Source organism: Giraffa tippelskirchi, chromosome 10, assembly GCF_054371585.1.
Source record: "Giraffa tippelskirchi isolate mGirTip1 chromosome 10, T2T-mGirTip1v1.2.pri, whole genome shotgun sequence".
Taxonomy (NCBI): Eukaryota; Metazoa; Chordata; class Mammalia; order Artiodactyla; family Giraffidae; genus Giraffa; species Giraffa tippelskirchi.
Genome location: NC_137284.1, coordinates 128,661,637 through 129,608,566, shown reverse-complemented (window position 1 = coordinate 129,608,566; position 946,930 = coordinate 128,661,637). Strand labels below are relative to the sequence as shown.

The following is a 946,930-nucleotide window of genomic DNA, read 5'->3' as shown; positions in this document are numbered from 1 at the left end:
TCTGCAGACTCAGCTGAGGACATGCCATGGAGAAAGCAAACTGGCCAGTGCCTGTTGCTCACCCCTCTGGATATCCAGGACTGGCTTAGGCTCATAGCAGACATTCTTCCATGGCTCCTCTAAATAGGTTTTTGTGACCTGTTTCTGACCCAAACTTGGTCCTGTGAGCTGAGGTTCTCCTCTGAGGCCACACCCCTTAAGTGATTCCATCCCTTAGGCATGCTCCTGTCACTTACATTTTGTGAGACGGAGCGCCCCCTACGGGTGTCTGGCTATTACAGATTTAGAGATTAGGGCGTCTCCTCTTCTAGCTTGTTAAGAGAACATCAGTACTTGAACACCTTAAAGCTTCAGAGAATAAGTATTCACACGAAGGCTAGATTTACCTCGAACCCTTGCATATATCCCCTCCAGTGTGTTTAATATTGCTTGATTTATAGATTCAGAGTCCTCAATCCCATGACAAATGAAGGCGCAGAGGAAAATGAAGTGGCATTCGACTTTTAGAAGCCAAGGGTGTATGAAGAGGAAATAGCTAAACAGTAGTGTTGGAAGATATAGTTTTGGTACATGCAATGTAATTTGAGAGACAGTAGGAGTATGAGATCTCTAAGTTGAAACTGTCCCTGTGTTGATGTGATCCAAGGTGAGAACAAGTTCTTCACTAGATGAAAAGAAATGGACATGTATTTCTATCAAGGCAAAAAGTCTGAAGACTGAGTATGATGAACCTGATGTGTTATTTTGGGGCATCATTAAATTGTTGAGTACAGGCTATGAGAGAAAGCATAAACCAGATGCTAAAATCATATTGTCTTTGAGCTGGGAGAAGTAAAAGACAACATCATAGTTAATTTTACAGCTAAACTTCAAATAACAGGAATCAAAAAGAAGATGGCAAATTAGTGTTCTAGAAATGATACTGGCCGATTGAAACACCCAATTTCCCATTTTAACCACTGAGTCTGAGGGAGTGAGAGAAGACAGTAAATAAAAGAGTATCTGCAGAAGTGAGAAAAGGGATAGTTAAGACTGGGACTGTAGGAAGAAGAGGTGGGAAAAACGATACAAATAGACTAGGGAGTCCATTGACAACATTTGAGGTAGCCCCAATCTGGGTAGAATCATGGCACTGCCTCTTATCACTGGTTTTAAACAAGCCTTTTGTGAAATGAAGATAGTATTAGTGCTTCCTTTGAAGTGTTGTTGGAGTGACTAGATGACAGAATGTGTAAGTGTTCTGTACACGTGTGTTGGAAGAATGCATGCTGATTGCATGTCTGTTATGTCTTTGATCCTGGGGCTGAGCTCGGGATCTGTTCTGGTGGCAGATACATGAACAGATAATTATCGAATAATGGGCCTCTTGGAGAAGCCTCCAAAGCAAACATGAGCACTTGGTATTAGTCCTCTTTCCTTTATTCTGTGAAGTGGGGCTGGGTGGTCGATGCTGGTTTGGGAAAATGGGAGCAAGAGTGGGATGGGAGTGAGTAGAAGGTGGAGGCTACAGGTGGGACGTACTGATGCTCCAGTTGCGATGGAAGGTGAAGTAGCATGTGTTAGAGTTTGGAAGCATCAGATCAGGGAACAGTGAAGACAGAGAGTAAATTGGTTCAGTGAGAGCAGTAAAAGGGTAATACACAGAAGCCGTATGTGAACCTGTGGATTCTGGCAGTGTTTCAGACTGAATGTTTCTGTGCGTACAATTTCATAAAATACCTCTTCTCTAAATCATTTCAGTATTCAAGGGCCTATATTTAAGCAGCATTAACCTGGGCCAATAGAGTGGCAGGTCTTTTAGAGTTCTATAAATTTAAGGTTGGACAAGCAATCTTCCTCTTTAAAATTCTCCAACACAAAAGATACTCTTCTATCAAACATATGTTTCATTTTGGTTTGGATATGAAGTGGAGGTGAAGGGGGAGGTTGAATTTAATAGCTGTTGCTTGAAAAGGTTACTTTAAAAATTGCTTTATTTTGTAAACTAGAGAAGTAAAGCTATCTCTAATAGAGAAGATTCCAGTATCTGATCAGGAACTTTGGGAAAGTCATTTCTGTCTTTGAGTGTCAGCTTAGTCATAAAATATGGACTTCAGTGATTGCCAAGCTCAAAGGTCACCTGAGGCTCCAAAGTTGTGCTCATAGGGATATAGTTTTGACATGGCTTTCCTCTCTGTTGTATCCTGATAAGAAGAGGAAATCTTCAGATTCTGAGCCTCTTGGTTTCCTGAAAGGCTTTCTCGTTCAAGAAGGCTCCTGCCTACTATGATGTGAAATCCAGCTATACATACTAGTGGTGATGCTGTGAGTGAAGTTCTAGGGGTGCTGTCAGCCACGCCTGGGTACTCACTTTCCAGTACCTCCGCCCTAGAGGGTTTGTCTGACCTCTTCCTAGCTCCTACCACGTTTCTTCTAATACTGACTATGGAACTTTCCCCATAAGCTCCAAATCTAACAGGATGCTTTTAAATCATGAACTACATATTTAATCTTTACTATGCAAAAACATCATTCCAAGTGATGTGGAAAGCAGAAGACATACGACAAATACCATAAATGACTAAAATATAACAAACACAATGGCAAATTGGTCAGGATAGGGTAACTTCTGTAAAAAGTAACCGTGAAATCTCAGTGGCTTGATATAATAGCTCACTTGGCACTCATATCATTTTCAGTGTTTGTCAGTTTCTATTAAGACATTTTGTACCAAAGGTCCTTCCACCCAGTGACTTTCCATATTCTAGAATCTTGGATACCCACTGAGATCCTCTGAATCATACTAGCAGATGAAAAATGATAAAGGCACGGAGAATTATGTGACAGGTATTTCAGGACCAAGCTTCAAATTGGCATATATCCTTTGGCCCACATTCTGTTGCTCCGAGCCCCCTCATATGGACCCATCTAACTGACTCTGAGGTGGAATATGAGGAAAACGAAAAGAAGCTGGTGCACACATAACAATCCCAGCCACAACTAAGGTGGAGATAAGTCAAGTGCCATGAAGAATCATAATCAGGAGTTCACCTGTTTTTTTTTTAATTTTTTATTGAAGGATAATTGCTTTACAGGAGTTCACCTCTTTCAAGAAGTGATAAGGAACGCTTCAGAAAAACGGCAGTTTCTCAACTGGACCTTGAAAAGTCACAAATATTTCAACTGCTGAAGGTTTTATGTCTTAGTGGAAGACCAGGTGGCACTAATGGTAAAGAACCCGCCTGCCAATGCAGGAGACATAAGAGACATGGGTTCGATCCCTGGGTTGGGCAGATCCCCTGGAGGAGGGTATGGCAGCCCACTCCAGGATTCTTGTCTGGAGACTCCCATGGACAGAGGAGCCGGGTGGGCTAAAGCCCATAGGGTTGCAAAGAGTCAGACAAGACTGAAGCAACTAAGCACAAAAGCACACACTAAGGATAAAACTGGCAAGCTTGGTTCTGATCAAGGATGGCTATAATTTCTAAGTTAAAGGCTTTATTTAGCCATCTGTAGACAGGAATCCAAAAAGTTCCTTCCCCAAATGATTTATTAATGAAGATATTATGGTAACTGTCAGACTAGGAAGACCGTTATTTACGATTATCTGAATATACTGTTATATTACCACTATCTTTAGCTATAAACTCACAAAGCAAAATATTTTTTGTTTTTTAGGAAGAATAAGGACAATAACAGGCTTTCCTGGTGGCTCAGATGGTTAAGAACCCACCTGCAATGCGGGGGACCTGGGTTCAATCCCTGGGTTAGGAAGATCCCCTGGAGGAGGGCATGGCAACCCACTCCAGCATTCTTGCCTGGAGAATCCCTATAGAGTAGCTTGGTGGGCTACAGTCCATGGGGACAATAACATGGCTCAAGTTTATGGGGTTACTCTCAGAGGTGCAAAATATATGCAAGATTGAACAGAAAAGTCTATGTGCAATGTCATATTCTTGTCTTAGTGCCCTCACTGTCCTTGTGGAGGAAAATGCTGCACTGGTTTAAGGTATGTGCACAGACACCTGATCATGTGTTATCTCACAGAGCCACATAAACACAGAGTGCTAGTTTACATCAGGTTTAGGATCATGCGTCCTTTCACCTGTCTTTAGAACTTTACATCTACCGCTCCTTATAATGAAAAAAAAAGTTCAGTCTGAAATTAGGCTGAGGTCTGGTTCTTGATATGCTGGAGGAGTATGAACAGAAATCCTGAAACAGACTTGCAATTTTTCTACAATTTCTAATGCAGTCAACATTTATAAATTTTTTTGTTGTTCCATAGCTAAGTAGCATCCAACTCTTTGCAACCCCATGGACTGCAGCACTCCAGGCTCCTCTGTCCTTCACTATCTCCCCGTTTGCTCAAACTCATGTCCATTGAGTTGATGATGCCATCCAACCATCTTATCCTGTCACCCCCTTCTCCTCCTGCCGTCAATCTTTCCCAGCATCAGGTCTTTTCTTTTTAACTCAGTTCCCTTGCCTTCTTCTAATCATTATGTGAAGTCACTTTTTTTTTTTTTTTACAAATCTATGGATTTCAGCTTAAGACCACTGATACTTTATGGGGCTTCTTGTGCATTAAAAATTAAAAAAAAATCTTTTTCTCTCTTCCTTTGTAGTGGCTCTAAAACCACTTTAGGCTGCTGAATGGTGAGCTCAGGGTTTGCTGATATCCGGGAATTGCATTAAAGGGTAGAAGAGGCTTCCCTCAGGCACAGCATTTGTTCAATTTATACATGGAAATAAAATATTAGAGTGAAAAATCTTCACTTTCCTACTATCTTTTCCTTGTTTCATGTTTGTTTGGGCAGATACATTCTATAGTCTCTAAATTCCTAGATGAACAAAATAGTCCAGATAGACTTCATCCTCCAGAGTAAGTGCTTATCATTTTAAATTGTCCACTGGACCATTGTTCCTGAGCATGTAAATCTCCTGGAGATTCCATATGACCACACTTGGGGGTGCCCTTTTGAAATGGGACGTACTCTCACCAGCTCTCTGTAGTTATTGGCCGGTCACACTATTTTTCACAAGTTTCTGTCATCATAGGCATTTTGAATTTGCTTGCACCAATACCCAAGATGACTTTTATCATATTCTGTTCTGTCTTCTAGCTACTAGTGTACTTATATCTCTTTACAGTAGAAAATGCTGACTGAAGCTATTTAACTCACTTTCCTATTGTTGTAGCATCTATGAACACCTTTTTGCATGTATTAAAAAATTCCCATTTGATAAGGTCTATACATCAATAAGTGAAGAGGAACTACAAAGCCTCTTGATGAAAGTGAAAGAGGAGAGAGAAAAAGTTGGCTTAAAGCTCAACATTCAGAAAACTAAGATCATGGCATCTGGTCCCATCACTTCATGGCAAATAGATGGGGAAACAGTGGAAACAGTGTCAAATTTTATTTTTTAGGGCTCCAAAATCACTGCAGATGGTGACTGCAGCATGAAATTAAAAGACGCTTACTCCTTGGAAGGAAAGTTATGACCAACCCCCATATTAAAAAGCAGAGACATTACTTTGCCAACAAAGGTGTGTCTAGTCAAGGCTATGGTTTTTCCAGTAGTCATGTATGGATGTGAGAGTTGGACTGTGAAGAAAGCTGAGCACCGAAGAACTGATGCTTTTGAACTGTGGTGTTGGAGAAGACTCTTGAGAGTCCCTTGGACTGCAAGAAGATCCAACCAGTCCATCCTAAAGATCAGTCCTGGGTGTTCATTGGAAGGACTGATGTTGAAGCTGAAACTCCAATACTTTGGCCACCTCATGCGAAGAGCTGACTCATTGGAAAAGATCCTGATGCTGGGAAGGATTGGGGGCGGGAGGAGAAGGGGATGACAGAGGATGAGATGGCTGATGGCATCACCAACTCGATGCACTTGAGTTTGGGTAAACTCCGGGAGTTGGTGATGGACAGGTAGGCCTGGCGTGCTGCGATTCATGGGGTCGCAAAGAGTCAGACACGACTTAGCGACTGAACTGAACTGATACATCATAAATTCACATATTTTCCCATATTATTGCCATTTTCCCACAAGAAATATTTTACATCTTGGTAACATGTAACCCAGTGGGGGTAATTTTGTCCCCAGGGAGCATTTGGCATTGTCTAGAGACTTTTCTGGTGGTCACAACTTGTGGACCCAGGGGAGATGCTACTGACATCTCCTATGTAGATGCCAGGAATGTGCAGAACATCCCACAGGGCACATGACAGCACACCACAACAAAGAATCATGTGGTAAAAAATGTCAATAGTGCTAAGGTTGGGAAACTGAAATTTACCAAAGGAAGGGTTTGTTGCACAATTTTTCCATGTGGCTGCCAAAAATGGTCTGTTACATCATTTAGAATAGTGAGTCCCTGAGCGGCTTGTGGCAATCACACAATTAGCTCCACTGGGATTTTAACCATTTCTTGAATATGTAATTATACTGCTCCTCCAAACAAATGAAATTTGGGCACATCATTTCCTTTCAGCCTTCCAAGTTTGCTTTTAAGATTCACATCCTCTACATAGGTAGAATGGTAAATATTTAAACCAATGAATTATATCCCAGTGTTTTACTCTCCTTTGGACATAAACTTACATCTTGGTATACAGCCAGAATTCCTAAGCTTTTATACTTAATACATAAAACATGAAATTTCATTTGTTATATCATACAATCAAATTAATTAGAAATTTCATTCCTCTTCTCTGCTGATTTACAGCATAATATTCCTTGGAAACCATGATAAATTATCTCAAGATAACCACATAACTTAGCTTGTTCTCTTTTTAAAAATGTAACCACAGCTCAATCATCCATTTTTATTTTCAGAAAATGAAAAGTATTGAAAATTTTCCAGTCCTAAGTTTGTTTCCTGAAAGACTGATGTGTGTAATCGAGGATAGGAGGGGAAAAGTTTGGTCTTATTACTCCAATGAAGGTTGTGATTCATTTAGCCAATCTAAGTGACTACGAAGGAAACGTTCTTTGACAGAGTATGGTTCTTTGGTTACATGTATACCACACAAAGTCAAAAGATTACGTCTATGTTTAAATCAAATTTTCTCTTATATATAAGCTTATTTTTGGTTTTGTTTTCAACACATAGTTCAGTTCAGTTCAGTTCAGTCGCTCAGTCGTGTCCAACTCTTTGTGACCCCATGAATCGCAGCACGCCAGGCCTCCCTGTCCATCACCAACTCCCGGAGTCTACCCAAACCCATGTCCATCTAATCGATGATACCATCCAGACATTTCATCCTCTGTTGTCCCCTTCTCCTCCTGCCCCCAATCCTTCCCACCATTAGGGTCTTTTCCAGTGAGTCAACTCTTCGCATGATGTGGCCAAAGTATTGGAGTTTCAGCTTCAACATCAGTCCTTCCAATGAACACCCAGGACTGATCTCCTTTAGGATGGACTGGTTGGATCTCCTTGCAGTCCAAGGGACTGTCAAGAGTCTTCTCCAACACCACAGTTCAAAAGCATCAATTCTTTGGTGCTCAACTTTCTTTATAGTCCAACTCTCACATCCATACATGACCACTGGAAAAACCATAGCCTTGACTAGACGGATCTTTGTTGGCAAAGTAATGTCTCTGCTTTTCAATATGCTATCTAGGTTGGTCATAACCTTCCTTCCAAGGAGTAAGCATCTTTTAATTTCATGGCTGCAATCACTATCTGCAGTGATTTTGGAGCCCCAAAATATAAAGTCAGCCACTGTTTCCACCGTTTCCCCATCTACTTCCCATGAAGTGATGGGACCAGATGCCATGATCTTAGTTTTCTGAATGTTGAGCTTTAAGCCAACTTTTTCACTCCTCTTTCACTTTTATCAAGAGGCTGTTTAGTTCTTCTTCGCTTTCTGCCATAAGGGTGGTGTCATCTGCATATCTGAGGTTATTGATATTTCTCAACACACAAGGGGACTCTTTTTCAAACACTTACAAATGACAATCATTGGAAAAGTGAAAAAATCTTTTGGCACACTCGGAAACCCATGAAAAAATTATCTTTATAATCAATGCCTCCAACTATTCAAGAAAATAATTATTTGTCATATTAAAGATAAATATACAAATTCATCAAGGATACAAATAAAAAATCGATAAATTCTAGTGGAACATACTAGGGAGGTCACATTAAAAGCTTCTATTAGGCTAGTTATAAGATTAGCAAAACCATTCCAATAAACTGACTCATATTTACATTCAGGGTTATTTAGAAATATTTCTGCCTGGTTCCTTGTATTCCATTTGACCTAGATAGCTTTTTAAAGTTACCTAGTGCCACTTATAATTGTTCTTATGGAAGTTTCCTCTACTAGAGTAGGTTTAACAGTGCAAAAAGAATTAAAATATGGTCACTGTTTTTTCCTACAAGCAATATTAAACTTATGAATGCTTTAAAATAGTTCATCATTAAAGACTAACAAGTATACACCTTCCTGTGAAAAATTACTCTTAGTCATTAACAGGACAGTAGAAATGAGAAATGAGAATGAGCTACACACACACTATACACATTCTTCAAGCTCACTTCCCACACCGGCTTCTGAATTTTTAATGAGCGGCAAAAAAATGACTATATAATGACTATACACATATATATATATATATATATACGCATATATATGTATATATACATACATATATATATACGTATATATGTATATATACATACATATATATGCGTATATATATATATATATATATATATATATTTTTTTTTTTTTTTTGGTCGCACCAGGTGGCATGAAGGCTTTTAGTTCCCCCACCAGGGATGGAACCCAGGCCCCCTGCATTGGGAGCCCAGAGTCTTAACCACTGGACCACCTCGAAGTCTCATAATGTTCTCTTTACAGTCTCTTTTGCCAGGAGTGATAAAAGTAAAAGCCTCTGAAAAATTTATTAGATTATTAAATTTCTTTCAAAAAAACATTTTAATATGTCTAGACTTCTAATAATTTGTTAGCAAGTTATTTATTAAGTTAAAATACTGACTTAGAAGGTATACATGACTGACTACTTCAAAATGGAAATGGCCAGAAGTGGGTATCTCTCTTGTATCAAACTTCAATTAAACATAAAACAATTCTGAAGTCATTTCATCTTTAAATCACTTTAAACTTTTTCTCTGTAGCTAAATCAAAACATGAAATATTAAGATCCTGGGTCAGAAATTCCAATCTGTTTTAATAATTTAGATTTTACCATCTAAATAGGGAAATCTAAAAATCTTGATGAGCAATTCTGATTTGTAGTTTCAAAAAGTGGGAGAAATGATTCACCTTAAATTTAGAATTTTACAGCCATTTGCAAGACTTAGTCTTAATTTTGTCATCACTAGCTTATAATCTCAGTCAGGAAAGTGTCATGATTTAAATTTAAATATCAGAAAGTATTCAACTGACAATATGTCAATGCTATCACTACTCCCACTGACAAACAATTGCATGGCACAGTGAACAGACTCTCATGAATTCATGGCTCATGAATACACTTTTGCTCAGCTTTCTAGATTCCTCCTCTGACAGCACATTTCCCTATACCACATCTACTCATTTCAGATGACTTTTAAATTCCCAGAATGTACATGACTCTAAAACCATTTCACCTGCCTGGAAAATCATCTGTTTTTAGGCATCATTTATTTAAATGATAGCTCTTAAGTTAAATTTCTCAGTGTTCCTAGAACAATGAGTATGTCCATTGATAGCACTTACCAAAATACAGCTGTTACTTATTAACATGTCCACCCTTCCCACATCTTCCACCCATCAAACACACACACTCACACACACCCCTCACACACACAAATACCTTCATCTGTGTAATCTCGACATCTAAATGCTTAACGTTTGATTATAAAAATGAACATTTTTGAGGATATTCTTTTTTCTCTTAAAACCCTTCTGTTGAAAGATTTTTTTTTTTTAATGTGAAAGTTGAAGGCTAACACTGCAATGTCTACACATTCAAAGAGAATCTTACCCCTTATGGTATATTAGACATTTGTTTTTCTAAGTCTAAAATAATTCATTACGTCAAAAAGACTATTGCTGAGGTCTAAGGACAAAGGGCACTAACATTGTACAAAACAAAGATGGTTAAAAATCTAAAATATGTGGAATTTGCTTTGAAGGATAAAAGAATAAAAAAAATGAACTGCCCTAAAAAAGAATGACTGTACGTTTATCAAACACTCAGCTTCATTTAGGCATTTCATTAAGCCATTTATTGCTTCAAATGTGTCACCATGAACATTTTAATATACACTCCACAGCAGTAAGGCCTCAATTTTCACCACCTATAAACTGTGAATCCACATTCGGATTTTTCTTATGCCACCAACTGTTACACGAGTTTTGTACAACAAAGATTTTGAATGTGTATAATACCAAAAATGCTCATATACCCCTTGATGTAAATGTCACAAAGAATTATTAATAGTTGGCCACATTTTCTTTTTCGATGAGGTAGTTCCATGTTTGGCCCATTATATAGATTTCAGATATTAACAGGTTCCACCCATTACTAAATAATTGCACAAAATTTTGGTTTACTTCTTTATACACGCTTCAAAATATTCAACGTTTGAGCTTAAAATTTGTCAAAATGTTTTTCTGAGTGATTTGGTTAAGTAGTGGAATTCACACACTGAAAGGGACTAGCTATAGCAGCTGGAAACAGGGATGTTCCTGTCTGACAAGAACTTTCTCTTAAAATAAGGCTGTACATAAGGCTTTTTCCTTGAACCAATTCCTATAAAATGATGAGTTTAGAAAAGTCATTATGTATAAGATTAAACAATACCACTGAGCATCCCCAGGCAACATGCTAATAAGCTAACTGAATACTACATTATATATTATTTCTTTAGGGTTTATAAAATCTCCATGAAAATACTGAGTATCATGAAATCATGAGTACCCACAAATGAACCTAACTTAGTTTTATGGGCTGTCCAGTTATAAAAACAGACTGCAGCAGCTCAGAACTGTGGAATCTCGAAGCTGGAAGAGACCTTGAAAATCCCCTATCTAATCCATACCCTTTTGGGTAGCATTGCATAGATTTTACAGTTTTCTATATAAGTTCTAAGAGGCTCATAAGTGGTTTTGATTAAAACAGAAATCTGATGGGCCCAGTACATTTCAATATAAAAGAAATATGACATAATAAGTATTTCTAAAGTTTTAAGGATTTTTCTACCGACCAGACTCAATATTATACCTTAAATAAAACTTCCACTATGCAAAATTTCTAGTTTAAATAGCACCTATAGAATAAAACTTTAGGATTGCTTACAGACATCCTGAAGCCGGCATCACCCTGGTTTAAGAAGGGCCAGAGTGATTAAAGAAGTGAATTAACTGGCATACCAACATGTGGTAAAAGCAAAAAGAGAACTGAATTTTAAGCTCCAATCCAAGCGGTCTCTCTACTTCAGTTTGGCCACAGTACCTCAAGTCAAAACAACTATAATCATTTCATTTAGTCTGCTGTAATTAGACTTCTTTCATGTCCCTTAGACTGAAGGAAAAGCCAGGGAGATGTTCTAGAAAAATATATTTGCATTTCAAATTTACATAAAAATGTCTTTCCCTTATTTTTGTATCACAAATTCCAAGCATTATTAAAGACACAACAGATTACGCAGCATTCTGTGTCCTGGGCCTCTGTCCTTTTGAGATTATGAAAATTGGAAGTTAGTTGGAATTAAGAAATTTTCATTATTAAGTGTGTAAAGTATAAATACAAGTAATTTTTTAAAAACTTTATTTTAACACCTAATACAATTCCAATTTTAAGGATTACTTGCACAAAAAAATAAACACATTTGGTATAAAAATGTTATCACTTTAACACCCTTCCCCCTCAGCCCCTCCCACCCCCACCCTCATGAACTGCACTGTGTCTGGATGCAGAAACATATAAAGACTAATGGCCCAGATTCGTTTTCACCTACAGGAGTTTCTGTTTATGTACCCAGGTACTCTAGAGGACATCAGCCCACTTTATCACATGAACCATTTCCTTCAGCCCGCTGAATTTAGTTTCACAAAGAAACAAAGCTTATTATAAAGGCATTTAAAAAACCATTATCTTTTTAGAAGCACTTTTTTTTTTTGCAACCATTTATATACAGTGTTACATAACAGCTCTGGAGTACAGTACATGCAGCAGAACATACCTGTTGAATATAAAATACTTTTCTTAAAATCTTCATCGTTGGAATTCTTTGAAGTCTAAATTATAGAATGCCCATTACTTGGAGAAAATGGTTGAGGAGTACAAATGTCTGCATACGTTGGCCACTGAAATAATCCAAGGCTAACTGGAATAATATTTGGAGCACACCAGGAGTGCATAAATAATTTACTTACATTATTAAAATACAACCCATAAAATTTAAGTTCAAGATCTTATAGGATTGTCTATGTAAATCCTTTAAGTGGTTGCCTGGAAATGCACTGCTTCTTCTTTTTTTAAAGTCCTATATAAAATGTTGAAGTTTTTTTCTTCCACGAACAAAACGGCCTCCCTTATTTGTGCCGACTGCCTCTCCTCTTCATGGCAGCGGTGCACTGTGGACAGTACCATTTTCCTTTGGGGGCTTCTGTCAATCCAACACATCCATAATGGAACCATTCTATGGGGCACTAGAATGCAAAAACGCCAAGTAGTTTTTAGTAAAAGATTAGGAAGTATGTTAAAACGTGCCCAGCAGATTAAATATTCATAATTAGATTGATGGAAACAGAACTTAGACATGTAGGAGATGGTTTTATAGATCATTTAGTCCAACTGGTAGGGTTCAGACATGAAGAAATGGAGACACAAAAAGTTATGCATCTTTGTTAACTCTGAGCTTCGTGTAATCTACTCCCATAATCTTAAATTAATGAACACAAATCATTAATTTTTGTTAAGCTGGAGAGTATGTGGATACCAAATCACAAGCACAAGAAGTAAGATGGGTCTCTCACATAGCAGGTAAATGTATTTTAAAGATTTTGTTTAATATTCAGCCTATAGGAAAAGGAGTACGTCAAGGCTGTATATTGTCACCCTGCTTATTTAACTTACATGCAGAGTACATCATGAGAAACGCTGGGCTGGAGGAAGCACAAGCTGGAATCAAGATTGCCGGGAGAAATATCAATAACCTCAGATATGCAGATGACACCACCCTTATGGCAGAAAGTGAAGAAGAACTAAAGAGCCTCTTGATGAAAGTGAAAGAGGAGAGTGAAAAAGTTGGCTTAAAGCTCAACGTTCAGAAAACTAAGATCATGGCATCTGGTCCCATCACTTCATGGCAAACAGATGGGGAAACAGTGGAAACAGTGGCTGACTTTATTTTTTGGGGCTCCAAAATCACTGCAGATGGTGATTGCAGCCATGAAATTAAGACGCTTACTCTTTGGAAGGAAAGTTATGACCAACCTAGACAGCATATTGAAAAGCAGAGACATTACTTTGACAACAAAGGTCTGTCTAGTCAAGGCTATGGTTTTTCCAGTGGTAATGTATGGATGTGAGAGTTGGACTGTGAAGAAAGCTGAGCACCAAAGAATTGATGCTTTTGAACTGTGGTGTTGGAGAAGACTCTTGACAGTCCCTTGGACTGCAAGGAGATCCAACCAGTCCATCCTAAAGGAGATCAGTCCTGGGTGTTCATTGGAAGGACTGATGCTGAAGCTGAAACTCCAATAATTTGGCCATCTCATGAGAAGAGTTGACTCATTGGAAAAGACCCTGATGCTGGGAAAGATTGAAGGCAGCAGGAGAAGGGGACAACAGAGGATGAGATGGTTGGATGGCGTCACTGACTCAATGCACATGGGTTTGGGTGGACTCCAGGAGTTGGTGATGAACAGGGAGGCCTGGTGTGCTGCGGTTCATGGGGTCTCAAAGAGTTGGACATGACTGAGCGACTGAACTGAACTGAAAGTAGAACAACCTACTTGTAATTAAAGATGTAAGACTTTCCCTGGCTTTCCTTTTTTGGCATTTATCTATTTCTAGATATGCAGAGGAAAAGAATTCCACTGTGCAATATATTAAGTGGTTCTACACTTTGACAGAAAATCTTAGCACTCCGAAGAGCACAAAATGAGAGGGATCAGAGAGAGTGTGATGTGGTATTCATGGAAATCTCATTCATCATTTCCACCAAGCGTCCCAGAGGACAGTTTACAGTGGTCTTCGTGGGACGGTTTTGCAGTCATCATGAACAGCCCACAAGTGGGTCCAGAGGGGGAGGTGGAAGGAGAGCTTTTTCTGTGTGAACCATGTTACGGGGAGCCTGGCAGGTCAGGGAAGTACACGCCTTTGTGTGTCAACCGTGATCAATCTTCAAATTGTTTTAAAAATTTTAAACTGTTATTATCAACCTTAGGATCCTGACATTACTGATTAGCCCTTCTTTAGAATTCAGGCTTCTGTCACTTCGCTGGAGGAAAAGACGGACAAAAGGGAGCTGAGCAGTGTGACAGTAAGAAGGGAGTGGAAATTACTAGACAAAAATATTCTCGGCATTCAAGAAAAACATATCTCTAACCCAAAATAAGCTTCAAGGAAAATAAATAGGAATTCTTTTCTATCAAATGTTATTTTGTAATATCAGAAATGGCTCTTATTGGCTGACACCTGCAAAGCACAGCAGGAAATACACACTAATGGGAGGACAATAACCCACATCAGAGCCCTCACCTTTGCATCATTTTTCCTGAAAGAAAGTATCTCTAAAGTTCCAATTCTTCATTGTGATAAGAGAACCGAATCCTAGCAAACAGAATTCTTTGGCAAAAGGGGAAAAGGGTGTTTCTAATTTTCATACAATGTGATGCCTTTTGAGGAATGTAATCTGCACATAAAACCATAAAATTAGCTTTAAAAAAGTTAAAATAGGGAACACATTAAGGGACATTATCTTATTTGGGGGAGGAATATTCCAGCCTTAATATAATTAACATAACTGCAAACCTGTTTCCTTAGACTGAGAGACACATTAAACAAAAAAATATACATTCCAGTAATAATAATGTGAGACCTGTTTTTTCATTCCTAAGTAGAAAAATTTAATACTTACATCTTGGTTATCACAGCCCACCATCTCTCCATAGGATACCTAGTTAAAAGAAAATTAAATATTTTTATTATGACTATATAACAAGCACCTAAATTCAAATAATTGTTTATGATACTGAAAAGAAAATAGAGGGAAATACACAGAATATACGACTGCATTAAGAAACAGGGCATGTAGCTTTATACAGTTTATCGGGTTTTTTTCTGAAAGATTTTTGGGGGCAGGGGTATACAGCAGGATAACACAGAAATTACATGCTCTTTGAAAGTCTATAAAAACTTGTTCTATAAACTGCCTTGACAAAGGAGTCAATTTTTTGAGTGGTTCCTTTAATAAAGATTTTAAGTTTCTTTCTTGGTTATCTACATAAAGTTTGTTGTTTTTTTTTTACTTTTTCTTGGGTCATGTTAGGTCATATGTATTTGTGCAGTCAATAGTCCATTTTATTGAAACTTCTAAATTATCTGTTTATTACATGTCATTTCTCGTTTTTCCTTTTGCTGTTCATCACTAGCTGGAGAGTATGTGGATACCAACTCACAAGGACAAGAAGTAAGATGGGTCTCTCACATAGGAGGTAAATGTATTTTAAAAATTTTGTTTAATATTCAGCCTTATTTATTTTCTCACAAAGTAGAACAACCTACCTGTAATTAAAGATGTAAGGACGTCCCTGGCTTTCCTTTTTTGGTATTTATCTATTTCTAGATATGCAGAGGAAAAGAATTCCACTGTGCAATATATTAAGTGGTTCTATACTCTGACAGAAAATCTTAGCACTCCGAAGAGCACAAAATGGATCAGAGAGAGTGTGATGTGGTATTCATAGAAATCTCATTCATCATTTCCACCAAGCATCCCAGAAGACAGTTTACAATGGTCTTCTTGGGACGGTTTTGCAGTCATCATGAGCTTGTCTTTTATCAGAAGCAGAAGGATATAATAAAAAACCAAAGGTATTTTACTGGAGTAAAAAGAACACTAAAAAATGAAACAGCTCTTTTCCTATTTTATTCAGATTATGCTTTTATAGACATGTCAGACTTTTACCTGATTACAAATGCAGTATCGTGGTTCATTTGGGTCATAAGTCCAATCAACCTGACTGTTGGAATCAGATTCTGGTACTACTGTTGTTTGTTGGGAAATTTCCTGTACAACAGTTGATGATGAAGAACATGATGATAAGGAAGAAGAGGTGGAAGAAGATGATGACTGTTGGCTTGAAGACTTGTTGTTGTTTCTGAAAAAGCAGTATTAGTTTTATTTGCTCAGCATCCAGAAGAACTCAATTTAGAATAACTTCTAATTAATGGCATGAAATGAATGAAATAACAGTAAATATACAAAATACTCTTTAACCCTCAAGCCATCTGATAAATGGATTTAAAAGCACAACTGTTTAGAGCAAAAAGAACAACATTTTTCATAATAGCTGATTTTTGTTTCTGATTTTGTTTTCCGGAAAACAAAGATATTCAAAGGAAATTCTTTTAAAATATTTCAAAGTTTGTAGAATAAACTTTTAATTTGTTACTTCTTACCACTGATTTAAAGAGTAGGCAATATTTTTAAGAATTAGTATTAGTTATGGCTTCCATACAGACATTCTTTGTATTTTTAAGCAAACTGAATACTCTTGATCAGAGTCAAAAATACAAACACACATAAGCATTTGATGAAAATGATAACCATCAACTGACATGGGAATACTCACCTGTGTAGAACATGAAGCAGAGCGTGTTAAAATTCACAAGAAATTTACCATTATACGTATGCTAGTAAGTTTTAAAAATATGAAACTTTATCATCAGCAGTTATAATCAATTTGGGTCACTAAATGAATTTTTAAGATATTTAGCACTTTTGTGGTAATTCTACATTGATCATTCTTTTAAGAGATTCATCCACAGGAAGCACAGGAACACAGAAAATACATTTACTGACAGAAAATATATTTAAAAATAAATTGATACAATTATGATATAATTCTTTTGGCCTAGCAATTGAACTTTCATTACGTATGAACACCTAACACATGCAGGTACTTTGGAAAGATGGTGCCAAATGCTATTAAGTTCTCATATGTGTGCTAAGTCGCTTCAGTAGTGTCTGATTCTTTATGACCCCATGGACTGTAGCCCTCCAGGCTTCTCTGTCCATGGGATTCTCCAGGCAAGAATACCTGAGTGAATTGCCATGACCTCCTCCAGGGGATCTTCTGGAACCAGGGATTGAACCCGCATCTCTTATGTCTCTTGCACTGGCAGGCAGGTTCTCTACCACTAGTGCCACCTGTGAAGCCCCTTTCACATGTATAAGTTCACACAATCATCCTAAGAATCGTATCTACAAAATCTAGGGATAATTTCAATTTAGGAGACATAATACCAAGCACTAAGACAAGTTGCTCTTAATTAAAATGAAGACCAGGAAACACATGACAGAATAAGGGGTTATAAGCTAGAAAAGTTTTCATTAAATGGTTTATCTTAAGGAACAAAAGAAAGTAATGAGAGGTCATCTACTAATAACCCCAATTTAAGACTTTAGAAAAATTAAGGTTTCTTAGAACTTTTTAAGGACTTTACCTCTTTCACTTAAGTAAATCAGAGTGAAGGAAATGTCATGTCTTCTCACCTCCCCAGAGTTCATCCTAACCCATTATTTATATATGCATGTGTGTGTGTGTGTGCTGAGTCATGCCTGACTCTTTGTGACCCCATGGGCTATAGTCTGCCAGGCTCCTCTGTCCATGGGATTTCCCAGGCAAGAATACCAGAGTGGGTTGCTATTTATGACTCTAGGGGATCTTCCTCCTGACCCAGGGATTGAACCTGGGTCTCCTGTTTGGCAGGTGGATTCTTTACCACTGAGCCACTTGGGAAGCCGCCTCTGTTTACTACATGGAAGCCCAGCTGGATGCTACGTAGTCTGCACGCTCAGTAAAGGTATGAGCTACTATAACAATAAAACTTACTTGCTCTTTCTCCCACTCCTTGAGTCGGCTGTTGATGAGCTGGCGTTCTGTGTTAATGTAGTCATGAGCGCTGACGATGATGAATAGCCAGCTGCTTCCCGGGGCATGGAAAACTCTTTTCCCAGCTGAAAGTCATTATTCTTAAATGCTTCATAACTGGCCTTTAAACTTGATGTCCTTCGTCCCTCTTTCATCTTAAAAAAGGCAGTCATTGATATTATTAATACATATAAATATGCATATTTTCTTTTGTCTTACTATTTACAGCATTATTTTGGCTTACCTAATATTATTTTGTCTTAAACCAATATGTTCATTATTGTAATTTAAGTTATTTTACATAAAGATTTAGGATCAGTTTTTACCCAGTTATGAGGTAACTACAGGATGGGTAACTTAATTTGGAATATAGATAGCCAGCACAGAAGTGAACAAACTCAAGGCAACCTAAGTTCCGAGGCTACAGAGAAAGCCCTGGAACTGGAAGAAATTCGAATAAAGTATTGTCCCAACAGGAGCTGTGGTTTACAGTCAGGAAAATGAGTGTCCTGAGCAATTACTGTGAGAAGCGATCTGCACAAGATTGTATGAATCTATTTTTTACTTTTCACTATCAAATTTCTGCATATTTATTTCTTTAAACGTCAGCTATCATAAAACTAGGATTAGAAACGAAACGATACAATGCAAGAAAGCTCTTTTTGTTCACATCAAGTTATTTTTACTAGTCTACCAAGAATTCAGACAAAACTTAACATTCTGTTTCCAAACCTTTTCTTTTTTACCTGAGCTGTAGCTTGAACTGCTTGAGCTGCTGCCATGGTAATTGCCCCTGCCCCAGTTCCTGAAGATAAGGAGCCAATATTATAGGATGCCAGAGGTTGGGAGGAATTCACATTGTAAGCATTGTTGGAAGCGGCCGTGGAATTATTATTTCGACAACCTGTGTAGAATTAAAGAAGGAATGAAAATGGTTAGACAGAACAAAATGTTAGTGAGCTTAAAGTATATTATTTCTCAGCACAGATAAAATCATTAAATTTAAAATTTTATGTCACATCTTTTTCTTCTTTCTTCTTATGGTAGACTCTAACCAGGTAAAGAATCTGTATAATTAATCTTACATGCTGTCATTTCCCTTTATTTTAATAAAAACCAAAAAAGAAAACAGTCACATTTAAGATAATAAACTTACCTAGCGTATTTTCCTTAGAGGCATCTGATGTTAGGGTAGATAAAAGAGCTTCAGATTTAAACTTCTTTTCAGGTAAATGATCTGTTGTCGTATGGTGAGAGGTTGGGTTATATTTCCTTTCTGAACATAAATAAAGAATTCATCTGTTTTTAAATTTTAGAGAACTATGGGCAAGGCATAATACATTCATCTGATTATAAACCAAAACAGTTATGATCTGGGTTCCTCGTGGAATACGGAACATTACATTTTCAAAGAAGACAAGAGAAACAGAACTCTTTGTGCCACATGTCTTACTAACAGCCGACTCCTCAGACATTTAAAAAACTTCAGTAGCAGAGCAGTGAAGTAAGCCATGATGCATAGTGGTTTCATACATAACATGAGAGAATTTTTTTTCAAAACATTACCTACAATTTCAAATATTTTTTCAATCAACCTTCCTTTCATATCAAATTGATTTGTCAAAAAAAGGCATCAATACAGTCAATCTAGCCAGCTAGCATCTGACTAAACCACTCATTTACTTACTAACTCAACCATTTGAGACTTTATTATATGCCAACAGTAGGCTAAGCACTTGAGAAAGGATGAAAAAGAACACTCCCTAGAGAGAATCAGGTTATTTGTATCTAGAGAGTACACACTGCTGTTAGTACCACACATTCTTCCTTTGAGAATGCCAGGGAAAATAGACTACCTGTTCCCAAACCAAATATGCTCCTCCCAAATGAAGAAGATAAATCTGCCAGTAGTTGCAATGAAAAACTGTCTCACAAGATAAAAGAAAGGGGAGGATACCTGTTTCTCAATCGGTTGTGCAGAGCTAATGAAAGAGAATATATAGATGATACAATGAATTTTTAATTGTTTTTAAGATTTTAGCTCTCCTAAATCAAACTTACTTTCCACTGGAGTATGTGAGTGAGCGTGGTGATTGTTCACTGGCTGAGAAGGAGTGTCTAATTCCAGAGATCCTAAAAAAAAAAGGCAGAGAGAGAAGCACAGATTCATTGCCATGAGATGTCACCACAGAACTTTACACATCAATCAACTACAGGACTGTGGACCCTTAACCAGCAGAGGACCAGCAAGCTCTGATGTCTATGCCTGTACCATTTGAGTCAAACACATTAAAGGGTCATCACTGCCGATTTCACCCTGCGCCAACCTCATCCTCTTTCTAAACAGTAAGTAATCCATTTTTTAACATTCACCTTAAATACAAAATGGGTCAAGGCACACTAATGTCTGGTTAGGGAACTTACCACATTTGGTACCATATAAGTGGATGAATGGATATTATAATTTCATTACTGATGAGAACTGAAAAACTCAACCTAGCGTTACTGAGTTGAAGACCTTTTAATGGGAGATCTTAAAGTATCAGGCGATGGGACATTACTATATGAAAGAAAATTCTTTGATCGTTAAAAAGACATATGAGAGTAAAGACTTCTAAAAGAAGTTAGGGATTTTGCTTGTGAAAAGTGATGCATAGAATCTCTACCTCCAAGCTTTAAAATACTTTTAAAGAAATGTCCTTAGTTTATCTTGGTCCCTTGAGATGAAATTATGGCAGGGCACAGGGTGGAGCAGTTTTCATAACTTGATCTGACTGACTTTCATGTTTGTATCCTTACAGATGATGCTTCATTAACCTCCCTGAGGTACTGAATAGGCATGGATTTACTGCTACCCACAGCTATTATCAGCATTTCAAGAAAATAAAATATTTTATTTTGTCTCAAGATACTTATCATCCTCAGATAGGATTCCCCTGGAATGAAAGTGTCACACATAAATAAGATAATCATCTAAGGCGATGGACCTATTTTTGAATACAAAAATGCAACTATTGTACCAAGATGGATTCATGTGTGGTTGCTGCCCTAGCTGACCTATAGAGTATATGAACAGAGATATATGTAACCTAACCCTCTAAAGAAACCTTTCATCCATGTGTAGAAACAGGTATATGTTCTTGCTACTGAAATGCACCAAGAAAAGAGATGACTAAACCTTTAGTTAGATTATATTAGAAATCGGCGATAATACTGACTTGATTCAACTAACATTTAGTGAGTGCCTACTCGGGGCTTAGCATGGCACCATCTGCTTTTATGGACGCCATCTATTTAGGTTGGAAGAGCTAAATTCATTCAAGAAACAGAGCTCATGTTTCCATTTTGGGGAAATCTCCTGAATTAAACCCTAGGAATGATAAGAGTAAATTATAGCAGGAGATCAAGTCCAAAGAGTCCAACTGCTGGGGACCAAGTGGTCCCACCCAGGTGCCTCTGTCCACCAAGGAGCAGGATCTGAGAAGTGTCTGCGGGACCAGGGTCTCCTCGGCGATGTGCACATGCACTGCAGAGAAACACGAAAACGGCTTCTTACTGAGAAGAGAAGTTTAGGAAAGCCTTCCTCGAGAAAAAGAGAAGCTGCTGAAGAACTCATTAAAATCTTGCTTAGTAACACAATTCAGGGAAAGCTTTAAGGCAGTTCTTAAGAACAAAAAATGACCACTTTCCTCAACACTTAAGGGCCTAAACAGGCAGGGCAAAGTCTAACCATGTAATGCCAGATGATTGACTTGTTCCTAAGATGGTTGCATTTCTTTAAATCTTTGTTCCTATCATTCATCTTAGTGGCATATGTGCATTACTAAAAAAAGAAAATGACTTAATATGTTACTGTCATACAGAGTGAGTGGATGATATATCATTTCTCCAAGTATCCACAACCCAAACAGTCCAACTGCTGGGGACCAAGTGATCCCACCCATGTGCCACCATCCACCAAGAAGCAGGATCTGAGAAGCCTCTGGGGAACCAGTGTCTCCTCAGAGATGTGCACATGTATTGTCCAACAGTGACGGAAAATTGCAAATTTTACTTACGCCTCTCTAATATCTCTGTAATCCCGGCATTATCAGCTTCCAGCTCCATTTTAAATTTAGCCAGTTCCTGATCCAGCTTTCTCAAGTGTCGATCTACCTGTTTCAAAGAAGATCAAAGATAACCACCACAATTTGGGACACTATTAAAGTGTCAGTTTAATGAGGAAGCCTAAATCTTTACTTCTTTTAGTGTATCTGCTTTGGATCCTGAAGCAAGTCAATTAACCTAACACTACAGGTTTTTATCCTATAAAATGAGGTTGCTAGGCTAAATACCTCCCAAGTCTCCTTGAATAAATTTTAAGAAACCAGAATTGCAATTTGTCAGAAAATGTTTGGAGGAAGCAAAGATGAGGTGGGTGGCACAGGAAACTTTTCATACATGCCCTGGGATTACTTTCAGCCTAATCTCCTCCTGCTTATAACAAGACCATCCACACTGCCAGAACATAGTAACTGTTACTTACAGTAAGGAATGAAAGATCCTCAGTCTACAAACAAAGAGCCTCCTATACTTTACACATACATTTCTCTAAGGCAGAAAAGCAGACCATTATACTTGTAAACATTTATGTAAAGAGTTGAACCCAAAGGGGTTTTTAGCCAGAAAGCTCCATTCCACAAAAAACTTGGTCAAAATGGTTTTATTGAAATACTGTCACACTTGGTTAAGGTGGCAAAATTGTATATTCTCATTCACCTAGAGATCTTTGGACTAACTTCAGAAAATTTTATGATACCTCAAACTAGCAACAAGTCTTCATGTATTTTTTTAAGCTTAATATTAACTATCTTGATACTTTTTCAAATTTACTACTTTGAAGTCAAACCAAAAAAAAAAAAAAGTCTTGAAAAATATTCATGTCATATTATTAGCAATACCTTTTTTCAAACTCTAATGTCCCTCTTAATCACTGTCATAACTATAAGAGTAACTTTCTTAAAAATATCAAAATGTCTCCAATACATGAGAGGGCAAAAAAATTAAGTAAGACTTTCAATGAAATAATGTGTATCTAAGTGAGGGGGTAGGGAAGAAGAGTACCAAAAGACAATCTGTGGGTGTTAGATGCCAGGAAATGTGTTTGGTGCATTAAAAGGACTATGTTTTCTGCTGCTGCTGCTGCTAAGTCGCTTCAGTCGTGCCCGACTCTGTGCGACCCCATAGACGGCAGCCCACCAGGCTCCCCCGTCCCTGGGATTCTCCAGGCAAGAACACTGGAGTGGGTTGCCATTTCCTTCTCCAATGCAGGAAAGGGAAAAGTGAAAGTGAAGTTGCTCAGTCGTGTCCGACTCTTCGCGACCCCATGGACTACAGCCTACCAGGCTCCTCCGTCCATGGGAGTTTCCAGGCAAGAGTACTGGAGTGGGATGCCATTGCCTTCTCCATTTTCTAGTCCTTGGTCGAATCTTTTGAGATAGGCTAGTACTGTCTCCATTTCATAAGTGAAGAAACTAAGGCTCAGAAAGGTTAAGCAACACCTGCAAATTCAATAGCTAATGCATTACAGAAACAAGACTTAACTCTGATCTGTTTGTAATAAATTGTGCTTCACTGTTTATACCTAATATTGCCTTCTGAATTTCCACATGCAGGAGCCAATTTCTTAACTGAAAGTAATATAATTCAAGTTGAAAAAACATTAGAATATTGTCTTATTATTTATATTTTCTATATTAACAGCAATCATCGGGATGCTGGTTTGTGACTTTTCAATAATTCAAAGCCCAATTTTCCTTCCATCTTTACATACATGTTACTTTTCAGAGCTTGGTAGAAGGTATAATTATAATATTTAAACTCCTATAGGGTCATATATTGTAGACACATGCCCCTATTCAAAGAACCTGCAGGTATCTGAGCATCCTTTAATGCAACCGCCCTTTCAGTAATAAAGTGTGAACACAGATCTCTTATTCAAGAATATCTCTTACACTGTCAAAATTAAATCTCAAGGGAAATCAGAAAAAATACTCATGCTTAAATTCCAAGTCTACTTAACGCAATGAAAATACTCCACCACCTTTCTTACCGGCAACTATATTACTAATAAATATTGAGTTCCTATGGCATTGGCATGGCATTGGGTAAATGGACAATACCTGAAGAATGAGAGATCCCTGCCTTCACAGAAATTAACACTTAACTGGCAAATCAAGATTTATATAAGATTTTTAACATAATGGTATAAGTAAATAAATAAAGTCTCCTAAATGTAACAAAAAGAAAACAAAGGGTCAGAAGTCGCACATAAAGAAAAAACATAATATTAGGATCTTGTAAGCATAAAGGAGCTATGAATAAGTTAGTGAAGAATGGACTGTCTTCAAATAGACGGAAGGAAGGAGTAATAATTAAAGAACTAAAGAATGTATAGAGACGGAAAGACAAAAAGCATTTTTGTCACCGGTGTAGACAGTATAGAGAGATGAGGCCTGCATAGGTGTACAGAAGACAAGTGTTAGAATCTCAGTTGGGAGGGTGGGGTTGGGGTGAAATGAAGAAAGGACACATACCTCCCTAACCCATTCCATCTCTGCATTTAAAAGTCACTTAATTATACTGAAGACAGTACTAATAAGGTTTATTATACCTGAAAATATGGAAATAATGATGGAATTCCCAATATTATATAGCTCAGAAAAAGCAATGGGACCCAAAGAATTAATAACTAAAAAACCAAATTCATAATTAACATAAACAAAAACAGAAAAGCCTCAACCACACCGTGGTTTTATAAGATACACCGGGGAGTTTTGTAAGATAGCGTCCAATCATTCCTAACTAATAGTAGATTAAAAAAGATTATGAACTGATTACTATTATAAGCAATTATCAGACGAAGAGAATTCTTTTTATCCGATTCACCATTGCTGTACTAAATCTAATTTGAAGCTGGAAAGGAAGCAGATCACAAGACTTAACTTTAGCTATAAAGCACCAGAATACTTAAAACAGTGTTAAACAGTCATAGCAAGAGCTGAACTGAACGTGACTGAAAGCTATTACTACCTATTGGGTTGGTCAAAAAGTTCCTTTCAGGTTTTCCTGTATCACCATTTGGAAAAACCTGAACAAACATTGTGGCCAAGCCCACACATGACTCTGAACAGGTAAAGCACCAATCCTAGCTGATCACCATAATAGCCCCACAGGTATAAGGCGAATCAAGAATCTAAGTTATTCCCTTGCTCCACCTGACCCTATAAGATGGCTAAGATTGATTTACAGTAGTAAACAGGGCACTGAGCCAATTGCGAAACTTTCCATTAACCATAGGTTTCTAACACAAGGCTGACCACAAAGTCTAATTATTGATTCATTCCCCAGTTAATGTCAATAAATGCTAGCCACAAACGTTTCCTTATTCTACAACCCTAAAGCATATCTTACAACCCCAAATCATAACCTCTTTAAATGTACTATCCTTCTGACCTTTACAGAGACAAAGGAAATTCTGTCAATATTATTTTTCAACATATTTAAGATCACAAAAACATTTAAGTCACACTTGGCCTCTGCATGAAACAAACAAATCCTCAGCCTTTAATTATTTTTGCATAGAGCTGTAAGCCTTTAGCCCTTCTCTCTTGTCTCGCCCAGATTTCCAATATTCAAATTTCAAAATGTGTCACCTGATGGACTCAAACTGAACTAAATATAGCTTTTTAAAAGTTTTCCCATGATTTTATGGCTTCCAACACTAACAAATTCTGGAAGTTAGATGTTGAGTTGCCCTTTCCCAATGAGCACTTGGTCTACAATGTTCTAAGTTGAAAACCATGGCAATAAGAGATAAATTTCTATTCATGAAGAGATCGAGTAATAGGGAATAAGGAGGGTAAACTGCGGAAGAAAGGAAATGATGGCAAATCATCTCTCTGATGATCAATCATGAAAATGATTCTTCACATTCTGAATTATATTTAAACTGGATGAAAATTTGATCCATCTTTAGGGTGAATCAAATACTTAAGGCCTTAGCACATAAACTACATCAAATCATTCTCCTAAAAGACAATAAGGATAGGAGACAAATCAAAAGGTCAAGCTCACATAATATATTTCCTTAATTAGAGTAACAGATGAGGAATTCTCAAATTTATAGGTAAAATGTGGGCCTGAAATATAATCATCTGAGGAATAAACCAGGATATAAAAAAGGAGCAAGTTCAAGGGTATTCAGCAATGTAAGAGGCTGCTAAAACCATTCAGGCATTCACTAAAAGCTCAAGCTTTATCAGAGTATATATAAATCACCTTTATTAGGTATTGTAATCTAATACGGCCTTATGACAGTGACATCTGGCTGAGGAACACAAAAAAGTGTTTAATGACTATAAGTATCAGGATTCTAGAAGGAAATTATTTTAATAAGACGGGCTTTTTTTTTTTTTTGGTCTGTTAGTCATATTTCACTAAGTCTACTTAAAGTCTTCGTTTGTTTCAATAAACGTCTAATTTCAAAATTTCTTCATTTGTGGATATTTATGTGGTCTCTTGTTTTTCCTTAATAAACGAGGTAGTACGGTGCTGGTCACAGAAATAAAAAAAATTTACTACCGGTTTTAAAAGTAAATAAACTATTTTAATGAAAAAGAATATAATACTGTGCTATAGAAAACACTGAGAAGCAAAATCAAACAAAATTAATTATACCCAAATGCTGTATCTTAAAATCTGTAAAAATAATACCTGCTTACTTTTAGGCAAAGCCATACATACCATCTTCTCTGAAGTGTATTCCACACCTCTGTTTAAAACCCTTCACTGGCCTCCTGCTGCTCTGAAACTAAGAACAGTGCCCCACTGGCTTTTAAGCCCTGCAGGTGTTGGGTCTGCGTGTCCCTCTCATACCACTCTGCTCCTTTTTCATGACACACCAACCACACTGGCCTCTTTCCTGGTTTAACCTGTCAGACCCTTTTCCACCTAAGACACTGCACTTGGTGCATCATCTGCTTGAAACGTTCTTCCTTAAGCTTGTCACATAGCTGGCTCTTTCTCATCTTCCAAGTACCACCTCAGAGGTCACCTCCCTAAGACTATGCTTATCCTGATGAGCAGACTCTTCATAGACTCCCCCAGTTATTCACTCTTTCCCCCCTCTTTCCACAGTATTTATTTCCTTCATAGCACTTAGCAAAGTCTCCAATAATCTTTATTTAATATTTTGCCCTATTCACTGCCCAACTATATCATTCCTGCCCATTCTGCACCAGTGACCACTCATATCTGGAGATCTATGAATATTTGTTAAATGAGTGAAAGTTATACTCTCCCACTATGTAGAACTGTACAGACAGAAGTACCACTGTTTATTTGGTAAAGGATCTATAAATAAAAATTATTGTATTTTGACACTTACACTATATCCTGTCCACTTCACCTCTACAGCACAGAGCACTCTAACTTTCCATATGTTAAATGCGATAGGAATTTAATGAGGGTACATAATTGATTTTTAACATTTTAACAATTATTTATTCATGAGAAAGATGCTAGTGAGAGAAGTAAAACAAGAAGCTAAGAGTTAACTCTTAATACAATGACTTCTAGGGCCTAGCAATTCTCAGATAAGATGAATAGACTCAGAGGAGAAGTCTGAACTTGAAGAATAATTATGGTATAATTGCTAAAACTAAGTGTTCACGTGGAAGAGTAATGGAAAAATGTTTCTCAGCTTGGGTGGTGAGTGGGGGGTGGGGAGGAGAGGAAAACTGGCATTTCACAGAACAATGCTTTACCATGTAGCGTTTGGTCTCATCAGCCTCTGGAGCTGTGGATGAAGATGAGAGGAAATTACCTCTACAAGAGAATCAAGAGAACAGAGTAACAAGCAATAAAGGTCAAGGACAGAACCCTTTGGAACACCAACCACTCCAAGCGATACCCAAGGAGACTGAGAAAGGCCACGAAGGTGGGAGGATGATAAATTAACACAAAATCTCAAGAAGGATGGATTATATAATAAGGATTATCATGGTCACCTGGAATAGCAATCGAGTATTTAATAAGAGAGGCAAGGAGAAGGGGGGGGGTGGCGAGTAAAGGAAAGGGTAGGGAAAGGAAGGGACAGAGACAGGAAAGAGTAGAGAAAAGACAAAAGGCTGTCTTAGAAATAAATCATGAGGGAATGGGGGGGAAACAGGTTTAACTTGGCAAAGCTGAAAGGGATGTGGTGGCTTCAGGAAAGTAGAAAACTTGTTAGAGAAATGAGATGAAGTGAGTTTATTAAAGAGTGAGGGTCTACTATCTGCCAAGCTATGAGGTGGGTGAGTGTGGGTGGGTGTGTGTGTGTAGATAGATATAGGTAAGAAATACACAGAGACAGATGTATGTGTGTGTGTGTGTGTGTGTGTAGATAGATATAGGTAAGAAATACACAGAGACAGATGTATCTGTGTGTGTGCGTAGATAGATATAGGTAAGAGATACAGAGACAGATGTAGATATATGAATATATGTAAACAGATGTGTCAATATTTGTCTCTGTATTTCTCTCTCTTTCTGTTAAAACAGAGAAAGAGAGCCAGAGAGTGATTGATCCAATCTTCCTGGAAGGCACAAATCAATACTGTGATTTTACAGATAAGGAAACTGAGGTTCCAGGATTATATCACTTTTCCAAAGTCCTGCTGTCAGTGAAGTAGCTGAATTCACATCTGCATGAGTCCATTACGGGTCCTTGGTTTTTAATACATTTATTACATTGCATTCACTTTGTTACATCACTGTTTATTACTTCAATCTCTAGCCTAAATAATCCATCTCCCTCATAGGACTCCTAATTTTTATTTTCATTCTGTTTTTTCCATGACCTCTGCGTGAAATGCTTTCCCCTCAACACTATGCTGAATCTAGGCGCCTTAGGCTCTGAATAAATTCTGTTCAAAACTCATCTCATACCCTCAAAGAAACCAACAGTAACTCTGCTTGATTTAGTTCAATCTTCACCAGATCCCCTTAATATCCAAATGTATTCATCTTTATCTGTTAACATGTTTCTGTAACAGGCTCTCTGTTTTACTGTGGGCATGTCTTCCCAACCAGGTAACAGGCACCTTGAGGACAGGAGCCTTTACAACACTTACTCTTCATTCCTCCACTGAACCTACATAAAACTCCATTACACCAAGTACAGTCGATCAACAGTGCAGCTTGTCAACAAGAGATGGATACACACACACATTCAAAAAGCATATGTTTGTTATATACACTGTTTCTAAATGCATGAAATACTTTTAATAAAGGTGTAAAAGTAGTAAAATAAAATAGAAACGAAAGATTAGAACCAAAGAGCTATATGATTTAAAAAAGCAGGTAGTTTCTAAATAAAGATTAACAACTATTCACTACATGTGAGGAAGAATGATACTAAACAAATTAGCCTTGTATTAATTCAAGACCAAAACAATTAAGAACTTTATTTGGGTTTCATTCTACCATAAATCAAGCCACCAGCCCACTCTACCTGTCTTTAGGCAGCATCTTTTATGAAACTGTTTTTAGAGTAACTGTACGAACAAAAGAGCCTAGGTCTTTATAGCCATTAAAATATTTTCCCTATATAAAAGCAATTAACCATTTTCTGTGGTTTTACACAACATACGTTTTCTAGTTTAGTATAGCACTCACAATGCATAGCATATGGGGTATGTACCTTTTATCTGTGTCTTGCTCACCAATGACACCTATATTAACATGTACCCATTCAATAAAAAAACTGTACCTAGACAAGACTACAAAAATAAGATATGAACCAATATGCTAAAGCAAATCAAAAGGGAGCATTTGTCTCCAGCTTTAACTTGCTTTGAGGCAGAACGAAAAAAGAGCATTTCCTAAAACATAAACTTCGGGAGACGCTATAAGTTAAAAAAAAAAAAGACTATAATAATTATAACAACCTGAGAAATATTGCATATATCTATCTTCTTAGTGATTTCAATCATTAAGAAGTGCTGCTGCTACCATTAAAAAAAGAAAAAAATTTTTTAAAGTTTTATTTAATCTTGTATTTCCCAGTTTTGCCACCTGTGCCAGTTGTTGAGTACTATCTACTGAATATCCCTTAATAGACAGCTGAGTACTTACTATCTATTAACAGATTCAAATAAGTCCCTTCTTCATTTTAATCAGACTACCAAGAACTGTCAACACAATCCCCTTAGGTATATTCTGCCACAGAAACAATCTCAAGATGATTTATCAGGCAAGTAAACACACTACCTTAAGAAGATAAAAATTAGTCAAATAAAGTTAAACACCTATTTTAATACAAAAAAAAGCCTAACATCAGCTACAATCTTACAGTGACGTAGATATGGTTAAATGTAAGGGTTCTTAACTTACTGACTGTGGCCTCTCTCTCTTCCACAAAGAAACCAAAAAGTGGACAGTGAACTCTGAACTTAAATGGGATCAAAAGAGCAATAATTCAGTTTAGTCTGTCCTTCCTATTACATTTAAGTCAACACCATTTAAAACATAACCCATAATTCAAATACTTATGGCTATTAATTTTTACTTACCAAGTCATATATCTGGTTTGCCAACTGAACCTTCTCGTCTGCATCTTCCAAAGCTTTATAGTAATCCTGAATAAAAACATACATGTTTCAGGAACAAATTAATAATTTAAAAATCTGTGTATCCAGGACCTATAATTGCATTTTCATTATCATGGCCTGTTATCACTGTCAGTCATTACAGGGCTTCCCTGGTGGCTCAGATGGTAAAGAATCAACCTGCAGTGAGGGAGACCCGGGTTCAATCCTTGTGTTGGAACGATCCCCTGGAAAAGAGAATGGTTACCTACTCTAGTATTCTTGCCTGGAGAATCCCATGGACAGAGGAACCTGGTGGACTACAGCCCATGGGATTGCAAAGAATTGGACATGACCGAGCAACTGAATACTCAGGAACACACATTATACATGAGCCATAAAAATCCAGTTAGGGATAGGGTGGGGATGGGATAGGATTAGAAATTTTAGACAGCAACCAAGGATTAAAGGAAGAGGTTCAAAATTCCTAGAAAAGAGATAACAAACACCATCCAAGTCTAGCTATATGAGTAAAAATTATGTGAGCCAATGAGTAATTCTTCTTTAAAAATAAATGTTATCTAGGATTCACCTAATTTGTAGAGTATTTACGCTCTCCATTTTTAAAACTTCTTATAAGCAACTACTGAAAGGCTTCTGACCTGCAAATCCATTGTTTCCAGTTGTTCTATAACCCTCATTTTAAGCTAGGTATCAATTCTTCCCAGTATAAAGCAAACTATTTTTTCTTATATTCTATGAATTTCCATGAAGTGTCAAGAGTTTTTAGGATATATCCAAGCTGTGCTACACCAAAAACCTAGTAGGATAAAGGGATGATGAATGACTTTAGGATATATATGTGTGATGTCTATCCTCACACACATTTGGGCCTCCAGGTATCCTCCAAGTCAGGGTTAATTCTATAAACGATTCTCAAGGTTTTGTTCCTAACAGAAATAATATTCCCTCCACGTGGTAAAATAAATAACACAAGTAGTTTCCAAATTTCTTTCTCAGTTGATTCTTGAACAATTCTATGAAGGTTAGGGGTAAGGGAGCCATTATTACTCAGAGATATTAAAGGACACGTCCCACGTCACAAAGTCAAACTGCAGAGTCATGACCAAACCCAGGGCTTGTGAATTGTTCTTCCAATATGTCCCCAAATTAACTAGATCATATCTTTAAAGCAAACCTTGAGGGGAGAGCTGCTACCCGTTCTAATCTGGAAGGGAGCTCTAAGTACTACAAAACTTGTCAGGATTCTGTTCTCCTACGATTCCACCAACCTAGTTACTTAGCAATATATGAAATATGCTTCAAGGTTGCTAATTTTCATCCCAGTCTGTTGCCCAAATTGGAAGACACTATATTCAGTTGGTCAAAAAGGTCATTTGAGTTTTTCCGTAACATTTTATGGAAAACTGAATGAGCTTTTTGGCTGACCCAACAGATCTTAAGACAAGGGAACTTTAATTACCCATAACTAGAACAAAATAAATTAAAAGAAAAAATGTACTTTTTAAATGGTTTTGTAACTCTCTAATTAGTCACTAATTATTGAAATACTTTTCTAAATTACCAAAATGCTTCAATGTTTACAAGTTCCTACACCTGAAGCTCTAAAATGTAATGAATCATTTTTAATTTTGTAAGTCATGTTAAAATTCTAAAGAGCTATTGATAACTTTCCCTCATTTTGATATCCCCCAAACTATTTAATATTACAATATCTTCCTCAGCTGTGCTGTGCTCAGTTGCTCAGTCATGTCCAATTTTCAACTGCTGAAAGTCATGTTCAGTCTTTTGTGACCCCAAGGACTGTAGCCTGTCAGGCTCCTTTGTCCATGAAATTTTTCAGGCTAGAATACTGGAGCAGGTTACCATTTCCTACTGCAGGGGAGCTTCCTGACCCAGGGATGAAATCCGACTTTCTTAGGTCTCCTGCACTGGCAGGTGGATTCTTTACCATTGCGCCTCCTGGGAATCCCTTATTTTCCTCGGACAGTTTCAGTATTTACAGATAAATCATCCAGCATGTTGAACACACCTTTTTGATGGATGCCATTTGTTCTTCTCGCCATTCTGGCTTATTTTTCTTTGCATTCATGAAGAATTCACTGACTCTTTGTTCTAGCTGATCCATTGCATCTAGGACATAATAAAAACATTTCATATTTAGATGAAATATACTGAAAATACATGCTTTGATGTGAAGAAAGATGTGGTGTGACAATATCTGACTACATACACTCTTTTACTTGGTCTGTAACTTAAATATGTAATGTTATAATAAAATAAATAAATAAATAAATCTTAATTATCTTAGTAAAGAGAAATTATAACTTTCCCTACTGACAATTTGTTTTTGCAATTTATTTTGTAAAATATCTGATCACATACATTCTTTGACTTGGTCTGTAATTTAAATATGTCATGTTGTAATAATATAAATATACTTTATGTAATAATAAATATATATATACTCTAATATAAACATACTATAAATATATGCTCTAATAATATAAGTATACTTTATATATTTATAAATGTAATATATATATATAATTTACTGATTACCTTAGTTATAATTTTCCCCTAATGAAAATTTATTTTTGTTACTTCAAAACTGTTTCTGATAGTCAAAGTACTCAGCAAATGTAGATAAGATTCCATCCCATAGTTGTTGACTAGTACAGGCTTGGGGTCGAAAACTAATGGTATTAAGTCAGGCAGATGTGCCCAAACACAATTTCTTATTGAAAGCACTACTAGATAATCCTCATTTTTCTTTCAATAAGAAAATGTGATAAAAAGGTTTTAACCTTTTGGTATATACCATTAAGCACCACATATACAATATTATTTATCTGAGGTTAAGTTTTTTCTGAAATGTGTGCTAAGAACAGTCATTTCTATGCTAAAAGAGGAAAAATAAAAGGGATTTTGTTGCTGTGTAAACTGAGCAAAACTTTTTACATATTGTTTGGGAGATCTGCAGTGCATAAAAGTGCATCTCTTAACTTACAAGAGGTATCTTTTGTTAATTCATAATATCTATTTAGACAATTCTAATTATGGTAAAAAATTCAAGTTTAAACAAACCCTCTGATTTATATAATCAAGTCAAAATTGTAAGAGAACTTAACATTTGTGATATAAAGTACAAAATAACAATGACCCTTTATTGAATGCCCACTTTGTATCAGGTACTAAACATTCTAATTTATGTGTATTTCTTTTAATCCTCAAGACAATAAAAATCCCTCAGAAGTGGTAATGTGGTCAAGGCCAATGAATTAAGTTAGTAAAGCCCTAAAATGAACTCAGATCTGATGACTATGCTCCATCCTGTAGAAAACACTACTTTAGCAAATATTTAGCATTTCAATTACATTAAAGTTAAAATGAATTTTGTGAGCAAGGTGAAGAAATATAGAATTCAGACTTCTACACTATAATGTGAACAGAAGGTGACTTCCATGTTGTATCATCTGGTATTATGTACCACATAAAACCAACAGGAAGCTGAGAAAAGAACAGTCATGATCAATGGGCATGGAAGTGTGTGCCGTGGTGGTAGAGAAGTGGGGGGACAGGTTCTTAGCTACCTCAAGATTCCCACACTCTAAAACGTTCTGTTCTCTGATTGCTTTCTGTGATACTCCGATACTCCTTTCCTCCCTATTGCACCCCAAAATCCAGATCTTCCCCTATCCATACTTTAGTAAATTTCCACAAGAAATTTACTTCAATCCTAATTCTATGTATAGTCTAAATACAGACAGAACACATGGGATCAAGAAATGTCTTCTGCAGGAATAGCCCTTAAACAGTTAAGGAGTACTTACACTTCTCCATACCAAAGGAGTGACACACAGCCAACAAAGTACACTGGATTATACATTTTAATTATGTATCACATAATTCATTTCACATTCTTAATTTTTAATATAGTATCTCTACAAGACAGCTGGATCAGCTATATTATACTCATTTCACAAAGGGGGAAGGTGTGTGAGGTTCTTTCAGAGCATGATGGACTACAAGGGCACTGAGCACTGTTTCCGTGTTTCAAAATTTTGTCTTGTATTTACCATGTTACCTCTAAAGTTATTTATCCTCTACCCTCTCTAAATCAAAAACATGATCATATAAACTAAGTACTGCTCTGTGAAACAGCAAGTTTATTTTCGGGAAAAAGTATCCAGACTACCAAGCTATAACCAAAAGAAAAATAAAAAATTTTGCTACAGCAGACAAGAAGCTTTACTGTAAACTTTTATTTCCTTTCCCATTTTGACTGACAAACTATCATACTGTTTGACGGGTGAGAATGCATCCTTTATCGTGTATCTTTTCAAATGGGACATTCCAAGTTCACCACGGTCTCTAAAGAACTACATATAACCTGTGCTTCTATGTGTTGTCCGCTCTTGAATTTTGCCTAGCATGAACTTTAACAAAAATATAAATGCTGAAATCTATGTCCTACACATAAAGTCTCAAGTCAAAATCTTCGCAACATTTATGCCGATGTGCACTAAATCGTATCTACATTCTCAGAGAAAGTACAGAAACTTTTATTGCACAGTCCCAAATTCGAGGAAGGAGCATACATGCTCTAATGCCACCTCCTCTTGTAAAAGTCAGGAGAAAAGTAGTGTGGTAGACAGAAGAGGTAAGATTTGGCAATGCCAGTTCTTTTTGACAACTCCTTCTGTACTAGCGAATGAGCCGGCGGAGAGCCAAACAGCAGAGCCGCTGACGTCGATGGCACGTAAGTCTGTCACTGAACGCGCGCAGCGAACAAGGGCAAACGCGCCGACTTACTCTGCACCTGCAGGTCCATCTCGCGCATCTCAGTGAAGCGGTCCCTCAGGTCCATTGGAAGCTGCTCAATCACTGTCAAAGGGAGAGTCCGTCAGAGGGGCGGGGCCAAAGGCGAAAGTACGCGCTTACGTCACTGCGTGCGTGCGTGCGTCGAGGGGGGGTCGAGAAAGCCCGCAGCCCACAACGAGGCTGCCAGTTACCGTGAGAAAGAAACATCCCCCGCCTCCCCCTCCCTCCCGCCATCCCGCCAGCCGGTTTACTCCCGCCCTCACCAGCCCGCAGGCACCCCGGACGGGCCAGCCAGCACCGCCCACTCACTTTCCAGATAGTCCTCTAGGTACAACATCGCGGCCCTTAGAGCTGGGGGAGCGAGGGGGTCCAGGGGTTTATTTGTGTCACTCGCTGTCGCCGGAGTTTTGTCCCTTCCAATATGGCGCCTCCGCTAGCAGCACCCGCTCGGCTCCGGCGGAAAAAAAAAAAAAGAAAAAAAAAAAAGCACTTTGGCGCCTGACGGCGCTTGCCTCACCGCCGCCCGGGGCGGTCATTGGCTGGCTGAATCAATGACGTAAGCCGACTGGACCCCGCCCCCGCGCCCTTGTGGGAAGTGTAGTTTTAGTCTCTCCCCAACAAGCCTGACTTGCTGGTAGTTCTCCTTGTGGAAACTACAAAAACCAGGCGCCAGTGCGAGTCGTGCGCAGCAGAATCTGAAATGCGGTGCTGCTATTTATTTGTTGATTTTTGCACGGGGCATGACGGGAGTTGTATGCTGCAGAACACAACTGGGAAGAACTTTTCACCTGTTCTTGCTGTGATTCCATGCCCCAACGTTTGTGAGTCATGGATTTCAAGTAGTGCTAGGTAGACGGCGAAGGTTCTAACGCTAGAATAATCAGCAAAGTTCGGGCAATTGGGATTGTTTAAAACAGAGCTCATTGCTGGAATGTATCCTCAGTAAACAATCCTAAAGATACAAATGGGACGTCTGGTTGGCTAGCGTATAACTAAAATAGTTTACACTTAGAACATGGAATAAATATTTCCCGTATTGAAAGATGGATCAATAGTTCTCGATAGCCTCTTATACATTGTATTTGGAGGTCCGTCTCGTCTTCATGCTAATGTAATTGACCTATACGTACACCTGCATGGGAAAAAAAAGTGAGCAACCAGGAATAACGGATGATGTCTTAATAGCGAATGGGTTATTTCTGCAATAACTATACAGGTTGAAAAAATAGGCTGTGTTAGACGTCTGTCACCCCGGACGTTGTCTTTTTCTTTCGATTACTTCCCGCATTTGTTCAACCGTGTTATATTTAGTCCTTCACTGCTGAGTTTGTTTCCTTTTTCTTAAAGACGTTAACATTCAATAGAGATTGGGTATTGTTATTTTCCACCTGTCTTTACTTAACTTTTTTTCCCCCCCAGGGAAATGTGTCTTTAGTTCATAATTTAATATTCTATTTCTGTTTTTCAGATTGGAGCTGAAACACGTTATGCATTTGCATTTCCTTTCTCCCTCCTTTTTCTTATACACTAGACTTTTCCACAGTTCTTAATCAGGAGAGTTACCTGTCAGATTGATGAATCGCGAAGGAAATTTACCTGAGTCCTAATGAGAATTACCTAGTTTATTTTCTGTACTTTTATCTAAAATCTAGTGTATTCAATCTTCCTCCCTCCCTTCTTTCTTCTGGCTGTTTTTAAGACATTTTTGCAATTCACGGTGACGAATCTAGGTTTGAATTCCTTCCTTCCCTCCCTTTCTCTTTCCTTAAAAAAAAAAAAAGAAACAAAACTTTTTTTAACCATGCTTAGGATTTAAGAGGATTTCTGACTCTCAGGAATAATGTCCTGCAACAATTATAGAAAATTCTCACCCTTTATCTTTTTAGTGTTGTTTATTTCTCATTTTTCTCCATCGTATCATAGAACATCTATTAGGATATTGGTAAGAATTTCTCACTTTATCCTCCATTTCTCTTAGTCTTTCTTTTATATGGTCCATCTCAAATTTTTCAAACACTTTTTAATTTTAGAAGTTCTGTTTGCTTCTCTTTTTCTGCCATTTTCTAATTTCCCATACAAATTAAGCATAGTCTGTGTACTCTGTTAAATCCAGTACTGAAAATGTTATGGGTCTTTTGTGCTGTCTGCTGTTTCTCCTAACTTTTGCACACAGTGTCTGCCTCGTTGGGGGTTATTATTTGGGACTCTGTGTTGTGTTTCTGGGGTTGTAACTGGAAATTCTTTGAGGCCAGAGTTAAAACTAAGTTTTCCTAGAGATTATTAGAATTTCCTTCTGTAAATTTCCTGGAGGCACCATCAATTCTAGTACCAGATTAAATTATCCACTTGAGGTTTATTGGATTGCACAGATTGAATGAATTTGGGCCTCAAATCAAAATGGCTTGTTATAGATTCTCAAGGGAGACTTTTTCTTCTGGAGTTCCCTGATCAAGACAGGCATGAAGCCCACTGGCCCTCACTTACTTCTCAATATGCTCTCACTTTTCTTTCTGCCTTTCTTTTTATCCCCTGTGAGAATTTCTTCATTTGGTACTAATACATCAATTTATTTGACTTTTTAACCCAGCAGTTTTTGTTGTTTTCAGCAGGTGGTTCATTCACAGTTAACTAAAAGGACATGCTGTCAAAAATTGAAGAAATAGAAATAGAAGTCCATCATTTCAGTATAATTTGAGCTTCTTCAGGGAGTTTTCCATATAAAGGAAACAGAGATAATATATCATTTGCAATGCAGTCAATATATATCCACACTCCAGAGAAATAAAAAAATTATATGCTATAATTTTACTTAATGGATATAATTTTTGTTGTTTTTGTTTCTTTTTTTACTGAAGCATAAGTGACATATAACATATTACTTTCAAGTGTACAATGTATGATTTGATATTTGTTTTTTTAATGTTTTATTTTCATACAATTTTAAAGGTTGCTTTCCATTTATAGTTTATTACAAAATAAAGGTTTTTTCCATTTATATTTATTACAAAATATTGGTTGTATTGCTTGTATTGTACAATACATCCTTGAGCCTATCTTACACCCAAGAGTATGTAATGACTGTAATTCTTATTCTTGGACCATGTATCAGCTGCAGAAGATTGTACATAGATGTCATAGCTTCTTACATATAGCAGATACTAGTTGGAGTAGCTGCCCACTTAACAACCACTACTGCATTTCTAGGCAGGGCCACTTCTATATAGGGATGACCATATCTCTATCCCATTACTGTACATCTGATCAGAGCTCATTAACTTACCAAGGTCAGACCAAAGCTGGACCTATCAGATGCATTCTCTTGGGATTTTAAATTGGGAATGAAGAAACCTGAAAACTGATGTCAGGGTGACAGAATTGGATTAATTTCAGCACAATAAATAGGTGGTCCACAAGCTCCTGTTGCCAAGATACTCCAGAGAAGCTCTGTTTTTTTCCTTACCTTTTTCTCCCTTTCTCTGTCACTTTCGATAACATGAGTTGTATGATCTTGAGAACGTTATTTTAACACTCTGTGCCTCTGTTTCCTGATCTATAAACCAGAAATAACAATAGTAGCAAAGTTACAGGAGTGTTAGATTGAAATAATACCATCCATGCAAAGCACTTAGGTTAATGCCTGAGAAATATTATACAATAAATGACAGCTTCTTTATCGTCATCATTAAGACTGTTAAGACCCCTTGTAAATTATCCATATGCAGAAGCCCCTTTGTGCTACTCTTAGCTTTGCCTTAGATCCCTGCTGATTTTGCGTCTGGACACCACCTAGAACTCAGCTGTTGTACTGCTACTGTCATACTAAATTCGGAGAATTGGTTCAAGAAAGGCTGTGTGGGAAGACTGCACTGAAGGCTAAGTAGAAGGAATCAGAAGAGATTCAAAGCAGATGCAACATATGATTGTCTTGGACAGGAGTCCAAGACAAAGGAAAATTTTAATCCTTCATATAGCATGTCCTCAGGGGAAGCTTTGCCTATGTCTTAAAGTTCTGCTGCTTCCCTGTCTTACAAAGAAAACTATCATCTTGAAAACTTGCCAGTAAAACTTTGAAATGAGATATTTTCTCATCAGTATATCCTCCCTGACAGACCTCTATAATAAAGTAGAGTAAAATGCTATCTTTACAAGACCTCTCTAATTTTACATCTTTAAAATCCATTGAGCCACTTACTAGATCAGTTATAAGCAGAGACTAATGGTGATGATTTAGTCTCAAAGTCATGTCCTACTCTTGCGACCCCATGAACTGTAGCCCACCAGGCTCCTCTGTCCATGGGATTTTCCAGGCATGAATACTGGAGTGGGCTGCCATTTCCTGCTCCAGGGGATTGAACCCTTCCTAACCCAGGGATTGAACCCATGTCTCCTGCACTGCAGGAAGATTCTTTTTTTCTTTAACATTTTTTCCTCTTTTTAAAATTTTTTATTTATTATGTATTTATTTTTGATTGCTGTGAGTCTTTGTTGCCGTACACAGGCTTTCTCTAGTTGTGGTGAGAAGAGGGCCACTCTGTACTTGTGGCACATGGCTCAGTTGCCCTGTGGAATGTGGGATCTTCCTGGACCAGGGATTGAACCTGTGTCTCCTGCATTAGCAGGCGATTCTTATCCAGGAACCATTAGGGAAGTCCCACAGAGGGATTCTTTACCACTGAGCCAGCAGGAAAGTCCAAGCAGTAGGGCAATAGTCTTACTTTCCATATCTATGGATGTTTCCAGCCATTCCCACTCTCAATACTCACTAAAGAGATGCCGTTAAAGAAGGTTCTACTTTCCTGACCTGGTTCCTGGGTGTTTGTGATGGAAGAATCTGGGGAAGAGGAAAGAGAGAAAGAAGATGGCAGGTGACTAATGGGAGCAGCGTTAAGAAGACACTGCAGAGAGGATTGCTCAGTGAGGGTTCAGTGCATGGGAGAGGGAAGATACTGAACAGAATGTTGGATAATTGGCTATGAAGCTGTCACAAGATCATTTCCTCAAGACAATTGGAAAGTCTAGATAAAAAGCTTGAAACCCTCACATGCTGGAAATGAAGCATCAACTCAAAATAGTGAGCAAGAGTTGGAACAGAAAGAACTAGAGAGTTTATTGCCTTAATTGTTGGGTGATGGAGTTCTGACAGTAGTAGACTGAAAATGAAATTTCTAGTTGATAGATGGAGCCACTCCCTCCAGGGGTGCCATGTCTGCAAACTAAAATATAGACACATTTCATGTCCCTGTAAATGTTCTGCTTGACCATAAACACAGTGTATCCAGTCAGCCAATCCCCAAAACCCAAGCCCACTGTGGGCTCTATACGTATTTCCTTGTCCCAAGTAAGCTTGACTATGTGGCCCCAGCAGATCAGACATTTTTACTGATATTTTTCCTCTAACTTGTTCTTTATTCTTCACCTTATAAAAGCTTCCTGCCTTTGACCTCATTATGCAGTTATCCAAATGGAGATGGTCCACTTCAAAAAGTGTTAAATAACATTTTCTTACATCACCTAAATTGTCTTTGTTATCATTTTTTAAAAACAAGCTTCAGCTCATAGATTTGTAGGGAGCTAAATCTAATCAATCCTAAAGGAAATCAGTCCTGGAAATTCATTGAAAGGACTGATGCTGAAGCTGAAGCTCCAATACTTTGGCTACCTGATGTGAAGAGCTGACTCACTGGATAAGACCTGGATGCTGGAAAAGATTGAAGGCAGGAGGAGAAGGGGATGACAGAGGATGAGATGCTTGGATGGCATCACCAACTTGGTGGACATGACTTTGAGCAAGCTCCGGGAGTTGGTGATGGATAGGGCAGCCTAGTGTGCTGCAGTCCATGGAGTCGCAAAGAGTTGGACACAATTGAGTGAGTGAACTGACTGAAAACTAACCATCTTGCAAAAAGCCAGTGACCTCAAAGGGCTGCTGCTTCTGTGAAACTGACTGGGGAAACTGCAAAGAAGGTTGCCAACCATCCACCTGAAATCATAAGTGAAAAGGCTACCCAGAGGCATTTAGACCCCAGACCTACACCCGTGCATGAGGGTAGAGTCAAAATTCAGACTCTTCACAAAATGCAGGGACCCTTTAACAAGGTAAAACTATTGGCCTGGCCCACTGAAAAGTGAGAGAGTTCATATGGAGACAAATACACTAATACTCAATAGGGTTGCTCCTCAGACACAAAGAAGGAGAACTTCTGTTGGAAATGGGCTCAGGTTCAAATGTAACAACTCACTTAAGGAAATGAGGACTCTGAGAGACTGATACCAGATGAAATAAGCAGGGAAATTCTAAAAATGCTAAGTCCTGGAAATCAGGGTTGATGAAATCAGTACAGAAAGCAGAACAAACAAGAAAAAGAGAAAAAGATATGAAAATTTGAGGGTCAGTCTTGAAGTTTCAATACCTGATTTCTAAGAGTTCCAGAAAGAATAGGAAAAAAAAGGAAACACTAAAGTGTACATACTCTATGACTCATACTCAGGGAGGTGAGGTTTCTGGATAGGTAAAACTAATACAGGGTGATAAGACACAGGAGAGCAGCCACCGCTGTGGAAAGTGAGGTGCTTAACCAATCTGAGAACATGTTACTGACCACGTCTGTTTCTTAAGCACTGCTCTATTCCAGGGTTACTCAATTCCTGCTTTTTGCATGAATAAATGGAAGCACAATTAGGTGTAACGGCTTTTCAATCAGACAGACTTGTGTTTGAACATTGTCTCTCTTATTTGCTCTTATGACCTGAGCCAAGTTACTCAATATCCCTAAGACTGTTACTTCACCCTTGAAATAAGAATAAGGAAGGGTATTTTGCCCTGTTAGATTGTGGTGAGGCTCAAGAGTAACATATAAGAGTACCTAGAACAGTGTCTAGTACAGAAGTATAACCATGAAACACTATTATTTGTAGAAATGACAGTACCATTAAGTAAATGGTCCAGTAAGTCCTATTCCAAGGGCATTACAACAGGAGCAGGCAAATAAGAGGGAGCAGGCAAATAAGAGGGAGCATTGTCTTTGGAGGATTAAAAGTAATAAAACTGACTTCTGCAATCTGCTTTTACTGTCACAATGTGCCAGTGATTCTAAACTATGTCAGTGGTAAAACATTTCTCTGGAAAAAATATTTTGTTGGTGTAAGTTCTAAACAATCTCTGAAGTTATGGTTGAATTTTTATAAGTGGCATTACATACTCCTGTTAAATACTGGGTTGGAAATAAACATTGAAAGCATACTGGTTTGTAAACACAAAGACACAGAACTTGAGTTATTTCAGTTATGTAATTCTATATGATCACTTGGAGTTTTCATTTGTATTTTAAATGTAAAACAGTGAAATTGTCTATGAACTGCTGGGGTAATATTTTTGTTTGTAAAATGCAAATTTTAGCTCATACATGAAACATTCCTGCATTTAAATAATATCTTGAAAATTGAAATGTATTATTTTAAAATTGTTAGTTTTCTTGTTTGATATTTCAGTGTTCTTACATTTTAATGTAGTTCTTTATTCGTGCAACACACCAATATGTTTTCCCTTTTCAAAAATTGCTTAAATGTAATTAAAAGGGATTAAGTCATTACTTCTTTCCTTTTCACTGTAAAATTAATTATTCATTATGAGCATGACTATATAATGAAATTTAATAAAAGAATGTATACTGTCCGGATATCTTTTCTGGCCATTATCATTATTTATTTCATTTAATCATCATTTTTGAAAATAATTTTCTTAAATTATTAAGAAAGGGGAGTATATTAAGAAAATTATCTGCTCCAGGTGGTAGATATGCTGGAATGCTTACGTAGAGGCTTCTCATAGTAGGATTTAAATGTAATTACGCACAATGACATCATGGTGTATAATTACTTTTCTGTGTTTGATTTTGAAAGCCTCAGGCTCGCTAACATTCACTTTGTGAGACTGGTGATATAAAGATAAATTATCAAGCATCTTCTCTTTATGATACAGCATGAAAACATTTCAGTGACTGTAAGGATATTTAACAGTGCTGGAAAACCTTAAAATATTTTCCTTTCCCTTTTCTTTTCTTGTTTATCACGAAGTAGCATTATGATGGGAGAAGGGCATGGCGACCCACTCCAGTATTCTTTTGCCTGGAGAATCCCGTGGACAGAGGAGCCTGGTGGGGTGCTGTCCATGGGGTCGCTGAGAGTCGGACATGACTGAGCGACTTCACTTTCACTTTTCACTTTCATGCATTGGAGAAGGAAATGGCAACCCACTCCAGTGTTCTTGCCTGGAGAATCCCAGGGACAGCAGAGCCTGGTGGGCTGCTGTCTATGGGGTCACACAGAGTCGGACACGACTGAGGCGACTTAGCAGCAGCAGCATTATGATATTGACAAGAAGCAGTGTTTGGAGAATTCAAGTTTTTTTTTTCTTATTTTTATATAAATCTTGCTTTTAATCATTAAATCATTAAAGACTTAGGAAGTCTTATTTTGCTACTAGGGGTAAAGCATTTTTCTAAACTCGGTTAGCGTATTCCCACCTCTGAAGAAATTGAATGTGGAAACATGACAATACAGTGCTTTTTTTATACACTCTGTACATAAATATCTTATGAAACTCACTACACTGTAGTATAGAGCCTGCCTCCCCCATTAATTTGGAATTCCTCAAGGGGAAAGACCATGTTTTATTCATCTGTTGATCCACAGATCTGAAGGTAATACGAGTTTAATAAAGATGTAATGAATTATTGAATGAATGAATTCATGAGTATCAAGCACAAGTTCATAAGTTTCCAAGTTCAACCAGAGAGAGCAAGATGAACTTATCATTATTGCTAACTACTAACCTCTGTGAAGAAAATAGGATTCCAGCGGTCATTTAAGTAACTAGAATGGAGTGCTGATGAGAGTTTTCTAAAAAGGACGTTTTCAAAAACTTTCAGATACAGGAGTTGATTCACTTCCAAAGTGGCTTTTAATTAGACTTGCCTAGAAAAACAGGGGCTTCCTTTGTGGCTCAGCGGTAAATAATCTGCCGGCAATGCAGGAGCCACAGGAGATGCGGGTTCATTGGGAAGATCTCCTGGAGGAGGGCATGGCAATCCACGCCAGTATTCTTGCCTGGAGAATCCCATGGACGGCGGAGCCACAGGGTCCGCTGCAGTCCACAGGGTCGCAAAGAGTCAGACACAACTGATGCAACTTAGCACAGAAGAGTAGGCAGAGGGAAAATGAAAGTAATGTGGTAATTCATGATGCTCTATATTTTAAAAAAATCATTTGAAGTCCTAAATATTAATGTGATGAATAAATAAGACTCCTAGAGAACCTGAGAAAGAATAGTATTTAGCTCATTTTAGTGAACATTCATCAGACAGCAAATACCACTAATACAAAATATGGCTATAACACTGTTTCTGCTTTTACAGAATGTACATCTTGATAAGAAAACCAGATAGTTAGGGAAATCATATAAACACAGTGTGGTAAGTGGTTTAATATGGTCAAATTTGGGAGATGCTACTAGGTGATTCAGCAAGAGGAATTTACATGAGTTTGATTGAGAACTGATGGTCTTTTGATGAATGGTGAAGGTCTAGATTTAGTGAAAGGAAAAAGTGCTGGAGACCAAAATAAAGATGTAGTGGATCCAAATATTTAGGTACTTTATAGCCATTATGTATCATGTTTTTATTGCTGTATAGGTAGCTAACAAGGGGCTTCCCAGGCAGTTCAATGGTAAAGAATCCACCTGCCAATGTAAGAAATGAGGGTTTGATCCCTGAGTCAAACATTTATATCCACACAAAAAAATGTGCACATAGATGTTTATAGCAGTTTTATTCAGAGTCGCCAAAAGTTGGAAGCAATGAAGATGTCTTTCAATAAGTGAATGGTTTATAAACTGTGGCACATTCAGAAAATGAAGTATTATTCAGTGCTAAAAAGAAATGAGCTATCAAGCCATGAAAAGACATAGAGGAAGTAAGGCATATTACTAAGTGAAAGAAGCCAATATACAAAGGTAACATACAGTATGGTTCCAACTATGACATTCTGGGAAAGGCAAAAGTATGACAACGTTAAAAAGGCTGGTGGGTGCCAGGGATTTCGGGGGGGATTGCAAAGGTTAAGAGGTGGATTCCTAGGGCAGTGAAGATATTCTGTATAATATAATGATGGAAACGTGTTATTATATGTCATTATACATTTTTCCAAATCCTTAGAATGTACAACATCAAAAGTTGTGAACCCTATATTTTAACTATGGACTTTGGGTGATTACAGTGTGTCAATACGGGCTTCCCTTGTGACTCAGCTGGTAAAGAATCCGCCCGCAATGCGGGAGACCTGGGTTCGATCCCTGGGTTGGGAAAATGCCCTGGAGAAGGGAAAGGCTATCCACTCCAGTATTCTGGCCTGGAGAATTCCATGGACTGTACAGTCCTTGGGGTTGCAAAGAGTCAGACATGACTGAGTGACTTTACTCACTCACTCAGTATAGATGTGTCAGTATAGATTCATCAGTTGTGACAAACATACCATTTTGGTGGAGGATGTTGATATTGGGAGAGGATGTGCACAAGTGGAGGCAAGGAGTGTGTGGCAAATCTCTGTACCTTCCCCTCATTTTGTTGTTAACCTAACACTGTTGTTAAAAAAAAAAATAGAACTCTTAATTAAAAAAATAAACAATTGAAATATTTCTACTGCTTGGAAAAGAGTGCCTGCTTGGAGCCAGCAGAGTGTCCCATACCACCCCAGCTGCCCTGGCCCTTCCTACTAGACTCTCTGAGCCTCACTTATTATGTAGTTATGATGGAGTAATCTCACTCAGGTGAGACCAACCTCTGCTATATGGGTTGTTAATTATTTTGGCGATCACTCCTGATACATTGGATTTCCCAGATGGCGCCAGTGGCAAAGAAACCACTTGCCAATGCAGGAGACATAAGAGACTGCAGGTTCGATCCCAGAGTCCGGAAGATCCCCTGGAGGAGGGCATGGGAACCTGCTTCAGTATTCTTGCCTGGAGAATCACATGGACACAGGAGGCTTTTAGGTTACGGTCCATAGGATCACAGAGTCAGATGCCACTGAAGGGACTTAGAATGCATGCACCTGATACACTATAAATATTAATTTAAAAATGGGTTACAAATACTCTGTCAAATATGACAGTACTTTTATTAAAAAAATGTGTATGTGGATGAATCCATACACACTCAGAGATATATGTAGATTTAGACTTGAATTTACATTCAGTTCAGTTCAGTTCAGTCGCTCAGTTGTGTCCGACTCTTTGCGACCCCATGAACCGCAGCACACCAAGCCTCCCTGTCCATCACCAACTCCCGGAGTCCACCCAAACCCATGTCCATTGAGTTGGTGATGCCATCCAACCATCTCATCCTCTGTCGTCCCCTTCTCCTCCTGCCCTCAATCTTTTCCAGCATCAAGGTCTTTTCAAATGAGTCAACTCTTTGCATCAGGTGGCCAGAGTATTGGAGTTTCAGCTTCAACATAAGTCCTTCCAATAAACACTCAGGACTGATTCCCTTTAGGATGAACTGGTTGGATCTCCTTGCAGTCCAAAGGACTCTCAAGAGTCTTCTCCAACACCACAGTTCAAAAGCACCAATTCTTTAGCTCTCAGCTTTCTTTATAGTCCAACTCTCATATCCATACATGACCACTGGAAAAAACATAGCCTTGACTAGATGGACCTTTGTTGACAAAGTAATGTCTCTGCTTTTTAATATGCTATCTAGGTTGGTCATAACTTTCCTTCCAAGGAGTAAGCGTCTTTTAATTTCTTGGCTGCAATCACCATCTGCAGTGATTTTAGAACCCCAAAAAATAAAGTCATCCACTATTTCCACTGTTTCCCCATCTGTTTGCCATGAAGTGATGGGACCAGATGCCATGATCTTAGTTTTCTGAATGTTGAGCTTTAAGCCAACTTTTTCACTCTCCTCTTTCACTTTCATCAAGAGGCTCTTTAGTTCTTCTTCACTTTCTGCCATAAGGGTGGTGTCATCTGCATATCTGAGGTGATTGATATTTCTCCTGGCAATATTGATTCCAGCTTGTGCTTCTTCCACCCCAGCGTTTCTCATGATGTACTCTGCATGTAAGTTAAATAAGCAGGGTGACAATATACAGCCTTTGACATACTCCTTTCCCGATTTGGAACCAGTCTGTTGTTCCATGTCCAGTTCTAACTGTTCTGTCCTGACCTGCATACAGGTTTCTCAAGAGGCAGGTCAGGCGGTCTGGTATTCCCATCTCTTTCAGAATTTTCCACAGTTTATTGTGATCCATATAGTCAAAGGCTTTGGCATAGTCAGTAAAGCAGAAATAGATGTTTTTCTGGAACTCTCTTGCTTTTTCGATGATCCAGTGGATGTTGGCAATTGATCTCTGGTTCCTCTGCCTTTTCTAAAACCAGCTTGAACATCTGGAAGTTCACGGTTCACATATTACCAAAGCCTGGCTTGGAGAATTTTGAGCATTACTTTACTAGCGTGTGAGATGAGCGCAATTGTGTGGTAGTTTGAGAATTCTTTGGCATTGCCTTTCTTTGGGATTGGGATGAAAACTGGCCTTTTCCAGTCCTGTGGCCACTGCTGACTTTTCCAAATTTGCTGACATATTGAGTGCAGCACTTTCACAGCATCATCTTTTAGGATTTGAAATAGCTCAACTGGAATTCCATCACCTCCACTAGCTTTGTTCGTAGTGATACTTCCTAAGGCCCACTTGACTTCACATTCCAGGCTGTCTGGCTCTAGGTGAGTGTGAGTAATCACATGGAAATAGAAGTGACTGTATTTTCTATATATATTTATCCATTTTCCAAACTTTTAAAATTATTTTATAATCAGAAATATATACAGAGAGACAGAATGAGAGGGAAATGAAAGCGATCAGATTGGTAACCTATGTAGTATGTTGTGTCTGCCTCCCCCAGTTTTTCCCAAGATCTACTAACCTGAGCAAATATCTGCCAACTATTTTTTTGAATCATCAGTTTTATTCTCTAAAAGCCACCATGCTGAGTTGTGTTGCTAACAGTGTCAAAGTGATATGCAAGAGTCAAAATACCAAGCCAAGTCATTAAGTAAAGAAAACAGTCAAGATTCTCTCTCTCGTTACCTCGTCTCTTTATCAGCTTCGGGTCAGACACATAAAGGTCAGGATCTGGGGGAAGCAGATACACAAATAGGAAATGAGGTCAAGAACACAAGGAGGAAATGATTATTTGCCAAGTGAAATCCTGGAACACTGGGCAACATGCAAAATGCTAAGTTAAGTTCGGTTAAGGTAGCAGAAACATTGTTCAGGCTTCAGGACTAATTAATAATAGAATTCTCACACTGTGTGGATTGTGTGCTGATAGCTGGAGGGCATGATGCTGAGAGGAAGGGTGCGATTAGCGGCAAGCTACCACTTGAGTTGCCTTCTCATTTAGCTCAACAAGTGTGATTTTAGGACTGAACTAATGGTGTAAACAAGCAAGTTTATATGTCATATAGATTATAAGCGGATCCTTGGAACACATAACATTGTTGGATGCCTAGGGTCTTGATTCATAACAAGACTATGTTACAGATATGATTGCTAAACTGCAGACCAGTGGTTCTCAACCAGAAGTGATTTTGTGCTCTGGGGGAGAGTTGGTAATGTCTGGACATTTTAGTTGTCATGACTTGGGGTAGTACTACTGGCGTCTAGTAGGTAGAGGCCAGGGCTGCTGCTAAACTTTCTGCAACGCACAGAAGAGCCACCCGCAACAAATAGTGTGCTGCATTTAGTCGCTCAGTCACCTCCGACTCTTTGTGACCCCATGGCCTGTACCCCGCCAGGCTTCTCTGTCTATGGCGATTCTCCAGGCAAGAATATTGGAGTGGGTTACCATACGCTCCTCCAGGGGACCTTCTCAACCCAGGGATCAAAACCAGGTCTCCCACATTGCAGGTGGATTCTTTACTGTCTGAGATGCCAGGTAACAAATAGTGAGCAGGTCCCAAACGACAAGCTGGAGAAAACCTGCTGCAGACTGATGTTGTCGTTGAAGAGTTCCCAGCCTTCTTGGGTCAATGTTCCATGCTTGTCAGTAACATTATTGTCTCCTTAACCAAACAGTGTTGGTTTGAGAAGTTGTACAGTAGAGGGCAGTGATAAACAAAGTTTTATATTATATTACCATTTGTCCTCCATAGTTTTTTTCCTTTTTCTACTTCTCTAGTCCCTAAAACAAAAATCATAGCAGAAGCAGATCAATAAAAATAAATAACTTTATATTTTTAATAAAAATATCATCACATTTTATGCAAAATTATAGTAAAAATTTTAGAATAAAAGATCCACAGATGTAGAACTCGTGACTACCTAGTGTGTATCTTGAGCACTGACACTTGCAACTGTTTACTCACTAAAAAAACAAAAACAAACCAAAAAAATGACCAATGGCATCTAAATATTAAGAAAATGAAATGTATTTCATATATAATACGAATGTATAATTGATGATACTTTTTTGGTAGATTATTCCAGTATTTAATAACTTATTTCTGGGAACTCCAAGCCCATCACATTTTACCAAAGCATATGCTCTTTTGCAGTTGATTAATGAAATTCGGACACATTTATTCTCTTTTCACTGGACAGTATATATTCAAAGAACTTTTAAAATATATCTTTATTTTTTCCAAATTAATAAATAGTCATCATAAAACCCAGAAAGTCAAAGAGGGTTTGAGATAGTCCATTTTTTACACTCAACATCATACTTCCCCTTAGAAAAATTAATAATAATAATATTACTTACTCTTATTAATTTCATTGTAATAAAAATTATGATATAATAAAAGACTAGGAATCTTCCCAGTCTGCATCAAATCTATCAATATTTCACTATGGCTTCAGAATTCTATGTTATGTTGCAATAAAAGCATTTCCATTTTAAGATTTTTAACGTTCACTCCATTTTCTTCCAGCTATCTCAGGATTTCTTTATTAATATGCTTAAACGATCTGAAGTTTGGCTTTGAATTATTAAATGAGAGAGGCAATCCAAAATAAATCTTTTCTAAATGATCATTCAGTTGTCCCCAAATTTTACAGATAGAAATGAAGGGAACAGTTGATAGATGTGTATAGATTTTTTTTCAGAGTAACACCTGTATGTGGTAACAAATTAATAGTATAAAGTAGCTTAGAATTCAGTGCAACAGACTTCTGCCCTGTCCTTCCTCAGATTCCTTCCTTTCTCTGGAGGTAATTACTCTTTCTATTTTTAGTTCTGCTAGTAGTTGGCTTGAGAACTCAAAATTTCATGTTTATAAAGTTCTTAAATTATTAATTTTAGATAAGATACATTGCCTCTTCCCCCATGCCATGCCCCATCCCTGTAGTTTCTAATTATTTCTCTGTTTTTCTTATATGAAATCTTCAACCATCTTTAATTCACAATCATACTATCGCTCTCTCTTTTTATATTCTACTCTAATTGGTACTGATTTTTGTCTGAGCTTCCTGCACAGTTGCCATTCTAGAATATGCCTTTATTTTAAACTGGTATATGAAATATAATTAACTTTAAAATATTGACTATATATCCTGTTACCTTGCTAAATTTATTTAGCTGTAGTAAGTTTTTTTTTTTTGGTTTTGTCTTGTAAATGTCTTAATATTTCCTGTGTAGATAATCATATCATTTGTGAACAAAGGCAATATTGTGGCCTGAATTATCTCCCCCAAATTCCCAAGTCCTAATCCCCTGAGAATGTGCCTGCATTTGCAGATAGGGTCTTTACAGATGTAATTCATTTAAATTGAGGTAATTTAGGTGGGTCATAATCCAATATGACTGGAAATTTAGACTCAGACACATAGAGAGGGGACCTGCCTCAGCAGTAACCAGCCCTATTGCACCTTGACTTCGGTATTCTAAAGAACCAGGAGAAAACAAACTTCTGTCATTTCAGCCACCTAGTCTTTGGAGCTTTGTTATAGAAGTCCTAGAAAACTAATGCAGACAATTTAAGTCATCTTTTTTATTTTGTCTTCAATTACACTGGGCAGATGCCTGCAATGCAGGAGACCCTGATTCGATTCCTGGGTCAGGAAGATCCCCTGGAAAAGGGATAGTCTACCCATTCCAGTATTCTTGGGTTTCCCTGGTGGCTGAAATCCAAATTTAACTGTATGTTTCAGTTCAGTTCAGTTCAGTTCACTTCAGTTCAGTCGCTCAGTCGTGTCCGACTCTCTGCGACCCCATGAACCGCAGCACGCCAGGCCTCCCTGTCCATTACCAACTCCCGGAGTCTACCCAAATCCATGTCCATTGAGTCAGTGATGCCATCCAACCATCTCATCCTCTGTTGTCCCCTTCTCCTCCTGTCTTCAATCTTTTCCAGCATCAGGGTCTTTTCAAATGAGTCAGCTCTTCACATTAGGTGGTCAAAGTATTGGAGTTTCAGCTTTAACATCAGTCCTGCCAATGAACACCCAGGACTGATGTCCTTTAGGATGGACTGGTTGGATCTCCTTGCAGTCCAAGGGACTCTCAAGAGTCTTCTCCAACACCACAGCTCAGAAGCATCAATTCTTCAGCTCTCAGCTTTTTTTATAGTCCAACTCTCATATCCATACATGAGAGTTTCTCCATTTACTTCTAAGGGAGTTACTCCATTTCTTCTAAGGGATTCCTGCCCACAGTAGTAGATATAATGGTTATCTGAGTTAAATTCACCCATTCAAGTCCATTTTAGTTCACTGATTCCTAAAATGTCGATGTTCACTCTTGCCATCTTCTGTTTGACCACTTCCAATTTGCCTTGATTCATGGACCTAACATTCCAGGTTCCTATGCAATATTGCTCTTACAGCATCAGACTGTACTTCCATCACCAGTCACATCCACAACTGGGTGTTGCTTTTGCTTTGGCTCTGTCTCTTCATTCTTTCTAGAGTTATTTCTCCACTGATCTCTAGTAGCATATTGGGCACCTACCGACCTGGGGAGTTAACCTTTCAGTGTCCTATCTTTTTGCCTTTTCATACTGCTCATGGGGTTCTCAAGGCAAGAATACTGAAGTAGTTTGCTATGCCCTATGTGATCAATAGCTCATCATTAAACATGATGGTTCTGTGCTGTGCTGTGCTTGGTCACTCAATAGTTTCCAACTCTTTGGGATCCCATGGACTGTAGCCCACCAGGCTCCCCTGCCCATGGAGATTCTCCAGGCAAGAATACTGAAGTGGATTGCTATGGCCTCCTCCAGGGGATCTTCCCAACCCAGAGATTGAACCAAGGTCTCCCGCTTTGCGGGTGGATTCTTTACCATCTGAACCACCAGGGAAGCCCAAATATGATGGCAATTATGATGATAGTAGGAGTTTTGAAGGTAGCATTTATCTAATTGAAGAAGTTCTTCCCTTTTATTCCTAGTGTGTTAACAATTGTTTTACAAAACCATGAATTGGTGTTGAATTTTGTCAAACACTTTCCCTAAATCCAGTCATATTATATATGATTTCCCCCCTTTGCTGTGATAACACAGTGAATGTCATTAATTGAGTTTTCTCTCTCTCTCTCTTTTTTTTTTTTTTGCAGGATCTTAGTTCCTCAACCAGGGATCCAACTCATGCCCCCTGCAAGGGAAGCATGGGATCCTAATTCTTGGACAACCATGGAATTCCCTCATTGATTGATTTTTTGAGGATTAAACCAACTTTGCATCCCTGGGATAAACCCCACCTGATTATACTACAGAAGTATTTTCTATATTTTGATGGAATTGATTTGTTAATATTTTGAGGACCTTTTGTGTCTCAGGTCATGAAGATTGTTGGTTTGCAATTTTCTTTTCTAGTCTATTGCATGTATATTTTGATATTAGGATTATGTTGGTCTCCAGCCTGGAAGTCATGAGGAATTCTAAAATAGTATGCTCTTTGCTTCACCACTGTGCTGGAGAAGTTAAAAAAATAGAAAATTCCTAAATTATTTTCTCAAGGAATTCTAACAAATTTATGATTGTGATAAAATAATTTTATTTTTGTAATCAGTTAACTCCAAATCTGATTCTACAAATTATAGGATTGTGGCATCAGGGAAATTCACAATCCTACCAGATCTTGTGTGAGTAAAATGATTTTTTTTGTTGTTGTTTAAAAATGAGTAGGGTATGAAGAATAGGAATGGGATCTTGTGGGAAGTTTTGATGACTCAGAGGTCTTCAATTCCTGAATCTTTCTTAGCTTCCACTGCCAGAAAAAACAAATCCTCCTTTTGTGGTAAAATGAGGACATTCCTGCCTTAGTTGAAAATCCCTTACTGACCATTCCTGAGACAGTTACCTCTCAAGGGAAGCTAGTCTGCTCATCTCTCACTGGCATTTCCTCTGATTGTCTTCAAAAGCACATGTACAATCAAATTCCAGACTAACTCAGAGACTAAATCAAGTCAAACTGAAGAAAAGGCTAACTTGCCCACATTTGCAACATTGTGCTAATTTATATAGGAAAATGAGAGAACAGAATTTGAAAGAGATTGTAAAGATACTAAAGTAGGAAGGGAGAAAAAATTTTAGGTAAGGCTGGATTTCTGTATATGGGTTCATGTAGATAAGCAGTTGGGAGTAGTTCTCTGACTGGTTGACTATGTATTTAACAGTAACCTAAATTTAATGAAGTTGAAATGCCACAGTTCCTTGATGAAAAGAATCTAAACAGGAAAGCTGGAATGGACTTACCAAATGTGATTGTGTCCCCTTAACCTTGTCTGCTTTGTGGACCAGAAGATCTCCCTTTTACCAAGACAAGGAGAAACATATTTATGAGGAGAGCACCACTAACTTTGTAAAATACTCTAGAAAAATATTCTGCAAGCCTGGAATGCTGGTATAAGGTGATGCAGTTGGCCTGAGTTCTTTGATTACAATGGGGATGCTGGAATCCAAAGCAGCATGAGCATTCAAATAGGACATTTAACTACCAGGGGCAGAATGGGTTTGATGTTAATAACCACCAGGGCTTGAATGGTAATCTGAATGATCTAACCTGCAAAGATCTTTGGTCATGGCTAATTGTTGGTTAGGTCCTGGTATATTAAATAGAGGGGCAGCACCCACCCGAAGGTACTATTTATTCTCTATAACCCTAAACTCAACATCTAGAGAACAGGAGCTTGATTGGAACCCCTGTATTACATTCCAAGGGGCTTTCCGGGTGGCACTAGTGGTAAAGAACCTGCCTGCAATGCAGGAGACATAATGAGACCTGGGTTCGATCCCTGGGTTGGGAAGATCCTCCGCAGAAGAGCCTGGCAACCCACTCCAGTATTATTGCCTGGAGAATCCCATGGACAGAGGAGCCTGGCGGTCTACAGTCTACAGCGTCTCAAAGAGTTGGACATGACTGAAGAGACTTAGCATGCATGCATTAGGTTCCAAGACCTCAGTCCGTTTAGAATCCCTAGAATCTCTTTAGTGAAGAGGAGACTGAAACAGTGGAGAAGAGACCTCACATCATTGTGAACCAGTGACATCACTTCTCTAACTAACCTTCCCAAAGAAACAACAGGCACTTAAGGGAATACACTTAACTATTATGAGACTATTGGATAGTTCTCTCAACTAACTGTTAATTCTTGGGTCAAAGAATTTTCATGATCCACAAGTGAAAGTAAGGGCTTATAGAATTCATGCAATTAGTACAGCTTTCAACTGACTTTGCCTCCCAGTGGGCCCAGTGGTACTCTGAACTCAGTCTAGGATAATTACCCTTGTTCCATAATATAATGTTGAAATATATCTATTGAGCAACTGGGAAGATCTCCATTTTGTAACAGTAGTAGGAAGGGTCAAGTGGAAACTTTATCTCTCCCCCTAAAACATCCAGTTATCAAAAGTTATATACATTTCAGGAATGTCAGATGAATTCTACCATTAAAAGTGGAAAGATGTCTGCCTGGGAAAATTTACCATCATCGCTCTGTGTGATTGTAATAGAATGCTAACTGGCTCCATGCTTCTCCCCACCCCCTTCCTCTCTAGGGTCCATTCTCTATGTAACTGGCAGAATTATCTTTAAGATAAGGCAGATGATTTTTCTCCTCTGTTCAGAACCCTCCAATGAGACAAGTCTTAACAATGGTCCACAAGGTCCAAAGTGATTGGTCCTCTCACCTTTCCATTGTCATTTTGCTCTGTCTTCTCACTTCACTCACTACACTGCAGTCATGAAGACTTCCTTACTGTTCTTTACACATACCAGTCATGCTTCTTTCTAATGGCCTTTCTATTTATTGTTTCCTCCAACTCTGTGAACATCAGTCAAATTACATCCCTCTCAGGGAGATTTTTTCTTTGGCCGCTGGATAAAAAATGTCAACCTCCCTCCTTTCCAATCACTTTCCCAACCAAGTTCTCCCTTTCCTTTTTCATATATGTATACATGAAATACACAGTCTTATATATGAAGTATATTATTTTATTTATTCATTTTGATTGCTGCCTTCATTCTCTCAAGAACATAAACTCCATGAAGTCAAGATTTTTGCCTGTTGTGCTCACTGTTTTATTCCCATTGCTCAAAAAAGTACCTGACACCTAGTAATAGTTTCATAATTGTTTATTAAGGAGTAGTTAGATGCTTAGTGCTTGTGATTCTTGTCATACTGTCACTTAGCTAAAGACAAATTTGTTTGCAAGAATGAAAACAGATTTGGATAAGTTTACTTCTGTGGTGATACTAAATGCTACTGTTGTTTCAGATGTGGTCTATTTCCAGGAGATAGTCAGTCCATCTCTCAGCACCTGGTATGCAGCTAATGAATCTGTGAATGCTTTTTTCTATATGTCAAGTGATAACATCAGAGGTTACCTTTCATCTAGAAGGGATAACAGTGCACCTTACTTTCTTACTTTAGCTCCATGCCACAATATGATCCATAGAGACAGTGATTATCTCAACATCTTACTGGAAATTATGTTGGCTCACTATATTAGTGAAATAATATGGCCAAGACAGGCTTCCCTGGTGAGCTCAGATGGTAAAGAATCTGCCTGTAATGCAGGAGCCCCAAGTTCAATCCCTGGATTGGGAAGATCCCCTGGAGAAGAGAATGGCTATCTACCACTACTGTTGCCTGGAGAAGCCCATGGACAGAGGAGACTAGCGGGCTACAGCGCATGGGGTCGCAAAGAGTTGTACACTTTTGAGCGGCTAATGCTTCATTGACAAGACCTGAATATCAAGAACTTACAGATATTTTAGAGTCCTTGTGTATCTGACACCGTGTGTAAACAACTTCAGACCCCTGGTGTCATCTATTCTAAGCTGCCTGAGCGTTGGTTGACCTCACCACTGCATAACCAGACAGGTGGTTGTGTATGGTACTCACACAATGGGCTTCTTCCCTTTCGCCTATACTGTGCAGTTCTTACCTCCAGTCCATGCTGCATGCCTCTTAGTTCCTGCTTCTGCTCTGTGATCATGCCTCTGCACACACACCCTGGAATGTCAGAGCACTTAATGAACTATGAGGAAAATCTTTGACCACTGAAAGACAGCAACTAATGGATTTTTTCACCTCCCAACCACCAAATGATTATCTGGGAATGCACTTTTTTACACTTCTTGACTACAAGCAGTGGCCAGGTCAAAAATTTCATATTCCTATCCCCTCTCCTTCCTTCCCTCATTGCCTTTTTTCTCTTATCTCTGCTCCTTCAGATTTTATTCCTTAATAAAGGGAATAGTATAATAGTATAATTCCTTAATGGGCTTCCCAGGTGGCACTAGTGGTAAAGAATCCAACTGCTAATGCAGGAGTCGTAAGAGATGTGTGTTCAATCCTTTGGTCAAGAAGATTCCCAGGAGGAGGGCATGACAACCCACTCCAGTATACTTGGTTGGAGAATTCCATGGACAGAGGAGCCTGGTGGGCTACAGTCCAAAGGGTTGCAAAGAGTTGGACATGACTGAAGTGACTTAGCACACACGTTAATTCCTTAATGGTATAGGAATAGTATAATTCCATTTAACTATAGGCTCTGCTTTCTGGGAAACCCAAGCTGAAACTATTGGTACCAGAAGCAACCCTAAAGAACATCTTCTTAAAATAGAATTTTGAAATTGGTTATTAATTGGTCAGAGAGTGATAAGTGTGGTGATGTTAAACCTATATGGAGTATCATCATGCTACTGAGAATTCCTCCTGTGATAAATTCAAATGAAAGATGAAACATTGCGACAGGCTGTGGCTGGGGAGACTGAACAGAATGGAAGCAATGCTAATTAAAAAACTGTGGCTTGGGAGCACTGAAGGTAAGAAATTAGATATGTCAGTCCGCGGATATGCCTAATGGTTTGACTAAATGATCTGGAACTCAGAAAAAGATGGTTGGAGAGGTTTGTAACAAAGGGTTTGGGGTAACAATCCAACACGTGAGAATACTTGTGTCTCGTATGAATGTTCACAAAAGACCTCCATGGCAAAGTAAACTTTCCATAATTAGATGAGCAAGACACTCAGTTCTGTGGATATCAGTGGGCACTGTGGCAAGGACAGAGAATCTTGTCTGGGCTCAACCACAAGAACTTTTCTCATCAAGACTGAGTTGGTCACTGCCACAACTATGTGTCAAATTTGACAGCAACAGCCAACTTTGTGATAGGGTGAGTATACTGGAAATCTTCCAAGTTAAAATGACAGTGAGTTTTTCCTTAGGGAATAAAGTCAGTTTTGATTCATGGGATTCACAAGTATTAAGAACAATCCTAAAAGAATCTGTCCCTATGGATTAGTAGAATGGCCAGTTGAAGATTCAGATCTCTTGTACTATCTTACAGGATACATACACTATTTGCTCTAAACCAGGGACCCATATATAGTGCTGCTTCTCTAATATGTGAGCACTGGAATGTAATTCAAGTGAGAGTGACCCTCTTCCCAAATATTTGACTTCTAGCCTAACTCTGCTGGCTTGAAAAGTGAAAATGTTAGTTGCTCTGTTGTGTCTGGTTCTGTGACTCCATGGACTGTACCCAGCCAGGCCCCTCTGTCCGTGGAATTCTCCAGGCAAGAATACTGGAGTGGGTAGCCGTTCCCTTCTCCAGGGGATCTTCCTGACTCACGGATTGAACCCAAGTCTCCCACATTGCAGGCAGATTCTTTACCATCTGAGCCACTAGGGAAGCCCATCTACTGGTTTAGATGTAGTCATTTATAAGATTTTAGAGGGTCCCTTTTAAGTAGAGGGTGAATTTGTTTTCACTGATATGAGGGGATAATGTAATTATGTTGCATTATCTTAGGTTGCTCTTTTTTGTTTGTTGTTTAGTTGCTAAGTTGTGTTTGACTCTTTTGTGACCCCATAGACTGTAGCCTGCCAGGCTCCTCTGTCCAAGGAATTTCCCAAGCAAGAAATTCTGGAGCTGTTTGCCATTTCCTTCTCCAGGGGATCTTCCTGACCCAAGGATCCAACCTAAGTCTCTTGCATTGGCAGGCAGATTCTTTGCCACTGAGCCACCAGGGAAGCCCTAGGTTGCTCTTATTGATGTTATTTTCAGAAGTTCAGCTTTGGAAAAAGAGTGTGTAATGTTGGGAAGCTAATGCATTAGGCTGTGGTGATATTTGTCATATTTTTGAGTTGTCTTGAATGTATTGCCTATGTTTGGGGAACTCTTTATCTTCTGAGAATAAAAACCATGTAGATGATTGCTTTCCCAGATTTCCTTTCAACATGTGATCTCAGCTCTGCCCATAAGATGAACCCATAGTGGACCAAATCAGAAATTAGAAGTTAATGATGAAGCCAACTCTATGAGGAATTCATTCTGATAAGGGTGACGGTGTCCATATCCAATGCTTGCAACTTGCAGAGCCGGTGGTACAATCTCCACTTCCCATACTTAGCAGTAGTGACTATATGTTCAGTTCAGTGCTGTGATGTTTTATATTGGTCTTAGCTTCTAAGCTTGGTTCATAGGTCCTGCCAGAGAGTTGGTGAGCTACTTAAGGTTTCCTCTGAAAAATTCATTAATTACCTAAATTTATCAGATCTCATATATATTGGTTTCAACCAAAAATCTTACTGAAACAATTTTTCTTTTTCATTGTATTTGATTGCTCCTTTCCAAATTCTCAAGATTAAAACATTTATTTTTATTCATTCTTATACAGCAATGCACATGCATAATGCTAGCATTTCCTTTAAGCAGTGCTTTGTTTTTCATTGTTATTACTATACATTGCAAACATTATAAAATTTTGATTTTGATATTGTTTTACCAGAGTATTTTGAATTCCTGGATGGTTGTGAGGATTTTATGTTGCTGTTGTTTTCTATTTTTGTTGACTTCTTATTTTACTACTTTGTGATCATATAATTTGTGCAAAGATATCAAACCAGTCAATCCTAAAGGAAATCAACCCTGAATATTCATTGGAAGGACAGATGCTGAAGCTGAAGCTCCAATACTTTGGCCACCTGATATGAAGAGCTGACTTATGGGAAAAGACCCTGATACTGGAGAAGACTGAAGGCATGAGAAGGGGACAACAGAGGATGAGATGGTTGGATGGCATCACTGACTCAATGGATATGAGTTTGAGCAAGATCTGGGAGATGGTAAAGGATGAGGAAGCCTGGCGTGCTGCAGTCCATGGCGTCACAAGGAGTAGGACACAACTTAGTGACTCAACAACAACAATTATTTGCCCCGTGTTTGTCTCTACACTTTAGAATTTACTGAATTTTTGTAGTTTAACAAATGGTAAATTTTTGTAAATGCTTAAAGGAATTTTTGAAAAGCTGTGGTATTTCCTACAGCTTTGACTTTTTAAATTTTGAAGCTGTTATTTGGTGCATAAAGATCCTTGAGAGATATTTACTACAATTGTATTTTTTATTATTTTAAAGTATCTTTTTTCTTTAACGCTTTTTGCTTTGATTTAGTAATTGCCTAATATTAATATCACAAAACTCACTTTTCCCCACATGATTAGTATTTGTTTGCTTTTTTTCTTTCAGTCTTTCTTGAATCATTTTTAACTATGCCTCCGGTATCTGATTGGTTATTATTTTACAGCTAATCTAATAGACTAATGTATTTTACTTCACTCATGATTTGAAAAGCATGCTGACATTTAGTTCTGATCACATTTTTGTTTTCTGTTTTTAGTGTTTCCTTTTTTTTAAATAATTTGCCAAGAAAACTAGATTTAGAGCATAATTTTAAGAAGCATAAGATATTGAAAAAATTGTTTTCTCCCTAGCTGCAATAATTCCTATTTAACTCTTTCTCATTTACATTAAAGGAGATCACTGACCATGAACCTTTCTTGGTTTCAAATCCCCAGAGTCAAGTATAATCTCTCCAGTTTCTTAACTCCAGCTCTTGATTTAGTATTTTGGATATATTTATTTTCCCTTATGAGTACTCCCAATTAACTTTTCTGCATGGAAGGAACTGCTTTCTTTCTCTCTCCCATTCACAGTGCTTTCCATTTTAACACCATGAAGTATAACTTGGTAGAATAAGAGTTCATGATGACCTATGTGTGTCCACAATGTTCAAAGTTATCTTTCCCGAGTTTTTTTTTTTCTTTCTTGAAGAGTTATTTGTTCAAATGGATTCTCCTTCTCATTCCTTTAAAACTCAGAGCTTAAAATCAGGGTCATTAAATTATTAAAGAAAATCTTTTAACTTCTCTTAAAATCTTAACCAGTTACATAAACTTGGCTCCAATAGGACCCGTGCCTCTCCTCTCTCCTCCTTCTTTCTCTTCCCTGCCTACATTATAAACACACATTGACACACAATCTGCTTTTTAGCATTATGCAGTCATACATTCTTTTCTCAATAGTAAGCATGTTAACCATCTTCATTGCAGACTCTTAAAGACAGCTATGTCAATATATGCAATTTGATGATGATTAATATTGAATAAGTAGTTCTTTATCATGAATATGTCATTCTTATGGAAAAATTTGCTTTAAACAATGCATCTACTTTTAAGCAAAGAAATAAATTGTGGTGTCAACTTATCTATTTCAAAATCAAAATTACTCATTACTTGGTTCACCAACAGGAAAATGGAATTTCCGTGTATCTTCAAACTTGACTTTTAGCCCAGATTTAGAGAAATACAGACCTTCTCTTTTAGTTCATTTAATTTACAGCTGAATTAGTCATAATTTCCTTTTTGTTTTCTTATAGCCTGCAAAGCCATTGTCAGCTATTAACCATTTAATTTCCGTTTTTTCAAAAATTTGTTTGAATTAACTTACATTATCATTATCTACTCTAGTTAGCATAAAGGTCTTTAACAATGATCAACCCTGAGGCAAATGAAAGTTAAAAAGATCAATTTTAACTTAATGTTTTATTTGTGTGTGCAGTGAAAGACACAAGTTTTGAAGACTCACCTTTGCAATTGTTTTAAATGAATGAAAATACAATGCAATTTTGAATCCCACTCCAAGATATATATATATATATATATATATGGAGAAAAATCTGGTTGAAAGGATACATGTACCCCAAGGTTCACTGCAGCAACTATTTACAATAGACAAGACATGGAAGCAATCTAAATGTCTATCAACAGATGAATGGATAAAAATGTAGCACATATATACAACGTCAGCCATTAAAAAAGAATGAAATAATGCCACTTGCAGCGACGTGAATGAACCTGTAGGCTACCATACTAAGTGAAGTAAGTCAGAGAAAGACAAATATACACTACCACTTGTATGTGAAATCTAAAAAATGATAGAGAACTTATATACAAAACAGAAACAGACTTACAGATTTGACTTAGAGAACAAACTTATGGTTACCAGAGGGAGGGATGGAGGAGAGGGACAGATTGAGAGTTTGGGATTGACATGTATACACTGCTATATTTAAAGGAGATAACCAATAAGTACCTATGAATAGCACAGGGCACTCCTCTGCTTAACACTCTCCAGTAACCTAAAATGAGAAAAGATTTTGAAAAAGAATAGATGCATGTCTACGCGTAACTGAATTACTCTGCAGTACATCTGAAACTAAGACAACACTGTTAATCAACTGTATTCCAATATAAAATAAAAATAAATAAAATCTTAATAAAAAGCATTTGAACCTTTCAAAAAATATAATGCAATTTTGAAAGCTTACTTTTGAATTATTAAAATAATGAAATGTCTCCAAGGCCTGATTCTTTTGCTTTGTTTTAAAATTTATTTGGCTGTGCTGGGTCTTAGTTGTGCCATGAGCAATCTTCAATCTTTGTTGCAGCATGCAAACTCTAGTTCCTTGACCAGGTTTCAAACACAGGCGCTCTGCATTGAGAGTACAAAGGGAGTCTTAGTCACTAAACCACCAGGAAAGTCCCTCTAAAGAATTGAAGTCCTTTTTGATTCTTATTCGAAGCTGTTGATAAGACATCATTTATTGCTTTTATTGCTATGACAATAGATTTAGAGACAAATTTTAACTTTAATTTTTCTTAAAATTTTTTGTATTGAAGTGTCTTCAAAATATACTGTGCTTTTTTTTAAAATCTTTTAACTTTTGTTGATGTATTGATTTGCAGTATGTGCTTAGGAATTGGACAGCATGGGATCAAATGTCTTCTCCACAACTTACTAGTCTCTCTTTGCCTCAGTTTATTTGTCTGTAAAATGGGGTTAATAGTTCCTACTTCATAAGGCTATTGTGAAGAATAAAAGAGTAGCTAAATATAAAGTTCTCAGAGGAAGGCCCGACATCTGTAAGCACTATAACAGCTACATTTCCCCCAGTTTATAGTGTAGTCATGAAAATCACGGACATTGGAACTGGGCAGGCCTGGGGACCAATCCCAGGGCTAACTTACACTGTCACTGTGACACTGACAGGTCATTTCTTTGCTCTCTCCTCCAAACTCCTATTTCCCTATTTGTTAAGTGAGGGTGATAATACATACTTGACTACCTTAGATGAAAAGTTTAACATAATACCTACCATGTGGTAAGCAATTAATGGTGACCAGAAACTCTAAATGTTTTAAACAGCCTTTTAAATATTTTTTGACAGAAATCAAAGAGCAAGTTTGTATGTTAAAGTGAAGGTAGGCAAAAAAATGGAAGAAAGAAAGAGAAAAAGAAAGAGGAAGGGAGGGAGAGAGGAGGAAGTTAGTTTATATTCCATTGTATTTTTAGGTGTATAAAGAGTATAATTTCCTTAAGTACTGGTCTGTGGAGAAAGGTAGGCAGGAATGAAAATTTCTATGACTTGAATTAACACAACTCTGTGTCACTCTTTCCTTATTCCAAAGCTTAACTGGTCTAAATGTTCTCATTTGTCCAAATATTAATTCCCTGCTGATTCTCACTCACACCCAGGCCTGAGTTCATGCAGGGTTGGAAAATGTCTATGTGAGAAGGCTTTCCTTCCAAAAGTCGTTTTTTCATAAACAAACCACCATTAAATGTGTTCTTATACTTATAAAAACGCCTATCCCTTGGGAGATGTTAGAAATGAGTGTATTTTGAGAATGGATATTCATTATTTCTTAACAGCTAAGTGAGAATAGGACATTATGAAGTTTGAAAGAGAGACAGAGTAAAGATTATTTTAAAAATCCAGGTGATTTTTGGAGAGTGCAATCCATTTGGCATGTCCTGGGAAGATCAGAAAGTAACAACTAATTTCCTTGAAATTTAAAACACAAAAGAAATATATTATTTTTTGTAAATACTTCTATTTTATAAACACAGCAGGAATTAAAAGAATCAAACACCCTTATTGTAAATTTTTGTTAATTTACAGATCAAGAAATTGCAACTTTAAAATAGTTTCTGTTTTACAATGACTTAAAAGAATTGGAAAAAAAGTCCAAACTCAGGACTAGAGGTCAGGACAAAGAGGAGCATGACTTATAGAAATTGTATTAAAGTTCCATCTGAAACAGCAAGTGGAGTAATTTTTATTTACATTTGTACTATACACATATTAGAAGAGTTCTTATGATTATTACTAATTCAGAGCCTTAGGCTTATATTTCTCTCCATAAATTGCTAGTCTCTCATCTGCACTCTCCCTCCCCCATACTACTGTGGTCAAAGCACATTTTCAATAGGATGTATTTCGGCATTTCTTCCTGAAAGTCCTTGCTGCTAATGTAACTCTGAGCTTGTGCCACGGATCTCAGTCACTGTCACAGTGAACCTGTGCTTTCAATGTTGAATACTGTTAATTGACTGTTACTGTTCTGTTTGCCTCTTTACTGTCTTAATAATGATTGGAATATGCATCATTTACTGTTTCAGTTCAGTTCAGTCGTTCAGTCATGTCCGACTCTTTGCGACCTCATGGATGTTTAACAACAAATTAAAACTTAGTGACTTCAGTTCAGTTCAGTCGTGTCTGAGTCTGCAACCCCATGGACTATAGCATGCCAGGCTTCCCTGTCCATCACCAACTCCCAGAGCTTGCTCAAACTCATGTCCATCAAGTCAGTGATGCCATCCAAACATCTCATCCTCTGTCATCCCCTTCTCCTCCTGCTTTCAATCTTACCCAATATCAGGGTCTTTTCCAGTGAGTCAGTTCTTCACATAAGGTGGCCAAATTATTGGAGCTTTAGCTTCAGTATCAGTCCTTCCAATGAATATTCAGGACTGATTTCCTTAGGATTGCCTGGATTGATTGCCTTGCAATCCAAGGGACTCTCAAGAGTCTTCTCCAATGTCACAGTTCAAAAGCATCAATTCGAACACTGGTAAATAGTTGCTATCTCTCACAGTTTCTTTGTCAGGAATTGAAGGGCTGCTTCAGTTCAGTTCAGTTCAGTTCATTTCAGTCGTTCAGTCATGTCTGACTCTTTGTGACCCCATGAACCGCAGCACGCCAGGCCTCCCTGTCCATCACCAACTCCCAGAGTTGACTCAAACTCATGCCCATTGAGTCAGTGATGCCATCCAACCATCTCATCCTCTGTCGTCCCCTTCTCCTCTCGCCTTCAATCTTTCCCTGCATCAGGGTCTTTTCAAATGAGTCAGCTCTTTGCATCAGGTGGCCAAACTATCAGTCCTTCCAATGAATATTCAGGAAGGACTGGTTGGATCTCCTTGCAGTCCAAGGGACTCTCAACAGACAGCAATTCTGTTTCAGGGTCTCTCAGGAGGTTGTGGTCAGAATATCTACTGGGGCTTCAGTCATCTGAAGGCTTGTTTGAGGCTGGGAGACCTGCTTCCAAGAAGGTTGTCTCACGTGGATGGTAAATTGGTACCAATTTTTGGTAGCAAATCTTGATTTTGCTGCACATGGACCTTTCCAAGATCCATGGACCTTGAGTGTTCCTAATTGCATAATGGCTGGTTACCCTCAGCACGAGCAATCCAAGAGAACAAAGCAGAAGCCACAGGGTCCTTTATAAACTGACCTCAGAAGTCCCACACTCTCACCTCTGTCCTCCTTTGTTCGTCATTCACAGCAGCCCTGATTCAGTGTCGGAGGAGAATACACAGGGGACTGACTCTCAGGAGATGAGAATCCTTGGGGGTTTATGTGCTCAGTTGCTCAGTCATGTCAAACTCTGTAGCCCACCAGTCTCCTCTGTCCATGGGATTTTTCAGGCAAGAATACTCGAGTATGTTGCCATTTCCTTCACCAGGGGATATTCCTGACCCAAGGATTGAACTTCCATCTCTTGCATCTCTAGCATCGGCAAGCGGATTCTTTACCACTGTGCCACCTGGGAAGCTCTGGGGTCTGCCTACCACACAGTAAAAGGATATGATCTGTTGTCCAACACTAGACACTATTTTATGTCTCCTGAACTGGGCTTCTCTATTTTCCAACAACTATAGATGAGCCTATGCCTGTCTTTTTGGCTTTAGTGACTTATTATAAATCCTGTTTCTGGCTACTCCTAGTCTTCACCATTCATTGAGACAAGAACCCAAAAGATGCAAGTATAACTAAAATATACTTCTCAACTAAATCATCAAGGAATTAGTAAACAGTTTTATTCTCAGTGAATAGTTGGTGAACTTAGAGGATTGCTTGCCCCTTTTGAAGTTTAATAGGGGCTTCCCTCATAGCTCAGAGGGTAAAGAATCCACCTGCAATGCAGGAGACCCCGGTCCAATTCCTGGGTCGAGAAGATCCGCTGGAGAAAGGATAAGCTACCCACTCCTGTATTCTCGGGCTTCCCTTGTGGCTCAGCTGGTAAAGAATACGCCTGCAATGCGGGAGACCTGGGTTCAGTCCCTGGGTTGGGAAGATCCCCTGGAGAAGGAAAAGGCTCCAGTATCCTGGCCTGGAGAATTCCATGGACTGTATAGTCCATGGGATCACAAAGAGTCGGACACGACTGAGCGATTCTCACTTTGAAGTTTAATAACATTACACTTGTCAGTGTAAGCCTTTTCAAAGTCAGTAGGAGTTTTATACACTTCTCTTGGATAAAATATGTGTGGAAATAGGAGAAAAACATTAACTTCATGAAAATGTATACTATATGGTCAACAATAATGATGAAACTTCTTGTTTTTGCAAGCTGTACTTTTCCACTTGTTTCTCTTAAGATTATTTGCTTGAGCCATAGATTGGGACTCTCTACTCCAGGTTTACTTTAACGGAAAAGTTTTACATGTAGCATTGTTTAGGAGAAGGCAATGGCACCCCACTCCAGTACTCTTGCCTGGAAAATTCCATGGACGGAGGAGCCTGGTAGGCTACAGTCCATTGGGTCACTAAGAGTCGGACACGACTAAGCAACTTCACTTTCACTTTTCCTTTTCATGCACTGGAAAAGGAAATGGCAACCCACTCCAGTATTCTTGCCTGGACAATCCCAGGGACGGCGGAGCCTGGTGGGCTGCTGTCTATGGGGTCGCACAGAGTTGGACACAACTGAAGCGACTTAGTAGGTTATTGTTTGCATTTGTTAAAAGTAAGTACTCTTCACTGCAGATGGTGACTGCAGCCATGAAATTAAAAGATGCTTACTCCTTGGAAGGAAAGTTATGACCAACCTAGACAGCATATTAAAAATCAGAGACATTACTTTGCCAACAAAGGTCCGTCTAGTCAAGGCTATGGTTTTTCCAGTGGTCATGCATGGATGTCAGAGTTGGACTATAAAGAAAGCTGAGCACCGATGAATTGATGCTTTTGAGCTGTGGTGTTGGAGAAGACTCTTGAGAGTCCCTTGGACTGCAAGGAGATCCAACCAGTCCATCCTAAAGGAGATCAGTCCTGGGTGTTCATTGGAAGGACTGTTGTTGAAGCTGAAACTCCAATATTTTGGCCACCTGATGCGAAGAGCTGACCATTGGAAAAGACCCTGATGCTGAGAAAGATTGAGGGCAGGAGAAGGGGATGACAGAGGATGAGATGGTTGGATGGCATCACCGACTCGATGGACATGGGTTTGGGTGGACTCAGGGAGTTGGTGATGGACAGGGAGGCCTGGCATGCTGCGGTTCACGGGGTCGCAAAGAGTCGGACGCAACTGAGTGACTGAACTGACTGACTCTTAGTTTATTGAAGTATGGGTTTCTCGTACTCTTATTGAAGTATGGGTTTTCCTTGATACAAAGGAATTTATATAACAGTGAAATAATCAATGGCACAGAAATCTGTAAGCCAGGGTACTTATACAAGAATGTGGTAAATTATAATTGTATATTGAACCAGAGTGTCATGACTAATGACTGAATTCTATAAGCAGATATACTTATACAAGGAATATGGTAATTCATCTGCTACTTTTAGCACAAAACATTGTTTATTAATTCTCTAAAACAAAAATTACAAAAAGGCAGATTATGTAAATGAACTATGTTGTATGTTGATTTGCAGAATTATTGAGCAGATATTAAATTTCAAAACCTGAATAAACAATAATTAATGACCTAAAATTGTCCTAAATGCATATTTTATTATAAATGGACCATAGGTAGTGTAAATTAATTGATTCTTGTGACTAGTTTTATTTGCTGTAATTTAAATTGCATTAACATATGTTAAATATGTTAAACATATTATACATTAATATACATTAAAACATAGCAAAAGACATTTTCTTAACAAGTAGTTCCCTGCTTTAAAGTTGGTATTCTTGGAAGATATTATTAGACTGTATTTCAGTGGCTCAGTGAAATTCACAGGAGATAACATTTCTCATTAAAAATTCCTGTAACAGCTCGTTGGGCAAGCTATATAAGTTTACTTCTGGTAATTTCTAGTGCAGTGTTCTCAAAGCCCATAGAATTAAAAATTGAAAGGCTGGGGGAAAGGAACTGAAATATTTTCCCTTTCCTTTCCATTAGTCCTAAGCTCACAGTCTGAATCCAGCTGGTCTTTCACCCATTTGCCCTTTAGAGTTAGGAAGGGATAATCAAAGAAAGATCATATGAAGATGTGGACAATAAGAAGTAAAGAAGAAGGAAGTAGGCTCTCCTGGAGCTATTAAAATTTGCTTAGAAATTATGCTATAGACTGAATGTGTCTGCCCAAATGGGGCTTTATATGTTGAAGCCCCTAATACCCAGTGTGATGGGATTTAGAGGTAGGGCTTCGGGAAAGTTAATTAGGTTAAGATGAGGTCGTGAGGGTGGAGACTGCATGTTGGGATTAGTGCCTTTATAAAAGAAGAGACCAGAGGCCTCTCTTTCTCTCTCTCTCCCAACATGAGAAGTCAGTGAGAAAGTAGCTATGTGCATATCAGCAAAGGGATTCATAGCAGACACTGAATCTGCACCTGACCTCAGACCTACCAGATTCCAGAACTGTGAGAAATAATAATATCTGTTGCTTAAGCCCCCTGGCATATGGCATTTTACATGTGTAGCAGCCCAAGCTGACTAATCTAGGCAGATAGCTCTGGGAAGAATGTTCTATGTAAAGGAAACAGAGAGTAAAAAGTCCTAGGGAAGAGCTTGGCTGGTGTGTTATAGGAACAAGAGGAGCTTGGTGTGGAAAAACCAATCACATATACTTAAATTTGATTAACCAAAGTGGCATCATTTAATCTTCTGTTGATCCAACAGTTTTTTGTAAACATAGCAGGGGTGTGACCATCACTCTCAGAGCAGAAAATTTGGGGATTAAGGAAACTCTGTCCTTTCCATTCCAGGACAATTTCTTTAGAGGCCATTATGCTTTCATAACAACCACTGCAATTTTACCCTACCCTTAAAAGTAGCTCTGTTTTGTATAATGTCTTGTTCGTTGTAGGACTCAGCCTCCTCTCTTCTCTAGAAGAAGAAATCAATCTCCATAATAGTCGAAACTACATAATCATGTATGTAGTTATGAGCTCAATGAACTGATGAAATCCTTGTGATTCATTTCTCCTGAACAAACACACTGTGGCCACTTTTAAAATGCACCATCAGCACTCTTTTAAGTAACTCTCCAAGTTTGCTAACCTATCATAAGTTAGCCTAAATGCCATGAACAGTTTGCTTTATGACTTAATGTACCTAAAGAAAATCCCTTGACTCATTTTTTAATATAAATTGCACTTCTAGCAAGTCCAATTAAGGAAATGAGGTTTGGCCAGGAGTCACATCCAGCTTGTCAGTGTCTCTCTCATTTTTGCATCCTTGTGATTGACGAAGTCCAGCTATAAAATTGGAGTCTGTCATCTTATTTTCCGTGACAATTTGGTGAAGACGTGGGAGGATTATCAGATCCTGAAAACAGCCAAAGAGACATCAGGACATCAGAGGACCAGATGTGAAAAGTGAAGCTCCCTACTGTCTTCCTTTCATTTCTTTCTCTGTTTTCCTGTTAGTGTTCCTCAACAACCCTGAACAGTAACGGGGAACAAGGAGAAAGGAATGAAAGTAATGAGGTTATTTTCATCCAAGACCTGTTTTTTTATGTAGAGGTTTTGTTATTTAAGTTAAATATTAGAAACAAATGCTATGTATCCAGCTCTTAGGACACTGGGTGGTCCCTACTCCATGGCCTTTCAGACATCAAGCAATTCTGCAATTCTCTGACACCAGCTGGGTGTCTTACAATTCAATCCTATTCTCATGTTAACTATCCAGAATTACCATCAGACTCTACAGATTTAGTCACTCAGTTGTGTCTGACTCTTGTGACCCCATGGACTATAGCCCACCAGGCTCCTCTGTCAATAGGATTTCCCAAGCAAGAATACTGGAGAGGGTAGCCACTCCCTTCTCCAGGGGATCTTCCCAACCCAGGGATAGAACCCAGGTCTCCTGCATTGCAGGCATATTTTTTACAGTCTGAGCCACCAGGGAAGCCCCATGGCAACCCACTTCTTATTCTGGCCTGGAGAATTCCATGGACAGAGGTGCCTGGCAGGCTATAGTCCATAATGTCACAAAGAATTGGATCTAACTGAAGTGACTTAGAATACATAGCATGCTACAGATATGAGGATTGATTTCCACAAGATTGCTCTCCCCTCAGACACCAGTCCCAAGTCTCATGGACCCAGGCTAACTACAATATTGTCTCACATGGCTGCAAATTGTGAAATTATCACAACTCCCCACCTTATTCAGGCTCAAGAATTCACTAGAATGAGTCTCAGAATTCAGAAATAGACCTTTTTTACACTTAAAGGCTTATTATAAGTGATATGATACAGGAACATCCACGTGGAAGGGATCCATTAGGTAAGATGCAAGAGTTAGGGATGGCAGGGGGTGTCCATGCCTTCTCAGGCACATCACCCTCCCAGCACCTCAATTTGTTCACCAACCTGGAAGCTCTCCAAACTCTGTTGTTTAGTTTTTTTTTAATAGTTGAGATTTAATTACATAAACGTGACTGATTAAATTACTGGCCGTTGATGATTAAACTCAGTCTCCAGCCCCTCTCCCTTGCCTGGAAGTTGAAGGGTGATGCTGAAGGTCCTTATCCTAATCTCGCTGAAAGTGGAAGTGAAAGTCGCTCAGTTGTGTCCTACTCTTTGCAACTCCATGGACTATGCAGTCCATGGAGTTCTCTAGGCCAGAATACTGGAGTAGGTAGCTTTTCCCTTCTCCAGACGATCTTCCCAACCCAGGGACTGAACCCAGGTCTCCCACATTGCAGGTGGATTCTTTACCAGCTGAGCCACAAGGGAAGCAAGGGAAGCTCTGTTCTCTCATTGCTGCTAAGTCGCTTCAGTCGTGTCCAACTCTGTGCGGCCCCATAGACGGCAGCCCACCAGGCTCCGCCGTCCCTAGGATTCTCCAGGCAAGAATACTGGAGTGGATTGCCATTTCCTTCTCCAGTGCATGAAAGGGAAAAGTGAAAGTGAAGTTGCTCAGTCGTGTCCGACTCTTAGCGACCCCATGGACTGCAGCCTACCAGGCTCCTCCGTCCATGGGATTTTCCAGGCAAGAGTACTGGAGTGGGGTGCCACTGCCTTCTCCGATTCTCTCATTACCGGTTTGCATGTTCTTGTGATTAGTCCTTATTTGGAAGCCATCTATGGGCCTGCCAAGTCATCTGAGCAGAAGACAGGTATAGTGGAAAAAAGCTTGCTATAAATAACAAAAGATACTCATATCACTCAGTCCAAGAGTTTTAGAATCTCTGTGTCAGGAACTAAGGACAAAGATCAAATATATTTTTTATTATACTACATCTATCCATCTCATGTCTTTCCTATTAGACACAATAAAAAGTTAAGTTGTCCTTAGGAACCAGTTTAAAGGGGCTCCCACTTTAAACTATTACTCCCACTTTTACTATTCCCATCTGGGAATGGTAAAAGACTGAGGAGGCAAAACTTAACTATAAATGTCAACTGTGAAATGCTGAAGCAACAGTGAAGTTTGAAAGTAACCATTTGGCAACAATCAGTTCAGGCAAAAATCATGAGTGGATACAAGAACAAATGGATACCAGGGTGATGAGAAATAGGACATCTAAGTAGTCACAAAGTATCTCCTCTCAAATACTTTGGTATTTGTTAAAAGAGAAATAATTTTGAGAAATCTGGCAGATACTACCTAAACTCATAACTAATGCTAATATTAAGAAAAATGAAGTGAATTAATAGCATATGCCTCCTGACATGATGCTTTGGAAAAACCCAACATTGCTTCTGTAGTATTTGTGCCAAAAATGTAGAACCTGAATCTAATAGTGGAAGAACATCAGACAAGCCCAAACTGAGAATATGCTACAAACTAATTTACCTAGAGTCTTCAAAAATTGTCAGGATCATGCAAGACAAAACAAAACAGGACAAAACAAAAAACTGCAGAGGATCTATTCCAGATTACTCATCTCACATGCTAGTAAAGTAACGCTCAAAATTCTCCAAGCCAGTCTTCAGCAATACGTGAAACGTGAACTTCCAGATGTTCAAACTGCTTTTAGAAAAGGCAGAGGAACCAGAGATAAAATTGCCAACATCCACTGGATCATCGAAAAAGCAAGAGAGTTCCAGAAAAATATCTATTTCTGCTTTATTGACTATGCCAAAGCCTTTGACTGTGTGGATCACAATAAACTGTGGAAAATTCTGAAAGAGATGGGAATACCAGACCATCTGACCTGTCTCTTGAGAAACATGTATGCAGGTCAGGAAGCAACAGTTAGAACTGGACATGGAACAACAGACTGGTTCCAAATAGGAAAAGGAGTACGTCAAGGCTGTATTTTGTCACCCTGCTTATTTGACTTCTATGCAGAGTACATCATGAGAAACGCTGGGCTGGAAGAAAAACAAGCTGGAATCAAGATTGCTGGGAGAAATATCAATAACCTCAGATATGCAGATGACATCACCCTTATGGCAGAAAGTGAAGAAGAACTAAAGAGCCTCTTGATGAAAGTGAAAGAGGAGAGTGAAAAAGTTGGCTTAAAGCTCAATATTCAGAAAACTAAGATCATGGCATCTGGTCCCATCACTTCATGGGAAACAGATGGGGAAACAGTGGAAACTGTCAGACTTTATTTTGGGGGGGCTCCAAAATCACTGCAGATGGTGATTGCAGCCATGAAATGAAAAGACGCTTACTCCTTGGAAGGAAGGTTATGGCCAACCTAGATAGCATATTTAAAAGCAGAGACATTACTTTGCCAACAAAGGTCCGTCTAGTCAAGGCTATGGTTTTTCCAGTGGTCATGTATGGATGTGAGAGTTGGACGGTGAAGAAGGCTGAGCACCACAGAATTGATGCTTTTGAACTGTGATGTTGGAGAAGACTCTTGAGAGTCCCTTGGACTGCAAGGAGATCCAATCAATCCATCTTAAAAGAGATCAATCCTGGGTGTTCATTGGAAGGACTGATGTTGAAGCTGAGACTCCAATACTTGTGGCCACCTCATGCGAAGAGCTGACTCATTGGAAAAGACCCTGATGCTGGGAGGGATTGGGGGCAGGAGGAGAAGGGGACGACAGAGGATGAGATGGTTGGATGGCATCACCGACTCGATAGACATGGGTTTGGGTAGACTCTGGGAGTTGGTGATGGACATAGAGGCCTGGCGTGCTGCAATTCATGGGGTCACAAAGAGTCAGACACAACTGAGAGACTGAACTGAACTGAAGCCTCAAAACTGTAAATGCTTCAGTATCACCCACCCCTAAAGATGTGTTGAATAGACATGAAATTTGAATATGTATAAATGTTCACTGTTCTAATACAGGGAGTTACTTTTGCTTTATGGATGCAGGACTTATTCTCTCAAAAGAACCCTCTAGCACTATGACTCATAAAAACACAATTTTTACAATTAAAAGGATATTAAAAAATCTCTAATTCCCTAATTATGCTTGTTTGAATAAGTGCTTTCCAATCAAATAAATAAAAGGCACTTGATTTTACAAAATGAAGCACTTATTGGTAAAAATAGAAAATATTTGAGTTTGATTTTTTTTCCTGAATGACCATATATATGCATTTGTATGTAGTTAAAATATATATGAACCAGGTGGGTTTGATCAAGAGCTATATTTTCCAGCACAGTCTTAGGCTCAAAATTACATTTAGTCTTTAGTTTGATAAGAACAGGCCACAAGTCAAGCAATGAATAAGTAGTTTAATGATCACAAGTACATTTCTTAAATGGCAGTTTTAAGCCTTTATTGTTGTTTTTCAGTCACTAAGTCGTGTCCGACTCTTTGAAATCCCATGAACTGCAGCATGCCAGGCTCCTCTGTCCTTCACTATAGCCTGGAGTTCGCTCAAATTCATATCTATTGAATTGGTGATGCTATCTAACCATCGCACCCTCTGCCACCCCCTCCTCCTTTTGCCTTCAATCCTCCCCAGCATCAGGGTCTTTTCTAATGAGTTGGCTCTTCGCATGAGGCGGCCAAAGTATTAGAGCTTCAATTTCAGCATCAGTCCTTCCAATGAATATTCAGGGTTGATTTCTTTAGCGTTGACTGATTTGATCTCCTTCCAGCTCAAGAGATTCTCGAGTCTTCCCCAGTCCCACAGTTCGAAAGTATCAGTTCTTTGGTGCTCAGCCGTCTTCATGGTCCAACTCTCACATCTGTACATGACTACTGGAAAAACCATAGCTTTGATTATATGGACCTTTGTCAACAAAGTGGTATCTCTGCTTTTTAATATGCTGTCTAGGATTGTCATAGCTTTTCTTAGAAAGAGCAAGTGTCTTTTAATTTCATCCCTGCAGTCACAGTCCACAGTGGCTTTTGAGCCCAAGGAAATAAAATCTGCTTTCAGTTTTTCTCCATCTATTTGCCATGAAGTGATGGGATTGGATGCCATGATCTTAGTTTTTTGAATGCTGAGTTTCAAGCCAGCCTTTTCACTCTCACCAAGAGGCTCTCTAGTTCCTCTTTACTTTCAGCCATTTGAATGGTATCATAGGCACATCTGAGATCGCTGAGTTTTAAGTCTTGCTTAGTACCAAAAGCCCTGGTTGTAAAACAATAAAAATTATGAGCAGGAAGTTATTCAAACCAACCTTACCCTTCTCTCCCCTTCTCCTCCTTGGTTTGCTCAACGTTCTTAATGCACTTAATGCTACTGAATTGTACCCTTAAAAATGTTTAAAATGGTAAATTTAGGTTATGTGTATTTACCACAAAAATTAACAAATAACCTGTAACTATTTCATTCACAATGTTTTAGACATTTTCCCAATTTCTTTATTATTTGGAAAAAGGTTTTCAAAAGTCAGCATCACAGATGTTACTGTGATCAAGGTGCTTTGTAAAAGAAAATTCATCAACATTTTGATGGATATAAACCATAATCCCTAGGAAGGCCAGTCAAGGAACTTCTGTTTTCGGCTGCCTCCTTATTCCTTCCTACATGTAGCATTAGTAAATGACAGTCTTTATTTGGACGTGGACTGTGCAGTCCCATTCTCCCAAAGCTTTGTCTCCACTGCTTCTATTGAACCAACGTCTATTTCTATTGTTTTCTTTTTTTTACAAGCTGCAGCCTTCTTGTTGCATTCACATTCTCAAAACGGGAGTCAGATGATCACAATTAGTGTCTATCCAAACTATAGCTTCTCTGACTGGCAGAGTTCTTAGAAGTTGCCCGGCCAGGTATTGATAAGTACAAAATGCAATGTTTTGGCCAGGTTTCCAGGGGCATATGACACAAAGCATGGAAGCAATTATGGAAAAACTGGTTCAGGATTTTTTATTGAGCATTAAACAACCACTTTGAAGGGTTAATGTAGCATGCATTGGATCACTGCTACATTGCATGCATTGAACATTTGTATCAGCCAAATTAGAATTAAGGCTATCACTACATACAGACTCAGACAGAATGCGCTGTTAATTGGTGCACTAAGTGAAACAGTCCATCTAAATCAGCTGGGCTGGATGGCAGTGTAATCTATGATACTGGCTTCAGATTCCTAACCAAACTAAAGGTCTAAAGAACAGTAGCGGATTGTGACTTGTTGCATTTTTTTTTTAAGATCTCATTTGTCATAATTACTGTATCTTATACTTAATACATTTCATCACCATCAATTGAAGCCATACTTTATCTAAAATGACCAGATAATATCACCACTACCAAGATTCTGGACCACAGCCAGTCCTCTGGCATTTCAGTGATCCTTGATGCAATCTAACACCGCTGTGAACAGGATGTTGAAGCAGCTGTTGCAGTAAGCTGAAAGGGTTCATTTGCAATCAGTGAGCAGAAGAAACACATAGCAAATCATACAAGCCAAGGTCAAGTCATGCAATAATGCCTTGAACAAAACATGATCTTCTTGGTTGAGAGTTTACTTGAATAAATGAAGGCAGACTCGGAAATATAGCAGTTATTTCCCAGTAAAAATTCTCCTTCGGCAAAACTTAAGCATTTAAAATTTATTTATGTATTCATGTAAATTAGCCAATATGTGATTTTTCAAATTACTCTTTTGATAATTAAAGAATAAGCTTTTAGGCTGAGTAATATTTCATTATATTGAGTGTATCATGTTATTGAAATAAGTCAGACAAAGACAAACACTCTATGTTATCACTTATATGTGGAATCTAAAAAATAAAACAAATGCATGCATATGACAAAACAGAAACAGACTCACAGATACCAAGAACAAATTAGTGGTTAGTGGAGATGGAAGCAGGGAAGGAGGAGATAAGGGTTTGGGATTAAGAGACATGGACTGCTATGCATAAAATAAATAAGCAACAAGGATATATTGTACAACACAGGCAAATAGAATAACTATTTTGCAGTAATTTTAAATGGAATGTAATCTATAAAAACATGGAATTACTAGGTTGTACACTTGCAACTAATATAATTTTATAAATCAACTATACTTCAATAAAAATAGAGAATAAAAAAGAATAGAGAATAAATTAAGGAAGCGAAAAAGAGGTCAAATAGAACAGTAAGTGCACTTTCTTTTGCAATTCAGGCTTGGAAAAGATACTGAATGTTAAAGAGAAGAAAACTTAGTCCTTAGAAGAGGTGTGAGTGAACTGGGTCATATACAAGAAGCTGGTGGAGATGAATCAGAGATACAATACCAGGACATGAAAGCATAAGCCAGGGATTGTCATGTAAATGACAACATCCCTAAGCCAGGAAATCAGTAAACATTTGGATAAGAAAACAAACAAAAAAGGTTTCTCAGTGTGAGATGGCAAATTTTAAGTCTTCATTGAATTTGTTACAATATTGCTTGTGTGTTATGTTTTGGTTTTTTGGCCACAGGGCATGCATGGTCTTACCTCCCCAGTCAGGTATCAAATGTGCACTGCTTGCATTGGAAGGCGAAGTCTTAACCCCTGGACTGCCAGGGAAGTCCAAAGATGGCTAATTTCTTAAACAGTGGATGATACTGGCCTTTCTTCTCCCTCGTATCTACGAAAGTAAATTCTAGCTTTATCTAGTCAGTTCCCTATCCCTCTGGTCCCACCACCACAGTTCTACTGATCTCCATAAAAGGTCCTGTCTTGTTTCTCTTGTCTTTGGAGCTTTCATGACGAACTATTAAAAGAAGAAATGTGGGCCCAAAGAGAACAATTTGAGTACTAGAGCGGCTTGAGGATTAAAACTTTCATGGAAGACTTTCAGAGGAATTTTGGAAGGAGGGGCATGGAAACTATGATATGAGAATGACGCTGATGAAGTAGGGAAGGAGAATTTTAAGCATTGCAGTAGAAATATGCCGCCTTCATGGACTTTAAGAAATATATGTGAAGAGTTTAAATTACTTTAAAATGATCTCTTTGGTTGTGACTCCATTACTGATCTGGGTCTGGACCTTGTGGACTATGACTCTACAAACAGTGCATTCGCCTGTACAAAAATCCTCAGTTTAATCCAACAGCTGTGCATGTATCTTCCTAAAGCTGCAGTGAAGAGATGGAGTCTTCATAGAGGTTTGGGTTGTGAATAAGAAAGCACAGTACAGATCAAATTATTAACTTGCTTTCATTAATGTCACTGATCACATCTTTTGTGATAATAGTTTCTTTTCTGCTTTGTGTCTTGAATATAAAAGTCTAACAGCTTTAATTGGTTAATTTCTGACTTCACTTACTGTATTTTTCTCAACTCTACATTCTTCTAGACATGAATTTTCAAAGACATGGCCTCTACAGATAGAGAGCTACTTTGTAATTTTTGAAAATTTTATTTTTCATAAATTTTATTATTCACGTCAACCGGAGTTTGGTCTCTCCTTCCACACCTAGATTTCAGACACAGAGACACATCAACCTACAATTAACCAGACCTGTATGAAGATGTAACTGCCTGTCCTGTGCTCTTATCTCTCTCTTCCCTTGTCTCTGTTTTTCTCTTACTGTTACACACGCGCGCACACACACACACACACACACTTAATGGCATAACGAAAAAGGTGGCAATAAGAGACTTTTATAACACATTTCCCTCTGCTAAAGACAAAGAGTTGATGGCACTTCCTATTTGAGCCTTGCAGTTTCAGTCTGAAACTGTATGAAAAGATACTGTGATTTAAAAATAATTAGTGAAGGCCTGGAGGCTCAAGCAAAATGTACCTTTAATACTGATGCAGTCTGAACTGAGTAAGGTTGATAAGAGATCTAGCTACAGTGAAAGAGCCTAGCTTCCAATGTCTCTATTTATGACTTATTATAATAGTATGTATCTATATATGTCTGCATGCTCTGTCATGTCTGACTCTTTGCAACCCCATGGACTGTAGCCCGTCAGGCTCCTCTGTCTGTGGGATTTTCCAGTCAAGAATACTGAAGTGGGTTGCCATTTCCTCTAGGGGATCTTCCTGATCTCTCTTGCATCTTCTGTTTTGGCAGGTGAATTCTTTACCACCGAGCTAATCTCAAATTTGTAATGACTTTTAATACCATAAATGCTGCAGGGGAACCACAGCATTGAATAGGTATCAGGTGAGCCATGCTGGAGAAGCAGCTATTCAGAGAAGTGCCTGATCAGGCCCAGCCCAGAGAGTTTTGCAAACTCTGTTCTCCAACAGCAACATCTAGTGTAGAGTAGGCTTCCCATTAGCTAGAGGTCAAAGAAAAACCAGAGCTAGATGGTAGTTAAGGCTGTAAAAACAGATTTTATTAAAAAAGAAAAAGCTATTGCAGTTGGTGAAAGAGACCTTAGCATAGAACAGGCTCAATTCTGAATATAATCTGGAAAAATAAGAATTTTTTCCAGGGAGCAGGCTGGGGATTGGTGGATGGAAAATTACTGAGGAGAACTATCAGGAGTAAGGGGGAATCCTAGCTACACTGATTTAATAGGATTCTTGGGAAAAGTCAGGCCAGGGCAATCTGACAGAACTTGGGGAATAGTGAAGGATGAGGAACTTGACTCGATGTTAAGGGTGATCAGATATGGAGGAAATGTATTCTGCCTAAACCCACTTTAGCAGGATTCTTGCTAAAATCAGAAATAAAGGGATGAACACCAAAGCCCAAAACTCGAGGTCTAAGTGAAGAAGAGCCTGATTAAATTTCAGTCATGGAGGGAATCTTTGCCAGTAAAAATTGGACAAGTTATCTGCACCCATGCTCTGTGACTCAGTTGTCTGGTTCCAAAGGGTAAACATCGAGCTGTTGCTGAGTCTACCCTTTCCATTAATTCCAAACACAAAGTCAACCTCTATTGTTTTCTTTGGGCATTTGATAATGGATATAAAATTTCCTCCAATTCTGTCTGTAATGTATTTTATAAACACATAATTTGTTATTGGAAATTTCTTCTCCCTTCAATTCTCTTACACAACTAAACCCTTCTGAAGATGGTAAGACCAGTTTATCTGCATATGAGAAATACTAAAAAACAAAAAAAACAAAAAACTGCGTTCTCCCCAACTTTTTGCTTTTCTGTGATTGTAGACTAGTCAACTCAACTAGTCAACTACTCTCTCTGACAAGAGTCTTTCTTTACATTCAAATTCCTGATTCTCCTGGGAAGTCCCACAGTGGCCCCATCAGAAATTTTCCCTGAGGTATGCTACATAAGTTACTCATCACACACCTTCAAAAATACAATCGTTTGCCTCAGTCTTGATTTTAATTAAAAACGACTTTCAGCAAAATGATTTCCTACCTTGACAATTAAGAATTTGTGGAATAGCTTTAGAGAGAGTTCTTGGTCTTTTCTCAGTCTTGGGCAGGTGCAGAGCTCTGACCCCTGCCTTTTGGTTAAGGTACCACTACAGCACCATCACAACTTTAGAAACCCTTGGTAAGGGAGAGGTATAGTCACAAATTATCCTTTTATTCCTGAGAGCAAACAGTTCAAACACCAGAGGCTTTAGGTTCTCCAAACAGAACACTTGTGTGTAGGAGACATCTTTGTTCAGCTGAACTAGAAGCATAATCTCTCACTCTGGTCATTCTTTTACTATGTCTGTGTGTCTCTCTAGTTTTGCTTTCCAAGGCAACTTACTTTTCCGTTAGTCTTTCTATATCTCCAATTTCCAGTTTCCTTCTGTACATGACTTTTCTGGAAAGAATAAATGCCACCATGACACTTGATTATGACCTCTATACCTCTATTCAAAGGAGTCAGGCCATTCTGAAATCCATAGTATTTTCTTACACTGAATTTTTCTGTATTACATCAATATTTTCCACCTCTTGCAAGGATACGAGGCTGTGACATTATATTTGAGCTGAGAGAGGTTTGAGTATGAGGGTTTAATCTGATGGATGGGCATCTTCTCAGTTCCCATTCTAAGGCAAAGATCTTTAGATTCTCAGTGCAGAATTAGGACTTGCAAGCCCTGGGAGACTGAGACCTTCCACAGAGTCCACCAGTATAAGGGATCTAGGAGTTACTCAGGTTATTTCAGTCACCATTGAGTAAGAGACTACTTCTCTCCTCTGTGGTTAACATGGCATTGATGAGTCATTTGAGTGACATATTTGTTTCTAAAGTGATATTTCTATTTTCTAACAGATTTATAAAACAAGTACCTTTTTGGTACATGTCTTTTGTATAGCATAGAAATTGTATGAATTTTATATTAGTTTCTCCTGAAAGAGTCTATTTTTCTGTTACTAAAATTGTCATATATGTTTGATTTAAATACCATTATTAATTCCCTTATTTTAAAAACTATGACATAAGATTTTTTGTCAATTTCCAATTTGAAAAATTATTTTAAAAGCTAATTATTTAATAAAATTAGAACCTTTTTGTTACTTCTGACAAGAAAATTTATTTCCCATTTTATCAAATAATGAACACTGAACAAATGCTAACAGCTGCAAAGCCATCAACTTTCTGCTTACGCTGTACAAAACATACAATTTTAAACAGGCAGACATATGGGCTTTAGATCATGTTTATGCAGGCATTTGTGAATTAAATTAAAAAAATGTTCTGTCTCAAACTATAACTATATCTTTCACCTTAGGGCAATCCATAAAAATTAATACATTAGGTTTTTGTAGAGTTAGTATGTTCCATTTAATGAGAGAATATTTTGCAGTTACTAGAAAATATTTTTATTTTTTGATGGTGGTGGTATTTGGTTCATATTGAGGCATAATTTGCATATAATGCAAATCATTCTTTTTGCATTTTGAAAAATGCACCGCAATCAAGATAGAGTACAGTTCCACCCTCATTCCAAATTCACTTATGTACCTTATGTCATTATCCTTTTGTCCCAGACTGAGTCCCTGGTATACAAAACCCATGACTAATTTGTTTTCTGTCCCTGTAGTTTTGCCATTTTCAGAATGCCATGTAAATAGAATCAGACATTATGCAACTTTTTGAGTCAGATCTTTTTTTTTTTACTTATCATAATAGATTTAGATTCATTGATGTTTTTGAGTTTATCAGAATGTATTCCTTTGATTAGCTGAGTGGTATTCCATTGGTGGGTTTACCATGGTTTATTAACTCATTCATCAGCTGAAAGTGATGTTGCTTGTTTCCAATTTTTGGTAATTATAGAAAACTGCTCTAAACAGTTTATTTTTCTTGTCTTCTTAAATATCAAATTGAGTGAGGATGAATTCATAGAAATGACAATGGTATAACAAGAAACTCCTATCAAAGCACTATAATATATTTTCCTTGGAGATATTTTCCTCAACATGCAATATATTATCTATGATCAAGGTATAGGTAAATATTTCTTATCTGATACCTTTGTCATCTAAGAATTGTTTACCACGGTGACTTAGGTCTGATCCATTTGGTACTCAGTTGCCCTCAGATTACATAGTATGTATATAATTTACTAAAATAATTCTATCTATGCTCTTTAAAAAAATCAAATAATATGATAGGAATGAGAAGATCTTTAGCTAGGTGAAAGACAACTTAATGACAAAGTGATCAAGATGCATAAAATAAAAGAAGGATAGTGTATGCTTTTTCTAACAGCAGTTGACCAAAACCAAATTAAATCAGCCCTATACGAGGCAATGGAGGGGATGGGAGAGATTAATCTCTATGTGTTTATGGGATGGGGTCTATGTCTTCTCAGCTATGTAGTACACCATATCATCCAGTGCTCTGTGCATAATGGTTTCAGTAAATGAAAAAAATAGTGCATCAATATGTGTACATATATATTGAAACCCCAAGGAAGAAACATCAATATACCATATTATACTTCACCCTACTTCAATTCCCACATTAAGAAATCACACTTTTTGACTTACTAAATATTTTTCTATCTTTTTCTTTCTGTTTTAAATCTCCATGCTCTAACTTTATAGACAAATAGCAAGTCCAGGAAAATAAAAGGATGTATTTTATTAACTAAGCTTACGAACTTTTAACATGCCTCCTGATGAGTTGTTTTGGAGAAACTGTTTCATGGTGAAAAAAACATATAATTTAAAAATTATGGGAATGGGATTTATAAATGAAAGACAATTACAAAAAATTAGGATGTTTGTGATATTTAGGATATATAATATAAATTTTTTCTTTTGAAGCTAAAGCTGGTTTTATTTATCATTAGTGTAAAACTATTTTCTCCCACAAAGTTAATATTGAGCATATATTTAAAGAAAGGGAGTAAAATGAAGAGCTTCCTTGGTCTACCATGAATTTGTTTTAGACAAATTGATCATTAAGGGAAATACTTGTAACCAAACTAGCTGTAGGTGAGTTGCTTAGAAAGCCATGGATTTCACAGATCTGGGATTAATATCTGAAATATTTATTACAAAAAATAGTTATTAGGCTGAAATCACTTTGAAGAACTTATTATATAGAAATAAATATTATCAGTTTGTAAATATTTGCACATGAGAATATTTATTGAAAGATTGTAACGGTCTAAAACTATACAAATTTGAGTGTTATTACTAGAAGAATGGGTAATCAATTTCAGTACTTCTACACAACACAGCTACTCAGAAGTATGAATTCTATTTGTATTTATCGACTCAGAGGCACATATACGATGCATTTTTTTCAAACTTTAAACTATTTATTTTGTATTGGGGTATAGCCGATTAACAATATTGTGGTCGTTTCAGGTGAACAGTGAAGAGACTCAGCCATACATACATATGTATCCATTCTCTCCCCAAACGCCTTCCCATCCAGGCTGGCACACAACACTGAGCAGAGCTCCATGTACTATACAAGAGGTCCTTGCTGAGTACCCATTGTAAATACAGCAGAGTGGACATGACCTTCCCAGGGTCCCTAACTATCCCTTCTCCCTGACAACCATAAGTTTGTTTACAAAGTCTTTGTGTCTCTTTCTGTTTTGTAAGTTCATTTCTATCATTTCTTTTAGATTCCACATTCATGACCCAGATAATCACGATGGTGTGATCACTCACCTAGAGCCAGACATCCTGGAATGTGAAGTCAAGTGAGCCTTAGAAAACATCACTACGAACAAAGCTAGTGGAGGTGATGGAATTACAGTTGAGCTATTTCAAATCCTGAAAGATCATGCTGTGAAAGTGCTGAACTCAATATGCCAACAAATTTGGAAAACTCAGCAGCGGCCACAGGACTGGAAAAGGTCAGTTTTCATTCCAATCCCAAAGAAAGGCAATGCCAAAGAATGCTCAAACTACCACACAATTGCACTCATCTCACACGCTAGTAAAGTAATGCTCAAAATTCTCCAAGCCAGTCTTCAGCAATACGTGAAACATGAACTTCCAGATGTTCAAGCTGGTTTCAGAAAAGACAGAGGAACCAGAGATCAAATTGCCAACATCCGCTGGATCATCGAAACAGCAAGAGTTCCAAAAAAACATCTATTTCTGCTTTACTGACTATGCCAAAGCCTTTGACTGTGTGGATCACTATAAACTGTGAAAAACTCTGAAAGAATTGGGAATACCAGACCACCTGACCTGTCTTTTGAGAAACCTGTATGCAGGTCAGGAAGGAACAGTTAGAACTGGACATGAAACAACAGACTAGTTCCAAGTCGGAAAAGGAGTACTCAAGGCTTTATATTGTCACCCTGTTTATTTAACTTATATGCAGACTACATCATGAGAAACGCTGGGCTGGAAGAAACACAAGCTGGAATCAAGATTGCCGGGAGAAATATCAATAACCTCAGATATGCAGATGACACCACGCTTATGGCAGAAAGAGAAGAAGAACTAAAAAGCCTCTTGATGAAAGTGAAAGAGGAGAATGAAAAAGTTGGCTTAAAGCTCAACGTTCAGAAAACTAAGATCATGGCATCTGGCCCCATCACTTCATGGCAAATAGATGGGGAAACAATGGAAACGGTGTCAGACTTTATTTTTTTGGGCTCCAAAATCACTGCATATGGTGATTGCAGCCAAGAAATTAAAAGCCGCTTACTCCTTGGAAGGAAATTTATGACCAACCTAGATAGCAGATTAAAAAGCAGAGACATTACTTTGCCAACAAAGGTCTGTCTAGTCAAGGCTATGGTTTTTCCAGTAGTCGTGTATGGATGTGAGAGTTGGACAGTGAAGAAAGCTGAGCACGGAAGAATTGACGCTTCTGAACTGTGGTGTTGGAGAAGACTCTTGAGAGTCCCTTGAACTGCAAGAAGATCCAACCAGTCCATCCTAAAGGAGATCAGTCCTGGGTGTTCATTGGAAGGACTGATGTTGAAACTCCAATACTTTGGCTACCTGATGCAAAGAGTTGACTCATTGGAAAAGACCCTGATGCTGGGAAGGATTGGGGGCAGGAGGAGAAGGGGACGACAGAGGATGAGATGGCTGGATGGCATCACCGACTCGATGGACATGAGTTTGGGTAAACTCCGGGAGTTGGTGATGGACAGGGAGGCCTGGCGTGCTGCGTTTCATGGGGTCACAAAGAGTCAGACATGACTGAGTGACTGAACTGAACTTATAAGGGACATTATACAATATTTCCCCTTCTCTGTCTGACTTACTTCGTTGAGTATGACACTCTCTAGGTCCATCCATATTGCTGCAAATGGCACTATTTCATTCTTTTTGGTGGCTAAGTAATATTCCATTGTTTATATGTACCACATCTTCTCTATGCATTCCTCTTTCGGTGGGCAATTAGGTTGGTTCCATGAATTGGCTATTGTGAACAGTACTGCAATGATCATTGGGGTGCATATATCCTTTTGGATCATGTTTTCCTCTGGGTGTATGCCCAGAAATGGGATCACAGGGTCATATGGTAGTTCTATTTTTAGTTTTTTAAGGAAACTCCATACTGTTCTCCATAGTGGCTGTACCAATTTACATTCCCACCAACAGTGTAGGAGGGTTCCCTTCTCTCGACACCCTCTCTGGCATTTGTTGTTTATGGGTTTTTTGATGATAGACATTCTGACCGGTGTGAGGTGATATCCCATTGTAGTTTTGATTTGCATTTCTCTAATAACCAACGATGTTGAACATCTTTTGATGTGCTTATTGGCTCTGTGTACTCCAGTACTCTTGCCTGGAAAATCCCATGGACGGAGGAGCCTGGCAGGTACAGTCCATGGGGTCACAAAGAGTCAGACATGACTGAGCGACTTCACTTTCACTTTATGCCCTTTTTAGAGAAATGTCTATTCAGGTCTTCCACCCATATTTTGAGTGAGTTGTTTGCTTTGATGCTGTTAAGCGTCATAAGGTGTTTGTAACTTTTGGAGACTAATCTCTTATTGGTCACATCATTTGCAAAAATTTTCTCCCAATCTGTGGGCTGTCTTTTCATTCTGTTTATTGTTTTCTTTGCTGTATGTGATGCATTTTTAAAGGAAGACATCTGATTGCATTTAATGAATGTAGTGTTACTCTATTTTTTTAAAACAATTCACAAAACCTGTGAGTATGTGTCAATGAGAGAGAGAAAAGGAGAAAGACAGAAACAGAAAGAGAGAGAGACAGAGAAAGAGAATAGAAGGAGAGAGTGGCTGTGATTTTGCACTGGTTTGTGTGATCATGTGGAAATGCAGGTTACCTCTGCAGAAGGTATGTGGGCAGAAAGTTATTTAAAACATGAGGTAGTGTATCTTCCTCTATTTTTGTATAACTTTTGCTTGGCTCAGTTGCTATAATAAGCATGAGTTCCTGTTATAATTTACCAACAGTTAGCAAAATTAAAATTTAAAATTGCTATTTGAGCAAACACCAGCTTCCTCCTCATTTCATCTAGACCTCTTCTCCCTACAGCAAATTTATGGCTAATCAAGCAAGAGTTCTTAATAACTAACTGCTTTTGGTAATTTAAAGACTCCGCTGCCTAGAGGCCGAACAAGATGTCCTCCCAAGTTCCTTCTGATTTGGCACATAAACTTATATTCATATGAACATTTATTCATCTATATTAAATGATATGAAACTATACGGCACATTTTAGCCCCAAATATTTTTCTCCCATTTAATCTGTTGATCTCTGTAGAATTAGTATTTTTAAATTGAATCAAGTGAATGGTGGACTTTCAAGAAGTTTCAATCTAGAAAATTTCCATGAATATATATATATGTGCTGCTGCTAGTGCCAAGTCACTTACAGTCGTGTCTGACTCTTTGTGACTCCATGAACTGCAGCTCACCAGACTCCTCTGTCCATGGGAATCTCCAGGCAACAAAACTGAAGTGGGTTGCCATTTCCTTCTCCTATATATATATATATGCACAAATTGAGAATCCTTATATATATATGTATACACACACAAATTGAGAATCCTTCATTCTGCAACCCACTCCAGTATTCTTGCCTGGGGAATCCCAGGGACAGCGGAGCCTGATGGGCTTCCATCTCTGGAGTCGCACAGAGTCGGACACGACTGAAGTGACTTAGCAGCAGTAGCAGCAGCATTCTGCATACAGTTCAGTTCAGTCGCTCAGTCGTGTCCGACTCTTTTCGACCCCATGAATCGCAGCACGCCAGGCCTCCCTGTCCATCACCAACTCCCGGAGTTTACCCAAACTCATGTCTGTCCAGTTGGTGATGCCATCCAGCCATCTGTATACACATACATACAAATAGTAGAAACATATATTTACAAATTGCAATAGAAATAAAGATGATATGAGAAAATAAAGAAGCTAGTTGCCATTTTAAAGGCAATACTGTTTGCTAATTTGAAAATTACATTTATAACTTTTCAATTGCTTCTTGATTTTTGTCATGCTTGCTTGGTTTGTTATATGTAATGTTTTCTTCCTATCTCAAAACTTTTGAAGCACTGTAAGCCACCTTCTTACAGTAAAAATGAAGGTTGAGGTTAGGAAGTAGAAGGCACTAGAGATGATTTTCTATAGCATTTTAAATTAATCATGGAATGAAATAGAAGTATTCTGCAAAGAAAAGTAGAGCTGTGTTATTCTTTTCCTCATCACACCAAGCGACCACAACTACGCAGTCACAACAAAATCTAGTATATACTTCAAAGGTTTTCCCTTCTGAAACTGAGCTTTGAGAGACAAGGATCAGACTTTCATGTTTCATAAGTATTCATGATCTTCACGAATTCATAAATTTTCATTCATAAATATCATCTATCTAACCATATTCAGTAATTCGATAGATGTGGATTTAAAAATCTCCTTGTAAATGTTTTCTGTAAATAACCCAAGTACAATAAGCAAATAATTGCTACTGCAATCTTGGGTGACAAAGAGAAAATAAAAGTACCTTGTCTTCTTCCTTCCCTTGCTTTCCAGGAAATTTACAGATACAAATATTATCTGTATGTGATATTCCTATATATAAATGTAGGCATTCCATTTATTATAGAAGAATGTGGGATGTGATGTAATTATCAAGTGGTGCTTGGTATGTAAGAAACCAATTTAGGAAGATCTGCTTCTGTGTATCTACAGCCATAGGATCTGGTAACTTACCGAGTGGCTTGATGGGAGACTCTAATCACATGGACACCTGTCTCTTCTCCTCTCATTTCTATGCAGAGATGTTGATGAGTTAGTTTCTGTAAGCTAAGCCTCATCATTCTTAATTGCGGTGCCTACTTCATAGGGTTATAAAGGAGATTATATAAAGGGTGGCTTGCAAAGTACTCAGCAAAGGGCCTGGCACAAAGTCAGTGGTCTGCATATGTTAACCATTAATGACATAAAGTATGTTCAAGCTCATTTTTTGAATCTACTGAGCTAGAAAAATTGTTTTATTCTGGGTTTTTTTTTTTTTTTGCTTTCATTTTCTAGGTCCACATTCAAGAAAATCAATTTATGACCAAGATAATTTAAACAAAAGTATAGCTAAGTCTCAGACCAATTAGACCAAGAGAACTTGTGATTCTGGAAGGAAACATAATGGAAAATGTGCTTCTGAACTGCCATGGTTCTTAAGAACTAGTCAAAGGAGAGAGCATCAAAGGAAAATAACCAGAGAGGACTCCGCTTGAAGCTTCTGGAAGACAGAAATAGCAGTTGCAGGTGATTTTAACCAATCTTCAAATTTTCTTTCTTGAAACTGCCACTATGAGGAGTGAGAAAGTGGTTTTACGAAGCGCTTTTTTACCTCTGCCCCTAATAGCTGGTTGCTGTGAATCATCAAAAAGATGCAAGAGAGGTGAAAAGGTAAAAGGAAAAAAAAAAAGTAAAAGGTGAGAGGGAAACTATTAATTTTGTATTATTGTAAGCTTATAAAAGCCGTCTCATTAGAAAAAATGCCCAAGATTGAAGAAAAAGTGAAGGAAAAGAAGAAGTGCTTGTTAATCAACTAATATGTGCTAAGCACTCAGGTAGGTGGTTTGTATATACATTTACCATTGACTTCATCATTTCATTAATCTCACAAAGATGCTCAGTCAGGATAGGGTAGGCTATCCTGTGATAACAGCTCTCAGCGGCTTAAATACAGCAAGATTCTAGGTTTGGTAATTCTGAAAGGCAGCCTTTTCCACATGATGACTCATATTTGCAATTCCATATCATATCGATACATCCTTCTAAACTGAAAAGAAAGACACTTTGTAAAGTTTCATAATGCCACTTAATGCGTCTTCTCAGAAATGACATGTTATATTTGCACTCACATTTCGTTGGCCAAAGTGAATTACATCAGCCTGTGTCACTTCAATGGGGAACAGAATGCAATTTCCTCATGTGCCCCAAAGCAGGAGACTCAGAAATTCTGGTGAGCAGATGTCTATCACAAAAAGGGACTTCCTATTTTGAAGGTAAGAAATCTGACATTCAGAGACACTTGCAACTTAGGCAAAATCACTCTTTCTGTTTGGTATATTGGAATGCAAAACTCCTAAATCTATATTTTTTTCCATTGTGATATTTTGTTTGACATATATTCACTATTACATTGATATAAATGTTACACACAGAACAAACATATTTTCTACTTAAATCAATGTAAAAGTAAGCATTATGTTATCCCACAGCTAAATTACACAGAGAACTGTACCAATTATTGTGAAAACTACTAATATCATAAGCATGGACTTTGGAAGGAGTTATTCTTATCTGCTATTGATACTGAGATCAAAAAGTTTCAATCTTGCAGTGTCTCTGTGTTTTTTATTTGTTTTGGTTTTTGTTTTTGAAAGAATTTTAACACTTGTGTGTCCTGAAGGAACCTCTCTTGTGCACTTACAGCCTAGTAAGATCCATGGCATGCAGTTCAAAGAAATTGCACCAATTAGGCTAAGAACATTTTCCAGATTCAAGGAAGCCTTCTCCACATTTGAGCATGGTCTAAGGATCAGTGGAGATAGTAGTTCAAAGAGACTAGTCAGTTTAGTAAAATAAGTACCTTGGTTACCCATTAAATTTGCCTTTGTAAATAAAGTACAGTGAGTTTCCCTTTGGTCTTATGAAGATAGTCCTGCGTGTTGTACATAGCACAGAGATGAAAGTAGACGAGGCTGCTTAAAATGAAATATGCTACTGAGTGATATAAAGCTTTCAAATTCTTGAGCAGAAGCAGCAGTAATCTTGTAATGTCCTTGTTTGCAGTATTTTCATAGGGCATTTGGTGTTAATTTCAGTTATTTTCTTATTAAAATGAATAAATAACTGACACTCAGGGAAAATGTTACAGAACATTAGGCATAAATATGATCAATGATTTATGAAAGGCTGCATATATTTGTTTCCATTTCTTCAAAGTAGCATCTAGCTTTCATATTGTCTCATCAAGAATCCCTTATCACTCTCCTCTCTGTTCAGGACATTTAATTTTTTAATTTGATAAAAATTTCTATATATATAAAAATTTTAAGTTCTATTTTTAACTTAATAGAAATTTCTATATTTCTATAGAAATTTTAATTTTTAATCATGGTTGACATGATTTTCTTGTTATCAGTAGAGGATGGTACATTAAAAATTAGAAAAATAAGGAAAAATAGATGGTTGTAGTTTCCATTTTAATAAACCACTTCAACTTCTGGTAGATTTTCTCTGGTGCACTTCTCTTCTCAAATGTCAAGTTTTATGCTAGTTTTTAACAAATCCAGGCCAGGGATTTTGCTAATATTTAGCTTATATTCTAAGTACTGGCATTTTAATAGAGGTTTTGAACCCAAAGGCATGAATCTCTCTTGGAGGAATTTTCAACACAAAGTGATAGATGGAGTGTAAGGGGTGGTCTGAATAGGGTGCAGTGATGAGCTCCCACGGGCATTCCAGTCACCATTTGGAAAGCTAACCCTGGTTGAAGTATATATATAATATGTACAATAATTCTTATTCTGGCTTTGTGGCAGTCTGGTTATACTGTCTTCTTAAAAGTTTATTGAAGAAAATTTATTTTATTAAATCCCTAAATTATCTATAAAGTTTGGGCTTTCAGGATTTATGTGATTGTACTTTATTTGACATTTTAAAAAATTACGTAGTTTTTGACTGTCATAAGGTGGCTCAGATGGTAAAGAACCTGCCTGCAATGCAGGAGACCCAGCTTCAATCCTTGGGGTGGGAAGATCCCCTGGAGAGGGAAATGGCTACCCACTCCAGTATTCTTGCCAGGAGAATTCCCCGGAAAGAGGAGCCTGGTGAGCTCCAGTCCGTGGGGTTGCAAAGAGTCAGACACGACTGACTGACTAACACTTTCACACTTTCAAGTGTAAACAATGGTTTCCATTTTTTGTTTAGAAGTTATTTTGAATAAATTCAGCTTATGCTCACATTTGATTATGTGTTTTCTGAAGATTAAAAGACATTTCTCTATATATCTTTTTCAAGTTAGAGGGAAATTATATATGGATAAACAGAGAATTAGCACAATTACATTTCTGTATCTGCAAGCCAGCTACTGTAGGCAGAATGATGGCCACCCAAAGATGTTCCTTGTCTAATTCCTGGAGCCTGTTACTGTGTTATCTTACATGGATAAAGCTACTTTGAAGATACAGTTAATCTTAAGGACCTTGAGATGGGGACAACTGGATTATCCAAGCGGGTCCAACCCAATCATCTGAGTCCTTTTAAGAACCTCTCAGGCTGAGGAAAGAATTGGAAGGAAGAATGGTTAGAGAGATGGAGGAAGTGAGCTGCAAACCACCAAGCATGGATAGTCTTTAGAAGCAGAAAAACACAAAGAAATGGATGGTCTTGTAGAACTCAAGAAAGGCATGCAGCCTTGCAAATATCCTGATTGCAACCTAGGAGACCTGTTAGACTTCTGAGTTCCAGAATTGTAAGATAATAAATTGGTGCTGTTTTAAGTCATTTAGTTCACAGTCATTTGCTACAATAGAAATAGAAAAATAATACAGATTTTAGTACCAGAAGTGAGATTTGAACCCATGTAACATACAAGATACCAGATGTTACTGTTTCTTCAACTGGAGAAAAAGAAATGTTTCAGAATACAATTTAATTATAAATGTGAAAAGGCAATGAATGCTACATGTACAATTTTATTGAATAACTTTTTGTGTGTAAGACATGCTTCTTTTTGGTTCACAGTGAAAATGGTGCTTTATTGATTTTTCTAATTATATGAATACTATGAAAACAATTCCGGAAAAAAATTCCAAATATAAACAAACCAAAACCCATCTGAATTCTCCCCATCTGGAGAGATCATCTACTGATTTTTTGATGGCTGCTATTTTACACATCTCTATTTTTATACATAAACTCTCATACATAAAATTTTACATAAATGGAATCATTATACTTGCCATTTTTATCATGAATAAGGTATTTTTGTATTTTTGAAATGTACTATTCATATATAATATATTAAAATATATAGCTAGTGTATGCATAATAACAAGAAACACCTCTGTACCCAACAACACAGATTAACTGTACTTGGAAAGTCCCCTGTGCTCCTTACCAGCTTCATTTCCCCACATCTACTCCCAGAAGTAACCACTTTTTGACTTTTATTTTAATCTTTCCTTGATGGACAGGGAAGCCTGGTGTGCTGCAATCCACAGGGTCGCAAAGAGTTGGACACGATTGAGTGACTGATCTGAATTTCTTAAAAAATAAGCTCAGCACTCATGTATTTATTTCTAAACAATTATTTTTTTAATTTTGAAAAATTAAGCAGCAAGCTAGACTTATCTATAAAAAGAAAGCAATTACTACTATTAAATTCCCAAGAGAAGGTTCCCAGGAGAATGTAACAGAAAAGAACCTCTCTGCCTCGTGGTGGGTTTTTATCTCCATGAAGTCTATTAAGTACTTCTCTTATGATTCTGGTGGGACTGTGTTATCCTTCATGAATTTGGAATTGAGGGAATTAAGATTGAGATGTAATAATGGATGAGAGCAGAGACATGCAGAGTGTTTTGAAAGGCAGAAAGATTTCAGGCCCATGAGACTTGACATCAACTTGAGTTTTTATGTTAACAGAACATAAAAAAAAAAGAAAAAACCTACAGATGAGAAAAGTGATTGATCTTCAATAGAAATGTGGGAAAATGAGAATCTTTGTCATGGGCTGTGCCATCCTGGCTTCATCGGGGTAGATGCCGTCCTGATCTAACCCTTTCCAGCCCTTTCACAGAGCAGAGCAATTCCTCATGTGGAGATAGTTGTTGCCAGGGCTCAGGGGGTGCTTATTTCCTATTGTGTAGGTAGAACTGAGGAGGATTCCTGAAGAGACACCCTGTTGTTTTTTCTTTGCCTTGTTTCCTTCTTCCCACAAAAGGAGAAATGTCTTATCTAGTAAGAGAAGATGGAAGAGAGAGATGTCTTTCTTCGCCCTCGTCTCTTTCTTACAATCCAGTGTTTTTATACCTAGATGTAAATACCTTTACTAGTCTTAGAACTCAGGAAAGTAAAATCCAACTGAGAAGCAAGGCCATCTGAGCAGAAGTTAGAGACTCTAACCTGACTTGAATGTGATTCACTTCTAATGGATAGGACCCACATGAAGTTTTCTTCTTTCACTGTGGAAGTCCTTATTATATACTTCTGTAATCTACTGGGTTCAGTACATTCTAGCCCTGTCACAGACAGGATCCAGGTTTATCCCAGGACTTGTTCGAGGTCACTGAGCGATGAGAAGGCAGCTTCAAAAATGGTATGGGGAAAAAAAAAATGGTATGGGGATGTAACCCCCAAAATTTTGTGAGATGGTATGTTTCCTTTGTGGTAAAGTTTTCATATTTGGGAGATGTAGAATTAACTGTAGAAATGTTGAAAAGAACCAAAATGTAATATTAACACTTTTACATTAATTAAAGTATGCATATTTGCTATATTAAGTACATGTAATGCATAAGAGGCTTTACCTGTTAGAAGAACAGGTCAACCTTGTAACATTGTTTTAAAATGCCTAACTGAGAAGTGATAGAGGATCATGTGTCTAGACTAAATATAATTAATTTTATAAGAGTATTTGAAGATTTAAGAAACTTGAAACCAGTTTTAAAGTTCATTTATTAATTTTCTAAGTATTGCTTAAATACTTGAGCAAGTTTGTTAGATAATTTATGTATGCATAGAAAAAATTGAGCATATTAAATGCACTAGGGCAGCTTAAAATGTTTAAAAGGAGTTAAATTAACAAGATTTATAACTGGTCCAGATAGCAACTAAAGACCTCCTTTAAAGGGACTGTGAAAATGTGTTATCTTTTTACATGGGATAATAAGGTTTATAAAATGAACTGAAAACTGCAAAGAAGAACAAATCCCTTTTTACATATAAAGTTAGTTGCTCAGTTGTGTCTGACTCTTTTCAACCCCATGGACTGTAGCCTGCCAGGCTCCTCTGTCCATAGCATTCTCCAGGCAAGAATACTGGAGTCAGTAGCTATTCCTTTCTCCAGGGGATCTTCCCTACCCAGGGGCTGAACTTAGGTCTCCTGCATTGCAGGTAGATTCTTTACCATCTGAGCCACCAGGGAAGCCCCTTTTTACATTTAAGTATGCTAAATTGATTATTTTTTAACTAAGTCTATTAATGATTTTTTTCCACCCGGGAACCAATCTGGAAGAACCCAGATTTTCATTCAGTGGGAATCACTTTTAGTGTCAGACACAGATCAAAATCCTGCTATCAAAAAGTTGAGGTCAACATCTAGATTAGGTAAATTCACTAGAGGATGCCAACTTAGGATGGCCCTTTGAAAGTTAGGCAGCTGACCTTGAATCTACTACATTCTGACCACATTATGGCCAATTCCTTTCCTTTTCTGGAAATTCTACAACATTTTTTAGTGCCTTATTAAAATAAGTTGTTTCTTTGAAGTATTACTGAGTATTTAAAGTATGACATATCCTAATGATTAAAGCACACACTGCGTAATCATTGGTTCTTATGGTTCTCAAGCAAATCAGCTCTGGTAATAATGGAGACAGACTTGAAACTTTAATAATGTAATTTACCTAACTTTCTAATGAGTTTCATGAGTTTGCACTTCAAAAGTGCTTTTGTCTGTTCTCTAGGTCTTGTTGTGTGAAGCATGAATAGATCACTGGTTATCAATGGCAAGAGAGTTTTGGAACCAGACATATGTTAGTTTGAATTACAGTTCATCTGCATACTAGGTCTGAGACCTTGGACCAGGTATTCAACCTCTTAGTTTTCTCATCTGTAAATTGAAAATGATAATATCTACCTTAGAGGGTTGTTAGAAAGTTTAGAGATATTATATGAAAAGAGTTGGTACACAACTGGTCTTCAATGGAATAATACATGTGATTTTTATAGGTAGTGTTAAAATGAGGGAGTATATGTGTTGTTAAGTGAGAAAGGGTTAATTTCTGCAGTGGGTTGAGTATGTGTGTGTGTTGTGTGTGTGCAGATGAAGGGCCAGCTGCCTTGACAATATGCTGCTGCAGTGAATCATGGCTGGCTGCCAAACAGAGGCTCCAAAGACCCTTGTGCAATGTTAGGCGATGATCTGCAGAGTGTAAATGATACCCTGCAAAAACTCGAACTTCAGACTTCATGGGGTTGGAGCTCTGGCCTCATACAATCTCCCAGAGATCACATATCCCATATACCATCAGAGTGAGAAAAATCCCTAAGCCTAGCAATTGTCCCTATAGTTTTTTGGCTGCCTACTTAAATCCTTAAGGTCTCCTTCATTCACCAGTCACATGCCCTAGTGTTAGTTTTTTTCCTACAACCAGTTGATGTTTGTGTGTTTTTTTAAATCCTGCCCCCAACCATGATTATTCCAGGCAAAATGTTATACTTTAAAACTCTTATGGAAATCATAAAAAATGTTGCCTTCTACATACTGTTGTGGTTGCTGAAATTCCGAAAGAGGCACTTTATATCAGTCTCCAACTGTAAACAATGCTAAAAGAATCAAATAGAATGATCCAGGAGACAGAGAGAGAGAGAGAGAGAGAGAGAGATCAAAACTGCTGAGAATATTTGGATGCAAAAAAAGCAAGGTTTTTAAAGAAACCTATATGAAAGGGAAAAGAGCTCCTCCATCAACAATCTTACTGAAATTTACTATTTTTCAATTAAGTCTTTGTCTAAAGGCACCTTTTATTAGGAAATTATTTTCAGATTGCAAGGTGTGCATGCAGGATCCTAGTTTCCTGACCAGGGATGGAACTGTGCCCCCTGCTTTGGGAGCACAGAAGCTCAACCACTGGACAGCCAGGGGAGTCCCTAAAGTCACCTTTTAAATGGAACAACAGAAATGTATATGTATAAACATAGACACATAGTATGCATGTATGAGTTTTCTGGTCTATTTTAGTTTTGAAGACAAAAAGAGTGTTCTTCTGGTTCCTATTCCTTTAAATATAGAATAGCAGTATAGTTTAGTAAAAAGAACTCAAAATTTGAACTAGCTGGACCAGTTTTGTAATTTATGAAATGGGATAAATTGTTGCATCTCTGAGGTGACTCACCTAGTTTAAAATTCTAGCTCTATCCTTTATTGCCGTGTAGCCTTGGACAAATTTATTTACCATCAGGAAACTCACTTCCCTTTTCTGTAATAATAAGACAGCAATTTCTACTATTTTTCTCTGGAGAGTAGATTGAATGCAGCAAATATCAGTGTGGCAAAGGCTGAGGAAGTAGCCCAGTTGAGAAACTGCAGTTTTTTTTGACTAGGTGGGTGTCACCGAGGGCAGAAAAATGAGACAGATTTGCGGTATGTTTGACAGTAAAATTGACAGAACTTTCCATTAGAGTGGAAATTAATGGTGATCTCACTTACCGCTTGTTCAGAAGTGATGTAAGTTTCCATTGCTAAGAGCTCCATTTTGCACATATGAATTTGACATAACCTATAGCTGGTGGGATGCTAGAAACTGGAGTTCCCAGTAGAGGTGTTCTGGGCTAGAGATGTACTTACAAGAGTCATCAAGTTATCAGTGCAGTCTAAAGCTTGGAACTAATTGAGATGGTACAAAGGTGTGGTGGGGAGACTGAAGGAAAAGAAAAAGAAGAAAAATAACAATAAGGGACAGAGTGGGCTCAGGAAATGCATCTGCTCCCCATTCCATCATCCCCCCCGTGCCCTGCGGGGAGAAAGAACTCTTGAAACTAATCCCACTGTCTCTTTTCAGGGTTAATTTAGCAGAGTAAGGAGGGGATAGTAGAGACATATATGAAAGCCTTAAACAGAAGCAGCTGCTGACTCTTCTGGGTAGTAATTTGATGATTATTTATTTAGCTTCAGCAGAATAATTTTGTGGAATAGATGAAACAGTTTAAAACAATCTTATGCTGACTATATATACCTTTATGTCTTACCAATATTTTACAACTGCATGGCTAGATTTACAGGCGTTTCCAGGTAGAACTGAGATATTTTTAGAGTAAAAAAAACTTGGGTATTCTATATGTTCAATTTGAGCTAGAAATAAGTAAATATTTCTGTTAATATTCTAAAGTGCTATATTTGTGTTCATGATGAATGGTCATTCCTATTTGTGTTTTCCATATTATTATAAAACAAAAAAAAAGCTATATTGGCAATTTGAATCTGTTATGTCTGTGATAGTAAGTGCTTTTTTTGTTTGGTAAATAATGGCAAGCAATAATTTCATAAGCCAATGAGAGTTTTGAATGATTATTTTATGAACTAAGAACTTTTTTCAATCTTCTGATTTGGCCTGTAAGTTTGGAAACTTTTTTCCCCTTTCTTTCTTCTCTCAGGAATGAAAGAGATGAAAATCTAAAGCATCCCTGTTACAGTCTTCACTGAAGTCACTAAGTTAAAAGACAAGTTCAGCAAGTTTTAAAGAAAAGACCTGTTAGTTAAGTAGAAGGCAAATATTTTCATTAGTGCTGAGTGGAAAAGGGAAAGTTTCACGTGACACTTCATTGTTCAGTGGCTTCTCACCTGAAGTCCTTTTGCCTCAGAGAAGAGGGAGAAAACAAAATGAGGAATTAGAAATGAGAGTTTACATCAGCCAAAAAAAACAAAAACAAAACAAAAAATACTTTTCCACTAAATGCAGAAAGAAGATATGGTACTATTTTATTCAATACCTCAGGGCTTTTTCAGTTAAATTAGAAACTCAATTTGGGAGGCTATGTTTTTGATTAGGATGGAACAATTAAGAATAACTGAGAAGATGCTCAATGTAGTAAGGAAGATAGAGAAAGAAAGTAGGTTCCTATAGCTCATCCGATTGTGTGTATGGGGGCTTCCCTGGTGGCTCAGAAGGTAAAGAATCTGCCTGCAATGCAGGAGACCTGGGTTTGATCCTTGGGTTGGGAAGATCCCCTAGGAACATCCCAGGGAACCCCTGGAAGAGGCATGGCAATCCACTCCAGTATTCTTGCCTGGAGAATCCCCATGGACAGAGGAGCCTGGCAGGCCACAGTCCATGGGGTTGCAAAGAGTCAGATGTGACTGAGCAACTAACACTTCACATTGTGTATATGTGATGGAGATCAAAATGAACACCTTCTCAAACCTAGATGGTGCCAAGAAGGCTTTATTTAGCTTCTAGAAGGGAGGTGATACACCCTGACACAATGCAGCTTAACCAAGGCCTCTGAGATGTGTCTCTGGAGGAGGAAGGGGTTTCTCTCCACAGTGGTCCTCATCCCAGGGAACTCAGTTTGAAAGGGGGAAAGAAAGCTATTTCATTTTATTTTATTTTTAAAAATTTGTTTTTCTATATTTATTTTTGGCTATGCTGGGTCTTCATTGCTTTGAGGGCTTTTTTCTAGTTGCTGCGAGTGAAGATTACTCTCTGTTGCAGTGGAAAGGCTTCTCATTGCTGTGGCTTCTCTTGTTATGGAGCACAGGCTCTAGGGCCCTTGGGCTTCAGTAGTTGCAGCACATGGACTCAGTGGTTGCGATTCCTGGGCTCTAGAGCACAGGCTCAATTGTTGTGGCACATAGGCTTAGGTGCTCTGTGGCATGTGGGATCTTCCTGGACCAGGGATTGAACCTGGGCCTCCTGCATTGACAGGCAGAGTGTTTACCTCTGAGACACCAGGAAAGCCGAAAGCTGTTTCATTTTAGACTTGTCCATGTAATTATTAGTGAGGAGAGATGATCTCTGTTAGAAGTATTATCTTCAATCCAGGTCCAAAGGAAACTTGCCCCAGGAAACTAACTCAAAAATTCACATGAAAATTTGCACAGGAAAATACTGTGGTCACAAATTGCTCTGATCATGAACCTAGTAAATACATTGTTACACTGGCTGGGGGAGGACTAGCTCAATCCTCCACATGCACACCTTCTTCTGCTTCAACCAAGAGGGGAGAGGGAAAAAAACGTAAGAAGAAGGGAGACACAAGGACAGTGCAGTCATGTTTACATCGTCAGGAGCAGCAGCTCACCTAAATGCAGCGCAAAATTGACAATGGAAGTTGAGTCACCACATTGGAGCCTGTATATAGAACAAGTTCTCACCAGGGACTGAGGTTAGATAGGCTGGACCTCACTGAAAGAAAGAAGTGTATAAAAGTTTGCAGTTTAAAAACAAACAGAAGACTATGGTTACCATTCCTTTCCCCTGCAAACATATTCTTTCATACTGATAAAAAACGGCAGCATGCATTCAAAGATTGCGCTTGAAATACTTAATACCATTATGGTCCAGACAACAACAAACTAGAACGGATGTTCTGTAGATCCTGGCAGGCAAGTGCTGCCCCAAATTTAATGCTTTATTTTCTAGATGGTGCCAAGCTTGTGGGAGAGTGGGCCGGATGGCTGGGGAGTCAAAACTCAGAGCAGCAGCAATTTCAGGAGCATTTAATATTTTAATGACCAGTAGAGCCATATCCATGTTTGCCAGATGAATATAAACTCTGATGAAATTATACACGAGTTCCCAAATGTTCCCTCCCTCTTGAAAACTTGAATCAATGGTGTGCAGCGTATTTTTTTTTTTAATATTTTGGTTCAATAATGAATCTGAGCATGCTTCTTTGATCATTCATCACACATTTATTTTACTACACGTTAATTTTGGTGATAGACAAGCTTCTAAAACTACTTCTTTTGAGAATTTCTACTTCAGATCTCTTCCCAAAATTGAATTATTATTAAATGGCTTTTACAGGTCACAAATCAAGATTTCATTCATATATATAAACAACGTCTTAATGTACAGATGCACTTGAAATATCTCTGGATTTTTATACATAAAGATTTGGGAAGAACTCATTTAGCACAGCCTTTCTAAGCATGGTTTTTTAAAAGCTAATCAGAATAGCAAACTACTGATCATAAATTATTTTTAAAAGTACTAATAGGAAACATTGATTTTTTTTTTTGCCATTGATGTGAACAGGGAAAGAAACTGATTCAAAGGCAAATCAATTGTGCTAGCATGTCTAAATAGAGTTGATGTCCCGACCATCCAAAAGAGTACACACATTAAGTTGCTTTCCAGCCCAGGCTTTCTTACCATCCTTTAGCTCTCTGTTGATTAAGGGCCACATTTTCAGAGGGCTTTACTGGTAGCTCAGCTGGTAAAGAATCTGCCTGAATTGCAGGAGACCCCAGTTTGATTCCTGGGTCAGGAAGATCCCCTGGAGAAGGGATAAGCTGCCCATTCCAATATTCATGGGCTTCCCTGGTGACTCAGATGGCAAAGAATCCACCTGCAATGTGGGAGACCTGGTTCAATCCCTGGGTTGGGAAGATCCTCTGGAGGAAGGAAAGGCTACCCACTCCAGTATTCTGGCCTGGAGAATCCCCATGGGTAGAAGAGCCTGGCCAGCTACAGTCATTCGAAGAGTCGGACACAACTGAGCGATTATGCATACACTTTCCAGAGGGAAGCAAGAACTCAGGATCCTGAGAAAGAGGATAGACTCTCAGTTTTGTTGGGTTGTTCAGAATTTCCCTGGTTATGGGAGGATGGAAAAAAATTAATAGGGAACTTGGAAAATTTTCTCTTTTGGAGAATTATAGTCCTATCTTCAGGTGCTTTATCCCAGAGGGAAACGGATGATTTTTAAAAATCTAATGCCAGGACCATAGATAGATAGGTAAAAATAGGCTTGGCTCAACAACGAGTGATATGAGTGTAAAACCATCTTTGTATTCCTGCTTCTCTCCTGTTCAGCCATCTCATTAACTCTTCCTTTTCTGGTTCTTCTTTCTTTCTTATTTCAACCTCCTCCCCATTCTTCCCCCATACCTCTTCCTCTGCTCCTTTTTCCTGTTTCCTTCCCTCCCTCATTCCTTTTCTGTTCCAACTCCAGTCACACGATGCTTCCTTAATGCTTTCCTCCTCTTGTAATGTTTCAGCACAAACAACCAAGCATAATCTGGGAAACTGGTCCGGGGGAGTTTTGTAGGATTTTGAGCTAAGGGTGTATAAGAAAGATTTTATGATGTGGATATTGTAAAAGGTTTAAAGTGGTAAAATATTTGGACCTTCTATAGTTAAGATCATTAGACTAGAGTATATTAAAAGGGTACAGATTAAATTAAATGTGCCTTAGTGCTGCTAACTAATTAAACTAAGTGAATACTCATGATTTGTTTTATCATTTTTACATTAAGAAAATTTCTGAAATGAAGGATAATTGCAGCCAAAGCCTGCTTTTAACCATGCTTTTCTGTTCTGATGCATTACTGATTTCTTTTGTATTATAATTGTTGTTTTCATCAGAGTGTATTTTGTTTCTTTTTCAGTATTCAAGCAGAGGATGACACATGCAAAGTGGGAAGTGTGTCTTAATGAACCAGTTATTGAAATGAGTTTGATATTTCTACTCCAAATCATTGCAGTTTTATTATCTGTGTGGTAAAAAAAAATCCAAAACACTTGGTACTATCATTTGTTTTAGCAGAAAACATCTCTTTTGAAAATTAGAACTTTCTCTCATTCTCTTCAACTGAGAATTTCAAATGTACTTATAGTGATCTATGAATGATTACTGATGTACTAATTATTTGTGATGACTATTAAATCACAAAAATCATATAATATTGCCATTTTTATCTTGTAAGTGAAAGAATAGTGGGTTAAATGCATTATGATGTATGGTCTTGAATCTGAATGAACAGAGGAAATTAGTAACTATTAGTTAGCACAGATTAATAAAATACAATTATACCTTCTATAATGTCCAAAGTTAAAAAATTACAGCACTAACTATGAATGCGGATGCATAATACAATTGCATGTTTTAATTCACAGCCATCTTCAGACTTGAAAGATAAAAGAAGAGTAAGAAAGAAAGCAAATTTAACACTTATAATGCCAGATGTACCTAGAGGAAATATAAGTATTTGATTTATGTAACACAAGCACCATTTCTAAACCCTCTTAGAAGCAGGAGATTGTTTTTTAACCAATAGAAAGCAAGTAAAGTTGCTCAGTCGTGTCTGACTCTTTGCAACCTCATGGACTGTAGCCTGCCAGGCTCCTCTGTCCATGGGATTCTCCAGACAAGAATACTGGAGTGGGTTGCCATTTCCTTCTCCAGGGGATCTTCCTGATCCAGGGATTGAACCGAGATTTCCCACACTGCAGGCAGACTCTTTACCATCTGAGCCATCAGGGAAGCCCAAAGATAACATGTAAATTAATATTATGTACCTAACTTTGGACTTAAACAAATCAGGATGTGGTTTGTCATAATACCAAAACACCAAACTATTGTTATCAATAGAATTGAAGGACTTTCTCCATATCAGCATTTAATGCTTAAACTTAAGTAAAGGATGACAGGTTATGAATATTTTGCTTCTAAAAAAGCTACCATGGATAGTAATTTTTGTCAAAACTCAAAAGGACAGAATTTTAAAATATGTGATCCAGTTGTTCAATGTTGGAACTACAATATTAAAATGAAAGAAGTTGATAGAATGCTGGGGATGAAAAACTCTCTCTCTCCAGACAGAGAGCCATTAAACAGCCCTAGGTTTCCTGGCTCAGGAAAACTCTGGATGAGAACCTCAGTCTTGGGTTTCTTAGCGCACAGGTCATTTCACTAACCAGACAGGCTTGAAGATTTGGAAATATTATAATCTGCAAGAAGCAAATTTTCCTTCAAATATTTTCTCACAGACTTTTTTCAAAAGGTTAGTTCAGTAATACTTCCATGACTGGAGTTACTGATCTTAGAACCTAAACGACACAGAACATAAATGGGTAAAAGCACACACATCTGCACACACACCTTATGCAAAAAGAGACATCATGAAATCCTTACACTAAAGCTCATGCATTTTTCTAGACTCTCATTAGGGTGTATTTCCTCTTACTTTGAATTCCATTCTGTCATCTTGCTTCTTCTGATTTTTCTGCCCAGAGTAGAGTAGACGATTCTTCCTTTGCTTCTGACAGGAAAGAGAGCAAGGTACAGGTAAGAGGAGAGCTATGTTGCAGGCTCACTGTGACTGTCTAAAATAACAAACAAATCAACAAAAACAGCCTGACAGCAAGAAGACAGTTATGTCACAAACTCACTCAGGAGTGAAGCTAATAACCTGCTCATTTCTATAAGCTATGAGAGCCACCCTGAAAAGAGACTTTAAAATATTCACTGTTAAACTGTTAAACTCATGCAAGTTTAAGCAAACAAACACAAAAACACAAAAGCCATCAAATCTTTACAGGTCTGTCTAGGAAAGAGCCAGGGACAGTGCCCCAGCTCTGGGGTTTGGGGTATATGTCTGAATGGTCAAGGCAGACCCAGACTTGCTTCTTGCAGGTTTTAGTATCCAAGAAAGTCCAGCAATGTGTATAAGTAAATGTGTGTATGCATGTGCTTAGAGGGTGGTCAGAGTCATCGGGGGCTGATAGGGTTGGAGGGACTTGAAGAACATCAAGAAAATTCCAAGTTGAGTAGGTCAGAGCACTGTAGTAGTTTAAGGCTCCATTCTCAAAGGGTCCTAGAAGAGTAAGAATGCAAATGAAATATAGGGAGCTAGATCTAGCCTCCAGAGAAAGAGATTAAGAATAGTATTAGGGTCTAGCCAAGAAGACAGGCTTTAGGGGAGAATTTCTGATTCTAACGAAGAATTGAAATTGGAAAGTCAGGTAGGGAAAGAAGGCAGGGGCCCATAATTAGTTCTGGATCAAGTGTCAGGCCAATAGAGACAGACCACAGCTAGGGTCAAAGGGAAGCTCAGAAGCTCTGGTAGCAAATAGGCTTGGCCTTCCTTCGAGCTTGTTCCAGCACCAGAGTGGAGATCAGGAAATTAGCAAGTAACTGCTAAGGAAGATAGGGGGTGGTGTCAAGATCTCTGATGAGGCAGAACAGGGGAATCCCTTCTTCCCTTCTGTTCTTCTTCCATCCTTCCATATTTCCTTTCTATTTTTAAAAAATTATTACTGTATCTATCACCCAGCAATCATACTCCTGGGAGAAAACCATAATTCCAAAAGATACACACACCCCAATGTTCATTGCAGCAGTATTTACAATAGCCAGGACATGGGAACAATGTAAATGTCCAGCAAGGATAAAGAAGATGTGGCACATATATATAATGGAATATTACTCAGCCATCAAAAGGAATGAAATGGTGCCATTTGCAGAGACATGGATGGACCTAGCGACTGTTCTACAGAATGAAGACAGAAAGAGAAATACAAGTACTGAATAATATTGTTTGTATGTGGAATCTAGAAAAATGGTACAGATGAACCTATTTGCAAAGCAGAAATAGAGACTCAGGCATAGAGAACAAATGAATGGATTCCAAGGAGGGGAAGGGTGGGGGTGAGATGAATTGGGAGACTGGGATTGACATATATATTCTGCTGTGTATAAAGAGCCAATGAGAACCTACTGTACAGCACAGGGAACCCTATCTGGGGCTCTGTAGTGACCTAAATGGGAAGGAACTCCAAAAAAAGAGGGGATATATTTATATGCATGGCTGATTCACTTTGCTGTGTAACAGAAAATAAAACAACATTGTAAAGCAAGTGTATTCCAATAAAACTGTTTTTTAAAAATTATTACCTTATCACCACAGTCTTTTGCCTAGCCCATTATAGTTTTGCGCCTACCCACCTCTTTTGTACTATTATTGGCAATTTTTACTATTATATTTCTATAGGTAATAGGACACATTTCATGGATATCATGTATTGTTTATACATATTTTGTTGATATAAGATCTATTTATATGTATAAATATAAAATGTGTCATTGAGTCTAGAACACTTACCATTTGGTTATTTTTTATTGATATCCCCATGATGTGACGCTGCCGTCATACCTTCCTGTGCTTCTCTAGTCATACTTCCTTTTGTGCTGTGAACATATTTATAATGGCTACTTTGACATCTTTTTTTGTTAGCCCCAAATGTCAGGTCAGTGCCACAGGCTGTTTCTGTTGTCTGCTTTTTCCCCTTGGCGTATGAGTCACAATTTCCTGTTTCTTTTCAGGCCTCCACATTTTTTGTTGGAAACTAGGTATTTTAGATAATTCACTGTAACAACTCTAGGTACTGGTCACTTCCTCCCACTTTGGGGCTGGTGACTGTTACTTGCTTGTTTGTCTGTTGAGCGACTGGCTGGATCATTTATTTGAGAGAAGTCTATCTTCCTCCATGGTGTTAAGCCTCTAATGTTGCTGCTCAGGGAGACACAGCTCTGGGTGCCCCCACCAGCCTGGGGTGCCAGCGGGGCTGCTTGGGCTCTCTTCTACTCTGTTCTTGACATCACCAGCTGGTAAACTCCACTAACTGACTGCTGTTGATTTCCTTTCTTTCTCTCTTTTTTTTTTTTGATGCGGACCATTTTTTAAAAGTCTTAATTGAATTTGTTATAAAACTGCTTCTGTATTATGTTTTGGTTTTTTGGCCGTGAAGCACGTGGGATCTTAGCTCTCTAAACAGGGTTGAAACCTGCAAGCCCTGTAGTGGGAGGCGAAATCTTAACCACTGGACCACCGGAGAAGTCCTTGCTGTTTCTTATATGGTTTTCAATAATGCTGCCAGGCATATGCGGGCTTCCCAGGTGGCTAGTGGTAAAGAACCCACCTGCCAGTGTAGGAGACCTAAGAAATGCTGGTTCCCTCCCTGGGTCGAGAAGATCCCCTAGAGGAAGGCATGACAACTCACTCTAGTATTTTTGCTTGAAGAATCCCAGGATAAGATGGTTGGATGGAATCAATGAGTCAGTGGACATGAGCTTGAGCAAACTCTGGGAGATAGTGAAGGACAGGGAGGCCTGGCGTGCTGCAGTCCATGGGGTTGCAAAGAGTTGGACATGACTGAGCGACTGAAAAGCAACAACAGCCAGGCATATATTCCTCTACAACCTAATCCAATCAAAATGTGGCTTCTTGGAAGGACGTTTCCAGGGTCAGGGTTTGCTTTTTTCTTCCTGATCCCAGAATGACTCCTCCCAACTATCTTAATTCCATGTTCTCTTCTGAAAGCTAGCTATCTACCTGCTACATGGGCTGTGACTCTCTTGCTAATTGCCTTGTACCAGAATGCCCCTTAGGAAGAAAACCGTCTGAAAGCTGATATCTCTAGAGCATAGTTTGACAGAAGACTGTTGCTGTTCGGGTCCTGTCTGACTCTTCAGGACCCTATGAACTATAGCACACCAGGCTTCTCTGTTCCTCCCCATCTCCTGGAGTTTCCCCAAGTTCATGTCCATTGCATCAGTGATGCCGTCTAACCATCTCATCCTCTGTCGCTCTCTTCTGCTCTTGCTTTTAACCTTTCCCAGTATCAGGGTCTTTTCCAGTAAGTTGGCTCTTCACATCAAGTGGCCAAAGTATTGGAGCTTCAGCATCAATCCTTCCAAAGAGTATTCAGGGTTGATTTCCTTTAAGAGTCACTGGTTTGATCTCCTTGCAGTCCACGGGACTCTCAAGAGTCTTCTCCAGCACCACAGTTGGAAAGCACAAATTCTTTATGGCCCAGTTCGCAAAACCATATGTGATGGAAGACAATAAAATAAAAAAGATAGCTTTGTCATCTGCATGAGAAGTGACCAGGAATTTGGGGTTGAAGTGTAAACAGTGGGAGAGCAGAACAAAGAAGAGGGGGTCAGTCAACACGGAAACTCCAGGTAAAGACAACCAGGAAAAAATAAGCAGTACCAGAATAACACAAGATTTCTAATATTTGTTTTTGCCATCTATGTGATACTGCTGCAGAAGTCCTCTCGGATTCTTTGAGACTTCAGTCAAAGAGAATTATGAATGGAGGCTTGTGCTGGTGATATTTTGAGGGAGAAAGGCTCTTTTTCTGAAGGTTATTGCCCTTTAGAGAAGACAAGAGCATGCACAGGATGAGAAGACAACCTTCAGAACCTTGTAGAAGGTGACATTCTAGATACAGATCTCTGGAAGGACTGTTTTCCCTTCTTCTCCCATCCCAAGAATCTCCCAAGAAACGGCAAAGGGAAAACAAGTTTACCCACTGCTTGAGGGAAAGAGGCTCAGCCTGTTCTATTTAAACCTCAAAGGACAGTGTGACCCCAGCTAAATTTAGGCCCCTCATATATGACATAATACTCATGACCACTTTAGGAGGTAGGTATACAGATAAGGAAACTGAGGCTTATGGAGGTGAGGTCATTTGCTCATTATCACATTACCAGCAAGAGAGAAGCCAGCATTCTGATCCAGGTCTGACTTTAAACCCCTGCTGGTGTTGGTTACGTTAATTCTTCTGATAACATGGAACCTTTCAGTGGCTGTCATTGTCTCTGAATAATGGGCCAACTCCTCAGCCCTTAATCTGGAAACCACAAGCTTTTCTAATCTTAACATTGTGACTCTTGAAAGTAGAAACTAGAGGAATTTCTCTGGGACTGTGGTTCCTGTGCTTGAGTCATGCTTTTCTAGGAAACTGCAATCATCTCCATGGACCAGGCTCACCTGACGGAGTCTTGGCAGAGAGGGGCTCTATCACTTTGACTACGTGGGGTGGGAGTGGGGGGTCCTCTTCCTGCCTTTGGGGGACATTTCCATGTTTTCTTTGCCCAACTCCTATGCCACTGAGTTCTGTCTGTCTGCCAGGGCACCTGCCTGGGACCATTTGCTGAGCCTCTCTGATGCTGCCATCTGTCTTCCTGCTGAGATTTCCACTTCGCCCCCACCAACACATTCCCTTCATACTTGGTTCCACTTGGCTGCCTGAATTCACATTGCCCTTTGATGGGTCTTCACTCCAGTTCCAGTCACACCCTAATTGATTGGTCTAGTTTTTAGGTTCTGGCCATCCCCATCTGCTCCCATAACTGAACAAGGAGCTGTGAAACTCTGGATGGGCAGCAAATGGGATCCATTCATGGGAGAGTTTGCGACGCTGGCCTGAATACAGTGAGGGGTGTGGAAGAGGGAAGACGAGAAATAATTTCTAGTGTTCTTAGTACACGTGCAATTTGGGGACCATAAAAGAAAGAAAAGTGCAAGACAGAGTCATGTCCAACTCTTCATGACCCCTTGGACTGTAGCCTGCCAGGCTTCTCTGTCCATGGAATTCTCCAGGCAAGAATACTGGATTGGGTTCCCTTCTCCAGGGTACTTTCCAACCCAGGAATCGAACCCAGGTCTCCTGCATTGCGGGTGGATTCTTTACCAACTGAGCTACCAGGGAAGCTTCAAGACAGAGAGTAAACTTAAATAGCACAAGTTTTCAGTTGTTACAGTCTCATTTTCATGCCCATCTAAGGAAGGTTAGTTAAATTAACATATTGATTAATTAAATAAAAATATTTGTCAGCCTTGCAGCCCAAGCTGGCTGCTGCTACATTAGAAGCCACTTTCTCTGAAGTGAGAACCAACTCATCTTCACACTAGCAGACTTGCAAGGTTCCTCTCTATGACCCAGTGCTAAGGTGGCAGAGACTCATAAAACACCATCAATATAAAACTCACAATGGAAAACACAGAATTTAATTCCTAGTAGTCATTCTGGAAAATATGTGTGAGCTTTTTAAAACAAACATATTACATCCTAAGTCTTTGTTTTTTTCCAGCTATAGTGAGTAATATTCCTGATAAAGCTAAGAAATATACTAAGATAGTAAAAATTCTTGTAAATTATTAAAACTACCTATATGAGTTATGTATGGATGACTTATGTCTCTGACATGATATCTTTTTCTTCATTACTATGAATAGTGATCATTTGAGACTACTTTCTAAGAAAAAATACAAACGATGCAAAGAGAGTAAAACATAAGGGTGATTGTTAGTTCCCGGCAATGAAAAAAAAAGCAGTATCATCTCTGAAATAAAGCAAGAATGCACTTTTTTCCCCTTATTCATCAGTCAATCATTCACACATTCATACCATGAAATATGAAATGAAAATTTACTACATCTCTAATTTGCCACACACGGTTATGGCTAATATACATGCACACAAATAGTAACATTGAAATAGAAAGTCTAAATTCCAATGATAAAACTTTCATAAAGCCTGAATTATAATCACAAAATCACAGTAGTTTTTGTTACATAAAATAGTTTATATATGATAGGCTGAGGACATTCAAGAGTTTGGATTAGCTAACTGAAAATAATTTTAAAACTTAAATATTTGTATCTGGTGTAAATAAATAAATGTTTTATGAATGCACTGTTGGAGGAACCTAAATGTTTTTAAAACAGTAACTGAATTGAAAGGGTAGCAGATGAAGACAGATGTCTAGCATTCATGATAAATATTTGTTTATCTTTCTTCTAGTTGTTGTATTGTGGACATGACAAGAAACTGATGTCATAGGATAATGGAATGATTCCTTAGGGATCTTTCTAAGAAAAATAGTGCTTGGCGGCTATTTGTAAATGGAAACTACATTTCTTCCTTTTCTTTATAGTTTGTTTTAAAGAAGTGTCAGTTAAGACTTTTTACAAAGGAAAAGAATTCTTAAGTTCTGTAAGTTTCACCTTCTGAAGAGAAAGTAGGCTAATAATGTTACAAGTTCTTTGAGACTTAAAATTATGTTAGAACTTTTGGTATCTCCTGGCACAATTCTGAGTTTGTACAAAACAATTCAATAAATATTTATTGAATAGGATTGGATTATTTGTACCAATGCCAGCTGGTGAAATGAGTCCAAATCTCTGAATTGTGTACAGAGGATGGGGTTTGGATAAACTTTAAGAGGAAATTCTTCTAGGAGTTTATACCAGGGTATTAATTTGGACATTCTTTATCCAGTCGTATGGTTTACAAAGGTAAATGTGGATACAGGATAGAAGCTGATGGCATGGGATGGAAATGATGTGATCTGGATTTTCTTAGGGTTGCTCGCTGTTGCCACGATGTTCCTGCTTCAGGAACTAAGGGTCTTTGCTGAGTAGGGCCACAGAAAGTTTTGGCTGAGAGCTGGGATTTTAGCAGTGAGCAGGAGAAAGATGGCAACACCCATTTTTTTCTCCACCTTGCAGTTCAAACAAAAACCTGATTATTTTCAGTTATCTACCCTCTTCCCTTTGACTGTGTGCTTCAGAGAATTACCCCAGGCAGAGGAAAGGCATCTAGATTTCTTTAAACAAGTCAAGACCTATATCCTCACAAATAATCTGTGCATGCATCAATATGTGATAGGGTTCTAGTTAATGAATCATAAGGAATAACCTGTTGCAAAACTTCTGGGAGAGGGCTCCTTGATCATAAGGGAGAGCCATAGGTGGGAATAGTTTATTCCCTCTGTAAAAGTGATACCTGTACTTAATGCCTGGATTTGCACAGTTATTTTGTGAGTATGAGAAGATGAAGCCCAAGGATGTTAGCTGACACACTGTGTATACCAGAAGAGTTAGGTGGCAAAAGAGTTGATTCCTTGATGTCATTGCTAATGTGATGGATGGCTATTTTTGGACTTATATGAAATAATATATTTATGTATATCCTTATTGTTGCGGCACTTTGAATTGAATATTTTAGTTTGCATAGGATTGCCAGAATTAGCAAATAAAGATGCAGGATGTGCAGTTAAATTTGAATTTCAGATAGGCAATGAATAATTTTTTAGTATGTGTGTGTCCAATGATACTTGGTCCATGTAATATTTGGGACATTTTTATGCCAAAATTTTTTTATTGTTGATCTGAAATGCAAATCCTGCATTTTATTTGTCAAGCTTGTAGTTGAGTGAAGTCTACTTAATTCAGGGCTGAAAGGCTATTCTTAGGTCCTATTGAGTATACTCTTTCAGAAGTAAACAGTCAAAGTAGATTCTCCAGTCATAGTTTGAGTATACATATTTGAAACAGCTTCATATGCTCAAGAACTAATAAAATGTCTAGAATATTTTTCTTCTTGAGGATCATCAGTGAATTTCCACCCAGATTTGAAATAGTATGGTAATGCAGGGTAACACTGGGAAGAATCAGACCCATCTTAGAATCTCACTTTCTTTACTAACTGCCTGTATGGCCCTGGAGAAATTGGCTCTCAGTCTCAGTATCCAGCTGTGTCATTATGAGACATTAATAAGATAGTTTATGAGAAGCACTTATATCAGGCACCTGTGTACATGTGTGCATGCGTGTGTGTGTGTGTGTGTGTGTGTGTGTGTGTGTGTATGTGCATGCACATGCTCAGTTGTGTCTGACTCTTTGCGACCCCATGGGCTGTAGCCTAATAAGCTTCTCTGTCCATGGAATTTTCCAGGCAAGAATACTGGAGTGGGTTTCCATTTTCTGCTCCATGAGATCTTCCTGACACAGGGATCAAACTTGCATCTCTTGTGTCTCCCACACTGGCAGGCAGATTCTTTACCTTTGAGCCAACAGGGGAGCCCGTCAGACACATAATACTTCTCAAAACATATTAGACCTCTTTTCTGTATTAGTTGTGAGGAACCATCCAAGGAACACTGTGAAGGTTTTATACCAAGCAGCAATAGAAACTCACTCACCCTACCAAAATGCCTATGCGGTTCCTTCCCTCTGTACAACCTGAGCAGAAAGAGTACAATAAGATATGGACAAATGAGTTGTCTTGTGGAGTGAAGAACTTGTATTACCTTATTGCTTAGCTAGCTGAGTTTTGCTCCAGTTCTAGAAGCAACACAAGAGGTAACCAAGATGGCAGAATAGAAGGACGTGTGCTCATTTTCTCCTGTGAGAACTTCAAAATTGCAACTCGCTGCTGAACAACCATCAATAGGAGAATGTTGGATCCCACCAAATAAAGGATATCCACATCCAAGGGCACAGGAGAAGCCCCAACAATAAGGTAGGAGGGATGAAATTGCTCTTAGAATCAAACCCCATACCTGTCAGAGACGCTCGGAGGGCTCAAACAAAACATTGTGTGCACCAGGACTCACATAGCATGTGGCATAAGCCCTCTTGGAGGAGGTCGCCATTAGCCCCATCATAGAGCTGCCAAGCAGACGATCCACAAACTGCAAAACAATTATACCAAAGAAATTTTCGCACTGTTAAGAAAATTCTAGGACTCAAGATCATGGCACCTGGTCCTATCATTTCATGGCAAATAGATGGGAGAAGAATGGAAACAGTGACAGACTTTATTTTCTTGGGCTCCAAAATCACTGCAGATGGTTACTGCAGCCATGAAATTAAAGGACACTTGCTCCTTGGAAGAAAAGCTATGACAAACCTAGATAACATATTAAAAAGCAGAGACATTACTTTGCAGACAAAGGTTCATCTAGTCAAAGCTATGATTTTTCCAGTAGTCATGGATGGATGTGAGAGTTGGACCATAAAGAAAGCTGAGCACTGAAGAATTGACGCTTTTGACCTGTATTGTTGGAGAAGACTCCTGAGTGTCTCTTGAACTGCAAGGAGATCAAACCAGTCAATTCTAAAGGAAATCAGACCTGAATATTCATTGAAAGAAGTGATTGATGCTGAAGCTCCAATACTTTGGTCACCTAATACAAAGAACTGACTCATTGGAAAAGACCCTGATGCTGGGAAAGATTGAAGGCAGGAGGAGAAGGAGATGACAGAGGATGAGATGGTTGGATGGATCACCAACTTTATGGACATGAGTTTGAGCAAGCTCTGGGAGTTGATGATGGACAGGGAAGCCCGGCGTGCTACAGTCTATGGTGTTGCAAAGAGTTGGACACGACTGAGCAACTACACTGAACTGAACTAGAAGCAACACACATATGATTGCTTGTAAATAGTGACTGCAGCTGCTTTCTAAACTGAAGAGTTTTGTCTTTTCTCGAAGGACAGAAAGTGAAAACAGTTAGTCACTCATTTGTGTCTGTCTCTTTGCGACTCCGTAGACTGTGGCCCACCAGGCTCCTCTGTCCACAGAGTTCTCTAGGCAAGAATACTGGAGTGGGTGGCCCTTTCCTTCTCTAGGGGATCGCACTTGCGTCTCCTGCATTATAGGAGGATTCTTTACTGTCTGAGCTACCAGGGGGAAGTACAGGGACCCATCTTATTCTCAGTCTCTTCAGCATATGGCACAGGAAGTACCATATGTACCTTCACTCAAAGGTACTGAGTGAAGTGTACACAACCATAGAACTGGGTTCCTACTTCACAGGTGGGCCAGGAACAGATCATACCACTTTCTTCATGTGTTATTCTACGTTCAAACCATCATGCCCATTGGGGGATTTTTCTATTCCACCCTTGTAGCTAGTCTCACAGAGAAAAATGTAGAGCTGACAGAATGACAGCTGTGATGTCAAGTCTTACTGTGCTTCTATGATCCCAGAGAAGAGAATCCTTGGAGTGGGAGGGACTAGCAGCTGCCCTCAAGGAGTTGAAGGGCTGTCATACAGGAGAAGGATTGCTCGTGCTGTGGATTCCAAAAGGCAGAACGAGAGTTGAGTGGTACCAGTTATAGGCAGGTATGGTCAGACTTAAGCTGTTAAAACTAACCAGTTCTGCAATGCCTCAAATGTGGTGAGGGCTCCTCTGCTGAGATGTTGATCCACAGACTTGTATAAACCAATCTTCAGGAATATTAGAACAGGAATTGCAGCTCTCTCGTCTTCTTAATTTATAGAAATAATCCCAGGTATCAATTCACGGTGAGGGATTTGATCGAGCTGAACCTGAAGAAACTCCTTTGCTAGTTTTTAGGCATCTGTAGAGTGTTAGCTTCAGGGGTTTTCAAACTTTGCTACAGATTAGAATTACCTTGCAAACTTTGAAAAATCTAGATGACCAGGCCACATCTGCAGAGATTCCAAATTAATTGGTGTGGGTTACAGCCTCAGTATTCGGGTTTGTCCAAAACTACCTCAGTGGTTCTAATACACAGCAATTTTGAGAATCACTGAGTTACTTAGAGAGTACGATTCTGGATTTTAGCTTGGAATCTGATTTCATTAGAGGTGTAACTTTTAAAAGCTTCTCATGGTTCTATATTCCTCATTTACTAAAAGCAGGTGGCGGTGAGGGTGGGCTGTGTACTTCTAAATCATCTTCCCCTAAAATTTGATTATTCTGGGGCCCTTATAGGTTTAAAAATTTTTTTTAAAGATTTTATTCATTTTGTTTTTTGGCTGTGGTGGGTCTTCATTTCTGCACGTAGGCTTTCTCTGGTTGAGGAGAAGGCGGGCTACTCTCTAGCTGTGGTGTGTGGGCTCCAGACAGTGGCCTCAGTAGTTATGAACACAGCGCTTAGGCTTAGTTGCTCTGGGGCACACGGGATCTTAGTTCCAGAACCAGAGATCGAACCCCTGTCCCTGCATTGTCAGGGAAATTCTTAACCACTGGACCACCAGGGAAGCCCAGATTGATGAATTTGAAAGATACTTTCCTGCTTTCTAGAAAGAGAAGAGTATTTCTGTTTAGGGACCTGGGAGTGACTGGCACTCTATCATTTTTAATAGGAGTCATAGACTCCCCTCGTGGTGGGGATATTTCTGTCACTCAGAGGAATGCGTGGCATCAACAGCATTCAAATGGTGGGTGGTTCCAAGCCCTCTGCTTGGAACTTGTATATATCCCAATTTGAGCAGTAACTGAGGATCAAAGAGGGTTGCTTTGCTCCTCTCTGTGATTCCAGAAGATACTTTGTGGCCAGACTGAGCCTCATCTGATGGGTGACTGAACATTTTCTTGGTGTTTGGAGTGTATGGCTGTCTTTGCGCTCTTTGAAGCTTGCTGCCTTACACACAGCTTAGCCACTTGCTTGCCAAGACTTTTCCTCCCATAACCCAGGACACCCAAATTCTCTTTAGGTCTTAATTTTACTTCTATCCAAATGACAGTGTGTGTCTCTTCATTACCCTGGTCACGTAGCAATTGATGCTAGACAGGCAATGATGGATGTAGGACTCCATTTTACTCCCTGTCTACTCTGAAGAAAATTTAAGGAGGACTCCTATTATTAGGTTTCTTCAAAGATACTGCTTATATTTTTAGGTAATTCATATTTGTTAGTGAAACTTTATTTGCCACACAATGTGCACAGAAATGTGAACCACCACAAGGCATAAAACATCAAAATTAGATGGCATTTTACATGTGAAATTTCTTAACTTTCAAAGGAGAAGGCACGTTTGGAAGTACAGTTTCCCCTTGTAAGATTTCCTAAATTTCTAGTTAAAAAAAAATTCAAAACCCATCACTATTGTACACAATTCAAGATAAGCCACCCAGTTAAAACTCAATCTTATTGCGAGAAACCTTGGGAAAATTTGGACTACTTGTGAAAGAGTTAAAGATCTTCTTCCTATTCTGGGTGTCAGACCTCCACATGTCTACCCTGGGGTGTTAGTAAATGCTCTGAGTGCATTATGCAAGTGGGAAAGAACTGTTTTTTTTTTTTTTTTTTTAACTCAGGGAGGGCAACAAAGCAATAAGAAGGAGCAGAGGGCACCACCTTAGTGACAAATCACAGGAGGTGGCTCTCGAAAGGTTGTGAAAACTAGTTTCTCATTGCAGGAACTAAGCTGGGCCACTCCTTCACCCCCCTTCTCAAACACAAATATTTTCATATAATAAAAGCCTGTTTCCCTATGGCTATAACCCAGCCTCCCCTCCTTCGACACCACCATTTTAAAGGGGTTTGCTGCGCGGACGTATCCAAAGCGCCTAGGCTTTAGCTTTCTCTGGCCCGCGTAAAGGTGAGGCGTCCCTTCGGGGGGCTCGCGACTCGCTAGGGGACAAGAAACAGCCACCAGGCTCGCGGCCGGGCGGCCGGCGGCCCGAGCATGCGCCGAGAGTGCGTGCAGCTGGCCCTGGCCGCCGCCGCTGCCTCGTCCGGACTTGGCGTGGACTTGGGAGGGACAGCGGCGCTGGGAGGTGGCTTAGCAGAGACTTTCCAGCAACTGCTGCCCAGGACTATTTTTTTTTTTTTTTTTTCCTTTTTCCCAGGAGGCGGCGACGGCGGCGGGGGGGCGGGAGGAGAGGAAGAGAAGGAAGAGTCTCCAGTTTGAGCCAATGCAGTCCTGCGGCTGTCCGGGAGGAGCGCCCCTGCCCCGAGGAGCCCCCGCCGTGCTTCCCTGACTGTCCCCCGGCGGGATCAGGGCGCGGAGCCCAGCGCGGACGGTGAGTGGCCGCGCGTCTCTCGTCCTTCCTGCCCGCTGTCCCGCCAGCCCGCCGGCGCAGTGTGCTAAACTACTTAGAGGCTGGCTCCCGGGCTCCCCGCCGCCCGCGCTTCCCCGCGCGCCCTGCTGGGGGCGCGCGCCGGGGTGGCGGGGCCGCTGACCGCGCTGGGCTTTGTGCTCCTCCCGCGGCTGGGAGCGCGGGGTCGCGGCCGGGACTCGGGTCGGGGCCGGGGGAGGGGGGAACATGAATGACTAAGCCGGCGTCTGCACAGCTGCACCGGCCCTAATTCCCCTGCGCCCCTCCCCGCCCCCCGCCCCCGGCTAATCCATCATTCCGGGGCCGAAACATCATTTCTCACATTCTCCCAGAGAAACCCTAGTCGCCGGGCGGAATCCCAGCTCAGCGCTGCGGCCCCTCCAGTGGCCCGCGTTCACACCGGAGCTGTGGGATGCGGAAGGGGCTGCGGAGGTGCGGGGCGCAGGAACTGTCCCAATGAGAGAGACACTCGCACCTTCGGTGTCGCGGGCGGCATCTGTGACATCTCCGGGGGGTGGTGTGCTTTCCAACCTTCGGGACCGCACGGAGCAGAGCTGTCCCGGAGGAGCGGCGGGGATTGAGGGAGGTTTTAAAGAGCGTCTCATCAGAATGCAGAGGACACCGCCGCGTGTCTCCTGAGAACTCAAGTCTAGTGCGCGCATTCATTCATCTAGGGAGACGATCTTTTCTCTTCCCAGCAGGTGTTATCTGAAGCCGGTTTGGAACTTTGGGAAGTTTAGGTTACTATTATAACTTTAACAAGTGATTGGCGATGAAGCGATGTCTAGAATGAAATAGGCTTCGGACCAGACCCTGGACCGGGCTGAGGGCTGACCGAGGAGAGATGGGCGGGGGTTGGGGAGCGCGGTGGTCAGGAGTCTCCTGTTCTCCCCCGCCCTCTGCAGATCGCTGCTGTTTTGCCCGTGGGGGTAGGATGTGTTGAAAGGATGGGGCTTCTCTCTCTCGGGGCTCACGATGGCCAGAGAAGATTCTGTGAAGTGCTTGCGCTGCCTGCTCTACGCGCTCAATCTGCTCTTCTGGGTAAGTCAAGCAGCCCAATTGCACCAACAGGTGGGGACGGCTGGACTCGGCTTCCTGCAGCCACCACATAAAGCGCCAAAGGGCATGGCTAAGCATTAATTAATGACATGCGATCACACCCTGTATTTTTCGCAGAAGTATATTTTGACCTTTAAATGCCTTTGATCTAGCTCAAGTTCCATTTGTAATTAGAAAAAAAGAAATCCACCCCTGGATACTAGTGGCAGTAAAATTAGACTTGAAGTTAATCTAGGGATATAAATAAATGCACGTGCTTGTGCTTGTAGATAAGAAAATTTTGACATACTACTTAGGGAACTGCTTGTTTTCAGGAATTTCAGATAACCGTGCAAGCCATAAATTGTTTCCTTACGTCATCCTATAAAATTTGGTTGGGGCAAGAAGTCTTACTATTTTTTTCTGTTGTAGGAATTCATACCCAGATATCCTATTAAGAGACTGCGTAGAGTTTTCTAGGAGATTCCTTATAGTCTGAAAAGGTGGTTTTCATGTAACTATTTCTAAGTTGGCAAAGTTTTAAGGAATTTTGTGTATGCTTTTGGAAAATCCCATAACCATTTAAGGAAATAAAATACATAAAATTTAACAAGCTCATGGAAATCTTTATGCCTTGTGAGTTAGTGACTTTTTATGCTTTGCAGCCAGGCATAAATGTTCATTAAGTGTTATTAATAATCACATTGTTATCTACAAAACTTATGAGGAAACTATAAAAATTAAAACAGTGTTGATTTCGGAAGCTATCATGCTTAAGCAGATACATTTTTTTTTGCCAAATTTATATTCTATTAATAATTTATATTCAGAATGTTCTGTTAGAATTTTTAATGAGTAATGTATTTATTTGGCTGACCGGCTGGCCTTGAGCAGCTTTTTTTTTCATACATTTATGACAAATGGTCTCTAGAGGATGACATTTTGGTTGAACTTATGGATGATTCCATTTTAAGGTGACAAATTAAGCCTTAATTCTGCAAGTAATCGGAAAGATATCAAAACAGGCAACATTTTTTCTCAACATGAAAATTAAAGCATATTTGCTACTTGGAAATGTAAAATACCTAATTGATCTTATTGCAGTTTTTAATTCTAAAAATGTACATATTTAAGTGGGTCATTAAATTATCTTCTTACCTATGAAGTATTAAGATCTCTAATGCTGTGTCTCTAAAATGTGTAATAACGATTACTCCTGTTTTACTAGTTTTTCACATTTCTACTTTATGGTTTTTAATTACAGAATCATCACATTTTTATAACTAAAAGCGAATTTAAAGATGATCTGGTTGACCTTCCTTACTTTGGGTATGAGAAAATTAAATGTACGCTAATGACTGGCCAAAGGTCAAATAGCCCGTTGGTGATAGTGCCAGGAGCAGAACTTGGCTTTCTTGCTCCTAGACGGGGCCTTTATTTGCATGATTACTGTGTTTGAACCTTGGAATTACTAGGGTGTTTTTTATTAGACAAAGAATAATTTTTTGGAAATTTTCTCAATAATTTGTATCTTGTGTATGTGTTGGGGAGATTCAAATCATTTAACAAAAATATTGCCCTTCTGGGTAGTGAAATTTAAAACACCTATTCCTTAAACTCCTCCATGGCTCTTTGTGTCCCCAAAGAATGTAGAATGTTATTTCTTTGTTGTTATCTGGTACTTCAACACTCTCACTTTCCATGTGCATGTTCTGATTTATTGAAATTGCTTCCCCCTTTCTCTACCCCTTCTCTTCTCCAAATATCATCTCTCTGCCACCAAAATAATCTTTGTTAACTGCCTAGTGTGCATCCGTATGTATTTTTCTTTATTTCATGTGAAAATATCTTTTCTCATACGTGTCTACATATACCCATTCAGGTACATTCATCTATACATTCTTGCTATTTTTTTATTAGGCTATTTTTCTCATTTGGCTAGAGTTTCAGGAGTGAGATTGCTGTGTGAGATGATATGTAATGATGACAACCAAATAGCTGATATTTATGTAGTTCTTACTATGTTTGCCAGGCACATTTAGTGTCTCAGTTTCCTAGTCTGTGAAATAGGAATGGTAGTTCCTATATTTTAGAGTTGTTGGAAGGATTAGAGTTGATATACGTAAAGTGCTTGGACAGTACTACTTAATAAGAGCCATTGATGTAGGAGCAGTAGTAATAATAGCTGTAGTACCTGCAGTTGTTACTACTACTACATAATGATGCTCAGTAATAGTCTACTGTAATAAGTAGATTACCAGTTGAGTCAAAGGAATCATTGTATTAGTAATAGTCATTGTAGTAGTAATAGTCGTAACTATTATTATGATTAATACTACTACTGTTGCTACCACTCCTACATTCCTTTGATCTAGTAATCCTGTGTGGGAATCCATCTCCTAGAAATAAAGGCACCAATATACTCTGTTATAGGTACACAACTATTTGCTGCCATCTTGTTGGTTTTATGACACCTTTTGACTTCCATCAATCTGAAAGGTTTAACATGTTATTTCAGTTACTTTTTTTTTTCCTCCCCCACTAGCAGTAAGCTTGAGCATCACTTTATATAAACAAATCATTTTATATAAACAGATTTTTGTATGTTTTCAATAGAATTTTTCTCTTGAATTATATATATATATATAGTTCTTGTGTTCTCTTAAAGCACCTGCCTTTCTTGTCTTGGTTAAAGTTTCTTTTTCCATGTGGACTTTAAGATTGTTTTATACAATTAAAAATGTCTGTTAGGAGTTTTGTTGGAGCTGTATGAAACATATACACTAACTTTGGGAACATTGATGTTATTCTTTCAATGGTAAAGCAATGTTTGCAGATCCTATATTTCTTTATTGAATGAGAAGCAGTTTTCTTCCTTGTGCCGGGCACATTCCTGGACATCCGGAGACTAATTTCTCATCTAATTCTCATAATAGCCATGAAAAATGGGAGTGGAGGGAGTAGTAAAGAGATGTTACTCAGAGAAGTTCATTCACTTGTTAGTAAGTTAGCAGAACAGATTCAAAGTCCTTTTTTTTTTTTTTTTTCTCTAAGTGCAGCAGAAGTTTTACTGTTAGGATTGGTGGTGAATTTATTTGCAGTAGAGAAGTAAACAAGCATCTTCCGTAGGAAGGGATTAGCTGTCCGCCTGCTCATTCCAAGTCCTCCAGAGCAGTGCTTCTCAAACCTCCACATGCCTACACATCACCTGGGCATCTTGTTAAAATGCAGATTCTGATTTGGTACCTCTGGGGTTGGGCCTGAGAACCTGCATTCCTAAAAGCCCCTCTGTGACGCTCTTGCTTCTGGTTTGAGTGCCGAACTTGGAGGAGCAAGGCTTCAATCCTTGCTTTTAGTTCTTTTGGAATTAGAAGCAGAACAAACCAGTGTGGCATGAACTTGAGTTCATCATGAGCATAGAGAGAATGATTGTTCTGGTGTCTGGTTTTGTGGGATTCAGACAACTGCTCTTGTTACCTTTGGGATCAAAAGCTGTATCCTTTTACTTTTCACCTAGCATTTCTTATTGTTTCAGTCACTAAGTCATGCCCGACTCTTTGCGACCTTGTGGACTATAGCCTACCAGGCTCCTCTGTCCATTTGATCTCCCAGGCAGGAATACAGGAGTGGGTTCCCTTTCCCAACAGGCATCAAACCCATGTCTCCTGCATTGGCAGGCAGATTCTTTACCGCTGAGCCAACAGAGGAACATTAAATGTAGACTAGCACTTAACATAGACTTTTCCGCTATTCACTTCTACTATACTGATATCTTCTCCTCTTCTCTACCAAACAAGAATTTTAAGGAAAGAAAAATAACTTTTATTTGGAAAAACGCTGAGGACCTATACAGTTTTGTTTTTGTGTTCTGGGAGTTGTATATCAAGCTTATTCTTTTCGGTAAAATTATATCTTGCATATTTAATTTTTAAGTGGGAGGTATAGATAGACCCGTCTAAGACGAAACAATTCACAGAGTATTCAGGATCACAACTGCACCACATTCATTCATTGCTGTGTATCTGGTCACCTTGATTTGCCATCTGTTGAGTGGCTCTTTCACTTAAAGAAGCATGATCCTGGTTCAGCTGTATTGGGATTGGCAGAAAGATCTGGACCTCTGAGGTTTGTCATGAGTTTTGTGGGTTTGTAATGGGGAAGGGCACACGAGACAGAGGGAATGTGAACAAACTGCCCGAAGAGCTCTTTTGAGACCATGATTCACATTCTGGCCACGATGGAGCAAGGAAATGGGTTATTTTTACCTCAAATGTATCACACTTTTCCTTTCTAAATGGCATATTATTTCATAAATGAAAGCTTTCCTCCATTTTAAAGATAATTTCTTGGCTTTATCGTATGAGTGTTTGCCATTCTTAGATGATAATTTTCTGCTATTGGAAATATGAATGCGTATGTTCTTTTTGGAAATGCCTGAAATTGGTAAACACAACATTCCTCACATAGGTTTGTTATTATTTTCTATAAGTATAATATCCCATCTGTAGTTTTAAAGTCTCTTTTCTCACCAGCAGATAGGAGCCACTGTTACTGTTACCAAAGATAGTAGCAAGGGAAAGGAACTACTCTCGGTGAAATATGAAAAGAAGCTTATAAACGAAAGCCTAAAAAGTAGACAGGAAATCTGGTTCACACTTTCGGGATCCATACAAGCTAGATGAAAAAAACAGAAGCCTCTATGTTTGGTTTCTTTTTCTCTAGCTCTCTGTAGTGAATCTTAGGTGATTGACCCATATGCAGACCCTAAAGAGGTTCTTGGCAAGTGGGTGTTTGCATTCACACAGCATTTATATAGTCATATGAAAATACTACTTTTAAAATTGATGCCATCCCCCCTGCCCAGCTTTATACTATGAAAGACATTCCAGTTTACTTTAATTCTTCCTAAGGAATAGTGGGGAGCCCTCCAAGAAATGTCAGTACTTTTTAAAAATAAACATTAAATAAACTTTAGTCTCAGGGGCAAAGCTAATACAACTTTTTTAAATGCAGTTGGCTCAGCTGAGCAAAGACAGGCCACTGCATGCTTCTTAAGGAAGTGTTTCAAGGAGAAGGGAGTGGAGGTTTCTTTGGGGCACACTCTTGCTGCCAGCTGGACTCGTAGGCCCCTCACTCATCATCTCCACTCAGAAGTCACAGTCATGGCTCCGAAGAAACCATGGTGTAGAACGAGGCCATTCCCCCTTCTTTGCCCTGCAGTGTCTATAGTTAACCGGATCATTTATTGTGGAAATCAGGCCAAGCTTGATAGTTAAGTTAAAGGGATTGTCTCTCTTGATAATGATGCCAGGATAACAGGGTTCAAAGCGGAGCCATCCTGGTCAGAGCAGGATGTATGGTCACCTGTCTGCAGGGCAACATGATCTATAGAAACTATTAGCACAGTTCCAAGATGCTATTAATTTATTCAGGCCTAATTAGCAGATGTTCATGCTTAAATGATACCCACAAGTAATCTCCGAAACTCATTTCAGCCATCATTTTACAATGCCTACTCTTTCACAGCGTTTACCAACAGTCTTACCTGTTTGCTCTCTTTTCTGCTGCTGCCCCCAGTGCTAGAAGGGAAGCTGGTTAAGGCGTGAACTGATTAAAAGGCAGAGGGGAGCAGGCCTGGAAACATGAAATGGTCATGTTCCTGGGAAGTCCTTGCCTTGGGCTACCAGCTTCCAAATTATCAAAAATTGATTTACTTTCACATTTTAATAAATAACAGTTAGAGTCTTTTTGTTTTTTAAGAAAAAGGGAATTTTAAGAGCACCTAGTTCAATTTCTTCATTTTCAACATGAGCAAACCGAGTTTCTAAAAGTTTGAATTACTTGTCCAAGTTCTCTCTAGAGACAGAAATGTAACTAAGTTCCCAGTCTCGGTTCCCCATTCTGCTCTCTGCTAACAGATTTGACATAAAAAGAGAAGTTTAGGTAGGTGGCTTTAGACATTTGTCAGCCTCGAGCAGAAATGACTGGTGTTACTGTCACCTTATATGAGATTATATATTATGTGTGTCAGACAGCTGAAGGACGTAAATGGCTGTTTTTTGACTGTGACCTTACTATTTGGTGGAAACTATACATATACATTTCATAATAAATTCTGATTTAGAAAACTTGATTTTCATTTTTTACATGATTAGATTCAAGCAAAGCCAGAATGTATCAGCAACGTAGCACATTTCATTTTTATAAATATTTGTTGAGAGCTCACATTTTCTAAATGTTTCTGCAAGACAGAAGGTGGCAAAGGACCTGCCAAGTAGTACATTAAATATATTTGTTTAGAGTAATATTTGTGAGGACTTTCCTGGCAGTCCAATGGTTAAGACTTTTCCTTCAGTGTACAGGGTGCAGGCTCGATCCCTGGTCAGGGAGCTAAGATCCCCCATGCACTGTGGCCAAAAAAACTAAAACAGAAAACAGAAGCAATATGGTAACAAATTCAATAAAGACTGTGAAAATGGTTCACATAAAAAAAAATCTTAAAAAAGTAATATTTGTGTTATTTTCTAAATATTCCTTGAACTACAGTTAATATTTTTCTATATTGGAGAAGATGTAAGGAGCTATGAACCTTGCTACATGTGATAAGTGCAGTGCACTAATAATTTAGTCATCATGAATGACAGTTGAAGAATTATTTTAAGTTGGAAAATTAGTGGACAATAGCATTATTAGTAAGGAGTCCTAAGTTGCTTGAATAATTTGTCCTTCTGGATTTAATAACATCAAGATTAGATACTGAGGTGACCTGATCTCATTTTAGCTTTGGTTTCTTGCTGTAGTATGTACTGTATTCATTGTTACCATTATTATTTTCTCAACCTTAGTGAGTAAAATCGTTCTGAAAACTGTTCTCAGGCACTTAATGTGGCTGGAAATAATGTCATGATAAAAAGCAGCTTCTTTTCAGAACTGCTTGTTTGCTATGAGATCAAGCTTGTGTTGGTATTATTTATTTTGCCTGATAACTCTATGCACAGTTGTGGCTCTTGGATAACTACAGTGAAAAAAAGCAGTGGGGACAAGTAGAATGCAACGTTTGTAGTTTAAAGGACTTTTGAGAACACTTAAGCCAGCTTCTGACCTGATATATAAATCTTTGATCATGTAATGTGGCAAGCGTCTCTCTACTGGAAAACTCCCAGTGATAGAAAGCTCAGTTCTTAAAGCATCTCCTGATTTTGCTGAGCTTCTCCGATAGTTAGCTTATCTGACAAGTTGAAATCATCTTCCTTTAATTATGTTCGCATTCATTCATCCAACATGTAGCAGGTCTCACTACTGGGCCTGGTACTCTGTTGTGAGAGGGGGCTAGAGGCAGTGGTCTGTGACCTCTAGTGGATGAGATGGGTGGGTAAGGCAACAACAGATCACTGCTCTGAAGTCTAGACAAGAACAGTGACTCTGGGTAAGCTGGGAGAAAAGCTTCATATTTGAGCTGGTCTTTAAGGATAAGGTTGCTCTGCTCCTGAGATGGACAGGCTGGGGCAGAGTTGCATTCCAGGGAGAAGGAACTTCAGGGACAAAGACATAGGTTCAGGAGGTCTGCAGCGGTACATATCAGAGAGGCAGAAGCTGAACTTTGGTCATCCGAGGACAGAATGTGTGTGGGAAGGAGCTGGCAGGAAATAAGTTGAAGAAAGAAGTCAAAGGGTAACTGGAGAGGGCCCCGTGTGTCTGCTGCAGAATTTAAACTTATTCTCTAGGAGAGAGCTGGAGGAAGTAGAAGTGAGAGATGGCAAAGAGCCATAATGGGCAGCTATTAGAGCTTTATAAGTAGAAGAACTTGATTTGCGTTTTATAAAGCTAACTGAAGGGTGAATTTGAGGTGAGATCCATGAACTGGGCTCTCTGATTATAATTGCCTGGCAAGAGGTCGAGGGCTAGTCTAGCCGGAAGTGGCAGGAAAGGGGGAGGAATTCACCAGTCGTGTTGCAGGAACAATCTGTAGGACTTGAAAGTAATGAGATGTAGACTGAGGAAGAGGGAGAGGTTCAGGCTGCCTGCCAAGGTGCCAGTGAATGTGACTGAAGCATTGATTATACCATTTACTGGGAAAGGAAGAACAGTGGGAGGGACATACAGGTTCCCAGAAGAATGAAGATGAGTTCAGTTTTAGAGATGCCAGAACTGTGGAAGTTCAGTAGATGGTTCTATTGCAAGGCTGCCTTTTCCGTCCATTTGGTAGACCTTATGGCAGAAAGTGAAGAAGAACTAAAGAGCCTCTTAATGAAAGTGAAAGAGGAGAGTGAAAAAGTTGGCTTCAAGCTCAACATTCAGAAAACTAAGATCATGGCATCCAGTCCCATCACTTCATGGCAAATAGATGGGGAAACAGTGGAAACCGTGGCTGACTTTATTTTTCTAAGCTCCAAAATCACTGCAGATGGTGATTGCAGCCAAGAAATTAAAAGACACTTACTCCTTGGGAAGGAAAGTTATGACCAACTTAGACAGAATATTAAAAAGCAGAGACATTACTTTGTCAGCAAAGGTCCATCTAATCAAGGCTATTGTTTTCCCAGCAGTCATGTATGGATGTGAGGGTTGGATTATAAAGAAAGCTGAGTGCCGAAGAAGTGATGCTTTTGAACTGTGGTGTTGGAGAAAACTCTTGAGAGCCCCTTGGACTGCAAGGAGATCCAACTAGTCCATCCTAAAGGAGATCAGTCCTGAGTGTTCATTGGAAGGACTGATGCTGAAGCTGAAACTCCAATATTTTGGCCACCTGATGCGAAGAGCTGACTCATTTGAAAAGACCCTGATGCTGGGAAAGATTGAGGGCAGGAAGAGAAGGGGATGACAGAGGATGAGATGGTTGGATGGCATCACCGACTCAATGGACATGGGTTTGGGTAAACTCTGGGAGTTGGTGATGGACAGGGAGGCCTGGTGTGCTGCGGTTCATGGGGTCGCAAAGAGTCGGACACAACTGAGCGACTGAACTGAACTGAACTGTTAGACCTTCACATAGGGGAGGATCCCAATTTTGAACTGATTTAGGAGTTGTCTCTTAAACTGAGAAAGATTAAGAGAAAGCCCTGAGGTCAAAAGTGACTTGAGATAGTAATAGATAGTATGTAAAAGAATCCTGCTCTTTTTTCATCCCTGGAATCCTCTATGAATTCGGACTTGCTGTTACAATGTTTTATATGGGAGGAAACTGAAGCTTAGGAAAGGTTAAGTGACACACCCAAAGTCATACAGATGGAAAGGAGCAGAGCTGAACTAAAATTCAAACCAAGGCTTTTGGATTCAGTGGCATCTCATGGTCATTGTCATCAGGATCACATGACTTATAAACAATGACCTCTAGGACCCGTGATCTAGCCCCCGTCTGGCTTTTCATGTCTGCCCTCTGCCAGTTTCCCTTCCTTGAACATATCCGGCCACCTTCCACTCTGGGGCTGTTGCTGTTCTTTCTGACTGGAATATTCTTTTCAACCTCCCTTTCCCTAATGAGTTTGATAATTATCCTTTAGATCCTAGCTGTCTGGTGAAGGCCCTTTGACCCCATGGACTAGGTCAGTCACCCCAAAATGAGTTCCTACAATAACTTTTATTATTCCTTCCTTGTACTTAATTACAGTTTACAGTTACACGTTTATGTCTCTGATGAGTTGACTAACATGTGACCTCTTCACTTAGTTTAAATTTCAACATAGTTTTGAGAGGGTGCCTGCTATTGCCAATCAGTATATCTCCAGTTCACTGCACAGTACCTGACAGAGAGCAGCTGGTCAATAAATATTTTTTGAAAGAAAGAATCACTTCAGAACCATGCTTTTAACTATTCTATCATATTAGAAATGTTTTTGAATATGCTGTTTTTAGAAAAAACATTTTTGTTATGAATGGAAGTACTGTTTATATAATGACAACCACTGATACTATATTATACAAAATGAAGAATCTGATAATTTGTTGTTGCTACCTGTCTTGAAAGTGAAAGTGTTAGTTGCTCAGTCATGTCCTACTCTTCGTGACCCCATGGATTGTGGCCTCTGTCCATGGAATTCTCCAGGCAAGAATACTAGAGTGGGTAGCCATTCCATTCTCCAGGGGATTTTCCCAACCAGGGATCAAACCCAGGTCTCTCGCATTGCAGGTGGATTCTTCACTGTCTGAGCCACAAGCCCCAATACCTGTCTTAGAGCTATGATAATTGAAAATTGGCTCAACAGCCTGTGAGAAATTAAAACATGGAGAAATCAATATTAGTTATTATTCTGAAGAATGGTAGAGGAGAGGATTATTGATAACTGCCAAAGAATTAAGGTGAATAAATAAAATAGCACAATGGTAGAATTTCCTGACCTCCTTAAACATATAAGTTATTTGAACACCCACATATAGCCAAGTAGAGGGAGACCATTTAGCCTCAGATTTAATCAAATGGTCTATAGTCCCCTGCTATCTCTGTGTCTTGTAATAGGTTCTGTGATTATTGAGGACTGGTAAGGCCAACAGATCAGAAGATGATAACTGTCATTGAAGATAACTGTCATTGTAGCTCTGGTAAAGAATCCACCTGCAACGCTGGAGACCCTGGTTTGATTCCTGGATCTGGAAGGTCCGCTGGAGAAGGGATAGGCTACCCACTCCAGTATTCTTGGGCTTCCCGGGTGGCTCAGACGGTGAAGAATCCACCTATAATGCAGGAGACTTGGGTTTGATCCCTGGGTTGGGAAGATCCCCTGGAGAAGGGAATGGCTACTCACTCCAGTATTCTGGCCTGGAGAATTCTATGGACAGTGGAGCCTGGCAGGCTACAGTCCATGAGGCTGCAAAGAGTCAGACACGACTGAGAGACTTTCACTTCACTTCACTTCACTTCAAGGTCAACAGATCAGAAGATAACTGTTACTGAAAATGTCGTGTGTTATACTTGAAGATCCCAAGTGACAGAATACAGTTCTCATCATGGTGGGCCAAGAGGGGAAGCATGGGGTCCATCACGAGGCAGGGAGAGAAGGGCACTGGGCAAGTACTTTTACTGGGGCTTCTTCAGGAAGGAGCTGGCAAGGCAAGGTAAATAGGTTTCGGATTCGTTAATTTGAATACTTTCAGCAGCCTTGCTCCCTAGTTGTCTGGCACGTGGAATTTGTGGTGATTTGGGCAGGTGTAGAGTGGCCTGGAATGAAAGAGCTCTATAAAGGAGTAGTTGGGAGTGTGGGCTCTGGATTGGTTGGTTTGTATTTAAAAATGAAAACTATGTCCCTTGGAGAAGGACTCCTCCTAAGGGTGGGTAGAAGGTGGCCAAGGCAAGGTGACTTAGGCATAGTATCGGTTTGTCCAGACCAAGGTGTGTTCAGAATGAGCATGTAGAACAGATGTTACAGCATCAAGTTTACAGAAATGAGAAGCACGGTTAATACGCTGTGACCGAGCCCCTGGGGAGCTTTTATTAGGTTTACAATCTGTTCTTCACTCCCAACAGGAATGAGGATGGTAATGCGGGTGTGCTCACAACTGTGCCTGTGTGTGCTCAGTCACTCAGTCATGTCCCACTCATTGCGACAGCCTGGACTGTAGCCTGCCAGGCTCCTCCAGACAAGAATACTTGAGTGGGTTGCCATTTCCTACTCCAGGGGATCTTCCCAGTGCAGGGCTTGAACCCGGGTCTCTTGTGTCTCCTGCATTGGCACGTGGATTCTTTACCACTGAGCCGCCTGGGAAACCCATACAGGGTATTTTTGAGGATGGTAATAACTGGCCTAATTCTCCTCCGAGCTGTGGTCCAGGGGTTCTTAACCTGTTTTACGCCATTGAGCCCTGAGCCTTCATTCAGCAAAGAATGTTGTTCAGATGCTCGGACTGAGCCTGACCACAACAGACAGATGATCCTCGTGCTACTCCCTGCTCCCCACCCCCCTTGAAAAAGAAAGCCTCCGTGCTACTTAAGCTCCTCTCCTGTTTGTGGAACATAATGCTTCTTTCTAAGCTTGGGAGGTAGTTAGTGACTAGCTCTGAAGCTTCAGAGATGAAGGCCTGGATTTGAATCCAGCTCTACCGTTGAGAATCTGCAAGAACTTGAACAGGTTTTCATGTCACATTTTACACTCTGTTATTATCTAGAAGCTCCACAGAGGCTGAGATCTTGCTTCTTTCAGGCATTTTTGGGTTTGGGACTCTAATGCAAAGAATACAAGGCAGATGGTTGGTGCTGAGTAAATAAAGCAGTTCCCCTTACCCTCAGTTTCATTTTCTGCAGTTTCAGTCACACACGGTCAACTGTGGTCATAAAACATTAGATGGAAAATTCCAGAAATCAACAATTCATAAGTTTTATGTGGTTCTGAGAAGCAGGATGAAACCTCCCACTGTCAGGTCTAGGATGTGACTCATCCCTTTGTCCACTATAGCCGTGCTGTAGGTGCTACTCGCCCATCAGTATCTACAGGATTTGAGACTCTGTGGTTTCAGGCATCCACTGGATTTCTTAGAAGATATCCTCTTTGGATAAGGGGGGATCTACTGTATTTGCAGCTAGATCGAGACTACATAAGGTTACTAGTTGATTTTCCAGGCAGGTGACCATGTTTCACTGTACAAGAAGTCACAGAGCTCCAGGTGTTGCGCTTACCTGGGAGCCCTTATTGAGAAAGCATGTTTTACAGCCACTCTTTGAGTCAGTAAAGACTCATTCCTGTCTTGTATGTTCATTATTTCAGCATTTAAAGAAAACTTCTAACAGCATGGTAATTAATGTTCATTAAGATGCCAGAAACTATTAAAAATCAAATTAAGCTGAAATTCAACTGTATTGCACTTAAGATAAGGCGCATTTGAGAAAAATTTCCGAAAGACCTTTAGAACTTAGGCTTAACCTTCAGCTTTTAGAAAAACCTCCCAGGAAGACTCATTTTGAACATATTCTAGATAGTAGCTGTTTAATTTTGTTTGTTTGTTTTTTTTTTTTGATTATGGACAATTTAAAACACACAGAAGTAGAGAGCACAGTGTAATTAATCCCAGTTACCCACACAAGCTCCACTTCCCACTTAACTCCCATACATCATGATTATTTATTAAACCATTCAGCATGTATCTCTAAAAGGTAAAGATTCTTTAAAAAAGAAGTAATACCGTTGTCATATCTACAATAACAAATAATAATTTCCTAATATTTTCAAATACCCAGTCATGTTAAAATATCCCCCATCATCTCATAAATGGTTCTTTGTGGTTGGCTCATTTAAATCAGGATCCAAACCAGGTCAACATGGCTTTGGACAATCTCTTTTAAGTTAAAACAGTTTCACCTTCCATCTTTTTATTCCACTTGCCAGCTTTATTTTTTTTATTGGAGTATAATTGCTTCACAATATTGTATTAGTTTCTGCCGTACAATAAAGTGAATCAGCTTTAAGTGTACATGTATCCCCTCCCTCTTGAGCCTCCTGTCCACACCCCACCATCCCACCCCGCTAGGTCATCACAGAGCCCCGAGCTGAGCTCCCTGTGCTATACAGCAGCGTCCCATTAGCTATCTGTTTCACATGTGGTGGTGTATTCATGTCAAACCTGATCTCCCAGTTCATCCTGCCCTCCCCTTGCCTTGTTGTGTCCACATGTCCATTCTCGACATCTGTGTCTCCATTCCTGCCCTGGAACTAGGTTCAGTTGTACTATTTTTCTATATATATATGCATTCATATATGATATTTGTTTTTCTCTTTCTGACTTATTCACTCTGTATAACAGACTTAAGGTCTGTCCGCATCTCTACAAATGACCCAGCTTTTTTAATTAAAGAAACCAGATCATTTGTTCTGTAAAATTTCTTACAGTTTTGATTTTGTCGATTGCATCTCCATGGTGGCGTTTAACAGGTTTAAACCTGTTTCCTGTATTTCCTGTAAACTGATAGTTAGAATCTAAGGCTTGATTAGATTCACGTTTGACTTTTTTGGTAAAAATACCTCAAAAGTATCTTTGAGTACTTCTGATGGCATCACATTGGGAGATATCTCTGTTGTCTCTTTTTGTGATGTTAAGATTGATCAAGGCATTTGGTGTTTTATGTCTCCATTCTAAAAGTCCTCATCAGGGACTTCCCTGGTGGTCCAGTGGCTAAGACTAACACAGAGGGCTGGAGTTCCATCTGTGGTCAGGGAACTGGATCCCACAAGCCACAACTAAAGATCCTGTGTGCCACAGCTAAGACCTGGCACAACCAATAAATCAATAAATATTTTTTAAAGAGTCCCCATCAGTCCCCTTTCACTTAATGCAGTAGCCCTCAGCCCTGTACTAACTATTAGAACATCGGTGGAGTCTTTACACACTTCTGATGCACAGGCTCCACTTCCAAGAATTGATTCAGGGTGGACTTGGGCTCAGCAATTTTTTTAAGTGTCCTGGGTGATTCTGATGTACAGATAGGACTGAGAGCCACTGACCTGATAATTTTGGCAGTCATTGAGGATCTTTGCCAAGAGAGCCATTATTTCAGAAAAGATTGTCAAATAGTGATATTCTATCTTGCTTTCTGTACATATTAGCTGATATTCTTCTATAAAAACTTTCATTAAGTCTTTGGTTCTTTCTCTAGTTTGTATGGGAAAAATTGAATAAACATTGGATTCTTATCAGTTTTCTGAATGATGAGTTGAATATCTAATATCCTCCAAAGCTGGTTAGTGAGTTTTGTTTAAATATTTTTGTGAATTTATAGATTTTAGTGTATTGGATGTTTTAACCATTGCAGTTGTTATTATTATGTATTATTTTGATGGCCAAATTGTTTAACTTTAGCTAGTGGAAGTCCTTTGAAGTTAGTGCCTGTGACTTTTTGGACATCAGTAGTATTTTATTGTTTCCTTGCTTTTATGTATGACGTGTTTTAGGCTCATCTTGTACATTTGATAATTTAGTTCTGTGCAATTCCTGTCCTGGACTTTCTAATAGTTCAGCTCTCTGTGTCCTATTTAGTGACATTCTATTTAGTGGCTATGATGTGATTACAAAACAGAATGGCAGATATTTATAGTAAAAGTAAATTTCAACAGGTGGTAAATGATCATTAGGAAAAATCATAATAATTATGTAAAGAAAATCCTCAATATTTTGTTATAAGTCCTGCAGAGCATGATGAATAAATGCTTGGTCACCAATTTTTTATTTTTTACCTGCAGTTAATGTCCATCAGCGTGTTGGCTGTGTCTGCTTGGATGAGGGACTACCTAAATAATGTTCTGACTTTAACTGCAGAAACAAGGTAGGTTTTATAATTAATGATTGAATTCTTTCATCAGGGTTTCCTCAGACACTAGTTTCTAAGTAACTTTGTTCTCAGCTGTTTAGATGGTGCTCACCCCCGAACATTTGGAAAGTTTTTCCTGCCCATGGTAACACTTGCATTTTCTAGAATTTTTATTAAGGTATACTGCTGTTTGTAGAGGACATCTCTGGTTATGGTAATACCACCTGCCTGTCCTGGCAATGTTCGAGCCATGCCATATTTGTTATAATGGACAGCACAGCTACTTTTCCTTAAGAAAATAATTGCCAAATTTTTCTTGCCTTCATATCCCTGAGCTAGTGAAAACCAAATCCCACATGTCATTTTCTTACCCAATTTCAAGGATTGATCCACTAATATCACTGACATCATATTAATGTCTCTGAGCCTCCTTTTCTTCATCTCTTAATGGGAATTATATACCTTTTTGAATTTTCCTAAGGATTTCTGTAAAGTCCTTAACATGATGAAGCTTAGTAAGCACTTAGTCATGGTCGTTTTTTGTTATCTTAGTTATTACTCTTACTGTTAGGGCTCTAGTTAATCATTTTTCATGGTTTTGGGCAGAGAAGGCATCTCCCTCCCCTCCTTGTAATACAGACCAATTTCCCTTTCCATAACAGTGTTTCACATCTTTGGAAAAGTGCATACTGCATGCGGAGTCCCAGATCAGAGAAGAGTAGAGAGTCTTCTCAGCTGGGAAATAGTGAAAAGTTTCATGTGGTTTCCTCATGAAAGTTAAGGCTTCAGAAAAAAAAAAAAAAAAAAAGGCTTCAGTGCTAATATTAGATGGACTTTTTAAACTGGGGATCCCTATCTCATGATATATTTTAAATGAGCTGAGATAGGACTTTTTTTTTTTTTTTGGTACCACTTGTATAAAAAACTAAACCAAACAAGATAAAAAATAAACAAGCAAGTTGGTGATGGCACAGTGCACAGTCAGTTGTGTCTTGTGCTATGTCTTGGGTGCCTTTTTATTCTATTTATAATATAAAGACTTAATGAAAGTACCATAGAAGAATGTCTGCTTATGTGTGCAGAAAGCAAGATGGGATATTGCTATTTGACAATCTTTTCTGTTCTTCTTTCAGGGTAGAGGAGGCTGTCATTTTGACTTACTTTCCTGTGGTTCATCCGGTCATGATTGCTGTTTGCTGTTTCCTAATCATCGTGGGGATGTTAGGATACTGTGGAACAGTGAAAAGAAATCTGTTACTACTTGCATGGGTATGGTGTTTATGTCTCATCTTTATTGTGGTTAAAGAGACCAACCAGTATTGTATTATTGGTTCATCAGTGCAGGAGATTATATGTGTAGGGAACTGTGATAGCAGTTCCCTAATCTGTGGTCATTGTTCAACATCCTGTGAGAAGGGAAGTGTTCTTTCCATGAGAAATGATGTCAGTACAAGTGTTTGCTTTACTCAGAAGATGAGGTGTAGAAATATGTACACTATTTAATTATTTCACTCAGGCCACTTGTTGACATTTTCATTTGAAAATATGAGTTTTTTTTCTAGTGTCATGGACCTTATTACCACTCCAATAAGCCTCTTGGTACTTGAACTGAGATGTCACCATGGAATTCTGTTTCTTTCTCTCCTTTCTTGTTGTAAACCAACCTCCCAATTAAACCCATATGGAATTCAGGTGGAGGTAACAGAAAGAAAGGCATCATAATCCTAGTGCTACCTTTACATATGGCAACCACTCCAGTTTTCTTGCCTGGAGAATCCCCATGTACAGCGGAGCTGGAGGGCCACGGTCCATGGGGTCACAAAGAGTTGGACATGACTGTGTGACTAAGCACCAAGCACCTTTACATAGCTTAGTGAAAAGAAATGAACCTCAGTTTCCATAATCTTAGTTTTTTTTTAATTTGGGAAGAATTGGACTAAATTACTTCTTAAATTCCCTTTACTACTCCATTTCTATGATTCTAAAATCTATGATTAGATTTTTAGCTTAGAAATGAGCAAACTCTCCTTTAATATTAAACATTTGAGTCAATTAAAAATACAGTTTACATATAGATTTTTGAAGCTCATTGAGTGTATAAAATATGTTAGTGGCACCAGGTAGTTGAGACTGCTAACATGGAATTGCAGACATTTCAGACTCCTTAAAAAGCAATTTATTGAGTATATCCCTTTCTTTGCAATAGTTCTCAATGGTATCTGCACTCATTTCTTATAGGGAACTTAAAAAAATATATTTTTAATGGTGTGCTGATATGCTGGATACCTGAGCAGAAAAAAGCCCTGATTTGTAGCATTTGAAGATTTCCATGGTGTAAATAATCCCAGCATGGTCAATTTCAGGTTACCAATACAGTATTGCTGAATGCAGAGCTGGGGAGAGATGAGCACAAATTCTCATTCTAGAGCCAGCTCCTGCACACCAGGGCTTCCCTGGCTGCCATCCCAAGCCCATTAAAACAGAATCTTAGCGTGAAGCTAAACTAAAGCTTTGCATTTCATAGGAACAACCTGTGTTAATGTATTACTTGGCTTCATGGATGATGACTCTTTAGGTCGCGTGACTGGAAAACAGAAAATGCTGCAGAAAATAAACTACCCTCAGAGAAGGGTGACATGCCCATTTCCTCACTTCTGCCCACTTTGGTATACAATGATCTTGATTATATTTTATTTATAATATGTCATTTTCTTCTTTCAGGGGAAAGGAGGAGGAAGGGTTTGGAATCTTATGTTGCAATTTAAGAAATTTGGATAATAATTTAAACATAAACTAAAGGACCTACGTTATATAAAACATAGTTTAAAGGATGGATAAGGTATCAAAACTTAAAATCTCAGAATCCTTTTCTAAAACCACTATCTTACAACGATGTCCCATGTATACAGTTAATTTAGGTCTGGCTACTATTAATATGATTCTTCCTCCTCCCAACTTGTATGATTCTGAGTGGTTCCTGGACTGTGGGATGGGGAGGGTTAGGATAACATATTTCATAGAATCTCAAAGACTTTTAGAAGCATATTTTGAAAACCATTTATGCATTCCTTTAGGTTATTTGAATGCAAGTAAAACAATTTGACAAATAAGGTAATTTTGGTTCTCCTTGGGGCAGGATGCATCATAGAGGATTGTGCATAGGAGCTAGTTTGTGATGCTGAAAGAACCTTATGATGCAAAGGTGGCATGGAGGGCTGAGGTTCTAAGGGCCAGTCATTTGTTAATTCATTGATTCTTCAAACACTTCGGAGAATATAAGCACTACTAACCTTTGCCATCAGACCAGGTTATACACGGTGGATAGACAGTTTCACTACTGTCTGAAGAGACCTCGAGTAAGATTTACTATGAGTACTGTGGCTAGAGAAGAGCTCGAAGCTCAATCCCAAGGGGTCAGCCCATCCTTCAGGAAGATGACTGGTGTAGTTTCATGATGCTGTATCCCATCCCTGCCCCTTTTGCCTGGTTGTTGTTCAGTTGCTCAGTCGTGTCTAACTCTTTGCAACCCATGGACTGCGACATGCCAGGCTTCCCTGTCCTTCACTATCTTCTGGAAAAGAAGATAATGTCCATTGACATGACTCTATCATGTCCGTTGAGTCAATGATGCTACCCAGCCATCTCATCCTCTGTCGCCCCCATCTCCTCCTGCCCTCAGTCTTTCCCAGTATCAGGATCTTTTCCATTGAGCCGGCTCTTCTCACAGGTTGCCAAAGTATTGGAGCTTCAGCTTCAACATCAGTTCTTCCAATGAATATTCAGGGTTGATTTCCTTTAGAATTGACAGGTTTGATCTCCTTGCTGCCCACGGCACTCTCAAGAGTCTTCTCCAACACCAAAGTTCAAAAGTGGATGTACTCTTTTCCAGAAAGCAGCTGTTGGTGCATCACTGTTCCCCATGTCCATGGCTGCCATCCACATGTTGGTCGTTTCTTCCCGTTGACTATCTGTGGCAGTTTTTCCCCCATTCACATCAGGCTGCCTCTCTCCTCGTAGCAAGTTTCCTGTCTAGACCCAGCACAACCTTTCCTTTACTTGAAGAATGATCTGCAGTCTTAGGTCCCAGTTACCTGCTGCTCATAACTAATCTGCTTCTTAGACAGTTTTTTTCCTCTGGCTTTCTTTCCACTGCCTCTTTCTCTAATTAGTTGCCAAGTCCCATAAGGTTCTAGTTCTACAACTTTTAGGTCCAGTGCCTTCTTATCTGTTCTCATTTGGAATGCCCAGGATCAGGTTCTTCTGACTTCTTACTGAAACTGCAGAGCCCCCTAACTAAACTTCCTGCCTCTGTTGTCTCTTTCTGATTTACCCCAAGCCAGTGCTGCCAGGTTAATATAATGCCACAGTGATTGCATTACTCCTGTTTTCTAAAACCTTGAAAGACTCTTGGTGGGGTAATGAAGTGTTTAGAGACACCTTAATCTTGCATCAAGCTCTTCTGCAATCAAACCTTCATCTTTCACTTCTAGCTTTCTTACCTACTTCATTATTTTCTGGTCAAACTGGATTTTCTGACCTGTGAATGAACTTTTCTGGCTGTGTTCTTCCCTGCTCTTATTCTTGCTGTTCTCTTAGCTCGGGATTTCTTCTAATACATCTGTTTCAGTACTAACAGCCTGTTACAGTTTGTCTGAAATAGCGCCTCCTGAAATTGTAATAATGATGAAGATGATGATGATAATCAAATGTAGTTAACCTTTCTCAGGTACTGACAAAATGTAAGGCTTACAGGCTGTACAGGTTTACATAAAGATTTTACATAAAGAGCTTTATGTTAATTAAACAGTTTTGTCCTCTCCACAATTCTAATGAGATGTACTAGGCTTAGTCACACAGTCATGTATGACTCTTTTCAACCCCACGGACTGTAGCCTGCCAAGATCCTCTGTCCATAGGGATTCTCCAGGTAAGAATACTGGAGTGGGTTGCCATGCCCTCCTCCAGTGGATCTTCCCAACCCAGGGATCGAACCCAGGTCCCCTGCATTGCAGGTGGATTCTTTACCGTCTGATCTTGAGATAGATACTATTATTATTCCCATATTGTAAGTGAGGGAATGAGGCACAGATTGGTTTAATAATTTGCCTAAGTTTGCATAGCTAATAAGTGGAGTATATAGTATTCAGACCATCACAGTCTAGTTCTAACAACATATTTGTAACACCTTCACGACACTATTTTACTCTTTGTGTGTGTGTTAGTTGCTTTGCTCAGTCATGTCCGACTCTTTGCGACCCCATGAACTGTAGCCTGCCAAGCTCCTCTGTCCATGGGATTCTCCAGGCAAGAATACTGGAGTGGGTTGCCATTTCCTTCTCCAGGGATTTTGCTCTTTAACTTCTGCTTTTTCCTAAATGCTTAAGTATCTTAGTTTAATATGGATTATGTATCTTACATTGGATAAAATTTTTTCTATAATCTTTCATTTTAAACTCAACAATCATCTAAGATAGATAATTATAAATGAAGTTCAGAGAGGTTTATGAATATGTCCAAGGTCACTCAGCACCGACAGGTAAAGCTTTGATTCAGACCTCCATGTTTCTGACTGCCAAGTCCATTCTCACTGGGCTTGTACCAGTGTCTCCAACAGACGTGTTTCAACTTTTGAAGTTCAGTGCTTTTCTCTTATTATAAATTTCCTTTTTTATAACCAGCCCAAATTATCAGACTACAAACAGCTTGATAATATGAACCATTCATCCTGCCTATTGCTTTAATAATAACCAGAAAATCAGAAACAGTGTGAGTAGAAGTGGTCAGCACATCAGATGAAGGATGGTGTCTGGAAGACAATGATGGGTGAGATTCTCAGGCAGGAACCTGGCTGTTAGATAGGTTCAGACAATAGTAGCTTGTTAAAGTGGGGCAGCACTCATGCAGGTTATGATGGGTTATTAGGTCTTTGGCAAATATTTGCAAGGTAACTCTCATGGTTTCTTCCTTTGTGTCCTTTAGCTTTTTATCCTAATTAAAAAATAATAATTTGGAAGGTTCCTTAATTGTATTTGTAAATTTTAAGAAAGCCCAGTGCATTCAATCATTCAATCTAACTTGTCCATTTCCTTTTATTCAAAATCATGCTTCACTTTTAAGACCTGTAAACCAGCTTAGAGGAGGAAACATTTTTCTTTTTTTAAAGACAACTCGTATCTCTGAGAGCTGCTATATCTCTTGAATGATTACTAAAAAAAGAGCTGACAACTGCACGATGGTGCCGCTTAAGCATAAGTCAAAGTCAAAATGCCATTATTCATCTGACTGGTCGAGAAAAAGTGAGGGAGGCTCAAAACCTAGCTTTACAACTCTCCTGCCCTCCTTCCCCACTCCTACCCCCACCCCCCAAAGAAAAAACTGCAGGCTGAGGCCATCTGTAGGAAAACATTTAGGGAGAATCATGATCAAGAATTTGATCCTTCTATTGAATTATAGATACAAATTGTTAAAACACCCTAATTTAAGTTTCTTAAGCATACAGTTAAATTTGGATTTCGGCTAGACAACAAATAGTATTTTCATGTATTTCCCATGCAACATTTAGGATATACATCTACTAAAACATTATTTTCTTATCTGAAACTCAAATTTAAATGAGCATCTTGTATTTTTATTTCCTGAAGTTAGCAACCCTACTGTAACCAGATTTGTTCTTATAAATGTGAAACTGTCACAGAACAGAGACTTCGATGTATTTGTAGGAAGAGATTATGAGTAATTAAATCCTAATTATATTGGGAAGACAAGCCAAAATGTCTAAGAAGATAAACTTGAATGTGCCATGACTTTCAAAGTAATTTCAGTAGCAGAACTTCCTTTCTGTTTAAAAGAGAAATCGAAGCTAAATGGAAATTGGTTTTAAGCTTTAGGTGGGTACTTCCCAAGGCTTTTAGCTGTAGACTAAATGAAATTCATTTGTTATTGCAGTTCTACCTTGCTATTAACATAGGCATTAGGAAAGCGGTGCCAGCTCAGGGGAAATGTAAACAGGTTGAACAGACGTGTTTACAATATCGACAGCAGCTGAATGTCACCATCAGGAGATCGTCATTTGTCAGAGTGCGATGTTAATATATACTCAACTGTCAGCAACCCACAACTTGTCAGGCCCTGGTCAGAAATTAAGTTGCACTCATCTTACATGTGTAAGATCAGTACCTTACATATAAATGGAAAGGTTTTATTTTTTTTCACCCTTATTATCCCAGAGCATTTTCACATAGCTAGTGATTATGTGGAAGCACTTTTAAACTTTCTTAAAATATCCAGTGGTTGAACCAGATTTGAAATGATTCTTTTGATGGAAATCAAGTACATTTTTAATGGCCATGGAGAAATAAACCATCCTCAGTGTTCTGTTGTTTAAAATCATAATACAAAACTGAAATATCTTTAAATTGGAGTTAATTTCCTACAAACTCAAAGTTCTTCTTTCGAGTAGTTACACATTTAATAGTGATACAGCTACTGATAACCTATTAAGTTAAAATTAAATTATTAAATCAAGTATCTTTATTATCTGCTAATAGTTTTGGTTGATAGCCTAGCACCTTTATTTCTAAGTCAAAGTCCATCATATCATTGATTACATGTTCAGTATCTGCCCAGAGTTTCACTCTGTTTTCTCAGAAAATACTTATAGCAACTTTATATGGTTAGATGTGTTTTATAACTGAGAGAAAATAAGATGCCCACAGATACACAACTGCTAGTTGCTTTCATCAGCATTTAGATACAAATTACATTCAAAGTCTGTACATGTTTCACTCCACCACCCAATGACTGGAATAAATTTAATTAATTGCTGGCACAATTTCTATAAGACTTAAATATGCTTCATCTATAATTCCAATGTATTCAGTAGTCATTCAACTTTTAAAGGTATATAATTTTTTAATGTCCTTGTTACAAAAGGAATTCTAAAAATCCAACCTTAGTTCTCCCTTATCCTGTCCAAGAATCAGACTGCTTCTCTTTTCCTTTCTCACCTCTCTTCTTTCCCTCTCTTTCCTTTTCCTCTCTGTAAATATATATTGAGTACCCAGTCTGTGATAAACACGAGATACAGAGATGAAATGGGAGACTGCAAAGAAAATAAAAAAGCAAAATAGAGTATTAAAGTTATAAATAAATTAGTTTGGGAACCATGAATAAGGAGCAGCTGGAAGCTTCCAGTAGATTTTGCAGGAGAGTCTTTGTTTGAGCTGGATGTTGAACGTGTATAAGAGTTTTTTGGTGGAGGAGAGAAGTTACATGCAGACTGTGTGCAAAGATACAGAACTGTGTCCATGTGTCCCCATCCTGAACCCCCCTCCCACCTCCCGCCCCACCCCATCCCTCAGGGTCGGCCAATTCATGTCAATGTATGGCAAAAACCACTACAATATTGTGAAGTATTAAAATAAGTAAATTAATTAAAAAAAAGAAGAAAACAAACTGCATTAAACAAACATTTCTTATTAAAAAAAAAAAAAAAAGAACCGTGAAAGAACATGGCAAGTTTAGGCAAAACTTAGAAATTCTGGTGGCTATGGTGTCAGTGAAAAGCAGTTGAAGTAGTAGTCTGAAGACCATGAAGATCTTTGTAGGAGAGTCTGATGTTTTCCCTTGGACTACGGTCAATGAGTGTGTCTAGCATTTGATGAAATGATAACATTTAGGAGTGGAGGCTTTGGGAAGGCCGGTTAGTGGTTACACACAAGTAGGAGACCTGGGTTCGATCCCTGGATCAGGAAGATCCCCTGCAGAAGGAAATGGCAACCCACTCCAGTGTTCTTGCCTGGGAAATCCCATGGACAGAGGAGCCTGGCAGGCTGCAGTCCATGGGGTCACAAAAGAGCTGGACATGCCTGATCGACTGAGCACATAGCACTAGTCCTTGGAAGCATGGACAGGGTCTGGACCAAGACTTTGGGGGCTGGATGGAAGACAGCTGAATTCAGCATACCTTGCTGAGATAGTATTTTTGCACATGATAGTAATGTTTGTATTACTTGACATCAGGAAACAGGATTTTATTCAATATTTATGTGTTTCTCATCTAATAGAAACATACTCCATTCAATATAGGTGTTTTATTTTGACATGTTAACCAGTACTCTTGCCTGGAAAATCCCATGGACAGAAGAACCTGGTAGGCTGCAGTCCATGGGGTCGCGAAGAGTCGGACACGACTGAGCGACTTCACTTTCACTTTTCACTTTCATGCATTGGAGAAGGAAATGGCAACCCACTCCAGTGTTCTTGCCTGGAGAATCCCAGGGATGGGGGAGCCTGGTGGGCTTCCATCTATGGGGTCGCACAGAGTCGGACACGACTGAAGCGACGCAGCAGCAACTAGAATTCTTTTAAAGTTGTAGTATTAAAATTTAGTTGTTAAACTCACAAAAATTTCAGTCAGAGGAAACCAAAGATGATGTAGACATTTCTGCATCCAGAGGTTCAGTTTGCACATCTTGGTTTCTTAAATGAAGCTGGCAGATTGCCTCAATTATACCCCAGGAAAGCACATAAGCAAATGTATTTGAAAGGAAGTGTCATGATATTCCTGACCTTAGTGGTGGGTCTTTGTGACAGGATCTGGAGTGTTCTTTGGACTTTTTGCTTACTTTAGGGTTTGAAGTATGAATGGCTCAAGGTTTTGTATTTCTGACTTTGGTATAATTTAGGTATACTCTGTCATAGTAAGCATTTTAAGCTTTGTTGTATATTGTTTCTTAATATATACATTTGCAATAGCTTTGGCTAAATGTAAGCCATATAAACCTATACCCATTGATTTGGTGAATGTCCCCAGTCTGTGTGGAGTTCAGTGACAGATATTTCTCTGGCAGCACATGCTCTTGAAAGGGTGATTTCAGCAAATGCTACCTTGGGGCTAATTCAGCAATTGTGTAGAGTTTTTACTTTCACGTTTGCTATTGACTTCCTTTAGCCTAGGTGAAGCAGTAACTATTCATTTGAAATCATATCAGTGTCTAGAAGACTTAGGAAATAGAGCTAAATCAATAGTCAAGCAAATGACACAAAAGATGAGAGAATTAAGAATGAATTGTTTAAGCTATAATGAGGAAAATAACTTTTAGAAAGACTTTCTGGAAAAATGAAGTTTAATATTTACTTGTATGCAATATCTGATGAATGTGAGTTTTTATTTTCTTTCTTTTTTATTTTTATTTTTTTCTTTTTGGCCATGCTGCGTGGCAGGCAGGGGCTTGGTTTCCAGTAGGTGATGGTGGTTTAGTCATTTAGTTTCATCCGACTCTTTTGTGACCCCATGGACTGTAGCCCGTCAGGGTCCTCTGTCCATGGGATTTCCAAGGCAAAAGTACTGGAGTGGGTTGCCATTTCCTTCTTCAGGGAATCTTCCCAACCCAGGGATCAAACCTGTGTCTCCTGCATTGGCAGGCAAATTCTTTACCACTGAGCTACCAGGGAAGTTCCCTGACCATGTGTGGAACCCGTGCCCCCTGCAGTGGTAGCTTGGAGTCTTAACCCCTGGGAACCACCAGGGAAGTGCCCATTTCCTCCTTTATTCAGATACAGGGTGATAACAGGCTCCGATGATGTGCTCAAATTAAGATGAATCTTCTCAGCTCACATGACAGAAACACTAGTTTAAGTATATAAGCACTATAGTTGTATCTCTTAGTATTCCTCTTGAGCAATATATTTGAGTTATTCAGAAATAAGCAATTATCCCTGAATTTTCTTTAGATTACCATATTATTTCAGTTTCTGATGTTGTTGTTCAGTCACTAAGTCGTGTTCAACTCTTTGCAAGCCCATGGACTGCAGCACGCTAGGCTTCCCTGTAAAACTTTACAATTTGGAAGCTGTGCATTTCCTCAATATGGTCACAGCTGTGAAGACATTTCAGAAACATCTTTCAGAATATTGGAATTTTATTAGATTATATATCCAATGTCAGAATTGTTTCTATTGAAGTAAAAATATGAATCTGTTCAGTGACTCTTCTAGGAAACAAGCATTTAAAATATAAATTTTTATGTTTCTGTGCAGAGTTTACACAGCTGAGTTGAAGACAGGGACTGATAACTTTTAAGGAGACCCTGAGAAGTTTTCTTTTTATAATTAAAATACTTTCATTCTAAAGGCTCTTTTTTTGTGTTGTTAAAGTACTTAAACAACAACAACAACTATAAGGAAGGACAGATAGCCTCTTCTACTGGAAGTATTTAATAGCGACAAGAGGAAGAGTTTGAGCTGAGATCTGAGGGGGAAGGCAGAATTCCGGTGAATCATGGGCAGAGGTGGGCAAGGGTTGATGGAAAGACCTTTGCTGGGGAAGCAAGGGACTTTGAGGAATTGAAAGGCTAGTGGAGAGAGTAATTGTGATAAGATTCAGAAGCTCATGGAGTGCTTGGTAAAGGGCATGTGTAGATCATTGGAGAGATGTGTGCCAGGCATGCAGGGCTAAGCCTCGGCTGTGTGACTTAAGCCAAACTACAGAGATGTCTTGAATATCCCGTGCATATACTCTGCAGTGTGAAGTTTTGGGAGCTGAAGAGTGATGCGATCTGCTCTTTCTTTTGCCACATAGCACTGAAGCAGTATCCCTTCTTACCTTCTTCTGGCTTCTTATCTCATTCACCCAGCAGAGGATCGCTACCCAATCCTGCTGCTCTGGGCTAAGCGGACTTCACATTTAGAGAAACTTTTTTAATGACAGAAGAGAGAATGGAAGATGTATTTTTCTTCTAACAATGTGCCTTTACTAATGAAGGAATAAAGGTTTTCAGGTGGGGCAGTCTAGCTAAGGCTTTAGAATTTTTTTCACAGATGTACTTCAGAAATAAAAATTTTATTACTCTGGCTGTTTTGAGTTCAGGTTTAATAGCAAAATTATAGTCATATCAAGCTAAAGTAGGCACCAGGAAACTGGGTGTGGGGCAAGGGTGCCCTCAGGGAGACCAGCCAGCCAAGGGCTCTTGTGGAATGGTCACAACAGTAGTTCTTTGGAATGCTGCCACAGTTTCCCAGACTCAGGGGAAAAAACGTTCCATAAACAGTTGACTAGTAGCAGAGGATTGTTACAGAACTGCTTAACTTGTTTGAGAACAAAATTTTTAAGCACGTTAGAAGCACTTTTCTAAAGATAATGCATATGGACCTTTCAGATTATTATTAGTCTGTCTATAAGAGCAGGTCTTCAAGGATCTCAACTTTTCAACATTCTTATAACAAAAATATTTGTTGTAACAAACATGCATTTAAAAAAATTCATCTATAATTTGTGCGATTAAATTGAGTCTTCCACCAATTAGATTCTATTACTGATGTTTGGGCACTTTGGTGACAATTTTGTAATTATTTTGTTATTAACATATGATTTTCTTTCCCTGAACTTTAAGTGTGACTGTGGACAGGCTTGTGTTCTTACATTTTATTATTTTAAAAAAGAAAATACATATTTTTGGTTCAGTAAGAAAGTATTTTTACTTGAGTAGATTTATCAAAAAAAAAAAACCAGAATAAACTTCTTCACTTGTAATAAATATTTGTATTCATGGATTTATAAAATTTAAAGAAAACATTCCCCTTTAATACTTAAAAAAATTTTTTTTGGCCATGCCATGCAGCCTGCGAAAACCCCAGTTCCCCGAGCAGGGACTGAACCCGTGACTCCTGCAGTGGAAGCGCAGAGCCCCAACCACTGGGCCACCAGGAGATTAATTCCTTTAAAACTCTTTTAACAAGTTGGTTTGAGATTTTCCTGGAAAATGTACAAAGATAAGTTAAAATGTGTATCTTGTCTGAAAATAAGGGTAAAGCAAAAGAATGTGATTTAGAATATAATTTCGCAATTATAGATCAATTCAAAAGTTATTACAGATAGTAAAGTATGTATTCTCTTTCTATCTAGTAAGTCTCTTAAAATTTCCAATTTCCTAGCCTGCTGTAACTGATGTTGTCCTAAAGATGCCTGTGGTAATGACTCCTGCCCCTCTGGTGTTTGCAAGGGATCTGGCCACATTTGGGCCTGAGTGAGAGGCATGATTTGGATCGAATTGAGCCTAGTGTCCTTTGACTGTGTTGCTTAGGATACTTCCTCTGTACTTTCCTACTCAGGTTCTGGTGATGGAGACCCCTGTCTCACATTTTGAGGAATAGCCCAGTAATACATAGAGACAGCCTCTTCTAAGACCAGTAACACCCTGTAAATCTTTTGCAGTGGGGCTGAGCTTGTAGACTTTAGCTGGCCTGGCTTACAAAGCAAAGAAACTATATATGTGGTGACCCGTCTAGCGTGACCAGTTGCTTTATTGTCTCACTCTTAATGGTTTACCTGTCACGATATACATCACTAGCCCTGAGAACCCATAGCCCTTGGCTGAGTCCCTCTGATCCTGGCATAACACGTTTCTCTGTCTCATAGTTTGAACTGCATGTGAAGCAAACACCTACTAATCTGAACTTCACTAGCATCTCTGATAGAGAAACTAGCTCAACAATTACCAGTGTCAATAAGATGGAAAGGAGGCTAAATTAAGATACATTATTACAAAAGGTTTCTATATTTTTACTCAAATGTAAGCGTGAACAAAGGACCACAGCTTACCAATCACTTTCTTACTTTAGCTTGCTTTTCTGCATGGGCTCAAGAATGGCAAGACTTTATTTCTTCAAAAACTGGTGTATGGTTCTAGCTTTTTCTCAACTAGATTGAACTCATCTCATTTATGATTCTTTAAAGAAAGGAAATTTAATGTTGCCTTTTCTTGGAAGTTTTTGTAAAGACACATGAAGCGTGGTGAATAATTGGCCTTCGGAAAGTACCAAGCCTATGTCTGCTATGACATCGTTTTGAGACTTGGCTAAAACAAAGGCTTTGTGTAGGGATGTGTTCTAAGCACAAGTGCTCTTGGACTGTTAGTAGTTTCATCCGGGTGGATTCTTAACAGAATGTCGGCTGTTCCATTATCTTGTACAAATATTTGGCAGTGGAATTCTCTTATTTACTAACTATAAGTAATATAATATTTTTAAACCTCCAATCACTGGGAAAGGAAAAATAAACAACTGACACAGAGATACTTAACACTGAAAGCTTGCAGAGTTTAGCATTTGACAGGGTAGAGACTGGAGTTTATCATTTATCATCTAGTGAATTCAGGCTTTCATCAAACTTTTTGTTTATTAAAAGTGTTAGTTATGTCGTATGTAAGTAGGAGTCAAAAGGCACCATGTTTTTAAAATATTCAACTGTCTGGTCAAGTCTGTTATATTTTGAAATAGTTTTTATTTGCAGAGAGGTGAGTCTCAGGTTGTATTCATTTTCCAAGATAAGCAAATCTGACTTTGGTGGTTTTAAATTGTGTTGAATGTTACTTAAGAAAAAAACCTGAGTCTTTACTTATAAATTAAGAGACTAGCAGATTAAAGTAACTTTTACAATGTTTATAATTTTTACTTTTTGCTCAGTGAAATATATCCTCACTGAGGAGGTTCTGTGATACGTAGTTGATTATCTGCTTGCTGGCACAGAAAAACTTATATGTGTTCAAGGAAGTTTTGCTTTAATGTAAAAATTCTTTTCCAGGAAAACAGTTTGGAAAATAACTATTTTGTCTGTTTATGGTAGGGCTTCCCAGGTGGCACTAGTGGTAAAGAATCTGCCTGTCCGTGCTGGAGATGCAAGAGACACAGCTTCACTTCCTGGGTGGGGAAGATCCTCTGGAGTAGGAAATGGTATCCTTACTGAGTAGGCTCCAGTATTCTTGACTGGAAAATTCGGTGGACACAAGAGCCTGGTGGGCTACAGTCTATGGGGTTGCAAAGAGTCGGACATGATTGAGTGCACACACACACAAGCACACACTATTTGTGGTACATTGGATATAGGATTCTTTGTTTCCTTTAGATAGTATATATCTCAGAGTCCTCTGTCCATAAAACTGGATAGGATGAGGCCAAGTTTTATATTAATAGGACATATTTCTTATAAAAAGACTTCATAATTGATCATATCTTTTCCTATATTTATCAACTGCTTATAAAGTTTAATATCCTCAATAAATATTAGCACTCAATAAATTGATTGGCTTTGTTAAGGCAGATTGCTTTCTTGTTTTCATTAGACTGATAGAAGTTAGAAATGGAAAACTTTAAATGAATCTGTTTTCTTCAAAGTAAAAAGTATTTGAAATATTTTATATAAAAGCTTACTTTTGTATTATTTTCTTCGAAATTTTATTAAATCAATTATTAACAGTAAATAAGTAATGCTTATTTCATTTATTAGTGTTTTTCTGAAAGTTCAGTGAATGAACCGTTAAGCACTCATTGGCCATATGGCACTATATTTCATTATAAAAGTTGCAAAATATGAATGAGGACAAAATTGATTTTACTGTTAATTTAAAAAAAGCTGATCTGACTGACTTAATGTAAGTTCAACACATGAAAAGAAGAGGTGGAATTTTTGATGTAACTTGTCCAGGAACTTGACATAGCAGTTAAGGCAGCATTTGTGCCTTTAAGTAGGCATTATTAGGTGGAAGGAAAAAGGAATATTTTTGCTATCCTTAAAATTTTTATATTATTGGTAGTCTTTTTTCCCCTACTGGAAAAGTTCAAAGATGAGAATAAAGTGTTTTAGTTCGAAGACAAGAAAGCTTTTGTAAACACCCATGTGAACATGTACTTGTATGCATGTTTGTTCAGTAGTTGGGATCTATAGGTGATGGGTTGTAAGGTACTGTTAACATCACATCAACATGCCTGATATAACATGTACTGTTTGCCAACTACTATTGTATGTGCTTTACAGGTATCAGCTCATTAAATTCTCTCAACTGTACTATAAGGTTGCCATTGTTGTCATCTCCTTTTATACATGGGGACACTGAAACACAGAAAAGTTAAGTGATGTGCCCAGCTATTAAGGGGTCAAGTTGGTATCTGAATTCAGGATGCTTGGCTGCAGTAACTGTGCTATTAGTGTTCTGTTGCCTCTCAGTGACCCTAGTTCCATTCTCTCTTTCAAAGATACAGCTAATTATATTTTTGCAACATTTATTGAATAATAACATATAATATACATACATCCTTGGCATAATAAACACATACATTTGCATGTATGCATATATATATATGAATACTTGATTTTTACATACTTCTATATACTTTTAATTTTATATATTTACAGTACTTGATTACATATACGAACATATATGTTTGTATATATATATATATGCTCAAGATGTTTCTTGAGCAAATAAACTAAATCCAAGCCTCTCTCATGGAACAAAATTGCCCCTAACATAGAGTTCTAAGCTTCAAAATTTTGTGACGAAAGTGGATTCTCCAAGTTAGAAAATAATCCAGCTCACACTGATTTAGGTAGACTGTATATGTGGTTTTAATGAGCAGTATCACAGGAGAGATTCAGATTTCCAAATAGGATCTAGTGAAAGAGACATCTGGGAGGTTGTAAATCACATTTGTGTGCACGCATGCTAAGTCGTTTCAGTAGTGCCCGGCTCTTTGTGACACTGTGGACCGTAGCCTGCCAGGCCCCTCTGTCCATGGGATTTCCTAGGCAAGAATACTGGAGTGAGTTGCCATGCCCTCCTTCAGGGGATCTTCCCAACCCAGGAATTGGGTTGGAACTTGCATCTCTTATGTCTCCTGCATTGGCAGATGGGTTCTTTACCACTAGTACCACCTGGGAAGCCCAAATCACATTTAAATACACACCTTTTGTATTTTGTATAGCATCCCTATTTTCAGTTAGTGAAGGTACATTTAGCAAAAGGTGTTTCATCACCTGAGCATAAGTTTCTGTCATTCACCCCCTTTACTCCCAATAACCGTGAAATATAATTGAGGTACTTAAAATTTTCAGCCTTTTTGAATAAACTTTTCTGTACAAAACATATAAAATCCTCCAGCTACCAGCATTTTTATCTTGATCGCCAAGTTGTCAGGGGCAAGGGTATTGTTTAATTTTATTTTTACTTTTATCAGAGTGTTTCATACACAAAATGTAAGTTTAATTCTAAAATGCTGCTTATGAAAAATAGTAGTCCTCCACCTTTATCATTTTCCACTCCAAAGAAAGAAGCAACCACTTTCAATTTTTGTTTTAGCAGATTCCCTTGAAGTTTTTGTCCATATCTTTACATCACATTTTAATGTAACTCTTCTCATTCTTCTGGTTTTAAGGTCTATCCATTGACATCTGTGGAACAGGAGGAACTGGTATCCTTTCCTGCCCCCAGCAAACCCCATCCCCCACATGCTTACTTCCTGTCTCACCTCAACGCAGATATATCATTTTGGTTAGAACAGTGTTTACATGATCATAACTATGTATATGTTATTCGCAGTTGGGCAAGATAAATTACTGGGTTTACCTTTTCTTTCTGTAATAATACTTTGGATTTTTTTTGAGAATTAATAACTCTCCTTGTTTTTCGTGTATTAACATTTCTGTCTAAATTAACTCTAAACTTCCTCTGGTGTATGTTTTCTCCTTGTATATTCAAATATTTGGGGAATTCTATCAATGATTATTTTTAAAGAAATCTCAGTGTGTCCCAGACCCAGTCTAGACTGTTGAAGCTATTGCCGTCATGGGATATCCCTTGACCACCATTCTGAGATTTCCTTTGCCTCGCTTTTGTTTTAAATCCCTTGTTTCCTGGAATCCAAGTCATTGTCCTACTCTGTTTAGTCTCTCATTTTAGGGAGCATACCTTCCAGTAATTTCCTGAAAAAACACACATAGGAAATACATTTTTAAAAAAACTGCCTGCCTAAGAAATGGCTTTATATACCCTTACATGTTCTTTTTTTTTTTAAAGAAAAAATTTTGTTGGTGTATAGTTGATTTACAATGTTGTGTTAGTTTCAGGTGCACAACAAAGTGTGATTCAGTTATACATATACATATATTCATTCTTTTTTAGATTCTTTTCTCATATTGGTTATCACAGAATATTGAGTAGAGTTCCCTGTGCAGTAGGTCCTTGTTGGTTATCTATCGTATATAGTAGTATGTGTGTATTAATCTCAAGCTCCTGATTTATCCTTCCTCCCCATGTTTTCCCTTTGGTAACTGTAAGTTTGTTTTCGATATCTGTAAGTCTGTTTTTGTTTAGTAAATAAGTTCATTTATATCATTTTTTAAAATTCGATTCCGCATATGAATGATAACGTATATGTCTTTCTCTGTCCGACTTACTTCACTTACTATAATAATCTCCATGTCCATCCATGTTGCTACCCTTACGTGTTAATTCTGATGGCTATAGAATTATAGGTTGGAAATAATTTTTCCCTCTGAATTTTGAAGATGTTCTTCTGCTGCCTTGAGCTTCCAATATTTTATTGAGAAATCCAGTGCTATTTTGGTTTTGAACCTTTGTGGGAAAAGTATTTAAATTTGAACTATTCTGTTTCTAGTATTCTCCTTTATCCTCGACTATACCTAGCGTCCCCAGTTTTGAGACTCTGTTTTACTGTTTCCACAGAATAACACCCCATCCCTTAACTTCGGTACTGGTAGGGGCGGATAGTCACTCAGCTACATAGTAGAGAAGGGGACCAGAGGGCTCTAATTTCTTCCTAAACAATTTTTCAACACATCATCCTCTTTTTAGCTCACCCTTCGTCCACTTCCACAAGTGGATGCCCGTACCAGGGCTGCCAGTACCTGAGCATCTGGGACCTCTGTATATGAATCAGGTTATTCCCAGCTTTCTCCACTGTTGATTAAGCCTTCAGCTTTGGGGGACTGCTGAGAAACTTGCTATTCATCTATTTGCTTTGTACCTTCCAAAATATACTTGCTGTTGTCTTCTTCTCCTTTATCTCTGGGTTTAGGTCTTTTAAAAATATCCCTTTACTGTTGTTGTAGTGAAGTTTCAAGAAGGAAAAAGGATAAAGGCGTGTATTTAATCTACTTTCTTTAGGGGGAAATTCTGGGGAGTGGGGGAAGTGTCAGGGAACCAGCTTATTTTTATAAATAAATATTTGTTTAAGAAAAGACCTCCTTGAGATTTTACTCTCTTGTCTGTACCCATATAATAAGATGAAATAATCTTTAAAAAGGGAAATGAATCCCCTTTATTTCTCTTGGAGAATGTGTTTATTTACAAGTCATGAAGGGTTAAAAAGGAAGGTAGGATTCCATCCCTTTAGCTTCCTCCTCCAATACATCCAGCAGACAAAGGGACTAGTAAACTGTGCCATTCTTGCCCTTCTGTGGCCAACCTTTGTTTAAAATAACAGAAGAATTGATTTCAGTATTTTGAAAAAAGAAGTCAAGTTCCCCACCCTCCACACCCTTCCTTCTTTAGTTTCCTAATAAAGATGTTTTGAAAAATACCAGCTATATTCTCAGTGGACAGGGATTTTTGCTAAAGGTTTCACCAAATCACTTGGGGGATTAGCTGTTCTCTACTGGAAGTGGCTGGTCGTCTTTAGGATGAAATGAGCAGTTTTACTTGCTGTCATCCTCCAATCTTAGTTACATCTATTAAAGAAATATTCATGGAGTATGTGTTCTGTGCCAGGCAGTGTGTTAAGTATTTAAAACATAGTGGTACTTCTTGTACTCCTGGAGTTTATTTTCTAATAGATACCAGGATATGGTTAATAATAGCTACCCTTTAGGTAATGATTCCTGTGGGACAGTTCTTTACCTGGTCAAATCCTTACTGCAACACTGCAAGGTAATTTTAATATTCTCATTTTCCAAATGAGGAAATTGAGGCTTAGTGGTTTGCCCAAGGTCATCCAACTGGTATGTAAAGGAGTCAGAATCTGAAGCCAGGTCTATTTTATCTCAAAGCTCATGTTCTTACATTTGTATAATTGAAAACAGTCAACAAAGCAATTTCACCTACAGTGTTTTACCTAATCTTCTATTATCTAACCCAGTTGAGGACGCTCATTTTTTAACTGAAAAGTAGTTAGTCTCAGCTTGAGAGATTTAGTGAAAAAAATCATTAATTAATTGCATAATTTTGAAGCTGTATCTTATTATCAGCTTGCTTTACTTGCAGTTTTTTCATGAAGATATGTTTAGGGATAAAACTTATTCATAGAACACAATTTTAGCTTGCAGTAGAACTTAGCTCTTTTAAGAAAGTCATATCAAATCATTTTTAAAGCAAATAAAATAGTTTGTTAATGCAAATAATTGTATTCTAAGTCCCCTGTATAAATACACTTTCTCAGACTTTATTTATTTAAAATATTCAGTTGATAGAAGCTCAGGAAAGATGAGGCGAGTCTGCATATGGTTCCTTTTCTTTAACTATGTAAATTGTCTTAAATGTTTAAAGGCGTACTGAACTATCATAGGATAATCCTCCAAAAAGACATGTAGTAAACCAGAGAGGCAATATTTAGAACAGAAATGTGTAAGCAGAAGTCAAGGGGAGTCAAATGTTAACAAGAAACTCAGAGCTTAAATTAGCCAGAGAAATTCAAGGAAATATGAAATTGTGGGTTTTTTTTTTTTTCTTCAGTTAGTAAGCTGATTATTATTCCCACTGACATTTATTAAATACCTGCTGTGTGACAGGTGCTCCTTAGGCACTGAGGATAAAATAATGTTTATGAACAAGATCCCTGCCAGCCAGAAACGATGGTGTGGCAGGTTAGTGAGCACAGTGACTTGTGGGTGAGGCAGCCAACTGGTTTAAAAGCTGAAGCCGCTGAGAGCTGATGTACAGGAGCTCTGCTACATAAGGAGGAGGAGAAATGTAAAATGATAAAGAACAAGAGATGAAATACTGGAAAACAATGATGAGGAAGAAACTGCAGCATACTGCAGGGAATTAACGGCAAATCCAGGAGGAAAGGACAAGTCCATATGGGGCTGTATTTCAAAAACTACTTCAGAATAGCATTTGTATAATGCTTTACAAACTCAAAATTTAAAATTTTCCAAACCACGTTCCCATGTGTCAAGTCAGATCATAACAGTGAAGAAGACTTTCTTTTTATCTTTATCAGACAGACGAGCAGACTGAACTCAGGGCAGTTTAATGATTTTCCAGAGATCATAGTGTTTCAGAGCTGAATTTGAACTGCTATCGGCTGACTCCAAATTCAGAGCGTTTTCCACCGTTCGAGGACAGCATTTGTGGAGGAAGAGGGGAAGAGTTGCTCTGCAAATGCGATCATGTGCTTAGTCGCTTAGTCGTGTCCAGCTCTTTGTGACACCATGGACTGTAGTTCTCCAGGCTCCTCTGTCCATGCGGATTTTCCAGGCAAAAATAATGGAGTGGATTGCCACGCCCTTCTCCAGGGGATCCTCTCAACCCAGGGATTGAACCCAGGTCTCCCACATCACAGGCAGATTCTTTACTATCTGAGCCATCAAGGAAGCAAATGTGATTGGTACAGATCATTTCAGCACACCATGTATGTGGGGGAGAGTGAGAGCTTGAGAGACACATGTTGACATCATTAGGAGAGATCCATTAACGTTCCAATAATGTTGAGGACAACAGACAGTTTTGTAGTGAAATGTGATACGTATGTACACTTCCTACCATAACAAAGCTCAGCGGGAGCTGTTGCTCAATTCCTTGCTGGTTTTGTTCTCTGTAAACTATGGATTAACACCAGGTTTTATAAATGCTGCTCTTAGATCCAGCTCTTAAACTAAAAGTGACTGAGTGATTCTCTGTGCAATGATCAATATGAAGATGACTTTATCTCACCCTAACCCTAACCGGAAGTCAGTTTTGGACAAAACTTAGGTTGGAGATCTGAGAAAGCAAAAGTATATCATAGTGTATTTTTTTTTTTTCTGGAGTCTCACTTTCTCCTAGGGTCTTATCAAAGATAAGAACATTTACCTAGCATATAGTTATTGAATATTTGTTGTGTTTTCTTTGTAATATAAAGTGCAGATATGGTATTACTCATGTCTAGACATTTCTTAAGTATTAAGGTGAATTTGGAGAAAAACTGATTTGGAGTACTGTGTTCACGAATTTTCTTCTAATTACTTTAAGGCTAAAATCTTCAAAGTAAGGCAGTACTTGGAAATGAGATCTGAGTAGATTGAAACTGACCAGAAATACTACATAGGCTGAGAATAAAAGGGCTTATAAAATGGAATCTCTTTAAGAAAATATTACTTTATCTTTCGTATAGCAATGGTCCCCAACCTTTTCAGCACCAGAGAAGACAAATTTTCCATGACTGGCCTGGCTTCTCTGGTTGCAGAGCACAAACTCTAGGTGCACGAGCTTCTGTAGTTTGCAGTACATGGACTCAGTAGTTGTGGCTTGCTGACTGTAGAGTATGTGGGCTTCAGTAGTTGCAGCACATAGGCTCAGTAGTTGTGGCTCGCAGGCTTTGGAGCTTGAGCTCAGTAGCTGGGACACACGGGCTTAGGTGCTCCGCGGCATGTGGAATCTTCCTAGACCAGGAATTGAACCCATATCCCCTGCAGTGGCAGGCGAATCTTTATGCACTACGCCCCTAGGAAAGTCCAGTGGAGTTGTTTTAATTCTGCTGGAATTTAGTGAACTTTCAGAAAGCCCATTCTTTCTCACCCTTTTACTATTTACTTCTCTAAAGTGACCTGCACGACTGGAGAAGTGGCAAGGAACAGCACACAGAACACGCTGCAGTGTCTAGGTCTCTAAAATTTATTATGCACGTTCTTGAGCAAGTCATATTGTATACTTTTCTCATTAATTTCTTCATTTGTAAAATAAGGTAGTGTTATCTGTTGAGAGAATTAATTATAAAAGCATTTGATAAATGGAGCACTATCCAAACGACCCAGTTAGGTAAGTATTGAATGTTGTCTGCTGATGCCTCAAAATTCACTGAAATTTTCCCCATCTGCTCCCAAGGGAGGGAGCTTCTTGAATATGTGCCTCTGCTTTCTTGTCCTTTGGGTGAACAACACTGAATAATACTTAGCTTGTCTCTGATGACCGTATTTTACTTTGATTCTATCCTAACAGCATTCATTTTCTGTTCTCCTACAGTATTTTGGAAGTTTACTTGTCATTTTCTGTGTAGAACTGGCTTGTGGTGTTTGGACATATGAACAAGAAATAATGGTGAGTTCAAAATGGGATATAACCACAATCTGAAACAGTATTCGTTCAGCCTTTTAAATCAGATACCGTGGAGTTGTTAGGCACATGATTATTAATTTGAATGTTTATGCTTTCTGTCACAATGCATACTCCCAATACTTTTAAAATGTAATGTTTTCTCTCCTGTCTCTACATCATAGTTCCAAAGTGTAATTTGTAATATTTCATTTCCTCTACTCGAACACATGTCTTTAATTCCACAGATTGCTTAAATATGGATATAATAAACCAAAAATAATATATATTCTTGAATAATTTTATGAACTGAGTGAATAATAGGAAATGTTCACATTTGCTACAGGTCTTGAGAAATCTTGAAAATCTACTTGAAAACCTTATAAAATGCTGACTTCAGCTCTAGGCTGATATCTAGGAAACATGCCCTTCTGTTTGTAAACAGCTTGCTGTAGCAAGCTGAAGTGTCTTCTTCCAAATTAAGAAGTGTGTGTTAGAATGAATGAGAATCAGAGTTTCTTAACCTTAAGGTTTTACAAGCCATGTTTGGTTTACCACTCACACCTTTGCTCCACTGGGCATTATTACTTCTTTAATGTTTGCTCTCTCTATTGGTAAAAACTGGTACATTGATTATCAGTGAGGTCGAGCACCTTTGCATGTCTATGAAGGCTGGCTGCTCTGAGCCTCATAGAAGAATTCTATTTCAGGAAGATGATGTTTGTTTCAACATGTAGTCTTTGGGTTGTGTATAGCAGCAGTCCCTCAGAGTGATTCTTTAAATGCACAGGATAAGGCTCTAGGCCAGACATGCTAAATTGGAATAAAGGGAAAGGCCGGGACTGGATATTTGTATCTGTGGCAAGTTCTCCAGATGAGTCTTCAACATTTCAAAACTTAAGAGCACTTTTTTTTTAAAAATAAAGAAGATTTTTTTTGTTTGCTTTTTTATTATGTATTTATTTGTCTGCATGGCATATGAGATCTTAGTTCCTTGGCAGGGATCAAACTCTTGCCCACTGCAGTGGAAGCATGGAGTCTTAACCTCTAGATCACCAGGGAAGCACCTAAGAGCTCTTAAGAAGAGGAGATTCTTTTACACCTGTTTCTGAGAGGCATTTTGGGAGCTGTGTAAGAAAATTAAAGACATTTCTGGTACTGATGCAGTTTTTAAAGAGTCTATGTTGAATCTGCTGCTGTACTGTGACTCTGTTTCAATGCTAAGTGATAATTACAGCCTAGTGGCTACTCTACATAATTCAGCTTATATGTAGACTACCCTTTGGTACTGCCACACCTCTGAACCCCTCTGGAAATACTCATGCTTTCAATATATGACAACTCTCAGGAAGAAGAGGGAATTTATGGTTATTTTCTTCTCTGTTAAAAATTGAAGTCAAGGCAGGTTCTAGCTAGTTTAATATAAAGTTAAGCACTATCTTCAAAACCAAATGTCCATTAAAATAGGCTCTTGCTGTCTTTGAGAATCATATTTTCACACTATCCCTAGAAACTTGGTTTGTTAAGGATGTAAAGTGGTAGTTGGGTCCAGGGACTCAGATTTGGTGTCATTAATTGTTTCTGATTTCAAAAAAACACATGAATCTCCTTAACATTCAAGAATAGATAGTAAATTGTATAATTCTCATAAATTATACAGTAAATTGGTGCTGGGAAAGATTGAAGGCAGGAGGAGAAGGGGAGGACAGAGTATGAGAGGGTTGGATGGCATCACCAACTCGATGGACATGAGTTTGAGCAAACTTCAGAAGTTGGTGATGGACAGGCAAGCCTGGTGTGCTGCAGTCCATGGGGTTGCAAAGAATCGGACGTGACTGAGTGACTGAACTGAACTATATAATTCTCGATGGCATCATCTCAACTTTTGTGTTCTTTTTTGGTAATTAAAAGGTTTTTCAAAGCGAGTTTACTTTCTAGTGGATTTTAAAAATGGTTTGTATAGTGTGCATGTCATATTAATATTTGATTAATTTCCTAAGTTATAACAAGTTTGAAGTGAATTAATTTAAGTATTTGAAAGGAAATCTTTGGTCTCTAATGTAATTCTGAGGAACTTGAGGAGACAGAAAGGAATGTATGTATTTTAAGTACTTTCTTCTATTCTACGAAGGGGTGATAGGCAAATATTTTCTTAGTATCACAGTGGTTCTACATGGGTGTACACTGCTGTGCCAGCTGAAGCATACATCACTGTTTTACTTGTAAAAATCCACCCCCCCCATTAAGTCACCAGGATAAAATAAGGGCTGTTTAAAAGAGAAATGTGGAAAGTAGTCCTTTAGGAAAAAAGTTTGTCAGAATTTTTTTTATTGCTTTTGCACTAATAGCAGTGTGAATGAAAGGTGCCATTAAGGTTTATTAGCTGCCAAATTTTGCAGAATCCAGCCTTTACATAGAATGGGCTTTGTGCTCTTAGCTGTTCCATGCAAGAAGCCAATATACATGTGTGTTTTCCTTCATGGCCAGATCACTGTATTTTGTGCCAGAACCTCAATGACCTCCTCTGTTTCTTGCTATATTTAGTCTCAGATGGATTGTGGTCACAAGAAGGAAACGACTTATATTTATTTTGGAAAATAAATTAAAAAGAAGACTGTTCTAATAACCAGATATAATAACTAAAAAGATCCTGATGCTGGGAATGATTGAGGGCTAGAGGAGAAGGGGGGCAATAGAGGATGAGATGGTTGGATGGCATCATCGACACAATGAACATGAGTTTGAGCAAACCCTGGGAGGTAATGAAGGATAGGGAAGCCTGGCATGCTGCAGTCCATGGGGTTGCAAAGAGTCGGACACAAGTTAGTGACTGAACCACAACAATAACCAAGTCAAGATATTTGGTGTCAGACAGCCTATTTCCCCATTATTTCTGTTTTTTATACATATTCACCTTCCATTCATCATTCTTTCTCTAGATAAAATCTGTCAATAATATTAACTGCTTTGGATTATACATTTCTAGAGAATTTATTTCACTTGCATTTATTTTATGTTCAAAGGATATGAGATAATAAGAACTTCTAGGAAGTAGCTTGAACTTTGGTTAGTTCTCTGAACTTTGTTGAAACCATATGAACACAAAGTATACCCAATCAGCTCATTATTTAGGAAACAAAGTTGTGTGCCTAGATGTTGGAGTGTTTTCTTTTGAATTGCATATTTCCAAGTAACAAAAATGAAGATTAACAAAAGAACAAAATGAAGATTTTTTTATGGCCAGGAATTTTTAAACTACTGTTTATATTACTATTGTTAAAAATAAGATTTCAAAAAGATATGAATCTTGAATTAGTGTCAAATTTGCTTGACTAAGCCCAGTTCATATTGCTCCATAGATCAGATGTGGATGTCTGTCTAGTCTCCTAGGAGTTACTTTAATACCACAGGTGTGGAGAGACTAGGATTTGTGTGGCCCCATTTCTCCTGTGGCACTGTAGATAAATCTATACAAACCCTTCCAAAAGGGTTGAAGAGGAGGGACTACCTTCCAACTCATTCCATGTAGCCAGCATTATTATGATGCCAAAAACTAGACAAAGAGATTAAAAGAAAACTATAGATTAATTTCTCTCATGACAGATGTAAAAATTCAAAACAATGTTTTAATAAATCAAATTCCAGCTATTAAAAAATCACAGCATGATATGCTGAAACTAGATTTCTTGCCAACTGTTGTGTTGTGTACCTGAAGCTCTGTTGTGATTAAACTCTGTTAATGCCTCTAAAATCCAATTCTTGAAAATGTATTTACAACGTTATTCTAGAATGAGGCTTGACTTGAGCTGAACTCTTTCTCTTCTTAATTCTTCTGTTTATTTTAGTATCATAATCTGCAGTCACTTCAAAGAACAATTTCATAGCATTATGTACTCAAATAAAGGGCATTTTGCAGCAGGGATCATTTGCTATTAGGAGCTCTCCAGGTGTATCTATAGGACACATTGCAGGCAGATTCTTTACTGTTTGTGCCACCAGGGAAGCCCGTAGAACACATAGCTTATTTGTTTGTGATTTCCTTAAACTTGATATTGGCATTAAGTGATTTCACATTATTTTGCTTAGTATGAAGTACCTCCTCGTTTAGCACATGTAGAGATTATTCACTAAGTATTTAATAACCCTGAGTTAATTTAAACCACAAATATAAATTTAAGATAGTATTTGTCAATTGCAGTATATTCCAAGTAAGTATATGTGAATGAGTCTATGAGTGATTGTGTTTGTGAATATGTAGACATATGTGTGTCTGAATGTGGCTGCTTGAATGTTACAATTGTTGATATTTTGTTTCTTTTAATCTCTAGGTTCCAGTTCAGTGGTCAGACATGGTCACTTTGAAAGCCAGAATGACAAATTATGGCTTACCGAGATACCGGTGGCTTACTCATGCTTGGAATTTTTTTCAGAGAGAGGTAAGTGCTACATTTTCTAAGGTAGAGGTTATGGAATAAATGGCACATTTTCATGAGTGTGTGGAGCTTTGGCTTTGGTCATTTTCTCTGTGCTGAACAGTTAAGCCCATGATTTAGTTACCACTGGTGTAGCTCTTTATCAAGAAATACTTGAAGCAGCTCTATGCCCTGCTTTTCTTCCCATATACATCATTTCCCCTTCATTTCACGTGGTTCACATATATTTTAGAGTTTTTTAAACTCTTTTGCTAAACTACTGTAAATTTTGCTTTTTTAATGAGAATTCCTTGATCATTACCCAAGCTCTATTTGAATGGATCATTTTTCATGATTTTTAGAGCTCTCTGTAATTTAAACACCATTAAGAAATTTAAAATAATGGGTCTCATTGGGGAATTAGGATTCAATATATCATTAAAAGCATAGTTTTTTAGAAAGAAAGACCTTCCTTCAAATTCCAGCTCTGCTGCTTACTATTACATGAGCTTCTGTAATTTTCTTAACTTCTTTAAGCCTCAGTCTCCTCATCTGCAAAATGGGGATAAAAAAGCACCTGTCTCTTCTGGGTGTTGAGAAAATTAAATGGGATCCTGAGTTTGATCTCATTTAGCTTATGGTTGTTAACAATAACATTACAAAGTTAGGTGCTTTTAGATTTTCGTACTTACCATGCCTATAGCACCTCATCCCATTATCTTCTCAAGCAGGGACTATATTTATATATGCTTATATAGATGCTTAAAATCTGGTTACTTTAACTGTTGATTCAAGGAAAGTTCTTCTCCCAAGCAGTTTCCTTGTGATTGGAGTGAGATTCTCAGGTGACCAATATATCTCTTTCTGCTCATGTCATTTAACCCTGGGCTCCGAGTGTTTGAGGATCAGTGTCTTGCACAATAGATGGCCTGCTCTCTGCTCAGTCACTCTGTCTTGGATACGGGCAGAGGTTCAAGTCCAGGGTAATCTCCAAATCTGGCTCTTTGTGTTACAGTTGTTGAGATGGTGAAAATTATCATTGCAGCACAGATTTCCTGTTTATTTAAATGCTTCCTGACTTTGTTTACTCTTCATCTGTACTAAAAGCAATGTGAAGGGAAAATAAATGAAGCATGTGGGGAATTTATAGTAAGCTGTGTTCAGCTACTGCCCTGAATGGGAGCTTCCCAGAGCTCTTTCTTTTCTGAGATTTGTGATGCAGACCATGATATTCCAAGTCAAAAAATAAAGTGAGGTTTTTTTTTTTTCCTAACAGTACAAAGAGGGATCCAACTTAGGTAGACTGTATAGCACTGCAAATGATAGCATGCCTGTTTTCAGATTTGTTGTATAGTAAGTTCTCTCCTCCATCTTGTAGGCCTATTTCACCCAAAAGGAGGTTGGGGAGACCTCTAGGCCTACTGGAAGAGTTTTTGAAAGGCCCTTGTATTAATTCGCTAGAGCTGCAGCCATAACAAAGTACCACAGACTGGGTGGCTTACACATCAAAAATTTATTGTCTCACAATTTTGGAGGCTGGAAGTCTGAGATCAAGGCATCAGCAGGATTGCTTTTTTTCTGAGACCTGTGTCCTGGGCTTGTAGATGGCCAAAGTCGTCTTCTCCCTGTGTCTTCTTTTGTGTCATCTTCCCTCTGTGTTTAAATTTCCCCTTCTTATAAAGGCATCAGTCATATGGGATTCCCTGGAGAAGGAAGTGGCAACCCACTCCAGTATTCTTGCCTGAAGAAGCCCATGGACAGAGGTGCCTGGTGGGCTACAGTCCATGGAGTTACAAAGAGTGGATACGTCTGAGCGACTAAACAGCAGCATATGGGACTAGGGCCCACCCTTATGACCTTAGATTAATTAAATTACTTCTGTAAATATTTTTCTTCCCAAATATGGTCACATTCTGGAGGTTAGAACCTTACACCATGAATTTTGCTGGTAGGGTCAGGAGGACACAGTTCAGCTGATAACACTCTTCTCCCAAAGTAAATTGTAGAGCTGAAAGCAACCTTGTCAGGCAGCAGTTTTCCTGACTTTTCATTTGGTGTGGTTCAGATGCACCTCACTTTAGTGGACACTCACTTGAGCCCTAGTGATGTTTATTCAATGCTTTTTAAAAAACTGATGCTAAAAATATATACATATATTTTTAACATAGAGGTGAGAGTATAGGCTTGGGAATGAATAGGCTCCATCACTCACTGATTGGTGATCTTGGTAACTTACTTGACCTGTTTGTCAGAGCCTGTGGTTCTGCTTACGTGAAATGGTGGTGGGATTTTCCAGTTTGACAACATGTTAGAGGAGTGATTCCATCTCACAATGTGACTCTACAGGAGGCAGGAATAGCCTAAGGAGATGTAGTCTGTAGTCACGTATGGCTTAAGAATGGGTTTGCGTCATAAGAGTTTTCAGGAAGAATTTCAGTATCAATTCAGTATCTTCTGTTGATGAAGAAAAACAATTATGTAAAAAGAAACAATATCTCAGTGACTTATTAAAATAAAAAACTATTTGGCCCAGAACACGAAATGCTTAAATTATTTGGAAAAGTCATTTCTGTGCAGCCCCTCACTTCGTGACAAGGCTGGATAAATGGACTGTTCTATTGTGGATGGAGTCAGGGTGTTCCCAGAACTGTCCTCCTGTCATCAACACAGAAAAACACATGAGGTTAGGGAATGAGAAGTAGGTTTCCTCTGCATGCAGGGATGTAAAAAGACGAACTTGGAAATGTAGTAGTTTATGATTTTGGGAAAGGAGTCATTTTTACTATCTGTGTTTTTTTATGAATTCTTAATGACAGGTGAAATATACGGCATTAAATTGTGTTTGCCTTAATTCACGATGTTTGTGGTATATTTGTATCTTTTAGACAAAAATACATGAAAGGAAAATACTAAAATTATTTCTCAAGTTTCTTGGAAAATTTAATATTACTTGTAGCGTCAGTGATTCTTCATGTATAGTATTCAAGATGATTTTTTTTCTCTTTCAAAATTAGATATTTAAACAACTGAAAACATGTTAAATCATCTCGTTTCATTTCCCAAAAGAAGTTCAGAATTCTTCAAAGTTTATTTTCGATAAATTTTGAAATGGTGGGTTGTGCTATTTTATGATGCAGTGTTAATCCTGAACACAGATTGATCAATGGCTTACATAATTTGCAAAGCCAGCCGCTCTTGGCAGAGTTCTTCTCCGTGACTGCCCATGCATAGTCCTTCTTTCTGACTGTATGGAAGAGTAATCCTCCTCTACCCAAGGGCAGAAAGTTTTCAGAGTTATTTACTCTGAATCTAATCTACGCATGTCCTTAAGCAGTATTTCTAAACCTTGGCCAGAGAAAGCTTTTGTTAATACTTGGTGAAATGAGACTGAAAAAAAAAAAGACAATTTAGTTTGTCTTAAACCCAACTTTATTCAAACTAAAAGCACACCATTTCTTCTGAGATTACGGTGATAGGATATGACAGCTTTTTTCAAGATTCTCACTCAGCTGAATAAAATTTGTCAGCCAAACCTATGTTCATATCGCAGAAATTTTTGGAAATTTAGTAGTTAATGAACTCGAGTTGGGTAATATTTGTGATGCGGGCTGTTGGCCAAAAATCTTTCTACAGAGATTGCAGAAACATTTAGTATATTTGAATTTGTGAAGCAGTTAAGTCAGTAACTAGGCAATATGCAAATAGATTGATGAACTATTCCCTAGTAGCTGGAGGCTTAATGTTAAATGCAAGATTTCGGCTATTTGTTTTGTTAGTATGTGTATTAATACTATCGCTCTATGATCACTTGTAGAGGAGCTTACACTTGGGGAGTGAGTCTCAGTCATGCCTGATCTGTCTTCATGCATTATGGGCATTATTGTGCAGAATTGTTCCATTATGAAGTCCTCTCCTACATTTCTGTTGTCAACATAGAATGTGCACATATCATTAGGTGATGACAGAAGTGACTTTAGCTCTGGGTACAAAAATTTAAGAAATCTAATGTTTAATCTCCCAAAAGTTAAGAAAATATTTTTGTTGTTTCTGAGCCTGACCAGTCATTCTTTTTCAGTTCAAGTGCTGTGGAGTTGTCTATTTCACGGACTGGCTGGAAATGACAGAGATGGACTGGCCCCCGGATTCCTGTTGTGTTAAGGAATTCCCAGGATGTTCCAAACAGGCCCACCAGGAAGATCTCAGTGACCTCTATCAAGAGGTAAGGCCATGTGTCATTCACTTATCATGGAAGTAAAGAACCAACAATAGGCCAATGCAATTTTCCTCTTCTATCTAAATATAAAGAACTTGAAATATTTTTTCCTCTGAAATGTGAAGAAAGGGAGCCAAGCTAAAAATAAATATAAAAGTCTGAATACTCTGATCACATTTTAACAAAGAAAATTGGGAAAGATTAGGTTTTAGAATTAATTGGAATTTGAACTGTATTGTCTAGAACCAAGCTCCATTGCCACCTCCTAAGGGTGCTTTTAAAATAGACATGCAGAGTATGTGACTAACTCTGGATTTTCAGAAAGACAAGGTTTGGAGTTCCTGAGCAGAATAGGTATTTACTGCTGTTACTGCTAAGTCACCTCAGTCGTTCCGACTCTGTGCGACCCCACAGATGGCAGCCCAGCAGGCTCCGCCGTCCCTGGGATTCTCCAGGCAAGAACACTGGAGTGGGTTGTCATTTCCTTCTCCAGTGCATGAAAGTGAAAAGTGAAAGTGAAGTCACTCAGTCGTGTCTGACTCTTAGCGACCCCATGGACTGCAGCCCACCAGGCTCCTCCATCCATGGGATTTTCCAGGCAAGAGTACTGAAGTGGGGTGCCATTGCCTTCTCCGGAATAGGTATTTAGGGCTTCCATATATACTAAAACATGGGAATGGGGGAGGAAGAAAACAAAACAAAACAAAAAAATGACAAAACACACACACACATGCAAAATTGTGTGTTTCTCTCCACTCCCCAGAGAAAATGCTGTCCTCAAGTCTTCAGGTCCCCCTGCTGGTTAATGATCAGTGATGTTAGTTTTAGCTGGTGTAATGACAGATGCTCACTAGGATTCAAATAAGTTGTCAAATGGCCGAGAAACTTTCATAGTTACGTTTTCTGGGAGAATTTATCAGAATCATCAGTTATTCATTTGTTAGCAGAAGCTTTCCTATTCCTTCATTTTTAATGGTGACTTTCAAACTTCGTTAGAGGAATCCTATTTTCAAATTAAAATCTAGAACTACATCATTCCAGTATAGTTGTGCTGTGCTTAGTTGCTCAGTTGTGTCTGACTCTTTGAGACCCTGTGGACTGTAGCCCGTCAGGCTCCTTGTCCAGGGGGATTCTCCAGGCAAGAATACTGGAGTGGGCTTTCATGCCCTCCTCCAGGGATGTTCCCAACCTAGAGATTGAACCCAGGTCTCCCACACTGTGAGTGGATTCTTTACCATCTGAGCCACCTGGAAAGCCCAAGGATACTGGAGTGGGTAGTCTATTCCTTCTCCAGGGGATCTTCCTGACCCAGGGATCGAACCCAGGTCTTCTGCATTGCAGGTGGTTTCTTTACCAGCCAATAGCTACATGTTCCTATTTCAATTAAAATTAAATCAAATAAAAATTGCATTTCCTCAGTTGCACTAGCCACATTTTAAGTGCTCCACAGCTACTTGACTAGCAGTTCCTATGTAGGACCATACAGATATAAACATCTTTACAGAAGGTTTTGTTGTAGTCTTGATCTAGAATGGAGGCTCAAAATGTAAATCAGATGGAAGGGAAGCTGCTCAGGCTGATGGGCTGGGATCATTTCCCAGATACCTCACCAGTCAAGCATCTGGGTACCACAAATCATCTCAACATAAAAATAACAATTGATACCATTCATAATATGATATACACACACAACACGTATCTGTTTTTCCCTGGAAATACCATTATTGTTCCAAACATCTTTTAGGCCATCTGCTAAAGTCAGTTGTAAAGATACACAAAAAGAAAATCAGTTTTATTAATTTATAGTGTAAATTAACAAATTTGAAAAAGATGCTGGATTACCCACACAAGTGCTTCATCTCATACATATCTTAAATATGAGTAACTTTTGGCTGTTAAAAAATTCATCTGAGAGGACAAGGCTATGTCACGTTTAAGCCAAAATAAAGTTCTTTGGGCTCTGAAGACATGCCACAGAGAGAAGTGCCAAATATTTTTAAGAGATTCAGAATTGTATTAGTCTTCCTAAGGTAGGAAAGTACCACAGTGTGAGTAGCTTAAACAAAACATTTATTGACTCACAGTTCTAAAGGCAGTATGTCTGAGATGAAGGTGTCAGCAAGGTCAGTTCCTTCTGATGCTTGTGAGGAAACATCTGTTGTGTGCCTCTCCCTCAGTTTCTGGTGGTTTGCTGTCCATCACTGGCATTCCTTGGCTTGTAGAAGCATCACCCACGTCTCTGCCTTTATCTTTACATGGCAGTCTCCCTGTTTGCATTTGTCTCCAAGTTTTCCTTTTTCATAAGGACACCAGTCACATCGGACCAGGGGCCCATCCTTCTCTGCTATGACCTCATCTTGACTAACTCTATCTGCAGAGACTCTCTTTTCAAATAAGATCACATTCTGAGATTCTGGGGATTAGGGCCTTAACATATGAATTTGGAGGGGCCGAGAATTGTTGAAGCAGCTGAATAACTCAGGTTGTTTATTTTAAAGGATAATCAAAATACTTGTAGTCGTGCCCCACACTACTGGGAAGTATTGTGTTTGCATGTTATCATTTCAAGCATATTATGCTTAGTAGCATTTTGGCTTTGAAAGGAAAGGAATATACAAGATATATTGGCCAAAGAATTATTTGTTCAGTGTCTCTTGAGTTCCTCAGTGATATGCTACATCTTTTTTGTGGGGTGAAAGCTGAATATTGGTTGGTGTCTGTAGTAGGGATGGTCACCTAATAAGTTCAACAGTTAAAGTCTTGTTGATTTCATAAAACAGGAGGTTGTGCTAAATATTTCTAAGATAATAATAAATGCAGACATAATTGTAGATATTCAAATACATTACAACTCACCACTAGGTTTAAAAACAAAAAAGCAAAACAGATGATTACAGACAGACATTTACTTATTGGAATGTGAGCCCCAGGGAGTGCTGCCTCCTGGGATAAAAAAGAAAAAATGCAGAATAAAATCCAAAACCAAAATCCATAAAAAGCCCCAGATGATTACAGAATAGATGTGAATGTAGACATGAATTGAAGCCTATCAGTGCTCCTAGTGTAAACTTAATCTAATCCATTTGTTAATTCTTAGGAGTAGGAAGTCAAGATGGGAAATTATTGGGCTACATATATAATAATTTCTACTTTCTTTGGTGATTAATACTAGTAACATGATTATAACCAATATTGATCCTTGAGAATGACAAAACATGAATGAATTTGCCATATCTTCCCAAAAATCTGAAAATGGACAGATTCACTTCAGTTTTGTTACTTAGTTGAGAAGCAATTAATTAAATATTTAATGAAATTTTTTGATTTAAAAATGCAATTCACTTTTTCTGGTAGTATTTGAATGAGGTGCTTTACTTCAGGATGGCTATAATTGCTGTTACATGAATTTTAAGATTAACAAGAGCTACACTATTGTGCATGGGCAAATTGATGATCCATATTATTTTAAAAGTTTTTTCATATTTTCATCAAAGACTTTCAGAAGCAAGCTGACAATGTCAGTTCTGAGATGTTCTGTAGACAGACTTCCAGCAGAGATAGAGGTTCATTTTATCAGAGTAATCTGCTTTTGCATTTTATAATTAATAACAGATGCTGATATTGGTAAAGATATAGCACATAATTATATGTATAGCTGACTTACAAAAGTGGATCACTTAGTAGCTTTATGGCACAAATACAATTAAATCCATCATTAAAAATAAGAGTCAGTTCCTCTCTGCCCTGGAGAACATGTTTCCTAATTGCAGTGTGCCCAAAGATCATCCACCTGAACTATGAGGGGTCTAAAAGGGTAAACAAGTGAGGAACAGCTATTGGTATTCAGGAAACTTATTCTGAAATAGTAAGTACTAAAAAGAGATATTTTGATCTCTCCTAATATTTCAAAGTTCATCATTCCGAACAGGAACTAGACTTATTCATTGTTGCTCCAAGGGCCAGAAGTTACAGGAAGGAAATTTTGAATCAATAGAAGGAAGACCTTGCTCATCAAAATCCGTCCAATTGTGATAAAGGTTCTCTTGTAAAACAGTGAATGTCTCATCACTAAAAATATTAAAGTCAAGGTCAGATAACTATGTGATTGGTGGGTAGAATGGATTTTTAAATTAAGAGTGAATCTGGACTAGATGAACTTCAAGGTCCCTTTTATCTTTCATATTCTGTAAGCTTAGAGATAAGAACTGACTTTCTTCCTGCAATCTTTCTTCAGCAGTCTGAAATCAAGGAAATAAATCATTCTGAACCATCTGGTGGCCTGCATGGTCCCTGACCCAATAATATTTTATGACATATTTGAAATTTGTGAAAAATGACAGAGTGGAAATAGAGCAGCAATCACACATTTAAAAAACATTTTTATCAGAGGTATTGTTTGGTTTGGCACACAGCTCCTCAAATATCCATAATGAGCTATCCACTGGTATAAAAGTATATATTCAAAAATTCACAGATGAAAATATCTCTGACCATCAATTTGGTTCTGTCCCATTCATTCATTCAAAAGTTTTACTTGCTGGTTTCCAAGTGCTGTTGTGAATGCTGAAGATATAGTGGAGAATGTTGCAGACAAAAAGTTCTCCTGCAGTATAACTTATATTCTAGTTAGACATTTAACAAGAAAAAAATAGCAATAAAAGATCATTTCACATGGTGAAAAGCACTTTGAAGACTCTGAACAGGGCCATGTGCAAAATAATGACTTTCTTGGTGAAAGTGAAAGTGAAGTGAAAGTCACTCAGTCGTGTCCAACTCTTTGTGACCCCATGGGCTGTAGTGGAATGGGTAGCCTTTCCCTTCTCCAGGGGATCTCCCCAACCCAGGGATTGAACCCAACTGCCCGCATTGCAGGCAGACTTTTTACGAGCTGAGCCACAAGGGAAGCTCAAGAATACTGGAGTGGGTAGCCTATCCCTTCTCCAGTGGATCTTCCCGACCCAGGAATTAAACCAGGGTCTCCTGCATTGCAGGTGGATTCTTTACCAACTGAACTATCAGGGAAGCCCTATGAAGGAATTACTTAAGACAGGCTCTTTAGCAACAGGTTCTCCTAGGAGATGACATTTGAACCTAGCCCAGTTGGTGACAAGGATTCAGCCTGGCAAAGATCTTTTGAAGAGTATCTTTTCCTCCCAGAAAACTGCAAGTGTAAAAGCTACCCCTCCTTCAACCTGGAGGTGGCTGGACCACGGATTCCTGACTACTTCCTACCCTCTAATTTGATTTTTAATATAAGCACACTCTTTAAATACTAGGTATGATACTTGGCTTCAATGAAACATCAGAGTTTAAGTTGGTAAAATACAGGACTAAGATGCGTCTCTTCCTTCTCTCCTCTGCCAAGTTTTCCATCCTGTCTGCTACTAGAGCTCTAGACTTGACTGGAGAATAAGAAGAGAGAAGGAAGACTAAAGAAGCCTGGTTGAGTTAAAAGTTTGGGTAAAATAGGGACTTTTTACTCCTTGCCCATGGACCTTACCCCAAGCCCAACTCTTGGATGGGCTTCAAGAGAAAAGTGATACTGTTGTAATTGTTTTTGACATTTTGCATGCATTTTTTCAGCAACTGGGATCTATAGCTTTCATCAGCTTTTATTGGGAAAAGACAATATACCTAAAAGTGTGAAGAAACACAGTTGTAGGGAATAGTTACAGTGTTTGCTATCTCGGATAGAGAATAAGCAAAAACATCTCCTCAAAAAAAATTGAAAAAGCATTTTTGTCCTCTGCGTGCCACCTAAAGAAAAAGAAATGGATGTAAACAAGCTCACAACAGGCCCTACTTCAAAAGGACCAACTCAAATGTACAAGCAAGAGGGAGAGAGAGTCAAGTAAAGTATACGCCCAAAGACACAATCCTTTGTTTTGTAGTTAGGAGAAAGACTACTGTTCGGAAATGGACTGCTTCTTCAGAAAAGTAGTTATTCACAGAGGTTATATAAGGGCCAGACAGTGAGCTGGTTTCCACAAAGCTGTGTGCCATTTAGACACTTTTTCTTTGGACCTTTAATCCTGACAAGTTCCCTGTGGTATTGGGTTTGAATATCAAATATTCTTAATACTTTCCTTTATGGCAAATAATTTTGCCCTAAACCATTTCTTCCTCTTTAGATGGCCATTTGTTTCTTTTCTGAGTGACAGAAAACCTCTATATATAAATAAAGAGAGAGAGGAGGGCAAGGCTTCCCCGGTGGCTCAGCGGTTAAAGAATCTGCCTGCAATGCAGGAGATGCAGGAGTCTTGGGTTCGATCCCTGGGTTAGAAAGATCCCCTGGAGGAGGAAATGACAACCCACTCCAGTATTCTGGCCTGGAAAATCCCATGGACAGAAGAGTCTGGCTGGGTTACAGTACGTGGGGTCGCAGAGTCAGACACGACTAAGCACGAGCCTGAGGGGTGTGGGTATGAAGGGGATGCATCTTTCTCTCTGAGTCCAGACTTGCAGGAGGAAGAACTGAGATGATGATGGTGTGTTTAGGTCTGCAGTCCTCTCAGAAAGTAAGTGTACATGCAGAGATGCTCCCCTAAGTTAAAGGTGGGGGCAGCCATGGTGATCATGTGAGATGGCTTGTTTTGAGGTTTTTCTCCCAGTTGTGTGTTTACCTTTGCACGGTGAGCTGAGAGTCAGGAATTCAGCCTTCACCGGGATTGGAGGTCCTGGCCCCACCCATCTTCTTTGCACCCTGCTGTCCTTGAAAATGATATTCTTTTATAATCTATGTACATGTTTTTGTGGGGAGGGGCAGTAATCTCAGCCCTCAACTCTTTTAGTTAATACTCTTCTCTGTAAACATCTTTGTTAGAATTAGAAAGTTGAGTCAGTACTATGTGTCTGCTTTCACTAATAGAAGTTTAATTTTATGATTTTCACACACAACATCCCACACACATAAATATTATGTCAGCACTCCTGAACCAGAGGAAGAAAGATGACAGAGTGTTATGGGTACAAAAGGACAGGGTGGGGGATGGGGGTGTGGCCTTCTGGCAAGCTCTACCTAGGTATGGGATGGATTAATTTTTTCCCAGCTCATCCTACTGTTGTGCTGCTCGTGGGATTCTTCTTGGGACCAAGTAAATTGCCATGCCCCAAACAAACAAAATTAGGGGCAAGTGTTGCAAAAAGGAGCCCAAGGCAGGAAGGAAGAGGTAAGAGCTAAGGCCCTTGGCCAGGTACCATCCAGTTGCACTATTGTGAAATTGGTTGACTCTGTGAAGGAATGATCCTCCCGTCAGTGGCTAGAAAAAGAGGTGGGAAGGAGATGATCCTGACCTGGGGCATGGGAAGAAGCCTGACACTGGGTGGCGGTTCCTCGTGGCCACTGTCTTTATAATGGAGTTGTGCGGTGAGAACACACGGAGTGGGTAGTAGGTACTGTGTCTCCAGTCTTATTAAAGGCTAAGTGGATGTTAGCCAGTTGCCTAAAAACATCTGGGTGGCTTGGGTCCCTAAAGGACTTTTCAGGCAGAGGAAATGGTGCAGAATTAGAGCTAGAAGCAGGACAGCCCAATCGGTGCAGGGGGCATGGGGAGGGCTGGACAGGGCAGGTGCTGACTTATGTAAAGCCCTATATGTCCTGCTAATGTGTGTATTTTATCCTGAAGTCTGTGAGTAGTTGCCAGATGAAAAGACAAACAAGTTCACCAATTTGAGGCATTGTTAGGAAAGTAAAGCTGAGGACAGAGTAGTTATGGGATGCTGATTTATTAATGATGAAGCGCCATTTTCAGATAAACACACATAGAATAGCCTGAACGGTGAACGGTAGGAAGCTTTTCAAGTTCCGTGGTTATTTAGATGGAATATCCCCAAGAAGTTCCATTCTCAGGGCTCCTTTATATAAAGTCAAAGACACTTCCTCGTGCCTCTCTGCTGACTTCATTATCTCCTCCGTTAACTGCTGGCAGGGGTCGGGTTGACTGGGGCCTGGAGTGATAGCTGTTTTATCATCCAAGCCTTGCAGGACCAGTTTGGGCTTGGTGGGGGGTGGGGCGGGGGGGGGATCCCTTTTATCTTCAAGCTTTGCTTGATCTAATCAGGTCTTGAACTGTTCTACCGGTTTTGCTTCGGGTATACAAATGCCTTCTTTCCTTTCTCTCTCTGTCTCGATGTAGTTCAATGGTGAGTTTCCTGTTACCTATTCACTATTCAAACAACTTATTTTTCCTCCTGTGCTTTATTAGTAGAGACTTGCAAATTTTGCCTTTAGAAGGTACCGATATAGAAAGCTATGATAATATTTTGACCTGAGAAGGTACCTCACAAAGTAACAATTTTTAATTTATGCTTTAAAAAAATCATTAGGTTGGCTTTGTGTAGTCTGAGTGGAGGTGAGAATTGTGTCTTGATGGGGTGAGAACAGAATCAGGTAGGGAACTGTGCAGGTAATTCAAGTGAGTGATTATAAGCACTGGAATTCAGGGGTGCCATTGAGGAGGGCAAGGAGGAAATGAGTATGAAGGATATTTAAAGGGGGAGAATGAATAGAATGATGACTGGGGTGGGTGTGGGGAGTGTGTGACAGTGAAGCTGCAAGGACAAGGATGCTTGACGTTGACTTGGACTCTGGAGAGATGAAGAAGTCATTTGTTGAGGGGAGCAGTAGGATTTGATCAGCTCCATTTTGGAAATGCTGAGCTTAAGGTTCCTGTCAGGTCTTCCATGTGCAGAAATCCAGTAGGAAGTATGAAGTTCAGGAGACAGAACTCAGCCAGAGATCTGGGTTTTGTGTGCCCTATTTAGGAAAGTGCTAGCTCCAAATACAATGGCTTGGATGAGGTAGAACTCTTGTTTCCCTCTCATAGATCAATCAGCTGGTCCAGGCTGCCAGGCAGCCCTATTGTACAAGTTTGCCCAGGGGTCTTGGGTGCTTAGACAGTGTCACTTTTTTAAACATTTGTCTTCCACAATTGCTCCTATTTTCCTCAAGTTGCAGTAGTGGGGAGGAGGAGGAAGTAGGAAGGGGAACATCCAATGGATGAGGCTCTGTCCTCCGCACCTCTGCACACATTCCCTTGGCTTACAAGGCTATGCTTAGCAGCAAGGAAGGCTGGTAAGTGTGGTCTCTGGATAAGAGGCTATGTTCCTGTAGAAAATGCTATGCTAGGAAGAGTGGAGAACAGACTAGGGCAAGTGGGATGTCTTAACAGTTTCCACGTGTTATCAATATGTAGGAAGCAATAAATGCATGCTGCTGCTGCTGCTGCTAAGTCGCTTCAGTCGTGTCTGACTCTGTGCGACCCCATAGATGGCAGCCCACCAGGCTCCGCCGTCCCTGGGATTCTCCAGGCAAGAATACTGGAGTGGGTTGCCATTTCCTTCTCCAGCGCATGAAAGGGTAAAGTGAAAGTGAAGTCGCTCAGTCGTGTCTGACTCTTAGCGACCCCATGGACTGTAGCCTACTAGGCTCCTCCGTCCATGGGATTTTCCAGGCAAGAGTACTGCAGTGGGGTGCCATAAATGCATAGGAGGAGGTAAAACTACACAAACAGATGGTGTAATATATGCAGCAAAGGACAGAAGTTGGGGAATGGCAATACTTAAGGGCGGAGAAGACATCTGTTGTGGGTAGAGGAGAAATGGAAAGCAGTGTCCTGAAAGCCAAGGAAGGTGAGGATTCTAGGAATGAGTTTTCCTTAGTGAGGAAGCGTGGTTCAGAGGTTAAGGCTAGGCTCCAAACTAGACTCTTTGGGTTAAATCTTCCCTCTACTTCTTGCTAGCTGTGTGACCTTGGGCAAGTTTTAAACCTCTTTGTGCTTCATTTTTATTACCTTTAAAATGAAGATAACCAGAATACCCATCTCATGTGAGTGAATTAGCATGTTTACTACCCTTCAAATAGTGCCTGTAATATATACTACAGTAATATATACTACAGTAATATATACTACAGTATGTATTTGTAATATATATATATATATATAATACAATATATACATAGTAATATGCTGTATACTACAGTATATTTGTAATATATATACTACAGTAATAGTTGAGAGTTAAAGTAAATTAGGGATTGAAAAGTACACATAGGATTTTTCAAATAGAGTCATATAGAACTCTCTATGAGCAAGCATTTTATATACATTATATAAATGTATATATAAGCCCTATAACATTTATTTGAAGGTGCTGTATCATTATCTCCATTTTACAGATAAGAAAGGTGAGGCACAAAGAGGTTCAGTGACCTAGTCCAGTTTCATAGAGCTAGTCAGTGATTGAACTCAGATCTATTTGATTCCAAAGCCCATACTTGTATTAGTCACTAAAATTTCAAGATGTGGAGTACATGGTGAGAAGCAAGCTGAGTGTTTGTAGATTTTTTTCACTTCTAAACCTCAATTTCCTTATCCATTAAATGAGATAATAGTAGTATCTGCCTCATTATAATTTAAAAAGAATAAATTGAGCTACTTAATAAGAAACCCTTAGCAAATCACTTTGCACGAAATAAACACAAATCTTCAATGCATGGTGATAGCTAATGACAATAATAACAGCAATTTATTAACATTTATTAGGGTAAATAGAAAAAATAGTGACCTATGATTAGATTTTTAACTAACCAAATTGCCCTAAATTTTGCTAGTAATGGCAGGAAAATATGCATTTTCTAGTTCTATTTGTATTGGCTGAAGGTAGATTTTAGGTCAAGATTTTGGGGACTTTATGTGGTTTCTCATTTTGTTTTCACATCTTTCCAATTCTTAAGGACAAACATTTAGATGGACGAAAGGGCCCAGCGAGAGATGGCGTCTAATGAGCGGTTTGTATTTATACATTTTCTGGTCAGACACTGAATATCTGCCCCTGCACCTCACCTTTCTAGGGAGAATACCACCTTCTGGGTTTTCTGACACTTGTTGTTCAGTCACTAAGTCGTGTCTGACTCTTTGCAACCCCATGGACTATAGCAGGCTCCTCTGTCCTTCACTGTCTCCTGGAGTTTGCTCAGAATCATGTGCATTGAGTCAGTGATGCTATCTACCCATCTCATCCTCTGCAGTTCCCTTTTCTTTTGTCTTCAGCCTTTCCCAGCTTCAGGGTCTTTTTCCAGTGAGTTGACTCTTCACATCAGGTAGCCAAAGTACTGGAACTTCGGCTTCAGCATCAGTCCTTCCAATAAATATTCAGGGTTGATTTCCTTTAGGATTGACTGGTTTGGTCTCCTTGCTGTCCAAGGGACTCTCAAGAGTCTTATTCAGTACCACAATTCAAAAACATCCATTCTTTGGCACTCAGCCATTTTTATGATTCAACTCTCATGTCTGTACATGACTGTTGGAAAAACCATAGTTTGACTATGCTGATCTTTGTCACAAAGTGATGTCTCTGCTTTTTAACATGCTGTCTAGCTTTGTCATAGCTTTCCTTCCAAGGAGCAAGCATTTTTTAATTTCATGGCTGCAGTCACCATCTGTGGTGATTTTGGAGCCCAAGAAAATAAAATCTGTCACGGCTTCTACTTTCCCCCCCTTCTATTAGCCATAAAGTGATGGGACTGGATGCCATAATCTGAATTTTTATAATGTTGAGCTTCAAGACAGCTTTTTCACTCTCCTCTTTCACCCTCGTATTTTTGGTAAAAATGACAGATGTTTGATAAATGTAGTCTTTTAAACTTAGGATTCTGCATCTTTAATGGGGCTCTTGTGAAGATGAAATGAGATACAAGGGTCTGTGGGTTTTTTTGAGATACATGAAGACTTTTTCTACTGTATTTCCTGTGTATGGGTTTGAGTGACTTTACTCTTAAGAGAACAGAAAATCCTGTACTGAATTTTATTACTTGCTATTTAATTTTTTAAGGACGGGTTTATTTTCCTGCAGAGCTTATGATTATCAGTGGAGAACTTTTGCTCCAAACTCTTTAAAGCTCACGAACTCATGAACTGCTATCACTCAGTTTTTCAATTTTAAAATAAATAGGACTGAATGTTATTTATTTGTACCTGATAGTTAACACTGTCATCTCAAACTTGGGAGTTATGTTTATTATGAAAAATCAGTTATGAAGATATCAATACTGGCATGTATTGGCACCTAGATTTTGTTTATACTTTATCTTCATAAGCACATTAGAAGTCTGCCTAATTTTTTGATGTGGCCTGTGAATATTGAGTACTGAAAACCCACAGGAGTTCTTCTAATTTTAGAAACTCATTTTGGAACTTGATCAGAGAATAATTTCAAGTGTACAATTTCCTCAAGTGAAGTAAGGCATCTTGACATGCCTTCAGATAGATTCCAGGAAATAGAGGGATTAGTGACCTCTCTCTTAACACTAAAAAGGTGGTGTTGTTATTTACAGTTGACCAGAATTTTAACATTGCAGCAAGCAAAGTAGATTAGCCAACTTGTCTTATTCCATACCTTTGAATTATCTGAGGTTATTAATGCAGTGCTAACATGGCTTTATTTAGGAAGAAAACATATTCAAGGTAAATCAAATCAGTATTTTATTTTGAGAAAAGCAAATAAATGCAATTTAGTTCTTTCCTATTGTGAGTAAAAGAGTCTTTGTGAAATGGAATGCAGTTTTGAACTCTTAACATTTCTGCTTCCTTTTTTGTCTCACTCAACAGCAAACACTCAACAGTGTTTGTTTGTGCAACTAGATATCTGTGAATAGTACAATAGATTATACAGAGACACATTTATATTTTTTCTTCTCTAGACTTAGTGTCTTGCTTTTCAACAAAAAAAATCCAAGTTTACACTGAAAAATGTAAACCTTATTCATGATTATTTGACTGGCTCAAAATAAGCTCACAACTTGTATTCAGACTGAACTACTTTGAAGAGGGTGTTTCAGAATAGGCCATAAACCCTGGAGCTGTTTCTATGAAGAATTCGGAGAGTGGCTGAGGCAGACAATCATATTGTACACAGAAATCTGAAGAAATACTCTCTTTTCAAGAAGAAGAATATTCATTTGGAAAGTTAATCCTTAACTTTTAAGTAATTGTGTGAGCAATTCTCTGAAATTCAGCATGATGCCTAATAGGCTGCAAGTTTTTACAATGCCTCCTGAATTACCAAAGAAATATTAAATTATGTGCAGTGTAGAGAGATTTCTGCTTTATTTATATGTTTACACCTTGTATCTTTTTTATTAAATGATTTAATGCAACATACAACAAAAAGGCACAATGGATGAATAATAAAAATAAGATTTATTTATTGGATAAAGCTAAATAAGTCCTAGAGAAGTAATGTAGAACATGATTAATATAATTAACATTGCTGTGTGTTATATATAAAAGTTGTTAAGAGAATAAATCCTAAGAGTTCTCATTACAAGGGAAAAATGTTTCTTCTTTTTCTTTTCTTTTGTATCTATATGAGATGATGGATATTCAATAAACTTATTGTGATAATCATTTCATGATATATGTAAGTCATATTATTATGTTGTATGCCCTAAACTTACACAGTGCTGTGTGAATTATAACTCAATAAAACTGGAAGGGAAAAATACATAAATAGCAATGGAAAGCCAAGATTAAAGAAAGAATAATTGGACATGCTTGATGTGAAGGCAAATGGGATTACTGTGGTTAAGTTTGATATTTGTCCTTGAGCTTTCTGAAAGCCCAGGTGAAATGATACATAATCATCTGGATCATTTTAATGTTTGGAGGGCATGGATTCTAGTTTTTCAAAGGGAGCAAAATTCTAAAGTGTTTGTTCAAGTGCAGTTTTAGATCTACTACTCTAAAATACCTAGGAAAATACCTTCAATATTATTTTTCAAAAATGTTATAGAGTAATTTCTTATGGTGTTCTTCAATATCATTAAAATCCACTTCAGTGGAAAATAATATGTAAGGGCACAGGTTAATGTATTGTAGCATGGTAGAATTTGGTAGTCTGGTGTGGTGTTTAGATATAAGCTGAAGTACCTAGAGATGGCAGTTGATTTTATTTATTTTAAATAGTCTGTAGATAACATCTCTTTTTGAGGGATTTTTGATAGAGAAGGACAAAATATAATTTAATGAATTCTGATGACAAACAGTACTAAACTAAATACTTACGTTCTGTCTAGTTTGGGAGTTATCTTTGTAAACTAAATGAGGAAGTAATAGGGCTGATTTATTTATTTATAAAATTGAGGAGTCTAACTAGGACCTTTGCTTTGAATAAACCACCTTTACCCTCCTTGACATGGAGATAATCTTCAGGTCCAGTGATCTCTAAGGAGGCCAGGCCCTGACTATGAGCCATAATGATACAATCCTATGTCCACTCTTCTGGGGGAACCGAAAAGCTTTTTTCAGTGGGATTCAAACCCATTCATGACAGCCTGGATTGTCTTAATATTTTATTGCATTTTCTTGTGTGGCCACTGAGGTTTCCTTAGATTCCCAGAACCAATAAGTCTCCCAGACTTTGCTGAGGAAGCATAGAGCCTCAACATTAGCCAGAGGTGAGATCTTAGGGCCTTCTTAGTTCTTTCTCGAGCATGTGCACAGTCCTGGGCTTGAGCATAGCCTTACTCACATGTGTAACTTTCTAGATCCCCGCAAATACATCAGAGCTTTGCCAAAACCACAAAGGACTTCACATTCTCCCGTGTTTTCCTTTCGGCTTTTGACTAGCCCATTGTATGCAACTATTCTCCACTGCCTCAGGCAGCCTCAGTTTTGAGCAGTTACCTCTGAATGCTTTTGACAAATACATCCCAGAGGCAAAAGACTGTTGCCCAGGTTGAGCTGCAAGTCAAGTCAAATAAGACAGCCTTGCAAGTGAGCGCTTTCAGGGAACCACCAGATAGGACAAATAATGACATTTCTCTGACAATGGATCTTTGAAGGAGCTCCAACCCTTTTCTGTTGCCTTTGGTGGCTGCCAGACCACTGATTTTTACCATAATTGTGGGCTGTTTATTTTCAAGGCTCCTGCAGAGCTGGGGAAGGGGTATGGGAGTAAAGCAAATTAAAATGCCACAAAGCTTGCTGTTCTTACTGAGATTCAGGTGCTTCTCTTGAATAAATGCTCCTCAGATTGCTGCAAGCATTTGGTTAATTTCCAGAGTTCTAAAAAAAGTTGATTCTGACAGTTTTCTCTAGTGCTTTCATTGCTTATATGGGGGAGAGGCTATTCGGAGGTCTTTTTTCTGCCAGTTTTGTGGATGTTACTATTGAAGTGCTTTTTAGCCATATTTTTACAAATTAAAAAGTTGAACTTTTTGACTTCTAAGTTCCCCTCCCACTCTAGAACATTCACTGTTATCTAATATATCACATTCCCAAATATCCTAGATGATATAATTTACTGTATCTTTGTTTTGGTATATGCGGTTGTTTAAAATAAAATTGAAACAGACTTTACTGGATGCTGGAATATGAAGCACAGTCAATTTCTGCTTTGTTTTAATCAAAAATTAAAAAATATTACCTTTTCTGCATAGTTATTCAGCTTAGAGTGAGTTAGTCTAAAGGGATAGGAGATCTTTACATGCCAATGGGAAGAATTATATGGGTAAAATTTAAGCACCAGAGACTGCTGAAAAGATAAAAATCAAACAATATTGACTTATTTCACAGGGTTGTATCATTAGCATATGTATTTCTTGAGTAGTTTACCTTTAATTGTGGAATTTATTTTAGTTGTTCTTTATTCATTAAAGATCCATTTTTGTACTAAGTACTGAAAACATAGTTGAGGAATCAACTAAACCATGCAAAGCCATTTTATATCAATTTCTTTGCAGATGGATATGATGATCTGTGCTGCATTACTTAACAATGATGTTAAAGGATATGTTCACGTAAATTAACTTTCCAAATGTCTGAAGCTAAACCTTTTGAAGTATTTCTGGTGTGCCTCTTTCCAAACTATGTTAAAGATTTCTTTGCTTCGTGAGGAGAGTCATGATCTAAAGTCTCAGTGGCAAACAACATTTTGGATAGTTACTTCACTGTCTTAAGAAACAGTGACCTCCACCTTTGCTGTTACAGGTGGGCAAGGATTATTTCATCAGTACTCAGTGGGAACACAATGCTATGCTTTTGGTGTTTTATTCTCTAAAAAAGTGTTGTACTCATACTTGTCCATTAATATCTGCTTTTCATAGATTCTGCATCTCTTTTAATTTGTGCTTTCTAATCTTCTGTGGGCTGATATACCAGATAAATCTGATACCTACTGAGCTCTCCAGTATTCTTGCCTGGAAAATCCCATGGACAGAGGAGCCTGGCAGGCTGCAGTCCATGGGGTCGTGACGAGTCAGACACGACTGAGCCACTTCACTTTCACTGTTCACTTTCATGCATTGGAGAAGGAAATGGCAACCCACTCCTTTGTTCTTGCCTGGAGAATCCCAGGAACGGGGAGCCTAGTGGGCTGCCGTCTATGGGGTCGCACGGAGTCAGACACGACTGAGCGACTTAGCAGCAGCAGCAACTGAGCTCTTACTGTATATGAGATCACATTCTAGATGTTTAATTGGGCTTGTTCATTTAATTTTCCCAAGATCACAAACAGGCTGGCCCTATTAGCATTCATGTTTTCATACGAGAAAACTGAGTCACAGAGAGATTAAGTAACGTGACCAAAGTCACAAAGCTTATAAATAGCAGAGCAGGGATTTGAATTCAGAATTCTGGCTCTGCAGTTCATGATCCATATAGTGTCATATAAGGATGTTTGTTAGAATTACATGTAAGCATAAGTGCGAATGGGTTCTGATGAATTACCTCAGTGGAACTCTTTGAAAAACACTTGAACGTCGGTGATTGTCTTTGTGTCATCTATTTTGGTTTCCCACTGTGTTGTGTGTGTGTGTGTATTAAATAGGCAAGATGACTAGAGAAGTTATTTTATTAAAGCAGTGTTAAGTATCAATAGTATTACTTAAAAATATTTTAACTTCACTTTTGGTGAAATTGATGAAACTTTGCTAATATTTTGCTGTTAATTTGCATTACATGGTATACCAGAAAAGGTAGTTATTGAAATGTGTCTGTGACTAGGTTTACATGATTTTTATTTCTTAAGAGTAATGACTTACTAGGGTAGAGTTACTTATAAGTGTCTTTGGAAATTTAAGAGTTACGTATTATGCATTCCTCTCCTCCGCTATAATGCACAAATTAACAATAGGCTGATTCAGTAGCCTTGGTTTCCTTGATTTAGTTGAGTTATTTATAGAATCTGGGGAAGGCAACAAGAAGGCAGTTATTTTAATAATTAAAATTTATTTTCAAAGAATGCACACCTCTATCTCCCATCCTGCTGCTCACAGGGGTACCCTATTGAGAGTCACTATCTTAAAAGTTTGTAATTCAAGTTGTTTGGTTCCACTAACTGATGGGTGATTATTTTTTTCACTATTTTGATCCTCTGTAACACAGTCAGAGGAATATTGACCATATTATTTCTTTTACAGGGTTGTGGGAAGAAAATGTATTCCTTTTTGAGAGGAACCAAACAACTGCAGGTGCTGAGGTTTCTGGGGATCTCCATTGGAGTGACACAGATCCTGGCCATGATTCTCACCATTACTCTGCTCTGGGCTCTCTACTATGACAGACGGGAGCCTGGGACAGACCAAATGATGGCTCTGAAGAATGACACCACTCAGCACCTGCCTTGTCACTCAGTGGAACTGTTGAAACCAAGCCTGTCGAGGATCTTTGAACACACATCCATGGCGAACAGCTTTAACACACATTTTGAGATGGAAGAATTATAGAGACTGTCAAAGAAGGAAACCACAAATTTATTTTACTGGACTTGTGAATTTTTTGAACATACACTTAACTGTTTCAGAAATGTGTAGAAATGAAAATGTTGCCATAAAAGGATACCCAAGCACATAATGTTCCACTCTTTAAAAGGAAGTGGGAAAAGTTCCATATGAGATAAAGCACCACCTGGACAATAGTTGATGCCTTTTGTAATGCTGAGGACAGATCTAATACCCACTTTATAGCCTGTGTAAGATTTTTACTGAACGCAGTTATGCTTTGAGGCTTATGCTTTGGCAGAGTTTGACCAGCATTTCTGCATCCATGTAAATGTGCCGAAACATGCTAGGTGGAGTTGGAGCTCCAGTAAAATTTGATTTACTTCCGTAAGCTTACTAGTATATAAAGTTCCAAATAACTGCTAACATAGGAATTTAGACAGTACTAATGACTTTTATTACTTCGTGATATATTCTTTTGAGGAGAAATAGATTATACATAAGTACACTCTGAAGATTGGTGACTACCTAAATGTGATTTTTGCTGGTTACTAAAAATATTCTTACTACTTACAAGAGCAAACTATAACATTGTCTCAAACTGATCAGGGATATATGTGTATATGAGTCTGCGTTAAGTCTGTATAATTCAGTAGACTTCAGTTCTTATAACATTAAGAATAACAATTGTGAAAAGGATAAATCCATACTGTATAGCACCATTATTTTAACCTTTTCTGTTAATAGAGCTTTAAAATTCTGTCTTGGGTTTATATTACATACATAACTGTTAAATACTTAACCACTAATTTTGAAAAATTACTCATGTGATACAAAGGAATCATTATAATTCAGAATGCAGTCTAGTTTCTAGGAAGTATTAGCAAAAAAAAAGTTTACACATAATTTTAGTTCATTCAGCAAAGACCTGGATGTTATCCTTCTGCCAAACTGAGACTCATTTTGACACTAAACTTTATAAAGGAACTTATCTTTGCTCTCTCCAAACCAGAAGCAGCAGTCTGCAAGTCTCAATCTAATTCTACAGCGAATAGTTTTCCTTTTCTCTAGCAAAAAGCCAAGAGAATCTTAAAGTAAGTGACAATTTAGCTAGAGATTTTTTTTTGCCTTATTTCACGGATTAAGATACTGTGGTGAATTATGCAGATTATTAAATTTTTTACAAGAGTAAACTATATTTATTTGAAATGGGAAAAGTGCATTTTACTGTATTTTGTGTATTATGTTAATTTCTCAGAAAATAGAAAGGAAATTAAAATGTGTCAATAAATATTTTCTAGCGAGTAAAAATTTGCCTGTGTCTAATTTTTATACTTTATAATCACTTTCACCATTCAAAATATTAGCAAGGGGGAAAATCTGAGACAATATGGTTGAATAAAGTAATAATAACTATCTCCAAAACCCAAAGTTACCCTGTAAGAATATGTATGTTTACTGAAAAATGACAAAAAGCTGCCCATTTACTTTACAAGTTTTCTTTTTGAGCTAAATGATAAATAATGTAGTTGTCTGATATAGTGCAAAATATGCCCATTTATGTCAATTTATCTTCTCAATGTTTTTGTATCTCAGTTTCTTAATTTTCTAAAGAAAATTAGCCTAAGGAATACAATATTTGAAATCAACTGCTAAGTATCATCTTTACCATAATTTAAATACAAATTGAGTAGATAACTTGCTCAATCAGAACCATAAGCATCCCCAAGGACTTCCCTGGTGGTACAGTGGTTAAGACTCCACACTTCTACTGCAGGAGGCATGGGTTTGAACCATGGGTCAGGGAACTAAGATGACACGTACTTCACGTGTGCTAAATCGCTTCAGTTGTGTCTGACTCTGCGACCTCATGGACTGTAGCCCACCAGGCTCCTCTGTCCATGGCATTCTTCAAACAAAAACACTGGAGTGGGTTGCCATGTCCTCCTCCAGGGGAATCTTCCCAACACGAGGATTGAACTTTCATCTCTTATGTCTTTTAGCTGGCAGATTCTTTACCACTAGCACCACCTGGGAAGCCCACATACTGCATAGTGTGGTCAAAAACAAAAACAAAAACAAATATCTCTTTTTCTAATTTCTTCAACACCTCGACTTCCCATAATTTCACCTAAAATGCCAAGTAATTAAGACAGCTGTATTATTTGAATTATTTGGATAGTAGTCTAATTTTGTTGCTTCTCTTTTGACATATTTTACAGTCACAGAAAGAACAAGCATACATTATGTTGAGCTCAGTAAAAAAAAAACAACAAAAAACCCCCCCAAATTATAAATAGTTAATTTCTAAATTTTTGATGTATTAACTGACTTAATACTCTCAAGAATACCTGACATAAATTTAGACAATCACCTCATGCACTTATATACTGCTTAATGGGACCAGATGACATTTATAGCAGTAGACCACAAAGGCTTCTTATGGTAGCAGTGCACCTGGAATAATAAAACTGCAAGGGACTTTAAAAAGTGTATTTAATACAGTGAGCTGAGGGAATTCACTGTTTGTGCACATTGCAAACAAATAGTTTTATTTGCTATTTTTAAAAGCTTTATTTTGTAAAAAAAAAATCAGTATTTCTTATAGTAAGAAATTAAGAAGATTATTTTCATACTGGTAAATAGGCAATTCAAAATGCCCTGGAGATTCAGAGATGACAATAAGAAATGGTATCTGTCCTCTTACATTGTAAAATCTGGTTGTACTAGCCACCAATGAGAATAACATAAGAATACTCAGCTAATGGGGCCCTGCTTAAGAATATGAGATGAAGAAGGTGGCCTTCCACCTGAGTCAGGAAGGAAGAGGGGAGTTTAGCTAGCTCATGCAGAATATTCCAGAAGCCACTAACTCTGAGGTTAAAAAATTACATTATTTGGACTCACAGACTTAGAGAGCAAAGTTATGGTTACTATGGAGCAGGGGGACAGGTGGGATAAAGGGATGGTTGGGGAGATTGAAATCAACATGTACACACTGCTATGTTTAAAACAGATAACAAACAAGGACCTGTTATATAGCCTACGGAACTCTGTTCAATGTTTGTGACAGCCTGGATGAGAGGCGAGTTTGGGGGAGAGTAGATACATGTATATGCATGGCTGAAACCCTTTGCGGCCCACCTGAAACTATCACAACATTGTTAATTAGCTATGCTCCAATGCAAAATAAAAAGATAAGAAAAGATGTCCAGGTCATAAAAAATTTTAAGAAGTGGAAATGGTGCTGAAAGTGTTGGGGGAAAATAGTTACACTGTTTGAAGGACAGGGCTTGCCATTCAATGTACATAGATGGAGCATAGAAAGCTTGAAGAGAAACCATGAGAAAGGTGGTGGTGGTTTAGTTGCTAAGTTGTGTCCTATTGCTGTGACCCCATGGACAGTAGCCTGCCAGGTTTCTCTGTCCATGGGATTTCTCAGGCAAGAATACTGGAGTGGGCTGCCATTTCCTTCTCCCGGGGATCTTCCCATTCCTGAATCGAACCCAGGTCTCCTGCACTACAGGCAGATTCTTTACCAACTGAGCTACGAGGGAAGTCCTTTGGAAAAGGAAATGGAAGAAATTTGGGGACTTTGTTCTGTGAACTCAGTAGTGAGTTACCGAAGCATTTTCAGAAAGAGAAGTGATTTGTGCTTGGGGAATTTAACTGGATTAGCCACTTGAGAAGCTGGAAACAGGCACAGGTACATCCATTACGCAGCTCTGTGGGGTGGGCCATCGTTTTGCTGGTATCCATTAAGGAGTGCTTTGGAGTTGCAGGACCCTAAAGCCTCCTGAAGGGCTTCCCAGGTGCCATTAAGTGGTAAAGAACTCATATGCCACCAGATGGAGCAGTGGTAAAGAATCTGCCTGCTAAGGTAGGAGACACAATAGTTGCAATTTTGATCCCTGGGTCAGGAAGATCCCCTGGAATAGGAAATGACAACCCACTCCAGTTTTCTTGTCTGGAAACTTCCATGGACAGAGGAACCCGGCAGGCTGCAGTCCATGGGGCCACAAAGAGTTGGACATGAAGCCTCTGGAGAGGGCCAGGCTGATTGCTGTTGTCGTACTCCAGGAGACAGCAGAAACTTCCCTAGGGCAATGGAGGTCAAAAAACGGAGTGCAGAGCACAAATGACAAAAGCGCGAATCCACAAAAATTGACAGCAGACCGATCTTGGTGAGTGTGAGATGAGAAGTGAAAGAACTGAAGTGTCTAGATTTTGTGCTGGGAAATTGGCTATGGCATTAACCTAGACAGAAGACCGGAGGGGGAAACTGGTGTGTGGGAAGGTAATTAATTTGGTTTGGGATATGCTGGGTTGGACGTGCCTGCAGGACATGCAGATGGAGGTGTCTACAGGCAGCTGTAAATTCCCATCTGGAGCTCAGGAGAGTTCACTTCAAGCCTGAGAATTTTTATGCATTGCTTTCCTATCTCAGGAAGCCTGACAGAAAATGGGCTGAGAACCAAATCTTGTATGAGGGGAATCTTAAGCAGCATGCTACAAGATCTTTTTGTCTCAACTCCCTCACCTGGGTGTGAGTCAAGGGAGGTAAAGAAAAGAGAAATGAACGCACCACTGAATCTTCTGTGGCAAATGGAGCCGCCTCCTTTTGAAACAATACTGCCAACTGCCATGTTGCCTTACCTGACCCCACTTCCTATCTTTCTGTGATTTACCAGTGACTTTGTCTCTCCTAATAGCTGAGGTCTTATTTCTTCATGTGCACAAACATTGACAGTGTTCAACCACCTCCTAGAAACACATATGGACAGTCTTCAATATCATCTTGGAAGCTCATTTATTTTCTATTATAATATGTGATTATTACAGCTATTCTTAGTCTCATGCGCTCATGGGTGCCTACCAGGTGCCAGGCCAGAAGGTGCTAGGTGTTTTCCACATTTTTTTTCTCTCTGCTGTTCACAACTTTTTCACAATCTATAGCATCATTAACCTCATTTTACATGTGAAAAAGGACTAGGAGAGACTGGAAAATATATTTAAGTAGTAAGTGTGGCTCTTCATCTTCCTCCCTCTCAGTTTTGTGATGTGGCATCTTCACCAGCCTGTGGGGAAGCTCAGCTCACGTCTCACATAGAAAAGTCAGATCCTCTCACATGTGAATCAGTATCTCCAGGACCAATTTGTCCCCAAATTCTGTTAACTTCTTCCCTCAAAACGACTTTTTTGTCTAATAATTTCCTTCTTCCCACTATATTCCCAGAACAAGTTCAAATGATCTAAAGCTTTGTTTGAAGTCATATATTGTTCTCCCCACCCCTTGTCTCCTCCCACTGATCTGTTTTGCACACACAGCCAACTTAATTTCTCTAATCAGTTTTACTGAGGATATATATATATATATATCCTCAAGGACGAGATCAAATCAGTCAATTTTAAGGGAAATCAACCCTGAATACTCATTGGAAGGACTGATGCTGAAGCTGAAACTCCAGTATTTTGATTATCTAATGCAAAGAGCTGACTCATTGGAAAAGTCCCTGTTGCTGGGAAAGATTGAAGGCAGAAGAAGAGGGTGTCAGAGGATGAGATGGCTAGAGGGCATCACCAGTGCAATGAACATGAACTTGGGCAAACTTCGGGAGACGGTGAGGGACAGAGGCCTGGTGTGCTGCAGTCCATGGGGTTGCAAAGAGTTGGACATGACTGAGCGACTAAGCACAGCACACACACACACACACACACACACACACAAGTATTTGTTTTGACAAACATACATATATTATACATACTCATGCACACACACACTCATAATCAAAACCACAATCACAATATAGAACATTTCATCATCTCAAAGAGTTTTATCATGCCCCTTTGCTATAAATTCTTCCAATCCCCAATTCTAGCTCCAACTAACACTAATATGTTGCTCAAATTAATTCTTGTAAAACACAATTTTAGCATGTCACTTCCTTACACACTTCCAGGGATTCCTTGTTTAAACTAAGACAGAGCGTCCCAATTTGTTAGTGTGTAAGTCATTTCTATGGCACACTGGGTCAGCGAGCCTCAGAGGTGCCTGGCCATCCCAGGTCTTGCCTGGCTGAGTGAGGACTACAGGGTAGCAATAGCTCAGCACACACTGTATATGTAATATATCATGGCTTACACAAAGTAGAAGTGATTTTATATTTCACAAAACATACATGTGTGAGTAGCCCGAGGCTTGCTGCCTGAGGATGTCAGAGTGTCAGACTCCTCTCCTGCTACTGGGCTGGGCCATGATGCTCCCCTTATTCACCTGGTCCCAAATGACACACTTGACTTCCACAATTCAGGTGGCAGGTTGGGGAAAGTGAAAAGTGAAAGGGGAGGAGGCTCGCCTCTTTCCTTTGAGGACATGTTCAGAGGCCCACACTGCTTTCATTCACTTATCATGGCGGGAGGGGTGAGTGGGAAACAGTCTTTGTTCTGGAGACCCATGTATCCAGTTAAGCCAGGAAGTTCAATGACCATAGAAGGAGAGGCAAGTGGGTATTTGAGTCCACTAGCCATCTCTGCTGCATGCCTAAGTGTTTGCAGAATAAAATCTTCCACTTAAACTTCTTTTTCCAACCTATCCCCTAAAACTTTCCCACTTGTCCCTGTATACCACCAGATGGGCCAATCATGGTTCCCTCATTGCCTCCACCATCCCACACATCCTGGCCTCCTTGACTTTGCTCACATTATGGTGCTTCCCTGACGTGCCAATCATCGCCATAGTTCACCTTGCACTCAACCTTCAGGTCCCAGTGTAGCAGCCACTCCCTCTCTGAAGCTTTCCCTGACCACTCCACCCCTTAGCCATCCTTCCTTCTCTGAGCTCAGTATTAATTTGTTGCTACTTTGCTCCTTGCATTTTCCATTTTATAATATTATTTTTCATTGATAGTATTTTCTCTTTATATATCTGGTCTCACTTGAGAGAAAATATTATGCCATTTTGTATCCCACTCAGCATTTTGCATAAACCTAGATAGTGTTTCTTATGTATATTATAAATCACTATGTATGTGAATTAATATATGCATGAACTGTGAGTTGGTTAAATGAATCAAAAGCTATTGTCCAAAATGATTCCAAGAAGGAGAAACTGCTCTAAAGAAGGTCGTCTCTTGAGTGAGATGGGACACTGGGTTATCAAAGGCTAAGTACTTCTTTAGCTATAAATGGATATAGATTGGATCTGCAGAATGTGTTTAGAGCTTAGCCAAGTCTTACTAATGTCTGAGTGAACTATCAAATTGTATTTGTGGTCTAATCATATAATAGCATCTTAGATTTATAAAATGCTTTTATGCCCAACTCGCAATCCTGTAACTTTTAAATCTACATTTATTTAACTGGGAGTGTACAGAGTAAAAGCTGAGTGCACATCCTTGAAGAAATCTCTGGAGAGCTGGAGGTTGGAGCAGATCACTACTAATGTTGCAATTTCCATGCAAATTCCAGAAAGCAACTTAAAAAAAATATATATATGTGGTAATCCAAAATTTTTTGCTGAGTACATCAGAGTGTTTGATTTATTCTTCTCGTAATCCCAATGAGGTCAGTTTTATAAAGCCAAGGTAAGTATGGATCAGTGACGTTAAGAAACATGCCCAGAATTATATGGCCAGTAAATTATAAGGTTGGGATTTTAACAGATTTTTTAAAACTCAGGGTTCATGATCTTAACTGCTTTGTAAGTGGGCTATGGTTTCTTGCTGTTTTGACTAAGATCAAGTGTAGAATGGGGGCTTTCCTGGTGACTCAGTGGTAAAGAATCTACCTGCCAATGTTGGAGATGTAAGAGGTTTAATCCCTGGTTCGATCTCTGGGTCAGGAAGAGCCCCTGGAGTAGAAAATGGCCATCCTCTGCAGTATTCTTGCCTGAAAAATTCCATGGACAGAGGAGTCTTGTGGGCTATAGTCCATGGGATTCCAAAGAGTCAGACATGACAGCAACTGAGCACATTGTGGTAACAAATTTCCTAAATTATTTTTAATTTATTGGTCATGGCATATTGTCAATTTAATATATTGCTAAATTTTACTCACTTGTATTTCTTCCTGATTTTGTGTGTATATTCAAAATTTATATTCATATGTTTCATATGTGTGTGACACATTCCTTTTTGATAGACGTTATCAAAAGGACAAGCTAGAGTCATTTAAATATATTTAACTAAAACTTTATTTTGGTTTAACTATGTGGAAGGTATACATACTGTCTTTGTTTGTATAAGAAAAGAAATTTTTTAATCTATTGCTATCAACATTGAAAATGTAAAATAGGATTTTTGCTTCCAGCCAACATGGACTAACAGGAACGAAATTTACCCTCCTGCCTGAAATAAACAACAATAACAAAATATTTGAAACATGGATTTTAAAACATTAAACATCAGGCAAGAAAGGATAGTGATCTATGAGGTTGGTAATAAAAGAGGTGAGTCCTATGGTTTTCCCAACTTATTGCCTTGAGAGAGCTTCCAGGATGTGGCGAAAGGACGGAGAATCTAAGTAGAGCCTAGAGAACTCCACAATGAGAAGAAATGGAGCTCAGAATTCAGGGAGACTAGGGCATTACAAGTTTGGAGCACTGGGTAATGGAGGAGAGAGATGCACAGACAAAAAGCCTGATGGATATGTAGACTGTCCCCTTTGAGTGTTCAATAGAGTATGTTCAACATATTCAAAAGAATTAGAGCAATGCCTGGTGCCCACGTATGGCTGGGAATAGTGCTGTTTCACCAGCCAGACTAGAAAATCTCATAATTCACAGGGTAGTAGGTAGAATACTCAGAAAGGCTCACCTAGGTAGTGAAGAATAATTAGCCTTCAAATTAGTGTGACTCTACTGGCACCAAATACAACATAAAAGTAAGACCTTAGATTATCAGACTGTTTCCACATACTATGAGTACATATGGAACAAAGCTCAAGACTATTTAAGGAAATACAAAGGTCTCCTTGATGGAGCATAAAGGGAACATTTATAAAATTTGATAACCAGTCAAAGATGATTAGCTAAAAAGCGAGAAAATATGATCCTAAGTGAAAAGAAAAACATAAATTGAAACAGATCCAGAATACATGTTAAAGTTAGCAAAGGTATTAAAGGAATAATTATTGTGGTGTTCCATGTGTTAAAAAAATGAAGCAGAGATGGGAACATATTTTTAATAAAGAAATTTTTAGAGATGAAAACTGTAAAGTGTGATGTGAAAGATACACTGGAGAGAACTAACAGAACGCTAGTCACTGAGGAAGAAGGCTAGTGCATTTCAAGACATAGCAGTATAAATTCTGCCAAAAAGAAACCAGTGATGGAAAAAAATCAGAAACAGTGGAAAGTGCATCACTGAATGGTGACAAGTTCAAACGGTCTAACATACATGTTCTTGGTGTCCTCAAAGGAAAGGGGCAAAAGAAGGACTGGAATAAATGTTAGAAAAAATTTCCAAGTTTGATTTTTTTGCTTGTTTCTAGTCTGACTTTATTTATTTATTTTTTTGATCCTAATTACCTTACAATAGTGTAGTGGTTTTTGCCATACATTGACATGAATCAGCCATAGCTGTACATGTGGGCTTCTCTGGTGGCTCAGATGGTAAAGAATCCTCCTGCAATGCGATAAAGAATCCAAATTTGATTTTAAAAGATCCAAGAATATCAAAGGACTCCAACCACAAAAACATGAAAGAAAATTACATCAAGGCACAATATAATCAAATCTTGAAAGGGGTCAGAGGAAAACAGTCTTTATGTAGAGAGGAACAAGCATCATCATGACAAAACAATGTATTCAAGAGGGCAGTGGAATAATATCTAGCGTGGAAATAAAAAATTATCAAATTAGAGCTCTCTACCCATAGAAAAGTCTTTTCAATGAGATAAAGTGAAAACGTTTTCAGACATACAAGAGCTGAAAAAAATCCATTGTCAACAGACCATACATGAGATGTTAAAGGATAATAGAGGGGCTACTACATGAGACTTTTTTCTTATTCTACAAGGCAAGAAAAAGAATTCAAAAAGATCCAGATTTTCTTTATTTGTAGACCACATGATTGTCTCTATAGAAAATCCAATGAAATCTACAAAAGTACTATTAGAATTAATAAGCTCTTTTAGGAAGAATGCAAAATACAACCAACAACCAAAAATTGAAATTGAAAAGTACCGTTTATAATTATGGGCTTTCCAGGTGGCTCAGTAGGTTAACAAATCCACCTGCCAATTCAAGAGATGAAGGAGACCCAGATTCATTCCCTGGGTAGGGACGATCCCCTGGAGAAGGAAATGGCAACCGTTTCCAGTATTCTTGCCTGCAGAATCCCATAGACAGAGGAGCTGGGCAAGCTACAGTCCATTGGGTCACAAAGGATGAGACACAATTAACTGAGCATGGATTTATAATCACATTAAGATACTAAAAGGCTTCCCCAGTAGCTCAGCTGGTAAAGAATCCACCTGCAATGCAGGAGACCCTGGTTCAGTTCCTGGGTTGGAAAGATCCGCTGGAGAAGTAATAGGCTACCCCCTTCAGTATTCTTGGACTTCCCTGATGGCTCAGCTGGTAAAGAATCTGCCTGCAATGTGGGAGACCTGGGTTCAATCCCTGGGTTGAGAAAATCCCCTGGAGAAGGGAACAGCTACCCACTCCAGTATTCTGGCCTGGAGAATTCCATGGACAGAGGAACCTGGCAGGCTATGGTCCATAGTGTCCCAAAGAGTCAGACACGACTGAGTGACTTTCACTTTCAGTTCAGTTCAGTCACTTTGATACTAAAAGTTAAAGATATTTCTTGGAATGAAAAAGATATGAAAAACCTATATATTGAAGTCTGTAAAGCATTTTTGAGAGAAATTAAGTAACACCTAAGTAAATGAAGATCTATAGCATGCTCCTGAATCAGAAAGATTATTATTGTTAATATGATAATTTGTCCTCAGTTGATCTTTTGGCTCAATATAATTTCCATGAGTATCAAGAAATTGACAAGCTAATTCTCAAATTCATATGAAAATGCAAAAGAACTAAAATATTTTTAAAAACTTGTACCAGAAGAACAAATTTTAAGGACAAATACTATGGAATTTTGAAGAATGTTACAATGCTATCAAGACTATGTGGTACTGATATCAAAATAGACAAATAGAGTCATGAAACAGAATAAAAAGTCCAGCAATAAACCCTATATATATAAGAACAACTAATTTCGAGCATAAGTGCAAAGACAATTCAGTGGCAAAGACAATTTAGTGGTAAAAGGATAGTCTTTACTTTCAACAAATAGCACTGTAAAAATTAGATATCCATACACAAAAACAAGGCTATGGTTTTTCCAGTAGTCATGTATGGATGTGAGAGTTGGACGGTGAAGAAAGCTGAGCACCACAGAATTGATGCTTTTGAACTGTGGTGTTGGAGAAGACTCTTGAGAGTCCCTTGGACTGCAAGGAGATCCAATCAATCCATCCTAAAAGAGATCAATCCTGGGTGTTCATTGGAAGGTCTGATGTTGAAGCTGAAACTCCAATACTTTGGGCACCTCATGTGAAGGGTTGACTCATTGGAAAAGACCCTAATGCTGGGTAGGATTGGGGGTGGGAGGAGAAGGGGACGACAGAGGATGAGATGGTTGGATGGCATCACCGACTCGATGGACATGGGTTTGGGTAGACTCCGGGAGTTGGTGATGGACAGAGAGGCCTGGCGTGCTGCAATTCATGGGGTCGCAAAGAGTCGGACACGACTGAGAGACTGAACTGAACTGAACACAAAAACAAATAAAACTTCCCCCTTCAACTTTGTTCCATGCCTCAGACTATGAACAAAAGTAACTGAAAACTGGTCACAAACATAAATATACAACTAAAAAACAATACTTATATAAAAACATAGGAAAAGATCTGTAACCTCAGATCAGGTAATTTCTTAGATAAGGTACCAAAACATTCCTTTTCCCTTTGTGTATCTATGGATATTCAAAGCAACATTGGTAAAAATCACAAGAATTAAGCTGAATGAAAGAGGCCAAACTATAAATACAGTGCATACTATGTGATTCAGCTTATACAAAACTCTAGAAAATGCAAATTAATCTGTGGTAACAAAAGAGTAGATCAGTGGTTGCTTTGGGGAGGACATGGAGGGAGGGAAAAAACATGGGCATGAGGAAACTGTCATGGGGATGCTAGGAAATTTAAGAGATATCTCAATCCCTGACAGTGCTTGAACCCCATTTCCTATAGGCTAGGTCCCTACTTGCCTGTTTGGACTGTGGTTCACTTCCTACCTTGCTCCTACTTGAACTGTATGTTCTCAGTCATGCCCTGAGCATCGCTGACATTTTCTTCATTAACCACTTGAGCAATTTATGAATCCTAGTGCCTAGTCATTAATCATTTATTAGAACTTAGCATAATTTCTCTTGCTTTAATTTTTTTTTTTTTTTTAGATTTTTTGTGACGTGGACTATTTAAAAAGTCTTTTTTGAATTTGTTACAATATTGCTTCTGTTTTATGTCCTGGTTTTTTGGTTGCAGGGCATGTGGGGTTTTAGCTCTCTGACCAGGGGTCGAACCCACACCCCCTGCATTGGAAGGTGAAGTTTTAACCACTCAACCACAAAAGAAGTCCCTCTCCTGCTTTACTTTAAGCAGAACTGAACAAATCAAATGCTGAGCCAGCTATTAAGCCTGATAGGTTGGGACCTTGCAATGATTCAGCAACAAGCTAGGCAATCAGATGTAGCCTCTCTTCCACTCCTCAGAGATTTCATTCTGCTCCAATCCAGAATATCTCTACCATGCTCTCAGAATGTATTCTTTTCCTTATTCTTAAAAGAAAGTTTAACAAGATAGGCCTATAAATAATGGTCTTTGATTGATCTAGTAAAGAAATACAGAAAGCATCTGTTACTTACTGAGGCAGGAGAAAGTTTCCCCCTGTTGTAGAATTCATTGTTTAAATGCTTGTCAAAGGGCAGGGTCTGGTAACTCGAACAGTTAAACGGGAGAAAAAATAGATGCATAGAATTAAAAATTAAGCCTTGGGCTATTACTTTTTATATATTATGGATGAAGTGTGTGAGAATTTAACTGCGCTTGTGTTGTTAAGTTCTCCATACATGCATAGCTTAAAAATCTATTTCCCTCTGAAAAGCTGTCCTCTGGCAAAATTGGAGATGAAAATTGCTGTGATGAAGGTATAATGTGCTATTATTCTGCTGAGGGTCAATATGAATCAATCTGACAATCAGATGTCTAATGATAGTTCCTAATTCCCTTCTATTCTTTCCTTATTTTCTTTGGAATTCATCTTCTTATTTTTCTCTTGCCAAGTTTGAGACCAATTCAGTTCAGTTTAGTGAGACCCATTGAACATCTGCTATGTAGAATAAGTTGGGCTGGACACTGTGAAGATCAGAATATATATATATATATATATATATATATATATATATATATATATATATGTTATAATCCCTGCCTCAAGGAACTCACAGTTTAATTGAGAGATCAGGCAAATGGACATGGACTTGTTAACTGGTGCCTGGTAGTTTCTGGCAACTGAAGGTACTCATTAATCTGTGAATTGGATTAAAAACCCTGAAAAAGAGTGTAAGGCTAGATGCAATGTGTGTGGTACAGATATAGGATTTCAGAAATAGCAAGACATCAAAGTAGGCTGAAGTTTTCGTGCATCATGGAAAAATTGTACTTGTGGTGAAGCAAGTTTTAATGAGAAGGATATTTCAGGTTAGGGTCATTATGAAAATCAAAGAGATGGGCGTCAGCATCGTGTGTGTCTACTGCAGAGAGAAGCCCTTTATGATTAGAGAAGATGGAAACACAGAGGTAGGTTGGGTCAGATAATGGAGGGCCTTATATGAATTTTGGACTTAATTCTGAGGCTTCTGAGGGCATTGAAGAACCCCACATGTATTTTTATCAGCAGAGCCCTAGTTTTGAAATTTACATTTGTGTAACATGCAGGATAGTGTGAAAGAAAAGTACTCCAAAGGCTGGGAGACCTGAGTGTAGGACAATAGAGACTGCGTAATGACAAGTTGAAGTATTATGTTTGCAACATGGTTGAGAAAAGAAAAGCCAATTATGGAAAGTTGAAAATCATGAAACTCACAAATTGTGAAGGACAAACAAATTTTGACTTTCTGATTTGGAAGTCAAAATTCACGACAATACAGTCCCAGATACAGAAGAGGAAAAGAAAAGGTGGAACTGTTGCAAAGAAGATTTTGTTTTTGATTCAAGTTTGAGATTGTCATGGCCAAGTCAGGCTCTTAAAGGAGAAGATGTTTAATAGTGATGATCTTAGAGCCTTGAAAACAACTGGATTGTCTTCTGTTAACTCAGCGGTGCCCCTGTTTCTTCCTTTTCCTATCTTTCATAAGAAAGAAATATGGTGCTCATTCCTCAAAATTTCCTTCTTACGTGGCTTCAGGGTAGCTTATTCCAATAAGAGCCATTTGTATGATGTTCAGAAGGCCCAATCTTTATTTGTTCCTGAGGCAGCTGTAGTCTGATGTCTCACTGAGGGCCTCATGGTATCTGAGCAATCATTTCTAGACTTCTGGGAGCCTTCTGGACTTACTTTTGCTTCCTTCAGCCCTTAAGTTGGGTATGCTTCTAATTCCCTGTATTAAATCTCTTTCTACTCAAAATTTCTAGACTGGAGTCCTCTTTCCTCATGAATTCTGACACAAAAACCCATTCCCTGTGAAGAGATGATGAGCAATGACAGAAACTGAATGATAATTTTGTGTGTGTGTTGGAGAAGTACAACCAGCGAAAGACACAGAGAAGAAATGGTACGAAAATTAAGAAAAAACTGAGCACATCATGAAAGAGAGGCTAATTAAGGGAGATGTTTGAAGAGAAACATTTGTTTAAAAAATCAGGTAAAGGGACAAAATAAAGAATCTGTAGAGACATGGATGAACGCAGAATCTATCATATGGTGTGAAGTAAGTCAGAAAGAGAAAAACAAATATTATATATTAACTCATATATGTAGAGTTTAAAAACATGATGCAGATAAACCTGTTTGCAGGGGACGAATAGAGAAGCAGACATAGAGATGGATGTGTAGGTACTGGAAAGGAAAGGAAAATGGGATGAATTGGGAGATTGGGACTGAAATATATACACACCATGTACGAAACAGATAGCTAGTAGAAAGCTCTTGCATATCGCAGGGAGCTCAGCTCATTGCTCTATGGCGACCTAGAGGGGTGAGATGGGGAAGGATGGGAGGGACATCCAAGAGGGAGGAGATACGTGTATATATATGGCTGATTCATGTCACTGTACAGCAGAAACTAACACAACACTATAAAGCAACGATACCCCCCAAAATTTGTTAAAGTTAAGAAATAAAGGAGGACTGCTTGCTGAGAAAATGGTGTCATATTTGTCAAGGTGAAGGATAACTTGCAGGAATTTAGTTTTCATGAATTGTTACTCCCACACATTGAATTCCAGGGTCAGTTAGAATGATATCACCAAAATAGCATCCATAATGTTTGGTGGGATGATCAGATGATCAAGCTCCCTGGAACTTGATTATCACAGAGGAGACAAAGTCTTGAAAGCCCTGAATTAATAAATGGAATCTACAGTATTGCCCTGCCACATAAAACCAAATTGCTTCTCTGGTCTTTACTAATTGGTCTAGAGAAGAAGCATTTGGCACATTTTATAGTGGCATGATATTAATCACATCTTGATCAACAGTGCAAGAGGCAACACTACCTGATTATTTTTATGAGAGTCCATGAAAATCTACAAGATCCGTGTGTCTTTGGCATAAACCATGTAGGTGAATTAAATGGGTTGGGCAGAAATCTCCACCACTTACTTTTCAAATTTGATACTGGCACCTGTTTCTGACATATTCCTGGTGATTTTTGAAGGGAGGGGGCTAGTCCAATTACTTTCATTTGATCCTTCCTGCTTTATAGTCCTACTCCGTAGATCAAACAGCTGAAGTGGATATATTTTCTGTTGTTGAAGCATGATTTATATTCAGAAACTGCATAGATAAGCACAGATGAGTTCACACCAATGAGGTCAATTTTTGCATTCTTTCTCTGTATTATAATAAAGACTTTCTGGCTTCTCAGCTCCATTTAATGTAGGTCGTTGACTTCCTTAAGACCCTCCTCTGAGTAGGGCCACACTTTCAGAATTAGTGTTAGTTCTGAGCCAGTTCAATAATGTCTGAAGAGTATTCCTCTTTCCCTGCGGCACAGTCACAATAGTAAATGACAGCAGGTTGCTTTAGGAAACTAAAGGAAGAAGATTTACATGACCTTCTGTGGTGGTGTGGCAAGGGAGATCCTTAAGGGAATCTGGTTCTCCTTTTATTTATAGTGCATGTTTACAAACTGGCTCAAGTCTGGAAATTGAGTGACAAGTTGTGACTCTCTGTGTTGTCAAAGTCCAGACTCAGTTCACAAGAATTAAAGATTAAAAATGTCTTTCTTATATTATCCAGTGTTCAAATATATTTGTTCTAGGAACACCATAATCAATGAGCCACTCACAAAGATTTCTGTGGATTAAACTCTTTTCATTACTGCTCGAATCCTGCTGTCCGTGTGTTTCATCACCTCCTGCTGTTGTTTAATGTGTGAATCAGAGAGCCCAATTCAAACGGAACATCTCTCAACATCAACACTGGCTTGAAGCACCCTGAGCTTTTTAGGAGGTCTGTCCTTTCCTTGGTTGTTGTTGATGTTTAGTGCTTGGTTGTGTTGGGGAACTCTTTGCAACCCCATGGACTGTAGCCCACCAGGCTCCTCTGTCCACAGGATTTTCCAGGTAAGAATACTGGAGTGGGTTGCTATTTCCTCCTCCAGATGACCTTCCTGACCCAGGAATCAAACCTGTGCCTGCTGCATCTCCTGTATTGGCAGGCAGATAATATATTTCTCAATGCACTGGTAAATGTAGTATTTTCTAAACACTCCCTTGGACTAGACTTACTGGGTTGGTGAATGGGACACACATGATAAATTCAGTCCAAATTCCTGACTTTCTAAATCTTTGAATGTGTTCTTCTACAATATACCAAAGACATCTGGTATCTCAACTTCATTTAGATTGTATATATATACATATACATACCTATATAAACACACACACATATATAGATATAGATATAACAACTATTGAAAAGTAAATGGTCAGTGTAACATACAAATCTTAGGTTTGTATCTGACAAGTGAAGAAGGAATCTGAAAATCTTCACCTGCCATTTTAATGCTTTTTTTCTTAAAAATAATAAAAATATCTGAATCGAACAAAGCAAAACATTGACAGTTGTTACATCTCAGTAGTGAGAACACAACTGTTTGTTTATTCTTTCTATTCTTCAGTATTTCCAAAATATTTCATCCTAAAAATATTCTAAACTCTCAAACAATCAAGATGAAGCCAACGGTTGAAAGTAAATATGTTTGTAAGCACAGATCACATTGCAGGTGTTTGGAAAAGTAATTCTCAACATAAAAGCCCTTAAAAAGAATTGATCACCAAAAAATTAACCTCTAAGAAGACAAAGACAGAAGTAGATGAAATTGATGCTCTAATTCAAATTTTTTTATGAAGAGATGATAATTCTGCATGTTTTTTTGAGTAGTTAGATGTGTCAATCTTGCCATTATGATGGTTTTATTCATTCATTCCTGGAGACCAGGCGCTTCTCCTAGGAATGCCCTTCTCCTTTATACTAGAGGTTAGGAGAGGAAGAAGCTAATAAAAAAGAAAAATTTAAGTCTGATGCCACAGTTATCGCAATAGCCAAGCAAGAGCACATGTATTTTGTTTATACACATTTCATCTCAAAGTGTGGGTTTTATGTGTAAGTGGCCTTTAACACTATCATCTGCTTACCACTGACTTCTGTGATGACTGTGATTCTTTTTAATGATTTTAACAGAGAGAAAGGAGAATAGAAACTGATGCTGAAAACTCTAGCTTACCCAACCAGAACTGACAGCTCTTCCCCAAGATTTCCTGTGTCTTTAATTCAATAAAATAGCTTGGACTGAGAATTCTCAAAGAGGAGGAAGAGCAAGCTTCTAATAACCACTTATAAAAGTGAAATAGAAGAATAGCTGAATCAGGAGTATGAAGCTACACTGAGACACTTGGGGAGAAATGTGTACTTTGGAGTAAAATGTGCTGAGCTCATGCAATATATGAACAATTTGAAAGAGGAACATTTAGGGTCACCTGAATAAATGTATTCCCTCCTCAAACAAACCATTGCCCTCTATACATCTATTTCTATCCACACACCACTAGCAGAGGGAGCAGATAGGATTATCCTAAAACCTTGTCATTTGACAGGACTTTTCACATCTTTTATTTTATTTAACCCTCTTATCTCTCTGGGAGATAAGCAGAACTTCATTTCAGAGATGGAGACATTGAAGAACAAGACTAGATACATTTTCCCGGTCTCACAGCCACGTGACGGTAGAGCCCAGGCTTCTGGGGTTTTCCTTTACATCTCACTGACTCTTCATTCTCCTTACTCTCTCCGTGTTCTCTTGGTCTTGACTTTCCAGTTTTAGGGAGAGTGAGAAATGTTTATAGCAATTCTTTTTGGGAATCCTGTATGAATTACATAGTGTATTGACTCTAAGGGATAGTGTTTCATCACCAGAAATACTGATTCAGGTATGATTCAGGTAGGTAGTACTTTGATCAAAATAGTTGAAGGTGGAAGATGTTACCCACACATAGATGCATGCCACAAGGGCTCATTTCTGCGCGGACAAAAAGTGAGATCAATTTTGGTCTCTCCAAATACACTTAGAATATTTGATTTTTTTTTTTCTCTTAGGAGTAAAGCAGTAGAGGGGAAGCTTATTACACACAGTTGTTACACAGCATATTCTGTCCTCTATGCTGAGTCATTAGTAATCTATTGCTTCTAACATGCTAAGCCTAAAACTTAATGGCTTATTTACCAAAGGGGAAAGAAGGGTAGGGATAAATTAGGAGTTTGGGGTAATATATACACACTACTATATAATCAACAAAGACCTACTGTATAGCACAAGGAACTATACTCAATATTTTGTAACAACTTATATGAATAAAGGGCTTCCCAGGTAGTGCTAGTGGTAAAGAATCCATCTGCCAAGGCAGGAGATGCAACAGACGTGGGTTCCATCCCTGCGTTGGGGAGATTCCCTGGAAGAGGGCATGGCAACCTACTCCAGTATTCTTGCCTGGAGAATCCCATGATCAGAGAAGCCTGGCAGGCTACAGTCCATGAGGTCACAAAGAGTCAGACACGACTAAAGATACTTAGCATGTACACAAAAGGAAAAAGACCATGAAAAAAATATATAATTCTATATCCATGTTTATAGACATATATCTAAATCACTTTGCTATACACCTGAAACTATCACCAGAACTGTATCTCAATTTAATAAAAGACACTTAGTGACTTAAAACAACAAATACTTATTATCTCATAATTTCTGAGAGCTGCTCAATTGGATGGCTCTAGCTTAGGGTTTCACATGAAGACATTGGATGAGGCAACAGTAATCTGGAGGTTCGCCTGGGAACAAAAGATCCAGTTCCAAGCTGGTTCACTTAAATGGCTGGCAAGTTGAGACGAGCTTGCCACTGGGGCTCTCAGGTCCTCTGTATGTCAGTCACCTCGGAGCACCCACACACCTCAGATCAAGTGATCCAAGAGAGAGAAAGTGAGAAGGAGCAAGAAAGCTCACCCAAAATGAAACCTGCCATCTTTTTATAATCTGATCTTGAAGTCATAGCCCATCACTATTACCAGATCCAATAAATTAGAAGTTGCATGTAGCTCACACACAGGGGAGGGAAATTCAGCGCTACTTCTTGGAAGGGGGAGTATCAAAGAGTTCTTGGACATATCTTTAGAACCACAACAATGCCTTACCCAAATTAGCTTTTGCAGGAGAAAGCACATAAAGTAGACAGATTCTTTTTCAGCTGATTCACATACTTCTGCTGCTGCTAAGTCACTTTAGTCGTGTCTGACTCTTTGTGACCCCATGGAGTGTAGCCCACCAGGCTTCTCTGTCCATGGGATTCTCCAGACGAGAATACCAGAATGGGTTGCCATTTACTCCTCCAGGGGATCTTCCCGACTCAGGGATTGAACCTGTGTCTCTTGCAGCTCCTGCATTGCAGCCAGATTTTTTATCCCTGAGCCACTGGGAAACTCTTGGTATTCGTCATCCTTCACTAAACACTTCCTCCTATATTCTTTGCTGCCCCACCTTCTTCATTTGCCTTGAAATGTTGGAGGGTCCCTGGCTGCTCAGAGCTCTTCTTTATGCACATACTCACCTTCCCAACACCCTCTCGCACCGTCTCCAAACTCCACCCCTATTTCTCACAATTCTTATGTTTCTGTCTTCAGCCTTGATCTCTCCTTGCAGTTCTGGTTTTATATATCCAGCTGCTCCTTGACATTTCCACAAGGATCACAAGAATTTAAAATGTACCATGGCTCACAGACCTCTTGCTTCCAGAGTATTCTCCCAGCCTCCCCATTTTCAGTAAATCCACCCAGTTGTATAAGCTCCTCCCCACCTCCTGTCTAATCCCTCAGCAAGTTCTGCTGGCACTTTGCTCAGTGTCTTTCCTGGATCTACTACTGTCTCCATCCTACTGTTCTCACTCTCGTCCACGTCAGCTCTCCTCTTACCTGGACCATGGCAATTGCCTCCTAAGAGATTTCTTCTCTGGTCTTTGTAAGTATTCTCCATAGCCCAGCCATGATGGCATTTTGAAAATATATTCCGTTTTTATCACACCTGCATTTAAACACATAACGAATTTTTATACTTAGAAAGCCACTTAGAGTAATAAACTCAAACTCTTTGCTCTGACTTAGAATTTTTTACACTTTCTTGTCCCTACTCACTAACCAGTGACACTGATCATCACTGTACACAGTACTTAGGTATGTCAGCATACACTGTGTGGGCATTTGTATCTGTGTGTATGTATGTGTGTTTGCGTGCATGCTGTGAGGGTGTGTATAATGTATGTGTGTCTCAATGTGTTGTTAGTGTGTCTGGAAATGTGTCTGAGTGTATGTACTTGTGTGTGTGTGTGTGTGCGCCTTCCCATGTGTACCTGGTGTGTCTGGTATATACAGGGCCATCTCGATCCACCCTGTAGATTAGGCAGAATAGACTGATCCCTTGAGAAAACTCAGGGACCACAGATATCTTCTCTCTCAGTGTTAATATTCCTCTAGAGATGCATTAAGTTTAAGCGGTTTATTTTCAATTGCAAATATCCTGGGAGTTGCATCCATCATCTGTATCTTCTTGTGAGTTGTGATAATTAGATTGTATTCCTCCCAGCACTTGCTAAAGACAGCCAGAGATAAAACCGAATGCAGGGAGCTCAGAAAAGGAGACCCATGGCCCCTTGGGTGGTAGGGTGGGCAGCTTGCTGACTCAGGTGCCATTTCCTGAATGATCTCCCTGGATCACAAGGATTCCTTCTCATCTGCAGGACTGGGCAACACCGCGGAATGAGAGAGAGCACAGAGAAGAAGTGTAAGGGGAAAAAAGAAACATGAAAAAGCCCGTTGTTCCCAAGTATATCTGAGTGCCATCCATCCCTGATATGGCTTTGTGCTTCAGAGATTTGTGGGTGCTTTTGGAGTAATGTCATTCCTCCTTTTATTCAGAGCAGTGTAAGGGCATGCTTGTTCCCATGAGACACAGTAATTCCTCGGGGAGCACACACAGAGGACAGCAATGTAGCACATTCAGCAACTCTTCTGTGTCACAACACAACTACAAGAGCACCACAGACAGAGAGGTGCCCCGCAGGAAGCCGTCTCCTCCCACCCTCCCTTGCAGTGTCTTGTCCTTCTCCTGCACTCTGATTCCTTGCTACTCTTCCTTCACTCTCCATATTTCTCTTCCCTTTTCTGCAACTTCAACCTTTATTTTTCTACCTACTAGATCTTTCTTACCAAGATTGGAACATGTCATCTTATATCCCATTAAGTTGAGAAAATGAAAAAAAAACTTTTCCTTTTACCCCATTTCTTCTCAGAAATCTCTTCATCTTTGATCTGTGCTTTGGAGCGAAGCAGTTCCAGAATGTTTTCTCCAGTTCAACTCTCTAATACAACATAGCTTTTGCCCTCTTAATGTCACATCATGGGCTTTGGGTTAGTTAAATAATGCCCACTCCGGTGCCACATCGTCCAAACACCTGCACTTCATACCTTACTAGGCATGTCAGCAGTGTTTAGTGATTTGCCCCTTATCTTTGTCTTGAAATCCTCCACACTCACCCTGCTTCCTCTTGCTCTCTGATTGCTTTTTCTCAGACTACTTTCTAGCTCTTCCTAGATCATTGCAGGGATCCTTCTCTTATGTTACACTTTGTTGCATACCCTTGAATTTAAATACCTCCTCTGTGATGCTGATTCCCCAGTGAATAACTGCAATGAATCCTCTTTTGTGCTATAACTTCCCTCCCTCCCATATCTGACTGCTTAATTAAAGATCAAAGAGAGAGATCCCTAGAGTTGCTCAGTTCAATTCAGTGCAGTCCTCAGCTCAGTTGTGTCCAACTCTGTGACCCCATAGACTGCAGCATGCCAGGTCTCCCTGTCCATTACCAATTCCTGGAGTTTACTCAAACTCATGTCCATTGATTCGGTGATGCCATGCAACCATTTCGTCCTCTGTTGTCCCGTTCTCCTCCCGCCTTCAATCTTTCCCAGCACCGGGGTCTTTTCCATTGAGTCAGTTCTTCGCAACAGGTGGCCAAAGTATTGGAGTTTCAGCTTCAGCATCTGTCCTTCCAATGAATATTCAGGACTGATTTCCTATAGGATGGACTGGTTGGATCTCCTTGCAGTCCAAGGGACTTTCAAGAGTCTTCTCCAGCACCACAGTTCAAAAGCATCAATTCTTCGGAGCTCAGATTTCTTTATAGTCCAACTCTCACATCCATACATGACTACTGGAAAAACTGTACCTTGGACTAGATGGACCTTAGAGTTGTTAGCGGAGAAGGCAATGGCACCCCACTCCAGTACTCTTGCCTGGAAAATCCCATGGACGGAGGAGCCTGGTAGGCTGCAGTCCATGGGGTTGCTAAGGATCGGACAAGACTGAGCGACTTCACTTTCACTTTTCCCTTTCATGCATTGGAGAAGGAAATGGCAACCATTCCAGTGTGCTTGCCTGGAGAATCCCAGGGACGGGGGAGCCTGGTGGGCTGCTGTCTATGGGGTCGCACAGAGTCAGACACGACTGAAGCGACAGCAGCAGCAGCAGCAGCAGCAGAGTTGTTAGGTATTCAGGATTCAGAGTCAGAGTCAAAAGCTGTGTGACTTTATGTAAGTTTTCAACAATTCTGCTGATTTTGGTCTATAAATTAGAAGAAATTAATAGTATGTATTTTGAGAATTGGAATGCTAGTCCTGCCATATTAGTAAACAAAGACGTCATAGTCACCAACAATTGCAGCCACCATGGATGGCTAGCTGGTGAGCCGTGAGGGAACGCAGGAGGGAAAGAACAGCTTCCATCTAGCAGCCAGCAGACTGTAGCGACTCCCCACCATGAGCCCTGAGGAGATTCAGGATGTGAAAACACAGGATACTGGCCCCAAATAGCTGAGGTGCATATCAAAGAAATGATTTCAGTGAACCCAGACTCTTGAGTCAGAAAGACTCAAGTTCTATGCAACTTCCCATACATAGAACGCTAAATTCCTTAACTTGGGTTATCCGGTTTTCTTTAATTAACAATAATTTTTAATGTTCAGACTACCCGCCCCTTATTGCAAACCCTGTACATAACCTAGCTCCTCTCTTCACCTCCTTGGAACAGTTCTCTCAGGATTACTTGAGATGCTGTCTCCCAGGCTTGAAGTCCTAAAAATTCTCACCAAATAAAACATAACTCTCAACTTTTGGGTTGTGAATATGTTTTAATTCCACAGCTTTGTAGGGTTTTTCTGATGACAATTAAATGAATACATTTAAAGCACTTAAAAATTGTGCCTGACATGTAGTAAACTTTTAGTAAATATTTATCAATTCTCCTTCTTTTTATTTATCCCCTTTCCTTATATGATTCATGACATGTTCAAAGCAACACTTCTGATTGTCTCAGCAAATGACATTTCCATTCAGCTATTGAAATCAGAAATTGGTAGTTTTCTTAGAATTTTCTCATGCTAACACTCATCACTACCAAGTTTCCTTGACTTTAACTCCACACTGTTCCTTAAGTCATCCAGTTCTCTCAGACACCACTCTACATCAGCCACACCTCATCTCTCACTTGAGTTACTGAAATGGGTTCCTAATTAGACTTCCTGCTTCCTTTCCTGCCTGCTCCTCTGACTGATTCTTCAGCACACAGCAACTAGAGTGATCTTTAAAAAGCACAAATTGGTTCCTGTCACTCCTCTGCTCAAAACTCTTCATGATTTCCCATTGGACTGAGGACAAAGTTCAAAATCCTTAAGTGGAAGGGCCTATAAATTTAGATGTCTTCTGCCATGTCTATTTCCCAAGCTATGTTCACTTCCCCATCACTCACTGTGGCTCATCCACACAGCCATCCTAACAGTTTTCAAATGCTTCAACAGCTTTTCTACCTTGTGAATTTCCATTTTGCTTCTAGGGGCTGCCTGGAAAGTTTTTATCCCCTTTTTTGAGATAATTCCCACTTCCCTCTTTTGAGCCCCAGTAAATGTCATTTCCTCAAAAAGAACTTTTCTGGACCTTGAATCTTAATAATTTGAAATTATATATTATCTGTGTATTGATTTGCTTAGTGATAGTCTTTTCAACTAGATGAAAATACTATGATGATAGAAATCATATTTGTCTTGTCCCTTGTTTTATTTCAAGCTTCGAGCAGGGTAATGGTTAATCAACATTTGTTGAATTAACTAAGTAAATGAAAGAACTGTGGTTGGTGCAAGTGCTTAGTCATTTCGTTAATGAAAACATAGTAGTACAGGTATAAGCAAGTCACAAGATGTGCCTACATTTATTGCCTTTAAGTGATGGAATTCAGAATTGTGTATTACATGCAGATTTGATACTATTTATTTTTACTATTAACATAAGGAGAGACTGTGTTCGAAGGGGAAGTGCATGGATTTTGTAGCAGATACAGGTTTAATTACATCTTAATCATTTACTGGAGGTGTGACCCAGGTCAAGTTAGTTTCCTAGCTTGGAAAATGGTTTTCCTAACTCCAGAGTTGTTGCAGAGACTTGAGATGGATGGCTCAAGTTGATTGCTTCATAAGTAAATAATAGCTGTCATTTTTACTGGAAGATCTTTGTGTTAGGGAGAGAAATAGGAACCAAAAATGATAAACTGTTGACTTCTTTAAAATATCCAGAAAAAGTTGGCCTTTAACTTTTAGATCCTATAAAGGCCTGAAATAACACATAGTAGAAGGGAAAAATAAAAACCCATGAACTTTCAGTTTAGTTGCTCAGTTGTGTCCCACTCTTTGTGACCCCATGAACCGCAGCACGCCAGGCCTCCCTGTCCATCACCAACTCCCAGAGTCCACCCAAACCCATGTCCATTGAGTCGGTGATGCCATCCAACCATCTCATCCTCTGTCGTCCCCTTCTTCTCCTTCCCTCAATCTTTCCCAGCATCAGGGAAGTCAAATAGATTGATTCTTAAAATTCACAAGACAAAGGTATGTGTGCCTCCCAGGCCTGGAATGTTCCTTGTGTGTCTGGTTCTTCCCTCTGCAGGTCCTGCATGCTTTTTCCTAGAGGCCTTTTCTTTAGCACTATGTTAAGTCTCCCTCATCTTCTCCCCACCCTACCATTTCATGGCTGATATGAACATTTTATGGGCTCCCCAGGTGGCACTGGCCGTAAAGAACCCACCTGCCAATGCAGGAGATGCAGGTTTGATCCCCTGGCTTGGGAAGATCCCCTGGAGGAGGAAATGGCAACACACTCCAGTATCTTGCCTGGAGAATCCCGTAGACAGAGGAGCCTGACAGGCTATGGTCCATAGGGTCACAAAGAATTGGACATGACTGAAGTGACTTACTCAGCTTCCCTGATAGCTCAGTTGGTAAAGAATCGGCCTGCAGTGAGGAAGACCTGGATTCAATTCCTGGGTGGGGAAGATCTCCTGGAGGAGGAAATGGCAACCCACTTCAGTATTCTTGCTTGGAAGATCCCAAGGACAGAGGAGCCTGGCAGGCTACAGTTGTTAGGGTCGCGAGAGTCAGACGTGACTTAGCACTATCTTTCTTTCTGAAGTGACTTAGCGTGGATGCACGATGGACACTTCATACTTTTATCCTAGAATGTATGTCACTATGAACTTAGGCTCTTAATTATATTTCTACATTTGTTGGATTTGATTTAAGTAGATGATAAATACTGAAAAGAAGCAGAGTATGCTGCTCCAAAATACGACTGTAAAAGTTTAAGAGTTGCCACTCCAAAATATGCTGCTATAGTATATTGATTAGGTTTCCACCATGACTTAGACAGTAAAGACTCTGCCTGCAATGCAAGAGACCTGGGTTCAATCCCTGGATCTGGAAGATCCTTTGGAGAAGGGAACGGCAACCCACTCCAGTATTCTTGCCTGGAGAAGTCCATGGACAGAGGAGCCTGGTGGGCTACAGTCCCTGGGGTCTCATGTAGTGGGTCATGACTGAGCGACTTTGGGAACTTTTCGTAGGCACTTGAAAAACAGTAAAGGCAGGGAGAGATGTCCTCTGAACTGACTTCATCTGCCTAAAGACAGAGCTCCATTGTCATCAATTCTCCTTCCCAGGCATTTCATTAACCAGGGTGGACTAACTGTTGCTACAGGAGAGGAGACTAGAGGTTAACACCACACCCAGACACACTTTGTCATAAACAATTATACTTTCTATCTGTTCTTCTAAGGGCCCAGTTAGCTTTTCTAAAAATCATTTACTGTCCCCTAAGAGACTCAGGGCTTCCCTGGTGGCTCAGGGGTAAAGAATCTGCCTGCAATGCAGGAGCCTTAGGAGACACGGATTGATCCCTGGATCAGGAAGATCTCCTGGAAAAGAACATGGCAATCCACTCCAGTATTTTTGCCTGGAGGATCCCATGGACAGAGAAGACTGGCATGCTTCAGTCCATGGTGTCGCAAAGGTTGGACCTGACTTAGTGACTGAACAAAAAAATAAAAACAACATACATGTTAATAAACTTCTTTATTTTTCTTTGATTGTTTTTCTCTTGTTAATCTGTGTTTTGTATCAAAGGGTCTGAGCCAAGAATTCACAAGGGTAGAGAGGGAAAATGATTTTTCCTCCCTTATAGTACCAACAAGGGTAGGATCTTGTTACTGATTTATCTCAGCTCCTAACACACTGCATGGAATGTATGATGTGCTCACACAAAAAAGGAATGAATAGAATGGCTACCTGCACAGCCTAAGAGCCATTATACCCTTCTGTAGAACTGTTTTTGTCATAGCTCGAGTTTGATGCAAGAATCATCCCTTTAAAAAAATCCACTTCCTTGTTAGCAAAATCTCTTGAAATTTACACAGTTTTAAGCTGCATTATACTATCAATTAAAGGATCTGAAAACAACTTTCTTGAGTTGCATCTTCACTGTTTAATATTCAGGATGCATTTAAAGTGCCCTTTGAGTAAGGGGACTTTGCTTCCATCCTCTGGGGTGTCCCCAGTTCTCCACAATAGTGTCATATACAGTGATTAACATGGACTGGAGAATGTGGGCATGAGTATGCCTCTGTGAACCTTATAAATTATAAAGCCCAAACAAAGTGGTTTAGTCCCTTGATAAGTAGGGAGAATAGGGCAGAAAGTCATAGATACATTTTGTAAGTGAAGACTTGAAGTTCTTAGTATCCTTTTTAACTTTACGGTAATACAATAGAGGGAGAGCTTGGTTTTCACAACTTTAATATCAGATAAAATTACTTTAAAGTTGAAAATAAATTTAGCCAAGAAATGAATTAAAAATTTTGGAAACCTATCTATTGCTTTACTTTAAAATATCCTAAAAGAGACAGATTCTCAATATATTTGCAAGTTAATAAGCAATGAGTTTCTCCTTTACATGTGTATACTAAAAATTGTTGCTATTTTATTTTTTCCATGCTCCAGCTAACCTGCAGTTTCAGGCATTCTAAGCTTTGAAGTTTAGAAAGAAGACAATGTTGTCTGGTAATCCTAAGAATGTTGACTGTGATGGTTCTTTTCAAGAAGATTCATTTAAAAAGCCTAGGCATTACCACACTATAATTTCTACAATCAACAAAGAAAAAAAAAAACACCCGAAGATACGACTACTGGCAAGAAAAGCTTTCCTTCCACATTTCATTAAAACATATCAGGCAATAAAATGAATGGAACTCCACATTCCGCCTGTGTGTGTGTGTGTATATGTGTGTATTTTCACTCTTTTCCCTGCCACATTTTGTCTCCTGAGTTTTATCTGAGACACAAAAGATTTCATAAGGAAACAACTACATAAATTCTATAGTAATCTGTGATTAAAAATAGAAATGTATATACAAGAAATGTCCTAAGAACTTATATTTTCATAGTAACATTTTATATTGCTTTACATGTTTCTACTATGATAAATGCACTGGATGCTTAAGGGAACTAACTTGTTCAACTTTCTCTTTGTTGTTGTTTAGTTGCTAAGTCGTGTCTGACCCTTGGCGACCCCATGGAGTACAGCCTGCCAGGCTTCTCTGTCATGGGATTTCCCAGGGAAGAATACTAGTCAGTTTCTGTTTCTTTCTCCGGGGGAACTTCCCAAACCAGAGATCAAACCCACGTCTGCTGGTCCTTTGACTTTCTCTTATATTGTGAGAAACTGTTGAGGCTGTGTTCTAAAAGTATTTTGGTCATTAAATATTTTTTTTTCCGTTATGAGAAGGAATAGAGAAGGGAAATACAGCTAATTAAAAATGAACGATAGTCATGCTGAAGTTCATTTGTGTTTAAATGTTGACTGTTTTCAGGGATTATTATAGAAACACATTTAATCAGAATCAGGGATACTCAGACACCAAAAACTGAAGCATTTATAATCTCATTTTTTTGACTTACTGCCTTAACATTATTCTCCTAAATTGAGTTTATTATAATCATTTTAGCATTCATTCTAAATTTCTGTTGAGATACTTATTACAACTTGAGGCTATAGATGGTGGGTGAAATACCTTGCATTAATTTCATACAAAATTGATCCTCTATATCTCACAGTAAACAGTTGCAGTGTAATTGAACCAAATTCCCAGAATCTTTGCCAATGACCTGAATTCTAGGTGAGATAGTAAAAGGAATTGACATGATTTTGAATTCTTCTGCTTCTTCAAACTCTGTGTCTTCCAAACCCCATATAGTTTCAGCTTCCTCCAGTCACTCACAGCCCCATTTCTTTCTTAGCCTCTCATTAGTTGGCTCCTGCACACTTGGATGAATAAATGCATTTTGTTTCAGATACTAGCAGAGCTGTCTGATATTATATATGTCTCCTGTTCAAAATATAGCTTGATTTTTATATCAGACTTTACCTACTGTATATTCCTACTTTGGAAAAAGACAGAAATGAAAATTTCTCTCCTTCTGTAAGATAATTTGGAGAAGTTTTACTATTTCATTGAAGCAAATTTTTATAATTTATCGTGTTAGGATTTGAAAATGACAACCATATGTAATATTAATTTCTCTATACAATTCTTTTTAATCATATTGCACTTTAATTTTTCATGTAAAGGAAGTTTTGGACACAATATTAATATTTCCAAGAAACAGCACATTCACCTTTCGAGAAACAGGGAAGAAAAGATTGAGGTGGAAGGTGAAGAGATTATTAATAGGCCACTGTTATTTTGGAACATAAAACACGCAAACGATGAAACTCAAAGTAGTTTTATGACAAGCAGTTATATCCCAAGTATCATTTTAAAAGGTACATTAAATTTTCTACAGCTCCATATAAATCAAATGCCCATGTTTACACCTTTATTGAAACCTTCTATTTTATTTGGATAAAATCAAAGCTATCAACTACTTACAGAAAATTTTTGGAATTCTTTGTGAGGATGGAAAAATCCAAGAATATTTTGATCGTATTATATTCACTTGGAACACTGAATTATGCCATCACTTTGCCTATCTGAGTGAATCTTTCAGTGCCTTATTTTGCATGTGGAACTAAATGCCAATAGGCATTTCATTATCATCCTCCAGAAGTTTTGCCTGCAGGAGTTTGAAGAGGCTGCAACAAATAATGAAGGGTGGGAATTGTGGTTTTGACCTTAATTCCAAAACGTTGCTGTTGTGTTATTATAAGCCTCTAGGATGTGGACTTTGGGCCAATTAGTTGCTGCACATGTAACTACAGCCCCGATCAACAACCTTGAGAATGTTGGCAGGCCTTGTTCAAGAAGGGGAACAAGTGAGAAACGATGCACACTCTAACACATAATTCTCTCTGTTCCTGGAAAATTAACTCAGTGTGTTTGCTGTGCTGATATGGCGTTGTTAGAAAATCTCTGTCAACTAGGACAGTACTGTATTTCCCAGCTAGGTTCCATCTTTATTTTAATTTGCCAATAGTCAATCAGGAATAGTTATTCATAGCACATTTTGCAAGATAAGAAAAAAATTTACATCAAAGAAAGTGGAACGAAACATTGATCGTCTTTGATAATGACATTGCAGCCATTAGAGCAGGGATATAATTAGGCTTCCTCCTACCCCCCATTTTAAAAATAAATTTTGTTTTACTCAGAGAGAAGAGATAGCTGCCTCAATATTTCTACAAAATAGAACTCCATGATTTAATTAAAAATTACATTATCATTTAATAGTTTTCTTCACATCTTTTGAAACTATGGAAGGAAGAGCAGAGTATATACTTCAAAAAGGCTGTGTTTTTACAATGCTCAAATCGTAAAGGTGAAGTTTTGCCTCCTTTTCTATTTGCTTTGCCTTGTCTTGCTTTCCATTCTTCAGAAATACACATGTGCTCTTTTTCTGCTCCTCCTTTCCTCCATAGAAAGAGGACCATGGCCCACAGAACAAGGATTTTAATAATGTGATGGGAAGATTTTAGAAAATACTTCAAAGAACACTATCTGATGTAAACTCTGTTGAAGAGATATAGTCAGGAGATTAAGTAGGAAAATGACTGTCAATGTGGCAGGAAGGAGAATACTTATTTAGTTTGGATTCCTAATCATTATTTCTCCAGCATCTATCACAATGTGTAGTCCATCTTGTGTATCCAATAACTTGAGTGATAAGCAGAATGAATAGTACTTACATAGTGGATTTTCATAGAAAACCCAGAAAAGAAAGGGATTAGGGGAAGAGGGAGAATAATCTAGTTAAAGAATGATTAGTGCTTGAAGAGAAAGGGAAAAGATATGGCAGACAGTAAAGAACACAGGATTAGAAGGTACAATATGGATCTAATATTTTCACCAAAGGTATTTCACTATATATATGTGTGTGTGTGTGTGTGTGTGTATAATATTGTAAAGTGAAGTGAAAGTCACTCAGTTGTGCCCTACTCTTTGTGATGCTATGGACGGTAGCCCGCCAGGCTTCTCTGTCCATGGGATTCTCCAGGCAAGAATACTGGAGTGGGTAGCCATTCCTTTCTTCAGTGAATCTTCCTGACCCAGGGGTCGAACCTGGGTCTCCTCCTCTTATATATATATGTATATATGGCTTACATATATATCTTATATATTGGAAGGATGGATGCTGAAGCTGAAACTCCAATACTTTGGCCACCTGATGCAAAGAACTGACTCCTTGGAAAAGCCCCTGATGCTGGGAAAGATTGAAGGCAGGAGGAGAAGGGGATGACAGAGGATAAGATGGTTGGATGGCATCACCAACTTGATGGACATGATTTTGAGCAAGCTCCAGGAGTTGGTGAAGGACAGGGAAGCCTGGTGTGCTGCAGTCCATGGGGTTGCAAAGAGTCAGACACGACTGAGCAACTGAACTGAACTGAACTGATATATCTTATAGGGCTTCCAAGGTGCTGCAGTGGTAAAGAATCCACTTGCCAATGTAGGAGACGCAAAAAGATCTGAGTTCAGTTCCTGGACTGGGAAGATACTCTGGAGTAGGAGGGGTCTTTCCTGACAACTCAGTTGGTGAAGAATCTGTCTGCAATGCAGGAGACCCTGGTTCGATTCCTGGGCCAGGAAGATCCACTGGAGGAGGGATAGGCTACCCACTCCAGTATTCTTGGTTTTCCCTTGTGGCTCACTTGGTAAAGAATCTGCCTGCAATGCAGGAGATTCCTGGGTTGGGAAGAACCCTTGGAGAAGGAAAAGGCTATCCACTCCAGTATTCTGGCCTGGAGAATTCCATGGACTATAGTCCATGGGGTCGCAAAGAGTCGGACATGACTGAGCGACTTTCACTTTCACTTTTCGGGAGTAAGAAATGGCTACCCACTCCAGTATTCTTGCCTGGAGAATCCCATGGACAGAGGGGCCTGGCAGGCTGCAGTCTGTGGGGTTGCAAAGAATTGGACGCAACATATATTTTATAATTGTCTTAAGCAAATGTGGTGTTCAAAAGTCAAAATTCCTTTTAAGTATAAAATCTTACTTTTTGGAGACTGTTCTACCACACTAAACACAGCCACCTCCAGTGGATAATTTAAACTCTTATTTTTTCCAAAAAAATTATAGTGTGCCTGCATGATTGTGTTGACAGTTCTGATCAAGTTTACACAGTGCTGACCAACAACCATTCTTGAACACATGAGTTAATCAAACAAACACTTTAATAACATGCTAGGGAAGAGGAGTTGCCTTTCTTGTAAAACTCAAGAGGCATCAATCAAGAACCTTTTTTATTCTTTTAAGCAATGTGGTTGGCTGACATTGATATAATTCCCTGGAGGCTGTTTCCAGGCCAACTCTTTAACTAAGTTGAAGGAATAGGGAGGCGTTAAATCTTTCTAATGAAAGATTAGCATCTCAATAAATCAAGGGGTGTAAAGGAAAATAATAAGGGAAAAATGGAGATTATCGACCAAGAGAATCACTAGTTGCTCTCTGGGTACTCAATGATTTACTCTTTGTCCTTCTAATAATCTCTTAACATTTTTTTGCTTTTGGTCCCCTACTGAAGAGAAACCATCAGTATATGTGTATTCTTAAAGGGAGAATAAAAAATCTGTATGTATATGTAGAAACATAAATAAATACAAAAACACATGCACATATAACTATACAAATAAATCACCTCTTTCAATAGAGAGAAAAGAGTCTGACTAAGAATCTTGGTGGTCTAGTGGCTAAGATCCTAGGCTCCCAATGCAGGGGCTTGGGGTTTGATCTTCCATCAGGGAACTAGATCCCACCTACTGAAGCTAACAGTTTGTATGCCACAAATTAAGATTCCATGTGAGAATGAAGTCAGAGATCCCCAGTACCATAACTGAGAGCTGGGGCAGCCAAGTAAATAAAATAAATATTTGGGAAAAAAAACCTAACTGGGTTCTGACCAAAGTTATTACCCCAGAGCTTCTCTTTGCTTAACTCAGGCAGTGATGATCAAGAAGTACATAAAGTTCAGGCGTCAGTCTTCTCTCTGGTCCACACTGTCTAAGAAGCAAGTGGCATTTAGGGTACAGACTAATAACTGTAGGTCACACACTGAAGAAAGCATTCTACTTGAAAATATCCTATACAAAAAAAATCAACCGATTTCAACCCTACTATCTTTTTTCTTAATAACTAGTAAAACCTTGCAATACACTTATATTATCATAGTTAGTAGCTATGGGGGAGTGTGTTTGTGTGTGAGAGAGAGAGACAGAGACTCGCTCAGTTGTGTCTGACTCTTTGTGATCTCATGGACTGTAGTTCACCAGGCTCCTCAGTCCATGGAATTCTCTAGGCAAGAATCCTGGAGCGGGTTGCCATTCCCTTCTCCAGCTGCTGCTGCTACTACTGCTAAGTCGCTTCAGTCGTGTCCGCCTCTGTGCGACCCTATAGACGGCAGCCCACCAGGCTCTGCCGTCCCTAGGATTCTCCAGGCAAGAATACTGGAGTTGGTTGCCATTTCCTTCTCCAGTGCATGAAAGGGAAAAGTGAAAGTGAAGTCACTCGGTCGTGTCCGACTCTTAGTGACCCCATGGACTGTAGCCTACCAGGCTCCTCCGTCCATGGGATTTTCCAGGCAAGAGTACTGGAATGGGGTGCCATTGCCTTCTCCCTTCTCCAGCTATGGAAGTGTAATTGCCAAGATATTTCCAAAAATGACCATTTAAACAGTGGCACTCTTTTATCTTTAAATGATAGTAACTTTTCTGTTGAAGCCTCTGCCTAAATTCCCAATGCTGGCAGAAAATTATTATCTCCACCCTTTAGAGTAGATTTGTTTCACTCACAATCGATGGGTTCTTTGAGTTTGTCCATGTTACAGGTTTCCCAAAATATGTATGAAGAGTGTAGTACATACTAGATTTTGGAAAGGAAGGAAGTTTTAAAAAAAGGGCAATAGCCAACCATATTGTCCTGTTCAAGCATGCACATGTTTTATTTGAGTATTCTCCAAAGGTCTATTTTTTCCAGCATAATGCAGATATTATGCTATCCTTTGAAATAAGATATATGAATTTCAAACAAAATTGTCAAAAACAATGACCTTGGTTACTCCATATGGTACACAGAAATAATCACATTTCACTTACAATACAGATGCACTTAACACAGTCATCAATAGTCATTCACCACCAACACAGTATATTTTTAAATCACCTAAAACACCAAAAAGTTTTTTTTTCTTTTCCAAAAGTCTAAAGAAATTAATAGTTTTGGATAAATGATACCTTGAAAAGGAGGCAGAATTGTCAACGGAAATAATCTAACTGCATTTTAAAATGTAATATTAAGAACATGAAAGTAGAAATTTTTATCGGGAATAAAGACCTAAGTATTCCTGATTGTGTTTTGTTTAACCTATTTTTTAAAAAGTTTTTCAACAAATGCCATCAAAGAAGTTTCACTATATATTTGCTCTAGAAGCATAAAGTGACATGAGGCAGGTGTTAATATAATTGTTAATATCCACACTTCAGGAAGATTAGTGACTTTTAAAAAGACATACTAGGTATAAAGCCAGTTTTTCCCTAGAGATAGTAGTTTATCTGACTTTCACTCAGCAGGTGTTTATAAATCTACTGTGTGCACAGCTTTGTTCTAGAAGCTAGTCTAGAAATGGGAAGCAAGAATTTCTGGCTTTACTTGAAAATGGTTGGATTAATTCCTTTTTATGATAAATTATGATTAAGCATTTTAAAATCTCTATAGTAGAGGGATAATTATTTACTCTTTCCATGTATTGAAGCTAAACTTGATTCCTTACAGTGGTGGTTTGGAATGAACAAAACTTTTCATTGGACATAAAACTTTTTTACATTGTCACGTGCAGACATGTCTGCTGATATATTTTAAAGGTGAAAAGATATCAAGACTTTTCACTTAAATGTACATAGAGATCAATTTTGTATCATCAAAATCCTGTCCTCCTGATTTAGAGGAGAAAAATTGCTCCTTGTAATAAACAGGAACCTTTCTGAGACAAATCTGTGCTGCCTTCCTCAATGGCATAGAAAGCGTGCTTTCATCAAATACTGCTACATAAAGCACTCCAGTTTATCTCTGCATTTCAATTCACATTAATTATTCTCAAAACGTATTTGAGATCTAAAGCAAAATAAATAATACATCATGTGAGATTCTGGGATCACTGGTTCTGTGATATTAGTCCCAGCTAATTCTTTTCATGAAACATACAATGATATATTCAGTATCTGGGCTTTTCCATAACAGCAAAAAGGTCAGAGATAATTCACAGATGTCAACTCCTTTTTTTCCCTAATTTTTGACTAACGGATGGAGGATGATGGTAATCCACTGATAAGATAATTTGTTGGGGAATACAAAAGTAGGAAATTCCTTTGAACTACAAATGTCAGTCTAGTTGATGATGATAAACCCAATAGAAAGGTGCTATAGAAATACAGGAACAAATAATTCACTGTCACAGGAATACGGTGGACCAAACAATATTACAGAAAAACGTTTATGGCACAAGGGTTTTGGATTAAAAGGTTATCTAAAACCTGGCCACAACAGAAGTTTTTCTATGGAACGTGGCTCTTAATGTCTCTATGAAGATATGGAAATACAACAACAAAAATATCCTGATTCCTGATACAACAAGTGTACAATTAATTATTGCAGTTGTAACAGTATCTAGGTGCAAGGTAAAACAATGATTCATACTGAAGTATCTGAACACTTTAGATGTACTAGTGAGCATCCCCATGAGAAATACTGCAGTTCTAAAAGGAGTTTATTTGCACAGCCCACCATGGAACATGAACAATCAGCTTGTTGTAGGTGCACAGAAATTCCCTCTTCCTACTAGTATAGTTTATCATGCCTATTCTGAAGACAACATAAGGAAACTGAGATAACGGCTCCAAAGAATTCTAGCATGCATTATGATGGTTTCCTTCAGTCAATACAAATGTGTTGTGTGTGTGTGTGTTTTTAATGTGTAATCATCTTCATCATCGCCAATGTTCATGGTTTTAACAGGAAAAATTTTTATCAAAATGTTTTCCATATTTTTTGTTTTGCATTCAACTGGAACATTATGTTCAAAGATTTATTTTATTAAAAAAAGAGTTCTGGTCATAAGAAGCATCAATAGGCGGCATTTCATTTGTGCTCATTCACAAAGTCAAAGGGCCACAGACTATTTTATTCTCTGTATAACAGGTCAAACTCTGTCCAGAAATGCCATTTGGTGGTTTTATTTCCATCCACAAGTTTGTAAGCTTTGTGTTTGTTTCATTATCAACCTCCTTGCTTTGTCATTTTCATCTGCAGAGTGTTTATTATTTCTTCTGTCTTCCACATTGGGATTCTTTCCACAGCCAGTGCTCAAATTCTCTTGAACCTGATTTCAATTGTCTTACAGAGCAGACACTCTGACGATATTGCCTCCTGAGTACTCAGGAGACTCTGGCCTGTCATCTCCTTCGGGGGTGGTGACTGGAGGTGTTGGGATGCTTATTATTGCTGTAGTCACATAAGGTTGTTCACAGTTTAGTTTAACACACTCTTCCATTTTGGCATTTAAACTGGATCGGCTGATGAGGAAGAAAAGATTTAAGAAAGTAAGTTGTTTACTTAAATTTTTTTTCTTACAACTGAAGAATACATGTTTTTTTTTTTGTTTATCAGTAACATTTTAAAAGGTTAAAAAGAATCACCATGATTAAGAAAAACGAAACACCAAAGCTTAAGATAAATTAATGTGAACATTAGGGTATTAACATCAAATGAATGTCTAAAAGCCAGCTCAATGTGGTTCAATTAGTGTTTCTCAAAGTGTTTCCTGCTTTGAGAATGCAAAAAAGAGGATCAGGTGAGTTTTAGAAAACCTAGGCTGAGCAAAGTAAAAGAGTTTTCTTTAAGATAGGCTCTCTGAGAGGTCTGAAATACCATAATGAAAGGGATGGGCTTCCCAGGTGGCACTAGTGGTGAAGAATCCTCCTTGCCAGTGCAGGAGATGCGGGTTCGATCCCTGGATTGGGGAGATCCCCTGGAGAAGGAAATGTGAGCCCACTCTAGTATTCTTGTCTGGAAAATCTCATGTACAGAGGAACCTGGTGGGCTATGGTCTGTGGGGTTGCAAAAGAGTTGGACATGACATAGCAACTAAACAACAGTAACAATGAAGGGGACATACCCTGTGGATATATCTTAATTCTTTTGACCACAGAATCATTTTACTATCTTGTCTCTTTGGGATACAGGATACCCTTAAAACTCTCAACTTAGTGACAGCAAATATTAAGAACTCAAGTTAGTCATTATCAATACTTAAAAGTTTCCCCCAGTGCTATTCTTGCATGAGTTATATACTCTGTGTGGGGAGGGGCGGAAAGGGAAAGGGATAAGGAATGTAGACGTATGAGCTTTAAACTATTCTTTTTCATAGGAAATTTAATTAAGATCTTTGTGTCCCAAGATTTTTTTTTTTTCTGAACACTCCTCCATTTCCTACCTTGTTTTGGAATAAATGTAAAGCAACATACACGTTGACTATCTTAGAGACAGAAATCTTCATTGCTCCAACATTTAACATTCTGTCCCAGAAACATCAAAATCAACAGAGCCTGAATTAAGAATCTCATATAGACTTTCCAAAGATTGTTGGAGGTCAACAAAGAAGTTGGACTGAATTAATGGATTGTTAATATGGAAAGGTAAGCTTTTTAATTTGAAGAGCAAAGGAAAATCATTTGCGCAGAAATCGATATTTTTAATGATTTACCTGGTTGAAATGTACTACTTATTATTACACATGCATGATAATGGTCAAAACAAGTGGCACAAAAAGAGAAGCAAAGGGAAAATGCCAATAGAAAAATTCACTTAAATTGTCCATAAACTCACCAGAGGTAAACAATTTGAACGTTTCACTTACCTTTCTTTTGGTATTAGATTGGTTTTTGTATTTGTTGAGGCCCAAAATACCTTCATGATCAAAACTGTATACTGATTCAAAAGATCCTTCTGGCATAGTTTTATTTTTCACTGTGATATTGACTATGTTGATATATTTTGGCATGTATTGAATACCTTTCAATCATATTAATGTTAATCTGTCATTTGTGGTTGTGTTGACTACAATTTCAGGTCATTAATGTTTAGTCAGGGGACTCCTAAGAGGAGAGGTATCTGCTTAAGAAAAAGTTGTGAGGTTGAAGAGGTAGAAACATATTTGTGAATGCCTGACCTTCTTATCTTCTTTCTACTCATTTAGTACTGATTTAGCTACTACCTTTGCCTCTTCATGAATATTACAGTAGATCGATTTTCCTACTTGTTTCAGTTCGGTTTTGTCTCATTCTAAACCCAAGGAGCTAGGATTTAGATGCCATAGAGGTACCAACATGACAGCTGGTGCAGATGTGCTCTGAAAAACAGCACAGGTGTGTGGACGCACACAAATTAATTTCAGGTACCTGTTAGATAGTGGGGTTCTCTCCACACATCTAATCTGAATCGTGCTGAGTTCTTGCACGCTCCCTCGGTGGCTTCCTGATACATTGGCGTTTGGAATGCGGAAGGTCTTTTTGTGTCGTCTTGAACAGCAAGTGCTGGTGACTCCTTGTTGTGAAGAAAGAGAGGGACTGTGACTTGAAGGACGATTAACTGTTGCAACTTCCATGCAGCTTTCTTCAAAGACTTGTTCATCCACAAATTCGTGATTCTATTTTGTAGTGGTAAGAAATGTGGAGAAAGCACAGAAACACAGTTAACTTTTAAAAAATTTCTTTATTATTTTTAGTGAAGTATAGTTGACTTACATTTTACATTTTACCTTAAAAAAAAAAGATTTGAATAGCTTTCTTTTTAGAACTCAAATCATTTTCATAATAATTAGAATAGCAAAGCTTCTTGTTGTCGTTTGTATGAAAATAATATCTCTCCAGTTAGAATCTGAGATTGATATACACAGGCTGATTTAGCATCCATTATAGACTAACTCTATTTGAAATATCGTTTATTAATTTAAACATACAATCTGGACATTATAAACTAAATATTAAAATCCTCAAAAATGAGTATAGATAATACCCATAGGGAATGTGCAAATTTACATGTATGTTATTTTTTAAACAAATTGACAGAATGAAGTTATGATAAAGAGACTATTTTAATAGAATGTTCCAAGTTAGATTGTCTGTTATATATTAGCAAATATTTTCACATGGGACTGAAAATATTTTTTAATCAGAAAAATGAGATAACTAAGACATTTTCCATTCCTTTAGATGCTCCTCTAAAATTCCCAGTGTATAGAAAAATATGACTTATTAAATAAGTAAAATATATTTATCAAAATGTATTATTTTATATTTGACCTAGAAGCGGTTAACACTGAACTTCTGAGGTCTCCATTCTTATCTTTGTAATATATTACTGGCTGGACCCATGATCTGTACCTATGTTCTTATAACCCAGAAGTCAACAGTGATGGACATCATTTCACATAGCACATCATACAGAAACACAGTGTAAAATTTAATTTTAAAATATTTAATAAAGAATTGGCTCAAAAATCGCGTATGGAAGACTTTTACCTCAGAAATAAAAGAGAAAACATTTTTGGTTTGAACTACTAAGAATGTTTTCAACTACTATTATTTTTTTTCTTTGTGTGGGTGGGAATAGTCTTATAATGGAAGGCTTTGCTCATGCCAAATTTCACTTAACCATCTCTCATCCAAAAATATTAGTAAAACAATGGAAGGAAATTGCTGGCTAATAGGAAATAGATTGCTTTAGTTATTCATTTTGCCATTTCTTTGCTAAGATAAGCATTTTGCAGTAAATGAAATTTAACATTCTATTTAAAGTCCAGAGGATAATATGATCATCTAAGACAGAATTTCATGTTAAATATTAATTTTTATAGAAAAAACTATTGCTTACAAAGGAGTCACAATCTGTTTTCTTCTCTTACATGCACATTTCACACAAAATATACAAGTTATAAGGCATGACATTCTAATTTATCTCATCAGTGATTGGAAGGGAAGAAGCCATTCTGTGACAGGTTACCACATATTCTGGAGTAGGTAGCTCCATTTAAACTATATTAATAATTCAATTTAGTGTTAATAATAATTTAGTGTTACATAATTTATGATTAAAATAGCCCTAAAAAACTTCTCTGGTGGCTGTGATGGTAAAGAATCTGCCTGCAATGCAAGTTCATGGGGTCACAAAGTGTTGGACATGACTGAGCAACTAACACTTTCACAAAAGGTAAAATAGTCAAAAAATGAAAATAAAAAGAAAAAAAATGGTAGGGATAAATACATTTGATTAGTGTTGTCATTTAACTTTCAAAGTTATCCTGATATAGAACTTTATTTAAGATACTAATATAATCAGTAACCACTTGTTTAAAACCTTCAAATATTTTTCCATTTATTATGAGATAAAGATCAAAATTCTTTATGTGCCTCCAAAACCCTAGGTTATCTGCCCACCGACTTCCTCTGTTCCTCCCTTGTGTTACAGGAAAGGACAAAATCTGACTCCATGTTGGATCTGCTTCTTTAACCTTTGCTTCCTGTCGCTTTTGTTTACTAAAAGGATACTGTCTATACATAATGGTCTGACTTGGGAAACCCTGCCCCTCTGCCTGAATGTTAAACCAATGTGCTTTTGTTGAGAGAGACATCCTGACCCTGTCCACCTGGTACAGGAAGGAATTAACATATACCCTCCCCGAAGTTGACCATTCCAGGAGATATTTGCAAGATTAACAGCCTTTTTATTTTACTTCCTCACCTCCCTCCTCTCTGTTCTATCAAAGAACCTGGCATTCCGACTTTGAGAAGATGGTTATTTTGAGACATTAGTCAGCCATCTTCTTGGTCTGCCGACTTTCTGAATAAAGTTGTTATTTTCTGTCTCAACACCTCATCTCCAATTTATAGGCCTGTCATGTAGTGAGCAGAGTGAGCTTGGACTCGATAATACTTGTCCCAGAGTACCCTCTTTCTTTCTGACAACCCTCAATTTCCTTTCCTTACTCTTAGCCCAAGTTCCAGTCTTCTCCAGGTACTTACACCTACCTTTAACCCCTTCATCTCTTTGGTTAACTAACTCATAATCGTCCTGTGGGTCTCAACTCAATTTCCTCCGGGAAGCCTTGCCTGATCCTGTCCCCTCTGGCTGCACCTTCTTTGCCCGTAGTCCACTGGGGTCTCATTGTTTCTTTCCCTGCTTGTTGTCCTTCTCCAGTAACATCTATATTTTGTCCCAAACCTGGAGGCTCAAGTAGGCCAGAGGTCATACCTGACATCATGGTGTATCTTGGGTCTGGCTGACTGTCTGATACATTACAGCCAAGAAATACATATTGGTTGAAAGACTATATAGATAAATGAATAAATGGATGAACAATATGTCAGAATTGACTACAAATATGTGTCTCTGGTGAGTGGACAAGCAGACTTGATTCAAATACAGTGAAAATTTTATTCTGCTCTGTGGTCACAGACTGTGATCCCTTTTGACACCTTATCTAAGAAACAGATGCCTTTGTTAAAGAGGAGGATCAACTGGGAGCTTATAAGGGAAGAAATGCAGACTCAATCCTCAGCCCCTAGGGGTATGCCAGTAATTAAATGTGTCATTTTTCTTAAGAGGACAAATAATTTTTATTGTCTATATCTATTCATTATACCTGTGAATGAAAGAAACTCTTATTTTCAGTTATTCTCTATTTTGTTATTGCTATTCCCTTTTCCCCGATGTCAGGAACACTTAAACTTCATTATTTTTTTTTCTGTTTAATCAGTATTTTAAGAAGCAAGAAAAGATATTTTATAGAACTTGCAGTCAGCTACTGGAACACAACTTTCTATCTGCATTCAACTGATATTTTAGCCTAAAGTTAAGATCACCCCTAAAGTTAATAACATTTTAAATAAGTCTATAAAATACTTTCTATGTTGAAATGTCACTAGAGCCTTTCAAAGTAATTTCAATTATTGTGGATTTTTTTTGGGGGGTGCGCTTAGTATGTTTTGCAGTAACGCAGACAGTGACATCACACTTAGAAACCTTAAATATTCACAGAGACCAATGGGATTACTGTCTGAGTTGCAGGGGCAGGCAGTGCTGCCTTTTCCTTACCGTGGTTTTTTCTAGGCAGTGAAGCAGGTGGTGGTGCTGGGTTTCAAAGCTGGAGCCAGATTTGCTAACAAAGGCCTGCTCATCCTCGGAGGACTGTTAGCAGAGAGAAGACAGAAGGGCTTTCTATTTTATTTGCAAACAATGAGAATCTCAGCTACATATTTCTACTGAGAGATCTGGCCTATTTTCTGAGATTAAATGGCAGTATTTTATTTTTACTTCTTTTTTTTTAACTGAAAAGAATCAAATGTAGAGTTCCTTTTGAGTTTGATAATCAGCATTTACATTTTCATCAAATTAGTGGTCTCAGCTTTTAGACTTGCCTCCCTGAATTGAAAATGTAATTCTCTTTTACTCATTCATCTCCCAGCTACCTTTGAAAGTCTGAGAGCCATTATTTTTGGATAATAATTTTTAACCTAGTACTTAGATAATCCTGAAACCACATCATGCTCACCTACACAAAAGCTATTATGTAAGTAAAGATGATTGGGATCCTAAATATTAAAAGAAATTTTTAAGGTAAAAATTCAAGTTTCTCAAATTACATTTCATACTGTGTGACTTTTATAACACTGAATGACGTTCCCTCTTCAATAAGAAGTACAGTAAGTCCCTTACATACAAACCTTCAAGTTGTGAACTTTCAAAGATGCAAATGTACATCTGGTTCCAGCAAGAAACCAGAACTTGTGCCATCAAATCCAAGTGTGAGTGAAATTGCAGCTTGCCTTCCAACTCCTATTACTGACGATTCTTTAGCTCTACCATCTCCTCCTCTAGTCAATAACTCTTGCCTGTTCACTTAATGCAGTCCCTGTGTGCCAGCTGTGGTACTGTACTACTGTAGTACAGTATACCTTTTCAAGGTGCTAGCTATACTGTAAGATTAAAAATGTTTTCTTCATTTTTTGTGTTTGTTTTTTATTATTTGTGTGAAAAGAATTATAAACCTATTAAAGTACAGTATTATATAGGCGATTGTGTTAGTTGGGTATCCAGGCTAACCCTGTTGGACTTATGAACACGTTGGACTTATGAACGCACTCTCAGAATGGAGCTTGTTGGTATGTAGGGTACTTACTGTAAAACAAGATATCACATCACCCCTCCCATCAACACCCAAATGAACTTTAAGGAACACACCTAAGTCTGAAATAAAAAACCTAGGTATTTGAATTGTTGAGAATTTTCCCTATGTTTACATGAGATAGTGCCAAATACTGCCCGATGATGAATGGGAATCATGACTCACTTGGCAGTATGACATATCCCAGCTTCTAGTCTACAGCCAATAAGATGGTACAGGGCGAGGTTATATTAACAAATGACACTTTTGTTGTTTCAGAGGCATTTTCATAATAACTCACAATAAAATTACTTGATTAAGTAGAACTAAATCAATATTGTACCAATAAGTTGAACATTAAAAGAAGAGAAATTCTTGACTGTACCTGCAGTTGGTTACTGAGTAAGCCGTTCCGTTTGCTCTGCATGTAAGCATTTGCACTTCCGCTTTTGGCTGCCCGGATCCTGGCCAGTCTGGCTTTCTACAGGAGCAAAAAAACAATGTCCTCCTAAGATCTATGATTGGTTTTCTTAAAACGCTGATTGCACGCTTATATAATCCTGCTGTTAGCACACATATTTTAAAAAGCATGCCAGCTTTTCACACTAACTACTGAAAAATAAACTCAACATTGGAGTGTTTGATTTTAGCTAACATTTATCACTGAGATGGATGACCTATTTTGGAGTTTAGAGGTAAGAATGGTAATTAAGGTTTTACAGTAAGATTAAGTTATTTCAGGGCTTCCCTGATAGCTCAGTTGGTAAAGAATCTGCCTGCAATGCAGGAGACCCTGGTTCAATCCCTGGGTTGGGAAGATCCCCTGGAGAAGGGATAGGATTCCCACTCCAGTATTCTTGGGCTTCCCTTGTGGCTCAGCTGGTAAAGAATCCACTTGCAATGTGGGAGACCTGGGTTCGATCCCTGGGTTGGGAAGATCTCCTGGAGAAGGGAAAGGCTACCCACCCCAGTATTCTGGCCTGGAAAATTCCATGGACTGTGCATGGGGTCGCAAAGAGTCGGACACAACTGAAGGACTTTCACTTCAATTTCAAGTTATTTTAGTGTTGTTTCTGGTCAATTGCACCAAGAAAAATAGCAGTCTTACTTATATTTTCACTTATCCCAATCTGAGTAACTTAATGAAATGAAGACCTAGCAAACTAGCTGCCAACTTCTTTTCATTTAAACTAATATTCTTTTTAAATTTAGTAATTAAGTTCCAGGAACCTACTGCCGTTCTTCTCTGTCTTTCTTCTTCTCCTCCCCACTCCTTCCCTCCCTTCTCCTCTCTGTTTCTTACCTTCCTCCCTCCCTCTCTCCTTCCTCCCTTCAGTCCCTCTCAAAACAAAAAAAGATTATTCAGTTGAATCTTCATCCTTGAATATCAAATTTTGTTTTTGCAATTATTTTTATTCATTTGTCCAATGAAGTCCCTCTACCGAACAACAAGGGTTCTCTTCAAAAAATCCCCAAATTTATCCACTTTGTTTACTGGTTGGACTTTGATAGTCCATTCTACTTTAAATCTGCTGTTATATATATGCCTCAGACTTTCATGGTAAGGGTCTGGTGTTTGCTTCCTGGGGAGCACTATTTTGGTGACCATTCTGTTCATATGAAACATGTCTAGCAAGTGTATTGAGGAAGCGACTGGAATGACTTGGGTAAGAACTTGTACAATTACCCTACAATGACTCCTTTGCTTTTTCTAAACAACCAGAGGGAGACTATCTTAGTCTTTAATCCTGGAATCTTCTTTTTAACAAAACAATGTTAATGATCTAGATTTTTAAAATGGAAAATGAATATGTCCATATGATACAAATTTTGACACTACAAACGTGAAAAACAGAAGTCTCTCTGGACTTACCTACTTCTGTCCTTCAGAGTCAATTACTGGCAAAATTTCTAGAGACTTTTACCAGAAATATACTAGGCAAATAAAAGCAAGTATATATACATATATATTCATAAGTATGCATCCATACATTTTTATTCATTTGGGATGATTTGCTACACAGCCTTCTGCATGCAACTGTTTGCAACATATATATTCATAAGTATGCATCCATACATTTTTATTCATTTGGGATGATTTGCTACACAGCCTTCTGCATGCAACTGTTTGCATTTAGTACAGGTTGGACTCCTCCCATATCTCCATATATAGAGCCACCTCATTTATTTATGATTGTATAATATACCGCTGTAGGAATGAAGCATCCTTTAGGTAGCAAACCAATCACAATGAATTTTCAAGGCATTGGTTTTTTTTTTTTTTTGCTACTACCAGCAATGCCGCCTTCTTGGAACATCATGATGAGTTGATCTGCAATTTCTAGAAGTAGAATTATTCCTGGATCAAAGGGTATGCATGCATGTGTTTTGTTTGCTAGGTTTTACCAAACTTCCCTCCAAAGTGGTAGCAAGGTGCCTTTTTACCAACACCCACAGAATTTGACAGTAACACCAAGATGTTCAAAGCTCTCAAAATAGCATTAAGATAGCATCTGGCTTCAACCTCACCCCTTCTCTCTTCCTCTGTGAATTTCTTCTTCCTATGTGCCAATTCCAGGTTAAAATAATACTCTGTACAAAGATCATTTTATAAGTGATGAGAAAAATAGACAAATTTCACTGTTGGCAAGATAATGTTTAGATGACTCAAAATACTGAGACAATGCTAGAGAATGAGATTGGAAGGTAGAAAATGTTTAATTTGAAAAGCTGTACTGTGCAGCCAGGATTTCAAGACAGACAATAAAACAACAGGAAGTGACAAGCACGTTTGGAAATGATTTAGAATTGATGTAATAATTCAGAAATAAGTAATAGAAATATACATTAGGTTTCCAGAAAGGCGTTACGGTTGAAACATCAATCCTAAAGTCTCACTGGTCTCCTGGAACGTTCAGTGCCTTTTTTGGTTCCCTCCATCCCTTGACCTTCCTCTCCCCACCCCTTTTTTTGCAACCACTACATGTAATTATATTACTTATATCATAGTTATTAGTCTCACCTATGTCATTCTTCAAGCATTTAGCCTCAGTATTAGGAAATATTACTTTCTTTCATAAATGAGACATGTACACTACTCAAAGATACCCTCCAACAAAGGAAAATGACATATTTTCCATAATAGAAAACCTACATATTACAGAAAACACTACTGCAGAAGTAGTTCTCAGTTGAGGGAAAAAGAAACAGTTGAGTTTTAGTGACAGAATAGCCATTTTGCTAAGTCAGGTACTGTGTTAGAAGAAGAACCAGTTTCATTAATGGCTTTTCTTTTGGTTTACTACATACAATACTACAAGTTAATTGGTTTACTCAGTCTTGTGGAGCACCATGCTAAATGTCTGTTGAATGCTAGCCTTCAACCAGAAGACCAGAAATAGTAGATTGATAAATGGAAATAAGTATAAGGCATCACAACGCAAGACATGGTACTTGCTCTCAAGACATATTAACCTTTGGCTAAGAAGATACTATTCATAAAAAGATAAAAGTCAAAAATAAGGTGAGATGTATGGAAAGAGTAACATGGAAACTTACACTGCCATATGTAAAATAGATAGCCAAAGGGAATTTGCTGTATGGCTAAGGAAACTAAAACAGGGGTTCTGTATCAAACTAGAGGGGTGGGATGGGGAAGGAGACGGCAGGGAAGTTCAAAAGGGAGGGCACGTGTGTATACCTATGGCTGATTCATGTTGAGGTTTGACAGAAAACCAAAGTTTGTAAAGCAATAATCTTTCAATAAAAAATAAATTAAAAAAAAAAGAGTCAAACAGAATTGTCAAATGGAGACTAGAGATAGCAAGTAACATAAGATTTGGGAGAAAGAGAAATGACTGCTAAGGGAAGGTTTCACTGAGAAAGCAGGAATTGGGACAGTAAGATTCAGAAATCTGAAGAGAGTAAGAAAAGAGATTAAATGTCTTCATATTCTGTCATTCTATCTTGGGAGGGGTGTGTTTGTGTCTGTGTGTGTGTGTGTAGAAGAGGATTTCTCTTCAGATACTGAACATTTGTTATTGTAATTGAAAAGGGCAAGTGCAGGTAAGCAAAATTCTCATTTTTTACTTAAACTCTCCACAAAGTGGTTAAAACTTTGAGTACAGTATTGTTTGCATACCTATTTTTATTTTGTATAAGTTTTTGCTTGAGCTTGGTGCTGGCAATGGGATTACATACCAAAATTTTGGCCTCAAAAGCATTTTGTTATATTATTCATTATTCAGCTTGACTGCTACTTTTTACTTAATGGACATCTTGACTGAATTTAGCTGGTTATTTCTGTATAACTTTGATATTTGTCAAATCACCCAGTTTCAGATAAATCTAAATTATTTTAGCCTAATAAATGTTTATTATTTTTAAGACATTTCTTGGGAAGGAAAATAGAAAATTTCCCTTGGTAACTTATTTAGTTCCACATTCATCTTTCTTTCTTAGATAACTATGTTCAGTTTATTGGTCACAGACTATTTACTGAACTTGTCACTTTAAGTTTTTATATTTGACTTTATTAAGCCAATTATTCTAGTAGTCACAGTATGTAAAATTCACTCATTATGGCAGAAACTTAGAATATAGAGACACTTTAAAGATAAAAAAATTCATAAAACATACTTTTCAATTTAGTGTTCTTTTTAAATACCATATTTATTTATGCATTTTAACTTTATTTAGATCAAAAAGCTTCTCAAAACATTCTAAGATTTTCTTTATCGATTTGCTTGTTGCAGATGACAAAGTTAAAAAAATACATATATTTTGAAGGTTGGTTTATTTGAAAATCAGATTTGTATTTCCTACAGTTTTCATGCAGGTAGCTCTTTTTTTGGTGTTCAGAAGATGAATGATAGAAGCTCATACTAAAGAAGAAATTTCTAGAAGGGAGATGGATGGATGCTGGAGAGCTAAGCTTTTGCAGGATTTCTGTTATTGTTTTTAAATAATTTTTATTTATTCATTTATTTTTAGCTGTTCTGCGTCTTTGTTGCTGCATGCGGGCTTTTCTACAGTTGCGGAGAGTAGGGGCTACTCTCTGGTTGCAGTGCTGGGGTTTCTCATTGTGGTGGCTTCTCTTGTTGCTGAGCACAGGCTCTAAGACACCTGGGCTTCAATAGTTGCGGCTCCTGGGCTCTAGAGCAGAGGCTCAGCAGTTGTGGCGCACGGGCTTATTTGCTCCATAGCATGTGGGATCTTCCTGCATTGGCAGGAGGACTCTACCACTGAACTACCAGGGAAGCCCAGACTTCTGTTATTTTAAACAATGCACTGTGTGGCCAGTAGAGGGATTGTAATGTGTGGGCAGAGACAAAGCTGTGGTATGTGACAAGCCATGATGGAGGCTGTTGTGGACAAAATTTCCCCACCTCTGCTTGTGAACAGTGTGCCCCGCAGGAGACTACAATTGCCCAAGAGGGTACTTTTTTCTACTCCTCCTTGTTTATTGGATTACCAGTTTTATTTATCATCATTCTCTACAATAATTAAAGACTAGATACTTGTCCAAAAAATGGGGGATTCTGTAAAGGAAGAAAGTACAAGGCAAAAAGAGTGATTCTTTCTAAAGAAAGCAGATCTCTGACAATGGATATAAACAAATTCTCCGGACAACATGCTGTGTGTCCACACTGATTAACTTGAACTTTCCAAAGAGTTACTTTATATGAGATTTTTAAACTTTATATGGGGCTTTCCTGGTGGCTCAGTGGTAAAGAATCCACCTGCCAATGCAGGAGACACAGGTTCCATTCCGTGGGGTCAGGATGATTCCCTGGAGAAGGAAATGGCAACCCACTCCAGTATTCTTTTCAGAGAAATGCCATGGACAGAGGAGCCTGGCAGGCTATAGTCCATGGTGTTACAAGAGGCAGACATGACTTAGTGACTAAACAACAACAACAACAACAATACTTTATACTGTATGAAGTATATATAAAGTATACTTTTTAGTTTACTAAAGGCATCAACATTGTTTAAAAACATGTTTAAAACCTTGTTCTAGAATTACCTACAAAGCCAGTTATCAACTTCACCAGAATCTCTCATGATAGTTTATAGTTACACCACACTATCTAGATAGTGCATCCACTTTAGTCACAGTTTTTGGATATTTTTAAAAAATGAATCTATCCTTAAAGGACATGATACAGTACCCATGAAGAATCCTGGAAATCTAGCTCCATAGCCTTAAGGAAACTATAAAAGATTTCCATAACTATTTCTAAGCAACAAGCGCTCTGACTCTCAAGATGATTATTTTAACAAAGAATGGGGAGAGGACATGTGCTAACCTTTAGTTCACTTTTTTGGGATGCATCTATCATAGTGTTTAAGTGTATGAACCTGGGAGCCAGGTGCCTTGGATTGAATGAGAGATTTCCAATTTGTTAGGTATGTAATCTTAGAATTTCTCAAATGTTGGATAGTTTAGAATTCTCATCTATGAGTACGAATAGTGATAGTAAGTAACTCCTAGACTTGTTATGAAGACTACATGATTTTTAAAACATCTAGCCAATACCTGGCACATTGGAAGCCACCAATAAATAGTATTATATTATGCTTATATAGATTTATATACATTTGCATATAATCTTAATCTTATTGTGAGGTAGGTGTTGTTTTCTCCATTTCACAGATGCGTATGCAACCTGTTTCCTCTGAGAAGGATGAGGTCATTGATGTGAAGTTCAGAGAAACAGTAAAGTGCTGGGCCAAAAATAAAACTTAGCTACTAATGATCAGATTTCTCCTACTTCCTGTGTCAACTATGTTGGACATCTGAGACATATTTTGGTGCCCTTTAATAGCCCCAGTCTACTAGGACCAACTTGATCTCTGATGGACAGAGACTAAATGAATCAGATCTACAAATATGATTCTAATAAAATTTGCCAAGAATCTATCTTTGATTTTACTATTGTCATTAGTGCTATTCACCAAATATTTCTTTCTCGTTGTCTGTGGTTGCATAGTAGGATTATCTTGCTCTGCCAGTTCTAAAGTTACACGTGACTATGTGACTTACTTGGGTTAATGCAATAGAGATGGAAGTGACTTGGCCCACTTCCAAGAGGAAGTTTTAGGAGTCAGGCTGTGATTCATCATGTCCTTTTACCTCTGCTTGCTTGCATGATTGCAGACGTACATTGTTAAGATGGAGTTTCTATCACCAGAGTAATCTGTAGCATGATTAAGAAATACTCCTTGTTTTTAAGTCACTAACATATTAAGGTTCTTTTTTTACTGTAGTATAATTTAGCTTGTGCTGACTGATGCAACTATCGACCCAAACCAGCACACTGAATAGCTAGTAAGGGATTTTAAAGCTCACTTTACAGAGTGGGAGATGCTAAATCATGGTTGCACAGAACTGAATACTCACCTTTTGTGCTCTTCGTTTGTCTGCTCGTTGATTCTGGTGGTAGATCCGACTGAAGTTGGATACAATCACCGGGACGGGTAGAGCGATGACCAAGACTCCGCTCAGAGAACAGATGGAACCAAAAATCTTCCCTGCTATGGTTTTTGGTACCATGTCACCATACCTTGGAATAGAAAAAAAAAATTGTTTTAAGTCACAGAAAGTTATTTCTATCTTCTACAAATAGTTTTTAGCTTTCAGTCAAGTGATTTTTTGGACCAATCTATCTCTACTTTGCGCTTTCCAGGTGGTAATAGTGGTAAAGAACCCGCCTGCCAATGCAGGAGACATAAGAGACATGGGTTTGATCCCTGGATCGTGAAGATCCCCTGGAAGAGGACATGGCAATCCATTCCAGTATGCTTGCCTGGAAATCCCATGGACAGAGGAGCCTGGCAGGTTACAGTTCATCAGGTCACAAAGAATCAGACAAGACTGAGGCGACTTAGCAGGAATACACGCATCTCTACTTCATGGCTAAAACATACATGGTTTAAGACTTCAATAATCAAGACATTATGAATATCTGAATATAAAAATTACTTTTTGACCTTGCAGAAGTGGATTCTAACATTTAGAAATTGCTTTAATTGGAAAATATTTTAAGCCAGATGATGTAATGAGAGCTATTCGATTTGTCCTTTATATCACATGGCATTGTTCTTTACATTAATTTATAGTCACTATTTCCATGCTGAATGTTATAGTCTAGATAACACTGTTTTCCACTTAATTTTTTTTCCTACATTGAACTGGTTATGAAATTTAAATAGAAAAAGTGGTACATCACATTCCTTTCATCAGATATAATGTCTTAAAAACTGAACTCTCCAAGGTCCCATTAATCTTAATTTATGAAATCTAATGGCCATTTCTCCATATTATATTACTTAATCTCTTATTTGTGTTGATTGGTTTTCTCTTTAGTTAAAATACTTTCTGTCCTCTTCAGGGTCGGCAAATTCCCTTAGTGACCTTCTACCTCATCGGGTGCTACTTTTCCATCTTCTTTTCTGGCTCCTCCTTTTCTCTTATCTGATTTCTAAATCTTGGAGTAATGTGGGTCTCAGGCTCTTATCATCTCAGTATAAACTCTCTTCCTATGTGATTTTATCCAATCCCATAGTTTGAACTATCTATACTTTGAAAGTGAAAGTGAAACTCGCTCAGTCAGGTCCGACTCTTTGTGACCTCATGGACTATACAGTCCATGGAATTCTCCAGGCCAGAATACTGGAGTGGGTAACCTATCCCTTCTCTAGCGGATCTTCCTGATCTAGGAATCGAACTGGGGTCTCCTGCATTGCAGGCAGATTCCAGGATTTCCTGGAATCATATTTGTTGTCTATATGCTACTGACACACTAATTTACATTGATAGCCCTGATGTTTGTCTTGAAAATCCGACTCATCTCTTCAGTCATTTCTGCTCTGATTATTCCTACCACTAGATGTTTAAGAGCCTATTAAGGCTTAAATTAGCCAAAAAGGAACTCTTATTTCCCTAGCTTCCTCTAGCCCCTTCAAATCTGTTCCTCTTGCAGTCCACCATTTCTAGTTAAATGGAACCACAAACCACCCAGTTGCTCATGTCAACACTGAAAAAGCCAGCCTATCCTCAGCCCATGTATCTCACTACTCAGCTAGCCTGTTGACTCTGACCAAACCAAATTATATTGCATTTGGGTCTCTTTCCTCAACCAGAGCCAGGGATATCACTTCTCACTTGAATTCTCTTTTCTACATTTGCCCCGTTACAAGTTACAACTCATACCAACATAGCAGCAAGGGTTATGGCTTGAAAAATGGAGTTTGGGCTGCTGCTACTTTATTTAAACCTTCTGATAAACTTGAAAGTAGAATAAACCCAGGTTCCTACTTTTGTCTCCAAAGGCCTACATCCTTCAGTTAGTTTCTGGCTATATTTCACACTGTCTTCCACCCAGCTCCCTGTCTTCCAGTCACACTGACCATCTGACTTCCCATCACAAGGGCAGCCCCTAGATCATCATTATGCAGGTTGGGATTTAAATGTCTCCCTTCCAAAAGTTATTCTCTGGCCATGTTCCCCATAGTGTTATTATACTTTCCCCCAAGTCTTTCTCTAAAACATCTTCCCATTTGATTACCTTTAAAGGACCTATTAACACATGAAAGTTTCTAATTTGTTAACGTGAAACAATTTCCTTGGCTCCCCACATACTCTGCTGACATGAGGATATAACCTTGATGAATTGCAGTTATTCTATTTTGTATCTCACTAGCACACAGCAAGTTCTTCATAAATATTACTTAAATGAATATGTTTTCACTACCTTATTGATATAGAGTTCTCTAAGAGTTCATTGCTGGGGAAGGGGACAAGGAGGAGTGTTTTTTTTTTTTTATTGAAATATAGGTGATATGCCTGGTTTTAGGGATTCTCTGGTGGCTCAGATGGTAAAGAGTCTGCCTGCAATGAGGGAGACACGGGTTCAATCCCTGGGCTGGGAAGATCCCCTGGAAAAGGAAATGGCAACCCACTCCAGTATTCTTGCCTGGAAAAGCCCATGGCTGGAGGAGCCTGGCAGGCTACAGTCCACGGAGTTGCAAAGAGTCAGACACGACTGAGTGACTTCACTTTCACTTTCAGGTGATATGCAACACTATAGTAGTTGCAGGTTTACAACCTATCGATTTGATATATGCAGTTTTACTGAGATATAAGTGACACCAAACATTCCATTAGTTTCAAGAAGGAGATCTGTTACAGCATTGCAGAAGTTACCTGGCTGCACCTTTGAAGTGCCAACTACTCCCTGCTCGCTTCAGGGCTTTGGGGTGCTCAGTGCACTCAGAGTTTAGTCCTTAGAAACAGGGCACAGATATTGGAATCCAGACTCAAGGAATTTGGGAGTACTTGGGGATACTGTAACTTGAAGAGTGATCTAGGACACGTCATTCTAACTAACACTGTTTATTGGACATTTATATGTCAATATGGTGGCTCAGATGGTAAAGAATCTGCCTGCAATGCAGGAGACCTGGGTTCAATCCTTTGGCCAGGCAAATACCTTGGAGAAGGGAATGGCAACCCATCCCACTATTCTTGCCTGGAGAATTCCACGGATGGAGGATTCTGACGGGCTACAGTCCATGGATTGCAAAGAGTAGGACACGACTGAGCAACTAACACATATACACAGAGAGATGGAAATTGTAGAACTGGCTCAGGACTGGCTGCTGAGAGTGACAGTAGGCTGTACTAACCAGCACCACATTTGGTGACCCCATTCCAGGCTCTGGTCTTTTGCTTTGAAGGCCGAGTGATTCACTCTTGTTCGTATTTGATCGGGTAGCTGAGCTAATTCACTGTAACTGAAATTCCCACATGGTTTTGGCATCAAAATGACAGAATTGATTTACATTAAAAAAAAAAACAAACAAAAAACAGCCCAAGAACTTGAAACAGGCTGCATCCATGTGAAACAGGACCTCTTTCTATAGTCCATCAAGGAAGCTAAATCAGAATCTGAAAATGATGTTAGTGAGGAAACAATCAAAACGAAACAAATTTAGAAGGTGAGCATAAGAGGCTTGGGGTCTTTCTTGCCATGAGGATATATCAGTGGAAGATCAACTTTTTATACCATGTTTGCTACAGATCACATTGAGTACCCAGCCATGGTTTATAAATATCTTCTTTCCTTTTGCACTGACTATGCGTGGGCTCTGTAGAAGTCTTTAACACACATCCCCTTCATATGTACATGCATACATAAAAGCAGCTTTTCAAAACAGAGATTTGATTTTAATGTTTAGCAATTAGGATCTCGAAAGTGTCTCTCAGAAAACAAAGTAAATAAAAACCCAACTATTTGTTATAGCCAGAGAAGATACAGATTAAGTCCATGTAATTAAAGTAAACCTTTAAAAATATAAGCAAAATAGCTAAATGAATCCATCACATACTTTTTCCTGCCCCTCTGAGATTTTTTTAAATTACTATTTCCTAACTAGTTTTTAACTTTTTAGGCTCATTATATCATCCAGTAGGCAAGGCCGGCATACTTGTGGTTATTAGGAAAAATTAAGGGCTGACTGAACCCAAATCTCAGTAAGATGTTAAGAAGAGTGGAGATTAGTAAACTCAGTTGGCAGCTGATGGTGGTGATAGGGGTGGGGGTAGTCATGCTATCAGAAAGGCTGCACCTAAAAGAAGGGAGAAAATTGATTCTATGGGATTCAGTCAAAGAGATGCTGGGGCAATTGATAAAGCAGTTTTCCATGGGAAAGAAATTTTTGATGAGGTGCCTGGGATTCAACTAGAAAAATAATCACTGCAAATCCTTTTTGAATATAAATAGAGATTATTATTTGAATAAATAAAGCAGAAAGTGAACTTGCTACTCAGAAGGAAAAGAAAGGTAAAACAAAATATCTTGTTTGTACTGTAACAAAAGGGGAAAAGTAAGGGTATGAACCAGCTTGCTGAAAGTTAGCAAATTCCCATCTAGAAGGATGCATAAGGGAAAAGAGGTAATAGGCATAAAAAGGGTGGTTTAATGTCATAAAGCTCTGCTAATCTGCATTAAAACAGTTGTATCTATTATTTGCTTTTGTCATATTTGTTTTTAAATCAAAATTTACTTTACAGTCAAGAAAGCATAAGTGAATGCTTGAGATGACTGGCCAGTGTGCTATGATTACATGGGAAGAGGCAGGGAGAATAAAATCCTCATTGGTGGGACCACCTCTCAACGTTTTACTCCTGGGTGGAAAGACAGATCTTTCCCACATAATAGAAAATTAGGATGGAACTTCCCTGGTGGTCCAGTGGTTAATAATCTGCTTGGCAATGCAGGGGACCTGGGTTCAATCCCTGGTCTGGGAAGATTCCATATGCTGAGGGACAACAAGGCTCATGTGCTCAACTACTGAGCCCAACAGTGCTTTACAGCCCACGCTCCAAGAGAAGCCACCACAATCAGAAGCGCATGCACCACAACAAACAGTAGCCCCCATTTGCTGCAACCAGAGAAAGCCCATGAGCAGCAACGAAAACCCAGTGGAACCAAAAATCAATAAAAACAAATAAAATTAGGATGATCCTCAAGGCCATGGAAGATGGTGAAAGCACAAGGAAGCAGAAGGGGCAGGATATTAAGACCAAGCAGCCTGTGATTATGTGTGTAAGGGCAGCCCAAGGCTTGGTTGATCCCAAAGGAGCACCTGCTGCCTCCTTCCACACACCCTTTGGCACTAAATATACTTTTCTGTCTGTTCTACTCCATGCCCCTCTCTCCTTTTTACAATTAAACTGCTGTTGATATTTTTAATATTCAAAGCATGTCTCATTAGCTTGACTATGTTGGAGAATCATGGAAAAGGCACAGTATGATTTGTGTACATTATTATATTGTCCATTTGGTCTCTCTTCTCACTTGGGAAGGGGTTTCCAGGTGGTGTCATTGGTAAAGAACCCATCTGCCAGTGCAGGAGACCTAAGAGACCTGGGTTTGATCCCTGGGTTGGGATGATCCCCTGGAGGAGGGCATGGTAACCCAGTCTGGTATTCTTGCCTGGAGACTCCCATGGTCAGAGGAGCCTGGTGGGCTACAGTCCATAGGGTCGCAAAGAGTTGGACATGACTGAAGTGACTTAGCACGCATGCTCGCTTGGGAATGACCTTGAGAATTGAAACGGGTAATTTTTATCTGCAAACTTGTAATTGGGCATAGAATCTGCTAGGGATGGGAAACAGCTCGCTAGCAAAACCAGCTGCTTTCCTTTGTCCCTATTTCTATTACTATTGGAGTATTCAAACTCCAGCTCTTACTAAGAAGCGAAACAGCATTACAGACCTCAGGAGTCATCTCTTTGAAATCCAGTGGAAGAAAGGCTTAGCAGAGAAAGCTTCCTCATGAGAGGTGACACTTATCGTGGCTAAATGATCATTTTAAAGTTTATGTATTGCCTACAATACCGTCCATCTTTTAATGATTATTCTTATCCTAGGCAACTTGTATAATGGTTGGTATTTTATTTTTTATCATATAAAAACACATCTCACTTGGCCCAACTCCTAATGCTTACATTTATGCTAAGCCCAGCAGTATTATATATTCTATTCTTTCTTGTCTTCTTCGGATTTTAATATTAGGTCTCAAGTCTTCAAAAATCCATTTCCCTAAAACAGTGACATTAGAACATTACGTAGATGTGTTTTTGTTTCCACAGAGTCATTTTTTTTTCTATATGTAAATAAAACTGATTCAAAGGCTATAAGAGGCCTCTAAAGTCAAGTAAGAAAGAAGAAAACAGTAGAGAGGATAGCATCATATGAAAGAAAAACTATCAATAAGTTTTACACAATGAAAAATCAGCAGACTTGAACTTTGTTAATGGAAGGGAAGCTTTCCCCATACATCTGCTTTCCTCTCTCTCCTAACTTTCCCTTCTTTCTCCTACATTTACCATACAGAGTCACTATAGGTTCTTTCTGCTCCTTTTTCACCCTGAACATCCACCAAACTTTATGTTTATTGCTCCCTTTCCTCCTTACATCAGTTAAAAGGTACAATATAGGGGTATCATTACCATAAAATGTTAATTCTAAATATGTACTTACTGCCCCCCAAAATACTTGGTTAAAATTACATATTTTGCCATATGTGAAAGATCATATAGAGTGGAGGACCAATTTCTCAAGAATAGTTTCAGTCATTGGTTCTTGAAGATTTTAATCTCAAATATTATCCAAAACTTTCATGCTAAGTACTTGAATTCTGGAATGTACTCAATGCCAAAAAAGTGGTAAATCTTGTTAACGACAATCAAATAGTGGTAAATCTTGTTAACTAAGACAATCAAATGAATATATCATCTATCCTTTGTCCATTTATCTTTCCAATTTATCAAGTAATACAGAAATAGATGGGAAAGTGCATAATTTTTAAGCATAATACATTGCAAACCAAATTTTACTAATATCTACTCAAACTTTCCATTTTTGGCATTTCTCCAGAAATCAGATGACTAAATACATTTAGATCTCAAATGGAGAACAATTTCCTTGAATTTTTTTTACACAGTGCGAACACAATACTGCTAGCTTCCTAGTCCTATTCATATAGCTTCTATTTTTTTCTTCTCTTTTCGTTTGGAGAGTATAAATGTAGGCTCATTGGATAAAGAAGAAATGTTATATAAGGCAAACCTCCCTAGCAAAGGCATGACTTTCCATCTGTGAAACTCTTTCCCATGGATAACAAGAAAGAAAACAAAACACAGGAATTTTGTGAATAATTATAAAGGTAGAACAGATCTTCGTATAACAGGAAGGAAATGCTGATTTGCAAATAAACCTTGATGCTTACTGTAATTCAAACTCTCACTCTCCTTTTTTCTTTTATATAATGAAAAAGTCTTAAATTGCTAGTTATCAGAGACAGAGTGGATGGACTCTGTGCAGCTGAAGTCCAGGACATCCTGTATGTTGTATAGGGCAGGTGCTAGTTCAATAAAGGCTGTATTTTACTATGTTAGAGTAAAAAGCCCCAACAATTTCATATGACACATAAATCAGGATTTGGGGGTACAAATATCTGAAAAATTTTGTTGTTGTTTAGTTGCTAAGTCATGTCCAACTCTTTTGCAACCCCATGCACTGTAGCCCACCAGGCTCCCCTGTCCATGGCATTTCTCTGGTAAGGATATTGAAGTGGGTCACCATTTCCTTCTCCAGGGAATCTTCCTGACTGAATTTCCTGCACTGGCAGGCAGATTCTTTACCAGTGAGCCATCAGGGAAGCATTTGAAAAATAGACACCTGCTACGATTATGATATATTTGAATGCCTCCCTATCCCTACACACAATTCATAAGTTGACATCCTAATGCCCCCTGTGATGATGTTAGGAGGGGGGCATTTGAGAGATAATTAGGTCATGAGGATGAGGCTCTCAAGAATGGGCTTCATGCTTTTATAAAAAGAGACCCCACAAAGCTCCCTAGCCCCACCGATTTCTGACGATACAGAAAGAAGGGCTGTCTGTGTACCAGAAAATGGAGCTCACCGACCATCACAAAGAATCTGCTGGCACCATAATCTTGGATTTCTCAGTCTCTAGAACTCTGAGAAGAACATATTTGTTGCTTATAAAATACCTAATCTGTGATAGATAACAGCCCAAATGGATTAAGATGTGTAACAAAATAATTAGAGGAATATAAGTGATATGTATAACAATATCCTGGTGAAAGCAGTTAGCTGATGTGTGTATGCGCATACATGTGTGTGTGTGTTTGTGTGTTGTAATTACTGATTTTGTGTCTGAATTTTTCTCCTAGATCTGACTGCTCTTCAGAGTAGACTGAGAAATAATTTATTCTGACCTGGAAGCTGGATCACTTCTCAACTAATAATTCAACCCCTTAGGGTCTCAGTAGCTATGTTACTCATGAATTTTTCTGCCATCAACTTATTATTCTAGAGTGATCACACTTTGATGGATAATTTTTATGGTAGCTACAATGTTTGCAAATAGCAAACAGCTTTAAAAAACAAAGTGTTACTATATAACACCTGCTTATGGTACAGAACTTGTTTGCCAGAGGGGCCCTGGTATTACTTTGACAATAGACAGATTTCTCTTTGACATGTTAAAATCAATGTTGGCCTAAAAAGAGCTGCCTTGATTTTGTTTCCACCTCTCTTCCTGTAGGATCAATCACTATACTATCCTGGCTGTGTTGAAAGTTTGACATTTTTTTGGATTATCTAACATATATACTTATTTCAAATAATCTGTGTACTCTCTTGTTTCTTTAAATTGAAGCCAAATTTTGAGCTATTTCTAAAAAGTGTATCTTTCTTTTTTCTTTTTCTACTGTTTATAACATTAATAATCTTAGCATACTAAGTGAAGGGGTCAGCTAGAGGAATCCCACACTCCCTTTATTAGAGGTTCCTAGCCAGGAGTCTATGGATTCTTAAGGAATTCATGGATAAAATTCAGATGGGTCAGGGAACTCCATGATAGTCTCTGTCTTCATAGGCATTTTACTGAAAGTTTTTGGAGCTTTTATTGAATTATCACAAGTGGAGTGTTCCAAATAATGTTCAAAATTTATAATTTGATTATTTAAGGGCATATCAATTGTCATCGTAAGCAATTTGAACACACTGCACAAAGGAAATGCTGTAAAAATCACAGCATTATTTTACAGCTGCAGAAATACCACATATCCACTAGGGGGCATACAAACCTAAATGAAAGTTTGGAAACAAACCAGGATCTTTTTTGGTTTTCACAAACTGAGGGAAAGAGAGAGAAGTATTTCCAGTAAATTGCCTGTACCGATTCCTTATCTTTGCCTACACACATTCAATATTTAGGATATATTTTGGGCATTTTATTCCTCTGGAAATAGTTGAACAGGACAAAAACCTTACCAGTTTCATTGATTATCTATCTTTAAGGTGCTTCCAAAAAGAGGGACCAGGATTCTGACAGCATGTTCTATTTCTTGCAGAAAGATAAGCAAATTTCTGTAATGTGAGATATCATTAAAGTATTATTTTCAATAAGAAGCCCTATAACCAAGACTTTTAGTGAAAAAATTAGGGGAAATTAATGGACCAGGTTTGGAAATTAAAGGGGGAAATGAGGAAATGAGGGAGATTCTTTTAGCACATTTATTCCCATTTATGCACTAAGCTCTCAAGATGAGATTTCAGTAGGTCTTGCTAACCCTTTCTCCAGCTTGTGCCTCTTTCAAATACAATATTTTTTCTGACTTCTTTTATTTTCTCTTGTTTTTAGCCTACCATATGATCAAACGAGACTTTAAAGGCTACAAATAAAGCATATGATTATGACCCAATATACTGATAAAACATTTGTTACCCAAGTGAATATCATTAGTAAAAGCCTTTACAAATCTTTAAAGAACACTTTTTTTTAAACTTTCAAAGAATTCTTGTCAGAGCCCACTTTCTCACACTTTATTCTTTCTTTTTTAAAAAGCTATGAAAATATATGTACCATTGATTATTGTGAGCATGCATATAGAAAATAAAACAAAACACCTGGAGCTGGCTTGCCCAGCTGTGGGACCACCGGAAATACTTTCCCCTGCTCTTGGAGCCTAGTCTTTGTTGCCTGGAGCTATCCTTTCACTCTCACATAGCTTAGAGTCTGATCATGTCATTCTCCTGCATGAAAGCCTTCACTGTCTCTCCATCACCTGCAGGAAAAAGCTCCAGCTTCTTAGCATGATACACCCAGTTGTTCATGACTCTCTCATCCCATCCTCCACTGCTCACCCCTACAAACCTTATATTGTAATCGGAGCAAATAACTTTTTATTACTGAAATGTACTAGGAATGTACTAGGGGAATCCCTCCATTCTTCTGTCCTTTGTATATATTGTTATTTCTAGAATACTCCCCTTCGCATAAATCCTTTGGGCGAACTCCTAATTTTCAGGGATAAAGCTCCAGCATCAGTTCTTATTTGAAGAATTTCTTGACAAGTTTCTCTCTGTCCAATAAAAGTAATATCCTCTCTCTCAGATGCCTCCCATGCTGCTTGCAACTAATAAAGCACAATTAGTTTTGTACAGGTCTTTTTTCTTCCACTAAACTAGGAGGTCCAGTAGGTCAAGGATCATGTCATCATTATAAACTCAGTTTAGCACAGACCTTGTCTGAGAGCTGAGCAAGTAGTTGAAACTCAATAAATGTTTATGGTTTAAATAAATCCTCCAGGGAGAATCTGATGGTAAACAATAAATAATGGGAGGGAGTGAAGGTGAGTATACACCTCCTGCTCTTATTTTCTCTTAACCAGATTTCCTTTTCTTCTCCAGACCCAGCACCAACTCATCTCCTCAATTTGTCTAAATCCCTCTTCAGATACTTATATGATGTGCCCAGAATAACCTAGTTCTACCCTGTCAATTAACCTTACTTTTTATACCCAGAGGAATTATTTTTAACCTACATGATTTTACATGAACAGAGAAGCCAAGAGACCTGACACTTTTCAGTTCCTACCCACTTTCCATTGTCACATGCTTAGCCAACATACATCCGGCCAGAATTTCAAAATACAAACCCCCTCAAATCTGACAGATTTTGCAATCCTCAAGTGCCCAACAATTTGAACAAATATGACTCATGCTTCTCTGAATCTCACATGTCATCCTAGGAGATGGCTGAGTCTTTCCACATCTCTGTATTCTACTTGAGGGTGCTGCTAATCTTAGATAGTGAGCATTAACAGTTCGCTGAAAATGTCATTGTTTGGTGCCCATTTTTCATAACAAGGTCTACCTGGTTATGCCCTGGGAGTATATTGGAGCAGATAGGCTTGTCTTCCATCAGAAGACAGTTAATATTCAAGCAAAGTCAAGGTCCCAGCAAATACCTGATCATTTTGGCTGTGGGCTGATGTCACCGGTTTTCATAGTTTTGCGTGTTCTGGTCGTGCATCCCAAGGGGTTTCATCTTCAACACTGTCAGAGGTACTCTCACCCTGGGAACTTTCTTCAGTTACCTGCTGCTGTTGCTTCTATCTCTTCCTGTTCTTTGATAGGTAAATCTATGGGAGGAAGCGCCCCACTGTTCCTGTTTCCAAGTCACTGCTGCTACACTGCAGGCTGCCGCCCAAGGAGACAAATCCCAATGCCATTTTGACAGTTCCGCTCGTTAAGTTTGTTTTCTTATAACCAGCCACTGATCTCTAACACCACCAAAATTATCCACCATTTACAATCCATTCAAAGTCTCCTAAGTGCCTTTGTCATGGGAAGAAGGAGGAGTTCATCTCCAGGAGTTTGCTTGAAGCTTAAGTCTTAGAGGAGAATTCAGTTGGGCAAAATAAAAGCATGAAGTGGAGATGTTTATTGTGAAAGTTTTTATTTTTTTCCACCTGAGTTTACAGTCTAAGACCTGTTAGCTGTTATAGGCCTCAAGGTACCTTTGAGATGTCTTCAAGTATTTACATATTTTATTTTGAACTATACTTTAAAAATTACTTACAGATTATCTAGTAATGACCTAACACATCTCTTGTATCTAATTCTGCCCAAGAAGGCTTAATAATTTTGCCACCTATTATCTAGTTCTTAAATTTTACAGAAAAGAATGCACACAGTTCTAATTATACTGGAGATTAGATGTGTTTAGGGAGTTAGGTTCTGCTCTGGCAGTTGCAGCGTCTCAGGAAATGGTGGTGCTACAAACGCAAGCTGTGTCACTTCTGCCATCTAGAGGCTGGGAAGTCCAAGGTCAAGATGCTGACACCTTTAAGTGTCTGGTGAGAACCCACCTCCTAGGCCACTGATGGCTGTTCTTTTGCCTTTTGTGAGGACCAGGCAGCAGGAGGGAAGGAGCTCTTTGGGGCACTAATCCTGTTCGTGAGGGCTTCACCCTCATGACCTAATCACCTCTCAAAGGCCCCACCTCCAAATACCATCCCACTGGGTGTTAGGATTTAACATGTGAGTTTGGGGAGGGTGGGCACATTCTGTCTGTATGATCTAAAGGCAATCCCAAGAATGGCCTGACACCCCTCCCTCAGCTGACCATGGGCAGAGGCTGGGCTTCTCTTTTCTTGTGGTGAAAGTGAGAATTCAGTTTGGAGCTCATCAACACAGAGTAGTTTCTCCAAGTCATACAGCCAGGTTGGATGCCTGTCTTGTAACTTCCCTATCTGTGCATCACTCAGCCTGGTCACTGACCAGGGAACAGGAAGCTTCTTTTCTGTTAAAAATTTCAATGTTCTTTAAGCATAAATGATTTAATACAATTATGCCTCATGTAAATATTCACAGCTGTTCAAATACAAAAGGAAGTGAGACTGGAGGAGCTGTGATTTAACCTCCCAAAGACAGCCAGGCATTTCTGGTCTTCAATTTAACCTAGAAAGTTTCTATATCCTTAAACAAACTTTGTTTTTGATGAGACTCCAAAAACCTATATTTACATTAGAGATGCTTTTGGAGAACAATTGTATTCTGTTCAATGTGAGGCAAAGTTATTTCCTACAATTGAATGAAGATACTATATTCATTTTGTGTTTAGATTCTTTCACCTCTTCTTAGGATAGTAAAGCATTGATGAAATCATCCTTTTTTCTTTTTTTTAACAGTAACATTAAAAATTTATAATTAATTGCCTAAGTTGTACATACAGCAAATTTAAGGAAGTTCTGCTTTATGTCATTTAATGATCTTGATAAGAAAATAGTAGTTATGTGTTTCAAAAAAATACTAAACACCCACCCCTCACTACACAGTCATCCTTTTAAAAAACTTACAAGGTGAAAAATTGCTATAAATCAATTATTGGACTTGTTTCAAGTCTAATTAAGTCCACTGGCACACTGCTACATGTTAAAACTTTTTATGTGTTATCTATATAATAGGCAGAGGGGAAAAAAGTTTGTATCCAGTAATATAACTTAGACCTTTTTTAAAATTTTGTACTGGAATATAGCCAATTAACAATGTGGTAACAGTTTCAGGTGAACAGAGAAGGGACTCAGCGATACATATACATGTATTCATTCTCCCCCAAACCCTTCTCCCATCTAGGCTGCTCTAACTTGAGCAGAGTTCCAGGTGTTATATAGTAGGTTCTTGTTGGTTATCCATTACAAATATAGCAGGGTGTACATGTCTATCCCAAACTCTCTATTTCTTTACCCCATCCTTCCTCCCCCTCAGGAATCATAAGTTCGTCTCTAAGTCTGTGAGTCTCTTTCTGTTTTGTATGTAAGCTCATTTGTATAAATGATCATTTTTTTTCTACTAGTTACGTAAGTTAAGGCCTATTCTGAATAAACACAAATGAAGGGTCTTAAATAAACACATGTCTCTACCTCTATAGTCCTAACTGATCAGATTTCAGTATGAAAATTCACCTGTGTTTGTATTCTGATAGGATCTAGCTTAAACAATTTAAAATGAAACAAAAAGGTGCACCTGTTAAAACATGAACTAAGAAGAAACTTCTATAAAAAATTATTTGCCTGAGGTTTCATTTTAAGGAAAAGAGGAAACTAATTATGTAAAAATAAGTTAAAACTAGAAATTAAAGTTTAAAAAAACTCCAGAATATATCCCACATTCCAAGCATATTAATACTTTTCTTACATCTCTTTGCATTTTTGTATCTAGTTAATTTTCTGGAAATGAGATGAGATTATAGGAACAATATCTTACTTTTAAAATACTATTGTTTGTATTCAAGGTCTACGCAGGAAAACAGAAACCACCTCAAGTATTTACATGAGAATGGACTTAACGAACGGAATTATTGTCATGGTGGGGGTGCAGACAATGGGGGTGGGTTGGGGTGGGGTGGTGGATTTGCAGAGACAGGACTAGAGGTTCACCCAGGGGGTGGTAGCAGCTGGAAGGCATTCCTTTTCCAGGGGATCTTCCCGACCCAGGGGCAAAGGAAGAGAAGGCCTGCTGACCTCAAGAGCAAATTCCTGATGGAAGCTGGGTCCTTAGGGCCTCTGAGAAGAAAGAACCACTGAAGAGGGTTACCTGCTGCCTTAGACGATGCAAAGAAGGAAACCTGACTCCTCTCCCATCCCCTTCCAATCTCCCATTGGACAACCCTGCAGAACATCAGATCACAAGCCAGCCTGGGAAATGCAGCAAACTCCGGGAGATGGTGAGGGACAAACGATCCTGGTGTGCTGCAGTCCATGGAGTTGTGAAGAGTCAGACACAACTTGGTGACTGAACAACAACAACAGGGTCTAGCTAGGGCTTCCCAGGAGATGCTAGTGGTAAAGAACTCTCCTGTCAATTCAGGAGACATAAGAGATGCAGGTTCAATCCCTGGATCAGGAAGATCCCCTGGAGGAGGGTGTGGTAATCCATCCCAGTATTCTTGCCTGAAGAATCCCATGGACAGAAGGGCCTGGCGTGCTACAGTCCATAGGGTCGCAAAGAGTTGGACACAACTGAAGAGACTTAGCATGCACACACAGGGTCTGGCTAATAAAAGGCATAATCCAACTGGAACCTAGGGCTTTTCCCCTCCAAACAGATCTCTGTGCATTTACCACAGCACACTGCTAAGGTCCATCCTGATTTCAAGTTATTACGACCCAGACACAGAGCTGTTATTTGGTTGACTGACTCCAGCGCTCCCCAAAAAGCAGCAAATTACATTTTACCAGAATTAGAATCTTGGTGGTGAGACTGATAGAACCTCTCTGCACAGCAGTGCCGTGCGTCATGACATCCTGCTTTTGGAGATGTCATAGGCACATCAGGCTTCCTACCTTAAGGAATAAGGGGCAGCCAGACCTCCTTCTAGGGCAGGCTTGAGGCTTTTCAGCTTCTATCAAAGATGTGTGTTTCAATCCACTATAAACTAAAGAACCAAAATATCCGTCTGGTCAGAGTGAGGGGAAAAAAATGCCAAACATAAAGCAATCTTATAAAGATGTCCAATTAGATCTGATGATTGTAAAATGTTCTACTTGTATGAAACTGGGCACAATATGTAATAAAAGCTGGTCCCTTGGGCCTTCCAAGCCTCGTGGTAAGTAAGTGCTGACAAGAGGCTCTTCACTAGAATAAATCATTTCAGAGTTGCATCCTTCAACAGATCATTGGGAATGCCATTAGTAATAAATTAAAGCATATTTTAAAGGCCTGTGAAGAGATGTAAAACCAAATTGCCTTCCCAGATGAAGAGAGTTCCACAATTTAGTTGTTTGTGAGGTTGTTTGTAGCAGAAGCATCTGCTTTGGTTGTTGTTATTTTTGTTGTTGTTGTTTATTATAGTAATGAAAGTCTATAGCTAAACATGTCAGAGCCTGGCTGTTAGTTATAAATTTAAGTACAGAAAAAATATTCTTATGTTTAAAAGTGAATCTAAGATTGTGGATGAGGGTTTTGGCAATAAAATGATAATATACAATGTGTGTTTTAAATTAAAAACAAGAAAGAACATAGTGGTTCCATTATAGATGTCATTAACATGGATAGCTAGAGTAGTCTTTTAAAATTTGTTTGACAACTTGCTGCTTCTACCACTAATGAGTGTTTAAGATAACTCTATTTACAGTTGTAGAGTTAAAGGCTTTACAGCATAGGGCCTTAACCTCTAAGAGCAGTCACTATGTGATCAATGGTACTTGATTTTTCACTTTGAGAAAATGAGGCTGAAACTTGAAACAGCATGAGTAACATTCCTTGAAATATTCTTTAATACATTTGCTCGTGGTTTTACGCATACAAATAAAATTGTCTGCTTGGATAAAAGCACTTAAGGTAGTGAATTTCCACAAATAAAAAAGAAAAAAATAAGTTAAAGTGAATGATAAAAGCTAAAAGCAAATACTCCTCTTAAATCTATTTTCTTCCTTTCTTTTCTCTCCCCCTTTCTTACTCAAAAATTTATAAAGTTCCTATAATGAGTGAGGTACGGATAATAAATTCAATACTTGGTTCTTTTTTCTTCCCCAAAGATCTTACAGTTTAGGAAGAAAGTTAGAGTAATAAACAAATAATTGAACTCTCGTTATTTCAGGTTTCTAAATACTTGTGTATTTTTTTCTCTTACCTCCAAGAGGCCTGAGGTTATTGTTTGCATTGTTTTATTTTATCTAACTTCTACTGGAAACATCATTAATTATCTTGTTTATACCTCTACTTTGCCAACAAAAGTCTGTCTAGTCAAGGCTATGGTTTTTCCAGTAGTCATGTATGGATGTGAGAGTTGGATGGTGAAGAAAGCTGAGCACCACAGAATTGATGCTTTTGAACTGTGGTGTTGGAGAAGACTCTTGAGAGTCCCTTGGACTGCAAGGAGATCCAATCAATCCATCCTAAAGGAGATCAATCCTGGGTGTTCATTGGAAGGACTGATGTTGAAGCTGAAACTCCAATACTATGGCCACCTCATGCGAAGAGTTGACTCATTGGAAAAGACCCTAATGCTGGGTAGGATTGGGGGCAGGAGGAGAAGGGGATGACAGAGGATGAGATGGTTGGATGGCATCACTGACTCGATGGACATGGGTTTGGGTAGACTCCGGGAGTTGGTGATGGACAGGGAGGCCTGGCGTGCTGCAATTCATGGGGTCACAAAGAGTCGGACACGGCTGAGCGACTGAACTGAACTGAACTTATACCTCTACTAGTCACACTAAGAAGGGGTGTTCCAATGATTTTCTCTATTCAACCCTAAAGAATCTCTTTTCCTCATACGCAACTGTGTCTGAACTATTTTTCCAAAGAGATGTAAATAATGTCATTTCAATCCCTGGGTGGGGAAGATTCCCTTTAGTAGGAAATGGCAACCCAGTCCAGTATTCTTGCCTGGCAAGTTCCATGGACAGAGGAGCCTGGTGGGCTACAGTCCGTGGGGTGGCAAAGTGTTGGACACTACTGAGTGACTGAACACACATGTGCACAAACACACACACACACGTTATTTCTTCCTTTAGAGCCCTCTTCATGTAAAGGGCAAGATGATGATATTTTAGGCTTTGTAGGACATATGGCTTCTATAACAACTGTTCAACTTTGTTGTAGTGCAAACACAACCCTAGAGAACCCATAAATGAATGAGGCTAACTGTAATCCAATAAAAATTTGTGTCCATAAATAAATAAAAACTTTATTTATGGACCCTGAAATTTGAATTTCATATAATTCTCTGTGTCAATAAATATTCTTCTTTTGATTTTTCTCCCTAACAATTTAAATAAATGGGCTTCCATTGTGGCTCAGTTGGTAAATAATCTGCCTGCAGTGCAGGAGACCCAGGTTCAATCCCTGGGTCGGGAAGATCCCTTGGGGAAAGAAATGGCAACCCACTCTGGTATTCTTTCCTGAAGAATCCTGTGGATAGAGGAGCCTGGTGGGCTACAGTCCATGGGGTCACAAAGAGTCAGACACGACTTAGTGATTAAACCATCACCAACCATTTAAATACGTAAACAGTCTTCTAAAATCACAAGTGGTACAAAAACAGGAGATAGGCTGTGTTGGACTTGTGGGTGGTATTTTATCAACCTCTGACTTAGAGGGGCCATTCTTTGTGTAATCAACTCACTTTGGAAAGGTTAAGAGGTGTTTTCCTGTAGAAGAGCTTGAAATTATTTAAGGAAATATTTCCTCAATACTGTCATACATATTTCTTCAAACATTTTGTAATTCTTGACTTTAGGAAATGTACATTCTAGGAGGGAAGGTAGAGGAGCCCCTGTTTTCCCAGCTCATCTGCCCTTCCCATCATAGCCCACTCTATGGGCTATGACTGGACGCCTGGTGTCAATGAGTGTGCAGCAGATCAAAGGGGAAATGGATTGATTGTCTGGTGGTAGCCAATGCTTTATATAATTTTGGGTACAGTGGGTAGGAGGAAAATGCATTGTGTTCCAAGCACTTTGTTAAGTCTGGGAAGGCAGAGGGAAACTAAAAGCAGCAGACCTTGTTCTAAGTGACTTCTATTAGGGAGAGAGGCGACATAGGAAATAATAATAACATGATTACCACTGTAACAGGAATAATTCTGGGATTCATCAGGAGTTGAGCATACTTGAGAAATACTCCCACAAGTATTTGGAAAGGAGGCCGATTGGAATTGAGTCTAGAAGGATAAAAAAGAGTGAGCCAAACAATAAAGAGAAATTATATGTTAATAATAAGAGGCTTTCAGACAAGTGTTAGCAGCAGGAATGGTCTTATGAGCAGGTGGAGTAAGTCCCTGCCTATGACTATGCTCAGATACCTTCCTGGCTACTTCCTGTCTCTCAATTTCTTTGAATTACTTGAATTCTACCATAGAGACTTATTCTGCATAAGAACTCTTCTCTTGGCTAAAATACAACTATTCTTGAGAGCGCTAACACATTAAGCCTTTGGACTCATTTGTATCTCTTTGGGATTAAATTTACGTACCAAACTGCTTCTTAAAGGCATTTGTAACGGGGAAAAAATGGTTCAAAGAAGGAAATCAGGCCCAGCAATGAAGGCTGCAGCACTGAAATCCAAACTTGGACTGTTTGAAAGTTTTACCCAGGGCTGGTTGTGCCTAGAAAAAGCTTTTTTCGTGAACTGACTTTTAAAAGGGCATTTGTTTGTCTAGCAGGAGTGAATGGAGCCAGCCATTATGCCTTAGAGACCCTGTATTGATCTTTGTAGACAAACCACTAAATAGGACTTGACTGCTACACAATGGAGGATTAATTCGCCCTTCCGTATAAGCCTACAGTGGACATGTCAATATGCATTTATGAAACCTTGCTCTGTGCAAAGAAGAGAGTGAAGAACCCAATAAGCAAATTAAAGTAAGGAAGCCAAAAAGAAAAATGTTTCATTTTTGTTAAATGAAATTTGATTAAATGAAATCAGAAGAAAAACAAGTTTTAATATAATTTTCTAACTCTATTCATGGTTTTTAATTTACTGTTTATACACAGTTTGATGCTAATTATTTTAAATTTTAGAAGGAATAAGATGTGGAAACAAGTTTTCATCACCTGAATGAGGCTTTCTTGTTGAAACACCCCAGCGATTACAGAAGATTGGAAGTAAGGGTGAATCTAGGTAATTATGAGCTCCTGCTAGCCTGGAAATATAATTTTGTGCGGAATTTTGCCTAGGCTTACTAAGTGAGTAGGGAAGTAGGAAAGTTTTCTTAGCTAATTATTTATCAAACAAATTTCACATTTAAAACAAAATAGTTTTTCAAAAACCAAACTGATTGGGTAAGATATAAGTTTAACTCCCTAATTGTTAATTAATGACAAAACTCACACAAGACAGGTGGCTTTCAGGAAAGCTAGCAAGTAGAGAACACACACAGAAAGCTACATGTTGGCTTTAATGTAAAGTCAAGGAACATTTTGGTGCCTATGAAGAGTCATCACTACATACCTGCTGAAACATGGTGTGCGTGCATACTAAGCAGCTTCAGTCCAGTCCGACTCTTTGCAACCCCATGGACTGTAGCCTGCTAGGCTCCTCTGTCCAGTGGATCCTGAGGTAAGAATATTGGAGTGGGTTGCCATGCCCTCCTCCAGGGGATCTTCTGGACCCAGGGATCAAACCCGTGTCTTCTTGTCTCTTGCGTTGGCAGACAGCTTCTTTACCACTAGTGCTACCTGGGAAGCCCCACTAAAACATGGTACCATTAACTAAAGATGTGGAGCTATGGAGCTATGTATTAATGCTAAGCTCTACAATCTTGCTCATGATACATGTGAGGTGCTCTTTTAACCTCCTTTCAACTTTTCTGGAAAAGGTCAGTTTTCATTCCAATCCCAAAGAAAGGCAATGCCAAAGAATGCTCAAACTACCGCACAATTGCACTCATCTCACACACTAGTAAAGTAATGCTCAAAATTCTCCAAGCCAGGCTTCAGCAATATGTGAACTGTGAACTTCCAGATGTTCAAGCTGGTTTTAGAAAAAGCAGAAGAATCAGAGCTCAAATTGCCAACATCTGCTGGATCATTGAAAAAGCAAGAGAGTTCCAGAACAACATCTATTTCTGCTTTATTGACTATGCCATAGTCCTTGTCTGTGTGGATCACAACAATCTGTGGAAAATTCTGAAAGAGATGGGAATATCAGACCATCTGACCTGCCTCTTGAGAAGTCTGTATGCAGATCAGGAAGCAACAGTTAGAATTGGACAGGGAACAACAGACTGGTTCCAAATAGGAAAGGGAGTACTTCAAGGCTGTATATTGTCACCCTGCTTATTTAACTTACATGCAGAGTACATCATGAGAAATGCTGGGCTGGAAGAAACACAAGCTGGAATCAAGATTGCCGGGAGAAATATCAATAACCTCTGATATGCAGATGACATCACCCTTATGGCAGAAAGTGAAGAAGAAATAAAGAGCCTCTTGATGAAAGTGAAAGAGGAGAGTAAAAAAGTTGTTTTAGAGCTCAACATTTAGAAAACTAAGATCATGGCATCCAGTCCCATCACTTCATAGCAAATAGATAGGGAAAGAGTGGAAACAGTGGCTGACTTTATTTTGGGGGGCTCCAAAATCACTGCTGACTGAAGTAACTGAAGCCATGAAATTAAAGGATGCTTGCTCCTTGGAAGGAAAATTATGACCAAACTTGACAGCATATTAAAAAGCAGAGACATTACTTTGCCAACAAAGGTCCATCTAGTCAAGGCTATGGTTTTTCCAGTAGTCATGTATGGATGTGAGTGTTGGAATATAAAGAAAGCTGAGCACCTAAGCTGAGCACCTAAGAATTGATGCTTTTGAACTGTGGTGGTGGAGAAGACTCTTGAGAGTCCCTTGGACTGCAAGGAGATCCAACCAGTCCATCCTAAAGGAAATCAGTCCTGAATGTTCATTGGAAGGACTGATGTTGAAGCTGAAACTCCAGTACTTTGGCCACCTAATGCGAAGAACTGACTCATTTGAAAAGACCCTGATGCTGGGAAAGATTGAAGGCAGGAGGAAAAGGGGACAAGAGAGGATGAGATGGTTGGATGGCATCACTGACTCAATGGACATGAGTTTGAGTAAACTCTGGGAGTTGGTTTTGGACAGGGAGGCCTGGCATGCTGTGGTCCATGGGGTTACAAGAGTCAGACTTGACTGAGTGACTAAACTGTACTGAACGACTTTTCTACTAAGAAACAAAAGTACGTGCTAAGTTGCTTCAGTTGTGTCTGACTCTTTGTGACCCCATGGACTATAGCCTGCCAGGATCCTCTGTCCATGGGATTCTCCAGGTGAGAATACTGGAATGGGTTGCCATTTCCTTCTCCAGAGTATCTTCCCAACCCAGGGATAGAACCCAGGTCTCTTGCGTCTCCTGCACTGGTGAGCAGGTTCTTTACACTAGCACCACCTACTGTAATTGCAATTTCAGGGTCTTAACACAGGGACTCTGAGAATGGTTTTAATGAGCTGTTTTCATGCCTTTGTATACAGAACACCCACTCTACACATGGTGATGTCTTCTGAGAGCCAGAGTATCTTACTCTCCTGGAGTAATGGATTCAGATAAGGAGAGCAGCCAGCAGTTATGAGTTATTAATTGGAAGCAGAGAGTTAAGCGTAGCAATATTTTCTATTCTTTATAATTAAATGTGAAAAATACAAGTAATCATAGAGCAGTGCAACAAACCTGAAAAATCTTCTCACTTTACCTGGCTACACAACTACCAATTTTCTTTTTTTTTTTTTTTAAGCTAACCTTAACAATTATATTTAAACACACACACACATCAAACAAAGCAAACCAAACCAAAAAGCAGGGTAGAACTAACTTTGGGACAACAGAGAGAATATTACTTTAAACACTCTGCCAAATCCCTGCTATTAGTAAGCAGAGAGACATGAGTCCACAGTAACCACCTCTATCAGTCGAGATTCTCTTTAATTAGTCGTTTGCTCAGTTATGGCAGTGCTCTGTCTCCAATGCCCAGAGGTGAATGCCAAGGAAAGCCAGAGAGGTCTATTTGGTATATTTGGTCTGCACCATCTTCACGCTCTAAGTTCTTGATTTACAATCATTGATTCCTAGTATCCCAGGAAGTCTTTAATTATCTCAAGAGCTATTTGGTGTTTCCAAAATGTTTTTCTGTGATTTAATTTATATTTAATTCACATGAAAAATTAATATATGGCATTCTGCTCTCTAATTAAAAAATGGGTGCTTGTTATAAACTCAAAACCTTAACAGAAAGATATCTCAATTCCCAAAGGTTAAAAATGGCTATTGTGATGAGATTTTCCATTTTTATCTATTTCATATTAGAACATACCTCTGCAGGGGCAGATAAGTACAATAAATATTAAAGTGAGAAAACAGAATAATACAGAAGGAGCAGACAAAATATATCTGAATATTGCTAAATTTGTATGATTACAAATTAGTATACAATTCTGGGGGTAACAAGAGTTTAAAGATGAGAAATAGCAACTGGCAAACCAAATCAATGTGATTAATTGTTTCCATGGATAGCTGTTTGCAGGCACAATGTTGGCTCATCCTGGGTTATAACACAAATGAATCTATGAATTATAACTGAACATCTTTTGTGTGTTAATTGCACTGTGTTTATAATAACATGTTTTTACTTACATAATCAGATAGAAACAGTAATTTATTTTCTTTGTCAGAACTTATCATATAAAAGAAGCTTTATCTGATTAACTTTAGGTGGTAAATTAAAATTCTCGAGGATTGAACATATTAGTACCATTCTCAAGGGAGGCATGTAGGAAGGAAAGGACTATTTTTAGGAAGAAAACACGTGAGCTTGTTTAATAGTCCTTTATAAGTCCTTTAGCTTATAGTCCTATGACTATAGGACTCAGAATTATATATCAAATTTTTGATTTTCTTGTATTCACTATCTCCTAGCATTAGAGATTAAATAATAATCAAAGTGTTCAAGAGAGCACAGTAAAAGATCTACTACTCTCCAGATATGAGTAAAAACCTATTTTAATTCTAGAGCTTTCCTGGAATAAGCTATTGTACAGAGAAAAATATCTTGCTATCAAGCTAATATTGTTATTGGACTAGAGCTTCCCTGGTGGCTCAGTGGTAAAGCATCTGCTTGCAATGCAGGGGACGCAGGAGACATGGGTTCGATCCCTGGGTCAAGAAGACCCTTGAAGGAGGAACTGGAAACTCACTCCAGTATTTTTGCCTGGAAAATCTTATGGACAGAGGAGGCTGGCAGGGTATAGTCCATGGGGTCACAGAAGACATGGCTGAGCACATACACATACATACATATTCCAGAAAAACTAAACTTAACCAAAACAAAAAGAGTACATCACCACTATCCAGGCTTTTTAAAGTCCTTTCCCTCACAGTTTAGGTTTCCCTGGTGGCTCAGATGGTAAAAGCACATCTTTGCAATGCAGGAGACCCAGGTTCGATCCCTGGGTCGGGGAAGATCCCCTGGAGAAGGAAATGGCAACCCACTCCAGTACTCTTGCCTGGAAAATTCCATGGATGGAGGAACCTCGTAGGCTACAGTCCATGGGGTCGCAAAGAGTTGGACACAACTGAGCAACTTCACTTCACTCACAGTTTAGCTGTACAGTTCACATAACTAATAACCTTATAGCATAATCTCCCAGTGACAATGAGGTCTTTGAGTCCCAGCTGGCACTTTAGTTCATTTCAGGAAAAAATAGATGCAGTTAAATTTCAGATTAGTGAGAGATGACAGGAACATTTGAATAAGGGTTTATTCTGGTGACTCTTGTCTGGAGTCATGGCCATCTCTGAGCATACATTTGCCAAGGTTTGAAATCTGCATGGATTTTGCTAAAATAAGAACCCACTGTTGCTGATTATCAAACACTAGCAGAATATGCCCCTTATTAGTGTTTCCCAGTTGATGGCATTTTATTTGGAGCAACAAGATTGTGAGACATTTTATTTTAATCTTGACAAGACAGGGAGTCAGAACAGCTGCAGTCAAGTTCAGCCCTGTCTCCTTCCAGATTTGTGGACATGGAGTGAATAATCTAACCTCTCTGAGACTGCTCCTCTGCAAAATGTGGGGATAAGCATATTCACTCTTTCTACTTTCCAATTTGTGACGGGGGTTATATTCTAAATCATCTCATCCAGGCGGACTCTGCTATTGGAGAAGAGTTGGTGCATTTTACAAATCATATTTCTAAAAAGTACATAATCCCATCATTAGGGAGGTATTATTACTACCCTTATTTTGCAGATAAAGGAAAGAAGGATTAAAAGGGCTAAGTATCTGCAGGGACAATCACAAGAGAAGTGAGGTGTAGGTGGGCCTGACCTCACACTCTTCAAGGGGCTCACATGTGGTCCTTTGATTCTTTTTACAAATGATACCAGTTGCATGCAGATGCCATGTATGCTTATCAATGGCAGAGCTGAAATCTGAACCCAGCACTCTGGACCTTGCCAGTGGAATAAACGTCCTTCAAGAAGCAAATGGAGGTATATCCTGAATCTGTACTGTTCAGGAAATTTAGGTTCAGCCATCGCTTCAGGGACCTGTAGCTGGTTTTTGAACTTTCAGTTTAAGAGAACTATTTCTTTTGATTTCCTTCTATTTTAAAATCAAATAAAATTTATTTTCTTGGGTGAAAATGTTTTGCACTTTTCATTTTGGACTTCTGTTTGCTCTCCTTATCTAATATTCTTTTGTTCATTTATATTCTTCCTAGACCATAAAACTAAGTTAAAAAAATACAATTCAGAAATTCAAACTTCAAGGGAAAACAAAACAAATGGTTTAAAAAATTAAATAGAATCCATGGATACAAGTATGAATTAGATTCAGTGAAGTAGCCCTCATAGTCAACAAGAGTCCAGAATGCAGTACTTGGGTGCAACCTCAAAAATGACAGAATGATCTCTGTTCATTTCCAAGGCAAACCATTCAGTACCACAGTAATCCAAGTCTATGCCCCAACTAATGCCAAAGAGGCTGAAATTCAATGGTTCTATGAAGACCTACAAGACCTTCTAGAACTAACACCAAAAAACCCCAAAAAAACAGATGTTCTTTTCATCATGGGGGTTGGAATGCAAAAGTAGGAAGTCAAGAGATACCTGGAGTAACAGGGAAGTTTGGCCTTGGAGTACAAAATGAAGCAGGGCAAAGGCTAACAGAGTTTTTTGTTTTTTTTTTAAGAACACTCTGGACATATCAAACAATCTTTTTAAAAACACGAGATGACTTTATACATGGACGTCACCAGATGGTCAATACTGAAATCAGATTGATTATACTTTGCAGCAGAAGATGGAGAAGGTCTATACAGTCAGCAAAAACAAGACCTGAAGCTATGGCTCGGATAATGAGCTCCTTACTGCTAAATTGAGCTTAAATTGAAGATAGTAGGGAAAACCACTAGGCCATTCAGATATGGCCTAAATCGAATCCTTTATGATTATACAGTGCAGGCGATGAATTTATTCAAGGGATTTGATCTAGTAGATGGAGAGCCTGAGGAACTATGGACAGAGTCGTGTAACACTGTAGAGGAGGCAGTGAAAAAAAATCATCCCAAAGAAAAAGAAATGCAAGAAAGCAAGGTGGTTGTCTGAGGAGGTTTTACAAACAGCTGAGGAAAGAAGAGAACTGAAAGGAAAGGAAGAAAGGAAAAGATATATGCCATTGAATGCAGAGTTCCAGAGAATAGCAAGGGGAGATAAGAAGGCCTTCTTAAATGAACAATGCAAAGAAATAGAGGAAAACAATTGAATGGGAAAGATTAGAGATCTCCTCAAGAAAACTGGAGCTATCAAGGGAATATTTCATGCAAGGATGAGCATGATAAAGGATAGAAATCTGCTTCTATCAGAAGCAGAACAGATTAAGAAGACGTGGCAAGAATACATAGAAGAACTATACAAAAAAGGTCTTATTGACCCAGATAACCACAATGGTGTTGCCACTCACCTAGAGCCAGGCAATCTAGTGTGTGAAGTCAAGTGGGCCTTAGAAAGCACTGCTATGAACAAGGCTAGTGGAGATAATGGAATTCTAGCTGAGCTATTTCAAATCCTAAAAGATGATACTGTTAAAGTGCTGCATTCAATATGTTAGCAAATTTGGAAAACTCAGCATGGCACAGGACTGGTAAAGGTCAGTTTTCATTTCAGTCCCAAAGAAGGGCAATGCCAAAGAATGTTCACACTACCACACAATTGAGCTCATTTCACATACTATTAATAGAAAGGTTATGCTCAAAATCCTTCAAGCTAGGCTTTAGCAATATGTGAACTGAGAACTTCCAGTTGTATAAGCTGAGTTTAGAAAAAGCAGAGGAACCAGAGATCAAATTTCAGATATTCACTGGATCATAAAGAAAGCAAGGGACTTCCAGAAAAAACATCTACTTCTGCATTGACTATGCTAAAGCCTCTGACTGCGTGGGTCACAAGAAACTGTGGAAAATTCTTAAAGAGATGGGAATACCAGACCACCTTACCTGTCTCCTGAGAAACCAGTATGCAGGTCAAGAAGCAACAGTTAGAATCAGACATGGAACAATGGACTGGTTCAAACTTGGAAAAGGGGTACAGAAAGGTTGTATATTGTCATCCTGCTTATTTAACTTATATGCAGAGAACATCATGAGAAATGCCAGGGTGGATGAAGCACAAGCTAGAATGAAGATTGCTGGGAGAAATATCAACAATCTCAGATACGCAGATAATACCACTGTAATGGCAGAAAGTGAAGAGCAACTAAAGAGCCTCTTGAAGGTGAAAGAAGAGAGTGAAAAAGCTGGCTTAAAACTCAACACTCAAAAAACGAAGATCATGACATCTAGTCCCATCACTTAATGGCTAAGAGACTGGAAAAAATTGGAAACAGTAACAGATTTTGTTTTCTTGGTCTCCAAAATCACTGTGGATGGTGATTGCAGCCATGAAATTAAAAGACACTTGTTCTTTGGAAGGAAAGTGATGACAAACCTAGACAATGTATTTAAAAGCAGAGACATCATTTTCCTGACAAGAGTCCATATAGTCAAACCTTGTATGGATGTGAGAGTTGGACCACAAAGAAGGTTGAGCACGAAGAATTGATGCTTTCAAATTGTGGTGTTGGAGAAGACTCTTGAGAGTCTCTTGGACTGCAAGGAAGGGAAACCAACCCTGAATATTCATTGGAAGGACTGATGCTGAAGCTGAAGCTCCAATCCTTTGGCCACCTGATGTGAAGAGCTGACTCATTGGAAAAGACCATGATGCTGCGAAAGATTGAAGGCAAAAGGAGAAAGGGGCAGCAGAAGATGAAATGGTTAGATAGCATCACTGACTCAGTGGACATGAGTCTGAGCAAATTCCAGGAGATAGTGAAGAACAGAAAAGCCTGTTGTGCTGCAGTCCCTTGGTTGCAAAGAGTCAGACACGACTTAGCATCTGAACAACAACAACAAACCAAAGAGTAAGTGTTTTTTATCTCAGTCCTCTTAACGTCCATGCTGACAAAAGGTAGAGCAAAAAGCCTCGGTTCTGCCTGATCACATCAACTTTTAATCATTTCAATTGGCAGGAAGCACCTGAGACACCAGCTGTCAACTCTGGAGCATAAGCACTCAGTCTTCCTAATTTTCCCTAACCTTATTTAGAGTCTTTGTTACACAATCAGCTCTTTTACTGTCCACTTTAGCTTATATATTTTTATTTTTTGTCTCTTGTGTTGCCTGAGTATGGCCTGAGATTAAATAAAATTAGTTGTGCTCCTAACTTTAAATACAGACCTTGGTGATCCTTCATATTAAAGTGAACCAAAATAAAAAATGAACTCATTCTGAAAAATCTGTTATGAACTCCTTTTGCCCAGAAACTAAATCCTTAAGGATGAGAACCAGAATATTCTCTGAGCTGAATCCGAACAAAACTTGTATAAAGCATGAAAAGCATTTAAAATTTTTTACTTATTCCTAAGGAAATCCAGGGAGTCCTGTCAAATCCTCAGTGACAAGAAAGGCTACTTTCTTATGTAATTTAATTTAGGGAATCCTACTGGGTCCCTGCTGGTGGCATGACCCTCTCCATGGCCTATCTGCTTCTAGTTGTTTTCATAAGAAAATATAATTTCTTTCAGTATGGGCCTTTGGTGCTTCTTAAATTAAGTTTGGACAAGAATATCTTTATAGCTAGCAGACATTAAACTGTTTTAGGCTTCCTGGAAAAGTACACACACGTCATTTAAATCCAATGCTAAATTCATTGCTTAACATATACTGACCTTCAATTTTATTGAATAAATAATAAATGTTACAGAATATGTGGAATATAAACTTAGAGATCTAAATATACATATGCACTATATTGATGAAATCAGTATTTTGAATCTGTTATCAAATTCTAAAATCAGCATCTTTGATGAGAAGTTATGATATCTCTTAGACAACTGATAATTTATCATTTTTATATAAGCATTGAATGTGACATACAATATATAAAATGTATATAAATATAATATTTAATCTACATTTTATATTTTTGTGTCATATATATGAACTAGGAAAATGTTTAGTACAAAATTTTCTAATTGTGGTATAGTTTAAGGAAATATGGGCTTCCCTGATAGCTCAGTTGGTAAAGAATCTGCCTGCACTGCAGGAGACCCTGGTTCGATTCCTGGGCCGGGAAGATCCCCTGGAGAAGGGATAGGCTATCCACTCCAGTATTCTGGCCTGGAGAATTCCATGGACATTATAGTCTATGGGGTTGCAGAGAGTCTGACATGACTGATGGACTTTCAGTTTCACTTTAAGGAAATATACCATTTATTTATATGTTCAGAAAAGTAGTGGCAGAAAAGCGGAATGTGAGAAACAGTGTAGACAGACAAAAAACTTACCTAAGAACACAGCTGACTAATGTAAATTAAAAACTCAGACTGAGGGGGGAAAAGTGTACAATATCTCTAGTTTTGTAAAAGCATACAGATATTATCATCGCCATATCTCTTGCTTTAGTGAGTGCAGTGAGAATGCATCAGGTAAGAATGCATGTTTTGCCAGACCTGAGTGCAAATACTGCTGCTGCCATGTAGCCTACGTGTGAATGAACCTCAATGAGACTAAATTTTCTCATCTGTCAAACAGAGCTAAAAACCTCCATTTGTTAATTTTCCTGATACAGCCTGAGTACGAATCTTAGCATGGCTGCTTAAGCCAAGACAGTCACAATTTATGATGGTAAATAAGAAAACTTTTTGTTTGGAGCACTCGCCTTCAGAACAGGGATTCATGTCAGGAGACACTAAAGGCAAAATGCAAAATCAACTCAGGTTAAAAGGACTGAGGTAATAATTAACTTTGTTTATCATTGTCTCTCTTTTCAAAGGGACTGAAGTGTACAATGACCTCCTGGCTAAAATATTTGCAATTGCATTATTGTATATTTTAACTTTTATTCAACTTTAGTAATGAGACAGAGGAGAAAATATTGCTGTACTAAATTACCTGCTCCCTGCTCAGATTTGAATATTTAATAGCTCAGTCAATGGCAAAGCAATTATAAATGTCTGCAAATAAAAATAATTCCTTATTCCTGGTGTGCAAACATATGCATGTGCTTTCCTTATCAGTTACAATAGAAGTTTGAAAAGAGGCTTGGGAAATATTTGTCATTCTTCCTTGTCCTCATAGTATATTGAAATTAGGGATCTTTATTATAATGATTCATTACTGTGAATCTGGAGTGTGATTAAAGTGCCATCAGGTACCAAGCAGCAGGCACACAGAGGGCACAGGGCCGGCTTCCCAGGTGTGTGACCTTGCATGTGCACAAAGTCATGTGCTCACAAAGGCCCCCTGCTGCATTTAATGTTCTGCTGCTGCCATCTTGAAATTCTTATTAATTCCATCTTTGAGGTTGTGTTTTGTAAATGCAATCCTGTGGGATGCTGGAGCACGCGTAAGAGCAGAGGAGCTGCACACAGCCTGGGAGTCAGCTGTTCTTGCTGCTCTATTTGCATATAACACGTCCCATGGGCATAGGATCCTGGGGGATCCACACACGCTGTGTGGGAGTTCAGCAAGACAGAGCAAGTACATCTTGCTCTGAGTGTTACATCCCCGCCTGAGGAAGTAGGGGTGCTCACAGCCCTGCAAAGTCACGCTTTCCTCTTGAACCAGAATGTGGTTCTAATATAGAAAGAAGAAATGGCATCCTAAGAGAAGTGAACAAGCAAAGAACCTCCACCACATCCCTTTCTACTCCTGTTCTTTTCCTCCTTCGCTGACCACTTATGCTGAAAATAACGAGAAGGAAAGGGGAAAGACAGGGCAATCCGGAGCAACCCAAAGCTTTTCCCTCAGGGCTTCCCTACTCATCAGCAAGCTAGGTAGACAATGTGGGTATAATGAGAACATAATCATGAAGGTACATAAAAACAACAGAATTAATTTTGTTTAGCATCTCCACTATTCTTATAAAACCAAAATACGCATATGTATTTGAATTTTGAAATACGAACTGTGTGATTTTGCTGTTTCTGCATACAAGGGGAATATTCATATTTGCATTTCACACTGATACTGCCCAGTGTAAAGATGAACAATAAAATTCATGGTAGTAATTTAAAGTTGTAAGTTTTCTTTATTTAGAATCACAATAAGTAGCAAAGAATTACAAGTGAAGATAAACTATGGAAGAAGGGACAAAACTTTGCATTTTAATGCTTTTAAGGGACTTTTTCCCTTGCTTTTTGAACAGAGGCTCAAATTTTTATTCTGCACTCAGTTCTGCAAATTACGTAGCCTAGCTGGCATGAGCAGGGTATAACAGTGGTTAATTTCAAAGGTTTTGAAGTCACCCAGAGCTTGATTTACATCATGTTCTGCCACTCGGATATGGCCTCACTTTTCTAAGCTCCAGTTTTCTCATCATTTAATTATTTAATTAACCTTTATTGAGCTTATTTAATTAACCTATATTTATTGAACATACTGTGCTTCTGAGGCACACAAGTGACTTTCTTTACCCTCATGGGACTTACATGGTAGAGAGGAAGACAGAAATTAAACTGATAAAAAGTAAGCGCATAATTACACATTCTGATAAGGGCTATGAAAAAAGATGAAGATATTTTGAAAAAGAAAATTGGGGAGGGTATTGAGACCCAAATTATTTTGGGTAGTAAATACTTAAGTTGAGACCTGAGGAGGAGATAATTGGGAAAAGAATTGATCAAGGGAAGAAATGAAAATACCTACCTCATAAGGCATTCATGAAGACTGTCTGATACACAGAAAAACATCAGGACCGTCCTGATAATAGTCCACAGTGAACGCCTGAGAGCTTCATCATTATTAGAAGGCTGACACTAGCCTGTCTAAAAGTGGATTTTTTTGCCTTATCCTTATTATCCATTCATATTAGGCAGTATGTGTGTAAATATTTTTCTAGAAAGTTCATTATCGACATAATCACTCAATTAATGATATTTAGCTGAACTTAAGTATGGAATAGGATTCCATTTTGTTCATTCTGTCTTTGTGTCCAAGCTCTTTTACATGCATATCAGTTTCTAATGAATCTACTTGGGAGGCTGTAGTGTATGGTCTGAATCTATATGCTGTCGGACTCAGTTTAGTTTCATTATAATTGTGACAGCATGTTCCCTTTGGGCATAAGAGCATTTCAATTAAAGAATGCTAGTGAAGGTCTCTCCTTCCTGTCTTTAGTTTTCTTTTACTTGTCATCGATTTAGCAACTGTTATGAAAATGAAAAAAAAAGTGTCTTTCTTCTCTTCGAGTTGTCACTTTTGTCTCTCCCTTTCTGCCTATCATGGAATTAGCATCTCCCATATGCCTCTTTTATTTGAAAACAGGCTCTTCCCTGTCATCTTCCCTGGTGGAATCCCAGGTCTGAAGTCAAGTTAGCTAGCTTCATGCCAAAGCAGAAACATCTGGGAAAGGCTGGCAAGTGTAGAACTGTCTCCGGGCAAAATCCTGTGATGGGGAAGGTGGTCTTTGCTGTCACTGTGCCCCTCATCACTAGCTCTCTTACCGCCTCCTCCCTTGATCATCCAGAGCCCTCAGGCTGATGGAACAATATCCTATTGCAGCCTGCCTTGTCCCTCAACAGCATCCTTGGTGTTTGACAACCCCTTGCTCACCCCCACCAAAGGCAAATAAACTTCAGGGCTCGGGGAAGGGGCCTACTAATGAACCTATAGTGTCAAGTATATATTTGTTTAATTTTATAGAGTCAATTATTGTATTTCTATAGACTAGTGCTGCTATCTCTTTCTACTTTCTACTTTCCTGGAGAAGGCAATGGCACCCCACTCCAGTACTCTTGCCTGGAAATTCCCATGGACGGAGGAGCCTGGTAGGCTGCAGTCCATGGGGTCGCTAAGAGTCAGACACAACTGAGTGACTTCACTTTCACTTTTCACCTTCATGCATTGGAGAAGGAGATGGCATCCCACTCCAGTATTCTTGCCTGGAGAATCCCAGGGACGGCGGAGCCTGGTGAGCTGCCGTCTATGAGGTCGCACAGAGTCGGACATGACTGAAGCGACTTAGCAGCAGCAGCAGCCTTCGTATTTCCCCTATGGTCAGAGAGTGTTGGAGTATTTTAGGATCTGACTAAAGGATTAAATTGGGTATACATTTAGTTTGAGTTTAGTGGGTTATGGGACTTCCCTGGTGGCTCAGATGGTAAAGCGTCTGTCTACAATGCAGGAGACCTGGGTTCGATCCCTGGGTGGGGAAGATCTCCTGGAGAAGGAAATGGCAACCCATTCCAGTACTCTTGCCTGGAAAATCCCATGGACGGAGGAGCCTGGTAGGCTACAGTCCATGGGGTCGCAAAGAGTCGGACACGACTGAGCGACTTCACTTCACTTCACTTTTAGTGGGTTATATTTATGGGATTCATAGCCACTCCCATGAATAGTTACTATTGTCATAGCTGTCTTGGTGTAGGGATTATTTCCAGGAATACACCTACGCCCCTCTGTGTCAGTCACCCGGTACCTCACCCACAGGTGTAAGGCTAGAATTTTTATCAATATAGAAATGTGTTCTGCACCATCTTGGAACAGATATAGGTGGGTTTATCCTAGACTAGCCAGAACTAGCCTAAGGAAAATTCTGTCAATCATCAAATGTGTAAACTAAGAAGCAAAAGGTTCAGTTCCCATTAATGCAAAGTGAAAGACAAGTTCTCTCCTGCTGGGGATAGAATTGATAATGCAGGGTACATTGGATCATACACTTTTAATGGGAATCTTAAAGTAGAATTGTACTCAGTTACACTTCTGGAAAGACAGAATTCTTGCCTTTTTAGGAAACAAACCTATAATAGTACTATAAGCAATAAATACATTTTATGCATAAGTGCCCTAAAAATCCTAAATAATGATGCTGTTAAAGTGCTACCCTCAATATGCCAGCAAATTTGGAAAAGTCAGCAGTGGCCACAGGACTGGAAAAGGTCAGTTTTCATTCCAATCCCAAAGAAAGGCAATGCCAAAGAATGTTCAAACTACCACACAATTGCACTCATCTCACATGCTAGCAAAGTAATTCTCAAAATTCTCCAAGTCAGGCTTCAACAGTACGTGAACCGTGAACTTCCAGATGTTCAAACTGGATTTAGAAAAGGCAGAGGAACTGGAGATAAAATTGCCAACATCTGTTGCATCATTGAAAAAGGAAGAGAGTTCCAGAAAAACATCTGCTTTACTGACTATGCCAAACCCTTGAACTGTGTGGATCACAACAAACTGTGGACAATTCTTAAAGAGATGGGAATACCAGACCATCTGACCTGCCTCTTGAGAAATCCGTATGCAGGTCAGGAAGCAACAGTTAGAACTGGACATGGAACAACAGACTGGTTCCAAACTGGGAAAGGAGTACGTCAAGGCTGTATATTGTCACCCTGCTTATTTAACTTATATGCAGGGTACATCATGTGAAATGCCAGGCTGGATGAAACACAAGCTGGAATCAAGATTGCTGGGAGAAATATCACTAACCTCAGATATGCAGATGACACCACACTTACGGTAGGAAGTGAAGAACCTGAGAGCCTCTTGATGAAAGTGAGAGGAGAGTGAAAAAGTTGGCTTAAAACTCAACATTCAGAAAACTAAGACCATGGCATCTGGTCCCGTCACTTCATGGCAAATAGATGGGGAAACAGTGAGAGACTTTATTTTGGGGGGCTCCAAAATTACTGCAGATGGTGACTACAGCCATGAAAGTAAAAGATACTTGTTCCTTGGAGGAAAAGCTATGACTAACTTAGATAGCATATTAAAAAGCAGAGACATTACTTTGCCAACAAAGGTCCATCTAGTCAAAGCTACCTTTTTTCCAATAGTCATGTATGGTTGTGAGAGTTTGACGATAAAGAAAGCTGAGCACTGAAGAATTGATGCTTTTGAACTGTGGTGTTGGAGAAGACTCTTGAGAGTCCTTTGGACAGCAAGGAGATCCAACCAGTCCATCCTAAAGGAAATCAGTCCTGAATATTCATTGGAAGGACTGATGCTAAAGCTGAAACTCCAATACTTTGGCTACCTGATGTGAAGAACTGACTCATTTGAAAAGACTCTGATGCTGGGAAAGATTGAAGGCTGGAGCAGAAGGGGTTGACAGAGGATGAGATGGTTGGATGGCATCACTGACTTGACGGACATGAGTTTCAATAAGCTCTGGAAGTTGGTGATGGACAGGGAGGCCTGTCGTGCTGCATGCTGCAGTCCATGGGGCCACAGAGTTAGACATGACTGAGAGATTGAACTGAACTGATGCATAAATGTGTGTGTGCTAGTCACTCAATAGTGTCTGGCTCTTTGCAAACCCATGTACTGTAGCCCGCCAGCCTCCTCTGTTCATGGAATTCTCCAGGCAAGAATACTGGAGTGGATAACCATTCCCTTCTTCAGGTGATCTTCCTGACCCAGGGATCAAACCCAGGTCTCCTGCGCTGGACAGATTCTTTACCATGTGGGCCACCTGGGAAGCCTTTTGTGCATACCACCTATCATTGGGCTTCCCTGGTGGCTCAGAGGTAAAGCCTCTGCCTGCAATGCGGGAGACCTGGGTTTGATCCCTGGGTCAGGAAGATCCCCTGGAGAAGGAAATGGCAACCCACTCCAGTATTTTTGCCTGGAAAATCATCGGCTACAATCCATGGGGTCGCAAAGAGTCAGTCACGACTGAGTGACTTCACTTTCACTTTCACTTTATCAATGAAATAAAGCCGAACTTTGATCATCCATGCTGTAGCAAAAACTAAATTCTGTTTATATTCTCTATGTAGAAAATACTACAGGGATTTCTCTGGTGGTCCAGTGGTTAAGTCTTTGTACTTCCAATGTGGCAGGCATGGGTTCAAACTCTGGTTGAGGAACTAAGATCCCACACACCAAGCCCTGAGGATGGCCAAGAAAAAGAGAAAAGACTACAAATACTATTATTAAGCAAGGACGTGTGCAGTAAGTATGCAACCTAAAAATGTGGGGAAAACTATTAACAGATGTTAATAAAATATTAACAAATGTGTGTTAAAAGGTTAATTCATGGATATATTTTCTGGATTTTGTAATATTTATGTTATTTTTCAACTTTCTTAAAGTGTATAATTTGCTATACCTTCATAATTCTAAATAAATATTTTTCTATGAAATTTTTCATTCATTTTGCATGTTTGCCTTAAAAGGGTCCTCAAAAATTACCTGCTTCAGCACCCCCCCAAACCGTAGACATCCTCACTTCAACTCTATACATCTTATTAGAAAATTAATGTTGCGGTGACAAGCATTTAATGTTACCCTTAGTTTTATGATGGAGTACTAGCCTCTACTACATCCCCATTCCAAAGGGTCTTCTTACACTCCATAGAATGAACTGTGAACTGCACAACACCACCTCCTTGTTTTACATTCTGTTCCACAGCTGGAAGTGAAATAGAAGTTAGTCAATAACGAAACTTTTATGGGGATAAAGGGCTTCCCAGGTGGTACACTGGTAAAGAATCTGCTTACTAATGCGGAAGACACAAGAGATGCAGGTTCGATCCTTGGATGGGGAAGATTCCTTGGAGTAGAAAATGGTAACCCCCTCCAGTATTCTTGCCTGGAAAATTCCATGGACAGAGGAGCCTGGAGGGCTACAGTCCATGGGGTCACAAAGAGTCAGACACAACTGAGCACACACATACTCACATATATACATGGGGATAAAAGAGATAGAAGAGGGCTCCAAGGAGCTGTGGGTACTAAGGCTGGAAAGGGTAAAAAAAAGAAGAGAGATATTGAGCAGAGGGGAAATATCACGTGAGCAGAGATAAAGAAGGGCAGAGAGTAAGACCTTTATTCCTTCTCAGTCTTCCATTCCAAGATACTCTGCCTTGAGATCCATGGGTCTCTCTGAACTTTTTTTATCTATCCTAACACCCCTGCTTTACATCTCTCATTTATTGGGACTTGAGTGGTTTCTTGTTTCCCAGCAGATAAAAAAAAAAGTCCTAAAAAAAGCATCCTTCTCAATGAATTTGCATTTTACTGGAGGACTCTGGAAAATAATAGCTGTGATTAATTGAATGCCACCACAATTATTGAATGGGCTGCCCTGGTGGCTCAGCTGGTAAAGAATCTGCCTGCAATGTGGGAGATCTGGGTTCAGTCCCTGGGTTGGGAAGATCCCCTGGAGAAGGGAATGGCTACCCACTGCAGTATTCTGGCCTAGAGAATGTCATGGACTGTATAGAATTCCATGGACTATATAATACTGTAAAGTATTGAATATCAACATCATTTCTAATGTTCACAACATCCCCAGCAGGTAGATATCATCCACATTTTAAAAGGGATAAAATGGCCTCAGAGTAGATGAATAACTTGCTAAGATCATGTAACTGGAAAGCAAAGCTGGGCTGGAACTCAGCTTTGCTGACTTCAAACTAACCTCTATCTGTTATACCACACTACCTACCAGTGTCTAAAGTCAAAGGAATTAATTTCTGCTGGTGAAATTTTATGTACTTTTGAATACATGGCGTTTGGATGTTAGAAGCCATAGAGATTTTATAATTCAATCCCTCATTTTTACATTAAGGTCATTGATGTCTTACAAGTGGTACAGCTCAAAGTTCCTAAATAAGTGTTGAAGCAGAGCCTGGTTTCCGTCTATTAAATTTTACCTATTCTGATAGTGTACAAGAATCCCAGTCATAGCTCAGTACTGTTTTTCCTTGAATAAAAACTATTGTGTATGTTAAGTTGCTGCAGTTGTATCTGACTCTTTGCAACCTCATGGACTGAAGCCCACCAGCTCCTCTGCCCATTGGACTCTGGAGGCAAAAATACTGGATTGGGTTGCCATTTCCTCCTCCAGGAGATCTTCCCAACCCAGGGATCAAACCCATGTCTCTTACGTCTCTTGCATTGGCAGGCAGGCTCTTTACCACTAGAGGAACTATCTATCTCTGGTAAATTCACATTTAATATTTTACAGTTTTATTCTAAAAGAAAATATCAATAGGCAGTATTAAAGAAATTTAAATATTTAAATTCCCTTAAAACATGTCTTAAATTTTATTCCACATGTTTATTCATTTTAAAGGGTTTACTCTTTATGTCATTTAGATTATTTAACAACTGGAAAATGAGAGTAATACTTGCTATCAATAGCACCTGCTGTGTTTTGCATATATTACTTCTAATCCATGTATAGTATAGTATGATATACATAGGGACAATAAAACTTAGATAAATCAGGTAACTTACATGTGGCCACTAAAGTGATAAGGGGCAAAACAGTATTTAACACAGATGTTGGTTGACTACAAACAGCAAATACTCTATGAATTTTGTTGAAGTTTATATATATAAGATTCAAAATGTGGGCATTTAAACATGGCTTTTGTTATGCCCTTATTATTTTGTGCTTCTTTTCTTACCATCTGTGAAATGATTATGGCTTGCCATTGAAATCAACAACCTGGTCAACAGCTTTTAAATATTCCTTGAACAGAAACCTTGGTAAATAAATACTCAAGACTGTGAATTTTCTCATTGAGCAGGAATAGCCTTTGAAGAAGAGATACATTATAAGAAAAATAACACACCTGACCAGGGCTTTAAGATTTAAGAATCACTTCTGCATTTCAAGCTGAAGTTCAAGGATTTATAAGATATATGTAAGCCTTTAGGAAAAAGATCATCTTGGGAATTCTATCATCCTGAATAATGCATCATCCAAAAATAAACCAGAATTTATTATGAAATTCTGATATTTTAGAAGTGCCTTTTTCTAAAAATTGTTACTTGGATATGTTATGGTTGATTACACTTGATATTGATTTTTGTTCTTCTCAAATAAACAGATAGAGGTTATGAAAGGTAATATTCCTTACCTAGATGTTTTCATTCAGGATTCTATTAGAAGGAAAGTAGACAGGACTGGATAGTATTTGGCCAACAGCCATTATTACGTGAGATGAAATGAATATAAATTTAGCACAGTGCCTGGCATATAGTAAAACCTCAATGAGTGTTAGCTATTGCTATTTTTATTATTGGCTACAGAAAGATGCCAGGGAAATCATCAAAGATGTGGATGACTCCCCAAAATGCACATAGTATTTTGTCAAAAGTTTCATAAGAGAAGTGTGCTAGGCTAGTGGTGAAATAAAGCGACTTTGTGTAGCTACAAGGTGGGATTTCTGGGAAGTGGTTTGCTCCTGGCTTTTTGCCATCCATGTCAGAGCCCTTGTTGATTACTGTGCAAGTTCAATCTGACCTGCTGGTGTGACACTGCTGACACCACAGCACGACCAGTGCCACCTGCAATGTATCAGCACTTTTCCAGCTGCAAGTCCCATGTACCTCTAACAAATATCCAATTTCTCATTCTGAGGATGCACTTTCTTTTCTCCTTCTTGAACTTAGAGCCCCGTTTAGGTTCTAGTGCTGTGTGATAACTGTCCATCTGAATGTTACAGTCAATGAGTGGGCTCAGGGCATTTTCCAGTTGTAGTTATCCGAAAGAAAAAATTGGCAGCCAAACATTCCGTCAACATAGCCACAGTGCTCCAAATAATTTTAACTGCAAAAAGTGAGAAAAAAATGAGTTCAATATTCAGCTAATTATTCTCCACTAGGGATCACAACCTTTGAAAGGGAGTTTGCCAAGGTCCTGAATATCACCCTTTGGGTGCTGATGCCTAAATGCTGACTCCTGTCATGCAGTAGTAAGAATGGAAGAACACTGACCTTGGATAATTCCTGAAGGAAGTTGCTGATGAGCAGTGCATGCTTAGTTGCTCAGTCGTGTCCCACTCTTTGCGACCCTATGGACTGTAGCCCGCCAGGCTCCTCTGTCCATGGAATTCTCCAGGCAAGAATACTGGAGTGGGTTGCCATTTCCTTCTCCGTATGTGAAGCAGAGGCAGCTATCACTGAATGGGCAGTTGACGGCAGTGATGATTGTATCCAGCTCACGTTCCAGTGAAAGGTGGCATGTGTGAAAATTTCAGATGTTTTTTATATGTTCAGATGCTTTTTCTCTTTTATAGCAGCCATTCCAGAGTTTCTCAAGAATGCCAACTTAGCCCCCTAATCATTGGACCAATTAGGACATCGAAATTTTCCATTCCATGTTTGAGGCCAAGTTTTCCATTCTTTTCATGGATGTATTAGAATTAACTGAGCTAAGACAGAGAACAATCACAAAGTGGACTATCAAAACTTTCCAGGAAACTGACTTAGGAAGATGAGCTCTCTTTTAGAACATGACTTATTCACCATCCTGATTTCTACCCCAAACTCTTCTAGAGCCTATTTTGCTTCTCATCTCATTCCCTGCTGGGAAGGAGGGAGGTTTTGGAAGCTTCACTGTGGGTAGAATAGTATGGCAGAGATTGCTATAGAGCCAACATAGCTAATCACTAATAGAACTAGTACCCTATATTTTTTTTTATTGAAGTATAGTTTATGGGCTTCCCAGGTGATGCTAGTGGTAAAGAACTTGTCTGCCAATGCAGGAGACATAAGAGATGCAGGTTTGATCGCTGGGTCAGGAAGATCCCCTAGAGGACAGCATGGCAACCACTCCAGTATTCTTGCCTGGAGAATCCCCATGAACAGAGAAGGCTGGCAGGCTATAACCCATAGGGTTGCAAAGAGTCAGAAATGACTGAGTTAACTTAGCACGCATGCACGCACGCAGAGTTGATTTACAATGTCATGTTTGTTTCTATGTACAGCAAAGTGATTCAGTGATTTATGTTTTATTTCTTAAAACTGAATATAGTTCCCTGTGCTTCTGGTTATCTATTTTATATACAGTAGTTTGTATCTACTAATCCCAAACTCCTAATTTATCCCTCCACCTGTTGTTTTTCCCTTTGCTAATCGTAAATTTGTTCTCTGTCTGTGACCCTGTTTCCATTTCTTAAATAAGTTCATTTGTATCATATTTTAGATTCCACCTATAAATGATATCATATATTTGTCTCTCTTTCTGACTTACTTCCTGTAGTATGATAATCTTTAAGCCCATCCATGTTGCTGCAAGTCACACTATTTCATTCTTTTTTATGGCTGAGTAGTATTTCACTGTATATATGTACCATTTTTTTTATCCATTTATCTGCCCATGGATATTTAGGTTGCTTCCATGTCTTGGTTATTGTAAATAGCGTTGCTATGAAAAGTGAGATGCATGTATCTTTTTGAACTAGACTTTTCTTTGGATATATGCCCAAGAGTGGAATTGCTGGATCGCATGCCAACTCTATTTTTAGTTTGTTAAGAAATCTCTATACTGTTTTCCATAGTTAGTCGCAACAATTTACATTCCCACTGACAATGTAGGAGGGCAAGACCCTAATTTTTTTGCTATGCACTACAGTCTTTCAACTAGGTAATAATTCAGCTAGGTTTTATCATGTGACTAAGTTCTGAGAAGTGAAATAAATGCAGATATGTTAGAAAGAACTTCAGGGGAACTTTCCTTAAAGAGGAAAGGAAATATCTTTATTTTCCCCCTTTCTACCTTCTACTGCCTGGAATATAAATGTAACAGATGGAACTCTAGCAGCCTTCTTTGGCTGTGAGGATAAGAGCACATCCTAAGGATGGGAGAGCAGTGATCTAGAAGGAGACAGTCTCTAGACTTTGTGGAGTCTATGTCAGCCTTCTACAGCCTCCTTTTATTCCTTTATGTAAGGGTCAAAAATACTTCTATCTTGTTTAAGTTGCATGCTTATCTTGTTTAAGTTGTCTTGATACATAACATAATGGATGTTACCTGAATTTTTTTTAACTTTTATTAACTATTGTTTTTTCCTTTATGACTCTGCAGAACCATGTATTTTTGCATTCAATAAACATTTAATAAGCAAATTAGTCTTAACCATCCTAAGATAGTTTTGTGCTACATCTGCAGAACTGAAAATATTGATTTGTTTGATTCATTAAGGACCTTGCCAATCTAATTAAAATTGTTGTCAACTTTTGAAAAATTAATTTTTGTATTTTTTAAGTGCTTAAAAGTTTGCATGCTGACAGGGGCCATCATGTGGTAATTACGATCTATTTCATGGTTGTAAGATCATATCGAAATGGAATATTGACTCCAAACAAACAAAAAACTAAGACATAGCATATTTATCATGTCATAATTTCATATGATGGCCATAAATAAAAATGCGACTTTGTCAATTGAACAGGCTATCACTCTGGGATCATGTCTCCCACTACTTCCACAAGGCATGATGCTACCTAGTGGGAAAGAGTTACTATGGGTACAGATAACTTTGAGTGTTCTTTTTAAAGCAAAGTGTTCTTTTCTGAAGAGTAGTTATCCTGGTATGAATTAGCCGTGTGAAGCTTCTCCCTTTCTACTGGCTCATTATTTGCAGTAAATACATGTAATAGAAAACAAAACAAAACACACCATTTCTCACCACTCAGTATCCATCTACTTTATTGTCTTTTCCTTTAGCAATAAACTTCATGAAAGATTAGTGGAAACTCACTCTTTATCTTCACTTTGATGAGACTTATCTAACATAAATTTTGTGGACCAACCTTTGGCATTTGCCTCTCTATTTAACATCATCTTGTGAAGCACTTTTGACTCTCAGCTTCTGTGGGAGTTCTGGTCCTGAATCTCCCAATTTAGTAGCCACCCCTTATTCTCATTCGCTGTGTCTTTTCTCTCCCACCATGCTTGAAATGTTGTTTTTCTTAGGATTCTATCTTGAGTTTCGTTCTCTGTCACTGCACATGCTACCTATTTTCTGATGACTCATAATTGTACATTCTATTTCCTGAAGTTTAGGGTTGTATTTCTGTAATCGTGAAAAAAATCTACAAATCTAAGACTCAGCTCACCCACCTAAATGTCAAGCTTTTGCTTCCATCTCTCCCTTCACCAGTGTTTTCTCTTTTGGATGATGACATTCTTGTTTTCCTTGTCTATCCCTCTTTACCTTGAAAAACTCATTCACCCTGTAAGACTGATTTCAAGTTTCATTTCTGCCTGGAATTATTTCTGACCTTACTGGGGGATTTTCCTTCTCCTGTGCTGCTGTTCTTTGCCTCTATAGGGTTGGGATGATTCACTGGAAGAGGAAATGGCAACCCACTCCAGTATTCTTGCCTGAAAAATCCCATGGACAGAGGAGCCCAGTGGGCTACAGTTCATGGGGTCACAAAGAGTTGGACACAACCAAGTAACTAAACATACACACACACAGAGGAAAGAACTACAGAAGAATGATAGTAGAGTTTCCCTGTTTCTCTCTCTTTTGAACCCAAAACACAACTGTTTTCTTGGTGAGGAGGGAGAAATACATGCCAGATTCCAATACCAAATTCCTTTCATAGAGTAACTGTGATTAGAAATCTAGCCCACTTACTGGGTCTGACATTTGGATTTATTCTAAAGTTATTCAATTAATCTACAGCCTGGTACCAGTAGGTACTCACTAAATATTTGTTGAATGATTTTCTGCATGGATGACTTCATCCATTATTTCAAGCTGAGATAGCATGCGGACTAGTTCATAACTAATGGTAGCCATGAATAGCTGACATTTACTGAGGGCATGCCAGGCACTGTTACTTATGGTTTTATATATATTATCTCATTTAATCCTCATAACAACCTTATAAGGTAGATGATGATGATGATTATCATTTAACAATTTGGGAAGCTGAGTCACAGGGAGGTTTAGGAAATTGTATAGGATATCATCACTTGTTGTCCTCCAGTCCCTGAGTTGTGTCTGACTCTTTGCAACCTCATGGACTGCAGCATGCCAGGCTCCTCTGTCCTCCACTATCTCTTGGAGATTGCTCAAATTTATGTCCATTGAGTCAGTGATGCTATCTAACCATTTCATCCTCTGCTACCTCCTTCTCCTTCTGTCTTCAGTCTTTCCCAGCATCAGGGTCTTTTCCAATGAGTTAGATCTTTGTAGCTGGTGGCCAAAATAATGGAGCTTCAACTTCAGCATCGATCCCTCCAATGAATATTCAGAGTTGATTTTCTTTAGGATTGATTGGTTTGATCTCCCTGGAGTCCAAGGGATTCTCAAGAATCTTCTCCAGCACCACAATTCAAAAGCATCAATTCTTCGGTGCTCAGCCTGCTTTATGATCCAACTCTCACATCCGTACATGACTACTGGAAAAACTACATCTTTGACTATTCAGACCTTTGTCGGCAAAGTGATGTCTCTGCTTTTTAATACGCTGTCTAGGTTTGTCATAGCTTTCTTTCCAAGGAGCAAGTATCTTTTAATTTCATGGCTGCAGTCACCATCTGCAGTGATTTTGGAGCCCAAGAAGAATCTGTCACTGCTTCCACTAGCAGGCAGTAGGCCTGAAACTTAAGTCCAGCAGGATGGTATAGCTGGAGCCTGCATGCTCTCAAATAACCTGCAATAGTTGCTCTGTGATAAACAAACTGATTCTAAATATATTTTGAAAGTCAATTTACATAGACAGATATTCTTCCCTAAAATATGAGGGTTGTGGGTAAACTAAATAATTACTCCTTGATGTGTTTTCAGAGTGTAAATAGAGTGATATTTAAAAACCCACAACCACAACTGGATGGACTATAAACAAAAGCTCTTTATTATTTTATAAAATGTCCAGTAATTTTATTTGAGAGCAGATGATACATGATGCTGAAAATATTTCATCAGTCTCAGGCCCTGCTGAATATATTTTACTGTTTAGTGGCAGGCTACTTTCACTTTAACTATATTTCACAGCTTTGTTGATCGTTGTTCTTACCATTAGCCTGTCATTAGCCTCTCAGCTTTTACTTTTCATTCTCTTGCAGTTGGTCTATGGGGATAAATCTGTTGCTTCCTTACTCTTTTGCACTTTACATGTTCTCACGTTTTTATGAAATCTCTCTAAAGGATAATCTGTATATCACCACATGCATGACTTACATATTAGAGTCTATAGGAACAATTTATACACTGCAAAAGCTGTTAAAACCTGTTTAGCATATAAGACTAGGGACTCTTCATTATGAGGTATCTCTGCGCTCTTTTAAAATATCCTGGAGCTCTTTGTAGCTTCTAAAACAAATAATTATAATAAAAATTCCTCTCACACAGAGATAAATCAAAAAGGGGGATTATTTTATTCATCTAGATGGGAAAATTATTAATTTTTAGAGGCTGGCATTCTCAAAATCAACATGGGAAAGATGCTTATTTAAGTGATGCAAAAATTATTGGGTGCAGTATAAAAAGTTTTCCTCTGATTACTTTACCTCATGGTAATCTGAAGGGAGATTTGAAAGGAGGAAACACATAAACTATATCTGTAATTAGAATGCAAACTCACTCATTTATCAGCACTTAGGGAAGATTGATCTCCTCAATACTCTCTCGCCCTATGTGAAAATGATAACACTTCCCCTGAATCAGCAGTTCAAGACTCTGCAAAACAGAATATGCTCAACATTTAAAAAAGGGACAATGTCAATATTTGCAAATGAATATAAATGTATTTTTCAAATATTTAAATAATTATATTTGCTTGAGGATCTAGGAGTATTTCACTTACGGATCAAGCAAGACAATTTAAAGTTTCAGTTCAGTTCACAGTTTTGTAACATGACCAACTTTAATATGGAAAAATGACCCAGGAGGTCACCATATACTTCCATTAAAGCATTACACGTTGGGTGGGGTCTTTTAGGCTGCTCCTAATTAGCAATGAGAATGATTAAACTTGGTCCTGGAACTCTTAATAAAATTGTAATTTATCCTTCAGCCCAGCCAAAATTTTTTCTGCTGAGGAAAAAATAATACATATGTAGTGAAAAAATTTCCTGTTACTCATTCAGTTCTAACCAAGAATGTCTGCAACCCATATGGAAAACAGCATCATATTGGGTTGTCTAGGAAAGATAAAACCAGATTTTCCTAAAGATAAATTACAGTTTGAGTTACCTAGCTTTATGAAATAGAAATGTTGCTTGGGATAATGACATTTCTGGCTGGTTGCCTTGTTTGATGCCCCCAGAAGTGGTTTCCACTGAGACTATTAAGTAAAAGGATTGATATGATATGGGACTCCAGTCAGTGGTACTTCTTGTATAAGGATTAGTTGACTCTTTGATTTACTTTGGCATTTCATTTTACACCTCTTTTTGAAATCAACTTACGGCCTTGTGGTCAATCAGCTTCCATTTATAAACAAGTAAACTTCTACCTTGAAATACTTTATATGTATTTTGATCTCAAATGTTATCAAAAATAAAGGGTTTTAAATGCAGTGTTCCATGAATAAGCCTAAGAAGATGAAATTTCCATTTTCACTGTTCTTATAATTATCATCAATAAATGCATTTGTTAGGTTCACACATGCACATAGCACTTTCTGTTTTTTCTTCATTATAGTTTCGCTTGAAGGCATACACACTTGGTGATTATAAAAAAAAAACATGCTAATTCAGATAGTTTCATCAATAAACACTATAGGGGAAATCAGATATTTCATGCAAGAGAATGAAATGAGACCCCTATCTTACATCATTCACAAAAACTAACACAAAATGTATTTCGGACTCAAATGTAAGGCCTGAAACCATAAAACTCCTAGAAGAAAACATAGGCAAAAGTCTCCTTGACATGGGTCTTGACAGTAACTTCTTAGAGATGATGCCTATATAAAGAGTAAATGTTGTTACTGCTACTGTTAAGTTGCTTCAGTCGTGTCCGACTATCTGCGACCCCACAGATGGCAGCCCATCAGGCTCCCCCGTCCCTGGGATTCTCCAGGCAAGAACACTGGAGTGGGTTGCCATTTCCTTCCCCAGTGCATGAAAGTGAAAAGTGAAAAGTGAAAGTGAAGTCGCTCAGTCGTGTCCAACTCCTAGTGACCCCAAGGACTGCAGCCCACCAGGCTCCTCCGTCCATGGGATTCTCCAGGCAAGACTACATCAAATTAAAATGCTTCTACATAGCGAAAGAAACAATCAACAAAATGAAATGGCAACCTATGGAATGGGAGAAAATATTTGCAAACTAAACCTCTGATAAGGGATTAACATCCAAACTATATAAGGAACTCACATAACACAACAGCAAACAACAACAGAGGTTTTATAGAGATTTTCTTCCTTGGAACAATAAGTCATGACTTCTGAACTTGCCCAATTCTGAGGTTTTAATTTCAAAAGCATATATTAACCAGCACAGGACAAGGGCAAACATCTGAGCAACCTAGGCATCATGATGGGTAGTAACATCAATAACAACTAGAATTGCAGTGGTCCTTCTCACTCATTTTAGTCCTAGTCTTTTTCATAATTGGAGGCCATAAGACATTATTATGGAAAATCTGTCTATTGTCTACTGGAACAGAGGGCAGCTGAATTTGGACTTGACATTATCTCTAGCCTGGCTCATAAAAGAAAAGATAGCTGTCCTCCAACTTGAATGTATATATGGCCATCTCCAATAGAAACGATTTAGAAGTCATTTATTTATAGATTGTATCTGACTTAATGAATTCCAGGCACCAGACCACACTGTTCTTAGGAACGTAAAATACTTTGTAAAGCCTATATGTGAGGACCATACCCAGGTCTAGGTGTCCAACACGAAGGGCTAGTCTCTAAAATATCAAGTTGGAATGGGCTTGCCCCACCAAAATGTGGAAAGGACACAGAGACCAAGTTTTAAAGTTTGGGGAAATGCAGATGATAATTGCATCAAGCTGGAGGCACCAGTGCAAATGGGTATGGGAAAGGAGGCATCAACATGGGTTGCCCAGAGTTGGTTCTGAGTCTAATTTCTAGAAAGTAGACAGAGAAGATCACGTTTGTCCATTTTCAAATGTTTTGATGTTTCATCTCCTTTCTGGCCTTTCTCTGTCATATTGCTTCCCCACTGTCCCGGGAGAGTAGAATGGAAAGCACTGGAGAAGTAGACAGGACACTGTTCTAGCTGCCACTTGACAGTTGTGTGACCTTAGCCTCTCTGAGTCTCAGTTTTTTCTTCTGTGAAATGGGAATGATAATTCTTTTTCGTGAGGGTTGATTTTTGAGATGGTGTATATAAAATAGCTGAGCTAGATATGCAATAATCACACACGGGAAGCTCTTGGAAGCTATTCCAAAAGATGCTATGGAAAAACCCAAATGAACTTTTTAGCCAACCCAACATTTTACTTCCCTACTTTTTTCTTTTCTCTCTTCTCCCCTTTTTATCTCTCCTTCTTCCTCTCCCTCTTTTCTCTCATTCTTTTTTCATTAACTATTGAAAATATTTTTCAACCACTTCCCATTTGCTAAGTATGATGTTTATCACTGAAGATAAGTTGGTGCCTCAGTGTGATCCCTGCCCTTACCTATTTACTATCTAATAAGCCAAACGAAAGAAAGCGAAGGTCATTCAGTCATGTCCGGCTCTTTGCAATCCCATGGACCATAGAGTCCATGGAATTCTCCAGGCCAGAATATTGGAGTGGGTAGCCTTTTCCTTCTCCAGGGGATCTTCCCAACCCAGAGATCAAACCCAGGCCTCTCGCATCGCAGGCGGATTCTTTATCAGCTGAGCCACCAGGAAAGTCCAAGAATACTGGAGTGGGTAGCCTATCCCTTCTCTAGGGGATCTTCCCAACACAGGAATCGAACCGAGGTCTCCTGGATTGTAGGCAGATTCTTTACCAAGTGAGCTATGAGGGAAGTCCCAATAAACCAAAAAGACAAACTTTAATCAAAGTAGGACATGGTGATCATAAAGAATTATGACTATCAAGTATAAAGCAGAGGTGGATGGCATTATAAGAGTGAATAACAGGACTACTAGTATCTTTTCCTTTTCCCCTTTCTGTAAGTGTAAACAGAAAAACAGACTATGCTAGAATAGAACCCAAAAAGCTGATAGAAAATGTAAATGCATCTGTGTTGGTGAACTGATCTTGAAAAATGTATGAAGACTGATACTTCGGTATTTTGAAGTTCTGGAATCGGGAAGATGTATAAGAGACATTACAACCAAACACACTTCTATTGTATGTTTGTATATTATGCTTGTTCGGTTCATTTTCTGGGATAGTAGTTGTTTTAGTAGAATTTTATAGGTTTACTCTTCCTTTGATTAAATGAATAGACATTCCTTTGTTCCTTTTGGGGGAAAATGTACTTCAGAGTTCAAAACAGTCTGCCCAGAAACTCTGTGTTCAATCACATTACAACCACTCAATAGAAAATAAAGCTTCTTCGCTCGTAGGAGTTCCATCGTAATGAATAGAGTTGAGGCAGCTTCACAGTATGGAATGCCTGTAGGGGCTGAATTCTCTCCCAAGCCCTGTGGCTTGAACAGAATAGAGAAGTCAAAGTCCCCATCTACATAAAAACTCCTGCCAGGAAGTGACAAAAGTCAGCAGTCCCAAGCAGCAAGGCTCTCTCTTATTGGATAATATTTCTCTTTGAGTTAATCCTAGAAGGGATGGGTTCCTTGCAGGAGGTCTTGCTGTCTGGGATAAAATTAACTTTTTATTAAAGGACAGTGCCTGGGAAATCTCTTTTCCTCACTTGTCCTTGTCTGTCAAGGCTGGGGAATGTGGGTCCTGTCACTAACAGAAACATAATCTAGTATAACTTTTACTCTCGTTATAGTAAGGGACTACTTTTATGGACAAAACTGAGTGAGGAAAGAAAAGCTAGCTTCTGAGGATCTTTAATAGAAAATTTGGAGGTAAATGATTCACAAAGCATCATAGGGCCATCGATGATCATCAATGATGATCACAAGGGTCATCATTTCAGAAGTCATCCTTGGAGTAGATTATTACATTTTTTAAGGAAGTATTTTCTGTTGTTGCTGTTGTTTATAATTTTATTTTTTGGCCATGCCATGCAGCACGTGGTATCTTAGCTCCTCAACCAGGGCTCAAACCCATGCCCCTGCCTTGGAAGCACAGAGTCTTAACCACAGGACCTCCTGGGAAGTCCTTGGAGTAGATTATTGAGCTGTGGTCATCTTTGTTGCACTAAGAGGTGGCTTTCATGTAATAATACACCACACATACACATTCTCTCTCCTCCAATTCCCCATCATCAAACAAAAGAAAAACCTCTCTTGACTCCACTTCCCTCTCTGGCTGCCTCCTTCCCTTTATAGCAACATTCCTTGAAAGAATTGCCACCCGTTGTGCATCTCCTTTCATTATTAGACTTTCTTCCCCACTACTTCACCAAGATTGTTCCTTTGAATGTCCTCTAAATTGCTAAATCTGAAGGTCAATTCACAGTGTTGGTCTCCCTGGGTCCAGTCACAGTATTTCACACAGTGAACACAAGCTCCTCCTGGAAACACTTGGTTCGGGACCCTAAGTTCTGCTGATTTTCCTCCTAACTGAGCTCTACTTCTTAGCCTCCATGTTGCATGGAACCCTTTGTACTGAAGTCATTCAGCTTTAGCCCCAGCAGCACTTATCTTTTATATTCATATTATATTGATGATTATATGAGTGGCTTCCTAACATTTATACTCAGGTGATGCCCAAACTAGATCTTGTCCTTGCATTCCAGACTCACATATCCAACTTCCCACACGTCATGTCCATCTGATGTCCAGTAAGCATCTCAACATGAACATGTCCCAACCTCCACTCCTAATTCTCTCCTCTGATTCTATTGCTTCCTGTCTCTCTCAGTATAAAGGCAGCATCACTCCTCTAGTTGCTCAGGCCCCATACCTCAGAGCAATCCTGGACTTCTTTCTCTTACACTCAGTGTGCAATCTACCAGCAAACCATGTCAGCTCAACATCTGAAATATACTTACTGTCCACTCTCTTCTTTACATGTCCTCTGACAACAACCCTGGTTCAACTCACCATCTTCTGTCTCCAGGATTATCATTATAGCCTCTTTATCAGTCTCTCTGCTTGTACCTATCCCTCACAGTCAAGTTTAGTTTAGTAGCCAGAGATACCCTGACTAAGCAGATGTTAGAAATGTCTGATGGCTTTTACTGCTCTGTTTAAAACCCTTCATTGTCTCTTTTTTTAAAGTAAATTTTTATTGGAGTATAGTTGCTTTACAATATTATGTTCGTTTCTATTGTACAGCAAAGTGGTTGTTATACATATACATATACCCCCTCTTTCTGGGGTTTCCTTCCCATTGAGGTCACCACAGAGAACTGAGTAGGATTCCCTGGCTACATAGTAGGCTCCCATTAGTTATCTATTTTATACATAATATCAATAGTGTCTGCATTGTCTTCCAGCTTCACTGAGGATGAAACCAAACCATCATTGGGTAGACCATCATTAGGAAGACCATCATTGGGATGGTCTACAAGACACACATTATCTGACACCCACTTAATTTCCTGCCCTTCCCACTCCCTGTACTAGTTCTGCCCGTTGGCCTCCATGTTATTCTTCACCAACCCCAGACATGCTACTGCTTCTGAGCTTTTGTACTTTCCTGGAATTCTCTGCAAGGCCTTTAAGTTAAGTGTTAGTCGCTCAGTCGTGTCCGACTCTTTGCAACCCCATGGACTATAGCCCATCAGGCTCCTCTGTCCATGGGATTTCAAGGCCTTTAGGTCTTTACTTAAATGTCATCAAGACCTACTGGGAGTTATTTGTGGGTTTCTTTCCTTCTTAAGAAGTAGTACATGAAAAGGTAATATAATCATCTTCATATGTATGTGTTTTTTATTTAAAAAAGAATAAGGCCAACTTAAAAGTCATTCTAAAGAAGGTATTTTTCTGCATGTCTCACACTTGCATAATATACTAGTTTTTCATGGACAAGTACCAGGGAATATACTTGCCTATTGGTTGTCTGTCACTAAAAAGAAAGAATTTTCATTTTTGATAAAAAATTACTGTTAAGAAACAAATATTTTCCAAAGTCAGAATTAGGTAGAAAAATTTGTACTTTGAAGGTGAAGACCAGGAAGTATCTAGAAGCACTGTTGATTTGAATAGAACTACTACACATCCCTTGGCTAATGGTAAAAGGGTTGAAGAGCCGGCCACTAGTATATAACCTTCAAACTCTTCCATTCCTTTCCACTTGTACAGAGGACCAGGAATTCTGCTGCTTATCTGAAGGCTGCTCTGGGGAATTACTTAATGGAGAATAATCCCAAGGTAAAACAGATGTTAGTCGCCTACTCTCATTTATTTCTCTAAGGAGAACAAAAGCGGGCAGGGCTGCAAAATGAAGTCAACTTACATAAATTTCATGTTGCAAAGAAGCACCTTATTGCAATCTTCAAGTATATTATCCAGGTATTTTTAAAGAGAAGGATAGTGATGATTTATGACCAAATTTTCATACAAATCATAATTACTGAACCAGACTATTGATCTAAAAATAAAATGAGGGGCAACCTGCATCATAAATTTGATGACTGGATATTTATTATATATATTTCAGGTAAGTATTATGTCCAGATTATACAGATGGTGATTTTAGACTCACACTCTTTACAAAAAAATAGAGCAAACTACAAAATGAGATTATTGAGCTGAGGATATTTTAGTTCAGAGACAAAACAAAACACCTATTTCAATGTATGTGTCTAAGGGGCAAATGTTTAAAAAAGGAGAACTGAACTTCTTGAAGTATTATAACTATGAATCAAAATTGGTGACAAAGAAAAAGAAAATAGTATCAGTGTCTCATGATATTCTGTATGGTACTTGTTGAATTTTTTATTTTGTGTCCTGTCTTGCATTTTTCTTGTCCAGAAGGGAAAATGCAATGATAATATCTGAGTTAGGTTCACCATTATGCATTTTCAACTCATAGTTTCATTTTTCATAAAAATAAGACTGTAATATAATGACACTGTGTGTGGATAGTAACCCTAATTAGGTTCTCCCTAGCTTCTGAAGGAATGGCAAAGCATAGAGGGCACCAGTTGGAAGAGAAGATTGACTATGAAGGGTCTGCTTTTGGATACATCACTGAGTTATCCCATCTGCAAACCACTTCTCTGCTTTTTTTTTTCATATTCAAGATGTGACTATCGTCATACAGGAGGTAAGACTTCCCTTCCTCATGCTCTGTCTTATAAAAGATCTTTCTTTTTTGAGAGTATTAACATCAGGAAATGCAGACAAAGTATGTTCACAGAGGTGCAGGTAGTTCTATTTTAAAAATCATAACCAGGCTTGAATACTACTCTTTAAATTTTTTTCTTCAAAGATTATGTTATATAATGAAGATGGAGTCTCAAAAAGAAACAAATACTGAGAAGGACAAACTTTTCAGAAGCCCAGAGATGAGGGCAATGAATTCTCATTGCTCTATGGCGGACCTTCAGGGCCTGGAAAGATCTCCATCTATAGAGCACAGTTTGGCAAATTATAGCCCATGGGTGAATTCCATCTACCTCATGTTCTTGTACAGCCTGCAAGCTAGAAATTGTTCTTAAAATTTTAAACGGCTGAAAAAAAACCTCATAATACAAGAAAATGGCATGGAATTCAAATTTCAGGGCCTATAAAGTGCTACTGGAACTCATGCATGTTCAATTGTTTGTCTGTTTTCTGTGATTTATTTCATGCTACTACAGCAGAGTTGAGTAGTTTCCACAGAGTGTGTGAGGTCTTTAAAACTGGAAGTATTTACTCCCTGGGATCTTATAGAATTTACTCCCTGGGATCTTATAGAAAAAGTGTGGACTCTTGGTATACTTGAAGCAACTCTTACCTAAAATGACATATAAATCAATTGTAATTTCTTATGATAAATATAAATCAGGGATAACTATATTTGTTACATGGTAAAGCTTTAGTTTTTGCAGCCATAAGTTTTGAGAAAGCCACATTCATCGGCGTACTTGTCTGAAGCTGAGATTCAAGAATGCTTTTTCCAAGTCTCGGTAGGTATTCAGCCTACCCAGCTGAAATAAATGCTAAATGCTTTCCATTACCTGCAATATTGATTTGTCTACCCTTATGTTATTATTAAAAGTACAATTAAATAGCTGAACCTCAATAACAAAAGAGATACTTTTGAAAGAATAAACTGTTACAACTGGCTATGGTTTTTCCAGTAGTCATGTATGGATGTGAGAGTTGGACTATAAGGAAACCTGAGCGCCAAAGAACTGATGCTTTTGAACTGTGGTGTTGGAGAAGACTCTTGAGAGTCCCTTGGACTGCAAGGAGAGCCAACCAGTCCATCCTAAAGGAAATCAGTCCTGAATATTCATTGGAAGGACTGATGTTGAAGCTGAAGCTCCAATACTTTGGCCACCTGATGCGAAGAGCTGACTCATTTGAAAAGACCCTGATGCTGGGAAAGATTGAAGGTGGGAGGAGAAGGGGACGACAGAGGATGAGATGGTTGGATGGCATTGCCAACTTGATGGACATGAGCTTGAGTAAGCTCCGGGAGTTGGTGATGGACAGGTAAGTCTTGTGTGCTGCAGTCTATGGGGTCGGAAAGAGTCGAACACGACTGAGCGACTGAACTGAACTGAACTGAAACTGTTACAAAAAGGTGAAGCATTTTAAAAGGTAAACTTCAATTCCAGTTTCACTGACTGTAAGGGTTGTGTATTTGTGTGCCTTGATTAGAACATTGCTTATTATGATATATCATTGAATCTTATTTGGAATCTAGATATTCTTATATGGGGCTCCAGAAATGCAAAATGCTTGATATAAAGATCCTCTAGGATATATCCCTCAGAGACTAATATCTTGACCTTTGCTAGAGAGAAAGTTTTTAAATTCTGCTTTCTGCTGAATGTACCAGAGCATGTATGATGAGAAGGCGAATGGTTAATCTTTGCAGTCTCTTCAATATGTTCTCTGAGACCCAGGAATTCCTGCTTCTTTTCCTTATAAATGACTCAGAGGAAAGGTAGAAAGGTAGAAACAGGTTCTAATAGGACAACATCTGACTATCAAGGGAGCGGGGAAGAAAGGTTCTCTTCTAATCAGATAGGCAGCCCTTTTTACTTTTTCTTAGGAGGAGAGAAATCTAAAAAAAAAAAAAAAAAATGCTCGTCAGAATGTTCCTCAGAAACTGCTTTTTCTAAGAGCTTTCTTCCTTATGTAGAACAAAACATACTTTATCAGGATTCAAATAAAGCTGTGGAGTAAAAATGTAGCTGCCTTTGTGACAGCAGATATGGAGTTGACACCACAATGCTGATGAAGACCAGATTCAGCAGTGACAAATAGATTGTAAAGCAGGAGTTGGCAGCCCTTGAATTTGGAAATTTCTGTGTTCAGCTGTATGATCGTGCATTTATCTCAGACCTTCAAATTCTGCCAGCTGACACCGTGGCATGTGATATCATCATAGCTACTTCCTAGTGCTCCATACATATTGTCAGATAATTGTCCCCAGACACGTAATCTGATGTTAAGAAATGTTTGTGAGAACTTGGACAAGCTCTTGCGTCAGTGTCTATATTGGACCATGACAGGTCTCATGATGCTGAAGAACCCTCAGAGTGTACACATTCTCAGTGCTGAGTCAGCTGCTCCATTTTTAACAACCAAATTGTTAAAGGTGACATTCCCTACAGTGGAGTGACAGACTCTCACCGTTGCCCTTGTCTTGGTTTAGACACATACAGGGACTGCCCCCTTCCCAGCCCTCATCTAGTAGCTGCCTCTGGGCTTACTGTAAATTGCTTGTGAGACTTAAGATCTATGAGAAGATCTACCAAAGTAACTGTTGCTGTTGTTCAGTCGCTAAGTCATGTCCAACTCTTCACAACCCCAGGAACTGTAGCCTGCCAAGCTCCTCTGTCCATGGGATTTCCCAGGCAACAGATCCGTAATGGGTTGCCATTTCCTTCTCCAGGGGATATTCCAGACCAGGGATCCAACCTGTGTCTCTTGCATTGCAGGTGGAGTCTTTGCTACTGAGCCATCAGGGAAGCCCATCAAACTAGTTAACCAGAGTCTACACAGAATATGTACGTTCCTGTGTAGCTGAAAGTTGGCTCGAATTATAAAGCCTCTAATTTCTTAATGGGAACATGATGAAAACTACTAACCAATCTGCTAGATTAGATCTCATCATCTAAGAGGGGAATTCACATACTCTATTGTGATATTCTAGGAGTGCTTCTTGTAACTTTTCTATTAATCTATAGCTCCTTAAAAATGACTTCTACTTACAAGGAGTTATATAAGCCATAAGGCCTGAGGCACTGAAATGCAGTGTGCTAACTTGAACTTCATGTGACATATGTTAGCAAAGAAGAACTTGCTATATTTGAAGGCCCCAGGTGTAAGACGACTCCATGCTAGCACGCACAGAGTTCAGCCTTTGTACGAAATTAGGTAGGCCTTGTCTTGACAGAAGCTTTCTAGTTAATGAGCAATATCCCTTTTGCTTTTAGGTGATGATAAAGTACTCCATTTTCTTATTACTACTGTTTTACTAAATAAAGGTTCTACTTGGAAATGGCTCCTATTATCCCAATGGCCCAAGTAAGAAGCCATAGAAACATTAAAAAAAAGGACAAGATAATTTTATACAAGCTGCAATGGAATCATCTGTGTTTACTTCCCTATTCCTACCATTACTCTATCTGCATTTAAGTTTTCAACTCTCAAGTCAGCTAAATGTCTAAAGTGCTATTTCCACTTCTAATGTCTTTTTCTTCTTAAACAAAAATCAAAGGGATGTAACTTTTATTCAGAGTTCTCATCCTCTATTTTACTGAAGTTTCTGTATGAGAACTTGCTTTTGTCATACCTCTGCTCATCAGATCCTGTCATTGATTACACTGCTATTCTCAAATTTTCAATCTCCTCAGTCATCTTTTTTCTTTGAGTGCAGAATGTCCTGATTGTGCTATACATGCTCAAATTGTGCATATATTACACACCAGTTATAATATTATTTAAATAGTTTAAATCATCATTCCTTTTGTGAATTATCTTGGAAAACAGAACTTTTCACATTTGAGCATCTGCTTCTTTCACCACTGCTAAGTCACCTCAGAACTAATTGGAAAGATACTGGTAGCATTTTTATAGTCTTTCACCAACTATAAAAATGCTACCAGTATCTTTCCAATTAGTTCTCTTGATGTTATCCCTTTGCACAGAGGATAAAGCACTTCTGAGTTCCATGGACATCTTTCAACCCCATACCCTACAGAGTTTCTAGGACACTCATCATTATTAGTGTGTCCTCTTGCTGACTCGTTGAAGAAATGCCAACTAGTATGTTGATAGTATACTAAAGTTCCTTGTTCATCTCCATTTGCAATGTCATCATCAGAGAAAGCAATTCAACAAACCATAGGACTTTTTCATTTATTCATCAAACATGTGCTGAACAAAAGACACCGCGCTTGGTGTTTGATATAAAACTTGACTCCAATTGCTGGGGGAGGAAGTAATCTCGTCAGTGTCTCTACTTTCAGGACTGACTGAAAGTCAGAATTTAATTATATTTTTCATTTGAAAAATTGCACTCATATTCAATTTTTGTGGCAGATATTGATGTTTTCTTTTTCTGCAGCCATATCTTTCTTCTTCCTTAAAGAAGTCCAATTTTGCTCACATATGGGATAATGTTTTTCTCTGAAAAAGAGGCATCCAACCAGGTTTCATGAGATAAACCAATAGGTTGTCTAAGTAAGCCATGGCAAGCCCATTTGTCTCTGCCAATAATTGGCTCTGAGATAGGCAAGTGAAGCAGTTTTGGCCAACAGGAGAGTTGGAGAGTCTGCTGGAAGTTCCAAAACATGGGAAGACTGGCCCTTCTATTCATCTGGAAGTTGTTCTGTGGAGACATGGTGCTTACAGCTGCCATGAGTGAGTGAGTGAAAGTCGCTCAGTCATGTCCGACTCTTTGCCACCCCATAGACTACACACTCCATGGAATTCTCCAGGCCAAAATGCTGGAGTGGGTAGCCTTTCCCTTCTCCAGGGGATCTTCCCAACCCAGGGATCTAACCCAGGCCTCCCACATTGCAGGCGGATTCTTTACCAGCTGAGCCACAAGGGAAGCCCAAGAATATTAGAGTGGGTTGCTTATCCCAAACTGGGGTCTCCTGCATTGCAGGTGGATTCTTTACCAACTGAGCTATCAGGGAACTTAAAACCCTAAGTAGGGAAATCACCAGCACACCAAATGAAGACAGAGCAGACAAGTGGTACAGACATTATTAAGCTACAAACTCAAACATGGAACAGCTTAACCCCAGAGTTCTTGTTAAGAGAGAGACAATAATTGACTATTTCTTAAAGTACTTTATCTAGGCACTGTGTTGCATATAGCTAAAAAATAATCTTAACTGATATAGTTACAATCATGTTCCCCATTCACATAATTCTGAGCCACAGCTTCATTCTTGAAGCCCTCTCTTGGGTTTAGCTGTATAGTGTTATAAAAGAGAGTGCTGTATCTTTCAATAATCATTAAAATGGCTTATCAGTAGGAACAGTTTTTTTTTTTTTACCATGAGTGGATAGCTGGGATGATTTTTGGTTGCTTCCATGGAATCTTTGTGCTTTTTGTGCATATTCGTGCTTTATAGAAGGAAAAGCACCTCATAGGAATCTTAACCCATTTTGCACGTCATTTTTTTTGTCTTTATTAATAATTTATTAGAATATTGCTTCTGTTGTTTATGTTCTGGATTTTTGGCCATGAGGTATGTAGGATCTTAGCTCCCTGACCAGGGACTGAATCAGCACTCCCTACTTTGGAAGGCAGAGTCTTAACCACTGGACTGCCAGGGAATTCCCTATATGTTATTCCAATTCACTGTCCTAGATTTTATTTTACTTTGTATTCTATTAATTAGGAAAAGTGACCATTACGAACAATGTATCTGAAAGATTGCTAATTTAAAATTTTAAGTGTCCTGATAATTTATTATATGCAACAACATGTGTATTATGGATCTCATATTTGTTAATATTATCTTTTATTCCTCCACATATCTCTGAGAGAAATAACTGAAGCAATGAAAACAAACAGCACTTGGAGAAAACATTTAGAAATCTTGTAAAATTATGTTTATGTTTCTTAATTTAGATAAAGGAAAGTAAGGAAAGGTAACTATTGCATTGATGAAATGAATTGCTTCAAGTTATGATAGCTTATGTTCTAGCAGGTTTTGAGACTATATTTTTGAAAATGAGACCATAAACTGCAATCAAAGCTAATTTATACTCATTGCATTACATAGAATTTTATCATTTTTTAAAAACCAGTATCTTGTCCATTGTACAGTTATCTACCTAAAGTTACACTGTGCCTTTTGGGGAGTTTCATTTAATTAATTTTAAGTTAATATTAGCTGCTTTCTGCTGCTGCTGCTGCTAAGTCACTTCAGTCGTGTCTGACTCTGTGCGACCCCATAGACGGCAGCTCACCAGGCTCCGCCGTCCCTGGGATTCTCCAGGCAAGAACACCAGAGTGGGTTGCCATGCCCTTCTCCAATGCATGAAAGTGAAAATTGAAAGTGAAGTCGCTCAGTCGTGTCCAACTCTTAGCGACCCCATGGACTGCAGCCTACCAGGCTCCTTCATTCACGGGCTTTTCCTGGCAAGAGTACTGGAGTGGGTTGCCAGTGCCTTCTCCGATTAGCTGCTTAGTTAGCCTAATTATGTTATTGAGATAAATAAAAGTCTTTCATATGGACATTCAGTAAAGGGTATTTACACATATGGTATTAAGAATAATCCCCAATCTCTGATATAAAACCAGCATCTACATACCCTACCTGTTTATTTTTATTTTTAATCAATACTGCTTACAAATAGGTTTCTTGACAGTCAACAATAAAAATGTAAATAGTGATACCCAAAATATAGAGAGGAATTATGTAGCCCCAAACTAATTTCTGTGCATTAGGATAGTTTGATAAAAAAATTGAGTAGAAGTAACTTTCCTCTTGATAAAAAAATTTAGTAGAAGGAACAAGTTATAATGCTTGTGCTCTCATTTTATAGAGTCGGATATAGAAATTATTTGTTACTGATGAATTTTAAATCATTCTAACAGAAATGTCATCAGATGTAGGCACAGGTGAAAAATTGTGATTGCTGAATAAATGTGCTTAGTAAAAACATGATCAATCTGCCTTTTTCCCTCATCTTCCCCATTTCTCTATCAAAACCTTCCTTGATGAGAAAAGAATTTGGAAGCAGTACAAGTGGAAAGAATTTTAAATCCAAGTATGCTGTCTCTACACCCTCCATACCTCCATCCAGAGAACTGAAACACAGAAATCTAAGGTTCCACAATTATTTAGTAGCAATGAAGATCCTGGAACTCCTAATTTCAGTCCAGTGCTCTGAAATAATAGTCCTAGGCAGTGAACTCATTAGGGGTCATGCTTACCATCCAAATGCCACTTTGAAATAAGTCTCTTTAGGGGAAATGCTTGTTTACATAGCCTGAGATACACTCGCCATGAATCAGTTCAGTTCAGTTGCTCAGTTGTGTCTGACTCTTTGCAACCCCATGAATCCCAGCATGCCAGACCTCCCTGTCCATCACCAACTCCAGGAGCTTGCTCAAACTCATGTCCACTGAGTCAGTGATGCCATCTAACCATCTCATCCTCTGTTGTCCCTTTCTCCTCCTGCCTTCAATCTTTCCCAGCATCAGGGTATTTTCCAGAGTCAGTTCTTCACATCACGTGGCCAAAGTATTGGAGCTTCAGCTTCAGCATCAGTCCTTCCAATGAATATTCAGAGTTGATTTCCTTTAGAATGGACTGGTTTGATCTCCGTGGAGTCCAAGGGTCTCTCAAGAGTCTCCTCCAACACCACAGTTCAAAAGCATCAATTCTTCAGTGCTCAGCTTTCTTTACGGTCCAACTCTCACATCCATACATGACTACTGGAAAAATAATACCTTTGACTAGGCAAATTTTTGTTTGCAAAGTAATGTCTCTGCTTTTTAATATGCTGTCTAGGTTGGTGATAGATTTTCTTTCAAGGAGCAAGCGTCTTTTAATTTCATGACTGCAGTCACCATCTTCAGTGATTTTGGAGCCCCCCAAAAACTAAGTCTGTCACTGTTTCCATTGTTTCCCCATCTATTTGCCATGAAGTGATGGGACAAGATGCCATTATCTTTGTTTTTTGAATGTTGAGTTTTAAGCCAGCTTTTTCACTCTCCTCTTTCACTTTCATCAAGAGGCTCTTTAGCTGCTCTTTGCTTTCTGCCATAAGGTGGTGTCATCTGCATCTGAGGTTATTGATATTTCTCCCGGCAATCTTGATTTCAGCTTGTGCTTCATCCATCCTGGCATTTTGCATGATGTACTCTGCATAGAAGTTAAATAAGCAAGGTGACAATATATAGGCTTGACGTACTCCTTTCCCAATTTGGAATCAGTCTGTTGTTCCATGACCAGTTCTAACTGTTGCTTCTTGACCTGCATACAGACTTCTCAGGAGGCAGGTCAGATGGTCTGGTATTCCCACCTCTTGAAGAATTTTCCAGTTTGTTGTGATCCACACACACTAGCCATGAATACTTCATTCAAAATGTGAAACTAATCTCAGTCCTTGAATGTGAACTAGGTATTTCACCTTAAAGCACTAACCAGCATAGTATACCATTATTGATGTCCAACAGCTACGCCAACACATAGTGTTGCAGAGAAAAACCCAATTCTGACTCCATGTTGGAAACTGTTTCTTTGACCTGCTTTTCGTTGCTGTTATTATAATCATATACATATGATTGCTTGCATCAAAGGACCTTTCCCCTCTGACAATGAAAGTGAAAATCACTCAGTGGTGTCTAACTCTTTGTGATCCCATGGACTATACAGTCCATAGAATTCTCCAGGCCAGAATTCTGGAATGGGTATCCATTCCCTTCTCCAGGGGATCCTCCCAACCCGGGGGTCGAACCTAAGTCTCTTGCATTGTAGGTGGATTCTTTACCAGCTGAACCACCAGGGAAGCCCAAGAATACTGAAGTGGGTATCAGATCTTCCTCACTGAGGAATCAAACCTGGGTCTCCTGCATTGCAGGCGGATTCTTTACAAGCTGAGCTACCAGGGAAGCCCTACCTGACTGTTTAAACTAAAGTGCCTGTTCAGCTCTTAAAGAGATAATCTGACAACTTCTGCAGCTGTATTCCCGAAAAATAAACGACCCGATCAAAAAATGGGCCAAAGAACTAAACAGACATTTCTCCAAAGAAGACATACAGATGGCTAACAAACACATGAAAAGATGCTCAACATCACTCATTATTAGAGAAATGCAAATCAAAACCACAATGAGGTATCATTTCACACCAGTCAGAATGGCTGCTATCCAAAAGTCTACAAGCAATAAATGCTGGAGAGGGTGTGGAGAAAAGGGAACCCTCTTACACTGTTGGTGGGAATGCAAACTAGTACAGCCACTATGGAGAACAGTGTGGAGATTCCTTAAAAAACTGGGAATAGAACTGCCATATGACCCAGCAATCCCACTGCTGGGCATATACACCGAGGAAACCAGAATTGAAAGAGACGCGTGTACCCCAATGTTCATCGCAGCACTGTTTACAATAGCCAGGACATGGAAGCAACCTAGATGTCCATCAGCAGACGAATGGATAAGGAAGCTGTGGTACATATACACAATGGAATATTACTCAGCCATTAAAAAAAATACATTTGAATCGGTTCTACTGAGATGGATGAAACTGGAGCCCATTATACAGAGTGAAGTAAGCCAGAAAGAAAAACAACAATACAGTATACTAATGCATATATATGGAATTTGAAAGATGGTAACAATAACCCTATATGCGAGACAGAATAAGAGACACAGATGCATGGAACAATTTTATGGACTCTGAGGGAGAAGGTGAGGGTGGGACGTTCTGGGAGAATGGCATTGAGACATGTGTATTGTCATATGTGAAACAGAGCACCATTCCATGTTCGATGCATGTGACAAGGGCTCAGGGCCGGGGCAATGGGATGATCCAGAAGGATGGGATGGGGAGGGAGGTGGGTGGGGGGTCCGGGAAGGGGAACACATGTAAACCCATGGCTGATTCATGTCAATGTATGGCAAAAACTATTACAATATTGTAAAGTAATTAGCCCCCAACTAAAATAAATAAATTTATAAAAAATAAAATAAAATAAAAAAAAAAAAAAAAAAGAGATAATCTGATCCTGCCCACCTGTAAATGGCTACAAAAAAGAAGAGATTAACACATCCCTTCCAAAGACTAGCCCTCCCTGGAGATGTTTTGCAAGACTGAAGATCATTTTTACTTTACTTCCTCACTGCCCTCTCCCTCTCCATTCTGCCTTTTGACTTTAATTCTTCGTTCCTTCTCTCTCTTACTCTATAAAAGAACCTTGCATCCAGACTCTGACAAGATGGTTACTTTGAGATATTAGTCTGTTATCTTCTCTGTCAGCTGGCTTTCTGAATAAAGTTGTACTCCTTGCCTCAACACCTTGTCTCTCAGGTTTATCTACATGTCGTGCTGAGAGTACAGTAAATTTGGGCTTGATAACAGTAGTACAATATTGACATGGTCAGGGACCGCAAGTCCATGGGAGAGACTTGCTCTTTTTGATCTAATGTTTCAGAGCTTACTAAAAATATCTGGTTTACTTGTCACTGCCTTAAATCCATTTTATCTAAAATTAAACTTATAATTTTCTCCTATAACTTTATCTCTGCATTTCTTTATTCAACAAATATTTACTGAATGCTCTAAAAGGAAAGGATTTTCACAACAGTGGATAAAAAATTCCTTTCTTCCAAAGAGCTTACTCAGTATTGAATTAGACTGAAAATAAATTAATATTTAATAGAATGAAAGGCAGCAGTAATAATTTTACAAATTTAATGGTTAGAGAGAGAGAGATGATGCCTGGAGAAAAATACAGACTGGTGGCCAGAGAAGACCTCTGTAATATGACATTTGGTCAGAGATCCCATGTGTGTGGCACTGAGTATGAGTTATTTTGCCTTGTAATTTGTTTTAGTCATTCATTGAGTATTTGCTATGTGCCTTTTGTTGTAAAGCATGCCGCCTGGTATCATACCTGGATGAAATAGGCACAAGCCATTGCCTTCATGGGCTCACAGACTAGAATCAGAGATATAACATGTATATAGTAGTAACTAAAACAAGGCAGATAGTAAATGTGGAAAAGAAATATTGGTAATGTGTCCAGGAGTTCAGAGGATGGAAAGAAAATGAAGACAATGCTCATTTCTGTTAATCTTATCTTCCCAAACACATATTAAGGAGGTTGGGAAATACATTTTTTTCTTTGTATTTCAACTTTCTCTAACAGTGCCTTTCTTGTTTGGGCCTTGGTTGTACTATGAAATCTTGCTGTAGATGATAACTATCCTCTGAATACTTTTTCTTCTATGGGTTAGTAACTGCTGTCCTTAAAATGAAGGACAGAAATGATGAGAATTTTAAGTTTAAAATGAAAAGATTTTAAAAGGATGTACAGCTTGGACTCCATGGTTATTCATAGGGGAACAATGGAGCTTTCACTTCTAGTGCTTGGTTAGGCTGCAATTTCTTCAAGAAGGTGAAAAAAATAAAGGAACTAATCATGTTCAACTCTTTGATACCCCATAGGCTGTAGCCCACCAGGCTCTCTGTCCATGAGGTTTCCCAGGCAAGAATACTGGAGTGGGTTGCCATTTCCTTCTCCAGGGAATTTTCCTGACCCAGGGATTCAACTGCATTTCCTGCATGTGCAGGCAGAATCTTAACCACAAGCCAGGAAGGAAGCCCCTCTCTTTTAGCAGGTAAAAAAAAAAATAATAATAATAAAGGAACTAAATTAATTATGTGTATAAAATATGCTGTCTCTGTATTTAAATGCATGCAGGGTTGTCTTCTTTTGTGATCCCTTTCAAATTCCAAGTGTCTCATTTTAAAAGGAATTCTTCCAGTTCCTCTTTCAGTCAAAAGATTAAACCATTTTAATTTTCTGAGGAAAGAAGCCCCCAAAGCTACATAGAACTTCTTAATCCTGCCCTACTGTAAGCAGAATTTCCCAAAATGTGTGCCTCTCAGGTAAACAAAATCCATTAAAAAGTAGTTATTAAGCCCTGTGAACAGAAAACAATATTAGAAGCCTAAAAATGATAGCTCTGGGGCTGTGAAACTCATTGGAAGTACAGTATAGAAATGGGAACAGAAAAGGGAGAGGACTCCTTTAGTATATAAAGAAATATTATGATGAAAAATATAACTAATTAGCATTTTCATTGTTTCTTTCAATAAAAATCTCAAGAAACTTTACAGGACAAGTAGGGGGATAAAATGAAGCCTCAAGATAGATTACCAGATGGAATATATACAGGATGGAAATACATACAAGTATGGAAACTTCATTGTTTATAAAAGCTTTGTAACTGCCTAGTCATGTCGTCTGTATATATTCTCTACAAGATTTAGTACTTTGGAAAGACTTAAGGTTTAAAAGCATTAAAATTCTTTTAGAAAGTATTGTTACCTTACAAGTTTAGTTCTAAAGTCAAGGACGACAGGATCAAGTCCTGAAAGGTGTTTTAAACTAACACACACACACACATACACACACACACAATTGGACTTTTATATTCACATTATGCCCTTATTGAGAGGGAATAGATATACATATTAATGATTATAAATATAAAATCTTAAAATGCACATATATATATACATATATGTTTGTATTATGTATCATATATATCTATGGTAGAAGAGTTCTAGAGAATTAAAAACTGTAAAACTAAGTCCTATGCAATCAAATGGAACAGGGAATTGGAAATGCACAATACTTATTTAGCTTCTGGTATAAATGTAAGTGATGTTCTTACTAAGGTAAGATTCCCCTAACCATCTTAGATTTAATATTCATGAACCACAATGAAGTTTAAATGTAACCCATGCTAACACATTACATGTGTTCTGTTCAGAAAAGGCATATTTTCAATAAATGGAGAGAAGGATCAGCCTTGGTCTCAATTCATTAAAGCCAAATATTTCACTGACAATTCAACAAAATGGTTCACAAATTAATGATTATATTTCTGATAAAATATATAGATGGAACATTGATTAAACCATATGGACTACTGATTAGTTTCATGAACTCTAAAATAACACTTGCTATACATATGCCAAAGCCTTTGACTGTGTGGCTCACAATAAACTGTGGAAAATTCTGAAAGAGATGGGTATACCAGACCATCTGACCTGTCTCTTGAGAAACCTGTATGCAGGTCAGGAAGCAACAGTTAGAACTGGACATGGAACAACAGACTGGTTCCAAATAGGAAAAGGAGTATGTCAAGGCTGTATATTGTCCTCCTGCTTATTTAACTTATATGCAGAGTACATCAGGAGAAACGCTGGGCTGGAAGAAACACAAGCTGGAATCAAGATTGCCGGGAGAAATAGCAATAACCTCAGATATGCAGATGACAGCACCCTTATGGCAGAAAGTGAACAAGAACTAAGGAGCCTCTTGATGAAAGTGAAAGAGGAGAGTCAAAAAGTTGGCTTAGAGCTCAACGTTCAGAAAACTAAGATCATGGCATCTGGTCCCATCACTTCATGGGAAATAGATGGGGAAACACTGGAAACAGTGTCAGACTTTATTTTTGGGGGGCTCCAAAATCACTGCTGATGGTGATTGCAGCCATGAAATGAAAAGACGCTTACTCCTTGGAAGGAAGGTTATGACCAACCTAGATAGCATATTTAAAAGCAGAGACATTACTTTGCCAACAAAAGTCCATCTAGTCAAGGTTATGGTTTTTCCAGTGGTCATGTATGGATGTCAGAGTTGGATGGTGAAGAAGGCTGAGCACTGCAGAATTGATGCTTTTGAACTGTGGTGTTGGAGAAGACTCTTGAGAGTCCCTTGCAATCCATCCTAAAGGAGATCAGTCCTGAGCGTTCATTGGAAAGACTGATGTTGAAGCTGAAACTCCAATACTTTCGTCACCTCATGCGAAGAGCTGACTCATTGGAAAAGACCCTAATGCTGGGAAGGATTGGGGGCAGGAGGAGAAGGGGACGACAGAGGATGAGATGGTTGGATGGCATCACTGACTCAAGGGACATGGGTTTGGGTAGACTCCGGGAGTTGGTGATGGACAGGGAGGCCTGGCGTGCTGCAATTCATGGGGTTGCAAAGAGTTGGACACGACTGAGCAACTGAACGGAACTGAACTGAACTGATACATATTCTTACTCATCTAGAAACAAGCTTGAATCTCCTTTTAAAACATAAGCCTACATTAGTCAACTTAGACTACATTCATATTGCAATCTTTACTTCAGAGGCTAGTCTTTGCAATAACTTAGCATTTTGAAAATGAAAATGAAAATACTGAAATCACATATAACAACTGGAGATGATATCCCAAAGACTGACAGACCTCATCTCATTTATAGTTTTGATGTCTTTGGAAGTGGGAGTTCCTATATTCTATCTTCTGGCTACTCAAATTTCTATAATTTAAAGTAACATTCAGATCAGCGTTGGATACTTTATATGTACATGAGTTGTCACCACAGATTATTTATGGTCATAGAAACTCAATAGCAGGTCCACCTCTGTCTTTAACTATTTCACAACAACTAGCTCGATAGAGAGTCTTTGGGACTCACAAATGGTCTGTTTCATCATTCTTTTCTGGATCTTATCAGTTCTTGGCTTATTGGCTTATCCTTCGCTTGGACTGACTTTTTCCAAGGTGAGTGGCTGCTCTCTGATATCAGACATGTATTAATAAATGAAGTATATTTCCATTTACTCACAGATGCCGTCTTGGTAGCACTGTCTCTATTGTCACTAAATATCAAGTCTTGAAAAACATTTTTTATTAGGCCCAGTAGCTGTGATTTCTGCTTTTATTCCATTTCAAACACTGCTATATAGTCACGCTGTGCTCTTAAATCCTGGCAGCCTGATCATTGTCAGGGTCTGCAAGATAAGAATAGCAATTTTCAACTTATTCTGATCATGTATTGCTTGATTTTTCCATAGTGATTACCCACTGGATTAACAAAATGCTTATTTAATCAGGACTCAATTAGTTATGACTTCATGATTTCAGGTTTGTGTCCTTCAAAAATAGAACAGATTTGATTACTAGAGATAAGTCCTGTAAAAGAAAGTTCAGTTCAGTTTTGTTCAGTTACTCAGTTGTGTCCGACTCTTTGTGACCCCATGGAATGCAGCACGCCAGGATTCCCTGTCCATCACTAAAAGAAGGTACCATTCTTAATTCTAATGTCGATTGTGGTCATCCAGATACATCTTTTCTGCTTTCTATCCTACATCATCAAACAGTTGGTTTTATAAGCATTTTAGTATTGCATTTTGAAATAGCAAGGGATACAGGGAAGTAAATGTTGGAAGAAAACTAGAAAATAAGTCTGGTTACTGTGGTGAATATACACACAGTATTTCCCAAGAGAAATGTAAATAATTGATCAGGAATTTTGCTCACTTCTTAACTCATCATTATATCTTGAAATATATTTGTCCTCAAATGAATCTGATTATAATATTCAAGACATTATTAAAGAAATATGAGTTTGTGGTCAATGTATTTAGAATTCTTATAATCTGAAATGAATGAACCTAGTGTTAAACTGAAGAAGAAAATGCTACAGGTAACTCTACTACTGAGAAAGACTAACAATCCATACAATTTAAAGATGTCTAGAAACTAAATCGATGTGTTAAATTCAATAATGCAGAGCTGAGCACAGTGAGACTAAATGATACCCAAACTGCAATTAAACAAAGTGAAATACATCCAAACTATGTTTCAGCTAATGATAAGATTCCATCAAATGGCAAAAAGAGAGGGAAGCTTTTAAACACAAGACTTCACAAAAAAATAAAAGAAAATCATTTCAACATTGGCAATAAAAAAAAGCAACTGGCCAAAAGAATTCAATACGACAACCACTTACTGAGCATCCCTAAATGCTATGTTGTTTTGATGCTGAGAATAGAAAAATGAGTAAATGGATGCTACACTTAGATAATCTACAAAGTAGTCAAGGGGACGGCAGCTATATAGCTCATTATAATACCATGATAAATTAAATCATTGAGGAATAAGCAAAGCGTGATGAGAACACAATGACCTTTGAGGCTGTTCTCATTCCTGACGTCTACAGTTCCGGCTGCATGCACAAAGGTCTGAGATGGAAACAGGTCTGTGGCATATGGGAACTCTCTACGATTCATTCCTATATATATTCCAATATTCCAGAGACTCAAACATATGTTGCACGAAAGCATGCGTTCATTACAGAAAAACAGTAGCAACTCAAGAAAGAATCATCAGGTTAAAAACTCTAGGAGTTAGCAGGCTTCAGTAGTGTGAACGGAGTTAAAATTTTATATTGATTCTAATTAACTAGATAGATGAAATGTGATTTGATGAAAGACTTGTAAGAAAAGGAGGAAAGAAATTCAAATTTCAAAAAAAAGCTGCAGGTTGGGAAAGTTTTCTTTTTTAGAAATTCTAATCAAGGCTGGAATAAGATCAAGTTAGTAAACAGGCATCAAACTTCTATAAAAATCAAGAAATTGCTTTTGAAAGTGATGTATATTGAAGATGCATTTATTTTGAATTTAATTTATTATAAAGATGCACTTTACTATTTTACTTTTTTGGGAAAAGAAAAGCCCACCTCCTATACACATACCCCTGGTAGAATATAAGCAAACTGCACTAATATTGCATTTGAGGGCTTTGAGCCTTGTGGGCACATGTGGATGGAAACTAGAAGTTTATGCAATTGTAGAACTAGGAAGTTACACCAACAAATTACCTTTAGGATGTGGCTGTGTTTTTTAATAGGAGAAAGGAAAATTTAACAACTGGCAGGATTAGGTTGTTTATCTGAAAATATTTGCCTAAAAAATTCTCAGACACATAAACTATAACCAGGTCTACTGATGGTTTTCCCTCAGGAAATTCTCGATAAACTTTAACATGCCTAAACCTGCACTCATATACTCATTCCTTAACTTACTATTCTATCAAATTATATTGATTGAACTCATATGAAACCCTAGGATACAAATTCAGGGTTTTTTCAGACTTTATATCAAGTGCCTTAGATTTGCAGGTAGAGTCGTTATAGGACAAATATAAATAAAATACTTTTGGATGTCAGCAGAGGGATGCCTAGATTAGGCTGGCCAATAGTAGGTCATTTAAGTAAGGCATTTGGCACGTGTTATCTGTGTTGGCTCTGAAAGAAAAATTAGAGTTAGGCAGGTTAAAAAGGGAAGGCTGTACAAGGGCAGGAGGAAGGAGAAAGAAATGTTCAAAAACTCACGCCATTCAGGATGCCTGGAATATAGATTGGGAAATGCGGATGATGTTGGATGTTGTGTCTAGGTCATGGAGGGCATTTTATGCCATTATGAAGACTTGTATTTTATTCTGTAGGCTATCATGAACATTGAGAGATTTACAGCAAGGGAATGACATCATAAGATTTGCATTCTGGTAAGCCCATTCCAACCTAGACAGCATATTAAAAAGCAGAGACATTACTTTGCCAACAAAGGTCCATCTAGTCAAAGCTTTGGTTTTTCCAGTAGTCATGTATGGATGTGAGTGTTGGACTATAAAGAAAGCTGAGCGCCAAAGAATTGATGCTTTTGAACTGTGGTGCTGGAGAAGACTCTTGAGAGTCCCTTGGACAGCAAGGAGATCCAACCAGTCCATCCTAAAGGAAATCAATCCTGAATATTCATTGGAAGGACTGATGCTGAAGCTGAAACTCCAATATTTTGGCCACCCGATGTGAAGAACTGACTCATTTGAAAAGACCCTGATGCTGGGAAAGATTGATGTTGGGAGGAGAAGGGGACGGCAGAGGATGAGATGGTTAGATGGCATCATCAATTCAAGGAACAAGAGTTTGAGTAAGCTCTGGGAAGTTGGTGATGGACAAGGAGGCCTGGCATGCTGCAGTCCATGGGGTCGCAAAGAGTTGGACACAACTGAGCAACTGAACTGAACTGAAGTCCTTTATGGTTGCGTAGCAAAGAGTTGATTAGAGCAGGGTGGGACATGACAGGGGACTGGTCCATAGGTTGATGAAGCACTTGATTGTGAAATAATGATGTGGAGGATGACTTTGAGCTCTGTAGACTTAACGCAAATAGGAATAGTGGCTGAAGAAACTCAGTGTACATGATGCCTCTCAGAGTTCTGGCGGGGCAACTGGTTAAATGTAGATACTTACCATCAGAATGGGAATAAAACAAGAGAAGCAGATTTTGTGGGAAATAAAGTGAATTTAATTTTGAACCATGTTGATATTGGGGAAGTTATAAGATATCTACTTTGAGATAACTGGAATGCTGTATGTTTGTGGATCTGGAGCTGAACAAAAAGAGGTTGTATTAGTTTGACTATACCAGACTGGCTACTATGGAAAAGGATGATTCATGAGAATTTTAGTACAGATAAGATCTGAAAGGTTTCTCCCAGTTTCTTATAAGTGTCACCGACTTCACAATTCATGAAAGCCACCTGCGCGAAGACTTTGCCTCTGGCAATTCCTATTTCTATATTCTACAACTAGAAAGGCTCAAAGTTTGGAAAATCATTAAAGTGTTTCTTGTCCTTTTTAAGTTAGAGATAGGAAATCAAGACAGCCTTCCAGTGGGTTATCTCTTTGTACCTTCTTACCTATGGAGAAGCTCAGTAACTGAGATATGCAGTCAAATAGTTTCTATTTTCCTATAGCCAGAGCACCAAGTTAGCAAATGACCAAAATAGTATTTCACCATATCCATTATTTTCTCTCCTAGTTCTATAAATTTATGTAAATTCTACTGGTGATAACATTCTAGCAGGTTAGAGAAACTCACAGAGTTACTTCAGACGCCAAGTAAATGGCCAAGTCTCTATTTCTGTTTATATGATAATTTGAGCGACCTTAGAGAAGGACATGGCTGAAACTCAAAAGATTTATTTGTAGCCTATATAGAATTCTCCTCTTGGAAAATTCATTACCATTACTATCACCTCAGTTTTACATATGGGAGACAATGATGTTAGACTCTTATTATTTTTTCCTCTAGGAAATAAAGAAAGCTGAATAACTCTGTTTATTAAATTCTATTTAGTTGGTTCTGCTAAGATCCATTTTGAATGTCTTAATACTTTATAATTATTATGGCTTCCCTAAAAGGAAAGAGCTTTACTAATCTATTTACAGGCTGAACTAGAAAGAATGGACTCCTCAAGTTCTTTGAGAAGAGCTGTTTAGAAACAGGATCATCTATAAAACACTTTTAAAAAGAACTGATCAAATTTTGCAACTCGTCTTAGATAATAAAGAAAAATGCCAATGTAGTGAAAGATAAAAATGAAATGATTTGGTAGCTCTATCATCATAAATATCAACGAGCTCTGTAATTTTAATGTTGCTGAAATTGGCACTAGGGTATTATTGATTTTCTGTATCATCTAATGGTTTCCTGCAAATATCTTTTATAAAAGTACATTATACATCTTCTTAATAATCTTTTCTCGAGTCATATACTATCAAATCCTGCAGAGTGCTATTCATTCAGCAGTAAGTTAAAGTCATCAAACATATTTCTATTAAAATTTTATTAGACTCGAACTAATATCCTGAAACCGATACAATGTAATTTTACTATTCAACCAGGCACCTGATTGCTTTATGTTGAGAAACATTTTAAAAATCAGAAACACTTTCTAAAAGGACTATTAGAATCCATTAGAATTTTTTTTTTTGGCATTTTTAAATGCAGAGATAATTATTTTAAAGGCCTATTGAAATAATGACTTTCCTTTCTCAGGAAATCTTTCCTCTTCCCTCCTCTGCCCCCTGCCCCTAGTTCTTTTCACTTTTGCAAAAAAGGGTATTCTCAGATCATGACCTATGTGAAATATATGTTAATTTCGGTTCTAGTCCCAGTGGCTTTACATCTTGACAGAGAAGGATTACTGCATCACACCATGTTAGAAGGAGAAAAGACAGAAGATAATTACTGAACTCTATGTTACTATTGATATGTGAAATTTTTCAAGGAAGAAAATTCATTCATTTTGATAATATAGGAACACTGGTTAAATGTGCAACTTTGTCCCATGAAAAATTTATTCTTAACATTTTCCCCTTAGTAAGCCATTATCTATGAGTGCTTCAGTGAATTTTTATTTTATTTTGTGACATATGAGGCACATATTTAATATGTATATTCTTCCTCTAGGTCACTTGGGCATAGTTAAAAAAAAAAACTTCCTAGTTACTGATATATTTAAAGGCACTTTCTGCTTCTATTTGGGGCTGTCGGTGTACAATAAGTTTACTTTGGCACCACATGTCATCTTTGGTATTTTGTGTCATCATCTCACATCTGAGAAGAGTATTTGTGCTTTTTGTCAGGGAAAGAAGCTGAGGGCAAAAGTGGAGTGATGTGTCTGGCCCAGCTGTTTCTTTGTTCCCTTTTTATTTCTTTCTCCTTTTTCTGAAGTTCAATAAAGAGAAGCTCAGACATGTTCACATCTGCTGCACGAACATCTGTAGAGACAGAAATTGTGCTTCGTTGCTCAGTCGTGTCCGACTCTTTGTGACCCCACAGACTGTAGCCCGCCAGGCTCTTCTGTCCATGGCGACTCTCCAGGCAAGAATACTGGAGTGGGTTGCTGTCTTCCCAACCCAGGGACTGAACCCAGGTCTCCCGCATTGCAGGTGGATTCTTTACCAAATAAGTCATCAGGAAAGCCCAGAGACAGAAATTGGATAACTGTGAAGATGTTAGAGATATTTATATTAGAGAGGATTTTAACATTTTACATAAATTGGGAATCATGAGGTAATTCTCATGATCTCCAATTTTTTCTTAATATCACTCTTAGAAACTGAGTATGGGGCTGAAGACCCATTAATCTCATCCAGTATGATGTTTCTTAGGGTTTTTATTGTATGCATGCATTCATCTGACCCAGGATTTACTAGTTACTTCATATATATGTATATATGCATATATATATTACATCTTACAGAAAAACCCAAAGGAAGTTTTTGGCGAACCCAATATCTATTTATCTATCTATCCCTCTATCCAAAATAAAGTTCATTTTTTTCTTTCTCATTACTGTAAATTAATTGATTGGAAGTGCACTTAAAATAGATACACTATATTCACTGATGGTTGTAAGAATTCTGAGACCACTTTGAAGATATATAGGATGTGCACCTGCACTTTTCTGGGGAGAGCCACAGCTTTTAGAAGAATCTAGAAGTCCTTCAAAGTTAGGCATCTTTGTTACTAGACCACATTCCTATAACTAAACACCATAAAGGTTTTCCTTATCAAATTAAAAATGAGAAATCAAAGCCTATGGTCTTTGCTATAGCAAGAGTCTTATTCTACTAGGGGAAAAAGAAGCTAAGCTTAAAATTAGCCTGCCACCTTATGCCTAAGTAAAAGATAGTTGATGGGAATTCAGCTTGTTATATATTTTCTTCTTAAGAAGTCTTCTGCAGGATTTACTTAGTCTTTTTTCTCTATTTCTTTCTTCCTCCTACTCTTTCCCCAATTTTTCTTTGTCTCTCCCTCTGTGTAGCTAAAAAGAACAAAATTAGAGAGCTATTGAATAAATTTGACCCTAAAATTTCTTTACTGTTAATTTCCTAAGTATTGGTGCTTTTTTGTTGTCTTGAATTATTAAATACCCAGAGAACTACATATAAGTAGTAAATAAAAACAGACATATTGAAGCATTATCCTTTGTTGGAGCTTGCTCTTAGATAAAGTGGAGGGATCTAGTGGTCAAGAGTTAGACTAACTGTGCTGACCTAGCTTAGCAAGATTGGGTTGGGCCAGATGGTAGGCATTAGAGATGATTCCACAAGGGCTTACAAATACATCACACTGGACCACAAGCAGGAAAATGGGGACATTCTCACTTGCACATATGCTAATTTACCCTTAAGTAAATCGGGAAGTAAAACTCCAATCTGAAATTCCCACCAGTGACCTAAAGTATCATTTACATTTCGAGGCCTTGTTTTATCAGAATTGCACTGTTCTAGTAAGTATTAGTGGAGAAGGCAATGGCACCCCACTCCAGTACTCTTGCCTGGAGAATCCCAGGGATGGGGGAGCCTAGTAGGCTGCCGTCTATGGGGTCGCACAGAGTCGGACACGACTGAAGCGACTTAGCAGCAGTAGCAGCAGCAGTTAAGTATTAGACTGCACATTCACTCCTCAATCAAATCAGCTGCATCATTTATCTTAGCACTTTTTAGACACTAGTTGGGTACCTGGCACATAGTGCATATTCAAAATTGACCAACTATAGTTCTCCATCCTAAATAGTAGGAATTCACATTTTTTTCCTTGTTGATCGTGGTCCTTTTAAATAATTTCTGCCTTTTAATGTCACAGGTCACAATGTTCTTTAATGTTCCTTTCCTGCACCTTCCCCCATATTTTGTGATGTAATGCTAGACTGGTATTATGCAGTCACTTGTGAATAACTGTTTGATCTTTTAAAATGCAATCCTTTCAAATTTCTTGTACAAATTACTTGTACTCTGTAATAGTTGTCTTAATAATTCTGTCCTCCCCTCCAGTATTATTTTCTGGTTGATTTGAAATTTTATTTGTCTAATGAAGAACTTAATATTTAGCATATTCAGTTATTTGCAAAAATATGGACCATATTTGAAATACTATCTGTAATTACTAATAGAGCAATTGCAACTTTATACTTGATTGGGTATGCAAGCTTCTGGATGATTTTCCCATTTGTTATTTGAATAATGGTGCTTATAAAATAAGACACAACCACAGAAACATCTAATCTAGTTTGATCATCTTAGAACTATTTGAAGAAAAAGAGATGGGCTGTGTGAGTCAATTATCGTAAAGAGAATGGAAAGTAAATGACTCCAGTGATTCCTTTTAGATTAGCAAAAGCAGCACAGAAAAGCCTCCCAATCTTCCTTCTTCCTCCTTAACTAATTTTATGTTGGCTTTATTGCTAGCAAGTCCACAGACAAACACAACACCTTTCCTCTATATCCTGAAGGAATAAAAGCTGTTGGCGATATTTGGAAGAAAATAGGGGTCTTGAATCTGTTTTTGTGCTATACAGGCATGCCACTCAGTAAAATAGTTAATGAGGAATTAACTCAATTTAATATAATGGAAAGTGCATTGACGTATCAAGTAAAGTTGTAGGTGTAAAACAAATTGAGTGTGAGTATTGCCTAGGAGAGAGAGGTAGACGTTGTCACATTCAACCTAAATATCTGTTTTGTTTATTTTTAATGTAGAACTACAGAAATACAAATAAATGTCAACTCATTAACCAACCAACTCAAAAAAATTAGATCATTTCAGTAATTACTCAATAAATTATTTTATTGTCGTGACACACAAAGCTTATTTCTTTCCACTCCATCATCCCCTTAAATATCCACTTGTTTGCTCTAAAATCTGAGCCACTTGTTTGCTCTAAAATCTGAGTGGAAAAAGGATTTAAGTTTATGAACTGGAGTGTCACTGCTATCCATGCAAAACTCAACTTTGCTGGAAACATCAGCATTTGGAGTCCCTGAGCTTTAAATTTTGACTAATTAAAACATGGCTTCAAGGATCTTTTCAAGAAAAGGCAGTTATCCGGAACAAATGATGATTAAATATAATATTCAGTATTTCTGAAGATAGATATCCTTATATTTTTCCAGAGTATGAGGTGTTTAAAATACTAAATATTCTGCTACTATTTGATTGGAAAGTTATTGCAGAGTTTGCTGCTATTGCTATTTAGTCACTTCACTTGTGTCCGACTCTGTGTGACCCTATGGACTGCAGCCTGCGAGGCTCCTCTGTCAATGGGATTCTTTAGGCAAGAGTACTAAAGTGGGTTGTCATGTCCTCCTTCAGGGAATCTTCCTGACCCAGGGATCGAACCTGGGTCTCCTGCATTGCAGGCAGATTCTTTACTGCTGAGCCACTAGAAGCCCACTGTGGAGTTTACCTACCTCCACATATCTCTCCTACTGAGTTCTCTGACTTAGAATAATCACCGAATCACTAATGTGATAGCTAAGGCTTCTGAAAAGTCATAGATTAAATGGAATCAAAGTTTTAGGGCTAGAACCAGGAGTTCATGAGTTCCATTTTCTCATCAACATAATTGTTCTTGGCACACAATGATTGTACTACCACTTGAAAACCTATGGAGACGACTTACAAATGCTGATGCTAAGCTTGTAATTTTTTATGATGTACATCTTCCTCTTTCTTCTTGTCTTTTCTTCCCTCCTTCTTTCAATAAGTTATTATAGAAATCGTACCCTGAGTATAGCAGGCTACAGTCCACAGGGTCACAGAGTCGGACACGACTTAATGACTGAGGATGCACACACCCTCTCTTTAAGCCTCAGGAGCCTGTGGCCATAAGTATCATGACTAAAAGCACCACTGCATGTTTTGTGTTAAAAAAAAAAAAACACACTCTGCTTCTTCATAATCATTTTTTAAATAAATAAAGATTTTTGTCTCTGCTTCTAGGAGTGGTACAGGTCAGTCATTCTGAGAGTTAGGAGGATCAGTCCGCTTTGCTCTCCACTCCTCCAAAATTATCATTTAGGTTCAGATCTTTTGAGTCCACTTGCTTTATAAACTGTATTGATTTTAAAAAACCTTATCTAAATATTTGAGAAAGTTTCCCATATAAAATAGGATTGAAAGATAGTGATACTTAACCCTCCTTCTCTTACCTTCTCATTTTCTAGAAAAAAGGTCTCTTGGATGTCGCATTTTTATATGGTGGGTAGAAAAAAGCTATATGGCATGAACGCATTTTTTAAATAAATTCATCATTCAATAAAATCCAAGAATTCTGTATTCTTAATAGAAACTACAGAACCTTTAGAAGATATCCTTGGCTATGCTAATACCATTGACACTTTTGTATGCAAGCAAGCCTCAGTTCATATTATAATGATCTGTGTTTGCATATTTGCATATAATGGTTTTTCAAGGCCATGCTGACAGCCCTATCCTAACCAATAATAATGGCATAGTTTGAGTTTCTATAGTAAATTAAGGCTAAGAAAACTTAACATAAAAGTTATTTCTATTGAAATCCAACCAACTGGAAAGAAATAGGAGGTCATGATACACATGGGAAAGAAATGATCTGTTCTTAATTGAAGATTCCTTTTCATATCTACTTTTATTTTATTTAGAGAAAAGACATTCTTCTTGGTTAAGAAGCTTTCTTCACATGATCAGTCATTGTTTCTGTTTTGAAAATTAAAAGAAAAGCATGTATGCATTTTAATCAGAAGATTCTGTACAATGCTCACTGCTTTTAATTGGAAGAAAAACTTCAGGGCCAATGAGAGTCAAAACGTGCTTTCCTCATGGATAACAGTTACCAACTCAAAAAAAAAAAATTGTAGAATCTGAATAACATGACTTTAGGTATGCCTTGCCCATGTGTTATAGTAGGGGGAAATGTCTATAACAAGAACTTACTTACCTTGTAAACATACTGTATCAACCACAGCCACTCATAATATCTCACCTACAAGGAACCTACAGAACCTCTAGGGGGTGATAATCTTTCCCACAGATCTCTGAAGCAACAAGAAAATCCAACAGTAATCTTTCTTTTGCTATATTTGCCTTGTCGAAATTAGCTTTCTGTTTAAATGACTCATTGGATTGACGTACAAGGACAGTCGCAAATTTACTTCCTATTTTCTCTTCATGGTATGTAATCAACACTACAACATCTTAATCAAAGAAAAGTTTCACAATTGCAATTTAAATGTAGGAGGCAACCATGCATTTGGCAGTCATTTTCCACCCTTTGCATAGACAGAATTTAAATACATCACATAATTCCCCACACAAATACTGCTTTGCAGGTGGTGCCTTTAATGCCATGCTTGTTGGATTAAGGTCTCTGATCAGGGAGTCCACGTGATTGTGTCATCTTATAGCTGTAGTTATAACTCAGAGCTGAGTTAGTAAAGCGTTTAAAAGAGAGAGTGATCTCCCATCAGCTCAGTTGTAGGATGTGTGGAGGTTCAGATCCCCTGGATCTGAACTATACACAAACCTTCTGCATACTTTTCCACAAATGAAGACATGGCAGGGCCAGAGGAGTACTGGGAAGTCTCTCAAGTTTTAATACTCTTCTTTGCTCCCTTCTCTCCAAAAAACATAGTAGAATACCTCTCCCTTTCCACCATTTACCTTTAGGTATCCTGTTTTTATAAATCCCTAACCTTAGCAAAAATTACCTCTATTGACTGAATGTTTATGTTGGCTCTCTCTTAAAAAAAATTCATATGTTGAAACAATCTCCAATGTAACAATATTTGGAAATGGGGCTTTGGGGACAGGGTGATTAGGTCATGCAGACAGAACCCTAATGAATGGGGATTAGTACCTTTATATAAGGTCCCAGCGAGCTCCCTTGCCCCTTCTGCCATGGAAGGACACAAGGAAAAGATGGTCATCTATGAGCAGAAAGGAGCCTTCATCAGACACCGCATCTTTTAGTGCCTTGATCTTGGACTTCTCAGCCTCTAGAACTATGAGAAATGCATTTCTCCTGTTTATAGGCCACCCAGTTTATTGTATTTTTATTATAGCAGTCAAAACAGGTGTAATCATTACTCATTCTGCTAGTTATATATTGAGGATTATTTCATACAAAGTCAGGAAGGTTCCAATCCCTGCACATATTTCACCTCTCTTCCTGGTATTCGAGTTTGAAGGAAGGATTCAGTTTTATTCATCTTTGTATTTTTTCAGTACTCAATATCTTCCTGCTGCTGTAGAGCCATCCCACAGTGCTTATCATGTACTGCACTGGACAACTGTTGAGTGAATGCATGTGGAGGGGGCACAGCTTCAGTTTAAGCATTTTAATACGTTGTCATACGGTACCTTCCCAAGTGGCAGTAGTGGTAAAGAATCTGCCTTCAATGAAGGAGACCCAGGTTCGATCCCTGGGTTGGGAAGATTCCCTGGAGAAGGGTCCACTCCAGTATTCTTGCCTGGAGAATCCATGGACAGAGGAACCTAGCGGTCTATAGTCCATGGGTCAGACACAACTGAGCAACTAACACTTTCACTTTCATATAGTAGCTTAATGTGAGGCAATGAGAGAATTATAATAATTATTCAGACTGAATCTTGGAACAAAGAAGACACCTTGCTGTGCTGGGGCTAGAACGCTGTCAAGTAATCCCTGGTTGTTTGAAGGTCAAGAGTCAGGACCTTTTTCTCTTAAGGTTTGAATGTTGCATGGTGCTGCTGATGTAGATAATGACTTAATTTCACATAATATCAGGGAAGACAGCCATGGTTGAAAATAAACCTGGGAAAACTGATCAATGAAGGGAGAATAACATAAAAGACAACTGATTTGGTTACTTTAAATAATGCGAACTTTGATCACTTACATGATGTCAGTTCAGTTCAGTCGCTCAAGTCGTGTCTGACTCTTTGCGACCCCATGAATTGCAGCACACCAGGCCTCTCTGTCCTTATGCCTAAACGATGTCACCCAGTAGACATTATGCATATCATAAACATTTGCCAGAATAATTTTGTTTGATTAAAACAGTGAAATCACTCATATGATTTCATGTTTTGGGAATGATTTGGCATAGAGGTCTGGCATCTGAACTATGAAAGAATATAAATATTTGAACTGTTTATGACATTGCAGATAGAGTAGGAACCAAGCAGATTCAATTTCTTGCTTGTCTAGGACTTACAACTAATACAACTGATAGCTCTTCTCCTTGAAAAAAATGCCTTTTGTCTATAATATCACATGAGCTTGATTAGGGGTACTGATCAAATTCTGGTGGAAAATGGATTTGGTATTAGGTTAACCAGTGTCCAGACCAGTTAGCTTCTCTTGGTTCTATAACAAGCTTAAGCATGAATATTAGCAAGATCCTTCAGAATGTGTTTTACTGGTCAAGAGTAAAACCAGGTTATATAAACCTATGTAAGTCTATCAAATAGTGAAAATCAGTCACAAGGCAAAGCACGTGCATAATGAATATAAACTAACAGTAAAATCCTCCTGTCTACCAAGAACCAGCTATGGGCCCAAATGAGGGCCAGTACCATAATATGAAAGAGAAAATTTGGTATGTTGTATATCAATGCTTGTTTTCACATCTGCTATGGGCAAAAACAATCTATCTCTAATAACATATGCTCAAATTATTTTTTACTGTTTTGACAGTACCCTATTCAATTTTTCAAAATGGCCTTTGTGTATTAGAGATGAAAAATCTTCCCAGAATCAGCAGTGAGAATGCATGGAACTGAATTCCATTTCTATGCATATCTGGTCCAGTAAAAATATCTCCTCTTGCCACATGGCTATAGCTGTTTATTTCTCTGACACGACAAACTTCCAGAAAACAGAATGCTTTCCCCTCTGTGAAAGCACTGTTGAAGGGGCATTTCTCTCCGCCTTTTTGTCAAAAAGTTTTCTTGGGATGTGAGTTTGCTGTATTTGCATGTGTGGCCCAGAGGCCTCGTACAGTCTCAGCTGGATAGGTCCCTAGGAAAGGGAAATAGCTAACATATCACATTTTATGATGAGGCTGCCAGATTGTTACTCCTCCATATACACCTCCTAGTTGTTCTGCATGAGGGACTCCCTAGGATGAATGGGAGAGATATATGAAGTGCTGAGGGGAATAATAATTTTGCACAAGGTAAAGGACAAAGGAAAAGTGAAAAATATTCCTGCTTAGCCACAGGATAAGTCATATTAATTAGTCAGTGTGCCACACCACTCCACAAGTGGAAGTAAAATTTAGGAAAAGAGAATCATAAAATGGATACAGCTTATTGATAAATATCACTTGAATGCTACACTTCACAGCTTTTCTCACATTGTATCAAATTACTTCATTATTCATGACCTTATTAAAATACATCATAGATACCCTTGGATATGAATTCTAAATACTTAATCTCAGCCCTGTGTATTTAAAAATGTAAGGAAAGCTCCATTTCTACCATTTCAGATTTAGACATTCACTTTACAGTGACAAATGATGAAAGGAAATAGTTTTCTATGGTTCATTTGGTTAAATATCTGTGAGTCAAGTCTAGTCCACATTCATGTAAAGATGCAGTGATGTGCATAATCTAAAAAGCACAAATGCTCTTTGGCCTCTAGAATATAACAGTAAGTATTTTCCTCATGTTCACCTTCTGAATTTTGTTTGGCTTAGGATATTAATAAAAATTGTATTTATAACACGCGACAAAAACTGGTCATGAAATGTCTCCCAAACATTGGTCAAATTTCAGACCAAGAGGGGGAACTGAGAAATGAAATATTGCTTGCAATATCAGTAAACAAAGGATGTCATAGTTATCAGCAACTACAGCCGCCTCCAGCCACCAGGTAAGCTGGTGAGCTCTGAGGGAACTCATGGCCCTAGATAGCTAAGGTGAATATCAAAGGAATGATTTCAGTGAGTCCAGACTCTTGAATCTTCCCATACATTGAAAAATGCTTAATACTTTAGCGTGAGATATCTCATTTTCTTTTATTAACAGTAATCTTTTGTTCTTACTACCTTCCCTTTGTTAGAAAACTCCTGTATGTCCTAGTCCCCCCCACCACCCCCCTTGCCTCCTTGGAGCAATTTTCTAAGGATTACTCGAGATGCTGTTTCCCAGTATTGAAGTTCTCAGTATGTCTGTGGAATTTAAAAGTATTCATAGCCTAAAAATTGAGAGTTATGTTTAATTTGGCAGGAATTTTTAGGACTTTGAGCCCAGGAGGCAGCATCTTAAGTAACCCTGAGAGAACTGCTCCAAGGACATGAAGTGGGGGAGCCAGGTTATACATAAGATTTACAATAAAGGGCAGGTAGTCTGAATGTCAGAAGGTTACTATGAATTAAAGGAAAACCAGATATCTCAAGTTAAGGAATTTAGTGCTTTTCTATGTATGGGAAGATGCAAGAGTCTAGGCTCACTGAAATCATTCCTTTGATATGTACCTCAGCTATCTGGGGCCATTATCCTGTATTCACATCCTGAGCTTCTCAGGGAGTCACTGTAGGGAGTGACTGCAACCTGATGGTTGCTAGATGGCTGCTGCTGCTGCCACCAAGTCGCTTCAGTCGTGTCCGACTCGGTGCAACCCCAGCAACCCCATAGACAGCAGCCCACTAGGCTCCCCCATCCCTGGGATTCTCCAGGCAAGAACACTGGAGTGGGTTGTCATTTCCTTCTCCAATGCATGAAAGTGAAAAGTGAAAGTGAACTCGCTCAGTCATGTCCGACTCCTAGTGACCCCGTGGACTGCAGCCCACCAGGCTCCTCCATCCATGGGATTTTCCAGGCAAGAGTACAGGAGTGGGTATACTTTACTTCCTGAGTTATCTCAGGGCTCATCAGCTCACCATCGGTGGTGACTGCAATCCTTGATGACTGTGACATCCTTTGTTTACTGATATGGCAGTATCACACTTTGTTTACTGATACTCCATTTCTCTGCCTGCTGAATAAAATATAACTCTCAACTTAAAAAAAAAATATTTATAAATATATCTCAACTGATGACCAGGAAAGCCAGATCAGTCATGAAAAGAAATATATGCTAGTAAAGAACAACATTTAGTATTAAATACATGTTATAGATGATCTGTAACTGAATAAAGTAGCTGCTGCTGCTGCTGCTAAGTTGCTTCATTCGTGTCCGACTCTGTGCGACCCCATAGACGGCAGCCCACCAGGCTCCCCCGTCCCCGGGATTCTCCAGTCAAGAATACTGGAGTGGGTTGCCATTTCCTTCTCCAATGCATGAAAGTGAAAAGTGAAAGTGAAGTCACTCAGTCCTGTCCGACTCTTAGCAACCCCATGGACTGCAGCCTACCAGGCTCTTCTGTCCATGGGATTTTCCAGGCAAGAGTACTGGAGTGAGTTGCCATTGTCTTCTCCAGAATCAAGTAGACTTGATGCAATATTAAATTTCCTCCATTTTATTAAAATACTCCTGCAAAATTATGAATTAAATGTAATTTTAAACAGCTAAAACCCCAGAAGAGTTTGTGATTTGAATGTGTGCCTTCAAGGCTATAGCCTTTCTTTTTTCAGCTTTGCTTTATATAATTAGATTGATTAGAATGGATATATAGACATAGAGATAGAAAATTGCAATTATAATTTTAGGCAAATATTAATGTTTGTGTTTTAGACTTTTTCTAACTAGAATATAGATAATTATTCACAACAAAGAAGCAAATTTTTTCTCTCCCTTTTCCATTCTTCCAGTCTTACATTAATTTTGTTTGTTAGTATTGTGGTAAAAAATAATATAAGTTTTATCATCTTAATAATCTTCAAGTACATGGTTCAATAATGTTTCTTTAACAAATGTCAGTGAGAAAGCTAGTAGGTCATGAACAGTTAGAATCTAGTATTAAACTGACTTTATGTACTTATTCTGGAAAAACTTCAGCACAAGAGTTTACTGAAAACTCAATGCTCCTTTAAGAAATGTGGTTTTTTCTATTAACATATTCCTCTTAAAATATTGTACATAAATAATTTTATCAACAGACTAGAGTTATAGTTCTTTAAGATATGCCTATATCAGCACTGTTTCTCTTATGTGATGAAAGCAGTAATCACCACAGTATAATCATTATCTTTTTTTTTTCAAGGAGTAATTAGGAATGCAACCCTGAATAAGTAATGGTGTGTAAATTACTGCTGGTGTCCCAAGGATCCACTAGCTTACACATTCTTCTTTTCAGAAGTATTTTCCCTTTGATTATTATGCCTCATTTATACTATCAAATATAGGATTCATTCCTTTTTTTTATAGCTGATGCTGCTTGTTGTGGAGTAAAGTAATTGAAGTTTATTGACTTCCTGGGGGAGAAAGTAAGCTAGAGAATTTTTACAATATTTTTCCACTAGAAAAAAGTTCAAACTTTCTTCTACATAAATATAAAAATGAATTAACATGTATAACTCTTATAAATTTATAGAAAAACTTACCTCCATGATAATTTTTGTAAATATGGTTGGGAAGACATTCTGTGTTTTATGTATTTCTTTTGCTAACTCATTTAATGCTTTTTGAATAGGTAATATACAAACGTCATGTCCAAAGAGAACAAAAGTATATATAATGATACGTGGATATTTCAGTTTTCTCTCCTTTCACTGCAACCATTGTGACTATTTTTTGTCTATCATTTTAGTGACAGTTATTAATATACAAGAATCTACAAATGTAATGTACTTATCTGGAGTGATATTCAAAGCTGTATCTATAAACATAGTTATATATTTCTGCATACACTATACACACTATTTTGCCTGGAGAATCTCAGGGATGTGGGAGCCTTGTGGGCTGCCGTCTATGGGGTCGCACCGAGTCGGACATGACTGAAGCGACTTAGCAGTAGCAGCATACACACTATTGTGCACTTTGTGTTTTGCTTGACATTGTATCAGTACATATTGTGTCATCTGATTCTTTTTAACCATTGCATAGTATTACATTCTATGTAACTGTTTGAATGTACATTCATATAATGCTAAAATTTATCTAAGAATAATTTAAAATCCCAGTTCACTACTGGTTGAACATTTATGTGATTTCATATTTTTTGCTGTTAAAACCACTACAATAAATATCTTTATACATATGTTACTTCACTGATGGCCAATATGTCTGTATAATACATTTTTAGAATTAGTATTGTTGAATCAAATATTCTGTGAATTATAAATTATGGTTGATATTTCCAAGTCACTCTGCATATAAACTGTACCTATTTAACATGCCAACCACAATGGATGCAGTATCTATTATTCCTTACATTCATAGGGTATTCTATGTTGAAAGTATTATATCTCTAGTCAACATCTGCTTAATTAAATATGAATATATTTTTCATTCTGTTAAAAAAAATTTTTCTCATTGAAAGTAGCAAATAACCGCATTTTTCAGTCATCCTAGGATTTGAAGAAAGAATCAAGTACAACTTGCTATTAAAACTGGCTGTAGAACCATGTGAGAGATTTCAATCACCCCTGCCTCTTTGGCAATAAAACAATACAACTTAATGGAAAAGGGCATTAAAATAATTGCTGATCAGAAACATTTTTGAGCACAAACCATGTATGAAGCATATATCTCTAAAGTACAGAGAACTCGGAATTGGAAAAGCTCTGAATACATTTAAGGCAGAGTTCAAAGCTGGGTAGACAGAATACACACAAAAACACGCCTTTTTTCAAGTCTCTTGCTCGTTAACTTTCCCCAAACAAAGTTAATGATTCTCTCTTCCCACAGACAATGCCCATAGTGCTCTATTTATATTGTGCCCCTTCTCACTGTGTGCCCTTCCCATCGTGTTTATCTACTGACCTCTCAGCAACTTTGCTGAGCTGCGTGCGACCTTCACGTCAGGAATTCAAGACTTTGTGTATCCTGGCTAGTTAGCTTAACACTTGCTACATAGTAAATGTGTTAACTATTGCTTGTATTGGGTTGGCCAAAAAGTTCATTTGGGTTTTTCCATAAGATCTAACAGAAAAATCCAAATGAACCTTTTGACCAATCGAGTATTATGAATTAATAGATGCTGAGCAACATCTCTTTTCATCCTCACAATAAATATATGATGTAAATAATATTATCATTTTAGATAAACTAATTGACACCTTTAAGAGAAAGCTCATTCTAGGTCACATGGCTAGTTAGTTGTAAAGACAGAGTTCACGTCTTAAGACATTCAGACACCAAATCCAAGCTTTGGATGAAAGACAAGATACTGCTTCCAGGGAACAAATGAACTAAGGAAGACATGTCTCAGGCCCTACTGAGCTCACCAAGCGGCCCTTTATCCAAGTTCTGCAGAATTACCAAGATTTGATCTCAAATCTTTCCCTTATTGAGTTTTGACTATTACACTGTCTCTGGTAGTTCTTCTCCGTGAACAGTGATTATAGAGAGAGTAAGTTTCTCCAATCATCTCCTTTCTGGCTGTCACCAAAAATACATCTTTCATACACTAAAGTTTTCCTGCTAATCAGTAGGAGAAAGAAGAAGAGGTAAAAATTATAACAAGATGAGGAAATTTAGGGATGGGATGGGGAGGGAGGTGGGAGGAGGGTTATGGAAGGGGAACACATGTATATCCATGGTGGATTCATGTCAATGTATGGCAAAACAAATACAATATTGTAAAGTTAAAAAATAGATAAATAAACTAATTAAAAACAACAACAAACAAACAAAAAATAAATAAAACGTTCTGGCAAACTCAAAGTTGTTTTTCTTTTGTGGTATGGTATCTTAGTCTTTTCCTCTCTCCAAACTCAAGTTATGCCTAGCTTCCTCTTTTAGCAGGAAGAACTGAAATCATTGTTGAGATGGGAATGGTTTTGAAGTGGTGAGCCTTCCAAACACCAACCTTAATAGGTAGCTCATGGAACCACATGGGTTTCCCTTTGGCTCAGCTGGTAAAGAATCTGCCAGGTGGGAGACCGGGTTCCATCCCTGGGTTGGGAAGATCCCCTGGAGAAGGGAACAGCTACCCACTCCAGTATTCTGACCTGGAGAATTCCATGGACTGTATGATCCATGGGGTCGCAAAGAGTCGGACACGACTGAGTGACATTCACTTCACTTCACTTCACTTCATGGAACCACATAGAGATAGTACATCTCCATTTATCCCAAATGTGATTCAATTAAGATCATTTCCAAAAATGTCTTCTTAGTTCTCAAGTTCCATTCTCTTGGACTACATGAGGGAATCTCGACTTCTGATTAGTTATCTCTACTACCACAGTCTCTAAATTATGAGTTAACAATGTTTTTTTTCCTCAAAGTTTTTTGGTTCTGTTTTTGTAATCACTGAGAAATACAGACAGCTAAAGTCAAGAGGCATGAGGGCATTCTGGAAGTGAACATTCTTTCTACCCTTTTAGTTCTTTCTTTTTCCTGCTCTGATCCATTTCTCATAGATTACATTATTTGTCATAGGAGGGCTTTGGATAATTTGGGAGGTAAAGAGATAATGCATCTTACATTAAGACTAACAGCTTTGAAAACTGAATTGAACTATATGATTCACCAGAAATTGGCAGAGTCATTAGAAGATTGATAAAATCAGAAATGTGTAAGGTGCTCATGGGGACCAAATGTTTTCCTTTCGGAAAGACTCAAAAATGATATTAAGGTTAAGGTGGAAGAGAGGTGTCTTGAACAATTGATTTGTCTTAAAATGATTTATGACCTCAAACTTAAAATTTAGGAAAAGGAACCAAGATACCAAAGAGAAGCAGAATGATGTAGACTTATCATTAATTCAACATGAATGTTTTGAATTCCCACAATGTGCCCAGCAGTTTGGTGGAGATACAGCAGTAAATAAATCTTAAAAAAATTCCTACCTTCTTGGGGCTCATCTTCTGCTGGATGGAAGAGGCTCTAAGCTAGGAATTAAGTGAAACGGATTCTAATCATAACATCAAAAGAGACTTCCTATATTAATTTCAGTTCAGTTCAGTTCAGTTCAATCGCTCAATCGTGTCCGACTCTTTGTGACCCTATGGACTGCAGCACACAGGCCTCCCTATCCATCACTAACTCCTGGGGTTTACTCAAACTCATGTCCATTGAGTCGGTGATGCCATCCAACCATCTCATCCTCTGTCATCCCCTTCTCCTCCTGCCTTCAATCTTTCCCAGCATCAGGGTCTTTTCCAATGAGTCAGTTCTTCACATCAGGTGGCCAAAATATTGAAGTTTCAGCTTCAACATCAGTCCTTCCAATGAATATTCAGGACTGATTTCCTTGAAGATGGACTGGTTGGCTCTCCTTGCAGTCCAAGGGACTCTCAAGAGTCTTCTCCAACACCATATTTCAAATCAATTCATCTATGTATAACCTCATTTTCAAACTGAGATTTTTCCTACTTGTCTTAAACAGTGTTGTTATAAAAATTGTGAATGTAAAAGCACTATACAAAGCCTATCAAGCTATACCAAAAGAACAAGATGATATTCATTTTGCATTATTCATTATAGGTCTGTAAGTCACAGGTCAATGAGATTTTTGAATTAACTGTTAATTCTGAATTCTTACCCACTCTAATAAACCATGTTAACATAATTAGTTCACAGTCTCCAGTTGTGTGACCATCAATATAACCAAAAAGCCAACTCCAGTATGAAGTATACTGGTATTCCCCTTTGCCGCATAAGAGAATGAAACGGTTAGGCAAACTAGACAAGATTATCACAGAAGAAGTCTTGAATAATCTCTATAGGCCAGGAAAGTTTTAAAAATATTTATGACCCCCTCCCCCAAATTCTGATGTTTTTCATTACTTTTTTAAAAGTTCACACTCCATATATGAAACCTTAGTCAAGTGGAATTTTGATGATCCATTTTTATTTATTTCATTTTTATGAACACAAATATGAGACAATTCAATCTAAGTTCAATGTTGATTAATTTCCTTTATTTCTCAATGAAATACCTTTGCCTTTCTGAGAAAAGATAGTTTATTAGGTCTCTCTTTCCTTCCCTGGCCCTCTCTGTTTCTCTCCAACTATTTACATAAAGTAAACATTCTTGGAATATCCTATTGTTTATCCATTGAACATTATGCCTTACTTATCTTAGAAGACTGTTTTCTTCTCTGTAATGAATTCCAATTTTTTACTGTCTCCATATTACAAGAAAAAAAAAAAAAGGCCATAGCATTAAAAAAATGTTCTCAGTGCTAATGTGTGAGTAATGGTGCATTACTATGCACCACTATAGAACTATATAAAAAAAATCATAGGACTGTGTATCTTGATTATAACAAAGAAAAGAAGTCTAACTTTGAGTTCTAATCAATTATTCTATGTCTAATTAGTTACATGTCTTTGGGGAGTATCCCTTTAACAACTGTAGCTCACTTTCCTCAACATTTAAATGAGGGGTTAAGATAAGTCTATCTTTAAGACCTTACCTTCCAGTGTCAACAGGTCTATGAAACTTCTTGTTTTTGATGAGTTGCATTTCAATTTTCTAAACAAAACTTCTTTAACGTGATTATTAATTTTTAATTACATGAATATCATCTCCAGGAAGAATTTGCTTTTAAGAAATTAAAATACAATTTACAATAATTTTGTAGCATAACTAAGAGATGTAAGTTAAGTGATAAAAAACACAGTAGCCATAAACAGAAAATGTTGTTCCAGTTGAAATACATAGGCAAGTTATGTCTTAGGGTTGCTGTAGTGAACTGTATACATAGTATATATGGAAGTCTAATTCTTCAGGGCTTTTAGGCCTCTTAATCTTCATCAATTTTCGTTATTTTTAAAGTATGAGGAAGATACCAAATTTGTAATTTAAAAGCAACCCAAAGTCATAAATACATACTGGAGGCACAAGAGTTAACTCAGCAGCCTACTTCCTTTCGTCTTATATCGAGCTATCCTTTGCATTTCTGCACTGTCTGAATTCCTCACTTCTTGTGTCTGCTCATGTGTGTTGCTGGGCCTTCTCTGCTCCTTTCCAGATCCTTCTTTCTGACTCCATCGTTCAGTAACTGTGCTCTTGCTTTTTCACTTCTTGTCTGTCTCCTCACTCTTCTCTATTTCCATGTCCTTCTAGTAAAATATATTCCTTAACTTTTTTCTCTTTCTTCCTTCTACTTCTACTCTGCATTTAGTTTTTGCTTCCATTTCCATGGTACTCCATAGTTGAGCACCCATTTCTCTTTATTATCTTTTTACTCCTCCTTCTGCTTTTTTTGTTTTTGATCTGCACTACACAAACTCATCCCAATTTGTGATCATTACTGTATGTTTGTGCGTGCACGCGCACGCGCACGTGTGTGTGTGTGTGTGTGTGTGTGTGTGTGTGTACACGCATGCCCAGTTGCATCTGACTCCTTGCGACCTGATGGATATAGCCTGTGAGGCTCCTCTGTTCATGGAATTCTCCAAGCAAGCAAGAATGAGAGGGTTGCCATTCCCTTCTCCAGGGGATCTACACAACTCAGGGATTGAACCTGCATCTCTGGCGTCTCCTGCATTGGCAGGTGGATTCTTTACCACTGTGCCACTTTGGAATATCTTTACTTGTTCATTATTTTAATTGTAAATATTTATTGAGCCTCTACTATGGGCCATCAGGTTTTCTCTCTCTCTCCTTGGTGACAAAACATTAGATAAACAGACAGTAGTTCAGGTGAGAAGAAAATGATACTTTAACCATATTTTTTGTTAGAAGTATGAAATCATTCACTCACTTAGGCATTCAATAAAAAATGCTGCTGCTGCTAAGTCACTTCAGTCGTGTCCAACTCTGTGCGACCCCATAGACGGCAGCCCACCAGGCTCCACCGTCCCTGGGATTCTCCAGGCAAGAATACTGGAGTGGGTTGCCACAATAAAAAATAAAATGTAACTAATGGTGAATTAGTTTATAAGCCATTGCTAATATGACTGTACTTATACATGATTGTTTAAGCAAGGCAAGATTTCTGTATGCATCTCTACACATATACACAAAAGAACCATAGCCATATTCATGATCATACCTAAGTCTATATGTAGCATATGTATGTGAATAAAAATCTATATATTCTGGTCAATGTTTCCACTAAATTAATTAAAAGTTGGGAGTAGTCTTCCATGCTAGGTGAACATAAAAGTATAAATACCAGATGGCACATACACAAACATACACATATAGTGAGAACTGAATATTAAAACGAAAGGAAACTTACAACAAAGTTAATCTGACAAATATTTGATGAAGTATATTAATAGTATTATACTGAACAACAATTAGTATTTAATGGTAAATAATTCATATAAATGAAAATAATTAACCTTTTTCCCCCCACTCCCATATGTTTCCGCAAACTCTTGCTTTCTTAACTCAACTAGAAATAAAAAGAGCTTTATTTTCAATATGATAACAAACATTTAATTAGATTGCTTTCCTAACAAATCATTAATGTGTTTGTAAAAGGAGTGGGAAAGGTGAGAGAAATTTTGATGTGTAGGACACACAGAAGACAAACAGTTTTATCAGGAGTAAAATAGAAATGATGGTACATGGTCCATGGGTTGTTGAGGAATAGTCGTATAGGCAGGGACTGTCTATGGTGATAATATCCTCCTGCTTTCCCCAAAGCCATGGAAGTTATGATTTAAGTATTGAAAATGAAAGGTACCATCCTCACCTTTGTAGCTAGCCACAGAGAGCTCAGTTCAGGGGCAGTCACGGCAGTCAGGCAGCCTAGAGCTGATACACCAAAAGCAAACTCTATGCCCTAAAGCTTGATATGATGTTTAACTGAAGGCAAATTAAGATCACAAACCTTTGAATTCAGATATGTTCAATAAAGTGGGCACATCACTGTATAAGGGTAGAGCTAAAAATGGAAAACATATAACCTGTAGGGGAAGTCAAGTTCAAGACCTGGTAGTATAGAGATTATTACTTCAAATGCCTCAGATAAAAGCAATACTCTTGGCCTATTATTTTCAGTGACTACTTTATCATTTAGGCTGTTTCTTAAAACTCTGTATATCTGAGAAATGAATCTGAAAGTTTAATTAAAAAAATGGTTCTATGAGCTGTCTTTCCATAAGATTGAACACACATGGGTAAATAAAGTCAAGAGGGAAAGTTCAAAAACCACAGTGAGGCTTATATTTTGATTTGCAAAAATATGCACTTCTCTTACTGTTGTCTAAAGGAATATGGTTTGTAGTAATTCAGTTTTTAATTTTTTATTGAGACGAAAACAAAATTATTTACTTCTTTTCCCCACTGGTAGAATATCTGTATGTTCTCTTGTATTTTGCTTTAGATAGCTTCCTTATTTGAAAACTGAGCTCTAGTTTCTTCCTTCCTCACCCACTGCCCGACCTCCACCGCTTCATAAAAAGGAAGCTGTGCAGCTATTCACAGAGTATTGGAGTGAAAAATATCTGTTATTGTATGTTGGCACGGACAGAAATCAGAAAGAAAGGTTGATGAAAGATCTGACTTCACACAAAACAAATCTAAAGATGAGCAGAGACAGAAAAGAAATCACAGTAAGCAAAACTGAGAGTCAAATGTCTAATTTCAATCACAATCAACAAAGTCACTAATAGAGAACTAATTTTTTAAAAGACGTCTTTGGCCATGATTGCATCTCAGAGTAAACAAGTCTGAGCTCCTGGGAAACGGGAAAAGTAGGAACCAGGAAGGAGCTCCTTCCTTGGAGAAGGAAATGCCAACCCACTCCAGTATTCTTGCCTGGAGAATTCCATGGACAAAGAAGCCGGGTGGGCTACAGTCCATGAGGTCGCCAAGAGTTGGATGCGACTGAGCGGCTATCACTCACTCACACTCAGGAGCTATCACGGTGGCAGGCAGGAACCAGGCAGGAGGCAGACCATCAAGAATGCCAGTGCCATAGGGTTGTTGTTGTGGAGTGAATGATTTTTAAGTTTCTTTTCATCATATGAAAAAAGTCACTTACTGGGCTCTGTTAAATATGTCACATGTGGTTATAGGAAGACAATCTTGGGTCAGATTGTCATAGGCAAATGTCTGGATTGCAAAAAAAATTCAGCAGATCTCAGTTTAATATCCTATTGTCACAGAAGTAATCTCATGGTCCAGATCTGCACAAAGATAACAAAGCAACATCCCGGTGGTGGATGATTACATGATGGGATCTATTTTCTTCTCACTAAATGTGAGGGCTTCCAGTTCTTCCTAAAAGAGGAGGAAAATGGGCCTTGCTAAGTGTCCCTTGAGTTTATAGCTTTATACAAATGAATGTAAAATATCCAGCCATGGGACACAAAACCATATATCAGCATGACCTTTTTCACGTGGCCAGCTGACAAGCAGACTTTTATAGCAATGGGGCCCAGGGCTACAGTTCCGTTCAATCTCTTCATTTAGTTGTGAGGACTGGAACTACTTCTGAGCTTATATTTGTTTTACTAAACCAATTTCCTGAATCATTTAACAACATATCACAAGTGCCCTCCTGAATGCAGATCATTGCAGTAGGCACAGAGAGAGGTTTAAGGCAGATATAGGACATATACATAGCTTACAGAGAATTAGAACAACTTCACAGGGAAAAAGCAAACTGTTGTTGCTGTTGTTTAGTCTCTAAGTCATGTTTGACTGTTTCAAGACCCCATAGACCATAGCCCACCAGCCTCCTCTGTCCATGGGATTTCCCAGGCAAGAATACTGGAGTGGGTTGCCATTTCCTCCTCTAGGGGATCTTCCCCACACAGGGGTTGAACCCATGTCTCTTGCATTGGCTGGCGGGTTCTTTAACACTGAGCCACCAGAGAAGCCCAAAAATGCAAACTAGCAACATCTGGAGAAGGGAATGGCAATCCACTCCAGTATTCTTGCCTAGAGAATTCCATGGACAGAGAATCCTGGCAGGCTAAATCCATGGGGTCACAGAGCCAGACATGACTGCGTGACTAACACACACAGAGACAGCAACACATAAACTAGAATAACTGTAAATCCATTCAACAAATATTCATTGTCTATCATGGTCCAGACACTCTTAACTGTCAAAACAAATGTGGCCAAAATAGATTCTGATCCTACTCTATATATTTAGGATCAAATCCCAGCCAGCAAACACAACCACTATCAGGCAAATTTGGCCTTAGAGTGCAGAATGAAGCAGGGCAAAGGCTAATAGAATTTTTCCAAGAGAACACATTGGTCACAGCAAACACCCTCTTCCAAAAACACAAGAGAAGACTCTACACATGGACATCACCAGATGGCCAACACCAAAATCAGATTGATTACATTCTTTGCAGCCAAAGATGGAGAAGCTCTATACAGTCAGCAAAAATAAGACCGGGAGCAGACTGTGGCTCAGATCATGAACTTCTTGTTGCCAAATTCAGACTTAAATTGAAGAAAGTAGGGAAAACCACTAGACCATTCGGGTATGACCTAAATCAAATCCCTTATGATAATACAGTGGAAGTGAGAAATAGATTTAAGGGACTAGACCTGATAGACTGAGTGCCTGATGAACTATGGACAGAGGTTCACGACATCGTACAGGATACAGGGATCAAGACCATCCCCAAGAAAAAGAAATGCAAAAAAGCAAAATGGCTGTCTGAGGAGGCCTTACAAAGAGCTGTGAAAAGAAGAGAAGTGAAAAGCAAAGGAGAAAAGGAAAGATATACCATTTTGAATGCAGAGTTCCAAAGAAGAGCAAGGAGAGATAAGAAAGCCTTCTTCAGTGATCAATGCAAAGAAATAGAGGAAAACAACACATTGGGAAAGACTAGAGATCTCTTCAAGAAAATTAGAGATACCAAGGGAACATTTCATGCAAAGATGGGCTCGATAAAGGACAGAAATGGTATGGATCTAACAGAAGCAGAAGATATTAAGAAGAGGTGGAAAGAATACACAGAAGAACTGTACAAAAAAGATCTTCACGACCCAGATAATCATGATGGTGTGATCACTCACCTAGAGCCAGACATCCTGGAATGTGAAGTTGAGTGGGCCTTAGGAAGCATCACTACAAACAAAGCTAGTGGAGGTGATGGAATTCCAGTTGACCTATTTCAAGTCCTAAAAGATGATGCTGTGAAAGTGCTGCATTCAATATGTCAGCAACTTTGGAAAACTCAGCAGTGGCCACATGACTGGAAAGGTCAGTTTTCATTACAATTCCAAAGAAAGGTAATGCCAAAGAATGCTCAAACTACCACACAATTGCACTCATCTCACACACTAGCAAAGCTATGCTCAAAATTCTCCAAGCCAGGCTTCAGCAATACATGAACTGTGAACTTCCAAATGGTAAGCTGGTTTTAGAAAAGGCAGAGGAACCAGAGATCAGATTGCCAACATCCGCTGGATCATCAAAAAAGCAAGAGAGTTCCAGAGAAACATCTATTTCTGCTTTATTGACTATGCCAAAGCCTTTGACTGTGTGGATCACAATAAATTGTGGACAATTCTGAAAGAGATGGAAATACCAGACCACCTGACCTGCCTCTTGAGAAATCTGTATGCAGGTCAGGAAGCAACAGGTAGAACTGAACATGGAACAACAGACTGTTTCCAAATCGGGAAAGGAGTATGTCAAAAGCTGTATATTGTCATCCTGCTTATTCAACTTATATGCAGAGTACATCATGAGAAACGCTGGGCTGGATGAAGGACAAGCTGGAATCAAGATTGCTGGGAGAAATATCAATAACCTCAGATATGCAGATGACACCACCCTTATGGCAGAAAGTGAAGAAGAACTAAAGAGCCTCTTGATGAAAATGAAAGAGGAGAGTGAAAAAGTTGGCTTAAAGCTCAACATTCAGAAAACTAAGATCATGGCATCTGGTCCCATCACTTATGGCAAATAGATGGGGAAACAATGGAAACAGTGACAGACTTTGTTTTTTGAGGCTCCAAAATCACTGCAGATGGTGACTGCAGCCATGAAATTAAAAGATGCTTACTCCTTAGAAGGAAAGTTATGACCAACCTAGATCGCATATTAAAAAGCAGAGACATTACTTTGCCAACATTGGTCCATCTAGTCAAGGCTATAGCTTTTCCAGTAGTCATGTATGGGTGTGAGAATTGGACGATAAAGAAAGCTGAGTGCCAAAGAATTGATGCTTTTGAACTGTGGTGTTGGAGAAGACTCTTGAGAGTCCCTTGGACTGCAAGGAGATCCAATCAGTCCATCCTAAAGGAGATCAGTCCTGAGTGTTCATTGGAAGGACAGATGTTGAAGCTGAAACTCCAACACTGGCAACCTGTTGCGAAGAGCTGACTCATTTGAAAAGACCCTGATGCTGAGAAAGATTGAAGGAAGGATGAGAAGGAGACGGCAGAGGATGAGATAGTTGGATGGCATCATCGACTCATTGGACATGAGTTTGGATAAACTCTGGGAGTTGGTGATGGATAGGAAGGCCTGGCGTGCTGTAGTCCATGGGGTTGCAAAAGTCGGACAAGACTGTGGGACTGAACTGACTGAAGGGTGTTTATAAGAATTCTCAACAAATTTTATTTGCAGTTTAGTATGTATTAGGAGAGAGGCTATATATTTGACACACAAATAATTTCTGTAATTCTTGCTGCTGATAAGTCACTTCAGTCGTGTTCGACTCTGTGCGACCCCAGAGACGGCAGCCCACCAGGCTCCCCTGTCCCTGGAATTCTCCAGGCAAGAACACTGGAGTGGGTTGCCATTTCCTTCTCCAATGCATGAAAGCGAAAAGTGAAAGTGAAGTTACTCAGTCGTGTCTGACCCTTAGCGACCCCATGGACTGCAGCCCACCAGGCTCCTCTGTCCATAGGACTTTCCAGGCAAGAGTACTGGAGTGGGTTGCCATGTAGTTCTTACTCATAAGTAAAATCGCTCTTAATTAACACCAAAGATAGGACCTAGCTTCTAATGCCTGCATGTGCGTGCTAAGTTATGTCAGTATGTCTGACCCCTTGCTACCCTATGGACTGTAGCCCACCAGGCTTCTCTGTCCATGGGCTTCTCCAGGCAGATAGTAATGAGCATTTACCAGTAAATAAAACCTAAAGCCATCATGAAATTATGAAGTGAGTATTTGTGATGTGTATATCTCTATCTTTGTGGGAAACACAAACATTTTCTGCCTACAAGGAACATTTAATTTAGTTGAGACAAAACTGGATGCTGTCATTTTGACCAGAAATAAAATCTTTGCTAATGATTTCTTTGCTTTGATATATATTATGCTAACATTATTTAGTACTATAGAAATTAAATATGGCCATTTCCTGGCACTTTTTTCTTTTTTAGGGGTTTGGAAATTGATTTTTAAATCATTTATCTTAGCAGTTTCCTTGGAAAAGCTAACAGGTTTATCATTTACAGCATCTACCATTCTCGAATCGTCAAATTTTATTTGTTAATAGAGCTTGGCTTGAATCTCTGGGCCTTAGAAATGGAACTAAGTTCTGTATGTGACTAATATATTTTCCAGGAGAGCTAAAAACAGGAATGTCTCTGAAATGGTTTTCCCGTATATAATAGTTATCTAATAATTACCATATTATCTTTCTCAACATATAATATTCTGAAATTACTGTCTTAGCCTTTAAATATTACTCTAAACTCTCAAACATCATAAGTTGTGTCCCTAAGGAGATTTCATTCAGTTTCTTAAAAACTAGGATATGAGTTAGTTAACATTTAAATATGTCTCACTTTAGAAACATATATACTTTCACCAGTTAATTTTGAGATGGTTTTGAGTGAGATAACATGAGGAAATAGTCTAAATTACTTATGTTTTTCCCAGTAATATGCCCTGAAAATAGCTAATAATATAATAACATAGAAAACTAAGAGTACTATACTAACATTGTATTATAAAATTGTTATTTTAAAGATTCTTTGAATTTATATCACTAAAAAATGAGTATGCTATGTAAACTTTCTCTATTTTTGAGAGTAGGTAGTAAGTGTTTTTCTGTTTCACTCATGGCTAAATTTTTTTTTTTTTTGGCCATGTTGTGCAGCTTGCAGGATCTTCGTTTCCTGGCCACGGATTGAATCTGGGATCCAGCAGTGAAAGCACAGAGTCCTAACCACTGGCCAACCAGGAAATTCCTAAAAGTATTTAAAATTTTTCTATAATAAAATTTATATAAAAAGATATTTTATAAATACAAACCTTTAATATACAAAATAGTGTATATAAATTATGTGTATTTTATGTTGTTGCTATTGTTTAATCACTAAGTCATGCCCAACTCTTTTGTGATCCCATGGACTGTAGCCACCAGGGTCCTCTGTCTGTGGGATTTCCCAGGCAAGAATACTGAAGTGGGTTGCCATTTCTTTTTCCAGGGGATCTTCCTTACCCAGGGATTGAATCTATGTCTCTTGCATTGGCAGGCAGGTTGTTTACCACTGAGACATCCATATATGAAAATTTTTACACAGTAAAAATTGCATTTTATTTTTATTAGATAAATGGACAGATCTGGTTGCAGATTTCTCTTTGAGGGCAAGATCAGTATCTTTGATCCTGGGATCTTTTTGTGATACAAAGAGGGAAAGGATTAAAAAAAAACAACAACACCTGGCAATAGTCAATTGTCACAAAGATATAGGGGAAAAAAATGAAGCCCCTTAGAAAGATGCTTTCCAGAGCAAACATTCAGAAGTACTTTAATGAATTCTGATTCAGTAATATTTGTGTTATATGAAGTTAAATTAGGCATGAAAATCCCAGCGACGATCAGGACAGGGAAGTTCTACAAGTGCTAATCTTCTTGGTGAATGACAATGGCTGATTTTTCAGGCTACATGTTAGAAGGTGAACACTTTATTTTCCTCCCCTACCATTATCTTTAATTTTTACACTTCATAATGCAGAACACTGGTAATACTTTCCAAGAAATTTTTGCAATTGGATTTTTAAGTATCAAATGGATAAAATAAGAAAAATGTTCAGGAAAGTTTTAATAAAAGTTTGATTTTACAAGGAATATCCAATGCAGTGATATAATAATGACATTACTATTTGCTCAGTCACTCAGCCATGTATGACTCTTTGTGAACCCATGGACTGTAGTCAGCTAGGCTCCTCTGTCCATAGGATTCTCCAGACAAGAATACTGGAGTGGGTTGCCATTTCCTTCTCCAGGGGACCTTCCTGACCCAGGTATCAAACCCAGGTCTTCTGTATTGCAGGCAGACTCTTTGTTCATACTGAGTCACTGGGCTGGGTGGAGCTTTTATTTTACAAGGAATATCCAATTCAGTGATATAATAATGACATTAATAATGTCTTCTTTAATTTCATGTCATTGCATAGATATGAAGCAGTGACATTGATATTTCTATCAGCCCATTGCACCTGGTGGTCCTTTTTCCTGGGATGCCCACTCACATATCCTATTAAAGTCAGTGGGACTCAGGTACCCAGTGGAAAAGAGAGGCAGATAACATGGAGAAAAATGTCCATGATTAATGTGATTTACACAAGGTCACAGATTAGTTTGGTCTCTAAAAGGGAAAAGCTTGCTTGGAAATCTTTCCTGCTTGTTCTAGGGAATTGGGAGGGCATAGGGTCTTTTGGAACAGCCGTCCCAGAAGGACCATCTTATTTTCCCCATGTTTTCTCCTTGGGTTCAACAGTATAGGATTCGCTGGGGACTGCTAAATGACAGCCCCTAATGAGCTGATGCCAGATCTACAGAGTCAAGGTAATTGGATCTGCCAGGTTAACTAAGCAGTTGGCCTAGAAGAAGCCCTGAGGACCTCAATCAGATTCCATTTTAATTCTCTGGGTAATTAGATATTCTATATTGGTTGTAGAAGGGGCATTTCTCAACTCTCTCTCTTTCTCTTGCCTTCACTCTGTAATCCTCCTATGAGAAAAGCAGTCCACACAGAAAAAATGCAAATCATATCACCAACCTGGTCCTCAGCTAGATGGCTCCAATGACTGGGCTATATCTTTCAGAGCAAGAAGCCAAATGAAGGATTTATACCGTGAGCTATTAGTAATAACCAAATTCACAAAGCAGAGAACATAAAATTTTTCTCTTGTGAGACATGTTTTTATGCATTTGCATTATAACTTTAGACTTTTCTCTATGGAAATATACATTTATACAAATATAAATCACTTAAATATATGGAACTATAAACTGTTGATAAATAAGATTTATGATGCCTCTTATGTTTATGATGTATTTTTATGCAACACAACCATTTAATGAAAAGGGTTCAAGGATCTTATTGACATTTACTTTTCTTCTTACCATATATTTATTAAGCCCGAATATAACATTCACATTAACATCAAATACACGTAAAATATGAAATTGCTGGAGAGGAATGATGACATATTTTAGTACTTTGATGGCGACGCCAACATTTCATTTAGGATATTTATATGTGTCATCTAAAAAGGACAATAAATTCCAGTGAAGGCTCAATATATTACAAGACTTTTCATCAACACACTCCACAGGGTAGGCTAAAACCACAGAGGGAAGGAAGAAATACTGCTGAATAATCAATCTTTGAAAGCATTCAATGTTATTAAAAAAGCTACATTTAAAATATCCATAAGTCTGAAAAATGAATGTGGCAGAAGGGGTGCAATGCATACACATGGGCATGAGAATTCTACGGAACATTTACCTTTCTATATTTTTAGAATTAAGATTATTAGATAAACAAAAATATATTTAAATATACAATGGGATATTAATGATGCTAAACTATTGAAACAAATTCCACCCAGAAGGTAGAAAAATTTCTTTGTGTGAAGTATTTTATAGTTTTCAATGCTCACTCTTGCTAACTCAAACCCATAACAAAGCAGGCAGATGCACTGTTCAGTTTTAAGGATGGGTGAGTTGAATTAGATATATTCTTTACTTGTATCTGGAGTCACACAGAGTCGGACAGAGTTAAGTGACTTAGCAGCAGCAGTAGCAGCAGCTACTGAAGATTGGAGTGAAGTTTGCTTATATCTCTCCTATCCCGAGTTTGAACTGATTTAGGTGTCTAATATTTCAGCATTACAGACAGGTATCCTTAAAAAGCCACTATGCCCATGCTGTTGTAAATGACCAGCACTCATGAGAAGAATGTGAGAACTAACAGTTTGCACTGTTCCTTGCCAGAGCTGATGGTAGCATATTTTAAAGCAAAGGGACAGAGACCCATACTTCTGCCTCTTCTTGGAAGGAATAATTTCATCCACTATAAAAAGATCAGCATTACTGTTTTTTAAGCTTTGTTCTCTTTTACTTAAAAATGTATCATACTGAAAGGAGAAGTTTCCTAAGATCCCACCACAAAAGCAGGCCTCCTGATTCTGTGCTGTTCCAGAATTACTCTTTTTCACTTGTATTTGTTCTCTGAATAAAGTAAAAAAAAAAGATAGAATTTTCTCTGTCCTCTGCTGCCAAGAAGGAGATCTCTTCCCCAAATCAATGCCATCAAAGTTGCTGCCGTATCTCTTTCTCTAGGCCTTATTCAGTAATCCTGTGTGCATGCTAGTATTTGAAGTTCTTTTAAGTATAAATGAGGCACCAAAGGAAAACTGTTCTACAAAATTCATTCTGGGAAAATGAGCTTAAAATACATTTGCAGCAGAATATCTCTACAGAGGAATCTGGCAAAGTGACAACCTATATATTTTTGTTTTTCATATTCATAAATCAGTTTCTCTCTCCCTCTTCACTCCAGACACTCACACACAAATACAGGCACACACATGAATACCACAAGCCCTCTCTCTCAAGGTGGGGGTGGGGCTGAGGTGGGGGGTGGGGCATGACTGTAAATAATCTATACCTCTTTGGCACTTTTAATGGTATCTTTCATTGCTATACAAGCCTAAAGGATGTATGAAGCACCAGTTGGGTGCAAGGACTCTTTTGATTTCCAGACAGTACTTTCCATTTTGAAGTAGAGGGAGGTTCATGAGCCTCCTCAGCGTGAAAGCACTGTTTCCAAATAGGACCTATTATTCTCAAAATCTCAGGGAGGAAATGATTTGTCATCACACTGAGAACTATACATACATCATCTCTATCCCTCTCCTAAGGGCTAATATCATATTCTGTCCAGAGGGCCCTTTTAGGATTTACATGAAATAGAACACTCAAGAGAATAAACTTGGAAGTTTACAAAGTAAATGTCTAGTTATTAGTTATGCAGAGAATCCACATCTCTCCCCAGATGTCAGGGAAAGTTCTCCTTTTTGCAAATTAGTATTTTAAAAATATTTATTTGTTTATGGCTGCATCATCTTACTTGTGGTGTGTGGGCTCTCCAGTTGCAGATTTAGTTGCCTCACGGCATGGGAAATCTTAGTTCCCCAACCAGGGATCGAACATGCTTCTCCTGAGTTGGAAGACAAATTCCTATCCACTGGACTACCAGGGAACGCCCTGCAAATTAGTTTCCTAACTGCATCTATTATGGAACTGGCATACTCCTCAGTTAAGTCAGTTCATTTGCCCAGTCGTGTCCAACTCTTTGTGACCTCATGGACTGCAGCACACCAGGCTTCCTTGTCCATCACTGACTATTGGAGCTTACTCAAACTCATGTCCATCGAGTCAGTGATGCCATCCAACCATCTCATCCTCTGTCGTCCTCTTCTCCTCCTGCCTTCAATCTTTCCCAGCATCAGGGTCTTTTCAAATGAGTCAGTTCTTCACATCAGGTGGCCAAAGTGTTGGAGTTGCAGCTTCAGCATCAGTCCTTCCAATGAATATTCAGGACTGATTTCCTTTAGGATGGACTGATTGGATCTCCTTGCAGTCCAAGGGACTCTCAAGAGTCTTCTGCAACACCACAGTTCAAAAGCATCAATTCTTCGGCGCTCAGCTTTCTTTTTAGTCCAACTCTCACACCCATACATGACTACTGGAAAAGCCAGAGCTTTGATTAGATGGACCTTTGTTGGCCAAGTAATGTCTCTGCTTTTTAATATGTTGTCTAGGTTGGTCATAACTTTTCTTCCAAGGAGGAAGCGTCTTTTAATTTCATGGCTGCAGTTACCATCTGCAGTGATTTTGGAGCCCCCCAAAATAAAGTCTGTCCCTGTTTCCATTGTTTCCCCATCTATTTGCCATGAAGTGATGGGACTGGATACCATGATCTTAGTTTTCTGAATGTTGAATTTTAAGCCAACTTTTTCACTCTCCTCTTTCACTTTCATCAAGAGGCTCTAGAGGTACACTTAGGAGTCATCTTAAATCTACTATCCTGACCATGTCTGTCCCTCATTTTGCTTGTGGTTGAGTGTGTCTTACAGATTCCAAGTCTCTGAAAGCTCAGGAAGAGAGGCAGTCATGGAGAGTCCACATTACAGATGTTTTACAGCTCCCCCATTGCTTTGTTTGGAGGAGGCGATGGCAACCCACTCCAGTACTCTTGCCTGGAAAATCCTATGGACGGAGGAGCCTGGTGGGCTGCAGTCCATGGGGTTGCGAAGAGTCGAACACGACTGAGTGGCTTCACTTTCACTTTTCACTTTGATGCACTGGAGAAGAAAGGGCAACCACTCCAGTGTTCTTGCCTGGAGAATCCCAGGGACGATGGAGCCTGGTGGGCTGCTGTCTATGGGGTCGCACAGAGTCGGCCACGACTGAAGCGATTTAGCAGCAGCAGCAGCAGCATTGTTTTGTTTTGGACTTAATCAGCAAAATAAGAAAGCTTGAGAGCTTGTAGGCTCTTTAGCGTCACACAACCAAGAAATTCTGAGCGAAGGCCCTAATCCAAAATGAACCTGTCAAAATTTTGCTCTGACCTTAACTTCACTGCAGCCACTCATTTTTCCTCTGTCACTTAAGCCAATATGACCTAATATCTCAGTTTTACTGTTTCCTATATCAGTTGTGTTTATATTTTTAAAGAATGGTTATCTTCCAATGTCTGCCTATTTATACTTATTTTAGCTTTGAGGTAGGCAGGCATTCCACTGGGTCTTCATTTTCAAACTCTCAGCAAAAGCCACCCAGGAGCTAATCTCTTCCAGATAGATTCCAGAACTCTGTGTTGGCTATCAAAGACTCTCCAGACTATTGATAGGTATAAAGACACTTCACGCATTTTAGTTATCTTAAGAAATTTGGAAGACATGTTTTCTAACTGTGACTTAGTAAAAAGTCACCATGAGTGTGTGCTGTGTGTGCTAAATCACTTCAGCTGTGTCGTTTGTACATGTCCTTCAGTATAACTCTTTGCAACCCTATGGACTGTAGCCTGCCAGCCTCCTCTGTCTATGGTATTCTCCAGGCAAGAATACTGGAGTGGGTTGCTATGCCCTCCTCCAAGGGATCTTGCCGATCCAGGGATCGAACCTGCGTCTCTTATGTCTCCTGCGTTGACAGGTGGATTCTTTACCACTAGTGCCATCTTGAAAGCCCCAAGTTACCAAAAGTAAAGACTTTTTCACCTAAATAGTGATTACATCAAGTTAATCTATTTATCTATATTATAAAATAGGCATTGAAACAGCTAGATAAATTGTGGTTCTGGGTTAATGCTTATGTCAGAAATGGACAGAAACAAATTTTTTTCTGTGTTTGTATGCTATTGTTGATGCCCAATGAAAGAATCAAACCAGAGTTGCTTCTTACTCCTTTAGTGGACATTTGCCTAGAAATAGTTGAGAAATGCAAAAATCTTAAAGAAAAACTTTGAATAAGAATAATACTTTTCAAAGAAAGAGACCTAGGTGAAGGTGATTAAGAAGTAAAGACTTTCAGTTACAAAATGAAAAAGTCACAGGTTTGAAATATACAGTGTGGGTTTTGAAGAGGCAGAAGAACCAGATATAAAATTGCCAACATTCCTTGGATTGTAGAGAAAGCTAGGGGTTTCAGAAAGACATCTAATTCTGCTTCGCTGACTATGCTAAAGCCTTTGAGTGTGGATCACAACCAACTGTGGAAAATTCTTAAAGAAATGGGAATACCAGACCTCCTTACCTGTCTCCTCAGAAACCTGTACATGGGTCAAGAAGCAACAGTTGGAACCAGACACGGAACAATGGACTGATTCAAAAATGGGAAAGGAGTACTTCAAGGCTTTATATTGTTACCCAGTTTACATGTAGAATACAGCACGAAAAATGCCAGCCTGGATAATTCACAAGCTGGAATCCAGATTACTGGCAGAAATATCAAGCAACCTCAGGTATGCAGATGATATCACTCTAATGGCAGAAAGAAAACAAGAACTAAAGAGCCTCTTGATGAGGGTGAAAGAGGAGAGTGAAAAAACTGGCTTAAAATTCAACATTCAGAAAACTAAAATTATGGCATCTGGTCCCATTGTGTGTGTGTGTGTGTGCTTAGTTGCTCAGTCATGTCCATGTGACCCCATGGACTGTAGCCTGGCAGGCTCCTCTGTCTATGTGGATTCTCCAGGCAAGAATAATGAAGTGGGTCGCATGTCCTGGTCCAGAGAATCTTCCCACTCCAGGGATCGAACCCCAAGTCGCCTGCATTGTAGGCAGATTCTTAATCATCTGAGCCACCAGGGGAGCCCAAGAATACTGGAGTAGGTAGCCTATCCTTTCTCTAGGGATCTTTGTGACCCAGGATTTCAACCAGGGTTTTCTGCATTGCAGGTGTAATCTTTACAGCTGAGCCACCAGGGAAGCCCCCAGTCCCATTACTTCATGGAAAATAGAGGAGGAAAAAGTGCAAGCAGTGACAGATTTTATTTTCTTGGGCTCCAAAACCACTGTGGACAGTAATTGCAGTCATGAAATTAAAAGACGCTTGCTCCTTGGAAGAAAAGCTGTGACAAACCTAGACAGCATATTAAAAAGCAAATACATCACTTTGCCAACAAAGGTCCATATAGTCAAAGCTATGGGTTTTTCCAGTAGTCATGTTACAGACATGAGAGTTGGACCATAGAGAAGGCTGAGTGCTGAAGCATTGATGCTTTAGAATTGTGGTGTTGGAGAAGACCCTTGAGAGTCCTTTGGACAGCAAGGAGATCGAACCAGTCAATCCTAAAGGAAATCAACTCTGAATATTCACTGGGAGGACTGTTGATGAAGCTGAAGCTCCAATACCTGGCCACCTGAGGCAGAGATAATTCATTGGAAAAGACTGATGCTGGGGAAGATTGAGGGCAGGAGGGGGGGGGGCAACAGAGGATGAGATGGCTAGATAGCATCACTGACTCAATGGACATAAATTTGAGAAAACTCTGGGAGATAGTGAAGAACAGAGGAGACTGGCACGTTATAGTTCATGGCGTAGCAGGAGTGGGACATGACTTAGCGACTGAACAACAACAACCTTTTTATGGTGACAGATGACAACTAGATTTATCTTGATGATCGTTCTGAAACGTATAGAAATATTAATTCACTATATTGTATACCAGGAACCACTATAGTATTGTAGGTCAATTATACTTCAAAAACAGACAAGTGAAAATCTCTCAGTTGTATCGATTCTTTGAGACCCCATGGAGTATATAGTCCATGGAATTCTCCAGGCCAGAATACTGGAGTGGAGAGCCTTTCCCTTCTCCAGGGGATCTTCCCAACTCAGGAATCAAACCCAGGTCTCCCGCATTGCAGGCGGATTCTTTACCAGCTGAGCCACAAGGGAAGCCCAAGAATACTGGAGTGGGTAGCCTTCTCCAGCGGATCTTCCCAACCCAGGAATCGAACTGGGTTTTCCTGCATTGCAAGCAGATTCTTTACCAACTGAGCTATGAGGGAAGCTCTCTGAAAAAGACAAAATCACAGAAAAAGATCAGACATGTGGGTATCATAGGCTGGGTTTGGGGGAAGGGGAATTAGATGAAGATAATTGTAAAGTACAAACTTCCAATTTTAAGATAAATAAGTACCAGTCCTGAATGTTCAACATGATAATTACCAGTGTTATATGTTATACATGAAAGTTATTGAGAGCAAATTCTAATAGTCCTCATCACAAGGGAAAGTAATTTATTCCTTTAAAATTATATCTATATGAGATGATGGATGTTCACCTCTTGTAGTCATCACTTCATGATGTATGTGAGTTGAATAAGTATGTTGTACACCTTAAACTTATATCGTGCTCTATGTCAATTATAGGGCTTCCCTGATGGCTAAATTGGTAAAGAATCTGCCTGCTATGCAGGAGATCCCAGTTTGATTCTGAGGTTGGGAAGATCTGCTGAGGAAGGGATAGACTACCCACTCCAGTATTCTTGGGTTTCCCTTGTGACTCAACTGGTAAAGAATCCCTCAATGTGGGAGATCTGGGTTCGATCTCTGGGTTGGGTAGATCCCCTAGAGAAGGGAAAGTCTATCTACCACATTCTGGCCTGGAGAATTCCAGGGGTGCAAAGAGTCAGACACGACTGAGTGACTTTCACTCACTCAGTCATGTCAATTTTATCTCAATAAAACTAGAAGTAAAACAGTATCCATTTTAAATTCTTTATCTATTTTGAGTTTGGGTACAACCTGCTGTACTTTGGCAGCACAGTTAGCATTATCATCTATGTATTTTGGACTCAATGAAGTTTTGGATTAATACAAGTAAGAAGCAGAGGAGGGGCTTGATTTTCAGCCTTTATGTCTGAACTCTTTATACTATCCTTTCCAATTTCTTCTTTAATTCGACTCTTCTTTTGAAGTCTATGGAAAGAAAAAAGAAGCCAGATGGCAAGGTATGGAGACTCAATTCAAGAACTGTTGGTGGTGTTGTTCAGTTGCACAGTCTTGTCCGACTCTTTATAATCTCATGGACTGCAGCATGCCACATTTCCTGTCCTTCACCATCTCCTGGAGTTTGCTCAAACTCATGTTCGTTGAGTCAGTGATGCCATCCAACCATCTCATCCCAATTCGAGAACTGGGACTCATCAAAATTTAGCAAACGTGTTTTGGCAGTTATGACACGTGTTTTGAAACATGACTTAACTCTGAAGCAAATCTAATTACTTCCTTTGCCTAGACTGGATGTTCTTCAAGGGAAGATAAAACTTCTTACTAATCTTTGGGTCAGAGAGTAAAGTGCTCGCATGGAATGGTTCATAAGGAATGCCTATTGAATGAAATTATAGGGCAGATCTTGATTCTGGATAAACTGTGTTCTCTTTCCAGCTAGTTTACACAAAGGAGCCACAAAAATAGAATTTGTAAGTATCAGGTTTCCTGTTCATAGTTCGGCAAGTCCTTCAGTTCAGTTCAGTTTAGTTGCTCAGTCATGTCTGACTCTTTGCAACCCCATGGACTGCAGCATGCCAGGCCTCCCTGTCTATCACCAACTTCCAGAGTTTACCCAAATTCATGTCCATTGAGTCAGTGATGCCATCCAACCATCTCATCCTCTGTCATCTTCTTCTTTTCCCACCTTCCATCTTTCCCAGAATCAGGGTCTTTTCAAATGAATCAGCTCTTTGCGTCAGATGGCCAAAGTATTGGAGTTTAAGCTTCAACATCAGTCCTTCCAATGAACACCCAGGACTAATCTCCTTTAGGATGGACTGACTGGATCTCCTTGCAGTCCAACGGATTCTCAAGTCTTCTCTAACACCACAGTTCAAAAGCATCAATTCTTCTGTGCTCAGCTTTCTTTATAGTCCAACCCATACATGACTCAGAGAAGGCAATGGCACCCCACTCCAGTACTCTTGCCTGGAAAATCCCATGGACGGAGGAGCCTGGTAGGCTGCAGTCCATGGGGTCGCTAAGAGTCGGACACGACTGAGCGACTTCACTTTCACTTTTCCCTTTCATGCACTGGAGAAGGAAATGGCAACCCACTCCAGTATTCTTGCCTGGAGAATCCCAGGGACGGCGGAGCCTGGTGGGCTGCCGTCTATGGGGTTGCACAGAGTCGGACACAACTGAAGTGACTGAGCACTGAGCACATACATGACTACTGGAAAAACCATAGCCTTGACTAGAAGGACCTTTGTTGGCAAAGTAATGTCTCTGTTTTTTAATATGCTGTCTAGGTTGGTCATAACTTTCCTGCAAAGGAATAAGCATCTTTTAATTTCATGGCTGCAGTCACCATCTACAGGGATTTTGGAGCCCAGAAAAATAAAGTCAGCTGCTGTTTTCACTCCTTCCCCATCTATTTACCATGAAGTGATGGGACCGGATGCCATGATCTTCATTTTCTGAATGTTGAGCTTTAAGCCAACTTTTTCACTCTCCTCTTTCACTTTCATCTAGAGGCTCTTTAGGTCTTCTTCACTTTCTGCCATAAGAGTGGTGTCATCTTCATATCTGAGGTTATTGATATTTCTCCCAGCAATCTTGATTCCAGCTTATGCTTCATCCAGCCCAGCGTTTCTCATGATGTACTCTGCATATAAGTTGGAGAAGGCAATGGCAACCCACTCCAGTACTCTCACCTGGAAAATCCCATGGACGGAGGAGCCTGGTAGGCTGCAGTCCATGGGGTCGCTAAGAGTCGGACACGACTGAGCGACTTCACTTTCACTTTTCACTTTCATGCATTGGAGAAGGAAATGGAAACCCACTCCAGTGTTCTTGCCTGGAGAATCCCAGGGACGGGGGAGCCTGGTGGGCTGCCATCTATGTGGTCGCACAAAGTCAGACATGACTGAAGTGACTTAGCAGCAGCAGCATATAAGTTAAATAAGCAGGGTGACAATATACAGCCTTGACGTACTCCCTTTCCTATTTGGAACCAGTCTGTTGTTCCCTGTCCAATTCTAACTGTTGCCTCCTGGCCTGCATACAGATTTCTCAAGAGACAAGTCAGGTGGTCTGGTAGTCCCATCTCTTTCAGTATTTTCCACAGTTTGCTGTGATCCACACAGTCAAAGGCTTTGGCATAGTCAATAAAGCAGAAATAGTTGCTTTTCTGGAACTCTCTTGCTTTTTTGATGATCCAGCAGATGTTGGCAATTTGCTCTCTGGTTCCTCTGCCTTTTCTAAAGTTCTTAACGGTAGAGTATTTGGTTGTCAACTTGCCAGAGGGTGTTTAGGCATCATGTACAAGAAATGAAGAATTGTGTTACTACCAGGTAGATTACAGAGGAGTCAGCCACTAACTGAGGTATCTTGTGAAATGCTTATTATATTATTTTTTTTAACCTAAATGATGTTCTTAGTATTTTCCTTCACAGATGTTCAGACAACTCTTTCATATTCTCTTTCATGTCATCAAGACATTTTGCTAAATCTCATATAGCTGCATTTTTATCCAGGCAAAGCTTCAACTGTGTGGGAACTCAGTCTCTTCACAGTGAGAAAAGTACAGCTTCATTTGATAAGAAGGAGGATATTGGCAAACACAGCAAAAAAATCTAGTTAATCACAAATTTTAACCACTATCTAGTTGACATGTGCCTGCTGTGCTAATTGCTTCATTACTTAATTATGCAAAAAATAACAGCATCTGCAGCAAACATAGCCCATGAAGCATTATTAAAGTACAAAGAAACATGGTCTAGACTCTTTAGGACAAGCATAAATATTTCATAATGAGGAAGAGTGCTTATTATTATAAGTAAGTAATGAAGATTTTGCACCTAGCTTGAGTTCTTCCTTTCACTAAACCTCCATAATGATATTATGTGCCTTGACTTCTGCTGTCTGTGGTTATAATCTTGGATCTTGTCCTAATTCCCACTACCCAAAGTAAGATTTTTTTTTTTAGGGCATTGTTGCATATGCTTTCTCTAACAGATAATTTCTGATCACTGTGTATTTGCTAAATATATCAGCGAATAAATATACCCATCAATCAAGAGAATAGCTGTAGAATTAGAAGTGAGGCCCAGAAACCACTTTACGCAAACAGAAGATAGTAACTTCTGAAATAGAAATACCACAGCTGTGTTTTCAAGCTTAATAATAAATGCCTTTAGTACAGAAATTGATTTTTAAATAAACATACCCATCCCTGGGCAAGCAAACAAATATCGTCATTTGAAGCCTTCCTGCTCCATTGTTTTAAATGTTTTTGAAACTCTAAGAATTGTTCTTAGAGAGTCTAGTTTAAGACTCATCCAAGAAATTCAGTTTCATTATTTTTCTTTTTTCCTTAAACTCAAAAACAATGTTTTACCCTTGAAATTATACTCACCATTCACAGCTCTTAAATTTGCATGGTTTAAAAATTCAAAGATACAATTGAAGCACAAATATTTACAATTGTTGAAGATATTATGAAGAAAATTTTTATTAACCCAAATATAATTTTAAAAAAAATCTCAAGCATCATAAAAATGGAGGCATCCCTGGAATAAGCATATATGCTCCAAGGTGTCTATTCTGAGGGAAGTAACAAACACTCATCTAATTATGTAATCTCTGTTGCATTTTCATTCTTTCACGTTTTAACAAAGAAGCTTACCTCATCCCTTACATCTATGAATGTTTCTGTAATTCTTATAATGTTCATAACATTTTTCTGGCTCTCAGGATAAAGAGAATAAGATATTGACTTTGCCCTCAAAGTTTATAATGAGACACTAATAATCTTGACAAGTCAAGGTAACACCCACAGCCAGTACTTAGTCCTTCCAATGAGTCTCAAGATGAGATATGCTGATTCGTATCCTAGCCAACCGAATGCTTAATGTTATTTTATCCATTCATTTCTCTGTTATCTCACACAGTTTTTGAATATTAATATATTTATGAATGATCTGTTCTAGACTCTAGGCTACAGATGTGAACAAGACAGGCAAGTTTATGAAACAAGAAACTTAAATGTCATGAGCATTTTTAGCAGGGAAGTAGAAGGTATTAGAGTCCAGCTAGCAGGAGGCTCTAACCTGGTTTGAGGGGTTGGGGAATTCCCTATTAAAGAATGATGTCAATAAATAGATTCTGAGGATCAACAAGGATAATACAAGTAAAGAAGAGGTAAGTCTATTTCAGGATAAGACAGTAGCATCATGTGGCCAAGATGTGAGGAAGAGGTGATATGAGGTCCTTTTGCAGCAAATTCCAGAATAGCTGACATCCAGATCTGGAGGTTGGGGAGCAGCCTGAGGTGAGGATGGACTGGGGGGTGTCGAGAGTCGTGAGATCTCAACATGGACGGACTTCACCCTATGGCTGGTGGGAAGCTATTACAGGATTTTAGGTAGGGTGGTAACATGGTCACTTTTGTAATTTTAAAGTTTCACTTTGGCTGCAAAGTGAATAGACAGGAGGTGAGCAAGAGAAAAATGTGAGGAGTCTCTTAGGAGTTACCAGAAGCATCAGATGAGGAAGGATGGTGGCAGTAAGTTATGGTGGATGGCTCTGGGAGCGCCCTGGGGTTCATTTAACAGACTAGGTGAAGAACAGGATGTGGCAAGTAAGTTGAGGACTATCATGAGCATAACACCCAGGGTTCTGGATTGAGTAGCCAGTGTATATAGTACCAATCCCTGTGTCAGGAAACCTGGTGAATGGAGCAGTTCAGTGTTGGTCTTACTAAGTAAGAAATATGTTTGAGACATTCGAGTAGGGACAGAATTGAAAAGTAATACTATCCAATCCTCGGATCAAATTTTAGTGTGTTTACAGCATGTTTTCTCACTTAAACTTATAAACAAAATCTTGATGTAAAAAGCCATTATAATAAGTATTGTTATTCAATTAATGTTTGTTATGGCTTGTGTAATACCCACCTTTTATGAACAAAGAAACCGAGGCTCAAAGAGTTGAAAAGCGTTTCTTACCGAAGGCTCGATTACAAGTCTAGAATTTGTAGCTTTAAATTGTGTATCTATTAGATCAATATTATATTGTCTAAAATAAAAACATTCAACAAATGTCAAGGATCATGGCAATATTAGGTACTATTTAGAAAGTTGACTTTATCTTTATAACTATATATTTTCATGCATCTATGATAATTTATTTTCCTTATGTTAAATAGCTTCAAAATGCATGCCCAATGCTCAGATTTGAAAGCCTTGCTATGTTACTCAATATGAAACTTAACATATTCTCTAGAGAATGTTCAGGCTACAGATTTTCTTGACCATAATGTGAAAGTTGCCATTTTGTCAGAAGAGACTACTTAGTTTTCTCATTTATACCATATGATAAATTCAGAGTAGTAAAATGATTGAGAACATGGGCTATAGAATTAAATTCTCTGGGTTCTAGTCATGGGCCCACAGTCTTCAGGAAATTTTGATAAAGCACTTAAATTTTCTTAACTTCAATTTCTTCATCTGTAAAAGGAGAAATAATAACCCTCCTGAGTTCTAGGGGAGAATTAAATGAGATAATTCCAATAAACCTGTGCTTACTTAAGTTTGACTCTAATATTACAGCATTGCCATAGGAAAAAAGCATGTTTATCAATCTTTCTTAACCATCCACTAAATTCCAGCATTAGAGTTGGTCTCTCTTTATATAAATACATTGCAGATTCAGGTTGTGCTTTAATGTGCTTGAAAATGATTTTCTCTGCATCGATAAATGGCTTCCTCTAACAGACTAGTTGAACAGATTAACAAGCTAGTCTCTTCAGATCTACCTGCCAAGCTTGCCAAAAAACAGAAATTTTATAACCTTTCTTTCCACAGCTCCAGTGAAAGAGCAACTAGTTCTAAGAGCAAATTGCTAATTAATTTAAAATGAAAGAGACATTTTTAACCCCCTACCACCTCTAAATTTCTCTTTTCTCTGAGAAGGAAAAAAGACATTTCTCTCAATACTTGAAATGACAATAAATCAAAATTTTATCTGTGGGATTTACATTGGATAATCAAGCCTGTAAGTGTGCTGTTACAAGTGGAATTATTTTTCTTGTAGCTTGACTAACAGTTTAAGATTCTCTGTAGGTTTTAAAGTCTCTCCTTATACAAAGATTGGAGATTCACATTAATGTAGTGAAAGAAAGTGGGTTCTGGTCAGTGATTGGAGAATTCTGGTGTCTCTTTGCAAACAGACTATAGACAGCCAATCAGTAGATGGCAGCCAATTAGCATACTCCCAGAAGGAGAGTGCTTAGTTCAAAGGCTACCTCTAAAGGTAGCAAAGCAGAATATTAACCCCAGATGCTCACTGTGTGATCCATGGCATGCTACCTAAATTTCCACACCCATTTCCTTATCTGTGAGATGGTAAATAACAACACCAATAATTACACTTGGTATAATGATTTAGTGGGTTAATTTATATAGACATATATTATAAAGAAGGTAATAAATAAGTCATGGTTATTATTATTTAGTAAAATCAAATAAATAAAACAGGGTTGGTACGGGAAATTTTGGTCAAATAATATTTTTTCTCACTTTGTAATGAAAGGGAAACACCTCCATATTTCAGTAGTAAATGGGTGTGTGTGTGTGTCTGTGTGTGTGTGTGTGTGTGTGTATGTATGTGTGTTAGTGGCTCAGTCATGTCTGACTCTTTGCGACCCCATGGACTGTAGCCCACCAGACTTCTGTGTCCATGGGATTCTCCAGGCAAGAATACTAGTGTGGGTTGCCATTCCCTTCTCAAGGGGATCTTCTGGACCCAGGGACTGAACCTGTCTCCTGCGTTGTAGGCAGATTCTTTACTGACTGAGCTGCCAGGAAAGCCACATATATATATATATATATATTCAGAATGTTCAACTCACTCTTCAAATAATTCCAGATAGAGCCAGTTATTTGTTCTGTATGTGATGTACTTCACCTCTCTAAAGAAAGCAGTAACTGTAAGTTACAGGTTGTTATCTCTGGCTTTAAATTTGCATTTATTTTAACTACTTTCAGTTTCTTAGATGCAAGGTATATACCAATGCAAGACAGAATTATTTGTTTTCTGGAAGTATGCCCTTGTTTCTCACTGTTCAGCATGTGTGTATATATATTGCTAAAATTACATCCAAATGATAGCAAATTGCAGAATTATGAGATATTCTGTACTTTTTTTTTTAGAAATAGAAAATCAGGAGTTTAATAGCAGATGCTTCATCATGAATACAATTTATTGGAACTGCTTTTCTCTACTCATATAGAAACCACGTTATATCCCAGATTGATTTCAAAAATATATAGGAATCCATTTATCCTCCAAGAAAATGGAGGTCTTAGAGTAATGACAAGAACCTGCAATCGAATTGGAAGCCCTGACGTCATGAATTGAGATGATGCCCTAATTGCTTGATTTTGCAAATCCACAACATAGTGAAGACATGAATAAAATGAGGACAATACTGATCACAAAGGGTATCTATCATTTTAATCTTTCTCTGTTCCTTTGTAAGAATTTTTCAAAAGGGAATTTATACATTTGTATAATGAAGGATTTATAATCTACATTTCTAGGTTAATTTATTGGTACTTGATGCTTTTATTAGAAACTGATAAAATGAATTATGCACACATAAAGTTACTTTTTCATATTTTCTACTTATAGCTATAAAAGGTAATCTATGTCTAAACAATAGTCATTCCTTTCAAATATTGTCCAGAATTCCAACTCCAAAAAAATAGTTAAATATGTTTTAGAAAGCATTGTATCCAGTAGACTATGCAATTTTATTTCCTGCCAGAGGAAAACTCTAATGTTGATTTCTCTGTGTATCTTCCTAAAAAGTGAAGAAAATATAAAAGCTTACATTTTTAATGTGGTCTTTCACATTTACATTATTTTAAGCCTTTGCAAAGTAATGAGCTTCAATAACTTTAGACTCTAGTTTTGATTTAAAAAATCACTGGGCCTCAAATGGAAATGTTAAAACCATCTAAATGCAAGGCTACTTTTTAGTATATTCACGGTTTTAGTTCTAGACAAGTATGTCAGCATCTCAGGAAACAAAGAGTTGGATAGATAATGATTCAGTTGATAGATTGTAAGAATATATTATTTAAGCTTGCAAAAGTAATATTTTATGATACCCTATGTTTGATTCAATGTCATCCAAATGAAAAAAGGATCAAAATATTACCATGAAAAAATTTTCAGACATTTTTCAAGATAATAAGCATTCATTTCCTTTTCTATCAACAGCTTTGGAAGCAGTTGTTAGAAATACATCTAATCTCTTTTAAACTGGAGATCCTTAAGGCTGCTGTGATCACTAAACCAAAGATTTTCTAATTTGCAGATTTAGTTAGCAGGCATAGTTAGCATTATTCTCATAGCACTAGCAGGCACATATACCTCATTTCAATTTCTTCCTTAAGATATCATTGTAGTCTGCTTCTGGCAAGAATAATTTTCATATTAACAGAGCAACAAGTGAAAATGCAAAAGTTTAACCTAAATATTTAAAAACTCATGTCATTTATCCTAGAAGACCATATCGTGAAAAGTACGTATGATTCAACAGCCTTTAAGAGAGATATCGTAATTCTCATTCTTTTAAGCAGTTTGAGATTTCCCTAATGATATTGCAATAAGATATAAGCAATGATATAAGCAGTAAGAAACAATTTGACTAGTATTATATGGATATTTTTATTTACTATGCTTCCTAACAGTGCCTTTATAAAAATATTTAAAACAAGTTGTTGGGAAATTAAAAGACCTTAACTTTCGGTATAACAGTTTCTCTGCCATTCATGTCTGAATAAATAGACTTGCTTGAATAATACAAAAATATCCATTTCTGTAACTAGAGCAATGGAAACTGACACCTAAAATTTTGGATAGCATGAGAAAAAGAAAACTTTTTGTACATTAAACAAATGCAACAGCAACTGTGATTCTTTACATCACTGTCTATATCACCAAGATTCTGAATCATGTTTCTTTTTATGAGACACTACACTGCCTTGATCATCTCCCAAATGTTAATGAATTTGTATTGGCCAAAGAGTAACTGCCTCAGTGTATTGGGATCAATAATGCATGGGTCTGCCCGGTCATTAGGAAAGTGACTTGCTAATTGCCTATCTACATGCCAATCTACTAATGCTGAACACAGCAAAACAACCGGTTTATTGTTCTTTGAGAACTTCTCCTTCAGTGAGGGAAATGCCAAGATCATATGCTCATTGGCTCATTGTCTTACCTTCTCTAAATGTCAGTGCTGGCACTTCTCGCCTTTGGTGCACTCCCTCTTTGTTAATTATTTTATGTACACTGATGACTCCCATATTTATAACTTCAGCCCCTACTTCTCCTCTGAACTCCAGACTCCCATATCCAACAGCCTCATTAACATTTCCATTTAGATGCTCAGTTGCGTTCTCAAACTTTCTACGTTGAAAACCAAACTTAGTTTCCACCCATCTATTCCAACATAGTTCCACTGTCCCAGCTGTTCAGACTGAAAACGTTAGAATCATTCTTTAGTCCTTCTGTCACACACATACCACAGTTCATCCAACAGTCTTCAAATATATCTAGAATCTTGCATAGTCTAACCACGTCAGCTACCAAACCAATGGAAGCCATCCAGCTCTCACCTGTACTATTTATCGTAATAGTCTTCCAACTAACCCACAACTTCCATCTTGACTCCTTATATACTGTTTATCATTCAATGAGCAGAGTAATTCATTTAAAATATACATCTGATTAATTTCAACATTGCTCAAAGTAAAACCAAAAGTTCTGTGCATGGTTTTTACAAGTTCTACATCATTTACTTTTCATTGTCTTCTCCAATCCCAATTCATCCTTTCCTCTCTTCTTTCTCTAGACCAACCTGAGCCTTCTTTCTCATATTCATATAGGTTGAGCAGTTTCTTGCTCCTGGGCCCCTGAACAACTTCTGTTCTAAAAATTCCTCTTACAGATATGCACATGGCTCTTTCTTTTAGTTAATTTAAATTATTCCTGAAATAACACTTTATCAGACACTCTTCCATGAGCTCCTATATCATTTGTTCTCTTACTCCAGCCATTCTTCTTAATAGTTTCATCATATTCATCATATAATCCTCACCCATTATCTAGAATATAAGTCCCTGAATTCTGAGACTTTGGTTTATCACTGTAGTTTTATCAGCACATAAGAACAATGCCTGGCACAAAGTAGGAGCACAACAAAAATTTATTGAATTAATTCAGAAAAGTTGCATGGAGTGATGGTGTAGAGACTGGGATAAATACACATTTAATTATAGAAGTTACTTGGGGTGATATCCATTTATGTAGTGGCTGGAACTGGGTACTTGAGCTTGTGGAATATGCTACTTATATAGCCTCTAGAATTCCTAGGCATATTAGGGAAACATTTTTCCCCAACAGGGACATTGTTAGTTCTGATTTCATTAGTGTATTCTTATTTATGACAGGTAGGTGCCAAGGGAAATGGCATTCTTAGTCCTTTCAATTACAAGTATGTAGGTGTACCTTGCTTCAAAGTCTGACTTATTCACCTGGAAAAGCAGTCATTAAAAACTTGAAATTACCTAAGAAGAGATTTCCTGTAAGGACAGTCACAGTTGTTTGGCAGCACCATAGCTAACATTGCCTCAGTGTCTGGTAATGTGCACATTCCCTCGAGCTCGGGGAATGTCTGCACTGATTTTCTCTCTTTGTGTTTGATGCGGTAACTCTAATACGAGTGCCTGGGCTCCACTCTGTGTTCAGAAAATAGCATGGATTTTTGGCTTGCCATTTGTTTGGTTTTACACCTTTAGCTTCCCCACCTTGTTCTCAACTCATGAGAAGAAGTGATTGAAACCTCTATCTTAATAATTTGAGGTAGTTACTGCTTTATAATGGATTGATGTCTTATAATCTGGTTTATCTCCGTTCCATATATTTGAACATTTGTTGCCATCAGTGCTTCTTAGATTAAAATATCTATATCTACATAAAGATAAAATGGCTTTATGTTACTATTGCTTAGTCATGTCCTACTCTTTGCTACCCAATGAACTGTAGCCTGCCAGGCTCCTCTGTCCATGGGATTTCCCAGGCAAGAATATTGGACTGGGCTGCCATTTCCTTCTCCAGGGGATCTTCCTGATCCAGGGATCGAACACGTGTCTCCTTTATCTCCTGCACTGCAAGCATATTGTTTACCTGCAGAGCCATCAGGGAAGCACATGTATACATGTATATATGTACATATGCCATTATATCCACAGGGTCAAAGATTTCTGGAACCAGTGTGTATTTTTTATATCAAACTTTCAGGACTAACAAATATTTTTCTTTAATTTCTCAAATTGCTAATTGTAGATTCAAGTTTTGACTTTGGATTCCTTAAGAATTGTCCACTAAAGACATAAAGAAAACAGCAATTATTAGGTGTCTGCAAATAAGTGGATGGTTTCCTCACCTATTTATAATACATTTATTAGTTCATTAGTTCAGTAGCTCAGTCGTGTCCGACTCTTTGAGACCCCATTAATTGCAGCATGCCAGGCCTCCCTGTCCATCACCAACTCCCGGAGTTTACTCAAACTCATGTCCATTGAGTCAGCGATGCCATCCAACCATCTCATCCTCTGTTGTCTCCTTCTCCTCCTGCCCCCAATCCTTCCCAGCATTAGGGTCTTTTCCAATGAGTCAACTCTTCGCATGAGGTGGCCAAAGTATTGGAGTTTCAGCTTCAACATCAGTCCTTCCAATGAACACTCAGGACTGATCTCCTTTAGGATGGACTGGTTGGATCCCCTTGCAGTCCAAGGGACTCTCAAGAGTCTTCTCCAACACCACACTTCAAAAGCATCAGTTCTTCGGCGCTCAGCTTCCTTCACCATCCAACTCTCACATCCATACACAACCACTGGAAAAACTATAGCCTTGACTAGATGGACTTTTGTTGGCAAAGTAATGTCTCTGCTTTTAAATATGCTATCTAGGTTGGTCATAACCTTCCTTCCAAGGAGTAAGCATCTTTTAATTTCATGGCTACAATCACCATCAGCAGTGATTTTGGAGCCCCAAAAATAAAGTCTGACACTGTTTTCACTGTTTCCCCATCTATTTCCCATGAAATGATGGGACCAGATGCCATGATCTTAGTTTTCTGAACGCTGAGCTTTAAGCCAACTTTTTCACTCTCTTCTTTCACTTTCATCAAGAGGCTCTTTAGTTCTTCTTCACTTTCTGCCGTAAGGGTGGTGTCATCTGCATATCTGAGGTTATTGATATTTCTCCTGGCAGTCTTGATTCCAGCTTGTGTTTCTTCCAGCCCAGCGTTTCTCATGATGTACTCTGCATAGAAGTTAAATAAACAGGGTGACAATATACAGCCTTGATGTACTCCTTTTCCTATTTGGAACCAGTCTGTTGTTCCATGTCCAGTTCTAACTGTTGCTTCCTGACCTGCATACAGATTTCTCAAGAAACAGGTCAGATGGTCTGGTATTCCCATCTCTTTCAGAATTTTCCACAGTTTATTGTGATCCACACAGTCAAAGGCTTTGGCATAGTCAATAAAGCAGAAATAGATGTTTTTCTGGAACTCTCTTGCTTTTTTCATGATCCAGAGGATGTTGGCAATTTGATCTCTGGTTCCTCTGCCTTTTCTAAAACCAGCTTGAACATCTGGAAGTTCACGGTTCACGTATTGCTGAAGCCTGGCTTGGAGAATTTTGAGCATTATTTACTAGCGTGTGAGATGAGTGCAACTGTGTGGTAGTTTGAGCATTCTTTGGCATTGCCTTTCTTTGGGATTGGAATGAAAACTGACCTTTTCCATTCCTGTGGCCACTGCTGAGTTTTCCAGATTTTATGGCATATTTAGTGCAGCACTTTCACAGCATCACCTTTGAGGATTTGAAATAGCTCAACTGGAATTCCATCACCTCCACTAGCTTTGTTCATAGTGATGCTTTCTAAGGCCCACTTGAATTCACATTCCAGGATGTCTGGTTCTAGGTGAGTGATCACACCATTGTGATTATCTGGGTCCTGAAGATCTTTTTTGTACAGTTCTTCTGTGTATTTTTGCCACCTCTTAATATCTTCTGCTTCTGTTAGGTCCATACCATTTCTGTCCTTTATCGAGCCCATCTTTGCATGAAATGTTCCCTTGGTATCTCTAATTTTCTTGAAGAGATCTCTAGTCTTTCCCAATGTGTTGTTTTCCTCTATTTCTTTGCACTGATCGCTGAGGAAGGCTTTCTTATCTCTCCTTGCTATTCTTTGGAACTCTGCATTCAGATGGGAATATCTTTCCTTTTCTCCTTTGCTTTTTGCTTCTCTTCTTTTCACAGCTATTTGTAAGGCCTCCTCAGACAGCCATTTTGCTTTTTCGCTTTTCTTTTCCATGGGGATGGTCTTGATCCCTGTCTCCTGTACAATGTCACGAACCTCTGTCCATAGTTCATTAGGCACTCTGTCTATTGGATCTAGTCCCTTAAATCTATTTGTCACTTCCACTGTATAATCACAAGGGATTTGATTTAGGTCATACCTGAATGGTCTAGTGGTTTTCCCTACTTTCTTCAATTTAAGTCTGAATTTGTCAATAAGGATTTCATGATCTGAGGCACAGTCTGCTCCCAGTCTTGTTTTTGCTGACTGTATAGAGCTTCTCCATCATTGACTGCAAAGAATATAATCAATCTGATTTCATTGGTGACCATCTGGTGATGTCCATGTGTAGAGTCTTGTCTTACGTTGTTGGAAGAGGTAGTTTGCTATGACCAGTGCATTCTCTTAGCAAAACTCTATTAGCCTTTGCCCTGCGTCATTCTGTACTCCAAGGCCAAATTTGTCTGCTATGCCAGGTATTTCCTGACTTCCTACTTTTGCATTCTAGTCCCCTATAATGAAAAGGACATCTTTTTTGGGTGTTAGTTCTAAAAGGTCTTGTAGGTCTTCATAGAACCGTTCAAGTTCAGCTTCTTCAGCGTTACTGGTCGGGGCATAGACTTGGATTACCGTAATATTGAATGGTTTGCCTTGGAAATGAACAGAGATCATTCTGCTGTTTTTGAGATTGCATCCAAGTACTGCATTTTGGACTCTTTTGCTGACTATGATGGCTATTCCATTTCTTCTAAGGGATTCCTGCCCACAGTAGTAGATATAATGGTCATCTGAGTTAAATTCACTCATTCCAGTCCATCTTAGTTCACTGATTCCTAGAATGTCGATGTTCACTCTTGCCATCTCCTATTTGACCACTTCCAGTTTGCCTTGATTCATGGACCTAACATTCCAGGTTCCTATGCAATATTGCTCTTTACAGCATCAGACTTTGCTTCTATCACCAGTCACATCCACAGCTGGGTATTGTTTTTGCTTTGGCTCCATCCCATCATTCTTTCTGGAGTTATTTCTCCACTGATCTCCAGTAGCATATTGGGCACCTACCGACCTGGGGAGTTCATCTTTCAGTGTCCTATCTTTTTCCCTTTTCATACTGTTCATGGGGTTCTCAAGGCAAGAATACTGAAGTGTATTGCCATGCCCTTCTCCAGCGGACCACATTCTGTCAGACCTCTCCACCATGACCCATCTGTCTTGGGTGGCCCCACACGGCATGGCTTAGTTTCACTGAGATAGACAAGGCTGTGGTCCATGTGATCAGATTGGCTAGTTTTCTGTGATTAAAGTTTCAGTGTGTCTGCCCTCTGATGCCCTCTCGCAACACCTACCATCTTACTTGGGTTTCTCTTACCTTGGACGTGGGGTATCTCTTCACGGCTGCTCCAGCAAAGTGCAGCCGTTGCTCCTTACCTTGGACAAGGGGTATCTACTCACGACGGCCCCTCCTGACCTTGAATGTGGAGTAACTCCTATCGGCCCTCCTGTGCCCACGTGATTTTAATATTATATGTAATTGGTTATAAATGTACATGCACACTGGGTATATATAATTCTATATGCATGAAAATCTTTGATTAAACTATTTGGGACATTGCCATAAATGTCCCACAGTAAACTATAGCATAGACCAACCATATTACCTTAATTCAATACAACAGTTAAGCTCTCTGAAAAGCTTATTAATGTGACTGATAGAAGGGCATAGTCAAGTGAATCAAATTAAAGAAGAATTCTTTTAGAGCTGAAATAAACTATAGTGGGTAATATTTAATAGGAATTTTATTTCTAAAATAGACATTTTTTGAAAAACTGACATAAATCAACCTCATGAGTCCTACTATAACCTTTTATATCAAATACTTCTTTGCTAAAATATATAAATATTTCTCCTTTACTCATTTTTAAAATAATCATGTTGAAAATAGGATGTTAACCTATGTTCATTTGCTTTTCTCTTCAACTAGTTGAAAAGACCCAGAAAGACAGGCATAGTCTTTTCTGTGTTCCCATGACAAGTGTGAAGCTGGAGACACTGCAGATACTTAATAAGGATTTGTGCAAACAGTGGATTCAATTTCCAGTTCTGTTTAGGTCCCTACTGTACCAAATGCTTACTCAAAGTTATACCAGAATATAATAGCTTTGTGGTATATATGATGAAAATTGCTCTGTGCACAGATGGGAGTCAATGTTGACCAGCTCTAGATAGAATATTAGACAAACTCCAAGAGACAGCGGCTTTGTTTAGCATGTTTCACAGAACCAGATGGGAACTTGGGGATCATGAACAAACAAGCATGAGGCTTTCCATAAGAGATTCTTACAGTGATATATTTCTTTTGTGTACCACACTTTTAAAAACATATTTACTGTGAGCTTCATTTGCACTTTCAAAGAACATTATGGGTTGCATAGGGCAAAAACTATAATTTCCTTTTGAAAAATGGGAAGAAAATCTTACAAACAGAAAGGCAACGCTTTGCCCAAGGTCCAACAATTAATCAGCTTTCAAATCTTAAAGACAGTTACATATTAATGTACAGAGGAAGCTACAATAACATTTATTTTTAAATAAATTCCAGTATTCAAAAAAAAGAGTGGTGCCATTAAACATGGACTGATTTAGAGATATGCCAGATTTTGATACTATCATTGGAAATAAATAGTGTTGACTGACGATGGTACTCATACTACAACTATCCATCCATGAACTCTTCACAAAACTCATTAACCTCAGGATCACCTTGGTTAGTACCACCTAGCTATGATTACTCTTTTAACCTACATCTCATTAGAAACACACAGAATGGTAATTGGCATTTACTTTTATGAATCCTTGTTACATCTCAAAAGGATTAAATGATAGTTGAAAAAAAGAGGTCATGCCCTTTTTCTATGTATTTCCCACTATCATGCTTAATGGCAAACAAGGTTTCAATAAATTTTTCATTATATATCTAGCACACAAACATTCTTCTTAGATTTGTTTTTTTATGTAGAAATAAAAGTGGATCAGGCAAATTTACAAACTATTTATAAGGCAATAAAACAGAAAATGCAAGAACAGTAAAGATTAAATATTAGTGTAAAACACACATTCTTAATAGTAATATTAAACTTAAAGCAAAGCTATAAGTATAAGCATTGTTACAAAAATTGAAAATAAGTTCCTGATTTAAAAAGTCACAAAATTTGAAGTGTATCTTTGTCCCTTAGCATAGCCTTCTTCTTCTTTTTTTTTTTTTTAGTCACTCAGTCATGTCTAACTCTTTGCAACCCCATGGGTTGTAGCCTGCCAGGCTCCACTGTCCATGGAATTCTCTAGGCAAGAATACTGGAGCAGGTTGCCATTTCCTTCATGTTTAAAATTACATTCTCCCAGAGAAATTTTATAAAGGTAGTTTAAAATGTTTCTTTTTCAATTTGCAGTTAGGACAAAATATTGAAGATTTATCATAATCAATGATAAAATGCAAAATGAAATCAGCAATGAATCCAAAATTTTTGTTTCTTGTATTTGTTCTTGCTTTTGTTTAACACATTCACAGTTCCCCCAACTTTCTCAAAAGAAAGTAATTAACATGAATTTCTCAGTCAAATTTCACAGTTTGTAAAGCATATATATGCTTCTGGATATTTCTCATTCCAGTAATCTTTGCATTTCTTCATGACTTCTATTGAGTTCTCCAGAAGTAAAATAAATTTTTCTCCCTCATATAGTGTATGAATTAATGGATTCTTACCTTGGGACTTTTCTATTTGAATTAAATGAATGATTCTACCTCAGATTAGGAAAGAGGGGAGCAAGAAATCAATTGAAATATTGATACTGTATATGGAACCCTGCAACATAAATAAGAAACCTATAATAATGTTCTAAAATATATTCTTATTTTACATTTACATTAAGTTAAAAATTATGTGATAGTAGATAGTATCTTTGTAAGGCTTAAGAAAAATCCAGAGATTTGAAAATTGGAATGGAGACTGCATGCATTGTCTTTAATGAGATCATTACATTTTTCTCTTAATGACAGTAGTCTTGGTTCACTATTTTACTATGTTTTAAAAATTTTTTTTCTGCCAATTACTTACTCTGCTTCATTGGTTCTAAGTGATGCAATATGCTAAATCACTTGATCTTAGACATTACTTATGAGGGCTACTTTTCGGTTAATTTTATGGGAGCTATATACTATAGTTAGATGTTAAAACAATACAATATAGGCCAAGTTTCATTTTAGTTCCCCCCTAGGGAAATGAATCACATAATGGGCAAAATTGAAATTAGATGCTTTTAGATATACATTAGTGAGTAATTTTCTCAACTGTGAACTTTATAAATTTGATCAACACTTGAGTTGATTGTTTTTCAATATAATAAAACTGCTATCCTGAACATGACTAATCCTTTCATTAAATATATTATTAGACAATGCCGTGTTCTCTTTTTATGTTTTAATTTTTTATGGAAAATATCTGACTGGGTTACTCTTCCATGGGTAATTAGTAATTCCATGTATTAGCTGTTTAATAACATTATTAAATACAAGAGAATAATAACAATATGGGCCAAAATATGAGTCTCCCAATCAAATGCCATAAGTTATTTTTGTAGCTTTTCTTCTTGGTGGTAAAGTTGTTGAAGATCTCAAAAGTCTGCAGGTGCTCAAATTCAGGAAAGTTGCATCATAATTAATGTGTTCTATTTGGTAGAAGGATCCATGAAACAATTTAATCTTGAAACTGAAATATACTGATTCTTCTAATTTTGTTCAGGGTTAGTTAAAATGTGATTTAACATAGCAAAAGGAATGATATGTAAGGATGTCTTATTTGATGTCAAATTTTAATCTTGGAAGCTTAATTGAATTTTACAGTTAGAAGCTAGAGTTAAGAATTGTTGAACCTCCCATCTTCCATTTTCTCTTGAACCATTTTACATACCACCACCAAGAATAACTTTCCTAAAAACATAATGATCACTTTACAGGCAGCTCAAAAACTCGACATTTGTTCATTGCTTATTAGTCAAACATTTGCATCAACTGACATGCTCTAACTTATTTTCACTCTAAACTAAACCTTACACGTCAGGTACACTGGCTGTACTAATCTAGGAACCCTGTTTGTGCTTTGCCCTCTCCACAATTGGGCTCATGTTCTTCTTCAAGCTTAGAATTGCTTGCTCTTCACTCTGATCATTCACATTTCTGTAATTCTTTACAACCTGGGCAAATACTCATAAAATTTCCTGCTGTTCCTTCCTCTGAACATCTTCAAAATATTGTTTCTGTAATTAATTTGACAATTTAAATTGTGTGTTTCAAAGTATCTTTTTATTTCAAGAAACATTATTGAATGTCTTCCATATACAAAGTAGTGGTATAAGTGCGATACTCAAAGAGAGGTCACAGGAACCAGAAGCATTGCTGACAATGCAGAATCTCAGAATTCCACCATGACCTACTGAGCCAGGATTGAGTCATCATGGCAAGATTAATTAGATCTCTCACTAGATTAAAGTTGGAGGAACTCCACAGTGGAGGATGCAAACATGAGCAAATCATACCTGCCCTCATACAGATCACTGACTAATTATGGAGCATTAAATAATCAAGGCAGAGTGAACATAAGGGTCACAAGAGAAGTTAAACAAAGTGTCCAGAGTAGGGGTAGGTTGAAGGGAGAAAGATCACAACCGAATACAAATATAACTCTTTATGCTACAAAGTGGGCTTCCCTGGTAGTTCAGCCGGTAAAGAATCTGCCTGCAATGCAGGAGACTCTGGTTTGTTGATGCCTGGGTTGGGAAGATACCCTAGAGAAGGGATAGGCTACCCACTTCAGTATCCTTAGGCTTCCCTGGTGGCTCAGTTAGTAATCTCCCTGCAATGTGGGAGACCTGAGTTCAATCCCTGTGTTGGGAAGATGCCCTGAAGGAGGGCATGGCAACCCACTCCAGTATTCTTGCCGGGAGAATCTCCATGGACAGAAGAGCCTGGTGGGTCCATGGGGTTGTAAAAGAGTCAGACACAACTGAGCCACTAAGCACACACATTCTTAGAAGTATCATTACTAATAATAAACACTTATTTGCTGACTCTAGTACATATGCTTGTTCCAGTGCTAGACATTTAAGTTTCCTTGTTTCCAATCACCATAATGATCATGCTCTGTAGGTATTAGTATCTTCATTTCATACATGAAAAAAAAAAGGAGGGATTTAAAAAGATTAAATACTAGGTATTGTCCAGGTCAGGATTTAAATCTATGTCTATTTTCTCTATTATTTCCTTTTGACATTCCCCTCTCTAAACTTGTCATTTATATCATTACTCACACACTACTTTTCTGCTGAATATTCTATTTTTCTTAAACTTGATTTCAAAGACTTTTAAAGTTTTTACATTTATTTCTCTTCGATTCTGCTCTAGGACTGATTCCAGGTACAAAATAAATATTACATTAGTATCTGAAAATTAACAATGTCCAAATGAGATTATTTTTTTCAATTTTTACAACATAGGCATACACTGGTTTGGTTTACCCACAAATGTCTCAATATAAAGAAAAGAGGCCTACAGTGTGTGTGCATGTGTGTGTGTGTGAGTGTGTGCACACGCGTGCATGGAAATGGAAGAGTTAAGTTAGTTAAGATAAGTTGAAAACCTGAGAGAATAAAATAATAAAATTAGCCTGAGTATTACATGATCCCACTATAATCTGAATACAGTGGAAAAGTAGAATATAGTTTATTAATGCATTTGCTTACTTATTAATGAAAGTGATAAGAGTATATATAATGATTTTACATGAATTAATAAATTAGTTAATTAAATTACCTAATAATCCTTGGTAAACAATCTTTGGGTAAAAACTCCCATTCAATTATCCCATAGAAAAATTGTCATATCTATTTTGAAGTAGCATCAGGCTTCCTTTCTTAACAAAGAATCCTGTAACTGTAAATTTATTAGTTTCCATGAACTTTTAAGTTGATGTCTTAATAATTAAACCATTCTTCTAGAGAGGCTTAACATATGTTGAGTGCTCTTAAAACAAACTCAGACATATCAGTTCTAAGTTGCTTAAAATCCAATATAAGATGGCAATAAGCTCTTCACTTAAATAGAGGATTATTTATTTTGGAATAAGTGGCATTTTCTTTTTCTTATAGTCTAGTACAGCATATAGAGTATACTGTAAGAGTTTTCTTTATAACTTGGTTAAGTCTAAACGGATTAATCAAATAAAGAAACAAGCATTTGAGAAAGAAAGCTAGTTTCATTCTCCAAAATAAATTCCTTCATTTTTTTATATAGCTGAATTCCATCCATAACAGAAGTATCAAAGACAGCAGGACTTTCAGAAAAGATGAACAAAAAAGGAAATAACTGCATTCATAGCACTTCTAGACCTTCTGCCTTCAACAGTCAGTGACAGTTATAATTAGAGATACTGAAATTCACCCCTTTAATCTTATTTCCTTCTTGGATTAAACTATGTAACATTTTCTTTTTTTTTCTTTTTATTCAGTCTCAGAATGTGTTTTTCTGTTGAATATTACCAGCTGCCTACATGTTATGAATTATTTGTGCTTGATGACAACAAATTTTTCCAACTTTATTATATTTTTAGTAAAAATCAACCTAACATTTAATATCACCATTATTTTATAAATGGCTTCCCTGATAGCTCAGTTGGTAAAGAATCTGCCTGCAATGCAGGAGACCCTGGTTTGATTCCTGGGTTGGGAAGATCCCCTGGAGAAGGGATAGGCCACCCACTCCAGTATTCTTGGTATTTGATAAAAGAAACCGTATTTTGTAATAAAGAGCAGATCTTAAAATTGAAAAAATACTTTAATGAAAAGCTTATTAACTGTCCATGTTGTTTGATTTTGCTACTATGACAACTAAAAATATTTATCACAGACTTCAGAATGTATTAACCTTTATTTGAGAGTCTCTGGGTTAAGCAATACAGGCAGGTGCACTGTCTCCAGAATCACTGCAAAAATTGGCACTTCATACTTCAATGTGTTTAACAGAAGCACAAGTGAAAGATTAAGGATGACGAGGCAGAATCAGAGAGGCTCAAGGTGACAAGACACCAGTGTTGTTGTTGTTTAGTCACTAAGTTGTGTCCAACTCTTTTGAAACCTTCTGGACTGTAGCCCACCAGGCTCCTCTGTCCATGGGATTTCCCAGGCAGGAATACTGGAGTGGGCTGCCGTTTCCTTCTTCAGTGCATCTTCCCAACCCAGGGATTGAACCCAGGTCTCCTGCATTGCAGGCAGATTCTTTACCACTGAGGCATCTGGGAAACCCATACAGGTATGTTAAAATTCCTTTTTTAATTTTACCCAAGATGAGCCTGGTTTTGCCCAGGATCTAGACCTTTGCAAAGATGGTGTTTTCTTGCTCAGTATTGGTTAATTTATTTGGATCAAGACCTTATGATTTAGGATATCAATGATCCCTTTTCCTATCAGAGGAGAGAAGAAGCCTAATTCTTAAAATCATGAGTTTTTACAAATTTCTGGGCTAAAATTGATACAAATTCACTTAGTTTTTCCAAGAAATTGTCTTTTGTAATAGAATGTTTTGGGGAAAAAATACCGAGGAGAAATGTTTTTCTTCGGTATTAAAAACACAAACACTTTTTTATCATGTTCAGTTTTCCTAGAGTTAATATTTTTCTTTCATTTATTCAAAATATAAGAATAAAATATATTAACTGAACTGACTACTAAGAACTGTGCTAGAGACACTGCAGTGAGCAAGATAAACACGGTCCCGGCTCTCAATGTTGAGTCTGCTCTTCCGATTATATTCCTTCATGGATGAGGCCTTATAGATTGTAAAGAAATGGAAATGTCTGAATCCCTCTTAACAGTAAGAGAGTTTTTTTTTGCAGTTAGAATTCTGCCAGTTTTTCATATGAGAGGATGAATGATACTATTTAAGTGAAAAACTCAAGATACTAATTTTAAAGGCTACCTAATTATCATTTTCTTTTCCTAATTTATATTACTATTTTTGTTCTGAAAAAATATTCTAAAGAATCCCATCATTTGAGGTGACTTAATAATTTTCTTCATATAATTAGAATTGTTCAATTTTAAGATATTAGAAGAAGGATAGTTATGTGGCCTAAATATTAGTTTTATGAATAAATCCACAGCTTGAGATTATTTATTTGCAAAACAAATCCTTTTCAATCTCTTGGCTCCCACATATGATCTTGAATAGGACCAATATGAGTCCTGCTTTTGTATTTCTGTTCCACAAATTCATAATTTGATGTTCAGTTTTCAAAAGATTACAACAAGCCAAGAATCGTCATGACAATGAGAAAAATAAAATTAAGGCTTCCTGACTGTTGAGTTAATGCTCTTTAAGGAACCATCTCATGTGACTATATTCTGGTTGTTTAGTTTCTGTTGCCATTGTTACAAATTCTATTTCATGCCTGTAAATTATATTTTCTAAGTTTGCATGCACAAAATAATATTTATTACACCACTGGTTGGTTTTCTGATTTCTTGAATTCATGTATGAACAGGCAGCTGTTTTGTTTCAACTATTCATATAGTGTATTAATATATGAAGTCACACATCTGGAACATTAACGTTTTGAAGCTTACTGAAGATGTTTACCCTCAAGACACATCCATATCCTTAGTACAAAGGGCGGGTGATGTTAGAGTACAAAGCTTAGTCATGTTTTCATTTCATCATATGACACCTATTTCATTCTTTAGTCATAGGAAAAACATCTAAGATAAGAGACAGTCAATAAATAATGACCTTCAACTTCTGGAATTCTTTTGGAAAATCTTCCTAAAATCTTCAATGTGAGCACAGAGGATATCAGAAAGAAATACTTTATGTGTTTTTTAACTGATGTCTCTAGCCTGAAACACAGCAAAATGTTGCTGACTGAAGCTCATTCAGACTAAATTAAACTGTGACTAAAACCAATCCTAGTTCACTATAAATCAATGACTAATGTGATAGAGAAAATATAGGCTAAGGAGGAAGACATAAAAGCTTGCATTTTCTTCTGAAATATTTTTGTCTTTCCTTATGAAATAATGACATTCTTACAAATACTAAATGTTATATATTAATAATTGATAAACTTCTGTACCAAATAATACATGTTTATAATTAAGGACCATAAAGTTAATGTAGCTATAATTCAGTTTAGACTCAGTGAAAAACTATCCTCTTTTATGAGGTAATTTTTTAGGAAGAAGACAATTAGATTAATGACCACTGAGACAAAGAGTTAGATGATATCTACATCATCTACAAAACTTTAAGGCTTCTATGATTGTCTAAAATTTAAATAAACAAATACAATATTGTAAAGTTAAAAAAAGAGAAAATAAACTAATTAAATAGAAAATATTTTAAATGTAGAAATGGAATTACGTTTTACAGAAAGGTCACTTGATTCATAGTTTGATTCTGGTTCCAAGATTGGCAAGTGGATAAATCAGCTTAAAGCAATTTCATTACAAACATCTAGAGCACACATTCATTACAGTTTCATTATAAGGTATCAAGCCATAGCAAAATTTGACTGTAACATGTCAAACTGTGGAATATAATTGGTGATTTGGATGTTATCTACAAGAGCATAGTTGCTAGAAGCATCTTGTTATATCCATTTCGTGTATAACATGCTCCCAGGTCAAAGCCTAAGTGCAGTATTATAGTGAAACTCTAGAATAAGTCATCTATGTGGCACTCCTGGAATTTACATCATACATCTTATCTTTTGAACATGACATTTATGCTGCTGATGGGGTTAATATACAATGATCATTGCAGTTAGTTAATTCATTTTTTAAATGATTAACCCTCTGGTCACTTACATGTGCACATTGCACTCAAATGTTTGCAAAGAGACAAATTGGAATGAAAAACAGAAAGGGCTGAGAATCAAGGACATTGGGAGAAGCTAAGAACAAGAAGGGCTAAGAAGATAATCAGGCCTTAGAGCCTGATGGATGCTCGAGTGTAACCAACCTTGAGAAATGCAAGTTACAGAAAAACCTAACACACACACACACACACACACACACACACACACAAATGCCTGAAACAAAGTTTCATGAAACTTTTACCTTTGTTATCCCTATTTAAATAAGATGTAAGATACACCCTATTTTATATTTTGTTCTATTCTCCTCCTTAAAAATGTGACTGGTCCTTATAAAATAGGTAGATTTTACTTCACTGAGTCATGATGTGGAGCTGAAAAAAGTGACTAAATTCTAATGAACAGTTCTTACACATGGACAGATTTGAAGAGCTGGTTAAAGCCAGAAAATTATTTTAGGAGATGGTCCATATCCATCAGATTCTGGAATGAATTCCTAATATTCCCTCAAGATAAAAGCTAAAATACATAGAACTATTTTCAATTATAATGGCACACAGTTATTACACTAACAGGGCTTCCCTGGTGGCTCATTTGGTAAAGAATATGCCTTCAATGAGGCAGACCTGGGTTTGATCCTTGGGTTGGGAAGATCCCTTGAAGGAGGGCATGTCAACCCACTCTCGTATTCTTGCCTGGAGAATCCCCATGACAGAGGACCCTGGCGGGCTTCAGTCCATGGGGTCGCAAAGAGTCAGACACAACTGAGCAACTAAGCACAGCACATTATACTAACAACTTTATATGCGTTATCTTGTGTAATTCTTACAACAGCCTGTATAGATTGGTACAAACTGTATTCAAAAATTTTAGTTGTAGAAATCAGTGTATAGTGAAAGAAAATAATTTTTCCCTTAGATTACTTAGCTTTTAAATGGCAAATAGGATTTTTAATACAGGCCTTTTGATTCCAGCACACAATTTTTTTCAAGCCTCTGAAATCCAGTAAACTTAACTTCCTCCCCTGCTCCCTTCCTCCCTTCCACAAAAATGTTTATTCATAATCTGTTCTCTACCATACACTGAGAACATAAATGTAACAAAGGCTGCCCTGATACTCTATATAATCCAGTGAAGGATAAACAGAAGTCAAGGCTGAAGGAAATTTCAAAACCACAATAAGAGTCAGAAAAGCAAAAATAGATGCAAATGACCTTGAAACTAAAGCAACTTCTTTAGACAGTAAGTCTTTTGTAAATTTAATCATTGAGCAGGAAACGACCTATATTTGGCAGGTTCAAAACCTGTAACCTAGGAATCTGCCACATCGAGCATATCTTGAATTCTTAGTAGTGGACTGGTACACTACGCACTGGGTCACCCTGGAGGATCCTTGATTGGAACTAACATGTATTCCCTTGAAGGTTCACATGTTAACTCTAGGGTGCTATTTCCTGTAATGAGAGTAAATGCAGTTGCTGCAACCCATTGAGAAATCTGCACAGTCATTAGCAGTGTCTCCATTGTGGGAAAAAAGGCTCAGGTGGTACAGAGCCGCAATTCTTTAGCATAAAACTAATTTTAGTAAAGGTCAAATTCTTCAGGTCTGGGTGTAATTCATGAAATTCACAATGTGCCTGTCAACTTCCCTGACAATATGTATGAAAAAGATTCAGAATTATAGCAAAACAGAGAACTCTTACAAAGAGTCACTCAAGGTTAAATTGCTTTTTTACAATGGCTAACAGAACTCAACCTATTAGCTGAGGGTTTATATTCCTTGGCTTCCCTGATAGATCAGTTGGTAAAGAATCTGCCTACAATGCAGGAAACCCCAGTTTGATTCCTGGGTTGGGAAGATCCCCTGGAAAAGGGATAGGTTACCCACTCTAGTGTTCTTGGGCTTCCTTTGTGGCTCTGCTGGTAAAGAATCTGCCTGCAATGCAGGAGACCTGGATTCGATCCCTGGGTTGGGAAGATCCCCTGGAGAAAGGAAAGGCTATCCACTCCAGTATTCTGGCCTGGAAAATTCCAAGGACTGTATAGTCCATGGGGTCACAAAGAGTCTGACACGACTGAGCAACTTTCACTTACATTCCTTTTCCCATTTCATATAAATTTAAATAGAAACATCTTTGCAATAGATGGTGGCTAATGCTGGTTGTAATTATTAGGAATATGTGGAATGAAGGTGAAGCATCTCACAAGAATAGATTCTAGTTAGTGTCATCTGTTGAAATGTTTGGCATGATTTTGAAGTGTTAAGGTTTCAAGAAAACGTCAAACAATTATGTAGAAACCAAGAGTCAATATAGGAAGCTACAACTACTTTCAATTATTCTATAATTCTTCTTTTGTAATTGTCTTTTTCAGTCAGTTATTAGCCATGTGGGAAAATACATCTATTTAATTCACAGTCTCTTTATAACCTTTGTCTAATTTTGATCCTCAATTTATTTACCATACTTTGCTTATTGAAATGTTGGTTGTTTCTGAAAATTAGTTAATCTTTAGAGAAGAAAACTTGTTATTTAAAAGTATTCTTTCCTTTTAAGGCAAGTTCAAAGGAAGTTTCCAGAAATAATGTCATGCAGCCTCCTAAAGGGGTTGCTTTGAAGGGAAAGAACTTGTTTGGTATGTAAGTTCTGATAATGTTGATAAAATTTCTTCTATGACAACATTGCATTGTAAAGCATTTAACAATAGGCAAATGAGACAAAAAAGCCCTTCATCTCCATTGGGATATACTCTTAATGCTGCTATAATATTCATTTCAGCAGAGTTGATATGACTTTAAAAACGGTGTCTAAACCTCCTCAGGGGTCTCCATGTGAGTGTTTCTGTCCTACAAACAAGGGGACAGAGAGAACTGTTTGAGTGTAGGGTTTGATGAGGCTCTATTACCTCTGAAATTGGGATGACATCTCCTGGTCCTTTGGCCATCACATGAGTGATGATACTTCTCTCATTCTGAGGATGTTTCCAGACATCTCAAGCTTAATACAACCAAAACATAATCTTCAACTCGTCCTTCCCATTTTTCTCAATAAATATATTCAGTTGCTGAAGCCAGATATCTGGTATGACTCCCTTTTTCTGAATATACATCTCTGAATCATCAGCAATTTATCTACAAAATACAATCTCAAATCCAGCAACTTCTTTCCTGTCTATTTTTATTAAGCCTCCTTCACACCATTACCACCTCACCTCTTCTTTTCTACCTTCTTCCCACAAACCAGTATTAACACGGCAGCAAAGGGATCCTTTTTACCAAGTAAATCTTAAATCTAAGCATGAGGTTCTCTTGCAGTTATCCTTTCAATCGCAGTTTATTTCACTTAGAATGAACTCCTGTCTTTGCCATGTCCTCAGTGGCTTTTAATGATTACTTCCCTCCTGTCCTTGTTTGTCTTTCCAGAATCATTTAAGTTTCAGTTGCCCTGATCCCCTCTGAGTACTTTGGACAAGCAAAACTTTTTCCTCATTCCTCTGAATATCTTCTTTGCATTGGTTGTGTTGAGATTCCCACTGATCACATTAGCTGACATACCAACTTCTTAGAAACCCCATTCTTCAGCATATTGTAGTATATTGTCCTAGGTCACCTTATATTTTGTGTATTTGTTTATTTTTCCCAGCATTAATTAGATTTTCTTTTTGTCTATTCCTGGATACTGGAAAGTAAACTTCATAAAGACAATAGTCATATTATCTATTTTACCATCATAGTACCAAAACACAGAATCTGGAACATGAAAATACTCACATATTTGTTGAATGAGTATCATTGTTTATTATCTATATTACTGCAAAGGGTAAATGCCTCCCTGGGCTTTCTCAGGTGGTAAAGAATTTGCCTGCCAATGTAGGAGCTACAAGAGATTCAGGATTGATCCCTGGGTCCGGAAGATCTCCTGGAGTAGGAAATCACAGCCCACTCCAATATTCTTGCCTGGGAAATTCATGGACAGGGGAGCCTGGCAGGCTACAATCCATGGGGTCACGAGGAGTCAGACATAACCAAGAGACCAAGCACAAACACAAATGCCCCCTACTCTGGGTTATTGCTACCTTCCCACCCTCTTTCTGTTACCAGGCTCATCTTCCTAGAGCTGACTAGAGCGCATTACCATTTTATTTCTTCCAAACTGTTTATGTTTCCCTTAATCTACTGAATAAAGGCAGAGGGACTCAGATGAGAATGACACTCAAAATCTTCCAAAATTACACAGGAATATCTCTGTTCTGTCACAACTCTTCAACAATAATGTTTATTGTGTTTCAGTCATGCTGATCGATTGAACTGACTTGCAATCCAGTGTGATAACATCTCAGGTATTTCTCACCATTATCTCTGAAATACTTTAACTCACTGAAAAATTCAACCTACATGATTGATGTGGAACCAAATTCCCAAAAGTAAGAATTCCCTGAACTTGCAAGCCTATTCCAGTCATTTTAACATGTCATCCTGGAACATCAAGTAGCTTCAAAGCAAAGGATTCAGTTGAGAGAAGGAAACGGTCCTTTGGAAAAGGAGTGCATGTAGTCTGATGCAACTTCAGATCATGCTATGAAGCTATGATTCTAGGAAACCCAGGCCCCGGAGAAGCAATTATTTGCTACATTTTACTCTTTCCTATTTTCTACTACAATAGAAGAGCAGTTAAAAAGGTGATTTATACAGAAATAAATTCTGGTAACCACAGGTAGGATTTACAGGAGAAATGCTAAAGCAACAACAATAAACAACATCGAGAAGATTTTGGCTATTGGGAAGAAACAACAGCACTTTAGCATTCTGTCACCCTGAGATGCAGTTGCCCCTTATCAGATAAGGATGCATCCAGGAAAGCGACAAGTGTCAGCCCCCAGGAAGACAATGGGTATACTGCTTTGAAAGGGAGAGTATTTCTCCTTTAGACAATAAAACATTCATTGGCCTTCTTCACTCTTATTATTTCCCCGGGCTAGCCTAGCAAACACTTTCTACAAGAGAATATCTTGACCATTAGAATAATTAGACCACTGGCCCTCAGAAATGGAGCCCCTCTCAATGGGGTTTACAAACTTATCTGCCAATCCAACTTCTGTTTATAAATTATCCTGGAGTCAGATTTCAGTAAAGGACTTCAATGGGAAGGCCACTTTCTCTCACTGATGACTTGGCCAAGTCATCCTTTTCTGGATTTCTGAAGCAATAGCAGAGTATAACCAACATGTCTATGAAGCATTATGGAGTAGTTGGGAAAACGTGAGCTAGGGTCAGGGTTATAAATCCTCAAGTGGTTATTGTAGATATCTAGTTGTGTGAATTTGATTTAAAAGATCATTCAAGTTTTCAGGGACTTCATTTCTTCATCTGCCCATGAAGGCTTATTAAAATGATTTTACGTATCTCTTCTTACTGTGAATTCTATAATAAACTCTATGATAAATGCAGTTAAATTGTTAGTGTATATCGTTTGAAAAGGAAAGGTCAAGGTGTAACATAGTATGCTTAGTATTGTACTTATTAAACTTTTCCACCACATTTTCTCATAAGCAGAAAATGGTAAATATCTCCCTCTGGAAGTTTCTTTGAAGTATCTTGTTTTATTTTAAAAACTATGCCAATGTTTTTTAAAACATTTTCTCCATAAGGTATTCTTGTGCACTTTAGTATAAAGTGCTGAATATAATTACTTAACATTAGAAAAAAATCAGTACACTAAAATCATTTTCACCATATTTATCCTGTGATGTTGACTATCTCCTGGCACACATTAGCTTACTAAATGAAGTTTTAATCCAATGTTCATCACATTTTAATTGAGTTTAGCTGGGGAACATATAAATATAAGTGGGAAAGAATATGTGTGTATGGGGAAAGGATGTTGGGAGGTAAAATCTGGAAGAGTTCTGGCAAAGGAATTGAATGAAACAGCAGAGTCTACAACTGCAAATAAAACTAGATGAGGTGGATTTTTACTCCTATACACTTTATCATAGATGAAAGGGCCCTGAGGTTCAAATCAGGCAAATCTAAAAATGAGTCTCCATTGGAATAGTTGGTGCCAGCTGTTTGAGGCACTGAGCTTTGAGTACAGTCTTTAAAAAAATTACTCCAACAAAGGTTAAAATGCTTTATTAGATATTTGTTTACCTAAAAAGCATGTTATATACAAATAATTTTTAGACTCTAACAATAATAGAAGTATATATAATTTAAATGTATTGGGATATGAAATATGGAATTCACTTTGGTTAGTATTTTTGTAATGAAGTAAGAGCTGCCTTTTAGGAATTTTAACAATCAAGAAGATGTAGAAATGACTGTAATTCTACTCCTGAAAATGACAAAACATCTCGTAAGAAAAATGAAGTACCTGCCTCCCCAGCCAGAATTTACCCTCCCACATCATGGTATAATGTAAGGAGCAATTCAAGGGAAAGGAATTTGTTCATTATGGAGGGAAAATAAAAAGCAACAAATGCTAAATCATGACTGTCTTTAATTGTGTAAATGGTTGCAAGTTTCCTTTCTCGAGGTTTTCATTTTCCGGGTACCTGCAAGCATGGAGTAGACCCACTGGCCTTTGGTGGTACTGTGGTGTGCCATTTTTTTTTTTTTTTGAATCGTTGTGTAATAGCTCTTATAAGTCCCCCAAACCCCAACTATGGCCTCCCAAAAGGAACTGAAAATTAAGGTAAACATTCAGTCTTCTACCATACAAAGAACTGAATTTCCTCTCAATTTCATGGCTGTCTTTGTGCTTTTCCTAGACTCATATGCATACTATTCTCTAAAGAATAGTTTGTTTGAAATTTCATTTATTTTACAATTCGAATTTATGAAATGATTTGTGAAACAAGGTCTGAGAATAACATGCAACCCTCTTCCAATTTATCAGTGGAAATTCAATTTTTACATCCTTCTTCAAATGCCTAAAGAAGTAACTGAATGAGACACGTGTGATTACAGTGTTCATGAGTTTATCAAGTTTCTGATAGATTAAAAAATTATAAAGGCTAGTAACCAAAGCTCATTACACTTCCAATAAGAAGGGGCTCATTCTTTCTGGAACTAACCTACATGATTGAAATGCATGTTTCTTAGGACTTACATTTTACTCAGTGAGTCGTGAAGACCTGGGATCTTAATGTGTGCGTGCAATAGCTGAGTATTCAACGCAACATTCAAAAAGCGGTAAAATTTAATTATTTGAGGAATAGTATGAAAGACTTTGCAAAGTAAATATGCGTGTCTCACATATAATGCAGTAAAACAGACAGGGCTGTTTTATTTTTCTACATATTCCTTCATAATTCAATACCTTAGCAGCATATCTTATGTATTTCCTTCACTGCTGAATGACTCTTAATTACTTTATTTAATGGGAAACACTAGTGTACACAAAATGAGTGTCCTGAGGAGACACGGTGACGGAACTAAAGCGTAAATTACCTCTTTACTTCATGAACTATAAGTTTAAGTGTTTGAGCAGAGGGGATTTGAAAGATGAATTGCGGTGTTTTGTTTTGATATAGTTGCTTGTTTAAATTCAGCCTGAGTTGTTTATCAATTCTTTATATCCTAATTCAGGGACAAATTAGCAATGGCACAACAGCTCTCTATCTGCTCGTTAGTAGGCAACAATTCACAAAAGACATATCTTGTGTACAGAGAGCTCTCGGCTAAATGTTCTATAGGGTGGATTGGGAAAGCTTTAAGAACCAACTTGCTGCATTCATTTTGGATCAGGTGCATTTCAGTGTTTGGAGAACCCAGATTGGTTGTATGCTGTCTTTTTCGTAAGAGAAGATTCAACAGAGCTGTTAGTACACAGCCCCACCTGTGTGGTCTAAGTACCCTGGGCCAGGACTTCCCTGGTGGTCCAGTAGTTAAGACTTCACCTTCCAAAGCAGGGGGTGTGGGTTCGATTACTCCTTGGGAAGCTAAGATTCCACATGCCTTGTGGCCAAAAACACAAAACATAAAATGGAAACAATATTGTAACAAATTCAACAAAGAGTTTAAATATGTCCCGCATAAAAAATATTTTAAAAGAGGAAAAAAAACCCAGTATGGGCCAAAGATGTCTTCCTATTAAATATCCTTTTCTCTTCTAACTTATGTTAGTGGTTTTCTCACACAAGCATAGGCAAGAGCCCTGTCATGAGTCCAGGGTTTTGTAACCTGTAGGGATGTTTTAAATATCATTAAAAGGAAGTCTTACAAGGTCATCTTTATCAGGTGACTCATCGTGGAACAAAGCCTGTTTTTCACTTTATTGTGGAGAACAGAAAATTAATTTTTTTTTATATTCTCTCTTTCAGGTTTTAATCTCTGCAACTTTATTCATCTGTTCCTTTCTAATCTGAACAATTCAACGATGGTCTTTTGGACACAGACTGGAGTTTTGAGAACAATTCTCTCCACTGCCTTTCACCCTAACTCTAACCAAATAAATATCCCAAACCCATTCACATCCTCTCGGTAAAAAGTCATTTCAATGCTAACTGACATCCCCTGATAATATAGGGTGAAGTGAAGTGAAGTGAAGTTGCTCAGTCGTGTCTGATTCCTTGTGACCCCTTGGACTGTAGCCCACCAGGCTCCTCCATCCATGGGACTCTTCAGGCAAGAATACTGGAGTGGGTTGCCATTTCCTTCTCCAGGGGATTTTCCCTACCCAGGGATTGAACCTGGGTCTCCCGTACTGCAGGCAGACGCTTTAACCTCTGAGCCACTACGGAAGCACCAAGTTACAACTCTTCCATGACTGGGCCAGAGGAGGTCTATGAACTGTTGCAAATGGCCTTGAAAGGTCATGGTCGACTGCCCCTGTTTTCTTTAAGATTCTGTTTCTTAACATGAAGTTCTGAATTGATAAAAACTCTTTGTAGCCTCATGTTGTAGAAATGCACAGAAAGGTACAATGGCAAATTATGTGTATAATCATGAAATATCCTCTGAAAACTGTTTGAAATTTATTAAGTAACAAAGCACATGTATGATTGCCTAGTTGGTCAGTCATTTCCGACTCTTTGCAACCCCATGGACTGTAGCCTCTCCTCTGTCCGTGGGATTCTCCAGGCAAGGATACTGGAGTGGGTCACCATTTCCTCCTCCAGGGAATCTTCCTGACCCAGGGATTGTACCTGCGTCTCCTGCATTGCAGGCAGATTCTTTACCACTGCATCACCTGGGAAACCAACAAAGCATAGCGGAGCCCAGGTATTCATCATCAGAGCAATCTTGTCTCCCACTGGCTTTCATTTAATGGCACCTTTCCCTACTTCCAGATGGCTGCAGGACCTTATCCTCCCTTAAGGATAGAACTGGGCTTCCCTAATGGCTCAGTGGTAATGAATCCACCTGCCATACAGGAGATGCGGTTCAATCTCTGGGGCGAGAAGATGCCCTGGAGAAAGAAATGGCAACACATTCCATTATTCTTGCCATGGAAAATCCCATGGACAGAGGAGTCTGGAGGGCTACCATCCATGGTGTTGCTGAGAGTAGGATACAACAACGATAGAACTCAAACTCAAACTAAAGCATACAAATCTTGTGTGATTTCTTTGGGGTAGCAAGATGGAGGATTTTCAGAAACTGATATTGGAAGCGGCTTTTGATAGATGGGAGCTTAGAGTTCTAAGAACAAGAGCTGAGTCGGTGAAAAGGATAAGAGGGCAGGCTGATTCACAATCCTGAAAATACACATGTATCTACATAAAAAAGCAATAAAAACAAGATGAGCAGATGAAGAGCATCCTATTATGTTTCCCTTTAGTATGAAGACATATTTTTTTTTTAAAAAAGAGAGAAACAGCTTCCTTAAAAATGATATAACCACGTAATGACTATACAAAGCTCTGAAAGTAATTAGTTTCCCCATAAGAGTGACTGCATAGTGCTACAGCTGTCCTGGCTTTATTTCTGGGCAGGTGATTGATTCCTCCAGGGCCCTGCCTTTCAAGTATAGTCCGCAGAGCAGCAGGACAGGCATCTCTGGACACCTGGTAGGAAATTCAGAATCTTGGGTCCCCCTTCCCCATAACTCAGACACTGCATTTTATCAATATCCCCAGTGATGCACATGCATATTAGAATGGAACAACTACTAGTCCAGGAAATTCATTTCTCTTGCTTTTGGGGATGAGGGTTGTTAAACCCAGCTGCCCTGCATGAAATACCTGGTTCTAGTGCTGTGATATTTTCAGTTTCTGAGGAGGGATCTGGCTTCTTATTTTTGAAATGTTTCAAAGATGGCTCCATAATTCTCAGGGAGACCAAGAAGTATAGCCGATTCAGTTAAGAGGTGCTATCGAAACCTGCCTCATCCTTTCATTATCTTTTCTGTAATACAGTTGGACTTCTTCAGCAGTTTAATCACACATTCCACTGAGTATCTGGGGTTATGTATAAAGTAAGTATGATACCATATCTGTGTGTGCTCAGTTGCTCAGTCATGTCTGACTCTTTGCGACCCCATAGACTGTAGACTGCCAGGCTCCTCTGTCTATGGGATTATCCAGGCAAGAATACTGGAGTGGATTGCCATTTCCTCCTCCAGGGGATCTTCCTGACCCAGCAATCGAATCCACATCTCCTGTGTCTCCTGTATTGGCAGGCGGATTCTTTACCACTGAGCCACCTGAAACACAGGCACTCAAATAGCTGTGTATTATTTATGGGATAATTAATATACTCTTTCCAAATTGTTGCAAAACAGCACGGTATATTTAAACATTCAGCATTTCTATGAGTAGAATGTGAACTTAAGTCCCAAGGTAGAATGTTTTTATATTGTTCTTCATTCATAGTCAAAAGGAAGAAGGGCAGTTCTAGGAGCATGTGACCTGTGCCAACATACAGGGTCCTGGAATTAGAACAGCACTACCCACTCCAGTATTCTTGCCTGAAAACTGCATGGGCAGAGGAGCCTGGTGGGCTATACTATGGGGTTGTAAGAATTGGACATGACTTAGAAACTAAATCACCACCACCACCACACTTGTTTTAAAGTTCAGGTAAATGTCTTGAAATTCAAAAATAATTTATTTACAAGAGGCTTGGCATTTTTATTTTGAAAATTATGTAGCTGGACCTGTATAGAAGAGATCTAGTAGTAAGGAGATCCCTTAAGCTTTAATCAGAAATCCTGGCCTTAACTTTTTCCATTGTAAACACAACAGATTGGAGGCTTCTTCAGAAATGGCTTGTGCTACAAAATCCTCAGTGACTTTAAGCTTCAAAAGTTCACAAAACTCAAACTCAATTTTTCTTTTTGCACAGCAATTATAGAAAAATAGTGGGTGACATCAAGATATCCATACTACCGGTATACACTATAGGCGTTAGTCTTTCCCAGTGTTGGTTTGACCACATTGGTGCATCAGGTTCTGGCAAAGTATCAGTAAACTTGACTGTCAAGAAATATTTATTAAGTTCCCAAAGCTACTCCAAATCATGTGCACAGTTATGTCAGGGTTGACCGAGTGCTGTTCAACCCTCTCCTTCTCATCAGTGAAAGTGAAAAATGTTGGCTAGTAATTTCAGTCAATCTAATATGCTCTAAAACATCATGACGGAAATGGAAGCTTTATTATAGAATCTGTTTCCCTCAACCTAATATTCTATGGATGTTGTCAAAGTCCTTAAGACAGTGATTCAGTAGCTTTTGTACTATTGCCGTCTTAACTGAGTAAGAAAAATATTCAGAATATTATGAATCGCTTTGCATGACCAGCATAGTGTTTTGAGATGATTAAAACCTGCTGAAAACCAAGGTCATATCTGAGCCTATGTAGGGAAATTTTCAATAAAGAGTAAAATTTTCTTTGTGTAATAGACAACTAGTCTGTGTACAGGTAACTTGTCAGAGGGCACACTATATAATTAGTCAGTTACTTGTTTCTGTTGTTTCTACAAAGGAATTTAATCATGAAAGCTGACCAGGCCTTTAGAAGTCTGCAGTATTGATGGTATCAGCTACTAGCTCAAACAGTGAAGAAACTTTTCAACTTAGGCATTTGGAGGAGGTGCTGGCCATACTTGACATTAACTGTTAAAAGACTAGTAGTCTTCCTGATGATTTAGCTGACTGAATAAACGACTGGAAACCATATAACTCTGAAGGGCTGGGAGTAAAGAATAGAAAATTGCTGGAAGCCCAACCAGCAGAAGTGAAATGACAGGAGAAAATTTAAAAAGGGACTTTGAAAACTATACTGGAGCTCAGTTTTGGACTCTGGAAAACAAAAGATGATCGGCATTAATCTGTTGTGCTGGGCTCAGAGGTACCATAAATTAGGCTGGAAAACTAGAAGTGCCCTGTGAATAGAAAATGTGGCAACACCATTAAAAACCTTTCCATATACTTACAAATGGAAGGAATGCCTGGATAATGTTATTTGTATGTGGTATCTTGTTTCTGAGACTTTCAGTTGTGCTTATACATGTAATGAAAGATTACTGGTTCTAAGAACCTCTGTAAAGCAAACAGATCTAAAACAAGTAAGTTATAAAATAATCAGGAAGCTGGTGTCTCCATCCCCTCTTTATCTTGCATTCTATGCTATTTTAGTTTTTTTTTTTTTACAACTTTCCATCTTTCTATACTGCTTTTATCTTGATGCTAAATTACATTTGATCATAGCGTATCCTTCAATTAAATTTCTCAATTATTACAGATGCATAAATAATAAGTTTTCTGGAGTACAGATGTAATCATGTAATCTTTAACAGCACTATGCTTCCTACAGAAAAAAGAGTCCACATTCCTTAGACTGATTAAATGCACTCCTTAGTTAGTCTAGGCTTAATCTTTCTTTAATCTTAATTGCCATTACTTTCTTTCAGACTCTAAGCAACACTCAAGCAGACCTACTTCCGTTTTCCTGGGACGAGTGTTTTCTTCAAGTCCATGCTATTGTTTCTACTGCTTCCTTTGTCTGAAATCATCTTCCCCCGTCTTGCACATTTCACCTCTACTCACACTCTGTCCAAAACAAGCAGCACAGCCTCTGTGGAACCACTCCTATTTATTCTCCAAGGTGAGAGCAGTATCTTTTCACCCTTATTTTAAATCCAATTACCTGTACCCCTTTAAAACATTTATCATGTTTGACTTATATTTTAGTTACACACGTCTTAGTTATCACATTGAGAATAATCTTGTATACACCAAACAGTCTATCACAGTGCCTTAAGCATAGAATTTACTGAATAAATAATGAGAGAATGAATATAATGGATGAATGTTTACCTGGGATAAAGGGACTAACAGAGATAAGTAATAACATGGTTTATGAGAGAGTAGATAGAACCAGAAAGTAAAATTGAGAGTCTATAGGTGTCTTACCCTACAGATATTTTAAATGGAATATTCAGAAATATTCAATGCTATCCTGTAAGATTACATTAATGTCTCAATAAAACTGGAAGAAAAAACTTTTCTGAAAAAGATTGCATTAATGGAGTGATGGAAGTGGGAATGATAAGGTAGAACCTCTGAAAACCTCACCTTCATAAAAACAATGACAATGCTGACAAAAGTTGTCAAAATAGACTTTTACAAAAGCTGGAAAATAACCAAAGGCTTGTAACAATCTAAAAAGCATTTATTCTAAGAAAAGAATGGCTGAATCTCCACAGGTGAGCTTTGTATGTTTTAAATTCACATATTTCCAGTCTGTTCTTCCCAGCTTCATAGGAGTCTTTAAAACCATTAGCCCTATGATTACAGTGAAAGCCACCAGTTTGACAAGAATGCATGGTTAGTTTCACATCTGAAAATTAATCACTGTAATACAAAACATCAATAACTAAGGGAGCAGAACACATGATTGTCTCAATAGAGGAGGAAAACTATGTGACAAAATCCGACACTTTCATGATAAAAATATGCCTCAAACTAGGAATAGAAGGGAACTTGTTCAACCTACTAATAGGGATCTATGAAAAATCTACAGCTAACATTGTCTTTAATGGTGAAACACTGAATGCTTATCCCCAAGATCAAGAAAAAGACATTTTACTGGAGTTTATAATCAGGACAATTGGATAAGAAAAAAAAAATAAATGATATCTCAATTGGAAAGGAAAAGTAAATCTATCTCTGTTTGCAGATGACACAATCCTGTATATAGAAAACCCTAAGGAATACACACAGGCATGCATACACAGACACACTCATAAACAAAGAGCCAAAAATTGAGTTCTGATGACTGAAGGAAACAAAATTAGTATGTGAAAGTCAATTGTATTTCTATACACCAGCAATAAAAAAACCAAAAACAAAATTAGGAAAACAATTTCATATATAAGAGCCTTCAAAAAGAATAAAATATTTAGGAAGAGATCTAACAAAAGAAGCATAACACTTATACACTGAAAATTCCAAAACATCATAGAAAGAAATTAAACACCTAGTGAATGGAAAGACATCCTGTGTTTTCATGGCTAAAATGGCAAAATTCTCCAGATTAATCTACAGATTCAACACAATCCCTATCAGAATCCCAGCAGGCTGCTTTGTAGAAATTGACAATCTGTCCTAAGACTCATACAGAAATGCAAGAGACCTAAGATAATCAAAACAATCTTGAAAATGAAGAACAAATTGTAAGATTCACACTTTCTGATTTTAAAGCTTACTACGAATCTCCAGTTATCAAGACAGTGAGCTACAGGCATAAATAGATAGATGCAGATCAATGTAACAGAATTAAAAGCCCAGAAATACTCTCACATTTATAGTCAATTGATTTTTCCACAAGAATGCCGTGTCAATTCAACTGGGAAATTATGATCTTTTCAGTGAGTAGTGGGATGGCTGTATATCCACGTGCAGGTGAAGAATGAAGCTGGGCTCCTATGCACATTATATAAAAAAATTAATGTGGATCAAATATCTAAATAGATGAGTTAAAACAGTACAACTCACTGAAGAAAATATAGGAGAAAATCTTCACAATCTTTGATCAAGCAATGGTTTCTTAGATACAACACCAAAATCATAGACAACAAAAGAAAAAATAGATAAATTGGATTCATCAAAATTAAAAATTTTGCGCTTCAAAAGACTCTATCAAGGAAGTGAAAGAGAGTCTATGGAATGGAAGAAAATATTTGCAAATCATATATATGATAAGGAATGTGTATATAAAATATGTAAATAATGCTCACAATGCAATAATGTAAAGACAAAAAAACTCAATTAAAAATAGGCAAAGGATTTGAATAGTCATTTTTCCAAAGAAGATATACAAATGGCCAATAAGCACAGGAAAAGATGCTTAACATCATTAACCATAAAGAAAATTAAAATCAACATCACTTCACAGCTAGTATGACGGCTCTAAAAAATGATAAATAATGTGTTGGTGGAGTCTGTGGAAGTGGAACCCTTATACTTACTGGTAGAAATGTAAAATGTTGCAGACAGTTTGAAAAACAATTTGGCAGTCTCTCAAAATTTTGACATTGAGTTACTATATGACACATCAATTCCACTCTTAATTATATATCCAGGAGAAAGGAAAAGATACGCCCACAGCAAATCCTGTATATGACTGTTAATACTAGAATTAATCATAAAATCCAAAAAGTGGAAACAAGCCAAATGTCTCTTAACTGATGAATGGATAAACAAAATGTGGTATAACCATATAATGAAATATAATCAGCCGTAAAACTGAATGATGTACCAATATATGCTGCAACACGGATAAATCTTGAAAATATTACATTAGGTGAAAGATACTAGATACAAAAGGCCACATATCGTATGACTCCATTTACATGAAATATCCAGAATAGGCAAATCCATAGAGACAAAATAAAATAGAGTAGTGGTTAGCAGGGATTTGAGAGAGGGCCTTAGTGACGATTAATGGGTATAGTTTCCTTTGGGATGAAAAAGATGTTCTGGAATTAGATGATGGTTGTGCAACTGATTCAGCCATTGACAACTGTCACTCGGAGGTCAAAGGTACCCTGCTGAAGACCACTGATGTACATCTATATGCATTGGTGTGGAGAGATCAGCGATTATAATAATAAAAAACAGAACCAAAATTTGCATTGATGCCATTTCAAAAATTGCCTGAAATTCAGAAGAGGAGTAAATTTCAAATGGATAGAGTAGGAATAATCTGCAAAATAATTTTCTTATATGTATGATAAGTAATAATGTTCTACCTAGGTCAAAGGTATGCTGGAATGATTAAGAGGTCACATTTATCAATGTTCTTCTTTTTATAATCATTAGATGAAAAATGATGCACCATAAAGGATATTCTTTCTGTTACATTCTGTACTTAATACAGTACTGAAAAGTATGCAGTCTGTTTTTCCACAATGATTAAAGCATAATTATATAAATAAACATAAATCAAACTTTTGCATATTCCAGACAAGAGAATGCAAGAGGACTGCTTCTACTTTAATTGCCAGGGAGAACACTGAATCTAAATTGGATCCTCTGAAAGAAGAGATTACCACCTTAGTTTAAAAATACCGAAGTAAAAAGACAGAAAATGTAAACCATCCTTGTCAAGGCTCACTTAATAAGAATAACAGCAATCACTAACAGAATAACAGTACATAATACTTACAGAATAATAGTAATTGTTTACATTTTAGAATTCATTAAATGCATCAGGTCTTATACTGCCCATTTTTAAGTTCCATTTAACTACATGATCCTATTAGGTATGGCTCAAGGGATCACTCCCATTTTATAGCTATGGAAACTGAGGTTTATTAAGATTCAGGACAAATGGGTAAAATGATAAGATGGGGTTCTGAATTCAGGCTTACTTAATTACAAAGCCCATATAATATACCATCTCCCACTAAATTTTTTAAACAGTTCTTAAATCTTAAGATTCATTGTATTTCTTATTACAGGCAGGTAAATCTGCAACTCCAACTTTGCCACCAGAGATAAAATTCACTATGATGAACATTTTGCAAGTAAGTTTTCACAGGACAAGGGACAGAGAAACTTTGAACACTGGAATTTGTAGTGGGTCTGGAGAAGGTCAGGATATGATGTCTGGCTCTACCCAAAAAGTCAGGATAGGAGGTGAAAGCCATAGAGGGTTAATAGGTGTGGGGTCATGAGTGGACCTATGCTTGTCTCACTAATGACCACCTGCTCTTTCTATAGTATTGTGCCACTTATCACAATCCTGCAAAACAGATAACATATATCAAATGCAGGACTGGACACTAGCCCCAAACCTTAACTGTGTAGTCAGAGTATGTTAATGAACTCAGAATTACATTCACCCTCAGAAAAGAAGACAACCTGATTCCTGGGAATCATCTGGTCTGGGGTTTGACACATGAGCAGTCCACTTGGGATATTTGAGAAGTTGGTCTTAGAAGGAACACCAGGACTTTCCTGGTGGTCCAGTGGTTAGGATTCTGTTTTCCAGTGAAGGGGGTCTGGGTTTGATCCCTGGTTGGGGAACTAAGGTCCCATGTGCCATGGGGTATGGACAAAATTTTTTTAAAAAGGATCACCTATCATAGGCTCCTTCTGAGTTGAGGAGCTGTAAATGGTGTTTCCACATTTGCTATTATATTTGACCTTCATATGAACCCATTAAATAGTAATCCATACTCTATTTATGCTCTAATTTTACAAATGAAGAGATGGGATTCAAAGAATTTACACAAAATCAAGCAGGTCACATGTCAATGAGTGGGAAAGTGTAGGTCTTTGAGTTCCATGTGTAGGGAATGTTCTCTCTATTACATCAAACTTATATGTAGACTGTATATTTTTTTTTCCAGGAATTGTTTTGCTCTATTAAGTACTTCTTTGAGGTTATTAATAATTGAATGCCTCACATAATTTGTGTTGAGTTTCTGCTCATCTTTCTCTCAGGGGTAGAAAGGAGCATTTCAATAGCTTTCTAGAGTAATACTCACACAAACTGTTTAAGAATCTGAGTCTTTATTTTGATCTGCTCTACTTTATTTCAAGAATTCCTCTGAACTGTTTCCATAGAAACAACTGGAGAAGAAAATGATGAGCTATGTAACATTCTCATGGATGTCTTTCTGAATTTTGGACATTCATTCCTCAGAAGATTTGAGATGGTTGTTTTTTGGGGCAGGACAAGTTTCTAAAGGGGATTCTCCTCACATATCCCCTGAGAGTTTTAGGTTAGAAATTCATAATCTATCACGTAATAAAACAGTTCAAAGACTGCAAAAGAATTCAAGTTCCATTACTGTAGTTTAAGAGCGGCACCCTCCTCTATGTTGCCTGCATCAGTTCTTTTCTCTGCTCAGCATCTCCACAACTTTCTAATGTTCAGGTTGGGTCATGGGGTCCGGGCATACTGGATAGATGACATGCAGCTGAAGTGGGAGGACCAAGAAGAAAACAAACAGGAAAAATCTGCATGAAAGCTTAGTGGTGTATTTGAAGGAAAAAAGAGTGTATAGATGAATTCCAACACCAGGAATTTTGACCCATTTAGAGAATCATTGAGGTTGAATCTTTTTCCATGATAAGCCATTTAACATCCATGAATTCTCTACAGTGAAGAAATTTTAAAAATGTAGAGGATGTTGAAATTTTCCCTTATTGCTGTTTATATGACTTCATTATTTACATCTGTACCACAAAAAGCTTGAAGTGGAGGCCATAACTCTGTCAGTAGGAACAGAGCTCTGCAGCCTTTGTTTAGTGCACAGGGAACAGCAATAACTAACACTGTCTGCTGCTGAGTGTCCTAAATTATATGCTCTTATCTTCACCAGACAGTTTTATATTGGAAAATTTCCTTATTTACTTCTTCAAGGTGATCAAATTGCAAAAATCACCAAATGGATTTCTATAATGGCCTTACATGTGAACAGGTGAACCTGTAAATTAGCTAAGTGAGAAGGGGTTATGTGTTCCAAGGGATACTGTGGTTCACTGTTGGTGAGAAGTTTTAATGTTTTTAGTAGTGATCTATTACAGGGGCTTTTTGAGAGAAGGAGGCAGAAAGGATGGATCAGGGTGGCTTTGCAGTGCTAAGAATCTGGTGTAATAAACAACCCTTGAATCATATGTTGCTAACTTAATATGTCCTATAATATACAACTTAATATATAGTTAGATTTCTTTAGCTGCCATTGGCATTTCCTGCAGAGAAGTGGATCCTAAGCAAAAAGACTAAATCTCCATTCCCTGTCCACAGGTTAGCTCTTGTTAAAAGCCAGTTTCTGCAACCACTGTCTTACATGGTAGAGTCAGCTGAGTCTTGGACACTACTTTACTAGCATGAAGAGACCTTTGCTTATGCCATTCTACTGTTCAACTTTCTTTCTCCCACTCATGGGATTTGGTGCAAATATCATCTCCTCTAAACAGGTTTTTTGTTGTTGTTGTTTAGAGAAGAATTGGTCATTAGAGCCTCTGTGTCTCCTCCATATTTGTTTAGAGTTCTACTATTGCAGCATCAGGCACATGAGTGCATGCAATGCAGCACACATTGTTTTAGCACAATAGCTACAAACATGCATAAATATAATGCATTCTGTACTCTGAAAGTATTTACAATATTGTAACTATTATTTATGAATCTGATTAACTCAGTAGAATAGCACATAAATTCATTCCAAGAAGGTACATGCTAGGCTTCATTTATCTTTGCATTTGTAGCACCTAGCAGAAGAACTTGCACAGGAAAACAAAATCTATTTAAGTACTTACTGATTGACTATGTAGTACTAAAAAAATGTATCTGATTTACCAGATAAAGGGTGACTCAATAAAAATACACAAATACAAAAATTTAAAACTAAAATTGGACAGAGATTATGGAATTATTCATACTGAAATATTTACATTTTTCAGTAAAATGATACATGATTCATTGATTTATCTAACTGTTCGATTTAACAAACTTTCATTGAAATAATTCATGAACCACATTAAGATATTTCCCATTTATGCATATTATGCTAAACTTGAAAATCATATTTAAAGTTACTTAGAATTAGGAATAAAGGAAATTTACAATCAATTTTCCCAAATCTCTAATAAGTAATGGCAGATGATGTCTTAATATAAGCAATGATGCTCATCTGGTAATTAGACACATCATTGTTAGTCCCCTCTATTTTGAAAAATCAATTTACAACTTACTTTCACAGTCTGCTAGTTTTCTTTTGAATGAACAGTTAGTAGATTATCTGAAATTAAAAGCTAATGAAGTTTGAGATCCATTTGGAAATGCTGACATTCTGAAATATCTATACTCTGTTAATAGAAGGTTTCAATAGAACTCACTCCAATGAGATAAATTTGAATATGTTACACATTCAATAAAATTCTGAGGTAATAGAATTACATTTAATTCTATTAATTTTAGCTAGAATAATAATTTTAGATAATCTTAATTTTAACTTAAAAGAGAACTGAATTATTAAAAATTAATATTTGGATAATTTCTTTAGGATTTAATGAGACCAAGAAGGCTTTTCAGAATCTATCTGTTCGGTGTACATAGAAGGGTGACGTGGCATTGAATGTTTGAAGTCTGATATAACCTCATAAATATGCACTGTGTAAACTTCAGGAAAGAAATTCCATCCTCTGACATATGCTTTAATCTTGTGATTATCCATTGTGGACCCTTACAAAGTTCTTTAAGTAAAGAAGCACAGTATTAATAGACGAAAGAAGAAAAATGAAAACCATATGATAATTTCAATGGATGCAGGAAAAAAAGCTGACACAATTCACATCATTCCATAATAAAAATTCTTAATGTATAAAAAGAAGATAATTTTCTCAACCTAGGAAAAGGCATCTACTGAAAACCTAGGTGAAACAACATACTTAATTGGGAAAGACTATATGCTTTTCCACTATAATCAAAAACAGGGTAAAAATATCTGCTTCTAATTCCAATTCATCATTTGGTAGAAGGCCAGTGAATGAAGCAAGCAAAAATAGCACACAGATCAGAGACAGAGATAAAATTTCTATTCACAGGGTTATGATTATCTACATAGATAATATCAATGAATTTTCATAAAACCTACTAGAAATAATATGTGAGTTTGGCAGTGTGGCCAGATTCAAAGTCAACATACAAAAATTACTTCATTTCTATATACTAGCAACTGGAAATTGACATAAAGCACCATTTATTTCAAAAGCATGAAGTATATAATTACAAGTTTCACATAATGTGTAAGATTTGTATGCTACTAATCAAAAAATATTGATGAAAGAAATGAAGACCTAAGTAAGTGGGGAAATACACTGAGGAAAACACAATATTGTTAAAATGTTAGTTCTTCTCAGAACTTGTCTGGAGATTCAGTGTAATCCTGGTAACATTTCTGCAGAATATTTTTATGGAAAGGTAGAAGTGTATTCCAAAATTTATGTGGACATGCAAAGAATCCAGAGTAGTCAAAATAATTTTGAAGAATAAAAGCAACTCTAGGGGACTCTATCTGATTTTAAGACCTACTATGAAGCTACAGTAACCAAGACTGTGTGGTATTTGCAAAAGGATAGACAAAATATCAATAAAACCAAAGAGTGAGTTTAGAAATAGATTCACACATACATTATCAATTTATCTTTTATGGAGATTCAAAGGCAATTTACTGTAAAAATAACAGTCTTCTGAACAAACTGCTGGAACAATGACACCCAGATTAAAAGAAAATTATCATTAATCTATACCTCATGCCATATAAAAAATTAACTCAAATGGGCCAGAGACCTAAAACTTAAAATATAAAACAACAAAATATGTACACCAAAACAAAGGAAAAAAAACCTTCATAACCTTGGGTAAATGAGAGATTTCATTACTTTGACACTAAAAGCATGATCATAAATGGAACAAAAACACATAAATTGGGGTTCGTAAAAATTAAAAGCTCTTCTCTTTAAAAGACATTTAAGGAAAGAAAGAGGTAAGCAAGAGCCTTGGAGAAAATATTTGCAGGAAAATAATACTATAGAGGAACTTTATCCAGAACATATAGAGAACTCTCAATTCTCAATAATTAGAAAACATCCAACCCAATTGTAAAAAATGAGCAAAAGTTCTGAACAACTATCTGACTAACATGAAAATAAAATTAAGATGAAAATAACCCCTACTTTCTCCCCACCCATGTGAAAGAAACCTGACAATACAAAGTACTGACAGGGAGTGAATCAACTGAAACACTCACCCACGGTTTCCAGCATGACAGATTTTGGAAAAGTTTGTCAGATTCTTAAACATACAACTACCAAATAACTTGGCAATCCCATATAAAAAACTACATAAACCATGTGTCTTCCCTGTATGAAATGGTAATTTAACAATAAATATGGAGCTACCACATAAATAAGATAACTATTCAGTAATAAAAGGAACTACTGATATATTTTAGGGTTAGAGTAAATAAGTATTTCCATCAATGTTCTTGAGTATTTACACAAAATTCAATCATATTAAAATTTAAGTCATAAAGGAAAGACTAACCTTTTTTTCCCCCTCAATGAAACTACTTCATTTAGATAGTTATGAAGAAAAAAGAAATATAAATAAAACCTTTTACTGCAAAACCAGAAGTGCTAATGGTTTGGGATTGAAGCACTCTCTCTGGAGAAAAATACATTCTGTTCCCAGGAGGCCAAATGCTTTTGGGGAGGCAGTTTTTAGTATCTGCAAACAAATCTCCAATACCAAATCCAGATGGTCCTCTTGACTGAAAGAAGAGTCCCTGAGGGACAGAGGATGATGTTCTATACCTAAATCACAGCTTCTGGCAGTTTAGTACAGGCTGTCTTCTAAGAACACAGTAACTCATGAAACTAGACTGATCAGCTCAACTCTCATCAAACTGAAAAGTATTTATAGTTCCCAAATAATCTTTAGCCTAAGAAATTTAAAATAAAAACAATGGTTAAGTGTGGGGATACTCTCCCAGGATCTTCAGGGTGGAAATGTTTTAGTTTATCTCACTTTCCCAAAAGATAGTCCCCAGGAAGGATTGATGCTGAAGCTGAAACTCCAATCCTTTGGCCACCTGATGCAAAGAACTGACTCACTTGAAAAGACCCTGATGCTGGAAAAGATTGAAGGCGGGAGGAGAAGGGGATGACAGAAGATGAGATGGTTGGATGGCATCACCGACTCGACGGACATGAGTTTGAGCAAGCTCCGGGAGTTGGTGAGGGACAGGGAAGCCTGACGTGCTGCAGTCCATGGGGTCACAAAGAGTTGGACACAACTGAGCAACTGAACTGAACTGAGGTTATTGTTAGTCATCATGTAAAGAGACTTGCAGAGACTGTTAAGGTCCAGGAAGTGTTGTACCCCCCAGAAGTGTACGACTCCAGTGAGGAATACCCTTTATTTGGTGATGGAGTTTCATTAAAGGAAGCTAAACAATGTGTGTGTCCTTTCATATGTGATAGATGGCATCTTTTAAAAAAATTTTAATTGGAGGAAAATTACTTTACAATGTTGTGCTGATTTCTGCCATATAGCATTGCAAATCAGTCATAATTGTACATATGTCACCTCCCTCTTGGGTATCCCTCCTCTTCCCCCATCCCACTCCTTTAGGTCATCACAGAGAGCCAGGCTGTCCTCCCTGTGTTATATAGCAACTTCTCACCAGCTACCTATTTTATATATGTTGGTGTATATATGTAGATGCTACTTTCTCCGTCTATCCCACTCTTTCCCTCCATTCCTGCTGTGTCCAAGAGTCCTTTCTCTATATCTGCATCTCCATTCCTTTCCTGCAAATAGGATAGAGAGCAGATCTTTAACAGCAGACTTTCCTGCTCAATCTATAATTTGTGGTCATTTTTATTTCTGTGTCTTAAAAGATTAGAAATCTTATTGCATCTAGGAAAGATTTTTTATTTAAAAATTTTTTTATTTAAACTAAACATGTCAAAAATTAAATCCAGAGAAAGACAGATACTGTATATCACTTGTGTGTGGAATCTAATACATACAACAAACTAGTGAATAAAATGAAAAAGAAGCAGACTAACAGATGTAGAGAACAAACGGGTGGTTATCTGTGGGGAGAAGGAAGGGAGGAAGGGCAATACAGGGGTGAGAGATTACGGAAAAAATAAAGGGTTTTTATGGGATTATATGAAATTATGTGTGTAGAACTTTTTAAAATTGTGAAGCACTACAGAACTTAAAGAATCATTCAAAAAAAGTTTTTAAAAGTTAAACCCATTTCTCCTCCCTACAAATCTCTCTTGATACTTTATTTCCTATTTTTGTTAAGGACATACCATTCTTCTCCTCATTTGGTCTAAGCCCTTGATCTGTGACTCCTCCCTGGCTCTTATCAATACCTCTCATTGCCTATTCCACATCCAATTAGGCATCGAGTGCTCTCATCCTTCTCTCTCCAGTGTCTCTCACCTAATTCCTTTCCAATTCCACTGCTGCCATTCTAGTTCAGGTCTTCATCATCTTTCATGTGGATTATTGCAGTAACCTAACTGATCTCCCTTATTTCAGTCTCTCTTTACTTTCTAACCTGGGAAGAAATACAGTAGTTAAGAGCAAGAGAACCAGAAATAGACTATCCAAGTTTGAACTTCAGTCTTGGATAAATTACTTCCTGTCTCTAAATCTCAGTTTTCTGAGTTTCCTGTGAGGTTGACATAGAGTCGTCAGTACAGTGCCTGGCACACAGAATTTCTAAATATACGTTAACTATGATTATTTACTTCCCTCTAAGGGCTTAACAAGATGTAGGTTAGTCACATGAGCATCGTTTTATCCTTCTGTGGAGGCTGTAGAATTCTTTATGGTAGACATAGAATCGAACCGGTTTTTGATTAGGTAGCAATTACACAGGAACTAACACATAGCAAACAGAGTGTGATGCAATAAATATTTATTGGGTAGCATTATTTGCAGTTTCAATCCTCATCTAGATTCCTAATAATATTTACCTCCAAAGAACATAAGCTTTGAAGTCAAACACAGAGTTCAAAATAGGGTTTTGACACATGTGATTGGTGGGTGGGACTTGATGGAGATTCTGATCCTTTCTGTGCCTTTTTTTACCTGAAAAACTTGCATGACAGTATCTACAACACAGCATTTGTGTAATTTTTGCTAACATAAAATGTCAGTTTCTCCATTAACATAAAACTTCCTACTGGAAATATGCATATTGATCCTTTAGATTTTTGGAACCAGTTTTTCTCTGCTTTGTTACTTTCTAAGCATATATTGGCTGATACCATACTTTTCATACATGAATAACAATTTGGTAATAGTTTGGCTAATATTTAATTCATTAAAAAGCCTCAAAGTTAACATAATTATAAAAGAATTCTTCAGGGAAAATTAGACCCAGCCTGCCTTACACTGTTGAGAAATACAATGATGCTAAATCAATAGAGACAAGGTCGCACTTATCAAAGGCTATCTGGAAAAATTCACTTAATGTCATTATAATGAAGAGGGTGAGAATCTTTATCTTCTGATTTCATAAAGATTACCAAAAAGGCAGATATAAGGTCAGTATTAACAAGTCATTCATTCATTCACTCAGTGATCCCTCACTCTGTCCCTTAGTTTCTCTACCTTTCTCTCTGGCTCCCTTTCTTTTTTCTGCTTTTTCCCTTCCTCCCTCCCTTCCTTCCTTTCAGATTATATTACTTCAGTGCCTTATATCTGCTGGGTGCTACAGGTACAAGGGCTTCCCTTGTGGCTCAGCTGGTAAAGAATCTGCCTGCAATGTGGAAGACCTGGGTTTGATCCCTGGGTTGGGAAGATCCCCCGAAGGGAAAGGATGCCCACTCCAGTATTCTGGCCTGTATAGTCCATGGGGTTGCAAAGAGTCTGACACGACTAAGTGACTTTCACAGGTACAAACTCTACCTTTTGAGAAATTCACAATGTAGTTTCAAGGGAAATTCACTTGATCATTTTAAAGTTCAATTGTTTTTATTCTACGACCTCTAAAGAAGGGGATTAAACAATATCATTGAGATTGTTTTGACGTGGCAATCTCTAAGCCCCAATGTATCTTTGAGGTATTAGCAATGACATAACAATTTCTTTAAAGGGGATTTTTAAATTACTGATTTCTATTATAGGTTTCATGGGAACAGAAGTGAGATTATTCTGCTTGGTGTTTGGGAGTCTTAGGCAACATCTCTCTCCAGAGGTAGAGCGTGGACTTCTGACGCACCAACCACCAGATGGTTATTAAACATTTGAGGACTTAACTCTCCCTGTATGTTTCGGGCTTTGAAGTAGGTGTTCCACTGCAGAAAGAAACAGGCTGTGGTACAAACTGTTAATTTCCAAAAGCCAAACTGTACACTGAGGTTGTACTATCTGCCTATTCATTAACAACTATTTTTTGCACCCTGACTAAATGCCTTTATTGTGGGGAACTTGTTCCAAATTCCATTGTCATGAGATCTACTTCTAGAGTTTCATGTTAGGTTGGTTGGGGGTGAGATTCCCAAATCGATTTTTAAAAGCATATATAAGATTATTATGATGTTCAGTGAGGTTTGGATCCCCCTGGGAAAATACCCTCATGTATTACTGTTCCAAAATCTCTACCCTTTGAATTACTTGGTTATGAAAAGTGGCAGACCCCCATGAGTTACAGAGATGAGCGACAAAGCTGCCCATTTGGTGGAGGCTGGTTCTGGTGTGGGCAGCTGTCCAGAGGCAGTAAGCAACAGTGGTCTGTGGGCATTCAAGCAGAGATGCTGTTCTGTGATATGCGAGAAATCCTCCCTTTGCCTTCCTCATAGAATAAGTGGGTGGAGAGGGAGACTGCAGGCAAAAGTCTTGATTACCCTTCTAATGAAGTGGGGAAAGAACTGGAGAAGGAATGTTTGGTTTCTGTGGTGTCACATTTGTACTTTGGGTGTAGGTAATGGTATGGTTACATCTTTTGCTTATTTATGTCTGGTTTAAAAGAAAAAAAAAATATATATATTACAATGTCCTTCCATTTTGTGATTTAATAGATCTCTTGTCACAGAACATCAGTAATAGGTCCTGTGGTAGGTAAGTTCATAGCTGACGAAATTGCTTGGATGAATATTTTCATACCTGGCTACTATTGTTGAGGGTATTTGTGGCTAGGAAGTGGCTTTCCTATCACAATTAACCACAATTTGACCTGGTCTTAATAACAGTGGGAAGTGACAGGGAGTCTATATTTGAAAGACTTCTGTGACATTCCCGTCCAGTATATAAAAGGACAATGCCTATGGACCTCATCCAGTAGAGAAATTTACTTAGCTATTTGTTTGTACATTTTGAAGTTAATTCTGTTTGGAGAATCAATCAAGGGGCTATTTTATTCCAAATCAAGAATTCTTTAGCAACAATGAAGAGATAAATTAGCTTGTGATTGGATCAGCTGTCACATATTGCATCTTATTTGGGTTCCAATGCCTGCTCTGGGAAGGAATATTTGATAGGTAGGAGCTTTTCATTTCATCTTGCTGCTTAGCTAAACTAAACAAGGTTTGCACAAAATGTTTTTGAAAGCATTTTATATTTATTCCTGTATAGACTGTTTTTGCTGGTATTTGAAATGGCCGTTTCCTGTGAACACTTTAACAAAAACTGTTTGCTTGTAATATTTGATATTTCTCAATGCATACTGATTGGAGAAGGAAATGGCAACCTACTCCAGTATTCTTGCCTGGAGAATCCCAGGGACGGGGTAGCCTGGTGGGCTGCTGTCTATGGGGTCACACAGAGTCGGGCACGACTGAAGTGACTTAGCAGCAGCAGCAGCAATGCATACTGACAACAGGTAACTCATCGGCCTCCCAGAAAATATTGGTATCAAGAGTGTTTGTCAAGATCATGTTGCAATTCCACTAGTCATTCCCATCTCCTTTTAAAATTCATAAATATCTTCATAAAAGACATTTATAAGAAATGAATACTGTGAAAAAATTTTGAGTTGCATTAGAAGCACTTTAATGATTATGCATCTTAATTTTCTTCAGATCAAAATGAAATTACTTTTATTAGACCTAGACACACTAATATTTTCTAGACTTTACAATTTATATAATTGTTTCCAACTATATTACAGCTGCAATAAAGAAATTGTGAAAAAAAGGCTGTGGCATGCATACTGAAGATGATAATTTGTGATTTTACAAGAAACTTGCTTCACTTTCTCTAAAACTGTGTATGTAATTAAAACTACAGTAAAGCCTTCCACTCCATTGGCTTTGTTATGGAGGAAGGGGACCATGGCTCTCTTGTTACAGGGCTATGTTTTGTTGGATTGTGTGTACACTTGGACTGCGTACCTGGTGAATGAACACACCTGACATCATAAACACTTAACAGTTGCCTTGTTAAAGACCCTCAGCTGCATCCACTGCCGTTAAAATAAAATTTCGTGACTAGGACACTTTGAACAGCAATTTTTAAATTAAAACTTTTTTCCATTAAATTTTAATCAGTGCCTAGGATCTCATTAATTATTGTTTATAAAATCTTGTCAGCCACCAGTTGTTAGTATAGGCAACCATTTAACTTTAGTGTATATATTATATTTCAGCTTAATGAAAGGAGCTTTGATTTTGCAATGCCTATTACCTCTAAGGACAAGGCAGAGGAATTACGTATTAATAACAATTGCTAAGATTTATCGAACTTCACCACAAAGGAAAAGACTACACAGAGGGTGTTCCATTTATCCCAGAGGGCATTATCTCATTTAATCCTCTCAAAAAGCTGTGAGAAGACTGAGGGACAGACAGGCTCAGAAAATTGCCCAAGATCTGATAAATAATAGATGATGAAGGCAGACTAAATGAAAGACTGACTAAATTTACATTGTTTGAGAGTTCTTTAGCCACAGGTTCAAAGATAAGGTTGAGGAACTTGACTGGTGGTCCAGTGGCAGTGTAGGTTCAATTCCTGATTGGGGAGCTAAGATCCCACAAGCCTCAGGGCCAAAAAACCAAAACATAAAACAGAAGCAATATTGTAACAAATTCAGTAAAGACTTTAAAAATGGTCCACATTGAAAAAAAAAATCTTAAAAAGAGGTAAGGTGGAGCGTGGTTATGATTCTATGTTAAGCAAGAAAGTTGGATAAATCTACCTCCTCAAATTATAGTTTGTGTCAGTACTTTGTATTTCTATAGTATTTTCCACAACACGTTCTGCTGTATTATTTTGTTTATCTTAACACAATCTCATGAGGTGTATAGATATAGTGGTAATGTCTTCTACTCCTGGAGAGGATGAACGTCTGCTTGAAGTCCTAGAGGGTAGACTAGAATCAGTTTTCCAAACCCAGGAATGGGGCCCTGCCCACTGAACCATACTGTCTTCCTTTGTAGGCCAATCCATTCTTTTGCTACTTTGACATTCACCTAGCAATAACTCAGAATAAAGTAAGCTACGAAAGAATTACACTTTAATATTGTGACATGTTTTTAACCTAAAATCCCCAAATATCTTCTGAGCAGTCACTGAATTTGTAAAGAAGGGTTTCATTTATAATCACAAATGTATGGGTGGAAATCTGAGGCATAACTTTACTGAAAGGTCTTGAACGTGGTTGGTGATATATACTGGGAAAAGGGCTACTCACTTTTTACTTTTTCAAGGAAAATGAGTGGGAAAGTCAGAGGAAGCAGAATAATGGCAGGTAAATAATCAATTCATGATTAATTTAACATGGGAAGCTTGTGTACAAATTGCAGTGGAGATTTTCTAACAGTCCAAGAAAAATAATATTTATTTTTCTTGTAAGATAAACACAGCTTTTCAGAATTTTTTCTGACACTGAGACATAAGTGATATTTCTCTTATCAAGTCCCCATAACAAGATTATTGTGAAGGTTATTATAAAGGTCAAACAAAATGAAGATCTACAGAATAAATGTCATTGAAACCAGATTACAATGACATAACACCAAAATATAATTCAGTAAAAAGTTCTATGAAAGACCAAACCATTAATTATATAGTCTATATGTATAATTTTATAAGGACCTGCATTGATACAAAGATAGAATCAGAATATTCAGAAAATCTCACAAAAATTATGTCTTTGAGGCCACTTATCCTTTTGAGAATCAGATGAAAGCTTTGATTGGAATGTCTCTCTCCAAAAATATAGACACAAAATTACAGTTGCAATATATGTAATGAAAAGTCTATATAAAATTAAAGACCTAGTGGCATCCTATATTCCTCACATTCAGAATCCCTCCAATAAAGGAACAGATAGCTTTAATGTCCCATTAATATTCACCACAATCAGGCTTTTGATAAGAATTCACAGCAAGGATTTGAAGGCTGAAATCTCTGACAAGAATCTGTGTATTTGTGGTGACTGATCCAAGAAACAATCCATTGTGAAGAGGATGAAGTTAAGAACTTTTATGAAAACTAAGGAACATAACCAACAGGTAAACTTCAGAGGCCTCTCTCTGACTAGAAGTAATATATAAAATGGAAATAATAAGAATAGTAATAATAATAATAGTAGTAGTAGTAGTAATAATAATGGCAATAATAGTAATAAAACTGTACATTGAGTACTTAGATCCTTCCACTCAAGCTTCCAGTCAACTCTAGGAAGTTACTACTATTACAATCTCCATTCTACACAGGAATAAACTGAGGCACAGTGAGATCAAGTAATTTGCCCAAGTTCTGACCCCAGAAAAGACAGCTGAATTGATAGAATTCACTTGTAAAGTTTCCAGTTCTCCACTGAGGGGAGAAATGGTGGCATTTGTTTTTCCAAGAGAATAAGTTATTTTCAAAGAAATTGAACTCATAAAAGGCAAACTTTTTGTATTAAAATGGGTACTAAAATACAAAAGTAACAATCATAAACTTTATTTTATTGCCTGCTACCTTGTCCTAGCATTTGAGGATTTCAGGCTTAGTGAGCTGGAAAGCACTTCAATAGTCACTATCCTCTTGCAAACGCTTTCGCTTGTAGAAAATGGTTGTTAAATGCTATTGGTTCTATGGCTTAAAAAGTCTACAGTGTCACCTCCCAATAGTCCACTAAATTCTTCAATATGTTTAGGTGTTAAGTTAATTCAGTCACTCAGTTGTGTCTGACTCTGTGCGACCCCATGAACCGCAGCACGCCAGGCCTCCCTGTCCATCACCAACTCCTGCAGTCTACCCAAACTCATGTCCATTGAGTCGGTGATGCCATCCAACCATCTCATCCTCTGTTGTCCCCCTCTCTTGCCTTCAGTCTTTCCCAGCATCAGGGTCTTTTCCAATGAGTCAACTCTTCGCATGAGGTGGCCAAAATATTGGAGTTTCAGTTTCAACATCAGTTCTTCCAATGAACAACCAGGACTGACCTCCTTTAGGATGGACTGGTTGGATCTCCTTGCAGTCCAAGGGACTCTCAAGAGTCTTCTCCAACACTACAGTTCAAAAGCATGTTTATGTGTATTATATATTGAACATATGTTTTGGTAAGAGTGTTAACAGTTAAGTTTTAAAGTTGAAATTTCTATTTATTCTTGTGTTATGCATAGTCATCATTCACCTCAGATATTTATTTCACACCATGAATTTACCATATCCTAGTCCAGAGTCTAATGTACACTGAAAACCTATTATCCATCATTTATGTTAACTTAAGTTCTCATTTTGGAAGGAAAGAAGATTCTCAAGCTATTGCATGCCTGAATTCAGCATTGTGCAAATAAATAGGGCCTAGGAATGTGAGCTATATAATAGGCCCAAATAAGTGAGGGCCTAGCTCTAAATTGTAGGGTTAAATATTTGCTGGTTTCACCCTGTGTCCTCTGAAGAATGCTTCTGGGCTGGTTGATGAGAAGGTATTTTTGATGAACGTGTTGTGGCCTTGCTTTATGACCACACACACTTTATTTTGTTTTATGACATTTTAATTTAGGTCTTTCAAACTTGCTGCAAGAGATAATACTGTGAAACCCTACAATATTGCTACGTGAAACATTATTGAAAAAAATACTGCCAGATAGGCACATGGATAATTAGGTTCCAAACCTAAAGAAATTAGATAAGGATAATTTAAAAATATACATTAGATGATGGTATAAAATTAATTCAGTCCTCTTCCTGTTTCTATTTTGCTATGCCATCCTACAACCCCTTTTAAAGTTTTCATCTTAATTGGTGAGTGAATGTAGCTTTCTTCACAAGCTTGTGTTTCCGAAGCCCACAGATGTCAAGAGGAGGGCGGTGAGTGACTGCAGCTGTGAAAGAGAATCATCCTCTCCAGTAAATAGGGGTGTGAGCAGTGTTCTGCTTTGCTTTCCATTGGTAACTTCCTATTAGATTCAGTTTTAAGATGATGGGTCCAAACTAACTGGTCTCTGAGGTTCTGATCCTAGATTCTAGCCTAAGGGACCCAGATTCTATTCTGAGGGACCCATTTAGGAACAACATGCTCATTACTGTTTCCTCAAGAGTCTTGGGTACAAATCCTGAGATAGCCTAGAACTAAACCAGCTCCTGAGGGCCTTTGCTCCTGATGGCAGAACTCAGTCTCCTGCCAATGGCTTCATCTGGACCACTTCACTTTTGACATATCTGATAGAGTTAAGGAGTCCTCTGTGTGTGTGTGTGTGTGTGTGTGTGTGTGTGTGTGTGTGTGTGTATTTATTACATACTTATGTATACATATAAATTATACATATTAAGGTTTATGTATATTTATACATTACATATATATACATTTTTACATACTTACTTTCCTGCATTATTTTTGTCAATGATTACTGTCTATGCTCGTCAAAGGGACACACTATCATTTCCATAACTTTAATTCTGGAATCAGGATTACAAAATGCAATTTATAGTGAGATAGAGACTTCTAAATTACCTTCCACACACCTTTTAATATATAATGAAATAATAAGAAAAGCACTTAAAATCAGAAATGTCACTAATTCCTTACTTTAGTAAAATCTCATTAAATTTCATGTGAGTTTTTATTACATTAAGGACCATAGAATCATGTCCTACAAATTATAACTATAAACATTCAGCTAAGGAGAGGAGCACAGATACTAAAATAAAAGCAGATTTGTTATATATTAGACAAAGAGAATATCCTTTCTCTGACTGATATTTTACTACTCAGAAATGAATATGAATACAAACATATTTTTAAAGTACATGTGAAAGAAACAGAAAGTGAAGTCTCTCAGTCATGTCTGACTCTTTGTGACCCCATGGACTGGAACCTACCAGGTTCCTCCCTCCATGGAATTTTCCAGGCAAGAGTACTGGAGTGAGTTGCCATTTAAATACTGCTTATATGTGAAACCTAAAAAACTGGTACAAGTGAACTTATTTACAAAACAGAAATAGAATTACAGATGTAGAAGACAATCTTATGGCCCCAGGGAGGAAAGGGAAGGAGGGATAAATTGGGAGATTAAAATTGACATATACATATAGACATGACTGAGCGGTTACTACTACTACTGTAAATAAAATAGGGGACTTCCCAGATGGCTCAGTGGTAAAGAATATACTTGCCAAGCAGGAGACATGGGTTTAATCCCTGGGTCGGGAAGATCCCTTGAGAAGGAAATGGCAACGCACTCCAGTATTCTTGCCTGGGAAACCCCATGGATGGAGGAGCCTGGAGGGCTACAGTTGATGGGGCTGCAAACAGTTGGACGCAACTGAGTGACTAAGCATGCATCTTCCCATAAAAATTAATCAAAAACAAAGTACAATAAAGTCCATGTGAAATACTTTTGGCTTCTAAACACAGGTCTCAGACTTTAGAAACCTTTGAGTCTACTGCAAAATCTATCGGAGCTGCCTATAGATTAGCATTTGTGATACTTCTAAATTATTTTTTAATCTGTTTGAAACACTAAAAAGTTACAGTTACAAGAAGAAATGCGACAGCACACAGGAGGATCTGTAATATGGACCTCATGCATTATTATAAAGGCAGAGTAATACTTCATGAGACTGAGATATCATGAAGATAGATTTTATAGACCTGAAAGTGGTTGTTCTTCATCATTATATGGAGAGAAAAGAGTGACTGATGTTACAAAAGAAACGTTGACGAGGCAGGTTATATCACTTATGATTCACTTGATTTTTTTTTCTTTCCCAAAAGATAGATATATCTGTTATAAGTTCTATTCACCTGGAAAAAAAAATCCTGTAACTCATTATGATATGCATTCTCCTGTCACTTATGACCACATGAATAAACCATTTTTACTGATTGTGAAACCTAGATCAAGAAGAATAGTATATAACTGTCTTGAGGCTAAAATTTTGAAAAATCATGACACCTTTCAAATAAATTGTATTCTTGGTGTCTGTCTGGCTAGGTTAGAAATAGAATTTGGGAAAGATTTCTATTTCCCACTTTCCATTTGAATCTGTGATTCAAAAACACGTCTCGGCTAGATTTGGTATACTACCTTGAGTATTAAAAGCAAACACCTGAAGATTGTTTGCCCTGTGTCATAATGCTAATAAACACAATTCTTTAATACAAAAAAAGAGAAATAATTGTGGGGTGAACTAGAGATGTTGGGAGCTTTAAAAAAAACATGCCACACTCATCACTAGCATTTTAGAAAATGTTTGACTTAAACTGCAAAACAAGATACCAGAACTCTTTGCCTTTACATAAAAATGTTTACAACATTGGGGTATCAAGTGTATTTGATTTATAGAGCTAAAATAGTGGACATATTAAAAACATATATTCAGAGATTGTACTCCTCTAGCCTTAAGAGAAAAAAAAAAAAACCTAAAAAGCCATGATGGATTTCAAGTAGAAATTTGAAGTTAATTTAATAATGTGGTATAGTATTGGATCTATTCCAAAATCAAAGAAGTCATCTGTATTTATTTGGGGGGCTTCTTAGGAAGTTGTACTTGATTATTGAATGAAAACAAAGTGTTATTTCATCATGATAAAGATCTTGAAGAGACTTGAAAAGTAAGGGTAGTCTTAGCCTAAATGAAACCATTCAAGCAGGGCTATGAATGTGCCTTTGGCAGAGATTTATAACATCTACTTAAAATGCTACTCTGGTAGGAAATGAGAAGAAGAAGAAAAAAAATCCTCTGAAAGTCAGGAAACCATTGAGAAAGCAGTGAACATCTTAACAATAAAATACTGCAAATCACTAATAATACATCTTCAGCTCTTTGACAGTCTACAAAATGTACAGTTGTACAGACTTATAACAGTGCAGAAAAGAGAGAATCAACTGCTTAAAAGTGACAGAACATTTTTTACTTGTACCTGACAATTTCTGATACAGGTTCAATTTATAGTAATTTTGATAACAACACCATATCTTATAATTATGAATAAAGATTTTGGTGAACGTTAAGTGTAACCAAAGACTGCTTTTTCCTTTGACAGAAACAAAGAAAAAAATACAATAATGATGAGCATTTCAGTATTTAAACAGAGAAAATAATAATGGAAAAGTCTTCAGCAAAATAATAAATAAGAGCTAATATCACTAGTTTAACTTTGGAATATATGTGATTTTCATAAGAAGAAGGTATAATGTCATTCTATTGTAAGACTAAAAGCAACTATGTGCACACGTTTGTGTGTTTCTAATCATTGTATGTTTTATACTGTATGCTAGCTAATACATTTAGGAATCTGACTATATAATAGTTATACTGGGGAAAAAAAAGCCCATATAGATATCAAGGAGAGTAGCCTGTGGTATTTTTCTTGAGCAAAGATTACACAAATGAGTTCAGAATTTATACATTGACCTGGATTGAGCAATATGACTATTAAAAAATCAATCTTTAAAAGCTGCCAATTCAACCCAGCGGAATCTGGGAATTTTCTCATTAATGCGGAGTCCATGAATAGGCAGTGATGGCTCAGAGACATCAGGGAAAATCGTCTAATTTACTAGAAATGAACATTTAAGAGATTAAGTTTCATTACCATTGCTATCAAATATCACTTGTGGTAGAGGTCCCTGGTTCCAACAGCTAAGCATTAATCTGTATCGAAATGGAGCAGGACCTTATGGTTCTCTCTCCACCCCATGTCTTCCACCTGCCTTTTGTCTGTGGAAAAACATTAGCCAAAGAATAAGTTTAATCAGAGAAGTGAGAAAATGCAGAAACAAAAGAAAATAGTCCAACACGACTCAATAATAACAGTTCAGTCAAGGACCTGTAGTTCCTCTTCATGAGCTATAGATAACTATATCCTGTAAGCTGTCTTGTAGATATGAAAACCCCCACAGGATGGAAGAAGTTAACCGCATAATGACCAGACCATAGCCATAACAGAAGCTGTCACGATTCTGAGAATTTGTATTGAAGAAACGGAATCAAACCAACTCTGAAACTGAAGCTTAACTATACTTAAAACAATCAAGATAAACACTAGTCAGACCACCACATAACCGACTTAAAGATGACTGTCAGAGCTGACTGTGCTGTTTCTACATGTAGCCCCCCTCCCTTCACCTATAAATCTCTTGCATAATGATTTTTGGAGGAGTGGGGGAGGAGTCAGCCTTTGGATTCTTTCCCCTCCTCCACTCCTTGCCCAGTTGCTGGTATCCAAAGTAAAGCAAAGTTTCCTTTCCATCCAGTTTTCCTCTTTACTGGCTTTTGAGGGGCAGGCAAGCCAGACCCCACTCCCAGTTACAGTATCACTAACCAAGTCTTGTCTTTAGTTTCCTAGCCCAGCTTCTTGATTCCCTGACTTACTCCCTGGAATTCATTCTTTACTTGCTTATATGAATGGCACCTGCCTTCTACTTTCCTACCTTCCTTTCTCCCCTTCTTGCCTGGAGAATGATCTCTTAAATATATGTTACAATCCAACCCTCTTCCACTCTACCTTAATTTCAGACCCTGGCTTCCTCTAGAAAGCTCTGGCATGTTTCCTTTATTTATTCTGTCTGCCCACATTGTGCCTGTGTAGTGAGTGCATTCACAGTCCTCCCCTTTCGCATATATTTTAAGAATTTCAAATTGGACCACATTAAGCCTTTGTCAACTATGGTACGTTCCTTACTTTCCCCACTTTTCCCCCTTTTCTCTATGTTCTTCCCCCTATGTTTCCTTGTGAGTCATCTAAGAGCTAGACATGTATCCACTGAGGTGAATTTACATAACTCTAAAATTTCCCAGCTCTTCATGTGTACAAAAAGCAATCATTAGTAATGCCGTGATCATACTTGGTTGTTCCAAAGAACAGGCACACTATGTATGTATAAGGAACACTGAGGTAGACACAGTTTGAAAACAGTCCGGCCAACCCAAATGCTGCCATCCTGCAAAGGGTATGCTAAGCCAGCTGAAAAAAGTCAGCTTTAACTCACACAAATATCCCAAGAAAATCCTACCTGTGGTTCCCTTGTTTTTCTCTCATTGATTGTTTTCTTTATTTAAGTGCTGATCATCAGAACTAATAAGGTATTTTTAACAAGCTCAACACAGTGGCACAGTTTCAGCTTTTATTTTGTGTTAGTGAATGTTTCATCTTTCACCCAAAGTGTGCCCTGCACAGTGCAGAATATCTCGTATGGAGATGTGGAAGAAAGTGGGTTCATGTCTTGAGGATAACCAGCAGGGACTGTTGAGAGTTCTATTGTGTTTCTGTGAGAGTCTGGGGGGTATTGGGGGAAGTCTTTGCTGCACAAGGATGTTCTTCAGGGAGCTAATTCCCAAATGGGATCCCTTTATATTGCTCACAACGTGCTCATTTCAAATACTAACATGTTCAACCTTTTCACTGATAGTTTAGAATGACATTGAACATAAAATCCATTTTAGCTGAGTGAAAGCGTTTCTTCTGTTAAGAGAGTCAGGTTTGAAAATTGCAACATGAGTCACCTAAGAAATAACAACAGGGATTTCAGCCAGGAAACTTTCAAATGTGTTGTAGGAGCCTCCTGAATGTGAAACTAAAACTGATCAGTAAAAGCCACGACCGAACACAATCAATAAATGACCCCTGTCTGGGGGACAGTTTTAGGAAATGGATCTGCATGGGAGGCTAAGCGGTTGATACACAAGGGCAGCATATGTTCTGTGAAGTAATTCAAAATATAAAGTATGCCTCCGCAGAGGATAGAAAGCTTATTTATATGAGAAAAGCATGCACTCCATACGTCTCTGTCAATTGTGCATTCCAGATATTTACCTCAGTTTCATAAGAATTTCTCAAGGGAATAAAAATTGAAATGATTAACACCCTCTGAAATTCCACTGGATCTGTTAGCCACTTCCTTCTCTTACTGAGATGAGACTTGAATCCGATGACCTCCCTGATGCCCTGTGGTTGACACCTTCCCAGCTGAATTCTTGAGACATCAGTCTGGTTGGCTAATTAAATTCTTGTGTGATTTGTTTTTTTCTTCAAAGCTTAATGTCTTCCTATACATTCTCATCTCAATTTTTTTTTTAATTTGGGTTTACGTCACTGTACACACACACCCCCAAACACATCACCACACACACATGGTAATAATGGGTGAAATTTGTTATCCCAAAATTCATATGTTAAAGTCCTAATCCCCATATTTCAGAATGTGACTATTTGGAGATAGGAATCTTTAAAAAGGCAACTAAGTTAAAATGAAGTCATTTTGGTAGACCCTAATCTAATATGACTATTGTCCTTATGAGAAGAGGAAATTTGGACACAACAAGGTACAGAGGGAAAACCATGGAGAGCAGGGAGAAGACTGTCATCTATAAGCCATCAAAACTGCTGACACCTTGGTCTTGGACTTCTAGCCTCCAGAACTGGGAGAAAATAAATTTCTGGTATTTAAGCCACTCAGTCTGTAGTTCCTTATTATGGCAGCACTAGCAAAATAATATTGATACAAAATATAATATACACACATTTACACATATACATATATCTTCGTGTGTGCATGCATAAACATAACTGTGTGTATATATACATAGTTTCCCCAATTCAACAGTTCATAGTTTAATATTAAAAAACTGAATAACACAATATCAATCATATAAAGCACTTTAGAAAAAATCATATTTTTAAATATAAATTTGGGAAATAAAATAGTCATCAAGAAGAACACACCCCAATGTTCAGTGCAAAACTATTTACAATAGCCAAAATATGGAAGCAACCTAAATATCCACTGACAGATGAATGTTCAGTACATATATATATATATATATATATATATATATATATACTGTATATTTATATACAACAGGTATTTATATATTATATACATATATATATAACAGAATGTAACTCAGCCATAAAAAAGAATAAAATAATGTCATTCACAGCAACATGGATGGACCTAGAGATTACCATACTAAGTGAAGTAAGCCAGATAGATAAAGACAAATATCATATGATATTGCTTTATGTGGAATTAAAAAAGATACAGTTGAACTTACTTACAAAACATAAACAGATTCACAGACACAGAAAATAAACCTATGTTTACCAAAGGGGAAAGGGGGTGAGGGATAAATTAGGAGGTTAGGATTAACATATACACACTACTACATATAAAATGGATAACCAAAAGGGTCCTACTATATAGCACAAGGAGCTATATTCAATGTTTTGTAACAACCTATAAGAGAAAAGACTCTGAAAAAGAATATATATACATATATATGCACACACACATATATATATAGCTGAATCATTGTGCTGTACACCTGAAATTATTACAACATTGTCAATCAACTATACTTCAATAAAATAAAAAGAAGAATTAGAGGAAATGGTGATGAACTTGGAGTGGTCCTGTGGTGCGGAGTATATTGATCAGAGTAGAGATCTGAAGTAAGGGAGGAAAGGGTACAGGATATTCCTTATCCACGCTCCGAACAATGACTAATGAAAGTGAAAGTCACTCAGTCGTGTCCAGCTCTTTGTAACCCCATGGACTATACAGACCATGGAAGTCTCCAGGACAGAATATTGGAGTGAGTAGTCCTTCCCTTCTCCAGGGGATCTCCCAACCCAGGGATTGAACCCAGGTCTCCCAAATTGCAGGCAGATTCATTACCAGTTGAGCCACAAGGGAAGTCCAAGAATACTGGAATGGGTAGCCTATCCCTTCTGCAGCGGATCTTCCTGACTCAGGAATCGAACCATGGTCTCCTGCATTACAGGCGGACTCTTTACCAACTGAGCTGTCAGGGAAGCCCCACCAATGACTAAATTCTTATCAATTATCATCATGGTTATAAGTATCTACTCAATATGAACCATGAATAATATGCTGGTTCCCTTTCATGCACTGGAGAAGGAAATGGCAACCCACTCCAGTATTCTTGCCTGGAGAATCCCAGGGACGGCGGAGCCTGGTGGGCTGCCGTCTATGGGGTCGACAGAGTCGGACACGACTGAAGCGACTTAGCAGCAGCAGCAGCAGCATAGGTTACACTGCAAATACATAATATGATTTCTGCCCTTCAGGAGCTTACAGGGACATTGGGAAAGGATAGATAGGCACACACAGAACACACACTCACATACAAAGAGAGAGACAGAATGAAAACCTGATAGAACAAGAGACAAGAGAGTAGGTTAAAAGCTAAGAAAACTGAAGTCATTTTGAAAGTTATATGGGTTATATAGGAGCTGAATGTGAGCCTAGAAAGAAATAAACTATGTAAAAATAAAATTCCCGATGGGCTAAGATTGAGGCCAAGGATAAGCCCCAAATTGATGAAAATATGAAGAGATGTTTTCAGCTTTAATTAATTAATTAAATTTGTATTTTTATTATCCTCTAAAAATTTTCAGAGACATTGACTTAATCCTTGAAAGTTTAGGAGTGGATAATATCTGTAAGGAAGAAAATCTAAAAAAAAAAAAAAAATGAGAAAAAAGGTACATATCTTGAGGGAAAAGCCCATTTTATAGAAAGGATGGATAGAGAAAGACCAGCAAAAGAGGTGGAGGAGTAGTGATCAGAGGGATTGGAACAGACTCAAGTCCTTGCAGTGTGACAGAATCTAACATGTGGCAGAAGCAGGCAGTGGCCAATAACAGAAAGGGCAGCAGAACAGTGCAGGAAAACACAGACTAATTTAAGGAGCAGATGACCATTTTTGTATCCTTAAAACAATCTCAGTACAGGATGAAGACAGAAGCTTCACTGCAGAATATTAGAACGATGAGGGTAAATATGATGGCAAAACAAAACCTTTCAATGAAAAGGTTAAATTTGCTAGAAATGATGTTTAAAAATTGAACAGGAGATAGTAGAAGGGTACATGATTTTTTTTTTTATTATTATTATGATGGAGAAGTGTCTGGATATTGGAGGGGCAGCGAGAAGGGAGTGATTAACTTTGCTGCAGAATTGGGGCTAGGAGAGGCCACGGACCAGGTTCTGAAAAGTCCACAGAGAAAGGCAGGGAGCAATTATACTGCTATTCTTGATGAAGAGTGATATGTATTACCCTTAAATATTAAGGGAATCCAGAGTTTTCTTTTCTTTTCCTTTTCTATTTTGGTAAATTGTTAAGATCTGTCAATTTTGGATTCCAGGCAAATAGCCTCCTGCTTGTTCATCATGCCTACTCTCTATTTGAACAGAATACTAAAGTTACAAGCTACATTTTTCTTCTGTGAGGAAAAAATGTAGGTGGAGTATTGCTTCTCTCCCCATGGATAGAAACTGAAGCATTGCTATTTTGGCTCCTTATTATTGTATTTCATTCCTCTTTTATACTCTAATTATATCCCCATTAGGATATATATTTCTCTTTCTTGAGAGATACGATGATTTAAGGTAGAACTGGATAAGAACTTTCTGTCCTAGGCTCTTGTGTTCAATTCCAACATCTTTATAACAGCACAACTGGGTGCAAGGCTCTGTCTGTTTTAAGGGCCACCTGTGATATAAACTTTATAATACTCAGAAAATATTTTCCATGGAGCTTTTATAAGCAAGTGAGAAACAAACTATAAACTTACTTTTACTTAAACTGACTCTAAAAACTATAATGTACTGACACTGTCACACTTAGCAAATTTGTTCAGAACAGTATGAATAAGCTTAGAAAACTGCCTTGTGAGTACTCTGTTATTACACCTTCTAATAAGGTATTACATTAGGAATTATTTATCTTGAGTTCTCAGAAGCTTTAGTTTCAAATTCCAATTTAGCAGACTTACAGTATATATTTTACCATATGTCATCTCAAACAATATATAAATTGTTGCAGTTGATATGTAATATAAAATTTGTTTAGGCCAGTCTTCTATTGAATTTAGGATTCTTTGCAGAGCTATCCTTATCATTTGATCTTCCTTTGAGTGCTTTTCAAGTTGATCATTGTGTCAGAATTAAAACAAGCCCATACACTGAAGTTATATGGAAGTTATTTTCAGATTCTGGTTGCAAATTACAAAACAGACAGCATAAGATATTAAAGTAGCTTGTCAAATATAAAATATGGCTTCTTATAATTTAAAAGAAAACCATGTCTTTCTTATTAATAGAATACAAGTTCTAAGAAAAGGTGAATTGCAAATGTGTTCAAGAATCGAAAGAAAACAGTAGACATTTGGAACAGGGGCAGGTGTTTGTAAACAATGAGAGACTGTCTGAATAATTATCACTTAGAAGATGCCATGTCCTAATTCTGATTAGTGGGTTCTGCTGGTTCTCAAGTTTCAGGTCTGCTTTGCTATCTGTAGACCTGGGAGGGAGAAGGAAGAGGGAGCTGGGAAGGAGGAAGGAACCAAGGGAGGAGGAGGGGAGAGAATTGAGAAGAGGAGGGACAGTTCACTAGTTTTCTGTACCACCTAGCCTTCTCTTATGCTTTTTCTTTAGGTTTTCACTGCCCTACTGATAATGGTTATGGTCTACTGATATGCAAACCTGGACAGTAACATATGGACTGATTAATATCTGTACGAAATGGGATGGAGACAGTGGGGTTGTCATGTGAAATGCTATCTATGAGTATGGGTATAATCAAGGGAACATTGAGGACTTCTAAGACTCTTTCTTAACCAAATGGTTCTCAAAGATGAAGTCAAGATGTCCAGTCTTGGGCCACTGAGGGCATTCCCAGATTGTTACCATAATTCAAGTTTAGGTCCCCTCTGCCATTCTCTCAATGCTTAACTTTTCTTCCAATCTAGCATATTTAGCACAGAGGGAAATTGCCCAATTTTATACTATAGTCCTTCTATGGTTTATTTCTGGTCTATTATAGTTAAAATAAATGTTCTTTATTTAACGCGAAACAAAGTTAGAAATACGTGGACTCTGTACATCTTTGGAAAAACATCTTTATCAAAGTGCCCATTTTGCAGTGGATCTCTAGGGATAGTTTTCATTTTATAAGAACAAATGTAGATTTCATAAAGTTTATTTCTTGAATGGTATATCTCACCTTGCTGAGGATAGAAAATAATTACAAAGCAATTATTGGCTAACTGTAGGTTTGTGGAGCAACCATAAGTGATAAGATTTAACGTGCTGGATTAGCATTTTTTATGGCAATATAAAATGAGTTGAATTTTAAGTTGGTGCTTCATTGCTTCACAAGAGGATTCTTCCTGAATGAATAAACCTTATTTGAAAGATGTTTTTCTTAAAAATACTGTTTTTTTAAGAGTCTGGGAAGGCATAGTTAACTAAGTGTTGGTCAGCATGGGCTGAAATGGAAGACAAGTAGGTCTTTATTCTTATTTCTGCAGCCAAGAGAAAGCTAATTCACAGTATTGTAGGAATGACTTATGTTCCAGGAAAAACATATTTTACAATTGCATATTCAGGATAAATTATGGACAAAAATTAAAAGGAAAAACTCAAAATGACCTTTCAACTATACTATTATTGTTCTTTCCTCTCTTCTCAGATTTAACATTTAGCTTCTCTTAAAATATGAAAAAGATCATTTAAAATCTTCAAATGTTAACATTAAAAAAAGTCATCATTGCATTTTCATATATATATATGAAATTTTCATATATATGATATATATATTTCATATATATATCATATATATAGATCATATATATATCATATATCATTTTCATATATATATATCATATATATATATATGGCACCAAGATCATTTTTTTTTTGAACAGTAAGACATTCTATAGTAAACACATCAGTCTTTATCAGGCTGTCATTGTCTGTGGATTCTTTTCACTTTCTACTACTGGCCTAAGGATAGAGTGGTTTATTTCTTGGGAGAATGAAGAAAACAGGTTTAGAGGTAAATCTTCCATTTACTTATACAATTGACAAAAAAAGATAATTCATTTCTGTGACAGTATGGTGTCTGGTGCTCTTTCTTATGCTGCTAGAAGATTTTACATTTGCAGACAAATTTTTTTTGACAGCACTTTGCCAATTTGAATACAGAACTCCAAAAGTATTCATACTCTTTGAACTTGCTATCTCATAGAACCTAGTCCAAGGAAATAATTAGAGGTAATCAAAGGCACACAGTTTTCTTCATAACATTATTTATGAATACAAAAGCAGTGGAGTCAACCTAAATGTTTAACAGTAGCATTTGTAAGACATAACATTGCTTAAAACTGCATGATATTTGAAAATATTTTTATTCTAAACATTTGCTATTTGCCACAATAAGCATGACAGATTCTAAACAGCCATGATACAAGGTTGTGAGAGAAGTAGGATGTGAAACTTTATATATATCATGATCCTAGTTGAGTAGTATAGCAATACACGTGTCTATACAAAGGAAAAGAAATTCACCAAGATGTGAAAAAAAATGAAGTCTACAATATGAGAATTGTTAAGAACTGTAGATGACCCTATCAAACTCATTTATTTTAGAGATGAGAAAGTTGGGGTAAGAGATGGCAAAAGATTTTTCCAAGGGTATGAGAGTTAGGGGTATACTTATCCATAATGTGTTGATACCAAGTCATCAGCTTGCATCTGTTCAAATGCAGCTTGAGATTCAGGGATGAATAAAAGCATATTCTCCTGATTGAAGGTTCCCCAAACTCTGAGCACCGTATGGCCAGGTGTACAGATTTTAAACCATCAGAATCATTTTATAAGGAGACTCTTGATAAGGAGTTATTTATTGATAGTAATATCTTTGTAAGAGTGAAGAATGGGATCCATCTTATAGTAAGGATTGACTCTAAGTAAGGAAATTTTGGATACTTCAAAGAAAAACAGCTCCAGAAAACCATCATTCTTAGCCCCATCAAAGATCAAATTATTATTATTTGTATTGTAAAAATTGATTTGAACAGAAAAAGCGAGAATGAGGGAGAGAGGGAGTGATTGAACATGGTTGAGAGACAGTCTAGAGCAGTGGACTGTAATCTGGCGCCACATTAGAATCACCTAGAAGCCATAGAAATCCCCATGCACAGGCCATATCCCAGCATAATAAAAATTCTCTGAGAGAAAGACCCAGGCTTTGGTAGTTGGTATTTTTTAATACTCTCCAGGTGATTGGAATGTGCAGCCAAGCTTGAGAGCCATTCGTCCAGAAGTTTTTGAGAATTGATTTTAGTTCCTTGATACTTTGTCCTTTTGCTGCAATAGCCGTTTACTTAACACCCAGGTTCTCTCTTCCTTTTAAATGGTTGGGTCATTTATTAGATATTGTAACCAAAGGCCTTACTGAGTGGCACTTTTGCTCTCATTTGTTCCTTCTCAAGTATTGCCATTACTATTTTTAATCATCTTTCATTTTTATTTTCACATATGATATGTAGAACTTGGCTGCTGTCAAGTATTCAAGTGTTCATTTGCATGGTCACAACACACTTGACTGATCGAGTTCTCACTACCTTGGTCGATGTACACCTAAAATCAATTCTTTTGGAGGCAATTAAAAGAAAGTCGTTCAGATTTTAAAACCAAATACAATTAACATCATTATAAACATCCATCAACAGTGTTATTTTTGTTCACATTCTAGACTAAATTCGGTGATGAAAAAATATAAATATTGTTCTTTACCCCATGAAAGAAAAAGAAAAAGTCAAGGATCTTAAACCTCAATATTTCCTAGGATTTACTTTAATTAGTTTTATTTTTTCCTCATTCTAAGAGGATCTTTCATTTTATCTCTCTTATTCTCTCTTAAAATGCCTAACACAGAGGCAAAATCACAGAGATCAAAGCATTGGTGTAAGGTACAAATATTTTTAATGTCCAAATTTAATTATTTAAAATGATAACATTATACAGGAAAGTGAAGAATGGATTTCTCACAGGATCCTAAATTTTGTTTTCTTGATTTAATTTCAGAACAACTTCTAATTCTAACTTACCAAAATGGACTTTTATAGAATTGGTATCTTGCTCAGTGTTTGCTTGGTATGTCACTTGACTATATATAAAGTTTCGGCCATGTGATTGTCTCTTTCTTTTTCTGACAGAGATATTTATTTACTCTTCTAGGCTTGCATGTACATTACTCTCAAGTTGATAGAATCCCAAAGTTTTTTGTTTTTTTTTTTTAATGAATGAAACCTCTCTCCAAATGTCAAACTGAAGATGAATTTTCCAAATGCTTTCCCTTCATTTGTTATGAAAACGTCTTTAGGTGCACTGGACTACTAGGAGAAGCATCCCATGTTAGGTGAGTAAGAACAGTAATTGTCAAATAAATTTAAGGGGGAAAAATTGCAAGTGGCAGAACAACTGTTTCAGGAAAAGCCCTCACTTAAATTTACAGTGCTATGGGGACTTCAGATGAGCTAAGATTGGAAGTTTGTTTCTTTCTGCATTTCTGGTAGACTTCCAACATTTCAGTCTAACTTTGAAAATGATACTTGAGGCTACCTTTTCCAATGACCACAATTGCATCCGAAGTCTGATTAGAAATACATAATATAAAACAAAAAATAGTGAAAAAAGTTAAGCATTACAACATGAGTGACACAATTTTCTTGTATATGTAAATTTACCTGTTGTGAGAGATTAAAGTAATCAAGTTTTACTGTTTTATCAGAGGTTTTATATAGAACTTAAACCATCACAGTTTGTCACATTGAATAAGCCAGTGTATTCTCTGATGTATACATAAGCATTTGTACAAGTAATAAACCACATACAAACCATATAAACACACTCCTAAACAGTGGTGCTTTGTTTCTATGGTAGTCCAGAAAAAAACTAAAAATAGAGCTACCATATGGTCCAGCAATCCCACTTATATATCTGGAGAAAACCATAATTTCAAAAGATACAGGTACCTCAGTGTTCACTGCAGCACTATTTACAATAGCCAGGACATGGAAGCAACCTAAATGTCCATCAACAGAGGCATGAATAAAGAAAATGTGGTAGATATATACAATGGAACATTATTCAGCCATTAAAAATGAAATAATGCCATTTGCAGCAACATGGATAGACCTAGAGATTGCATACTGAGTGAAGTAAGCTGCTGCTGCTGCTAAGTCGCTTCAGTCGTGTCCGACTCTGTGTGACCCCATAGACAGCAGCCCACCAGGCTCAGTCGTCCCTGGGATTCTCCAGGCAAGAACACTGGAGTGGGTTGCCATTTCCTTCTCCAATGCATGAAAGTGAAAAGTGAAAGTGAAGTCGCTCAGTCATGTCTGACTCTTGGCGACCCCGTGGACTGCAGCCTACCAGGCTCCTCCATCCATGGGATTTTCCAGGCAAGAGTACTGGAGTGGGGTGCCATTGCCTTCTCTGGAGTGAAGTAAGAGGAAGACATACATCATATTATATTGCTTATATGGGGAAACTAAAAAATGTTATTAATACAAATGACCCTATTTACGGAACATAAATAGAGTCACAGATGTAGAAAACAAGCTTATGGTTACCAAGGGTGAAAGGGGGAATGATGATATATTGAGAGACTGGGATTGACACATACATACTACTATATAAAAAATAGGTAACTAATATGAACCTACTGTGTAGCACAGGGACCTCTACTCAATACTCTTTAATGACCTATATAGGAAAAGAATATAAAAAAAGTAGATATATATATATGTATATGTATAACTGATTCATTTTTCTGTGCAACAGATACTAATACAACATTGTAAATCATCTATACTCCAATAAAAATTAATAAAAAAGATGTTCCTAGACTTACAAGATTTTGACTTATGATGTTTTTCAACTTTGCAATGGTACAAAAGTAATACAAATTTAGTAGTAACTGAACTTTGAATTTTGACCTTTTACCAGGCTGATGATATGCAATAAGATCTTCTGTCATGCGCTCTCATGCAATCACAAGGATAAGTTGAAGAGGATCTGGACACCTCTGCATTGTCTTTGCAAACAGTGACAGTATAGAAAAGATTGCATTCAAAATCCATTCTCCAGTCCAATTCCACAGCCTATGCACCTACACATTAACTACTCTCATATTAATGTAAAAATATATTCAAACAAATGGTCTTTGTACATTTCTTAAGCAATCAATGAACTGTATTTTAATCTACCTAAAAAAAAAAAAAAAGCTGACATAGTACTGATGGGACAAATCAAGCAACAGATCCATCCTCAGCCTAAGCCTGTACGATAAGAATTAGGGAAATTATTCTTTTCATTTACTCAAGTGACAAAGCAGAAAAACATCACCAATAAGGAACTGGTCATGAAGACAGAGCTGGAAAATCCTGGTTAGGAAGCTAAGCATTTCTGTTACTATTGTTTCCCTTTCAGTCACTATTCCCTAGTTTTAGCACTCTAAACAGGTTTCTGAGAGTAGAGATTAAGAGTGCATTGGCATCAGAGAAAAGAAAGAGGAAAAATATCCTAGGTGAAAAACATAACCAGCAAATTCATACAATTGTCCTTGGAGTACTAGTGTCTGCCTTTGAGGAACAGTAGGCTAATGGATCATGCTGTTGGCAAATCCTGGTTTATTTTTAAAAGTGCAATTGGTTTCACTTAGCCAGATGTTTAGGTGCTACATATTATGGAAGATGGTTCATTGAGAAAGAGTTATGTAGCTTCTAAAGAGAAGACAGATGTTGAACATGCAAAGGAACCCTAAGGAGTCATTTCTTGCTATGATACTTAACATCAAATAAAAACCTAAACTGAAATTGTTTCCTGTCCATTTTTCTAGGGTGGAGTGAGAGAGGCATAAAAAGCTAGTCTGCCCTCAATCCAGAAACTGATTCAAAGAACTGCCAAGCTGCCTTACCTTCTGCTTTTTCCTTATCTTCTTCCTTCCCTCCCTCAAACCCATACTGCATCACTGCTCTATGTCTTGTGCACAGTTTTAAAAACTGTGCCCAAGTGGAGGCAGGATTCCATATCATTTATCTGATTTCAATTTTAAATGATTTATTAAATCTAACAATGTTCTTCTAAATCTTTTTCTCTATTTTATTCATATTTCAGCTTCTCTCTTCAATTCAAAGCTGTAAAGCTAGATAGATGTATTAGTCACAAATAAAGGCTAAATATAGGAAAGGCTGAACTGGACATGGAACAACAGACTGGTTCCAAATAGGAAAAGGAGTACGTCAAGGCTGTATATTGTCACCCTGCTTATTTAACTTATATGCAGAGTACATCATGAGAAATGCTGGGCTGGAAGAAACACAAGCTGGAATCAAGATTGCCGGGAGAAATATCAATAACCTCAGATATGCGGATGACACCACCCTTATGGCAGAAAGTGAAGAAGAACTAAAGAGCCTCTTGATGAAGGTGAAGGAGGAGAGTGAAAAAGTTGGCTTAAAGCTCAACGTTCAGAAAACTAAGATCATGGCATCTGGTCCCATCACTCCATGGGAAATAGATGGGGAAACAGTGGAAGCAGTGTCAGACTTTACTTTTTTGGGCTCCAGAATCACTGCTGATGGTGACTGCAGCCATGAAATTAAAAGACGTTTACTACTTGGAAGGAAGGTTATGGCCAACCTAGATAGCATGTTTAAAAGCAGAGACATTACTTTGCCAACAAAAGTCCGTCTAGTCAAGACTATGGTTTTTCCAGTGGTCATGTATGGATGTGAGAGTTGGACGGTGAAGAAAGCTGAGCGCCGCAGAATTGATGCTTTTGAACTGTGGTGTTGGAGAAGACTCTTGAGAGTTTCTTGGACTGCAAGGAGATCCAATCAATCCATCCTAAAAGAGATCAATCCTGGGTGTTCATTGGAAGGTCTGATGTTGAAGCTGAAGCTCCAATACTTTGGCCACCTCATGCGAAGGGTTGACTCATTGGAAAAGACCCTAATGCTGGGTAGGATTGGGGGCGGGAGGAGAAGGGGACGACAGAGGATGAGATGGTTGGATGGCATCACCGACTCGATGAACATGGATTTGGGTAGACTCCGGGAGTTGGTGATGGACAGGGAGGCCTGGCGTGCTGCAATTCATGGGGTCGCAGAGAGTCGGACACGACTGAGCGACTGAACTGAACTGATAGGAAAGGCTGAGCAGAGCATAGATGCTTGGGGACACACAGTCCATATATCAGCCACATCATAAATATCTGAATGTTGAGTGGCAATGGAGAGGAAATTACAAGCTCTGCTTTGGTGAAGCTGTGAGGTGGGGTGAGACATGGGTGGTGGAGGAATGGGAGTGAGTGTGGTCACAGAAATGGTAAGGAAGCCGAGATAGGAGCAACAGAGTGTTGGAGCAACCGAGTGTTAAGGCCTTAGAATCTGCAAAGTTACAGCAGTATTTGTCTCACAGTGGCACTTTTATTTTTCAAACCCTTTTAACATTACTAACACAAGACATTTTTAAGAAATACCAACTGTTTATGCCACTTTGGATATTAGCCAGGAAAGGAAATGTTACACTTGGTGTTAAGAACTGAGGGATGGGGCAGGGAGGGAGGTGGGAGGGGGGTTCAGGATGGGGAACACGTGAACACCCATGGCTGATTCATGTCAGTGTATGGCAAAAACCACTACAATATTGTAAAGTAATTAGCCTCCAATTAAAATAAATACACACATTTTTAAAAAAAGAACAGGACTGGTGGTGGTATATTTTTGAAAGAAATGCTGCTGGGTGATTGGAATTTTAAGAAATCTGTAGATGAAGGTGGAAACTATAATAGAGATAGTTTATGTGAGGAAATTAAAATAGAGATAAAACTAAAATGAATCCAAGAATGGTCAAATCTTTAACTGAGAAGCATCTTTAGTGAGAAAAATAATATATTATGTATACACTGGTATAGAAGAGGATATTATGGGATTTAACAATAAATTGTTTTGAGAGAACACAAGAGAAAAGATCATACAAGATTATCTGAAATAAAGAAAAATTGAAGAAAATGGAAAACTTAAATATCACTTGAATTCAATCACCAATTTCTAAAAATTTTATTTCCTTATATCATGCAGATATTCTAAAATTATGTTCTAACACACACACATTATTTATACAGAGGTTAAGAGGTAGGGAGAACATCAATTAAAATAAGTATTTACACAAAGAGGGAGACTGGCACTTCTCTAAACATCCTTAATTTATTACCTAACAGAGACAGTGCTTGGAGTGTTTCAGTGATCTTTTTTCAACCATCATTAGCATTTGTCAAATAAAAATCAATCCCCTGGCTGAAAGGTCCCTTGTCTCCATTACAGCTCAATCAACCTGTCAGTCTTGTGGCCCAGTGCAGGCTCTCACCAATTACACATCCACCTCCACTGTCCTCTATCACAGAATCTCAATTTATAAACAAGAGTTTACAAAATCACCTTAGTGAGATATTATACTGTTTTACCAGGAAGATTACGTAAGCTAAAAAAATGTTTTTCTATTACCCAAAGTAATTTTTGTTTAAGTAACACCTGATAGGTATATTACTGGAAAACAAGAAAATTTTCCCTTATAGCAGAATTTTGTATTTAAAATATGGATTGTGTTTCTTTATGGTGATGCAGGAGCATTATGTGTGTGTGTGTGTGTGTGTGTGTGTGTGTGTGTGTGTGTGTGTGTGTGTGTGTGTGTGTGTATGGGGGTGTTGGCCAAAGGTGGTAAACAAGCAGAAGACTCAAGGCTTCATTACTCCAGTCTGGGTTCTTAATTTTGATTTGTACTAATAACGACATTGCCCAAAGTGAAGTAAGTGATTTGGGTTATTAAGCTTTATTTATAAATAAGGGGATGCAATCAGGAAATAATTAGATAAATAATTTTCAGAGGCAATAATTAACAACTAGAAATTGTAGAATACAGCACTGGAGGGTATTCTGCTTCTCTTATCATTAATCCAGGAACTAAATTAATCAAGGAATCAAGTCTGAAATTAGAGCTTCCTCTTATGTGTAGAGATTATTCAGTAATATTATAGATAAAGAAGATGGCAACTAGAGCTTAGTGTGGTCACTTCAAAAATATTTTTATATGAAAGAGATGAGCATAGCATGAATAAATTGAGAAATAAGTGTACTTATTAATACAGATGTCCTCCTGGATCAACTTGAAGTCAGAACTATGCCCCCAAATTAACATTTTATTTTTTACTCTATTACTATTCACTTGCTCTTTTTATCTTTTAGTAGTGCTAGTGAGAAATAGAGTGACCAGAAGTGAAAGATACACTCATTCATTCAGCCAAAGTTATGGAGCATTTATCCAGGAAGTGCCAGGGGACACAAAAAAATTAAGAAAAACCAGACAGGCCCTGCCTTTATAATATATTGGATGAATAATCAATTCCAAAATATCAAATCATTCATAACAACCCTCATGATCTTTATCATAGCAAATACTTACACAGCACTTACTAAATTAACTTGTTTCATGGCTCAGATGGTAAAGAATCTGCCTGCAATGCAGGATACCTGGGTTTGATCCCTGGGTTGGGAAGGTCCCCTGGAGAAGGGAATGGCAACCCACTCCAGTGTTCTTGCCTGGAGAATTTCACAGACAGAGGAGCCTGGCAGATTACAGTCCATGGGGTCGCAAAGAGTTGGACACGACTGAGCGACTAACACACTATACTACTATCTTCATAACAACTTCAAGAGGTAGGTCTTCTCATTGCTGCCATTTTATTGGTAAAGGGCTTGAGGACACAGAGAAGCTTAGTAACTTGAAGATAAAAAATAAAGGAATGTTAGAAATGGCCTGGCCCAGAATTCAAGTGCTAATTCACCTCACAACACTCATTCTAGGTGTTCTAATCTTGATTGTTAATTGAGCTCTAAAGCCCGAGTTCCATGCTTGGACATCTGGCACATTTCTTAACGTGGAAGTTTCTTAACTTTGGAAGTCTTGGGGTTTGGTTTTAAGAAAACCTTTGCCCAAAAGTGGGCTTCTTGGCTAGCTCAGTTGGTAAAGAATCCGCCTGCAATACAGGAGACCTAGGTTCGATCCCTGAGTTGGGAAGAGCCCCTGGAGAAGGGAAAGGCTACCACTCCAGTAGTCTGGCCTAGAGAATTCCATGAACTGTATAGTCCATGGGGGTCGCAAAGAGCTGGACAGGACTAAGCCACTTTAACTTTCACTTTTTTCACTTGCCCCAAAGTAAGATAAAAATGTGTTTTGAAAGAAATTGTAATCACTTAATTTCTAATTCCTTTATTGTCATTTGAATTATCTGAGGTTCAATAAGACTTTTTTCTTGATTAGTCTTTATCCTAATAATGGGAATTTACATTTTGCTAAGGATAAATTGGAATCTGGTCAGTCTCTTTAGAAACTCAGTAGTTCTAGAGTCAAATGATTTTTAACTCATCACAAAATACTTATGGAGCTTAAAGTCTGAGATTTTTAGTTTAATACAGAGCAATCTTCATGTAACCACACTGAATTTTCTACAGTATTAATCTTCAGGGTTAGAAAAGGGTTTATTTGCTTCCTGCCTCAAAGTCATTAAACTTAGCTCCTCCACTTATGTTGAAAAGGCTTACGTAAATGTTCCTGGATATTTTTGCAATGCATTAAATTGGAAACTGATCTGTATCGACCATTTTTTATGTAGGTTTATTACCAAGAACGTACATAGGGAAACGCTAAATTAATCCTATATGCATGCATTTGTTAAATCAGGAGCACTGTATGCATCATTGATGCAACCTATGTGTAACTGGAAAGATGAAAGAAATGAGTGCTAACCTGGTTTGATCCTACTGATTGTGATCTGACCTATAGATATCTAATTTGATTCCCGAAGCATTGGTTTTCTTTACCAGCATGATGGCACACATGATGTTGGTGTGCAAGATTTAATATCTGCAACCAGCTTTGCAGGCAGCAATATAAATCTTAATGAAAATGTTATACTGCATAATTATTGTGTCAAGAAGCAATTATAAGTGATACTTTATACTGTGAGGAGAAAAGCATTTACTCATTTTCAGTATTGGTGTTTCTCTGAAAATATCTACATATAAAGACAAGGGATTGCAGATGTTTATGGGATGTCCTCACCATGGTAGCTGAAATTTTGGGAGGGCTCTACCTATTCCCATCTAAAGTAGAAAACTGGAGCTCAAGCTTTGTAAGCATAACTGAAAGAAAATCAACTTCTGAGCTCAAAATTGTGACAGATTTATTTTCTTCTTAGATCTCTGGCTATTTTTTCAGATGACAGACACATGGATTTCAAAACATCTATATCTGAGGCAGTTGTTTCTATCGAGTGGATAAACTGGATATCATTTCTATTGAAATTTTGGATTACTAAGGAATTAGATTAAGTATATGCAATTATATATGGCTGTTCACAGATCACATAGCAGAGTATGGTTATATCTATTACAGAGCTTTTATAAAGAAGAACCTTCATATTCTATGTAAAAGGATAGCAATCACTGTGACTGCTGAAGAGATAATAAAAGAGTTGGTTCCAACAGTCTTTGAACATAGACAAGCAGCACAACAAAAACAAGAACATGGGTATTATTTTATAGGATTTTTTTCTTCAGAAACGTCGGATAACAGATTCGCTGATGAAAAAGAATTTTCTGTTTCTAAAAATGCAAAACAGGCTTATACACAAACAAATTGTTTAGTGTTTTTCAATGCACTCATTAGTAAAACATAATCATAAGCTTCATAAATGAGACAACATCTTAAAAGCCCAGTGCTAGAGGTTTAGGCATAAATGTAAATGTATTTAAATTTATTTGTATAAAGTTCTTTATGAAAATCATGTGGGAAAAAGATGAATAACTTAAACATTAAGAAGGAGCAATGTCTTAAGAACAAAAAGAAAAATATATGGAAATGAAGTTTGGAAATCGCAATTTTATGTGCTTATATATGTGTGTGTGTATGTATATATTCTGTTCTGTTGAATGTCCCTGAGCCTCAGGAGGTCTTATAAAATAGTAATAGAAATTCTTGCTAAAGAAGTGACAGAAATATTTTAAAAACATATAAATTTCTAGGTCACATTTACACCAAATAACTTGGGACAATGAGGAAAACAATGTATCTTTTTCCAATTAATTCTTTCCCTTTCCCCTCAGCCATACAGTGTTCTGCTATTTCAGCGCAGACAAATACAAACGCCAAAGTTGTACCCTCAGCATACACATGTCAGTAAGAAGGGAAAAAAAAAAAAAGTTAAATATTCCTGAGCAAAAGCAACCTTTTTAGCATTAAAAGTTCCCAGGGGCTCTTTCTGTCCATGACAACCATCAGCTATCCCCTGGAGACAACTCTTATGGTCTGGGAGCCCTCAATATTAAGACCCTTAAGTTTCCTTTGACGAATAGGATGGCTTGTGTACTCAGGAATTAGAGAATAATTCTGTAATCCTTGTGGATCGCTGGAAAATCGACTAATCACACTCTCCTTGACAGAACTTCCGAAAGTTAAAAATATTTGTCAACAGTGCAGACTTTGATTTTCTAAATAGAACAGAAGCAGTCTTTCTTCTCAGGTATTCTGCGAGAATACAGAGTCATATTTTTATTATTCAAAGAAGGAACACTATAAGAAGAGAATCCCAGGCCTCTTTTTTTTCCCTGATTTAACAGACAAGCATGCATTTCATCTTAAAAATTATGGAATCTCAGGAACCCTCATTCTTGTCTAGAAAATGATCCATGACTTCATACCGAGGCAGAAAGATTCTTACAAACAGAAGTCCCTAAACCAACTGCATTAGAACTTACTTAATCCTAAATAGGCTTTTCACAGAAAAGCTGTCAACACAACTATATTATGAGCTGATAATATTATTCATTGGATGGATATTCAATATGGCCTTGCCATCAGTCCCTTTACTGAAGAGGCAACTAGAGGGGCTGTTACAGTCCTAGAATGTCTCTTTTTATTAAGTTTTATTCTTTCTCTTTTCTGTGATGGGTAGACTATAAGTGAAACATAAGATACATAATGCCATGATGCTTTTGAAAATATCCCATATTTATTCCTCACTCAACTCAGATTAAGAACTATTGTCAGATATAAACATCTTTTACTTGTAAATTAAAATGAGAATGTTATAGCATTCAATCTGAAAAGCATTTTCAAGAGCATTTAGTACAAACTCTTTGCCCAGATATGGACCTTGAAGTCTATAGCCATGAGGTGCCTTGTCTACGCTCACAGAAGAAGTGACAAGGCAGATCTTCTTATGTCCAGTTCAGGCCTTTCCATTTTATTTGTAATACAATCCCAGTAACAGGATAATAGTCACATCATAATAGTTATATCATAATATATCAGTTCAGTTCAGTTCAGTCGCTCAGTCGTGTCCGACTCTTTGCTACCCCATGAATCACAGCACGCCAGGCCTCCCTGTCCATCACCAACCCCCGGAGTATACCAAAACCCATGTCCATCGAGTCAGTGATGCCATCCAACCATCTCATCCTCTGTTGTCCCTTTCTCCTCCTGCCCCCAATCCATCCCAGCATTAGGGTCTTTTCCAATGAGTCAACTCTTCGCATGAGGTGGCCAAAGTACTGGAGTTTCAGCTTCAACATCAGTCCTTCCAATGAACACCCAGGACTGATCTCCTTTAGGATGGACTGGTTGGATCTCCTTGCAGTCCAAGGGTCTCTCAAGAGTCTTCTCCAACACGACAGTTCAAAAGCATCAATTCTTCGGTGCTCAGCTTTCTTCACCATCCAACTCTCACATCCATACATGACCACTGGAAAAACCATAGCCTTGACTAGATGGACCGTTGTTGGCAAAGTAATGTCTCTGCTTTTAAAATATGCTATCTAGGTTGGTCATAACCTTCCTTCCAAGGAATAAGCGTCTTTTAATTTCATGGCTGCAATCACCATCAGCAGGGATTTTGGAGCCCCAAAAATAAAGTCTGACACTGTTTCCACTGTTTCCCCATCTATTTCCCATGAAGTGATGGGACCAGATGCCATGATCTTAGTTTTCTGAACGTTGAGCTTTAAGCCAACTTTTTCACTCTCCTCTTTCACTTTCATCAAGAGGCTCTTTAGTTCTTCTTCACTTTCTGCCATAAGGGTGGTGTCATCTGCATATCTGAGGTTATTGATATTTCTCCTGGCAATCTTGATTCCAGCTTGTGTTTCTTCCAGCCCAGCATTTCTCATGATGTACTCTGCATAGAAGCCAAATAAGCAGAGTGACAATATACAGCCTTGACGTACTCCTTTTCCTATTTGGAACCAGTCTGTTGTTCCATGTCCAGTTCTAACTGTTGCTTCCTGATCTGCATACAGGTTTCTCAAAAGGCAGGTCAGGTGGTCTGGTATTCCCATCTCTTTCAGAATTTTCCACAGTTTATTATGATCCACACAGTCAAAGGCTTTGGCACAGTCAATAAAGCAGAAACAGACGTTTTTCTGGAACTCTCTTGCTTTTTCGATGATCCAGCGGATGTTGGCAAACCAGAGATCATAATATACAGCATCCCATTAAAATATAAGAAAAATGCATTATTTATACTGCATGAAAGCTCAGTCATGTCCTTCTCTTTGCAACCCTATGGACTACAGGCCGCCACGGCTCCTCTGTCCATGAGATTATCCTGCAAGAATACTGGAGTGGAGTGGGTTGCCATTTCCTACTCCAGGGAATCTTCCTGAACCAGGGGTCGAACTTGCCTCTCCTGTGGCTCCTGCATTGGCAGGTAGATTCTTTACCACTGAGCCACCTGGTATTGGAATTTAACCTAGCATGAGTGAATACGAATCTTGAAAATGAGAACTCACTCCCACTGCAAGCATCTACAAATATCACTGTGCATGAACAGGCATGTTTGATAATATATTAAGTATGATTAAAAATAAGAATGAAGTTGAAGTTGGGCACATTTTGTAGAGAGGATTCTAAAGGATGAACTGATTAAAACCTGTATCAAAATCATCTGAGGTTCTAATTAAAATGCAAATTTCTCAGCCCTGAACTACAGTACTGAATCAGAATTTCCAGCAGTAGGAGTATTCATTATATATTTTATTATAAATCTTAGGCTAGGTAATAGTTAGACACTGAAAATTGAGAATCAGATGTTTTAGGCCTTATACAACTACATAAGGACTACTACAGATAAGCTTGACATTTCTCATGCTTTATAAAAAATACATTTGTTCCTTTGATTTTTACATATGTTTTCCTAAATGCATGTAAAACCTCCTGAGTTAAAAATTCCAACCACAAGTAATTCTATAGAGAAAACCCCAAAGAGTTAAATTAATTCTGATGAGTTTGAGGTTAAATCTAATTCTATTATACTTTATTAAGAACTGTATGGCAGAAGTATATGCATTTATATCCTTGTTGAATAACATCTTTATTAATCAAACAGCTCTAATTTATTGATGCAAACTCTTGGTAACCAGTTATTAATCCGTGGGCTACTGTTGTGGTTTTCTCCAGGGAATCCTTTGACGGATGGGCTGTCAAAATGTGGATGGGAGAGCCCAGATCTGCAACATGGAGAAGAATATAGAGTGCTATCTCAAGGCGATCATAAAAGCAGCTGTATCCATGGCATCAGTTTCACAAAGGACCATTAACAAGAACAAAAAAATGCAACAATATAGCACACATTAGATATCTGCCTTATTATTATTAATGAGTTCTCGCTTAAGTATCCCTTTTGATCTTTTCAGTGATCCTGTGCTTTTATGGATAAGCAAAACAGAGGCTTACTGAGAGAAAGTTACTTGTTCACATATTTTCATATAGTATACACAGAAATGAGGGTTTTAGAAAATTTTCATTTACTCACCTTTTTTCCTGGTAGTATACATCATTGTCGAGAATAAAGTCAAATGCCATATTCCAAAAAAAAAAAAAAAATAAAAGTATAGAAGACATGCTGTCGATCCCTGAGTTAGCTACAAGTAGAAACATAAATATATAAACAGGCAATTTTAATGTGGTTTTATAAATGTTCCAAGGGGCTAAGTATGGCTGCATGGAGAGTATATAAGGGATACTTAATTCACCTTTGGGAGATTAGTGTGGGGGGTGGATTCCTGCAAGGGAACACACCTATATGGGCAAATGAACGGGTAGAGGGTTAGCCAAGTAAAGAAGTGGGAAAGCTACAGTTAAGGAATTCCAGGCAGAGGGAAGAGTTTCTACAAAGGCTTGGAGTTAGGAGTATGTCTGGACTATTTGAAAGACTGCAAGTGGTTAAGTGTGGCCTGAATGTAGAGGTAAAAGAAAACATCAGTCAGATCATTAAAGATTTTGTACATCATGCTGAAAAATTTGGATTTCAATCTTTTGGTGACAGCAAGACACTGAAGAAATTACATTTACATTTAAAATGACCCCTCCCCATGTGGAGAATGGATTGGGAAGGAGCAGAAATGAAGGCAGTGTGACCAGTTTGGAGGCTTAAAAAATGATAATTCAAGTCTAGGTAGGGACACGGGAGCAACAGATGATAGATTGATGTAGCCTATAAAAAGGGAATAGAATGGAAAGGATTTAGTGATTGATGTGGGTGACAGGGAAATAGAGTAGAGAAGGATATCTCACATGCTGGGCAATTGAGGGAACAGTGTTGTAATCAGAGGTAGGAAATTCAGGAGGAAAGGCTTTTCTGTTAAGAGAAAAGCCCGTCACTACTTAAGTATTTTTCTTCTAAATTATTTTTAAGTTTATTAAATGCATATCCTTCCTAATAGTGGAAAGGCAGGAACGTTTGCTGTGTTAGTTTCTGCTGTACAATGAAGTAAATCAGCTGTATGCAAACATATATCCCCTCTCTCCTGGACATCCCTTCCACCTGCCGCTCTATCTCACCTGTCTAGCTTATCATAGAGCAGCCAGCTGAGCTCCTTGTGCTATACTGCAGGTTCCCACTGGCTATATTTTACTTACAGTAGTGTATATATGTCAATGCTACTTTCCCAGTTGCCCTACCCTCTCCTTCCGACCCTGTGTCCACACATCCATTCTCTACATCTGTGTCTCTTTTCTTGCCCTAGAAATAGGTTCATGAACCGTTTTTCAACTTATAAGCAACAGCATTTTCTCAGAAAGGATAATTCTTTGATTACCAGGGAAAATAATTATATTGAGCTTTCCTCTAACAGATATGCTAGGGTTCTATTTTAGAGAACCACTTGTAATATTAGAACCTCTAATGGTGGTGAATAATAAACAGCTAGATTAGGATCTCAGGTAAACTAAGAATATACACATTTCATACTGCCTGACTTTTCAGATTTTTTCATGTTGCTGATAGGCTGAAGTTTTTTCCTGAATATTAGTATAGCTCCCAAATACATTTTCACAATGGAACTTCATCTCATGGACTCTCTTTCACTATCTTGAAATAATTTGACATCTTTACTTTTGTTCCTCATATCATTTCTGATTCTGCCTATATTTGCTCATGACAGATATTTAGTGCAGTTTCTGCTATGTACATTTGTAAAATTTATCTGTTTTATTTTATGGAATTAATCTTAGAGTTTGCAATTTATTTTTTTAATGTCTCAAACAATGCCAAATAATTGTTCTCTAAGACTGTTTTATTTTGAATATAATTAAAAGCCTGTTTTTTATGTGAGAGAACAACTTACATCTTTTTATATAGAAATCAAGATATTATTATTCAGGGGAAAAAATCCTATTTTGCTTCCCTCAACCCCAACTATTTCTCTTCACAATAAATATTTTTCAACAGAAATCCATCTCACAACTAATTCCTGACCACTGCAAACTCATGGTTCAACATGCAACACAATGGTTTTTTTTACTCTTTTGCTCAATGCCTTCTGTTATCAATTTCAGTGGCTGTATTTTCATTCAACTCCTTGACTTGCCTTTGAAGCCAACACTGTGGAACATGTTCTAATCTTTAAATTTTTAATACAGTATTCTCATGTTTTATTCTTTTTCTTTCTGACGTTTCTATCTCAGTCAATTTTGCTAGTTTATTTTCTGCTCTGTGTCCTTAAAAGTGGGTGTTTGAACTTCAGAGAACTTCATTTATCAATCAGTGTAACCTGTCTGAACAACATTGGCCATCAGGTGGCTACCTTTGCGCTGATAACTCCCAGAGAAAAACGCAGCCCTGACCACTGTGTAAAAATGCCTGACTCCGTAACAGTTTCCTGAGTCTGTCCAAACTTGGGAAAAAAAAAAAAAAAAAGATCATCTTTCTCCCTTTCTCATAATCCTGTTTGGACTTCTTCACACCTAGTATACTTTAGAAATACTTCCATCTGCTTAGCTACTTGAGCCATCAAAACCGTTCTGTAAAAGCTTAGTAATGAAGAATGTGGGCTCTATAGCTGAACTGCCTGGGTTCATATTCCAGCTCTGTGACTTTGGGAGATTCTAAGTTCATTATATCTGAGTCTTGGTTTCCTCATCTGTAAAATAAAGATGAAAACAGTTATACTTCATATGTTGGCTTGAGGATTGATTTTCATAAATCCTTGAATCAGTGCCTGATATAGTGAATGCAAGTTATTATTCACCTTCACTCTTTCCACCTTTCTTGTGTGCCTTGAACGCTATCAATCTTCCAGTTTTATTGACAGTGTTTCCTATTCACCTCTCCTTGTGTCCATCTTTACTTCTACTGCTATCCTTAAGAACAAGGACATAGTGGCTTTTATCTCTTTATTTGAGATACTCAGTGCATAGCAGGCTCTCAATCACTGTTAAGAAATAACTAAACAAATGTGTAAATGTTGGAAGATCTGGCTCTAAATGAGGTCTCCCAAACTTTTTTTTTGCAATCATTGGAATGTTTGTGTATCCTCTTAAAGTAATTGTTTTGAAAGATTGATCATTTGTGCACAAGCATGTTGGTATAGTTCTTCTTGTTTAATTTCAAAGGTTTTTTGATGTGGATGATTTTTAAAGCTTTTACTGAGTTTGTTACAATATTGCTTCTGATTTATGTTTTGTTTTTTTTGGCCACAAGGCATGTGGGATCTTAGCTCCCGGAATAGGGATCAAACTCGCACCCCCTGCATTGGAAGGTGAAGTCTTAACCTCTAGACCACCAGAGAGGTCCTGGTGTGTTTGTTAATCAGTTTTACTCTTTGTAAAGCTGCTGCAATTTGACAGTACTTATGGCTGGTTTCCCTCGTAGTTCAGTTGGTAAAGAATCTGCCTGCAGTGCAGGAGACCCCGGTTAGATTCCTGGGGAAGATTCCCTTTAGAAAAAAATGGCAACCCACTCCAGTATTCTTGCCTGGAGAATCCCATGGACAGAGGAGTCTGGCAGGCTACAGTCCATGGGGTCGCAAGAGTTGGACATGACTTAGCGACTAAACCACTAAACCACCACCACCACCATGGCTGGTTTACAAGCTAATCAACATTTAGCATAATAACGACCACAATGTGTCCTATTATTTTTGTAGCATTGGGCAGGTCATATACAGCTTCTCCGATCCACTTTCTTCTCCACTAAAATTGGTAAGTTGGACAATGATTTATCCAATGATCCTTTTAACATTTATGGCTTTAACAGATTTGAGCAATTATTCAACATTTCAAATATGAGACATTGAGAGAAACACATCATGTAGAAAATTTCAGGCAGGGGGATATAAACTAATGATCTTGATTTCTCAGCCTGCTGCTTAGTTGTTCATTGAGACAGACGGGTAGAAAGAATTTTCTAAAAGACAGCTTTTTAAATGTAATTCTGTAAGATTTCCCCTGTTTTAGCATTCATTTGCATCTGTTTCTAACACAAAACCCTTCCCTCCCCAAAACGCAAAAGATTTTAGCTTAAGCCCTTTACCACACTGTTTTGACCTTGAGCCTAGGAAATAATCTATAGAAACTGAATTCTTATAATTTAAGATGATAGTAGCTTTTAAAAAATGACTAGTTCCAATATATTCTTGTCACTTTTCCCATTGGTTATTTGATTGGAGGTTTTTTAAAAGGCAAATATTTTAAATCAAATTTTATTCATCATTCTACTTCAAGTAGCAAGTCTTTTAAATGTAGCCTTTTAAAACTACTGAATACCTAAAATTTCTTTCTGCTGATTAGTCTATGGCAAGGTTTTGTGTAATAAAAATGAACTGCAAAAATGATTTTGGGGAACTGGGAAAAAGACTTTCCTGTGAAAATCAGGAGTGTTTATATCAGTGTTGAATTATTTATGAGTCAGCCATATTAATGCTAAATTTTAACTGAGAACGACTCAACAATTTTGGCCCACATGCACCGTTTGCTTAAAATTATTTTTTGTGAAAGACAGTCACCTTACAATTTCAATAGACGAATAGGAAAGTCATTCCAGTTCTATCATGGTCCATGGAAAACTCTTTTGAATGCAATATTAAATTATTTTATGTTAGTATCACCCTTTATCTGAGAACTTTTTATTCCAAAGGACTGTGGATATTTTGCAATACCTCCTTAGGTGATCAGAGTTACTATGTATTAAGGCATTGCTCAATCTTCTGATTGAGGTCATTAGAAAATTAATTCATAAACTCAAATCTGGATGTGGAAGATTAGCAAATCAAGTTTCAAGGATCACAGTTAACTAAAATCAAATGCTTTTTGCCATGTCCGACTCTTTGCGACCCCATGAACTGTAATCCACCAGGCTCCTCTGTCCATTGGATTATATAGGCAAGAAGACTGGAGTGGGTAACCATTCCCTTCTCCAGGGGATCTTCCCAACCCAGGGATAGAATCCAGGTCTCCTGAATTGCAAGCAGATTCTTTACCATCTGAGCCATCAGGGAAGCAACTAATCAAATGCTAGCATACAGCAACTCATGATATCACAGACTGGCTTCTACCCTGTGCTCTAAAGCACACTTATCTCACAGCCATAATTGTCCAAGAGAGTCTCAATTTCAAGCAAATCATCCCACTTTCTCATGAGGATCCTTTTCCTTTCCTATCAGACTATTTGCATAAATTTCTTCATTTAGAAAGTAGTGTCATTAACTAGAGATAAAATAACAAAACAGTTAGCCCCTATGGTAAAGCTTTTTTAAGAGTGGTGGCTGATATTTAATTCTGAGTCCAGGTCTTCTCCTTTTTTAAAAAATTTAATCTATTTTTTATTGAAGGATAATTGCTTTACAGAATTTTACTTTTTCTGTCAAACCTCAACATGGATCAGCCATAGGTATACACATATCCCCTCCCTTTTGAACTTCCCTCCCATCTCCCTCCCCATCCCACTCCTCCAGGTTGATACAGAGCTCCTGTTTGAGTTTCCTGGGCCATACAGCAAATTTCCGTTGGCTATCTGTTTTACTTATGGTGTAAGATGATGCTGTGAAAGTGTGCACTCAATATGCCAGCAAATTTGGAAAACTCAGCAGTGGCCACAGGACTGGAAAAGGTCAGTTTTCATTCCAATCCCAAAGAAAGGCAAGGCCAAAGAATGCTCAAACTACCACACAATTGCCTCATCTCACCCGCTAGTAAAGTAATGCTCAAAATTCTCCAAGCCAGGCTTCAAAAATACATGACCTGTGAACTTCCAGATGGATTTAGAAAAGGCAGAGGAACCAGAGATCAAATTGCCAAAATCCGTTGGATCATCGAGAATGCAAGAGAGTTCCAGAAAAACATCTACTTCTGCTTTACTGACTATGCCAAAGCCTTTGACAGTGTGGATCACAACAAACTGTGGAAAATTCTTAAAGAGATGGGAATATGAGATCACCTGAACTGCCTCTTGAGAAACCTGTATGCAGGTCAGGAAGCAAGAGTTAGAACTGGATATAGAACAACAGACCGGTTCCAAATTGGGAAAGAAGTAAGTCAAGGCTGTATATTGTCACCCTGTTTATTTAACTTATATGGAGAGTACATCATGAGAAACACTGGGCTGGATGAAGGACAAGCTGGAATCAAGACTGCCGGGAGAAATATCAATAACTTCAGATATGCAGATAATACCACATTTATGGCAGAAAGTGAAAAAGAACTAAAAACCTCTTGATGAAAGTGAAAGAGGAGAGTGAAAAAGATGGCTTAAAGCTCAACATTCAGAAAACTAAGATCATGTCATCTGGTCCGGTCACTTCATGGGAAATAGATAGGGAAACAGTGGAAACAGTGTTAGACTTTATTTTGGGGGGCTCCAAAATCACTGCAGATGGTGACTGCAGCCATGAAATTAAAAGACGCTTGCTCCTTGGGAGAAAAGTTATGACCAACCTAGATAGCATATTAAAAAAGCAGAGACATTACTTTGCCAACAAAGGTCTGTCTAGTCAAGGCTATTGTTTTTCCAGTAGTCATGTATGGATGTGAGAGTTGGACTATGAAGAAAGCTGAGCACTGAAGAATTGATGCTTTTGAACTGTGGTGTTGGAGAAGTCTCTTGAGAGTCCCTTGGACTGCAAGGAGATGCAACCAGTTCATCCTAAAGGAAATCAGTCCTGAATATTCATTGGAAGGACTGATATTGAAGCTGAAACACCAATATTTTGGCCACTTGATGTGAAGAACTGACTCACTGGAAAAGACCCTGATGTTGGGAAAGATTGAAGGCAGGAGGAGAAGGGGATGACAGAGGATGAGATGGTTGGATGGCATCAACAACTTAATGGACATGAGTTTGAGTAAACGCCGGGACTTGGCAATGGACAGGGAGGCCTGGCGTGCTGCAGTCCATGGGGTCGTAAAGAATCCGAAACGAACGTGTTTTACATCATTTTGTTTATGATAGCACAATGAATATCACTTTATCAAGGAATAAAGTTATGCACTGAAGGCTAATTGCATTCTTGTGACTCAAATTCTGAGGAATGTAGCAACATTTTCAGTGTTTTTAACCAATATTTAAGTCTGTGCTGTGCTAAGTCACTTCGATTGTGTCTGACTCTTTGTTACCCTATGGATTGTAGCCTACGGATCTTCTCTGTCCCATTCTTCAGGCAAGAATAATGGAGTCAGTTGCCATGCCCTCCTCCAGGGGATCTTCCCAACCCAGGGATCAAACCCACATCTCTTATATCTCCTGCATCGGCAGGCAGGTTCTTTACCACTAGTGCCACCTGGGAAGTCTGTATTTAGGTCTACATGTTGGTAATGCAAAGAAACAAAAATTACTCTGTGACCTCTGGCTATATGACTTATCAATCATTTATCTATTCAGATAATTTATAAACCAAAGGTCTTGACATGATGTTTTGGACTACCTCCCTCCTTTTAAGTTTTTGTGCCCTGTTGGATATAATGATCTCTGTAATATTTGCTTCTGCTTCTCACCAGATGAGGCTGAGTCTACATAGACAAACAGGGTAGAGATTTTGAGGGAACAGACAATTATAGAAAAATAGAAACTTAAGGCCCAAATTATCCAAGAACAAATTTATCAGTTTATCCCTTGAAAAACTCAGGGAACAGCTGACTCAATCTGTTTCACCATAGGACATAGACCATTATTTTCAATGAGAGAATCATTCAAGTGAAGATATTATAAGAAACAGAGCAGCTAATTAGTTGTTCACATATATCCTACAGCTCCTGTTTAGTTTTTCCTAGAATTCCAAGTGATGTACAGATAGATAAAATTAATTTAATTCTGAGCTGAAAATAAGGTGTTAATGTCCCCTTCCATTCTAGGGGTGAACAGTTAGGATAAGGACGTGCCTTTGTGTAGGAGTAAAAGGTTTTCAGAGTTGTGAATGTCACCAAGCATGCTATAATTTAAGGGTGTGATAGTTGTCCTTCCAATGTCTTACCCCCACTACCTATGATTGCAGTGCCTCTCCTTTTGTGATTCATCAGGGCCATTTATAGTCTCTCCCTTGCACAGTTTTCTGGTTATTTTATTATTTAGTTCTGGAATAAAATCTTAGCTTATAATAATCAGATCATAATTTTTTGGATATGTATACCCTTTTGTTGGTTCCCAACTATATGAAAACATAATGAAACATCCTATGCAGATCTATGTGATGATTTTCTAAAGGCATCTGAATATTTTGTAGTGCTATGGAAAAATATTAGTAGTAAAAGCATCAGGGGGAAACATTAATAACAATTTTAAGAGGCCTATACTGTTAATTTTCTAAGCCAGGTCACAGGAAGTTAGCCAATTAGGAAAACTGCAGATATTCAAATCTTATATTTCTTCAGGATTGTGGTACTTATATACCACAGAACAAGAATTAGTCTCTTTTAATTGCTCATTATTTCTCAGTTGCCTCTACAACTGTCATAGAAACTAGGATTACTCTGGGTGTTAACTTGAAATTTTATGCAAAGGATTTTTACTGGGTACTTATTAAGTGTTAATGTTCTGGAGTTGGAATTCAGGAATAACAGAAAAGACAGTTCTGAACCTCTCAAGGAACCTAGGCTATTGATAGAGAGACATGCAAATAAATGAAAAATATGTATATACTTTGGTAGGAAAGTTGTATGTTGTTAGTACAGTAATATGGTTATTAGGAATAAAAGCAAGAAAAATGTAGGCATTGAAAGATTTAGGAGTATTTCTTGGAGAACACATACTTTGTGTTGGAAGAGGGAAATGATGGAGCATTTCAAGCAATACCAAGAAAATGATTAAAGACATGGAAGAGAATCTTAGCTATTACTTATATGAATTGTTTTATACCATCACTTTACACATGGTTTTAAAGATATCTATATACAATTAAAAATGACACAAAATATTCCGGAAAGTATTTCTCATTGATAGGAACAAGTGATGTGCTATCTCATATACAGGAAAAATGAAACACTAGCTGCCAACTTGCAAGATTCAGAAATGAAATCCTAGGTTGCAAACTTCAAGAACTGGGGACTTTTATAGATTAACATGGACTTCCCAGGTGGCTCTGTGGTAAAGAATCCACCTGCAGTGCCAGAGACGTGGCTTCGATTCCTGGGTTGGGAAGATCCCCTAGAGTAGGAAATGCAACCCACTCCAATATTCTTGCCTGAGCAATCCCATGGACAGAGGAGCCTGGTGGGCTATAGAGCTGTAGGGGAGCCTGCCGCCTTTACAGCATGGGGTCTCAAAAGAGTCAGACAGGACTTAGCAACTAAACAACAACAGAAACAACATAGATTAACACACTCATCAAATTAACAATATGCACAGTCACGGCTGTAAAATGTTAGTGAACAACAGTGCAAAATCTCCAACTGGGATGAAGATAATAGACCTCTATGCAAGGAAACTTAGTTTTATGCAATGTTAATATGCCACAAATTCCTTAGAGTGATTTATATTTCATGTCTATTATACAGGTAAATCTGTTTTATTAATATTGTAAGTCTAGGTCGTTTGCCAGCATGTATTTTTTCAGGTAATACTGTTTCTCTGTGCATGTGTGCAATAAATCTTCTCTCTTACAAATCTGTGCTTTAGTAGCAAGTCCTAATTTTGCATCCCAATAAAGTAAAATGTCATAGTGAATAGAGCAAAATAGCCATGTATCTGATGAGATCCTAAAAGAACCTCCCCAGAAGAAGACTTTGAAATAGTGATAAAAGATAATCAAATTCCTGGCTAGGGATTAAGGTTTTCTGAAGAAGGGAGATCCTTCGAGGTGGCAACAGTGTCCGCATAGTCAGGCCCTTCTGTTCCCCTCAGCACAGGTTTCCATGCTCCTTGAGGCAAGCCTCCTCATAGCTTCTGTTCTTTTCTCCTTCCTAATGTTATCAGCAGAATAATGGGTCACCTTAAGCTGCTTGAAAGAGGAGGCTCTCTGTGTGTAGTGGGCTCTGGGGCATCAAGCCAGTCCTTGATTTAAAGATTATTCATTGTAAAGAAGATTCCTTCTCTGTGGCTCTCACCAGGAAAATTTATTCACTTTAGTGCTCATTATGTCCTTCTCTTTTAAGGTGTGGAGGAATGGAAGGACAATAAATAGTGTTGGAAGATTTTTTGGGGGGGGTCATTACAGTAACTTCCCTACATACAAACCTTCAAGTTGCGAACTTTCAGAGATGCGAATGTGCCCCTGTGTGCCAGTGGTGGTACTGTACTACTGTACTTTTCAAGGTACTATACTGTAAGGTTAAAAATGTTTTATTATTTTTTTGTGTTTGCTTTTTATGTATTATTTGTGTGAAAAGTATTATAAACCTATTACAGTACAGTACTACATATTAACTTGTATGCAGACTACATCATGAGAAATGCTGGGCTGGATGAAGCACAAGCTGGAATCAAGATTGCTGGGAGAAATATTAGCAACCTCAGATATGCAGATGACACCACATTTATGGCAGAAAGTGAAGAAGAACTAAAGAGCCTCTTGATGAAAGTGAAAGAGGAGAGTGAAAAAGTTAGCTTAAAGCTCAACATTCAGAAAACTAAGATCATGGCATCCGGTCCCATCACTTCATTGGAAATAGATGGGGAAACAGTGGTAACAGTGGCTGACTTTATTTTTTGGGTTCCAAAATCACTGCAGATGGTGACTGAAGCCATGAAATTAAAAGTTACTTACTCCTTGGAAGGAAAGCTATGGCCAACCTACACAGCATATTAAAAAGCAGAGACATTACTTTGCCAACAAAGGTCCGTCTAGCCAAGGCTATGGTTTTTCCAGTAGGCATGAATGGATGTGAGAGTTGGTCTATAAAGAAAGTTGAGCGCTGAAGAATTGATGCTTTTGAACTGAGGTGTTGGAGAAGACTCTTGAGAGTCCCTTGGACTGCAAGGAGATCCAACCAGTCCATCCTAAAGGAAATCAGTCCTGAATATTCATTGGAAGGACTGATGCTGAAGTTCAAACTCCAACACTTTGGCCACCTGATGCGAAGAGCTGACTCATGTGAAAAGACCCTGATGGCTGGGAAAGATTGAAGGCGGAAGGAGAAGGGGACAACAGAGGATGAGATGGTTGGATGGCATCACCGACTCAATGGACATGAGTTTAGGTAAACTCTGGGAGTTGGTGATGGACCGGGAGGCCTGGAGTGCTGCAGTCCATGGGGGTGCAAATAGTCGGACATGACTGAGCGACTGAACTGAATGACTGACTACGTAGTTAATTGTGTTAGTTGGGTCCCTCGGCTAACTTTGTAGAACCTAAAAAAAATTGGACTTACAAACTCCCTTACACAGTGAAACTTGTTTGTATGTAGAGGACTTACTATATTTTCTACTTAATATTGATCTCTTTAAAGTCACATACAAGATAATGGTATAAAGCTTTTGTATAAGGAATCAGCACTCTCTTGTACTTCACATAAGGCTTCCCTGGAGGCTCAGATTGTAAAGTCTGCCTGCAAAATGCAGGAGATCCAGGTTCGATCCCTGGGTTGGGAAGATCCCCTGGAGAAGGGAATGGCTACCCACTCTGGTTTTCTTGCCTGGAGAATCCTATGAACAGAAGAGCTTGGCAGGCTACAGTCCATGGGGTCCCAAAGAGTCGGATATGACCGAACAATTAAGCACTCATGTAATTCATGTGTTCATTCAAGTCTGCTTTGAATTCAAGAATTGCTCAAGTGTCAGTCATTTCCAATGCTCTCCTTTTCAGTTTTAAACTCCCCTCTTTAAAACATTACAAGTTATAATTCTTTAATACTAACAACATGGTATTTTATATGCACTTTAACCTATTTTCTTTATCTAAAGAAAAAACATCTCTTTATTTTGTTTATGGGTACACTCACTTAACAACTATGTATTAAACATGGTGAATTTTCTAGCAGATATGCTCATATTTCGGAATATCAAACAACTCAGTTGGAAACAATCCAACTTAAATGTTCCCTGAAACAAGTGTCATTATCTTCACATTTGATTTACATTGTATACCTGTTTAAATTTGCCTTTAAATTACATTTCCTTGAAACCACACAAAGCCTCCTTTACACTCAGATTTTAATCTCTACAGTTATAAGAAGCTAAATCCTGAGCAAACAGTTGGATTTTGTAGAAAGCTCACTGTCTTGAATTTGTAAGATGTTGACCTGACAGATTGATTTTCATGGAGTAGAAGATTTTGCCAATCATTGTTACTTTCTACTAAGAAAATGTAAAGCAAGAAAAAATAATTAACCTGTCCATGTTTTTTCCCCAAGTTGAAAATGATTGGTCAATGTTATTATGGTATATCATGACCTTGAACCATAATCCTCCCCTAGTTTCTTTTCTAAAAACCAATGTAGAAATAGGGGATGGCATCACCAACCACCAGGAGTCAGCAGACACCTGGAATGTGTGGCATCATTGTCCCTGTGAGAGAATGGGAGGATAAAGGACCTGCAGATCTCTGGGCAGCTGTACAATACTGTGGTTCCCTGGCACACATTTACATTTAAATTCATATTATAATGAAAGAAAAGCACCATATATTTAGGTGTGGGATCAATCAGGACTTTGTAGATTCCTGGTGTTTCCTTCTTAGGTCCACTGTTGCCTTTAACTATGTAAATAAATGGATGGAGGAAAGAGATTAGGAGAAATGAAGAAAGTCTTCTTCCATGAGGAAGAGGGTAAAACATGTCACGTAAGAAGTACAGCTAGCTAGGTTTCATTCTGTGTCTAATCCAAAGATCCACGAGAATGTCTTTTCTTCTTTCTGTAACGCAGGGGGTTTCTCAATGTGTCTCAAGACTCGAAGTTTTAGCATCTCCTGGGAATGTTAGAAATGTAAATTCTTGGCCTCACTCCAGAGCTACTAAACCAGGAATTCTGGAGATAAATGCCAGCAGTCTTTTATAAACCCTTCAGGTGATATCAATGCCAGTTAATGTTTGAGAACCATGGCTCTGACTGATATTGGAGGTGATGTGACACTGGCCGGGATTACTGTTATTGAGCAGGACCCTAAGTAGCCTTCTGGAGACAGACCCTTCCCACCCCCTTGCTATGGTCTCTGCCTGCCTATTGTTTGTAGGAAATCTGTAGTCTCCTGGGCCTCCCGCAAGTCACAAAAGCCTGGCTCAAGAATTAATGATTGAAAGGATGTGAACATGTAGTGACAAAAGTAGCAATGGGGCCAGGAAAACTGGTAACAATTTAAATAGTAAAATCAGTCATGTGGCAGTCACAGAATCTTTAGTTCCTCCCTGAAGTGCATAGATGACAATATCTAATGTTCATTCCCAAGTTGTTTTATGGATGTTAACCCCCCCACTAAATGTATGAAGTTAAATACATAATGACTATGAGTACCTGGCCACAAGATTAGCTAGACTCAGAGAATTGATAATAACCTCTGCCACACTGCCCTGTTACCCCACCATCAACCAGAGACTTGTATACAAGCTGATCACACACTCTGAGACTCTCTTCCCTCATTCTGCCCTTAAAAACTCTTCTGTAAAACCCACTGAGGAGTTTGGATTTTTTGAGATTAGTTGTCCCATACTCCTTGTTCAGTACCTACAACAAACACTATACTTTCCTTTACCAAAACACAGCATCAGCAAATTGGCTTTACTGTGCATGGGTCAATGGATCCAAGTATGGTTCAATAACAGTAGCAGAAGGACATATTGTATTTACTCTAAAAGATATAATTGAGTTAATTCTCTGAACTACAGTTACTGCCTCTTGGGTCCTTAGCTACTCTTTACTCTTTGGTGTGTACTTGTGGCCAAAACTAATTTTTGAATCCTCTCCAGCTCAGCAGGAAAGTAGGTTAACTCTGTAGGGAGTAATAACAAAACACTAGTAATTCCCACCCGAAGCACATTAAACAAAAAGGCCCATGAGGGTATGAGCTGCTTATCAAGGTCAGTAAGTGACAAGAGGAGATGACCCAGAAGAGCTCCAGTTTTCCCCTAGGCAATCTGCATAATAAACTTTTATTAAGAGAGAGAAGGAAAATTTGCAACATTGAGGATGCCCCCCCACCGACATTCACACCATTCTCTGAGCCATATAATGTGGGTGTAAAAAGCTGCTAGAATCTCCTTTTCTCCTGTACTTAATTTTAGCCCATCTCTTTAAACATCTCCCCTCAGTCAATAAGTACTATGAGAATCATTTTCCTTTGCTGAGTGATCTAATCTCTGTGCTACAGGATGGTCTAAAATCATCCCCAACAGATGCAGGCCATTTCTCTATTTAGAGATGGATTGAGATGTTAATTTATCAACCTCATCAGCAGCTGTGGTAGCAGAAACAGCATACTGAGTACCCAGTGCACAGAGTATACTGTAGTAGGTACAGGAGCCACATAGTCAAGGAACCTACACCCAGTTGTAAAGGCAAAGCAGAGATTTAAAAAATGACAGACAACAGGATAAGGTGTTGAGAGGGGTGGCTAATAGCAGGAATAGGTAAGATGAGGTGTAAAAAATGTGGATTTTAAAATTCTTTCACAACTAGTCCTTTATATCCAATAAACAAAAACACTGCCCATTCTCTTAAGCTAACAGAAAGTAACTTTTATGAATTCTTTCAGTGTAGTAAAGCTGAAATTTTAATACATTTGGAGTTCACCATAATTCACACATATATAGGATTATAAGGCAATGTTGCATTCTAGGATTTGCATATACTTATATAAGATTTTTATTTCCCTTGAGAGTAGAGAGTGATTGCAGTCCATTTTCTTGGAATCTCTCATCGGGTTTCTTGTATCTTGTGCCAACCTGAGTTGTTATGATGCCTGAAAAAGGTCAAAGAGAAATGCACTGTACCCAGTACTAACATTCTGTCTCCTGGTTATCAGATATCCTCTTGGAGGTGCTTTAGCTCCAGAGGCTACTTGAGGGCAAGGATTTTGTTTCATTCATCTTCATTTCTTCAGCACCTGAGTACAGTGAGTGCCTGGCACATAATAAACATCTGATGAATATTAGATGAATGAATGACTGGATACACAGATTACAGGCCACGGTGATCAGACACTGCTATCTCTCCTTTATAACACAGACACAGTTTGATAGGAGGAAAAGCAAGAGTGCCTTAAAAAATTTAGACCTCTCCTAGTTTAGCTAATGAGAAGTCATATGGCTTTTACAATAGTATTCTGTGGCAATTTTTTAAGTGTGAAAGCTAACTTACGATGAAACAAATGTGATGGTGTGTCTTCCTGTGCACTGAGAAAATCTGATGAGTTCTATCCCATAAAAAGTCCTGATTCACAGGTACAATCTTATCACCAGATAGAATTCAATTTCAAATTTTCTCCACACATCTTGTGTGATTCAATTTTATATCTACAATACCTAGTTCTGCTGCTGCTGCTGCTAAGTCGCTTCAGTCGTGTCCGACTCTGTGCGACCCCATAGACGGCAGCCCACCAAGCTCCGCCGTCCCTGGGATTCTCCAGGCAAGAGTACTGGAGTGGGGTGCCATTGCCTTCTCCAATACCTAGTTCAGGGCCTGGCAAAACTGATCAATGAATGAGTAAATATATATGAACAAAAAAACAAATTGATGTGTTAGGAAGCTATGTGTTGAGCTTTTCACTAGTAGGGGTTCTTAGGGATCTACTTTTGATAGATAGGAATGGTTCATAATTATATACATTTATTTTAGAAGAAATTTTTATATGCCCACTGATACTGGAAATCATTCAAATATTTCCAAGTAGCTATTCCATCTCCTTTCTTTCCTAGAGTCTCTCACTTGAGCACAGCATAAAGAATAACTTTATTAGGGTCTTGCCAGTTTATTAAAATTTCTGAATGAATAGAAAACCTTTTATTGTACTTGAATATTGATTGACATTTATCAATCTTTAGTTCTCTACAATGAATAATTGCAAATTATCTTTATTCTTTGCTCCTTGTGGGCTTTGAACACAACACTACCCTTCTTTAGAGCTGGTCTGCTGCTGATCATAACACCCCAATTTAATCTTCTAAATTGAGGTATTTCCATTTCAGAAGTGCTATTTCAAGGTTGTCTTTCCAACTCCATTCATGTGTGGGAAAGTCCATAGGAAAGTGACTTATGACTTTGTCTCCTTCCTCAGAATTTGCTTTCTCTCAGACGAATAGGGAGATTCCACAAACATACAGGCAAATTGTTCGTACTCTAGAGGCAGAGAGTTATCAAGGCATGTTTTATCCTGAAACAGCTCCCTGGAGACCCTGATGAGCATGTGTGAATACAAACATTGGCGCTTCCTGCGGTTGACTACAAAGTGCTTGGTTGCAAAACCATTTCCTGTTTCTTAGCATGAAATGCAATCAAGTACAGCCAAATACCATTTGGCAAATCTGCAGATACATCAGTCCGCAGTGAGATCTGACCAATTGAGTATTATTCATTCTGTTGCTTTCATTTGGCCACACCTTGTGGGTCTCTCTGCTTCAAGCAAGTAGGCAATGAAGTGATGGGGATAATTCTAACCATTTTGTTTCTGATCATCCTGCTAAGAGATAATCATCTCTGACCAATTTCTGAAATGGTATTGAATCTTGTGTTTACTTCATTTTCCTCGATTTGTAAAATGGGAATAGTAATCCTACTCACTGTCTACCTTACTAAATCAGCTGATAATACACTTTGCTTTTTAGGGTATTTAAACTTTAAAAAAGAAAAGGAAAGTAACTCCAATTTTAGTGTCATTCCCCTCAAAGGCAAGAGAACAGGCAGAACCTGTGAGAATTGGTAATGGGGTGGGGGATGAGAAGACAGGTATCTTGCAATCCTAAAAAATTCTTCTGCAGAGGCAGCTTCTAATTCCAGCTCTGTGTGAGGCTGGCTGTGCACTCGGGGAAGATTGCTGAATTATCCATGCTTCCATCTCCTCTTCCATCTCTCCTTTATTATCTCTATGTCCTTTATTGTAATCGTTTTTGCTATGGCTCTCTCTGTGTTATCTGCCAATACTACAGAAAAAAAACAAAACAAAATCTGACAGGCCAACAAAGGATGTCACAGTTAGGAGAGCTGATGTGAAGAAAAGAATTCACTGAAAAAAAGCATCTCCCTAAAAAGCAGCCTAAGAAGATAATATTTTCACTTCTTCATGGAGCACTTGTTCAGGCAACTCCCATTAATGATAATGGGAGCTAATCGGTGAGAGAATAAACATCTTAGAACACATTACATTTAAATCTCAGCATGAACTGAAAAACAGCTATTTTACTCAGTTAACAGGATGAATGCTTTTAGAGTAAAGGGAAAACCTGCTGTTGAGTTCATAATTCCTCCAGGTACAAGGGAAAGAAATTATTTTAAATGTTATTTGTATCTGTAACCCACTACAGGGCTCTAGCTGTAATTGGCAGCAACATGTCAGTTAAGTCATAACAGATACACTATAGCAGTGTTAGTCAACTCACAAATGCCAAGTGTGCAAAGACACAGCCTCAGTGGCAGGAGTGTGCTGTGAGGCTTACGGAGAATGACTCTTCTCATTTGTCTGCTTTCTGTCAGTCCTCTTCCCATTCAATTTCCTATATATTCCCTGCTGTGTCCTCACTAGAAAATGGCTAATTTCTATAAATGATGGCTGATCTATAGAACAGAAAGAGATGTTTTATGACATCAGACCATTGGGATAGAGGTCCTCTTAAAAACGGCATGCCTTTTATTTCCAACATGGCTCGAGTATAATGTAGTGTGAGTGCACCTTCCTTTTAGGATCTCCATGTCTAACGCTGACATGCTGCTTCTGCTTTCACTTCAAAAGGGTCAACCTTGTCTCTGTGGCTTTTGGCATCTTAATGGATATAGGGTCAGTTTTCCCTGAGATACCAACCCTGTTAAAATGCAATTCCTGCAACTGAGTGCTTCATTTGAATTCAAAGTCTAATCGAAAAAAAAAAAAAAGAGAGAGAGATGACATCTGAATGCCACAACCAAACAGAAATGGTGATTGAAACAAAATCTGCCATACTCTCAATGAGCTAGATGTCCATCTGTGGTCAGTCCTCCAAGGTGTGTCCCTCACTCTGCCGCCTGTCCAGTGCTCACCACCTCCCTTGGCAGCCTCTCTGGTCCAGCCCTTTATACAGTCTTCATTAGCAACATGTAGCCATGGAACTTGACCACCACCAGTAACAAACCCCTCTCTTTCTCACTGAAATATAACTTCTATACCAGTTCCCCTTCAGCAGGCTCTGCTAAAGTGACTGAATCTGACAGTATACTTCCCAAGGGAAAGCTACAAGAGCCCCATTCCTTCATTTCTTTTTAATTCATTCATTCAACAAATATTTAATGAGCATGTACTGCTAAGGTACTGATGTGGAACCTTGCTTTCCCACTAAGAGCTTTGTGGAGGCAAGACTTCCCTTGTTTGATCTCAAAGAAATAAGTCTCTCTGGGGAATATGTGCTGGGTAGGAATATAAAGGCAGGCTGGAAGGGAGGCCATTCTGGAGGAGGCTGGGCTTTCAGATTCTCCTAACTCACCCCACATAGAAACTGATAACACCATTGTACACTGAGGAAGACTCTTGCTCACTTCCCTAGTAGTAGTGCTTCTAATTCATCCAGTCAGGAATAAGTTTCCACCTGCTCCTTCCATACCTTCCCCTCCACCTAACACTGTGATTTGGGACAGTTTCATTCTGACATAAAATTTCACACTATGAAAAAGTCACAATTAGACTTCCACAGGAGAGAGAGCTTGATTATTCTGAATGAGTTTCCAGACTCCTCCTCTGGTTCCTGAACTGGGGGGCAATTACCCAGGTAAACACACGCTCTATTGGAAATCCTTCCGGTCATTTCTCTCAGCAGTTTCTCGAAAGCACCCAGTTGCCGACGGAGGAGACATCTTTTCTTTATAGCACCGAGGAAGCTGGAAAGCATTTTTAAGCTCATAATGTTGGAACAGCTGCTTCAATACAGAAATGTGGAAACTGAGTCCCCAAGAGTTTAGGCCTCTTGGTCACTGTCACACTTATTTGTGACAGAATCTGAGGCCAGAGCTCTGTTTGAAATACTGCTGCCTCCTTCCATCCTTGAAAAGGCTGTATCTAAAAATCCGTAGGACACATAAAGGTGAACAAAGCTGACTGCCTCACATTCTTAATATATTACTCAAGTCTCAAGTCAGTATTCACGTTTCATCAATCCTGTGATGACATTCTATACTATTGACAATACAAAGAACATTCAGGAAGCACCTGTTAGTCTTTTTTGGGCTTAAAATTAAACATAGAAGAACAGCATAATTCTTAGTTGCCTAGAGTTATTTTAAGTAAAGTACTTTTTTAAGATGAGTGAATAATTTATCCACATCCTCGGGCTGACTTTGAAATCCATATCACCCCTAGATGTACTGGACTCTTTAATAGCAACAACAGAAAGAAAAAGCAGAGGCAACTGAGAGTTCTAATAGCTTCTACAGAACTGCAACAAGCATATCTCTGAGTCTTTCTTTGTCATTTTGCCAGAGAAATAAGAGAAAGGGAAGATTCTTTTGCTGTAAAAACTGAAAAGAAAATGGAGGCTCGGGGACAACATGACCCACAAAAAACCATTTTCTTGGAAAGTGAAATCAGAAGCAGAAGTTCGTCAGATACTATTAGAGCAGAATGGACAATGATTTCAGTCATTGAGCTCTTATTGAAGTTCATGGTGAAAATCCGAGGGATTTTGGCAATTCTGAGGCTGGCTATAATTGACTGATTCACAATTTGCCTATCTGTCTTGGGCCTTTTAGCCCTCACATTTTATTTGAATGGAACGAAGACTTAAATTGTAAATAACTATTGAGCACTAAGGTGAATTTCTTGTAACTTTATGCATATTACATATTTTATTTTCAAATAATGATTCTGACTCTAGCGCCAGTGCTTACAGTTTATAATTACTGAAGAACATTGGTTATAATATGACTGTTATCATTTCAGATTTTGACAGCAGATCTAGATTTCATGGGAAGAGTGAAATAGAAGATGAAAATGGAAAAAATATAAATATCATTTCATATTGACTGAGAAACCACAACATGAGAGCATGAACAATGTTCAAAGATGTAAGATTTGTATTTAACATCACATTGTAGATAGCATGAAGTACATATTATACTGGACACTGATGTAAAATGGATAACTTCTCTTATTGTGCTAAATGTAATTTAAGTCTGTATCATGTATTGCATTCCTATCCATGTAGGCAATAATCTTTTTGAGTACTTAATGAACTATTTATTGTCCAAGAGTTTATCATCCTAACTGTCCAGCTTCCAATTTTGATACTGTCAGGGTGAACTTGTGGAAGGAGATGTTTTCCAGGTGTCCGAGGATTTAAAAGAAAAGGACCTGAACTTACAGTCAGATGAACCTGGTGACTTCTACTTTTGCATCTATGACTCAGTAGTCATGAGATTTGGGGAAAACAAATGTTTTGAACCCTGGATTTCCAATTTCAAATACAGAAATAGGTAAACCTTCCTTAATTCACAGTGTTATTAAGAGAACCAAGTGAAATAATGGGTGTGGATTACTTTGAAAAGTGCATATACAATGATTTCTCTCACATACATTGCTAAGTTGCAATAGATCTGTCTCCCAAATTCAAGGAAAAAAGAGTATTTACTGCTGATGTCCCCATTTTACTCATGCCCTTCCAACCCATTTGCACTGTTGCATTAACAGGGTTAAACGGTGCTCAATAAACAAGTATTGGGAAATACTAACAAATTTGATTTTCAAAGTAGAGATCATTACTTTCCTGAATTGTCAGGTTCTACTGGGAGGCAGAGATAGAGGTCAGAAGACTGCTATTTGATGTTTATCTTGCCAAAATTTGGGGAAGAAAATTAAACATGTATATATATTGTGAAAAAGTTATTGTATATTTTAGTTTTGTATGTTTTATTTAAATTTCTTGTGCAATCTCTCCTTGTAGATTATGTTTTTTCCCATACTTTAAGTATATTTTTCAGCATATAGTCAGTTCAGAGAGTCAAGAACCTAATAATGCTGAATTCTGAAAACAATGATTTTTGAGCTTTTATGGTTTGCTAGTCAAAGAAAGATTTATTTCAAATTTGATTGTTTTCTTGGTAACAGCAGTTTGTAGAATGAGAGGTTAGTAGAACATGCTATTCATTTATTTTCTGAATGACATTTTTTTCTATAACTCTGAGTACTTTTTAAAACTGCTACAACACCAATAACTTCTATCTTGTTTTCAAAGTCATGCTTACTAAACCCTACATTTCATTTACTAGTTTATTAGTCCTATGCTGGCTGACCTACTATCTGCAAACTAGAGGTGCAAAGAGACTCTACACAGATTATACTTGAAATTTAAATCAGGTCAATGAGAAAAAAATTAAAACCAAAAGAGATACTTCTGTTTAAAGGTAATTTATATAGGAATTATACTGATTCTTTCTATTTAACTCTGACTTGGCAAATAGTTTGTCTTAAAGAATAAAACTTTACAGAATCAGGGAAGAAATTTGCCTGTAATTTACATAACGAAAATCTTTCTTCAGGTATTTAATCCCCATTTTGTTATTTGTTAACACCTGTAAGACATAATTGAATACTCAAATGTTCAAATAGTTCTCCATAAGTCAAAATTCTCCAATCTTTTCTCTCAGTTCTGGCTGAACTTCAAGGAGGGCAGACCAGGAAGATGTATATCTGCCTTGTTGTTCAATTCTACCCTCTCATTCTTGGTCCCTGACTACTTCAGGGTAGGCACACAGAAATACAGAGATTGATGGGTGGGAGGTAGAAGTAATTTCTGCACAGAATGACAGCATGAATCAAGTTACTTTTGCAAGACATTTTTCCTTTCAAAGACGTGTCTAGGATTGGAATCTAAATATTCAGTTTACATCCATGGCCATGTTTGCTTGGATAGGAGAGAGGGAAGTTTATAGAAACATGAAAAGGTCTCTAAAGTAGTTTTCAGAACCATGAAGAAACTAAGAGTACTGAATATCCTCAGAGGCTTTCTATAAGTAGGAGTTATCTCTATTTTTTGATATTCAGACTTGTTCTTATTTCCAAGGTAACTTAGGGAATTCTTAGCAGACTTACACATAACAGCACTTATCATCTCTTATCATTTGACTTCCCAAGAAAATCAGGTGATTTTTGAACTTCAACTTTTTCAGGCACTGAGGAATTAAGAAATGAGCAAAAGCTATTGAGGATGAATTTGTGGGAACACGTGTAATTATTATCAAGGACAGAAACGCAGGAGAGCAAAATTTGTGCTGAGAATTTGATCCTGATATAGTTAAAATGATGTTGTAGATGGAGCCATGATTCGTAGATTTTTTTCTAAGGATTAACCAATTACAAAGCCAAGGTCAAGAGGCCACTGCTAATTTTAGATTGATATTTATTCTCTATGAAAATATTTCCCGTATCTTCCGGTTGCATAGGGATTCTTAATTTATAATGGTTACTAATTTAAAAATAGTTCCTTAAATAAAATTTAATTTAGGATAAAATGAAAAAGATGTTTTAATGATGATAGTCTATTTTTGTATTTCCATTGTTGGGAAAATATTAAAGAGTACATCTAAATTAAATGACATCCTTGCTCAAAATTGTGTAAAAGATAAGGCTGTGTATATTATGGGATGGCATCCAAGCATGAGCCATTCCTTAGAATTTCTGCTAATCTTCTCAGTTGCAGTTTTTTGTTTTTTGTTTTTTTTTTGCTTTCCTGTTTCCTACGGCTCCTAACCTATTATAATTTGCCTTAACATAGAATATTATTCCTTAAGAAATTTATTTGTCACAATACGCTCCTGTCTCAATCAAAACCTATGTTTGGAGGTAGCCAGTTCAGAGAAGAGTAAATATTTCCATGTGAATGCTAATGTTTTTAGCTATGGAAATCCACAACTCAAATTGGTAATGAAGGTAGACAGCGATCACCAATATTTGCTTTCTTGTGAGTCATGGGATCATCACTTCCTTCTCTATTGACTCAGTTTTTCAGATTAGTTAGCTGTTGCTGCTGCTGCTGCTAAGTCGCTACAGTCGTGTCCGACTCTGTGCGACCCCAGAGACGGCAGCCCACCAGGCTCCGCCGTCCCTAGGATTCTCCAGGCAAGAATACTGGAGTGGGTTGCCATTTCCTTCTCCAGTGCATGAAAGGGAAAAGTGAAGGTGAAGTTGCTCAGTGGTGTTCGACTCTTAGCGACCCCATGTACTGCAGCATGCCAGGCTCCTCCGTCCATGGGATTTTCCAGGCAAGAGTACTGGAGTGGGGTTCCATTGCCTTCTCCGATTAGTTAGTCAGAATGATGGTCTATCCCAACTACACACACCACCAAAAAGCTCATACAAAGGGACACCTTTTTAGGAGATAATAATTGTCTAAAATGTAGGTTCTTATCAGAAATGAATGTCAGTTGCGTTCGATGATGTCTATCATTCAGAAGGCATGCTGGCTGAGAAAAAATTCCCGGGCTTCTTTTCAAGTTAGACACTAAAATGGACTATGCAACCTTGGCTTAGAAAGAGAGCTAAAATAAAAAGAACTGGCAGATTTTTGAGAATCAGTAGGAAGCACATATAAAGGATGCATACATACTGTATACTAGACAACTATCTTTGGTTTTTAAAGTTCATATGTTTGGACATAATTTCTACAATAAACAGTGCTATGCAGTGAAAAAAAACATAAATTTAGAAAATCTAACCACTTTAAATTCTTGAGTGCAGCGTTTGTGTGTGTGTGTGTGTGTGTGTGTGTGTGTGTGTACACGCACCCCTGTGTGTTATCTTTTTCCGGATGCAAATTTATCAAAATTGACTTTGGTCACAAAAAAGTAGGGTCAAATGCCTGGGTTACCAAGGACTATCCTCGCCTTGCTGGACTGCTATAACAGCTAGAATTATTTATTACATTGCCTGACACATAGCAAGTAAGCAATAAATAGAAGCCATTCACTGCATCCTAATGCAAAAAGTTGTTACAACAGACAACATTTCAACATGAAGTCATGCTTTCCATGTGCTCTGGCTTCCAAATTGTATCAGATGCTATCAACAGATTACTGGAAAAGGTAAATATCTGTCTAAAAATATTTAGGAATAAAAGTATTTCACTGACAGGACACATTTCATTAAATAATGTGGAAATATGCCGAAGTGAACTGAAAAGAAGATTGTGAATGGTTAGGGCATTTTACTTAGAACAATGTCACATTAGGTGTTAATAACATAATGTTGTTGCTGTGCTAGAAATTAGGACACTTATCGGGGTAATTTTATTATTTTTCTCACAGTTATAGAGAATCAATGCATTAGAAATCCTGTGCTATTTTAGAGAGGAATAAAATGAGTCAACTTCTTTTAAAACTGCTTCACTCTCATGATACAAAATAATTATCCAAGTGAACAGTGTCAAGTGTTGTGACTGTCTCTCCCAAAACCAGTTATAAAACTGACTTTAAAAATTTCTTAAAAGGTGCTGACATTTGAAAATGAAATAAAATTACCCGATGTATGATAAGTGCTTACTGTAATGAATTGGAATGTAATCCAATATATTGATATTATTGTTTGATGGCTGCTGCTGACACTGTCTTTGATTTATTTACTTCTTTTCAGATTGCAGCGCTGAGTCTTGAGAATCTGAAATTTCAGGTTATATTTTTAACTCCATTAATTTATCAAGTAGCAGTAAGCAAATAGGGGCTTCCCAGGTGGCTCAGTGGTAAATAATCTGCCTGCCAATGCAGGAGATAAGGGTTCAGTCCCTGGGATGGGAAGATCCTCCGGAGGAGGACACTGCAGCCCACTCCAGTATGCTTGCCTGGAGAATCCACGGGCAGAGAAGTCTGGCGGGCTACAGTCCATGGGGTCGCATCCATAGGTTTGCAAAGCGTGCGACACAACTAAATGGCTGAGCATGAACAAGAGTAAACAAACAACTGACCCATGTCCCTGATATGTGGCTCAACTGGCAAAGAGTCTGCGTGCAATGCAGCAGACCTGGGTTCAGTCCCAGGGTTGGGAAGATCCGCTGGAGAAGGGAAAGGCTACCCACTCCAGTATTCTGGCCTGGAGAATTCCATGGACTATATAGTCCATGGGGTCACAAAGAGCCAGACACGACTGAATGACTTTCACTTTCCCGATATCAAAATATTTGAAATATTTAATCAAAGATTAAGTCACAAAAAACATCTTTTTAAACCAATAAATGATTGTAAAATGGTACATGTGTTTAAGGTGAACATTCAGAGTGTTATAATGATGTATTCCTTCCTCATAAAGAAAAATGCTAAATAGAAGAGCCAATATGACATTGGTTATAAAATACTTTCAAATGAGTTGCCCTAGATGCCTGTGAATTTATCATCAAATATATACATGTACATACAATTTTGATGATTAATGACATAATATGGTCCATTTATCTTTCCTCCTGACCAGAAGAATTATCACACCATGTTTATGCAAACCACTGAGGCCAAGATCCTCTTCCTACTCTCAGGTCATCTGGTGCTTCCAGACTTGTGGCCAGGAGCAGCTGGAAAAGCCAGAGCAGGACTATGGCCTATTCTGGTGGCCGCCAACTGATAGGCCTTATGTGCTTAGAGTATGCAAGCCTCATGCACGAGCTCAGAAAATCCTCCTCCAGACTGAGAATTCTGGAATTTGAACTTGGAAGCTCTCCAGTTTTTCTCTATTTCATGAGGTTCTGTGGTAGCTGGTTTTTATGTGTGTAGATGATGCACTTTACACTCCTATCTAAATGGGAAGTACTCCCACCTCCTCCATCATCTGAATAAATGCACTCAATGAGGATATTTCTCTTTTATAAAGCTTTCCCAGTGGTAGCTCTAATGATTAGCCAGATTGGGGAACAACAGATCTATTCTAAAGCAGAGGTACTCAAAGGAGCTAGGGTTCTCCGCTTCCTCCAACTTTAAGTTGAGATAAGGACAGAAATTAAGAGTACAGATTTAGAAATTTAACAGCAATTTGATGAGTACTTATATAACTTTTGAATCTAATAATAGGTAGCATTTTATGGCTCTTTATTTTTCTATTAATCTTTTTAACTGCATTTGAAAAAAGTATCGAGAAAAATTAAAAATAGAGCATAGGCTGGGGTGGAGAAAGGATACATGAGTGATACTGTTCTGAGTTCTACCATACTGAATGTTTTTTATAAAAACAATAAAATAATTTCAAATGATTCTGAAACTATCAAGTCAGTATCTTAACTATTTTGCTCATGAAATATGTTTTAGCTATATAGAGAGATACTAACCAATTCAGTCATTGACCGAAGAAAGCTGTTATCATTTCTATATTTAGTGAAGCAGAGTCAAACTCATTCAAGGAAGTCAGTCAAAAAAGTCAACATATTATTTTGATGAATTTGATTATATTTTGATCAACTTATCTACGATAGTGGTCAAAAGTTGCCTGTGTAGACACAGACATCCTCCCAGGAAGCAGCTTTCTTGGGTACAACTTCTCTTGTAGTTGGCCTGCTAACAAAGTGTGTGAAATTTGAGCATTATTCCATATATGAATATTTATCTAAGACTTTGGCATCATCCAAATGTCTGAGGCTCTAATTAAGAAAAAATGTAATGTCACTCCCAAATTTTGACATGTTTTAAAAACACAGTCAAAACTAATATATCAACAAGGTATGACAAAAAGTTGCTATAAATGGGTCTTCTCACACCAGCTGGAGAATATTTAAGTAACTATATTAGGACATGAAACTTAAAGCCTATATGGGAGTACATCATTAATGTGTAGATCTATCAATGCTTATGTACTCATATTAAAACAGCACAATTTATAAAAATAGTCTTATAGAGGTTTTGACAGTTTTGTATCATAAGGTAAGCTTAAATAGCATTTTACTTGTTATGTAACATCTACTGCTGAAACATTTTACAAGAATATCATTTCATTTGATGCCTTCGCTAGTTTGATTTCTAAGTCCCTTTCTGTTGGGTTCACTATGGTGGAACCTTATTCTTCTAGTTGAAGAAATTTGATTATTTTCACCTCTGGATGTGCCACATGTCTTTGAGTTGTGCTATTACGAGTTCAGAGTTAATAGGGATGTCTCACCATGCTATACACCAGCTCAAGTCAAGCCTTCATAGCCAAAGTTTGTTTCTGGGTTCCCATCAGCAGGCTCCATTTTGGATGGTACCTGAGTCACAGCCTTGGGAACTATATGGGGGTTGCCAGTCAGTGTCTCTAAGAGTCTCATCTCCCCATCTTCCTTCCTTGGTTCTAGTGCCCTGTGGTCGCTGTTCCTTGGCAGGAATTTCTATCAAATGGAACCCAGACATCAATACCCTTGTAAAGAATCAGCAAACCTTTGTAGGGCTTCCCAGATGGTGCTAGTGGTAAAGAACTTGCTTGCTAATGCAGGAGATGTAAAAGATGTGGGTTTGATCCCTGGGTTGGGAAGATGCCCTGGAGGAAGGCATGGCAACCCACTCCAGTATTCTTGCCTGGAGAATCCCATGGACAGAGAAGAGTCCGGTGGGCTACAGTCCATGGGTTCATAAAGAGCTAGACACAACTGAAGTGACTTAGTACAGCACAAGGAATCAGCAAACTGATCATAAGCCATAAAGCTTTCTTCAGAGGTGACTTTGGTTTCATGTGGCTAGAGACTTTTGGCAACCAAATCCAGATAGTTTCCACAGATGTCCTCGAACTCCTAAGGCAAATATGCAAAAGAACTGTTTATAAGAAAGAATGAAGTTCAAGATATGTGTATATGCATTCTGTAATACTAGCTATCAATCGCTAATCTAAATATTTATTTGACTTTTTATAATAATCTTCACCTTTGTTCTTACCTATAAGATATGTATGGATTTCTTACCTATAATATATATAATTGATATATATTACTTATATTACATATAACAATTGTCTGTTTTACAAAATAATTTCAAAGGGTGACTAGCTTAACTAGTGGCTACATCGCCTGGGGATCTCTAGCACAAAAATGAATGAAATACAAAATCACTAGACTGTATATTTTTCAATTACCTTTCAGCTGTGCTACATACACATGCATACACACTCACACACACAAAAAAAACCAAGTAATTCAGCATCATGAACCATGCTGAAGATCTTCTGAGGATCATGGACTGTCTCCAGTTGGATCCTTCATCCTGCTGTGGATTAATATATACAATATAAATGAATGTATATCCTATTATCATCCACAAATGATACAGTACAGTTTTAGAATGGTTACTTCACTTGTCAGAAACGTTATCAACATATTCTGTCAGAAACTGTGATAACCACACATTTAAATAACTTTATTAAAATCCAAAACATTGGGAAGAAAACTGCCGTGAATATTAGTTTGTCGGAAGTATGTTAGAACAATAGTAGGAATAAGATGTACAGTACCTGCTTTGCAATGAAATAAGCGTATGTGTATTATGTATTATGTACCCTTAGGTAAATGATTTACCTCTTTCTGCCACAGTTTCTTCCTTTAAATAATAAAGGTTCTATGGCAAGTGAACTCTATGTTACCTCCCAGCTCCAAAATAAACTACTAGAAATAAACAACACTGCTTCATCTAAATGTTGCACAAAACACCTATTAAGTAAAGGTTTTTGTGAGAGACTACCAATAATTACCTTCTCTCAAAGAAACCAGAAACTGGAATGGAACAGCAGAGAGAAAATACTATTAAACCCTTTACGGCTCAAAGTATACAAATCAGAATGAGTCTTCATTCTTGAACTACATATGCCAGATTAGACAAGCACACAGAATGTATATATATATTGTTATTTGTGAAGGGGAATAATGATGGAACTAAGTCATGCTTTAGCTACAGAAGAATGGAGACATCCAAAGGATATAGAACAGCCCATAATTCTCCAGAAGATTACTATAATAGTCAGGTTTTACTAGGATTCATCCACTTTCCCTCTTATTTATTGTGACATGTATTTCAACTGTATTTGTAGCAGTCACAACTCTTTAAAACCAAAGACTATACATAAAACACAATCTTGCTGGAGACATAGAATGACTTTCTAGAACAATTCTTCTTTAACCAGCACCATTTTCATTTAAAGAATATTACATATCAAAGATCAAAACTTATTTCTTGTATCACTCTACTTGATGTGGTATGTTCCTGTAAACATTAAATGTTATTTTATAGTCGATAGTACAACAGACATTTTAAAATTTAAATAATATTTTTATTTTAGAATAGATTTAGATTTATAGAAAAGTTGCAAAGATAGAAACCCCATTTATACCTATCCCAGTTCTGACTATTGCTAACATCTTGCGTTACTACAGTGCATTGCCACAATTAAGAAACCCACCCTGGTTAATTGTTATTAACTAAAGCCCACACTATGCTCAGATTTAATTGCTTTTTTCCCTTTTTTGTTCTGTTCCAGTATGCAATCTAAGATACCACCTTACATTTAGCCATAATGTATCCTTAGTCTCCTCTATACAGGAGTGGTTTCTCAGACTTTCTTTGTTTAGATGACCTTGACAATTTTGAGGAATATTATTTGGTATTTTGTGCTGCTGCTACTGCTGCTAAGTCGCTTCAGTCGTGTCCGACTCTGTGCGACCCCACAGACGGCAGCCCACCAGGCTCCCCCGTCCCTGGGATTCTCCAGGCAAGAACACTGGAGTGGGTTGCCATTTCCTTCTCCAATTTGGTATTTTGTAGGGTCCCTCAATTTGGGTTTGTCTGTTGTTTTTCTTGCGGTTAGACTGAAGTTAGGGTTTGGGAGAGGAAAACCACAAAAGTAAAATGCCCTTCTTATTATATCCTATAATGGTACATGCTATCGATAGGTCTAACTTTGAAGATGTGAGCCTTGATCACATAGCTGAAGTCCTGCTTTACATATTACTCCAATATAAGTTATGCCCTGCTCTTTCCATATTCTACTATTAAGAAATAAGTCCTAATGCCACCTTCAAGGGGGAGGAATTACTACACTTCACTTCCTTGAGTGGGGTGTATGTAGATAAATTATTTGGACATCTTCTGTATAAGAGATTCATACAAGAGACATTTTAATATTTGTTTTCTAGACTACTGTGGAATGTCGTCAAACAACACAATTTTTTTTTCAAAATGTTTGAGCTAGGAATGACAATGCATCAAGAGGATGAAGAATTTTTCTTGGCCTTACCATTCCATTTTTATGACTGGAATTTTTCAATCCTTTTTCAAACTAGTCAGTTTTAAAGAAGACCATTAATTATTCTGCGTCAGTTATTATTTAACAAGAGTTATATTATGTAATTGATATCAAACTATTAACTGCCCATACTTACAGTGGATAAAGGACTGCAAAGAGAGCTGTGGAAACATTTATATGTCACGATGGAAGGGACCATGAATAGATCTGGGCAAGAAGCAGGAACAGTGGGATGTTGAAGATCCACTTATCTAGTTATATGACCCAGGTTTTCATAAAACCGACATATTTTAAATTTATCTTTGATTAAACAAACACATGACTTGGTTTAATAGAAATTATTTTCAAACATTAGTAACCGATTTATGTTAGCTTGCATATCATCCTTTAGAACAATACCAGCATTTGTTAAGGATCTTTGTAGGTAGAGTTCTCAGCTTGATGCAGGATATTTACTTTGTTTCTTTAGTCATGTCTAATACTTAGGGAACACAATTACTTTAATTTTAAAAACTGTCAGAAGTCCTTTGTCTTCTGACAAGGCGAACAGTATATAGAAAATGCTCTTAGAATCTAGAGTGAGAATAATCTCTAAAGGTTATAATGGTCTCAAAGGGTTCATGGAGGAAATGAAATATGAGCTGGACCTTGAAGGCATTACAGGTTTGGCTAAAGGTGAAAACCTGCACAGTGCCTGAAGATCAGAAGGCAGACCTCTTCAGTTGGAGCATTTTTCACGTTATAAATCATAAAAATGACTGGAAAGTTGCTAAGTGCAGTAGACTTTGAAAGTCCTTTAATTAAAGGTGAAATACTTTGTAAATATGTGGAGATTGAAGGTTTTAAAGATGGGCTGTAATTTATTTAAATGATGTACTGTTATTAACCTTTGCTGATATGAAAATAATGAATATTTACCAACAAAAATATAAAATACAGGGTAGTAAAAAGAAGAGAGCAATATCATGAATCAACTTTTCATCTGTAAACTACTATAAACATGCACGTCATATCTTTCCAGGGGAATGTATGTGTGTGTGAGTTGTGTTTGCATTTAATGAGCCTTTTGCTCTATTTGTAAATTTTCATAACTAATATATTTCATCTCAAATTTTAATCATGTTTTTCCTATTATTTTATGCTTCATTTCGGCATCATCCTCCTGCTGCTGCTGCTAAGTCGCTTCAGTTGTGTCCGACTCTGTGCGACCCCATAGACGGCAGCCCACCAGGCTCCCCCGTCCCTGGGACTCTCCAGGCAGGAACACTGGAGTGGGTTGCCATTTCCTTCTCCAATGCATGAAAGTGAAAAGTGAAAGTGAAGTTGCTCAGTCATGTCCAACGCTTTATGATTCCATCGACTTCAGCCTACCAGGTTCCTCCATCCATGGGATTTTTCCAGGCAAGAGTACTGGAGTGGGGTGCCATTGCCTTCTCTGCATCCTCCCACTAAAGTTTAGTAATCTTGCATATCTTTTGTTTTTGAAATAATCTGAAAGGAATACATTATCTTTGTATTTCAGCTAGGGGGCACTTTCATGTTTTGTTGTCAGTACTCAAACTGATAGGTCACAACTATCTTTGTGACATCTGCTTTTTAAAATTAAAAGAATACAAGATTTTAGAACCAGAATATTATAACAATTTTAATGTTATATCATCCATTGTATTAGGATATTAAAAATAACAATCTAGCTCAGGTTTAAGGGATTTAAAGGTTTATTGCCTATACTTTATAACTTGCTTAGATGTGAGCCTATTTGTTTGATATAATTTTTCTGTAGCCATGTCACATGTTGACAGGTATTGATATTTGATATTTTTAAAGAATGTGAAAATAGTTTTTATTTTTAATAAAAAATGATGCATTGAAACCATAGAGAAAATTTCAGAAACATAATTGATATTGATACAATCATTGCATAGATTTAGCAAGAATCACCGTTTTTCTTTGTCTTCCCTCCGGTTTTTAGAAATAAACTTAAAAAAGTATGACTTCATTCGCACATCACATACATCAAGGGTTCTGTTTGATATGCCCGTTGGACAGGCAAGCAGAACTCAGGAGAATATGAAGCTTAAGGCCTGAGAGGTTTTGTAATATTTAAAGCCATAAGACTGGATAAGATCATCTGGAGAGTAAATGTGGATTAAAGAGAGATGAGGCCCAAGGTCAGATAGCTGCAAAACTCCAACATTTATTAGGAAGGGAATGAAGAACCAAGAAATGAGATTAGAAGAGGAGCTGGTCAAATAGGATAGAAACCAGAAAAGTGTTGTGGCATGGAAACCAAGTATAGAAAGTCTTTTGTAAAGGAGGGAGTAAATTAACTGTGTCAAACCAGCTATCAAATAAAATGAAACCTGAGAACTGACCACTGAAGTAAGCAGGGTTGATGTTCCTGGTTACCCAGGAAAGAGAACTCAGAAGCAAAGTGGGCTTAAAAGCACATCTATAAAAATATCAAGAGAGAAAGTGATAGAAACAAACCTCTTGAGGAGTTTTTCTATAAAGGGTGACAGCTGGAGAGGGATATTTGATCAAAGGAGTTTTCTCCCTAAGGTGGGAATATTTCGGAACATTTGTATGCTGATGAGAACAATCAGTTAACTGGTGCAGGAAAAAAGTGAAATTATTTATAAGAGCAAGACTCTGAGTACATGAGAAGGGGAGGATACAGTTTAGATTGTTGGATTTCAATAGCGTCAGGGACAGTTCATCCACTAAAATAGGAGTAAACAGAAGTACTGACATATAGGTAAAGTAAAGAAGGTTGGTAGATTTGTGGTGGACCAATTAGAAAGTTATCATCTGATTGCTTCTCTTCAAAGGATATAAAAATCAAGGTAATCAGCTGAAAGAGTTAGGATGGGGGAGGAGGCACTTGAGGTTTGAGGAGAGAAGCGAAGGCATCAAATAGTTATTTCGGAGTGTGGGAGCACGGATTGACTAAAGAAATGCAGGAGGATTTCTGGGCAATGCTGAGTCATAAATCTGTGGCCATAATTTAACACCTGTCAGAACAACTGTCGGTTTTCTTCAAGCATGTTCACTGCACAGTGTAGGCTGGCAGTAGGAGGAGAAATGGATTTTTAACAAAAGCTCAAGTCTGACAGGTGAGTTTGATAAGGTAAAAAAAAAAAAAGATAAAGAACAAGAGAGGGTAGGCAAAGGAATGACAATTATAATGGTGAGTCATGTAATCTAAGATATGTACAAGGGCAGTGAGGAAGGTTAAGTGGGGGTGAGGGACAGTAAAACATGAGTAGTGTCAATGAATTGCAGGTTCCTATGGGATTGAATAATGGCTAAAGCTGAACTAATAGAAGTGAGGTGGAGAGGTGGTGAGTGGTGGTCAGACTGTGAAATATTTAAAAATGATATTTTAGAGATGTTGCCTCTAATGATTGGTACTGACCAGCTCTAGGGAGACCCTGGAAACAGGCTCATAAGATGGGATAAAAAAAACTTGTTAGAAGAGATAACCAAGGATGTGAATGTTAGATGGAAGACCTTCATGAAATCCCCAAAAGTGACGAAATATAAAGCAGGTAATTTCAAGGATGACTTTGACAGTGAAAACATTGTTACTTAGCACTACAAAGAGAAGTGGTGGATGTAACCATCAGAAGCCACATGCTTTGAGTAGTTTGTTTCAGAAGAGAAAGGAATGGGCTGTTTACAGAGGCTGAGGTTATCCAAGATGTATGATACGGTGAACCAACTGGTCCTGATGGCTTCTTAGGGGAACACGGATGACCTCCCTTTTCAGGCAAGTTTCTGGCATTTTATACTGGTCACTGGTGTAGTGGTGGTCATACTGGCAGCTCAAGAAGTATACTCCTCAAGTATTGCCGTGAGCTGTGTTCAGTTTAGAGAGACTGGCGGCTCCTTTAAACTGAGTTCAACAATGGAATGCCCTGCACAAGAAAATGGCTGCCTTTATTAAAACTGACTGTGGAATAATCCTACTGGTAGGTGTTTCTTCTCATTTTGGGGGGTCAGTGGTATATTTACTTAGGAAAGGCACTTTAGCTGCTAAGCTTGATTTGCTCTTTGGGATTTTACTGACATAGTTGAAACTTAGCCAAGGTAATAGAGCATTTCAGATTCCACTAGAAGAAAAGCAGCTGGAGGGTTGCCATGGAAAGCTTTCTAGAAGAGAAGAACAGGGTGAAGGTGAAATAGCTCATCTTTTACATTCCAATAATTCAGATACTCAGTTTCATTGCTGAGTAAGCCACTATGAGAACATCTTGCTCACTTAAGCTCTAATATAGACACTATCTAGTCTCAAATTTTAATACAACTGACACTTGTGGGAAGGTAAGAAGGGAAGATATGAAAGAAGGCTGAAAGCACGGCCCAGACTTAGTTTCCAAATGGGTTCGCAGGCTCCCAGATAAGCACTCACTGTACACATTTGCTGGACACGAACTTCACTGGAGTCCCTCGTTTGTGAAAGCTGCCAACAGCCAAGGAGGAAAAATACTCAGCAGAGAATCTATCTAAGTATTGTCTTTAGGAGACATCAACTCACAATATCTACCTCGACTGCACTGACTTCTGTGTTAGTTGCCGTGTGTGCTCAGTCGCTCTGTCTCCTCCGACTCTTTGCAACTCCAGGGACTATAATCCGCCAGGTTCCTCTGCCCATGGGATTTCTCAGGCAAGAATACTGGATGGAGTGAGTCGCCATTTCCTCCTCCAGGGGATCGTCCCAACCCAGAGATAGAACCCATGTCTCCCGTGTCTCCTCCAGTGGCAGGCGGATTCTTTACCACTGCCCCACCTGGGAAGCTCGATATTAGTTGCTAGCAGAAAAAAAAAAAAATTATAGGAGATAATAAGTTACAGAGGTTTATAAAGATGTTAGTTGGGGCTTCCCTGGCAGTCCAGTGGTTCAGATTTCAACATCCAGTGCAGGGGGTACGAGTTTGATTCCTGGTCAGGGAGCTAAGATCCTGCACACTTTGCAGCTAAAAAACCAAAGCATAAAACAAAAGCAATATTGTAACAAATTCAATAGACTTTTAAAAAGTGGCCCACACAAAGAAAAATTTTAAAAAATATAAAGATGTTTTTCAATTTGAAGCTTCCCCCAAATCCCACAACTTTATCCTCTTGTTTGCCACACCCACACAAAGAAAAATTTTAAAAAATATAAAGATGTTTTTCAATTTGAAGCTTCCCCCAAATCCCACAACTTTATCCTCTTGTTTGCCACATAGGTCAACGCTAAGGAACAGGGACACTGTGAATGGCAGTCAAATTGGAGCAAGGGTTATCATTATGTATTAGTATGAAAGAGCTGACAACAGTATGGAGTGGAAAAATTTTGTAATACTGTAGCCATGGTTGCATAGAAGAAGAGTGCTATCATTTCAGGGAAGTTTGCATCATCTTTCTGTTTCATTTTCTTGTTGTGGGTTATTTCATTAAGGCGAGCCAATTTCTGTTCCGTGTTCTGGAAGGTGCTGGCTAGTCTTAGTATATTAAGATGGAGAGAGTCCAAAGAATAATAAAAGAAGATATTTACTCCTATCACAATTTAATTTCTTTTTAAACTACATACAATACCTTACATGACAGTGAATTAATGTTTTGCCCCAACTGTATATTTAGATTGATTCAAGGACCCCAAACTGGAAGAGCTCATTGCTAAGTGACCTTCTAGTCAATAAAATGCCATCAATTAATTTTTTTAAATAATGAATCACTTTTAAAACCTCTTCTACATATATAACAAGTTCTCCTTTCCAATCTAACCTCTAAATCATTCTTCACAGCTAGGAAAAATGGAAAATTTAATTTTATATTGCAATCGAAGAGTCTAAATTCTCTGACTGCTGTCGTTTATAAAGAAGCTTTCCTGATCCAATTTAAAGAGTTGTGTTTGTATAAACTACTGTGAAAATCATTCTTCCTTCCCTGAGGGTCTGAACGTACTAGAACAATGTTTGTCTTTGTAGCAGAAAAGTAATAAAATCACAGAGAAAAGTAAGTATATCTGAATTGTTGTAATATGTTATTGTGTAGCACAATAATAAAAACCACAGCTACATTTTAAAATGTATTTATTTTATCATTTCCCACAATTAGGTCACAGCAATTGTCTGTGATCAAATCAGATGGATAAATACCCCTGTTCTACAAACCTATCTGCTCCTTAGCATCCATCACTTACCCTATTTCACAGATATGCCATACGGTCCTCCATGTATTCATTTAATAAATATATCCTGATATTTTCTATGAGTGTGGCTGCTAATGTAAAGATATTTTAGTCATTGTCCTGATTTTTAATTAACCAAGGGTCCCAAGTGAAAGACATAAGACAATAAAGAGTACAACTAATGCTGCAGTAGTAGTTTAAGAAAGAACTTTAGAAACACACAAAAAATAAGTCAATCTGAACAGGAGTAGGATAAAAAAATGCTTTAGGGGCAGGTAGCCCCCTGAATTGGCCCTGAAAGAAGCATAGAGATTTTAATTAATTTATTTTTTAATTTATTTATTTTTTATAACTTGCATTGATTATAAAGGTAATACAAGCTACTGGCTTAAGATGGTTGACTGGCTATTTTTCCTCTCAAAATATCTGAAGCTGCAGAAGAAATATAAGAATATGTCTATGAAAGGACTGTTTTGGTTTATATCTTCTGGGCTAGCCAATTTCTTCCTAATTTCTCTTAGAATGGGGAGGATGTGCCTTCAACAAAGAAGACTGTGAAGGGTTTCTAGAAGCTATCACTCAGCTCGGAAGACACTGACTACAAAGTCCACCAGAGTTAAAAATCTGCAACTCAACATGGAAACAGGACATTGCTCCCAACATGACTCAGTTTCCTTGAAGAAATCCCAATGATCAAAGTCGATAGGCTGGAGGAAGGAGGTGGGGGCAGTTGAAAGAGAAAAAGGGAAAGGATCATGGGCTTTTGACTCAATTATTAATTAGAATGTGTTGGAATAATAAACTAGGTTCATATCAAGGCAATCTCATTACATACCAAAAAAAGTCTGATTATTAAAAAATATCAACTTAAAAGAATAATATATAAATATATTAGAGAATTTTAGAGAAATATGTACAATCTTGGGGTCAGAAAAAAGTCAAATCATTCACCCAAAACAGTGGTTAAATAAATTATAGTATATACATTATAGATAATAAAATGGAGTTGTTAAAAGACTGTGGTATATATATTATTAGTGAGAAAACATCAGAATAATCCATAAAATGTTACATCGGTGATAAATAATATATATGTGATGGCATGGAATACACACACACACACACACATATGGGGCTTTTCAGATGACACTAGTAGTAAAGAATCCACGTGCCAATGCAGGAGACAAAAGAGACATCGGTTCAATCCTGGGTAGGAAAGATCCCCTGCAGTAGGAAATGGCAACCCACTCCAGTATTGTTGCCTGGAAAATCCCATGGACAGAGGAACCTGGTGGGCTACAGTCCACGGGGTCGCAAAGAGTCAGACATGACTGAAGCCAACTTAGCACACATATGTATATGTGTGTGTGTGTGTCTGTGTATACACACATACATATATGTATAACTTATTTCTAGAAGAATACATACTAGGCTGAAAACAGCAATTACCTGAGAGGTTAGTAGTTGAAAATGAAGATGGGGGAAGCAGGAAGCAGTGAAGAAGACATGTACATATTTGAACTTTTGCTATTTTTCAAATATGCTTTATTTTATTTCTTTGTTTTGTAATGGCAATTACAAATACATAGGTATTTTAGAAAAGTTGCAAAAATATATAAATGTATAAGGAGGCCATAGAAAGCAAGGACACTCCCACAATCATGAAAGAGGAGTAGGATCTGAATAGGTAAAAATAGATGAAAACCATTTCTGGTCAAGGAAACCTTGAGTTTTGAGGGAAAAACAAAAAATCTCATGAATTTCACTTTCCTTACAAGAGTTTTCAACTGACATTAAATTCACAGATCACTTGCTGTGACGCTGTCTCAGGCTCAGCTCCATGCATAGGGTGAATGCATACCTAGAAACCTCTTAAGAGATGCAAGGTCCCTGAAGTCAGGAGGCTTCAGGTTTTTGGCAGTTTTCAGGATGCCCTTGAGCCGAGTCCAACTAACATGCAAGAAGAAGTTATAAAAATATGACCCTTGAAATGTTTTATTGATTTCCAGGAATGAGGCCCCTAATGACCACTATACTTGGCTTGCAACATGTTTTATAGATGTTTTTATTAAAGTTGATTTAATTTCCCCCAGTTCACGTGTTCTTGCTAATTGAATCATTTCCCTCAGTTCCCAGAAGACTATAAAATAGAGAATTTATTGCATACTGCATAACAATGTATATCAGGGTAAATATATTGATGGGATTCCTCTGCCAGCACCTTGTTCAGAGCTGATAAAGTGCCATCATAATTACTCAGTGAATCTGACGTACTTCATTATATTAGCACGGGCTCTATTGGTTACAAAAGTTAAAATGGTCTGTTACTGTTATTATTGAATAAAAGTCAACTATTTATGTGCTCTTAGGTACAGGAAATAGATGTTACCTTCTCAAAATTGTTTCTGGAGGGTTATTTGGGGGTTCAGCTTATTGTCCTTCTGAGAGTCAATAAGATGTCAATACAAACAGGAAGACTGAAAAAAATCAGATCCCTATTTTGAAAAAACAGAAGCAAAAAAAAAGAAAATTTAAATTAAAAAAAAATTTTTTCAAGATTTGGAAAAAATGTTTCCAAAAAAAAAAAAAAATTAAGAAGCAGCAGCAGGTCCAACATGAATATGGTGGCATTTAAAAGCTGAGAAGCAGGACAATTATCAATTTAAATATCCATTTTCTATAATGAATAATGATCAAACCTTGATATTTAAGGATTTAATTAAATATTTCCCCTCTACAGTAAGTTTCATTTCTAAGTCATTTATTTTATTGGTTTATTGGACAAATGATACTTTCAAAAGTTGAAAAAAAATAAAAATATGATACTGATTTTGTCAAATTTCTAAAATGAATGAAATCTATTTCTTTGGGGGTGCATGGGTGTAATGAGCACCGTATTTAGAGTTCTTTGTTAGGTACAATCAGAACAAAGAATAAGGTATTCCTTAAAAATTTTATTGTAAGGTAACATCTACATCCTTCATTTTTACGTTCGAGTATAACCTTCCTTTTGTACATAGAAAGACAACTTCAGGAGAGTTTAATGGAATTAGTTTCCCTTGAAGCCACATAAATTTCGTAGTTGGGATCCATTTCTTGTTCTACACTCTACCATGTTTCTGTAACGTGCAATCAGTATTGATTAGCTGAATTCTGAAATGGATCAGAATCAGAAAGTACCTTGGCTGAGCTGTTCATAAACATTCATAAAAGACAATGTATAGATTACACTCATATGTCAGCATGATAAGAAGCATGATCTAGTGAGAATGTGCTGGCCTAAGAAAAAGGCAGGGACTTTTATTTTCCTGTGGGGAAGGCTTTAGAAACCTTGGGAAATCCCAGGATTATTAGAGGCGATTATCGTTTGTTAAGAGAGTAGAAAGGACACAGAAGAGGAAGCAAACATGCTTGTCTAGACGATGAGTATTAGAATAACACAGTAAACACAATTATGTTATAATGAGGTTATTAACATGGTAAAGCTGAAAAGGCTTCTAAAGGAGAAATCAGACAGGATCATGCGCACAGAAATGAATATAAGAAGTCTCAGTTTGGCTTTACTGACTGAGGTAGTATGGGTCAACAGGGCACTTATGATAGGTTTTTTCACTCATTAACTTAGAAAATGATTACTGAATGGATAAATGGCATTACACAAGGCCCATGGTGTTTACTTGCATCATGAGTAAAGACTGTATAATGTTAACGTTGAAAAATTAATATGAAGGGTATGAGAGATTTGTGAGTCAATTCAAATCTTGCAAAATCTTAAACTCTCCAAGTGTGTGTGCCTCCCTGGGAAAAAGACTAGGATTTCCTGTCAGATACTTAATTGTGCCCTCAGAATTAGAAGCAGAAATTTTGAATTTATTTCACTTACGCCAGCTTCTATTATGCTGATTTAAGACTAAACAGTCATAGCATTCAGATACAAGCTAGTGCCCTAAAAATAAAATAAAAAAACATTCCCAGAAAGTAAGGTAAGAATTCAGAAACTAATTAAAATTCTGGAGACTCAAAGGGGGTAAATTTCATGCCTGGGTACATTTTATGACTTAGGTTTGGAATCTAAAAATCTCAGTTTCCATTCTAGATGTCTAAACTTTAAAACTTATTCCCCAAATCATAGTTTATAGATATAATTCTAAGGTTTTCTTCAAGTGATAGCTTGAATCTGTACAGAAGAGCAGATAAACATTTAGAGAAATATTTAGGCAGTATCCCAAATTCTGGGAATTTATCCTATAAAACTAACGGTAATACCAATAGTAAGTAACAAAAGATAAATGCCCTTTAGCCTAAAACATGGTTCAAAATAAATCATAAGTATACCTCATTAAATTAGAATGACCACAGAAGGGTTCAGAAATAAATGAAGTGTTAGGTATTTTTTAAAAAATGCAAGTTCTAAGTCATACTAGAGTGTGAGGTCCTCAAAGACAGGTTATAGTATGTAACAGCTTTGCTATTCTAAATGTTAAATACACTCCCAAGAAAATACTATTACTTATCTCTTAGCATAATTTGAAATCCTAGGCTAGCTAAACCGAAGCAATTTGTTGGCAAGAAAACATCTCTTATATTTAAAGAATACTCATCAGGATATTGGCTGGTCCCAGTATTATTAGAGGGCTTTCCAGGTGGCACAGTGGTAAAGAATCCACCTACTAATATAGGAGACACAAGAGATGTGGGTTTGATCCCTGGGTTAGGAATATCCCCTGGATTAGGAAATGGCAACCCACTTCAATATTCTTGCCCGGAAAATTCCATGGACAGAGGAGTCTGGTGGCTATATATAGTCCATGGGGTTGCAGAGTTGGGCACGACTGAGCACGCACACATATGCACAGTATTATCAGAATAATTAAGAGCTATACTAAAATTGTCAAGCTAAATGAATAAAGTACATCCTCAGATGAAGTACCCTTGACTTTTATTATATTTGTTCATATACTTAGTAATTTGCAAGAATTCAGCAATTGTCTCCCTGTCATTAGTTTGAATTAACAAAGCCCTACTGGAATAGCAGTTAGGATGGTAATTATGGAAAATGAAGTTACATTTCTAAATAAATGGAGGTTATATTCATATTTAGTAAAGCCTGAAGACTAAGCTTCAAAGTAAAAGCATTTTAGAAAATACTTAAAAGCTAGTATGGTACTGAAACAAAAACTTTGAAAAAGCAATGTAATTTTTACATGTTTTATTATTTACTATCAGGCTCAACTCCTGTTTCTCAGCTCCTACTGTCTTATAGTTTTACTACATTTTGTTAGTTCCCTCTGACTTTGCCCTTCTAGACATAAGCTGACACTTTAATTTTTATAATTTCAAAAATTTTGATTTTCAACAATTTTATAATTAAATTTCTATATTTTTTCTATTTCACGGCTCTTGATACAACAATCTCTTTTTCTTTTTTTTGGCTTACCAAGAATATCAGTGTCTGCTTCCTGTTGATATGTCTCGGAATGTTGAATTGGTATACTCTGGCATATGATTATTTTTATGTAAAAATCATGTCAGCTTAAAAAATCTCTATATATCTTAAATTGTTTGTCCATGTAAAGATACATAAACACATATACAGATTACTACCTAACCAGAAAAAGTCATTATTATTTTAAATATTTATTTACTCAACAAAGTAAGACTAATTTGTTCTGAGATATCTGGAAATCTGTTTCATTATTCAAAACACATATAAAATATTGTCTCCTTAGATTTATGCACAATACCCTTTAATGGCAGAAACCAAGCACAGTTATAACAGAGCAGTGACATCCAAGTTAATATTAAAGGCTTCCCAGTCGTCACAGTCGGTAAAGAATCCACCTACCAGTGCAGGAGGAGACACAAAAGATGTGGGTTCTCTACCCCTGGGTTGATAAGATCCCCTGGAGTAGGAAATGGCAAACCACTCCAGTATTGCCTGGAAAATTCCATGGACAAAGGAGGCTGGCAGGTTTCAGGCCGTGAAGTCCCAAAGACACAACGGAGCAGCTCAGCACTCAGTGTTAAAGAACATAGCTTTTGTTAACCAAAGTTAGTATCTAATATAGATAGTAGGAACAGCACAATAACAAACACCGTTTACCACATCCAAAATGTTAGGGTTTCAATCTAAAGGGCAGATGGTGACCATCTACAAGTATTCAGTTGGCCAAAAAGTTCATCTGGGTTTTTCTATATGATCGTAGGGAAAAATCCAAACAAACTTTTTGGCTAACCCAATATTTCACTGCTTATCTTTTAACAATGTATTAAACATTATAGGTGAGTCAGGATATAAAGGTCACGCATTGGTCACCTTACAGATATAAAATTCAAAGTCAGATTTGATGCCATGTGATTTTATGTTCTAACAGAATGTAATTGTTTGGGCCCAGTTTGGATTATAATTAATTTTTAAAAAGAAATCTTTCTCTAAACACATAATTAATGATGTACTTAAAATAAATCAAAACTATTTTGGAGTATTTAAAAAAAAAATGATCAGAATCTGCACACAGTCCTACAAGGCTGATGATCTTTCTGAGATTTAAGAAAAGATTATGGAGAACTGCCATTTCAGCTGAGTCTTCTGCAGAGGTTTAGACGGGAGAGAGAATACTGCACCTGTGGGGCGCTGCAAAAAATTTAGCATGGCTGTTGTTCAGAGTGGATGTGAAAGCATGATGGAGAATCAGTCTGGAAATCAAGGCAATGTCCATCTAAATCATGAAGAACTCATGGAAGTACAGCAGATATACCCCCCAATTTTCTCAGGACAATAGCAGTTTATACTTATTATCACAGAAGTAATTAGTAGCAATGCCTCCTTTCACTTAAAAAGATGAGATGTATGTTATGCCCACTCTACTTATAAGCTACAGTAAAGGTTTGGTGGTAATCCTATAGGCAGTAGGAAGCAACATTCTGTTTTCTCTAAAGAATTAATAAACCATAGTCTTGAATTTTTAGAACTTTACAGACTAGCAGAAGAGATGTACACATACCTGTAAAATGACATGGGAAGTAATCTGCTTCATAGGAGAAATATGGTAATTCCAGGCTAGCTGTTTCTTCCCCCTGCATGAACCAGGGAAGACTCAGTGGAAGATATGGCATTTGAGGAGACCCTGATGAAAGCTAGGGGCTGGACTTACATTTTTTTAATATCTAGTGGTCTAGGCAGCTCAAATTTACATATAGGAATAATTCACTAATCTGGTTAACCATTACAAGAGTTATACTTAACTATTGTGCTAAGTTGCTTCAGTCGCGTCTGACTCTTTGCAACCCTATGGACTGTAGCCTGCCAGGTCCTCTGTCCATGAGATTCTCCAGGTAAGAATACTGGAGTGGGTTGCCATGCCCTCCTCCATGCCCCCCTCCTCCCTCTTCCTGACTTAGGGATTGAACCCATGTCTCTTAACATCTCTTGCATTGGCAGGCAAGTTCTTTATCACTAGTGCCACCTGGGAAGCCTGTTGTAAGAATTTAGAAACCAGCATTATATTAGGAAGCATACAACAAATTGGTGCCTTATATGATGTAAGTGCTGAAAATGATGATTCAAGGAAACTTTAAAGTTACAGTTTACACTATAGGATTCCTGATAAGACAGGCAGATTGGTGAAATCCATACATACTCAAATCACTTCCTGTGTCAAGTCTTAGAAAAATGCAGCTGTGCAGGCAGGCAAAGTAAATTAACATCAGTAATTAGGTTTATGATCCTACCGACCTAGCTGATGAAGAGGGGAGAAACAGACAGTAGTAAACCTGAACTGTGTATCTGTTGCAAGATTTACAAGTGTTCCTGGCAATCAAGGCTGTTCTCCACCCATTGAATTGTCCGTGACAATATGTTATTTTTTATGGTCCAGTCTAACATAGTAATTCGTGAAAATGTTTGAGCTCTAGCTGATGGGTTGTAACACCATGACTCTAACCCTTGCCGGTTTAGAGTAGGGACTATTTGGCTTCCCTCAGCTTTGCATGTGGCTTTGTGTTTTAAATCCATTTAGAGAGTCAGCAAAAACAAGACCAGGAGCTGACTGTGGCTCATATCATGAACACCTTATAGCCAAATTCAGACTTAAATTGAAGAAAGTGGGGAAAACCACTAGACCACTCAGGTATACCCTAAATCAAATCCCATATGATTATATAGTGAAGGTGAGAAATAGATTTAAGGGACTAGATCTGATAGACAGAGTGCCTAATGAACTATGGACAGAGGTTTGTGACACTGTACACAAGACAGAGATCAAGACCATCCCCAAGAAAAAGAAATGCAAAAAAGCAAAATGGCTGTTTGAGGAGGCTTTACAAATAGCATGGAAAAGAAGAGAAGCGAAAAGCAAAGGAGAGAAGGAAAGATATACCCATTTGAATGCAGAATTCCAAAGAACAGCAAGGAGAGATAAGAAAGCCTTCCTCAGTGATCAGTGCAAAGAAATAGAGGAAAATAATAGAATGGGAAAGACTAGAGATCTCATCAAGAAAATTAGAGCTACCAAGGGAACATTTCAGGCAAAGATGGGCTCAATAAAGGACAGAAATGGTATGAACCTAACAGAAGGAGAACATATTAAGAAGAGGTGGCAAGAATACACAGAAGAATTGTACAAAAAAGATCTTCATGACCCAGATAATCATGATGGTGTGATCACTCACCTAGAGCCAGACATCCTGGAATGTGAAGTCAAGTGGGCCTTAGAAAGCATCACTACGAACAAAGCTAGTGGAGGTGATGGAATTCGAGCTGAGTTATTTCAAATCCATAAAAGATGATGCTGTGAAAGTGCTGCATTCAATATACCAGCAAATTTGGAAAACTCAGCAGTGGCCACAGGAATGGAAAGGGTCAGTTTTCATTCCAATCGCAAAGAGAGGCAATGCCAAAGAATGCTCAAACTACCACACAATTGCACTCATCTCACGTGCTAGCAAAGTAATGCTCAAAATTCTCCAAGCCAGGCTTCAGCAATACGTGAACCGTGAACTTCCACTTGTTCAGGCTGGTTTTAGAAAAGGCAGAGGAACCAGAGATCAGATTGCCAACATCCGCTGGATCATCAAAAAAGCAAAAGAGTTCCAGAAAAACATCTATTTCTGCTTTATTGACTATGCCAAAGCCTTTGACTGTGTGGATCACAATAGACTGGAAAATTCTGAAAGAGATGGGAATACCAGACCACCTGACCTGCCTCTTGAGAAATCTGTATGCAGGTCAGGAAGCAACAGGTAGAACTGGACACTGAACAAACTAGTTCCAAATCGGGAAAGGAGGAAGTCAATATTGTCACTGTATGTTGTCACGCTGCTTATTTAACTTATATGCAGAGTACATCATGAGAAATGCTGGGCTGGATGAAGCAAGCTGTAATCAAGATTGCCAGGAGAAATATCAATAACCTCAGATATGCAGATGACACCACCCTTATGGCAGAAAGTGAAGAAGAACTAAAGAGTCTCTTGATGAAAGTAAAAGAGGGCAGTGAAAAAGTTGGCTTTAAAGCTCAACATGCAGAAAACTAACATCATGGCATCCGGTCCCATCACTTCATGGCAAATAGATAGGGAAACAGTGGAACAGTGTCAGACTTTATTTTTCTGGGCTCCAATATTACTGCTGATGGTGACTGCAGCCATGAAATTAAAAGACGCTTATTCCTTTGAAGGAAAGTTATGATCAACCTAGACAGCATATTAAAAAGCAGAGACATTACTTTGTCAACAAAGGTCCGTCTCGTCAAGGCTATGGTTTTCCCAGTAGTCATGTATGGATGTGAGAGTTGGACGGTGAAGAAAGCTAAGTGTTTTTGAACTGTGGTGTTGGAGAAGACTCTTGAGAGACCCTTGGACCGCAAGGAGATCCAACCAGTCCATCCTAAAGGAGATCAGTCCTGGGTGTTCATTGGAAGGACTGATGTTGAAGCTGAAACTCCAGTACTTTGGCCACTTGATGAGAAGAGTTGACTCATTGGAAAAGACCCTGATGCTGTGGGAAGATTGGGAGCAGGAGGAGAAGGGGACGACAGAGGATGAGATGGTTGGATGGCATCACTCACTTGATGGACAGGAGTTTGGGTAAACTGCAGGAGTTGTTGATGGACAGGGAGGCCTAGCGTGCAGTGGTCCATAGGGTCTCAAAGAGTCAGACATGACTGAGCGACTGAACTGAACTGAACTGATATACAAAGGCTGCATTTAAAAGGCATTTCCTTGTACTCCAGAATCCAATAGAATGGAGACTCTTTTTTCCTCCTCATCTGAATGATTCACCTATATAGGTTCTGGGTTTTTTCTATCTCTAGTTGTTCCAAGTTAGGCACAGTCTAGTGAAAAACAGTATGAATTCAGAATAAAAATAAAAAAGACATGTATATCTAAGAATCGAAGCTGAGAAGCATTACTGAAAATAGCAGAATACAAGGAGTCCCTTTATTATTTAGTATTTCCATAAAATTGAGCACTTTATAGAGATTTGTTTTATTATTCATGAAACTAGCACTAAATTTCAGATTTTAGAGACACAGAACCTAAGACTTATCACAACGTGATTTCTCTAACCTTACAAAGCAGTTCTATCAAATTGGGATTTAGAACATAGAGAACCTGAATATTCATGACTTTTATTTACCCTCTCTGGTCCAGCAGGGGTGATTTTTAGTACTGTTATTCTCACTTACACTGAACAACCACTTCTCCTAGGATTTGCAGCAGTATCTGAAAGCGAACCACTTACATGGCAATGATAACAAAACACATTAGAGCAATTCATTTCAAAAAGCAGGAGAGGATGCAAAGAATTCTTGTTTACCCCTCTGCTTCTTTCCAAAACCACTTTACATATTTTATCCCATTGATCTTTCAATTTCTCTATCCTGGAGTGAGTAACTAAGGCAATTCCCTTAGTCTAAGCCTGACAAGATTAAGTGATTCACTCGTGGTCATGCCATAAATCCTGGGTTGAGGAGTCAGTCTGTGCATTCTGCTCTAATTCTGTACCCTGTGTCCAGTTGGGTAGATTAACTTGGAGTTTTGAATAGTGCTTAGAGAAGACCTTTTCAGAAAAGTCAAAGTGAAAGACAACACAGAGGACTACAGCAGAAAATAATTTCACTTCCTAACAAGAGGCTGAGAACAAGAAGGCCAAATGGAGCTACAGAAGAGAGAGATTAGGGAGAGTGACAGGTGGAGTCCCAGAAGGAAAGCTGGAAAAAAAAAAAAAAATCAAAGTGGAAGCTGAGATTGGAAAGGGTGAATTATAACTCTGTGTGTGAAATGTAATTCCATATCATTATGATTTTACTTTTTCATAACATACTAGAGGCGGATGGCACCCCAAGAGTCTGTCGGATGCGATATTTGCCTTCAGGCAGCTAATTGGCTGATGATACAGGGCAGAGGGATATCAAGATGCATCTAAGAAAATAGGCCTTTCTTCTAATTTACTTAATTGGAAGTAATTGGTTATTCTGCTATTTTAATCCCCCATTACATTTTAGCTGTGCCTATACGTGTATGTGTGCATACATAAACTACATACCTACACACACATAAACAGGTAGAGCTAGATACTGTATTTATAAAGTACTTTTAATGTTCTTTTCATTTGAACCTTGTAACAGTCCTATGAGGTATCTGAGGTATATGTTATTATGCTCAATTTAGATACTGGGAAATCAATGTCACAAAACACTAATTAAATATATTTAAAAATTCGGTTTTACCTATTCCTTTGCTGCATGTGACTCAGTGTCTAAATACTTACACTATTTAATAAAAAACAATGCATTAAAATTTTTGAAAGTCCAAGGAGGATAAAAATGTTCTACAAATTTAAGATTATCTAATCATGCTTATAAAATAAATATGGTATGGTAAAAGAGGCATGCTCAATTGCTTTAGTAATCATTCTGTCATTCTGTAATTCATAATTACAAGTGAAAATTAAAGGCAACATTTGGAATATAACCCTAGAAATGATTTCATGAAATTGACCACCTTATATTGTGCCCTAAGAGTAAAGCTTTTAGGTTTCATGCTTTCTAGAAACTGAAAATTGCACATTTTGGGATGCAGTTTTTTAAATTAGAATATATTTATTTTCCTTTCACTGACTTTATAGTATTCTATATGTGTTCTATAGTATTCTATATGTGAGGGTGTTGAGATTATATATTTTGTTTTCATGTGCATCAGTGTAAATTTCACAGAGCTTAACTGGTAGAAAACTACTGTTGTTTAATGATCCTCTCTCCATAGTGTCATCTGTAGATTACATTTCCCAGTCATTCCCAGTCCCTTGCATCCAAGCTTGATCCTATGACTAGATTCTACTAACAGAATATGGACAGAATATTCATGAAGTGGGTGTACCTTCTCCATTCTCTTTTCTCTTCGGCTACCTAAATGCAGAAGAGGATGGTAAAATTAAATGATGGATGGAACATGAGTTCCTGAATCACCACATGGAGGAAAGCCACCCACCTTGACATGTGAGGGCCAAATAAACTTCTATAATGTTCATCCATTAAAAACTGGAGATTATTTGTAATAGCATTTACAGTTATCTTATCTAGTATACATATCCAAACTCTCTCTCTCTCTCATCCTTCTGCTTTTTAAAAAAGAATGCTCTAAATTCTACATGTTCATCTTTCCTTCATTTGCTAGCATTTTATCACCAATAAAAAATTAAATGTGTAGTTGGTTTAGTTCATCATTTGTTCAGTAAAGTAAAATAACTTTAGCTTCATGTCTGTCACATAATATAGTTACTATCACACTTCTTCATTCAGAAATTATATATTCTCTATTATTTTTCAGAAGCTTCCTTGAGCACATACACTGTTGTAGTTGATTTTACTGCATTTTCTTTTATTTCAGTGATTCATGTTTATTGCCTCTAACTTTCTCAAGGCAAGAACTCTCTTCATCTCTCTATTACCTTTAGGAAGTGTTTGTTAAACGAATATTTCTATTTTCATATACATAGATATACATGTTTTTTTCCTCATCTTGCGCAGAAGCCAATGGATATTGGCATATTAAATTAAAATATATTATAAATAACAATACATGGTTTGGGAAAGGCTGGTTGACCATATCCAATAAAAAATTATAAGGTAACTTTGTTAGGTAGACTTTTCCCAGCTCAGAATTAGAGTGAAATTCAGCAAATCCCAAAACTTATTAGTGTCCTCACGTTGAAAGAGCCCTACTTCCTTGGGCCAGGGTCATACATGAAAAATTTTATATAAAATCAGAATATTAACTTACTGATTTACATGAAACAACTGACAACTGAGCCAGCATATTCATATTTTATTGCCATCACATTTCTTCCTGCAAACCTAATCACTTCAAAAGCCAACTTGGAATCAAAAGGTATATTTTGATTTATTTGAAAAAGAACATGAAGACTTAACCTGTTGATTCAAATGTTTAATGAATTAGACTAAGCCAGATTGATGGACTCATTTATGCATCAATGCTCTTTGCCAATGAAACTATAATTCTCAAAGTCCATTGGCACCTTCATTTGCCATACTGTATTAGCAATTTGATTTTTACTTAAAGGTGCCTTTTATTGTATTTGTGAACTAATTTATAATATCACTTCGCATTACGCACTCACTCATTTATTCACTGTAAAATATTTATTGAGCATCTATTATACGTCACTGTTCTTAGCACCAAGTAACAAAGACAGACCTAATCTTCCTAGTGATTCCAATATGTTAATGGGGACAGGTAATCAAATCATTTAAAAAATGAAAGTATAATTATAAACTGATTAAATAAGCACTCCATAGAAATGAGCCTTAGATAAGGGCATATACAACAGCAGTAGATTCTGAGCTGTTATGCACATGTTAGAGCTGATATCTGAAGGATAACTTGGTATTAATATTGCAAACAGATTACAAAGTGGTATAGAAGGAAGAGATTAAGTAAAGAACTGCGGTGTATGGGACAGTGTCTGAAGGATGATGCAGCCAAAGAGAAGAGTGTGAGAATTTGAGGGCTTGGGAAGCAGCTGGGAAGTCTGGTGGGGGCAGGCCATACTCAATCTTGTTAGCAGAGTAAAGAATTTTATCCTTTAACCTCAGAGCTAAGAAGAGCTATTAGAAAATTTAAACAAGGTAATGTGGGCAGACTTCCTACTGACATCCATCATTCTGACTGCACTGGGATGTGAGAAATGGACTGAAGGAAGACAAGGTGCCTGGTGCTGTCGCCTGGACATGGACTGGTGAAGATGAACTGGAGAGAATGGCTCTCCTACTGATTTCTATGAGCAAAATGTCAAGGGTCAGTTTTTCTCTCCTTCATTTTCAAGATTTTTTTTGGATACTTTATTGTAAGAATATGCAGCACTCATTGGCACTCCACTCCAGTACTCTTGCTTGGAAAATCCCATGGATAGAGGAGCCTGGTAGGCTGCAGTCCATGGGGTCGCTAAGAGTCGGACACAACTGAGCAACTTCACTTTCACTTTTCACTTTCATGCATTGGAGAAGGAAATGGCAACCCACTCCAGCATTCTTGCCTGGAGAATCCCAGGGACGGGGGAGCCTGATGGGCTGCCGTCTCTGGGGTCGCACAGAGTCAGACACGACTGAAGCGACTTAGCAGCAGCATTCTCTTCCTTTGCAAACATTAAAAGTTTTAAGTAATTATAACCTTAATAACATGAGTTTTTTTATATTTTCACTTAAAACCATAATCTTATGAGTTTCCATATACTCAAAACTGTCTTCTATATAAGTGCATCATTTTTTGTTGCATTTATGTCCCAGAATTTGGGTAACCATTTCCCTATCACCTAGTTCACTTAAGTATTTTTGTCATCATAAATGACACTGTAATGAATATCCTTATGCAAAACGTTTTCATATTTAGAAGTATTTCATTAAAATAGATTCTTAGAATTGGGGTTACTGAAATGGCAATATTTGTTAAATACTATATCCTCTGCTAACTTGTAGTATGCATAAATGGCAGGCTAAACCATTTAAACAAGGATTTTCTACCTATGTTGGAATTATTTTTATTCTTAAATGGCTATTATTACTTATTTATTATAAAGAACTATTGTTAATAAATTCATTGTGAAAGTATACTTGCAAAATTAATAAGACCAACCATTAATTTTGAAAAAATATTTTTACCAAGAAAATATTATGATCTTAAATAATTATGATAATTTGTAATTTATATTCATGGCTTACCTGATAAAGTCATTACATCTCTTAACATTAACTCTGATTGCATAAATATTACATTAACTTCAATCACATAAGGATTTTAGAAACTATTTTAAATAAATATGAAGTAATGAATCAGGCTTGAGGGTAAAACTCCAAGTACATAAGAATAGATTTTAGTATTTAAAAAAGTTTTATTTTGTCTTATTGCTCTGTTACAGAAATAACACTTTTCATATGAAAGACAACTGGGGAAATACATATACTGATTTTCTATTGTTACTTTAACAAATTACCATAAAGTTAGTGGTTTAAAATAATATAAATTTGTTATCTCAGCTCCCTAAGGTTAGAAGTCCAGATGAGGTATAAGTCTGGAGAAGAATCTATTTCCAAGCTTATCCAGGTTATGAGCAGATATCAGTTCCTTGTAGAAGGGCTGAGGTCCCTCCTGCCTTGATAGCTGTTAGCCAAGAGTCACTCTCAGCTTCTTAAGGCCACTTGTGTTCCTTGCCATATTGGCCCCTCCCTTTACAGACTAGCAACAGCTTGTCCAGTCTGTCTCAAGCTTCCGATCTCTCAGTCTTCCTCTTCTGTGGCATTGCTTCTTCTTCCAGCCAGAGAAAGTACTCTGCTTCTAAAAGCTCATGTGATTATGTTGGGACTCCCTGGATAATTCATAATATCCTTAATTTTAATGACATCTGCAGTCTCTTTTGTGACATAAAGTATCATATCCACAAGGTCCAAAATTAGAATGTAGGAATCTTGGGAAGTCATGATTTATCTATGGCAGAGTGCTATCACAGAAAACAAAGTGTTGTTTCGGTTCTTCAGCTTTTATTTATTTACCTCAAATTCCACATTTCTTACCCATATAACAAATATAAGAAAATTTAGACTCACTATAATGATATTTTCCCACATCATATCCACGTTTGTAGAGTGAATGAATATAGTCTGTATATGTAACTTCATTCCTGAACTTTATTCTAGCAGATGGTTTAGTGTAGTGACGATTTTTAGGGGAAATCTACTGAATTGAAATGAAGTTAAGAGCTGTAAAAGTTCTCCAGATGATACAAGGAAAAAAACTATAAGAAATTGCTGATTTAACATATTATCTTTGAAAGAAGCCTAACAGTCAAAGCTATAGTTTTTCCAGTAGTCATGTATGGATATTAGAATTGGACTGTAAAGAAGGCTGAGCACCGAAGAATTGATGCTTTCGAACTGTGGTGCTGGAGAAGACTCTTGAGAGTCCCTTGGACAGCAAAGAGGTCAAACCAGTCAACCCTACACGAAATCAATCCTGAATGTTCATTGGAAGGACTGATGTAGTTGAGGGCAAGAGAAGGGGACAACAGAGGATGAGATGGTTGGATGGCATCACTGACTCAATAGACATGAGTTTGAGCAAATTCCGGGAGATAGTAGAGGACAGGGAAGCCGGCCTGCTTGCAGTTCATGTGGCAGCCAAGAGTCAGACACAATTTAGCGACTCCTGCATTGGCAGATGATTCTTTACCACTGAGCCATGTGGGAAGCCCTAGCCAATACTAGTGCAATTTTTTTTTAAATGAGCTATTTGACCAGGACGTTAAGGTTTCAGGTAAGGAGAGCTTAATAATATTGAAAATGATATGAAATACAAGAGGATTTATATTTAAATGCAATCCTGAAATGAGTATCTTATAAGTTGTTCATGCATAAATACATAATGAAGACATAAAAATGGTTAAATAAAAATGGTTAAATTTGACAACAGCAGTGTATTCATAATAGCCACCCTATATTGAAGTTATGTGCTAAATACCTGAGCTCCTAAATTTTTTAAATCTGCATAACAAACCTAAGAAACATTGAGAGGTTCGAGTAAATGAAATAATTTGCTAAGATCACATGCTAGTAAATGAAAGAGGCTGTATTTTAAACCAAATCCTCTGCTTTTTCACTGTTATGCTACACTGCTTCTTTAAGCAATCAGATACTAAACAGTGATTTTGCTGACATTTCACAGCTTACTGACATTAATTATAACTTGAACTTCAGCTATGGATAGTATTTGTGAACAACAGTTACAGAAATAGTTGTAGAAGATGCAATTCTGACTCGACAACTATATGGAAAATAATATTTTCCTTATTTTCTTCAAAAAAAGAATATTGAGTATATCATTAACAGGGTCTAACTCTCATCAGATTTAACTATATGACTGTGCCTCCTGCTGTACAGATCAACTCACACAAAAAAATCATTATCTGAAAAATTGTGTGCAAATCCAATTGTGATAAATGGAATTGCTTTTTGTATATGCGATGAGGTTCCATTAATAAAAGTAATTGTAGAGTCAATAATTTGTAAAATGAACAATCAATTCCTAGTTTGCCATTGTTTTGTAGGTCAGAACCTGACATATCATACATAAAATTGTTACACTGGAACAAATGGTTTCCTTTCGAGTGAATAAAATTTTGACAAGAAGTTATAAGGCTGATTTCATACCTCTCAGAATAACATCAGGACCTCTAGAGTTTTATGTAGAATTTTACGCAACACTTCTTTAGTTGATGAGGAAAGATCTCATTGTAAAATCTTTCTATGCATTAAGAAGCCTTCCTAAATCTCTGAAGTATAACATGTAATGATCCACAGTTTTGAGTCTGTGTATGTGTATTTTGTATAAGTAGATATGCATTTGTGGCTCTACAGCCGAGTTCCTATTTTCTGTCAAGTTAAATACAGACCATTTGTATTAACAGAGTTCAGCTGATTCACCCTTGTGAGCTCACTGTACAGTACTTGGAGAGTCAGGCAATATGTATGTAAACTTGAGAAGGGAATGGCAACCCACTCCAGCACTCTTGCCTAGCGAATTCCATGAACAGAGGAGCCAGGTAGGCTACAGTACATAGGATCACAAAGAGTCGAACTCACTGTGTGATGGACTTTCACTTTCACCAGTAAATCATTTCTGGATGAGAGTAGCATAAAGATCCTCACCTTGAACCCCAGTTTCTTCTCCAACTTTTTAATGCCCTATCCTAACAGCTCCTTCTTCATTTGGCTCAGCTTTGGGAACACCATCAGTGTCTCTTTCTTGGGTTCTGCTCTCTCTCTTAGTAGAGACAGAAGAAGGGGGCAAGGTTGAACTGAGAAACAATCCATCTCTTGTGAAATTGAAGCAATATTTGCATAATTTATATATAGACTACTAAAAGATTAATTTTAAAAAGAAGACTCTTGTCTGCTCTTGTTTGGATATATGTATTATCATACGAATACTCAATAAAATCCTAGAAAAATTATTTGAAGTGTCAAGGAAAAGAAAGACTAATTTTCTACGATCTTCCTTTATAAAGAAACATTCAGTACTTACAATTGAAAAGGAAAAGTCTTTGATTTGGGAGAATTCACTTATCCAACACTATTAATTGAAATCTGAAAGATCAAGATATGAATCATACCATTCTCAAGGATCCTTAGACACTGAGAGGAGATAAGATAATATAGAACACGACATTAGAAGGAATGCTAAGTATTTGAAAGGGGTATAATTAAAATGCTAAAGTGCTGGTTACTATCTCTCAGTTTCAAATCTGCCCTTCTGCTCAATTTTGTTATGCTGAAGTTAGCTTCTCCTTTGCCAGCTGGCTCTCTGTTTTCTTGAATCAAAAGAGTAGATGATTGAAGAAGGGGGAAGAGAAATGCCACTTTACCCTTTTCCTTCCTTTTCCTATCAACATCAACATGGGCTTCTTTGGTGGCTCAGATGGTAAGGAATCCACCTCCAATGCAGGATACCTGGGTTCGATCCCTGCGTTGGGAAGATCCCCTGCAGGAGAGCATGGCAACCCTCTCTAGTATTCTTGCCTGGAGAATCCCATGGACAGAAGAGCCTGGTGTCACAAAGAGTCGGACACAGGCACAACTGAGTGACTAAGCAAACCTATCAACATCATCTCAGCAGTTGACGCAGTGTATTTGATCCATATTCCATTTTCCTCTCAATCTATGAAGCCAGCTGTGATACCTCATTCTCAGAATTCAGTCCTCATTCTGTGGGGGGAGTTCCTCTGAGTTTCTGAGGCAGCAGCAGTGGCAGAACATGTCCCTTCCGGAAGATGTGGGAGCCAGCCCCGGGGGGACTTCCTCTAAAATTCTAGGTTCTCATAACCATAATCTCTAGGGCTAGGTTCTCCCAGCTCTAGGGGTGGTATCTTCTTCCTACAATTACTATCTCTTTGTAAAGTCAGGGTTCCCTTCTTTTGCTCTCCTATACCTGTTTAAACAAATTCTTAATTAAATTCTCTCTGGCAAAATAAATGGAATGGATTGTTTTTTTCTGACTGAACCCTGACTAATAGAGCAATAAAAACTTAGAGAAAGGAATAAATACTTCCAGAGGCAGTGATCAGGGGAGGCTCCACAAAACACATGTATTTCCACTGCACCGTGAATGAGAAGTCTGACAGGAATTGGGATTGATGGCCAGGAAGATAGAAGAGGAAGTGGCAGATAGAAAAGCAGGAGGAGCCAATCAGGGGAAAATGAGTTGGTCATTTTGGCTGGGGCCTGGGTTGGGGGAGGGGGTGGCGAGAGGGTCAGCAAACAGAAAGAGGGAGAACAATTCAAAACTACCTGTCTCTTTCCCTGTGAAAAAAAACACAAAGTACTGGTTGGAGGCCTTTTGATCTTATAAAATGATGTAACAAGAGAACAACAGATTTAAAAATGGAACAAAATAAGAATACATTTTAAAAAGAAGTGAACTTCCTGACTTCAATAACTTATGTGGAAGTACACATTCACTATCTAACTGGTTGCAATAAAAGTAAATTATAAGTTAATTTTTTTTTACATGATTGGGTACTAGAATGTCCTATTTAAACATACTTAATAAATAGTTATATTAGATGGGACTATCAATTATACTTAAGTAATGCTTGCTATAAATCTTATGAGTGAGGTATCAGTTCCCTGGGCACAGTGTGACATGCATTAGTGGAGTGCTTATAATTTGGACATCTGCAATTTATATATTGTCTTTGAGAAAACTGAACCACGACTTTTGCTTCACAGCTGATTTCATGTTCTTTTGACAGTTTTTTCATATTTTTGACAGTTACAAAGCATTCTTTGCCTTTTGGGTTTTTGGTGTGGACAGGTAAGAATATGAGCAGGTCATCGGTCATGAGCAAAACCATCAATCATACCAGGTTTGGCTGTGAAAATCAGATCTAGCTTATATTGTTTATATTTGCAACATATTTTCTAAGAAGTTCTATTCCATAAGTATGAGTATGCTATACAGAAAAAATAAATTCTTTTATCAGCTGCTTAATCCTTCTAGCATATATCCCACTGACCTCAAAGGAAGCAACATGTGAGCATTCTAGGACAAGTATAGGCCACTATTACTAATGAATTCACATTTAAATGCTCATTAGTGAGTTTAAATTGTTAGTAACAATGCATTAAATGTTAGTCTCGATGTTTTGCTAGAGTAATGGTATGGTTTAAATAAAGTTGTCTTCAAAACAGTTCCTGAGGTATACAGTAAGTTTAGCTTGTCAGACGTTTGGATGGATATTTTAAATCCCTTATTGGCTTCTTAAAATGAAAACGTCTACATTAAATGTGATTTTTACCTTAAGGATGCATTTTTTTATATTCACATGAGCAAACAGATTGACAAAGAGCTGGTAATTAATAAAAAATAACTCCCAAGTGCTAAACTAAACTACAATAAGGTTTCTCTATATCTTTACATTGAACTACTTACCTTGTATTCATCAACCAAATCCACTGGTTAATTCCATTAACTTAATGAAACCGGAAGGTCACTTCAGTGAAATAAATTAGTCCAATAACTTGTTTTTAAGAATGGAGTACCTGAGTCTATAAAAATGTTAAATTATTTAACCTCACATGGATACAACCTAAATCTGAATCATAAGTGGCAAAGAGAATTTAAAAGTGAAATGAATTAAGATAACAAAAATAAATGTCTGTGTTGAGTGTGTGTGGGTAGAAAAATAGTAAAGCAATGTCACTACTGATTACCTGTATTAGTTGGCTTCAAAGTCTTCTATAGTTAAAACCTTCCAAATACACATCTCACAACAGCTGATTCAGAATGTGTGTACACAATCATTAGAATTTTGTGAGCTGCTCAGTTTAATAGATTAAGATACAAAAACTGTGTTTTCACTAGAAAATTGCTGCATTCATTCACTTTAAAGAAACCTCAAAGCTGTCTCAAAACTGTAATTGTTAGTTGATTTAGACAGTCTCTGTCCTTTCTGCTTTTTTAAAAAAGGAGAAAGAAAACCTTCAGTAATTTGTTATAATTGATCCTAACATGCATGTATCATCTACAAATAACCTCATCAACATTCAGAAAAGATTACCTAAATGAACCTGTCTACATATTGCTCCTTATAATGAGTCCCCACAAGACTAATAACTTATTAGTGCCATGGGCAATGAATGATTAATTGGTTTATTCTAAAGCGAATTGATAACAGTATAATTGCTAACTTTTCCTAATTTCTGAAGGTTAGAAGAAGTTAATATGATGCTAATGTAGCCCAACAGATACAATAAATTTTTTGTTTATTAACAAATTTTAAAAATTTAAAAACTAACCATAATACATACTAAAATTTTAATACTTTAATCTCTAGTATCTAATATTTATAACAAAATAAGCAACTACTTACATCAAAAATCTTTCTTAGTTTTCTATCAATATTTATCTTTAATCTATAATTTTTATCACTATCATTACCAATTTTCAATGTAGATAAAAATTTTGTACTTGCATTGTTTTGAAACGCATTAATTCTTTATTCTTTTGAAGGTTGTGAGTTCTGTTTTGAAAAGTGAACTGTACTATGGGATTGTTGATCTTCCTACATACAATCAACACTCAATTATTCAATGTCAATGAAGGGAGGCATTGGTATGAATAAATAATAGTTGTCGGTAATTCACATACCTAGGTTATGGCGAAGGCAATTTATCTCAGGTTGCTCCCATCATCTGAATGAAAAGCAAGCATAATTGAAGAAATTCTGTAGGTGCCAGGTTTGGGAAAGCAGTGGGGAGGTGGGGCTGTTATCATAATACAAATAGGCTGGTCTGGGCTCCTCTTCTGTCATGGTCACAAATGTTCTCCTTGATGAACAGCTGTATATTAGCCTGACATTTCCATAAAACTCTAAATTAGTATCTTCTAGGTATTATCTCCTCACTGAAATCTGCAAGATAGCTGTTATTATTCCATATTACAGTTGAGGACACAACCTCAAAAAGGTCAAAAAACTTGTCATATGTTTCTCTTGTGCTGAAATTGAAATAGTAGCAGCTTATTGTATTCAAATAGTGTAGAAATCATTCTTAGCATGTATAAATCGTCAAGGAAGAAAAGAAAATAGATTGATAAGTGTATCCCACTACACACTGCATAAGGTATATCACACTTTTTAGACTCATTCATTCATTTATTCACACAACAAATATGTATTTTATACCTATCATGGACCAAGTGCTGGAGATTATTCAGTAAACAAAAGTAATCTCTGCCCTCAAGAAGATTACATATTTGGGGTATAGGATAAATTAAAAATAAAATAAAATATTGTGTATAAGGGTATTGGATGGTGATACTTTTTTGGGGGGGTTGCAGAGCATGTTAACAATGATTTGCATGCATGGGGCGAGTAGGATTTGGGAAAGTCTCCTTTATATAGGTGAGTTTTTGAGAAGAGATGTGAAAAAAGTGAGAATGAGCCATAGAGCTTTCCAGGTGAAGAAACACTTCCAAGAGAAGAAATAGGAGTTGGAGTGTTCTTGACATGTCAAAAAATAGTGAGGGGATAAGAGTGGTAAGGGCTTATCTCATAGCTTCCCTTATAGCTCAGTTGGTAAAGAATCTGCCTGCAATGCAGGAGACCCAGGTTTGATTCTTAGGTTGGGAAGATCCCCTGGAGAAGGAAATGGCAACCTACTCCAGTATTCTTGCCTGGAGAATCCCATGGACAGAGGAGCCTGGCAGGCTACAGTCTATGGGGTCACAAGAGTCAGACACGACTCAGCGGCTAAACCACCACCAAGAATGGTAAGGAAAGAGTGTGCAAGGGAGTCAGCAGTTAGAAGAAGCTCTGGGAAGTGTGTGAGTGTATGTGTGTGAGATGGGAGCAGATGATGCATTATGTGAGGCATTTTAGGATTATAGAGCATTTTAGGATTTTGGTGTTTTTTTTTTTTTTCTTTCTGAAACTGGGAAGCTTTTGGAAAGTGTGGATAGCGGTGTGATTAAGGTTTGCAAAGACTTCCTAGCTGCTGTGTGGATAACTGTTATGGGGGACAGAGGATAAATTAGGAAAAACTGTTTAGGATGGCTAAATCTGTAATTTGTGAACAGTATGCCCAACATCTCAAAATGTTCTAAAAATTAATATATTTAATTAGTTGTCAACTAATTTTGAATGTTGGAAAGAATTTAATGCTTATTGAGTAGAGAATTTTCAAAAGTCATAGAGAGGGTTGTTAAAAGATGGGATGTCAAATAGTCCCCTCCTCCAACCAACCTTTGGGAAATTGGCATGTACTTAAATCACATATATTTATCAATGAATAAACTGAGATAGTGTTTTAAGAACTTCCAGCTAAGGTTTGGCTTGGATTTATGTCTCTAAATTCCCCAACAAGCCTTCCTTTGATAGTTTCATGAACTGACAAGATTCTGGAAGGTGATGTACGAGGAGAATTTGGATCTAGGGTGAAAGTGAAAGTGAAGTTGCTTAGCTGTGTCCAATTCTTTGGGACCCCATGGACTTTAGCCTAACAGGCTCCTCTGTCCATGGGATTTTACAGCTAAGAGTACTGGAGTAGGTTGCCATTTCCTTCTCCAGAGAATCTTCCTGACCCAGGGATCGAAGCTGGGTCTCCTACACTGTAGGAGACGCTTTACCATCTGAGTCACCAGGGAAGTCCTAGGATCTAGGGTAGTGTGGATTGAAAGTCTGGTTCCAGTACTTAATATTTCCTGATCTTGGGCAAGTGAATTAAAAACTTCTGGCCTCATCTTCCTCTTTCTGTAAAATTAAGAATAGTGCCAACCTCAAAGAGTTTGTTAAACGTGAATTTTAATACATGTGGAGTGCTTAGACTTTCCTGGTTGTCTGGGACAGCTAGAACATGCAGTATTTCATATGCTAATATCAACCTATTTTGCTGACTGGGGGGTTCTTTAAGCCAGGAAAGACTCAAGGCCGCTTAGCCTGAATGTTAGTGCTAGGGAAGTTTATACTAGGGAATTTTTTGTCACATAGGAAAACATAAACATTAAACTTCAAACACTGAAGCACAAAGAATGATAGAGGAGAAAGAGACTGGCTGTTTGTAGGGTTTTATGACTAGATGGCCATAAATGATGTAAGGGATTAGGAGAGAGAGAGCATTCACACCACAACACCTATCCCACTTCTCCTGGTCTTGGCAAATGTTTGGCTAGAACAAAGAACCAAAGGTCATCCCATATGGTGTCACATACTAAGTCCCAGGTAGGTATTGTATATCTTATTGAAAGAATGGTAGGAATTATTTCCTGAGAAAGAGGCAAAATCCATTTTAAGTAAATGAACATAAGTTCGCAAGTAATTTTGAAGCTGGAAATTGCTTTGCATTACACTGACACAACGTAAAAAGTGGCATTGTGCTAACTTATTTATATGTTGGGTGCACCTGCCATTCCATGCACAGATATAATAAATTTCAGTAAACAACATAAAATTAAGATGCCATTTGATCATCAACAAGCTATACAACCTCTTCAGGTTGCCAAAAGTGCTAAGATGTTCATGTTTGCGACACTTATAAATTGAAGTTAGAATTCCAACCCTAAACGAGAGATTCTTTTTGAATGCCTATCTCTAGATAACATAATATTTTAATATATTTTTAAAATGCACTTTTTATTTTATAACCACTTTACATTAACATAAGAACAGCAGCATATATAGAGCTCCCATATATATTCCACACTCAATTTCCCCTATTATTACTATCTTTCATTAGCGTGGCATAATTGTTAAAATTAATAAAATAGCTATTCATACATTGTTATTAACTAAAGCTCATAATTTATTCAGTTTTCCTTAGTTTTTACCTAATGCTCTTTTTCTTACCAGGATCCCGTTTCAGTTCAGTTCAGTTCAGTTGTGTCCGACTCTTTACAACCCCATGAACCGCAGCACAACAGGCCTCCCTGTCCATCATCAACTCCTGAAGTTTACTCAAATTCATGTCCATTGAGTCAGTGATACCATCCAACCATCTCATCCTCCGTCGTCCCCTTCTCCTCCTGCCTTCAATCCTTCCCAACATCAGGGTCTTTTCAAATGAGTCAGCTCTTTGCATCAGGTGGCCAAAATATTGGAGTTTCAACTTCAACATCAGTCCTTCCAACGAACACCCAGGACTGATATACTTAAGGATGGACTGGTTGGATCTCCTTGCAGTCCAAGGGACTCTCAAGAGTCTTCTCCAACACCAGAGTTCAAAAGCATCAATTCTTTGGTGCTCAGCTTTCTTTATAGTCCAACTCTCACATCCATACATGACTACTGGAAAAACCATAGCCTTGACTAGATGGACCTTTGTCGGCAAAGTAATGTCTCTGCTTTTTAATATGTTGTCTACTTTGGTCATAACTTTCCTTCCAAGAAGTAAGCATCTTTTAATTTCATGGCTGCAATCACCATCTGCAGTGATTTTGGAACCCAAAAAAATAAAGTCAGCCACTGTTTCCACTGTTTCCCCATCTATTTCCATGAAGTGATGGGACCGGATGCCATGATCTTAGTTTTCTGAATGTTGAGCTTTAAGCCAACTTTTTCACTCTCCTCTTTCACTTTCATCAAGAGGCTCTTTAGTTCTTCTTCACTTTCTGCCATAAGGGTGGTGTCATCTGTATATCTGAGGTTATTGATATTTCTCCGAGCAATCTTGATTCCAGCTTGTGTTTCTTCCAGCCCAGCGTTTCTCATGATGTACTCTGCATATAATTTAAATAAGCAGGGTGACAATATACAGCCTTGACGTACTCCTTTTCTTATTTGGAACCAGTCTGTTGTTTCATGTCCAGTTCTAACTGTTGCTCCTGACCTGCATACAGGTTTCTCAAGAGGCAGGTCAGGTGGTCTGGTAATCCCATCTCTTTCAGAATTTTCCACAGTTTATTGTGATCCACACAGTCAAAAGCTTTGATCCCATTTAGGATACCACATTATATTTAGTGCCATTTTTCTTGGGATTCATCTTGGTGGTGATAGTGATTATAATATTTTTACATTATAAATATAATAACAAGTAAAATGAAAAGTTAATCGATACATACTTAGGCTGATTTGAAAACTTCTTCACAGAAACATCTCTTTCATGTTTTCCCACTTCATCATATGCAAATAATAAATACGTTTTATATCTAATATTATATCAATGTTTAGTCTTTTATCAATATCCTATATTTCATCTAGTAGTTAATTAGTGCCATTCTCTAGAAACAGAAGGGCAAAAACAGTTTGAGCTTGGAAGAGACTATTGGAAGAAAAAATAAATCACAGACGATAACTTGCAACCTGAAAGTATGTATTTGGAAGAGGATAAAAGTGGATTCATCTAGTTAGGTAGGCATTGCTGTATGTCACAAAGTTGGTATAACACATATACAATTCCTGTGGCATACAAGCTTTCTATAGTTTGGATCACTGATTTTATAGACCATTGGGAAGAATTTTTAAAGCAATTGACAAAACAGATAAAATAGGCAGTTGTGGAACTTGAGGCATCTGTGTTTTTTCATATTGATTTTTACTTTGGCTTCCTTTTATTTATTTTTTAATTTATTTTTTATTGAGGTTTAATTGACATGTAACATATTTCAGGTGTATAGCATAATGAGTCAATATTTGTATGCATTGTAAAATGATCACCATGGTGAGTGTAGATAACATCCACCACTATGGCTTCCTTTTAGACCATTACTGAAAGACCACTAGGAAAAGACTGCTAGAGTAAACATTTTGAAAAATATAATTTAATTTTTTAAACACTACATTCATTCTTTCTACCTTACTGTGAATATGTAGTATATGGCAGCCAGAGGGCAGAATGAATGCGAGAATTATATTTACTGCTACCTTCCTTGAAACCATCTTTCTGGCAACATCCTTTGAGTGTGAACTCTTCAAAATCTATCACTTCATTTTGGATGTTATAAAAAAAATGGAGTTCTTGTTTAGATTTTCAAATAATGTTAAATACTCATTTATGATTGGAAATCTCATATCACCAGAGAATAGAAATATATTACAATCGACTTTTTAAAGTTAGCTTTCTAATATAATGTAAAACTGTGGATATTAGCAAAAGACATAATAATCATAAGAGAAGGGATCTTTTTAATTATGAGAAACAATTTTGATTTGTTCTATAAACTATTAAGAATTTTTTTTTTAAAAAAGAGGAAAAAAGTAGCCAATTTTGTTTATGATTTTTGTTTTCTTAAGTAAAAGACTAATTAAAAATCTTAGAAATGTGTCTTGATTTGCATTGTGGTTAATAAGGAAGCAAAACTCTGAATTTCTTTAAAATAATTACAGTACCAATCAAGACTTAGCCTCTTAATACTAAAAAGAAAAAGCTTATCATTAAATCAAAGCTTCAAGATAAGGTTGCACATATTTGACATTTACTCCCAATGATCTTATTTTTATGAAAATCAACTTAAACATATCATATAATACTGCAATGTTATGTCAAAAATGCTTTTTTTAATATGTCAGGTATAATTGGTTTGAAATGCTAGTGCATGCCTGCTTGTGTGCTAAGTCACTTTAGTTGTGTCTTTATGACTTTATGGACTGCAGGCTCCTCTGTCCATGGGATTCTCTAGGCAAGAATACTAGAGTGGGTTGCCATTTCCTCCTCCAGGGGATCTTCTCAACCCAGGGATCAAACCCATGTCTCTTGTGTCTCCTGTGTTGGTAGGCAGGTTCTTTACCACTAGCACCATTTGAAATGCTAGTAAAAATTTTTTTTAAAAAATCCAGTGTTTTATGTAAGATAAGAATGTATTTCTTTTTCACCTACAAGTCCACAATTAAGAGATGTAGGACTGACAGAAGCCCCCGATAAAAAGGATACAGACACCTTCTTCCTTGATATTCTATAACATGCAGGCTCCCCTTCTCAAGGCCACCTCATACTTCAGATAACTTTTGAAGAAGTAGTCATCAGAAATGCATTAAAATCAAGAGAGAAGAGGAAGGGGAGTGGACATAAGGCAAGCTGCACACTTAAGACTCCTGCTTACAACCCATTAGCCAGGACTTTAGATATGCAGGATAATCAGAAGTCTTTGCCATGTATGTGGGTACAGAAAAATCAACAGATGTTACCATAAAATACAAATTTGATAAATAAGTAGAAATCCTATTCATAAAAGGATCTCTTATTTACCTGACTTCTAAATCTCCCTCTCTTTTCCACGTTCCTGCTCTGGAAGAAACTGGTTTTCCTAAATGTTTAATGCATTTTATAAAAGATGAAAAAATAAGGTCTGTGATCATGTATGGTTTTACTAAATACTGTTGAATAACCAGTTTGAATAGGTAAATTTAACTGAACCAATTTAGTCAATTTGTTATTTTAGTTTTATAAAACAATGATTATGTAATATGTAACATATACAAAAATGCAGAGATACCAGCCTCTGATTATTTATCAGAAATTCCATCCTTAGTTTCTTCTTTGTGGGATTCCTCAGCAAATGAATACATAAAATTATGATTATTATGATTTCCACAATAATTAAAGACATGCAAATAATGCAGATAGTAATTAAATAAGAAAATTAAAAAGGACTTAATAACTCTAGTGAGGAAAATTTATTTATAGATAGTCTAGCTACAACTAAGAAATCTCTCATTCTTCAAATTATTATCTTTGGATATTTGTATCTGTTATCCTAAATTTAGAGTCTATATTTAAGGCTTGGTTTCTAATAAACGAATTTATTGTTGTTCAGTTGCTAAGTCATGTCCAACTCTGTGACCCGGAGGGCTGCAACAGGGCAGGCTCCTCTGTCCTTCACTGTCTCCCAGAGTTTGTTCAAACTCATGTCCATTGAGTTGGTGATACTATCTAACCATCTCATCCTCTGCTGCCCTATTCTTCTTTTGCCTTTAATCTTTCCCAGCATCAGGGCCTTTTCCAATGAGTGGCTTTAGCATCAGTGGTGGCCAAAGTACTGGAGCATCAGCTTCAACATCAGTCTTTCCAGTGAATATTCAGGATTTATTTCCTTTATGACTGGCTGGTTTGATCTCCTTGAGGGAACTGTTGAATTTCTTTACTCTATTAAAACCACCTTACATTTTTAAGTATTTTCCAGATCACTGAATTAATCAATACATTTCAGTTTCAATGTGTTTCATAGGCTAAAACTGGAATGCATCTTTTTGTAAGTTTGAATAGCCTTATAAAATACAGTCTCAAAAAACCTTTTCTATTATCTTTCACCGAGTTTCTGTACTCTGTATATCTTTGCTGGATGCTCTTTCAAGTTCTTTTTGGCAAGAGATAGAGTACAAATGCACAAACCCATGAAAGCATCTTATCTGTATGCAATCTATGGCCATAGAACAAAGACGAGCTAATTGGTCCATAAGTGGAATCTATGATCTTGGCATCATTTAGTATGCTGTTCTAATCCAATTAACCAGCCATTGCCCTTGCCTATATGCTGTTCAAGGGCAGGAGTTGTATTTATTTTTGTGTACCCAGCATCCAGCACATGTCCCAGCACATGAACTGAGCTCAATATTTATTGAATAAAACAATAGCCCCATACTTTTCACTTAAAAATATACTTTTTTTTTATGTATTTCTACTTACTTCCAAATTTTGTGGGGAAAATAAACAATTAAAAAATAGAATTTTGAAAGAGAAGGCAAGATAATAATTTTTCCTCTTTGGATGGAGGGGACAAATATATACATAAGGCCAATTCATACTGATGTATAGCCAAATCCAACACAATATTGTGACGCAATTATCCTCCAATTAAAATCAATTTAAACAAAACAGCTTAAAGTATTGGTAGCAAATATAATGTAGAAGTGACTTTTTAAATTCTTTTATTAAATTCAGGTAATAAAAACTTCAAAAGGAAATAAGGTATTTACTTTTCTTGATGAAAAAATTGGTTTTAATGACAAATGTGTTTTTTCCGTATAAGGTTAAACAAGGAATTAGATGTGTTAAAAGGACGAGTAGCACCCAGACACTGAATGGTGGGTAACATTAGATGTGAGAAAGCAGTTTGGTCCTTACGACCCTGCTTCATCAGTATGCTTTTCTCATTTATCTATTACACTGAGTGAGTCCAGAATTCTTACCACTTTGCTAGCTGTTCATACATCATGCAAATAGCTCCTTGGGTTTAGGTTGACCTGGTGGAGGAACTGTCAAAGCTGGAGAATATGTGAGCTGACACAAGGTCAGGGGCAAGAGACTTAACTGAACCTTAGATTTTTCACTGATGTGATAAAATTCCACTTTAGAAAAAAAAAAAACCCAAATGCATTTTTTGTTATTTTATTACAAACATGAAGTTTCTCTATATTTTCCTAAGTTTTGTAGCTCACTGCTTTCGTATTTGTATTTGCAGCTCAGTGCTTTACTTCAGCAAACCCAAGTTCTGTTTCTGTGTCTTATTTTGTTTCTCTTGCTCTCTGCTCTGAGATTTGTTTTTGAAGATTCCTAGGATAGATGTCAAAAGGAAGAAGGAATGAGAAGACATGTCTTTTATTTCAAAAGAGCATCTAGTGTTTTTATCTTCAGCTAGCTTATGCTAGTCTCTGCCTAACATATTTTTACTGAGTTTCAAAAATAAAACAATAACAATAAAATATCATTTAATAATGTTATTCAATGGTAGCTAGCAGAGTAGCTGTTTTACACTTTGTGAGAATAAATTTATGACATTAAATAATGCCTGAGCATTTTTACTATTTTTTAAATTGGGAAAAATATTACCTTTAACAAATATTAACCAGAATTTGGGCCTTTATTTTAAAAAGCTAGAGTGTCCTATATTTTATAACAGGATAGTATTTCTTAGTGTCTTATCCAATATCCAGATGCCAACAATATTTACCACCTACTCACCTGCTAAAAAAGAGTATATCAATATTCATGAGTGATGCAAAATTCTACCAGCAGAAATAGTGATCATCAAAGTCTTAACACAAGTACAAAAAGTATATCTGTGTATTGTAATGATACTTAGAAATTAGGCCTTTGGCTGAACTCAAACCTTCATAATAATTTGCTGAGTTTTCCATAATTTATAGAACCACCCCCTAATCCTTAATTCAAACATGTATACCAATATTTTTCTAATTTTAATGACAATTGTACCACATGGTCTTTAGTATGGCAGCCTGCCTAGAAACTGTTTCAGTAAATTACACACCAAGATGATCTACTCTTTGGATTGTCTCCAGAACAAAGACTATGATGTATAATTAAAACCAACTAACAATTAACTGCCATCAAATATAACACAAGGGACAAGCGTTGTAAATTTAGTTATTTACAATAAGAAGCAACATAAAGGCTTTTTTCAATGAATGATAAAAATAGGTCTATATTCTTGAGGTTATATTTTAAGGTTTCTGTAAAATAATAATGAAACAAGAGAAAGCTAACACTTTCCATATTTTACTATGTTGAAATATTTTGTTAGCATAATAAGGAACTGTCTAAGAACTCAAAAATATTCTATTTATTGCATGTTTTGAACTAAAGAATTATTTTAAGAGACATAGTAATATTACTTTGGCATCATTACTAGTTATATAAGTGTGAGGGTGTTGAATGAGCCAAAATTATGTTTTTGTACACTATAATATATTTGCACATTCCAAAAAGAGTTACTTAATTACTGTGATGTAGCTTTTATATTTGACACCCACGTACGAATCAGATTTTGAAGATCTGAACGAACAAGTCTCTTCATTATTTATTCTTATATAACCTAGGGGAAAGACATAGGGAAGCAGCTAACTAATTATGACTGTTTTAGAAAGACAGAAGGAAGGAGCAAAAGAGTTCTCAAGGCTTTTTATATATGGATGCAGAGGCGGACTTGCTGCAAAGCTAATGAAGCTTCACAGCCCCTCTCTTGCAGGGGTCCTGTCCAAGGTCTCGAACTTAATTTTATATTATTATTATTTTTTTATTATTTCTATTGCTTACTGTGGTTTGCACCCCACCCCAAATTGTATAAACCTGCATACAAAAAGGACACACCTGTGTGTAAGTATGAACATCTGAATGTCTTTTCAGTTTTAAATAGCTGGGGACCTCAGGATCAAGAAGGGACTAAATGTAGAGGAAACTGAAGGGATTATGAGGCGAACTGCAGAAAAGTTTGTGTCATCTTCAGAAGCAAATAAAGAAGAGGAGCAAAGGACAGCACGCAGAAAGGTGAAGAAGAGCGGAGGAAGAAAGGTAGAGGAAAAGGAAGGGATGTAGAAGAAAGAGCTGAAGCTGAAAAAACATACGGAGAAAATCTCTTGAGTCTTAGGGACTGAAAAAGGATGCACGAATCTCATGTGTATTCTTGGCCACAGCTTTCCACCCTCCCACTTTAGAGATGAATCTGTAATCTCAAATTTTAAAACATCAACTCTGTAGTATTTGTCTGGATTATTGTTACTTTCATCTTGGATCTAAGCCATACAAATATTGCCGAGACATCACTTTGACAACAAAGTTCAGCATAGTCTAAGCTATGGTTTTTTCAGGAGTCATTTACAGATATAAGAATTGGACCATAAAGAAGGCTGAGCACTGAAGAACTGATGCTTTGAACTGTGGTGCTGGAGAAGACTCTTGAGAATCCCTTGAACAGCAAGGAGTTCAAATCAGTCAATCGTCACTTCAATACAGGTCAGTTCACTTCAGTCACTCAGTCATGTCGGACTCTTTGCGACCCCATGGACTACAGCATGCCAGGCTTCCCTGTTCATCACCAACTCCCAGAGCCTCCTCAAACTCATATCCATCGCATCAGTGATGCCATCCAACCATCTCATCCTCTGTCCTCCCCTTCTCCTTCTGCCTTCAATCTTTCCCAGCATCAGGATCTTTTCAAATGAGTCATTTATTTGCATCAGATGGCCGAAGTGTTGAGTTTCATCTTCAGCATCAGTCTTTCCAATGAATATTCAGGACTGATTTCCTTTAGGATGGACTGGTTGGATCTCTTTGCCATCCAAGGGACTCTCAAGAGTCTTCTCCAACACCACAGTTCAAAAGCATCAATTCTTTGGTGCTCAGCTCTCTTTATAGTCCAACTCTCACATCCATACATGACTACTGGAAAAATCATAGCTTTGACTAGACAGACCTTTGTTGGTAAAGCAATGTCTCTGCTTTTTAATATGCTGTCTAGGTTGGTCATAGCTTTTCTTTCAAGGAGAAAGTGTCTTTTAATTTCATGGCTGCAGTCACCATCTCCACTGATTTTGGAGCCTAAGAAAATAAAGTTTCTCACTGTTTCCATTGCTTGCCTATCTATTTGCCATGAAGTGATGGGATCAGATGACGTGATCTTAGATTTCTGAATGTCGAGTTTTAAGCCAACATTTTCACTCTCCTCTTTTACTTTCATCAAGAGGCTCTTTAGTTTTTCTTTGCTTTCTGCCATAAGGGTGGTGTCATCTGTGTATCTGTGATTATTGATATTTCCCCCAGCAATCTTGATTCCAGCTTATGCTTCATCTGGCCCGTCATTTCGCATGATGTATTCTGCATATAAGTTAAATAAGCAGGGAGACAATATACAGCATTGACATACTGCTTTCCCAATTTGGAACCAGCCTGTCGTTTCATGTCCAGTTCCAACTGTTGCTTCTCGACCTCCATACAGATTTCTCAGAAGGCAGGTAAGGTGGCCTGGTATTCCCATCTCTTAAAGAATTTTCCACAGTTTGTTGTGATCCACACAGTCAAAGGCTTTGAGTTAGTCAATAAAGTAGAAATAGATGTTTTTCTGGAACTCTTTTGTTTTTTCAATGAATCAACGGATGTTGGAAATTTGATCTCTGGTTCCTCTGCCTTTTCTAAATCCAGCTTGAACATCTGGAAGTTCATGGTTCATATACTGTTGAAGCCTGGCTTGGAGGATTTTGAGCATTACTTTGCTAGCATGTGAGATGAGTACAATTGTGCAGTAGTTTGAGCATTCTTTAGCATTGCCTTTCTTTGTGATTGGAAAGAAAACTGACCTTTTCCAGTCCTGTGCCCACTGCTGAGTTTTTCATGTTTGCTGGTATATTCAGTGCAGCAGTTTCACAGCATCATCTTTTAGGATTTGAAATGGCTCAACTGGAATTCCATCACCTCCACTAGCTTGTTCATAGTGATGCTTCCTAAGGCCCACCTGACTTCACAATCCAGCATGTCTGCCTCTAGGTGAGTGATCACACCATCATGATCATCTGGGTCATGAAGATCTTTTTTGTACAGTTCTTCTGTGTATTCTTGCCACCTCGTCTTAATATCTTCTGTTTCTGTCAGGTCCATACTGTTCTGTCCTTTATTGTGCCCATCTTTGTATGAAATGGTCCCTTGGTATCTCTAATTTTCTTGAAGAGATTTCTAGTCTTTCCCATTCTATTGTTTGCCTCTATTTCTTTGCATTGATAACTGAAGAAGGCTTTCTTATCTCTTTGCTATTCTTTGGAACTCTGCATTCAGATGGGTATATTTTTCCTTTTCTCCTTTGCCTTTCGCTTCTCTTCTTTTCACAGCTATTTGTAAAGCCTCCTCAGTCAGCCATTTTACTTTTCTGCATTTCTTTTTCTTGGGGATGATCTTGATCACTGCCTCCTGTACAATGTCACAAATTTCGTCCACAGTTTTTTAGGGACTGTCTATCAGATCTAGTCCCTTAAATCTATTTGTCACTTCCACTGTATAATCATAAGGGATTTGATTTAGGTCATACCTGGATGGTAATACTGGAAAGATGAACTCCCCAAGTTGGTAGGTGGCAAATATGCTACTGGAGATCAGTGGGGAAATAACTCCAGAAAGAACAAAGAGACAGAGCCAAAGCAAAAACAACACCCTGTTCTGGGTATGACTGGTGATAGAAGTAAAGTCTGATGTTGTAAAAAAGCAAAATTGCATAGGAACCTGGAATGTTAGGTCCATGAATCAAGGCAAATTGGAAGTGGTCAAACAGGAGTTGGCAAGAGTGAACATTGACATTTTAGGAATCAGTGAACTAAAATGGACTGGAATGGGTGAATTTAACTCAGATGACCATTATATCTACTACTGTCGGCAAGAATCCCTTAGAAGAAATGGAATAGCCATCATAGTCATCAAGAGTCCAAAATGCAGTACCTGGATGCAATCTCAAAAATGACAGAATATTCTCTGTTCGTTTCCAAGGTAAACTGTTCAATATCACGGTAATCCAGGTCTATGCCCTGACTATTAATGCTGAAGAAGCTGAAGTTGAACGGTTCTATGAAGTCTTACAAGACTTTCTAGCACTAACACACAAAAAAGATGTCCTTTTCATTATAGGGAACTGGAATGCAAAAGTAGGAAGTCAAGAAATATCTGGAGTAACAAGCAAATTTGGCCTTGGAGTACAGAATGAAGCAGGGCAAAGGCTAATACGAGTTTTCCCAAGAGAATGCACTGGTCACAGCCAACACCCTCTTCCAACAACACAAGAGAAGTCTCTACACATGGACATCACCAGATGGCCAATACCGAAAAAAGATTGATTATATTCTTTACAGTGAAAGATGGAGAAGCTCTATACAGTCAGCAAAAACAAGACTGGGAGCTTACTGTGGCTCAGATCATGAACTCTTTATGGCCAAATACAGACTGAAATTGAAGAAAGTAGGGAAAACCACTAGACCATTCAGGTATGACCTGAATCAAATCCCTATGGTTATACAGTGGAAGTGACAAATAGATTCAAGGGATTAGATCGATAAAAAGAGTGCCTGAAGAAATAAGGATGAAGGTTTGTGACATTGTACAGGTGGCAGTGATTAAGACAATCCCCAAGAAAAAGAAATGCAAAAAGGCAAAATGGTTGTCTGAGGAGGCCTTACAAATAGGTGTGAAAAGAAGAGAAGTAAAAGGCAAAGGAGGAAAGGAAAGATATACCAATCTAAATGCTGAGTTCCAAAGAATAGCAAAGAGAGATAATAAAGCTTTCCTCATTGATCAATGCAAAGAAATAGAGGAAAACAGTAGAATGGGAAAGACTAGAGGTCACTTCAAGAAAATTAGAGATACCAAGGGAACATTTCATGCAAAATAGGCACAATAAAGGACAGAAATGGTATGGACCTAACAGAAGCAGAAGATATAAAGAAGAGGTGGCAAGAATACACAGAACTATACAAAAATATCTCTATGATCCAGATAACCAGAATGGTGTGATCACTCACCTGGAGCCAGACATCCTGGAATGTGAAGTCAAGTGGGCCTTAGGAAGCATCACTATGAACAAAACTAGTGGGGGTAATAGAATTCCAGTTGAGCTACTTCAAATCCTAAAAGATGATGCTGTGAAACTGCTGCACTCAATATGCCAGCAAAGCTGGAAAACTCAGCAGTGGCCACAGGACTGGAAACGGTCAGTTTTCATTCCAATCCCAAAGAAAGGCAATGCCAAAGAATGCTCAAACTACTGCACAATTGTACTCATCTCACATGCTAGCAAAGTAATGCTCAAAATTCTCCAAGCCAGGCTTCAGCAGTACGTGAATCATGAAATTCCAGAAATTCAAGCTGGATTTAGAAAAGGCAGAGGAACCAGAGATCAAATTTCCAACATCCAGTGGATCATCGAAAAAGTGAGAGAGTTCCAGAAAACATCTACTTCTGCTTCATTGACAGTACAAAAGCCTTTGTGTGGATCACAACAAGCTGTGGAAAATTCTTAAAGAGATGGGAATACCAGACCACCTGACCTGCCTCCTGAGAAATCTGTATACAGGTCAAGAAGCAACAGTTAGAACTGGACATGGGAAAACATACTGGTTCCTAATCAGGGAAGGAGTAAGTCAAGGCTGTATACTGTCTCCCTGCTTATGGTAATTTATATGCAGAGTACATCATGAGAAATGCTGGACTGGATAAAGCACAACTTGGAATCAAGATTGCCTAGAGAAATATCAATAATCTCAGATATGCAGATGATACCATCCTTATGGCAGGCAGAAAGCTAAGAAGAACTAAAGTGCCTGTTGGTGAAAGTGAAAGAGGAGAGTGAAAATGTTGGCTTAAAAGCAACATTCAGAAATCTAAGATCATGCCATTCGGTCCTATCATTTCATTGCAAATAGATGGGGAAACAATTGAAACAGTGAGAGACTTTATTTTCTTGGGCTGCAAATTACTGCAGATTGTGACTACAGCCATGAAATTAAAAGATGCTTTCTTCTTGGGCAAAAAGTTATTTCCCACCTTGACAGCATATTAAAAAGCAGAGACGTTACTTTGCCAAGTAAAGTCCATCTAGTCAAAGCTATGGTTTTTCCAGTAGTCACGTATGGATGTGAGAGTTGGACTGTAAAGAAAGCTCAGCACCAAAGAATTGATGCTTTTGAACTGTGGTGTTGGAGAAGACTATTGAGAGTCCCTTGGACTGCAAGAGATCCAACCAGTTCATCCTCAAGGAAATCAGTCCTGAATATTCATTGGAAGGACTGTTGCTAAAGCTGAAACTCCAATACTTTGGCCATCTGATGTGAATAAATGACTCATTGGAAAAGACCCTGATGTTGGGAAAGATTGAAGGTGGGAGGAGAAGGGGAGGACAGAGGATGAGATGGTTGGATACTATTACCAACTCAATGGACATGAGTTTGAGTAAACTCCAGGAGTTAGTGATGGACAGGGAAGCCTGGCTTGCTTCAGTCCATGGGGTCGCAAAGAGCTGGACACAACTGAGTGGCTGAACTGATCTGAATGTTCTAGTTGTTTTCTCTACTTTCTTCAATTTAAATGTGAATTTGGCAATAAAGAGTTTATGGTCTGAGCCGCAGGCAATCCTATAGGAAATCAATCTGAATATTCATTGGAGGGACTGATGCTAAAGCTGAAGTTCCAATACTTTGGCCACCTGATGTGAAGAGCTGACTCATTAGAAAAGACCCTGATGCTGGGAAAGATGGAAGGCAAAAGGAGAAGAAGGCGACAGAGGAGTAGATGGCTAGATAACATCAGCGACTCAGTGGACATGAATTTGAGCAAACTCTGGGAGAGACTGGAAGACAGAGGCACCTGGCATGCTGCAGAACCACCCACCCCCCAGCATGGGGTCACAAAAGAGTCAGATATGACTTAGCAACTGAACAATAGCCATTGTGGATATGCTGTTTAATTTCCATTTCATAAAGTTTGAATTAGAGAAAAACCGCAAGATATGCATTGAACATGGGAACCTCCTCTTTTTCTCTTTCTTCCCTGAATTTGATTCATTTTAGGATGCTTGCTAGGAACTGCTAAGTGGCTATAATGCAAGAGATTATATTTGTTGTTGTTTAGTCACTAATTCACATCTAACTCTTTTGTGACCCTATGGACTGTAGCCCACCAGGCTCCTATGTCCATGGGATTTCCCAGGCAAGAATACTGGAGTGGATTGCTGTTTCCTTCTCCAGAGGATTTTCTCAACCCAGGGACTGAACCTGCATCTCCTGAATTGCAGGTGGGTAATTTACCACTGAACCACCTGGGAAGTCCAAGATTACATTTACAAGATTTTAAAAGGGATATCAGCCTAGATCCTAAGGCAATCAGTAGCAGATAAGTAGGAGGACGTATCCTGCAAAAAATTCAAAATAGATAAATTAAAACTGAAAAACCAATTTTGCCTTACCTACTTTAAGCACGTAACATGGTTAGGAAAGGTGACAATGAAATGGGATGTTTACAGAGCAGAGTTTTCTGGAGAGACATGGTGCATGTCAAGAGAGAAATAATTTAATGGACCATTTGGAAAACCTTTATGTGTTTCCCTGCAGAGTGAAAGTGAAAGTCACTTCCGACTTCACGACCCCATGGACTATAGAATCCATGGAATTCTCCAGGCCAGAATACTGGAGTGTGTAGCCTTTCCCTTCTCCAGGGGATTTTCCCAACCCGAGGGTCAAACCCAGGTCTCCTGCAGTGCAGGTGGACTCTTTACCAGCTGAGCTACCAGGAGATTACGAAGAACCAGGGTCCAACTTCTATCCAGGAGAACGAACAGGAAAGAAGCTTTCTCACTGCTTTGGTGCTAGACTGAAGGCGAATGGCTGCTGTGTTCGAATTACTCCTATGTTTTGTTCAAGAAATGGAAGATAGAGTCCTGTTTTGACAAGACCACCTCAGCCAACCAAAGTTGGAAGTGGATTGGTGAAGTCTTAGTTGCTGCTGAAGCAGGAAGCAACCAGCTAGAACAGAGAAACCTTCGCCCAGACTGAGGGAACTTTAGATGACAGACCCCAGGTTAAGTGGCCCATGAGAAAGTCCGAATACCTGTGAGGCTCAGGGAAGGGGCAGTCACATTAGCAGAGGCTCTACCTCTCCTTTCTGCCGGCCTCTCTCCATCCTTCTGTGACTCTGCTGAGGCCAGAAATTTTAGTTCACAATATGGTGGGAAAAGGAGTGCAAGATTGGGAGAAGGGAAGGAAGTAGGAAAGGCAATCTCTTATATTCTCCAGTCCAGTAGGCAGGTAGGTTTAGTAGCTCAGTATGTCTGACTCTTGAGACCCCATGGGCTGTAACCCGCCAGGCTCCTCTGTCCATGGAATTTCCCAGGCAAGAATAATGGAGTGGGTTGTCATTTCCTTCTCAGATCCAGTAGTCAACCATTATCAGGCCTCAGCTTGGGGAGATGAAACAATTTACCCTTAAATCAATGTTGGGATTGTAATAAGGAACTGACTGTTACATGGGACTGAGTTTGCTACTAACCAAGATAGTAGTTAGGGGCATCTTACATTTCAGCCACTGGCTAAAGACCTTCCCACACTGAGTGAATTTTAAAAGTATAGTAGGTACAGAAATAAAGATGCTTTTTAATTATAATGCATTCATCCAGCTCATTCAAAGCCCTGCTTAAAAACATTTTATAATTTTTACAGATTGTTTTTCTGTGACTATCCTTTGTTTAATTGATTCAATGGAAACATTTTTAATGTATATGATCTGAAAAACTTTAACTTTGTCAAGACATTTTTCTTCTAGTCACCTGAATATTTAATGGAAAATTAAATTTTAAAAATGAAGATATTTAAACATCTGAATCACCTAGAGAAATACAAAAAGCCGCGGAAGGAAACATATGATCTCATATACTAGAGCTGGGATTCCCTAAACAGAGTAGAATTGTCAGCATAGACTGAATTTCTTATGTTTGTGTGCCTGTGTCTGTCTGCAATTCCCAGCCTGGAAATGTATCAGAGAGCATGCTGAGTTTAGAAGCTAAATAATTCAAGTAGATTTTTACTTTAAATAAATTCTTCATCTATACATGAAGAAATAATTCTGTTGGTTTTTGCAAAATCATATTTGTTTTTACGAAGATGATGCTCTGAAAGGGCAGAGGGCATTTATTTACATGCCACTTGCTTCTACTACACTGGCAAATACTCTGTAGATGGCATGGAAGAAATATGATAATTAAGTGCATTGCTTAAGAACCTGAATCACAACTCATTCCTTCTCTGTATGCACTTATTTGCTCCCATAATGTACAAAACCTTAAGGGACCTGTCATATAAATATTTCTAAAGATCAGTCAATACCTGCAGCATTGCTATCCATCATTGCTGAACAAGTTCAGTTTTACACAGTAATCACATAAATCGACTTACAAGAGATTATAATTCTTTAAGACACACCTCTTGGTCCTTGGCAAGGTCATTACTGTGCTGTGAGTCTGTTCCCCTAGATGACATATGTCAAGGTATAAAGACAAGTGCAACTAAGAAATAAAGAACATGGAGAAACAGATTCTGGAGTAACTAATCTTACTTGAAAAATATACCGAAAACATGACCTTAGGTTTTAAGCTAAAATTTGATGAGTTCTTACAAAACAAAGTGAGTTTAGCATTACATTTATTTTCAATGCAAAAAGAACAAATTCTAGGCAGAAGTCAAATACAAATTTAACCATTATTTGTGGTACAAGAGAACGAAAAGAAAACCACAATTCACATTATTTACATGCTTTGGCATTAAAGGAGGAATGTTCTTAGTAATAATGTTGTTGTTCAGTCACTAAGTCATGTCTGACTCTTTTGCAACCCCATGGACTGTAGCCACCAGGCTCCTCTGTCCATGGGATTTCCCAGGCAAGAATACTGCAGTCAGTTGCCGTTTCCTTCTCCAGGGTATCTTCCTTACCCAGGGATTGAACCCACGTCTCTTGTTTTGCAAGCAGATTCTTTACCACTGAGCCACCAGGAAAGCCCTCTTAGTAACAATACTTAAAACTAATATTCATCATAACTCATAGATGCATATGTTTTAAAAAAGTAAATTTTATCTATGAAATCAGGCAAAATCTTAAATTATGTAATGATGAAATTCTGTTCTTCTTTGGAAAGTTATGGAACCTTGAGTTTTGGTTTTATTTTGCTACTGTTATTGTTGTTTGTTAGACTCTTTGGTTTATTCAGTCTTGTTTATTGAATCACCCTAGGATGTTTAAAGGTTTTTTAACCTCTTATCTAGAACAATGTTTCTTTGGAAGCCTTTCAAAGAAGTACAAGCACTGAGAACTTCTAACACTTGAGAAGTGTTATATTCTTCATGGAATTTTCAAGAATGTTTCAATATTCTTGCTTGGGAAATTAAATGGACAGAAGAGCCTCGTGGGCTACAGTTCACAGAGTCACAAACGACTGAGTGACAAAGCAACAGCAGCATCCTAGAATGAGGGCTTAGCATCAAGTCAGATATTTCAGAAAACATATTGTAATTTATTACTTGATTGGAGAAGGAAATAACAAGTAATACAGCTTGTTTTATAACTGATAACACAGTATAATATCAGTTTTATAACTGATAATACAGCTATGGAAAAGCAAAGTATTTAAGTGTAAGAACACTTGTTTAAGATGGTTGGTGGAGATGATGGGTTAAATAGAGGCTGTTGGTAGCAGGGCCCTTCCTTGCTAGCATTTGGTGAACTATAAAATAATCATCATTTCCCATCTTTGGACTTTGTTGTGCATGCATGCTCAGTCGCTTCAGTTGTGTCCAGCTTTTTGCAACCCCATGGACTGTAGCTTGTCGGGCTCCTCTGTTTATGGGATTATTCCCAGCAAGAATACTGGAGTAGGTTGCCATTTCCTTCTCCAGGGGATCTTCCCAACCCAGGGATTGAACCTGAGTCTCTTGTGTCTCCTGCATTCGCAGGCGGATTCTTTACCACTAGTACCACCTTTGTAACTCACATCAAAAAATTCTAGAAATGCAGGTTAGAGACCTTCTCTGATCTCTGAGAACAGTATCTAGTAAAACACTGATAATGAAACAGAGTGAATCAACTCTCTGGAACTAAAACAGTCCATGTAGAAAACATAATGTAATGAAAATGACAATAAAATCCAGTATTTATTTAAACGTTGCTATATTTTACATCCACAACTACTACATTGTTTGAGCATTAAACATGTCCCAGGTATCCCATGCTACCTGGGGACAAGTGGTGGTACCAGAATTAATCAGATAGGGATCTGGCGCTCAAAAATGAGTCATCTAACAGAAGGGATAAGATTAAGTCAGGATTCTATACCATAAAAGTGTGTGCTATATGATAGACCAGACAAGTACTTGTGGAGGGTAAAAGAAGTTGGCATGGCTTTTAGGTGGAAACAGCATAAAAGATTTTCATGATAGCACGTAAACTGGATCCTAAAAGTAGGCTTTGCTCTCAGAAAGATGTGTGATGAGGAGGGGACATTGGCAGAGAGGAGTGGAGCAAATTGAAGGACATTCTAGATAAAGAGAACAGAATGATTAAAAGTGTCACACTATTTATAAGAAATTCTGTGATGAAAATTATTACTTGAAAATGGCTTTAGTTCTTAAAATTAAGACTACACTTTTTAAAATGTACTTTGTACAGACCCCAGATACAGCATATAAAATCAGAAATAAAATATCTTTCTGCTAGTGATGTTAAAAATAAGGATATGGTTTTTCTCCTTTATTTTTGAACTTTAAATATAAAATAAAATTAAGAGGATAGTATAGATTATTTATGATTTGTTTTTAATTGAGATACAATGTACTTATAATGAAATACATGAATATATTTTGAACATTCATTAATTTCCATAACTGTGTTGAAAATGGCTTTGTAAAATTTCCCTTATCAGAGGATCCATTTAAATACAGCTCAGCATATAATGAGGTTTTCTTCCCTTTGCTTCAGCTGAATATTTAGCAGTATAGAAACTTGACAGGTTAGGCAATTAGAATATAATTTATGATACATGGCTCATGTGAATGAACTGCTTCCTGCCTATAATTTTGAGTGCAAGTCAAATCACAGATTTCTTGTGCTAGTCCCAAAGAAAAATTTTCCTAGAAAATGAACAGTATAATATATCAATACTTTTACTCATATCTTCAAGTGACCATGCTAGGAAACAGCATTGAGTGCAATCCATTTGACCTCTTTATAAGCAAATAAAAAAAAAAAACACAAAAAATTTACACACTGAGCAGCCTAAGTTTTTCGGACAAAATTTATTTCCTGTGGGTAGACATCAACATGCTTGAGTTTCCAGGGTGCCTTTTAATATATTGTTGTTGTTTGGTTTATTAAATGTTCTTTTAATAGCCCCGGGAGCTACTGTGCTTTATAAGAGGCCTACCTCAAGGAAAGTGGTATCTGAGACTTATAAAATGTTGGTCAATGGAGATCTCCTCAAAGATTATTAAATAAGAAGCTTCATGGCAAATTGCAAAATTTATGAAGACCTTGTTGCTTCTTCTACTCATTTAATTCATTCATTTCTCTAAAAACCTCCTTTTTAATGGGTACTGTTTTGTGGTAGTGGTGCTAGGTGTCTTCTGACATCCATACCATTTCTCCCACCAAAGTCAAACCCGTGAGTTTTACCTGAGTACATATTTGAAGTAAAACTACTTTTTCCAGTTCTTCTGTGTTAAGTTTAACTATGCAATGAATTCAGGTCAATAAAATGCAGTTGGAAAAAATGTCCAGTGCTTCTGCACTTCTGGGACCATTACTTAAAACACAGTAGTGCTACAACCTTGGCCACTTTCCCCATTGTCCATAGAGACCGAGTCTAATGGATGGAGCTACACCTGCCATCTTGGAATGTGAGAAGGATGGTTACACATGGGATGAATGGAAGGTGCCTGGGTCCTTGAAGACTTTGTGGAGCAGAGTCATATTTACCTCCTGACATAAGGGAAATAAAAATCTCAGTCTTTTCAGTTTCAGTTCAGTCGCTCAGTCATGTCCGACTCTCTGCGACCCCATGAACTGCAGCACGCCAGGCCTCCCTGTCCATCACCAACTCCCGGAGTCCACCCAAACCCATGTTCATCGAGTCGGTGATGCCATCCAACCATCTCATCCTCTGTCGTCCCCTTCTCCTCCCGCCCCCAATCCTACCCAGCATCAGGGTCTTTTCCAATGAGTCAACTCTTCGCATGAGGTGGCCAAAGTATTGGAGCCTCAGCTTCAACATCAAACCTTCCAATGAACACCCAGGATTGATCTCTTTGAGGATGGATTGATTGGATCTCCTTGCAGTCCAAGGGACTCTCAAGAGTCTTCTCCAACACCACAGTTCAAAAGCATCAATTCTGCGGTGCTCAGCTTTCTCCATCATCCAACTCTCACATCCATACATGACCATACATGATGGTGACTGCAGCCATGAAGTTAAAAGACGCTTACTCCTTGGAAGGTTATGGCCAACCTAGATAGCATGTTTAAAAGCAGAGACATTACTTTGCCAACAAAAGTCCGTCTAGTCAAGGCTATGGTTTTTCCAGTGGTCATCTCAGTCTTTTAAAAACCTATTAACACAACCTGGTGGCTCAGTGGTAAAGACTTTGCCTGCAGTACAGGAGACATGGGTTTGGTCCCTGTGTCAGGAAGATCCCCTGGAGAAGGAAATGGCAACCCACTCTGGTGTTCTTGCCTGGGCAATCCCATGGACAGAGGAGTGTTCCAGGTTACAGTTCATGGGGTCACAAAAGAGCCAGACATGGAAGTGACTAGACAACAACAACTTAAAGAAACACATGAACTTAATCTTTTGGAAAACAAGTTGTTATCTCTTATCTTTTAAACATTCTGAAGGATTCACTTCTTTCAGAAAATTTGCCAAGATTGAGCAGTATGCTGCCCTTGTGAATAATTTCATTTTCCAATTGTGGCCATATTGACTCTTGACTAAGGGCAAGATGATCTCTTAAAATATACATCACATGAAAGAAACCATGGGAGCTTGCTAGCAATTAATGATAATGCAATTAAAGAGATCTTGGTAGAACTGGATGCTCTTCTGTGCTTATTATTTTATCTCTAAAAGTCAGCAGCATCCTTTATTTTTACTTTACATTTCAGTCTGGTTAACAAAGAGAATAATTAATCAGTATTTTACATGCTACTCATAACAATTAACAGAGAAAGGATATTATCATAGTCTCAGATATATGACAGTTCTTATAAATTATCTTTATCTTAAAAAGAACCAGGACAAATTCAAATGCCATCATGAACATCATTACGCTACCTTAATAGTTTTTCATGAAGTTGGGTAATGCATTTTCTTCCAGCTAACAAGTGGTTGCACTAGGTACTACACCCGGAATTCCACTGTTAGGGTTTCCCTTGTGGCTCAGACGGTAAAGAATCTGCCTGTAATGCAAGAGACCCAGGTTCAATCCCTGAGTCGGGAAGATCCCCTGGAGAAGAGAATGGCAACCCACTCCAGTATTCCTGCCTGGAGAATTCGATGCACAGGGACCTGGAAGACTACAGTCCAGGAGGTCACAAAGAGTTGGACACGTCTGAGAGACTAACACTTTCACTTTTTTTCCCCACCACTGTGAGGGAGGTTAGCATCTTATAGGTAAGATAAGACAAAAATAATGAAAATAGAAATCAGAGAATGAAATCTGCTACCAAGTACAACAAAGATTTGGAGAAAAGAAAAGTCAGAGCCAGCGGGCAGGGATTAGAACAAGCTTCAAGAAGCAGGTGGCAGTAACACATTGTAGAGCAGCAATTCAATTTAGAATATGTGGTATTCTCATCTGATACCCGGAGAAGGCAATGGCACCCCACTCCAGTACGCTTGCCTGGAAAATCCCATGGACAGAGGAGCCTGGTAGGCTGCAGTCCATGGGGTCGCTAAGAGAAGGAAACGACTGAGCGACTTCACTTTCACTTTTCCCTTTCATGCACTGGAGAAGGAAATGGCAACCCACTCCAGTATTCTTGCCTGGAGAATCCCAGGGACGGCGGAGCCTGGTGGACTGCCGTCTGTGGGGTCGCACAGAGTAGGACACGACTGAAACGACTTAGCAGCAGCAGCAGCAGCATCTGATACCAACTGTAGCCTCAACTGGGACCAACAGTGACAATACCAATTAAGTCTGAGATGAGAGATCCAAGTCCTCCGACATCTATCTACCAAGGAAAGTTCTCAGGGAGAGTGAGGTGCTTTAAAGAATGGCTATTGCCCAAGGAGCTCTCTAACCAGCGAAGATCCCTTTTCCTCATTTGATTAAATCAATGCTTCTAAAAGCCATGGGTCTTGCTTTCTTGATTCCCAAAACCTTTGGAAATGATTCCTCTTATTTGAAATTAGTTCTGAAGCCACCTGTATATATTGACCTTTTAGTAATTTGATTTTGATCTCTCTTGTGTGAATTTATCCCCTTCCAGAATGTCTTTGTCACAGTTCTGCCTGTCCCTGATACATTGCCTGTTAAACAACAATAAGGTAGAACATTTTACTTCCTCAAAGCCTAAGAAGTTCTTGTTCTTTTTGCTGCCTGAAAGAAAGAGTTCCTGATTTAAGACTTTGCTTTTCTCTCAACTGAGGTAGACATCCCTCCTCAGGCGGGTGGAGCAAGGACATTAGAGCATATGCTGTATGCTCTAATGGCAATGCTTGATGGCAATTAAGCTTAAACAGAGTATTTTGGACTGTTGTCTTCACTTTTCTTTCCAGTAATTCACCTATCAATCTTGACCTCAGCCAGAAGTGAAGTAGGTTTATGAGTGACTTTAAATCTATGAAATACAGGGAAAAGTGAATCTCAACCAAAAATCTACCCATGACAAATCTAAAATTGTAACTATCTACATTTTCTTTTCCTTCCTGGGAACAGGGAAAAGTTAATGGCATTAAAATGCATTAGGGTGATCAGCCATTATGCTAATGAACAATCTGCCTAGTTCTGGGTCAGTAACATTACAGCCCCAACTTTTCTGATTGAAAGGGACACAGTGACCTGGGCAAATTTGTTTGACAGGCTTGTTTCTTATCTCACCATGATAAAGCAGGTCTCATCGAAGAGCTGGGTCATATTGAATTGGTTAAAAAACGGTTGTCATTCTGTCTTGTCTAAAATATCCAAGAGAGGGTTGCTAATATTTTTGTTTTTGAAATGGATGTTTGATTTTATTAATTTTCAAAACACAATGTGTTTAAAAACAATCCACATTTTCCCACTGCTTGTAGAATAGGTTTGAATGTTTGCTTTTATGAAAGGTAAATATGAAGGGTTTCCAGATTAATATATTAGGGAGAAGAAAAAAATGAAACAAATGAATTTTAAAGATTTGATTATATTTCCAAAGCATCTACTTATTATTACTAATGCACATGATTTCAGGGGAGTAGAGAAAAGTTGAATTTAAATAACTACTTGTGGCAACACAGCACCAATTATACACTCCATGGCTATTTATGTCCTCTGGTGATCAACTAGCAGTGGGAAGTCAAATTGACAACACACTGGTACAATCACAATTATGGGTCAAACTTCAACAAGCCTGTTTAAATGGTTCCATTAGGTCCTACTTGAAATACTGATTTACATATATTTTGACTATTTTCAGACATGTTATCCACTTTAACATGCAGTGATATAATCATTTCCTTTAAGAATGCATTAGTCTAAAGCACTGAAAAATAAAATAGCATGCCAGGCACACAAATTTCTGCAGAATTTCAATTGCATTAGAATACATCCCCAACCATATTTTAGAAGATTAAAATATCATTTGGCTTCCACAGCAGGGCTATTTAGTAGGGAATTTGGATATTTTTAGAATTGTCTAAATTGGCATTTCCTTGGAGCATTAATGTATTTTTAAGGTAAATGAAAACTGTTCATAAGCCATGAGATGTTTTCTTATAAAGAGCTGTGCCTTATTTAATTTTTATTTTTTGTTATAGTGTATGACCTAAATATAGCTTTTCCAGGTGATTTCTCTCTCCTCTACAATGGCAACTATTCTGCCATGCTTTCTAAACATTGCTCTTTGAGAGATACATTTTCATGTGACATAAATTGTTCAGTTGCTAAGTCATGTCGGACTTTTTGTGACCCCATGGATTGCAGCACACTAGGCTCCTCTGTTCTCCACTATCTCCCAGAGTTTTCTCAAATTCATGTCCATTGAGTCGGTGATGTTATTTAACCATCTCGTCTTCTGCTGTCCCCTTCTCCTTTTGCCTTCAGTCTCAGAATGTGACATAAATACCTTATTTAAATTCTTCCCTTTAAACATGTTGTCATAACACATAGGAAAAAAAAACATACGTACTGCGTACTACAGGACATTATAATGATAAGGTACACGTGACAACTCATCAAGTAACTTAATGTCTCGACAGTACTGCTTCTTGACACTCCTTGACCCTTCTAGGTGGCATCTTCCATCTTTCCCACCAAAAGAAACAGCTATGCAGAGCTTTATCTTATGACTTTAGTGCTTTAAGATGTAGCTTTTACCCCACATATATGTTTCCCTGAACAGCATATTGTTTTGTTTGCTTATTTTTAAACTTTCAAAAAAATATACTGTTCCATACATAGATATTCTATTTTTAATAGTATTGAGAATCTTTTTATAGGTTTATGGTTTTTCTGTGTTTGTTCTTCTGTGAAAAGAAAATTCCTGTTTATGTCTTTTGTCAATTTTTCTACTTGTTTCTTTCTCTTGTATTTGCATTAATTCTTTATGAAATCACATATTGTTTCTTTATATGTCTGTCTCCATCCTATTAAACTTTAAATTCCTTGAAAAGAAGGATTACTCTTTCTTTATTGCTAAACCATTGATCATCATTGTGGTTCAAATATATATTTCTCTTTTTTGCAGAGTACATGTTTATTTTGCTAAAATTCCTTCTTAAATCATTAAGAAAAATACTAATCATTCTATAGGATGCTTATAGCATGATAGGATAGGAAAACTGTGGGAAGGAAACAGGCTTCCTTCTAAGCAATTTATATACATATGTGTATATGCATATATGTGTGTGTATTTATAACAACGTTTTAGTAGAGAGATGCTATCAAATTTTGATGTGGCTTATCTATAATGTACTTCAAGAAATTCACCTACCTTAAGACTTTCTTTCTAAATCACACATTATGTCATAATTTAGTTACTATATATAATATAAAATTTTCTATCTGCATGTATACCTTACTTTTTAGTAGAGTCTCAGGTGGAGTGGGGAACTGAAATTTTCCAGGATCTAGAGAAATGAATTGTTTCTTATTTGATTGATGGCCATGAAATAATGTGGTCAAGAAAATACTGATGTCTGGAAGCATCTTCTGTAAGGCATCGTGAAGACCGTTTCCTGCTTGACAATATGAAATTGGAACAGCTATTTTGCACAGCACTATAGATTTAAAAAATTGATTAGATGTGATTTAAAAGGCCAAAGATTTAAAATAAAATTTCTACTGTTACATAAAATTTCTTACCATTATAAGTATTTTATTAAAACATGAGGTGAAAGTCCCTCAGTTGTGTCCGACTCTTTGTGACCGCATAGACTATACAGTCCATAGAATTCTCCAGGTCAGAATACTGGAATGGGTAGCCTTCCCCTTCTCCAGGGGATCTTCCCAACTCAGGATCGAACCCAGGTCTCCCGCATTGCAGGCAGATTCTTTATCAGCTGAGCCACAAGGGAAACCTGAGATTACTGGAGTGGGTAGCCTACCCCTTCTCCAGCGGATCTTCCCAACCCAGGAATCGAACTGAGGTTTCTTTCATTGCAAGTGGATTCTTTACTAACTGAGCTATCAGGGAAGCCTTATTAAAACATAACAAACTGTGATTGCTGGTTGTGATTATTTATATTAATTACATAATTGAACTAATCACATAAATAGTTTTCAAACATTTCCTGCTTCTAAATTTTTAAATATATGAAATGAGAACTAAAACTAAAATTAAAAATGAAGAGATGACAGAATTCTGAGAATTCATTTTTTAAATCAGTTAAAGGGTTTGTAGGACTTAAACAAATACACAGATATGTTGCTAAGATTTGATATTACTCCTATGCCTTTAATACTTAAAGATAATCATTATTTACTGTGAATATGCACAAAACTTGATCTGTTATATACCAAAAATCTAGGTTATTATTCCCATATGCATTAGGTAAGACTTTTTACTATAGTTCCATGAAACATAAAAGGAAGTTACCTTTAATGATGAATTATATGCTACCAACCACAGTATTCTATCTCTTCAAAAGAAAGAAAAACCTTTCTATAATACTAGAAAACCTTTCTTTATGTTTCTAGAATGTCTGTAATCATATGTCTGTCTTATTGCTGTAGGAATGACACATTACTGCCTTTCCATTGTGGGCACCCAAATGCTACTTGTCCTATAATAAATTGAAACATTTCCATCCCAGGGAACATACCTTACCCAATAAGAAAGCTTCCCATGGTATCATCAACTCACTGAACTCAACACTTGACATGTGATGTGTTTCTTAAACATGATTCACAATCTTATTGTGATGAGCATGGCATCAGTCCTTCCAAAAATATTTAGGGTTGATTTCCTTTAGGACTGACTGGTTCGATCTCCTTGCAGTCCAAGGAACTCTCGGATGGTTAGATAGCATCACTGATTCAATGGACATGAATTCGAGCAAATTCCAGGTGATAGCGGAGGACAGAAGAGCCTGGCGTGCTGCAGTCGATAGGGTCACAAAGACCCCATGGGGTCGTTCTACTTAGCCAAAGAACAACAACTTAGCATTCACTAAGTCCCTCATTCTGGTTTGTACATGTGGCCTATGTACTTTGCCCAATCATTCTCAAAACCTCAGTATAACTTCAGCAATGAGATGACAGATTTACTTGCTTTAGCAATTTTATGCCAGATGGTGATGACTAATGCTGAATATGGAGAGAAATATTATTTCCTGAGCTATCCATATTTGTTTTTTGTAAATAATTCTTTCATCCAATCACTGCAAATCCCTTTGTGGCTATTAAGCACTTTTGCAATTTTCCAGGGAGTGCTTAAGGTAGACTAGAGCCACAGAGACATGACATAAAAATCACTCAACACCTTAGACTTGATATGATCTGGTGCGGCTGCTTAACTTGTGGCCTGCATTTTGAGCATCTTCACTGTTTACGTGCCATGCACACCTTCGGAATTTTTATAAAATACATGGGTTCCTTTTCTGAATAGAGTTCTAAAATGCATAAAATAAATATATAGGGTTAAAACAAAAACATTAATACCGAAGTTCAGGTATAAGTGTATTAGAAACTAAAATCATGGTATGCTTTGTTGTCAACAAATTAGCTAAGATAATATCTAGGATTGGGTTCTAATGAGTACCTAGATCACAAAGTAGAAATGAGTTTAAATGCTATCTGAGTTCAACTACCATAATGCACTATAATATGATACCATAGCAGGATAGCAATACTACCGTGTATGCTATTTACATTTCCATTTGACAGAAGTGCTAAACATCAATGAGATTTTGGGGAAAATGAAATTGTAATTTTGCTTACACCCAAGTTTCCAGACTTGGTATTACTAGAGACAGAGTATTACTGAAACTTCTGATTCCTGGGAGTTATATTCTCTAAACCTGATTGTTCTCTGCCTGGGGAAACTGTGGAGACAGAGCATTCTGGTAGCCTTCCTAGGGTTCAGGCTTCCAGGTGCCTTGAAAAAGCCTAGGTTTTAAGTGTAATTTAATAAAGGTGCTTCTCTGTTTATAGGATGACAGGATGACTTGCCTGGTTGCTCATATTTTTGCTCATCTGGCTGGTCCATTGACGACGGTGAGTGTTAAACTGAGTTACCATCTAAAATGCTTTCAGATATAATATGTATTTCTGACAAAATTATCATTGCTGTTGTTCAGTCACCCAGTTGTGTCCAACTCTTTATGACCCCATGCACTGCAGCATGCCAGGCCTCCCTGTCTCTTACCATCTCCCGGAGTTCACATTCACCTTCATGTGCTCAAGTTCACGTTCATTGCATTGGTGATACCGTCCAGCCATCTCATCCTCCAATACCCTCTTCTCCTTCTGCCATCAATCTTTCCCAGCATCAGGGACTTTTCCAATGAGTCATCTGTTCACATCAGATGACCAAAATACTGGAGCTTCAGCTTCAATATCAGTCCTTCCAATGAATATTCAGGGTTGATCTCCCTTGAGATTGACCGGTTTGATCTCCCTGCTGTCGAAGGGACTTTCAGGAGTCTTCTCCAGCACCACAGTTTGAAGGCATCAATTCTTCTGCCTTCTTTATGGTCCAGCTCTCACAACCGTACATAACCAGTGGGAACACCATAGCTTTGACTATAGGGATATTTGTCGGCAGAGTAATGTCTCTGCTAGGTTTGTGATCGCTTTCCTGCTAAGTAGTAATCATCTTCTGATATCATGGCTGCAGTCACCTTCAAGGATCACTACCTTGTCATGGCGAAGGGTCTTGCACAGCTCAATGAAGCTGCTCCTCATGGCCACCCAAGATGGATGGGTCACAGCACAGAATTCTGACAAAACGTGATCCACTGGAGGAGGGACTGACAAACCACCCCAGGATACTTGCCGTGAGAACCTCATGAACTGTATAAAAGGCCAAAAGTATCATAGAGCACACATAAAGTTAGGTAATCTTTACTAATTCCTTAAAGTTACAGGATCCACAATGTTTACTGCTTTAAATCTCCTTCTATGTCCCTTTAGGATGGGACAAGAAGCCTAGTGCTTTCTTTAACTACATAAAGTACCACCATTTTTCAGATTAACACTGATTCTAATAACTGATTAAGTGAATAATAGCAACTGAAATGAAAGCACTTTCATCTCTGTTGAAACTGCTGTTAATGCAATATGAAAAAATAACTGTATGGAACATACCTCTGTCAGCAAGTCAGATGATCCATCAGGGATAGGAGGAATAGGTCTTTGTAGTGGATGTGGAATTTCTCTGAAAGTTACTTATTTAGAGCATGTGATGACTTTGTGTTAATTGTACAAATGTCTATCTTTCAAAATAAAAACAAGAAATAAATTCACTAACAAAATAATAGACCTATTATTCTATTTAGGTTATTAATCTTTAATTTGTATACTACTGTATACATATGACATACAAATATTAACATATAAACATATATAATTTATATCCATATCTGAGACATTCATATATTAATTAAAGAGACTAACTTATAATTATGGGCTTCACTGGTGGCTCAGATGGTAAAGAGTGTGCCTGCAGTGCAAGAGACCTGGGTTCGACCCCTGGGTAGGGAAGATCCCCTGGAGGAGGGCATGGCAATTCACTCCAGTATTCTTGCCTAGAGAATCTCATGGACAGAGAAGCCTGGTGGGCTATGGTCCATGGGGTCGCATAGAGTCAGACACAACTGAACAACTAACACACACACACACAACTTATAATTATAACAAAAATAAAATAATCTAAAGATAGATAATTTTTATTATATATAAATTAATTTCTATTTATGCTATTTCAGATATGATTTATTAGCTATAAAAACTGTTCTAGATGGGAATACAGGATTATTTTGGCTTATTTTTAATATACAGAATATTAATATATATGCAGAAAGACTGAATTTATTCCTAGCAGAGTGGTAATTTTAATCAGGATACTTGTTAACATTTAGCTGTAGTTGTTGATTTATCCTAATGATCTACATTCTATACTTTCAAATGGTTGAGGAAAATTGGACAGATTATTTACAGTCACTTATTGAACATATACTTATTTTTGAAAATGTCTGGAAAATATACTTTGGCTTTAATTAGCATGTTAGATACCTAAAATAAGTCACAAGTAATTAATTTGACTTTCCAATTATTATTACTCTATTTAAAGGACATAATGCTTTTAAATTCATTTTTCTGCAAATATAGAATAATGGACTGAAAAGATAATTCATGAAAGGAATACAGAATTAGTAAATAAACATGAAATAACTTAAATAAAAAGCATGAGGGTAACATTTGTTTTTCCTCCAAATAAAGGAACTAACTTTACTTTATATTAACAAATATTATTTTAATGTTTAAATAACATAATCTTCTATAAACAATATTTTTAAATTATTAATACATAATTACATAAAATATTTAAATAAAATATTCAAAAATATTTTAAACAATATACTTCTAGTCCTTCAATGACTATAGAGCTACTGGTAGTACTATCTTGGGCCCCTATTTAACTGTGCATTCTTTGTCTGCTTAATAGATAACGAATTCTGATTCTGTTTTTGTATTTGATATGTAAAATCTTTAGACCTTTTCCATATTATTTGAAAAAAGGTCTTAACTGAGGTGAAGTCTAGGCAGTTGAGGTAAGATATGGTTTCAGTGTTTCATTACCTTGCCTTTTCAAGACTATCAAGTTTAGTGAGGGTGATACTGTCCAGAGAGTTTCTGCATGAACCCATAGATGGAGAAGGCTTAGGGAGACCCTGCATGACCCATGCAATCGAACCTGTTGTTTAGATTTGGTCAAATTTAGTGACACTGGAGATATATAAAGACATTCAATTTTCTTCCCTCTTTCTTTTTCTTATTCTAGTTCATGTCTTCCAGTTCCTTAATTTTTCCTGATATTCTACTTTTCAAAAAGTTGTTCATTTTTCTTCCATTTGGACTTTGGCACTTGGTTGTACACAAAAGAGTGATTTAGCTCAGTTTCTGATATTAAGAGCTAAATTGTTTCTTACTCTAATATTAAGGGTATCTTTTTTTTTTCTCCTTATAAGAACAGTCCTTATTTCTAGCAAGAGCTGAAGGCCTCTTTGGCAAGAAAGCCAAACCTGTTGAAATGTAATTTATAGAATGGATGCCAGGCATTGGTGGGAGTGACGTTGATCACCAGTGTTCCTGCACTGTGCTTTTCACATTGGCTTCCAATAGCTTAGTGTATTGATTTTACAATTTATGGCTTTCAAAGCTGTTTGCAGCACTGATTCTTCATATAGTTCCAATTTGCTTATGTCAGTCAAGAGCACTGAAATTGTTCTGTGGTAGTGTGTTTCCTTTGTAGCTCTGATTTTTTAATAGTTCAATTCATTTAAATTAGGATTGAAAGTTAACATTGATTTTACTTTTTAATGTCTAGCATTCCTCAAGTTCCAGCCCCATATATTTAGAGCATATTATATATAGAAAGTGAAAGTGAAGTCGCTCAGTCGTGTCCGACTCTTTGCGACCCCGTGGACTGTAGCCTACCAGGCTCCTCTCTCCATGGGATTCTCTAGGCAAGAATACTGGAGTGGGTTGCCATTTCCTTCTCCAGGGGATCTTCCCGACCCAGGGATTGAACCCTGGTCTTCCGCATTGCAGGCAGATGTTTTAACCTCTGAGCCACCAGGGAAGCCTCATATTTTATATATATATGTTTAAAAGGACAGCATTGGTAGTAGCATTTTACAATCTCCCTTTGCATTGTTTCAATTACTGTAACTGATTCACATAATTTGTGAGTTAGACAAACTAGAACAAAGAAGTGGGCCAGTCACAGAAAGAAGGCTGCTATTTCTCACCACTCAACATGGACATTTTCACTCATTCTCTTTGTGTTCATTTCAAAGCTCTACCTCCATCTGGAGTCCATGAATCTACCTAATGGTATTCTGATTCCACTTTGTGGCATGGAAACCTCTGTATCCTAGTACCCTTTTGGCTGGCTAACTCCTCCCCATTTTAACTTGTAATCAGTCTTATCTTACCTTTCCACCTTCAGAAGAATTTGGTACCTACAATTCTTGAGTGTTTTTTCTAGAGTTCTGCAACATTAATCGCCTTATACCCTCTTGGCTTTCATCTGAAGCCTAAGGTCTCATGTTTTATGGTCTTTTGAGTTAACTATCGTTCCTTTCTTCCACTCTTGAGTTTCCAAAATCTCTATGATATTTCTCATTCATCATTGTTCTTCATGTTCTCTTTGACTTCTCTAGTTTTGTGCCTTTTTATTTTATATTATTAAAACCATGGTAGGCTTCCTCGATGGGGGGAGAGTTAAACACATATATCTTCAATTAATAACAAACATATCTAAGTGTTAATTTCCAAAAACAGTTTTTCCCCAGAAATACATTTCAAAGGTTGTGTTGATAACATTCAAACATATTAGGTATAGTTTTCATTTTCATTATCATATAGCTTATAATTATTTATGTTTTCACAAATTATTGTTAATATAAATATACATCAAAATACATTAACTCATGGGTGAATGAATTCTAACCATTCAGATCTGTTCATTTCATTCATTTATGCATTTAAATTATTTGTTGAACACATCATGTATGTTAGGGGCTATAAATAAGCAGTGAGGGCTTCTCAGGTGGTGCAGTGGCCAAGAATCCACCTGCAGTGTGGGAGATGTGTATTCGATCCCTGGGTCAGGAAGATCCCCTAAAGAAGGAAATGGCAACCCACTCCAGCATTCTTTACTGGAAAATTCCACGGACAGAAGAGCCTGGTGGGCTACAGTCCATGGGGTCACAAAGAATTGGACACGACTGAATGACTGAGCACCCATACACACAAGAAACAGTCGACAACACAAACAAGGTCCCTCCTCTTGTGCAGCTTCTTTTCTAGAGAAGGGAGATGGAAAATACAAAAACAAAGAAACAGTGTGTAGTCATACCAAATGCTAGGATGAACACTGTGAGGGACCTGCAAGTGACTATTTTACAAAAAAATGGAATAGACAGTATCTTTGATGAGGTGGCAATTGTTATCAATTTTCCTTTCTATATTTCCTACTTGATTAAAAAAAACTGTCTAGTGTCTTCTGCACATAGAGTACATCTTTTGTCCATAGGAAATCCAGTCAAAGCAAGTCTGCTGTGAAACACCTTGAGGTCACTCTTCTGTCTGAGCAAATCAAGGACTACTGTTCTCTTCTTTTGTGCTTTATGAAAAGTTATGGTCACATGTCATTGTCCAGATTCCTATTCAGGAACTGTATTTCCATTTCTACACTTCGATATTTCATGTTGCCATGGAGTTAACTCCTTGGCATTATTTGAAGGGACAACGGAGATTTTGTTACTCTAGGATAATTAACTCTGGGCATTTTAGGATTTGAGATTTAGATGAAAGTTTTATAAGGTAGACAAATAACATCCAGAATACAACCTCAGTAATTTCATCATTAATATAATACTAAACACACCAGTTATTATAACAAATGTTAATGGGTGCAAGTATTATATGAAATGAAAGATTATTTTCTATTTCATCCAAAACAAAAACAAAAAATCTAAAAGCATAAACTTCAGAAGTTTTCACAATGTTTACTAATATGCCTCCAAAACATTTTAAATTTGTTTTAATTTTTCTTTATACATATATGTATAGAGTTTCCCTGGTGGCTCAGCCGGCAAAGAATTCACCTGGGCAGGAAACTCAGGTTCGATCCCTGGGTTTGGAAGATTTCCTGGAGAACGGAATGGCAACCCACCCCACTCTCTATGGGGAGAAACCCATAGACAGAGGATTCTGGCTGGTTAGTGTCCATGGGGTCACAAAGAGTCAGACGTGACTGAGTCACTAACACACATATATGTATATGAAAATGTGTGTGTTTATATATACACATATAATATAGGTAGGCCTGGATCTTAGAAATAGGGTGTATGTGTATAATTCATTTTACTATGAAGAAAAAATACCCAGAGGTATAAAACTCTCATATTGCTAGCTTTTGTAAAAACTATAAAATCTTGACAAGTTTGTAAAATAAAATGGTCATATAAATGCTAGATTCCATATTTTAATTGGAGATTCTGTAAGAACTTTATATTATGCATATTACATGTTATATAAAATAAATTTTAAAAAACCATTTAAAATGAAAAAAGTATTAAAAGTATAATAAGCAAGTTCAACTGGTAATGTTGAAAACGATCATTTTAATTTTAGGGAAAAAAAGTATTTGTTGGAATGTATTTCAACAGAAATGCATTTCATATTAGAAATCTATTGCTTTTTAGAGACATATACTTCTCCTCTCATGTAATAAACTACATTATGTATCTGCATAAAAGAAAGCAGGTGTGACTCCTTTATAGAATTATAGGAATTAACTCCACAATTGGTGGCCTCAAGAGGACAAGGCACAGCTAACCATCTTCCTGAAATCTTAGGATAGGTATAAGACTTTTCCAAATCTAGAAGGATTAACTGATAATAAAATCTCAAAAAGAAATCAAGATTTATAATAGTTGCATCAGAGTGTACTTTGTCTACACTAGCCTTGCCCTCACTTCCATATCCAAGAATTACCTTGCACCTCATGAATACTTACTTTGTCTTTTTTTAACTTCACATTAAAACTTTTTCAGTTTCTTATTAGTTTTTTTGATTGGAGGAAAATTGCTTTACAATGTTTCTGCCATACAACAATGCAAATCAGCCACGATTATACATATATGACCTCCCTCTTGAGCTTCCCTCCTCTCTCTCCATCCCACCTCTGTAGGTCATCACAGAGTACCAAGTTGGGCTCCCTGAGTTATTCAGACACTTTTCCAGAGAAGACATACAGATGGCCAATGAATACATGAAAAGATGCTCAACATCACAAATTATTAGAGCAATGCAAATCAAAACTGCAATGAGGTTATTACCTCACACCAGTCAGAATGCCCATCATCAAAAACCTACAAACAATAAATGCTGGGAAGGATGTGGATAAAAGGGAAACTTCTTGTAAATTAAAACATTTTAAACATTTTTTTTCAGCTATCACATATTAAAATTTTCCATGCTAAAAATTATCAAAACAAAATATAACAATAACAACAAAAGCATCTTCTCTGGATTCTTCTTTCCACTCAGAGACCTGATCATACCCCTTCTTCCATTTTATCAAACTTCTGGAAACAATATTCTATACCTGGTGTGTCTGATTATTTAACTAATATTTGCTTATCAGTAACGATCATTTGCTAGACTGAAATTTCTTTCTTCAAGGTTACAGATATCGTTCTAATTTTCAACTTTTGAATTCCGGCCCTACTGAATGTATCTATAACATTTTATACCAGTTTCTTTCTTTCACTATTTCTCTCCTTGGCTAATTCGACACTGTAAGTTTATAACTGTAGTCCTCTCACGTCTCTGAATCTTCTCAGTTACCATTGCTATCTTCTTTATTTCCCTTTCTCTAAATGTAAGTTTTCAAGAACTCTTCCCCAGTTTTCATTTCTTTCATCTTTCTACTATTCCTTTCAGATAATCCCAGATATTTCTACTGAAAATATCACTGTCGAGCAAGTAACTCTCTGACCTGTATGTCTGGCACTGACTTTTTAAAAAAACTGAGGGATCCAGATTCCTACTCCAGTTGCCTGTTGGTTATGTCCTCCTCTGTCATTCTGGCATCTCAAACTCAATATGCACAAATTCTAAATTATCAGATTTCCTTTTCTTGTATTTTTTCTTTCCTCAATATTCCCCTTGCTGAAAGCCACATACTTTTCAAGATCTGATGCAAATACTATAGTCTTCTTAAAGTCTCTGATCATATAAGTAAAATAGGCTAATGGAAGTTTTTTTAATGTCAGTTTTTAAATAAAATATAAAGCCTTTATTTCAAAAATCCCTACAGCGCAATGTTTAAGAACCTAAACTTTCAAGTTAGATATTCCTGGGTTTAAATCTCAGTTATACCTCATAGTAATGCTGTGAACTTTCTCAAACCACTTAACCTTCCTAAGCCTTGGTTTTCTCACATGTTAAATGAAGATAATAACAGAATAATTGCAATTATTATTAATATAACTAATTGGATATATTAATCATATATTCTTTATAAATTAATAATAATTTACATAATGTTCATCATAAGCAATTATCACTGTTAACCATAGCAGTTTATAACTATTCTCAGAACATAAATACTCAATAAATGCCAGTAATTATTATTATTGCTATTATTATTAAAAATACAATGCAGTCACTAGAGTATAGCGTATGCTCCCAAATGGCAGTTTGAGTTAGAGAACATCATCTATCTTTAGAGAAGCATTAAAATAATACAGAGAAAGGTATGTTTTCTCTCTTCAAAAGTTTTCCTGAAAGTTTCCTAACTTTTGTTTCTCAAACTACAGCTGTAAAAGAGCCTGTGAAATAGCTACTTTAGTTCAATGGAGGACCACTGTGACTAAGGTAAGGAGGAAAAAAAGAGTAGATCTTCAGATAGGCAACTAAACATCACTGCCCCAAGACTATGGTAGTTTCAAGTTTAGCAAGATTAGCCAAATAGACTTGATTATATCAACTGTGTAGCTTAATTAATGCAATTAAGTTATCCAGTGATATTCCTAAGACAAGAGCATTTATAGATAAGTTTATAGGTTAGGGGCTTCCCTGATAGCTCAGTTGGTAAAGAATCTGCCAGCAGTGCAGGAGACCTGGGTTTGATCCCCAGGTTGGGAAGATCCCCTGGAGAAGAGAAAGGCTTCCTACTCCAGTATTTTGACCTGGAGAATTCCATGGACTGTATGGGGCTGCAGAGTTAGACAACTAAGTGACTTTCACTTTCACACTTTCTTATAGGTTACACTCAAGAAATATGATGAGAGTATTATTTCAACGTTCCTTAGATTCACATTTAGAACTAATGTGAGTAATGTATGAACTGAATATTTACGTGCTATTTGAAATGTGAAAAGAATTAAAATGTGAAAAAAAGTCAATTTGGCCTTTAAATGTAAGAAGAGGGGGGAGAGAGGCTCACAAAGGAGAGTATATATAATTATGGCTAATTCATGTTATTGGATGGCAGAAACCAACACAACATTGTAAAGCAATTATCTTCCAATTTTAAAAAATTAAGAAGAAAAGATTTTACTTTATGGATTTTTAAGAGCTTTCTGGACATGCTTTTTTAGATGTCTAAAAAATGCCACAGAGTTTATTTTAATGACCAAAAAGAACTCAAGACATATTTTCCCCATGTATTTCTAAAGTTAGAAATGTTAAAATTAGCACAGAGATAAGAGAATTAAATCTGATTTCAAAAATGACAAATGCTTACATAATATAAATGCATGACTTTTAACAGTCAAAAAATATTTTTAATAAACTTCATGAATATATTAACCATAAAAATGTAGAGATAAAAATCAGCCAAATTTTCATAAAATCATCAAACAGATTCAACAGTTTTCATGATTTTGCCCCATTCACTTTACTCTCTCTATAATTTTCCTGAGGTATTTTAAAACAAATTCCTATAGCATATCATATTACCAAAATGATATCAATAATTTTTTGAAATAGTATGCAATCATTAATTGACAATGTGTCTCTATCATGTGTCTCCTAAGGGTTTTGGCAACATATTTGTAAAGTTTTCAAATGATGCATTTCTCAAAAAGGAAAAACACTCTGCAAATGGCTTGTAATTTCTATTATGTATTTTTCTTGTATTGCAGTCATCTACGGGTCTTAAGTGTTAAAACATCTTCCTTCTGAATGGTGAAAGAAAATTTAGCATATGCACAGACCTAATTATAAGTAACATTAAATGTAATCCTTTTTAATCACCACATGAAAACCGATCTAATCAAAAATAGTCAACAATAAGACATGGTAATATCAGTTTGAACCTTAAAGTCTTTTTCTGAATAAAGTTCTTGACAATTGAGCACAGAAATTTATGTTTTGGGCAGATATCAGCCTTTATCACCATGCCAACGCTACCATTTAATAATGGTTTATATATCCCTTCTGTATCTGAGTACTGTTCTTTCTATTTTTACAATGGTGTTTATGCAAATCAAATGGAAAATTCAAGCTGAGAATTGGCAGAATAAACATTTTAGAAATCCCTTGAAAAATATCAGAATATTTAAAAAAAAATTTTTTGAAATAAATCTTATATATAAAGTAACTTCTTTTGAAAATAATGCTATATATATTTTGAGGATTGTTAACGGTTTGCTTTAAGTAGTAAAAAGTCATTTGTAGTTAAATATATTTTTTCCTAGTTCTTTTGTAACTCTATATACTTATACTTCTTTCTTGTCTTTAAAGTTCACAAATTCACTAAATTAAAAGTATTTCAAAACCAAGCTCATTTTATGCATGAGTTGGTAAAAATGTATTTGAATGATTGATAATATATCTTTTTAAAATATTAGGATATTTTATTACACAAGAAAGCTGAAATTTTATGAACACCTAGTATAATTTTTATCTTAACCTACTGTTATACAGATATATATGATAGATATTCTACTAGAGTACATTTAATGGTAATCTGAGTAGATAAGAGTGATTTACTGAATCTATAATTAAAATTGAAATACTGCTTTAACTCTATGTTCTACATGTGAAATGAAAACAAACAGAAATGTGTAACATACATTTAAAATTTTTCTGATAAACAAACACCAATACAGCTGCACATGAAAAGAATGTATTTTAAGTTTCCTAGGAAAAAATTCATGAGGTTTTGCTCTTCTTTTGTCTCTTGTTGATGAAATTGTATGCGTGAAGGCTCACAACACATCTGGAACACTACAACCTTGAATTTTAAGTTGATATTGCCTGTAGTCAAGTGTGAGTCATGAATTTCAATACATTTGTTTCAATTGTTCCCTACAGCAAAGATTCAGAAAATATTTATTTCCCTGGTTAGCATCAAGTTAAAATGAATATTATTATTTGAATCAAGACTTCTCTAAGGTACTATCCTTCCTATAAAAATGCATAATGAGGGAGAAAAATATTAATGGTTTAATATTTAATACATTATTAAATAAGAGAGGATCAAGTTTCTTTTTTAACTTGGATATAATTATAAAATCCTCATATGGTTATTTTCCTGGATTGTCTAAAAAAGAGATAAAATATCGGTATCTTAATATTTATACACTGACGTTAGGACAGAGGGAGAAATAAGCTGGTGTTATGGAACAATCTAACTACTACTCAAAAATGTCCTGTGTAATGGCTACCTAACTTACCACTTTAGCCATGAGATGAGGCTAGCCCTGCTGGATGGCATTTGTAAAGTTTAAGGGCTATACAAATGTTGAGTCCATTGTGAGCTCAAACAGCATCGCTTGTATGGTTTAGCTATTTCTTTCTTTTCCTTTTACTGAATGAAATTTTCCTCCTTCTGTTTTATCACATTGTATTGTTCTCTAACATAAGTTGGCACAAATTTCTTTTGATAAGAGAAAGAGTATAATAGATATTTTGAAAGGAGAAGTAAGGATGCAACTAGTAAGGTTATGTATAAAAGCATTATTTCCTAGTGCTTTTGTACCTATACTTCCCACCTCACCCTTCCCACCCAGACACACATGCACACATCATACACCAGAAAAACAATTCAATGTGAGGAAGAGCAGGTCAAATCTAAAGTGCTAATAGACTTAAAGGTTCATGGTATGAAACAATGGCTTGGGCTGGTAGCTTCACATTGTCTAGAGTGCCTATTTGATTAAATAAAATTGTTCAATTAATTGATATAAATATTAAGGTATCTTTCTAGGTTAAGTACTGTTATAGACACCAGAATTATAGTAGTAAAGAAAACAGACAAGAATTTCTGCTTTCAAGAGCTTATATTCTAGTACAGCTCTGTGCCAGGCACTGTTAAAATTGGCTTATGTGTTTTAAATCTCATGACAACCTCATCAGATAGGAACTATTAACACAGATGAGATCATTTCTCCCTAGGTTGTATGTACTCAACGACTTATACAGCTGAGGCCTCACAGAAATAAAGATTAACATTCATAAAACAACTGTTCTCTGAAAACTACATTCTTTTCTAGTGGAATTAAGGAGCACTTCTTAGGATGACAAATGTTCACCTTTTAAAACTTATTGCATTTTGCATCCTCCTAAAACCATTTTATGGCATTTATCAGTGTATGGTTTGAGGTAACAGAATTTGATTTGGTGGGAACTCTGTAATATTTTGTCTTCTGTCCTTAATTTTAACCAAATTTAAGCAAATTGGTCAGATATGTATTAAGATTAGCATGTGGCAACATTATTGCCACAATACTACACAACTTAGATAGAAAATGAAAGTGAAAAATGAAAGTCGCTCAGTCGTGTCCGACTCTTTGGGACCCCATGGACTACATGGTCCATGGAATTCTCTAGGCCAGGATACTGGAGTAGATAGCCTTTCCCTTCTCCATGGGATTTTCTCAACCCAGGGATTGAACCCAGGTCTCCCACATTGCAGGCAGATTCTTTAATGGCACATTAAATATTCCATCACTTACTCTAATGCTATAAGAACATGAAGAAGCTTGGAAGAGAAGGGCAAGATGACATTCCCTCCATGCAATTTATTTCTCATCCACCATGTTGTTATTTGACATTGGAACCAGTCATTTAAATTCTGGGAACCTCAACTTCTACTTCTAAAACAGATCTACCAACAAGCTTCTTCCACACTGTGGGCTACTGTGAGGATCTCATAGGGAAAATGTAAATTAAAAGGCTTTGACATTTTTAAAAGTTATTCAAATTTTCGGTTACAAATAAAATTTTAAAGAAAGGGATAGAACATGTAGCCTATTCTGTGGCAAGCAGTATGTGAGATCCTTATACAGACTCTACTCAAGGGAAGAGGAAATGACAGAGCAGCACCCTGAGTGCATCAGTTCCTCGACAAATGTGAGTTTATAGTTTTCCCTGATACACTATAACATATTCCTATGTATTTATGTACAACTTTACAAACCAAATTGAAGAAAATAGAAATGTAATTACCTCTTTTTTCCTAAGGGCATAATATTTAGAAACTCTTAATCCCTTTTATTCCCTCCTTTGCCTTTCTGAACCTAAGATTTTTCTGAGCAAAAAGGTCAACAAGGAATTGGCATTTCTTATAGCAATAGTTCTCAAGAGTGAAATGTACAGTGCTGAGTTAGGGTAACTAAAGTCAGGTCCTTTATGATCAAAAGTGAAAGCCCAGAGGTGAGCAGATGACAGAGGTCCTGATTGGCAAGGGCTAGAATGAGAATATGCATAGAGAAGCATATGATCTTGACACCCCTGCCCCCTTTCCCTGGAGAAACTACATAAAGATCACCCATGTTGGGGTGGGGAGATGGTGGTTAGGGGGTGTCAGACAGCTGGGGAAAGCAAAAAGGGCAGAGAACTCTCTTGTTTCTATTCCTCATTAAGGACTTTGAAAAGAGGCCACCACCCAAATGACCCCAGATGCATTCTGATGCCTTCACGTGAACTTGGCAGAGCAGAATGGTCAGGCACAGGGTGACCTCCATTCCCGTATGGCATCCATAGCACCTGCCTAGAAACAGTGGCCACTGAATCTGTGGGTGGAGGACACCACGGAAAATAGCTGGGACAGTGGCTTCATAGAAAGGACTGGGCATCACCCAAGCTAAGGTTAACAACAAGATGCAGCAAAATCATAGAGTACCACAGTGAAGGGACCGTTGAGATGAGTGGGACATGGCAAAGGAGCATCACTAAGCCACATCACCAGTTACAAGACTACAGCTTTCAGTCAAGTATAAACAGAGGATGGGCATCAACTTGTCAAATAAAGAATAATACTTTGAGGTCCCAAAGACCTGAGGACTCCTTCTGAGAATACTGAATATTCCTTCTCATAATATGGTCACAAAGCGTCCTCCTTCCCCGATATACCCAGGGACTAGGGAAGGGAAGCCGAGTTAGGGGAGATTAGTTGAAGACTGGGCACTACTATCCATAAAAGCTGAATATCCCTTCACATTGTTAAAATTACTAAATTTAAAAAAATATTTTTGGTTAGATTAAAAGTTTTTTTTTTTTTTTTAATTAACCACTGCATAGGTTAACCATAAAGGAAGCTAGATTAATTATGACATAAACAGAAACTACATTACTTCTAAGCATGAGTTGGTGTTGAGTGACATTTGCTATCCTGATGCAAAAATAACTGAGTGTGGAGGAAGAACTATTATGTATAGTGGTCACTGCTACTGCTACTGCTAAGTCACTTCAGTTGTGTCCGACTCTGTGCGACCCCAGAGACAGGAGGCCCTTAAAAGGAGATGGCACTGGAGCAGCAAGCTGAGTGGTTAGAAACACTCAGCCGAAGCATCATGGTGGAGAGTCTCTTTCAGTCAGAGAAACTGCAGCTCCCCCACGTCATGAAACTGACATGGATGCCTTCCAAAAATGACGCTTTTTGTTGCTGTCAACAGATACATTATTCCCTGTAAGAGAAGCCATGGAAGGCTCAGTCCTCTAAATTAAGCACAACCCATTGTTGCTTGGGCTTTCCTTGTGGCTCAGCTGGTAAAGAATCCACCTGCAATGCAGGAGACCTGGGTTCGATCCCTGGGTTGGGAAGATCCCCTGGAGAAGAGAAAGGCTACCCACTCCAGTATTCTGGCCTGGAAAATTCCATGGACTGTATATAAGTCCATGGGGTCCCAAAGAGTCGGACATGACTGAGCGACCTTCACTTCATTGTTGCTTATGATCACATTCTATGAACCACCAGCTCCGTGACAAGCTCCATACCCAGCTCTCACATGTACCTCAGAGCCCAGTTTCCTCCATGCCTGGGTTCTGTCATCTGAACCTCAGCACTGCTTCCATGCAAACCTGGGGGCTGCATGCTGGACTCACGTGGACTCCAGGCTGATTGTGACTGGAAGGCTTTCTGGGTCAGGATCTAGCCATCCTTGCCGTCAGGGAACTCCTAACCATCATCATCTACATTTTCACATATGGATTTCTCTTGGGTTTTGATCCTTAGTTTTATTAAAAATCCTTTGTCAACTCTTACAAAGGATTTTGTAATTTGAACCTTGTGGATTCAGCCTTATGTTAATTCCCAGGTTCACAGCTGTAGCTTTTTCTGAGTGTCTTTCCTGCATCACCATTTGTCTTCACAAACAATATAATTATAAAATTACAGCCAGTTTTGGATTTCCCATTCTTCACAGCATTCCGTGTCCTTGTGATTCCTAAGTTTTAGGAGTCTAGTTTGCAGAGTCTAGTTATGGTTGTTCTAAAGCTTGAACTTTTCAATAGATTCCAAGCTTCCTCCATAAAATTGAGAGAAAAAAAATCAAATAAACAAATATAAAACAAACTGTGTGTGTCTGTCTGTACCAGTGTCTGTGTGAGTCTCTCTGTATATGTATTTCAAGTGTCACAATAATCCTATGAGAAATATATTATTATTGCTATTTTACAAGAACTTGAGTCCTGATAAAATAAATTGCCCATGATCACAAGCTGATGACAGGGATTTGCTACAAGCAGTGTTATTGTAAAATCCATGTACTTTCCACTGTGACACAATGGGCTTTTACTCCAGGTACTCTCTCTTCTGGCATTTTTTCCTGGCCTGCTTTCCACTCATCCCTGAGGTCACACTAGACTGGCATACTCCTTTTAGAATGACCTCCCACCCACTTGCCACTTGGCAGCACTACAATCTCAGGTAAATTATATCACCTATCTGAATTTAGTTTTCCTTATTTCTAAAATAGGGATAATAAATATAGTAATATAGTGAGGGTTAACTGAGGTAATACTCAGCACATGGGACATATTTATTCTTCTAGTCTAACTGTTGCTTTGTTGAAGATTTTACCATTTGTGATTGTCCACCCTGGTGAAGGTATGTGATTCCTTTCCCTACACTTTGTTTTACTGAATATTACCGTATTACTACAACTCGCTCTAACACTTTAAATTGCTCAATATTAAAAAGTACTGCAAAGAATATTTGACATGGCCTCTGATATTTTATAATTGAGAGCAGAATTCAGTATCCTATCCAATGGGGTTAACTTTCGAAAGAATAATGTTATCTTATCATTAGTCTCCTCATGACATAGTCTCTGAGGATGGTGATTGTGAGGTTATAGTGAATTAAAGTCTCAGAGAGATTAAATAGCTTTACTCTGAATGAAGTGGACAGATAGTGACAGCAAAGAGCTCAAATTTCTGGACACTCATTATTAGAATGCTACCCAAGTCAAAAAAGGTATACCTTGCAGTATCAAATGTGATTCCATTTCTGTGGTGTCAATATATTCCAAGCATGTATTTTCTATTTAGGGATAATTTGAAGATTTTTAAAAATAATTTTTTCCTCCAATTAAACATTTGGAGGAATGTATAATTCCAGTCAAGATAACAATAAATTATTATTATTTGTACATCTGCCACAATGATTTATCTTTATTTTGAGGATTTATAATATGAGAAAAAGAATGATCTCTTTAATTTGAGGATAGGTAGGCAAAAAAGATAATAACTTCCTAGTAGATTCTCAAGGAGTACTGCTAATAGATGAAGAAACATACTCTTTCCTATCATATTAAAATACAGCAGCAAAATCAAAAACTACTTTATTTACATGATTGATATATAATGTATATATATAATGTGTATATTATATATTATATTATATGTAATGTATGTGTATATTATATATAATATGTGTGTATATATATATAATGTATATATACATGTAGCATTAAGTACAGTTTACCTGTAGTTCATTGTGGCAGTTATTTACATGAAAATTTTATCAGTGTATTAACCAAATCCAGTGCCTTCCATGTCTATTAATTGATGGTTCACTTATAATTTCTAAGGGTTTTGATGTTACACACACACACACATTTTTCTTTTTTTTAAGTTAATGGAACATATACAGGAAATTATTAAACTCTGTGACCAATTTACACATCGTGAGGTAATGCCTGAAAGTTTTAAGCAACTTCGAGGCATTACCAACAACATGAATTCAATCAAAAGGAAAGTTGGATGCATTTTAACTACATTCTACATTACATATATAGTATGTAATTAGTACATTGTATGTAATTTATTACATCAGTTAATTATATAGTATATTACATAGTCATATAATAGTATATTTATGATATTATAACAGATATATTGAGTTACCATGACATTCATCCTTCTCTATTCCCTCTTGTATACTATGATAGTTCCATTTTATGCCTTTTCTAGACAAATTTATTAATTCTTACAGAATCATCAACTCCTAAACTCACTAGGCTGTGGAAGGGAAGTAAAGGTCAACTAGTTCCTTCTCGTTTCTATTTACCATTTACTCTGAAAGCAAAAGCAAACAACCAACAACATCACCAAGAACAACCACATTCTCTATTTTAAAAGTTTATGGAAATTTGATGAGAAATGTGAAAGGAATAGCCTATGAAGGAAAGAATAGCCTTTGTATGGTTAAATTTGACAAAATTATGTTAAATTATTAAGTTTTTAGAGCTAGGATATAAACCTTCTTAATCTGTATTTAAAAAGGTGGCATTAGCTTACCTAGAGAAAAGACAGATTGGCAGGGCACGTGGAATGCACTTATATTAAAGTGCGTGTAAGTTAAGTGGAAAAGGAAGTTGGAGACTTCAGGGATAAATGTCCTAGACTTCTGGATATTCTTAGATGGCTAAAATTTAACTCACTTAACAATGCAAATACATTTTTAATCTCTTTCTTTTGAGTAGATACAGCTGACAGTGGTAATGGTAAAATGGCGCAAAACAAGGTTTGAGCTTTATTATTTTGTGATTACATGAGTGTTTCTTAGGAAGAGAAGTACTATGTATACCAATTACCACACACAATTATGGAAGGAGCATCAATCTTGTTATTATTAAAAGTAAAACTGTTTCAGATACTAAGTCACTCTAGGGATTTAAGCTCAATACTCAGCATATGAAGTGAAACTTTACAACATCCTCTATCATCAAGGATAAGTGACTGGTCATAATTTCAGATTTCAGAGCAATTCTCAAACAATATTCTTAATCTGTCTAATGAGCCAAAATGCCAAGTGTGATATTTTTATACTAGTAATAGGACCTAAAAATTCAGTGTTCTTACATTCTGGTTTTTATGAACCAGAATATAGATTTTCAGTCTCTGATTTGAGTAATACCAATGCTGGCATCATGCAGTTATTTTGGTAGTTTTCAGTTTAGCAGACTCATATCAGATTTATAATTGTTTTCATCAGAAAAACACAAACCATTGGTCTCACAGAGAAGAGGGGAGACATTTGTGCTGATCTGTATTTCACCCCAGGTCATGGAGACAGTCCAGGGCTGCTAATTTGGTTTTGACTCTGTCATATTCCACTGAACCTTTCTGGAGAAATATCCTATGCATCTGGCAGTTAAAAACAGACAGAAACGGAAATGGGACTTGAGTTCCCAATCCTCTTCTACTGAAAGGGCACTGACTAATGATGATTTCCCTAACGATATTAGTGTTGTTAGACTCTCCCATATCCCTTTGTTGAAGTTTTCTGGCACCAGGGACCTAAGAATGAACACGCAGGACATATTTAATGCTAAAAAGCTAAGCATCCACTAAAGACATTTAAAATTCCAAAATGAAATTATATGTAGCACTTCACTGTGAACAGAATTTAAATATGCCATTCATGGATGAAAACAGGAATTCCATTTTACTTTCAAATACACATCTTTATAAGATTATACTCAGCTAATAACTAAACCTATTCCATTATAGGTATGACAAAGATGAAGTGCTGAGCTTCACAAATGAGAGAATCCAATTCATCTACGTTTTGTGAATTACTCAGGCTTGGCATTTGAGGAATTTATACCAATAAAAGGCATAATGGATCAAAAGTTAGTAAGTTTTCAATTTTAGTTTTAAAATATAGGGACCTAAGTTGGGGAGAGGAACTTTGAGGATAAGAGGCACATTTTGTGGGTGTATATGAGTGTGTGTGTGTATGTGTGTGTGTATCTATACATGCCATGGACATAAAGATCTTCCCAGAATTTGCCATTATCATCCAGGGGCCATGTTTCCCAAGTAGGCTCTAATATGCAAACATGTAGGATTTCACGGTCAGCAGTATCCTAGCTTTCAGTCGGGATCAATGAAGAATAAGCCTGAAGCTGGGCCTATATCCTGTGCAATCTCATTATGACAAGTTTCTAGGAAATCAATCTGTCTGCTGTTTATTGCTCATTTCTCAGGCAGATCACATTGAAATTCAGCCCTAAAGTTCTTCAACTCTCATCCTGTAGAAAAAAGCAATACTGGAACCAATTCAATGTTAAAAAGTACATAAATATGTAAATAAAGTTGTAGCATATAGATAGGCTTGTTGTGGCTGTGACCTTTTAAATATCCATAAAAGAATACAATTTCTATAAATATCTATAGAAAATTAAGTTTTTATGTAAAAGTCACTTGATTTTTTTTTTCAAAAAGGAAGGTTACAAGTATAAATTGGGGAGTTTTCATGCAAATAATCAGTGGAAAGAGCCATTATTACAGTACTGTCTGAGGGATGTTACAGATGTATATTACAGATAAGGTAATGACATTAAGAAGGACACTTCTTAAACAGTGTTCAGACAAAGCCATCTCCATTTTCCTATCTGCTTTAGAGAAAATCATATTACAGCAAGGAGACTCCACTTGTTATTTACTTTAAAGCGCAAATAAATCACTAATTGTCTTTCTCTTATTCATCTAGCTGTGAAATGAGAATGTAAGAGAGAATTAAGTAAAGTACTTGGTTAATATTTGTGAGGGATTTAAATGGAAAACAAGGAGAAAAGTCCTAATAGACAAATGCTGTTTTCTGCACTTAGATGGAATTAAAATTTTTCACACCCCGGTTACTAAACCAGCTGCGTGCATTCTCCCGGAGACCAATTAGTTTAGAACACACTCTTTCTTTAACAGAGGCCCAATGCTTCCAGATCCCACCTTGATGAATGCAAGTTTATACATACATGCATAATTGTCATTTATCAACACTAATGCTAACAGTGAACTTCATAAGTGGCCATTAAAAATTCTCAGTAAGGCCTGATTTTTCATTACAAAAATACTACAGAAGTACCTTTATGGATTTATGTTCCAGATGGTAGTACCATCTGGGAGCTAAGTTTCATTGTCTAATGGTTTTTTGCTACATTTACATGTATTAGGCATCAACATCCACTTCTGGTTACAATCGTTTCGTTTCTGGAGTCAGTGCTTAGTAGGTGTTCTGTGTAGCTTATTATGAAAGTGATCTCAGGTGACAAAAAGAAGTAAATAGATTGGAAATTTCATATTGCTAATAATAGAAGGCACAGCCATAATGCAATCTCCACTGACCTACTCAGATCAGTAGCATTTGGGCCCTAACACATTTGCATGGAATGTGTATCCTAAGCAGGTTGGGTCTGCCACCCAGCTTCCTTGGGAATGTAGACTTGCAGATGGTTCTGATGAAACTTCATCTTCCTGAGGCGGCATTTAAAAAATACCTGATGGCCTCCAAATGCACCAGAAATTAAACTGCTACATTTTCTAGTAGATTGATAAAAATGAGCATGAAATGGAGTGAACATCAGCTACCACCACGTATTACCCTTTCCTTTAGGACACGGGTCCTATTCTAGAACAATCTCGAGTGTCAAGCAACAGATGGATAGGCCAATCTCTTTTATTCCACATATCACGACCAAGGTTTGATTTACTTTCAGAGAAAATATAATTCTTCCTCCTCCATCCCCTGTATCTAACCTACAGTAATTCTCATCATAGCTTCACAGTCTTTCTTTCACTAAACAGTAGGACCACCTAAATATGTCCACATCTTAATCCTTGGTAACTCTTAGTATGTTACCTTACATGGCAAAAAGGAATTTGGAGATGTGATAAAGTTAAAGACCTTGAGATGAGAAGATTATCCTGGATTATCCACTTGGATGTAGTATAATCACAAAGATCCTTCTAAGACAGAGGCACAAAAGTCAAAGTCATAAGAAAGAGATGGGACGATGGAAGCAGAGGTTGAAGTGATGCACTTTAAAGACAGACAGGATCATGAGCCAAGAGATGTAGGCCTACTCTGGAAGCTGGAAAAGACTAGGGAACAGATTTTGCCCTAGAGCCTTCAGAAGAGCACAGCACCTTGATTTTAACTGCATATTGCTCATTTCAGACTTTAGGCCTTGAAAACTGTAAGAAAGTAAATTTGCATTGTTTTAAACACCAAATTTGGGGTAATTTGTTACAGCAGCAATAAGAAAGTAACGCAAATTACCTTTTGTGTCTGTGAGTTCAAGAGCTCTTTTCACAGAATCTTGAATTATTTTTACTACAGAAATAATCCATAGAGAGGGACAATTTGTTGCTGAGGAAGAGTAAGGAGGTATTGCTAAAGCAATGATCTCAAGGAAGTGAGAACAATGGGAATCCAGGACTCAAGTGGGAGGACTGTCTCCAGCTAGCAACTGAGACAATTGGTTTCATTTAAAAAATATCTGATAATAAGAATATCACAGGATATGATATCAGTGGCTGGCAGCTTCTCTCAGTTTTCCTCCAAATCCTATAAACAGTGTTACTCTCCAAATTTTCCTCCATCTTTAAATGTTTGTATTCCCAATGATCTCATCAACAGACTGTTTCTCTTTCCCCAATGGATCTCTCAATATTCAGTCTTATCCTCTTCTAATTGCATTTATACTTATTGATTGCTTATTTTAAATGAATGCCTTCTAAAGCAATGGTTCTCAACTGGGGATAAATTTGCCCTCAAAGGTATTTGGCAACGCTTGAAGATATTCTGATTGTCACAAATTGCAGGGGATGTGCTGCTGGCATCCAGTGGGCAGAGCTCAGGGATGGCTGTTAAATATCTTATAATGCACAGAACAGTCCCCCATAGCAAAGTTATGCATCCCCAAATGTCTACTGGCTGTTGAGAAGCCCTGTTTGAGAAGACACATCATTCTTTAATATTATAGCACTTTCTTTCCTCTAAGCCAAGCTTCTTGAAAGAGTAGTCTCCACTCATATTTTCTGCTCTATCACTTCCCATTAATCCTTTACTACAGTGCGTCGATTTTGACTCCTATACCTGTATGCTCTCCTTTGGGATGACTCTTTCAAACCCCTGACTTTAAATACTGCCAATATAAAAGTGACGCTCATATCTTTATATTTAGCCAGTACTACCTCCAAACTTCAGACAAAGACGTCTGACTACTACTAGGCATCTCTATTCATTTCAAACAACTCCAATTGAACATATACAAACTGATCTCATCAGTTTAACATTGAAACATATTCTTTCTTATGCAAATACCACTTTCTTCCCCTCTTTGATATTTTGGCTTTTTCTTCATGGACCATTCATTATCCCAACCCACTTACCTGGCAAATAGGCCTATTTTTAAAAACTCAGTTCAAGTTTGTTCATGGAAATCTTTCTGGATACCTCTAGCTGCTGAGAGTTGAGTAAGATGCCCTTTCTCTGTGCTCATTCTTCTCTATGTCTCATTGTATCCTTCTCTTGATACATCTACTACACAGTCTGCCATATGGTATTTGCACTTAGCTGCACAGGAATCAAAGTCTACAAAACTGCAAAATATTACCCCATAAGAATCCAAGATGGGTATCACCTGACTCTTTTGATACAAGCACACTGGACTTTCCCAGTTGTCTTCAAGTATGACCTAAACTTTAACGTCCCATTGTCTCTGTCCTTCCTCTCTCAAATGCTGGGTTCATTAGATCTGTAAAAAGACTTCTCAAACTTAGTGTGCAGAATTCTCCAACAGCCTCCATGACCTTTGCCTCCTGATGTTACTCCAGTGATTATGTTACTTTAACTGGCCAAAGGGGTTTTGTCCTTATAATTAAGATTACTAATCAGTTCATTTTAAAATAAGAGATCATGTTGGTAGGTTTAATCTGATTATGCTGCTGCTGCTGCTAAGTTGCTTCAGTTGTGTCCGACTCTGTGCGACCCCATAGACGGCAGCCCACCAGGCTCCTCCGTCCATGAGATTTTCCAGGCAAGAGTACTGGAGTGGGTTGCCATTGCCTTCTCCGTAATCTAATTATATGAGCTCTTAAAAAGTAGTGAGCTCTTTTGGCTGGTAGCAAAAGGGAAAAGTCAGAGATGTAAGAAGCACAAGGGCTTTAAATGCCATTGCCGGATTTGAAGATGAAGGAGACCCCATGATAAAGAAGGCAGGTGGCCTCTGGAGCAATCAGTGGCCCCCAGGCTGACAGCCAGCCAGGAAACTAGGAGCTCAGACCTATGACCACAGAGAACTGGGTTCAGTCAACAACCTGAGTTGGCATGGAAGCAGATTCTTCCTCAGATCCTTCAGGTAAGAGCTGAACTTAGCTGACATCTTGATACCAGCCTTGTGAGACCCAGAACATGAAATCCAGGCAAACCCACTGTAATGTCAAGCCCAGAGAACTGTGAAATAATGAAGGGTTATTGTTTTAACCTGCTAATTTTCTGTGCCATGCTAAGCAGCAATAAGCAAAACTAATACTCTAAGCAAGCTCCAGTTTGTCTCAATGAATGAAGCATTCCTAGTCTATACTATAGTTCAAACAGCTATTATGATTCTTACATGTATCATGGAGAAGGAAATGGCAACCCACTCCAGTATTCTGTCCAGTCCCCATGGACGGAGGAGCCTGGTGAGATACAGTCCAAGGGGTCACAAGGGTCAGACATGACTTAGCTACTAAACCACCACTACATGTATCTACTCCCTCAACCAATAGCTTTGAAGTCTCCTAAAGGTAGGCATTGTGTATTATTCATATAATATCTAAGGAATAAATAAGCAAATGAGATAAAAAATTTCATGTGACAAATAGTCATACTATTGGTTTGGCTCTGTGGAAATGGACGTTTTATAACCTTAACTAGGCAAATCAAACTATCCAACTAGCTTGCAAGAATAGACTCAGCCAGAGCCAGGACTCCTGACAACTCAATTTGATATAGCACTGTAGTCTAATTGACAGCTGAGGGAAAACCAGGCAGTGCTGTGATATGCTTGGGGGTAGCTCTGTACATGCTCTTCTTGAAAAAACAGGCTCAATTGCAAGAGAAAGAAATGAAAAACCTTTGCAACATCCAAATGGATTTGGTCAGAATATTCCACTACAATATCCATGCCTCAATCCTTACCTTTCAAGAACAGACTGGCATTGTGTTCTATATGCAAAGATTTCATGTGCTTGGTAAAAAAGTTCAACTCATGACTAGCGGTCCCTTTCTTGGAGTAATATAATCAGCAATGTCACACCTTCAATTTTGATAAACCAAGATATAAATGGTAAAAGAGGTTGCAATCAAAGAGGCCTCCTTTGTTTCTTTCTGTAAATCAAATACTGTGACTCCTGGTAAATTCAACCTGTAATTTACAATCCAGAAGTAAAGAGAGAAGACTGACAGCTGAATGATTTTGTTTAAACTGTACAGATTAGCCACTTTAAAGAATGTGTCCCTCATTTTAGACTAGGTCATATCAAAATGGGAAGGAATCAGACAGAGTGACCCAAAAGCACAGAGGAATTCTGCTTATCACACTGTGTTCTCTGTAATACTCTGCAATACAAAATAATTTGAAGAATAAAAGGAATAATAACTGCTCGTTACACACCTATGGATCTGACTTTATAGAGATTACAAATGTAAAAAATAAAATCCTAAAATAACTTTAAAAATGAGGCCTTTAATAATATTATCAGTTGCATTTATTCTGAGAGATTTAATTAATACAATCTTTCAGATTATATCATTACAGTTGAAAACACAGAATTCCTCTGTCTTGAAGGGTACAATATATTGTCAAAATTTAAAATTAAATAGTGATTTAATTATATGAGCCTGTATGGGAAAGATTCTATTTAAAAAGTAGATACCAGAAAAAACTAGTAAGTTATATGCTACTTTCACTGAACTTCAAGACTTCACAGGACAACAAATAAGATTGTGTTGTGCTAAATTTTGAGATTTTGTGATTTGTAACTAGTAGCAGCATGACCTTAGTTTGTCATACAGATGGTAAGAAAATCAATATGGGTGAATACATAAACAGAAAACAAGATTAAAGCAGAGCAAGAAACAACTAGTATACTCATTTATTTTTACTTTCAATATTTGTACACTCCACTGGAAACATGAAAATCAATTACAGAGGTATGGTTTTATATTGTGATGCTCATTTGAAAAGTTTGTTTTTTTCCTTTCTTATACCTTTCTATTGGTTATATCCTTGTTATTTCTTTTCATGGAAAAGAGCTGCACATTGTCTGATAAAATAGGGATTGTTATTACTTAATATAGAATAAAGTAAAAAGGTAGATGATTATTTAAGCCAACAAGAGAAAGAAGTCAGGGCAGAAAGTGTATACTCTTTTATTTAAGTAGAATGATACAGTTGCAAAAGCATTTTAGGAGTTTACATAATCATAAGTATTATTCTATTACATCAGCACTATTAGAAATGGTGATATTTCTCCCTAGCCAGAGACTCATTACACTTACGAGTTTTCACTATCTAAGCTCTAAAATGCTCAGTTACTGGCAAATTTATTCTCAACAGAGCAAAGCTGAATGAATATCAGAATCTAGACTTCATACCAGAGTTGAGTGGTGAGTATTCATGTTGGACTTTCCTCTTTTCAAAAGTCAATACTCTATTTGTGTTAATTTTATCAGGTTTAAAATCCTTGTTTATAGGATTTCACTTCAGATAACATATATTAAGTTATCTGCTAAAGGCTTTAACTCTGTAGACCACTGCTTACCAAATTAAAAAAAAAAAAATCTATTTTTCTTGGGATTTTTTTTCTTGTACAATACATTTTGAAGTCTGCTAAGAAAACAACATTAGTGAAATTATTTGTAGAGAGATGAATCAATACTAAAAATTTATCAGAACTTTCTTACATATCCCATTCCACTGTTGTTTAATCGCTAAGTCATGTCCGATTCTTTTGTGACCCCATGGACTGTAGCCTGCCAGGCTCCTCTGTCCATGGGATTCTCCAGGGAGGAATACTGGAGTGGGCTGCCAGCTCTTTCTCCCATTCCACTGTAAGAAGAACTTAATCTTACCATTTTATTTCTGAAATTTTTAATATTCTAAGTGCCTTAATTTCCATTTAGACAGATGAAAATAATTGTCTTTTTGATTTTTTTTTTTAAAGGAAAGCATGTAAGGATCCAACTTTCTTGAGTATATTTAAAAATTTCATGAATTTACTAAGCACACTCACTATTTGTTAGATTTGCAATGGAAAACTACAAGTACTGGAGTGGGAAGATTATGATTTCAGAAAGGTGACAAAAGATGAATTAAATGAGGGCAGAAATCTGTTGTTTTTTTCCTGAAAAAAACAAAAAATAGTATTCTATATTACAAAAATAACACAATCTCCATTAATCTACATACATATTTATAGTCTTCTTTGAAAAAGCATCCTGCATCTCTTGGAAAACTCTAACAGTTAGCAAAGTCTCTGTCAATTATATAACTTCAAACAGCAGCTCAAATGTTTAGTAACCTTCCGAAACACCTAAAACCATATATGTGTTGAAAAGAATCACATGAATGATAAGGAAAGAGTCAAGCAGGTTTTAAGAGAGCATTGATGAAAGCATCTGTGTGTCTTAAAAATGAACCAGGAGGGGTTGGAAAGGGGAAGGCACAGTAGCTATATATCTGAAATACCCAGCAGCTTGAAGGTAACAGCAGTGATGGAAGAAATGTTATTATTATTTTAATGTGAGAAAAAACATAATTAGAATTTACACTAGGAGCAATAGTGAAAAAGGCACCTCCTTTTGTGAATATTTTCCACAAAGAGGACAGAAGTGAGTGACCTCAGTGGCATCTGACAAACCACCAAAGCTAATTAGCTGCTATTCTGTCAAAGGTACAAATCCTTGTAGGAGCTGCAGGCGTTCTTTAAACAGAGGTGCCTGGAGCAGAAGGTGCTAATAACACCACAACCTCCAGCAAGGAGGCTTGAAGCAGTACATTGTCTCCTAAGTATTCTGGCATCCAGAAACAAGGAAGGTGCTGAGTGTCTGCAGAACAAAAGTCAGATGTTAGGTTTAACAATAAAGCATGGAGTAGAACTTTTTTTTTTTTTCTCCCAAGCCTTGTATCAAAGCAGTAAAACAAACATGTCTCAACTCTCCAGGAAGGTATTAATTTTTTCCAATAGTCTATAAGAAAAAGAATTACTTGTCTTGGTTAAATTTGTAAAGAAGAGTGTCAAGCCTCTTAAATCTTTTTTTTTTTTTTATATTCTTTGTGCTGTTTTTTGTTTAGATTGAAAGAAAGTGGTCAAAGGCAGGCTGAATCCTCAAATTAGGGTGATTGTTTCTAGTGTCTTGTTAGCATGCAAAATACAATCAGCATCAGTATATAAATGCCTCTGATACTTCCACAGGCTGTTTTTAGCTTTTTTGGTAACTTACCTCCCTTCATGTATTCAAAATGGATAATTGCTTCTGTGGTTTATATTCCAGATTCTAATTACAAATGTTAAAATGAAAAAAAAACAAAAACAAGGTCCTGGTGATGAAACAAATTCTCTTAAGCTATTTAGTAACTTAAAGATGTCTTTGGGGACTGAGAATAATACTGGAATGATAAAAGAGGAGACGCTTGATGATGAAAGAAGAGATACTTGCAATTACAGGATGCACAAAGAAATATTTGCAAGAAAGTAGAAAAAGAATCATTGCTGGAGTCAGGATGATGTGAGTTTGGATGTAAGCTCCATCGCTAGATAGCTGACTGTGGGTACGCTGCCTATTTTTGTCCAACTTCATTTTTCTAAACTGTAGTATGGTGATAAGAATTTACAGCTCTAATATTGTTGTTGGAATTAAATTACATAACACCTTTGAAAGCTCCTAAAGGGTGCCTGGTCTATAGTTTTCACTTAATAAAATTTTCTAAAGAGATCTCAACCAAGTCTGCTGCAGAAACTGTTGCAGGAAGAGGGACCCCTTCCAGGGACCAAAACCGGGCTCTTGTCTAACCCTCGGAAATGAATTGTCCAAGGAGATGCATGTGCTGACAAAGCAAGAGATTTTATTGGGAAAGGGCACCCGGGCAGAGAGCAGCAGGGTAAGGGAACCCAGGAGAACTGCTCTGCCACGTGGCTTGCGGTCTCAGGTTTTATGGTGATGGGATTAGTTTCCCGGTTATCTTTAGCCAATTATTCTGACTCAGAGGCTTTCCTGGTGGTGCACTCCTTGTTCAGCCAAGATGGATGACAGAGAGAAGGATTCTGGGAGGTGGTCAGTCATGTGGTGTCTCCTTTTGATCTTTCCTGAACTCTTCCGGTTGGTGGTGGCTTATTAGTTCCCTGTTCCTTACCAGGACCTCCTGACATAAAACAACTCATGCAAATGGTTACTAAGGAGCCTCGCCAGGGTGGGCGGTTTCAATCAGTGTGCTTCCCCTAACAAAATCAGTACTGGAGAAACCAAGCACCACACTCGGAGAGCTGGAGAACTCAAGCTTATTATGTCAGTGGGCCCAGAGTAGTTAACACTCCAAGCTCTGAGCCCCGAACAAAGGGGTTACACAGTTTTTTATACACAGACAGGCATGATTAAGCAGGTTTGTGGGTTTGCAGGGGCTAGGGAGATTGCAAAGAGCAGGACAAGGGTGAGTGAGTTAAGCTCCAGTCCAAGTATTATGAGTTCTCACTTTCTGAGACCTACGTGATCTAGACTTTGCAAGGAGCAAGCTGGGTTACAGAGGCAGAAGGAGCAGGAGGTTATGTAAAATTTTAACTTTTCTTCTTTAAGTATACACAGAGATAATAATGTTATGCTTAGTTATAGAAGAAGTTGGTGGCCTAGGACACCCTTAGGAAAAGAATTTCCCTCACCCAAGTTTGAACAAGGAAAACATTCTCTTCTGCCTAGATTAAGTTCTTGGATGAGAATTATTATCAGATGGAGGCAAAAGGAAGGAGGCATTGAAAAAGAAACAAGTAGAAGATGCAGCCTGTTTATTAATTGTGCTATTTCCTAGTCCTTTTATCTCTGTTATTTGGAGGACAAGAAATGATGGTATTTATTTGGGACACAAGGAGGATTCTTGGACTATGAGTTCACAAGGGTGGAGATGGAAATATATTCAAATAAAAGAGTCTAAAGTTAAATTACTAGGAAAATAAATTAAAAGACACAAGGAGAAAAAGTTATGGCACAAAGGGAAATCTGTCTATGTTTCTATCCTTCAACTGGGATCTTTAGTCAATCATGTATTTGAAAAATATCTATGAGTGTTTACCATATGCCAGGGCTTCCCAGGTGGTGCTAATGGTAAAAAACCCGCATGCCAATGCAGGATCGATCACTGGGTTGGGATGGTCCCCTGGAGGAGGACATGGCAACCCACTCCAGTATTCCTGCCTGGAGAATCCCATGGACAGTGGAGCCTGGCGGGCTACAGTCCGTGGGGTTGCAAAGAGTCAGACTACTGAGCACAACATTCTATCTGTTGTAGTTTAGATAATTTCAGATATAGATATTATCTAAACAGTTCATAAAACAGAGAGAGTACTGAAAATTATTCTCTTGATTCATCAGTACACACAGGCCTCTCCTATGACTTACTATTTGGAAAATTCTTCTAAGCCACTGAGATTTCTAGGATTCTAAGTGGCAACTAATCATAGGAAATCAAGAGTTTAGACCTTTCTGGGGTTATGACAGAATGAAGACGGCAAATGGATTCAATCTCTCTGTATCAGTGCATATTGATTATGCTGTGATTGATCAGCAAAGTCTGAAATGGTATTGGAAGGGGAAATGACATCACCTTAGCCATGAGCTTATCTGTTTCATATAAATCTTCTTATGTTATTCATTTGGACTTTTACCAGTCTACAGAAACATTATAATACTGCAGTCATTATTATTATTAGTCATTATTATTAGGAGTTTGTCAATCTATAGTTTGAAGTTATCGGGAATAATTGATATAAAAATATATAACACATGGTACAGCATTTGGCCTATAATAATATAATCATCAATGATACCTATTATTATTTTTATTATTTAATTTTTGTAAGAAACATCTAAATAAGCTAAAAAAAAACTTTCATTGATATCTTACACAAAAGTGCCTGTCACTTAAATTTCCGATTCTGTTCACAGAGTTTGTCTAAATATATTTTTTTCTTCAGAGCTGATGCTCCTTAGGATTTAGTGATTTATTGAACATTAATGTAAGCCAAGTAGTCGACCTGTTTCCTCCTATAGATTCCAAACAACTGTGAGCAGACAGTGAGAGCCACATGACAAGCTGATACAGCACTGGCTTTTCTATGGTTACATACAACAGTAGAAAACAGCCTCCTACCTCAAACCAAATGGTCTCTGAAAAAGTTCTGCCTGAGATACAGGCAAATAGTAATCAAACGGGGAGGGAAAATGTTCTGCTTGAGAAAAAGGCAAGAGAGAAGCAAAGAGGGAATGAGAACGAAGAGGAATAAGAATGAGAGTGAGAATTACAGAGGATTGCTTTCTACTTTTAATTAAAGGAAATTTTATCCATTCTTGGGGCATGGCCCAATGCATGTTAGGTTCCTCAGTCTCGCCCGCAAGTAAATCCCTCCATCTCCTGTCCTGGCAAGGCTAAGTGGGGAGAGGTATCAGAAATCTTCACTTTAATATCTTCTCTCCTAGGCAGTGGATGAGAAGTCTTAACCTGTTTATGAAAATATGAGATGAAGGAAATGTGCTCTAGCCCAAACATGACCCTGAGCCTATGACTTAAGGTGATTTCATACTCACTCTCAGTCCAATTTTGTTTCCTCTGTCTCTTCTCCTGGTATGTCAAAATCAAATCATGCATTCGAATCAGCCAACCTTTATTGAACTCCTATTATGTACTTAGGTGGAGAATGGTAGTTTCTTCACTTAAATTGAATACATGTATTTAAGTAATACATGCAATGGAATCTTTAGAGGACACTATTATGACGGCCCACTGTAGGGCTTCTGATTTGTTTTTTTCAAAATCTCATATTATAGAGAGTGGTTGCAGTGATATATCTAAACCTGCTGCTGCTGCTAAGTCGCTTCAATCATGTCCGACTCTGTGTGACCCCATAGACGGCAACCCACCAGGCTCCGCCATCCCTGGGAGTCTCCAGGCAAGAACACTGGAGTGGGTTGCCATTTCCTTCTCCAGTGCATGAAAGTGAAAAGTGAAAGTGAAGTCGCTCAGTCATGTCCGATTCTGCGCGACCCCATGGACTGCAGCCTACCAGGCTCCTCCATCCATGGGATTTTCCAGGCAAGAGTACTGCAGTGGGTTGCCATTACCTTCTCCGATCTAAACCTGAGTCTTGCTCAATGATCTTATTCACAAATGGCTGAAAATGGTACTTGGTCATTACAGATGCAGATTTGAAATGAGCCCAACATGCTGTGGTGTTATGTACTCTGACATCATAGTTGTCAGGCACTACAGGTAAATTACAGAGTAAACTGCAGGCTCTAAGCTCTTTTTTTTGCTTCTTTCAGTTGAAATACTCCCTAAGGAATGATTTTTTTTTTCTTAATGGTTTACAACATTTTGCGTCGTTTCTATTAATGCTAATAAATCTAAGTCTTCATACCCTAACTTATCACAATAAAATTAAACTCTTAGCCTTAAATAAAGATGTATTTTTCAAATATCAAAAATGTTTAACTGCTAATGAATCAATGTTTTCTAAAAGCAAAAAAAAATTAAAACAAACAGACTATATTACCTTCTTTTACAGATAATCTAAAATCTTTTAAAATGGTGATTAATTCTTACCTTCAATCTGATCAGAGAAAGGCAGTGGGGCAAAGTGGACATTTATGATATCCTTTGCAAACCAAATTTTAAAATCTGAAGGAAAGATATTTCTTCATATCTGATTGATTGTTTAGGTAAGAGGGGTCTGGGAAAGTTCATTTGACAGATGCTAACATAACACAAGTTTAAGTTCAACTTACATATAAAGAAGGAAATGAAACTGAATTATACTTTCATTTTGCTAACTATGACTATTATATGATATGAAAAAGTCAAATAATTCAAATGAATCCACATTTTAAAAATTAAGGTTTTCTTTGTCAAATTTGCCAGTTGAATCTAAAACATGTTTTCAAGCTAGTAATTCATGAATCAAGGTGGTGATCTAATTTTAGAATTAGTAAAAAGTAAACTGGAAAAAATAAAATTATTGCATTTGGTTCATATTTGGCCAAGTATAAAAAATTGGTATATAAAGGAGAAAAGTCTTACAAATACAATCACACCCATATAAAAACATGAAAGAACATAAGATGCTCATAAATACTCATATGGGAATACTAATCTTGCTGACTAGAAGTAAAATGTCATATTTTATGACAAGATCTAAGAGTGGAAGAAATCATAGCGATTTATAGTATCATCACTAGGAAGTTTTGAACTGCAACTAACAATTTTCAACAAAAAGTAGCTTTAGCAAAAAAAAAAGAATTACTATTCTCACAGTATAAGACATTCATAAGAAAGGAGGTCCAGGGTTAGTACAGAAGCCTAAATATGCATAGCCACAGAGTGACTCTGTAAGTCTCTTGACCTTCTTTTCAGTTGCGAGATGGCTACAGAAGCTCTAAGCATTACATCCTCACACATCAATATCTAAAATTAGGGAAGAAACTGGGCCTCTTTTAACACATCTTTTTATTTTTTTGCCAGTGTAGAAAATTAAAGACCCAGAAGGCATTTCTTCTAATCCTGTTGGCCAGAACTAGGTTACATAATCCATCCTTGCCTTTAGGGAGACCAGGAAAGTGACTATCACACAGAAGGGCTCTCAGAAAGGATCTGGGTAGCAGAGGCTTTGTGTAGGCAACCTATCGGGTCTGCCAGCAACATGGCAAGGTAGTCACAATGTGGGCTCTGGTGTCAAAATTCCTAGGTTTGAATTTTGGTTCATTCATTTCCAAACTGTGTGATTTTGACTATTATTTAACCTCTTGCAGTTTCATGCTTCCCTGGTGGCTCAGACAGTAAAGAGTCTGCCTGCAATGTGGGAGATCTGGGTCCAGTCCCTGAGTTGGGAAGAACCCCTGGAGGAGGGCATGGTAAATCACTCCAGTATTCTTGCCTAGAGAATCCCTGGACAGAGGAGCCTGGTGGGCAGTTCAATTTCTTCATCTATATTTAAGGGGATAAAATAGTGTCTACCTTAATTAATTAAGAGTTACATCTTATGAAACATTTTCTTATACTTTATATAGTGAAACACTGCATTATTTGATTAACTGCATTATAATTTTGAATTTCTTTGAATCTTTACAGAATTAGAACTAGGTACATCAAATTTTGAGAGATGCAGAATGCATTAGAAAGGCATGTGAAATTATATTAATTCAATGTTAAGGGTGTCTATAACTGATTAATAGCTGTATTAGACTCAGAGTAAAGTTCAAAGTATTTTGTTTGCTATTTTGCATCTCCCATAGTAGCAGAAGTTGAATACAGGGCCAACTCATAGTTGGCCCATGGGTAAAAGGGAAATACATACTCATTTAGTGTCCCTGAGTTAGAAGCTAGAATCTTTCCTTAACTCCTCTACTTCATATGATAATATATTTGTGTGTATTTATAAACATATAACATACAAATGCAATATTGCAAATCTTCCTTTAAGATTGGAAGAATTACACTCTAATGAAACTATAAGATGTCACAAAAAAGTATCAAATTCATCTCTGCTCTTAAATTGCATATGATCTAGTTCAAGAGTCAAATTCACCATGAAACTAAATAAACAGGGCTAAATACTGTTGCACTGAATCTGTTTGTGAGTGTTAAGGAGACAGAAATTAGGGTGTACTAAGAGCAATATATAGGAATCAGGAGGTGATGGAGTTCAAATGGCTCCTCAGATGGAAAAGGTTAAAGATGAAAGGCCCCAGGCCATGATAAAGGATGGTTGGGTGTACTAGCTAGTTGGATAAATGTACAAATAAAGTGGAATATTTATTTTGAAAAGGATTGGATTAATATTTACTGAATGCCTACTATGTGTTAAGTGAGAGTTACATGATAAAAATGAAGAATCCAGTAAGAAATGGTCCCTATACTCAGGCAATTGGATTGAGTGGCTATGTTGGATTAAGAGAGGGAGAGGGAGATGAAAAATAGTATATGGATTAGTTAATAAGTCCCATTCTTTGTTATTCACTGATATTTAGGAATTAAGAGTCCTCTAAAATCATTATTTATATACCATGTTTACATTGATATCCTTTACCCTAGTAAAGAGTAAAATAGAATAATCACATCAAATATATTTTGAAAGAGAATAAAAATAAAACAAACATGAGAATTTATCTTATGTTTCTTCCAATATAATATGTATCATATTTATGATAATAATATTGATAATGAACATTTACTAGACATCCCCATGAGCTAAGTGCTTTAAAGGTATTAATTCATTTTAACTTTATGATCTTAAGAGGTAGGAATTCTAATACTTTCAATTAGTCAGGAAGGAAACTGAGGCCCAGAAATGTTACACAACTCACCTAAGATTAGAGAGCTGATTATCAGTAGAATCAATCTGTGAACAGTTTGGTTCCAGAGACTGTCCTTTTAACCACAATTCCATATTTTATTTATGAAAAAATTTAAAATGAACATAGAATCAAAGTATTGAAACTTTTCCAATATATCATTCATCCTAAAACTTTACAGCAAGACAATTAATATATTGTTGTTCTTCAATAATGAATTTTCTTCTTTCTTCACAGAAAACTTTGTTTTTAAATTTTCAAATTCTTACTAAGATATTTTCCAAGTATGACTAAAATGTGTGTCCAAATTCTGATTTTCAAAGGTGAGTATATATTAAAGAATACTGTGGCTTTTGCTTTTTATTTAGTGTTATCAAGGACAACAGAATAAATTTTATTGTAAATACAATGTGTGAAGAAAGATGTTCAACATCAATGCTTCAGTCATTCAGCCTGACATTTCTTTGTGAAGTGGGCAGAAAAGTAAATTGCCTCAAATTAGAGGAGAAAATCACACACCACAAAAAGTAACATGTCCAATGACAGTTGAGGTCATGCTTCCGCTGCAATATGTGTGAATTTTACCATATTAGTTTCACTGATGGTAATGGAAATTGTGCAATCACCCCTCTTAATGTGCTCTGAATTGTTACCTATTAACATTCTCAAATAGCAAATTTTTCCTGGCATTTTATGTTGGTTTTAGAGTATCACATTGTTATTATGTATTAATTTGAAAAGTTAAAGCTAACTTCATTATGTTTCTTTAGTTTTAATTTTTTCAGCTGTTCTCACCCAATCTTCCCCATCTCAGACCAATGATCAGATATCCTGGATTTTGACTCTTTTGAACTTCTCTGGGTTATAAACTAAGCACTGGAAATTGGAATTCATTAGTCAGTTTTTTAGAGTTCAGATTTTTATAGCAAGCATTTTTCTGAGACTATTTTGAGATCCCGGTGTACTCTGCTGGGATCCTTACAGAGGGTAAGATATGAAAATGGCAAGTCTAGGCAAGAACTAAGTCAATATATTGCCTTTATGAAAATTAGTAAATGATGTTTCATACCTAGGATAGAAACTGCTGAATGTTAGACGTCTAATAAGATTAGAGAGCTTAGATTTAAGCTCTAACTTGCCCTCTGGTGAGAAGAAGATGGAAGAGGTAGGAGGGGTGGCCTTTGTGAAGTAAGAATCAATATCACTCACTGTGAACCAGGAAGGACAAAGTTAAGGGGAAACAATGCATATAAAGTAAGTAGCAAGACTGCCTGGCATGTGTAGGCATTCAATGAATATGAATTGCCTTGGGAATTCAAAAGGAAGGTGAAATCTCTTTGAACTAGGAATTGAGGTGATTTCATTAAGGCATCATGAGTTAGCTATGAAGACATTTCAACCCAAGGCAACAGCATGAATAAGGAATGAAGGCAAGTGAAGTTCAAGAGCATATCTCATCTTAAAGGCTAGGAAAGCTCTCTTACTGAAGGTTCAGAAATAGGGGAGGCATTTTTGTTTGTCACTATGACTTGAGAGGTGCTGTTGGTGTTAACAGCACTAAAGCTACACAGCACTAAAGCTAAGTGCTTAAAGCTAAGTTAAGCACAAAAGCTAACTAACTAACTAACTAACTAACTAACTATATAGTTGCTCAGTCGTGTCCGACTCTTTGTGACCCCAAGGACTTTAGCCTGCCAGGCTCTTCTGTCCATGGGGATTCTCTGGGCAAGAATACTGGTATGGGTTGCCATGTCCTCCTTCAAAGGATCTTCCCAACCCAGCGATCGAACCCAGGTCTCCCACATTGCAGGTGGATTCGTTACCCTCTGAGGCACCAGTGAAGCCCATGAATACTGGAGTGGGTAGCCTATCCCCTCTCCAGGGCATCTTCCCAACCCAGGAATCGAACCAGGGTCTCCTGCACTGCAGGCAGATTCTTTAACAGCTGAGCTACCAGGGAAGCCCAAGGAGATTAAAAGCCCAAGGAGGTTAAAGGCTCTTTAATTAGTGCTCCACAACAAAACACTCCTACAAGAATACCAAAGCAGTCTCGCTGAGAAAAGCTGAAGGATACAGTCTATGAAAAGAAGCAACAAAAGACGAAGTTGGAAAGTGAGCTCCAATATCACACTGGACACCAGATGCCATGGAAATAAGTTGCCTCAATTGGTAGACAATGGGATGTTTTTAAAAGCTTTGTAATGGAGAAAAGATATGGTGAGTCTCTGTAAGTACTGAGAATAATATTGGATTACTGGAGTGGATAGCCGTTCCCTTATCCAGAGGGTTTTCCCAACCCAGGGATCGAATCCAAGTCTCCCTCGTTGCAGGCAGATTCTTTACCAGCTAAGCCCCTGGGAAAGCCCACTGAGAATAGGGAATATCACAATTCAACAAGAAGACTTTGGCCCTTATTGGCAAGGTGAGTTGGGGAAATATTGCCCATGGGGAGGTGTCAGGTGGAGTTTATAGGCAGTGAGAAGGAATAGGAGAGAAATGATGGCAAAGCCAGTTTCTCCAAGGAAAAAGGCTGTGGCCCTAATCTTACACATATTCTTTTCCTCTGTAGGAAAACTTTTTTTTTTACCCCCATTTGGAAATCATTAACCAGTGAGATATTCAAGTTTTTCTGAGGGCTTAGGACCTGAAAGGGGAAGGAAATTCTATCAATCTTTCAAAGCCAGAATTTCTTCTCCCCTACTCTTGGTCTGTCACAATAACACTGCCTTGAGGGAGATAGTGGGAAAGTAAGCGTCAGAAACGCAATTTCAGCAGCACACCTTACCCTGATTAGCAGTTAAAAGCAAGCACAGGAGCTGCTGCTCTGGGGCTACACACCTGAGGTTGTCTGTCAGACCTAACACAGTTCCAGTGCTTCATGACTACGAGCTACTAGCCCAGAAAAACTTGGATATGACAGAGTGAGTCACATAAACACACAAGCATGCACACTTCTGAATACACACTCTTGTACACACTCCTTCTTTCCCAGAACAAAATAATGGTGACCAGTTAATAATCATGACAACATTTATAGACCTTAAATTACTTCTTTTACTTTGTCCTTAAAAATTCATATAGCTTAAGATGGTTTGTTCCTGACTGCTTTAACACAAAAGGTGGAACTGATGGACAAGCATGGCCAACCACACCGGCCAGCACTGTACAGAGGAACTGCTGGCTATGTACAGTCTGCTGCTGGAACCAGTCACAAAGCCATTTTGTGTTCTTGAAAATGTTCTGTGACTTCTTAGATAAATGTCTATAAAAATTACTTAATGTGTGCCATGCTAAAAATGCCCAGCAATTAATTCCTTTCCAACTATATAAACCATGATGTTCAATAGGTTAATTATATGTTTCTTCAAAATGGATTTGCTATTTTTTTCTTTCACTTTGTTGACTTTTAGGTTCCCGCTGGTTTTTTTGCATAGCATTTTGTATTTCAGATTCTGTAATGTCTTCACTTATTACTTTCCTTCTCAATTAAAGACAGTTTTAATTATTTAATGCAATAAAAGAAGGAGTTGAGTTTGTAACTCCCGGTTCTGTATCAAGAGTTGCAAAGACAAATCCACAAATTTAAGATAATAGGTTTCAGAAGGGACTGTAGTTGACTAGGGAGAGCGCACCAGTCTAAAGGCATTCACGTTCAATGTTATTAACCATGACCATGCTGGAGGTACACAGTGTAAATGCTGGCTGCATTAAACTCATGGACTGCAAGCCTGAGATCTCCCTTCCTTCAATTCTTTTAGTGCTGATGGGGGCTCCACATAGTACAGTGCATGGAAGAGTCTCTTTGTTGATAGGCAGCGTCCCTTGACACTGGAACTTCTGGACTTCTTCTGTGGAATCAGGAGAAGAGCTGTGGTATGCTGTCTCTGTTTTGGTCAGAAGATAGTATATGCCAGGGTCTGTGGTACTTTTTACCAGAATTGGGCCTTGTCCTTGATTCTAAATGGGTTTCCCATTCAGCTAACCAAAGGGAAAAGATAAGAAGTGGAAAATAGGAAGAACTTGCTTGGATATAATCTGACTGCTAACCTGCTGGTGCGTGTGTGCATGCTTAGTTGCTAAGTCGTGTGCGACTCTTTGTGACCATGAACCCCCACCAGGCTCCTCTGTCCATGGGATTTCCCAGCAAGAATACTGGAGTGGGTTGCTATTTCCTTCTCCAGGGGATCTTCCTGACCCAGGGTTCGAACCCGAGTCTCCAGGCAGGTGGATCTTTACCATGAGCCACCAGGGAAGCCCCAACTTGCTGGTAGTTTACACAAATTCACATCAATAGCCGGAAAGAAACTTATAGCCATGGGCAGAGTGTAGTAACCATAAATTTTGAGCACGTGTATTATTTTCTGATAAGCTTATTCCTTGAACCACCATGATATTCCCCTAGTTGATTTTAGTTCTGTAACTAGCCATTTGTAACTCACTAAACTCACTCAGCAATTAGTTGTTGTCTAACTAAGATAACAGGTTGCAGTCAAAGATGGAGAAGCTTCATTTCCCAACTAGGTGTAGGAAAATCATCTAGGTCCCCAGCTTTTTTTACACCAGGGACTGATTTCATGGAAAACAATTTTTCCATGGACTGGGGGTGGGGGGTAGGTTTCAGGATGATTCAAGTGCATTACATTTGTTGTACACTTTATTTCTAATCTAATGCCATAGCTATTAGGACCGGAGGTACAGGTCTGCAGCCTGGAGGTTGAAGACCCCTGGTAGGATAATTACATGTTGTATAAAAGACAATTTTTCTGTTACATTTTCTCTGGGTTTCCTGTTAGATACCCATTTATTTTTACAAGTAATTCATTGTTTTATAGACTATTATAGAGTTCATGTTCACTCTACATAAAGTAAAAGTAAACAAAGCTCATTCTGCCATTTGTTCACAGAACTAAAAGTCAACCCCTACTCTGATAAACAAGTTTCAAAACCAAAGAGCTATTTCCTGAAGAACAAAGTGAATAGGATGCGCCTACTTGTTGTGCAACAAATGAAAGAAATATGTATTAAGTTTTTACTGTGTGCCACATACTTACCTTTGATGTTAATCATAATTATTAAATTTCACACTAATTTCATTCTAACAGGTTTTAGGCATATTTTATTAAAATAGGTGAGTAATCTGTGTAACAGACAAGTTACATAGCTTGGACACAATTTCACACAATTTCAAAGAAAAGACTCAAGGACTCACATGCCGGTCCCTCAGGTACTATGGAACATTGTTTAATTTCAAAATATCTATCAAGTTATCCTTTCCCTCATGAACTAGTTCTGTCTTTCCAAAACTAGGCAAATGGTTTTATGTACCCTGTCTTCCATGAAATCGCTAGCTGTAGTATAATGTGAGGTGCTCTTGTATTATTTTATTTCCATGCAGCCATCAGTGTGGGTACTGGAAGATGAATCAAAGGCATAAATGTTCTGCCTACTTTTCACTGAACTGAAGGATTACTATAGTCACAGGAAAAGGATACCCTCAAAATTTGAGCACTTTTGGTTACCTGCTAATTGAAAATCTGTCCTTCATTAAGATATTTCTTTTTTTGCAAAGACAGAATAATTAGACATATCTTCAGAGAAGAGCAATCCTAAAAAGAGGTAACCCAGAAATATATTAAATCTCACTGGGATCACAGAAACCCTGAGATTCAGCAAATACTTCTGCACTCATTTCAGGAGGAGGCTTATATGAACACAATTCAGTGTGTCAGAAGTCAGGTAGGGATCTGGTTATACAGGGAACTCTGGAAGTGCCCCTCTCTGGGAAAAAGTATGAATGAAAATAAATGACAGGGTTATCGTTACCATCTTTCAAATTCCATATATATGCATTAGTATACTGTATTGTTGTTTTTCTTTCTGGCTTACTTCACTCTGTATAATGGGCTCCAGTTTCATCCATCTCAGTAGAACTGATTCAAATGTATTTTTTTAATGGCTGAGTAATATTCCATTGTGTATATGTACCACAGCTTCCTTATCCATTCGTCTGCTGATGGACATCTAGGTTGCTTCCGTGTCCTGGCTATTGTAAACAGTGCTGCGATGAACATTGGGGTACACGCGTCTCTTTCAGTTCTGGTTTCCTCGGTGTATATGCCCAGCAGTGGGATTGCTGGGTCATATGGCAGTTCTATATCCAGTTTTTTAAGGAATCTCCACACTGTTCTCCATAGTGGCTGTACTAGTTTGCATTCCCACCAACAGTGTAAGAGGGTTCCCTTTTCTCCACACCCTCTCCAGCATTTATTGCTTGTAGACTTTTGGATAGCAGCCATTCTGACTGGTGTGAAATGATACCTCATTGTGGTTTTGATTTGCATTTCTCTAATAATGAGTGATGTTGAGCATCTTTTCATGTGTTTGTTAGCCATATGTATTTCTTCTTTGGAGAAATGTCTGTTTAGTTCTTTGGCCCATATTTTGATTGGGTCATTTATTTTTCTGGAATTCAGCCACCCTATATGCGAGACAGAATAAGAGACACAGATGCATAGAACAATTTTATGGACTCTGAGGGAGAAGGTGAGGGTGGGACGTTCTGGGAGAATAGCATTGAAACATGTATATTATCATATGTGAAACAGAACACCATTCCATGTTCGATGCATGAGACAAGGGCTCAGGGCCGGGGCAATGAGATGACCCAGAGGGATGGGATGGGGAGGGAGGTGGGTGGGGGGTCCAGGAAGGGGAACACATGTAAACCCATGGCTGATTCATGTCAATGTATGGCAAAAACTATTACAATATTGTAAAGTAATTAGCCCCCAACTAAAATAAATAAATTTATAAAATAAAAAAAATTAAAAAAAAAAGAAGTTTGGAAAGAACATGTACACATAGTTATACTTAAAATGGATAACCAACAAGGTCCTATTGTATAGTACAGGAAACTCCACTCAATGTTATGTGGCAGCCTGGATGGAAGGAGAGTTTTGGGGAGTATAGATTCATGTATATGTGTCCCCGAGTCCCTTTGCTGTCCACTTGAAACTTTCACAGCATTGTTAATCAGCTATGCTGCTAAGTCGCTTTACCCATAGAAGGCAGCCCACCAGGCTCCTTCATCCCTGGGATTCTCCAGGCAAGAATATTGGAGTGGGTTGCCATTTCCTTCTCCAGGTTAATCAGCTATACCTCAATATAAAATAAAAAGTTTTAAAAAAAAGGACAAGCTTTTGAGATTGGACATGGGGGACTGTATTAACTGTTAATTATTTTGTATTAATGAAGCTAATCATATTAATAAACACTGCATTAATTAAAAACCAGAAAAAAAAAAAAAGAAAATAAATGACAGGTAGAAATGCTAAGTACACATTTTGGGTTAACTACTCTCCTTTCAAAATATTTTGTTACCTGTTTTTATTCCCTCAGTTTCTGTACAGCAAAGTGAATTCAGAAACCTACAAGTAACTAAAGAAAACCTTGTTTTCTACCTGGATGAATAAAATGATATAAATTCTTGCATTTCTGACAATTGTTCATCATCTCTCATCTGAAATCACTAGCCATCTGTTTTAATTTTGTAAACAGCCTCATCTAAAAGTCAAAGATTAAATTATATTGTATTCCTGTTATTGTTCCTTCCCTGGAACATGAGTACAAAGTATAATCTTTGTTTTCAACAACTTTTTAAGGAGGAATGACCAAAATCACAGAACTAGCTTAAGAATTTCTTGTTCTATACTCGATGGATATAATTCTATATTGAAAATAAACAGGATTTCAGGGATCCTAGAATTCAATTACAATTTGGTATGATTTATCTGATGACATATCAAATGGAATTCCTCACTATCCAACACTCAGTACATCTACAGGAGATTTAAAAATAATGTTTCATAATGATGAAAGCATCACTATAAAATCCCTATGCCTTCTGAAACTTCAAAGATTGGATTATATTTAAAAGAGTTTGAATTATGAATGTTATTTCTGCCATTCTAACATCTGGCTTGAGTAGAGATTCTAAGAGGGAAACAAAAGCACCCTGACATCACACACACATTCCTCTTGGCATGGTAGTAAGCAACAGAGAACACAGAAAAGGCTATGTAGGAACTAAGTACATTCAAATCTCATTATCAGGTTTATATTTTCCCTAAAAATTGGTATATAGGAAATACCTGGTGAACCAATAAGGTAAATTTTTATGGTGTAATTTCAGGAGACAGCTTGTGGGGAACACAGGTGCATGTATAAACCAAGATTATAAATTCTAAAGAGGAGGCCTTGTCATTAATTTTATATCCAGGTCTACCACGTGACCAACCCAGAACAGGGATTCAATTAATATTTAGTATTTACCTGGTAATGATGTGTAAATGATTACTGAACTGGTGCTGAAGAATGGGAAATCAAGTATTTCTCAGAATTCACATTAATGTATCTACTTTTATAGAGCCAAGATGCAGCTAAGTTTGGAACTCAATTATTCTTCCGAAAACTACTATTTTGATTACATATTTCAAAATAAAACACTATCCGAAGATCCTCTGACTCAAAACCAATTTAAATCCTATTGTAATTGGTTGATTCTAGATTCTGAGAAAAATCTATTTCAGTTATTTTCTTAAATATGGCCCTACAACATATATTTGAAGAACAGTACACCCTAATTTCCACTGAAAGGCAATTCAAAGTTCAGTGTTTTTCAAAACATTATGTTTGTTTTCTTAATTAAGTGGAGACTTGATTCTCTCAGCCCAACAGTTCATATACGGAACAAAGCAGCATCAGACATGGCTATTCTGCTATTGACCTTCTTGAACTAAGACCCAGACACCCTGAACAAGATTTAAGTTTCTAGGTCAACGTTCTGACCTGAATAAGAAGGTTAATAAATATCTGTGAATTGAATACTACATGAATATTATGGGGGAAAATCTCCTTAAAACAATATAATGTGGTTTATAATTTCAGTAACTGTATATAAATAAACTGAAAATGAATAAAAACAATTTATGTCAGGTTACATGTACACATGTATTTAACTTATTTAACTTATATGCAGAGTACATAATGAGAAATGCTGGGCTGGAAGAAGCCAAAGCTGGAATCAAGATTGCCGGGAGAAATATCAGTAACCTCAGATATGCAGATGCACCACCCTTATGGCAGAAAGTGAAGAGGAACTAAAAAGCCTCTTGATGAAAGTGAAAGAGGAGAGTGAAAAAGTTGGCTTAAAGCTCAACATTCAGAAAACTAAGATCATGGCATCTGGTCCCATCACTTCATGGGAAATAGATGGGGAAACAGCGGAAACAGTGTCAGACTTTATTTTTGGGGGGCTCCAAAATCACTACAGATGGTGATTGCAGCAATGAAATTAATAGACGCTTACTCCTTGGAAAGAAGGTTATCACCAACCTAGATAGCATATTAAAAAGCAGAGACATTACTTCGCCAATAAAGGTCCATCTAGTCAAGGCTATGGTTTTCCCAGTAGTCATGTATGGATGTGAGAGTTGGACGGTGAAGAAAGCTAAGTGCTTTTGAACTGTGGTGTTGGAGAAGACTCTTGAGAGTCCCTTGGACTGCAAGGAGATCCAACCAGTCCATCCTAAAGGAGATCAGTCCTGGGTGTTCACTGGAAGGACTGATGTTGAAGCTGAAACTCCAATACTTTGGCCACCTCATGCGAAGAGTTGACTCATTAGAGAAGTCCTTGATGCTGGGAAGGATTGGGGGCAGGAGGAGAAAGGGACGACAGAGGATGAGATGGCTGGATGGCATGACGGACTTGATGGACTTGAGTTTGGGTAAACTCTGGGAGCTGGTGATGGACAGGGAGGCCTGGCATGCTGCGATTCATGGGGTTGCAAAGAGTCGGACACGACTGAGCGACTGAACTGAACTGAACGTGTACACAATAAAATCTGATTTTTAATGATACATATATCAAGGCAGACAGAGAGATGTCCTACAAGATCACTTTTAGTCTCAAAATATATTTTTTTAATGTAGGACTTTATGATTTCAAGGTATTTTAGATTTAATTGGACTTAGGTAATTCTTAAAATGCATCTTACATGGTTTTATTACTATTTTGATCATGAAGTGGCCATGATAAAAATAAACTGCTCTTAGTACCTATTAAATTCTTCCTTAAAGGTCTAAATATTCATCTACATTTATCCACACCCCTTCTTTCCTCTCCTTCCTACCTTCATTCTTCCTCCATGACTTCCTTTCTTCCTTCTCCTGTCTTTTATTTCTTGCCTTCCTCCCTTATCTATCTATATATTATGTAAATATTATACCTTGTGTTAATGTCTTTATCTTTGACAAACATTATTCGAATTGATCTATATGAAAGATTTTATTTAAAGCCAAATAAACCAAAAGTAATGCCCAGTTGTGGATGTGACTGGTGATAGAAGTAAAGTCTGATGCTGTAAAGAACAATATTGCATAGGAACTTGGAATGTTAGGTCCATGAATCAAGGTAAATTGGAAGTGGTCAAAGAGGAGATGGCAAGAGTAAACATCCACATTTTAGGAATCAGTGAACTAAAATGGATCGGAATGGGTGAATTTCATTCAGATGACCATTATATCTGTTACTGTGGGCAAGAATCCCTTAGAAGAAATTGAGTAGCCCTCATAGTCAACAAAAGAGTCTGAAATGCAGTACTTGTGTACAGTCTCAAATATGACAAAATGATCTCTGTTTGTTTCCAAGGCCAACCATTCAATATCACAGTAATCCAAGTCTAGGCCCCAATCACTAAAGCTGAAGAAGCTGAAGTTGAACACTTCTGTGAAAACCTAAAAGAACTTCTAGAACTAACACCAAAATGATATGCTTTTCATCATAGGGGACTGGAATGCAAAAGTAGGAGGTCAAGAGATACCTGGAATAACAGGCAAGTTTGGCCTTGGAGTACAAAATGAAGCTGAGCAAAGGCTAAGAGAGTTTTGCCAAGAGAACACACTGGTCAAAGCAAAAACCCTCTTCCAACAACACAATAGGTGACACTACACATGGACATCACCAGATGGTGAATACTGAAATCAGACTAATTATATTCTTTGCAGCTGAAGATGGGGAAGCTCTAGACAGTCAGCAAAAATAAGACCAGAGGTGACTGTGGCCTAGAGCATTAACTCCTTCTTGCAAAATTCAGAATTAAATTGAAGAAAGTAGAGAAAACCACTAACCATTCAGGCATGACCTAAATCAAATCCCTTCCGATTATACAGAGGAAGTGATAAATACATTCAAGGAATTACACCTGATAGAGTGCCTGAAGAACTATCGACAGAAGTTCGTAACACTGTACAGGAGGCTGTGATCAAAACTATCCCCAAGAAGAAGAAATGCAAAAAGGTAAAATGGTTATCTGAGGAGGCCTTACAAACAGCTGAAAAAAGAAGAGAAGCAAAAGGCAAAAGAGAAAAGGAAAGATAATCCCATCTTAATGCAGAGTTCCAAAGAATAGCAAAGAGACTTAAGAAAGCCTTCCTAAGTGATCAATGCAAAGAAATAGAGGAAAACAATAGAATGGGAAAGATTAGAGATTTCTTCAAGAAAATTAGAGATACCAAGGGAACATTTCATGCAAAATAGGCAAAATAAAGGACACAAATGGTATGGACCTAACAGAAACAGAAGATATTAAGTAGAGGTGGCAGGAATAAATAGAAAAGCTATACAAAAAAAGATCTTCATGACCCAGATAACCAGGATGGTGTAATCACTCATCTAGAGACAGACATCCTGGAGTGTGAAGTCAAATGGACATTAGGAAGCATCACTAATAACAAAGCTATTGGAGGTGATGGAATTTCAGCTGAGTTATTTCAAATTCTAAAAGATGATCCTGTTAAAGTGCTGTACTCAATATGCCAGCAAATTTGGAAAATTCAGCAGTGGCCACAGGACTGAAAAAGATCAGTTTTCATTCCAATCTCAAAGAAAGGCAATGCCAAAGAATGTTCAAACTGCCACACAGTTGCACTCATCTCACATGCTAGCGAAGTAATGCTCAAATTGTCCAAGCTAGGCTTCAACAGTACATGAACCGTGAACTTCCAGATGTTCAAGGTGTATTTAGAAAAGGAATAAGAACCAGATATCAAACTGCCAACATCTGTTGGATCATAGAAAACACAAGAGAATTCCAGAAAAACATCTATTTCTGCTTCATTGACTATGCCAAAGCCTTTGACAGTGTTGATCACAGCAAACTGGAAAATTCTTCAAGAGTTGGGAAGACCAGACCACCTGACCTGCTTCCTGAGAAATCTGTATACAGGTCAAGAAGCAACAGTTAGAGCTGGACATGGAACAATGAACTGGTTCCAAATTGGGAAAGGAGTACGTCAAGACTATATTGTCACCCTGCTTATTTAACTGGAGAAGGCAATGGCACCCCACTCCAGTACTCTTGCCTGGAAAATCCCATGGACGGAAGAGCCTGGTAGGCTACAGTCCATGGGGTCGCGAAGAGTCAGACATGACTGAGCGACTTCACTTTCACTTTCATGCATTGGAGAAGGAAATGGCAACCCACTCCAGTATTCTTGCCGGGAGAATCCCAGGGATGGGAGAGCCTGGTGGGCTGCCGTCTATGGGGTCGCACAGAGTCGGACACGACTGAAGCGACTTAGCAGCAGCAGCAGCAGCTTATTTAACTGATATGCAGAGTATATCATTGGAAGGACTGATGCAGAAGCTGAAAATCCAATACTTTGGCCACCTGATGCTAAGAACTGACTCATTGGAAAAGACTCTGATGCTGGGAAAGATTGAAGGCAGGAAGAGAAGGGGACAAGAGAGGATGAGATCGTTGGATAGCATCACTGACTTGATGGACATGAGGCTGAGCAAGCTCCTGGAGTTGGTGATGGACAGGGAAGCCTGGCGTGCTGCAGTCCATGGGATCGCAAAGACTCATACATGTGAGCGACTGAACTTACTGAAATTGAACACATTGTTATCGAGTGGATACACTAAGAATACTACCAATACTAGCAGGAGAGCATAAGGAAATTGTTCCACCACTATGACCAACTCATGATAACATTTAGATTGAATTTTTCACTTATTGCTAATATCTATAAGATTGTGGGTACTGAATTAAGCACTTGACCCTTGCTGCCACAAATCCTAAATTGTTCCTGGAGAAATTGAGGCTGCCTGTGGACACTTTTGATTGGAGGTGGACAGGTCCTCTATAAAGACCCTTAAGCTTCATAATAACTTGTCAAGCTTCTCATCTGACTTCCAAAATAAATACCTTGCCTTTTATGATCATTAAAAGCCAAATCTTCCAGGCTTTCACTATGTAGCACAATCCATAATCCCTACTCTTCAAATTCTAATTCATCAAGTCAGAGAAGTGATTTTTAGGAAATATTATCTAAGAGGCATGTATCCCTAAAGGCACTCCAAACTTTATTACTAGATAAAGTTGGATCACATTTGTTAGCCATTCAGAATCTGACAACACAGGCCTGCAGTCTAATGTGATGGCTTCAGTTTGTTTCCAATGGTTAGTACAAAAAACCAATAGTTTCAAATCTAGACACGTATTCTCTGTATTACTCAGTATCTGATAAGAAATAGGTGAAATGAATTACTATACTGTTCAGTAGCATATATGTAAATACATAATACAGGTTTAATTAATTTTATCTGATTACTTGAAAATTAGCTCTAGAAGGTTAGAATATTATCATATTACCAACATGACTTCTGTTGTTGGTATTTGTTTTTTTTTTGTCTTATGCTCCTTCCCTAACTCAGTTAGTTAGATATTCCATTCTCATTGTATCAATTAGTGATCAACATGCTAGAAATAAAATGAGATAAAATATAGCCATAGGATTTTGAGTTTCAAACCCAAACAATTTGGAAGAATGCAGAATGTGTAGATAAAAGCTGTTTTTCCTATGTTAGCTCCCTCTTCACAGCAAAATTCCATAGGCTAGGAAGAAAAAGAAAGTGAGAGACAAAAAAGAAGAGAAAGTCTAGATATCACTGAGACATCGCTGAGAAAGGATGCTTGCTTTGTCGATGTCCACGGAATAAACCCAGTGTTGGGAGAATGATGACAAAAACTTCAAATGAATCAGGACTCTCTAAAAGCAGACCTGAGTAGGCATGTAGGCTAAGAGCAGCTCACAGAGTTGTCCTTGGCCTAGGGCAGGACAGGAGAAGCAAAATTTCTCCAGTGAAAAATGCACAGAGAGCCAGCAGACTGAATGTGTCCTTGGAATGAGGACAAGGAGGCTGCAGTGGCAACCTGCAAGGACCAGTGACCACAGACAAGACTGAAAGAAGGATGTCTCAGCGGGTGCCAGCAGGGATAGTTGATGACACGGAGGGCCAGATGGCCCCCCACCTGGCAATTTGTAGAGACAGTCCTGGAGGAGAGTCAGTGAAAGCTGATTGAGATTGAGTTTCTGCCACTTGATGGAACTGGGGCCCAGAATACAAATTAAGTTCAGCTAGAGAAAAATATAGAAAACTGCTTCTTGCATACTTGAACACCTGAGCTTATACACTGAGATTTCTTTCTGTTACAAGTCTATAAATGACTCATAGGACAACTCTTATTAATCAAATGTTGCATTCTAATTATTGTATTAACATAATCTACCTAATTATTTTATTTATCTCCTACTCTATATTTCCTAACTAAATTACGTATCATCATTATTTTATTTATAGACTACCCCTTCATTCCTGAATCACTGTACATATTAATATCTACCATGAGAATATTTGTCTACTCTACCCTGGGTTTCGTCTCTACTTGTTTTTTTGTACTCCCCTTAAGCTTGTCAACAGTGAGGACAGCCAATTTTGACTGGAAATAATGTAATCTTTTTATATATAACAACAATAGTTTATCCGTCTCAGAAGTATAATAAAGTCTGATGGTCTTCCCTTCTTTTATTGTTTGTGTGTCTCTTTTCCTTTTAAGCTCTGTAATTCTCAAGTCTGTAGTCATATTTTAAATTATTATAATCAACATTTCAGCCCTCATACTCGAAGTCCAATTTCCTAACATTTCCATCTGGTTAGACCAAGTATCACACGGCTGCGAATCTAAATTCTGGATCTTAATTTACCTTAATAAAGCACACAGCACCCTCATGGGGCAGCAAAGTCTGCTAAAGAAAGCTGAGAAAACACTTCCATTGCCCAAATATGGAACCAACATACTTCATTGAGAAAGGGAAAAATGGGAAAGCGTAGAGATAATGGATTCCATTGAGGCCAGCCATAATGTATACACAAGGGTTATATATTCCAGAAGGAACTATAGTTCAATTTAATTATTTATATTTCTCTTGAATTCTGTTGTTGTTATTAATATTATTATCATTACTAATGTTCAGTCTAAGGTTAGATTGGTTCTAAATTGTATGAATGAACAATTCATTTTTTACCAAGGTTCTCCATTTGTGACAACCATCATTACCTTGTGCTTTATACTATTTTCTGTAAAAATGAGATGATGTCCTTCCTGTATATCCAGTTACTTTCAAAGTTTAAGAAACATGAGCTTTTGAAAACATAATGCAAACTATAAGGAATTGGAAGGTAGTCTAAAATTTATTGTCTATATATATGAATTTTAATATTCACTATATTATTCATGTTTTCTTCCTACAGATTTGATGTCAATAGTTTCCTATGATGCAAATACATCTCATTTCTTTTTTCTTAAAGTCTGCCACTCCTGTGAGTCTTAAGTAGAAGACAATGTGTCCTCTGACATCTACTAATGGACAATGATCGCAGATGAACGCAGGTGGGAAATGCTATTTCAGGGTAATAGCTCACACCTGGAAAGGTCTATTTTTTTCTCTAAGATCTTTTTACACAGCAGTGAAAATAAACTAATTAGGTCAAAGCATCACATTGGGACCCATGAGCTTTAACAATCTCTCTAGTTTGTGTCCCCACAAGAGGCCACTGTCCAAAGGCAAACAAGCAATAAACTCCAAACCAGAATAGGAGCTCTTGGCTTAACCATTTCTCCCTTTAGTATAGTTTCTCCTTCAGTTCACTGCATATGAATTGCTCCATGGTTCACAGAGGAGAAAACTGGGATAGAAACATAAGTAAAATGCAAGAAAGGAAAGAAAAATAAGAAATGGTGTTTCTTAGAACCATAGCCTGTGCTCAGACCCAAGTGCTACAAGGTCCTGCTTATGAGAGACAGGGCTCACAACCGGGGCTCAGGAGTGTGATCTGTCAGCCTCCCTGGGCTTCAGTGAAAACTATCCACTGACAGCACTGAAAGACAGGAAAATTCCAGGCATGAACACACCTGCTTTTATTCCTTTGATAGTTTTACCCACTGCACAAAAGGAGAAAAGGAAAAAAGTAAAACTAATAAGAACTTGCTATCTTTCCTCTGGTAGATCCCTCCTGTGGTTTAGTTAAACTCTGCCAGGAAGCTTGACCTCATCATCACCTTCAGGACACAGGTGGGGGATCTGAGGGAGTTGGACCTCCAACAGCACTGGATCCATTTTTAATTGTTTCACCAGTGCTTCTTCTAAATGCAACTGAAGCAAGTCCAGCTTTGATTCATTGGAATCCCTTAAATACTTTCTAGCTATTCTTCCCTCACCTAAACTTTTGGGCACTTAAATGTTCCATTTGTTTAACAAATGGTTGTTGATCATCTGTAACACACCTGCATGACGAAAATGCAAGGAGATGTAAAGACATAACATTCTAAGCCCTCAACAGTAAGCAAATGGTATGACACATGCCTACTCTGTATTTAAAAGTGAAAGTGTTAGTCACTCAGTCATGTCCAACTCTTTGTGATCCCGTGGACTGTAGCTTGACAGGCTCCTCTGCCCATGGAATTCTCCAGGCAAGAATACTGCAGTGGGCTGCCATTCCCTTCTCCAGGAGATCTTCCCAACCCAGGGATCAAACCCAGATCTCCCACATTGCAGGCAGATTTATCATCTGAGCCACCAGGGAAACCCCACCTGTATTTAACGAAAACATAAGCATGCATTTCTTTTAAAAATATTAAGTTAAAATAATATATAATTTCTCAATTATAAAATTAATCATAATCTCATCACTTATCTTAACATTTCATGCTTTTTTCTAACTTTGTCTACTTGCATAAACCATCTTATGTTTTAATCCTGTTGTTATACTACAAGTATTATTGTATGTTTGCTCATGGTTTCAACACTGAACTAATTTTGATGATTATAAAATGTCATATTACTTCTACCATTGAGTCTTAGGCTATATATATATATATCTTTTTTTTTTTTTTAACTAATCATCATTTCATCCAATACTCATTTACCAAGCATTTACTACATGCCAGGTAACAGTGCTGGCTATCAGGAATACAATGTATTTTCTATGCTCCAGAGGTAATAACATGGGAGACAGACCTATTTATAAACAAGGGATTAAATGCACTGAGAGATGTGCTCAGAGATCTGCTAGTAGGTTGCACCTTATTACACTGAGTGTCCTGAGGGCTAAAAATGACCAAATAATAGCTGTCTGATATAGCTCAGCTGAATACAATGTGTATGGGACCCCTGGTGATAGAAGACAGAGTTTCAGAGGAAAAGGTAACATTTGAACAGAATTCTGAAGAGATTTGGATTTTACATGGCACACAGACAGGGAGAGCAGTGCTGCTCCATCTTTTATCTATTTTAATTCAACCAAAGGACACAACACTCTCTGTTAACAATGGCTTATCACTGCCAACAAGGGGTCACCACCTCTGGTTGGGGGATATGAGTATTTCTGAGAAATGGGAAAGGGACCTGTACAGTTTGAAAAACTTCCAGATAATACTGATTATGATCCTCTTCTCACCCTCCTCAAGTCCCCTTTCTGCATCCTCTAAAATGTCAGAGCTGGAGGTATAAGACACACCCACCCACCCGCCATATGACTGAGGCCTGGAGGGGTAGTTGGGCAGTAGTAGGAGATGGAGATGGAAACAGGCACGATCCAGACTGTGAAAGGCCATAGAAATCGAGTTAGGAAATTTGACTTTGCAATTGATGGGGAACCACGGAGAGTTTTGAAGTAGAAAGGTGAAATGACTAAATTGGGACTTAGAATAACATGTCTGGAAATGAAGCCGTGGACAGACTAACAAGGAAGAGACTGCAGATGAACAACTTTCTAGGACAGAGACAAAGATGTTCAAGCTCAGGCAATGGTAGAGGGGTTATCCTTTTTAAAATTATCCCTATAAAATCAATTATCAGGAATGGTGTTACTTGGCAAAATGTTACAACTATTTTCATTTCTCTTAAAAGCTATTTTCAAATTGTTCTCTAAAAATGGTAAGTGTGCACATGTACAAGTATATGTATATTATATTCACACACACATGCACATATATATATAAAAGGTATGAATGGTATTCCATTTTAAATGTCTCTACAAAACTGAGCATTATCCTTGCCACACTGGACAAGCAAATGTAAATTTATGATGTTTCTTTAAGTTATTAAAAAAACTGTACTATCTATGTCAAGAGGTGTAATAGTTCCAATGCACATATATAATTGTAAACACACCTGAAGAAACACAGTATGCAATCTGGGCAATCTTTATAGAGGCATTAACATACCAAGATATGTCTTGAGGGAAGGTATCAGGATGAATGGAGTAATAAAAATCTTGTCGTCTGAGAACTGCTTGAAAGAATTGGTGATATTTACATAGGAGAACAAAATACTAAAAGGAAAAGAAATGACTGTCTTTAAATATTTGAAGATCTTTCATAGTGAAAATATTAATGTTTTGATTGATTCAGGAGATGTCTTCTAGGATTCATCTAGGATGAATGAGCATACATTTAGTGGCATTAAATGTAGATTCATTCTGAGGCCATGGGCTTTAGGAATTAGAACCGATCTACAGAGATTTATGTTGTTGAATGAAGTAATAACCCTCCTACAACTGCATCCTAATCTAAGGTCTCAGGAACAGCTGTGAATGGAGGACTCTGTGTGTGTGTGTGTGTGTGTGTGTGTGTGTGTGTGTGTGTTTATGAAAGAGAGAGAGAGGGAGCGGTGATTGAAGTGAGAGAAACATAGGGTGATAGGCACCGAACACTGATGATGAGGTTGATTAACCCAGAAATTTTCCTTCCCTCAAACACTGGACAGTCCTACTTTCTCATCTGAGAAAGGAGTGGATGATGACTCATTTTCTGAATGCTAAAAAGTCAGAATCCTCAGGGTCTTGCAACCATTCCATACACACTAACTCTGCTTTCAACAAGCTCACCATGAACAACCCCCTTGACTCCACGGGGAGTACTATTTTGTCCTTAGCTAAATGTAATCTCTGCAGTAATCGATACTCACCTCTCCCTCCTTAAAACTAGTTTTCCTGGTCCTTCTTCCCCCAAAATTGTTTCCCTCTTTTTCCACTGAACTGTAAGCTCAGTGGAAGCATGGATCATGTTTGTTTTGCTTATTTCAGTGTACATAGCTCTCAGTAAGCTGCTGCTAAGGCGCTTCAGTCGTGTCTGACTCTGTGAGACCCTATAGATGGCAGCCCACCAGGCTCTGTCGTCCCTGGGATTCTCCAGGCAAGAATACTGGAGTGGGTTGCCATTTCCTTCTCCAGTGTATGAAAGGGAAAAGTGGAAGTGAAGTCGCTCAGTCGTGTCTGACTCTTAGCGACCCCATGGACTGTAGCCTACCAGATTCCTCCGTCCATGGGATTTTCCAGGCAAGAGTACTGGAGTGGCACGATCCAGACTGTGAAAGGCCATGGAAATCGAGTTAGGAAATTTGACTTTGCAATTGATGGGGAACCACGGAGAGTTTTGAAGTGGAAAGGTGAAATGACTAAATCCCAAGGCAATCCCAAGGCATTGCCTTCTCCGTAGCTCTCAGTATAGCACCTCACAAAATGTAGGTCTTCCTTTCATTCTTTGCCAGCTCATTCTTCTCTTAGTTCAGTTCAGTTCAGTTGCTCAGTCGTGTCCGACTCTTTGTGACCCCATGAATCACAGCACGCCAGGCCTCCCTGTCTATCACCGACTCCCAGAGTTTACCCAAACCCATGTCCATCAAGTCGGTGATGCCATCCAGCCATCTCATCCTCTGTCGTCCCCTTCTCCTCCTGCTCCCAATCCTTCCCAGCATTAGGGTCTTTTCCAATGAGTCAACACTTCGCATAAGATGGCCAAAGTATTGGAGTTTCAGCTTCAACATCAGTCCTTCCAATGAACACCTAGGACTGATCTCCTTTAGGATGGACTGTTTGGATCTTCTGGCAGTCCAACAGACTCTCAAGAGTCTTCTCCAACACCACAGTTCAAAAGCATCAATTCTTCCGCGCTCAGCTTTCTTCACCATCCAACTCTCACATCCGTACATTACTACTGGAAAAACCATAGCCTTGACTAGATGGACTTTTGTTGGCAAAGCAATGTCTCTGCTTTTACATATGCTATGTAGGTTGATCATAACCTTCTTTCCAAGGAGTAAGCGTCTTTTAATTTCATGGCTGCAATCACCATCAGCAGTGATTTTGGAGCCCCCAAAAATAAAGTCTGACACTGTTTCCACTGTTTCCCCACCTATTTCCCCTAAAGTGATGGGACCAGATGTCATGATCTTAGTTTTCTGAATGTTGAGCTTTAAGCCAACTTTTCCACTCTCCTCTTTCACTTTCATCAAGAGGCTCTTTAGTTCTTCTTCACTTTCTGCCATAAGGGTGGTGTCATCTGCGTATCTGAGGTTATTGATATTTCTCCCGGCAATCTTGATTCCAGCTTGTGTTTCTTCCAGCCCAGCATTTCTTTTCTCATGATGTACTCTGCATAGAAGTTAAATAACAAGGGTGACAATATACAGCTTTGATGTACTCCTTTTCCTATTTGGAACCAGTCTGTTGTTCCACGTCCAGTTCTAACTGTTGCTTCCTGACCTGCATACAGGTTTCTCAAGAGACAGGTTAGATGGTCTGGTATGCCCATCTCTTTCAGAATTTTCCACAGTTCATTGTGACCCACACAGTCAAAGGCTTTGGCATAGTCAATAAAGCAGAAATAGATGTTTTTCTGGAACTCTCTTGCTTTTTCGATAATCCAGCAGATGTTGGCAATTTGATCTCTGGTTCCTCTGCCTTTTCTAAAACCAGCTTGAACATCTGGAAGTTCACGGTTCACGTATTGCTGAAGCCTGGCTTGGAGAATTTTGGGCATTACTTTACTAGCGTGTGAAATGAGTGCATTTGTGCGGTAGTTTCAGCATTCTTTGGCATTGCCTTTCTTTGAGATTGGAATGAAAACTGACCTTTTCCAGTCCTGTGGCCACTGCTGAGTTTTCCAGATTTGTTGGCATATTGAGTGCAGCACTATCACAGCATCCTCTTTCAGGATTTGAAATAGCTCAACTGGAATACCATCACCTCCACTAGCTTTGTTCGTAGTGATGCTTTCTAAGGCCCACTTGACTTCACATTCCGGGATGTCTGGCTCTAGGTGAGTGATCACACCATCATGATTATCTGGGTCATGAAGATCTTTTCTGTACAGTTCTTCTGTGTATTCTTGCCACCTCTTCTTAATATCTTCTGCTTCTGTTAGGTCCATACCATTTCTGTCCTTTATCGAGCCCATCTTTGTATGAAATGTTCCCTTGGTATCTCTAATTTTCTTGAAGATATCTCTAGTCTTTCCCATTCTGTTGTTTTCCTCTATTTCTGTGCATTGATCGCTGAGGAAGGCTTTCTTATCTCTCCTTGCTATTCTTTGGAACTCTGCATTCAGATGAGAATATCTTTCCTTTTCTCCTTTGCTTTTCACATCTCTTCTTCTCTACCTGACCTTTAAATACAGGTATTTCTCAGGCAAATTTTTTTTTTTTAAATCAGTTGCTGATTTCTTCTTACTTGTTCTTTGACTTTGATGAATCATCTTCAGGGTAACCACAAGTTCTAAAGTCTCATAGCCAACATCTATGCTGATATTCTAAAGCTGTAGATGTTAATTTTTGGTCTAAATAACCCTTCAGACACTTAGAAAGTAATGAGGACCCAAAACAGCTTTTGCTTATGTGCATTGTGGTTATAGATACTAATCATGCTAGATATTAAGATAAAAATTATTGATTCTTAAAAATAATGGCAAAAATTCCACTGGATATTTATAAAGCATGTTTTTATGATAAATATCTTTGAAAGTAAACAGTCAGTAGGAGAGAGGCATTGTTGTACATTTTGCAAATGTGTGGCTTAATATAGGCAGCTGATATATGCATTCAATCTCTTATGATACTCTGTTTTGTTTGAAGTATGTGAAGAAAATCTGGCTTCACAAAAATATATATTTGAGAAAGGGAATAGTAGTTCAACAGCTTTATCAGATAATTATGGATATGCTCCAATACTAGACCAAAACTTGGGCAGTGGTATATGCTTAAAAGTTGATTTCAATATGGAATCTGAAAACAGATTGTTATAAACTGAATCATGTCCCTCCAAATTTATGTTTGAAGCACTAACCCGAGAGTGACTGTTTTTGGACACAGAGCTTTCAAAGAAGCAACTAAGATTAAGTGGGGTTTTAAGGGTGAAGCTCTGCTATAATGCGACTGGTAGCCTTATAAAAAGGAGAGAGAGAAATAACAGGGATGAAAAAGTCCCTGTGAGGACCCAGCAAGAGGATAGCCATCTGCCAGCCAAGGAAAGAAGGCTCAGGGGAAATCAAATCTGCTGGCACCTTGATCTTGGTTGGAAAAACAATGGTTGGAACTTTGAGAAAACAAATTCCTGTGGCTTAAGCCATCTTGTTTGTGATATTGTGTTATAGCAGCCCTAGCACATGAACACACCCATCAGTGAGATGCACCCTGTAACATTAAAATACATTGGTTTAGCTTTCACTTTGAATGGAACTGTTATCTACATATAAGTTTGTAAAATCATATCTAGGTCATTTGGAAAACATTAATTCATTGAGACAGATTTTCCAAATGTTGACATATTTCATTATACTAAATTAAAAAGTCATACCTAAAAAATATTCCGGTCCCATCAAGAATGTCTTTATTAGATGTCAATCTTATAGCGACAGACACGAGTTTTCCAACTTTCTGATTTTCACCAGAAAAGGTGAATTTTATTATTGATAACAAATATTGTCAGTTGTTTTTCTTCACATGAAGGGTTCATTGTATTCATATTTTGATATGTCAGCCAGATAACCAAATCTGAACAATCACAAGTTTGTCTATCTTTCTCTTTCAGGTAAAGATGAAGCTCTAAGAAAAAACTGTCTAGTTCAGCTCACAACTGAAGACAGCCACACAAGTTTTTTTTTTTCCCTTCTACCTCCCCTCCCTGAGACAATTTGTATGGAGTGCAAGTTCTTTTTGCACTCCTCTCATTTGGTCACAAGATTATTAAAAAGATGAGTACCCAAGGGTTGAAATTACTAATTAAATTACTAATTATAGTAATTTACTGGCTTTTAAAGAATTCTTTTGCAAGTGAGGAATATAATGACCACAAGTGACTATAGCAAAACTATCAAGGGTTTTACCAAACATTGCTTTTGCACCATTAGTAAAAAGACCAACACAGAAGGGAAAAAATAACATCTTAATAATATGAAATTAGATTTGATCTTGTGAATTCCCAGAAATGTCCTGGGGGAACCCTAGAGGTCAACGAACCTCACTTTGAGTTTGGTTGTGTTGGAGAATCAGAAGGAATAGAGGTTACAAATTTAGAAGCAAACAGAGGACTTTTAAGAACTGTTTCAGGGGTGTCTGTGTTCTTTTCATAGTCTACATTTAAAAGTAAGAAATCAAGTAAGTTATAAATTAATTTCAATTTTTTTCTTTTGATTGAAAATCCATCACCAATGCTCTTATTTAGTTCAGAAAACATCTCTCAATCAAATTATTTCAATATGTGGCTGAATATTAAGCACTGCACCAGTCTTGCCTCCTTCCGATTTATTCCTCCTAGAGCCAGAGTTAATTCACTTATAGTTCTTTAGTAGTTCTCCATTGCCCTCAATATAAAGTCCCAAATGCTTTCTCACAGTTTGATTCTTCCTAATTTGACCCTCTTAACCTTTTCCTCTTTTGTCATTTTCCACAGCTACATCAAACTTCATGATAAAGTTAAGCATATCTTCAGTTTCTTAAATATCATATTCTTTCTCTCCAGACTCCTAGTCATCACATATGTTACCTTCTTTGAATGAAATTCTTTCTTTTCTCGTGATATTCACTTTCTATTGCTGCTGTTTAATGCTATTGTTTCGACACTTCATCATTGTTCAATTCTGCTTCAGAAGGACCTGTACCTCTTTTATCATAGCATTTATTACAGTATATTGGAATCGATTGCTCCACAGAATGTAGCCCCTGTTAGCTATTAAGCAATATGAGACCGAGTACTGTTAGTAGTCATCACACAATCAACTAAGGCAGTTACCTGTTGACTTGGTTTTATAGAATTTTAATAGTAGAGATGTTTAAAGAATGGGTTGATATCCATATTAGAATATGATAAATGCGTTTTCTCTAAACGCCCTATGTTCCAGGATGTATATTATTCAAATTGAAAAATATAGCTCTGAGAATTTCATAGGTATTGCTTTATATTTTTACTGTTTCCATTCCCAACACTTTCAAATAAGATGTAAACCAACTGAAGTACCTAGAGCTTGTCAGATTTACTTTATAATGCAGCTCATTGCTATACAAAATGGAAACGGGTGATTGCATGATCATACAGAAAGATACACGTTACAAAAATGTACAATTTTGAAAGATTTTCAGACATGTCAAAGACTAAAAAGAGGGAGAGAGAGAAAGAGAGATATGGGCGTCTTTTTCAATTATTAGATAACTTGTATCTCTACAAATATGATAAAATATATACATATATATATTTCTCTATAAATATGTGAGAAAAGAGCCACGGCAGCAAGGAAGTAAAAATTACTCTAGCAGCAAACAAAAAAAGAATCTGAATTTTTTAAATTAAAATGTATCAGTATTATCTTTCTAACAGACTCAAAGAATTCCTTCATTCAAAGGTTCTTACAAAACTGGATAAAGATTTTTTCACACATTTTCCTATTCTTAGACTCTCATATTTGTTTCACATGTAAAAAATACACATTTATTGCCAGCTTTTAATAATTCATTCACAATTTACTATCCTTAATATGGAGCTTTGGCATTGCTAGGGTAGCACATGGCATTGCTAGAGAGGTGGGTAAAATGTTGATTTCCCCAGCTCAGTCCTTCCCATTTGTGGATGTTAATGGTCTGAAGAGTTTTCTCATCTGGAGACAAAAAGCGGTCAGTCCAAGGTTCAGACTAAAATTCATCAAGATGTCTGGTCCGCTGAATGATGTTTGAGTGTGCAGTGCAGCCAACAGGGGCAGAGTGACAAGGCTCTTTACAATAGGATATTCCTGAACTGTGGCAGAGTATGTGGGAAAAGGGTTGACAGAAAGAATTATGTTCTATACTCTAGGAACTTGGGGTCCTTATGTAATTTAAATATGTGTGAAATATTAGCAGATGCTGGTTTATGATCAAAACCACCCAATGACACTGACTTAGGGAAACTAAACATGAAACAAACTGTGACAAAGGCACTGGGAGACCCTGGGGATTTGCTCAGAGACCACTCTCCACATCAAAGCAAACTTGAGAGAACATGACTAGCTTAAAAGGCCAAACTGGGATTTTTCTGTATTCATCATATACACTTGACAATGAAGGTATCTCCCATGGAGCTTTTCCACTTAAAAGAAGTAATATTATAAATGCAAGGGAGACCTGTAAATAAACAGTACATTGCCCCTTACAATATTTTCCAAAGAGAGAAGTGTATTCTACGGCTGCAGGAAAAATTATTACATTTAAATTTAGCTTGGAAATTTCAGTTTCAAGAGTCAAACCCAAAATTAAATCGATCATCAGCATCTTGAAAATGCTAACATGTAAATCACTTTTCAGTGTTATAGAAGTTTCGTAGAACATGAAGAATTTCTAAATTCTTTCTTCCATTTGATTTTTACTAAATGAATATCCTTGTCTTTAAGACATACAAGTGTTATGAAAATGAAATTTGGATAGGATTTTATATTTTGGGGAGGTTGACATGTAGAGAATATATTTCAGTTTAAGTAAATATTATATGTATAAGAAATAGAGTTTAATTTTTATTTTATTTCTTCCCTTCATTCATTGAATCATTATGATTGAATGCAAACCTAATTATGTGCTCTTTTCATTTTAGACCTGGGAGATACTTTCTTATTAATTTAAAAAATACAATCCATTATTGATACACTTAAGATAATTTACATATAAATAGATATGTCAGTTTTTCCAGTAATCATGAACAGATGTGAGACATGAACCATAAAGAAGGCTAAACGCCGAAGAATTGATGCTTTCGAACTGTGGTGCTGGAGAAAACTCTTGAGAGTTCTTTGAACAGCAAGGAGATCAAACCAGTCAATTCTAAAGGAAATCAACCCTGATTATTCATTGGAAAGACTGATGCTGAAGCTGAATCTCCAATACTTTGGCCACCTGATGCAAAGAGCTGACTCACTGGAAGAGACTCTGACTGAAGGCAGAAGGAGAAGAGGGTGACAGAGAATGAGATGGTTGGATGGCATCACTGACTCAATGGACATGAGTTTGAGCAACCTCTGGGAGGCAATGAAGGACTGGGAAGCCTGGCATGCTGCAGTCCATGGAGTTGCAAAGAGTCAGACACAACTGAGTGACTGAACAAGAGAAGTCAGTAATATTTTCAGGTCATTCTATTACTTCCAAAATAAAATTGGCAAGTTATAAAAAATGAAAATGAAACAGGAAGGGAGGAAGACTATAAGGGAGAGACAGAAGAATGTAAAAGAAATTTACTGAAATTTAGTAGGGAATTTAAAAAATAATAAAAAAGAATGGTGTAGCAGATGAAGTGATTGAGAAGGTTGATTTGCCTGCTCCTCACAAGCCAGGGGGAAACATGATACAGCAAGGCAATAGGGTCAGGGTTAATGTGCTTCCAGTATATCTCTGAAAACGACGATGTGACTTGGGTGAATGGTGCAGTATAGAATCATGGGATGGGGCTCTGCAGCACGCTCACTGTGAGATTTTGCTGGGCTAAATAACAGAGAATCTTAGGAGAGTTGAGTTACAGAGATAATACTGTGACAGAAAATAGAAAATGTCTTCAGTATAAAAGTAGCTAGAACATATAGCAGCGGTAGGTGCAAATTAAATAGGTGATGTTGGCACTGGGGTCAACATGAAGGTAGAATTCAAGTGTTTGCTTCAACTCTTTCATCACTGTATTCCATATTCCTTTGGATATTACCTACCCCACAGATAGTTGTTTATTGAATAGATGCTGAGAAACATTGCCTCCTGCAAGAATTACAAATCTGTGGTTTTGGGAATGCAGTGTGTGTGTGTGTGTGTGTGTGTGTGTGTGAGAGAGAGAGAGAGAGAGAGAGAGAGAGAGATAGCCTGTGTTTTCATTCCAATATCCCTTGGCAAAGTTGCAAAATGTTCTTTATGAGAGTGAATAGGGCAAGATAAATTTCTAGCAACCTAGATGGAGGGGCTGAGCCAAGATATTATTGTTTATTACTGCATTTTTCACTCCATTATATGCTCAGTTTGCACCTGTTACATAAATATAAACATAGCAGAGAAGAGCATAAAGAAGAGGAAACAATATACAAATATGCAACACAAAAAAAACTAATTATATACACCTTTGAAAAACAATAGGGAGAGAGAAACAATTCTGAAGTTTTACTGAAAAATTGAATCAAACTGTCCCCACTTTGAGTAAACTTTGTCTTGCAATGTTTTCTTTTTTTCAAGACAAATCTTGTGATAGCAGCAGATATTAACTGTGGAAGTAAACTAGCAAGATGCATGCCACACTAAAGCACAAAACAGTTAGCTCTGACTTAAAGCTGTGGAGAAAAAAAAATGTCCTTCACTCATTTGCCTTTAGATTAAGCGGTAGATTAAACCTGACTTCACAAATATTGTCAAGTAAGCTGACAATTTACTTTTAGTTCTATTTACTTTGATATCTCTGATTATTTTTTTTAGTAGCTCGGTTCAGATTTCCTATATGGGGCTGATTTCTGGTCTCTGCTTATGAAATGAAAGATGAGGTCAAATCCATCTGTAGGGATGGATTGTTTATTAAAGAGGGGATCTATTTCTGGAGACATTACAAAAAAAAAAAATACCTCCAGATCAAATGCATCTTTCTTCCTATGGCATCTATTCTTAGCTTCCAGGGTTAGGCTCACCACCATTAACAGAAGAGATTGTGACCAAAATATCCCACCACTTTAATTGCTAGTGATTGATTTGCAAGGCAATACTGATAGCATCCTCTTAATTGGTTGCTCTGAATTGTATCTGACAAACCATTGGACAACATATTCACTCTTTTCATATAGGTCTTATGTTGAACCAGACTCTGCATATGTTTTAACTCATGTGGGCTTCATTCAGTTCCGTCAAGAGGTTAATACCACGTACAATTTGGAGATGACAACTTTAGAGACATTATTCACATGCACAGAGGTACAGACCCAATGGCAGCTATGCTAGGGCTTGAATTCCCAAGGTTCTGATCCCAAAGTTACAGTGCTCCACTGACTTGAGAGTCAAGCTTCCATTGAAATAACATTAACTTTGGCATCAATATCAACAGAAGACATTACAGTTTGTCAATTGCATAGGTATCACCAGAACTTCAGAAACAGAGTAATTAACCATTTTCTCAGAAGCCTATAGGATAACCTACCACTTAAGTGGGCTTCCCAGGTGGCTTCCCTAGTAGCGCAGATGGTAAAGAGTCTTCCTGTGATGCAGGAGACCAGGGTTTGATTCCTAGGTTGGGAAGATCCCTGGAAAAGAGAATGGCTACCCACTCCAGTATTCTTGCCTAGAGATGTTCCATGGACAGACCATGGAATTGCAAAGAGTCGGACATGGCTGAGCACTAAATAGCAAACCCAGGTGGCTCAGTGGGTAAAGAATCTGACTCTAATGCAGGAGATGCAGGTGATATGGGTTTGATTCCTAGGTCAGGAAGATCCCCTAAAGTAGAATGGCAACACACTCCAGTGTTCTTGCCTGGGAAATCCCAAGGATAGAGGAGCCTGGTGGGCTATAGTTCAGGGGGTCACAAAGACTCAGACATGACTGAGCACACACACACCATTTAAATATTTTTATCCATGAGAAGAATTAAGAAAAGTGCCTTATAGTTAACTTAGTGTGAAACAAGCAAGTTTATCTTAAAAGAATGTGGGAATTAATATATCCAAAATTATTATATCTTATTGTGTTCAAGTTGAGTTCAAATGCTCTGATAGAAAATAAAGAGTAAAATCACTATAAGAAGCAGTCTGCTTTTGATAGAAAGCCAAAAGTTTTTTTTAAAATAAATTTATTTATTTTAGTTGGGGGCTAATTACTTTACAATATTGTAGTGGTTTTTGCCATACATTGACATGAATCAGCCATGGGTTTACATGTGTTCCCCATCCTGAACCCCCCTCCCACCTCCCTCCCCATCCCATCCCTATGGGTCATCCCATTGCCCCAGCCCTGAGCATTTGTCTCATTCATGGAACATGGAATGGTGTTCTGTTACACATATGATAATATACATGTTTCAATGAGAAAGCCAAAATTTAAAATGCCAGCAGTATGTAGCAGAACAGGAAGGGTTAGTAAACAAGGTGATAAAATGTATCATTTTGTTATAAGAGCCAGCCAACATGGTAATAGGTTCTTTGAGAGTGAGAAATATTTCCTGTCTGTCAAGGAGGGTAAGGGAAGACAAGTTAGTTCAGTTTCAACTGTCTTCCATCTTAGATGGGGGTTCTTGTACTTAGAACATATGGAGACTCTGTAAGCGGCTTTCTGGGAGAAAAACAAACAACAAATTCAAATATCAATTTAGGTGTGATCTGTAAGACTGATATTTAAGACGGCAGGATGCTCTTACTTTAGGGGTTAAGTTGAAGGTGTAGTCTGACAACAGACTTCTGATATCTCCAAAGAACTGCCTCCCTCAGAGTCTAGGGAAATCTTTTAAACAGTATTGAGCTAATGAATAAATCATATTCGCCATAAACCCTTCCAACCGTGTGGTCTCAGGTTAGAAAGAAGGGCATACACTACTTTTAGATGAGGCAACAAGACTAACAGGAAGACTTCTGTAAAAGAGGAAGGCAAGGAACTGAGTGACCTCTGGTCTAGGGGAGGCAGCTAGAGGCAGAGAAGTCAAGTCAGAGGTCTGACACTAAGGTCTCCATTTAAAAGCTATAAGGTGGTGAAAACTAACCAGATGAGTTTGGAAAAATCCCGTGGCAAAAGATTTGCATCTTTTTCTAAAGGTGTAACCCACAATGATTGCATGCTTCTGAGAGAAGTCCTGTATACGGTATACAGTAGACCACAAGCTACATACATAGCAACAATTCAGAAATGACTGTGGGAAGCATCAACAAAGAATGAGTCCTAGGACACAATGCCTTCAGTCTGCTCTTACAAACATCCCTGAGCAGTTTTTCCCATTAAACATTTTTCAGTGGGTCTTGAAGTCTATGACAAATTTTTGGTCAAGTTGTTTCCACTGAAAACTACTGATTTTAAAAACCAATAATTTAGAACTTCCACAGACAAAACAAATGGTTCACAAATTTTCCTTCTGAAGATTTCATGATGCATTGTTATCATTAACCAGTCCTTTACTATTAAAATTCAATAGCCAACTGAGACAAACCATTCTGAGCCTATTCTTCCACCTCTGATTAAGACTGGGTGGCAGTACCAGGGATAATGACATCCTTGAGCAGTGAGGTGAACTGACTCTGATAGTCTATCTTGGGGCTTCCCAGGTGGCACGTGGTAAAGAATCTGCCTGCCTACAAAAGAGGTGCAGGTTCAATCCTGGGTCAGGAAGATCCCCTGGAAGAGAAAATGGCAACCCATTCCAGTATTCTTGCCTAGAAAATTCCATGTACAGAGGAACCTGGTGGACTACAGTCCATGATGCTGCGAAGAGTCAGACATGACAGAGCGACTGAGCATTCCATGTTGACTCCTGGAGTAGAAAAAATTTCCCAAATCTCACAGGGTCCCAATGGGTACAGGGAGGAGGAAACTGAGTAGAAGACTAGAGGGCTGCCAAGTGGCTACGTTCACAGCAAACAGAGTAACCAAGGAGCTCAGGCTACAGATTAGGGAACCCAAAGCAGGAGCCTGGATGGAGGAAGGATCTTAGCCTCAGGTTTACAGCATTAGTTAAAGAAGCAGATTCCAGAGAACCAACTTGCAAGAATGAGAACATCATGGTTATCCTCACTGGATAGTTTTAGCAATAGAGGCTACTAACAGGTAACATATGAAAACCAAAGAAATGCCTCAGCAGTCACCAAGGCCAGAGACCCACAGAAAAGGGCACCCCAAAAACATGACTCACCGTAACACATGAGGGTGGAACCAGTCCAAACTCAGAAGTTAGCCCTAGGAAAACAGATCCTTTTCCAACCTCATAAAGATAACTGCGCTGATGAAGCAGGGAGAAAAGGGAAAAACAGCATCGAGTGGGGTTTTTGGGATTTGAATTGATCCCATATTTTCTTGAGACTGTTTCGAAAAGTTTTGAAGAACAACAACAAAAGGTTTTAAATAAGGAAAGCTTGAGAACCTTGTATTTATTTTCAACCAGCCAGAATGGCAAGGCTCATGAGGATATTTAGATCACTTTGAGAACATAAAGAGGGAACAGATTTTGGCATATCTGCAGTAGAGTATGCAAAACTCCAACCATGGTACATATGCCAGGCCCAGATGAGAGGATCCACCCCTTCACTCTTTTTCTACATTTAGCACTTTATGAACTTAGTAATTTTCCTAAAGATTGTGCAGGGAGGATGTACTGAACAGCCTTCTACCACACAGTCATCCTGCTGCTTCTCTACACTGAATCTCCCAGAAGCTGCTTCTGACAGGTGGTGCCCTCACCAGGCACAACTCCTTAAAAAGTGAGTGCAAGTCCATAGCTCCCACCTCTTTTCTGGAGAGGAGCGTTTGTGTTGGGCTGGCTGGTTCCAAGATTGTGCATGGAGGAGTTCTATCTTGCTATCGAGGCTATAAGTGGACCAGCCTAGCAATTCAAAGTGTGGTACCTCCATAATGAGGGAGCAGCCTGAAATGATGACTGGTATTCATATGGTCCTAACTAAAAACAGGAATTCTTTGTAAACTAAGATCAAGGTAGTTCATGTCAGGTTCTCATCAAATAGCATTTACAAACAGTGAGCTCTAAACCTGGCTGAAAATGAACAATCATTCATGGAATTTTGGAAAAAGACTCCTAGTGTCATCACGGTTAGACCCAATAATATATAGTAAATATTTTAAACACTTTCACATTGCTTTCCTTACAAATCAGTGCTGTGATGAACATGTCCAGTTCTCCAATATTCAAAATAGAAACTGATTTTCAGCAGGGATGTGATGTGGGCAGTCATTTGACAGGAAAGGCTGAAGTGTCCCGGCCACAGACAAGAGACAAGGTCTTTGCCCTGGTATTTTGCCCTGCAAAATAAATTGTTTAAGCTTTCTGGCCCAAAGTTTCATCATCTCTAACATAGAGATAATTATCTATATTTAAAATTATTATGACAATATGATAATAGTGCTCAATTCACACATAAAGGACACTGACATTATTGTTGTTGGCTGAGCATCACCCCTCCGTTAGCCACACCTGTCACTAACTAAAGTGGCAAATCCTTGAATTGCACATGCTACAATTAGGAAATCTAATAGTGTCAAGTATAATCTCATAACTTAATATGCGTGTCAGTCATATCTCATTCGTCCACATGTTAGTCATATCTCATTCTTACTGTTATGTATTTTATTGATATATTTTATTTTTTATAGGATCAAATACCTGTCACAATATTAACCATAATTACTATAAAATTATAATGTTATTGCTGTAACAAAATCACTCAGCACTTGAATTTGTTCTCTTATATGTTTCTGTCTCACAAAGCTCATGATTTTATATATGTCAAATTATATAATGAATGATTGATTCTTATGTTAATAGTTTTCAGTGGCATATACATGTCAGAAATCATTTTGATGATTGTGTTCTCTTCCTTTGGTCTTCATAATAGTTTTTTTTTTTAATTTGAACTTATTTTTTCCTTCTTACCTATACTCAGAAAATGAAAATGTATCCCACCTCCTTAGTCATCAAAAGACAGATGACAAGATTATGGATTTTGTTTCACTGTCTACTTGCAGGCTGATCAAATGTCTTTTGAGACACTTCTCTCTCCATTCCAGATGGATACGCATCTCTTCTACTGAAGTTGTCCTTGACTACTGAGCATGCAGTGTATGTATGATTGGCTTGCAACTAGTTAGGTGAAGCTCATCTCATTAAGTACCTGGGAAACTGCTCTTTTGAGACATAACATTGCCAAACTCTTCCTTTTCCCTTCCCATCCTATCAAGACCTATTTTCATTAATTCTACAAATAATTCTTGAGCCCCTTCAACCAACCACACAATCTTATACTGAGTCTCCTCTACTGACCTCCTGACTGCAAAGAGGTACCACGTTCCAATAAATTCTTTGTTTCTGTTTTCTGTAATTTTAAATCTCTGAATATTATAAAATTGGTTTAATGTCTACTTATGAAAATATCTTTCTTGCATGCAATATTAATCATTACTAATCACAGAGAAATTATTCTATGCAAGGCACTAACTGTAGGCTTTGAATGCATTAATTGTATATAGTACTCATAACAACCCTAATGTAAATTTTAAAAAAGAAACTTAAATTAGAAAATTCCTTAAGGCCAAACTGCAAGAAACGGACAAAGCCAGAACTCAAATTCAGAGAACTGTACTTTTACCATTATGCAAAACTAATGACCTCAACTTTCTGATTCTTTGCTCAGGGTCTAGTTAGTAGAGGTTAGGGAAGGGGAGAAAAAAAGTATCTTTCTAAAACTTTTTTCTGGCAGTGAAGTTTACTTTGGCCAGCCATGTTGATTTTTTCTAAATCAGTTCAAAAACCCTGATGATTAATGGAATTCACTCTTAGATCCCGAATATAAGTTGTAGCCATCAGTTGTTTACAGTATTTTTAACTTTGTCTATATCCTTAAATGCATGCTCGTCTGTGTACACACACATGTGTATTACATGTGTGTGTGGTGTGTGTGTGTGTGTGTATCTTAGGTAGTCAGTAGAAAAAAGAGGAGTCCAAAATGATGATTAAGAAAACCCTGGAGAAAGAGAACATAGGAAAAATTCCAGGACTAGAGCGGTAACTTCTGGTGGGAAAAAAACACATCCCCTTCCTGATTGATGGCAAGTATGAGCCCTATCTTCATAGCGCAGAACCAATCAGGCTCTAGTGCGAGGAGACAGAAAGTATAAAAAAGGGAAGCCCAGTAGGGTTGAGGCCACTTCTTTGAGTCAGCCAGCCCTCACCTCTTTGGGGTGTAATGTTTGCTGTCTGCTTAATAAACCCTTGAGATATAACTGAACTGTAACACTGGTCCATTATTTCAGACCTTTGCTGCGACAAGACCACACTGAGGGAAAGGAACACACCACCTGACATACGCACACACACACACACACACATTTACAGTTGACCTTTGAACAATGAAGGGTTTAGGGGAGCCATCCCCTGCACAGAGGAAGATCCATGTATTGTGCTTCCTCTGTAACTGAGGTTCAGCCCTGAGACTCAACCAGTGGCAGACATGTAGTACTGTTGTGTTTACGGTTTAAAAAAAACTCCTCATATAAATGGACTCATGCAGTTCAAACCCATGTTGTTCCAGGGTCAATTGCATGTATAAAACCTCTTACCACTGCCATTTCCTGCCTTGTCAATTGAGGTGCTCCAATAGTCAAGAACACATTTTGGCTCAGCTCCAAAAGAGGCTTCATATTAGATCCTATTGCTTAGTCAATTGCATTAAAAGGAGATTCCTTTGTATATACAAATGCGTGTAACACGTTGCCAGGACAAATGGGATTCATCTGCATTCTAAATATGCTGAAATTTAACAGACATCACTTACAAATAAAGGGCTTTCTTTTCTTTGACCAGTCATTTTAATTTTGCTTCCTAAAAATGCAGAAGCTATGAGAAATTCATTAGCAGCCCCTTTGGCAATGCATAGCAGATGGGAATTTGAAGCTTTAAGAGCTGCAGGAGGAAAAAGTTGCCCCTCCCTGGTAGTAGCCCTTTTATTTCAGGATAGACAGTGATCCAGGTTTAAAAATGACTTGTGGTGATATATATAGGAAGTACAATATGTTCCAATTTGACAACAGGAACAAGACTTTTTTAGAGGAAAATATAATGCAGGGAGTCACTCATATTCAGTTATATATTTTAAAAATGCAGAGGGATTCAGTGATATAATGATAAATTATTTCACCAACAGAGGATTTTAGGGAAGGCCAACTGACTGAATTTTCAGCAGAGAGAAAGTGTCAATTAGCTAAGCAAGTGATTTAACTCATGATTTCTTTTTTCACTGAATGACCTGCCTGCCTGAATAATTTAATGCCTATTTTAGCAATAGTTAGGATAGTAAAGTAATGGATCTGTTTGGTGGAACAATTAAGTGAAAAAAAGAGTCCACCCACTTACGGGTGGGAGGCTAGATAGCATTCTCAGAGTTGAGTTTCAGTTACTGGAAGTTGTTTCTTTAACCTGAATGCTGCTGCTCAATTGAGAGTAGTGAGTTGAGGTCAAGGGTAGCCAGTGATTCTCAAGCCTAGATGAACAGAAACATCATGTGGTAAACTAATCAAAGATTACCCATGTCAGGGTCCCATTCATTATCAGTTCCGTCGCTCAGCTGTGTCTGTCTCTTTGTGACCCCGTGGACTGCAGGCTTCCCTGTCCATCACCAACTCCTGGAGCTTGCTCAAACTCATGTTCATTGAGTTGATGATGTCATCCAACCATCTCATCTCATCCTCTGTCGTCCCATTCTCCTCCTGCCTTCAATTTTTCCCAGAGTCCCATTAGAAACCAATGTCATTAGAATCTCTGCATGTCTGGCATCTGGGGAATGGGTATTTCTAAAAGCCACCCCTTTCCTGCACAGGGTGATTCTGATAAGCTGTATGAGTTGAGAGATCAGTTGGTGTTTTGGATACAAATTAAATCCAGTTCAAGGTAGACTTTGGTTGCTGAAAGTAGTCTGTTCTTGAGGTGTATTTTTTTATCACAAGATAAATTCTCCTTAACTTTTCTTGCTTATTGGGTTGGGAAAAATAATAAAAGGTGCTTTATAAATCTTAACCAAACACTACTCTTTGTGAAATCATTGTAATTTATGTATGAGCCCCTTTCTTCATTATCACAATGTGAATATAACCTTCTGAAAGGCATCCTTGTTTATATCTAGATAAATGCTTGCCAAGATCTTGGCATTAAGATGAAAAAGTCAAGCTTCTACGATCTCTTAATAGGATTTAGAAAGAAAAGGAGAGATTAATATCACAACTGAGGTAGAAAGTAGAATTGACCTTTTATATTAGAGGAAAGACAATCAAAAAAAAAGTTGTTCTATCCTAAAACAAGTAAAATACTTCATAATCCAACTGAAACCTTTTCTTGGATCAGCTTTTACCAAGTGGCTATTCAGTGGTTTCTTTTAACTGAACATTTTATTACATATATTTCTGAAATGTATAAAAGGCCATTAAAATAAGTCTTAGAATGTCCAGTGTTAAATCTACACAGCAGGGCCTGGATACCTGGTTGAAAGAAATTAAGTTTATATCCACCATAAGCCAGATCTTCTTCTTTCTTTGAACTTTGGATTCTGTGTTGTGCTGTTCCCACTGAGACACTGTAAATTAAAGGATAAAATGTGACTTTCCACTCTGCTTCCCGTAATGATGTATTCTTAGCTGAGCTTAGGTGAGAAATTTGAATGTTTCAGAAAACCAGATTGCTTTTTTTCCTGCCTCAGGGACTAAAGTGGCACAACACAGGATCGTATATCATTCCAAAAAATTTATACTTGCTTACATATTAGATTTTGTTTTAGCCTTTTATTTCTTCTCAACAGATTTTTCACAGCCACAATACTGGAGGCTGTTTCTGAAAACTGCTAATTTTTAAAAATAGACCAGTCAACCAAATTAGCAGGATGACTGAGGGAGAACTTTATTAGGGAGTGAACAGCCGGAAGGTCTCAATAAATCTTTTCAGTCATCTGAAAAAATGAAAAACTTGGAAGGATGAGGGGGATGGGCTATGATTAGCTCAGATTTATTCCAACAACCAAGGAAAGCAAATGCATGACTTTGTGTAAGTCCCTCTGAAATTTCATTCTCACAGACTAAACTTTTTCTTGCCTGGGGGAGTGGGGTGTGGGGAGAGGGGCCACAATCATTTCCTATGATTCACATGGATTTAGGTACTAGATATCCTATTAGGAGGGTATTTACTTTAAAATACTTATCAGCATGTTCAACCTCTCCCTCATCAGAAAGCTTTCTTAATATCTGCATGATATATAGCTTACTGTATTATAATTTTTAAAAATGTTTTCCTTCATAAAGTCCCTTTAGTGCCAGATTTGTGTTTTTTTCCTTTGTGCCTGGCTTAAGATACAAAGGAAACATTCATTCAATCAAAAGAAGGGCTGTATTATTCTTTGAAAATATTGTTTTGCATATTTGTTTTAAAATGTGGGTGATTTCTCTGATTATGAGATTTTTAAGAGCACAGACTTGGTCTGGTGTTAAAGTAGACACCAAGAAGTCTTTTGCTGAATTGAACTGATTGTCATGAAATTGACTGTTATTTTAATACATACTTAGAGTTATTAAACCAGATTTTATGGAAAATGATTATGTTATTATGAAAGTCAATTGCAAGAAATTAATATTATCTAGAGTGTCAAGGAGATTTCTATGAAGTGATATTTGAGCCAAGGGCATAAAAACAAGTAGGCAAAGGTAGTGGTGGGGTGGAGGAGAAAATTGGGGCAGGGACGGGGTACCTTTGAAACAGAGGCAAGAGTATCTGCAAAGGCCCTGAGGTAGACAGAGGGTTAACACATGAAATAAACTGATACAAGCCAATGTAGATGTAGTAAAAAATGGGGTAGAACAGTTTTAAGAAAGATTAATAATTCAAACTATTTCTGGTTGTTACAGAAAAAATGATAGACACCTAAGAAAAGACATGGGCAGGCCAGACAGGATACTACTGAAGCAATCCAGGCAAGAGAAGATTTACCTGGGTGTGATAATGTTAGTCATGTCCAGAAAGGGAGTGACTCAAACATATTTGACAAGGCTTGCTAATGATTTGAATAATGACTGAAAGAAAGAAAGATGTTCAGAATGACTCTCTAGTTTCTAATTTTCTAGTTTTGTAAATAGGAAGATGACTGTCCGTTTCATTAAGGGATGGAACACAGGGGTGTAATACTGTATAATCTGGAACACGCTGAATTTGATGAGCTTTTGAACATCTAACAGGTGATATCTAGAAGAGAGCTGATACACTCCTCTGGAGGTCAGGAGAGGAATGAGTTGGAAATATAATCAGAGTCACTGGCATGAACAACTGGTTTTGAGCTGAAGCCATTCACTGGGTTAACTGGCCTACAATGAAATATAGAATGGAAAGGAAAGGCAGGGCTTAGACTGAGCCTATAAATTTAGATTTAATTTGTAGAGAATAGAGCAGGCTTGAAATAATCTTTTCAGAAGGTGGGAGCAAAAAATGTAGTAGGATTTTATGCCAATAAATAGTCCAGTTGAGGTTAATTCATATACACTACTTAGCGTGTGTGTAAGTAATGTATGCATTAATTTGACATGCATTGTTATTGTATCTGGCTGAGCCCAGCTGTACAGACATAGGCCAGATAAAACGAATAGTTGCCTTCATCAGGGGTTTGTGATTTTTATGATCAGAAGGTTAAAGCCAGTGGGACAATGGAATTTGGGATAGTGACATGATGATTCACACAATTCAAGATGGTTAAGAAGAAAAATGAAAATAGAAGGAAAGAGTGAGAGCAGGTAATGAATAAGGAGAGATATCTGATAGTGATAAAAAGGTACTGGATGTCCTGATAGGGTGAAAGAATGATGAAGTGAGGGTGCTTCAACAACCAAGCTGATGAATGAAGAAAGTACAATTACAGTAGCACTAAGGAAACTGAAGTGATGATGAAGTGGAAAATCATCATATGGAGGTTATATGGAGGTTATTTCAATAATTAAAGGTATACTCCCAAAGTAAGATGCTTAAATTAGTGGAGGTGATACAGTTCTGAGGGATAAACATAGAGCACAGCTGTGAGACTGATTGCCTGAATCATAGCAGAAAAGTTTGTGGGAGATGAAGAGGTCAAAATGAGGCACTAGACTCTACCAAATAGGGTATCGTGAGCGTAACTCACACCAATCTACTCCATCACTGCAGGAACTGGGTTGCAGAAGAAAACTGAAATAAATGGACTCAATAAATTTAATTAAATGATCCACAGTGATGAAATACTCAAATGGAGGTAATGGTAACTAGAAAACTGGTAATTATTGGAAGAAAATTTTTTGGAAAAATCCTAAATGGCTTGGTTTCTAGGTGAAAGTAGAATAATCTGTTTAAACTATTTTAAAATACAATGTCTTAAGTTTCTGCCTCTGGAACCATATTTTTTATATAAATTAACTATTAGAATGAATTTTTGTTATTGTTATTTTTAAAGCTTGGCATGATTACACTATTCCCAATACGAAATTTAAAAAATTATCAAGAATGATAAAGGATAAAGTTTTCCAAATAGAGGATTTCATCCTATATTGCCTTTTTTTTTTAAGCAGGAGATTTTTTTTTCCTAGAAGGATAGAATTATAACATCATCAGATTTAGTACAAGTGGAAAAAATTGAACTTCAGTCTAATAGATTAACTTACTGTACATGTTCAGAAAAAAGGAAATTGCCTTAGGAAATATCTGAAACATAATAAATCAGTTTAAGGAATAAAACAGTACCATATATTATAATGCCAAAAAATCATCCTGGAAGCACTGATTTATCTAAGTCTTCCACAGGGAAAAACCCCTAGCTAGCTAATGTTAATCACCTAACATGAAGCATTTATTTAAAATATTCAGAGAGAAAATGCCAACTAACAGGCAGTAACATGAATTTCTCTTTTCCTATTAAGTTGAAGAACTTTTTCTTGGTGTTTTATCATAAACTGTAGTACAATGCTTCTTCAGAATTTCAAGGATGACTTACATGAAAAGGATCAAATTGCTACTGAAATATAATTTCAATATGTTGTACTGAATAGTTTGAGATTATGTTTTCTGTAGATATATGAGTGTATATGTATACATGTGTATATAAATACATATGAATAATTATTGATATTATATATCAAAGAAATGTCAAAAATTAACCACACATTTTTCTAATAAAATGCAAATGTAGACATATCTGGACAAACCTATAAGAAATTATGGTTTGTTTAGCACCTGAAAATTCTTCTACTGCTAGTTATTTCCTAGTTGAAAAAATATTTTATCTAAATGATGCTGTAGATAATGTTCCAGTCTTCAATAACTCTTCAAACTTTTATTTTACTCAAAGAGCATGTTACCATTTCACTGGTAACATTTCTATAAACTGGCCACTATCAACATGGTCAATACTGATGTGAATGTTAAGTCTTCCTTTAAATATCTTACTTCTTAAATAAACATTCTTCTTCATTACTGTATTGTAAGGATGGTGCTAGTAGTCACAATTACTACTCTATCTATATCGTATCAAGAAATTTCCAAGATTTTTCATAGGTTAGGATTTCAACAGAAATAACTGAAAGCAGGGAATTTATATTGAACATGTGAATGAAAAACACATGATCTGGTGTAAAGAAGTATTTCCGAAATGAATGCATTGTCTTGGAAGAGGCTAGCAACATAAAAAGATCTTTGGTTATGACACAGAGTGGTGAGCTCAGAATAGAGTGACATCAGCCACAGTTATTTTCAGGCTCAGAAAAGAAAAACAGAAGTTACAGAAAAGGAAACTATGTAGGAGACCACAAGTAGTGGTTTAGTGTAGGTACTAAACATAAATTTTTCAAAAGGAATAAGAAAAGATGAAGAACCAAAGTGAATTCAAATAAAAAATTCTTGGGACAGGTTAGCCACAAACCTAGTAAAGTATAGTAAGATTCTTAAGCTCTCCCTACAACACATATAAGGAAGTGATACATCAAGACTTTGAATACACACAAGCAGAACTGAGAATAACCCAATCAAAAGACCACCATCATTGATTACCTAGACAGAAACAGGATATTAAAACTATGTTCATTCCAATTCAATAATTCTGAATTTAATTTTTATTTATTTGCTTGATTTAAAAGTGTAACTTCTCAGTGACTCAGTTATAAAGTCTACTAATAATGGAATTAAATAATTATAAATCAATCCATTTTTACTTGTCTCCTGACTAAGCAATCATAACGAAGCCTTCTTTTCAATATTCTTTTGGACCAGGAAAAACATAAATGAAAAATAAAATGTAGTATGATATTGTTAGAAGTAAAATACATTAATCCAGTTTAACCTACTGATCACTGGCTGCTAGATAGTACTCAGGCAGAGATAATTAAGTCTATATATAACTCTTGAAAGATGCAATTAGTCACACAAGTTGCAAAAGTCCTAACTAGGTAACCTGAGAGGAAAATAGTACAACCAAAAGAGATAGGATTCATAAGGCCCAAGTACTGCTACATCATTTGCTACTACTTTTTCTATAGTTCTGAGAATGACACATATTTCCAATCCTCAATTTCTTCTTCTGTAAATAATAAGTAATATAACCTGTACATTATATAATGCTTAATCATGCACTATGAAAATACAGAAGTAAAAAACATAGCTTTTCTTTTTTTTTTTTTTTACTAGTTAACATATAACCAGGTATAAAGTAAAGTAAGAGTAAAAAGATGTGTGCTTTTCCCCACATGTATTGTCTCAACACTCTTCAAGGATAATAGACAGGTAAAAACTTAAATTTAAAAATGCCATTTATAGTCACATCTAAAAGCATGAGATACATAGGAATAAACTCATAAAAAATATGCTCAGGATATTTACATTGAAAACTACAGAACACTGCTGAGAGAAAGTAAAAGAGACATAAGTAAGTGCTGGGATATACCATGTTCATGAAACAGATGACACAATATTATTAAGATGCATATTTGCCAAATTAATTTACACATTTAATGAAATATCAATCAAAATTTCAGAAGGAATTTTTGTAAAAAGTGACAAAATTAATCTAAACTTACATGGAATTACAAGGGGTCTTTCACAGCCAAAAGCATTCTAATGAACATATTTGGAGGAATTACACTATTTCATTTAAAGACTCAGTATAATGCTATTGTGGGGTGCTATAGAAACAAACATAATATTAGCATGAAGGCATATTCATTAATGGAATGGAATAGAATATGATGTCTAAAAATTGATTCTTACACATGTAGTGGGATGATTTTCAGCAACAAGCAAGGTAATTCAATGAGAAAGGATAGTTGTCTCAACAAACAGCACTATAACGACTACAGTATCATTCAAATAAAGAAAGAAGGGAAAAAAAGAAAGCAATCTGTATCTGAGTATAAAGTGAAGTCGCTCAGTCATGTCTGACTCTTTGTGACTCCTTGGACTATAGCCTATCAGGCTCCTCTGTCCATGGAATTTTCCAGGCAAGAGTACTGGAGTGGGTTCCCATTTCCTTCTCCAGGGGATCTTCCCAACCCAGGGATCAAAGCTAGGTCTTCTGCATTGTAGGCAGATGCTTTACCATCTGAGCCACCAGGGAAGCCCTGTATCTGAGTATGATCCTCAATGAATAAGAACATCAAACTCTGTGCGTGTGTGCATGTGTAGAGAGGGCAATGATCACAACTAACTGATGAAATAATGAGGAAGTCCCATTTTGAACTAAACAGCAGTAGAATATAAAACAATTTCCAACACCATGTTTGGGTAATTCTAGTCTTAATCTCTTTTTTCTCAGATTATCTCCTTGGTGATCCTTTAATCTTCACTATTGTTCTGCATAAGTGTTCTCATCACCTCCCATGTCTTCACATGTTGTGTCACAGCATGCAGTGATTTGCAAATCTTTATCTCTAAATTAGATCTCCTTTCTATTAGAATCCATATTTGGGTTCCAGATATGTAAGTTTGATTATCTCATTGATAGATTCCTCTGGTTGTACTACTGGGACCTCAAACTCAACATCCACCACAGATATATCTCATTGTTTGTCTCCTTGCATTATTTCTATCTTTCATCCCATTCAGCTCTTCTTTCGTTCCCTGAATTGATTACTGATACTGCTTTTCACTCATTCTCCAGAGTTACAAGTTCAACATTCATTCTTAACTCCTTTCTAACCTTCATATTCTTTCAATCATCAGGAGTTAAAGATTATATTCCTTAAATATTTTTGAACTGACCTTTTTTGTCCATTTCTGCTTCTACTTCCTTGGTTCAGGCCCCCCTTACTTAAATAAGCAATTATAGGAGTCTCTTGGCTTGTTACCAGGACGACCGTTCAAAAGTATAAATCTAAATGTGATAATCTTCCTATAACCTTCCCTTGACTCCCCATCACTTACATAATCAAGAACTTGCATGATCAAGTGAAAACTCTTCAGTATAACTTTCTAGCCTCACCCTTCATCTTTATCTCTTCATATAGTACTGTTTAATAATATCAAATTGTTTTAAATTTCTAGCATATCTGAAGGTGTATCCTCATAGTTTCACAATTCACATTAATATACTAAGAGCTATATGAATATCTGTTGTATGGGAACTTGCTTACTTTATTTTTAATTAATAAGTTCCCAAACACATTGAACTTCTAAGTTTCATTCCTATCTTTACTCCTTCCCCAGGAGTAACAATCACATATCATAAAACTGATGACTATGATCTGGAAAATACTTATTTAAAGTTTAAAATCAAAATCACTTAACCAGACATTCAAAAGATACTATTCTCTGACTCTAAGCTAATTTTCTAGCCTTTCCATTCCATACAGAAACTCTTCATATATCCATGCTCACTCTTATCTAAAAAAATATGTTACTTTCTCATCTTTCTGCCTGAGCTCTGGGCATTTTTTCAGACAAGAAGGCCTCTCTGGCCCTGACCCATCCTTCATTACTCAGCTCAGTTTCTACCTTTGGTTTAATGTGCAGCTCACCTCCTCAATGAAGTGATCTTTTCCTGTGAACTCCTTAGCAATTATTGCCTAAGTCATTACTTTTGCAATTAACATGCACTACTTTGTCACATATTTCTGCTGTTGACTAGAAGTTATTTAAATGTTTACCATGCATATGTTTTGCTTTTCAAAAAATGTCTTTAAACACTTTGACCTATACCTGGATTCTCTTCCTATTCGCTCAGGGCAAGTGCATATAGCAGGCACACGAGAAATGACTCATCTTTTGTTGCTGCTTCTAAACCAGCAGAAGGGATTTACTAAAATCGTAAGCTTTTATATTAATGCGGTGAAACAGAATTTCAAATGATGGGGAATTTACATATTTTATGTTGTGCAAACTAGGTTGACTTTGAGATTCCTAGAAGAAATAATGTGTATCTTAAAGCTAGAGCTTTGAATTTTATTTGAAATAATTATTCTTTGACAGGGAAAAATAACTGTATTCAAGAAGTAAAGGCAAATTTCATCCATTACAACTATGACTAACTATTGATGCATCATAGTTACTTCATCAGATATTTTATATGTCTCCTGTTCCACTGGAGAACAAATAAATTACATTAAAATATTTTTTTTGTTATTAGAACTGAATTCTAAAGTAGCACCTTTCTGCCTCTGCAAGACAAATACATCTACCAGAGAGCACACAACTGAAAAATGAAAGCTACAATCAAATGAATTTCCCTTCACTTTTATCACTAACCAATACCTACCATACCATGACAGAAACCAATAAACTCTCAATGCACTTTATAGTCACACTAGCATATGGTATTTCCCCAGGAGCTTGAAAAGTATTGAATACTCCTACCTTCATTCTACATTTAATATCTGTCATGATTCTGCTTTTAGAAAGACAAATTAGTTATGATGACAGGTAGTTCAGTAACTACCTGACAAATCAGACTTTTAAAAAAGCCTGTTGTTCTCTTAATTTTGATTAAGGTGACATTTATTGTTATAAATTTGGCAGATATAACCTTATAATGATATGCATGTAACTGATATATTTTAGTGCTTGTTTACTCCTTTTACTTGAATCATTTATGTAAATATACATAGAATGTATTTTTTCTTTAACTGCAAATTAAAAATTATTCTGCATTTTTGCCAAGTCATCAGAATAAGATGCCATCTTTGAGTAAGATGTATTTTACATCACTCTTTCTTATTTCTAATCCTTGCTTATATTCATATTAATCTGCTCCACTCAGCCTACTGGACCTGCCCAACTACCAGTCACCCTTGAGGAAATATCAGAACACAGTTAGGATCCCCTAGGATTTGCCACACTAGGTATCAGCAGTGATAGACTTTTGAAGTAGCACATGGTAAATGTTAACTTTAGAAGTACAAGTAACAGATGATGTACTGGACTCACTTTCATACAACTTTTATTACATGCTTTGGTCTTTAAAATACTAAAGCTATACTGAATATTTTTATTTCTGATCCTTTTGAAAAAACATGGATCCTTCACTTTCTCCTGTTAACTTATGAAATTCAGATGGAGGCATTTAAATCACAATTCCATTACCTTCTGTCCATCGTCTTTTTAAAATCATGTAACTCTTTTCCTATATCACACACATCAAAAACGTATCTAAGAGAAGTTAAGAGAAATGTTATTTTTGGCAGAGCTGGGTCTAGACTCCTAGCCCGAATCACCTGCTCTTGCCCCTATGGGATGCTGCCTCATCAGGATGAATGACTGACAGGAAACAAGCACCCCTTCCCATTCAGTGTATTAGCATACTTGTTTTTCACAAAATCTATCGATTTTTCTCATTTTCCTTGCTTTACACCATTTCATCATCTTTAAAACATGTTTAGAAAATTTAACAAGCTATAAATGGTATTTTTTATTAATAGATGTGACATTAAGACATGTCACAAATATTCAGGGTTTGCTTTATCCTACCAACAATGCTGTAAAGGTTAGAAAAATGACATATACTAATAAGTAATAAGACCCATGGCACTAACGAGAGGCTCTGGTGCCACATGGTATCTTAAAATCCTCCCCAGCGTTCGTTACTATGCCACATTGATCATGTCATTTTTAGTAAATTCAAGAATGATTCATTCCTGGCTGACAGGTAAGTGCAGATACTGTTATGTTACCTCTAAAGCTCTGTCAGTGAACTTGTCAGAAAATAGAGCAGAGCTTCCTTGCTAAGAAAACATAAATGTCCCAACTTCCCAGGTTTTTGTCTTAATATATTGAAATTTCCTGTATGCTCTCTGCTGAAACATTAATTTTCAAGCATGGTCTGACAAAACAAGCTTTATAGAAGAAAAAATCAACATCGTAGCTTCACACAAAGATTATATTATTCTTTTTTATCTTAGAAATAGATTTCTGTTTTTACATGAATTTGAACACTGTGCAAAAACCATTAGAAATTCTTTTCAAATATCTTAATATTTTTATTTCTTTGTATGCAGAATAAAATTAAATTTCTATTTCCCTAACAGAAAACATTTTTTTGTATCTAGGCAAAACTGCCTTTAAAATGTCTCTTTGATTAAATAAACTGTGAAATGAGTGCTGATACATAATTATTCTAATGTGTGTTTTTCCCAAAGATGACATGTTCATATTTTAATTGCTTTCATACAATTAAAATTCTGCATGAGGAATGATTTTCAATAATAAACCTTATATTTAAAAATAGAGAATTATTCTGCACTGGTGACCAGATAATTTGGGTAAATTTCTGAACTGACCTGTGGCTGTCATCTCTGGGGCATCTTCTTATCGGGCAGTGAGAAGTGTTCTTCACACACCTGTGGTCACAAATGTAGAGTTTGGTTTGGATTAATCTCCGAAAAGGAGAACTTATAAACTCTTGGAAGCTTTGGCTCACCATCCTGTCATGAGGACAGTGCATGAGAGAAAGCCGGTCTGCTGGAAACAAGAGACTCAAGGAGATGTGGAGGAGATGGAGACAGAAGAAGGATGCCTGACCACTTCCCAATTTTTGCATGCAATCCTGAGGTCATTCTGCCTGCTTTGATTTTCTGAGATAATTGATATTTTATCAGTTACCCACCTTTGTCTTGTTTTGCTTTGCATTGCTTTTCTACTTAAGCTCTCTCTATTTAGTTTCTGTTACTTGTAAATGGTCTTATTTGGTACCCTGGTCTCAACTATTGGCCGTGGTCTCTGTGTGAAAATGAAATGATGATAGATTAATTTGTTTTAATAAATTGGACTGCAAGACACATAGTTCTTGTAGAATGGGACAAACTACAGATCAACAGGATGAAAAAATTATAGGTATCCATCAGGCTGGCTCAGTTGGTTGGGGAAGATGTCTCCAGAAGTCAACGCATAAAATCTAGTAAGGTAGAATATTTTATCAGAGAGGTTTTACACAAACATGGTTCATGTGCAGAGAGGAGGGATGGAGGATATCGTAGGCTGAGAATATAATTTTCACGGTGACTAAGATTCAGGTGTTGGGGCCAGTGTGAGGAAAGCAGAAGAGACTCCATCTTGAAGCCTGTCATCCATCTTAAACACAGGATGTGAACTGGGCCTGAACCCTGCCCCAGAGTGAGGAAACTGTTGCTAGCGAAAACCCAGTCTCCTGGAGACTTCCCTCCCTACAGATGGCAAATGGAGACTGTAGTTGAGGTCAGGCTGCCCCTGTTAGATTTACCATTGAGACATCCCCCCCTTGATGTATAATCATTGTTCCCCTCCTTTAACCTTAATTGTTTGTTCTTCTAGCACCTACTTGTTGTAAAAGTCAATTGTATACAACAAAGAGGTTGCTAACATGTAACCAGTCACGTAGTGGAGGAGGAGGTGGTATAAAACTGAGCCTCTCAGAAACATCAGGGTCCTTGCTGGGAACTGATTCCCCTTGGACCTGCTGGCATAATAAACTGTACTCGACTGTCCTGAGAATCCTCCGAGGTGTGTTTTGCGACTCTGGATTCCACAACACAGGGAGAATACAATATTTAAATTTGGGGCTGTCCATTTCTGGCTATAAATACAAGCACCTAGAAAGGTGCTGTTAAGACAGAGCCCAACTACTGAAATGGAGTCTGGTTGCAGAAAACAAGGTTAAGGGCTCAAGCACTGCAACCCCATGGTTCTCAGTCAGAGGTGATGATGCCCCTGGGGGATATCTAGCAACATCTGGAAACCATGTTGGCTGTTAGAACCAGAGTAAGGGTTTATTTGTGGTGCAGTGGTAAAGAATCCACCTGCCAATGCAGGAGATACAAGAAGAGACTTGGGTTTGATCCCTGGACCAGGAGATCTCCTGGAGAAGGAAATGGCAACCCACTCCAGTATTCTTGCCTGGAGAATTCCAGGCACAGAGGAGCCCAGTGGACTACAGTCCATGAGGTAGCAAAGAGTTGGATATGACTGAGCAACTAACACAGGGATTCATTAGTGACATCTAGTGGGCAGAGGCCATGGATAGTCTAAACATCCTTGACTTCCCAGGAAAGCCCCCCACGATAATAATCTGACTCGAATTTCAGTAGGACTGACGTTGAAAAACCTTGCTTAACCAATATATAGACTCAAAGTAGAATCTTTAGATACTTCAGGGTGAATCTCCAAACTCCACGTTCAGAGTCGTGCTGGTTCTCATCTGTGGAGATAAATTAGTTTTGGATATTAAAGAAGGGTTGTGGGGAGAGGAGCTTATCCTTAACTGGGTCCACTTCCCAACTGGCACTTTCACTGCAGTTATTTTTGAATATTATTTTTTCTCAGCCTATGGCTAGCCTGCATTTGTAGATCCAACTTAATTGTACCCTGGTTGTCTCAGAGCCTTGCCTCTACTGTAGTTCTTGAAAGCTTAAAGCATTTCCATCCTGACACGGTAAGCCACAACACAGAATTGGCACTGTGGTCTGTTTTATTATATGCCAGAACAGAAACACTAAGCTAGGTGACTATACTGTTTCGTAACAGGAATATTACAAAAAGAGGCAGTGTTTACAAGACTTCTAACTTGATGTCTAGTAACTTGAAAAGTCAATATGAGCGGAAATAAGATGATGAATTTCTACAATTTTACTTTTAAAAAGAAGTACAGGAAAATGTCGATGTGTCAGTGCAGCGGTGGTTCATCTACCCTGTCTCTGCATTAGGCCTCAACATGTGTAGCTATTTGTGCTGTACAAAGATTCTGAACAAGGCAATATTTCAGAAAGTCACCTTTACACACAATCATCAAAATATGGGAATTCACCAATTTTGGTTGACTGACTCTCCATGAAACATCATGAGAATGCTCCTGTCTTTGACTCCAGTACTCTCTGTTTTAGCTTCCTATTGCCGCTGTTAACAAATTACCTAAACCTGTTACTTAAACCTGCTTTCTAGATGGCTCGGTAGTAAAGAATCTGCCTGCTGAGGCAGGAGATGCAGGTTTAGTTCCTGGATTGGGACGATCCCCTGGAAGAGGAAATGGCAACTTACCCCAGTATTCCTGCCTGGAAAATTTCATGGGCAGAGGAGCCTGGGAGGCTACAGTCCATGGGGTTGCAAAGAGTGGGACACGGCTAAGCACACACACACAAATGGCTTAATACAAATTTATCATCTTACACTTTTGGAGGTCAGAAACCTGAAGTGGGTCTCGCTGGGCAATGTTGTTTCCTGGGGCTGTAGGAAAGAAACCATTTTCTTTCACTTTCAGGTTCTAGAGACTCCCACTATTCTTTGGGCCATGACTCCCTTCTAGCATCAAAACCAGCAACGATTTGAGCCTTTCTCAGGATGCCCTCTCTAGTTCTGACTCTATTGACTCTCTCTTCCTTTTGTAAGGACCCTTGGCCCTACAGGATAATACAGATAATCTACTTATCCTAAGGTCAGTCCTTTGTCATGTAACACAACATGCACATAGATTCTGAGGATAAATGTAGGCATCTTTGGGGGGACCATAACTATTGCTACCACCTTCACTAAAACCTCATTTTGCAAACAAGTAGATACAGCTTACTAAGTTGTATTAGTCACAAAATCAAGCTTTGGCATTTGAAATGAAATAATTATGTCAGACATTTAAACAAAGATAGCAAGCAAAACCTTGAGGCTTTAAAAGAATTTCATGAATCTTGTAGAAAATTCATTTTTTAATACAATATAACTCCTAGAATGTTCAAAAAACAAATGTAATTTAGGAATGAAAGAGTTTCAGGATAACATGACATTATCAAATAGTTATTAATTTTCTTATTGCCATAACATTAAGTATGGAATTTCTAATTTTATTAACCTTTGGATATGTCACAAAAATTCTTCCCACACTCCAGCTCTCCACTCTTAAAAATCTAATTTTCTATCAAAAACTACAGAAATTAAAAATACTTTTCCTTTTTACACTGGAAATAAAATCAAAGCAAGTGCTATAGAAGACAGGGTGAATACTGCAGTGTTGTAGATGATCCTACACATTGGTGATGAGGATCTATGAGGTGACATTTCAAAGATACTGACAAACTCAGAATCATTGATACCAATAATAAAGTTGATAGCTTTCTACAGAATGAAATTACCCCTTGGAAGGAGAATGCTTTAGCTTTTGATTCACTTATTAATTTAGTAGTAATTTAGTAGAAAAGGCACAGGAAATCACCTAACTGCCTCACACATTTTTAGTTGAAAAAATAAAAATGACATAAAAGTAGATCAATAATGCATTTTTCCAGGAAACCAAGAGATTTCCATCATATCCACTCAACAGTGACAATTTTACTTTGAAATGATCACAAACCCAGATGCACATAATGATGCCTCTAAACAGAAAAAAAAAAAACTTCGATTTATTCTTTTTTTAAGACATCAAGAAAATAAACAGTGCATTTAAAAACGCTTACATCCTATAATAACAAAATGATAATGAGGAATAAAATGAACACTTTAGTATTTAATAGAGTTTTCCTTTATACACAATACCTAAGTTGTTCTAGAAAACAAATACAAAAAAAACAAGCAAATGCGTCTACTCTGAGGTGCAAAAGTTCATGAATTTAAATAACTACAGAATAGGAGAGCCTAAAAGATATAAATAATTGTCAGCTGAGTTGTATGAAAAATAAGGAGTATTAGATGTGTGTTTTTGAAAACAAATGCATATATTTTACCTATCCTTTTATCTATCTATCCCTCAAATGCATTTTGAGGTCCTGGAAGGTTGAGAACATGCCTACTTTTCTTATAACCCATATGATGTCCAACAATAACTTAATCTTAGTAGGCAACCTTGTTTTTTTTGCTATGCATTCTGCAGCGCTGAATATTGATATCATCAGATATAATAAAGTAATTAAATGGCAAAGAGCTTTAATATAAATTTTTAACTGGAAATCCATTGTTATCTAAGTTAAGTATATTCTATACTTGAAGACTGAAGGCAGGAGGAGAAGGGGACGACAGAGGATGACATGGTTGGATGGCATCACCGACTCGATGGACATGAGTTTGAGCAAGCTCCAGGAGTTGTTGATGGACAGGGAAGCCTGGCATGCTGCAGTCCATGGGATCACAAAGAGTTGGACACGACTGAACAACTGAGCTGAACTGATATTTCAAGCAATCATTTCCAGTTGTATATATCACACTGATCTAATTAGACACCCTTTACCCTGAGTAGTAAGTACTAGTTCTATAACTCAACTATAATACCAAGAGAAGGTTTTACAAAGCACTTGATTAACATTATATCATCACCCACTACAAGCTCAATGATCTAATAATTTAAAATATGTAGATTGTAAAAGTAAACTATGCAAAAAAGATAATCTGTATAAAATTTTTTAAATTACAGGTTCATTTTAAGTTTCCAGGAATGTAGAAAAAAATTATACTGGAATTTATTTATCAAATTTTCCCCTGTTAAGCAACAAAATCAAGCATCTTTGGATGGTAATGAAAGTTTTCACTCTCAGGTACTACAGTACATGACAAATAACCTTAAAATAGAAACCAGCTTGCAATAACTGAAGAAACTACTGTGACATTAATCCATACAATGTAATTGATTTGATATTGCCTTTTCTGATCTCTCCTACATCTTCAGATAAAACCCACTATACTGTGTTCCAATTGAGAAAAACAGTATTTATTTAAAAAAAAACAATTGTTAGTACATAGTAAAGCAGCATCTATGGCTCTCAAAAGCTGGACTACACTAGGTTGCTAAGATCACTATACTGTGCTTGCTGTTCCTTGCTTTCTGTGTTCCAGTCAGCATCCATTTTGTGAGAAAGGGATGCACACAGGAAGCTTCCTTAGTTTAGTTCCTTTCATCTGAAGATTTCAAAAGCTTTGCTGATGGCTATTATTTACAGTTGCTAAATAAATGGGAGTACAGAGCCAATGGGAGGCCATAACCATTCTATAAATGAATTACAAAGCAGTAGAATCTTGTCAAAACAGGTTGGAGTGTAAAATGTCTTAGATGTCCTGCTTAAATTCTGAACTCATTTTTCATTTTTTAAGCAACTTTTTATATTGTGTAACTTTATTCTTACATTTTAAGATTAATAATGACCTTGCTCACTTGTTCACACAGAGTCACTGGCCCCTGATTATTTTTAGAAATATAAGTCAGCTAATGTGCTACCTATGTGGGTATGCATGAAAAAATGGATGGGAGGAGGGTATATGACATTATGACATGTAATTTGAAAGTGCTTTAGGATATAAATTGTGCAGAGGAAATGAAAGAAAAATAAATTTTTAGATTGAAAATTGCCAGAAAAGGAATAGAGGAAATTATTATTATGGTTAGAAGGTTAGAATACCTAAAATGATTCATGACAAAGTAATTTTGAACAGAAGACTTCTAAGAGCCAGATGAGGAGAGGAGTTGTGTGCAGCAGGCAGAAATATGTGGTGAAAGATGGGGGCAGAGAGATATGACTCCTAACAGATACAATAAATTTTCTTCACTAATGAAATATCTATGAAGACTTTTCAAAGTCATGGCTCCCACAACAGGCCAACCATCTGAACCACCTAATAAACACTCAGAAGCCAACTCCCACTGTGTGCCCCCCAGAGATACTGATGTACCAGCTGTGACTCACCGACCAAGAATTTGACCAATATTTTTCAAAGATTCTGATGAATTGATAGTATAAACACTTAGACAATCTATCCTTCCACCTTAGACAATCTATCCTTCCACCATGGCCAATACCTAAAAAGTATGCTCAGCGCTGGGAGCAGCAGATACTTTGCTAGCTCCCATCAGCTAACATTGAGAAAGTGAACTTAAAATAGGAACTGAGGAAGAAAGGGTCTGTCTCGGAATCAGAAGTCACACTCAGAGTTTCCTGGTCTCAGTACCCTTGTATGATATGTATCTTGAGATGAGATGCTTGTCTGTTATCTGGCCTAGATTTTGCTCCCTGCTTATTTCTTGGTTTGAACCAAGAAATGGTTTAAACTGCATTAGTGACCCCAGTGCAGCTCAACTGGAAGACTAGACTTTATCTGGGTACTTAAGATGTCCTGCAGCCTGCCCACACTGTCAAGTTTGTCTTTGGCTTTGCCTCCTATTCATTCAAACCTCACAAATCTAACAGACATGGAATTGGGGAAAGTTTGATCAAAGGCTTTCACCATTGTGCCCCATGAGCCCCTTGGGCCTTTTCTTATACTATATTCAATCCTCATTCACTCTGACCCTCTCAATCAGTGAACACGGCCCAATGATTTTGCTAAAACTTACCTGAATCAGGAAGAGCTCTTAATCAGGTGAATGATATTCTATCAATGTTTTCAAAGACTGATCCTTGCTCCTGAGTCCGGAACACTGGTGGCCTTGTTAAAATGCACTCTCTCAGACTGTATAACGTACAGAATTAGAATCCATGTATGCAGAAGTTATCAAATTACATTTTAAAACTAAATTTGCAGATAATTTTTCTGCACACTGAAAGTCTGAAAATCCTTGGAAAGCACAGACATCCTTTCATTAATTAAATAATTATTTACTTCATTAATTGATTCCATAAACAACAATTTATTGTCTTCCATGTGCCAGGTACTAGATAGGCTCAGGGAGCATAAAGATGGTTTGAAAAGGATGAAATGTCTTCCAGTGGGGAAGTCAATAAAAGATAGAAACAGAGCATTACAGGTTCTGTGATAAATAAGCACAGAGCCCTCTAAGTATGTGGAAGGTTTAGATGTTCTGGAATGTTGCTGTTTGACAGCTGCACGTTTTGATAACATGAGTTTCCTTTATTGGGGTGCCAGTTGTTTTCTTTCTACTTTATACCCTTAAAAAAATCATAAAATGTTTCTTTATTTTTTTTCCAATGAGATTACTGTGTTTTTCCTTTTGTATAGCCCTTCTGCATTTAGATATTTTTCAACGACATCATTGTTAATATAAAAAACTGTTGTATTCGGATGTAACGTAAAAAAAATCAGAAGAACCACATTAAGACAACCAAAATGTCTTGACCTCTGTTTTTGCTGCTACTCAGTGAGGTGCTAAATAATGCTCTAAGATAATATAATTGAGTTGTTAGTGTTTCATAGACACAGCCTTCCTGAAATTTTAATTTACATAATCAGTTTAGGATCAAATTACCTATTAGAAAAATATATGTAAAAATTGTTATGTGAAGAATGACAGTATAAAAACAAAACCTTTGACCTATCTATACATTATTTGTTTTTTTTTAAACTTATTTATCTATTTTCTACTTTACAATATTGTATTGGTTTTGCCATACATTGACATGAATCCACCATGGGTGTACATGTGTTCCCCTTCCTGAACCCCCCTCCCAACTCCCTCCCCTCCCCATCCCTCTGGGTCATCCCGGTGCACCAGCCCCGAGCACCCTGTATCATGCGTTGAACGTGGACTAGCGATTCGTTTCACAAATAATAATTTACATGCTTCAATGCCATTCTCCCATATCATCTGGCCCTTGCCCTCTCCCATAGCATCCAAATACAGTTCTATACATCTGTGTCTCTTTTGCTGTCTCGCATACAGGGTTATCTTTACCGATTACTAAATTCCATATATATGCGTTAGTATACTGTATTGGTATACATTATTTGTTAATAGGTTTTTCCAGATGTTTGAGTTACATGAGGTTTTAGAAAATATGGGATATTTTAATATAAGACTTACAAGGCTATATAAAGATTTAAGGTTTTCTACCATATCACATAAGTGAAAGGACATCTAATATTTATTTTTTAAATATTGAAAGCAAGACTCACGTTTTTTCAAGTGCAAGAAGCCCATGATCTAACTTTTTTCCCTCTAACACACTGTAAGCGTGATGAATATATAATAGACTCTGCCCACAGGGAGACTATGTAGTGTAACATGTGCTCTGATAGTTTCCACTGAACCAAATATACTGTGAAAATATTAAATATTGTGTTATATATAAAATATTTAAATTTTGTGTCTCTACTCTGTATGATAGCCAGCACTAAAGAAAATACAAGATGAATAAAGCTCTAATATCCAATACACTGGATGAGACAAAGACATATACATTATAATCTCAGTAAAAGAATGGTAGATATTAAGAGAAAATATAAGCAAAGAGTTCAGAAAAGGTGAGGTTGGCTTAGAGGAAATGATAAATGAAGACTTTATGGAGGGGAAAGAACTGAGATGAGTTTTAGTACTGCTGTTTATTAAATGCAATGATAATAACAAGTGTTCATTATTGCTATCACTTACTGAATGCCTCCAAATCGGCAAAGGAGTATGTCAAGGCTGTATATTGTCACCTTGCTTATTTAATATACATGCAGAGTGCATCATGCAAAATAGTGGGCTGGATGAAGCACAAGCTGGAATCAAGATTGCCAGGAGAAATATCAATAACCTCACATATGCAGATGACACCACCCTTATGGCAGAAAGTGAAGAAGAACTAAAGAGCTTCTTGATGAAAGTGAAAGAGCAGAGTGAAAAAGCTGGCTTAAAACTCAACATTCAGAAAACTAAGATCATGGCATCCGGTGCCATCACTTAATGGCAAATAGATGGGGAAACGATGGAAACAGTGAGAGCCTTTATTTTCTTGGGCTCAAAATCACTGCAGATGGTGACTGTAGCCATGAAATTAAAAGATGTTTGCTCCTTGGAAGAAAAGTTATGACCAACCTAGACAGCATATTAAAATGCAGAGACATTATTTAGCCAACAAAGGTCTGTTTAGTCAAAGATATGGTTTTTATAGTAGTGATGTATGGATGTGAGAGTTGGACTATAAAGAAAGCTGAGCACCAAAGAATTGATGCTTTTGAACTGTGGTGTTTGAGAAGACTCTTGAGAGTCTCTTGGATGGCAAGGAGATCCAACCAGTCAATCCTAAAGGAAATCAGTCCTGAATATTCACTAGAGGAACTGATGTTGAAGCTGAAGCTCCAATTGTTTGGCCACCTGATGCGAAGAACTGACTCACTGGAAAAGACCCTGATGCTAGAAAGGATTGAAGGCAGGGAGAGAAGGGGACGACAGAGGATGAGATGGTTGGCTGGTATCACTGACTCAATGGACATGAGTTTGAGTAGATGACAGACAGGGAAGCCTGGCGTGCTGCAGTCCATGGGGTCGCAAAGAGTCGGACATGACTGAGAGATTGAACTGAACTGAGATATCTGAAAATTCTAACCAGCATAATATAGAAGAATATTTAATCATATGGGAAAGTGTTTACTATATAGTTAGGTGGACAATGAATTACAAAACAGTGTAGATACTAGCTTGAAAGACACTTGCGTAAAATATGCAATGTGGAGTATAGGAATATATTTAAGAGAAAACACTGGAGAACAAATTTAAAAAGAAAAAATATAAATTGTTAAAGTTATATCAAATAATTAAAATGATAAGTGTTAAATATCATTCATGCTTGATAATAAAATCAGTTTTCTATCAAAGTAGATGTTATGTTGCAAGGATCTACAGAAGTGTAAGATCTACTACATAATTTCTACTAAATAAAATGCACTCAGAAATCAGGTCACACTTCACGTTTTCCCTGATCTCAAATGAATAATTTAGTAGAAGAAAAAACATGAAGGGTAAAAGAATGATTTTATCTCTTCCGATGCATCCTATTTTAAGGTCAAAATATACTTAGCTTTTTGTAAATGGAGGCACTATGGCAAATATTTAGGAAATATTACAGAGAGAATTCATACTGTGAAGGTGTTAAAGTGTCCCATGCTTGCCAAAATATGTTTCTTCATATATCGCAAAGCAAATCATATCTTTTAATGTAAGAGATTTACAATTGGTTATTATTTTCCCTAGCACTATAGAATATGTATGTGTATATAACTTTAATAAAAATATGCCCCACATGCCATAAAATAATTATAGATGTATGATAAATGCTAACTTTAATGAGAGCCTCCAGGTAACTTTAAATAATTAATAAAAATACAATGAATGCAGGAGACCCTGGTTCGATTCCTGGGTCGGGAAGATCTGCTAGAGAAGGGATAGGCTACCCACTCCAGTATTCTTGGGCTTCCCTTGTGGCTCAGCTGGTAAAGAATCTGCCTGCACTGTGGGAGAGCTGGGTTTAATCCCTGGGTTGGGAAGATCCCCTGGAGAAGGGAAAGGCTACCCACTTCAGTATTCTGGCCTGGAGAATTCCATGGACTGTATAGGCCATGGGGTCACAAAGAGCTGGATATGACTGAGTGACTTGCACATACCATATTATTCCTTCCTCCATTCTTTTCATTTATTCATTAAATGCCCTATGGTTAAGAGTCCAATAGGTGTTAATACTGTGCTAATTTCACAATGACCAAGATGCTTTACTGCCCTCATGAATCCCAAATTCTAGCTACTAAGCAGTACCTAAGAACAAACATATGTATTTACAAGGTAGTGTGGAAATGTAGGGAGGTAGGAGCGGAAAGGGCTTCCCTGGTAGCTCAGTCGGTAAAGAATCTGCCTGCAACACAAGAGATCCTGGTTCAATTCCTGGGTCTGGAAGATCTCCTGAAGAAGGGATAGGCTACCCACTCCAGTGTTCCTGGGCTTCCACAGTGACTAAGATGGTCAAGAATCTGTTTGCAATGCGGGTTGGATCCCTGGGTTGGGAAGATCTCCTGGAGAAGGGAATGGCTACCCACTCCAGTATTCTGGCCTTGAGAATCCCCATGGACAGAGGAGCCTGTCAGGCTCCAGTCCATGGGGTCGCAAAGAGTTGCACACGACTAAGCACAGCACAGGAGGGGAAAGGGTGAGAAAACTGAGTTGAATTGGACTTTAAATCGAATTAGGCTGAGCTGATGGAGAAGAAAACCAAAAGAAGCTGCAAAAGCAGAGGCACTGGAGGTATAACGGAGTCCTGGGGAGCGAGGAGTGAAGAGTACTTTGCATTTGGTTTTCTATTGACCCTAAGAACTATAGGAGATAACTCTGGAAAAGAAAAATGAGCAAAAGTGAACAAAACACACTAATGAATTTTCATTTCATCCTGTATAATAAAGAGCTAGAGACTGTTTTCACTTGTTAGTTTGTTTCCCATAGAACGTTTTTATTTGTTGTTTGCTTATACAATAGGCAGTAGATAGGAAAGTAGGTAGGCTAGTTTCCTGGGTGGTTGTCTAGTTGGTTGGTGGTTCTATTAGGGAAGTAAAACAATCAGAAATTCAGAAGCATGAACAACAGCGATGAAGCCAAAGTGGTCAAAACTACTCTGAAAATCACTATGAACATCAATTAAATACATAGATAATAATGTTTATTTTTTTCTTTGCCCCTCTGGAATATACTGAAGACTTTGGTTATCATATCAATTGCCATGATTATTTGAACACATTATTATGACATTTGCCATGTGTGTCTTTTTCTGCCAATAACTTTTCCCTTTGTAGAAAGTTTTCACACTCAGTTTTAATAATAGAGTTGCCTCTAATATTGAAATTGGTTATTATTTTATCCTTAACGACCTCTCTGACTTCAAAGCAGTTTTTAAATGACTGTTTAGAAACACTTTAGTGTCTATAAACCACCTTAGTTTGCTCATATAGAGTTAAAATAAACAAACAAAAAAAGAAACAATAGCTACAGAGCACTTTATACTCATTTCAAACTCTTACACATACAAATTACCAGGGCATTAGGATTATTTAAGTAAACCTATCCAACAGAAATGCTAAAACTACAACTTGAATATGCTCATTCCATTGCCTTTCATTAGAGGTTTGACCTCAGTCACCAAGTAAACAGATTAATCAAAGTTATGATTTAGTTGTTAACTAGCACATTTTAAAGAAAATGAGTGATGTTGAGCATCTTTTCATGTGTTTGTTAGCCATCTGTATGTCTTCTTTGGAGAAATGTCTGTTCAGTTCTTTGGCCCATTTTTTGATTGGGGTCGTTTATTTTTCTGGAATTCAGCTGCAGGAGTTGCTTGTATATTTTTGAGATTAACTGTTTGTCTGTTGCTTCATTTGCTATTATTTTCTCCCATTCTGAAGGCTGTCTTTTCACCTTGCTTATAGTTTCCTTTGTTGTGCAAAAGCTTTTAATTTTAATTAGGTCCCATTTGTCTATTTTTGCTTGTATTTCCAATATTCTGGGAGGTGGGTCATGGAGGATCCTGCTGTGATTTATGTAGGAGAGTGTTTTGCCTATGTTTTCCTCTAGGAGTTTTATAGTTTCTGGTCTTACATTTAGATCTTTAATCCATTTTGAGTTTTTTTTTGTGTATGGTGTTAGGAAGTGTTCTAGTTTCATTCTTTTACAAGTGGTTGACCAGTTTTCCCAGCACCACTTGTTAAAGAGATTGTCTTTTCTCCATTGTATATTCTTGCCTCCTTTGTCAAAGATAAGGTGTCCATAGGTGCGTGGGTTTATGAAAAGATGCTCAACATCACTCATTATTAGAGAAATGCAAATCAAAACCACAATGAGGTACCATTTCACACAAGTCAGAATGGCTGCTATCCAAAAGTCTACAAGCAATAAATGCTGGAGAGGGTGTGGAGAAAAGGGAACCCTCTTACACTGTTGGTGGGAATGCAAACTAGTACAGCCACTATGGAGAACAGTGTGGAGATTCCTTAAAAAACTGGGAATAGAACTGCCATATGACCCAGCAATCCCACTGCTGGGCATATACACCGAGGAAACCAGAATTGAAAGAGACGCGTGTACCCCAATGTTCATCGCAGCATTGTTTACAATAGCCAGGACATGGAAGCAACCTAGATGTCCATCAGTAGACGAATGGATAAGGAAGCTGTGGTACATATACACAATGGAATATTACTCAGCCATTAAAAAAATACATTTGAATCGGTTCTATTGAGATGGATGAAACTGGAGCCCATTATACAGAGTGAAGTAAGCCAGAAAGAAAAACACCAATACAGTATACTAATGCATATATATGGAATTTGAAAGATGGGAACGATAACCCTATATGCGAGACAGAATAAGAGACACAGATGCATAGAACAATCTTATGGACTCTGAGGGAGAAGGTGAGAGTGGGACGTTCTGGGAGAATAGCATTGAAACATGTATATTATCATATGTGAAACAGAACACCATTCCATGTTCGATGCATGAGACAAATGCTCAGGGCTGGGGCAATGGGATGACCCAGAGGGATGGGATGGGGAGGGAGGTGGGAGGGGGGTCCAGGAAGGGGAACACATGTAAACCCATGGCTGATTCATGTCAATGTATGGCAAAAACTACTACAATATTGTGAAGTAATTAGCCCCCAACTAAAATAAATAAATTAATTAAAAAAAAAAAAAGAAAATGAGGACCACTGTTAAACTTAGCAAATGTAGAAACTTTTTATAGCACAACAGCTGAGAGCTTTAAAGTCCATCACTTGACAGGACCATGACACAAGAGAACGAAACACATATTTTAGAGTTTTCTAACTTTGTATTCTATATTGTAGTTGTAGTCAAAAAACCTTACATGTAACAGTGGAATAAGGGAAAGAAGTACCAACTACTGACTGAATAAATGGGGAATCTGTTAAAAATATCTAGTCATACATACCAGGGACTTTAGCAATATTCTTGGGTATGTTTTGAATCTTATTAAAATGATCTTTTCTACTTTGGTGAATGACTTTAATAAGAAGACTCCAAATTGAACTTGAATTTAGCTAATTTTAGCTGTTAAAATAGCACTTTTATATTGACTGCTACATCATCTCTCAACAAAGTAGTCAAAGTAATACGTCATTACTTATTTTACGGAGAATAAAATATGTACATAGATACAGGGTCTTCATTCCTAGCAACCTGTACATAAACTAAGGAAGAAAATCAGATAAGTAACACAGGAACAACTCAGAAAGATTAACTTAAAGAAAATGAAAAATAATTAAATGTGGATACCTTGACTTTCCAGAGCCTAGAGGGACATGCTAACTACTAATAAAATAGAACAGTGAAATCATCTAGCAAGACAGGTCATTTGGTAAAATAACGATAATAACAAAACCCCATTAATGTCTGGTCTGTTCTATAACATGATCATGGTATTCCATAGGGTGTCAGAGATGGATCTGAAAGTTTCTTGCTCTTGCCATTGAATCACCCTATAACTAATGGCTCACACTTGTTAAACACACAAAAATTATTTAGAGTGTTATATTAAGACACACACACAAAACCTAAATTTAAATTCAGGAATACTGAATACTTACCGTCTAATTAACTGAGTTGGCTGGAAGTTATACCATTTCCTAATGTTAATAAAAACTCACAAATAATAATCTAGTTAGTTAAAAATACAAACTCAGTGAAAAATATAAATTCAAGTTAGATGACTAATTTTCTATTGAAAAATAAATCATGTAATAAAGTCTTATTATTGATGCTAAAATATAACTGGTATAGCCATCCCAAAGAGTAAAGCATTTGGAGTTGTTCCAGGCTAAGTCAGCAGAGTGTCACGGACATTTAACATAAAAAACACTTCTTGACCCTGAGGATATAAATCAGGAAACTATTAGCTGAGGCACACCAATTGACTCTGTGACGCCCTACACAGAGCTTCACACAATGCCCTCAACAATAAGGAGGAAAACCAATTGATCTTATAATTAATTTGACCAATACAGAATGTACATTTAGGTCAAAGAGTAAATATTGGGTTTGACACTGACCAACTTAGCTATCTACATGGATCAAATTAAACAAGTAATTGCTTGCATGTGGCCAGATCAAACTATGGACTTGAACCTATTAATCTGAATATATTTGGAAGTTCAGCTATTAAATTTGGGTAATCTATTTACCTCAATGTATGGCTGAACTTCTGGAATTTGCTCTGTTGGAAGTCGTAAGTGAACATGAAAAGTAGACCCAAGTAAAATAGGCAAATTACATACATAGAGTACAAAATTTTGTGCAACTGTGGTTAGGGAGGAAAAAAAATACAATTTCTATGTCGTTGGAAAATCTACTTATTTAATAATACAAGCCAATGTTAAGGTTCCTACCTTAAATATTAAACAAGAAGTCAAAGAACTGAGCCATTTTACTAGTTAACATTTACTTATATTGAGTAACCTTGAGTTTGAAATTAAATATTAGAACAGTTACTGATAACTGTCTCAAATATTTTTACTATGTACAATCTAAAACTGTAACTAAAGAATGTGGAATAATTTTTTTGAGTTCACCATACATTGAAGATTTTTTTAAAAATACAAACAAAGCCAAATTCTTACAGAAATAATGTGACTTTGTAGTAATATGTGAAACTAGAAATCTTTAGGAATAAACTCCTGCATAGCTAAGCATCAAGTATACAAAAGTTTGAGGGCTTAGAAGTAAGAGAGTTTCATTAATAGGGAATCTAAACAGCATCATTAATTTGAATGGCATAAGACAGCATATTTCTGACAATCAAGTAGCCAAAGAAGAATCTATCTGCTTCCAATAAAGCTAAAAGAAACTATTTTTCTTCTCATTCAAAGGCAGGTCAAAGCAACATTAATCTTAAGACGTATATGAACATTTCATTTGATTTAGATGGTATAAGTGGTGATTTGACAGCAGGAAGATCTAACAGATAGTCACTAGAAGTCTCTTTCATTCCTGGTTATTTTTCCTCCTGTAAATTCATTATAGCATATACTTAGAATGATTATTTATGTCCTAAAGCAGAATATATTATCTGCCTATATTAATTTATCACATTTCTCTCCCTTATAAAATCATACATTTTTAAAACTAGTGTGAAAAGTTGCTTCCCTTCCAGAAATTTCACCATTTGAAGTTTATGGTGATTGGAGAATTTTGGAGATTATTGGAGTAATCTGTGGATTACTAAACACAATATAATTGCAAGAAATTTCTAAGAATAAATTACAAGCATTAAAAATAGAAAAGAAAAAAAAAATAGAAAAGAATACACCTTAATCACCCTGTGATTTAATGGCTTTATCTGGATATATTTCAATGAGGTGCTGACAAAATCATCACATGAAAAAAATTTTAAGTAACCTAAGCACCAAAACAAAGTAATCGTCCTGAAGTATCAAAATCTTATAGCCTCACAAATTTACATAATCAAATCTCATAGGATATGTGATGTTTAAACAAACTACAAGTTAGCAGGGTTATACTGATACAAAAATAAAGAGGAAAGAAAGTATATCAAACATTGCAAACATTATGTAAAACTTTGAACAGTACATGTGTGCATTTTACCTACTTAAAGGGATGTGAAAAGTCAATTTCTAGATGATACTATGAAATCTCTCCTTGTGACAGTACCTAAGATTTAAAGTAAAAAATTTTAAATGATTTTTCAATGCTTATAGGTAAAAGTAACTAATATTCACAGTCTCTATGAGCTTGGTATTATGGCAGGCAATTAACATACTGATTTAATTCTCTCAAGTCTGATAGTTATGTACTCTTATCCCCCATTTATATATATATATATATATATATATGTATGTATCCTAGGGCACAAAGAATTAAATATTTTTCAGGGTCACATAGTTCCATTAGATGGGAAATTAATTCAAAGTCCATTAATTCAAAAAGTCAGGGTACTGTGGACAGTTCAGAAAACAAAAGAAGAGAAATTGAGACTATCAAACTTCACCCTATCAACTCATGTTTCATACTGAGTATCAAACATCTCCATTACAGTGTTTGGAAGAGAAAAGTGAAAGAAACACAGTATGGTAATAAACATACATTTAATATAATAAATAATACTTGCTTTAAATATGTATTCTTACCACTGGAATCCACATAGGACAGATTGGCAAATAGCTTAGGATTAATAAAGTAAAGTTGCTCAGTCGTGTCTGACTCTGCGACCCCATGGACTGTAGCCTACTAGCCTCCTCTGTCCATGGGATTTTCCAGGAAAGGATACTGGAGTGGGTTGCCATTTCCTTCTCCAGGGGATCTTCCCAACCCAGGGATTAAACCCTGGCCTCCCTCATTGCAGGCAGACACTTTACCCTCTGAGCCACCAGGGAAGCCTTAGGATTAATAAAATATCTCTAAATTCTATGATATTTGTATAGATCAATTTTAGTATTCTTTTTTTTTTTTTCACTGTTCATCCTTTATTGGTATAAGATATTCTGAAATTGGCATTGTAGGGTAAAAGAGAATGTGTCATCTTAATGTTAATATATACAGGCTGATGGTAGCAGCAGCTCTCACTGTCTCTAAGAAAACCCAATCCCCACATGACCATCAGTCTGGATGTAGTCGTCCTTTTGAATGTTCGCCACTCAGGTGGGTGAAACTGACATTTTGCTCTCATACTCTCTTTGAGTGTTTATTGTTTTCGGCTATTCATTTTAAAATAAAGTTTCCTTTTCTGTGACTTGCTTATTCATACTATTTGTTCATTCTCTTGAGTTAGTCATCCTCTTTTAAGTTGAAATATAGCTGATTTACGGTGCACTCCTTTTTCTAACAATGTACAGGAGCTCTTTAAATAAATGACGTAATCCTCTGTGTGTTGCAGATGTTTTTACCAAGCTCTCCTGTCTTTTACCTTTCATTATGGAGGTTCTTAAAATTTTTTTTCTTTTTTTTTTTTTTTTATAAATTTATTTATTTTAGTTGGGGGCTAATTACTTTACAATATTGTAATAGTTTTTGCCATACATTGACATGAATCAGCCATGGGTTTACATGTGTTCCCCTTCCTGGACCCCCAATTTTAGTATTCTATATGCAGTAGTTGAAGGGCTTCACTGGTGGCTCACTGGTAAAGAATCCACCTGCCAATGAAGGAGATACAAGTTCACTCCGTAGGTGGGGAAGATCCCCAGGAGAAGGAAATGACAACCCACTCCAGTATTCTTGCCTGGGGAATCCCATGAACAGAGGAGCCTGGTGGGCTATCATCCATGGGGTTGCAAAAGAGTCAGACACAACTTAGCAACTAAACAACAACAAATACAGTAGTTATGTGAGATGACATAGGCTCATCACCTCTGAGCCTATAAACTAATACTAACATAAACATTACAAGACAAATAATGGTATTTTTGCCAGTTCTGGAGGAGCAATTCTAGAATCACGAAAGAAATCATTCCAGAAAGAAAATCATTCTCAAAGTTGTTAACACTGGCTTTGTTGATAAATACCTTTTTACATAAAAGAGCCTGGAGAACAAATTAAATATAAGGGAAAAATTATTCATAATATCCACATAGTAAATCTGGAAACTATTAATAGGTCTAACTTTTAAAAGACATCCTCTTTTAAAACATTCTAAAAACCAAGTTTTTTTATATTTGATATTTTGGACTTTTGATATTTAGATGAATGGAAAAGAAAGAGCAGTATCACCTGCTTCTAATCTATGTAAATTTTAAATGTGAATTTTCTAGGGAATACTGTATCTATTTGTATCTATTACTGAACAAGTAAAAAGTTATGAACAAAGGCATATTCATCGATATACAAAATGAAGAAAATTAAAAGTCATAACTATTTTTTAATTACTTAAGTTATCTTTACATTATTATATTATTTAATACTGGATCTTAAACGTAAAGATAGTTTAATATAACTTTTGAGGGGAATTATGTAGCTTAGAGATTAAATTGAATCCCATCCAGTTCCACTTTGCAAAAATTGTGTGACCTTAGCTCAATTATCTAAGCTCTAAAAGACTCAGTTTTTCTTATCTATAAGACAAGAATGATAACTATGTCTTTCTCATAAGGCTACCATGGGGATTAAATTAGGCAAAATATATAAACACTGATTATATAAAATAAACCACACCACTAGTAGGTGGTAAATTCCCCTTAAGTTACAGCAATCATCATCATTGTGATCAGAATTATCATCACAAGGAATGTATCCCTAGAAACAAGGAATATGCCATTATTAGAAACTCTGTATCATACATTTTTATCTTTTCATTAGTAGACAGTACAACACCTTATATTTATGAAATCAAATCAAAGAAAAGTAATGCAGAAAGTATTTGGTTGGGAGGAGGGATAAATTGGGAAACTGGGATTGACATACACACACTACTATACACAAAATAGATAACTAATAAGGACCTACTATGTAGAAGAGGGAACTCTACTCAATTCCCTGTAATGACCTACATGGGAATATAATCTAAAAGAGAGGGGATATATGTATGTATATAACTGAACCACTTTGCTGTATACCTGAAACTAACATAACATTGTAAATGAACTATACACGAATAAAAATATGTATTTGGCTTGAGAAATTGCTAATGTGCTCATTTTTACCTTATTAGGTAATGTCATCTTAAATATTATAATAGGAAATAATCATTTGATCCATTTATCCAATTATATATAATGAGATAATATTGATATATACTGTGAATTTTATAATGAGATGAAAAGTCCAAACGAGCTCTCTCTCCTTAATAGCTGACCGAAGAAATTCCTCATGACTCCACTTCTCAAACTGAAACTTGAGAAACACCTTTATTTTAATGCTTCAACAACCCAGGAGAAGTTTGTTTCTATACTGCACAACTATATATATATAAATCTATGTTAAACAATCCTTCTGCTTATAATGGTCATAAGCCTAAAATTACTAAAATGCTACAATTTAAATACAACAAAACTGTGAAACCAATATAAATACAAGTTAATTCTAAATGAAATTAACAAATTAGGTTAAAGGATGATTTTTAAACTGAATAACTTCTAGCACATGGCATATTAAGTAACTGCTATCTTACAGACCTTTTGAATCGACTGTGTGTTGTGTGTTAAGTCACTTCCATTGTGTCCAACTCTTTGAGACCCTATAGACTGAAGCCTGCCAGGCTTGCTGTCCATGAAATTCTCCAGGCAAGAATACTGGAGTGGGTTGCCCCTCCTTCTCCAGGGGATCTTCCTGACTCAGGGATCTAACCTGTGCCTCCTCTGTCCCCTGCACTGCAGGAGGATTGGATTCTTTACTACTGAGCTACCAGGGAAGCCCTTTGAATCCATTAAGCCCACCCTATTGAACATGTTCTGTGAAGATCATTGTCCTCTTACTTTCCTTACTGGACACTGTAAATTATTCTTGCTACTGTGTGGATTAAGGTCATTGGCCTCTCTTTACTGAAAATGCATTATTTATGTATTGTCTAATTGTATTCTTTTCTCAGTTCAGTTCAGTTCAGTCACTCAGTCATGACCGACTCTTTGCAATCCCATGAATCGCAGCACACCAGGCCTCCCTGTCCATCACCAACTCCTGGAGTTTACCCATACTCATGACCATCGAGTCGGTGATGTCATCCAGCCATCTCATCTTCTGTCGTCCCCTTCTCCTCTTGCCCCCAATCCTTCCCAGAATCAGGGTCTTTTTCAATGAGTCAGCTCTTCGCATGAGGTGGCCAAAGTATTGGAGTTTCAGCTTCAACAGCAGTCCTTCCAATGAACACCTAGGACTGATTTCCTTTAGGATGGACTGGTTGGATCTCCTTGCAGTCCAAGGGACTCTCGAGAGTCTTCTCCAACACCACAGTTCAAAAGCATCAATTCTTCAGCGCTCAGCTTTCCTCACAGTCCAACTCTCACATCCATACATGACTATTGGAAAAACCATAGCCTTGATTAGATGGACCTTTGTTGGCAAAGTAATATCTCTGCTTTTTAATATGCTATCTAGGTTGGTCATAACTTTCCTTCCAAGGAGTAAGTGTCTTTTGATTTCATGGCTGCAATCACCATCTGCAGTGATTTTGGAGCCCCAAAAAATAAAGTCTGACACTGTTCCACTGTTTTCCCATCTATTTCCCAAGTAGACCTAGATAATTAAATAGAACAACATGGAAGCAAAATTTTGTACATAAAAATTATAAAGCAAGGAGTAAAGTCTAGTAAACTCTAGAATATATATATATATATATATACATTGATTTCATGGCTGCAATCACCATCTGCAGTGATTTTGGAGCCCCAAAAAATAAAGTCTGACACTGTTTCCACTGTTTTCCCATCTATTTCCCAAGTAGACCTAGATAATTAAATAGAACAACATGGAAGCAAAATTTTGTACATAAAAATTATAAAGCAAGGAGTAAAGTCTAGTAAACTCTAGAATATATATATATATATACATATATATATTCATCAAGAAAGAGGCTTATGTTAATTTATTTTAGATGATCAGAAAGAACTATCACTCATTCAAAAACAGAATTACTGTAGAGCAAACTCACCTCTCTGAGAACACACCCAAGGAAGCCCATATAAACAGCTTTGCTCTAGTCCATCTGGACTGATGTCTACAGCAGAACCTTCACTGGGGTGGTTTTTATTCTCAATCAGCTCCATGGATTTAAAGTTTTCCACTTGTCCTTTTATCCTCAAATTTCCTGGCTTGGGCTTTAATTCTGGTTCCCTTTTGTCCCCTCCCTAAAACTACAAACAGGTTTTACCTTCGACCTTTATCACAGCCCTTTCTTACCACAATCTAAGTTAGAGACCCCAGGGCTCTGTCTTGCTGAGGAAAGGAGATTTATGCATACAATCATTCATTCATTCAGCATACACTTATTGGGCACCTACTTTGCATACTAATGCCTCATGTTGGCACTGAGGCATAGGCGATGTATTATGATGATGATGTTAGGCCAAAATATTTCTTGCTACACTCTCATTTGCATCAGCAGGTATATTTTACTGATCCTAGAAAACTCTACACAGCTGAACTTAAAAGTTGGCTTTTATTCAATTATATAAAGATACTTTTCCCAGGGGCAGGGATTAATTTCTATATCACCATAAAATTTTCTACTTTATCAATAATTTGAAATAGATACTGGGTGCTTTAAACTTCGGGATTTTCCAGGCAAGAGTACTGGAGTGGGTTGCCATTTCCTTCTCCAGGAGACCTTCCCCACCCAGGTATTGAACCTGGGTCTCCTGTGTTGTAGGCAGATGCTTTACCATCTGAGCCACCAGGGAAGTCCTAGAAATAATTAGTAAACAGTTAAAAGATAACCTGTGCAATTAAAAAAGTTAAATATATCAAAACTTTAAAAATATAAACACATTTACAATAATATGGTTCTATGGAAAACAGGTAATGGCCAACTAACACTAATTTAGTTGAGAACTTTAGCCTAAAGTGAAAGTGATAGTCGCTCAGCCTTGTCTGACTCTTTGCGACCCCATGGACAATACTATCCATGAAATTCTCCAGGCAAGAAGAGAATATTGGAGTGGGTAGTCTTTCTCTTCACCAGGGCATCTTTCCAACCCAGGGACTGAACCCAGGTCTCCTGCATTGCAGGTGGATTCTCTACCAGCTGAGCCACAAGGGGGAAGCCCAGTTTTAGCCTAAGAATCTCATATTTTCTTTGATTATATAAATGTATGCTGATGACTGTTATTCATCTGTAATGATGGTCAAAAAAATCACGAATTTATCATTAGTGATAGTAATAATAATAATTGCAAAAATAATAATCTATTATCACCAGCATCCTATTAAGAAAAGACAGACACTAATTCAGGGAGAGGTTTATAATATTAAAACAAAGAGAAGTTTCACTGATTACTGAAAAAGTAAATCTTCAACTGTTAAAGGATACAAGTTAAAAGAGAATACTCATTTCGTCCAAACTTCTGGTGATCAAGGTCTCCCTATCTTTGTCATTCACAAAGGGACATTTTGAAGAATTATTTTCCTAATCAATTTATAAAATACACCTTGGATTTCATGCTGCTATCTTAATAGACTCGGGAGGGGGGTATAGCTATAAGGAGAACCACGTGCTTAGAAATTTAGTGCAAAAGTCCCCATTTGGCTTATGCAATGATCTACAGGCAAAAAAATAAATCACTCAAATGTAAAGATAATTTAAAAAATTAAAACTCTTCATTAAATTGTCCATTAGAAAAGAAAACAATTATAATTTCTATCATTTTTGGCAATTTTCCCATGTCATCATCTTTACTTCAAGAGTCAAACTAAAGTAACATAAATGTCAATAATACCAAAATTCTTTGACAATAAATTGGAAAATCTTATAAATAACATGGAATTTTAAGAAAATATAATATACATATTCATTCAACATGTCATTCAATTATTCATATAACAACTATATATTGAGTGTCTGCTATGTGGCAGACAGTGCTCTAGCTGTTGGGAATCTAGCCAATAGTCAAGACAGACTAAAAGTCACTACTTTCAAGGAGCTTATGTTCTAGTAGGGGAAGGGAGATGTCAAACAAGACAACAAATATAGTATATAGTATGTTAGACAGTGACACGTGCTCAGAAGAAAAATAAAGTGCATAGTAATTTAGTTTAGTTAGAATGGCCTCCCTGGAAAAATTACATTGAATAAAGAACTGAAGTTGGTAAGGACTGAAATACACTTTAATTACTGTCATACTTTGATTGAGGATTATGGAAATGTTAAGTAGAATATAATTTCTCAATATCTTCCTCTCCATTTCCTTCAAGGAAATCTCTGGAAAGCAAGCAGCTTAATACGAGCAATGTTAAGGCGATGTTAAGAATGTTAAGGCACACTTCTTTACGGGGAGGTAAGGATGATCAGCCGTTTCATTCAACAGTGAAATTTCTGGAAATGTCAGCATTTGTCAGTAGACTATAAATGTAAATGGTTTGCATTTCTTAGATTTAAAAACATTCTAAGTCCCACAAAGATTTCTGAATTCCTAAATATAAAAGAAAGGGATGACTTAATTTTAACTGTTTTGCCTTTTTAAGAAGAATTCCTAAGTAAGTTCCAAAGAATATTTGGATCTGTATTTACTCTTTCTACTTGCGCCCTTCTCATGGAACTGCTTGGGGTCACCTCCTGTGGTTTTCAGTCAACCCTGAAATACTGGAAGAATCCTAGATCATCCTGTGCTCTGAAGAGCCACTGAGGAGGGAGAGGCAAGAAGGCAGCCAGGGCCAGAGGAGAAAGGTGTTGGCAAGAGAAACTATTAACCTCTGATACATTAATTACATGTGACCATATAAAACATCTCACAAATGGACGTGGAACAAACATAAAAATAAATATGTTTAATTCTTGAGAAATACTTCTATATCCTGAACTATTCTAGAGTCATCTTCCAAGTTGAAATCTGAGTGTAACAACTCCTGGCATAAACAATGTACAAATGCTTCTGACTTTGTGCTACCATCAAACCTACATTTTAATGGCTATGCCATTCTGACAGACTCCTAAAGCTAGACAAAAAAAAAAAGGAAAGTCTTGCACTGAATTCTTAGGATCAATATAAAGCAGTGTCAAACCAAAAATAACATGCGCTCTGTCTTGGAATACAAAGAAGGTTAGATGGAATCAGCATCATCAGGTGGTCACTGCACTCATTTCCAGGTGAGACTGAAAATAACTATGTGCTAGAATGAAAATAGCTCAATGCAGAACGACTGGAAACCAGTGCATCAGCCAACTGAGCTATAATTGAAAAGGAAAGGAGAAACATATGAAAATACTGGTACAGGACCGATAAAATTGTGTATATCAAGAAAACTTTTCTCTCCTCAAAACCTTTTATGTTGTCTTTGGCTAGGCATTGCTCACAGTTCAGCTATTTCTAGAACAGTAATGAGTCTACATATGAAAACATCAAATCCCTTGGAACTGGGCATTTTTTTTTCTGCCAGAGTTACTGGCTTTGTTAGCTGTTTTTTACCGACTAAGAATTTGGAAGAATTGAGTCGTCTTTCTTCTATTCCAAATTAGAAGTTAAATTTGCCCCTTTTCAGTATTCATCTGTTTACTAAGTCTCCTTACGTTGGAAGTAAACAAATATAATTGGTGATAGTGTGAATGTTTTGAAAGCTGGAAAATTCATCCATTAACTAATATTTATTAAGCACGCAGTTTTGTTTTTTTTTCAAGTCATGGGATATTCAGAGATACATAGGGAATTTCTTCATTCAAAAAACTCATCCTTACAAAATAGTAGGATCCATGCTTTAAGTGAAATTATGTACAAATATTTTTGCTTACTTTATATAAACAATAGAAAGAGTGATCAGTCTGGGAAGTTAAGAAAGACTGCTAGTTTTCACTAAATACTCCTTCTTTCTTATACAAGAATAGAGTTCTGGCTAGGCATAAGGACCCCCTGCTCAAGACTACACTACCAGCCTTGACTGCAGCTAGATATGGCCATGTTATTAAGTTTTGACTGCCTGTATATGAGTAGAAGTGATATGAACCAGTTCTGAATTTTGCTCTCAGAATGGCTGGGAGTGTTATTTTTAAGCAAAGAGTCACTTAGCCTGTTACCTATATTGTGCCTAATACCTTCCAGGCAGGAAAAATAAAGTTCTTAAAAGATTTTGTAAGTCTGTGCAAAAGAGATTTAGGTCAAGTCAACTAGTGGACAGTTTCCAGTGGTATGCAGTATTCTCTATACTTGAACCAGCCCACCAATCACATGAATGCATTATCTTGGACATGGCTCCTTCAGCCCCCTCCTTCAGTGCAGATGCCTTAGGTGAGCACCATGGCACAGACCAGCTGTTAACTGCTGAATCCTGCCCGAAGAGCAGACCCATGAGCAAAATGAATGACTTGTTGTTGTTAGTGATGAAGTTTTGGGGGTGGTTCATTATGCAGCAATAGATAGCTGACACACATGTCCAATTTCAAAAAAACAGTACCACTAAAATTCACTGTAAAACTATAGAGCATGTTATTCAGGCACAGGAGTATCAGATGCATACTGAAAATATGCGTATGGATGGACGGAAGGGGAGCAATTTGTACTGGGACCTAGTAGCAACTACTACTGTACCACTATCTAAATATTAACTTGTTGATGGTCTTTCGTTCCCTGTTTATATAAGATTTATAAAATTTATCAATAGATATATAACTGAGAAGCAGAATGCAATACAGATGGTCCCTGACTTATGACGGTTTAACTTGGGAGTTTTCAACTTTATGATAGTGTGAAAGCAATTAGGTAGAAACCATACTTCAAATTTTGAATTTTGATCTTTTCCCAGGCTAGTAATATGTGGTATGATACTCTTGTGAGGCGAGGCAGCAACAGTGAGCTGCAGCTCCAAGTCAGCTAGGCAATCGTAAGGATAAACAACGGATGCACTCATAACCATTCTATATCCAGAAAACCATTCTGTTTTTCACATTCAGAACAGTATTCAATAAATTATATGAGCTATTCAACACTCTATTATGAATCATCCTTTGTGTTAAATGATTTTTCCCAATTGTAGGCTATATAAATGTTCTGAGCACTTTCAAGGCAGGCTAGGCTAAGCTATGATGTTCAGGTTAGGTGTATTAAAATGCATTTTCTAGTTATATTTTTCAACTTACAGTGAGTTTATTGAGTAGTAATTCCAACATACTTGTACAACATACAAGTAGATTCCCAGGTGGCTCTGGTGGTCAAGTATCCACCTGCCAATGTGGGAGACATAAGGGACACATGAGGGTTCAGTCCCTGGGTGGGGAAGATCCCCTAGAGGAGGACATGGCAACCCACTCCAGTATTCTTCCTGGAGAATCCCCGTGGACAGAGAAGCCTGGCAGCTATAGTCCACAGGGTTGCAAATAGTCAGACACAACTGAAACAACTTAGCATTAGCATAATTCCAACATAAGTTGAAGAAGATCTGTATATACAAACTTTGTCACATTTTGCCTCATGTAATTTAATCATACTGGTAATGTAGATAGATTTAGTTTTACTAATATGGTTTAATTTACGTATAAGCCAGCATATACGATGATCCGGAGTATAAGATGAAAGGTGAAATGCTGTCTTCTTAATAATTAAAGGTTATTTAATACTGCCAGAGAATGTCTCTTTAACTAAGCTTTGCATTGTTAGTTTTTCTTCTGAGATGAGACATAAGGGGGTAATATGGTACACACACCTATGTGTATGTGTGTGTATGTACATATACATATATTTATACATTTTCTATACAGACACAGCAAATGTGGGATCAAAGGTTGCTTGTCTGTTTTTATATATTCAATAATGTTTTGCTAAAGTCAAGTCCTGTCACTTATTTTGCCATCATATGTCAACAAATACATGATTTCTGACTAAACTTTAGAGCATATTAGTGCTTAATACATGAAGCACTATTTGGTTTCATATATATACTTAATAGCCTCTAATAGTTTAAATAATCACTATTTGATAATCAAAAAAGAAGAAAAACAATTTTAATATTTTCACATTTATCAAGTAAACTGTTCCAAAAAATAACCATAATGTGCTGAAAAGTTCTTTATTTATTCAATAAGGAATAAACGCGAGTATAAAAGCAAGCTTTGCATACTAGATCTGTTGGCTGACACAGAGTAACAAGACAAAAAGAAAATCTTGCTAAAAAAAACAAGGGAAAAAGGGAAAAAAAGTGAAGTATAAGCTTAAATAATGCATTAAGAATTCAAGGGAAAATGATTTTACTGAAAAAAAAAGAGTGGTAGGCTATTATTCAAAACAAATTTCAGGACAATTCTGTGACATATAAACCTTTACACTCTTAAAATATTTTCTTCAAGAGAAACAAAGCCACATGTATGCCTTAGGATCACACAGGTCAGAACTGTAAACTGAGATATGACTTCATGGAATTCTGCTCAAAGCTATGTGGGAGCCTGGATGGGAGGGGAGTTTGGGGGAGAATGGATATATGTATATGTATGGCTGACTCCCTTCACCGTTTACTGTCACAACACTGTTAACAGGCTATACTCCAAAGTTCAAAAAATTAAAAAAATACAAAACCTAGATGTGACTAGTGGTCAGATGGGTAATGTCATTTGAGACAATGGCTATGGTGTGGCTGGCAAACACATCCACTGAGAGACTCTGCTAACATTAAAACTCTGAGTATGAGGGAAAAAAGAAAGATTATGTATAATATACACTGTTTATTAAAACCAAATATTCTTGAGGAACATAGTAAGATGATCTAAAACATAACTAAAGAGTAATCCTTCGAATTCTTCCATAGGGTTTTTTTTTTTTTTTTTAGTAATATCCCCAAAGTCTTAATACTACAATATACTTCAATTTGAGTATTACTTAGCCACTACTTTCTGGTTACATGAAAGTCAGGATGAATGTTAACTAGACTTACCATGGTGATCATTTTGAAATGTATAGAAATTTCAAATCACTATGTTGTGTACAAAGAACTAACATAGTGTTGTAGGTCAATTATACTTCAAAAACAAATGAACACACAATCTCATAAAAAAGAGATCAAATTTGTAGTTATCAGAGGCCAGTGTGTGGGGAACAGGAGTGGGGAGAGTGGATGAAGGTAGTTGAAAGGTACAAACTTCCAGTCATAAGATAAATAAGTACCAGGGATGTAATACACAACGATGATAAACAGTAATACAATGAACACTGCTGAAAGTTATATGAAAATTGAGAGTAAATCCTAAAAGTTCTCATCACAAGGAGATAGGTTTTTATTTCTTTGATTTTATGTCTATATGAGATGGTGAATGTTCACGAATCTTATAATCACTTCATGATATTTGTAAGTTAAATCATATACACTTTAAACTTATGAAATGAAGTGAAGTGAAAGTCACTCAGCCGTGGCCAACTCTTTGCGACCCCATGGACTGTACAGAATTCTCCAGGCTGGAATACTGGAGTGGGCAGCCTTTCCCTTCTCCAGGGGATCTTCCCAACCCAGGAATCGAACCGGGGTCTCCTGCATCGCAGGTGGATTCTTTACCCACTGAGCTATGAGGGATGCCCCCTTTAAACTTATACTATATGTCCATTATATCTCAATAAAAGTAGAAGAAAAAAAGGATGAGAATAATATACTCATGGAAAGATACTCATGTATATCTTTGCATATTAATTTTAGTCATTAACTCAGAGTAGCAAAAGGTAAGAAGTTTACAGGAATAACAGAGCAGATATTTCTGTTCCACAGTGAAATTTCAACAACACGTGGCAGTTAGACTTTACAAACTTACCAAGTTATTACATTTGTATTTGAATTCTATTAGTGGTAAACATTATTATTTCATTCGGGACAAAAAAATGCATTATAAATATTCTAAAATGGATAGAATGCTTTTCTATGCTTGCGGTCTTCCAGTAGCTTAACAAAGTTACCATGTTTTTGTACCCAGCATGGAAATTTAGCTATATAAAATTTTCATTTGTGCTCTTAAATGACGTAATCAATATTTAACCAATTAGGGCCTTGGACTCATATTCAGATAATTAGATTATGTGCAGAGAGTAAAATTGGATATTTTTAGATCTTAAAATATTTCCCTATTTTCTTGAATTAAAATAGAAAGAAAAAAAAAAAACTTTCTCCTAGTTGGAATATGCTTCATAATTAGCTATACATATTCTTCAAATAACTTAAGGAAAAATAAAAATGTGTTTAGCATGACAATGTTGATTGGATTCTAGGCAACTATAAAGTCAAGTAAATAAAGCAAATAAAACCACTGATGATACTCTTATTTCTATAAATATAAAAATTATGCATTAGAGTTTTATCATTGTTTAGTTTTCAGGTAAACCAAACAAGAAAGTACTAATTCCTTCCTTTTTCTTCCTTAAAATTTTATGGCATAGTCATATTTAAGTATAATTTTTTTAAACATACTTAAGAATACTTTCTACCAGAAAGAAAATTTTAGTCTAATCAAACCTTACAATTATACATCATAGAAACTATTTACTCATAATTTTGCCATGACCCCCTTCAGGGGATCTTCCCAACACAGGGATTGAACATATGTCTCTTAGGTCTCCTGCATTGGAAGGACTGTTCTTTACCACTAGCGTCACCTGGGAGGCCCAATTCTTGCCTATATTTTTGGCTAATATTTGGGAGGATCTTATTTCTGAGCACAATTGAATCTTCCTCAGTTATAAGGGAAATTATAAACATTTCTAAGTATTATTCCATCAACATTGATTTACTACTTACTTTTCCATTTAACACTTAAAAAGGCTTTCTTTTATCCCTCCCATTATATCAAATTAAAATGATAATAAAGAATTTGGCAGAATGTAGCCACAAATAAATCTGACATGTCTTATTTTCATTGTGTATCATATTATTAACAATTAAACTTCAAAATCATTTCCCACGAGCAAAAACCAATTACAGTATATAATTACCTCCAAGAAATAAGAATTGTATTATGTGTAATATTTTGTTACTTGATTTCTTTAGCAATATATTCTGGGAATTTTTCGTATCTTCAAACTTTCTTTAACACCTTTAAATCTTTGGTGCTTTTGAGAATTCCTTGAGAAATCATTTTGCGAATTGAATCCATTTAATTAAACTACTATTGTTGGTAAATCGGTGCTTTTGAGATAACTGCATTTAAAACGAATTTAATAATATATATACACATACTTAAATCTGCAAATCTGGTTATATGTTGTAGGCCACAACACTGTCTCAATTTAGATTTGGGGAAAGGACTTAAACCTTTTTTCTTCATCAGCTTTTTATATATATCGTGGCTATGATTCATCTCTAAAGTAGTCAATGCCAATATAAAACTGGGCATTTTCTTTACAAAAATATTTAGTGTAATATCAGTAGTAAGTCTGTAGCTCTAAAATCCTGTGTTATGCTCTTTAGCTTTTTTTGATTGTTTCCCAAAGACATACGACTAAGGAATCTGTGTTGCACCAGAAGCCACCACAGGTCTTAAGCTGTCAGGCACCAATTTATCATCCATACATTCCCCTGACCTAAAGGTCCTCTACTCACCTTAGAACAAATACCGTACTTTATAAATGGGTAGAGGAAAGACATACGAATGACAAAGACAGCACTTTCCCACAATACACAGATTAGTCACATGGTTACATGTGACTTATTGGTCCTGTATATAGTACTGTAAATGATGATGTTGGTAAAGCAATTCTGGTAAGGATTTTATAATATTCCCATATAAAATAGTTATGACCACTGATGTCCTTTTCTGTGTGCAATAATTATTTCTAAAAGCTATCTACAATTTGAACTGGCATTATGATGTTTGCCATATTTTTCTTTTCTCATAAATTCATATTTTCACATAGTAAATACATTTATTGCAGTTATCATCTATCATATTTCCTTCAGAAAATAAGATCTGTGTCAGGATTGTATATATTGTGTTTTGGGAACAAACAAACACCACTCCAAAGCTCAGTATCATAACATCATAATCAGTGTCAATAAAAAATTTATATTTCATTGATATAGAGTTGATGTCTGCAGCACTCTAGGACTACTGTACCAGTGACACATGAGGTCAACTTGACTTTGTGCATCCCCCATTTGGACAAGAGGCTTGGCTAGTAGTGTTTTCTGCCCCTGCCCAGACATCACACATATTTCCCCCAATTACATTTTATTGGGCAGAATATCATATAATCTGACTAACTCAAGACATCTGGAAAGTCCACTTTCATGTGTACTCAACAAGGAAGAATAAGAAACAAATCTTTTAGAAAGACTTCTAGGCTTCAGACAGTAATGGATTCTGTGTGCAGGTATTTTAAGGATGATTTCAAGAATGGTCAATTTGAAATTTCTTTGGAAGTCACCCAAAGACTTTTGAACATATTCTATTTCATTGAAATAAACAATATTTAACATATCATTTTTGAAAGCAGTATAGTCAATTGGCAAGGAAGCTAGGGTCATGAAATTTAAGCTAAAATTGATCAATTGTGACCTAACAGTATGACACCTTATCTAATTTTTCTGTGCCAGTATTTCATCAACAAAATAAGAGTAATAATAATAATTCAGTAATCATTTTTATTTCCCTGACATAGGTTATTACATATGGGTGAAGGACTTCGTCCATGGCTGCATGCCAAGAGCCAAAATATTATCAGTGGCATTTTCAAACTCAATTACATTACTGACATTGGAAATTCCATGGTTCATAGAAAATACACTGTCTTGCTTTCCTTGACTATGCTATATGTCAGAATCATCTTTCTTCTTCCACTCTTAGGAAAGAGTTAACCTTGAAGAAAAAGCACACTAAACCTTTCTTATATCAAAAATATGCATGGGTAGAGATCTACCTCCTTTTAAATAACTATTAAAATTTCTTGGCCACTTATTTCCATTTTATTATATTTTCAGTAACAAATGAGTTCTCCTCTTAAACATGGATATAAATTTCCTGCCTAGATTACAGAAGATATGAGCCGTTTGCTACTGAGAAAAGCAATATTACAACTAAGATTTTATCATTCTTGTAATCCTTAGAATAGTTCTAGTATATGATATTACCTATTCTTTAAGAAATAAGAGTCAAACAAAAAAAAAGCAAAACATTCAAGGAAACTTTCTATATTTCTTGCCACATTTTTGAGATGTTAGCATTTTTGAGCTATTACTTAGTAGTGAGCTCTTAAAGTTAGGCTGAAAGCAGATTATACCAAAAGATTTACAGGGTTAAGTAATGCAGTAAAAAAATCAAATTTCTATAAACCTGCTTTGCATGTAGTTTTGTTCTAACAAAAATATCTATTATTTCAAGCAACTTTTACAGTTAATGCAAGACTTATACAATTATTATACTGTATCATATTGTACTCAGTTAAGTTACTATATTTACTTGTAAGGGCTTCCCTGGTGGCTCAGACAGTAAATAATCCATTTGCAATATAGGAGACCCAGGTTCAATCCCTGGGTCAGGAAGATATCTTGGAGAAGGGAGTGGGTACCCATTCCAGTGTTCTTCCTGGGAAAATCCCATGAACAGAGCAGCCTGGCATTCACAGGGTCACAGAGTCAGACATGACTGACTAACTCTCTCTCTCTCACACACACACACATACACAAATTTACTTAAGGTCTATATTTGTGATAACAGAGGGCCACTAAAGAAATTTCTAATATAGATAAACCATTTATTGAGATATCTTAATTAGGCAGTTTATTCCTAATTCCCACAAAATATTCCATGGGGAAAAAAACGTTCATTTCAGCTGGTATGAGTTTAATCAAAGGAGATATACAAACTTGTGATTGCTGGTCTAAAGTTTCTATCCCAAATGTCTTTGTCAAAATTCGTAGTTATTGAAAGAAAGGAATATAATATGTGGTTTTTGGTGTATTTCTGCACTTTTAACTAGTCTTCTTTTTATTCCTAAAAATGGAAATCATGGCATGTAGTAATCATAAGATACATTTTTAACTATTGCATATATAAACGATTTTAAAGTCTTATTTTAAAATTCAAATTATATATATATACACACACACATATATATACACACAGATACAGAATATATTAGATATTTCCTATATTCATTCATTTACTATGTAATTATCTAGTACTTTCAATGCATCATTCTCTTTCCTCTGAAGGTATACAGTCTAGTTGGGAAAAGGGTAAGCAAAAAAAAAAGAAAAATGAACCAATAATATAACAGCTCTAGTGGGGGTGACATTTCACATGTAGGGTGAGCATATGGATAGGGACACCTAAGCTGTTTGACTGCATTACAGAAGGCAAACTGAGGACATCACACCTTTTGAGATAAAATGGAAAGGATATACAGAGGTTTACTAGGTGGACAGACTGGGTAAGATCATTCCAGATAGGATAGCATAGGCAAAGCCATGGAAATAGAATAGAATACTATAAAGTCCTAAAATATGTGCCATTTAAAAAATAATACAAAACAAATATACTGGCCCTCACTCATAAACACAAATAAGACAGGGAGTTTAAGAATCTTAGTGGCAAGCCTGAATATAAACTTACGTTTGACCCCTTAATACACTGCCTTGATCCTATACATTCTTTCCTTCATTAAGGTCAGAGAGTAGGGAATGCCCGGTATACAAAATTGGTATTTTTAAAAACTGTCATGTCTAGGAAAACTACTAACCTATTGCTCACTGATTTTGGAAATTAAAGAGGATAAAGAGCTAGTCAAGGGATGGTAAAAATCAAACTTCAGCAATCCTAACATAAACTCCTCCTGGCTTTAGAATCTTGAGTCCATCATGCCTCCAGTTGTTTGCCTTCTCTGGATGTATTTTCCATGCACCAAATTAAGGAATGAACTGTAATATTCTATGACAAATGCTTCATCTACATATAATTTGCTTTAAAAATTAAACCTATACCTCATATTTCTCTGATCCTTCTAAAACCTCTCAGGGGGAATTAAGATGATTACTTTCAGGTTTAGGAGGACAAAGTTAACTTTTACAGAAAGTAAGTGATCTGTCTAAAATCACCCAGCTGATGTATGAACTAAGCTAGAATTTGAACCCAAGTTTTCAGAGTTCAGTTTCCTCAATACCACATCTGCTGTTAGCCTAAAAATCTAACTCTAATTTGAAAACATCCTCACTTCAACTTGAGTCAAAATATTAAGAGACACTGTGAATGGAAGACATACACTAAAAAGCCCATCTCCTATGTGAGAGAGAATACCTGAGCTATAGTTTCTCCCCATACTACCAGAAGAGCTGGTCAAAAATGAAAAATTTAGTAAGTCATCAAAATCATTTAAGAGGAACAATAAACATGTAGAAATTTCTTGAAAACTCAGTATTGGTGAATTTTTTAATGCTGTCATTTTAGCATCCAGTTAAGCTAAAACTGATAGAGCCCAAAGTTTTGCAAGATTCTTGAAAGGCAGACAGAATTATCTAATGAACTGAAATAAGTGGTGTCAATAGGCTCAAACTCAATATTTCAGAGTTTCTGATATTTTTGATCTAGTGATTCTAATAGAATGCATATATCAATATATATACAAATTATAGCATCTTCTTTTATATTTATATTCCTGTTATAAATTATTTTATATTTAAATATATTTATTTTATATAAAAATAAGAGAAATATTTTAAAATAACAATAGGGAGATGACAATTATCATTCAGTGAACATAAATGAGGTTTTTCAATAACATACTCTCTTAATAAGGCAAAGAAAATCTGGCATTTCCTCAAAAGCTGATAAAAGATTTTTGCAAGGGTTATTTATTCGTAATTGGGTTCTTATCTCACAGGTTGTGTGACCTTCCCCCCAGTCAACAGCCTTCTTTTGATACTTGAAGGTCATCTAAAATTAATGGAATTTCAAAAGGAGGAAATGGAATATATATAAAAGTTACTGAGAATATTTTTTGATACTTTGAAAGATAGTTTCTTATTTGAGAGACAAGAAAGGCATATCAAATGATGTAATTCGACATATAGTCATATATACCAAGGGTGTGGTAGTGTGTATGCTTGGTTGAGACTGATTAAGGGTAGGAAAAAACAAAATCTGTTTTAAAGCAAATATTCACATTTAAGTAAGAAATATTTGCTATGACAACTAATATTCCTCATAGGATTATTTTCCCCGTAAAGCCCTACATAACTTAGTTTGATTAAATATAACTTATTTACTTTTTGTAGGTCATGCCAGCTTTTGCTGGGGGCAGAAAGGGGTTATTTTGTAATGTTGAGAAACAAGTTCATGATTGTTCCAACAACCACACAGACTTAATTCATTTATAAACTTAAGCTTCATCAGGAAAACTCTATGATAACTAGCTTTTCAAATGCCAGAGAATGGTTCATTAATTTTAACTGTAATATTATGATGACAATTTATGTAATAGAGTGGAGAACTATATCTTTTTATCTACATAAAAATAATGCAGTCTCTGATGAATTCAGGATTTTTGACAGTTCAGTTATCAAGCCTTGATATAAATTCATGTAGCATATTGAAAAGGCATATTTCCATTGTTATGGTACATTTAAACTGACAAGGAATAGAACTGAACAATGATTCTTTCTTCTAAAAAGACTTTGCATTGTATGTGATAAGCAATGTGCCACATAGCTTTTACATATAGGAGACAGAAGGAATCTGAATTACCAAGGATATTCTGATTATAAGTGGTATGGACAGAAGTCCTCAGTTAATAATTCTTACTTAGCTGTTATTTTTAATAGTGTTTGGTGAAGAAAATATAGCTTTTTACTTATTCCTTCAAAAATGTATGTTCCACTGGAAACAAAGAGTATTTACACAAATCATAAATACTACAGTCTAACAGACTTTGAAGATTTTAATTCAGAGTTTGTGGAATACTCATTAAACAACTAAATAAAAAAATGAAAAAAAACAAAACCATGTATCCTGCACCTAATAGGTTCCCAGCCCTCTGCCAATGTCAGATATGAGGCAAGTGACTGCTCATCTGAAGAAGCTTAGGTTCTGATGTGAGAAATGATTAAAAGGCAGGGATATGTTTCTTTTCCAGAAAGGCACAAGGTCTGCAAATCCTGAAAAGAGCTAGTACTTTGGCCTGAATAGATGATTGGTGAAGGTCATCAGAACAAATACAGTGTGGGGGAGGATTGGCTCCTGGATCCCCATGTTGTATTCTAGGGCCCCAGAGATACCAAAATTCATGGGTGCTCCACTCCCTGATATAAAATGGCACAGTACAGTTGGCCCTACTTATATGTGGGTTTCACATTTGGGGATGTGGAAGACAGGCTCAACTAGCAGACTTATATCTTAAAGGACTGTTAAAATATAGTAGAGTAGTTGAAGGGAGAGATGTTCATCCAGACAAAAGAAACACAAAGTGTAAAGGTATGGAATTACCAAAGGGCAAAGTGCTTTCAGGAGAAGTGCTTTAGTAATTTAGAAGATGCCCTACAGGCTTTGAGGATGAAAGAAGAAGAGAGGCTATATAAGAAAGAACGCAGGTTGCCCATTACACAGTCTAAATTCTATCTGAAAAGCAATGCGTGATCTTTAAAGAAAGTCTCTTAATTAAGATCAAAGTATATATTAAGAAGCTTAACTTCTTGGCAATTTGGAAGATGAAATTGACACAGGGCTAGGCAGAGACAGAACTATATGGAGGAACTTGCAGTAATTCAACTAAGGAATATCTTAAAACAGTAATAGGGAATATAATTAATTATCCTAACCTTTAGTCTAAATCTACCTTCTTTCTCACCCCATACACTACACTGTATTGTATAAGGAAGTAAACCAGGTCATAACCAAACCAGAATCATAAAATGCTCATTTACAGTACAACATCTTTGGTCACAAATACTTATCTTTTAGTTCCCTCTAAAATTTTGTTTAAATATTTGTTACCTGAATAAACTAAGGAGTAACCACTGTAGTAATAATAAATATACAGGTCAAACAACTATATGATAATGATGAAGAATTGCCAAAAATTGCATTTAATTAAAAAAAAAAAGTAATCCCAGGCTAAAACAGACAGGCTTCTCCTCCAGGATAGATGGAAAAAGGAAAAACACCTACTCAAAAAGGCAATTGTAGACAATTTTTAAAAATACTTTCAATCTGCTCTTTCAACAAAACTATGCTAATTATGAAAACAACTTTTTTAACCACAAATAAACTAGTAGTAGAATGAACTATTTCAACTGTTTATATTTCTGGCCTTATTACACTAGTCAGAAAATTTAGAACTATAGAATATAAAATCACTGTCTATATTTCATTTTCATGAGATTTCAAATCTCTTTGAAAATTTCATAATTGAGGCAGAGAAACTACACAATTGTTTAATTTGAATGACACTGCCTTAATTCTTCAATGCTGTGAAAAGTGTTAAGTCATTCAGTTGTGTCCGACTCTTTACAACTCAGTGGACTGTAGCTCGCCAGTCTCCTCTGTCCATGGAATTCTCCAGGCAAGAATACTGGAATGGATTGCCATTCCCTTCTCCAGGGGATCCTCCTGCTCCAGGGATTGAACCTGGGTCTCCCACACTGCAGATAGATTCTTTACCATCTGCTGCTGCTGCTGCTGCTAAGTCGCTTCAGTCGTGTCTGACTCTGTGCGACCCCATAGACGGCAGCCTACCAGGCTCCCCGGTCCCTGGGATTCTCCTGGCAAGAACACTGGAGTGGGTTGCCATTTCCTTCTCCAATGCATGAAAATGAAAAGTAAAAGTGAAGTCGCTCAGTCGTGTCTGACTCTTCGCGACCCCATGGACTGCAGCCTACCAGGCTCCTCCATCCACGGGATTTTCCCGGCAAGAGTACTGGAGTGGGGTGCCATTGCCTTCTCCGCTTTACCACCTGAGCCACCAGCAAATTCTTCAATAGTGAACAGGAAAACCTGTCATCAAATTTTCCATGGTATTTTTCTGAGCTGAAACTTGACACTGACGGGGAGCAGAATTTGTCACCTCAAAATATATCTCTTCGGCATAGGGATCATCTTGAACTGGTCATTTATTTTTTAAGAAAGAGAAGACATGGGATACCAAGTAAAAGTTACCCTTTTGCAAAAGACATTTACATTTATAAGGGAAATTTCTATGTGTAAGGGTGTCTTCCCTTCTAGGTGAGAAGAAGATGGCTAAATCTCCAGAAACTCTTATCAATGGAGAAGGTATAGACTTAAATCTAAATAACAATCATACCTTTGTTTCCTGTTCTATTGCCTGAAAATCTCCCATAACTGGCTCTCTGCCCCACAACATCCTCTCTTTAGTTGGAGAAGGTATTTTAGAGCTGAGGGTGTGGTCTCAGCCAAGAACCTAGAAGAGTAGAGAGATAATTATTTTTCCTTCTCTACAATACCCACACAAATAAAGAAATGTTTAAAGAAAAGGTCAGTAAAATAAGTTTGTTAACATATAAGATTTTAAATTTTGTGTATTACTGAATCTATCCATAGACATAAAGGTTAAAATTAAGAAGGTATTGGTGGCTCAGACGGTAAAGCGTCTGCCTACAATGTGGGAGACTCCCGTTCAATCCCTGGGTCGGGAAGATCCCCTGGAGAAGGAAATGGCAACCCACTCCAGTATTCTTGCCTGGAAAATCCCATGGATGGAGGGGATTGGTAGGCTACAGTCCATGGGGTCGCAAAGAGTTGGACACGACTGAGCGACTTCACTTTCACCTAGATATTTAAAGCTTTAAGTGTTTACACTCATGAACACTTCTTCCCAGTGTGGAGATAGCTCTAGATGAAAACCAAAAACTGTGAAAGGTCCCTCCTTACAGTAGCACCAATAGGCCTAAAGAACAATTAAGTGCATTATGACTTTCAAAAATGAAGAAGCAAGTGAAAGCTAAGTCAATTATAAGGAGGAGGTAAAGAGGTTTTTACATTTCATTATGAATCACTTCTTAGAGAAGAATCTCCTTCTTTCTAATTTGAGATGATACATGTACACTGGTTATTCTGGATTGAAATGTGCCAGTTAACACCAGTCAGAAATGAGAGCAGGGCCTAGGTGTGAGTTCTGTTCTCCACCTAGCAAAAGGATCAGATCATTGTATTTTTCTACCTTCTTTATAGGAGAAAAAGGAAGTAAAGTAAATCAATGTTATATTTTAAAAAACCTAGTATGAGATCAGAGGAAGGCAAAAATAAGATGAAAAACTGCCAGGGTACAAACAATCTCTATAAAAATCGAGTAAATTACTGCCTGAATTTAATAATTAACTAGGGGAAGGAAAGACGTGCCAGAGCACTGGCAACTAATTTGAAAATTCCAACAGGACTCAGGCACAAGTCACTGAAAGGTATCAAATTTTTCAGAGAATAGTCTAGTGAAGTCACAGGATCCCTGAGGGGAAATGCAGCTAAGGGCACCTAACTAGAGTAAAACTTTATAAAGGGAATTCAATTGACAGACTTCTAACTTGTGTCCCCAAAGTCCAAGTTCATAAAGGCTTAGAGTTGAAAGGCTGGTGGCAGCTATTCCATTTTGGAGACTGAGCAGAGGGCTTTGATTCCAGAGTATTTGACAGTGCCAAACTTAGCAGTCCTGTTCCTCTATGGAAAAGGACACCTATCACAAAAGAAGTTTATCAGTAAAACAAAAAGATAAATTCTCACTCAAAGTTTGGACTGTTTGGGCAAACGTTCTAGAATTAAAATTTTAAAAAAGGGAAAGAAATCAGAGGTGTTATAAAATGGGTTTACAATTCAATGAGCTTTTTCTTTGTAAAAACTTGAAGATCATTCCAAATATTGTGACTTTTTTCCTGGATCTAAAAACTAGGAGGATATTTCAGCTTAAAAAAAAAAAAAAGAAAGAAAATGTAGTTCATATACATATATATGCACACATACATAGGTATATAGAAGTAAATTATTTTACAAAAAGGAATTCAAATGTTTAAATATTAACCTTTATTCATTGGATTGTAGAAAAGTAATAGTGATATTAAATTTTCAAAGTAATTGTTCATGAGAAAATGCCAAATTTTTCCCTATTCAGATCAATTTGATTTATAGCAATTCTAGATTTATAAGAAATGAGGGGATAGAGAGCATGACGTTTGAAGAAAAATTAGTAGAATATTTAAACACTGGAGAATCTTTAGCAAAACAATTCAAGAAATAAACAGGGTAAATTACTCTCTTAAAAATATCTTAAAATTATCCTAACTCTCAAGAAAATCTCTACCACACAGCTTATAACTGATATCTAAAATAATACCAGAGACTCACAGAGGACAAAACAAAACTAACCAACAAAAAAACACGTTATCTGATACATAGAACACATTTTTTACAACATTCTAGAGTAGCTACTTCCCCTTGAGCAGTCCCATTCCTAAGAAAGACCTTCTAGTACACAGTCTAACTTTGTGGTGAAAAATCAATCCTATAGATCCATTCATGATTTCATGGAGAGGTCATCTGCATGTCCTCTTTGGAAAAAACGTCTGTTCAGTTCTCCTGCTCATTTTTTAATTGTATTGTTTGCTTGATGTTGAGTTGTATGTTCAATATCACTAACTATCAGGGAAATGCAAATCAAAACTACAATGAGATATTACCTCACACCTGTCAGAATGGCTATCATCAAAAAGAACACAGATGACAAATGTTGATGACGAAGTAGAGAAAATGGAACCCTCTTACACTATTGGTGAAAATGTAAACTGGTGCAACCCCTGTGAAAAACAGTATGGAAATTTCTCAAAAAAACTAAAACTAGAAATACCATATGACCCAGCAATTCTACTCCTTAGTATACACCCAAAAATACCAAAAACACTAATTCTAAAAGATACATGGAGCTCAATGTACATAACTGCACCATCTGCAATTGCCAAGATATGGAGACAACCTAAGTGTCCATCAACACATGAATGAATAAAGATGTGGCATATATATATGAATTTTGCCATTTGCAGCAACATGGATAGACTTGTAAGGCATTATACGAACTGTAGAGACAGAGAAAGACAAATACAATAATCACTTACATGTGGAATCTAAAAAAATACTACAAACTAGTGAATTAAAAAAAAAAAAAGCAAACTCACAGATACAGAGAGCAAACTAGTGGTTATAATTGAAGAGAAGGAAGGCAGGAGGGGCAACACGGGTAGAGTGAAAAGGTTTATTGTAAAATTATATGAAATCCTATGAGTGAAATTTTTGAAAATTGTAAAGTACTACAGAAGTTAAGAACTGGAATGCAAAAGTAGGAAGTCAAGAAACACCTGGAGTAACAGGCAAATTTGGCCTTGGAGTACAGAATGAAGCAGGGCAAAGGCTAATAGAGTTCTGCCAAGAGAATGCACTGGTCATAGCAAACACCATCTTCCAACAACACAAGAGAAGACTCTACACATGGACATCACCAGATGGTCAACACCAAAATCAGATTTATTATATTATTTGCAGCCAAAGATGGAGAAGCTCTATACAGTCAGCAAAAATAAGACTGGGAGCTGACTGTGGCGCAGATCATGAACTCCTTATTGCCAAATTCAGACTTAAATTGAAGAAAGTAGGGAAAACCACTAGACCATTCAGGTATGACCTAAATCAAATCTCTTTTGACTACACAGTGGAAGTGAGAAATAGATTTAAGGGACTAGATCTGACAGATAGAGTGCCTGATGAACTATGGCCGGAGATTCGTGACATTGTACAGGAGACAGCAATCAAGACCACTCTCAAGAAAAAGAAATGCAAAAAAGCAAAACGGCTGTCTGAGGAGGCCTTACAAATAGCTGTGAGCTGGAGGAAGCACAAGCTGGAATCAAGATTGCTGGGAGATAAATCAATAACCTCAGATATGCAGATGACACCACCCTTATGGCAGAAAGTGAAGAACTAAAGAGCCTCTTGATGAAAGTGAAAGAGGAGAGTGAAAAATTTGGCTTAAAGCTCAAGATTCAGAAAACTAAGATCATGGCATCCGGTCCCATCACTTCATGGCAAATAGATGGGGAAACAGTGGCTGACTTTATTTTTCTGGGCTCCAAAATCACTGCAGATGGTGATTGCAGCCACGAAATTAAAAGATGCTTACCGTTTGGAAGGAAAGTTATGAGCAACCTAGACAGAATATTAAAAAGCAGAGACATTACTTTGTCAGCAAAGGTCCATCTAGTCAAGGCTATGGTTTTTCCAGTAGTCATGTATGGATGTGAGAGTTGGACTATAAAGAAAGCCGAGCGCTAAAGAATTGATGCTTTTGAACTGTGGTGTTGGAGAAGACTCTTGAGAGTCCCTTGGACTGCAAGGAGATCCAACCAGTCCATCCTAAAGGAGATCAGTCCTGGGTGTTCATTGGAAGGACTGATGTTGAAGCTGAAACTACAATACTTTGGCCACCTGATGTGAAGAGCTGACTCATTGGAAAAGACCCTGATGCTGGGAAAGATTGAGGGCAGGAGGAGAAGGGTACGACAGAGGATGAGATGGCTGGATGGCATCACCGACTCAATGAACATGGGTTTGGGTGGATCTGAGATTTGGTGATGGACAGAGGTCTGGCGTGCTGTGGTTCATGGGGTCACAAATAGTTGGACATGACTGAGAGACTGAACAGAAGTTAAAGAATCATGCATTCAATACAAAAAAAAAAATCTTAGAAAGATTTTATGAAGTGAAGCATCAAGAGCAAAAATTAAACTATTGGAACCATTGGCATATCACTTGCTTTTAGGACAACCTTGATCAAATAAAGTCACCTGGCTTCAAGTTAGTCATTTCATTCACTCATTCACTTCTTCATTCCATGAGTTCTGATGACTACCAAGGCTTTGTTTTCAAGGAACTCACATTTCATGGGAGAAATGTGCAAATTGATACATTATGATACTACATTTGTCTTCTAATAAAAGCAGAAGATAAGATAGTGAATAAAAGTTTATTTTAGATCCAACTAATTCTCTCCCTTCATGAGATATATACAGCTGGATGCAATCCAGATTACCTGTCTCCCAACCTTTTAGGGTGTGCTATTTTTATTTTCCTTAGAAGAAACTGATTTCATGGAATCTTACAATCCACTCGCTGAGAAAAATCCAGAAGAACATGCCTCCCATCCTTTCCTCCACTGAGCCCTGATCAGGAAAACTTCTGCTCTTCTTCACAATGGTTTTCTGCTTAGGCACTCATTTAAATACTCTAAGAGATCTCCTAACTCAAGGAATCCATTAGTTATGCTGTGTACTACTCTATATACAGGTTGATCCAGCCTTAGAAAATGCCAGCAGGTTAGCAGCTACAAAGTATGTAAGCATGATTCAAATAAGTCAGTGCCACTGTGGTAGATTACAATCTACTCACTATTTCTTGTCACATTCTATGGGACCTGTCCCTGTGGGGTGTATATATAGCACAGCTCTTTTGAGCTCAGGAGTGGTCATGTGACTCGCAATGGCCAATGAAAGGTGGCCAGAGGCCATGTGTGTCTGTTACCTGACAGACTTAAGAGGCAGCCTATGGCCTGGCACATTCTCTTTGCCATTACTTATAACACAGATATGTCCCAAATGAGGGCCGTTCCTTATTGTTCCTTAGAATGATAATAGTAAGGAGTAAAACTGCCACAGGCTCTTGAGACTTATAACACCAGACTTGTCCCCACAACACAGACATAAAATATTACTATCTTTAGTAATATAATTACTCCTCTTCAGCTCTGTCAATACTTCTCAGCTTTGTAATCTTTTCCTTGTAAAGAAGCAAAATGAGATTCATTCTAAACTAAGAGATATTCATTGTTGTTGTTCAGTCCCTAAGTTGTGTCCAACTCTTTGCAACCCCATGGACTGCATCACTTCAATCTCCTCTGTCCTCCACTGTCTCCTGCTGCTGCTGCTGCTAAGTCGCTCAGTTGTGTCCAACTCTGTGCGACCCCATAGATGGCAACCTACCAGGCTCCTCCGTCCGTGGGATTTTCCAGGCAAGAGTACTGGAGTGGGTTGCCATTGCCTTTTTTTTCTTTATTATAAATTTTATTTGCTTTATTTTGTTATTTGCTGATATCACACAAGCATTCAGAGCTATAAATTTTCCTGTAAGCACTAGTTTGGCTGCATTCCAAATATGTCAGGATTATAGAGAAAAACGCCTATGGCATTCCATGACAAAGCCAAGGGGTTAATTCAAATCTGACCCATCACTGCCATGGGGAAGACCCCTCACCTTGATTACACTTTTTTTAAGGCACTCTGGGGAAAGAAACTTCGAGCAGGGTGGAGAGAATCGCCATTGCCTTCTCTGCCACTGTCTGCTAGAGTTTGCTTAAATTCATGTCCATTGAGTCAATGAGGCCATCTAACCATCTCGTTCTCTGTCATCCCCTTCTCCCTCTGCTTCAATTTTTCCGGCATTAGGGTCTTTTCTCTGATGAGTCACTTCTTCGCATCAGGTGGCCTAAGTATTGGAGCTTTAGCTTCACCAACAGTCTTTCCAATGAATATTCAGAGTTGCCTTCCTTTTGGATGAGCTAGCTTGATCTCTTTGCTGTCCAAGGGACTCTCAAGAGTCCTCTCCAGCACCACAATTTGAAAGCATTAATTTACTTTTTCTGATTTGGGGCTTCTCCTATAAATAATCTTTGCATCAATATATAAGAAGTTCATATTATGAGCAAGGCACTCTATAATGCTGGATTTAAATTCAACTCTGCCCCCTTTTGGCTCTGTGATCTTGGGTAAGGAACTTAATTTTCTATGCCTCACATTCTTCTTATATAAAATGGGAATAATAGTTTATACCCAAGTGACGGTTGTGAGAATTTATGGTGTTTGCACATGTAAAACAGAGGAAGTACCTGACATAGAGCAATGCTTTGATATTAATATTTACTATGACTATAGCTATTTCTATTATTATTTGCTATGTATATTATTTACCAAGATATCTGTGATTTTCACAGGTAAAACATATAAGTGTGCATCTTTCTGAACTCAATTCTAATCCAGTAGAAATTCCTGTTGACTCAATTCCCGGACAGTATCCACAATCCAAATAAATCAGATGATATCACTCTGTGCTCAAAACGCGGCAGGAGCTTCCCATTTTTCTCAGAGTTCCTCTCATGACCAGTTATGCCCAGGATCTGCACAGGTCCTCAGCCCTCTGGCCCCCGTCTAATCTCATCTCCTGATACCACTCCCTTGTTTACTCTACTATAGCCAGACTGTCTTCTGCTGCTCCTTAAACACTCCAGGAAATGCTTTTGCTCTTGAGTCTTTGTTCCAGCTTCTCTCTTTGCCTGGAATGTTCTTCCTCAAGGTATTCTTGCTGCTAAGGTCCTCACTTCCTTCAAGTCTTTGTCCAAATGCCACCTGCCTAATAAGGCAAACAGATCATCCGTTTTAAAACTGCAACTCTCTGTTCCATCCCCACATGCACTTGGCATGCATGACTCCCCTTACTCGCCTGCATTTTCTTTTTTATTATTGCCACAGCACTTATCACCTTCTAACACACAATGTAATTTGCTTATGATGCACGATTAATATTCATGTATTTTATCTTCCATAAAAATGTAAGTTTCATGAGGGTAGGGTCCTTTGTTTTGTTCACTGATTCCAAGCAATTCCAGTAGCGACTGGCATGGTAAATGTTTGTTATGTTTGTTACTCATTAAGTCATGTCCGACTCTTTGTGACCCTATGGACTGGAGCCCACCAGGCTTCGCTGTTCATGGGATTCTCCAGGCAAGAATACTGGAGTGGGTTGCCATTTTCTTCTCCAGGGGATGTTCTCGACCTAGAGATTGTACCTGGGTCTCCTGCATTGCAGGTAGGTTCTTTACCATCTGAGCCACCAGGGAAGCCCAGAATAGGCAGTAAATAAATATTGTTAGCTGAGTTAACCAACATCAAAATGAGCATAATGTGAAACCTTTCTTTTTATAAACAAAATCTTTATTTAGCAGTTAACTATGCCATCATGGAAAGTAAACTTTTTAAGAAATTGTGTCTATAAAAAGGTAAATAAAGGCCAAATGATGAGGCAGAGACAGAATAAGCGATTTCATATACATGCAGATTTTACATTTAGATTGAGAAAGGTCAGTTATTTCAGGCTAATAAGAAAATCATGCTCTCAGAAGCCGTGAGACTGGAGCACTGTTTAGATCTCTACTTTAATATTTAATTTCATACATTTCCTGAAGGAAACTGATTAATAATTGCAACCAGTGAAGCATATACTTTAAAAGATTGACCCCCGCAAGCTGTTGTGTTTTGAAGATTAAAATAGTGCCTTTTTTCTTATAAAACAAGTCACTGGTGTGACATCTTTCTAACTTCACAGAGCTGGAAATAAACTGAAGCAAAATATGAGATAACTAATTAGCCACATGCTTTGCAAGTTGTTTGTGGATTTTTTCTTTTTTTGAAGCAACAACAAAGCGGGTTGGTGCACATTTGGATAGTTTGAACTGATCCTAATGAAATATTAACTTGAAGTTATATTTTTCAAAATTCCTTTCTGTGTTAACCAATTTACCTCAACCTCCAAAACACTGTTGACTCTCAAGCTCTAGCTCACGTACATGGATCAAAAAAGGAGCAAAAATAATAAAACCAGCACCAAATACGACCTCTACTGCAGTACCTGTCAACATACATAAGTGTGTCCAGTCAGGAACTCCAGTTTTATTTGGGAAATGAGCAGCTGCAGGTTGTACTCAGTGTAATCTTTTAAGGACCATGAATAACTGAAATCTGATGAAGTAAAAATATTTGAGGCTTCCCTGGTGGCTCAGTGGTAAAGGACCCATGCCTACTAATGCAGGAGACTTGGGTTTGATCCCTGGGTTGAGAAGATCCCCTGAAGAAGGAAATCCCATTCTGTACTCTTGCCTAGAGAATCCCATGGACAGAGGAGCCTGGCAGGCTGTAGTCCAGGGAGTTGCAAAAGAGTGACACATCTTGGCGACTGAACAACAACAACAAAAATATTTGAGTAGAAACTTAGTGGTTCAATTTCCCTGCAATGCCTTCTTTAATTTAGTTCTGTCCTTCATCTTCTAGCAAAGTACTCTCTGTCTCCATTATAGTCTTTTCCCCTTTCAGTTTTCAATGGAAATTAATAATTACATCCACGATATCTGACTTACAGTCAAATTTCCTGTAAACACCTTCATATTACTAACCAAACAAAAAGTGATAAAGGAGAATTAGTAAAAATAATTGCTCTTGAAAATTTATATGGAGTGTATAGAGAGCTTATACACGTTGGGATAAATTTGTACATTTTATTAGAAATAAAAATGCTGTCAAATATTCCTAAGTTACTATCAGAATTCCTCTAGTAGACAAAATTAACCTGTAGAATAACAAAGATAATTGGTCACTTTCACGTTTACTGAGACGCACTTTAAGTAGACTTTTAAAATTTACATCAAGGATACATGATCGGGTTTCTTTCAGTGTAGTTAACTAGGCTTCCACACAAAAAAATACTTAAACTGTCAAGCAATACCTTGATACCCAATAAAGTTACATTAAAAATAAAAAAATCTCTACTCTATTCTCAACTAACAATTAGCAGTTTCACCACTAACAATGAAAAATAATCTCTGGATTTGCAAGAAGAACCTGAAGAGTAATATAATCAAATTATTAAAGGTTAAGAAATCTTTAACCTTTACATTCTGGAGATTTCTTTCACTGGAGCCAGTGAAAGGCAAAAGCTAAAGCTGAAATGCTTTGGATCAAATGAACCTTGACATAGTACTATAATCTAAGCCAAATCACGGTGGAAGATGAGCAGTGTGTTCAGACATTTAGATGTGACACTCCTGGTTATGGCTTGCCCAGCTGAATTAGTATCAAATAAAACAACTATCCCAGGTCTTTTTACACTCTGGCAACAAAGATCCCAAAGGAACTTCAACCTTTAAAGCAGGTATTTGTCAGGATTGATGGAACCCTTCCCTTGTCACCTTGGCAGGACAATGAAAGAGAAAGATTTAGCTATTAACAGCTGTGTCCTCATTGCTACGTGTTCCTTTGAAAATGATTACGAAAATAATTGATCACTATTTTCTGAAACGAATTGACCCTTACAAACTGAGTCTCTGGGCTTTCTTCTGAAAAGCAAACCCATAGCTATTTAGTAATCAGAATGACACTTCTAAAATTTTGCAAGGCCTCTCCTCACCCTCCGCTTTTTAAAAAATGCTTTAAACCACTGAACAGACATTCTCATTGCAAGGAAGGTCTGTTTGAATCATCTGTGTGGCTTTTAAAAATTATTCATGTCCTGAAATTCCCCATCAAGGCACTCCCTTAACACTGACTTTAGAACAATTATTAAAACTTCAGGATCCTAGTGATGAGATACTGCAGTGATGCTAATATCATCAGGAAAAAGAAACACCATTTCCAAAATTATCTCCCAGCTCTACCCCAGAGAAGAAGCTATTCAGACCCCCTTTATCTCTTTTTTCAAAGAAAACAGAAGAGTAGCCATTATATTCTGTCAGAATAGAACAGGAAAGCCCCAGCTGCCTTGAGCCCTTTGGTTCACCTCTTGAATCTGCTTCTCTAAAAACCATAGGAAACAAGTTTGGCAGAATGACATCAGGCACACCAGGGTATGAATCCTAAATTCTGCTATTTATGCTTTGACCTTAAATATATCCCTTTACTTCCATGGATCCCAGATAGCAAAAATACAATAACCACCATGTATGAAACAGTATTTATAAATTATATATAATATGAAATATTATAAACAGATGCATTATAAACACAAAATATGTGTTTGCTGCATAACATGCATTCAATAGCTGTTAACCTATACTCCCTTAGAAACTGAAATAATGCCTTGAGTTTGAATTCTTTATTTTTTTTTAAACTGGCTGCACCACTTAGCATGCAGAATCTTAGTTCCCTGATCAGGGATTGAACCCATGCCCCCTGCATTGGAAGCACTAAATCTTAACCACTTGACCTCCAGGGAAGTCCTCCATATTTTGAATTCTTAAAGTGGTTTCCTGTGTATTGTCTCATTCACTTCTTAGGATAAAGAAAGAAGGAAGGAAAAAAGGGAAGGAGGGAGAGATGAGTGAGGCTAACAACTATTATTCCACTTAATTGAACAGAAGAGGAAACAGACCAAAAAGTTGATAAACTACCCAAGGTCACACAGTAATGACAGCAATTCTGATTCTGGAAATAAAATTTGGCTCAATCTGTCCTTTTAACAAATGAATAGATAAGAGTTCAGAGAACTTCAAGTGACAAAGTTAGAACCAAACTGGTATGCTATTTTCTAGGACAGCTGTCGTCTAACGACACCCATGGTGTCCTCATGTGCTGGGTTCCAGCCAAAGAGGAGGGACAGAGGCAGGACAGAGTGGATATATTGCACCCAGAGCTTAGGAAAACAGCTCTGAACATTATTCTGGAACAGTCAGGAGATTCTCCCCAAATCCCAAGCCCTGTTTACATTTCATATCCACATGGAAAGAAGCAGCCCTAAATGTATTTGGAGCCCTAAGAATTGAAATAGTGATTATCGAATAACCACTCACACATGTAATTATGTATATAATTCAACATAATAAAACAGTACTAAGCCCTAAAATTAGGCCAAGAAGCCCACAACAGTTAGAACTCTACCCAGGGTGACTGCTTTAATGCTTATTAGGAAATTTTAAATACAAAGTTAACCTATTTTTTAAAATAATAATCTCAGCTTTACTGGAGCCCTAATCACATATGCAGTTGGCCAACTGGACAACCCAGCAGAGCCCATATATTTGTCTTCACGGCCTGAACACTGACTATACTGTGGGGGACCAGGGCCGAGTTCCTTCTCTTACACCTTTTCTTTCTTTCGTCCCACTATTGTTCCATTCACACTTTCTGCCAATGATTCTATTAAGACTTCCCACCTTTCCAATCCCAAGACCATATCCAGATTGATGGATTTGCTGCCTCATTGAAAGAGGATTTCAAAAGATAAAATCGTAAAGGCATGGAGTTATCTACAGTGCATTGAAATACTGTGTCTGGTTGTAGTTTTTACATTGTAAATTCTCAGTAGCAAAGTTTTACTTCAGGACACCAAGTGACATCTTGGCTTTGGAAGTTTGAGTTCAGTACAGAAAATCCCAAGGGAAAGAAATGTAAAAGTCAGTTAGCTAGAGATACATTTACTAGATCATCATTACTTGGCCTTCCTCCCTCAAAAAATTGTAGTGGACTCTAATCCCCTTAACTCCTACCCTACTGTTCCTTAAATGTGCTGCCCTGCTGTGTTTCATTATCATAACGCAAGGTTTTCTCATCTGCAAAGATACAGCTTACTTTTCCATGGAACTATGTGATTCATAGTAATACTGTTTGCTAAGTGCCCACTTTAACAGTTCTCTTAAATCACATACAAGTAAGGGCACAGTTGTGAACCCCTACAAGCTTTCTTAGATATCACCTTCTTTCTCCATTTGAACATTTTAAATGAATTTCAGAATAATAATTTTAAACTTCTATTAGACACTCATTTAAACTCCTATTTAAATTAGTACAAAGTGCTTGGAAAATCCCATGGATGGAGGAGCCTGGTGGGCTGCAGTCCATGGGGTTTCTAAGAGTCAGACACGACTGAGCGACTTCACTTTCACTTTTCCCTCGACTGAGTGACTGAACTGAACCGAACTGGACCATGTTTAAGTGTACAGTTCAGTGGCATTATAAGAACATCCACAGTGTTGTGCAACCACCACCACCACCAGAACTTTTTTCCTCCTTCCAGCTAACAGGGTTTGGTATTAACCCTGGCTCCAGAGAGTCTCATGGTCTTCCTGTGTTTCCATTTCCTTCTTCTGCACAGTGGTCTTGCTATCAGATGCCCTCTCCACTTGGGCAATTTTTCTGCTGCTCTTTCTTGTTATTTTCTGGTTTAATCCTCTACTTTGACCAATGAGCTTCTGTGAGACTACACTCTTCTGGGTTGTGCTCTGCTAAGCCACTTATACAGCACCACATACATTTCTCCCAAAGGTTCTATAAAGCAGTTATTATCACCCACTCTTTCTAGATGAGGGAGCTGCATCAGAGACATAACACACCCAAGGTCATAGTAATTTCAGGGCCAAGATTTGATTTTGGACTCTCTGATCTTACCTACTTTATCTAGTTGGGAATGTCATACAAAATATAGCACAACCAGCCCTGACTCTGACATTAGTGTCTGCTCCAGAAGATTTCTAGAATCTTCATGGATTTGGGAATGTATTCTATGAACCATCTTCCACTAGAATTCTCAACTGGAGACTTTAGCCAAAAATAATTTTCTTGAAAATGGCTTAATTACTTGCCCTAGATAAACTAATGGAATTTATCAAATTGCTAAATTAAGCTTTTCATATAATTACACATCTACTAGAAAAGTGTGAGCTTAGCTTTGGCCATGGGTCCAGGAAGAGAGATGGAAAATCTTCCCTAGCCAGGAGAAAACTGGCCACCCTATCATTTCTTGCTCTTGATCGTTATTGGTTATGGTTTTCCCTGCCCTCCTGGTGCCTTGCTATAGGTGGTTCTATATTTACTAAGGACAAGGTAATGTATTCCTAGGGTGTGATTGTCCTGGCCACAAATATGGCTGAGTGTATTAACTGTTTCTCCAGCAGGCATTCTTTCTAGCATTTTTATCTTTTGCACTGTGTCTCTCTGGTGCATTTCTTGTTGCTTTTCATTTCCCTCTCTGTCGACTGCCCTGGCTCCTGCTGTGTCGCCTTGTACTCAGACTTCAGGGGGTTGTCTTTGCTCAGAACTCAAGAGTTCTGGCTTTGGTAGACATGACTTAACTCTCAGAATGAAGTCAGCTGAAGAAGCAGCCAGGCACCCAATGACGTTCACATGGGCTCCCTGAACAATAAGATAATTTATTGAGTGTCTGCCATGTGCCAGGTTCAGTTTCTCATCTAGGACTTAGCATCCCCACTTTACAGATGAAGAAACTGAGGCTCAGGGAGGTTAAATGATCTGAGTTCACACCTCGAGTTATGGAGTAGACACCTACATCACAGACACCTCACCACGCTGTTGATTCCTCTGCACCAGAATGGCTCTCTACAAAAGGCTGACCCCTGGGGGTAATGGGGAGGTCTGCTTGATAACAGAGCTTTGTTAACACACCTGTAAAACAGGAGATGAATCCACTGACCCCACACAAGTAAGCAGCCCCAGGCACAGGCGGGTCAGAGGTACAGGGGTGGGGATCACCAATTTAAAAGTGTTCCTTTTAAGGAATGTCATTTTAACACTGAACCACAGCTTGAGTCAGAAACAACACAAAAAGGAACTGCTAAGTGAAATGAATATTAATGAAAAAAAATTACTAGGCCTCCATTATGCAATCACACATTGCAAACTAAAAATATATTTTTTTAAACACATAAGTCCTATTTACTGGAGTTAGAATAAAAAGCTCTAATTTGTACTGAATAGCAATCACTTCATCCCACAAACCACATCTGAATTTTCTGAAACATGAGGGACTAAATCAATGTGGCATTTTTGAATGTTAATGCCAAATCCCAAAATACTCCCCAAACATAAACAAAAGAAGTCAAGTCAACAGATGTTTAATGAGCACCTACTATGTGCAGTGTGTTATACTGGGAGGAAAAACAAAGGCCTTAATACTTGTTTTGAAAGCATATGTGACTCTTGCCAAGGTAGTGGGACAGATTCTCATTATATATATATATGAGATTCACTATATATATATATACATATATAGAGTCCCACAAATATATCAGGTTCTCTAGAAGCAGAGGACTTTGGAGAGGCTTCATTAGGTAGGAAAGAGCTATTAATAAGTGGGGCTTCAAGGTAGGATGCAGTTGATGGGCCAAGGCAGGAAGCCCTAGGAGAAAGGTTGCATGAGGGTTCCTCCTGTCCATTTCGATAGAAAGTGTCTGAGAGCCAGTTTGCATGGAAATTAAACCCATGAAGTTCTGCCCAGGTACTAATATGTGCCTTAAACCTACCAGTATGTCTAAGGGTTACCACCTCCACCTGCTGGCCCTCACTCAGTTTAGCATCTGAAAGATGTGAGAGACCAGGAGGTGATTCTGGACTCTCTGATTCTTGCTCTTTCATGAAGACACAATGTCGTATCGAACCCAGAACAGGGGTCCTGCCTGTGTACACGAGTGTTTACTCTGGGAAGTTTCTAGAATCTGCATGTTTTTATGGACTGTGTTCCACTAGTCTGAGGATGGTGTCCAGAATCCTGCAGAAGGTGCTGTGGGTCTGCGGAGTGGAAGCAGGTGGAGCCACCCTCAGAGACTCATCCTCTTCACTCAAAGTTATCCACCAGGAAAATCAACCAAACCAGACTGAGGGGAGAAGCCCAGGTGGTAACAACAGGCCCACTGCTGAATTCTCTCAGATCTGCTGCTTGATTTCTTTTCAGCTCTGGTTATAGAGGGGCTCCCCAGGTGGCTCAGTGGGTAAAGAATCTGCCTGCAACTTAGGAGATGGAGGAAATGCCAGGTTCCACCCCTGGGTTGGGATGAGCCCCTGGAGGAAGGCATGGCAGCCCACTCCAGTATTCTTGCCTGGAGAATCCCATGGACAGAGGAGCCTGGTGGGTTACAGTCCACGGGGTAGCATACAGCTGGACACAACTGAGCACGTATGCACACGCACTCTGATTACAGAGACAAAGGCAGCTTTTTGCAGCTCACCATGTCCAAGGCTCAGTACCAGTGGTTACTTCAGTCCCTTCTGGCCCTGTTTGCTCAGATTCCTGATCTGTCACTCATCACGCCACCATGTCCTGCTCTGTCTGCTGCCTGCAAAGTCTCTGGGCTGGGCTGTCCCAGAGGTCCTTGAGAAGGAGATGTTAACTAGCACTGTGAGGATCCCCATGGCTGCCTTATTTATAATTGTTTTTAACACAAATGATTCTTCACCTAAACACCTGTTTTCCGAACATACAGAAATGTATATTAATAATGTACACAGAGCTTCTGTTTAGAACATGTGCACCCAGTTTGAAAAAAAAACTCATTTTTTCTTTTCTTGCAGGTGGCATTTTCAATTTCCTTCTTTTACTACAGCCTTAACCAAGGGCATAAAAAGTAGCAACTGCACAATTGACATGTCAGTATTTTTCTCATCACTGCATTCACCCCCTACAGGCCCAGCACCTCGGCCCTTACCTTTCTCAGGTGAAGACAGGATTGTCAAGGGTACTGATCAAACCCATGGCTACAATAAAGACAAACACATACCTGCATTTTCTGCACTCTCTGATTAGAGACAGAAGAAAGGAACAAGATCTCTAACTGATACACTGACTTTCGGCCTATGCGGAACATGGCCTTTCAGTTTTCTTTGTCCTTTGAGTCCTGAAACCTGCTGAATCACTATGGTCTGACACAATACCCGGTCCTCACTTGTCTACCTAGCCTTGAACTCTTCTTGGTCCCCAAGTCGAAAAGTGATTCCTTGGTTCAGGACACATCTCAAAAGCGGGCTATGTCAGTTAGTACTCATGAATTAGCACCTTCCCTGCTTCCTGGCTTGCTATCTCAAAGCTAAATACAAAGAGTTGAGTAAGAGCTGTGAATTTCACCTTAGCTTTGTCATAATATCATCATCTTGTGACATCTTTAAATGCCTCTTTTTTTTTTTACCTTTGTTGACAATATCAACTGTGTTTTCCAATATGTTCTTTGTGTACTTTTTCTATTTTGCTTCTTACAATCTCTGTTATCCTCCTGTCATCATCTCAGCTTTTCCTAGCCTTAAGGTGTGTCTCCTAGTCTGATGATGGTTTTATTTCAAAAGGTGATCTACTCTCTTCCTTGCTGCGTTTCTCCAGAGAAACCTGAGTATCAAAAATGCCTCCATTTACTAAACTAAGCTTTTTCCTTCTGGAGAACACTTAGTACATAGCTGTGGATGGCACTTTGGGCAATGGTGAAATTCCCCACCCCCCACCAAGAGAGTTAGGCAAAACAAAGTGCAAAGCTGATGTTAGGGTTCAGTTTACAAACTAGGCACACGATGGATGTGGATGAGATTAGCAACCAAGACAGTAAGACAAATTCCAGTGGTAGAAATATAGCAGTTAAGATTAATACATTTAACACACATTTTCCGAGTACCTTATTCTATGCCAGGACCTGTGCTATCAATAGATGGCTCAGGATGCATCAGTGAACAAACCAGACTGAGGTGTAGGATTCAATAACACAACAATGCAGAATCTTAAAGGAAGTGATACAGTTAGCATTTGAGAAAAAGTGTTCCAGGCAAAGGAGTAGTGAGTGTTAATACAAAGGTCCTTCATGTACTCCAGGAATAAGAAAAGCAGTAAGAAGGCCAGTGAGGCTGGGGCAGAGTGATCAAGAGGAACAGCTTGCAGAGACATACCAGAAGGGCAGAAAAGCAAAGAGATGTCAGGAAAAACTGTCAGAATGGGAGAAGATCATGTAGGGCTGTGGTAACTGTTATAAGGACTTTGGGTTTTACTCTGTTTCAAATGGGAAGCTACTGTACATCTCTGAAACCAAACTCAGGTTTTGACAAGAGACCTCTGGCCACGGAAATCGGGCAAGGGTTGAACAGAGATTCTGGTTAAGTGGCTGGTGTGATGATGGAGATAAGTGATGACAATGGCTCTGACCAGTGTGGTAGCAATGTGAAGTGGTTGTTTTCCAGATACGTTTAGAACAAAAAGTCATAGATAACCGGTGGGATGTGAGAAAGCTTGGAATCAAGGATGCCTCCAAGATGTTTCACCTGGAAATTGGAAGGACGTGATATCCATCACCTGATAGCTAAGATGCAATTAAAGGAGATTTTGTGCAGAATGTCAGAAGTTTCAGTTTGGTCATATGTAGTTAAAGAAATTTACTAGGCACTCAAGGATTATACTAGAGTCACCCTAAAAGACAACTCTCTTCCCTTCTTTCACTCCTCCCCCCTCTATGTCCCAATGAATAATTTATTGGGAAAATATTCCACTGGGACTTTTCCTGATTCTGTTCACCATTGGTTCAACTTATGGAAGTATTCAATCAAAATGCAGAAAACATAGTGTGTAATTTTCAAAGATAAGATGTATTTCCTTGTTGAACTGATTCTGATAGGAAGCCATAATATATATAGCCTATGTCAGAGAATTAAAGACCTTTAGGAAACTTACGCAGAGTCTACAGCAACCTCTTATTTTATACTTGAGGAAGCTGAAGCCCAGGGAGGATAAATGACTTTCAAAAGGTCAGCCATCTAGTTATTACAGAGTTAAAGCTAGAACCCAGAGATCCTGAAAGCTATTAGAGCACATGTCCTCTCAGTTGATTTCCTGCTTTTGCCATTATTCATATGCTGCAACATTCACAGTCTATTTACATATTTTTATTTGGAAATATAATTAAATACCAGACCATTAGCATAGGGTCACCACTTTGCTGGCCTTGAAAACAAAACTTTTTCTTTTCCTTCCTTTTCTAATTAAATGCTTTTTGAGACCTTCAGTTAACCTCAAGATGAACAGGGCTATGGATTGTAAACCATCAAGCAAATAAATGATTTGTACCAGTAGGATGGTCTCAGATTGAAACCAGGAAAAAACAAGTAACTTTTAACTTTTAAAGACATTTAAATGAGTAGAGTTGGGCTATATAAAGACCATGACATTACAATAGTTCCAAAAAAATTATTTATGGAGCAAGTGCTGGACTATCATAATTTAGAAAAAAAAAATTTCCTAAGAATTTAAAGCAGCAACTTTCTTCTACTACAGGTTTAGTTATAATTTCATCGGGAAGAATTTAGGATCAAATGAAAATAAATGATATCTTAAATACCACCCAGGGAGACAACACTGTGTAGCTTTAATTATAACTTCCAATAGTTATACAAGGGCTTCCCAGGTGGTGCTACTTGTAAAGAACATGTTTGCCAGTGCAGGAGAGGTAAGAGAGGCGGGTTCAATCTCTGGGTTGGGAAGATCCCTTGGAGGAGGGCATGGCAACCCACTCCAGTATTTTTGCCTGGAGAATCCCATGGATAGAGGAGCCTGGGGGGTTACAGTTGCAAAGAATCGGACACAACTGAAGCGACTTTGCATGTACATACATCAGTTCAGTTCAGTCGTTCAGTCACATCCGACTCTGCGACCCTGTGAATCGCAGCACGCCAGGCCTCCCTGTCCATCACCAACTCCTGGAGTTTACCCAGACTCATGTCAATCGAGTCGGTGATGCCATCCAGCCATCTCATCCTCTGTTGACTCCTTCTCCTCCTGCCCCAAATCTTTCCCAGCATCAGGGTCTTTTCCAATGAGTCAACTCTTCGCATGAGGTGGGAAAGTATTGGAGTTTCAGCCTCAACATCAGTCCTTCCAATGAACACCTAGGACTGATCTCCTTTAGGATGGACTGGTTGGATCTCCTTGCAATCCAAGGGACTCTCAAGAGTCTTCTCCAACACCACCATTCAAAATCATCAATTCTTCAGCACTCAGCTTTCTTTATAGTCCAACTCTCACATCCATACATGACTACTGGAAAAACCATAGCCTTGACTAGACAGACCTTTGTTGGCAAAGTAATGTCTCTGCTTTATAATATGCTATCTAGGTTGGTCATAACTTTCCTTCCAAGGAGTAAGCGGCTTTTAATTTCATGGCTGCAGTTACCATCTGCAGTGATTTTGGAGCCCCCAAAAATAAAGTCTGACACTGTTTCCCCATCTATTTGCCATGAAGTGATGGGACCGGATGCCATGATCTTAGTTTTCTGGACGTTGAGCTTTAAGCCAACTTTTTCACTCTCCTCTTTCACTTTCATCAAGAGGCTTTTTAGTTCTTCTTCACTTTCTGCCATAAGGGTGGTGTCATCTGCATATCTGAGGTTATTGATATTTCTCCTGGCAATCTTGATTACAGCTTGTGCTTCTTCCAGCTCAGCGTTTCTCATGATGTACTCTGCATATAAGTTAAATAAGAAGGGTGACAATATGCAGCCTTGACGTACTCCTTTTCCTATTTGGAACCAGTCTGTTGTTCCATGTCCAGTACTAACTGTTGCTTCCTGACCTGAATACAGGTTTCTCAAGAGGCAGGTCAGGTGGTTTGGTATTCCCATCTCTTTCAGAATTTTCCACAGTTTATTGTGATCCACACAGTCAAAGGCTTTGGCATAGTCAATAAAGCAGAAATAGATGTTTTTCTGGAACTCTCTTGCTTTTTCGATAATCCAGCAGATGTTGGCAATTTGATCTCTGGTTCCTCTGCCTTTTCTAAAACCAGCTTGAACATCTGGAAGTTCACAGTTCACGTATTGCTGAAGCCTGGCTTGGAGAATTTTGAGCATTACTTTACTAGCATGTGAGATGAGTGCAATTGTGAGGTAGTTTGAGCATTCTTTGGCATTGCCTTCTTTGGAATTGGAAGGAAAACTGACCTTTTCCAGTATTGTGGCCACTGCTGAGTTTTCCATATTTGCTAGCATATTGGGTGCAGCACTTTCACAGCATCCTCTTTCAGGATTTGAAATAGCTCAACTGGAATTCTATCACTTCCACTAACCTTTGTTCGTAGCGATGCTTCCTAAGGCCCACTTGACTTCACATTCCAGGATGTCTGGCTCTAGGTGAGTGATCACACCATCGTGATTATCTGGGTTGTGAAGATCTTTTTTGTACAGTTCTTTTGTGTATTCTTGCCACCTCTTCTTAATATCTTCTGCTTCTGTTAGGTCCATACCATTTCTGTCCTTTATCGAGCCCATCTTTGCATGAAATGTTCCCTTGGTATCTCTAATTTTTTTGAAGAGATGTCTAGCCTTTCCCATTCTATTGTTTTCCTCTATTTCTTTGCATTGATCCCTGAGAAAGGCTTTCTTATCTCTCCTTGCTATTCTTTGGAATTCTGCATTCAAATGGGTATATCTTTCCTTTTCTCCTTTGCTTTTCACTTCTCTTCTTTTCACAGCTATTTGTAAAGCCTCCTCAGACAGCCATTTTGCTTTTTTGCATTTTTTTGCATGGGAATGGTCTTGGTCCCTGTCTCCTGTACAATGTCACGAACCTCCGTCCATAGTTCATCAGGCACTCTGTCTATCAGATCTAGTCCCTTAAATCTATTTCTCACTTCCACTGTATAATCATAAGGGATTTGATTTAGGTCATACCTGAATGGTCTAGTGGTTTTCCCTACTTTCTTCAATGTAAGTCTGAATTAGTTACATAAAATGGAAGGCTATTGGTTAGGTTATCATTTTGCTGCTGTACTTCCCATATCACTTTTAGGAAATCCTCATCCAGCCATAATGTTTACGAGATTCACAAAGAAGGTACTAGATTTTCAGGAACTGCACATCCTTCTACACAGTTCTGATGGTATAGAAATAAACTAGACTTCTCAAAGGTAATTAAACAGCCACACAAAAATCTTCAAAATAGCATTAGAACTTAGTTTGAAACTTCCTTTCAAACAGGTTCTCTCATTACATTAATGAGACAAATAAGGATTAATGAGATTATAGCAAATCAGCATGTACAACTCTCTAAGCTGTGTTTTCCAGCACTTCTGATTCTGCCTTTCTGCTTTTCAGTCTTCGATCATGGCTCTCTGCTTTCACACACATACTTAACATGCAACTCACTCACTGTGCAGTGGTCTTTCTCATTCTTATCTGTCCTGAACGCCTCAAATCCCAAGTCTCCAGCCCCGAATCAATGGCTTTTTTACAAATTGTCCTTTTAAGCACAGGAAGGTGATTTATTGAAAACTTAATGTAGGCAGATAATCTACTGAGAAATTAACTTATGTTTTATTTCTAAGCTATATTCATTAAGGAAAAAAAAAAGAAGAGAAGCGGTCTCATCTTTAGAATGCAATAAGAAATTAATTCTAGGGCCTGAGCTCTGCTTATGCCAAGGGGTGAGAAAGAGATTTTTTTATTCTGTTTTTCAGAGTGAGACAGGAAAATTTTTAGAATAGGGTGGGCTAAAGGCAACTCATTAAGCAGCCCTTAGTTTCATGGTTTAATTCAGGTGTTCACTGTACACTTGGGTTACATGGGAACTTTCAACCTATAGGGATAAAGGCTGCTGTGCCAGTCAAAACAGAGGGACCACTCTGGGGATTATGTAAGCACCACCAAACCTGTATGTAGTCACACAGACAAGCATGGATTTTCCTGCCACAATGAATGCCCAATAGTGAAAGGCTTACCAATAAACGTGTGTCAATAGAAAAAGAGGGGGTATTTGAGCTGAACCTAATTCATTTAAACAAAGATATATGATATTGTCTGCACAAATGTTTTAAACAAATCTTACCTGTTGCTTATAGAGATTAGGCTCGTAAATAACACAAAGTGGGAAAAGAAAAGCAAAATGAACGCATCGTTTTAAGTCTTCGATGAAGTAAAATCGATAAAAAGCCATTTCCATTTTTTGAAAATTGTGAATTTACTTAAATGCCACATTCATTGTTTCCTTATATCCAAAATTTAAGTCTTGTTTAAATTGAAATATATGCAATGACAGCATCAATATTTAGCGGTAAGCACCAAATCACATTTCCTTTAATGAAGAAAGGATATGGGGAAAAAAAGGGTTAATGAGACAGGGGAAAGAAATTAAGCTTCAGGCTGTCCCAAATTATCTAAATCAGATTCTTAATTAAAAATTTCTTTAGAGCTACTCAGTCTACTTTCAAAGTGAATGTCAAATAAAGCTAAATAATAGTAGCACAAAGGCATCATCTTTTAACAGAGCTTGGGTATACTCTGTTAAATTTCTGTAACATTTAAATTGATAGCCTTCCAAAGCTTTCATATCAGAGACTAAAGTATGATATGATGTGACAAGAGTGCAGCACATATAGTAAAATAAAGGTGGGTGGAGAAGACTTTGATAAACTTCATCTCTACTAGAATGTCTTTGGAAATCTTTGGTCAGAAAAATTATTCGACTAAAGACAACCTTATATAGTTCCTTGAGATCAAGACAGGTACCCCTTTGTCCTCTCCCTGCAAGACCTATCAGAGATCTGATACATAATAAAGGTCAGTAAAATACATTGTATTGAATTGGCACAGGGAAATGAGCTAGCTGGTGTGAGATCATTACCGTCTTCCTCAGTAGCCTAAACCAGAATTCTGCATGAGGAGTTATACTGCCTCCCCCGCCTCAAAAAAGGCCATAGTACCATAATTTCCACACTTACATTCCCTGGTTAAAATCTTTTCTGGGCAGAACTTGTTCCCAAATTAAGCACTTTTCATTATCAAAGGAGAGGTTCTTAAAGTCTACTTCCCTTATTTGCCAGTTCAGTTAAGTCGCTCAGTCGTGTCCGACTCTTTGCGACCCCGTGGACTGCAGCACGCCAGGCCTCCCTGTCCATCACCAACTCCCAGAGCTTGCTCAGCCTCATGTCCATCCAAACATCTCATCCTCTGCCATTCCCTTCTTCTCCTGCCTTCAATCTTTCCCAGCATCAGAGTCTCTTCCAATGAATCCATTCTTTGCATCAGGTGGCCAAAGTGTTGGAGTTTCAGCTTCAGCATCAGTCCTTCCTATGAATACTTCAGGACTGATTTCCTTTAGGACTGGCTGGTTTGATTTCTTTGAAGTCCAACGGACTCTTGAGAGTCTTCTCCAACACTACAGTTCAAAAGCATTAAATCTTTTGGCGCTCAGCTTTCTTTATAAGTCCAACTCTCACATCCACACATGACTACTGGAAAAACCACAGCTTTGTCTAGACAGACCTTTGTTGACAAAGTAATGTCTCTGCTTTTTAATATGATGTCTAGGTTGGTTCCTTATTTATACTGGCCATTATTTTTATGGAGAAGACAGGGGAAACAATGAGAATGAAAATGTACCTTGTCATTTATACAAAATAGATGTAACATTATATAGTTTTTAACTGTACAGGTACGCAACATTGTGAAGATACATAAGATCTTAAAATACCATGAAGTCTTGCAATATCTGAAATGCTTAGAGACATCCACCAGAGAGGCGAATATAAAACAATTTCCCTTCCTCTCATATACTGTCGGGTAACTTTGCTTGTACAGAATGTGTTGTTACAAAGAGAGGAAAGGCACCTTTATTGGCATAAAATTCATGAAATTATTTAAGCACAGCATATAAAATCTTTCCCAAAGTTGCTATTTATAAGGTAGGCTTCGGACAGAGCTCAATCTGTTCCATTATAGAAAGCGCTGAGTATCATAACCTGATTTATTCCAGTTTGTAAAATACCACTACCACCCCTTATGACACACAATGGGAAAGATGAAACACTAAAGAACAATGAATGAATGCCACCTATGGCTAGTGAGGGTCACTTTTTCTCTCTCTTTTTAATTACCTATGCCCCTCCCTGCTTGTTAATTACAGAATAGCCCCTGCTATCACAGCAAAAAGGGTTACAATGTATGTATTGTATGCACATGCAATGCAGAGGCAGCAAATGAGATTCTTGCTTTTGTGAGACAAAATTTACTCCATGGAATATCCAATATTATATGCAAGACAGCATATTATCAGATACTTCCCCAAATACAGTTTAGGAGTTCACTGATTACAAACCTCAAGCAAGGTTTACCTCTGTGGAAACTGATCTTAAAGATAGCCTTTACAAAGCAATTAAAATAATGAAGAGGTGTTGGGTCAAGCACTTCAGGTAAGATAATTTGATGAGCAAATGCACAAGGACAGACTTAGATACAAGGTCTATACATCAAGGATACTGTTGATATCCTTGTTGATAATGTTGAGCTAGTAGATACACCGAGTACAGGCAAGAAATGAAACCTCAAATTGCAGGCATTACAGCACTAAAATGAAAAGTTTGAACTCAGTGTGATGATGGGAATTATTTGCATCATCTAACACCAACAGATCACGTTAACTTTAAATCAATCCAATTTGGATTACCTACTGAAATTTAAAACAAAACACCCTAAGTCTCTACTAGATTCTGCTATGGATGAAGAAGCACTAGCCTAATGCCAACTTTGTGAGGATTTTCCAAAGCCATCACCATCTGTACTGCCACAACTTCCAAAGATTGTGGTCCACAACAGTTATACACACCTCATTAATTCCTATAGAAGAATCTTTGCTCTTACAGTCCATTTCCATCATAAGTAGTAGTGTTTCTTCTGTGTCAAATTTTCTTCAGGTTATAATCATCCATTAAGTTCTAGCTTTGATCTCCTTTACTCCAGCACATGTGTCAGAACCATCTCCATCCATACTACACTTAACTCTCAATTTTCTAAACACCCATGGTATGTATTTAAAAAAAAATTGGTGACAATTATCATATTTGCCGCCTGTTATATACTGAATTATGTCCTCCCAAATCCATATGCTGAAGTCCAACTTCTCTCTCCCCAACAATGTATTTAGAGATAGGATATTTAAAGGGGTAATTAAAGTTAAATGAAGTCAAAGGGTAGGTCTCCAATCCTAGAACTGGTGTTCTTTGAAGAGTAAGAGACACCAGGAGTACACGCACAGAGGAAAGGCCAGATGAGGGTGGGGCAGGGAGGCAGCTGTCTGCAACCTGAGGAGACAGGCCTCAGGAGAAACCAGCCTGCAAACACCTTGATCTTGGATGACAGTTTACAGAAAGGTGAGAGGGAATTTCTTTTATTTAAGACATCCAGTTTGGGATATTTTGTTATGGCAGCCCTGGAAAACTAACATACTACTTGTACTTACTGAATACTCTTCATATCTCCCTTATTTGACTTCGATGCTCTCCAGGGCAGGAAATAAAATTATCCAATTTTTAAAAAAATCTCTTATACTGCTCAGGGTATTTGATTCACTGCAATAATGTCAGATGATTAAATGTTTATATGTACAAATGAGTGACTTTCAGATTCTTACAGAGGAAAGTACTCTTTAAGGAAGATTTAAACTACTGCTAGACCAGGAGTGTTAAAATCACTTAAGAATCCCAGTATAAAACAGGGAGCGTGCACTGTAATGGAAATGATTTTGATTTAGGAGTCATAAAACCCTGACTTTGAATCCTGGCTCCTCTAGATAACAACTGTGTAGGTGGTCTTCAATTTAATCATTTAAAAATTGGATAATAATAATAACACCTAACTTTCACTATTGTTAGAATTAAAAGAAATTGTTAAGCACAGACTCTAATTTCTGATGACACTTGCTTCACAAATGTTGGCTATTTTGACAATTTTACATAGTACAATTAGAAATAGAATAAATTAGGGAAAGAACAAACATGACAAAAGGCAGTAAATGTATTATGAGAGGTCTGATAGATGCTGGTGAAGTTGAGAGACAGTAACAAAAAAATAAAGACATAAATAAAGAGCTTACTAGGGGAAAAGCAGTACTGAAAAGCACAATGTGGTTTGTTACCCTAACTTTTTATAGATATCTATCCACAGGGGCATGTAATTCTTTCTAGCAATGCTAACTAGCCTGGAAATAACATAAAAGAGAATGACTGGATTCACATGGAGCTTGAGAGCAATCTGGAGAATGTGGCCAAAATAAAAGAAGATACAGAGACAGTGAGAATATTGTGAAATATTAGATTCTTATGCTGGAGAAGAAAATATGAGAAGCCAAAAAGGAGCTGATAGCAAGGGAGGAGGAGGAAATGAAAATCGTGAATTTTTTTTTCCTCCTTCCATTTTAGTTATTTCTTGATTTTACCAACATTCCACACTTGGTTATACCCAAACCGTGAGGCAAACTGGGGTCGTTTATTTTGATAACTATTTTCAACTAAATCATGGCAACAGAATTTCAATTTTACAATCATCTCATTTCTTACCTATTGTCATGATTCACTATTGTAGGACCTGTGGTCATTCAAACTATTTATCTATGATATAGAATTCCCATTACAATGTATTAAGATTTTATATTTATAAAGAAAGAGCTTACTATTTGCTCTTATAGTTTGTATGATGTTAATGGCATACCTCTGGGAGCACATATTATTTCATGGCTTTGTAAAAAAATGTTATAACTATATAATCACCAAGGATGGCATTCTATCTGCTCAGGGAGCATATAACATCTCAGTAGTTTTCCATTAGAGTATCACTGATTTGGAGTTGGCATATAGAATTAGGCGCCCTCCCTCAATTCAAGGTTAACACATAGGAATCACAGAATTCATACTCCCATTGAGACGAGTTTGTCCTTTCTCGTAACTTTTCCTCATCTAAATGAGTTATTTTATATATAGGAGTTCTTACCTCTAAAATGTAACATTTTGAAAGCTCCTTACTATAATAATTTAGGAAAAACAAAAACAAGTTCTCTAAGTACCTAAGTACAAATTAATTATGCAGATTTTCTTGTGATAAGAAATATTTTCATTTATTATAAGAAAATTTTCATAGAGGATTTAGAAATACTATCAAGTATAAGTTTCTCAAAATTATAAATAACTATACAAATTGATAAAGCTATGGTTTCTGCTGTATTAATTTCTTATTAGAAGACACATGTGAGCTTCAATACACAATGAAGCAAAGAAGAGGTTGTTTAGATGGATAAGGTTTAAGAAGAATGATTAAATTTACCAGGATACTGACTTCATGATTTCTTTATTTCTTCCAAAAATATGTCTCAATATTATCCATTTGAATATATTTTGGATACATATATAAGCTAAAGAGTATTTCAGTTTACAAAATTTATATCTAATATATAAAATGTTATGAGTTTTGTCTAGAATACATCTAATTAAAGTTATTAAAGCAAAATAAAAATTCCCTTAATGCATATGTGCCTATATCAAATAAGCATCTCCTTAGTCACATGACTTTTATGTGTATGTGTGTGGACACATTTCTGCAATGGAAATCATATGCAAAGGGCCACAGGATTACCTAAAAGAAACCTCAGGGAATGGCGAGTGGCTGAGCTATATATCTTTTCTGTTAGAACTGAGAGTGAAACCACTTCTAAATCAACCAATACACTCTAACTTTTTAATTTAAACTTTTTATTACTTTAAAAAAGCAATAATAAACTCATTATCTGCTCACATAAATAACATCTTTATCATTAAAAATAACTATACTTTCTCAAATAAATTAAAAGAGTGGCTCTTTGTTTTCCATTTTGGCAAATCTCTTTACTGACTAGGTTAATAGAAGACAGCTGGATTCTCCTGTCTGCTTTTCTGTTCAATCTGTTTATATGTTCTCTTGGTTGAAATATATGAAGATAGTTCTGCCTAAAAAAGATATTTATTTGGGAAAAGGTGGTGCATTTTAATAGCATTCTCAGATAATTGTGGATATTCTTTTTTGATACCATACCAAATCTTGACAAGTGCAGTTTCTTAAAGTAGTTGCAAGGTGGAATCGGAAAACCCAACAATGAACTTTTGATATTCTTTTACATTAAAATCCATTCCTGTATTTTGTGCATTAAATTCATCTTTTGCCCATGCATAATTTTGTAACATCCTGCACTGGACATTTGTCATTTGTAAAACACAGTTCCCTGAGTTATATTCATTTTTCAAGTGTTGTCACATTTCATTATATACCAGATATATAAAAAACCACAAGTCAACATCACCACCAACACTATCATAAAAGTCTCTTAAGTATTAGAAAGCTGGAAAGTTAATGGTAGTGATTATGACAGGCTCACTTCACTCATTTCTGAAGAAATGTCTGCCAAATACACACATCTCAGTAATCACAGGAGGCATATCAATTGTTCTTTCAAAAAAAAAAACCAATGGTATCACACGAAAAAAGTGGCTACTTCAGACTGCCACTTGAGCACATGCACACGTATTTCTTCTTGAGACAAGCAGAGTATTTTGTTTGAAGCAGAAGTGCTCTGTGAATATTTACCATTTCATCACACAAAATATTTAAATATTAAAAATCTCAAAGGTTGAAATTTACTAAGATTAATATTGCTAATTACTGCTTCCACATTCCTAAGTGAAACTGGCTCTTTATTTTTAAGCAGTGAAAATACGGCATGAAGAATGTGAAAATTTGATGTCCCTGCCTTCATTTGTGCTAAGGCACCTCTATTTGTTATTATTATTGCAGCACTGATGCAAATATCAAGATGGTGAAAAAAGACAAAGCCTTAAGACATTATTTAGAATGTTTGACCCATGGATTCCCTGAGTGATCTTAGAGACCCCCAGGTGGCTGTGGAGCATAATTTGAGGACCCTGCACAAGTTCAAAACCCTTTCTTGAGCTCCTGACCCCTATGTTCAAGGGTCCACTAGATGTCTTATAGGTACTGCTATTTCACAATCTTAATTGATTATTGGTCATATTTCTTCTTTTTTCCTCATGCTATTCATCTTTCATTTCCTATCTCTGACACCATCATTACACAAGTCACTCAAGCTAAAAACCTGGTAGTCACTCTTGATCTTTTTCTCCTTAACTGATTACGTATTGGAGAAGGAAACGGAAACCCACTCCAGTATTCTTGCCTGGAAAATCCCATGGACAGACAGCGTGGTGGGCTACAGTCCATGAGGTCACAATGAGTGAGACACAACTGAGTGACTAACACTTTCACTGTTTATATTTAATCAGTCACCAAGTCCAATGTCTTACATATAATCATTTCTGTCTAACACTATCAAGAATGAGTTAGTTCAAGCCTTCAGCATCTCAAAAAAAAAAACAAACCTGCCCTAAAACTAGTCTTCTTTCCCTAATCTCCTTCTATTCAACCTCTACTCTCCTACTGAAGTTACAAATTTTGATGTTGCAATATTGAGAAGCAGAGGCTCTGTGTCAACAAATAAAGCTCAATTCCTTCCTCTGCCACCTCCTAGCTGAGTGTCCTTGGCAAATTACTCAGGATCTTTTTGTTATACTTTTGCCTTTATGAAAGACAAAATTAGTAAAAGTATTTATCACACATGGTTGCAAAGACAGAATGAGATAATTCCCATAGAGTGTTATCTAAGTAAGTTCACAGAGAGTGTTATCACACAGCCTGACATATAGTGAGTTGTTAATAAATGATAAGGATGATTATTTTGTCAATTTCCTCCTTAAAATCCTTCCTTTACTGTAAACATTATCTGACATGTCTTTCTCACTCCTAGATTATGATCTCCTTGAAGTTAGAATCTTTATCTTCACTTTACCCCAGGGTGTAGCACTGCATTTGAAACACGGAGAATGTGTGCATGCATGCTCAGTTGTGTCTGACTCTTTGCAAACCCATGGACTGTAACCTGCCAGACTCCTTCATCTGTGGAATTTTCCAAGCAAGAACACTGGAGTGGTTGCCATTTCCTACTCCAGGGGATCTTCCTGGAAGATCTAGGATCTTCCTGCGTTGGCAGGTGGATTCTTTACCACTGCACCACCTGGGAAGCCCTTGAAACATCAGTTCAATCACTCAGTCGTGTCTGACTCTTTGCAACCCCATGGAATGCAGCACACCAGGCCTCCCTGTCCATCACCAACTCCCGGAGTTTACTCATACTCGTGTTTATTGAATCAGTGATGCCATCCAACCACCTCATCCTCTGTCATCCCCTTCTCCTCCTGCCTTCAATCTTTCCCAACATCAGAGTCTTTTCAAATGAGTCAGTTCTCATCAGGAGGCCAAAGTATTGGAGTTTCAGCTTCAACATCAGTCCTTCCAGTGAATATTCAGGACTGATTTCCTTTAGGATGGACTGGTTGGATCTCCTTGCTGTCCAAGGGACTCTTTACTTGATAATTATCAGTTAATGATTGCAAAGTGTTCTCTGAATTATCTACAAATGTAGACTTTGAATTTGAATTTTTTGTCATATGTCTCAATTCTTGAAGATTCTACCTAATTACTAGATATAAATATACTGTAATAGATAAACATATACAAGCTAAATTACAGACTAGGATTAACCTGCTGACAGATTGCCCCAACTGGCAAAATCCTAAGCCATTTAAAAAACATATTCCTTCTAAAAACTTGTAAAAGCAAGTCATCACATGTCCACGGATTGGCTTGAGGAAGGGTAGAGTGGATGTATAAAACTCATTAAGTTATATACATGTCATTTTCACTGGATAGCATGTATGCATGTTGGAGGGATGAATGTCTATTGCTTTCTTCATTCCTCAAAAGAGGTCTGTGATCTGGATAAGGTTAATAAACCATTGTTACAGAAGATGACAGAGAATATGGAACCAGGAGTTAGCTGTGTTCATGGCAGACAGGTGGAGATAAATTTTTCAGCATAAAATTTTTTAGAATATGTCAAATCAAACAATAAAGACAACTGCCTACCAGATCTATATTTATATTAACTTTGAAAATAAAAATGAAATCCACAAACTTGAAGCCAAGCACCTGAACTCTGAACAAGAGTCAATAAATAGAAACATTAAATCACATTGTCAATTTTGCTGCATCCTTCTTTACAGTGTACTTTGTGTTTGCTTGTTGCCAACACTGCTGGGCGCTTGGAAAGAGTCCTTGATGATCATAATCTTGGATTTTGTGTGGTGTGTGCCTTCTCTCAGATTTTTTAGGTGGTCCCACTTAAACCAATGAGTAAATTTTAAAATGTATAACTATGATAGATAATATATGTAACATATGACACAATACGCCATGAATATACACTATACAACAACATATGTAACATAAAATACAAACTGTAATATGAAATACAAAATAAAGCTTATACAACATGTAATGCAAAACACATAGAAATGCTTTCTAAAAAATTATGGCTCTTCCATCATAATAGAATAATTTGCATACTTAATGTAGATAATTCACAAGATTTTTATAAAAAATATCATTTGATTGAAGCCATTACTCTCCTTCAATAATTAAAAGCCATTTTTATTTTAATAACTACATTCAAATAACTTTATGACAACATTTTGTAGGAATATATCAGCTTAACATAGCTATTTCTTTGGATTCAATTTTACGTTGTTGAAGTTTATAAGTGATTTAACAATTAAATACACATAGTGGAACTGAGTGTATGTTGCTTAAATCAGTACCTGTCAAATTGAAAGCATGAATGTAACGACAATTTAGGACTTGACAATTAATTTTACTTGCAATATATAACAGGTATTCAGCTACAGGCTATCATGTGAATTGAAATCTGTCTCTAAGTTGAAATTTTCTAAGAAACCAAGGTAGAAATATCATGGACATGTTATAAGCATAAGCATTCTGAAATCAAACACATTGATTAAAAATTCACAGGGTTGTCTCCAAATTATCTAATAAAATAGTCATCAGGCTGAAATAATCACGATCAACTTTTCTACCTTTATTATCTGTTCTTGTCTGCTTTATAAAAATTAGAAAATTAAATGTAAAATCTTTCCATTAGTGCACTGATAGAGCTGTAAATTTAAAAACAAATTGGAGAATGTGAAAGTTAAGATCCTCCTAGTAAAATTAACTTGTCCAACATTGATTATATATAATTCCGGTACTGCTGGTTAGTGTTCTAAATGTACACTTTATTATAAGGCTTAAGAAATGTAAGGAAATTAATGCTGATTATTAAAACTCTAACTTTTCATTTTATTGAGTTATGAAGGTTGAAATCTATACTCTTAACACTGCATTAGCATGAGATTCTGCAATTTAATAAAATAAACTGGTTGAGAAAATGAACTATGCTAACAATAAAAATGATGCCTGTTTTTTCTTGCATGGAACACTTAGAGAACCTCACTTAATGGTAATAGATGAAAACTTTAATAATGTAGTAGTTTTTATAAACACTGATAAAATTGCATCATAAATAATATTATTTTATATACCTGCAAAATCTGTAAAAATTTTATCTATATAATGTTATATCAGGTTGTCAAAACTTTTTATCCATTAAATAACAGAGACACATTTATATACAATATAATGTATCTACCTGTCATATATATAATTAATTCAGTTACTGTCTATTGCATTTTTAAAGGCACTAAAAAAGCACTTGATGGAAGGAATAATATATAACATTAAGATCTCATTGTTTTTATGATGTCTATAATGAACTACAGACTAAAAAGAGTAAAAGATAGAGAAACAATAACATAACTGATAAACTAAATTTAAAATTAAATCCCCAAGATGGTCAGAGTCTTTGCAGGGTTTGCTCGTGATAAAGTATATAGAACAGTATCTGGGCTATAATTGCTGCTCAAAAACATTTGTCAAATAAATTAATTTGCATGATATCTTCAATAATATAGAAATTTAAAAGCTCCCCTTTATAGACAGTGAAGTTCCATGAAAAAGATTTAGTGACAGGGCAAATTTGCATAACCAGCATAGCAACTACGCACTCCAGAAAAAAAATAGAAGACCAAAAATATCAAGTATTTCCACAATGAAAATCCATCCAAAGATATTACCTGAGACTAGTGGCTGCACTTTAGGCTAATTTACTCATATTGACTTCTCTGGCCTAAACATTGAAGGTCGGTGGATTAAATTTAGAAAGACACCATTAAAATGTTAGCATTCCCTAGGAAAGCATCGTGTGTGTGTGTGTGTGTGTGTGTGTGTGTGTGTGTGTAGGGTCCCTAGGAAAGCATCGTGTGTGTGTGTGTGTGTGTGTGTGTAGGGTGTAGATCATACATGATGGTGAGGCGGTGTTGGTGATGGTGATTGTGATACTGATGGTGGTAGTGATGGTGGTGGTCTTGTATTTCACACACAGTTTGAGATATTCATCTAATTAATCCATGAGAGATTTTAGGAAAGCATGGTGAGTCATCATCAGGTGGATGTAGAAGAACAAAATTGAATTTCTTAAGAAAATTGAGATATAGGTTATGGCATACTTGCCATAAATGGGACACATGGTGAGATGTTAACAGAGTGGAATGATGCCAATTCTAGGGTGTGGGTCAATTAAAATTGTTCTTTGGAACCTATAACACAAATATATATGTCAACATGTTTACTCACATTTTCAACAAATATTTATTGAGTGTTTTGTATATTATTATGGACTCTCTAGGCAGGTTATTTATGTTCAGGTCCTACTCTACCACCAGTGATATGCTGATGAGTAAGGCATGGCATCTATCTCCTTCAGGACACTCTAGTAAACTATAGGAACTAAGAAACAACAGTTAAATAAATATACAACACCTCAGAAATATACAATCTTATATCTAAAAACTAAAGATATGGTTAATCCCTAAACATACCTTTTTAAAAAATTTTGTCCATACCACATGGCATGTGTTCAAACCTGCATCCCCTGCATTGAAAGCACGTAGCGTTAACCACTGGACCTTCAAGTAAGTGTCTAAACATATCTTTAATAATGGGTAAAGCAGCATCTATTAAGGTGCAGCAAGATAGGATCCTTTTTCTTTGGTCTTTCATATTCTTTGTTGGAAAGAATGCTGGATCTAGGAGACTGCTTTTACTTACAATGAGGTTGTCAAGTATGTTTTGATCAGTTTTATGGAGGATAGAGCAGGCTAGCTGTTTTGATCTCTGTTCAAAACAGAGGAACTATTTCTCAGCTACTTTGCATGCACAAAAACTCCTGACTCAGATAAGAAGACTGGACCTTTATCTAGCAAGATATATATTATCTTTGTTTAGGCACATGAGCCCAGTTTGTTTGGTTCTAAACTGACAGCCTTTTAAATCTTTTAATATCATTTGAACAACAAAATAATCATGAGAGGTTTCAGCAACAGGATCAGCAATGGCTTCTTAAAGTTCAATTCAGAAAGACTTCCAAACGATGCCAGCATCTCCAGAAGCCAGGCCTCTGTTAGACTTCTTCTGGTTCTGGCTTAGTTGCTAAGTCATGTCTGACTCTTAAAACCTCATGGCCTGTATGTAGCCTGCCAGGCTCCTCTGTCCATGGGACTTCCCAGCAAGAATACTGGAGTGGGTTGCCATTTGCTGTTAGCCCTCTTAGGGAGGTGTCTTAGTCTGTTCAGGCTGCTATAACAAAATACCATGGACCGGGTGGCTTATTACAATGAAAATTTATTTCTCACAGTTCAGTTGTTGTCTGGAGAGAGCCTGCTTTCTGGTTCACAAATAGCACCTTTTAGATATAACCTCATGTGGTGTAAGGGACAAGCTAGTTCTTTGGTGTACCTTGTATAAGGGCTCTGCCATCATGGGCTAATTACCTCCAAAATGCCCTCATCTCCTAATACCAATCCCCATGAGAGGTTAGGATTTCAACAAAGAAGCTTTGCGGGGGGGGCACAAACATTCAGCCCATAACAGGAGGAAAACTGTGGCCAGACTCATCTATAACAATGACTTCATTCTGTAGAATGGTGGTTTGTGGGATACCTAAGAGAAATTATCATATTTGAAATCAAAGAGGCAGCATTATAGTGTTCAATAATTCCCAATTTATCTTCATCTAGAAAATGTACCTTTTAGTGTCAAACATAAGGGCTTCCTTCTTGAGGTTATTCAGCTCCTTAATGAAGTTGCCACTGAGTCTGCAAATCCATATAAGTGAAGGGCCCAGATGTAGATGTTAAAAGCTGGGTAAGAATGAGTTCTCTTTGTTTTCATAACTGTATATACATAGTCCCAAACCTGTTAGGATTACTTGAGTATTTAAGGGCTAGAGACCCAAATTAGGAGCTTAACAACTATTTATTGGAAGGTTAAAAAAAAAAAAAAAAAGACCTGGGAAATCATCAAAGCAACAAATCATATAGATGCTAGTTAACATTTTTGAGTTTAAACCCTCTTAGAAATAACTTCAGGAGACCCCAGTTCAATTACTGGGTTGGGAAAATTCAAAACAATGTAAAGATTTGGACTTACCTATTTGGGTAAACATCACTCATCCTATAGTTTCGATCAGAAATAGGGAACACTGAAGGCCATAAACATATTTCATCCAGTTGTATTGCCTCAAATTTCCTCATTGAACTAAATATTTGGAGAGAAAGAACTATGTGGGAAATAACCTGCTCTGTCCTCCTTTTCAGAGCAGAGTATAAGGCCACTCTTAGCATGTACTACAGAAATGACAGCTGGTATTACTAACACTGCCCATAGCAGTCAGTGAAATGTCTAAAAGGACGCTTCTCTCACATTTTCATCAAGACCATATTCTAGATTCCATAATAGAGAGATCAAGGCACCAGTAAGGCAGGAACAGTATAAAGAAATTTACAGAGAGAGAGATACAGAAACAAAGACGGAGAGAGACTGAGAGAGAGAGATGAAAGATAAAAGCAGCAAGTTTTGAAGAAACTACTTCCTTTCATAGTAAGTATACATTTTTCTCATACTTGGAAAAGTTACAATTTTGCAGTTTAAACTATCTTTTTTATTTTTTTTAAATATGCCATGGGGCAGCATAATCTGTGCTGCATTTAGGGACTTAAATACAATAATCTCATCCTTGTCAAGATGAGCATTAAAAACCCACATTTTAAAACAGAATTAATTAGTATCTTAAATTCTCATTTGCCTGCCAGGACAAAGGTTCTCCTTCCCTAACTATGAACATCTCAACTACTGGATTTCCTTTGAGTTACTTCAAAGAACATTTCTGAGTGACACAATCAATAGCGTGAAAAGGCAACTTAAAGAATGGGGGGAAATATTTGCAAATCATATATATATATATGTTATTAATATTTAGAATATACAGAGAACCAAAACTCAATAAAACAAAACCAAATAACTCAAATAAAAATGGACAAAGACCTTGAATAGACATTTTTTTAATTCAGTTCAGTCGCTCAGTCGTGTCCGACTCTTTGCGACCCCATGAATTGCAGCACGCCAGGCCTCTCTGTCCATCACCAACTCCCGGAGTCTACCCAAACCCATGTCCATCGAGTCGGTGATGCCATCCAACCATCTCATCCTCTGTCGTCCCCTTCTCCTCCCGCCCCCAATACTACCCAGCATTAGGGTCTTTTCCAATAAGTCAACCCTTCACATGAGGTGCCCAAAGTATTGGAGTTTCAGCTTCAACATCAGACCTTCCAATGAACACCCAGAATTGATCTCTTTTAGGATGAGTTGATTGGATCTCCTTGCAGTCCAAGGGACTCTCAAGAGTCTTCTCCAACACCACAGTTCAAAAGCATCAATTCTGTGGTGCTCAGCTTTCTTCACCGTCCAACTCTCACATCCATACATGACTACTGGAAAAACCATAGCCTTGACTAGACGTACTTTTGTCGGCAAAGTAATGTCTCTGCTTTTAAATATGCTATCTAGGTTGGCCACAACCTTCCTTTCAAGGAGTAAGCGTCTTTTAATTTCATGGCTGCAGTCACCATCAGCAGTGATTTTGGAGCCCAAAAAAGTAAAGTCTGACACTGTTTCCACTGTTTCCCCATCTATTTCCCATGAAGTGATGGGACCAGACGCCATGATCTTAGTTTTCTGAACGTTGAGCTTTAAGCCAACTTTTTCACTCTCCTCTTTCACCTTCATCAAGAGGCTCTTTAGTTCTTCACTTTCTGCCATAAGGGTGGTGTCATCTGCATATCTGAGGTTATTGATATTTCTCCCGGCAATCTTGATTCCAGCTTGTGTTTTTTCCAGCCCAGCGTTTCTCATGATGTACTCTGCATATAAGTTAAATAAGCAGGGTGACAATATACAGCCTTGATGTACTCCTTTTCCTATTTGGAACCAGTCTGTTACAAATGGCCAAGACGCATAAGAAAACATGCTCAACATCACTAATTATTGGGAAAAGGCAAATCAAAACCACTTATAAAATCATTTATATTCATCAGGATGGCTACTATCAGAAAAAATAAAATAATCAATATTAGAATGTGGAGAAAGTGGGACTCTTCTGCACTATTAGTGGTACAGTTGCTATGGAAAATAGTATACTAATTCTACAAAAAATTAAAACTAAAATTACCATATATTCAATAATTTCACTTCTAGGTATATATCCAAATGAACTGAAAATAGGGTTTCTACAAGATATTTGTATACCCATATTCACAGCAGCACTATTCATAACAGTTAAAAGGTAGATATATCCATGGATAAATAAATGATAAAATAAAATGTGGTATGTAGATACAATGGGCTTCCCAGGTGGCTCAGTGGTAGATAATCTGCCTGCCAGTGCAGGAGATGCAGGTTCTATTCATGAGTCAGGAAGATCCTCTGGAGAAGAAAATGGAAACCCACTCCAACAGTATTGCCTGGGAAATCCCATGGACAGAGGAGACTGGCAGGCTATGATCCATGGAGTCAGAAAACAGTCACACATGACTTGGTGACTAAACAACAACAACAAATATATATACATTAGAATATTACTCAGCCTTTAAAAGGAAGGAGATTCTGACCACAGGGCTGAACTTTGGGGACATTATGCTAAGTGAAATAAGCCAATCAAAAACTATTTTATGATTCTACTTATGTAAGAGATCTAGAGTAGTCAGATTCATAGACAGCATCATGGTGGTTGTCAGGGAATGGTGAGGTTAAAAATTGGGAGTTGTGTTTTGGTGGATATAGTTTGTTTTACAAGATGAAAAAATTCTGGAGATTTGGTGCACAATAATTTAAATTTATATTGAACAATACAATAACACACAAAGTGGTTAAAATCGCAAATTCAATGTAATATATATTTTACTACAATTAAAAATACTCCAGACTTTCATTTTAAAAACAGGAAATGTCTCAATCTTACAACTTATGTAACAGAAAATCATACTACTTGGTGAAAAATATACGACCAGTTATGTTTAAATAGGGTCGAAGGTATCAAACACCCATTCCTCAAATTTTAGTACCTTTTATCCAACCAGTTCTCCTAAATTTTAAGCATCTGAACATTACTGTTTTGGTTCTCCAAAGATTCTCTCAAAAATACCTGCATAAAATTATTGATTTTTTTCAGATAAGAGAAAGTTCTGTTCATTTCTCTTTTAACCTTTTATCTATTCATACTTTAAGATCAACTCAATATTTCTTCCCATGTGGGGTCTTCTTCCTTTGGCTGAGCTGACCACTCCTTCCTGTGGGCTCCCATTATGGCTTACAAATAACTCATTGATCGAGTTTACTACCTATTTACTATTTGTGAGCTCCTTAAGGGTAAGGACGTTTCCTGTTCATCTGTGTCCCAAGAATTCAACAGAGTCAGGCAAAAAATAAAAGTTTAGTATTCTTTTACAGGATGATGGTGAAGCTAACTCTTGTAAAACTGCTTTATTAAATAATTACAAATAAGTTCCTCTTAGAGATCAGAACTGTTAGAGGATAAAAGCCCAGCTGCTCCTTCTTTTTACTAAATAATATCTTATTTTACCAAAAATTGTAAGTTTGCTTTTCTTTTTTGATTTGAATGCCAAGAAGCTAAATGCCAAAAGTTTGTCCTAAATAAAAGTTTACCCATGGCATTAGTAACCTAGTATAAGCAATCTGGTATTATTATCCCAATACCCCAAACCCTGCTTTTATCCTTGCACTCAAGCTATTGTAACATTATCTTCCTATAAACTATCTCAAATCTATTTTAGAAGGAAGTGAGATATGATTAAAATATGTAAAATATGCAATATGAGGCTAAATATGAAGGTGCTGCTTCAAAGCTGTTCTCTTGAGTTTCTTTTCTTTGTTCTATGAATAATGTCTCCCACATTTCCGTCGAATTCTAAACAGCTGTGCTCTCATTACTGCAATATCTGTTCTTACATGCTTTATCTTGTCTGGTTCAGTTCTGAGTAGGCGGTATAGTCTGTTCTCTATAATTTGTTTTCTAATGTATATCCACTTGTGTGCCATATTAGTTATTCTATTTTTCCTTAAACTGCAGCCAAATTAAGCTATTTTTCAAAGTAATAGGACAATCTAGTCAAGACCCTTTCAATGTAAGATATGCACACTTTAGTTGCTATAATTAAGACAGTAGAAAATATGATTTCCTTCATAATAATCTTAAACTGCAGAATTTTAGGAGACTTATACCCAGATGTAGATTTAGGATGAACTGTGATGCTTTAGAAAGGTCATTAGACTATTTAAGACTAGATTACCTCAAAAGTTTTTTCCAAGTCTAAAATTACATAGATCCATTCTAGTAGTATCTACAATGATAGTTGAGGTGCTAAACCCTTGCCTGGAAATAAACATAAATACTCACCAGCTTATACAGTGATTTCCATAAAAAGAAACTATCCTGAATATCATGTTAAAATAGTTCTTTATTCAGATTAAAACTAAATTAAAGCTTTAGAATTGAGGATTACACTTGTATTTGCTATGAACTTAATTAAACATATTGTCAATAGTATATTACCTTCAGTATAACATAACCACAAATACAGCTTCTCAATAATCACACCATCTCTCTTCTCAGTATCCCATATAGACACTAGTCTAGTCAACTTACCTATACTATCTAAATATGTGTGAGGATTTCTAATGCCTTAGTAACTAAAACCAATTTCCCCTTCAGACAAATTTTACTGCTGAAGTGTACTGCAAGTTCATTTCTACTCTCATTGTTATTTTCTCCTTGAAAAACATATTGGACCCTTTCCCAACAAACCAAATTTCCTGAGCATTGCAAGGCTTACCTGGATTGTCCTTATCTTCTGTGAAGCATTACCTAGCTATCTAGTACTCAGATAGCTTAAAATGACCTATCCATTTTCTACATTTTTGCTGAACCACAGAGTTCATACCTAACTTCTAATATAACATCTAGTAATACAGGAACTCCAGAGCAGACCAGCTAATTCACCCATAAATACACATTTTCCTTCTTGCCACATGTTTAGACTGTATTGTCCAACCTCTTTGCATCAAGGTGAACCTTATGACTAGTTCTGGCCAATGCCATGTGAGCAGATATGATGTTCAACTACTTTGAGGCTTGACCTATAAAAAGACTTTTACAATCCATCATGCACTTTCTTCCCTTGAACTTTTCTACTGGCTACACACAGAAGATCTGACAAGGACTATAACAGTCGAGGTGATGTCAAAGGTCCTAAATATCTCCATGAATGAAGACATGGAATGAATCTCCTCCCTCTGACACAATATACAACTTTATACAGAATCTTTGTTTTTCTTGGGTGATATTTTACTTCCCTCGTTGATCTTAAATGACTGAGAATGTATCTCAAAGCTTTTTAAAATTCTGTATATAATCGATTACAATTATTTAATAGCATTCATTCAACATGAGCATATTTTTAATTACAAATGCATACTGTCTTTAAAGTTATACTATTCTCATTCAGCTGATGTGAAGAACCAACTAATTGGAAAAGATCTCGATACTGGGAAACACTGAAGGCCAAAGGAGAAGGAGGCGGCAAAGGATGAGATGGTTAGACAGCATCACCAACTCAATGGACATGAATTTGAACAAACTCCAGGAGACAGTGGAGGACAGAGGATCCTGGCATGCTACAGTCCATGAGGTCACAAAAGTCACTTAGCAACTGAACAACAAATCATCAATCATATGCATTCCACTATTCATGAAATATTCTAAATGTTTAATTATAAAATACTCTAAATGTTTACTGTATATATTTACATATTGTTCAATGATCACATAATATATAGTATATACCACATAATTTTAAAAAGTAAAACAAAAAAAGGACACTTGCTTTAGTATTCACTAGAAAAGAGAATCATGGCCAGATTTTCTTCTGATTGTTATTCTCTATAGGTGTTATAATAAGTCATATAAAGCTAGAAAATCAAAAAAGGAAATCTCTAGAGTCCATGAGCACATTCTCAAGTCACTGAAATAACACACATTTGGTGTATGAATGAGTTCATGAATCATTTATCAGTGATGATAGAAATAGAAATTATTTCCCTCAGAAGTCTATCTTTGTTCCAGTGCCCTGTAAATATGTTCAATATTTGAATCTCTACTTTAAAGAAGGGAACACACATTAATTGAAGGTTTATTCTGTGCCAGGTGCTTTACATAAATCATTGTACTTACCCCTCACAAGGGCTCTGTGAGGTAGTTATTTTTATCCCCACTGCAGAGGTGAAACACCTAATGAAGAACATGCTGCTCACAAATGGCAGAGCCGTGACTGGAACCCACACCTGCTTTATTCTTTCATACTTTTTCTCTCTAACACAGAATTCTCTCTAGCCTCTCTCACCTATGTACTTTTTCATGATGCTTTGTGTTCGAAATACTATTTTTCTCTATTCTAAATATCAATATCAAAGTTCAAACAGTTATAACTATTTCAGTGAATTTCAATGCAAGCTGGACAGAAAAAAAGTTTAAAACTCATGTAAGAAATTTTATGAAAGGTCACACTGAAAGATGGCCACTTGGATTATGATGATCCTTTCTATACCATTTTTCTCCTCTCCTCCCTATAAATCCTGGCTTCTAGTCTCCTGTCATCAGATTATATGGCCCATTTTCTTCACTGTTGCAGTCACTTAATGACTTTCCAATTAACTCCTCCAAGTCTCCCAACTATTTTAGCTCCTGCCTAATGGTCACTCTTTCCAACATGACTCTTGATTTAATTATTGACAACTTCAGTGTATACTTATATGATCCTTCCTGACATGTGGCCTCTTGCTTGCTTCATCTTCTTGCTTTTAAATATCTTGCCCTCCCTGTTATCTCAGCCAATTAACTCCATGGTCATTTCTAGATCTATTCATTACAAGTCATACCCATACTTTCACATTCTGTTTTATGTATCCAGTTCTCTGACCATCATCTCCTCTTTCCAGCTCATTTGCTCCAGTATCTCAAGTCATCTGCCCACTGGGATCTTCAATCAATTGAATGACACACATTTCAAAGTCCCTCAACTCCCTTCACTAGGCAAAATCACAGTCCTACTTGGATTTAACTCTCTGCCTCTTCAACACCTACTTTGTGCAGCTAAATATGCCTGCAGAACCACACAGCAATTCTGAATGATCTCACTTTAAATTCAATTTGAAAAACTGCTTGAGGACCCTGAAGGCTGCCCACAGTCATACCATATTTCACTAGTACATGTACTTTCCACCCATGAAGGACTTCATACTTTCTCCTTTATTCTTAAAATTCCAGCACCTCTGTCGTAATATCCCAGTTAATAGCTTTGCTTTGCCTCTACTGAGAAAACAGAAGTGACTAGAAAGAAGCTCCAGAAACCCTCACAGTCACATGTCAGTTCAGTTCAGTTCAGTCCCTCAGTCATGTCTGACTCTTTGTGACCCCATGGACTGCAGCACACCAGGCCTCCCTGTCCATCACCAACTCCCGGAGTTTACCCAAACTCATGTCCATTGAGGTGGTGATGCCATCCAACCATCTCATCCTCTGTCATCCCCTTCTCTTCCTGCCCTCAATCTTTCCAGCATTAGGGTCTTTTCAAATGAGTCAGCTCTTCGCATCAGGTGGCCAAAGTATTGGAGTTTCAGCTTCAACATCAGTCCTTCCAATGAACATCCAGGAGTGATCTCCTTTAGAATGGACTGGTTAGATCTCCTTGCAGTCCAAGGGACTCTCTCAAGAGTCTTCTCCAACACCACATTTCAAAAGCATCAATTCTTTGGTGCTCAGCTTTCTTTATAGTCCAACTCTCACATCCATACATGACTACTGGAAAAACCACAGCCTTGACTAGATGGACCTTTGTTGGCAAAGTGATGTCTCTGCTTTTTAATATGCTGTCTATGTTGGTCCACCCACAATTGAACCCATATACTTTGCTTTCTCTTAAGTTTCCAGAAATAAATGGTATTTACTCCTTTCTAAAACCTTCCCTTGTGCACTAAATATGATTTCCATCATATATCCAATAACTGCACAATGGAATTGATTCCATTTTCTCTGCATTATTAATTTTTTCTTATGTAGTATAGAAAATCACCACCAGCAAAAAGGTTACTTGTCCCATTTTAAAAGAATCGTCCTTTAAACCCCATTTCACCTAACAGCTATAACTGATTATCACCTCACTTTTGCAGTAAAATATCTTGAGATATGATCATACTAATCAGTTCTTATCATACTAATCAACAGCAAGTACATTGTCCTTGACATATTTTTTTTCACTTGGTTTCCATGATAACACCACCATGGTTCTTGTCTAACAATATTATTTTTACACCTCAATCTTTGTTGGTTTTTCCTCCGCTTCCAGGTATCTTAATGTTAGAGCTCTCTAGATTTCAATCTTCTATTCTCTCCTCTTCGCTGTCTGCACCCACTACACTATGACCTCAATCAGCATATAAATTTTAATAATAGCAATAAGTCCTTGGCACCCAAATTTATACTTCTTGTTCAGACATGTCTTCTGAACCTCAAACTCATATATACAACTACCTACCTGTCAGATGAATTGAGTTGTCAATAGATATCTCCAACTGACATGCCCAAAACTAAACTTCTCATTCTTTTGCCCTGTAAATCTATTCCACTCAGGCTTTTTTTCTCTCATTTAAATGGATGACCCATCCTCTTAGTTGCTAAAAAAAATCTCGGCCTCATTCCAGATTTTTCCCTTCTCACATTCATATTCAATTTGGGGGAAATCTTGTTGTAGCATCTTAAAATATATCTAGAATCCTTCTGAAAATTTTCAGTGGTACCACACTGATGCCAAGCTATGATTATTATTCCAATGATTCTGAAATCATCTCTCAACTGGTTTTCCCATTTCCACCTATGTGCAAATGATTTCAACACAACATCCAGTGATCCTTGTAAAATCTAAATCAGATCAAATCTCTCCCCTGCTCCGAACTATCTACTAGTTCCTCTTCTTAGAGTGAAACTCAAGTCAGTACAAGGATCAAGAAGGCACTACAGTGACTACGAGAACAGCTTCACTTCCTTTCTGAGCTGATTGCTCCCTCACTCATTCACCTCCAGCCACCTGACCTCCTCACTGAACACACCGGACACATACTTATGCTCTAAAGGTTAGCACTAGTATACCTCTCTCTTGAGATGTTGTTCTCTAGATATTTGCTTGCCTATTCCCCTGAAGCACTTCAGGTAACACCTCTTCAATGACATCAACTTTGGCCATTTAAGTGAAAAATGCAACCCAACTCCCTTCTCCTTAGCTCTGCTTTGTTTTCCATAGCTTTATTACTTCCCAATTATCTAAATATTTTGTGAGTGTCTGTATGTACACGTGCTCCCCTAAAGAAACTCTAGTGCCTAAAATAGTGTAGACACATTGCATGTATACAATAAATATATAAAATTATAAAGGAACCGATAATGAAGTATAAGCTTAGTCAAACTGACATTCTACACACAAATACACACAGACATACACACATCACACAGAGTTCTAAAGAGAATTGGAAATGTATCCTTGATAATTGAAATATGATGCTAATAAACATCTAAATGATAATTAATAATTCTGTATACAGAATAACAGACTCTCAAAATTGTGAACAACCTTAAAGATATAATCCAATCATGCATGTGATGTTTATGTCTCTTCTACATGTTTTCCCATAATTATTTTCTAGTCCATTCCTGAATACTGCAGTAATGGTGGACCTTTTGCATAGTTTGCAATGAGAAAATTGAAATTCAAGGTTAATGTTGTCTAATATTTTACAGCAATTAAAGAAAGTAGGAATGATAGAATCTGAAACCAGGTCATTTGCCTACTAGGCTAGAGCCCTTCATGACACTCAACTCTGTATACAAAACCTTTAGTGCATTTAAATATATGTTTACTGAATAAACCAGATGCTTCTTTATAACTGGCAGTTTAAAAATATTTATATAACTGAAGTCAATTTAAAAATACTATGAGGAATTTGTATATCTAGACGATCCTCACCTCAAAAAAAAAAAAAAATTTGAAGAACACTCACACATTTTAAAATTGAACTTATTTTGTCAGTTTTCTCATTATCAGGCAAAAAGGTTGATAAAACAGTATCATCAAGCAATACTAAGCCTAGGGGAAGAGAATTCACCAAGTATCTGAGGGACATAATTCTACTGATAACTTGAAAACACCACTGTATGACACTCTAAGAAATCCAGCTTTACATTAGAAAGATGAACACAAAAATGAAAGCAAGAACACAAATAATATAGATAAAACAAAGCCCTTTAAAGTTTCCCTCCCAAAATAATTCAAGCAAAGGCTGACTATATCACTTTTCACTATACATTCTACTACGAGGTAAGTCGAAAGAGGTATTAAAAGAAACAAAACCCATACATTATGTCTGAACTCTGCAAGCGTTTCAGATTTTAATTATGTTTTGGACTTCTGCTCACTGTCACACACTATGATACAAATGAATAACACAGTAATAAAAGTATGAAATAGTCATACTTAGGATGCCCAAAGACGACACAGTCATCATGAACAACAAACTCAATGTGCTCAGTGGTATCATTAAGCTATTCAAATTTCTAAAGCTCTTCCTATCAGTGTTCTTCTATAAAGATGTTACATTTAATGGATAAAAGGGCACTTTTTATTACTGTGAGACTCTGAAATGTAAAACAGCTTGACATTTTTGATGCATCATGTTACAGCATATCATGTTCAAATAGACTTTATTCTGTGCAGCTCAATAAAAACTTCTAGCAACTTCAAAAGAACACAGTGTCTAAAAATCATTTCTCAGAAGGAGAAAGTTCTTGTTATCATGTTAGAAAATTGAAAAATTTTGTTTTCAAAACAAAAAACACAACTCATTAAAATTTTTATAAACGATTCTCTGGAATATTTTTCTTCCTAACTCTATACTTACATGTGCTCTTTTTTATTGTTTTATATGTGTGTGTGTGTGCATATATATATAGATATAGATATAGATAATACACATGCATTTATTTATATATAATTTACACACAAATGCATATTAGTTTCTTGGGTCTAGAAAGTTAAATGGAAATATGACTTTAGAACAGGAAAGGAATTTACTTGGAATGTATTCCAACCTCCTGATTTTACTGATGGAGGAACAGAGTGAAGCACATTCAAAAACCAACTCATAACAGAACCCAGATCTCCTGAGTTTCACTGCAGTGTTCTTCCTAGTACTCCGCGCTGCTTCACTATGTACACAAAGTGCAGAGAGCCACATTAAATCAAATCTTTGATAGACTTTAATGTTTTATGTCATATACATATTAGGTTTGAAGATCTTGGCTTGAACAGATTAAAAAATAACTTCAACTCCAATTGCAAAAATTATTATTCTGTGCTTAGTTGCTCGGTCATATCCAACTCTTTGCAACCCAATGGACTGCAGCCTGCCAGGCTCCTCTGTCCATGAGGATTCTCCGGACAAGAATAGTGTGGATTGCCATGCTCTCCTCCAGGGAATCTTTCCAACCCAGCAAAAAATACTACCTGCATGGAAATTCATTCACAATATCCTTCATGTTTTAAATGACCTACTTGCAAAGGTTAAATAAATGACTTACCAGCAAAGGTTAAATAAATAAAAGAACCACCATTGATTTGTCAGGTGAATAAAAATAGTATTATATGCTTGTTCTTATTTCAAAGCTAAATAGGACAATTGTTTAAAGATATGGGCCACACCCTGCAGTATGGTAAGTATGTACACTCTTGAGGACACCTATTATTTTTCTTTCTTTTCCTTATTAGGTAAATTCCACAAAGAACCCAACAAAGCAGAGCAAACAGTCCTAACAAAATTACCTGTGAGGTGTAGTTAATCGTGCCTGTTCACGTAGGAACACAGAGTTTAGGATTGTAAACAAATCCTTGCTGGAGAGAAAACAATTTCTTAGATCAGTGCTTCTTTTTTCTGTTTAGAATTCATGAGAATTGTCCTATAATCCTTTAAAAAATATAGATCTAGGCTCCCGTCATTTCAGTTCCAACCTTCACTACTTGGAGATTTTAATAAGCATCATACCTGATAATAATGCACTGGGTGAACTGTACATTTAAGGGAAATAGTTTGTCACCTGTCTGCCCTCTACCTTTAGTAAACTAATTGTTTCACAAAAGTACTTAATTTGAGAACTGCAATAACTCTAACTGCCTCTACATATAAAGAGGCATGTATTGGTTTGATCAAAACTCAGAATATGAATGATTTGTATAATTACTTGCACATTTTAACAAGAATATTATTGCCATTAAATATATCCCTATGCTACTAAACTTTAGGAGATAGACATAAACATATTTACCATTCATAGAACCTGATTTCAAAGAACATCTTCCTAGGGAAGAAGTTACACATGTAAGGGCAAGACAGACTATGTTGAGGGACCTGGAAAGAACTCAAACTAACATATAAACCACACACACACACACAAAAACAAAACAAGAGGTGAAACTACTTGTCATTTGCAATGTCAATATGCACAATTTACGTGAAGTTTTAGGTTAGGAATCTGGAATGGGATAGCAGGGTTATTATTAACACAATTGTACACTCTCAGATTTGGAAATTGCTATAGCCATTATTCAATATAGTTACCCTTGCTGTTGTCCTTAAAGAAATTACATAATATTCTTGACAAAGCCTTGATAGTTTCTGATTAAATACTTCCTGTGACAAATGAGTGAGATGGGAACTTTTTAAAAAAAATATAACTATGTGTGTGTGTATGTGTTAGTTGCTCAGTCATGCCCAACCCTCTGCAACCCCATGGACTACCTGCCAGGCTCCTCTGTCCATGGAATTTCCCAGGCAAAAATAGTGGACAACTATGTTTATCCTGTCTTAAACAATTTATTGTTTAGTTGCTAAGTTGTGTCCCATTCTTTCGTGACCCCATGGACTATAGCCTGCCAGGCTCCTCTGCCCATAGGATTTCCCTGGCAAGAATGCTGGAATGGGTTGCTGTTTCCTTCTCTAGGGGATCTTCTTGACCCAGGGATTGAACCCGTGTCTCCTGCATTGGCAGGAAAGCCCCATCTTAAACAATAGGGTTGGAAAAAAATAATTAGAATAGATGGCTTTGAGTTTTTACATTAGGATAAGTTTTTACCTCTTAGCAATATTGGTTGAGATATTGCTCCTTTGTGCTTCCCTAAGTTTGATTAAGTATTTGAGCCAAATAGGAAAAATCCCATGATTAAAATGAATGTAGCAATTAAATTGTGCTTCTAATGCAGTAACTTTGGGGGAGTTTTACTTTAAAAGGTAATCTTCACACTATTGCTGCCAAGGAAGTGAAGGTTAAATAAATTAAAGAAAAATAAAGACAAGGGACTCACCTCGCGGTCCAGTGGTTGACTTAAGCTTCCAAAGCAGAGGCTGTGGATTCAGTCTCTGGTTGAGGAAATAAGATCCCTCATGCTGTGGGGTGAGGCCAAATGTTCTGGGCTTCCCTAGTGGCTCAGACAGTAAAGAATCTGCCTGCAATGATTTGGGCAGGGGACGCAGGTTTGATCCCTGGGTGGGGAAGATCCCCTGGAGAAGGGAATGGCTACCCACTCCAGTATCCTTGCCTGGAGAATCCCATGGACAGAGGAGCTTGGTGGGCTACAGTCCATGCGGTTGCAAAGAGTCAGACACAACGGAGCGACTAACAAACAAAAGACACAGATACTCCATGACTTGTTATCAAGGTCATTATAAATGTCTCCTATCTGTATTGCTTCTTGAAACTCAATCCTATTCTCCCATCCCTCACCTCTTCAATGGGAGGAGGGGTGTGACTTGATGGGGAAGTTCATGGGGTCACAAAGAGTCAGACATCACTGAGCGACTTTCACATTTCACTTTAGCACAGTCAGGCTGTAGTCGTCAAGGAGTCACCTCCAATCTAGTGCTTGGCACATTCACCTTGGAGAATAGGTTCTTAAACTGTGAAAGTATCCTTACTCTGGCAAAAAGAATTGGGAAAAAAGGGGAAAGCTAGTTTTTATTTACAGAAGCATAGATTAAAATTGTATGCCTAAAAACCTACATACTAGGAAGAAGTCATGATATTTTAGCATGGTAGGTCCTCAAAGTGACATGAATAAAGTGTTTCTACTGCTAACCCCAGGACATAGAATTTGAAAGAGTGAGGTGCATAATCCTTTTTACTTATTAGAGGCAAGTTCTCAGAGCGGAGCCTTTGCACACCTTTTTACACATGAACCAAGCTGCCCAGACTCTTACGACAAACTACTAAATTATGGAAAGTAAGGTTTTACTGAGCATCATCAATTGGTTTGTTTGCAGGTTCTCAGAAGGTTAACTTTTATTCTAGCCTTGATTGAAATGCATGTTCTTCAAGTCAGAAGGAATTACCATCCTACTAGTGAGAACACAGGAGAAGGCAATGGCGCCCCACTCCAGTCTTCTTGCCTGGAGAATCCAAGGGACGGGGGAGCCTGGTGGGCTGCCGTCTATGGGGTCACACAGAGTCGGACAAGACTGAAACGACTTAGCAGCAGCAGCAGCCAGTACTCTTGCCTGGAAAATCCCATGGATGGAGGAGCCTGGTAGGCTGCAGTCCATGGGGTTGCTAGGAGTCAGACACGACTGAAGCGACTTAGCAGCAGCAGCAGTGAGAACATATACGTTACTGCAGAAACATAGTGGACCTAGCCCAAACAAATGAGAATGATCAGAAGAAGAAAGCAACTAATTCTACAGATATGTGATTAAACTGATAAGAAAATTCTAAGTTTTTCCAAAGAGACAAAATGCAATGAATGATCCTGGAACCACCACTGACTGCCATTAGTTCTAGCCTTTACAAATAGGTAGAATAACTACCAACAAAAATGGTAGTCTTCAAAATGGCATCCATTCAACTATTTCAAAATTCCTATTTTGTTCCTTAAATATTCTACTCTTTAGTCTAATCTGCCATGGCTGTTTTACCTGTTGATGTTCCTGTGATCTAGATTGAAGACCTCCTCTTTCTTCTACACCTAGGTTTTCCTCTGTTCCTCTTAAAGAACTGTCCATTGCAACAGAAAACCAAAATAAAAGTATTAACAGCTTAAAATGTCAACTAGATCTACTATCTGGTTTATTTCTACAAAATTTCTACAAAATTAATATAACATTAATTAATGCTGTAGTTAATTTACATGAGATAAAAATGACTGTTTACATGAAATTTAAAAATGAAAAATTTTAAACTTACTAACAAATTGTAAAGATCTAAGGTACCAAGAGATGTTTTGAAAAGTACTTTGGAAGATGGTCCTTGAGAACTGTCTACAAATACATTAAATAAAGTAGAATTTTGGCAATAATAATTTATTTTTACTCATGCTAATAGCTATTCTACTGAATCCAGTACCAAAGTGTTATTATGAATGGAATTAGCTAGTTAAAATATTGGTATTGATCAAAATGAAAGAATAATTATAATTGGTTACATTTCAGTCAAAATTATGCAATGAGTGGATTACATTCTGGAAAAATATATATAATTTAAATTCTTTCCACAACTTTAAAATTTTCTTTTTCTTATCCTGACAACTGTGCCATTAAGGCAAAGGTTCTGAAGTGCTTCCATAGAAACTGTGTCTGTTGGTCTGACTAAAGTTTGGGTTTCAACAAATGGGGTTGAATTTCTAAGAATCTGTCCATCTTTTATCATCTTTTTCTTCTGATGATTGACAGCAACCATCTGCAGGATGGCTGATCTGTGTGGAAAAAGAAACTCAGCATTCATAAGACCCAGCCAAGTAGTGAAAACACATTTGAACATAATTACATCAATTAATCTGTAGTTATAATAATCTCTGATTACTATAAGCTCTTCATAATTTGAAAACAAATGATATTTCCATTAACTCTTGCAATAAACCTATGAAGAATTTAAGATAATCCCGCAGAACCTCAGTTTTCTTAACATATCAGAATAACATGGTAAGTAAGTGACTGAAACAGAATCAGAATCAGGTATTTGTTCTCCAATCCCATGCTCTTCCAATTATCAGACAATACTATAAGGAATGATTGTTAGGAAGATAAAGTCTAGAAGATACCAAAAACACCAAAGACCGTTCACAACAAATCTGGATGTGTGTATTGATTTACATAATTTATAATAGCACATGAAGTGAAATGATTTTGAATCTGCTAAATAAGTTATCTTTATTATGTTGGCCAAATTTCTGATGGCTTAATTTCAGATTTGTCAAGTTCTCTTTTCACTTATTATAAAATGACTTTATTTGAAACTTTACATAAAGTTGTCAAATTTAGGTTCCATAAGCTGCAAGCTAAAGTAGATCAGTGATTAGTACAAATTTTTTTTTTTTTTGGTAAAATGAAAGAGGGAGAAAGAGGGAAGAGAGAAATTTTAAGCCATTAAGTAACACTGAGCTTTTATAATTTGTTTCTCTTTTGTACAACTCTCCATGTGGTCATCTAGGGCAGGTTTCTGTCCCAAGTTTTATGAAAGACTCCTTTAAATAAGCTCCAAACTGGGATGCCAGGGTATTAAACATTCAGTGAAGCATTTAAGAAAAAAGTACAGGATATAAAGGCTTCAATAGCTATTCATTTATACTGGAAACACTACTTGATTAAATGAAAAGCTAACTGCATTTGGGTTTCTTACATTTAATAAAGAACTTTCCAAGAAATGTCAGCCACATCTACCTACTTTTTCTTACTCGACATAATCAGTCCCCTCAAACTTGCTTCGTAAATGTATCATTGATTTTTAAGCATGAATAAAATATATTTGGCAAACTGCCTTATGTCTCACATTAGGAAGTGCTGAAAAATCAGTTTTGATAAGCTGTAATAATTGGCTTAAACTTAGGAACATTTTAAAAGGAACATTTTAAAATGATTTCACAAGTGGATATTTGCCTTTCTCTGATACTTTATTATTTCATTATTTTTTTATTATCATTTTACTATTTTATCATTATTTTATTCTTGTTTTAATTTGGTGGAAGATAATTGCCTCTGGTATTAACTTGCTTACTACTTTATACTTTCCTAATAACACTGTAGCAGATATTGCTTATAATGGAGTAAAGTCACTGAAATAAAGCAGGAGAATGGGACACAAAAGACATTTTAAAAGGAGAAACAAAAAGCAAAAGAAATGCCTGTGGCTAGAGAGAATGGGATAAAATCAAGGTATTCGAAAATCTCAGAATGTGGTACTTAAATGCAGGCAAATATCGGCATGGCTCTTGAGTTCTGTGGGTTCTTTCACTTACTTCTGAAGAACAACAAGATAATTTATTATGGTGGCATTTTTCTTTTAACATGACAAATTCTTATATGTTTTTCCAGAATATAAATATAAGCGTAGCTACTACTTTATAATCTTTGTTAATTTATTCAATTAACTTGTGGTATATATAAGCTAAAACAAAGCAAAAACAGTTTTTTGTTATTTCTCTAATAGAGAAAATACCAGCAAAATCTACCTGACCTGTCTAATCCATCCCTCAACTACACACATATTTTTATACATCTCTATATATTTTTTTATTTTTTCATAATGAAAAAGCACTCTTCAGATCCCAGGCCAAAGACAAAACAATTTTGAAAACTATCAAGATAAAAGTATTCAACTATTAAAAACAGAATTTTTTTTAAAAAGGATAAGCTAAAAATAGGAAAAGCAAATATTCTTTACCTTGATCCTTTTTCACTACAAATCTGAATGATAAAAAGTAACTAAATTATAATAAAACATATTAATTTACTTGGATATTACTAACTACCTCTAATATTAAAAAGAAGTTCAATAAGACATATGATTAACATTTAAATCTGGAAAAATGTTATTTCCTTAGATGGTTCATGATATATGCCTATTAACTCTAATAGTGTGAAAAGCTAAGACACAGGAAGACATATTGCTTTGAAATCTTAAAAAAATGATTAAGAAAGAAAATTGATTAAACTGATTACAAAGTCACACAATGCAATTTTCATTAAAAGATTATTTTCAATTTAATATTCTTGCTTTTTTATTTTCAGATCAGTTTGGAACCTGTTTTATTTCTCATTTTAATTTCAATTGTATGTGGATTTTACATAGTTAACAACATTGATGCTTTATAATCTATTTCTAAAATCCTTTCTGAGGTGTTGAAAGCATCATGCTTTATTTAGAAACAGTAGAATAAAAATAATGAAATAGCCAAATATCTACATAAATTAATTTATCTGCACCTGTGTATTTGTTCTATTATTTTTCATACTGTAAAATGGAACTCATCTATCATTTTTGATATGACTAAACGACCAGTTTCTTGTGCCTTTTTATTTCAGCAGCTTTCATGTTTGTATTTGATAATAAAGTCTATATGAAGAATAGTAATGTTGGCAAATACCTACTGATTATTTTTAATATGCCAGGCACTCTTTTGCATATTTAAAATAGATGGACTCCTTATGTTTTTTTCAACAACTCTACGCATTTCACAATTCTCATTTCAAAGAAGAAATTTAACACATAAAAAGTTTAAGTAACTTGCCCAAGGTTTAGCTAAGTGAATTAGGAGCTGGGGTTTCAACCCAGGTCATATAGTTCTAGATATTGGATCAAAATTCAATATTCTCTCTCTATATATCTTGATTTATTTATGGTAAAACAAAAGAAACTAACAAATTCACCAGTAGTCAGTAGTGAATACTAACAGAATCAGTTAGGATGTAAAATAAATTGCAATATATGCTAATTTTAAAGTCATGAATAGTGAAACATGAGTCCTGGACAAATCTGCAGTACAATCAGCAAGCATTTTCTACAGTTTTGGAAATTCTGAAATTCACTGGACTCAAACAAAACAAAACAAAACACCTCTTAGTTGTGTGGATAACAGCAGAGAAAACTTCCTTTACTCCCTATACAGAATCAGTTACTTTGCACCCAAAGTGGCCAGTTTGAGAATAATTTGAAAGACTTTTTTTGTCAATACATTGCTAATTCTGGAGCTCAGAATAGTTTACTCACTGTCAAAAAGGACCTGGGCAAGCAGGAGATGAGTTCAGAAAAGACAACATGATGACTAAAACATATATGTTCTCATTTTATTGGCTAAAAAGCCATCATTTTCTACCAGAAAAAACAAGAATTCTTTCCTTAAAATTAATTAAATTTTGAAATTTTCATGAAAACAGCATCAGAACAAATTCTTGGGAGAGAAAGCTTAATTTTGAAATGTTAAGGAACATTCACATTAAGGTTCTGAATCAGAAAGTATGTGTGGGTATAAATAAATACTAAGTTAGTTATTTTTTCATTATCTTGTAGTTTCGTCTTACCACATGATATTATTTTATTTCCATGACAATAGATTGCAGTAGCTGCCCATTAGCTAGGTTAAGGGGATTCATAACTGAATTATGACAGGGCAAATAAGTAACCAATTCAACAATTTATAGTGAGATATTTTTATGGTATTTCCCAGATGACGTTAGTGAGACAAAAGTATGATGCGTTAAAAAGTACTGAAAGCTGAGTTTCACAAATATTAAATGTATACTTACTGAAATATCATCTGTTAATTCACATAATTTACATGTAAAGAACATATAACTAAAACAAATTTAAATGTATATGTAGACTCAATGCTCAAGGGAAAATTAAGACTGTAGTATGCCTATGCATCTTATACAAAAGCTCAGAAAATTATTGTCTTATTTTGAAGTTTAGAAGCAAAATCTGAAAATGACAGATAAGCAAACTATAGATTAAAATTTCACCACATTTCTTGATAATATTCCCTGTCTTTCCTAATTGTTGAGACACATTTCAGTAAGTATGCATTTTATGTACTAATTCTCTCATTCACTGATTCATTCATCAATTGATTTATCAATAAATTCATTGATTCATTCATTATTTAAGATAAAATGTCTGTTATTGATGCTATAATCAAACAGATCCATCTATTCACAGCACAGTTCTGAAGCATACTTACTTAGGAAACAGATAATCCTAGATTCCCAACTTGCTGTTTACCACTTGTGTGAAAGTGAAAGTGTCAGTCGCTCAGTCATATCCAACTCTTTGGGATCCCATGGACTATAGCCCACCGGGCTCCTCTGTCCACGGGATTCTCCAAGAATATTGGACTGGGTTGCCATTCGCTTCTCCACGGAATCTTCCCAATCCAGGAACTGAATCCAGGTCACCTGCACTGCAGGTGATTCTTTACCTCCTGAGCTACCAGGGAAGCTCAAATAACAGGAAGGAGGCAGAGCTGGGATTTGAACCCAGGCAGCCTGGCCCTCAGTGCTTGTTCTTCTTATCCACTGTGCTATACTGTGTGGCTGCTGGCAAATTAATTGCTCTAAGCACCAGCTTCCTCACATATAAAGAGAGAACAATAATAGTGTCTACTCAATATAGTGGCTCTTAAAAATTAAAGGAGATAATGGATAGAACCTAGCACAAAGTTAATACTGAAAAATATCATCAAACGTTGACTAAAAAATGAATAATGACTATGACTACTGAAGCACTTAAGAAACATTTTTATAAAACCTCATAAGAGCTGTGTAGTATTCTATGGAAATAAACAATGAATACTCTGTCAGTAAAGACTGAGCTATTGCAAGATGTTACCATGAGGTCCAGTTGGGAATGCCATGAGATTAAATCATGAAATACAAATAAAGTATAAGAACTTTAGCGGAAAGAAAAATTAGAGGACGTAATTAAGATATATGTGTTAGTGGGTGATTATTAGTTACAGATCTTAGTAAGTGCTCCATGAGATCTGAGATAATACTGAATCCAAAGACTTAGGAACCCAGTTGTTGAGGCATGCTGTCAAACTCACCTAAGGAAGAAAGGACTCAGTGGGAATTTGACCATGTTATATAATTGATATTTTCACAAATTTCATATAAATTCAATTAAAAAATAAATCCCCCAAATTCTTAAATGTGATGGAACAGTTTGCTTTTTAAAAGGTTATATCTCCAGTTACAAGACAATTAAAAATCACACATTATAATAACAAATAAAAATAATTAGGAAAAAAACAACACATGCCTAGCTCTTGGCTTTTTTTTTTTCATGAAATCTGTACAATTTATTCAGAGTAATAAAGACTTGAATAAGAGTTTTACCACATTATTGGATAGGAAGTTTCAATTAAAAAAAAAAACCTAAAGGTTTTATTTAAAACTTTCAAAAAGCAGACTTTTTCTACAGGAAGAGTGATCATCTCTATAAAGTTCTTTTCAAAAATCTCAGTTTGCATATTTTCTATTCTTTTATGATAAAACAGAGTTCAATAGATGCAATGTATATGAAGAATGTTGTCATATCAGTAAACAAAGGATGTTGCAACAGTCAAGCCATCTGCCATCGCAGCCACACCCATCTGTGAATCCTGAGGGGATTCAGGATGGAAAAAAACAGGATATAGGCCCTAGACAGTTAGAATGCAAATCAAAGGAATGATTTCAATGAGCCCATACGCATTAAAGTGCTACATTTATTAACTTGAGATATCTTACTTTTCTTTAGTTAACAGTAATCTTTTGATCTTCTGACTACCTGGATTTTTTTTTCCTATTAAATTTCTATATATTCGGGCTCCTCCCTCTCTTTTTTGGAACAGGCCCTTAGAGCTACCTGACAGCCTGTCTCCTCAACTTAAGTCTTCACCAAGTCTACCAAATGAAAGAGAATTTTCAAATTTTAGTTGTGCATTTTTTCTCAGTCAATAACAAGGAAAGCTATAAAGCTCTCAAACAGTATATTTGTACCTCATATTAAAACTGATCATTCCCTATAATTTTATTAGTTCATAAATTTATTTAGATGCTATAATTTGGGATTTAATCTAGCAAACAAAGTTTAGTCTTAAAATAGTAAATCTTCCTATTTACAGTTTGGGGAGAGTAATTCTTGATACAAGAAGAGAGGTAGATGGAATTTTAAATGTTAACTAGTCTATACAGGAAATATTTTAGATAAATGTGGAGATCAAAACAGTTGCAAACACATTCTGAATTTAGTGATCACTAGCCTTTCCTCCTAGCCATTCTAATGGTAGAAAGTAAAGAGGAGCAAAAGAGCCTCTTGATGAGGGTGAAAGAGGCTTAAAATTCAACATTCAAAAACTAAGATCATGTCATCCAGTTCCATAGCTTCATGGCAAATAGAAAGGGAAAAAGTGGAAGCAGTGACAGATTTTATTTTCTTTGGCTCCAAAGCCATTGAGTAAAGGTGACTGCAGCCATGAAATTAAAAGACAATTGCTCCTTAGAAGGAAAGCTATGACAAACCTAGACAACGTATTATTAAAAAACAGAGACATCACTTTGCTGACAATGGTCTATATAATCAAAGCTATGGTTTTTCCAGTAGTTACAAATGGTTGTGAGAGTTAGACCATAAAGAAGGCTGAGCATGGAAGAAATGATGCTTTTGGTGGTGCTGGAGAAGACTCTAGAGACTCCCTTGGGCAGCAAGGAGAACAAACCAGTCAATCCAAAAGGAAATAAACCCTGAACATTCACTGGAAGATATATGAAGCTGAAGCTCCGATACTTTGCCACCTGATGCGAAGAGCCAGCTCATCAAAAAAGACCCTGATGCTGGGAAAGATGTAGGGCAGGAGGAGAAGGGGGAGACAAGGATGAAATATTTAGATAGCACCATCAACTCAATGGACATGAATTTAAACAAAATCCAGGAGAGTTAGTGAAGGACAGGGGAGACTGGTATACTGCAGCCCACGGGGTTGCTAAGATTCAGACAACTTAGCGACTGAACAAACATTTACAAAACTGAAAAAAAAGGTCATTTTTTTTTCCTTCATAGTGTTTAACACAATTGCCACTAAATATTTATTGATATAAGTATTTGATGTTTTCATCCACCTCAGTCCCTCAGCTGGACATTAAGGCAGTTGAATAGATCTGTTTTGATCATCAGCATACGCCTACCATAGGGCTTCCCTGGTGGCTCAGCAGTAATCCCCCTACAGTGCAGGAGACGTGGGTTCAATCCCTAGGTTGGGAAAATCCCCTGGAGAAGGAAATGGCAACCCACTCCAGTATTCTTGCCTGGAAAATCCCATGGACAGAGACTGGTGGGCTAGAGTCCATTGGATTGCAAGAGTCAGACACAACTTAGTGACTAAACCACCACCACCATATAACTATCATGCAGTTCAGTACCAGGCACTCATTCAATCATCTATGTTTACTGAATGTCTGTTGTTGTTGAGGCACAGTTAAGGGTGCAGAGTATAATGCAGTAATCAAGGCAGACCATGTCACTGTTTTCCTGTGGTTTACATTCTTGCAGGCAAGACAGAAGATACACAAATAGGCTCTGAATACATATTTGTAGAACATGTGGAAGAACAAAATGAATAAATATTTATTCTGATTTATTATTTTACATCCTGAGTATCGCAGAATCTGATTTTAATTATCTGTAAAACATTCTTGAAGAGTTCTTCCAATTCTCCATTTTAAAGACAAAATAAAATCCATTTTTCCTACAACAGTAGGCTACCAATTATTCTTGATTTTACTTCCATATCTATAAATATGCATGGATGTTTATGTGCATTTATGCAAACTGTGACTAAACAAATCACTTAAAGAAATAGATTAATGTAAATATTCTATGTAATCACTTTCCTTGTGAACCTTTGGGTATAAGTCAGAAATTTCCACTCTTTATTTTTGACCAGATGTCCATGATCAAAGTATAAAACAAGAGTCATTTTTCTTTCCACTCTGTCATAAAGTAATGAAACATTTATTAATGAATTGTACTAAAAAGGCTACATTCAATTTATCAGAGTGCTCTTCTCAGGAAGTTCAAAAGAATAGAAGGCAGCAGCTGTGCATGAATGTATTCTGTATTGGTTTTTCCCAATCAAGGAAGTGCATATTCAACATATGAATAAACAGTCATATATTTACTCAACATAAATATTTAAATGTTTATACAGACAATATTTTAATAATATATTAACATAAGAAAATAAAATGTGAACAGAGAGGGTTTCATTTATAAGTTTTTATGTGGGTCCAACCCCATGTCATTTATCAAACTCCTATCTTCAAAGAAATCAATTTGTGCAATTAAGAAAAAGTTTGAAAACTAGAGTTCCTAATTTCATTGGTAATTGAACTATTATTCTCCCACTTCCCCTTTCATGTCAGCTTTCTTTTCCTGTTCTGAGTATTGGGCTCCATTACAACCAAAGGTCAACACCTCATGGTAGCACATGTCAACACCACCATGCCAATATTAATCACCAATGATTTCATACCCACTGACATTGCTATTCTCAAATGGCTGATTCTATTTTTAAATACTAACAGTTTTTCTTCCAGGTCATTATTTGAACCTACTAATCAAAGCCATTGTGCTGATCAATGACTTTGTTTCAGAACCATTTTATTTCTGCATTATAAATCAGAAAGTTATTTTTATATCAAAAAATTACTTTTGTAACATCCAGGATTTAGTTTAAAACTTTTAGTTTAATGGCCCAAGATAAAAAGCCAAGTATTCATTGATCCAACAGTCATTTATTGGAACACATTACCTGTTACTAAAAGAGAAAGTCATTATATATCTGGGGCCAATAATACTACTGAGTTCTACTCAAGTCACAAACAGCTAACTAGCTAACCAAGAGAAGAGTGCCATCTTTTATCACTTTTTTTTTAAGTATGTTTGATGAACTTTATTTTTAATTTTTTAAAACCAGAGTATAATTGCTTTACAATGTTGTGTTAGTTTCTGCTGTACAACAATGTGAATCAGCTCTATGTATACATATATCCCCTCCCTCTTGAGATTCCCTCCCACTCACCCCCATTCCACCTCTCTAAATCATCACAGAGCCCACCTCTCATTCCTACAGTAACCTAACACCCAGAGAACAAGATACAGAAATTGTCTAAATGTTAGATGATGTCAGTGGCAAAATTAAAAATTATCTAAGAAAAATAATTTTTTTCCTTAAATGGATAAATTATGTGAAGTATAAATAGCATCTTATTTAAGCTATGCAAAACTAGAATAACAATCTCAAGATAAAAGTTACATTATAATAACTAGAAATACTTTTGTTTGCTTTATGAACTGTTTCCTTTAAAATACTCTAAACTTTAACATATGACATACATGTCCTTGCTGTGTGGCAGAAAGAACCACAAACAATGGAAGTTGGATTTTCTCCTAATTCTTTCACTGACTGGTAATGTTATCTTATGTGAAGTATTTAGCAGCCTTGGGTCTTAGTTTCCCCACTTGAAAGTATATAATCTAGAATGACTCAATGTTGAATTTTCTTATAGTTCTAAAATTCATAAGCCTATAAAGGTAGATTATATTTGACATAAAAAGTGTTATGAACTAGACTAATTTATATACTTTATTGACTTCAATTACGCTTTTTAAAAAGACTATTTTCACTGCAATACTGATTCATTTCACCTGAAATTAAGTTTTCTTTACTTAGAAACAAAAACGTATTAATGGTAAAAATGGAGAATTTAGATTGCTTCTCATCCAGGTTTATAATAAAATTTGGGAGTTGGTTCTTAGAAAAGTAAATATTCTTTGCCAAATAATTAAGTTGAAAAATTTAAGAATAACCAAATAACAAAACAGGAACAATTAGTCTAAGTCATTAACCTTAACCATGAACTGCCTCCTACCATTTCTAGTTCCTTTTTCCAGTAACTGATTAGTTCACAGATATTCAAGATGTTGTCCAATAGTTTCTCTTTAAGACCTTTTAGAAATGCCATATAATAGATTAGATCTCAAAATCTCTAGAGTGTGGATTAAACTAATCCATCAGTTTTATTTTTCTCTTGTTTTTATTGTCCAAATTACCTTTTTCTATTTCTTAATCTCTTACCCTATATCTGTATCTTCCTCAGCTCAAAAGATATTCTTAAAATGGTTCTTATATTCACTTGTTCAAACTCAATGTATCATTTATATTTCTGAAAATATAAAATCTCACAAAAAAAGCATATTTGGCATGCCCAAAATGAAAACACAAAACCCTACCACTGGGCTGCTTGACAAATACTTGCTTTTCATGTTTTCTTATTTTAATCTTAGTCATTGTTAATTTTCAGATCAATAGCTAGCATACACTTTATTAATTCTAGTATTTTTTCAATTTTTAAAACCTACATTTCAGCAACTGCACCTATGGTAACTCCTTTTACAGACTTCTCTTCGTTACTAGCAATTATCTTTTGACAGCACTGATAACAATGAAAATAAGTAAACAAATAAAACATGGTTGCTGGACTCAACAACAGAATTCTAAAGCTGAAAAATGACTCTAATCTTCCCATTCCTCTTCAGCAGATGCCCCCATCTCAATATTCAACAATCACGTTTCATCAACACAGACAGGCACTAAAACTGTCTAAGTTTGATGAACTTTCCATAAAAGTTCTGCATCTTTATGATACACCCTCTCACCCTCCCTACAAAACACACATACTCAACATGCATTTTTCAGAAATCACAACAAGCATGTACAAACACAAAACATGAATAAGATAGTTTAAAAAACTCCATCTAGCAGTAAAATCACTATGTATTAATACGTTCAGTATCTCTCTTCTTTAGTCAACCCCTCTCATATGAAAGGAGGCACCTTTTAACATTTAATGTGTATTCATATCATTCTCCTGATTTAAATGCTTGGCATCTCTCAATGTCTAATAAACAAAAATCCAAAAGAACATTAAAGTTTCTTACTAAGACACAACAAACCCTTCACAATTTGACCTAGGATACCTTCCTTTCCCTGCGTGAATTCTTCTATGTGTACAGTTCTCCAGCCAAAAAAGAATCATCTATTGACTCCAAAGTATCAATGAAGTGAAGTGTTAGTCGCCCAGTCATGTCCAACTCTTTGTGACTCCATGGACTCCTCTGTACATGGGATTCTTCAGGCAAGAATCCTGGATTGGGCTGCCATTCTCTTCTCCAGGCAATATATCAATACTTAGGATGTAAAGCCGAGGAATCTATGAACTTATTCCTTATAATTGTAATATCCTTATTTACGTTTTTCTGGATACTTTAGTGGCAATTTCCTACTCATCTTTTCTCATTACTATAAATGTCACCTTTTCTGAGCTTCAGGACTGATTTCCTTTAGGATGGACTAGTTGGATCTCTTGAAGTCCAAGGGACTCTCAAGAGTCTTCTCTAACACCACAAGTTCAAAAGTATCAATTATTCGGCGCTCAGCTTTCTTTATAGTCCAACTTTCACATCCATACATGACTACTGGGAAAACCAAAACTTTGACTAGATGGACCTTTATTGTCAAAGTAATGTATTTGCTTTTTAATATGCTGTCTAGGTTGGTCATAACATTTCTTCCAAGGAGCAAGTGTCTTTAAATTTGATGACTTCAATCACCATTTGCAGTGATTTTGGAGCCTCCCAAAATAAAGTCTGTCACTGTTTCCATTGTTTCCCCATCTATTTGCCATGAAGAGATGGGACCAGATGCCATGATCTTAGTTTTCTAAATGCTGAGTTTTAAGCCAAGTCTTTCACTCTCCTCTTTCACTTTCATCAACAGGCTATTTAGTTCTTCTTCACTTTCTGCCATAAGGGTGGTGTCATCTGCGTATCTGAGGTTATTGATATTTCTCCCGGCAAACTTGATTACAGCCTGTGCTTCATCAAGTCCAGCGTTTCTCATGATGTACTCTGCATATAAGTTAAGTAAGCAGGGTGACAATATACAGCCTTGACGTACTCCTTTTCCTATTTGGAACCAGTCTGTTGTTCCATGTCCAGTTCTAACTGTTGCTGCTTGAGCTGCATACAGATTTCTCAGGAGGTGGGTCAGGTGGTCTGGTATTCCCATCTCTTTAAGAATTTTCCACAGTTTGTTGTGATCCACACAGTGAAAGGCTTTGGCATAGTCAATAAATCAGACGTAGATGTTTTTCTGGAACTCTCTTGCTTTTTTGATGATTCAACAGATGTTGGCAATTTGATCTCTGGTTCCTCTGCCTTTTCAAAAACCAGCTTCAACATCTGGAAGTTCATGGTCTATATACTGTTGAAACCTGGCCTGGAGAATTTTGAACATTACTTTCTAGCATGTGAGATGAGTGCAGTTGTGCGGTAGTTTAAGCATTCTCTGGCATTGCCTTTCTTTGGGATTGGAATGAAATCTGATCTTTTCCAGTCCTGTGGCCATTGCTGAGTCTTCCAAATTTGCTGGCATATCGAGTGCAGCACTTTCACAGCATCCTCTTTCAGGATTTGAAATAGCTCAACTGGAATTCCATCCCCTCCACTAGCTTTGTTCGTAGTGATGCTTCCTAAGGCCCACTTGACTTCACATTCCAGGATGTCTGGCTCTAGTTGAGTGATCACACCATCGTGATCACACCCTCCTTCATGTGTCATGAAGATCTTTTTTGTATAGTTCTTCTCTGTATTCTTGTCACCTCTTCTTATCTTCTGCTTCTGTTGGGTCCATACAATTTCTGTCCTTTATTGTGCCTATCTTTGCATGAAATGTTCCCTTGGGATCTCTAATTTTCTTGAAGAGATCCTTAGTCTTTCCTATTCTATTGTTTTTCTCCATTTCTTTGCATTGATCACTGACAAAGGCTTTCTTCTCTCTCCTTGCTGTTCTCTGGAACTCGGCATTCATTGGGAGGACTGATGCTGAAGCTGAAACTCCAATACTTTGGCCACCTGATGTGAAGAACTGACTCATTGGAAAAGACCCTGATGCTGGGAAAGATTGAAGGTGGGAGGAGAAGGGAATGATAGAGGATAAGATGGTTGGATGGCATCACTGACTCAATGGACATGAGTCTGAGTAAACTCTGGGTGTTGGTGATAGATAGGGAAGCCTAGCGTTCTGCAGTCCACGGGGTTGCAAAGTTGGACACAACCAAGCGACCAAACTGAACAGAACTTCTGAGCTTCTGTAATGAACTTAAAGCATATTTTATATATCTTAACATCTCCAGAATGCTATACCAAATAAATGCTTACTGTGTGAGTGATTAATTGTGATAGGGAGCAAAGAAAGATATCCAAAATTTGGTTTCCTCTTTCCAAGACATATTACGGAAGTATGGAAAAGAGAGTGTTGGACATAACTAGAACAGTAGACAGTATATGAGAAGAAATGGACTAGAAAGAAAAATTAAAGAATGGAAGAAAAAAAGGTGGATATGCATATTCTCTTGAGCCACAATACAAGGTTGGTCACATGTGTAGTCACCATCTCTGAGATACTTGATTATAAACATTTTTCATTATTGGAAAGTGTAATGAGGACCATCTGCAGAATTGTTTAGAACCAAAACTACCAACAGACTGGTTCCAAATAGGAAAAGGAGTATGTCAAGGCTGTATATTGTCACCCTGCTTATTTAACTTATATGCAGAGTACATCATGAGAAACGCTGGGCTGGAAAAAACACAAGCTGGAATCAAGATTGCCGGGAGAAATATCAATAACCTCAGATATGCACATGACACCCCCTTTATGGCAGAAAGTGAAGAAGAACTAAAGAACCTCTTGATGAAAGTGAAAGAGGAGAGTGAAAAAGTTGGCTTAAAGCTCAATGTTCAGAAAACTAAGATCATGGCATCTGGTCCCATCACTTCATGGGAAATAGATGGGGAAACGGTGGAAACAGTGTCTGACTTTATTTTTGGGGGCTCCAAAATCACTGCTGATGGTGATTGCAGTCATGAAATTAAAAGACGCTTACTCCTTGGAAGGAAGGTTATGACCAACCTAGATAGCTTATTTAAAAGCAGAGACATTACTTTGCCAACAAAGGTCCATCTAGTCAAGGCTATGGTTTTTCCAGTGGTCATGTATGGATGTGAGAGTTGGACAGTGAAGAAAGCTGAGCGCCACAGAATTGATGCTTTTGAACTGTAGTGTTGGAGAAGACTCTTGAGAGTCCCTTGGACTGCAAGGAGATCCAACCAGTCCATCCTAAAGGAGATCAATCCTGGGTGTTCATTGGAAGGACTGATGTTGAAGCTGAAAGTGCAATATTTTGGCCACCTCATGCGAAGAGTTGACTCATTGGAAAAGACCCTAATGCTGGGAAGGACTGGGGGCAGGAGGAGAAGGGGACGACAGAGGATGAGATGGTTGGATGGCATCACCGACTCGATGGACATGGGTTTGGGTAAACTCCAGGAGTTGGTGATGGACAGGGAAGCCTGGCGTGCTGAAATTCATGGGTTTGCAAAAGTCAGTCATGACTGACTGAACTGAACTGAAAACCACCACAACACAATTTTTATAGTGTTTATATATTTGTGATGCAAGGTCTTGTAAAGGTTTTTACCAAAAACTACCATTAACCAGTCTTTCTTACTGACAATAAATTATTAATTAAAAAAAATAAACTGCAAACACATTCTTGTGGTCTTAATAGAAAAAATCAACAAATAATAATCAAATATATAATATGAACAATAACACTTTCAATAAACAAACTTATTAGTATTACAAAAATAAAGGACCTAGTCAAATGATATTTAAACTCATTGCTTTTCAACAAACAGATGGTCAAAAGATACACACAGAGAAACCATAGACAGAAACAGCACTAGGTAATAATTATTTAAATATTTGTCCTAATAATCACATACATGCAAATTAAACAACAAGTTACCATTTCCCAATGTAGTAAGTCACACAGCACTGTAATTGTTAGTTTACCTGTTAAAATAGTAGAGGGATAGATTGTGGCTTTTGATTAAGCAGAAACATGGCTACCCAGCAAAGTCTACGACTATCTCTTGAACAAATTAACTACAGACTGGTTTCAAACACTAACACTACACTTCAGATATAGATTCTGAGCATAGCAACACAGGCTTACTGAACAATCCTTCATTTATACATAAAGTATTGTGTTATACGGAGAAGGCAATGGCACCCCACTCCAGTACGCTTGCCTGGAAAAATCCCACGGATGGAGGAGCCTGGTAGGCTGCAGTCCATGGGGTCACTGAGAGTCAAACAGGGCTGAGCGACTTCACTTTCACTTTTCACTTTCATGCACTGGAGAAGGAAATGGCAACCCACTCCAGTGTTCTTGCCTGGAGAATCTCAAGGACAGGGGAGCCTGGTGGGCTGCCGTCTATGGGGTTGCACAGAGTCGGACACGACTGCAGTGACTTAGCAGCAGCAGCAGCATTGTATTATAGGTACCAAACATTTCCACAAACCATTTAACATATCCAAAACCAAACTTCTCATCTTCAACAAACCCGCTGTTCTTGCATTCTTTGCCTTGCTCTCCCTCACAGGTCAGAGGCAGAACAATTACCTTCCTCCCTCCAACTCCCATTTTCAGGTTGTCACTATATCCCTTTGCTTTTACTTTCTAATTGTGCCTCTCTCCTTTACTACAATCTTCACTCATTTCCTTTCTTTTCAGCCATTACAATAAACTCTTAATTGACTTTTCTGCTTTCAATTTCAACCCACTTCAATCAATTTCCAACGTGCAGCTACACTGCAGTTCTTGACTTGAAATTCCTGAGTGACTTGAAGTCCTTGAGTAGAGTGGAAAGGCATCTCCCTAATTTGCAGCTACATGATTTCGCTCTGATTGCATTATAAGCTTCACATGCACACACTGAACCACAGAGACATACCAAATCCTCACACTTCTGGGTTTTACATCTGTTAGTCCCTGGATATTCTTTCCAATCTCGAACACCCGGCAGGGTCATATTCATTCTACCTGGCCAGACTAAGGTGATATTTCCTTTGTGAATCTTTCCTTAAGTTGTTTCTATAGATATGATTACTCTTTTCTTTTCAATACCCCGTATCTCTATTTAAGGGGCTTCTCCAATGGCTAAGTGGGTAAATAATCTGCTCTCAATGTAGGAGACATAGAAAATGCGGGTTTGATCCTTGGGTCAGGAAAATCCCCTGGAAGAGGAAACGGCAACCCACTCCAGTGATCTTGCTTGGGAAATCCCATGGATAGAGGAGCCTCCTCGGTTACAGTCCGTGAGGTGGGCCATTATTACACCTATCTTACTATGTTATGGTCTGTCAGCTACTCAGCTTCTGTGTACTTTCAGTGCCTGGCATATACAGTTCATTCATTGTCTGTTATTATGCAGCTAGTACCAACTGACAAAGGAGCTCTAGGTGGGATAGAATTACTCAGGTAGGCTGATTGACTCAACAAACTTGAATTTCAGCATATTTCCTGTTAAAATTTTTAAAAAGTACTTTCTTACATCTGTATTTTCATAGCCTAAAGCAACATATGTACTTTAATATTTAATACTGTGATACTGTGACTTACAAGAAAAATATATATTTGTTCATTCAGATGTAACAGGGATGAGAACAACAGCATCATATCTCTAAACTATAGGTGAATAGTTTAAAATACCAATGATCATTACAAAATTTAAAGTCTACCATATGTGAACATAAGGTTATTTCATTTAATTTCCAGGTTGCTAAGAGATACAGTAAGGATGATATGTTTATAAGCATTTAAAGCAGTTTTCACAAAGAGCAATATAAATATTTGAAAGTCATCTTTTGAATCTGGCATGCTAGTATCGACTATGAATTTTACTTGGTAGATGGATAAAAAGTGTTTCCATTTTCTTCAATATGAGACCTGAAAGAGAGCCTGAAGCCCTAAAAATATTACATACACCACTGAAAGAACTTTCTCATAAGCTTTTATTCAGTCTGCAACCTCTGGATTTATACCACCAGGAAGTTATTTTAAGGTATTTTCAAGTCAAATGAGCAGCAAGCATTGCCATTAGAGCATACAGGTATGCTGCACAAACATGAAAATGTTGTGTTGCTGTTACAATGAAATGTAAAGTACTGCAAAATGTTAATTCAGCACATGTTTTGGTCATTATGAAATAATCAACAGATAATTCATCTTTCATATGAAATCAGTGATAATGATTGCATCTGAAAAAGATAAGAAGTATGATCTGGATATAACAATAAAATACTATATTTAATCATCCCTTGATGCACCTTCCCTGGCATCACTCTGTAATCTGTATAGTTACACTTTGCCATCTGTAGCCAGTGCTTCCCTGGTGGCACTGTGGTAAAGAATCCGCTTGCCAATGCAGAAGATGCAGGTTTGATCCCCGGGTCTGGAAGATCCCCTAGAGAAGGAAATGGCAACCCTCTCCAATGTTCTTGCCTGGAGAATTCCATGGACAGGGGAACCTGGCTGGCTATAGTCCACGGGATCAGAGTCAAACATGGCTGAGCACACACCACCACCACCACATCTTTATGGTCAACCCAACACCCACTCTGAGCTCTTAGGTTCACTTGTTTTAATTAATTGTGTTTCCTCTTGTGTGTTCTAATTCTAGTACTGACACTAATTTTAGATGCGAGAGCTTAAGCCACTCACATTTTCTAGGTCTCAACAATAAAGTAATAAAACTGGACCAAGATTTTCTCTAAAGTTCTTCTCAAATCTAACATTCCCTAACTCTCCTACAGCTTTCATGACAGCCCTCTCACCTTAGAGTACATAGTGGCAAAAACATAGCAGGTGCTTAATGAATACTTGTTTAATTAACACGGCATAGTTTTTACTACTTTATGCCATTCCAGGCTGACTGTAGGATGATTGTGCTTCTTAAAATTTCTCACAAAACTAATGGTTGGAACATCTCAGAATTCTCCAACTGACTGATTTGAAATCATTGGCTTTATACTCTTCCCATAAAACTGCAGGTCTGTACAGCTTTATAGACAATAATGAGAATACTTAATTACACATGCACTGTAGCAATAATCTCCAAAGGCAATTTAATTTCTAAGCCATGTACTATAATCTAAGCCAAGTGACAAATTTGCACAAATCAAATTGGGATGAAGTTGAAGGGTGAAAACCAATCTGTCTCACTTTGGACAACGCTAAACCTAACTTTAAATATTTGGTAATTTGTAACTTATAAGTCATATTAGGACCAAGTACTGTAAAAGAGTATTTTCTTAAATTAGTGAGATGTTCTCAGTGAAAATATATAATCCAGGCTGTGCACAGCTGAATGCTGAAAGCATAACATACACATTCCTTTTTTTGGAGAAGGATGTAATTACAAGTAAGGACACAAACTTGCTATGTGTTAGGTAGGTACCACATGTATACATTGTGTTGAAATATTTTAAAGGTTAATGAAATAATAATGTAAAAATAATCTAACTTATACTTAATGCATTTTTAGAGGTTGTGATGTCATTTTTGATGGCTTTATTTTTCTCAGAACATCTACCATTCATCATTAAACAGACTGATATAAAAGTAGTCCTAACTGTTTCTTTCAGAAATTTGAGATATATAATAATACTTTGGTCACCTGATGAGAAGAACTGACTCATTTGAAAAGACCCTGATGATGGGAAAGATTGAAGGCAGGAAGAGAAGGGAACGACAGAGAATGAGATAGTTGGATGGCATCACTGACTCAATGGACATGAGTTTGACTAAACTGGGAGTTGGCAATTGACAGGGAGGCCTGGTGTGCTGCAGTCCATGGGGTTGCAAAGAGTCAGACACAACTGAGTGACTGAACTGAATATTTCTGCTCAGTAAAGCACTGAATATTTAAATGACTTACAAAAATGATCTGCAAGTAGTATGTCACAATTTGATTTTTTAAAATCTTGGACATAAGGCACAATAATTCAGTACAATAAAAAAAAAACTGTACCATTACTTTGCCAAATATAAAGCTTTATCCATAGACTATTTTTTTTCCTGCTAGGAACAATTAACGTGAGATCTACTCTTTTATGGAGAAGGAAATGGCAACCCACTCCAGTATTCTTGCCTGGAGACTCCGGTGGGCAGAGGAGCCTGGTGGGCTGCTGTCTATGAAGTCGCACAGAGTTGGACATGACTGAAGTGACTTAACATGTATGCATTACTCTTTTAACAAATTTTGAAGTGTGCAATACAGTATTGTTAATTAACTGTAAGTACTATATTGTATGGAGAAGGCAATGGCACCCCACTCCAGTACTCTTGCCTGGAAAATCCTATGGACGGTGGAGCCTGGTAGGCTACAGTCCATAGGGTCGCGAAGAGTTGGACACGACTGAGCAACTTCACTTTCACTTTTCACTTTCATGCACTGGAGAAGGAAATGGCAACCCACTCCAGTATTCTTGCCTGGAGAATCCCAGGGACGGGGGAGCCTGGTAGGCTGCCGTCTATGGGGTCGCACAGAGTCGGACACCACTGAAGCAACTTAGCAGCAGCAGCAGCAACTATATTATAAAGCAGATCCCTAGAATCTGTTTATCATGCTGTTGTTGTTGTTTAGTCACTAAAGAGTCAGTTGAGTCTGACTCTGTGACCCCACGGACTGCAGCATGCCAGGCTTCAATGTCCTTCACTAATTCCTGGAGTTTGCTCAAATTCACGTCTACTGAGTCAGTGAGTCTATCTAACCATTTCATCCTCTGCTGCCCCTTCTCCTTTTGCCTTCAATCTTTCCAAGCATCAGAGTCTTTCCCAATGAGTCGGCTCTTCGCATCAGGTGGCCAAAGTATTGGAGCTTCAGCATCAGCTCTTCCAATGAATATTCAGGATTGATTTCCTTTAGGATTGACTGGTTTGATTCCCTTGCTGTTCAAGAGACTCTTAAGAGTCTTCTCCAGCACCACAATGCAAAAGTATCAATTCTTCAGCACTCAGCCTTCTTTATGGTCCAACTCTCACATCCGTACATGCTATATTATCATATATAACGGAAATTTTATTGTTTTAAAATTTCATTAGTTCTTCTTCATAGTAACCAGAACAAGAAGCCAATACATCATCTTGATTTGAAAATATTCTGTTAAATGTAAACCTAAAATTTCATTAGTGACTTTGGCTGTAGCTCAAATAAAACAACTGGGAAAAAAGAAAATCTGTATACCGTACTTCATATGTAGTAACAGGAACTTCATACAAGTACAATGCTGAAAGCTTCAGAAGTCTAGGAGAAATAAGTTATTTCAAAAATGAGTTTTGATTTAAACATAAGGTTGAGGTAGTTATGAGAAACATTAGGGGAAATTGGAAAGACCTTGTTAAAATAATTGAGCTTACAGAGGCAGTGATAAGAATGTAAATCTGAAAATTGCCTTTGCATCACATAGCTTGCTAAATAATCCTAAAAGTAGAATCATTTTTCTTTCTCTCAAAGCAAAATTGGAATTTTAATAGGTGCAAGGAAAAGTGGTATGGAAACCAGAGCACATGGATTTCCATATCTTGCAAGACACATTAAGGCAGATGAAAAAGGATATGGTTTTAACTTTTAAATTTCTAAAACTGAAGATACTTTCAGTTTTCTTTTATAACGTACTATGGCTTTATCAACCATGGATATATTTAAACTTTCGGAACAAACAAATAATATTTCCAACTTTTCCCGCCTCAGAAAGACATACACCAATTATTGATGTATTTATGCATTTATCTTCTTATACTTTTGCTTTGTTTTGTTTCAAGGTATGCCTACCCAGAGAAGGCAATGGCAACCCACTCCAGTATTCTTGCCTGGAAAATCCCATGGACAGAGGGGCCTGATAGGCTACAATCAATGGGGTCACGAAGAGTCAGACACAACTGCGCGACTTCACTTTCACTTTTCACTTTCATGCATTGGAGAAGGAAATGGCAACCCACTCCAGTGTTCTTGCATGGAGAATCCCATGGAGAGAGAAGCCTGATAGGCTGCCGTCTATGGGGTTGAACAGAGTCGGACACGACTGAAGTGACTTAGCAGCAGCAGCAGCGACTCCTTTCAGATGTTTGGAATTTTGATGCATTTGTAAAAACTCTGCTTTGACAATGTTACAAACGATTTAATCATTTTTCATCAGTTTGCAGGGGCTAGATTTCTTGGTCTGGTGCTGCACAATTGATAGGACACTCAAGGTTCACTAACTATAATAACTGTGACAGCGCTGGAGAAAAAGGGGCACAAAAATATCAGTGAGGCTATGTGACAGCTGCTAGGTTTCCTCCAGTTGAAGAAAGCTAATTATAAGCATCAAGTATTGTCATAGATGGGCTTCCCTGGTGGCTCAGTGGTTAAGAATCCGCCTGCCAAAGTCGGAGATGCAGGGTTCGACTCTTGGGTCAAGGGAGATACCCTACAGGAGGAAATGGCAATCCTCTCGAGCATAATTGCCTGGAGAATCCCATGGACAGAAGAGCCTAGCTGGCTACCGTCCACAAGGTTGCAAAGAGTCGGACACAATTGAGTACACAGACAGGCAAATTGGCATACATAGGAGCTTAGATGAAAAGTGCAAAAGAAAAACAGACACAGAGTAGTTGGTTAGAAATACTGGATAGGCTTGTGCCATCAAGTACGTATGCATCATGCATGATGAACCGAAAGACTAAGACTCTTAGAAGATCTAAGTAGGAGACAGAAATCTGGACAGTTTTAGAAAAAAAACTGTGTTGCTATTATTTCTTCCAAACTATTCTAGGAGATGATTTTAGCAGATTGTGTGCTATGTAGTTAGTCTGTCCCACTTCCTACGATGAACCTGCCCAGAACTGGGTGAGTGCACACATTCTCATCTGATTAACGGTTTGTCAGGAAGTCTTAATGTTTAATGCACTCTCATACTCTGATTATCAAGTAGTCTGTTGACTTCTCTAGTTGACTATCTTCATCTCATCTACCAATGATTTGGTAATCCTAATTCTTAACTAATTTTACAGATCTTGTTGAATCATCTAATTTCTAACACGTTGAGGAAAGCCTCAGAAATCCATGCCAAATATAATAAAATCCCAACATATGTTCATTTACTATCCCTCAGAACTCTATACTAATAAACAGAGCTGAGAAAACACCACTGCTAAAGTTACCCTAAAAGGAAAAGCGCTATATAAAATTTTTAAGCATGACACTAATTCACAAAGTTCATTTTCTCCAAATATGAGAGATCAAAAATTCATCTATGCTATGGTCACTTCTCAGTAATGAATTGCTAGTCTTCAACCTAGGTAGTTCTATCTAAATACTAAAGCTAAAATGTCTTGAGATCTGACACACTTTTTGCAATCCCACTGAAAGCACTTCTTATAACATCGAGAGTCAAAAATAGATCAGAATTGTTGCCATTATAAAGAAGCACAATGATGTAACATCTAGAGAAACCAACTTATCTGTGTTTTACTTTTAACACTGTGTTTGTCCTAATAACTTCTCTTTCTCCTAGTGATTTGATTTGTACTTTTAGGGAAAGAAGTCTAAGGAAGTGCGTGCTTAGTAGCTCAGTTGTGTCCAACTCTTTGCGACCCCATGGACTATAATCTGCCAGGCTCCTTTCTCCATGGGGATTCTCCAGGCAAGAATACTGGAGTGGGTTGCCATGCCCTCCTCCAGGGGATCTTCCCAACCCAGGGATTGAACCCAGGTCTCCCGTCTTGTAGGTGGATTCTTTACCGTCTGAGCCACCAGTGAAGCCCTATCTAAGAATATGTATCAGCATTATCTATCTCCAGTTCATTCTTCTTGGATATGAAAGTCCAGATAACAATAAATGATTCTAAGACTTGTTCTCCCAATGTTTAGGGAGACAGCACCATGAAACTCATTGGTCATAGGGAATGCAATAAGAGTCTCTTTGTAGCTCTTTACCAACATTTGCTGTTTCTCAGTCAGCTACAAATTAGAATAGGTTATTGTTGGTCATAAATGCCACTTGACAGTGTTGAAAAACTTAAAGAAGATAAGATGTGTGAACTCTCAGAGTCTGGAAAATTTTTAAAAATTAGTTTCAATAGATTAATACATTTGTTTACCAGTTGAGTACTATGTCACATAATTCAGTATTTTGAACTTACTGTTATACTTCCCAAACTGTTCAGTGTCATAACCCACATGTTACTTATGAGAATAAAACTATTACTTTGGAGTAAAATTGAGGTTCTATTCATTCATTATTTAATCACTATTGAAACATAATTTCTAAGCAATCATTGATGAGATCATTTAGTCTTTGAAATTCACTCAAAGATTGTAGCTTAAATTTGTTTATTCACTTATACGTAGTAAGATAATAATTTAGCTAATGTTTAAGGTGAATATAATTTTAAATTTTACCTAAAGATTTACCTAACTGGGGATTCATGTGAATATATAAAAGTAAAAGGGAATTATAAATATTATGTTAAATACAGTCATTGCCATTTAAAATATCATCAAAATTATCTTATAACTGGATGTTCTTGTCTAGAAATACCCCTTCAAGGATTAAACACAATATATATAAACATTTATATAACAAATATACAAAAGCCATTGGTTCAATATAAACCAAAGAGCTAAGAGATACCAAAGACCCATAGTTTATTGCATGTATTTTCCTTTGATTTAAATATCTGTCTATTCTAAAATGTATACTATCATTGGATCTTAGTAATCTGCTTACTCCCAAATTGAAGCTAATCACTAATTCAAAAATACTAAGTATTTTTAAAAAAGGTCAAAATACTTTCAAGGAAAAAGCACAAAACAAGACCCTCAATATTTCACTGTTTGACTTTCCTTTCATTTCCAATAGTGGCTTACAACATGGTGATTGAGGGATCACTATCAGAATCAGAATGACTCCCACATACTGGCACTTTAGGGACTATTCCAGAACAGAAGAGTGCCACCAAAATGTGCCAAATATTTTATAGTCAATAAATGTGCTATTTTCTATGTCTTGCTAAGTAAGGGACATTGAGTTGCATTGCGAGAGTAGTAGTGGACAGTTTCAGACACCATTCTGCTTCTGAGTCTTCCATGTTGCTTTAGAAAATTCAAGTACCACAGGTTTCCACTGTTTCTAATTTTGCTGTGTCACTCGAAAGTAACCTGTAAAGGTTTAAATTTCTAGAGACCCTGAGAAGCCTCCCACACTACACATCATCAGGAGTTTTCAGATTAAAGCGTAATAATTATTAACTCAAACACTGTTTCCTGTGAATTCATCAATTTCCACAGAAAATGCTACATCTGCTCAAACTCTGCTTTTGTGAATGGGAGTTAAGCATGAATCTGTGGTGGTGGAAGGAAGAAGAGGAAACAGCGGAAGCTCTAATGAAATGCTGAGCAAAGTTCAGTTCTCTAAGGTTTGCATGCGCCTGAAATAAATCTTACTAATGCTTTTGTCCCCCTTTACAAAGCAATTCATTGGACTAAGCTTTGCTTGATTAATAAATTGATAATTTACTTTGATGTCTCTTTCAATCATTGTACTTTTCATATTCTCTGCAGATCAGATCACATGTTGTGTTTCCCTTAAACTTGTGATTATCAGTGATGATAATGTAGGAATTTCAGCAAAGACAGAGCTCTATGACATAAGCTTCCAATGTAGCTAATAGACAGATGCAGTTTTAATTTAACATGCTCAACTTTTTATAACATTTCATTATTTTTCATATTTAATATAGATTACTTGTATTTTATGTAGAGATTATTATGAATTTCAAGCCACATATCATGTATCTTGGTGACTGGCTATAATTATGTACTGGTTTGCATTGTAACATATACAGGAAACAAATTTGTAACTATTCTGACATTCTTTATGTTGTTTATACATCCATTGCTTATCCCAGCTCTGACATATATTAGCTGAATGAATGACCAGTCAAGCCTCTAAAGTCTGGTTCCCTATGCATAAATGGGATTTATAATTTCTTCTTTATGGTGCTGTGGAATAATCAGAATAAAATATATTAAATGCCAAAGAATTACTAAGTAATAATTGGATTATGCATTTATTCCTTCATGCTGTCTATAAATCATTCATCTTACTAATTAGCCGTTTAAGCCAAGAGTTGGAAAAAAAGGAAAGGCCCATATGGTCTTCGCTCTTATTTGCTTGACAAGTAGCACACACCAAAAAAATGTATGTGGAAAATAAATAAATATATGTCCCATGTTATCCATAACCTTCCACAAAAATAGTTACAAAAAACAGGAAATAAGTTCACTCAATCTGAACAGTGCTCTTTCCACTTGCACTTGTTCATTTTTCTATCCTAGTACGGGGATCTTTTTGAAATGAGTCAAAGATCAGACTCTGCTTTTTTTGAATTTATACAAAAGAAATGAGAGTATCTTTACAGAGGCTTAAAATAGAAGCTTAAATTCCCAGGATTACTTATTATTCAGCTTCCTGGACAGGGATGTGTAAACTGTTGGCTTATATCTTACAGTATAACATCACAAGATTCTAAAAATATTGCATGTTTCCAAAGAAGGACACTGTTCTTTAAATTTACAAAAAATTCCCTGTAGACATCTTGAGAGGAGTTTTCTGAAGAACAACTAAACTCAGGCACTCCACCAGCAGGGACAGACCTAGAAGCAATTTAGAAGCCAACAGGCATTCAACAAAGACCCAGCTGCTACAGCTTCAGGAAGTTTTCCTATCTCTGCCATCCATGTCTTGTAATTACTATTGAAAGGAAAAACAGAAGGGATAGAAAATGTGGTTGGAGTTTAATTAATTATTGCTATGCTTTCTATATTTAATATTATAACATGTATTTTTTAAAATTTTGGTAATATTTCTTTTCACAAGAAAACACTTAAGACAAATGTTTTTAGTCCCTTCCCTTTTGGCTCAGCTGGTAAAGAATCCACCTTCAATGCAGGAGACCTGGTTTCGATCCCTGCGTTGGGAAGATCCCCTGGAAAAGAGAAAAGCTACCCACTCTAGTATTTTGACCTGAGGAATTCCAAGGACTATATAGTCCATGGGGTCACAAAGAGTCAGATACGACTGAGCGAATTTCACTTTCACTTTAGTCCCTGAAAGTCCTTACATTAATAATGAAACAAGCTATACATCTGCTATCTCATTTTCATGCATATATGAATACACATATACAACAGAAATATCCTATTTTTCAGAGTAATGGGATAAAAAACTATCTTTATCAATTCATGTAAGATAACTGTCCTAGTCAGCAGTAATAGAGGCTAAATTTCTAATCCACAAGCATCTTTATGTCTGTTCCCTTCAATCCAATCCTCTGCTGAACCAGACAGACTGTTTTCAGTGAAGTTTTCATGGGATCACAAAGAAAAATGGAAATTTGTAAGTAAGCAGACACTTACTGGCTTCCTGAGTGCAGCGTTGGTTAATAAAGTTCCAAATGATCAACAAACTACCATTAGTAAATTCACTTTTTCAAATTTCTGCAGTGGGAAAGCCCTTAGAATGTCTTTAACTTGCCCTGTGTCATGTTAGATCCTTCTAGATCAGGTAATGCCATCAGACCTGGAAGCCCAAGATTTGTGAAAACGTTGGGAAGGATCCCATCAGATCAAAAAATAAAAAAAACAAAAGAACTCCTTTGGATATTCTTGAAATAGTTGAAGAAGACCCATTCACCTATTCATTTACCATTTATATATTCATTTATTCAACTTTATTCTGTGGTTACTATCCTTACTGCTGTCAATATCCACTCATTTGAGTTTACTTTCTGTAATTCCAATGATGATAATGCTTTTTCTTGCTCATATTTAGGCAAAACCTGGGAACATTAGTTAAGCCTCTATGTAATTGTCTGAGGTTGTATGTTAAGATGTTCATTGCCATTCCCATAAATGTCAATGTTTAAATATCCACAGCTGAATCAAATACCCCTTCTAAATATCTTCTACACCATCATGTTCTACCTGCATGAACTTGGCAACTGCTTTACAATTCTGTATCAGTTTACTCATCTAAAAAATAATGGGCAAAAGAAATCACTGTCTCTTAAGAGTTCTAAGGATTTACTTAGCTCTGTATGACAGATGTACAGAAATGATATGTGGACACAGTGGGGAAAGGGGACAGTGGGATGAATTCGGAGAGTGGCATCAACACACATACACTTCTATGTGTAAAACAGATAGCTAGTGGGAAGTTGGTGTATAGTGCAGGGAGCTCAGCTCGGTGCTCTGTGATGACCTAGAGGCATGGGATGGGGGGCAGTGGTGGCAGGGAGGCCCAAGAGGGAGAGGATATACGTATACATATAGTTGCCTGGTGGCTCAGACAGTAACAAATCTGCCTGCAACGTGGGAGACCTGGGTTCGATCCTGGTTTGGGAAGACCCCCTGGAGAGGGGTATAGCAATGTACTCCACCCATTCTTGCCTGGAGAATCCCACGAACAGAGGAGCCTGGTGGACTACAGTCCATGGGGTCGCAAAGAGTTGGACACGACTGAGAGACTAAGCGCAACACAGCACATAGCTGATTCCCTCTGTTGTACAACAGAAACTATCACAACGTTGTACAGCAATTGTACTCCAGTGGAAAAAAAAAATGTGTTCTAAGGATAGAAGTAGATAATCCATTCAGGATAGTTACTGTAATATTGTAGTACTCAACCAAAACCAGTCACTGCTATTACTAAAAGAAGGCAGTTTAGAACTTTGGGCTTATTTCCAAGTCTTCTTCAAATTAAAAGATCCCATTCTATCCCATTTGTTCTATAATTAATAAAATCACACTATCATTGTAATGGGAAACTCTGACATATTTTAAATATTTATATTGTTCTCTGTGATTTTGCCTTATAACAAAGGCCACCTGAATAGTTATCGATAAAACACTTAAAATATCTTTAAAATATGCATTCTTATTCAGCTTCTTGAAACTTCAACTAAGAATTATGGATATGTTGGCAAAAATTCCCAAAGACCACAGTTCTGCTAACAAGAGGATGTGGGATGCCTCTATGCTCTATTTACCAGGAACATAAATAAAGAAAAGGAAAGCATGTACTTTCATACATGCTATGAAAGTAAGAATACAATGAGTCTAAGGTACCCATCCACCAAGCAAAATATAAACTGCAAAATATACTTTAACTTTCTATAATATACATTAGCTTTTCTTTAACCACATTATTTAAAGACAATTACATTTACTAGCAGTAAACTCTATAGGGGGAAATAAAGGCACAGAAACAAACTCAATCCTCTGCTTGTATCACTCTGTATGTTTTAAGCCAGATACCAATGTGGGCTTTTTGCAAATAATACTGACATGCGTCAATTAACTATGAATTAGAAAATTTTATTTTAAAGAAAACATTAATATAATGTAGGTTAAATCAAGTTAAATTGTTCTTCATTGTCCTTAGAAACTGTAAATAATATGTTGCGCTACTAACTAAAAGATAACTATAAGTTCTATTAATATATTTGCTATTATAATAGATAAACAAGTTTTAAGATTTTAGCTTAATTCAAGTGACTTAGCTTTAGATAAATCATTTATCCTTTATGCACACATTTTAAAGCTCTTCTTAATCCCAAAATTAACACTGTGTGTTGTTCATATTATTTTCTTTCCCATTTTGTCTCTCTCCCTTTCCCTGAAATGTTTCATATGCTCTGCAAATAGAAGGGGACTCACACAAGTAACAATTGAAATAAGATTTGAAGAAATTGTAGAAAATCCTTCAAATACACAAGAATTTAAAGACTGAAAAGAAGAAAGGATAAAATGTGTAAAGGTAAAAATGTACGAGAGAAGTCTGCTTATACTAAAGAATTCTCCATGTCTGGTGTGTAGACAATGAAGAGTGTTTCTTGAAGGTCAAAATAAAGAGTTTGGATATTTGTACACAGAGAGTTGTTACTGAAAGTTTAACTTATAGAACAACAAGACCAGAGATTGGATAGACGGACTAGGTTACTTTGAGGGTAGGGGATCAATCAGTACCACCAACTCATATGGCTGAATAGGGGGTTACACGAATAGTCAGACCTCGATCCCAGTGTTTCCTTCTGTGCATAAAAACACCGAATCTTCTCTCACCCTGGCAAAAGGGAATTTAATTATTCTTCATGGAATCTCAGCCAGAAAACTTTCATAGAAATAGAAGCTTGGTGCAACAGGGAATAGAGGTGAGGCACTGTATTAATAGGGCTTCCCTAGTGTCTCAAAATAGTAAAGAATCTGTCTGCAATGCAGGAGACCTGGGTTCAATCCTTGGGTCAGGACAGCCAAGTCAACAAGTCAACAAAGATGTCCAGTATTTGTGCCTGGACAATTCCATGGACAGAGAAGCCTGGCAGGCTACAGTCTATAGGGTTGCAAAGAGCTGGACATGACAAAACAACTAACACACAATACACTGAATTAATAAGAGCATTTACAGAAGGTCAACACACTATTTTATATAAAACCAGATAGATCCCTAAAGAAAAAAGAAATCAACATGCATAGGAATAAGAGTTTCTCTAGTATATAATGAAAATATAAACTAAGTATCTAGATCATTATGTCTCTGCTGCTGCTGCTGCTAAGTCGCTTCAGTTGTGTCCGACTCGGTGCGACCCCAAAGATGGCAGCCCACCAGGCTCCACCATCCCTGGGATTCTCCAGGCAAGAACACTGGAGTGGGTTGCCATTTTCTTCTCCAATAGTTCTGTACTAAATACTTCACTACCAACGTCAGTTCAGTTCAGTTGCTCAGTCGTGTCCGACTCCTTGTGACCCCATGGACTGCAGCACGCCAGGCCTCCCTGTCCATCACCAACTCCTGCAGCTTACTCAAACTCACATCCATCGAGTTGGTGATGCCATCCAACCATCTCATTCTCTCTCGTCCCCTTTTCCTCCCTCCTTCAATCTTTCCCAGCATCAAGGTCTTTTCCAGTGAGTCAGTTCTATGCTTCAGGTAGCCAAAGTATTGGAGTTTCAGCTTCACCATCAGTCCTTTTAATGAATATTCAGGACTGATTTCCTTTAGGATGGACTGGTTGGACCTCCTTGCAGTCCAAGGGGCTCTCAAGAGTCTTCTCCATCACCACAGTTCAAAAACATCAATTCTTTGGCGCTCAGCTTTCTTTATAGTTCAACTCTCACATCCATACATGACCACTGGAAAAACCAAAGCTTTGACTAGATGGACCTTTGTTGGCAAAGTAACATCTCTGCTTTTTAATATGCTATCTAGGTTGGTCATAGCTTTTCTTCCAAGGAGTAAGTGTCTTTTAATTTCATGGCTACAGTCACCATCTGCAGTGATTTTGGAGCCCCCAAAAATAACTCTGTCACTGTTTCCATTGTTTCCCCATCTATTTGCAATGAAGTGATGGGACCAGATGCCATGATCTTAGTTTCTGAATGTTGAGCTTTAGCCAACTTTTTCACTCTCCACTTTCACTTTCATCAAGAGCTTCTTTAGTTCTTCTTCACTTTCTGCCATAAGGGTGGTGCCATCTGCATATCTGAGGTTACTGATGTTTCTCCCAGAAATCTTGATTCCAGCTTGTGCTTCATCCAGCCCAGTGTTTCTCATGATGTACTCTCCATATAAGTTAAATAAGCAGGGTGACAATATACAGCCTTGACGTACTCCTTTCCCAATTTGGAACCAGTCTGTTGTTCCATGTCCAGTTCTAACTGTTGCTTCCTGATCTGCATTTCTCAGAAGGCAGGTCAGGTCGTCTGGTATTCCCACCTCTTTTAAGAATTTTCCACAGTTCGTTGTGATCCTCACAGTCAAAGGCTTTGGTGTAGTCAATAAAGCAGAAGTAGATATTTTTCTGGAACTCTCTTGTTTTTTTAATGATCCAATGGATGTTGGCAATTTGATCTCTGGTTCCTCTGCCTTTTCTAAATCCAGCTTGAACATCTGGAAGTTCACGGTTCATGTACTGTTGAAGCCTCGCTTGGAGAATTTTGAGCATTATTTTACCAGCATGTGAGATGTGCAGTTATGCAGTAGTTTGAATATTCTTTGGCATTGCCTTTGTTCGGAATTGGGGTGAAAACTGACCTTTTACAGTCATTTGGCTACTGGTGAGTTTTCCAAATTTGCTGGCATACTGACTGTAGCACTTTAACAGCATCATCTTTTAGGATTCTCAAGAATCATTCTCAAGAAAGAGCTTTAATTCATTCTGCACTCATTTCTTCCAAAATACAGAGTCTTTCCACTTCCTGAGCTGCATGGCTTCCTGAAGCACACCACACTGCCTTGTTTTCTGTTGGTGTTCTTTGTAGAAAACATTTAGCTCTCAGCATATCTGATCTACTGGGTCATCTACCAGTGTCCACAAAGAGTCGGACACAACTTAGCAACTGAATAACAACACATTTCCCAGTCTTTAAAAACATATGATAAACATTCATTTGTTGTCACCCAGTGTTTGTATTCAGTTTACTAAGGTCTTAGAAAGGAAAAGAGATAATTATTTTCAAGTTTATGTGTAAGCTAGAAATCTTTATCTGTCATGTTTAGGTAGTGAAACAGTCTCAGAGAAGTTAGTAATTTGCCATTGACATAGCTGATAACTGGTCAAACACAAAATTAATTCGAGATGTATTTGTCTCCGAGTCCATTTTTCTCTTGCCCTGTACTTCTTTGGACAAAACAATTAAAACTTCTTGATAAACTAAGACATGTTTCAGTAATCAGTAAGAACTGAAAACAATGCTTGAATCAACAAATCATATGGACCAATAGAACTTGAGATAATTTTGATAATAAAGAATATAATGCCTATGCTCCCTGAACTCTTAATTTTCTAATTTTATCTTTGAGTTTTTGTTCACTTACCGTTAAAAAATAACTGTAAATTCCTACTAAGCCCTCAAAAGACAAACCAAAAGAGCTCTCGTGCTGACAGCAGTAAGGATGGTAATGTATCATCCCGGCATGGTACTGCTTGGAACTATTTCAGTAAACAGGATAAAGCTATGTTAGACCAGAAGAGCCGGTGCCCTCCCATCACCTTCATAGGAGCCATACAGTGATTATGAGAGGCATGGACATAAAATCACCTTTATAATCATAAAAGGTTTTATACCATTTGAAGTTGGACTATGGATGACGCTAAGGGATAACTTTCTTTTTCTCTTTAGTAAAGTCCTTCAGCAAGGGATATTCTAGGAAAAAAGTATAAGCAGCTCTGGGTTTAAGACAGTTGAATTTCAACAGCTATAACATTAAATTGGTAATTGCCCACATAAACAACTCAAATATATCTGTTTACTTTACATGTTCTCATGGGAAAAAAAAGGGGGTTGCATCATAAAATTCTAAAACCCACAAGTTTTAGCTCTTCTGTCACATCTCAGTGCATTTAATATCTTTCTGCCATATTATTTATTACTTCACAAAAAAAGTAGTTACTTCCTATTATCTGTTCAATAAATAAGTAGAGAAATGCAGGCTGTAGAGATACAATTTGTTAATGAAATAGCCCAGAGAAGCTTCATGGTGTCTGGTCTTAGAAACTTGTGCAGCATCTATTAAAGCTTGCTTTTGTTCTACAGAGTAACTCCAATATTTTACACATTGATATGCTGCACTCAGTTGGCTGAGGCATGCTTCCAGGATAGATCACACAACATGAGTAATGCATGCTGTGATACAACAGATACTTGCCCACACAGGCATGTTTAAACACTTCTCTCTACTTGTTCAACCTTCTTCTACCACTGGGAAGACTGTCTCACTTCAGAAACAAGGTAGATTTCGAATTGCCAGTTCTCAAAACTATTTTCAAGATGAAGAAGAGAAAGATATAATGCTGTAGTTTTAACCCAAATGTCATGACACTATGAATGTACAATGCTCAAGAGAGAAGACTGCATCAGGACAAGTTATAGAAAACTTGTACGAGACGCACCAGAGTAGGTAGGCACATCACTATCCCCATATTTGTATATTTTTGCCACTTTGTAAAAGAACAATCACTGAAATTCTCATGTGCTGTTTTTGAAGAACATTCACTTATTACTGACAATTTCCACTGTTAAAAGGAACAAGTACAAGGAAAAGAGTAGTTACAATAATCTATGCTCCGTTTATTTGCTATGAAATTTTATTTTTCATGTAAAAGTGAAGCTCTCCAAAGGATCTATGCCTCTTTATATAATGACATAAGATTTTGGAAAAAAAAAAAATCTAGTGGAAGAAACAAACATATAAGACATGAAAACTTACTCCTAATCTTAAACATAGCATGTGTTTTAAAAGTGAACCTATGAATATATTTTGACTGTAATCAAAACCTTACAGTGACCAAATGATGCTTAGGTCTAAAATACTGTTTACTCTTTAAATAGCAATTTAATTTCCTCTAAGAAAAAAAATCTTATTTTTTTGCCAGAGCTGGAGTAGAGTATTGGCTCAGATCCACAATTTCTATGAAAGACTAGGGTACAAAACACTGGGGGATATTCAGTACCTATATATTTTGGTAATTTTGATGCTGAATATTATGTGTGAACTAATAATAGTCCATTTGATTTTTCTTAAATATTCAATTGTATTAACATGTAGTTAGTTAGGAAATGTTAAAACCCATAAAATATTTTTAGTTGGTTATATAAGAAACTAAAAGGTGCATATTCACCACCTTTATTTTATTTTGATAGTAGTAAGCATACATTTGAGCACCCCTGGTGTCTCAGATGGTAAAGAATCTGCCTGTAATTCAGGAGACCTGGGTTTGACCCCTGGGTCAGGAAAATCCTCTGGAGAAGGAAATGGCAACCCATTCCAGTATTCTTGCCTGGATAATCCCATGGACAGAGGAGCCTGGCAGGCTACAGTCCGTGGGGTCGCAAATAGCTAGGTAATTGTAAAAATATGTATTTCTTATCACTGGATATAATAATAGCCATTAACATGAAGGTTGCTTGACTAAAGCGTTCATCAGGGTGGTAATTAATATTTCTGTATAATTTCTATCATAGAATTGTAGTGACATTTTACCTAACTCATTTCAAAAATCAATTGATCATCTAACTATTTATACAGAATGGTTTATATATTACAACATATTATGTCCTTCAGAGTCCCCAATTTAAATTTAAATAATTGACAGTTAACCATGAATAAATTCCCTGAATTCATTTTAAAGAGTATTTTTGAAATTGGTGTTTTACAAAATTCTCTTCTATGTACTCTATATCTCAGATATCTAGAAATATCAAGAGCCATAAGGTCTTAGTTTAAGGTAGAACCACCTGAGACGTATTCCAAGTTCAAAAATCACCTGAAACTATTCCCACATGCACTTAATAGGATGAACATTTTGTTTTATTATTATGAGAGCTTGGTCTTCCCCATTTACTGGAGTGACAATTTGACATAAAAAGCTAAGTTCATAAAATAAGATTATCTAAAAATGTGTGTGTATATATATCTGAGAAGGCAATGGCAACCCACTCCAGTACTCTTGCCTGGAAAATCCCATGGACACAGGAGCCTGGTGGGCTTCAGTCCAAGGGGTCGCGAAGAGTCGGACGCGACTGAGCGACTTCACTTTCACTTTTCACTTTCATGCACTGGAGAAGGAAATGGCAACCCATTCCAGTGTTCTTGCCTGGAGAATCCCAGGGACGGGGGAGCCTGGTGGGCTGCCGTCTATGGGGTCGCACAGAGTCGGACATGACTGAAAAGACTTAGCAGCAGCAGCAGCAGTGTATATATATATATATATCCCTGATTTTAATAGTTGCTAATCAAATACGATTTGTGATTTACTATTTTTTATCAGTCTTGGACATTTTCACTTTCTAGTCACTTTTATTTAGCTGAAGATTACTCTGTGATAGTACAATGTCCTGGAAGGTAAAATGTTAAGATACCAATATAAAACGTGGTGTAAATATTCCATTTTTCTGCTTTATCCTACTCCTAGATGTATTTCTTCTCTTTGCCTTGTCGCTAACTCTCCCTGATGATTTTTCATGCCTCCATATTTTTAATTTACTGAAAATATAAAATATTTGAGTGGAAGAAGAGAGGAAAAATACAGAAGATGTATAAGTCGATATTTGAACAAGTTCTATACATATACCACTCCCTCCCACACATACACACACAGAAACCTGTTGCTTTATAGAGGTTTCTTTTATATTTTGACTTGCTTTGTTTCACTATCTTCTAAACTTTGCTATTTAATTTTTACTTTTTAAAATTTAAAACTGAATCCATCAAATACTACTGAATATTTTCCATATAAAGGGTATCATAAAGAGCTTCAAACAATGACTAAACAACTGTTCAAAAATTTTAACAACACTTACATTTTGTTTGGGAAAACAAAAATTTTAACAAAAATGACATTTGGGTTTGGGAAAAGAAGACAATTGACTATTAACAAATAGAGTGAAATATGGTCATAAAATATCTGTGAATTTTGTGAAGCAATGTCTAAGACATGTTTTAGGGAGGAGGCATTAAAGATAGACCATAAAGCAACTAAGGATTTCTGACACTAAGGGCAAGGCCACAAAATTCTTGGTGGAGGAACAAGTCTGGGTTCATTATACACTAATCACTTTACATATGTCTTTTCAACAAATCCTCAAACTTCTCTACCCTAAAGTCATTTCCATCCACATATTAGAATTAATACCATTCTTGGATGCACACAGAGATTGTCATATTGAGTGAAGCAAGTTAGAAAGAGAAGGGGAAATATCACATAACATCCCTTGTATGTGGGATCTAAAAAGAAATAATACATATGAACTTACTTACAAAACAGAAACAGACTCACAAAGAATAAACTTATGGTTGCTGAGAAGGATAGGGGGAAGGGATAGTTAGGGAGTATGGGATGGATATGTACATACTGCTCTATTTAAAACGGATAACCCAAAAAGACATATTGTAGAGCCCATGGAACTCTGCTCGGTGTTATGTACCAGCCTGGATGGGAGGCGAGATTGGGGGAGAATGGGATACATGTATATGTTTGGCTGAGTTGCTCTGTTGCTCACCTGAAACTATCACAACATTGTTAATCAGCTATACTCCAATACAAAATAAAAAGTTTTTTTTAATTAGTACCATTCTTATACATGTTAAGAACCTTGCCAAAGATGAATTTGAATAGTCTCAGAAACTGATCTGCTATCAGTTGTTAGGCCCTTAAAAAGCGTTCAAATTCAGAATTTAAGACCCTGCTCATAAAATCAAAATTAAGCTGGCAGTAAGAAAGTTTATTACTAAGAGCTTATAATGACTTTAATTCCACAGGATGCCTCCAGGAAAACCTGGGCGAAACTTGGTACAGACAAGACTGGTCTCATTTAGGGAACGTGAACTTGAAGATGGAAATCAAGGGGAGAACTACTTGGAGGGTTGAGGATAGCTATGAACCCATAGACTCTGCAAAGCCACTGAGGATTCTGAGCAGAAAAATGCAAGTGGAACAGTCTGGAGAACAATGAGCTTATGATTGAGAATAAAGGAGACTAAAGTGGGAAGCAGAAAATCAGGTACAGCTTTATCATTGCTTATTAAGATTTAAGAAAAAATTCCTTATTGTCTCTGGGTTGAAGATGTCTCCTACTTAATTTCCTTTATTACAGGTTGTCTACTTTTTTACTTATCTAGTCATCTCCTCATGAAGCCTTTGGGGTAAGATAAAATGTCATAGGAACATAGGGCCACTAGGAAAAAAAAAAAGAATTTAAATTTATGTCTGGCTTAACTTGGACACATTTTCAACTGAACAGTTTGAACCTACAGCCTCATAATTTTCATGCTCTTGAAAAAGACACTTGTAAAATTGTTTTCTTGCTACTTTTCAAAGCTCTGGTTCAGAAAATTACTACCCTTTTGATGTGAAGGCTGATGTAACTAATTATAGCTAGGAAGACACAATTCCTCCTTTAATAATAAAGAAATAGCAATCTTTCACCTAGAATATAGCACAGTGTCTGGATCTGAAGCATGAAAGATTAAATCAGTAAGCTTTGAAATTCTATTATATTCAGGGAGACGATGTCTCCAAGGACAATAATATTGACAATAGAAGGAGGTTTCTTCAAGAGCATTTCAACCTATTAGCAGACTGTGGCACAGACAAGGATGTGGGGCTGAATGCAAGGAGACAGGCACTTCTATCCAGGGTCGTTTAATTATCAGCTGAGTATTTAGGTCAAATTAGTCTACTTCTCTAGTTTCAGAATAATTCACTGCCTACTTTCGACCACCTATTCACAGTAGAGGGAGGATAGAGGAACAGAAAGGGCAGAATGGAGGGAGAAGAGGGAGATGGGTGGAGAGACAGAGGAAGAGGTGGTGGTAAAAGGAAAGGGAGACATGGAAGGAAAAAAGTTGAGAGAGGCCTTTTTTATATATTAGTGGTCCTTCGCTTTAAGGAGCATCAGAATAAGCTGGAGGGCTTTTTAAAACATAGATTGATGGGTTCTGCCCCCAGAGTTCTTAATGTAGACTGTCTTGGGGATGGGGGAGGGGGCGGGGCATGTGAGTTTGCATTTCTTTTCTTTTCTCTCTCTCTCTCTCTTTTTTTTTTTGGTAAGAAGTGGATTTATTTAGGGAGAAACACACTCCACAGACAGAGTGTGGACTATCTCAGAAGGTGAGAGTGGCTCTAAAATATGGCATAGTTAGTTTTTATGAGCTAGGTAATTTCATAGGCTAGTGAGTGGGACTTCCCTAGTGTCTCAGTTGGTAAAGAATTCACCTGTAATGCAGGAGACCCAGGTTTGATCCCTGGGTCAGGAAGATTCCCTGGAGAAGCTTATGCTGATGTATTACATTGAGCACTTAATGAGGCTCAAGGTCCACCGGAAGTTGATTATTCCACCATCTTGGACCTAGTTGGTCCTAGTTTTTGTTATATCTTATTAGCATATTTAAAAGCAGAGACATTACTTTGCCAACAAAGGTCTGTCTAGTCAAGGCTATGGTTTTTCCAGTGGTCATGTATGGATGTAAGAGGTGGATGGCGAAGAAAGCTGAACGCCGAAGAATTGATGCTTTTGAACTGTGGTGTTGGAGAAGACTCTTGAGAGTCCCTTGGACTGCAAGGAGATCCAACCAGTCCATCCTAAAGGAGGATCAGTCCTGGGTGTTCATTGGAAGGTCTGATGTTGAAGCTGAAACTCCAATACTTTGGCCACCTCATGCGAAGAGTTGACTCATTGGAAAAGACCCTAATGCTGGGAAGGATTGGGGGCAGGAGGAAAACGGGACGACAGAGGATGAGATGGTTGGATGGCATCACCGACTCGATAGACATGGGTTTGGGTAAACTCTGGGAGTTGGTGATGTACAGGGAGGCTTGGTGTGCTGTGATTCATGGGGTCGCAAAGAGTCGGACACGACTGAGCGACTGAACTGAACTGATAGCTATCTCTTTCTTTTAAAGGCTGTGCCCTGCTGAGTTTACATTTCTAAAAAGTTCCCAGATGATGGCATCAGTGCTGCCGGTCTGAGGACCACACTTTGAGAATACTGTTATAGGCCTCCATCTATGTGGAATCTCACCAAGAAAAAAACAGGTGTTATTCAGTTTGCTCCTTACATTATTAAAAACAAACAAACAAAAAAACTGTCTCAATAATCATCTTTCAAAAAAGGCATTATTATTTCTATGTGCCATGTTATTTCATTTCAAGACACTGAACTTCTCCTACCTATTCCTAGGATAGAATCATTATTACTTATGTTTTTGCTATGATTAAATGGATTTATTTTATATTTAACTATGTATCAGAGGTGCAAAAAAAAAAAATAAAAGAAATCAGTACACATTTATGCTGACGGGGTAAACACAGAAAAAATGAGCATTCTCATTCATGGCTGGTGCAAGTATAATTTGATCCAGTTGTTTCAGAATACCTTTTAGTACTATACAAAAAAAGCCTTATTAACTCAACAGCTGAAGGTACTACCACAACTACAATTAATAACAGTAATTGAGCACTTACTCTGTTCCAAGCATTTGACTAAGTGCTTTACTTTACATGTATTACAATAGTTAATCCTCCCACCATCCCTAAGGGAAAAAGGATCCCACTGTGCTCTTTCTTGGACAGATCAATATTTTAGTTATTCATTAGTGCAGGCGTTATTTTAAAAGAGACACTGACACACAGAAGAAAGATATGAGTGTGTGTGTGTGTGTGTGTGTGTGTGTGTGTGTATTCAGAATGAGAGTAGAAAGGTAGAAAGGTACATTTTCTATTTCACCCACCTTAGGATGCTTAGGAAGACAGACTGAACTTATTTTCTCCCGCTCCAGATGAATATCCACAAAAATAATTCTAATCTTGATACGTCCAAAAAGAAGTTGAAGTCATAAAAGGCATTTCCCCTAATTCTGCCAAAATCAAAATTTTGTTCTTGGCAGAATATCCAGAAGCAATAAGCAAACTTATATTCAGTACCTTTGGGGAATTGGTTCCAGAACCCAGAGGATACCAAAATCCAAGGATGCTCAAGTCCCTCATATATAATAAAATAATGTAGTACAGTCAGTGGTGGAATCCATGGATCTGAAAGCCTGATTGAAATGCCTTTTCTGAGTTTTCAAGAACAAGTATTTAATGATCTGATCTTTAACCTCTAAAACCTCTTGTTCCAAATAAGTAAACAGTAGCTCTATTTGGAAAAGGAATTCTCAACTTCTGTGGGAAAAGATCACTAAGTTTGTTGTTTCATAATCCACAGAGGTAAGCTGTGTTTTTTACAACTATAGGTGAGTTTGATCATTGATCTCTGGGAATAAACTTCATTATATACTCTTTTTTGAAACTATAATATCTCTTTTATGAAGTAATTTCCTCATCTCTCTTTGCTTTAATCTATGAAAAGTTTATTGCCAAAAGACAAATCTCAAATCATTTTGACTCATAATAACCATCTTTCACCTTTTCCTTATAGCATGTATTTGCCAAACAATGTAAAGTATATCAAAAAAAGAACATTGAATTTTACAACATGTAGCACAGGTAACAACTATAAAGGATGAGAATGAGGAGATTGAGGTTCTAACAGCTTATTTTTATTTCTAATTTGTCTCTGCCTCTAAACAACTGAGTGACCTTGTAAAGATCACTTCACCTTTATGCATCTCATTTTTCTCATATGTAAAATGAGAGCATTAGATGAGAGGACCTCTAAAATCTACTCAAGCTCTTCAAATGTATGATTTATTCTGATAAATTGTCTATGGTCTTGGGATGGTTTATGGTTAAAAGATTATATATTTCTTATTTCAGAAAGACGCTTTTAAATACAGTTTGGGCAAGAGTTCTAACAAGAAGACAATATATTTTCTGGTAGAATAAAATTAATAAGCTGTTTTTATATCGTTCTCTTAGACCCAAACATTTCAACCATACATAAAACATTTTAAGACCCTTTTTAATAGCATGCTTAGTGTATTAATTAAAATTATTTAAAGTGCACAGAATATGCAGTAATTCATTTTATTACAGTAATAATACAGCTAGATAAGTTGTAAGAGAACAGCTTTGAACTTTCAGGGAGTCTTCACTAATGATACTAGTTATTGTAGATAAATTAACTAGGTAAATAGTTCTCTGTGTTATATATTTATAATATGTATGTAAATGTATAATATAGAAAGAATCTTATAGCAATGTGTTGAAATACTACCTGTGCAGAATTTGTTCTAACTTCCAATGAGTAAATTAAAGCTGTATTAAAGATGAAAAAAGTAATACAGTATTACACTAAGAAATAATCACTGCATTACCTATTTTAATTTGCCCTGTTTTTTCATTCAAGGAAGCATCAGGGGGGTTATGCAGAATATGATGGCAGCACAATTTCTGTTATTTTTGTTGATTAATTAAAAGAAGGACACTACATAATGATCAAAGGATCAACCCAAGAAGAAGATACAACAATTATAAATATATATGCACCCAACATAGGAGCAATACAATATATAAGGCAAATGCTAACAAGTATGAAAGGGGAAATTAACAGTAACACAATAATAGTGGAGACTCTAATACCCCTCTGACACCTATGGATAGATCAACCAAACAGAAAATTAGCAAGGAAACACAAACTTTAAATGATACAATGGACCAGTTAGACCTAATTGATATCTATAGGACATTTCACCCCCAAACAATGAATTTCACCTTTTTCTCAAATGCAAACGTAACATTCTCCAGGATAGATCACATCTTGGGCCATAAATCTAGCCTTGGTAAATGCAAAAAATTTGAAATCATTTCAAGCATCTTTTCTGATCACAATGAGGTAAGATTAGATGTCAACTACAGGAAAAAACTATTAAAAATAAAAACATATGGAGGCTGAACAACACTTCTGAATGTGTGAATGAAACCAACTTCTGAATGAAACCAACAAATCACAGAAGAAAGAAAGAAGTCAAAATGTGCATAGAAACAATGAAAATGAAAACACAACGACCCAAAACCTGTGGGATTCAGTAAAAGCAGTGCTAAGGGGAAGGTTCATAGCAACACAAACTTACCTCAAGAAACAAGAGAAAAATCAAATAAATAACCTAATTTTACACCTAAAGCAACTAGAAAAAGAAGAAATGAAGAACTCCAAAGTTAGTAGAAGGAAATAAATCATAAAAATTAGGGCAGAAATAAATGAAAAAGAAACAAAGGAGACTATAGCAAAACTCAACAAAACTAAAAGCTGGTTCTTTGAGAAGATACATAAAATAGACAAAACATTAGCCAGACTCATCAAGAAAAAAAGGGAGAAGAATCAAATCAACAAAATTAGAAATGAAAATGGAGAAATCACAACAGACAGCACAGAAATACAAAGGATCATAAGAGACTACTATCAGCAACTATATGACAACAAAATGGACAAGGTGGAAGAAATGGACGAATTCTTAGAAAAGTATAACCTTCCAAAACTGAGCCAGGAAGAAACAGAAAATCTTAACAGACTCATCACAAACACGGAAATTGAAAATGTAATAAAAAATCTTCCAACAAACAAAAGCCCAAGACCAGATGGGTTCACAGGTGAATTTTACCAAAAATTTAGAGAAGAGTTAATACCTGTCCTACTCAAACTCTTCCAGAAAATTGTAGAGGAAGGTAAAATGCCAAACTCATTCTATGAGGCCATCATCACTCTAAAACCAAAACCAGACAAATATGCAACAAAAAAAAAAAGAAAACTATAGGCCAATATCACTGATGAATTTAGATGTAAAAATCCTCAACAAAATTCTAGCAAACAGAATCCAACAAACAACATATTAAAAAGATTATACATAATGACCAAGTGGGCTTTCTCCCAGAGATTCTTCAATATTTGCAAATCAATCAATGTGATACACCACATTAACAAATTGAAAGATAAAAACCATATGATTATCTCAATAGGTGCAGAAAAAGCCTTTGACAAAATTCAATATCCATTTATGACAAAAACCCTCCAGTAAGCAGGCACAGAAGGAACATACCTCAACATAATAAAAGCCATATATGATAAAACCACAGCAAACATTAACCTCAATGGTGAAAAACTGAAAGCATTTCCCCCCAAATCAGGAACAAGATAAGGGTGCTCACTCTCACCACTACTGTTCAACATAGTTTTGGAAGTTTTAGCCACAGCAATCAGAGAAGAAAAAGAAATAAAAGGAATACAGATTGGAAAAGAAGAAGAAAAACTCTCACTGTTTGCACATACATGATCCTCCACATAAAAAAACCCTAAAGACACCACCAGAAAATTACTAGAGCTAATCAATGAATATAGTAAAGATGCAGGATATAAAATTAATACACGAAATCCCTTACATACACTAACAATGAGAAAAACAGAGAGAGAAACTAAGGAAACAATTCCATTCACCATTGTGATGAAAAGAATAAAATACTTAGGAATGAATCTGCCTAGAGAAACAAAAGACCTATATATAGAAAACTATAAAACATTTAATGAAAGAAATCAAAGATGACACAAATAGATGGAGAAATATACCATGTTTATGGATCAGAAGAATCAATACAGTGAAAATGAGTATACTACCCAAAGCAATCTACAGATTCAATGTAATCCCTATCAAGCTACCAATGGCAATTTTCACAGAACTAGAATAAATAATTTCACAATTTGAATGGAAATACAAAAAACCTCAAATAGCCAAAGCAATCTTGAGAAAGAAGTGTGGAACTGGAGGAATCAACCTTCCTGACTTCAGACTATGCTACAAAGCTACAGTTATCAAGACAATATGGTACTGGCACAAAGACAGAAATAAAGATCAATGGAACAAAACAGAAAGCCCAGAGATAAATCTGTACATCTATGGACACCTTATCTTTGACAAAGGAGGCAAGAAAAGACAATCTCTTTAACAAGTGGCACTGGGAAAACTGGTCAACCACTTGTAAAAGAATGAAACTACAACACTTTCTAACACCATACACAAAAATTAACTCAAAATGTGTTAAAGATCTAAATGTAAGACCAGAAACTATAAAACTCCTAGAGGAAAACATAGGCAAAACACTCTCTGACATAAATCACAGCAGGATCCTCTATGACCCACCTCCCAGAGTGAATGGAAATAAAAGCAAAAATAAACAAATGGGATCTAATTAAACTTAAAAGCTTTTGCACAATGAAGTAAACTATAAGCAAGGTGAAAAGACAGCCTTCAGAGTGGGAGAAAGTAATAGCAAATGAAGCAACTGACAAAGAATTAATCTCAAAAATATACAAGCAGCTCATGCAGCTCAATACCAGTAAAATAAATGATCCAATCAAAAAAATGGGCCAAAGAAGTAAGCAGACATTTCTCCAAAGAAGATATACAAATGGCTAACAAACACATGAAAAGATGCTCAACATCACTCATTATCAGAGAAATCAAAACCATAAGGAGGTACCATCTCACACTGGTCAGAATGGCTGCTATCAAAAAGTCAACAAATAATAAATGCTGGAGAGGGTATGGAGAAAAGGGAACCCTCTTACACTGTTAGTGGGAATGCAAACTAGTACAGCCACTATGGAGAACAGTGTGGAGATTCCTTAAAAAACTGGAAATAGAACTCCCATATGACCCAGCAATCCCACTGCAGGGCATAAACACAGAGGAAACCAGAATTGAAAGAGACACGTGTACCTCAGTATTCACTGCAGCACTGTTTACAATAGCCAGGACACGGAAGCAACCTAGATGTCCATCGGCAGATGAATGGATAAGAAAGTTGTGGTACATATACACAATGGAATATTACTCAGCTATTAAAAAGAACACATTTGAATCAGTTCTAATGAGGTGGATGAAACTGGAGCCTATTATACAGAGTGAAATAAGTCAGAAAGAAAAACACCAATACAGTATATTAATGCATATATATGGAATTTAGAAAGATGGTAATGATGACCCTATATATGAGGCAGCAAAAGAGACAGATATAAAAAACAGATTTTGGACTCTGTGGGAGAAGGTGAGGGTGGGATGATTTGAGAGACTAGCATTGAAACACGTATATTACCGTATTTGAAATAGATCACCAGTCCAAGTTTGATGCATGAAACAGGGCACTCAAAGCTGGAGCACTGGGACAACCCTGAGAGATAGGATGGGGAGGAAGGTGGGAGGGGGGTTCAGGATGGGGGACACATGTACACCCGTGTCTGATTCATGTCAATGTATGGCAAAAACCACTACAATACTGTAAAGTAATTAGCCTCCAATTAAAATAAATAAATTAATTAGAAATATATTTTCAATTTATAGAATCTCTATTTGAATCTTAGCTTATACAAATGCTACCTTTATGTGCATAATTCAAGCAAAACATCTAAGTTGATAAAACTCAGATTCTATTGCCAGCAAAGGTAACAGTGGAATCATATAATTTCAGAGGTTGGCATACTGCATTCCTCTGAAGAAACTGAGCTGCCATAGAATTGGAACCAACACGGTGGTAGTTTGGTAGCCCTTATTTATAAAGAAAGTGATTCCAAGATTTAATAAATTGGCAGAAATCAATCTAACATTTCATTAAGCTCAGAAGTGACAGCAGAAGCAGACAAAAAAAAAACCTTTAAAGCCTCTTTTAAACTTTTGGATGGTAATTCACCCAAAAAATGAGATCTTTGGTGAATGTGGCAGGAGAAATTCAGCATTCACCTGATGACTACTTCTGCTTCATTGCTTTACTGAGCAGATAATAATGTAGTGGTTGTGTGTTTTTATGTTTACATGCTCAGAAGCAGCTGTTTCCAAATCTTGTGAAAGAGTAATATCAACCATATAAAATAGGAATGATTATAACAACAATACTTGCCTCAGAAGCTTGCTCTAAGGATTCAGTGAGTTAATTAATATAAAACATAATAGCATTGGTTCCATAGTTAATATTATAGAAACTTTGATTATTGTTTGCTATGAGTCATATGGTTGTTATCTGCAATTTTTCATGTCCAGTGGAGGTACTTCTTCAGATTCTTATTTGGCTATCCAAGGGGACATTATAACCCCACTCTCCCTTAAAAAAATAAAAATGGTATTTTATAACTGTGTTGCCATAAATATAAATACATTGATACCAATTATTAAAAATTTTTGACCTAAAATTTCATTTTTCCCTATTCTTTTAAAAGTAAGTGAATTCATTTCATGAACCTTCAGAAAGTAATGTGGGCCATAGAAACTGCATCTATTGTGCTTAATGTGAAGTTGATCTTTTGGTATCATAAGGTTAGTGAACTTGAAGTATATGGGGGAGAATAGATTTTAGCTGTTAAAGTTCCTGGATGATAATTAAGACTTTCGTTTAACATAATAATCTGTTTCATTAAATTTGTGAGAATATTCATAGTGCATCTGTCACTATACAAATAATTTGATCAAAAGGAAAATATACCTTTAGTATATGTTCACTACTTAGTGTTCCTTTTTCTTGAGTAATATCCATGTTCACTGTATACTTTAAGGATAAACACTATGCTTCAGATAATTTCTAAATGAAAACAACCTATACTAGTATTATTAAATAGCAATACAAATGCTCTTACTTTATTCTCTTTCTGCCAAGCCAGCATCAGAATGCAAATCCAGTACTCAAGGATATTATATGAATTTATGATTCCTTGTTGTGGAAACACCATTTATTCTTTTATGTGTTGGCTCTGAGGAGTTCATCATGAGTTTTAAGTTTTATCATCTGTCTCTTATTTTCTGGACAAAATACAATGGAATTACAAAACTATAAATGTCCTACTAACATGAATTAGTTCATTTAGTCCATTCTAAGTTAATTCAATCTAGTGACGTGAATCTTTCCCAAATTGTCTAAAAGAAGTGTGTTGCTTAGGACCTGGACTTGTTTCCCTCAGGGGGACCAACTCTTTACTGTGTGAAAAAGAAACTGAAAATGTTTAGTCGCTCAGTTGAGTCCAACTCTTTGTGACCCCGTGGACTGTAGCTCACCAGGCTCCTCTGTCCGTGGAATTCTCCAGGCAAGAATACTGGAGTGGGTTGCCATTCCCTTCTTTGGGGGATCTTCCCAACACAGGGATCAAATCCAGATCTCCTGCATTGCCAGCATATTCCTGACCATCTGAGCCACTTTTTACTGTGGCTTTTTCTTAATGCCAACTTTGCTACAACAGAGAGCCAGTTCTGGGTTTTCATTTGCAGAGGTTTGTATATATCATAAATAATTCTAGTATGTGCCAAAATAACAGTCTATTTCTACAATTAGGCAGGAAAGTCATTCTACTTTAACATTAATCTTCAAAAGGAAATCTTATTATTGGAACCTAAATGTTTCATCTCCTCTGTCAAAAACCCCTGGATTAGCAAGCTGCTTCCTCACAGGGAGGCATGGTCATATGAGGCCTGTAAAGAAAAATTGCCTATGGAAACTAGGAAGAAATTTCTTAAAAGGCATCTAATGTAAGGACTTTTTTTTTTCCTTTTCTTCTCACTCTCTGGAATGCAGATGTGATATCTAGAGCTCAGCTATCCACCTGATCATAAGGTAGAAGCCATGTATTGAACTTGATAGAGAACTTGATAAAAGAAGCCTGTGTCTCTGATAAAGAAATAGCCAAAACAACTCTGGAATACTGACTTTATTTATTTGAGAAATAAATAAATGTCTCTCTTGTTTAAGCCATTTCATTTTCTGTTAATCATAGCTCAACTTAAGTCTAAACCATATAAATGTGGTGTTTAAAACTGAGTGAATATTAATAACAGAACAAGATAGTGAAAGCTTCACATATTCAGGAGAATTTTCATATTCAAGTTTCTCCTGCTCTCTCTCACACACACACAGAGAAGGATGAAAGTGTAAAAGTTATGACAGTCTCACTCTTTATCAAGCTTTTAACTCACATATTTTGACTCATTTATTTATGTTTATGAATGGCATTTACCTGTTTCTTGTACTGATGGTACAAAGTATCACTAAGGAAACAAGATGAAGGAGAACCAAACAGTAATACAAGTATGGCTGAACGATGTATGTTGCATTAACACATGAATCTGTCCTCAACCCTTTCACTTGGATCAAGAGCCAGTAGCCATATCGAACACAGCTTAAGAGTTACACTTCCTAATAGCAGTGCTCAATTATTATTAATGTGCACGAGCAGAATAAAAATGGATCTTAATCCTCTGTGTGGTTTCTCCAAGATTAGGCCTTGAGAGAAACATCCCCTAGTCTGTTCTAACATATATTGTTTTGAATTCATTAAAGCAGAAATTAAAAGAAACACTTAAATCAATGTCCTTTTCTGTGCTAGCTCTCAACATTTATTTTTAGAGTTTATTAGCCGGAATCAGAAATGTATGGCTGGATAAGGAAGTACTCTCAATCATTTATCATCCGAATCACACTGAATATTCAATTTAACATCATGAACTCATCAATCACTAAACAGCTAGACTGAAAAGTATCAGCGGCCAGAAAGTTTTAGTCAGTGGGCTGTTAAAGTTCATATTTCTGGCTGTTCTCAATGTGAAAACTTATTTTTGTTTTCAACAATATCGTAGCACAGTGGCATGCCTGGAGTACTCTATCTCAATGAGTTTCCCTTTTAGGCGACTGTTCTAAATTTACAGAAAAGTTATCCAGGGAGAGGATAGTCCTTGTAGAAGCTTGTATAGATCTTTTTATGATGCATTCACTTGTCTAAATTAATATCTCAAATATACATCTTTAGAAATACAATAATGTACTAGTCACAGTTAAATGTACAGTTAATATATAGAAACTAGAAGTGCTCTACACAAGGTAGCTATTAGCCACATGTGACTTTTAAAATTTTAAATAATTAAATATAGATAAAAAGAAAGATGGGGGAGTCTGGTGTGTTGCAGTCCATGGGATCGCAAAGAGTTTAACACAACTTAGCGACTGAACAACAACTAAAATGCAACTGCTGGTCACGTTAGCCATAATGCATGTGCTCAACAGCCACACATAGCTAGTGGCTACTCTTTTGAACAAAAACAATATAGAATATTTCCATCATCACAGAAAATTCTACTGGACAATACTGAACTAAAATTTTTTACATCGACACACTTGAAAAGAGTATAAATTGTAAAATGTTTACTCAACAGAACAAACAGAAAATATCTCCAAAAACGTCCAAAACACTTCAGTTAGAGGCCTGGAGGCTTGAAATTCATGGGAAATAATAGCTATTCATAAAACAGCCATGAATAGAAATATTTTAAAAAATAGTCTCTGAAAAATAACACTGATGCAGGAAAGTTATTTAAAACTAATCTGATTTAAAAGAGTCATCATGGAAGTATAAATGTCAATGAAGAGCTTTCACTAATAAAAATAACAATGGATCAGGTCTCTTACCATATCAAAATTATACTTCTAAAAAATTAACAGCTTAAAAAATTCTTAGAAAATAATTACTAACTGGATGAAATGTTTAGTGTTTGGGAATTCTAATTGTTCTTTCTTGGCTCCTGGTAACAATGCCTCTTTTCCAGGTCTAGCTCTGGGTGTTTCTACCTTAGCCAACAGATCCAAAGACTACTTCAAATGTTTGATTCTTCATTTCTCTAACTACTGGAAAACTGTATCTCTCAGTAACTATGTATAGCACAGTATTGCACTTAAAGTATTCTTCCAAATTTATGTGATGAGCACCACTCAGATAATTAGGATGCTTATAAAGAATTCATTCTTAGACTGCTTGACTATAGACTTTTTGAAACTTTTTCAAAAAAAATAATATTCCCACATGATCACACTATAGACACATACTGAGTTCTGCCTTTGTAAATGTGAAAGATAATATGGAGCCAATTATTGGACAAAATGTTTCTCAGGAGAATTATCTGAAATCAGAAATTCATTTTTAAGAGATCAAATAGAAATAGAGATTTCCTTTCTCCATGGTCTTAGAAATTCAACTTAATGAGATCCAGCTTGTTGAATCTTTTTGAAAATTTCATGGGACAAAAGTCACAATTAGAACTATAACCTTAAACACTTCAGTTGGAAGAAAATGGCTTGTAAAACACAGCTTTCCAAAACTGGAAGAAACATCAACTTCAAATGCAACACACTTTTTAATACTGTACATGAATACAATCCTGACCTGCGAAGAGGAGACTGAATGACTATAGATACATTCTCCAGCACTAGAAGAGTTATGCCAACCTTTTCAATGTGTGGAAAACAGAATTAAATCTTAAGTATTGTGCATTAGAAAAAGTCCAATTGTTTTAGTTTATACTTGAGTATTGAGTGTTTACCTCAAAAATTTCCATAAACCTTCACTGTACGGGGTCCAGCCCACTTGTGAATCCTTTTTGAGGAAACAGTTTATAGCCACTCTATAGCACTGAGAGTGTCCCAACCCAAAAGTCAAGATTGTATAAAGGTGCTTGACAGCAGGAATTTTGAAATCAGGATGCCTGCACTTGAATCCTAACTTTCCTACATTTGGACTCTTGAGTTTGTGCTATCTCATCTGCAAAATAGTAATAAAAATTGCAAATTTCTATAGAGTTATGGTAAGACAAAAGCTAGAGAATCCATGTAAAACCATTAGCACAGTAACTAGTACACTGTAGATACTGACACATGATATGTAATATTTGTATTATTGCTAAAATGCCCTACTTAGACTTTTGCTTTTGTTATCCCCATCATCTATAATGATCTTCCCATTCTCCATCCTCATTTCTTTAAGAGTTCATATTCCTTCTTATATATTTTATTCAAAACTCACTGTAAGTGGCCTTCTCTGAAACTCCCAGCTAGATTAGGTGTCCCTCTCCAAGTCTCCTATAATTCCCTGGCATAACTTTATTGTTATTCTCTTCACACTGTAATGTAAGCACGTGTGTGTGTGTATGTATATTGTGAGAGAGATAAACTACACTATTACATATGTCTTCAAGGCAGAACCTATGCCTCATTCATCTTTGTATCCTTAACACTTAGTAAGATCATGCCCAGAGTAGGCATTCAAATACTTGCTGAATAAAGGAAAGAATAGAATCTTGATATTTTCTGATAGTTACTGAAACAGAACGTTTTAATATTCTTGCAGCCAATGCTGAACTAAACTGATGTTTTATTGAGTTTGTTTCCTTGGCATCAATATGAATTCTTAGTGCTACATATTGAAAATCATTATCTCCAAACTGAGATAATTTCCCTTTAAAAATAATATACTGCATATTTTAATCAAAACCAACATAAAAACCAGCAAAAGAACATATTAGATCAAATTAAGTTAGATACAAGTCCTGACCTCTAAAAGTTATTAATATGGAAGAGAAAGTGTAAGTTAAATAAACATAGATGCTTTTCAAATATGTTTTGTATATATGTCTGCATGTGTACATATCTATGTACATAGATACAATATACATAATAGAAATGTAAAGAAGTTAAATGTACAATACGGGCCACAGTGTTTACCTAACAAGTATATTTTCCTTGCAAATATTCTTGACCACATTAATGACTTTTATAAATTTTTCATCATAGGAATGGCATTTAATCAAGTCCTAATTAATTTTTAGTAAACTAGGAAACCATACTAAGATGCTCATTATAACCTAAATGTATGTTGCTCTAAATTTTAAGTCACATGAAAATGTCTTTATAAATATATACTTTGCAATTATACCTTTTTACTTTATAAGGCACTAACAATCTAGTGATTTTATAAATGACAGAGAATGTAATAAATTAATTCCAGGAAGAAAAAGAGATGAAGATTGTTAAAAATATTGTTTGTCCATTTATTGAGTGTCAGCTGACATTATTTTCTGACTTAATATATGTTCATTAGTGCTAAAGCGACACATTATCAATAATAAGAAAGTCAGATGAGAGTCTACAACTAACTTCTTACAGACAACATAAAGTCTGTTTCTAAAGTAGTGACACAGTTAATCCTCTCTGCGGCACTGAATGAATATTTTAGCCAGGAATGTATTATTTCAAAGATGCTTGGATGATAACTTCAAACAGAATATGTCAGAAAACATCTTAGAAGCTTTTTCCTTAGGCTAAAAGATAAACAAGATTACACAACCTATCCATCTTTTCAGTAAACTATTTTAGAATGGCTGTGGTCTAAGGATTGTTTCATCCTGAGTGACTCCAATTAGGAACACTGCAAATCACAAACAACACATGTTTGGAACACTCTAACAGTCTTTGTAAATACACTTCTCGAGCAGGAAATGCAGTTTTGTCATTGCTGGTCCTGACGCACTTTGAACCAAGCCTTTTCAACAGCACCTCTACCTCTAGGAAAGCAGTTTACCTTCCTACTACTAGTTATTTGACAAATGTAAATAATTTCCAGACCTATGTGTTTAGTGTACATGTTCTGGATACAGAATTAATATCAATTTTTTCTAAGTCACATTTTGTGTACCTGTGAAATAAAAGTAAGGCCTATGTTGTAGAATCACATGTAATGAGAAACAATGAATGTAAAACAGAACTGATTGTAGCGCCTGACCCAGGGTAATGACTCATTAAATGAGAGCTTCTGTCATGATGATAATGATGATGATCTCCATTTTTTATCCCTTGGAATGAATCTGATCAAATAAGGAAAGCTGCGTGTGTCTGACCCTTCTCCTCTTTCTATCTCAGTTGACTTAATAGGCTCATTATTGATGATCCTCCTAGGAAGTAAAGGGAAAAATCACCAGAAACCTGAATGAACCTCAGCTGCTGGTCAAACAGAACCAGAATAGCCCGTGGGTGCTGGAACAATTCGATTAGGATTTTTAATATACTCTCTGTTTCTCTTCTCCCTGCCCTACCGGATTCTAAGTATCTATCTGCACTAGATGGATGCCTTCAGGTACAATGATATGAATAAACACTTCCAGGGATGAGGACTCCTTTATAGCTTTTCCAGAAGAACACTGTCTATTGTGTGTTTTGTTTCATTTTTATAATATAATTAAACAGACACATGGAGAAGTTTGAGCCATGTAGCTAGGTAACACTCAAACAATGCATTTTTATTAGCTCACAGAATGAAATTTAGCAAAGATTCTAAAAATCTGGTAGAATTTATGCTTAAGTAGTAAATAGTATAAGGAAAGAGAAGAAAGAAAGGTTTTATAGTGTTTCAAGTAAAAATAAAAGACCTGTTATTTTACCACAAGATCGATTCAAGTCATTGCATTAAGGCCCTCTTCAGAGATGCACAGTATCAGTGTCACTGCAGGTCATGATCTCAATGTACTTTCTTCCAGTCAGATCAGCTTCAGAGGACTTGAAATCAAGGCAATGAGAGGGTCCAGAAATCACATAACATGACAAAGTTTGAATGACTTAAGAAAGTTCACCCCAGCAGAGAAAAGCCTATGGAGGAACTGATATCACTCTTCAGTGAGATCAAGCACAGTCCTGGAAAGAATGTGAAAAGAAACATATTCTGGGGACTTCCCAGGTGGTACAGCGGATAAGAATCTGACTGCCAATGCAGGAGACACAGGTTCGTAACCCTGGTCCTAAAAGATTCCGGGTGCTGCGGAGCAGCTAAGCCTGTACGCCGTAACTACTGAGCCCACCCCTAGAGCCTGTGTCCACAAGAGAAGCCACTGACTGCAGCGAGAGCCTTGGGCACCACAACTAGAGAATACCCCCACTCTCTGCAGCTAGAGAAAACCACATGCAGCAAGGAAGACCAGGGCAACCAAAAATGTATAAATTATTAGGGAAAAAATAGAAAACATACTCTGTTCAATCTCTAAAACCTAATTTGACTAAATGGATGATACAGAAAGGTGTCCCATGTCAACTCAGTTTTTAAAACTTGATAAAACATGAGCTGTGCTGCAAAGAATCGGGCTGTCTTAAACTTCCAAATGCATAGAATATTCCAAAAAGTCCATAGACGTCCGTATAAATAGAATATATTATAAAGAGGGGCTTTCAATTGGTAGAAGTTAGAGCCAGATGACCTACAAGGAAGTTTTTAGCTTCAAGATTCTATAAGAACATAAATAAGTACTGTTTGAAAACTCTCACTTAACTCGAACAAAGGGAGTAAAAGCACTACGAAAATCAAGAACTAATATTTAAATGAATTGCTTTCTTATCATAGAAATGGGTCTTTCAAAATATAACTAGAACATTTAAAGACATTTAATATATTTCAGCATACTTATCTCTTAAGTAACATACTTAGAGAGCAAATATTATAACATTCTCAATGGTGATACAGAATTATTTATCAATTTGTGTTTTGCATTGTGATACTGAATTCAGTGGCTTCCCAGTTGACACTAGCAGTAAAGAACCCGCCTGCCAATGCAGGAGACTGAACAGACTCAGGTTCTATCCCTGGGTTGGGAAGATCTCCTGGAGGAGGGCACAACAATCCACTCTAGTATTCTTGCCTGGAGAATCCCATAGAAAGAGGAGCCTGGCAGGCTGCAGTCCATAGAGTTGCACAGAGGCTGACATGACTGAAGCGACTCTTAGCAAGCACACACTGAATTATTTATCAATTTATGCTTTGCATCATTTAAAACTACAAGGGACATAGGCAATCCTATGTCCATTTGGATTTAAGATTGCAAATACCAATTATGTTTTACCAACAAAAACATTAAGAGAAAAACAACAGCTATAGAAATCAACTCAAAAGTTAAGTTAATATATCCTAGCCATTCTTTCCTATTGACTAGGACAGGCCTCAAAGGAGGAAAGGAGACCATGATAGAATAACTGTGTTCAAATATCCTGGCAATTTCATATGCTCCACAGTCTCTAACTTGACTACAAGAATTGAGGGTTGACTCTTGTTCTTTCCAACCCAGGCAAACAATCGCTCATTTCAGAGCATTAAAAAGTTCTTCACACATTTTATACCATGCAAACACAAATATATCTTTAAACTGCATCCAGGCTCTGTAGAGTCAGCCAGTGAGAAGAGCCAGAATTTAAAATCCCAGCTCTGCACAGAACTTAGTCTCTAATACTTATCTTTTCTTCATAGTGCCAAGTATATTCTCTGGCACCTAGGGATACTTAATAAATTGAGTTAACTGACATCTATATTCTATGCTTACTTGCTACGTTTTGTATATGACTATGGATTTGTTTTTTGGGTACCATATTTGGTTCTGTTACACAATAATGTTCCAGCATATTCAACTGTATGCAGTACCTGATGTACATCAATTTCATAGATTATTAATAAATACCAGTGCTAAGGTGATGGTGAGAGATAGTTACAGGGAGTAACATTACAGAGAGATAAAAGTCATATGTCATGTATCACAGATTATTTGGGATGTTCAAGTGTTACCACCATAAAACAAGATTCAAATGCCATCTAATTCAATCTCTATTCCATTCTCCTGCTAGAATTGTTTCTCCAGTTCCCCAAATATGAATAGAATTTTATGCATTCATAAAGACATTTTTTATTCATTTCAATTTATTCCAAGGATATTTATTTATCACCTCTGAGGGTCAAAACACATGAGAAAAGTAAAAATACAAATATTAGAACAAATAAAACTTACAAGTGAAGGGACTGTTATTTGTGTTACAATAATTACTTTCAAATTCATTCACAGCAGAATTTATTAAGCTTTAAAATGTGACGAGTGATTCCAGATTTTTGTTCATTTAACATTCAACAGATATTTGAGTGCCAAAGGAATCTATGCACTGTGCCCAGAATATACTCTGTATTTTTCTGCCACTGAGGCTGCTTATGTCAGGTAAGAAATGCTCCTCTGTTCCCCACTATGGCTGATGTCACTAACTGGCCATGGCATACATTACTAGTGATCCTGCATGTGCCTGAAAATTCTTCTCATCAGTCACACAGGAAACATCTAAACTCTAATCAAGTTAGCATACAAGAAAAAATATATATATATATACACACTTCTATAGCTGTTAGTATATGGGATGTTGAGTAATGTGCTAGCTAGACAATACACTATATCTAACGGTTTTCCATTAGATTGGAAATGTTCTCTAAATGGCCACTTCTTATGCTGTCTACAAAAACCAAGGCCATAATATTTCCTGATAGCATAAATCTGGAAATTGTTGTCTGAAGCTCAGAAGACTGGCCCAGGATAGATAAGTATAGCTAGGAGCCAACGGCATAGAGATGAGAAAATAATACAGAAATGTAGAGGATTACTTTAGAAGCTTAAGGAAAGTGAATATGGATTTGGAAATAGTTTTGCAAAGGAAAAAATCATCATATTAAAAAGTGTCAAAATACTAGACATTTATTTCAAGTGTAATTTTGTAATGTATGTTGAACTTTTGCATCTGTGGGATTCTTATCTCTGTATGCAGATATCTGTGTGTCAGAGAATATGTAGCTGAGAGAGAAGAAGCTAGAAAGCATTGTGAGTGATACAAGTACTTAAAGTGGGTTGGAAACTTAACTCTACAGTAAAAAGGAATAAAAATCTTTATTCAGCATCTGCAATTCACAAAGCAATGTTCCAGGCATTGTTATAAAAGCTGCAGGGGAGATTTCAACTAAAGTCTGAGGTTCTTTGAAGAGAGAACTTTTGTCAGCAGGCATATTGAAGCACCTTAAACACAACAAGGCCACGAATAGAGCATTATAGATCCCTGGGTATTTTCTAATTGGTTCCTAGGGACACCACAAATAAACAGAAATACAATGTGAGGTTAGAAACAAATTATTAAGAATAAATTGCATGTGTAGCTCTTCAATTAAACAGATTCTTCTAAATCAACTAAAACAAAAATGAAAATATTATAGACCTGATTAAAATACATTCTGGATTAATAGTTTAAAATCCATTTTTTAAAATATTTCAGATTTCAATAGCAGATCAGAACTTTGAAGGATGATGTGTGTGATATTTGGTTGATATTTATGTCTGGCTCAAATCTTCCATAGAAGCCTAAGATTCTTTTACTGGGCTACCTGATTAGGAACATGAATTTCCATTGAATATTTTCTGATATTCTCCTAGAAGAACTTCATATCAAAATTCAGACTTGTTTCTAAAATATAATCTACTGTTTTTGGTTCCAGTTTCCTATTTTAACTAAAAGAATTTGCTTAATTTTTTTTAGATACTAGTTATAGCCATTTGAATTAAACATGTTTTTAAAGGAGAGGCCTTATTTTGGTTTCCTCTCTCATATTTTATTAAATAATTACTTATTTTCATTTACCATTCCTGTCAATAAATCGAGACCTTCCCTTGCCCCATTACAGGAGTCAAATTTTCTGCTACACACTCACTCATTCATTCATATTCTCCCTCCCTCTTCTTCCCTTTCTCTCTCTTCCCACATATATTTTGTATAGGAAAAGTGTCATTATGGAAGGTTTATAAGACTGTCTTTCCTATTTACCTGACTTGGAATAAACCTGCACCATTTAACTAATCTCACTTCCAATTAAGATTTTGAAATGTTAGAATGGCAACCCACTCTGTGTTCTTGCCTGGAGAATCCCAGGGACGGAGGAGCCTGGTGGGCTGCCGTCTGTGGGGTCGCACAGAGTCGGACACGACTGAAGCGACTTAGCAGCAGCAGCAGCAGCAGCAGCGGTCAGTCTCTTAATCTTGACTCTAACAGACTTTCAAGTTTCCATGAGATTACAATTATCAAGACTTTTATCACTGAATAATAACGTTTGACCAAAAGTTTCCTCTTTTAACCAAAGTTAATAACCAGAAATCCTGTAATCACAGCCAATCAGACAGTACCCTCCAAGGCAGGAAGAAAATTTCAGTTCCTAGTCATAGGAATTTTCAATCAATCTTTCATGAGTATGTTCTCTTTGCATCCACACCTCATGGGATAAGGTTTATTACATACTTTCTCGTATTTACCAGGAAAGAACATAAAGCTATTTTAGACAGGCCAGCAGCCATGAAAAGCCAATTAAAAAGCTCAACATCAAATCAGTCATTCTCTGAATTTTTACATAAAACTTTCCTTATGCTCAATTATAATCTAAGAATGCACTAGTAATTTGTTTTCTATCTTTAGGTCTTCCACAGTTGAAATCCCTAACGTGTGATTAAAAATTATCCTCTTTGGAAAGTAAATCCTTTGAACCAATTTTCTGCTTATATAGAAGAAAAAGAAAAGAATAAAAAGGAGAAAAAAGTAGCTAAAGAAAATTCTGGTCTCATGAGATTTAGAATGACTTTATCCTGGGCACTGTCTTGGCTTCTCATAAGCTCTTCTCTTCTCCAGAGACCCCGATCTAAGATTCCATGTTCCTTATGTTCATTATCATCAACTGGTCAGTTAACTTGTGTTCCCACTGAGGAAAGATCAAGCCAGCCACTCCTGAGAGTTTAGGAAATCAGTAACTTTAAAAGCTCACAATCCCAAACTCCCAAAAGGATGCAGTTGTGTCTTCATTCCAGCTGCTCTGCAGAACACCAGGACTAATGGCCATTATCCATAACACCTTGTCCTTTGGCACAAAATAGGATGGGGCTTATTACAAAAAAGAATCCATTCATCACCCACAGTGAAAGTTACTGAATTTCTATCAATGTATTTTATATATATATATATATATATATATATATATATATATATATATGCTTCGTAAGTGATGCTAGTGATAAAGAACCCAACTACCAATGCAGGAGATGTAAGAGTCACACGTTTGATCCCTGGGTCAGAAAGATCCCCTGGAGGAGGGCATGACAACTCACTCCCGGAGAATCCCATGGACAGAGGAGCCTGGCGGGCTACAGTCCAATAGGTCACAAAGAGTAGGACCTGAGTGAAGCGACTTAGCATGCATGCATATATTTACATACATAACTAGTACTTTTGCTAGTTTCAGCTCAGTTCAGTTGCTCAGTCGTGTCTGACTCTTTGCGACCACATGAACTAGAGTACGTCAGGCTTCCCTGTCCATCACCAACTCCTGGAGTTTACCCAAACTCATGTCCATTGAGTCGGTGATGCCATCTAACCATCTCATCCTCTGTCGTCCCCTTCACCTCCTGCCTTCAATCTTTCCCAGCATCAGGGTCTTTTCAAATGAGTCAGCCCTTCACATCAGGTGGCCAAATTATTGGAGTTTCAGCTTCAGCATCAGTCCTTCCAATGAGCACCAGGACTTATTTCCTTTAGGATGGACTGGTTGGATCTCCGTGCAGTCCAAGGGACTCTCAAGAGTCTTCTCCAACACCACAGTTCAAAAGTATCAATTCTTTGGCGCTCAGCTTTCTTTATAGTCTAACTCTCACATCCATATATGACTACTGGAAAAACCAAAGCTTTGACTAGATGGACCTTTGTTGGCAAAGTAATGTCTCTGCTTTTTAATATGCTGTCTAGGTTGGTCATAACTTTTCTTCCAAGGAGCAAGTTTCTTTTAATTTCATGGCTTCAGTCACCAGCTGCAGTGATTTTGGAGCCCCCAAAAATAAAGTCTCTCACTGTTTCCATTGTTTCCCCATCTTATTTGCCATGAAGTGATGGGACTGGATGCCATGATCTTAGTTTTCTAAATGTTGAGTTTTGCTAGTTTAGCTAATATTGAAAACTATCACTTTTGCTTCTTCATCTAGATCACTATTTTTTGGTTTTGTTTTGATTTTTTTCACCTCCAACTCTAGTTTTTATTGTCCTTTTACAAGTTACTCTTAATGCAAATTCCATAGCCCAAATCCCAACCAGAAGGAATGACAAAGGACAAAAGATGAAAATAAGAATTCACATGAGACTATAAAGAAAGCTGAAAATTGATGCTTTTGAACTGTGGTGTTGGAGAAGACTCTTGAGAGTCCCTTGGGCTGCAAGGAGATCCAGCCAGTCTATCCTAAAGGAGATCAGTCCTGGGTGTTCATTGGAAGGACTGATGTTGTAGCTGAAACTCCAATACTTTGGCCACCTGGCAAAGTGCTAACTCATTTGAAAAGACTCTGATGTTGGGAAAGATTGATGGCAGGAGGAGAAGGGGACAACAGAGGATGAGATGGTTAGATGGCATCACTGACTCAATGGACATGAGTTTGGGTAAACTCTGGGAGTTGGTGATGGACAGGGAGGCCTGGTGTGCTGCGTTTCATGGGGTCGCAAAGAGTCGGACATGACTGAGTTGAACTGAATATGATGAACTTTGCATACTTACAAATATATGCCACCTATTTGTCAGCAAGGAAATGGAATAAAGATCTTCAGGCCAATGAAAAGCTAGTTTTCTCTTAAGAAAGAAAGAGTATGCATACAATGCATAAAGGATGTTAAGTACAGTACAGTGAAGAAACAAGGACCAAAGTGTCATTTTTCAGTGTTCCCTTATTTACAGAGAAATTACAAAATTATTTAAAAATTAAATCCACTTGCATATTAGAGATACACTTGAATTCACCCATGGATCCATTGTTTTAAACAGTTTGTTTTTACCTCCTTTCAAAACATCAGCTCAAGGTCAATATTGGTGGATGAGACTATTAGGGAAATCCTCAACATACATTCTTCCAGATCACTGGTTGTTAATATTTCATGAGAGAAGTAAAAATGCAGTTGTCATAGTTCCCACCTCCAGACATTATTTGTTTTAGGTGGCTGCTAAGGAGCTACATTTTTCTAAGTGTCCCGTACATGCATGTGTGCTAAGTCGCTTCAGTCGTGTCCAACTCTTTGCGACCCTATGGACTGTAGCCCACCAGGCTCTTCTTGTTTATGGGGACTCTCTAGACAAGAAGACTGGAATAGGGTGCCGTTTCCTTCTCCAGGAGATCTTCCTGAAAGTGTCCCAGGTAGTCCCAATTTTTATGGTCTTCCATCACTCAGAATTTTCTAAACTTTACAAATGTATCTTGTAATTATCTAGAAGTAATATTCTTTATTATACAATTTATATTTCCTCTGAAAATACTTTCATATTCTTAAGATACCGTTATATACTTTTCTTATAAAGATGTGTATAATATATGATCAGTCATTGGTGCAGATACTGCTCATTATGTTGTTAAATAACCTGCTTATAAAGATCACATGATAAATTTTCTTGGGCTCTATTCTTCTAAAACAATTGATCCTGAAGTTAGATACTTTCCTTTCTTGGCTAAATAGAGCTGTGAAATATGCTACACTCTCCCTCCTTTCTCTGGCTGCCAGTAAGTCCAGAGCTGAATTTATGCATGGTAAAGCTTTATTTAACAGAACTTTTTGTTCTCCATCATTTCCCCTTCATCTTTAATACTTGGCACTTGTTTATTTAATCTTTTTGGTTCATTTGACAGTACACTGTTTCAAATCCTCTTTAAAAGTTGGCAGAGTGAAAAATAATAAAGGTGTGATCAATTAAGTACATAATTTCGAAACAAGTTTACCAGAGACATAGGATTTTTATAATTTGGTAAATCAAATGTATTAACTATTGAGTTTTCAATGACAAAAATTTTATATGGTGAATCGAAATTCCAGCTTCTAAACAGGAAATGTCTCCTGACTGAATGTGTGTCTTCAATTAATAACTCCCCATCTTCAGTAGTCATTTCTTGCCTAATTGTTTATTGGGTAATCGACTAGAGACTCATTCTTTTATTTCATTAAGAGTTTTTTTTTCTTTGCTTTTCTTCCTGCCTGTCTTTCTCTCTTTTTCTCTTTCTTTAAAGCTACACATACTCAATATACACAAACTTGGATGAGTTTGGAGGATAAATATACACCAATGAAACCATTACTATCATCAAAGCCATAAACATACCATACTTTCCCAAAATTTCCTCCTGCTCCTTTACTATTTCTTCTTTTGCAAAAAATATATATATTTAATATTACATTTAATATCATATGTTTAATAATAATAGAATACTAATTTCTCATATAGCATCTATGTAGAAGGTAATGTTTTAAGACTTTACATATCTACATTGAATTTTTATAAAAGTCTTATCAGGTAGATATTACTAATCTATTTTTGTAGATGGGGAATCTCAGGCAGAATTTAAGTTAACTTGATCAACATCACTGAGCTAGTGTTTAAATTCATGTTGGCTTGACTCTATCATCCGACATACTAAAGGCCATTTTTGAGTGAATTATCAAATGATTATTTTAAGAGAAGGGATTTAATTTTAAATAACATTTGTAAAGTTTTTATATAGAAACATGAAAATAAAAGATCCCAAATATCATTAGAAAGCCCTCTTCTAAGAGAAATTCTATAGGCTAATGAAAAATGTTTTTAATACAAAATGGTACACCATGAAATATAAAATGGTTCTTTCTATATCCCACATGTCCAGACTTCTTAAAAGTTTTATCATCAATAGTTCATTTTATGTCCTTCCAGAAAAATAAAAGAAGGTATGTGTATATCAACATATACAAATGCGTATAATACGTACATATCTGTACATTTTGTATTGACATATATGTTTGTGTTTCTTAAATGTATATGAGCATTTTGCATTCACACATATTTTTAGTAATATTTAAAACAATGGATATAGATCCTGAAACTGGGCACTGAATAATGTGGGAAATAACAAGGAGACAGAATTAAAACAAGAATAGTCTATAAAGTGATTTCTTAATTTATGCAAAGTTTGGCTTAAAATAGTTCAGTATATAGGGCCAAAATTTGCTACCTGACTTAAAAATTAACCTCCTTTTAACTGTTTTGAAATAAAATAATCTTACTTTTCATTTAGGTGATTTTGAAGGTATTGGGACTCTTTACACAAAAATAATAAAATTCTTTGAGAAATCAATAGGCACTTTACTCTTAGGACTATGTCAATCCTTAATAAAGTACCATATTTTCATAAAGAAAAGTTTATAGTAATTTTCTAAATTACATTATTTTTATTAGCATATTTATAGTGATGTCTTTTGGTATTTGATATCAAATTCATGTAATTTTTAAAGCCTAAAGCACAAATGCTATATTTAAAAAAAAAAAATTCAACATGTATATACTATAAATTCATTAAGCTTTTCAAAACAACTGTCTTTCATTTAAAACATGAAAGAAGTTGCAAAGTTGTCTATGAAGGGCTGGAAATAATATTCACTTAATTTCCATAATTAAGAATTTCCTGAAATGGAAGTAATTTCCTCTTGACATTTATTCTTATATCCTATTTCACAGTGATGTATCCCCTTCTGAATGTCTGAGAAGCCTTGAAATTAGCATATTTTTTCTAACTACAGCGAAGTTCTGATGAATTGGACAATGTGAATGGAGAGGATTTGACTACTTTCTTAGCAGTACATATTTGTAAAATGCTATATGTAACATTTTATAAAATACTATGAAACATCAGAAAAATCAATTGACTATCAACTTCAATCCTCATTTTTAATTTCACAAGGATGAGTAAACCAAAGCCTAGTCAGATATTTTCAGGTTTGATGTTTTTAATATTATTGAGTTGGATATGGTTGGTCTTCAGTTCAAACACAGAGAAATTAATAAATATTTTACATTATGAAAATGTGAATGTAATGTTTATCAGAGTAAACCTTCTTAGGCTGAAAAAATAAGAATTCAACCACAGGCATGGAATTGAATAAAATGCAAGTTATGATTGCTACAATTATAATCATTGCTCATCTTAAAAATATCAAGGTAAAAGCAGTATCAATTGAAAAAAATTCTTAATGTTTTCATTTTACCAATATCTTTCTCTCCTCACTGGGTCCCACTGCCTCATAGAAATCATCTTTTTGGAAATTTTACTTATTTACATTGTTTACTCTTTGCTAGTGGAAGTACCAATCAATGCAGCAACTTTGGAAAATTTGGCTTTATCCTTCAAAGTTGTACATTCATACCTGTAACCTACCAACTTCACTCCAAGTTATATACACAGGAGAGATAACTGTACATGTCAACAATTTGGAAATGAGGACTCTTCTGAAAAACTAAGAATCAAACTGAATGTCATCAACAGAGTGGTTGATGAATTGTAGTATATTCACACAATGGAATAAAATATTACATAGCAGCCAAAAATGAATTATAATGCATGGCAACAACATGGATGAACCTAAGTAACAAAATATTTCATGAAAGAACCAAAAAGACTGCACACAGCAAGATATTCTTTTATAAAGCCAATAAAATCTCCACTAAAAATACAGCTTTCAGAGTGATAATTTCAAATGATGACTACCTATAGCACAGAAAGACAATGGGACAAAATGGAGAGAAGAGGTGCTTATGATTGCTGCTGCTGCTGCAGCTGCTAAGTTGCTTCAGTCGTGTCTGACTCTGTGCGACCCCATAGACAGCAGCCCACCAGGCTCCGCCGTCTCTGGGATTCTCCAGGCAAGAACACTGGAGTGGGTTGCCGTTTCCTTCTCCAATGCATGAGAGTGAAAAGTAAAAGTGAAGTCGCTCAGTCGTGTCCAACTCTTCACGACCGCATGGATTGCAGCCTACCAGGCTGCTCCATCCATGGGATTTTCCAGGCAAGAGTACTGGAGTGGGGTGCAATTGCCTTCTCCAGGTGCTTATGATTAGATTTAGGTAAATACCAACGAAATAGCTTTTGTTTGGTGGTATGTTCACCTGTGCATATTACACTATTAAAAGTTATTAAATAAAATGATAAGGAGAACAATGATGGATGAATTACAGAAGTGTGTCATGCAAAAGGGTAATAATTAGTTAAATTCTGTGCACCTGAAGTAGAATAAAAACATTGCATCTTGGTCTAGTTCTTTAAGCTATTTGTATCAAACATTTAGCTTTCTTCAATATATCCTATTGAAATGTAAGATCCTTCATTATAATTTATCAATTTATCTTTATCTTGAAGATTTTCTGTAAAGTGTTACAAGTATCTGCTTACTAACTAAATTTCTAGAATATTAACTGTCAAAAATTTGATGAAATTAAAGGAGTTGTTGTCCCCTTAATAATTCTAGGGAAAAAAAACAATTTTTATTATGATTTTCAGAATAGAAATGTGCTATTTAAATAAGCTTGAGAACATCACCTCAAAATATGATATATAATGTTGAACTGAAAAACATTTTAAAGTATTATTTAATTTGAACCTTAATATGTATTTTCATTTAATGAAAAAACATACCTTAATATTTTAGGGGCAAAATGTAAACAAATTTGATATTTCAAATTTTGAGTTTCTGCTCTTTAGACCAAAACAAGTCAAACAAATTATTTAACACTGATTCCATAGCCTGCTTTCAAAATTGTTGATGTTAAAAACAACAAAATCACCCCTTTAGATAACTGTCTAAATTCAAAGTTGAAACTTCAATAATAAAGTCTTTTTAGTTTCAACAAGATTTAACAGATTAGCAAATTGGTAATATAGCAAATTACCAAGAGAAGAATGATAAAATGAGACTTATTACATGAATTTGTTTATATGTGTTACTGGTTCATAGTCCCTTCATTCATATAGAGATACAAACATATATTTCATATATATTATCCAGTTCAATTCAGTTCAGTTCAGTCGCCCAGTCGTGTCCGACTCTTTGTGACCCCATAAACCGCAGCACGCCAGGCCTCTCTGTCCATCACCAACTCCCGGAGTCCACCCAAACTCATGTCCATTGAGTCAGTGATGCCATCTAACCATCTCATCCTCTGTTGTCCCCTTCTCTTCCTGCCCTCAATCTTTCCCAACATCAGGGTCTTTTCAAATGAGTCAGCCCTTCACATCAGGTGGCCAAATTATTGGAGTTTCAGCTTCAGCATCAGTCCTTCCAATGAGCACCAGGACTTATTTCCTTTAGGATGGACTGGTTGGATCTCCTTGCAGTCCAAGGGACTCTCAAGAGTTTTCTCCAACACCACAGTTCAAAAGCATCAATTCTTCTGCACTCAGCTCTCTTTATAGTCCAACTCTCACATCCATACATGACTACTGGAAAAATCATAGCCTTGGCTAGATGGACCTTTGTTGACAAAGTAATGTCTCTGCTTTTTAATACGCTGTCAAGGTTGGTCATAACTTTCCTTCCAAGGAGTAAGCATCTTTTAATTTCATTGCTGCAATCACCATCTGCAGTGATTTTGATTATATAAACAATTTATAATCTAATGGAGGACTATGAAATATACATATAGCATATAGATACATATATATATAATATGAAGTCATTGCAAGTAACTGAAGTTTTATTTATATTACAATGAAATGCCATAATCATCTAAGGTCTTTTTAAATGTGCCTATACACTACTTGATTTTATTTGCAATATTTGGTTTATAGAGAAAGAAATATGGAGGAAAAAAGACTTCTAGTGTCTTGTGCTCTAAAGAGCACTAGACCTCAAAAGTTCCCCCAGAAACCTAGCTTATGTTCTTCCACTAACTAGTTCTATTTTTCCTATTTTCTTCAAGGAAATTAGGAATTATCTACAAGGTGATTTCTAAAGAGGCCTGTACCTCAAAATTCCATGATTTTAATACCTTTTTACAAAAGCAGAAAATCAGACATTAGGGAGAATCCATAAGCACATTCTTTCCTGACCCAAAAAAAATGTCTAATGTGAATGACTAGGTCCATCTAATTTAAGAATACAAATACATATGCTATTTTTCATTTCCAAAACACCACATTTGGTAAGAACTGGAAACATTTTCATAAGTCCCAAAGTGTTATCCAAAATAATATGCATAAGGATTTTTTCTCCAAAATGCATTAATATTGATATAGGTTTAGAAAGCTTAACTTCTGTAGCACAGTAAAAGGAAACCAGTTCTCCATTCAAAATATACAAAAGATAGTAATAATGAGAGTGTGATTGTCATCTTCACCTTCCCCACATGCAAAGGGAAGTAAATACCAGGACCTTTTCCTTTGTGATACCCCCATGAGTCTTAGTTTGTTCCACTAGGAATCAAACCTCTTGGATAGAATTTCTGGGTAGGATGCAGAACTATTTGGAGGGCAGATGTTTTAATGAAAAGAGCTGTCCAAGTGAGATGACACACTGAATTCACTTAGATAGAGGAAGTATTTTCACAAGTTGTTGATTGGGGAGATAGACAAATAGATGGATAGATAGATACCTTTATGCTGTTAATCCAATCCTTGTTCTTCCAAACCCAAGTTCTCTCCAATTATCCATTCATAATTATGTTTTACTCTCTAACACAGTGTTTCTTAACAAAGCAATGCCTCTGTTAGTTCTCATTATACATTTGCTACAAGCTGGTCCCAATTTAACTTGGGTTAAAAATACATATCCTCTGGCAATTTTCACAGATTTCAAGACATGTAAACCATTTTTACTTTCAAACTCACAAAAATAACAAAACACCTGAAGATGATATATGTATTTCAGGTTGGTACCTATACAAGACTGAAAAATAAAGAAAAATCTTTAAATAGAATCCAAAGTATAGGTGATATTCTTAAACACTAACATTAGCATTGACAACTCTAAGTCTGCAAATCTATATTCAAAATAAAGAATTATCCTCAGTCATTTCCCAGATTGTTCCATTTCTATTGAGAACCAGTTTTGTCTTTTCAGCTATAATGTGGAATTTCAATTTTTTCATTTGAACTAGATTTATTTTTGTCAGCTAGGAAGAATTTTATCATGCACTCATAAAGTACTCCATTTTTCTGGAAAATCTCATGAATAATTGGATATAAATTTTAAGGTAAGTATAATGAATCTAGCAAAGAATGAGAATTTATACATGGGAAAGAAATTAATGTTAAAATGAGTATTTTAAGATTTTAAATGTTTCAGGGCTTAGGCTCATTTTAATACAGAAACCGTACCCCATTTCTACCCTGCTCACAACTCTCTCCTCATGCGTGAGTGCTGAGTCATTTCAGTCGTGTCTAACTCAAGGCGACCCTATGGACTGTAGCCCACCAGGCTCCTCTGTCCATGGGGATTCTCCAGGCAAGAGTACTGGATTGGGTTGCCATGTCCTTCTCTAGAGGATCTTTCTAACCGAAGGATAGAACTCGCATCTCCTATGTCTCCTGAATGGGCAGGTGGGTTCTTTACCTCTAGCACCACCTGGGAAGCCCAATGTCTCCTGACTATGTCTCAAATGAAACCCAAAAAGTCTTTACTATGGTCCATGATGTCCTATGTCATGTCATCCCAACTACCTTTCAGATAGTATTTGCTATTAAGACCCTCCCTCGTTTTGCTTCAATTACAGCCTTAGGGGAAACACATCAAGATTCCTCCTGCCTTGCAGTCTTGGTACTTCTTTTCTCTCTTCTAAACTCTTCATTCAGATATTCAGAGGACCCTCTTCATCCCTTCAAAAAGCCATCAGCTCAAATATTCCCCTTGGAAAGGCTTTTACTATACCCTATCCACAATAGCACACTTCCTACCCTTATTTTCTTTATAGCACCCACAACTGCCTGGAACTATATTATATATTTGTGTTCACTTTCTGCTTCTCCTACTAGAATACTCAGATTCTAAGGTCTGAAAGTTGGCTATTATGCTTACTGCTGTGGTCACTGATAGGTAGCAAGTGATCAACAGAAGTCTATTAAATGGAATTGAACCCTATGAGTCACATTTTTATCTCCTGAGAGCATAAATAACTGGTAAGACTTGGGTTTCCAAAAGCACTCTTCCTGGTGTTCTTAAAAGAGAAGAAAGTAAGAAAGGTGGAAGAATGAGGCCCACGTAAGAACAAAAGGGACCTTTTACTTTCAGAACAAAACTTTTCCATTCTATTTGACATTATTTCAACTGTCATCCTACTCTTTTCTGTTATGTTTTTCTCATTATTAACTTCTGATAACTCCCTCCCTACTCTCCCCACACTTTAATGATTTGGATCTTCTTTACATAACAGATTTGTCAAACTTTTCAGTGCAAAATTGATTGTACTGTGCCAGAATAAGTATCTACACTTATATTTACATTCTGTAAACCCACCTTTTAATCACATAGAATGAGAACTTCTTCCTGAATAGAGAATATATTTATCTCATATGTCATTTACAGACAACAGTTCTCTGTTTTTAAACAATTCCATGTTATGAGTGAATCTAAATAAAGGAAAACAGTCCAATGTGTGTTTACTGGCTAAGACAAAGAATAGCTTTCTAGTGACTAAGTATCTGTCATCCAGGTATCTTTTTGACCCATGTGCCCCTTGAGTTACTCATCTTTAGAAAGCGACTGAGCCTGAAAGAGAAGACACTACATCTCTGCACAGATTAACTTACATTATAACATATCTCCATATGCTTCCCAAAGCCACCTGCAATTTACCCAGCTTTCACCAGAAAGCAAACTGATTCAGGAAATAGCCATTGACAGCCTTTAATTCTAACTTTGCAGAGAAGAATGACTTACAGCCCTCCTTAGTTAAAAAAGAGAAAAAATAAAAAGGATGGATTGTAGTACATCCAAAGACAAAGTGTTCAAATAACAAATTTCAAGTTTTTGTTTTTTTTTTTTTTTTAAACATGGAACAAAGCATAAGATTAGATTAGTGGACTCTTGCTAATGCTGCAATGGTATGAGTTATGGCTTAGGAGCTCTCCATGGTGTCCACATATCCTCTCACAGCATGATCATCAACATAGTAAACAAGTCTCCAAAAGGTATAGACCCAAACCTCAAAAGCCTTTCAGTGTAGTTAGGTGGGCAAGACGTAAAACCATAAGTTATATCCAAAAAAAGAATAGCACTTAACTATTGTCAAGTGTAATTTCAACTACAGATGACATAAGTTTGAGAGGCTGAGAAGGCTTCAGGGAGAAGATCAGTTTAAAAGTTGGCTCTCAAAGGAGAAAACAAAAGGACAAAAAATTCCAATGGAATCTACTAACACAAGGAGAAAGGCAGATGTGCACAGACATGTAGAGATGGCGTTTCACCCTGAGTTTCTCTTCAATACCAGACCATACCCCACACGATCAAATGTAGCTGCTGAAGTTAGTGGGAAAACAATGCCTATTTATATATATATATATATATATATATATATATATATATATATATATACACTCATGCTCAGAAAACAATATAAGATATATGGAGAGTAGGGGGAAAAAAGAGCAAAATTATTCTTACAGCTCAGAAGAACAATACCTCCTTTTCAGGGAAGTTCTTTTCACCATTCCCCTTCTTTCAGTGAAAGAGAAGTTAAATTGTACAGTGTTTAACAATCCACAGGCCAACTCTTTTTTAGATAATTCAGGCAAAATAACTGATTCACTTTCTTATCCATCAGGACAGGTACGATTTCACCATTAAGTAGTTTTCCCCCAAATGGTCTAATAGTTCACCAGATGAGAATACATGCTTGTGTTGTGTCAACTGAGCACCTCATGATGAAGTCCAGTACTGTATGAATGAATGCAGAGTTAGCAGTGATACTGCAGGATATAGAAAACGTGAGTCATAGAGAGTAGCACTAGGAGAGAAATGCATTAAAATAATGCATTGAAGAACAAATTTATTCCTTTCTTTTCTCTGAGCATCAGCAGTAACCCCCAGATAATTATTATTGCACATTCCTAGATAATGTTTTAAGGTCTTAAGAGAATAAAAAGAGTAAAAAATGAAATTTCACAAAGTACCACTAATATTAACTGTGTAATTATGAGCAGGCAAAAAAAATCTTGTATGTGCAAAATGATGGATTTTAAATAGATAACATCTAAGTTTCCTTCCACTAATAATTCAGAAATTAGGGAGTAAGAAATTTGAACTTCATTAATTCATTTTCAAAGATGAGAAAAATTGGGAGGAAAATTTACACAAATACAAAGTGCATGACATCAAAATTAAATGAAGTGACTACACAAACAAAATATGTATAAGGTCAAGTCTATCTGTACTTTAAAAAGACATTCTGAAAAAAGAATATCATATCAGACCCACTGAAAATTAGAAAATGATCCCTTTTCTAGGATGCTGCACGCAGAATATATATATATCATCTCTTCCTGACATACCTGTGTCTAACAACCAAGAAAATGCTCATAGAAAATAATGCAGAAAGATGGGTAAATACACACTTTTTAAAAATATATACCTCATGTCAAATATTATGTCTAATTCAAATGGTGACTAGAACGAAATGTACACACTTAAGATTTGGTTGCCCATAATGCTAAAAGAGGAATATATATCACATTTTCTACATCTCTTTATAAATCCATTTTCAATTCCCAAGTAACATGATCTATACAGAACTTTGTAAAAATGTGTTGTAGTATGCCAAAGTAAAAATGGATGTTACTCACAGCATGGCTCTTCACCAAAAAATATAAATTTTGGTACCCTCCCCTGCACCTTGTAAAGACATATTTGATTAACACATTAGGAGCTCCCCTGGTGGCTCAGATGGCAAAGAATCTGCTTGCAAGGCAGGAGACCTGGGTTCAAGCCCTGGGTTGGGAAAATCCCGTGGAGAAGGAAATGGCAACCCGCTCCAGTATTCTTGCCTGCAGAATCCCATGGACAAAGGAGCCTGGCAGGCTACAGTCCATGGGGTTGCAAATAGTCAGACATGATTGAGTAGACATGATTGAGTAACCTTCACTTAGCAATGTTTATGCATGTGGTTTTTCAGGTGGTGCAGTGGTAAAGAATCTACCTACCAAGCAGGAGACATTCCATCCCTGGTTCGCGCTGAAAAATAACAATGATATGTTCCTGTCCAGAGGTCATTAAGACAAAAGAGGAGTTCCAGGTTCTTACTTGCCCAAAGCTGTTTAGGGTAGTAACTAGAGATTACATCACAGAAAAAGAGGGAGGCAGGAGAGTCAAGAGATCATCAAGGCCCCATGTAGGTCAACAAGTATGCTCAGAAAGAGCACGGAATTCCTCCATGGAATGGAGGAAGAGACACACAGGGCCATTCGATTTAAACATTGGTTTTTGTTTTTTTTATTTTAAATTAGTTTATTTATCTATTTTTTAGTCCAGGTTCGATGCATGATACCGGGTGCTCGGGGCTGGTGCATGGGGATGACCTGGAGGGATGGGATGGGGAGGGAGGTGGGAGGGGGGTTCAGGATGGGGAACACATGTACACCCATGGTGGATTCACGTCAATGTATGGCAAAACAAATACAATATTGTAAAGTTAAACATTGTTTAAAAGAAAAAAAAACTTTTCTGACATCCTTTCATTGATTTTGAAAACTGTGCTTTTGATATTCCCGACTTTAATTAATAGGAAGTGGGTAGGCTTAAAATTATATTTTATAGTATTCATTTTACTGGAAAATTAATTAACTACTTATATAATGAGCATGGATAAAATATAGAATCAGATATTTGCTATTTCAGGGAGTACAAAAATGACTAGATGAATACACAATAGTAAAACCCACTCATTTCTTCAGACCAAAAAACCACCTGAATATTGCCTAAAATGACCTGAGAGGGTAACAGATAATTCTGCCAGTCCCGAATTACAAAATTCTTGGCTCTTCCTTCTCATGTAGATAATGTTTGTATGAACTGAACTTTCGAAAACCACTGTCTAAGATTCCATTTTCACTTCTATTATCATTAATTGATGAACATTAGATCCATTAAAAATAATAGCCAAGTAAAAGAGCTCATACACTGTAATAGGAAATTCCTGGTCATCTATCAGACACAGATTGATTTTACCTTCAACTACTGCATATTTTCCAAAAAGTTTGAATCTTACACTTCATCACAAAAGACTACAGCATAAAAAATGAATTCAAGTAATGGCTTTGTTGAATATTTTCTACTCTTAAATAAAGCTATTGAGTCACAACGCAACCAAAGTTAAGACACCATAAAGGCAGGGTTTTTTTTTTAATCTATTTCTTCAGGAAAGTATAATACATTATAAATACATTTTGATGAGAAACAGAAGATTTTTTTGAGGAAACTTTGCTATATTATAAAGCATATGCTTTGTTAAATGTTTATATATGTTCTCCAATAAATGGATTGTATCTTGATTGCATCAACATTTCTATATCTTAAAAACTAGAGTGCTATATTTCATCAGGATCATTAATTACCTTAATTTCCTGAAAATTAAAATTTTCAACTATAGTGAAACTTAAGTCTAAAAAGTGACTCCCCTTTTACTTCGAAGTTCTGAGAAAGTGTGTTTATTTAACTTTTCTTATGTAGTAACATAAAGAACCTGTAAACTGAAACAATTTCATAGATTTTACTCAGGCATTATGATTTAGTTTCTCAAATCATTTCAAAAAGTAGAGGTTTCTGAGCACTTTATTTATATAACAAAAATTGTCAATGGTTAACATTTCCTCATCTTTTCCTGAAAACAAAAATAAATTTCAAAATAAAATAAAAATTTGAAAGTCATTTCAGAAAAGAAGCTTTAAAATAATACTACTCATATCTGGACTAGAACTTTTCAGCCAGATGAAATTAGCACCTCATCAACATTCATTATAATAATGCCTATATTCAATCAGGTAGAGGGCATATGGCATTAAAATTACTTACTGATACTTCATGAAAAACACTGCCAGAGATACCTAATTTTTAAAAATATATTTCCTTTTAATACTTCTTTCATTTCCTGTTAACATAGAGTCCTCTTTTTATTCATGTGTACTTCTAATCTGAAGTTCTTCTAGTAATCTACACTATCCAATTGCCCTTAATAAAGACTTCAAATGACATAAACACAACAAACCTCTTGGTTAGAACTAAGCACCTACAGTGCTAAGGTATTCTGCATTTTCTTCAAAATGTGTCCCCAAATTACCAACAAGATAAAAGGAAAATACAAACAATTGGATATAGAATTTTCACTGATTCATTTTTACAAATCCACCAGTAGGTCTTCAAAAATAAGTGAGACTAAATCAAAACCATAAGTCACTATATTTTACTTTACCATAATTTCTTAGCCAAAAATTCTTCACATCTAAAATATTCCATTAGTTAGCCATAGAACAACATGGGAAATTCTGTTCAATACAATATGTCTAATAAAATCAAATTGACTTTAACCACACTGTCATTTAAAGAAGGCAATTAAATTAGGCTGAAACACAAAATTTAAAAAGCAGCCTTGGGAATAACTTTTTTTCTTACAGCCATTACCAAATCCTTATTGAACTGATTAATTATGCAAGAAAAGCAGCATAGAGCTGAAGAAAGAATGACACGAACATCACTACCTGGCTTATCTAAGAACTCATAAAAGTTAAAGGATCTCATCATTCTATTTTACTATAGTCTCTACCATATAAATGCTGCTACTTTTCTGCAGTTTAATTAACAGGAGTAATAATGTCATATCTTTCTTCAATCATCTAAAAATCTTAATTCCAGCCTAAATTTTATTTTAAAGAACAATATTAATTCAGAATATGTCCCTTTGGTTGCAAAGCACCATTAATGTCAAATAAAATAATGAAGAAAAGAATTCTAGAAGGAAATCAGGACGCAAATTCCCTAATACAACCAGCCCTTGGTGACCATCAATCTCATCAGCTACTGCTTTACCCTCTATGTGGACATGGGCCCATTGCCTGATGGGATCTGCTGTTTCTTAAAAAATGTGTGGATAAGTCATTTGCTTCTTTATTTGAAACTATGAACTTAAAATCTTAAGTATGTTGCAAACATAATCCCACTGCATTTTGTTGAGTTGATCAGTTTCAGTTCCGATATTCTAAAACACTGCATAACTTCTCAGCCATGATGAAAATGCATATAGATGAATATATGCATATGTATCACAAAATCCTTTGATAATCATATGTTTTAAAATGTTGCAAAATGAGAATTATATTTCTTAGTGGGAAAGTGTATGCCAAAGTATTCATATGAAAGTAATACTTCAAATATACATGGAAACTTTTCATTTCAATATACTTGAAGCACTTTCTAGGCATTTCAATACATAGTTTGTATTTTCATACCTTTACTTGGACACAAATTTTGTGTTTTTCACTGTCATTGTATTTTTATGTGTTCATACATATAATATTAATGATCTTTATGTTCAGGAATTCTAAACTGTATGCATTTATCACTTTCAGGCATTAATATTCAACACTGGCCAGCAACTCCCTAAATACTTCAATCACCGTATCATACTCATTTCATAGATCAAACGAGTTCTTCAAAACCATTTGGAGAATACTTTCCTAAAACCATTGAAGAAAGAGAAAGATTATTTGCTCTGAATAAGTATATAAACTTAACATCTGCACAACAATCACATATTTAAGCTCCGTCCCATCACCCTTGATGGCACCTACCCTAGCGTTGTCATGGTGACGATGGTGTACCAGAAAGCAGCAGGGATGCTTGTGAACTTGCTGGCCGAAGACCCCTTCTCCGCGTAGAACATAACTGTAGCGAAGATGATGATGGCCATGGTGAGCGAGAAGAGCAAGAAGCCCAACTCTGAGGCACAACTCTTCAGCGTGTACCCCAGGATGCGCAGGCCTTGAGAATGGCGGGAAAACTTAAAGATCCGGAAGACCCGGAAGACGCGGAGTGTGACAAAGGCTCCACTGACATCCTCATTGTCCGTCATCACCAGCCCAATGTAATACGGCAGGATGGCCACCACGTCGATGATACTCATGACGCTACGCACAAAGCGGTAACGGCTAGGAGCTGCCGCCAGGCGAAGCAAGTACTCCACTGTGAAGATCATGACACAGGCTGTATCCAAGCAAAAGAAGGCCACGGCGTACCGCTCCCCACAGGGCAGTTCTTTAATGTGACCCGGGCTGGACCCACATGGCACCGTTTCCACCACATTAGCGATGACTGAGACGGCAATAAAGAAGCCGGTAACATAGTAGAACACCAGGGCCATGGTGCTGGTGTGGGGGTTCTCAAAGGCCCTCCAGACCCTCTGCCGAGCGGTCATGGTGGGCAGCGCACTCTCTCCGGTGTTGTCCGTGTCGGCATCGTCCTGGAGACGCTCGGCGTTCTCTCGCCGGCGATCCTTGTACTCCTCGTAACAGCAGTCGCCAATAATTTCTGGGATGAGGCCAAAGAACGCCAATTCTTCATCATAAGCGGAGATGCACTCATGGCGAGGATAGTGGAGCTTCCCAGTGCGGTAGAAATTCAGGATGTGGCGAAAGATGTCTGGGTCACGGTCAAAAAAATACTGCTGGGTCTCCGGATGGTAGAAAAAGTCCCTCTCTGAACTGCCCAGCAGAGTATCTGGGTAACGTTCCAGAGTGTCCTGCCATGTCTGGAAACGAGTGCCACTCACGTTCAGCACAATGAGAGCATCTTGAGTCCTTTTCCTCTCCTGCCTAGGGGGAGCTGGCATGGGCCCCGAGGCCACAGGCATCCACCCAATGGCCGCTGCCCTTGCAAAGGGAAGCCATGCTGCTACCCCCGCCGCCATGGTTCCTTCAAGCGGAGGCCGGAAGGGCAATCAAGTCTCTACAGTGGTCCCTCAGTGTAGCCACAATCACCCACTTCCGCCCGTCAAAGAAAACACTACTGAGACACGTGGTCCAGAGGTATCAGCCTTATTCAAGGAAGGGCTCCTGATGAAGTCACAGTTCTCTGAAGGGCAAGTTCCCGCAAAGACAGGTAATATTTTTGGAGTAACAGGAGGGGGGAAATACAATGTCCTAATAATCACGCCCAACAGAACCTAACCAAACCTCTTTCCAGCAGTTGGACCGGGCCAGCCCTGGCACAAGTAAGTACACAGGTGACTTTAGATGCTGCAGTTGATTTCAAACAGGTGTCTCTGATTTCTTCCCCGACACAGTCTGGATAACGTGGGGTCAGTATGTGTTGTGTAGGATAGAGACAAGGACAGTCACTGAGTGGTATTCTGTTGAAGAATCCTGGAACCCTTCCACCCTCCCTTTCAGCTCTTTCAAACCTTCCCTTTTCCAAGTGGCCCTTCCCGCCAAAGGAGTCTCAAAAAGGCGACCTGTTGTAGTAGCCTCCAAGATGCGGTCACAGCCGCTGCCCCACGTCTCCTGGGGAGTCCGGTCGCCGCCTCGACTCCTCGGGCAGTATATTTGCAGAGACGGAGGTGCGGGGCGGTGGGCCGGGCTGGGGGAGCGTTAGTATAGATCCTCCTTCCCCGAGTCTACGAGCACCCCCCGGGTTCTGCCGAAAGCGCTCGCCCAATCGCCCCTTCACTCTCTTTTCAAGTTCAGCTCAGGTACAGTGTGACAGTTACAGCGCCCGGGAGCTGGCAGGCGCCGCCGCTTCCGCGGCAGCAGCATCTGCTTCCTCGCGGAACGCGCCTCGCCCGCGGTACATACCTGGCAAAGTGCGCGCCGGGGCCGAGTTGCATAGAGACTTTCTCCTCGTCGTGCACCCGGAAAGGGCTCCCGAGAAAGCAGCTCGCGAGCAGCCGAAGCCGACGCTCCGATGGGAGCATAAATAAAGCTCAAGCGAGCTCTTCTTCCCCTTCCCCCATCCCTCCTTGCCTCCCTCCTCCTTTTCACCTTCCAAAAGCCAGGCGCAGGCGAGCCGAGCAGCAGCAACAAGTTCAAAAGGTGCGGGGGAGGCGAGAACGGAGGGGACTAGCTGCTGCCAACTTACTGCGCCGCGGCGGTGGCCGGGGCCGGAGCGGCGCTGCGCGGGGCGGCGGGGCGGCTGGGCTGCGGGGCGGCCGGGCGGGCGGCGGCGGAGCGGCGGAGCCGGGGTCGGCGCGGGCAAACGCCTGAGCGCGGAGGCAAGGGGCGCTCGGTAGCGCGGGGGCGCGGGAGGGCGGCTCGCGGCTTCCCCTCCAGTGGGTGGTCCGGCATCTCCCCCGGGCTCCCCGCGCCGCTCTGCTCGTGCGATCAATAAATAAGGAGAAAATAAATAAATAACCGCGCGCCCGCCCCGCCACGCAGGTTATGAAAGGCGTCTCCTGCCTTTCCCTCGGCTTGACCTTTCTCCGCCCCCGCCCCCTCGGGCTCCTCTCGCTCCACCCCAGCCACCCACCAGCCCCGGCGCAAAAATGTCACCGAGGGAGAGCGTCCAGGTGGATCTGCTGGGGAGGAGAGCGGAGCCTCGTTGAACAAAGGGAAGCTTCACGCTCTCGGCTGCGGTGGTTTGGTGGAGGAGAGGAGCAAGGGGACCGACGCCTTGCTTCTGCCTGCCTGGGTCCCGGTTCAAGGCGAGCGAGCGTGGGAAAAAAAAAAGAGAGAGAGAGACAAGCTGGGAAGGAGAGTGAGCAGAGCGGAACGCGCAGGAATTGGCTGTCTTCTGAGGGCTACTGGGTAGCAAGACCTGCAAAGCCCCGCGGCGGAATTTTTAAGTGCTTTTCCCCTCTTTCTCTTTATTTGTTCACACCAGACGTTAACGTTGCAGGAGTTAATATGTCATCTGTCCAACTTGCTAAAAAGTCAGACAGTCACCTCGGTCCAGGTGTCGCCACAACTCCTTTTCCCGTCCTTTGCAAATGACAGGAAGGATTTAGAACCCTTTTCTAAATGTCAGCGTCAAAGGACGTGCGTCTCCGTGAGTCTGCGTCCCCTTCATTCTCTCTGCGCCTCTCTGCGCACACATCTGAAATGGTTAAAGTAGTTGAAGCTGTCCCTGTGAGGGGTAGGTGATGCTAGAGACTAGGAAATTGTCGCGGCCAAGCGTTGTGTTTTTCGTGTACCCCGCCCCCCGGTCATTTAGGCATCTTCCTTAAAACCAAACATATAACATTTATAACCACTAGGTGGCGTGAATGGCGAAAATTTAAACCCACACCTCAGGTCTGGACGCTATAGAAAGGTGAAGAATCAAAATGAACAGACCCAACAGAGCATGAGATCACGTTAATATCCTTAAATCCACCCACTACCCACCTTTTTAGTATTTCTAGGAGATGTACTACTCACGTTTGCGCCTGCATTTTGATGGATATGGGATGGAATGTGGAGAGTTTCCGTTGAAATGCCTTTCAAAATTAAAGCTAGATTATTGAGTATTAACAATAATAAAAGTGTTTGGAAACAGTGAAGCTTCATACATGTTGATTAAGGAGAGACGCCCTATTTCTGCCTGAAAATTACCTTTTCAAGATTTGGTTTGACTGTTCTTGATTTGCAAAATATGTAAATTGGACTGTGATTGTATAGTCTTAAATTGAATCAACTTTCAAGCCCTGGAGATTTAAGGCATGGTGTGTCAATCTTGAAATTTTGAAATAAAATACCTCAAAGAAAAGTTGTGAACTAAACAACAGAGTATATAGAAAATCACCAAAGAAGAAGAAAAACAAACCTTACAGTGCACAGGGCTTTCTGTAGAGATGCAAAGATTGTTTTGTTTTGTTTTCTTGTTTACTAGTGTAGAGGCTTAGGGTATCCCTAGTTAGTAGTTAATGAAGTCGGAGCTAACATAGCATGTACATTTGCGAATACAGAACTGAAGACCTCTGCTGTTATTCTGTTTGCCTTAGTTGAGCTGAAAGATGCTTGTTAAGGAATTTATATAGCCTGCACACCTGAAAACAACAATCATCTGACCTGTTAACTGGAAAATAATCAAAAGAAGGGACTGTTGTTGTTAGGACTACTTAGTGATCAGTACAAAAATTAACCCCTTTCCAAGCCAGACATGCCAGTTGCATCCAGATAATGGGTAATCATGAATAACCAATTGATGCCAAACTGGCATGCCACCCTGTAGAGATGAGGCAAGTTACCTAAATAGAACCTTTAAAATTTCCCTGTAAGAAACTGAACTTACAAATCTAAATGTATATGTTTAACCCAACAAAACCCCTAAATAAGCCATGATATGGAGTCTGCAATTTTCCTCCTGCAATGCAGGAGACCTGGGTTCCATCCCTGGGTTGGGAAGATGCCCAGGAGGAGGGCATGGCAACCCGCTCCAGATTTCCTGCCTGGAGAATTTCCGTGGACAGAGGATCCTGGTGGGCTACAGTCATGGGGTTGCAAAGAGAAGTACACGACTGAGCAGCTAAATACAACTGCAATTTTTAAGGCTTTATGGTCTGCTGTCCCTCACTCTCTACAAGCTTCTTAAGATAGTGGAGAGTTATGGGCTTAGAAGTCAAACACATGTAGATTCAAATTCTAGCCTGATAAGTTACTCATTGGCTTTGTTTCATTTGGCAAATGACTTAACTTCTCTGCTTAGAAAAAACAGATAACAAAACAACTTTGGAGGTCTATCATGAGGATTAAACAGAATAATACTTCTGAACATCAATGGAGAACTTGGTGCATATAGTGGGTAACTCAGTTCCTTTTTATCTTATTGCATAATGGATATGTAATTCATTTTATTCAGCTATCTTTTGAGATCCCCACAGATACTTTTATATATTTACTCTTGCATCTGAGTTCAAAAATTCCCCTGTCGTGATATACAGGTAACTGATATTTTAATATTCATTCATGTGTTGAAATGCTATGTGAAGAATATACCTAAAAAATTCCAACAAAAGACTGTATATTTTTCCTTTCTCCAGAAATTCCTATTTTTCCTTCTTGTATTACATTTTACATACTGTGCTTGGCTGATAGAAAATAAACTCAGCGAAATCAAAATTGAATTTATCACTTTTCTTCTTGAGTCAGCTACGCCTGTTTTCTCTCCTTGGGTGAGTAAAGTCCAAGAAAGAAACCTGACAGGCATCATAGTTCATGTCCTGTTTTTCAGTACTTCCCTTCTAAAAACACACACACTCATCCAATGACCCTTGTGTATTCCACCCTCATTACCATTCTATCCCTATACTGCACCTTGACTGATTTTGTAAAACTATTTTGAGATAATTATAGATTTTTATGCAGCTGTAAGGAATGGTAGGTTTCCCTTGTATCTAATACGTAGTTTCTCCCCAAAGTGACCTCTTGCATACTATAGTAAAATTTCACAACCAGGAAGTTGACATTGACCGGATTTATGGACTTTATTAAGATTTCATCAGCTTTACATATACTCTTTTTTATGTGTTTATACTGTCTAATTTTACCACAGGTGTAAATTTATGTGACCACCATCACTCTTTTCCAGTGAGTCAGCACTTCACACCAGGTGGCCAAAGTATTGGAGTTTCAGCTTCAGCAACACCCCTTCCAATGAATATTCAGGGTTGATTACATTTAGGATTGACTGGTTTGATCTTGCAGTCCAAGGGACTTTCAAGAGTCTTCTCCAGCACCACAATTCAAAAGCATCAATTCTTCGGCGCTCAGCCTTCTTTATGGCCCAACTCTCACATTCATTCATGACTACTGGAAAAAGTATATCTTTGACTAGATGGACTTTGTCAGCAATGTAATGTCTCTGCTTTTTAATATGCTATCTGGGTTTGTCTTAGCTTTTCTTCCAAAGAGCACATGTCTTTTAATTTTATGGCTGCAATCACCGTCTGAAGTGATTTTGGAGCCCAAGAAAATAAAGTCTTTCACTCATTCCATTGTATCCCCATCTATTTGCCATGAAGTGATGGGACCAGATGCCATGATCTTAGTTTTTTTTAATGTTGAGTTTTAAGCCAGCTTTTTCACTCTCCTCTTTCACCTACATCAAGAGGCTCTGTAGTTTATCTTCACTTTCTGCCATAAGGGTGGTGTCATCTACATATCTGAGGTTATTGATATTTCTCCAAACAATATTGTGCTTCATCAAGCCTGGCGTTTTGCATGATGTACACTGCATGTAAGTTAAATAAGCAGGGTGACATCATACAGCCTTAACATACTCCTTTCCAAATTTGGAACTAGTCCATTGTTCCATGTCCAGTTCTATATGTTGCTTCTTGACCTGCATACAGGTTTTGCAGGAGGCAGGTAAGATGGTATGGTATTCCCATCTCTTTAAGAATTTTCCACAGTTTGTTGTGAGCCACACAACAAACGAAGGCTTTAGCGTAATCAATGAAGCAGAAGTAGATGTTTTTCTGGAATTCTCTTGTTTTTTCTATGATCCAACAGATGTTGGCAATTTGCTCTCTTTTCTAAATTCACCTTGCACATCTGGAAGTTCTAAGTTTACATACTGTTGAAGCCTAGCTTGGAGAATTTTGAGCATTACTTTACTAGTGTGAGATGAGTGCAATTGTGCAGTAGTTTGAACATTCTTTGGCATTGCCTTTCTTTGGGATTGGAATGAAAACATCTTTTCTAGTCCTGTGGCCACTGCTGAGTTTTCCAGATTTGCTGGCATATTGAGTGCAGCACTTTAACAGCATCCTTGTTTAGGATTTGAAATAGCTCAACTGGAATTCCATCACCTTCACTACCTTTGTTCATAGTGATGCTTCCTAAGGCCAACTTGACTTCACACCCCAAGATGTCTGGCTCTAGGTGAGTGATCATGCCATCATGGTTATCTGGGTCATTAAGATCTTTTTTGTATAGTTCATTGTACTCTTGCCACCTCTTCTTAATATCTTCTGCTTCTGTTAGGTCCATACAGTTTTATCATCTATGAAGGAAATCATGCAATATGTAAACTTTTGAGATTGTTTTTTTTTTACCCAGTCCAGTTATGTTGAGATCCATCCAGGTTGCTTCATATATCAATAGCTCATTCCTTTTTTATTGCTGACTAGTGTCACACTTTGTTTAAACATTCACCTACTGGAGGACATTTGGGTCGATTACATGCATGCTAAGTTGCTTCAGTCATGTCTGAGTCTTTGCCACCCCATGAACTATAGCCCACCAGGCTCCTCTGTCCATGGGATTCTCCAGGCATGAATACTGGAGTGGGTTGCCGTGCCATTCTCTAAGGGATCTTCCAGACCCAGGGATCGAACCCTGTGTCTCTTAAGTCTCCTGCCTTGGCAGGCAGGTTCTTTACCATTAGCACCATCTGGGATTTGGTTCTTATGAATAAAGCTGTTGTGAACATTGATGTACAAGTCATTGTGTGAACATAAGTTTTCATTTCTTTGGGAAACCAATTGTGCGATTGCTGGGTTCTGTGATAGGTATATGTTTAGTTTTGTGAGAAGCTTCCATAATCTTTTCCAGAGTGACTGTGTCATTTTATACACCACCAGTAAGGTTTCTCAGCATCCTCACTATTATTTGGCATCATCACTAATTTTTCTTTTAGCTATTCTGACAGTGTGTAATGATATCTGTTTGTGGTTTTAATTTGCATTTCTCTAACATCTAATTTTGTTGAACATATTTTTATGTGCATATTTTCCATCTGTATATTCTTCAGCAAGATGTATGTTCCTTTTTTTGGTCCATTTTTTAATTGGATTGCTTGTTTGTTTTGGTGGGTTTTTTTTTCTATTGACTTAGGAGAGCTCTTTATATATTCTAATAATGGTTCTTTGTCAAATATGTTGTCAGCAAATATTTTCTCCTAGTCCATAGCTTGTCTTCTTATCCTCCTCAAAAGATGTTTTCCAAAGCAAAAGACTTTTTAATTCTGTTGAAGTCCAATTTATCAAATTTTCCTTTTTATAAAGCAAACAAAATCTTATTATGGAAAATTGTGAATATACGTAAAAACAGCTGCAACTGCTGCTAAGTCGCTTCAGTCGTGTCCAACTCTGTGCGATCCCATAGACGGCAGCCCACCAGGCTCCGCGGTCCCTAGGATTCTCCAGGCAAGAATACTGGAGTGGGTTGCCATTTCCTTCTCCAGTGCATGCAAGTGAAAAGTGAAAGTGAAGTCGCTCAGTCGTGTCCAACTCTTAGCGACCCCATGGACTGTAGCCTACCAGGCTCCTCCGTCCATGGGATTTTCCAGGCAAGAGTACTGGAGTGGGGTACCATTGCCTTCTCCGCATAAAAACAGAGTGAACAGTATAAATGACTTTTTCTGATTTTTTATGGATTTTTATTATTATTATTATTATTAAACCTGACACAAGTAGGTGTCAGGTTTAACAATTCTGCCTAGTCCTGGTTTCTAAAGATGTTCTCATATTTTTCTAAATGTTTTATAGTCTCACACTTGAAATATAAGTCCACCTGTTTTTCAGTCAATTTTTTGTGTAAGGCAAGATTCCTTTTTTTTTTTTTTTTGCCTATGGATAGTTGGTTGCTTCAGCAACATTTCTTTTTTAATTTTTTAACCTTTTAGTTTGTATCAGGGTATAGCAGATTAACAATGTTGTGACAGTTTCAGGTGAACAACAAAGGGACCCAACCATACATATACATGTATCCATTCTCCCCCAAACTCCGCTCCCTTCCAGGCTGCCCATAACATTGAGCAGAGGTCCATATTCAACACCATTTCTTGAAAAACGTATCCTTCTTGCATCAAATTGCTCTTGCTACTTGGTCAGAAATCAGTTAGGTATACTTTTGTATACATTTTCAGGTTCTCTATTTTGTTCCACTGATATGTGTTATCCTCTCACTAGCACCACCCTTTCCTGATTACCATAGCTGTATCATGACTCTTAATGTTAAGTAAGGTTATTCCTTCCACTTAATTATACGTTTGCAAAATTGATTTAGTTATTCCAGATCCTTGTCTTTCTATATAAATTTCAGAATTAACTTGCCTAAGTTTACAGAACACTTTTCTGGGATTTTAATAGGTGTTGCATTGTAACTATAAATCAATTTAATAGAATGGACATGTTTACCATGTTGAGTCTTTCAACCTTTGAATACAGTATGTCTCTCTATTTATTTAGGTCTCTTATTTTCAGTTTCTTTCATCAGCATTTTCAGAGTCTGTAGATGTTTTATTATGTTTATAACTAAATATTTAATTTTCTTTGGAGCAATTGTAAATAGTATTGTATATTTTTTTTTAAATTTCAGTTTCTATATGTTCATTGTTAGTATGTAGAAATGCAGTTGGTTAGTGTGAATTGATCTATAGCTGCAATTTTGTTGCACTTCCTTATTAGTTCTTGGGTTTTCTATGTGGACAATCATTTACCTGAAGATAGGGTCAATATTATTTCTTCCTTTGTAGTCTGTATGTCTTCTATTTAGTGCTGTTTTTTTTTTTTTTAATGCACTTATAATCATGTCACTACCCTTTTCAATAGTCTTCCATCTTTTTCAGTAATCAGACCTTAGCAGAGAATATAACCCTTCAAGGTCTCAACTTCTTCTACTGCTAAGCCTCATCTCATGCTATCTTAATATTAGCTTAGTCACGGTCTTGCTCAGCTATTTTTAGTTTTCACACTTGGGTGTATTTTATCTTGATTTTGGGTCTTGATTCATGAATCTCTTTCCCATGTCTCAAGTACTCACCTTGAGAGTCATGTCCTCTAGCAACTGTTTCCTAATCTCTTCAAAATGATGTCCACCTCAAGTGCTCATCAAAGGCAGTAATAGCTTAGCTAAGGTCTGTGTCTTTCCTTTTTGTCCTTAGCCACTAGACTGTAACTTCTTTAAGGGAAGACAGTGGTCTTTTATCTCTATATCCTCTGTATCTTCCATTGAACTTGGCACACAGTGGAAATACAGTGAATGTTCATTGAGTGAATGAATGAGTAGTAGATTGTTAATATGTATTTTTTTTTCCATTATAGATTATTATGAAGTGAAGTGAAAGTCACTCAGTTGTGTCCAAATCTTTGCAGCCCCATGGACTGTACAGTCCATGGAATTCTCCAGGCCAGAATAACTGAAGTGGGTAGCCTTTCCCTTCTCCAGGGGATCTTCCCAACCCAGGGATCCAACCCAGGTCTCCCGCATTGCAGGCAGATTCTTTACCAGCTAAGCCACAAGGGAAGCCCAAGAATACTGGAGTGGGTAGCCTATCCCTTCTCCAGTGGATCTTCCCCACCCAGGAATCAAACCGGGGTCTCCTGCATTGCAGGCAGATTCTTTACCAACTGAGCTATCAGGGAAGCCCATAGATTATTATTAACTCTCTAAAAGAGTCAGAGAATCAAGCTGACCTAATACCAAGATGTACAATGGAAAACAAATTAACAATGAGACAAATGTATATAGCTATTAAAAAAAAATGCTTTCTCAATTACATACTGTAGTTGACTCTCAAAAGGGATTTGTTATTCTTATATTTATTTTAGCCAAAAAGAAACAAAACTCAAGATTTTCAAAGATTATATTCTACATCTGGATCACAGTTTTCCTTTCCAGGTCTTCTAAGCCTAAATCACATATTCCTTTAAGTCTATAAACACAACAATATCTTCAATAATTAATTCTCTTTGCCAGTTTGTTGTTGCTTTTCATACTGACGATGAATTTGCACAGACAGGTACATACTACCTTACTCATCCCCCATAGCTCATCTCTGGGAGGTCTCTGGCCAGGGCAGGAAATCCATCTGTGATTTTAATCAGTTATGCTAACCTTCCTCAGATGTAAACAAATTTTAATATCTAGATTAGTATATCTATCTACATTCTTATAACCTCTTCTCTGACAGCCCGATGTAAGAGTTTGTGTTCGGTCATTTTAATGTTTTGTTTTCCAGGTGGCTCAATGGTAAAGAATCTGCCTGCAATGCAGGAGACCCGGGTTCAATCCCTGCATCAGGAAGATCCTCTGGAGAAGGAAATGGCAACCCACTCCAGTATTCTTGCCTGGAGAATTCCATGGACAGAGGAGCCCGGTGGGCCACAGTCCATAGGGTCACAAAGAGTCGGACACGACTGAAATGACTGAGCATGCAATGTTTTGGTTGACATGTAATTGACATATATATTGTATTAGTTTTAGGTGTACACCATGATTGATATATATAATATGATGTATGTATATGTTGTAAAATTATCTCCACAATAAAATTTTAAATTTAGTTTGTATCCATCACCACATGTTGTTACAGTGTTTTTTTTTTCTTGTTCTGGTCACTCTCAAATATACAATATTTGTGTTGTTGCAACTTTTAAATATATGTTACAGTATTATTAACTGTAGTCATCATGCTGTACATTACATCCCAGGACTTATTTATCTTATAACTGGAAGTCTGTACCTTCTGACCCCCTTTATCCATTTCCAAATAACCCTGTATTAGATTATTTTAATATATTATACTCCTATTAGAAAAAAAAAAAAAGCCCTGAATTAAGAAAGAAATTCAATAAACAGGAAAAATAAACAAAGCCTTTAGCCCGTAATTGAAATTTTGTGAGTTAGATCTTAAGGTCTAGCAACTTCAAATTGCACATATCAATTTTTTTTCTTAAAGCAACACATTTGTTTTAGTGTTAAATATTAAAAAAAAATCAATGTTTTCACCTTCAAACATTTGATCAGAAATTACAAACATTTCACAAAAATTATGATTCCATATAAAATACATAGTTTATTTGTATTAATTTTCTGGATTCCATATTATTTTGTGTTTAGCACAGGTACTTTTCCAATGATGATTTTGTTCGGATTTTTGATTCAGTGGAAGATATACAAAAGAGCCGTCTCTCTTTAACTCTCTCTCTCTCTCTCTCTCTCTCTCTGGCCTTTACTCCTCAGAGAAATAAAACCTGACACACTACGAAGATACAGGGAACATGAGCAAGTCACAGCACAGGTAAAGCTAGTTAAATGTCTAAAACATTCTTGAGATTTCAAATACCTCACAGTGTCCCTAGAATATGGTCATCAAGGAAAGGGCAATGACCCTGTGCCTTTTTTTGGAGCACTATTAAAAAGATAAGTTGGCAACTTGAGCTTAACTTCTATTCCCCTTTATTAGTACCATCAAAGTCCTTTTCAAAGTCCTTTTCAAAGGATTGTCCCCTTTTTAGGTTTTAGACTTTGAACATCTCCCATTAAAAATAACCCATTTTGGAAGCTTTATTCCTCATATACAGAAAATCTTAAATATATTTTATCTGATAAAAATGGACTAGACTTTCCAAGTTCCTGCAGTGCTGCCCTGAGACTCCGTCACATTCCATGTGATTGGAACTCCAAAAAGGTAGCAAATTTTGAACATAGATATACAAAATCTAACCCTCATATTACAGCTTCAATTCTGCCTCATGGGATGGCCATCATTAAGAAGGAACACAGTGTTGTCTTAATATACAGAATATACTTTTGTTGTTAAAATATTCATGATCTCACGAATGGTGATGTACACACTGTTTCTATGATTGAAGAAGCAGAGAAAAAATTAGAGGGGAAAAAATCAGTTTTAACACGGTGTTACTACAGATCACTTTAGATATGCAAGACACCAAGTTGGACATTAGCATGACCCAAGATGTTCAAGATCAGCCTGCCCTCAGGTGGAGTTTGATATCTGGGATGAAAAAGAAGAGCATGGAAATCTCTTTCAATTCAAACATAACCTTGCTTGTTGGTTTCACTTCAGAATATTTTCCCTAAGTGTTTTATTCTAAGAAACCGTTAAAGATGGGAAAAGAAGGAAGATAAGAAGGAACCTATAAATTTACTTCTTGGACTCATTATCATATTTATAACTTTGGATTAATTGCTATGGAATAATTCTAGTCCCATAAACTAAGAATTGTGACTACAAATGAGAAAGAAGCAGTGAAGTTTCCAGAAAAACAAAAGCCTCATTTTTCTGAAACTGGAGAAAAGTAAATTCTTGCATATGTCACTAACATTGGCAAAGAAGATAAATTAGTCTTCAGTAGTTCATGGCTGTTGAAAATCTTAAAGAAGTCTTATAAGGTTTTCATCATTTAAGAAACCACATTCTGTGAGAAAATTGGCAATTAATTTGTTTACTTTCTTTAAAAATACTTGATATGCTCCAGCAAGCCACTTTGCTACACAAAGTATATTTGCTTCATTATTTCTATATACCATTATGGAGTTGGTTTTAATAAATCATTCAAAATATTAGAATGAAAAGAAAAGCAGAACAATACAATATTTTTAAAAATTTGGTTAATAGAAGATCCCTATACTACCCTACTTTTAGAAATTGATGTTATGTAAATATTATTTGTTTACAACTTAGCCTGCATTGGATTTTAATTTAAATAAAGAAGACTGTTTAATAGAGGGTTATTAAACAGGTTTCTACATTGCAGCTGTTCCAGTCCCTCAGGTAAACACTCATTGAGTTTATTAAAGTTTGTTCTACTATTTATGTTTAAATTCTTTTTCTTTTCCCCTTGCATGAAGCCTTTGTTGGGGCAGAACTCCTACTGACTTTAAAGAGTTCTGTGCATATAGATTTGGGGAGGGTGGCAAGCTTGGAATGCTTTATAAAGTAATTGCCTTTTATGTTTTCATCTATTGGTGTCTAATTTTCATATTTTTTTTTTTGGAAATATGAATTCTACTCCAGATAGTGCATTTTGGAAAGTTTAGCTTTCTACCCTAGCAAAAGATTTCATGGTAAGAAGGAGGCATGAAGAATTACATAAATATTTAAAACATATTTTATGATATATAAACGCATTTATAACATGAAATATGAAAATGTTTGGATAATGCATGATGAGAGGTGAAGTTACTGTGGGGGAAGTAGATATTGCTTGCATGGAAAAGAAATTTCAAAGTTAGAGGAGTTGGAAAAGATTTTTCAACACTTTTTGACTGTGTCTAGTTCTATGACTGTTTTAAGGAGAAAATAACAAATATTTATTTCATTATAGCTACATGCAGGAGAAAGTTAGAAAAGACCAACAAAAGAAAAAAAAATACCCTAGCTACTCTAAATAAAGTATACAATAAAAAGTAAGTGAAGGGTGGACGTAAGACAAATTATGAGAAAAAACTGTAGCACATATATGATTATTTGAATGTTGCACATGGAAAACTAAGGAGAAAAAGATATGTGCCGCCAACTGTGAGACCAGTGATTGGGAGAATAAATATGAAAAACAGGGAAGGAAAACTTATTCAGGGAAAGAAGCTACTCTCCCCACAGGTGTGTTCAGACAGATGTCCTAGTAAGCTTTATATGCAGAAGATAATGTGACTTAATGGAGCACCCAAGTTTATGGTTCTGGTTCTACAAGTTTATTTTTTGATATTAAACATTTGGACACTAATATCTCTTCCAAGTCTCTAATTTCACTTCTAGTTCTCTTAGATGTGGTGACTTACTCTTGAAAGAGGGAAAATAAAAAAACTTTAAGAACCTATTAGTGATCAAGAGCCCTAATACATTTCACTGGCACTCACACTCTATTTCCTTAATAACTTCTCTCTCCCTAACAGAGGAGTATGTTTTTATCAAAATAATCAGTGGACTATTTGGTTAAAGAACATTTAAAAGTATTTAAGATTCTCATGTAAATATACACATGTAAATCTTTCTCCCTCTGTCTCTCTCCAATGTAAAAAACACGAGTTCATTCTGAACTCCTAACCCAGCTTTCTTGTTATCTTCCTTCCCATGGTTGGAGTGCCTTTCTCTGACAATGAGTCCTATCCCTCATTATCCTAGGTATGTTTATTTGTTTTACTGATCCTCCTTCATGGAGCTAATCATGCATTTCTGCCACTCTTCCCCATTTATCTTCCAATAGTTTCTACCAGACACTGCTGCCACTGCCTACCCCCCTCCACGCCCCCCACCGCATATGGTCCTCTCTACCCCTGCCCCAAGATCCCAAATCCTCTCTTGGACCCTGCCCACACATCCCCTCACCGCTCCCCCCCTTGCCTGGCTGCCCTACCCACCCCTCTAGGCTGGGACACTACAGGCCAGGTTACCTCTCCATGTCAGGTTACCTCTCCATAGGAATACCTCATCAGAGTTGGGCTCCAACATCTTGTACAAGTTCTCCTACCCTGTGGAATCCTTCCTTACTTCCAACTCCCTGCTTGAGGGCACCATAGCTCAGCCAGCCTCCTTTCCACCTGACACATGGACATATATTTATCCAGCCTTACCTAATATTAGGGATAAATTGTTCAGAATAGAAAGAGGATGAACTATACAGACATTAACTTTAAAGTAGAGGGACATAGTGGCGTTAGGTGTTCAGTTGTGCCCAACTCTGTGTGACCCTATGGACTGCAGCATGCCAGGCTCCTGTGTCTATGGAATTCTCCAGGCAAGAGTCCTGGAGGGGATAGCTAGTCTCTTCTGGGGATCCTTCTGACCCAGGGATCGAAGCCAGGTCTCCTATATTGCAGGCAGATTCTTTACCATCTGAGCCAACAGGAATTATTTACATTTTGTTTACTAAGCACTTTTTTTAAGTGCTTAGTATTTTCTAGGTTTCATGTAAAAAGGTATCAGGAGTAACATGGGTGAGAAGGCTAGATGTAATGGTACTCCAAAGTAGGAAATACTGAGATATCCAGTGAGAGCACTGAAGATCAGCATCTACCTCTCCAGGAATCAGAATTAAATCTTTAGGGGGTTACTTCATGTGCAAATAAGACTTATCATGGCAGATCTGAGATGGTCAACTTTAGAAAGGCCTGATTGAAAAGACTGGCCCTTGATTGGCATGTGGAAATGAAAGTTCACTCTGCCTAGACTATGCAAACCATATGCTTTATGCTGAACACATTTTTTCCCATCTGAGAGTCTTGAATATTAATACATGCTAGGCAGAGTGTGCCTGCATGACCAGCCCCCCAACTAGGTCTCTCGTGGACTTCTCTGGGTAGAAACAACACACAAATGTTCCGGCATTTTGTTATTTGAAGAAGAGGACGCTCTGTGCCACCTCATGGGATGGAGAGACAGAAAAAAACTGGACTCCTCCAGGCACTGTGCCTTTTTCCCATATGATGCAGCCATGTAGTCTAACTCCATTGCTCTAATAAATCTTAGCTGTGAGCATCTCTGGGAGTCTTTCCAGCCAATCTATAATAGTGGCAGTGGCCCTGGGGACACCCAGCACACCCTTGAACTGAGTTTTAAGGTCTCTGAGTCAAATTTGTTCAAGTGAAGATGGCATTGAGAGGATTTTTGGACAGAAAATATAACAGAAAAAAAAAAGAAGTATTGAAATGGGAATCAAATGGGATCTACAACTCATGCATTGTTACCAAAGCAGAAGGTTTAAGGAAAGCAGGGTCAGAAAATAAAAGCAGAAGGTGAATCTCAGAAGCCTTTCTATTTAGTCTTAATATTTTAGGAAGTATTCAAGATGAGAATAAATAAATTTGAAGGATTCAATCAATTGTTGAATCCTTTTGGGAAAGTGAAAGAATAGGATATGTTTTTATCCTTCTTATTCACACTTTTGAGTAAAATATTACTCATGTTATTATTTGTAAATTATTGGTCTGGAAAACTACTAACCCATTAGCTATTTGGTAGTCTACATTTTCAAAAAGAGAATCATTGAAATTCTCTTCAATTTAAGAGTCCCTTACAATAGACTGTCGTACACTTTTACTTTTATCCTTTTCATAAATTCAGATAAATATTGGAAGAGGCAATAAATTTGTCATTCTTTACTCAGTGATACTAGCATTTTGTTTTATATCCTTTGGGGTATTTGTTAGCTTAAGACCCACCCTATGTGTTTCAAAATATAATACATCTATGAAATGAAATTTATCACTTATGCATTATATGCAATATGAAATACTGTATTAACAACTTAAAATATAGCATCTATGAAATACAGTGTCTGCATGAGTAAGGTTCTTAAATATTTGTCTCTGAAAAACAGGCTCTTCATTTTAATTCTATGCTGGACCACCTTTGGAAAATATATAAAAGAGCAGTGGGTTAGAACTAAATCCATTTGTGTTAGGCTTTTGATGTTGTTATTTTATATTTTTTAATTCCAAAGACTTCCCAAAGGACATAGTTTCAAAGTGAAACATTATGAAATCTGCAGTTTAACATTTCAGTTCAGTGCAGTCGCTCAGTCATGTCCGACTCTTTCTGACCCCAAGAATCGCAGCACACCAGGCCTCCCTGTCCGTCATCAACTCCCGGAGTCTACCTAAACTCATGTCCATTGAGTTGGTGATGCCATCCAGCCATCTCATCCTTTGTCGTCCCCTTCTCCTCCTGCCCCCAATCTTTCCCAGCATCAGGGTCTTTTCCAGTGACTCAACTCTTCGCATCAGGTGGCCAAAGTATTGGAGTTTCAGCTTCAACATCAGTCCTTCCAATGAACACCCAGGACTGATCTCCTTTAGGATGGACTGGTTGGATCTCTTTGCAGTCCAAGGGACTCTCAAGAGTCTTCTCCAACACCACAGTTCAAAAGCATCAATTCCTCGGAGCTCAGCTTTCTTCACAGTCCAACTCTCACATCCATACATGACTACTGGAAAAACCATTGCCTTGACGATGGACCTTTGTTGCCGAGTATTTCTAGTTTTTTTAAAACACAAATCTCATCATTTGACAAATTTTAAGGTGTTGACTGTATCTAGATAATTATTTGAAAAAAGTAAAAACCAAAGCTATTTAATAAGATTTTACATTATTTCATAAATATTTATTTCTGTCCAATATACAATTTCTATAAATAGAATAATGGTTTATGACATTTTAATAAGTTTCAGTTTAAAAATATTTAAATTACAGAATTTCCTCTGAATTTACTGAACCCAATGATTATAAATGACAAGAATCAATGAATAATTTTGCTATTTTTTAGAACATACTGGAATATCTTTGTGGGAAGTTTGTAAGATTCATCATAGGTAAATTTACAGTACAGAAATATAAAATGCCTAATAATATTATACTCAGTGACTTTTTACTCAGTAATTTTTCTCACACTGATTTTTATGTGCTTCTGCCTATTTAGTTAATGTTCCTCCTTGTCGATCACACTTGGAATGAGTTCTGCATCACAATGCAGAGTAAATAATAAAACATTTTTTCACATTAGGGAAATTTTCCCTAAAATCTGGTGTTGCTTAGAGAATATATGCTTTGCATCAAGTCAGTAAAGTGAAAAACACACAGCTGAATCTGGATCTTTGGCTGGATAATGTCTGCAGAAACCTTTTCTTAAGGAAAAAACCTTAAGAAAGACACACCTACCTTCCAACATATATTACAAATCAAAAGTTCAGAAGAATAGTTGCCTTGGGATAAATAATAGTACATCTCGAATCAAAATTACAGGTACTACCTGATATTTGAAAGAACATATGAAATACATATTGATATATTAAATAAATTCCTGTATCTTTGGTATTAGTAAAATGTTAAATGAACAAATACACACAACTAAATAAAAAATTGGTATACCAAATTAGCCATACTGTTGAGGGTCAATATAAGTAGTGCATTTTTGAAACGAAACAAGAATTGAATGTGAAAAACGGTGTATGTGCTATATTTTGAGATTCTTATGGCTCTAAATGTACCAAAATTTTTTTTTTTGCTAATTCTTAAGTGTAGTAACATTTTCATAAATTTGGAAAACATTCTGACAAATTTCACTTTGCAAAAGTTTTTGATTGCATACGTTTTCCAAAAGCCTTTATTATTTTGATTTATATAGATCTCATCAAAAATTTATTATTACTTTATGTGCTAAATACTCTGAGCCAAGTCCTGTTCTAAGCACCAAGAATACAAAAGCCAACCAAACAAGCAAGCACTGCTGTTCTGGAGGTCACATTCACATTCCAAGGAAATGCTCCATAATGAAAAATGTACCCCTTACAAACACTTTACTTACCTTTGTTCATGTAACTATTCCTTTTTGACAATCCTGCATAGTCTCAAATAACAACAAAAATTTTATTTTGCTCCTAAATCTGTAATGTGCTTAGGGCTTGGCAAGGAAGGCTCATCTCTAAGCCACGTGACATACACTCATTTAGCTGACAGTTGGTGCTAGTTGTTGGGTGGGGGCTCAGACATGCAGACCTCCTCTCGTGGTCAGGTCTTCCTCACAGCATGATGGCTGGATTCCCAGGGCAGGCATCCAACACAAGAGCCAGACAGAAGCTTTATTGCTATCATGTCTAAACTTGGCTGTCACACAGTGCCAGTCTACTTTATTATTTCCTCAACAGGCTCTTCCAAGGTTAAGGGAATGGGACCTAGACTCCAACCTTTGATGGAAGAAGGGTAAGATTCTAGAAGATCGTGTGGGGCTAGAAATATTGTTGCAACCATTTTTGAAACGTCTAATCTATCATAATTGTAATAATGGGAAAATATTATCCTATTTTTGAGGTATAATGTATTGTCGTGTTTATGAAATAATGGGTGACTACATGTTAAAGACAATTAAAAAAAAATCAAGGTCTTATGTCAAAATAGCCTATATAATGGAGGTACAGTTAGAATAACTTGTTAGGACTCATAACTCAAAGTCTTATTAATAAACTATGGTCCAATCAAGAGTAAACTTCATTCTAGTGTTCTATTTTAGTCATTGAAATGATGTTATTTAAATGTAGTAAAACTCTATGTGACCAATAGTTTGCTGTTAGTAGTAATGATAACTTGAATAAATCAACCTAAAATTAGATGCTATGATAAAACTCTTCATTATAATATTATAATAAGTGTGAAAGCTTGTACGTGCAGATATTTGAGAACAAAAATTAACTCTCACATATATAGATGAAATTCAAAGGTATGCTTCTCTTTTGTGTATAATCTTGAATAAAGGTGAATATGCCCATACGAATCATAGACTAGGGATTCTGTGTTATAACATATCACATGGCAGTTTATCACTCAAAGATAACATTATAAAAATTAAGGTTGAGTTTGAGTCAGTTATTTTCAGTATACATTTATCCCATGTTTATGACCAAAGAAATCTGTGTCACAGATGGTCAAACACAGCATGATCCCCACTCTGGAAGATTCTATATGATAGTAAACATAGCAAAAAGAATAAAAGCTAGAACAGAGGGTATAAGTAATACAAAAAAGAGCAAAGAAGGAGAAATAAATTCTGTCCTAGGTGGGAAAATGAAGACAAGCATAATGATGTATTAGCATGTGAGTGACCCTAACAAGATGAGTCATTTTTAGATAATTAGGTGGAAAACTTTGATGAGAAAAAAAAAAGCATTTCTTCCTGAGGTAAGAATGTAGCCTTTGGCTGTATGAGAAAACTTAATTGAATAGGGAAAATAAGAATCTGAACTGAAGTACTTATAGTGTCTCTGTATCGAGTCAATAAAAAGTTTACTAGCTACTTTTGAGTAAAGGTAAAGTGCTTATAACAAGGTATAAAATTACTCTCAAATCCTTGCATGCATTCCATTTCATTCCTATTCTTTCTACACACTCTTCTCTTCCGTGTGGCCCAAGGCCATGGGCTCCTAACTGGCCTAAAGAACCCTTGCCCCCTGCAATGGAGGCATGGAGTTTTAACCACTGAACCGCCAGGGATATCCCAACAAATTTTCTCTCCACCGGAAGTCTACAGTGGCTTCCTAGGTGGCGCAGGGGTAAAGAATCCTCCTGCCAACACAGAGGATGCAAGAGACGGCAGGTTTGATCCCTGAGTTGGGAATATCCCTGGAGTAGGAAATGCCAACCTACTCCAGTATTCTTGCCTGGAAAATGCCACGGACAGAGGAGCATGGAGCTCTATAGTCCATGGGGCCACAAAGAGTCGGACATGTCTGAACATGCACGCACAGCGTCTACGGTGCACAGTGATCGATTGGAAATTAGAAAATGAAACAAAACATTTATCTCACTTGTCTGCTGAACTTTGAAGAGATCATTATCCAGGTCATAAAGTTACCATAGTCTAGGCAATAGTTCCATTTCATTTCCTGACATCTGTGCATATCCCTCCCCATAACCCTGAACGGCCACCAACACAGACATATGTTGTCAGAATGTTTGCCATTTCCAGATTTTCTTTGTATTTCTTTTTTGTTGTTTCTGGATCCTCTGCCTTAAGTGCCATTTCTCTCCTTTTCTATCTGGTAATTTCTTACTCAGGTATGTCATCAAAACCATGAGCTGCAAGCTTCCTCCTCTTTATTCTAATAGAACCTTATATCTCTATGTTAGTATTTACCCTGTTTTAAATTCTTCAACGATGGAATAGGATTCAATTTATTTAATATCTTTGTCTTTCACTTGATAGACCCACAGTAGGTGCTGTCTTCTTCCCATAAAGAGAGCTTTTTTTTACTGCTCTCCACTCCTTATCACTCCTTGAGAAAAAAAAACATGAGAATCATTTATTAAGTGACTAAACATAATTTAACACAAGCTAAGTTACAAAAAGGTAATAAAATGCTATCTTAAAAGAACTTTGACTTTATCAATCATTTTAAAGACATGTTTATAGGCATAGATATTAATGAAAGATTTCAGAATTGATTGAGGAAACTAAATGGCACTATAAAAATAGTTTACCAGCTTAATTTTTAAACATTCCCTGTATATGAATTTCTGCTGTATAATTAGCTATATTACTTGGAATTGGAATTAGGGATGGTGATGCTATACTTTTCCAAATTCATCGGATTGTTATGTACCTCAATACTCTGGTGGCATTATTCTTATGTACATGAATATTGTTAGTGGATTGATGCTTGTAATCAAGAAATATATTTTATGGAAGGAAAAGGATTTGACTTTCAAGTAACAAGCTACAAAGTATCTAGACTCTACATAGATCTATTATTTCATCAATTTCAGTTTATAAAACATGCTCATTATTGAATTTTTTATATCTAGGCAAAGTCTTACAGTCTTTAGAGGGATTACATTAAGCTGTTGAGCCTGTTCATATATACAGCCAATAGGGATATCTCTAGCTACACACAATTTTACACTTATTTGAATAAAATAAAAATTCTGCAATTTATAACACCCAAAATGGCAATGTTGGAGTTTGAATAATTGAACAAATAGATGTTATACAAAGTCATAAATATAAATTTTAAAAATATATGACAAGAAAATCATGATTAGTGTTTAATTTACCAAAGATTTTTAATTGGATGTGTAAACAAATGTAGCAGATTGTAAGCTACCAAGTCCAACAAGGTCACTTTAACATGTGTATCATACAGCTAAACATCACAATAAATTGTCTAGATAACATGCTGTAGAGTAGAGTCAGCCAGCATCACATATCATGTGGTTCTCACTTTTATGGGGTATAAAACTAGATATATTCTACTTTAATCCATACATCATTTTCTGATGGAGTATTAGTAAAACTTACTTGAGTTTGACTTTTACAATGCAAGCAATTCTAATAAGGGCAAGTGTGATCACTTAAAAAATACTATGATATCTTTAACTTGATTGAAACAAAGTGAAAGTTAATGTTTTATACAAGAAATTGACATGTAATTATATGACTTGTCTAGTTTAGACTATATTGCCCTATGATTAATACCATGTTTATGGACCCAGCAAAGGAGGTAATTTCTGGGAGTAGAAAGAAGGGGCAAACATTTGAAAATAATTCTAGTTTAAATTTATTTTTTGATAGAATTTCCATATAAATCTCTCTAAATCCCCTTGAAATATTTTTCAGGTTGTATAGAAGATAATCATAGGTCATTTTGAGAGTTTCCATTTTTAAAATATTTCCATTTTAAAATATTCAATCAGATAATTTTCATTGAAAGTGGCGTGCATGAATAGCTTAAATAGAGTATATCTTCTAAATACAAACTTTGATGTCAGCAAATTTATTTCCAGAGGAAAATGACAGCAGAAAAGCTGCTATATGTGAGGACAAGGATTTTTTTCCTCCACAAGTTGGAGGCTTCCATTATGAGGCATCTTGAAATTTTAGTAAAAAGAAGGATGCTTGAGAATAGGGCTCAGAAGACTAGCTCAGCTTCAGGATTTGTCTAGGTAGAGTTCACACCACAGGATATGAAAGAATGTGATAAATTCAGAGATGATTAATTGGCTTCGTTTAAGATCATATGCAGGACTTCCCTGGAGGTTCAGTGGCTAACCTCTCTGTTCCCAATTCAGGGGGCCCAGGGTTCAATCCCTAGTCAGGGAACTAGACCCCACATGCCTGTTGCAGACTGGGTGCAGCCAAACAAATAAAAATAAATATTTTTAAAAGATCATATGCAAAAAACACATCCTGAAATTTTCTGAAATAAAATTGTTTGATGTACATACAATAAAATTTCTCCATATAAATATGTATTTTAATGAGTAACCACGATCAAACTATGGAATACTTGCAGCACCCAAAAATGTTTCCCATGTACTTTCCCAGTCAATTCAAACCCCTAAAATCAACCCCAGAAAATCACTGATCTGCTTTTCATCATAAATTATATTTCTCTTTTCAAATTTTTATATAAAAGCAGTCATAAGTCATGTATGTCTGAATATATGTACTAGAACGATTTGTTCACAAGTATTTTGGGGACATATAGCTTCATTTCCTCTTCACTTCTCTTGCATAAATACCTAGAATACTGGAATTGCTAGGTTTAATGGCTACCCACTCCAGTATTCTTGCCTGGAGAATCCCATGGACAGAGGAACCTGGTGAATAACAGTCCATAAGGTTACAAAGAGTCAGACACAACTGAGCATCTAAACATACACATGTACTGATGTATACAATCTGGGGGGCTTACCTTGCGGCTCAGACAGTAAAATATCTGCCTGCCAGGCAGGAGACCCAGGTTTGATCTGGGATGTCTACCCACTCCAGTATTCTTGCATGGAGAATTCCATGGACAAAGGCTCCTGTACCCTACAAAGGTAGGGCACAGTCCATGGATTCACAGAGTTGGACACAACTGAGCGACTAACACTTACTTATGATATATGTGCTTAGTTATTTAATAAATTGTCAAAAATATTTTACAAAGTGGTTGTAGAATATATATTTCCTTCCTTCAGTTCTAGTTGCTCTGCAACCTCACCAACAGTTGGCATGGTAAATCTTTACAGTTTAGCCATTTTAATAAGTATGTATTGGTATCTAATTATAGATTTTATTTGCACTTCTCTAATAACAAATGATGTAGATTTTCTTTATATACCTTTTGTCCACTTACATAAAATTTTTTGCAAGACCTCTATTTAAATCTCTTGCTTATTTTTCTTGGGCTAGCAAGCAAAATATAAAATAGCAAACCTGTTTTTCACTCATAACATTTATAAAAGTATTCATTATGCATATTCAGTTTGATACATGTATTGCACATACCTTCTCCTACTCTATTGATTGCCTTTTCATTTTCTTTATAGACTCTTTTGAAGAGTTTGTCATTTGTTGAAGTTCAACTTATCAATTAGTTTTCATGTTAATCCTTTTTCTGTCCTAAGAGATTTCTGCCTATTCCCAAACCTTACGGTTTTTCTCCTATATTTTGTTCTAAGTTTTATTTTAGTTTTAGCTTTTTTATTTAGGTCTGTGGCTCGTTTGGAGTCAATTTGTATGTATTACATGAGATGAGGGTCAAAGTTTATTCTTTTCTATATGAATATGTAGTTTGTTCAAAGACCTTTTATTGAAGACTTCTTTTTTCCCATTGAAGCACCTTGGTAACTTTTGAAAATTAATTAGCCATATATGTGAGTCCATCTCTGGATTCTCTGTCCCATTCCACTCATCTATACCTGTATCCTTGCATCAGTACTATACTTCTTCGACTACAGTAGTAGCTTTATAATAGAAATTTTGTAAGTCTCAAAAGCAGGTAGTCATAGTCCTCCTACCATGTTCATAATTTCAAAACATTTGTCTATAGCAGATCTGTTATATATCCATATAAATTTTAGAATCAAACTGTTAATTTCTACATAAAAGACTATAGAAATTTTGTTGAAACTACAATGAATTTATAGATCAGTTGACAACAATTGACAATTTATGATGAATGAACGTGGTATAGCTCTCCATTGCTTAGGTTTCCTTTAATTTCTCACAGCAGTGTTTTGTAAGTTGCAGAGTATTTTGAATTCATGCCTAATTACTTTGTGTCTTTGAATGCTAGTATAAGGTGTTTTTTTAAAATTTTTTTCATTTCCAGTTGTTCCTCACGAGTATATAGAAACACAACCTAGTTTGCATTGACCTTGTGTCATGCAACCTTGCTAAGCTAAGTAGTCTACCAGCTTTTTTATCACTTGCTTGCTTATTTGACTGACTGACTGATTTAGGTTTTCAATGTTGCTCTGGTCTGCATATAAAGATGACTGCAATTCTTTTCCAACTTGTAAAATTTTTAGTTATTTTTCTTACCTTACGGCAGTGATTTAAGTCTCTAACACGGTGTTCAATTGAAGTGGCAAAAATGGATAATCTCGCCATGTTGCTGGCCTTAGAGAAAAACCATTCCGTCTTTTACCCCTATATATGATGTTAGCAGTGTATTTTTCCTAGACTACCATTACCAGGTTGAAGACATTTATTATTCTTAATAGGCTGGGAATTTTTTTCACCATGAATGGATATTCAATTTTTGAAATTAAATTCTTTATCTTTTGAAATAATATATTTCTCCTTCATGCTAATAATACGGTAAAATACACTATTTTATTTTTGAATATTAAACCAACATGCCATACCAAAATACACTTTTTCATGGTTTATTTTCTTTGCTACATGATTCTGGACAAGATTTGCCTATGTTTTAATAAGATTTATGTGCCCTTGATCATTACAGCTATTGATCTTCAGGTTTCTTTTCTTATACTGACTGTGTCTGGCTTTGCTATCAAGATAATGCTGGCCTCATAAAATGAAGTTTCTCTTCCTCTGTTTTATAAAATAGTTTTATAAGGTTTTTATTATTTCTTCCTTAAATGTTGATAAAATTCACCAGTGAAGCCTTCTTGGTATGGAGTTTTCTTTAGGAGAAAGTATTTAACTAAAAATTCACTTTTTAAGTAGATATAATGCTGTTACTTCTGTCTTATATTGAATAAACTTTGGCTGTATAGTAATGTATGTCTTTTAAGGAAATCATATTATTAATCAAATACTTGTTGGACATAAATGTGTTTATATATATTTCATTCAATGCAGTAGGCTCTGTAGTGATCTAACCTTCTTCATTTTTGATATTGAAATGTGTCTTACCTCTTTTTATCTTGATAATTCTAGGTACAGGCTTAGAACCTCTGGATTTTTGAAGGAAATATCTTTCCATTGTCTTTTTCTATTACTTGTTCATTTGCATTTTTGTTGATTTCTGCTTTTATTATTTCCTTCCTTATGGTTATTTTGGGTTTACTTTGTTTTTAAAAAAAAAAGTTTTATTAAGGTAGATGGCATACTACACAACTCTCACAGGACCTGATACTTAATATTAACTAAATATTTTTTACCTCTTTGTCTCTTTATTTTACAGCTCTAGTGACTATAGACTATATTACTTTTTTTCATACCCCCAAATATTTATTGACCATCTATTACATGGTAGACAGGGTTCTATGTAATAGGGGTATAACAATGAACAATGTAAAGTCTCTGGGTTCATGGAACTTATAGTCTACTGTGATAAGGCAATAGATAAATTAATAAGTGTAGACATGAAAGGTAGTGATAAATGCTACAAAGGAGATGAACCAAGAAGGAGTGGGGAGAGACAGACAGTGACAGAGAAAGAGGCAGGGAGGGAAAGAGAAAGATGTTTGGCTATGAATATCAAAAAGGGCCCCGTCTAATATGTGCCAGTTAATCAGAGTACACTAAGAAATAAGAGAAAAGTAAGAGAATGGATCATATGGACATTTGGGAAAAATATTCCAGGCCTATATAAGATAAAATGTTAAACAGGGAGACAAGAGGATGATTGACATTGTAGAGCAACAGCAAGGAAGCCAGTGTGCTTGGAATATAGTGAAATAGGAAGAAATGATAGGATGCAGGAGAGAGCAGGAGAACAGACTCAGATCAACAGAGTGCTGTAACCATTTCAGAAACTTAGATTTTTACCCAAATGTGTTTGGCGAACCATTGAACAGTGGAGGAGCTACATGGTGAACTTAATATGCTAGAGGTTAGGTTCAATTTTATATCTTTTCCCCCTGTAAATTATCATTGATAACACAAGATTCTGGCAATATTAAAGCACTAGATTGATAGGTGTGGTTTTACATTATGGAGTAGAGAATACCTTAATCAGCTCCCTCCTTCATTCCCTCTGTCTCTCCCTGTCTTTCTTTCCATCTCTTGGTCTCTCTCTCTTTCTGTCTCTGACTCTCTCTCACTTCCTCTCTCTCAGCTATAAACTCATCCTTCTGGGAATCTCACCTGTATGGATTTGCAGATTTTGATTCTCTGCTCTAATTCTGTCCCTGTAGCTGTTTTGAAATTCTTCATTTTATCTTTCAACTAGTGCTTTTCAACTGAAATCTGATGCAACGTGGTGCATATGCATGAACAGAGGAAGTAGGCAGAAGAAAGAGTTTTATAGTTTAGTAACTTTTTATGTTTTTGAACAAAGGTCCTGTATTTGCATTTTGTACTAGGGTCCACGGATTATATAGCTGGTTCTGTTCACTTAATCATATTTCCCAGCTTTGCCTCATTTACAGGGATGAAGGATGAGATGAAGACAATTTATTAGATGCTATAGGGACACAAAGAAATCAGTGTCCCATTCACGGCCTTGTGTGTGTATATGTAGGGGGGGAGGGGCAGGGAGCGGAAGCAAAGGATTCTATACTCTTTCATCAGACACCTAATAGAATAAACACATGTGCAACAGAGAGTGCATGCATACTAAGCTGCTTCAGTCATGTCTGACTCTGTGACCCTATGTACTGTAGCCTGCCAGGCTCCTTTGTCCATGGGATTCTCCAGGCAAGAACACTGGAATGGGTTGCCATGCTCTTCTCCAGGGAATTTTCCTGACCTAGGGATCAAACTCACCTCTCTTATGCTCCTGCACTGGCAGGTGAGTTTTTTACCACTAGCACCATGTAGGAAGCCTGTACTATAGAGCAAAAGAAGACAAAATTTTACTTCATCCTGCAAAAGAACAGCTTTTTATTTTTTCTGCATCTTACCAATTCTTTTTGTAGGGCATAGGCTGAGTATTATTGGGACTGTCAATATCTTAAGTAACAATAATTTATCATCTATTGAGTAGTTACTCTATGCCAAGTCCTCTTCTAACTACTTTTAGAGCATTAACCCATTTCAGCCTTACAACTTTATGAAGTAGGAAGTATTAGAATCCCCATAAATAGTTGAAGAAACAAATTAACAAATACACAGATGATATAAAAATAATCTCTCAGAGAGATTAAGAAAACTTTTCCAAGATCATGTAGCTAGTAAGTGGCAAAACTGTGTTAAAAAAACAAGTCGTCTGGCCCCTAAAGCTATATGCTAAATTGTATTATACACTAAATCTTAAGAAAGCTAGAAATAACAATTCTATGGGAGTAGAGAAGGGAGACAAATTGGCTTCTGTGCTGACCTTAGAAACAAAGGTCAAACCTTGCCAGACACAATTATGAAGGAATAGAGGCAAGGGAAATTGTTCATTTGTCATTTTACTGACATATATAACTTAGCTGAAAAGAATCGTAGTCCTTATCTGGTGCAAGTCACTCTTTAAATTAAGAACATAGGACACAGAAATGATAATTGATTCTAAAAAGGTCACACAGCTAATTAGAGAGAAGTCTGGAAACAGAACTGAGGTTTCTTGATTTCTGGTTCAGAGCTCTTTCTACAAAGCCGCCTACTTTGCATACATACTGTACAGATTGTTCTATTATGTGCCATTTGCATGACTCTCATTTTTCAAGAGGGATATTCATCATTCAGAAGGAGGGAACTATAGTATATAAAGCATAGTTCCAAGAGCAATGGTAAATTATACCTATCAAAAAACCAAGGGTGTTATCCCATAGTATATGGTTTTTTAAAATTAACATGTATGGTACATCCATTTAAATTAATAAAAAGCAATGAATTTTCAAAATCATTTTAATCAGTACATAGTATGAACTGTGATCTATCTCAATACAAAGATGAATTGTGAAAAAAGATAATTAATACATAGCTGCCTAAACATGTCATTCTGTCTCTTTGATGTCTTCTTGTGGAATGTCCTCTCATAATAATCCATACTCATTTAAAGTGCTTCTTTCTTTGAGAAGACTTCCTTAACAGCAGGACCAAGTTGCGTGTGTGTTCAGTTGCTCAGTGTTGTCTGACTCTGTGATCCCATGGGTAGTAGCCAACCAGGCTCCTCTGTCCATGGGATTTCCCAGGCAAGAATAGTAGAGTGGGTGGCCATTTCCTCCTCCAGGGGGTCTTTTCCCAGGGACTGACCTGCATCTCCTGCTTGGCAGGTAGATTCTTTATCACTGCGTCATGTGGGAGGCCCAAGACCTAGATAGATGTAGTTTAAAATTGTACCCTTTCAATCCCCATCTGCCTTGTCCCTATCTCTATTTTAGCACTTATCATATCCTGTTGTATAAAACCTTGTCAACCTGCTCACCTTGAACATTGAGAAGTCACATTCTAATTTCATTATTTAAATTTGTATTGTTAACCAAGCAAATGGTGATTGCAGCCATGAAATTAAAAGACGCTTACTCCTTGGAAGGAAAGTTATGACCAACCTAGACAGCATATTAAAAAGCAGAGACATTACTTTGTCAACAAAGGCCCGTCTAGTCATGGCTATGGTTTTTCCAGTGGTTATGTATGGATGTGAGAGTTAGACTATAAAGAAGGCTGAGCACAGAAGAATTGATGCTTTTGAACTGTGGTGTTGCAGAAAACTCTTGAGAGTCCCTTGGACTGCAAGGACATCCAACCAGTCCATCCTAAAGGAGATCAGTCCTGGATGTTCATTAGAAGGACTGATGTTGAAACTGAAACGCCAATACTTTGGCCACCTGATGTGAAGAGCTGACTCATTGGAAAAGACCCTGATGCTGGGAAAGATTGGGGGCAGGAGGAGAAGGGGATGACAGAGGATGAGATGGCTGGATGGCATCACCGACTCGATGGACATGAGTTTGGGTGGACTCAGGGAGTTGGTGATGGACAGGAAGGCCTGGTGTGCTGCAGTTCATGGGGTCGCAAAGAGTCGGACACGACTGAGCGACTGAACTGAACTGAACCAAGCAAAACCAAAACCCAGCCAATAACTAACACATGGTATGTACTAAATAAACTAATCAATGTTGAATAAATATTAATATGTTTTTACCTTAATAGATATTGGGGAAAGTGTTTTCCAAAGTCCTTATGAATTAAATTGATGATGTAATAATAATAATAAAACACTATTTACTCACCTGGTTTTTGGTTTTTCTCCTTTCACATTCAGATGTCAATACATTGTGATACTTATGTAGATTAAATTAATAGAAGCAGGTTTTACCTTAATTTGGGTTGAAACATTTCCAGCATTCATTTTGGATTATTGTATGTGCAAAATCTATCATCTGGACAATACAACACAAATTTATTAAATGGCGTCATGTTTACTGAACAGAGACTTCTATGACATGCAGATGAACTAGAATAGCAATACCAAGAAAGCAGAGGAAGTAGAAATCTTGAGGTTATTTAAAGAACAATATGGTAGGATTGATTGGCACATTAGATGTAGCAACAATGAAAGCGACAGGAAGAAGTCTACTGTCTAACCTCAATAATCAGAAGAATGATAGTTTCTTAAAGGAAAATTGAGAAATAGGGAACGATACATATCCTGGGAGAGAAGAAGGGTTAATGTATGGACATGCTTATGTATTTAATAGCTTATTTTTAATATGGCAACATTACGTAAGCCTTGTCAATATAAAGTTGAATGACTGATGAGAGAAAGGGATATACATGTGATGATGTCACCCATACTTAAGTGAAAATCAAACACAAAGAAGTGGCAAGTTTTCAAGGAAAGAAATATAAAAAAGCCAAAAAACTGAGATCCAAGAAAGCAATGTCAGAGCAGAAGTATATTTTTGAGGAAAGAAAGATGAAAAGTATTAGAAAAGAGAACCGAGTCACAGTTTATATTTACTAAGCTTCAGGTCAGTAATTCTGAATGATTTGGTTATGTTATCAGAAAATATGAGTTGCTCCATTTTAGAAATGAAGTAAGTAAAGAAAAGAAGCAAGATGAGTTTGTGAGCAATTTAACCCTCTCAAAAAAATCTTAGTTACATTAGTAACAAAATATAACATTGATGATACTTGATGAGTGGAGTGCAATATTGTTTTAGCATTGCTAACTATGAATTTATTTAGCTCTTAAGAAAGCAGCAAGAAAAAATATTGGACATTCAGTTAAAGTTGGCAGACTGATCGCATATAATTTTGCTTTCTCCAGAAAACCCACTAAAACAATGAAAGGATGTAATGGCTAACACAAATTCACAAAGTCAAGAGAAAAGGAAAAAAAAACAAAAAAACAAAACTTGAGCAGCATAATTTTCAAAGCTGAAACGCAAAGTCAAGTGGTAAATTACTCAGCATATTGTCAAAGGTGAGAATTAATCCAGCAATGGGAAATACCAAGAAATACTTACGCTTGTATCACATAATCCCCCCAAAATCTCAGAAATTGTTATGACCAGGTATCTCTGAAAGTGGGAGGAGTTTGAAAGAAGGAGAATTCCTTTAAGTCTGTTTCACAAGCAGTCAGATTCATAGATCCCTCCTCTACTCATCATAGCTGGAGTACCTCCCAGACCCTGAGAAGAGCAGGTACAACAGCAGGAACTTTGAAAGGTGCCCACGAGGATAAGCGAGGGTCATTGTATTGTACAGAAAGCAAGAGAGTTAAGGAAATAAAAGCATATAAAATTGCAGTCATCATCCCCTCATTTCCCTGACTTGTCTCCTAGAATCCTGACAGTCGGGGCTCTGTCCTTTGGATGACAAGAAAATAAATTTCTGTTGTTTAAACTACCAGCTCTATGACATTTTGTTACAGCTACCCCAGCAAACTAATGAGTGAATACCTGAAATTAAATGATCAAAAAGTCACATTACAAGAATATTATGTAGAGCAAAGAAGATAAGTAAATTCTAAAAGAGTGAGAGTTACAAAAACTCTCACTTTTTGTAAATACGAGTGTGGTGGTGGGAACCACTATTTTTCACAGCAAACTTTATATAACTGACTTATTAACATGAATAATTTTGACAGCAATTAAAACTGAGCCTTAAAATGTGTAGACTTTTCTTCATTGGTTAAATGATTTAACATATAAAACAAGTTACCTTCTGACTTTTTCTTGGGAATCTGGGAGGCTTTGAATTGGTGAGCCTCTAGAAAATGAAATTCCATCCTCAATATCATTTCACGTTGTAGTGGATGAAGAGATCATAAAAAGCAAGTCTGAACTCTCTGTTTAGATGACATATGTTTAGACTAACTAAAGATCTACCCAAATATAAGCTGTTATTATTAATATAATTATATTTTACGTTCAATTTGAAGGAGAAAAAGTTCACTGATCATGTGGAATGTTTTCTTTTTGACCTCCAGGTACACATTTCTTGCTCTTCCTCATGTCTCTGTCTTGGCAAGCTGAACTTTATAGATTGTGTCTATAAGCTTTCTTACCTTCTGTATCAGATTGGATGTTGATCATGGGCAAGCAAAGAAGGAAGTCAGAGAGAAGGAAGAGGGTGAGACCAGGAAGTTTGACGTGGCTTTGCTCCTGCCAGGATGCCTTGAGTTGGCTGTGCCTCTCAGTGGAAGATGACGATTCCTCTCAAGGCTATTGATTCTGTAGGACACTTTCCTCCCAGATTCTAGTTACTAGTCTTCTCCTCCCTTTGATCTCCAAGCTCACTACTAACCAGTTTACTGAACTACCCTTGCTTCCCCAACTCCCACGCTTTGTAAATAACCCCTCAACAAATAGTCCTTAAAGTATATATATAGCCTGTTTTGAGTGTGCTAATGGCTTTCTGTTGGGCATATAATCATTTAAAATAAAATGAAATATATTGGACATTAAACAACCACTCCCTTGCCTTCTGATTGTATGGCTTATTTTAATATAGGTAGCAATTTCAAAGCCATTTTGAGCTTTAATGTGGCTATTCAGGTAACAAACAGTATTTATTAGTATATCAAGATTGTTAACTATATAAATAAGCAAAGAAATTGAAGTAATGTACTGTGTGTAAGTGGTGAGATAAAACAGGGAATGACTGGGCTCTTTGATATGGCTACTATGAAGTATCACTGCATGAAAAGAGAAGGCACATAATTATTACACATCATGTCCAGTGCATTATAGATTTATTATTTATTTATGCCAACTGTTTAAATTTGGAGGGAATTGCTTTGTATTTAATGTAGCTGTATCACTTGGGTAGAACAGAGAAAGGTGTTAACTAAAGTGGTTTTCTAAGTAATAAATTGCCCAATGTAAGTCCTTTCTTTCATATATATATATATATATATCATGATATATATATATATGATATATATATATATATATATATATATCAAGGTGGACTTTTAATTCTTGTTAATTGACAAAGAGTGTTGAGAAGGACAAATATTCATATCCACTTCATGGGTAAATTGACATCAAAGAACCAGCAGCAAGATTGAAGGAGTCAATAGCAGGCCTTAGAAGCAATTTCTGCCTCCGTTTGACCTACTGTGCTAACTCGTGTGTTCTTTCTAAATCCTAATGGACCCTGCCTTTCTTCAAGCAAATTTTGTTCCCTGGAGAACAAAGTTGCTAGCATTCATTTAGGCTAAATGTTATTTACTTCAATTCACTTAGAGGTTTTGAAATATGCTCAACAAAGAAAAACTATTTCTTAAAACCTCTTTAAAATATTTCAAATCAGGTACACAAGAGATTTGGGGTAGGGCTTTATAGCATTTAACTTTTTTATTTTTTGCATTCTTTCTTACTTACTTTTCCTTTTTTTGTCTTAGTGTAGCTCTTATTTTCAGATTATAAAATTGTAAAACTATTTGAAAAATATGGAAAAGTATAAGAAGGAAATAATGTTATATGGTCAGGCCACTCAGGATGACTGTTCTCCTGTCCTCAGTACCTCCCCTGGGAGAGGAGTGCTTGCTTCACCTAAACCCTGAGCACAGGACTGACCATCCTCCATAGTTGCCCCAGGCCCTAGCTGGTGATTGCTCTTATCAAGAGGAGGTAATGGGCGGGCATGTCCCTCTACTGGTTTCCCTGGTAACTAATGAGCCCCTGTGTGAGTGCAGGAGTGTCTGAGTGTTAAATCCCTTCAGTCACATCTGACTCTTTGTGATCTTGTGAACTGTAACCAGCCAGGCTTCTCTCTTCATGGGATTCCCCAGGCAAGAATACTGGAGTGGGTTGCCATGCCATCCTCCAGGGGATCTTCCCAACCCAGAGATCAAACCTGCATCTCTTGTGTCTCCTGCGTTGGCTGGCAGGTTCTTTACCACTAGCGCCACCTGGGAAACCCACTGATACACCCACTTGACATCAATTCCCCTATAACGGGTAATCTCCACCCACCTCAAGCAAATACTGACACCATATCCTTCCCGTCATCTGCTGCATACAGTGGAGTGTCGTTCCAGGACCCTGCTTCAGGTATGTAAGGTCCTCTATTCATTAAATCACTGAAGTCTCTTGCTGAATCCAGACTCTTTCATCAATCTTGATGCTTGTTTTGATGCCTGGCCCTACAAAGCCTGTGGGGTGTACCCAACAAATGTACACACCAAATTTTATCATATTATGGTTAATGGAAGTGAAAGTGTTAGTTGCTCAGTCGTGTCTGACTCTTTGCAACCCCATAGACTGTAGCTTGCAAGGCTCTTTTGTCCATGGAATTCTCCAGGCAAGAATATTGGAGTGGGTAGCCATTTCCTTCTCCAGGGGATCTTCCCGGCTCAGGGATTGAACCCAGGTCTCCTGCATCACAGGTAGATTCTCTACCACTGAGCCACAGGGGAAGCCCATTATGGTTAATACCCAATGTTTATAAATGAGACTATGCTACGTTTTATGTTTATTCTGATTTTCTACAAAATGTTATACAGTGATAATTATCTTATGCCATTATATATTTTAAAAAACAAGATAAAATGTATTTATTTTTAATAATGGCATATATTAAACATTTGTGAATTATAGGCACATACAGTGATTACTAATCAGGACTTGATTACATCTTTCAACCTAAAGTACATAATTTGGAAGGACAGGTAATGGATTGTGGATGGGAGAGTGATGGTGCTAGTGTGTTATATATAAGGAGATCAAGACAAATACTGTATGGGCAATAGCTAGTTGGATTAGACAGTAAACATCCTGTGTTCTAGGCTAGGTGCTACGAGTAACTATAATCTGGGGAAATCAGTCAATAGGAAAAAAAAGATTTTAAATGACTTCCATTTACATTTACAATACATCCATCATGTATATATACCATATTCTATATAACTAATTCCATATTGATGGATGTTTAGGCTGACTCCAGTTGGTCAGTACTGAAACAAATATGAACATTATTGTGTATAAATGAGGCTCTAACATGCAACCTTAGTCACCTATTCCTAAGATACTATTTCCTGCTGTGTATTCCTAGCAAGGGCTTGCTGCCTAAAGCCCTTAGAAGCCAATACTATGGGACTTGCTTTTGAGAAAAGAAATAGCTTTATTGTGAGGTTGATAGACAAAAGAGACAGGAGGCAGGGATCATCAACCCTGTCTCCGCCATCCAAGGTTGGGATAAAATTTAAGGAGTTAGGGGAAGTTCAAACTTGGCAGAAGTTGCTTGGCTAGTCTCTAATCAATCCATATATGGTAATCAAGCTACTCAGGTTGCTGGAAGCTAGATTTTCCTTATTGAAGGACTTCTTGCTTTGTGAAGAGCTCATGTGGCAACATTTGTATTCTTTAACTTTCATATTATTAAGATTCTTGGTTTCTGGGTCAACCTAGAGTCATGGGTTCCCATCTCACAGATGCCCAGTGCTGTCTCTCTAAAACAAGTCCAGGTGTGATTAAGCAACAACGTGTTTTAAGGAAGCAAAACCAGTTTAAGATGTGGTGTGTACCTGCTGTTTTGGTGCTGTCTTCTCTTTGTTCAGTCCTTTGATTTAGATGCAAATATGGAAAGCTAGTGATGCAAGATGGACAGACAAATGGGTAAGTTAAAGACTTCAAGGTTGAAAAACATCACTCTTTCTGCTGCTGCTAAGTTACTTCAGTTGATTCTCATTCGTTGCAACCTTAGGAACTATAGCCAGACAGGCTCCTCTGTCCATGGGATTCTCTGGGCAAGAATACTGGAGTGGATTGCCATGCCCTACTCCAGGGGATCTTCCTGACCCAGGGATCAAATCCACCTCTCACATCTCCTGCATTGGCAGCCAGGTTCTGTATCACTAGTGGCACCTGGGAAGCCCTTCTTTCTAGGTTTTCAACATTGAGAATTTAATCTTTCTTAATAATGTAAGTGCTTGAGATTATAGTGTTTTTTTTTTTGTTTGTTTGTTTGTTTTTGGTCTCTTCCATGCATGGCTGCTAGATATATATATTCCACCCTCTGAGGACACAGCAGGTCAAGAACTGCTGGGAGGCTGTGATATCTGATAAGACCAGGGAATTCAGTGGTCATGTGTGTACTATGGCACCTCCTTTGCCATGAAATGGTTCCTTAGTCCAAGTCCAAGGCAATGTCATGCTAGGTCTATTAGAGGATTAAACAGTTTTTTACTTTTTAAAATAGTGGTACGAAAAAGGAAAATGTATACCCTAGATACATATTTCTTTCTGTTCAAAATTAACTGTTGGCTTTTTCAGGGTGGAAGGAGTTGAGTGTAATCAACGTGGCACTGAAAACGTGGGTTAAATTCATTTCACCTGCCTTCATCAATCAAACATCTTTGAAGACTTACGTCTTTCAAACAGTAGGTAGCCTAAATAATAAGATGTGTGCCTGAGTTGTTTTCTAGAAACTTGTAATCAGTTGCGCTTAGTTGCAGCTGAACTGCTTAAGACAGGATAGGACCACCGACCCTTCAACTGGGCATGCGCAAATGTCGGTGCTTGTTGACCTTTCAAAAGCCCCACCTTTAGCTTAGTTACGCCTGCTCAGAAAGAAAATCACGTGGCACCTTTTTTCAACTGAGATTTGTTCTCCAGTCTTCTGGCTTGACTGACTTGCGAGTAAACGTGATTTGCCGCAAACCTCAATGTCTTGGCATTTCGGCTGGCTTTCTGTGCTGGAGCCAGAGAAACCTGGTTTGATAACATCAAGCGGCGGATTTTTCTCCTTCAGGTAGGATACCACATCAGGACGTAGGGTTGATGTTTGTGGCTAAAAGTTGGACGTTTAGCAACTGTAGTGGCTAAATCAGCTTTGTTGAGCAGGAACTTAGGCGGTTGGATCCATGCATATTTTTACCACCATGAGTCTTTTGTGAACCTAACATGCCTGCTGTGGCGCAGACAATGCCAGGGGTTGGTGATCAAGTCAGAATGACGGATCAAGTAATTCTGTCCCCTTGGTTATTTAGTGCCCCTTCTGTAGTGGATACCCTCTGGTAGGGGTTAATAAGAAATATAAAGAACCTCACTCTTTCTGCCCGCTTCATTGGCGCCTTCCACATGCTTCTTCCTTGCACCTCCTTATCCCTGGTCTTCAGTTTTTTCTCTTTCTAGGCATGGTCCAAAACCCCAAGTCTTTTGACACTGCGTGTGTCTTAAGTGTTTTAACCTTGGGTCCCCTCACAAGATGACAACTAAGCATACTGCCTGAAGCTTTGTTCTATAGGAGAGCTCCCCTTACTGCTGTCTTGGGTGGGGCAGAAGTGCAGCAGCAGATCCTTTTAGCCTGCCTCCACATGCGGGGAGTTCCCAGGTGGGCCAGTGATTAAAACTGCCTTCCAGTGCAGGGGGCTCGGTTTCTATTCCTGGTCAGGGAACTAAGACCCCACATGCCCTGTGGTGTAGCCACACACCAAAAACAAACACACACAACCCTTCTGTTTTTGGGGGCTTCCCAGGTGGTGCTAGTGGTAAAGAATATGCCTGCCAGTACAGGAGATACAAGAGATACTGGTTCAATCCTTGAGTTGGAAAGATCCCCTGGAGAAGGAAATGGCAACCACTCCAGTATGCTTGCCTGGAAAATTCCATGGACAGAGGAGGCTAATGGGCTACAGTCCACGGGGTCACAAAGAGTCAGACACAGCTGAGCACATGAGCACTTTTCACATGTGGAACCAACCTCAGTTCAGTTCAGTCGCTCTGTTGTGTCTGACTCTTTGTGACCCCGTGGACTGCAGCACGCCAGGCTTCCCTGTCCATCACCGACTCCTGGAGCTTGCTCAAACTCATATCCACTGAGTTGGTGATACCATTCTACCATCTCATCCACTGTCATCTCCTTCTCCTCCATGCCTTCAATCTTTCCCAGCATCTTGTCTTTTCCAGTGAGTCAATTCTTTGCATCAGGTGGCCAAAGTATTGGAACTTCAGTCCTTCCAATGAATATTCAAGACTGATCTCCTTGAGGAATGACTGGTTGGCTCTTCTTTGCAGTCCAGGGGACTCTCAAGAGTCTTCTCCAACATGGCAGTCCAAAAGCATCAATTCTTCGGCACTCAGCTTTATGGTCCAACTCTCACATCCACACATGACTATTGGAAAAACCACAGCTTTGATTATGGTTTACCATAGCTTTTGAACAAAGCTTGCTACTTTCCCTCCTCTGTCACCTGGTGATAGAGACGGCACTCTACCCCCATGTGCCAGAGGTGAAAGGTAGAGACATGAGTGCAGCAGTGCTAAATGCCATGGGTATCTGGACCCTCTCTTCCCCTCTACTCCCCTCAACCTTCACCTCCTTCTCTCCCCTCCCCGTCTTTCCCCGTCTATTATATAAACTGAACAATGACCTCCGTGCTTGTCCAACTTTGATCCTAAGGACACTGAATATTAACTATATCCATACCTCTTTGCAATCAGCTTTCTTGGCTTTTACGCCAACTTTATGTCTTATTAAGATAATGGTAATTCTGTTTGCTTCACTGGTTAAATACTTCCATCTGGTCTCTGGTATGAGGGAGAGGGAGTGAACAATCCATGTTACTATCAGTGAGCTTAATTCTATGACAGTATTACCATTGTGCCTGTTACAAAGGTCAACACCTTTGTGGTTTATAGTAATGCTTGTGTTCCTCTCACTAGTGCATTCTGTACCATCCTGGTTCTTCAGATTCTTGGATCACTAGTGGATCTTCCAGCCTTACACAGCATACGTGCTCTAACATGCCTGTTTCCGAGTGTTTTGATCCTTTCAGTGTCTACCACAGGTATTTCTGTTTAACTGAGGGTGGACCATTTCTTTCTGCATGCTTCAAGAGCAGTATGTTTAATATTGTTTCCTGAGGTCCCTGCCAAAGCATAATACCTTGTATCTTAGGAGCATGCCCAGTACTTCCCCAATCCCCAAGCATGTTGTGACGTAGCTTTGGTAATAGTGGTTGGCCATGAGGGGAAGTATGAAAGGGTACACATGTTGTCTTGAAAACCAGAGCTTCTGCTGTAGCTTTAGTAGCTCTACCCTCTAACAGTAAGGAGTGGGCCACTTTGGCAGGTCCAGACAGAGTTCAGTGGGCGCTCCTCAAGCCAAGTCTTACTCTATCTGTCCCAAGCATGCGCCGTATAGCAAACATGGGGTGTGTAGTTGGAGCTAAGAGTTAACTGTTCCTGAACTTTGCTACCTATATTGAACTACATTGAATTGCTGGTCTAATTTATTAGATTTCTTTTCCCTCTCCTCCCTAGAACTCTACTACCTTTCATAATTAAGCCGTGGGTTTCTTCCTTACCTTTACTGGCCTCTGGTTATAGGAAATAAGAGTCTTTTTATGCTACCAAAGAGGACTTCTGCCTTGCACACCCACTTTTATTCAGTGATTGGTCACCTACTTTTTAATATCTTCCTCCAGTAGAAAATGGCACGTAGTAAGAGTTGTCAAGGTAGGATTGTTCTTATAACTTGCTCTTCCAAGGAACTTAAATATTATGCCTGCTGGTGTATATGTCTTATCTCACAAAAAAAAAGACATTAACTATTGACAAATCTTAACAGTTGCATTTCAACTGCCTGCAACCAGTGGGGGTAGTATTGTGCACCTGGTTGTTCAGTGATCCAATTCTAACATTCTGTTGTAGAGCCTGCTTCCTTGGACCACTCCTGGTAACAACAGTTTTATGGTGGTTTGCCTGCAAAATAGATTATGAGGCAAAAATTTTTATGCTAAAAATTTATCAGGGGCTACCCTCAGGGTCAACATCTGTGGAAGAGTAAAGGAAAACAAGATTAAATAGAGAAGAACTGAACTGGGATGTAAACCCATAGGTTTCAGTCTAGCCTTGGGGAGCTCTAGGGAAAGAATATTTTAGTTTGTTCCACTTGAAGCAAGGGCACCAGCTATTAATATCCCAGGATCAACCAGGTGTTGGCTGCACGCTGACCTTCAGGAGGAGATGTGACCTTGGACAAGTATATTCTTCTCAGCTGAGAACAATTACCTGAGATGGAATCAGCTAAGAGCTGTCAGTAGCCAACCCTCCCAGCGGCTGGAGCAAGGTGTGCTTTAGGCTAGAAGGGGAGTCTAGGTGGCACACACCACCACTCCAGAAAATATATGTATATTTTTCTTTTTTAATAAAAATTTTTATTTTAAAATAACTTTAGACTTACAGAAAAGTAGCAAATGTAATGCAGAAGTTTCCATTTATCCCTTGCCCTGTTCTTATTGTTTACAACTTATGTTACTCTGGTATGTTTGCCACTACTAAGGAACCAACACTGTACATTTCTGTTAACTAAATGCTGTACTTACTCAGATTTCACTAGTATTTCTCTAATGCCCATTTTCTATATTCTTTCAGAATGCCATGTTACATTTAGTTGCCAACTGAATATAATGATTAGTTCCTACATTCTGTGATTAATTCCTACAGAAAATATACTTTAAAATTGACATAGGATCTGTCTTAAATACTTTGTCAAATATTACTAGCATATTGCTAGTATTACTATATAATGTCACCAACATGTGAATGTACCATTATGTATAAATATATACAGATATATCCATCATAAATTATATAGGTCTTATGTTTACGTATTTACAGGTTGTCTGAAAATATATTATCACAAATTGTACTATTAGGCATTAGTATCTTATAAAAATCTGATTATGGTTCTGTTTTAATAAAAGCTAATATTCAAAATGGGAGAAAGGAAAAAAAGAAACTTAAAGATATGTTACATTATTTGTAGTCCTCAGTACAGGGAAAAGGCAGAAATAATTCATGGTAGCCAAAGGGTTTGAAGAGAATAGAATTTTACAAATACTTGAGAAAGAAGGGAGCACAAGATGTCAGGAAGGAACATTAATAAATAAAGACTGGTAAGTTAATGATGATTCTGAAGATTCTGAGCTGTTGAGCTCGTTCTTAAAAATTCATACTGGAACAAAGGAATGGAAAGCTTTGGGTTATTTATCAGTAATCAGGCAGATCTTGGAAAATTACTTATTAAATAATAAGAAAATATGATGAATATGTTCTTTATAGAACTGAGAGTTAAATAAAAATCTTAACTGGTCTTAAGTTTCTCTCTTTCTGTTTTAAATAATTTGTAAGGTTATAGCCTCTACCTCCCATCCCCTCATTATCTGGCTCTTGACTTTGAACCTAAGGCTATTTCAGCTGTGATTTCTAGTCCTCTGAGTTGGGGGATACACGATTCTCAGTAGACAAGTGACTCCTTTTGCCTGGTAGGCAGCCCACCAGCTGACTCTCCTACTACAAAAATGTCAGCCATCCTCTCTTTGACCTGTGTTTGTCCCGCCCTGGCACTGCCTTCAGGCAGCAGTTACAGGCAAACACAACACTAAGCTCTCTAGAACTATTATGTGATATGTATGATGTATAGGCAAACAAAATCTTGATCTAGTAATTTTCTTTCTAGTAACCATATCTGTTTGCAAGAGCTCTACATTTATAAAGTAAATACCATCTCTCAAAGAGTTCAGTCTATTTTGTACTCTGAATTTGAAATTAAATAAAACCAAAACCTTGACTGAGGAGAAAGTGAAGTCATCGTATTATCTTCAACTAGTAATCTCAGGTTCACAAAGTAAGTTTTCTTTCAACTTTCCTTCACATATCTGGTAAGATGACCACTGCCCACTGTAACATTATTACTATCAATAATGAACCTCAATGAGATGTTTGACTGTAAGATTTGTTTCTAACTAATTTTTTAAGTGTGATAGAAATAAAGGTTAATTCATGACCATTCATATTACTCACTCTCACCTGCCCAAAAAGTACCCAGTAGAGTACTTTGCCGGAGTAGTTACTGGACACGTAACTGTGAAGAGCAACAAGCAATGTCAGGAAGCCAGAGAGGCCAGTAGTCTTTACACTGGAAAGAACGGTGTGTCTGGTAAATGTTAGCTACAAGACAAGTGAATGTGTTAAGGCTGAACTTGTGTACCCTCCCCCTGTTCAGATGTTGAAGTCCTAATGCTGGTACCTCAGAATGTGACCCAATTCGGAGATAGGAACTTTAAGAAGGTAATTAAGTTAAAACGACATGAATGGTGTCCTAATAAGAGCAGATGAGGATACAGACATCTCACAGGGAAGACCATGAGAAAAAATATAGAAGACAGCCATCTTATATCAGATTTCCAGACTCCAGAATTGTGAGAGAATACATTTTAAGCCACACAGCTTGTGGGAATATGTTATGGTAGCCCTTACAAACTAATACAAAAGGAAAAATTCAAAATGGCCAAGTAAAGATTACTTTCTGGGAGGTAACTTGGAGTATTGTAGAAGGAAGAATGACTGAAACCTTAGGGGAAGCTGCTTGTGGTTTGAGTTTGGACAGGGTGTAAGAATGAAGATTGTAACGTAGTTTGACATTTATTATGTATATGATCTCAATTGACCTTTTGGGGGGAGAGAAGTTGTAGCAAAAATTTTAAATTATTTTAAATTATTTTTATATATCAAATGTTCTCTGAATTGGTAGAGATTAGAAAAAGGCACCAAGTGCTTGCTTTAAAATGTACATATTAACAATTACTAGCTATTGAGCGCCTACCATATGAAAAAGGTTCCAATACATTACTTCTAGTCATGACAACTTTGATATCACGCTAATGGCAGGAAGTGAAGAGAAACTAAAGAGCCTCTTGATGAAAGTGAAAGAGGAGAGTGCAAAAGCTGGCTTAAAGCTTAACATTCAGAAAACTAAGATCATGGTGTCTGGTCCCATCATTTCATGACAAATAGAAGGAGAAAAAGTGGAAGCAGTGACAGATTTTATTGTCTTGGTGTCCAAAATCACTGCAGATTATAACTGTAGCATGAAATTAAAAGCTGCTTTCTCTTCAGAAGGAAAGCTATGACAAACCTAGACAGCATATTAAAAGGTAGAGACATCACTTTGCTGACAAAGGTTCATATAGTCAAAGCTATGGTTTTTCCAGTAGTCATGTATGGATGTGAGAGTTGGACCATAAAGAATGCTGATCACTGAAGAATGGATGCTTTCTAATTGTGGTGCTGTAGAACACTTGAGAGTCCCTTGGACTGCAAGGAGATCCAACCAGTCCATCCTGAAGGAGATCAGTCCTGAATATTCATTGGAAGGATTGATGCTGAAGCTCCAATACTTTGACCACCTGATGCGAAGAGCTGACTCATTGGAAAAGACCTTGTTGCTGGGAAAAATTCAGGGCAGGAGAAGGGGATAACAGAGGATGAGATGGTTGGATGGCATCATTGACTCGATGGACATGAATTTGAGCAAACTCCTGGAGATAGTGAAGGACAGGGAAGCCTGGCATGCTGCAGTCAATGGGGTTGCAAAGATTTGAACAAGATTTAGGGACTGAACAAGAACAGCGAAGTCATGACAAAGGAAGTTTCCTAGGCCAGTAGATGAGAGCTAACTTGTTCAAGTTAACCCAGAAATTCAAGAACTGGAATTTAACTTAAAAAAATTCAGTCTGATTGTAACACTTGAGTTCTTTCTAGGTTATACTGTGCAGTTTAGGAGGCAGTTGGTGGTTGTGGTAGATTGTAATTGCCTTGCTAAGATCCCCTTTCCTGATGTGAGCTCACCCATCCTCCAGGTCCTGTGAGTGTTGTCTACTAACAGTTGAAGGTAAACTCTCTCCCTAGAATTCCTCTTAAAGTGTAGGAGACAGCTTGCTTCAGGATAGGATGGCCCTCTGGATGTTCCTCTGCTTAGAACTCCCCATCAGATTAGGCTGAGGGTGGATTTCATCTGCATGTACATTATTGTAGGCTTCTTCCCCTCTTCTGTCTTTCTCATCTCCTTAAATGTTTCATCTGAGAATAATATCTTAGTTACTGGCTCAAGAATCCCCATCCAGGGACTAAGCTTCTTGAGGATCTAAGATAAGGTTGTAGTAACTAGCTGAATATTAATATGAATCAAGCTTGTAGGCAAATATAATGATACAAAGAAGAAACCCAGCAGCTTCTTGACGTGTAGTTAAACATGTATCATATCAGAGAAATGAAACCACACAGTCCAGAAAAAATGCATATTGAAGTCTACAATGTTATGAAGAAAATTAAAAGTGTTATTTTTTTAGCATAGACTGCAGTTTTTGCCAAAGTACATTGGATGGTATATAAATCTTACAGTTTATGTCTGGACTGCTTTTGATTGCAAGTATAGAATCTCAGTTCAAATATTCTTAGTCCAAAAGAAAATTCATTGTCATTTGTGTCTGTGAAATTCAAAGGTCAAGTTTACTTTACACATATTTGGACCTAGAGGTTTCAGTTACTTACTTTCTATATCCTTTGGCTTTATTTACTTTATTCTGTACACATTTAAGGGGCTTCCCAGGTGGTGCTAGTGGTAAATTACCCACCTGCCAATGAAGGAGATGTAAGAGATGAGGGTTTGACCCCTGGGTCAAGAAGATCCCCTAGTGGTGTGCATAGCAACCCACTTCAGTATTTTTGCCTGGAGAATCCCATGGACAGAGGAGCCCGGCAGGCTACAGTCTGTACGGTCACACAGAGTTGGACACGACTGAAGTGACCTTAGCACACATACACATTTAAAAATGTCTCTGTAAATGTAACTCTTCTAATGCCTAGGAAAGATTTGAATTGGCCATGCATAGGTCATTTGCTAGTGTTGAAGTAACCACAATATGTGGTACTCTATTTGAAAAACCTGGGTAGTGCATATACCCATTGCAGTGGAAAGAGGAGATATTGAAGCACAACTGTGGCCCATCAAAGGAAAAAAATTCCTAGTGAAACCATGAAAAGAGGCATGTGAATATACTAATAAAAACTTTGATTTTGGAAGATGGATATCTTATAGATTATTTTCCAAATTTATGTAAACTTGGAAGATATTTTTAATGAAATATTTTATCAAATTCAGGCACACTTGTGTCTGAGAACAGATGACTGCTTACTAACTATATCTCTTTGGAAAATCAGTTAAATTCTCTAGGCCTCAGTTTCTTCAGTTGTAAAACTGGAATAACCAAGTGTACTATAAAGAGAAAATACATTATGAATGCTTGGCTCCATAAACGTAGTTTCTATTGGGCAAGCTAGTATCAACTTGGAGATCTTTGAATGTCTCCCAAAAGTGTTAAATTAATTTAAAAAAGTACTTTGATCTCATCTTAACAAGCTGGGAGGTGAATGCAGTGTTTATGAGGATTAATTTATGAGTTGGGTATAGGTCTAATTGGGTTTGGGGTGACAATAAAGAAAAGAGCCAGAGATATGGAGGACAGTCGAGAGGTTATTGTAATGAATTATGAATTGATAGGTACATGAACCAAGGGAACATAAGGCAGTAATGTACAGCTATTAAGAACAAACCATAAAAATAATTAGAAGACTTTCAGAATGGTCCAATTCAGCAGTATACCATGAGAATTTTATTTTTCAAATAGTCTGTTTAATTCAATAATGATGGGTGCTAAAAGACGTGCAAGGGGTCCTCTTTTCCCCAGGTTAATAAAACAATACACTGCAAAATACAATACGATTTCAGAAATTTAATCTTCAGTAAAATCTTCCTTTATGTATGGCTACTCATTTTGTAGAGTCTATGTTTCTGCTAATAGAGTGTGGTGTAAAATAGGGATTTTACTTCATTTGATCATTTAAGAAAAGTGTTATTTTAGAGTATGTACTCAGGTAAAAACCCATATGCTGTCATGATCATATCTGAATAAGATTATAAAATTAAGTAGTCTGTTTTCAAATGTTTTAGAGTAACAACCATAAAAACTGAAGGGTCTTAAAATACAGAAATGGATTTATGGATTAGAGGCAGAAATTAAGAAAAGAGAAACTGAATTGAAATATCCTAAAATACTTGTCACTTAATTGTGATTTTATTTAGTAAGCTTTACAGAGATATAATTTTGGAAAAGGAGTACGTCAAGGCTATATATTGTCACCCTGCTTATTTAACTTACATGCTGAGTACATCATGAGAAACGCTGAGCAGGATGAAGCACAAGCTGGAATCGAGATTGCTGGGAGAAATATCAATAACCTCAGATATGCAGATGACACCACCCTTCATCCAGCCCAGCGTTTCTCATGATGTACTCTGCGTATAAGTTAAATAAGCAGGGTGACAAGATGCAGCCTTGACATACTCCTTTCCCAATTTGGAACCAGTCTGTTGTTCCATGTCCAGTTCTAACTGTTGCTTCTGACCTGCATACAGATTTCTCAAGAGGCAGGTCAGGTGGTCTGGTATTCCCATCTCTTTCAGAATTTTCCGCAGTTTATTGTGATCCACACAGTCAAAGGCTTTGGGATAGTCAATAAAGCAGAAATAAATGTTTTTCTGGAACTCTTGCTTTTTTTGATGATCCAATGGATGTTGGCAATTTGATCTCTGGTTCCTCTGCCTTTTGTAAATCCAGCTTGAACATCTGGAAGTTCACGGTTCATGTATTGTTGAAGCCTGGCTTGGGGAATTTTGAGCCTTACTTTACTAGTGTGTGAGCTGAGTGCAATTGTGAGGTAGTTTGAGCATTCTTTGGCATTGCCTTTCTTTGGGACTGGAATGAAAACTGACCTTTTCCAGTCCTGTGGCCACTGCTGAGTTTCCCAAATTTGCTGGCATATTGAGTGCAGCACTTTCAAGCATCATCTTTTAGGATTGGAATAGCTCAGCTGGGATTCCATCACCTCCACTAGCTTTGTTTGTACTGATGCTTCCTAAGACCCACTTGACTTCACATTCCAGGATGTCTGGCTCTAGGTGAGTGATCACACCATCGTGATTATCCGGGTCGTGAAGATCTTTTTTTTATAGTTCTTCTGTGTATTCTTGCCACCTCTTCTTAGTGTCTTCTGCTTCTGTTAGGTCCATACCATTTCTGTCCTTTATTGAGCCTATCTTTGCATGAAATGTACAAAAGCTTGAACTAACTTAAACAATAAAATATATGTCAAGGATGGGATAGTTAGGGAGTTTGGGATGGGCATGAATACTCTGCTATATTTAAAATGGATAATCAACAGGGTCCTACCGTATAGCACATGGAAATCTGCTCAATGTTATATGGTGGCCTGAATGGGAGGGAGGTGTAGGGGAGAGTGGATACATGTGTATATATTGTTGAGTCCCTTCCCTGTTCACCTGAAAGTATCACAACATTGTTTATTAACTGGCTATACCCCAATACAAAAAATTGTCAAGGAATTAGAGGAAATATTAAAGAAAAGTTTAAGAAACCTGGAACGTTTTGTAGTTTTTATAGCTACATAATTAATGTGACTCAGCTTTAGCTTGAGATGCCTACCTGTAGTGTGTTTTTTGTTTGTTTTTGTGGAAGATAATGAAATTGGCCCAACTTGGATTAGAGGTCAACCTTAATTCAGTCAGCTGTGGCCTAGATTTAGGATCCTGTCATAGAAAGATAAGTCACCTTTCTCGTAGAAAAACTTGGTGTCCTAGGTGCCAAGGACACCTGCTAAATCTAATAATTTAAACCACATACAACTTGATCTTTACAGAAGATGAGCAGAGATAATAAATACATAAATTTGGTAGCCTTAAAAAAATATTCTAACCTTATAGTTCCTATTTCTCTAGGTAAAGCTTGAGCTGCCATCTTGGTGTAGCCAGCACTGCATCCATCCCATAATCTAAAGTCAGAAGTCTTGAGTTGGAGGTAAGCTTGATATATGAACTTTTAACCTAATGAATCACTTTGAGCAGTCCTTGTACATGACATATACAGTGTTTCATATTGGAAACTTGTTTGTGTTGTTTACTTATTGGAATTATGTTTAAAATTTTTTTTTCAAATGTAATCTTAACATCAAATACCAATTTAAGCAATAGAAACGGGGTTGCTTTGATTGAAGTAAGAAAAGATGCTACTGGCACTCCCACTGGCTTGGATTCTCTGCTTTCCCCTTATGGTGAGTGATCCTCAAAATTCCTTTCTAGAGATCCATATCACTGCAGAATATAATCTGAAAAAAAAAAATCACTAATGTAGTACAATGACCATGCATAAGATTTGGAGTCAAAGGATCAGTTTTATAAAATGCTGACTCTAGCACATGCTAACTTGGAGATGGACTAAATCACTTATTAATAAATTCTCCAAATCTTTTTTGGCTGAGAAGTATACATAATACCTATACCATCAAACTTAGAAGGTTCATTTATTAAATGCGATGTCAACCATAGAGAACTCTACAATGTGATATACAGTATTAATTTATATTGTATTTGATATCTATTTACCCACCTTCTGAGAAAAACATCCAAACTGCTAGGTACTTTAAGGGCATCCTGGTTCCCATTGACCACATTCTCAATTTTAAAACTTCCTTCTCCTTTACAATAATTAATTTGGCCTCCAAGGACATATGAGTCAGTGACAATATACATCCTGAAAAAATATCAGCTATTTGATTATTTTGACATCATATAGCTTACTCTAAATGTGCTAGTGGCTGTTTATCTTCTTCTGTGGTCCTAGAAGAGGGAAAAAGCATGAGCAGAGAGGAAGGCTCCTAAATCACTGATTTGACCCCATCCCAGGAGCTTGCACAATCAAATGTGAATAGCAAACTCAGTCTCCCTCTAAGGCTCCTCTGAGGGTCGTTCATGGAGGTACAGAAGGGTACCCAAGGGAGATGGAGACGAAAGCATCTTCTTGATAATATTCACTTGAGAATGATTATAAACCATGAAATGAGTGACAGACAAAAACTGCTTAAGTTGAGGCATACATTTTCACTCTATTTTTCATGCTGGTACTCTGGCAATGTATTTTAAGCTCAGCATTTGCTTAAAAAAAACAAAAAAAACAAAAATTCTCATTCAACTGTACAAGAGCCACTCTTCTCAAGACTGAAGCTTTTCTGTAGTGATGTTGTCTGTTTAGGTTTGAAGCCACTAGGGCCCTGGCACATACAGCTGGAATACTCTATTTTTAAAGATATATTGTGTCTGTTGATACAAAGGTCACGATGTAGACTTTTGCACTTAGAATCAGCATGAGAATGTGGGACTGTTCTTGCAGATCTTGGCTCCATCAGCAAATAAATTAAAATAAACTGGAGGCTTGAAATAGAAATAACCCTCCTTCCAAGTGTTTCATTTAGAGAATGACATCCTGTTTTCTTCAGAATATCATGGGTAATTCTGCATATGAATGAATTTTGCAACAGAAAAGGCCCAGCAAATGAAATACGCAAAATAACTTAGAATTTCAGTTAGAATTTCAGGAGTCAGTAATAAAAATAAATGATGATGCTTTTCCGCTCAAAGTGTGAAGGGAAATGGAAACCTGAAATTTAGTTACATAAAGTTTTAAGATTTTTATAACAATTTGTAATAGCATGGTAAGCTGAGTTCTTTTTGTAAGAGAATATAGTATGTCTTTAGTACAATTTACCATTTATCTTATAAGGAAATTTTGACACAGTTTGCCTATTAGCTGTTGAAGTCAGACCAATTTTCCAATTATAGTCATAAGTAGAAAGGTGTATTTCAAAACTAACTGGACCCAAAGCATCATTCACCTCAAAATACTTTGATTTGGCTCCCAATGAGCCTGGAGAGGTTTTACCTGAAGTACAAAGTAACGACAGTCAAAGTTGTAGAAATTCCTAGTTTTGTCAATAAAACCCCATTGCTATGTTGAAAAAAGCACAGTGACATAATATGTTAATAATAAAATAATATATTAAATTTAAAAAATAAATTTCAATTTATAATCTTATATATACATTTTCCATTATGTTGCTGCTAAAACTCACCTAGCAACTGGTCCCTGTCCAGCCCTAGTGCCTTTATATTGGATTTTACTACTCTTTTCCATTTGAAAGGAATTGGTACCTTAGCTGACTTCCTGTCTTGAGTATAGAAAAGATCAGCAGGGTTCTTTTATGTATCTGAATTGCCTACAATAAAAGGATTTTTTTGAGACTTAACATCTTTTAAGGAAGAAGTGAAAGCTTACACTGGAAATGTCATGGCAGCTTTTGTGTTAAGATGATAATGGTAAAAAAAAAATAATTATTTGGAACAATTTGAGTCTCTAAGATTCGTGAGTTTATGTGAAATTTGTGTCAGAGATTGGCTGGATGTTTATTTGGCTTTTCCTTTTTCTTGAGTATAAATTGTTTTCTAGCTCTTTTGATTATAAGTAGAGTCGTCAGACTGGTTGCCACCAATGAAATGTGAGCAGATATGATGTGTCACTTCTGGCAAAAGGCAGTTAAGAATTGCTCCGTGATCTCGTTCTTTCCTTGTTCTGTTGACTGGATGTGAATTTGAAGCTATATATTAGAAATAGCCAAGCGTCAGTTGTACAGGCTCTCTGAAATTTTGTACCCTTTATAAAGAAAAGGTTTATTAGAACCTTTTCTTCCCACATTTAGGGGACCATTTTATGCTTTGGCATAAGCCAAAAGCCACCAATTAACATTTATATTGTCAATCATCCAAGATTTTAGGGTTGTTGATTACACAGCTAACATTACTTACCTGACTAATAATACTCAGATAGAAAGAGGTAATAGTACTTGTGATTACAGAAGTCAATTGTGATACAAAAAACACAGCATGTAGGCAGGAACCAGGAATACTGGGAACTGAGTATAACAGTATCAATATTTCAGAAACAATAACAACTGTTTCAGTTAAGTAGTGGCAATATCAATTAAGACAAATTATACTGGAGTCAGTTAATTGCTTTGGTTGTCACAGTGAGCAAATACAAAAGTTTAAATATTGAGATCAAAGTGTTTCCTTGGTCAAATGTTTCAAAAAAGGAAAACTGATAAGACACAAAGTCCTCATCTCCTAGGAGACAAGTTTTTTAAATGATACTGATATCCGGTGACCTTGACCTGCAACAGCTTGAAGCAGGATTTCGGTTCCTAGCCAGAGACTGAAGTCAAGCCACGGCAGTGAGAGCACTCTTAGCCGCTAAGCCAAGAGGGGCTGGTAGTCAATGACAAGGCCCTGACATATTTGCTGTGTAGAAATAAATTTCCACATCGAGACAGAAAGTAGAGAAACAAGAAAGGTACTTATTAGGAGGAATGAGGATACGTGTGGATGGACACACGGATGGGCTCAGAGAGTCACACCCTCATGGTAGTTTGAGTCACTTTTATGGGGCATTTCTTCCAGGTTTCCTTTGGCCGTCATCTTGCTTTGCCTGGTTCTGAGCTCATATTTGGCGTTACTCTGAGTCCTCCTATGTATGCATGTGCATTTCGTAGCCAAGATGGATTCTAGCAAAGAGGCTTATGGGTAGGTTGACATCACTTACTATGAAGTGATGCTACCTCTCTTTTGACTTCCAAGGAGCCTTTCTGTACATGTGTAGTCAGGAAGGTCTCCTTGACTTTGAGGAATATGTGGTCTTTTATCCCTTATCGAGGACTAAGCTCCTCTCTTGCTCCTGCTATTTTGGGGTATCTGTCCACAGGAGACTAATACTGGCTGCTTAGCTTGAGGCCCTTCTATATCCTGCTTCAATACTATTAATTATCATAAAATGCTAATGAGGTATGCTTAAAATTTTAATAGTGCTAGCAGAACAGGTCAACATATCATGATATTAGGGCAATGATTTTGAAATAAAGGTAAAACGAAATTGGGAATGGATGATAGATATGTTTCGAGATTCAAACTTGGTTTCAAAAAGCAAAACTTGTTGAACAAAAGCTAATTATTAATAACAATTTAACAAATATTTGCTATTGAAAACTCACTGATCTTTAAACTTTCTTCTCTGTGTTTGGGATATGGGTGCCTACACCCTACGTTTTAATCAGCTTAAACATTAAAATAAATGTCAGCCTGATGTCAAGAGTCTTCAGTTTGAATCTCCAAAGGAAAAGAATACTAATCCTGTATTTTGACCAAAAATCAGTAGATGGAGAATTTAGATCCTTGGCTAGTTCGATTTGGTATTCTTTTAACTTCTAGTAAGAATACTTCCAGATGTTCAAGCTGGTTTTAGAGAAGGCAGAGGAACCAGAGATCAAATTGCCAACATCCTCTGGATCACTGAAAAAGCAAGAGAGTTCCAGAAAAACATCTATTTCTGCATTATTGACTATGCCAAAGCCTTTGACTGTGCGGATCACAATAAACTGTGGAAAATTCTGAAAGAGATGGGAATACCAGACCATCTGACCTGCCTATTGAGAAACTTGTATGCAGGTCAGGAAGCAACAGTTAGAACTGGACATGGAACAACAGACTGGTTCCAAATTGGGAAAGGAGTATGTCAAGGCTGTATATTGTCACCCTGCTTATTTAACTTCTATGCAGAGTACATCATGAGAAACGGTGGGCTGGAGGAAGCACAAGCTGGAATCAAGATTGCTGGGAGAAATATAAATAACCTCAGATGTGCAGATGATACCAAAGCCTCTTGATGAAAGTGAAAGAGGAGAGTGAAAAAGTTGGCTTAAAGCTCAACATTCAGAAAACTAAGATCCTGGCATCTGGTCCCATCACTTCATGGCAAATAGATGCTGAAACAATGGAAACAGTGTCAGACTTTATTTTTTGGGGCTCCAAAATCACTGCTGATGGTGACTGCAGCCATGAAATTAAAAGATGCTTACTCCTTGGAAGGAAAGTTATGACCAACCTAGACAGAATATTAAAAAGCAGAGACATTACTTTGCCAACAAAGGTCCATCTAGTCAAGGTTATGGTTTTTCCAGTAGTCATGTATGGATGTGAGAGTTGGACTATAAAGAAAGCTGAGTGCTGAAGAATTTATGCTTTTGAACTGTGGTGTTGGAGAAGACTCTTGAGAGTCCCTTGGACTGCAAGGAGATCCAACCAGTCCATCCTAAAGGAGATCAGTCCTGGGTGTTCATTGGAAGGACTGATGTGAAGCTGAAACTCCAATACTTTGGCCACCTCATGTGAAGAGTTGACTCATTGGAAAAGGCCCTGATGCTGGGAAGGATTGGGGGCAGGAGGAGAAGGGGATGACAGAGGATGAGATGGCTGGATGGCATCACCGACTTGATGGACATGAATTTGGGTAGACTCCGGGAGTTGGTGATGGACAGGGAGACCTGGTGTGTGGTGATTCATGGGGTTGCAAAGAGACAGACATGACTGAGTGACTGAACTGAACTGAAGAATACTGCAAGCATCTTATAAAGTATGTAACTCATATTGCTAGAACCATGCTTTTGCTAAATCATGTCCAACTCTTTTGTGACCCCATGGATTATAGCCCGTTAGGCTCCTCTCTCCATGGGATTTCCAAGGCGAGAATATTGGAGTGGGTTACCATTGCCTTCTCCAGGGGATATTCCTAACCCAGGGATTGAACCTGCATCTTCTGCATTGGCAGGTGGATTCTTTACCACTGAGCCACCAAGGAAGCCCTACTAGAACCATAAATGATACTAAAATAAAGCTATAAGAAAAATTATACACTATTATATATGCTTCTCTGATAGCTCAGTTGGTTAAGAATCTGCCTGTAATGCTGGACACCCCATTTCAATTCCTAAGTTGGGAAGATCCACTGGAGAAGGGATAGGCTACCCATTCCACTGTTCTTGGGATTCCCTTGTGACTCAGATTGTAAAGAATCTGCCTGCAATGCAGGAGACCTAGGTTTGATCCCTGGATTGGGACGATCTCCTGGAGAAGGGAACGGCTACCCACTCCAGTATTCTGGCCTGGAGAATTCCATGGACTGTGTAGTCCTTGGGATCACAAAGAGTCAGATGCGACTTTCACTTCACTTTACTTATATATAATGAAGACATATACTTACATTGTGGTTATATGTAAATTATATATTTTAAATCTTTTTCTGTAGTGTTAATATGTTTTATTTCCTGTTCAGGATGTTTGAAATGTTAAAAAGTACTCAGATTAAAAAGTTTGTATTCAATTTAAACTTGTCTAGAGAGTTTAAATTAATAAAAATCTGTAGATAGTGCTTAAATACTTAAGAATTTAGTTTTCAATGTTTCATTCATTTGGTCTGAACTCCAGGAGGATCTGGCAGTATGACTGGGACTACTTTCTTGTAACTCTGTCTTCTGCAAAGTACTGAGTTAACACATTATTGACTGGGGGATTTTTGCTGAAATTAAAACCTGTGGTTGGTGATTTGTTATGTAAGTGAATGTTGAAACACCCATGTTTGAGTAAATATCAACTATTTTTTTTACACTTAAGGCCTTTATTTGAAACTTTGTACATGTCTTACTAAAGCATTCTAATATTAAAGTGTGATAGGCTGTATAGCAGGCACCTCTGTGCAGGGGAACAGGTCTACAAATATGCTGTATTTCACTGTACTTTCCCTTGGAAGAGCAGACTGCAGGTACTGGCAGCTTTTTTTTTTTTTTCTTTTTTGTAGTCCTATGGGTATTATTTCCTCTAAAATATGTTCTTTTATTTTACCTGATAGTCAACAAGTTGGACCTTTGTGGGAGGGGGGCACTTTCATTTTTTAAACTGATTTTTATTGGAGTATAGTTGCTTTACAATAGTGTGTTAGCTTTTGCTTACAGCAAAATGAATAATCTATACATATACATATTATCTCCTCTTTTTTGGATTTTCTTCCCATTTAGTCACCATAAAAAGTGAAAGTGTTAGTTGCTCAGTTGTGTCCAATTCTTTATGACCCCATGGACTGTAGCCCACCAGGCTTCTCTGTCCATGGGATTCTCCAGGCAGGAATACTGGAGTGGGTTGCCATTCCCTTCCCGACCCAGGGATCAAACCCGGGTCTCCCACATTGCAGGCAGATTCTTTACCTTCTGAGCCAGCAGGGAGGCCCTTAGTCACTATAGATCACTGAGTAGAGTTCCCTGGTGATACAGAATAGGTTTTCATTAGTTATCTATTTTATACATAGTATCAATAGTGTGTGTACCTCAGTCCTAATCTCCCAATTTGTCCCAGCCCCCCTTTCCTCTTTGGTATCCGTGTGTGTGTTCTCTACCTCGGTGCCTCTTTCTGCTTTGCATATGAGATCATCTATACCATTTTCCTAGATTCCACATATATGCATCAATATATGATATTTACTTCTTTCTGACTCCCTTCACTCTGTATGACACTCTCTAGGTCCACCCATGTTTCTTCAAATGACCCAATGCCACTCCTTTTTATGGCTGAGTAATATTCCATTGTGTGTATGTACCATATCTTCTTTATCCATTCCTCTGTTGATGACATTTAGGTTGCTTCCATGCTTGGCTATTGTAAGTACCACTGCAGTAAACATTGGGGTGCATGTGTATTTTTGAATTATGATTTTCTCTGGGTATATGCCCAGTAATGGCATTGTTGGGTCATATGATAGTTCTATTTTTAGCTTTTTAAGGAACCTCCACACTGTTCTCCATAGTGACTGTATCAATTTACCTTCTCACAAGCAGTGTAAGAGGGTTCCCTTTCCTCCATACCCTCTCCAGCATTTCTTATCTGTAGACTTTGATGATGGCCATTCTGACCAGCATGAGGTGGTACCTTACTGTAGTTTTGATTGGCATTTCTCTAATAATTAGTGATGTTGGGCATCATTTCATGTGTTTACTGGCCATCTGTATGTCTTATTTGGAGAAAAGTCTATGTAGGTCTTCTGTCCAGTTTTTTATTTTTGTTTTTAAATCTTGAACTGCATAAGCTGTTTGTAAATATTGGAGATTAATCCTTTTTCAGTTGCTTCATTTGCAAATATTTTGTCCCATTCTGTGGGCTTTCATTTTATTTGTTTATGGTTTTCTTTGCTGTGCAAAAGCTTTTGAGTTTAATTAGGTCCTGTTCATTTTTAGTTTCATTACTCTAGCAGGTGGGTCAAAAATATCTTGATGCAACTTATGTCAAAGATGCAATTTATGTCCTGCCTATATTTTCCTCTAAGAGTTTTATAGTGTCTGGTCTTACATTTAGGTCTTTAATCCATTTTGAGTTTAGTTTTTTGTGTATGGTATTAGGGGTTTCTAATTTCATTCTTTTATTATATGAAATTGTCTAGTTTTCCATGTCACTTATTGAAGGGACTGTCTTTCCTCTATTTATGTTTTACCTCCTTTGTCATAGATTAGTGCCATAGTGTGTGTGGGTTTATCTCGGGCTTTCTATCCTGTTCTGTTGATCTATATTTCTGTTTTGTGCAAGTATCTTATAGTCTTGATATTATATAGTCTTGACTATTGTAGCTTTGTAGTATAGTCTTAAGTCAGGGAGCCTGATTCCTCCAGCTCCATTTTTCTTTCTCGAGATTGCTTTGGCTATTCGGAGTCATTTGTGTTTTTTGTACAAATTGTAAAATTTTTTCTTCTAGTACTGTGAAAAATGGCATTGGTAATTTTCTAGGGATTGTATTCAATCTGTAGATTGCTTTGGGTAGTATAGTCATTTTCACAATACCGATTCTTCCAATCCAAGAATATGGTATATCTTTCCATCTGTTTGTATGTTTGATTTCTTTCACAGGTATCTTATGGTTTTCTGTGTACAGGTCTTTTGCCTTCTTAAGTAAGTTTATTCCTAGGTATTCTTTTTGTTGCAATGGTAAATGAGATTGTTAGCTTGATATCTCTTTCGGATCTGTTGTTGTTAGTGTATAGGAATTCAAGAGACTTCTGTGTATTAATTTTGTATCTTGGAACTTTACCAGATTCATTGATTAGCACCAGTAGTTTTCTGGTGGCATCTTTATGATTTTCTATGTATAGTATCATATCATCTGCAAACAGCTGACAATTTTACTTCTTTTCCAATTTGGATTCCTTTTATTTCTTTTTTTCTCTGATTTCCATGGTAGGAGTTCCAAAACTATATTGAATAATAGTGGCAAGAGTGGACACCCTTGTCTTATTCCTAAACTTAGAGGAAATGCTTTTAGTTTTTCATCATTGAAAGTAATGTTTGCTGTGGGTTTGTTATATATCCCCTTTATTATGTTGAGATAGGGTCCCTCTATGCCCACTTTCGGGAGAGTTTTTTAAATTGTAAATCGGTGTTGAATTCTGTTGAAAGCTTTTTCTGCATCTACTAAGATAATCATATAGTTTTTATTCTTTAGTTTGTTAATATGGTATCTCTGATTGATTTGTGTATACTGAAGAATCCTCGTATCCCTGGGATAAATCCCCCTTGATCATGGTGTATGATCCTTTTAATGTGTAGTTGGATTTGGTTTGCTAGTATTTTGTTGAGGTTTTTTGCATCTATGTTCCCTGGTAGCTCAGACGGTAAAGCATCTGCCTAAAATGCGGGAGACCCAGGTTTGATCCCTGGGTCAGGAAGATCCTCTGGAGAAGGAAATGGCAACCCACTCCAGTACTCTTGCCTGGAAAATCCCATGGACAGAGGAGCGTGGTAGGCTACAGTCCACGGGTTCGCAAAGAGTCGGACATGACTGAGCGAATTCACTTTCACTTTCATCAGTGATACTGGCCTATAATTTTCTTTTTTTTGTGATATCTTTGTCTGGTTTTGGTATCAGGGTGATGGTGGCCACAAAGAGTGAGTTTGGGAGTGTTCCTCCCTCTGCAGTTTTTTGGAAGGATAGATGTTAGCTCTTCTCTAAATGTTTGATGGAATTTGCCTTTGAAGCCATCTGGTGCTGGACTTTTTCTTGTTGGAAGATTTTTAATCACAGTTTCAATTTCATTACTTGTGATTTATCTGTTCATATTTTCTATTTCTTCCTGGTTCAGTCTCAGAAGGTTTTACTTTTCTAAGAATTTGTCCATTTCTTCCAGGGTGTCCATTTTATTGGCTTGGCTTCCCCTGTGGCTCAGTGGTAAAGAATCCACCTGTGCTGTGGGAGACCTGGGTTTGATCCCTGGGTTGGAAATATCCCCTGGAGAAGGGAAAGGCTACCCAATCCAGTATTCTGGCCTGGAGAATTCCATGGACTGTATAGTCCAAGGGGTTGTATAGAGTCAGACATGACTGAGTGACTTTCACTTTCCTAGTTGCTTATGGAAAATAGAAATTTCACAGTGCATCATATAAAAAATTATGATAATAAACTTGCATTAATACACACAAGGTTGGAACAGAAAATTTACAGAGCAAAACGTGACATAGTGACAATCCTAAGTTGTATAATGAACATTAAGCTCTTAACAACTTAGCATTGTGATGTTAATTGTATCACTCTCTAAAAACATATTGATACATCTCTGGTCAATCACATTTGGATAACAAAAGATATATTAATATGTCTCTAGTCAATGATGTGTTAAGATAAATGTAGAGTGATTTGTTCATGCTATATCAAGCCAACTATACTCAGGAATTAAGTGTTCATTGTTAAACCTCTGATTGGTGGGTTTCAGCTATAATGAATTGGCACATGCTCCAAGGGTTATTTGGAATAGTATAAAAGTTTAGTGAGGGATGATGGAGGCTCCATCCTAAACTGAAGTGGTCCCCATGCACTTCAACTTCATCTCTTGTAATGGAATATTCCTCCTGAGGCCGAGGGCCTAACATTTGCACCTGAGACATGTCAAGAACTCTGGATGCAGTTGCTGTCTGGCTGAATGCTATACTACTTTATTTGTGTGCTTTGAATTTATGTGAACTGGGTACATTTTGAATCCTGTGAGTCTTCTTTCTGATTCCCAACTAAGGACAGATAGAAATTGAGTCAGAAGTTGTATAACACTCAGGGCTTATATTTAATGTATTTAACTAACTTTTTAAAAATATGTTTTTCTTATGGAAAGCAAATCATGTATAATCATGTGCTATTTTCCCAAATAAAAACAATCCCAAGGGCTGTGTTCTTAAGGAAGTTTGCAATGAGATACAAAGATAGTCTATTCCCACTAACCCCTTGCCCATGACTGACTGTGAAAGCTTCGATCTATGGTATTTGCACAGAATCATTAAATCGCCTCTCCTGTCACCTTTCTCTCACTATGCCTCCTTTCCCTCTCTCCTCTCTCAGTCTGTCTTTTTTGTCTCTGTTGGGGCTTCCCTGATAGCTCAGTTGGTAAAGAGTCCTCCTGCATTGCAGGAGACCCCAGTTTGATTCCTGGATTGGGAAGATCTGCTAGAGGAGGGATAGGCTACTCACTCCAGTATTTTTGGGCTTCTTTGTGGCTCAGTTGGTAAAGAATCCACCCGCACTGCGGGAGATCTGGGTTCCATCCCTGGGTTGCGAAGATCCCCTGGAGAAGAGAAAGGCTACCCACTCCAGTATTCTGGCCTGAAGAGTTCCATGGGCTTGTATAGTCCGTGGGATTGCAAAGAGTCGCAAAGAGACTGAGGGACTTTCATTTTCTTTGACTTTCAGGCCACCAAAAATAGAGGAGTTAGGTGGACTTCTCTTCATAATCAAATTGTATTAGATATTGACCCACACTTCTATATATAGATTACTAGTAAATGCTAATTGATTATATTTCACTGTACAGAGATGTGAGAGTTCTATAGGATGGAAAAGCCTACCTCAATAGTAGTTCTCTAAACTTTAGAATTTAAATTCCTCCTGCATTGACAGTTAACCTGAACTTCTATAATTGCAATAACATAAAGTGTTTGAAGAAGGGGAGAGATTATAAAACTTCTACTCTTAATATCATTTCAATTGATTAATACATCCTTTATTGTGCCCATCTTTGCATGACAAGTTCCCTTGATATCATCAATTTTCTTGAAGAGGTCTCTAGTCTTTCTCATTCTATTGTCTTCCTCTATTTATTTGCACTGTCCCTTGAGAAAGGCTTTCTTATCTCTCCTTGCTATTCTTTGGAATTCTGCTTTCAGATGGGTATATCTTTCCTTTTCTCCTTTGCCTTTAGCTTCTCTTCTTTTCTCAGCTATTTGTAAAGCCTGCTCAGACAACCATTTTGCCTTTTTGCATTTCTTTTCTTGGGGATGGTCTTGATCACTGCCTCCCATACAAAGTCATGAACCTCCATCCATAGTATAGACCTAACAGAACCAGAAGATATTAAGAAGAGGAGTCTAGAATACACTGAAGAACTACACAAAAAAGATCTTCACGACCCAGATAACCACGATGGTGTGATCACTCACCTAGAGCCAGACATCTGGGAATGCAAAGTCAAGTGGGCCTTAGAAACCGTAACTATGAACCAAGCTAGTGGAGGTGATGGAATTCCAGTTGAGCTGTTCCAAATCCTAAAAGATGATGCTGTGAAAGTGCTGCCTCAATATGCCAGAAAATTTGAAAAACTCAGCAGTGGCCACAGGACTGGAAAAGGTCAGTTTTCATTCCAATGCCAAAGAATGTTTAAACTACCGCACAATTGCACTCATCTCACATGCTAGCAAAGGAATGCTGAAAATTCTCCAAGCCAGGCTTCAACAGTATGTGAACTGTGAACTTCCAGATGTTCAAGCTGGATTTAGAAAAGGCAGAAGAACCAGAGATCAAACTGCCAACATTTGGTGGATCATCAAAAAAGCAAGAGAGTTCCAGAAAAACATCTACTTCTGCTTTTTTTGACTATACCAAAGCCTTTGACTGTGTAGATCACAAGAAACTGTGGAAAATTATTAAAGAGAAGGGAATATGAAACTTGCCTCCAGAGAAATCTGTATGCAGGGGTCAGGAAGCAACAGTTATTACTGGACATGGAACAACAGACTGGTTCCAAATCGAGAAAGGAGTACCTCAAGGCTGCATATTGTCACCCTGCTTATTTAACTTATATGCAGAGTACATCATGTGAAAAGCCAGGCTGGATGAAGCACAAGCTGGAATGAAGATTGCCGGGAGAAATATCAATAACTTCAGATATGCAGATAATACCACCCTTATGGCAGAAAGTGAAGAAGAATTAAAGGGCCTCTTGATGAAAGTGAAAGTGGAGAGTGAAAAAGTTAGCTTAAAACTCAACATTCAGAAAACTAAGATCATGGCAACTGGTCCAATCACTTGATGGCAAATGGGAAACAATGGAAACTGTGAGAGACTTTATTTTTGGGGGCTCCAAAATCACCGCAGATGGCGACTGCAGCCATGAAATTAAGAGATGCTTGTTCCTTGGAAGAAAAGCTATGATCAACCTAGACAGCATATTAAAAAGCAGAGATATTACTTTGCCAACAAAGGCAAAGGCTTTATCAAGAGGCTCATTAGTTCCTCTTCACTTTCTGCCATGAGGGTGGTGTCATCTGCATATCTGAGGTTATTGATATCTCTCCTGGCAATCTTGATTCCAGCTTGTGCTTCATTCAACCTGGCATTTCACGTGATGTACTCTACACATAAGTTAAATAAGCAGGATGACAATATACAGTCTTGACGTACTCCTTTCCCAATTTTTGAACCAGTTCATTGTTATATGTCGGGTCTAACTGTTGCTTCTTGACCTGTATATAGGTTTCTCAGGAGGCAAGTAAGGTGGTCTGGTATTCCCCTCTCTTTAAGAATTTTCAAGTTTGTTGTGATCCATACAGTCAAAGGCATAGTCAATGAAACAGAAGTAGATGTTTTTTGGAACTCTCTTGCTTTTTCTATGATCCAACGGATATTGGCAATTTGCTCTCTAGTTCTGTCTTTCCTAAATCCAGGTTGAACATCTGGAAGTTGTCAGTTCATGTACTGTTGAAGCCTAGCTTGATGGATTTTGAGCATTACCTTGCTAGCCTGTGAAATGAGTGCAGTTGTGCAGTAGATGGAACATTCTTTGGCACTGCCCTTCTTTGGGATTGGAATGAAAACTGATCATTTCCAATCCTATAGCCACTGCTGAGTTTTCCCTATTCGCCAGCATATTGAGTGCAGCACTTTCACAGCATCATCTTTTAGGATTTGGAATAGTTCAACTGCAATTCCATCACCTCCACTACCTTGGTTCTTAGTGATGCTTTCTAAGGCCCACTTGACTTTGCATTCCAGGATATCTGGCTCTAGGTGAGTGATCACACCAGTGTGGTTATCTGGGTCATGAAGATCTTTTTAGTATAGATCTTCGGTGTATTCTTGTCATCTCTCTTCTTAATACCTTTTGCTTCTGTTAGGTCCATATTGTTTCTGTCCTTTATTATGCCCCTCTTTACAGGACATGTTCCCTTGATATCTCTAATTTTCTTGAAGAGATCTCTAGTCTTTCCAGGGGCTGGCTGAGGCTCAGTTCATGAACTCCTTATTGCAAAATTCAGATTTAAATTGAAGAAAATAGGGAAAGCCACTAGGCCATCAGGTATGACCTAAGCCAATCCCTTATGATTATACAGTGGAAGTGACAAGTAGATTCAAGGTCTTAATTCTGATAGAGTGCCTTGAAGAACTATGGACAGTGATTCATAACATTGTACAGAAGGCAGTTACCAAAACTATCCCAAGAAAAAGAAATGTAAAAAGGCAAAATGGTTGTCTGAGGAGGCTTTATAACTACCTGAGAAAAGAGAAGTGAAAGGCAAAGGAGAAAAGGAAAGATATACCCATCTGAATGCGGAGTTCAAAGAATAGCATAGAGAGATAAGAAAGCATTCTTAAGTGAACAATACAATGAAATAGAGGGAAACAATAGACTAGAGATCTCTTCACCCCATACCTAGGTTAGCCTATGTGAATGAAATTACTTAGCATAGTCCTAGCCTGCAGCAGAAATTATGTGGAGTTTTGGAATGAGTGCTAATGTTAGTCTATTTTTTCATTATTCATCTTGTCCAACTATTACTTTAAACAATTATTAGACTATTTAATCAGTGGATCGCAAAAAAATAAATGGTTTTGTCTGTAGTAATTGCCTTTTATCATGCTGTTGAATTTCCTTATATTTTTCCCTTCCTAAATAACACCTTTGGAATATCCCATAGGTTTTAAATCTTTCAATTTTCATAGACTTCAGTCTATTCCATTTAAAATTTCCAACATCACACCCCATTTAAAGCTATCAAAATTAATTGATGGTTGATACATTTTCATCCCCAAAGTGCAGAAATGTAATAAATTTTTGTGTTTTGATTTGCAATTAGTTGTATACTGCAACTTTACTGAATTTATTACTTTTAACAGTTTTTGGTGAAGTCTTTATGGTTTTCTAAGTATAAGATAGCATCTGAAAATGGGCAATCTTAATTTCTCCTTTTCAATTTGGATGTCTTTTTTTCTTTCCTAATTGCTCAGGCTAGAACTTCTAATATTATATTGAAAAGAGTGGCAGAGTGGCATCCTTATCTTGTTCCTGATCTTAAAGGAAAAACAGCTTTTCACCATTGAGAATGATGTTGGTTTTGTCATATATGACCTTTACAGTGTTGAAATATGTTGCATTTATACCTAAGTGGTTGAGGATTTTTATCATGAAAGGAGTGGTGTTTTGTCAAATAATTTTTCTGCATACATTGAGTTGATTATGTAATTTTTATTCTTTTGTTAATGTGATGATTATACTTACTCATTGGAAAATGCTTTTTATATCAATTGAATAAACTTTTTGTTATGTTTCATTGAGATATAGTTGATTTACAATATTATTAGTTTCAAGTTTATAACAGTGATTCACAATTTTTACCATATATAGTCCATTGGAAGTGATTATAAAATATCAGTTATATCCCATGTGCTGAGTAATATGTTCTTGTGGTTTATTTTATAAGCAATAGCTTGTGCTTTTTAATCCTCTACTGCTATCTTGCCCCTCTCCTGTTCCCTCTCACCACTGGTAACAACTAGTTTGTTCTCTATATCTGAGTCTATTTTTGTGTTGTTATATTCATTTGTTTATTTTTTAGATTCCATAAATAGGTAATAACATGAGTTTTGTTTTTGATTTATTTCACTAAGCATAATACCCTTCAGGTTCATCCATGTTGTTGCAAGTGCCAAAATTGAGTTCTTTTTTTTATGATTAAGCAGTATTCCATTATATATATATCATGACTTTTATCCATTCATCAGTTGATAGACACTAAGATTGCGTCCATATTTTGGATATTGTAAATAATGCTTCTATGAACATTGGGATGTATATATCTCTTCAAATTTGTGTTTTAATTTTCTTCAGATATATATGCCCAGGAGTGAAATTGCTGGATTGTATGGTAGATCTATTTTCAGTTTTTTGAGGAAACTCCATACTATTTTCCACAGTGGCTGCACCAATTTATATTGCTACCAACAAACAGTATTCAAGGTTTCCCTTTTCTCCAGATGCTCACAAATACTTGCAGTCTTTTTGATGACAGTCATTCTGACATGCTTGAGGTGGTATCTTACTGTGTTTTTGATTTCCGTTTTTCTTATTAATGATGTTGAGCATCTTTTCACATGCCTGTTGGTCATCTGTATGTCTTTAGCAAAACGTCTATTCAAATCTTCCACCTGTTTTTAATCAGGTTTTTTGTTTTTTGATGTTGAGTTGTATGAACTGTTTATAGTGGTTGCCTACTAATCCCTTATCAGTCATATCATTTGCAAATTTTTTCCCACTCAATTTGTTGTCTTTTTGTTTTGTTAGTGGTTTCCTTTGTGATACAAAATCTAAGTTTAATTAGGTCTATTTGTTTATTTTTGTTCTGGTTTCCTTTACATAAGGAAACAGATCCAAAAACACCCTCTATGATTTTCTCAAAGTGTGTTCTGTCTATATTTTATTCTAAGGGTCTTATCGTTTCCAGTTTTATATTTAGGTATTAATCCATTTTGAGTTTTTCTTTGTTTATGGTGTGAGGAAATATTCTATTTTCATTCTTTTACATGTAGTTGCCCAGTTTTCCCAGCACCACTTATTGGGGAAAAAAAAAACCTCTCCTTATGCTTTTTCATGCCTCCTTTGTCATAATTAAACATAAGTGCAAGGATTTATATCTGAGTTTTCTATACTGTTCCATTCATGCTTTTATAAGTGCAAGGATTTATATCTGAGTTTTCTATACTGTTCCATTCATGCTTTTATTCCAGTACCATACTGTTTTGATTATTGAGGCTTTCTCAGTTCAATTCAGTCACTCAGTCGTGTCCGACGCTTTGCGACCCCATGAACCGCAGCACGCCAGGCCTCCCTGGCCATCACCAACTCCCTGAGTCTACCCAAACCCATGTCCATCGAGTCGGTGATGCCATCCAACCATCTCATCCTCTGTCGTCCCCTTCTCCTACTGCCCTCAATCTTTCCCAGCATCAGGGTCTTTTCCAATGAGTCAGCTCTTCGCATCAGGTGGCCAAAGATCTCCTTCAGTATAGCCTAAACTCAAGGGGCACAATACTTCCAGCTCTGTTTTCCTTTTTCAAGACTGTTTTGGCTATTCAGAATCTTTTGTGCCTCCATAGAAATTTTAAAATCGCTTGTTCAATTTCTGTAAAAAAAAAAAAAATGCTATTGATTATTTTGATAGGGATTTCATTGACCCTATAGATTGTCTTGGGCAGTGTGATTATTTTAATAATTTCCAATCCATAAACTTGGTATGTCTTTCTATCTGTTGATTTTTATCTTCAGTTTCTTTCATCAGCATCTTAGGGTTTTCTGAGTACACATCTTTTATCTCTTTAGATTTATCCTTAGGTGGTTTATTCTTTTTGATACAAGTAGTGTTGTTTCCCTAATTTCACTTTCTAATAGCTCATTGTTAGTGTATAGAAATACAGCAGATTTCTGTATATTAATTTGTATCCTGAAACTTTACCAAATTCATTGTTAAGTTTTAGTAGTAGCTTTTTGGTGGTGTCTTTAGGATTTTCTTTGTATAATATCATGTAATCTGCAAACAGTGACAGTTTTATTTCTTCCTTTCCAATTTGCATTCCTTTTCTTTTATTTATCTGATTGCTGTGATTGGGACTTCTAGTACTATGTTGAATAAAAGTGATGAAAAGTGGGCATTTTTGTCTTGATCGTGATCTTAGAGGAAATGCTTTTAGCCTTTCACCTTTGAATATGATGGTAGCTGTGGGTTTATCATATATGGCCTTTATTGTGTTTAGGTATGTTCCCTCTATACCAGCTTTTTAGAGAGTTCTTACATAACAGAATGTTGAATTTTATCAAAAGCCTTTTCTGTACATATTCAGATGATCATATGATTTTTGTTCATTTTGTTAATGTGATATGTCACATTGATTTTCAGATATTGAATCATCCTTGCATGACTGGGATAAATCCCACTTGATCATGGTGTATGACCCTTTAAACATATTGTGGATTTATTTTGCTAATGTTTGTTGAGGATTTTTGCATCTGTATTCATCAGTGATATTAGCCTGTAATTTTTATTTTTGCGATACCTTTGTCTGGTTTTGGTATCACTGTTGGCCTCATAGTATGAATTTGGAAGCATTTTTTTTCTCTACAAAGTGTTGAAATAGTTTGAAAAGGATAGGTTGTTACCCTTCTCCACATGTTTGGTAGAATTGATCTGTGAAACCATCTTGTCCTGGACTTTTGTTAGGAGTTTTAAAATTATGGGTTCACTTTCATCCTTAGCATTGGTCTGTTCTTATTTTCTCTTCCTGGTTCAGTCTTGGGTGACTGAATATTTCTCTGATTTGTCCATTTCTTTAAGGTTGTCCATTTTATTGGCATATGGTTCATAGTAATCTCTTATGATACTTTGTATTTCTCTGTCAGTTGCAACTTCTTTTTCATTTCTGATTTTATTGATCTGCCCCTCCCCCCTTTTGGTTATGAGTCTGGCTCAAGGATTATCCATTTTTGTTGGATCTTTTCAAAGAACCAGCTGTTAGTTTCATTCATCTTTTCTAGTTTTTTTTTTTTTTTTTTTCGGTCCCCATTTCATTTGTTACAGCTCTGATCTTTATGATTTCTTTCCTTCTTCAATTTTTGGGTTTTGCCTGTTGTTTTCCTAGTTCCTCTGGTGTAAGGTTAGGTTTATCTGAGATTTTTTCTTATTTCCTGAGGTAGGCATAGATTGCTCTAAGTTTCCTTCATAGAACTGCTTTTGCTGTATCCTGTATATTTTCATTTCTGTTTTCATTTTAATTTGTCTCTAGGTACTTTACTTTTTTCTTTGATATGTTCAGTGATACACTGATTAGTAGCATAGTTTTTAGGCTGTATGTGTTTGTGTTTGGGGCATATATTTCCTTGTACTTGATTTCAATGTTCATTGCATTGTGGTCAGAAAAGATGCTTGATATGATTTCAGTTTTCTTAAATTTCGTTGGTGCTTGTTCTGTGGCTTAGCACATAACAGTACTGGAGAATGTTCCATATACACTTGAGAAGAATGTGTATTCTACTGCTTTTAGCTGAAATGTTCTATATATATCCTTAAATTAATTTCATCTAATGTATCATTTAAGGCCAATATTTATTTCTGTCAGAATGATCTGTCCATTGATGTAAGAGGGGTTTTAAAGTTCCTTATTATTATTGTGTTACCGTTATCTCCGTTTATGTCTGTTAATGTTTGCTTTATGTATTGTGTGTGTGTGCGTGCTCAGTCATGTCCAACTCTTTGTGATCTCATGGACTGCAGCTTGCCAGGCTCCTCTGTCCATGGGATTGTCTAGGCAAGAGTACTGCAGTGGATTGCCATCTCCTCTTCCAGGACATCCTCCCACCCCAGGGATTAAGCCTGTGTCTCTTGCATTGGCAGGTGGATTCTTTACCACTGAGCCAGATGTTAGGATAGGCTTTATGTATTTAGGTACTCCTATTTTGGGTACATTTATATTTACAATTGTTTATCTTCTTGAATTAATCCCTTGATCATTATGTAATGTCCTTCTTTGTTTCTTGTTACAGTCTGTGTTTTAAAGTCAATTGTCTTATATGCATATGTCTTCCTTGGCTTTACTTTCATTTTCATTTGCATGAAATACCATTTTCCATCCTCACTTTCAGTCTTGGTCTTTCTTTAGATCTGAAGTTAATCTCTTGTATGCACCATGTATATGGATTTTGCTTTTGTATCTATTTAGTCACTCTGTCTTTTGATTAGAGCGTTTAGTCAATTTACAATTAACGTAATTAATAAATATGTATTTATCACCATTTTCTTTATAATTTTGCATTTGTCTTTGTAGTTCCTTTTGTTCTCTTGTTATTAATCGACTATCTTTAGTGTTATGTTGGATTCATTTTTCTTTTGTATGTGTATCTTTTATAGACTTTTGGTCCATGGTTACCATGATGTTTATATATAGCAGTGTGTGTGTGATCGTTTTAAGCTGTTCCTTTCTTAACTTCAAATGTATTTTTAAAACCTTGTATTTTTACCCCCCAACCCCTGTGTATGCTTTTTTTCAAATCATATTTTGCATAGTTTTGCTTCATTTATCCCTTACTACGTATTTCAGATATTTCCTATTTTACTCGTATAACATTTCAGCTAGCTTTGTATGTAGTTTATTTACTGCCACTACTGTGGCTTAGATCATGAACTCCTTATTGCCAAATTCAGATATAAATTGAAGAAAGTAGGGAAAACCACTAGACCATTCAGGTATGACCTAAATCAAATCCCTTATGATTATACAGTGGAAGTGAGAAATAGATTTAAGGGACTAGAACTGATAGACAGAGTGCTTGATGAACTATGGACAGAGGTTCGTGACATTGTACAGGAGACAGGGATCAACACCATCTCCAAGAAAAAGAAATGCAAAAAAGCAAAATGGCTGTCTGAGGAGGCCTTAAAAATAGCTGTGAAAAAAAGAGAAGCGAAAAAGCAAAGGAGAAAAGGAAAGATATACCCATTTGAATACAGAGTTCCAAAGAATAGCAAGGAGAGATAAGAAACCCTTCCTCAGTGATCAGTGCAAAGAAATAGAGGAAACCAATAGAATGGGAAAGACTAGAAATCTCTTCAAGAAAATTAGAGATGCGAAGGGAACATTTCATGCAAAGATGGGCTCAATATAGGTCAGAAATGGTATGGACCTAACAGAAGCAGAAGATATTAAGAAGAGGTGGCAAGAATACACAGAAAAACTGTGCAAAAAAGATCTTCATGACCCAGATAATCACGATGGTTTGATCCCTCACCTAGAGCCAGACATCTTGGAATACGAAGTCAAGTGGGCTTTAGGAAGCATCACTAGAACAAAGCTAGTGGAGGTGATGGAATTCCAGTTGAGCTATTTCAAATCCTAAAAGATGATGCTGTGAAAGTGCTGTAATCAATATGCCAGCAAATTTGGAAAACTCAGCAGTGGCCACAGGACTGGAAAAGGTCAGTTTTCATTCCAATCCCTAAGAAAGGCAATGCAAAAGAATGCTCAAACTACCTCACAATTGCACTCATCTCACATGATAGCAAAGGAATGCTCAAAATTCTCCAAACCAGATTTCAACAATACATGAACCGTGAACTTCCAGATGTTCAAGCTGGTTTTAGAAAAGGCAGAGGAACCAGAGATCAAATTACCAACATCCACTGGATCATCGAAAAAGCAAGAGAGTTCCAGAAAAAACATCTATTTCTGCTTTATTGACTACACCAAAGCCTTTGACTGTGTGGATCCCAATAAACTGTGGAAAATTCTGAAAGAGATGGGACTACCAGACCACCTGAACTGCCTCTTGAGAAATCTGTATGCAGGTCAGGAAGCAACAGTTAGAACTGGACATGGAACAACAGACTGGTTCCAAATAGGAAAAGGAGTACGTCAAGGCTGTATATTGTCACCCTGCTTATTTAACTTATATACAGAGTACATCATGAGAAACTCTGGGCTGGAGGAAGCACAAGCTGGAATCAAGATTGCTGGGAGAAATATCAATAACCTCAGATATGCAGATGACACCATCCTTGTGGCCGAAAGTGAAGAAGAACTAAAGAGCCTCTTGATGAAAGTGAAAGAGGAGAGTGAAAAAGTTGGCTTAAAACTCAACATTCAGAAAACAAAGATCATGGCATCCGATCCCATCACTTCATGGCAAATAGATGCAGAAACAGTGGAAACAGTGGCAGACTTTATTTTTGGGGGTCCAAAATCACTGCAAATGGTGATTGCAGCCATGAAATAAAAAGACGCTTACTGCTTAGAAGGAAAGTTATGACCAACATAGACAGCATATTAAAAAGCAGAGACATTACTTTGCCAGCAAAGGTCCATCTCCTCAAGGCTATGGTTTTTCCATTAGTTATGTATGGATGTGAGAGTTCGACTCTAAAGAAAGCTGAGTGCCAAAGGATTGATGGTTTGGAACTGTGGTGTTGGAGAAGACTCTTGAGAGTCCCTTGGACTGCAAGGAGGTCCAGCCAGTCCATCCTAAAGGAAATAAGCCTTGAATATTCATTGGAAGGACTGATGTTGAAGCTGAAACTCCAATACTTTGGCTGCCTGATGCGAAGAGCTGACTCATTTGAAAAGACCCTGATGCTGGGGATGATTGAAGGAGGGAGAAAAAGGGGATGACAGAGAATGAGATGGTTGGATGGCATCACCTACTCAATGGACATGAGTTTGAGTAAACGCTGGGAGTTGATATTGGACTGGGAAGGCTCGAGTGCTGCAGTCCATGGGGTTGCAAAGAGTCGGACACGACTGAGTGACTGAACTGAACTGAACTAAACTGAATGTATATTTGCATTTATCAGTGAGGTTTTTCCTTTTCTAATTTTCACGTTTCTAGTTGTGCCTTTTTCTTTTTCACTTAGAGTAGTCCTCTTAGTATTTCTTGTAAATCTGATTTGGTGGTGCTGAATCATTTTCTCTTTGGCTTGTCAGTAAAACTTTTGATCTCTCCATTAAATTTGAATGAAAGGCTTGCTGGGAAGAGTATTTTTGGTTGTAGGTTTTTCCCTTTCATCACTTTAAACATTATCATGCTGCTGTCTTCTGTACTGCAAGGTTCTGCTGAAAAGTTAGCTGATTGCCTTATGTGAATTGTCTTATATATGTAACTTATGTATTTTACTTGCTGCTTTTAATATTCTTTTGTTGCTAATTTTTGCCATTACAATAAAAGTGTGTGTTTCTTGGTATAGTGCACTTTGTTGTTGTTCAATCTCTATGTCTTGTCTGACTCTTATGACATAATGGACTGCAGCACACCAGGCTTCCCTGTCCTTCGCTATCTCCAAGAGCTTGCTCAAACTCAGGTCCACTGAGTCGGTGATGCCATCCAACCATCTCATCCTCTGTCACCACTTCTCCTCCTGCCTTCAGTCTTTCCCAGCATCAGGGGGTCGGCTCTTTGCCTCAGGTGGCCAAAGTATTGGAGCTTCAGTTTCAACATCAGTCCTTCCAATGAATTTTCAGGGTTGATTTCCTTTAGGATTGACTGGTTTCACCTCCTTGTAGTTTAAGGGACTCTCAAGAGTCTTCTCCAGCACCACAGTTTGAAAGCATCAGTTCTTTAGTGGTCAAACTTCTTTATTGTCCAACTCTCACATCCATACATGACTACTGGAAAGACCAGAGTTTTGACCAGATGGACTTTTGTCAGCAAAGTGATATCTCTACTTCTTAATACAATGTCTACATTTGTCATAGTTATTTTCCAAGGAGTAAGCATCTTTTAATTTCATGGCTCCAGTCACCATCCATAGTGATTTTGGAGCTTAAGAAAATAAAATCTGCAACTGTTTCCATTGTTTCCCCATCTACTTGCCATGAAGTGATAAGCCTGGATGCCATGATCTTAATTTTTTGAATGATTAGTTTTAAGCCAGCTTTGTCACTTTCTGCTTTCACCTTTATCAAGAGGTTGTTTAGTTCCTCTTTGCTGTCTGCCATTAGGGTGGTATCATCTACATATCTGACAATGTTGATACTTCTCCTAGCAATCTTGATTCCAGCTTGTGCTACATTTAGCCCAGGGTTTCTCATGATTTATTCTGCAAGTAAGTTAAAAATCAGGGTGACAATATACAGCGCTGATGTACTACTCCTTTCTCAATTTTGAACCAGTCCATTGTTCCATATCTGGTTCTGTCTGTTGCTTGTTGACTTGTATACAGGTTTCTCAGGAGGCTGGTAAGGTGGTTTGGTATTCCCCTCTCTTTAAGAATTTTCCACAGTCTGTTGTGATCCACACAGTCAAAGGATTTAGTGTAGTCAATGAAGCAGAACAGATTTTTTTGGAATTCCCTTATTTTTCTCTGATCCAACAGATGTTGGCAACTTGATCTCTGGTTCCTCTGCCATTTCTAAATCTAGCTTGTACATCTAGAAGTTCTCAGTTCATGTACTGTTGAAGCCTAGCTTGAAGGATTTTGAGCATTACTTTGCTAGCAAGTGAAATCACCACATTTGTGTGGTAGTTGAACATTCTTTGGTATGGCTCTTCTTCTTTGGGATTTGAATGAAAACTGACCTTTTCCTGGCCTGTGGCCATTGCTGAGTTTTCCAAATTTGCTGGCATATTGAGTGCAGCACTTTAAAAGCATTATCTTTTAGGATTTGAAATAGCTCAACTGGAATTCCATCACCTACATTAGCTTTGTTCATAGTAATGCTCCCTAAGGCCCACTTGACTTAATACTGCAGGATGCCTGGCTCTAGGTGAGTGACCACATCATCATGATTATTCAGGTCATTAAGATCTTTTTTATATAGTTCTTCTGTGTATTCTTGCAACCTCTTCTTAATCACTTCTGCTCCTGTAAGGTCCTTGCTATTTCTGTCCTTTATTGTTCTCATCTTTATCTTTGCCTGAAATATTCCCTTGATATCTTCAATTTTCTTGAAGAGATCTCTAGTCTTTCCCATTCTATTGTTTTCCTCTATTTTTTTACATTCTTTACTTAAGAAGACTTTTTTTTTTTTTAATCTCTCCTTGCTATTTCTGGGATTCTGCATTCAAATGGGTATATCATTCCCTTTCTCCTTTGCCTTTCACTTCTTTGCTTTCTCAGCTATTGGTAAAGCCTCATCAGACAACCATTTTGCCTTTTTGCATTTCTTTTTCTTGAGGATTTTTTGGTTACTGTCTCCTGTACAGTGTTATGAACCTCCATCCATAGTTCTTCAGGCACTCTGTATACCAGATCTAATCCCTTGAAATCTATTTGTCATTTCCACTGTATTCTTATACAAAGAATGATTCCTCTGTATCCTTTAAACAGATTCCTCTGTATCCCTTAAACAAATAAGGGATTTGTTTTTGGTCATACCTGAATGGCCTAGTGGTTTTCCCAATTTTCTTCAATTTAAGCCTGAATTTTGCAATTAGGAGCTCATGATCTGAGCCACAGTCAGCTCCAGGTCTTGTTTATGCTGACTGTATAGAGCTTCTCCATCTTTGGCTGCAAAGAATATAATCAATCTGATTTCGGTGTTGACCATCTGTTGATGTCCATGTGTGGAGTCTTCTCTTGTGTTGTTGGAAGTGGGTGTTTGCTATCGCCACTGTACTCTCTTGGCAAAACTCTGTTAGCCTTTGCCCTGCTTCATTTTGTACTCCAAGGCCAAACTTGCCTGTTACTCCAGGTCTCTCTTAACTTCCTACTCTACCATTCCAGTTGCCTGTGATGAAAAAGACACCTTTTTTTGGTGTTAGTTCTAGAAAGTCTTATAGGTCTTCATAGAACTGTTCTACTTCAGCTTCTTCAGCATAAATGATTGGGGCATAGATTTGGATTAACATGATTTTGAATGGTTTGCCTTGGGTACAAACTGAAATCATTCTGTTGTTTTTGAGATTGTACCCAAGTACTGCATTTCAGACTCTTTTGTTGACTATGAGGGCTACTCCATTCCTTATAAGGGATTTTTGTCCACAGTAGTAGTAGATATAATAGTCATCTGAATTAAATTCGCCCGTTCCCATCCATTTTTGTTCACTAATTCCTAAAATGTTAACGTTCACTATTGCCATCTCCTGCTTAATCACATCCAGTTTGCCTTGATTCCAGGTTCCTATGCAATATTGTTCTTTACAGCATCAGACTTTACTTTCACCATCAGACTCTCCACAAATGGGTAACATTTCTGCTTTGGCCCAACGTCTTCATTTTTTTCTGCTCTTCTGCAGTAGCATATTGGATACCTCCTGACCTGGGGGGCTTATCTTCAAATTTCATCTCTTTTTGCCTTTTCATATTGTTCATGGGGTTTTCAAGGCAAGAGTACTGAAGTGGTTTGCCATTCCCTTCTCCAGGGGACCACATTTTGTCAGAACTCTCCACCATGACATATCTGTCTTGGGTGGCCCTGCACAGCGTGGCTCATAGCTTCATTGATTTTCTTAAAGCTTTTATTCATGTGATCATTTTTGTCAATTTTCTGTGATTGTGATTTTTGTTCTAGAGGCCATGGGATTGTAGTTCTTCTTCTGCTTGCCCTCTGATGGATGAGGATAAGAGGCTTGTAAAAGATGCTAGAATAGAGGGATATGTACTCATCTTCTGTAAGAACACCAAAATCATAACTGAACAACCATTGATAGGAGGAGGTTGAAACCCACCAAAAAAAGATACCCCACATCCATGGACGAAGGAGAAACTGTAGGAAAGTCGCCAGAGACCCTTGGATGTCACAAACAAAATCTCATGTGCAACCAGGACCCAGGGGAAAGCAGTGTTCCCCACAAAGATTGAGCCAGACTTGCTTGTGAGTGTTTCAGGGTCTTCTCCAGAGGCCTGGGTCAGCAGTGGATTGCTGCTGGAACAGGGGCACTGGCAGCAGTAGTCCTGGGAGGCATGGAGTGTTGGCATAAGTATTTGGACTGCAGGAGCTTTGACTGGGCAGCCTCAGGCCCAACAACTAAGGAGGGAACACAGCCCCACCCATTAGCAGAAAATTGTATTAAAGGTTTACTGAGCAGGCCCTGCCCATCAAAGCAAGACTCAGTTTTCCCTACAGCCCGTCCTCCCATCAGGAAGCTTGAGCAAGCCTCTTACCCTCATCCATCAGAGGGCAGACAGTAGTCTTTTTTGGGCTGATTCTGTTTGAGACACACCCCAGATCTGGATGTTTGTTTCCTTTCCCGGGTTAGGGGAGTTTTCAGGTATTTTATGTTCAAGCATGTTCTCTGCCCCATTCTCTTTCCTCTGCTGCTGGTTACCCTATAATGAGAATATTATTATGCTTGGTATTATCCCACAGGTCTCTTAAAATGTCCTCATATCTTTTTATTCTTTTTCTTCTGTTCAGCTTCTTTGATTCCCACTACTCTGTGTCTTCCAGCTCACTCTATTCCTCTGTATCATGTAACCATTTAACCTACTGTTAATTTCTTCTAGTGCAGCCTTCATTTCAGTTCTTTTATTCCTTTCTGATTGTTTGTATTTTCTGTTTGTTGAAAACTTCTAACTTCTAGTCTTATGCATCCATTCTTCTCTCAAGTTCTTTGACCATGTATATGATTCTTATTTTGAAATTGTTCTTGGGTAGATCACCTAGCTTTACTTCACTTAATTTTTCTTCTAGTGTCTTATCCTGTTCATTCATTGGAGCATATTCCGCTGTCCCCTCATTATTTTTTCTAATTTGCTGCTTTTATTTCTATGTATCATGTAGGTTGGTTATATTTCCTGACCTTTTATAGAAGAAGCCATGTGTGTCCAATCAGCACACTCTCTTCTCTAGTGGTGCCCCTCTGTGGGCTGAGTGAGTCTGTCTGTCGTTGTGGTCTGACTACTATGGGTTATCTGGTGGGCTTGACTGGCTCCTGTCCAGTTCCCTGCCAGGCCTTGTTTTGTGTAGAGGCTGATGACCAGTGTTTGGTAGGACTGAATCACAAGGTGTGTGGAACCTGAGGGTTCCTAGGGCTAGAACTGACTCACCAGCAGGGAAAGCTGGGTTCTGGGGTGGGCGATGGGGAGGGGGACTGTGTTCCCACATCTATTGTGTGCCTGCTCTTGTGTGCGGCTGGCTTCTGACATGGCTGGCTTTGGATTCTGGGGCATCTCAAAGCTTGTGCTGGCCCACTGGCTAGTGGGGCTGGATCCCAGGATGGCTGGCTGGCTGCTGGTAAATCAGAGATATTTCAGACCTGAAGTGGCATGCTTGTGGGCAGGCTGGAGTCTGGGGGTCCTAGGGCTCTTGTTGGCCTGCCAGTGTGTTGACTGGGTCTTGAGAAGGCAGGCTAGAGGGCTGCTATGGTCCTGCAGTTGGTGTGTGCTTGTTGCTGAATGGGGCCAGGGCCCATGGGGTATTGCAGTTGGTGCCTGTTCACTGGTGGATACCACAGAGTCCCAGAGTTTCTGGCTGCAGGGGCCTATGGACCCTGGGTCTGGAAACTGCATGCTGCTATGGGGGACTGTTCCTGGGCCCTCTGGTAGGTTGTGGTGGTGGTTGTTGTTCAGTCACACCGTTGTATTCGACTTTTTGCAGATGGCAAAAAGTCATCCATGGATGGCAGCACACAAGGCTTTCCTGTCCTTCACTGTATCCTGGAGTTTGCTCAAGCTCATATCCACTGAGTTGATGATGCCCTCCAACCATCTCATCCTCTGTCATCCCTCTCCTCCTGCTTTCAGTCTTTCCCAGCTTCATGGTCTTTTCCAATGAGTTGGCTCTTCACATCAGATGGCCAGAGTATTGGAGTTTCAGCATCAGTTCTTCCAGTGAATATTCAGGACTGATTTCCTTTAGGATGGACTGGTTGGATCTCCTTGCAGTCCCAGGGACTCTCAAGAGCCTTCTCCAACACCACAGTTTGAAAGCATCAATTCTTCGGTGCTGAGCCTTCTTTATGGTCCAGTTCTCAAATCCATACACGAAAAACCACTACTGGAAAAACCACAGCTTTGACTAGATGGACCTTTGTCGGCAAATTGACATCTCTGCTTTTTAATATGCTGTCTAGCTTTGTCATAGCTTTTCTTCCAAGGACCAAGTGTCTTTTAGTTTTGTGGTTTTAGTCACCATCAGCAGTGATTTCGGACTCCAAGAAAGTAAAGTCTGTCACTGTTTCCATTGTTTCCCCATCTATTTGCATGAAGTGATGGGACTGGATGCCATGATCTTAGTTTTTGAATGTTGAGTTTTAAGCCAACTTTTTCACTCTCCTCTTTCACGTTCATCAAGGGGCTGTTTAGTTCCTCTTCACTTTCTGTCATGAGGGTGGTGTCATCTGCATATTTGAGGTTATTGATATTTCTCCTGGCAATCTTGATTCCAGTTTGTGCTTCATTCAGCCTGGCATTTCACAAGATGTACTCTGCATATAACTATAATATGCAGTGCTTATATATACACACACACACATATATATATATACACACATATATATATTTACAACAGTTCAACAAGCAGGGTGACAATATACAGCTTGATGTACTCCTTTCCCAATTTGAAATCAGTCCATTTTTCCATGTCCCGTACTAACTATTGCTTCTTGATTTGCATACAGGTTTCTTAGGAGGCAGGTAAGGTGGTCTGGTACTCTCATCTCTTTCAGAATTTTCCACAGTATATTGTGAACCACACAGTCAAAAGCTTTAGCATAGTCAATGAAGCAGAAGTAGATGCTTTTGGGGAATTCCTTTGGTTTTCTGTGATCCAATGGATGTTGGCAGTTTGATCTCTGGTCCTCTGCCTTTTCTAAATCCAGCTTGTACATCTGGAAGTTCTCAGTTCCCGTACTGTTGAAGCCTGGCTTGGAGAATTTTGAGCATTACTTTGCTGCATATGAAATGAGTGCAATTGTGCAGTAGTTTGAACATTCTTTGGCATTGCCTTTCTTTGGGATTGGAATGAAAACTGACCTTTTCCAGTTTTGTGACCACTGCTGAGTTTTTCAAATTTGCTGGCATATTGATTGCAGCACTATCACAGCATCATCTTTTAGGATTTGAAATAGCTCAACTGGAATTCAATCACCTCCACTAGCTTTGTTTGTAGTGATGCTTCCTAAGGCCCACTTGACTTCACACTCCTGGATGTCTGGCTCTAGGTGGTGATCATACCATCGTGGTTCTCTGGGTTATTAAGATCTTTTTTGTATAGTTCTTCTGTGTATTCTTGCCAACTCTTCTTAATATCGTCTGCTTCTGTTAGGTCCATATCGTTTCTGTCCTTTATTATGCCCCTCTTTGCACGAAATGTTCCCTTGTTATCTCTAATTTTTTTTGAAGAGATCTCTAGTGCTTCCTGTTGTATTTTCCTCTACTTCTTTGCATTATTTACTTAAGAAGGCTTTCTTGTCTCTTCTTGCTATTCTTTGGAACTCTGCATTCAGTTGAATATATATCTTTCCTTTCCTCTTTGCCTGTCATTTCTCTCCTTTTCTCAGCTATTTGTAAGGCCTCCTCAGACAGCCATTTGTCTTGTTGCATTTCTATTTTGGGGGGATGGATTTTGTCACCACCTCCTGTACAATGTTACAAACTTTGGTCCATTGTTCTTCAGGCATTTTGTCTATCAGATACAATCCCTTGAATCTATTTGTAATTTCTACTGTATAATCATAAGGATTTGATTTAGGTCATACCTAAATGATTTAATATTTTTCCCTACTTTCCTCAATTTAAGTTTGAATTTTGCAATAAGTAGCTCATGATCTGAGGCACAGTCAGCTCCTGGTCTTGTTTTTGCTGTCACTGGTAGATAGGGACATGTTGGTGGGTGGCTGTGGCCTTATGGGGTCCTAAGGCAGCCTTCTTGCTGGTGAGTGGGGCTTGTCCCAGCCCGGTAGTTGCTTGACCTGATGCCTCCCAGTAACAAACCTACAGGTTAGTTGGTAGGGGATGGATTTCCCTGGTGGCTCAGATGGTAAGGAATCTGCTTGCAATGCAGGAGACCAGATTCAATTCCTGAGTTGGGAAGATTTCCTGGGGAAGAGAACGGCTACCCACTCCCGTATTCTTTCCTACAGAATTCTATGGACAGAGGAGCCTGGTGGGCTTCAGTCCATGGGGTTGCAAAGAGTCAGACAACAACTGAGTGACTAATTCTTTCACTTTGGCTTCCCAGGTGGCTTTAGTGGTAAAGAATCTGCTTCCCAGTGCAGGAGACATGAGAGACATGTATTTGATCCCTGGGTCAGGAAGATCCCCTGGAGGAGGAAATGGCAATCCACTCTAGTATTCTTGCCTGGAGAATTCCATGGACAGAAGAGCCTGGTGGGCTATGGTCCATAGGTTCACAAAGAGTTGGACACAACTTGAGTGACTTAGCATGCACAGGGCTGTGTCCTGAGATTAATAAGTTCAAAGGAGGATTTTTAAATGGCGCTTTCTAGTCCAGTGTCCACATTGTAGAGTGAGCTCTCCAAAATGGCAGTAACTTGTGTATTTGCCCCCAGATGAGTTCCAGTTGCCTCCTGCCTCTTTGGGAGACTCTACAATATTAGCAGGTTCATTTGACCCACGCTCCTTTCAAATTACTTCTATCCTAGGGGCTGGAGTGTATGAAATTTTGTGTGCATCCTTTAAGAATGGGATCTCTACTTCCCATAGCCCTCTGGATCTTCCCTAAGTAAGCCCTGCTGACTTCAAAGCCAAACATTGTCAGAGCTCATCTAACTGCTTCAGGACACACTGACTGGAAGCCTGATGTGGGGTTCAGTCTCCCCACTCCTTGAGAAGAACCTATTGGAATTGTAATTACTCTTCCATTTGCAAGTCATCCAATAGAGAGTATAGGTTTTGACTATACTGTGAATCTGCTCCTCCTATATGTCTCCTTTTGGTTCCTTCTTCATATCTTTAGTTTTTAGAAGTTATTTTCTGGTATACTGTCTTTCTCATCAATAGTTTTTCTGTAAATAATTGTAATTTTGCATACCTATGAGATGAGGTGAACTGGGGATCTTTTTACTTTGCCATGCCATCTTGTATTAGGTCAGTCCATTTGCAAATGTTGAATCATTATTCCCGGAATCAAAAAATCTCACTTGATCATGGTGTATGGTTCTCTTAATGTGAAGGAAAATTCAGTTTGCTAATATTTTCTTGAGGTTTTTGCATTTAAGTTCAACAGGAATATTGGTCTGTGATTTTTTTTTTTTTTTTTTTTTTAGTGTCTTTGTGTTTGGTATTAGGATAATGCTGGCCTACTAAAATGAGTTTGGGTGTGTTTCCTTCCTTCGATTTTTGGAAGAGTTTGAAAAGGATTGACACAGTTCTTCTTTAAATACTTGATAGAATTCCTCAGTGAGGCCTTTTGGTCCTGGGCTTCTCTTTGTTGGGAGGTGTTTGATTACTAATCCAGTCCCTTAGTCTTTTTCAGATTTTCTATTTCTTCATGATTCAGTTTGGGTAGGTTGTATATTTCTAGGGATTTATTATGATTCTTCCTGAGATACATCTATAATTATTTGGAAACTTTTTGTTTGATCGATCTTCTTTGGCATACTTGCATTTATTTTATTTTTCATTTTCCTTTCCATGTTGGAGAAATCCACAAATTTGTTCCTCATGACAACTGCTGATTCAAATAAAGCTTTTGTTATTTACTATTGTCAATGAAGATTTCAGATGTAATGTGTATTAAATAGGACATTGTGTGTGGTTGTGAGTGTATGTATGTGAATGTTTTCAAAGAAATATGCTCTAGACAACACATAGCTTTCTATCCCAATATTTGCCCAGGTTAAAGGTTATCACCCCATTTTATGTTAATATAGTACTTAATATAATATGTTAACATAGTACTTTATTCTTGATGTCAGCAGCATCAGTAAGGATGAGGAATCATACTTCTTTTTGATAGTTAGTTGACCATAATAGGTTTTTGCTTCTGTGGTTTTTATTTTCTCTGTAAAGTATCTATGAAGATTCATCAAAATCAAAACACTTAAAGATTAAATTACAAAATATTGCCAAATTTTCAACAAAATTGCCATCTTATGCAATTTACATGAGAATTGCAATCTGGAGCTAATGTAGATTCATGTCAATTCCAAAAATCTTGATTTGTAGCAGTACATCATATAAAACTGGAATCTGCTTAGCCTTCTGTTGCCCTGTGATATAGCAGGAATACACAGAAATCCTGGACAATTTATTCTCTCATGTACTTGTTAAATATACTATGCAAGGATACTACAGCCTAAATAGCAAGTCAAGTTGCTTATAGAGAGATGCCTAGAAACGAAGGTCACAAGGCGGTTCCCTCCATCAGAAGTGTCCCAAATGTGTTGGGGATGCACAAAGGGGCAGGATGGAAATACAATATAGAGATGACAGATGATGGCTAGGCCCTTTCCTGAGGCTGTTAACAATTAAATTGATAAAACCATGTAGGCAGCATTGATGACATTCTTTATGTAATGGCAGGAGGGCAAGGATCCAACACATTTAAAATATCGTATCTTAATGTATTAATTGCTTGGTCAAATAAAGTGAAAATGTTAGTTGCTCAGTCGTATCTGACTCTTTGCGACCCCATGGACTGTAGCCTGCCAGTCACTTCTGTCCATGGGATTCTCTAGGCAAGAATACTGGAGTGGGTTGCCATTGCCTTCTCCAGGGGATCTTTCAGACTCAGGGATTGAACTAAGCTCTCCCACATTGCAAGCAGATTCTCTACCACCTGAGACACCAGGGTCAAATAAGGCAAAGTGATAATTCAGCCTTAAACTACACAATTTGAAATTGTAATTTCGTTTACCAGCAACTGTCTTCTCTTCACTCCTATTTTTGGAACAATACCAATATGCTGATTGAAATTTCATTTACTAGGAACTGTCTTCTCTTCACTCCTATTCTTGGCCTGGATGAGTTGAACATAAAGGGATCAATAAGCTGATGTATAAGTCATTTTGCTAAACTGATGGACGTTCCTGACCATTTAATCAAAGGCTGTGAATCTTAGCTCAATGAATTGTGATGAAATCTTACATTGTTTACATATATATATTTTGTGTGTGTCTGTGTGGTAGTGTAATGGTTGTATCTAAATGCTTTTAATCCCCAGTCTGTCTAAAAAATGAGATTTGTAGAATATTGAGGATAAAATAAAGATTAACATTTTATTTTTTATTTTTTTAAATTAATTTATTTATTTTAATTGGAAGCTAATTACTTTACAGTTTGTAGTGGTTTTTGCCATACATTGACATGAATCAGCCATGGGTGTACATGTGTTCCCCATCCTGAACCCCCCTCCCACCTCCCTCCCCATCCCATCCCTCAGGGTCATCCCAGTGCACCAGCCCTGAGCTCCCTGTCTCATGCATCAAACCTGGACTGGCGATCTATTTCACATATGATAATATACATGTTTCAATGCTATTCTCTTAAATCATTCCACCCTCACCTTCTCCCACAGAATCCAAAAGTCTGTTCTTTACATCTGTGTCTCTTTTGCTGTCTCACATATAGGGTCATCATTACCATCTTTCTAAATTCCATATATATGCATTAATATACAGTATTGGTGTTTTTCTTTCTGACTTATTTCACTCTGTATAATAGGCTCCAGTTTCATCCACCTTATTAGAACTGAAGGAATAACATTTTAAACAAATATCAAACAACTTAAAATGTCTATTTTAGAGAAATAGTCACACCTCTTGGTAAATGTATGAACAGCTCTTTTATACAGATTCTGGGGTACTGCACCTGAATATTTAAGAGTCAAACAAATTTTGTTGTTATTTAGTCTCTAAGTCATGTCTGACTCTTTTTTGACCCCCGTAGACTTTGGCCCACCAGCCTCCTCTGCCCATGGGATTTCCCAGGCAAGAATACTGGAGTGGGTTGCCATTTCCTTCTCTGAGATCTTCCTGAGCCAGAGATTGAACCCACTTCTGCATTGGCAGGCAAATTCTTTACCACTAAGCAACCAGGGAAGACCTTAAAACAAATTTAGGTCATAATTAAAATTGATTTTTACACACATATTTTATTTCTTAGGATTACAAAATTGCAACTAGATGTTTTGAGAGGAACCCTTTAAAAAATTGTACTAGGTCTTTAAACCCAGAGATAGTCTCCTGAATGCAAAGTTTTGTTCCCCAAATTTCTTTTACTAAACATATTGTATTAGTTATATATTTTATTATACTATATTTCAATTGTTTGATTCAGTTGTACTGATTATGTTGTATTTGTTTTAGTACAAATATACTCTATACAAATATATTTTACTAATTGTACATTAACCATAAAATTAATGTACAGTTAATGTCCCAACCAACAGCTGTTTTATGAAATCCAGTTTTTGCTAAGTTATACATAAGATATTTAACATTAGTAAACTGTCTTGATTTTAAGTCTTTTTTTCTGGTCTTTAATAAATGGCCTATAAATATTTGAAGAAGACGTGAGATAATTATTAATTGCTCCCTTCCCATTTAAGGTAAGGATTTCAGATTCTTAGGTGTGGGGTAAGGAAATTTGAGTTTAACCTGCCTTAATCCTATTTCTCTGGTTAGTGAGGAAGGCTTTCTCAAAAGCACCCTTAGAGTGGTTGTTATACTGTGGGTTATGTGCTTCCTTTTGACCTTCTTAATTTAGCAATCCCACAATCCAATTATATTGACTCATATTCAAAGAAAACAATTTGATTAGTACAATAAATGTAAAGGTGAATTTTTAACTTTTTAAACAATATTGAAGGGAACTTTTTCATTATAACGATATCAAGTGGCTAATATTGAAACATTCAATTACACTGATCTAATGACTAACATTCCTGAAATATGAATGAAATAATCTTTAAGTCCCCTTAAAATATTGCTATACTCATGTAACAGTATTTAAGTTTGAAGAAGGGTGAGCAAAGAAGGCTTGGAGAAGATGCTGCTGCTGCTGCTAAGTCGCTTCAGTCGTGTCCGACTCTGTGCGACCTCATAGACGGCAGCCCACCAGGCTCCTCTGTCCATGGGATTTTCCAGGCAAGAGTACTGGAGTGGGTTGCCATTTCCTTCTCCATTAGAGAACTAAAAATGCTCATCTCTGCAAAGAGAATAGTATATCCAGTCTGTGTAAGTGGTCCATGAATGTTGTGTTTTGTACTAAGAATTCCAGATGTTCTTTTTCTTCAGTTCCATTAGACGAAACATTTTTTTCAAAGAAGAAAAATTTATTATAGAAATATAATTTTGACCATTATATATTTCGGTTTTCTGTAACTTTCCAATTATACTTTAAATTACTTAAATTTATAGATTGGAGATTCTTTTTTCAATCACCATTAACACAATATTTTAAAATTTTATAAAATAATTAAAAATACAATCTGTGAAATTTAGATTACAGAGTGACATAAGTAATAGAGAAGCATGTGTTCTTTTGAATCACATACTATAAAGTGGGAGGATGGTTATGTCATCTTTTCTTTTTCTAAAGTATTTGAAGACTAGAGTGATTGGTCCAATAGTAAATCTAACAGGAATGGTTTTATAGATTGTGAAATTGGGGTCCAACAGTGTCAAGACAGAAGGTCATAGAGCAGCTCAATGGGTCACAAACAACAGGAACTTGGAAATTTCTTTTATCCTCACTATTACTCAATGAAAATATGTTGGAAAATGAGGTTAAAATCTGACCTGTTGTCTGGTGTGGTAAGACTGTGCAGATGGTCAATATATGATTTTGGACATGTGCTTTTATGTGTTTTTTTTTTAATTTGGCAGTTTTCTTGATTATATATTTATACTTAGTTCAATTTGACAATTACATATTTTCTTCATTTGTTTAAAATAGTCTTAGGCTCAAAGATACCTTTGTATCTTTGAGTTGGATTCATGAGAAAAGGAAATGGATAAGCAGAGGTAATTACCATGAAGTAAAAAAGGAAAGCACGCCAGTATGCAGACCTTGATATCATATTTGTTGCAATTTAGCTGGAATGACTGGCATTTTGTGTTTTAATGATAAACAGTAAATTTTATGTTAAGGAATCACATTTCTGTATTTAAGTTATAATTTAGAATCTTTAGCTACCGAAGAGATTTTTTTTCTCATAAGCATCTCTGTATCAGTGTTTTTGGTTTATAAATTTTCCTAGTACACTTATAAAATATTAAAGTGTAAAACTGCAAAAATAGGGAAGTAATTGAAACCCCAGGTCTTCTTGCAAAGATATTTCTACTTCTAAATGGTTTATTTCACCCTTTTACCTTGAAGCTTCTGAACACCCTCAAAAAAAGAACTGCTTACTGTCTGCGCTTCAGTGAAGTCCACTCTGATACAACAGGCAAACATCCAAATTAAGAATCAGAGTGGAATAGCAATACTGGGTCCTAGAAATCAGTGGAATAATGACTTCAAATCCTTAAAGGTATTTCATTACCTTGGAGAGGAAATTGTAGAGGAGTAAAATTGACAATAAAATTTACTAAGCAAATCCAGCTTAACAGCATTTTAGAAGTATGCTAACAATCTGAAGAGGGTAAAATGGTTTGCCTTAAAAAATGGAACCCAAAGTACTGAGAATGGGGGGGAAAAAACAGATGGATTCCATTTAATACCAACTGTTGTCTATAAGATATTAAGAAAAAGATGTGCTCTTTCTCTGCAAAGATTTTAAAGAGATACATAACATAATAAGAAGTGACGAGATGTGAAAAATATAGCCGAAAAACCCAGCTCACTCAGTATATTTTGACATTATAGGTGAGCAGGCTGACTTGGGGAGAGAAGTAAACAGGATCTGTGGTCCTATCATGAAAGAGACATTAGATGGAAAATTAGATAAGGTCAAAATTTGGTACAGAATGATTTGTATAGATAAATTCCAGCCTGTGCATTTGGGAACTTCTGGGTACCGTAAACCTCTTTTTTCTTACTGGCATGGAGTCTGGTGAGTGTGATGTTTTTCAGTGTTAGCAGATTTCACATTGTCTGCTACATTATCTGTATCACTGCAAGGACAGGGTTTATGCTAGAAGGCACTAGAATCCATGCCTTTGGGTGTTCTTATCAGGTGAATCAGGACTGTAGCACTCAACAGCCTAATGTTGCCGAAAGCCTCTTAGGAGAGACCACACAGTGAGGCTGGAGAGCGGGAGAGATCTAAAGTCGGCCAGGTTCATTCAAGTGACAGGATGGATTATAACATTGTAAAATATGCAAGTAATCAGAAAACAGTATGTTTCTTATAACTTGCTCTTTTAGAAGAGACAGGAGAATATACTAAGAAAGAAACATAAAAAAGATGGCATTCAGGAAACAAGAGATTCCCAAAGGTGAATCATGGAAGCAGTTCCCAATATTGACAATTGTCCAGGTGAATTTAGAGTTGGAAGACAGCTATGGAAGGAACCTGAGGTACATGGGAATTTGGAACCATTATTGTGCTTTTACAGATCTATTAGAGCATATTAAAAATGAGCTACAGGGGTATAAACAAAATAATAACTCTAGACAAAATGTTACAAGTATGGAAACTTACTCCTAGTGTATTACATCATGTGTGTGTGTGCTAAGTTGCCTCAGTCACGTCCGACTCTTTGCCACCCTATGGACTGTAGCCCACCAGGTCCTCTGTCTATGGGATTCTCCAGGCAGGAATACTGGAGTGGGTTGCCATGCCCTCCTCCAGGGGATCTTCCTGACCCAAGGATCGAACCCATGTCTCTTGCATTGCAGGTGCATTCTTTACTGCTGAGCAACTAGGGAGCAGAAGATCCCCAAAAGCTCAGTGATTCATAACAGAACATCAGTATTCTGTGATTATAAAGGTGGAAATAAATTATATAAGCATATTTAGAAATACAGAAATTAACAGCCAAAATACTCAAGAGTATTGCAGGTTGGTGATGTGGGAAGTGAGAGTAGGATAAAGAAGTGTGGAGAAGGAGATTATTATTTTTAACATTTTTTTAACACTGATGAAATTTTTAAAATATGTGATTGCTTGATTATTAAAAAATAATTTTAAAGTGTCAGTCTATACATTTTAAGGATACATTTATTTCATATTGCTTTTAAAAATCCTATTTAATTCTAATAACATGGTTATTAGCCCATGAAGTGTGGTAGGGCATATCTTCCTACTCAGAGTTTTCAGATAAGAATTTGAGGCTCAAAGAGGATAAATCACTTGCCTCAGGTTACATGTTCATAAGTGTTGCAAGTATAACATCTTTTGAGTTTGTATTCTATTTAAATACACTGCTATTAATTAAGATTTTGGTTGCTAGTTTAATATGGTTTCTATACAAAGATATATTTTATTGAAAATGTCTATATACAATGCTTTGTTTCCATTATGGAAGTTCTTGTATGCCAAAACAGATGAGAAAATTCACCCACTTAATAATTCTTATTTAAATTGTCAAAAACGTTGAGACTCTTAAGAGGATCTAATCAAGTTCAATAAATTTATAAGCAGTGTTTGTGTTAATTTTCAACTGCAGACAACTTAATCTTTCTTTTTAACACCAAGTTGTAGAAAAAATGTGTTTTATGGCAAGTTAGAAAACAAAAGGAAATGAGCTGTCTCTGTGAAATTCAGCATTGTGCACAAGGGTGGATCTCTCTTGTCCTGTGTTGTTAATATCAAGGATGCTCTGAACACCCTCGAAATGTCAGCCATGCTTAGCAACTCCTCAGAATCAGCTTCCAGGATTCAGAGAAGCTGTGGAAACAAGAGGGCTAAACAAAAGACAATTTAGACTCTTGGATCATATGTCCAGTTATGTCACAGTCTTTTTGTTTAATCTTGACTAAAAGTGTTCAGTTGCACGGTGCAGGGCTGATGGCTGCTGCATAAATTCAATATATGGATGGAGGAGAAGAGTTTTCTTTTTTTTACAAAAGAGCAGAACCAAGAAAATAAAAAGTATAAGAAGTAGATTTAGCTGATCTCTTCTCCCTGTTTCGAAGTTTGTAGGTTTTATTTCCTCTTGCCTGGTGAGAAAAATGTTTTACTGACCACAGAAAAGACATGGTGTGAAAGACACAATGTTTAAACATATAACTTAAACATAAATGTAAAAGTTAAAAAAAAAATACAGCATATAGATAGATCTAAAGTTGTGGTTGTTAAAATTAATTACCAAACTAAAGGACAATGGACACCTCTTTTATCTTGGGCCTGTCTAGAGTTCCTTTTCCTTTATTCTTGAAATTGGCTTCTTTACTAAGAAGCCAGCTCAAATCAGTTCACGTCTTTCCAGGTAGATTCTTGGATATTTTCATCATTGCAAATGATTTTTTTGCAATTCTTTAAAATTTAGATATTAATGTGCAGAAAGTTTATCAACTTGTATTGAATAGCTTTAGTTTTCTAGTTTTTATTGTTACTGAGGATTTGGGAGACATGTGCAGATATTTCTGGTAATTTCTGTTTTACTAAGATGGGGCAATCTGAATTATTTTTCACAAACCGTGTATTCCATTCTCATGTTGTCTTCCACTTTGGCAAGTATTCTTTCAAGTGGCAATGAGCAAAAATGGAGTTTAGTTCTTTAGCCATTTTGTCATCTTTATATGTTTTTTGTATATGTAAGAGGAAAAGTCCATGACATAAGTCCCGTATTTGCTTTGACTGTTTTGCCAAAAATTTTATCAAGGCCTTCATCTAGTCAGCTTTTCCATGCATCTAGGCATGGAAAATGATGAATTTCACGGGCATTTCAATGATGAATTCTGCTAACCTTTCATTAAATCATTTCTCCAGCAAATTCTTGAGCACTAAGAACATTGAATACTTGGGTTTGGCTCTACAGGGGGAATGGGGTAGTCAAATAAGACAGTAGTCAAGAAACAAAAAACAGAAAATTGTGATTGGTGGCTACTGTTTTTAATTATGATTTTGAGGAAACATTAGGTTCTAAGCCCCTTCTAAGTTATTAAAGAACATTTATTTATAGTAGCACTATGACAAGAATGTCATACCTTCTTTGTTAACTGGACTTTGTTTTAGTTTCCTAGGGTTGCTTACAAAATACACCAAACTTGGTGGCTTAAAATAACGAATTTATTCACTTATGACCAAGGCACTGGCCAGGCCATGCTTCCTTTGAAAGTTCGAGGGAAGAATCCTTCCTTGCTCTTTCCTACTTTCTGGGGCCTGTTGGGAAGCTTTGGCATACCTGAATTGTAGCTGCATCACTCCAGTTTCTGCCTCTGTTTTCATATGACCTTCTTCCCTCTGTGCCATGTGTCTCTGTCTCTCTCTTCACAAGACCTTCTGATTAGGATATCAGTATTTGCATTTAGGGCCAACTCTGACTGCAGCCAAGAAATTAAAAGATTTCCTTGGAAGGAGAGTGATGACAAACCTAGACAGCATATTTAAAAACAGATCCATCACTTTGCAGACAAAGGTCCCTATAGTCAAAGCTATGGTTTTTCTAGTAGTCATGTGCAGTTGTGAGACTTGGAACACAAAGAAGGGTGAGCACTGAAGAACTGATGCTTTAGAACTGTGGTGCTGTAAAGACTCTTGAGGGTTGCTTGGACTGCAAGGAGATCAAACAAGTCAATCCTAAAGGAGATCAACCCTGAATATTCATTAGAAGGACTGAAGCTGAAGCTCCAATACTTTGGCCACCTGATACAAAGAGCTGACTCATTAGAAAACACTCTGATGCTGGGAAAGACTGGAGGCAAAAGGAGAAGGGGGGATAGAGGATGAGATGGAGAGCAACACTGACTCAATGGACATGAGTTTGAATACACTCGGGGAGATAGTGAAGGACAGGGAAGCCAGGTGTGCTGCAGTCCATGGGACATGCAAGAATCGGACATGCGTTAGTGACTGAACAACACTGATTCATAATGTTCTCATCTGATGTAATTATATCTGCAAAGGCTCTAATTCCAAAGAAGGTCACATTCTGAGATTCTGGGTGGATGTGGGTTTTTATAGGAAGCTATTCAATCCAGTAAAACATTATTTATAGCTTGGAGTACTAAATTCAATGCTTTATTTTAGGAGAAATTGTAACTTATTAGTAGAAGAATTTTGGAGTCAGAGTTTTAACCAGTTTTAACCTGGATTAAAACTCCATCCTTCTCTTTGACCTTGGGCAAGTTAGTGATCCACTGTCCTTTGTAATATTTGGATAAAAACTATCTCAAGGAGAAGGGGACAATAGAGGATGAGATGGTTGGATGGCATCACTCATTCAGATTATACTACTTGAATATAATGTATTTGGATTACATCATTAATTTCTTCACTGAGCCTTCAATAGTACTGTCTTTATTTTTAACTACTTGGTAAAAGAAAATGTTTTATGAAGAATGCTTATGCAATTTGATTAAAACTTCTAATAAGATAGTACCCTGAATGTTATTTCTGTCTGTCATTTATGATAATTTATGTGAAGAATTTACAGAGGTACAGTATTTAATACTGGGAGGAACTTCATAGAAATAAAACATCTCAACTGGAATGTTTCATTAGACAATCTTGTATAATCTTGTTCATTTTCCTTTGGCAACCAGGAACCTAAAAGCCACATAGGTGGAATGATTAATGGCAAGAATTATTTTATCTTGACTTTTGTATAATTAGTGTATTTATTTTTCTAAAATTTAAATTTTTTTCATTATCAAAGCAGTACATATACAAAATAGCCTTTTAATTTTTAGAAAACAATAGATAGATGTTAAGATTCTCTTAAAGCTTACACTAATCCCAGATGGTGATCAAAGTTTTCTCTTAATTACTGTTCCAGAGTTCAATCCTTGGTGCATTTGTACTTTTTTGGTACTTCAGAAATACAAAATTGAGTATTTTAAATGCCGTGAATGCCTCCCAATTGCCTTCAGAGTGACTGCAACAATTGACACAGCAACATTCATCCATATATCAATTCATTAAAATATATATCTATAAATTAAAAAAGTGTATTTTCTTGAGTGCTCTACATGCTGTAACATCATTTTGCTGTCCCAGATCATTATATAACCTTTTTTTGTGTCTTGTTCTTTGCTCCAGGAGGATCACCTATTTAACCACATGAATGGGCTTCTCACTCTTTGGTTTCCAATTGAGTTCAACCTTAGAGATGTGACAAAAGATCTAAAGTAGGGAGGAATGTAAAGCTGAGACTCCCTTTCTGGGTTCTTTAGGCTGAGGACATCCCTTAAAAGGAGAGCACACCTACTCTCTTATCCCAGTTTCCAGTAATCACTATTCCCTGATCCTTTGGGTATTGGTGTTGAAGTATTAGTACTGCTAAACCCAGAGAATTCAAATATGCCTTATGATCTCTCTCTCCTGATCACATATATTAAGTTTGTCCTTCATTCAACAGTCCTTGAATTACCCTAAATTGAGTGTGCCACCTGATTCCTGCTGAGAAACTGATCCAACAGTATTTTAATTGTTTCTTATTTTTCATTCTCTAAGTAGTGTCTGACTCTTTGAAACCCCATGGACTGCAGCACACCAGGCTTCTCTGTCCTTCACTATCTCTCAGAGTTTGATCAAACTCATATCCATTGAATCAGTGATACCACCCAACCATCTCATCCTCTGTTATCCCCTTCTTCTCCTGTCGTCAATCTTTCCCAGCATCAGCATCTTTTCCAGTGAGTTGGCTCTTCGCATCAGTTGGCCAAAGCATTAGAGCTTCAACTTCAGCATGAGTCCTTCCAGTGAATATTCAGGGTGGATTTCCTTTAGGATTGACTGGTTTGATCTCCTTGCATTACAGGGGACTCTCAAGAGTTCTCCAGAATCTCACAGTTCTAAAGCATCAGTTCTTCAGAGGTTAGCATTCTTTATGGTCCAACTCTCACATCCATATATGACTACTGGAAAAAATGATAGCTTTGACTATATGGACCTTTGTTGGCAAAGCAATGTCTCTGTTTTTGAATATGCTGTCTAGGTTTCTCATAACTTTTCTTCCAAGGAGCAGTTCAGTTCAGTTCAGTTCAGTCGCTCAGTCGTGTCCGACTCTCTGCGAACCCATGAATTGCAGCACACCAGGCCTCTCTGTCCATCACCAACTCCCGGAGTCCACCCAAACCCATGTTCATCGAGTCGGTGATGCCATCCAACCATCTCATCCTCTGTCATCCCCTTCTCCTCCCGCCCCCAATCCTACCCAGCATTAGGGTCTTTTCCAATGAGTCAACTCTTCGCATGAGGTGGCCAAAGTATTGGAGCTTCACCTTCAACATCAGACCTTCCAATGAACACCCAGGATTGATCTCTTTTAGGATGGATTGATTGGATCTCCTTGCAGTCCAAGGGACTCTCAAGAGTCTTCTCCAACACCACAGTTCAAAAGCATCAATTCTGCGGCGCTCAGCTTTCTTCACCGTCCAACTCTCACATCCATACATGACCACTGGAAAAACCATAGCCTTGACTAGACGGACCTTTGTTGGCAAAGTAATGTCTTTGCTTTTAAATATGCTATCTAGGTTGGTCATAACCTTCCTTCCAAGGAGCAAGCACCTTTTAATTTCATGGCTGCAGTCAAACTCCACAGTGATTTTGGAGCCCAAGAAAATAAAGTTTGTCCTAGTTTCCATTTTTTTGCCATCTGTTTGCCATGAAGTAATGGGACCAGGGCTTCCCAGGTGGCTCAGTGGTAAAGAATCTGCCTGCAATGCAGGAGCTACAGGAGACACAGGTTCAATCCCTGGGTCAGGAAGATCCCCTGGAGAAGGGCATGGCAGTCACTCGAGCATTCTTGCCTGGAAAACCCCATGGACAGAGGAGCCTGGTGGGCTCCACAGTCCATGGGTTTGCAACGAGTCGGACAGGACTGAAGCGACTTAACAATGGGACCAGATGCATGATCTTAGGTTTTGCACACTGAGTTTTAAGCCAGTTTTTTTGCTCTTTTCTTTTACCTTCATCAAGAGGCTCTTTAGGTCTTCTTTGCTTTCTGCCCTAAGGGTGGTGTCATCTGCATATCAGAGGGTATTGATATTTCTTTCAGCAATATTGATTTCAGCTTTATCCCTCGTAGCTCAGCGGTAAAGAATCTGCCAGCAATGCAGGAGCTACAGGAGAAACAGGTTTGATTCCTGGGTCCGGAAGATCCCCTGCAGAAGGAAATGGCAACCCACTCTCATATTCTTGCCTGGGAAATCCCACGGACAGAGAAGCCTGGCAGGCCACAGTCCATGAGGTTGCAAGAGTAAGACATGACTTAGTGACTAAACCACCACCACCAATATTGATTCCAACTTAGGCTTCATCCAGCCTGGCATTTCTCATGATCTGCTCTGCATATAAATTGAATAAGCAGTGTGACAATATATAGCTTGATGCACTCCTTTCCCAATTTTGAACCAGTCTATTGTTCTGTGCCTGGATCTAACTGTTGCTTCTTCACCTGCATACAGATTTCTTAGGAGGCAGGTAAGATGGTCTGATACCCCATCTCTTTAAGTGTTTTCCACCGTTTGTTGTGATCCACACAGTCAAAGGCTTTAGTGTAGTCAATGAAGCTGAAGTAGATGTTTTTCTGGAACTCTCCTGCTTTTTCTATGATCTAATGGATGTTGGCAATTTGATCTCTGGTTCCTCTGCTTTTTGTAAATCCAGCTTGTACATCTGGAAGTTCTTATTTCACATACTGTTGAAGGCCTAGCTTGAAGGATTTTTCAGTGTCAGTTTGCTAGCATATGAAATGAGTGCAATTGTGTGGGAGTTTGAACTTTCTTTGGCATTTCTCTTCTTTGAGATTGGAATGAAGGCTGACCTTTTCCAGTCCTGTGACCACTGCTGAGTTTTCCAAATTTGCTGGCATATTGAGTGCAGCACTTTAACAGCATCATCATTTAGGGTTTGAAATAGTTCAGCTGGAATTCCATCACCCCCATGAGCTTTTTTTGTAGTAGTGCTTCCTAAGATCGCTTGACTTCACACTCCAGGATGTCTGGCTCTAGGTGGGTGATTACACCATCATGGTTATCAGGGTCAATAAGATCTTTTTGTATAGTTCTTCTGTGTATTCTTGCCACTTCTTCTTAATATCTGTTGCTTCCATTAGGTCCATTTCTGCCCCTTATGTGCCCATCTTTGTATGAAATGTTCCCTTGGTATCTCTAATTTTCTTAAGAGATCGCTAGCCTTCCCGTTCTACTGTTTTCCTCTATTCCATTGCATTGTTCACTTAAGGCTTTCTTATCTCTTCTTACAGTATTTTGGAACTATCCATTTAAATGGGTATATCCTTCCCTTTCTCCTTTGCCTGTTGCTTCTCTTCTTTTCTCAGCTATTTGTAAGGCCTCCTCAGACAACCATTTTGCCTTTTTCATTTCTTTTTCTTGGGGATAGTTTTGGTCACTGCCTCCTGTACAGTGTTACAAACCTGCATTCATAGTTACTCAGATCTATCAGATCTAATCCCCTGAATCTATTTGTCACTTCCACTGTATAACCATAAGGGATTCGGTTTAGGTCATACATGAATGGCTTAGTGGTTTCCTTTATTTCCTTCAATTTAAGTCTGAATTTTGCAATAAGCAGCTCATGATCTGAGCCACAGTCAGCTCCATCTTGATTTTGCTGACTGTAAAGCTTCTTCGTGTGCAGCTGCAAAGAATATAATTAATCTGATTTTGTTGTTGACCATCTGCTGATGTCCATGAGTGGAGTCATCTCTTGTTGGAAGAGGGTGATTGCTATGAGCAATATCTTCTCTTGGAAAAATTCTGTTAGCCTTTGGCCTGCTTCATTTTGTATTCTGAGGCCAAACTTGCCTGTTACTCTAGGTATCTCTTGACTTCCCACTTTAGCATTCCATTCCCCTATGATGAAAAGGACATCTTTTGTTGCTGTTAGTTCTAGAAAGTCTTGTAGGTCTTCATAGAACCATTCAGCTACATCTTCTTTGGCTTTAGTGGTTAGGGCCTAGACTTGGATTAATACGAGATTTAACAGTGTGCCTTGGAAATGGTGATGGTTTTCTCTGCTTTAATTGCTTATTTCTGCTTTAACTTCTTGGGAATATAGCCCCATGGTGTGGGGGTGGGGGTGGGGTTGGGGTTGGGGAATCCAAGTCAATAAGGATGATTGCTCCTACAAAGAAAAGTCTAGGCCCAGATGACTTCACTGGTGAATTCTAGCAATTATTATAAGAAGAAAAACAGAAAATATGAGTAGACATCTCACAAGTAGAGAGACAATTTTTTAAAAGATGGTTAAAAACAATCATTTATTTACCTTATAATTCTTTGAGTAAACAATTTGTGCTGGGTTCTCGTGGTGCCTTTTTGGTTTTGCTTGAGCTCACACATGCATTTGTAGTCAGCTACTGAGTAAGTGAAATTGGGCTGGTCTAGGAGAGCCTTAAATGTGAAAGGGTATCTCCTCTTGTGGTCTCTTAATCCCCCGATTGTATGCTTGGGCTTGTTCATATGGAAAGTAGGCAAAATTACATAAGAGAGAAGAACCAGGCAGGTTTTCTGGTGCATAAACTTGGAAATGCACATGATGATTACCCTGGATTTTATTGGTCCATGGGAGCCACAGTGCCAGCCCCCCTCACTGGGAGTTTGCCAAGGGTAATGAGATGTTTATGACATCTATAATGATCATAATTCAGTTTACAATTAATCATAAGTCATCACAGAAAAAAAAAAGCACCAAGCTTAATATACTCTGCATACAGGTTGGTCGTCAGACACGAGGGGTATTTTCTCTTAATCTGTGGCTTGTTCATTTCTTAAAGTTTATTTTGATAGAAATTTTAAATTTTGATGAGGTCATATTTATAGTTACTTCTTATATGGTCAGTGCCTTTGTGCTGTCTCTAAGAATTCTTTGCATAACTCAGGGTGCAGATAACCTTTGCTTCCTTCCTAAGCATTATTTTAACTTTTACATTTGGGTCTATGATACTGCTCATATTAATTTTTGTTATGGAATGAGGTTTCATTTATTTTCTATACACTTATCTATTTCAACACCACCTTGAAAAGACGCTTTACCATCTGAGTCACCTGGGCTGAACCAATTTACATTGCACCAACAGAGTACAAGGATTCCATTTTTTTCCTACATTCTTACCAGCATTTGTTATCTCTTTTAATAATACCCATTTTAATAATAGGTGTGAAATGATGTCATTGTGGTTTTGATTTGCATTTTCCTGATGATTAGTGATGTTGAACATCTTTTCATATGCCTGTAGGTCATTTGAAATATCTTTGGAAAAAAAAAAAATCTTTTTTTCCCTATCAAACTGCTTTGAGTCAAAAAGCAAGTGACTGTTTACATGTGGCTCTATTTCTAGTGATTCTGTTCTTGGCATTGAGCTATTTGTCTATATCTACACTATTTCCACCCTATCTTGATTTTATAGGAAGTATTGAGATCAGATAGTGCAAATCCTTAAAAGTTGTTCTTCTTTTTCAAGATTATTTTGCCTATGCTATGTCCTGTGAATTTTCATGTAAATATTAGAAACTGCTTAACAATTTATAACAAAAAGACTACTGTAAGGGTGACATCAGAAAAATGGTAATATAGGAGTTTCTAATACTCATCCCTTCCCAGAAACAGCCATTTGAACATAGAGAAGGAGTTCCTTGACATCAGCCCTAGGAACAATTTTTTGGATATGTGACTAAAAGCACAAGCAACAAAAGCAAAAATAAGTAAGTGGGACTACATCAAACAAAAAGCGTCTACATAGCAAAAAAAAAAAAAAAATCAACAAAATAAAAAAGCAGCCTACAAAATGAGAAAAAATATTTGCAAATTATATATCTGATAAGGGTTGTTAATCAAAATATGTAAACAAACCACAACTCAATAGCAAAAAAAAAAAAAAATCTTAAAAATTGGCAGTGGAACTGAATAGACGTTTTTCCAAAGATATTTCAAATGACCTACAGGCATATGAAAAGATGTTCAACATCACTAATCATCAGGAAAATGCAAATCAAAACCACAATGACATCATTTCACACCTATTATTAAAATGGGTATTATTAAAAGAGATAACAAATGCTGGTAAGAATGTAGGAAAAAAATGGAATCCTTGTACTCTGTTGGTGCAATGTAAATTGGTTCAGCCCAGGTGACTCAGATGGTAAAGCGTCTGCCTGCAATGTGGGAGACCCGGGTTCGATCCCTGGGTCAGGAAGATACTCTGGAGAAGGAAATGGCAACCCACTCCAGTACCCTTGCCTGGAAAATCCTATGGACAGAGGAGCCTGGTATGCTATAGTCCATGCGGTCACAAAGAGTCGGACATGACTGAGCGACTTCACTCACTCACTATGGAAAACAATTTGGAGAGTTCTCAAAAAATAACAAATACAACTATTAATACCATATACTCCAGCAATCCCACATCTGAGTGTATATATATATGAAGAAAATGAAATCAGTATCTTGAAGAGGCATCTATACACCCATGTTCAATGTATTAATAGTATTAATTCAAAATAGCCAATGCTTGGAAATGGCCTAAGTGACCATTGACAGATGAATGGATAAAGAAAATGTGGTCTATATATAATACACACACACAGATGTTTGTTATTCAGCCGTAAAAAAGAAGGAAATCATTTGTGGTATGTATGGACCTTGAGACATGTAGGGACCTTGAGAGCTTTATAATAAGTGAAATAAGTCAGAGAAAGATAAATATTATATGATCTCAATGTGGAATCTAAAAAAGCCCAGCTTATAGAAACAAGAGAAGAATTGTGGTTGCCAAGGGTTGGGGATTGGGTACAATGTTCACACAATAGTCAAATGGTATAAACTTCAAGTTATAAAATGAATCATATCTGGGGGTCTAATGTACATCATGATGACTATAGTCAACAGTAGTATATACTTGAAAGTTTCTCACCACAAAAAGTAGTAATTATGTAAGTTGATGGATATCTTGAGATTTGAGTTTATAATTTTTTGGGAACTTAAACTTATATTGGTCCTTTGAGGAATGCTGGACTCTGACTCCAGGAGTCTGGAGGTTGCTTGGCAGTAGGTAAAGAAATAAATGTGCTTTCCTTGGCCAATAAAGTGCCTTAGAGACATCATCACAATGTCTTCAGGGAAGGTATCAAGACCCTCATAAAGTAGATTTTCTATTTCTAAGGGAGACTCTGATTTCTCTGTTATGTTTCTTTACAGGCTCTTTCCTTTCACATGTGAGTCTGCTCAAAGCTATGAACTCAGCTGATATTGTAGTTTGGTAAAAAAAAAAAAAAAAATATATATATATATATTAAATGCAATGACTGCACTGAATTCTTACACAGAATCAGAAATCTCTCACCTGGTTATATTTTGAGCCAAGAAATTTGGACTTCAAATTTATAATTCATTTTCTTAAAAAAATTCAGTATGTTTAGAAACAACCAGCAAACTAACACTTTCTTAGCTTACTTATTACCCATTACATGTTTTTCTATGATAGTGGCTTTACTGGTCTTTCAAAGCCTTGCCTTCCAAAAGTTCTTCTTTCCAGTTGACCAAAAGTTATTACCTATGATGCTGAGATGTAATGGAGGTCAGATTCACATTGGTAAAAAAACAAAGAAAGTGTTATTGTATTTTACTCTGAAACAGGTAAGAATATATTAGTTGGTTCTGAGCCCAAAAGGAAATAAAATGATTAAATATTAATAGGCTCCTTCTCACTGCTCTGCTGGGGGCTTCCCTGGTGGCTCAGATGGTGAAGAATCTGCCTGCCAAGCAGGAGACTCAGGTTCAATCCTTGGGTTGGGAAGATCCCCTGCAGAAGGAAATGGCAACCCACTCCAGTATTCTTGCCTGAAGAATTCCATGGGCAGAGGAGCCTGTTGGGCTACAGTCCATGGAGTCACAAAGAGTTGGACAGGACTGAGCCACTAACACACATTGCTCTGCTGAGAGTAGATTTTAGGAACAAAGATAAAAGCAGGGAGGCTAGTAAGGAGTCATTGGAATGACACAGCAGATAATAGTGGCTTGTACTAGCTACAGTCAAGATGGATATCTTTTAAAGATAAAACAATCAGAGTTTAATGAGATATGAGAACAAGGAGCCAATGGAAAAGATAATGTTACCAGTTACTAACCATGGGGAAGACTGGATGAGCAGTAGGAGAAGCAAAGGGGAGTTGGGTAGGATGTGGTATCAGGAGTTTCACTGTTGACATGTTAACTTTGAGATATCTATTAGATATCCACATTTAGATGTCAAGAAAGTGGTTGAATACTTGAGTCTAGAACTCAAGGACAGGTTTAGGCTAGATACAAAAATTTTAAATTGACAGTATATAGATGCTGTCAATTCATTGTGTGTTTGAGGAAATTACATATGATCCCCAAAGAAGTCAGTATGGACAGAGAAGTTGTTTAAAGATATAACTTAGGAACACTATAACTTTTACAGCTTCTAGTATGAGAAAGATTAATTGAAATGTTAAAAAGCTGTAGGCCATGAGGTCAAAGAAAAATCAGGACATACTCTGATATCCTATGTGAAGAAAGTAAGTCTTATCAGGAGGAGGGTGTAATTCAAGTGTCAAATGTTGCACACGGGGCAAATAAGATGCAGGCTGAGAAGGGGTCATGGGGTATGACAGCACCATCATTGGTGATGTTAGCAAAAACAGTTTCTATGTGATAGGAGGAGTGAAGGACTGATTGTATCAGGTTCAGGGGAAAAAAAAAAACACTTTTAAAGTTGTGCTCTAGGGGATTTGGGAGGTGTTGAAATCATTTCTTCATAAACTCTATTTTCTAATAATGCATTGTTATTTCTTTGTAATAATTCTATTATATATTTCTATTTCATAATAATTTTTTATTATTAACTTCCTGCTATCAGAGATGAAGTCATTATCACCATAACTTTCACTCTCTACAACTTTTGTTTTTTGGAATACATTTGGACCTGGTCCAAGTTTGTAGCGCTTACACTTCTGGTCTATCTCTTCAGTTCTCTGTATTTCCAAATTTTAGTTTATATGATTTGAATAAACACCACCAGTTCTTCTAAATGGCTTCTTCATTTATGAATTGTATGTTTTGACTGTCTCTTGGTTAGCTAAATTTCAATAAGTAATTTTCCCCAAAGGGCTTATGAATGCTGTCTTTGAGTTTCCTCATATTTGAGAATATATTCCTTTGGCTTTTATTCTTGAATGAAAATTAGTATGAATATATTTTTCTTGGTAACAATATTTTCTCAGTGCTTTCAAAATTTTGCTGTACTGTTTCTGGTTTTATGAATAAGTCTGAGTCTAGTCTGATTTTGCCTTTGTGGTTGGCTTTCTTTTTTCTACCTAGACAAAATATACTTTTAAAGTATATGACCTTTGTAACATCCAGTAGAGAACTCAATGTTGATTTTTATCTTTTAATTCATTTCAGTATAATTGGCATCTTTAATCTACTTATGCAATTTTTCATTTCAGGGAAATTCTGCTGTGTCATTTCTCTGAATTCATTTTTAAGATTTCCGTTGATGTATTCTCCAGTTTCTGTTGGATCATCAGTCTCTTTGTACCTATTATCTCATTCTTATCACACTAATCTTTTTGTCCTTTTCCTCAGTGTTTAAAGTGAGAATATAGATTTCAGCAATAACTATTCTTCCTTGCTGTTTCTAATTTTTTTATTAGATCAGCTACTTTATCATTTGAGCTTATAACATGCTTCCTTTGCTCTCTTTGTAACATGTCTGAGAGAATTGGCATTACAGGAGTTTTTTTCCCTTTAAATATACTTGGTTTCTTAATGTTTTCTTCATTCAGTTTTTGCATCTTTTCTTTGTTTAAAAAAAAGAAGAAAACAACTCAGTAAAAGTCGGGTAGGTTACTTGTTTTAGAACGCTAGTATGTAGACTGACATTAGAAATGAAGCCTGCTTTTTTCCTAGTGTGGGTTTTATGCTACCATTTTATGCTCTTGTCAGAGCTTGATCTTGCTATTCTGTTTCAGAGGGCAAAGCAATTACAAACCATGGACAATAAAATAAACATCATCTGAATTGGAATATCTCTGTACATATTCTGACAAATTGATGGTTAATACACTTAGTCTCCTTCCAGTATCATTGCAATGATGGGCTAGCTAGGCTAACTTGAAGGGTACATGGATGGAAAGCGTATGTGAGGAGCAGGAATGAAGGCAGGGTAACAGACTAACCATGAAACTAGATAGGCTTACATTTTAGGACCCCTAGCCTGGCTGGACCTCTGCAGGAAAAATGTTTTATCTAGTAACAGGAATTTTAGCAGTGTTTTCGTGATCAGTTCTTTCTGTCAATATTTCAAATAAAAGATATGTGATCCTTAATAACTACCTCTTTCCAGTTACTGTCTCTCTTGTCAAACAGCATTGTAGTGCCTGCTGGGATTTTTGGGGATCCAGGGGAGCTGAGTTGGAGACATGTTTAGTTTCAGCTTATATGAAAATTGCTTTTACTTTTGCCAGGAAACAAGGATTCTACTTATCTGGACCAACTTTATTACCTTTGATAGTTCTACCCTAAAATTCTCACACCTTGGTACAGACTCAAGGCTTTAATTTCATAGCTTAGCTTGCTTTTTGACGTTTAAACCAAGGTAAAACAATTACTTGCAGTGATTATCCCAGTCTGAATTTAGCTTTTTTTAAAATTTGTTTTGTTATTTCTGGTGATTTTTATTTTTATTTTCCTGTGAGCCCACAAATGCTTTACAAATTATGTCTCAATTCAAGACTATTTATATTTTAGCAGGAGAATCTTTCTATATATGTTATGGTCAGGAATAAGAAGTCTCTTTGCATTCAGTATTTAGCACACATATTTAAACTTATGTTTTCCAAGTACAAGTAGAATTAATCAGCATCTAGATTCTATGTCTCAGAAAACAAATGACTAATCATTCTTTTCATTCTCTTAGCTATCTTTTGTCAGATTTGGCCTACGGGAGAGTCTTTATCAATCTTTACCAGCAGTCTTCACTTCTCTTATTGATTACATAAATTTGTTTCTAGATTTATAATTTGTCCCATTATGTGTATTAATACATAAAATCTGTGTGCAAAGTTGCTTCAGTCATGTCTGATTCTTTGCAACCCTATGGACATAGCCTACCAGACTTCTCTGTCCATGGGATTCTCCAGGCAAGAATACTGGAGTGGGTTGCCTTACCCTTCTACAGGAGATCTTCCCAACCCAGGGATCAAACTCGCATCTCTTATGTCTCTTGTATTGACAGGCAGGTTTTTTACCACTAGCATCACCTGGGAAGTCCAACATAAAATTTGGCCTTCCTAACTACACTGCTCACATTTTCTTCCTGCAACCTAATTCTCTTTCTCTTGAATTAAAGAAGTATGTCCTCTAGAATTTCTTCCACTGGGAATTTTTAGGTATTATATATACTTTCTGAGAATTTTCATGTTTAAATTTTTTTCACTCAAACCTCATATTTACTTAGAAATAGAATCTGTTATTCCTCTTTTAAAATGCTGTTCATTGTCTCAAAGATTTTATTTTGATGAGAACGCTGTCAGTTTTATTTTTTAATTTTACTTTTATATTAGAGTAGTTGATTTACAATGTTGTGTCAGTTCCATGTATATAGCAAAGTGATTTAGTTATACATAGGCATATATCAATTTGCAAATTCTTTTCCCATATAATTTATTAGAGAATATTGAGTACAGTTCCTTGTGCCATACAACAGGTCCTCATTGGTTATCTATTTTAATATAGTAGTGTATATGTTAATCCCAAGCTCTTAATTTATCCCTCCCCCACACCTTTCTCCTTTGTTAACCATAAATTTGTTATCTAAATTTGTGAATCTGTTTCCATTTTGAAAACAAGTTCATTTGTATCACTGTTTTATTCTGCATATAAGCAATATCATATTTGTCTTTGTCTAACTTACTTCACTTAGTATGATAATCTCCAGGTCTAATTATGTTGCTGCAAATGGCATAATTTCACTTTTTTATGACTCAGTAGTATTCCATTGTCGGAGAAGGCAATGGCACCCCACTCCAGTACTCTTGCCTGGAAAATCCCATGGATGGAGGAGCCTGGTAGGCTACAGTCCATGGGGTCGCTAAGAGTCGGACACGACTGAGCGACTTCACTTTCACTTTTCCCTTTCATGCACTGGAGAAGGAAATGGCAACCCACTCCAGTATTCTTGCCTGGAGAATCCCAGGGATGGCAGAGCCTGGTGGGCTGCCGTCTATGGGGTCGCACAGAGTCGGGCATGACTGAAGCGACTTAGCAGCAGTATTCCATTGTATATATGTATGAAATCTTAATCCATTCATCTGTTGATGGACATTTTGGTTGCTACTGTGTCTTGGCTATTGTTAATAGTTCTACTGTGAACAATGGAGTGCATGTATCTTTTTGAATTAGAGTTTTCTCCAGGTATATGCCCAGCAATGGGATTGCTGGATCACATGGTAGCTCTATTTTTAGTTTCTTTAGGAAAAACTCCATACTGTTCTCCATAGTGGCTATACCAAGTTATATTCCCACCAACAGTGTAGGAGAGTTACCTTTTCTCCACACCCTCTCCAGTGTTTATATAGTTTGTAGACTTTTTAATCATGGCCATTCTGATGCATGTGAGCTGATATCTCATTGTGGTTTTGATTTTCATTCTTCTAATAAATAGCAATGTTCACTATCTTTCACATGTGTGTTGGCCATATGTATGTCTTCTTTGCTTTTAGCTTCTCTTGAACTTGTTCACAAAACAGAAGCTAAAGGCAAAGGAGAAAAGGAAAGATATACCCATCTGAATGCAGAGTTCCAAAGAATAGCAAGGAGAGATGAGAAAAAGTCTTTCTCAGTGATCAATTCAAGGAAATAGAAAAAAAACAATAGAATGGGAAAGACTAGAGATGTCTTCAAGAAAATTAGAGAGACAGACCAAGGGAGCATTTCATGCAAAGATGGGTACAATAAATGACAGAAATGATATGGACCTAACAGAAGCAGGAGATATTAAGAAAATGTGGCAAGAATACACAGAAGAACTATACAAAAAAGATCTTCATGACCCAGATAACCATAATGGTGTGATCACTCACCTAGAGCCAGACATCTTGGAGTGCGAAGTCAAGTGGGCCTTAGGAAGCATCACAACAAAGCTAATGGAGATGATGGAATTCCAGTTGAGCTACTTCAAATCCTAAAAGATGATGCTGTTAAAGTGCTGCACTCAATATGCCAGCAAATTTGGAAAACTCAGCAGTGGCCACAGGACTGGAAAAGGTCAGTTTTCATTCCATTCTCAAAGAAAGGCAATGCAAAAGAATGTTCAGACTATGTGTGTGTGATGAGCACAATTGCACTCATCACACACACTAGCAAAGTAATGCTCAAAATTCTCCAAGCCAGGCTTCACCAGTACATGAACCAAGAGCCCAGATGTTAAAGCTGGATTTAGAAAAGGAAGAGGAACCAGAGATCAAATTGCCAACGTCCATTGGATCACTGAAAAAGCAAGAGAGTTCCAGAAAAACATCTAATTCTGCTTTTTTGATTATGCCAAAGCCTTTGACTGTGTAGATCACAGGAAACGGTGGAAAATTCAAGAGATGGGAATACCAGACCATCTTACCTCCCTCCTGAGAAAACTGTATGCAGGTCAAGATGCAACAGTTAGAACTGGACATGGAACAACAGACTGGTTCCAAATAGGAAAAGGAGTACATCAAAGCTATGTATTGTCACCCTGTTTATTTAACTCATATGCAGAGTACATCATGTGAAATGCCAGGCTGGAAGATGCACAAGCTGGAATCAAGATTGCTGGAAGATATATCAATAACCTCAGATATGTAGATGACACCAACCTTATGGCAGAAAGTGAGGAAGAACCTAAGAGCCTCTTGATGAAAGTGAAAGAGGAGAGTGAAAAAGCTGGCTTAAAACTCAGCATTCAAAAACGAAGATCATGGCATCCTGTCCCATCACTTCATGGCAAATAGATGGGGAAACATGGAAACAGTGGGAGAGTTTATTTTCTTGGGCTTCAGAATCACTGCAGATGGTGACTACAACCGTGAAATTAAAAGATGCTTGCTCCTTGGAATAAAAGCTATGACCAACCTAGATAGCTTATTAAAAAGCAGAGACATTACTTTGCTGAGAAATTCCATCTAGTCAAAGCTATGGTTTTTCCAGTAGTCATGTATGGATGTGAGAGTTGGACCATAAAAACAGCTGAGCACTGAAGAATTGATACTTTTGAACTGTGGTGTTGGACAAGACTGTGGTGTTGAGAGTCCCTCGGACTGCAAGGAGATCCAACCAGTCCATCCTAAAGGAAATCAGTCCTGAATATTCATTGGAAGGACTGATGTTGAAGCTGAAACTCCAATACTTTGGCCACCTGATGGGAAGAATTGACTCATTGGAAAAGACCCTGATGCTGGAAAAGATTGAAAGTAGGAGAAGAAGGGGATGATAGAGGAGATAAGATGTTTGGATGGCATCACTGACTCAATGAACATGAGTTTGATCAAGCTCTGGGAGTTGGTGATGGACAGGGAAGCCTGGAGTGCTACAGTCCATGGGGTTGCAAAGAGTCAGACACATATGGAGCAACTGAACTGATCTGACCCTGATGTCTTCTTTGGAGAGGTGCCTTTTGGTTCTTTTGCTCATTTTTCTGATTGGGTTGTTTGCCATTTGCTTTTTTGTAATATTGAGCTGCATGATCTGATTTTATGCTTTGGAGCTGAATCCTTTGTTGGTTGCATCATTTGCAATATTTTTGTCCCATTCTGTGGGTTGTTTATGGTTTCCTTTGTTTTCAAAAGCTTTTGAGTTTAATTAGGTCCAATTTTTTTTTTTTTTTTTTAGTATTCATTACTCTAGGAGGTGGATCCAAAAAGTTATTTCTGTGATATATGTCAAACAGTGTTCTGCCTATGCTTTCCTCTAAGAGTTTTATAATACCCAGGCTTACATTTAGGTCTTTAATCCATTTGAGCTTATTTTTGTGTATGGTGTTAAAGAATATTCTAATTTCATCCTTTTATATGTATGTAACTGTCAAGTTTTCCCAGCAGCAGATATTGAAGAAACTGTTTTTTCTACATTGTGTATTCTTACCTCCTTTGTTGTAGATTAATAGATCATAGGTCAGTTCAGTTCAGAGTTCATAGATGCACGGATTTATTTCTGGGCTGTCTAGCCTCTTCCATTGATCTTAATTTCTGTCTTTGTGCAATACCATATTGTTTTGATGACCATAGCTTTGTTGTATAGTCTGAAGACAGGGAGCCTGCTACGTCCAGCTATGTTTTTCTTTCTCAAGATTGCTTTGGCTAGTCAGGGTCTTTTGTGTCTCCATACAAATTAAAAATTTTTCTTTTGTTCTAGTTCTGTAAAAAATGCCATTGATAATTTGATAGGGATTGCACTGAATGTGTAGATTGCCTTGGGTAGTATAGTCAATTGGCAGTGTTGATTTTTTCCAATTTAAGAACATGGTATGCCCTTCCTTTTTGTGACGTCATCTTTGATTTCTTTCATCAGTGTCTTACAGTTTTCAGAGTACAGTTCTCAAGCCTCCTTAGGTAGGTTTGCATGCATGCATGCATGCCAAGTTGTGTCAGATTGTTTGCACCTATGGAGTGTAGTCTGCCAGGCTTCTATCTCTATGAGGTTTTCCAAGCAAGAATATTGCAGTGGGTTGCCATTTCCTCCTCCAAGGGATCTTTCTGACTCAGAGATCGAATCTGTGTCTCCCACGTCTCCTATATTGCAGGTGGATTCTTTACTACTGAACCACTGTGGAAGTTAGGCAGCCTCTTTATTCCTAGGTAATTTATTTTTTTGGATGTGATGGTAAATGTGACTGTTTCCTTAACTTCTCTTTCTGCTCTTTTGTTGTTAGTGTATAGAAGGCAATAGATTTCTGTGCATTCATTTGGTACCCTCCAACTTGACTGAATTCATTGATGAGCTCTAGTAGTTTTCTGGTGGCATCTTTAGGATTTTCTACGTGTAGTATCATGTCATCTTAAAACACTGATAGTTTTACTTCTTCCTTTCTGGTTTGGATATATTTTTATTTCTTTCTCTTCTCTGATTGTGATGGGTAGGACTTCCCATACTGTGTTCAATAAAAGTAGTGAGAGGTGGGCATCCTTGTCTTATTCTTGATCTTAGAGGAAATGCTTTGAGCTTTTCACCATTGAGTATGATGTAAGCTGTGTGTTTGTCATATATGGCCTTTATTATATTGAGGTATGTTCCCTCTATGCCCACTTTCTGGAGAGATTTTGTCATAAATGAATGTTGAAGTTTATAAAAAGCTCTTTCTGCATCTATTTGGATCATTTGGTTTTTATTCTCCAATGTTCAACAGTGACATTGGGCTGCAATTTTCTTTTTGTGTGGTACCCTGGTCTGGTTTTGCTATAAGGATGATGGTGGCCTCATTTGAAGGAGTTTGGGAGAGTTCCTTCCTCTGCAATTTTTGGAATAATTTCAGAAGGATAGGTGTTAACTCTTCTGTAAGTGTTTGATAGAATTTTCTGCTGAAGCCATCTGTTTGTGGGGATTTTTTAAATTGCAGTTGGGAGTTTTTAAATCACAGTTTCAATTTCATTACATGTGATTGGTCTGTTCATATTTTCTGTTTTCTTCCTGGTTCAGTCTTGGAAAGTTGGACCTTTCTAAGAATTTGTCCAATTTCTTCTAGGGTGTCCATTTTGTTGGCATATAGCTGCTGGTAGTAGCCTCTTATGATTCCTTGTATTTCTGTGGTGTCCATTGTAACTTCTCCTTTGTCATTTCTAATTTTATTAATTTGAACACTCAATATTTTTCTTGATGAATCTGGCTAAAGGTTTATCAATCTTGGTTATCTTTCAGAGAACCATCTTTTAGTTTTATTGATCTTTTCTATTGTTTTCTCTCTTATTTCTTTTATTTCTGCACTGATCTTTCTGATTTGTTTCCTTCTACTAACTTTGAGTTTTGTTTGTTCTTCTTTTTCTAGTTGCTTTAGGTGTAAGACTAAGGTTGTTTGTTTTAGATTTTTCTTGTTTCTTGAGGTAAGATTGTACTGCTGTAAACCACCCTCTTAGAACTGCTTCTGCTGCATCTCATAGGTTTGGGGTCACTGTGTTTTAGTTTTCATTTGTCTTTAGGTATTTTTTAATTTACTCTTTGATTTCTTCAGTGATTCATTGGTTGTTTAGTAGCATATTATTTAGCCTCCCTGTGTTGTATTTTTTTTACATTTTTTCTCTTGTAGTTGACTTCTAGTCTCAAAAGGTTCTGGTCAGAAAAGATGCCTGGTATGATTTCAATATTTTCTTTTCTTTTAAAATTCTTTATAAGAGTATAGTTGCTTTACAGTGTTGTGTTAATTTCTGCTTTACAGCAAAGTGAATCAGCTGTATGTATACATATATCCCATATTTTGGATTTCCTTCCCATTTAGGTCATCATAGAGCATTGAGTAGACTTCCCTGTGCTATACAGTAGGTTCTCATTTGTTACCTATTTTATACATAGTAGTGTATACATGTCAATCCCAACCTCCCAATTTATCCCACCCTCCTTTCCCGCCTTGGTGTCCATATGTTTGTTCTCTACATCTATGTCTCTGTTTTGCTCTGCAGATTCATCTGTACCATTTTTCTAAATTCCACATATATGCATTATTATACTATATTTTTCTCTTTCTGAATTACTAACCCTGTATGACTGTCTCTAGGTCTATCCATGTCTTTGCAGTTGGCACAGTTTTATTCCTTTATATGACTGAGTAATAGTCTATTGTACATTTGTACCATATTTTCTTTATCCATTACTCTGTTGATAGATATTTAAATTGTGTCCATGTCCTGGCTATTGTAAATAGTGCTGCAATGAATACTGGGGTGCCTGTATCTTTTGGAATAATGGTTTTCTCTGGATATATGCCCAGGAGTGAGATTGCTGGGTCATATGGTAGTTCCATTTTTAGTTTTTAAGGCATCTCCATACTCTTGTCCATAATCACTGTAGCAATTTACATTCCCACCAACAGTGTAAGAAGGTTGGTTTTTCTCCACACTCTCTCCAGCATTTATTGTTGGTAGATTTTTTGATGCTGGCCATTCTCACTGTAGTTTCAATTTGCATTTTTCTAATAATTAGTGATGAGCATTTTTCATGTGCCTGTTGGCCATCTGTATGTATTCTTTGGAGAAATATGTATTTAGTTCTTCTTCCCAGGTTTTGATTGACTTTTTTCTTTTACATGGAGCTGATTGTGCTATTTTTATATTTGGAGATTAATCCCTTGTCAGTTGCTTTGATTGCAAATATTTTTTTCCATTCTAAGGGTTGTCTTTTCATTTTGTAATGGTTTCCTTTACTTTTGGAGAAGGGCATGGCAATCCACTCCAGTATTCTTTCCTGGAGAATCCCATGGACAGAGGAGCCTGGCATGCTGCAGTCCATGGGGTTGCACAGAATTGAATACAACTGAGGGATTTCACTTCACTTTCCTTTACAAAAGCTTTTGCAAAATTCCTTTACAAAATTTAAAAATCCTTTACAAACCTTTGTAAAAAACCTTTACACAATTCCTTTGCAAAACCTTTTGAATTAAGTACACTAATTTATTTTTGTTTTTATTTTCATTACTCTGGGAGTTGGGTAAAAAAAGATCTTGCTGTGATTAATGTAAGAGTGTTCTGCCTATGTTTTCCTCTAAGAGTTTTATAGTGTGTGGTCTTATATTATTTAGGTCTTTAGTCCATTTTGAGTATGACGGTAGGGAATGTTCTAATTTTTTATACAGAGATGTGTAAAAAGAATGTTCATTCTTTTACACAGAGCTGTCCAGTTTCCCCAGCATTCCATACTGAAGAGTGGGACTTTTTTCCATTGTATATTCTTGCCTCTTTTGTCATAGATTATATGAGTTTTTCTCTGGTCTTTCTATTCTGTTCCATTGATCTATATTTTTGTTTTTGTGCCAGTATCATACTGTCTTGATTACTATAGCTTTGTAGTATAGTTTCAGCTCAGGGCACATTTTCCTTTAGCTCCATTTGACTTTCTCAAGATTGCTTTGGCTATTCAAGTCTTTTGTGTTTCCACACAAATTGTAAATATTTTTGTTCTAGTTCTGTGAAAAATGCCATTGATAATTTGATAGGAATTGCACTGAAAATGTAGATTGCTTTGAGTACTATAATCATTTTCACAATATTGACTCTTTCAGTCCAAGAACATGGTATATCTCTCCATTGGTTTGTGTCCTTTTTGATTTCTTTCATCAGAATCTTACAGTTTTCTGTGTACAGGTCTTTTGCTTCCCTAGGGAGGTTTATTTCTAGATACTTTATATACTTTTTTTTTTGGTGGTGGCAAATGGGACTATTTCCTTAATTTCTCTTTCTAATGTCTCATTGCTAGTATATAGGCATGCAAGATATTTCTGTGTATTACTTTTGTATCCTGTAACTTTACCAAATTCATTGATTAGTGCTAGTAGTTTTCTAGTTGCATCTTTAGGATTTTCTATGTGTAGTATCATGTCATCTGTAAACAGTGACACTTTTACTTCTTTTCCAATATGGATTACTTTATCCTTTTCTTTTTTTCCCTTCTAATTGTAGTGGCTAGGTGAGTCAGACAATAAAGAATCCACCTGCAATGCAGGAGATCTGGGTTTGATCCCTGGGTCGGGAAGATCCCCTGGATAAGAGCATGGTGACCCACTCCAGTATTCTTGCCTGGGAAATCCCATGGACAGAGGAACTATGCAGGCTCCAGTCCATGGGGTCACACAGAGTTGGATGTGACTGACTAACACTTACTTACTTAGTAGGACTTCCATAACTATGTTGAATAATGGTAGTGAGAGTGGACATCCTCATCTGGTTCCTGATCTTAAAGGAAATGCTTTTTGTTGTTTTCATCATTGAGAATGATGTTTGCTGTGGTCTTGCCATATATGGTCTTTATTATGTTGAGGTAGGTTCCCTCTATGCCTACTCTCCTGAGAGGTTTTATCATAAATGGGTGTTGAATGTTGTCATAAGTTTTTTCTGCATCTATTGAAATGATCATATGGTTTTTATTCTTCAGTTTTTAAATATCGCATATTAGATTTATTGATTTGCATTTATTGAGGAATCCTTGCATCCCTGGGATAAATCCCACTTGATCAAGGTGCATGATCCTTTTAATGTGTTGTTGGATTCTGTTTGCTAGTATTTTGTTGAGGATTTTTGCATCTATGTTCATCAGTGATATTGGTCTGTAATTTTCTCTTTTTGTGTGATATTTTTGTCTGGCTTTGGTATCAGGGTGATGGTGGTCTCACAGAATGAGCTTGGGAGTGTTCCTTCCTCTGCAAATTTTTGGAAACTTTAAGAAGTACGTGTGTTAGTTCTTCTCTAAATCTTTGATAGAATTTGCCTGTGAAGCCATCTTATTCTGGAGTTTTGTTTGTTGGAAGATTTTAAATCTCAGTTTCAATTTCAGTACTTGTGATTGGTGTGTGTGTATAGGCCTATAGTTGCTTGTGGTATTGTCTTATCATCCTTTGTATTTCTGTCTTGTCCACTGTAACTCCCCCTTTTTCATTTCTAATTTTATCCTCTCCCTTTTTTTTGTTGAGGAGTCTTTATCAATAATTTTGTTAACCTTCTCAAAGGACAAGCTTTTAGTTTCATTAATCTCTGCTATTGTTTTCTTAGTCTCTATTTCTTTTATTTCTGCTCTGATTTTTGTGATTTCTTTCCTTCCACTAACTTTGGGGTTGTTTGTTGCTCTTTCTCTGATTACTTTAGGTGTAAGATTAGGTTGTTTATTTGAGATTTTTTTTTCTTTCTTGAGGTAGGCTTGTATTGCTGTAAACTTCCTTCTTACAACTGATTTTGCTGCATTCCACAGGTTTTGGATTGTCATATTTTTGTTGTCATCTTTTCCAGTGTATATTTTGATTTCTGATTTGATTTCTTCAGTTATCTGTTATTTAGTGGCATATTGTTGAGCATCCATGCGTTTGTGCATGTTTCCAGCTTTTATTCCTGTAATTGATTTCTAATCTCATAGCACTGTGGTTGGAAATGATGCTTAACATAATTTCAATTTTCTTAAATTTTCTGAGGTCTGATTTGTGCCCCAAGATGTGATCTATCACACAGAGAATTTTTCATGTGCACTTTAGAAGAAAGTCTGTTCTGATGCTTTTGGATGGAATTTTTTATAAATATCAATTAAATTTATCTAGTCCAATGTGTCACTTAAAAGTTGTGATACTTTGTCAATTTTGTTTGCATGATCTGCCCATTAGATTATGTGGGGTGTTAAAGTCCCCAACTATTTTCACTGTCAATTTCCTCTGTTATTATTTGTCTTGTGTATGTAATGACATGCTCCAGTGTTGGATGCATAAATATTTGTAATTATTATATCTTCTTCTTGGATTGATCCATTGATCATTATGTAGTGTCCTTGCTTGTCTCTTGTAGTCCTTATTTTAAAGTCTATTTTATCTGAGTATTGCTACTCCAGCTTTCTTTTGATTTCCATTTGCATCAAATATTCTTTTCCACTACCTTACTTTCAGTCTGTAAATATCTCTAGATCTGAAGTTAGTCTCTTGTAGACAACCGGTATATCGGTCTTATTTTTGTATCCAGTCAGTCAATGTCTTTTGGTTTTAGCATTAATATTCTTGCATTTAAGTTAATTATTGATATGTATGTTCTGATTGCCATTTTGTTAATCCTTTTGGATTTGTAGGTGTTTTTCTTTTTTTGTTCTCTTTTGATTTGATAACTTTAGTGTTGTGTTTGGATTTTTCTTTTTTGTGTGTTTATCGATTGTAGATTTTCTGTTTGCAGTTACTGTGAGACTTTAATATAGCCATCTATATATAAACAAGACCTTTAAGTTGCTGGTCTTTTAATTTCAAATGCATTTCCAATATCCTGCGTTTGTCCTCTCCTCTTTTCACAGTTGATGGTTTTGATATCATATTTATGTGTGAATGATTTCCTACCTTATTGTATATGTGCATTTACTGGTGAGCTTTTCTATTCATAGTTGTCTTATTACTAGTTGTAGCCTTTCCTTTTCTGCCTAGATAAGTTCTGTTACCATTTGTTGTAAAGCTGGTTTGGTGATGAATTCTCCTACATTTTTCTTGTCTGTTAAGATTTTGATTTCTCCATCAAATCTGAAATAGAGCCTTTGTGGATGGAGTATTCTTGGTTGTACTTTCTTCCCTTTCATCACTTCAACTATATCATGCCATTCCCTTCTGGCTTGCAAAGTTTCTGCTGAAAAATCAGCTGATAATCCTACGGGGATCCTCTTGTATGTTATTTGTTGCATTATATATATATTTATATATATATATATATTATTTATATATATATATTATTTATATATATATTTATATATATATTTATATATATTTATATATATATTATTTATATATATTTATATATATATATTTATATATTTATTTATTTATATATATATTTATATATATATATAAAACTTCCCTGGTTGCTTAGAGGGTAAAGTGTCTGCCTGTAATGCGGGAGACTTGGGTTTGATCCCTGTGTCAGGAAGATCCCCTGAAGAAGGAAATGGCAACCCACTCCAGTATTCTTGCCTGGAAAATCTCGTGGACAGAGGAGCCTGGTAGGCTACAGTCCATGGGATCACAAACAGTCAGACATGACTGAGCGACTTCATTTTCACTTTCACTTTATATATATATATATATATCCTGCCTTTAACTCTCAGTGTTTCCTGGTCTTGGGTGACTGCTTCCTTTCCCATGTTAAGGAAGTTTTTTTTAGCTAGTATCTCTTGAAGGAGTTTCTCAGGCCCTATTTCTCTCCCTCCTCTTTCTGGGACCCTTATAATGCAAATGTTAATGCCTTTAAAGTTTTCCTAGAGATCTCTTAGACTGTCCTCATTCCTTTTCATTTTCTTTTCTTCTGTTCCACAGCAGTGATTCCACCATTCTGTCTTTCAGCTCACTTATCTTTTCTTCTATGTCGTTTATTCTTCCATTGATACTTCCCAGTGTGTTTTTCATCTCTGTTCTTTAGAGCTTCTAGCTTTTTGTTAAACATCTCTTTTAACTTTTTGGTTTTTGCCTCCATTATTTTTCTGATATCTTGTATCATCTTTACTATTATTACTCTGAATTTTTTTGGGAAGGTTGCCTATCTCCACTTTACTTAGTTGTTCTTCGAGGTTTTATCTCATTCCTTAATCTGGAACGTTTTCTATCTCATTTTCTCTAACTCTCTATTTGCAATCTCCATTCAGCAGGCTGCAGAACTGTAGTTCCTCTTGCTTCTGCAGTCTGCCCCTGGTGGGTGAGGCTGGTCTAAAAGGCTTCTGTAGGCTTCCTATTAGAAGGAATTGGCACCTGCCCACTGGTGGATGGAGCTAGATCTTGTCTCCCAGGTAGGCATGGCTATGTAAATGGGTGTGTTTAGCAAGTGGTTGTGGGCTTAGGAAGAGTTTAGGCAGCCTGTCTGCTGAGGGTCGGGAGAATATTCTCATCCTATCAACTGTTTGGTCTGAGGTGTCCCAGCACTGGAGCCTACAGGCTATATTGTGTGGGGCCAGGTCTCAAATGGTGGCCTCCAGGAGGGTTCATGCCAATGAGTACTCCCTAGAACTACCACCACCAGTGTCTTTGTCCCCACAATGAGTCACAGCTGTCCTCCCACTCCACCACCACAACCTCCCCAGGGAACTCTCAAAGACCATCAGGTAGGTCTGTCTTAGGCTCTTATTGAGTCACTTCTTTTTCTCTGGGTTGTGGTACACATGAGATGTTGTGTTTGCCTTCTAAGACTGGAGTTCCTTTCCCCCCGAGTCCTGTGCAGTTCCTGTAATTACACCCCACTGGCCTTCAAATTCAAATGCTCTGGGGGGTCTTCCTCCTCATGCCAGACCCTCAGGCTGGGGAGACTGACATGGGGTTCAGAACTCTCACTCTTGTGGGAGAATGTCTCTGATATAATTATTTTCCAGTTTGTAGGTTATTCACTGCCCACTGGTATGGGATTTTAACACAATTGTACCCACTCCTTGGGCTTCCCAGGTGGTGCTAGTGGTAAAGAACCCACCTACCAGTGCAGGAGAGGAAAGAGACAAAGGTTCAATCACGGGGTTTGGAAGATCCCCTGGAGGAAATGGCAACCGATTCCAGTATCCTGGCAGGCTACAGTCCATAGAGTCACATAGAGTTTAAGATGATTGAATTGACTTAGCATGCACCCCCTCTTACTTACCAACTCATTGTGGCTTCTTCTTTGTCTTTAGATAAAGAATATCTTTTTTTGTAGGTTCCAGTGTTTTATCCTATAGTTGTGATTTTGGTGTTTTCATTAGAGGAAGATCATATCTTTCTAGCCAGCCATCTTCCAATTAGTCCTGATTCTGGTTTATTTGAAGTTTAAAGTTCTTTTACCTGAAAAGATTCAGAATGTTTTTATTGAAGTATAGTTGATTTCCAATGTTAATTTCTGCTGTACAGCAAAGTGGTTCAGTTACACCTATGTATATTTTCTTTCTTATATTGTTTTCCATTGCAGTTTATCAGATGGTATTGAATATAGGTGCCTGTGCTATACAGTAGGGTCTTGCTATTTGTGTTAAAAGTGTTAGTCTCTCAGTCGTGTCCAAGTCTTTGTTACCCCATGGTCTGCAGCCTGCCTGGCTCCTCTGTCCCTGAAATTCTCCAAGCAAGAATACTGGAGTGGTTTGCCACCCAGTATTGAACCCAGGTCTCCTGCATTGTAGGCAGATTCTTTAGCATCTGAGCCATAAAGGTGCTTTTTATTCATTATAAATATGATAATTTGCATTGGCTAATTCCAAACTCCCAATCCATGACTCCCGAACCCCCTTCCCCACTGGCAACCACAAATTTGTTCTCTACATGAATCTATTTCTATTTCAAGTTGTTTGTATCAGTTTAGATTCCACACATAAATGATATCATATGGTATTTGTCTTTATGGCTTACTTCACTTAGTATGCTAATCTCTAGGTCCATTTATATAGCTGCAAATGGCATTATTTCTTTTTAATGGCTGAGGGGCATTCTATTATATGTATGTACAACATCATCTTTATCCATTCATGCATCAATGCACATTTTTAGGTTGTTTCTATGTCTTGGTTATTGTGAATAGTGCTGCTCTGAACATAAGTGTGCATATATATTTTTTTAAATTATAGTTTTATCCAAATATATGCCCATGAGTCATATTGCTGGATCATATGGCAACTCTATTCTTAGTTTTTTGAGGAAACTCCCTTACTGTTTTCCATAATGGCTGCACCAACTTACATTCATACCAACAATGTCAGAGGATTCCCTTTTCTCTACACCATCCCCATCATTTGTCATTTGTAGAATTTTTAATGAGGGCCATGGTTCAGACTTTTTTTTTCTTTTTGATGTTAATAGTAACTCTACTGCACATATTTGTTTGTATGTATGTATGTTTCTTCCCAGCAATTCCTGGTCTTTTCAATCTGTTATACTCATTTTCCCTCAGATTTGGAGTATTCTCTTTATTTCTTTAAGGAGAAGCTTTCTTCCATTTCTCTTTTCACCTTGGTTCACCTTTATAAGGATTTAGAATGTCTGTTTTTTATCTACCTCCTTTGTCTTTCTTCCCCATATTTTTCACTGTCAATTCCTCTGTGCTACACTCTGGATAGATCTACATGGAAAGGTCTTTTAGAAAAGTAATACGCTATTTAACTCTGTAAAAGCAGCATGTAATAGCAGCACACTTCTCTTTTAATATTTAAAAAAAATACTTCAACAACTATTTAAAACTTTGAATTGTTTATATTTTCTTTGATAAGCTATTTCTTCTTCTTGTCATACTTCATTTAAAACTGTATTCATTTCATAATATCACAAATCACTTTTATTTCAGACTTTTATTTCAGTTATGAACACTTAGAAAAAATCAAAACTTAATCTAAGTCCCTGAAGAGGCAAAGTAAAATTCTCCACCTCTGTTCTGGAAGACAGAAATAGGTATAATTTGGAAAAATAATAAAAACTAGTGTAGGAAAGTTCTAAGGTAGAGAACTTAGAAAAGGTCCAAATTGAAACTTTGAGATTATAATATGTAGGGATTGATTTAACTGTTTGCCCATAATAGAATATTTTATGAACTTGCAAATACTTCCGTTTGTTACTATGGTGCCAAATGGAACAGGACTTAAGTCTGCTCATTCAACACATGGCAAAGCCAATCCATTCACACTGGGCTGCGGTGAAGGAAAGTATCAATACAACATTTACTACAGGGAACCAGGCAAGAAGAATCAGCAGTTAGTGCTCAAAAGACCCAAACTATCAATGGTTTTCAGGCAAGGGTGTTTAAAGACAGTTATGGGAAAAGGGTCATAGGATGTGTCATCAGTTCATGGATAATTTTCTGATTGGTTGGTGGTGAAGTAGTAGGGTGGTGTTTTAGAAATCTTGACTATTAACTTTCTGACTCCAACCAGTCCAGAGTCTACAAGTTTGAAGTCGGCAGTTTGTACTTGGTGGGGGGTCTAGTCTCCATAAAAACAACTTTCTGATGCACATTCTTATCTATTTTGCTAAAGGAGAGTTAAGGTCCTCTGAACCCATCTCACAGTTTAAGTTACTGCTTATATTATTATCTCCTTCCTTGCTCAGTTGCCTCTTTGTTCCTATTCCTGTCCCTACTTAAATGGTTAACTGCTTGAGCCTATTTTTGGAACTCAGGGATGCCTGGGAGATAAAGCTTTTCCCACAAATAAGAGGCTGGGAGACCCGAGGGGCTTGTGCTAGAAAGACTTGCAGGGTCCTGCTCAGTTTCAGCTGTAAAATGTTTATGTTTTTGGCTTTCCTAATATATTTGTTGAGTATTGACTGTACTTTTTTCTTTGCATTTGGGATTTTTTAAATTAAATATTCTTTTGGTCTATATGCACAGTTCCTTTCTTAGGAGGGTGCTACAAGTTAATGCTTTTTTACTCTACCTATCTTTCATGAGGAGGGGAGTGGGCAGGGATACAGAGAGAGGCAAGATCTGCAGGTAACTTCTGGGTAGGGTCTTCCTATTCCTCTGGAAATTAACTGTCACTTGAGACAATCTTTTGGGTAATTACCTGTGAGGGAGAATGTGGAAAGGAAAAGATTCTAATGGAAACTTCATGATCACAAATGAATGAATAGCAGCAGTATGTGTGAAAAATATGTAGGCAAACTGGAAAAGTATTTTTATATTTAAAAGAAAAAGAAGAAAATGTTTGATTTTTAAAGCAAATAACCTATGATAATAGCACAAAGTTCAGAATGCAATAAATGGACCTGAACTGTTGTAAAGTTCTCATGTTGTTTGAGATGTGGTAAAATAATTATCTCTAGCAGCTAATCACTAAAAGAATAATATATAACAATATAAATAACATATGCATGAAAGAAATAAAATAGTGAAGAATAATTGATTATTCAAAGGGATGTTAGAATAAAATACATGGAACAATTAGATAATAAATAGCAAGATGGTGATCTAAGTCTACTTGTATCAGAATAAAGTAAACATAAAAGAAATCTATTTAAATGACAAAAATTGTCAAAGGACTAAAAACATTAAAGAGCCATTTTCTCTCTATGAAAGTCACATTTTAATTTTTTTATTTTTATCTAAAAATGTTAACTTTATATTGTAGTATAGATGATTAATAATGTTGTGTTAGTTACAGGGATATACAGCAAAGTGATTTAGTTATACATTCCCATTTAGGTTATTGCAGAGTATGCAGCAGAGTTCCCTTTGCTGTACAGTAGGTCCTTGCTGGTTGTCTATTTTAAATATAGAGTGTACATGCCAATCCTATACTCCCAATCTGCCCCTCCCTCCAGCCTCTCCTTTGGAACTTTGTTCTTTATGAGTCTGATTCTGTTTTGTAAATAAGTTCATATGTATCATTTTTAGATTCTGTATATGTGACATCATATGATATCTGTCTTTCTCTAACTTACTTTACTTAGTATAATAATCTCTGGGTCTGCTTTTAATATTTTCTTTGTCTTTAGTTTTTGTCATTTTGGTTAGTATTTGTCTTGCCATGTTATTCCTTGAGTTCACCCTGTGTGGGACTATTTCCTGGACTTGGGTTTTTCTTTTCCCATGGTAGGGAATTTTTCAGCTATTTTCCTTTCAAATCTTTTCTCAGGCTGTTTCTCTCTCTTGTCCTTCTGGGACCCCTATAATGTGAATATTGGTACATTTAAAGTTGTCCCAGATATCGCTTAGGCTGTACTCATTTCTTTTCTTTATTATGTTCCATAGTAGTGATGTCCACCATTCTCTTTCAGCTCACTTATCTGTTAGTCTGCCTCATTTATTCTGCTATTGAATCTGTGTCAGGGGGTATGTTTATCAGGCAGCCATGTACTCCGTAAGACTTTAAGCAGCCTGTCTCCTCATTGGTGGGGCTGTGTTCCTGCCCTTTTGGTTGTTTGGCCTGAGGCAAATGCCTCAGCCCGCAGGCTGCCAGGTGGGGCCAGGCCTTGGATAGAAAATGGTAGCCTCCGAGAGCTTACACCAGGGAGTACTCACCAGCACCACCACTACTAGCTCCATTGTCCCCACTGTGAGCCACAGCCAGCCCCTTCTTTCACAGGAGGTAAGTCTGGCCCAGTCTCTCATGAGGTCACTGCTTTGTGCCCTGGGTCCTGGTACTCAGGAGACCCTGTGGGTGCTGTCCAAGAGTGGAGTTTGTTTCCCTCATTCCAGGGATCAAACCTCACTGGCCTTCAAAGCCAGATTCTCTGGGGGCTCTTCCTCTTGTTGCCAGACTCTGAGGCTGGGCAGCCTGACATGGGGCTCAGAACTCTCACACCTGTGGGTGCACTTTTGAGGTATAATTATTTTCTAGTTTGTGAGTTGCCCAGCCAGCGTGTATGGGATTTGATCTTATCTTGATTGCATTCCTCCTACCATCTCACTGTGGCTTTTGCTTTGTCTTTGTATGTAAGGTATCTTTTTTGGTAGGTTCCAGCAATTTTTTGGTCAATGATTGTTTGGCAGTGAGTTGTGATTTTCATGTTACTGTAAGAAGAGGGGAGCTCATGTCTTTCTGCTCTGCCATCCTGTCTGTATGAAAGTCACATTTTAGATGAGAATATAGAAAGTGACTTTTAAAAAATATACTGTAAAAATATTTAAATACCAACCAAATTAATTTGATGTAACTATACTAATGTAAAAAACTTTGATATAGGAAATATTAGAGGCAAAGGAAAGACATTTTATGTGGATAAATGGTCTTTATAAAAATGGAGATAAAACAATCCTAATTTACTTAAAAATGCAAAAAGCCAAAATTTAAAGAAATAAGATAAACAGAAAAATTACCAATCACACTTGGTTATATGAACACAAATCTTAGTAACTGTTAGAAAAGGCTAACACAAAACTGTAAGGAATATATATTACCAATCTGTCCTGTTTGATATTTACAGTTCTATACTCAAGAGAAGCAAAATGTACATCATTTTTAGTAACAATGCGGCACTTTTCCAAAATGAATATGCTCTACACTTAAGTATAAACAAATTTCAAAATACTGAAATAATACAGAGGATATTTTTTTATCCGAGAGGAATTAAACTAGAAAGCAACAACAGAATAATTAGAAAATCCTCAAATGTTTGGAAATTAGACATAAACTTCAAAACCAATGGGTCAAAAAATTGGAATAACAATTATAAAATATTTTGCACTGAAAAATAACATGGCTTATAAAACTTAGGAGATGCAGCTGAAGCAAAGCTATATAGAGAGACATTTACAGTTTTAAATGCATATGCAGGACAGAAAAGAATGAAACATTTCAAGGAGCTACAAGATGAATAGTCATAAAATACTCTGTGTTCGAGAGTCTCATTCAATGTATAGGATGGTAATTCTCTCTGAGCAAGAATCATAGTTCTATTTATAATCTATATACATTTGTTGTCACAGTCTTAAAATGAAAACATGTTTACTACACACAGGGAAGTTAATTACTATAATGAGTAGTATAAAATAAGTTACATTAAAAAGCACATATAAAAGATTAATTTTTTCAGTGAAAGTTATTGTTTCTCAGCACTAAATTAAACCTTCTATACTCTGCTCTGATTCTGTTACTGGGATTCATTCCACTGTGAGCTGACTTTAATTTAGGTCATGCAGTAGAAACCAGAGAAAGCTTGGAATATGGGAGTTGTAAAGAAAGTACTTACTACTTCTGTTCCCCTAGTGTTGCTGTAGAAACAGTGACAAACTTTAATCTCCATATATATTTTTTTTCATCTTCAGAGCCAACCTGACTGTATGTCCCCAGGTAGCAGAAGCACCGAGGCACGTTCACTTTACAGAGGTCTGAGCACCCGCTGTGACCAACTCCTTCTGAACTATTAGGTTCTTACGACTCCATCTCTTCCTCTTTTCCCTTAGACTTAAAAGTGGTAGCTGCTGCTTGTAATTATTAATTCCTCATTTTCTCTGAGAAAGTCCTATTTTTGCTCTTCCAGCCACCATGTAATCCATTTCCTGTTAGAAATGACTAAGAAAGTGAAGAAAGTGGAGAAATTGTCAGTTGCTCAGTCATGTTAGACTCTCTGCAACCCATGGACTGTAGCCCACCAGACTCCTCTGCCCACAGGATTTTCCAGGCAAGAATACTGGAGTGGGTTGCCATTCCCTTCTCCAGGGGATCTTTCGGACATATAGGGATTGAACCTGGGTCTCCTACTTTGCAGGCAGATTCTTTACCACCTGAGCTACCACAGCGGTTTTCAATTTCTAGATAGATCCCGAGTGATCCAATTTCTATTAAAGGAAGAAAACCAAGAGTAATCTAAAAACATCTGTAGAAAGGTTCAGAATTACCCCACAGATAGGGTAGATTAAAGAAAAAAGCCACAATTTGAGGTGAAAGTTGTGGTAAGATGGTGACAGACACCAGAGGCACAAGAGCAAATGACTAGGTGGTAGTTCAGTTAACAGAAGTTCTCTTGCAATATTTTGAAAGCTGAGTTATGTATTATTTATTCAATATTAATAGTAATAAAGGATTCTGAGTGATTTTAAGGTATTCTTGTTAATATATCATATATACTGTAGGTAAATGGAAAGTGAGTAAAATAAAGTGCATGGTTTCTGGATTAGATACCATATAAAACAATCCCCAGGAGAGGTACCTATTTTAACACTTTTTATAAAAAGTAAACATAACACAATTTATCCAAAATAGTGGAGGACAGAGGAGCCTGGTGTGCTGTAGTGCCTGGGGTTACAAAGAGTTAGACATGAACAACATGTCTAACAAAGACATGTCTAACAAAGAGTTAGCAACTGAACAACAATTTGGAATTTAATGCAACGATTAATAGGCATCAAACCACACACACAAAAGCCAAATAAAGACTTAGAGCAGGAACTGCAGGGTGAAAATTGGCTATTGCTTTGAATATCACTGAATATGGGCATGATTCCATTGCTCCATGGGATCTTTCTATCCTGTTACCAACTGGGTTATTTTCTGGTCTAATATCTTCTCAGTTTCATAACAATATATGCATGTTTTCTGATTTTTGATTCCTCAAAACTCAGTTGAAAGATGATTAGTTATGACTCTGTGGCTTTTGATCCTATTGCAGCGTACTCACTCTTTTTGTGTTTTCCAGTTGTCATTATTAAGGGAAGGATGGTTTTATTTTTTTCTTATCACCATCAGTTTGAGTCAGGTAAGCAACACTGTTTCAACTCACAATGAGTAAAGTTATTTTTTAGGTAGCTTTTGTAAAGTTTTAGGTTCCAAGATGGATAACACTCAACAAAAACTTGCGAGATTGGTTATTTTGCTTCCAAACTGATAACTGTCTCTTACAAGTAAGGTTCATGAATATTTGAATCAGAATGTTCTACCATTCTTGTTAAAGAATGGATTCTACTGGATCCATCCAGAATACACGCTGGATTCTACTCCAAATTTATTTTATCTGGAATCTGTGGTTTGTGTTGGAAAATATGCATTATTTCTCCAGTAAATCTTAAGTACCAAAACACTTAGAAACACTAACCAAAATGCTGTTCTAGACTTTACGTGCAATGCATACCATTCATTCTTCAGTATTTGAATACTCCAAAAATCATCCCAATGAGAGACTGTGTACGTTCTTTTGAGGGTATAATTGTACCCCAACTGCTACAGGTTCTTGAAGACTTGAAACACATAAACATTAAATTGGCATCAAAATATACATTTTTCTTTCTGGGAAAAGTAGATTAGATAAAAAGCTGCAAAAATAAACATTTGTCACTTTTTCCAAAATCCAGATCTGAGACCCATGCCAAAGGAGATTTGGTCTGCAACTGAACAGTTACTCAGGCAGCCTAAGAAAAAGTCAGTTTCATACTCACCTGGTCCTGAGACTGGGGATGTATTAGGCTCCCATTCAAACCTGCATCTAAAAGGCAGACCCAGACTTGTACCCAGACGTGCTTATTTTACAAAACCTGAATTCCTTGTGGAATGATCTGTTTCTATAAGCTAGACCAAAAGTGAAAATAACATAGAAACAGTCATCTTTAACGCTTCAACCCTTACTAAGAGGAAGGAATACCAATAGCTGTGAGATTCTTGTCATTCCACCAATCAGAAATCACTCCTCCTGGGAAGAAATAGTTATAAGGATGAAGGCAGAGGCAAAAGTAGTTTTCCCAATAGTCCCCAAAGAGATGAAGTTCCCATTGTAATAACTAAAAGAATTTGAGAAGAAAATTATCCACAGCCTAACCCTTCAAGGTCTCTACCTGGATGATAGATACTTTCGTTTTAACTTTTAATTTTGTACTGGGGTATAGCGACTTAGCAGCAGCAGCATAGCTGATTAGCAGGGTTCTGATAGTTTCAGGTGAACAGTAAAGGGACTCAGCCATACATGTACATGTATCCATTGGATGATACATACTTTTAAAAACCTTTAAATTTGCTCTCAGTTAACTATATTTAAATACTACTTTTGGACTATTGTAGAGGAATACATAAGAAATGACCTAAGAAATTTGGTATGTTATTTATTATAAAAATGTTGTTTTGAGGAAGTTGCTTGCTCTGTTATATTTCTTCTTTTGAAGACCTAGAGGGAAAAATTCACTGTCCTTATTTTCAGACATCTATTTCTCCTAAGCAGCCTCAGACCCCATTTATCGAAAATGAAACTCATCTCTCCTTCCTCAGAACACACTCCTCCTCTTGTTTCTTAATCTTAGACAACGGTGAAATCTAACCAAAGATATGGTGCTATTCTTTCTTGGTTTCTCCTCTTTTTCCATGTTCCATATAAAAGCAGCCATTGAATATTGCAAATATCTACTTCTATATCTCTCTATTCCCACGACAAGTCCCTTAGTTGCCTGGATACTAGAACATCACTCCTATTGTGTGTCGTTCCCTCCTTTACTGTACTAAACTAGGCCACAGGTTTTGACCTAATAGGCTTCCATAAGGCAATGGATTGAAACTGCATATTTGTTTCACAGATTGGACTGTAAGGACTGAGAAGACAGGTACTATATGTCACGGACATTACAATTAACAATTATTTTTCCTTTATGTTAGACATTTGTGAACTCATGTGAACTCATTTCAGTTTTTATATCAACTCTGACAATGATGTTGTTCCTCCTGTATTGATATCTCCATGGATGTATCATACTTTGAATCTTAGCTAATTTACTCGTTTACTCAATTTTCTTCTAGTATGTATTTCAAATCCAAGTCACCTTTAGAATTAGGCAGGATGTAGGTAAATATTGTTGGCCAAAAAAGTTCATTCAGAGTTTTCCATAAGATGTTCAATTTTTTGGCCAACTCAATAATTTAAACATTAATTCAACAGACCTGGGCTGGCAGACAACCAGCAATGTCCTTGAGGACAGTCAGTTTCCTGTAAATCACATCTGGAGAACCATTTTAATCTTGTTCAGGGCATGTCTGTTAGCTAGCTTCTATGTCTTTTTATACCTGTACTTTCAGTGATGTCATGCTTCAAGCCAACTCAGCTCTTAACTGTAAAGTATTAATAGATATACCCCTAGAATGCTCTTTTATTTCATGCTTCACATGCTCAATGGTTTTGACCTTTTAAACATTATTAATAAATGTCTCAACTCTCTTTGACCTCATCATCTTTAAGAGACACTTCTAAAAGCATTGCTGAGAGACATAATACTAAAAAAAAAAAAAATGGGGGAAAACTACTGCAGATAAGCTTATAGGAATGTGAAAAAAGTGTTTTTCAGAATATTGGGTTATCTGGAGATATTTCTGGGGCTTCTTAAAGGGGAAATGAACAGGTAATGCTAGGAAGGTATTCCTCTCTTGATTTTCTGCTTCAGTCGTAACATTCTACTTTTTGGAGATTTGTGGTGGGGAATTTAAAAATATTTTTAAAAAGGACTATAAGATTTCAGATCTATGTAATTCTTAGAAGCATGCTCATTTAGTCATTTTCTCAATTCTCCTTTCCTTGGAAAGCTTACCCACAAACACATAATTTGCTGATTTTCACCTTCTGCCTAAAGCCCTCAAAGTATCCTAATGCTTTCGTTAATCATACATGAGCCTCAATTTTTATTTAGAATTTAGTAGTATTAATAGCACCATTCAAAAATGTATTACTCATCTATCTTCAGAAAAGACAGATTGAAATATAATTCTTTAAAAGAGTTATAGATTTTTATGTCACCAGTTTTTTATGTTAAATAGAACTGCATCAGATTTAAGCTGAATTGCAGTGGGAAAGTATTATGTACACAAGAATTTGCAAAATAAAGCATGAAAATTGAATGTTTTTAGCCGTTAACAGTAATTTAATTTGTGTTGCACATCAGTCTGAAACTTAGAGGAGTATAAACTGCATTCTGTTTACTTCTGATTCACTTAATCAGGAAAACTTCAAGAAGCAAATATCTCAGGGTAAATTGCACTACAGAACAGTTGTTACCAAGCATCTGGCAAAATACCTCAAGAGGATTATTCTCATTGACAAGATTTTAAAAATCTACGTTTTAAAACCATTAAATAAACTTAATCTAGAGGATCACTACTGCTCCATTATCTATTTAAGAAGATAAAATACAAGAACCAGTGTTTCCTAGATGAACCAGAACATTTCCAGAATGATGAAAAGTATTCTAGCCTACTGAGTATAAAATTAGAGTGCTGGATGGCTGTGGCTGGCTCAGATTCTGAGGTCATGATGACTCTTCCTTATGCTAAGCAGATGAAATGTCAGAATAAAATCATAGCCTGGCTTTAGTTATGAATCTTAAATTAGGTGAGATAAAAAACCTTTTGAAGTGTCATGCACTATGATTTAAGTTTTACCTCCTTATTCTTACCCAGGGTACCAGAAATCTTATTATATACGTGAAGACAACTTGCCAGCTGACTTTAAATGAGCTTGTACTAACCCTATGGGGCCAAGTGAAGCATCTTCCCAATGCAGTTAGTTTACACATAAGCATGCACTGAATTCACAGCTTATTTTATACTTTCATGGTTAATACTGTAAGTGGTAGGCAGCAAACCACACAAAGCCTACTATATTATCTCTCCTGCAGTGGCAAAATACATTTAATTTGGGTGGAGGGGATCAAAGATCAACGAGGAGAGAAAAATATGAACTGAAATTGTGAGAAGGGGAAAAAATACTGTTATCTAGCCATTTTTAACACTTGACTGTGTTTCATCCTAACTCCCTAATTTGAGGAATATTTGCTTACATTTTAGGCGCTCTGTGTAGGGCATGAGAGTCTCTAAGTGTTTTAGGTAAGGATAGTACTATTATATTCTTATTTGGAATAATAAGTCCTTGGCTAAGATTTTTTTTATATATATATACATATATACATTACATTGTGGCCCAGTGACATCATTTCTTGCTCAGGCTTCTGAATCTTTGGATATTAATATTTTAGTAGCACAGAACTTTGATTTAAAAATTTTCCCTTATTCATATCAAAGTTTTGGGAAAGAGAACATGCTCTGTAGGAGTGAAAGCTTCAGAGCTCAAAGGAACAGCATCTTTCAGGTTTATCTCTTCCAGGAAACTTTATTTGGAAGAAAATAAAGATCTAGACTTCTCACATAATAACGCTTTCTAGTTCACTCAGTCTCCCCTAATCTTCTATAACTTTAATCTTGTGAGAGAATATATTTATCAACATATACATATACTGCTTATATCTATAAATAAAATTTGCATCAAAATTATGAGTCTCAATTTTGAGACTATTTTATCAAATACTCCAAGGTTCTATTTGTTCAGTTTTGCACTATATAGTGACAGGTCAAAGGTGTTCTGGGATCTGAATCCCTTTATTAATATTAAACATGGTCTCCAACTTCATTTTAATATCAAATTTTCTAGACCCCCTCAATTACATCTTCCTAATTAATTTTAATCACTTTCTACTACAGAATTTTAAATGTGTCACTGGGTATTTCCTTGCTGCTAATGATTTGAATGGACTGCTCTATCATTTAAGGAAACTGATTAATACTTCCATGTATCATTTTTAAGGGCTTTCTAGAATTTTAATGGATACCTTGATACCATACCTCAATTTCAGTCAAATTTGAGTCACTGATGACAACTAACAGTTTGATTACAGTAATTTGTGGGATTAGATTCTTGAAGCAAAATGCAAAATAGACTAATATAATAATAACTGCTTTAAAATATATTAGACATTTAAATGTTAGAAAATAGAGAATAATAAATTGATAGCTCTAGCCAAAAATAACATTTCTGAGAACATTAGTTTCTACAACCTGGTTGTACAAAAGAATCACCAAGGGTAGTTTTTAATATTATGGTGTCCGGATCCCAAACTTGATAAAATCTCTCAAGATTTGTTTTTCTAAGAATTTTCCTGAATGGGGCTTATAGAGCCATACCAATAAAAGAAAAACAGACCTGTCATCTGGGAACCCCTAGTTAAGAATTTTATGCTAAAAGCACTTAGTTATACTTTACATCTCATATCTTACATGTAAAGAGCTTGGAAATCATTACACCATCCTTATATCAAAAAAAACAAAACAAAACAGGAGGGTAAAGAGAAAATCAATGAGTTCTAAGACATCACAGAACTGAGGTTGCAATACCGCCCATCTGTAGAAACAGGTGTATACAGAGAGCTCTAATGACTGGGATCTACTTACTTGGAGCAATGGCTCTGAAGCCCTAAAGTGGTAGAAACACCAGATAATTCTGATGGATTGTTGAATGTGACTAGTGTGAGAATGAGGAAGTCCTCAGTATCACAGTTTTGAGAGACTCCAATATGTCTAGAAAGTGTACCAATTTCTCACATTGAGGATCCAAGAAAGATGCTTCACGGCTCTGGTAGGGAGAAGATAGATAGCAGTAACAGTATGTAATATGTCCAGACCTTCACCTTTATCAAGGCATACTTTCCAGGGGAAAGGACTTCAGCAGAACATAGTTCCCTACCAGAGCCACTACAAAATAAAAGATTTATTTGGAATATTAGAAAATGCTTACTCCTCACAATTTATAACACAACAAAGTGAAACACGCACAGGATGAGGAAAGATAGAAAAGGATATCCAAGAACTCTGGGACAATTTCAAACGTGTAAAATATTTTTAATGAATGCCAGAGCAGAGCAGAGAGAAAAAAATTAGAAGAATATTTGAAGTAATAATGGGTGAGAAGTTTTCAAAACTGATTCCAGACACTGAGCCACAGAACTAAGAAGCTCAGATAACACCAGAGTAATTCTGAAAACAACATAAACAATCCTCCCAGTCATTACAGCTAAATATTTTCAGACTGCAAAAATCTTAAGCCAAAGAAAAAAAATAAGATTATGTATTTATGAACAAATTTAACATTACAGTGCATTTCTCATCAGAAATTGTGAGAGAGAATAGAATGGAGTAAATATATAGACAAAGATTTGAAAAATGCCCACATAGCTTTATCCCAGGAATGCAAGGATTCTTTAATATCCACAAATCAATCAATGTAATACACCACATTAACAAATTGAAAGATAAAAACCATATGATTATCTCAATAGATGCAGAGAAAGCCTTTGACAAAATTCAACATCCATTTATGATAAAAACCCTCCAGAAAGCAGGAATAGAAGGAACATACCTCAACATAATAAAAGCTATATATGAGAAACCCACAGCAAACATTATCCTCAATGGTGAAAAATTGAAAGCATTTCCCCTAAAGTCAGGAACAAGGCAAGGGTGCCCACTCTCACCACTACTATTCAGCATAGTTTTGGGCACAGAAATCAGAGCAGAAAAATAAATGAATCCAGATAGGAAAAGAAGAAGTAAAACTCTCACTGTTTGCAGATGACATGATCCTCTACATAGAAAACCCTAAAAAGTCTACCAGAAAATTACTAGAGCTAATCAGTGAATATAGTAAAGTTGCAGGATATAAAATTAACACACAGAAATCCCTTGCATTCCTATACACTAACAATGAGAAAACAGAGAAATTGAGGAAACAAACCATTCACCATTGCAACAAAAAGAATAAAATATTTAGAAATATATCTACCTAAAGAAACGAAAGACCTATATACAGAAAACTATAAAACACTGATGAAAGAAATCAAAGAGGACACAAATAGATGGAGAAATATACTGTGTTCATGGATTGGCAGAATCAATATAGTGAAAAAGAGTATACTACCCAAAGCAATCTATAGATTCAATGCAATCCCTATCAAGCTACCAATGGTATTTTTCACAGAACTAGAACAAATAATTTCACAATTTGTATGGAAATAAATATAAAAAACCTCGAATAGCCAAAGCAATCTTGAGGAAGAAGAATGGAACTGGAGGAATCAACCTGCCTGACTTCAGGCTCTACTACAAAGCCACAGTCATCAAGACATATGGTACTGGCACAAAAGCAGGAATATAGATCAATGGAACAAAATAGAAAGCCCAGAGATAAACCCACGCACCTATGGACACCTTATCTTTGACAAAGGAGGCAAGAATATACAATGGAGAAAAGACAATCTCTTTAACAAGTGGTGCTGGGAAAACTGGTCAACCACTTGTAAAAGAATGAAACTAGAACACTTTCTAACACCATACACAAAAATAAACTCAAAATGGATTAAAGATCTAAACATAAGACCAGAAACTATAAAACTCCTAGAGGAAAACATAGGCAAAACACTCTCCGACATAAACCACAGCAGGATCCTCTATGACCCACCTCCCAGAATATTGGAAATAAAAGCAAAAATAAACAAATGGGACCTAATTAAACTTAAAAGCTTTTGCACAACAAAGGAAACTATAAGCAAGGTGAAAAGACAGCCTTCAGAATGGGAGAAAATAATAGCAAACAAAGCAATGGCCAAAGAATTAATCTCAAAAATATACAAGCAACTCCTGCAGCTCAATTCCAGAAAAATAAATGACCCAAACAAAAGATGGGCCAAAGAACTAAACAGACATTTCTCCAAAGAAGACATACAGATGGCTAACAAACACATGAAAAGATGCTCAACATCACTCAGTATCAGAGAAATGCAAATCAAAAGCACAATGAGGTACCATTTCACAGGTCAGAATGGGTGCTATCCAAAAGTCCACAAGCAATAAATGCTGGCGAGGGTATGGAGAAAAGGGAACCCTCTTACACTGTTGGTGGGAATGCAAACTAGTACAGCCACTATGGAGAACAGTGTGGAGATTCCTTAAAAAACTGGATATAGAACTGCCATATGACCCAGCAATCCCAAGGCTGGGCATACACACTGAGGAAACCAGAATTGGAAGAGACACTTATACCCCAATGTTCATCGCAGCACTGTTTACAATAGCCAGGACATGGAAGCAACCTAGATGTCCATCAGCAGATGAATGGATAAGGAAGCTGTGGTACATATACACAATGGATTATTACTCAGCCATTAAAAAAAATACATTGGAATCTGTTCTATTGAGATGGGTGAAACTGGAGCCCATTATACAGAGTGAAGTAAGCCAGAAAGAAAAACACCAATACAGTATACTAATGCATATATATGGAATTTGAAAGATGGTAACGATAACCCTATATGCGAGACAGAATAAGAGACACAGATGCGTAGAACAGTCTTATGGACTCTGAGGGAGAAGGTGAGGGTGGGACGATCTGAGAGAATAGCATTGAAACATGTATATTATCATATGTGAAACAGAACACCATTCTAGGTTCGATACATGAGACAAATGCTCAGGACTGGGGCAATGGGATGACCCAGAGGGATGGGATGCGGAGGGAGGTGGGAGGAGGGTCCAGGAAGGGGAACACATGTAAACCCATGGCTGATTTGTGTCAATGTCTGGCAAAAACCACTACAATATTGTAAAGTAATTAGCCTCCAACTAAAATAAATAAATTAATAAAAAAAAAAGAAAAATGCCCACACAGATTGAAACCATCCTTCAAAAATGGAGATTCTTCTCATACAAACAAAAACCGAGGTATTTGATTGCTCAACAGACTTACCTTGCAAATTTTATATGTTCTCAAAGCAGAAAGAAAAGAATATAGATCAGAAACTTGGATCAATATAAAGAAAACAAAGAAGGAGTAAATAAAGATAATTTTTAAAAATTATGTATTGATCTTAAACGTACCTGCTTACTTTAATATCAATGACAGTTTTTGAAGGATTATATTATATGGATAAGTAAAATGATAGTGATGTTATAAGGAATGAGAGGAAAGAATTGGGAATTGTTTTAAGTAACATATAAAACAGTATAATGTTAACTGAAGGTGAACTTTTAATAGTAAGAAATTTGTATTGAAAATTCTAGAGCAACCACTAAATTTTTTTAAAAAGCAGTGTACTTGATGAATAGAGACAATCTTATAAAATAAGTTAAAAAACAGAAAAAGCAAAGGAGGAAAATGCAACAAAGAAAAATGTGACATATAGAAAAACAGCTGCATAAGTGACATATATTTACCCAAGCATAATGATAATTACTTTAAATATGAATGGTCTAAAAACACTACCACCAACAGATTGTTAGAACAGATAAAATACAAAGGTCCAAGAGATCTGTGTCTTGTCTAAAAGTAACTTACTTTAAATACAAAGAAACAGACAAAAGGACAGCAAGGGGATGGAGAAAAATATGCTAACAGTAATCAAAATGAAATCTAAATTAGCTAATGTCAGACAAAGCCCACTTAAGAACAAGAAAGATTATTAAGTTAAAGAGGCATGTTAAATATTGAAGGGTTCACTCCTCCAAGAAAATAAATGACCCGAAATGTATATACACTCAAAAAGAATGTAAAACATGAGGGAAAAAATGATAGAAATAAAACAAAAATAGGCAAATTTACTATTTTAGCTGGAGGCTTCAGCATCTTTCATTTAGGAACTGATTGGTCAAATAGAAAAGAAAATCAGTAGTATATGGTTGACCTGAACCGTAATATAAATGTATTTGTTCTAAGTGACATTTATACAATGCTCCATCCAACAGCAGCAGAATCTACAGTATTCACATTATTCTTAAGTTCCCAGGTATTCATTAGTATTTACTACCATCATTCCATAAAACATACCTGGACAAATTTTAAACATAAATTATACAAATTGTGTTCTCAGGACAAAATGGAATTAAACAAGAGCTAAAAAACAGGAGGATAAATGGAAAATCTCCAAATAACTGGGAATTAACCAATATACTACTACTAATAGGAGACAAAGGTATAATGTAAAATATTTTGAAGTATGTAATTGAGAGAATACAATGTATAGAAATCTGTGGGATGAAGCCAGAGGAATGGTTAAAAGAAATGTTTTAGGATGAAATGAATATACTGGAAAATAAGGTTGATCTAAAATCAATAACCTAAGCTTTCACCTTGGGAGGTTAGAGAAATAAGAATATTTCTTCCATAAGCTTAAAGCAAGTGGAAGAAAAACAGCAATAAAAATTAGAAGAAATCAATGAAAGGTCAAACAAACAAACAAACGAAAACCTTAACAAACCCTAAAGCTGGCTCTTTGAAAATTTCAATGAAATAGATAAATAGCTAGGCTAACAAGAATTTTTTTTTCATCTAGAAAAATGGAGTTCTAGGAAAGTTTTGAAGATACTTAACTAACCCATATTTTGACCTTTGAAATTACACTGTTTCCTTATTTCAGAAACAGTATGACTGAAGACACAATGAGTAAAATGCCTCTACAGTTAGTGTCGGAGCTCCAATTGTAACACAGATCTCTGAACTCCTAAATTCTGTGCTTTTTCCTCTTCCAGACATGGCTAATTCTCCATCTTCATCTCTGGTCTTAAATTCCAGTCTCAGGTATAAATTAGGATAATTCCTCCAGCTTTATTGCCACATAACTGCAAATAAATTAGAATGGCATCTGAATAATCTATATAGACTTTTCTAAAAAACTTACAGCTGTATAGTAATTCTTCGAAATATGTTCTTAAAAAAGTTTAGAAATTACATGTTTTTCAAACATGTCTCAAGTATTTTTTTGGAAAACGTATGTATTTCATTTTTATAGCATCTTTTATAGTAAATCATTGTAATACAGACTTGATATTTTTATCTCTGAAATATTATAAGCCATTTTAACCTAGAGATGGCCCATACAGAGCACCTGTACTGACCTAATAGACAGTAATGGCTCATTTGTAAGTTTTATAACCTAACTGTTTAATATTTCGCTGGATAGACTCTAATAGGCTTTGCCATAAGGCATAAGGAAAAATCTATGATCAAATCAGATGACTTTTTATAGATTATTAGGTAAATAACACCCATTTAAAATATATACACTTCAGTACCAGACAATTATGTAAATATTAAAGGTATCTTTTTTGAACCAGCTGCTTTAATTTCTACCACATTTAGTTTTCTTTCACAGTCCTGGCTTACCGGAGGTTGATATGCATATTATAAATGATTGTTGAGCACATTTCCTTAAGAGAAAGAATACTGAGATCATTTCAGCTCCATTACCTCATCAGCATCTCAATTTCTTTTAAATTAGACTCATTATAACAAGCATTTCATACAAAAGATACAATGGGTGATTTCAAATGTTGGTTTTATAATTAGCATATTATTACAAAGTGTTTATTTAATTTTGAACAAATTCTTTTTCTGATTACTTATTCTGTACCCTGCATTTTATCAACACATTTCCCCAAACTTTTATATATTTAGCATTTAGTTAGGCTATTTATTAAAAATACAATTTTCCAAGTACTTTATTTTAGAATGCTTTTTAGAAAATTACTCTTATTAGAGTAATATCAAGCAATTCTCATGTAAATAAGTGGAGAAGGAAATGGCAACCCACTCCAGTATTCTTGCCTGGAGAATCCCAGGGACAGAGGAGCCTGGTGGGCTACCGTCTATGGGGTCACACAGAGTCGGACACAACTGACGTGACTTAGCAGCAGCAGCAGCATGTAAATAAGTGGCTCTGCTGAACAAAACTCTTTGAAATATCTGACTACAGTATATTGATCTGCTTACCATTGTGGATGTTAGGCAATCCTATAGAACCAACAGGATCTTCCATCTATGAAAAGTGGAGTATTCTCATGTTATGTAAAACAATAGCTATAACTGCATGGTCTGGGATGATTCTAAAGAAAAGGAGATGATGTTTACTGAGAACTACACAGATAAGGAATTGTGAAGGAATCAATCCCTCAGTAAGGCAGGGGTGATGAAACAGACTGCAGGGGAGAAGCCAGACAGTTGTTGCTCTTGGCTGGTTTGAGGAAAGCAAAGAATAAAGGAACTCTCTCCTACAGAAAATTCCTGCTATCTGAAAATAACACTTAAGGAAAGCAAGATCCAACAATAGCAAAGGATACATTATTCTCAAGTTCATATGGAACATTTGCCATGAGAGACCACCTTCTGCACCATAAAAAACAGCTTAATGAATGAAATAAAATAGAAATCATACAAAGCATGTTCTCAGAACACATGGATTTAACCTAGAAATCAATAAGAGAAGGACAGCTGGGAAATCCTCAAACAGTTAGATATTAAACAACAATTTTAATATTTGACTTAAATTCTCCAGAGAAAAATATTTTGAATATAATGGAAATATAAATGGAACTTACAAACACTTGTGGGGTGTAGCAGAAACAGTGCTTAGAGGGAAATTTATATTATTGAATGCATGTATGACAAAAGAAGATCCAAAATCAATAGTCTACATTTCCACCTTAGGAAATTAGAGCAAGAAGAGCAATTTTAAGTCAAAAGCAAGCAGAAAGATACAATAAATACTGCAGAACATGTGAAATTGAAAACAAGAAGACAGTGGAGAAAATCAACAACACAAAATGCTGGTTCTTTTAAAAGGTGAAAAATATTGAATAACTTGTAGCTGGTCTAACGAGAGAAGAGACAAGCTACTAATATCAGAAATGAGAGAGGGTTATCACTTCTGACCTCATGAACCTATAATCCCACAAAAGGTTATAACAGAACAATACAGACAGCTCCATGCCTACAAATGTAATACCTTAGATGAAACAGAACAATTAAAAAACACAAACTCCCAACACTTAGATAAGGAGAAATCAATGATATGACTACCTCTATCTACTAAGTAATTTGGTTCAATAATGAATACCTATGCAAATAAATTCACTACAAGAAAGAAACCTGCAGACTATTATCTTTCTTTAATATACATAGAGAAACTCAACAAGATATTAGTAAATAAAATCCAACAATGTATTAAGATGTTATACTCCTCAATTAACTGGAATTTATTCTAGGTATAGGGCTTCCCTGGTAGCTCAGCTGGTAAAGAATCTGCCTGCGAAGACGACAACCCCGGTTCAATTCCTGGATTGAGAAGATCCCCTGGTGAAAGAATAGGCTACCCACTCCAGTATTCGTGGGCTTCCCTGGTGGCTCAGATGGTAAAGAATCCACAAGAGACCTGGGTTGGGAAGATCCCCTTGAGAATGGAACAGCTACCCACTCCAGCAGTCTGGCCTGGAGAATTCTGTGGACAGAAGAGCCTTGCAGGCTACAGTCCATGGGGTCACAGAGAGTCAGACACGACTGAGTGACTTAAAAAAAAAAAAAAAATTCTAGTTATAGAAGGCAGACTTAACATCCAGAAATCAATTAATGTAATCTACCACATCAATAGGATAAAGATCAAAAAACATAATGTCAACTGGCAAAAAAAAGCAGCATTCTTACAATTGCATATAAATCGATGATGATCTCAACAACATGAGAAAGAGAAAATGCTATCCTGGAACACAAATTATGTAAACAAACAGAAAAACATTGAGTTTAATTTTCCCTAAGTTTGTTTGTAAATTTTTGTGGATTTAACACCAAAACCAACTTTTTCAGTTTAGAAACTTAAAAACAAACAAACAAAAAAAAACCATGAAAAGTCAAGCCAATATATAAACTTAAGAGAAATTATGTTGGCTTCTCAAAGTTTGAAATAAAATTGGTACTGAAAGTACAATATGTTAAAGTGTTACACTGCTGAATAGAAAATATAGAAAAACATATATTTGAGTTTAATGTATTATATCAGTAGGTAAAAATTATTCAATAGATGTTGAGTGTTAGTCACTCAGTCATGTCCGGCGCTTTATGACACCATGGACTGTAGCCTGCCAGACTCCTCTGTCCGTGGAATTCTCCAGGGAAGAATACCGGAGTGAGTAGCCATTCCCTTTCTTCAGGGAGTCTTCCTGACCCAGGGATTGGAGCCTGGTCTTCCACATTTCAGGCAGATTCTTTACCATCTGAGCCACCATGGAGACAACTGGGACAACAGATTGTCATCATAAAAAAGCCTAGTTCCCAACTCATTGTTTTGTGGCAACGTGGGTGGGAGGAGAGATGGGGGAGAATGGATACATGTATATGTATGACTGAGTCCCTTTCCTGTTCACCTGAAGCTATCACAACATTGTGAACTGGCTATATACCCCAGTACAAAACAAAACATTTTTTAAAAGAAGTGAAGTTTCATGTATGGCATAGGGAACTCTACTAGATGCTCTGTGGTGACCTAAATGGAAGGGAATTATCTAAAAAGAGGGGATATATGTACAGGCATAGCTGATTTACTTTGCTGTACAGCAGAAACATAGAGTAATACAATAATGTATACAGATACATTATAATAATGTATATACATTACATACATACATTAATGTATACACATTAAAATAATGTATACATATACAATAATGTATAACAACTATACTCTAGTTTAAAAAAAAAAGCAAAGTTCCATTCTTTTCTACCACCTTACACATTTCATATTTCTACATGAATCTGAAACTTAAACATGAGAAATTAAATCTTAACTTTTAAAAACATTGGATAATTTTATAATAATATTAGAGTGAACAAATCTGACACAATATCTAGATATCATAAAAGAAAACTGATAATTTCAAATACACGTAAAATATCTGCACGAGGAAGAAATACATAAAAATGACAAGTTGAAAAATGAGAATATATTTGCAACTTATATCACATAAAAAGGGCTAAGTTCTCTAATTTTTAAATATACTCAAAACGTCAACACAATATATCCATTAATGTAATATGAAAACACAAAGAACATGGACAGTTAATTCAACTAAAAGTCAATATAAATAGCTTTCAAACATATGAGTATTTGATCTCACTCATTAAAAAAATTAAAAAAGCCCTAAAATCAGGAGATGCCATTTTTCACAGTTTCATTAGGCACAATCACATTTTGATGATATATTCTGACAGAGTGAGGCAATAGGCACTGTTGTCCTTTTATGTTTTAACAGTTAGAAATATTTATTGAAATCAAGATATCCCATGTCTGCTGACACGGCAGTTGTATTATTTGATCTTTATTATTATAAGGCTGACAATAACTATGGTACAGTCATACACAGGTGTACATATATATGCTTACGTATGTAGCCATTAAAGAACACAGAAGCTGCATACTTCTATAAAAATTTCAAGATATATTACAAATTAAATATAAATATGCAGAATGCTGTGTACAGTGGGCTACATTTTGCCTGTCTAAACATGCATATGTGGATAACTGTATACGCATATATGCTTATACATACCTGAAATATCTTTGAGACAATTTTTGAAAGCATGAACAAGGACTGACAACAGTGGTTGCCCCTGGAAAGATAATTAGAACCCAGGGCAGGGGTAACATACAGGTTTGTTTTTCCGTATTGCACATATTGTATTACTATTACCAATGGAAAAATAAATGTGTAAATAAAACGTTAAAATAATTGTACATGTTAACTGCTATCATTAGTATCTAATCTGTTCCATTTACTGCCAAATAAAATGTTGATGCTTTATTTTGTCGTAAATGCAAAGTATATTTTAAAGGATGTTACTCTATTTTGTATTCTAGAAGTATATCTTTGAACTACCTTTATCCTGATTGTTGTTCTCCTATTTCCATGTCAGTGAATTTAAATTACACATTATTATGTAGATCTGAGTTTAGATGGTTTATTGTTCTTTTTTCTATTCTTTATATACATGGAGAAAATAACAGCTGGAATAATTTCCGAACGAGGCTGTGATTTCCTGGACTCATTTACCTTTTGAACTTGCTTCCTTGAGAACATTTCTATTTATTATCATTAGTAAAAATCAATTTCTTGAAGTTCATTTCTTTAACAAAATAATTTCCTTTTCCCCCTGTTTACATTTAGGAAATCTTTACTCAAACTTGCCACTCTCTCCACCCTTGAATACAATGCTGTGGGTGTCTTTAGTTTTTAATTAACCCCTTGTTATTTATACAGCTTCTATTCTACAGTTGTTTTTTATTTTTATTTGATTCAGAGGGAAAGGTATCATTCATTTGTAAACTTCTTTGTGATTCATTATTCATCTAAAAAGTCAGGATTGTGTGAAGATGTTGGCTCAGTAGTAAAGAAACGATTTCTTTGTTCTATTTGAAGGCTTTCCTTTTTTCATCTTTCTTTGATATCTAGAGGAAGATTTAGTTAGGGAAACATAACCCCTAATTCGCAGTTGTAAAAAATGCAATGGAAGTATTTCAAAGAGATGATTTATCTTGTATTTTTGGGGGGATGGGGATGTCACCTTCATTGTTTTTCATTCTTATTACTTCTCAAGCAGCCTTTCATATTTTTCATTTTCTACATATTTACCTAAAACAACTGGTTCTTGAACATTCTTTTTAATGTCACTGAAATACCAGGAAAAAGGCTATTTGATGAATAGTTTTTCTTTCCCATTATTAAATACAGTGCCTAACTAACATAGAAGGGTTTCCCAGGTGGCGCTAGTGGTAAAGAACCCGCCTGCCAATGAAGGAGGGGTAAGAGACATGGGTTCAATCCATGGATCGGGAAGATCCCCTGGAGTAGAAAATGGCAACCCGCTCTAGTATTCTTGCCTGGAAAATTCCATGGACAGAGGAGCCTGGTGGGCTACAGTCTTTGGGGCTGCAAAGTCAGACATGACAGACTGTGTACACACACAACTGATACAGAAAGTAACTTTCTGAAGCAGGGTTTTGCCTTGGCAAAAACCAAAAATGTGGCATTGACTTAGCCATTAGAAAACTAATACTGGGGATTTAAAAAATGGCAATCCATGTTTTAAGCTACAGAAGAGTTAGTAAATCATCACCTGAAATAATAAGGAAATAAACATGTATTTGCTGCGTCAGCCACTTGAGGAGAAGAGTCTTGAAGGCAGGACTTAGAACATAAAAGCTTGTTAGGATGTTCTGGCTTCTATGAGATAGATTTTAAAACACATTGTAAGGGATAAGTTAACACATGAAGAAATGGGCCAGTTTACAGTCAGAGATGAAGGGATAAGAGGTTCTTCAGGGTTGAAAAGCCACTGGTTCTAACTCCAAACAATGGGACATGGGAACCAACATTTTGGTAAAATATCTCAGATGAACAAAGTGAGAAAGAAAGGGGGTGGAGGGAGGAAGAAGCAGAGACCACTCTGAGGACTGAGCTGAAGTGGGACACATGGGAGCAACGCGATAGAAAAATAATGCAGATTTGAGATCTATGATTAAGAAAGAACTTTGGGTGTGCTTAGTGGTGAATGCAATGCTGAGTACATGTGTGAAAGTGAAAGTCGCTCATACGTGTCTGACTCTTTGCGACCTCATGATCTATACAGTCCATGGAATTCTCCAGGCCAGAATACTGGAGTGGGTAGCCTTTCCCTTCTCCAGGGGATCTTCCCAACCCAGGGATCAAACCCAGGTCTCCTGCATTGCAGGTGGATTCTTTATCAGCTGAGCAAAAAGGGAAGCCCAGTAATTGTGTGAAGGACTCTCATTAGTAAAGAAATTGTAAGGCTAAAAACACCTTTGACTTTTGGGATCATTTAGACTCCGAGTCTTACATGAGCAGTAAGTTTTAAAGGTGGTACAATCCTGAAGATGGCATGCTTCAAAATATTCACTTGAGGTATGGCCAAGGGCTTCCCTGGTGGCTCAGATGGTGAAGAATCTGCCTGCAGTGTGGGAGACCTGGGTTTGATCCCTGAGTTGGAAAGATTCTCTGAAGAAGGAAATGGCAACCCACTCCAGTTTTCTTGACTGGAGAATTCCATGCACAGAGGAGCCTGGAGAGCTACAGTAGGTGGGGTCACAGAGTTGGGAAGGACTGAGCGACACACACACACACAGACACACACACACACTCTCTCTCTCTCTCAAGGTGAACAGTGGATGAAGGGGAGTTTCCCAAACTGCAGAGCCACAGTTGTGGCTAACAAAGGGCAGAGAAAAGATTCAGGGCCTGTAAGGGTTGGTGCCCGTTTTTATTGTTGTAGCTCAATAAATGGGCTTTTGTTAAGACTTGAAATTTAATTATAGAGCCAATTAAAACTTTGGATTTGGTTCACTTACCTTTGAGAAGGAAAGTCATTTCAAAACAACCAAAACTATACATTATTATTGCTGTTTCTTTATCATTTGTACTCTAATAGAGCCTACCTTATTTATTAAAAAGCATATCCACCATACTACCTTGGTCAGGGAACTAGATCCCACATGCCACAACTAAAAGTTCGTTTGCCACAATCAAAGATCAAAGATCCCATGTGCTACAACTAAGACCCAGCACAGCCAATTAATATTTAAAAATAAAATGCATGTCCTTTTTCCTTTTTCATAATATGCCGATACATAAACATATATCCATGTACATTTCTCTAAGACTACAGCTGCATACACGTATGTTGAGAATTGTTGTAACCTATATGTGTACAAATATATATTGGTCTCCTTTATACAACATAGCATCAGAGTATTTTGTCTACTCTTCATTTGTGTGCACAGTCACTCAGTCATGTCTGACTCTTTGTGACCCCATGGATTGTAGCCCACCAGGCTCCTCTGTCCATGGGGATTCTTCAGGCAAGAATACCGGAGTGGGTTGTCATGCCCTCCTCTAGCAGATCTTCCCAACTCAGGGATCGGACCTAGGTCTCCGGCATTGCAGGTGGATTCTTTACTATCTGAGCCACCAAGTCCAAGAATACTGGAGTGGGTAACTGATTCCTTCTCCAGGGGAACTTCCCTATCCAGGAATTGAACTGGGGTCTCTTATATTGCAGGCGGATTCTTTACCAGCTGAGTGAGTTTCTACTCTTCCTAGGCACTGCTAAGTATGAAGATAAAATTATTTTTACTAATAAACAGGACTTTTGGAAACAATGCCGGTGATCAAATGGGGATGAAATGAGGATTTCCCAGTGAAATGGAAACGCACAAATATACTTATTATATATTACGTACTCTGTTGTGTGTTAATTTTACTCACAATAACTAAATGAGTGATAATACTGCCAATACTTAAATAAGGCAATAGAAACAAAAATGAATTCCTTTCACTTTGCACTGTGATAATAGGTTGAGATTTAAATCTATTTTTAATAGATTTAAAATATTCTGAGTGGAAGAGTTACTGATTGGATCCAATATAAAGATGACACAGGAACAAAACCACCTTCAGAAAAATCAGGTTACTCAAAATGGATACAGAAATTATTTAAGAATCATTTTGTAAGAAACAGTTGAAACTATTATTTCAACTATATATTTTCATCTCCTTATTACCAGTATTTCTGTAGCCTGAAATTTAGATTAAAATACTGCATAATAGCTACTAATAACATGCATCTTAAAAACATTTACCTTTTTTAAGCATCATGAAAAGTTTGATTTAGTATACAGTACTTTGTTTGGAAAGATTCTGAGGCATATGGCTGATTGTAGTAGATTGTAGTAAAACCTCGTAACTATCATACCAATCTAAAATCTGAAATCAGGAAAAATATTCAAGGAGTCTTTTATAGATGACTGATTTGTGAAACATTTTATAGTTCATTAAACCCTTTTAAACACTGTCTGCTAAAATATTTCTAGATAAATTATTGATGTGTGCCTTTCATGAGAATATTATAGTATATGCAATTCAAACACCAGCTAACTTAGCAGAAAGTGATAATTGAAACCAATAACTAATTTCTTTCTTACAAGAACCTTAAGTGATTTCCCAGAGACATATATCTATTAGGTGAAACAGTACTTAAAAATATTTATATATCAAGGCTCTTTAAAATACAGTTTAAAATATATATATATATATATATATATATAAATATTTTATATATATTTATATAAAGACAACCTGGGGCTTCCCAGGTGGCTCGGTGATAAAGAAGCTGCTTGCCAATGCAGGAGATGTGGGTTTGATTCCTAGGTCTGGAAGGAAGGAAGGTCCCTTGGAGGAGGATATGGCAATCCACTTGAGTATTCTTGCCAGGAAAATCCCATGAACAGAGGAGTCTGCCAGACTACATACAGTCCTTAGTGTTGCAAAGAGTTGGACACGATTCAGCATGCATGCAATATAAAGACAAAATTATAACAGGATGAATGTTTAAATGGATTACAAGTATAATCATTTCATAAATTTAAAACCATTACTGTAGAAAAGGAAAAAAAACTTTTCAAAATATTTTAATAACAAAATTAATACATTTTTGGCAGTGAAAGTGAATTTTAATTATTTGATTAGATTGGTCATGCCATATCTGTGTAATAAAATTTCTATCACGGTGGTAAGTTTTCAGATGAAGATAAACCTCAGTTTTTTTTCCCCTAGATCTGTGTGTACTGCTATGGCCCAACAGTACATGAAGCAGTGCTCTGAGTCTTACAAAGTTGTGTAGTAGATCTCCTCTCTTGTACAGTGTCTAATTCACTGTATTCCTTGTGGCCAAAAGTGGTCGTGAGATCATTTAGAGGTTTCCAGTTTAACCAAGAATGATAAAGGTTAAGTTGCTTGCCAACGAAACAAAGCGCCAAGCTATTTTCCAATGTACAGGTTGTGAGTGTGTGTTTAGTTGTGTCTGACTCTTTGTGACTCCACGGACTGTAGCCCACCACGTTCCTCTGTCCATGAAATTTTCCCAGGCATAAATACTGGAGTGGGTTGCCATTTCCTATCCCAGGGGATCTTTCAGACCTAGGGATCAAACCTATGTCTTTTACCTCTCCTTCATTGGTAGGCGGGTTCTTTACCACTGTGCCACCTGTGAAGCCTTTATATTTAGGTTACATTTATATTATTTCAAGTAAATTAGTAATTGCATGGATTTTACTAGTTATCTAATGTTCTAGGATATCTAATTAGATTTAGGAAAAAATCTCTACACTATGTTTCTTTTTCTTATTATTTTCTATTTTGATGACTTTTTAAACCAAATCGAGTTTCTGATTTTTTTTTTTTTTTTGAGAAGGTAACTGGAAAGACTGAGTATTTAAATTTATCCATTAAATCATTTAAAAATTTAAACATACAGTTAGTACACCCATGGATAGCTAATGCACACTGAAGATTACTTAAGATTATATTTTAACGTTTTAGATCAAACCAATAAACAATTAAGAATTTTAATGGATGCATATGAAGCAGAATTTATCCTATTTGCAAATACTTCTATTTATGTCGAAAGGCACTGTCCATAAAAGGTATGTGCAATTATTTTTGTACAAGAGTAAATACTGTTAGGAAACAAGGTACTTTCTAAGAGAAAATGGTCAAACTAAAGTAAAAATGATGACTAAGAGATAAGCAAAGAACAAGGAGCGTTGCTTTACCTCCTAGTTCAACAAGGATTGAGTTGTAACCTGTGCAGTTGCTGATCAGCAGAACAGCCTCAAAGGAATTCAGGATGAAAAACAGGACGAGGCATTCTGTGGTTTGGAAAAACAGGTTCCACAGATAGATTGATGTGAACTTGAGGAAGAATTTTAATGAACCCAGATAACTACATCTTCCTATACACAGAAAATCACTAAAAATCATTAACTTGAGATTAGCAGTAATCTTTTACTAGGAACATATGCTTGGATGCATGTATTCCTCAGTCAAAAACCGTACATAAATGGTCCTCTGTCTGCCTTTTCAGAGCAGTTCTTTCAGAGTTAGTGAGAGGCTATCTTCTTGGCTATAGTCAAGACCCTGAATAAAACTGACCTCTTCCATTGTTCATTTTTTTTGAAGTTCACAAAGCTAATAATGACAAGTAAACCAAGAATGGCATGTTAGTATGTAGATATATGCAGTGGGATTTGAGATTATCTCTGCTAGATTCTGCTGAGATCAGCTACAGGGTGAGTATTAGGAGTAAGTCAGTTCTATATGGCTCCTCCCTCTGGGAATGAAAACACACCTCTCATCTGGGACTTGGGGTTTTCATGAAGGAGGGAAGAGTGCAAGAAGGGTAAATAGAAACATGCCATGCATCTTAAGGTTTCTGCTCAGAACTAGCACACGTCACTTTAGCTCAAGGGACTGCTGTGCCCTCATTCAGAAATCCATTAAGAACATTTCTACCCCAAGTTATTTCAGGATAGAATTTTATCAAATTTAGTTCCACTATTATACATAGGTTGAATTTTTTTCTGTCTATAATAGCAGCCTAATGGCTAACCACCATGTATCTCTAATGTCAATGCCACATACTTTATGTTTTGTTATGGCAGCATTTTACATCTGATATCAATGTCTGTATTGGCTAGCTTTATTATACTCATGCGTAACGTTCAATTGACAACACTGCCATTTACAATGCCTTGCATTTCTATCTTGCTTTCGTGTTTAACAATGTGTTGTGACTCTTCAGAGCTCTATTGGGCTTATCTTTGCTAGATTTTGATGTAGGATGCAATACTGCTTCACATGTTTTGCTTTGGGAACCAGTATGAAGGAAAGTGAGAGTGAAGTCGCTCAGTCGTGTCTGACTCTTTGCGGCTCCATGGACTATAGCCCACCAGGCTCCTCCATCCATGGGATTTTCCAGGCCAGTGCACTGGAGTGGGTTACCATTTCCTTCTCCAGGGGATCTTCCCAACCCAGGGATCGAACCCAGGTCTCCTGCATTGTAAGCAGATGCTTTACCATCTGAGCCACAAGTATGAAGGGGAGTGTATCTTATATACGAGGTGTCCTCAAAGATGGAAAAAGTGGGATAGTGAAAGGAAACAATGGCAAACTCTGTCCTGTCCACCTTCTATTGGTCAAAAAAATTAACTGGCCAAGGCAAAGGCTGTGGGAAATAATTTTTTTTTTCCATATGAAACCTTTGCACGAGTGAGGAAGAAGAACCATGGTTAAATAATACAATCTATAAACCTAGTAAACTAGATAAATACCCTTGCATTTTTATGTCCTTGCCTAGCCTACTTTCTTTCAAAAATAAGCACTATTCAAAAGTATTTCACTAAGCTAGATGAACCTATTATCAAGTTGACTCATTTTGGCTTTCTCTTTTGTAAAATTAATGCTATGGTTTTGTATGCAAATCATCAATTTTATATAGTCTTCAATCTCCACATATTAGAACAATGCAAAGAAGCTTGATGTTTCAAAACTAAAGTCTGAGACAATTATTATTAAATAGTAACAATTATAGTGATAAATATTTAAAGTTTATGACAATATGAAGATCAGGTAAATGTTTCTAACAATAATGTTTTGGCTAAACAATTTCTCCAACATATTATGTTATGTTGAAAGATGAAATTACTAGATGTTTTCAGCTCTCTAAGGAGTAGTAGTAGGTGAGGGTTTGTTTGGGATTTTATTTGTTATGTTATTAATGTACACATAAGCTCACTGAAAAATGAAGCTGTCTTTGCTGGGCATGGGCTAAATGCCATTAATTTTATCACCAGGGAGGAATATGTGCAATAATTGCAATTTCTATATTTCAGCTTTTGCAAAAAAAATTAATAATGTTATGAATGAGAGTGATTCTGTAATAATTCTGAAATAAATATATGTTCAAGCAGTTATACATGCCTACATGAGACATTCTACTTCTAAACGTCTTTGAATGTGACAGGTTACTAATTGCTTTACATGAATTAGATTCTATGTCTCACTTCCATTGAAGTGAAATGTACTAGTGATTGTCAGTGAAATGTGAGCAGAGAATTATAAGAATTGTCTTGTAAACACTGACTATTAATTTAGAACTAGCACAGAAAAGTGAGATAAATTTGCTTGTCTTTTTCAAACACTGTATTATGGTGCTTACATTAACACCAACAAACCCATTATAGTCATTTGACTTTGCAACAAGGCATAGTCATTGTAATAATACCTTCTTATATATTAATAGCATATACACAGAGAGATGTTAGGATAGAATCTCTCACTAAATGTAAAATCCTCTTCTTCACTTCTCATCACATAAATTAGTTAATGTCTTTGATAACAGAGAAGACATCTCATTTTACATCACTTTACAAAACTGTACAAAATAGACATTACCAAATATCAAAAAGTACCACTGCTAAGTTATATATATGCAAAAACATATGTCAGTTTTGCTGTTCCTCATTTAAAGTTAAATTATTCCACATTACTTTTTTAAAGTTCATATTTTCAAAAAGAGGTATTTCAAAAATCAAACATAGTTGAAAACTTACTGGAAACAAGTAATATTCAGAATGATATTTGGAATGTTTATACACAAAGTCTGAAAACTCTTGTTGACAAGAAATATACAAGATTAAAGATTTTGTTTTTAACTATGCATTGAAATGTAACTATTTAAGCTTCAGGAAAGATAACTATTAAATATGAAATGATAAAATATGTTTTTATAAGATGACTTCTGTACAATTTAAACTTAGAAGGGCACTTAGAAGTAGCAGGGTGACGCGTGCTGACATAAAGACTAAAGATAAATGCACATTGCTGTACAAAACATATTTGAAATCTATTTGTACTTTAAGTATTGACCAAGTTATTTTAATGCATAATTTTGATGACTCTCAAATTTGCTCTTTTCCTAATTCAGACAGAAACAAATAAAGCCAAGTTTATTCCTATGTACTTGCTCATTAACTCAACTTGATGTAATACTAACTACTGCCAAGAGGAAATATCATTGATGACTTACGTGTCCACAGTTGGGGTTCTCCCAAGTGTAGTTCTGACAGGCACAGGTGAACACCTGGGGGAAATAGGACAGAGAAAATTTAATAAAAATTATACTAATAAGGGGGTCACTCCTAAGGACAACTAAAGCTCAGTCCTCTCTGGGTGGGGGGAAGGTCTGAAAAATACAGTGGAACAAACCCCCAGGACTGTTTTGCCAGAGGGAAGGCAGACTCTAGCATTTACCTACTAACACTCGTCCTGCATTGGTGGAGCATGGCTCTTAGGGTGATGAATCCCATAATTATAGAACTGCATTTGACGTGGGGAGTAACTGTCCTTGGTGCTGGAGAAAGCCCTCAGGCAGAGAAGGGATACGGATGCAGTCAGTGTATTGGATAAAGATTGTAGCTACAGGTGAGCTCACATGGCCCAGGGCGATGTTCTGCTTCCTCAACAGCATCTGCCACACTCTCCTTTATACTTATTACACTGTATCTGTTTATTTGTTCATCTGTTATTTATGGAACACCTTTTAGTGGGCTGGATAAGGAAATGTCAACCCAATCCAGTGCTCTTGCCTGGAAAATCCCATGGATGTAGGAGCCAGGTAGGCTACAGTCCATAGGGTCACAAAGAGTCAGACACGACTAAGCGACTTCTCTTTTTTGCTTTTCTTTTTAGTGGGCAAGATCTGTTCTAAATGTTTGAGAGACAGCAGTCAACAAAATAAAATCCTTATCCTTGTGGAAATTCTATTCCAGTGGAAAATAAAGATATTAAAATAAAAAGTAAATGATTATATACTTAAGAGATATACATAATTAAATATTTAGAATTTAGATAAGTTGTCTACATCTCCCTTCCCCACCTCCACGTATCTGGGAATGACAAAAAGCAGGTTTTTATTCATTTTAAGTACGAGTTTTGCCCTACAGGTACCTGAAAATGATGAAACAGATCACTCTTAAATAGTCAAATTTTTATATATCAAGGATAATGTAGAATGGTTAGTAGATTAAATGAGATGTTAGATTAAATGAGAATTAAAATCTTTTTTAAGATCAGAGGAGTACTGATTTAATTTTAATATTTGTTTTGGTTCTTTAACCTGCAAAAACTGTTAGCCTCTTTTGGAATTAAAGAATAATATTTGAAATATTTCATCAAAGAACATACTTTGATTCAAGGTGGACATATTTTTTTCTCAAGAAATCTCAAACTATGTACACAGCATGTATTTATTAAATTTCTAGCCCCTATCATAACACCAGATATATAATACACACAACATTATCTGTCTAAAATACATATATATGAACTTAAGTGTTAATTTAAATATCTTGAAAGTATTAGATTAATATTTGAATTTTCATATTTGTCAACAAGCCAGTTATGCATGCATTTTTTCTCCCACATATATTTAAATTTTTAAATTAAGCTAAATGCAGAGTTTAAAGAGGAGAAAAAGGAATTTTGATTCTAAAATTTAATTGAGAATATTTTGGAATTGAAAGTGGTTAAGTAATAAAACTTTGAATACAACATTTCTTCTGAAGTTGATGGTTGGTAGGGGGCAGGCATGCCCAAAACATGATTTCTGAAATGTCCTATATAAAATATATTGTATACAAATACAAGGGAGTTTTGAAGAAGATAAATTTGTGAGAAATATATATCGTAAGTTAAAGAAGTATCTGTCTTCTTCTGATTTTTTTTATTTGAACCAGAAACAATGAAAAATCAGAAATGTCTAAAAACATAGTGAAGACCCTTCCCTCCTGGAAGAGCTTTAATAGAACAATATAGTTGTTGTTCTATATAAGTATAGTATTTCTTATAAATATAGTACTATATAAATATAGTCTTTCTTTCTTCTTCTCTGAAATATCTGATGTAGATTGCTCTAGATAAACTTTTTAAACTACTACTAAGGTGCATAATATTATACACTAACAAACCTTCAAACATTCCTAGAAAATTACTACATATACTACATATACATATATACACACACTCAAACACTTGAAGTAGATGCTCTAGTTAAATTCTCTAGTACTCAATAATATATACAGCCATTATCCCTGGAGGAGGGCATGGCAACCCACCCTAGTATTCTTGCCTGGAGAATCCCATGGACAGAGGAGCCTGGAGGGCTACAGTCCATGGGGTCTCAAATAGTCGGACATGACTGAAGCAACTTAGCATGCACACACAGCCATTATAATTTGATAGTTTCAAATGAGGGCTATTTATAATATTTATACAAATATTATAATTGATTCCAGAAACTGACAAAAGTACAAAATCATGGTCATATAAACAAGATAACTACATTCCAGGAATAATTTCTACTAGACATACAAATGCACAATAACACCTGTCAAGCTACATTTTTGGATTTGCATACAATTTGGATGTATATGTTCCTAAACTTTATATACTACATTATAAAAGAGAAATAGTGTATAATTAGAGGTGGTGTATTTCTTAACTAGACTCACAAGAGGTTCTTTATGTTCAACTGAAGATGCCTTTAGAATCCCAGAATAAATTTGTGTAGATTTCTTTTTTTTTTTAATGAGCTCAGGTTCTGAGAAAAGCCTTTCTTAAGATGGCAACCTCACTTTAGATTCCTAAAAGAGAGGCCTGTAAACAGGTTACAATTTTACTGTAGTAATGGGTAGTGTTATGCCACAGGCCAGTAATGGCTTTGTGTGTGTCATAAGCATTGTGATGAATATGGTAAATGTGCATTATGAAAAAAAAGACATTCTTTGTTTTCGATGATGTTCATTAGATATATGTTAATATTAATACTTACCTTCTCATTGTAGACATAGGCTCGACCAAGTTTCCAAGTTTTTATCAAGGAAGTGAAAATGACCTTATGGGCTGTTATCTAATAGCTAGGATGAATATCTACTTTATCTTATTTTTTTCATTTCTTTACTTAGACGATATCTACAAAGGTGATATAAAAAGCCAATACCTATGACCCACTCATTATATCTTAAGCTGGGCAAATATTTAGACTGAATTATCTTCCTTTCATGTAACCAGGGTTTAATATTAAGCATGCAGTATGACTGTGTGGATCACAACAAACTGTAGAAAATTTTGAAAGAGATGGAAATACCAGACCACTGGACCTGCCTCCTCAACAATCTGTAGGCAGGTCAAGAAGCAACAGTTAAAACTAGACATGGAAGAAAAGACTGGTTCCAAATTGGGAAAACAGTATGTCAAGGCTGTATATTACCACCCTGCTTATTTAACTTAGATGCAGAGTACTTCATGAGAATGCTGGGCTGGATGAAGCACAAGCTGGAATCAAGATTGCTGGGAGAAATATCAATAACCTCAGGTATGCGGATGACATTGTACAGGAGACAGGGATCAAGACAATCCCTATGGAAAAGAAATGCAAAAAAGCAAAATGGCTGTCTGAGGAGGCCTTATAGATAGCTGGGAAGAGAAGAGAAGCGAAAAGCAAAGGAGAAAAGGAAAGATATACCCATCTGAATGCAGAGTTCCAAAGAATAGCAAGGAGAGATAAGAAAGCCTTCCTCAGCGATCAGTGCAAAGAAACAGAGGAAAACAACAGATTGGGAAAGACTAGAGATCTCTTCAAGAAAATCAGAGATACCAAAGGAACATTTCATGCAAATATAGGCTTGATAAAGGACAGAAATGGTATGGACCTAAAAGAAGCAGAAGATATTAAGAAGAGGTGGCAAGAATACACAGAAGAACTGTACAAAAAAGATCTTCATGACCCAGATAATCACGATGGTGTGATCACTCACTTAGAGCCAGACATCCTGGAATGTGAAGTCAAGTGGGCCTTAGAAAGCATCACTACAAACAAAGCTAGTGGAGGTGATGGAATTCCAGTAGTGAAGTCACTCAGTCGTGTCTGACTCTTTGCGACCCCATGGACTGTATGTAAGGTACCATGCTCCTCCGTCCATGGGATTTTCCAAGCAAGAGTACTGGAGTGGGTTGCCATTTCCTTCTCCAGAGGATCTTCCCAACCCAGGGATCGAACCCAGGTCTCCCGCATTGTAGGCAGATGCTTTACCATCTGAGCTACCAGGGAAGTTAAGTAGAGCTATTTCAAATCCTCAAAGGTGATGCTGTGAAAGTGCTGCACTCGATATGTCAGCAAATTTGGAAAACTCAGCAGTGGCCACAGGACTGGAAAAGGTCCATTTTCATTCCAATCCCAAATAAAGTCAATGCCAAAGGATGCTCAAACTACCTCACAATTGCACTCAACTCACATGCTAGTAAAGTAATGCTCAAAATTCTCCAAGCCAGGCTTCAGCAATATGTGAACCGTGAACTTCCAGATGTTCAAGCTGGTTTTAGAAAAGGCAGAGGAACCAGAGATCAAATTGCCAATATCCGCTGAATCATCGAAAAAGCAAGAGAGTTCCAGAAAAACATCTATTTCTGCTTTATTGACTATGCCAAAGCCTTTGACTGTGTGGATCACAATAAACTGTGGAAAATTCTGAAAGAGATGGGAATACCAGACCATCTGACCTGCCTCTTGAGAAACCTGTATGCAAGACAGGAAGCAACAGTTAGAACTGGACATGGAACAACAGACTGGTACCAAATAGGAAAAGGAGTATGTCAAGGCTGTATATTGTCACCTTGCTTATTTAACTTATATGCAGAGTACATCATGAGAAATGCTGGGCTGGAAGAAACACAAGCTGGAATCAAGATTGCCGGGAGAAATATCAATAACCTCAGATATGCAGATGATACCACCCTTATGGCAGAAAGTGAAGAAGAACTAAAGAGCCTCTTGATGAAAATGAAAGAGGAGAGTGAAAAAGTTGGCTTAAAGCTCAACGTTCAGAAAACTAAGATCATGGCATCTGGTCCCATCACTTCATGGGAAATAGATGGGGAAACAGTGGAAACAGTGTCAGACTTTATTTTTGGGGGCTCCAAAATCACTGCTGATGGTGATTGAAGCCATGAAATTAAAAGACGCTTACTCCTTGGAAGGAAGGTTATGGCCAACCAAGATAGCATATTTAAATGCAGAGACATTACTTTGCCAACAAAAGTCTGTCTAGTCAAGGCTATGGTTTTTCCATTGGTCATGTATGGATGTGAGAGTTGGACGGTGAAAGCTGAGCACCGCAGAATTGATGCTTTTGAACTGTGGTGTTGGAGAAGACTCTTGAGAGTTTCTTGGACTGCAAGGAGATCCAATCAGTCCATCCTAAAAGAGATCAATCCTGGGTGTTCATTGGAAGGACTGATGTTGAAGCTGAAACTCCAATACTTTGGCCATGTCTTGCGAAGAGTTGACTCATTGGAAAAGACCCTAATGCTGGGTAGGATTGGGGGCAGGAGGAGAAGGGGCCGACAGAGGATGAGATGGCTGGATGGCATCACCGACTCCATGGACATGGGTTTGGGTAGACTCCGGGAGTCGGTGATGAACAGAGAGGCCTGGCGTGCTGCAATTCATGGGGTCGCAAAGAGTCGGACACGACTGAGCGACTGAACTGAACTGAACTGATGCAGATGATACCACCCTTATGGCTGAAAGTGAAGAAGAACTAAAGAGCCTCTTGATGAAAATGAAAGAGGAGAGTGAAAAAGTTGGCTTGAAACTCATCATTCAGAAAACTAAGATCATGGCATCTAGTCCCATCACTTCATGGCAAATAGATGAGGAAACAGTGGAAACAGTGACAGACTTTATTTTTGGGGGCTCCAAAATCACTGCAGATGGAGACTGCAGCCGTGAAATTAAAAGACACTTCCTCCTTGGAAGAACAGCTATGACCAACCTAGACAGCATATTAAAAAGCAGAGACATTACTTTGCCAACAAAGGTCCATCTAGTCGAAGCTTTGGTTTTTCCAGAAGTCATGTGTGGATGTGAGAGTTGGACTATAATGAAAGGTGAGTGCCGAAGAATTGATGCTTTTGAACTGTGGTGTTGGAGAAGACTCTTGATAGTCCCTCGAACTGCAAGGAGATCCAATCAGCCAATCCTAAAGGAAATCAGTCCTGAATGTTCATTGGAAGGACTGATGCTGAAGCTGAAACTCCAATACTTTGGCCACCTGATGCGAAGAACTGACTCTTTGAAAAAGACCCTGATGCTGGGAAAGATTGAAGGCAGGAGGAGAAGGGGCGACAGAGGATGAGATGGTTGGATGGCATCACCGACTCAATGGACATGAGTTTGAGTAAGCTACAGGAGTTGATGATAGACAGGGAAGCCAGGCGTGCTGCAGTCCATGGGGTCGCAAAGAGTTGGACACGACTGAGCAACTGAACTGAACTGATACAGTTTCTAGCATTATATCAAGTACTTGAAAGACCACAAAATAAAACAAAGAATTCTTCTTAGTATTTAGTTAATAACTATTAGTATTTAGTTAATATTAGTATTAACTGTTAGTATTTAGTTCATAACTCTTAGTATTTAGTTAATAGTATTTAGTTAATAACTAGTATTTAGTATTACTCTTAGTATTTAGTTAATAAGTGCTTAATAATTTACCTGGTGATAGCTATCATGGAAACAAAGCACATTTTGTGTTGATGGATACCTGGTAGGACACAAATTATCTGTATCTGAGATGAAAAAAGTAACTAGTATTGCTTCCTTTCTCTCCCTTTTCTTTTCCTTTTTCCTTATATTTTTCTTCTCCTCCCTCTGCTTTCATCTTTCTCTTTCATGTTTTACTCCCCCTTCCTTTCCTTTGAATAATTCTATTCTATTATTGTCAGGTACCTTATTTTCCTCTTTTTGTCACCACTTTCAGCTTTACTAGATCTTGTTTTGCTGTTTTTCTCTCTGATGTCTTTGGCTAAGGGTAAAACAGAGGATGAGCTCAGAGAGGTTATGCCTCGGTTCATAAACCACTGGCAATTTGTTTTTCACTTATAATTTAAAATAACACTTGGTTAACCCACTGCTGATTGTATGGTGCTTATGCCATAATGTTTCCTACTGATAAATTATCTTCTTCAACTCTTACCACATACCACTTTAAAATGCTTTGGAATCCAGTCTAGCTGCCTCAGATTTATTCTGTAGCACAGATGATTTGGGGAGGGGAGGAGAAGGAGAGGCTTGCAGGCTTGCTTGCATACACATACACACACAAGATAGGGAATACATAATGGCTGTACTAACATGTGAATTCCTGTCTGTCACCTGCAGTGTTGAATTAATAAACACTATTGAGCTTAGTGCATACATGGAACTAACTTGAAGGACATTTGTTATTCCATATATTATTATTAAGCCCTAAAAATACATGGTGTCCTGAAATAGATAACAGAATGCCACAAATTCTTTAGTTCTTTCATTTGAGAGTTGGAATACATTCTTATTCTCCTCGTGGCCTGGCTCAAGACTGCTCTGGTGACACTCTGTGTTTAAGCTCTAAACCACATAGCAAGTGCTACCTTAGCCTCTTCGAAATCTGAGTCACCATGAAAGATGTCCAGCTTATTGAGTGGGGAGATGAGCTGGAGGAGTCCTAAAGATTACACTGCAGGGGGATCTAGCTGAGTTCAGCCTTCAGCCTTTCCTTCCTTCCTAAGATTGCCAGACAGATGAGTAAAATCACAGACCACTGAAATCAGTCTAGGTGCCAGCAAAATGCAGTTACCAAGGAGTTGATGGTGCAAGGAATGGAAGAATCATCCCTGTGCCTGTGTGCATATTTATGCCTCACAAAACAGTAAGACATGTTCAAGTGGTGGTTATTTAAAGCCCTGTGTGTTCAGTTGTCTGTTGCTTATCAGTAGATAAAAGAGATCATGTTTTCTCTATGGGCATGAGAAAAAAAATCTACTTAATCTTCTGTTTATTTATGTGGCTACTGTATATTTTCTAGGTGGTTAGTAACATTTCATATCTCTATCCTGTGGATGTGACTTGGACTGGCTCTGAGTTGAGGAAAGAGAAGGAGAGAGCACTGAATGGATTTTTGCATCAAAACCTGATATATTTCTCTTTTCCCTTCATTTGTGATTTTAGTGAGAGAAGCACACTTAAGACAGGAGGGCATAATATAAGTAAAAGGTCTGTTAGAGAGGAAAGGGTCAAAAGCTAGCCAAGTTGATACCAAATACCAGCAGCGCTGGCCTGAAAGAGAGACACTTCTTTGACTGGGGTTCAAAATGGGGGACCGGAGAAGGCAATGGCACCCCACTCCAGTACTCTTGCCTGGAAAATCCCATGGACAGAGGACCCTGGTAGGCTGCAGTCCATGGGGTCGCGAAGAGTCACACACGACTGAGCGACTTCACTTTCACCTTTCACTTTTGTGCATTGGAGAAGGAAATGGCAACCCACTCCAGTGTTCTTGACTGGAGAATCCCAGGGACGGAGGAGCCTGGTGGGCTGCTGTCTATGGGGTCACACAGAGTCGGACGTGACTGAAGCGACTTAGCAGCAGCAGCAGCAGCAAAGCTGTGATTTAGTGATTGCATCGCTGCTTATAACTTTCCATAGGAGTAACTGGAGGAGTCGCGGTGCATGCAGGCAGCTCTCATAAGCCTGAGCACATTTTCTGTGTTTCAGCAGCTCCCAGTGCTGTAACACAGTTTCAAATTGCTCTTCACTGTTCCTTTGAAGCATTATTCTGTCTTTTTTTGGCCCAGTCTGCTTCTTTTAAAGCCCCTCCTTCTGCTTTTAAAAAGATGAAAGGATCCATGAAAGTCAATTATTTTCAAAAGAATAAGACAGAAAAACAATACTAAGAACCGAGAACTTGGGTGACAAATATCTTTGTGAGTTACTTAAAATAGGTCAAAAGTTTGAGACTTTCTGGATGTCAACAGTTCACAAAAGAGTTGAATAACATGTAGTCTCCTGGGCTGCATGTGTATGGAATTCTATTATGTGGTTGCATTGCACTGGGAAAACATCACCAAAATAAGACACAGCCGGTGGACATTCATATCATTATCCATCAGGTTATTGTGTGCTAAGTTGCTTCAGTCGTGTCTGACTCTTTGTGACCCTATGGACTATAGTCCATCAGTCTCCTCTGTCCATGGGATTCTCTAGGCAATACTGGAGTAGGTTGCCATGCCCTCCTCAAGGGGATCTTCCTGACCAGGGAGCGAACCTGTGTCTCTTACATCTTCTGTATTGGCAGGCGGGTTCTTTACCACTAGCACCCCCTGGGAATCCCCATCAGGTTACTGACTATAACTATAAAGGACTTCCCTCCTGAAAAGTATAACTAAATGTGGCAGTATTTTAAAAACATCTTCTTTTTTGTGACCAAATACTTTGAAAATATATGGAAAGATGAGTTAGCTTATTTGATAATCATAAAAATGAAAATATGATTAAGAAAAATGAAACTGTGAAATTCAGAATTTAAGCTATTACTAGACTCTACATTACCTACTTTTCATAAAATATTTCAAATACCTGTAAAAATATAAACTAGTACCCAAATTTTAGCCTCACAAGGAAGGGCCAGCAGTCAATCTATTGCCACAATCTTCCATGATGTTCTGCTACCTATTGATTTGATGAAATATATAGCACAAACAATGCCAAATTTGAGTACAATTTGAAATAATGCCTGCTAGCTGAGGCTACTGAATTCCAACTGAAATATCTATGAAAACACAGCAAGAGACACAAAGTTATAACACTAAAACCAGTCAAGGATTTGCAAGGTCCCTGAAGAAACAGTTCTGAACCATAACAAGAGATAGTGGAAGTGAAACTCACTCAGTCATGTCCGACTCTTTGCGACCCTGTGGACTATACAGTTCATGGAATTCTCCAGGCTAGAATACTGGAGTGGGTAGTCTTCCCTTCTCCAGGGGATCTTCCCAACCCAGGGATCGAACCCAAGTCTCCCTCATTGCAGGAGGATTCTTTACCAGCTGAGTCACAAGGGAAGCCCAAGAATACTGGAGTGGGTAGCCTATCCCTTCTCCAGCGGATCTTCCCAACCCAGAAATCGAAGTGGGGTCTCCTGCATTGCAGCTAGATTCTTTACCAACTGAGCTATCATAAGACCTACAGCAAAAAACGAAAAACTTTGATGGTAGATTTCCATGCAATCACAAACAAAACTAATCTTCCCAGACCATACTGGGGAAATATCTGTTCCTTCATCACCCAAAATATACATGAATACATCTTACAGGAGTAGCTTTCTGTTTTTATTCCCCTCAAATATGACTACATTAAATGCTCTGGTTCTCAGTTATTTCCATCTCAGGAATGAGTTAGACATTCAGTGATCTGTTACATCTAAGATGTGAAGTCTATCATAAGGCAAGACAGAGATGGAAAAAGCTAGAGTGCTGGTATGTGAGGGGCTACAGAGTCTCATGTGCTGTTTCTGAAAAGGAAAGAATTGCATCCTGCCTCAAATATTCCACTAATAAATTCCTGTCATTGAAAAAATGAAAGCCCTTTAATTTCAGTAGAATCATATCAGATATAAACCTTAAACGACAGACAGTTGGGTACACATATATTACAAACCAGATTGCTTTCTGACTCAGAGAATTAGGAGAGCAGAAATAATTTACCCATTCTATTTATGCCAAAACCTCAGCCAAGCTGGAGCCCTCTCCATTTAAGATTGGGAAACAAAGAGCACTTGAATTTGTAATAAAACTGATAAAAAGCCAACATGAAAAGTGAAATAGCAATGAAGACAAATATGAAAAATATAACTGTGTACTCACAATTCAAGAAAATGCTGACCGTAGAGAATAGATAAACGATGAGATGATAACATAATGAGAATTTTTGATAAAAATAAACAGAAAGAGAAGAAAAGGAATCTCATAGGGTTATGGAAATATTATAAGGAAAACTAAAAAGTTCTAATGTGATCTATTTTGAAAGAAAACTATGTAAATTAGAATCAGTATTAAGATGAAAACTGTAGGACTATCTCTTATAATCTAGAGAATAAAGACAAATAATTAGAATGTGAGAACATTAATATATTTACATGTAGGTTATTAATGTGACAATAACATGAAAAACAGAATAAAATGAAACAAATATAACATGCATCCTTGAAAATGAAAAGGAAAGTTGATTTAAGGTAATATAAATATGGGTATATAAGAGAGAAACAGCAAAAGTAATTCTTGAGAAAGCACAAAACATATTTAATAACAACAATAATCTGGTGATAGAAATCTATGATTTTTATCAGTAAAAATGTACTGATAGACTCAAATGTATACATGTGAAGTCCCAATGGTGACTTAAATTTGACAGAATGATGGATAAATACGAACATCCAAGAACATATTTTAAAAGAAAAATAATGTGAGAGTACATATTACGCCAGATATTATCATGTATTATAATGTTGATTTGAGTGAATGAAATAATACAGGCATAGGTAATTAACAGAATTTACCTATCAGCAATACTTATAGGAAACAGAATCAGTATCATTCTTAGTACCATTCTCAGCATTTTTCACAAATGAACACATTTTACATGCGTTAATACTTTCATGTATGCACTGGTATTTTCTATTGCTGCTGTGACAAATTATCTCAAATTTAGTGGCTTAAAACAGCAAAAATGTGTTATCCATAGTTTCTCTAAGTCAGATGTCCAACAAGATTTTGCCAGCTTAAAATCAAACATAGTCTTAGGGCCATGTTCCTTATTGGTGATTCTGGGGAAGAATCCACTTCCAAATTCATACAGATTTTTGGTGAAATTAATTTCCCTGTGGTTGTAGGACAGAGGTCAAAATTCCCTTGCTGGCTCTCTGGTTTCATTTTCAGCTTCTAGAGGCTGTTCACATTCCATAACGTGTGTGGCCGTTTCTCCCCTTTTCCGAGCCAGCAACCATGGAGTGGGTCCCTCTTCAGCACAGAATCTCTGACTCTCCCTGCTACTGTGTATTTCTCTTCTGCTGTTTCTTTAACCAAATATCTCTGACCACCTTCGTCCTCCCTTTCTTCCTTTTCTGCTTTTAGGGGCTTGAATAATTATACTGACCCCACATGGTGGCTCAGACGGTAAAGCATCTGCCTACAATGTGGGAGACCCAGGTTTGATCCCTGGGTCAGGAAGATCCCCTGGAGAAGGAAATGGCAACCCATTCCAGTACTCTTGCCTGGAGAATCCCATGGATGGAGGAGCCTGGTGGGCTATAGTCCATGGGGTCACAAAGAGTTGGACACGACTGAATGACTTCAGTTTCCACCTGTATAATTTGGGATAATCTATTTTAATGTCAGCTGATAAGTAACTTCAATTCATCTGCAAAGTCCCTTCAGAGCAGTATCCGGGTTAGCATTCAATGGAATAACCAGGAGGTGAGAAGACTGGGGGGACATCTTTAGAATTTTCTATTTTAATGTCAGCTGATAAGTAACTTCAATTCATCTGCAAAGTGCCTTCAGAGCAGTATCCGGGTTAGCATTCAATGGAATAACCAGGAGGTGAGAAGCCTGGGGGGACATCTTTAGAATTTTCTATTTTAATGTCAGCTGATAAGTAACTTCAATTCATCTGCAAAGTCCCTTCAGAGCAGTATCCGGGTTAGCATTCAATGGAATAACCAGGAGGTGAGAAGCCTGGGGGGACATCTTTAGAATTTTCCCAGCCTTAGTAATATTCTTACCTCAACTTTACAGATAGTAAACTAGGCACTGGGCTTACCTTGTGGCTCAGACAGTAAAGAATCTGCCTGCAGTGCAGGAGACCTGGGTTGGATCCCTGTGTTGGGGAAGATCCCTTGGAGAAGAGAATTGCTACCCACTCCAGTGTTCTTGCTTGGAGAATATCATGGACAGAGGAGCCTGGTGGGCTACAGTCCATGGGGTCACAAAAAGTCAGACAAGATTGAGTGACTAACACTAAACTAGGCACTAAGTGTTTAAATATCCATCAAAGATGCAAAGGCAAAATAGAGCAGTTAGACCCTGAACCTGAGTATTCAGACTCTAGAATATGATATCCATCACTGTATCATAAAGAACTGTGTCAAGAAACAAAGCATAACAGCAGATGTTCTGGATAATTCACAGAACACAATAATATCACAAATAAGGAAAAGTACTAGAGCCCTGTAGAACACCATTCACTAACATTAACTTCAGACACATTAAATATTTAAACATAAAAGATAATATTTAAAAATTACTTGAAGTGTCAGTGAATTATTTCATCTCCAAATAAAAATGCATAAATAGCTAAAAGAAAAAAAAACATATGGAATGAAAACCTTGCTAACTTTGAATATGTTAAATTTATAAACATTACATTTCCAAACATGAAAATGGGAGCAAACCTCTTTATAAATGTAATCTCTAGGTAAAATCTCTTAAGAAAATAAAAATATTAAAGTATTGTCTTTTTCAGTAGCATGCTTCCAGATACCTTCAGTTCAGTTCAATCGCTCAGTCGTGTCTGACTCCCTGCAACCCCATGGTCTGCAGCATGCGAGGCCTCCCTGTCCATCACCATGTCCCGGAGGTTACTCAAACTCATGTCCATTGAGTCAGTGATGCCATCTAACCATCTCATCCTCTGTTGTCCCCTTCTCCTCCTGCCTTCAATCTTTCCCAGCATCAGGGTCTTTTCAAATGAGTCAGTTCTTCACATCAGGTGGCCAAATTATTGGAGTTTCAGCTTCAACATCAGTCCTTCCAATGAATATTCAGGACTGATTTCCTTTAGGATGGACTGGTTGGATCTCCTTGCAGTCCAAGGGACTCTCGAGAGTCTTCTCCAGCACCACAGTTCAAAAGCATCAATTCTTCAGTGCTCAGCTTTCTTTATAGTCCAACTCTCACATCCATACATGACTACTGGAATAACCATAGCTTTGACTAGACGGACTTTTGTTGGCAAAGTAATGTATCTGCCAAATACCTTATATCTGATTTTATTCTTAAAGATGTTAGTAGTACTCTCTTTAAAGTCAGGCAGGAGAAAAGAATGCCTTCTATCCCTACATACACTGAACATCATGAGGAAGGTTCTGGTAAACACAGGAAGTAAAACAACTAAGGATAAAAGAAAAATATTGATCTCAAATAAGGAAAACTGTCATAATTTGCTGGCAAGATAACTTATAAAAAATAATTTTTTGGACTAATACACAAATTTACACAGATCAGTTGTATTTATAAACACCAGCATAATGAATTAGAAAAAGTTGCACATGAAAAAAGGGGATTTTCCTATTGCCTCTAAATTTTGGCTAAGGCACAAGACAGGGAAAAGAAATGTGCACCCACTGATCAAGACGGCTTTAATCTTCCACTCATTTTGACTAAATTTTAGACAAGCTTCTTCCTGACTCAAGGCTCTGACCTCCCTTTACTTAGAACACTTACTTTAGAAAAAAAGTGTACTTGTAAATTCTTCCTCTGCCACATTGCATGTAAATCTTTTTAAAAGCCTCTTGCCAGTTTTACAACCTAAAATGTCTTTCTGAAGGACCTGGGAGCCAACCTTCAAAATGCAGTCATCAAGGAAGACAGAGCATCTATCTCCTAGTTTCTGTGGGATGATAGGAGGCTGACTCAATTGGAGGCTTGCTCCAAGTTTTAAACCTGCTTTCTCTTACTTCCCTGGTGGCTCAGACGGTAAAGCATCTGCCTACAATGCGGGAGACCAGGGTTCAATCCCTGGGTCAGGAAGATCTCTTGGAGAAGGAAATGGCAACCCACTCCAGTGTTCTTGCCTGGAGAATCCCATGGACGGAGGAGCCTGGTGGGCTACAGTCCACGGGGTCACAAAGAGTCGGATTCGACTGAGCAACTTCACTTTCACTTTCTTTTCTCTTATGAAGTCTACTTTTCCCTTGGGTAGAGCCAATTATAGGAAACAGGTGACCTAACACTTCCCCACTCCAGTTCTTAAAAACTCTCCAATCCTTTATTTCATACTGAGCTGTGGCCTCTCACCTCTATTACAATAGTCTTGAATAAATTGTCCTTACCTGTTTAACTTTGTCCAGTAAAATTCTTTGCTTGACACTACACTTACTTTGGAGAAGGAAGGGAAACCCAGAAGTTCCAGAGAAGTTGGGAAAGTAATGAACAAGGAAGGAAGAGTAAAAGAATCTTCTTCTCCAGGGCTTAAAGGTATGTGTCAGCCCAGATGTAGGGAAAGAGAAAAATCTATGAACTGGGAGTCAGATTGAAATTTTCAATTGAACTCTACTGGAACCATCATTTTAATACTGAATGATGACTTGAAAGCAATAGCTTCTATCTTAGGAGCTATTCAAAGGGCAAGGAGGATGGAATGACATTAAACCATTTAAGGGCAGGTGTTGGATAAAATATAGATACTTCCTGATTTATTCTTTGAAGTTAAGCAGATATTTAAATAAATTTTAAAAAGTATACCACTTACAGTATTAAGACAATTAAGTACCTAAAATAACTCTAACAAAGTATGTGTAGGAATTTATTGAAGAAGAAAAACACAAAAAATGAAAACATATGAGACAGTACTAGTAATTTCCCTCAAATACATTTCTAATATTTAAAATTCAAATTAGATTACTAATTAGATTATAAATTAGATTACTCCTACTTTTTTGTAGATGTGTAGTGCTGTAGTATCTATTTACTGGAAAAAAAATCAGCATATAAGTAGATCCATGCTGTTGAACTGATACTTTTCAGATGTTCAAGCTGGATTTAGAAAAGGAAGAGGAACCAGAGATCAAATTGCCAACATCATTGGATCATAGGAAAAGCAAGAGAATTCCAGAAAATCAGCTACTTCTGCTTCATTGACTACACGAAAGCCTTTGACTGTGTGAATCACAACAAACGGTGGAAAATTCTTTCAGAGATGGGAATACCAGACCACCTGACCTGCCTCCTGAGAAATCCGTATGCAGGTCAAGAAGTGACAGTTAGAACTGGACATGGAACAACAGAATGGTTCCACATCAGGAAAGAAGTACATCAAGGCTGCATATTGTCCACCTGCTTAACTTATATGCAGAGTACATCATGCAAAATGCCAGGCTGGATGAAGCACAAGCTGGAATCAAGATTGCTGGGAGAAATATCAATAACTTCAGATATGCAGATGAATGACACCACCCTTATGGCAGAAAGTGAGGAGGAACTAAAGAGCCTCTTGATGAAAGTGAAAAAGTTAGCTTAAAACTCAACATTCAAAACAGTGAAGATGGCATCCGGTCCCATCACTTCCTGGCAAATAGATGGGGAAACAACGGAAACAGTGACAGACTTTATTTTGGGGGGCTCCAAAATCACTGCAGATGGTGACTGCAGCCGTGAAATTAAGAGATGCTTGCTCCTTGAAAGAGAAGCTTTGACCAACCTAGACAGCATATTAAAAAGCAGAGACATTACTTTGCCAACAGTCTCTCTAGTCAAAGCTGTGGTTTTTCCAGTAATCATGTATGGATGTGAGAGTTGGACCATAAACTGAGCACCAAAGAATTGATGCTTTTGAACTGTGGTGCTGGAGAAGACTCTTGAGAGTCCATTGGGCTGCAAGGAGATCCAACCAGTCCATCCTAAAGGAAGTCAGTCCTGAATATTCATTGGAAGTGATATCTGAAGAAGAAGAGTTAACTTCGAGACCAGGGACCAGGCTTGATCACTCGAGAACTTTTGTGTAGCAGAATTTTATTAAAGTGAAAAGGGACAGGGAAAGCTTCTGACATAGACATCAGAAGGGGATGGAGAGTGCCCCCCTCATTAGTGTTAGCAAGGGAGTTATATACTTTTCAATTAGTTATTACAATAAATCAAAAGAATGTCTCCAGGTTGTAAAGATCTTACCAGACCCAGTCCCATAACTTAGATTTTAAGATAACAGGATTAGCCAAAAGGTTTTCAGGAAAGAGAAACTGTCCTCAAGCAGGATACATTGTTGTTATATAATCCTTAGTACAGAGTTTAAACTGAGTTGTTTGTTTTGTACTAATCAGTTCCAGGCTTAAAGAAAAAGTCATCTTATGTGACTAAGACTAAGGAATGTAGAAGAAAAAAATGATGTTTGTCCTTTCCTCTTCCTTGAGAATTCCAGACCCCTATCTCCACTTCAAGAGCCCCAGACCCCTTTCTCCACCTGGGGGATTCTGGACTTCTTATCAACCTGCCTAGGAATTGACTCTCTCAGACGGACTGGTGCTGAAGCTCCAATACTTTGGCCACCTGATGCGAAGAGCTGACTCATTAGAAAAGACCCTAATGGTGGGAAAGATTGAAGGCAGGAGGAGGAGGGGACGACAGAGGATGAGATGGTTGGATGGCATCACTGACTCAATGGACATGAGTTTGAGTCATCTCCGGGAGGTGGTGATGAATAGGGAGACCTGGTGTGCTGCAGTCCATGGGGCCGCGAAGATTTAGACGTGACTGAGCGACTGAACAACAACAGCGTGCAAACCCATGTTGTTCAAGGGTGAACTGTATAGGAATATATTTTAATCTCATCTAGTAAAGAAAGACCTTTTAATGAAAGATGTGAAAACTACAAATCGTATAGGAAAAAATTAGTAAAGTTGACTACATCAAAAATTAGGATGTTCACTCAAGGAAACACATGACCAAGGAATAAGGATCAGACACTGTGAAAACACAATTTCCACAGGCTCCCATTACCATGTCTACACACCTTCCTCATTTGCACCTAACTTCGTGACTCAAAAATCAGTTGTTCCTGTTCCTTTGTAAAACCAAACTCTGTACTTCTGCACTAAGTTTCATACTGCCTTTTTCAGTTGAGATCTTTGCTACAGTAATTCTTGCCTGTGTAGTTTACACATTCAAATCCTAACTCTTTACTAGATAATTCTCATCAGTTTACAAGTACACTGTATCTCTCCCACTTTTAAGTATGAAATAAAATATAGAGTTTATCTTGAACTGACTTTCCCAGCCTGCTGGTTAATCATTGTTTTATTCCCATTTTATAGCAAAAATCCTTGAATGACTTGTCTCCCCTCCTCTCTTCCACTCCAAATCCTCACTGAGACCCAATCCAATTAGGCGTTTGCCCCACAGACATGGTGATCATGTCTTCTCCGTTGTTAAATTATTGGCGCACTTGACTGAGGATTAGCGTTTGTCACAGCTGCCCATGCTCTTCTCGTCCATTCCCCTTCCAGTTTTCCTGACTTGCCTCATACCTCAGCTCCTCTGCCCCTTTTCCAGCTTCCTTTGCTGTCTCTCCTCCCAGTGTTCAAGGGGCCCAGAGCTCATTGCACGTTCCTTTTCTCCTATTTCCCTTTTGGGATCTCATTCCTTCCCAGAGTTTTAACTGTTACTTCTGTGCCAGCAACTCTAAGATTTACATCTCCAACTCAGGTTTTTCCCCTGAAATGTAGACTTGTATATATAACCACCAATATCATAGCAGAATAAATGTCTAATTAACTATCCTTTTAGCAATACCTTTAAAATATTTCCAGAACCTGGTTTTCTCTTACCGTCTTTACTGCTTCTCTATTTAGTCTAAAAGGCTACATCATTTCTCCTGTGATTTCTGTATTTCCTAACTTGTCTTTCTGCTTTCACTTTGCCTCCTTCACAGGCTATTCTTAAGACAGTAGCCAAGCAGATAATTAATAAGGACCTACTGTATGGCACAAGGAACTTTCCTCAATACTCTGTAACGGGATGTATGGAAAAAGAATCTACAAAAGAGTGGGTATATGTATCCCTAATTCACTTTGCTGTACACCTGAAACTAACACAACACTGTAAATCAACTATACTCCAATAAAAATTTATTTTAAAAAGACAATGGCCAAAGTTGAATCATGCTTTAAAAAGCTAAGTGACTTCTCTCCTCAAAACCCTGCAATAGTCTCCAACATTACTTCAAGTTAATGCTAATGATGTTACATATCCTGCTAGGCCTATATGCCCTCAATCCCCAACTTCAGACATCGTCTTTTAAAATTATCTGCTTCATTCCTTTCCACTCAAGTGACCACTTTCCTCTCCTTCTAACACTCCAGGCATGTTCCTGCCTAAGACACTTTGTTCCAAATGTGATAATATATGACAATTAATGTTTTTATTACACAAAAAGCATTCTCTACGTTTCATATAATTTATTATGAACCAAATGAAATGCATCAAGCAAAACACTAAAATGGGCAAAGGATATGGACACATATGTCAGAAAATATGAAATATAAATGAGCAATAAGCATAAGTATAGGAACTGCTGATGGCAGTGTAATTCTTACAGTCTTGAAAGCTATTATACATTTTGCATAGGAACATTAAACTTTTATTAATGATCTTTTAAACAATAATTCCTCATCAATTGATCAGGAAATAAAAAGCAATGGTTATGAAAGTTTTACACATATGCATTTTATCACACTTTTATTTTAATTAAACACTGGAGAGATAAGCCATTAATTTTTAAATAAATAGTTTTATAAAGTATATTTAGTAACCACTCAAAATAATATTTTGAGGACGATTTACTGATTCAGTATATGAAATGAAAATGTAGCATGCACTTATTTATGTCTTTATATGTGTGAGAGTGTGTGTATATGTGCAGCGGAGGAAAGAAATACATTGAAAATGCCAGTGATTTTCTCCAAGTAGTGGTATCAGAGTTTATTTAAAATGTATTATTTATCCTTGGCTATATTTTCCATGTCTTGTAAGATAAATGTTAGTGGATTTCAGAATTTTATAATCAAAATTTTAAAAAATTAATTTGCGTTGTTTTATGTTTTGTGGTGTCAGAAACAGAGTATGGCTTTGTTCTGAACTTACATGACATAAAACTAAAAAGAGGAGATTTAAACTGAGAGGGTAAACAGAAAGCATCCTTATCTAAGACAGTAAATTAGTTTATTTTTAATTTTATGGAGATTTTATATAATAAGGTTTTAGAATAGAATATTTTAAATAGACAGTAAAGAATCTGCCTGCAATGCAGGAGACCCGGGTTCAATCCTTGGGTCAGGAAGATCCCCTGGGGAAGGAAATGGCAGCCCACTCCAGTATTCTGGCCTGGAGAATTCCATGGACAGAGGAGCCTGGTGGGGCTACAGTCCATGGAGTCAAGAAGAGTTGGACATGAGTGACCAACTTTAACACTTTCTTTCACTTTCATACTTTTAAAGCATTTGTATCTATTATCCAAGTTGATTTTTGTAATACTTTGTAGTATAAATTTACATTATAACATGTCTTGCCCAAAGTCATGAACACATTTATTCATTTACATAGATTGTGAGTCCCGGGTATGTGCCCAATATATTTTAGCTACTGGAATGCAAGAATGAACCAGACAGATTTTCTGGGTGTCAAGCAACATCAACACTGATGAACCCTGGATTCAAGCCCAACTTCTGGACCATAGGCTCACACTCTTTCACTACAGTAAGTGTTTTTTGGTGATTTAACTTGAAGCTTTGCTTTTTTTTTCTTTACAGGTTTCTATTTGTCCTCTCACAAAGTAATTGGTCTGAATCTACACTTCACAAATGAAACCCAGACTTTGTATACTTTGTAAATATTCAATTAAAATTTAAATTATCTGGATGAAATATTTCTCTTCTATGTATCAGTTTGCTGGTGGGCACCTGCTTACACTGTACTTAGAAAGCTGCCAAACAAATATATTCTTTCCACTTGGGAATAGGAAATAATTTCCAGGCCATCACCTTCCACATTATGTTTCATCTTGGCATTAATTTTAATGAAATAATAATGTACTTGGCACCAGAGTATCATCTACCATCCAAGGATCTCCAAGTATGTAACAAACATTAATTAAGTAGCACAATAGTTCTATAAGAGAAAACATCATTATCACAATCCTGGAATTGAATTGATTGTTGAACAGGAAAAATAATGATGAGGAGCCTATTTTGAACAAATCAGAAGGGAGTAGACTGCCAACTTGAATACTTTCAGTTCATTACCTTACTCAAAGAAGTAGGAAAAGGGTTGGGGTTGAGCTGGGACTCCTCAGAAAAAACCTTAAATCCTAAGATTGGAGTAAAAATTCCCACTTCTTTACCTAGTTTAACATATGAATGCTCTGTGATAATAAATTTAAAAAGACTTGTCTGGTTGACCATTGCCTGAGAGCACTAGATTTCAAATCACAAAAAAGCTCCTAACTCAAACTTAGTTCATTTAAAAAAAAAAAAAGATGTTTGTAACTGAGGTGGCTAGATGGAAGTTACTGTTTAGTCACTAAGTTGTGTCTGCCTTGTGAACCCGTGGACTGTAGCCCACCATACTCCTCTGTCCATGGGATTTTCCAGGCAAAGATATTGGAGTGGGTTGCCATTTAGGCCAACACAAATCAATTAATAAAAAAAATCATTATGGCTCCTAAAAATGATTCAAATCTCGGTCTTTTGCAATGACTTATGAGATATTTGCTCAGGAAATGTAACTTTTTTCTTTATGGTGAAATGTTTTTGTTTTATAAAAGGCAATTAATTGCTGGATAAGAAGATCACATTTCCCATTTGGCATGGTAACATTTGATCCTTCAGTATCCCAAAGTCAATGATGGTCTTTATCCCAAACAGAAAGGGCCAAAAAGTAACTTCAATATGTTATCTGCAACCAATAAATATAAAAATCATATGTCATTCTGTTTATCATGCAGTTTTTTGTATTTAATTTTATCTAACTTTAATAATTGCTGGATTTTGTGCACTTTCACTAAAGATGTCACACAGTTTGCTGATTTCCAATTGGCAGTGCCTTTCAAAGGTAAAGCTGTGAAGAAACATCAGAGGTAAGGGGCTAATGTTTTGCTCAGGAAATGTATTACATTTGCATTTCCTACAGCTCTTCTATTTTGTAGCAGTATATTGTGTTTGTACGAAAGATGATTTTAGAATTACTTCTATCCTTTTAAGCAGAAGTAGTTGAAAAATGGTGAATGAAGATGAGATTGGTCATTAAACTCCAGAATATGCAGAGAATGTCCTACTGCATCTGCATTTGGATTATATCATCCATAAAAAATAAGTTTCTCAGTTATTTTGATTGCCTTTTCAAAAAATACTTGACAGATGAACACTCTTAATATAAGAGTTCTTGGAAATGTGTGTGTTTCCTTAATTACAATGTAATAAAGTTAAGATCATTCTATTAAATAGTAATTAAGTAGTTTATAGAGAGTTCTAAATGTTTATTAAGAGTTAATCTAATCCTCTAAAGAGAGAACTGTTAATGTTTTACATGTTGCACTTAAAAATAAAAAAAAATAAATTGATTATTGCTTAAAAGTGAAATTACTTAAGATACACCACATAATGGCTCTTTTTGAAAGCTTTTACCTGAAATTTTATCTTGCCTGTATTCGTTCTTATTTCATCATTAATTTAGTTAAAACATTTGCGCATATAGATTATTTTGAGAAATACTACTTACTACTCAGCAGTAGGAGTTCTGTGGAAAGAATACTAGTAAAGAGGAATTAATATATTTTTCTTGTTTAAAACAGCAATACTAACTAATATTTAGTAAGCAATAAGTTCTTATTAGGCATGTGGTAAATGCTTTCTAAGTATCTGCTTATTTAATCCTCAGAATCCTGTGGTATAGACATTGTACTATAGTTAACATTATATATATATGCATTTGGGAAATAGGTATAAAGTAAAAATGTAATTTACCCAAAAAGACAATTAAGTGGCAGACTTGTGCTGTGAGCACAGTACTGGATTGTACTTACTAAGTAAATGGAGTCCATGAGGCATTTCAGTCATGAGACTAGATTAGGGACCATGGATAGTTCCACTCCACTGTAGTCAATGAATATGAAACTGAAAATATGACTTTGGTTTTCAATATTTGATAAGGAAATCTTAGGCCTGGAATGTAAGACATAGGTGATAGTGTCTGTATTATAAAATGGCTAGGCTAAACTTGGGCAAAATATTGAGATTGTATCTTAGTAATTATATTTCCAATGTTATTTATAAGGAAGGAACATTTTTCAGATTTACAGTATAAAATGCCCCCCCATAGATGATCACATATTTCTTTTATAAGCAGACTTGGATAAACTGATGACAATGATTGCATGTGGTATAACACTATAATTGGTCATCTAGACTAAAAAAAATATAGAATTATATTCTACACAGTGTAGCTAAGCTACAGGTGCCTTAATCAAGCTTAATTTAAAGGATATTGCAATTGACTTTCAGGTTATAATTACAATGGCCAAATTCTAAGCAATACATGTGAATCTTAGAGGAAAACTCTAGAGCATTCAAAATAATATTAAAGGCTTCCACAGAACAGAGCTGCATTAAATTGTAGACTAAGAGGCAATATTGTCACAATCAGGGAAAATTATGTCACTGGTCTATGTTTGAGCATATTAGAGCAGAGCCACTCTGCTATGATCCATGCCCATAGCTGGTTCGTTCTGATTGCAACAGAGTCTTTTAATTGTTACACACATCATTTCACACCTAACACCTAACATTTTCTGGCTAGCACTAAGAATGGCTTTCCTTGTGTGCTGCCTACATTTTTTCCCTTTCATTTTTAAAAGATTGAAAAATATTATACTTTGTAAGTACTGTCTATAGGTTTGATTCAAGTAGAATGGATCATCATTTATTAAGAAAAAACTAAAAAAAAAAAAAAAGGAAAAACTAAACTGCACAAAGCAAAATGCTGCTTGGTGATCGAGTTTTCCTAGTTTGAGATGCTAAAGCTATTACTGCATATAATTAGTGCTGTTCAGCATTTCTCCATCTGAAAGTAAAAACACAGTCTTGATGAAATATCTCAGGCCTAAATTTTAGTTTCTATAGGGTATCTTCAAAAAAAAAATACAATCATGGTAGTGGCTTAAGTTTTGCAATATATACAACCATCACTCAAGTGTAATCTAACAAAAATAATATTGAATTTATAAGTCAGTAGAGTTCTTATTTCAATGGCCGATTTACTACACAATTTCAGAAATCATATTCTGTTGATGCTTCCCAAAGTAAATAATAATATTTATGTACAATGCTTCTGAAAATTAATAAGCAAATGAAAAAGAAGGAGGAGTTGTTGGGGAAGGAGCAAAATCTGTATTATCTAATCTACATAAAAGATATTATTTTCTTTCGTTTTTACCACCAATGAGGAACTAGTTGCACAGAGAAGCTACATCACTCCCTGAAAGTTATACAAGCAGTGGGACTGAGATCTGAACTCCAGATCTGAGAGATCCAGATCCCAGTGGTGCTAATGGTAAAGAACCTGCTTGCCAATGCAGGAGATATAAGAGACGCCAGTTCGATCCCTAGATCAGGAAGATCCCTTGGAGAAGGAAATGGCACCCCACTCCAGTATTCTTGCCTGGAGAATCCCACGGACAGAGGAGCCTGGTGGGCTACAGTCCACAGGGTTGCAGAGAGTCGGACATAACTGAAGCGACTTAGCACACATGCATGATCTGGCTCCACAATCTATGTTCTTAATTATTAATACTTAGATATGTCACCTTTCTATAACTTTGGAAAATACTGCCATCCTAACACCTTATCTTTATAGCTCTGTGACCTCTTTTTAACACAAGAATCTACTGATCCATAGAATGAATATTTGTTTTACTTTTTTTTTTTTTTTTTGGCTATATGGATGGAACTGCAATGTCCATTCACATACTCATAAGCTTCTAAGGCATAAACATACACAAGCAAGATAATCTACAGGTGTACTACAGTCTTGGCCACTCATGTGCTTGGTCAACTGAAATGAACACAGGAAACACTTGATTTCAGAACAAAGAAGGATACCTTCAATTCTGAGCCCTCACAATTTCCTGGAATTGTAGGTTAAAATAACTGCTTCAGATATGTGAATAGTCTATGGTAAGTGTTGACTGATATATGCTACATCCCAGGTGGCGCTAATGGTAAAGAACCGGCCTGTCAGTGCAGCTAAGAGACCTACGTTCCATCCCTGGGTCAGGAAGATCCCCTGGAGCAGGGCATGCCAACCCACTCCAGTATTCTTGCCTAGAGAATCCAATGGACAGAGGAGTTACATGGTAGACTCCAGTCCATAGGGGCACAGAGAGTCGGACAGGACTGAAGTGGCTTAGCATGCATGCATGGAAGATATATAACAAAAATTTTTTTGCGCTATTTACTGCACCTACTATTGCCAAGGGGTGTCTGTGCTCTGCCCTGGGTGGTATAATGTGGACTGTCCTTGTCCTCAGGAAGTTTCTAGTTTAATAGGGGAAGGCAAGCATTGAACAGAGAACGGAAGTACAGCATCTGTCTCCAAGGTGAAAAACAGACTGCTAAAGGAGCAACTCTGACTTGGGAGAGCTCATTCAGCCTAGGATGTTCAGGGAATCAGACTATTGGGACCTGAAGAAAACAATTTTCAGCTAAACAGACTTGAGGGGGTGGCAGAGGTAGAAAAAAGGAGAACGTTCCAAGCATGTGGCATAATATTTCAAGGATTCCAAAACAGAAAATGGAAGGGAGAGTCTTCAAAGTGTATGAAGATTCTTGAAAGATGATTCACGAGTAGGTGGTTAAGTCCTTGAAATCTAACTGTGCACAGTCAGAAATCTCTGTGCTTCGTAATTCCTTCTGCAAAGGATAGAGAAGCTTTAGAAACAGGCCTGGAGGCAACCACAGCTGTGTAGATGACAGAGGTTCTCTCACCTGCTTCTGTGCTGTCTCGGGCTCCTAATTTCTCAAAAATCCCTTGTTTCTACTGTTTGGCAGCACCCTTTTTCATAAGAGGGGAAGTCTGTCTGAGCTGTGATTGTACTTACAGCACAAGTGATTGCGTAATGGGCTGCTCCTTTCTGGGGCCACATCCTGCAGCTTCTCCCATTCCTAAGACCTTCCCTGTCTCCATGTCTTACCCTGGCAGAATGTAGCGCATCTGATGGTTCAAGAGGAAACCAAACCAGTACCCTAGAGTCAGAAAACTTACCTTTCAAATTTTCAAATTTGGCTTCTTCCAAGTACAAAATCAATCTGCGTGTGTGTGTATGGTGTGAGTCCACATGCATATATTCATGTATGCAACACGTAAGAGCTAAAAGGCATGTTGCATTCTAAAAAGAAGGAACAGATCATATTCATGAGGAAACTAAACAGTCTCTTCAAGTGTTTAAGATCCATGGACATAAAGAAAGCAAACTTGAATTCAGAAATCAGTTAATTATACACATTGTTTTTGTTTTCCTATTTCTACCTGGGCACATTGCAGAGATTACCATCCTGACATTTACTGCAGCTAAATGTGCTACAAAACTAAATTACGATCAAAGTAATGAGAAGGGAGTACTATGTGCTACCTCTAGGATAGACGTATAAAATTTCCTATGAGCACTCTTCGATGTGCTAAACTTTTCCCTTCCTTTTTTATTGTTGTTGTTTCTGTTGCTTAGAATAGAGAAGCCACATGTTGAAGACGGAAGAGGTTTTATTCGTCTGGGACTCGAATGCAAGAACCCCCACGATCATCTCACCATGACAACTATTACACATGCACACATCTTTTCTCATTGACTGAGAATATCATCCTCGATTATTAGATAAGAGAAATACATTGTTTTTTGCTTAAGTGTTTAACATTTTGTATATATTTGTTACTGCAGCTTATCCTACCCTACCTTGCACACAATCTGTAAGTTCTCATTCTATTTTTATCAAACGTATATATTACAGGCAAACAGCCTTTAAATGTTAATATGATTCACTTTTTGATCATATAAACACATTTGATAAGATCAAAAATTAACCAACAGTATATTTATTTTTGCTTTATAGTTAATAATATTTTACACTTTGCAAACAACCTAAAAGTACTAGTAGCACCATTATTAACCCAGGAAAAATGTTCTATTTTAATGGAGAGTTCTTTTAAAGTACCAATTTTTGGTTAAAGTGCCCTAATATTCTTAATCATGTATTTCAAATATGTGAAAATCAAGTTCTTATAATACTTCTCTATAACTCTTACAATAATGGTTCAAAATGATAATACCCTAATTTGGACCTGAACTTTTCTCTATTTCAACACATATATGTATGCTGAATTTAGTGTTTTCTTTTGAAGCACAGTTATCAAAGTTTTTACGTAAAATTTTAAACATTTAGAAAATGTAAAACCTACAAATAAGCCATAGTTCTATATATTATTAAAATGTCTTTATACCTAACTGGAAAATTATTAATAATGGTCATGATTCTAAAGTTACTAAAATTTCCCAAGATTTTCTGGAGACCTCTGATTTATCAAGCTGTATATATTATGCCAAGCACATTCAAGGTCAAGGTCCCTGACCTCCTTTGGTCTAAGAGCTATGCGTATGAAGGAGTCCTATGGGTTGCTACTAAATAAGCCAAGGCAAATTTCTTCCCATTTCATTATCTTACTTTTTGTTACAGATAAGCAAACGTAAATCAAAAGAAAGCAAAAAACCTCCCCCTGAATTCTTTTTTGGTTAGCCATGATCAAAATACTAAAATATCTAGAGGGATCTTCTATCAAAGAGGACCTTTATTAATGCTCACTTTCCTGCAAAACGTTTGTGCAATAGTTGGATTAAAATACAATTTAAAAATTAGAAATAGGCCTTCCTACACACTAAATTCTATTGCTTTTCTCTTAAGTCAGTGGTTTCTTGTGTTTTTACTGTGACTTGTTACAACGCATCTAAACCAATTTTAATGTCACCCCATTTCTTCTCACACCTTGAATGAGATTAGAAGCAGAAATGCCTTGGTGCCTAAAGATTCTGAGAATCTTGAGTCTTTTTTTTTTTTTAAGTTTTTATCCAGGAAAGGTAGTTACAGGAATCTCAGAAAAGCAGAGAAGGCAGCAAAGGTTTGCATAATCTGCTTATAGAATCAAGCACTATCCATTCTTCAGCCATGACTCTGAGTCAAGGATTATCTTAGTTTGAAGCTCCCTCCTGAACTCCAACAAATATTTATCTATCCACACATGCATGCACATACAAACAACCAAAAATGCTCAGCAAGAATATACCAATATTAGCAAATAGTTTAAATCAAATGCTATATATATATATATATATACACATATATATTTACATTTGGCTCCTTTTTTGTATGTTAAAGATTAAGAAGAGTGAACAGCATAGTATAGTGATTATTAGCTTCAGGAAGAGAATAAAATTTTGAGACAGTCAATATTCTATATTATGGGTTGATCACAGTTATTGAAATTATGTGAGTTGTGATTCTTGGAAGCAAAATAGGGATTCTGTTTGCAGGAGACAGATAGGACACATGCATTTATTATTTCCTTCTACCTACTTTCAATTCAACTCCTTTGAATTATCAAGAAGGATATTTTAAATATATAATAGCAATAAAGCAAGAAATGGAAAGGTAACAGAAATTAATAGAAAACAAATGATACCATATTTTGAAATAAAAAAAAATGTATAAGCCAAAACAGGCACAAAACAGAACTGTTGCATAAGTAAGAAGAGGCTTTGCCATGGAAGCTGCTGAGAAACTCAAAGTTCAGAAACAACTAAAAGTCAGCTGAGTATAAGTACTTAACTGAAGAGCTGCTTGAGAAATAAATCAACCACTCATGGCTATAAGAATAGCTGGATTGTTACCTTTACCTCTAAATAAACTTCTAAACTCAAAGTGATGGGGACTTCTTCCATGGTTACTGGAGTCAGGGAAAGAGTAGCAAAGCTTAAAATAAATCTGTACTTTCACAATAAATATGGAGGAGCAATAAGTGAGAAGGAAAAGTCAGCTCCTCTACTGAAACACACTATAGCATTCACAGTCCAGTGTAAAGCCCTGCTCTACATGGTCATAGGGTCATCATCTGGATCCTTAGTTCCACAACCTGAAGGAAAACTGGCCTGCCATATACAACAATATATTTTAAGGTAAACTGGAAGTATTTATTAAAAGTAAATAGATGCATGTGGTTTGACTGAAGATTTGTACTTCTGGCTATCTACCCTGAAGAAATTTTGTACCTATGCACAGATATATATGTAAGTAGATACTGATTTTAAATTTTATAGAGGAAATAGAAATGGCACAAATGTATATCAATATACACCAACAAACATACATGTACTCATACAAACCAAAACTATCCAGTCATTAAAAATTATGTTGCATGGAGATGGAAGTAAGAACAGTGAAAATGCATATCTTGATCGAAGGGTGAACACGAATGCATACACTTGTCAAAGGTCAAACTGTTCTCTCTATATTTTAGGGAATGTAATTATATACCTCTTATACTTAAAACTAACAGAGAAGCCATCATGAGTTTTGTTAAGATGGGTTAGGACACAGAAAGAAGAACTCTGAGATGTTCTGTAAAAAATTATTTACAAAATATTTTGTCAATATTTAGACCTCACCATTAAGGGGGGTGCTTATGATGGTAAAGAGGAGCAAATGAAAAATATTAGTATGATAGCGATGAGCAAACAAATTAGAGACTTCTAGCCCAATAAGGCAGAGGCAATGACTATTTTGATATGACTACCTAAAAATGATTGATTAATCATTGGTTCTCAAACTTGGTTTCTGCTTTGAATCTCCTGTGAGCTTTGAAAGGACTACTGCTGCCTAGATCCCATTCCCATAAGCCCAGCTTAGTTGGTCTAGGGTATTACCTTGATACCAAGGGTTTTAAAAGCCTCCCAGGTAATATTAATAAGTAGCAAATTTTACAAATAATTATTTAATCATTCTCAGAGTGAGAATTATGGAATTATTAATGAATTTCCTTTCTTCTGCTGAAGCCAACAGAATGAAACTCATTTACCTAAAGTTAAACAAAAATGGCTTTAGAAGCATTTGAAATACTTCAGATTACTGAGTAGACGTTACTGACACAGATAAACTGTTTAATACACAATCTGTTAAAACTTGAGTGTGGGGAACCATATTTCTATGTTATCTTAAGTAAATGATATGAGCTTTGCTAAAGAAGTTACTTAAGATGAATTAAGAATGCCACTTCCTCTCAGACAATGGATCTGTCTCATTCTGTCTTAGCCTCTCTTGTATTATCTACTCTGGCATAAATATACTCATAGGGATATGAACTAGATCAGAGAATGTGGGTTTTTAGACTCTGCTTTCAGATATACCATTCTGGATCACATATCTTGACTGAACTGTGCAAATGGAATGGAAGAATGCCTGCTGACTATCTCTGAAATCTTCCTTTGGTAACCTCACACTCACACGAACATCCAAATATGAGGAATTTCTGAGCATCCATTTGTAGCATTTTGCCTGCTGGTTGGATCTTCTTCATAGAAGCACTATGAACAAACAGTCTTCCAACCCCAGGGACCAGTTAACAATGCAAGGATATACAGACAAGCATGTGTGATGACCAACTCTAAATCTTTACTGTAAGGGATGAAGGCTGATTTCAATTGCTGAGCCAGAATGAGCCCTATTCTTGCCTGTTCTCTCTAGCCAACATCTCTGTGTGCCCAATCACAGTGATTTATACCCATGATGGAAGGACTAAACTCACAGGGAAAAGATAATCTTATCGAGTCAAAGCGAAATGTAGATAAGCTGATTTTCACAGAAGGTTTGAAGCAAGACAAACTGGATACAGAACTCTAAACATTTCTTATTATCAGCAAATGTGCACAACAGCTGCTGGTAATCACCAATCACAATAAGCAGATAAACAGAAAAGGGGAAAATATTGTGGATGCACCCAAATTCAAAATCTTGGCACCTAACTGAATTTAGCACAGAGCATTAGCATGAATTCAAATATGTGTGAATCACAGTAATCATGCGAAGTGCTAAATCACACATTTCCTGATGTATCCAAGCTTCCAAAAACACTGTATTCTGTGTGCCACAATCTGTACCAAGCATTTTAGGGTCAAATTTCTAGCATCCCACCACACATACACACTCTTTCCAACAATGTGCTCTGCTGTAGCATTATATAGCAATTATCGTACTAAAAGAAATAAAACATTTGGATGTGAAATCAAAGATATTGACAAGAACTTTTATCAAGATCAACTTAATAAAGCAAATTCAAAGAACTATATTTGTATGTTTGTATACATATGTTTATCCATCCATTCATTCACTCACACACACACGCAAATACACAGACACCACACAGAAGCGTCCAACCAGAAAATAACCAATATTTATTAAATAGCAATAGGCCCAATCTCATGGAGTTTATTATGCAATCAGAACAAGTTAAAACAAAGAGGGGAAATCAAACACATTAAGGTCAACTGAGGGATCGCTGTGGTGTTGAAACTGTTCTGTATTTTGACCATAGGGATGATACATAAAACTACACTTGTGCTAAAATTGCATATAACCAAATATGCATGCACACACAGAGTCCAATAAATCTGAATAGATCTGAGTAAGATTAGTGGATTATATCAATGTCAATACCTAGGCTGTAATATGCTTTGCATATGTTACCATGGGGGAAATCGGATAAAGGGCTCATGGATCTCTCTGCATTTTTTCTTACCACTGCTTATGAACCTACAATGATCTCAAACTTAAAAGTTTACTTAAGATAAAATAGAAATGCAAAGTGACAAGTGCTAAAATAAAAGAAAGCACAAGTTTTATGGGGGCACATAGTAGGGCTATATAATCTAGATTGGTAGGTTAAAGAGATTGAGTAGAACGAAATTAAGCAATTGGCAAGTCAGTTAAATGAAGCCTAGGCATAAAGATTAGTTTATGCAAATAATGTAGTCTAGAACATGATTTCTCAGTATTGTTGTGTAATTTTAAATCTTCTCTAGGCGACAGAAAAGAGATTCTATCAGAGAGGGAGTTAGTAGCCAGTTCTTTAAGGAATATGTGATTATGTTAATGTTTATGGATCCAAACTTTAAAAGATATGTGAATCCCTTTAAATTTTGTATCTAGATACATTAAGATGATCTAACAGCACGGAAGTGAAGGTTGTGGATGAGGCTAACCTAGAGGCATGAGCAACCATAAATAGGTATAAAAATCCAGGTGAAATTCAAGACAGAGTGCCTGTCATAAATTGAGAACTGGACAGATATGAGTTGAATGTAGAAGGAGACAGTGGTAGCAGAGAAGGTAAGGAGGGGAAGCGCAGTCTTGCCTATCCATTGGGTATAGATGGTACCTGAGACAAAGTTATCTCGCTGATGCCTAGATTTCCTCTTGAGATAACTTAGGTAGGGAACACTCCAGGGTTACAGGTTTATGAGTTTAATGTGTTTAATTGTATCATTGCTTCCACATACTTATAACTCCTTTTCTTCTTTCTCCTTCTCCTTTCTTTAACAAAATAGTGTATGTAATCTATCTTGTGTTGGAAAAATCAAGGGAACGTCAAAGGTTATCGGGACGAGATAAGCAGTTCCAGTTCTTTTTGTTTATAGCATCTCAAACCATGCTGGGTCCTTCCAAAATAGTAAGACTGTATTACATTTTTTATTTCACTTTGGAAACAGGTGCACACTATACTTATGTTCCAAATATTCAAGTAATATGTTCCTACTGGAAATCAAAAGCATAATAGCCACCTGGACTACATAAGCAGTGACCCTCAATAATTTGCAATGCTTTGAAAGCTACCAAATAGGTGGCAAAAACACCGGTTTTAACTTCAGGATAACAGATTGTATTTCTTTTATGTATCCCTGCAGTGGTGAAAATGGAAATTATTGACTCTGGGAACCCAGCCTACAGTGCTGTTAATCACTGTATTGCTATTAATTGATTTCCTTAAGAGTGAGCCAGACCCAGCAGGACGCTACTTATTAAACCTCTCTCCCACTTGTAATGCAGTGATTTTAAAATTGCCTATAGAGTTTTCAGAGTGGAATGTTTGGTGTTCAGAACAGAGATAACTTTGAACAAAACAAATAAGAACCAATCAGTTTAAACTATACAGTAATATGTGGACCCTCCAAAAGGGAGAGACTTGAATTGTTCTTTCCTCTGTCTGCATTATCATAAGTGAATAACTTGAAAGTATGCATTCAAATGTTCAGTCATGTTGCTTGTATGTGCAGAAACCTCAAGATCTTTTATCATCCTGAAATAATACCTGTGACTACGCTACTTTGTCTAACATACCTAGAAAAATCTTTTTGTCAAAAAAAGCACCCCAAATTCCTAGGAAGTAGAAGCTAAAAGCTACTTTCTTGCTTTTTTTAAAAAAAAAAATTTATAACTGGCAGTGGAGACCATGAGATTAGATATTAAATAAAACTAAAATTCAGAAGAAAAAATTTATAATGATATATTAAAAATAATAGAACACTATGCTGACATAAATATATTTATGGGTATATTTAAACAATGAATATATGTCTATCTTAACTAGACAAAATTGGAAGACTATTATCTAATACATTAGAAAGCTTGATTGATTGATCATTTTGCCCTTTTTTCTTAATAGACTATTACAGCAGTAGACAAAGGAAGAAATAAAGTGCCCATCTAATCGATCTGTATCACATTGGAAAGGTCAAAATAGAATTGTACATTACTACTGTCAAAAATATATAAAACATTAACATTTCCATACCATAGTCTCATCACAGAAATTGTAATGGAGACTGAAAAAGATACAATATTCGTCCATTCTTATGACTAAAATACCTTTTAAGTGGGAAATGGAATGACATAAATCTAATCTCAGGAGAGGTGCTGACTGGGAGAAAATACTACACATTCATTCCTTTCTTTTGTAGCATCCTGAGTTTTCACTCAAGCCATTCTATATGTATTCAAGTATTTGTTTCCACAAGAAGCCCTTGAACTGACATGTGTGTATTCATGACTAATCTCTGTTAGAAGTAGGAAAAGGCATAAATTAAAAGCAAATAACACATTTTAAAAGTAACAAATATAGAAATAATAAATATAACTATTAAGAAGTTCAGTTAATTACATTTTGCATTTTGGACTTCCCTAGTAGCTCAGTGGATAAGAATCTGCCTGCCAGTGCAAAGGACATGGGTTCAATCCCTGGTCTGGGAAGATTCCACATGCTGTGGAAGAATTAAGCCCACGCACCACAACTACTGAGTCTGTGTGTACATGTCAAAAATAGAACCATATTTTGCATCTTGTTAAATTTATGCAGTATAGGAACTTGAGAAGAATTGTACATAAATGTAAATGCTCTATGAACAGCTTCACATTGAATGGATTGTGATATTTTAAAACATACCTCCTAACCATTACCCACATAATTGTGTTATAGAGAAACAAAAGTGAATATTATTTATTAAGCTTTGTGTTAATATAGACTTTGTATTGTTTTCCCCGGTGGTTCAGATGGTAAAGAATCTGCCTGCAATGCAGGAGACCTGGGTTTGATCCCTGAATCAGGAAGATTCCCCTGGAGAAGGAAATGGCAACCCACTCCAGTATTCTTGCTTGGAAAACTCCATGGACAGAGGAGCCTTGACAGGTTACAGCCCATGGGGTCACAAAGAGTCAGACATGACTGACTGACTAACACTTTCACCTTGACTTTGTATTGTATTATATGGAATTTTAAAAATGGTAATGTGTGCATAAGTTATACACACATGTACTCATACACCAAACCATATATTGCATTATTTAATATGTCTAATAGGACAAAATTAGCACAAAAACCAAGCATATATTTTTAGAGATATGAATTTTAAGAAGTATTAAAAATGTGAGACTCTTCTTAGCTCTGAAGACAATTTTTTTTTTCTGACTCCTGGCAGTTTAGCTGAAGATGAAATTTATATAGCAAATACCTTATCATAATTTCTACCGCTGAAGAAACTAGGTAATGATACTTGCACAGGAAGCTTCATTGTTATTTTACTTGGGAAAAAAAAATAGATGTTAAACTCATCATAATTGCTGAAGATACAATATTTATGAAAATAAAAACTTCCAGAAAAGTTTTTGTTTTGGGAGAAGAAAGATTATATTATTAACTTGACATTAAAAATCAAACATAAATCAACATATATAGGAACACATTAAATACAGCACAGTTTGTTATGAGAGACACATAATAAGCAAAAGGGAATGCTCTCAAGTAGTTTACAATCCGGTATAGACATAATAAAAAGCTGAATACCATAAATACTACAAAAGACATTAAAATATGCAGTGAAGAAAGTTTGTGGAAGCAGGAATAATATCAGAAAATGCTTCAATGAGGAAATAAATAGGGCTTCACAAGCAGAATTGTCAGAGGAGAAAACCTGAGGAAGACACTTAAAATTAGGATATAAAAAAGAAAGTATGACTCCCTAAAAAAGAGAGAGGGATAGTGTATGAAGAAATTTCTAATGTTCCAGGTACATTAGAAAATAGTCTAAGCACCTAAAGATGTAACAGGATAGGAAGGCTGAAAGTATGATTGGCTCATTTTGTCAGCAGACTAAATGTCAAGCTGAATATGCTAGATTTGACTTGATAGGGAATGAAGAAACTGAAACTTATTGAAGAAGTATGTACACGAATAAGACAGCTTAATTTAGTAATTGTCTATAGAATGACTTGTGTGAACCATTTTCCAACTCATCTTTTTTCAAAGGCTTTTATTTAGATTAAAGAGTCCTGACTCCTAAATTTGAGTTCATCACTTTATCCATACACCTCACACACCACCATTAATGCACTCATTTACAGAGGCCGGTAAATAGTGTTTGACACTGAAAAGAGAAGAAATATTTTCTGCGTGACTGCAAGAATGAGATATATAGATATATAGAGATGACTAAACTAGTTTGAAGACTAATTTTCTAATCAAGTAGAAATTAAGAATGAAATAGGACAGTGCTAACAGAAACAAAAAATTAGTTTTCAGAAAATCAAAGTTTATTCTAAGGCTTTGATCTGAGGATTTTAAAGAATGGAGAACAAGTCATCAAACTCCAAGTGTTAAAATCAAATTATTTAAAAATAGTGGGTGCATGGGTGTTTGGGATCATGTTAAATTTCAATTGCAAATGAAAGACAGATAAATTTAGGTAGAATAAAGTCAATTATAGGACAGGATTTCTAGAAAGGTAATTTCTAGAGGTGAGGTTTTATCAATAATCAACAGTATGGAAATGATTAAACCAATGGAAGTATCAAAGTATAGAAACTATAAAGAGAAATTCAAAGTTATTCCCATTTATTATAGAAAGACTACATTTAAATGAAAAATGGTAAGCAAGGTAAATGGAGAAGAAGACTGAAGAATAAAGATATTTCAACTGATGATGAAAATGTTTCAGATGATGTTGTTGGTGCTCAAAATGAAAACAGTATGACATTTAGCTTCTACTTCTACTATATGCTAACCACTCTGCTAGTTATTTTCAATGATTTTCAGATTTAACCCCCAGAACACATCATATGATGTCTACATTATAATTTTTCCTTTTGTTGTTTAAATATAGGGAAAGTGATGCCCAGAGAGTTTAAAGAAAA

At 37.3% G+C, this 946,930-nt stretch overlaps 3 protein-coding genes and 1 long non-coding RNA gene across 5 annotated transcripts; 2 read left to right on the top strand and 2 right to left on the bottom strand.

The window, feature by feature from the left end:
* Positions 1-10,205: 10,205 nt before the first annotated feature.
* On the bottom strand, positions 10,206-36,018 carry ING3 (inhibitor of growth family member 3). 2 transcript variants are annotated; one of them, XM_081535346.1, is made up of 12 exons: positions 35,873-36,018; positions 35,555-35,626; positions 32,772-32,872; positions 30,704-30,769; positions 22,169-22,265; positions 20,172-20,243; positions 19,267-19,386; positions 18,857-19,014; positions 18,072-18,265; positions 16,142-16,334; positions 15,092-15,130; positions 10,206-12,656 (listed from the first exon to the last, which is right to left on the bottom strand). In XM_081535346.1, the coding sequence occupies exons 1-12, from the start codon at positions 35,898-35,900 to the stop codon at positions 12,540-12,542; spliced, it is 1,257 nt and encodes a 418-aa protein (XP_081391472.1). In that variant the 5' UTR covers positions 35,901-36,018; the 3' UTR covers positions 10,206-12,539. The 2 variants fall into 2 exon arrangements, with proteins under 2 accessions (XP_081391472.1, XP_081391473.1); XM_081535347.1 differs by lacking the exon at positions 35,555-35,626.
* An 80,758-nt stretch (positions 36,019-116,776) lies between these two features.
* Positions 116,777-184,195, top strand: TSPAN12 (tetraspanin 12). Its single transcript, XM_081535342.1, has 8 exons — positions 116,777-117,159; positions 118,101-118,236; positions 133,392-133,474; positions 134,593-134,728; positions 156,472-156,546; positions 160,869-160,976; positions 165,028-165,171; positions 182,585-184,195. Exons 2-8 carry the CDS (start codon positions 118,171-118,173, stop codon positions 182,888-182,890), a joined length of 918 nt encoding a protein of 305 aa, XP_081391468.1. The 5' UTR covers positions 116,777-117,159; positions 118,101-118,170; the 3' UTR covers positions 182,891-184,195.
* A 33,306-nt stretch (positions 184,196-217,501) lies between these two features.
* Positions 217,502-764,200, bottom strand: KCND2 (potassium voltage-gated channel subfamily D member 2). The gene is made up of 6 exons (XM_081535341.1): positions 762,297-764,200; positions 234,204-234,366; positions 227,184-227,279; positions 225,730-225,822; positions 222,036-222,283; positions 217,502-220,151 (listed from the first exon to the last, which is right to left on the bottom strand). The coding sequence occupies exons 1-6, from the start codon at positions 763,409-763,411 to the stop codon at positions 219,974-219,976; spliced, it is 1,893 nt and encodes a 630-aa protein (XP_081391467.1). The 5' UTR covers positions 763,412-764,200; the 3' UTR covers positions 217,502-219,973.
* Positions 764,201-796,945: 32,745 nt separating this feature from the next.
* On the top strand, positions 796,946-850,781 carry LOC145524000 (uncharacterized). Its single transcript, XR_014067014.1, has 3 exons — positions 796,946-797,268; positions 810,857-810,935; positions 849,587-850,781. It is a non-coding gene; the product is annotated as an uncharacterized LOC145524000 (long non-coding RNA).
* The last annotated feature ends 96,149 nt before the right edge of the window (positions 850,782-946,930 follow it).

Bases quoted from the DNA above. Each gene is read 5' to 3' on its own strand.
- ING3 (XM_081535346.1), bottom strand. From the start codon at position 35,900: ATGTTGTACCTAGAGGACTATCTGGAAA. The intron at 19,015-19,266 runs GTAAGTTTATTA...AATTCTACACAG, and splicing joins CTCTAAGGAAAATACGCTAG to GTTGTCGAAATAATAATTCC. The intron at 16,335-18,071 runs GTAAGTTTTATT...CTGCTTTTTCAG, and splicing joins AGGAGTGGGAGAAAGAGCAA to AAACAACAACAAGTCTTCAA.
- KCND2 (XM_081535341.1), bottom strand. From the start codon at position 763,411: ATGGCGGCGGGGGTAGCAGCATGGCTTCCCTTTGCAAGGGCAGCGGCC. The intron at 234,367-762,296 runs GTAGGTGCCATC...TTCTATTCCAAG, and splicing joins GTCACCATGACAACGCTAGG to GTATGGTGACATGGTACCAA. The intron at 227,280-234,203 runs GTGAGTATTCAG...TTGCTCCTGTAG, and splicing joins ACAAACGAAGAGCACAAAAG to AAAGCCAGACTGGCCAGGAT.
- TSPAN12 (XM_081535342.1), top strand. From the start codon at position 118,171: ATGGCCAGAGAAGATTCTGTGAAGTGCTTGCGCTGCCTGCTCTACGCG. The intron at 156,547-160,868 runs GTGAGTTCAAAA...TTTAATCTCTAG, and splicing joins CATATGAACAAGAAATAATG to GTTCCAGTTCAGTGGTCAGA. The intron at 165,172-182,584 runs GTAAGGCCATGT...TTTCTTTTACAG, and splicing joins TCAGTGACCTCTATCAAGAG to GGTTGTGGGAAGAAAATGTA.